The sequence below is a fragment of the Pelodiscus sinensis genome, chromosome 2 (assembly GCF_052426305.1).
Source record: "Pelodiscus sinensis isolate ZL-2025 chromosome 2, ASM5242630v1, whole genome shotgun sequence".
Lineage (NCBI taxonomy): Eukaryota > Metazoa > Chordata > Testudines > Trionychidae > Pelodiscus > Pelodiscus sinensis.
Window position 1 is genome coordinate 148,615,095 of NC_143053.1, and position 1,153,433 is coordinate 149,768,527.

General features: G+C 42.8%; 10 protein-coding genes and 2 long non-coding RNA genes across 36 annotated transcripts; 5 read left to right on the forward strand and 7 right to left on the reverse strand.

Moving 5' to 3' along the window:
- The first annotated feature begins 1,605 nt into the window (after nt 1-1,605).
- On the forward strand, nt 1,606-233,979 carry LOC102462793 (TGF-beta receptor type-1). 9 transcript variants are annotated; one of them, XM_089776469.1, is made up of 21 exons: nt 1,606-1,789; nt 126,608-126,666; nt 136,496-136,570; nt 144,582-144,618; nt 152,964-153,049; nt 162,931-162,978; nt 180,398-180,431; nt 181,374-181,571; nt 181,879-182,146; nt 185,885-186,064; nt 187,244-187,456; nt 191,141-191,277; nt 196,367-196,507; nt 201,257-201,445; nt 205,400-205,522; nt 206,905-207,076; nt 208,421-208,613; nt 211,852-212,062; nt 212,757-212,830; nt 217,860-218,015; nt 232,586-233,979. In XM_089776469.1, exons 1-21 carry the CDS (start codon nt 1,705-1,707, stop codon nt 232,799-232,801), a joined length of 2,895 nt encoding a protein of 964 aa, XP_089632595.1. In that variant the 5' UTR covers nt 1,606-1,704; the 3' UTR covers nt 232,802-233,979. The 9 variants fall into 9 exon arrangements, with proteins under 9 accessions (XP_089632595.1, XP_014437269.2, XP_014437270.1 ...); XM_025179693.3 differs by lacking the exon at nt 1,606-1,789 and adding an exon at nt 92,750-92,818; XM_075921582.2 differs by lacking the exon at nt 1,606-1,789 and adding an exon at nt 113,389-113,546.
- Nucleotides 35,578-92,511, reverse strand: LOC149525349 (uncharacterized). Of its 5 annotated transcripts, none has more exons than XR_016348898.1 (6): nt 92,436-92,511; nt 89,175-89,369; nt 59,631-59,717; nt 43,346-43,409; nt 36,275-36,458; nt 35,578-35,701 (listed from the first exon to the last, which is right to left on the reverse strand). XR_016348898.1 is itself a non-coding variant. In XM_089776474.1 (6 exons), the coding sequence occupies exons 1-4, from the start codon at nt 92,488-92,490 to the stop codon at nt 43,377-43,379; spliced, it is 366 nt and encodes a 121-aa protein (XP_089632600.1). In that variant the 5' UTR covers nt 92,491-92,505; the 3' UTR covers nt 35,578-35,701; nt 36,275-36,458; nt 43,346-43,376. The 5 variants fall into 5 exon arrangements, 2 of the variants coding, with proteins under 2 accessions (XP_089632600.1, XP_089632599.1); XM_089776474.1 differs by having other exon boundaries at nt 89,179-89,369; nt 92,436-92,505; XR_016348897.1 differs by lacking the exon at nt 43,346-43,409.
- An 8,108-nt stretch (nt 233,980-242,087) lies between the features above and the next one.
- On the reverse strand, nt 242,088-298,588 carry LOC102462555 (zona pellucida-binding protein 1-like). Of its 2 annotated transcripts, XM_075921585.2 has the most exons (10): nt 298,458-298,588; nt 286,784-286,963; nt 282,139-282,264; nt 274,404-274,547; nt 268,104-268,322; nt 265,048-265,124; nt 262,825-262,990; nt 251,031-251,192; nt 248,086-248,158; nt 242,088-243,239 (listed from the first exon to the last, which is right to left on the reverse strand). In XM_075921585.2, exons 1-10 carry the CDS (start codon nt 298,537-298,539, stop codon nt 242,825-242,827), a joined length of 1,644 nt encoding a protein of 547 aa, XP_075777700.2. In that variant the 5' UTR covers nt 298,540-298,588; the 3' UTR covers nt 242,088-242,824. The 2 variants fall into 2 exon arrangements, with proteins under 2 accessions (XP_075777700.2, XP_089632597.1); XM_089776471.1 differs by lacking the exons at nt 286,784-286,963; nt 298,458-298,588 and adding an exon at nt 286,768-286,771.
- A 7,511-nt stretch (nt 298,589-306,099) lies between these two features.
- GLIPR2 (GLI pathogenesis related 2) lies at nt 306,100-350,728 on the forward strand. Its single transcript, XM_006113037.5, has 5 exons — nt 306,100-306,273; nt 328,380-328,488; nt 333,266-333,369; nt 346,072-346,149; nt 348,693-350,728. The coding sequence occupies exons 1-5, from the start codon at nt 306,261-306,263 to the stop codon at nt 348,851-348,853; spliced, it is 465 nt and encodes a 154-aa protein (XP_006113099.1). The 5' UTR covers nt 306,100-306,260; the 3' UTR covers nt 348,854-350,728.
- Nucleotides 350,729-356,097: 5,369 nt separating this feature from the next.
- Nucleotides 356,098-488,211, forward strand: TEX10 (testis expressed 10). Of its 2 annotated transcripts, none has more exons than XM_075921592.2 (15): nt 356,098-356,255; nt 360,520-360,708; nt 362,526-363,232; nt 375,942-376,188; nt 388,516-388,628; nt 389,724-389,962; nt 395,868-396,003; nt 404,542-404,717; nt 409,854-410,031; nt 436,914-437,002; nt 442,745-442,878; nt 471,437-471,517; nt 476,857-477,038; nt 485,623-485,833; nt 487,975-488,211. In XM_075921592.2, exons 2-15 carry the CDS (start codon nt 360,529-360,531, stop codon nt 488,086-488,088), a joined length of 2,787 nt encoding a protein of 928 aa, XP_075777707.2. In that variant the 5' UTR covers nt 356,098-356,255; nt 360,520-360,528; the 3' UTR covers nt 488,089-488,211. The 2 variants fall into 2 exon arrangements, with proteins under 2 accessions (XP_075777707.2, XP_089632602.1); XM_089776476.1 differs by having other exon boundaries at nt 356,182-356,336.
- Nucleotides 488,212-488,276: 65 nt separating this feature from the next.
- INVS (inversin) lies at nt 488,277-633,679 on the reverse strand. 6 transcript variants are annotated; one of them, XM_089776475.1, is made up of 18 exons: nt 633,302-633,679; nt 629,906-630,041; nt 609,862-610,028; nt 572,488-572,661; nt 565,797-565,964; nt 563,012-563,192; nt 556,622-556,731; nt 550,951-551,122; nt 542,817-542,972; nt 538,833-539,062; nt 537,290-537,396; nt 533,300-533,512; nt 520,332-520,645; nt 509,168-509,966; nt 499,922-500,154; nt 498,844-498,924; nt 491,495-491,655; nt 488,280-489,717 (listed from the first exon to the last, which is right to left on the reverse strand). In XM_089776475.1, exons 1-17 carry the CDS (start codon nt 633,677-633,679, stop codon nt 491,540-491,542), a joined length of 3,735 nt encoding a protein of 1,244 aa, XP_089632601.1. In that variant the 3' UTR covers nt 488,280-489,717; nt 491,495-491,539. The 6 variants fall into 6 exon arrangements, with proteins under 6 accessions (XP_075777706.2, XP_089632601.1, XP_075777704.2 ...); XM_075921589.2 differs by having other exon boundaries at nt 488,280-491,655; nt 538,986-539,062; XM_075921587.2 differs by having other exon boundaries at nt 488,359-491,655; nt 520,356-520,645.
- Nucleotides 633,586-747,580, forward strand: ERP44 (endoplasmic reticulum protein 44). Its single transcript, XM_075921597.2, has 12 exons — nt 633,586-633,722; nt 662,350-662,422; nt 669,075-669,114; nt 677,721-677,836; nt 709,208-709,392; nt 709,920-710,035; nt 725,426-725,483; nt 726,876-726,992; nt 733,765-733,876; nt 734,383-734,524; nt 741,171-741,273; nt 747,006-747,580. Exons 1-12 carry the CDS (start codon nt 633,666-633,668, stop codon nt 747,105-747,107), a joined length of 1,221 nt encoding a protein of 406 aa, XP_075777712.2. The 5' UTR covers nt 633,586-633,665; the 3' UTR covers nt 747,108-747,580.
- A 3,855-nt stretch (nt 747,581-751,435) lies between these two features.
- STX17 (syntaxin 17) lies at nt 751,436-816,641 on the reverse strand. Of its 2 annotated transcripts, none has more exons than XM_075921599.2 (8): nt 816,294-816,641; nt 805,605-805,728; nt 792,088-792,153; nt 769,645-769,876; nt 758,797-758,915; nt 758,667-758,717; nt 754,562-754,648; nt 751,436-753,870 (listed from the first exon to the last, which is right to left on the reverse strand). In XM_075921599.2, exons 2-8 carry the CDS (start codon nt 805,725-805,727, stop codon nt 753,610-753,612), a joined length of 939 nt encoding a protein of 312 aa, XP_075777714.1. In that variant the 5' UTR covers nt 805,728; nt 816,294-816,641; the 3' UTR covers nt 751,436-753,609. The 2 variants fall into 2 exon arrangements, with proteins under 2 accessions (XP_075777714.1, XP_075777713.1); XM_075921598.2 differs by having other exon boundaries at nt 805,605-805,777.
- A 26,055-nt stretch (nt 816,642-842,696) lies between these two features.
- LOC112544103 (uncharacterized) lies at nt 842,697-848,475 on the forward strand. The gene is made up of 3 exons (XR_003087424.3): nt 842,697-842,798; nt 848,120-848,185; nt 848,321-848,475. It is a non-coding gene; the product is annotated as an uncharacterized LOC112544103 (long non-coding RNA).
- A 245-nt stretch (nt 848,476-848,720) lies between these two features.
- Nucleotides 848,721-880,251, reverse strand: NR4A3 (nuclear receptor subfamily 4 group A member 3). 5 transcript variants are annotated; one of them, XM_075921596.2, is made up of 8 exons: nt 876,722-880,251; nt 875,411-875,480; nt 872,855-873,753; nt 870,059-870,188; nt 869,153-869,325; nt 862,833-863,032; nt 861,478-861,656; nt 848,721-851,795 (listed from the first exon to the last, which is right to left on the reverse strand). In XM_075921596.2, exons 3-8 carry the CDS (start codon nt 873,749-873,751, stop codon nt 851,533-851,535), a joined length of 1,842 nt encoding a protein of 613 aa, XP_075777711.1. In that variant the 5' UTR covers nt 873,752-873,753; nt 875,411-875,480; nt 876,722-880,251; the 3' UTR covers nt 848,721-851,532. The 5 variants fall into 5 exon arrangements, with proteins under 5 accessions (XP_075777711.1, XP_075777709.1, XP_089632603.1 ...); XM_075921594.2 differs by lacking the exon at nt 875,411-875,480 and having other exon boundaries at nt 876,722-876,871; nt 879,720-880,250; XM_089776477.1 differs by lacking the exon at nt 875,411-875,480 and having other exon boundaries at nt 879,720-880,251.
- A 78,270-nt stretch (nt 880,252-958,521) lies between these two features.
- Nucleotides 958,522-963,672, reverse strand: LOC142827233 (uncharacterized). Its single transcript, XR_012901829.2, has 3 exons — nt 963,516-963,672; nt 962,780-962,927; nt 958,522-958,742 (listed from the first exon to the last, which is right to left on the reverse strand). It is a non-coding gene; the product is annotated as an uncharacterized LOC142827233 (long non-coding RNA).
- A 57,270-nt stretch (nt 963,673-1,020,942) lies between these two features.
- LOC149525350 (uncharacterized) lies at nt 1,020,943-1,022,211 on the reverse strand. Its single transcript, XM_089776006.1, has 3 exons — nt 1,021,969-1,022,211; nt 1,021,442-1,021,700; nt 1,020,943-1,021,409 (listed from the first exon to the last, which is right to left on the reverse strand). The coding sequence occupies exons 1-3, from the start codon at nt 1,022,209-1,022,211 to the stop codon at nt 1,020,943-1,020,945; spliced, it is 969 nt and encodes a 322-aa protein (XP_089632132.1).
- Nucleotides 1,022,212-1,153,433: the final 131,222 nt, after the last annotated feature.

The following is a 1,153,433-nucleotide window of genomic DNA, read 5'->3' on the forward strand; positions in this document are numbered from 1 at the left end:
GGGGCTTCATGACTGGGGTAGGGTTTCAGGATGTGGGTACCAGCTGGGCACTGTTTTCCTCAGGTGGCTCCTGGGTGGTGATGCAGTAGGGTTAAGGCAGGCTCACCCTGCATTGGCACTGCACCACTCCCAAAAGCAGCCCACAAACTCGCTCCATCCCATGTGCATTAAAATAAAATGTGGCAAAATCAAGCACCTAAATTAGTCTATAAAGTCAGAAGCTTGATTTCTCCTGTTAACTTTAACAGGAGAAATCAGCACACTGGATGGCTACATCTAGACAGGCATGATTTTCCGCAAATGTTTTTAACGGAAAAGTTTTTCCATGAATAGCATTTGCAGAAAAGAGCGTCTAGATTGGCACGGACACTTTTCCACAAAAAGTGCTTTTGCGGAAAAGCATCCGTGCCAATCTAGATGTTCTGTTCCAAAAATGCTTTTAACGGAAAACTTTTCCGTTAAAAGCATTTCTGGAAAATCATGCCAATCTAGACGCAGCCTCACAGAAACATAGCTATAGGGCCTGTACGTGATAATACTCAAGTTGCTCGACACTATAGCATTTTCAAGGCAAATTTAAGAATGCCTGAGAATTGGCCACTGTTTTTGGTTCAATGGTGCAAGTGCATTTGGTGTGTCCTAATTGTAACCTTACCTGGTGACTTCCATACTTGAAGATTTAGGAACTATTGGGTGAGTGAACAAGGAGCAATGGGCCTAAATTGCAGCAAGGGAGGTTTAGGTTGGACATTAACTATTCTAACAGTAAGTTTTTCCTAATCTTTGGAATAAATTGCCTAGGGAGGCTGTGGAATCTCCATCACTGGAGATCTTTAAGAGCAAGTTAAACACCTGTGGGCTAGATGGTGGCTGGTGTTGCAATGAGTGCAAGGTACACGAGGACCTTTCTAGGTCCATTCCAGTGCTATGATTAGGCATGGCTACAAGGACTTATTCAGGAATCTCCTTGCTTTCTGTCAATCTGATTTGCTGCATGAGAGGAAAAACTCTCAGAGTACTGTCTTGTATAGAGAAGGTGTGAGCACTGGGTGTGCACAAATCCTCCCTCCTCCAGCACTGTTGAGCGTTTTACTACCAAGGGCACCTTCCAACCCTGCTTCCTCGGGCGCTGCCGGCTCTATCTCGGACACCTAGTTACTTAGCTCCTGCGGCTCCGCTACCAAGTAGCAGGCCCGGCTCTGGCACCCTTGCAGCACGCTGCAGGCAGAGAGCGCCCCCCGCCTCACTCAGCCCGCATGAGCGGGATGGAGAGAGAAGGTGGAGGCGTCTCTGTAGCGTCCAAACTCTGCTGGAGCGCGAGGCGCCCCAACCCCCGCGCGTGCCCTGCCCCCCAGGCCCACAACGGAGAGAGCTGCTGGCCAGACGCTGCCTTTTGTCCACGCGCCAGTCCAGGGGAAGGGAGACGCAGTGCGCTCAGCCACCTCCCCCGTGTCACTCTCCCCGCCTCGCGCTCACCCTCCCCACCGCCACGCCCACTTGGCCTGGCGCCGAGCCGGTTGTATTTCTCCAGACTCTTGTTGTTGTTCAGAATGTCTGCAGCCGCCTGGGAGGCGGGGCTACGGGCCGGAGCGGCCAATCAGGAGGCGCCTGCGTGTCAGTTACATTATAAAGTGGCCGCAAGGGCGAGTGTGAATCGGAGAAGCGGCGGCGCGAGGCTGAGCCTGGGCGCGAGCGGGCAGCGCCATGGAGCTAACGGCCCCTCCGCGGCCAGGCTGGGTCTTTCTCTCGCTGGCGGCCGCGGCGCTGCTGCTGCTCCCGGGGGCGGCGGGTGAGTAGCGGCCCCGGGGGCGGGGAGGCGGCTCCGCGGGTCCCCGCCGGCTCCTTTCAACAACATGGCGCAGGGGCCGGCCGGGCGGAGCCCGCGTCCCTTTGTTGGCCGAGTCCGGCGGCTCCGGGTGCGCGCGGAGCAAAGGCGCCGAGGCTGAGGAACAGCGGCCGGGCGGCGGCTGCCGGACCCCCCCCCCCCCCCCTCGCGCCCGGAACAGGGGGTGGAGCGGGGAGCGCAGCGGGTCCGGGAGCGAGGTGAAAAAGGCACCGAGCGCGCCCGCCCCCTTCCGGCGGTGGCACCCGCTGTCTGCGCCCCTGGTCCCGGGGCAGCACCACGAGCTCTGCGCCGCGCGTGGCCCTCGCCTCCGACCGTGTCCCAGCGCCGCCGCGCACGGCCGGCTGCCCCCAGCCGCTGGGGTCTGGTCGGACCCGGTTTTCTTCTTCTGCAGCCGGTTGGGCTGTGAGCGCGCTGGAAGTCGCCTGGCGCTAGCCGCTCTCGCGTTCCTCGTTCCCGCTAGTGATCTGGGGCTTGCGTGGCTGGACAGACCCTTTAACCCTGATACACAGAGACTTGAGCCAGTCCGGATAAAATGTCGTTCCTTAAAACTTCCGCTTGCAGTCCCAGGTGCCCGGTATTCGTAACCGAAATGGGGGAAATCCCAATATGTGCTGCAGGCTTATGGTCACAATGTAACTGTTTCAGTGTTCTTTACAAATGTAAGGGTGGTGGTGGTGGAGGGGAGAGAACTACATGTTGAATGTTCCAATTAGGTAAAGCGCAAAAAACCCCAAAACAAATCCCCCCCCCAAAAAACCACTTTTTTTTTTTCTTGAGTCTCCTGAAGTAAGAAGCCACTCACTCTAGTTGAGTTGGGCGCCAACTTGCAATATGCTGGTATTATGTACTCTGTGATTAAAAACTGGCCTGGATGATTGCTTAGATTAAATGCTGTTTAGGTTGTAAATCTGCATTGTATTTAAGCACCTTATTGTTATACCCACTAGTATACAAAATACACATTTATAAATAAGGGCAGCATATTAGAATGTTGAGTTAGTTCTTTCTACCCCAGCAAAATCCTGCAGTTAATCTGATGTCAAAACATATAGGTTGAAGTGTGTTGCGGGAGTTGTTTGTGACTTTGGGCAACTAAGAACAGTAACACAACTGTACCTTCAGTTCTCCAAATAACGCAGGATATGTTTGGTGGTAGGACTTAGTAATATGTCCTAATACATTAATAAAGGAGATGAGCTTTTGTGAGTAAAAATCCACTTCATCAGACGAGTTGGAATTCTGTGAATTCCACTTAAATGGGATTTTTACCCACAAAAGCTCATAACCTAATAAATTTGTTGATCTCTTTGGTGCCAGAGGACTGCTCATCCTTTATTAATGTTAAACCAAACATCTATAAACCTGCTTAGTTACATAATCTTTGGGTACGCACATCTGTAATGCATCAAATTATCATAAACACAGAGGAATATTATTGTGTATGTTATTGCTTACTCTTTTGCCCAAAAGATAAAGCAAAATAAATACAGAATGTATGCAATATTAGAAGTAACTTTTGTTTCAATTTAAGAAATAAGTGTAACTTGGGAAACTGCAATACTTTTCTCTTGCAGTCAGTGTTAGATGATATGTGACTTTGAGACCTGGTATAGATAAAGGTTTTTTTTTTTTGGAGGGGGATGGGTTAAGATGAGGCAGAATACATACATTCATATTTAATACATCTCTGATCTCTCATTAGAGAATCTTGGTAATCCGATAAATATTTGCTTAGTGAGGAGGGGAGAGACATCCTTTGCATGGGGAAGCAGAATAAGATTGTCTGAAATTTTCAAATTATTTTAAATCTTTTCAAGACACCTTTCTGATTTCCTTTAAGAAGGAAATAGCAACTTTTAACAGAACTAAAGGTGTCTCTTTAAAGTTTAACTTTCTTCTACTTCACAAAAACGCAGAGGAAAACAACAGTTTTACACGTGAGCTACCTCGTTAAAATAATGCAATATGAGGTATTGTTTTCTCTGGTACAAACGCTGTCTTGGGAATAGTTAAGTGTGAACTGTGAAGTTGGATGACCCATTTCTTGGCATCTATACTACAGAAACAATGTTTCTTTCTCTTAAGTTGGAACCCTCTGAGTGTCTTAATTTTAAATTTTATCAAATTATAGTAATAGCTCATAAACCAATTCAGTACTGTCTCAATTCTGTATTGCTTCTTTAGGGAAAATGCATTTTCAGTGGAAGTTTGCCAGAGAAAGGAGTATAAAATGTCCCATTCTGAAAGTTGTCCTATATATGATATACCTAGGATTGTCAATTTAGTCATTTTATGACATTGAGTAAGTAATTTTTTGTAATTTATAAATACCTTTATTGCAGAATGGAGTGTGGTGCATCTTGGAGCTGTGCAAAAATCTAGTCGGGCACTGCTTTGTGTCTGAGCCCTCCTGTGGTATCCAACTTCCTTTTGTGCCTTTTTCCAACTGCCATTCTTTGCTGTACACCAGTGTTCCTGGTAAGCTGAGTGCTTGTGTGGCCACTCAGGAGAGAGATGAATACCATCAAGTTGATTAGTGGAGTGCCCGTAGCTAGGTGTTTTTCTACTGGTGGTGCATATTTGCATATGCTTCAGCGCACATAAACATTTATTCTGCACATAGATGCAGAAGCTTAGAGGGAACACTGGTGCACTCCAGCATCTGCAGAGAGACAGATTGGATCCCTCATTTTTCTCTTAAGTTCTATCAAGTTTGTGATGACATCATGCATGGCAATGCAGTTAATCGTGAAGTTACTGGCCGAGGAAGATTCATAGTCATCTGCCATTCTTTGTGATATGAACAGCAGCAACTGAGCACTGCTTCTAGAAATTGTGGAGCAATTGCATAGGGTAGACTTGCTTTTGGGCTAGAGAAACCAGCACTTATTGGTGGGTTCACATTGTCATGCATGTGTGAGATGAAGAGCTATAGAATTTTAGGATGCATAAAATAACCTTCCCAGAGCTGTATGCTGAGCTGGTCTCTTAATTGTGGCACAATCTCACCAGAGTGAGAGTTGCCTTCTCAGTAAAGAAACGTGGCAGTTGCTTTCTGGAAGCTGGTGATTCCAGACTGCTACCAGTCAGTTGCAAATCAATTTGGAGTGGGGAAGTCTGCCGTTGTGCTGTTACTGCGAGTGTACAGGGCAATAAATCACATTCTACTACGGATGACCATGATTCTGGGAAATGTGCATGAAATAATGGCTGGCTTTGCAAAGGAGTGCTTCTGGAATTGTGGCAGAGTGATAGATGGCACATGCTTCAACGTTAATGTCCAATTTTGCAAAAGACTACATCAGTAGGATTGGGAACTTCATGGTGTTGCAGGTGTTTGTGGATCACCCAGGCTTTTCATAGACCAAGTGGGGTGGTCTGAAAAGAGGCATGATGTGTGCATTTTCAGGAACTCGGTCCTCGCTTGCAGCTTCCTGAACAGGACACTTTTCCCGGACAAGATTATAGTGGGTGTGTGGAAATGCCTGGGAGACCTGACTTATCCCTCTCCTCCCTGACACAGGGCACCTGGACAATAGTAATGAGTGTTTTTAACAGGCTGAGCATGTGCCATGTGGTAGTCAAACATGCCTTTGGCAGTTAGATGCCTCCACCATGACTTCAGTGACAGGCTAGACCTTCTTGGGGAATAATATTCCCATGGTCCTAGCCATGTGTTACACTTTGAATAACCTGTGTCAATCTAAGGGTGAAATGTCTGCTCAGGAGTGAAGTGTCTGCTAAGGCAGAGCGCTTAGCTGCAGAGTTTGAGCAGTCAGAGATTAGAATATCAGAGGGCTACTGTTACATCCCTACCTCAAAGCCTCCTTGATGTTAAGCAACTAGTCAACTTCCTGATAAGCCCTAGGCTACATTTAAACTGCAGAGCTGCAGTGGGGTCCCTTAATGACTAATCATGTAGTGGATATAAATTGTATCTACTGCAAGATTAGTCAATTACCTGCTTAACATCCTTATTTTGGGGAAGCATTTTGACAATGAGGGGCACTAACATATATGTTTTGAAATTGCTTTCCTCATACATCCATGCAAAAATTTCGGCCTACCTGTCCTTGCAAGAAAATGCTTTAAAAGTCTGTACCTTGGACCAGTGATTGCTGTGTGAATTTGTGGAATGCAAAATAAACACTGTACTGTTACAAAACTTTGCCTTTATTGATCAAGAAAATACAGTGAAACACTCCATTGCTGGTAAGGAGAGGCTTGGAAAAGGTAAAGCGTCACAACTGTGTGTAGGTCTAGCTATCACTGTCAGTGTTGAGAGAATGGGAAACTGAGGAGTCCCACAAAGTCAAAAGGTTGCTTGACAAGAAATTGTGCATGTGCAGCATTGGAGGAAGACCCTCTCACTCTAAAACATTATTGATGACTTGAGCATCTGTCTGCTCCTCCATTACTTTTATTGTCTGAATTGCCTCCCTAACAAATGCTTGATTGTTTTTGTTTTTTTAGATTCCCAGCATTCCTTCATTCCCTTTCCTCTATAGCACTGTAGCACCTCCTTCAACATATTTTCTTTGTATCTTAGCCTCTTATCTACCAGAGACTTTAGCCTGGGGTGTGTATGTACCTCAAGGTCCTGGCTGCCATGGACAATGCACAAAGAGGGATTGTTCAAGTCCAGCACATAGTTGAAACATTTTGCTTACAAGCATCCTTTGCAACATAACCCATTGCTTTCTCAATGACTCTTATCAGGCAGATCTCTGCAAGCACCTGAAGTATGGTGAGGCTTTTTCATTTGCAGGTGCAGAGGTGGGTGCATACAGACAAGAGAAATGGTCTTTTAGGGAACTCATAACACTTCTTTCTCTCCCCTCCCCCACTGCCAAGCATCGTTCTGGCAGACACCTCCTTGCTGAGTGTAAGCAAGAAAACCAGGGTACAACTACTCCATGCTTTCATTCTGCACCATAAGCAGTTTACCATGTGCCACTTTGATCCCTGTACAAGTGATTGCAGAATGACACTGGACAGTGTTCTGTAATGCGGGGAAGGGAGAAGGAATAAAGCTGCACTGCTGTAGCAGAGGATTAACAGGTACTTCCTGGAAAGTTTCCTGGACATCTCTTCAGAAGATTACATTGAGATCCATCAACACCTTGCTTGGACATACTGATTAGGTACACTGGGGAACATCCAGTTTACAGAGAAACCGCCTGCATACACTTCTGCACTCCAGTCACTTACACTGTATCTAATCTCCTCTTCAGGGAGCAGGAAGCAGCAACTGATGGGACTGGCGATGCACCTGAGGAGTGAAGAACCATTCCTGGCTGCCTGCTGTGCTGGGTGACTCTGCTAGGAACTCCACATCCTCATCTAGCTCAACCTCAGAGTTGGGCCTCTCCTGTCTCCATGCCCTGGAAAATATCCACAGGGCTCTTAGCATTGGAGGTGGGGTCACCACCATGGATCATGTCCAGCTCCTTATAGAAGTGGCAGGTCTTAAACTGTTACTGTGGTGCTGCATCTGCTTCCCTTGCCTTACGCTTCTCCTCTCAGCTCCTTTATCTTCACTCTGCATTGCAGCATGTCCTGATCATAGCTCTTTTTGCACTAGCCTTAAGAAATTTGCCCATAGATATCCCAATATCTATGGGTCAGTCACAGTTGGCACAGAATAGACTCCACTCCTTATATACTGATATGATCCGGCACAGAATAGACTCCACTCCTTATATACTGATATGATCCAACAGCTCCACGGTGGTCCAAGCAGCAGAGTATTCGGTGTGATAGCTAGTCATGGTTACATACAGGGAAAATGGCATGAGACCTCTCCATGCTGAACCAGCAAGCAGACAGAGGACTTTAAAATTACAAGGCTTGAGGGGGTGAGGAGGAGGAGGGTGGATTATTTACCTCCCTGCAGGGCAGTAGAGTTTGAAACTGCTGATGAATGGCAGCATGGGGATTATGGGATACTTTCTGGAGTCCAATAAAAGCAAAAAAAGCCAGGTGTAGAGTTGACATGTGGATGTTTGACTATTAAGGGAGAGGGGGAGAAAAAGGTCTCTTGTGGGGTGAAGTGGGTTTTTGTCACCAAAACTGGGTGTTTTTTTGACAGTTGTAGCATGTAAACTCTTGCTGTTTTGTAGCCAAAAAGCAGTTTTAGGTGACAAATCTGGGTAGTCTAGTATTGCTCTTAATGTTTGTACGATATATTGGAAGAGGTCACTGGTACTGAACACTTCCTTTTAAAATACCTAATATTTTCCTTTCTTGAATATGGATATGTGAAAAATGGCTGTTATGATGGGCCAGGAAGATAATATTGTTTTGATGGTGCATGTGGGACAGAGGCCTCTGGAAGACTTAAGTGCACTGGTGGAGCAGGGGGAGGTGCGTGCAGGGAATGGATTTTGAAAATCTTATGGCGGAAGAAATGTGCTTCTTTGTATCAGACTATAGAAATGAGTTTAAAGATACAGAAAATATTTTACATTGCTGTAGAGAGCCTGTCAGTGTACTTTACATAAATGGGGAAATATGAATTAGAAATAACAGATAATGATAGCTAGTTCACTTCTCTGCCAGCATACCTTCTGGTTAGTGAATTTTCTATTCTAGCAGCAAAATGTTTTGAGCAATTTGGGATTCAGCTACTTGGGGAGAATATTTTAATATCCGATAATAGAGCTAACACTTAAAGCTTTAAATACCCCACCCTGGTCCCAGCTTTCAGTTTGAATGTTTTAAATTAATTATTCCATTAGTCCTAGCTTGAGTGATTACACATGTCCATTCCACTATAGGCGCATGTGTGCTCTAGTGCACAGTTGTCAGAAGATTTTTCCCTTTAGTGGTACGTGACTGGGTACCCACTTGCCTGTGCATGGTGTGAAAGGTATAAAGGGTGTAGGTGCTTCCTATGACCCTTTGGTTCTTCCTTCTGCCAGTGATAGCTTTTGGAGCCCATTATTGCCTATGTATGTCCCTTATCTATTTCATTATAGGTATTGTAGCTACTACCCATTGGTGTAGAGTAGTTCAGCTTAGCTTAGTGGGGTTTTTGTGTTTAAAAGATTTGACAATGCCTCCTGGGTACCAGTTTTGGTGATGCTGTTATGCTTCATTCTCTGGGATTCAGTCTCAACCACTTGTGACAAGCCAGTACCAGTTAATGAGACTCATACTAGCGGCTTTTACATGCTTGGGGGGAGCCTCATGTTAAGGACAGGTGCAGTTAACTGTAAAAGATTAAGTCCTACTCCAAAAAGAACAGGGCAGCTAAACTGAAGTAGAATTAGAATCATGCTCCATCCTCTGGGAGAATAGCTACTCTGGCTATGGAGCATCTTTAAGTCTGTCAGCAGGTCTTTCAGATATGACTATTCCAAGATGAATGGATTTTGTCCAGGCCAAAGAGGAGGTACTACATGTCTCTAAGGAATCCATACCAGTCACTTCAAGATCATGGGCTCTGAGTACTCTGAGCTGTGCTTAGAAAGGAGGTATTCTCTAGAACAAGCCTCAATACTGACTCCCAAGCCCAGTTCAGACTAGCTGAGACCAGGAACTTTGGGAGTCACTTGACTGTTACCACCTGTCAGCTGACGGTCAGGGCAGTATGTGTGTGTATGTTTCCGAGAAAAGGTTTAACGTCCGTGCCTTTACTGCTAGGACCTGGGTCCCATCGCAGAGGGTGGCCAGCAGGCCGACAGACGCCCCGTTATATAGGAAGAGCTTATTACACCTTAGATTTTAGTTGCTAGAACACAGGGGTTCCTTCGCAGAGGGCAGCCTTGGGGAAAGGCTGAAAGGTGCCCCAGTGGATTGTGCCACCTGGGTGTGACACAAATCCAAACGCCCAAGCTCTCCCTATATCTGTCCCTTTATGACCGGCTGAAGTTCTTTTAAATTGTGCTTGGTTCTGTTACAGCAACTGAAGGAGTCAGGTTAAAGCTTAAACAGTTACTATTTTATTGTTACAGGGTAAACTTAGTTGTTAAATGCTACTGCTGTGTTACAGATAACACAGCCACTACAAAGGACAGGACAGAAATTACACTAATAAGTCACTTACAGGTACTATGAAACCCTTTTGGTTCTCTGAGCTCTTATTAAATGCATGCAAAATAGACACATAGCAGGTATATATTCTCACCTCTGCGTTCCAGACTTGGCATGGCCAGCGTCTTTCTCTCAATCCCTCGAGAAGAAGTAGGGCGAGGTTGGGCGTCCCACAGACCTCGGGAGACAATACCTGCCAGCAGGTATAGATGATTGGAGCTCAAATGGGGTGGGCCGCTGAACCTCTTTTATACCCCTTGGGTCATGTAGGCTTCTTCCTGTTCTTAAGTGGCCAATTAGGAAAAATGGCTTTGAATGCCAAGTTTCCCACGAAGGGTGTAAAGCATAATTTACACCTGGGAAAATGCAGACAATGGGCACCTCTGGTATGTGATGGGCGAAGATTCCTCTCCTGGGACAGTGCAGGCGTGTCAATTACTGGTACTAGCCATCAGGGCGACGGGAGGCCCCGGGTCATCAGCTAGCCCATTTACTGTCTGGTTTCTGTTTATGGTAGAGTCAGGGACAGGCAGCACACCTGTGTTCCCAGGGCATCAAAGGCTGACTGCCTTTCTCTTGCTCTCTGGGGGGGGGGGGGAAACAAGATGGGGTTTGTGGAAAAACAAGATGGGGTTTGTGTCTGGCTACACCACCTCAGTTCCTGGTGCCACAAAACAATTTCCCTATGCTCTTTGCCCCTGAGGTGTTAGCAGCTCCGAGGACATGTCTACACTGAGAGATAGGAAACTGACCATATTAGATTCGGCTATCACCCAATTTTTTGCAGTCAAATGTCCATGTCCTCACTGTGGAGAAGAACTGAATGTAGTTCGAAGTAGTGAATTCCCATCAGGGAGCTTGCCGTTGACACTCGGAGCAAGGCCCTGGGGGTAACTTTGCATTCTGTGCTTATGGTGTTCTCTGGGTCCAAAACTCGACAGTGAGTGGTTAGGGGCTCATGTTGCCAATATCCCATAAGGTGTTCATCTAGTGATCTATCCCCCTCTGTGTGAGATTGGGGAGGAAGTATGCTCGTGCCTTTTTGGTGCTCTGGTTGCCCACACAGATGCCATAGCAGCGCAAGCATGGAGCCTGGTTCACAGGAAAGCATTGTTATGTTCATGTGTGTCACTTGAACAGCATACACTTGTTGCTCCACCAGGAAGAAGACAAAGCTCAGCATGGTGGAGGAGCTGCTCAAGTTAGGCCTGGCGCTCATGCTAGCATACCCACCAGTTAATCATCTGCAGTGCAGATCTGGTGCTGTAAGAAGCTCAAACTGCTGAGACCACATTGTGATGCACACATGCTGCAGTGTACTGCTCGCTCACAAATGAGCTCTCAATGCCATCCTACAATTCCTGAGCCTTTTTGAGCTCAGCAAGAGAGCAGTAGAGGCACAAGATCTGGCCAAAATAGGAAGCTGCAGGAGTCTTCCCAGAAGCCAGTAGTATTGACTTTCTGGCAGCACTGTCTATACTACCATAAATTTGACACTGCAAGGTTGAGAATAGCATTATTTTTCTTGTGAAAAGCTGGAGTACTGAAATCGACTTCTGCAGTCCTTAATGTCAATGCGAGAGGCTTGGTAGCATGGACACTTGTATTACAAAATGGATCATATGTGGCTAATCTCAGTGTAATATCCTAGTGTAAACTAGGCCTGAGTTATTGACTCTCTTGGTACTCCCTTTCCCTGAAAGTCAAGATACTCACCTAGCACCAGCACCAAAAGTACAGGTAGCTTCACCTCTGCACCATATAGTACTATGGGACTTTCAGTTGGCATACTGATTAAAATAGTGCTGCTGGAGGAAAGCCACAGAACTTGCTTGTTGCTGTCCCCTTCTCCAGAGTCTGAGCTTGCTTCTCTGTTATAGATGAGGACAATTCATCCAGAGTCTGAAAGACTGGATTCTTCAGATTAAAAATAAGAATATCCATACAGGATTTAACAAAAAAAAAAATCTTTCTAGCCCAATATCCTGTCTTTTGACAGTGGCCAATGCCAGGTATTCCAGAGAATATGAACAGAACAGGTAATCACATCAAGTGTTCAATATCCCCTGTTGCCTGTTCCCAGCTTCTGGCAAACAGGCTTGGGGAACCATCTCTGCCCATCCTAGCTATCAACTATGAACATATGTTTCCCTTTTGATCCTGGTATATTCAAATTCTGAAGTGTGTTCTTGTATACCTTTGGTCTGCTCACATTTGGAGGCTTGGGTCAGATCAGTGGCCCTTTCTGGAAGCTGCTGGGGGAGGGAAGTTTTCTATATCACTCAAGGGAAGGGATGGGCGAAAGGGCCTCTCCAGGTTGGATCCAGCTCACCAAGTGGGTTGATCCAGCCTGCAGAGGCCCTGCCACTCACCGGCCACCAGGACAATCAGGGCTTACGGTTGGGAAAGCACACGGAGCTTAAAGTCAGCTGCCAGTGCCAGAGGGCAGGGAGTGAGTGACTTGGCGTGCTCCCCCTCCTTCAGGCCTTGATTGACCCTAAGGGGGTGGGGAAGTGTGATGACGCATTGGGGTTCCCCTGCCTCCTGCACCCCCGTAGCGGCACGAACAGACTCCACCAGCCCGTAGAATAGAGGGAGTTTATTGCTTCTCCGGAATACAGCAGAGCACAGATGTCAGCTGGTTACAGGAACTGGGGCTAAGAGGCCTCAGAACCCCCCCCCCCCCCTTGAGATGGGGGTGGCTGGACTTTTCAGTCCCAGCCCCTCTCCCCAGCTCCCTCTCCCCTGCTTTCCAGACCAAAAACTAACTCACTCTCTTCCAGCCCTGCCCCCCCGGCCAGGGCAGCATTCCACCTTCTTTTGTTTCTCTCCTTGGGGGGTAGCTGGTCAGACAGGTTGAGACCCTCTTTGCATAATGTCTCACTCCCTGTCCTTCTGGGCTGTGGTACCGGCAGCAGCCAGTGGGAGTTTCCACAGAGCCAGCATAGAAAGCAGCCCAATACCCCCCACTACGTCACAGGAAGCGCAAAGTCTTCTCCAACCGCCAGGGGCATGAGTGCCTAGAGCGAACTGTCATCTGTTCAGAACAGCTGGCAGTTCTCTCTGAGGGAGGGCAGGGGCAAAGACTGTGTGTACTTCCTCATCCCCAGACTAATCAGGGTCTGTGGGTGGCGTAGCAAGGTAGAGTTCTTGCCCTTCCCCTTTTCCCTGAGGCCCCACCCCTTCTGGAGTATCCTGGGGCCACTTGAAGCATTTCAGAAGTGGCGGCAAGGCAAAAAACCATTGCCCATCTTGATCAATATAATCCCCACATTCTTCCATACTGGCTCCCTCTGCTGGTTAACATCAGTACAATAAAAAGCTCACCCTCGAGTAGAGGGCCATCCCCTTCAGTGATGGGAGTCTTCTCACAAGCTACCTTGAAAAGAGCTGAAATAGGATCAGCCCCAAGAGTTGTGGGTGGCATCTTGTCCTTTCCTGATAAGGCTGTCATGGCAGAGCCTGTTTCCTCATCACTGAATGACACTCACCAAAGCCTACTAGGAGTTGCGGACACGGCTTTGGCTCTGGACATCAATCCTCAACACAGGTCCAGGAAAAGCTCGCTCAAAACTTGTGGACACTTGGCAATATCAGTGGTTTCATCAAGGAGAGCTCTGCCTATTTAAAGTATTTTAGTCTACTAAGGCTTTATGGCGACTCCATCATCCGTGCTGCCTACTGCAAAAAGAGCAGAAAGGTATTATATTGCCTCTTAGCAGCTGAAAGGCTTAAAAAATTAACAGGCCCTCTCTGGGCTTCCTGGTCAATCTGTAGTTAATGAAAGGGACGTGCATTGACACCAAAAACCAAAAGGAGGCTAAGAAATGAGACCCCTTTAGAAGAAGCTTTAGTCAGTAAGCAGTTACTAGCTCACAATATGGAGCGAAGTGCTGTGAAAGCCTTACAGTTTTACCTTGTGGTATGGAATTTGGATATTTAAGGCCAAGTTTTCAGACCAGACGAGACACAACTTTCAGGGGATCGTGAAAGAGGGTAAGTTGGTTTGTAGAACTGCTCTGAAGGCTGATCTAGATGCAATTGACTCTGCAGCTTGCTGCATGGCCTATTCCTTTTCTTATGCAACAGTCTTCATGTTTGCAGTTCTGACCTTCCTACAAAGTTCAATAATCCAAGGCATCTCCTAAACCAGACAATCATCAATGTTTCTGGGGAAGAATGATCTGTGCAGACTCAGAGCAAGTCTCAGAATACATTACTATGGTGGCAAATGGCTCCTTCCATCCTTATTAGATGCATCCATTTTTGGAGTTTGTACCTCAAACCCAGGACCTGTCAATGAGGGAAGAGTAAGACCTCCACCATCACTACCTGCTTCTGCAACTGCCAGTATATTAAGGCAGGCTGCATCCTCCAAGTGCTCATTTGAGTGGTTTGGTCAAGGATAGAGTACCAGTTTCAGAATACCTTTCACTTAATTTTAAGAAAAGTGCCATCTTTCCCTTCCTTGAGAAATTTTTAAAAACCAAATAGCCTATCTTATTTCCTTTTGTAGTTGGGCTTATATCACTGGATGTGTGGGATTCTAAGCAGTGTCCCCTCTTAAGATTTTTCCATCCATGAGCAGAATGAGTTCTGTCTTTGCACCAATATTGAGTGCGCTTGTTTGTATGTGTGCCACAGTGACACCCAGCAGTTACTAACATATCTTATGTTTAAATGTTATGGAAGAGAATACTAAAACAAGAAATAATTAACAAGGTGCATGCATGATTGTAAATGTTTATTTAATATGAAATTAAACTACAAAAAATTCAGTAGCCATTTGGCATTGTACATGTATCTGTTCCTTTGAGGCATAAAATTGTCCATTTTCTTGACCTAGCAAATAATGTTTTATTATTATTGACACAAAATGAAATAGTTACAGTTTATGCTTGAAATGAAAGTCTCTTGTCTTGACACACGGGGGAGGGGAGGAGAGAAAAATCTTGCATCTTTATGTATGCAAAAGTGCCATAGTCTTTTGTTGTGACCTGTGAAACATATAAAACTAAACAAGTACTGTTTCGACACAAATTACTTCGTTTGTTTTCTTTATTTAGGAGACTGCAAGTCACAATTACTGGAAAGAAACCCATAGCCATTAATTGACACTGCCAGGCTAGATGATGGGGCAGTTGCTTGGTGCATGATACTTTTCTTTTTTTTAAACATTTCTTCCAGTGTTCATATTGGGTGTGTTTACACTACAGAGAAGATTGAAACTGCCACTGTCAATCTTCAGGATTCGAATTAGCAGGTCTAGCAAAAACACTAATTTGAACTGATAGAGGTACTCTGGTCAATGTCGGTAGTCCTGCTTCCATGAGGAGTAAGGGAAGTTAGAGCGAGTGTTCTCCCTTCAATTTCCTGCAGCATGGACAGTGCCAAAAGTTGAGTTAAGGTACTTCAACTTCAGCTAAGCAATTAACATAGCTGAAGTTGCATATCTTAATTCGACCTTATCCGGTATTGCAGATATACTCAGTGTCAAGGTTGATTTCTCCACCACCTGAAGTGTGAAAGTTGATCCTCATTAGCATATCCAGGTGATCGTCTTTGTCTTGTTTTTTAATTTAGTTTTGCTATTATTCATAAGACTGAAGTCATGCTCACCATCAGCACTGGAAGCTTGAAATGTTGCACATAGCCACTAGTTGTGAAACTACACTGCATTCTGTAGTGTAGTCACAATTTCCTGGAAACTTATCATCTTCATGTTTCTCTGCAATTATGGATTTGTAATCATAGTACTGGTTCACAATGAATTCCTTTTCCTTCTCCATGGTCTTTTGGGCAGATGACTTCACTTGACTAAGGCCCAACATTTTTCTGTATTTGTCAACTAGCTTGCTAATGTATTTGGTGCCAAATTCGTACCTGACTTGATGTCATGAAAGTGAGGTAGAGACAAAAGCTGCCCATTCATTTAGTTCATTCTCTGGAAGTCTGTTCTCTACTGTGTGATCATCTAAATATGAAACTTAGAATAGGTTCAGTGCTTAAATGTTCATCTGTGCTTGATGCAATTAGATCTTTCACACTGTGCCAAGAGATTGCCATCTCATCTTGTGGATCTGGGCCCTTGCTAACTGTACAGCTTCAATTGTTAAAGAGCTCTTCTGAAAGCATTAGTCAGTTCTGCTAATTCATGTAATACATCATTAAATAGTTAAAATGATATGGTAATTAGTGTCAGAGCTTATTCAGACAGTACTTTGCTATTGGGTCATTATTTTGTCAGATTTCCTGTTAAAATATTTGAGTAATTGAGACCCATCTTAAAGTGCTTTTGGCAAAATGTCTAGATAACTACATTATCATTTAAACCTCTAAATGAAGTAGCCTTATTTTCTGTAATACTTCCTATTTCCTGATTGTCCTCTTTGGACTGAGGATTTGCAGAAGACTGTATAAATAGTTTTGAAAAGTGTCTGTTGTCTTCATCATTGGCACTTGGTTCCATGTATCAGCTAAACCCAAATCTTCTTGATAGGCCACAAAGTGTTTTTCTGTTAAATGTGGAATGCACTGTTTGAGTTCTATGGCAACACCATTGTTTTCCTCAAGCATAACTGAAGCACCATCTGAAGTGAACATCACCATTTTCGTTATGTCCATCTTATTTAAAGTAAGTCTTTCATAGTAGCTATAATAACTTGTGCATTACAAGCAAATAATAATACCACCAAATAGTCTTCTGTACTGTGCATGTTGCATCTCTGAACTTAAAGTAAATTACAGGCAGTCCCCGGGTTACGTACAAGATAGGGACTGTAGGTTTGTTCTTAAGTTGAATCTGTATGTAAGTCGGAACTGGTACATATTGTAGGGGAAACTCTAGCCAAACATTTCTCCAGAGCTCAGTTTTATTCTTCCACACCTCACTTCCCTCAGTCCTTTATTCTCAAGCTGAGGTGTCTGCTGAGAAAAGCCGCTCCACGTCTCCCTGGTCTGCTGCGGGGGGGGGGGGGGGGGCGCTAGCTTCGCATCTCCCTGGTCTGCTGGGGGGGGGGGGGGGGGAGCAGCTAGTGCAGGGTTGCCTCACCCTGTTAGTAAGTAGGGATCCGATGTAAGTCGCATCCATGTAACCCGGGGACTGCCTGTATAAAGCAACTTGGTAACAGGAATATTTGCTTTCATCCATAAAATTCACCTGCCTTCCTGACATGATTTTTGGCATGGACAACACTGACTCAAACTCAAAAGCATAGCGCAAACTATGCCAGTTCAGTGGTACATGTTGACACTGCAATGTGGTCACTTACATTTTGCACAGAGTTCATGGAGTTTCTCATTTGTATTGCAAGCGAACATTATCTGAGAGAATTCTTATTTCTTCTGGCTTCAAATCTTGTCTTTCCTTCAGCTCCAGTCTCTTCTGTTTCTCATTAGTGGTTTTGAATAGCATATTTTGCAAGTCAAATCCCAGTGGATGAGAATTTCTGCTTTAAGCATATGTATAGCAGACTGACTTTTTTGCTTGATAAATGCCTCTTCATGTAGTCCAACTTCCATCCACCTTCCTATTTCTTGCTTGTAGAGAAAGTGCTGGATTTTCTAGCTTGAGTACAAACTTTGCAGATCAAGCCCCCATCAGCACTGTAGTAGAATGTCCCTGATTTGTACCCAAATCATGCCTTTAGATTAAGATTTTCATCTATTTTATTCATCCGTTCTCCTTTGAACATGGGGTAGCATTTCTTCCTAGGACTTGCTCCTGTGTGTGAGAATGCTGTTTGCCTTAGTTCGTGCATGACTATTAAAAGGAGCAGAAGGTCATATAATATTATGTATCCTGCTTTTAAGAAAAAAATCATAGAAAAATCATGAGGGGGTGGGTTGGGGGGGGGGGTGGTGTGGTGTGTGTGTGTGTGTGGTTTTTATTAAAAAGGTGCTTGGTAGACTTGAGTCCTGCTGTGATAACAATTTGTGTTGCAGGAAATAATTAGTAGTATATCACACAAACTCCAGCCTTAAAACAAGGAAATAACTAATTGATGTGTGTTAGTCTTGCCACCGATGGCAAATGGAGTACAAAACTCTCAGGAAGATTTAATAAAAATGTTGAAAGTGTATACAAAGCAAAATTGACTCCAAAATGATCAGTCTGAGGCCCAGACACATTCAGAACTGCTTAAGAATAATTACTATCTGCTATGGTGGCTTCTCCAAATTTGTACATGCATCAGGATCGCTCATTCCCGATACTTTCAACTCACCTAGCAACCTATCCAACCACAACCATAGGACAGATTCCTCTGCTGGACTGTTGTGAGGACTCTCATTCTGCCCCACCACCCCCACAAATGATTCAGTTCTGTGGAAATCTGGAAGCCTATTTTTCTCTGCCTCTGCCAAAAGGAATAAGGAAGGCTTATATGTGGACCCCTAGTAACGGTTGTAACAAGACTCTTGATTTCTACATTGACTGTTTCCACAAACATGCTTGAGCTGACCTTGTCAGCATACAACTTCAGGCATGTGGAACGCAATGCTATACACAGCCTAAAAAGCAATTCTAACATCGTAATAAAAGAGGCTGACAAAGTGGGCACTGTAGTGGTCATGAACAGAACAGATTATGAACAGGAGGCTACCAGACAACTCCCCAACACCAAATTGTACAAGCTTCTTTCCTGTGATCCCACTAAAGAATAGCTGCTCATGGGGCTCCCTGATGCTGCTCAGGGCCAAACTTACACTAACACTCCTCCCCTTCCCCCAAAAATTCCTGATTGGGAATTTTCTATCTGGTACCCAAGATACACAGACCTGGAAATCCCAGACAACCCATCTCAAGCATTGGCACACTTAGGCTATGTCTACGCTACAGAGTGTTTTTTTTTTTCCTGAAAAACAGCCATTGTTCCAAAAACTTCACTTATGTCCACACTGCAATCTCATTCTTTTGGGGGCAGGGGGGAGAAATTGAAAGAATGGGGTAAACTTCTTTCTATGAGGAAACCTTTTTCTGAAAACTCTTTTGGAAAAAGGCGTGTGTGTGGATGGGGAAGAGGGAGCTCTTTTTTGAAAAGAGGCAAAAGCACAGGTGTCCTGGTGGCCACTCCGTCCATATTAATCGCAGTTTAAATGCAAGAGCATCCACACTGAATGGATGCTAAATTTACTTTGGTAGTGTGTATGCTTTCTTTCGGAAGAAGGGGTGTTTTTGTGTTTAGGGGTTGTGGGATTTTTTTGGGAAGATCTCTTCCGGAAAAGCTTCTTCCGAAAGAAGCCTGCAGTCTAGATGCAGCCTTAAAACTGGATTATCTGGCTATTTTGACTTTCCTCAGACCCTATGCTACCAGCACTCTTATCTACCTTCGAGACACCACTGACTTCCTGAAGAAACTACAAAACATCAGTAATTTATCTGAAAATCGTATCCTGGCCATCATGGATATAGAAGCTCTTCCCACCAGCATTCCACATGAAGATGGATTACTGGCTATCAGGCACGTCATCCCCGACGACAGCACTGCAAACTTGATTACAGAGCTTTGCATCTTTGTCCTCACCCAGAACAGCTTACAAATCAGCAGGACAGTCAGGTGCACCTGGATGGCACCACAATATGCCAACATCTTTAGGGCTGTCCTTGAACAATGTTTCTTTAGCTTTCCCTCCAACGACACCTACTCTGCTTACACTACATCAATGATATCTTCATCATATGGACCCACAGGAAAGAAACCCTTGAATTTCACAGGGATTTCAGTAACTTCCACCCTGCCATCAACCTCAGCCTGGATCAGTCCACAGCAGAAATCCACTTCCTTGACACTACGGTACTATTAAATGATGGACAGATTTCCTCTACCACTCTATACTGGCAACCTACCGAATGCTACACTTAACTTCATGCCTCTAGCTTCCATTCCAGACGTGTTTCCCAATCTATTGTATACAGCCAAGCTGTAAGATACAACTATATTTGCTCCAATCCCATAGACAGGGACAAACATCTATAGGATCTATATAGAGCATTCTTAAAACTAAAATACCCACCTGGAGAAGTGGAAAAAACAGATCGACAGAGCCAAAAAAGTATCTAGACATGAACTACTTCAAGACAGACCCAGAAGAGAACAGAATTCCACTTATCACCTACAGTCCACAACTTAAACTCCTCCAATGCATTATCAACAATCTACAACCTATCCTGGAAAACGACTCCTCACTCTTGAGGCCTGGGGGATGGAGTGGGGCAGGGGGCCTATTTCTCACTTACAGACAACCCCCAGCCTCAAACAAATTGTTTCAAGTAGCTGCGCAACACACCTCCATCATAATCATCCAGGAACCCACCCCTGCCGTTAGCCCCAGTGCCAACTCTGCACGCACACCTATACCAGCAGTTTCATCACTGGACCCAATACATCAGCCACCAAATCAAAGGAACATTTAACTGCACATCCATTAATGTGATCTATGCCACCAGTGCCAAACTGGACAATCTCTATGGGAAAACTAATGGACACATCAGATATCTGAAAAGGCAACATACAAACCTGTGGGAGAACACAATCTTCCTGGACACTCATTAATGGATCTCCAAGTTGCCATTTTGTTTCAGACCAATTCCACAAACCAAATACACAGGGAGGGATTGGAACTAACTTCATTCACAAGTTTAATTCTTATGCTGATGGCTTGCACACTATTTTTCACCTTTTTTTTTTTTTTTTTTTAATGACTTAACCAATGAAGGCGCTAATGATTTTTTTTTTTTTTTTTCAGACTCCTGTAACTACTTGTACCATCTACTCACTCTCTCCTTCCTCCCTCCCTCCCCCATCTCCCCAATAAGGTTATTTAGTCTTGGATCTGGAATTATTATATTCCGGGTATCTGAAGTGGGTTTTGCCCATGAAAGCTCATAATACCATCTACATGTTTCCTTAGTCTTTAAGGTACTGCTAGGCTGTTTGTTTTTGTTTTTTTTTTTCCCCTGTTAGATTAACTCGCCTACCCCTTAGTTTACTATCTAGCTTCAATCTGGATTTTATCCACTGTGGCCCGGGAAGACACTATCCAATGAATGCTTCCCAAAATAAAGTACTATAAATTGTATATGAATTGTGTGTGGGACCTCCCTGGTCATCATCCTCAGGACCTGAGTGGTCCTGAACCAGTAAGTTTCCTAGATGAGGGGTGGTCAGGGCTCCTCTGGGGTGTGGGCATCCCTGGAGACTTGGGCTTCCCTTCCTGCTGCTGGCCTCATGCTGGGGTTGCCAGGGTCAGACTCCTTGAGCTGGGATTTCCCTCTGGCTCCTGCCACCCCCATTAGATTCCTCCCAGCTGTTGCTGGACCTGCTGCCACTGGGGTTCTGGGCCAGGGCTTCCTTCTGGCCAGTGCTGGCCTTGTTCAGGGCCAGGGATTCCCCTCTTCAGCTGCCACCTGGGTTCCTGTCTGTGTTTGACGATTCCTCTCACCTGGGGCTCCCCGGCCTTGGGTTCCCCAGAGCTGGACTCCCCACCCACCATAGGAGCAGGTCCTCCCAGCTTAACTGGGGCTTTGAGGCTCCCACGGGACTCCCAGCTGACTCACTTCAGGGCTCTCTTATCCAGCAGCATGTGTGATGCTTCTGGACCATGGATGTTGCTGGACCAGAGGGTCCTTGATTTGGGAGGTTCAACCTGTGGTAGTATGTTAACCCATGTGGCCCTGCCCTAGGAACAGCTGGGCAGCTCCCCTGCAGCCCTGACATCTGCTCCAGCTCTAGGCCCAGCAGAGCATGGCTTGGCTCAGCCCCACCTCACCGAACTCCCTCACCAAACCACTACTTTCCACTGGTAAGATGGTGAATGAAGGGCCAAACCAGATTAAGAGCAAATTTAGGATGAACTTCAGCTACTTCTATAACAGACTTTCTGTAGAAAATCCCTCTTCTTAAAAACAAACCTTACTTCAGCTGCAAATCCTGAGGTGGCTTCTATTCAGCTGTGTGGCAAATTTAGGGTACACCATATTCTTGAAGTTTTGAAAACTTCTGACCATTTCATATTGATGACTTGCTTTTCCTGGTGAATATGCTGAATTTAAATGTTCATACCGCTTAAACAAGTAGTTAACTCTGGTCAATTTGACCCAGGGAGTATTTTATCACTTGTGCACACATAAGGCACCACAATTTTCCTTTAATGTTTTATAAAGTATAGTAACTTGAGACATATGTAATATTTGAACTATTTACGGATATACTTGCAAAATATCAAATCCACTTTCTGATGCTATACTTTCCCTGAGTTGCGAATGATCAGTTTACCTACATAAAACTGTCAGTTTCTGCTTATACCTAAGGCTTCGTCTTCACTGCAAGTTCTTCTTTTGTGCAAGAACCTTGTGTCTGTCCCGGAGAGGCATAAGGATCTTGTGCAAAAACCCTGTTTTGAGCCAAAAAAAAAACCCACCCAGCCCCACTGTTGCTTTTTGCGCAAAAAGAAATGACAAACTATGCTAATGAGAGCACAACTTGTGCTAATGAATCCCTCATTAGCACACTTTCTGCTTGAAGAACTTGCAGTGAAAATGTAGCCCAAGGCTACTTGGCTATATTGCCTCTGAATATACTGCCTAACATAGTGGTGCCCACTAGGCCATTTCTGTGCGCCTGCCAAGTGATTGGGGCCGGCCCCGCTCCCAGACGTGTGGCGCGCCTGGGCAGAGCCAGCCCCTGGAAGCATTGGCAGCGCTGGCCCCAGGCATGCAGCACATGGTCAGCACTAGCCCCAGGTGCGTGGTGGTTAGGTAGCCCCACCCCCGGGTGCATGGTGCAAGGTCTGTGCTGGCCCAGGTGCGTGGCATGGGTGGTACCAGCCCCGGCTGAGCGGCGCGAGGGCTGCCCCGGGCTTGCAGCGTATGGATGGCACCGGCCCTGGGTGCATGGCACAGGAGCTGGCTCCAGGCACACAGCGCATGGGTGGTGGTGGCCCTGGGCGTGCAGGACATGGGCAGCCCCACCCCTGGGTGTGCAGCACAGTTGCGGCACCAGCTCTGGGCACACGGTGCATGGGTGGTGCCAGCTCTGGGCACGCGGCGCATGGGTGGCGCCCCCCTCCCCAGGGCGCATGCCCGCCCCCACAACTGGGTGCCTGGCAGCCCCAAAAGGTTGGGGACCACTGGCCTAAAGTATGGGAATTTCTTCATAAGAACTGCAGGCTCATATGTCAAGGGAGCAATAGTAGTTCCTGCTGTTCTTCCATCTACTTGATGTGAATATAAAAAGAAATGGGACATGTTCAATTGGGCTAAGTTTTCAGCAATGTGGGCCAGATCCTTATCAAGTGTAAACCATAGAAATGTGTGGAAGTACATGCATCACTTAAGGACTTGGCCTCATGCCTACTATATAGCCCGTCAGAATCTCTGCAGATACCAATAGAATTTTTTTTTTAAACTCTGCAACTTCAACTTCACTACTGTCTTGATGGATTGGCTGACTGTCAATCAGCCATCTCATTCCTTTCAAGCAGTTACACTTGTAGAATACAAAATTCTCTAAGGGAAAAGAGAATAAAGATGTTTGCCAAACAAGACCCTTTCAACAGAGCAACAGCCTGACCGTTTTTTTTTTTTTGTTTTTTTTTAAAGCATTTCCTCAGACTTCAATAGAACAGTTAGGTACTAACTCCAGGGTAGAGACTGAAACCAGTCAATATCTGAGAGTAAATGGAAAATGAATAAATATAATTCTCTCTGCCACCCCTAACCTATGGAATCTGTAGACAAACTTGCTATAGTCTTGTAAAATGTGAAGGATGGTTAGAATCTTAGTACATGAGCAGACTGGATCACAAGCAAGCCCAGAGAGTTATAGGGCGTGTTATTGAACTGTAAAAATATAACAGTCCTCATTAAAAATGTGTCCTCTCATTGGCTCAAAGGACTCTTCTAAGATCTGGCACATCTCGTGTTGACACAGGCCATCATTTTGCCTGTTTTAGGTCATCTCACATCAGAATATTATAGCCTTTGACTTCAGTAAATTTATATAGCCATATTTTTTCACTTGGAGAAACTGTGCCTCAGAGAGGCTAAGTGAGTTGCCTAGGTCACACTGGCAGCCTACAGCAAACCTAGGGACACATGCCAGCTTTCTAGTTGTCTAGTTCTGTGCTACTGGCGTAGCCACCTGCCATGCAGCCCCACTGACCACATGGTAGCTGCGGGAGCTGGAGCCGTGGTGCAGCTGTCCCAGTAGGACAGTGTTTTTTTTTTTTTTTTTTTTTTTTTTTTTTTTTTTTTTAACACTCTGGTACTGCGGAGCCTGCAGCATAGGGTTGGCTCTCTGGTAGTAGAGTTGTCAGAGGAGCTAATATGTAACCAATAAGCATCAGCTTAGTTTCCATTATGGTTAACTGTTTAAATGGTCCTACTATTTCTTCCGTAGCCTGGTTCACTAGCAATACATAATGCTGCCCTTGGGTTTGTTGGTTGCCACTTTTTGTATTGTGTGGTGATGGTAGCAGCATTCCTCTGGAAATGAGTCCACACCTTTCTTTACTTGGACAGTTGTCTGGTAAGAGGTTCAAGTTGCAAGTCTTGTTGTATGCTATAGACATTATCCAATTCATGTTTCATGTTCTTTGTCTGCTGAGCAACAAAGACATCTGTCCTGTCTCCCATACCAATAATAGAACTAATTGCCATAGTCCTTAATTTCATGGTGGCCAAAACCTTCCTTCTCAAATGTTAATAGAAAATGCTGCAAGGAGTCAGGCTAGACGGACACGTTCTCTCATCACATGTGAAGTCCAATGTGCTGGACTATGTTTTAGAGAGCTACAGTGCTGGCTGGACATGCTGTATTCATCAAGGAACCATTATATAAATATGATCGTTCATATTCTAAATCAGGTCGTCTTAGGCTCTCTAGGTTGATGGATGGAACATTCAAACATTAAAAGGGAGTTTCCTTCATTCTGCCTTTAGTGGTCTTGCATCTTGTAACAGGGCTTGTGTGGGGGAGAGGGGGCTCATTTGCATCTTGTTCAGACACAAAGCTTCTAGTTTTCCTAAGGTATAAGATTGCATATAAATATCAGGGAGTTGCAGGCTATGTAGTTAGCTTGCATGGCATTTTTCACATCCCATATTCTCTGACTCTCTTGTTTTCCAAGTAATATATATTTGGAGCCACATCACCTCATCCTATGGTGAAACTTACAAGCAGGGATAAAAGGAGAAGAGAGTGTCTTAAATTTTCAACAGAGCTTTTGCCATACTGTTTTGCCTTCCCCTTGGATTGAGAAGAGGGCAAATATCCATAGATTTCAGGGCATCCCTTTTTTCCTATCCCGCTCCTTTTAGCTGTAATCAGAGGGCCTCTTTTGTACATGGCTGCTCTTGACTCTCTAAAGAGGAATTCCCTGCTTTGGAAAAAGTTTGGAGGAAAAGATAATGCTTATGGTGTATTATCATTCCTTTAAAATATCTAGGGATTATATGGGGGAATTGGGAGAGGAAGGGTCAGGCAGGGAGAGAAGGCTCCATCTGTTTTTCCTTTGGTCTTAACCTACCACCCAAAGTTCTTAATGCTGTTTGGAGATAATCAGAACACTGCATTCAATGCAGCACCTGCATGGAAGCATCCAATATCTTCCATGTAGGAGAGGTGAGATTTATGTAAAGGATATGATTGTGTGTTCTAACTTTCTTGAATGATCAATCCATACACTCTCTCAGCTTTTTTTTTTTTAAGCGCTGATCTAATTCTTTCACGGTTTACACTTCAGCACCATATACTGAGAGTGCCATTTGCAGAGAAATGAGTAATACCTCAAGACATTGTACTGAATTCTTTTCTAGTTGTTGCCTCTGGTTATCCCTGCAATTCATTACTACTTGGGATCTCTCCTACTCTTAAGATTTCATCTGTGAATGTGCTAAGTTGTATAACTGAGACAACTGTATGTTTCATTAAAGGTGTGCTGGAAAACAAAGATGCTTTGTTTTTGTTTTGTCCTACATTATCTCTCTAGACAAATGTCATCCAACTTTTTTACTCTTTGAAATGGCAATTGCACATCTTCTCTTGCTGGAGATCTTGGGATAATGTAGAGAAATATTGTCCTAGGCACTAACCTCCACCTATAGAACAAGTGTGCATGTGCTCTTGCTCTTTGGACAAATATATGGGCATAAATTGACGCTCTGCTCTCCTTTTATTGGCTGTCTTTTTTTTTGTAGATAGCACTTTATGCATGGAAAGGCTAAGGAGGGAAACTAAGCATGGCTTCTTTATGAAGGCTCTTGAAATTTCATAGCCCTGAGTGCCCTAATTATGCCAACCTAGGTGTGTACATATGCTTGTCAATCTAGCTATTATAACATAGGAGAAAGTATTTTTATACACTGCTGGTGGTATGGTAGCATAGATATAGCTCTAAAGCTGTGCCATGGTAGTGCCTGTACTCTGGATGCGGAAGCTTCGTTCTGTAGCCTCCTAGCAAGGACCCAATATAACTCCCATTAATCTCCATTGAATTCAGGACAGGTTGGACAAATCCTTTCTAAGAAGGACAAGTTCTTTAATGGGGGTTGGGAGGTAGAGCGCATAAACTCTTGGGAAATAGTGTGTCTTTAATGCATGACATGTGGCTGACTGTGTGGTCATTCTACACTAATGATGTGCTTTTGTTTCCATTGAAATGACAAAATTCCTGTTTGGCTCCTTCTGAATTCGATTGGGCTCTTAATGCTTTAGAGGTGTTACCCTGCTGTAGTTCACTTTGCAGTAAACTTCAAAATAGTTCACCTTTTTTATTTTTTAGTAACTTCCAACGTGTGACCTAAACGTATCGGGGGAGGGAGGGGTTGTTCATCTACACGTAGTTAAAGTTAAAGCAATATTTCCTTTTGTTGTTCTCTTTTCCTGCTCACTTATTTTGTTAGTCTGTTAAGAGGCATATTTTTATTGTGTTATGATGTGTTATATGGCTTAGAAAAGTGGCAATGGGGAAAATATTTTGGCCTCTTAGTCAAAAACTATTTCACAGTTCTAATATTGCTTAACATAACTACCACAAACTTCTTTTCCTTCAATGCAGCATTACAGTGTTTCTGCCATCTATGTACAAAAGAAAACTTCACATGTGAGACTGATGGGCTCTGCTTTGCTTCAGTAACACGAACTCAAGACAAAGTCATACATAATACCATGTGCATAAAAGAGGAGGAACTGATTCCACGAGACAGGCCATTTGTTTGTGCCCCATCATCCAGTAATGGTGTTGTTACTGTGCCTCATTGCTGCATGGTAGACTACTGCAATAAAATAGAACTTCAAATTCCAACGCCAGGTAAACCTTTTTAAGTAATTTCCCAACAAAATCAATGCTCATTTATAAAGTTAAGAAAACTAAACTAAGTGCAAGTAAAGATGAGGGAGTGAAGAATAACAATGTTGAAATGTCAGAAGTACTAAATAACTTTGCTTGTTTTTCACCAAAAAGGTTAGTGGTAGTTGGATGGCTAGCATAAGGAATGCCAGTGAAAATGAAGTCTGATCAGAGGCTGAAATAGGCAAAGAACAAGTTAAAACTTAGACAAGTTAGATGTCTTCGCATCCAGTGGGGCCTGATGAGACACATCCTTAGAATATTCAGAGTTCACTGAACATGTCTGAGGCACTAGTGATTTATCTTTAAAAAGTCATAGATATGAAAGATTCTAGATGACAGAAAAAGGGACACAATACAGTGCCCACTTATAAAAAGGGAAATAAGGACAACCTGTGGAATTAGACCAGTTGGCTTAATTCAGTATCCAAAAAGATAGTGGAGCAATCAGCTTTGCAAATGCCACACCAATAACGTGGTAAGTAATGTTCAGAATGAATGTCAAGAACAAATAGTGACAGACCAACCTGATAGCTTTCTTTGACGGGGTAGCAAGCCTAGTGGATAGGAGAGGGAAATGATAGATGTGATACATCTTAACTTGAGTAAGTCTCTTGACACTAACATCACCTTCTCTTCAAAATACACTAGGGAAATGCAGCTTACATGAATGTATAAGATACATGCTTAACAGGTTGATTCTCTAGGAACTGTTTTTAATAGTGCTTCAATCAAGCTGGAAGGGCATATGGAGTGGTACCTTGCAGGGATAAGTTCTAGATCTCATTGTGTTCAGGATGTAAAATCCCAATTAGGTGGCTAACCAATTAAATGTGGTGGGGTAAGGGGGCGTGCGCTCTAGCTGGGCCAGGCCGGACCCGGTACAGTGGAGAAGGGTGGAGTACACTCAGGCCTGGCCAAGCCTGCTATTCTGTGGCAGAGGGGAGTGGGCTGTCTTCTGGCTGGGCCAGAGGGTGATAGGGTGCACTTCAACGGGGATGTGTTAGGCCAAGCCGCCTGCCCCATGGATGAAAGGTGGCAGGGGGCACTCCAGTCAGGTGGCAGGAGTGTGGGGTTGCTTTGGGCCTCCGGCAAGGTGGGGGTGCTCCAGCCAGAGCAGCCCCCTGCTTTTTAATCAGTTATCCAGGTAAGCATTCCTACATTCTGTTTAATTGATGAAGATATTTGATCCACTACACTTGTAACACTTGCCAGCTGATACCAAGCTGGGAGGGGTTACAAGTGTTTTGGAGGATAATCTTAACATTCAAAATCCACTGTGGGAAGTGGTCTAGAGGAAATGGGTAAAAGTCATTAGGGACAAATGCAAAGTACTCCATTTAAGAAGGAATCAATTGTGCATACACAGACACACAGAATGGGAAACAAATGACCCTCTAGGACAGGGTTTCCCAATATATGGGTCGGGACCCAAATATGGGTCGCCATTACATTTCAAAAGGGTTGCCAAGTGTCTCCCCAGGGGGCTCTTAAGGAGCCATTCACACATTTTTTTTGAATTACCCTGAGTCACCAAGTTTTCCTGAATTGTCAAAATGGGTTCCCATCTGGAAAAGTTTGGGAACCGCTGCAGTAGGAAGAAGTACTACAGAGAAGGAATGGGGTCATGGTGGATTACAAATATCACTGTTGAGGAAAAGTCAAATATTCTGGGATATATTAGGAGTGTTCTGAGCAAGATGTAGGGAAGTAATTCTCTTTACTCTGTGCTGATTAGGCCTCAACTGAAGTATTGTGTGCAGTTCTGCATGCCACATTTGAAGAAAGATGTGGCAAACTGGAGAGCACAATAAAATGATGAAAGGGGTTCTAAAACATGACTTGTGTGCAAAGTGAAAAAATTGGGTTTGTTTAGTCTGTAGCAGAGAAGACTGAGAGGGGACATAATAGTTTTCGAGTACATGAAATGTTGCTATAAAGTAAGGTGGGAGAGGCAGGGGGAAGGAATTGTTTCTTGGCCCATCCTTGGCGATGAAGAGCAAAAAGCGTAAATTGTATCAAGAGTTATTTAGATAGTTTAGACATTACCCTGACATGAAGTTTTTCTTAGTTAAGCACTTGAAAGCTTACCTAGGAAAGCTGTGGAATCTTCATCACTGGAGATTTTTTTTGAGCTGTTGAATGGTCTAAATTTACCGGGGGTGTAGGGAGTAGACTAGATGATCTCTCTAAGCCTTGTTGTGACCTAGAATCAGAATTCTATCAGGTCAGACCAGGGCATCTATTGTAAGTCTTAAATATTATTTTGAAGGTGTAGATAAAGGAATAAAATAATAACAGAATAGTACCCAAAACGTCTCTTGCATCACAATGCTGTATGGCTTGCATCGAATCTTTTTAACAATCCTGTATTTCAGTGTATATCACTTCAATCTCTACAGTATAATACTAGTGACTCACAGAACTGAAAGAGTTAAGACTCAAATTTTCTTACTGAAAATTCAAAAGAATTCCTCAGACCAGTAACTGATACGCTATACACTCAAATGCTAAACAAATGTTTAATAAAACATATTTGCTATTACAAAACAGTAACACTTGTTTTCTTTCTCTCACTTCCACTTGTAGGCCCTACTTTAGGAGAATCCACTTCTAATCTAGGACCTGTGGAACTGGCAGCTATTATTGCTGGACCAGTCTGCTTTGTTTGCATTTCACTAATGTTGATTCTCTATATCTGCCATAATCGTACTGTCATTCATCATCGTGTACCAAGTGAAGAAGATCCCTCGTTGGATCGTCCTTTTATATCAGAAGGAACTACTTTAAAAGATTTAATTTATGATATGACTACTTCAGGCTCTGGGTCAGGTAATTTATTTCTAATGCTTGTAAATCTGTTGATGAAAGTCTTGGTCCATGTGACTCAGGCCTGGTCTAAACTAAACTAGATCAACCTAGCTACATCTGTTCTTCTCTGCAGGAGAAAAGATTGCTCCTTAAGTGCTGTGGTTATGTCAACCCACCTGCTGCTAGATCAGGTGTGGGCAATAATTTTTGACGGGGGGCACTCCAAGATTTTGGCAAGTGGTCGAGGGCCTCGCTCTTCCATGATATTAATGGAGATGTGGGATCTGGGATGGAGATTGGGTGCAGGAGGGAGACTGGAGTTTGGGAGGGAATTTGGGCGAAGGAGGCAGTTGCGACCTGGGTGCAGGGGTTTGGGATGTGACCTAGGATAGGAGGGGATTGTGAGCTGGGGCAGGAGATTGTGAGCTGGGGCAGATCTGGGAGGGAGCATGGGTGTGAGAGGGGCAGAGGGTTTGGGTATGTTGACTGGGGGGGCAGAGGGTTGGAAAAGGAATGGTCGGGGGTGCCAGAGGCAGGCTCTGGCCAGGAGCCTTATTTGCTTGCCTGCCTGCAGAGCTAAGGCTTGCAGAGCTTAACAATGTTTCCTAGCCAGTGTATCTGCCTGACTGGCCATGTGCTTGTGTGAATAACTGAGCCAAGGAGCAGGGATGTGGTGGTTCTTGGCTGCCTGCTGTTCAAACAAGCAGCTCCCAATGGCCTGTTTCTGGCCAGAAACCAGCCAATGGGATTGTGCTGGGAGCGGGAGCATCTTCTGAAGCTTTCTCCCCTCCAGTTTTGAACCGAGCCTGGCAGCCATATTTCTGAGCAATGTGTGGGGCAAGCAGGGGAGTCTGCTTGGGCCTCCGTGGGCTGACTTCAGAAGCTTGCTAGGCTGGATCCAGCCCAAAAGCCCAATTTGGATAGGCCTGTGCTAGATCAATGGAAAAAATGTCAGCCTAGCCACTGCCTCCTAGAAGTGGATTAACTATATCAATGGGGGGGAGGGGAATCCATTAATCAATATGGGAAGTATCTACTTGTCATAGTGATGCAGCTACAGCTGCGACCTACATTTTTAAAGTCTGGTTGACCACTTTCAATTGTGATATGTGTTTTGTCTAGTTAAAAAGGTGACCTCTCACATAGAGTTGTAAAATCTTGTTTAATCAGTTAACTGATTAACTGGAATGTCACCACTCCAGCCCCCTAGCCTGTGGGGCTCTGCAGAACACAAATTTCCATATTGAGTTTAACCACTGGAGTATCTAGTCAATTATGAATTAGGACTGGTCAATAATATATGGTCGAGGGAGGAGCAAACAAGCTGCACACTTACAATTGTGGAATAACTTTAACTAGGAAAGATTCCTCATAATAGAAAACTCTGGTTTATGCCTCAAGTAGAAGACAATACTCTTATAGAATATGTGGAGTCCCCTAAATGAAAATCTCACATTGTTCATATACTTGTCTACGCCTTTTTTTAACTATGCCATTGTATAAGTATCTTGTGATCGAGTGAGGCTACAATTTGGTCAATGTCCCAGAAGTCACGGAATCTGACTTCCAGTGATGTTTGTGACTTCAGCCTATGGCACTCAGAAGCTGAATGGTATACGGATGCCCACAGGGGCTGGAAGCTGTGGGGTATCACTACAGCTCCAAAATCCAACCCTCCAATTCATAACTGCTGAGTAACTACCCTGCTGCAGGCAGTGTAGGCACCTACATATGTTTTCAGTAATAGTCAGTCAGGTCAAGGCTTCCATGAATTTTTCTTTACTGCCTGTGACCTGCCCATAACTTTTACTCAAGATTTCCATGACCAAGCTTAGCCTTAGTAATGGGTTCTGCTTATTTAAAAAAAAAGGGGGGGGGGGGGAAGGGATTGGATGCTTCTCCTACAGAGACAGCAGCATGGGGTGACAGCAGCCCCTGTCTGGGGAGAGCGAGGCCTGAGCTCCTGGACCAGCACGAGCCAGAACTGATCCAGGCTGCCTGCCCACCTGGCTCCAATACACTTTAAATGCAGAGCCACAGTGGGGGTAGGTCTCGGACCCAGGGCAAGCCAGAACTGAGCTGGGCTGCTGGCTAGCCCACTAAAAAATTTATTGGCAAGGGGAGAAGAGGGAGGGAAATGCATGTAGTTTAGCATAATCAGTTAATCGTCTACACTTACATCCCTATGTTTAACTGAAAAAAATCTAACTTGTTTCATGATATCACTTTAATTGTTCAAAAGGTAAATTTGGTTTGAAAAGCAAGGGAAATTGACAGTAATGCAAAACTTAGATTAGATAAGTGTATTAGCGGTAAGTAGAGGGAGTTTGACCATCAAGAGGAATGGGCAAAGTTTAGAGGTAGCAAGGATTGGTGTCTCAGCTCTTCAGTTTAGTCAGTTAAACAACAATTGGTGTGTGGCTAATAGTATGTAATAGAATCAGAAATCTACTGGGCTAGTGGTCTAGTCTAACAAGGTCTTAGACAATGTTCAATAATAAAAATAAGGGACCAAAACTACCAGTAAACTTGGTCTTGGCCAAGGGCAGTGACTGGAGACTGTGCAGAGCCCAAAAAATGTGGGAGGCAAATGGCAGGGAGAAAGATTGAGTTTTAAAAAATTGAAGCCTCTGTAGCTAATGAGTTGAAGCCATTGATTGTAGCCAATTGGATTAGTGAACAAATTTTGTCTTGTTTCTGCCCCTGGAAATCAAACCCAGCTACTGGATATGGAGGCTTTCTAATACAGGAAAGGTGGAGGGAAGACCTGTGTTTTGGGAGACTGATTCTCAGGAAACTCTTAGCAGCTGAAGTACTTATGGTGTGAAGCAGGATTGGATTCTGTACTATGGATGTTAGCATTTACACAATTAACTGATAAGCCCAGGCTCATCTGTTAAATTCTAAAGGTTACATGCCCTTGCTGCCTCTATCAGAGGCAGCAGCACAGGGGACAGGTGGGAGTCAGTGCTCATGGGGAAGCCAGCTTTAAATGTATAACATCCCTCTACTCTATTACTTACTTAATGGTTTCTCACAAGCTGCAAATAGTGAAAAGAGAGCTATGGTTCCAGTCATGAAGCAGTGGCTGTATTAACTGCTCTCGTAAGAGAAAACTGCCAATGGAAAGGAATTAAATTGAGTTCAGTTACTTTGGGGTTAATTCTAGCATAGTCCTGCATATTTAAATGAGGAGCAACAGAACAGTCTTACACAGAAAATTTTAGGAATTGGTACTTCTTCTTCAAGGGTCCCCGTGGGTGCTCCACTTAGGTGTATCAGCCCTCTTGTACACATGGCCCAGAGATCTTTGGTAGCAGTCCCTGGCTGCTGGTGCATGCTGTGCTATTGCACAATCACTCTGAGTGACATGCATGCACCGGTGACCATTCTCTGTTCCTTCTCAACTGCTGCCAGCATGGGTTGCAAGTAGCACAGTCTCCCAAAAAGACTTTGAAAAGAACAGGAAGAAGAGAACTAACAAAAGAGCCACAGAACATAAACCAGTGGAGTGGGGTGCCAGCACTGCTGCTGTGTCCTGTTCACCTGCACCTCATGCTGCAGCCTGCACTCATTTCAAAACCGGAAGGCACTGGCATGACAGGGGTTTGTTTGTATGAGGCTTCATACAAACAACAAACCCCTGTCATGCCAGTGCCTTCCAGTTTTGAAATGGGTGCAGGCTGCAGCATCTTTACTGGCAGCAGATTGGCACACAGTGTCTCTCCACTGTCTAAGGCTGGGCCATTTGAGCTACTGCCCTTGCTGTAAACCCCCCCCCCCCCTGTCTGAAAGTGTGCAAGACTCACAGCAGAGAATTTTCTTTTGCATGAACAGGACTGTGGATGCCCAGCAGCCTGATTCAAACTCCTTCCCCTCCCCCCCCCTCCCGGACAATACACCTGGGACAGAGAGCAAAAGGAGCACTCCTTCGGAGGGATGTGCTAGAGAAGCTTGGACTAGGAGCACAGCTCAAAATGTGCCAGGTCCCCTGCTGCTGATCTGTAACCGAGCGATAGGTCCTCCGGGCAAGCAGGCACACAATGCTTGTCCCAAACAGGGCAGCATAAAGCCAATGGTGGGATTCTGCTCAGAACGAGCCAATGATCCCAAAGTGAAGCACAGAGCTGCTGGCCAATCTTCAAGCTCTCCTCAGAACAAGCCTCAGTACTGCAGGAAAAGCCAGTACCGGCAGCAGCTGATAAAGCAGTCAGGCTGCAAAACCGCAGAATGCCACGTGCAGACCCACTCACGGTACCATTGGTGCTGGGGTGCCCCAGAGCGCCGAATGCACATGTACTCAGCAACGGCAGGCTTAATAGTGGTGCTGCCACCACCCCCGGTACTGAGATGTAACCAAGGCAGACCTCGCGGTACCGTTGGTACCATGTTCCCCATTATTTGGTACTGACGTCATACCATGCTATAGAGGTTCTGTACTACTTTTCACACCAGCATCGCTAATATCCGCACGATGTAGCAGTGTGAGTAAGGGGCCAGTGCAGAGTCCCTCAATACAATGCCCATAATTAGCAGATGGGCACAATGGATACCCCCACTGCTCCCACCTCAGGGACTCTATGGGGATCTGTGGGCACCCTACAGAAATAAACTATATCAAGCCCTCTGGGTACCAAGTGCTCAGTCAGCCGACGCACACATGTGGGATGAGGTCACTGCAGCCCAGGCACCCATGACAGCTAGTCAGCGACTGAGGAAGCTACACAAGGTTGCTTAGCCCTCCATTGTCGCACTGGATGTATTAGGACAGCCATTGTCTACCTACGTCACCTATTGTAGGTGCAGCTGTAGCAGGTTTCAAGACCTATCCCACAGGGTCGTGAAGACTCTAGTACAGTGGTCCTCAAACTTTTGGGGCTCTAGAGCCGTTTACATGCGTAAAAATTTGTGGAGCCCCCGTGGTCCACTGATTGTATGTGTTGTAGCTATCTGTTTCCAGTTTGTCAATCTTGCAGAGCCCCGGGAGATGTCTCTCCTAGCCCTGGGGCTCCGCGGAGTGCAGTTTGAGAAACACTGCTCTAGTACAACTCTTGGATGTAAGGCACAACAAACACAAGCATACTTATCTTACCTCAGCACACCAAATTGGCTCTGCCAATGACTGAGGCCTCATGGAAGACCCTCGCATTGGAACCGGTGACTTCCAAGCAAATAGATAAGTACTGTAACACCTATGAGGGTAGAATTCCTTTTCTCATACTCTTCACCAAATTTGGTGGTCACACTGAGGGGAAAGCAACAGCACTACCCCAGAACAGAGCGTCATGACTAGGAGAGAGAGGATGGATGCTATGGGAATGAAGGCGGCATACCCCTCAGTCTCCCTTCAACCAGAATTGCTAATTACATAGCATTAGTGCAAAATATTCACAACAGACATTTGGAACCTTCAATTCCTTTATTCAATATCTACAAGAAGAGAGAAGGGAACGATTCAAATTAAACGTGAAGGAAGGTTTCTGGTCTCCCACGCAACATTACAAGCAGTGTTGGATGCTGCATGTACAGCAGCCAGGTCCATGCCAGGGTGCTGAGGAGAGTGGCATGGCTGCAATGGTCCAGGTTTTTCCCAAAAAGGTACAATCCAACATAGCTCTTCCATTAGAGGGGACTTCCGGGCATTAAGGATTCAACTGCCTGGATTTAAGAAGAAACAATACAAACGCTATAATCACAGGTTCAGAACAAAAGTGATGACCAATAACAAAGGCCCTATAAGAATAAGGGACATCCAGACAATCTACACAAAGACCATCAAATTAGTAAACCTCTTCGCTCCAGGGGTCCAACTCTTCATCAGCAAATTTATGACATTGGTTGAGGGTAAAGTGGCCCTCAGTCCTCCAGGGCAGGCAGATCTAGGGAAACAGACATTTGGAAACACTCTCCCAATTTATCCAGCTTGGGAAGCCATCACCTTGGACCAAAGGGTCCTAGAAATAATATGAACTGGATACTGCACACCATTCACAGCAGTTCCTCCAACTTGCCAACCTACCCATGAGTATGTGCTCTTGGGTGAGGCACAGCACCTGGTGAACTAGGAGTTAGAGGGAGTACCCAGCCAATATAGAATCCACAGCCTCTGTTCCAGATACTTCCTTACCATCAAGAAATCAGGAGGGTGGAGACCCATCCTAAATCTTCATGGTCTCAACCAGTTAGTCAATTATCAGAAGTTCATGATGATTATGTCGGCAAGGTTCATACCTGCCTTGGCAATAGGACTGTTGCTATCTACCTTCGACCTCAAGGATGCATGTTCCATGTATAAATTCACCCAGCACACCTCAAGTTCACTGTTGGAGACTTATACTATCAGTACAGGCTGCTCTTCTGCCTGTTGACAGCACCCACAGTATTCTCCAAAATCCTTGCTGAGGTAGCTGCACACCTACAGAGAAAGCATATAAACATATGGCCATATCTCAGCTGTTCAATCATGGCACCCCCGTATGGGGCACATAGTGGGCATTACTCAACAAAGCAGATATTCAACATGCTTGGGCTCCTCTTGTACTTGGACAAATATTCCCTCATTCCTACGGCAGCGCAGCTGCACTGCAACAAGGGTATAGTGTTATTGCCAATCCACAGATGGCAAGGATTACGACTCGATCATGTCAATACTCAGTGGCACATGCTTCTCAGAGCGTATGTGTCTGCAAATACTTGGACACGTGGCAGTGTCCACATTGTAGTCCAACATGCTTGACAACATATAGGGCCATTACACTGGATTTACCCATGCCTGTATTGGCCAAGATACTACCCGAGCCACAGGACGCTCCATGTACCCATTAGGGTCAAGGCCACCCTAAACTGGTGGACAGACATGCAATGTATGCCTGGCGTCTCCATTTCAGGCATCATTGCCATACATCGCTATCCCAGCGGACGTGCCCCTGCTGGTATGAGGAGCCCACATGGGGAGTGATACCACAGGGACAGTGGACACGATAGGCATCCCAACTCCATACCAATGTTGTGGAGCTCAGGGCAGTCACACAAACTGCTTGAGCACATATGGAACAAACCAGTGGGAGTGATGTTGGACAATGCTGCAACAGCATATTACGTAAACGGGGGCGTGAGATTGCGTAGCCTCTGCGCAGATGAAATGAAACGGTGGAGGTGGTGTTTCACATACATCACATCTACTGCAGTGTATTTACTGGGCAAGGACAAGGTATTACTGGAGGCCTGCAGCGGACAATTCCTGCAGAACCATGAATGGGAAATCAACAAGTCCATCGTAAACAAAACAAAAGAAATAGAATGGTGGACGTGTTGCAACACACACCAACTCTAAGTGCCCCTGTAATGTTTCAGAGCAGGCATTGGACTGCGCCCTCTCAGGGATGCGTCTGCAGTACGCTGGGACTTCCCATTGGCATACTTGTGTCCACCTATACCTCTTATTACCTCTTATACAAAAGACCATACTGAACATTAAACAGGATGCAGCAAGGGACATACTGGTAGCCCCCAGTTGACTGAGACACATCTGGTACCATCCCATACAAGCTTGCACCGGTACAAGCACTGCTGACCCAAGACAAAGGGCGCATACCACATCCTGGACTCCACACACTAATCTGCAAGTGTGGATGGTTGTTGGCTCTCAAATAATAACATTGTCCCGTGGTTTCGTAGGGTCACCCATATTCTGATCAGTTCTTGGAGACCCACGACAAGATGGACTTACGTGCAGAAGTGGGCCTGATTTGAAGCCTGGAATTCAGCGCAAGCATGAGAGAGACACAGGGTGGGGATATCAGACATGCTAGAGTATATTGTCCACCTGCAGGACACAGGACTGTCAATTGGTTCCTTCAATGTATACTTAGCAGCTATATCTGCAGTGCACCCACCCACACAGAGGTATTCCAGGTTTTTCCCCACCCGTGTGTGAAGAGATTCCAGAAAGGGATATGGACTCTATCAACCACAGAGATCCAGCACCATTATGGGATTTGGCTCTATCTTGTCAGTGAGAAGAGAATCCAAAAATCTGTTAAATTTCAAACCAAAATGTTCTTTGTCTGCTCTTTTTTAATATGTCTCAAAGGAGGTGGTCCACAAATTTTTTGATTGGCCTGGTGGACTGAAATCAGTTGAGAACCACTGGTGTAGTGCATGGACAGGTCCAGAGGATGTTCTGTTTTCCCAACAATGAATATCCAAATGGATGTCTAATGCATACAACTGTGTATATTTCTGGGTGTAGCCAGCTGTTATATGGGCATGTTCCACGGGCGCAGTATCTACCACAACTGCTTTCCTCAAGGTCTTGGCTCAACATTATGCTATTCAATCCTTTCAGAAATCAGACACTAGCTTTGGACATACCATACTGTCCAACAACCAGTCCTGCATCACAGAGTGCCCACCGTCAAGCAGGAATACTAGTGCGTAGTCACCTTGTGCAGTAACTGGAGTTATTCAAGAGGTGTCCCCGTGGGTGCTCCATACTCCCCTTCCTCCCCTCTGCTCCAGGCTAATACACTCTGGCGTAAAGAAGGAACGGAGGGAATGGCCGCCGGCACATGCCTGTCATTCAGAGTGATTGCACAATAGCGCAGCATGTGCTGATGGCCGGGGAATGCTACCAAAGATCGCTGTGCCATGTGCACAGCGGGGCTGATACACCCACGGGGACATCTCGAAGAACTCCAGTTACTGCACAAGGTGAGTAACCTTCCCTTCTGCCAGTCTAACAATGAGGCTAACGGATACTGGATGAAGTGACACAATTTCATTTGTAGATAGCTAAACGGGGGAAAAAAGTAGCCTGAAATGCCTAATTTATTAGGAAGGTATAATTGAGCCTTCAGCCAGGCACTTGGCCTTTCTCATAGTATTACTTAAGAAAAAAAATGATAGCACCAGATTATACAGGAAATAGAAAACTAAATGATGATATTTTAAAGGATTCTTACCCATTCACAAACATGATACTCTAGATACTGTAGCACGGTGGTTTCCAACCTTTTTACACTGAAGATCACTTTTTAAATCTCAGAACAGGTGAAGATCTACCGCCCTGCCCCTTTCTTGAAGCCCCGCCCTCTCTATTCTCCTCCTGTCCATCACTTGCTATCCCCAGCCTTTACTTACACGCTCTGATAAAGTGTTTATTTTTAAATTATGCGATATATAAAATTAAAATCACGTGTTTATAGTTATGAAATTAATAGTCTGGTTTTTATTCGTGCCATTGAAATCTAAAATGAAGCATTTATAATTATACTTTTTGTGGGGACAGAGTTCTGCGGCTGGGGGCAGGGGAGAGGGAACAGGATGCTGGGAGGGCAGAGGACAGGGTTCTGCAGCGGGGGACGGTGCCAGTGGGGACAGAGTTTGGGGAGTGGGGTTGGGAATGGGGACAGAGTTCTGTAGCTGGGGACAGGGGAGTGGAGTCTGGGGAGCGGGGACAGGGTGCCAGTGGCAGTAGAGTGACCTGCATCTGCCTCCTCTCAGTATTCTCCCCCCACCCCCGAGAAGCCAGCACATGCCTCCTCTGGGCCCCCTGCGGCAGAGGGAAACCCCAAGCGTGCCTGCCCCGGGGCCAAACCCCCGCGGGAGCCTGCCTCGGGGCCAAACCCCCCCCATTCCGCGGCGGGGCCAAACCCCCACGGGAGCCTGCACCAGGGGCAACATCCACCCCTCCCGCGGCGGGGCCAAACCTCCCTTGCGCGGCCCAGCTCCTCCCCTCCCGCAGCATGGCCAACCCCCGCGGGCACCTGCCTCGGGGCCAAACCCCCCTCCCACGGCCTGGCTCCTTTGTGGAATAGATAGCTGAAACAATAGAAACCACTAGCCAAAGCACAGGCCATGCAAGACCAGTCAGAAACTGAGTTATCTCTGCAGAGGAGTTTTGCAGAGGATTGATTTGATTGCAGCTGTGTGACAGAAGCCACGAAAAACACCATAGAGCACAGAAAAGAAACAAAGAAGCCTTAGGCCATTTCTGCGCTACCACCTGAGTGACTTAAGTTAAGTGGCAATATTCACAGGGTTATGTTGGCCTGTGAGCTGCTCTCACTGACACAGCTTCTGCCACTCATTGAGGTAGCTTTATTTTGACGGAAGAGCTCTCTCCTGTTTAATACAGAATAGGGTTATATAAACTGCCCAGAACAAGTTAACTGGTTTAGTTATTTAACTAGTTAACCACCAGGTGTGGGCGGCAGGGGCTGCCCTGCTGTGACGCAGCAAGGGTTGCCCTGGCCCCACTGCAGCCCTGCTGGCTGGGCCACCATGGGGCAAGGCTTCAGTTAGCCAGTAAGCATGCTTATCAGTTAACTGGTTAACTTTTTACATCCCTAGCACAGAGTGGCTACATAAGCAGTCTTACAACGGTGAAGCTGCATCAGTACAGCTGTGCAGCTCTGAGTTTGAGTGTAGGTGTGACCTTAGTTTCAGACAGAAATTCTGGTAGCATGATACTATCACAAACAAAAATAAAATGGGGAGTTTTTTGGGTAAGGTGCTGGTTGGAAATTGCCCTGGAACTGCGAGCAAAGCAACTTATCTCTTGCTATTTGCTTATTCCTGCTTTATTCAGGGATATAGGAACACAATCCTGTCTTTGTAATTAAACAACAAGGTTGCTTAAAAAAAAACTTAATCCATTTCTTCTCTAACTAGAACACTAGTAGCTCTGGAAAATGTAACAAGGGATAATAGTAATAGTTCCACATCTCCAAGGCAAAGAAGTATTAAGTGACTTGTCAAGGGCACACAGAAAACTTGTGCTGGGGTCAGCTAGCACTTCAAACCATTGTATAATCTTTCCTCATAAATGAGTTTCTCAATGTCTCCAACTTCTTTCCCTTCTCAGGACTTCATTTCTACAATTTGTTTTGTCAGAGTGACTAGAAATGAAGCACGGTAGACGAGGATATAGTAGTTTTTATAAAAACAGTTTTTAAATAATGGGATTGGGTATAATTTTAATTTCCCTCTTCATACATCCCTGCACTTCCCCCTCTGCTTTGCAAAATGATACACAAGTCTCTTCCTGGGTGGCTACTTTTAATGTAGAATCCAGTAATGCATGAGTAATCCAAAACTTTAAACTCAAAGGAGACTAACTTCACATTTTAGTTGCTCCAAATTCATCTTTAGAATTTTATTCAAATCACTTGGTACTTGTAATACTAGTATTTTTAATATTGCCCAACGAATGTTTAGGAAGGTTTGTCTTGAAAGGACCTGTATTCTAAAATAATTGAGCTCCTGATTTAGATTTGCCCTGAAGTGAGATAAGGAGGATTGTTTTTTAGCTCTTATATAGTGATTGCCTTCAGTAGTTATCTGTTGCTTTATGATCAACAATTCTTTTCTACTAATGGTTGAACAAGCTTAATCTTAATATTTTCTTTTTTTTAGGTCTACCTTTACTTGTTCAGAGAACAATTGCAAGGACTATTGTACTTCAAGAAAGCATTGGGAAAGGTCGCTTTGGAGAAGTCTGGCGAGGGAAATGGAGAGGAGAAGAAGTTGCAGTAAAGATCTTCTCTTCAAGAGAAGAACGTTCGTGGTTCCGTGAGGCAGAAATTTATCAAACTGTTATGCTACGCCATGAAAATATTCTTGGATTTATAGCAGCAGACAATAAAGGTTAGTAAGCTTTTGATAACTTTCACTTTTGTTGATTTTGTAGATGTTCCTATTTTCAGTCATCAAAACGTGAAAATTACTGATCCTACAACTTACCAAAAAATCTGTTCTCAAACCTGGGCAGCACATTACATATAACTTTCACACAGACTTATTAAGCATTATATATAAATTGAATGGTCTAATCTACTCAATTTTGCCTAGCTACTGAATCCTATATGTGATTCTACTTATATGGCTGATATGCATATTTTTGTACCAATTCTCTGAATGCAGCAGAAAGTTAATCTGTACAATGGCTATGACTGGTTCAGCAATTCACTGCACCTCCGGCAAGGTGTCTAGCCTCCACTCCTTGTTGTCTTATTACAAGTTAACCAACAACTTGCCCAAATAAGATTATTTCTTTTTAGTTTAGTTTTACTGTCATGGTTGCATTTGGAGTAGTATGCTTCTCCTAACTGAGCTCATGTGTCCATTGCTGTATATGGCATCCTATGACAGTATCTGTAATTCAACTGTCAACGCCTGTAACTTAAACTCAGACACTAAAAAATTATGCAAGAAAAAGGCAACACTCTATTTTGAAAATGTGTGTAGACCTAATCCAGATGTGACTTAGGTGTGTTTTTTTTTTTTTTTTTTTTAAGCATTAGTAGAAGGCTTTAACATTTTAACTTTAGGCTCAGGGAAAACACCCAAGTCTTAGAATAGAGCTTTGTATTTGATAAGCAATATCAACATACCTAGTATTTTCAATGTCTAGGTGTCACTAAATTAGTCAAAGCCTAGTGATAAATGTCATACTAATATGTCCGTAACACAGCCTGTCAAACTAGTTTCCCTGAGAGAAACTGAAGTGTATATAGTTTGCTTAGAGTTCATCAATACACTTTTTTTTTCAGAACCAGAAATCTGTTTGTTAGATATTAATCTGAAAGCCCTTCACTTAAAATTTGAAGGATGAAAGACTGTTGCATGTGAGGAACCTTTAATGTTCAGATACAAACCACACAGAAGGATTTCAAGATCTCCCATGTAATGGGTAAAAGAAATGTAGTTAAACTACTTTAATTCTCCAAGAACACTTACAATTTCTGCCATCCTCCCTTACATAAGAAGAATACAGGTTAGACCTCCCTGGTCTGGCACCCTCAGAACCCAACTAGTACAAAATGAGGGAATTTTCTGGATCGGGGAGATCCCCCTGAAACTGGCTCCCCAACCTATCACCAGCTCCACTTCTGGCCCAGGATCTCTAGCCAGGTTGTCTGCTGCTGGCCCCAGTCCCCTCTTGAACTCCCCCCTCCCCCCCCCCCCCCAAAGCCAGGCTGTGGCAGCCAGAGTACAGATGATGCCAGACCAGAGTCCAAGTTAAGGGAGGTACAACCTGTATTGAGCTGCATCTACTTGGCACCCTTAGAGCAAATTGCATATCTTATTTTGAAATAGGCTATTTAGAAATTTGGCACTGTGTAGATGCGCCAAATTTCGAAATAACCAATTTTAAGACGTCCCTTCTCCTCAAGGATTACAGGGATGCCAAAATAGCGAGTCTGCTATATTTTGCACTAGCAGACGCATTCAAAAGATGTGGGGTAGCATTTTGGTATACCTGTGGTATCCTGAAATAGCTTTGCAAAGTAGACATACCCTTGTCTGAACTGCTAGATGACTCTCTAGATTAATTTTCTTGTTCTACTGATAGTGTTGGTATCTGTTAACAATTGAATATAATAAAAAATTAGGGTTCTCAAGCAACTGAAAATATCACTCTTTTAAACAATAAAATATCATTTACTTCAAATATTTTTGGATGTGTTCTACATTTTCAAATACCTTTATTTCAGATACAACACAGAACAGTGTTCTCGCTTTGCATTTTTAGTTACAAATGTTTGTACTGTGAAGAACAAAGCATATTTTTCAGTACATCTCATACAAATACAGAGTGCAATTTCTTAATCATGAAAGTTGAACTTGCAAATACAGAATTATGTACAAAAAATTGCATTTGGAAATAAAACTTAAACCTACCTTAGGCTTAAGTCAGAACTAACCGTCCTTTTCCCCTCATTGCTTTGGCAGATAAGATTTCTCTTTTCAATCCTTTTGTTACCTTGGTTCATCCCTATCCCAACCACAGTCTATTAATTTTATTACAAAAAAAAAAACCACACACTTTCTCCCACTCATCCCCTGCCTTTGCCAATCTTCCTCATTGTACTGGGTTACCCCAGTTTTAAAAGATGCCTCACTTGCAGGCTCTTTGTTCCTGTCTTAGATGGGCACGCTTGGTATATCTGATGCCTGGGGGAGGCACACATCACAGAAATGCCCCACAATAAACAGTTATAAACACTCTTAAGGCATGGGACCTCCAACTAAAACTTCCCGTGGAGAAATCTCTAAGACTCTTCAGAACTAGAGTTTCAAACTCCACCTCTGTAAAGAGGACCCTGGCAATAGCTGAAGATCAGGGTTTACCTATCTCTTTGCCAGGACTCACCTGCAAAAAAGACCACCAAACAAAAAAGATGGTCCTCCCTGCAGTAGTGAACACTCTGAAGAAAAGATTTTTCCGACAACAAAATGTGTCTTGCTCCAACGAGGACATGTCCATACAGAACATACTCAGCACCTGTTAGTACTGATGGCAAAGTCCCTGAGGCTATGTCTAGACTGCAAGCCTCTTTCGAAAGAGAGCGTCTAGACTGCACGTTGAACTTTCGAAAAAGCGGCTTGCTTTTTCGAAAGAAAGCATCCAGTGAGTCTTTCGAAGAAGCCCTATTTACATTGAAGAACGCCTTCTTTCGAAAGAAGAACTTTCGAAAGAAGGCGTTCTTCCTCGTGAAATGAGGTTTACCGCCATCGAAAGAAAAGCTGCGTTCTTTCGATTTAATTTCGAAAGAACGCGGCTTGAGTCTGGACGCAGGGGAAGTTTTTTCAGAAAAAGGCTACTTTTCCCGAAAAAACCCGAGTCTGGACACAGCCTTAGAGGCTAAGGCAGCCAACTGGCAGGGCCCTCCATCTTGGCCAGGCTGGGCCCCTTGGGCTATGTATAGAGCCCAACTGCTTCTTCAGTGCCCCAAGCCATTATAATGCGCACTCAGTCACCATTGCCACCAACCCAGCCTCCTATCTGAAGTGCTCCAGAATGACATGGAGAATGGAGTGTACCCCTGAGGGATACCATGCCCCCTATACATCTGTCATCATCCTCTCCAGATCAGACAGTTGTGTCCCCACCCTCGATTACAGGGGAAGATTTAAAATCTTAACAAGACCTTTTCAAGAATGGCAGACTCACTGGATACTTCACTAGCTGACTTAGAAACCCAGCAAAAATTAATGGATATTCTCCAAGCATCCTGAGCCACCAAAATTCCCTTACTCATTAATGAGGCCATTATGGACTTTGCCATGGTAATTTTGACTATTCTGCTCTCCAAAATAGAGGATTGCAAATACTATGTCCCAGTGAAGAGTGGAGTTCTGTCTGACTCCAAACTGTAGTAGTCAATGCTGTATGTTGCTGTGGCAAATATACATTATACAAGATACCTTATGATAAAGATTGAAAGACTAAATATATTCAGTAGAAACTCATAGTCATAGGCCTCATTAGTTCCATATTGCTCATCTTCTCCAAGAACTGAATGAAGTCTTAATTCATCATTTACCAGATGACACAGAAGAACAATATAAAGCCAATATAGCAGAGGGATCCCTCATTTGAAAGCGGGGGGAAAACTGCTTGGAAGCATCCCTTGATTCCACAAACTATGGCTAGGTCCTTGACAACAGTGATGTGTAGATCATCATGGCTTTGCTTCTCCAGTTGTCCTAAGGAAATACAAATGAGTCAAAGATCTCCCATTTGATGGACTAAAGCTTTTTTGCTGAAAGTGCCAACTCATTCTTACATACCCTTAAGGACTCCAGGCAACCGTGAAGATGTCAAACCCACAAACAGTCAACAACATCCCAGCCCTCCACTTTCCACCAATCAGTTTGAAATATTGGGAAAAGGTTTGCAGTCTTCTCCTTTCCAAACAGACTGCCAATAATACCACAGCACTTTTATGGATCACCTTCTTACTACCCTGTCTGGAGACACATCTTGACAGACAAGTGGGAGCTAGAAATAATTTTATAAGGTTACTCTACCTCTCTTCTCTCTCCTTCACCTACCCAACCACCTTCCTTGTCCCTTTTCAGAGACCCTTCCCACAAGGCCCTTTTAGGAATTTCACCTTTTCAAATTAGGAGCAATAGAAGTGCTAGCACACCACATAGGAACAGGGTTTTATTCCTGCTACTTTCTCACCCTAAAAAAAGAAGTCTAATAGAGGCCTATATTAGATCTACGTCAGCTGAACAGATGAATGAAGGAACCACTCTTCAAAATGGTAACATTGGCAAATATAGTCTCGGCACTACATAAGGAGGATTGGCTGTCGTCCCTCTACCTCCAGGACATACTGTAATGTTATAACCCATCCAGCATACAGGAGGTTCCTACTCTTTACACTCCAGAGTCACCACTACCAGTACTGCATATTACCTTTCAGCCTAGCCATGGCCCCAAGGGTCTTCACAACGGTGTTAATCTGTAGAAATAGCAAAACAGGACTCATATTCCCTTATCTCAATGATTGCCTCATTGCTTCAAAAGGCTCTACTCCACGTGAATATGTAAGTCAAACTATTTACCACACTGGGCTTGCAATAAGTCAATCCTCCTCTCACCTTGACTCAAATTGGAATTCATCAAAGCTGATTTTACTGCCTTCAAGCACAGACTGTACTCCCATGCCATTGTTTTGTGATCCTAACCACCTTTGCCATGACGGTCATAAACAGCCCACAGGTATTAGCCAGGCAGTGCCTTCAGCTTTTTAGCCAGATGTCAGCAACAGTGTTTTTTCTTGTCAAACTCTCCAGACTGCACATGTTGCCTCTCAGCAATGTCTCTGCACCTGTTTTTATCCCCCACACAAACCCATTAACCAAGGCCTTCAGCATACCCACCAGAGTCAAATACTCCCTCCAGTTCTAGTTGCAACTGCAGAACCAATGTTAGGAATGCCATTCCATCAAATAGCCCCTACAATCATGCTCACCAAAACACCTCTCTCGAGGAATGGAGGCTCACCTCAACAATCACACCATTCAGGGATGATGATTACCAAGGTGTCTGTTACACATCAACATACTTTAACTTCGAGTGATCTGATGTGTCTGTGACCATCACCTACCTCTCTCATCTGCAACAAAACTATCAAAATAGCGTCTTGAAAACATGCTGAATGTCTTGTATAAATCGCCAAGGGGAAGCTCCTTCCTATTTTATGTGAATGAGAGGCAATCCATGTTGTGGTAGTGGTACATAAACCTCAAATAGACATCTCAGCGACTTACCTCCCGGGCCGTAAAACCGGCATAGCGGACTATCTAAGCAAATACATTTTTTTTTCTCCCCTCTCAGAAGCATGAGTGGAGATGCACCCATAAGTTCTCAATACCATCTTTAATCACTGGGCCTACCTAGTAATAGACTTATTCACAACAAAACACAATTCAAAATGCTCAAAGTATTGCTCCAGAATGGGGCTAGGGACTCGCTCAGTGGGAGATGCCCTTATCCAGTGTGGGACTATCCCTTATGCATTCATCCTACTACTTAGCTGTGTACTCTAGGAAATAAAATATGACCAGGCTTAAGTCATACTAATCACACCAACCTGGCAGGGACAGATGTGGTTTCTATAGGCCAAATGGCAATAGAACTGCCTCTCTGTCTTCCACACATCCCTCACCTTCTCTCTCTCTGGATGCAGGGTGGAATCTTTACTCAGACATTGCTCGTCTTCACCTGAAAGTCTGGCTCCTGATGGGCTAACGACAATGGACCAACTTTGTTCAAAACAAGTCCAACACAAGTGCCTCAATAGCCAAAAACCTAATGCAGGACAGACATACTCTCAAAAATGGTGATGTTTTCCGTTCTGGTCAATAAATCACTCTATTTCACTACCTTTTGTACCCTTCTCCATATATGGTATACTGGACTATATTTTAGATTTAAAGAAGCAAGGACTCACAAACTGTTCTGTATGAGTGCACCTTGGCACAATTTTGAGTAAATGACTTTGGTAGATGGCCACACATTATTTGCACACCCCACTATGAAACATTTTCTAAATGGACTGAATAATTGTTTTATTGGCAAGGTGAGGAGAGCACAGACATCTACTTTGTTATGAGATCTCAACATGGTCCTTTGAATCCTCACAGGGAACCTTCTGAGGCCCTAGCCAATTGTTCGCTACTACACCTCTGTATCCAAAATTCCACTCAGATGCCAGCATCGTTTGTCTTCATGCTCTGGATATGCGCAGGGAAAGGACAAAATTGTTTAGGAAATCCCCTCTACTCCTTTCTTTTTATTGAGAAGCAAGTCAAAAGGGGAAGCTATTTCTAATTAGAGATTCTCCAGATGAATATCCCTCTGCATTCACCTCCCATTACAAGAAAAATGGCATTCCTGCTTCTCCATTATACACACCTTCCATGAGAGCAGTGGCTTTTATACAGACTGTGCTAACTTTTGACACATGCGTCTACCTACATTTAGTAAACATTGTCATAGAATAAAATTGCTATGCAGGACACACAATTTGGCCTTGCAGTACTCACATATTCAGACATAAATTCCAAAGACCTTCCTTTTATAGAGAGGTACTGCTCTGTAGTCACTTACAGGCAGTCCCCAGGTTACGTACAAGATAGGGACTGTAGGTTTGTTCTTAAGTTGAATCTGTATGTAAGTCGGAACTGGCGTCCAGATTCAGCCGCTGCTGAAACTGACCAGTGGCTGACTACAGGAAGCCCCTGCCCCGGGCTTCCTGGAATCAGCCGCTGATCAGTTTCAACAGCGGCTGAATCTGGACGCCAGTTCTGACTTACATACAGATTCAACTTAAGAACCCCAGGCATCCCCAAGTCAGCTGCTGCTGAAACTGATCAGCGGCTGATTCCAGGAAGCCCGGGGCAGGGGCTTCCTGTAGTCAGCCACTGGTCAGTTTCAGCAGCGGCTGACTTGGGGACGCCTTGGGCAGAGCAGCTGGGGTGCTGCTGGGTTGGTCCAGTAGCGCCGCCGCTCCTCGGCGCTACTGGACCAACCCAGCAGCACCCAAGCTGCTCTGCCCCAGGCGTCCTGATTCAGCTGCTGCTGAATCTGACCAGCAGTGGCTGAATCAGGACGCCTGGGGCAGAACAGCTGGGGTGCTGCCCGGTTGGTCCAGTCGTGCCCAGAGCGGTGCTACGGGACCAACTGGCAGCACCCCAGCTGCTGTACCACAGGTGTCCGGAGCAAAGCCACGGAGCACGGGGGCAGCGGGACAGCCCAGACGCGCCGTGGCTGTCCTGCTGCCCGCGTGCTCTGTGGCTTTGCTCTGCTTGCCCCCCCCCCCCGTCTCCCTGGTCTGCAGACCAGGGGGACGGGGGGGCAAAGCAGAGCCAAGCCGCGGAGCGCGTGGGCAGCGGACAGCCCTGTCCGCTGCCCACGTGTTCCGCCGCTTTGCTTCCTCTCCCTGGTCTGCTGGAGACCAGGGAGAGGAACGGCCCCGTTCGTAACTGCGGATCCGACATAAGTCGGATCCGCGTAACTCGGGGACTACCTGTACAGTAAAACCACTGATAGGCTCACTTCTTGAAGAGGAGGAGCAGGTTACTCATCTTGTCCGCTAACTGACAATATTCCAAATGGTTGTCCCTTGCTGGTGCTCCACGTTCCTCACTACTCCCCTCTGCTTCAGAGTTGCATTGATATTTCTCCATTTATAGGGACAGTTGGCAGCGCACTGTGGTTCAATCCTTGCAGCATTGCAAGATGGTGCTGTGTGTGTGCTGCCACATGGGTTGCTGCTGCTATAAATCTGCCGCAGGGCCAAAATGCCTACAGTGGAGCACCCCCATCACCAACCATTTCAAAAAAACTGTTACTGCACAAGGTGAGTAATCACCTCCTTTTGTTTCATTTCTAGTGGATAGGTGTAATCCAAAAATAATACAAAGTGAGCACTGTATACTCTTTTTTTCTACATTTTCAATATTGATTTAAATTACAACCCAGAATACATTCTCAGATATTAATACATTTTAGCTGGTATTCTATTTGTGTGATTAACTGCAATTAATTTTTTAGTTAATCACATGATAAATTGGTGTCCGTTGTCAGAACACAGAGCCAGTTCCAGGCAATTCTTGCAGAAGGCTAGCTTCTCACTATCTCTGCAGCCCTCTGTATGTTCCATTTCTATAAATGTATTTACAAAGAGGGCCTCCTGGCCTCAGCTCTTGGGATTTCCGAAGGAGGTCCAGCCTATAATTGAAGAATTGCTTTTTGATGGCCCTAAACTCTGTATTGACAGCATAAACAAATCTCTGAACATGTTGAAGTACTCTAGGGCCACTTCATGTTCTCTGAAGAATTTTTAAGCCTACCCAGCACAAAAGAGAGCTTAAGTTCCAGATAAGGCAGGGCAAGATCTTTGTGTTATTTCAGGCTTTTAGGAGTTATATGCACCTCTGTGCAAAAGCCAACGTTTCAAAGAAGAGAAAATCACCTACTTATGGACCTTGGACCCCACAACTTTCCAAGCACCAATTTTGACAGGGTGACCAAGGACCTGTGCTACCATCCCTTTTTTTTTTTTTAATCAACTGTAATGGTTCACTTGTTGTGGTTGTTTTTTTTTTTTTTTTTTTTTTTTTCTCCCCTCCTTCCCTCCCCCCCATCCTTTCAGCAACTGCCTTCATAATTTTTGGGAGTCTTAATCACTATGGGCAAGCTGCATTTTTCAAGATCCTCCTTATAAGGTACTCCCTCCTCTTCCACCTGGCAACTTCCCTGTCCTGATCCTCTTTAAGGACACTCTGGTCTCTCCCCACCCCTCAAAAAAAGTGGTGAGAGGCTCAACACCTTTGTGGAAGCACAAAAAAGCAAAATGGTAACATGTACAGCAAATAAATCCATCACCAGAGCAAGAGGATCAGTTCTCAGCCCCCAACTTTCAGGATGTGTGGGGTTTTTTTTCATATCCATCCATCCATCTAATAAAATTGTCGTCGTCTTTTTCTTCCTATATATATTTAAAAAATGTCCGTCTGCCCAATGATCTAGGGGTCCATTTGTTCAAGAGCGCCTTCTAAACAGTAAAAACTACAACTACCAAATTTGGTATGCAGCTTCCTTTTATCCTAATTTTTAAAGCAAGGTAAGGGTTTGGTTGTTCCAGGACAATGGGATATGCCTGGAATTTCATTTTCTCATAAAACAAATAAGAAGTGGTCTGGTAGGAGGAACAGTTACACTGAAGAATACCTACAGGACAGAAGCAAGGGGCCAGAGATGGGACCCAGACAACTATAACCTCATTGAGCTAGCAGGAGTGGAGAAAAGGACAGCCAGAGCCCCCCACAGCCCCCCACTTCCTTGCCCCCCAAACCTTTCTGTTCTTCGAGTTCTTGTTCACATTGAGTCCAAGCAGGTGTACACACACCGTATGCACGAGTGTTGGAAATTTTTCCCGTAGCAACTCCCATAGGGTCAGCTGTGAAGAGCCCCTAGAGTGGTGCCTCTGTCAGTGCATACATACCACTGTCAACCCTAACCTCCCTCAGTTCCTTCTTAGTCTGTGGTGGCATTGGAACTTCCTAGCTCTTGCCCCAGCAAGCATCTGGTGTCTAGCTATAGCTCTTCGTTGTCATCTTCGTTAAGCAGAGTCTTCAGAGTAAACGAAGGCAAGTGCCCAGGAACTGTAGTCCCTCTGGGGCACCGGGGCAAGCCTAATGCCCCAGGCTTTAAATAGTGTGAAGTCTGTAAGTGACCTATGCCCATCAGCAATCTTCACAACACGTGCCTCCACAGTATTGGTGAAGAATATGCACTGCAACGAGCAAGATTTGTAGAAGCTTTAAGCCCTGCACAAGAAAGGACCGGGAGTACAGACTCCAACAGCTCCTCAGGGAAGTGGTGCTAAAACCCCCTCAGAATGAGAAATCTGCCCCGGGAGCCAGCTCAGTACAGACCATTTTGGCCTTTGTGCGCAATATTGCACAGAAACTGAGCACAGCCAGAGACTCCTGACACTAGGATTCTCCAGCACTGAAGACTGCAGGGCTGAGGCACAGGTCTACCTTGCCAGCAGAAGGAAGGACAGAGGCAGATTTCTCCCACCTCCCTCCCCCTTGTAAGCTCTGGTAGAGACAGGGACAAACATGGCAGAAGTCCCTAGTGTGAGAGATCCAATGCATGCTGTCAACTATGGTCCCGGGAACAGTGCTATCGAGTCCAGCACACGACCAAGCACCGAGACATGAATCCAGTGCAGGTCTTGAACAACTCCACTCTGGACACCTTTGGTGTGGCGAGACACCTTATAGAGATCTCTGAGGCAGAGGTGTATCCAAGATGCAGGAAAAATCACCAGCAGTGCTGGGACCGCATGGCTCAAGGGGGAAGCTAGCAATGCTGCATCAACCGCTATCCACAGAACGGTACTGGGAAAGGTTATTCTCCTCAGAGGGGCCACCTTCACCAGTGCAGCATGCCCCCACTGACAGTACCAATCGGCACAGAGGTGACTGATGCTTTGGGTCTGGGGTGCGGGGCCAGCCTAGGCAACCTGAGCAACTAAGGACTGTGGTCACCCATAGACATGAGACTTTACATCTCTGTAAAAAATAAGAACAGTCAACTGGCCTGCCAGATAGTCCAACCTTAGCTACAAGGTCAGTGTATACAGACAATATGACAACAATGTTCTACATAAACAAGCAGAGGCGTGTGTGGTCATTGTGACTCTGTGATGTGGCACTATTGCATAAAGTGCAAGATTCACTTGGAAGTCCAGTACCTACTGGGACTACAGAATACACTGGGGGATGCCCTCCACAGAACCTTTATGGTCCACAAGTGGTTAGTCAGAGAAGATGTGATACAATCTTCCACAGGTGGGGACCTCCCCATCTAGATATGTTCACCACTCCAGAGTACAAAGGGTATAGACTTTTGCTTATTCCACAATCACTCCCATCAGGGTTCCATGATTGATGCATTTGCTTGTCACTGGGACAGTGGGACCCTCCTATATTCGTTTCCCCTGGTTCCCTTGGTACATCCAGGTCCTAAAAGCCCTCAGGAACAAGGCCCATATAATCCTGTTGGCGCTGGCATGGCCACACCAACATTGGTTCGTCACACTGCTCAGCTTGTCAGTGGAAACCCTGATAGCCATTCCGCTGTACCCAGACCTCCTGAGACAGCAGCAGGGAATCAGACATCCAGATCTGTGCTCCCTCCACCTAAAAGCATGCAAGCTAGATGGTTCAATCTGCTAGAGGTTCAGTGCTCAGTCCAGGTACAAGAGGTCCTGTTGGGCAACAGAAAGCCCTCTACCGGTGTGGCGTATTTGGCCAAATGAAAAAGGCTCACAACTGGTGTGTCAAGTGGAATGTTCCCCCAGGGTGGGCACCCGTTCCAGAGAGGGTAGAGTACCTGCTGCACCTATGGTCACAGGGTCTAGCACCCTCGTCAAAGTTCCTTTGGAAGCGGTATCCACCTTCCACCCAGGTTGCTCCCAGCATTCCTTGTTTGTCTACCCATGGTAACTCATTTTAGAAAGGAGTTGGACAAGTTATATCCGTATTATCGTCCACCTGTACCTGCTTGGGATATGAACTTGGTACTTAAACTTATGGGACCACCCTTTGAACCAGTGGCTGGGTGTTCTTTTCTTCATCTTTCTGAAGGTTCCAAGATTTACACTCCTGAATTCTTTTCATACAAGAACATCTGTAGGTTTTATTTTTTTAATGTTTGATGCACTTAGTATTCAGCATCACTGATCTAAATATGTGGCAGTAAGTTGCAGAATAATTTGCACTTGTTAATGCATGCCATCGCTAGGTCTCAAAACACCTTACAAAAGTGAGTGTGCATTATGTCCATCTTGTAGAGCTGTTTAGCCCAGAGTCATATAGCAAGCTAGCGGCAATTGCTGGAAAAGCGGCAACTTGCTTGGTTCCAGGTTCTGCATTCTAACTTCCGTGTGCTTCTGTCTGCTCAGAAAAGGGAATGCTATTTCTTAATTCTTTGATACTACTGTATGTTTTATTTTCATTGTCTCCAAACCTTTCTGCCCTTGACGAGGGCAGAGAAGTCCCAGGAATACAGAACAATAATAAGAAGGGAGGGTTTTTCCCCCCTTATTTCCTTCCTCCCATATTTTGCTGTCCATTTATAATGGCAGGATTAGGCTGTGTGTGATCCCTCTCTTCTCCCCTCCTGCCCCCCCACCCCCACCCCCCGACTGATAAACATCAGACTTGCACATTATGTGCCCTTGTTGGTAGAGGAAGCAGCCAAGAGTGCAGGTCTTTATTTGGTTTTGGTAATTTGGAGATTTGTCTTCCAAAATGAGGCTGACTTGGCTACGGCTGAAAGGACAACTGGGCTGAGCAAAGACTGAAAAGTTAACTAACAGCTGGGTGCAGGGGAAGATGGTAGGTTAGAGAGGGGACATTTATTTAAAGGGGAAAAAACTGAGAAAATCGTATTGTACTCCTGGCAAGTTTCTTTTTGTTTACCTAACATTAATCTAAAAAAGATAAATTAATATTGGGTTAAGGACTGTCTGTGAATTTGTTCAGTGTCTGGTATATTTAAGCTCCATGTAGGAGGCCTTTAGCCACAACTGAAATAAAAATAGAAAACAAAATGACCTGATTGCAGGGAAATCATTTATAAAATATCATTCAGACTCTATAGTTTGTACATTTAAAGTAATTTGGTTTGCTAGACAACTTTATAGCGAATATCTTATTTTGCAGACAATGGTACATGGACTCAGCTCTGGTTGGTGTCAGATTATCATGAACATGGATCGCTCTTTGATTACCTAAATCGGTACACAGTTACTGTGGAAGGAATGATAAAGCTTGCTTTGTCTACTGCTAGTGGACTTGCACATCTTCACATGGAGATTGTTGGCACACAAGGTAACTTTTTATAAGTGTTCAGTCTCATATATGACCTTATGTTCCTAAAAGGAAATAGAGCATTTCAAGACCTATATTTCCATAGTGAAGATTATCAAGAGAATTAAGGAGGGCCTTGTCTGAATTTGAGTCTCTTTGCTGTTTGATGTGGTATCATTTAAATTGTACAAACATATATCCTTTTACATGAGTTGCGCAGAAACAACCTTCTGCAAAAGTGGACAATTTCTTAAAATTGTGGTAAATCTGCAGATCTTGTATTAACTGTGAATAGATTCCTAGAAAGGTGTGTTAGAGGTTTAAAAAAAAAATGTAGACACTTGTGCAGTATCCTAGTTCTTAAAATGCTTGTATGCTTTATATACATGAGAGATTGTCCTTTCATCCACTGTAGGTACATGCACACTGAGTGCACATGAGCTTAGGCATGGGCTTTTGGTCAGTAATACCTGTTGGGACAGTATGTGGGTCTTGACTGTCCTCCCTTAGGTCCTCAGTTGAAGGCATAAAGGATAAGGTTGTCCATCTCCGTCTGTTCTCATAGCACATAATTGCAAGTCCCAGTGATGCCTCATGCTCGCTGTCTTGTGCTTTATCAGCAGACGTTCTTGAGCAAATAGTGAGTTAGCCTTTGCTTTTATAGTGTTTCCTTTGTTCTCCTTCCTGTGTGTGTGTGTGTGTGTGTGTGTGTTTTTAAAAAAAAAAAAAAACCAGCAGTCGTGTCCCTGTCAAGCACAGCCCCCATGTTTACAGAGACTGCTTCATGGAAACTTCCCCTGTTCTCTCCTCCCGCAGTCTCTGTAGGGAGCTCAGACCCCCCCCTCATGGACAGGGGCTGCTGCTACCCCATGCTACTGCCTCTATTAGAAGCAGTAGCAGGTAGCTGGTCTGCATGGAGAGCGCTTTTTTATTTATTTATTTTTTTATTTATTTTAAACTCTTCTCCTCATGGACTGGCTCCTGCCTGGCACCCCAAGCTGCTGCCTTTGATACTGAGGCAGCAGTGTGGGATTGCAGGGGGCTCCCCGGGGGTGGGGCCAGACTAAACTGGCTGCCGTTTCTTCCTCTCCTCTCCTCCTCCCCTCCCACCCTCCAGTTTATAGAATAGTTGGCCAACAACTAGGAATTAATGCAGTTCATCAACTGTTCTCTTACCCAATAGCTAACATCCCTACCTCCAGAAGCTGTCTGGTATCAGACTGGGTTCAAGAGCACAGCTCCTCCAGCAATTATGGGAGCCAGAGACTTGCTCTGCATGTTGGTACTAGACACTCATATGCAGAACACTCTAACAGTGGTCTTAGTAATGGCAAAGCCAATCATACCTCTGAAACCTTCAGTTATAAGGGTTCCAGGTACATTTACTGGCACCACTGTATCCTTTTCAGAGATACTTTTCCTGACAAAGTTGTCCAATGAAACCTTAAACTGTTAATTATATTACACATAGCTGGTCCTATGTGAATAGCTTTACCCATCAGTGAAGGATTGCTGGGCCCTGTCAAATTTCTCTGGCACAGACTTCAAAGAAAGTGGACTGTCATGACCAGGTGCCATTTGAGGGGTTGAACAATTTCTTTAATCGCTTAGCTCCAGGTACCCTTTTAGTAGGGAATAAGAAATTGGAGCAAGTACATTACAAATTACAAAAAAAAATTAGGAATAAGAGGATTAATTCGTTTGGCATGTAAACTTACTCTACATCTACTCTCCAAATGAAAATCACTAACAGACTCTATTATTGTAATATGACTTTACAATTGGGCTTTACTGAATGGGATATGGAGGAAGAGTTTTTAAGTTTATTGTGGCTGAAGGCTTGGTAGTAGCCACTGCAGTCAACTCTCAATCCAGCAGCTATTCATGGCAATTTTAACCATGCAGAGGTTTTTCTGTCTCCACATAACACGTACCTAGGGAATGCTAAGTTAATGTTGAGGGACACCCCTTTGAGGGGTGCTATGTCTTGAGCAAAAAGACTCATGAATAGGGATGTAAAAGAGTAGTTGACTACCTCCATAAGCCTAGGCTTATTGGCTAGTTGAGTTGACTACTTGCATTTTTCTCTCTCTTGTTCCCCCCCCCCCCCCCCCCCCGGCCCGGTCTCTATCAGCGTCAGCAAAGGGAGGGTGGGAGAAGCAGGAGCTGGCTTAGTTGGTTCCCGCCAGCACAGTCTCTGCGGTGCTGCTTCCATGTCCCTCCTTTCCTCCCTCTACGTACTGCTGCCTCTCAGAGGTAGCAGCATGGGGGAGCCAGGGGAGGCTGCTTCAGGCCTGCATGCCTGGCTCGTACTACATTTAAACTGCAGAGGTGCTGCGGGGTAGCTCCTTCTGAGCACCTTGACTAATTGTGTTGTCGATACAAATTGTATCGACTACATGATTACCCAGTTACCCATCTCCTGTTGCTTTCAATTTTTTATGGAGTATAAAGATACTAAAAGCTTATGCCCCAGCCCCAAAAGGAGGCAGCATAAGTCTCAATTCCATTGACCGCTTAGCTTCCAGCCTTGGCAGGCTCATTCTTTGAAATCAGGATAAACTTCTGCTCAGGAAGTCAGACTTCTGCATCCACAGGCATTACCCAACAGACTACGCCAACATTAAGGTAGCCAATGTAACTGCTTCATCAAGAGCAGAGTTCTAGTCATTTTGATCTTCCCTAGCTTTCTGTGATTTGAAAGCACCTCTGAGTTCACACTCTCTGTGCCCTATTGAAATGTTTGTTCAAAATATGCCTGGTAGCTATTTGAAAACTTAACCTGCTAGTCAACATCATTACATAATATATGTAGCAACATTATATGTAGAGTTATCAATACCATACAGGGGGAATTAGCACATGTTCAAATGCAGACAGCTCTGCCTTGGCAAAAGTTGTTGAACAGATCTGTCCCAAACAAAGAACCGTTTATCTCAATTTACATATAGTAGTAAATAGGCTCCTCGTCAATTGGGAGAGGAAATAACAGGAAACAAAACAATTTGCATTTTAAGTAAACACAAGTATGGGAAGAGAACTTGTCTCGTTCACCATCAGATTTCCTGTTGCCTTCTTCACTGTTAACCCTCATAGTAAAAAGTTTCTCCATTCAGAAGAGTCTATTTCATGGGTTCACTGAACAATACATTTAAGGTTTTCTGACCCATGATCTGTTTGACCTAAGATGACACAGTCCTAGCATTTTTGGGCCCTGGAGAGAGATCCAGATTGAGAGGATCCGTCCATATCTTGTTGGAAGACTTGGGGTGAAAGAAGCCACCTATTGTACGGGTGTCGCACATGCACAAGCTCCCCCAGTTCCTTCTCAACTCCCTTCGGTCACAGACAGAGGTCAGCAATGTTTCCAATCTCGTGCTTTAGATCAGTAAACTCATTATATACTTCTTACCTTTAGTTAGTTATTTCCCCCATTAATGTTGTTTGTTTTAGTTTATTTAAAAAAAAAAAAAAAAAAAAACCTCCAGGCTCTTATCCCCATAGATAGTGCTAGTCCATACCAGTGTTTCTCAACCAGTGGTATGAGTACTACTCAAGAGAAGTCTGGGGGATACGTCAACACAACTGAAATTTGGAGAAAACTAAAGGTTTTTTTGTGGTGTTTTACAGTGCTTTATTTTTGTACGTTTTACACTCAAATATTGCATCGCCTGCCTGGCTACGATTACTTTTTAAACAAATGTGTTGCAATGGTAGAAAATAACTGTCTGAAAACTGTAGGTACTGGGAGTACTTATAATTTTTTTTTTGTTTTTTGAAAGGGGTACTTTATAAAAAAAAAAAGGTTGAGAAACACTAGCCCATACCATGACCGGCTTTCTGAGTTTTAAGTGATGTTCCTCATGTAAGGATCCTATTCCTGTCTTGGACGGACACTCAACGTATCCACTGCCTCTGAGAGGCACATGTTGCACTGAAACATCTTAACTGTGCTAAACTGAAGCCAGAGCACAGCATGACAGATCTGTGCCTCAAGCTGATTGTGCTCAAAAGTTGTTAAAACCAGCTTCAGATGTGGGTCAGCAACCCAAGAAACTCCATGCACAAAAGGAGAAAAAATCCTCAGAAAAAGCGCTTCCACCTTAGACTCTAGTTCCTAAGCTCTTCTCTCCGGTGCCGAGAGCGGCTCCAGTGCTGAAATCCAGCACCACCACAAAAGAGGGTTACAGGCAGTCCCTGGGTTACGTACAAGATAGGGACTGTAGGTTTGTTCTTAAGTTGAATTTGTATGTAAGTTGGAACTGGCGTCCAGTTTCAGCCGCTGTTGAAACTGACCAGCGGCTGAGTACAGGAAGCCTGAGGCAGAGCTGCTCTGCCTCGGGCTTCCTGTAGTCAGCCGCTGGTCAGTTTCAGCAGCGGCTGAAACTGGACGCCAGTTCCGACTTACATACATACAAATTCAACTTAAGAACAAACCTGGTGGTGGAAGGAGACTTCCCGTGCTCCCCCACCCCCAGGCCAATCAGAGCCTGGGGGCGGGGGACTGTGCAAAGCCTCCTCCTACTCTGCCAGGAGTGCACAGTGCTTCAAAGAGCCGCATGTAGAGGAAATTTGTGCACTTCTCTCCCCTCCTCCCCCGGGCCCTAATTAGCCTGGGGGCAAGGGAGCGGCAGGGCCTCTGCAGGTCAGATCAACCCTTCTGGCAGGCTGGATCCAGCCCGTGGAGGCCCTTGTGCCCACCCCTGTACAAGACTCCTATTTCCATTCATCCTGCTCATACACTATTTCTTCTCTTTGTTCTTAGTACCCAACACAACCTGTACACAGTCTTAGCATTTGGCTTTTTGACGGCCCACAGAGTTTTTTTTCAAAGGTGCTGTCAGTTGTTACGGCATACCCAAGGAAAGAACTTGTAATCCTATTTCCTTACTTTGACACCTATCCCCTCAAAGCACACTCTGAATCCGATGCTCGAGGCTCCCTCTCCATCACAAGACAAGTCTTTCGACATCTTGGTCTACAGATGAACAAAAACAAGTCAAATTCCTGTTCAAAAGATGCAGTTCATAGGGGCATACCTCGACTCCACATGTGCACTTGTTCCCCTCCCTCTGGATCATTTTCAGAACATTGTGAACTTGGTCAGGACACTGCACTTCTCTCCCAAAATCACAGCTCATGACTGCCTTTAGTTAATAGGCCACATGGCAGCTTGCAACGTTGTCATCAAAAATGCTCCTTTGCACATCAGGTGCCTGTAGGGGTGGCTCAGGACAGTCTACAAGCCCAACATCCATTAACAAAGTCCTTCATCATCCCACTCTGTGAAGTCTCCTCTCTGGTGGTTGATACAAAAAAAAATCTGTGTTCCAGTGTTATGTTCCTCACTGCAGAACCATGTGTTTCCATGATGACAGATGCATCCCTGACAGGCTGGGCTGCACACTTGCAGCACCACATGGCTCATAGGTACATTCTAGACTCTGTACATGGGGAGCTTAGACCCCTTGTGGACAGGGGCTGCTGCCATCTCAAATTGCTGCCTCTGTATCAGAGGTAGTGGTGTGGGGCAGCAGGGAGCCAGTCTGAACGGGGAGCTGGTTTTTAAATTGGTTTCTCTAGTGGACCAGCTTTCACCTGCCCCCTCATGATATAGAGGCAGCAGTGTGAGGTGGCAGGGGGGTCTCCCCGGGAGTGGGGCTGGAAGCATCAAATAGTAGTGTAACCACATGGAATGTTAGCAATTACTCAGATAAAAATTATCAAACATCCCTAATTGTACACTCACTGTGGCAGGAATTTAAAATCTACTTAAAGCATACTGCTTGGGAAACTCAAATATTTGTACAAACTCAAAGAAATGGTTACTTCCTTTTAAAGAACTTGTGGTTCAGGATGTTTTGTGTACATGCATTTTGTGATGTACGTTGCTGTCCTTTCCTTCTAGTATTGGCAAGAGTTAAGTGCAAAGGAACTGTATGGGGAGAGGGGTTGAGTTGATCCTGTCCTTTAGTCTTTCAGTTAGGCATAAAAACACTTCTTGTATCTCTCTGAGGGTTACTGCTGAGCAAAAGTCCCAGCTCAAGTATATTAGGTTCACACTAATCTCCAGTGAGTGGAATATATTAAAACCAATGAAGTGTTCAAAAATGTCAGTACTGTATATAATAGATCTTAGTGAATTCTCTCACATAAAAGTCTTCATTATACACACAGTGCTACAGGCTTGTGACTCAAGTGGCCAAATGTAAGAGCTTAATGTTTTTATTTTGAGATATTTGCTATCGTACCTATTTGTCAGAAACATAGGAAAAAGTAATTAAAGTTGCTCTGTAAATGCTTTTTCGTTTAATCTGGGGAAAGAATATTCTTCGCAACAAAAGGACACAGTTTTCAGTATTTGATAAACTATGATCTTACCACTGAAGGAGTTGGATTTTTCATAAATCCTAGAACTTTCTTCATATGCTTTTGAACACAGATTGTGGCTCATGTTTCATATCCCAATAAACATGAGCCTGAAATTATTTCAAAGTGGTCTCCATTTCTTTTTATTTTTAATTAACATTTTCATTATAAGTATATGGTCTTAGATGGCTTGTATAATGAAGCTTCATATAAAGGAAGATAGTCTTGCTACTGAAAACATAAGCACTACCCACAGAGAATTAATTGTTTGATACATATTTGTACTGGTGTGTGTCACGATTTGAAGATGAAGAAAGTTATAAATTGGTGTCTTAACGAAGTCCAGTTTAATCTCTTTTGTCAAAATTACCTGTGTAGAAAGCTTCCCAAGAATTTCAGCAAAATACAGGTTGAACCTCTCTAATCCAGAACTCTATTGTCCAGACACATCCATCATCAAATTATTTTAGTAAGCCAGATGCCCACTTTTCTCGGTGTGGCCAAGCTTCCCATGGTCAAGTTTTACAGCCACCAGCCTGAACTCAAGTCTTCTGTGCTGTTATTTAGCTCTAATTTGCCCCTAAATGTCCTCTAAAAGCCCAGTAAGCAATGGAAGTGTTGGTAATTCTGCTAGACTTTTGAAGTGTAGCAACAGCCCTAGAGGCTGTTGCTACGCTTCAAAGGTGGAGGCGGCCTTATCGAATAATCAAATAATCGATACACTAAATTTATCATCCCTAGTTCAGTGTAATGTTCTGTTTATTCAACTATTGTTTTGTAGTCACGACTGTACAAATATAAATGTTTGACTCTAGTTACACTTTCCACTCAGCGGTAGAGAAATCACTGCAAAATTCCTAGAATATAGTGATCATATTAACTAATGTAAAAATTGTCAGATCACTGGTGTTCTAACAATATAGCATATCGTTCTGTTCCCTTCAAAAAGGGTTTCAATGAAACATCAGGCATCTACGTTATAGATACAAATGTGATTCTTTGATTCATAATTTCAAAATCTTGAACTCCTGACTAGTGTGAGAATATGTAGTAGCGATTTTTCGGAAATATTCTTTAGTTAACAGTAGGGATTTGATTGGCTTTTTGCTCTTTCTACCTCTTTTTCTTTTTTTATGCAGGAAAACCAGCCATTGCTCATAGAGACTTGAAATCAAAAAATATATTGGTAAAAAAGAATGGGACATGCTGTATTGCAGATTTAGGATTAGCAGTAAGACATGATTCAGCTACAGACACAATTGATATTGCCCCAAACCACAGAGTGGGAACAAAAAGGTAAAGTCATAAATATACTGTATCAAATTATTTTTCTTAAATACTTCTCTTCTTTCTATTTGATAGTCATGGGTTTCAATGGCAGTGTAAATAATAGTTTACAAAACCATGTGCAGTAAGCCAGGCTTTCCCCACACCTGTCCTTTCTTGAGTACATTGGAACTACGTATGCATAAGTATCTTGCTGAATCTGGGTCTTACTGAGTCTACAGCACTTCAAAAATATCTGCAAATGGGGCGGACATTGTTAAAGCAGAGACTGGATATTGGGAGATCAGCACCTCTTGAATACCTGATCAGTATCTTCATAAATTGTTTAGATGATAATGCCTTGGGTACCTCAGATCTTCGACTACTTACTGCACTTAAAACAAACATGCCTCTAATTTGGCTCGCTTATGGTGCACTTGATACAATGTCAGTTAGCCGGACACCTGTACAATTGTGCTCTCCTTTCTCATTCTGTCATACTTAATCCACTGAACAGAGGAACATATTCTTGTCTAAGATGTCCATCTAGTACTTTTGAAACTCCTGGCAATTGCTTTTGAATCTGTCAGACAGCTTTCTATCCTTTGTCTCTCTGAAGAGAATCTAGTTGATGGCCATTACTTGAGCCAGGAGAGTGAAGGTGCTTGAGGCACTTTTGGCCTAATCCTATAGAGAAAAGGTGGTCCTGAGATCACATCACGTTAGGAATAAACTCCAGGTCTGTCCTCTAGATCAGTCAACCAACCTGGTCCTCTTTGCAAAGATACACTTGGCACAGGGAGAAAAAGTAAACCAAGAAAATGCACCCAGGATTTCACTTTTTATGTTTATAGAACCAAATTGTTCAGAGTCTTCTCCTACTTATTTATAGCCATAGTTGGGTGTTCATACTGTTCATCCCAGATGATACTGAAATGGATAACTCTGTGCATCTTGCTGTTACTATTTGGTAGATGTACTTCTCCACTGAGCATCAAGGCACTTCACCAGAATTCAAGCAATTATCTCCTGCCTATTTAAAAAGTGTGTCAATTTGAGATCGACATGGAGTAACCCCCACTGCTCTTTGTCACGTATTATGAATTGGATTTAGCTGCCAAAGTAGATGACAAGTTTGGGAAAGCAGTATTATCACTGTAGAAATAATGCTGCTGATTACTTCTCTTTCCCTCCTTCCTAAGGGGCTGCTGGTTGCCAGTCACCTAGAGGAGGATCCACACTGACATATACTATGCCTACATTAAGTGTGGTTCTTTGACATGTCAGTGTGGCTCCTATGAGCCAACCTTCATTTTTTTTCTTAAGAGCTCTCTATTGCAGGGTTCAGATTGCAAGGGGAGGGAGGGTCATAGCAATTCTGCTCTTTATACTCTTGTGTGGACTCAGTGAACAGCATTATGTGCAAAAACCAAAAAAAAACAGTCTTGCAAGTGAAGCACATGAGCACTTATAGTTGATCCACACTGACAACAACATCTTGAGGAGTCAGTTACTGCATAGCTAGTAACTTTTCCCCATTCTCTAGCAGTCCCCAGCCATGCCTCCCACATTACAGCCCCTAGGGGTTGTGGTGGTTTTGGTTTGTTTTTTCATCTCTTGCCTCCAGTATTTCTAGCGATACATTCTAACGCCTATGTTTCTCCCTGCTCTCTAATACAAAATTCCTTCATCTTTATCCCTCGACCTGCTCCTACCTCAAATCTTTTTCCTCGGATCAATTAGTTACTGAGGGCACTCAAGCCCTGAAGCAGTTGTTGTCAATCTTTGTCTGTGTGGAGCTGCTGCTGCTGCTGCTACTCTTCTCTGTGTCTCCCCTGGATGTTGCAGCCACAGTGTTGCTTTGCTCCCCCTTCCCTTCATGGCTCCAACTTTGTCTCATTATCCTTTCACCTGCCTAAAATGACAGCATCTCAGAGGCTGCTTTGCTTCTTGCCTCCTTTTCTTTCTGGAACTATTGAACATATTTTCTATTAGTAATCCATTTCTAGTATTTCATCTGAACAGTTGAGGACTTTAAGGGTCACACATTGGTCACCTGGAAATAACTGAACTTCTTTTCATTGTACGGAGGCCATGTAGATTGGTGTGCGACTTGGGGGATATTGAAAAGTACTCTGAATTGGCTTAGTTTCTTCTGCTGACTAATTCAGTAGGTATTTTACCACTGACCTTAATGGAATTAAGGCCAACATGAAGTGACCATGATCATTTTACTCTTAATGTAGTCCTTCCAAATTTTCCTAATGTGTTAACTTCTGTTAAGCCAATTTGTTCAGTGTGTTGGACCTGAAGAAATTATGGAGAGAGCTTAGTGTTGTAAGCATTTTTATGGCATAAATACATTTTGGTTATTTTATTTTAATAGATACATGGCTCCTGAGGTCCTAGATGATTCCATAAATATGAAACATTTTGAGTCATTCAAGCGAGCTGACATCTATGCGATGGGATTAGTCTTCTGGGAAATAGCACGGCGATGTTCAATTGGCGGTATGTGACAGTTATACATTGAATATATTAAATTATAAGCTTTTGTACTGATTGTATTACAGAATCTAAAGTTTTTCATACCTATTTTCTTTGAACAGTTATATTTTGTGATACTATACATGGTTTATATTTAAATTTAAGTCATTTTATCCCTCCCTTCAATTAGCTAGTGCCAAATAGCTAAGAAACTTGACTAGGCTTGTACTGTAAATGATATATATCCATACCTTGCTGTGGAATAAATAAATGAAACTCCTCTTAAAATTGGAAGTCACACCTCTCAAATGATGCAGAATTTGTTCCAAAAGTCATATAGAAAAATGGCAAAGTTGGTGCCTGTGACAGTGAGAGACTAAATGTACTGGTAGAAGTATGTGCAAATTATGTTCAGTACATAGTTTAAAACTCTATCTTTCTGTCACAAATCATCTTTGGAAGTGACAGATTTTTTTATGGTTTTAAAAGGAACTAGTCTCTGTGTGGAATACTGTGCAATTCTGGTCTCGTATTTAAGGAAGTTGAATACAAACTGGTAGCATGTGCAAGTTACTAAGAAGGCTAGAGGATGAATGCAGAAACTTGTTTTATGAGAGGAGATTTAACAAACTTGGCTAATAAAATTAAGGCTATGGGAAGATAGGACTGCTTTATATAAATACAATTAGAGGAATGAACACAGGGTGGAGAGAGGACTTCAGTTAAGACCCAATGTTTGCACAAGAGCAAATAGATGTAAACTGGCCATCAACACATTTTAGACTTGAAATTAGAGTAGGGCAGTGATTCTCAGACTGTAGGTTGGAATACCAAAATGCATCACAACCCTGTATTAACAGTGTTGTGAGGACTGGCTTAGACTTGGTGGGGCTAAAGCCTGAGCAACACCTGGTAATCGGACACTCCGCTTTATCCGACCCTGCAGCCCCCGGGGACTTTGAGTTACTACTTTGTCAGATACAGCGCGGGCCGGGAGAACGGCCCCTGCTTGCTGCCCCGTCACTCTCGAAGCTGCTGCTGCCAGGAAGGACGCTTCCAGGCAAGAGGAGGAGCAGCAGCAGGAGCAGCTTCTCCTAGAGGGCAAGGGAACAGCTGATGCTGCTCCTGCGGGGGACGTCCTTGGCAGGAGTGGCATCAGCTGTTCCGTTGCTCTTTACAGTAGAGTCCGTATCATCTGACATATTCGGTAATCCAACCATGTGTCGGTCCCATTTAGATCGGATGATAGGGACTCTACAGTACTTTTATTATCAGAAGGGGATCAGAGTGCAATTGTGTTTAAGAACCCTTGGAGTAAGGTTTCTAACTATCAGAGGAATAGAGTTCTGGAACAGTATCCCAAGGTGAGTAGTGGGGGCAAAAACCCTACTTGTTTCAAGACTAAACTTGCTTAAATGGCATATGGTCAATCTGCATCTGCTGTTTGCACATATCTCCGCTACCTGGGGATGAGGCCCTAGATAAGGGCTTTGAGTTACTACATAGGATTCTTTTCCAGATGTCCTGCTGGTGGGTCTTGTTCACATGCTCAAGGTCTAAATATCATTTTCTTCCTGGTCGTCTTGTGATTTGGGGGGGAGGGAGAGGATTGTTTTTGCTTTACTCTGCAGCATGAGACCCAAGTCACCTGCTAGTCTGAACAAGTTAGGAAAGTCTACCATTTACTCTAGAAGTCCTCACATTTTAATTAGACTTCAGGAATTCAGACAGAGGTTTTGAGCCTATTGTAAGAATGGGTGAGGTTCTGTTTCCCCAGTCAGACCTTCTGTACACTACAGATGAGGGGTAGGCAATAAAACATCAGTATTTAAAGTTCACCATGGAAAACTCTCTCCCAATATTAGAAGGTGGTTATAGTTGCTCTTGTAGTTAGAGATCCACATTTTCCATTTCAAGAGTGAGTCTGATGCAGTTTTAGGATAAAGAATCACTTTCAAAATAAAACTTTAAAATAGAAACAAAGAAGGGTAAAGTATTTGCAATGGAATTTGCATTTTGTTCATGTAAATTGTAGCCAGTATTACTTTTTTATGCTTTATGATTAGCTTTTTAAAATAGATGTGGTTATGTAAGAATGAAGAGAGAGGATACAAATTAAACTGGTTTTGAAAGCTTATATGAATATCTTTTATTTCATTGCTGATTAAGCCACCAGTTTCTGTTCAAATTCAGGGAGACACACTTTCCCTAAGCCTGTAAACATTTTATTAGGAAATTTAAAAAGCTCATTAAGGCAATTGTGTGACCTTGATCAATCAGTTGGTAAAATTGGATATTTATTTTTTGTTTGTAGAGAGCTTTAAAATCTGTCAGTCAACAGTACTGTGTAAAACAAGCGTTTAGTTATATCAACAAATAATCCCTGAGAATGAGTTGACAAACTCTAATTGTGATTGTTAAACAGAAAGAAATGCTAAATCTTTTAACACTGCAGGGATACATGAAGACTATCAGTTACCGTACTATGACCTAGTCCCTTCAGATCCTTCAGTTGAAGAAATGAGGAAAGTTGTTTGTGAGCAGAAGCTGAGACCCAATATTCCAAATAGATGGCAAAGTTGTGAGGTGAGTATTACTAAATGTGCAAAAATTAAAATTCAAGCAGACTTTGCAGCTTTTATATCTTTAGGTACTCAAGTCAGTTTTTGTCTTGAGTTGGAGTTGAAAGTGTGTCTGAGAGAATGTTAGTGGCTTTGTGATAATTATGAGTTTACTAGATGATGCTGGTGGGTGGATATAATTACACACATTTAAAACTTTACAAACTCTGGCTAGTTTGCCAAAAAAAGTTCTTAGAACCCTTCCCTTGAAAAGTGGCTAAAGTTACTTGTGCATGAAATTGTGCGCCTATAAATTGCAAAACACATTTGTTCTAGATACATTTTATATTTCATTACTTGTAATTTAAAATATAATAAACTGAACAGAAATTCCAGAGGACGGTTTTTATCTAGTTTTCCAGCATCCTATAAGTGCCTAGCAAGTGACTGAATATTAACTAAGGAATGAAAACCAATCTATGCTGATAGTACTTTATTTGCAGTCCTGAAGATATGAAAAAGTGAAAGTAGTGTAATGGAAATTATGTATTTCCATTCTCTGGGTCTCTCTTGTTACAACGTACTGATGTAGACAGATTTACACTAGTGACATGGTGGCAAAAATGCAGAAAGGTACTAAAACCTTCTGTATACTAAGCCCATGTCTATGCTATGGGGATTATAGTGGTATAGCTAAGGATTTGTAGTTTAGAATAGGTATGTTAAATATTGGTTAATTTGAATAGTCTATTAACCTCATGCATTCTTTTCAGTTAGTCGACTGTTCTATAGTCCCTGGGCAGCCCCTGTCTGGGGGGCAGAGGTCTGAGCTCCCAGACCCGGTATGAGCCGGAACTGAGCTGGGCTGCCTGCCCACCTGGCTCCTAATACACTTTAAATGCAGAGCTGCAGCGGGGGGTAGGTCCAGGACCCAGTGCATGCTGGGAATAATGAGTTGGGCTGCTGGCCAGCCTGCTAAAAATGTACTGGGGGGTGGGGAATGTGTGTAATCTGTATCATTAACCTATAGGCTTTTGCTTATCGGTTAATTGGTTAACCAATTATACTATTACATCCCTAGTTTAGAACCAGCCTTTCACAGTGAAAGGGGTTTCCTTTGTTGCTGTAGGAACACTGCTTCCTCAAGTGATTAAGTTGATAAATACATTCTTCTGTTGACCCAACTGTGCACCTATGGTGTGGGGGAGGGATTAGGCTAGCATAGGTACTGCACTTTGGATATGGATTTTTTCACTCCATAGTGACATGGCTATGTCAGCCTAAATTTTGAGTGTAGACCAGGTCTTAGGATAAAGTGAACTAAAGCCAGTTTAGTTCTGAATGAGATTATCTACTCTAGATTAATGTGCTTTAACTTTTCATCTTTAGTTAATTAATCTTAACTTTCCTGCGTGCCTGTGTAGACAAACCCGAAGTCTGAGTTAGGGAAGTTAGATAACTATTAATTTAATAATCGTGAAACTGCTTCAAAATTTAGCCATTACACAATTATTCGGTCATCCCTGGGGGTGAGGTCGGCAGCCAGTGCACTCCCAGCCCCGCTCCTGGGGAGCCCCTGGCCACACTGTGTTGCTGCCTTGCAGAGTGGTAGGTAGAGCTGCTACAGAGGCAGGAGCAGCCCCTGTCGATGAGGGGCCCAAGCTCCTCACGGACAGAGGTTGCATCGGCATCCCACAAAGCAGCCTCTGTCTGTGGCAGCCTCCCCTTCCCTTCTATCTCTCATGCTGGGGGAGGAGGGAACAGGTGGCTCCATAGAATCGGTGTTCATGGGGAGCACTCTACCAGCTCCTGCCCTCCCCCAGCTACCTTTGTGGGAGGCAGCAAGGAGGAGGGGGCAGGCGGCTCCGCAAAGCTGGCACACATGGAGAGATGGCTTAAAAGCAGACTTCCTGCACATATTGTCTCCTGTCTGCCCGCCCTCCCCACCTCCCCCCCCCCCACACACACACTACTGTCTCTGCTAGAGAGGCAGATGCGTGGAGGAAGGCGCAAGTGGCTCTGCAGGAGCTGGTACACATGGGCAGCCAGCTTGAAAGCTGGCTTCCCATGTGTACTGTCTCTCACCTGCCCCCCTCACCCTCCATGCTGCTGCCTCTATTAGAGGCAGCAGCGTGGGGGGAGGGGGTGGAGGCAGGCAGTGCTGTGAGATTTGGTGCTCATGGGCAGCTGGCTTAAAAGCTGGCTCCTGCCTTCCCCCCACCCTGCCTTGCTGCCTCTGATCTGATAGAGGCAGCAAAGGGGGAGATGCATGTAGTCAATAGGTTTAACTGATAAGTCCAGGCTTATTAGATAATTGTGTAGTCACTCACATTTACATCCCTAGTCTTGAGTATATTAAGCTACTCCCATTTATCTCAGTAGGTGCTGAGTGACATTGATTTAAGAATCCAGGAAGGCATGACATTTTAAAGCCTCCTTGTTTCCCACTGAACTGTCAAACATTTACTTAGTGTTGATGCAAAAATCTGATATTAAACCAATTATTTTAAGTGGCCCCACGTTTTAAATTCAGTTTTACTGCAAATTAAATTACACAAGGTATTATTCTGATTGGCGTGGAAGAGTAAAAAGCTTAGAAGCAACACTGTTCTTTGGAATTCTGTTACATCCTTGCAGTGTAAGTGTATTTCATATAAGATTATTTTCCAGACTTTAAAATAGAGCTCTAGCTATCGCCTGCAGTTCAAAACTATAAAAATATTAGTAAAAACATAAAAATGGCCATATTGGGTCAGACCAATGGTCCATCTAACCCTGCTATCCTATCTTCCAGCAATGAAGCATCTGGCATTGACCAAAGAAAGAACAATACAATGCAACTACAAAGTAATCCATCCCCTATTATATAGCCCCAGCTTCTAACATGCAGAGATTTAGGGACACGTAGGCTGTGGGGTTGCATTCCTGAGTGTTGGTGCTAATAGCCATTGTTGGACCTTTCCTCCATGAATTTATCTAATTCTTTTTAGAACCCATTATTCTTTTAGCCTTCCACTCACAAGAAGTTCACAAGTTGACTGTGCATTGTGTGAAGTACTTCCTTATATTGGTTTTGAGCCTGCTTCCTATTCATTTTGTTGAGTGATACCTAGTTCTTGTGTTATGTGAAGATACAAATAATACTTCCTTACTATCCAAACTGTTTAGGATAGTCAAGACAGAAGCAGATTGTGAGGGACTCCAAAAAGATCTCAACAAACTGAGTGATTGGGCAACAAAATGGCAAATGAAATTTAATGTGGATAAGTGTAAAGTAATGCACATCAGGAAAAATAACCCCAACTATACGTACAGTATGATGGGGGCTAGTTTGGCTATGACAAATCAGGAAAGATCTTCGAGTTATCGTGGATAGTTCTCTGAAAACTTCCACACAGAGTGCAGCGGCGGTCAAAAAGGCATATAGGATGCTAGGAATTATTAAGAAAGGGATAGAAAATAAGACACAGAAGATCTTACTGCCCCTGTATAAAACTATGGTATGCCCACATCTTGAATACTGTGTACAGATGTGGTCTCCTCACCTCAAAAAAGATATTTTGGCCTTGGAAAGGGTTCAGAAAAGGGCAACTAAAATTATTAGGTGTTTGGACGGGTCCCATATGAGGAGAGGTTAAAGCGACTGGGACTCTTCAGTTTAGAAAAGAGGAGGCTGAGGGGGGATATGATAGAGGTATATAAAATCATGAGTGGTATGGAGAGGGCAGATAAAGTTATTGATTAGTTCCCTAAATAGAAGAACTAGAGGACACCAAATGAAATTAATGGGTAGCAGGTTTAAAACTAATAAAAGAAAGTTCTTCTTCACACAGCGTGTAGTCAACCTGTGGAACTCCTTGCCAGAAAATTAGAAAGCCTAATTCGAGCTACCTACTCCATGCCACGTGTAGCCACGGGCACGGAGTCCAAACTACCAGGGCTTTAAAAATGGCGGTGCCCGGCAAGATGCAAATGAAGACCGGGATATTTAAATCCCGGGCTTCATTTGCAACTTCAGTTGACTACATTAACCACCCTAGTTCGAACTAGGGTGGTAGTGTAGACATACCCTAACAGAGTTTAAAGAGAAGCTAGATAATTTCATGGAGGTTAGGTCCATAAAAGGCTATTAGCCAGGGGATAGTATTGGTGTCCCTGGCCTCTGTTTATCAGAGGCTGGAGAAGGATGGCAGGAGGCAAATCGCTTGATCATTGTCTTCGGTCCACCCTCTCTGGGGTACCTGGTGCTGGCCACTGTCGGCAGACAGGATACTGGGCTAGATGGACCTTTGGTCTGACCCAGTACGGCCGTTCTTATGTTCTGTTTTTATGTTACTCACTTTCCCCACATCAGTCATGATTTTATACATCTATCATAATCTCCACTTACTCCTCTGAGTTCTTTTATGGTGAAAGGTCCCAGTCTCTTTTAATCTTTCCTCATATGGAAGCTGTTCATACATCCGATCACTTTTGTTTCCCTTCTCTGCACCTTTTCCAATTCTAATATCTGCTTTTGAGAAAAGGCATTCTGAACAGTACACAGCACTCAAAATATGAGTGTACCATGGAGTTATATAATTTTCCATTATGATATTTTTCTGTTTAGTAAGATAGACTCTGAGCATAACCACATCTGCTTCCTTTGTAGACTAGCATGCAAAGTAGATCTGTAGTAAAGGAGATGTAGGAAAAAAAATTCCAACTGCAAGAGTTGCTAAGCTCTGAAATGAGCTTCCAGGGGGTGTTTTGGAATTTCCCATCTTTGGAGGCTTTTAAGAACAGGTTGGATAAACACCTCTCAGGGATGTGTTATGTCCTGCTGCAGCAATGGGAGATGGACTTCATAGTTCTTGAGGTCTTCCAAGTCCTTCATTTCTATGTATTTTCCACTCTCCCTTGCCCTCTAGAGTACTTCCGGTATATAGCTAGAATATCTGATTCATCAAGATGTTTATGTATGCACAGATCACTTCTGGGATATGTTTTTGGTCAGTAGTACCCATGAGGGCAGTGCATATGCACTAAGTGTCAACATGCCTTCAGCTGAGAACATACAGGGCAGGACTCCCCTCTGCCTTGACCTCTCTCTCCTCTTCACCCCTCCAAAGCCCCCAGTTCTCTCACTGCCTGTGGCTCGTAGAGGCTATGGTTGGAGGTATGAGGACACTCAAGGTTCATGTGCTGCCTCAGTGCTTACTGCTGACACAGTCTCTGGCTTGAGTGCACTGAGTTCATGCATGCATAGAGTAGAATATATACAACACATCTTTAAAAAAAAAAAAAACCCCTGATGTTATAGGTAAGTAATCATTCTTTATTTAAGTGGGATCTTTCTGTCTTTGGTATTTCTGGGCTATCTATCACCTTGGTGTTGTAGCATTCTGACTTAAATACACACTAGGAGCAATGATTCAGGAGTTTTGTAATACTTAAGAATAAGGATTATAGTTAACTTTCCCTCCAAGTTCCAGGGCACGCTCCCCCCCCCCCTCTTTTTTTTAAAAGTACTGAAATTTCATCCCTGTAAATAGACTTATTTTCTGGTGTCCTACATCTTGGCTAAAGTTCAAATTTATATTTCACGGGGTTTTTTTTGTTTTTGTTTTTGGTTTTGTTTTTTTTACAGGCATTACGAGTAATGGCCAAAATTATGCGTGAATGTTGGTATGCTAATGGAGCAGCAAGGCTAACAGCTTTACGCATTAAGAAAACATTATCACAGCTCAGTCAACAGGAGGGCATAAAAATGTAATCCTGGATTTACTACTGAAGTGCACTTGAAAGATCCATATCTGAACCTGGATGGCATGTACAGAAGGTTATTAGCTCTACCTCACCGAGGGAACAGAAGGATATTGCCGCCTTTTGATATTTTATAGGAACATCAGTTACTAGCCCCAGGATTTCTGTGAACGTGATACAGGTGATTGGGTCTTTTTTGTGCACTATGAACACTTCTTTCCCAGGACACTTACAAAACATTGTGTAGTCTAGCTTTATTTTTATTAACATGTAACTATTTTAAAAGTTGATTACTGGTCTTAACTTTCATTAACTGTGCTGAAGACATGAAGATGGTTTTTAAGGTATTGGAGCTGGTTCACAAAATTGCATACAATGCATTGAGGGGTCTTAAGTGATTTTTATTAGTGGTTGGTACAACTGAGTATTCTGAACCCCACTGCAAGCTTTTTCTTTTATTCAGGTTTTGAATGTACTATTGCAGTATAACTTTCTAGATATTAAGCTTACATCTATTGGACACCTACCTTGATTTACAAAAATGACCTCATTCAGTTGTGGGGAACATAATTTATGCAACTATATTTTGTACGCTGTTGTGCTTTCACTTATTCAGCACATTGCATTGCCTTCAACATAGATTGTACTATACCAGTAAGTGCCACTTCGGAGTCTTTCTAATGCAAATCACTATGAACATACAAAGTTTATGGTACTTATCATTTCAAAACTGAATTCAAAAATTGAATTATTCCTTAGCTTAATGACCTAATTAGCACTCTATTTGGCATGTAGCAACATTATTCTTGGAATATCTTTCTTTCAGCAAGATCTGATTCTTAAACCACTGTAGGAATTTAAATGGTATGCAAGTTATCTAATTCAGTGTTATGTTTTTTAACTGTGCATCATATGTATAAGTTCTAATAACATCTAAGAATTTTTAATTAAGTGGCATTTTATTAAAATGTTTGTCATACTCTTGTCTAAACTAGCAAGAGGACTAAAGGTTTTTAAGATAAAAGTTTTACTCTTTGCATTCTACACTTGCAAGAAATCTATTTTTCAGTTTCTCAGTCTTTCCTTTTTTCTTCTCCTTGAACAGTATTATTTGAAAAGACAAGAATTAACTTAATCTGTAATTAAAGATGATTATTTGTAATATTTGGGCTTGTTTTAATTAAGAAGCTAAAAGCTGCTCTCAAATTATGCGTGCATATGCTATGTGTATCTTACATACACAAAGTAGTAAGCTTAAAGACTTTGGATACACACCCATAGAGTTCTGGTGTCCTTGTTATAATTGCAAGAACAAAGAGTTTGTGTTGTCATTAGAACTCTGGGGAAAAAATGTGCACAGATTTACTCAACCTTCACATCTCAAACAAGTATATCTTTTCACAGGATTTTAACAAACTCTTAAGATACAGGCTGTATCCCTTTCTGTCTGAATGTCTCTTAAAATTGTTAAACACATGAAATATAAAAAAATCCAGGAATCATCTTTGCCCTGAAACTAGGTTTTTAACAATTACAAATATCTGCTTGAGTAGCAGGTATTTGTTTGCTGTTGACTTTACTAATGCATAAAAAAGGGTGAATTGATATATTGCCCAATTTTAATGAAGATTATTATGAAGACATATACAGGTGAATGATATCCTAAAATGCATAATAGCAATATTGTGAATAAGCCTATGTGTATTTTGGGTTCAGATGACATCACAAATAGTTTGTTCTTGTGCTTACAATCTGAACACCTTTTATTAAATGGGTGTGTCCGGATATTATATTTTATGTTACTTGTGTAAAAATTGCATATGTGCACACAGACACATTAATATTTTTTAAAATTAAACTTGTAAATCATCAGATCTGCTCTTGGAAATCCAGGGGGACCAAACTATTTTAGCATTCAAAATATTAATTTTATATCATCTCAAGGATATACCAAAACAATTTGATATGAGAAATACTGATGCAAATGTTTATTGTAAATAAACATACACACTACATGCATTTCTTCAAGGTTCATGTATGTTATTAAATTGACAATTTAGTAGCACTAAAGCCTCACTTCAGATTATAGGCATGGCCAGATGGTTATGGACATACATAAGAAGGATTGTTGGGAATGGACTAGTACTGAAAAGACTCGCATCCTTTTTTGGATGCTGGAATTCTTCAGGGACTCTCCAACCTTGAAAGCTGGAATTCTGGGATATTTTAGAAGCAATTTATTCAGCGCTCACATTCTTTTGCCCCCAAACTAAATTACATTCACTTGTAATCCTAATGAGGACTTTGTATATAGGGATAATAACATTGGGATTGACTCTGTGGGGACATTAAGCTATCAAGTGAAGTAAGAGGCTATTTTTTTATTTTATTTTTTTTACAAAATAATTGTGAGTTGAGTGCCATGAAATCTCCTTAAGTTAGCTCCTTGTTTATAGTGTGCCATAGAAATGGTTACAAAGGTGTTGACATTATTTTACATGTAAAAGAAAAGATTCAATGTCAGTTGCTTTAAACTTAAATTACCTCTTAAAAGACCAAGGTACATTTACCTCATTGTGTATATAATGTTTAATATTTTTCACAACATTCTCCAAGTTTGCAATTACATGTTTCTAGAAAATATAGGTATTGCTAAATTTACAACTTCAGTGGTACTAACTATTGTTTCTTGTGTCCAAAATACACACTTTATTTTCTGTATTTTTATTGTATTTCTGTAAGTTTGTTGCTGCTTGTTAATGTAGCATCTGCCCTTCTGGAGCTGTGTGGAATAATGCTTTGTATAAATTCTGCATTTTGGGTGATAAAACTTGAGAATCCTGTACAGATGAGTTTGATGTTTTTTTAAACGTTACAAAATTGTGCATTTCCCTTACATTTCTGAAAACTATGTATTGTATTGGTAGCGTATACAGTACAATGGATTGTAAATAGGAAAGTAGAAGAGTGATGCTTATGTTAAGTGCTAACACTACAGTAGAAAGATTCAAGTAATGAAAATAAACTACTTTTTTCAAAGTAGGTAAGTGATCTGTCTTGTCTTTCAAAGGAAAAAGTGGAAATATTCAAAATGCAATAGTTGGAGAGGAGACTGCTCTGATTTACTATGGTCACGTTATGCCACTTAGTGGTGTAAATCGGGGCAAATTCCCTTTGTGTAAGGAAAAATCTGCTGGCATAAGGGTGGCAGAAATCGCTTGAAAATGCTTGTGCCAACTACTCCCTACCCTGGCATAAGAGAAATGAGGGGGTTTCTGAACCTGCACCACCATAACTGACTTTAAGTACCTTGTACCAGTGATAGATGTTTAGAGTATGTTCCTGATGTCTTGTCTACTGCAGATGAGTGACTGCATTAGAGGTTGCCACTCTCCTCTATGTCCAAGAAATAATGAGGAAATTGGCTAGGCTTGTAGCTAACTGTAGTGGAAGGTTTACCACATTCAAAAGTGAAATGGACTGTTTGGCGTACTGCAAACACCACTAATAGGGATTAAGCTTTCTTCCCTGTGCAGGAAATAAGTATTTTATACACAGGTTCTCAAACTGTAATTCACTTAACTAAGGATGCTCTAATGGATTGTTGCTTTACAAAACTCATTTTATAAGCCAATATTCCAGCTTGCAAAGATGGAACATAGGTGCAACCACAGGAGAAACTTTTCAGAATACATGGCAAAGCACCAGGAGGCTCAATCAACTAAGTATGCCTCTTGGCCTCAGCCTCCACCTCCACCATATATTTATCTATTTATTCCAAAATTTCTTTCTAACTCCCATTTTATAGCCAAGAACTTCTTACACTCCTGCCTCTCAACTGTGAAATGTTTCTCAAACAGATAACTACCTAAGTTCAAATGCTGTCTCTTGTTGGGATGGAAACATAGTTATTATCCTACTGGAACACACCCAAAGCATCTAGTTTAGAATCTGGACAATGGCAAGAACTATGTACTTCAGAAGAAGGCATAATTAGCCTGGTGCAGGCAGCTGTAGGATAATCTCCCTCCTGAATAGGTGTCATCCTGATCTTCAGTAATATGCTTATGATCTGAAGCACTTCTAAACTTTCATAATTATAACAATTGATATTCTTGGTCAATATAAATATCCAGTCCCTTTTATGACTATTGTTAATCTTTGAGTAGCAGCCCTATCGGTGCTCTATTTCAGCTGTGCATGTGCCTCTTGAGTCTTCGATCAGATTTTTCATTGGCAATGTCTGTTCAGCCCACACATGTATCCTATACATATTCATGCTGCACGATGAGGCTTTTTAGGGCTACAGGCAAACTGCCCTCTCAGTTCCTCTTCAATTGTTTTGGATGGCTGACTTCCAGCAATTTCTGCACATCAGAATGAGTAACAGTTGCTCTTCAAATACCACGTGAAGAATTCAAGGATTTTCAACACAAGTTGCTCAAAATTTACAATCATCAACACCATCCAAAGTGAGAGTGGCAAACAGCTACTGTGATTGTTAGTTTGCAAACAGGCTGATAAATATTATGTTCCCTCTAATGATGCTGACTTCTCCCAGTGAACAAGCAGTTAAGCAAGTCTACCTCCTATGACAAAGACCAAAAGTGCTTGTACTTCTTTGCACAGAAATCCTGCTCACCCACTGCCCTGCAATTCCAGATGGCAAAATATCATGCAATCACAAACTGTCCAGAGATCTCACCCAGTTCAATTCTATAGCTTGTCCTGTACTTTCAATGACTGGCTGATCAAGAGTGGATCATAGGCAGCAGTATCGACATCCATTTAGATAGCCATTTCCTTTTTCCTGCCATTAGATATAAGAAAACCTACATTAACCCTTGACTGTCAAGGATGCCCCTATAAATTCCTATTTTCTGTAAAGGTGTTAATGTGGATTTCCTTATTTTTAGCTGAAGACCCAGTGGCAGGAAAAGAAATGGCCATCTTAACGGATGATAGTATTGCTGTGCATGATAAATCCTTGATCAGCCAGTCGTTGGGGCATGACTAGTGTTCAAATTTTGTAGTTTTATAATGTAGTTAGTGTCATTTAGTGGATCTATTGGCTTCCACTTGTTCTGGGTACTGACCGTCTACTGAGGTGTATGGCTCAGTCTCCAGGCTTTAAGTCTTGCAGCAGCTACGGGACATCTATGCTGGAGAGTGACCCTCATTCTCAGAGATTAAATTGCCTCAGCAAGGGTCACATTTGGGACAGGAAGCAGATCTGTAGGGACTTGAAGCCCTGAACCAAAAAAGACAGAAGTGAGGGCCTATCATCCTCAGACTGCCTGCTTGGAGTGGATACTAAGTACGTCTAAGGAATGCTTGTTCACATGTTGCTGAGTCTTAGCACTGCTCTCTGTACCCAGTACCAATAAAGAAACCATCAGCAAGACCCTTCAAAGGACTTGTATCACAAAATATGGGGGTCCCTGCCACCACATCAGCAAGCATCCTAGGAAATGAAGCAGAACGTCCTGAGAGATGCTGGTGTGGATAACTGATACTGTTAAAACTGCTCTGGAGTGCAGACCAGAGTACTTGATCCCTTTGCAGCAGCAGACCCTCTTGGTACTGACAATACTGGAGGCATACACTGCAGTGCAAGATTTACTATGACTTTTGGTACCAGATTCTCTGGTGGTGCAGGTGTCATCTACTCTGAGACCAGCATATAAGCAACTTGTTATAGTTGTTCATCCCTGGTTATGTGAGTCTTCTCTATTCCATCCAGCCTCTTCTTAATTGGTATCAGGAGGCAAGCCCAGCATGTTCTCTTGTGCCTATATTTCCAGAGAGGCACTGCCAATCTATGGCACTTCCCTGGTCAGCAGACACAGCCTCTTCCTTGGAGACACAAGTTGGGTCTTATGCCCCTCACTACTGGGACAGAAGGCATTGTTCACCTTCATTGAGAGGGTTGCATTTCTGATCCCTAAAAGGCCTTACTGGTCCAGTGACTTACCTCTCTGCTAGAGGGACTGGTAGAGGTTGGGTTTCCAACCGTTGGGTGGTTCCAGTCATCCTTACTGGAACCCTCCAGATCTTTGGGAAGAAACTTGGGAAGTTGATCCATGTACCAACATTGGTATCATGCAAGACCAAACTCACTTGCCAGAGCCTCCTGGGGAAAAGGCTCAAGAAATTGTCTCAGCCATCTGTGTAAGCCTCCTCAACATCACCATATGAAGTGATGAAGTTTTGGGTGTCTTCTCTAGGATGACTACAGGACATACCAGGACCTACTAAAGAGGCTGCTTCCTCATTGGAGACACAGGCAAAGGAAGTGCAAGAATTCTCCAATATAAAGGTCCTTCTTACCCAGTCTGTGTTTCTGTGAATAAATAAGGTCATGCTGGAGGACACAAATGTGGCATATCTCTGCAGTGAACAGCCGTGAAAGCCAAATGGAAACACCATGTACCTTTTCATAGTCATGGGCATTTTTATCTACAACCCTGCCTTCCCTTGCTCATTTCATTCATTGCTGAGACCGCAAATGAAATGCCAGGGTCAATTCTTGTCCACCCTTTTCAGTAGAAAGGTTTAATCTACTGCTAGCTTGCAGTTTCAGATCTCAAACCAGCAAGCCTTGTATAACCAGGTAGCGATAGAACATGATTGCAACATAAGTTAGGACATATAACCCTGATTGTGTCTCTCCACTTTACTCATTTTCCTCAAACCTTGCTTGGTTATTGTCAAATCTGTTTTTTAGGAAATTGATTTTTTGAGCCAACTTACGTTACAACCCATCAGCAAGCATCTTCTCTAGGCTACACCTGTACTAATGTTCTTCATCGAGTAGTGTCCCCGAGGGTGCTCCACTCAAGGTGCTGGGCTTGTCCCGGCGCTGCAAACCGGAGGAATTTTCACTAGCAGTAGCCCCCCTACCGGACCGCGCATGCACGAGTGCCCCTTCGTGCCTTTCATCTGAGCGCGGTCTGGTCTTGTCAGTTTCTCTCCAACCGTCCGCAGCCACAGACGGAGTTAGTTTAGGCTCCCTTCCCCTCTCCGAGGAGAAAAGGAAATTTCCTAGTTATAGTTAGTTGATTGGTTTAGTCATAGATAGTTATCTGTTATACTGTTTCTAGTTGTAATTCCCTTCTTTTTTTTCCTGGTTTAAAAAACAAAAAAAACTGTTTTTCTTCAGTGGCCAGTCCGTGCCTTCCTGAAATTGATTAACAGACTGATTAAACAGTAAAGGACTCAAGGATGCCAGGATCACCTGGCTTCAAGAAGTGCCTCCAGTGCCAGGAGGCTATCCCCATCTCAGATGGACACTCCTGGTATGTCAGATGTCTCGGGGACGCTCGTGTCCCAGCGAAGTGTGCCCACTGCGCGAAGATGACAGCTCGCGCCAGAAAGGATCGGGAGCTGAGGTTGAGAGTCCTTTTGTTTAACAAGGCTCTCCAAGCTCCTGAGGTCTCCAAGCCACGCTCTGCATCTACTGGGCATGCTGGGCAAGCCCGCAAGATCCACGGGACGCCGGGCGGCACTGCGGACAAGTCAGGGAGCTCTGGATATGCGCCGAGACTCCCCGCGGACAAGGCGGGCAAGGGCCGTAGCTCTTCTGCCGCAACGGCAGCCCGCCTCAAAAGCTCCGCTCTGACACCCAAGAAGGGGTCGTGAGTGGAGTCGGTGCCAGCAACGGCTTTAACGGCCATTGCGGAGCCGGCAAGAGAAGCCCCGGCACCAGGAGTTTCAGCACATGCGCGGCCAGAGACACCTGTGTTGGCACCCGCAGCGCCTTCCCTAGGTGCCGCTTCAGGCTCCTTGGTGCCAGGCATATCAGCACCGGATGCACCGCCGCAGCAGGAGTCTCTGCCAGCCCAGTCTCCTGATTTCACATTCCCGGCTGATCAACCTGCACCGAGCCTTTACTCTACCGACGTTCAAGTGGCAGAGGCTTCTTCACTGCCTGCTGTTCTGCCACAAGCACCTCCTTAGTCTGCCTGCAATGTCTCGGTGCCAACCAAAGCATAGCAAAAATCTGCAAGGGTCCGGACTCCGTCACTAACGCCGGACCGTGTCACCTTCTCACCTGGACCTGATTCACCTACCTCCTCCCACGCTGATTGCCGTCGTTGTGTTCATCGTTACACTGTCTCTACGGAACCCTGCTATAGGTCACCTCATCGTTCACCGCCACGTCGGTACTATCGGGACTACTACTCGCCATCTCCTTCACGCTACTATAGGAGATCCCTTTCACCAAGGTCCCCAAGACATACAGAGTGCCTTCGTCGGTATGACACAGAAGATACAGCCGTTCTCCCTGCCACAGCCAGAGGGATGACCGATGTTATCATGAGCGCTCTTCTCGTTCATCCCATCGCAGAAGGTATTCGCGATCGCGGTCACCACAATCTTCTCGGCATGAATCTCCACACAGTCTGGACGAGTCTACCCCTTATGTTGCCCCACCATCCTCGGCTGGGGATTTGAATTTGGATTCACGGTATCAGGAGGAGAAGCAGGACCACACTCCTCTTCAGGGACAGCAGAGCCTTGATTCCCCGGCGCAGCGTTCCTCATCCTCGCCGGATGATGCAGTTATCCCTGCGGATTTGTCTCCTACGGAGGACCACAAGCAGTTCCAGGAGCTCTTCAAGAGGGTTGCACAATCCCAAGACATTCAGACCACGGATGTGCAGCAGAAACAACATCGGTTGCTTAATCTACAACCTTCCCAGAAGTCAAAGCTCGCTTTTCCCTTTGACGCTATACTGGAGGTCACCAACAACATCTGGCAGACGCTGGCCACATCGGTACCAACTAATAAGTGGTCGGATAAGAAGTACGTCATATCTCAAAAGGATATGGAGTTTCTGTTTACACATCCTCAGTCTAACTCCCTTGTTGTGGATGCTGCATAGCAGAGAACAAGAATGCCTCAAACGACAAGGAGGCCAAACGACTGGATATCTTGGGCAGGAAAGTATATTCCTCCTCCACGTCTGCTCTGAGGATGTGTAACTTTGCGGCACAGCTAGCAAACCACGATTTCGACAACCATTCGAAACTGGTCCCTCTATTTGAGCACTTGCCGGACTCCAAACGTCATTTTCTCAAGGCGGTGATACAAGAGGGCTATACGGTCGCCCGAACAGCCTTGCAGATCGCCCTTGACACGGCTGACGCAGCTGCTAGATCCACAGCTTCAGCCATTGTCATGCGTCGGGCGTTTTAGTTACACCAGGCCGCTGTTCCCAAGGAGTTGCAGGCCAAGGTGGAGGATTTGCCCTTTGATCGCAAGTCGCTATTTGCTCAGTCAACAGATCAAGTTTTCCACTCGGACAAGGATACACGTACAACTTTGCGAACGCTAGGGATGTACACCCCCCCCCCCCACAAATGTAGGAGATACATACCCTACAATAGGCAAAGACCATTCTCGTATGCGACGCCGCGCACCAGGCCATACAAGCAACAGAGGCCAAGACAACGGCCCCAGAAGCGTCGCCAGCAACCTAACAAGACGTCTGTCCAGCAGCAGGGCCGACAGCAGGTTTGATGGGTTGATCAAGGGACTTCGGACCACCCCGTTAACAGAGACTCTAGACATCACAAAAGGCGTATTCCATCATTGTCTCAGGCCTTATCAACACCGTTGGGCTCTCATATCCACCGACCGGTGGGTTCACGACGTAATCACTTCAGGATATGTCATTCCCTTCACCCTTCACCTCTCTTCCCCCTCTCTCCCCCCCTGCCCCGTCCCTTTTCAGGGACCCCTCTCACGAGACTCTTCTACATTGAGAGGTGTCGCGCCTTTTCATATTAGGGGCAGTGAAAAGGGTGCCGACACCCTTTTTGGGGAGAGGATTCTACTCTCGATCTTCAGGACGCCTACTTCCATATAACGATACACCCGGCGCACAGAAGAGTCCTTCGGTTCACGGTGGGGTCCGACCACTATCAATATCGCGTGCTGCCTTTCAGACTGTTGGCGGCCCCACAGGTTTTCTCCAAGACCCTGGCGGTAGTGGCGGCCTACCTGCGACGCCTCGGTATTACAGTCTTTCCATACCTGGACGATTGCCTGCTGAAGGTTTCCACACTCGACGAGGCTACGAGGACAGTGTCTGTAACTACCACTCTGTTCACAGCTCCCGGACTCATAATCAATCTCGAAGTCCTTCCTAACACCTACTCGTGACCTGGAGTTTATCGGAGCAAGACTAGACTCCCTAACCGTGAGGGCATACTTGCCGGTAAAGAGGTTCCAACTCATACAGGACCTGGTAAAATCAATATCAATTTCTCCAAAGTCCTGAATACTTACCTGTCTGCAGCTATTGGGACACATGGCAGCCACCACATATGTGGTTCCACATGCCAGACTCCATATGCGCAGTCTTCAGCATTGGCTATTCACCGTGTACACGCCCCGGGTGCACAGTATGAACAGGGTGGTTTCTCTGCCCAGTCAGGTGCGGACTTCCCTGACATGGTGGGACAGCCCCAACAACATGCTAACGGGGGTCCCCTTTCATGCCCGAAAACCATCTCTACAAATCACTGCAGATGCCCCTCTGCTCGGCTGGGGCACCCACCTTCAGGAGCACCGTGCGCAGGGTCTCTGGACGCCCCAGGAATCGCTACAACATATAAATTTTCTTGAGCTAAGAGCAGTCTTCAAGGCCTGCGAGCACTTTCTGCCCGTCATCCGAGGTCACTCCATACAGATTCTCACCGACAACATATGCATGGTGTATTACATCAACAAGCGGGGAGAGGGGGACATTCCCACTCCCTGTGTGCGGAGGCTGTGCGCCTGTGGAATTGGGCTATTCAACAAGGTATCACCATAACTGCAGCATACCTTCCTGGCAAGGACAATGTAATCGCCGATACTCTGAGCAGGCATTTCCTCTCAAAGCACGAGTGGGAATTGCATCCCAAGGTGCTCCGCGACATCTTCTTGCAATGGGGTTTTCCCAAGGTGGACTTGTTCGCCACTCAACACAACAGGAAATGTCCTCAGTATTGCTCACGAGCAGGCATCGGCATGGACTCTCTCGGGGATGCCTTCCTCCTGGACTGGGATCGTCACCAGTTGCTATATGCCTTTCCTCCTCTTCCACTCATTCCGAGGGTTCTGGAGAAGATAGCACTGGGCGGCGCAACAGTGATTCTGATAGCTCCTTTCTGGCCCAGGCAGATCTGGTTAACACAGCTGTTGAGAATGTCAGTGGCCTATCCACGACGACTACCGGAACTGTCCAACTTGCTATCTCAGAAATACGGCACAATTCTTCACCCAGCCATCGACCGCATGCACCTCACGGCATGGCTCCTAGCTGGCTCCAAGCTTCTGAACTCTCCTGTTCCCAAGAAGTGAGACGCGTGTTGATTAACAGAAGGCGCAGTACAACGCGCAAATCCTATCTCTATAAATGGCGCCATTTCCATTCGTGGTGCTTGGCAAGGGATCTTAATCCTCACTCGTCGTCTATACAACAGATACTGGATTATGTCATGCATCTGAAGATGACGGGACTAACTATTTCTTCCCTAAGGGTTCATCTAGCGGCAATTTCAGCCTCCCGTCTTCCCGTTGACGGTTATTCAGTGTTCGCCCACCCTATCACCAAAACGCGCAAATCCTGAAGGGGTTAGGCAACCTGTATCCGACCCACAGGATTCCACCAGAGCCTTGGGACTTGCCTCTAGTATTGGACACTCTGACTCACTTGCCCTTTGAGCCGCTTGCGATGTGTGGTCTACGGATACTCACGATGAAAACGGTGTTTCTACTTGCCATCATGTCGGCGCATCGAGTAAGCGAATTAGCAGCTCTTTCCGCCGACCCGCCGTATACGCAATTCTTCAGTCATGCGGCAGTACTGCGTGTCCAACCAGCGTTTTTGCCAAAGGTCAACTCTTCTTTCCATATGTTGAAGCAAATAAATGAACCCATAATTCTACCGACTTTCCACCCAAAGCCTCACTCCTCATTGGAAGATGCACGTCTACACACCCTAGATGTCAGGCGAGCACTGGCCTTTTTACCTTGACAGAACTCGGGTCTTTAGGAAGTCTCAGCGGCTTTTCCTCTCTACAGCCGAACGCTCCAAGAGCAAACTACTTTCTGCACAGCGTATTTCCCGTTTGGTCGTTGCTTGCATCATACAATGTTACGCCTTGCACAACAAATCTCTTCCGAGCGGTCTTCGTGCTCATTCCACCCGGGGCATAGCAACATCCATTGCCTATCTTCACGGAGTACCGTTGCAGGACATATGCCGTGCGGCAACCTGGTTGTCTACCCTCACATTCGCTAAACACTATGCCCTTGCGAACATACTTACCTCCGATTCGAGGGTAGCTCAGGCGGTCTTGTCTACAGCCCGAAGGCGATAGGTCCGAAGCACTCATGTAACATTGGACCACTGCTGTGTACTCACCTCGAGTGGAGCACCCTCGGGGACACTACTCGATGAAGAAAAGAGTTACTCACCCTGTGCAGTAACGTCTGTTCTTCGAGATGTGTCCCCCCCGTGGGTGCTCCACGTCCCACCCTCCTCCCTGCTTCGGAGCTTCTATTTATGTCTTTCAGATGCACCTTGAGAATGGAAGCTGTTCGTAACTCTGAAATATTCATAATGCTGAACAATGCATTATGATTATTCTTTCAAGAGTTTACAACTAAACATTGACTAAATACAGCTTTGAAATTTTACTATGCAGAAGAAAAATGCTTTCCCATTTTTAATAATTTACATTTAATACAATGTAAATTATTTGGCTTTGGATGTTTTTTGTTTTGTTTTGGTCTCTGCTGCTGCTTGATAGTGTTCCTCTGGTTCCTAAGGAGGTAAGTAGTTGATTGGTCATTTCATAACTCTGGTGTTTGTAATTCTGATGTCTCACTGTCAGGTAGGTGCATAAGAACAAATGAATATTAAACTGGCCATCAAGTTTAAGCTCAAAATTAGAGGAGGGTGTCTAACTATCAGAGGTGTTTCAGGGGGTAGCCGAGTTAGTCTGTACAGGATAGTAAAGGAGTGGTTTTCTGGAACAGCCTCCAAAGGGAGAGCAATGGGAGCAAAAAAACCACCTAATGCTACAACTGAGCATGGTATTACGTTTTGTGGGGAGTGGTATGAGGAAGTTGCTTACAATATGTGGCCCATCTTTAACTGCTATCAGCAAATATGGCTGATGGCCTTAGAAGGGTTCATTAGGTGGGGAGAGTTCTGAATTAATATAATGAATCCTTTCCCAAGTGTCTGGTGAATCTTGCTGATATGCTCAGTCTAACTGATGGCCATGTTTGAGGTAGGGAAAGAATTTTCCCCGGGTCAGACTGGCAGAGACCCTGGGGGTTTTTGCCTTCCTCTGCAGCATGGGGCATGGCTCTTAAGGGTTTTAAGTAGTGTAAATGGTGAATTTTCTGTAATTGTAAGTGTTTAAACCATGGTTTGAGCATGTAAGTAACTCTGTCAGAGGTTAGGGACCTATTTCAGGAGTGGGTGGGTGAGGTTCTGTGTGTAGCCATCAATGGTGAGGGAGGTCAGACTAAATCATCACAAGGGCCCCTTCTGTCCTTAACGGGGCCACTGTGTCTTGACAGGCATGGAATGCATTTGATGGGAAGTCCACACAGCATCTCCTCTCTAGCCAAACAGCTCAGAAGGCAGAGTGGAGGAGCAGTGGCTGCAAGCAAGGTGCTCACCTCTGAAGGCAGCACCAGTGCTAGAAGCGCAGAAATAAGGGTGGTATGACATGGTATTGCCTGTGTACTTAATGGCTCTGTATGACTCAATGTCTTGCTGTTTTTAATATTTAGTGCGAGCTGCCTGTTCATATTTTTAATTGATGTAAGTACCAGTGTGGCTGGGAAGTGAGGGCATAAATTACTACAGACACAAAGGGGGAACACTCAAATACGTTTGTGAACCACTGCTCTGTATCAATGGTGGGTGGTGCAGCATTGGGAATTTTGCATCACCAACACCATTTACATCAAAGCTTCCATTTTCCAGAGATTTACAACAATCTGGCAGACTGCTTAAGCATGCATGGTCATGAGTGGTCTCTAGCTAGATCGTCAGACTATCAATAGAGTCCTTATTTGCAATTTGTCTCAACAAACATTGTCACCAATTTTGGATGCAGCACAGATTATGGCCCTATTAGTTAAAAATCAAAGTCACATGAGCCTCATAAGCAGGGCCCTATTAAATTCATGGTCTCTTAGTCAATTTCATGGTCATAGAATTTTTAAATGGTAAATTTCAGATAGATTTAAATCTGAATTTTCATGGTGGTGTAGTTGTAGGGATCTTGACCCAAAAAGGAGTTGGGCAGGGTCACAAGATGATTATATTATTACCCTTACTTCTGTGCAGTTGCTGGCAGTAGCATTGCCTTCAGAACTAGGCAGCTAGAGAGAGTTGGCTGCTGGCCAGAAATCAAGCTCTGAAGGCAGAGGTACCACCAGTAGCAGTGCAGATGTCAGGATGGCATGGTACAGTGTTGCTACCCTTACTTCTGTGCTGTTTTCTGCACAGCTCAGCTCTTTATCAGCAGCTGCCACCCAGCTCTGAAAGCAGCAATGAAGAAGGGCAGGCAACATGTTATAGCAGGCATGTCCAAAGTCCAGCCCGCGGGCCAATTGCGGCCTGTGTTCTGGTTTAATACGGCCCCACAGGTAATTTGGCAATATCTATCTTTTAAGGCCCCCAACGAATCCATATGTATTGAGATGAATACATTGTAAAATCTCAGTTAATGTCAGTTGGTCTAAATCAGTTATAAATATATTTGGACACAACATGTATACTTGGTGTTATGTTCCTCTTCATATTTTTTGAACTTAAAAGTTGACAGACAACCTTTATTACCAATAATATGTAATGTACTTTACAATGTTCCTGACACATATTTCAGCTTCCTGGATTATTTTTTCATCTGGCCTTCAGATATGAAAGGCAGAGTGATTTAACACCTGTTTAGATTTGTCATGTGACGAAATGAAAAGTATACCGTTTGCAATAAACTTTGCATAAAATAGTTAATTTGCATTTAATTTTAATGGTTCAAAGAATGTCAGGCAAAATGGTCGGCCACGCATGTTCACTTCATCAAATCTGGCACTCTTTGAAAAAAGTTTGGACTCCCCTGTGTTATAGCATGACAACCCTTACTTCTGTGCTGCTGTAGAGGGGGTGCTTCCCATCATCACAACCACCACCCTCCAGTTGCCCTGCTCTGAATACTCCAATCTTCCTAAAATAAACTTTTGATCTCCCTACAGCTCCCCCAATTTGAGAAATGCTGGTCTTCTCCATTAAATTTGTATAATGCATGGTAAAAGCGCACAAGTCCAGATTTCACTGAAGGACACCAGATTTCCCAATCTGAGACATGTTTTTCCCTGGTTGTGAATTTGGTAGAACCCTACTCATAAGACCAGTGTGGCCTTGCTAGCAGCACTACATCTTTAAGCAGAGTCCCTATGGGTGCTCCCTGCATTGCTAATGGGAGAATTTTGGTAGCAGTGTCCATTTAACCACACACGTGCTGTGTCCCCTTCATGGTCTGGCTTCAGGCTATCTAGCTTTGTACAGGTGAACTCCCTTCAGTTCCTTCTCAATTGCCCTCGGAGAAATGTAGCTATTAGTTGTCTATTCATCAAATTGTTAACCCTATTGTTCAAACGTAATTAGTTACTAACCTTTCTTTTATCTATTAGTTTAAAGTTTCCTTTGGTTTTTTTCTTCTAAATAGAAAAACAAAAATTGTATTTACTTCTTCCCCTTTGGCTGGAGACTATACAGTGCAGGATTAGCCCAGTTCACTGGGTTTGAAAGATGTCATCTTTACAAGAGAGACGTCTCTGAACAGATGGACGTTTCTACTGCGTTTCTTGCCTTGGGGTAAACTACTCTCCAGAAGTATCGTTTCTGTCAATAGCTAATACCACAATCTTGAAAAGAGAGAGAGATCTGAGACTAAAACTACTTGTAATGGAAGCAGCTTTCTACCTGCCTTCAGATGCATGTCCTGATTCACCCAGAATACACAAATCTTCACCACAGCCCTCAAGGTAGTGAATATTCTTGGCTTGTGCAGTATCTTCCAACTGCAGTACTCAGAACTCCTCGCAGTACTGTTCCAATGGAATGTGTTGATACATCTAAAGACCCAGTGGGCACTGGGTGTCAAAGCAATGGTACTGACTGGGAGAGACAAAGACAGAGACTGTAACCTGAGGAAAGTTCCATTGGTGCAGGCAACAGCTTTAGTACCATCACCAGTATTCCAAACAATGTTAGAGTGATTAGTGTGGCCTACATCACTGACCCCATTCAGTACCACACCAGCATGTAAAAGGGCTGATAAGATGTACTATGTACTAGGGCTGTCAATTAGTTAACTTTCATTGAGTAAGTTAATTGCAATGTTAAAAATGAATCCTGACTAATCAGTTTTAATCACACTGCTAAGCAATAGAATATACATTGGAATTTATAAAATATTGTATCTTTTTCTATATTTTAAAATATATTGATTTCAGCACAAAATACAAAGTGAACGGTGTTCACTTCATACAAGTACTGAAATACACTATCATGAAAGTACAACTTACAACTCTAGATTTTTTTTGTTGCATAACTGCACTAAAAAATGTTTAAAAAGTGAAACTTCAGAGCCTACAAATCTAATCAGTTTTATTGCTCACAGAAACAAGTTGGGAGGTACTGCTGCCATCTTATTTCCAATGTTACCTGAAAGTGAGAACAGGAGTTCATTCACTTAGCACTTTTGCAGCTAATAATGCAAGGTATTTATAGGCCAGATATGCTAAACATTGGTATGTCCCTCCATGTTTTGGCCACCATTCCCAAGGCTGATGATCCTTGTTTTAAAAAAAAGTGTTAATTAAATTTGTGACTAAATTCCTTGGAGGTGAATTGTAGGTCTTCAGCTGTATTTTACCTGCATTCTGCCATATATTTAATGTTAGAAGTCTCAGATGATGGCCCAGCACATGTCTATTTTAAGAACACTTTGACTCCAGATTTGATAAAATGCAAAGGCACCAATGTGAGATTTCTAAAGATAGCTACAGCACTTGATCCAAAGTCTAAGAATCTGAAGTGCCTTCCAAAATCTAAGAGGGACAAGGTGTAAAGCAAGTCTTAAAATAGCAATGCTCCAATGCAGAACTTGAATCACTTAAAATTAAATTAAATTAAATTAAAATAGATGCCACCAGCAGAGGGTTTATTTAATTCAGATGATGAAAATGAATGTGTCAGTCTGGACTGCTTTCGATCATTATTGAGTGGAACTCATCATCAGCATGGACACATGTCCTCTCAAATGGTGACTGAAGCATCAAGGGACATCTGGCACATAAAAACACTTTTGACACCTGCTAAAACAGTACCATGCAAAGGCCTATTCTCACTTTTACATGACATTGTAAACAAGTAGCAACCCGGGTAATGTAGAGTGGGGGATGAAGGGTCATGTACCTTCCCTCCACCCTCCAATGTTGTGAAGGGAACGGCAAGGAGCCAGTGGGGCCAGAGCCCGGATTCCAATCAGCTAACAGCAAATCTTTCTTCTGCAGTGTTGTAGCATTAAGGGACATGGAGGAAAAGATATGGAGGCTCGGGTAGTCAGAAATAGGTCCCAGGCATGCCTATCCAGAAGATCTACTGTTTTCTATTCCTGGCTTTTTGACCATGATCAAGTCTCTTCACTGCCCGGTGCCTTGGTTATGTTACCTGTAAAATGCAGCTAATCAAAGTGTTTATTCTCCCCATTTTACAGAATGGGAAACTGAGATACTGTTGGGGCCTGTCTACACTATAGGTCTATAGTTCCTTTGTAAGCAACCCCCATATTTTGATCAAATCCTATGAACAACAGAATTCCTAAATGTGTGTCTGTTCTGTGCTCATCCCGTACATACCAGCAAAGCTGGATAGCCTTTTCTCACTGTGCTGTAGGTAGCAGGTACGTTGGTAATAAGGGTGTAAAGAAGCTCTCAAGGACTAATATTTTTAAATAATTTTTATCAATGAATTGGGAGAGAACATGCAACCATTGCTAACAACATTGGTAGGTGGCCAAATACTGGCAGAGTGGTAACTAATGATGGGAACAGGGTACTGTACAGAACAATCTAGATCCCTTAATAAGCTGGTCCCATTCTCACAAACCACACTTGAATAGAACCAAATGCAGGATCCTATACTTTATAAGAAATCATGTAGGCCACACATACAGAATGGGGAAGTACAGCCAAGAAATCAGTGACTCTGAAAGGGATTTAGAGTCCATACTGGGCAAGCCACTCAACACGAGCATCCAGTGTGATGCTGTGCTGAACAGGGCTAAAGCCATCATTATATGTATGAACAGAGCCATGAGAAGGATAGGGAGGTGACATAGCATCAGGGAGACTGATATTGGAATACTGCATCTAGTTTTAGTGTCCACTTTTAAAAAAGAGGTTGGAAAAATGGAGATGGGGGGCTACAAAAAACCACCAAACGTTCTGAAGGCTGGAAAAAAATGCCTTCCAGTGAGCTATTGAAAGAGCTCAACCTGTTTAGTTTGGAAAAAGAATAAAAAGTAACTTCATTGAATTCTTGAAGTGTCTTCATGGAGAGAAAATATAGGAGATAAAAGGGTTTGTTAATCTAGCAGTGAAAAGCAAAAGAAAACCCTGTGGCTGGAAGGTGAAAAGAGACTAGTTCAGATGTTAAATATTTGTGGTTTATTTTTCAGGGAGGATTATTTCACCAAAGGAACAAACTACCAAGGGAAGTGGTGGATTCTTCATCTCTTGCTGTCTTCTAATGAAGACTAGATGTCTTTCTGGAACACTATTATGGTATACAGGAGGCTTGTGATATGCAAGGGGTCATAGTAGAACAGGGGTGGGCAATACTTTTCACAGGGGGGACCACTCCAAGAATTTTGGTAAATCATCAAGAGCCACCTTATTCTATTATATGAATGGAGCAGATGTGAGGTCTGGGACAGAGTTTTGGCACAGGAAGGAGATCCAAGTAGCGGATTGGGGTTCAGGAGGGAGTGAGGGTCAGGGAGGAGTTTGAGTGGAGGAGGAGGAGGTTCTGATCTGGAGCAGGAGGGTGGGGTAAAAGAAGAAGTGTAGGGACTCGGAGGAGGTTTGAGTGGAGAAGAGTTCTAACCTGGGACAGGGGGATGAGGGTGCAGAGGGAGGTACGAGATATAGGAGCTGTCTGTGGCTGGGAGGCACTTACCATAGGCAGCTCTCAGCTGGTGGTGTGGTGGGGCACACAGGCAGGCTGCCAGCATAGCATGGTGGCCCGATGCCACTCAAAGCGGAGTGGCTGTGGTAGTGACATCACAAGGGTTTTTTGTAGGACCTCAGCCTATTGGTCAAAGATGGTAGAGAGGCATTGACCTCATAGAGAAATGCTGACATAGGCCAGGTAGAACAAATGTGCGGGGCCAGAGAAACCTTGGAAACCCCTGTGACTTTGCTGCAGCAAGTCTCCTACACGAGGTAGCTCCTTGAAGACCAAGAGTTTTAGAGATGCCATGTGAAGAACTTATTTGGAGTGTTCTCCTTTCTTTGTATTTATTTGATTTTACTAGCAAATGAATGTCCCTCTTTTAAAAGGTAAGAGACTCAGAAAGGTTTGGAACCTGTTTAGTGAGAGCCAATTGGTGATTGCTGAATTCTAGGCATGGAAAACACTGAACTGAGATGTCAGCCTTTTATTTCCCACCAAGGACTTTGTCCCTTAAAATTGCTGGGGATACTGTTTTTTCTCCATTTTTATTTTCCTCTTTCCTTCATCCCTTCCTCCTTTCTCTTCTTCTCTTGCTTGTTTTGTCCTTTGCCCCTGCTCTCCTGACACCACCAGAAAGGGTGCGTGTGTGTCTGTGTGTATGTTGCTGGGGGTGAGGATATGTAGCTCTCAGTGTGGGAGGCCATCATAAAGAGGTGGGGCTGAAATAGTGCTCTGAGAGTGATCCCCTCCAGTTGTAACCTGGGCCATTCTTTGGTACATCTGGCAAGAACCCTCAGCCTCCCGCCTCTCTAAGTCTCAAAACTGACTGAGCACAGGACTATTGAAAGTGACCAGACTCCAGTCTTTTTATTCTCTTTTAAGAGCAAAATAAGTCCAAACCGATCATGTATTTAATTGCTCTGGGTTGCTTCCCTCCACTGTCTCTGAACACTTCATGGTTCGCTCTCTAATGGTCAAGTTCTTGTAAAATTTGTAATTAGATTTTAATTCTGCCGTATGCAAACCCACACATCCAGTTACAAAGGAGTCAGGCCATTCCTACAGAATGGCGGATTGTCCCTGGAAAGCAGTGATTCTGAAAAGGTGGGGTCATGTGGACAAGCTGCTCAACAAGAGCACTCAGTGAGAAGATGGTAAAAAGGGCTAAAGCCACCCTTGGATAGATAAACAGAGTAGTGATATGGAATAGACATGCTATAGCATTAATAAGACTGACACTGAACTGCATTTGGCTCTGGTATCTGCATTTTGAAAATATATTAAAAATCTTAGAGGAAGTGGTAAAGAGCTATATAAATTATTTGAGGGCTGGAAGTGCTGCCTTATTGTGAGACACAGAAAAATTTCAATGTATTTACTTTATATCAAAGAAGACTGATAGGTGAGTTGATTGCAGTGCATAAGTGTCTTGATGGGCAAAAAATGCCAAGTATTAAGGGCTCCTATATTTAGCAGAGGAAGGCATAACAAGACAATGGCTGGAAGAAGAAATCAGGAAAATACTAATTAGAATAAGGCACAGATTTGAAAGAGTGATTCATTTCTGGAACAAATTACCAAGGGTTTGATGAATTCTCCATCTCTTGATGTCTTGTAGGGCAGACTAGATACTTTTCTGGATGATGCGTTAGACAAATCACAGCTATTGTGGAATGTAGGAGGCCTGTGATATGCAGGGGGTTAGACTAAATGCTTGAATGGTCCCTTCTTCCTTGAAAGTCTACTGATCTATGAAAAACTGTGTGTGGCGTGGGAAGCAACCACTGATATTTTATTGTGCCCCCCCACTTGGTCTCCAGGATCAACACTCATTGAGTGGGATGATCCACAGCAAGCAGCTGTGCCATCCGAAGCAGATAGCAAGTGGCAGGACATCAGCCTTGCAGGGGAAGAGTTGGTCTGGCAGTGACTTCACAAGAGCCTTTTGCAGGACCTCAGCCTACTGGTTAAAGGTGATGACGAGGTGGTGACCTCACAGAGAGATGCTGACTTTAGCCAAGTAGGACAGCTGTACATGGCAGTTGTCACTTTGGAGACTCCTGTGGCTTTGCTGCGGCAAGTCTCCTTCTCAAGGTTTCTCCTTGAGGACAGAGAGAATTCCGGTTCACACACACAAATGCAAGGAGAACCGTCTTCAGAGTTTTCTACTTTCCTTTTACTGATTTGGCTAGAAAACAGACATCCCAGTTTAGAAGGTAAGAGCTTCTGAGAAGTTCAGAATCTGTTCAGTCTGATCCACCTGATGCCAGTTGAATTCTAGGCATGACACTAGACTGAGGTGGCAGAATTTTATTCCTTACCTAGGACTTTGTCACATAATCACTGGGACTTGTCCTTTTTGTTTTCCCTTTTCCTCCATCCTTCCCTTCTCTCTCATCTTCTCTTGCTGCCTTTGTCCTTCTACCCTGCTCCCCTCTCTCCAGAAGGAGAGGTGAGTTGAAGGGGGGTATAGGGAGGTGTGCTTTGCAGAGTGGGCTTGAAACAGTGTTCTGACAGGGATCTCCACAGGTGACTCAAGGCATCCTTTGGACTCTTTGGTGAAAACACTCAGGGTATCTCTAGACTATAGGGGGTTTTTGAAAAAACTTCACCTGCATCTATACTGCCATCACGTTCTTTCAAAATTAAATCGAAAGAACGCGGCGGGTTTTTTTTTTTTTACAGCAGTAAACCTCCTTTTATGAGGAAGAACACCTTTTTTCGAAAGAGCTCTTTCAAAAAAAGGCATTCTTGAATGCAAACAGGGCTTTTTCGAAAGAGAGCATCCAGATTGCCTGGGCGCTTTCTTTTGAAAAAGCGAATCACTTTGGCTGTCTAGAGGATCTCTTTTGAAAGAGGCTTGTAGTCTAGATGTACCCTCAGTCTCCCACCCCTCAGTCTCTATACTGATTGGCTGAACAGGGTTTTTTTGACAAGGCAGAGGTGCAAGTCCTTGTTCTCTTCTTTTAAGTCCAAATAAGTTTATAAGCATTCATGTGATCAATAAATGTTGCTGCCTCTCTGCATTGTCTCTGAACAAATTCAGGATTCTCTCTAACATTCCAGTTCTTCTAAAATACTTGATGAATAATTACTGTGAATTATTGTTGGTCTGGTTTTGGTTTGAAAGCACTTTCTTCTGATCATTCCATGTATGAACTTCAAGATGTGATTAGTTTGAAAGTTAGGACTTGTGGGTCCTATTCCCAACTCTTCCACTAACTGGCTATGTGACCTAAGCCAATTACTTCTTCCTTCTCAGCCTTGGTTTCTCCCTCTGTCAAACAGGGATAACAATAGTCTCCAAAGACTACTTTACAGGGAGAGGAGGTGGTACCTCGGGAATTATTGGAGAGTGTCAATAAGAGCAGTGAGGAATATGAGGTGTCCTATCACGTTGAGTCATGTCAGATTATGATATATTATAATAGATGAAAGTTTCTATTTTATTTGTATTTTGTTGTTTTGAAATTAAGAGCAGCAACTCCTGAGCTCAGAGTGGAACATCTCAGATAATTTTTTAGATCAGTGTCTCCAACTTCTGTCCAACAAACCAGTTGAACACACTGTGACAAACAGGAGATGCTTTCATTTTGCAATAGAATAGTTTTGCAAAGAATTTTCATACAAATTGACTTCTTGAAACTAACAAGATTAATATGAATGGGATTTTCTGACAGTAAACAGCTTAAATCAATTGGATTATCTGCTCCATCTCTGGGGCAGCTAATGAGAGGGAGAACTACCCCTTGGAATGGCAGTCAGCCCAGGGAGTCACAGCCAATAGGGAATTAGAGGAGCAAGCACACCAATCTGTGTGACAAGGCTGAGTCTGCACCATGCAGGGCCTGCATGGCACCTTACTGCCCCTAGTAAGGGCCCCTTGGTGGCCACAGACCTGCCTTCCCTTGTGGCAAGTGAGTGGGGGCTTCAGGTGGCAGCTCTGCAGGGCCTGGTGCCAGCTACCTTCAGCACCATGGGGCAGGCCTACAGCCCCCGTGGGCATCACACAGTAAGTTTGGCTTCTGGCCCTGTGGGCGTCTGGGCCTTGGTTCACTGAACGGGGCCGGGGTGAGGGCCCTCTCTGAGTGTGCCCATCCTAATGAATAGTCAAGCAGGCCAAGTGGATGCAGAAACGCACCCTCCAGCACCGCCAGCTCCCCCTGCAACTGTTCATCTCTCATGTAGCATCAGTGCAAGCAGCCAGGAGATGACAGGTGCTTGAGCTGCCTGCTGTTGCCGTTGCCATGGTCACCATAGGACATGACAGTTGCCTCAAGACTGTTGGCTGCACTGGAGGCAGGTCAGGTCCTCTGACTTGCAGGGCAAATCTCTCCAGTGTGGAGTCAGCCCCAACCTAACCCAGGGCTCTGGATCCTGCCAGAACCAAACTGTGTCTGTGTCCAGGAGGATGCTGCTCTCTGCTGGCCATGGCATGCTTAGAGGAGTGGTAAGATCAGGTATCTGGAGAGGGTGGGACAATTAAGTGTGCTTCCAGTGAGAGCACCATGGCCCTGAACAATACATAAGAGGACTGTTGACCCTTTATTAAAACTTGGTGGAGCAGGTTTGACTCGCTCCCAATACCTAAAGAAAGGGGAAGGGTCAATGGAAAATCAGGGCCCTCACACTGATAGTCCTTAGGGGTTTTGGGAAGAGGCCAATGCTCCAAGACAGCCTGATTGAGACCGCAGGCAGACTAATAAAGGAGTCAGGAGGATGGAGGGGAGGGAGATTCTAGCCTCCATTTGAACTAGAAGTGCCTAGGCCAGAGTGGGGCCAAGCTAAGGAGAGAACAAAAGCCTGAGCTAACTGGAGAGCCACGACCTTGCCAGCAAGAGCCTGAGGGAACCAGACAAGCAGCCCATAGCAAAGTGCTGGGAGGAGAACTGCAGCAATACCAGTTCTGGAGTTGGAGCAGTCTGGAACCAAGAACAGTGATCAGCTGTGGAGAATGAGGAGGAACTCTAGGCAGCAGTCCCAGCACAGTGAGACTCTTCCAGCCAAGAGGCCTTATAGCTCAGACTTGGAGGAGGATCGTAATGCCAATGGGGGAGGGAGATACTGATGCTGGGAAGAAGGGTACTCCCTGCCACCTAGAGCCTGAGGATGTGTGGAAACTGTCAGAGCAAGTGTCTGACTGGCAGAATCCCTGCAGCACATCCAGGGTCTAAAAAGGAGGCCTGAGACATGTGAAAGACAGACTGTGAACTTCCAGTACATCTAGATATGCTGTTCGTGATGGCTGTGTCTAGAATGGCAAGTTTTTCCGCAAAAGCAGTTGCTTTTGTGGAAAAACTTGCCAGCTGTCTATACTGGCTGCTTGAATTTCCACAAGAACACTGACTTCCTACTGTCTGAAATCAGTGCTTCTTGCAGAAATACTATGCTGCTCCCGTTCGGGCAAAAGTCCTTTTGCACAAAGCTTTTGCGCAAAAGGGCCAATGTAGACAGCTCAGATTTGTTTTCTGCAAAAAAGACCCGATCGCGAAAATAGCGCTCGGGGCTTTTTTGTGGAAAAGCGCGTCTAGATTGGCACAGACGCTTTTCCGCAAAAAGTGCTTTTGCGGAAAAGCGTCCATGCCAATCTAAATGCTCTTTTCCGCAAATGCTTTTAAAGGAAAAGTTTTCCGTTAAAAGCATTTGCGGAAAATCATGCCAATCTAGACGTAGCCGATGTGTCTGTGCCCATAAGCACAGGAGCAAAGCGGACAGGAACTGAAGACAAGGGAGTTGAAGAGGGACTGCAAGAGATCCCGCTGCTGAACAGGCTACCTGGTGAAAGTGAGAGTACTCGCTTTTGGTGTGAGTTAGTTTGCTCAACTGTTTGAATTTTTTTGTTGGATTCTGATTCTGATTTCTGATCTCTACAGTTTCAGCTGCTGTGGCAGTTGGGACTGAGTGCCTGACCATTTGTTTCCTTAATTGCTCTCTTGATTGCATCTGGTCAGCCTTCCCCTGTGTGACTCACGAGGGGGCAGGCCTGGCCTAGGCAAGCAGGCTTTAAAAGCCAGAGGCAGAGCGACCAGGGGAGCGAAGTGGACAGGAGCTGCTGACGGGAGTTTAAGAGGGAGGCCTATGATGGTGAGGATGACCCACAAAACCTGTGCCAGAACTTCTTCGGTCTCCTCCACCTGTACCTGTAGCCAGACAGAGCACCTGAGCATGGATGCCTCTACCCAGATCCTGATGGGGTTTTGCAGGGACTGTGGCTTGCAATTCCCACTTACTGATATCCAGGCTGGAGAGATCATCCAGTGCGAAGGGTGCCTGCTGGTGGAATCTCTCAGGCAGCAGGTGGGAGAGCTATAGGAGGAGGTGGCTATGTTGAGCAGCACCCGAATCCACGAGCAAGTCCTGGACCATGTTCATGAGGAGACAGCTGAGGTAACTGTCCCAGTACACAGGTCTGTGGCCACACCACTCGTGGAGGAAGAGACAGCTCAGGGTGGACACTGGCAGCTCGTTACTTCTCGCAGCAGGCACTGCTTCACCCCTGCTCCGAACCCTCCCACCGTGGTACTAGGAAACAGTTATGCGCTTCTTTATACAGGAAGTAAGGAATCACCCCCTACAACAGAGGAGGAGAAGCTTCGTACCCCCAAAGCTGGGAGGTCTGCTGCCACCACTGTGAATAGGAAACATAGGGTAGTGGTGGTCAGAGATTCTCTTGTGAGGGGGATGGAGGCGCCATCTGCTGCCCTGACATTTCATCTCGGGAGGTTTGCTGTCTGCCGGGGGCCTGTATCCGAGATGTTACTGAGGCATTGTCGAAGATTATCCGGCCCTCTGACTACTACCCCATGCTACTCATCCATGTGGGCATAAATGATACTGCGAGGTGTGATACTGAGCGTATCAAGAGTGACTACAGGGCACTGGGAGTACGGGTGAAAGAGACTGGAACGCAGGTGGTATTCTCTTCATTCCTTCCTGTCAAAGGTAGAGGCCTGGGCAGAGACCGATGCATCCTGGAGGTGAATGCCTGGCTGCGAGGATGGTGTCACCAGGAGGGCTTTGGCTTCCTTGACCACGGGATGCTATTCCAGGAAGGACTGCTAGGCAGAGATGGCGTTCACCTTTCGAGGAGGGGGAAGACCCAATTTGGACACAGACTGGCTAACCTAGTGAGGAGGGCTTTAAACTAGGTTCAACGGGGACATGGGGACCTGGGAGATGGGTTGGAAATGGGAGGGAGCATGGGCTATAATGGCAGAGAGAAAGGAGGATCAGGACAAAACTGGGAGGCAAGGTCAAATCAGTATCTAAGGGTATGTCTACACTACAAAGTTAGTTCGAACTAACTTTCATAGGCGCTACACTAGCGCTCCGTTAGTTCGAACTTAATTCGAACTAACGGAGCGCTTAGTTCGAACTAGGTAAACCTCATTTTACGAGGATTAAGCCTAGTTCGAACTAGCTAGTTCGAACTAAGGGCTGTGTAGCCCTTTAGTTCGAAATAGTGGGAGGCTCAGGTTCCCCCTGGTGGCCTCTCTGGGCACAACCAGGAAAACTCTTCTCCTCTCCCCCAGCCCCGGGCCCTTAAAGGGGTAGACTCTGGCCAGACGGCACTAGAGTCAGCCAGCCTTGCCAGGAGTCTCTGCCCCGAACCAGTGGCTGCAGGATGAGCCAGGCAGCCAGTGCCAGTGAGACGTCCCCTGCCCAGTCCCCCAGCACCCAGGGGCCAGCCAGGGGCCATAGACGGCGCGCAGCCTCCTGGTCTAGTGCAGAGGTCATGGACCTCATTGAGGTTTGGGGGCAGGCCCCCAACGTCCATGATCTCCGCACTAGGAGGAGGAATGCAGCCGTCTATGGGCGCATAGCAGCCGCCATGGCCAGCAGGGGACACAGGCGCACCCAGGAGCAGGTGCGCATTAAAGTTAAACAGCTGCGGCAGGCGTACGCCAGGGCCACAAGGGGCGGCGCCGCTGCAGGGGCTGCCACCTGCCCCTACTTCACTGCCCTCCACCAACTATTGGGGGGCAGGGCGGTCCGTGCCAGCCCGGGGGACATCGAGCCGGGACCAGAGGGCCCTGACCTGGGCGCACCAGAAGGGTCACCGCCAGCAGTGTCGTCCAGGGAGACCATACCGGGTAAGTACTTTGAATTAAGTAGTTCGGGGGGGGAGGTGGGAGGGAGACCAGAGACCGCGCGCGTGGGCCATGCCTTCCACGGATCACGCAGACACCTGTGCACGTGCGAGCACGTGCCATGCCACCCTTGGGCAGGTGGCTCCAGCTGCGTGACACCCAGGGGCCATTGCCCAATAGGCACATGCTTGTGCAAAGAGACGTGACATGCTCCCGACCCCGGGGCAGGACCCAGCAGGATGATTTCCCTTCACATGTCCCCTCTACACAGAGGCAGGGGACATCTCCCCTTCCCTCTCACCGCCCCGGCCACACTATACATGGCACAGGGACATGGGTGCGGTCTTGGGGCAGCTCCCAGTCCCGGGGAGAGCCAGACATCCTGACCATGGCCTCTGTACAAGCACAGCGGCTGTGACGGTGCAGGACACGGTCACCCTCACGTTGCGGAGTTGGGGAGGGGGCTGGGCATCATCCTCTGCGTCCCCAGGGAGAACTGACCACTTCTCTTCTGTCTCTACAGCTGCACCAGCTGCTCGTGCAGGGCGCACCACCCCGCCCGGCACATGCTCCCGCACCCGTGGCCTGCTCCGGACCGCCAGCACGGAGCAGGAGTACAGGGACCAGCACCTTGGGGCCCTGCGAGCCGTGCACCGCACACTACAGGCGTGGATGAGGGAAGACCTGCAGGTCCGCCACGAGCTGCTGGCTGAGCTCCGAGGGCTGAGCACCAACCTGCAGCTCCTGCTGCAGAGCATGGTGCCCCGTGCTGGTCCTGCGCCTGCTGCCCCCCCCAACTGCTGTCCCTCCTCCCACTCCTGCTCCCCCTCCCACCTCTCCCTCCTCAACCCCCACAACCTCTTCCTCAATGTCCACACCCCCCACCTCAACCTCCGCACCCTCCACCCCATCCCCCCGGGGACGCCGAGGCCCCCTCCCTCGCCGTGCTGGGAGGCAGTTGGCCCAGCGAGACCCCCACCCCTGATCCTTCAGTTTCCCCACCCCCTCCTTTCCCTTGCTTCCCCCTTTCAGTTCCCTCCTCCCAGTTTTCCCCCTCCCCTCTCCCACCTCCTTTCCCAGTTTCCCCAAGTTTTGTTAAATAAACAGAGTTTCTGTTTTTGAACACACGTGTCCTTTATTTTGTACATCAAGAAGAGGGGCTAGGGAAGGGTAAGTGGAAGGAGGTGAGGGAGGACTGGGGCACCAGCCCTCGATGGGGAGGACTGGGCTGGCTCTGCGGGCTTCTGGGGGTGGAAGCTCTCCTGCAGCCCCCCAATTGCCCCCTCTCCCCAGATGGCAGCCTGCGGCAAGTGCATCCGTTCTGATGGCCGAGTGGTGTGATGTGCCCAGTGTGGGTAGTCCGGGCAATCCAAGCCAGGACTGCTTTGCAAGCGGGGCACCCCTGAGAACTGTCTGTCCGGGGTGGGGGTTGGGTCCCTTTAAGCGCAGCCCTGGGCTAGCCTGAGGCAGCATCTCCACGCTCTAAGTCCTCCTCTGATGCCCTGCTGGCACTGCTTCCAGCCATCCTTAAGCCCAGTTCAGGGTCCACTCTGTGTGGACATGCTAGTTCGAATTAGCAAAACGCTAATTCGAACTAGCTTTTTAGTCTAGATCCGTTAGTTCGAATTAGCTTAGTTCGAATTAACTAATTCGAACTAAGTTAGTTCGAATTAACGTTGTAGTGTAGACGTACCCTTTGATGCCTATATACAAATGCAAGAAGTATGGGTAATAAGCAGGAAGAACTGGAAGTGCTAATAAATAAGTACAATTATGACATTGTTGACATCACAAACTTGGTGGGATAATACTCATGATTGGGATGTTTGTATGGAAGGAAGGGGACAGCTTGCTCAGGAAGGATAGACAGGGAAAAAGGGGAAGAGGTGTTGCCTTATATATTAAAAATGAACACACTTGGAGTAAGGTGGAAATGGACATAGGAGACACAAGTGTTGAGTGTCTGGCTTAGGCTAAATGAGGTTAAAAAGAAGGGCGATGTCATGCTAGGAGTCTACTATAGGCCACCTACCAAGGTGGAAGAAGTGGATGAGGCTTTTTTTAAACAACTAACAATATCATCCAAAGCCCAAGATTTGGTGGTGATGGGTGACTTCAACTATCCAGATATATGTTGGGAAAATAACACAGCGGGGCACAGACTATCCAGTAAGTTCTTGGACTGCATTGGAGACAACTTTTTATTTCAGAAGGTTGAAAAAGCTACCAGGGGGAAGCTGTTCTAGATTTGATCCTAACAAATAGGGAGGAACTGGTTGAGAATTTGAAAGTGGAAGGCAGCTTGGGTGAAAGTGATCATGAAATCATAGAGTTCACAATTCTAAGGAAGTGTAGAAGGGAGAACAGCAAAATAGAGACAATGGATTTCGGGAAGGTGAATTTTGGTAAGCTCAGAGAGCTGATAGGTAAGGTCCTATAGGAATAAAGACTGAGGGGAAAAACAACTGAGGTGATTTGGCAGTTTTTCAAAGGGACATTGTTAAGGGTCCAAAGCAAGCTATTCCGCTGCGTAGGAAAGATAGAAAATATGGCCAAAAAAAGCCTTGGCTTAACCACGAGACCCTGCATTATCTAAAAATAAAAAAGGAGTCATATAAAAAATGGAAAGTAGGACGAATTACAAAGGATGAATATAGGCAAACAACACAGGAATGCAGGGGCAAGATTAGAAAGGCAAAGGCACAAAATGAGCTCAAGCTAGCTACAGGAAACAAGACTTTTTTATAAATACATTAGAAGCAGAGGAAGACAGGATAGGCCCACTGCTCAGTGAGGAGGGAGAAACAGTAACAGGAAACTTGGAAATGGCAGAGATGCTTAATTACTTCTTTGTTTCGGTCTTCACTGAGAAGTCTGAAGGAATGCCTAACATAGTGAATGCTAGTGGGAAGGGGGTAGGTTTAGAAGATAAAATAAAAAAAGAACAAGTTAAAAATCATCTAGAAAAGTTAGATGTCTGCAAGTCACCAGGGCCTGATGAAATGCATCCTAGAATACTCAAGGAGCTAATAGAGGAGGTATCTGAGCCTCTAGCTATCACCTTTGGAAAATCATGGGAGACAGGAGAGATTCCAAAAGACTGGAAAAGGGCAAATATAGTGCACATTTAAAAAAAGGGAAATAAGAACAACCCAGGAAACTACAGACCAGTTAGTTTAACTTCTGTGCCAGGGAAGATAATGGAGCAAGTAATTAAGGAAATCATCTGTAAACACTTGGAAGGTAGCAAGGTGATAGCAAACAGCCAGCATGGATTTGTACAGAACAAATCATGTTAAACCAATCTCATAGCTTTCTTTAATAGGATAACAAGTCTTGTGGATAAGGGAGAAGCGCTGGATGTGGTCTACCTAGACATTAGTAAGGCGTTTGATATGGTCTCATATGATATTCTTATCAATAAACTAGGCAAATACAACGTAGATGGGGCTACTATAAGGTGGGTGCATAATTTTCTGGATAACCGTACTCAGAGAGTAGTTATTAATGGTTCACAATCCTGCTGGAAAGGTATAACAAGTGGGGTTCTGCAGGGGTCTGTTCAGGGACCGGCTCTGGACAATATCTTCATCAACGATTTAGATATTGGCATAGAAAGTTGGCTTATTAAGTTTGCAGATGATACCAAGCTGGAAGGGGTTGCGACTGCTCTGGAGGATAGGGTCATAATTCAAAATGATCTGGGCAAATTGGCGAAATGGTCTGAGGTAAATAGGATGAAGTTTAATAAAGACAAATGCAAAATGCTCCACTTAGGAAGGAACAATCAGTTTCACACATACAGAATGGGAAGCGACTGTCTAGAAAGGAGTACTGCAGAAAGGGATCTAGGGGTTATAGTGGACCACAAACTCAATATGAGTCAGCAGTGCGACGCTGTTGCAAAAAAAGCATACATGATTCTGGGATGCATTAACAGGTATGTTGTGAGCAAGACACGAGAAGTCATTCTTCCGCTCTACTCTGTGCTGGTTAGGCCTCAGTTGGAGTATTGTGTCCAGTTCTGGGCACTGCATTTCAAGAAAGATGTGAAGAAGTTGGAGAGGGTCCAGAGAAGAGCAACAAGAATGATTAAAGGTCTAGAGAACATGACCTATGAAGGAAGGCTGAAAGAATTGGGATGGTTTAGTTTAGAAAAGAGAAGATTGAGGGGGGATATGATAGCCGTTACCTAAAAGGGTGTCATAAGGAGGAGGGAGAAAACTTGTTCATCTTGGCCTCTGAGGATAGAACAAGAAGCAATGGGCTTAAACTGCAGCAAGGGAGGTTTAGGTTGGACATTAGGAAAAAGTTCTTAACTGTCAGAGTAGTCAAACACTAGAATAAATTACCCAGGGAGGTTGTGGAATCCCCATCTCTGGAGATATTTAAGAGTAAATTAGATAAATGTCTATCAGGGATGGTCTAGACAGTATTTGGTCCTGCCATGAGGGCAGGGGATGGGACTCAATGACCTCTTGAGGTCCCTTCCAGTCCTAGTATTCTATGATAAAGCAGAATAACTTTTTAACCTATCCTATTTTTAAATTACTTGCTGGTTAATAAATTGTACTTGCTTTGAATTATATGTAGTGCTCAAGGAAGTGTCCAAAGCAGAGAGACCATCCTGAAATGAGGACAGTTTAGTCCCTGCCCTAAGTGATCATGACAAGTGTTACCTCAGAGTCTCAGTAACAAGTAGAATCTTTTGAATTAATTTAGAATTTAGGATAAGGATCTGATCTAGGATGTTAAGTGCTCTGGTTACCAGAAGGGCGATCCCCTGACACGTATCTGTCTCTGGTGATTTTTCCTCACAAGAAAACTCAGAGTCCAGATTAAAGTTAAACAACATGTATTGTAGAAATTTAGGATGACATTTGCATGAAACAAATCCAAAACAACAACCAACAATCCCAACCTACACCCCAAAAGCGGAAGAGAAAGAAGATAGAAATATTCCCGGTACAAATAAGGGTAGGTGTACGTTACAAAATTCACACAAGCGGTGCTTGCGACTTCGACCCTTAGGCTGCAGTTAGCCTTTGGGAAGGAACAGCAAGTGTTCCCTCGCTGGTTGGCTCGACCCCAGGCGTTTGCCACAGGAACCAAAGCGTGATGATGAAGTCCAACGTTCAACTGTCCACAAACTCCATTTTGTTTTCCAGTCACTGATGACAATCGGCATTTTAAGTGTGCACCTTACCTAAATTCTGTACACAACAATGGTACTATAAACATTATGAACAAATCAGCATTATAACATTAGAAATCCTCTAACAAGATTGGGTGTCAAGACCCTAGGAATCATTGGTCCAGCCTTGTCAGGTTTTCAATGTCTCTGCCACCCAGGAGAGTGGAAGAGAGTATTTGTGGTCAGGCAGGCCTCTAGGTAAAAGAAGTGGAAGTGAGGTCTAAGATCTTTCTGCAGCCCATTTCACCAGAGTAGTGTAAAAGCCAGGCAAACTCCCCACAAAAGTGGGATCATACAAATATAGGGAGTCCTCAGATGTGGAATATAGTAGGCAGAGAAAAGGGGGGTGTTCAAGATGTGTATTAATTGGAAGCTAGTGTATGCTGTGGAGCACATCTGATATCCTCCTATTGTAAAGCTGTGCCAAGTTAAATGGGCATCCATGTTGTACAGCTACTGATGTTGCCATGTCATTTTATAAGCGCTCACAGGGTTTGTTCCTGTTCACTTTTAAGTCAATGGAAACACTTTCATTAACTTGGATAGTGCAGGATCAAGCCCACAGAGGAGTTGTGTGCATTCTAAGGGCATAAACTCTTGTATGAATACAGTTTGAAGATAGTAAAGTTAGTCTGCAAGAATACTTCTCCGAAAAGAAATCAAACGAACAAACAAAACAAGGGAAAATAGTTCTGTGAATTCCTATCAACAGATGACTTACTGACCTAAACCAGATTTTAATAAGCTTTAGGAAATTACTATTTTTATTTTAAAAACCCTTTTCTTGGTGATCTGAATATATATTGGCATGTAATCTTCATTTTTCTGTATTCTTCAGCTCCATAATACAAAATCTTCAGAAAAAGAAATAGTAAAATGTGGATTTGGCTGTGGCCAGTTAGAAGATTGGCTGAAACAAAAATCACACTGTTAAATTTTTTTTAAAAACTTTAGCTTATTGTATTTCTCTTAGTATACTTCTACTGTTGGGCAATAAATCACATGAAAATGAAAAGTTACCAGAGTGATTAGGATAAAATTATAATAGAAAAGAAACAGGGAATTCAAGAGAGGGTTCTTTACGTGAAAAAGAAAAAGAAGCCAATAGAAAAGAAACTAAAGAAAATGGGCGAAGGGAAGGAAGAGTCAAATTAAATGGAATTGTATAGCAGAAAGGTAGAGGAATCCATGGTGAGTAGAGAGGTTTGGAGAAGGGCCAAAGGTCAGGACATAGTTATAGAAAAGCTAAACAGGAGGATGCATCTTTCAGAGCAGAAAGAAGGGGTAAAGGAAACTAGCAGAGAGAAGGCAGAAGACTACTTCCCAGAGAGTATCCTATAGTTTTTTCCACCAAGAATATGTATAGATCACTGACATGTAGAGGTTGAGCTATCAAAAATTGGTGGTTGTATTTTTGGTAGTGAACTACACTACCTCACATTAAAATAAATATATTACCCTATTTCATCTGAAAAGCGGGCCGTGATGATCTGCGGATTTCAAAATTGAAAATTATTGTTTTATCCTTCTCAGCCTCAACATGTGATAGCTTTGCTGATGTTAAGCTATGCCTTGATCTACACTACAAACTTACATTGGTATAACTGTCACTCAGGGGTGTAGATTTTCAATACCTTGAGCAATGGAGTTATGCTGATCTTACCCCTCTGTAGATTGTGGTGCTAGTATACTTTGAGTAGACCAAAACCTCCAACCTGTCCACACTGTTTTCCTTTCCTTGAATTAGTAACATGGCCAACTGCTAAGAATGGAGCAGCTATATCAAATGGTGTAGAATCTCCATCCAGAAGGAGTCTGGAATCTCCATCTAGAATCTCCATTTGTGTCAGTAGGTCCATTGTCAAAATGAAGTTACTGTAAAGTGGGTTTACAACTGGTTGAAAACTGTATTAAAAGCATGGTTGTCAATATCTTATTGTCAAACTAATGAGGTCTGACATGGCAGTAATATTCAATATTTTCATTGTCTTGGAATATGGACTGGAGGGCAATGCTTATGAAATTAGTAGATGACACCAACCTGAGAGGCATTGCAAATACTTTGGAGATCAAGATTAGAATTCAAAATGAACTTAGAGAATTGGTTTGAATTCAACAAGATGAAATTCAATAAAGAAAAATGCAAACTATTTCACTTAGGAATGAAAAATCAAGTGCACAACTACAAAATAGGGACTAACTAGTAATATTGCTGAAAAAGATCTGGGGTCATAGTGGGTCACAAATTAAATATGAATCAACAATGTGATACAACTGTGAAAAGGGCAAATACTGTTTTGGAGTGCATAAATAGGAGTGTTTCATGTAAACCATAAGAGGAGGGCATTAAACTTTAAAAAAAAAAAAAGTCTACTAAATATTCTTTTTGTGCTCGGAAAACAATGCATGGAGCCTAGGTAACAAAAAGAGAAATTGGCATTGCTCATCTATGAGCATAAATTTGATCTAGTTGCTATTACTGAAATGTGATCATCCGTATATATTATAAATATTACAGTTTCAGCTACTAACCTCATTGGACACAATTTTGGGGCAACAGATCTTCGTCTTTATTACATTTTAGGATAACAATTACATGTGTATATGAATCTATGTCTATATATTCTGGAAAGTAGTATTTTTTTAGTTTAAAGTCAGTTGACTAGCATAGCATCTGTTACATTTTAGGGAGGCTAATTTTGTTTCTTTGTGTTTGTGTACATACACGCAGGAATTATAAAGGTATTATTTCCATTCAAAGGAATGGATCCATTACAGCAAAAAGTCAGAATTAACTTTTCTTACCTGTCATTTTGAGGCTTTTTGGATCCACTACTTTGGATATACTCTTCTCAGGCTTATATAGATTTGGTTTTGTCTTCCCTCAAGTCAGGACAAAGAATGTAAAAAATGGCCATAAAAAGTCTGATGTCAACAAAATGATTTTTGTTTCTGCAGCTTAAATTATAATAATTGTTAATGTTTTGGTTTTGCTGTGCTTTGAATGCTTTGCATTCATCTGCGGAAGGTATAGTTTCAGAAATGCGCCAGCAGGGAGGAACTCTAAGGGTTTGTTTTTAAATATCCTTTTATTAAAACAATGGGGGGAGGGAGGGGACGCCACATCCATTCTTCTGGGCTGGACAGAAATACATTTTGAGTTATGACTTGTGTCCAGAGCCATGGTTCCATGTTAGGATAAATCAGAATTAGAGGTTGAAAAATTTAAGTTTACCTTTCCACAGTATTTTTTGGTTGACTTACTCCAGTGCTGCTGCTAGGACAATGAAGCTGTGCAGAAGACAGCTACTAAAATGCTTATAGAGAAGTCTCAAGGTCAGGCATGTATGTGAAGGGAGGGTAAGAAAGAATCATATTAGGGAAACAGAATTTATCTGTTTGTGTACCTTTATAAGACTTGTGACTTTTGAGTTTGTGATAGCACTGACTTTTGATAAAATATGGGATAAAACGTATTTGTAAATTAATGTTTTGTGTCCAGTGTCTTTTGGTGATACCTACAGAAAATTTTAGTGGTATTAGTAATCTACATTTTCATTTTCTAGTTAAAGCCATTAAAACTATATATATTTGAGAGAATTTGTGTGGTCTTCAAAATTGTTGCTTTTTGTAAGCAATGATTTGCTTCAGTGATCCTGAATGGCGAGGTCTATGACTTCCAGAAAGGATGGTTTGTTATTCTGAAACATGGAGAAATGCCATGCAAGACTGCACTATCTATAAAACAAGTAGTGGATTGCTGTTGCAGAAATCAATGCTATGCAAAACTGCTACCTCCCCAGGGTAAGTTTGCCATAATTTGCTTTAGCCAGAATATTACATACAGAATGTGAAATTACTTATTCTTACATATAATAAGATTATAAATCTAATGTAGTTACATATTTAAATAAAAACACTTGAAATGGTTGCAATGTATTATAGCTTTTACTCTGTGCAGTTGAAATCTTTTTCTCACCTTTCTTTGCATTCTTGCTTTGTAGCAGTCAAACATTTATTATTTTGATTGGAATGGGATTGAAATGTAAATCAGCATTGATGGTTTCTTCTAAATCCAAGGACCATAACACCTTTGGTATTGGCTCCTTGGCATCGGGTGCCCAGTGCCTCCAAACTGACTATACCCTTTGGTACTCAGCACTTCACTGATTACTGTTTTCTTCGCCAATATCAGATGGTAATTTTTTCTCACTGTCCAGAAAGTCCAGAGAAGAGCAACAAGAATGATTAAAGGTCTAGAGAACATGACCTATGAAGGAAGACTGAAAGAATTGGGCTTGTTTAGTTTGAAAAAGAGAAGATTGAGAGGGGACATGATAGCGGTCTTCAGGTATCTAAAAGAGTGTCACAAGGAAGAGGGAGAAAACTTGTTCATTTTGGCCTCTGAGGATAGAACAAGAAGCAATGGGCTTAAACTGCTGCGAGGGAGGTTTAGGCTGTACATTAGGAAAAACTTCCTAACTGTCAGGGTGGTTAAACACTGGAATAAATTGCCCACGGAGGCTGTAGAATCTCCATCTCTGGAGATATTTAAGAGTAGGTTAGATAAATGTCTATCAGGGATGGTCTAGACAGTACTGCGTCCTGCCATGAGGGCAGGGGACTGGACTTGACTACCTCTCAAGGTCCCTTCCAGTCCTACTATTCTATGATCAGTGGGCTTACCACCACAGTCACCACTACTAGAAAGGCTAAGGGAGGTCATTACAAAATGTTTATTGTAGAACTTCTACATCTGTAAAGGGAAATGTTCCCTATCCCAACCTGCCTGGCAGGTTACTCTTGACAGGTCTTGTCCATCCTTTGGAGGAAGTATATTTCTTCTCTTCTTCCTCCCCTGAACATAGCAGGGAATCATCTCATCTTCTACTCCTTATCTCCAGCTGCCCACACCCTCCCTATAGTAACTCAGTGGGATTTAGGAAAGAATCCAGAGATCAATCAGCTAGGAAAACCTCAGGTTATTGTAGGGAGTCTCCTTTTGATATCCTCTATGTGCACTCCATGGCCTGACCATGCTGGACCCCTTGAAATAATCATCCTTGCCAGAAAGACAGTGTTTCAACAGTTTCCAGAACCAGGTCAACTTCTCTGAAAAGGCAAATTCAGCCTCCTCAGTTGATTCAGTTGCATACATATGTGCTGCAAGATAAAGATGAAGAAAAAGAATAGCAAAAGCATTCTCCTAAGCAGGACTATCAAATGCCAGCTCCAGTATTTTCTTCTCCAATGAAGTGGTCAACCTATCTTCACTGGCCTTTGTATGAATTTAAAATCTTCCAGGATTAAATGGCTAATGGATACTCTGGATAACCCTTTTGAGATAATACAGGAGGATCAACCTAAACATCTGAATATTCTCCACTCTACAGCTCAGGGGAGATTAGCCATGCCATTCAGGGCTGGGCTGCTGAAACACATCAAACCAACTGGCAAATGTGAACTTCTGTCTCTGAAATCTCCAAGAAAGCAGACAGAAGATAGTATGTCTCTGAATATTTATTACCAGCATCCTGCTCCTCACATACTCAATGATACTCAGTGAGAAAACATCAGAGTATGATCAAGGAGGTGCAAAATCAGTATTAATAACAACTAAAAGGCAAGAATGGATTAGTGAAGCTACTTGGGCATCAATGGAAAAGAGAAGAGTGAAGTTGTGATACTCAGACCTCTGTGGTTCAAGAGCCAAATTAGCAATCAACATTACCCAAAGGAACCCATAAGCAAACTAGAACAGGAAAAACAGTAAGTAATCCTCTGGCACTGGGGGGGGGGGGGGGGGGGGCACATCTACACAGCAGGGCAAAAGTTGAATTAAGATATGCAACTTCAGGTATGTCAATTGCATAGTTGAAGTTGAAGTAGTTTAATTTGGCTTTTGGTGCTGTCTACACAACTGGAAGTTGAAAGAAGAACACTCTCTTCCTTCGACTTCTCTTGCTCCTCGTGAAATGAGGGTTACAGGAGTTGGAGTAATAAATCCTCCATCTTGACATTACTTCAATGGCTTGCTGTGTAGATGCACACTTTGTTTTTTCGAAATAACGTCGGTTATGCTGAAATAACGCTGCCCTGTGGACCTACCCTTAGAGACTAACACTTTTCTGTTATAAATTATTGGGTTCCTATTATTTCCAGTCCAGTTTCCAACTCACCTGAAGAAGTAGGTTTTGCCTATGAAAGCTCATGATACTATATGTATATGTATATGCATGCTTGCAGGGTCGGCTCGAGCCATTCGTGCACTCTGGGCATCGGGCATGCGATGCATGCATGGCTCCGCCTGCCAGCGCGCTGCGCATCTTACAGCTGCAATCTGGCGCATGGCGCCCGATTGCAGCTCTAAGGGGCGCCGTGCAGCCCCCGGCCCCAGGGCACCTGCAGGCACCCTCCATAGCTTGGCGCTCTGGGCAACGGCTTGGCTCGTCCCCCCCCCCCCAATCCAGCCCTGCATGTATGTTAGTTTCTAAGGTGCCCAGGGCTACTTGATATTAAAGTTACAGACTAATACAGCTACCCTTTTGAGACTTTAAAACAGGAAACTTAGCAGTACTGGAGGCCCTGTTAAAATGCAGATGAAAAGCCCCTATGGTAGACTTGGCAGAATTCAATTTTTATTTTTAAACAATTTCAACAGATAGTATTGATGTTTATTTTTAAACATTTTATAATATTTTATCAATTTTTCACTTTCATAGCTGTGGGACATTGTAGAGTGCACATTTAATGACAATTATCACTGAAATTCAAAAAGTTAAAGTTTGTATAAGCTGTTAAAACATGAAGTTACAATACCATAGATCATAATATTGGAACAATTTGTAGAGTGGGGGTGAGCCCTAGAGCGAAACTGTAAATCCTGTATATGATGGGGAGAACACTTCAAGCCAGGTAGTTATACTGTGTAACTGTAGGGGTATGTCTACACAGCAGTGTTATTTAGGAATAACTGACATTATTCCAAAATAACATACTTGCTTGTAGTGTAGATGCAGACTATTTCAATATAATGTTGAAATAATGTCAAGTTGGAGGACTTCTTACTTCAACTCCTGTACCTCTCATTTTATAAGGAGTAAGGGAAATTGGAGGAAGAGTGCTCTTTTGTAGACAGAGCTAAAAGCCAAAATAGGCTATTTTTTTACTTGAGCTAAGCAATTGACATAACACAAGTGGCACAGCTTATTTCGGCTTTAGCCCTACAATGTAAATGTGCCCCAGATGATTTAACTTTCCTTAATGCTGCCTGTAAAATTTGGAAATACTGCAACCCTACTTGCCCCACCGATCTGTCCCAAGAGAGGGGAGTCAGTTTCAGTCTAACAACTTACAACTATTATTTCTTCTCCGAGATATTGAGTCAGTGAACCGAACTGTGAAGGACGGGAACCACTTCAAGCCACGGAGTGCAGCAGCACCCTCAACCCAGCACCAGTTTCTTTTGCACGCTGGTTATGTTGGACTTGTGGTTGTTAAATGGGAGAGATTAAGGTGACACGAGGGGTGGGAGCGCCCATTGAGCGGCTATTGCTGGCCAGGAGCCCCCAGCCGGGGATAAGCGCCTCTGCCCTGGGCTGGGTCGGCGCGTTAGTTCTTTCTTTAAAGGGGAGGAGGCGGGACTTGCGGGGCTGCTGCAGCCAATGGCGGGGAGGGGGGGAGCTCGGGTCTCTGTGTCTGAGGCTGGGGGGTCGCGAGGCTGAGCCCGGGCGCGAGCGGGCAGCGCCATGGAGCTAACGGCCCCTCCGCGGCCAGGCTGGGTCTTTCTCTCGCTGGCGGCCGCGGCGCTGCTGCTCCCGGGGGCGGCGGGTGAGTAGCGGCCCCGGGGGCGGGGAGGCGGCTCCGCGGGTCCCCGCCGGCTCCTTTCAACAACATGGCGCAGGGGCCGGCCGGGCGGAGCCGGGTCCCTGCGGGGCGAGTCTTGAGTCTCCGCCGCCCGCGCGTTGGACGGGCAGGGGGCGGATCGTTGCGGGGACGCTCGGAGCTGCGGCATCCCGGGCCTAGCCTCGCCCCTGACACCCCCGCCGCCTGTCCGGCGTCCCCGCCGCCCCCGGCCGGCCCGGCGTGTGTGTCTTGGCGAGCTGGCGTGTCTGCCGCTGGCGCTTTCTCCTGGCGCGACACAGCTGGGTCCGTGCCCTGCCCGCTCACTGCCGCCCGTGCCAGCTCACGGAAGGCAGGAGGTGTGTCAGGAGACAGCGGGGCTGGGAGGAGGGGCCTTATTTTGGGTTAGAAAAAGTTTATTAGGGGACGGAGATCCCAGAGAATGAGGGGAAGCCCAGCTTGAGTTTGGGGATTTCGGGGACAGTCTACACTGCAATAAAACCCTCGTGGTAGTAAGTCTCAGAGGCCGGATAAGGGACTTAGGCTCTCAGGCCTGGTCTGCATTTTAGCAGAAGGTTGGATTAAAACAGGCAAGTCCAGCTGCATTAATTCCGTAGCTGGAGTCAACATATCTTCAATCCTGTTTCCGCACTGTCCCCATAGTGGGAGGCAGACAGGAGCAAACACTCCAGTTGGCTTCCCTTACTCCTCCTTTTGTGAGGAGTAACAGATGCCAGCCAGAATTGCCCTCAGCATTCGATTTACGGGTCTGTTACTAAACGCTAAATCGAATGTCAGAAGATCGACCTGTGGAGTGTCGATCTAGTGTAGACATGTCCGTAGGGTGCATGTTATAGGTCTAGAAACCACTCTGGAGTTGTTAGAGTGTAAGTTCTGAGAGAGACCCCTCAACTCTTAGCCAGGACTCGAGTCCCACCCTGAATATCTACACTGTTGTTTTTAGCCCATTCTCAGGTAAATCAGGCTCAGAGACGTTCATATTTTTTCCCCATTTTTCCCTCTAGCATGGTCTTGCACTGTGGCTAGCCAGGCCTCAGCAGAACTTTGAAATGGAAGGGAGAGTAACAACCTAAGGACCTTTCCATGCCTTAGTAGTGAGCTACTATTCTACATTGACACTTTTTGCAAATGCAAAATATACAAATAGGTGAGAAGATGCAGCAGAGCCCCACAATTGGACTACATCTACACTATGACTTTTCTTGGCAAAAAATATGCTAATGAGGGGCTCATTTGCATGAGTTGTGATCTCATTTACATATTTTCTGCCAATCCGTTTTTTGCTAGGGGTTTTTGCACAGAAACAAGCAGTGTGGACATTTTTGTTTTGCGCAAAAAAAAACCTTTTCCCATAAGATCGGTAAATCTCATTTTTGGGGCATAAGGATCTTGCGGAAAAAGGGGGTTTTGCGCAAAAAGAAAACGTCCATACTGCTTGTTTTGGCACAAAAATGGATCGGCAGAAAATATACAAATGAGACTGCAACTCATGCAAATGAATCCCTCATTTGCATATTTTCTGCCAATCCGTAGATTGTCCTGTAGAAGCTTCTCTCGTTGACAGGTTATTTTTTCTGTTGAATTAGTAAATTAATCCACCTCTCCCAGGTGGTAATTAAGGCAATGAAAGAGCTCTTCTATCAGCATCTAACTGCATCTACACTGGAGATTAGATCAATCTAACCCTCAGGGTAGGTGAAGCTCTGCTGCTTTAGTGGCTGTAGTATAATCATAGCCTTATTGTCTTAATTAAGAGAACAAAGACTTGAAAGAAGCTAATAGACAATTTATTTCAAATTGCCAAATTATCTGACTTCATAATTTTAGATAGAAATAAAAATAGTCTTCTGACATGTAGAAAAAGGGATAAAAAGATTTTTCTCTAGCAGTTATTAAAAATTAGTATACATGAAGGCAATAAAATGAAGCATCTTCTTATCTATTTGTATATTTTACATTTGCAAAGTGTCAAAAGTATAATAGTGGCTTACTACTTAAGTCTGGGGGACAGGTTCTTAGTCTCCCTTGTTAAATTAAGATCAAACCTCGACATTCTGTTACAACAATGACAAAATCATATTTTAGTTTGGTGATCTGTTTGTTTTTACAGCCTTGGCAGAACAAGGCTTGCTGTTTGTTGGTGGAAACTTACAATCTAACAGTTGCCCATTGTCTTACCTTTGTGTACTTAAGAGGGTCTTATCTTGGAAGCCATTGTGTTGCTTCGCTTTTCTTCCCCACAGCCTTACCTAAATTAGATGAGTACATTCACACAGGAAGATTTAATTTATAAGTTAATATAGAATAACTTCCCTCATTCACTGATCACCATACAATGTTCATAAAATTATTATATATACCAGCTGCACTTCTGTCATGGTATATACCAAGCGAACACATATATAGAGATGATGCTAAATGAACTGGCACATCAGGTGCTTCATATCTTGAAAATACGATCTCTTGTGTACTTTGAGCCATGAAAGAGTTAACTCTGTTAGCATTAGCATCTGAATTAGCACCTGTGTAGCTGAATGATGCACATGATACCTCAGATCTTTCCTTTCAGTTCTGCAAACAGACAAGTGTCACTGCATCTATTCCATTTGGGTCATATTTTGAAGCAATTATAACATAGCTGTGAAGGTTTCAGTAAAATAACAAATATTTTGTATAACAAGAGGGCAGCAGGAGGTGGTACTGGAGAATCTGAGACTTGGTCTAGTGGGCTACATCTTTGTATTGCCCCCAGATTTTTTGAGGTCATCATCTTTGTGAATACTTATCTTTAGTTCTACTTGGGAAAACGGAAATGTGAAATTTTGGGTTTTCTGATCAATTTCACATTACTTACAGAATTCTGAAAGGCATGAGTGAAACAAACAGATTCTTGTTAATTTAAAGCGTCTTGGGATAATCATGAAGAACAACAGGATTGGGAGCCCAATTTGTAGACTCAAGAAGACAACATTCCATTGACTTTTGTTTGGCTTATATTGGGAGCTATCTTTAAAATCTTAGGAAAATTAAATAAATTACTTTCTGTAGAAAATGACTCTCTAAGCTTCCTGTTTGGGTGGAATTTTCAAGCTGTTATGGAAAAATGCATAGTTTGGCTCCAACACTAATTTGGGGGAACAGTTAATTTGATAACAACATGCGCTACCAAAAGATGAGTTTTTTGGTCCACCGTTGTTTTTTGGGAGTCCATATATGTTAACAGATAAATTTAACAGTGTAAATATATGTGTGTCCAACTGAGGGCATTTAGCTGCAGAATAAGACAAACAGTGTGTCCAGACAAATGGAGTTTATGCTGACTTGGATTTAAGATGCTGGCTGGTGAATTGAGAGATGGGAGAGAGACTTTTTTTTTTTTTAATGTTTACCTGGTAGTAATCAGGAGAATGCTAATAGGTGAGTTAAGGCAATAACCAATCCAAAAAGAGCCTAGTTATCTTGAAATGAAAAATGTATATGAATTGATATAAAATTGGCTCCTGGAAGATCCCAGGAACTCCATGTGGAATGTATGCAGTGTCCTAGTTATACATTATCACAAAAGCTACATGTGTATGAAGTATGAACATTTTTCCATTAGGGAGGAAAATATGCAAGTATTTCAAAGGCAATTAGGAAAAGCAAAACTGCAATACTAATTCATATCAGTGGGTCATCTAATCCAGAAATTCTACCTTTGACAGTAGCCATACCAGTTGCTAGAGAGGAAAATGTAAGTAACCCTGTATTAGGCAGGTCTACCTTTACTGAGGCTAGCAATATCCAGTCCACCATTGAGAAAACAAAGTTCTTGAATGTGAATCAAGAGAGAAAGTGGCATATAGCTCTAATGTATGCCATAGATTTGGTTTTTGGAATTGTCCAATTCTAGACCAATTGATCTTGGAAACTATGACCTAATCAAGCAAGGAACCATTTGCAAACAAACTCCCTGCCAGTTTCCAGGTCTCTCTCACAAGCGAGATTCAGGCTTGATCACTATAGTTCTGGCCTTAAAGATCTCCAAGTGGGATTGTTGCAGCTCTCTGTTAATCTGAACACTCCAATATTTAAAACATTTCATTTAGTCCACAGTGCAGCAGACCATCTTCAGGGTGTTAATTCTTATCTTTGTTTTTACTTGCAAAATTGTATTGAAAGCCAAAAAGATATTCAGTTCTTTCCTAATAACTGCTGTAGTTTCACTAACATTTTGGGATTAGGAGTTGATATGAGTTGAACCATAAGATAAATTCTCTATTTTGATGTGGGCTACAATTTTTAAAAAGTTTGAGAACCCTGGTTTTAGTTGGTATAAATCTAACATGGAAGAATGATTTTCATAACCTGACTAGCTGTATATATGGTGCAATCTTTATTAATCCATATTGAGGGAGTTGGAGAATGGGACAATAAATGATGTAATCACGAAATTGCGTTAAGAAGATCTAAAGAATTAAAGAAAGATTGGACATAATAGAATCATAGAATGCTAGAACTGGAAGGGACCTTGAGAAATCAAGTTCAGTCCCCTACCATCATGGCAGGACCAAGTACCAGCTAGATCATCCCTGATAGATTTTTATCCAACCTGCTCTTAAATATCTCTAGTGATTGAGATTCCATAACCTCTCTTGGCAATTTAATCCAGTGTTCAACCATCCTGACAGTTAGGAAGTTTTTCCTAATGTCCAACCTAAACCTCCCTTGATGCAATTTAAACCTATTACTTCTTCTTCTATTGTCAGAGGCCAAGGAGAACGATTTTTCTCCCTCCTCCTTGTGACACCCTTTTAGATACCTGAAACTATCATGTCCCCTCTCAATCTTCTCTTTTCTAAACTAAAGAGGCCCAATTCTTTCAGTCTTCCCTCTGTAGCTCATGATTTTTAGACTTTTAATAATTTTTGTTGCTCTTCTCTGGACCTTCTCCAATTTCTCCACATCTTTCTTGGAATGTGGTGCCCAGAACTGGACACAGTACTTCAACTGAGGCCTAATCAATGCAGAGTGGAGTGGAAGAATTACTTCTCGTGTCTTGCTCACAATACTCCCGTTAATGCATCCCAGAATCATGTTTGCTTTTTTTTTTGCAATAGTGTCACACTGTTGTTTCATATTTAGCTTGTGGTCCCCTATGGCTCCTAGATCTCTTTCTGCAGTACTCCTTCCTAGATAGTGGCTTCCCATCCTGTATGTGTGAAACTGATTGTTCCTTCCTAAGTGGAGTTCTTTGCATTTGTCCTTATTAAACTTCGTCCTGTTTACCTCAGACCATTTCTCTAGTTTGTCCAGATCATTTTGAATTATGACCCTATCCTCCAAAGCACTTTCAGTCCCTCCCAGTTTGGTATCATCTGCAAACCTAATGAGTGTATACTCTGTGCCATCATCTAAATCGTTGATGAATATATTGAACAAAACAGGCCCCTTTGAAAGCCTAGTTGACAGTGGGCATCAGCAACAGATCTCTTTGATTAGTGGTGGACAGTGGACCCGTGAACAAATTGATTAGGTGTATAAATAATGATCATGATAGACAAACTTGTTGATTGTATTCTTATAGAATTACCAAATCATTTGTGGACGGAGTGACTGTAGTATGTATTTTCCTTGGTAGACTGGCTGTTGCTGATGATCATTATTTATTATTTGTATTGCTATTGCATCTAGGGGCCCTAATCATAGATCATGTGTTATATAAACACCGAATTTAAAACTATAGGGAAGACAAAAATGAAATTACTTTCCGGTTTTATTTATATGTTGGATGCCAACAGGAACAAATGAAAACCTTTTATGAAATCAAATGGTGGTGACTCATATGCATTAAATCACAGTTGTGGTGGAGTATCCTTTATTGTGAGATTTCTGTTTATATTTACGACTCAATGAAGTTGTTTGTAAATGCTTGAATATTCTAGATGTAGCAGTATCCCTTCTTGGCTGTGTTTGTAATAGACTATTTCTAGGACACTTCTGTGGGTTTTTTTAAGTGGGTAATCTATACAAGAGCCAGTAGAGATTCTCCCTGTCATTATAGCCAATTTAGGTATGTTTTGTTTTTGACCTATTCAATGATTTTTCCATTACAAAATCTTAAAAAATTCAAAGCCAGTGAACTTTTTTGTGTGTGCTCCTGTTGCCTAACAACTGAATCTTTTTCTCTATAAAACATTTTAAAAAAAACCAAACATATTTTGCTTCAAGGCGAAGTTCTTGTTTTTGCCAGTTTTCAAGCTGAAGTTAATTTATTTTATAGTTTGTAAACTCTTAAAACGGCCCTATAATAGTAATGCTAAAAGACTCTTTAAAGGAAAGCTGCTGTTAATTATACCTTAGCTAAATAACATATTTACTAAGAACATCATGCAACCTGTTTACGATGAAGCTAGTTTTTAGCAGGTCTCCCTCAATGCTGCAAAAATTCCTCTTTCTTTGAGAATTCACAGGACTTCACATGTGACAGCTCTTCATTCCTTGCAGTGACTAAAATGTCAGCAAAGGTTTTTTTCCTTTGACACAAGGAGATAGGTGAGAAATAATACAGTTCAAAGAAAATTGTATTGAAAAAATTGGGACTTTCATTCCACTTCACTATAAGCAAAGTTTAACTATTGTCAGAATTCATAAGTGTTAATTTCAGTTCTTTATATTTAAAACATAGCAGATTAGAAACATTACCAGTTTGGTTATCCATAAATGAGTACTGCTGTTTTGCTTTTTTTCTGTGGAAACTTTTTTTTTTTATCAACAATCTGGAACACACATAGATTAGGATGTGGAGTCTGCAGCTGCCATTTGAATTCATAAGGAAGTCTAATCTCTGCATTCATGTATAGCTGGACCACATAGTAACCTTTTGTAAGTTATGATTGATATCCATTCTAAACAACCTTCAGTAGCTTTTAAAATTTCCCAGACTTTTATTTTTCATGTGAAACTAGGGGGTGGCATCCCTTGCTCGCTATGCTTGCCCACTCCCTTCTCACAGGAGTAGGACAACCCCAGCTCTCCCCCAGGCCATGGGGAAGGGCTGGGCTGCGGCCACGCTATCCCAGGCCCCTTCTCTCCCCACCCCCAGTCACGCTAGCCTGGGCCCCTTCTCCCCACCCCCGGCCACAAAGCCTAGGCTCCTTCTCCCTCCCCCAGCTGCACCAGCTCAGGCCCTTTCTCCTCCCTGCCAGCCCAGGCCCCTTCTTTCTCCCCCGACCGTGTCAGCCTGGGCCCTTTTTCTCCCCTTCCTTCCCCCATGCCAGCCCGGGCCTTTTCTCTCTTCCTGGCTGCACCAGCCTGGTCCCCTTCTCTTCCCTGGGATGCACCAGCCCGGGCCCTTTCTCCTCCACCACACCATGCCACGCCAGCCCAGGCCCTTTTCCCTCCCGCTCCCGGCCACACCCTCCTTGGCCCTTTCTCTTGCCCCCCACGTCCTTTTGGCCACGATCTAACCCTCCCTCTCTCCCACTGCCTCACAGGCCCCGTGCTCTCCCACCGGCCGCTGGGGAAGGGAGGGAGAGGGCCACTCTGAAGCCTTGCAGAGCACTGGGGAAAGGGAATGGAGAGGGAGGAGGTAGGCAGGATGCACAGTAATGTGATGATGTCACTCTGTCGTCCCACAGTAAAAGTTTTGTTATATATAGAGAAAGAGATGTTCTGTTTTTGTCTCAGTTGCAGAAAAATCCAGTATGTAACTAAAAATAAATCTAGCAATAACTGTTGAACTGTACTTTTTTGAGAATGGGGAAAGCTTGGGGAAGATGCATTTTTGCCATTTAAAAAAAATTAGCTATCTTTATGGAACATCTATAGTGCCTCAGTGAGAACAGATATAAACATGCATTTGACTAGTTAGTATATCATCTGTGGATTACATGTGCATTTTTTTGTCTATTGAAAAATCATTTAGACCAGATCAAGCGTTTTAATGCATGTGTATTTGGTATGCAATGTTGGGTTGTGTTTTTCTTTGTAAACAAATAGAATCTTGCATAATTATGTTGGCACTGCATACAGATGCATGTGTAGTTGAGTGGAAATTTCCATTCATTGAATTATATCACTTAATATTTTGTTGACATTGCAGCATTTTAGGGACCTCTGATCGTGCGTGCGTGTGTGTGTGTGTGATGGCATTAGGCAGAGCTCTGAAGGAATGCTGTTTTATTCTTTATAATTTATTAGTATGTATGGGAGTTCTACTCATTGAACAATGAGAATGAAAACAAATACAAGTTGTACCTCTCTAGTCTGGCACCCTTGGGATCTGACCGGTACCAAACCAGAGAACTTGCTGAACCATGGGAGGTCAATATTTCATAGCAACATTTAGGGTTGCCAGGAGTCCAGTATTGACCCGGACAGTCCGGTATTTTCGCCTCCTGTCCAGTAAAAAAAAATTCAGAAAATACCGGACACCTAAAATGTCCAGTATTTTCTGTTTTTTTCCCCCCTACCAGGAGGCGAAAATATTGGTCATCTGGCAACCCTACGATACACTCAGCAACCGGGCCCTGCTCCTGGCCCCCTGAACACATCCTCAGCCCCCGCTTATCTGGTTCTGCAGGTGCTTGTCTTGTGGCTAAAACAGAAACAAAATGGCCGCAGGCAAAAAAGCTTCTTAAAGGGGCCATGCTGATTTTTTTATTCTTAAATTAAAAACTTTTTTTTTTTTTTTTTTTTTTTTTTGCTTAATAACTGCAGTTGGGGTCCTTTTATTTTTCTTCTCAGCAACTTTGGTCTCCCCTTTTTTTTCTCAACAGTTTTTTTTTAGTGTTTATTTTGGGGGGAAGTGGGGTGTTCGGTATTTTTGGGTAAAACATCTGGCAACCTTAGCAACGTTACCAGTATTTGCACTGTTTATCAAGGACTAGTGGCTGTAAACAAACTTTATGGGACCATGGAAACTTGTCACACCCATGATAAATAGACAGCCGGCTAACTAAAATCATGCAGAGCACAGATGTTGCCAGACCAGAGAGTACTGGCTAGAGAGATTCAATCTGTTTTTAAATAGCTGTTCCATTAATTGCACTGCCCAAACTGTACTCTGCTTAAAGGTAGAAATTATGCGTAAATAAGAGGACAGTAAAGTGGCAGTTAAAATTGCAAGTTTAATTTTAGCATTTCCTCACTTTTGAAGTGCTTCAGTTTGTAACCTCTGTGTTGCTTTCACACACACTTTCATGCACACTCTTACCCATTTGTGTGTATGTATATATTAGCAGACGTACCCAGTGTTGCTCAGGTCTTTAACTGGAGTAACTTGTTTTTTTAAATAGATGAAAAATATACATGCTTTATTTCAATGATTGTAGGTTTTTTTAAATGTAGGAAAATGAAGGCTGGAGCGAGTGACAGTGCCATCTATTTTTTTCCACGATTTTGTTCACAAACTATCATCAGACTCAGTCAGTTCTTGATGTAGTGTTGAAAACAGTCCGTTACTGAGTTCCATTGCATGTCTTGTAGAATAGTTAGCTTGATTCCTCCCACTTTTTTTCAGAGCAGCTGCTGCATAGTAGTTAGGGAAGTATTTTGCAGTTTCAACATTAGACTTTATTTCTGGAATACTGAAGTCTTTGGATAGGAGGTGCATCAAATGAGCACTGTGACTATATGTTATTAGCTTGGGGTACTCTTAACTCTCTCCTAAATTTCTTCTCATCTTGTTTCATTTGCATCATTGTCTGTGACCATGCGTAAGACATTTGAGTTTTTTTCACAATTTGTTATACCTTTTACTGCTACTTGTAAGTATTCTGCAGAGTGTGCATTTCCTGATGTATCAATTGTTTCTGTAAGTAAGACATACCGTTCTCCTATTGTCACACAATAACATACAACAGGATCATTGTGGACATTGCTCCACTCATTAAGATTCAGGTTAGCAATTATATCCTCTTCACTTTGCACACTGCTTAATTTGTCTTTCATACACTTTATTCAGAAATTTGCCCATGACATCTGCTCTGTTGGGTGGATTGTATCTTGGTCTTAATGACTGAACCATGTTAATAAAGTGTGGGTTCTCAAACATGCGGAAAGGAGAGTTTGTTGAAGATGGATTCTCATAAACAAAAAAAAGTCAGTGCAGTTATTTAATTATTATTACCATACTGCTCATTAAGTATTACACATTGCATTCACTGATACTCAGTACATCTTTAAAGGTGAAATTGTAAAAGGAAAATCTGCCTATTTTTTTTAATCAAAACTGATAGCACCATAGAGTAACAACTATATTTTTGGTCAAACATGAAAATTTAAGAATAGTCCAAAAGGAAGACAGGCAGTTTCTTATGAAAGATGTATGAAATAGAAAAGTTTACTAACCTCAACATCCTGCATGTTCGGTCATGTTTCTCTCATAATCTTCAACATATCTTGATGTTGTTTCATTTGGGCTACCAGGCCTTGGATTTCTTTGTCCCACTGTTAGCATTTTGCATGCATGCCTCTCTTACCCACAGGTAGGGGAACTTCATTAAAATGTTCCCAAACTGGGGTTCTTCTATGGCCTGCTGCCATTATAGGTTTTCCCTTCTAGTGAGACACTGGTATGGTAGATCTCAAATCAATGAAGGCTACACGTCAAGACTTCTGGAATATGCTGCTCAAACAGTTTTACTTTTATTTCTACTGCTTTTCCCTCCCTTCTCAAGTTTATCTCTTGACTTCTTGTCCTGATCTATTCCACCCCTAACAATCTTCTATTCAGAAGCTTCAGGGGGTACCCAAGTTAGTCTGTACAGGATAAACTTAAACAACAAATGGCCTGGTAGCACTTTATAGACTAACAAAACATGTAGATGGTATCGTGAGCTTTCGTGGACTGTGCATCTACATGTTTTGTTAGTCTGTAAAGTGCTACCAGACCATTTGTTGTTTGTCGTGTGGTTCACCTTTTGGATACGAGAAGAGCCAGTAAAAACACCTCAGATAAACTCTTGCTAACTTTATTATGCACAGAATAGTAAAGGAAAGCAATGCAAGGTTACAGAGGTCTATTTCAATACACAGGATAGTTAGCACAGACAATAATATAACACCTACACCTAGGACAATATCCAAGATACTTGATTTTAAGGATATAGATATACATGTACTTATTTCTATAAATCACCCACACTTCCCGCTAAGACCTTACAATTGTCAGATGATTATCAGATGATTGTCAGATGGGAGGTCGTGGCCTCGTTGTTTCCCTACGTGCAGAGGTGTCCACAATGTATCAGTTGGTAGGAACAGGCACAACTTCTAGTTGCGAGTAAGGTAGTGGGGACCCTTACCCAATCCCTCCCACCAATTACCTTTTCTACACCTACTTTTATAGCCATAGTGAGACTTGGTCATTATAGTACAATCTACCAATTAATTATGTACAGTGAGCCCTCGCTACTTCGCGGTTCGACCATCGCGGATTCACGACTTCGCGGACTTTTTTCTGTACATTAAAGGGTGGTTTGTTAACAGTACTACCGTATATTCCGGCTTTCAAAGCCTCGGGGGAAGCCGGCGGGGGGGCATCCCAGGCGCGCCTGGGCTGCTCCCCCGCCGGAGCCCCTCCGCGGCTTTCAAAGCCTCGGGGGAAGCCGGCGGGGGGGGCATCCCAGGCGCGCCTGGGCTGCTCCCCCGCCGGAGCCCCTCCGCGGCTTTCAAAGCCTCGGGGGAAGCCGGCGGGGGGGCATCCCAGGCGCGCCTGGGCTGCTCCCCCGCCGGAGCCCCTCCGCGGCTTTCAAAGCCTCGGGGGAAGCCGGCGGGGGGGCATCCCAGGCGCGCCTGGGCTGCTCCCCCGCCGGGAGCCCCTCCGCGGCTTTCAAAGCCTCGGGGGAAGCCGGCGGGGGGGCATCCCAGGCGCGCCTGGGCTGCTCCCCCGCCGGAGCCCCTCCGCGGCTTTCAAAGCCTACTTCGCGGATTTTCAGCTATCGCGGTCGGGTTTGGAACCTATCTACCGCGATAAACGAGGGTTCACTGTATTGTATATGCCCCTCTTTTGTACATATCCTGCTAATCAAACTACACTCTACTTAATTGATCAGTGATTTTTGCTCATTAGTATTTTTATGTACCAGTACGAGGTTACTCCCAATGTTCTTGGCACAGTTTCTCTATACCAACGCACTATTGGTTAACGCACTCCTGATTTTCAAAGGTCAACCTTCTGCCTGGCCCACATACACTAGTTTTGAATAAGGCCTGGTTTGCTTTGTTAGAAGCCTCGCTTTGGTCAATGCAGACATCGTTAGTTCGGTCAGTGCAGGGCCGGACACCACAGACATTATTATTCTGGTCAAGACGGGATTGTCCAGGCTCCCCTACATTGTTGTTTAAGTTTAATCTTCTATTCGTTCAACTTTTTGAAACTTTGCACTTTTAGAGAGAAGGGATTGACTGTGTGTACACAAATTAGCAGAGGGACAATAGGCTTGAGATCTGTCATTTCTCATCTCCATATACAGCCGGTCCCTGAGTTACAAACGTGTCGACTTACGACCGTTTGTACTTATGACCAACTTCCTATTAAGCCCATTACAGCCGGTCCCTGAGTTAAGAACGCGCGATCCGCGCTTATGAACAGTGCGGCTGCATTTAAAAACATGTATTCCGACTTATGAACAAATCGAGTTATGACCAGGAGTTCGGAACATAACCCGTTTGTAAGCCGGAGACTACCTGAATTATTTATTTATTAGAATATTTTTGCTGTTAACAAGTATGTTATCTTTGGAGATATAAATTCACAGTTTGGGCTAGGGGGTCGCTGGCTGGCGATCTCCCCTCGTCTCACAAATTCTCTCATTCAGGACCGGTTAGGTCCCAACAATGTTGGGCCAGGGAGGTCCAACCTGTTTATAGCATCACTTGGTTTCTGATTTTTAATGTTTTTTAATGTTAAAGAACATGAATGAACTTCAGACTTATCAAGAATGAACTTCAGACTTATCAAGAATAACTAAATGTTAGTTACATTCACTATGCATATTTAAATTATTTTATTGATACTAAAGAAATTTTCATTTTCCCTGTAGGTATGTCTTGCTGTTATCATGCAAAGGATAATTTAATGTGCCGTGATGTTTGTGAACAGGTAAGCTTATTTTAAAGTTGAGCAGTAGCAAGAAACTTGGTTCACTTCTGAATTCATATCTTCAAGATTTTAAGTTACTTGAAAAGTGGATCTGAAATTGATAAGTGTTTCAGTTCTATAGGAAACGTTTCTGGTACATGTAGACAAAATAGGGAAAGAAAATGTTAAAAATTACGTGGAAAAGTTAGATATCTTTAAGTCAATAAGGCCTGATGAAATGCATCTTAGAATACTAAATAAGGAGACATCTGAGTCATTAGCTTTTATCTTTAAAAAGTAATGGATGACAGGAGAGATTCCAGAAGACTGAAAAAGGGCTTTTTATAGATGGACATACAGTATCCATCCATAAAAAGAGAAATAAGGCCAACCCAGGGAATTATAGACTAACTTCTGTACCAGGAGAGCTAATGGAACAAATAATAACGGAACCCATTAGCAAACATTTGGAAGATAATATGCTAAATCTTGTCAAACCAACCTGATAGCTTTTTTTGACAGGGTAGCAAGCCTTGTGGATAGTGGACAAGAAGTAGATGTGGTATATCTAGACTTCAGTAAGGCATTTAATACATGGCCTTCTTATTAACAAACTATTGAATTCTACCTGGATGGCACTACGAAAAGGCAGGTACATAACTGGTTGGATAATCATTAACTACTTTCTGTGATCAGTGGTTCACAATCATGCTGGAAGGGCATAATCAGTAGAGTTCCTCAGAGATCAGTCCTGAGACTGATTCTGTTCAATATGTTCCTCAGTGATTTAGATAATGGCATTGATAATACTCTTTAAGTTTGTTTATGATACCAAGATGGGAGGAATTGCAAGTGCTTTGGAAGATAGGATGAAAATTCAGAATGATCTGGACGACAAACTGGAGAAATGGCCTGAGGTAAACAGGATGAAGTTTACTATAGACCAGTGTTTCCCATTTTTTTTTTGACCACGGAACCCTTTCAAACTCAGAAAAATTTCAAGGAACTCCCTAGCCAGGGATTAAGTTTGTCGAGCAAAAAAAAAAAAAAAAAAACACACCCAAACACACACAGACTGCCAGTACACCGCAATTGGTAGTAATAAGATGCTAAATACAGTCATGAGATCGCCATTCATTTAAATTCAACATACTGAATATAACACCATTCATTTATATTCAACAAAAATATATTAAATATGTACAAAAAATAAAACTATCAAATAATATTAATTATATTCATACTTTTCAATGCGAAGAGTGGTTTTTCTTCTTTTCTTGGCAAATTCTTTTTATATTTGGTTTAATAGTAGAAAGTTGGATTCGCATATCTGGCGCAGCATTTCAGTCGATTTCTGTATTTCGTTTTCATTGCTGCATAGTTCGAGAACCCAGTTTCGCACAAGTATGTACTGGCAAAGGGTAACAGCTGATGAATTGCGCGTCTTGATAAAGATGAATATTCTTGACTTTGACGTAAGTCACTCCAAAATGTAATCAGAGAAACTTCTTTAAATTTTTGTATTAATTGGCCATCTGAAGCGATTTCAATTAGGTTTTCATAATCTTGTGTAGAAAAACTGACTGGCTTTTTATTGTTGTCATTGATGTTTGGAAAATACTTAATGATGTTCGTGTATAAATCGCGGAGGTGATCTGCAATGTCGCTGCGAATATCTTCATCAAGTTTGTATCCATTTTCTTCAAGGAAATCATTCAGAGTTGGTAAACAATCCAAATCATTTCGTCCTACAGATGAGATCCAAAACTGTAGGTTCCATGACAATGACAAAATTTTGTCTTTTGCATTAAAAATATTTACATTCTTTCCTTGCAGCGACAGATTTACTTCATTTAGTTTTGTAAAGATGTCTGCAAGATACGCAACTCTAGATAACAAAAATTCTGTTAAACGATCAGACAGTTGGAATTTGTGATCCATCAGATTTGCAGAGAGCTCATGATGCAATTCAAATAATCTAACCAGCACTTTTCCTCGTGGTAGCCACCTGACTTCTGTATGTAGAAACAGGGCTGTGTGCTGACTACCCATATCTTCACACATAATTTTGAACAGTCTTGATTGTAATGGTCGAGTTTTTATATAATTAATAATCTGTACTGCTTTGTCCAACACATTTTTAAGAGAGGGAGAAATATTCTTAACTACCAGAGTGTGTCTGTGGAGAATGCAGTGACTGCTGGTGCAGTTTGGTGCTACATTATTTATTCGTGTTACAGCGCCAGCCACTGTTCCTACCATTGCTTTGGCACCATCACTGCACACATCAACACATTTTTCCCAGCTTATTTGATGTGTTTTCATAAAGTTATTGATACAATTGAATATATTCTCACCAGTTGTATTGGTTTGCAAAATTTCGCATAAAAGTAAGTCTTCTTCAATAGAACTATTAAAATCATAACGGACAAATACAAGCAGAACTGCAAGACCTGCAACGTCAGTGGACTCGTCTAATTGTAATGCATATGCATCACATAAATGCAGCCGAAAAATAAGCTCCTTCTCGATGTCAGCAGCAAGATCGTGAATATGACGTGTGACAGTATTGTTTGATAGTGGCACAGCCTCAACTTTTTTACTAGACTCGTGATCCAACATACACATCACAATATCTTTTGCACATGGTTTTATGAGTGATTCCCCAATAGTGTGTGCTTCTTCGGCGAGCGATATACGATAGCTTACTTTGTAAGATGCCTCTGTTGCATTTTCATTATCAGATTTGGCAATTTTTGACATGAAGAGTTTACTTTTTTCAAGCGTTTCAAGCTTTTGCTTAAAAAAACGAATGACTTTATCTTTGTATTCTGGATGATTTGTTTCAAAATGTCTTCGCAATTTAGCAGGTACTAAACAACTATTAGATAATATTTTGTTGCACACTACACGCTGGGCACCTGGAGCATCTTCATTTCCATTGCTTGTGAATCCAAATGCCAAATAGTCCTCACAATACCTGCGTTTCTTATTAGTCAGCTGAAATTTTTCATAATTAACTTGAGCTGCCTCAGTATTTTCCTTGCTGGTTTCAGTAAAAATATTGGCGTTTGAAGTACTCACTTTTCTCTTTAAAGTTCCTTCTTTTAACCAATGATCCATGGGGAATTTTGATATTAGATTGAATTCTTAAACTTAGTCACACACAGGAGCCACGTGTCCTCACAGTGTGTATGGGGATTTGTTCCGATCCTCACAGTGAGTAGGAGTTCCGGTGTTCCACTCGCTGATAGTACCCCCCCCTCCACACACATACACATGCTGCCTTTACCAAGGGACCTAGCGCAGCAGCAACACCTGCTTGTCTCGCTTCTGCCTGATCAACCCAAGATCCCTCTCTCGCTGCCGCTCTGCTTTTACCACCGGACCTAGCAGCAGCAACAGCTGCTTGTCCCGCTTCTGCCTGATCAACCCAAGATCCCTCTCCCGAATCCCCCGCTGCCACCCTTCATTTTTCCGGTGGTAAAAGCAGAGCAGCAGCGGGGGACGCGGGAGAGGAATCTTGGGTTGATCGGGCAGAAGCGGGACAAGCAGCTGTTGCTGCTGCTAGGTCCGGTGGTAAAAGCAGAGTGGCAGCGGGGGACACGGGAGATGTCTGAAAGGGGAGCGGGGAAGGAGCCAGTGTCTTTGCGCACCGGGCTCCTCTGTCTCTTTAAGGGCGGGGGGAGGGGAGCGTTTGGGTTCTCGCAGAACCCTTACGTTCGCTTCGCGGAACCCCAGGGTTCCGCGGAGCACCATTTGGGAAACACTGCTATAGACAGATAGAAAGTACTCCACTTAGGAAGAAACAATCCACCACACACGTACAAAATGGGAAATGACTGACTAGGAAGGATTACTGTGGAAAAGGATCTAAGGGTCCTATTAGACCACAAGCTAAAAACTAGTCAACAGTGTAACACTATTGCAAAAAACGTAAACATAATTTTGGGATGCTTTAGTGGGCATATTGTAAGCAAGACACGAGAAGTAATTATTCCACTCTACTCTGCACTGATTAGTCCTCAACTGGAGTATTGTGTCCAGTTCCAGGCATTATGTTTCAGGAAAGATGTGGAGAAATTGGAGAAGGTCCAGAAATGAGCAATAAAAATAAAAAGTCTAGAAAATGTGACCTATGTGGGAAGATTGAAAGAAATGGATTTGTTTAGTCTCGAAAAGAGAAGACTGAGAGGGGACATGATAATTTAAAGTATCTAAAATGTTACAAAGACGAGAGTGAAAAATTATTCTCCTTAGCCTCTGAGGATAGGATAAGAAGCAATAGATTTAAATTGCACCAAAGAAGGTTTAGGTTGGACATTAAGAAAAATTTCTTAACTATCAGGATGATTAACAACTGGAATAAATTCCCTAAGGAGGTTGTGGAATCTCCATCACTGGAAATTTTTAAGAGCAGTTTAGACACATACCTTTCAGGAGTGAGCAAGACAGCATCAACGGGCTAGGTCCAGCCCACCAAGCCCACAGCCACGTGAAGTCTCCTCCCCCCACTAGGGGCGCACAGCACCAGAGGAATCTGCCAGTTGTTCAAACCAGCTGGTGATTCCTTCTAGGCACTGTACGCCACTGGCAGGGGGAGGAGACTTGACATGCTCCCATTTCCCCAGACCCTGATTGACCTAGGGGTGGGGGAAGCATGCAAAGTCTCCTCCCACTGCCAGGTATGTGCAGTGCTTAGAGGAAACCGCCAGCTGTTCAAAACAGCTGGTGGTTCTCTCTAGGCGCCACATGCCCTTTGCAGGGTGGGGGCAGGAGGGCAAAGACTTCATGTGCTCCCCCACCACCTCGGTCAATCAGGATCTGTGGGCAGGGGAGCACGGGAAATCTCCTGGCCCATCCCTTCTGCCTGCGACCACTAAAAAAATTTGTGAAGTGGTCCCCCTTCACAAATTATTGCCCTCCCCTGGTCTAGATGATGCTTGGTCCTGCCATAAGTGCAGGGGACTGGTCCTGATAACCTCTAAAGGTCCCTTCCAGTTCTATGATTATAAGTGGTTCTCAACCTGTTTATCATTATGGGCTGCATATGCAGAATGTTTTCAGGGCTTCAGGTGGAGAGTCACAGACCCCCAGCCTGCACCCCCCTCTCCCCAAAACTCCTATACCCAGTGCCCTCTAGCCAGAGATGGCTTCACAGAGTGGGGACGGGAGGCAGAGCAGGCAACAGGAACCCCAATCCTGGATCGCACAGTGTAAGGTGGGTGGCAGAAACCCCAACCGCAGTGTGATCCTGGACCCTGAGCTTGTCGTGTCTGGTGGCAGCCAGGACCCCAGCCCTGCCTGGCTAGGCAGAAGCTGGCACTCTGGAACCCATGGGATCCAGACGTGTCCCAAAATCCACCCCACCGCATGGGAACTTGGGGGCAGGCAGTGGCCAGAATCTCTCAGCCTTACCCTGCCAGGCTGAGTGCAGCAGCCAGCAGTCCAATGCTGCTGCACAGGGCTGAGGATCAGCTGGCAGCCAGGACCCACCACGAGGCAAGGCAGCCAGTACCTGGCCTTGGGGCATTTTGCACATAGCTGAGCTGGGCCACAGATGTGTGCCAAATGGGCTGCAGTCCAAGAACCTCTGATGTAGACACTAAATGTCACAAAATACCTTGATATAGTCTATGTAATAGTTCTGTTGTTTTAATGAAAAGATTTTAACTTTTAAAGCCATATTCTTCCCTTTGCTATATGCATAAACTCACATTGAAGTCAGTGGGACGTGCATATGCATATTTAAGGTCAGAATATGACCAAGAAGCATTACACTTTCAGAGGTGGTTCACACCAATTTCTTAGTTTATCTTCAGCTCCTTCTGACATTTGGTGCATCTGCCTCTGAAAATACTGTAGAGATTAAGTCCATTGAAGTGGGTTTGAAAAACTTTTACTTGCACCCAGTTTCCGAATCTCTGATAGCAGCGGCAGTGCATGAAAGGTCCAGATAAAAGAAACCTCTAAAAGTTACATCAAAACCAAGGATATTAAAATACTAGATTTGTTTTTCAGGAAAAATTACTTGTCAAGACTACAGATTAGTAGAGCTTGGCATGGATACAAGATTATGAATCTGTGTCTGTATCCACACAAATGATATACAGGCAGTCCCCGAGTTACGTGGATCCGACTTATGTCGGATCCGCACTTATGAACGGGGCCCTCTCCCTGGTCTCCAGCAGACCAGGGAGAGGAAGCAAAGCGGCTGAACACGCGGGCAGCGGGCAGCCCAGACGCGTCTGGGTTGTCCGCTGCCCGCGTGCTCCGGGGCTTTGCTCTGCTTTGCTCCCCGTCCCCCTGGTCTGCAGACAAGGAGGACGGGGAGCAAAGCCCCGGAGCATGCGGGCAGTGGACAGCCCAGACACGTCTGGGCTGCCCGCGTGTTCCGCCGCTTTGCTCCCCGTCCCCCTGGGACCAGGGGGACGGGGAGCAAAGCAGAGCAAAGCCACCGAGCCCGAGGGCAGCAGGACAGCCACGGCGCGTCTGGGCTGTCCCGCTGCCCCCGTGCTCTGCGGCTTTGCTCCGGGCACCTGTGGTACAGCAGCTGGGGTGCTGCCGGTTGGTCCCGTAGCGCCGCTCTGGGCGCTACGAGACCAACCCGGCAGCACCCCAGCTGCTCTGCCCCAGGCGTCCTGATTCAGCCACTGCTGGTCAGTTTCAGCAGCGGCTGAATCAGGACGCCTGGGGCAGAGCAGCTTGGGTGCTGCTGGGTTGGTCCAGCGGCGGCGCTACTGGACCAACCCAGCAGCACCCCAGCTGCTCTGCCCCAGGCGTCCCCAAGTCAGCCGCTGCTGAAACTGACCAGTGGCTGACTACAGGAAGCCCCTTCCTGGGGCTTCCTGGAATCAGCTGCTGATCAGTTTCAGCAGCGGCTGACTTAGGGATGCCTGGGGTTCTTAAGTTGAATCTGTAGGTAAGTCAGAACTGGCGTCCAGATTCAGCCACTGTTGAAACTGATCAGTTTCAGCAGCGGCTGAATCTGGACGCCAGTTCCGACTTACATACAGATTCAGCTTAAGAACAAACCTATAGTCCCTATCTTGTACGTAACCCGGGGACTGCCTGTAACTAATATAATGCCAATATCTGAAAATTTGCAGGATTCTAGATATGAAAAATTTGTATTTACATCCATATCCTTTAAAATGATCTGTGGATGCAGATTCACATGGATATAAAATGGATATCCATGGATTTTCAGGACTCTACAAGGTAAGCACTGCAAATTACCAGGCAATTCTGTCAAAATATGATCACCTTAATTGGAACAAGGGATCACAATTTGATAAACTCCCTCAAGAACATTGGGAGGAACTGAAGTCTGTTGTAGCTGAGGAGTGAGTGAGTGAGTGAGTGAGTGAGTGAGTGAGTGAGTGAGTGTGTGTGTGTGTGTGTGTGTGTGTGTGTGTCAATACAGCATGATCAGTGGCCACCTCCATTGATGCCCTTGTGCTTCATGGTCACAATCTTCAAGAATATCAGAGGAAGTCAAGACAACAATTGTAGACTTCCCATTTGAGCTGTAGTACACACAAATGGATGTACTTCACCCTCTGAAAGATTGGAGAGACACTCTCCATCCCACAAAAGTCTACCTGATAGCCCATAGGACAGTGTTTCTCAAAGTGGTCCATGAAGCCATGTTGAGAAACCTGCTAACTGGCCGCTCTGGTGTGTTTATTTTCTGGCTCAGTGGCCACAGAGCCTCATGGCTCCCCTTGGCTGCAAACAGTGAACCAAAGCCAAAGGGAGTCACGGGAAGCAGTGTGGGCCACCTTGAGAAACACTGCCATAGGAGAAAGAAGTCAGGTCACCTAGCTAGTCTAGGTTAAGATCCTACAGCTATTACTATAACCCAGAAACATAATTGGAGCTTCTGAGGAAGAACCACAGTTACTGAAGGATAAATAACCGTTCTTTTTTTTTCAAAAGATTATACACATGTACTCTGGTGACAGTCAAGCAATGAACTGAATCAGGGGGTAGGTGATAGGAGTCTTATTTAAATTATTATTGTTGAATAGCCTATGCCAAAGCAGGTATCGTATCTTGAAGCCTAAGCGAAGAAACAGTCTGGGGAACAGTGTGTGTTGATCCCAACTTATCTGCCCTGCAGATCTCTGAAATTAATATGCTTCTGAGAGAAGTTGTATGAGACTAGATGGAGTGAGCTCTAAGCCACATGGGTGGATCTCATCTAGCCAGTTCCCAGCATGATGTAACAATTAAATAGTATTTGGGTAGATATTGCCTGACCTTTCACTCATTACAAATTCAACAAACAGACTTAGGAAGCTCCCAAAGGGTCTTGTTCTCGCAAGGTAATATGGAAAAGCCCCTATCATATGAAGGACATGCAGTATGGGTTCCTCAGGTTGGAGTGGGGTTTCCACAAAAAATATTTGAATGAAAATTTGAGAATGAGGTTTAAGGGTCTCTTTTGTCTTTAAGGGCACCAGATAAGGTGGACTAGTTATGAGAGCCTGAACCTCTCCTAGCCTTCAAACTGATTTTATAGCTACCGAAAAAGCCATTTTCATAGATAGTGTAAAGGAAGAAATTGCTGGGAGCTCAAGTGGATGTCCCATTTACCATGTTATGGTAATATATAGCTTCTGAGGGAAGGGGGCTCCTAGACTGGGGAAAATTTGGCTACTGTAGAGTGGGAAAATGACCCTGGATATAAGGATGATGAGCTGATGTTGCTGCTAAATGTACCTATGCTCTGAATATTTTATGGATAGCAAATAGATGCCGAATTCCTACGATTGGGAAGGGAATGAAGCTGAATGTGGTGCTCCACTTTAATAATCTCCAGGACTGTGTGGCCTCAAATAATTTCTTTCTAGGCCTTCCAAAAATGAAAAGGTAGTTGCCAAAAGGGACAGCTGGGGAGGGACGGGGAGGTGGGACTTGTGTCTGAAAAACCACAGTTACTATAAGATAAGAAACTCTTTTGAAGAAGAGATCATTTGCCTTGATTCCAAATCACCTTGCTACTATCATGGTTGGGAGAAATGGGAGTAACTTTTTAGGGACACTTTTCTCTCCCCCACAAAGTGAAACTGTCATAAATATTCATTGGGCATCTGTTACATGTCCATTTTCTGCTCAATATCTTGCGGAGGTCTTTACTTTTCAGTCATTGAAGAACTGAAATGGATTTTTCTAATGGGCACTGAGGCAACTCACGGTTGGTTTCAGAATGAGACTGGCTTGCCTGTAACTCAGATGCCCAAAATATCTATCGTTGAAAGCTACATGAATTTCAACCTCTCTTTACCAGTATGAGTATTAACCCAGTCAAAGGCTACATTTTCAAAACTGAAACTGCTGTAAAGTAATTCCTTGCTTTCGGTCATAGTAGCAGAAGCATGTTTATACAATTTACCTTGTTGTGAGGAAGTGTAAAATTAGGTCCTAAAAGACTTGTTTCTTTCCAAGTCCCCAAAGATCTCCATAATATAACTTTTGCTTCAGTCTAATTTGTGCTTTTTACTATTAGTCTCAAGCTATTGAAGAGACCAAGAGCTCCTGAATAGGAGAACATATATTTCATTTTTAGAATCAAATATATTCATCTCCCTCTCCAAATGTTGCTTATCCGAAAGCTTGTCCAGTTAACTCAAATTACAAATGAGATTTCTTTATAGATGAATGTGTTGCTTACATTGTGCACAAATTTACTTCTAGTGAAAGTTAACCCCAAAATACTAATTAATTAAAAGCAAATTGTGAATTTAGGAAAGCAAAATTTAAGAAGTCAAATGAGCTTGAATGAAAACGTATACCTTTTTTCTTCTTCTGATATTTATGCTATCTTTTGATCTTTTTGTCACAGATTTTGTCCTCTAAAAGTGATTCCCGTCTGAAACATTTGCTGCAACGGGCACCAGAATATTGCCCAGAATCAATGGTATGCCTTGACTTTTTTTGCTAACATAGCTAAATAAGTATTTTTAAAAATGAAAGCTGAGATTCTCATTTAATCACGACTCTGGAAGTTAGATCTTTAAGAAAACAACAAATATTGCAAGTCTTATCATGCCATGGTGGGGCTGGGTGGAGGGCCAAGCAGCAGGCATTGAGATAAAATAGTTTACTGTTTTAACATCCTTAAACTAAATGAACTACCTAGTTAATTACTGGAAAATTATGGAGTGGCTTGTATGTTACTGCTTGTTCAGTTACATATCTGCAGAAATAATAAAATTCAGATTAATTAATTAATCCAAAAGCTTTCTGCCTTGAAAAACAACAACAATTTTGCTTGAGTATTCTAATTTTCTTACTTTACTGATCAGTTTTTATTATTTTATGTAGTGTCAACAATGTGTTTAGGCTCTTAATAGACTAGTAAAACCCAAGTCTTTTCCCCAAAACTCTGCTGTTGAATTGAATAAGGCCTAGTTATTCTTTAGTTTAGACGTTCAATGTTTTATTGTTGTGGCTCAACCATTAAATCTTTCAGCTCAGTGGTGGTCCACAGACTGATGTTTGAAAACTAATGGTGTAAGTAAAACACGGGATATGGCAAAAAAAAAGAAACCAAACAAAAAAACAGATTGCAAGGTGGTGATAGCAATTGTGTTGATACTTAGCTTTTTATTTTAAATTTTATTGAGTTACATAGTTAATGTTTCTCAGCATGGGCAAGTAGGGTTTACTGATGTCATGGGAGAAAATGTTTTCAAGGGTGCTAGAAAGTCAGGGATAGGGAGTTTCCATGTGTACGTACAACTGAATAGAAAAAGGGATACTCTAGCAATTTTCAGGGCCAAGTGTGGGGAGGGAGTACTGGAATATACATTCTAAAATAGTAATACAGGTTGAACCTCACTGGTTTGGCACCCTCAAGACCGGAGTGGTCCCAAACAAGGGAATTTGCCAGACCCAGGGAGATCAGGTGTCCAGGCTCACCCGGGGCTCCCTTCTTGGCTGCTGCCTTAGCTGCTGCCCTGGAGGCCTGATCTCCTCCAGCCCACCTGCCAGGCTCTGCTCCCCCTAGCCTGCTCACAGGGCTCTGCTGCCTGCCTTCAGCCCCACATGGAGTGGCAGTTGTTTCCAGGGTTCCCTCGCCCTGGGGGTGGGGGCTGCTGATCCTGGGGTTCTCTTTGTGCAGTGGGAGTGGCAGCTGCTCCCGGAGTTCCCTGTGTGTGGTGGTGGTGGCAGCTGCTCCCAGGATTTCCTGGCTTTGGTTCCATGTGCAGCAGCAGTGAATCCTAGGGTTTCCCAAACCCGGCCTCTTGTGGGGCCAGGGAACCCCAGAAGCAGTTGGGCAGCAGCTGCTCACAGGGTTACATTTAGGGGGGATTCTGACTTAGAGGCATTCAGTCATAATCCCACAAATGGTAGCTTCGCCCCATTGGCTCTTCGGCCAATCACATACACCAGATGTGTGAACCTGCGGTTCCTCTCCTACTGAGCAGGATTACTATTGCAACAAACACATTATCAGTAGGGTAAAACTAACCTGTCTCACGATGGTCTAAACCCAGCTCACGTTCCCTATTAGTGGGTGAACAATCCCGTGCTTGGTGAATTCTGCTTCACAATGATAGGAAGAGCCGACATTGAAGGATCAAAAAGCAACATCGCTAAGAACGATTGGCCGCCACATGCCAGTTATCCCTGTGGTAATTTTTCTCTACCCTCAGTCCACTGCCCCTGCAGGCTGTTGCCAGCCAGACTGGCTCTGCTCCTAGCTGTTCTCAGCCTCTGTGTCTGGGGCTCTCTGATCTAGCAACATCTGGGGTCCTGCTGGACCATTGATGTTGCCGGACCAATGAGTCCCAGATGATAGAGGTTCAACGTTAGTTTAAAAGTGCGATTGTGCTTCCCAGCCATCTATTTCATATCTGTAATGTTGCTTTGGCAAAGAGAAAGCAATGTAGATAACTTTCTGTTCAAAAAGTTTAACAGTTTAGTTTAACTTCATGCTTCTTATTTTCAGACATTGTCTCTCTCCTGCCCCTCCCCCCTTTTGTGTTTGTTTTTAAATTTGCTATCAGATTTGCATGGATACTGCACGGATAATACTAAACAGAAGACCGGCATATTACAAAATGTATTGCAGAATAGCCTTCTGCTTGCTGAAACACAAATACGTGAAATTTACTTTCCAAAGCTCTCAAATGGTGAGGAGGGGAGATATTCTAGCAACACATTGGTGAATGAGGAATGTAGACACTGGCAGACTTGGAAGCTCTTGGAATACTTTAAAGAACTGGTGTGGCAGGGTCAGGCCAGATGGCTGCTACAGAATGGGAGAAAGACAGCCCAAAAGGCGTAAAAGGCCTGCTAAATAGAAGCAGAGGGCAGCAAGACAATTAGAAGCAGCTGGTAGAGAGCTGGCCCAGGCAGACGGGGCCAGCTGACTCCACTTCAAGCCTGCTGGAGGCCTTTAAAAGCTTCCCCAGTTGGAGGGGGGGAGGGGAGTTAGAGGATGGAAGGAGAGGTAGAGGGGAGACAGAGAGCTTGAGTTTGAGAGTAAGCCCTAACAGCTTTAGAGCAGAAACAACAGGGAAGGGAGTCTCAGAAGGAGTGGATGGGCTCCCTACCCCAGAAACAAGCTGCAAGTCTCAACCCCTGGGGAAGGGAGCAAGCTGTCCGTGCAAGCAGTGGCCTGGGAAGAGGTGCCCTTGCTACACTAGATTCAGTGCAGCAGTCACAAGCGGTGCAATAGTCACGATGAACTTAGTTATCTTTTAGGGGAGGAAAGAGAAGTACCTTTCATCAATGGCCTGATGACCAGTAGCAGTGCCAGAAGACAGCTTTTTCTAGTAGCAGCAGCAGTATCTCCTTTTCTGGTTTCTAGTCTGCTTTGATTTAGAAGAGGGAGGTGGATGGAGGAGGGTAGGTAGAGGGAATTTATCTTGACTATGTTAACAAGGTGATAGGTGCTTTTTATATACTTACATAAGTATTAAAAAAGAAATACCGCAAGGATTTTGTTCCTCCAGGATTGGCTTTTTTTCACCATTGGTGAGTAGTACTTTTACATCTCTTCTTGAAGAGGTGTATGTGCAGCATTCCTTCACTTGTAGACCCTTAAACACTGAAGAGATAAACATTATATCCCAACATCCTGACTTGCTACATACACACTTCTGCTTCTATGGAATCTTTTTTGATGCCATAATACTCAGTTGATATAATGTATTACAAAATGGACCTTCCCCTACCCCCCCAATACTTGCTTAAAAAGCACTAAATGCATCTTTGGGCTAATGCTAATAAAATCTTTTAAGGGTCACTATTATATACTTAATTGTCCCATTCAGTGTACTGTAATATAACCATTATTTGTTTAAAGAAATCCTGTTCCGAGAACTTCAAATCTGAGCCCTTGAGCTTGTAGCACATAGTATGTGGAAATTTCTAAAGCTTTCAATTTTTTGACCTTTAAACTACTATGCAGCTCAACCACAATACTTGAGTCTCCACTTCAGGTTTTAGATTAGCTTTCTCTCTGATCACAGGCAGCCACCACTATCTTAGTGAAACTATGCTGAGATCCAAAGCATAGGTTGAACAATATTCAGAGGATCTATGAGATTTTAAAGACATATTGTCTCAAGATCTACTTACAGGTTGATATGGGATCTTTATCTCAGTGGTATTCCCAATTATTTCATTGTTGCATCTGAGCTTGGATCCACATTCAGAGGAGGAGTTGGCTCCAGCTGTTTATTTGGAGCCTCATTGGATTATCATGAATACGTGTATTCTGTAACAATGACTCTACTGGACTAGCTACATTGACAGGCTCGCTGGGTGCTTTGTCCATACAGTCAACTCCAAGGTTTCAGTATTAGCCTCCTTCAAGAGCTACAATCTTGGTTCCATGTTGAAATAGGGATGTTTGCACAGATCCAAGACATGGGATGCCATTTCATATTTGGAGGGGGAACTTTAACAATGGTTTCAGGGGCTGCTTTTCACTGCATCAGTAGTCCACAGTCACTTAAAAACTAGCCCCAAAATAACCATTCTATTTATTTAAACAATTTTTTATTAACATGTTGGTCTGTACTTTTAAAAAGAATCATTATATAGAATATAATTAAATGATGGCTATTAGCAGCATAGATCTGTAACACAGTTTGGCAGCCAAATCTTACAAGTTGTTCAGATTGGCTTGAATGTATGCCAAAGCAGCACAGCAGTCTCTCCAGCCCTCTCACTGCAGCAGCAGTCTGCCAGATGCTATATTTGTAGCAGGGCAGAACAGAAGCATTCCAATGATTTGCTCTTTGTTTCCCAAAAGGAGCAGCTCAGTATCAGCTGTCAGATACTTCCTGGAGCTTTGAAAGGGGAGGAGTGAATGCCTGCACAGCAGCAGAGATCACAAAACACTGAGCATAGCCATCAGGGCCGTCATTGTGGGATACTGGCAGAAGCCAGTTTTCTCCACAAACCAAACAGCAGAGTCCACACCAGCCCTTTGTCAACAGTAAAGGGAGAGGAAAAGACAAAAGTCTCTTGCATGACTGGAAGTTTTTTTTGTCACTCTGGGTACGACTAGACTACATGCCTCTGGCGACAGAGGCATGTAGATTAGACTACCCAGCATAGGAAAATGAAGCGGCGATTTAAATCGCCATTTCATTTAAATTTACATGGCTGCCGCGCTGAGCCGATCAGCTGTTTGTCGGCTCAGCGCGGTAGGCTGGACGTGCGGGGGTCGACATCAAAGGCATGCCTGGGTGGTCAACAAATGCCTTTGATATCGACTCCTGCGCGTCCAGACTACCACGCTGAGCCGACAAACAGCTGATCGGCTCAGCGCGGCAGCCATGTAAATTTAAATGAAGCGGCGATTATTTAAATCGCCATTTCATTGTCCTATGCCGGGTAGTCTAATCTACATGCCTCTGTTGTCAGAGGCATGTAGTCTAGACGTACCCTAAAACTGGGTGTTTTTCCAACAAAAGTCTCATTGCAGTGTTGACATTCTTACTATTTTTGTTGCAAAAAGGCAATTTTTGGTGGCAAAATGTGCTAGTGTAGACAAGTCCTTAGTCAGCAGAATGGTTTGTACTTCAAAATTCTCTTTGTTTCACTGGAAGAAACTCTTTATCTTGTTTCTGAACTGTTGGGGAATACCTCTACAAAGTTGCTCTGCTTCTTCTGAAGGGTTTCTGTTAACCAAATACTAAAACAGCAGATAAGGTTTATCATATCTTGTATGATTGGCTTTCTTGTTTCCATGTACATTCCCCTTCCCAATTCTCTGTTGGTGGCTGTGTGATTAAAAAATGAATATTTATATGCTTCTCCCAATGACAGATGGAAAAAATAGATTGATTCAATGGGGAAAGTAGTCTCTTCATCTTCTTTAAACATGAGGATAGCTAACTGCCTGGAGGATAGCTAAGTGCGTAGCTTAAGTCGAAATAGCTTATTTCAACTTTTGTTGCTGTTTACACAGCAGTTATTTCAAGAAAGAACATTTTTTTCCCAATTTCCCTTACTCTGAGGGATAGAGGAGTCGAGTAAGAAGTTCTCCAGCTTGACATCATGTAGAAATAACTCCTTGTATGTAGACACTCACTGTGTTATTTCGGAATAACATCATTTATTCCAAAATAACACTGCTGTATAGACATAGCCTAGCTGTCATGGGTAGGTACTATTTTCATCTGTGGGACAGGATTTCATGCTTTGCCAAGAATCTTCCTAATGAGTGCTTCAGACTAACTTATGCCATTATAAGGAAGCCATGTTGCTAAGAATGCACTGAAAGTATCCTTTGATGTTTCTGGTGCATATTTATGATTGAAAGCTGCAGTGATAATTCTCTGAAGACATGCACTGTGCTGCCCTTTTCCACAGAAGAAAAGACCAAAGATTGAAGACCTTCTGTTTGAAGCAGATGGACTTTTTAGTTATAAAACCAAGAAAGAGAGAGACACAAAATTAAACTGATGAACCTCTGGTAGGGTTGCCAGCTTTCTGCCGTGTTGCGTGGTGCTGCCAACCGGAAAGTCAGTGACCTGGTCAGGGGTGCTGATTAGAGCTGCCAAGATCCTTTTTTGACTAGGAGTTCCAGTTGAAAACCAAATAACTGTTTACCGAAGTTTCAGGCTCTCTTACAACTTTACAAGAGAAGAATTCCTATGCCTGCCTTTTGTTATCTAAAAACAACATTATCCAATTTATTCTTCATCTTTGTGTTTCAAGAAAGGCAGGCAACACTGCCAGCAGCAACAGCAATTCTTTGCTTCTCAGCAGAAATATAAAATACGTCCCTGTAAATCAAAAAGAGAGAAAAGAATTCATCCTCTACTACTACTGTGCCTGCAGTTAGTCCTCAGATGTGTCATAAAGTTTGAGAGCAGCAAACCAACCTTGAATTCTGTTGCCTGGACATTTGGAGACCATTTATAACATTTCAGTATCGAGTGGCAAATGATCACCTTAAACATATGAGTCTTGGATGGTATAAAAGACTAATATATTTATATAATATAAAATAGATTCTTATATCATATTTGGAAAGGATTAAAGGTGAGATCTTGGAGGATCAAGTAATAGGAATTTTTGGGACAAGTTTAGAAAACATCCTGAGTTTGATAGGTTTCAGTCTGCACTTTTAATGCTAAAATTCTTATTGATTCCTCTCCCTCTCCCCCCAATTCCCTCCAAAACAAAGAAACAAACAAACAGCAGGCAACTGTAAATCTGACAGTTTCTAACTTTCAATTATTGGATTTTGCAACCTAGCTACCCCTCTAACTGGTGCTTTTTACATGTAATTCTTTAGGGATTCTTTTAAAGGAAAAAGTTAAAAACAATTAACTTTATGCTAAGGTGTAACCCCCATCATACAACACCTTGGTTTGAATTCTGAATCTTTTAGCACTATGACACTTAAACAAAAAAAGGGGGGGGGGGGAGGAAGTAACTTACAGTAACTTAACTGTTTGACAGAGTTCTCTACTGCATGCACATGTTCACATCTTCCAGTATGTGGAAACTCCCATAGTTTTCAGTTTTTGCCATTGTGTAAAGCAAGGATAGGCAATAATTTTTGCAGGGGGGCTACTCCACAATTTTGATAAGTTATCACAGGTTGCACATTTTATTCTAAGGGGAGAGGTGAAGGGTCTGGGAAGGAGTCTGGGTGCAGGATGGAGTTCCAGGTGAGTTCAGTGTTAGGATGCATGAGAGGTTGAGGAGTGTAGGGTCTGGGAATGAGTTAGGTGCAGGGAGGGGTTCTGACCTGGGGTAGGAAGTTGGAATGTGGGAGGGGGTGTGAGTTGCAGGCTTTGGCTGAGAGGTGCTTACCATAGGCAGCTCCCAGCCCAGGGCACGGTGAAGCTCACAGGCAGGTTGCCTGCTTGCTGTAGCTCCACACACAATGGCTCCATACTGCCCCCAGAAGTGTCTGGATGCTGTTGCCATGTCTCTGCATGCCCTGTGGTGGGGAGGGTAGCAGTGAGTATCGGGTGCTGCCCATAACAGAAGCTGGCCACTTTTAGGAGCAGTGTGGGGACATGGCAGGCAGGCAGCCTATATGATTGCTCCGCTGCGCCACTGTCCAGACAGAAATGTTAGACAGGCCGTATCCAGCCCCTGGGCCATATTTTGCACATTTCCTGATCCGAAGTATGTTGTGCATTTGCCAAAAAAACCCCAACACCCCTCCCCCCACAGCTCTCCAAAATCATGTCACTTTTAATTAAAGTACTCTAGAGAGAACAGTCCTTTTAGTCACGTCATCCTTTTCTTGACAATAAACACCTGATGATCTTTGTCTCTGATTTCTGTGTGTTTTGAGGAGGCGGCAGAACTCTTCCATCGGATCAATTACCTCACAGAGATATTGTCACTCTTTTGTATTGGTGCTAGAATCACTTGTTATGTTTTAAAGCTTTTAATCTATCATAAATAAATACTTTAATTATTGTTTTATTTTTCAGGGAGAAGTTTGGAGTTGTATAAATTCTTCTTTGCCAGGTAAGAATTATTAGGATATTCCAATTTATATTTTGCTTTAATTAAACAGATCTATCTAGTTTCCATATTGTACGTGTTTCAGAATAGTTGTGCTTTGATTAGGCTTCCACATAAACCAGAAATGTTTATTTGCTTGTTTCATTTACCCCAAATGTTGTTGCTTTGATGCTTGTCACCCCTGGAAGGCAAATACACTTCTCATTTTTATATGAGAGAAAAAAATAGTAAGAAAAAATGTATCAGATGGGTAAATCACTGTAATACAAGAAACTGATATCTGAGTAATGTTGAAAAAATAGCAAGTGTTGTGGATTAATCCTTCAAAGTATTGAAAACCCGTGAGTCAGTTCTCCTTTACTTTTTTTAAAGATTTGAGATGTCATGTGATTGCCTAATTTACTCCAAAATACTTTTCCATCAGTTTTATCATAATATGTTGGCACTGACAGCATAATACACAAAGCTATCTCTGAAGTTTTTAAATTAGCTAATGCACTTCTGCAGTCTGATGGTTGACATTTCTGTCATTTGTTACAAAATATGGGCAGTGCTAGGGATCTTAAAAGCATGAAAGCTGTCTTAATTTTCTTCAAAAAAAAAAAAAAAAAACTTGAAAAAGAAGGTCTGTACCCTTTAGTGGAGATTCATCTGGTCTTGTTAGGTTTCAGGTTAGTTGTAGTATTTCCCCATGGAGCCTCTGCCTTGTTTGTGGTTCTTTTGCTAGTCTCCCTTTGAACCCATGACCTCCAAATTCTCTTTAAAGTTCTTTTAGTACTTGCCTTAGTTTCCTGAATGACATTGAGTTGAGTTGGCTACAATAATTACCTTCCACTTTGTTTCTTTTCTCTTGTAAGCTTCTGCTTGATTCCAGAAAATAATGTTGTCTATATTTTTGTCTTGCCCCTTCTATTGAGAGACTGTCCCTCTGATATGCTCCTAACATTAGAGAGGCTGTAGGATTTTCTCTGGATAGATGAAGCGCTGCTGTTGAGTACCTTTAGTACTGGTTATCCTACATATTAATAAAGGACCTTCTGGATGCTTCAGAAAAAGTTGAAGAAAAAAGGAAGACAAATAAAATCCACTTTCTCTCTGCTTCCAACAAAGTTTTTTAACTGGAGAACATTATCAGGTCACAGAGAGAGCAAATAAACATTAGACTCTGGAGGCAGCTAAACAAACTCTATGTAATGTCTAAATCAGTATCTGACTGCATCACAACACGTGGACCATAGGATAGATTCTGCTTTATAGTACAACTCTAGGGCTGCTTCTATTACACTGAGGGTGTCAGTGGCCTTGTCATGGCTCCTTCCCCACTCTGGCGCAATAAATGCAGAAGTGGGGGCCAACAAAAGTACCCCAAAACCTTATCTACCAAATTTTGGCATAAAACTTCCCCCAAAATCTTAACTTAGATTTTTGGAATAAAATCTCCACTGCCACCACCCAAATATTGATACAAAAATCAGGGGAAAGATTTGGGAAATCTCACCCCTAAAGTACAAACCAGGACACAGCCATTAACCAATACCAGGTTAATAAAAAGGAAAGAGAAGGAACTTTTATTATCACCATAATATTCCTTTTGCACGCATAATAACTAGATGGAAAAGAAACAAAATAATATACTCATGGAGGAGAAACTTACCATGGGCCAGGAACTTAGTTACAAAGGAGAGCAAAACCCATTTTTAAATGCACAGACATCAGATCACATTTCCCAAACCATAAAACAATAGATAAATCCATTAGGTTTTGAACTTTATCCTGCTTACAGACTGTGAAGAGTATTTTCTTAGAGGGAGACATCCTGTCCCCTTCAGTAGCTGGAGAGAAAAGCTGCCCAAAACAAAGGAGGTAAAAAACAAAAATTCCTTTGTCCCAGTTTGAAATTCCTACCTGCATTCCTATTGGCTGAATCTACCTGGTTAAGTAAGGGACATAGTTAACCCCTTAGTCCCCAGGCAGCTAGCTAACCATCATGATCATGACAGGCCTCAAGATGCTTTGATCATATATTTTAATTTGGATAATTTCCCTTTAAGAAGACTTAATCCATGAGGCCCAAGATATAAAATTTACTTCATAAGATCTCCCTGGCAGCAACCTTGTATCAGACACATACTGTGACTCTTTCAGATCTGCAGGTAGGCTTATGGTTTGCAGTATTGTAACAAGATAGTTCTTACAAAAACGGGAAGGTAAACATCCAAGCTGAATATTTGATAGCTTTATCAGTATAAGCACTTTGGTATCTTTTCATCTAGATCATGCAGATGTAATTCTAAGTTTTTCAAGGGATATTGAGGTAGAGTTGGGGAGGAAAATCCAGACAACTTCTCTGGACTGTGTTCCACTAGCAACAAGATCATCTGAATCCTCTGCTTATCTGCCTGTGGAGATATAGGTTTTGGGATTAAAAACTCCTCCCTCTTTGCATGTTTTGGAAGTTTTTGTTTGTTTGGCTCATTGAGCCACTGTCTCTTTGGATTGATGAAGGTAACCAATAGCTATGCCGTACAACGGGGTGGAGAACCTCAGACCTGGGGCACCGCCCCTCCCCCCACTGCTACCCCATTGTGAAGCTGGAGCACACAAAATCTACTAGGCTGGGCCCCCCAAAGCTCTCGTGTATGACGTGAATGTAGGGAGTGTCTTCCTTCTTCTCAGTCAGGGACCACATCAGTGAGGGTTTGTTTTTTTGCTTTCCACTTGTGTGCGCCCCCCAACTGTTTTTTTTTTCTGTGAGTTAGTGGCTCCCAACCCAAAAAAAGGTTACCCTTCCCTGCCATACAATTTATCAAATGGTCATGCAGCTTTCCTATTCCTACTTACTCTATTCTAACATAGACCATCCAATAATATAGGTAATTTCTCATCTGACTACTAAAGACAGTCTGGACAGTTGCCAAGAACATCAGAATGGTTATGCTGGATCAGATCAATGGTCCATCTATCCCAGTATCCTGTCTTCTGACAGTGCTCAGTGCCAGATGCATCAGAGGAAATGAACAAAATAGGGCATTTATCAAGTGATCCATCTCTTGTCATCTAGTCCCAGCACCTGACTGTCAGTTGTAGGGACACTGAGAGCATAGCATTGTATCCTTGACTATTTTGGCTAATCACCATTCTCTCCAAGAAGGACATTAAATTTAAATATGGTGTCACTATTACAGAATAGCTCAAGTATATTCACCTCTTGGTTCAGGTTCTGTGTTTCACTGAGGACTAAATCAAGACTTGCCATTTCTCTTGTGCGTTCCAGGACTAGCTGCACCTAAGCAGTCATTAATGTTGTTTGAAAATTTTATTTCTACAGCTTGTCCTGAGGTGACATGTTCCCAGTCAGTATGGGAATATTCAAATTCCCCCATTTTATTTATTTGATTGATTGTTTGGTAGCCTGTCTAATCTCCATGAGCATTTCAGTTGCTGTCATCATCCTCGTGTCCGGTAGTATATCCCTTCATCTATATTGCACTCCTGGGGGAATTCTGTACCAAAAATTAAAGTTCTGTCCACAATATTTTAAAATTCTGCATATTTTATTTGGTAAAATAACACACTATAATCATGCTGGTTTCAATTATTTTGGTAATTTATTTAAAAATAGTGTCAACATCTATATCTATAATAATACAGCCCTAAAGAAAGATTCAAGAATTTTCTCAACAAGTTTCTTTCTAAGCATATGAATACAGAATGTTGAGTAATTAAACTACAATGGAGAAACTTATTTCCTGCGCCCCTCAGAAGCAGTGGAAAGGGGTGGGGTAGTGAGGGTTAATGGAGGAGCTGAGAGAGAGGGAAAGAGCTTGGAGTGAACCTAGATGATTATTGGTTGTGTGTGGGAGAAATATGGATCAGAGTTTTGGGGCAGGGAGATTGTTAGAGACTTGTGGAGCTTGTCCCCCATGCACACCCTACCTACAGCCCCTTGCTTCTCCTTTTTAGTCAGGCGCTTCTGTCCCCATTGCCATATGGCCCTTCCATTCAGCCCCGGGCTTAAGACTGTCACCCCATTAGTGCCTGACCCCATACCCAAGTCTTTCTCACTAGCCCTTCTGAACCCCAGTCTGTGACCCTCTAGCAGCCTAATGTGTCCCACTTTGTCTCACCTCTCCCCTTCCCTTTCTGACAGCTGGCCACCCTCTCTTCTGGTGCCAGAGCAGCCTCTTGTGGACAAAAGGTGTAATTTCAATATTTTCAGCAAAGTCTAAATTCTGTGTAAGAAGAAAAAATCTGCAGGTGTCACACTGGTGCTGAAACAATTTTTATAGTGTGGATGTTAAAGGCAGAAACCATTTATTATTTATTCTGCTTCAAGCCAGGGGATGTGGCAGCCCCCCTAGTTCCAGCCTTCAGTGGGGGACTTGAATTCTGTGTATGTGCAGTGGTTCAGAATTTCCCCAGGAGAAATACGCTTAACATTAATGCATTGAATTTCTATCCATAGAGATTCTGTGATACAGTATAATTTATTTAAGATTTTTATAATATTTGATTCTATGCTTTCATTCAGTGTCACTCCCCCACCAGTTTTCCTATATATTTTGCATCCTGGTATTACCATGTCCCAGTGATTATTGTTGCGCCACCATATTTTCTGATACCTGTTGTATCAGAATCTTTGTTTATTAACATAAATTGAAGTTCGCCCATCTTAGTATTTAGACTTCTAGGATTTATTTACAAGTATTTATAAACTTACTCCAATATTTAGTTGTATCCCTTCATGTGAGTAATTGAATTGGACTCTTCTTTGACTGTTTCTGAATTGTACTGAACTCTGTCATTTCCTTTTTACTAGCATATAGAGTATCTTTTTAACAGATTGTCTCCTGAGGAATGTCTCTGTCTGAACTATGTGCTGCTTTTCCCCAGCCCTTTGTTTAAAAACAAACTTTTTCTACAAACTTTTTAATTTTACGTGCCAGCAATCTGGTTCTGTTTTGGTTTATGTGGAACTCATCCATCCTATATATGTTTCTCTCTTACTAAAAGATTCCTAATAAAACAAAACAATGGTGTTTAATCTGTTCATCAAGACCTTGCAGCCCTGCCTGTATAAATGGATCTACACATAGAATGAGAAGCATTTCAAAGAATGCAACCATGAAGATCCTGGATTTTAATCTCTCACATATCAGTCTTAAATTGGCCTCCAGGACCTCTCTTCTATCTCTCTCTCTATAATTGATACCTACTTGCACTACAGCCACTTTCCCTTCCTCAGCACTGTACCTAGGTCTATCTATGTCTTGAAAAGTTCACAACCTTCACACCTGGTACGCAGTTCACCATAAGATTCTCCTGATCATCACTAACCCAGCTATCTATATTTCTAATAATTAAATCACCCATTACTATTACTTTTCTCTTCCTAGTCACTGGGGTCCCCTCCCCTGGAGGAGTAGCATCAGTGTTAGACAATAATTATGATGTCATCTGGAAGGAGAGTCACAATTATGGTATCATGTTCCTCTGTTCCAGCTTAGAGAAGGAGAACATCAAGACATTTTCATTCAAAGAGGTTGTCAGACTAGGGTGGAACTGCTCTACTGTATCCCTTGAAATCTTTTTCTCTGAGCTCTTCCAGTTCAGCTACTCTGGTCTCGAGCTCATATTCACTCTTTGAGGGCCATAAGATGCCCTCCCAAATGCACTCTCATGCCACCAGCACACAAGGGAGGTAATCACATCTGCCGCATTCAATGCGCTAAGCTGTATCACCTCCAGTTGCATTATATTTATGCTGACAGGAGTTTTTGTTGTTGTTCATTCTTTAGGATTTTTTGGCAGGGGGATGATTGACTAAAGTTTTTAATGTACATTTCTTAGGTGTATCTGGCTCTCACACCTTCTCTACACTCCCTCCTGTGCTGCTCCTGTTTGCTAGGTTGTTTAGGAACTGGCTGTTGTTGAAACTTTTTTTAAAGTTTTCAAAAGCATCAAAATCCTATTGCATATGCTCAGAGTCCCTGAGAGCATTCTACCTGTCAATTTTCATAAAATCCCTAGGGAAGAACCTTGAAACAAAAAACCTGTATATGGATGCAATTATTTCACTGCCACTTCAATTCCTATCTTCAGTGTCAATGTTTTATCTATCAGAGTAGCCTTGTTAATTACCATCATTTGTATAGCTAGCTTGTCTGAAATAGTTTTATTGCATGTGTAATCATAATATAGTAATTCCCTCACTGATAAAAATGGTTCTTTGGTGTTTAGGAAAATAACTAAAAAGTATAAATGTAAATCAAGATGAAATCAGGTATTTTAAACCCAGATTTGCTGTTTGCATATTTAAATCATGCTTAAAATTAATTATTTAAATTGCTTTTGCTTAAATCAATCCACTGTGTTTAACTGCCTTTTAATGTGATATAGCAGCTACAAATGAGGGAGCCAGCACCACATAATCAGTCAGCTTTCTGTGGATCATTGGTCCAGAGATCACAGTTCAGGAACCACTTATGTACTATGTCTTCTTTTATAATGCATTCGTCTTCTAGAATTTGAGCTCCTCAGCATAAATATTAGAAGTACATGCTGCAAGCTGGTGTGAATAGGAATTCCAGCTCCATTCATGTATGTTCAGATTGCCTTACTCACAAAATAAGCTTGCGAACCAGTGAAAGCATAAGTAAAGAAGATTTTACTTAGATATGGGAGAAGATTTTGTACACAAGATTACCTGATGGTTTTAGAATACTCCTGGGAGAGTACCATATACAATAAACTAACTCCAAAGCACACCTCTTATGGTAACCTTAACCTGGGATGTATCTGTAGCTGCTTTGTGTGTTCTACTTTGAACTTTAATATAGCATTACTTCATTGTTTTACCACAATGTGATCTAAGTGGAATTACACCTGAAACATTCAGAGTTTGTCTATTTTACCTAACTACTCAGTTTTTCATGCTAGTAGTATACCTATGCAGTTGTAAAGTGTATTGGTCATAGTGTCATTTGGGTGACATAACTAGTTCCATGCAACAGAAATTTCTGTCTCCTGGAAACTCAATTGTGAATGATCAGTAAGCGTTCATTTTGTCTTAGGGTTAAATCTTAATGCTTTCTTTCCTCTTTCACTTTTTCAATTACTGATATTGTTTAAAATGCAGTTTTCAGTGAAACTGTCAGGATCATGGATTTATTTTTAAGATGACTGTGTTCATAGTTCCACAGTCCTGAGGACTGTTCATGCAAAAGTTCCACAGAAACAATATTAAATATTAAAACAGTATGTAGAAGGCAGCTAACCCTGTGATGAATTGTGGATGGGTGTTTACCTATCTGATTTTCCAGTCAACTGGCTGTCTTTCTAAATGAGAATCCAATTTTATTTACTCGTACAATTTTGTTACACAATGCATTTCTTACTTCCTTGATAAAATAATTGGTATGTATTGGTGAAACGTTTCTTTAATAGCTCTAGATAGTCAGTACAGAATATTAGTGTGTGGCTGAGACTTCCATGTGCCAATTCCTAGTCTTTCACAAGTGGATCTTAATCACAGGAAAGCAATCAACAGCCCTATGCCTGTTGTGTGAAATGGGGAGTGAGAGAACTTAAAAGAGAAGGAAAAGAAAAAAGCATCTCAAGGAATGGAGAGGAAAAATCAGCACTTTTTAAAAACCTCATTTCTCCCCAGAATGCCAAATTGCCTTTTCTGTCATAGTTTGTGAGCCCCCAGTCATTTTTAACTCTGAAATTGAAATGGCAGCGAAGACTGTGATAATGGAAGAAGGTTCCCAGGGAATCTTCTACACACATACTAGCACTTTTTATTAATTTATTATTCTCTCTTTTTCTAGTAACTTGTTTCCTAAAGGAAGGCTATAACATGTGTATCTTAAAACTTGTTTCAATTCTTTTTTTTCTAAAAAATTAGAATAGTATGGGAGCAGATTTTAGACTCTGCATCATCAGAATCCAGGGCCCTTCTATAGCTATTATCTATCCCTCTACAACTCCTGGTTTGCTGTCTCCTGTCCACTCAGGAAGTAGCTGTGGCCCAGTCAGTCCCTTGCTATTGTGTTTGTCTTTGATGGACAAAATAATGAATGGTATACTGCATGCTGGGAGACAGGAAGAGATGAATTGCATAAAAAGTAGAAGATCTTTGTGTGAAGATACTTTGTGGGGGGAAGTAAGAGAAGAAATTTGATTCCCAGAACATGTAAAAAGGAGTCATGGCTTTAAGAGAAAAGGTCAATACTTATTTTTATTTTATTTCCTCCTAGGTACTTGGGCTTAGTCCTAGAATTAGTTGGGTATTTTTGTCATAGTCGTTGTATTAATATAATATTTGCTGTCATTTTATTTTAAAGGTGTTTTGAAAAAGTCTGATGGTTGGGTTGGCTTAGGTTGCTGTGAACTAGCTATTGTTGTGGAATGTCGACAAGCATGTAAACAGGTGAGGTTTTTCTAATTTTCTTCCATGATCAGTATTAAACATAACTGAACACTGCAGTTTGTGAACAGTAATATGGCAAGTTAAATTCATTTATTACATCTGTACAATTATACTTTGTTTAATTTTTGGGAAAATATTCTGCAATTACTTTTAGAACTATGAAATAGGTCAAGAAACCATCTGTATTCCCTGTGATGTATACCAATGGTTCCCAACCTTTTTGAGCATACAGACCCCATTTCAATCTGTTAACATTTTACAGACCCCCTCCCCACCCCCCCTGCAAGGGAAGCAACAGCCAGCTTGTGGTCCGTGCTGCTTCCTCAGCTCCCACACCCTCCATCCTCTGCCCATTCATAGAGTGTACGGCAGGAGGGATCTTGTGGCCTAAGGCAGCTCCTGGCTGGGCATGGAGCCCTAGGGGAGAAAAGAAAAGGCAAAGAAAAGTGAAGATTGAGCCTATTGCACAACTGGGACTGGAGAGAGGGCTGGAGCATAACTGGCAGTGCAGCTGGTGGTGGGAGGAGGGATGGTGCCTCCTGGGGTATCAAGATCACATCTTGAGGGTGAGAGGTTGCATGCATGCGGCCAGTCACGGATGATGAGCCCCAGGCGAGAATCACTTGGCGGAAAGTCCCCATCCTGAAGTGGGGCCCAATCCTTACTTTTCTTTTCCTTTCCTTTCCTAAACTTTCCACAGACCCCCTACAGTACCATCATAGATCCCCATGGGTCTGCAGACCACAGGTTGGGAACCACTGATGTATACCATCTTGGTTTTCATTAACTGAAGCCTTTTTTTAATTTTCTTTTTCCTTTCCCTTTTTTTAAGTCTAAATTGAACCTCAGTAAGATTTTTGGGAAATGGATCAGGGAAAAGTGAGAACCTAAACCAAGTTTAGTTCTCTTTTTGAAAATTAACAGGTCAAAAATTAGATTTATATCTCCAGTAAAAGTGCTCAGGTTAACAATAGGGTGACCTTTGGAGCAAAAATAGAATTGAGGAAGAAAAAATATTAGTAAAATAAGTAAAATAAAATAGGAAAGAAAGCATTTATATGATCTTGTGTTTAAGTATTTTTTCCTTTTAATTACGTTGCAAGAGTTCTACTGGATTTCTGGCTGAGGACTTCCAGAGCTGGAATGGAGACTTCTCTTGGGGAGACTATTTAAAGAGAGGTAGTTCATTTGGGCAAATAAGAGTAAGGAAGCATTATTGGAGTTCATGGCTGTGGGGCCAGAGTGGAGTCTGAACAAAAAGTAGATTTACAGCTAAGGCAGTTGTAAAGTCCAGCTTGTTCTTTTTCGCCTATGCCCTTTAGGCTTCTGGAACTAAATTGGCTTAAGATACTGCAAATGTGGCTTCAGAATAAAACTTAAATAAGTAAAGCCATAACTGATGTAGGTGCACAGTATCTTTTGTTCTTGAGGTAATTCAGCACAACTGACTGACCACAGGTGCTTGTAGTATAAACAGGTTCTTTATGATACTGAGACAGTCTTCACAGCTTTTGATGCTTAATTAGTATAAGACTTATATTACATGATTCTCCTTCGAGTAGTGTCCTTGTGGGTGCTCCTCTCAGGTGTCCGTGCAACCTCGTGCTGGCAATCGGAGATTTTTAGCCTAGAAATACCTTCCGCTTAGCGCATACAAGTTGCCATCTTGTGCTGGTTTGTCTGTTAGCTGCTCATGCAGCATGGGTCCCTCAGTTCCTTGTCTATCATCCTTGGCAGAAGACGGAGTCTCTGAGCAGTGCAATTTTTCTGAAAGAAATAAAAATTTTGACTTGATTAGCCCAGTTCTTTAGCTACTTTTAGTCAGCCTTAGTTTTTCTTTTCACCCCAAGTTCAAGATGCCAGGCTAGCCCAGTTTTAAAATATGTGACTCATTCAGGGACCCCATGTCCATTTCCTATGGGCATGCTTCCTGCATAAAATGTCTGGGCGAAGGCCATGTGGTGCAGAAATGCCAACACTGCCAAAGCATGATCACGAGGGTCAGAAGAGATAGGAAGATGAGATTGAAGAATTTGCTCTGGGAGAAGTCTCTCCAACCACCAGACTCAAAGAAATTGGCATTAGTGGAACCCTGTACTCAGAGGAAAAGAGTCCACACGTCTCTTCCCTGGGACTCTCTCACTGGCACAGTTGCTGCCAGTGGTGCCGACAGCATCCCTCACTGCCCATTCACTGATTCCATACACCTCTTGACACCCATGAAAAGAGTAAAGTGGCACTGACAAAAAGAGTGGCGGCGGAGCTGAAATGCAAATTGAGTTACTCTGCACTGACCAGCACGGGCTCTTGCCCAGTACCAACCAAGGCAGATATGCCACCTCCCCCAGCACCGACAGAGAGGGCAGCACTAGAGCAGGCTGCCTCTTTACAACACTCACTGGTACCTAAGCAAATGCTGGCACTGGAGATCACAACGAGCAAGACCCATAAGAGGTCTGAATCTTGGCACTGAGCAACACAGGTGCCGACAATGCCACCACTGGTATAGACTGATAATTCACCACCACATTCTCCCAAAATTACGGAGACTAGCCCACACCGGCACCAGTCTGAGGATAGTTCTTTTTCACCCACGCCATCCTCCCCTGGTACTGGTCCAGGCATTAGACATGGGAGTAGGTTTTCATCCCAACATTCCTCTCCCACATGTTCAGTGGTGTTGTAGCATTCAACCAAGCAGAGGTCCTTTCATCATCAACCTCAGTACCCTTGGGTTAATTCCCTGTGGCCATATCCACCTCACCCTTATAATTCGGAATGGCTCCCGTGGGACCCATGGGCCCAATGCCACACATAGCCAACCCATCACCCTGGTCACATGAGACTACAACCTTGACTCCAGTGTGTACAGCAGCTTATTCCTCACCCATGATTACTCGCTCACCACCGGCTCAACCACCACAGTCACCTTCGGCGATGACTCAGACCCAGTGAAGGAGGATAGTGACTGATCTCAGTCTGACACAGATGATCTGTCCCCAGCTCCTCAGTCATCCTCATTTCCTGATGAGCTGGTCTTCCCTTCCTCCTCTCCACCAGCAGATGACCTGAAGCAATTCCAGGAATTGTTCAAAAGGATTGCACGCTCACAAGACGTTGTGTTGCAGGAAGCGCAAGAAAAACAGCACACGCTACTGCAAATACTGCAACCCACTTTTTTCTTTGAAAATTGCGCTACCCATCAATGAGGCCGTAATGGAGTCATCTGAGACTGACAAACACCACCTTCTATTCCTCGTACTAATAGAAGGGCAAATAGAAAATATTTTGTACCAGTCAAGGGGATGGATTTTCTCTTCTCTTACCCCCAGCCAAATTCATTGGTTGTGAATGTGGTTCACCATCAGTCCAGACAACCACAATTTATATCTGCCCCACAAGAAAAGAAACATAAGAGGCTGGACTTGTTCGGATAAAGGTCTACTCCTTCACGACCTTACAATTCTGTATCTCAAACTATACAGGCCTCTTCGCTAATTACAATTATGCCAATTCTACAAGGCTACAGGAGCTTATCAGTGAACTCCTGCAACAAAAAAGACCACAGCTCCAATCTGTCGTGCAGGAGGGCTAGTCTATTGCCTGAACTGCTGTACAGGCATCAATGGATGTGGCAGACACAGCTGCCAGAGCAACTGCCACAGCCATTGTCATGTGCTGTACTTCCTGGTTCCAGTTATCAGGAATTCCTCGTGAACTACAGACAAGAGTGGAGGGACCTTCCTTTTGACAGAAATCTGTCTGTGTGATTGCTCGAAACTATATATGAGAAAGGAGTGCAACTGTTTTACTTGATGTCACTAAACCTCCCAGAGCTTTGTGCTTTTGCTCAAGTTAATCCGGAATAGCACTGAATGAATTGCCAATCACATTGAGTCTTCTGCTCAAAAGTCAAGTGTTCATTCAGTTTGAGACAATTCTTCAATCTTGTGAACTTTGGACAAGACAATAGCTACACATGTATTAGAATTTTGGCGAACAAAGCTAATTTATGTAATGCCTCAGAGCAGTAAATATGGTATGTGTCTAGGAGTTGAAAAGAGTAAGTATGGATTTAAGAGCTTATTAAAATATTAAGGAATACAAAACCTGGAACTACATAACTCTTGTTCAGATGTAGTTAAAACAAGCACAGATTTCTGGTTCTGGGAGAGGTGATCCCTTGATATATCCATTGTCACATAGAAAGGGTATCAGTGAATATAGGTCATCCAGTGCTCCTGATTAACTGTCCTTTCTGTTTTAGGTCTGGGCCCATTCCTACCCTGACACTGTCCCTTATATAAACCTTATTTACTATTGCTAGGGTAGGAGTAACTCCGTAAAGAACTGTGGGTCAGTAGCGAACTACTATCTTAGTGGTGCTTAAAGAAATCTATAATCCTTTTTTGGGTGAGTTTCAGAACTGACTCCTACTAGGGTGACATCTACACTATGATATGAGGTCTATTATGGTCGATTTCTAGTCACCCAATTTTAAAAAGTCGCAAGTCCAGGTCCCCACTGTGGGAAGGAATTCAGTGTAGTTCAAAGTCGTACATCCCCATTAACGAGACTGTTGTCGATGTTGAGAGTGATGCACTGTGGATAGCTATCCTGTAGTGCCTGTGCCACATTACATTCTACTTTCTCATCCTGCAGGAGCCTGTTTGTGGGAGGGCAGGAAGGAGGGAAGCCATGGTAGCAGCAAAGGCATCTCTCCTCTTTCATCCAGGTTGCCATGTGAGTTATCAGTCTTCCCCAAATCACACACAGTGATAGGGAGCTGATGGTGACTGAACATGACCAGAAATTTGGACCTTATGCTGCAATGTTTTGTGCTACAATAACTTCAGACCATTTACTGCTGATTTGGTGTGGGAAGGTGTCCTATGGTGAAGGATGGAAATAAGGTTGGCTTCCCCAGAAACCTTGTGAGAAGAGTTCCTATCTGAGAGCTTCATAGAGATATGAAGGGAGTATTCCTGCTCCATCTCCAGACAGGTTAACAAGCTGTTCTGGGCTCCCCACGCTGTGTAGGCACAGAGTACTCCACACATCACACCCAATTGCTTTAACCTGCTTGTAGCAAGAAAAATTGTGAACTCACCAGAAGTGTCCTCCCCAGAACCAGTGCTTGACTGTGAGACATTTTGAGAGGATGGGCTTGGCTCCAAAGTTTTTGGCTCTTACCCCTTGCTGGCTGGCAGTGGCATTTTCCTTGTAATCCTCCCTGTGCTCCACTACTACACTGTCCTTCATGCTGCTGCCCAGAGTGTCTTGGGAAGCTGGTTGAGTCGTCCCCCCCCCCCCGCCCCAAATCGCATGCAGCTGGTCATAGACGCGGCATGTTTGCAATGATTCACCGGGCTGTCTGTTACCTCCTTTGTTTTGTGATAGGATTTCCTCAGCTCCTTTATTTTCCTGGAGTATCCTTTTGTCATCATGAACTTTGCTATCTTTGCATAGATATCAGTGTTTCTTTTGATATTTTGAAGATCCAAGAGAATGGATTCCTCTTCCCACACCTCAGTGAAGTCCAGGATCATCGGCACATTCTATGCTAGTGCTCTTTTGTGCCGCTGAGAACTGGTGCTCATGGAATTTGAATTCATGGAAGTCATGGCCACGTGTGCTGCTTAAGTGGGCTGCTTGCTTTGAGGTGTGCTCTCAAATGCTGGTCAATGGGAAGTGAAATTGTAACTTTCCTGGGGCTTTTCCTGTTCACCTGGAAAGCAGTAGAGGTGCAAGTTCCGGTCCAAGTGAGGTACTTTGGGATGCTTCCCAGAAATCAAAACCTTGACTTTCTCTGTGCTGGGTCTGCACTACCATGAATTCAACCATGCCAGGTCAAATTTTGGCTTATTTCTTGTGAAAAGCAGGAGTACTGAAACCAACGTCAGTGGCCCTTAAAGTCAATGGAATGGCCTTGGTAGTGTGGACTCTCTGTTTAGAAAATTTACCTTAAGAGGCTAAAATCTGTCAACTCCTAGTTTAGACCAGGCCTTTGTGTTTGAGGGTGTGTATGAGAGACATTTGCTGCCTCTTTAAGTAGACTGGCACTCACTAGTCTAAAGGCTGCTTGTTTAGACACAGCAACATCCATCAGCAGCCCTGTCTCATGTTCTTCCCCCAGCTCTGTGGCTGCTATATAAATCTTTCATCTCACTATTTGAGGGATGGGGGGTGACACTGACATCAGCACCTCCTGTCCTTTTTCCTGTTGTACAGAAAGCAGGAGACTCCCAGGAGTAATTGGCCTGACCTCCATTGCAGAGGGCAGGAGCAGTGGGGGAAGGAGTAACTGAAGTGTGTGGTGCATGCATGCAGTTTAGAGGAAACACTGATCTACAACTGAATGTAAACAAATCCCTGTTAGTACTAATGCAAGGAATACAGTTTCTAATGACAAAAGTATCCCACTTGGGATGGGGAACCCACCTCTATACCCTAACAGATGTAGAGCCCACAAACCAATCTCCTCATCAATCAGTTGGCGCTCAGGTCAGTCAGGAATGCTTACCTCCATTTCCTGCCCTTCAACAGGGGCAAAATGATCAGGGCTAGGATGGACAACATGCCCTGTATGTTTTACATCAAGAAACAAAGATGCACTTCATTGTGTGTTGAAGCTATTAAGCTTTGGACCTGCTTCATAACCAGCCACACCCACATTTCAGCAGCCTACCTTCCAGTCATCCAAAACATCACTGCTGATTTCTTTAGCACACACTTCTCCCATAAATACATATAGGAGCTGGACAGTCAAGTCCTCCAAGACATATTTCAGAGATGGGGACAGCCAGAGATCAACCTTTTTGCCACTTCTTAGAACAGAAAGTGTCCTCTCTTCTGTTCAATGAAGGAGCTTGAGTTACTGGTCTCTGGGGGACATCGTCCTTCTCAGGTGGAAGGAGAGCCAGTTCTACGCCTTTATTCCACTGCCCCTGATCCTAAGGGTGATGAACAAGAACTGGCAAAACAAGATTAGATAGTATCTGCCTGACCAAGGCAAGCTTGGTACCCTTATTAGTTTTATCTGTGTCCAACTGCTGATCAGGATCCTTACCATTCCTCATCTCCTGTCTCAGAATGCACATTATATGCTTCACTTCAACCTGGTGGTTTTGTGTCTCAGAGCCTGGTTTCTGGATGGTTCTTGGGAGCAGAAGTTTCCTCTGTGTGGAGGTGCAGCAGGTGTTATTGGACAGTAAAAAAAAAAATCAATCTGTCCTCCTTACCTGCAGAAATGGAAGAGATTTGCTCATGGTGTGGTCTGCCCTGAGTTAGCTCCCCTTTGCCTCATCCTAGATTACTTGCTGGATCTGTAGACATCTTGGCTGTCCATCAGTTCAGTCAAGGTACCACCTGGCTGCTATATAAATCTTTCATCTCACTATTTGAGGGATTTTCCATTTTTGCTCACCTAGAATTTTTATCGACTGCATGATTAGTTGATAAGAGAGGGTGCTCAGTCCCAGCTGATACCATGTCCAGGAGCTCCCCTCACTGTGGCTTTGCAGGTTAAATGTACTAGGAACCCATCCAGCTACTGCATTTAAAATGCAGAGCCGCAGTGGCAGGAGTTCCTGGACCCAGCGCGAGCCAGGCTTGCTCAATCTGGCTTGTGCTGGGTCCAGCAGCCTCTGTCTACTGTGAAGTCCCAGTGGGGAGCTGGAACCCCCTGCAGACAAGGGCTGATGCCAGAGCAGCCTCTGCCCACAGCCAGCCCTGGCCGCTGTGGACAGGGGCTGTTTCACAGCAGTCTCCCCTACCCCCCATGCTGCTGCCTTTCTAAGCGCCCTTCCCTTACGTTTTGTCCTTATTTGTACTTACTAGCACTAAAAAAATTTCTGTTCCAGACACACTGTGTCCAGATCCTGTCCTGGGGTAGGAAGTACATTAGTTGGCCCATGTCTAGTAATGATCATATATATGCTAACCATCTGGGATAAAAGATTATTTGTCTCAAGAGACAGAGTAGGGAAGGTATAAGTATAGCACCACCTTCCAATTTCCACACACAGATTAAGCTCCATGCATGAGTTAACAAAGTAAGATGCTGTCTCTGAGCTCCTGTAGGCTGCTTGAACTTACTTCCTGTGCTGTCAGGCTGTCCATCAGTTCTACTAGGCTTTTTAATCTTGGCTTCTTTGACTTGGGGTAGGGGGAAGATAATGTTTGACTCTCCCAAGTGCCATTAACATGTGTTGCAACATGAGAAGTGGCTCTCAATAAATTGTGTAGATCTGTGATTCTCCCCTCTCTAGCATGAAGAATTACTTAATTTAATGTAAATGTCACAGTTAACTATCATAAAGCAGTTAATATCATAATGAAATGAGTTCACATCTCTAAGAACAAAATAATTCCAACTCACTTCGGACTCAGGTAGACAAAGCGGTGTTTGATTACGTGCTTTTTTAAAATGAATGCTTAGATTCTGGAGAACTAGTAGGTACAGCTTATTGGCTGCTTCTGAGCCTTGCTATGGAAAGTTTGAATCCTAAAGATGCCAGCCTCCCAGTGACCTCTTCTTAAACTGTTCTTTAGATCCTTTCCAAGATACTGATGAGCCTTTTATCTAAAGTTACCATATCTAAATGTGCCAATGACAACCCTAAGAGCAATAAGTGGAATCAGTCTCAGAATGCTTCTCAGATTTTTAATAGGAAAAACTGCACTAAAATTTATATAGACATCTGTAAAATCTAGAGTGCATAGCCATTGGCCATCTTTTGTTGAAAAACATGATTGTTCCCAGATGCACCTTTATAAATAAAACACAGAATCATCATTTTCTGCCGAATTCAGTTTTTGGTCAGTCACATTTTTATTTTTGTGTTTTTTTCCTTTCATTTTCAAAAGTAAAGGAAACCTCTTTGAATAGAAAGCAGTGACAAATTCAAGAAGGGATGTGGTTTGTGCTTCGTTTTGACAGATTTGGGACTTTTATGTGCTCTTGCTGGTGTCTTGTTTCTTTGACTACTTTTTTTCTCCTTGTCGTGATCAGTATTGCTTACTATCTCTGCCATCACAGTATCTTATTTATGTTATTTCTCACAGATAACTTTTCCATTTATTTGTTTGAGATACATTTTCCAGAATATTCATTTAAATCATAGTGTTAATGTTTTATCAAATGGACAAATATTCTGAGAAAATAGTTGGCTTTGATCTCAAAAGCAAGCCATTTTGGAGTCAGATTTTAAGAGCTGAGATTTTATCGCCAGCATTAAGAAGGAAATTCTGTGAGCAGGCAAAAGACCCAACTCATTGTTAGCAGAAGAAAGCACAACGTCTTTTGACTCCTAGCGGATTTTCAGTCACGTAAATAAAAGTCAGGTCAGGTCAATAGTAGTACAAAGACTAATCATAAGAGCTAATGGCAAAATAAGTGCATTCTTGAATTTTACAATGTAGGTTCTCATTTCAAAGAGCATCATAAGTGCAGAAGTCCTTCCTTTGCTTTAAATTACTGGGGAAAGCAACAGAAGCAAATATTGTTGAGATTTCAAGATTGATACTTGAAATGTTTATCATTACTGATATAGAATGAATAGGTGTACAAGATACTTAGCAGAACAAATAAAATATAAGAGTACTACTACAGTAAAGGTATATTGATACCAGGAGTCTTCTAGAAAAGGAGGTTTGGCAGTGTGATTAGTGGCATACATGTTCTGAGTTCAATAAAATGTGAAATTTGCTCATCACATTGTCACAGAACCATAAAAATCTTTTTTGCTAGAAACTGCAAATGAGTGAAATTCACAGTTTTTATCTAAATATATGTTTACTATATTTTGTTCTTTGCTACATGATTTCACTCTTGGTGAGTTTGTGCTATACATTAATGAAGAAATGTAATTTTCTTTCAGGCTTCTTCAAAAAATGACATTTTGAAAGTTTGCAGAAAAGAATATGAGGTATACATATTTTAAATTACAAAATTAAAGTGTTCTGTTTGGTTATACTTTATAGAATTTATACATCATATGTGTTCTATAAGTAATCTATATGATTACTCTTGACTGTACAAGTTTGTAAAAATATATGACTAATCTTTATAGATCAAAAGAAAACATTTGTCTTATCAAAAATGAAGATTCCGAAATAATTCTATAATTTTAATGGCATATGAGTTTCTTGTTCAGAGTAAACAAGCATTTCTTTTATAAGAAATACTTCAATATCAAAAGATGGGCATTTATTTTAAAAAGATTATAGAAAAAGAAACCTTTTCAGAGGTATTCTACAGTATGAAGTTTTTCAGTGATTTAAGTAACAGCAATCCTACTGTTGACATACAGTCATTTTAAAGCCTTTTTAGTGTTCAGAGTTCTATCCTTAAGCTAAGAAGTGATGTTACTTTCAGTTTTTGTATTTAGTATTTGTGCTATTCAACACCTGAACATTTGAGAAAGCTACTACTTACCTTTCCTTTTGGAAGAAGCACATGCAAGGATTATCTTTTTTCCTCCGTCTGGTTTCTAAATTAAAATACAAGTCCACCTCCCAAAACTATGCAGTCCTACATAAATTAGGTTTATATCTTTCATAAATAACTTTGCAGAATCTTGTACAATCTCTTTTCTTTCCTTTTTTTCCCGTTATAGAACAAACATAATGCTTTGCCCATTCTGCAGAAGACCTTATTAAATCAAACAACTTTGTTTCATTTTTGTTATCAAAGAAATGTTAAGGGAAAAAATATTTTTTCTCCACTTCTTTACTGAGGTGGGATTATCGTAGTTTGACTTCTCTTCAATAAGAGCCTTTGTTTTAAGCATCCCTGTCTCTTCTGCTGCTGTTTTATACTATGCTCTCCACATCTGTTGGTGTCTTTCCTTTTCTTCTCTGCATCTCTACATCTCTGTAGGAGATTGGCCAATATGTGTTGACGGAGAATGGGAGAGGAAAGGTAAGAAATTTAAAAGTAACAATAAAATGGTAACAGAACACCCCTGTTGTTACTGAGAGTGTTTACTTTGCCCATTTCTCTTTTTCTGCACTGTTTTGGGCTGGAATTATACAAAATGATTCCTCCATTTTATTCTAGGTTGATCTCTCTTCAGTTGGACAGAAAATATTCCTTTTGATTATCTGCACACCTTCTAACTAACAGCTTATAAATAAAGAGGAGAGAGAACCAGTTCTTAAATGTTGAAAGGGGAGACCAATTGGGCAGGCTGGAAAAGAGCAAATATGCCAAAGTTTAAATAATAGGTGATTAAAAATAATGGACTAATGATAATATGTTGTGGATTGAAATGAAGAATCTGGCATGAAGGATCTTCAGTAATTACTGATTTTTGTCACCTTTTGTTGGACATCCTGTAATAAGTAATTCATATCTAAAATTACATCTACTAGTTCTAATGGATTAGATTTTATTTATTTTATATATTTTTATATTGTGAAAATTTATTTTGGGGTTGTACAAAATATAAGGAAGCTTTGCAAAAGTCAGGGGCAAAATGTTCTACAAATTGTTTGATCTTCTGGAAGAAGGTACACTATTATTGTTTGGAGGTATTTCCTCATCGTGGTTTTGTATGTGAAATCAGATGGAAGAGCAACAAAACAGTTGATGAATGTCTGGTCAAATCCAAAATCATTGTGTGATCTGGAACAGAATTCATGAGACATATGATGAATGTATGTAACTTGGCATGTACCAGTATATCTCTGTTTTATACATGTATGTGTTGATGATCTTTCTTTACTTCAAAGACAAATGAGAATTTTCTAGCACTGACTTTTCATTTCATCACTCCTACTCCCAGTTTCCTTTCCTGGGGTGTTATATATACAAACCCACACATACTATGTACTTAAACACACATCAAATAAGAGCTAGGTAACTTAAATAGAAGGACCTGAAATGCAATTAATGCCCTATTTTCAAATTTTCATAGCTTGTTATTACATAACACCAAGAACATTCATAAGATACCTTTTGCATATAGTCAGATGAGCTGCACTAGTGTTTTTAGCAATCAGCAGAGACTTGAGGCTAAGGGGAGAACTGAATCTGAGTTTCCTTTCAAGCTCCCACAAATAAATGTGAAGAGTGAGGTAAGGCCACAAAAGACTAAGCATGTGTAGAGAAGAAATCAGAGGGAAGCACATGAAATGATGTTGCTAAAGAGGCAATTTTCTAGAAGTTGGTGTCACAAGAGAGTCGTTGTGTCACCAAAGTGACAATTTTCACAGTGTTTATTGTAGACACTGTTCCCTCAGTAAATGTTACTGGATTAGTTTCCTTTTAAATGTGTATGAATTCTATGTAAGTCTTGAATGGTATATTTCCATCCCATTTCTTGAATTTTGTAATTGTGGGTTTATATAATTTTTTTGTTGACTACTTTAATATGTAAAGCAAATGTAATTACTAAATATTTATTATTGTATTCAAGTAACATATCAGTACATTTAAAAATTTAACAATGGTATCTGATATTTTTAAAATGGAGTTGAAGTACACTTTCTTTCATTAGGGGTTTTTCAACTCTTTTTTTTGTCCCTTTTCTCTTCTCTCCTTTTCGGTTCTCTCTTGTCTTCCTTTCATCCTTTTTATTCCTATTTATAGCTCTTATTTTTCTTCCTTCACTTCTTCCAGCTCTCTACTGTCCTGTTCATCTCCTTCCAAAAAGGTAGGTAAAAAAACAAGTAAGGGAGGGGGGAACTGCATATCAGTTTTTATTAACATGTGTAGAGTTGAGGTTTACCATGCTGAGAGTGACAGTGTAGGATATAATGCTCAAAATAATAGGCTGAGAGAGTATAATTGCCTATGTGACGTCACTTTTTATGATGGACCAGTACTGTAGCTTTCCTTTATACACTACAAATGTCAGTCTTATACACTGCAAATAATGCTTTCCCCTACACATTAAAAACTCCAGTTTGTTTTTTTCTTGCTATATGCAGCTCACTTTTAATAAGTCTTGACTGAAGTTTCTCTTAATTTAGTTCACCGTCTCTTATAGACATTGACCAATAATAATATGACTCTAGTAGTAATAGCAGCAGCCATCTTAGATAAATGTAAGTGGAAATGTTCCTTAGTTTTTAGTTTCTGTTCCTCACATTCACTTTAAAAATTATTTTTTGCACAGAACAATATTGGGCACTCCTCCTGGTGCTCCTGGGACAGTTAAAAGGTATTTTTATTTATTTTAATTTTGCAACATCTTAGTTCATTTTGTGTAGCTTTTTCATGTTTCCTACATTAATTAAAACCTTTTAAAAAGCAGCAAAAGAGCATGTGCTTCAAATGCTGTGCTCTGTATGGGGAAAATATGTCTCAAACATACCTTTTTACATTCAGTGAATAGCAGTATCAGAGTTACTGTATTGGTAGTTTTTTGTTTTAGATCATGGACTCTTGCTTTAGTCAATGGCTGAGAAATCTGGGAATATTGCTAATAATTTCCTGTGACGAATGCAGCCTGACATTTTTGTTTCTCATCTGATCTCTTCTGCATGCTCACAATTTTAATATGTTAATGTTACTGTGAGCATTGAAGCATCTGAAAGTGGTAATCCCTAGGGCAATGCACATGCCTTCACCTGTATCCAAATGTTCATTGTAAGAACACATGTCATTATGTCCCCGAATGTCCTCAGTTCCTCTGTATCCATCATTCTCAACAGAACATTGGCTCAAGATTTTCTTGTTTTCTCTGCTAGTTTTAGTTTGTAGAGTAGTGTATTTAGTAGACCTGGGATTTTTGAGCAAATGGGTATTCATTAGAATTATTAACAGCTTGTGCAATTGCAAGGTGCCATTTGGTACTGCTACCATCCTCAGCTCCATACTGCGTCTGAATTATCAGGACACTAAACAGCCCAATTTGTTAGTCAATTTGATTGCTTGTATTTGTAACTCCAAGTTATGACTAGCTCTGTTAGCCTTAATATATAAATACGTTGACTGTGAGTTCTGATCCTGGAAAACTCAAACTCGTCTCCAAAGGCTGACATGGTCAAGCCTGAAAAGGAAGTGTGATTTCAAATGGTGGCCCCTGTAATGTAAAAATACTCTTTACAACCCAGCAAGCCTGTTGTGTAAAGCTAGTGGCAATCATTGAAGTGTAATGGTGGGTTTCTGCCAGTTTTGCTCCATAGGCCAAATGTAAAAAGGAGTTTTGACTTAGGGTTTTTTCTCATGGTGGGTGGTGGTAAAGCATTGCTGGTATTGTGAATCTATCTTTCGGTTTCAAGTCTTGGTCAGTTTGATATTCCCCAAGAAATTTGCCTGATCTGAGGACTCTTTTAACCTAAGGTATTCTATGTCTTAGGGATTGGTCCACAAGTTTACTTCTTGTATATTGAGAAATCATGAACTGTCAGAAGTTTTAAAAATAGAGATATCAGTCAATTTCTCTAGGACACCTTACTTGGACTACCATCTAAGAATCCCATAAGTCCAGGACAGTATATTATTGGGTCTGAAGGCTGTAGCTTAGCATGACTCTCTAGCACAGGATTAGGAGATCAAACAGTTGCTGTTATGCTGGCCTCCCTGTATTGGCACAGTTGTTCCTTTGGTTCTAGCAGCAACTTTCACTGCCACTTCTTAAGAGTTAGCGAAGTATCTCTTCTGGCTCCAAGAAATCTGGTTTCCCATATCACTGCACTTCATTCTTCTTTTATAGGGAGTATGTTATGTCCACATAAGAGGGTTTGAGAGCTTTTCTGAATTGACTTCTGCTTCATCTGGAATGGAATCTGATGTTGACTCTGGCAGTTATCTGATAGAGAGATGTTAGATATTTTTCTTTTCTGGTTCCAGACCTCCTTTCAATTCAATTCTTAAATGAATTTCTGTGTGGGCTTCACTTATCCCTAAGCCCAGGTGGCTTTTGGTCAAATGGGTAAAGTGACAATAAGGAGAATCCTAGTTTCCCCTTACTTGCTTTCTTCTACCCCAAAAAGGCCCTTAGAGAAAAGTGATCCACTTCACTTTCCATGGGGAAATACATAATTTACCCCTATTTCACCAGCAAAGGGAATTGTCATTGTCTCTAGCTGGTATGATTAGTATATGCTGTCAAATGCTGATATTAATGGTAAAAAAGAGCAAGAGCATGATGAGCCTTCAGAGTTTCCTTAGGTTGTCCCCCAAATTTTGATATATCCATCATTGTAGTTTCAATATTGTATTCAGATTAACAATTTAAAGAGCTTTTGGGTCCTTAAAAGTTTTAGATTTAATTAGTAGAGGAAAAGGCTCATGAAATGTTTAACATACCCCAAAGCAGGAGCAGGGAACCATTTTTTCTCTCCAGGGACCGACCCCCAGTAAAAGTCAATTATAGGTGTCATCCTATTGTCCGCAGTTCCCAGCTAAAGGGAGCTGCCGAGCCGGTGTTGGGGGCAGGAGCCACATACGGAGCTGAGCTCCCCTGAGTTCCTTTGCACCTAGGAGTCACAAGAACATACTAGAGTTTCTGGCCTGCCGTGTGGAGATTTGTCATGGGCAGATGGAAATTAAGTGGTGAGCCAGATCTAGCCTGTCGGCCAGAGTTTCCCCATCCATGCCCTAAAGTATGCAACTGTTCCTTGGCCTTTGAATGTCCCTAGAAATCAGACTGGACATGAATGTATTGAATCTAAGGGTACATATACACTAGCCACCTAGTTCGAACTAGGGAGGCTAATGAGGGTGACCGAAATTGCAAATGAAGCACAGGATTTAAATATCCCGCATTTCATTAGCATGTTCCTGGCTGGTTGCCATTTTGGAAACTGACTAGCCCGGAATAACTGCCCCCGTCTACACGTGGCAGAGAAGCGCAATTCCGAGAGAAACCTTTCCATGAGGTTTAACTGTTAATTCGAACTAAGGGGCTAGCGTAGATATACCCTAAGAGATCGGTATTCTTCTCTCTGAGGTCCTTTATTTCTAGAGCTGGTCAATGGTGTTTTGATTCACTGGCTATTGAAGCAGGGACTTTGAAGGTGATTCTTCTAATTACCAAGATGTAGAGTCATTCTCTCTGTCTCATGTCCAATGGTTGTTTAACCGGTGAAGGGCAACCTAGACTAATGAGTGGGCTACATGAGTGGTCCTTTTTCATCTCGGTGGGCCGCAGGATTGTCATAACCAAGACGGTCTCCCAGGAAAGGATAGTTATGCTAACAGCACTTGGGTAACTAGAATTTGTGGGGCATGCTGATTGAAGCGTAGCAGCACTTTGATTGGATGCAGAGGGAGCGCGCAGCTTTCACAGTCAATGTCCTGTGCAATCAGTATACACCTCACTTGACATGCCCTTGTTTTACATGTGTGTCAGTTTAGTAATACTGGTAGGAAAAAAAATATGCAAGCAAAAATGAATGGAATCTGGTAACATTGCATGTGGGCCACATGTTGCGCACCACTGCTATATAAAGTGAAAGTGCCTCAACAGGAGAGATTCAGAGACTTTCTCCAGAATATGCCATAGCCCTGTAATTGGGGAGCTCTCCTATGAAATGGGAGCTATACCCCTGTTTAAATCCTTTCTCTACATCAGGCAGAGTAGATAATTGAACCTGGATCTTCCACATCCCATGGGAGAACCCTAGTCACTGGTCCAAGGGCTAGGGTACGTCTATGTGATGTGTGAGGTACGGTTCAATTCCCTAGCCTGATGTGAAGAAGGGACAAAATAAAGGAAAGGAGCTCAGATCCAGATGTAATGCTGGGAGATCATAAATCTGAGAGTGGCAGCTAAAACATGTTTTCTGGCCACCCATCATCTTGTGAAGGATGATAATTTATTTGCAGATGACTTGAGAAACAGGCAAGGAGATCAATTAAGGAAAGAATCTATAACCAAAACTGCCCCTTCAGTGGTGATACTATAGTTACCACAATGGACAGTTCTGTTTTCTGTCTCATTGAAGGGTAGAAAATTATCCACTCGGTGATGGATACTTTTTCCTTTAGAGTTAGCACTTCCCTCAGGTTCTTCCTTCTTTGCATTGTCTTCATCAGGTAATCAAGATCAGACACATTGTATATGTTTACTTTGTATTTCTGAGATAAGCTACAAATGTTCATCTTCTGCTTTTCTAGTCATATTAATTGAACTGCAGTTCTCTGCCTATTTCATTTGGATCTTATTTCAGATTAAAGATCAGGTCCTTATTTGAAACCTTGGCCTCTGATTCCTCCTCTCCTGCCAAAAGCAGCATGGTTAATTTAAAAACTATTCCACAGAAATGGGAAAATATATTATTAAATTTTTTATAATAGCTCAAGGGTACTCTCATGAGATGTAGAGGATACAGGTGGATGTGTATATCCACGACTCGCTTTTGCAGATATGAATATGGATGTGGACGTAGATACAAATTTTGTATTTGCAGATATCCACTTTGTGTCCATAGGTGGTACCATCCATGGATGTGGATGTTGGCGGATCATTTTTGCAGATGCAGATACCAATTTTGTATCCACACAGGGCTCCACACATATGGTCAACATAATTCAGATGTCATGATACAGTGAGAGATTGAATGTAGAATTGTAAATGCCAAAAAGCATACACATTTCCTACTTAGACCATAAGAGTAATTTCATTAGCTGCCTTCCTTCATTGATTATACATATTATTCCACCATTAAGAAGAAATTATTTTCAGAACTGCAAATGCAGAAGCCTCTCTGTTGATCTACAGTTTCCTTAGGTAGACAATGTGCTTGACACCCTAATTAGTCCATTGCCTGCAGCTGATGAGCTCTAAGAGGAGGGAAACTAGTTAGGTCCTGCAGTACTTGCCAAAATAACTTCAAAGATCTTCCGATACTGCAGAGAAATCTAAAAAGCATCTCTTCAGAATAAACTCTGCTTGCCTTTTACATTACTTGCTTCAGTTAATAAAGAGCTAGTTAAACATTTCCATGAAACATAAGGAGATTTTTTTGTTGCCAATTTAGGTTAGTTAGCATAAAGTGGCATGTATGCAAATCTTATACCTCCCTGAAAGTAATCCTACTATATAGATCATATCATAATTCTTTGTGGAAAATACTATATTACAAATTGAGGATTGCAACTTCATCTACAGAAGCAGCCAGAATAGATTACTTTAAAAACACTGATCATACTTCTGTGATAATATTGTTATAAATGTATATTTTGCTGTCTTTGATCATTTAATGTAAGATGTGTATTTTGAAAATGGAGACCAGATGTGGGTTTTTTTCTTTTTCCTTTCTCTATAAAGTTGTTTTTTAGCCTCATTTTCCTGTAAGGTAATTTTATTGTTCATATTCCTTTTTCTGCTCCTTTTTTTTAAATCTTCTCATTTCCCTTCCTCTCCTATCCTTCAGATCTCTGTTTTGTTCTTTCCTTTATCTTTTTTCTTCCTTATCAGCTTCCTTCTCCCACAGTGCACTTAGAAATTTATGATGGTAGATATGGATTCAGGAAGATGGTTGTGATGGTAGCTTATTGATCACAATTCAAAGTTAATTGTGACTAGTTAAGGTGACTATGCTTCTAGTTAAAAAATTGTGGGTAATAGGCCCTTTTAAGAGAAACTACAATGAAAGCATACTCAGCTTAATTTACAAATAGTTTAATTTATGAACATGTAGCAGCTTTTACAATTATACATCTCGAAGAGAGGTAATGATATCATCTAGTCAAGTCCACAGCAGTGAGACAGAATTAAGATTACCTATCTGATATGTGTTTGTCTAACCTGTTATTAAGAACCTTGAGTAATGAGATTCCACAACCTGCCTAGATAACCTTTTCCAGTTTTTAATTATCCTTATAACTAGGAAGCTTTTCCTAATACCCAATCTAAATCTCCCTTGCTGCAAATTAATTTAATTACCGCTCATCCTACCCTAAATGTACATTGAGAACAATTGATCACTGTCCTCTTTATGGCAATCTTTTATATGTTTGAAGACTAGTATCATTCTCCCTATCAGCCTCATCTTCTCTAGACTGCCATCATAACCATGTTTGTATAGCTCTATCCTACCATGTTGCATTACTGTTTCAGTGCCTTCTGGGAAATTGGCTAATCCTCAGCAGCACAGAGTTGCACCATATGGGGCAATGCACTCGGAGGTGTTTTACTGTCCATAAAGTGGAAAGGAAGAGGGACTGGCTCACTTGGTTACACAGACACAGTTCAGGGGTCCTTTTATCTTTGCAAAATAAAGAAAAAGTTAACCCTATTTTACTGTGGGCCTCTTGGTGAGGAGAAATGCTGGTAGCTGCCATGGTTACTTAAAAAAAAAAAATGGTCGCCTTCTCTGCTATCAGAAGGCACAGCCTGAGCAAACCATCCCACTGAGTACAAATGGTTAAACGTTACTGTGTGGACTAGGCCTAAAAGTTGTAAAAGTCCTGTTCTCACTACAATTTTAAATGAGTTTGCCGTTACACACACACACACACACACACACACACACACACACACACACACACACACACACACACACACACACACACACACACACACACACACACACACACACACACACACACACACACACACACGTAACCCTGGCCACTACTACTGTTGCTTCCTTGCCAGCAGCCTACTTTGTAGCACAGTTGTATTACTGTGGTCCATTGGTAGCACTGTTGCTTTATTATTACACACACACACACACACACACACACACACACACACACACACACACACACACACACACACACACACACACACACACACGTAACCCTGGCCACTACTACTGTTGCTTCCTTGCCAGCAGCCTACTTTGTAGCACAGTTGTATTACTGTGGTCCATTGGTAGCACTGTTGCTTTATTATTACGGTTGCCAGATGGTTTCAACAAAAATACCGGACACACTTGACATTACTTCATAATCTACATTACATCTTATTTAGAAAATACCGGACATTTATATTTTCTCATTTATATTTTCTCAATTTGTTTCCCAAACAGAAAGCTCAAATACTGGACTGTCCGGTTCAAAACCCTATTTATTATACAGACAGAATCCACTCCCCCTGCCTAAATGACTGGTTTGGTTGATCCTTCTGTCTACCAGCTCTCGGTACAACCAGACAGCCCAGAATTTACAGCTTTGTGTATACAGGCAGTCCCCGGGTTACGTACAAGATAGGGACTGTAGGTTTGTTCTTAAGTTGAATTTGTATGAAAGTCGGAACTGGTACATATTGTAGGGGAAACTCTAGCCAAACATTTCTCCAGAGCTCAGTTTTATTCTCCCACACCTCACTTCCCTCAGTCCTTTATTCTCAAGCTGAGGTGTCTGCTGAGAAAAGCCACTCTGCGTCTCCCTGGCCTGCTGGGGGGGGGGGGGGGGGGGGCGCTAGCTTCGCGTCTCCCTGGTCTGCTGGGGGGAAGCAGCTAGTGCGGGGTTGCCTCACACCGTTTGTAAGTAGGGATCCGATGTAAGTCGGATCCATGTAACCTGGGGAATGCCCATACTTTCTGGGCGCACTCTCCTCTGGGTACTATTGAAAAGCTACCCAGATTTTCCCAGAATTATATTGATACAAACATGATTGGGCAGCTTGTCTGGTGTAGATGCAAAAACTTAACTGACAGGTGGTTGTGTTTTAACAACAAAGCTGTTATGTGGATATGATTAAAACATTTATTTTAACCAATTTGGATTATTATAACAAAACTATTACAGAACATGATTATACTTATAGAATGGATATGCACTAATAATATAAAGGCTTAAACCTTAAAATATGGTGGGTGATTTTAGGTGCCAGTGTTTTTGGGTGTCCAGTCTGAAACATATTAGAACCTGATTTTCTGTGGGCAGTTTAGTTATTCAATACTTCTTAAAATCAGGTTCCCTTAAGCTGTTAAAAACTTGAGGTGCCCCAAATCACTACTCACTCTTGAAAATGTAGGCAAATGGCTTCATGATCCTGACTTTTCTGGGACAGGCCTTTCATTTCTAAATGGGAATTTCCTGTCATGGTATTGGGGCTCAGAGGAGATTGGAGGAGTTTCACCCTCTTCACAGATCTGCTGATATTTTAACTTGAAGTCAGATCATTACATTTGAGAAGTTCGGGGTAGTAACCTGGAAGTATGTTCATTTTTTTTAAATTCAAATAAAGCTGATGTTTTGTATGTCTAACAAAAGGGGAAGAACAATATCTTTCCCAAACAAATAAAGTAAACAAGTACGATTGATTTATCATTTTATGCCTAAATTATTTATTTATTCATATAAAAGTATTATCATTGCAACACAATACTCAAATTCAATAGCAATAGAGTTGGGATGTGTTATGATTCTGAAATGTTTCTAGAATGCTTTTTTGAAATTATTTTTCAAAAGCACAAGTTGGAGCTATTCAAAAATTTTAATGTTTTGTCAAAAACATTTTTGACAGACTATTTTGATATTGGGCAAATTTTGTATAAATAAATGGTTGGTGGAAGAATAAGTGTATTTACTTTTCAACCCTACACCCACCTTTCAGGAGGGGAGGAAGAATCTTTAAAATGTATGCTTCTTCCTCTATGTCTTGTTCAGTGGTGGGAGAAATTGAAGAAAGAACAATTAACATTTGCAAATGCAAATCTTTTTATTTCAATTTTTTTTATAATAGTTCTGTTTTCTCAGCTCAATTAGTTGACATGGGGAAGGGAAGAGGATTTGTCTGAAAGGCAGAAAAGGAAAGAAATAAAATCTTAAGTTAACCCAGTGAAAAATTGCTACACAAAAGAACTGAAGTGAATATTGATGTGGCAGCAGCAATATTTTATGGAAAGTTTTCTACCATCAGTGATGGAAAAGGAACTGATGGACACATTATGAGTTACAGTAATTCCTCATTTAACATGTGCCCGCTTAACATGTTTTCGCAATAGCATGATTTTTTTTAGGGAACGTTTTTTGAATTACACGACCGTCCCCGAAATAACACCATTTCCCCAGCCAGCCTGTTGGTGGTGGCTGCGCAGGGATTCCCCCGCCTCCCTGCAAAGCGGCGGAGAGTTCGCCACTTGCCGTGCCATTCCCTGCTGCCTCCCCCTCACCAGACGCCTTGCCCCCTCTCCTTCACCCCCGCTTGCAGGCCGGCGGCTGGGTTTCCCCAGCCAGCCCGTCGCTGGCAGTTGCACAGGGCTTCCCCCGCCTCCCTGCAAAGCGTCGGCGGGTTTGCCGCTCACTGTGCCGTTCTCCGGCGACTCCCCCCCCCCCCCTTGCTGGACGCAGAGTGGGTCCTGGCAGACCCGTCACAGGAGCATACTCCCAATACCCCATCCCTCTCTTCCCCTTCCCTTCCCAAGAGCCAAACACCTCCCCGCCCTGCTGTAACCCGGACCGCTTTCTCTCCCAACCTTATGTCCCGGTCCCAACAGACACCACTGCTGGAAACGCACCCCCCACTTTTTCCATTATTTTCAATGGGAAAATTGACCCTGCATAACACGTTTTCTCTTAACACAATCATTTTCTGAAATATATCTATAGTGTTAAATGAGGAATTACTGTACTGCTGTATATTGGGAAATAAATATTAAAACAGAGTAATAAAGCTTTCCAAGGCAGTAGTGGAAAGAATGAAGATAAAACTTGGATTTTTTTGGCATAATGATACTGTCCTTTGTAAAGATCTTTGATATCAACTAATGAGAAGTGATATAAGAACTGGGAGAGGATGTTGTTAGTAATTTTTTGTTTGTTTGTTTGAGGATCATTATGTTGAGTAGAAAGCCTTTTGAAGTTTTGTGTGGTATAGTGGTATGTTGCTTTAATTGATTTTTAGTAATTCTATACTGTGTTGGTGTCATGAGTTCTTGAGACATCAATTATCAGCCATTCTATGGATAACAAGTCATCAGTAATGACTACTTGTAGTTAGAATGACTGATAATTGACATCTGAGTAACTCATTAACTTGAATTTATTATAGTAACACTTAGAAGTTAGAAATGTGCTTGTCTATGGTTTCAGTGGAAAATAATTTTGCTATACGGTAAATCATTTTCTACCACTACCAGAAGAATTGGACTGTCTACTGCAAAATGTAATGATAGAACTGTGTTCCTCTGCTAGTAATTAGCTCGAGACTGAAAGTTGCTAGATAATGTATCAGCTTTGTAGTTTAAGTAGAAAACAGCATTTTGCTACCCTAGTTAATGTGATGACTGCACCAAGGAGGGAGAAAGTCTGGACTTGCAATTTAGTTCTCAACCTAAAATAAACCCCTAATTTTAGGGAGGATTAAAACAGAAGCAAGAATGCTTGATTGTCTTGTAACTCATACTCACTAGGAGTAAATTTCCTGCAGCTCTCAGTTCAGTAAGGAACTCGTTTAGCTTCTTCTGGTTTTTAGAATATATGTCATTTTCTGATGACTTTGTATCTCTGCTCTCAGATAAAAAAGCTTCCTGTTAGCGTTTAGTTTTACACATCAGTGAGTTTCTTAAGGAGAGTGCTGATAGGTCTCCGTGGTAACAGCTATTTGTCCACTAGTTTTTTGAACCAGGATTTTACCCTTGATAGGTCTTATATAGGGTAGAGCTACACAGTGAGATGCATTTCCCCTCAGGATGTATTCATGACTACTCTTTAGGGAAGACCAACAATAATATAACAAGTTATTGTTTTTATGGCCTCCACAAAATACTAGATGCTGCATAACCATGTAGGAAGAGACAGCTCTTGATCTTAGAGTTCATGGTCTAAATAGACATAAAGGGAAAACAAAAATTAAAAAACAAGCAAAATTAAAAAAAAATCCAAACCCCTCACCCCAAAAGACCAAAATGTCTGGCGTAACTATGGGAAACTAGGAAAGAATGTGCAAGTCATGTGGCTTCTTCAGTAATTATGAATGTTTTTAACATGGGTGTGCTTGGAGTTAAAATGGAGAAGATGGAACAGGAAAGGGGAAAAGGAGTAACAATGTGTTTTTCAGTTTAAAATAGTCTTAAGGATAAGTGTGTGGAACATTGTTCTACATTATCTTCCAGAGAAGAGGAAAAAAGAGAACTCTCTACCTGATTTCACAGGGAGCAAGATTGGGACATCGATGAAGGAACTTGGACATCTTTTATTTAATACTAGAAGATTTTCCGAGTGTTCTTTGAGTCCCTAGCTCAGTTAATTTTGTGGATTTTTTTCTTAATTTTAATCATTACTCTGAGATGGGGCTTGGGATGAAGGGTACAGGCTACCCTGGGGAGAGAGGATTGTCCCAGCCCTCTCTCATCGTAGCACATTGAGTCAGATGAGAAGTATCTCTCCATGGCCACTGCAGCTCCAGTGGGCACAGCCAGGGGAGGCATGCATGTCCCCTGGCTGGAGCTGGAGTAGGTTCAGGTTAGTCTCCCCTGCCAGAGTGGGAAATGCATCAAACTCTGCACTTTTCTCTTGCGCTATGACAAAGGAGAACAGCCATCAATGTCCCCATTATGAATCACAGGATTCATAATGGCACAACCAAACCCTCACCTTGTTTTAAGTTATGATAAGAGGAATTTGTATACCACATTTGGTAGTCAATTTGTATGCCACTTACGAGGAGTTCTTGAACAAACAGGGTGATAGAAAACACAGAAAGATAAACTCTCTCAAATGTATAGTAGGCTAGAAGGCTTACCAGTGTTGTCCAGGTCCAGGTCCAGGTCCAGTCTTGAGCAGGATGGGGCTGTGCACCCTGGCTGCCAGCTTCTTCGCAGTGCTGATGGGTGGTGCTTCAGTCCAGGGTTGAGGGGGGGACACAGAGAACACAGGCCACCTGCCAGCACTCCCTGGGGCAGAGGGAGTATCACACAGGTCTCCAGGATTGGGGGGAGGGAGCACAGGCCTCTTACTGGTGTTTCCTGGATCCTGCATAGGGAGGGCAGGGGCCTCACAGGCTGTGCATATGCACTGCCCGGGGGCGTCCCAGGAGTGGCGGGGGCTGCACAGCAGCCAGCAGTTGCTCCCTAGGGTATGGGGTGCTGCCAGCAGTGGCTTCTGGCAGAGGTGCTTGCTGCCCCCTATGGTCATTCCACAGTACCCCTCAATCAAATTCCAGGCATATCTCATCTCATCTAGAAAGAAGCATCTCGATGCATCCTTTATCATTTCCCCCCCTTTTATTACAACCTTTTGGTATGCTTTTTTTTCTTTAAACAGTATAAGAAGTCAGTTTTGTAATGTGTTTGAGTTTTTTGTCTTTTTAGTTTCTGGGTCTGTGTTATGATCATTCCATCTTTGGCTGGTCCCCATTTCCCAGAAACAGTCTTCCTGTTTGGGTGATTTTTGTCTCCTATTAGTGTGGATCAAGAGCAGCCGTGGGCAATAATTTTCACAGGGAGGCCACTCAGGGAATTTTGGTACACGGTCACGGGCTGGCACCACACAAGGCCCCGGAAGGGTTGGGGTCTTGGGCAGAAGGAGCGGGGCTGGGAACTAGCCTGCCCCCAGGTTGTCTGGGGCCAGAGGCTTTGAAGTAAAAATACAGTAAAGGGCTTGTGGCGCCTGTCCCCATCACTACCATGTTGCCTGGCAGCCGCCCATGGTTGCTACAGCTATTTAAAAGGCTCACAAATCCAGCCTCACCACAACCAGGAGCAAGGAGCCATTTAAATAGGATCCTGCTGCCTGAGCCATTGCCTGGAAGGAGGGCCCAGCCTTGATCTAGAGGACAGTCCTCTTGCAGTTGTTTGTTTATTTCCTGTGATGAATAATGTAATAATTTTTCCTGTCTTAGTTTGTTGAGGCATAAAGAAACAAGGCACATTTTAAAACTGCTGCTGAGCAAAAATCTAGGTCAATAAATCTGGTGAAGAGTTTTAATGAAATTTGTAATTAACTTAAATTAGAAATAACAGATTTCGCTTAAAATTTAATTTTTATAAAAATAAGTTTTTTTTCCTCAAAATCCCAGACAATAAAATTGTTCCAGTTTTTCTAGTTAAAGTATTCTAAAAGGAAAAGGGATTTTTAAACTTAAAATCTTGCAGTTTTTGTCCACGTATTATTGTATTCAGGGCTCGCTGAACCGCGGCGAGCTATACTTGCCAGCCGCGCTGTCTGGCAATCTGCGCGTTCTGCACATGCACAGATCGCCCGAACCCGGCTCTTCCGGGTTACAATCTACTCGCTCTTGGCGAGTAGATTGTATTATTTGTCGAGCCCTGATTATATTGGTGTTACAGTTTGAGATTCAAAAATGGAAAATGAATGCACTAATTTTTTTGACTTTTCACTGAAGGTGTGTCTAGACTACATGCCTCTGTCATCAGAGGCATGTAGATTAGACACATAGGCAAAGGCAAATGAAGCCGCGATTTAAATTGGTGGGGTTTTTTTTTGTTTTGTTTTGTTTTTTTTGGTGGGAGCATAGGGACATGGGACTTGAAGTCACTTCCTTGGTCACTACGTCTGGTCATGTTCTGAAATTTATCAAGATGAGTTGTAAAACTAGATAATTACAGCCCATTACTCAATTACACCCCAAGTAAATATCAGTATTTAAAAATTCTGTACACCCAGACTACTTATTCATGTCCTTAAGAGCTTATTATTTATTCATATCTGTAAATCTAGATTGAGCTGGCGAATAAGGCTCTCTGCTTTTCAGGCTGGCCTTTCAGTGAGGTCATGTGAGTTTTCCTGCTTGTTTATTTGGGATTAGAATACAAAATTTGCTTGCCACCTAGTTCTTTGTTTTAACTAGTAAGCCATGTTATTGTCAAATTTGTGTGTGCCCACATTTTTATGCTTACAAGACTTATTTATAATCTTTCTCATTTTAGATGGGAAACACTTTCTTGTATGTCCACTGCACTTTTAAATTATAATTTTCTAATGGTTTTGGTAACAGTAATATTGTTGTTCCATAATTGTCATTTCCTGTACTTTCATTTGCCTCCGAAGGACATGACTCACTGAGGGCCCTAGTTTACAGTGCGCATTGATTCCTTATGCAGGCTAAACACCTATGGATTTCTGTGGGAATTTAGACTGCAGGATTTGTCCTTTAATTAACAGTCATTAATGCTGTGTCTTTGTATATCATATTTCTTATCATTGAGGTAGTTTATCATCTTTCTGTCTATGTGATTAACTTTCCTATATGTTCCATTAAAATATGCAAAAAGAAATTTGAATGATACATAGTCTTTTAAATTCTTTTTATTTACCTCATTTTCCTTATTTTTAAGCAAATATGTACTTTTACCCATTATATACTACTTCCACTTCTGCTTGCTTATACTATTTAGGTACAACTTAACAGTAGAATGTTTCTTCAATGAATTCCATTTGTTAATAATGTGTAATGTTAAGAAATTGCTAACCACTTTTATTGATATGAAAAATGCTTTTTGTTTTGTGGTAATTGTTTTTTGTTTTGTTTGCAGAATGCTCTTTTTAGTTGCATTAACAGAAATGAGAGTAAGTATTCTATATATAGTTAATTTTATTAATATTTTGGTCCATTTTAATTTTCCCTTCTGTAGTCCCAGTATTTTTACCCCTACACCTGCCAGGGATACATTGGGGCAGGAGTTCATAAGTAAAATAAATGGGACTAGTCACATAAGTAAAATTATATGCTTAAATGTTGAACAATTTCTTAGTCATCTGTTTCTGCTATTTTACTCTTTCATTTTATGATTTAAAATGAAAAATAAGTAACAGACAAATGAAATTTCAATCCACAAAGCTGCTGTCTTGCCAGAAATGTATGTCTTGGTAGAAAAAATGAAGGGGAATACATAAAACATTTACACATGTGGAATTATCTCTTGATAAAATATTTCCTAGGACGTGTCTATGTATGTATTTAATAATGTAGCAACAAATATTTGTGACTGATCCAGACTTATTGGATCGGGGTGTAACCTTTTGTAACTTCTATGTTGAAATGTTCCCAATTAATATTAAGTTGTTAAAGATAAAAGTGTAATAAAATTCAACTTAGTGTTCATGTTTGAGCCTCGAGGTTGGTTACAGAAAATTTGTTTATTTAGATCATGGTTTGACACTTTGACAAAATTATTGTATTACAAATATATATGAAACAAAATACATGAAATGAAAATCTGACTATCACCAAAACTCTCAAGCATAACGCTTTTTTCACCCTTAGTAGACCAGAAATGTCTCTTTACCTAGCCTGCAGAGAGAGAGAAAGAGAGAGAGAGAGAGAGACTTTCTAGATGCCAGATAATTATTTTAGTAGAATTTGCAAAAATGAACTCCTTCTTTTGAATAGTACCATGAATATCATTCTAAGCCTTTTGAGTGTATTTATCTGTGGAGTACATATGTTCTTTTTCTATGTATTTGTTTCTGGGTACAGAAACACATAGTTGTTTTTTCATGTGTTTCTAGTGGGATCAGTGTGTTGCAGTTACGCAGGACATCATACAAACTGCCGGGAATACTGTCAAGCAATTTTTCGGACGGACTCTTCTCCTGGTCCTTCTCAAATAAAAGCAGTTGAAAGTTATTGTGCTTCTATTAGCCCTCAGCTAATACACTGTGTGAACAACTACACCCAGTCTTATCCAATGAGAAACCCTACAGATAGTAAGTAAAATGTTTTTATGACATTATAAAATAAAATAACAATTTTATGGATATTGTAAGATTTTTGGATGAAATGTTATTTGTTAATCTATTAATGTCATAGATCACTTTCTGCTTTTCTTCGGAGACTTTAGTCTGCTAGTATTTAAAACTAAAGAAGCATCTGCTTGCCATTGCTATTGATTGTATTAAATATGTTTATCAACATATCTTAATGTAAAGCACCATGGGAAAGAATACTTTTTATTATTGCCATTTAAAAGTTGCCAGTTGATACATGAGAATTTTTATTCTTTTGAATATTTAGGTTTGTATTGTTGTGACAGAGCAGAAGATTATGCCTGCCAAACTGCTTGTAAAAGGATTCTGATGTCAATGAAAACAGAACTTGAAATTGTTGATGGACTTATAGAAGGATGTAAAACAATGCCTCTGCCTCAAGATCCACTCTGGCAGTGCTTTCTTGAGAGTTCAAGGTCTGTTCATCCTGGAGTTACTGTGCACCCTCCTCCTTCAACAGGCCTTGATGGAGCTAAATTGCATTGCTGTTCTAAAGCAAACACTTCTACATGTAGGTGAGTAGTCTTTTTGTTATCACTCCCTTGTTATAAACACTTAATAGTAAAAATGCTCCAGAAGTTTCCCAGATGACAGATGTTCTCATTCAAGTTTCAAATTGGATTGGTGTGTAGAAGTTCAGCGTATTGGCTCCTCTCCATGATGTCAGTTGTCTGGTGCTTCAGTCTTAACTTTTAAGAAACTTAACAGCTATTCCTCTTATCTCCAAGGAGTATCAAACAAATGTAGGAGAAACACCCAGTGAATATGCTGTATCCATGGCAGCTGATTGCACTGGCATAAACTTGGACAGGTTGATGTGGTTACTGATGAGAATTAATGATGGGAGAATAGGTTAAAGTTTCAACTACATATATTTTTCCAGTTTGACCCACCACAAATATATACTTGAGAAAATTTCCAAAAAGGCCTTTACCAGCAAAAGCTACATTGTGAGTAAACAGTTCACAATATAAAATTTATTCTAATGGCATGAGTTTTTTCAAGTCTCATGTCTTGTACCAATTAATGTTTGAATAATTAAATTTTAATTATTAAAATGGTTCATGAGTTGAATTAGTTAACCATAACTGTTATGTAGTTTGTTACATGGGTTATTTAAATTACTGTACAAATTATGCAGTAATTTATAATAATCCTAGCGTACCTGATGTTGGAGAGAGATTATAGAAAAAATACTGTGTAACCTAAGCAACTAGCAATATAGTGTAAACTGGAAATTTTACAATCATTAACAATTTGAAATGTGGTTGTGGCAATATTCAAGCTAGAAAAATCTGTTTTGCCATAGTAAAGTTTGTGTGTGTTAATGTCCACAGAAAGTAGACTTCTAAAGGGTTGCAGTGGTACACTTTCAGATTTTCTTTGCTTGCTTCTATAAATCTTCCATAAATGTGCTTCCATAAATGTTCTGATCGTCTATAAATGTTCCATTCCATTTTCCCTCTGTCTTTGAGTGTCAGCTGTTGTTTGTTTATTTATTTATTTAATTTGGTTAAAAAGGTAAGTCTAGCAGGTCAAGGTTTCAATAATAAACCCCTCTTTCTTCTTAAGCTTTTGCCTGAAGAGCCACTTAATTTAGTGTGTAAAATCTAAGCTCAGCAATAGATCACCCATTTGCAATTTTTTATTTACAAATGTTATTAGCAAAACTGATTTGGACATTTAGAGGACTTTTAAAAAATTTAAAAAAGAAAAAGAAAACCTCACCTCTTCATTGTTATCTGTTTTGAGAATTCATCTTCAGTGTTATGTGTGATATTAACCTTAATGTTTTCACTTTATTTTAATACGCATTTGGGAGAAGACTAAATGCCTGAAAGATACTATGCCTATAGATAATTTTATTTATTTTTCAGTAGACTTTCAGGCTGTGATGTTATAAAAAAAAAAACATTATTAAGATAGCAGAGTCAAGCTGGCAAAAGTCAGGGAATACCAGAAATGAGATTGCTTATGCAACCTTAATTCTGTGTGTAAGAGGATGCTCTGTAGGGATGGGCATGCACAGTGTGGTTCATACTAGAACTGGAAAATGCTCAAGTATGTTTTGTCATCAGTTTTAAGTCATAAAACTAAAGAAATCTACTGATCATGTATAAACTGCTTTTTTTTCCTCCAATGGCTTACAACTTGGCAAAAGCTTCAGGGGGTAACTGACTTAATCTGTACAGGAAAAAAACCAACAAATGTTCTGGTAACACTTTATAGACTAAAGTTAGGCAAATTTTCACAGAGACAGCAAAATATTATATCTCTGATAAAAAGGCTACCTTCCTAACCAAATTTCAGGTTCCTGCTCCAAAGCACATGGACACTAGAGCTGTTCACAAAAAAAGTCACCAGAATGTAATAGGGAAAAATCACGTTGTTTTACCTAGATTTCATTCTCTGAACAGCTAACCTGTTTTGGCTGAAACTTTTGTAAAAAATTCTGCCTCAAGGGGACTAGGGATGTTAGCTGTCGGGTAATAGAATAGTCGACTGACTGCATGAATTCTTATTGGTTAGTTGACTATTCTGTAGTCCCCGGTGACAGGATCATCAGACAGTACAGTCTGGCTCAATTCCCAGGGAGCCCCCTGCCACTCCGTGCTGCTGCCTCTGAGTGAGGCAGCAGTGCAGAGTGCCAGGCAGGAGCTGGTCTGTGAGGGGAGCCAGTTTAAAAACCAGATCCCTAAACAGACCAGCTACCTGCCATCCCACACTGCTTCCTCTGTATCAGAGGCAGCAACGTAGGGTGGCAACAGTCCCTGACCGCAGGGTGGTCCGAGCTCGCTGCAGACAGAGGCTGCTGGCGGGGAGTGAGGGAGGCTGCCACAAATGCAGCCTATGCCCGCTAGGCTCCTGCTTCCTCCCCTTGCTGCCTCTGATACTGAGGCAGCAAGGGGGGGAGGAATGCGAGTAGTTGACTAGATTAACCGATAAGCCTAGTCAACTACTTGCTTACATCCCTTAAGGGGGGTATAGACTATGAACAATTTCAGCCCAAAATTGGCATGTTTAGCAAAGTCATAAGCAATTGAAATCAGGATCTTATACCAGCAGTTATGTCTTGGAATTACTCATTAAATGCTTCTTCTGCAAGACAGAAGAATACAGTGCAGAACAAACAATACAGAGTCACTCCTGTTGTTTATTTAATTTGATGTTAAAGTCTCAATTTATTTTAATGTGCCATCAGCTTTTCAATATAATATGCAGCAGATTTATATATTTCAGTGTGGAGTTGTATTATAGATATCTGGGAAGGTAAGCTGGAGGTCTTGACAGATGTTTATAGGACGGTTGTAGTGCTGGCCACCTAGGATGTATGTAAAGTGGAGTGTGTATTTTGGGACGACAAAAGCTGCTTAACTGCCTCAAGTTTTGGAAGGGGGGAAACTGACACCTCCTCTTTCTCCTCACTGTGGACATAAGTGTATATAATCTAAAATTAAGGGATGAGGTTAGAACAGGGCTGGGCAAGAGGCTGTCAGCGAGCCACATTCAGCCTGCCTAGCCCTTTCATCCAGGCCGTGGCCCCGAATGTGTTGTCTGGGAGCTGCCGGGGAGGTGTGAGCCCTTTCAACTGCTTCTATTTAAAGGGCTTGTGCCCAAGGCCCGGCCCCTTCCGTCTGAGGCCCCGCCCTTTCCAGGGAGGTCCATGACTACTTTGGAAATTTTTGAAGTGTTTCCCCCCCTTTGCCCCCTTCAAAAAATTATTGCCCACCCCTGGGTTAGAACTTTTCCCCTCCTTATTGTTAGAGCCGTGCATGGATACAAATCTATAACCACAAATTGAGCAATGGATAACCACATGGACATCTGTGGATGCAGATAACCGTGGATATAAAGTGGAGGGCTCTACTTATTGTCACCTGAGTTATTATCACCCATCAAAATGGATGGGCTGAGTCTCACCTCAGAGAGTTTCAGGTGTTTCAGTCTCTCTGCAAATAACAGCATCTTTGCATTTGGTTGTACTCACTTAGCATTTTGGCATTTTGTACATAAATGTCACAGCTAGCAGGTTACTTTGCTTCTTAAATGAAAACACCTCACTCTGGAAAACACCAGAGTTGTCTGTCTGTCCGCTGTATATTGGGCCCAATCCTTCAAACTGTCTGGATATCAAAAAACAAACACTTCAGTGAGAATTTTCAAGGATGTAGGCTTTCATGATGAGGACATGTACTTTCTTTCATAGTACAAGACTTCTGAAAAATTGCTTTTATTTTAATTTGATTTTTCAGGGAGTTGTGCACTAAACTTTATAGCTCAAGCTGGGGCAATACACAGAGTTGGCAAGAATTTGATCGTGTTTGTGAATATAGCCCAGTTGAAGTTTCCATGTTGACCTGTTTAGCAGATGTACGAGAACCTTGTCAGCTGGGCTGTAGAAATCTCACTTACTGCACTAATTTTAATAACAGGTAGGTAAAATGCATTACGTATTTCATAGAGAAATTCCTGTGATTTGAGTACATTTTTCAGGTTTATATTCTTCATGTTATATTATAATTTTCCCAAAGATTGTTTTGTAACCAGATAGTTTTTGTTTCATTAATAAAATAAAACATTTTAGAAAGGTTCTTGAGAAACCAAATTTAGTTTTGAAGCACAAAGCGCACTTCATAAATACATATTCAATGCTATTATGATGTGATCAGAATAAAAGCTCATGGTTACAGTAAAATCTTTTTGTTACTCGTTGGTAACATGCTGCTCATTGTAGAGACAAATAGACATTGCTTGCTTTCTTGTTCATTGTTGTTCATTTGATTGTTTCAGATATGTGTTTAGTTCTAGATTACAACATGTGATCCTTTTTATTATATTACTGATTTGTTTTTAGTTTGAAATACTTCTGAGCCCAAATTGTCAATTTGTAAATAAGCCATCAGTTCTTCAAAACAAAACAAATATTGATTATCTTAAATACTGTGTGTACCGTACATTGCAAAATGTAGTCAAAAGACATAGTTTTCATATTAGATTTTAATATTTTCCAGAAAGAGCATTAGGATGTCTTGTACTGACTGATCTGTTGTTTTTCAGAATTCTTATTCTTTCAGAATTATAAAAATCAGAGTTGTATTCTGGCATCTTCTTTAAACATTGAATTTTCCCAGCAGATCTTGATGGTGGTGAATGTGCTTTGAAAGTATACAGTTGTATTTGTTTTTAATCTTGTCCCTTATATGTAAAAATAAGATACAAGCTCAAAAATGATTACATGAAGAATTTTAAATCTATATATAAAAGTCTGTCACTGAATTAAGTAAGATCCTTCCAACTTTGTCTAGAAATTACAGATAATGATGTAGGCAAAACAGGTGAAATCTTGGCCCTATTGAAGTCTAATGGCATCAGCATTTCACCCAACAAGTAGAACTTAAAAAAAGTGTTTCATTCATTAAACACTTTTTCTCGTTTTTATTACCTTTAAGGTAGTTTCTTGAAATAGTTTTCCAAAATCATTTCCTTTCAGGCTTCGTACACAATTGTCTTTTTTACCACTAAAGACACAGAGCATAGGGTTGTAGAATTTGTTATATAAAGTAAACTCATTTTCCCTATATAAATAAGATATATTAACTTTTTCCTTTAAGACCAACAGAACTGTTTAGAAGTTGCAGTGCTCAGTCAGATCAAGGAGCCATGAATGACATGAAGCTTTGGGAGAAAGGAAGTATTAAGATGCCATTTATAAACATTCCTGTTCTTGACATTAAAAAATGCCAACCAGAAATGTGGAAGGCAATTGCTTGCTCACTGCAAATTAAACCTTGTCATAGTAAATCTAGAGGAAGTATTATCTGCAAGTAAGTACACTGATAAATCTTTTCAACTTTAGTAGTTTTACAGTTTACATATAAACCAAAGCCAGTTTGCTATACTACTGGGTTTGATTTGTGTTAGAAAAGGCAAACAGTGATGGAATGTGATTTTGAATAGTTGATGTACTACCAGTAAAGTCAAAGGGAGTTGAAAGTACTAAGCCCTTACCTGATTGTAGTGTAGAGCAGTGGTTCTTAGCCTTTCCAGACTACTGCGCCCTTTTCAGGAGTTTGACTTGTCTTGAGTATCCTAAATTTCACCTCACTTAAAGTATTTTAATCTGATTTTGTAAGCAAGTACTAATGTATTACAGCACATTATTACTGAAAGAGTCTTACTTTCTCATTTTAACTATATAATCAAATTAATTGGAGTAGGAGAATCCAGCATTCCTAGAATGAGAAGGCGCTTGACCCTTTGTCCCCTAAATGATGAATAACCAGAATGTCTTTTTTTTTTTTCTTCCCCTTATATTTTCTAGGGTCTATTGTCTTTGTTTCAAGAGTTAAATCTTCCTGGGGTTCAGAGTGTGGTGCTTCCTCTCGTGTGTTCACCAGGGTATTTCCTCCATCTCTTCTTAGCCTGATTACTTAGTATACATTATGGCTACGTCTATACTGGCATGATCTTGCGCAAAAACTCTTTAGCGCAAGAGTTCTTGCGTTAAAATAGTTGCACAAGAGAACGTCTACACTGGCATGTGCTTTTGCGCAAGAGATATGCTTTTGTGCAAGAGCATCCATGCCAGTGTAGACGCTCTCTTGCGCAAGAAAGCTCTGATGGCCATTTTAACCATAGGGCTTTCTTGCACAAGAAATTCTTGTTGCCTGTCTACACTGGCCTGTTGCGCAAGAACAGTTGCGCAAAAGGGCTTATTCCTGAGCGGGAGTGTCAGAGTTCTGGCGCAAGAAGCCCTGATTTCATATATTAGAATGTCAGTTTACTTGCGCAAGAACACACGGCCAGTGTAGACAAGCAGCAAGTTTTTGCGCAAGAACTGCCACTTTTGTGCAAGATCGCAGCAGCGTAGACACAGCCTATATGTAAAAGTACTTTCTTTATCTTCTGCCTGTAATGAAGCCAGTAGACAGGTAAAAATCCACAGTAGTCAAGTAATTGTTCATGTCCATTCCACTGTAAATATTTGTGTGTGTCAGGGCGTAGTTGCTGGAGAGTTTTTACCCTTAGCAGTACCCCTCAGTGGCGTAAACACCCTCTTCTATCTCATGAATATCACACAGGCATTAAAAACCGAGGTACCCCAAACCCTTCAGTTTCTTCATACTGCCTGTGATGGTTATTGGAGTTCTGTATCCTTCTGCTGTTTTTTCTCGATAGCTGTATACAGTACCCATGTTTAATGTTGTTTAGTTTTGTTAGTAAAATAACAAGGTTGTTTTGTGTGGTTCTGGTACCCAATTTGGATACTAGCCGTGGTAGTGGCAATACACTGTGCTTGCAAGGCCTGCTACTTTTGCAGTAAGGCTATACCTTATACACCCACATCCAGTTGCCTTAAGTGCTTGGTGGGGAGGCTTGTCTGAGGCAAATCTGGTATTTGTAATGGCTTCACATCCTGTTGAAAAAAAGACAGGGCAGTCGGGTTAAATGTCTGCTGATGGAATTGGCGTTAAGCCTATCACCTTGGTCCACATACTAGAGACCTCTGAATCTGTTATTAGCACATCTCTGGCATCACGAATTCTGAAAAGCAGATCAGTATCACTGACTGTGAAGAAAAAGCTTTGGAAATCATCAAAAGACTCAGAGGATGAGCTCTTCTAAAGACTCAAGTGCAGGCAAAGAGGAAGCACTCCTAAGAGCACACTTCTAAATAAGGGAGTTCATTGACTCCAAAGCATAGTGCGAGACTGTTTAGGCCAGCTTCAGAAGCATTTTCATCAGCCACTTTATTGCCACAGTATTGCAGGGCATTTCCTGGGTACTGTCTACTGCTCAGCAGCTTCACTTCAGCACCAGATAGCAGCACTGGAAATGGCCATCAGTATACCAGTAATATCCAGGGGAAAACTGCAAATAGTATTCCCAGCTCCCATTCTTCAGAGCCTCAGCCATGTTCTGCAGTGCCAGTGGATACGACACTTCCTTGATCTTTGTTCTCATTAGTCTCTGAAGTGGGATCCTATGTATCCCAACCTAGTAATTTTCCTCAGGAGAAATGTTACTTGCCTGTCCTGGTTTCTGCCTCAATACCAGAAGGGAGCTTACAGGGTGGACACTTAGGCCCATAGTTGGGATTGGGTTGTACCAGTGGCTCTTTTAGGGATGTTAACAAACATTTATAAATGTGTAATCACTGGATTTTTTTTTTAGTAGTTACATGTTTACACGCGGGGGGGCAGGTGGGAGCTGCCATCAGTGCCCCCACACACATTGGGGGAAGCCCATAGCGGCAAATCCAGCAGCAACGTTGCCCAGGATGACGACCCTCTGCAGTAGGATGCCATTAATTGCCTTGACTATATAACTATAGAAATATAGAGTCATAGGGTTGGAGGAGACTTCAGGAGGACACAAGAGTCCACCCCCCTTCCCAAAGCAGGACAGCCCCAACTGTGGATCTTCCAATGCCGAACTGGTTCCCAATGGAGTGGTAGCTGTCCGGCGTGGCAAGCTTCCGGAGTATGATTGTGACACGCTTCTGCAGGCAGATGGTGGGTTGCAGATTGGTGTCCTGTCATCTGAAGGCAGGGGTGAGCCTTTCACAGAGCTCCCGGAAGATGGCCTTCCACAGGCAGAAGTTCTGGAGCCACTGCTGGCTGTCCCACTGCTGCAGAATGATGTGGTCCCACCAATCGGAACTGGTCTCCCTCCACCAGAAGCAGTGTTGCACGGTGTGCAGAGGATAGAAAGGAATTTTGTGCATCTGGAGCACCAGGGTATGGGTGAAGGGGTCCCACAATCTGGGCTGGTCATTGTGGTCCCGAAGCACCAGATGAGAAGTGTGGATAAACTGCACCATGAGGTGCAGCAGGAGTCCCAAGAGCCTTGCACTGCTCCGGCTCCATGTTGTAAGTGCTGTTGTGCCTGCAAGGGAACCAGAGCATGCGGCATGAATTTGCTATCCTTCAAGGGAGTAGGCAGCTGAGAACTTACGTGTGAGAGACAGCTCTAGAGAGGAACCCCTGTAAGCACGAGTCTTAGCTAGCCTCAGGAAGTAGCTACAGGAAGTGACTACTCTCCTGATTCCCTCCCCAGAGTGCTTTCGGGGGCTTTAAATGTGATGCAGCCTCCAGTGAGTGTGGATTCGCTATTTCGATACAATTATTTCAATACAATTCACTATTTCGATACACTATTTCAGTGGTCCTTTGTAGTGTGGACACACTATTTTGAAATAGTGAGTTAGTTATTTCGGGAGTTATTATTTCAAAATAACTTATTTTGAAATAATTTCCCAGTGTAGATATGCCCTAAGGTGCCACAGGACTCAAAACAAGATGTCCAAATCTAGAGTGAAAAAAACCTCCAGTTTTAGCAATAAGTTTCTATAATTCCCTATCTTAATACCTTAAATTTAGACCTCTCTGTCTGTTTCCGTGTGATGAATGGTATAAAAGATTGGGGGGAAATGAACTTTTTAATGCTTTTTTAAAATGTTTTGCTTTAAGTAGTATGTTCATGCTGTATAATTATTTTTTCTGAAGATCAGATTGTGTGGAAATTCTCAAGAAATGTGGAGACCAAAATAAATTTCCTGAGGGTCACACAGCTGAAAGCATTTGTGAACTTCTGTCTCCAACGGATGACTTTGAGAATTGTATCCCTTTGGATACGTATCTTAGTAAGTACCAAAATATCTGTGCAACAAGGTTGGAATGTAAAATACTTTTGAATTTTAAAAATTGGTATTTCGTGTTCAAAAATGGAATCACGTGACATTGTTGAGCTAGAATTGTTTCATCTAATGTATTGGACCACAACCCCAGCATGGTTTCATCTTTGATATACTTCTGCAGATTCAGTGGATATGCTTTGATTTATATTAGCTGAAAATATGGCCCATTGATTCTTAATATTAATGTACTTCAAAACAATAATGTCTGTTTGAAAAGGTTAACTAGCCTGTGTATCAGAAAGAATCCCACCATAGCCAAAAGTAGTGAGAAACAAGAAGACAGCCAAACATGATTGCCACATTTCCTTACCACAACAAAAGGCATCCATCATCTGTATTCTCCGCTCACCTCCTTTGTCCACTGCAGGAGTGCTTAGTCGGGTCTCCAGCTGTCTGGGTAGGAACTCATGTTCCTGTTCCGTTGGCATCTGATATTCCCAGCAAACCAGTCTGTCTAACAGCTAGCACCTCTGCTGTGCTTTCTCTCTCAAGGCTGTGGCCAGTGAGTGCCAGCTGTTTTGTATTACCACATAGTTCTTTCTCATTGGAGCATACATATTAGGGTAAAAGTACGCAAAGAAAATGTACACAAAAACTATACATGAATTTATATGCTTTCTAAATATACCAGAAATTATCCATGAGGCACTGGTAGGCCAAAGTCTTTTTAACTTTTCAGTAAAAGTTGGGGCCCCCTTTGGATCAAAGATTCTGTCTGTTGAATCACAAAGAAATCTCTGAGGGTATGTCTACACTACCACCCTAGTTCGAACTAGGGTGGTAATGTAGGCAACCGGAGTTGCAAATGAAGCCCGGGATTTGAATTTCCCGGGCTTCATTTGCATCTCGCCGGGCGCCGCCATTTTTAAATGTCCGCTAGTGCGGACTCCGTGCCACGCGGCTACACGCAGCACGGACTAGGTAGTTCGGACTAGGCTTCATGAGGAGTAACGGTAGTTCGGACTAGGAAGCCTAGTCCAAACTACCTAGTCCGTGCCACGTGTAGCCGCAAGGCACGGAGTCCGCACTAGCGGACATTTAAAAATGGCAGCGCCCGGCGAGATGCAAATGAAGCCCGGGAAATTCAAATCCCGGGCTTCATTTGCAACTCCGGTTGCCTACATTACCACCCTAGTTCGAACTAGGGTGGTAGTGTAGACATACCCTGAGTGGGTTTAAACTCAGTTGTTAGTTAGTTTTTACTGTGTATAGTTCTTATATAAATAGTTCTTCTTAGCTAGTGTATATAGTTATGTTTTGGCTAGGGGCTCACTTTGCATCCCTGGTGCCTAGCGCAAGACATGCTCAAACCCCAAGATTTCAAGCCCTCTGAGTGCCAGAAGCCCATGCCCTGCAGTGATCCTCACAAAGCTTGTTTAAAGTGCCTCGGTGCAGGGGTTTTAAGCCGCAGACCAGGCATGAGAGAGAGTCCCATCTGAAGATTCTTCTCATGGAGGCTGCTCTCCATCTGGCACCAGCATCGGACTTGGCACCAGCGACACAGAGTGCTCCGGCTTCAGTGCGCAAGGCACCTAACCATTTGCACGCCTCCCCAGCACCACATAGACTTCAGCACCAATCGCAGTCTCCTGTGCCTCAGAAGAAGTGGAAACCTAGCAGGGGCAGGTCTCCATTGAGGCATGAGCCAAAATTGTGCCCTCAGTCGGGGCACTCTGCATCAGCGGGATTGCCACCTTGGGCTTCCGTGTCAGGTCAGCATCAGCCCAGCCCACACCATGATCCCAGCCTAGAGGAAGACCTCCCCGGAGGTAGAGCCGTCAACTCCAGACACTTTTGAGGCCACTAGAGACCTCATTGAACTCACTTTGTCTCCAGCTTCTGCCTCCAGTACCATGAGGGACCAGGACTCCAGGCCACCTTGTATCAATACCCCGGCACCGGGGGCTTTGGCACTGGCCCCAAGGGGACACCATCTGGCTTTTCCGGCCCCTATACTGGTTCCAGCACCAGTTGCAGGCCTGGCACTGTCCTCAGCATCAACTCACTGCATACCTGGCTGCGGGGCACAGAACCTCAACACCAGGCCCTGTAATTCTTCCTCCTTCACCTTGGCACTGAAGGAAGCCTGAATCACCGGCCCAGGATGCACCAGGATTCTGGCCTCCAGTCTCTACTGCCATGGCACCACCTTGGTTGGCCTCCAATTACTCCACCAACTTGGAGGCCGAGTGGGTGTTCTTTTCAATGCATGCTTCCAGATCTAGGTCTCAACACCACTTGTACTCCCAGCACCAGAGTGCTTCCACACAGCTGGTGCAACTGTCTTGGCTACCTCAGCCCACTCCTTCTTGGCCACCTCAGTGACAGGCCCCTGGTCAGTGACTGTTCTGGATCCCCTGGGCTTACTATCAGGACCAGGATGCAGGACTTTCCAGACTTGAGTCAGTCTACTCAGGACCCAGGGCTCCTCTGTCTGCATTTCCAATGGCCCGCTCCCCTACATCGGGGCATTAGCAGGGCCTAAGACCTGTGTCACCCAGGACTACTGAGGAAGGTGTGGCACACCCATATCAGCCGTTGACTGCAACCCCATAGGTAGCCTCGCAGGACATATCTCATCACCACGACCCAGAAGAGGCCGTCCTGAAAGAGTCATCTTCCTCCTCCCCGGACAAGGCCCGGGGGCGGGAGGACAATCCCATCAATGCCCTCTCTGGACTCAAGGTTGCACCAGGACCTTCCTAAATGCCTTGTCCAGAGATTGGAGGTTCAGGCTGAGTGGGTGTCGGAGGACTCGGACCTGTCCATTGACATCCTTAATGCTAACACCCCTACTAGAGAGGTGTTGCCTTCGAACAAGATGTTGGCAAAGATCACCAAGTCACTCTGGCAAACTCCGGCCTCTATCCCACCCATGGACAAGAAGGTCAAGAGGCATTATTTTGTGCCTCATGGGAGTAATGAACACCTTTTTCTCACCTTCCCCCGGGGTCCTTAGTGATCCTGGCCACAAACCACTGTGAGAGGCAAGGTCAGCCAGGCCCGACCCCCAAAAACGAGGAGAAGAAGCTGGATCTCTTGGGTCGGAAGGCCTATGCCTCTGGGGGTCTGCAGCTTCATGTAGCGAACCAGAAGGTTCTCCTCAGTCCCTGTGCCTATAATACCTGGGCTGCCATGGACAAGTTTACGTCACTTGTCACTCAGGACTTCCGCTCTGAATTTAAGGCCCTTTCAGAGGAGGGTAGACTCGTTTCTAGGGCAGCCGTACAGGCAGACCTAGACTCGGTGGATGCACCTGCCGCACTAAGGCCACGGTCCTGGTGCTCTGCTGTAGCTCATGGCCACAAGTATCTGGCGTGCCTTCCAAGCTTCATTCTACAATCCAGGACCTGCCCTTTGAGGGTCCTGGACTTTTCTCAGAGCATGGGCTCAAAGATTCTCTGTCGCATGGGCTCAAAGATTCACAGGCTACACTAAAATCCTTAAGGATTCACATTCCTGCCCTCCCAGAGATGTTCCTTCTCCAACAGGAATGCCCCTCGCCCTTCACAGCAGGAAGCTATCCCTGATTTTTCTAGGCATAGGGTAGGAGCACGAGCAGCAGAAACAACAGACACCGCTCTTGCTCTTCCTCAGACCAAGGGGAGGGCCCCTCCAATATGGATGTTAAATTTTGATTAATCATCTAATCGAGTAGTCAGTGGAATTTCCATCAACTACTCAATTAGTTGATAAGGGGGGAGGCACAGTGGGGAACCCGTCATGAGTGGGAACTGCTTCAGTCCCCACTCATGCTGGCTTTCCCCCTGCGCCTCTGCCTCCCTTGCTCCCTCCTCCACCTGCACTGCAGAGATGGGGGGAAATACGAGTAGTCAACTCAACTACCCAATAAGCCTAGGCTTATCGCAGGGTTGGGCAATAATTTTTTACGGGGGGCCACTCCAAGAATTTGGAAAGTGGTCGAAAGCCGCGCTCTTCCATGATATTAATGGAGGAGATGCAGAGTCTGGAATGGAGGCTGGGTGCAGAAGGGAGCGTGGGGTAAGGGAGTGGTGTGCAGGAGGGAGACTGGAGTCTGGGAGGGAGTTGAGATGAAGCAGGCAGTTATGACCCAGGGCAAGGGACTGGAGTGCAGGGGTTTGGGATGTGACCCAGGATAGAAGGGGATTGTGATCTGGGGCAGGAGATTGGGGTGCCAGATCTGTGAGCAGATATTGGTGTAAGAGGGGGACAGAAGGTTTGGGTATGTGGAGGGGGCAGAGAGTTGGGGCAGGAAAGGGCTAGGGTGCCAGAAGCAGGCTGTGGCCAAGAGACTTGCCTGCCTGCCTGCCTGCCTGCAGAGCTTAAAATGTTTCGCAGCCAGCCTGCCTGCCTGGCCATGTGCTACATGAATAACTGAGCCCAGGAGAGGGGGTGTCATTCTTCTTAGCTGCCTGTTATTTTAACAAGCAGCTCCCATTGGCTGGTTACTGACAACTGTTACGTGCTGGCTCCCCAGGCCAGGGAGGATGGCGCTCTCAGTAGGGCAGTTCTCCGTTCCGTGGAAGATCAGGACTCCAACTCCTCCTCTTTGGTTTCTGCTTTGGAGTCACCTGGAATGGAGATGAGCAATCAGTCGAAGAAAAAAACAGTTACTTACCTCTTCTAACTGTTGTTTGAGACGTGTTGCTCATGTCCATTCCAGATCCCACCCATTTCCCTTTTGTTGGAGTAGTCCGGTAAGAAGGAACTGAGGGGGCAGAGGGCCAACAGGGGTATATATGAGCTCCCCTGCTGGCCCAAGAGGTACTGCTAAGCGGAAAACTTTCTGACAATGTGTGCACACAGTGCGCACACACCTACATGGAATGGACATGAGCAACACATCTCAACAACAGTTAGGAGATGTAAGTAACTGTTTTTTTTTCAAGCTTTTACATATGCACTCTCAACATTGGAGAGATTTCAAGGAATTGTATGTGGCAAAATGAAATTCTGTGTTCAAAATAGGAAATGCCATGCTTTATTAAAAAAAATTATCATGGGCCTTGTTCTTATTTAAATCACTACAGCTGATCTGTAATTACAATTTCAGGACCAAGTTCTTTAGGTAACATTGTGGAGGAGGTTACACATCCATGTAATCCAAATCCTTGTGCTGCCAGTCAGTTGTGTGAGGTAAATAGAAAAGGATGTCCATCTGGAGAACCCTGTCTTCCCTATTTTTGTGTCCAAGGTAAGAGGATTGTTTGTTATTTACACGTTAGCTGTTAGCTAAACATGAATTGCATAGATTTTGCTACAAGTTTTAAATTGTGCTGGTGAGATTTCAAAAGAAAAACTTTTAAGATTGTCAGTTACCTTTTTTCACAAGAATAGTTGTCTTTTCAACTTCTTTTTTAGCACTCCCAAGAATTTCTCATTTCCCCTTTTCAGTTTTCTCCCTTTCTTCAAAAGACATATGTTATGCACATTTCTGGCTGGCTGGAGCGCTGAATGTTTTGGTTTTTTTGAATTTAGAATAAATAGAAATGCCTTTATACAGGCTCTGAGCAGTCTGCTGTTTATTTAAAATTACAGAAACATGATGCAATACTAATCAGTTCAACTCTTCAGCAAACAGCAGCACACAGTCAAATACTAATTCCCCTACTTCCCTTCGAAAGCCAGATGAAGAAAATGGAACCTGCAGTGAATCCTGAAAGTCCTCAAATACACCACTAGGATCTGGATAATATTCCAAGAGCCCAAGAAGTCCTTATGGCAAATGTCTGATCAGTATTCCTCTCTATAATAAGAGTGCTCTGATAACAGTGCTTCCATTAACCACTGTTCTAAAAATGGTATCTCAAATAGGTTAGACCTAGGCCATAGAAGGCTTAATGGGTCAAAAACACTTTAAAGTCTTTCTGGAAGCTAACAGGCAAACAGCACAGGTTCTAGCACAGAGGTATCAGATGCTGTCTATAGAATGCCATCCAAGACACCTTTTGCACCAAGTCCAAATTCCAAACCATGAATCTGAGATATAGCCTCACATAGATGACCATGCACTTTTGATTCAAGATTTGTTCTTCAGCAGTGTCTGTGGACCCATGCCTGCATTCTTTGCTGCCATGTGCTCTAGAACAGTGTTTGTCAACCTTTTTTTTTTTTATAAAGTACCCTTTAAAAAGAAAATAGTTTTCACACACACAAAGACTTTTTTATCATTGCAATGCATTTGTTTAAACAACTTAATTGTAGCCGGGTGGGCAATTTAAATTTTTGTGTGTAAAAAGTACAAAAATAATAAAGCACTTAAAACTTAAAACAAAAATTCAGTTTTCTCCAAATTTCAGTTGTCTTGACATACATCCCAGACTTCTCTTGAGTACCCCTAAGGGAACTCGTACCAGTGGTTAAGAAACACTGCTCTAGAACAAGGATATATAGGGAGGATCAGACTTACTACCACTCCAGTTCCTTCTCAACCACCTGCATTTAGAGGCAGAGCTTTGTTGTGTCCTTCTAGCTTATCTTTTAGCTATTTATTTTATTTTATTTTATTTTGGACACAAGTTTTCCACTTTTGGACTTGGATGCTGGGATCTATTCTACTGCTGGTAACATCTCATTTGTTGGTATCAACTATATAGTGATGGTCTAGATGCCGCTTGTTCCTGCCATGAATGTAGGGGGCCAGTCTTGGTGACCTCTCAAGGTTCTTTCCAGTTCTAGTGTTCTATGGTCCTAGCTCCTCCGTTATACACAGAATGATTAGTCTTCAGAATTTAACATCTCTGTCCAGGATATGGATCTTTCCCTTTCAGACTTCATCCCTTGTTATGTATCTTGACAAGGATTCCTTGGGAACTAGTCATCATCCTCCATACCAGCGTTGGCAGGAACATCTCTGGGGTTCCTCTCCCATTGCATCTTCATATTGGGCATTCTAGAATGGCAAAGGCCTGCCAAGAGTAGCTTTCAGGCTCAAAGAACCCCTTCCACAGCAAGCTCTGCCTTCTCAGATATATTTTTTTCAAAGGACAAGGAGGATCCACTGATTGAGGAGGAAGCACCTCCTTCCAATAAATACATGGTGTCACCAGAGAAAACAGTCCTAACTCTTCCGTTATCCTGCACTGATGACATTAAAGTTTTTTGAGATCTGATGAAAAGGATGGCTGAGTTGCTACAAATTCCCCTTGAAAAGGTTCAGGAATCCAGCATTCCATACAGTATATTTTCCACATTCCATCTCAGGCCAAGATGCCTGTTATTGAGACCCTCTAGTCACCGGCCCATAACATGTTGCAGACATCTGCCACTATTCCACCTACATGCAAGAGGGTTGATTAAAAAGTACTATGTTCTGACTAAATACCTTTTTCATAGCCCATCCCCAACTTCTTGATGATCCTTGTGGTCAACAAGAGTGTCACGAGTCTGCATTTGCTTGCCCGTTCTATACAGTCGTTTTATTAGTCTAGAACACCCGTGTCGCTCCATGTTACTCGCCCCACACTGTATGCCTACGCCACGAGGTACCAAGGCGCCAAAAGTGTTGTCTCCGGCTGCAGTTCTTAGGTCGCCTGCTGGCAGCAGGGAGGGGGGTCCGGGCCCACGCACTCTCCTGGACCCCAGCCCAGGGCCCTGACATAGGGAACCGAGCTCCCTGTGGTAGCAGGCGGAGGGGTACCCCTAAACTCACCTGCTCACAGGTTTCGCAACCCCACCCTGGGCCAGAGTTCAACCCTGCTGCCAGAGCCCCTCTCGGCCCTGCTCAGGCGGATCACCCCGCACCATCACCCCCTTCTGGCCCATTACTTCCTACCTCCATCTTCGACCCCCTTTCTATGTCCTCCCACCACCTTTTATCCCTCTCCCCTCCTCTTTTCCCAGCAGGTGACGTCAGACGCCCTGGTCGTCCCGCCGGCCCTTCGGCTCCGTCCCCTCGCGTCCCGCCGGTGACGTCACGCGCCGCGACCGGTGGGGCGTGGTGCCCGGTCGCTTCCCCAGCCTCCGTCTGCCGGGTCCCTCTGCCACGTGTGTCAGCCCCCTCCTCGTAAGCGCTTGTCGGCGCCTGCATCGCTGCCACTCAAGCGGTGCGATCACACACCTCTCCAGCATCCCGTCCCCCCTGTTGGGTGTAGTGGCGGGGTTGCCTCACCCCGTCACAAAGAGGAATAGGTTACACTGGCAAAGATTGATTCCTCAAGACAAAGAAGCACTTTGTCTAGAAAGTCTAGGTACAAAAGTCACTCATCAGCTGCATTACAATTCCTGTCCCCTGTTGGCAAAGTATGATTGCATCAGCTACTCAAGGTTTTCAGTTTATTGAACATCTGCCACAAGACCAGAAGTATCAATTTCAAGCTCTCATCTCCAAGGGGAAGTTCATCACCAGAGCATCTTTGCAAGTCTCTCTCTGTGGCTGCTGCTGTAGTTATACATCATGCTTCTAGGCTGCAATCCTGTGGTTTTCTTCAAGAATTGCAAAACATTTCTTGAAGAAAACTTCCCCTTTTAAGGGTCAGAATTTCCCCTTTTAAGGGTCGTTGACAGTACAACAGATGAGTCCCTGCACTCTTTCAAAAACTGTAGGACAACCCTGCATTCTTTGGAGACTTATGTCCCTACAACCAAGAGAAAAATATAGTAAATTGCAGGTGGCCAAGTGATCTTTCTTATTTCAGTTTTTCACTAGGAAAGTGACTGAACTACCAAGAAAGAAGCTCAGGTATCATAAAGAAGGGACCATCTTCCTACTGCCAGTTGACCTACTCCAAGCAGCCATTTTTATCCTTTTTGTTGACGGCCGTGAGCCACCTCAGTCACTGGCTCCTGCACTGGCTTCCAGCCACCTTGTAGGGCAGAGCATTCATGAACACACCTCGGTGTTGCTCTACCTGGAAATGTTTATGTAAGGGCAAGCTTGTAATGCTGTGCAGTTTGTCACAGCATCACACTGTGAGAGGGAACCCAGATTGGTAAAACAGAGGGCTCAGTAGTACCCCCATTTTAGGTGACACCCCAGGGGATGGAGGACTATCACAGTAAGTAATCTCCTTTTTCCTGTTCCTTTCACTATCCCTTCCACCTCATGGCTTTTACTCCTCCTCCTTTTCCTTTCTCCATTTTACTGCTGTTTTTACTTCTCTTCCTTTTTCTTCTTCTCTTTATTTCCCTTATTTTTTTCTTTTTTGATTTTTTAACATTCTCATAAAGTGTGCTTGAGTATCTTCTAAATGCACAAAAAAGTGAAGAAGTGAGGGCGAGGAAGTTCAAGTTACAGTGAGAGAGGTCTAGGTTGGATATTAAGAAAAACTATTTCATTAGGAGGGTGGTAAAGCACTGGAATGGGTTACCTAGGGAGGTGGTAGAATCTCCATCAATAGAGGTTTTAAGTCTTGGCTTGACAAAGCCCCAGCTGGGATGATTTAGTTGGGGTTGGTCCTGCTGTGGGCGGGGGGCTGGTCTTGATGACCTCCTGACATCTCTTCCAGCCCTATGATTCTATGAAAGAGAAACAAATAAACTTATCTGCCAGATTTTAGTCCAAGTTAGGAGCTGGTATATTTGAAGTGTGTGGCATTTGTCATGTCCATGTATTCTGCAACAGAATTACGGGAAACTGGGAGAGCTGATTAGAATGATGTGAAGTTACTCATTTTCTTTTTGTATTTGCATGCAACTGCCTACATTTCTGCTAGTTATCATTGATCCTGAAAGTGAAAATGGTGAAATCCTTTCCCAAGAGTAATATTATGGATTGGACCAATGTATTTGCAAAGAGAACCACCTTTGGGTGTAAAATGACACTACTCTGCCTCCAAAAACTGCTTTCATTTTTGCAGAGATTTTAAGATGTGTATATTTTTTCCACAAATCCTCAAAAGTGATTTTTCACCGTGAAAATTTCTTCAGGCACTATTTATTGTCACTAAATATTTGTGAACTATTATTGCTTTTTATTGAGTTAATGTTTCTTTTGTGTGCACAGGTTGCAAGTTGGGAGAAGCTTCGGATTTTATTGTCCGCCAAGGTACACTTATTCAGGTTCCATCATCTGCAGGAGATGTTGGTTGCTTCAAAATTTGTACCTGTGGACAGAGTGGACTGTTAGAAAACTGTATGGAGATGCATTGTGTTGACCTCCAAAAGTCATGTATTGTGGGAGGACAACGGAAAAGTAAGTACTGGATTATACTCAGTTTCTACAAAGAGGTTGCCCTTTTCTGGGGGGGGGGGGGAGGTTGGAAGGGGGTGGTCTGTGAAGGTGAAAGACACATGATTGAAAAACCTATTCCCTCAGTACTGGTTTATGTTCTTTGTTCTTTTCAAGTTTTCTGACTGGATTATTTAAGTGGCCAAGGGTTCTTCCTCCAGTGAGTACACTTAGAACACCTCCAAATGAAGGGTGGCTATAGCACAGAAGAGTATAAGTGAATGCTGCCTTTGGCAGTCTTGATTTTAAACAGGCTTACTCCACAAAGAGAGCTTATTCCCTAGTCCCTATTCCTGCGGGGATACAGTATCATGTGTTTAAACAATACTGTCTGTTTGGTGGTTCCATGAGATTTCTGTAGAGAAAAATATTCTCTGCAAAGCATTAAATACATAAATGTACCACACACAGTAGCAATCTATAAAATATTGTTTGATTAATTACTACCTAAAAATGTAACCGTTTTACAGGAGTTTATCTTTCTACTAGCAAACTGGTTCTCAAACTGGGGATTGAAGTTATTATGTGGGGGTTGTGAGCTGTCAGCCTTCACCCCAAATCCCATTTCATCTCCAGCATTTATAATAGTACTAATTGTAAAAAAAAGCTTTTAATTATAAGGGGGGAGGGTCATACTCGGAGGTTTGCCACGTGAAAGGGGTCACCAATACAAAAGTTTGAGAACCATTGGGTTAGTATATTCTAAATCAGTGGTTCCCAACCTTTTTTATGCCTCATACTGGCAAACTCATTCCAAAACTTTTGTTGGATTGGCATGGAAACATTTTTATATTCATTATGATACTTACAATTATTCACCACAATAAATATGAAAATAAATTAAGAGGTCACATGTTATTTTACATTGCATCTGTATGTACGCAATACATGTAATTGTGAGTTTTTGGAGTATAATAATATTGTGAAGTAAAATGGCCACTCACTCAGCAGACACTAACATGCCAGCTAAAATTTCTAAGAGATTGTTGGCCTCATTCCATTTTGTGCCATTAAAAAACTCTCCCTAAAAATCTTGGGACAGATCCTCAGCTGGCATAATCAGTATTAGGGTGAGGCTCGTACCGCGCGGGGAGGGAGGAGAATGGGCTCGCCAGGGCAGCCACCCTCCACGCGGCAGGCAGTGACTGGGATTTAGAAGTGCTATTCCCAGCTCTGTCACAGACTTCCTGTTTAAGCCATGCCCTTAATTTAAAAAAGGGGCTGGACTGAGCTCTAAATCTCTGTTTCATCTGTAAAGCAGGAATAATATTTCCTAACCTCACAAGGTTTCATAAGGATAAATTCATTAATGTTGGTGAGATGTTGGGACAAGTGCCACAGAAAAATAAATAGTAAGTAGTAGAAAAATGTCAGGTTAGAGCCTCTTCTACAAGAAAATAGATGTATAAAGTGATAATATGGTATGCTGGGGAAAATTCAGTCATCTCCACCGTTCTATGTTAAGGAAACCTAAACAGCAGCTCTAACCGGATCTACTTAGGATCAGTTCTTAGCAGGAGTAGCAGAGACTGAACCATTTTGAGATCACTTTAATGGTATTATTATGTTGTTAAAGAAATCTGATTTCTGCTGGTGCTGAATGGATGACAGTTATGCTATCCTCAATATTGTGAATGAGTCCAACAACAGTAAAGTGATTGGACGCCATGACACTATTTCCTTCAGTTTACTTGCTTATCATCAGTCTGTTAAATATATTAGGAGCTTTAAAGCACAAATCCAGTGTCTTAACCTCTGTTTTACAAATGGACAAAGTACGTAACAATGAGAACCTATAGAGCATTACCACAACTACAATGGCTATATTGCAGCGTCAACCTAAAATGCCACATTTAAGGGCATATCATGCCAACAGGGCACCTTTTTGTTCTAGGTACTTCTGGTGCAATAACAGGCAGTATTTTATTCAGTAATTATAATCTTAATGATCACTTGATAGTCTGCTGGCAGAAGATTACCCTGGCTATTTTTTTCCAGCTTCTGAGATTCCTTTTATGGGAAGGCTAATGGTCTTTCACCAATGATCTAAAAGAGGGTGCACAATCTGAGACAATGCATGGAATGGAAGATTTGTCATTCTGTTTATGATGCTTTGATAAATCTTGGATCAGAAGATGGCTGTGTGGGCTTAATGCTGCAGTGGTGAAGCTGACTGGGAAAATGATGACAGAGTGTCTCTCCCACTCCCTTTGAACCTCCAGGGCAGATAAAATAGGTTATCTTTACGCAGTCTCAAGAAATATCTTTTTATTAGGAATGCTAAGCACGAGTTATGATGGTCTAACTGCAGCACTTGGCCCTGGCGACTGGGGCAGCCACCCTCTACGTGGTGCTTGGCCCTTGCTGCAGCCGACCATCATGTAGCCCCACCAGATGGGCCGCATAATGGCCGCCAGAGCTGGAACCAGTAGGGACAGATAGCCTCACTGTAGCCCCAGCTTCAATTGCAGTACACTCGGCTGCCTGCGGCAGCATTCACCCTGCTGCTGCGTGAGGAACCTCAGCAGGTGAGGCTCATTAGCAGCTGGGGGTGTGGCTTGGTAGAGTGCCACAGCCAATCAGGCAGGGGTTCACGGACCAGCTGTTGGGAACTGCTGCTCTAGGTAGTTCCATGTATTTCATTATTCACAGTTAGGATGTGTATATTAAGTTCAGCCATTGTTATCCATAGTTTACAAATTCCCTTTTTTTTCATTGGTTTAAGAAACTTCATTTGAATTTAGCTGACTCAATTAATACTATGGCTGAAATTAGGGTAAAAAAAATATTTGTTAAACATTTGTCATAATTTCTCATGGAACAATGAAGACTGAATGTTTATTTTGCTTTCAAAAAGGCAGGAATTGCTTATTCTAATGTTCATTTTTTCAGGTCTTTTTATTTAGATTTTACAATGGGTTACTCATTGTGGTCTGAAATAAATGTTTGCAAGATCAGGCCCAATGTAGAAATTGATCTTCAGATAATCTTTTAGCATATTATGTGAAAAATTATTTTAATCAATGTTAAGTTTGCAAATTTATATAAATAAATTATTTCACGGTCATTAGAATTCAACAAACTAATCACTCCCTAATCTCATCCACTTACTTACTGTTACATTTATCTGCTTTCTATATTACTGAAATTGTATTTAAATAATTTTGACTTATTTGTTACGAAGGATTGCCCTTTAGATGAATCTAGTGATATGTCTACACTGCATTCGGACACACGCAGTTGGCTGGTGCCAGCTGACTTCGGCTCAGGCTGTGGAGTTGCTATGTAGATAGATGTTTGGACCCAGGCTGCTGGCCCTGCCAGGCTTCTGCCTTTGAAACATATAAGAGCCTGAAGGGTGCCACAGGGAGCACGGAGCCAGTCCCCTGCCGGCCCTGCGCTCCCTGACGGACTTCCACTTTTGAACTGTAGCAAGACCTCAGAGGCAGAGGTTCCCTTAGGGTATGTCTACACTACCCTCCTAGTTCGAACTAGGAGGGTAATGTAGGCATACCGCACTTGCAAATGAAGCCCGGGATTTGAATTTCCCGGGCTTCATTTGCATAAGCGGGGAGGTGACTTGGGGACACCTGCTTAAGTTGGATCTGTATGTAAGTCGGAACTCTGCTTCCTGTAGTCAGCCGCTGGTCAGTTTCAGCAGCGGCTGAATCTGGACGCCAGTTCCGACTTACATACAGATTCAACTTAAGAACAAACCTACAGTCCCTATCTTGTACGTAACCTGGGGACTGCCTGTATTCCATTAGTTAATTAGTCTAAATTTAACATCCCTGATTCTGCCTGCAGCTTTAACGATATAAAATAAGATGTCTTTTAGTGCAGAGTCTCTTGGTGGGGGGAATATCTGTACTCATTTGTAATGATACACATAAAATACTTAATTTATTTTATTTTAAGGCCATGGAACATCCTTTAACATAGATTGTAATGTCTGTTCCTGTTTTGCTGGGAACTTGATATGTTCCACTCGTCAGTGTCTTAATGAACATAGCTCAGAAGATGAACGTCGCATGTTTACAGGTAATGTTTTCCTACATACAGAAACTTTGTTACTTGTTCATATGAACCTTTTACTTTACTCTTCCTACTGTTTGCCCAGAAAATTTCAGTGGCAATTCATTTTGGTTCAGTTTCTTTCTGACTAAGAGCTGGTCTACACTAGAAAATTACATTGGTATAGCTCAGGGATGGGCAATAATTTTTGCAGGAGAGGCCACTTCAGGAATTTTGGTAATGGTTGCGGGCCAGCCCCCAGAAGGGGGGGGTGCCTCAGGTGCAAGGGCCAGGATCTCAGGTGGAAAGGGGCTGTTCCCTCTAGACACAGCCCACCCCTGGCAGGGCAGGAGACTTTGCGTGCTTCCCTGCCCCCCAGCCATTTGGGGCCTGGTAGCAGGGGAGTGTATGAAGTCCCCTGCCCTGCAAGGGGTGCACAGTGCCTACAGGTTACTGCCAGCTGTTTTGAACACCTGGAGGTTCCCTCTAGGCACTGTGCGCCCCTGGCGGGGGGAGGAAACTTTGCGTGCTCCCTTGCCCCCCAGCCATTTGGGGCCTGGTAGCAGGGGAGTGTGTGAAGTCCCCTGCCCTGCAAGGGGTGCACAGTGCCTACAGGTTACTGCCAGCTGTTTTGAACACCTGGAGGTTCCCTCTAGGCACTGTGTGCCCCTGGCGGGGGGAGGAAACTTTGCGTGCTCCCTTGCCCCCAGGCCAGTCGGGGTCTGGGAGTGGAGGAGCACACAAAGTCTCTTGTCCCCTGCCCTGCCAGGGGCACACGGAGCTAGAGGGAACCGCCAGCTGTTTTGAATAGCTGGCAACTCCCTCTAGGCTCCTCGTGCCTCTGACAGGGCGAGGGAGCTGCCAACCACTTTGAACAGCACTTGGACTTGGTGCACTTCCCCACCCCTAGCCCTGGGGGCGAGAGTGCAGCAGGGAGGACCACGGGCTGGATCAAATGGCTTGGTGGGCTGGATCTTGCCCACCCCTGCAATAGCTACCTGTCTCTGGGGTGTGGATTTTTCACACCTCTGACAGATGTAGCTATATCAACATGACTCCAATGTAGACAATACTAGGTCGACAGAAGAATTCTTCCATTGACCTAGCTACTGCCTCTTGGGGAGGGGGCTACCTATGCCAATAGTAGAAGCCGTCCACATTGAAGTGCTACAGTGTTTCATCTGCAGCTGTAGTAGTTTAAGTGTAGACATACCCTAAGTTTTTTGCACTCACTTGAGGCCAAAAAAGCTTAAATAACTTGCCCAAGATCACGAGTCAAGACTTGTCCCAACACAGCCTATCTTAGTCATTTGCTCCATCTGCCAGTCTCACACACCCTAATACTTTGTAATATTTCTGTTAATGAAAATAAACAAGCCAAATTACTGATCTTTAGGTTATTTTTTCAGGTCTACCATGTAACTGTGCTGATCAGTTTGTCCCAGTATGCGGGCAAAATGGACGCACGTATCCAAGTGCCTGCATAGCACGATGTGTTGGGCTCCAAGACAATCAGTTTGAATTTGGATCATGTATCTCTAAGGATCCTTGTAACCCTAACCCTTGTACCAAAAATCAGAGGTAAAAATTTTGTGTGTGTGTGTGTATATTTGGAGTTTTTAATTGATAAAGCAGTTTATACTTTCTTCCCTGGTAACAATACTATATTTTGCAAATATAGCAATATTTAATTCTCAGAAAAATCAAGTAAAAAGCAGGAATTTGTGAAATGACTAATTTCTAATTTTGCAGTGATCACAGACTACATTAAGTGTCTGCATTTTGTTCCCTTAATTATTTCTGGAATGTTAACATTTTCTTTAAAATGCATGCCACAGATTCTGCTTTTAGAAATAAGACAAAATGATTTATAATTGTGATAATGGGGTACTGGAATTGGAAATAAGATATGAGGCACTTTGCCTCTAAGTAGCTTTTGTTCAAGATACTATCAGATGTCTATTCAGTCCAATGATTAAAGAAAGGAATTGAGTCCAGAGCTCTGGGTTCATTTTACAACTGTATAAAGCTATGTCAACACTGCAGAGAGGGTTGAATCTTCTGCAGTTAATCTTCTGAGGTTCAGATTAGTGGGTCTAGTGGAGATACATTAATTCAAACTGAGAGGGTTCTCCTATCAACACCAGGAGTAAGGGAAGTCAAAGGGAAAGTATGCTCTCATTGACCTTCCACAGTGTGGATGGCACCAAAATTTTATTTAAGATATTTGACTTCAGCTACGCAACTAACGTAACTTATCTCCTCTCCCTTCCGCCTGCCCGCCCCGCGCCCTTTCTGTTCTTTGCTGCTCTGTATTTCCCTTCAGTAAAGCTATCTTCAGTGTCAGATTGGGGAAGATGTCACTGGCAGGAGAAAAGTTATATTAGTAGTTATATTTTTCAGTTCATTTTTTTTTAGCACTAGGCTTGATATATAGCAGGTTGAACATAAAGGACCAAATTCCACTTAATTAATTTTAATGGGAATTATGTATTATCTCAGTGCAGGGTGGATATAGAATTCTGCAACATCACAGTTTCTGTTCATTCAGTTAACTTTTTGCTTTGGTTGGTTCAGATGGGTTCATGCTCTGACTTTTGCTTGAACCTATATTTGCTAAGTGAAATTCAGAAACTGATAGTTCTAGCAAGGTTTGCTCAAACCCCACCACAGAATACTTGAGGAGAGAAGGATATGTGTTTGAATCTCATGTTAAGTTCAGCTTAACATGAATTTACACAATACTAGGTTTGTAATGAATCCTGAAACTAGATTGCCTGAAATATTCTGTTACACATGTTTCATACAACTCTATTCACCCATACATATCTCTAAAGCTTGTGACAATATGCCAAGAGTTAATGTCCCTGTGAATACTTTGAGTTAATAAAGTACATAATGTCAAAATGTTATTAATTTATGCAGGTGCATACCAAAGCAGCAGGTTTGCTTAACTAGTTTTGAAAAGTTTGGATGTAGCCAACATGAATGTGTGCCAAGACAATTCAACTGTGACCAGTTGCGGGATCCTGTTTGTGACACAGATAATATGGAATATAATAATCTGTGTACTTTGTACCAAAAAGGAAAAAATGTATCATACAAGGGTCCATGCCAGGTATGAAATAGTTTTTGCAATATTTATCAAACAACTTCTGTAATGTTCCATTTTCATTTGCCAGGTCCAGCTACAGTTCTGGTTCACAAAAACATTGTCATTAAAGTATGTTTTCAAAAACCTAGTATCTGAATTGGGGCACTCAAAAAAATAAAATACATTAAAAAACAGAGAAGAAATCAAAGCAATTTAATCATAATTTATATAAGCAATCAGGAAATCCTGACTAATCAGTTTTGATGATGTTTTACATTTGTGGTTTTTAGTTATTTTCTTAAAGAAATGTTGATTCTCATTGGTTGCTAACCATTAATATTTGTTAATTTGAACCTCAGTATGGTCTTTACACTTATTTTGGTCTTCGTTTTGCTAACTAGGGAGATACACATCTATGCACATTTGTTTAGCTTAACTTAAATGTATTCCAATTCTTAAATTTTAATTTTCTATTATTTTAGAAAAGGTGAATAATGCATTTCTTATTCACTAGATTAATTTTTAATGTTTTTCAAGTTCTGTATTGGAAATTTAAATGCAATTAAAATGCACAAAAACTGTTTTAACAAAAAATGAAACTAACTTAAATATGCTGGAAACATAAGAAAAGTTTATCAAAACGTATTTGCATTTAGAACGGATTTATTAATTCTTTATAGTTGATGAATTGCACAGATTGGTTTTGGTCACCATTTTTCTTCAAGATTTTAAATCTAGTAGATCTCATATTCACACCAATTTTAATTAATAGATTGGAAGAGGAAAACAAGCTTGCCTATTTTTTTTCAACTGCCATCTGGTTTCTTAACTTTGAATGAGCTGGTTTTTTAACTCAACTATTCTTTTTGCACCTGCAGAAGCGGCTATTACTGGCAAAAGCCAGGTGCTTAGACAATGGCTTCTAACAGATCAGTAATAGTACTTTAAAACTTGGCAGCAAATATTTCCTACCTAACATGATTTTTGCATTTAATTCAATAAATTATAAAATATCTATAAAATAGATTATATATATAATAAGTTTAGGCCTTAAATAAGTTGTCAAATTTAAAATTTAATTTGAAACTGATTTTTTTAAATTAACATGTTTATTTTTTAAAAAATTAACCTGTATTTAATTTAATTTAAAAACATATTTTAAATGTGAAATTGGATGTGTTTGGTTTTTTAAAAAATCATGTTTTTTTTATCCAGCCTGAAATAAAATAAAAGTATGATTGAGTGGGCAAAATATTGATTGTCAAGCCAGGCATAAAATAAGAACCATATTGTACCCAATACTTTGTTAGTTCAAATTTTCATAGCTATGCTCACTCCTGAGTTCTGGGGACAAATTTAGGCATGCCTGTTTATGGATATGTTCTGATCATGTTAACATCCAATTTTGGCATATATTATTCTTATTAAAGGAAAACTACAGTGATTTACAGTAAAAGTTTTTTTTAATCTAGCATGTTGGGAAAATGGGGTGGAGGTGCCCGTAAGTGAAAAATCCCAGTTAACTACGAGGGTGGAAATTTGGAACTGGAAAGCAGGGGAGTACAGAGCATGGGCTCTGGGAGACATTTGGATGTGGAAGGGTGCTCGGGACAGAGAGTTGGAGCGCAAGAGGTGTTTCAGGATGCCAGATGGAAGCAGGCCTCACCTCTGGCAGGTCACCCCACCCCATAGCCAAACTCCCTCCCAGAACCTTCACCCTGCACTCCTTTGTATGCCATTATCTTGTGCCCCATCCCATACTCCAAACCCCTCATGGCCGTTCCTCCACTTAGTAGCAGCAGGGACAGTTGCTGATTCTGGGGAGCTACAAAGAGTCAGGTAGGGAACCTGCCATCCCCTCACCAACCAGACTATAATCTGGACATTCTAAGATTAGAAATGTCAGTTTATAGAACTTTCCATACATGGCTCACAGTAAAGCACTACTGCGGCAGCACTTCAATATCGCAGTCCCTTTTGCTCCCTCCCATCACTGTCCCTGTTGATAGAGTCCCACCGGGTTGACGGACCTTATCGGCAGAGCCTACAATGGTAGGTAGCAAAAGAGGCAGCTGCCCCGAGGGAGAGGGATACTGACAATTTAAAAGGGCCTTGGGTTCCCTGCTGCTGCAGCACCTGGGCTCCTTGCCACAGTCACAGTGGCACCATGAAGATGGTTGGGAGCATCAGATTCCCAACTCCATCTCCTTCTGCCCAAGGCCCGGCACCTTCTGGGGGCCAGCGTCACCCTACCACTTTGCCCAGAAGAGACCCAGCATACTGGCAAGTCCCTCAACTTGTTTTCATCCCTGGTCCATGATCATGTCAGGTACCTTTGCCTCTATTAGCAGAAAGAGGTATTATTGTCAAGAGTTCTAGTCCCAGGCAAGGGAAGATGGAGTTGGGCTTGTCTCTTTTTTTTTTTTCCATTTGACAGAATTTGGAGAATAGTGTTGGGTGACAGCTTCCATCTGGGAGTACTCTGGGGGAAACTTTGAATTCAGTTCAATTCTCTACTTGGCCAGCAATTTGAGTTTGTTGGACTTTGAAATACATTGCATGGCCTGCCTGTCTCCTATATTTTTCCTGAGTACATTAGTTTTCTTTTGGGGAGGCAATGGCGTTATTGTTAACGGGCACGAGTTCAGTTGGAATGAATATCTGTTTATTGTTATGGTTGTTTCTGCATGTGCCTAGAAAGCATGTCAGGGGCATATCTAGAAACTGTAAAAAACAAAAGAAAAAACAAGCATCAAACAGACATATATGTTGGGCTGAAATCTGTAATAAAAGTAATAAATTTTACTTCTTTGAAATGACCTTGTGATTTTAGTTTTATATCTTTCTAAACCTTCTGTTTTATAAAGTTATTTTAAGAACATGAAAAACCCATCCAGAATTCACTATTCTTCCCACTTTTTTGTTTTGTTTTAGTGCCTGTTTCTCAATATCTGATTTTTAATATTCCCCCATTTCCCTAACACAGGTAAATCTTAGATACTTCTTAAACCTACAGTATTTATATTCTTCTGTTGTCTTGTTTAATAACATATTCCTTTTATTTTCCACTGCTTAAAATGTTATGGGCAATTTCCTCGATTTCCATTTGGGACTTTTGACACACTTGCTAGCATGAATAGTGTATCCCTATCAACTTTGACCCATGTAATAATTTAAAAATTACTATAAGGTCATCCTGATGTCTTGTGTCCAGTGTGAATAAACCAAACTTTTTTTCACTTTTTTACAAACTCTTTTTCAGCCCTTTTGCAAATCAGTGGAACCAGTATGTGGACATAATGGTGAAACCTACAGTAATGTTTGTGCTGCCTATTCTGACCGAGTGGCTGTGGACTACTATGGACATTGTCAAGCTGTAGGAGTTGTCTCAGACTATAGTTTTCAAATAGAATGCATCTCTGTTAAGTGTCCTCCTCTTCCTGCAACTGGATGCAAACCAGTTGTTCCACCAGGTATGTTTGTTGGTTGTTGTTAATACTTAGTCAAGGTATGAGAATGTTTGAGGGCTTCTCATATAAACAAAAAGTCTCAGAGTGGTAGCCATGTTACTCTGTTGGCAGAGGTGCCCTTATAGACTAATTGAATAGTTGATGGAAATCCCATCAACTATTCAATTAGTTAATTAATCGAAATTTAACATCCCTAGTTGGGATTTAGGTTTTTGGCTTAACTATGTAAACAAGTTACAATTGTGCATTTACACTGCAGTCTTTCGAATACACAAGTGCTCTATTCAATCAAGCACTAATTCTCCCATGCCTCTATCCCAGCAGTTATTACAGACTTCAGGGTACACTACACAGGCACGTTTTGGGAAATGAGTGTATCTTACCTTGTCACTTAGCATGTATTTGCATATTTCTTTTAGCTTCACAGCAGTGTAATTCTATATTTAGAAGTTAATCCTATTACTCCATATTGAAATAGTATTCGTATGTGCAACTTGTTTTTAATTGCAACAGTTACAAATTACTGTACACAGAAATGTCATATCCTAAACACTGAATGGGAAGGCTTATTTTCATAAAGGAATCATTGGTTTGGGAGTTTTGTTGCTGTGTGTATAATTTAATTTGGACCTGCATTTGATTTAAAAGATCTGACTAAAACTGCAAAGTGCAGTCTGGTTTTGTTTGTGTCATGCAGGAGCCTGCTGCCCACTCTGTGCTGGCATGCTGAGAGTCTTATATGATAAAGACAAGTTGGACACTTTTGCTAAGGTAAAGGACTGTAGCCCGTTCTCAAATAAAATGGTTGAAATTTTTTGAAGGGCAGTTTGTGATATTCAGTTATTTTTTAAAAATTGTAGTTTGAACTACCAAAAATGCCAAATTATTTTCTTATAAAAAGTTTAAAATATTTAGAAACTGATTCCTTATCATAAATAGGAAGTATTTGGTGTGCTTTTTATCATCTTTACAATTTTACGATCCCTTTTAGTCATTGATATTAAGGTATAAGAATTGAATTGTAATTGAGAACAGAAGAGAGATGATCCAAATAAATACTATCATGTACTTTGTACAGTTTTTTACAATAGCTTTATAATGTAAGATTACAGCCTCTTAAACTACTTAAATTAGAGAAGAAAAATCATATAAGAACATCATGTTTGTTCTGTACCAGTGAAGGGATTGTTCCTTTATAGCTTTGAGAATTTGATGCAGTATTAATATTTTCCAACTACTGCCCTGGAAAGGACTATTCTACTGGGTTAATATATCTCTCTGTAGGTACCCTTACTCTGGTATTTTTTTCCGCTTAATTTAATCTCTTCCTGTTACCTCTCCTGATAAAATTATCTAACTTTGATTGTTTACACTCTTCTGATACTTGTAGATAATCATAAACTTTTTCATCATAGTTTAGCCAAACTATTCTTAGTTAACTCTTTTTAACTTCCACGTAAGTAAGACTTCCTCCTTCCCTCCCTTTGATTCTTTCTCTAACCTCCAGTTTGGCAATAATTTTTCTGCAGTTGAGCGTCCAGAACTTAACCCAGCACTTAAGGTGTAGCTTCCCTAATGAAGTGTATAGACTACGTTCCCTCACTGGCACAGCATGTGATATCATAAATAACTTTTTCAGTGCCACATATCATTAGCAATAGATATAACAATGTAATCTGGTATCAAAAAAGGGATTTTTTTTTCCTGTCAACACCATGTTTCTCATTTTTTAAAAAGACAACCAACAGATGAAACAGAATAACTCCCCCAAAACAATTGAAACATCTTATCAATATTTAGATAATTATATAGAAGCTATATTAATTATTTCCAAATGTACAGTTTCTTCCTGTGAGTGTTCATATACAGGGTACAGTTTCTCAATACTTTTCTGGAGTGTCTGCACTATTCAAACCGTCCCTTTCTAAACAATTTGCTTCAATATGTTGTACTCACTGTGTTGAAGAAGAATAATTACAAAATGGCTTAATGAAACTATCGAATAATGTTAATTCAAAATTTGACCCTAAAGGAGATCATGAAATGCTAGTTGCTCTTTGAGTCATTGTCCACATTGATTCAGGTCTGGTGCACTTGTGCCTGTGCATATGACATTGAATTGTTATGGCCAGCAGTGTCGCTTGGGGCCATGGCTTCATGTGAGATGCCTTTGTGCCACTGCTCCTTCCTTGAACCCACCAAGACCACTTGAGGCATAAAAGATTGCAGTGGGCTCCACCATCTGTCAGTACCTTTTTATCGCCGGTGGCAGTAAGAGTGAATCTTTGCAATTTCTGCTTGCTTCTCTGTTGTAGTGAGTGATTCATTAATTAACTGTTAGTTTGCCTGTTATTTTTTTTAAAAGGAGAGAGAACACTTTCACTAATTTATTCTTTGAACTTATGGTCTATTCATCACAGAGGCTTGGTCTACATTGGAACATTAAATTGGTTTTAACTACAAGTTGAACCTCTCTAGTCTGGCACTCTCTGGTCTGGCAATATCTGTGGTTTGGCCTGATTTTAGGTAACCAGATGTCCACTTATCATGGATGTAGCCAAGTTTCACACAGTCTCAAAGTTTGTTTACAACTACCTGTCCTGGCTCTCAGTGTTCTGTACTGTTATTTAACTTTAATTTATCCCTAAATTTAACCCCAGCAGCCTTCTGGAGAAGTGGGTTAGCTGCACTGATAGGAGAGTCCCTCCCATCACTGTAATTAGTGTCTATATTGAAATACTACAGCAGTGCTACTACAACAAGACAGCGGTGCTGGAGAAAAGCCCAGTTTTTAGGAAAATTCAACAAATTTGTGAGAACACAGTGTTTCAGAATGGTGACTCTAACCAACATAACCACAGTAATTCTGGCAGCAGAGATAGGATATTGGTTCTCAGCCTTCCACTTCCAAGATGCAAGATGCTTGTTTTCATATTACGATTTATCAGTCTCACAGAAGATTCCTGAGATTCACCATACGGAGACAACAGCAATCCTGCTAATACATCCCAGAATGATGTTTGCTTTTTGTTGTTGTTGTTGGCTACAGCATAACCCTGTTGACTCATATTTAAGCTGTGGTCCATTATGACCCCTAGATCCATTTCTGCATTACTCCTTCTTCAGCAGTCATTTCCCATTTTGTATGTGTGAAACTGATTGTTCCTTCCTAAGTGGAGCACTTTGCATTTATCCTTATTAAACTTCATCCTATTTACCTCAGACCATTTCTCCAGTTTGTCCATATCAATTTGAATTACAATCCTGTCCTCCAAAGCACATGCACCCCCTCCCAGGTTGGTATTATCAGCAAATTTTGTAAGAGCACTCTCTGTGCCATTATCTAAATCATTAATGATGATATTGATTAGAACTGGTTCCAGAACTGATCTCTACAGAACTCCACTCTTCCCCTTCCAGCATGACTGTAAACCATTTATTACTCTTTGTGAATGGTCATCCAATCAGTTAGGCACCCACCTTATAGTAGCTCCATCTAGGTTGAATTTCCCTAGTTTGTTAACAAGAAGGTCATGCAAGACTGTATTAAATGCCTTAGTAAAGTATAGCTATACCATATTTACTGTTTCCTCCTTATCCACAATGCTTGTTTTCCTGTCAAAGAAAGCTGTCAGTTTGGTTTGACACCATTTGTTCTTGACTAGTCCATGCTGACTGTTACTTATCCACAAGCTCAATCAGAATACACAGATATACAGGCAGTCCCCGGGTTACATGGATCCGACTTATATCAGATCCCTACTTACAAACGGGGTGAGGCAACCCCGCACTAGCTGCTTCCCCTCAGCAGACCAGGGAGACGCGAAGCTAGCGCCCCACCCAGCAGACCAGGGAGACGCGGAACGGCTTTTCTCAGCAGACACCTCAGCTTGAGAATAAAGGACTGAGGGAAGTGAGGTGTGGGAGAATAAAACTGAGCTCTGGAGAAATGTTTGGCTAGAGTTTCCCCTACAATATGTACCAGTTCCGACTTACATACAAATTCAACTTAAGAACAAACCTACAGTCCCTATCTTGTACGTAACCCGGGGACTGCCTGTAATGACTTTGGGATAATCAGGATAATCCTGATTGTTCCATCTTAGCTGAGACAACAATGGCACTCAAACACTGCCATTGCCTCCTTCCATGACAAGGTAGACAGAGTCGCTATTTGCTCTCCCAATGAGATTCACTACCCTCTCTCCTCCTCTCTACTTCAGAGTTTCATGCCAATTCTGTGACCTAGGCTGTGTCTGGATTACATCCCTCTTTTGACGGAGGGATGTAAATTAGACACTTTGAAATTGTAAACAAAGCAGGGATTTAAAGATGCCACGCTTCATTTGCATAATCGCATAATGGCGCTCTTTCGAAAGTGCCATTTTGAAAGTAAAACCACGGTCTAGATGCAGTTCTTTTGAAAACGGCAGGCTTTTTCGAAAGATCCTGTAAACCTCATTTTTTTGAGGAGTACAGGATCTTTTGAAAAAGCCTGCCATTTTCGAAAGAACCACATCTAGACCGTGGTTTTTCTTTTGAAATGGCACTTTTTCAAAAGAGGACCATTACGTGATTGTGCAAATGAAACACGGGTTATTTAAATCCCTGCTTTGTTTGCAATTTCAAAGTGTCTAACTTACATCCCTCTATCAAAAGAGGGATGTAGTCTAGACACAGTCCTAGTGAAGAAGCAGGGGAACAGTTGGTTACACACCACTAAGTAACCACTGAGAACGGTGTGAGGTAGCTGTGGCATGTGCATGACCCAGTTGGGCACTGCTACTACAGATCTCCAGTTATAAGCACAGGGTGTCAGAATACCTAAAGTGGAGCAGCCACAGGGACAACCATCTTAAAGAATCTCAGTTACTGCACAAGGAGAGTAACCATCTCTTTTGCCTCGTATGCTGAGGTAGTCAATCCATGGGACAGGCATATTCTTCACAGTATCTATCCAGGTACCATGCATCTGGCAGGCGAGAGCAATATGTTGGCATATTCACCTATCAGACACAGTTCTCTTGTGCATGAGCGATCCCTGAAGTATCAAGTGGTACAAGAGATTTTCTTGTGTTGGGATTGGCCTGACTGCAACCAGGTTTAATTAAAAGTATTATCTTTTCTGTTCAAGAGTGGGTAAGGTCAGTCCATATTGGATGCTTTCCTATTGCACTAGGAAAGGGCCCATTTGTATTTTCCCTCCTTTTCCATTAATTTAGAAGGTAGTGAATTATGTGTGTCAGGGCACAGAAGGAGGATAATCTTGATTGTTCCATGCTGGCTGAGACTGCAGTGGCACATAGACTTGCTTCAGCTGTTTCTTTAATATGTACAATTCTTTGGCATTTGCTGTCCATATGTATTCTATGACCTGCCCTTCTTCTCCACTGCAACATCGTTGAAGAAAATGAATAGTGGTTGGCTTGTACCATCCTTTATGCCCTCAGTACAGGAGCATAAGGTCACTAAGTAAGGTAAGGTGCATACATAGGCTCAGTGGACAGTGAAGCCAGAAGATTCTGATCACAAACACTTGAGGCACAAGTGCCCCAAGAGCAAAATATATATGGACAGCCATCTTGAAGAACCACCACTACTGGAAGATAAGTGTGCTCTCCTTCCCTTTGCTTAAGATTTATTTGTTGTTTATACAGACTAGGTTTAATTATTTGGTTTAAAATGGAATATGTTCAAACAAGTTTTCTAGTATGACATTACCTTGTTTACATCTCTGAAGAGGACAAATCTAATTTCATTTAATTTTGCATGCATAGTAAAGTTCTCTATCTTTTTGCAGGTAACCAATAAAAAGCCAATAACTGTACTGGAAATACTTCAAAAAATCCGTCTACATGTTTCAGTGCCACAATGCGATGTGTTCGGATACTTAAGCATAGAATCTGAAATTGTGATACTCATCATACCTGTTGATCAAAACCCCAAACCATTGCAGGTAGAATTTATTATTTTATTTAGTCAATACCGTTCCATTGTATGTCAATACAAGTTGTCATATTTAGTCTGTGCTATGTACCATTTCCTTCTACTTTCGTCTTACACTTGAAAAAATACAATGAAAGTTCCAAGAATAGAATGGAATTGAGTCTCATTGTTTTGTACTGAATGATGACCATTCTGAGAATTCTTTAGTGGTTTGTGCTCAAGAGTTTCTATTATAAGGATAAAGTTGGATGTGTTTGTCACTCTTACTGTTTTTGTAAGAGTTTCTGAATGAAGAAGAAATTGTGTATATCTCTGTCTGAATAAGCAACATTTTGGTTGGTACTGAATTAAAAAATAGTTTCAGCTCTAGCAAAATGTTTCTTTTTGAGATTTTCTTTGTTTTTTTAATAAAATTGAAGCCATTTTTAAAACAGTAGTTTTGAATTAAAAATTGTTTCATTTTGACTTTTGGGGAAAAAAATCTTTTATGGCTGAAAAGCAATTTGGCAAATGTGACATGAATTCATGCAGTGTTTCAGTTGATCCAAATGCAAATTTTTCAGCAAAAAAAGTTTGAAAAATTTCACTCAGCAGTAGGTGTGGATGCTAGCAGAGTATGCTGGAGCACATAGTAGACTACAGCAAATGGAAAATAAAATACTACAAACTTCACTCTGTTCCATGTTGCTTTTGTGGTATTTTTTTAATGTTTGTTTAAAAATTCAGTAAAATAATATAAAATTCCGTTTAGCCTTCTGTGAATTATATCTCATAGCAGATAGAGCAACTGAGTAAAATACAAAAGAATTTTCATTTAAAATATCACAAAGAAAAAAATTTAGATGAATGAGTGTCATGCATTTAATAAATGTGCTTTGGAATGTGAGTCTTTAATATTGAGCCATTGGTCTGTTACTTAAAAATGCATCTAAATATGTACAAATGGATGATACTATTGTCTGTCTTGATGCTAACCGTAGATACGCATTAGGCTGTTGTCCATCTCTAAGGAGTGGGTCCTCGGCTGCAGGAAATTGTCATAGCTGCATTAACTTGAGTAGAACCTTAAGTATCTGCTCCTGAATTTCTGGACTATCCCAGTTCTTCTTCGAGTGATTGCTCATGTGCATTCTAATACGTGTGTGCGCACGATCTCCGGAAAGCTTTTATCCTAGTGGTATCAATAGGGTTGGCTGTGGAACCCCCGGCGTGTCACCATTGCAGCAGTTTATATAAGGCACAGCTGATTTCCCTCCTCTCTCCCCCAACTCTCTCAGTTCCTTCTTACCACTTATGACAGTCGTTTGAACAGTTTTGGTCACTTGCTTAGGAAGCGTTTTGACTACCCTAGTGTCATAGTTCTAGTTAGTTGTATAATTTAGTTAGTTAGTTGGTGCGCATAGTTTTTCCCCCCTACTTCAGCCCCGGCCTCGGGGCATGCCACACTCCCAAGGCTTCAAAGCCTGTGAAAGCTGCAGCAAGCTTATGCCCAAGGTGACCCTCATGCTGATTGCCTTAAGTGTCTGGTTGAGGGGCACAAAACAGACATGTGCCCAATTTGTAGGAACTTTCATCCCCCCGTCTTAAGCTCCTCTTAATGGAGGCGGCACTGTGGCCCTCGGCACCAGAACCACCCTAAGCACCAAAAGTGAGAAATGTTCCAGAATTGGTACATGACCTGGCATGGAAGAATCACTCAAGCCATAGGCACCACTCTCCCCACAGCGTGGGGTTGAGCGCCCGGCACCACTCTCAGTCCCTGGTGCCAGCCAAGAGAAAAAAGGCAGACGGGCAGGTCACTAGTGAAGGCATGGTATAATGGCACAAGCGGGGCAGGCCTGGCGCAGTGGCACTCATATGTGGCATCACCACCTGTGACACCATTGGCTCTGACACTGCCATCAGTCCCAGTGGTAAAAGTCTCCCAAGGCAGAGACTGTCCAGGAGAGACTGCAAGGGATCTCATAGAGATGATAGCCCATTCATAGCTGCTGCATGGACACTTCTGATCTGTATCGCAGGATTGGCACCAGAGTAGCTTCCGCATGTGTTGCAGATAGTGGCGCCTGTGATAGTTACTTCCTCATCTGCAGCGCCTCTTAGTGACACCCAGGGAGCCAATGGCACTGGTAGTGCTTGGCCTGCTACCCCAAGCATTGAAGAATACAGCTCTGTTCTCTGGCACATAAATGCATGTGATGCCGTCAAGTGATGGCACCAATGGCACTGATGACGATGGTGGCACTGATGTAGTTATTGATAGTGCACCACCCCAAAAGCACTGGGCAAACCAGCCACATTAACTACAAACTCGGTGTCTCTCAGGTAACTGCTCTCCGTCACTGTTGGGCTCAGCATCCCTCTGAACTGGCACCAAGTGCTTGGAATTGGAGTTGTTGTCATCCTCCAGTAGCCAGTACCACTCATGTTCATGGTACCATTCCTTGGTACCACTCTCACCACCAGCATCAGGAGGCATTGGAACAGCAATTCTGGCTCCACAGAGGTAGATGCCCATGAACTGGCCCTTTCGGACCCTGTCAGCCTACCACCGAAGTAAAGACTCAGTGTTGAGGCTGGCATCAGTGGTGTTGGTGCCCAGGAACCCTCCTTCAGTTATGGTGGATCTGGCACCAGTAGACGAGACAGAGCAGTGTCCTCTGGTGCCACCTGCCCCAGTACTGGTACAACCAGAACGAATTCCTCAGGCAGGTCACCTTCTTGTCTTGACCTCAGATGGAGGGTACAGAGGTTTCCTCTTCCTCCTTCCCAGATGAGGCTGTGGTGGACACGTCCTCTACCTTTCTCCTAGTCATAGACCTTAAGGCCCATCAGGACCTCCTATGCAGGGTGGCATAAAACCTCTAGTTGCAGGTGGTGGAGGACTCGGATCCTCATAGCTGAGAGGCCTTCTGGAGTGGCACTGCCTCTTATTAAGTCCATCAATACAACTACCAAAGTGTTCTGGCAGATGAACCAATCATAAAGAGCACCAGTGTCAGTCTGGGCCTCTGCCCAAGGCCCTAAAAATTGGACCTCTTTGGGTGGAAGGTTTATGCCACTGGGGTTTGCATCTATGACTGGCTCCATTAGATCCAGGGGACTGGTACATTGCCCTTGTGTCAGCCGATGGTCAGGGCAGTGTGTGCGTGTGTGTTACACCCAAGTCTTCAACTGCTGAGACACAAAGTCTCGTTGCAGTGGGCAGCCTAGGAGGCTGGAGGGCGCCCCGAAAAATAGTTTAACGTCTGTGACTTTACTGCTAGGACCGGGGTCCCATCGCAGAGGGCAGCCAACAGGCTCTCAGACGCCCCGAGTTTATAGGAAGAGCTTATTACACCTTAGATTTCAGCTGCTAGAATTCGTAATTCCTTCGCAGCAGGCAGCCTTGGGGAAAGACTGAAAGGTGCCCCAGTGGATTCTGCCACCTGGGTGTGACACAAATCCAAACGCCCAAGCTCTCTCTATATCTTTCCCTAATGACCGGCTGAAGTTCTTTTAAATTGTGCTTGGTTCTGTTACAGCAACTGAAGGAGTCAGGTTAAAGCTTAAACAGTTACTATTTTATTGTTACAGGGTAAACTTAGTTGTTAAATGCTACTGCTGTGTTACAGATAACACAGCCACTACAAAGGACAGGACAGAAATTACACTAATAAGTCACTTACAGGTACCATGAAACCCTTTTGGTTCTCTGAGCTCTTATTAAATGCATGCAAAATAGACAACTAGCAGGTATATATTCTCACCCCTGCATTCCAGACTTGGCGTGGCCAGCATCTTTCTCTCAATCCCTCGGGAAGAAGTAGGGCGAGGTTGGGCGTCCCACAGACCTCGGGAGACAATCAATACCTGCCAATAGGTATAGATGATTGGAGCTCAAATGATTGGAGCTCATAGGGGCTACTGAACCTCTTTTTATACCCCTTGGGTCCTGTAGGCTTCTTCCTGGTCTCAAGTGGCCAATTAGGAAAAATGGCTTTGAACACCAAGTTTCCCACGAAGGGTGCAAAGCATAATTCACACCTGGGAAGATGCAGACAATGGGCACCTCTGGTATGTGATGGGCGAAGATTCCTTTCCTGAGACAGTGCAGGCATGTCAATTACTGGTACTAGCCATCAGGGCGACGGGAAACCCTGTGTCGTCAGCTAGCCCATTTACTGTCTGGTTTCCGTTTATGGCAGAGTCAGGGACAGGCACCACACCTGCGTTCCCAGGGCATCAAAGGCTGACTGCCTTCTCTTGCTCTCTGGGGGGGGGGGGGGGGGGACAAGATAGGGTTCGTGTCTGGCTACATTTTGACATGAAGAGTACATATTTCCACATATCCATTATCCCCTTCCATACAAATTTCCTACAATTTGTGGTCTAGGACCAAAATTACAAGTTCTGGGAATTGCCCTTTGGCTTCTTCGCTGCCCCCAGAGTCTTTATGAAATGTATGGCAACAGTGGCAGTGTTCTTGTGCAAAATGCCACATTCAGGTGTTCCCCTATCTAGACAATTAGCTCTTCAGTACTGGCTCCTGCAAGAAGGCTACAGGCCATGTGATGCTATCGTGTGACACATTCCAAAGGCTGGGCCTTACCCTCAGTGTTCCAGAATTCACGCTGATTACAACACAACACAGAGAGTTCATAGGGGCCTTACTGGACTCCATAACAGTCAGAGCGTCACTCCTGGAAGCACGCTTCCAGACCCTCAGTTCCCTCATCCTTAACCCACAACAGTTCCCCATGACCATGGCCAGGAGGTGCTTGCAGCATGCACATATGTAGTACAGCACTCCCACCTTTCATGTCCAGCCCCTTCAGGATTGGCTAGTGTAGGTCTATAAACCAGGCAAAGACACCCTGGACAAGGTGGTTGTTCTGCCCCCTCAGGTCCTGCAGATGCTCAAGTAGTAGCTTCAGTGCCAGGTTGTTTGTATGTGAGTACTCCTCTCCAAGCCAAACCCCTCATGGTCCCTGGTGGCAGATGTATCTGTTCTAGGTAGGGTCAGCCACCTGGGCCAATTGCAGACTCAAGGCCTGTGGTCCCAGGCAGATCTGGGCCTTCATATAGACATGCAGAAACTGTCATTCACTGGCTTGCGAGGTCTTTTAGGACCACTTAAGTGGCATGTGCGTGGAAGTGTTCACAGGCAACACCACCACAATATTTTGTGCCAGGAAGCTCTGGGGCTATGGGAATTTTGTATTGCCAGTGATATCACCCTGCAAGCTTTGTTCTTCCCGAGAGGTTTGCATCAAGCTGGTAGACCAGCTCAGCCACTTGTTCACCATTCATGGGTGCTCTCTCTGCTTAGACATTCTGTTACCCATCTTTTTTGGGGGGAGGGTTCCCCAATACACCTGTTTGTGTCATGTTCTGCTCCTTCCCAGGCAGCGGCCTGGGCTCCCTGTCAGATGCATTTCACCTCTTGTGGTCAACCGGATGTGTTATGTCTTTTCCGTTTCCCTTCATACACAGGGTCTGTCTCAAGATAAAGGAGGACAGGCCTAAGTCATCCTTATAGCTCTGGCATGGTCCAGACGGCACTGATTTGCCCTACTACTAAGCTTCTCCGGGGCTACTTCCATAACCTTTCCCTTATGTGAGATCTCATCACTCAAGACCACAGCAGGCTCTGTCACCCCAACCTGGAGTCCCTCCATCTCACAGCATGGATGCTTCATGGTTAAACCCCACAGAGTTGGGCTGCTTCAATCCTGTTAGGGAGGTTCTCTGGGGGAGTAGGAAGCTATTTGCCAGGGCCACCTATTTAGCCAAATGGAAATGTTTTTCCTTATATTGCCAGCAAAAGGGGATCTGGGCCATGGGGTCTCCTGTCCCTGTCATCGTGAACTATCTCACGGATTTTAAGCAGCAAGGGCTCGCACTCTACTCGATAAGGATGCATCTGGTGGCCATTTCCACTTTCCACACAGGAGGTCTGCGTTGATTGGTATAGTTCCTAAAGTTTCTATAGATCCTATAGTTACCCATTTTCTCAAAGGGCTTTACCTGGCTGTACCCCCAAGTCAGACAACCCCTTCCCCAGTACGACCTAACCCTCATGCTTCTAGACAGTTTGGCAGCCCTTTGAACCTCTTACCACCTGCCCCCCTCCTACTTGTCATGGAAGGTAGCTTTTTTGGTAGCAGTAATATAGGCCAGGAGGGTCTCCGAGCTCTCACTTTGGAACCCCCATATATTGTCTTTTATAAGGATAAAATACAGCTCCTGGCTTTTTTACCTAGTCGTCTTCCCCCTTTCATATCAACCAGATTATATTCCTGCCTGTTTTCTACCCAAAGCCCCACACCAGTGATAGGGAGCGTGTGCTGCACTCCCTGGATGTTCAGAGCACCCTCACATTTTATGGAGATGGAACAAAACTATTTAGGAAGTCACCACAACTCTTTATTGCACTGACAGAGGGGATGAAAAGTCTCCCTATCTCCTCTCAGCAACTCTCCCATTGGATCACATCTTGTATCAGGACATGTTATGACTTAGCAAAGATACAACCCCTTCTGCTGACTGCCCACTCCACCAGAGCCCAGGCCTCTTTAGTGGCATTCCTCAAGAGTGTTCCAATCCAGGATATCTGCAGGGCAGCGATTCCATAATGCAGCACACCCAAGATGATGTAGCGTTCAGCAGAGCAGTCCTCACTTTGACTATTACCGTATTTTCCGGCGTATAGCACGACTTTTTACACTAAAAAACATCTCCCAAAAATCGGGGGTCGTGTTATACGCTAGGCATAGAACGTACCTGGTACCCGACACAGTGCTTGGGGCTGGCCCCGGGCACATGGCGCACGGTGAGCGCCGGCGGGGGGGAGCGCGCGGCGCTTGGCTGGGGAGCGCCGGCCCCGGGCGCGCGGCGCTTGGCGGGGGGAGCGCCGGCCCCGGGCGCGCGGCGCTTGGAGGAGGCACCGGCCCATGGCGCGTGGCTGTGGGGGGGGCCGCCCCCGGGCGTGCAAGTGTCCCCGCCCCTTGGCGGGCGAACGGCCACCGCCCCCTGGCGCCCAGCGGGGGGACAGCCACGTTCTGTAAGTGGGTGGTAGAAAAGACCCCATCATAGCTCCAACAAGAAGAAAGAAATTTGAAGCCAGTTTCAAGCTGAAAGTTGTAAAGTTTGCCAAGGAACATAATAACTGTGCTGCTGCAAGTCAATATGGAGTAACAGAAAAGATGGTCCGAGACTGGAAAGCAAATGAAGATGCATTAAAGAGTATGCCAAGTAGTAAGTGTGCATTAAGAAGAGGCACCCCACATTGGTCAGAACTTGAAAAGCACGTAGCAGACATGGTGCATGAGCATCGTCAAAATGGTTATGTAGTGACACGAAACAAAATACTTATGTTTGCACTTCAGTGGGGCAAATCTAACCCAGATCACAGCAAAGGATTTAAGGCCACTGTATCCTGGTGTACTAGGTTCATGGAAAGGCATAATCTGGTACTGAGGCAAAAGACCAAAATTGCACAAAAATTACCTGCAGATCTCGACAAAAAAGTAAGTCTTTTCCATTGATATGTAATACAACAGCGCAAGAAACATGGCTATGCGTTGTCAGATCGGAAATATGGATGAAACTCCTATGAATTTTGATATGGTTGGAAATAAAACTGTTAATCCAAAAGGTGCAAAAACAGTGTTAACTAAAACAACGGGACATGAGAAGTCCAGTTTTACAGTGGTACTAGCATGTACAGCTGATGGTGCCAAACTAAGACCAATGATTATTTTTACAAGAAAAACAATGCCGAAAATCAAGTTCCCTGTTGGAGTTTTTGTACATGTGAATGAAAAAGGCTGGATGGATGAAGAAGGGGTAAAGCTATGGCTTGATAATGTATGGAGTCGGCGACCAGGTGGACTTCGTCAAGAACGTAGCCTACTGGTGTGGGATATGTTCAGGGCTCATTTAACTACCAGCACAAAGAAAAGGCTGGCAAGAATAAACACAGATGCGGCAGTTATTCCTGCAGGATTGACATCATTGGTACAGCCACTGGATGTGTGCCTAAACAAGTCATTTAAAGATCGCATTCAAGAACAGTGGAATGAATGGATGGTTAGCGGCGAAAAGTCATTCACAAAAGGAGGAAACATGCGTGCGCCACAATTGGATGTTTTGTGTAACTTTGTCATAAAAGCCTGGAATGATATTGGTGCAGAAACAGTAATCAAGTCTTTCAAGAAGTGTGGCATATCAAATTCTTTGGATGGTATGGAGGACGACTTCTTGTGGCAAGATGAAGGGGAAGCCAAAGCTGAAGCCACACCATCTGATTCGGAATTAGATCCATATGATGACTATCTTACAAATGTACCACAAGATGTCATTGATGAACTTATGATGTCAGAGGATGAACATGATGAGGATTTTGAAGGATTTTAAGTACCTGCAAGTCAAAACCATTTTAATTAAAATTATTTAAATCAAATCTGATGTTATTAAATGGTGTTGCCTCAGAAGGGGGGTAGTCTTATACGGCGAGTATAGGCCAAAACCTATGTTTTAACTGGAAAATTAGGGGGTCGTCTTATACGCCCAGTCGTCTTATACGCCGGAAAATACGGTAAATGACTTCTTATCCCTCCTCCATGGGTACTGCTGGTAAGTCACCCATTGGAATGCACATGAGCAATCACTCGAAGAAAAGATGGCTACTTACCTTTCATAACTGTTGCTCTTTGAGGTGTGTTGCTTATGTCCATTCCAAATCCTGCCGCCTCCCGTCAGAACAATCTGACAAGAAGGAACTGCAAGGGTTGGTGGTTGGCTGTGCCTTATATACACTGCCACAGTGATACCATGCCAGGAAGCATCAGAGCCAACCCTACAGATACTGCTAGGGTAAAAGCTTTCCGGATATGGCGCATGTGTGCGCAGACTCATATTGCAGTGGACATGAGCAACACATCTCAAAGAACAATGGTTACGAAAGGTAAGTAACCATCTTTTTTGATAGGATGAGACTAGCTCTCAGTGTGTTACAAAGTCCCCAAATATTTTTAAGAATCTGTAAAAGGACATCCCATCACAATGTGCTTTGCCACATAATAATGATGACACATAGCGACTTTGTGCTAGAAACCCAACCTTCCCTCTTACCTTTCCAAGATGGATATTGATTAGTAAACCAAAACAAAATATATATATTATAGTATTACCCTTAAACAGGTATTTGCAGTGTATTTGCTGCCATGTGAAACACACATCCCTCAAAAGTGTTTGCATTGTCACAGTCTAAAAGCCCAAACCAGGAATGCTGGAGATTTACAACTCAAACACCTTATGATAGAAAAGTCTCTTCAGCCCGGGTTTGAGCCTGAATAACAGACCTTCCATGGACAAAGGTCCCCAAGTGCTGCCTCTGACAGAGCTTCTTCCTTATCAAAGACCACTCAGCCAAGAGGGTGGCCAAAACTAACTTTATGGAACCACAGGAAACGTGGTCACACCCATGATAAGTGGGCCATCCAGCTAACTAAAATAATGCCGGACTACAGATGTTTCCGGACTAGAGAGTGCCAGACTAGAGAGGTTCAACCTGCACTAAATAGTCACAGGCCAACTCCCCATCATAAATATTTACACACATGGAAATTATTCTCTGCCTAGTGCCAAAATAAATAAATCACAGTGGTCTCATAGAATACATACTAGAACAGGGCTGGGCAAAATATAGCCTAGGGGCTGGATCTGGCCTACCAAGCCACCAGATCTGGCCAGTGGACCACCTTGCTGGGACCCTCAGGCACATAGCTGCCACGGTTTAAAGCACAGTCTATGCGGCTCTCTGCTCTGCAGGCTGGGGGAGGAGCCCGATCCTCAGCTCCTATTGGTTGAAACAAACAGCCAATAGGAGCTTGAGAGATTCACCTTGGGGATGGGGGCAATGGAAGTCTCTTCCCCCTCCCAGAGCTGAGAGCCACATAGAGGGAACAGCCTGCAGTTTCGAGTCGTCTGGGGCTACAGCAGGCCTGGAGTCCAGCATGCGTTGGGGGCGCTACAGAGCTGCTGGTCAGGAGACACTTAAGTAAGTATCTCCTAGCCAGAGCCTGCCTCTGGCACTCCAGCCCCTGCTGCACACCAATTCCCTCCCCCATGTCACTATCCAAACCCTCTGCGCCCCCTGCCCCCGCCCCAGGTCACAACTCTGTATCTTCTCTTATACCCCTCCCCTAGGCCAGAATCCTCCCCTGCACTCAAAACACCCTCCCAGACCCTGCACCTCATTTCCCTGCCCCAAGTCACCACCCAAACCCCCTTTTCCCTTTCTCCTAGGTCACAATTCCCTCCCAGACTTTGCACCCCTTCCTAGAACTCCTCCCCCAGGCAAGAAACCTCTCCTGCACCCAAACTCCCTCCCTGACCCTACATCCCAATCCCCTGACCCAGGTCACAACCTCCTCCTTCACCCAAACTCCCTCTCAGACCTCACATAGTCTCCTGCACCCCACTCCCTTACCCCGTGCACCCTTCTACACCTAAACTCCAACCTAGATCTTGCATCTCCTCCACAGAAAAGTGTGGCTCTAGACCACTTTCCAAAATCTTGGAGTGGCCCCCCCCCACCAGAAAAGCTTGCCCACCCCTGTACTAGAACTTAAGAAATCAGACCGCTCCATGAGCTCAGTCAGGGTACACCTCCCAGCCATCACGGTGTTCCACCAGAACAGGATGATTTTTCAGTTTTCACTAATACAGTCACCAAATGCTTTCTCAAAGGAGTCAACATTCACCCTGAAATACAAACACTATATCCACCATGGGATCTTAACCTAATGCGGCAGAACCTCCCCAGAACCCCATTCAAATCACTAGTAATATGCTCACTTCTTCACCTCTCTTCCTCACCACCATTATGTCTGCCACACAGATGGAAGAGCTAGGGGCCCTCATGGGACATACACCATACACAATAGTCTTAAAAAATAAGATTACTCTAAGAATTCATCCAAAGTTCTTATCTAAGACAACCCATTCCAAAATCCTGCCTCCCCATCCTTCCATCTGAAACCCCATGGGGATGGACAGGAGTCCACCCTTCATACCCTGGATGCCTTTTATACAGACAGAACAAGAGACTCTTCAAGTCACCGAAATTATTCACCTCCATCACAGAATGATCAAAAAGAGACTCCATATCTAAACAGAGGTTGCCCAAATAGATTTTTGTGCTGTGATCAACAGCATCGTTAGCCCCCAAAAAGGACCCACAGATATTCCACAAGAGCTGTATCAGTATTTATAGTATTTCTTAACAGTGTCTCTATTATAGACATATATAAAGTGGCAACTGGGGCCTCAGCCCATACGTGCATACAACACTGAATTAGAACAGTATTTAGCATCAGGTGCAGTATTTAGACTTACCCTATTATCATGTGCCACAACCTTATATCTGAAGCCCTTTCCTTCCATTGATGGGCACTGCTGAAATCATCTAAAGTGGAGCACCTTCAGGGACACTGCTTGAAGAAAAAGGGTACGTCTACACTACAGCGCTAATTCGAACTAATTTAGTTCAAATTAGTTAATTCGAACTAAGCTAATTCGAACTAACGGATCCAGACTAAAAAAGTAGTTCGAATTAGCGTTTTGCTAATTCGAACTAGCATGTCCACATTAAGTGGACCCTGAGCCAAGGTTAAGGATGGCCGGAAGCAGTGCCGGCCGGGCATCAGATGAGGACTTAGAGCGTGGAGCTGCTGCCTCAGGCTAGCCGAGGGCTATGCTTAAAGGGACCCGACCCCCATCCCAGACAGACAGTTCTCGGGGTGCCCCGCTTGCAAAGCAGTCCTGTCTTGGAGTGCCCTGAGTGCCCACACTGGGCACATCACAGCACTCGGCCATCAGCCCGGCTGCACTTGCCGCAGGCTGCCATCTGGGGAGAGGGGGCAATTGGGGGGCTGCAGGAGAGCTTCCACCCCCAGAAGCCCGCAGAGCCAGCCCAGTCCTCCCCATTGGGGGCTCGTACCCCATTCCTCCCTCACCTCCTTCCACTTACTTCCACCTCCTTCCCTAGCCCCCCTTCCTGATGTACAAAATAAAGAAAACGTGTGGTCAAAAATAGAATCTCTCTTTATTGAACAAAACTCGGGGATACTGGGAAAAGGAGGTGGGAGAGAGGAAGAGAGAGAGGGTGGGAGAGGGGAGAGCAACTAAAATGATCAGAGATTTGGAAGAGGTCCCATATGAAGAGAGGCTAAAGAGACTGGGACTTTTCAGTTTAGAAAAGAGGAGACTGAGGGGGGATAGGATAGAGGTCTATAAAAGCATGAGTGGGGTGGAGAGGATGCATCAAGAAAAGTTCTTCATTAGTTCCCATAAAGAAGGACTAGAGGACACCAAAGGAAAGGAATGGGTAGCAGGCTTCAAACTAGTAACAGAAAGTTCTTCTTCACAAAGCAAAGAGTCAACCTGTGGAACTCCTTGCTGCAGGAGGCTGTGAAGGCTAGAACTAGAACAGAGTTTAAAGGGAAGTAAGATCAAGTCATAGAGGTTGGGTCCATGGAGTGGTATTAGCCAGGGGGTAGGAGTGGTGTCCCTGCCCAAGGTTGTGGAAGGCTGGAGAGGGATGGCACGAGACAAATGGCTTGGTCACTGTCTTCGGTCCATCCTCTCCAGGGTCCCTAGGGTTGGCCGCTGTCGGCAGACAGGATACTGGGCTAGATGGACCTTTGGTCTGACCCAGGACGGCCATTTTAAGCTCAGGGCTCAGGGTCGGAGGTCTCAGTGGACCACCTTGATTTTCATGCACACCTGCTCCTGGGTGGCCAGGCTGGCAGCTCTCCTGCCCTAGACGGCCACTTTCCTGTGCCTAGTGCGGAGGTCATGGATGAGGTCCACGATTTCCGCACTAGACCAGGCGGGTGCCCGCCTCTTGCGGTCCCGGGCAAGCTCCCGGGAGCCGCCAGCCTGGGTCCCGGGAAGAGGGGGAGGGCTGGGGGGCATCGGGTGGCTGGCTCGAGCCGTGCCAGGTGCAGGGTCTGCTAGCTGGGTGCTGGCAGGCTTGCACCTGGCACGGGCATCGTAGCCAGCCCGTGCCCCTTTCAGAGGTCTGGGGCCGGGAGGGAGGCAATAGAGTTTCCCTGGTGTTGGCCAGAGTGGCCACCAGGGAAAGCTGGGGAGGGCTAGCCTCCCACTAGTTCGAATTAAGGGGCTACACACCCCTTAATTCGAACTAGTAAGTTCGAACTAGGCTTAGTCCTTGTAGAATGAGGTTTACCTAGTTCGAACTAAGCTCCGCCAGTTCGAATTAAGTTTGAATTAGCGGAGCGCTAGTGTAGCGCCTATCAAAGTTAATTCGAACTAACGTCCGTTAGTTCGAATTAACTTTGTAGTGTAGAAATACCCAAAGAGATTACTCACCCTGTCCAGTAACTAGGGTTCTTCGAGATGTGTGTTACTGTGGGTGTTCCACTATTCTCCCTCCTTTTCTCTACTTTGGAGTTTCACACTACATACTCTGCAGTTAGAGAAGGAATGGGGTGGGGTGGGGGTGTCACGCCACCTGAAGACAGGGAGCACACATTTGTGACCCAAACAGACACTGCTACTACAAATCTCCAATTACATGCACAGTCATAAGCTAAAGTGGAATGAACATCTCAAAGAACTTCAGTTACTGTAGAGTGAGTAACCTTCTCTTCCATCCTCGCCTTTAAAATATTAATAAAAACTTGTCTGTAAAAGTGGCTGTTGAGGACTAGCATTGAAATTAGACTATTTAGAATTTTTCTGTAAAATTTTAATTGAATCAGACGAGGTTTCTAAGTTAACACTCTAAAATTAGAGGTGTTTAGCAGAAATAAAAAATCTAACTACGTTGTAGAAAATAAAACTTGCCCTGTAGATAACCCCTTGTCAAACACCCAAGATAATAACTTTTGAAAATAGACTAATATTTCAACATGGAACGCTGTGAAGCATCATTTGTGCTAAGTTCTGTGTAGCATGAAAAAGACTTCTAAAAAATGGTTTGTTGGTTGATTTTTCCTTTACTGTGAAAAGTAAATCTATATCCTTGTGCAAGGGATCTCAGAATGTAACCTCTGAACAGTGCAAAACTCGTCAGGAGAAAAAGGAAAATGTCCTCGAGTGGGTTACTGTGTCTCCTAAGGTTTGCAGGCCTGTGGGCACCAACCCTCCTAAAGTTCTTTAATGGTTCTCTACTTTCATAGACCTCAGAACAGCATCTAATGAACCAGAAGGGAAATTTCATTATTTCCAGTACTGTGAAGCTCTTCTTTCTAATTCTGGTCTATAATGAGATTTTGGACCTTAAAAATCTCAAAATTATGATGAACCTTTTTATGAAAGGTATAATTTTCTCCCCACGAAGCTGCCACAGTAGCATTTATAAGTAACTAAGGCACCTGAAAGACATACAATTCAATTTTTAAAAATTCTCAGAAGCACTGGTAAATGTTAAGGCATGACTTTGAACTGATCTGGACAATTCACTTATGGCTTTGCCATCCTAAACTGTATTCACCATCCCAAATGTTTATATATATCTTTTAGGTAAAAATAAGAGATTTTAATAACTAACTTTTTTTTTTCTAGATTGAAGCCTGCAATAAAGAAGCAGAAAAGATAGAGTCTCTGATAAATTCTGACAGCCCAACTTTATCATCCCATGTGCCATTATCGGCACTTATCACATCTCAAGTGCAAGTTTCCTTTAGTATATCTTCTTCCTCGATTAAAGTGGTGCTTGTATTGCACACCCTGCTCTTGAGCCTTATATTGACCTTGTTAGCAGCAATATGTAATACATAACTGCTTAGAAAATGTGCAAAATAAATATCCTATTGTATTTTTTCTATATTGCGAATGACATTCAAAACTGCTGATCTATTAACAGAGCAAAATATATTTTAACCAGAAAAAATATATATATAGCAGTTTGGTTCAACAAAATTCCAGAAAAGTATTTTAATGTACTAATTTTTTCATTAAAATGAATTTTAAAATATTTGAAATAATCCAAAGGAAAACTCTCTTAATCACTAAAACAACTGTTCAAAAGATTTTTTACACACAGATAATTTTCATTATGCACACATTCCATAAAAATATTATACAAATCTCTAAAATTGTGATTCTGTGAAAAGGGAGTTGTTACACAAAAATGCTATTATTTTAAACAGTGAACATACATTGTATTGAGATTTTTGAAGAGTTTAATTATTCAGATGTATATTATTGAGAAATATGAGGAGCATGCACCTACTTTAAACATTGATTTTTGGAAGAAACAAAAAATGCTGCTACTTACGTAATTTACCAAAAACTGAAAAAAAAAATCATGTGAATATATTACCTTATATTTTATTATGAAGAAGGTTAAATAGCCATGGGCCTGTCCCAGCAAACTTGCACATTTGAGTAGCTTTACTCATTACCTGCTTAAGTGCTTGCAGGCTATTGGGCCCCATGTTTGTAAAGTGACAATCATTTTCTAAGCCAGAACTGTATTTACATTAAGAAATGGAGAAGTGTATTCATTTCTACAGTTCTGTGCATTGCAAATACCGTGTATTCTATCTGATTTTTCTATTGTATGCAAAATTAAGCCTCTATTTATAAGTGCCATTTTAAATATTGCAGTATTTGCATCTTATCTAATGAAATTTACACTTTAAATATGTTGTTTTTATACAAACAAGACTTTACAAGTTATTGTGTTTTATGCACATGAACTTAATCTAAATGAAGTGTTTTGTGTCAGTATTATTGTCGCCAACTTTTGAAGTGTATAAAGAAAACCTTTTTTGCCAAAATGTTGAACTTTAAAAGAAGGCACTTAAAATGTTTTGAATTTTGTATGTTGTTCTAGCATGTTTGTAGCAATTATTTTTGTTAAATATTTTCAATGCAATGTTTTTTTTATTTTAATAAAAAGAACTTTTATTTTCTCATGTATACTTAAAATATATATGCAATTTTATAAAATATTCCACATATTTCAGCGTGTTTTTGTTTGCTTTTAGATATAACACCTAGATAAAATTAAATAAAAAAATACACATTTGTGCAATGTTTAGATCAGGGATTCCCAAACTTTTTGACACGAAAACCAGTAAATCCATTTGCGAACTTTTGGAGGACCAGTAACATTCATTTGCATATTTGCATATTCATCAATCAAATGATGAATATTCAAATAAGTTGTTTCTGGTCCTCCCAAAGTCCCCCGTGCCAGCTTTAGCAAAGCTTTTGATATGGTCACCCACAATATTCTTGCCTGCAAATTAAGGAATATGGATTGGATAAATGGAATGTAAGACAGACAGACCAGGGTCTCCCAAACTTTTTACTTTAGTTGGAACCTTTTTTTTCAGTACAGTTTTTTGCAGCCCAAAAATATAAACACACAAAAAACAAACTGAGAAAATACCAGACATATAACATGTCTGGTATTTTCTCATTAAGTAAGTTTTATTATTATAGATGTATCAGTTTGTAGTTTCGAACTGCCTGGCTGGTAAACATGCTCAGGCTGCATGAGTGTGTCTACCAGCCAGACTGTTCGCAACTAGTCGAGGGGCCGTGTGTGTGTGTGGGGGGGGGGGCAAAATAGAATCACCAGGCCGGACTCACTCGTGCTTTGTGGGGGGGGGAAGGGGGGCAGTGCCCCGAGATCTGCATATGGCCCGGTCAGACCTGCTCCCCACCGGCTGATTCGCTCCCCTCCCCCGCTGCACCTCTGGCCAGCCCCACTTCCCACAACCCCGTCCCAGACAGCCAGTTCTCCCCCACTTCTCCTCCCAATCTCCCTTGGCCTGCCCTGCTGCCCGCGTCCAGCCCTGCTTTCGGCAGCCGCTTCTCCCCACCCCGCATCTTCCCCAGTCAGCTCCCTGCCCCCGACCTCGCGCCCCCCAGCAGCCCTGCTTCTGCTGGCCCCCCAATCTCTCCTGGCCAGCCCTGATGCCCCAGGTAATCCCTGCTTCCAGCAGCTGCTTCTCCCTTACTCCTCCCGATCTCCCCTCGCCAGGCCCCTGCTCCCCTCCCCCCCAGCCAGCTATGCTTCCGCTGCCTGCTTCCCCCCCAATCTCCCCGGCTTGCCACGATTCCTCTGTCCAGTGCTGCTTCCGGTGGCTGGCTCTCCCCTCCTACTCTTCCCCTCCCCCCCGATCTCTCCTAGCTACGCCTTTTCTGGGAGCCAGAACATCCGGCTGAGGGCTTGGAGGACCCGGCACCACTCAGGCACTCCAGGAGCCTGGAACACCCCGACAACCACACTGAGGCCCGATATTTTTTTCCTGCGGCCCAGTACCGGGCCACGGCCCATAGTTTGGGAAACGCTGGTTTAGATTGTAAAACTTGGCAAAGTAAATTTCAAGCTATGATCCTTACAGTACTTTTGTATAGACTGTTGGTCTCTAAATATTTTGTAGTATCTTATACTGGGAGTGTCAAACATACATGTGGAGAGAGCTGAATTACTTTTGCTATTTTTGTTATGTTATAGGTCTGCAAATTTAGTCTTATACAAATGTCAGTCTGTCATCTGGAGAGGTTCACAAAGATCAAGGAAAGAATTAAGATTCCACTAGCAATTAAATTGTTGAGGTGTCATTTTGAAAAGCAATTGGTGCAGTCAAGCTCTTATCACCTACAGAGTCCCATTGACTTTAGTTTATAACTGACAAAGTCCCAATGAAACCTACTCCAAGTGCTTTCATAAGTGCATGTGTTTTGTATATTCTGTTGTGAAAAAAGCACGGTGTGTGGAAGGGTATGTAAAATATTTTTGATACAAATAACTATTGCAGTCTTTCTTTAGAATAACATGCTATTAATCCATTTGGTTGGGAGTTTTCCAGTGTGTTGATAAAACCATAGTACTCTTGACGAGATTTTGAATTAAAAAAGATTGGAACTTTAGATGTCACGCCAAAAGCGTCTAACAATTGGGAAGGTTTATTTGAATGCCTGAGTTGTTAACAAGTAAATGAACAAGCTTCCTTTTCAATATCTAGACTATGTAGTCTTGCTTCACAATGTCTACAGAAAAAATGGGAGTTATATGATATATATAAAAATCTATTTACCACTTCTTTTTTTAAAAGAATTTGGATGAGATCTTAAAATCATCTTTTCCATGTGGAATAGCATGTGTGATACTGGTATGATTTTATAGACATGAAGAAAACAGTCTTCAGTGAATTAGGAAGTACAGAAAACTCACCCCTCCAGAGAGTCAGCCTGTTAAAACAGAATTCAAATCCTAAGGATTTGTAGGTTCACAAACCATTGTTTTCTATAATGTACCTTTTAAAAAGTATGTGTTGGACGAGCAAATACTGAAGATCTTTGAATAAATAGTAAGCAGTTCAGCATAGTGTTTCAGCTGCTTTTGCAGCAGTATATCAAATTGTAAATCTCATGGGACTGATTCTCCTTGGTATTATTCCTTAAGTTCTTATTTTTGTTACAAATGCTTACAAAGTGTTATTTTAGGAGTTTCAACAAGCCTATTGGCCACTTTTGTAAGAAGGGAATGGAACAGTTTCCATGATCAAACTTACATGTGGTTAAATTGGGGCCTAGATACTTCAGAGTTGAAGATGAGACTGCAAAGCTGCTGCTTCCAAGTGGATCAGGTAAAGCATTGTTTCAACTACATATTTTTAAGCTAGTCTCCTGTACTAATGGGATTCAGTAATCTCTTTTTTGACTCCAGCTATCCCCAGGAGTGGGAGGTGCCCCGAGACCACACCCATGTCCCTATGCTGTTTATAGTGCTGCTGAGGTGGGGGGGAGATGTCCCCTGCCTCTGTGTGGAGGGGGTGTGTGAAGGGAGGACGTCCTGCTGTGTCCTGCCCCGGGGTCAGGAGTGTGTCAGGTCTCTTCAGCCACAGCCCTTGGGTGTCACACAGCTGGAGCCACCTGCCCAAGGGTGGCATGGCATGTGCTCGCACATGCACAGGTTGCTGCATGATGTGTGGTAAGCAAGGCCCATGTGGTAAGCAAGGCCCACGCGCATGGTCCCTGGTCTCCCTCCCCGCCCTTCACCCCCCCCTCATCGGGTAGGGGATGGTGATGGCACTTACCTGGTGTGGCCTCCCTGGACAACCCTGCTGACTCTGGTGCTGGGACAGCTTGGGGTTCCAGCCGGTGTGGCACCGTCCGCGATGGCCCCTCTACCGCGCCCAGGTCAGGGCCCTCCAGTTCCAGCTTGCTGCCACCCTGGGTGGCACGGACCATCCCACCCCCCTGGATTTGGTCAAGAGGGGGAAGTAGGGGCAGGTGTCAACCCCTGCTGTGGTGCCGCCCCTGGTGGCCCTGGCGTACACTTGCCACAGCTCCTTGACTTTGAGGTGCACCTGCTCCTGGGTGTGCCTATGGCCCTTTCTGGCCGTAGACGGCCACATTCCTCCACCTAGTGCGGAGATCATGGACATTGGGGGCCTCCCCCCAAACCTCAAGGAGGTCCATGATGTCCGCACTAGTCCACGAGGGCGCGCACCGTCTACAGCCACTGGCTGGCCCCTGGGTGCTCGGGGACTGGGTGGGGGGATGGCTGGCTGCCACTGGTTGGCATTGTGTGGCCACTGGGTGAGGGGTTGCGACTCCTGGCAGGCCTGGTTCTGGCACATGGCCAGAGTCTATCCCTTTAAGGGCTCTGGGCCTGAGAGGAGAGGAGAGAAGAGTTTTCCTTGTTTGGCCTAGAGTGGCCACCAGGGGAAATTGGGAAGTTCTGGAGGCCAGCTAATTCGAATTAAGCGTCTACACCGCACTTATTTCGAATTAGCTATTCCAAATTTGGCATTACTCCTCGCAGAATGAGGTTTACCAAATTCGAATTAAGCACTCCACTATTTTGAATTACATTTGAAATAGCGGTTTGCATGTATAGATGCTATTGAAGTTAATTTGAAATAACTGCTGTTATTTCGAATTAACTTCGCAGTGTAGACATACCCTTACAGAGCAAGGTTGAGGACTTACCCTTTGACAAGGACAAGCTTTTTGCTGAAAATACCGACACCGTCCTACACTCCTCAAAGGACTCCCAAACAACGTTGAGAACTTTGGGGATGTACACACCTCCCTTAAGGAGACGCTGATATACACCATACCAGCACAGGTACGACTATTCGTACAGCAGACATCAATGGCAGCAACAACAGAGAGGCTTTGATAATCAATGCTCACACCAGAGACCCCAACAATGATGCAGTGGAAATGGCCGTGTCCAAATGGGCCCCTATAACAAGCAGCAAGTTTGATGCCTTGGTCAGGGGTGCGCAGACAATCACAGGCAACATCACAGATCAGTCTACCCAAGTCTCCCATCATTGACTGAAGCCCTTCTTCCACCAATGGGCAGCAATCACCACAGACAGATGGGTACTGGAAATTGTTCAAACAGGTTACACCATTCCTTTCACTTCCATTCCCCCCACCATCTCCCCCGTCCTGTCCCTTTTCAGGGACCCCTCTCACGAGGCCCTCCTGCTAACAGAAGTCGACCGCCTACTCTTTCTGGGGGCTATAGAGACAGTCCCTAATGAATTCAAGAACAGGGGCTTCTATTCCCACTATTTCCTCACCCAGAAAAGATCCGGAGGTTGGTGACCCATACTAGACCTCCACTATTTGAACAGATTCCTGCACAAACAGATTCAAAATGATCACGTCTGCCATCCATTCCTGCACTGGATCATCACGACTGGTTTGCCACCCTTGATCTCCAGGATGCCTATTTCCACGTTGCTATCCATCCAGTCCACAGAAGATTCTTACGTTTGGTCGTCGACATAAATCACTACCAATACAAAGTCCTGCCCTTCGGGCTGTCCTCTACCCCCAGGGTATTCTCAACAATCCTGGCGGTAGTCGTGGCCTTCCTTCGACGTCAAGAAGTAATCATCTTTCTGTACTTGGATGATTGCCTACTCAAGGGTCCTTCTGCCTCCGAAGTTCTTCACATGATCCATCTCACCAGGCGAACCTTCCACGCCCTCGGACTCCTCCTCAACAAACAAAAGTCTGTTTTACACCCAACTCAGGATCTGGAGTTTATAGGGGCTCACTTGGATTCAGTTGCAGGCAGGGCCTTCCTATCTCTGCACAGATTTCAGTCCATTCAAGATCTCATTCAAACCATTACCGGCAGTCCCACCGTTTCACTCTTAGCTTGTCTGAGATTGATGGGCCATACGGCCGCCCAGGGCTGCATTATGACTTTCGTGGCATTTTTGCCTTCATGGGTTCCTTCCTCCATTAAAAAAAAATTATTTTTGATATAACTTTAAATACATCAACATTTTTTTTCTGTTTTAGGCAAAATTTAATAGATTTTCTTGGTCCCTAAAAGTTACATTTTTTTCTGATGTGAGGAAAAAAATTAAAACATTTTCTTCGACCCTAAAAGTTCATTTTTTTCTTCTCATTTTAAAAGAAATTAAAACATTTTCATGGGCCCCTAAAAGTATTGTGGGCCCTAGGCACTGTGCCTACGGTGCCTAATGGATAAGTCGGCCCTGTGGCCGCTACAACATACGTGGTCCGATATTCCAGGCTCTGCACTTCTGCACCCTTCAATACTAGCTAACACTGGTTTACAACCACACCAGACGTGACCTCCACAGACCAATAGCGCCTCCACTTTCCATTACACGATTGCTCCTATGATGGACCAACCGTGAAAATCTGTTATCTGGGGTTCCTTTTCATCAATAGCAGCCCCGTCACCACATTACAACAGAGGCTTCCTTACTAGGATGGGGAGCCTACATGGGGCCCCTTTCAACACAGGACCAATGGTTGCCACTGGAGGCGCATCTACACATAAACCTCTTAGCACTACGTGCAATTTTCAATGCCTACAAATGTTTTCGCAAACACATTCAGAACACCATGGTGAGAATATTCACAGACAACATTACGGCCAAGTATTACGTGAACCGCCAGGGCGGAGCTCACTCCCGTTCCCTGTGCACGGAAGCTATCCGCTTCTGGAATTGGTGCATTCACCACGGAATAACACCTACGGCATCTTACTTACCTGGCACCACGAACGTGACTGCAGACTTCCTCAGCAGGCACTTCGACATGAAGCATGAGTGGGAACTGCATGATGGAGTCCTGCACATGCTTTTCTGACGCGGGGGTACCCCTTGGATAGATCTCTTCGCAAGCTTCAGCAACGCGAAGTGTCACAAGTACTGCTCCAGAGCAGGTCTTGGCCCGGCCTCCCTAGGAGATGCCTTTCTCATCAGTTGGCATGGACCCCTCCTCTATGCCTTTCCCCCCATTCCTCTGATTCCGAGACTCCTTCAGAAAGTGAGGACACATGGGGCACGACGCATCCTCTTAGAGCCAGATTGGCCACGCCAACATTGGCTCCCCTTTCTTCATTGGCTCGCCTGTCCTCACGTCTACCCATCCACCTCCCACTCCTCCCGAACCTCCTCACTCAGAACCGGGAACAGCTGAGGCATCCCCAGATTCACACTTTGAGCGTCACAGCATGGTTCCTAACTGGCTGAACCCATCTGAATCTCAGTGTTCGGCACCAGTTAAACACGTTCTTATACGTAGTAGATGGCAAACTACGAGGAATACTTCACAAGTGGCGCAGGTTCACTTCCTGGTGTGCTATTAAACATCATCGCCCTGGAGTGGCTCCTCTCCCTCTGTGCTGGACTGTCTAATGCACCTAAAAGAGACTGGTCTTGCGTTAGCATCTCTCTGGGTGCACCTGGTGGCGATTTCAGCCTTTACATCACTGGTGGACAAAGCTTCCATCTTCACTCAACCCACCACAAAGAGATTCCTCAAGGGCCTCACTAATGAGTCCCCCATGAGATCCAGTCTCACCAATATGGAACTTGACGTGGTTCTTGAGGCCCTAATGGGGCCACCGTTTGAGCCATTGGCCACCGCATCATTACACCTTCTAATGGTAAAAACGCTTTTCCTACTTGCCGTAACATAAGCATGCAGAGTAGGAGAGCTTTTGGCCATGATGGCCACACCACTGTACACAATACTAAGACTACACCCGAAATTCGTTCCAAAGATTGCATCCCATTTCCACGTCAATGAGCCAATAGTTCTTTCAGTGTTCTACCCAAAACCCCATTCCTCACCACAGGAAGTAGCCCTCCATTCCCTAGATGCGCGGAGGGCCCTGGCCTGCTATATCGACCAGACCAGACCCTTCAGACTCACTGACCGTTTGTTCATCTCCTTGGCACGTAGGTCAAAAGGGCAACCAATATCCTCCCAAATGATCTCTAACCTAATAACCTTCTGCATAACAGAAGCCTATGCAGCTAAATGTATACTTCTCCCATTCCACCCTCGTGCCCATTCCACCAGAGCCATGGCTGCATCGACGGCCTTCCTTAAAGGGGTTTCCCTTTAAGACATTTGCAGGACGGCCACTTGGTCCTCCCACGAGACTTGTGCTAGACATTATTCTTTATCTTTGGGCACCCATTTGGATGGGGTGGTAGCAACTGCGGTGCTCTCCACAGCAAATAGATAGGGATTCCGTACTTCCCTCCTTCCGTTCTGGCAACTACTGCTATGCAGTCACCCACAGTGGAGCACCCACGGGGACATCCTTGAAGAAGAAAGTGAAGTTACTCACCTTGGTGCAGTAACTGTCGTTCTTCAAGATGGTGTCCCTGCAGGTGCTCCACTACCCGCCCTCCTCCTCGCTTCAGAGTCCGCTTTTTTTCTTGTGTCTTACAGACTCTGAGGCGATCTCGAGGAACTGGCAGGTAGCTGGACGACGCACAGGAAAAGAGTGCAAATGCCGCAAGCACAGCAGCGCATGCGCGGTTCAGCCGAATAGTGCTTCTAACAAATCTCTGTTCTGCGGCGCTGGGGCAAGCCCAGCACCCATAGTGGAGCACCCATGGGGACACCATCTTGAAGAACGACAGTTACTGCACTAAGGTGAGTAACTTTGCTTTTCCATGGATTAAAAACTGATTTTAACTGTGGAACAAATTAAATGAGTACTAAGAATTATCTGATAGGATGTCCATAATTTAGTGTTAAAATTCTTGTTTTTATTATATCATTTAACAGAGTAAAACATTTCCCACGTTCATAATACTGAGACCTCCCAGTGGATTTGTTACTAGCTAAAGTCCCAATACCATTTTTGATCACATGAACTTTAGTTTTGAACAAGCATAACATGAGTTTTAAGTTTCTCTAAATTTCTTCTGAGCATAATACACATTGCAAAGTATGTAACATATTAAAATGCTATACACTTAGTTTTATGTAGTTTGTATTTAGCTTATGAAAAATGTAACGACAGTATTGTAGCATAATATCAAATTAATTAATATTTAGCTTCTATTTTGGCTCTGTAGAGTTCTTAGAAAGTAATACATTAATTAGCTTGGAACCCATTATCAAACTGCTGAATAGTTTGCAGATGACCAAACAAAATATTTTATTCTACATCTACAGAAAGTATTTAATGTTTCCAAAAAGAAGAGAAGGTACAGTATGCTTCAGCAGAACAGTGCATCTAAAATTGGTAAGTAATACACATTTTTAAGGATAATTGTCTGCCTGAAGGAGGATGCTGTTTTTTTAAAGAGCTTTTGCTTTTCAAATAAAGTTTTCAGGTGCCAGAACACATCACTATAAAGTATATACCTTATTGTAGATTTAAAAAAAAACATGAAATCTTTTTAGGGTAATGCAATAGCCCTATGGATATGAACATTTTTTTATAAGGAAGGATCCTTAACCTCACATTTTGCAACAGATGATCAGAACTATGCTTTATAATTCACCATATATCGCATGGAGAAGTTAAGGCAGTTTGAGATTCATTGTGTTAAACTTCTGCTGATTAGAAGCCAGTCCTTTTGAAACACAGTGGATTTCTTCTCCCAAAGTATCCTGTGATTTGTCTTCCTCAAAGCTTGTTTCCACTTCACTAGGCCATGTACGGTCAGGAGATGGATTTGAGCCAACAGGTGTTGATGCCTCTGTTATGCCATCATTGCTTAATAATCCCACAGACTCTTCCTCTATAAACCCAACTTTATATTTTGGTAGATTCTTTCTCTTATATCTGTCTGGGTTTTTTAGTTTACTTCTTTGCTTTTCAATCTCAGCATCACTTGCAATATTGGCAAAGGTTTTCAGTCTGGTTTTAAGTTCAGATTCTGCTTCCTCTATATACCGGGCTGCTAATGTTCTTCTACAGCATTTATGTATTATTCTGGAGATTTAAAAAAAATGTTTAGTCAGGCAGTAATGTCCACAGTGTAAATAGCAAGACAAATTGCTGCTGCACAGCCTGTTTATTCATAACAACTGGGTAATCTTTCACCTGTAGAATTTGGAGGTGATTCAGTGGTGTTGCTGGAGGCCCCAGGAGTAAACCCTGCCCTTCAGCTCCGATCACCAGAAATTATGCCTCTGGCAGTGGAACAGGTTGGTAGTTGGTTCAGTTTCTACTGACCAGTTTGTCTTATAACTAATTTGTATTCATTTTTGTGCAGAAGTGACTTAATTTTAACTTGTAGCTCCACTCTCCCTCTTCTGAGGTGAGGAATCATTGGAATATTAAGGCTCTGGGCACAGTATCTGTCTTGTAGGCTTCCTCTACTATATTGCTGCAAGCTCCCCACCTACACTTTGGTACAGTACGTGCTTTGAGCCAGACTAGTGTGCTCGGACTCTACCAAATCTCCTGCACAAACCTGCAATTCCACCATAGGAAGGATTGAACATGAGGATTCCCAGGCAGGGGAGAACCCTGCACAGCCTGCTTAGAGCACAGAGAGTAAAAATCAGGGTGAAACCCATTTTTGGTATTTGCTGGGGCTTTTCTCCTCCCAGAAGCTCTCTCAATGCAGAAAGTCTGGGTATGGGAGAAGCCTGTTCCTCCTGGGCAACCTGGTGGCCCTTCCAGAGATAGGTGCTAAGAGATGAAAGAGGGAGAAGGAAGGGATCTCTCTCTATCCTTCCTCCTCTCCAGAGGCTGACATCATATGAAAGGATAAGAAGCTGAGTCACATGAGGATTATTCTCATGCAGCAGCAGCACCATAGTCGAACTATAGAGGCACAAGTGAAAAATCCCTTCTCATGTTCGAGTCCCTTGAGTTACTAAGTAAAGCTCTGAGTGGTACTAGGTCACTCCTAGAGAAGTTCCTTGGGCACCAGCCAGGCTGCAGTAGCTTGATGTCAGGTTATCAGGGCCATTTGAGCAGGGGATCTCAATCTGTCTTTCTGAGGTCACTCCAATATGCTTGAAAAAAACTCCACTGTCCACCTTTTCCAAGGCCGGCATTAGTGGGTAGCAAGCAGGACATGTTGCCTGAGGCTCTGTCACAAGGCCTTTGCAAAGCTGTTTTGCCCAAGCTTTGGCTTCATTTCTGGATGGTAGGGTTCAAGGCCTTAGGTGTCAGCTCCATGCAGTGGGGCTTCAATTTTCTGCCTTCAGCCCCAAATCTAACAGTGATCCTGCTTGACACACTTCCTGAAACCTGCTTACTCCCCCCCCCCCGCCCCCCATAGTGGGCTTGGGACCTCTGTTTGAGAACCTCTGATCTAAGGGACTATTGTCCTTGGTTGGGTCATTCCAAGACCAGGATGAATAGTGTGCTATGCCTTCCTGTAAACAATCAAAGGAAGCACAGTTATATACCTACCATCACAACAGAAAAAATTCACATGGTTCCTCCCAGATGGAAAGCCAGTGGCTCACACAGAGCTCATTATTAATAGTAAATACCTTCCCTTCAAGCAATAATGAGACAAAGATTTCCTATACCCTCCTTTGTAAGAACATCGTACAATGAGAATAGGGGCTTTTGGTTCAAAATAAAATGCCTAAACACGGAGCCTGCCAGTTCCTTGCTGGAGCTCGACCCAGGCAGACCTAAAGGCTGACTGGGAGAACAGTAGCACTCGGGACAGCTCCGAGTGGGAGCTGGACTTCACGCCTGGTCAGAACCAGGTCCAGCGGCTAAAGACTAGCCATTAAGCCAACAGCAACAGTTTGCAGAACCCTGGAGAAGAAGGACTTGACCACAAGGCCCAAGAGAAATGGCTGGACAGAGCAGCTTCCCAGGGAAGTGGCCCAGGGAACATGATAACAACCGACCTCTGAGACTCAGCAGGTAACTGCTACTTACAGGGTACCTGGGCTGGGACCCAGAGGAGTGGGCAGGCCTGGGTTTCCCCCTCCCTGAGCCCCCAGCAGCCACAACGGGATAAGGAGCCTGGGTCCAGGCCACATACTGGACACTTCCTCTCCCGCAGACAGCTGGGCAGAGAGACCACAAGAAGGGCAGAGCCCTTTACACATATGAGTCTCCCCAAACAGACCCTGTACATCCAAATTCACAGCTGTGAGAATTGGGAAACAGAGAAATCAGTGGTTGAGTATGCAGAGAAGCCTGAGTCCTCACTATAAGAGCAAGCACAGAAATACTCCTTTGGTCACAACCAGCACAAGAGGTGCTGAAGAAAGGACTCCTCTCCTATGAGAGAGAAAAATGTGAAACAAAAGCTCTCAGGGAATCTTATTTTATTTTTTTCTAAACTGATAAAATCCTCAACATGACAAAAACAAAATGAGCATTTTTGTATGAGCTCTTACAATACCTATACAAGACTTTGAGCTACTCTCAGCACCTACCCTCCTAAGAAATGGCTGGTAGTAGTCACAGTAATTATCAGTTCCACATCTCTACCCAATCAGTGTCCTGTCTAGAGAAACAGAGCTACTCAGAACTTGCTGCTGGTAGAAACTATTTTAACCCAACAGTTGTTTAAATCAAAACTAGCTTGAGCCCAGCAGAAAAAATTGTTCCGTAGAGTTTAAAATGGGCCCACATCTGACCACAGTTTTACCACCATGGTAAAGATTTACAAAGATCCAAATTTTCATTGCACACATGATTTTTTGGTAGTGGTCAGCCACAGTCAATTGTCTCCAGCAATTGGATGTGCTGGTGCTACACATAGCTTTCTTTCATCCTCAGAATGGGATTTCACAAAATGTCTTGCAGAACAGCTGCAATGCAAAATCAAGCATTCCCAGATCATGTTTGAATTTCCATTTGTGGACATCTATATACATAAATCCAATTCAATTTTCATTTATATGCAAACTACTGAAGCATGCCTTACAGAGTGGGCAGACAATCTGGAAGACCAAACAACATGGGTTATGATCCCTCACAGAAAAGCAGAGCATTCAGCTCACACCTTGTGCTGTACAATTTTCCAAAATCTCAGCACACACCTCCTTTTAGTTCATTTCAACTGCTAGTGTGTGTGAGAGAACAAAATACAAGAATAGCTATATCAGATCAGGTTAGTGGTAAGCTGGAAACAACTTAGCATTGGGCAGTTATGGAATAATAGTAATAATGATGATACTGATAGCATCACAACATTCTGGAGCTCTTAGCTGCTTGATGGTTGTCAAAGTCCTACTGCTAAGCATGAAAAAAAAAAAGTAGGTATCAGTCCTAGAAATGTTTTCTAAGCAGGCATATGGAGTCCCTATGTAAATATTTCTAGGTGTCAAAATTAATCAAATAGTAGACAAGCTTGTGGCCTGTCTTTCCAGTTACCATTACCTCTCTAAAGCAGGTATTGAAATTAGTTCCTCTATCTAAACAAAAGCCATACTGTGCTGTTGTGAAGAAAGGGATATGATGCCAGAAACCTTGCTGCCCAAGACTCTTTCTTTTCATAATTTATGAGAAATAGTTCTCTGATAATTTTGTTCCAATCTTCAAAGTGCTTTAGAAGGTGGGGCATAAATGGGCATTCCTACAGCTCTATCAATATACATCAAGCACATGACAGTTGTATCCTATTCAAAAATTCCAATGCCTGTGAGTTGCAGCAGGCAACATGTTAAAATTCTATACCATCTGGTGTCCAGGACATCATTCAGGAAAGGAAAAGTCCCTACTGGCATTGTGGGAACAGAGTGTCTGAGCCACAGCTGAGGAAGATTTGCACATTGGGATGGTATTCATCTGAGAAGAGGTGCCATGGAGCTGAGTCTGAATTAATTCCTTGCATTACAAAGCTTTTGCTTTATACAGGGGAAAATCTATTTCTACCTATTATCCTTCTGTAAAATCTTACCTATTAACCTTCTGTTAAAATTCTGCTTTGGCCTTCCCACCTGACACACTCCACTTTTGTGAAGCTCTGCTCATTACTTCCCATTAGTAATGAATGAGGAGAGAAATAGCAACAGAATGAGAAAATCACCTGATAATTTTTTTCCTCTTAGTAGCTTCTCTCCTCATTCAACCTACCCTGCCTGTTAGTCTGATAAATTAAAATAACTGGCCTACAGTTTGTAACAATTGTTATTGTCGTAATGCTAATAGTGGCTGTCAATGGGTTGCTACAACAATGGACAAACTCTTCTGGCAGCCTAAGTAGAAGGGTGGGACTTAGGCCTGGTACTTCCAGCAATGGCAATTTGGTGAGCCACTGAATTGCACAGGAAAGATTCATTGTCCTTTTGTAGTGAATGAAAGCAACTAGTAACTGAAAATGATCAAGAAATTCTTCATTGTGCATGAAGCAGGTTACTGCCCTGCACTGTGGCAGCTGAGAACTTATTTCATATAATGAAATAAATATTAGAAACAAGTTAATATCTAACTAGGGACATCCAGTGCAGCCTGAGGGCTAAATGCAGCCTCCCTCAGCATAAGCAAGATTTTTGGTGACGTTTAATCATTATGGGTCTGATCTAACACCCACTGAAGCCAGTAACCAGCATCAAGACTAATACATCAAAGAAAATACTGGTACTAATTAAATATGGATCTCTATGTTTTATATAAAATGTTTGGAAATGTGCATCATGATATGATAGGGACCTCTGGCTCCTAGTAAGCTGTGCACGTGGGCCCCACTATCACAGTGTCCACAATTCTCCTTATTTGTACCCCAAGCTCAGCTCTACTATCATATCTGCCCTTCTGTTCCAATAAGTGAAGGGCTGTACGGGGGTCATGTCTGACTAACAATCTTAAAGCATTATAGAAATAGATCCAATGCAAAAAAGATTCTTACACCCAAGATGTAACTAGGATAAGACTTGTTCCTAAGCAGGAAATTAAGAAAACAATCCAGATTTGCAGAGTTCCTGAAAAAGATGAATACAAAAACAAAACCAATAAAAAAAAGAGCATGTCACATATTTATCTTGCTTCCTCTTGTTTAACTGTAGCATATGGATGGATATAAGTTACACCATTCAGTTTGAAAGGAGAGCCAGAAGGATAAGACCGAAATTCAAGGAGCCCAAAAGAAATCATCATACAGGTTAATTTGGAAGCATTTCAGCAACTAGCCATAGAGTTTCAATCTTATGTAGTACTTTTCTGCCTGCTAATGAAAATACATTGGCCAGGTAATGAAAAAACATGGGTCTTAACTTTCTCTCTTGCATTGTCCTGGACCCTTGGGTAAATTGTTACCATTCCGATTCTGGAAAATGTTACGCCCTCTCTGCACTCACTTGCCTTAGTGTAAATGATCAGACAAGGCACAGGGCAAGAGAAGATTTGGGTGGACGGGTTGGTATATGGGTGGTCTCAAGTCTTCTGCATGATAATAGATGAGGCCATTGAATTAAGTATGGTAGGGGAGACTTCTAAGTAGCTGGTTAGCTCATGACAGAAAACATAAATTTGATAAGAATAATAAAGAAAAAGATTACCTTTCGTAACTGTTGTCCTTCAAGATATGTTGCTCGTGTCCATTCCATGTAGGTGTGCGTGCACTGAGAGCATGAGTCATCTGAAGTTTTTCCCTTAGCAGTACCCATTGGTCCAGCAGGGAAGCCCCCCTGCAGTTGTGCCACTGTATCGATTAATATATACCCCTGCTGGCCCTCCACCCCCTCAGCTCCTTTTTACTGGACTACTCTGAAAAAGGGGAGATGGGTGGGATTTGGAATGAACATGAGCAACACATCTCAAAGAACAACAGTTCTGAAAGGTAAGTAACTGTCTTTTCTTCGCCAACTGATTGCTCATGTCTATTCCATGTGGGTGACTCCAAAGCAGAAACCCAAAAGGCTGGGTCGGAGTTCTAACCTTCCATGGAGCGGAGAACAGTGCTACCGAGAGCAGCATCCTCCCTAGCCTGATGAGCCAACACATAATAGTTGGCAAAGGTGTGGACCAAAAACTATATGGCAGACTTACAGGATGGGGACCTGAGCCACAAAGGAGGCCTGTACCCTAGTGGAATGGGCCATTAGAGGAGGGGCTGGTACCTTGGTGAGACCATAGCACTCCTTGATGCAGGATGTTATCCAAGAGGAAATCCTCTGAGTGGAGACGGGCTGATTGACCGTTTAGCCTCTCAGCGATTGCCACGAACAACTGTGGAGACTTACGAAAGGGCTTGGTCCTGTTCAAATAAAATCATGCAGTGGTGCCTCGAAGCCAGTGCTGAGGTGCCCAGTACCATGACTGTGGCATGGTGCCACCTAGAGTTGTGCTTCTTCACCAATCCTGATGCCAAGGCCGGAGACAAAGCAATAAGGTCTCTCACAGCCTTGAAGGTATCTGGCATTGAGGGCTCCAGAAAGTCCTCCACAGGACTAGGATCTTGCTGTGGGCTGGACTGGTGCTGACCTGACCTCGAAGGTCCGGGTGCCAAACCCACCAGTGCCACATGCCTCACCTGAGGGCACACTGCTGGCACGTGCCTCAACAGAGACATGCCCCTTGAGGCACAGAGGATTGTGACCAGTGTTGAGGTTACCACAGCGTTCTGTGTTGCTGGTGCCTGCCCAATGCCAGTGCCAGGTGAAGTGCCACCTCCAATAGGAGGATCTTCAAGCCAGAACTTCCTTTCCCACTTAGTACATGTTTTGAAAAGACCTGCAGATCTTGCAGTACTTGGACTGATGGGTTTCCCTGAGGCACTTGAGACAAGCTTCATGGGCTTTTGGCACTTCACACAGCGTTTGAAGCCCTGGGGCCCTGCCATGCCCCGCCGCACATGCTGGGGATGCAAAGGGAGCCCCTGCGCCAAAATCAGTTTACATGTTGAACTTCACTCGTCTAGCACCTGCCACTCCTCCCCTCTGCTGGCTCCCTAGGTCCCGCTGCCAGCCGGGCAACACAGCTGCCTTGACCCCACTGCCACAGCTGCTACTCCAACCCCACTGCCAGCATGGCAGCATGCAGCCCTGGCCCTGCCGCTGGCTGGCGCACAGCCCCAATCAGGCTGCCAACCTGCTGAGGCCCTAGCTGAGTTGCCATGGCCCTGGCTCCACTGCCGAGGCAGCAGACAGGCTTCCCCTGCTGGGATGCTTCTGCCTAGCCTTGTAGCCAGTGAGGCTGCTGGGCTCTGTCCCCACTGCTGGTCCAGCACAGAGCCCCTCTCAGGCTACCACAACACAGTCCTATGGCTGGACCGGTATGCATAGGCCAGGTTGCTGGGATGCCTCTGTCCCACTACCACAGCTCCGCTACCACTGCTGGGCTGCTGAGGCCCTAGTCCCACTATCACCAGTCTTGCTGTGTGTGGGGCTCTCAGCAGCTGGCTCTCCTCCCCTGAGGCTCTCTTGTTCAGCAACATCAGGATGAAAGAATCCGGGTTTAGAGAGATGCAACCTGTACTAACACTTAGCAAACTATTTACGGAAGAAAAGAACAATTAACCAGAAAAACACTAACTAAACTGCAGAACAACAGGTGAGAAGTGCTAAGAGGTGCTTGCAAAGCAAGAGTAGATTACCTTCCAACAACCCCCAGGAGCAGTAAGAAGGAACGAGGGGGTGGAGGGCCAGCAAGGGTATATATTTGCAGATATAGAAATGCCACTCCTGGAGGTTCCCCTACTGACCCAATGGTGGTAAGGGAAACATTTCTGATGATGCGTGCATGCAGCACACACACACCTACATGGAACGAATATGAACAATCACTTGAAGAACTAGCAATTAGATGCCACATTTATCATTGTCAATCCAGTGTGTTTTACAGAAAATGACTTACCATGACACTCTCTTTCAGTTGTGGCTCCTCTTCTCTCAGTAGTTTGTTCTTTTGGACAGTTTTTGCAGGCAGTCTGCCCATACTTTTTATTATAGGACCCAGATGCACAGAGAATACATGTGGTATCATATCTTGCACTGAATCTACCAGGTGGGCATGTTACTATTTAAAAAAATACAATGGAGTAAAAATTGATTTTAATAAACGTACATTCAATTGTTTTATTTGAAGAATTTTAAGTCTTGGCTTGCATAAGGAGACAAAAACTTTGTCTTTTGCTGACTAGTGGCCTGGTGGACATGGGGTTTTAAAGCAAATTTAAAGCTTATTTTCAGCAACTGTAAAATAAGTCACCTAAAGCTCAAATTTAACTTAATTAGAAGGATGAAAGAAATTACTCAGATTGAAGCCAGACGTGGAAGGTTTTCACCTTAAAGGAGACTTCCAAAGAGGTAAAAGCAAACAAACAAAACAAAACATGTTTGAAAGCTTCAGAGGGTAATTTTTCACATAGTTTGATGTAGAAACAAGACTTAAAGGGATTTTTCTTTTTTAATAACTGGGAGAGTGAGGAGGGAAAGAGAGAAGATTGGACATGACTCTGTCTTTAATTGAAGACATAGGACTGTGAAATCGTTAACACTTTTTCTTTAAACTTTTTTAGTTATTTGAGTTAAGTTTAATAGGATTTTCAAAAAACAAACCCACTGATTTTTAAATGATCTGAATATAAATCCATTCCCCTCCCAGTTAGATTACAATGTCATCATAATACTAGATCACTGGTTATTAATAGCATGCTCTTGAGAAAATGGAAGGCAAGACTATTTCCTCTTTTTAAAAAAAAAAGACAAAACTCACTTCTAGACTTCTGTATACAATATAAAGTAGCAAAACCTCACAAACATACCCCCCACACATGTGCACATGCACACACACACCTTTTCATGTCACCTTTCAAGGATGAGCATTCCCAAATATATGTTTTGACAATCTTAACCTAAAGTACTTGTCAATGTCATCCTCAAAACTACTGAAACCCATTGACAAGTCCAAATGACAAAATCCTTTCAGATCCCTCAAGTGAAGAAGAAATTAGTGAGAAAGATACAAAACGCTTGGAGAATGTGCTGGGTAAAGGCTGAGGGAAATATCTGCAAACATTAAGCCACATTTCTTTTTGTCATGTTCATATCCATTCCTTTCTGATTTTCATGAGCGAAGTTCTATTTGTACAAGAGTTAATGGAAAACATATTTCAGACATGCACCTGAGACTTACTTAAGCAAAATACAAAAGCTATTTTGTGATTACATTAAATTGTTTGGAAAGCGAAGTTACTCACCTCCGGTGCAGTAACTGTCGTTTGTTGAGATGGTCCCCGTGGGTGCTCCACCGAAGGTGCTGGGCTTGCCCCGGCACCACAGAAACAGAGATCTTTTAGTGTAGCAGTACCCCACCGGACTGCGCATGCGCAGTGGCATCTCGCAGCATTCGCGCCACTCTGAGCGCGCGCGCAGTCTGGCTCCCACCAGTTCCTCGAGTCCACCTCAGAATCTAGAAGATATAATAAACAAGAACGGACTCCGAAGTGGGGAGGAGGGCGGGTAGTGGAGCACCCATGGGGACCATCTCGAAGAACAACAGTTATTGCACCGGAGGTGAGTAACTTCGCTTTCTTCTTCGAGGAGTCCCGTGGGTGCTCCACCAAAGGTGACTGTGCAGCAGTGCCCCAACAGCAGGAAGGAAGGAAAAATTCTTATCGGAGTCCTATTTATCTGCTGAAGAGAGCACCGCTGATGCCACCATGGCCGCTGAGAGCCTGCCTTGATGTATGGCATAATGTTTAACGAAAGTGACATGGGAGGACCAAGTCACTGCTCTACATATGTCCTTAAAAGAGACACCCTTGAGGAATGCCATAGAGGCTGCCATCACCATTGTAGAATGGGCCCGGGGCTGTATCAGGAGAGGAATATGTCTCAAGGCATATGCCTCGGTGATGCAACTGATAATGAGCTTGGAGATACGCTGGGAGGATAATTGTTGCCCTTTTGATTTATGAGCCAGGGAAACTATCTAATTGTCTGTCCTCCTAAAGTCCTTGGTACGGTCTATGTAGAACGCTAGGGCTCTCCTAACATCGAGAGTATGGAGGGCTGCCTCCCTTGGAGAAGTACGTGGTTTCTAGTAGAAGGAAGGGAGGACGATCGGTTCGTTTATGTGGAAACTCGATGACACTTTGGGTATGAACTTAGGATGGAGACGCAGTATTTCGCTGTCCTCACTAAATATCGTATATGGCAGGATCGCCATGAGAGCCGATAATTTGCTCACTCTATGTGCCAAAGTAATCGCAAGGAGAAAAAGTACTTTCATGGTTAATAAGCAGAGAGGCACCATAGCCAGTGGTTTAAATGACGGATTGGTCAGTGCTTCGAGCACAACATCCAAGTTCTGGGGGGAGAGTGGGCTCCTGAGGAGGCCCTTCAAGGGCCCGTAGGTTGATCAGGCTCTTGAAAAATCTTTTCATAATTGGGTGCGCAAACAGAGAGGTGTCCCCAAAAGGTTGCCTGAAGGCTGAAATGGCTGCTGGGTGGAACTTAAGTGATGATAGAGCCAATCTTATTTGCTTTAGGAGAAGTAAGTAGTTGAGAGTGACAGAAAGTGGGGTCGATTCCGGACATTCATTGTGAGCTGTGCACCACGACACGAAACGATGCCATTTTGACAGGTAAGTGTTTCTAGTCGTCTGTTGTCTACTGTGGATGAGGATATCTTTAACTTGTGAGGAGCAGAGGTCTTCCATGGGGTTTAGCTAGCGAGGAGCTGTGCGGTCAGGTTCAGTGTATGGAGAAGGTTTGGGGAGGCTGGGAGCGGAAAAGGTGGCAGAGGCGACGTGTCGAAGAAAGGGGAACCAATGTTGGTGCGCCCACGCTGGAGCTCTGAAGATGATTTGGGCCTTGTCCGATTTCACCTTCCGGATGACTCTGGGAATCAGAGGGGTTGGTGGAAATTCATACAGGAGAGGGCTGGTCTAGCTGATCAAGAAGACATCGCCGAGGGAGGCCGGACCTATGCCCGCTCTGGAACAATACTTTCTGCATTTCTTGTTGAGGTGAGTTGCGAACAAATCTATTATGGGAGTACCCCAGCGGTGAAAGAGAAGGCTGAGAACTCCATTGTGCAGTTCCCACTCATGTCCCTGGGCTAAGTGCCTGCTGAGGAAATCTGCTGTCACGTTTGTAGCGCCAGGTAAGTAAGATGCCACAGGTGTTATTGCATGGTGAATGCACCAGTTCCAGAACTGGACTGCCTCCCTACATAGGGAATGGGATCGAGACACACACACCCCCGACGGTTCACATATTACATAGCGGCTACGTTGTCTGTGAGAATCCTCACCGTGGATCCGCAGATCTGAGGTTGCAAGTATTTGGAGGCATTGTATATTGCTCGCAACTTGAGGAGATTTATATGGAGATGTGCCTCTGAAAGTGACCATTGAGCTTGTACTGACATTGTGCCCATGTGTGCACCCCATCCTATAAGAGAAGCGTCCGTAGTTATGTGGTACGTCGGTTGCTGTTGTTGAAAAGGTACGCCAGTGAGGAGGTTTCTGGCATTGGTCCACCAAGCGAGCAACGTGAGAAGAGATTGTGGAGGAATCACTGTTCTGTGTAATTCGTGCTTGGTATGATTGTACACTTGGGCAAGCCAGTGTTGAAGGCTGCAAAAGTGGAGCCTGGCGTGACGTACCACGTAAGTGGTCTCAGCAATATGACCCATGAGGTGGAGGCATGTGATAATCTGGACGGTAAGACTGTGTTGGACAATTCCTATGAGCTCCTGAACAGCATCGAACCTTTGAAAGGGTAGATAAGCCCTCGCTGAGGTGGCGTCGAGACAGGTACCGATGAATTCTAAGTCCTGGGTCAGAAGAAAAGTGGACTTTTGGTCGTTGATAAGAAACCCAATTCGCAGAAGGTGTGTCTGACCACAGTGACCATTGTAGATGTCTCGGTAGAAGACCTGCCTTTGATTAGGCAGTCATCAAAGTAAGGGAATAAGGGAATGGAGTTCTTTTTTACCCATCCCCAACCGAACTCTTTAGTGGTGGATGCAGCATAGCAAAGATCGAAAGCCCCTCAATACAGAAATACCTCCAACAAGGATGTAAAGTGATTGGACTTACTTGGTAGGAAGGTGTACATATCCGTGACACTCATGCTCCGGATAGCGGACTACACAGCACACCTTTCTAACCACATATTTGACAATTTCATGAAACTCACACCCCTGCTAGATCATCTGCCGGAAGCAAAGCGGCCCATACTCAAATCGGTGGTCCAGGAGGGCTACACATCAGCCAGAACTGCCCTACAAATAGCCATGGATATAGCAGACACAGCAGCAAGATCCACCGCCACAGCGGTAATGATGCAACGAGCATCTTACCTTCAATTGGCCGCAGTCCCCAAAGACCTCCAGACTAAAGTCGAGGATTTGCCCTTCGACAGGGACAAACTATTTTCTGAGAAAACCGACAGTGTGCTACACTCCTCCAAGGACTCTTGAACAACACTGCGGACGCTGGGCATGTACACCCTTCTGTATTGGTGTCGATGTTATCCCCCATATCATAAATGCTATGACTACCCTTACGTCCGACAACAATGGCAGAACCAGCAGAGGGCCATTGATCACCAACGGAACAGACAAAGACCACAGATGCATCGCACCCAGACGCCAATGAACACCAACCAGTAGGTTTGACACCTCGGTCGAGGGTACGCAGACAAACGCAAATACCAGCAAAAGTCACCAAGGTCACCAATACTGTCGCTGCCTGAGGCCCTTCTACCATCAATAGGCCTCAATTACCACAGACAGATGGGTGTTAGAGATAATCCAATCAGGATACTCCATACCCTTCATCACCATTCTCTCCACTTCCCCCCCCCCCACCCTGTCCCTCTTCAGGGACCCATCTCACGAATCCCTGCTATGCACCGAAGTCGACCATCTTCTCTACATTGGTGCAGTAGAACCAGTTCCAGCACAATTCAGAGGCAGGGGATTCTATTCCTATTAGTTCCTCACCCAGAAGAAATAGGGCGGATGGTGACCAATATTAGATCTTCAGAACTTGAACAAGTTCTTATGGAAACAACGTTTCAAAACGGTGACCCTCGCTTCGATAATACCTGTGTTAGATCAACACGACTGGTTTGAGCCTCGACCTTCATGACGCATATTTTCACGTCACAATCCACCCGGTGCACAGACAATTCTTACGATTCATAGTCGGAACAAGTCATTTCTAATACAGGGCCCTCCCCTTTGGCCTTTCCACTGCCCCCAGGGTAGTCTCAAAAATCCTGGAGGTAGTAGCAGCACACCTCCGTCGAGAAGAAGTTATCATATTCCCTTATTTGGACGATTGCCTACTGAAAGGCCACTCTCGCACCAATGTTCTCGGTATGCTCAAGACCACCATGAGAACTTTCCATGCCCTTGGGCTACTCATAAACAACCAAAAGTCCATTTTTCAACCAACTCAGGAGTTGGAATTCTTTGGTGCCCGTATAGACGTGATCATAGCAAGAATAAACTTACCAGTTCAGAGATTCCAGACTATCCAAAACCTCATAGCAGTTGTTCGAGTCAGTCCATCCGTCCAGATACTTACCTGTCTAAAGCTCATGGGCCACATGGCAGCTACAACTTATGTCATCCGTTACTCCGGACTTCATCTTTGCAGCCTTCAGTATTGGTTAGCAACCGTATGCAACCACATGAAACATGACCTCCACAGGTCAGTTACCACTCCACCATCTGTTACCCAATTGCTCCAGTGGTGGACGAACCACACGAATCTCCTGGCAGGCATGCTTTTTCATGCACAAAAACTATCTGGTCACGTAACCATGGATGCCTCCCTTCTAGGCTGGGGAGCACAAATGGACATTCCAATACAAGGTCACTGGTCACGTTCCGAGACACAACTCCATATAAATCTCCTGGAGCTTCGGGCAATCTTCAATGCTTGCAGAGCTTTCCTCAGTCATATCCGCTATACCACAGTGAGGATCCTCAGGGACAATGTCACTTTGAATTATGTGAACCGCCAAGGTGGAGCTTGCTCCCGCTCCCTCTGCACGGAAGCGATCCGCTTTTGGAACTGGTGCATTCGCAACAGCATAACACCAGTAGCCTCTTACTTACCTGGCGTCACGAACATTAGGACAGACTTCCTCAGCAGACATTTTGCACCAGAGCACGAGTGGGAACTGCACGACAGAGTGCTCCATATTCTCTTCCAATGGTGGGGCACTCCCCTAGTAGACTTTTTGGCCACGTGCCAAAATACTAAGTGTCAGAAGTACTGTTCCAGGGCCGGACTCGGTCCAGGCTCTCTCAAAGACACATTTCTCCTCAACTGGAGCGGACCCCTCCTCTATGCAGTCCCACTTACAGTTCTCATCCCCAAAGTTCAGCAGAAGATAAGAACAGATGGCACCACAGTCATATTAATAGCACCAGCATGGGCTCGTCAGCACTGGTTCCCATTTCTTCGATGCATGTCACCATGCAGACCATACCAGTTGCCGAACCTTCTCACTCAGAATCAAGGGACGCTACGACATCCACAAAGACATACCTTACGACTTACGGCATGGCTCCTAGTTGGTTGAATCCTGCCAAATCCCTCTGCTCTACTCCGGTTCAAAACATATTCATTCACAGTAGACAGCACACAATGAGCAGGAGTAGCCTGAGGCCGGCTGCGGCAGCTGGTGCCCTAGGTGGAACACGCGATCGGCGCCCCTGCCTGCAGGGCCGTCAATGGACTGACATCATCGGTGGGCTCCCCAGACAGCCCCGTGATGTCACCATCGGGCACCCCAGGTGGCGGCACCCTAGACTGCGGCCAAGTCTGCCAATAGCCACAGTGCCACCCCTGACAACGAGAAATACTTACCTCTCAAAATGGCGCTGATTCACTTTCTGGTGTACCTTGCATCAACTGCTCCTGTATTCCACTCCACTTCATCGTGTCCTCGATTACTTGCTACATCTAAAAAACCACAGGCCTAGCATTAGCTTCTCTCAGAGTTCATCTGGCGGCGATCTTGGCCTTTAGACAGTCTATCGAGGAAACCTCCCTTTTCGTCCACCCAACTACCAAAAGATTCGTGAAATGTCTATCGAATATAAGTCCTCCTCATTAACCTGTTCCCCCAGTATGGAACTTGGACATTGTTTTCAGTGCCCTAACCATATCGCCATTTGAACTATTAGCTACCATACCTTTGCACACCTTAACCGTGGAACTAGCTTTCCTCTTCACAATTACATCAGCACGCAGAGTCAGTGAGCTATCAGCACTAATGGCATCACCACCCTACACTATCTTTAACAAAGATGGGGTAGTCTTAAGGCCTCATCCAGCATTTATACCAAAAGTTTATTTGACCTTCCATATCAATGAACCTATTGTCCTGCCATCTTTTTACCCTAAGCCTCATTCCTCACCACGTGAAATGTCTCTCCATACACTGGACATTCATAGAACCCTCGCCTTTTATACAGATTGCACAAGATGTTTTAGGAAAACTGACTGACTAATAGTTTCTCTAGCCGACAAAACTAAGGGACAACTGTTATCATCCCAGCATATTTCTAAACTTATAACCACGTGTATAACACAGTCTTGCACCTCTAAGGGGTTACCACTCCCAACACAACCCAAAGCACATTCCACAAGAGCAATGGCAGCGTCAACAGCCTTTCTCAAAGGCATTTCTCTGAAAGACATTTGCAGAGCAGCCACGTGGTCGTCTCATGTCACCTTTTTTAAACACTACGCTGTCTGACAAAAGTGGCGCTCAGATGCTGCGGTGGCATCAGCGGTGCTCTCATCAGCAGACGAACAGGGATTCCGTATCCCACCTTCCAGCTCATTAGGGTACTGCTGCTCAGTCATCTACAGTGGAGCACCCATGGGGACTCCACTCGAAGAAGAAAGCGAAGTTACTCACCTTGGTGCAGTAACTGAAATTCTTTGAGATGGTCCCCGTAGGTGCTCCACTACCCGCCCTCCTCCCCGCTTTGGAGTCTGTCTCCTTCTTTTTCACCTGTTCACAGATTCCGAGGTGGTTTCGAGGAACTGGAGGGGGCCAGACTGTGCGAGCACAGAAAAGAGTGGAAATGCCGCAGGACGCAGTCTGGCCGAGTACTGCTACTCAGAAGTCTCCGTTCTGCGGCGCCGGGGCAAGCCCAGCACCTACAGTGGCACACCCACAGGGACCATCTTGAAGAACGACAGTTACTACACCAAGGTGAGTAACTTCGCTTTCTTCCTGGGTCTACAACCCCTGGCCTTGCGTGCCCAAGGTGGGCTCCCCAGCGCAGATATGATGCCTCCAAGTACCATTATTTTAGGTTTGGGCATTGCAAAGGGTATTCCTTTGAACATAGTTACCAGGCTAAACCGCCATTCGAGAGTGGTGACTACTTATGGAAGAAATGTGAAAGCCTTGTCCGGGTGGTGCCTGGCTGGGGTGGAAACCAACATCAGCCACATCCAGTGGGGTCTGTGAAATAGTTGTATATGTTGAACTATGGAAGTGTATGCTGCCATATGTCCCAGCAGCCTGAGGCATGTTGATTAGGTGCCTGGTAAGTTGGGCAATGAGATCCAATAGTCAGTATAGACTAGTCAGAAGTGCATCCCCAGGGATCACTGCTTAGATGCCAACCTCCATGGTGCTGAGGAGCAATGCCACACAGATGGGGATCGTTGCATGGGCCCCAGTGCTGGCTTCCCTTTGGAGACAATGATATCTTGACAGGACATCAGTGGAACTGGTAACACATAATGTCTTTAGCAGCCTAGAAGGCCTCCAGTGTAGATGGAATCTCCAGGTGCTGGGCTTCCCTACTACTATACAGGGCAGCTGGTGGGGCCTTAGGGAAGGCTGGATAGCCTAATCAATCATACAGCTCTGGAGATGTGCTGCCCTGGATGGGCCTATGCTCCTCTCCAGATTGCCCCTTGTCATAAGGGGTGTTGGGAGCACCCTCTTCCAATGTGCTTCTTCTGCTTCTTAGGCATTGATGCTGTGGTGGTTGGGTGAAAAATCAGATCTTAGCATCTCGGAGGTTGGTGAAAGGGCTGCTCCTTTTTAATTTTGGACTTGAAGCTTGTGTAGATGCAATACTAGTTGCTAACGTGGGTCTCCCCCAAACATTTTAAACAGCTCTAATGTGGATCACTGACCAGCACAGGCTTTTTGCAGTGATCGCAATGCTTGAAGCCCAGGGACTGGGGCATGCCCCATCTCTCAACTAAGTCCCTTAGGGGATTATCAGATGTAACTACAGTACTATTAAGCTAACTATTAAGATAACAATAAGAACTACTTATCTAAAAACAATTTACATGATGGGAAATAGGGGAAAACACTGAATAGAGAACACTTGCAGAAGCAAGGAAAGGTTTCAGCACATACACTTACCATGGAATGGACATGAGCATGCACTCAAAGAAGATGTTGTACTATCTACATATGCATCTTTCAACCACAGAAGGTTCTGTAGTTTTCCTGTGCAGGTGCAGTTGTTAACACTGCATACTGAAGTCCATATTAATATCTTGTTAGCATTCTCTGCTCCCCAAAATGGAGAAATTGTGTTCCACTTTATGCAGTCTCCTCCTTTCTGTCTCAAGACCAATTAGGGCTTGTCTTCTTTCCAGTGTTAACTTGGTCTTTTAACTGGGGCGTTGCCCCTTATCTGGTTCCTATTCACACAGAAAAACCCTCACTCACCTTACATCTGAGCAAGCTGGCCTAGACCGAGTGCTGCTTACTTATGAGCTGGTACCTGATCACTTTGCAGTGTGGATCCAAAATAAACACTTGAGTGCTTACAGTCTTTCAGTGACTTTGCACAATTCCCTGGGTGCCCAGAAGGACAGACACGTTCTCCCACAATTTGCTGGGGAAGAATCAGAGTGACCCAGCTTACTGCAATGCTAAGAACCATGGAATATGCTTCCAGAAATCTTAGCACTTCAAAATATGAGCACAGCACCAGTAATGGCTGCTCTTAAGTATGACTTTGCAGCATGGCCACCCCATACTAGGGATGTTAGATATCAGGTAACTGAATAGTCATGTAACCACATGAAATTTTACCGGTTACACAATTTTTCAGTATCCCCAGGAGCAGGGTCGGCAGCCAGTGCACTCCTGGCCCCACTTCCAGGGAGCCCCCTGCCACTCCGCATTGCAGCCTCTGTGTTGGAAGCAGCAGCGCGGGGTGGCAGGGGGAGCCAGTTCAAAAACAGCTTCCAACACAGACCAGCTGCCTGACGCACTGCGCTACTGCCTCTGATACAAGGTGGCAGCAGGGTGGCAGCAGCCTCTGTCTCTGAGCTCCACACGGACGGAGGCTGCCCCACTGGATGCAGAGCAGCCTCTGTCTGCTGACAGCTTGGACCCCCTGCAGACAGGTTGGTGCTGCGAAGCAGCCTCTGCCCGCAGTGGGCCCAGGTTTGCTGTGGACAGAAGCTGTTCTGCATCCTGTGGAGCAGCCTCTGTCCACGGGGGTGCCTGAGTCCGCCGCAGAGAGAGGCTGCTTCATGGCAGCCTCTCATGTCATCCTCCTCCTCCTCTCTCCTCCCCCGCTGCTGCTTCTGATAAGAGGCAGCAGTGCAGTGGGAAGGCAGGTGGCACCACAGAACCGGTCATGTGGGGAACCAGCTTTTAAAACTGTTCTCACCAATACCAGCTCCTGCTCCCACCCCTTGCTGCCTCTGATATAAAGGAAGTGCATATAGTTGACAAGATTAACTGATAAGCCTAGGCTTATCGCTTAATTGTATAGTCAACTACATGTTGACATCCCTACCCCACACCCAAACTAGAAGAACACAGGAGGTCATGTGTGGGTGCCAGTCACTGAGGCTATGTCTAGACTACCACAGTAAGTCAACCTAAGTTGTACAACTCCAACTATGTGAATAATGTAGCTTTTATTGCAGTGTCTACACTGAACTGGGTCAATGAATTACATTCTCCTGTTGACTTACCTTAGTCATCTCTGGAATCCCGGAATCAACTGGCAAGCAATCTGCAGTCAATTTGGTGGGTCTTCACTAAACCTACTAAATTGATCCCCAGTGCATCGCCCACCACAGCAATCATCCAGCTGTAGTGTAGACATAGCCTGAATTAACTCAGAAGTGAAGACATACCCTTAAAGTTTCTTCAGTGTATGCCCCATTACAGGTTTATTTCTGGTTTTGGGCATATGAAGACAGCCTGCTTCAGAATCAAACTCAAATCCTCTCTCTCTTTTTTAAGTGAGTTTGGTGCACCATCAAAGTACCAGGGCTTGTCCACATGAGGATAAAAAGTGTAATTTTAAAAACACATTACACTAGAGCCAGCAATCTGTGTTTTAACATGTTCGCTGATTCTGTTGTAAGCCTAGGCATTTTACAGAGGTCACTAGAGAGCTCAACTAATTTTCCCAGTCTAGGTTCTTAAAGCATGTTAAAATATGATAGTTAATGCAGCTGCAAAAATAGTGTGTATCCTAGGGTGGACAAAGCCCAGAGACTGACAATCACTGTTCATACTACAGCCTTGAATCCTGGTACATGTAAACATACTGATAATTATTAGAATGTCTTCCATTTGCAAGATGGGAACAGCACTACCATCATTTTCTTGGGGCAAATAATTAGATTTTTTTTCCCAAACAAGCCTTGGAGACTCACCACAACATCCTGGACACATCGTACTGTTATTTATATTTTTACCAAATCCCGGTTTGCAGTGATCTACCTTCATACCAGTAAGGGATCCAGAAATATAATGTATCTGGTGAATGTTATCTGAGTCAGTATTTTGGACTTCAAAGAATTGTTTAATCTTTGTGTATGCCTAGAAGTTTAAAAAAAAAAGTTTATTCAGATTCAAATTGAGACATCTAGCATGGCAACACAGGAACAAAAAAAGAGAGCAAAATGCTTCTTACACCTACATTAGATACCAGCATCATGAATAATGGAGTGGGAGGAGAAGCAGACTCTGCAGAACTTCTCAGTCCTTCCCTCTTTGCATAGATGGATTGGAGGGAGCAGAATGGCACAGGGATTGGGTAGCACCATGGCTCGACCTCCACCCACAATACACTCTCCAACATATCTCCAGCTGCTCAATAGGGAACATATGCTGTACCAAGAATAAAGCATAGAATACTAGGACTGGAAGGGACCTCGAGAGGTCATAGAGTCCAGTCCCCTGCCCTCATGGCAGGACTGGAACAGTTTTATAACATGGAAAATTTTTATCCTGCCTTGGAGCAGAAAAGGAACAAGGAGGGAAGCTACTTCGGATCAGCACAACAACACATTATCTCTTATTCTGGGCTCACAGCAAAGCCATAACTGAGCCCAACATTATCACATGGCACAAACATAAAGGTTTGTAGGATCTTTTAAAAAGTATGGGAGTGTCTTACTGGCACCGCTATACCGCCCTCCAAAAAAAAAGACTTTTGGAATGAATAAAAAAAAAGTTTCTTGGGGTATGTTCTGTCTTTGATGCAAGGCATTGATTCCATTCTTTCCAGACCATTTTCCTGGCATTTATTCTCTAATATTCCTATTAGTTGTGCATACATTAACTCCAACAGTTATGTGGACCTGCTGTCAGACTCCTGACTCTGTGTAAGCACCCACTGAATCAGCTTAAGGGGAAACTGGGAGGGCAGAGGGATCATTATTAGTAGCAGCAGCAGACTGCACAACACATCATACCACACATACAGTTTTGAAAATCTTTTCCAATTAGCTGAGAGAGAAAAAAGATGAATGTTTGATCATATACTCTGAGTACACACTTCATGAATGTAATTGTATGCCAGTTTCTAGAAGAAAAATATTAAGAGGTACACACATAATGTTGATTACAGTGAACCAGATCAGACTGATGCTAACTTTGATTAGTCAGCATTCTTGCATTCTTGACATAGCTGTGCACTGGTTTTAACAGAAATTCACTATTTCAAGAATTCAACACACAGATGTATATGAATATCACCCAGCCCCTGTCATATATTCAGTGGGCCAGTTTTTGGAGTTTTATTTCAAAAATAGTGTGTCTATTTTCTTGCCCAGGAGAGAAGTGAGCATGGCCATTAAATACAAGAAATTAATAATGGGTGACTTGGTTTCACATTTACTTGCATGTAGGAACATGAGAATGTTCTACATGCAAGTAAATGTGAAAAATATAGTGGTGATTCCAAAGCTCCAGAGAAAAACAAATTATAACACTCAGAGATATGTAGAGGCAAGAGATGGCAAAACACAGTTATTCAGGTAAAGCAGTAGTGAATCAGTTTATATTGTAAAGGTATATTTTTTTAAAAAAATAATGTAATACTTGGGAAAGGTGCCAAAATGACAGCCCTAGAAAAGGCCTCTGGTTATCCAAAAAATGGGCACCAGCAAAGCTTCAAGCTTGTTTCTGAGGAGCCAGTTCTAGGATGAGACGGTAGTTTCATCTCTATGTCCAGCTGATTCTTGGTTTTCCTGGTGGTTTAAACAACAGGAGTGCCAATTAATGCCAATTGTGATTATGGCTGCCACCTATTATTTTGGTTTGCCAACAAAAGAGTGAGACTGATTTCCCTGCATATGGGCTTTGTATTTCTCAAAAAATGCAACACCTAGCAAAGTGTTTTTTATTTGGTGGGGGGGATGGTTGGATATAACCTTAGAATGAGTCCGTGTATAAAAGAACACTAAACTATACAATGCCATTGTTTCAAACTCTCATGGAAATACCCCAGATTCCTTATTAAATGCACCTGTAATGCAGTAACAGTTCTTTTCTCACTATCATGACATTTAATATAGCTACAGCATGAGAAAAATGTGATCAAGGCTTCAAAATATTGTATTTTCATTACTTTCTTAATAAAATGCTTATACCTTTTTGATGTAACTGGTGGAGTTTTCACATTCTGAGCTTTTACAGGGCTCTGCAAATGCCAGTGCAAAAGGGAAAACTGCAAATTAACAGAGAAATAGTGCTATTTAATATTTTAATTTGAATGTTTTATGTCAATATGGGGGGTCTAAAAAGTTTGGTCTCTTTGCAAATTCTGAAAGATTATAGGGTTGGTAGAAAGTGGGAGTGGAGAGAGGTGTAATTTAAAAAAAAACTGTGTTTTGTCATTTTTACCCTCCCTCTAGTTGCTTGATAATGGTCAGCAAGTTTGGAATCCAAGAACAGATGCCATGATTAGTTTTAACACATAAAGCAATCAGGCCAGGTCTATACTGGTGGAGAAAATTGATGCAAAATACACAACTCCAGCTTCATGAATTGCATGGCTGGAGTCAACGTACCTTGAATCAATATTCTGCAGTGGCCCCGCAGATGGAGGTCGACAGGAGAAATGCTTTAATCAGCTTTCCTTACTCCTTGCAACACTGAGGAGTACCAGAACCAAGGGGGGCACCCTTAGCATTTGATTTAGCAGATCTTTCTGCTAAATCGAACCCCAGAAGATTGATCACCAGAGCACTGATCCTCTGGCAAGTGGAGATGTGGTCTAGGGAGACTCTCTGTACAGAAGTTAACATAGGCAGTTATTCTGAGATGGTAGTTTGTGTTTTAAAATGATTTAGGATGAAAAAAAATAGTTTGCCAGGGAAACTGTTATGATTTTGATCTAAAATTAACTGACTGCAGGCCTGAAGAAAGAATTCCTCCTTCCCATCTCCCCCCTACCTGCATGATGAAGCTTTGCATAAATAACTGCAAGCAAAAATGTTTTCACTTTTTTTTTGCACTATTATTCCCCAATGCAGGATACCAGACTGCCAGGTATGGAAATTCTTGAAGCAATTTAAACCTATCATTTTAGAATCCCTCACTTAACTTACGGAAAGCAAAGAAAGTGACAGCAAATCTGAATTCCTTATCTCTACTGCCATCACAACTGTAGAGCACCTAGGTGTACATAGACAATCATATAATCTATTTGAAATTGCAGATATGGGCTTTTTGGATTTGTCCATTAATAAATCTTCTCAAGCGCTTTAACCCCTCAAGTTGCACATCTAAAATCTGGGATTCTCTGGTCCAGCAATGCCTGTGATTCGGCCTGACCACAAATGTTCCAGGATCACTGTGTCCTGGCACGCAGTCCAGTTGGACTGTGAGGTTGGACAGGGAGCTGGAGCACTGCTCGTCTGGGCTGCATGGAGAGGGGAGGGTTAGGGAGCCAGTGTATGGCTCAGCTGGACTGTGGGGAGGGAGGACAAGAAACCCAATGGCGGGAGCAGCAGGCCGAGGGGTGAGAGCAGGGGGCCTGAAATGATCTCCCTTGGTTCAGAAAAATCCCTCATCCGGGACCAGTCAGGTCCTGAGGGTACCAGACCAGGGAGGTCCAACCTGTATTTAACAAAGAATCACTCAAAATCTCTATTTCATTTGAAACTGGTATTTGAATATTCACGAACAATCTCACATACACACAAAATGAACACATTTTTAAAAATGAACCATCCATATGTTGATTGATTGGTTGCAGCCCAGAAACGAAAATGAACTTATTTGTCTCTGATGTTGATGCTTGAGATTATAGGGGAAAGGGAAAACAGAGGTCTTCTGTTTTTTTACTCCATTATAAAATAAATACAATTATTGTAGGTGAGTAATTCAAGTAGAGGTTTTTAAATGTTGATATATATTTCCCTGGAATTAATATTAATTCAATATTAAAGAGTTTTCTGGATCCAACTTATTTTGGATATCCAGCATCTGTGAGTTTGGGTGACTTCTTTTTATGCTTAACATTTTTTATATTTTTTGTACACAAAATTACTGAACATTAAGCTTCTATGACATTGTTTCTTAAACTGTTCCATGACACACCGGTATGCCACGAGGCAGTTGGAGGTGTGCCACAGAGAAAAACAGAGTTCAAAATGGCCACCCTTAAAGGAGCAGGTGATCTTTTTTTTTTTTTTTTTTTTTTGGCTCAATAACTTTCCCCTGGCTTCTTTTTTTCCCCACCTCTCAACAAAAAAATCCTTCGTGTTACTCATAAAAAAAATTATTGATTGGTGTTCCTCTGTCTTAAAAAGTTTAAGAAACACTGTCCTATGATCTTAGTTCACGGGTGTAAAAGCTTGATCCTTATAAACTGGAATTAATTGTCTAAACCTAAAATTAATCTCAGATATTTCTGGAGAACCTATTGCCATTGCATTCAGCTAAAACTCAAACTAGTCTCTAGACAGAGACTGAAGTTAAAAATATTTATGGCCTTTTAATATTAGTGTTTTCTGAAATCACAGAAGAATCTTGCCATTCGTTTCAATGGGAGCAGAATCAGAATAAAAAGAACTAGCAGTTAAGTTGTGAAAATGTTTAAAACCAAGGCAAACAAGATACTTCTCACAGAATATGGTCTATAGTTTTGACTTGGGAACACAGAGTATGTCTACACTTGCACCCTCTTTTGAGATAGGGATACAAATGAAGACATTCGAAATTGCAAATGAAGCCGGGATTTAAATATCCCGTGCTTCATTTGCATATTCGCATTATGGCGCTATTTTGAAATAAATGACGCTGTTAAGACACGGTTATTTTGAGAGAAAACCCTTCTCTTGAAATAACTGGTAAACCTCATTGTATGAGGAATAAAGGTTATTTTGAGAGAAGGGTTTTCTCTCAAAATAACCGTGTCTTAACAGCGTCTGTTATTTCGAAATAGCGCCATAATGCGAATATGCAAATGAAGCACAGGATATTTAAATCCTGGCTTTATCTGCAATTTCGAATGTCTTCATTTCCATTCCTCTCTCAAAAGAGGGTGCAAGTGTAGAAATGCCCACAGCTACAAAAGCTAATTTTATTACAAATATAATTATATTGTTCATTTTCTTGGCTACATATAAACCATGCAACATATTCTCATGTCATTTGAAAGTAACAGAATATTTAGTTGTTAGAAAAATATATACCTTACCCACAAACTGAAATGTAAGTTTGTGTGTTAGCATCGCCATTGTATCTGTAGCTGCATGGCATTGTGTATTCCACTGCCGGATCTCACACTGAAGATCACGGATTAAGTTCTCCATATTTTCTAATAGTTGTTTTTCAAATGAAGCAACTGCATTGGTTTCACAGGTTTCTGTTTTGAATTCAGATGACAGATGTATACTTTTCCCTGGCTTATGATAGACTACAAAAATGAAAATAAAAATTAAAATGATCTCTCAAGTATATACACTTCCTGTTTTATCTGATCTATATTTCTCCATCTAATTAACTTGTACCCATGCATTAAGATTCCAGTATTGTCATTCTAGGTACGTCTACACAGGGGCACTATTTCGGGATAACATTAATTATCCTCAAATAGGGTTCTACATGTCTCAAGAGCACACCTATTATTTCAAAGTATATTTGAAATAATGGGGTTCTTATTCCAACTTTCTATAAACCTTGTTGCACAAGGATTAAGAAAGACACTGGAATAGCGATTTATTTCAAAATTAGTTCTGTGTAGACAGCACCAAATTTCAGAATAAGCTATTTTGAAATAAGCTACTCAATTTGCGTAGCTCAAATTGCGTAGCTTACTTTGAGATATGAGATACTGTGTAGACGTACCCTCTGTGTACCACTCTGAAGCCCAGAATATCTGTTGTCACTGTCAAATGACAGAAACAGCTACAAATATGAGTGAGAGCTCTTTTTATTCAAAATATCACAAGGTTCAATTATTTGAGGATTTGTGCTCTGTTACTACCCAACTGTTAAATTCTCAGCCATACTGACTTTATGAAATATATCCCTGTGACAGCAAAGCAGGTATCTCTGCCTTGACAAAAGTCCTAGATCAGCGTTTCCCAAACTATGGACCATGGCCCAGTACCGGGCCGCAGGAAAAAAATACCGGACCTCAGCGTGTTGCTGGGGTGTTCCGGGCTCCTGGAGTGCCTGTGTGGTGCTGGGTCCCCCAAGCTCTGTGTGGGCGAAGTCTGCAGCCGGATGTTCCGGCTCCCGGCAAAGGCGTAGCTAGGAGAGATCGGGGGGGGGAAGGGAAGAGTAGGAGGGGAGAGCCAGCCACCGGAAGCAGCACTGGACAGAGGAATCGGGGCGGGCTGGGGAGATTGGGGGGGAGGCAGGCAGCAGAAGCAGAGCTGGCTGGGGGGGAGGGGCCTGGCGAGGGGAGATCGGGAGGAGGAGTAGGGGAGAAGCAGCTGCCAGAAGCAGGGCTTGCCTGGGGCATCTGGGCTGGCCAGAAGAGATTGGGGGCCAGTGGAAGCAGGGCTGCCGGGGGGCGTGAGATCGGGGGCAGGGAGCTGGCTGGGGAAGATGGGGGGGGCGGGGAGAAGCAGCTGCTGGAAGCAGTGCTGGAAGCGGGCAGCAGGGCAGGCCAAGGGAGATTTCCCCTCCCCCTCCCCCGCAAAGCACGAGTCCGGCCTGGTGATTCTATTGCCCCCCCCCCCCCCCCCCTGTCCCTCGAGTTGTTGCGAACTGTCTGTCTGGTAGACACACTCATGCAGCCTGAGTACATTTACCAGCCAGGCACTTCGAAACTACAAACTGATACATCTAGTAATAATACAACTTACCTAATGAGAAAATACCAGACATGTTATATGTCTGGTATTTTCTCAGTTTGTTTTGTATGTGTTTATATTTTTGGGCTGCAAAAAACTATACTGAAAAACAAGGGTTCCAACTAAAGTAAAAAGTTTGGGAAACCCTGGTCTAACCAGCTTTCTGTCTGTCTTACATTCCATTTATCCAATCCATATTCTTTAATTTGCTGGCAAGAATATTGTGGGTGACCTTATCAAAAGCTTTGCTAAAGCTGGCACTGGGGGCTTTGGGAGGACCAGAAACAACTTATGTGAATATTCATCATTTGATTAATGAATATGCAAATATGCAAATGAATGTTATCGGTCCTCCAAAAGTTCGTGAATGGATTTACTGGTCCCCGTGTCAAATATTTGGGAACCCCTGTCCTAGATCATTGTGATATCATAGATAACTAAAAAAAATCACCATCTTTCTCTACAACTAATGTAGATGCAACAATTTCCATTGTTGTATGAAAGAGACTGCAGAGATGGTGAATTGCTTGGCTCAAATGCCACACCCATGTAACAACATGGGCTTTCAGTTACTAGTAATATATATAGTGCTTTATTGCCATCATAGTAGCTAAACTTTGATATATATTCTCTTGTTATGTATAATTCCTAATAATTTATTTTATCCTCAAAAAGTAGTAAATGGAGTGGGGGGGGGGGAACACTCTGAAATGAATGCAATAAAGTGTTACTGCTGCAAAAAACAAATACTAAAAAAAATCAGGAAATCTTAGAGACTAAGGTTGATTGGCTAATGTAAGTACAATCACACTGTATCTATGTTATGGTCTAAGAAGAAGAAAGTAATACATTGAAGTTTTACATTCAGAAAGTGAAACTAGAAAAGAAAATAAACATTTGAGTAACATAACTGTATTAACATTGCCTGAGCAACCCTAACTTTTGAAATGTCCTAATTTTTGAGTACTTACTCTGACAGCATTAATGCTCAGTGTTCACTCCAACTGGTAAGCAAATGGCTTGGTTAACTTCCTATAATATTGCTGTCTGCAGACATACACTCTCCCAGATGAGATGGAGCAAGGTAACAACAGCATGTAGGCAGTAACTGGGTATTTAAGATATTCTATTGTTTAATTTTATGAAGTGCAAATTGAATCTCTCTAGTCCAGCACTCTTGGGACCTGACTGATGCCAAACCAGAGAATTTGCTGAACCACGGGAGGTCAATATTGTCTAGCAGCATTACCAACACTTCCACTGCTTACTGGGCTCTTCGAAGACATTTGGGGTAAATTAAAGCTAAACAATAGCTCAGAACACTGAGAATCAGTACTGAGTACAAACTTTATGGGACTGTGGAAAACTTGGTCACACCCACGAAAACTGAACATCTAGCTAACTAAAATCATCCCAGACCACGGATGTTGCCAGACCAGAGAGTGCCAGACTAGAGAAATTCAACTTGTAGTTAAAATGTAATGTATGAACAGTGAATCAGTCTAAATCAGAACCTCATTTCACGAGGCATAACGGAGCGGTTGATAAAGGCTTCCCTTGTTGACCGCAGCGTATCCAAACTGCCCCACTGTGCCGCCAAACAGCTGAACGGCACAGCACTGTGGCCATTTTGATGTAAATGAATCGGCGATTATTTAAATTGCCGCTTCATTTTCCTATGTCTAGTAAACTCATCTACATGGCTCCGTCAACGGAGCCATGTAGTCTAGACATACCCAAATAGTTATATTAGTATTTTTTTCTTTGACTTTTTTTTTTGAGGGGAGGGGAGGAGTGTTATCCTAGTTTCTCCAAAGACAATACTTAGTCATTACTCTAGATACTTATCTCCACCTTTATTTTGCTAGTAATAAATTAAACAAGACCTGATATCCATACTATAAAGCATTCATTCTTTTCATATTTTTATTTGCTATACTGTAAACTTATTCACCTAAAAGATCTTCTCGTAGTCCATGTTTGTTATGTATAAGCATTTCTGATGTCTCAGATCAACAAATGCATTGTAAGGTCCCATAGAACATATGTATTTTTAATTAATGGATTTTTTTCACTTTGTACTTGGGCATACTGTATCTGTTCAACAGTTGCATGCAGGCTCCAGCTTTCAATTTACTGACAGATTGCAAAATACTGAAGCTATTTCAGGAATAAGGTTTAAAGTTGATAGAATCAGATTCTTATTTTGTTATCTTTTAGCAAAATGTTAAGCACTTTATGTAAACGTGAATGAGAATTGCTAAGTGCTCAGCACTTCTGAAAATCAAACCACTTAATAAACAATAATAACCTACAATCTAACACTTTTAATCCATAGACCTTAAAAGTATTTTACAAAAGGAAGTTATTCCCATTTTCCTGGTGAAGGCATTGAAGCATGGAGAAATGAACTCACTTGTCCCAAAATCACACAACAGCTCAGTGGAAGACTCAAAAACACAATCCAGATCTGCTGACTCTTATGTCAGTGCCCTAACTAATCCTAAATTAGGATTTAGGAGCTTCACTTTGGCATCCATTTTTAAAATCTTGGATCTTATTTGTGACATCATGATGCTAATCTCAAGGAATATTAATATCCCCCCATCCAAATATATTTTGAATAATTTCTACAGCAATTGTTCTCAAAATGTGGTCCCCAGACTAGTAGTGATCTATGACTGTCTTTGCAGATAGGTTGAGAGCTCAGGGCTCTGCCCCCCTGCAATGGGGAGCCTGCACTGGTACTCCAGACCAACTTCCCCCCCTCCCGAGGTTGGAGCATCCACTGAGGGGGTGGGGGAAGAACCTCACTAGTCAGATGCAGCTTCACGCACTGCCTGGTAGCTTTCCCTGCTGCTCCCACTGGCTGGAATCACATCCAATGGGAGAGAGACGCAGTGCCTGAGATTGGTGGGAGGCATGGAGCTAGGTAAACATCCTCCAACTCCCTCCTGTCCAGAAGCCTCACCACATCCTTTCATGCTCCACCCTCCCACCAAGACCCCTACCCCACTTCTGCACCCTCCCTTCCCTCCACCTTGTCCCTGCACCCTACCTCACTCCCAGACCTTTCCTCTCCAACCAGTCCTCCACCCTACCTCCCACCCAGACCACCTGACCCCTAGCTCACTCATGCATCCATTTTGTCATCATGGGTGCTTGATTTGTGGTCCATGGAAGATCTGCATTGAGTGAGCCATAGGCCAAAAAGTTTGAGAGAAACAGTTCTATAGGATCTAAACTGCTGCTACTATGCCACAGTTATCTTGATTCCAGGTATTTTAACTGTCTTGTTGTGAAGTACTGAGTGAGTCTTAAAAGATGCTTAGAATCTTCAGCTCTCACTGACTGCAATGGGACTTGAGACACTCAGCACCTCACACAAGGTGTTCAGCTCAGACCATATGCTTGTTTTCCACAAGAGCTGTTATATTAAATTTGCGTTTGAAGGTAGTGCAAGTTTTCCTGAAATTAAATACAAACATATACAGGGGCTGCTTGGAAAAAGGTTCAGTCTGGTAAGTTTGTGATCAAATCATTCTGAAATAAAAATGGAATCCAAATGTACAAGTGAGGTATGGATCAAGATAATATGCATGGTACTGTTCCCTTCATATGGCCACCAGGTGGCAATGCAGCATAGTAATTACTTGAGCTGCTTAGGATTTTGAAGTAAAGAAATTTTATATTACATTTTTTTCATTCTGCAGATGCACACCAGAAAACACCTACTATCAGCATAATTTAAGATGTAGGAATTTAATATGCTGGCATATTACTCAAAATATCAATCCATATTACATATCTCACTTGCCGTTTTGTCATCCTGGATGTGAAACTTTTCAGATTTCAAACTAGAAGACCCATTAATTCATTCCCTGTCTTGACAGAAATGTTCCATAGTAGTTACAATAGAGTCAACACAAAGGATCACATTTGGAGGGGAAAGGCTAAAACCTGAGATTTTACAGAAGCTGATCTGAGACTATGGAATATCCGTCCAGAAGAAGTGAGAAATGATCACAGACCTCCCTATCCTTCAAAAAAAAGCAACCTCCCACTTTCCCCTCCACACACACACTTCTTTAGCCTAACATTTCTTATAACAATAGCTACGAAAAGATAAAAAGGAGGAATAGAAACCCACATCCTCTTAAACAATTCTAGAAACCACTTGTAAGGAGGGAGAAATCTAGTCCACTTGTTACAGTTTAAAAGCCTTTGAATACTTTTCTAAGTGTGTATCTACACTGGAGGGCTTAGTTTGCATAGCTTATTTCAAGTTGAGCTATGTCAATTGTGTAGTTTATTTCGAAATAGCTTATTTCAAAATAAGGAGCATCCACATAGCACCTATTTCGAAATAGAACACTTTTCCTCTGACTTCCCTTACTCCTCATACAATGAAGGTTACAGGAGTCGGAGTAAGAAGTTCTCCAGCTTGACACTATTTTGACACTATTTTGAAATAACTGTCTGCTGTGTAGACACAGGATAAGTTATTTCAAAATAGTGTTGCAATGTAGATGTATTCTAAGTATGGTTTAATCATGAGTTCAGATATTTCAGTGAAGCAAATTTGAATACAAATAAAATAATATTAATGTATTTTAATAACAAATATGAAATTAATGCTATGGAAAAACAGCATTTGAATAAAAATTCAGAAACAAAACTAAGGTTTTACTTACCATAGACCATGAAACGGATTTCTGTTGTCACATCTTTATTGTTATATACATATATGACATTGCAGATGTAACTTCCGGAGTCACTCCCATGAATGTTATAAATCTCCAGGCTACCATCATCAGTTAAAACAAATCTTTGTGATTCTAGCAATAAAAAATAAAACATTTATGCTTGCTCTGTGGGTTCCAGTGCATCATGTGAACTATGTGTGACAGTGCTCCCTACATTCCATTCTTCTCAAAACACAAATGATATTAATAAATAGCTACAGATGAAAAGATAAGCAGATGGTGGGATATGTGAAAAACTTATTTGGAGAACATAGATTCCACTATTTAGTGAATACAAACCAATAATATAATGAAATGAAAGTAGGCTATTATGTTAGACACAAACTTAGTTCTTAGGCTCAGGGTATATCTGTACAGCAATCAGGGGCTGAGTTCACACTTGACATAGACATACCTAAGCTAGCTTCAGTTTAGCTAGCTTGTGAACTTGAGCAGTGATGCTATGGCATTGCACATTACAACACTGACAAGCCCTGTGAGTATCTACCTGAGGTGGCAAGCAGACTTGTACAGCTCTCACAGAAATGAATACTACAAGTCAGAGTAAAACTCTACGGCTACGTCTACATTGGCCCCTTTTCCGGAAGGGGCATGGTAATTTTTGAAATCGCAATAGGGAAATGCGCGGGGGATTTAAATATCCCCCGCGGCATTTAAATAAAAATGTCCGCCGCTTTTTTCAGGCTTTTAGAAAAGCCGGAAAAGAGCGTCTACACCGGCCCCGATCCTCCGGAAAAAGCACCCTTTTCCGGAGGATCTTATTCCTACTTTGAAGTAGGAATAAGATCCTCCAGAAAAGGGCTTTTTTTCCGGAGGATCGGGGCCAGTGTAGACGCTCTTTTCCGGCTTTTCTAAAAGCCGGAAAAAAGCGGCGGACATTTTTATTTAAATGCCGCGGGGGATATTTAAATCCCCCGCGCATTTCCCTATTGCGATTTCAAAAATTACCATGCCCCTTCCGGAAAAGGGGCCAATGTAGACGTAGCCTACGTGTATGTATACTCAAGCTGCAATGCTCCCTGTGATTGCACCATCATTAAGGAGACTTCCATTGATTTCAGTGGGTTTTGGATCAGGCCCATATTGCACTTTTCATCTGTATATCAAAGCACTTTTCACAGGCTGTATTATTTCTGCTTTACCATGAATAGAAACTGAGGCACATAAAGAAGACATTATTTGTCCAAAGTCACACAGCACGTCAATGATAAAAAGGGCATATAACCCAGGTCTTCTGACTTTCAGTTCATTGTTCATCTAGAGGGACTAATTCACCTGGTAAATGAGCTATAAACAGAAAACTGAAGTCTCTTAAGTCTAGGAGAGCTTCAAGTATTGCAAAGTTTGTTTAAAACATTAAAGTCATGTCTACACTAGGAAATTATTTTGAAATTAGTAAATTTGACTTAACTCCCAATTTAACAAATTTGAACTAGTGTGTCCTCACAACAGGGAAGCCCTGAAGTTAGTTTGAATTAATCTGAAATAGCACATCCACACTGAATGGAGCCTACCTCAGACTTAGAGCCCCTGGAAGCAATCTGGAGAGGGCACCAGGAGAGCAGATACTTCCTGTGGCTGCTAGATCAGGCAAGCTGCGACACGTGTTTGCAGGGGCTCTTCGATACAGCTGTGTCTCACAAGGCACTCCTCCACTGCATCCCCCATCACGGGACAAAAAAGGGACACAGTGGGCATGCACCATCTTGTGCTCTGGTTGCCCGTGCAGATGCCACAGCACTGACACCATGGTGCCAGAGCTACTGCAAAACAGCGCCAGGCTCACAGGCCTTGTGCTATGCCTCATGGTGCGGTATTTTCAAAATGCCCACATGTTGCTTCAGCAGGACGATGTCGAGGATGTGGTCAAGGAAAATAAACCCCAGCATGGCCTGTGGGCCTTGGTCACCCAGGTCATGGTGCTCCTGCTGCTGCACATGCCCCTCAATCCCCTGGACCCTGTTGAATGCTGCTTTTGATGGAGGGAGATGAACTCGGACTGGTGCAACTGTATGGTCCTGCATGGATGGGACCATCAGCAGTGGCTGCAGAACTTCTGCATGTAGAAGGCCACCTTTCTGGAGCTCTGCGAGTGGCTCACCCCTACCCTCAGGCAACAGGACATCTGCATGAGTCCCACCATCCCTGTGCAGAAGCGCATGTCCTTTGCCCTGTGGAAGCTCACCATACTGGACAGCTACAACTCCATCGGGAACCAGTTCTGTGTGGGGAAATCCACAGTCAGGGCCATGCTCCTGCAGGTAGCCAAAGCCATCAACCACATGCTGCTGTGGAGGATCATCACTCTGGGAAATGTGGACACCATCGTCAACAGCTTTGCCACCATGGGCTTTCCAAACTGTGGGGTAGAGGGAGCGTAGATGGCATGCACATCCCCATCTTGGCCCCTGACCACCGGGCCTCAGAGTTTATCAACCGAAAGGGGCAATTCTCCATGGGGATGCAGGCCCTCATGGATCACAAGGGGCCTTTCACCAACATCAGTGCTGGATAGTCAGGTAAGGCGCATGACACTCACATCTTCCACCTTCTTCCAAAAGTTGCATGCTGGCACTTTTTTCCCCAACCACACCATCAGAGTTGGATAAGTACACATGCTCGTAGGCTACGTCTACACTGGCATGATTTTCCGGAAATGCTTTTAATGGAAAAGTTTTCCGTTAAAAGCATTTTCGGAAAAGAGCATCTAGATTGGCAGGACGCATTTCCGCAAAAGCACTTTTTGCGGAAAAGCGTCTGTGGCCAATCTAGACGCACTTTTCCGCAAAAAAGCCCCGAGCGCCATTTTTGCGATCAGGGCTTTTTTGCGGAAACGAAATCTCTGCTGTCTACACTGGCCCTTTTGCGCAAAAGTCTTTTGGAAAAAGACTTTTGCCCGAACAGGAGCAGCATAGTATTTCCGCAAAAAGCACTGATTTCTTACAGTAGGAAGTCAGTGATTTTGTGGAAATGCAAGCGGCCAGTGTAGACAGCTGGCAAGTTTTTCCGGAAAAGCGGCTGATTTTCCGGAAAAACTGGCCAGTCTAGACACAGCCATAGTGATCCTGGGCGATGCGACCTACCCTGTGATCCTCTGGCTCATGAAGCCCTACATAAGCAGCTTGGACCCCAGCAAGGAGGAGTTCAACACCAGGCTGAGCAGATGCAGCATGGTGGTGGAATGTGCATTCAGGGATTTAAAAGAAAGGTTTGGGACTCCCCTCACCTGTCTGAACCTCAGTGAGTGCAACATCCCCTTCATGGTGATGGCCTGTTGTGTGCTCCACAACCTGTGTGAAAGAAAGGGGGAGACTTTTCTGCCAGGATAGGGGGGATGAGGCTGAACATTTGGCCAAGGAGTTCAAGCATATGGATATCAATTCCATCAGGAGAGAACAGCAAGGGGCTTTGCTCATCAGAGAGGCCCTGAAGGACAGTTTCATGGAAGGCCTGTTCTGAGACTTACCCCCTTGCCTCTCCACAAGGGCCCCCTGCATTTCCTCTGTGTGCCTTTCATCCCTCAGCCTTATCTTTCCCTGCCCGCCCTTCCCACCTCCCCTGCAGAGCAAACAATAGACATCTTTTTTGGAAAAAAACCAGGACTCTTTATTTGAGCGACATATAACAGAGGAAGGAATGGGAAAAGAACCTGGAATGGGGAGAGGGGCTCAGGAATAGGGCTGGAAGTAGTGTCTGCCTTTGGGTGGTTTGGAGACCCCGGCTGCTCTACAGGTCTCACTGTCCCATGTTCAGGGGTCCCAGTAGCTCCTAAGGAGCCTTGGAGGGAAAGCCATGGGGCAAGCAGGGAGGTGGCTGGTGGCCTGCCCCATGGACAATGCCATGCACTCGATCACCTAGATGAGGGTGGAGAACACAAAGTCATGCTGGCATGCCAGCTTGTCCCAGGTAGAATTTCTCAGCCCCTAGTCATCCCGGCGCTCCTCCCAGTCGGTGGCCCACTCCTGGTACTCTTCCTCGAGTCCCTGGACAAGGGACTTACATGTAGGCCATCCACTCCCTCATGACCTCCTCCAAGGTGCATTTGCACCTGTTGATGCCACTCAGTCTGGTAGATGGAGTGGAAGGTGAGGGATGGACTAAGCTCACAGCTGACCCAGCTATGAAGAAAAGTGACAAGGGTAGTCATCACAGGAGATGCTGTGTATGAAGCCTTACCCTAATCTCTAAGCAATACCAAAGGTCTCAGTTCAGACGGTGACAATGTGCTTTGAGCAAGGCCATATGTCTTCTAGACTGGGGGCACTTTCCAGCAGGTGCACAGATGTCCCAGGGGGGCATTGCAACACCCATGGCCTGGGGACAAGCAGGCATGGGAGGGGAGGATGGGGCAACTTGGCTTCCTTCTGTGTCCTGCACACACCGGGTCCAGTATTAGTGGTGTCCTACAAAGAGAGAACTTCTATTCCTGCCCACTGGAGGGGTGGTTGCGGGGAGATAGCAGACACTGCTTGCCAGAGAGAGAGCTAATGGGTTTTCCTTCTCTTCCTCTTCCCAGATTTCCATGAATTAGATCAAGCCTCTCTGCATCACCGTTTTTTACCAGGAATGGATGCTGCCTGAGTGTGGACATGATCCTGGGCCATGTGTGGCACATGTGTGGTTCCATGACCCCAGACTACTTAGTGGTGGCTTGTCATGGGAAGGTATCCCACCACAGAGGTCAGAGTAAGGCAGGCCTTTCCAAAACCTTGTAAGAAGGACTTAGGGGTTCCTGTGTCAGAGCATCATGGAGCTGAGTGCTCTGAACTGGTGCTCCATGTGCTGACATGTGAACAAGCTGTTGCGTGACCCATAGACTGAGAAAAGAGCATGCAGCCCCTCGCAGCTCATTGCTTGCCCCTGCTTGTGGGATAGGGAAAGAAAACTCACCTGAAGTGTCCTCCCCAGGTTTGTTGGAAGCCTGGGAGACATCCTAGTAGGGAAGGACCAGCTCACAAGTGAGGAGCAGCCCCTGGCTGGCCGCCTCCTCCTCCTGCTCATCCTCCTCTGCCACCCCACCCTCCTGCAGGCTGACATCGGGCATGTTCTGGCCACTCAATTAAGATGGCAGGGGAGGTGATGGGCCTCCCCATTTCCAGGATGGCATTGAGCTGTTCTTAGTAGTGTAAGGTGTGCAGTGCTGCCCCAGAGCATCCGCTCTGCTCTCTGGCCTTGAAGTAGGACTGCCACAGCTCTTTTATTTTCATGTGGCACAGGTTGAGGATCCTGGTGTGCCCTTTCTTGGCCAGGCTGGCGGCTATCCTGTCATAGATATCTGTGTTACTTTTCTTGGAGCAGAGATTCCAGAGGTTGGACTCCTCCCCAACACCTTGATGAGGTCCACCAGTCCAGACCAGAACTCTTCTGCATCCCTGGGCAGTGGAGACCATGGGAGCAGCAAAAGTGCTGGCAGTGTTTGGGATGTCCGAGGACATTGGGGTCACTAATGACTCCCTGGGGTACTCTCTTGCACAGGGCTTGCAAAACTGGCCATGTGGGACAAGCCCTTCTCCTGCTCCCGGGACTTTTACAGTTCCGCAGGAGAAGGAGAACAGTAGAGATGCCTGGTGTGGCCAGAGAGATCAGAGTTGCAGCTGCAAGAGGCCTCTAGAGGCCAATTATTTCAAAATAGTGGCACCGGAGTGTCCCCACTACCATTATATTGAAATAACTATTTCAAAATTAGCATTACTCCTAATGAAATTCAGAAGTACAGATTTTGAATTCTGCGTTTCGAAATAACAGGCATGGTCACGTAGACATTCTGCTTATAAATTTGATGTTGGGGGGTATATGTGTTATTTTGAACAAAAGTCATAGTGCCGATCAGAGCTAAGAAGTTTAAACAGTAGCTAGGCTATGTCTACACTGCAGGCTTTTTGCACAAGAACTGTTTTGTGCAAGAGTTCTTACGCAAAAGGTCTTGTGCAAGAGTGCGTCTCCACTGCCATGTGCTTTTGTGCAAGAAACCCCTGTTGCCTGTCCACACTGCCTCCTTGCGCAAGAGGGCTTATTGCTCATGGGGAGAGGAATAACTCTTGCGCAGGAAGCCCTCTGTTTCGACGCTTTACTGTAAATTTACTTGTGCAACAACATGCATGCAGTGTAGATGCTCCACAAGTTTTTGCGCAAGAACGGCCATTCTTGCACAAGAAGCCTGCAGTGTAGACATAGCCTAGAGGTTTACAAAAATGAAAAAGCACTTCAAATTTTTTTTTCAGATTTTTCCTCCACACAGAAATTTTCCATGGGGAAGTGATAAGGACCAGAGGCCCTATTATGCCTGGGGAATATATTGAACTTTTTTTAACAAAAAAAAAACCAGAACAAAAAAAACGCTTCCATTGAAATTAATGAAAATGTTTCTGGGGATTGATGTTTATAAGACTATGATCTTGTAGACACAATCTAAAGATCATAATTACCGGGGCTTGACAAGTGGTGGTGAACTCCGCTTGCCAGCCGCGCGGTTTGGCACGCTGCGCATCCACTGATCGTGCTGCGGCGCAGTGCCAGGCTAAATTCTACTCACCACAGGCGAGTAGATTGCCCTAATTGTTGAGCCCTGATAATTACAAATTAGAATAACCTTTCCAGTGAGCATGAATAATAATCTTCCTTAGATTTTTTTTAAGATTGTACATATGAACATCAAATATGGCCAAAAGCAGAAATACAGAAAATTCTAACTCAAAATTGTCATTCCAGTACACTCCTAGATTTAACCTCAGTACAGATGTCTCTAGGCTTTATTGGAAACGATCATATACTTTTAACTTATTACTACTGTTCCCTAATTGAGCTCTGAGTGAAAAGCAAGCCTGAAGTTCCAAACATTGATGTATTCTTACATTTGAAGATTCAATATGATCAAAAAGTGAGCCCAGTCAGGATGAAATGGGGAGAGATTTTGGGACCTCAAAAAAGATTGGGGAGGCGGTTCTTTTTAATTTCCTTACATCACATTTTGGTCCCTAGTTGTCTGCTCTTTTCTTTCCTTTCTTTTCCAATTTTCCCTCTTTCTATTTTTTTACTTCATTCTTTCTTTTTCTCTTTTTGTGTTGTTTCTAGCACAGCTTCTTTCATATTTTATGTCTTTCCTACATTTAAAATTCATTCTCTTCATTTCCCCCCCTCAAATCAGAACACAGTTGTAGTCAGTTTCTGTCAGAACTCGTATATAGAAAGCATCACAGTCAACTTCCTTCTCCATCAGGTTGTCTACACATGGCGCCTAATCACAAAGGAAAGATGACCAGAATCATATGGTTGTAAACAGTTTACCTTTTCAGACAGTTATCCACACACAACTTTAGAGTGCTGATTTGCCCGCTGTTGCTGGCAGAAACTCAAACTCCACAATCTTAAATAGATATGGATCGACATTTGCCCCGTAGAGGAATGTTTCCTTATAATATTTTTTTTCTTTTTTACCAATAATTTGAGCCTTAGAATTTTACCGACTATCTTTCAAACTGTTTATATTGCTCTCTACTTATAACTTCTGATTTGTTATTTTTCATCAGAATGCACTTACGCTTTCTATCAAATACAATACATTTATCCAAAATCCTCTTGTTTGAACATCCTGTTTCAGTTCAGCTCAGTGCAAAAGTCATATTAAAAGGTGTAAATTAGCTGCAAATGTTAAAAATATAATTACCTTTGGTTATTAATCCTATGGGACCGGTCCACTGATATTTTGGATCAATGATTCTCTGATTTAACAGCTTTTGAGTCAAACATTTAAGAATTAAGTCTTTGGAATTAATGAGAACATATACTGGAACTAAAACAGAAAAAAAATATAATTAGATAGACTGAAATCAAAATGAATATAGACAAGGAGAGACCCAGAAGCCAAGGAATCACACTTCATAGTAGCTCTGAGTTTGAAATACTGACCTGACTGAAAATCAGAATTCCCATTCTTATTTTGAGTAGGCACAAAAAGAGCTTTGGTTTCTAATGATGTCAGTCCAGACTGTAAATCTAGGACTACAATTATCACCCACAGTTAGTATGCATCTACACAGCACCCTAAACTCGAAATAAGATATGCAATTTGCACTATACAAATTATGTTTCTTATTTCGATTCTATTTTGAAATTTGAAATTTGGCACGTCTACACAGCGCCAAAATTTTGAAAAAACATTATTTTGAGACATCCTTTAACCCTCGTGGAATGAGGGTTACAAGGATGCTGAAATAGACACCTATTATTTTGAAAAATATTTCAAAATAACAGGTAGCTTGTTAAGACACAGGGTAGCTATTTTGGGATACCTCTGGTATCCCAAAATAGCTGTTCTATATAGACATAGCCTTAAGGAATAAGCAACATGAGAAGATATAAAAACAAAAACACCCTAGATTAACAATATCTATGAAGTGTTGGAACACTGACTAGTACAAATAGGAACATAAAAACTGCCAAACTGTCTCAGACTAAAGGAAGGAACAGAAAAAGTAATCATTAAGTGTTCCATCTCCTGATCCCAGCTTTTGACAAGGAGAGGCTAAGGACACGATCCCTGCCCATACTGTCTAATAACCAATGATGAGCTATTGTCCCTGAATTTATCTACTTCTTTTTAGAACCCTGCAAAAGCCTAGGCTGTCACAACACCCTCTGGCAAGGTGTTACACATATTGACTGCACCGTGTGAAGAAATAATTCCTTTTGTTTTAAACCTGCTACCTATTAATTTCATTTGGTTACCATTAGTCTTTGTGTTATGGGAAGGAGTAAATGACTCTTCTTTAAGTCTTCTTTTTTCACACCAGTTATGATTTTATAGATCTCTGTCATATCTCCCCTTGGTTGTCTCTTTTCCAAGCTGAAAAGTCCCAGTTTTATTAATTGCTCCTCATATGGCAGCTGTTCCATACCCCTAATAATTTTTCTTGCCATTTTCTGAACTTTTCCCAATGCCAAAGTATATTTTTGAGATGAGGCTACCACATCTGCATGCAGTATTCAAGATGTGGGCAAACCATGGATTTATAAAGAGGCAATAAGATATTCCATGTCTTCTTCTCTATCTCCTTTTTAATGATTATTAACATTCTGATTGCTTTTTTGACTGATACTGCACATTATCTGGATGTTTTCCAGAGAACTATCCACAGTGATTCTAAGATCTGTCTTGAATGGTAACAGCTAATTTAGTCCCTATCATTCTATATATATTGTTGGGATTATGTTTTCCAATATACATCACTTTGCATTTATCAACATTAAAATTCATTTGCCATTTTCTTGGCCAGTCACATAGGGTATGTCTACACTACCCCGCTAGTTCGAACTAGCGGGGTAATGTAGGCATACCGCAATTGCAAATGAAGCCCGGGATTTGAATTTCCCGGGCCTCATTTGCATAAGCGGGGTGCCGCCATTTTTAAATCCCCGCTCGTTCGAACCCCGTGCCGCGCGGCTACACGCGGCACGAACTAGGTAGTTCGAACTAGGCTTCCTAGTTTGCCTCCTCACTGCTTACCTCCTCACTGCTTACCCCTTCCTCCAGATGGTTTACGAATATGTTAAAATGGTCCCAGTTCCCAGTATGGACCCGTGGGGGACACCACTAGTTACTGTAACTATTCAGACACAACCCCTCTCCCTCATCTCCACTGGTGTCTAGCTAGCTGGACATACCCCTCTGCTTTCCCTTCTTCCTTGACCTTAGTTCTCTTAGCGTATGTCTACACTACAGCGTTATTTCGAAATAGCTTATTTTGAAATAATGCGTCTACACACAAAATGTAGCATTTTGATATTTCAAAATAGTGCGTCCACAGAGTGGACGCTAAAACGCATTTAAGGCCGGCTGGAACCAGGTCCAGCAGGGCATCAAGTCAGGAGTTACTTTGTGTGGCTGCTGCCTGAGGCTATCTGAGGCCTGTGCTTAAAGGGACTCCCCTGAACAACCAGTTCTCAGCTTTCCCTGCTTGCTTGCCTACCTCGATGAGGGACTGCAAAGCATTTTGTCTCTGTATGCTCTGGTTGCCCTCAATCGGGACACCACAGCACTCTGCAACATGGAGCCAGAGCTGCTCCTGGGCACTCTGGAGCTTCTCGTGGATGCGTTGCTGCGAGCCTGGCTGCACCTTCTGCAGGCTGCCATCCGGGAGGTCCACTGGGGTGCTGTCAGTATCCAGGAGGCCCTGCGGCAGAATTTCCACCCTGAGGAGCACTAACAGCCTCCCTGGTCTGCCCCATTGAGGGCTTGTGCCTCATTCCTCCTTCACGTCCTTCCACTTACCCCTCCCTAACTTCCCTTCCTGATGTAAAATAAAATACATGTATTTTCATGAACACAAACTCTCTTTATTTAACCAAACTCGGGTGGAGGGAATGAAACTCTGGTAAGACTGGAGGAAGGAGGCAGGAGAGGGGAAGAGAGAGGGTGGGAGAGGAGAGAGGGAAACCTGGGCGGAGGGAGTTGGAAGGGGGAAGCAAGGGGAAGAAGCAGGAGGAGAAGTTCAGGGCTCAGGGTTGGGGGTCTCGCTGGACCAACTTGATTTTCATGCGAACCTGCTCCTGGGTTTGCATGTGGCCTTTGGTGGCCAGGCTGGCAGCTATCCTGCCATAGATGGCCGCATTCCTCCATCTAGTGCGGAGATCATGGACGTTGGGGGCATCTCCCCCAACCTGAATAAGGTCCATGATCTCCACCCTGGACTAGAAAGGCGCTCGCCTTTTCCAGGCCCTGGCAGGCTCCTGGGGAGCGGTGGAGGGCTGGCTGCTAGTGGCTTGCTGGCTCGTGTTTTGGGGCCACTGGGTCAGGAGCAGTGACTGCTGGCTCTGGGCTGGCAGGCTTGGAGCTAGCACAGGCACTGTGGCCAGAATCAACCCCTTTAAGGGCTCTTGGGAGAGAAGGAGGGAGAGAAGTGTTCTTGGTTGAGGCTGGAGTGGCCACCAGGGCACCTGAGAAGGCTGGAGGCCCCCTATTTCGATATAAGTGTCTACACAGAACTTATTTCGAAATAGCTATTTCAAATTTGGCATTATTCCTCGTGGAATGAGGTTTACCAAATTTGAAATAAGCGCTCCGCTATTTCAATTTAATTTCAAAAGAGCAGATTGGCTGTGTATACGCTAGTAAAGTTATTTCAAAATAACAGCTGTTATTTCAAAATAACTTTGCTGTATAGACATACCCTTAGTTACAATTTGTGTTAAGCTCTTCTTCTTCTTGTTACTCAAGGTCATGAGGCCCAACTTTGCCTAGATACCATATTGCTTATGAACAGGGCCCAACAAATAATGCAATCTACTCACCTGTGGCAAGTAGATTGCAACCCGGAAGAGCCGGGTTCGGGCAATCTGCACATGCGTGGAACGATCTGCGCATGCACAGATCGCCGGACAGAGCAGCTGGTGGGTGGGGCTCACCATGGTTCAGTGAGCCCTGCTTATGAATATGCATGAGATCTATGGAATGTGTGTGAAGTGTGAATGAGAAACACCTAATGGAAAGGTAGTTTAGGACAGTGGTCCCCAACGCTGTGCCGCGGGTGCCATGGCGCCCACCGGGGCATTTATGTGCGCTCACCGAAACATCTGGGCTGGTCCCGCACACGGCACATGCGTGGTGCCGGCCCTGGGCTCAGGGCACATAGGCGGCCCCCACCCCTGGGCACACGGCACATGCGTGGCCCCAACCCAGGAAGAGTGGTGCGTGAGCGGCCCAGCCCACAGATACCCGGCATTTGAGCGGCCGCGCCCCTGGGCGCCCGGCACCTACGAAAGGTTGGGGACCACTGGTTTAGGATCTGTAACCTTTTGATGCAAACAAAGACCCTGCAAGCAGACAAATTAACTGAGAAGTGGCCAGAAAATCTCTCTCTCACTCTGACAAGATGTAACATCACAGCAGAAACCTGGGACCAGCCCAGAGAAAGTAAAGCCTCCTGCAGATCCAAAGGGATCTCCTAAGGAACCTCATGGCTGAGTGTCCAAGAAGCTGACACCTGGCCCAGCACTCCAGCCACCAGCAAAATCAAAAGTAATCTACACCGCACTTGCAGCCTGCCTCCAAACTGCCAGCATGAATGATATGTATGTGTGGGTATCATCTTACTCTTAAGAATCTGTACTAATAAACAACCCCAACAGCAATACTGGTCCAGCCCACTCTTTGTCCAGGTTTGTTCCTCAGCAGGTCTGAGGAAGTGCAACATTCAACTCTGTCTATTATGAAAACTGACCATTTATTCCCACGCTTTGTTTCCTATCTTTTAACCAGTTACCAATCAATGAGTAAACGGATAATCAAGTTTCTCACAGTATTATGGGTTTACCAGTTGATCCTTCTATTCCAAGTATTTGATGAGAAATTTGTGGAGCATCTGGAATAGATGTGACTCCATCAGTTTCAGAAAAGGCCACTGAGTTATGAATTCTATCTATATTTTCTCGCTTCAAACGTGCAGCTCCTTTCTTGATAAGGCGACTCTTATCCAGACAGCAAGGATTTTCAGCTACATCAATAAAAAGGGAAAAACAGTATTACAAACTGTAAATGAAATGTAAACAATTAAATGGATACTCTACTATTTGTTACATAACATTTAAGTTTCATATTTTTACATTTCAAATTGGTTTATAATACTCTGAAACAAAAATTCAGTCTATCTTAGAGCTTGAAGCCAAGAGGTAAGCATTAGAAAATGGATATGTCACTTACTCTTTATAGAGATAAAATAGGAAGTGGACAATTTAGGGAGTAAATGTTATTAGGCTATTTGCAAATACAATGAAAGCTTTTCTTCTGTTAAGAGAATGCTGGATAACACTTTGTTAACTGGCATTGACGCTAGCCACAATACTGCTGTGTCTTCAGACATGTGTGCCTGACTCCCACCTGTCTAGCCAGCTGTTGTGGGGCTTCTGACAGCAGGCACTGCTAGCTGACTTCATCAGCAGGTGCCTCCTTCCCCCTCAGTCTGCCTCAAGCTGCTGGAAGCTCGATCTGCCAGTAGGGGTCAGGACAGAGCAATAAGCTTTGTTATCTGGCACATTCAATTAACCAGCAAAACCCATTCTCCAAGAGTGACCAATAAATAACAAAGCTTTCACTGTGTATGGAAAGTTGCCTGTCTTTTAGAATGGGTATGTGAATGAAATCTGGAGACTGGGAAAAAGGGACTCTCGGGGCCAAATTTCCAAAAGGGAGCATTTAAAAATGTTTTTTCTGCTAAAGTTATATTGTTTAGAAAAATAATTGTAGAAAATGCAATATTACAGAAAATGCAAACAGAGTTAGAATATAAAATATGAAAACTAAATCCAATCATTTATGTGTGTGAAATGCTGGGATTGCTATCCTACATTAAATGCAAATCTGAACACAGGTTGAACTATGGAGTGGCTGCTATATGAACTGAATTGTTTACTAGAGATGCAATATATGACCTTAAGTTTTATACCTTATAGCGACACTATAGTTAAACTCTCCCTATGAACAGTATAGTTTTATTTAGCTGCTATTCAGGGTCATCCAAGGGTTTTTGATGCCCTAGGAGAACTATGACTTTAGTACCCCTTCCCCAATTCAGTAATTTAGGAGAAGTAGTGAGAGACCCAGTGCTAAAGCCCCTGCATGGCCGACTCTGCCTGGTGTGTGAAAGAAGATGATCTGTGCACTGCTGTTCTCCTCTTCCCCCACTCCTGGAAGGAGAAACAGCAGCACAAGGAAGCATACACTGCAGGCTTTTCACCCACTGCTTACAATGACTGGGATTTTGGCTCCCCTTAAAGTCTGCCACCCTAGGAGCCCACCTACTTCACCTATAGGGTTGGATTGGCCCTGCTGGTGTTAATTCTTACTAACCAGAGCAGAGCCATTATATGGGTTCAGTAAAAACTAGGGCTGTCAAGTGATTTAAAAAATAGTCACGATTAATCGCACGATTTAAAAAATTAATCACGATTAATCGCATGCAGTGCCTCTTTGAAATGCTGCGGCGATGTTTCAAAGGGGCAGCACTGTGGAAGCCTGAGATCAGCTGGAGTCCTCAGCTGACCCCATGCTCAGCGCAGCTGCCCCTTGGAAAAGCTACCCCGGTGCTTCTAAGGGGCAGCACCATGGGAGCCCGGGGGCAGCTGGAGTCTCCAGCTGACCCCGGGCTCCGTGCAGCATTGCCCCTTTGAAGTACCACCGTGGCGCCTCAAAGAGGCAGCGCTTGAGGAGCCAGGGATCATCTGGAGTGCCAAGCTGATCCCCAGCTCTGCGTTGTACTGTCCCTTTGAAATGCTGGTCCAGCACAGAAGCATAAGGATTTTGTGCAAAAGGGCGTTTTTGCGCAAAATGGAAGCGGCTACACTGCTTCTTTTTGCGCAAAAACCTTTTGAGCAAAAAGCATAGGCAGAAATTATGCTAATGACATTGTGACTCATGCTAATGAGTCCATCATTAGCATACTCTCTGCCGCAAAAACCTGTAGAGTAGACAAAGCCTAGTAGTGAACTTGAGTTCTTAATCAAGCTTTAGCGATTTTTTTTCAATTCAGTTTTTATCATTACCCTTCATTTACAATCTTTCAGACATTTTAAATCCCTACAACACAGATTATATCCTCCTTGATTTCAATTAATATTGAGTATAAGATTTCTTAACACTCTCAGACACTTATAATGCCAGAGGATGTTCTTAGAACAGCTGATACATTCTTAAAAGCTATTCTTAAAGGGTCTGTCTACACAGCAAAGTTATTTTGAAATAAGAGCCCTTATTTTGAAATAACTATCCTAGCGTCTACACAGCTATTCCGTTATTTCGAAATTAATTCAAAATAGCAGAGCGCTTATTTTGAATTTGGTAAACGTCATTCCACAAGGAATAATGCCAAATTTGAAATAGCTATTTCAAAATAAGTGCTATATAGACACTTATATCGAAATAGGGGGCCTCCAGCCTTCTCAGGATGCCCTGGTGGCCACTCCAGCCTCAACCAAGAACACTCCTCTCCCTCCCCGCTTCCCCAGAACTCTTAAGGGGTAGACTCTGGCCACAGTGTCTATGCCAACACCAAGCCTGCCAGCCCAGAGCCAGCAGTCACTGCTCCTGACCCAGTGGCCCCAAAACACGAGCCAGCAAGCCACTGGCAGCCAGCCCTCCACCGCTCTCCAGGAGTAGTCTGCCAGCTTCCAGGAGCCTGCCAGGGCCTGGAGAAGGCGGGCGCCTTCCTGGTCCAGGGTGGAGATCATGGACCTTATTCAGGTTTGGGGGGGGATGCCCCCAATGTCCATGATCTCCGCACTAGACGGAGGAACACAGCCGTCTATGGCAAGATAGCTGCCAGCCTGACCACCAAAGCCCACATGCAAACCCAGGAGCAGGTTTGCATGAAAATCAAGTTGGTCCAGCGAGACCCCCAACCCTGAGCCCTGAGCTTCTCCTCCCGCTTCTTTCCCTTGCTTCCCCCTTCCAGCTCCCTCGTCCCTGATTTTCCTCTCCCCTCTCCCACTCTCTCTCTTCTCTCTCCCGCCTCCTTTCCCCAGTCTCACCAGAGTTTCATTCCCTCCACCCCAGTTTGGTTAAATAAAGAGAGTTTGTGTTCATGAAAATACATGTATTTTATTTTACATCAGGAAGGGAAGTTAGGGAGGGGTAAGTGGAAGGACGTGAGGGAGGAATGAGGCACAAGCCCTCAATGGGGCAGACCAGGGAGGCTCTTAGTGCTCCTCAGGGTGGAAGCTCTCCCACAGGGACTCCTGGATACTGACAGCACCCCAATGGACCTCCCGGATGGCAGCCTGCAGAAGGTGCAGCCAGGCTCGCAGCAATGCATCCACGAGAAGCACCAGAGTGCCCAGGAGCAGCTCTGGCTCCATGTTGCAGAGTGCTGTGGTGTCCTGAGTGAGAGCAACCAGAGCATACAGAGACAAAATGCTTTGCAGTCCCTCATCGAGGTAGGCAAGCAAGCAGGGAAAGCTGAGAACCCGCTGTCCAGGGGGAGTCCCTTTAAGCACAGGCCTCAGATAGCCTCAGGCAGCAGCCACACAAAGTAACTTCTGACCTGATGCCCTGCCGGAACTGGTTCCAGCCGGCCTTAAATGCGATTCAGCGTCCGCTCAGTGTGGATGCACTATTTCGAAATAGCAAAATGCTATTTCGAAATGCATTTTTGTGTGTAGACGCGTTATTTCAAAATTAGATATTTCGAAATAACGCTGTAGTGTAGATATACTCAAACTGCTGTATCTCGGTGTGCTAACAGTAACTTATTCTGCTCTTATTCTGTCCCTTTCTTATAGCTTCTATATTCACATTTAATTATCTTTCTTTTTTTCTAAGTACAATACAAGTTTGTTTTTAACCTCAAATCTGAGTATCCTCAAAGTCACAGTGCTACATCTTATTTGTTGTGTAATGTTTCACAATTATTATGTTCATATTTGTCTAATAGTATCGAAAATTGCCCAGCCTTCTTCCACACCGTTGGGTTTTCTTATTTCATCTGATCAGATCTGAAAGGAGACCAAATCATTGAAGTAAAGGAATTTGTCAACTGGGCACTCTTCTGCACCAAGTGCTCTGTAGCAGCTGCTCATCATTTTTCCTCCATTTTTCATTCTTTTTATTTATTTAGCCAATGTATTTCAGTATCAATATCTTCATTTGATTGACTTATTCTTGGTTCTGGACATCTAATACCCCTGTCATCTGAAGAAGTAGGTTGTGCCCACGAAAGCTCACGATACCATCTACATGTTTTGTTAGTCTTTAAGGTGCTACTACACTATTTGTTGTTTTTTATGTTTTTCCTGTTATAGATTAACTTGGCTACCCCTCTGAATATCTTCATTGTCTAACTGTAGCTTGCTGTAATACTATAAACATATTTAAGATATTCAAATTTCAGAGAAAAATAGAATTAGCTGGATAATGTGTAATATTTCAGCTACCAAGACCTAATTATGTTGCAGGCATAAAAAAAGGCAGATAATTGAACTGTGGGAACAACATACTAGTAGTGGTTTTCAAACTACAGGTCATGACCTGCTACGGGGTTGTAGAATATCAGGCACCAGGTCTCCTTGCTAGAGGGAGCTCAGGTGACTAGTGGGGTACTAAGGCAGGCTACCTGTCTGTCCTGACACTGCAGATTGTGCTGCCTCCCAGAAGCAGCCAGCAGCATACCTGGTTCCTAGGTGGGAAGCGGGGGACAGTGTACAGGCCTAAGAACTAACTCTGCACTCCCATTGGCTGGGAACCTGCTGCTGGCTGCTTCTGGGGCTCAGCATGGTCTGTGGTGCCAGAAGAGGTGGGAAGCCTGCCTTAGCACCCCCCACTGCATCACTGACCAGGGGCTGCTCAAGGTAAGCCCCTTCTGATCCCCCTCAAAGCTGGAGCCCCCTCCTGCTTCCCAAAGCTCTCATCCACTGCCCCGCCTTGGAGTCCACACTCTAGTCAAATTATGTTGAGTCACTGGCATCAACAATTTTCTTCAATTGGATCATGAGAAAAAAAGGTTGAAAACCACTGTACTAAAGAATATAGCACTGAAAACCATATAGTCTTTTATCTGTCAGGACCACCTGGCACTGAGGTTGCAAACAATATATCTGGGCCAATATCTGGTAGGAAAGTTAAAGTCATCATGATCCATATTAGTATAAAAAATGTGCAGAATGCTAAGTATAGAATTAATATAAGTCTAAAATATAGTTATAAAGTAAATTTGTCACTTTTCAGAGGGATGATTTGGAAAATACAATCTACTATATATTTGATAGAGTATGTCTCTTCAAGAACTCTTCCTAAATGGTAAACTCTATAATCACTAAATTTGGTATACTGCTTCCTCTTATAACTTAAAGCAAGGTGTGGTTGTGCCAGGAAAATGGGATGTGCCTGGAATGGGATTGCTTCTCATAAAATGATACAGAAAAGAGACAGATTCACGTGGCAGGTGAAAGGGGCTGAAGAGAGGGTGAGGGGAAGGCTGAAGCTTCCCTCCCCACAGATTTGTATGGAGACATTGTTGGCTGTTCTCCTTCATCAGGGAGCAAGGGGAAAGTGCACAGTCTGCTGCACTCATCACTCTGGCTGGGGAATCCAGGGGACAGAAGAGCTGTGCAGTTTGCTTTCACTCCCTGACAGGGACAGGAAGAGGAAGAGCAAGCATGCCTGATACAAATCTTAGGAAGGGGGGCTCAGCCCCCCTGCTCGCTGCACTCACCTGCCCCCACACACACTCACTCCCCTGTCCTGAGCCCCTCCTCTAACCTCCATTACCCACAGCCCTCTGCCCCAACCCCTTAATGACCCAAGCAACACTGGGTAAATGTGCTAGTTCCATATAAGTACACTTCAAATCTGGAAAAAAGGAGCAGATCACCTAGGCTGACTAAAAATTAGCCAGTAATGCTGTATAAATCAACCACAGCATAATGCGGTGGTTACTTAAGAGAACAAAAACGCAACATTTTAGCTCCTCTTGATTTCATCAAGTCAATATTTCAACACTTAAAAGCTCAATTCTAGCAAAACCAGCATGCTAATCAAATACTCCACCATCTAGTTTGTGCATGAGGAATCTTTGAAGTTATGTTGGGTCCTTCTGCATGGAATAAGAGACTGATGACTTAATAATGCAATAGCCTAATACAATTAAACACACTAACTATACACAATACTGAACAAGTTAAATATGTGACCTAAATTAAATGTAGTTTTAAAATAGCTTTCTGGTTACAAGAATTGATTCCTGACAGAGTAATTTCCTATGTAATCTGATAGTCCAGTTCTTTATGACAGAGGACATTGTGCATTCACAGTTAAAATTATATCTTAATATTTTAGATGTTAAATTAAGTTAAACGACAAACAGAGAAAACTTATACTTTCAAACATACTGGCAATTCTAGTTACAAAAATGTTGTATATTTCAGTGAGAATTTATATGAAGAGTAATCCATGTACTGCTAGACATAACTATTTATATATTAAGATACATAGTTTTAATCTTCAAAGTGTTGTACAAGCTTCAACAAACATAGTAATTTAATCATCAGCACAATGGGGTTTTATGTTGTATGTAAAATTTTCTGTCTAAAATGGTGCAAACATTCCAAATAAAAGGAAGAGGGCTTAATAAGAAAATTCTATAAAAAGACAAAATAATAAAGGAATCCTGGGAAGTTATGTATTAAAGACAGATCAGAATAAGACAGAAGGATCAAAGGTCTTTGCTGAGTCACCGCTCTTAACTATAAGAAGTTATAACATTTAATATCTCTTATTTATAGCAACAACGACACTAGAGTCAATTTAATGGTGAATGCAGTCATGATAGGTATTTCAACCCTTTCCTCATGGTACACCCAAAATAAGTCATTCTTGTCTAACCTCCAATACAGTAAGTAGGAATGCAACCAAAAAGAGACAGAGCTCAAACCAATGCAAAAGCCCTGACTCTCTAATACCATTACTCTGTTTTGTTTTTGGTTGGTTAGTTAGTTAGTATAACTTAAATTAGAGTAAAAACAGCATAACAGTATGGAGAATCAGGCCCCATATTTCTTATTTTTATCAGACAAAAATCAGTAACATCCAGATCTGAAAAGCTGCCTTTCTCTAGATTTGTAAATGTTCAAAGTTTCATGCTGATTCAACAGCTGTATCATCTCCTCTTTCTCTGAATATCACAGCCAATTCGGCCCCTTAAATGGAGATGTAACTGAATTGTGGTGGTACAAGACCTATTTCTGTAGGGTCTTGGCTCATAACTAGGATTCCTAGCTGCTACTTTAATAAAAATAATAATCATGGGAACATTTACGGTGAGACACTGTAGGTGAATTCTGATGCCTCTTGAAAACTGATTCTGATCTCACTTGCAGCAATATATATGTAACAGTAACTCTACCAAAGTTAAAAGCAGTACTTGGTTATAAGCAGGATTTCTGGTTTTAGGGGCTTATTCATTTCATGTATTCAGTGTTTATATTTTGCAATTTTGAGGGGGGCGGTTAGGTGTCAAAAATCAGATTTTCTTTAGAACTTTCTCTTGGTATATACTGTAATGGGTAGTAGTCTTTTTGTAATGTTCTCTAATCAGGTCCACTGCCAGAGAGAAGGGGGTGTTGCCCCAGGGCCCTGTAGAAGAAGAGGGAGGCTAAAAAGCACATCTGCCTTCTGGAAGAGGATGGCACTCCATCACAGATCCGGTGAAGTTGTGTGAGCAGGCGAGTTCTACACTATCGTACTCTCCCTGGATCCGACTGACACACTGGGTCTCTGCAGTTCTGCACCTTCCCCTGGAAGAGGTAGGGCAGGGCCTGATGTGCCTGAACATACAGGTCCATGTCTTCTGCCTCCAGATCCTGCAGGAGCTTCTCTATGATGCAGGTACTCCAGCGTGAGCACGTTAGCGCACACTTTCCTCTGTTGCTTCCAAGGGCTCCAACATGACCAGCAGTTCCTTTATCTCCATCAAAGAGGTCTTCTATTAGACCTCTCCAAGCTGTCGGTCTTCTACCAGGTCCTTCTCCATACCTGGAAGCTGCTTTGGGTGACCAGGTCTTTGATGGGCTCCAAGAGGGGCAGACCTCCTTGCAGAGCTCCTGCTACACAATCTACAACTCCATGTGCAAGTGGCAGTGTCTCTTTTTCTTCTTATCAGTTAGAGGCCACCCCTGCTATACACAGTAATTACACACAGTTAAGTTACCACACAGCTCTTCCTAAGCAAACACATTTATTCTTCTAGGATCAGAGGCTGGTCCTAGCAGAAGTCAACAGGATCAGAGACCTCTTGGATTATGACTGGGGAGACTGGGTGGATCCCGTTACTCAGTGCATGGAGATCGCTGTCCTTCATACTTCCCTGCTTGTACTTCAGGAAGTGAGGGATGCTTTACTGACTGTTACTTGGATATACTTCTACCAGATTGTGCATCCTGCCCACTTCTCACCCCTGGCCCACTGGATCTCTCCATTGGCCCCCTAACCCCATGATCCTTCCCAGCCAGGTGAGCACATAACGCAAGCCAGGTGAGCACATTGCAGACGGTATCCTTTCAAATTGCATCAAAGAACCATCTGAACATGATTGTGCTTCACATGCTTCACTTCCCCACTCTTGTATCTCACCAAGATATGAAATCATGGGACCTTTCACCAGTGGTGGACAGTAGGGAACCCCTATGGGACAGTTTGTACTCACCCTTAGTCCCGCAGCTAATTTCTCAAATCCCAACTGTGTTTCAAGGTTTACATTACATCCCTTGGCTGCCTGCTTGAGGATACACACTCACAAAGTCTTTAGCGCTAATCTTCTCTGGGATTTTAAAATGAAAACAGAATAATTCTAGGGTATTCAAATTATGCTTTAACCAGTTTGATAACCTCAAGGTCTGAATATCAAGGATAGAGAAAAACAATTGAACCAACCACTAATGATAATGGAGAATATAAATGATATATCATGCAGTCATGTGTCTGTTTACTTGTGAGCAAGGACAAATGATTCCCACATTTTGATCACTAAACAAGGCTGAAAAGACATGAAAACCAGAGTATCATATATAAAGCCCACATTATATCCCACTGAATATAACTGAAGCACTTCTGAATTTAATTTAACCATACTCCTAATTTGTGAGGGATTATCCATTTTGTTTAATTGATAGAAAGAGGGATATTTTCAAAGATAGGACTATGAAGTTCTGTGAGTATGCTACAACAGAAAGCATAACTCCATAACGTTTCGATCAAATGGGTTACCTATATGGTACCAAAAGTATATAATTTTTCTATTAAATTGTAAGATTATATAGCACATTATATACATTTAATTGTATGAAAAATAAAATGGGTTGAAAATTAATAGCTTTCTGCCAAAAGAGAGTTTTGAGTCAAAAGACAGAATCCCACAAACATTGGACAAAAAACAAAAAAGGAAGGTATGGTTCCAATCTAAATGCTTCCCAAAGTGACCTGCTTCCCAGTCCCAATTGTTTAATAATCATGAATGGTTTAAAATAATGAGATATTCAAAATACATATTTTTGGGTTATTCCTATTTGCCATCTGTTTTTGAACCTTTATTGTACATTTGGAACATTTATTTAAGCTTTTCTTGAGACCAGGTGGGCTAAAAATTTACCAGGGAGGGGGGTAGTTACATGCAGAGTGTTTCATATAAGAACTCAAGGAACTGAGGTGGGGATACTGGAGCCTGCCAGGTGAGGAAGTGCAGAGAGGGGGCATATGAGGTCACTCCATTTAGCAATTAAAATTTAGGTAGGGATACATGGACCTGGAGCACCCCAAGAAGGGATGTTAAAATGCCATTATTTTCCTAATCAATTAGTCAACAGAGTTAGTCGACAGTGCTCAGTCTGGCTAGTGCCGGTTCACAGCACAATCTCCTCAACTGCGGCTCTGTATTGCACAGCCTAGGGAAGCTGCTGCGTAAGGTGCTGAGTTGGTCCCAGCTCCACACATTTCTTTTCATTCATCAGCGCGCACGCACGCGCGCACACACACACACACACACACACACACACACACACACACCCCCCAGGCTGAAAGAAAAGAAATGCACGAAGCAGGGACTGACTTGGTGCCTTTGTGTGTGGCTTCCCTAGACTGTGCAATGCTAAGTGGCAGCTAGTATCTGTGTGTGTGGGTACGTCTACACTTGCTCCCTAGTTCGAACTAGGGATGCAAATGTAGCCGACCGAAATTGCTAAAGAAGCGGGGATTTAAATATCCCGTGCTTCATAAGCATAATCTCCCTCGCGCACCATTGTGCTCGCCAGCTGATTCGAACCAAGAAGTGCGCACCAGGACGCGTTAGTCCAAATCAAACCCCTTGGTTCGAGCTAATGTTACTCTTCAAAAAATGAGGAGTAATGTTAGTTCGAACCAAGGGGTTTGACTCGAACTAATGCGGCCTGGTCCACACTTCCTGGTTCGAATCAGCTGGTGAGCGGAATGGTGTGTGGGCAAGATTATGCTTATGATCAAGTGTAGCCATACTGCGCACGTGCGCGTGTATGTGTGTGATGAACAAAAAGAAACATGTGAAGGGACTGCTGACCCAGCGCAGCACCTTCACCTGCCAGCTTCTCTCAGCTGTACAATGCAGCGGCTGGGGGAATGTGACTAATCGATAGTGCTAATCGTTAAGCTCCTGTTTATCTGTCAGTTGACTAGTCAATTAGTCGCTAACATCCCTCCCTACCCAATGCTACCAAGAGTCACCTATGGTTTGAGGCTTGGAAAAAACACTTAGATAAAACTGAGAACTGTAGCAGTGCAGATGTGTTTTTTTGAACATGAGCAATGACTCTGGCAAAAGAAAAGTTCACCGTTGGTCCATGGAGAGGGGAGGAGGGGACTAACCACAAATGGATCAGAGCTGAAGAGAGGAGCAATGAGAAAAAGGACAAAGTTTCGGGACTGCGGCGGGGGTGCTGAAAGTGGAAGCCGCGTCATGTGGTTTTTATTACGACTACAGGCCAGCGGGAGCTCCTGCACTCCAGCCCCCGCAGTAAGAGCGGGGCAAAGGAGGGAAGCCGCGCCCGTGGAGCCACGGCGCGGCGCAGGCGGCGGGGATGACGAGCCTGTTGGGCCGAGCGTTGAGGGGCGAGTGAGGGAAACACCCGACAGCGAAGCGGCCTCGAGCAACTCGCAGGAGGCTGCGTCTCGGCGCTGCGGGGGAGGGGCGCTGGCGCCGCCGGGCGGGCCCCGCTGCCCAGGGGCCGGTTCCCCTTCAGCCGGTCCTCCCGCTCCCCCGCCCGGGACCGCAGCGCGCGGCGGGGCGGCCCCTAGCGGCGGAGCGACGCGCGCGCCCGCTTGGGCCATCAGCGGGGCCGCGGCGCCGGCCCGAGCCAGTGAAGCGCGCCCGGAAGCCACGGGGACGCGCACGCCTGTCACTCGGGAGAGGCGCCGCCTCGCTCCCTGGTCGCTAGGGGCGGGCGGTGCTGCCCCCCCCTCCTCCCCGGGCCGCTACTCACCCGCCGCCCCCGGGAGCAGCAGCGCCGCGGCCGCCAGCGAGAGAAAGACCCAGCCTGGCCGCGGAGGGGCCGTTAGCTCCATGGCGCCGCGCGCTCCCCGCCTCGCGCCGAAGTCCCCCCGGTAACAGAACGCGAGGAGCTTTCGGAGCGCGCGCGCCGAGGGGGCAGAAGAGCGAGCGAGCCTGCGCAGGGGCTGCTGCGAGCGCTGTGGCTACGCGCGTGCCAGCCCCCTCCGCGCAGCGCCAGGGGTAACATGTTGCCTGGTCGGGCGCAAGCTGCCCTTGTTCCAGCGGGGGAAGTTGCACCGCTGCGAATCCCCGTTTATGGTGGCACAGCACAGGCTGCACGAAATGTGGGACTGGATGGGACAAGGGGACTGCATGGAGTCCTGGACATTCAGCCACCCGTACAGTGGGGCAACCAAAGCAAACCTGCCAGACCAGTGTCTTTCAGGCTTGTGTTTGGTCTTGTATAAAACCCAAGTTTCACTTCCCTTAGAAATGACTTGCGTACAAAATCAGACATAAATATACAAAAATGCCACCGCATATTATTACTGAAAAAATACCGTTTTCATTACATTACATCATATATTAAAATACAAATATTGTACAAGGTGTACCTCCAAAAACCGGCACTCTCTGGTCCAGCAACAGCCCTGTTCTTGCTGGACTATGGATGCTCCTGGAGCAGAGAGCCTGGGAGCCTAAGGGCAGGAGGGCCAGCAGGGCAGTGCAATAGAGTTGGCAGCCTGGCTGAAGGCAGCATGGCAGGGCTCGAGCCCTGCGGCAGCCCCTGGAAGTGCTGGGCTGAATTCCCACAGCAGGAGCCAGAGCCTGTGCTGCCAAAGGAGCAGGCAGAAGCTCGGCAGCAATAGTCCATGTAAGCTGAGCACTCATGCAGCTGCCCAGGAAAGATTCAGGTGCTGCACAGCCAATCAGCAGAGCACCTGCAGCTGGCAGCTTTTTTCTACTGTAGGTGCACATCCACACATGCTTCTGTGTAAAGAACAAAATGTATTCCACACATGGATGGAAACAAACAGAGGGAACACTGTCAAGCAGCCCAGCCAAGTTGGGGGGCAGCCCAGCCAAGTTGGGGGGCAGCCCCTGCCTGTTGGGGGCTGGTGACAGGAGACCTGCTCATGTCCAGCAAATTATCTTGTTCGGGACTAGTCAGATCCTATCGGTGCCAGGCAAGGGACGTCCAACCTGTACTTACATTCCAGTTTATAGAGCAATATAAACAAGTTGTATGTTAATTTGAACTGACTTTGGTAGTGTTTTTTATGTAGCTTGTAAAACTAGGCAAATATCTTGCTGAGTTGATGAAACCCCAAAAGATTGCATATCCCCAAAGATATGGGTATCCCTGGTTAAGCACCACTTTGTTAAACTTCAACTGATGGCTTTGTCTAACTTCTTTAAAAACATCAATGACAGAACTGCACAACTTCCCTTGCAAGGTTATTTTAGAGCTTAACTACCTTTACATTTAGCAAGATTTTCCTAATGGCTAATGTACATCACCCTTGCTGTACACTATGTCTATTATTTCTCGCCTTACCTTAAGTGGACATGGAGACCAATTGAATATGCGTTTCCTTATAGCATCCCTTAAATGAGTTTAATGAGTGTCAGGTCCTCCTCCATCTTTTCTTATAGGGCAGGTTTTCTAAATGCTTTATAATTTTGGTGATGTCCTCTGGACTCCCTCCAATTTATCCATTTTTTCCCTAAAGTGTAATACCTGGAATTCAACAGAGCTACAGCTGAGACCTAACCATTGAGTAGAACAGAACAGTTACTGCCTATATTTTACATGCAACACTCCTATTAATATGACCCAGAATTAAATATGCTCACTGGAATACATTGCCTAGTTTTGAATTCTCCATCATTAGAGATTTTTAAGAGCAGGTTAAACAGACAAGTTTCAAATGGTCTAAATCCGTGGTCCCCAACACGGTGCCTGCGGGCGCCATGGCGCCCGCGGGGGCATTTGCATGTGCCCACCAGGTGCTCAGGGCTGGCCTGGCCCCAGGCACATGGCGCGGCGCTTGCGGGGAGAGTTGGCCCCGGGTGCGCGGTGCTTGCGGGGGGGGGAAGCGCTGGCCCCGGGCGCACGGCGCTTGCGGGGGGGAAGCGCTGGCCCCGGGTGCGCGGCGCTTGCGGGGGGGGGGGGAAGCGCCGGCCCCGGGCGCGCGGGGGGGAGGGGGTGAAGCGCCGGCCCCGGGCGTGCACCGCTTGCGGGGAGGGGAGCGGCAGCCCCGGGCACGTGGCTACGGGGGGGCCCCGGGCGCGTGGCTACGGGGGGGCCCCGGCCCCAGACGCGTGGCTATGGGGGGGCCCCAGCCCCGGGCATGCGGCTATAGGGGCGGCCGCCCCCAGGCATGCGGCTATGGCGGGGGCGCCCCCAGGCGCGCAAGTGTCCCCACCCCTTGGCGCCCGGCGGGCGAACGGCCACGCCCCCGGCGCCCGACAACCTCAAAAGGTTGGGGACCACTGGTCTAAATAATACTTAGTCCTGCCATGGGTGCAGGGTACTCTCCAATGTCCCTTCCAGTCCGATGTTTCTACGTTATACTTAAAAAACAACAAATAGTTTAGTAGCACTTTAAAGACTAACCGAACATGTAGATGGTATCATGAGCGTTTGTGGGCACAGCCCACTTCTTCAGATGACCGGGGCGTTGGAAGTCTAGAACCAAGAATAAACGAAGGGGGGAAGAGAGAAGGAAAAATATTTGGGGGGGAGGGAAGACAGTGGGTAGATAAGTTTCAAAGGAATAGCCAAGCCAGTCTAACAGGAAAAACTTAAAAAACAACCAATAGTCTATTAGCACCTTAAAGACTAAATAGTTAAAAGAGGCTGATAAGAATCATTAGTATGCACTAAGGATGCAAAAAACTAGTCGATATCTCCCTCCCCCCCCCAGCTGCCTCTATAATATAGTGACAACACTGCACAGTGGCGCTGCCACTTTAAAAACCCCCAGGTGGCTTTTTAAAGGGGCAGCTGCTGCCTGTGCACCTTTCAGAGGGACAGCCATGGAGTGTGGGGTCAGCTGGGGAGGGGGACTCCCCAGCTGATCCTGGGCTCCCCGCAGCATTTCCCCGGAATATCCCAGGCTCCATGCAGCGCTGCCCTATTGAAATGCCACCGTGGAGTTTCAAAGGGGAGGTGCACATGATTAATCACGATTAAATTTTTTAATCACGTGATTAATAGTGATTACATTTTTTAATCACTTGACAGCCCTAATTAAAACACCACCAACTGCTGGTGCTTGTCTATATCAGCATTGTTATAACCTATAAAACTTCTTTGGTGTTAACAATTACTAGAAGATTTTCAGGGGGAAAAAGCTAGTTTAGACATTTGTGAGGCCCATAGTGACAAAGCAAAAAAACAAACAAACAAACATTAAATGAATCCTAGGCTGAACCTGTTTTTTAAAACAGGACAAGCAAGATGTCAAGGCTATTCCCCACTCTGGATATTGTGATAATCTAGTTCAGGGCTACTTAACACGCGGCCTGCAGGCCAAATGCGGCCCGCAGCCTGTTTGCGGCCCACAGTATGGTTTGGGTTTATATGGGGTGCAACACGCGGCCTGCGGGTGGGACCCAAAACAAAAAAGTAGTCAATATAATGGTCTTCTGTTGATATGAGTTTTAATGGTTAAATTCCTGAACTGTCATTGCTCATTAAAAGTGCTGTTGTATGGGTGGAAATTGGGTAAATATTGCATTTTATTAATAGCAGCAGAACTGACTTAAATGATGCCTGCGTGTTGTGTAGTCTTGCCTTAATTTTTTTATTTATGTCCATCAGTGTGAAATAACCTATTTACATATATTTGCACATATATATTTGCATGTATATGCAACCACACTTAAGTTGCGGCCTTCGGCATGTGCTGCGAGTATCATTGTGGCTCCTGGGGCTTCCAAAGTTGAGTAGCCCTGCTCTAGTCGGACCTCCTGCTCAACACAAGCCATAGAACTATAACGTAATAATTCGTAAAGCATATGTTTTATAAAAACCACCATGACTACTAGTAAATTATTCCAATGATTAATAACTCTCACTATTAAAGAATTATGCCTCGTTTCCAGTCTGAATTTTTCTAGTTTCAATTTCTAGCCATTGGATTGTGTTAAACCTTTTTCTGTTAGATTGAAGAGCTTAATAGCAAATGTTTGTTTCCTATGTAGGTACTTACAGACTAGTTGTTATTTCAGATGAAGTCCTTCTCTGGCCAAAGATGTCCTTTCTGACCTGGCTCCAGCAGTTCTCCTTCACCCCTGTTGTTACAAAGTCTCAGAGGGGTAGCCGTGTTAGTCTGTAACTTTAAAAACTATGAGTAGTACTGTTGTGCATCTGCACTGTAGATCAAAATCAGATATGCAATTTGAGCTATGTGTATCTTATTTTGATCTTATTTCGAAATAGCTTATTTCATAATTTGGCGCTGTTTACACAGCATTTATTTCAAAATAAATCACTATTCCAAAATGTCCTGTACAGGAACGTCAGAATAGCGAGTGAGTTATATTTCAAAATAACGGGTACACTCAAAAGATGCACCATCTCTTCTCCTAGGCACTACACGTGCCCCATTCCTTTTCAAAGGCTATGCCACTGCTTACATCATCCCCTCCTCTTTCCATCGTTTGCTCTTCCCCATTCTCGCTCACTTTCAATGAGCTGGGGCACGGGGTTGGGGTGTGGAAGGGGCAATAGGCTCTGGGTTGTGAATGCGGGCTCCAGGTGGGCCCAGAAATGAGGGGTTCAGAGAGCAGGAGAGAGCTCAAGGCTGGGCAGAGAGTTGGGGTGTGGGGAAGAGGTGAGCACTCTGGTTCCAGCTGAAGTTGAGGACTCTGGGGTGGCGTGATGGATGAGAGGTTTGGGGTGCAGGAGCGGGTTCCAAACTGGGGTAGGTTTGGGATGCAGGGTCCCAGTGGCACTTACTGTGACTGCCAGGTCCCTGTAGCCTCAAGGCATATAGGTGGCCAGGGATATTCCCCTGCGCTGGTCTCACACCCACAGGTGCTCACCCTGCACTTGCAGGCACATCCACACCTCTCCCTCCAGCTCTTATTGGTCACAGAACAGAGCCATCACTGGGGACCGTGGGAGTGCAAAGAGCTTCCCAGCTCCTGACCACTCCAGCTTCCGTGATCAGTATGAAAGCAGAGTAGGTAGGAAGCCTGCCTTTGTCCCCAGGCCGTCCTGACCAGACTTTTAATGGCTCTTTTTGATCAGGTGTTCCAGTCAAAAACCAGATGTCCACAATTCTACAAGACTCTCTGCCCAAGAGGCTGCTGGAACATTGTATAAAAGACTCTTGGGACCTGATTCTTTCATCTCACATCTGCTTGATACTTTAGGCAGGGAATGCTTGAATTGAAAGACTGAAGGTCTCATCTGGATCACCCTGAATATGAACATTCAGGGGTGGACTAATTCTGGGGGAAAAAAATACAACTACAAAGCATTCATTTCTACTATGAAACTAAACTAATCTCAGAACTGTATTCATGTCTATATGTATACTGATGTTTTAATCAAAATTCACTCTTTTGAAATAAATTTTAGTTATTAAGAATTGGCTGCAAGCATATATTTGGGTAAGATCCAATATTCATTAACTTTGGAGGTAATGTGTCCAATCTTTTGGGATTTGTAGAACTTTCTTACACCTTAAATAACATTTTCACTGAGCTTCATCCTATTTGACTTGGTTGTCTGGATGGAAGCCCAATGCTGGGTTGCCATAAGGGAACTGTGTTTTGGCTTCTGTTCAACCAATAAGTTATTATAGATACTATTTCATATTGGCTTGGTAAATCTAAACATTGGAATATCCCCCAGCTTTGGGGGTTGTCTGTCCCATTCTTTGCAATTTGTCCTGAGTAACCTCAATGTGTTCCCCATGAAACACTGGTCTCACTCTAAAATAATGTAGTCCAAGGGTTCTCAGTCCTTTTCTTTTTGAGGCCCCCCTCACCATGCTATAAAAACTCCAGGGTCCTGTGGGGGAGGCAGGAGACTGGGGGCCCGGCCAGGGTGGGCCCTCAGGCATAGGCATATATTGACTTCTATTTGGGAGTGGGGGAGGGCAGCAGGGTTTGGTTCAGCTCCACATAGCAGGGTCAAGAGAGACACCTCCTGACTCACCTCAGCTGGTCACCCAACCTGTCTAGGTTCTGTGTGGTGGGAATTCAGCTCAAAAAATTGAAAACCACTCAGGATACAGAGAGGAGGTATCTAGGGCTGTGGCGGGGGAGGGGAGAATGGGTGAGTAATTCAGGACATAGGTACTGGCTTCTCCAGGTCTGGGGGCTGCTCAAACCCCAGCTCTCTTCCAGGCCCCCCAACCTCTTCTCCCAAGCCTCCCTCCCTTATCTTGCAAGGTTCCCTTTACTCTGCATGGCAACACAGCCCTGAAGCTGTTTAATGAGCTCTGCCCAGGTTTTCAAATAAGTGCAGCAGCCCTGAAAGGGTTCATTAAGCAGCTGTGCTCCTGCACAGCTTAGCAGAAACCCTGCCAGCCTACTCTTCCTGCTTTTCCTCCCTTGAATGTGAGCCATCCCTGCATTCCCCTCTTCTTCCTAGAGCCTTGTGGAGGTCACAAAACAGCTGATTGTGGTGGGCAGGAGGTGCTGGGAGGGAGAGGGAGGAGTTGAACAATAGGGTCACTAGTTGGTGGGAGGGAGTTGGACTCCATGGAGCACCCACAGAGTCAGTTCTCATGCCTCAGGGTGTAGGAGGAGGGTAAATCGGGGGCTGTGTGCAGGCAGGGGGTAGCTCAGGGTGTAGGGAGGGAGTAGCTAGAGGCTGTAAGCCAGAAGGGCTCCCTGTGTGGTCTCAGCTGGCCACTTGCTGACTGTGTGAGCTAAGGAGCAGCCCTGATCCTGGGCACTAGCAGCAGGAGATGTGTCTGCCTGTTGCACTGCACCAGCCAGAGCAGCAGCGACCTGCACTGCTTGACTTCAGCTTCCTGCTTCTGCCCTGGCCAGGAGGTAGGGCCTTGAAGGCAGGGAGAGGAGGAAGTGGTGTGGTGTAAAGCTGCCTTAGGGTCTGCACTGCTCTAGCACTGCAGGGAGAGGGGCAACCAGTGCTTTGGAAGTTTGAGCTCCAGTCCAGGCAGGGGCGCTGGGATTCCTGGCTTCAGCTCCCAGCTTCAGCACTGGAGCAGTGGGCATCAGGGCTTCAGCCCCCACGGTCGGGGTACTAAGCCTCAGGATTTCAGTTTAGTAGCAGATGGTCACTGAGGCTCTGGCTCTGGGTTCCAGTTGCAAGGTCCTATGACACCACCATCCTTCCCCCCCCCCCCTCGGAAAGGGCTTGAGGCCTGACAGGGGGCCACGGACTTGCAGCTGAGAATCACTCCTGTGGTAGGGGATAGCTCAAGGTGCAGGGTGGAGGTAGGTAGGGGGATATTTTGTTGTAACAACTTAATGTATCAGAAATGGTTCGCATTACTGAACTAAATTGCCATGCGATTCCACATGATGTTTTTTGAACTGCTTCCAAGAGAAATAACCCCTGACCCTACCAGTAATCTTGCTTTGAAAAAAAAATGCTTCCTTTTTCCTTATAAGGCATGGGTCGGATCTTGAGTGGGTGTAGTTATACTTTCATTCTGCTGTGAGCTCACTCTATCACTGCTCTGCAGGCTGAGTCTGCAGACTTGGAGCTGTAGGAAAATTACAGTCAGATCAAACACTTCAATTGCTTTCAGATAAATTTTATCAATAGAAGCCGCTTCAGGGAACAATCAAGAACGTGATCATGGGAAAATCAGGTTGGTGAAAGTTTATTGAGCTTCTGAACATTTAATCTGTAGTTTATGTAAGCAAAGCTTGTATGCTAAGATCCTTCCTTGTGCTTTAAGAATTGCAAAACTGTTAATAGTATGAGCTAACTGCTTTTATGCATACAGTAACCCAGAAGCAGTTTCTTTGTTTTGTGTCAAATGTTTTCATTAGATTTAAAAATACCATGCAGAGTTTACAAGATAAAACCACTTACCATAATATATATAGATTAAGGCTATGTCTAGACTGGCATGATTTTCTGCAAATGCTTTTAATGGAAAAGTTTTTCCGTTAAAAGCATTTGCAGAAAAGAGCATTTGGCACGGTCGCTTTTCTGCAAAAGCACTTTTTGCGGAAAAGCATCCGTGGTGCCAATCTAGACGCGGTTTTGCGCAAGAAAGCCCTGATCGCCATTTTCGCCATCGGTGCTTTTTTGCGCAAAACAGTTTTTAGCTGTCTACACTGGCCCTCTTGCGCAAAAACATTTCCGGAAAAGGGCTTTTGCCCAAACGGGAACATCAAAGCATTTGCGCAAGAAGCACTGATTTCGGACAGTAGAACGTCAGTTCTTTTGCGCAAAATCAAGCGACCAGTGTAGACAGCTGGCAAGTTTTTGCACAAAAGCAGTAGCTTTTGCCGTAAACCTTGCCAGTCTAGACGCAGCCTATAGTGATGCTAATAATTAAGGCAACTTTGTTGGACTAACTATACAGTACTTGAAGCAGGATCTTTCTAATTACAAGCACTCTACTTTTGAAACTGCAGTTTGGTTTGTGTCTCCCTAAGCATAACTGAAGTAAATTATGTACTGTCATAAACATGCTTAAGTATTTTTTGCCTAGATGATCATATTCCAGAAACCATTAGGATCAGACTTTGGCTACAATTCAGCAGAATATAGTCTCTGGCTCTGCAGGATTCATAGGTTTGGGACAAATCAACCCTGGATGAAGAGGGAGCATGGGCTAAGGGGGAGCCTGGGGCAAGAGCCTGAAGCCCTGCGACTGGGGAATAGAGCCTGCTAGAGCTGAAGCCCACGGCCCACCACTTTCAGGAAGGTGGGGAAACTCACACTGGTCTCCTGTTCCTACTGTGTTTGTGGCTCCAGAATGGTGCAGGGATCAATCCCTGCTGGCCAATCAACTGTGGGGGAGGGGTTGCTGCTGTCCCACTCCTCACTCACTATGCAGGAGGCTGTAATGGCAAAGCTCCTGGTGGCCAGAGGCGGCCATGATGGTTGCATTTTAGAAATGCTGATGGCCCCCTCTGCATGGCTGAAGGCTGTGGACCTAGTTCTGAAATCTCTTATGCTGGTGTAGATCTGAACAAATACCGCTGAAGTCACTGGAAATATACTTCTTACATCAAGATGCATTCACACTGATATATATTAGTTATCAGATTTATGAAGTTGATGGAGATTTGCTTATTATGATCAATTAAGTCTATTAATGTGGGGATATGTGTCTTACATGGTTGATTTAATATATGTTAGAAGAATCTGAAAAGGCTCATGCCCCCAAAGATACTAAGCTATCTAACTGAAACTGCATTTCAGAGAAGGGGAAGAACAACATTTTAAAGATTAATGCTCAATTTATAAACACTGGTCACAGGAGCTGGAACCCAAACATGGCAGAAGGGGAATTCTGACTAGTAAAATAGCTTTGAGATTGTGAAATAGATTTCCCTTTAATACAAGTAGGAAACTTGAACAAAAATGCTCTGAGCATACACCAAGCCTGATCTCAATCATTGTGTCCCCCTGGAGGACACACGGGGGAAGTTCTCTCTAGTCCATGTGGGGGATATTGACTGTTCTGAGAAAAAGGCCTAGTAGTGCTTGGAAAATCTCACATGTATAGCTGAATAATTTCTTTTCGCTTCTATGACAGGTACTAATTCTAGCAGCAAACAATGGACACCAATAAATGGCATATGTAGGGCACTGAAACCAGAACAGAGGACTTTCAGTTCTGAAAAATGCAGGCCTCTCCCAGTTAATCTCAAGAAACATCTTCGTTAGTTGTCATCTGTGATAGGACTTTTTGGCCTTATCTGTTTATTGGGAGTTGAATTGGGCCTTTAAACCTTTAAAAGCCATACACAAGGTCGAAACCACTAAGCATCCAAAATTGGGATCAAATTTTCAAACAGCTTATACTGAGTGCTGAGGAAGTGGGTCTGGCCCACAAAAGCTCATCGTCTAATAAACCATCTTGTTAGTCTTTAAAGTGCTACATTGTCCTGCATTTTGCTGAGTGCTGAAGTCTTTTGCAAATCTGGTCATAGAAGATGAGACAACAAAAAACTGAGCAGAGCATAATCCATCCAGTAGAGGGAAATAAGATACAGAAATGTCAGATGTTACATGGCTAGCATGTAAGTGCTGTTTGTAGACACATGTCCCTGAAGTCTGCAGATGTTTTCAAATGGAATAAGTTCTTAGTAAATATGTTTGTAAAGTCAACACCCATCCTGATTCAGCAATTCCAAGTTTAACTATTTTTATGTTGGAATAACTCTTTTAAGATAGAATAAAAAGAACAATCATCAGATAATTTAACAACCCAGTGAGACACCAATCAAGATTGTTTAATTTGGCAAAAGTGATGGAAATCAAAAAATGTGTTTATCTTGACATGAACACGGGCTATGTTTGAATACTGGCAACTCTAGGTGATGAGAATAATCATCATCATAAATATGTTTGTTTCCCTGACACTTATTATTGAGCATCAGTTGTGGCTTTTATTCTGAAATAAAAAATTAGTAAGAGACTGGAAATGTAAATTTGCCAACCTTGTCAGTTTCTTATGTATAGTTTTTAAGTAATCATTATATAAATACTTCCCAGAAATAGATTTTCTTTGATTACTAAATAGGTGGTGGTATTACGCCTTGTGAATCAACAGTGAGTGACCCAGCATGTTGACAATGGGCAGTGTGTTTTCCTAGGGAAGCTTTCAGATGAGAGATCTAACTGAGGTCCTCCTAGATGGTGCCACACACCCTGCCTGAAGAGGTTTCCATTATAAACAGAGTTTACATTTTGGTTCAATGGTTCTCACCACTCCCACTGTATAAATTATTCTAGTATCTTTGGAGATCCTGATAGACACCATCTATCACTGAAAATCTTCCAGGCGTAAGAGTAAAAGTGTTATCCCTCTGTCGTAGCCCTGTTTCCTCTTAGGCTACATCTAGACTGGCATGATTTTCCGGAAATGCTTTTAATGGAAAAGTTTTCCGTTAAAAGCATTTTCGGAAAAGAGCGTCTAGATTGGCACGGACGCTTTTCCGCAAAAGCACTTTTTGCGGAAAAGCGTCCGTGGCCAATCTAGACGCGTTTTTGCGCAAAAAATCCCTGATCACCATTTTTGCGATCGGGGCTTTTTTGCGCAAAACAAATCTCAGCTGTCTACACTAGCCCTTTTGCGCAACGGGAGCAACATAGTATTTCCGCAAAAAGCACTGATTTCTTACAGTAGGAAGTCAATACTTTTGCGGATATTCAAGTGGCCAGTGTAGACAGCTGACAAGTTTTTCTGGAAAAGCGGCTGATTTTCCGGAAAAACTGGCCAGTCTAGACACAGCTTTAGGGTATGTCTGCACTGCATTCCTCTTTCGAGAGAGGAATGCAAATGAAGCGCGGATTTGAATTTCCCGCTCTTAATTTGCATAATCGCATCTGGCTGCTATTTCAAAATACCCTATTTCGAGATAAAAAATGCTGTGTAGACATGGTTATTTTGAGAACAAACCCTTCTTTCGAAATTACCCTTACTCCTTATAAAATACCAGAAGTATCCTGAAATAGCTACCCCGCATCTACACGAGATGCCCATTATTTTGAAATATTTTTCAAAATAACAGGCATGCTATTTTGCTATCCAAGTAAACCTTGTTGCACGATGGATAAGGGATGGCTCGAAATAGCATGTTATTTCAAAATTTGGTCCTGTGTAGATGCACCAAATTTTAAAATAAGCTATTTCAAAATAGATTTGAAATAAGGTACGCGCTTTGCATAGAGCAAATTGCGTATCTTACTTCGAGTTTAGGAGGCCTTATAGACCTCAGTGAATGTTGCCTCCTCATCAGATGCTAACTAAATCTGTTTATAGGCTCCCTCTAACACAGAGGTGGGGAACCTTTTTTGGATCAGGGGCTGCTGACCCACAGAAAAATCAGTCAAGGGCCGCACGCAAGTGAGAAACAAACAAAAAAACCCTCACTGATGTGGCCCGAACAGAGAGACATTCCCCTCACCCACCAAAGCTTAGAGGGGCCTAGGCTAGTGGATTTTGTGTGCTCCAGCCCCACAGTGGAGCAGGGGCTTGGAGTGCCGGTATGGGCTCCTCAGTGCTGGGGGGGATCTGAGTCTCAGGGAGCAGATCCAGGTAAGGGGCCTTAGGTTCCCCACCCTGCTCTAACAAGTCAAAGCTAAATAGAATCATAGAACCATAGAGCTGGAAGAGACCACAGAAGGTCATCAAGTCCAGCCCCCTGCTCTAGGCAGGACCAATCCCAACTAAATCAACCCAGCCAGGGCTTTGTCAAGCCGAGACTTAAACACCTCTAGCCATGGAGACTCCACTACTTCCCTAGGTAACCCATTCCAGTGCTTCACCACCCTCCTAGTGAAATAGTTTTTCCTAATATCCAACCTAGACCTCTCCCACCGCAACTTGAGACCATTCCTCCTTGTTCTGCCATCTGTCACTACTGAGAACAGCCTTTCTCCATCCTCTTTGGAACCTCCCTTCAGGAGGTTGAAGGCTGCTATCAAATCCCCCCTCACTCTTCTCTTCTGCAGACTAAACAGACCCAACTCCCTCAGCCTCTCCTTGTAGGTCATATGCTCCAGCCCCCTAATCACTTAACCCCTATCTCCTCAACAAATCAATTTGTGCTGGCCATCTCACAACCTTCCAGTAGGAATCAGGATCCTGGGAGGAGGTTTCTACTCATCCCCTTCTCAGCTGTTGATAGGGCAGTATTGGCAGGCAGTTTCCACACAAGCAGAACTTTCAACTGTAAGTAGAGCTGTACAATAATTTTTCATTTAAGAGTAAATTCACCACAACATGCCTTTTTGGAAGCACCCAAATTGTTTATGAATTGAGGTCAAATTTGGCAAAAAGATTGACGAGGGGAGGGAGGATCCAGAAAACAAAAATTTTTTAAATGTTGAAATGTTTTGAATGGACATTTCAGGAAGGAAATGAAGATTTGACTTCACAGTTTGATTTGCACACATAGGGACAGGCTGCTGCCCAGCCATGCTGAGCCCTGGCGGCTGGCATGGGGACCCCCTGGCAGGGCAGCCGGGGCTGGGCAGGGACTGCCACTACTCAGGTGGCTTGGGTGGAATGAGGGGGCAAGGCAGGAAAAGCCCTCCGAGATGGAGTCAGTGCCCTGCTGCTTTCAGCACCGCCTGTCCCTGGGTCGGTCCCCTCTTTCGCTTGTGCTCCTTGCCCCCTTCTTCCCTTTCCCTTCCTTTCTTCTCCATCTTCCCCTGGTTCCCCTGTTGTGTGCATACAGATGCAATGTAAAACAATATGTGTCTGTGGCACTTAACTTCCATAATAAACATGCAAATACATAATTACCATAATGAATATGCAAATGTGTCTATACTGGTCCACCAAAAGTTTTTTAATGAGTTTGTTGGTCTGCGCTATAAAAAAGGTTGGGAACCACTGGCCTAAGATACTCCCAGCACTCTGTCACTTCTCCCAGTTACAGTTCTTTTGTTTTGAATTCTGACTCATAGCTTACAGAATGATATGTAAGACGAAATATCTCTACTGAGTCGCTCTTTATCGAACCTCTCCCAACAAGATGTTATTGTGTACCACATTAACAAAATTATTTCAAAGAGCAGCTGGTGACATATCCCCGGGGCCATCAGGAATGGAACACACTCAAAGAAACAAACAAACAAAAAAGCTGCTCTCAGAGCCTAGAAAGTGGGAAGAAAAGGAAGAGAAAGGAAGTGTCAGTTTTGCAACATTCTTTCACCCCTTCACCAAGGACATTTTTTTAGAAGCTTTTTTTATGAGTTCTCAGCAAGGATCAAGTTCCTCAGAGCCTAGGGGTGGGGCTGGCAACCAGTTGCTCTCTGAAACATCATTACCAGCTGGCCCTACAGACATCCAACTGAGTCTCTTATGGGAATTAATGCTGCAGAGCCCATACGCGGCTACAAGTGCACAGCTGCAGCAGATTCAGCTACCGAAATCTTGCTGACCTAGGGTCAGCAGCAAAAGAGATTTGCCTACCTCTTGTGTGGTAATGTCTTGTGAAGAAGTATCAAGAGATTCTCTTCCTTTCAGAGCCCCAGGATTCCCGGAGTTCAAAGTTGTCCCCCCGCTCTCCCAAAAGAATGATTCCCTGGAAATGTAGATAAAATCTGGGGAGTTTCCCCAGCCGATGTGCTTCCAATGAGTTATTTTTATGGGAGGGGATATTCTAGTTCTGACAGGAGAGTTTTTATATGTTTAATGTTTTAAAATGATCATTCAGGAAGGCAGTCTGACTACTACGCTAGGAATTTAGAAATATAGCTAGTAGGGCTTCAAAAATCCACTCACCCGCAGACAATAGCAATATTTGCATCAATTTCTGCAGAACTGCAGCTTACAGTTTTTAAAAATGCCCTTAACGTTTCAAACAAAACGTTCTAAATATGATTCCATACAGTGATAATCTGTCAACAGGTTCAGAAAGACAGATATAGCAGCCACACCACTGTTTGGAAATGGTGCTCTATAGAAGAGGCGTAGTTATAGTTGCTGCTGTAAGGAATAAGTTTCTTTGGCCAGGCTCTGAACTGAGTGGCTCATTGATTTTGGTGGTGGTGGTGGTTTTGGTTTGTTTGTTTGTTTGTTTTGTTCCATACGCAAATGGGGAGAGAGGGGAAACAGAAACTGAACTCTTGGTTTTTTCTTGAAATAAAAAAAAGGAATTGGAGTTAAAACAGAACACTCTGATTGTCAGTTTGAATTGATGTTTCCAATTCAAACTGGAATGGAATGAGGTTTAACTGGTAATTCGAAGTAAGGGGTTTATTTCGGAATTGCCCTTCTCTGCCGCTTGTAGACGTGGGCAGGTCTTTTGGGCTAGTCTATTTCCAAAATGGCAACTGCCCGGGAACATGCTAATGAAGTGCGGGATATTTTAATCCCTCGCTTCAGTCGCCCTCATTAGCCTCCCTAGTTCGAACTAGGGGGCTAGTGTAGACATACCCAAGGAGATTATCACAAGTTCACTAGAGACCCGACCTGTTTATTTTCTGAGAAACCCGATGCACACAAGTTACCTAATTCATTTTCTATGTTTGCATGTTTCATAGAACCAGAGTTGATAGAAGATGATTTAGTTTTTGTTATTAGCAACTAAATGTTCATGTTCAGGAAAATTAGGGCAATTGAAAATCTTAGACATGTTAATTCCTCTTATTGCCTAAGGATCTTTCTATACAAGAGGTTAGGGAATAGAAAAATGTGCTTTTTAAAAATCAAGCTACTTATCTCAATTAAAAGCACACTCACTTGCTTCTAGTCTGTTCTTTGTGTGGAAAGGCCCTTTATCAAACAAAGGATTATAGATGCTATATTTAAAAAAATCAGTAAGACAGCATTCCTAATCAGCAAACAGATCTTGGCCTACAGCATTTTCTTACACTTCACAAAACTCCTTTAACTTCAACAGGGTTAAAGTGCAAGAGAGTATAGAAGTTGGCTCTAATTTTGCACAGCACTTGAACTTTAAATGTGAGACTCACCTATGTTGCAGTAAATTGTGGCATGTCTCCAGTTCTTCCTGTTTGTTGAAGGTTGACTGCAGCCCACCTGTGCTCAAAATTGATAAATGCTCAGAGGAGTCACAGGCAAGCAATTTAAAAGAGCAAGACACTTGTTTGCAGTTCTATCTCATGGTTTTTCATCAAGGAGAACTGCAAGACATCCTTTCTTTGCTCCGTGCTCCTAATTCAAAGGGAAACTGTTTCAACAAGCTAATAAGGCACCAAGAAAAAAAATTCCTTTATTAAAATTAGGTGAACGTTATTCATCCAAGAAATGAGTCTTCAGACAGTGTTGCCAAGTATACAGAGAAGTGGACTAGGATTTAGACCTAGCTTTTGTTTCCAACTCCGCCACTGGTTTGCTGGGTGACCTTGTGCAGGTTACTTTAATGTTGGGCTTTGGGTTCTCCATCCATGATATGGAGATAATGATATTTATCTCCTTTGTAATTTTTTGTTTTGTTTTTTGTTTTTGCAATCTACAAATGAAAAATGCTATATGAAAGGAAGCTATTATTTATTAATACAATGGTATTTGTTTTTTGCTCATGTGAGTTTGACTTAGACATAATCACTACTTCATATGCACTTGAGAATCAGAAGTTTGGGTTGGGGAAGAGTGTGCTATTTTGAATGTGCGCCGTGCAGACCTAAGATGACCATTCAGGTATGTCGTCATGGTAGCAGGCGTAGCGTTTGTTGCAAAAACTACTAATAGGCCCGTAGTCATACAGATACTATCTGACTGCTGTGATCTGGTCTTCTGGGCTTTGTTGTCACTTGTTTTTGAGTGTTCTGTGTTTTCTGACTCTGGAGTGAGGTAGGTCACATAAATGCTAGCTAGCTGGGGGAGTACTTCATAGTTCCAGTTTCATAGTGCTGCAAAACTCCAGGGATGTGGGTGGGCAAGGTAGACTACCCACTCCTTTTGAAGACTCATCCATGGATTTAGAGAATGGCAGACTGGTTCCCCCGCCCTTGAGTTGCCTTTCCCTACTGTCTACCTCACGGGAAGTACCAGATGTCAGGTAGCTGCTTCCCTAAAGGAAGAGGTGAGAGAATGGGCCAAAGGCTGCTATTCTCCTACAAAGCCTCAGAAAATCAAAACAGGAAGAAACAGTCATTTGGAGGAAGAGGTTTGGGGCCTGTCTGTGGCCAACACAAATCTTCACTGAGGTTCATGAAACGGAATGAATTTTAGATTTCCATAGAAACCATGTGAGTGTCATGTGGTTTGAGTGTGACCGGTTCATTCAGTCATCTGTACTGTGCAAAAAAATTAAGTTATGATAAGGTAGCTTGGCAGATAACCTATATCAGCACTTCCCAAACTATGGGCTGCGGCCCGGTACCGGGCCGCAGGAAAAAACTACAGGGGCTCAGCGTGATTGCTGGGGTGTTCTGTGCTCCCAGAGTGCCTGTGTGGCGCTGGGTCCCCCAAACCTTTGGCCAGCCTGGGTGGAATCTGCAGCCGGATGTTCCAGCTCCCAGCAGAGTCCTAGCTAGGGGCGGTGGGGGGAGGAGGAGGGGAGAGCTGGCCACTGAAAGCAGCACTGGACAGGGGAATCGGGGCGGGGCAGGCTGGGGAGATTGGGGGGCTGGTGGAAGCAGGGCTGCCGGGGGGCACGAGGTCGGGGGTAGGGAGCTGGCTGGGGAAGATGGGGGGCGGGGGAGGGGGAGAGAAGTGGCCGCTGGAAGCAGGGCTGGACGCGGGCAGCAGGGCTTGCAGAAGGAGATTGGGAGGAGAAGTGGGGGAGAACTGGCTGTCTGGGAGGGGGTTGGGGGAAATGGGGCTGGCCAGAGGCACAGTGGGGGGGTGGGGGGAGAATGAATCAGCCAGCGGGGAGCGGGACTGACCCGGCCATATGCAGATCTCGGGACGCTGCCTCCCTTCCCCCTCCCTCCCCCCCCCCGCTCGCAAAGCACGAGTTAGTCCAGCCCGGTGGTTCTATTGTTTCTCCCCCACACACACACACCCTCGAGTAGTTGCGAACTGTCTGGCTGGTAGACACACTCATGCAGCCTGAGCACATCTACCAGTCAGGCAGTTCGAAACTACAAACTGATACATCTAGTAATAATACAACTTACCTAATGAGAAAATACCAGACATGTTATATGTCTGGTATTTTCTCAGTTTGTTTTTTATGTGTTTATATTTTTGGGCTGCAAAAAACAGTCCTGGAAAGAAAAGGGTTCCAACTAAAGTAAAAAGTTTGGAAAACCCTGATCTAACCAGCATTCTGTCTGTCTTACATTCCATTTATCCAATCCATATTCCTTAACTGGCTGGCAAGAATATTGTGGGTGACCATATCAAAAGCTTTGCTAAAGCTGGCACTGGGGGTTTTGGGAGGACCAGAAACAACTTATTTGATTAATGAATATGCAAATATGCAAATGAATGTTACTGGTACTCCAAAAGTTCGTGAATGAATTTACTGGTCCCCGTGTCAAAAAGTTTGGGAACCCCTGACCTAGATCATCACCTTAGAGTCTTCCACAGTTGTTAGATATTGCATTGAAAGGATTCACTAGCTATTTTATAGTAAGAAATAGCTCTTCTGAGTAGGGACTTCTTCTAAATATGTTTAGTACAGTGCTTAGCCCAAATGGGCCCCTTATTTTGGCTGTAACCTCTAGGTTCTACTGTCATAAAAATACTGTAATGAAATAAACTGGGCCACATCTTCACAGGGTGTCCTATAGACATTTTCTGTCCCTGTGGCAACTGCAATTGTCTGTGTGATAAAGAAAAGTTAGGAAACTATTTTGTGCATTTACTACATTAAAATGACATCCTCCACACAATGTGATCTTGCATGTTGAATGTTTTCCACAAGCTGAATTTACTAGCAAAGTTTCTACAAAACTGTTCAGCCATTTCTCAGAATGAGATGAGGGAGAAGTAGGCTCCTTTGCTAGGGTTAAATTCTGATGACAATTTCACTGGGAAGCTGTAGTGCCTTCATGCTTTGAAGGAGCATGGATTCTGTGATATCCCTGGGGTCAAGGAGATGAATTTTGCTTTCCCTGTAAATTCGCCCAAGTTATATGTCTATGAAAAGAGTGTTACATAAGATTAATAATGTCTTGGTAGAGTTTGGCTGCAAAATTCTCTATTGATTCTCTCTGTACTGGGAATACTCATTGGCTCCAGGGACTAAGTAGACTTTCTCTGCAGTTGCTCCTCCTGGCTGTCCGGGGCCACTGTGGTTTTGGAGCAGATTATTAAATAAATTTGTTAATTACTTCTGCTCATGCTGATTTTTTCCCCACTGGCTTAACTGCAAGGCCTTCAGTGGAGTTAATACAGGATTATGCTTACCTGTCACAAGTCATGTTGTTTATGGCATAATTTTATAAATTGCTTTATTATATTTCAACTTAATATATGCAACCAGTACAATTTATTGAAATTTGTACTCAAATAAGGTTTTAGGTATCAAGATTATGTAGTGGTCTAGAAAACAATGTAAACAGAATGCAGTGAATGTCTTATGCAGTTTACTACTTTTGAATAATACAAATGTTATACATTTGTCATTTACAGCAATTCTTTAAGCATGAATATAAAATATTTTATATTTACCATCTTAGGGTGCATAGCGATTTAAGAAAAATATATATGAAAACTAAAATTGGCTAATGAAGCTATATGCTATTTGTTCATTAAAATTGTATTTTTTAAATTCACATTAAGGTGTAACTTCATCCACAAATATTATTATATATTTATGAAAAAGTTTCCTATTAGTGCTACTAAAAATAGGGAAGTCTCCCATTCTCTTGCACTAGAAAACAGAATTGGATCAGTGACTCTACAAGAAGGTGAAATCAGAAAAAATATATGATTCTGCCTATACAGGGGATTCACTAGCTCACTTAGCTCTAACAATGGGATATAACCATTGCTATGAATTTTCAAGCAAATTTTTGCTGTGTGGTTTAGCCTCTTGGAGAATTTTGGGCATAATAACTCGCAAGGAATTCTTGGGATTCATGATCAGGAAGCAGTTTTCTCTGATCACGTTTTCCTTCATCATCATAGGCTAAGAAGTTCAGAGGGGCATGAAGCATTATGCTCACCTCAGCTTTCTAAAAGCAGAATGTCCCTGCATGTGGCCTGTTTGTAGTAATTAATCATCCTACACAGCAATCAGTGTAGGGCTTTTGGCAGCATGTCAATGGCATGGCAAGCCCTGGCTTGTACTAGGGTTGCCAGGTGTCCGGTTTTGAACCCAAAGTAGGAATAAGAGATCTTCGGAAAAGGGCTTTTTTCCGGAGGATCGGGGCCAGTGTAGACGCTCTTTTCCGGCTTTTCTAAAAGCCGGAAAAAGGCGGCGGACATTTTTATTTAAATGCCGCGGGGGATATTTAAATCCCCCGCGGATTTCCCTATTACGACCTGTCAAATTAGCATGCCCCTTTCGGAAAAGGGGCCAGTGTAGACGTAGCCAGCATGTTCTGTAAGTATCAGTGTGGTCCCTGGGGCTTTCAAAGTTGAGTTACCCTAGATCATCCCTGACAGGTGTCTGTCTAACCTGGTCTTAAATATGTCCAGTGATGGAGATTCCACAGTCTCACTAGGCAATTTATTCCAGTGTTTAACCACCCTGACAGGCAGGAAGTTTTTCCTAATGTCCAACCTAAATCTCCCTTGCTGCAATTTAAACCCATTGCTTCTCATCCTAACCTCAGAGGCCAAAGAGAACAATTTTTCTTCCTCCTCCTTATGATACTCTTTTAGATACTTGAAAGCTGCTCTCATGTCCCTTTTCGGTCTTCTCTTTTCCAAGGTAAACAAGCCCAATTCCTTCAGCCTTGCCTCATATCTCATGTTCTCTAGACCTTTCATCATTTGTGTTGAACTTCTCTGGACTTTCTCCAGTTTCTCTGAAATGTGGCACCCAGAACTGGATATGATACTCCAGCTGGGGCCTAATATAGATGGCTCATTCCCTGCCTAGGGGACGTGAGACTGGGTGGGTTAATTTCCAATCCTCCTGTTTATTCTTTTCCTAAGCCAGGAGGGCACAGTAGTTCTGATGGGAGCTCTGCAGGAAGGCAGCCTGCACTGTCCCCTGCCTGAAACCTTGTGAAGGTATTAAACAGCTGTCCAGCCCACCCTAGAGGTGACTGCATTTCAGCGTGCCTGAAGCAACATAGCACCAGCAATGGACAGGAGAATGGCTCCCGGGCGTGGCTTGCTCATGACTGCTTCAGTCCCATTGGATGGGCCTCAGCCTCTTTTCTTCCCCTTCCCTGCTTTACAATGGGGCTGTAGACTCTGGGGGGAGAAGGGTGGAGGCAGGCAGAGGTATCTCCCTGCAGCAGATGTAGACACATCTCTGTATTAATCATTCTCTCATTGAAGTTTTTAGCTTTGTATTGAGTCCTTTTACATGGAAACTTTGTATTACGTCTTGGTAGAATAGTCCCTAGGACAAGCAAGGCAGAGACTATCCCTGTGGGGTGAATGAGGTGGGAACGTATAAGGCGGAAGGTGAGCACCTCTGGGCAGTTACAAAGGTTGGAGAGGGGATGGAAGCCAGCTCCAAGATCAATGAGCCCTGGGAAGTGGGCCTGTTGAAAGGAGATTGGACCTGTGGATGCCTTGGGGGTCAGCAGCAAGAGCCTGTTTTGGGAAGCCCCCTCTTTGGAGGTGAATGTGGCAGCATTGAGACACCACCCAGGAGCAGGCGCCACAGACACTAACTGCAGATTCATGGGACAGCTCTCACAGATCTTGCACGTGCATAAGATGATAGATCGGGGGGGGGGGGGCAGTGGCATAGTGAGGGGACCGGAGGGGTCAGTTTCCCCTGGGAGAAAAATAATATAAAATTTAGTTAAAATAGATGTCACACGTTTTTAAAAGGAATACCATATCTCCTGCCTTTTGTCTATTTTTGTCTCTTTAGGCCCCCAGTTAAAATTTTCAAAAGCACTTGAGTGACTAAAGTCACTTTTGAAAATTGGACTTGGAAATGTAAGCTCAGATTTTGAAAGGTAATTAAGCTCCTAAAGAGACAGTTGCCAACTCGGATCTTCAAAGATATCTCTCTGATCTTTACACACCTTTGAAAATCTCGTTATAAGTGTCTTAGTCATTTCTGAACGTGAGATGTAGGAGCCCAGTCCTAATTTCTTCAGGCTTTTTTTAAATTTGAATATTTATCTACACTAATTCCCCTCCTTTCTCTTTCACTATCCAATAAATACATGGATCAAAATTATAGGTACTTTGTGAATATGCTGACTTGAGAGTGGAAAGATTTCATATTGTCAGGTATGATTCCTGGTAACCCATCTCCAATATGAAAAACTAGGTTGATACCTGGTCATATCAGGAGCTGTTGAATTCAGTTCACCGTTTGCAGTATCTCATTAGGATGTTTAGTGGAGAAGATTTTGGTTTTTTTTTTTTTATTTATACTTTGGGCAAAGCATGGGCTCACAAGAATTCTTCCATTGTTTTACCATGAGTCTTAAAACGTTTGGTGTTTTTCTAAAGGCCTGGAGTCAATTGATTATGTAGGAATCTCAGCTTTCATTTAAAAAAAGTTCTCTATACTTCTGGGCCTTACAGCTGAGAAGGAAAGCTTTAAAACATGAACCCTAAATACTCAAGAAACAAAAGGCCAATAACCATCCAACCTGTTTTATTTTTAAAAAATCTTATGATTTGTAGACCATTCTTATAACTTTGTGTAGGTGTTCCTTGTGATTTTTGGGTTGGCAATACTGCTCTTTGATTGGTGAATTTAGAGAGGTCTCTCCCTTCAGTTTCCCTTTCCACCCTCCTTTTTTGTCACAGGTCATCATAGAATCATAGAGACAATGGAGAGTAGGGTGAGTCCATGACTATGGTTAATGACTGGTCAGGGTGACTAACTATTATCAGCCAGTGGTCTGAATGAGCTATCTACTGCCATCTGTTAATCAACTGTAGGAAAAGGCTTCACGAGCAGACCTTATTTATATAGGCAACCTACTTTGCCACAGAGATCAGTAGACACACGTGCTGTGTCAAGGTGCTCAATTTTGGTTCTTTTGGATCGAAATTCACTTAAGACTTGGAGCTGGGAGAATGAAATGTTGTTATCCATATAGTATGATTAAAAGGTAAAAGACTTGAACTTAATATGACCTGGCTTAGGGTCTACTATAACTTGAACACTAAGCAGAGGATAGTGAGTCACATCTAACTGAAAGTCACAGAAGATGGAAACAGGTCTTATTTCTGGTAGTGTAGAGTCTATTTGGGAGTCCTCAATTATATCTGACACTAAAGCGTTTAAAGGCAGAGCTGACTAGAATCAATTGAAAGTCCTTGTCTTGTCTCAGTGATCGCTTGAGCAAAAATCATTGATAAAATCTTGTGTAGACTGAACTTGGACTCAACATGCAGGCAGGCAGTGTGTTGAAGGGCAGTGCAAAGGAGGCAATGGTGGGGAGGTACCATATTACCTAGTGAAATAATTGGTGCTGAAATCACTAAAGATTGGAATTTGACCACAGAACTGACACTTTCTTACCAAAGACTCCATATTTGCTATTTAAAAAGTAAATCAATATAACAGAAATCTGCAATGCTCTCTGGTAACTTTTTAAAAATCAAACTTTAAACTTTATTGAAAAGATTGGATAGTTTGCAATTGAAAATATTTGACCTGCACGTAAGGCAACTGATTTAATTTTGTGTAAGATTTTGCATAATAAAGGATGGCATTTTTTTTGAAAATGTTCAACTATATTGATATACATTTTGATCAGATCTACTTCTGATGTGATACTTGTGTGTGGTTGTGGGGGCGTGGGTGGTTCCCCCCCCCCAACAAAAAATCCTGGGTGGCGGGGCCCCACCAAAACTGTTTGAATTGGGCCCCGCACTTCCTAAAGCCGGCCCTGCCTGCCTGTGCCATGAATGTGGGACACTTGGTGTAACAACTGTTCAAGATTTGGGGAATTGGTGCTGATTAACCTGGCTTCTGCTTTGTTTGGCAGAAGGCTCTAAATCCTCTCAAGGAGTAACGAACAAAGCTTCTTGATTCCTTCCAGCAAGTGTAGCTGAGTACCCCAAGCCCATTTACAGAAGTGGATGATTTTAGGAAGGGCTGTTCTTCCCAAGGTCTGTTCTTCCCAAGGTCTAGGATAACAAGTGTAATTTGTTCAACTGTTGTATGCCAGTTATGCACATTGGTTTAGTTAGTAAAAGACCTTAACTGAGAAATATATACATGCTGCTATTGATCAAGGAAGGAAGGAACTTGCAACCTAAGTATGTGCACATCACCTGAGAGTTAGCTGTTTTATGACAGCTGAAGTGGCACAAAGCAACCAAAGCTGGGGCAAACAAAAGCCTGGACTACTATATTCAGTCTTGATCACCATGTCTTAAGACGAATAAAGCAGAAATAGTGGTGTTGCTGAGATGATAATGAAGAAACTTTCAAATGAGGATACACTGAATAGATTAGCACTGTTTAGAGAGAAGGCTAACAGAGGGGACAAAATACAAGTATTAAAAATAGTAAATTGTATAGAGAAGGTAAATTACTCTTATTTACCTTTCCTCATAATATTAGAATGGGGAGACAACTGAAAGTCAGTGGGAATTAATTTTGACAAGAGGAAATACTGTTTTCAACCACACATCATTCATTTATGGAACTCATTGCTGTAAGATATTAGTTAGGCCAAGACCCCAGGATTCAAAAAAGGATTAGATACTTACAGTAACATTTTTTTGAAATTAGAGAGTTTAAAACTTCGTGACACAAAACAGAATCTTAGTTTACTGGGATTAGGGAATAACATTCTCTGTGAACCTAAGCAACCCACTTGCACAAAACAGCAAAGGCACAAAAGCTGTTCCCAGCTGCAAAGAAGTCTGGAAATTCCTACTAACTCTCACTTTCAGTGTCTGGCTTCTCAGTTCATGCCATGTCACTGAAATGGAAAAATTAGATTTCCTTCCAAAGCAAACTAAAAGATTTTTGGCAGCATGGAGCCTCTAGTTGCACATCAGAGCACACAGATACTGAAAAAAAGAGCAAAAATAGCACATGGCCTTGAGATCATGGTAGAAAATTACTCATTTATACAATTATTCTATACATGCTATTTTTGTGGGGATGGAAAAAGGACAGAGAAGGAGAGAGACAAAGAAACTCTAAGCAAAAATTGTCATGTTTGCTAAGCCTTGAGGAAATGGTCGGTATTATCAATTGTGTCTGTTACTTGTTTTCATTTGTAAGCCAAAATGTGAACACACACATAATTTCCACTGCTATGTTTCTGCTTTAAGAGATGATGGGGTGTAACCTACACCAATCTGGCATTTACAGATATGGAAAGTGAGTAAAGAATACAAGTGGAGGGGCAGGGGAAGTATACAAGGAAAAGCATCTTACAGCAAAATGTAGGGGAGGATGCTAGCTTGGTTTATTTTAATTGTTATATCACCCAGAAAACTCCCATTGCCAAATTCAAACCTGGCATAAGTGAATACAAGTCACATTAACTTCAGTGAAAGTTGTTCATCTTTACTGAAGGGATTAAGTTTAATGTTTATTTAATGTCAAACCCATGCAAATCATATTTATCTACTACTCAGCGTTCATTCATAACTGCCATACCTGTCTTCTGATGAACTTACACCTATCATTTTACTTAACATACCCAAAGAATTTAGGCTCAGATCCACAAAGGGACTTAATCATGCCTGTCACTCCAGGCTTATCCATAGGAGAACAGTTCCAGTTTCAACTGGAGGGACTGAGGGAGCCACGTCAGAATGTCCCATAGCTTAGTAATTAGAGTGCTTTTCTGAGAGGTGGCAGATCCCTGTTTAAATCCTTCCTCTCCCTGTTACAGAGAAAGAGGTATTTAACCTGGGTTTTGCACATCCCAGGCGAGTGCTATAACCAACAGGCACCATCACTGCCACCACCTCATTTTCCTTGTGTGGGGTTGGATTTTGGATGGGACCTAGCAGGCGGCCTCTGAATACACCTACCACCTAGAACTCCTCACATGAGTAAAGCGGACAAAGGCCTATTTTCTCCTGGTTTATGAACTGCTCCGGGGCTTAGCCTGGAGACGGGAGTTCAAATATTTTGGGGAGGCCGCAATGCACATGTTCAAAGGCAAAAACAGGCACTTGTGGAGTTTTTACCCAGGAAACGTAGGTAACCAGTGAGTTTAGGTGCCTATAGGGTTTTGTGGATTGCAATGAAGCCAAAACTGGGACTTATGCACCTAAATTTGAGACTGTTGGGGTGAAGATGTGTAAGTACCTTTGTGGATTTGGGCCTTAGTTTTTGGGCAAAATATTGGAGAACAAAGTGCATCTGTGTCTACCACACAATATTGATAAAATAGAACACCACTACCCCCAAACAATTTAGAGCTTGATTTTCTCTCATTAAGCAGTGAGATATGAGGAAATTACTCAGCTTGTCTAACCACAATAGTGGAACGCCCATAGGGACATCACTCTACAAAGAATAATACTTTTCTACTTGCACCTGGAATGTTGAATTTATTTCTCTCGTGTACCACATTAACCGGAAAATATTGATAGAATATCTGGAACTCTGAAAACAGTGTAAAACACTCACAGATGGACTGCATTATGAGGAAGGATTAGAAGAACTAAATATGAAAATTGACAACTTCTTTGGGGACTATGGGGCAATGTACTGATACAAATGTCTGACGTGTAAACACTAACAAGGAAGAGAAATGATTTAGGATAGTGTAATTGTTAATAAGACAGTCTATGAAGAGCAAATTTAGATAAACGAAAAGTTAATAACAGGAAAAATTTCCTAACCAGGAGGTGAATAGGCTGGAAATGATCTTACGGGGGGGGGGGAGGGGGAGGAGTGTTAAGAAGTCCTGTTTAGGATATTATTAATAGACTCTATAAACCGTAAATGGACAATAGTGAACAATCTCACATAACTGTGGAGATGAGCAATAGCATAGTTATGAAGCTAGTTTCCCATTTAAAGTTTTTATCTTTTTTTTTTCTTTTACAAACTCCCATACTGTCCCAAAAGAAACGGCATCTTCACATGCCATATCTTATTCCAAAGTATAATTTCTCTGTGAAGTCTGGAAAAATTCAGCAAAGACATGTTAAAGCTATGATGACTCAAATCTCCCCTGCTCATTTTTTTGAAACCTCTCCAAATGGCTTTTTGGTTCACTATATCTTGGAAACACCAGTCTCTGCAAACTTCAGACTTCTGTCAGCAAAGTGACACAATGTATCACTACCCATTCACCCCTTATGTGATGTTTTTAGGTGTAAGATCATAGCATCATAGAACACTAGAACAGGAAGGGTCCTTGAGAAGTCATCAAGTTAGTCCCCTGCCCTCACGGCAGGATAAAGCACCTCTAGATAATCCCTGATAGATATCTGTCTAACCTGCTTTTAAATATATTCAGTGTTGGAGATTTCACAGCCTCCCTAGGAAATTTATTCTATGGTTTAACCACCCTGACAGGAAGATTTTCCTAATATCCAACCTAAACCTCCTTTTGCATCTTGTCCTATCATTAGTGATCAAGAAGAACAAGTGTTCTCTGTCCTCCTTGTAATACCCTCTTAGGTATTTAAATTTTTTTATTATGTCCCCTCGCAACCTTCTCTTTTTTAAAATAAACAAACCCAATTATTTCAGTCTTCCTTCATACGTCATGTTTTCTAGATCTTTAATAATTTCAGTTGATCATCTCTGGACCTTCTCCAATTTCTCCACATTTTTATTTAAATGTGGTGCCCAGAACTGGACACAATACTCCAAATGAGGCCTAATCAGAGCAGAATAGAGCAGAAGAATTACTTCTCATGTCCTGCTCACAACACTCCTGTTAATGCATCCCAGAATCATGTCTGGGTTTTTTTGCAAATGTCACGCTGTTGCCTCATATTTAACTTGTGGTCTGCTCTGACCTCTAAATCCCTTTCTGCAGTACTCCCTTCTAGCTAGTCACTTTCCATTCTGCATGTGTGAAACTGATTGTTCCTTCCGAAGTGGAGTACTTTGAATTTGTCCTTATTAAACTTAATCCTATTTACCTCATACCTTTTCTCCAGTTTGTCCGGATCATTTTGAATAACTCTGTCCTCCAAAGCATTTGTAACCTCTCCCAGATTGGTATCATCTGCAAACTTAATAAGTGTACTCTCTATGCCAATATCTAAATCTTTTATGAAATATTGAATACAACCGGTCCCCAAACTTACCCCTCCGGAATGCCACTTGTTATGTCCTTCCAGCGTGACTGTGAACTTTTAATAACTACTCTCTGAGAATGGTTATCCAGTCAGTTATGCTACCACCTTTATAGTAGCCCCATCTAGATTTTATTTTCCTAGTTTATTGGTAAGAAGTTAATGCGAGACCATATCAAAACTTTACTAAAGTCTAGGTATACCACATCCACCACTTCTCCCTTATCTACAAAATTTGTTATCCTGTCCAAGAAAGCTATCAGATTGGTTTGACATAATTTGTTCTTTACAAATCCATGCTGGCTGTTTTGTATCATCCTATTATCTTCTAGATGTTTGCAAATAAATTCTGTAACTATTTGCTCCATTATCCTTTCCTGGCACTGTAGTTAAGCTGACTGGTCTGTAGTTTCCTGGGTTATTCTTATTTCCCTTTTTATAGATGGGTACTGTATTTGCCTTTTTCCAATCTTCTGGAATCTCTCCCGACTACCGTGACTTTCCAAAAGTATCTAATGGCTCAGATACCTCCTCTATCAACTCTTTGACTATTCTAGGATGCATTTCCTCAGGCCCTGGTGACTTGCAGACATCTAACTTCTCTAAGTAATTTTTAACTTGTTGTTTTCCTTTTTTAACTTCTAAACCTACCCCATTTCGCCACCATCAGTCTTTTTGGTGAAAACCAAAACAAAGAATCTGTTAAACACCTCTGCCATTTCCATGTTTTCTATTACTGCTTTTCCCTCTTCACTGAGCAATGGGCCTACCCAGCCTTTGGTCTTCCTCACACGTCTAAGATATTTGTAGAATGTTTTCTTGTTATCCTTTAGGTCTCTGATTAGATTGAGCTCGTTTGGTACCTTCACCTTTCTAATCGTGCCCCTACACATTTGTGGTTTTTGCTTATATTCAGCCTTTGTAATTTGACCTAGTATCTACTTTTTATATGACTCCTTTTTTATTTTTAGATCATGTTAGTTCTCCTGGTTGAGCCAATGTGGTCTCTTGCCATACAGTACTTTCTATCTTTCCTATGCAGTGGGAAAGCTTGCCGGGGTATTAAAATAAACTTCAAGTTTTTGAGAAATATAAAATCATTTTTTTTACAAGAAACAGTACAATTCATTCCTATCTCATTCATCAATATTTGTGGTGATAGTTGGAGTCTTTAACATTGACCACTTAATTGCATTTTCAGTTCTTCATACTTTTTCCCCTCTAATACTGGTAATGGCAAGTTGGGAGGGCAGTGACCTTATGCATTATATGCTTCAAAATTTTGCATATTTCTTCACTGTGCAATATATTCATGTAGCCTTTAGACTCTCTCTACAGGGGTTTTTGACATATGTGGAAAGGTCTTGTATAAAAAGTTCCTTTATTTTTATTTATTATCATATTTTAATGCTACTTATATAGCATCTTTCCAGCAAAGTATCTCAAAGGGCCTGATCCTCATTTTTACTCAGGCCCCTAACAATGTTAAGGGACCTTAAATTACACTTACTTTAGTGTCATCCGAAGAAGTGGGCCTCGTCCACGAAAGCTCGTGATACTATCTATGTTTTGTTAGTCTTTAAAATGCTACCAGATTATTATTTTTTTAAAGTTTGTCCTGTACAGACTAACTCGGCTACCCCTCGAAACTTACTTTAAGACCCATTTACACTGGTGGCATGGTATAAAAGGGCTTTATTGTAGATGAGAATATGGTTTAAGTGTTCTGCAGATGTTAATCAGTTAACCCACATAACACCAGCTTGAGGTCATATGTAGGTAGTTAAATAAATATAACATACCCTTCAAAATTCTTAGATATAAAGCACTTGCAATACTTCTGGCTTCATTTCATCCTGCTTAGAGATAATTAGGTCGGTACAGCCCTGTGGTTATTTCACTGAAGAGCCCATAAAGTGTTCTTTAGATTCATTCAAAGTGTTGTACCCCCTTTCCAAAATACTTGAAGTTTATTTTTCCTGATGTATTTGATTACAACTTTCCAATATTTTGTATTCTTTCAGCTTCCAAACAGTTTGCTGAAGAGGTTTTAAAAGCCCACAATGACTACAGGAAGAAGCATGGAGTTCCCCCACTAAAGATTTGCAAGAAGTTAAACACTGGAGCACAACAGTGAGTTCAGCCCTTCCTTTCTTGTAATGAGACTTTTGTCACATATATGGATTAAGCATTCTATTCTGCTACCTAGCACCAGGCTCTGCCTCTGCTTACCCCAGAAATAAGGTGCTAGGTAGCACTTCACTTGGGCATGAAGTGTCCTTTGTTGAGGTGTTGCCTCCAGTGCCTGATGTGTTCATAAATGATGCTTCGGTATCATAGAATCTTTCGTGGTGGTGGTATTCATATTTGTAGCTTCTAAGGCCATAAAATTCTGATAATCTAGTCTGATTTCCCATATAACACTGGCCATAGAAATCCCCCCCCCCCCCCGCCAAATAATTCCTGGGGGCGTATCTTTTAGAAAAGCATCCAGTCTTGCTTTAAAAATTGCCAATAATGGAGAATACACCATGGCTCTCCATTGTTCCAATGGTTAATTACACTTCTAAGGTATGCCTTATTTCTAGTCTGAATAAGTCTAGCTTCAGCTTCTAGCCTTAAGATCATGTTACACCTTTCTCTGCTAGATTTAAGAGTTCATTATTAAATACTGGTTCCCCAAAAGGTACTTCTAGACAGCAATCAGGTTGCTCCTTTAGTCTGTCACTATTATAAGGCATGTTTTCTAACCTTTTTATCATTCTTGTGGGCTCTTTTGGAGAGGGTTCATAGTTTATCAACATCCTTTTTAAATTGTGAGCACCAAAATCAAACACAGTATTCAACCAGTGGTTGCATCAGAGTCAAATACAGAAGTAAAATAACCTCTCCACTCTTACTTAAGATTCCTCTGTGTATGCATCCCAGGATCCTATTCTTGTCTGCAAAAGTAACCTCTTCTGGAGATGGAATAGTGGAGAGATGCACAGTTAACTGAAGAGCTTTGACTAATATAATTTTTGTGAGACTATTCTTTAATCATCGGAAGGAAGGAAGATGGAAGAAATAATCTTTTAGGAACATAGGAACTACCATACTGCATCAGCACATTACAGGCAGTCCCCGGGTTACGTACAAGATAGGGACTGTAGGTTTGTTCTTAAGTTGAATCTGTATGTAAGTCGGAACTGGCGTCCAGATTCAGACACTGCTGAAACTGACCGCCAGTTCTGACTTACATACAGAATCAACTTAAGAACCCCAGGCGTCCACAAGTCAGCTGCTGCTGAAACTGATCAGCAGCTGATTCCAGGAAGCCCGGGGCAGAGCAACTCTGCCTGGGGCTTCCTGTAGTCAGCGCTGGTCAGTTTCAGCAGAAGCTGACTTGGGGACGCCTGGGGCAGAGCAGCTGGGGTGCTGCTGGGTTGCTCCAGTAGCGCCGCTCCTGGGTGCTACTGGACCAACCTAGCAGCACCCCATCTGCTCTGCCCCAGGCGACCTGATTCAGCCGCTGCTGAAACTGACCAGCAGCGGCTGAATCAGGACCTGGGGCAGAGCAGCTGGGGTGCTGCCGGGTTGGTCCAGTAGTGCCCAGAGCGGGCGCTGCAGGACCAATCGGCAGCACCCCAGCTGCTCTGCCCCAGTTTCCAAAACAAAAGCCTGGTCTGCTGGGGGGGGGGGGGAAGCACACTAGCTGCGCCCCCCCCCCCCCTCCCCAGCAGACCAGGGACACGGGGAGCAGAGCCTCTGAGGATTTGCTCTGGCAAAGCCTCAGAGGGAGGGACCCCGCCGCGGCTGCGGCTTCAGTCCGGGAGCCTGTGGTCTGCTGGGGACGGTCCCCAGCAGACCACAGGCTCCCGGACTGAAGCCGCAGCCGCCGGGGGGTCCCGCGCCTCTGAGGCTTTGCCAGAGCAAAGCCTCAGAGGCGCGGGGAACCGCCATTGCTGCCGCTTCAATCTGGGTGCCTGTGGTCTGCTGGGGACCGTCCCCAGCAGACCACAGGCTCCCGGACTGAAGCCGCAGCCGCGGGGGGGTCCCGCGCCTCTGAGGCTTTGCTCTGGCAAAGCCTCAGAAGCGCGGGAACCCGCCCGGTGCCCCTGGTCTGCTGGAGACGGTCTCCAGCAGACCAGGGGCACCGGAGCAGCTTACGAACGGGGCTTTCTCGCCCCGACTTCCGGGGCGAGAAAGCCCCGTTCGTAAGTGCGGATCCGACATAAATCGGATCCGCGTAAGTCGGGGACTGCCTGTAGTCCTTCAGGGGTCTCTGATAGTAGGTAATGCTAGATGCTACACAGAAAGGTACATAAAAACTGAGAATGGACAATATATGAAATAACCATCCAATGAACTAAATAAATAGAGGCTGGTTTGTGACCTGAAGCATGTGAGTTTATATCCTTTTATCATTCTAATGTAAATGTATAGTAAACAAATTTTGTTATCTTTATCAATAAATCATTTTTGAGTCTTACTAGATTTTGACTCCAATAAATCCTGTGGTAATGACCCAGTATAGCCATTCTTATGTTCTTAGGTCAAAGTAGATCAGTGGTTCCCAAACTTGATTGATTCACATACTGTCTTTCTAAAAAGTTGATTTTTGAGGTACCACATATAAAATTGTCCTTGTACATACTTATTTTAGGCATCAATAGGCTTACCCTTACGTATATCCTGATGCTGTAGAAAAATAAATGCATAAAGAAGCCTAAAATATCCTTCGTTAACATCTTAGTTTTTTACACAGCACGACAATAAGTAGCACATTGAATAAGACATTATTTTTATTTGTCTTTTGTAGTCCTCAGATTACAAGAAACAATTAAATATCTCATCCATGATGCATTCATCTGTGTTGGTATGCAGCTGTACTACATTCAGTGGCTAGACTTTTTAAATCATCTCATTTAAATTCAAAGTTCCTACTAATTCTAATCAAGATTGTCACTGAACACAAGCCAAAGGTCACATTGCTTTCCCTTTACAAGATTTAAATCAAGAAAAACACAAAGTATTTTGAGGCGCTCAGAAAAAAGAGGAGTGCCATTAATAAGTGTGTATACGAGGAAACGCTCAGGGAATGGGGCAGTGGTGAAAGTAACTTAAAACTTCTTACAAGTACTGTCGTATTGCAACTCAGGTCCCTGCAAGCTCTTTAAATAGCTTCAGCCACCGCTTGCTGGAGCTGCACACCAGGGCGCACCTGCTTACTTTCACCTCTGGAATGGGGTAGAGAAATGGGGGTAGTGCTTAAAATGGTCTAAAAGAAGGGACGGTGGTTCTATCATAACTTGGAAGCAGCAGCTTTGGTAAAACAGTGCTCACAGTGCACTCCTCTGCAACCCAGCTTGAGTTTAAAATTCCTTTTACTAGGTCTGTGTCTTTTGCATGTTCCTTTTTGCCCACTCCACGTTAAGTGCTGGTGGGAGAGTCTTGGCAGGAAGTTGGGGCCTTTATCTGGGCATCATGCAGGTTCAGCTTCAGGAAGCCTTTTGCTCCTCAGCAACTCTAGCCCCTTCTCTCAAACAGCCCAGGCAAGTGTGCAATGCTGAGCAAACTGTGCAGCAGCTTCCCCTCCTAGAATGAGGCTCAAATTTCAGTGAAAGAGCAGTGGAAAGAGTAGTCTGTCTCTGCTTAGTCTTGTAGCTAGGCTTTCATATACTGGACCTGACCAACTGCTATCCCACCCTGCTGAGAATTCTCCATACATCTTCTGCCTTCCGGCCAGTTTCTGTGAAGCAGCGAGTGCAGAAGAAACTTCTGCTCTGCAATGTGTGTGTGTATGGAGGAGGGGCTTTGATTCTGTGGTTCCATGTGACTGAGCACCATGAACCACCCTTGTGTTGGTGTGTCTTTTCAAATGAGGCGCTCTTGCGGCATGAAAGGGAACCTTTGTGAGTTTGCTACGATAACTTGAGCAGTGCAGGCCAGTTAAGAACTAGGCCTTCTGTTCAGTTTGTGTGCTGTGCCTGGCACAATTGGGGTCTCGTCCATAACTGGGGCTTGAAGGCACTGCAGTCGCACAAATGATGATAGTATAGTGGAAAGCCAGACAGCCTGATGTGAGTAAAGCACCCCTCTGGACAGCCACAGAACTCATCACACCACTGAATAAAAACTACTGTGCTGGGCGCAGGGAGCAAGTGTTATCCACCTTTGTGGCTGAAAGTGCCATGTAGCTTCTTGGGCATTTTTTTGGCCTCCACAGCTCAGGCAACAACTATTCCTTCAAAACCTAGCGAGTTTTTTTTTTTTTTTTAGAGCTTTGGGTGTACCTCTTCCAAGAAGCTCCTATACCACGTTCATACACTGCAATTTCGGAGCCCCTGGGCTAGATGATCTAATGGTCTTTCTGGACATAAACTCTTCAAAATCACTTCTGTCCACACTGAAAACTATTTCCTGCTCATTGTTTTTTGGTTTCTTAAGCAGTCTCTAATCCATGACTATTTACCTCTCAGACCATGAATAATTTGCTCCCTTAATAGCTTCTTGCCTGGGACTTGGAAACCCCTTCTTCCCCCCAATACATTCCCATGTAGGAGACTACAAACTACAGGAATTATCACTTGCAGAAACTGCTGCAAGTGTCTCTTCTTCTCCACACACAAGTGGCAGAGACTGCAACTCCTGGATTCTCCTAGATCTACACAGATCTTGGTAATATGTGGCTTTGTACCTTATTGCCTCCAAGCTAGGCATGATATAATAGACATGGGGAGGCCCTAGAGGCAATAAGAAGAGACAAGACCTCTTGACTCTCCTCATGCTGCTAAGATCTGTGTTGATCTCAGAACATCCACTGCTTTAGGCACTTGGAAAATCAGTAACAGGATTGCAAACCCCCAGGTCAGTGTGATTGCTCTCCACATGGACATTAGCTGTCACTGGTGTATGATTCCTTTGCTAGGTATGCAGAAAAACTGGCTAGCACAAGGGTCCTCCAACACAGCCCTGAGTCAGCAAATGGAAAATGTGGAGAAAATCTAGCGTGGGCTTCGTATGATCAGCCAGGTAAGTTTGATTTTTACTCCTATGTCATAGACTAGATTATAAGTAAACAAACCTCCTTAGTCACTTTGAATACAAAGGGCCAGATCTTGTCCTGGGTGAGCGAGTAGCTCAAACCGAGGACTTCGTTAGATATTTTCTTTTGCTTCAGGAATCTTACCAGCATGGTTCTCATTCCATGGAATTGGCCTAGAGGTTGTGCAGTGGTAGACACTTCAGTTGCTGTGCTGAAAAGGAGATGCACATGCTACAGCTAGCATGGCCTGCTAACTGGGTGGCAGACCATGCCTCTTTGGTGCTGTGATGCATGGGTTGACTTAGTTTTCTAAAGTGCTAGAGGAGAGAGAGAGAGAGAGAAAGAGAAATAAGCCTCCTACACTTTCACTGTTCCGGTTTTGCACCAGCACAACAAAGGAGAGTCATTGCCTCAACAATGCCAAGAAGACTAATGGCTTGTCTACACTTGAAACACTGCAGTGGCACAGCTGCAGCAGCACTTCAGTGTAGACACACACTATTATAGCAACAGGGGGGATTCCCCACACCCTGAGAAATGTAGTCAGGCTGATGTAGGTTTTCAGCATAGACCAGTCCTAAGTCAATGCTAATTGCTCTTGCATTGTCCTTTCCATATATGGGAACTGATTTATGAATAAATCACTTCTAGTGACCTTTAAATCAACACCTTTCTGGTCCCCCTTGATCCACCAGTGAAAATACTTTCTGACTTGACATAAAAGTCATCTCTCTTTTATCTAGTTTAGACACATGTGAGGAACTGAGCTCTTAGTAAAACCATCTCATGGAGGCAGCATGTGATGAGTGCTCAGTAAGAATCATTTTCACTGCGCTCCTGTTCCTCCCTTTTCTAGTCACTTATTAAGGCTTGTTTTCCCCCTACAGAGACCAGGCAATGCATCAGGTTAGAACACTCTCCCTTCCAGAGAGCATGTGACTAAGAACAAAAGTGAATGTTAGTTTCTTAATGTCACCTTAGACCAGAATTTTCAAAAGAGCCCCGGGAAGGTAGGGACCCAAATCCCATTGTTGTTAGGCCTCTCGCTCCTCTGTGGACCTTTGAAAATCCCATCCCCTAGTGGATATTCATTCACTGTGAAAAATTATTACACACTTCAGCTCACTTCAGAACGATTCGCACGATGTCCTTTGAACTAACATGAAACATGCCTTTGAAGGAGCATAGGTGTGTGGAGATGTTAGCACAGTGCTTGTCCCCTGTTAGCACTAATTCCTCCTTTTTGTTAGCACTAATGTTCCACAAACATGTTTTAAAAGCTTTATATGATGACTTTGTTTGACAATATGGCAAGGGGGGAGGGGGGGAAAGGCTGTCTGCATTAGGCTTTCATGGAGCAGCTTTTTCTTGTACATGCTATGTTTCCACAACTGTTTTGTCTAATCTGCTCTGGGAGATTTTTATATGGCTATATCTATTTTTTTTTTATTTACATCATTGCATATCCTGATGAAAAGTTTGAGCCACATCCTCTCCTTGTTCTCCAAACTGATAAAACTTTATTCTATAAATCTTTTGAGGCAACTACACTTTCTATAGAGCAAATACTTTTTAAGTGCTTGTGAGTGAAAGCTAGTTGTGTGCTGAAAATTGTTCTCAGATGTTGGCTTAGGTTAGGCCCCTGTGGAGTTGGTTCTCTTACCATTTTTTTCCTTGTCCAGTTCCATGTAGATAATTAATTTGTGTCAGGCTGGAAACTGCTTGTATTGTGGATTCTATTCAAGTAGTTAACAAAGGGGAGTCAGTGTCTTCCAATTTCCTTTCCAGATGAAGGAAACATCAGTAAGCCTCCAACTTGGCATATAGTCTCTCTAAAAAGAACTCTTGCATTGCTGGATTTTTAGTGTTCGACAAAAAGCTGGCATAATTGGGTTTCATGTATCAGAAAAAAAAAGGGGGGGCTGAAAATGTAATGCCCTCATCATCAGTTCTTTGGAATTTCTTTACATTTCATTATAAGATTTCCAGAGTAAAGCAGTCTGTGGCTGATGTCTGAAATGTATTCAGCCCTGTATTCAAACAAATATGAGTCAGTCATTTCCTCCTTTTGATCTTGAGGAGGTTGCATTGCACTCTTTCTGTGCTCTGATGAGTGATGTCATAATTGCCAGTTACCTGCTGTAGTTTCCCTTCCTTGGCCTGCTCAGGTACATCACACACTCGGTTGGGTACCTGATGATATCAGTGTGCCAGATGTTTCATAAGCTTGAAGGCAGGTGCTAAAGCAGGGGTCAGCAACCTTTCTGAAATGGCATGCCACGATCTAACCTTCCTGCACTGGGCTGAACCGCTCTCCCAGGAGGGGCTTTCTCCACCACGTGCCCCGCTTGGTCTCCTGCCCTGGGCTTCACTCCAGCTTTTCCTGTGGGGAGGTGCTTCCCCACACCTGGGTGCATGAGCTGGGTGGGGTGCAGAGTAGGGTGTCTTACCGGCAGGAGGCGGCCTGTCAATGTAGGCGAACTAGGCGGTTGCCTTGGGTGCCAAGATAAAGGGCAGTTGAGAGCTTTGCAGGCGGGGGTGCCGATCATGGTTTTACCTAGGGCGCCAGTTGCTGGCAGCTCGGCTAGGGCGGCTCCTGCTTAGCGGGGGGAGAGGGCAGGAGCAGGGTTTGGGTGGATGTCTGGCTGGGGTGGGGCAGGGCAAGGTATGGGTGGATGTCTGGCCAGGGGAGACAGGGCAGGGTATGGGTGGATATTTGGCTGGTGGGAGGGGCCAGGAACAGAGTGGGGTAGATGTCTGGCCAGAGGGGAGGGGACAGGAGCAGGCTGGGGGCGGGGGTGCAGGGTCTGGGCGGCACTTACTCCCCCTCCCCCCCAGTGTCTGTAACAGGGTTTATTTATTACAACAGTCTCTCCCACGTGGCAGTCAGACGCTGCTCCACACATGGAATAAGTTAGTGACCCCTAGGCTTTCTCCACTCCCCTGCTCCCATGTGCCACTGAAAATCATTTTGCATGCCATTTATTGCGTGCGTGCCGGATGTTGCCGACTCCTGTGCTACAGAGACTTAGGACCAGCTTTCTGACTGAATCTTATGTAGTGGGAAGTACGAGCGGGCATCTTACGGCCCATGAAGTGACCAGGCTTATATAGAACTGCAGCCTGTGCACTCTGGAGAGAAAAGGGACTTCACTGTTCTATTTCCTGTGGATACGTGATGTCTCAGGGTATGTCTACACTTGCACCCTCTTTCAAGAGAGGGATGCAAATGGAGACATTGGAAATTGCAAATGATGCCGGGATTTAGATATCCTGTGCTTCATTTGCATATTTGCCTTATGGCACTATTTAGAAATAACAGACACTGTTAAGACCCAGTTATTTCGAGAGAAAACCCTAGTCTCGAAATAACTGGTAAACCTCATTGCATGAGGAATAAGGGTTATTTTGAGAGAAGGGTTTTCTCTCAAAAAACCGCGTCTTAACAGCATCTGTTATTTCGAAATAGCATTATTTTGAAATAGTGCCATAATGTGAATATGCAAATGAAGCACGGGATATTTAAATCCTGGCTTCATTTTCAATTTTGAATGTCTTTATTTGCATCCCTCTCTCGAAAGAGGGTGCAAGTGTAGACATACCCTCAGAGAGTTAAGAGGCAAGGCCTAGCCAGTGGAGATGGATCAGTATGCAGAAGGTAGCCAGCTTCATCCCAATATAGGAGTATTGTGGCAGGCAGGCCTTGAGATTTCCCAATATACCTCATGGCATGTGTGGCTCCTGACCGCTCAGAGCAAGGTTGTACCTTAAGGGGTTGATCAGTATAAAGGCTCTGTGTAGGCTTGTAGCACTTGGTGTCTTGAAGCAGAACCGCCTGCATCTCTACTAGAAAGACCTATACAAGGGATGGCAGAAAGAATAGATTCACTATTATAAATAAGTATTGGCTACAATAAGCAAGTACATGGATTATTTCCTAACGTTATGTGTTTTGGGGAAGTTCTTTTTAAAGCCTTTTTTAAAGTGAAATTAGAAAATTGTTTAATTTTTTTTAAAAAAAACAAGACTAATTCTGCTGCTTTTCTTTAGAATAATATCTAACCAGTCTACTTTTGAAAATCACTGGGATTACTCACTGAGTAATGTGCTGCTAAGTAAGAGGAAACGTGCCATGTGACATTAAGAAAGTGTCCAAAAAAGATAGTGAGAGATTTAGAGAGAGAGGTTTTAGAAGTACAATGCAAAACTCTCCTCCATCTTCACTACAAAATCACAATAGAGCAGTATCGCCTGCAAAACTTAAAGCTTCTGTTTATCAGTTTGTCCTGTTCTTATCATCCATATTCTGTTATCTACACGATACATGGAATTTATCCGCTTTTCCTCACAGTCGGGACATGTTGTAAAAACCATCCAGCACTGTTCAGAGATGCATGCCAGAACTTGTGTCTAGTAGGGGCCATCAGTCAGACATTGTCAGGAAAAGAGCAGGAGCAGCTGTGTTTCTTTAGAACAGTTTTGCAAGTTCAGCTGTGGTTGACAGCAGTAAAACCAAGAAAAATATTTAAAAAAAATGTTAGCCCATTGCTCTGCAAATAAGCACAGCAGAAAGGAAGCTCTGGAAGTGATTGCATTTGTTTGCATACTTCTTGCACCCTTAGTAACGGTTATCTAGTGAGGGAAGGATGTTTAGTTTCCTTTAAACTAAAATGTACTTCTTACAAGTGCCAGCTTAGACAAATTTTCTTATTTGGGTTTTTTGTCGTTGGTTTGATTTGTTGATTTTTTTAAAACAAAAAAGTAATTCAAATGTAAGGTAAAACGGTGGCATTTCAAAATTATATTGCTCAGTATAAAATCAATTCATATAGATTAACTAGAAATGCAGTGGCCAGTTCTCTATATCAACAAACTTGAGGAAATAGATTATGTGACTACTACTAGCTAAATGAGCTTCTGACTCCTCCTGGTCTCTTTGAGCTCATCTCTCTCAGATCTCTAGACATCACTGGGATGCAAGTAGAATTGTGTAATTCTCAGACTCTCAGGCTGAAGTCTTCTGTGAATTATCTCACCAGGTCTGAATTTATGTCCTGTGCCCACAAGCCTGTTCCCTTTAGGAGCTATGACAGTGGTACCCAGTGACTGGCCAGGCTTTTTAAAGGAAAGTGTCATATATTAACTCGCAAGCATGTAAGAGAAAGGCAGCTGTTAAAAGAACAATATTGCTAACCTCATAAGATCAAGTATCATAATTCGCATCCTCTCATAAGATCTAAGTTCATGAATCATGCCCTCAAATCACTAGAATGGCCCCAAATTGTTTTTTTTAATCAAATCATGGTTTTTATTCTTTCTTTTGACTCTAAGTTCCCTTTATTCCCCTGCTAATGTGTGGGATAATTTCAGGTAGGAAAGTCAGTCTTTAGCGCACACAAAAATTCATTTTTCTCCAGCCTGCTCAGCTAGACACTCCTCTTGCTTTCTCCTCACCCTTAAGATGGAGGAACTGCCATCCATCTCCAGTTTGGAAAAAAGGAAAACACACCAAAATTGCTAGAGAGGATAAAATTAGGAATAATAAAGCAGATTGTCATTACAGTGAGTCACCAGGTATCTCTATTATTTATATGGGGATCCTCATAGGTCTAAGCTTCCTATAAACCCCTCAAGATCTCTGGGGTCTGGTTGGCATGGTTAGTTCCCTTAACTTGGTTGTTTCTCTCTCCCAGCCTGAGAAGGGAGAGTTCTTTTAAAAGCTATTTAGTTCTTTTGATCCACCTCCCTTTTCTCCCAGACCATCAAGTTTTAGCCCTGAGAGCTGTTAGTTCTCAGCCTGGACACAACAAGGCTTATGACTTATTGGAGATGGGCTATAAGGTCCTTGAAACTGATAGCTTTTCTCACTGTCTGTCAAGTGAGTTATAAGATCAAGAACACATATTCCTGCGCATCCAGAAATATAATTTATGCTATCATGTGCCGAAAGTGTCCGTCTGCTATGTACATTGGACAAACGTCTCAGACACTTCGCCAAAGGATCAATGCCCACAAAACAGATATTAGACAGGACCACAAAGAAAAAAGTTTCTTGCCATTTCAACCAGAAAGGACATTGTCTCAACGACTTAATTACCTGCATCCTGCTTCAAAAGCCTTTTAAAACTGCACTTGAAAGAGAATCCTCTGAACTGTTATTCATGCTAAAATTCGACACTTTACACCGGGGTCTTAACAAAGACTCTAGTTATCTTACCCATTACAAAGATAGCTTCCCCAATTATCACCTCTAATATGATTAGCTCACAGACATTTACCTTCCGCCTCCGCCCCCCGCATCTCTCTTCTGTTCTGAAATTTGATTTGTCCTTTTCCTTTGTGTTCATTTTTTTAATTGTATCTTTTGGTATATATGGTTGTGACTATTTTCTTCCACTATTTGATCTGAGGAAGTTGGTCTGGCCCACAAAAGCTCATCATCTAATAAACCATCTTGTTAGTCTTTAAAGTGCTACATAGTCCTGTATTTTGTTTCAGCTACCCTAGACTAACATGGCTACATTTCTATCACTGTCTTTCAAGTGTGAGCTGAGATGTCCTTATCTGGGACAATAGTCTTCTTGGTGACAGTTTTCCTTTTATTCAATTATTGCAGGCATATAACAAACACTCTGCTACCCCTAGTATGAATTAGATTAAGGCAATCATACAGGAAATTCTGATAATCTAGGATACAATAACTTTACCTCACTGTCTAGGTTACATAGATTGTTCATAAAAATTTTACCTAGCAGACTTCTTAAAATATTACGTAGCAACTCCATGTCGGTCATTGGTTCCACATATCTTGCATGCTGTGTGTTCTGTTCCTGGTAGGCTCTTTCTTCATATGAAGCTTGAATGTCTCTGTTAGATCTAGAATAAAGATTATGGGCTTGGTTCATCTGTTACAATTTTATGCTGTGTAATGCTATGGCTGTAGTAATATGGAGGTCATTCAGATTCTGCAGCGGAAGAAAAGGTCACAGTTGGGCCACTTAACCAGGAAGTATTATATTTTGACATGTACTTGTTTTAACAGAGATATCAATACAAAAACATCACATTCAAAATAAACTCATAGCATCAAGAAGATCTTGATTTGGGCATCACTGACTGATTGATCAATTTATTTTATACATGTTACTCTTGAATGAAGCACAAAAGTGTCTATGTTCCTTTTTCACTGCACAGATGTAACTTTTGTTAACGTTAATGGGAGTCACCTCAACCCACACAGCCTAGCCTGTGCAGCTGCAAAACAGGTCTCGTTACAGAAAATTTTCTTGGTCCAAAACTCAAGAGAAGGCAGCTGGGAGAGGAGGGAAGAGCCTGTAACTATGCCTGAAACACTTGCTTCAGAAAGTGCCTTAGTCAGAGGCAGTTTACTTGTATCACCAGTTTGTGTGCCAAATGAAAACAAATACCTGCTGGAGAGCACCAAGATGACAAGCAGTCAGGTGTACGCAACAACACGGTGCATTCAGTTCACAGATCTGTGTTACAGACAGCAATTCACTTGCCCCTTCAGGGCAGAGCATTTCCTACCACCTTGCCAGCGAAGGCCAGGTCATTAATGAAGTCATAATTCTATGGGAGCATGAAAGTGGAGGGGTTCACTGTGTTTAATCCTGAGAACTGAAGCCACACACACGGAGCATATGAACGGTAGAGTTCAGTTTGAGACGGCAGTATCTTATTTTGCCTGTAAAATAGCAAAACATGAGTCACTGCAATCAGATAACTAACTAAGGCTCAACATTGTGCATGTTGTAGGCCTAGCTGCTTTGCGCAGTATCCACTGATTTATTATTCTACTTCCTGCAATGTTGAGACTACAGAGCTGATGGGGGTGGGAAACAAATCTAAGCTCTTTGATGCTGGTTATAAATAATCTCTGCAAAGGGTTGTGGGTTTTTTTTTAATTGACGTAAGAGAAGGTGTGATTTGCATCTGCAAATTGTGTTGGAACCCCTGCCATCAGTCTGTTCTGCCTCACGTTTTACAGCTGAATTAACAAGAAAACATGCAGGAGAGTTTGGTGCAGAACCAGACTCTAGGCGACCCGCTACCTCCCACTCCCTTCTTTTGCCAGGTTCTTTTGATGTAGTCACCACTGTGCCAGTTCTGTGTGCCAGTGCCCAGGACGGTGCTATGAGACACACTTGCAGGGTGGGGGGTGGAGGGACCCGTGCGGGGGATAAATAGGCGCCCGGGAGCTGCTGGCTGTAGAAAAACAGGAGTGAAAGAGCTGCTTGCTGCCCTGCCAGGGAAACAAATCCCACTTGGGCTGCCAGACACTTGGGTTCTCAGCGAGAAGGGGAGGGGAGTTAGGGCTTTAGATTAGGGATGCCTGGGTTCTACCCCAGTCTGGCTGGTTCCCCGCTGCCTGCCAGCCCTCAGTGTGTGGGGAGCCCTGGGAAGACAGAGCGTGTTGTGTGTGAGAAGGAGAGAGATCACCTTGGTCTGCAGAGTGTGTGTGTGTGAATATCGTTTTACCAATCACTGTTTCCACTCAAATTTTTCATTGACCTCTCTTATGCACACTCATGGCATGACTATTTTGAACTCCTTTTTAAAAAAAAATTGCAGCCCAGGTTTACAAAAAAAGAACACGCGCACTCCAGAAATTCCAACGTATGGGCCTGTATTAAGTAAAAATGTCTTGCAAGTGAATTGAGTCCACTGTTAAGTACATAATCAGAAAACCACTTTCCCAACTATTTATGCTATTATTAATCAGCATGTCAGTTATCAATAATATTACATTTTCTTTTCTCAGTCATGCAAATGGGCATTCTTATACCACAACCACCCAGGGAGCAGCCAGACTGTCAAGAACCTGGCAATAAACAGAACAGACAGAACAGCAAATAAACCTTCCATCCTCAACAGCTTTCACCCTATTTCCCCAAAACAAAGAAAGAAAATAGGGCCAAATCCATCACTTACATAAACTCAAAGTTCAGCCATAGAGGCAGGCAAGTTGGATACCAACTTTTTTCTCTGCTGGTCTGGTTGTGTGTGTTTGCACATGCCAAAAACATTTTCCACCCTGGGTGGCAAAATACCTAGGGGCAGCCTTGCTCCATGCATTACCCTAGCGTTTAATGGAACTATACAGTATATAAGTTAATGATTAATTAGCCCCATTAAACACAATCTGTTTTATATAAAACCTCTGAGCTCCAACGAACTGCAGGCATTGTTCTGCCAAGTATAGGAATAAACAGATCACAGGGCTGTCAACATTAACAAAGCCACTATGCAGTTTTGATAACAAATGGTACAACTCTTAATGCAAGACAGAACTTGCCTGGGTCATTTTGTTGTTGTGGCTTCTTAATTTCATTACAGGACAAAAAAGGGGATTAAAATAGCAGAACACAGGCAGTCCCCGGGTTACATGGATCCGACTTACATCGGATCCCTACTTACAAACGGGGTGAGGCAACCCCGTACTAGCTGCTTCCCCCCCAGCAGACCAGGGAGACGCGAAGCTAGCGCCCCTCCTCCCCCCAGCAGACCAGGGAGACGCAGAGTGGCTTTTCTCAGCAGACACCTCAGCTTGAGAATAAAGGACTGAGGGAAGTGAGGTGTGGGAGAATAAAACTGAGCTCTGGAGAAATGTTTGGCTAGAGTTTCCCCTACAATATGTACCAGTTCCGACTTACATACAAATTCAACTTAAGAACAAACCTACAGTCCCTATCTTGTACGTAACCCGGGGACTGCCTGTATAGTAAGCACTAAAAACAGCTGTTGAAATGAAATTCTGGTCACACATCTCCTGGGGTGGAGATGAACAGTACAGCTCAGGAGTGGCTACAAAGGTAGCTTAAAGCTCACACTGTTACCTCCATGATCCTGGTTTTGGTTTTGTGCAGGGCCAGTCTCTGTGAATAGAAGGCTATACTAACAAGTGGCTCTGGGAATTTTAACTGCAGCCAAGGATTGATGTATCGCAGGGTTTCTTTGCCATATCCCCTTTTCCCTAATGTACTTGCAGTAGGGAAAGGGAATGGTTCAAGACTTTCTACATCAGCTCTATCGCATCAGAGGATGATCCTCTCACTGACATATCTTCCTTGGAAAAACATAAAAAGCAACAAATAGCCTTGCAGCACCTTAGAGACTATATGTTGTTTAAGTTTTTCCAGTTACAGATGAATATGGCTACCTCTCTGATAATCTTCCCTGGTTCACCAACATTGCTGTAATGCGAGACTTAGCTTTCCATGTGGCCCCACAGTACCTGCACTGCACTGGAGAATCTGATCTGATATCTTTAACTCATTCAAAAAGTTTAGAAGAACATCTGTAGTAATTAATTGTATCTGAAGGTTAACAAGAAAATTGGGCCACGTAGATATTCTCCAAATGGATAGAAGTAAACAGCGGGGAGAGGGTTTGACTGCTAAACCGTCAATGTTGGAAAACCCTTACACAACAGACTCTGCAGCACAGGCACCATATTTAGTAAGTTCAGTGTTTACAATGTTCATGTGGGTGGAAGGGTGAATTACACTGCTCAAAAGATTGCTGCAGGGGAGTCTTGCTTTGAGTTTTGTTGTAGTGGGCTTCTCCCTCCATTTGGAGAGAGTTTGAAAGGGCTCCTTTCCTTTAATTGCCTTTCATTTGGTGGTGGATGGAAGAACCTTCTTGACTCTCTGACTTTTGCCCTGTCTGTCTTCTGGAGTGGACCTGCTGTGATGCTTCCTGAGATACCAGGGGTTGTGATGCACCTCGCTCCAGCTGCCCTTCATATGAGGAAATCTTATCTGTACCTGGTGTGGATCAGCTGCATGACTCCACCAGCCTCTGTGAACACAAGCACTATCCTGCAGGCCTCCTCATTCTCTTTGGATGAGTTAGCAATAAGCACACACTGATCCCCATGTCCTCTGTGCATCTTCCTGCAGTGCTCACCCCCTGCACCACTGAAGACTCATAGAACTCTCAGGTTGGCTACTCCCAAAGGAATAGTTCACGCAAACTTACTAGTTCACCTCAGGATCAGACCTTCACTTAACACACAACACTTAGGTACTTCGATAATGAAAGCAAGTTTGTTAAAAACAAAACAGAGATTCAAATGAGAGTGCAAACTGGAAACAACTGGTTCCATGTAAAACAAAACCATAATATGCTTGCTAGAGCCTATGGACACAAGATGAATAGGCCTGTCTCATATAAAAGAACTTCCCCAGCTCCTTCTCCCAGAATGACTGAAACCCTATTTCATAAGATCAAGTCTGCAGGCAGCTTGTCTTCACAGAATGAAGGATGCCTGGTGCACCATGGTACCTCCAGTTTTGTCCCTCAATGTCTGTTGTCTTTACTCATAAATAGGATAACCTTTGCTGGTTTTGTTTTTCCTGGTGCACTCTCAGGGTATGTCTAGACTGCAGTGCTTTACTGCCACGTCCAAGGAATGCCACTTTTCCGGAAAAAAAAAATGGATATAGCAGACATGTTCTTTCACCATCCCTGTAAACCTCGTTTTACAAGGAAAAAGGGATGGCTCAAAAAAGCAGGCTTTTCCGAAGTTTGGCACTACGTTGTAGTGTAGACGTCAGTCTCTTCCTTAGCATCTGACTCAATATGCAAATACACTTTCTTTGTAAGATTCACAATGGACAACCAAGGAGATAAGTGTCTTTCACCTCCTGTCTGGAGAAGTCTGTCTCAGTGCATGCTACTTCTGAGTAAACAATAAGGCTTTATGAATAGCATTTTCAGTATACATTCATAATGCCTCTCACATCTGCACGTGTTTCACGGTGATTTCATAACTGCTGTAACACAGGCTTTCAGCAAAGACTTGACCTGACCTGTTTTGGTAACTCAAGGGGATCCCTGTATCTCTGTAACCCTGCACCATCTGCTAGTGGACATCAAGAGGTCCTTCGGTCACGCCTTCTATCCAGAGAGGGCCCAATAATTTGACTTGCAAACCTTTCAATATTCTCTAGCCAAATTCATTGAGATTGAGGAAATTGCCTAAAAAATATCAGAGAAATTATGCCTTCCTAGTGATTGCATTATCACCCAGACATACTGATGGGAAGGTTGGAGGGAGGAAAAAGTGCTTTTGTGGCATCCTGTCCACAAACCCCAGAGCGAAATCCCCTCTGTAAAAGACCGGCAATTCATCCTTAACTAATCCTGTAAGTGATACACACAGTGGATAATTATACTTTACATGCCATCAGCCCTTAGAATGAGTTAATCTTTCTGATACCTCATTTTTGCGGTTTGTGGTTTTTAATTTTAATTCTATCCGGAAGTACATAATTCTGTGTAGGGTGTGGCCTTTTTATGTCTCTTTCTCCTGCTATTTCTCAGAAGGCTCCTGGGGTTTCCTTCTGTTCTAGAAAGCATCCATCAGCAGCACTCTGTTTCTCTTTTCTTGCTTTAATTGCTTTTATAATGGAATGCTTTATTTGAGTGTGTGTTGGTAATTGGTGAGATGGGGAAAGGCCACTTGTAACTCAGAACTTCCCTTGATTCAAGAAGTGGCTTAAAGTTGTTACTCATTCCCTGTTTATATGACTCCATTTTAATGGTCAACAGTTCTTGCTGATCTTTTAACAGAAGAATCATGTGGGCAGGGAGATGTTAGTTGCAGTTTGCTGAGTTCACCTTATCTGTTGTAATTCCACAGCCTCATTTCTTTTGTCTTGCAGGAAACGAAGTAGCTGAAAGATGGTACAATGAAATAAAAAATTACAACTTTCAAAACCCGGGGTTTTCTTCTGGGACAGGTGAGCTCAGGCTGGGCACTACTCTTTCAAAGATACAGCTGTTACTTTAAAAAGCTGCTAAATCTGCATTTGTCATTATTTTCAAAAATCTTTTTTTTTTTTTTACTTGAAGTAATTTTGCCAAAGACCAATGTTAGAAAAACTGAAAAATGACAATAACTGGAAGGATGAAAGGGAAATGAAGAGAGTAAACAAAATGTGTATTAGAAACAGTAAATATAGTTTTTAAAATTTCTCAGTCATTTTCCTGCAACTTTAAGTAATAAAAGGTGTTGATGATGAGGACAAATGTGCTTTATTTTCCCAATTGTGATAATAGAACCAGAGCCAGCCTTAGGAAAAATGGCACTCTGGGTGAATTTGCATTTTGACGCTTCTGGTCCCTGTGGTTGTACTGCTCCTGCATTGTCCCTGGTCCCCTGTGTGCTCTCTAGTCTCTCCACCCACTCTTCCTCACTACCTCTGCACCTCCCTCCCTGCACTGTGCCCCCTTAGCCCCTAATGCCTGCACCTCCCTCTTGTGCCCCAACCCCTATACTGTGCCCCCTTCACTCCTACACCATGAATTCTCCTTGGCCTCATCCTCTGCACCCATCTCTCCTACCCCCATGCCTCTCTTCTGTGCCCCTAATATGCGCACTGTGGGGAAATGACCTGAGCGTAGGGAGCCCTGATGCTGTGTATTGAGGGGAGAGGGAGAGAGACTATGCGTGCCTGAGCATGTTAGTGCACTGTCTCTTTAAGGGAGTACTCAAGGTCAAGGGTAAGGATATTAAATATCGAGTAAGTTACTAGTCGAGTACTCAATGGAATTTCCATTACTACTTGACTAGTCGATAGGCACTTGTGCATTCTTCCTTTGAAATGTACAAGAGCCCCTGATGGGGCTTTTGTACATTTCACAGGAGGAATGTGGAACTCCGGGTGCAGCCTGGGCCAGCGGAAAGTCCCACTGACTCTGGGCTGCATGCAGGTGCCAGCTTTGAAATGTACAAGAGTCCCCAGCAGGGGCTCTTGTGCATTTCAAAGCAGAAGCACAGTGTGGAGCCTGGGGTCAGTGGAGGACTCAGAGTCCCTCACTGACACCAGGCTTCATGAGCCTGGGTGAGCTGGGGACTCCCCAGCGGACCCTCGGCTCCATGCAAACACCGCGGCAGTGTTTCAAAGGGGCAGTGCTGCACAGCTGATCCCGGGCTCAGCTGTGCGGCGCTGCCGCTTTGAAGTACCCCTCTCTGCCCCCCGCCCTTTGCTGCCTATATCTGATAGAGCAGGAAGGGTGGGAGGAATAAACTAGTCGACTTGACTATCCGATAAGCATTTGCTTATCAGATAGTCGACTAGTCCTTAACATCCTTAGTCAGGAGCCTGAGGGCTTGTGCTCAGACACAAGCAACAAAAGGCAGCAGCACACACAGATTCTCCCCCCCCCCCCCATGCATCTCCCCAGCTCAGAGGGATTGGGAAGGGGGTCACCCCGACATCAGACTCCCCCATCCTTCCGCTGCAGCGGACAGGAGGATGGACCCAGCCCAGAGTGGGCATGGGAGGCTCTGGCGAGGAAGGAGAGAGGCAAGAACAGCAATAGCTGCACATGTAGAGAGGGAGAAGGTGGGTGCCCCTGCTTCAGAGCAGTCAACTGGTTGTCCAGTTGCCCCCTGCAGTGTCTGTCTCCCAACCCCCACCGCTGCTGCTCGCCTCCATCAACCCAGCTGCTTTCAGCAGGTCAGGTTGGGACCCAAATACTGCTCACAATGCCCCCATTCAGCTGTTTTTGTTTTTGCGGTGGGGTGTGTTTTTTTTAAGATACTGTGCTGATATCTGCCTTGTTACATATATCTCTCCTCTCATTGATACCAATGAGATGTTATCTAGCGTGTAAACTGCCGGTCAACTTTGGCTCATCAGCTGCCTATTGGCAATTTAGGGTAAGATGAACATACAATTGTTTTTGGAATTGGCAGCAAACAGAGAGAAATTTCATAGTGTTTCATGGGAAAATTTCACTTATCTCCATCTGTAACTGTGCCTAGAGGGAACAGTTGGTAGAGTAGGATTTGAGAGACAGCTACTCTACAACTGGCTAAAAAAACCCCAGGAAATTAGTGCTACACTAATTAACTATTCTGTTTACAATGGAAACACAACAGGAAGGATCAGAACACTGAAGCAAGTGAGGAATAGTCAGTGGTAATATGGTTGATTTGTCAGCCAGATTGTTGGGAGAAAGGGGGCTTGGACATGGTACAATGTGGCCTGTGTACTTGATGTTCATAAAGGCATGGTTGTTTTCATTGATCTGTTTCCATGTATTTGGGTTTTGGAACAGAACAAGGAGTCCTCATGAGTGCAGTGGAGAACCATATCAACTATCTTTCTAAAGACAAAATATTAGATTATCTGCATATTATTTTTCATCCCCTAGGCTTGTTATCCTGTCAGAGAAAGAAACTAAGTTAGTTTGGTATGACTTGTGTTTGCTCAAACACTAGAAAGAATTTTTCAGATTTATTGTTCAAAGTTAATGTGTTTTTTTGACTTCATAGGTCACTTTACAGCAATGGTTTGGAAGGACACAAAGAAGATGGGAGTTGGAAAAGCCTCAGCAAATGATGGCTCCACATTTGTAGTGGCCAGATACGATCCACCTGGAAATGTAGTAAATCCAGGTTTCTATGAAAAAAATGTTCTTCCTCCAAAGAAATAATAAAAAGGTTTTTGTCAGTTAATAAAAAAATTACTTGTGGACTGAAGATATCTTCAAAATTAAATAAAATCAAGTGATATTCCATGTTTGATACTACCAGTCACTACAAGGCAATAACAGTGCTACTTGAATGAGTCTGTACAGTACATCTATAGAGCTTCTGAGATGTACATATGCCATCTCCAAAATTTTTATTATGCCAAACATAAAATCATAGAAGATTTGGGTTGGAAGAGACCTCAAGAAGTCATCTAGTCCAAACCTGTTCTCTATGCGGGGCCAACCCCAATTAAATCATCCTAACCAGGGTTTTGTCATGTAAAGGGCAAGAATTTATGTGGATTTTTAATATTTTGTGTAAACTGTGTGTGGCTTTTTTTTTCATGTAAACAAGTTTGTAACTCTTAAACTAAAAATACCACCTTGTAATTATCAGTCACTGCATTCTAGTTTTCCAATATTTTTTAATCCGTACATGTTATTGTTTTAGGATCCAATCCTGCAGTCTTGACACATTCAATACTCCCTTAGACTTCAGTAGGAAATAACATATAGTAAGGGCAGTGGGACCAGATCCATAAATGTGTGTCAAGAGAAAAATCTTTTTAATGCCATCCAAAATACGACAGGTAAAAAAACCACACAAAGCAATCAACTCTGCAATTAATGTCTGATACAAAAGTTGCCAATGATGTTTATATTCAATTGGCGGATTTTAAATAGTAGCTAAAATACATTTTCAAACTGACTATATTTCCAATTCAAATTCTCCCTTAAATTTACAGTACTTATGTTGCTTTATCATAATGTACCTCAAATTGGAGATTAGTATTAAGTGCACATGTCCTGTTGGTTTCAGTACAAAAAGAACCCCAACGTGTCCCCCTTTTTTCTCTAGCTTCTTGCACTGTCTCTCTCTGACTCACTAAATGTAGCCAGCAAGTTGCCATTTTAGGCCTGATCTAAGGAACTACTAGTTGACTTATCAAAATGTGCTAAACTCTCTTCAAGCCTGTACGTGGGGATGGTGTGTGTGCGAGAGGTGTAAAAGCACACCCCATGGGCTCCCAAGTAAGCATGTTCCGGCTGAACAGGGGAAGGCAGGAGCAGTGCACTGCCCAAGCCTCTGTCCCCCATGCTCTGGTCACCTGGGGGAAGGCTGGGGCTGATTTCCCTGCTTACTTAGGGCAGGTCAAAGGGAGTGCATTCACACCCTGTGGTCCACATTTACAAAAAAAGCACCCTTCCCCCCCCCCCCCCCCACAGAAATTCCTGCATACGGGCCTGCTTTTAGATATCTATTGCCTGACCTTATGCAGGACACTGCCTAGTGGCCTCATGAGCCCATGCAGATATAATTCTTAGTACTGGGGCCCCAGAAGAAGAACTTCACTGAAGCATCTTAGATTTTGCAGTTTTTTTAATGAACTAATTTTTGCTTCTAAATGAATATCAGGTATAGGCATTGTACTAGAAGATCAGTAATGTTCCAGAATCTTATTCTGTTATCTCCTAGCAAACTCCTGTGGTGTGGCATTGGGTATAAATGATGCAACTTTGGTCTGCAGATTTTGAGTTTGCACCTTGAAATAATAATAAAATAATAGTTTCCTATGCAGGATGGATGTATTTAAACCACTCAATGTATTCATGTTGTGTATGACTGTGCTTCGTAAGTATTCCTTTTGACTTCAGTGAGATTCTGTGGGTCTGAATTTGGCCCACAGAGAATACCAGTATTGAAAGGCTTTTTGCTTATACAATTGTGGTGTATGACAATGTTATGGCTTAGTTATGTAGTACTGCATTTTACATTACTTTTTCTGTAACCCATGAATTTTACACTGAAAATGAAAATAAATATTTTCTTACAAATTACGTGTAGGTAATTTAGACTAGTAGTTTCAGTCAATTACTTCAGTCTGTATTAACTAATCCAGAAGCTCTATTTGCAGAATGTTTCAGAATGAATATTATTATAACTTTTGCAATGCAGAGCACAGGAATAGTATGTGTTTTGATCCAGTAAAGAAAGAAGTGTGGGGTGAACTCCCACCCAACAAGCTGTAAATTATACACATTACAAGTATGGCATACCCTGTATATAAGGTTTGAATTAACACGTGCTCCCAAATGAGTGCAAGGTGGCACACACATCAGAAGCAGGCATTACAATGTTTTCATCTATTTATTTATTTTAATATCATACATTGGCCCTGAGTTTGGCAAATTTTTACATACAGTGTTTGTAAGTTGCAGACTTTGTGTCCAAGAACTCAGTCTGAGAAATGCTTGAACCAAGCAACTCTAACAAGGCTAATATCTGTACAACACACTATCCTCTCGAGAGGTGAAAATGGAACAACTGTAACAAAATGTTTAGACAAAACTGAGAATTTGAAAAACTAACTTTATTACTTTGCATAAATAAATGCGTGTTATTTTTGCTGATAGCCTGAGAGTAGTTTGTAGTGTCTCTTGAAAAGGGGACTAAATCTGGGAAAACATGGCCACCTATAGATATGTTTGCGTGAATTATTATGCATCCTAGGCTAGTAAACAACTGTCTAGTGAACTTTGTCTGCCTACTAACAATTTCTTAAATATCATGGAGAACTGGGGGATAAGTACAAGGATAATGGAGAAGATCAAAACGTAGTAGTGATCTTAAAAAAATATAGTGACAAGCCGTTGATCTCTAAATGGCTGTTCAGAAATAGCAGTCTGTCACAGCTTATGTATGCAAAACAGACTCACATTTGAAAAACACATAAAGACATCCACACACGAACTTTAGAGCACAGTCACAGTAAGCCAGTTTCATGTTTACAAAGCAAGTTCTTAGACATGGCTATCAGTTAAGAAATGCCAATTTAGTTCTCAGTGCCCCAAGCATAAGACCGGGAATGACGACACAAGGGCTACATCTACACTGCCTCTTTTTTGCAATGCAAATGAAGCGCTCATTAGCATTTGTTGCATTGTCATTGCATATTCTCTGCTGATGCTTTTTGCGGAAGAGGTTTTTGCACAAAAACAAGCAGTGTAGACAGGTCCGTTTTGCACAAAAAATATGCATTTGCAGAGAATATGCAAATGAAGCACAAGAAGTTGCTAATGAGTGCTTCATTTGCATACTCTGCCAGCAAAAGAGGCAGTGTAGACGTAGCCAAGGATTGTGGACTTAATGTACTTTGTCCACACCCTAAATCCTGGTTCAGGTTTGATTCCATTGAGAATGGAAGCATCATTGGTGAGTTTCTCCCAAAAATAATTGGAGCAATGTATAGCTCTATGACTGAACCCAGGTAGTTGAGGTCAGCTTACATAATGTAAAAACTGGGCAAACCCTCCCCACCTTCTCTTAGTGAGAAACTGACTGCGGTATTGAGAGCATGGGAACAATAGTTAGATGCTGTACTAAAGAAGAGTTGTGTTTAAAATGCTTCTTTCTCTGGCACTATACCTCAAGTTTTGCTGCTATTTTTGTTTTTCGGCCCTGGTCAGTTTCCTTTTTTTTTTTTTTTAGAACATAAGAATGGCCATACTGGGTCAGACCAAAGGTCCATCTAGCCCAGTATCCTGTCTACCGACAGTGGCCAGCACCAGGTGCCCCAGAGAGGGTGGACCGAAGACAATGTTCAAGCGATTTGTCTCCTGCCATCCCTCTCTAGCCTCTGACAGACAGAGGCCAAGGACACCATTTTATCCCCTGGCTAATAGCCTTTTATGGACCTAACCTCCATGAAATTATCTAGCTTCTCTTTAAACTCTATTATAGTCCTAGCCTTCACAGCCTCCTCTGGCAAGGAGTTCCACAGGTTGACTACACGCTGTGTGAACAATAACTTTCTTTTATTAGTTTTAAACCTGCTACCCATTAATTTCATTTGGTGTCCTCTAGTTCTTCTATTTAGGAAACTAATAAATAACTTTTCTTTATCGGCCCTCTCCACGCCACTCATGATTTTATAGACCTCTATCATATCCCCCCTCAGTCTCCTCTTTTCTAAACTGAAAAGTCCCAGTCGCTTTAACCTCTCCTCATATGCAATCCGTTCCAAACCCCTAATCATTTTAGTTGCCCTTTTCTGGACCCTTTCCAAGGCCAAAATATCTTTTTTGAGGTGAGGAGACCACATCTGTACACAGTATTCAAGATGTGGGCATACCATAGTTTTATACAGGGGCAGTAAGGTATTCTGGGTCTTATTTTCTATCCCTTTCCTAATAATTCCTAGCATCCTATTTGCCTTTTTGACCGCTGCTGCACACTGCATGGAAGTTTTCAGAGAACTGTCCACGATAACTCCAAGATTTCTTTCCTGATTTGTCATAGCCAAATTAGCCCCCATCATACTGTACGTATAGTTGGGGTTATTTTTCCCGATGTGGATTACTTTACACTTATCCACATTAAATTTCATTTGCTATTTTGTTGCCCAATCACTCAGTTTGGTGAGATCTTCTTGGAGTCCCTCACAGTCTGCTTCTGTCTTGACTATCCTTCTTTCGCTCAAGAAGTTTTGCTGCTATGGGGGTGGGGGAATGTGAGGATTTGAGGGTTTCTCAAAAATCAAAAAGGGGGCATGATGCTGAAAAGTTTGGGAACCACTGTTCTACAACATCTAGAAAATGTAAATCATCGCTGTCCATGTAAAGTCACACACTGTGGAGCTGTCGTTGTCACATTGTAATTAGAGCCTAGTTTGTAATATGATGTAGAGCACTGAAACTATGCACACTTCCAGCACTGACTGCCAGTTCATCAAAATCATTTTTATCAACTGCACCAATTTGGAAATTAGCCAGCACAGTTCGGTAGAGCAAACTGAGATATTTCTGAACTGATTTCAGGAATTGTTCTGTTAGCTGATACTTGGCTTGTCAGAGATGAGTAATCCGTCCATCATGTCTGAAATTAGAACCACACACTTCAAGTACATCCCAAGCTTTCATTTCTGTCATGTTTGGCATCATTAGAGTTTCAAGATTTTAAATATTTTTAGCTTCTGTACAAATCTTCATTTACTACCAGACATTGTAAAACCAATTATGTAGAAATACCTGGCATTTTCATTTTAAATAGAAATCATGTTCTCTATAGAACAATCTGGAATGTGGCAGAATGAAATGGGAACAGCTTATACCTGATCTCTTGATTAACAGAGAAACAATTGCTTTTATATTTTGCTTGTATAAACTAGGGCTCCTCCCTCACCCAGAGACTCTGACAAGGACAAAACTATGAATAAGATGACAGCTTGAGGGCCTTTCAACCTTGAGGGCATGGTGGGACACGGGGGTCTATGGTGTCTGGCTTCCCCCCCTGCCTTTGTGAAAAGAACCCATGCCAGTGAGGGGAGAGGAGAAGAGAAGAACCAATCAGAAAGAATCACAGAATCATAGGGTTGGAAGAGACCTCAAGAGCATGAGTTGGTGCAGCTGGGGTTGAGGGAGGCAGGCCCCCAGTCTCCCCTACTGCTCCATCACCTCTGGTGAGACCCCAGCACCCATGGGAGGGCAGGAGGTGGGGCAATGTGTCTAGCACACCACCCATTAGGGGAGGAGACGGGGCAATGTGCTAAGCACATCCCAGCTTGCCTGGAGCACCGGGGAGGGGCAGAGAAGCGGGGCAGTATGCCGAGTGCATCCCAGCCTCCTCGGAGAATAGATGTCTGGTGGCTTAGGTGCTGCGCGGAAGCAGGTTCAGTTGGGCATTTCTGTGGAACCCGGGGTCAGCTGTGGTGGCATTTCAAAGGGGCAGCACTGCATAGTCGATCTTGGGCTGTGTGCAGTGTTGCCCCTTTGAAACTCTGCCACAGAATTTCAAAGTGGACGCACTGCATGGAGCTCAGTGTGGTGCTGCCGTTTTGAAGTACCCCCTCTTCCTGCCCCCTCTATCTGATAGAGGCAACAAGGGGAGGGAGAAGGGACTAGGGCAGTGGTCCCCAATGCCGCGCCCGCCGACAACCTGGGCCGGCCCCGCGCCCGGCGCACTGGAGACGCCGGCCCCAGGCGCACAACACGCACCGGCGCCTGGTGTGTGGTGCTCGGGCGGCCCCAGCCCTGGGGCACGAGGGTGCGCGGCGCCGGTGCCAGCCCCAGGCGTGCAGCTCGGGTGGCGGCGCCAGCACTGGGCCCACAGCACAAGGCGCTCGGGCGGCTCCAGCCCTGGGGCACATGCCGGTGTCGGGTGCAAGGGCATCCCCGCCCCTGGCGTGCCCCAGGATGTGCGGCCCCGCCCCCGGGCTCCCGGCGCATGCGTGGCCCCACCCCCTGGCGCGTGAGTGGCCCCGCCCCTGGGAGCCTCTATAGGTTGGGGACCACTGGACTAGTGGATTCAACTATCCAATGAGCATTTGGTTATTGGATAGTCGACTAATCCTTAATGTCCTTACTCCAGAGCTCTCTTTGGCCATGAGAGCCCCCTTGCTCCGTGAATGGGCAGGGGATGGAGGAGGATAGGAGCCAAGGAAACAGTGTGGGCAAACAGCAGCCAAAGAAACTCCAGGACCAGCAGTCTGCATGCCCCTCAGCGCACGCCGAAGCTGACAAGCTGGGACTGTACTTTGGAGTTGGCTTAGAAAAAGGTCAGTCACTTTTTACCATTTTGTTCTCGTTTTTTAATATGTCATCTCTAATGCTTTAACCATTCAAAAGCTATTTGAGTGGTGGGAAGAGTTTACTTAGGCTGGCAAAAATGGATCATTTGGGAGTCCCTGAAATGTTAATAGATAGAAAAGGGTTGGGAAGCACTGCTCTAATGTTAGCTACCCCCCAGCGGACATGAAGCAGAGGCTGGTACTGTTGCACCTCCTTCAGCCTGTGCCTGGCGGGGGCCCCGCTGGCAGCTATATGTGCCTGCGGGCCACATGCTCCGGCCTTTACAGAACTGTAAGGCAAAGCCCGCTGAGCCACCGCCACAGTCTGTGCTCCCGCCCGGCTGGCGAGAGGCCGAAGCAGGACGCTGGGGAGCAGGGCAGAGCGGCTTCTCTGGCACGCTCGCTTTGCGCGATCTGGGACAGCAGCAGGCGCACGAGCCCCGTAGTAGCCGCCGGGCCGGGCACGCGCAGGAGACTCTCGCGCCGCCACGCAGCCTGAGCCCGGCAGGGGGCGCTGCAGAGCAGGCAGCGAGCGGGCCTGTCGCTGGGTGGGGCCAAGATGCGCCTGCCTCGCCCCTTCACGTGCGCGGAGTGGGACGGATTGGCCTGTGCGCGCGCACTATGAAGCGCTGCCCTGCCCGGCCCCGCCCCTCCGAGTGGGAGGCCGCTCTTCCCTCCCAGCTCCTCTCTATGGTGGCAGGTTCTAGTTCCGGCCGCCCACTCCCGTTAGTCACGTGGGCGGCGGTTTCCGGCGGGGGACCCGCGGTAGCTCGGGAGTGGGGGGTCGAGGACGGTCGGTGAGTGAAGTCCGCGCGCGCTCGCGCCCTCCCCCGCCACGCGGGGCGAAGCCGCGAATCAGCCCCGCCCCGCCCCTCCCGGTGGGTCCCGTTCAGGGCAAACGGGGATTTGTTTCCTCCACCCCCCGAGTCCCGCCCCTTCTTGCCGCGTGCTGCCGTGGGCGGTTACACGGCCCCGCGCGCCCTTTGTCTGGCCCTGCGCGCGAGCCCCGCCCCCCCAAGCGCATGAGTTGGTGCAGCTGGGGTTGAGGGAGGCAGGCCCCTGCCCCGGGAGCGTGGAGTCGCGTCCTCCTGCTGGGGCGCGGCAGGGACCCCTCCCCCCCCGGGCAACTGAGTCCGCGCCGGGAACCCGCCTGTGCGGGCGCGTCGTGAGTCCCGTCGGGAAGGTGCCCGGAGCAGAAACCGCAACTGCCCGTCCCGGGACAGCTGGCAGGCTTGCGCTGCGCTTTGAAGCATCTTGTTCCCCCACGCTCCGCAGCACCTGTGTGGCCACGCTACCCGCCAGCTGAGTGCTTCAAAAAAGCCGGGCTGGCTTACTCACCAGGAACAGTCCCTAGACTTCAGACCCAGAGCACAGAGCCAGCTCAATTACCTGCACGCGATAGGAATAAGAATAAAGCAATGCGTATTTCATCTGGTCCTGCTCTCATTCTTTTCCTATTGCAGCAAGTGCTCTGCAGTACCCAGGAGTTTCTGTTGCCGTGTAAACTGCTGCTCTATATCTGGTTGTCTGGTCCTGGCTTTTTAGAGTGTGTTCAGATATTATTTGGCTATGCTGTGAACATTTTCTTGATCAGTGCAATCATCTTAAGGGAAATAACGATTTTTTAACAGTTTGTAGCTCTACTAAAGCCTGGTTGAAATTCCATGGGCTGAAGAAAAGACACTTCTTTATGCTGTCTCCTTTCTCTGTGCCAAATTTTAAAGGTCTATTTAGAACAACGAAGGTGTTCATTTCTCAGAAAAAAGTCCAAAGAATCATTTGTAACAGAAAAGACTAAGTGCCTAAATATAAGGCTTGCTATTAAATCCCCTGTAATATAGTTTTGAACTTAATGTATGCTATTTAACTATTTTTAATTTTTCAACTTGACCCTTGTAGGTCATCACGAAATTTTAAGGTGACTAGTAATATCCTGGGATGAGCAAACTGAGTTGCAGAAGTTGCAGCTGAGGATGTTTGACAATGTCCATGGTTGGGGTGGCATATATAGGATTGGGTTAAGTAGATCACCTGAGATGATTACCTCTCGTCCAAGGCGTGTTGGAAATACAAATTTCTACACTTCCTGTCTAGGGATGTTAAAATGGTTAACTGTTAAGCATACTGGTAAGCCTATCAGTTAAATGGCCTCCACCAATGCCTTTAGGTGGTGGGGCAGCTGGACTGGAGCACTCCTGGCTTCATAGGGGCTGGCGGACTAGATTGCCGGACCAGAGTTGGGATCCCACTGCTACGGCAGGGTTGATCAGCTGGCTGGGCACTCAACCCACAGTTAAAACGGTTAAACAAATAACCCTATTCCTGTCGTGTTGCTCAGAAAACTGTATTAGCAGAAGTGAATTTAACCAGTGCTTGCCATTACTTCTGCAGCAGAAGTACTTGTTTACCTTTTCATTGGATAAACTTTCATCAGATAAGTATATGCCAGTAACATCTACTTTTCTAAAATTGATATAATTCAAGGACTTTTTAATGCACAGTTAAAAATCACAATTGGCCAAGTTACACATTGCTGTGGAAGCTTTTCTTTTATGATTTTTAATTTACAACCTTATTGTTGCATTCCTATCCATTTATTTGCCTAGTTTTCTTTTAAAAGTAGGTCTGGGGATGATCTTTACAAATATGTACTTCCATGTGGCATAGATACATTTCAGGGAAACTGTGGGTTGGCCTTTAACTGCACCAGTAATAAGTGTGCACTTCAAATGGCCCCAGTTTATTGGGGATTCTTTCACAGTGTTCATGAGACTTGCTCTCCAGTTAGGGTAAAGAGATTCCAAATAGGGGTGTAAAAGTGTATGCATGTAAACGGTTAACCCAGGCGTGGGCAATAATTTTTAATGGGGGACCACTCCAAGATTTTGGCAAGTGGTTCTACTAAGGGAGTTTGGGGTCTGGGACAGAGGTTGGATGTAAAAGGAAGCTTGGGGTAGGAGACTGGAGTGTAGGAGGAGCCGTAGCGTCTGAGCGGGAGGTTGGGTGAAGGAGGGGGGTTGTGATCTGGGACAGAGGCTTGGGGTGCAGAGTCCAGAAAGGAGTATAGGTGCAGGAGAGGATTCTGGTCTGAGGGAGGGGCTCTAGGCAGGTGTGCGGGGTCTGGAAGGGATTTATGCCCTCGGTGAAGGGGGTGCAGAGAGTTTGGATGATGACTTGGAGCAGGGGAATGGGGTGCAGGGCAGGGAGGGGGCATGCGTGCCAGAAGAATTCTGGCCTGGGGGAAGGGTGTAGGAGAGGGTGCAGGATCTGGGAGGGAGTTGTGACCTGGGGAATAGGGGTACAGAGAGTTTGAGTGGTGGCCTGGGACAGGTAGTTGGGGATGTAGGTGCCAGAGGCAGGCTCTGGCTGGGAGGCACTTACCTAGGCAGCTCCCAGTCAGCAGCCCTTCATTAACCTGAAGGCTGCAGTCTCATGCTGCTCCAGGGTCCAGTGGCCAGGCATGATTTCTGTGGGCTAAATTCCTCCTCCCATACATTACTAGGTAAAAAATACTTGTTATTTTAAAGTTAATAAATTGCCTTACAAATAGCTGGCTACAGTTAGTGCTGTATTAATTATTGTCCTACATCCCTTCAACTGCTGTGGCCCAAGGAACAGCTGGGTAGAGGCAAGAAATTTAAACTTTATATGTGTGATGGGTGGATGTGTCAGGGGCTTGAGTGCTCAGAAACTGAGTGTCTCCAAAAGCAGTGGGTAGAAATACCCAGCTGCTGGCTCCAGGGTCAGGAATGCACATTTCAACATGAGTAAATGGGAGTCTGATAACTCAGAAAATAAACACTTAGGCTGTGTCTAGACTGGCCAGTTTTTCCGGAAAATCAGCTGCTTTTCCGGAAAAATTTGCCAGCTGTCTACACTGGCCGCTTGAATTTCTGCAAAAGCACCGACTTCCTACTGTAAGAAATCAGTGCTTCTTGCGGAAATACTATTCTGCGCCCGTTCAGGCAAAAGTCCCTTATGCGCAAAGCTTTTGCGCAAAAGGGCCAGTGTAGACAGCTCAGATTTGTTTTCCGCAAAAAGGCCCCAATCGCGAAAATGGTGATCGGGGCTTTTTTGCGGAAAAGCGCATCTAGATTGGCACGGGTGCTTTTCCGCAAAAGCACTTTTTGCGGAAAAGCGTCCGTGCCAATCTAGACGCTCTGTTCCGAAAATGCTTTAACGGAAAACTTTTCTGTTAAAAGCATTTCCGGAAAATCATGCCAATCTAGACGCAGCCTGATATTATAGAAAATTATTTAAAACAAAACCTTTAGAAGCTGAGTCAATGAGACTTTAGTCGCATTTTAATAGTCTTGCTAGTGCTGCCACCTGGGATTTCTTCTGTTTTTATTGCCTGGAAATGATTTTTTTTCTGAGGAAAAAGTAGTTTTCAATTTTGGGGGCTTCTCATGCGAGGGAAGCAAGGGAAATCAGGGTTCAAGGAATCCAAAAAGCAAGGAACTTCCTTGATTTTGACATGCAGTACACATTTTTTTATTATCCCAACATCTGCATTTTGTATATTTGAAGAGCTCCTTATAATATTGGCATTACAATTCAAGAATTCACCATCTTTATTTCTCTGATAAAGTCCACGTGACTACCCCAGCCCTGTCAGTCCTATATCCACAAAGCTGTCACTCATTCATGCATGCTGCAGTTTGATTTTTTTTTTCCTGGATGCATTTTGCTGTGATGAGGATTAAGAGCCCACTACCTATCCTGTGCTGTCATTAATGTTTTTTTACAAGAAAACACTGTTCTTATTTTTGGTTGTGTGCATACAGGAGCACTGTAAAATAGCATGTGACCGCTTAAAAGCAATTATCATAATGAATATGCATATAACTCAATCTCCATAACAAATATGCAAATAAGTCAGTGCCCGTCCACCAAAAAGTTTTTGGATGAATTTGCTGGTCTGCTCTCTAAAAAAGGTTGGGAACCACTGCTTTAAAGAGCAGTAAATTATTCCAGAAGCCAGATCTTGAGAAGAATAAACATTGTTTTGCCTTATTTGATTGTGCAGTGTTTAATAATATTTTAAACGCCTTTCTGTAGAGATTCAAAATGACTAAGAAGAGGAAACACCAAGAGGATTTCCAAAAGGTGAAGCTAAAAGTTGGAAAAAAGAAGCCTAGACTAGAAAATGCAACTGATACAAACTTCAAAACAAAGGCAATACTTCTTCCTGAACAGCTTAAAGAGGATGGAATACTTCCAACAAACAATAGAAAACTTAACATAAAGGTATGGTAGGGTAAAAATTTCAGCAGTGATTGTAATATATATAGCTCATTAGATAATTGATTATGATTTTTTAAAGTTGTGTTTGAACTCTATTCCATTGACCTTGAACAGATGCTTAGAGCTCTGGAAAACCATGGATATCCATGGGTATCCACATCCACAGATGTGAATTGCTGATATCGGTGGATCATTTGTATCCATGTGTGACTCTACAAATGCGGAACTATGGAGTTTTGTGCAGCTTAGGTAGTGGCTTGGGTCTTTGGATGAGCTATTAACTTAAGGCAGAGCCCGAATTTAATTGTTGTTTGAGAAGTTTAAATCAAGGCATTTATTTTAAAGTCTTGGTGTTACATTGTTGGTTTGTCCAGAGGCATATGTTTTAAAACTTAGTCTCCTAAAGCTATATTTAACTTTAGCTTCCTTTTTTTTGAAAATGTTCTTAATTATACATCTGCTTGCTATTCCCTAAGTTCATCTGTCAAAGTCTCTAGGGAACTGTACCTGTACTCCTCCTCCCTGATCTACCAAGGCCACCTGCTTTTGTCTTCAAGCTCCTCAAATGTCACCTCTCTTGGGTAAAGATCTGCCACTTCCTCTCAATAGGGGTTTTTCCAGGCTGCAATATTTCCTGCCCTACAGTGTGATATCTCTAGTAATCCAGACCACCTAAGCAGGACAGACTATGCATATTGCTTTTTCTCCAAAGGCTATGAACTGCTTTAATTAACAGCAATACAAGCTATCACATGTAGATATGTACCTCATTCTAAGCAAGTACCTTTACACTTATTGTGAAAGCATTACAGAGAGAGCATTAAAATGATAAAAGAACCTACACCTCTGCTACAAAGTTTACTGGCGTCATTCCAACTCCAACCTTGGGTTCTGGTATGTGTCAATCATTCCAAACACACAACTGGATTTTATCCTTGCTTACAAGTCCATAATTGTATCAGATTCAGAATCAGAACTATTTTTGAGTAGTCAGTCTTTCTTTTGAACAGCTTAGGCTTATGATCTTGATCTCAAGTAACAGGTGATCAGCAGACAAAATCCAATCTTCAGGGCATAACTTCAATAGACTGGGTTTTTGCATAACTGGAGCTGGGGAGTTTGCATTGACCTCTCACTAGGTAATCATCAGGAAGACCAGTTAACTTTTTCTTTTCCAAAAATCCATTTTTGTGTGACGCATTATTCAATATAGTCCTTAAACCAGTATAGTCCAACTTCCTCATTTGTCATCTTTCCATCTTCTAGAGGTGGCATACAATTCAGGCCACAATAATTCATTAATGATTCATTTAAAATATTGAATCTCAAAAATTCTTAGACTTAATTCAGTATATTTTCCAAAGTATACTGCAGAAAATTACTGAAGCTTTCACACCATCTTCCTTTCCTTAACTCTAGCCCTTCCACTTGAGATGCGGAGCCACCTTCAAGGAAATAAGTCTGCTGGGTATGCCTTAAAAGCAGCTGTGCATTCATAGTTGGCAAACTCCAGCTCTTGAGTCTTGTTTGCCATTATTAATTTGGCAGGCATTCAGAGGGTATGATTATAAAGGTCATATAAATACCTAAATAGCGAACTATGAAATTGTTACATTAGGAAGGGGGTGACTTGTTTTCGCCTATATTTTAAAACAAAGCATTTTTGGATCTTAAATTATTAAGCACGTGTTAGAAATGATACAGTCCATTAAAGCAGTTTCTATACCTAATAAGCATTTTAAGAACAGCTTAATACTAAAGAATGTAGCTGTTTAAAGATTTTGTAGGAATAACTAATATGTGTATCTCTTTTGTTGTAGGATTTGCTTTCACAAATGCACCACTATAGTGCTGGGGTTAAGCAAAGTGCTCTTCTTGGACTCAAAGAACTGCTGTCCCAGTATCCATTTATAATTGATGCACACCTTTCAAATATACTAAGTGAGGTGGCGGCTGTGTTTACAGACAAGGATTCTGGTGTCAGAGTAGCAGCAATCCGGCTCCTTCAATTCTTGGCTCCAAAAATCCGAGCGGAACAGATTGCTCCATTTTTTCCTTTAGTAAGTGCCCATCTCTCCAGTGCCATGACTCACATCAGTGAAGGAATTCAGGAGGATTCTTTGAAGGTCTTGGACATCTTGTTGGAGGAGTACCCAGTCCTCCTTACTAATCGCTGTAGTATATTGCTGAAGAATTTTGTAGAGCTTATTTCTCACCAGCAGTTATCAAAAAACCTGAAAAGTAGAGAGAAAATATCTTGGATGCTGTCTGTTAATCCTAACCGAAGAGTAACTTCACAGCAGTGGAGGCTAAATGTACTGGTCAGATTCAAGAAGTTTCTCCAAGCATTAGTAGGTGGCTCTAGTGGGTTAGAAGATGAAGAAGGGATCCAGGAGCAAAAGAACTCTCAGTCTGTGAGGAACTCCATATGTATAAGCTGGAAGGAGCATGCTAGTAATCAGCAGCACATCCAACTGTATGAAAATGGTGGGTCACAACCAAGGTTCAATTCATCATTCAGATTAAGGTGAGAAAAATGTTACTTGTGTGAGTTGCATTCAGTCAATTCTATATTTACAACTAAGCTAATATGAAACTGTTGTATGTTGTTGCTGAGACATAAATGTTCATTTTTATCTTAGGACTCTAGCAAAATTTATATTAGATCATTTACTGAGAGGTTATTTTACCACCACAATTTGATCACATTATGGAATATGAAAATATAGAAATATTGAGGCAACGATAACCATACGCTGTCTGTTGTGACTCTGTGTTGTTCCTCTTTAACTACAAGTAAAATGGTAGTTTACACAACATCTAACAATTTTTCTGTACCGGTTATCCTTCCAGTACATACTCCGTGCAGCAGGAGGACCTTAGCATTGTTTTTTATGATGGAGTGCTGCATATAACTGTAGAGTGAGAAGGCAAATCTCTATTTAGTACTAGAATTTAGAAGTACTGCCACAGAGAGCATCTCATATTTTATTGATGTGCATATTCTAATGTGATTTAGAAACATTAATTTCAAGACATGTGATGAACACTTTTTTAACTGAGGAATTTTGAAGGAATTAGAAGTTAACCTGTCCTGACTCTATCTTTGATCTACTTCCTTGAAAAATACACTGTACTTTCTTCTCCAACTTCTAATTTCTTTGGTTGAACATAACATCTTTCATGCTGTTCACTTTACTTCATAAATATTATCTAGCTGTCTGAGGTGTACAACTATAAACCTATTTGGTATAATAATGCAGGTCACCTATTTTGAGGTTACACATAAAATTGTCAGTGCACACATGCTTTTCATCAGATTACCAATTTTCTAGATCACATAGATAAAATGTGACTTCTTGAAATATGATTCCTTTAACTGACAAACATTTCTATTTCTTATTAGTAAGCATACATTAAAAAGTTTTTCACTTTCATCGTTAATTTTTAACAGAATAAATACTAAGAAATTGACTTAATTTTACATTTATGGGGGGAAAAAAAGCCACAAGTATATTTCTATTCCTCTTCCCTCATGACTCTCAATGTGCCAGACCAGGGTTGGGCAAATATCGGCCCATAGGCCAGATCCAGTATGCCAAGGTTAGTCCCTGGCAGGCTTCCACCTCTAAGTTTACCTGTGCCTATGCAGTCGCTGCTCTCACTGGCTGCGGATTGCTGTTTGCAGCCAATGGAAGTGGCAGGAAGCAGTGCCTATGTCTGTGCTGCTTCCCACTTCTGTAATTGGCTGTGAATGGTGATCTGTGAGAGCTGTGATCACATGATACCTGCTGAGACTCAGGAACACATAGTGACTGCGGCCTGCCAGGCCACTGCCTTTTTTGTTGTTTTTTTGTTTTTTTTAAAAACTGTCCACCTCTGTGCTAGACAAAAAGCTTTGCTTCATTTTGTTCTTGTGCCTGTAAGACGATTTGTATCCACACAAAAATGTCATCCTAGGCATTTTATATGCATTGTAGAATTCATAGACTGAACTGCCTGAGATCAGTACTGCTTCTTATCTCTTAGGTAGCAACTTTCATTCATAAATCTCAAAGCAGTTTATAAAGGAGGCAAAAAGTATTATCCCCATCTCCTGGAGTGGATAATGCTAAACTAAGGTGTCCAAAGTCATTTACCAGGCCGATGACAGAGCTGGGAAGACAACCTAGGTCTCCTGACTCCTAATGCAGTGCTCTTTCTGTTGTATATCTGACTGAACTACAAGAGTGCATAATATGACTTCCTTCCCAAGTGCAAATTCAAAGGAACAGCTATCATGACTGGGTCAACTGAAGAAGTGGGCTGTGCCCACGAAAGCTCATGATACCATCTACATGTTTTGTTAATCTTTAAAGTGCTACCATACTATTTGTTGTTTAAGTTTATCCTAGATTATTTGGTCTTCTCATCTCCATTACTACGTTTTACCTGTCAGTGACTGTTCTGTGCTTCTAATCTAGGGGCAAATCAACAGGAAGCACCTTACTTGCACTGAGCGCTAGGAAGTATACGACTTTAATGATAGCATGTAGTGTACTGCTAGGATCCACTTCTGAGAGATACCAAGTAAAAGAGTTCAGGAATCTTCTTGGCTTCCAATAAAATCTTCTTCAGTGAAAGCTTTAGATCTGTAAGATGGGCTGAGACAATGAAAAGTCCCTGCGTGGGTAATAGACTGCAAATCAAATCACATGGAGTCAGAACTAACAGGTTTACACCAACACGTGTGAGAAGCTTGCCAGGTTATGCACTGAAAGCTGTCCATGCGCTGTGAAAGCTGAAGATGCGTCATAACAAAGACTGAGCAGATATTTGTACATGTGCCAGCTGAGTTAGTTGCCCTTTTCATGAACTGGGTTTCAATAAGGGATCCAGAGAGCCATTTGTGATTATAGCTAACTGCCAAGAGCCTGATAATGAGCAAGCATGAGCCAGCAGATTATCAAGAGGGAGTGTTACCAGAATCTAAAGATTGTCTGACAAAGGCAAGTCATGGCAACAAAGTCGTTATTGGGAAAAGAAGGGCCTTCCTGACAGTGATTGTATTGGTCGTTGTTTTACTATGTGCAAAGACGGGATGAAGGAGATCTGGGGACTGAAATAAAAAGGACTCCGTCCAACTTGTCTTACTCGCTACAGCCATGATAGTTAAGAGTGCAAGTTACCCCTATGAATGTGAACAAGTATGCAGTTAACTGATAAATGCTTATCTGTTAACGTGCATGGTTACATGCAGGCCCTTCAGCCCCTGCGCTGCTGCCTCTGTATCCCCAGCCCCTCGCCCCAACGCATAAATGTGTAACTGTTGAAATTTTCAGTGGTTACACATTTATGTGAATAAACAAATTTTAACATCCCTAGTTACCACTAGTAAAGGCAGAAGTAGTCTGGTTACCGGAGATCAAAAATAGATGACTGGACATTAATTTTCAACCAGGGGTCCAGGACTCCTGGGGGGGCTGTGAGTGTATTTTAGGGCGCCACCAAGCAGAGCTAACTGGGGCTCAGGGCAGAAAGCCAAAGTCCTACCATGCAGGGCTGAAACCACATCCTGAGCAATTAATTTTTGCGGAGCCCCAGGCAGTTGCCCTCCCTGTTAATCCCTAGCACTGGTGTTGGCTTTTATGTGCAGAAAAACAGTTGTGGCACAGAGAGACTGTGGAGTTTTTATAGCATGTTGAGGTGACCTCTAAAGGAAAAAGGTTGAGAACCCCTCAACTAAAGTATAGATCCTCTCTCCTTGGCCATTTTTTTTGCCTGCCGAAAATATTACATTAACCTGGAGACTCTTAATCTCTTCATCCCCAATTCCATCTCTTAGCTCTACAGTCAGTTCAGCCTCTCCCTGCCACTGCTGCCAGGATAGAAGTGACTAATGGGAGGGAAGATAAATGCTTGGGATTCCAGTGGCACCTGCTCTTCATGGCAGTCCCCAAATGGAAAACATAAATGTTTAACACACAAACGATACTAAAGACTTCCAGAATGCTACATCTTTTACTCCTGGAGGAATTCTGTACCAAAAAAATAAGTTATCTGCATAATATTTTAAAATTCTGCATATTTTGTTTCTTAAAATAATGTAATATAATCAAACCGATTTCAGTTATTTTAATAACATTTAAACTGTAATAAAATGGATGGAGAATGAGATTGGGGAGTAGGGATGTAAAATTTTGATTATTTTATTAATAGAATAGTTGATGCAATTTGCATAAACTATTTAATTAGTCGATAAGGATGCTTCCGCCTTGGAAGTGTAGCAACAGGCAAAAGTGCTGCAGTGAGCACGGGGCCAGCAGGGGACTCAGGTAGTTCCCTGCTAGCCCTGTGCTCCCTGTGGTGTTTCAAAGCGGCAGTGCTGCATGGAGCCTGGGGTCAGTCCCCTGCTGATCCTGGGCGCCACGTGGTGCTGCCACTTTTACAACACCGTGTGAAGCCCAGGCTAGCTAGGGACTCCCGGCTGGCTCTGGGCTGCACGCAGCATTTCAAAGTGGCAGCGCCATGTGGAGCCCAAGGTCTAGCCCCAGGCTCCACGCAGCGCTGCTGCTTTGAAGGATCCCTCCTTGCCCCCCCACTCCTCTTTGTTGCCTCTTTCTGATAGACTAACCAATAAGCATTTGCTTATTGGATAGTCGATTAGTCGTTTGCATCCCTGTTGGGGAGCATTGGAGAAAATCCTCAAACTCTCTCCATCTAACAGTTGTGATGTAGTGCTGGTTGCTATGCTGGGCAGTGGGCTGTGGGTGACCTCCACTGGCGGCTATTTGTAGCGCAGCCTAGCAGGACAGTGGATGAGTCACTAGGTAAGGGTCTCACAACCTGTCTGACCAGTTGCCTCCCAGGGAGTCAGAAAAAGGGAGAAGGGCAGAGACCAACCCCTGGCTGTGGGGGAGGGCTGGAGGAGAGTTTTTAGTTTCTGTCTGGTATCATGGAGGAAGCAGCCTAAGCAAGGGGTTGGGATTTAGGGGCCCAGTCTCGCCCCTCTCAAGGGGGGCTGAGGCATCCTAGGCCTGCCCTGTAACCAGATTACATCTAGGCTGTGCTGTATCCTGGAGAAGCAATAAACTTCCTCTATATTCTACTGGCTGGTGGAGTCTGTTCATGACATTACGGGGGTGCAGGAGTCAGGGGAACCCCGATGTGCCGCCACAACAGTATTGACCTTTTGCTTCTAATTATTAGTCAACAAATATGTGTAGCTATATGCTCAATGATGCATCGTAGGCAGCTGAAGTGCAAATGGGGGTTGGGGACTTAAACTCATAATTTTTTCTGACTTTTCAGGCCTGAATGCGGGGTGTGTGCGAAGGGTGCAAAAGTGCTCACCATGATCCCCAAAGTAAGCATGCTCCAGCCAGCCAGAGGAAGGCAGGAGCAGGTGTGCTGACTGAGCCTCCCTTCTCCATGTTCTGGCCAGCCGGGATAAGATTGGGGCTGATTTCTCGGCTTACTTGAGGGATCATAGGGGTTGCATTCACATTCTTGCAGTACACATTTACCAAAAAAAGCACCCCTCTTTCCCCTCCGAAATTCCTGTGTGCAGGCCTGCTTTTGACCATCCCCAGAAAAGTCAGTAATATACAATTCACGAACTGCATTTTGACAGGGGAAAAAATTCAAAAATTAAGCCATATCTAATCACTAAATTACCACAAGCATTTATAAGGCCATACTGTCTTTTAAAATAAAAGTCTCCTTTATACCACTCTGACAATGTAAAGTAGCCTTAAAATTTTTAAACCAAGTTTATACTCATGGGGGAATTCTCGAAGAACAATGGGAACAATTCACTAAACAGGCAGGTGCTACATTGTGCTCTGTCTAAGGGGACAGAACCTGCCCCACACCTATCTCCTCAGAAACACCCCATAGCCCTGCCCCTCCATGCTGAGTGTGCTGCAAGTAAAGTAAGTTTGTGGCTTATTGATATAATACATTTATTATCAACTAGAGGAATGTACACTGACAGTGTAAATACATTTGCAAGATGTTTTAATCTTTTGCTTTTCTGATAGCAGACAACAGTGAAAACTCTCATCTGGCTAAACTTAGAGCTTTCTGGACAGCTTTTTTATCAAAGCTCTCCCTGTAACTTGCAGACAGGATGTAGTGTGTATGGGGAAGAGGAGAAGGGGTGGCGGTCATATTAATTGCTGCAATATCTGGTGGAATTTGCTGTTTTTACTTAAAACTTTCAAACCTCCAAACTGAGTGCATTACATACCCAGTTAACATACCCTATAACTGGAGTGTTAATTTATTTTAAAATCTGTCATAATAGACCCATGTTTGTTTCCTATCTCTCCTTCCCAAGTGCTTCAGGCAAGAATTAAGCTTTTAACTAAAAAAAATAAGGCATACCTTGTCTTAGTGATTTCTGAGTATTAATATCAAATGTGCAAAGCCCTATCTGTATACCGTTTATCTTTATTCCAAAATTAGAACGTTTGGACAGTCCAAAGCCACAACTTAATGTTCAAATTTGCCTTTTTCTGATTCTTCACTAGGTTTTGCTGATGCTTGTGAAGTAGTAATTGCACTGGGTGTCAGAATTGATTGGAATATCTTCTCTGCCTTCTGGACTTTTAAGACATCACTTTGTCCCACCACATTAATTTTTTAGCAGGTCAAGAGCAGAAAAATAAAATCCCTTGACATCTTGAACAAGGCAATGTCAAAGGGTGGGATCTTTGAACTGCAGTTGGAGCTAAAGAGGAAAAGTAAGTTGCAGCTGATTCAGTAAGAGGAGAGAATGAAGCTGAAAAGGAAGTTGAAGGAGAAGAGATTGCTGGTGAAGACTGAGAAATTGAGGAGGACCAGACAAGAGAATAAATAGAGCGTTAGATGTACATCAGGTGGATAGAGATGGAAAGCTAAACCTAACTCATTTGCAAATCATAAGGCTTCTGTATTGCCATTGGCTATAATCGCCAAGGAGAGAGACATACATCATTTTGTTGAGTTCAAACAGTTTTATACACTTCAAGTGACTTCCCTTTTGCCATTTACAGTTTGCGAATGGTCTTCCTTTGACCCTGTCTCTCCAACTACACTTTCTTTACTCTCTCCCTGCTCAGCTTTCATTGTCCTCTTACTGATGTTACACCACACATCAGTTTTATGTACATCAGTAGAATCTTTTTTTTCCCCCTTGAGCTCCATCTTAATTTCTTGTTGTATTTACTGATTAAATAGTCTCCATTTTGTTAGAAATTATTTGAATGCTTAATAGTGACATGGAACAGAAATGCTTGGTAAATACAGCCTTTCTCCGAGTTACGAACGAGTTACGGCCCAAACACTTGGCCATAACTCGAGCTATTCGTAACTCGGACCCCATTGAGTTACATGTGACCACGCTGTTCGTAAGCGTGGGTTGCGTTCGTAACTCAGGGACCGCCTTTACGACCGCTCCATGGGAGCTTTGGTCGTAAGTGCGAACGGTCATAACTCGGCCGTTTGCAACTCGAGGAGCGGCTGTAGTGCTTTTACCACTCAGTCCCTTTGCATCCAGTGTGATGTAGCTACTACTTTGTACAAATTCAATAAGCTGAATTGTTACAGTAACAATTTTTCCAGGCCACCTTGGCATTAAAATACATTAAAAGCACTATATAGAAGCAAAGTGATTAATGATTTCCCTGATGTGAAACACTTACGGCTCGCATATTATATAGCAAAGTATATTACAGTAGTCGCATGTCAAGCTTACACACTACCCTAATTTTTGTGCACTGCAGCTTTTGTTGACAGTGAAGGTCTATTAGATCCATTTTTGTCACTGAAGTTGCACATATTGGTTGAGCATATCCTGAATGGTACTAGTTTTATTTTAAATGGCAATTAGGCTGCACTCCTGCCCAGAAGCGTTTAGAACAGCGGTCTCCAACCTTTTTACACCCAAGATCACTTTTTAAGTCTCAGAACAGGTGAAGATCTACCGCCCCGCCCCTTCCTTGAAGCCCCACCCTCTCTATTCTCCTGTCCATCACTTGCTATCCCCAGCCCTTATACACTCCGTTAAACAGTTTATTTTTAAATTATGCAATTTATAAAATTAAAATCACATGTTTATAGTTATGAAATAAATGTTCTGTTTTTAATTCATGCTATTTAAATGTCAAATGAAGCATTTACAGTTATACATTTTGTTCTCTGCTATTTTGTAAATCTAAAATCAAGTATTGATAATTATATATTTTTTCTTCCAATAACAAAGTCTCAGTGTGACACCTGTGACTGAGCAGTATCTGCCAGTGTCTTGAAGTCTAGGTTGTAGTCTGAGGTTGCTAGTCCATCAGATGGGCATCTGTGATCCTGCGCTCAGCCTGGGAAGCTTGCTCCAGCACAGCTGGAGCTAGACGCAGCCTCCCTGGGCTGAGCACAGGGCAGCCGGGCTGGAGGAAAGAGAAGTGGCTGCCCGGCTAGCTGGGCATAGCGCTCAGTCAGGGTGCACCAAGCTCCACGTGGGCAGGCGCAGAGGAGAAGCCGCCTATCAGCTGGAGCATGGGGCAGCCTCTTTCAGCAGAAAGCCACAGTCAGCTTGCTGGGGTGTTTCAGCCCTCCCAGCTCCCACCATTCCTTGCAGCTACTCACCTGTGTTGTTGCTTGGTGAGTAGCTGCTCCTCAAATGAGGAAAAATAATGTAAATGTACTGTGCAGCGCGCAGTTCAGAGAGGGCTCAAGATCTACTCTTAGAGCCCCTGAGATCTACCGGTAGATCGCGATCTACTGGTTGGTGACCATGGATTTAGAAGCTGAGTACAATATCTCTTTGTGCTTTTACAGTTTATTCCCTCTTACTTTCACAGATGTTGTGAAAACTCAGGCTAGTAAATAAGTGGATGTGTTTAGTTAGTGTTGTCTTTACAGTTTCATTTCGTGGGAACCTTGAGGAGCTTTCTTGCAGATTTTGCAAGGGCACATTGATCTACCATTAAGTGCTTGGTGATGTAATTAAAGCAAATTCGGTCTCCATAATATGAGTAAAATTCAACAAACCACTGGGGACTAGCCTTTGCAGAGAAATTGTAAAGTGATATTTCTCATTGAAGAGTAGGTATACCAGCCAATTATTGGCATTCCAGTGTCTCATCACTGCAAAATATCCATCTTATAACTTTAGCCTACTGTTTGGTTAAGGCTTAGTTCCAGAAACTAGAAACATGGACCTTAATATGAGGTGGCCTGCTGTTAGAGTTGCTCTTGGTGTGCCAGGTACCTATATACCTAGCTTATTTATTATAATCTAAAGGTTATAGAATAATGAATTTCACTAGGGATGTAAGCAACTAATCGACTAGTCAACTATTCGATAAGCAAAAGCTTATCGGATAGTTGACACACAGGCGCTCTCCCCTTCTCCCCCACCCCTGCTGCCTCTATCACAAAGAGGCAGCAAGGTGGGGAGGAAAACGAGGGGGTACTGGAGGGAACTGGCTTTTAAGACAGTTCCCTCCAGCTCTGCGGGAGGGGGCAGGAGTGCAGTGGTGGTCAACTTTGAAATATACAACTCCCCGCTGCCCCGGAGCTCCACACAGCGTTCCAACTTTAAAATGCACAAAAGTCCCCAGTGGGGGCTCTTGTACATTTCAAAGAGGAAGCGCCTGCATGGAGCCTGGGGCCAATGGGGAACTCCCCACTGACCCTGGGCTCCCTGCTGCATTCCAGCTTTGAAATGCACGAGAGCCCCTGCTGGAAGTTCTTAATGACTAATTGAATAGTCAATGGAAATTCCATTAACTGTTCTATTAGTTAATTGAAATTTAACATCCCTAAATTCCACTCACCACTGTTTGGCTCTCCTCAGAGTGACCTTTCCATAGCAGCAAACATAGGATATTTTTTCCAGTGTTAGAAGCTGGCTCAGTGTCTCCCCTATGGAGAAGTTCATGCCATCAGTGGTGATAAGAGAATACTGAGGCTATATCTACACTTAAAACACTACAGCTGCAGTGCTTCAGTGTAGATATTGTGGTGATGGGGGTGGTTCTCTTGTTGCTAAAGTTAATCCACCTTCCAGACTAGTGGTAGCTAGGTCAATGGTAGAAATGTAAACAACTATTTGACACACTAGTTGCTTCTCTTCCCCCCCTTGCTGCTTCTATTCGAAAGAGGCAGCAAGGGGGGGTGGGAAGAGGAGGGGGTGCTTCAATGCAGCAGCGCCGCATGGAGCTTGGGGTCAACTAGGGGCTGCTTGAGTTGCCCGCTGGTCCTGTGCTCCCTGCAGTGCATTCACCTTTGAAGTGTAGTAAGAGCCCTTGAATCGACTGCTCGATTAGCCGGTTAATGTAAATTTAACATCCCTAGTCAGTGGAAGATTCTGTTAACCTAATGCTGTATATATCAGAGGTTAGGTTGGTATAGCCATATCTTTCTGGTCGGGATGATTATTCACACCCCTGAGAAACATAATTGTGCCATTGTAGAGCAACTCAGAGATACTTACACAAGATTCACATAATGTAACTATTCTTATATGGACCCTGTTACTATGTTCTTTAAGCTCCCACAACCATTTTGGAAGTGTTCTTAAAATATTTTTTTGTAGTTTCAAATGCTTTAGGAAACAAATGCAGTGTTGTAAGCACAGTTCTGCAGATGTGATTAAATTTTGAAAATAAAAGTAGTGTAGCCAGCTTTTTCATGTTAAAACTATCGCTGTCGCAGTTGTTCACTCTCCTAGTTTAAATGCACCTAACTTTCCTAGTTGCAAATGAAGATCCTCCTTGGAAATAAAAGGAAACTAACATGAATGGTTGATTTTACTCCTGTGGATATAAGCACTGTGGAAAATGTTCAGTTCTCCAGGAAACAAAATTGGAAAAAGCTTAACCAACCAACCAAAAAAAAAAATCCTCTTCTGCCTCGGGTGGAAGAAAAATGCAGAAAAAGGATATTTTGCCCTGAAAAATACTGCATCTCTTATGTAGCCAAGGAAAAAATTGAGATTTGGTCTGCATTCCTCAAAACTGGCTACAGTAACTTAGTTGCAAACCTCATTGGATGTTGTATATCTATAAAGGGGTTCTAAAGATTTAGACACATGCTAAATTTCCCCGTTGTTGGCTTCTTTCTTGTCTGCCTCTCTCATTGCTTGGATACTTTTCACTGTTCTTTCTCTTTCCTCCCCATGCCCTTTCAGCTGAGAGTGTGTACTACTTCTAATTCTTTCTCTTCTTCCATGGTGTTGGTTTTGTATGTCTCATTGCCCCCTCGCTTTCTAAGGAATTATGCCTGGTAATACACAGTGATTTTGGAACAGTATTGTTAAAAGGGTTCAGTTTGTTGTTCCTGTTAGTATGTGCTATGGATTATAAAATAGGTAATCCATCTCTTCAGAGTTTGGCTAATTGCAGAAATTTGAAGGTACAAGGTGGCCAGGAAGAAATGCTTGATTTCTGTGAACTTGTGTGAAATTAAAACTCCCAAATGCGAGAGAAAATTCTCTACTCAGTTATTGAGAACAAGTGTCCCCCCCCCCCCCCCCCAAACTGTCATAAGCTATTTATCTGTATTGGGTGCACTTTAAAGTTTGAGATTCTGGAGTAATGACCTATTGTAGTAGTATTTCAAATTTTAACTATAGGGGATATCACTGCAGCTGGAATGTCGTGAGCTCGCTGTGTATCAGGTGTAATTAATGCACATGAGTTCAGATTTATAATGGGAATTGCTTGCCAAGTGTGTTGAAAACCAGACTGATCATGGGTCATGGTGACCAAAATCCTAGATTGAGGGTATTATTTCCTCCAGAGAGTACAGTACTCTTTCAAGGGGTGAGGGCAGTATTTTTGCTATAGATTAAATGCGTTGCCTGTAATGTGTTCTTATTAGCCCATAAATTCTTTGAAAATATTTTACTCTGCTGATTCTTCTGAGACTGGTTCATTTTAAGAGCTTTGTAATTTTAAAATATTTATTGGCTTTCATTTTTGTGTTCATAAGTTCCACTAAATTCCACAGAAGTTGCATGAATATGTCTGAGGAGAAAATCTGACCCTTTGTGTATTCATATAGATCCTTTAGACAAGAGACAGAACCTTAAGGGGAAATCCCCTTGGATTTTTTACTCATTTGGGAGAGAGATGATACATAGAAAATGTGTGAGACATGGGTTATCCTTTTTGAATCTGTTATGCTATAATTATAGCATTTCACTTTGTTGATAGCTTTGGTGTCTCAACTTTATTTTCACATTTATCTGTAGTAGTGATGTTAAATTTCACTTAATCAGCTAATTGAGTAGTCAATGGAATTTCTGTCTACTACTCGATTAGTCAGGAAATTGCAGAGCCACAGTGCAGGAGCTAGCGCTAACCCGCTATGCCTCTCTTTTTTAAATGTAGTAAGAGCCTGCTTAAAAGGCAAAGGCGTAGCAGGTGATGGGGTGCAAACTGGGAGTCAGCTGTCCTGGCTTGCACCCAGTTCCACACGCTGAGTCTCTGCTTTAAAAAGCTTGTGCCTGGTCCCCCTCTGCCTCTCCTGCCCCCTCCCATGGAGATGAGATGGTGCTGGGGGGAAAATAGCTTTTAAACAGGCTCCCCCCAGCACCAGCTCCTGCTCTTCCTCCTTGCTTGATAGAGGCAGCAAAGTGGGGAAAGTGGCTGGTTGAGCAGTCACTTAATTACCTAATAAGCATATGCTTATCGGGTAGTCAACAATTTGACTAGTTGCATACAACCCTAATCTGTAGTGGTCACCTACCCCATGTTACTCTCTGCAAGAACAAAGCATGTAGAATTGGCTGAAATATAAAGAGTTTTGAAAGCTTATTCACACTTTCGTTTGAAAATTTTTAACCTTCTCTTATTGTAAGTAAGCTGTAAGATTATAAAAATTGAAAGAGATTCGATTTTTTTTCTCTTTTTCAGTTTGCAAACTCTGCATCTTACATAGCATTTTTTTTCTACAGTCATTTCACTTTATGTGGACTTTTCACATAAATGGGGGAGAAAAAACATTTCTCTTTTATTTAGTGTAATTACCAAGATTGGCAGAAGGATTTGAAAGCAGGTGTGAAACTTTTCTTCTAATTCAAACTGGCAACATAAAAAATGAATTCAGTGAACTATTTCAGTTTTTTTAAGCAAATAGCTAATTAAAAATATTTTAGTTTTTTTGAATATATTAAAAGCTATAATATTGTGCAAATACAGTGTAATGAAGGTGTTCGCTCCCCTTTTTAATATAATGCTCTTTATCTCTGATTTTTTGCTTTTGTGGTTTAGGTCCCCAGTAAGCGTGACAGACAGTGTGGAACAAGGCCTGTCCTCTGCTGAAAATTTAAAAGGATTTATTGAGATAATAATTCCATTATTGATTGAGTGCTGGATTGAGGCATCTCCTGCACAACTTGCTGCTCCCATTCTTGGAAACCTTTTGGAACCTGAATCTCAACAGCTAATGCAGCAAGTGCTTACTATCATATACTTGCTGTGGAAACTCACAAAGCAATATGATGAAACACACAAAATGGTAAGAGACAGGAGTTATGTGATCTACACCTTAAGCACATAAGTTACATTTGCTATGCCTATAAATGGGTAACTATGACATAAGTGAAGCAAACAGTTTTTAAATAAATAAAAATTTAGTCCCAACTCTTGAACAGTCTGAGTTTGAATTTTCTTATATCCTTTAATCTAGAAAAGTAGCTGTCAGATTCTGAGCTCTTTTGACCACTATTGATTTACAAAGTCCTTCTTGGCACTTTGTAGGACACAAAGTTTTGAGATCTAAGCCATGGATTGTTGGGAAGGGATGTGAGAGCATCTTTGATTCTCTAACTTTTCATTCTGCAGACCAATCTGTAGGACAATTCATCATTTTTCTGAGCTGTAGTAATCTTCAGAAACTGATGAGACTTCATTATGAAAAACAAGGTCTCAGACAGCCAAAGAATAATGATATGAGGTCCTTATGTTGCTTTCTGGTATTTGCATACTGATGTCATGTCTCTGTGTACGAAGACAATCAAAACTACAGCAAAAATATTTCACAGCAATATTGGAATGTCTTGCCTTCGTTATTTGCACCTTGGTGACTGTTTATCAAAAGAACTTGTTTACTTCTGCTATCCATTTCTAGATTCTGCAGCATGTATAGGTGTGTCATTGTCCCCATCCCCTCTTTGCCTTTCGGTTGTTGGGAGGGATGGGAAGAGATACCTTGGCAATTCTTTTTTGTAACATCTCTAAAGCTACATCCCCATGTGCCACACCATAGATCGATCTTCTGATGTTCGATTTAGCAGGTCTATTTAAGACCTGCTAAATCAAATGCTGAGGGTTGCTCCAGTCAGCACTTCTTGCAGTCTTAAGGAATAAGGAAAACCGACAGGAACATTTGCTCCCATTGGCCTCCCTCTGTGAAGATGGTGCCAAGCTGGGCTTAAGGTAGCTGGAGTTACATACCTTAACCTGACCTTCCAGATCTAGTGTAGACCTGCCCTAAGTGAGTGCAGATTGATATGAGCACGCCGTATGCAGCTACATGTTCAAGGCAGCATAGGGAGGTGTATGTCTTTGATTAGCTCATTTGCTCCTGAAAGCATATGGAGTTGGGAGTTGCTCTTGTTGAAACCATGGAGTTTGAGGTGCACAAGATGAGTAACAATGCTGTATTAAGTGTGTATGTGTTGTCACAGTTCAGGGCAACAACAGCTGTATTTCCCCTCTGTAGTCTAGCAAGGGCACCTACTTTCTGGTTACTGGCTCCAAGCTGTAACCCTGTTGGACTGAGATATGACTCTCCTATTCCTGACCTGGGTATTTCCAGGCTTCACAGTTCCCCACCTAAACTGACTTCCCCAATAAAGTCAGACTGTCTAAGCAGGCCTTCTATGCTTTTCTCTTCAGAGGCTATAAAAATGCCTCAGTGATAATTTACCACACGGCTCTTTCTAGTCAAATACATGTTTTCTTCAAAAAAATTTATAATGCTTGTTTTTTTTTTTTAACAATAAAAAAAATCGGCATACATGGAGATAAGCTTACTAGATATCACCTCAACTCCAGCCAGGACTCTGTCTAGTAACCAGTTCTTTAAATCCTGTCAAGGTGCTTTTGTGGTAACAAGTTCAGACTCGTGGTTAGCTTCAAACAAGCACACCCATGAATCTGAGAGTCATTGTATTATCTAGTTTGGGCCTTTGGGTCTTGTCCTCATATGGAAGGTAATCACCAGACAATGGTTTTTTTTCTCAGGGTGCAGCTTCTCCCACTATTTTGTAGGACTCCCTCCTAACTTTACCTACCACGTTGTTTAAAAGAGTCCTTTGGCACTCATAACATTTCTCAGGGTTTACATTAGTCTTGTTTCTTTTTTAGAGATGTTACCTACAATCCCATAATAATATGTACTCATTTGTATAATGAACTCCTAAAGTCATGAAACTTAATTCAGTAAGGTTTGTCCAGGGTATTGCAGGAAGTTCCCTTATCTGTCTCAATACTTAATATTTGATGATGTTACATTGGTTGATTTTCCACAGTATTAAATAAATTGAAGATAAAACTATTATCTTATCACACCTGGCACTCTTGTTGCATATTGCAACAGAATGCTTTTAGGGATTAATTTGTTTATAATTACATAGGATTTAAACTAGCCAATAAACCTGTTAATTATATTTTTTCCTCCTATAAAAACACTAATTCAAATTAATCATAATGCTTTTATTCAGATAATTGTCTGAAGGACTCTGAATAGAACTGAATTTCATTCTTAACTAATGCAAGCCGTCCTCACTGTAAGTTGCCCTGCTATATGTTGGTTCCGCACTAATGTAGCTGATGAATTTAAGAACTGTTCTGTTATAAGTCCTCCCATTACCTGATTTTACATCGCTCAAAAAAATTAAAAATCATTCAAACAAAAGTCAGCCGCTTGAATGCAAATCAGAGAAACTTGTATGCTGCACAGATGCAGACAAATGCTTGTGCCAAGCATCAACATGCTCTGTCTTCATCATGTGCAGTCACATTGTGCAAAGATACCGTTGTGCCCGCCATGTCATCCTTTACAGTACATTTCATTTCTGATTGATACTGTACAGTATTGTTACTGTACATTGTGCAATCCTTCCAAATGTCTAAGGGAAATACAAATGCTGTTAAAAATAAAGTTGGTGAGTGTAAGAGGCATAGGAGTAGTATTAGGCAGGATGTAAAGTTGGACATATTAGACTGTAATAGGAAGGATGAATGCTCTGCCGCTATTGCTCGTCATCTTGGACTGCCTCTAATGACTGTATGCATGATTTAAGAATCATGAGAAACTTTTGGAGATGGCAAATGTTGTGCTACAGCATACTTCTGTGACGCTTACACGACAAAGAAGTGGCAGGATGGAGAAAATTGAACATGTGTTGTCTATATGACTGCATGATCTGTATAAGCAGAATACACCTGTCAGCCCAGCATTCATTCAAGAGAAGGCCATGAGCTTGCATAAAAACATTGAAATAGAAGGAGAGACTTGCTCACCTGGACCTTTTAATGGCAGCCATGGGTGGTTTCACAGGTTCCAGAAAAGATATGGTTTCAAGAATGTGCAAGTGCAGGGAGAGGCTGCAAGTGCCGACAAGAATGCAGCTAAGCGTCCTGTAATGTTGGAGACCATCACGGAAGAAGGCGGCTATGATCCGTGCCTAGTTTTCAATGCTTTTCTATGAATTGTTTGTAGATTATTTTATTCCAGAAATCAAAATGTATTGCGAGGAGACTAATCTTCCATTCAAGATTAGCACCCACAACCTGGATTTCAAATATCTCTGTCCTAATTTCAAGGTGGTTTTTATGCCACCAAGGATAACCTCACTCATGCAGCCAATGGACCGGGGGTTATCGCAAAACTTCCAAGCTTTATTATTGGAGAACATTCCACAGACTTATTTGGGAAACTGATGGAGAAGGAAAACCCACAGTCCAGGCATTTGGTCAACATCATGGATGCTGTTATGAACATGGGTGCTGCCTGGCAAGAAGTCTCCCATCAGTTAATGAACAATGTCTGGAAGAACCAGTATCCTGATGTTGTGCATGACTGCTTAAACTTTCTGGAAGCCTTCATACAGAAGGAAATTATTCAACTAGAAGAGGCTGGCTTTCAGGAAGTCGAAGAGGACAATGTGGAAGAGTTGTTGGAAATCTCAAAGAAGATAGTGTCGATGAAGATGAGGATAAAGATGCAGATGCTGGCCTCACAGTCCCTATCCTCTGACTTGTTTTTGACTTGTATGAGGAGATGATGAATATTTGTTAGGAATGCAACCATCTCATTGAGCCTTTTTCAAGAGCAGCAGATGGCTTGTCATGTTACAGAGATTTTAGATGTCAAACTTAAGCGCACCAAGCAAACAACATCGGATGCTTTCTTTAGTAAAAACCTAGACCATTCATGGATGAGCCTCAACCAGGATCTTCTGGCATTAAGAAGCAGAAAAAACCCCATGCAGCAGCCATTGAAGAGCCTCCAGATGTTGTGATGTTTATTACTGATACTTACATCAGGTGTTGCTGAATCACCGGTCATCTAGGTGGTGGATGTTTGTGATGTTGATGATTCTCCACCTGCTTCCCCATCCTCATTCTCCAACTAATTCTCCAACACAACAAACAAAATTGTTACCTTCTTATGGTTAGATGACTAAACTGACTGAATATTAAAAAGTGCAGTAAGATGTAAAAATCATGTTAAGGTGTTGTTAAAGTCAGAAGTGTGGCATTTCCTAAGTTCTGGAACTTAACCTCCTCTTATTCCTTTGATTCTTATAGAGTAAAATTCCCTGCCTTGAGTCTTTAATGTGACATAAAGACTGTTCTAGAATGCCTACCCCCTGTTTCCATTAATTCTTATGGGGAAAAATTCCTCGCTTTAAGTTGTTTAGCTTTTAAGTCCATGTTTTGTGGAACGTATCTTTGACTTTTATAGTGAGTACGACTTGTACTGTATCTTAGTTAATATGTGGACGAAAAATAAAAGAGCTATGCAGCATTTCTGTTTCAGGTGCTCAATTATACTAGCTTTCCTATGGTTGCAGGGTTACTTCAGAGCCATGGTATTGGCAGTTATACAAAAACTCAGACAAAACTGTTGATGTTTTGGCCCACTATTTTCAAATGGTGGTTCTACTCTGGCACTGAAAGAGCAGAATGTGCCAGGGAAGAGAATTCCATAGCTTAGGGGCAAAAGCTGAGAAGGCTCTGCTCTGTGTAGATGTTAACTTTACCTTTGTAGGTGGAGGAACACGGAGCAGAGCCTCCCTAGCTGACCTCAGTCCCTGGGTAGGGGTGTGCGGGAGGAGATGGTTCTTCAAATACCCTGGTCCCAACCCATTCAGTCATAACCAAGATGTTGAGTTGTGCCTGGAAACAGAGGCAGCAAGGTGGGGAAGCGATTAGTCAAGTTCCTACTCGACTACTTGATAAGTATTTGGTTATCAGGTAGTCGGCTAGTTGCTTACATCCCTATAACACACCACATTACTGGACAGAGGGCTTCTTGATCCGCAGGACCTTGGTCTTATCTGGATTCAGCTTCATCTTATTTGACCTCATCCAGGCCATCACTGCCTCCAGACCACAGTTCAAATTAGTTGCTGCCACACCTGAATCTGATGTTACAGAAAAATAGAGTTGGGTGTGTTGGGACTAAAAGGAGTTAATGTAAAAACCATTTGAAGCGGAGACAGTGAACTTTTGACCTAAGCACTCCATTTTGGTGAAAATGCCTGTCAGCAGCAGAGGACTCTGAACTGGGCTGGCTCTCGCCAGCCAGAACTGGTTTTTCCCGTCCAAGCAGAACATTCCATCGCCTCAGATTTTTGTGCCACAGAAAGGATTTAAGGATCTGTCCAACTGCAAGGGGGTGTTGTCTTTTCCATCTATGTTCCTGTCAGCACTAGACCATCATAGGGGCTATGATGAGGGAAGGTGAAGGTATACCATCAGTATATTATGGACGTTCTCTGCTGGGATCTCCCTGGAGTTCTTCCCTGAGAGCTTCAAATTACCTCGAGGGTAGAAGGTCCCAGGCCTCAGCTGTATAGCAGCATCGGCACCTCCCAATGTAAAAGGGGTTTATTTCTTTGGGTTCTTTTCTAGCATCTCTTCCTTTCTACCTGGCCAAAGAGAGTATTTGGGCCTCAGCTTCATGTCTCTTTCGTGGAATCCCTGCACTGTTACATAGTGGTATTATTAAGGATGCTTACTATTGTTTGTATTATTGTTGTTTGATTCTTGTTTTGAGTTCCCCATTTTCCCAGTTATTGTAATTTTAATCCCTTAATCCATTTGTTGTTTTACTTAGAGTATTGTCCTTTATTATTTCTGTATCACATTGGGAGGGTGCACTGAAGAATTCCTCCAACACTGGTGATAGATACTGGAAAAGGGTGTCTGCATGCTCTGAAATGGGCTAATCCTGATACAGAAGTCACATTTTGATTTCTATTTCCTTAAGTTGCCTTTGTCCCCTGGGTAACAGGTGTCATCTGCACATTGATGACACGGTCCTCTAAATCACCTTATGACCTCTCCTTGCGGTTTCATGTATATGTTAAACAGCATATAGGACAAGATGGAACCTTGCCATACCCTGTAGCACAGTCGCCATGGGGTCGAGCAGCAGACCTCTAGCTCCACCTTCTGAAAGTGTCTCGACCGGTAAGATCAGAAGCACTGTAGAACAGTACCTCCGATACCCATGTCCAGAAGCTGCAGAAGGATACCATGGTTGATGGTATCAAAAGCTGTTGAGCGGTCCAGGAGAATCAATAGGGTTGCACTCCCCCTGTCTGTCTTCTGCCATAGGTCGTCTACCAGGTTGATCAAGGTGGTTTCTGTTCCAAAACCAGGCCAGACTAAAATGGATCTAGATACTCCATTTCTTCCAGGAAAGCTTGGAGTTGCAACACTACCACCCACTTGAATAGCTTGCCCAGGAAGGGAATATTAGTGACTGGGCAATTATTTAAATCGCATGGGTCCCGGGACGGCTTCTTATGGAACGGTTTTTATTATTGCCTTGTCCAAGGTTGCAGAAATGGTCCTAGATCTAAAATGTGTTAATAGCCTAGACACAACTGTACATCCCTTCTTCGCTTGATTTAATAAGCCACAAAGGGCAGAGGTTGAGCGAGGATTTGGCTGATCACACGCCTCCAAGCATCTTGTCCACATCCTCTGTCTGCAAAAGCTGAAACTGATCCAGAGAAAAATGACTAGGTAGTGTGTTTGACTCATTTCATACCCCACTTACCTGACAGCCAAAGTCCAAATCAGACTGGATGCAAATAATCTTATCCACAAGTTCTTTGCAGACAAGTCACAGTGGATTGCCCAGAGCTCCTCCATGTCATCTCCGTGGCAAAGCTGTAAGAGGTCCTGCACCACTTGAAATAATTCCACGGGGCTGCACTGCGTAGACACAATGTGGGCGGAGAAGTAACTTTTTTTCGCCATCAGCACTGCCACAGTATAGGCTCGCAATTTGGCTCTAACCCTCAATCGATTGGACTTGGCTCAAGTTTTCCTACAATGGCTCTCTAGCTGTCACACAGACCATTTCGCTGCCTGCAATTCCCCAGAAAACCAGGGAGCAAACTTGGTTCAGCTAGCACAAAAAGGGCGCTTAGGAGCAATCATGTCAACCTCCTGGGCTACCTTGATGTTCCAAATATTGACCAGGGCATCGACAGGACCACTGTCCATAACAGCTGAACAATCCCTCTGGAACTTCAGGAAACCCTCTGGATCCATCAGCCTCTGAGGGTGGACCACCTTAATTGTTGCCCTGCCTCTGTGGAGGGGAAGGTCCGCAAATAGTCTAAACTTGACTAGGTAGTGATTGGTCCATGACGAGGGTAGTGTAACCACATCCCTTATCCCAAACCACCCTTAGTCCAAAAGACCAAATCAAACGTATAACCTGCCACATGTGGGGGCAGTCATTTCTTGGGATAGTCCTAAGGTTATCATGGTGGCCATAAAGCCTGGAGCTGGGTCAAACAGGATAGCCTTGGTGTGAACATTAAAGTCCCCCAAGACCAAAAGCCTTGGGATCCTCAGTGCCATGTCCAAGACCACTTCAGCCAGCTTGAGCAAAGTGTCTGCCATGCAGCGAGGTGGACAGTACACAAGCAGAACACTAACTTACCCTGGCCACCCAACTCTAGGTACAAACACTCAAAACTAGCACTTTGTTGGACTGGTGCCCTAGCCAGTGAGATGGTATCCCTGTACACAGTCACCACCCTCCCTCCTTGACCATCAGGTCGAGGCTGATGCTGCACCAAGAACCCAGCCATGCACAATTGGGAGAGTTCAACACCTCCCTCCACTCCCAGTTAGGTCTTAGTGATACAGGCCAGGTGGGCCCCTTCATCCAGGAGGATAGCTGTTTTATGGGATACCAAGCTGATATTACTGAATTACTTTTATTTACTATCAAGCCCAGGGTAAATAATTGTTACGTGGGGGAGCAATCAGGGTGTGTCTAGACTTTTTTTTTAAAAAAGCGTCCTTTTTTCGAAAAAGCTTCCCCTGCGTCTAGGCTGCTGGTGCTACTTCTTTCTAAAGCAAATCAAAAGAATGCGGCAGTTTTTTCAGCTGCAGTAAACCTCATTTTACGAGGAAGAATGCCTTTTTTCGAAAGCGCTCTTTCGAAAAAAGACACTATGTAATTCAAACTGCTTTTTTCGAAAGAGAGCATTCAGACTGCCTGGGTGCTTTCTTTCAACAAAGCGGCTCGCTTTTTTGAAAGTATTGCTTGTAGTCTAGACACTCTTTTTCAAAAGAGGCTTGCAGTCTAGACGTGGCCTCATTGTGTACATGCTCCTTTCGTTGTTAAAGGAGGCTTAATCTGAATGTAGAATAGTGATTGAAATGTAGCTGTGTTAGTCTGGTGTAGCTGAAACAAAATACAGGACTATGTAGCACTTTAAAGACTAACAAGATGGTTTATTAGATGATGCGCTTTCGTGGGCCAGACCCACTTCCTCAGATCAAATAGTGGAAGAAAATAGTCTCAACCATATATACCAAAGGATACAATTAAAAAAAATGTCCTTTTCATATGTGTTCATTTTTTTAAATTGTATTCTTTGGTATATAGGGTTGTGACTATTTTTTTCCACTATTTGATCTGAGGAAGTGGATCTGGCCCATGAAAACTCATCACCTAATAAACCATCCTGTTAGTCTTTAAAGTGCTACATAGTCCTGTATTTTGTTTAATCTGAATGGGCATTCAAAATGTGAAACTCTCTCACAGTGAAAGACTGATGATTTATTTGGTGTTTTGATCCCATTTAGAGGTTGGCTTCCTGAATGCTGTGTCATTGAACTGCATTCTCCTCAGAGCTGAAGTGATTCAGTGTCTGCATTGCTCTTCAGGGGGAAAGGGGATGGTAGTTTCAGCACTGTCCCTTGTCTTTGAGGAGACCACAAGATCTGGCTCAGCAGGGAAGGGTGGTGATTTGCCCGAGAGAGCAAGAAGGCGAGTGTTAGTGGCTTTATAAGCACAATGGGAAGCAACCCTGAGGAGTCTTCTGTTACCGCATCCTGTCTTACATAGTTACACTTTCACATCCCTACTCATTAATATGATTTATGTTTTTTTTGTTTAGAGTGTGTTCCTAGACATGATTTACTATGCATTATATTCATGTGCTCATCCTTAAAAATTCATTATAGTCTATAGTGTTCATCATTAAAAATTTTCAGAATACCCCTGTGAGATAAAGTGGTATTATCCCCTTTTTACAGAAGGAGAACTGAGGCAGAGTAACTGAGAACAAAAGTATCTGTCATTTTTGCGTGTCTTTGAGACACCTAGGATTTTTCACAATATTTAACAGTCAACATATGGCACTTAATATGTTCAGAGCACAGCACCCATCAGCATGAGTTGCATGTGTGAATGCTAAGTCCTCCCCCTCCCATAAGGAACACACAATTAGTGATCACCTGTGAATAGTTTAGTTTAAATGACTTGATTAGCATCACATAAGAACTCTAGCACAGTTATGGATCTGATCTAGTTCTGTAAAGCAGTTTTTATCTGCCTTAATTATGAAATGGTCCTTTCACTTTTGGTAGCCCCTTGTATCATTCATGACACGTCTTCCAACTTCTTCAGCAAATGAGGCAGGAGTCCTACAGATAGATTGCTTCACTATGTAACTTTGATTTATCCCCAGGTAGATCCATTCTGTGCATTGAATGAGGCAGAAGTGGGTAGGTTCTCATTCAGTGTTTTTTAATGTATTTTTTTGTGTGCAATTAGAAATAAGGAACTAATTTTTAACCATGAGGGTAATTAACCATTGGAATAAACTACCACGGGTGGTGGTGGAAGCTCCATCTCTTGAAGTCTGCAGATCAAGACTAGATGCAGACACAAGCTCTTGGACTTATTGCAGGAATAAATGGGAAATTCTGAGACTTGTGTTATACAAGAGGATCCTTCTGACCTTAAAATATGTAACTGTGAAAGTACTGAAGCCCTATTTTTTTCTGCCTATGTTCAAGCAAACCCATTGCCTTTTCCATTCACTTCTAGTTTACACGTAAGAATGGCCATACTGGGTCAGACCAAAGGTCCATCATCTAGCTCGGTATCCTGTCTGCTGAAATTGGCCAATACCAGATGCTCCAGAAGGAGGGAACGCAACGGTGATCCCTCTCCTATCATCCATTTCCAGAGAAACAGAGGCTAGGGACCCCATTCGTACCCATTCTGGCTAATAGCCATTGATGGACCTAACCTCCATGAACCTATCTTGCTCTTTTTTGAACCCTGTTAAAGTCCTAAGCTTTACCACATCCTCTGGCAAAGAGTTCCATAGGTTGACTGTGTGCTGCATGAAGATAAACTTCCTTTTGTTTGTTTTAAACCTGCTGCCTATTAATTTCATTTGGTGACCCCCTCGTTCTTATATTGTGGGAATAAGTAAATAACATTTCCTTCACTTTTTCAACACCAGTCATAATTTTATAGACCTCTATCATATCCCCTCCTTAATCTCCGCTTTTCTAAACTGAAAAGTCCAATCTCTTTAATCTCTCTTCATATGGGACCCGTTCCAAACCCCTAATAATTTTTGTTGCCCTTTTATGAACCTTATCTTCCTGCTACATTTGAGATATTGATATTTCTTGTATCTCCAGTATCTCTTTGCTAAAAATAGAGGGAGGCATTTTGACTTTGTAGAGGGCGAGCTCCTCTGCCCTCCTGCTGGCAGCTGTTCTATATAGCTCTGGTGAACTAGAAACTACACATACAAATAATGAGAACCTTTATGGCTAATTAATGGCATGTCTACATGCAGAAACTCCTTCTGTACTTTCTATTCACATCTTCAATTCAGTTTGCACGTCTTTCTGTAGCCATTCACTAAGAAAACCTATGGCAGTGGTCCCCAAGCTTTTGGGGCTGCCGGGTGCCCAGGGGCAGGGCCACTCATCTGCCAGGTGCCCGGGGGCGGGGCCGCACACACACCTGGGGATAGGGCGACCCATACGCCACGTGCCCGGTGCTGGCGCCGCTCCTGTTCCGCACGCCCAGGGGTGGGGCTACCTATACACCAGGTGCCCGGGGCTGGTGCTGCTCCTGTGCCATGCACCCCCACGCCTGGGGCTGGCTCCACTCCTGTGCTGCGTGCCCAGGGGTGGGCACGCCTATACGCCGCAAGCCCAGGGCCGGTACAGCCCATGCACCGGGCGCCCGGGAGCGGGGCCGCCCATATGCTGCGCGCCCGGGGCTGGCGCCGCCCCTGTGCCGCGCGCCCAGAGGCAGGGCCAGCCCCAATCACTCAGCGGGCTCACAGAAATGGCCCGGCGGGCACCATGGCGCCCGTGGGTACTGCGTTGGGGACCACTGACCTATGGGATCTACTCTGGGTGACACACTGCCCCCAGTAATAAGCGATAGTCATTGTCTAATGAAGTATTTTGTTGTGACTGAAGAATGTACAGTAAACTTCCGATAATCTGGCACCTTTGGGACCCCAAGGGGTGCCGGATTATCGGATATGCTGGAGTATCAGGAAGTACTCCGGAAGGGGGGCTGTGAGGGGTCTTGGGGGGGGGAGGATTGGTGGGAAATTGCATGGCATGGGGCGAACCCTCCACTGTTTTGCAGGGAGGCGGGGGAAGCTCTGTGCAGCTGCCAGTGACAAGCCAGCTGGGGCTGTAAGTGGCAGCCGTGACTTGGGGAAGCTGCGGGGCAGAGCAGCTGGGATGCTGCTGGGTTGGTCCTGCAGTGCTGCCCCTCACCCGAGCGGCGCTGCGGGAACAACCTGGCAGAACCTCAGCTGCTCTGCCCTGCCGCTTCCCCAAGTCCGCCGCTCGTCAGTTTCAGCAGCGGCGCAGAGCAGCTGGGGTGCTGCCAGTCGCCGAGCAAGGGGGTGAGAAGCAGCTCTGTGGGACTAACCCGGCAGCACCCCAGCTGCTCTGCTCCGCGCCTCTTCCCCAAGTCCGCCACTGGTCAGTTTCAGCAGTGGCAGCAGCGGACTTGGGGAAGTGGCGCGGAGCTGCTCCAATTGTCCGGCTGGCCGGAGCACTTCCGGGTTCCAGTTGGTGCCGGACTATCGGGAGTGCCAGACCACTGAATGCCGGACAATTGGAGTTTTACTGTATATGTGAAAGAACTTTAAATCAGAAGCTGTAATATTTTTTTTTCTCCTTCCTGTGTCACATTCTGTCTTTCTGTTAAGTTTTTTGAAGGCTATTAAAATGGTTACATTTCACTTCTCTGAGAAGCATTGTTTTCTAATGTATTATCTACTTTCCTTAATAGGAGGCATGGCTTCGAATGAATTATCTTCTAGATTTCAAGCATCATTTCATGCGTCATTTTCCTTATTCTTTACAAGAAACAATTAAACACAAAAAGAGAGAGCCATACAAAAGGTATGAATAAAACTAGTGTCACTTTACATCTTATTCTTTCAAGAATAAGTGAACCTACATGTATGAATAGACACACAGTCTGGTATTAATCTTCCAGCATAGCAAAAAAAAAGGGGGGGGGGGAGGGGGCGGATACTTTGAGTGTTGTTTTTTTTTTCTTTTAAGAAATGGGAGAGGTATTTAGATGGTGGTTAAGTTGCACTTAATTGATATCTTTAACTCTTAGATAAAATTTCTCATATGAACCTAGGTTTGAATGTTTTTATTTCAGAGAAATTCAAATGCAGACTCTTTGTCTAGGTTGGCAATTGAGTGACAAAGCTTTTGTCATTCAGAGGAGCGCCTCCCTCTCATGACAAAAGCTTTGTTTGGGCACAGTACTAATGTAAACAGTGCCTCCTGCCAAAGCAAATGCTGCTTGGAGGGGGTGAAAGTTTTGGCACTTACTTATGCTGCCTGACATTTAGGGAAAGATATAGAAAGCTGTGTGGTGTAGACATACCCTTATAAATGGTTCTTAAGTTGTAGCTTGCAGGCCACTTACTAGCGGGGATTGTTTGGGGTGGTGGGTGTTATACTGGTGATGGGTATCCTGTTTCTTGCCGTTAAATTGCATTGAAACAGTTAAAATACGTTACTTTTTGTGTAAAGAGGCGTGCCCACCCCCACCCCCTTTCCACAAAAAGAGAAAATTCTGTTGAGCCAAAAAAAAAAAAAAAGGAAAATACCAGACATTTTACAGGTTTGGTATTTTCTGAATTTTTTTTTACTGGACAGAAGGCATAAATACTGGTCTGTCTGGTTCAATACCGGACACCTGGCAACCCTAGATGGAAATTCCATTGACAAGCTGATTAATCGCAATTTAACATCCCCAGTTGAGATGCTGGGTGCTTATCATGTTTTAAAATCAGGTCACTTTTTTATTTCTCTAACCATAGATTTAGGAGCCTTAGACTCTCATATTTTAAAAACTTTTGCTTTAAATCTTTAGTGCTTAAAAGAATTGTTTTCTATATTATAACTGCGTGAAACATTAATAATACATTAAAAACTGCATTCATTTTTCATAAATATTCTTATGTATTTACTTAGCACCAAGTACTGTATGATATCTTCAAACAACGTAGACCATCTTTTATTGAATTTAACCCTGTGTGACATTATGGTTTCACTGGCAAGTGCTTCAACACTTCAAATAGATTCTGATTGGCTGGATATGATAAGGAAGTTTGTGAAGGAAACCCTTCAGGATGGTTACAGATTGAACTGCAAGCAGTTGAACAGGTTGCTTGGAGTGACATGGAGACTAATGCAAATTCAAGGAAACAAAGGTAAGAGTAGTTAGCAGATAGTTGTCTGTAAAAACCAAATTTCCTATGCATAGGCAATGTTCTGTGTTTCTGATTAACTCCTGCAGTTTAAGATGAATAGGGGGCAAAGCTAAGAACTTCTTTAAAATGTTTTATTGTGTATGCTGTTTTCAAGGTACAGGTTGAACCTCCCTTGCCTGGCACCCTTGAGACCAGAGTGGTCCTGAACAAGGGAATTTGCCGGACATGGGGAATTCAGGTGTCCTGGCTTTCCCAGGGCTCCTCTCCTGGCAGTTGTCCTGGGAGAATCTGGAGATCTGAACTCTGGCCCACCTTCCTGGGTCTGCTGCCCTCAGCCCACTCACGGGGCCCTGCTCCCTGCACCCTGCCTCATGTGTAGTGGCAGCAGCATCTGTGCCCGGGTGTTCCCTGGTCCTGTGCAGTGTGGCAGCAGCAGCTGCTCCCATGACTCTTTACCCTCAGGTCATTGCCTCTGCAGGCTGCCGCTGACAAAACCAGCTCCACTCCCAACCGCTTTCAACTGCTACAGTTGGGATTCTCTGGTCTAGCAGCAACATCTATGGTTCTCCCACACCACAGATGTTGCTGGACCAGTGAGTCCCGGGCAAGCGAGGTTGAACCTGTAGTTATATTTCACTGTACATATATTCTACTTCATAGAACTCTGAGAGTATCTGATTAAATAGTTTTGTAAAGTACTTTTTTATTCTCCTTTTAGTGGTGTCTCTGTGGGTGCTTCACTCAGGTCTCGTAAAAAACAAACTAACCAGCCTTCAAAATGACAGGCTCTCCTGGTTTTAAGAAATGTTATTCATACAGAGGCTCAGTGCCTGCATCTGGTAGACCTGCTTCATGCATACGGTATCTTGGCAAAGGCCATGTGGCGCTGAAGTGCACACACTGCCAGAATATGACAGCCAGGGCCAGACAGGACAGAGGAAATGAGACTGAAGAACCTTCTATGGGAGAAATCTCTCCAACCACCGAAGTCTCAGTCTGCTGAACCTGTGGAGTCCGTTAACTCCACAAAAAAGGGCTAATTCATCATCCTCAAGGGCTTTCCACATACTTTCAGAGTCATGGTCTTTACCATCCACATCCCATGCTGCCTGTTTGCCGGTGCCATCTACCTCCAGCACCATGCAGAAGAGCAAAACGGCACCGATGAAAAGAGCAGAGTTGGAGCCGAAGAACATGTCCAGCTCCCCCACACCGAGTCGTCAAGCCAACATTTGGGTTCCCGCCAATCGGAACCTAAGCATTCCCTGGCACCGGAACCAAAGAGGGTTCCTCATGAAACAGCTAACACCCTACACCGAGCACTGCAGCTGCACGCACCATCTTTATCAGTGCTTGATGCCTCTTCGTCTTCGCATTCTCCCAGAATCTGCCAGTCTAGTCTGCACCGAAAATCTGCGGAAAATGTACTTTATTCACCTACACCATCTTCACTGGGTACTGGGCACGGCATTAGACAGGAGAGTAGGTTCTCTTCACACTACTTCTCACCAACGGGCTCAGCTACTTCCTGGCATTCCTCACGGCACCCACCACCATCCCTCCCTCCGCAAAATCTGTGGTTTAATCACCCCAGGCCTTATCAGCTTTATCTGCCGTGGGAGCCACGGAGCCAATACAACTCCCATTCCTCTTATTGGCACTGGTGATGTGAGACAGTTGTATCGATACTAGCACATACTGTAGTGCACTCTCCAGCTACCACTGCACACTCCTAGCTGTCTCATCCTCCACACTCACCTTCTGTAACAAGCGAGGCTGAGCCAATGGATGACAATGACAACTTACCTCACTCTGATTTGGACAGATTTTCCCCAGTCCCACAGTCTTCCTCTTCTCCAGATGAAGCTGTATTTCCCTCATCGTTCCCTCCACCTGCAGACCACCTGAAGCAGTTTCAGGACTTGTTTAAATGGGGTAGTTCAGTCTCAGGATATTGCACTGCAGGAAGTACAAGAAAACCAACACACATTACTCAGCATACTCCAACCAGCAACATCTTCCAAAATAGAGTTACCAATCAATGAAGCCATTATGGAGCCATTGGAGGCACTCTGGCAAGAGAAGCAGACCTTGTTGATACCTGTCATGATTAGTGTTTGTTGGAGTGAAGATCCTTTGGTTAAGCAGTTGTCGAGGTAGGGAAATATGATGATGCTTTGTCTCCTGAGGGATGCCGTGATCATGGATAGAATTTTGGAAAATACCTGTGGAAAATCTGAAAGGGAGGACTTAATACTGATAGTGATCTTTGCCTACCACAAATCTGAGAAACCTCCTGTGTGGGGGATGTATTGTTATATGGAAATGTGTCCCGAAGGTTGAGAACCAGTGCACCTCGTCCAGTGCGGGTATAATAGTTCCCAGAATTACCATTCCGAATTTAGTGTTGCATACAAACTTGTTGAGCTTTCTGAGATCCAAAATGGGCCTCAAACCACCTGTTTTCTTGGCAATTAGGAAGTAGTTGGAATGAAACCCTCTTCCTTGAAATTCTGGAGGGACTTGCCCCTAAGCAGAGTAGTTTTTGTACATCTGCTTATAAAAGGGGCTTGTACGAGGGGTTCCTGAAGAGGGACGGGGAAAGGTTAGGTAGGGGACATAGACAGAAAGGGGTTTGTGAAGCCCGTATTGATGATTTCAAGGACCCATTTATCCCAAGTGATGAGGCCCATTGATGACACAAGGGCTTCAGATGATAATGGAAAATAGGGGACATACACACTGGATCACTGGGATGGTCACTCAGACCCTTGACCCCATCTTCAAATATGCTGCTTGGACATGGAAGGTTGATTATTGGAGGACTGATTGTGCTGCACTCTCCTTCTGTTGGACTGTTGATTGGGTCTGTGACTGTATGGCCTCTGTTGCTGTCTCTGGTAGTTGATGCATCTCAGCCCCTGATGTGGAGTATATCTGCATCTCCTATTAGGTGGGATGTACATTGCTGAGGTTCACAGTGTGGGACAGGAGTTCTTCATTGAATAGAGGACTTTATCAGTCTTGGCCACAAAAAGCTGTTTTCTGTCAAACAGGAGATCTTCTACCTTAGTTTGCAGCTCCCTTGGGACTCCGGAAAATTGTAGCTAGGAAGCTCAGCGCATAACTATAGCAGTTGCAGTAGCCCTGGCCGCTATGTCCATAGATGCCTGAAGGGCTGTTCATACTGTATATTGCCCCTTCTTCATTATGGATTGAAGCTGAGGCCTCTTCTGCCCCGGGAGGTCTTGCAGGAGCTCTTGTAACCTAGTATAATTTACATGGTCATAATTAGCCAGGAGAGTTCTGTAATTCACTATTTGGAGTTGGAGATTAACCAAGGAATAGACTTTTCTGCCAAAAATGTCTAACCTCTTGTGCTCCTTGTCCTGCGGTGTGGACTTCTACTGAGGTTGTCTAGATCTGTGATTGTCTGGGTCTACAACCAATGAATTTGGTTGGGAATGCAAAAAAAATAAAAATAAAAAATATCCAGGACCTTAGCTGGGACGAAGCACTTTCTATCTGCTCTGCGATTGGTGGGTGGCATAGAGGTTGGTGTTTGCCATGGTTCCAAAAAAAGAAACGTACCAGTTCCAAGAGAGTGAAGTAGATCCTTTTGAATAGCTGTCATTCCTCCACCAGGTACACCTACCAAAACAAATGGAGAAGATTTCAAGAGTGGTATGGTCAACATCAGTTGCAACCAAATACTGTTCTGATACCTACTGTGCTCAAATACCTGATGGCTCTTAGCAATTCAGGCCTCTTTATTAGCTCCATTCATGTCTACCTGTCCCCATCACTCTTTTCCACAAGACAGTAGAGGAGCTCTCACTCTTCGCACATCTGATTACAAAGCATTTCTCGGTGGGCTTGCGAGAGACACGTCCACATTTATATCTGCCGGCGCCATCTTGAGACTTAAGCTTAGTGCTTGGCACACTTACAAGACCACCTTTCGAGCCTCAAGCTACAGCCTCTCTTCAACATCTAGCTATGAAAATGGCCTTCATAGTAGCTATAATCTCTGCCACAAGGGTGAGTGTAATTGAGGCCTTAATGGCTCATCTACCGGATACCATTTTTATCAAGGACAACCTCACCCAAAGTTCCTTCCTAAAGTTTTATCAGAATTCCAAATTAATGAGCCCATCTATTTATGCACTCACTTTCCAAAACCCCATGGCTCCCCAGGGGTGGCGATGGTACATACTTTGGAAGCTAGATGTGCCCTTGCATTCTACATAGATAAAACCAAGGAATTCAGAAAATCAGACAGATTTTTTATTTCTGTGTCTGGCCCCCGCAGGGGAACAGTCGTTTCTGCTCAGCATATCTCCCAAGTGGATAGTCAATTGCACATATACTTCATACTGTCTTCACATCAATTGCTTTTCTACATAACGTACCCCTTGTAGAAATCTGTAGAGCAGCAACATGGCCTTCACACCATACTTTCTCACAACATAATCCTCTGCAGCAGGGACCCATACCTATCATCACTTTAGCCAATGCGGTCCTTACCTCTTGTCACATTTGACTCCAAGACCTACCACTATGAGTGGCAGGTACTGGTAACTAGTCACTTGAGTGGAGCACCCACAGGGGCAACACTTGAAGGAGAAGTTACTCACAATTTGCAGTAACGATGGTTCTTTGAGATGTGTGTTCCTATGGATGCTCCACTACCGTCTCTTTCTCTCTAATACTTGGAGTCCCTTAGAGGATTTCGGGTAGAAAAGGAGTAGAGGGGGACCCACACCGCATGCACAGCTAATGGATGAAAACAGAGCGAGATGGCTGTTGCGCATGTGCGATGCAGGAAGGCACTCCTAGGCAAAAATCGCCGGTGTAAGGATGCACCGAGACCTGAGTGGAGCACCCGCAGGGGGACACACCTTGAAAAACCATTATTACTGCATGGAGTGAGTAACTTCTTGAGTGAAGTATGCTCTAAAGTGAAATCAGTATTAGTATATTTGTGTATTTGTACCCATTTTCTCTTAACTTTATGTAAAAAAGGAGGAAAAAGATCACTTTAATGAATAAGGAAACTTGTACACATCTAAATTTTTACTGATCACAGCTACTCAGTATTTCTTGAGACCATTTTATTGTTTCATTCTGTTTTTAAAATTTCCATGGTTTGTAGATGCACCTTTATAATAGTCAGAAGGCTGTCATACTACTATAATGACATGGAATGAGCAGCTCACATTGATGAAAGACTAGGTTAAATAATACTTTATTTTCCACTTTTGCATTAATTTCCTTTCCAAGAGAGGGCACATCTGCAGTTACTTCTAGGTCCATTGCACAACACCTCTTCCAGCTACTTGTTGTTGATCGTGATAAAGGTGAAATATTGCTTTACCCTTATGCCGCTCAGTTTTTGGTGGAAGACTTACGCAGCCTGTGTCAACATTTATGTTCTTGTACTATTTCTGTCAGTCAAGCTTATGTTGCTCAGGGGCATGAAAAAAACACACACCCAAACAAAGTAATTTGCACTAACAAAAGTGCTTGTGTGAACATCGCTATGTCAGTGGAAGAGTGTCTCCCACAGATGTAACTACTGCGGTGTGTGGAGATGTGCCATTATGTCAATGGAAGAGCTGTTTTTTGTTGGTATAGAGTGGCTACATGAGCAATTTTTTTTTTTTTTTTTTTAACAGCGGCGCAGCTGCATTGGTACAGCTATGCCACTGTAAGCTTGCTAGCGTAGATGAGGCCTCAAAATATTACAGCAGCACAGCTGCACCATCAAAATGGTTTACCCCCAAGATTTGAAGTTTACATAAAATAGGTATTTTAAAATGTTTTACCAGTTCCTCAGTAGATAGTCTTAATGTAATGAGAAGATAAAAAGCATTTCTAAATTTCACATTTGTTTTCTTTCTAGTGGCAACAGAAACTTTAATAAAAGCCGTATATGCACTGTACCAGCAGAGGAATCTCCTCTTTCCTGTTCGTATGCTGCTTTTGAAATTTTTTAGCAGGGTTTATCAAAAAGAAGAGCTGAGCACTCAAAAAATCAGGTAAAGGTTATTCTTTATTTTTAAAAATTCAGCCTAGCAGATGTAGTCTCAAAGTCTAGGCTATGCACTTCCACAGTAGCACACACCTTGTGAATACAGAACAAAAGCTCATTTGGGAAAAGCTGAGATGATGTGTTCAGTGTGCTCATTTGTCACAGTTTCTTCCCCACTTCTCAGAAATGTTTTTGGAGAATATTGGCACTTTGGGCTAAAATATACAGTGAAAGCTTTTTTGTCCCACACTCAGGGATAATGGGGGTTGCTGATTAATCAAATGTGCCAGATAACAAAGCTTATTGCTCTGCTCCTGCCCTCTACTGGCAGATCCAGCTTCAGTCAGCTCCAGATAGGTTGAGGGGGGAAGGAAGTGCCTGTTGATGTCAGCTTGCAGTGCCAGCTGTCAGAAGCCCTGCAACTACCAGCTGGACAAGTGGGATAAAGGCACTTGCGCCTAAAAATGCGGCGGTATTGTGGTTGGGGGCAATGCCAGTTAACAAAGTTTTGCAGTTAAGAGCGCTGGATAATAAAGCTTTCACTGTAACTTATTACCTAATTTCTATTTCCAGATATTAACGCATGTGTACAATTTTAAATACTTAATTATCCCAGTTCATTCTTTAAACAGAGGTTTTTAAGTTTTTTTTAATCTTTGAAATTCCACTTGACTACTTTAAAGCATTTTAATACATCAAAGATGGGCATTGGCAGGAATGGATACGCTAGAAAATTAGATAATTTGCATTTAGCTAGACAGAGAATTAAGTTGGTACAGTAAAAGCGCAGAGTTATAAATGTGTTGGGAATGGAGGTTATTTATAACTCTGAACAAAATGTTATGATCTTGTAAAATTGTACAGCTGAACATTAATGCAACTTTAAAACTTAACAGAAGAAAATGCTGCTTTTAGAAAGTTTTTAAAATTTCCATTTTTTTAGTAGTTTGTTTAACAATACTATCTTAGTCTTTTTTTTGTGGGGAAAGGAAGGGGGTTCTGCTGCTGCCTGATTGTGTGCTTCCAATTCCAAAAGAGGTATGTGGTTGACTGGTCGTTTTGTAACTCTGATGTTCATAACTCTAGGTTTTAATGTAGGAAAATTGTTGCTGATGTTGACACAACAATTTGCAATTTTTTTTGCTTTCTCCTTTTTACTAGGGATAAAATGTAAGTTGTCAAAAAATTACCTCTTTATATCCGGTGTTTGGAAATGAGTACACCCATATTACTTTTGTTTTAGTACTTTCAAAGAGCCCTCTTTTATCTTTGAGGGTGTGTCTAAACTACATGGCTCCATCGATGGAGCCATGTAGATTAGGCTGATCGGCAAAGGGAAATGAAGCTACGATTTAAATAATCGCCGCTTCATTTAAATTTAAATGGCTGCTGCGCTGAGCCGACAAACAGCTGATCAGCTGTTTGTCGGCTCAGCGCGCTAGTCTGGATGCTCCCGCGCCGACATGAAAGCCCTTTATTGACCTCCCCGTTATGCCTCGTAGGGGAGCCATGTAGTTTAGACATACCATGAATGTTTGGCCCTGAGTATATAAAAAAGTTTGTTTCATGCATCTGTGGCACAGGACCTTTTTTAAACACACACCTACATTTCACTAGCTGGTAGCAGTTTTGATTAGTATACTTCAGATATTTTATTCCCAAAAAGAATTATTTTTAATTAGGGATGTAAAATCCCGTTTAATTGGTTAACAAGTTTAACATTATGTTTAACTTGTTAACTGATTGTAAGCTGTGGTGGGTGGGAGAGCCATTCTAGCTGAGCTAGGCTGGAGTGTCCCCTTTGCCCACTACAACTGGGCTGGAGTTCCCCTGCCTCCCTGCCACAGAAAAGAGTAGGGGAAAGCCATTTGGAGAGTTCCAAGAAAGTGGCCTTACACATTTGGAAGTTTTGCAGCCAGTGCTGATGGTCCCATAATAGCAGCCCTATGTGGTCCCACCAGTCTGTGCTTGTCTGGCACCAGAACCAGCATTCCACTGTGTCCAGAGGATCGACTGGTGGCTTCACTTCCATCAGTGCAAAAGCTTACTTGTACAGTGAGTCCATGGGATTCTGAGACTTGTCCTTGTCCTTTTCTTGGTGGAGTGACATGCTTACGCTCTCGACATACTGAACCATTATGCACATTAAGATAGACCTCAACATCACAATGGTTTGATGTAAAATATAATCTATGCTCATGCTGCTATGGCATCTGCATGGGTAACCAGGGTCAAAAAAGGTGTGCAAAGCCTGTTTTTCGTTGATCTCAAACGAGGGGGCGGGAGTAGATAAGTGCATTATGTGACACTGACATTAACACATAAGCACCCGCTGCACAGTTTTGGTCCCAGAATGCACCAGGAGCATAACCCAGATTGCAAAGTAGTGCAGACTCTGTGGGACAGCTACCAATAGTGCATCACTCTCAAAGACGACAGCTGTCTCCCTAATTGGGGATGTGCTACTTCAAACTACATTGAATTCTCCACTTCAGTGGGGACATGGACCTTTGATTTTGCAAAATTGGGTGATCAGAAATTGACTTTAATAGATTCTATCTCATCTCATGGTGTAGACATGGCCTATTAGTCTCCTCTTTTCTAAGCTGAAAAGTCCCAGTCTTTTAAATCTCTCTTGATATGGCAGCCATTCCAAATCCTAATCATTTTTGTTGCCCTTTTCTGAACCTTTTCCAATGCCAAGATACCTTTTTTGAGATGTGGTGACCACATCTGTATGCAGTACCATCACATCTGTATACAGTACCATGGATTTATACAGAGGCAATAAAACATTCTCTGTCTTATTCTCTATCCCTTTTTTCCTAATACTGTTTTTTTGACTGCTGTTACAAATTGAGAAGATGTTTTCAGAGAATTAACCACAATGACTCCCAAGATCTCTCTTGAGTGTTAATAGCTAATTTAGTCCCCATAATTTTGTACATGTAGTTGGGATTATGTTTTCCAATATGCATTACTTTGCATTTATCAACATTAAAATTAATTTGCCGTTTTGTTGCCTAGTTACCAGTTTTGTGAGATCCTTTTGAAGCTCTTGATAATCTGTTTTGATATTAACTATCTTGAATTTTGTCACCTCACTGTTTATCCCTTTCTCCAGATCATTTGTGAAGATGTTAAATAAAATTGATCCCAGTAAGGACCCCTGCAGAACACTACTAGTTACCTCCGTCCATTCTGAAAACTGACCATTTATCCTACTCTGTTTCCTGTCTTTTAACCAGTTATCAGACATGATAGAACCTTCCCTCTTATCCCATAACAACTTACTTTGTTTAAGAGTCTTTGGTGACGGACCATGTCAAAGGCTTTCTAGAAATCTAAGTACACAATATACACTTGATTCCCCTCGTCCACGTGATTGTTGATGCTCTCAAAAAATTCCGGTAGATTAGTGAGGCATGATTTCTCTTTACAGAAACCATGTTCACTTTTCTCCAACAAATTATGTCCATCTCTGTGTCTGATAATTTTATTCATTACTGTAGTTTCAAATAATGTGCCTGGTACTGACGTTAGACTTACGAGTCTGTAATTTGCCAGGCTCATGCCTTACTAGAGCCCTTTTTAAAGATTGGCATCACATTAGCTATCTTCCAATCATTTGGTACAGAAGATGATTTAAAAGATAGGTTACATACCACAGTTAGTAGTTCCACAATTTCACATTTGAGTTCTTGCAGAACTCTTGGATGAATGCCATCAGTCCTGGTGACTTGTTACTATTTAGCTTATTAATTTGTTGTTTGGTTGTTTAACAGGCTTCCTACTTCTGACATACTTTAAAAAAGGTTTTACTATTAATTTTTGAGTTTTTGGCTAACTGTTTTTCAAATTCCTTTTTGGCCTTCCTAATTCTGTTTTTACACTTCATTTGACAGAGTTTATGCTCTCTTCTATTTTCTTCATTAGGATTTAACTTTCACTTTTTAGACACCGTTTTATCACTGCTTCTTTCGTTGGTTGTTAAGCCAAGGTGGTGCTTTTTTGGTTCTTGCAGCTTTTTGCATTTTTTTTTTTAATTTAGGGAATACATTTGTTTAAATTCTCTTGTAATGTCTTTGAAAAGTTTCCATAGAACTTGCAGGGATTTTACTTTTGGCACTGTACCTTTTAAATTCCATTTAACTAACCCCTCCTTTTTGTGTATTCCCCCTTTCTCAAATCTTTCTTAGCATTTTATAGTAACTATTAGGGATGTCAACAAGTAGTTGACTAGCCATTAATCTAGTTGACTACTCACATTCTCTTTTCCCCTTGCTGCTTCTTTATCAGAGGCAGCAAGGGAGGTGGAAGCAGGAGCCAGTGCTGGGGGGGGAAGACGGCTTAAAAGCCGGTTCCCCCAGCAATGGCACTGTGGTGTCACCGCAGCACCTGCCCACTCTGGCGCCACTCCCGGGGAGCCCTATGCCATCCTGCGCTGCTGCTGCTGTATCAGAGGCAGCGGTGAGGGGTGGCAGGCAGCTGGTCCAAAAGGGGAGCTTGTTTTTAAACTGACCCCCATCATGGACCGGCTCCCCGCTTGCACAGTGCAGGGTGCCAGGGAGTTCCCCGGGATTGGGACCGGAGCACACTGGCTGCTAGAGCTGCCCCCGGGGACTGTGGAATAACTGACTGTCTGCTAAGAATTCATGTGGTTAGTTGACTATTCTGTTATCCGCTATCTGATATGCCTAGTCACTATCTCTATCTTGTTCTGGTGGTCAGTAATATATCCCTACAGTTCTATTCATATTATTAGAGCATGAAATTACTATCCGTAAAAATTCTATGGAACAGTTTGGTTCATTTAAGATTTTTACTTCATTTGATTCTACATTTTCTTTCATGTCTAGTGCCACTCCTCCACCAGTATTACCTGCTCTGTCCTCCTGATATATTTTGTGCACTGGTATAAATGTGTCCCACTGATTATCCTCATTCCACAAAGTTTCTGTGATGCCTATTATATTAATATCCTCATTCAATACGAGACACTTAGTACACCCATCTTTTTATTTAGATTGCTAGAGTTTGTATATAAGCTCTTTATATTAACACTAGAAATCTAAATAATAAAATGAGTGAACTAGAGTGTCTTGTATTGAATGTGGATATTAATATAATAGACATCACAGAAACTGATGGAATGAGCATAATCAATAGGACGCAGTAATACCAGGGTAAAAAATATCAATGCAGTTAACATTGCAGAGCATCCATGTTTATTTCTATTTAGATGATCAGCAGCATCTTCTCAAGAGGATTTTCCACAGCAGTCATCCTGGTGTGGTCCTGATTTAAAACAAACAAATGAAAAACAACATGCAACTATGACTCTAAACAGTAAAAAATAACACGGAGCTCCTATCAATGGAGTTTATTTGGGCAGTTCTGGATTCTCAGGGAGGCAGAGCCTTTTTTCCAGAAGAAAGATGTGTGCAAATTCTGTCTGTAAAAGACTCTATGAAAAGCCCCATCAGGCATTTTTTCTCCTCAAAGTCAGAGGCCTCATGGCTTCAGGCAAATGCCATAATTCCTTATGCTTGCCTCAAGATGAGAATGCTTCCACCAATAGCTAGTCAAAAAACAAAAATTGCCAATCTTGGACACTTATGCAACAAAATGGTTTTGTGTATCCCTCTGACGTGCTTAGCAGCATGGCCATCAAACTCTGACAGGCTTTAAAATGTTTTGCTTTCTTGAAATTCAGCTTGTCTCAATAAATTCTAGGCAACAGTCAAATCACCATTCTTCTGTGGCTTCTGATGGAAGAGATTTTTAATCTACGACAATAATAACATAATACTTGAATATCATACTTGAATATCTACTTAATTTAAAGCTATTGGGGCTTTATATTGAATGTTAAAGTCCACTTAGTCATTCTGATGCACCATGTATTAACTGATAAATCAGTATTTATGCATGATATAGCCAAGAGATTCATGAAAGGATTAGTAAATGGTTATCCTCCAGTTGGAGTCATCTTTTATGTGGTATATCAGTTTAGTCTTTACTAGTTTGTAACTCCTCCCATTGTGAGATATGTTTCTTATTTCATGTTTCAGTCAAAACAGCTTTCATTATAGCAATCACATCTTCTAAAATAGTAAGCAAATTATAGGAACCATGGCTGATCACTGTTTACTGTATACCACAAAGACAAAGCAGTCTTCCTTCTCATCCTAAATTCCTCCCCAATATGGTAGAGATTCTGCTTCATCAGTCCATTAACTTACCAGTATTCTATAATAAACATGCTAACAACAAACTAGCATACATTTTTTAAAAATCACTTTCTTCTCTCTTTATAACCTATGGATCTGGAAATTACTGTTTCAGATTTCTGGGGTAAATGGGATAGACTCTGAAGCACAGTTCCATGGCCTACGTGTGGTTCTGCAACTGTGGAGTGGTCAAGGAACCTGTTGAGTTAAACTCATGCTCCTTACACGGGTAGCGTTTAATTTGAGATGTACACGAGTACTTCTTTCCAACGTAAATCAATTTATATTTAATTTATTTCACTTGCCATTGCGCTTTTCTTTCACATAAATTTAAGTCTCTCTGAAGTTCCTTTCATTCATTTCTCAAATAATCTATCTTCTGTCCCTCCCCCCACCCTTCTGTGGTAACTTGACCTAAGGTACATGTGTTATTCACATAGCTGGAGTTGCATACCTTAAGTCAACTTTTTGTGGGTAGTGTAGATATAGGCTGAATCTTCTATTTTTTTCCCTGGAAGTCCAGCAGACTTGGTATTGTACAGTCTGTGCAGATCTTTAGTATTTTGCTTCTAATGTACGGTAATAATTTTTTCTTTGCCTATTTCTTGTTACATTTTTCTTAGCCCGTCTTTATTTCCATCTTTTTGCATGCCATACTTTGTTCATCAGGCTGCATTTCTGTTTTCTGGCAGATACCATTTTTGTATAATCTCCTGTGTTTTACCATTAAACAATTTTATTATATCTCCCCCCCCCCCCGATTTATTTGTGGTGTATGTAAATGGCCTCCATTCTGAGTCTGATATATGATTTCCTCTTATGAGTTCCTCCCTTAACTAATTTTTCCCATTTTAAAAAATAATCCCTTCTTTAAAATTAGGAATAATACTTGAAACTTTTTTTAAGATGTAGAGAAAAGGAACTGAGTGCTTTGAGGACCAAGCTTCCTGTTATATCATGAGGTCTAAACTTTTGAAGCCAATCTGAGGCATCAACCACAATTCTACTTTCCAGAAACATCTGAATAAGCAGTAGCATAGGCATGCTCAGACTTTGGATATGAATTTTTAGACAGAATATACTGTAAGAACTGTGGTTATTGTTCAGGACCCTGTAATGAACTTTTTCTTTTCGTTCAATGTGGAGGTAGAGGAGACATATCTGTAGCTATTTAAATATGTTGTTGGAAACATGAATGGACTTTGTACTTAGTAATAAAAAAATTAAAGATTTAAATTTTCATAATAAAGTCAAGGAAGGATATTCGTTCATGAAATTTCATTTCATAATTCATTCAAAAATATCCTTTGAATAATGGAAATACCGGGAATATTGAATAATGCAATGTGGTTTTTTTGTAAGTATATACTTGCCTAAATATAATCCAACTGCTGTGCTTTCTGAAAGAGAAAATAATGCTTCTCTAACCTGTTAAAATTCTTAGAATATAGATAAGAGATGTGATGGATATAGATTTAAAAAACAAAAAAAGCTTTTCATAAGGTTGCTGATAAAAACAAACAAAAGCCATATTCCTAAATAGGATCATAAATCATGAGATAAGAGATCAAGTCCTATGGATTAAAGAATTGGAATGGTTATGTGAAAAGTCAGTCTAGGTATAGCAGCAATGGAAAAAGGTAAATAGAGTGGGTTAGAAACTAAAGTAGCATAACACTGTATTGAACTCCCTTCTTTGAAACATTTTGCCCAGTTTCTTTTTCTCTTGGGGGGGGGGGGGGGGAATTAAAATTTAAAAAAAAAACCAGTGAAGATGTAATTAAATATAAGATCCTCCACCCCTCCCCCCAAAGTCTGGAAAGTGAAGCGTTACGGGGGTTTCTATGTATTTGGTATTAAAGGTATAGTGCAGGGATTCTCAAACTTTGTGATACTGCGACCCCCCTCTAAGTTGCTCGCGACCCCCTGTGGGGTCGGGACCCACAGTTTGAGAAACGCGGGTATAGTGAATCTTGTGCTTTGTCCTCTGACCCATAATATGATAGGGTAATAATGACAAATTAAAAACAAACAAAAGGAAGTGCTTTCATCATCATATAGTTAATTTGTGAAATTGAGTTCTCAAGGAGGAGTATAGGTTGCATGTTGTAGAAATTGTTGGGTCCATGAGCAAAGTGCTTGTATGACAATTTACCATATATCAACAGAATCAGACTTAGCTGAAACATTATAAATAATAAATTACAGTATTATAAGTATTCTACATTTATTGTAAACATAAACTAGGTTTAAGAATATCTGTCTTGAGAAGAAAATTGTTTTCCCAACTATCTTTTTTCCCTTTTTTTTAGAAGCCGAAGTAAAGTTTTGTCTCGTTGGTTGGCTGGTCTACCTCAACAACTTGCTCTACTTGGCTCAAGAAAGCCTGAACTTTCAAACCAGTTGATTGAGACCATTCATTCTGCTGCATCTCATTCAAACAAGGAATTGTTACAAAGTTTGCAAGCCACCGCTTCTCGAATTTATGGTAAGACTTATACTAAATCATACTGAACTTTTTCATTTGACAGGAGAAGGATGGTACAAAGAATGAAAAATTCTTCTATCTCTTGACCAAAGGCAAAGTACATTCATGAAATGATTATTCATACCCTTAAAGTGGAAATTTGCAAAGAAAATGATGGCTGATGCAGCTTTTTCCTCCACAAAACTTGAAACTTCATATGAAGCTTTTTTTTAGGCTGGACTTGGTCTAATATATGAGAATACTTGATGTCTGATTTCTGTATAAAGCTGGATTTTTTGTTTTTCTGTATTTCAGAATAGTTTAATCCTTAGTGTAGGCATTGTTTCTTCTGGCTCTTAACTGAATCATCAAGATGTAAGTAGTACATTCCTAGTAAGGCTGTTGATTAATCATAGTTAACTCATGTGATTAACTCAAAAAAAATTAATGATTAATTGCAGTTTTAGTCACACTGTTAAATGATAGTATATTGTTGGATATTTATTAAATATTTTGGATGTTTTTCTACATTTTCAAATACGTTGACTTCAGCTATAATATAGAACACTAAGTTGATGATGCTCACTTCATAATATTATTTTGATTACAAATATTTCCACTAATATGATAAACAGAAGAAATTGTATTTTTCAGTTTCTCATATAAGTACTGTAGTTAAATAGGCTGAGAACCACTGATACAGTACTTAGCATAATGAGGCCCCCTGGTTCATTACTGGTGCCAGTAGTTGCTACTACAATATGAATAATAAGTGTTGCTATATTTTGTGAAACAGCTTCTCTCTTTCATCCCAGGCTGCATTTCACTTGGTGAAAGTGATTCCTTCTGTTTATTGAAGTTGGTAAAATGTTTTGAGATGTCAGGATGAAAAGCCCTATATAAAGTATTTTTATCTTTTTATAATAATTTCTCCATCTATTCCTCTGTTCTTCAATATTAGGATTTCCTGCAGAAATAATTTCTTACTGCAGTATTGTTAATTCCTAGGTTTTTTTTGTTATAAGTCTTGCAATATTTATTGTTGTTCCTTAAAGCCACAACTCTTAGGCTACATCTACACTATCGCAGGGATCGATGCTCTGAGATCAATCCAACAGCAGTTGATTTAATGGGTCTAGTGAACACCTGCCAAATTGATCGCAGATTGCTCAGCAGCAAACCCTGGTACTCTACCCCGATGAGAAGAGTAAGATAAATTGATGGGAAAGTTTCTCCTGTAAATGTGCCCTGGTGTAGACCTTGCAGTAACAACCTAAGGCCTTGCATACACTATGAGATAAGGTTGAATTTATTAAAGTCGATTTTTTTAGAATCTGATTTAGTAAAATCCAAGGCTCGTGTCCCCACTGTGCACAACAATTCCGGGTAGTTCGAAGTATCATGTCCCTAATAGCGTGGCTGCTGTCGACTTTGATCATAATGCACCGTGGGTTGCTTTCCCACTGTTCCTGGAACCCCTTTGTATTTTTGGTTATGCTCCCAGTACAAGCTGGGACCAAATCTGTACAGTAGGTGATTCTGGGTACATGTCATCAGTATCCCATCATGCACTCGTCTTTTCCCTCCCTTCCTGCTTGAAAGCATCAGCAAAAGTCTTTTCACTTTCTTTTTTCCCCCCTGATTACCCATGCAGATGCCGTAGCAGGGTAAGCATGGTACCCATTGTAGAACCTGTTCAGCAGCAAAGTATTATGGCAGTCTTCTTAACCATGGTGAGGCCGATAATGGAGTATATCCAGGGTCTGCCAAAATGAGGAAGAATCTGAGGAGACCATGAACATGCTCTTCTGGGAAATATTTGAGTTGAATAACTAGCAAATGCCACCGGCATTTGATCCTCTTGATACAGTAGAACGCCAATTCTGGTGCCGTGAGACAAACACATAATGGTGGGACTGCATAGTGATGCAGCTATAGGACGATCATTGGTAGCTACAAAACTTTTGCATGCGTAAGGCCACTTTCGTGGAATTTTGACAATTGCGTACCTCATCCCTGAAATGCAAGAATACCAGAATGAAACCCACTCTGATACAGGCAGTCCCGGGTTACGTACAAGATAGGGACTATAGGTTTGTTCTTAAGTTGAATTTGTATGTAAGTCGGAACTGGTACATATTGTACCCCAGGTGTCCCCGATTCAGCCGCTGCTGAAACTGACCAGCGGCTGACTACAGGAAGCCCGAGGCAAAGCTGCTTTGCCCCGGGCTTCCTGGAATCAGCCGCTGATCAGTTTTAGCAGCAGCTGACTTGGGGACACCTGAGGTAGAGCAGCTGGGGTGCTGCCAGGTTGGTCCTCGCCGCGCCGAGGTGCGGCGCAGCGGGGACCGACCCGGCAGCGCCCCAGGTGCTCTGTTCCAGGCGTCCAGATTCAGCCGCTGTTGAAACTGACCAGCAGCAGCTGGATCAGACACGCCTGGGGCAGAGCAGCTGGAGTGCTGCTGGGTTGGTCTGGTAGCGCCGACCCTTGGTGCGGCGGGACCAACCCAGCAGCACCCCAGCTGCTCTTGGGGACGCCTGGGGCAGAGCACCTAGGGTGCTGCTGGGTTGGTCCCGCAGCGCCGCTCCTCGGCGCTACTGGACCAACCCGGCAGCACCCCAGCTGCTCTATCCCAGGCGTACCCAAGTCAGCCGCTGCTGAAACTGACCAGCGGCTGATTCCAGGAAGCCCGGGGCAGAGCACCTCTGCCTTGGGCTTCCTGTAGTCAGCCACTGGTCAGTTTCAGCAGCGGCTGACTTGGGGATGCCTGGGGCAGAGCAGCTGGGGTGCTGCTGGGTTGGTCCAGTAGCGCCGCACCTCGGCGCTGTGGGACCAACCCGGCAGCCCCCCAGCTGCTCTACCCCAGGTGTCCTGATTCAGCCGCTGCGCCCCCCCCCCCCCCCAGCAGACCAGGGAGACGCGGAGCGGCTTTTCTCGCTGCGGAGGACGTGAGCGGCGGGACCGCGGTGCGTCTCGGCGGTCCCGCCGCCAGCGTCCTCCGCAGCGAGAAAAGCCGCTCCGCGTCTCCCTGGTCTGCTGGGGGGAAGCGCCCCCTGCGCCGCTGGAGGCGGTGACAGTGGGGGAGGCACCCCGCACTAGCTGCGTGCCCCCGCCTCCCCCGTTCGTAACTAGGGGTCCGACTTAAGTCGGACCGACATAACCCGGGGACTGCCTGTAATGGAAAAATGACTGGCAATAGTCTTGTGGAAGCTTGCAGTGCTCGATAGCTGGGAATCAATTTGGAGTGGGAAAATTTACAGTGAAGTCTGTTGTAATTCAAGTAGCCAAGGCAATCAGTGCCCTTCTGCTATGTAGGGTAGTGTCTCGGGAAACATGCAGGACATAGTGGAGGGCTTTGCCATGATGGGATTCCCTAATTATGGTGGGATGATAGATGGAATTCATATCCCTATCTTGGCACCCAACCACCTTGCCAAAGAGTACATAAACCACAAGGGGCTACTTCTAGATGGTGCTGCAGGTGCTGGTGGTTCACAAGGGCTGTTTCACCGATATCAGTATTGGATGACTGGGAAAACGCATGATGCGTGCATCTTTAGGAACTCCTGCCTCTTCAGAAAACTGCAAGTGGGAACTTTCTTTCCAGACAAGAAAATTAATATTGAGGTTTTGAAATGACAACAGTGATCCTTGGAGACCCAACCTACCCCTTGCTCCTGTGGTTCATGAAACCGTACACAGGCAGCATGGATCACAATAAGAAGCAGTTCAGCTACAGGCTGAGCAAGTGCAGAATGGGGATAGAATGTGCTTTTGGATGTTTAAAGGGAAGGTTTCACAATCTACTAAGGAGATTATACCTCAGCAAAAGCAACATTCCCATTTTTGTGGCAGCCTGCTGTGTGCTCCGTAATATTTGTGAGCATAAGAGGAGGAAGTCTTTTGGTAGCAAGAGGGGTCAAGGAACAGGGCCGTACCCAGTAATTATGAGCAGCCAGACACCAGGGCAATAAGATGATCACAGTGTGGAGCTCTAGAAAGCAGAGAGGCTTTGAAAAACAGTTTTATGAATTGCCAGACCGTGATATGAGAGTTATGCGTGTTGCTCTTAATGAGATTCCCCTATATTAAGTGTGCTTACCTATAAAGCCCCATCCCTCCAACACAAATGTGTTTTTATTTAGGGAACACAGCAGAGATAGAAAAGGAATTCAGGGCAGGAGATTTGGGTATGTGTATGATGATAGGTTTGAGGACAGCCATTTGCTCCAGGGTGCAACCCTGGGGACTGAATGTGAGATTGCCCTTGATGTTACCCTCTTCTTTCCTCTTCGTGTTCTAGGGCCTCTAGGAGAGGAGACTAGGAACTTGGTGAGGAGGGAATATGGCTCTGCCAGGGCTGCCTGTGCATGTAGCTGTCTTGGAAGGCCGCCGTATGGTTCATCACATCCACCCATGACCATCAAGACTTTCATAATTTTTGAGCTGATAAACGATATTTGAATGCTTGGGTTAGCAATATTGGACCTTTGAAGATGTATCTAAGCTTTTGCTTTCTAAAATAGTAGTATCCTTATGATTGGGAAGAAAACCTTCTAAGTGTGAACGAAGTATAGACTTAATGTATTATTTCCTTCAGTCTTCAGAAGGTCTGGGATTTTTTCTGTGCACGCTTGAATGGGAATTTTGTATAGGGGATTACACTTATCCAAACATAGACAATTTAAAAGGAAGTGGTAACCAAAACCCACATAGTTTCTTTATGGGTCTTTCTGACAGTTAAGCAATGAAGAAAATTCATACAGATATTTTACTTCACTTAAATATACAGATATTTATAAAATGCTTTGAAGATGAAAAAATGTATTATAAAAACTTGGTAATGTTAATAACTTTTAACTACTTATACTTACAATCATCAAGAGCCCAGTGGCCTTCCTAATTTCTTTTCCACTTCCTGCTTTCTCTGCCACTTTGTCCTTACAGATGAACTACTTGATTGGTTTGCCTTCACATTTGTGAAAATAGTCTCTGGTGACCATCCATTTGCAAAGAGTCCTAGAATTAAGGGGACAAGTCAGGCTTTGGTAGATTAATCAGTCTTCACCATCTTATTTAATATTGGGGAGGAGGGGAAATGTTTTCATACTTGACAGTGTTTAATTCAGTTTTTGTGTACCTTTTTTAATATTTAGATCCACTAGATGGCACTCTGGTTCTTCTTCCACCAGAGTCACAGCAACGTTTAGTGCAGCTTGTATACTTTCTGCCATGTCTGCCAACCAACTTACTTTGTTCTTTAAGTCGCTGCTGCATTATGGGAAGAATGTCTTCAGATCTAGCTGCCACTCTCATTGGGATACTGCATATGAGGTAAAATGTCCCGTTAGTAAGCTATGCTTTTGTTTTCTAATTTAGTATTTTTTTCTTAAATATCAAGTTACTTTATGCAGTTCTCCATGTAATGATTACACTTCTAGTTTGTAATTGTTTTTACAATGTTTATAAACAATTAGTAGTCCTAGTAATTCAACATGTAAGGACCAATGTCATGTGACCCTGCAGAGTCAGGAATGGGAGCCTGATGGCCTTGTCAAAATCATGTTCTCAGTTCTTTGCTTTGGTCAAGTCCTTCCACCTTTTCCCCCTTTTCTTGTCTTTTCTCTGTTATGAGCTGCTACCTTTGCTCTGCCAGTCATGACAGCTGCCATTTTCATTTTGTTGGTTCTCCATGGGCATATTAACATACTCTGGTTTACAGTAAAAGTCTCTGTAATCAATCTGTGTAGTTGTATCCTGCCGTTCTTCAAACTCCTTCTTAAGATGAATGTCTAACATGATTACAGTGGTAAATAGCCTGATACTGACTCAACAGATTATTGATAATTAATGTCTTGTTGTTAATTGCTTCTTGCCTTGAAAGATCCTCAGAAATCTAGCTTGAAAGTCATTGGATGAAATTTTGGGCCCACTAAAGTCAATGGGAATATTAATGGGGTCAGTATTTCATCCATGATATTTTAGTGTATCTTTTTATAAGAAAGGTTATTTATAGGTGTGACAAAATGGGAATTTTAAGTAATTTTTAAAAGTTTATATTACTTACATGTGCCTCAGTTTCCTGGGTATTGTTACCCAGGGGTGGAGAATGAATGTTTGCTCTTGGTGTGTGGTCAGGGACATACCTATGAATGGTGCCTAGTTGTCTGAGCTTGAATGAATCCTTGGAAAAGGACTGGCTGAGGCTGACTATGTAGTCCAGTGATACTAGCAACCAAGGGCCAGCGGTACATAGGTTTTTCTCACCTCTCAGCAGGAAGTTGAATAAACATCATTCAGCTGGAGAACAAAAGACTAGAGAGATGTGGGATAAGAGTTGGCTGCTGGAAGGAGCTAAGGTTCTCATTTGGGGTCTGATTAAGAAGATCAGCTGGAGAGACAGAGAAAGCTTGAACCGTGGGGTTGGCTATCTCAGGGCTAACTAGATTGGTCTATGCTTTTACCTTTAGTTCTCTATGCAAATCTATCTATGCTGTGTTCCAATTGACTAATAAACCCTACTATTTTGACAGTGCTATTTGAGTGTCACTGCAAATACTTGATGAGGTGCATTAATTCCTGAAGAATGTACAAGTCTACAAGGAGAGTCTCAGTTGGACTCTCTGATCAGAGCTTGTGGTGTGAAGCTGAAGATCTGGAGTCCCAGATCTTTGGGTATAGAAGGTGGGAGGCCACGTGGCCTGCCTTAAAGGAAGAGCTAGACCCTGGGGGCTTTGGCACACTGAATAGTTTCTCCAATAGACTATTCAAAGCTAGGGAGAAGCACCAATTATGTAAATCTGTAACAGAAGGTATCTTTAAAAATTTCCCCCGCCTCTGTGGTTGCACTCCAAATAAATAAGATCTAGGTAGAGGATTGAAAACGTCTTACAATTAAAAAAAAAATGTCTAAAACTTAAAAAATAGTTTTCTAAGTAAAGTGTGTGGCAAATAACAAAATGCATAATGGTGGTGTGTGTTTGTGTTGGGGGGGTGTGTTAAAATGTATTAGTACTAATTTAGGATAATCTGAAAAATTGCTTATGGATTCATCACTAGTGTGATGCCAATAAAAATTGTTGTACACTGTATTGTCATGTATTATAATGATAAGATCAAGACCCTGTGCAATTAGTGGGAAGTTAGAAATAAACTTCTGTGGCAAAGCCCATAGCCATGTTCTGGAAGTTCAGTGGCAGCCTCAATTTCAATAATTGCTTCAATTTGAAATAAAGGGAAAAATGAATAATGGAATGAGGACAGTTTTCCTTGTGTTTATTTTGATATTAAATAAAATTTACTTTATGCTGTCTTAATTTTTCAGTGTGTGGCAGATTTTTGTGTTAAACGCATTACTGCATTCTGGAAGTTGTCAGGAAGCTTGAGATTTTGGCAGCTGGGTAGGGGACAGTTGGTTCTTTTGGCACCTAAGAAGGCGTGGGAGGTAGTTAAGATTTTTGGCACCCAAGAGGCAGTTAAGACTTTTGGCAGTGGAAAAGTAATGCATCTAATCTACCCTTCCTTTCTGTAGGCAGAGGCAAAGAATGATTTTGAAGTTATGGAGTTTGGGGCCATATAGGGCTTTGAATTTCTAGTGTTCTACCCTAGTGATCCTTGACTGAAACTAACTAACCTACTGCTGTCCAGTCCAGTATTTCTCATTTAAATCAGCAATTATGAATAAGAATATTAAATAGGATATTTTTACTTAAGGCACTAGTAGTGAGCAAGTTTACAAAATTGACATTTAAATGTGATTAGTATATTGGAATCAACACCCAACTGAGGTGATTGTGACTATGCACAACTTGTTTTGGTCTGTCTGTGGATTCAGGGTCTTGTCTACAACTACATATTATTAAATTTAAAATATTTGATTGTTGGTACTACCAGGGCAGCTTCATGGATCCTAGCAGCAGTGAGAAATCTGCTCTAGACATTTTACCACTTTTTTGCTTAGATCTACTCTGAATAGTTAGACAAGAATGGTGGTCAAGGCATCAGCAGCTAGACTATTTCAGCTATCTTTGCTTCCCCTTGTTGGAAATTTTTTAGGGGAAAGAAAAGAATATTGTTTGGTAAAAGCAGCCAGAAAGAAGACACTGTGTTGGTTTACAGTCAGGCCCGTTGAAATGAGGAACTTACCAAGATTTGAAAATAATTGGACTCTTGTGAATGATGGAAACTTTGGAGACTTAATTTTTTTAGAGGGTATATGAATTTCAGTTCCAGGGCATAAGCCAATCTCTAATGGATGCAGTGGCTTATCTACATGCAAAGTTACATTGGTGAGAGGGTAAAGTATGATTTAAATCATTATAACTCTGTGTGAGGCACTTATCATTCCAGAACAAGAATGCCTTTTCTCAGTTTAGTTTATTACTGCGAAAGCAGTTTAAACTAAACTGGAAAAAGACACATTGCAGAATGTGTGTCCACATAGGGACTTATACCAGTATAATTATGATGTCTTAAGTATACCAGTGATATATATGTAACATATTGCTCAGACTAGCCTTAAGAAACTGGCCTTGTGGGCAGATTAGTGAATAATTGCCTGTTGTAAGTGCCAAAACCAGCACATTTGAAGCATCTGGTGTTGTCTGCACTTAGAAACAGGATACTATTCTAGGCAAACCTTTCTTTGATCTAGTAAGGCAATTCCTACCTTTATGTCTACATTAGGAAAAATCACTGCTAAAAACTCCCTCTGTAACCATTTTTGAAATCATGCAACCGCTAATGTAGATTGGAACAAACCTTTTTCAACTGGCTACAGAAAACCTGCCAGAGAGAATTAAAATATTCTTATACCCATATATGTTATCAATTAAACTTTTTTCAATATCTGTTTTAAAAGGTCCATCGTGGCAGACCTCTGTTTTTATCAGTCAGTTTTCCTCTCTATATATGTAATACCTTTGTATTTAGAAAGTTTTCTTCACAATAAAAAGGGCTAAAAGTATTGTTTAAAAAACTAAAACATTAAAACTCAGACTGCTGCACAGTTTGATATTAAGAGCTCGGTCCTGCATCATATTTTGTAGCAATAGAATTGTGGAATACTCGTATTTTCGTTATACAAATTTATATAAATCAATCTCTCCAGATCCTCCAGTATTCTGTAAATCTTGGATTGCAGCTAGATGGCACTGTTTTGCTTCTATTCATATTCTGTGGGGATACATTCTCATACATAAGTTTCTCAGAGTCCAGACAACCTGTTTATCTGTCAGACACTTTAAATAAATCATATTCATCAGTACCATTGACTCATTGATATATTTGATAATTGTGTTTGCTGTCTTGAAGAGACTTTCCTTTTGGTTATCCCTACACTGCAAGTCCCATTATCTATATGTGTGTATATATTCCAAGAAACACACAAGAATATATTCTCAGACAGTATAACATTAGAGTTAATGTTGAAAACAAATATTTTGGGTAAAAATTTAAGGTATTATGCTGTCAGAAATAGGATGTTTTTCTAAACAGACAGTATAATTTAGGATAAAAATATTACAGGAATGTTGTAATTATCCCCAAAACAAGCATTATAAACCCAAGAATTGCAGGGATGTATGTATTAGACTTAAAAGAAAAAAAATATGGTATGCAAATTTTCTGTTAAGCTATCCAAACAGCCTCAGCACCAGAGTGACCTGCAGCAATATACACAAAATTATAATTAATGAAATACACACAATTATAATTAATTGGAACTGATTTTTAAAGACTTTAGAAAGTTTTAATTTTTCCCCTCATGGAGTCACCACAGGAAATCAGTCCACCTTTCTGGAAAAGAGTGGCTTTCTGATTCTTTTGGGTGTCAGAAAGAAGCATCACAAGGAACAGATGGATGGAGAAAGTGGCTACTTTTGCTAAGGGCAGCATGGCTTTAGTCATGCTCAGAACAATGAAAGATGGTAGAACCTTTTTGAGTTTCTCGAAAGGAGAACATTATTTGACCTCTGGAAAAACTTTTATTGGAATTTCATCTCTTTATTTTTCTGAATCTTTTGATTGCACCAAATTGCAAGAATCTTTGCTAGTTTTTGTGTAAATTGTTAATGCCTGAACTGAGATCATTCGAGAGAGAGCATTTGACTGCTTAATTTTTTAGAGTAAATTTTAAATAGATTCTTTAGCTCCCAAATTAATGAGTTTACTTGTAAATTCTAGGAAAATTAATTCAGTAATCATCAAAGAGTGAGTCATGTAATTTTGGGGAGCGTATGCTAGATTCTCTGCATATAATTAAGTGGTTGAATACCTGATGTAAGTTCAAATCTCAGCTGAACCGTAACAAAGGAGCTCGAACTGGCAACTCCAGTTCATTGGGGGGGGGTGCGTGCGTGCGTGTGTGTGTGTGTGTGTGTGTGTGTGTGTGTGTAAAAATAAAGCCTTATTCTACTACCAGAGATTCACCTAATATATTTCTCCTATCCCTGGAGTGAATGCCTCACCATATATATATATGGTGAGGCATTCACTCCAGGGATAGGAGAAATATATTAGGTGAATCTCTGGTAGTAGAATAAGGCTTTATAGCCAGTAGTAGACGCTCCTGTAATTCAAGTTAGAATAATATTTCCATTGTAACTGCTCTGCCTCAGTTTCCTCATTTTTAAAATGAGCATAAAATATTTTTTACTTCACGTGGGTATTTTAATGCTTAACTGGTTAAAATGTAACAACTATACTTTTTTTAAAATGTAACAACTATACTTTTTTTAGCAGACTATGGATAACTTAGGTAAATAAGTTTGTGCAGGGGGATGTAGGAGGATTTTTTTAAAGTCATTAGTATAGAATCATAGAATCGTAGGGCTAGAAATGACTCCAGGAGGTCATTGAGTCCAGCCCCCTCCCCAAAGCAGGACCAACCCTAACTTAATCATCCCAGCCAGGGTTTTGTCAAGCTGGGTCTTGAAAACTCCTAGGGATAGAGATTCCACCACCTCCCTAGGTAACCCATTCCAGTGCTTCACCACCCTCCTAGTGAAATAGTTTTTCCTAATAACCAACCTAGATCTCCCCCACTGTAATTTGAGACCATTGCTCCTTGTCCTCCCATCTGTCACTACTGAGAACAGCCTCTCTCCATCCTCTTTGGAACGTTCCTTCAGGAAATTGAAGGTTGCTATCAAATTCCCCTCATTCTTTTTTTCTGCAGACTAAATAAGCTCAAATCCTTCAGCCTTTCCTCATATGTCATGTGGTCCAGCCCCATAATCATTTTGATTGTCCTCCACTGTACCCTCTCCAATGTGTTCACATCCTTCCTGTAGTGGGGAGGCCTAGAACTGGACACAATACTCCAGATGTGGCCTCACCAGTGCCGAATAAAAGGGAATAATAACTTCTCTAGGTCTGCTGGCAATGCTCCTCCTCATACATCCTAATATGCCATTAGCCTTCTTGGCAACAAGAGCACACTCATATCCATCTTCTCATCCACTGTAATCCCCAGGTCCTTTTCTGCCAAACTGCTACTTAGCCAGTTGGTCCCCAGCCTGTAACAATGCTTGGAATTCTTCAGTCCTAAGTGAAGAACTCTTCATTTTTCCTTGTTGACCCTCATCAGGTTTCTTTTGGCCCAATCCTCCAATTTGTTTAGGTCACTCTGGACCCTATCCCTGACCTCCAACATTAGTAATTGTCTTCTGGTTATGAAAGATTTTCTATTCACATTTTTCTGATTAAGTGTTGTTCTTAATATGTTATCGTTTATATGTTAAAATGTGTAACTGGGTGTGTATGCAGCACTATAGAATTAACATAGCTGTTGGAACCTTAATGTTTCATTTTCTGACTTTTTGTTATTTGAACTTTCTAGGTTTAATAAGTGAACACGCAATCCTGTGCCTTTGGCTTTTTTACTATATTTTAATGCAGTATATTTAAGAAGGTGAATAAGTAATATTCAGAGGCATTCTAATATGATTTCTTTAAAAAAGTTAGAATAATTTGAAACTATTTGAAACGATAATCCTTATTGTGACGAGTTCGATCACCGAGGTCCCCTTGGGATGCTCACCTGGTTTACTGATCATTCTGCTGAGCTGACCTGCTCTCTTTCTGACGTGCCCCACCATCCGGTAGTGCTGGGCCAGAAGCTCTGGTCTCCCTGAACAAAGACACAGAGTTGGGGTAACAGCCCCTGAAGGAGAGCAACACAGATACTCAGCTCAGCTCTGGGAAGGCTCAGTTATAGGGACTTGCCAACACCCAAGAGCACATTCCTCAAAAAAACTAAAGCTTCAAATAAATTCATCACTTGGTATACAAATTTCACACATTGAAAGATCATAAAGATGTTTGTTCTCTTTATCAGTGAAAGAGAGATATAGATGCCTATGGCACCTCCCACATCCTCCCTGGTTACAATTATTTACACTGCACTTGATGATAAACAAAAGTTTTTATGAAGCATATAAAGTAGGGATTAAGTGATTGCAAGTGAAAACAGAATAAAAGTAAATTACTAAAATAAAATAAACAAAACATGCCAATTAAGCCTAATAGACTAAAAGAGATTGTACTTGTTCCAAATAAATTCCTTTAAGTCAGAGATGATTTTTTCTCTGTCCTGGATCTAACAGCTTCTTGAAATGTAGTTTTCAAAAGCCAGCTGAACTACGTTGATAGTTTCCCATTCCTTAAATAGAATTTCCCTAGCGTGGGATTATTTTGTTCAACTTTCCCCATCTCGATGGAAAAGTACCATTCAAGATGGATTACAGCATCAGATGGCATAATCATTTGTCTTTGTAGAATCAAACGGAGTTTGGGCTTACATGAAATACAAAGACATTCACAAATCATTGTCTTGAGCATTGGGCCATTAAGCTTCAGTTGCCAGCAATGGCTCTCACTAGAAATTCTAGATTAAGAAGCAGGTATGTACTTCATATTTTTAATTTAACAAACCAGAATGATATATGAACACAAATAAAATACAGACATTCAGGAGATCACGAGCCCTTGAATGATAGGTTACTTGACCTGTTTTGCATAAAACGTATTTGAGTTGTGCATATTCATATTCAAAAACTTATTTCCATAAAAATTTGTAGGTGAAGTGTCATACTTCAGTTATGATTTCCCTGGCTAATGATTTTTTTTTGTCACTTGGGCAGCATTGCAGTGTTATGTTACTGCATTTTTTTCAGCTAGAATTAGTAACTCTAAGTGCACCAATGAATTATGTACACTACTTAAGATGCTGCAGTATTAAATCTGTGAAGAGCTGTATTTCCCTCTTCTTTACCATATCCAGAGATACAAATAAGGAAAAAAAATAGCTTAATTATTTAAAAGCTACTTTTTATTTATAAGTTTTAAAATTTTTAGACTTTGGAAACACACCCATCTATCCCTGGAAATTATTATTTTACTACTTTGAATTTATTCAGAGAATTACATGAAAATATTCCTAAGAATGAAGTGCACATAAAAACCTGCATTAGAGGAAAATATATCTGCTCCACTGTAATGCTATATATGGTCTTTGTTAATGACATCACTTTAAAATTTTCTAAAATTTGAAAGAAACTACTTCACTGTACAAATAATGAATGGTGGGAATTAGTGTCACTGTCTTTTGGAGGTGGGAAACACACAAACATAGTCTGATGGGCCATTTCTTATTCCTGATCTGCCTCTCCCTTCTTGCTAGGCTGCACAGAGAGTTGGTATGACTGTGGCCCTAGGGAATGAGAAGGACCTATGTCTGGACATAAAAAAAACCCAAAACTTCTATAGCTCTGTCTGCCTCCTCTCCACATGGGGCATAGTCTGCGTTGGGAGTTCATGAGGCAGTGGAGGTTCCCACAGCTTTTGGGACAGCTATCTTCTCATCCTTGCTAGTTATCATTATGAATGGGCCTCCTACATGTTGGCCCTTTTAAGTGTCTTGGTTGCTTTTCACACAGGGATGAATTCAGTCCCCAGCTGGTACATCATGGAGACACTGGGCATGCTCATTACTCTCTGGTATCACTGGGAAACTGGGGTTTCAGAGACTTTGTGACCGACATCTTAACACCTTCTTCAGTAGCAAGCAGGCTGTATTTCTATAAAGACACAGGGGATCACTGAATATCTGTTGGCTCTACAACCAGAGGTATTTTGGCATTGTAGAAAGTCTTAAGTGTCTTTGAAATATCTTTTCTCAGAATCAGTTTTACTTCTGTTTTCTTTTGCAGTCCTTATTAGATGATCTAGACCCTTTGATGCTATAGTTTGAGTTATGGACATTGAGAGAGAGAAAGCATAGGTAACCAGAGAGCTGGAGCAATGATTGATAGACATTAAATAAAAAGCAGAGAAAGGTTCCAAAAGTAGAATGAATAAATCAAGAATTACATGAAATTAAGTGAAATTAAAACCTTTGAAACCATTCAAAACCTCTGGATAAAATGACTAATATAAAACAATTCTCCAGAAAATTGTCCACATTTTTCAGCTCTTGGTGTCATTAATATCACTTTGCCCAGAGGCAGTGCACAGTTCTGCTTACTTGTTGCAGTACAAGGACATATAGAAGAGCTTTTTCTCCTCTTCCCTCATTTCCTACTTTTCCATTGGTTGATGCTCAGAATAGCAAGTCCGATGCATTGATGTTTAAAAACATTTTCCAGTTTAGTTGGATTTAATATTTCAGGTTGTGGGTGTGGTGTGTGGTGTTTTCTTTGTTTTTTTGTAGCTTTTGATTTTCTCTTAGTCTTTTCTATCATCTGGTCTGAAAATGGCTACCTTATTGGACCAGCATAGTAAGTGTTTAATATACAGTGGAGATGAGCTTGATTGGCCTTAAAGATCTTCAGGTTGATGACATTTTGCACTTTTATTACTTATTGTTGGCTGAAGAAGTAGTAGACCCATTAGCAATATTTAAAGTATAGTACAGGCAGACCCCAGGTTACGTACAAGATAGGGACTGTAGGTTTGTTCTTAAGTTGAATTTGTATGTAAGTCGGAAGTGGTACATATTGTAGGGGAAACTCTAGCCAAACATTTCTCCAGAGCTCAGTTTTATTCTCCCACACCTCACTTCCCTCAGTCCTTTATTCTCAAGCTGAGGTGTCTGCTGAGAAAAGCTGCTCTGCGTCTCCCTGGTCTGCTGGGGGGGGGGGGGGGGGCTAGTTTTGCGTCTCCCTGGTCTGCTGGGGGGAAGCAGCTAGTGCGGGGTTGCCTCACCCCGTTTGTAAGTAGGGATCCGATGTTAGTCGGATCCATGTAACCCGGGGACTGCCTGTATATTAGTTGTCCTCTGGTGTCCTTGCTGTATCATGTTGGGACAGTTTGCATGATCTAACGATCCTCAGTCTGTGTTGACTGGGGCATTTTTGCCCCTGGCAGGTTCAACCATACTGGATTGGTGTGGGAGTGCGGGGAGAGCGGAGAGAGGTAGACAAAATGGGCAGCGTGATCTTTGAGGCTGTGGGTTAGGCACCGGGCTAACAACTCTGTTCCCCCTTGCCTCCCAACCCCCCCAAAAAGATTATGCAAACAGCAGTGTAGAAATCAACCATTACTGTGTGTGATGATCTTCAGGAGTCAGTGATCAATATGACTGCCGGTGGTGAAAGCCGAAAGGAAGCCACTGGAATGAAGACTAAAGTGCTCAATTCCAAGACAAAAAACAAACTTGTTTTTTGGAATGTATGGACAGTATAGAGAATGGAAGTTAGTTCAGGTTACAGTAGAGATGAGATGCTACAACTTACAATGAGATGTTTGTCAGCAATCAGGAAGATTAACAAAATCAGGAAGTTTAACAACAGATTTGGGAGAAACTTTACGGTATTCTGAATGGGATGATGGATAACTCCATAAGAGTGTTGCCTTCCTTTTGAAGAAAGGAGAGGATCATTTCCTGCTTGAATGGTAAGAAATAGATTGACCATAGATTGATTAATGGAAAATGGTGATGCTCATTGACAGACGTGGAAAGAAGAAGGGTTGCAGATGTTGGCAATGAGAGCCACTGTGTGACAACTTCCATCAAGCTAACACTGAGAAGTATGGATCCATCAAACAAGGGACATAGAGGTACTTTGACTGATGTTCCTGTGGGAGCTCCAATTTTGGTGTTTGTTCATCCCGATGCCACAAATCGGAATTTTCCCTAGCACTAGATGGGCTGACTGTGCATGTGCACCAGGCGACTGCCAGTTCCTTTGTTGTTGCCCTCAGTCGCAGATGGAGCAAGCTCCTCTCCTCAGAGAATCTAGTCAGAGAAAAGAATATTGATTGTTAGTGTAGTAGTTTAGTCTGTTAGTTAATTCATAGTTAAGTAATATTGTTTGAATAGTTCTGTTCTTCTTGTTCGTGTTTACAAAAAACAAATAATTGCTGCCGTCAACAGCTGTGAAGGCGGCCACAGCATTTAAAAAACAAAAAAGACAAAAGGCAACAGGCATGAGAACAACTCCTCTCATTTGAATTGGAACACACAACAGAGAATCTCTCCAACATCATTGCAGCATCGCCTGGTTTTAAAAATTGCGATACTTATTGCAAGCCCGTGCCCTCTTCAGATGGGCATTCTTCCTCCATTAGGTGCCTGGGAGAACATAAGAACAGCCGTACTGGGTCAGACCAAAGGTCCTTCTAGCCCAGTATCCTGTCTGCCGACAGTGGCCAGCACCAGGTGCCCCAGAGAGGGTGGACCGAAGACAATGATCAAGCGATTTGTCTCCTGCCATCTCTCTCCAGCCTCTGACAAACAGAGGCCAAGGACACCATTTTATCCCCTCGCTAATAGCCTTTTATGGACCTAACCTCCATGAAATTATCTAGCTTCTCTTTAAATTCTGTTATAGTGCTAGCCTTCACAGCCTCCTCTGGCAAGGAGTTCCACAGGTTGACTACACGCTGTGTGAAGAAGAACTTTCTTTTATTAGTTTTAAACCTGCTACCCATTAATTTCATTTGGTGTCCTCTAGTTCTTCTATTTAGGGAACTAATAAATAACTTTTCTTTATCGGCCCTCTCCACACCACTCATGATTTTATAGATTTCTATCATATCCCCCCTCAGTCTCCTCTTTTCTAAACTGAAAAGTCCCAGTCGCTTTAACCTCTCCTCATATGGGACCCGTTCCAAGCCCCTAATCATTTTAGTTGCCCTTTTCTGAACCCTTTCCAAGGCCAAAATATCTTTTTTGAGGTGAGGAGACCACATCTGTACACAGTGGGCGTACAAGATGTGGGCGTACCATAGTTTTATACAGGAGCAGTAAGATATTCTGGGTCTTATTTTCTATCCCTTTCTTAATAATTCCTAGCATTCTATTTGCCTTTTTGACCGTCGCTGCACACTGCGTGGAAGTTTTCAGAGAACTGTCCACGATAACTCCAAAATCTTTCCTGATTTGTCGTAGCCAAATTAGCCCCCATCATACTGTACGTATAGTTGGGGTTATTTTTCCCAATGTGCATTACTTTACACTTATCCACATTAAATTTCATTTTCCATTTTGTTACCCAATCACTCAGTTTGGTGAGATCTTCTTGGAGTCCCTCACAGTCTGCTTCTGTCTTGACTATCCCAAACAGTTTTGTATCATCTGCAAACTTAACTACTTCACTGCTTACCCCTTTCTCCAGATCATTTATGAATAAGTTGAAAAGGATTGGTCCCAGAACTGACCCTTGGGGGACACCACTAGTTACCCTTCTCCAATCTGAAAATTTACCATTTATTCCTACCCTTTGTTTCCTGTCTTTTAACCAGTTCTCAGTCCAAGAAAGGACCTTCCCTCATCCCATGGCCATGTAATTTACACAAGAGCCTTTGGTGAGGGACCTTGTCAAAGGCTTTCTGAAAATCCAAGTATACTATATCTACTGGATCCCCCTTGTCCGCATGTTTGTTAACCCCTTCAAAGAACTCTAATAGATTAGGAGAGGCACATATACCTCAAAAGTGCCCCCATTGTTCAAAACTAATTGCTAGAACATGCCAAGATAGGGAGATGAGACTCTGCATGGTCCTTTTTGATAAGGTGATTCAATTCCCCATTTGGCCCCTATCAGGGCCGAGAAACAAAGAGCCACTTCCCCTTGCTGGGCTCTTCCATTAGGAAATGGGCCTCAATGGCATGGTCTACAAAGCTTACTTCATCCAGCCGTGTCAGCGCTGGGGATAATCTGGGGACATCTGGCACTGGGCTCTTCCATTCCAAAAGTGCTGCGGAACTGAAGCCACAGCACGGGGTGCCATCGGTGCCAATTGATGGCACTTCCGGACTGGTACCAAGGAGACCACAGGAACTGGAGATGCAGCCTCCTACTCCTAGCACTGTTGGTACCATCCGAGGCCTGTGCAAAAAGAAATAAGCAAACAGCCTGGCCTCCTAGTCTGGAACTTTTAACATTCTCTCTGGCACCATCATCTCCATCACCACCTTCACCGATGCACTTTGGTACTGGACAGGCTGGGCGTACTCACAGGAGACAACATAGATCAGTCTCCCCTCATCTTTCACCATACCATGTATCTTCCCGCGGTGCCGTACCTAGAGAGATGCCGTACTCTGACACCATCAACACACACCACTTTTCACAAGGATTACAGGTGTGTTTTCTCTTGTGGGAAAAGAATTTCCAGAAGATAATATTATGAGAACCACAGGTATAGACACTCTTACGACCATTCATCCCATTGGATGGCACAGTTCCATTATTCACCTTACTCCAGGCACTGGTAACACTAGTTTTTTCTATGCCAGCCCATAGGTGACACATCACTCCACCTTGTCCAAGTACTTTTCCTCCCCAACAACCTTAGTGTGAGGAGAGACAAATATCTGAGTGTGAGGAAAAACAACCTGATACCTTTCCCACTGACCAGTCCTCCTTGTCTTCAGATGAGGTTGTGATCCTGCTCACAGACGGTTCCTATGATTTACAGTAGCATCAGAACATTTCCAGTATCGCATTCTGCCCTTTGGCATCTCGCCTGCGTCTAGGGTGTTTTCGAAGACATTAGCAGTGGTCACAGCATACTTATGGTGATGGTATTGTAATCATCCCTTATCTCGATGATTGCTTAATAAAAGGCCAATCCCTTGTGAAAGTATGTGAAATGACAAATACAACATTATTCAAATCCCTTGGGCTCATCATCAATGATCAGAAATACACGCTTCAGCCAACACGGTCTCTGGATTTCATAGGCTCTTGATTATACTCTACTACAGCATTGGCCTACCTACCAACCAAAAGGTTCTAGGCGATACAAGATCTTGTTGCTGTAGTCACCATGAGCCATATGGTGCTAGTACTTATCTGCCTCCAACTTACAGGGTGCATGGTAGCAACAACATGTTTTGGGACCCGTACTGTTCAATATCTTCATCAATGATGTAGATATTGGGATAGAGAGTATGCTTATTAAGTTTGCAGATGATACCAAACTGGGTGGGGTTGCAACTTCTTTGGAGGATAGGGACATAATTCAAAATGACCTTAGCAAGTTAGAGAAATGGTCAGAGGTAAACAGGATGAGGTTTAATAAAGAGAAATGCAAAGTGCTCCACTTAGGAAGGAACAATCAGTTGCATACATACAAGATGGGAAGCGACTGTCTAGAAAGGAGCATGGCGGAAAGGGATCTAGGGGTCATAGTGGACCACAAGTTGAATATGAGTCAACAGTGTGATGCTGTTGCAAAAAAAGCAAATATGATTCTAGGTTGTATCAACAGGTGTGTTGTAAGCAAAACTCGTGAAGTCATTCTGCCGCTCTACTCTGCACTAGTTAGGCCTCAGCTGGAGTACTGTGTCCAGTTCTGGGCGCCACATTTCAAGAAAGATGTGGAGAAATTGGAAAGGGTACAGAGAAGAGCGACAAGAATGATTAAAGGTTTAGAGAACATGACCTATGAAGCCAGGCTTCATGAACTGGGCTTGTTTAGTTTGGAAAAAAGAAGATTAAGAGGGGACATGATAGCGGTTTTCAAATATCTAAAAGGGTGTCACAAGGAGGAAGCAGAAAATTTGTTCCTCTTGGTTTCTGAGGACAGGACAAGGAGTAAAGTGCAGCAGGGGAGGTTTAGATTGGACATTAGGAAAAAATTCCTAACTGTCAGGGTGGTCAAATATTGGAATAAATTGCCAAGGGTGGTGGTGGAATCTCCCTCTCTGGAGATATTTAAGAACAGGTTAGATAGACATCTGTCAGGGATGGTGTAGACGGAGCTTGGTCCTGCCTTGAGGGCGGGGGGCTGGACTCGATGACCTCTCGAGGTCCCTTCCAGTCCTATTATTCTATGATTCTATGTGTAGTACACTATGCAGGACTACCTTTCCAATGCCTCCAACATTGACTGGTCTCTATATATGCCCCAGCAAGGCACAGTGTCCAGAAACACATCTTCCTTCCCCCAACGTGGTCGATTCTCTCAAGCAGTGGGTCTACCCACACAGTCTACTAGTTGAGGTCCCATTCCACTGAGATTAGTCCATAGATGCCTCACTCCTTGGTTGGGGTGCACATTTGGATGGGCATCTCACTCAAGGTCGATGGTCTGCCAGAGAAACAATGCTACATACAAATCTTTTGGAATTGAGAGCAGCAGCCAACATGTGCAAGCCCTTCTGTATAGGCATTTACAATACCAGTGTCAGGATACTTACCGACAACATGACAACAATGTAATATACATATTGTCAGAGCAGTGTCCATTCTCTGTATGCCAAACTGATACATCTATGGAATTAGTGTATCCGCAACAAAGTGACCTTGATTGCATCGTACCTACTTGGTATCAAAAGTGTCACCGCGGAAGCATTGAGCAGGCACTTTGCACCAGACTGTGAGTGGGAGTTAACATTACCAAGTACTTCAAATCTTCTGTCTTGGGGATTTCCCCAAATAGACCTCTTTGCCTCCTGCAAGAATGCCAAATGCCCACAATCTTGCTCCAGGGCTGAAGTGGGCCTAATCACTAGGGGGCACTTTTCTCCTCAACTGGAGAGGACATCTACTCTATGCATTCCTACCAACCTCTCTCATCCCAAGAGTTTTTGAGAAGAACAGCAGAGACAGGGCAATAGTAATACTCATAGCACCCGTCTGAGCCTGACAGTTTCCTTATCTCTCAGATGTCTCTCCAACCACCCTATCCTCTCCCCAAACGCAACGATCTATTGAGTCAGAACAACAGCGTTCTGTTGCATCCCCGGCCCCACGTTCTGCGCTTGACAGCTTGGCTCCTTATTGGTTCCAAGAATCCAAAATGCTCTGCTCGGACTGCATTAAGAAAGTGTTGATGCATAGCAGGAAGTTCACCAAATGCTCTCATCTATCTTCAAAAATGGCACAGATTTGTGTCCTGGTGAAATACTCAATGACTTGATCTATACTCAGTACTGTAACATGAAATTCTCAACTATATCCTTTTCTTAAAGAAATCTGGTCTAGCCCTGGTCTCGGTTAGAGTTCATCTGGCAGCACTCATCATCTTTCGTCACATGATAGATGGCTTCTCAGTATTTGCGCATCCTACCATGATGAATCTGAGGAACTGTCCCGGATTGAAGTGTCATTAGAGGAGGTTTTGGAACAAATATAAAAACTTAAAGTTAACAAATCTCCAGGACCGGATGGCATTCATCCAAGGGTTCTAAAAGAACTCAAATGGGAAATTGCTGAGCTATTATCTGTGGTTTGTAACCTATCCTTTAAATCGGCTTCCGTACCTAATGACTGGAAGGTAGCCAACGTGACACCAATATTTAGAAAGGGCTCTAGAAGCAATCCTGGCAATTACAGACCGGTAAGTCTAACTTCAGTACCGGGCAAATTAGTCGAAACAATAGTAAATAATAAAATTGTGAAGCATGTAGAAAAACATAATTTGTTGGACAAAAGTCAACATGGTTTCTGTACAGGGAAATCCTGTCTTACTAAACTATTAGAGTTCTTTGAAGGGGTTAACAAACATGCGGACAAGGGGGATCCAGTAGATATAGTATAACTTGGATTTTCAGAAAGCCTTTGACAAGGTCCCTCACCAAAGACTCTTGTGTAAATTACATGGCCATGGGATAAGAGGGAAGGTCCTTTCTTGGATTGAGAACTGGTTAAAAGACAGGAAACAAAGGGTAGGAATAAATGGTAAATTTTCAGATTGGAGAGGGGTAGCTAGTGGTGTCCCCCAAGGGTCAGTCCTGGGTCCAATCCTTTTCAACTTATTCATAAATGATCTGGAGCAGTGGTCCCCAACCATTTGAGGTTGCCAGGCACCAGGAGGCGTGGCCGTTCACCTGCCAGGCGCCAGAGAGCGGGGACACTTGCACACCTAGGGGCGGGGCCCCCCCTTGCGCGCCCGGGGGTGGGGCCCCCCCTTGGCCGCATGCCTGGGAGCGGGCCCCCCCCATAGCCATGAGGCCGGGGCCCCCTCCAAGGGCCGCATGTCCGGGGCCGGCACTCCCTCCTCCCCCAAGTACCACACATCCGGGGTCGGCGCACCCTGAAAGCGCCCGGGGCTGGCGCTCTCCCCCCCAAGCATCGCGCGGCCGGGGCTGGCACTCCTCCCCACCCCCAAGCGCCGCGCGCCCGGGGCCGGCGCACCCTGCAAGTGCCACGTGCCCGGGACCAGCGCTCCCCCATGCGCCACGCGCCCAGAGCACGGGCGGCCAATCCGCGGCACTCCCAGGGCCGGCACAGACCGTGCACCGTGCGCCCGGGGCCGGCTCCGGCACCGCGCATGCGCCACGTGCCCAGGGCCAGGCCAGGCCAGCCCTGAGCACTTGGCGGGCGCACACAAATGCGGGCACCGTGTTGGGGACCACTGATCTGGAGAAAGGGGTAAGCAGTGAGGTAGTAAAGTTTGCAGATGATACAAAACTGTTTAGGATAGTCAAGACAGAAGCAGACTGTGAGGGACTCCAAGAAGATCTCACCAAACTGAGTGATTGGGCAACAAAATGGAAAATGAAATTTAATGTGGATAAGTGTAAAGTAATGCACACCGGGAAAAATAACCCCAACTATATGTACAGTACGATGGATGCTAATCAGGAAAGAGATCTTGGAGTTATCGCCGACAGTTCTCTGAAAACTTCCACGCAGTGTGCAGCGGCGGTCAAAAAGGCAAATAGAATGCTAGGAATTATTAAGAAAGGGATAGAAAATAAGACCCAGAATATCTTACTGCCCCTGTATAAAACTATGGTACGCCCACATCTTGTACGCCCACTGTGTACAGATGTGGTCTCCTCACCTCAAAAAAGATATTTTGGCCTTGGAAAGGGTTCAGAAAAGGGCAACTAAAATGATTAGGGGCTTGGAACGGGTCCCATATGAGGAGAGGTTAAAGCGACTGGGACTTTTCAGTTTAGAAAAGAGGAGACTGAGGGGGGATATGATAGAAATCTATAAAATCATGAGTGGTGTGGAGAGGGCCGATAAAGAAAAGTTATTTATTAGTTCCCTAAATAGAAGAACTAGAGGACACCAAATGAAATTAATGGGTAGCAGGTTTAAAACTAATAAAAGAAAGTTCTTCTTCACACAGCGTGTAGTCAACCTGTGGAACTCCTTGCCAGAGGAGACTGTGAAGGCTAGCACTATAACAGAATTTAAAGAGAAGCTAGATAATTTCATGGAGGTTAGGTCCATAAAAGACTATTATGCCAGGGGATAAAATGGTGTCCTTGGCCTCTGTTTGCCAGAGGCTGGAGAGAGATGGCAGGAGACAAATCGCTTGATCATTGTCTTCGGTCCACTCTCTCTGGGGCACCTGGTGCTGGCTGCTGTCGGCAGACAGGATACTGGGCTAGATGGACCTTTGGTCTGACCCAGTACGGCCGTTCTTATGTACCACAGAGAGATTCATCAGGGGCTTGTACAACTGTAACCAACCATATAGGGCATGAGCACTGATGTGGAATCTTGAAATGGTGCTGGATAGTCTTACCCAACCCCTGTTCAAACCAGTAGCTACTTGTCCTCTATCGGTGACGACTACCAAAGTGGTCTTTCTACTATCCATAACGTCGACCTGCAGAGTCAACAAACTGGCAGCTCTCATGGCGATACCACCATATACTATATTCAGTAATAAGAATGTGATTTTGAGGCCTCCCCCTTCCTTCATACCGAAGGTGTGCTCTGATTTCCACGTTAATGAACCCATTGTTCTTGCATCCTATTACCGTAAACCGCACGCATCGTGACAGGATGCTATTCTTCATAACCTGGACATGCGCAGAGCACTTGCCTTTTATATAGACGGAACCTGATCCTTTTGCCGTCACAATTACTAGTCTCCATAGTGGAATGCTCCAAGGGCGAGCCAGTTTAATTGCAACACATATCAACAAGACTCCTAGTTTCTTGCATCAGCCAATACTATGCACTGCAAAACAAGCCATTTCCTCCAGTGCCCAGGGCTCACTGCACAAGAGCCATAGCACCATCCACAGCCTTTCTGCAAGGAGTTCCCCTCTGTGACATCTGCCATTCGGCTACATGGCTCTCAAACCATACTTTTATGAAGCATTATGCTATCTCTCAACACCTCTCTAATGATATATCAGTAGCCTCTGCATTCTTATTATCAGCTATGAAATGGTGACTCCAAGACCCATCTATTTTGTGTTTTTGAGTACAGCTACAAAGTGACCCATGGGGACATCACTCAAAGAAGAGGAGGAAGTTACTCATCTTGTGCAGTAATGACGGTTCTTCGAGATGTGTGTGCCTGTGGGTTCTCCACTATCCACCCTCCTTCCCACTTCGGAGTCTCTGTTCTTCACTTATTTTTTTCAGATACTTGGTTGGACACGAGGAACTGGCAGGAGCTGGACGTCGTGCGTGAAGAGAAAGGTGCAAATAGCATGAGTCTCCTGGTGCACATGCACGGTCTGGCTGGCTACTGCTAAGCAAAATTCCAATCTGTGGCACTAGGATGACCCGACACTAACAGTGAAGCACTCATGGGGACATGCATCTTGAAGAACCGTCCTTACTGTACAAGGTGAGTAACTTCCTCTTACGACATTGACAAGCTGAAGTTCCCTGAAAAACAGCCTTCATTCTGCAGATGAAGAACAAGGTTCAGGCGCTTCCAGACCTTGATGAAGAGGAGGTAAATGCAGATGAGTAGATTAACAAGAAGTAGGATAAAGTACCAGCAGTTTATACACAGAACAATGAAGACTATCTTGGCTTCAGCGGAAGAGAAGGAAGGAGTAGATTACACTCAGCACATGGAATGCCATAAAAACGAGATGAGAAGAGCTGTGAAGAAAAAAGTTTTGGACACACAATCATAGAAGCTAAAGGACAGATACCATGAGCAGTATAGCAAGGCACACCGGGTGGTCGAACACCTTGTGAGACAAACAGCATTATATTTATAATCTGGCACTACAAGCTGAGGATGCAGCTGCTCATGATTAACAAGGAACCATCTACAAAATGGTGTGGTTTATCAGTGGCAAACGGTAGATACCAACACTCTCATCAGTGACAAAAAAGGCAACCTACTAACAGAAAAAGAGCAAGAAATGCGCTATACAGCGTATTTAAATGAATTGCTGAACAGGGAGTCCCCTAAAGAGGAAGCAAACATCCAGGCGGCAGAAGAAGATACTGATATGAACACAGACACTCCAACTAAAGAAAGAGATCGTTCAAGCCATCAAATTCTTTAAAAAATGGGAAACTTAACTAGGATAATTTGAATGGAGAATTGTTCAAGGTAAATCATAATTTAATAGCATCTGTCCTGGCCCATGGGGAAGCCTGTGGAAGCGGAGCTGAAAAATCTGTGTCACTGCTAGGAAACCATTGAAAGGCTTTCCCGAAACAAACAGGAGTTTCATCTCTGCACTAAGCACCAGAGGTGTAATGGGAACATGATGATGATGATGATGATAATAATAGCTGAGTTTTCATCTGTAGAGGAGAATATTTATTGTGCTTCCATTCTTCAAGAAGGAAAAAAAGTGATGACCTGGCAATTAAAATGTAGCTTCTGCAACATGCCAGAAAAGAAGAAAATCAGTACATGTTAGGATTGTATCAAGTTGCTATACTGAGGATTAAAGTTCAGAGCTGAGTTTAAAATTATTTCAAAATGTTAATCTGAGTTTGTGAGCAGGAAATCAAGTGGTGAACTGTGAACTACAAAACATGAAACATTGAAAATAGAGTGATCTGGATAATTTGGGGCATAGGTTTGACTAAATATATATGTTTCAGTATAAAGAAGTACAAAATAATAAGCCTGAAAAGTCACATTAATTAGATTAGGGTTTATTAATTAGAAACCAGTTATGAAGGGAAATTTAGAAATAGTGGTAGATAAGAAGTGTGTGTGTTCACCCGGGAAAGCTTTTTAGCCACATACTCAGACTACTGTGTACATTTCTAGTGCTTTTTTATTTTTAAATGAGAGAGAATGAGACAGAATATTCAAAAGGTAATCAATATGATTAAGATTGTTGAACATGAATTAGAAAGATTTGCCCTAACTGAAAGAGGCCAGAACTCTCAAGAGGCAGAGATTCAGATGAGCTGTAGTGCATTAGTTCACTGAGGCATGAGGATAATTCATTCAACTGCTTACTATTATGTAGAAGTCTTGAGTTTCAAAGAGCATATAAAGCACAAATTGCACATGGGCATATGCCTTTAAAAGTTTTGCTTCCAAATACATGTTATGTAATTGAATTGCCCCAAAATGAGGGTAAAGTTATTGTGCTTATAGATGTACTCCAATAAACATCCCTTGCTCATCGATGTGCATTATCCCCTCCAATTAGTTTTCTCTTTGCAGGTGAAAGCTTACTTTTAACAATGTTGATACCACATGGAAAGAGTTGTTTCCAAAATAGCTAAGGCCTAGGCATTGCTTTATATGTTGTTCCGTGATGTCCACCAATTCTGAATCAGTAGCCGCTATAGAAAACTAGCTACATTATTCTGAAAATGTGAATAATTTTGTGAGACTTTCATAACATACCAATTTTTGTCTTTTAATATGAACAAAACGTTCCAACGTTGGTTTTAATCAATAGAAATCACATTTCGTGGAAATTCAATCAGTGGGACACCTGACACTTTTGTTTCACTGCTAAACCTCTGAGATCAGGCAAAAACTTTACACTGACAGCAAACCTCAACTCAGCCTCCATCTTTTCATCCAGTAATTGACACCAATATTTTGACTTGATGTGTGTCATAACAGAAAATGACATTTTACGAAGCCATGTTGACCCAAACATGGAAGAAGTTTCGCAACTGCAATTTCCAAAATTTTCTAAGTGATTCTGTCAAAGTGCATTCCATATTGTCAAAACCAATTAATTTTTTGACTGATCAAGCTAGCTTTGAAGTGCGAGCATATCTTCTTCAAAAAAATGTTTATCTAGGCCAGGCAAATTGACAAGATCTTGAGAATTAGCAATGTTGAACTGGAATGGGTTTTTCATTAATTGAAATGCAAAATTAAGCTTCCAAAATCTGCAAAACACTGGCAGAATTTCATTGCCAAGTTTTCAGGCCATCTCACATAACGCTGACAATCAAGGTCATCACACTCAAATTCATTATCTCCAGGAATTTTCTGCAAATTTGGGAAGTTAGTGAATTCTCTTGCCTTCATTGGAATGATGAATAGCTGTACTAAGAAGTGAACTCCTGAATGTGCTGAACCAGATCACAAATCAGTTTCCGCTTTCACTGAAGTTTCAGATTGAGTTCATTCAAATGATAGATGATATCAGTCAGGAACTGCAAATCAAATTGCCACTGCTTATCTTCAATAGCAGAAAAAAGTCCAGCTTTCCTTTCTCGTCAAGAAAGTCTCTAATTGGAGTAAGCAGTGCAATGAACCACTCAAGCATCTTTCCACAACTCAGCCATCGCACATTGGCAAAATAGATTATTTCAGGATGCTCAGATGCATTTTCTTTCAAAAATTCCACAAGTTGTCAAGGTTCAGAGCACTGCTGCGAATAAAATTCACAATTTTGATCAGAGTATCCATCAAGTCTTTCAGAGTATCTGTTGTGGACATCTGAGCGCACAGATTTTCTTGATGCAAAATACAGTGGCAAGAAGGCAATTTGCTGTTCATTTTTTGTTAGATTGAAGGTGCTCTTTCAGAAGAGAGACAAATCCAGAATTTTTTCCCATCATAGCTGTCACATCATCAGTTGTAACAGAAGCCAATATTGTTAAATCCAAGTCAGAATCATTTGAGACACTTTTGAAAGCATCAAATATGTCAGATCCACTGATGCAGTCTCTCAACCCTCACATTGATAGCAGTTCTTCATGAATCTGGAAATCTTCTGTTACAGAATGAATCCAGAAGATGAGCTCAGCAGTATCACTGATGTCATATGACTCATCCTGTGCCAATGAGTAGGCCATACACTGATCAAGTTCAGCACACAACTGGTTTTGAGATCAATAGACAAATCTTTCAACCAACATGCAACTATTAGTGACTTAGCTGCAAATTTTAAATGCTCTGAAAGATGTTATTCTGTGTCTGTTCATTATGATTTTCAAGCAAGGTTTCCCTGCGAGAATAATTTCCTTCACCATTTCCCCATCTGTCCACATCTACACTACGAGCTTTTTCGGCAGAAAATATGCTAATGAGGGACTCATTAGCATAAGTCGCAATCTCTTTAGCTTATTTTCTGCCATTTCTTTTTGCACAAGGTGTTTTTGTGCAAGAAGAAACAGCATTGACAGGTTTTTGTGCAAAAACCCCATTTTGCGCAAGATCCTTATACCTCTCCAGGACAGGCATAAGGATCTTGTGCAAAATGGGATTTTTGCGCAAAAAAAGTCCATTCTGCTTCTTTTTGTGCAAAAAACCCTTGCACAAAAAGAAATGGCAGAAAATATGCTAATGAGATCACAACTCATGCTAATGAGTTCCTCATTAGCATATTTTCTGCTAAAAAAAACTCAGTGTAGACTAAGCTTCTGAGAGTGACTTCTTGCTGCGAGCAAGTATCCATACAGCTTTATAGCTGGCCAAAGTTACCAGTTCAGATGCAGATAGAAACTGCTTCAAAACCTTTGCTGCTTTCAGAATCCAATTTCAGCTGACCAATTTTATCAGCTTGCTTTTTGCTTCCAATAGGATCAAAATCACTGTCCTGCCCTTGGACATGCCTTCTTATATTGTTGGTCTTATTTGCTAGAATTGTTGGGTGACACAGCAAACACATTAGCTTTTCATTCAGCTCAATAATGGTATATTCCAATGCCCATTTCTCTTGAAATTTACATGTGGTGTCCTTCCGGTCTCTCTCTTTCTTTGCTGCAGTTTCTACTGACAATTTGTTTTCAGCATTGTTTTACCCGCTACTGGTACTTTCTCCTGATTCAGAATTATGCTTTCTAATAACAAACCGATCCATGGATGCAATTCTAGAAAATGAATTAATATTATTCATTTTCAGCACAAAGCAGAAATAAGCAATATTGTTGGGGAGGAAAAGTACTCCAATTTTTAAAATTCAGTATCTCTGGAAGTGTTAAATTTTTTAATTTTTTTTTAATTTTCAAAAACGGGAATAAAATTCAAACTGTTTTCTTCAAATATGTGCTTGTATGCTGGATTTTGTTGTTTAGAATGGCCGTAACTTTGGAGAAAAATTTTTAATATACACTACTATATTTACTGAACAAAATTTTTGGCTGTTGAAAGGCCAATATTTGAACCTAATTATGTGCCCATGATGAACCTACATTTAAATTGAAGATTGAAATGAAAGCCAGAAGAAGACTGGCTATCTTGAAAACTGAGCTGCTTCATATAAGAATAAATAATTTCACACAGAAAACTCAGAAGTACATTCAGAAAGGATTAGATGATAAATGACAGTGGAAAACTAGTACTTAGAAATACCAGCCGCGACTTACGGTGATGGATGATTATTTCTGGGCTAAGCGGCCTATTTAAGCTATTCCTCAAACTGGCAGAAGTCTCCATCCAGCTAATGGGTCAAATAAATGGAAAGTGGCTTTAGAACTCAAAAAGATCCCTGAACTTGTTTTATTCTCTGAAAATTTTTGGTTTTGATTTAAACAAATTTTTTGAATGAATTTTTTTTTTTTTAGTTTTTATTGTTCTCGCCGGCTAGCCACCCTCAACTGGCCAAATAGCCATATGTGACATTGGCTAGCATGCTGGACACCATGGTTTATAATTAGTACCTTAAACTTCACTTTGAAATCATTTGGTAGCTAACATAGCTCATGGATCATGAATATAATAGACTCTTTTCAGGATATGGCCTATTGTGCACTAACTGCAGTTTCCTAGTGGTTTTGAGCTGTTGTCCTAAAGAGAATATTCCAGTAACATAAAGTGGAGATTACAAAGGCCTGAATAAAAGAAGCAAGGTCTGCATCTGAAAGAAAAGGTCATAATCTTTTTGCCAAATACAAGTTAGAAAAGATGCTTTTGACAACTGCTGCTGCCTGGAAAATCTGTGACATGAATAGCAAAAGAAGAGAAGCAGTGATCTTAATAAGATTCAACTTTGATTTTTAATAACAGTTGGTCTGTGGAACAGGTTGCCTAATGATGCAGTCACAACATGCTCAATAGAGAGATTATCACCTAGATTATATAAATTTATGGAAATTATAGGGTACAGTTTATCATAGTTAATTTATGGTTTGGACTAGATGATTGAAGAGGTCCCTCTCATCAGCAGTTCTATAACTGTTAGATTCCTATCTTTGATAAACTAATGGATTCAAAAAAAGGGAAACTAAAACTTACATTTAAATTTATCTCCTACCTCATCTATTAGAGAGTACAGAAGGCAGGTTTTAAGAGTTAAATGTTTCTAACTTTTAAATTATGACCCGTATTTAAATATATTTTTTTTAGAAATGTACATGCAGTTTTCAAGTACCTGTGAAATTAACATATTTAACTTGTGTAAGTTTGCTATTTTTACCTGTTTGTAATTATCTACATTTATTCATTGAAATTGAGGATTCTTTGCATACTGAACATTTTGATCCCATTTCCTAATTACCTCCTTGACCCTCAAACAGTAATAGATTTAACTAAATACTTGGATTAAGGATGTTAAATATCAACTAATTCACTAATCGGATAGTCGATGCATTTTGCATTGACTATTCAATTAGTTGATAGGGAGATTCCGCCTTTGAAGTGAATATCAATAAAAAAGAAATGGATGTTTATTCAGTAAACGTTTCCCTCCTGACACCCTGTCTCCATGCCCACCTAGTCTCAATTTTCTCTGCCTCCCCTGGGTTTCCAGTTCCAGTCTCTGCCTAGCCAGGACTTGCTCTGTGGCTCCCCCTATCCCAAACTTCTTGTCTCTGTCGATATTGCCCAGGTATAGCTTTTGTCTCCTCTGTATGCAATTCAGGCAACTTTCTTCTCCAATCTACTTGGCATCAGCAAAGGGTGCGTTGAGATTAAATAAAATACTTTCTCCCTGTTCACAGTTCTGGTGCGGGGTTGAGGACCCAAGCGTGGGTTCGAACAGTCCAGGCCTCCTCAGCTGCCTTTGTTGCTCAAGTACCTATCCTGGACATTAGCAGAGTGGCCACCTAGTCCTTGGTTCATACCTTTGTTAACCATTATGCTTTGGAGCACCAGGCCAGGGATGATGTGGCTCTTGATAGGGCAGTACTACATTCCATTGCAAGTTAAGGCTCCGATTCCAGAGGTTCTGCTTGGGAATCACTTACATGGAATGGACATGAGCAATCACTCAAAGAAGAAAAAGCAGTTACTTGCCTCTCATAACTGTTGTTCGAGGTATGTTGTTCATGTCCATTCCAAATCCCACTTGTCTCCCCTTCTTTGTTTTTTTCAAGAAAAATATAATTCGTCCAAATTATTGTTTCTGTTGGCTGCTATTTTTCCCTTAAAGTGTTGTATCAATAGTTTTGAAAACTTACCAGTTTAATAACATAATCTGCAGGACATCTTTGACAGTCATGGAGGGAAATTTTCTATTACTCTTTTATAAACAACAAACAAAACACCCAGATAGGCATGTAAAACTGGATGAAGCTGGTTTGATTTTAACAGTGGGGTATGGGTATGTTTAAAGTATGCTGATTTGATTTTTTTAATGGATTATATTAATATCTAAATTCTGAAAATTTATTTTAATTATAGTGTTTTACCAATAGTTCTCTCACTTGTGTGTATGTTTTAAATAGATCTTCCTTCGCTGGATGGAAATGCCAAGTTCAGGATAGTTCAATGAGCGATGTGGACTATTTCAGTTTCTTGTTTTCAACCCTTACAGGTAATCCATTTTAATATAAATTAAAATTAAGAAAATGAAATTGCTTGTGATAATCCAATTAGATCTCATAGAATAATTATTTGTAAAGTAGATTAATTATAAATATTAAATATGGGTTAAAATACTTGTATGCAATGGAAAAAAGATTAGAATTGCCAGTATCATGATATGTTTTGGTTATGGGTGAGAAATCACTTTCATTCTTATTTCCTGTTTTTAATGGCTTGCTTACTTCATCCTCAGTTACCATTTGAATTGAATATTATTCATATTTTGTTTTAGTACATGGATGTGTACTTCATCTTGACTGAGAGTTAGATTAGATAACTCTTGGAGTCTCTTCTACCACTATGAATCTGTTTTCTTTTTGAAAACAAAGAAAATGTATTCAGCAATTTTTGAATTATTTGAGCAAGAAAAAAAAAACTTTAAGTTAATTGCTTACCTGCTTTCTTTTGATTGATAATAGAATTGATGAGCACCAGTCTGATTATGATGGTTCCCAAAACAATATTAAAAACATTTAATCTAATTTAATCTAAATAGAAAGTCAAACACAATAGAGCAGGCTGCCAGTGCTTTTTAAAGAGAGTTATTATCAACCACTGAACGCTAATGCAAATAAAAGTCCAGCGTCAAGGCTTTCCCAAAGAAGAAAAAAAAAGTTCTCTTCAGAATGTCTGGATGGTTAAAACTAGCAGACCAAAGTGAGGAGTGAGGGTTTTTTGTACATGCGTATCAAAGAAGCAGTTTGGATTTCAAATTTCATATTTAGCAAGTATGTGGTTTTCAATTAGAGGGAGAAATTATTAGTGTGAAATTAGTGTACTGTGCATCCTTAACCACAATTGGTATTTTACACATGTGAAACTGGACACTACAGTTTTCCCTTTGTGAAATTGCTTATGCAGATCCCAGCTTCTTTTGTCCTCCACTTTTAGAGCTGATCATACTACATGGATCCCCAAACTCTGAAAAGCCTTTAACCTACAATGCGCTTTATGCCTTGTTGTATGCAATGAAACAACCTATAAAAATAGTCAGCGCCGCACCTCCCACTTCAGTGCTTTTTTTTTTTCTTGGTATGTTGTTCTGGATTCTCTAATCATGATTCCGGAGTTAATGATGAGCTGCATTTTACACTTAAAGCAGACTTCCAGGCTTTGCTTTACATGAAGAATACTGCGTAACTTTGATAAAATTACTGCATTTACTCTATTTGAGTTAGAGAATATGTTTCTGAAAATTCGAGTTTGTTTGGAAATGGATTCTCAATGTGCTTGGAATTTTCTTAAAGCTAAATTCTTCAAAATTTTTAAGATCTTGATTAATCGTAATGGTAAAACATGCTTCAAATTTCTTCTGCTATTCTGACATCCTTGCCCCGATCATAGTATTGCTCTTCTCTATGCCTTCCCATGGGTCCACACAGTGCTGCTTCCTGGTGTTGGGAGCCAAGGTAGAACACTGAGGGGTTGGGAATAAAGTGTGGTTATGGGGAAGAGCAGAGGGAAACAGAACTGTGTGGGTCTGAGAAGGATTAATAATGGTATTGAGGACAGATGAGAACTATCCGAAGAGTGGGGCCTAAAAATTGAGGAGATATGGAGGAAACCTGTTTCTGAGAGCTGATGTCTACCTCCAGCGATGTTGCCTGAATGTGCAGTGTAGCTGAGGTAGTAATACTGTTGTTGGCAATCTTTTGAGCACTGATGCCGTGGCACAAAGGAATTGGGCTCCCCATTATAGTCCCCAAGACCAGTGCACGGTCCTGATTTCACCAACACAAGATTTCATTGCACATGAACCTCTTCCACATTCCAAACCAAGTGTACATTCCTGGCCTTGTTCAATATTGCCCTTGATTCCCCCATTTTTCTTGACTTGTCCATTATGATCCCTATGCAGATTCTTCATCCCACTGTTCTCCTGATAGTCTGCACAGCATCCTCTCACTCTCACTGCATGCCCCCTCCTGCTTAGTTTACCTCCAGACTTTCATAGGTAACTAAATATAATATACATATGTTTCCTTTTAACTCCTGACCATAAAATTACGCAATTGAATATCTGTAAGTTTACTTGTTCACTCATAATTCTTTTTCAAAAAGTTAAAATAATAATAAAAAAATCCTGTATCCCAAATAACCAGGTGCTGTCACACTGTTCCTCTAAGCTAGGGGTGGGGCACTTTTTTTGAGTTGGGGCTGCTGACATACAGAAAAATCAGTCAGACCCAGGCTAGTAGATTTTGTGGGCTCCAGCCCCATGGGAGGAACAGTAAGGGGGCTGGAACACCACTGCGGGCTCTCCAAAGCTGAGGGAGCCCCGACCTCACGGGCCATATCCGTGCAAGCTTTAGGTTCCCCACCCTTGCTCTAAGCTCTCTGATACCAGAAGGCAGCACCATAGGAAACCATGGGTGAGGGAAAGGGTGATTCTTCTTTGAGTGCATGGTTATGTCCGTTCTGCACCATGCACACTTGCCAGAATTTTTTCCCTCCATGGTTCCTTGTTGGATTAGCTCTGGTACTCCCTCTTGCTGCATGCTTGTAGCACTGGTATAAAGGGCCTGACTGACCCTATATCCGTCAGTTTCTTCTTACTGCTAGTGACATTCACCCCGACTGCTCTCCTTTGCTCCTTGCAAGCTGTTCTCAATGTCTTCATTTTTATTCATTTATTCATATTGTGTATAATTAGAGTGTAAGTAAACAGTTATTCAGTTGTTTAGTTGATGCTTCTCCATCAGTTAGTAGAGTTTCATTCCGAGGCATTTCCAGTTGTCGTTTTCAGTACCACCAGCACTGCAAGGATTGTCTGCATTGGAGCTGGCAGGCAGGAGAGGACATGGAATTCCCAGCTGTCATCTAGTTCCAGGCTCTGCGATACCTTGCCCTGGTGCAAGCCCCCTAAGCCCAAGCACCAATTTCTGGCACCGATAAGTACTGCGTCACCATGGTTCCTAGAGAAAAACTTGCCTGATTGGGAGGCTGGGTTGTACGCCACCTGTCTGAGGAGTTGCCCTTGTTATCCCTGCAGCCATCCACAGTCTTCTTTAAGGGACATCCACAGTCTTCTTTAACAACGAAACTCCACTAACTGATGGAGAAGCGTCAACTAAACAACTGAATAACTGTTTACTTACACTCTAATTATATACAAGGTACAGCTTTACTCACTCTGACTTTCTCCCAAAGGTGGTTTCACAGTAATTAGGCAATCTTTCTCCCAATTTTCTACCTGAAACCACATGTGAGCAGGAAAGAGCAATATCTCAATGCTCTGGGCATCAGATGAGCTCTAGCATTCTACATTGAGAGGCCAAATCATTCTATAAATGTATCCAACTCTTTGTAGCAATTTCCAAAACGATTTCAGTCCGATCTCACCATCCTGTGCTACTGCTGGGATGAACATGTGCAGATACTTGAAGGAAAAAATGTTACTAATCTTTCCATAACTGTAGTTCTTCAGGATGTGTTTGAGATGTCCATTCCACAACCCCCACTTGTACCCCTTTTTTTTGAGTTGGCCAAGATAGCTGGGCCCTTTATATTTATGCTATGGGAAGTGGCACCGGGGGCCCCAGAACTTACCTGTCAGGTACCACAGAGGGAGAAATTTCTGGCAACTCTGCTTTGAGCATGCACACATCTGCAGTGGAAGGTAAGGTTATGGAAAGGCTAATGACCATTTTTATGTGTTCAGAGAGGATGAGGATGAGTCATTTTCAGATTAATCACCCAATTTACAAATATACTCTAGCTGCTCTGGTGAAGCAAACTAGTTTTAAAGCCCAGCTCAACAGGCACAGCCTACATGATTAAGTGAATCTGAACCTAAAAGTTAGTTAAATTTTATAAGGTTGATTTTAGGTTGATACTGCAGATCTTTAAATAATTAGATATATTACATGTTAGTATTTCCTTTAGGATTATTTATCATGGTTTTATTTTTGAATAATTTAAAGATAAACTATATTAGGATGGAGTTTATTTGGAATCTACCTATCAATAATTTAGGGGTAAAAACTTTATAGCAATGTTTTTATTGTAGTAACATCACGATAAGGGAATATACAGGGGGATGGAATGAATATTGTCAAAAATCAGTTTCTTTTCTTTTCTTTTGGGACCACAAAAACTATAATGCTTGAATCATAATTGAATGGGTCACAGCATGACATCAGTATCAAATAGTGTGAAGTTGGGTAGCCTCAGTGTTATGTTTACATACTTCAGTGAATTTGGAATTTTCTTAAAGTTAATTTTAACTGAATTACTTGGGTATATGTAATTTGTTTTTGCAATAATTACCACATACATGTAATGCTGTTATAATTATTGGTATTTACTCACCATTTAAATTCACTTTTAATTTGTTTTGGTGGAATTCTGCAATTGTTGTATTTGGAGCCATATTTAGAAATCCTCTAGGACTGTTAAATGTACTTGTTTGGGAATTTATGTGGTCTTGTAAATGTACTAGGTACAGGTTGGACCTCCTTCGTCTGGTATCTTTAGGACCTCACTGGTTCTGAATGAGGGATTTTGCCAGACCAGGGGAGATCATTTCTGGCCCCCCTGCTGCTGTTCCCACCCCCTGTCCTGCTGCCCCATCAGCTTCCTGGCTTCCTTGTGTAGCAAAGCTGTACACTGGCTCCCGACTCTCCAGCACAGCTGAGCCGTGCATTGGACTCCCCAGCTCCTGATCAACCCCAGCATCCCAGCTGCAGCATGTGCTGGCTCCCCGCTCCACCCCCCGCCCAGCTGAGCCACGTGCTGAGCTTCCCGGCTCCTGCCCTCCCCTCCACCCAGTGCAGCAGCTTCCTGGCTCCCAGCCCTTCCCCCCATGCAGCTCAGCTGGGCCCCCGCTGTATGCTGCGCTCCGCCCTCCCTACCCCACTCCCTGAAGCTTGTTGGGTTCCCAGAGCCCCCCACCCTTCACAGCATGCCAGGACACTCTGATCCTGGAATATCTATGGTCCTCATGGATGTTGCTGGATCAGATGCTCTCAATTTATAGAGATGCAACTTATACTTTATAATTGATAAAACACACAATAGCAATAGAGTGAAGTAGACTTCCTCCTCTGATGAGTTTTAATATAAATTCACAAATATATCTATTACTAATGATGCACAGACACCTGTATGTGGAAATTAGGATTGATAGATAACATTGAACAGTGGGTTTACAGACTAAAGTGAGCAGACAACACATTAAAATATTCAAATTTTTACACAGATGCAGAAATTGCCTCTTAAATTTAAAGTGGAGATGTATGATATTTAGTTTCATAGTGCTAGCAGACAGTAGTTGCTAGGAGTTTCCAAACCTGGTATACAGAGACATATACCATACTATTTGTTCCTGGACAAAATTTCCAGCCATAGAAACCATATTATTCATATTTTGTAAAGCTGTACATTGTGAAAAATTGAGGTGCCCCTCAGACTTTTTAAAAAACCAAATTACACTCAAAGATTTGAATGGATGTTTCTTAGCTTTTCCTCTTAATCTACATTTTAAAATTACTTTGAATATTTTACTTTTTGAATTCAGAACTCATATTTTCATATACTTACTTTGAAATATCAAGTGAGACCTATTAGAATTGTGGAATAGCAAACATCTTGTGGGCACAAATAAAATATTTTTTTCAGTGGTGCTAATAAAGTAGAATAGTGCTCAACTTGTTTTATGATCCTAACTATTTTATTCTCCTACTATCTCTAGGATTCTCTAAAGAGGAGTTGACTAGCCTTCAGAGCATTAGAGGAAAACCTCACATTAGCCAGACACAGCTTTCACCTGTCCGTCTCTACCTGACTGATCTGGAACAGTTTTTACACCACTGGGCTGTGACAGAGGTAATACATCAACACTAATTCTATGTGACAGCCAACACAATCAGAACTCTGTCCGTTTTCCTTATGCTTTGATGTCTAAAGTCATGTCATGAGTTTAAAAAAAATCTCAGAATATTATTGCTATTAAACTGCAAGATCCTTCTGTAGCTCTCAGGAAGTATTTTAATAAATGCTTAAAAAGGTGAGCATACAGTAATAAAATATGATACTTCCATACTGATTTTTGGAAGAGTGTAACAGCTTTGGTGGAAAATTCTTAAACACAAATGATTGTGTGTAATTATTGCTTGTCAAAGAAGAAGAAATTAGTTGTAGAGTGCTAATTTTGAAAGATTTTTGGGAGCACATTTCACTGTTAATTAAATAGTATCCTTATTAAAGATGAGTAATATTAAGCTTACACTGAGTACTTCAGAATATTTTCTTATGCTTACTCAAAGTTTGCTGGAATTAGTAGTCTTTCTGTGGCACTGTGAATTTCAGTGCCTGTCTATAAGAATATACTGATTTGAAATTTGGCTTTATTGTTCATCTTAGAAGGATCTGAGGTCACCAAATTTTATTCTAAACTAGTGAACTGTGATTTGTGTATTGTGATTTAACTGTCTCTTATTACATAGCCACCACATAACATATCTTTCTGTGCCTGTTTGGAAATAATTTATACTTCCTACACTGGGCTCCATTTCAGGGCTCAGCACTTATAGGGTCCTCGGTCTTTGTCATGTAGGTGGAGAAGAAATGCAGTGTACTCTGGAGCCCAAATACTCTTTGTACAAGGAGAAAATTGGAGAAGATTCTCAACTTTTTGCTTAAGGGACCATTATCAATTTGAGAAAAAGAATCTGGAGTTTTCCATGAAGAGGTGTATGGGACCTAGGAATCGGGGAATTTCGGACTTCTCTCAAATAATGTTAGCTCTGTTTGCTAAGTTCCAGACCTCGAGGAAGGCTGGACTGCCTTAGCAGAGTTATCCCAACTAGCATGAGAGAATCAAAGAACCTCAACCCTTCTGAAGGTTCTTGGTCTGGAAGCAGTCGTGACAGCATTCCTCTGCTAGGCCTCTGAGGCTCCTGGAAGGTGGAGCACTTTCTTTGACAGCTTTGCCAGACTTGTCGAGGGAAAGCAAAAGGAAACAAGTAGGGTGGAATTTTAGAAAAGTACCTAAAAGTTAGAAGCACGAGTCATAGGATCATAGAACCCTATGGCTGGAAGAGACCTCAGGAGGTCATCGAGTCCAGCCCCCTGTCCAAAGCAGGACCAACCCCAACTAAATCATCCTAGCCAAGACTTTGTCAAACCAGGACTTAAAAACCTCCTAAGGATGGAGATTCCACCACCTCCCTTGATAACCCATTCCAGTGCTTCACTGGAGGGTAGGGATAGGGTCCAGAGTGACCTGGACAAATTGGAGGATTGGGCCAAAAGTGAGACAGTTTTTCCTAATATTCAATTTAGACCTCCCCCACTGCACCTTGAGACCATTACTCCTCGTTCTGCCATCTGTCACAACAGCCTTTCTGCATCCTCTTTGAAACCTCCTTTCAGGTAGTTAAAGGCTGCTATCAAATCCCCCCCATCCCGCCTGCCCTTCTCTTCTGCAGACCAAATAAGCCCAAATCCCACAGCCTTTCCTCAAAGATCATGTGCTCCAACCTCCAATCATTTTCATTGCCCTCCACTGGACCTTTTCCAATGTGTCTACATCCTTTCTGTAGTGGGAGGCCCAGAACTGGACATAATGCTCCAGATGTGGCCTCACCAGAGCCAAATAAAGGGGAATAATCACTTCTCTAGATTTGCTGGAAATGCTCCTCTTAATACACCCTAATATAGCCAAGAAGGCTAATGGCATATGGGCACATTGTTAACTCATATCTAGGTTCTCATTCGCTGTAAACCCCAGCTCCTTTCTGCCAAACTGCTGCTTAGCCAGTCGGTCATCAGCCTGTAACAGTGCTTGGGACTTTTCCATCCCACGGGCATGACTCTGCATTTGTCCTTGTCGAACCTCATGGGATTTCTTTTGGCCCAATCCTCCAATTTGTCCAGGTCACGCTGGACCCTATCCCTAACCCTCCGTCTTATCTACCTTTCCCCCTAGCTTAGTGTCATCTGCAAACTTGTTGACGGTTCTATCCATCCCCTCAGCCAGGTCATTAATAAAGGTGTTGGACAAAACTGGCCATAGAACTGACCTGTGGAGCACCCCTGATTGAAACCAACCAGATATCGAGCCGTTGATCACTACCCATTGAGCCCTACAACATAGCCAGCTTTCTATCCATCTTAGTCTATCTAATCCATACTTCCTTAACTTGCTGGCAAGAATGTTGTGGGAGACCATATCAAAAGCTTTGCTAAAGTCAAAGTATATCATATTCACTGAGTTCACCATGTCCACAGAGCCAGTTACCTCATCATAGAAGGCAATCAGGTTGGTCAAGTATAACTTACCCTTGGTGAATCCGTGTTGACTATTCCTGATCACTTTCCTCTTCCAAGTGCTTTAAAATGGTTTCCATAAGAAGTCCCACTGACTTTCACTGCGGTATGCCCTATCACTTATTTAGGCACTTTTGAAAGACATCCCTAAAATCCATTCAGGGAAGTATCCAACTCCAGGAACAAGCTTCCTCTGCTTTGTCAGGTTTTTTCCTTAAATTTTTCAGTGAAGGAAGACAGATCAATCATTAGTGCCCAGAAAAAGGAAGTTAAAAATTATGGCAAAAGAGCTGAGCTACTGCTCTGTTCAGCTGACCATCAGACAGAGCACCTGGAGCAGAGGTTATGTTTGGGGCATGGTCAATGTTCCAAATCCTCTGGGGAGAAGTTTCAGCTAACTTTAGTATATACTGAAACAGAGGTGCAATACAAACAAATCTCTGGTCAAAGAAGAGGTCGGGATCCAGGAAGACTATAATCAAAATACTTACGAAATCTCAGTTTTAACTAATACTTTTAGTAATTTTTGTGTGTATGAATAATAAGCATATTTAACCAGATTTTTATATAAATACATGCATACAGATAGATCTAGAATATCAGTGTTCTACCATGGTAAATATTGTCACCGGTAAGACTAAGAATTACACTGTAGGTCTGATTACAGCATACAGAATAGTCTAATATGTCTGCTTTTTTTTAAATAAAACTACTTGAAAGACTACATAAACAATTCTAAATTCCCCATTATGGCAGCTGTCCAAGAAGCATTTGTTAAGCACTCCAACCTCATTGTTCAGTATGAGTGGATCAAAACAGCAATGTCCATGTCATAAAGTTTTGCTTGATACGTACGGTCTTTGTTCACCTTTCATCCCACAACTTCATATAAAGAATCCACAAATGCCATAAAAACTAAGGAAGAGTGGAAAGACATTCCAGTCTCTCATCTTTTTCCATCGTCTTCCTCAAAGAAGGGGAACTGTGTATTTCAGGTTATAATTGAGTGGGAGAAAATAGAGTCTCCCTCTTCCCTCCACACAGAGCTATGTTTAAGAGTATGGGGAGAAAGGCAGAGGTCACTGTTGGGGTTCAGCAGATAGAAAGGAGAAGCCGGCTGAAGTGCAGGGGAAAACAAATCTTCCCCTCTAAAACCAGGGCTGAATTTTCACTCCTCCATCAAGGAAAAATAACAATCTTGATAAAGAAAAGTGTTTTGAATTGGCAAACTGTTAATATTTTATATGGTCTTGGATCCCAAATAGTCCCTCTTTATGCCCCCCAAACTTAGTACAGGGAGGGGCATGTAACCACTTTTGGGGATCCCACCAACGTAACCCAGAACCTTGACCCCCTCCTGTACCCCAGCCTTGATCCCCCTCTCGCACTCTAACTCCTGTTGCTGCTTGGAGGGATGGGATGGCAGTGGCCTGAGGCTGACCTAGCAGTGGTTCGTGAGGTTGGTCCAAGGGCTGCCTGACTTCATAGAATCATAGGACTGGAAGGGACCTCGAGAGGTCATCGAGTCCAGCCCCCCGCCCTCAAGGCAGGACCAAGCTCCATCTACACCATCCCTGACAGATGTCTATCTAACCTGTTCTTAAATATCTCCAGAGAGGGAGATTCCACCACCTCCCAATTGGCAATTTATTCCAATATTTGACCACCCTGACAGTTAGGAATTTTTTCCTAATGTCCAATCTAAACCTCCCTTGCTGTACTTTAAGCCCATTGCTTCTTGTCCTAGCCTCAGAAACCAAGAGGAACAAATTTTCTCCTTCCTCCTTGTGACACCCTTTTCGTTATTTGAAAACCGCTATCATGTCCCCCCTTAATCTTCGTTTTTCCAAACTAAACAAGCCCAGTTCATGAAGCCTGGCTTCATAGGTCATGTTCTCTAGACCTTTAATCATTCTTGTCGCTCTTCTCTGTACCCTTTCCAATTTCTCCACATTTTTCTTGAAATGTGGCATCCAGAACTGGACACAGTACTCCAGCTGAGGCCTAACTAGTGCAGAGTAGAGCGGCAGAATGACTTCACGAGTTTTGCTTACAACACACCTGTTGATACAACCTAGAATCATATTTGCTTTTTTTGCAACAGCATCACACTGTTGACTCATATTCAACTTGAGGTCCACTATGACCTCTAGATCTCCTTCCTAGACAGTCGCTTCCCATCTTGTATGTATGGAACTGATTGTTCCTTCCTAAGTGGAGCACTTTGCATTTCTCTTTATTAAACTTCATCCTGTTTACCTCTGATCATTTCTCTAACTTGCTAAGGTCATTTTGAATTATGTCCCTATCCTCCACAGAAGTTGCAACCCCACCCAGTTTGGTATCATCTGCAAACTTAATAAGCGTACTCTCTATCCCAATATCTACATCATTGATGAAGATATTGAGCAGTACGGGTCCCAAAACAGACCCTTGCGGAACTCCACTTGTTATCCCTTTCCAGCAGGATTTAGCACCGTTAACAACAACTCTCTGACTACGGTTATACAGCCAATTATGCACCCACCTTATCGTGGCCCTATCTAAGTTATATTTGCCTAGTTTATCAGTAAGAATATCATGCGAGACTGTATCAAATGCCGTACTAAAGTTTAGGTATATGACATCCACCGCTTCTCCCTTATCCACAAGGCTCGTTATCCTATCAAAGAAAGCTGTCAGATTAGTTTGGCATGACTTGTTCTTCACAAACCCATGCTGGCTATTCCCTATCACTTTATTACCTTCCAAGTGTTTGCATATGATTTCCTTAATTACCTGCTCCATTATCTTCCCTGGGACAGACGTTAAACTGACCGGTCTGTAGTTTCCTGGGTTGTTCTTATTCCCCTTTTTATAGATGGGCACAATATTTGCCCTTTTCCAGTCTTCTGGAATCTCCCCTGTCTTCCATGATTTTTCAAAGATCATAGCTAAAGGCTCAGATACCTCCTCTATCAGCTTCTTGAGTATCCTGGGATGCATTTCATCAGGACCTGGTGACTTGCTGACAATTAACTTTCCTAAGTGATTTTTAACTTGTTCTTTGTGTATCCTATCTTCTAAACTTACCCTCTCTCTGCTTGTATTCACTACGTTAGGCACACCTCCAGACTTCTCGGTGAAGACCAAAACAAAGAAGTCATTGAGCATTTCCGCCATTTCCAAGTTTCCTGTTACTGCTTCTCCCTCCTCACTGAGCAGTGGGCCTACCCAGTCCTTGGTCTTCCTTTTGCTTTTAATGTATTTATAAAAGGTGGTCTTGTTTCCCTTTATGCCTGTAGCTCGTTTGATCTCATTTTGTGCCTTTGCCTTTCTAATCTTGCCCCTGCATTCCCATGTTGCTTGCCTATATTCATCCTTTGTTATTTGTCCTAGTTTCCATTTTTTATATGACTCCTTTTTTATTTTGAGATCATGCAAGATCTCCTTGTTAAGCCAAGCTGGTCTTTTGCCATATTTTCTATCTTTCCTACACAGCAGAATTGTTTGCTTTTGGGCCCTTAACAATGTCCCTTTGAAATACTTCCAACTCTCCTCAGTTGTTTTTCCCTTCAGTCTTGCTTCCCATGGGACCTTACCTACAAGTTCTCTGAGCTTATCAAAATCTGCCTTCCTGAAATCCATTACCTCAATTGTGCTGGTCTCCCTTCTACCTTTCCTTAAGATCATGAACTCTATTATTTCATGATCACTGTCCCCCATACTGTCTTCCACTTTCAAGTTCTCAACTAGTTCCTCCCTATTTGTTAAAATCAAATCCAGAACAGCTTCTCCTCTGGTAGCTTTTTCAACCTTCTGAAACAGAAAGTTGTCTCCAATGCAGTCCAGAAACTTATTGGATAGCCTGTGCCCCGCTGTGTTAGTTTCCCAACATATGTATGGATAGTTAAAGTCCTCCATCACCACCAAATCTTGGGCTTTGGAGAGTTTTGTTAATTGTTTAAAAAAGGCCTCATCCACCTCTTCCACCTGGCTAGGTGGCCTGTAGTAGACTCCTAGCATGACATCACCCTCATTTTTTACCCCTTTTAGCTTAACCCAGAGACTCTCTACACAGCTGTCTCCTACGTTCATCTCCACTTCAGTCCAAGTGTGTACATTTTTAATATACAAGGCAACCCCTCCTCCCTTTTTTCCCTGTCTGTTCTTCCTGAGCAAGCCGTATCGTTCCATACCAACATTCCAATCATGCGTCCCATCCCACCAGGTTTCTGTAATACCAATGATATCATAGTTGTATTTATTTGTTAGCAATTCCAGTTCTTCCTGCTTATTACCCATACTTCTCGCATTTGTATATAGGCATCTAAGATACTGATTTGATCTTGCCTCCCTGTTGTGCCCTGACCCTCCTTTCTCCTTGCCATTATAGGCCGTAGTCCCCCCCATTTCCAACCCATCTCCCAGTCCTGCACATTCAGCACTTACTTGTGGGCTTTGCTCACCTGTCCCCGTTGAACCTAGTTTAAAGCCCTCCTCACAAGGTTAGCCCAGTCTGTGTCCAAACAAGGCCTTCCCGCTCCTGGAAAGGTGAACTCCATCTCTGCCAAGCAGTCCTTCCTGGAAGAGCACCCCGTGGTCAAGGAAGCCGAAGCCCTCCTGGCAACACCATCTTCGCAGCCAGGCATTCACCTCCAGGATGCACCTCTCTCTGCCCAGGCCCCTACCTTTGACAGGAAGGATCGAAGAGTTGCTCAGGTAGCTCTGAGCTAACTGCACTAGCCATTGCAGAAGTCACGGAGATCACAGAATTTCGATGATCTCCATGACAAACTCTCAGCCTTAGTCGTGAGCCAAAGTAGCTATTTGACTGACCTCTCAGAGTGACTGCTTCATAGTTTCTTACCTGTCTCACATGTTGAAACTGTGCTTAATAGATGCCTCCGCATTTCTGCCTTCTGGGAATTCTTTTTTTTCAAACTGCATGCCATGGAACCTCATATAGGGCAAGTCTCATTCACAGCTGACACTTTGTCCAAACATCTTCAGGTTTTTCCTTGGTGTACTTCCTCTCCAGCCACACTAAATGTAGTTTGTGGGTGCACTCCTTATAGCATATAACGTGCCACTGAACATTGTGTTTAGCCAAGTGTTTAGTGCGCATTGTGTTTAGCCAAGACTTTAATAAGGCATTTGATACTGTCTTGCATGACGACCTTATTAATAAACTAGGCAAATACATCTTATATGGGGCTACTATGAGATGGTGAATAGCTAGCTGGATTCTGTTCTCAGAGAGTAGATATTGATGGTTTACAGTCATGCTGGAAGGGCATAACAAGTGGGGTTCTGCAGGGACAGCAGCACAGGATTGCCAAGGGCTCCCTGGGAGTGGGGCCAGAGTGGGCGGGGGTGGCGGTGACACCACAGATGTCAAACCAACCTGATAGCTTTCTTTGATAGGATAACGAGTCTTGTGGATAAGGGAGAAGCGGTGGATGTGGTATACCTAGACTTTAGTAAGGCATTTGATATGGTCTCGCATGATATTCTTATCAATAAACTAGGCAAATACAACTTAGATGGGGCTACTATAAGGTGGGTGCATAACTGGCTTGATAACTGTTCTCAGAGATAGTTCATAGAATCATAGAATACTAGAACTAGAAGGGACCTCGAGGGGTCATCGAGTCCGGTCCCCTGCCCTCATGGCAGGACCCAGTACTGTCTAGACCATCTCTGATAGACATTTATCTAACCTACTCTTAAATATCTCCAGATATCAATGGTTTACAATCCTGCTGGAAGGGCATAACAAGTGGGGTTCCGCAGGGGTCTGTTTTGGGACTGGCTCTGTTCAATATCTTCATCAACTATTTAGATATCGGCATACAGAGTACGCTTATTAAGTTTGCAGATGATACCAAGCTGGGAGGGGTTGCAACTGCTTTGGAGGATAGGGTCATCATTCAAAATGATTTAGACAAATTAGAGAAATGGTCTGAGGTAAACAGGATGAAATTTAATAAGGAAAAATGCAAAGTGCTCCACTTAGGAAGGAACAATCAGTTTCACACATACAGGATGGGAAGTGACTGTCTAGGAAGGAGTATGGCATCTGGGGTTGTAGTGGACCACAAGCTAAATATGAGTCAACGGTGTGACGCTGTTGCAAAAAAAGCAAACACGATTCTAGGATGCATTAACAGGTATGTTGTGAGCAAGACACGAGAAGTCATTCTTCTGCTTTACTCTGCTAATTAGGCCTCAGTTGGCGTAGTGTTTCCAGTTCTGGGCACCACATTTCAAGAAAGATGTAGAGAAATTGGAGACGGTCCAGAGAAGAACAACAAGAATGATTAAAGCTCTAGAAAACATGATCTATGAGGCAAGGCTGAAGGAATTAGTTTGGGAAAGAGAAGACTGAGAGGGGACATGGTAGCAGTTTTCAGGTATCTAAAAGGATGTCATGAGGAGGGGGGGAAATTGTTTTCCTTGGCCTCTGATGATAGGACAAGAAGCAATGGCTTTAAACTGCAGTGAAGGAGGTTTAAGTTGGACATTAGGAAAACTTCCTGTCAGGATGGTTAAACACTGGAATAAAGGTCTTTTCCATTTCTAGTGTTCTATAATTCTATGATTCTAAGTCATAAACTACTACTAATTGGTACTTTTCATCTCCCTACTGGTGCCTAAAAATGATCATGATCAAAGTGAAAACAGATTTTGCTATCAATTACTTTAGGGTGGTAATTAATTATGCTATGTAATGCATGTTATGTAACTACGTGCATATAGTTTGCGAATTAATTCCAATAATTTCTGCTAGGATGCTAACATCTTAACAAGTGCTTCATTACACTTGGGTGTTCTAAACAAAGCTGATAATCAGTATCTTCGAACCCACTTCTTTTTTTGCCCTTTGATTGCCTATAAACTTGAAGTACTCCTTTTATTTAAAGTAATCTGAAACATAATTAGACAGTTATCCTGTTATAAGTAGGGCCGTACCAAATTCACTGTCTACTTTGGTCAATTTCACCATCATAGGAATTTTAAAATTGCACATTTCATGGTTTCAGCTCTTTAAATATGAAATTATATGGTCTTGTAATTGTAGGGTTCTTACCCAAAAATGAGGTGTGTGTGTGTGGAGCTGTCATAAGGTTATTCTGTAGGAGAAGAGAGTCACAATACTTCTACCCTTGTTCTGCACTGCTGCATAAGGATATAAGTGACTAGTCGAGTAGTTGACTACCCGGTAAACTTAGGCTTATTGGATAGTAGAGTCACTATTTGACTACTTGCTCCCCCCCCCCCCCCCCCGCCTCTGTAACAGCTTTGGTTCCCCCCTGCCTTATGTATAGTGTCTGCGGGGAGGGATGACGGGGGTGAGCAGGGAAGGCAGAGGCCTGACTGCTGTGCCTCTGCTTTTTAAAGGTAGTAACAGCCAGGTGGCTCTTACTATTTTAAAAGGCAGGGGCTCAGCGTTCCCAGAGCCTGCATGCCCAGCTCCTACTACCTTTAAGCTGCAGAGCTGCAGCAGGGGTAGCAAGTGCCCCCCCATCAACTATAATTGAGTAATTGATGGAAATTCCATTGACTACTCGATTAGCTAATTAAACTCTACTTAACATCCCTACTGCTGCAGGTGGTAGATATGCCTTCAAAGCCAGGTAACTGGAGAGTGGTGGCCGTTGGCAGCGAGTCCAACTCTGAAGGCAGAGCTGCCATCAGCAGCAGCATAGAAGTATGGATGTCATGGTATGGCATTTCCATATTTACTTCTTTGCTGCTGCCTGCAGAGCTAAGCCTCCAGTTATCAGCTGCCCATCTCTGAAGGCAGAAGTAAGGGTGGCATAGTATTGCCACCCTTTTATGCTGCTGCTGCCAGGATGTTGTCTTTGAGCTGGGTGCCTGGCCAACAGCCATGGCTTTCCAGTTGCTCACCTCTAAAGGCAGCACAGAATTAAGGGTGGTAATCCTGTAGCCCCCCCCTAAAATAACCTTTAAACTCCCATGCAAGTATGTACATAGTGTTTTGTCATCTTTAATTCCATTGTGTTTGTGGAAGAAAGTGCTTTCAAATTATGCCCATCTTGACCCATTTCCAACGACATTGTATAATCAACATTTCCTTGAAGTGGGGACCTCTTTGAGTTGGGTTGGTGGGGAGCAGAAAGTCCCCCCTGCCATCCCATAAAGAGTGACACCAGTGACATGCTTCTGTAGATTTTTATACATCAGTTGACACCTCCCTTACCTTTTATCGTTAACTTGCACATGGAATTACAAATGCTCCTAGACTAACACTTTTAATCCTTCTTTCCTGTTTTGACATCTTGCTCATACAGTGTAAAAGGGGGTCTTGCTTTTCTGGTACTACTAGCCTGCATATAGTGTTGGTCATCTATCGATACAATTAGACACACAAACTGTTCATAAGAAATAAGCTGAAAAAGAGGAGCTAGTGTTTAAATATATACATACCAGAGATATAGCAGGAGAAACCTAGCACACTGAAATAAAGTTCACTGGTATAAAGAACAAAGATAATTTGGAGGTTGAATAGTTCAGTTGGAAACCTGAACTAGACTGCATTATGTTGTAAGTAATAGCTTTGGTTGCGTATGGTCATGAATAATAAGTGGAAGGCTGTATAGATGTTCTTTCCAAAAGGCAGTTCTTCTGAATGGTTTATAACAAAGCATATTTTGGGACTTGCTTTGGGGTCTCTGATTTTTTTTTAATGTTTCTTCTACATAGCAGGATTAGTAAATACTCCTGGGATGCTAGAAATACAAAGCCAAATATATTTTTAACAATTTAGTTATTAATTTAAGGAACGACATATAAAAAACTAGTTTATTTTAAAAAGATGCCATTTTGTGTAACTGTTTAGATTAATCTTTATATTTGATCATGAGAGATTAAATATAAAAGCAGGAATCTTGCCGCATTGCCTCAAGCAACTTATACTTACAATAATTGCTTCCATTTATTCAAGCTAGTTATTTAAAATTGCCCCCTTGCGAGTAAAGATGAGACTCCTGAATAAAATGTTGCAGCTTAATGCAAGAAGAAAGTCAATTTTCATTTTTAGCTGATCATATATTGCATGTCCATAATATTTTCTACTCCCATGTAAATGAATTGATCTATCAGTATCAAATGAAATCATAACAACAGAAATGAACGGTTTAACAAATGAAACAATGTGCATGCAATAATTGTTGTTGATATGAATTTATCTGACGGTTTCCTCTGAATATTTTAGGCAAAAGGCAGTCTATTGTTTTTTAATTCTGCTTAAAGTCTAGATTCCAGAATAGTAGTCTTGCTTGTTCTCTACTGAGGATGGCCAAACTTACTGATCCTCTGAGCCACATACAATAATTTTTAGTCAGTGGAGAGACATACAACATGGGGCTGAAGCCCTAGCCTCACACTTCATGAGGTTGAATCCTTGAGTTCTCTCCCTCTCTAGTTAGTAGATGAAGAAGGAGCAGTGCATGGGGGCTCAGGAAGTCATGCTTTAATTGTAAAAGAGCCACATGTGGTTTTTAAGCTGCAGTTTGGATACACCTGTCTTATACAGAACATTAATGACCCGGGGGAAGGAATAGGCAAAAAAGGGTGTACATTTAGAAGAAATAAGGTTGGGGGACCCAGACATTGTCACATGTGCAAAGAGACTGAATCCGGAAATTATGAGGGGGAGAGGGAGAAAGTAGAGACACTTTTGTAAAAGAACCTGATGCAAAGTAATAGAAAAACATGTAGTGATTAGATCACTGTTAAAAGATGGAAACTGCCTAGTCCTTAAATCAAGGGTCTCCAACCTTTTTAAGCACAAGATCACTTTTTGAATTTGTCAGTCCAGGATTTACCTCAAACCCAAGTACCCCTGCCCCACCCTTTCGCTGAGGCCACGCCCTCCTCACTCTGTGAAGATGGGGTACATGGGATGGGAACGTCATGCCCCCCTGGCTCTGTCTCCCCCACTCTGCACAACAAGCAGGAGCCTCCCGGGGGCAGCTCTGAGGCTCTGGGAAGGAGCAGCATGACAGTGGGGGGAGGGGCAACTGAAGTGCAGCACTTCATAGACTTCAGCCAAACCAGTCAGGATCCCCTGCCAGAGGCTCCAAGATCTCCTGATAGATCCTGATCTACTGGTGGGTGACCACTGCCTTAAATAATCACAAGCTGGAAAATACTGATCAAGAAAAGGGTCCAGGAGTTGATGTTGATAAACTGTTTAAAAAAAAAAAAAAAGTAGCTGTTTAGAAACTGGACATTGACATGACTTCTGCACCCCCAACTCCTTCCCACTAAACTCTCCCATCTTCTTCCCCCTGTCCTAAAGCCCTCGTACCCTGCCTTGAGGGCCCCCCACACCTCCCAAACCTCTGCTCTAAGCCACCCACAACCTGCCTCTCCTTACCCCGAAATCCTCACTCCTGCCTTCATTTTCCAAAAATACAACCATTGAAATAAAGAGCATGTTCATTTTTCATTTATTTAAAAAAATCACATACAGACCCAAGCAACGCTGGATACATTTGCTAGTAAAATAAATATTTTTACCTTAAAAAAATTGTGGCTATGAAAGCCAAAGAAATCTATAGGAGGAAAATTTGTAATAGGTACTAGTAGGAGCCTTAAAAATGTTAATTAAATATTTTATATTACTGTTCCCTTTTGTAAGAAACTGTAAATGTGTAGGGATTTTTTGCAGAAAAAAAGAACTGTAACAGAGCTTTGAGGCTTATACATATGTCCCAGAGCAGCTATTATGATGCTGGGTCCTTTTAAAATTGGGATCCTTAGTTGTAGGTCACATTAGTGCTCCTATCATATGCCCGATTGGAAATTGTGTATGTCTTCCTGCCCATTGGGAAAGAGGGCAGATGGGAGAAACCCAGGGCCAGGAAAAGACCTGGGAGGAAGTGGAACTGTCTACATCTGTCATGGGTAAGGTTTGAAATAGACACCTAAAGGGATTAGGAGGTAATTGTGGGGAATCATGGTTATGTAGGGCTGGGGAGCCCTGGAAAGAAGAGCTTTAGGGACTATTAATCCCATGTGTGAAAGGCTTAACAAAAAATCCTGAGGGACACTGAGACTGTTTTGGGTTATTTTGGCTTTAGTGTTGAATTTTGTTAATAGAGCTCTGAGAAAAGAACTAGAACACTGCTGTCATTTGGAGTGTTATTTCGCCTTCCTATGCATCTGACATGCATCTGACGAAGTGGGTCTTTGCCCACGAAAGCTTATGCTCCTACACTTCAGTTAGTCTATGAGGTGCCATAGGATTCCTCGTCGCTTTTTCAAGAAAATAAAGTTGTTCTAACATAGGCCTTATGTGTCCTTATCAGTCAGCCCAAGAAACCTTTCTACATTTGTCCTCTAACGTATAGTTGCTTACTTAGCTCTAATTTTTGTTATGTTATAAACAATAATAGTAATTAATAATGTTATCTTACAGTGTTTCAGAACCACTCTAAATCATTAGAAGAGCACTGCAATGTACTGTGTAAATGTGCATGTGTATTTTTTAGTAATTTGTAACTGTAACTCAAATAGCTGTTCTCTAATACATGATAATGTAATTTCAGCTGTACCATTTTTCCTTCTTACTGCCCTTCTGAGTAATATGCATATGCAGACTGCATTCATTCTGTACCCCTCTTTGTCTAGATGTGGTGTAGGTTTTTTGTTTGGAATTTTTTTTAAAACTACGCTCTGTGGATGCTTTTTCTGGAGGCATTGAATCAGTACTGTTTTTCATATCCGACTCTGCAAGTTTAGCCAAGCCATAATAATAAAGATCTCTTCTTGTAAGCAGCTCCTCCAACAACTCAAACCACTGTTAATATTGCCCTGTCAAATCTGTTTACTTCAGAGAGAGGGAGCAGCACCTGACAAGAGTCTGTCTGGTAAAGTAAGGTGCTCCGGGGGATGCTGACTTAGCTTTAGAAGGCAAGCTTCATTGCCTGCCCCATCACCTGAAAATTTCTCATTTTCTTCACTCTGCAGAAACGTGATACTGGATAGAGTTCTGCTTGCCAACACAGTTATCTCACATAGTATCTTGGAAACTATAACCCGGTCCCATTTTGTTATCAATATCTGAGAAAGATGTTACCATAAAATGAAAATTAATATTGGTTCAGTGTCTGGATTCTTTGTGTTACTTATTCTGTTTTATAATAAAATATTTTCTCTCCTTCCTTTATTATATCTCCTGTTCAATATTAGCTTTCATTTATATAATGAATACAGTGGGCTAAATTCTCTTCTTGTGTGACTCCACTTAGTGGACAGTGAATAATTTGGTTCACTGCTTTTTTTTTCCTTCATATTTGTATAGTATCTATGTGTCAGTGTGGGAGAAAGATGGGCATATCTTTACTTCTCTGAAAAAGAGAAATTTTCTAAGATTGAAATAATATGCTAACTTCCAGAAAGGAGTTTCTGGTCCATAATTTCCTTTGAAGGGTGGAATTGGAGTAAAAGAAAAGGTGAAGGAACAAGTGAAGTGAAAGAAAGGAAGAAAATGAGAGGGATTAAAGTAATAGGATATGAATAAAATAGTAATTTGTGTGAACCCTTTCCTAATTTTAAGTATTTCACTTATGCTAGTGGTTAAAAACTGGGGAGATGCTGAACAAAAATACACAGTATATTGAATAAAAATGTAAATAATGTACAACAACAATGAACATTTTGTGCTTGCCAATCCCCTTTCCTCCCATTTGTGTGTATTCTGCCATTAGACATTGGTTTGAAAATATGCCACTGAATAGTTTGTGTATCCTGAATTCTGCTGATGGTTAGTTCCAGTATCTAAAATCATCCTTCTGCATAGCTTTAGCTTAATTTATTCAGGGTGGGCATTTGATCAAATACAAAATAAACTTGCAACAAAATGCTTTCTTGAAGCTTAATTCTGATACCAGTTTAAAATGTACAGACTTTTCTCTTTGTCCATTTACTTGTATAATATTCTGAAACAAAATTATTCTGGCTTTGGTCCAAGGGCAATCTGTTATGATTGTGCCAAAAATGTGATAAATGCTAATTAAATGTAAAATAATGATTCAGCTGTGACATTTTAGCATGGAAATTTTAAGTGATAATTAAGTTTTCTTTTCTTTTCATTTCTATGTCTAACCAAATTTGAGTTTCACTTTTAAAACAGACATTTATTATTGGACAGACATTTCAAACAAGATTTAATTCATATTAATGAAAATAATTGTCATTATTGCTTTAGAAATATGAAAATAGAATTGGACAGGCAGAATGTTTGTTTTGGTTGAGGGTAAAGGAAAATTGAAAGACAACTGGAAAAAATAACTTTTAGGCAACATAACTTGTAATTAAACAGCTTACCAGTCAGCACTATGACGCTGTTAACTTGAAGCTCTGTTTTTCTATCATTGACTGGAATGAAGTAAATTTGATGGGAAGTATTCTGTCAGTTTCAGTGAAAATACTTTTTTGGACTGACAACATACTGTCTCTAATCTGGCACCAAAAGAGAAGTTTTGAGATGTCTATTTTCACCAAGTGGTTCAGGACCTATTGGGGTTTAAGAAGTGGGGTTTGTTTGGCAATGGGCCTTGTTAGCTTGCCAGTTAGGCTTTTTATAACATGTTGATAGGATTGGTGGAATTCAAATTTATTTTTAAAATAATATTGTTTACTTTTAAGCTTCCCCCCTATTTTTCCAAGTTAAATTTTCAAAGTAGGTAAATGTAAAGGGCAGAAAATAGGGGAGGTCAGACAGTAGATGATGAAATTAAAAAAGTTAAAACTCAATAACCATTAAAACACAAATTGTCAGTGTCACATGTTAAAACATATAAGTATCTTGAAATGAAACGGAGTTCGTAAGCAGTATTTTTTCTTACTTTGCTTATCTATAAATTTCAGTATTTATCAATGGAAATATTTTTTCATTGGTTCGTGTGTGGTGAAATAAACATTTACTGACATTTACCAGTAAAAATCTCATCCTTCCCAGCTTAGCTGTGGATCTTTCATGGAGATAGCAGGAGAGGAAGCTGAGTGATCAGCCTGGGAACTTTCAAGTGAGAACTTTTAACAGAGAGAGCTTGGAAATTGGCTTTTTGTATTTTGGATTCTTAGTTTTTGTTTGACATAAGGCTGTTAAAATTACGAAAAGATGCTGGGTCACAACTTTAGAGACATGGACCCATGATGGTCACTGTTACTCTATTTTTTCCTATTCATGTACAGAATAAACTTTGTGCACTGAGGCATGTGTGGATGTGCACTCCCAGTAGAAACACACAGTTCTGCATGCTCTGCTAATCAGCTGGGTGCACCTACATCTCTCCTGGGGGAGGGGGAAACCCAAGCACATAGCTTACAGGAAACACTGATTCTTCTTTGAGTGGTTCCCTTGGGTGCTCCACTCAAGGTGTCGGGTCCCAACCTGGCGCCGCTAGTCGGAGATTTCCAGAGCCGTAGCTGGGCCGGACCGCGCATGACTGAGAGCAGCGTGTGGCGTTCGCGCCTTTTCAACGTCTCGCGGTCCGGCCCCCCCCATCAGTTCCTCTCAACCGCCTGTGGTTACTGGCGGAGCGCTGTTTTATCTCCTCAGAGAAGCCGTTTCTAAAAAAAAAAAAAAAAAGAAAAGGATCATAGATAGTTAACTCTGGTTAATATAGTTAGGTAGTAGTTAATTGTTGAATTTAAAAAAATACATATTTTTCTATAGTTACTATTCTTAGTTTTATTAGATTACTTGTATATAGTTACACTGAGCGAGCATCATGCCCGGGTCACCCAGGTTTAAACGGTGTGCTCAATGTAAAGATGCCATGCCTGCATCTGACGGGCACGAAGCTTGTGTCAGATGCCTAATGAGAATCGCATGTGCCACAGAAATGCGCCCATTGTGCGAAATTGACACCGAGGGCACGCAGGGAGAGAGACATGCGATTAAAGCTACTCCTGTGTGATAAAGCTTTACAGCCTTCTGAGGACCAGGTCTCAGAACCTCCCGCAGGACAGAAAAGGAGATCACAATCGCCCGCGGTAATGGTGTCAAGGAGGAAGAGAGCTTCTCCTACGCGCTCTCTTCCATCCACTTCACTGCCCTGGGTCAGTCAGGGACACAAGCCTGGTATGTCAGGGACGGCGGGACAGCCAGAGAAAAGACACCAGACGCTGCCGGTAATGCCTGCACCTCTGAGCCGCTCGTCATCGGCACCGGCTCTGCACCCCTCTAAGTGCCCGGCACACCGGGAGCGATCAGCACCGCCAGAGGTGCTTGAGCCGCTACGGACTGCGCAGCCGCAAACTCTAGCAGCACCGCAAGCGGCTCCAATAAGCCATGACAAGCCGGCGCTGCAGTCGGCACCGGAATCAGCATTGACAGACGGCACTGGGGAGCAGCACGAACGGGCCCGACAACAGAGCGCCCCTCACCGTGCCGAGTTGGCACCGGGAAATCAAACTCCATTGGCAGTCTCAGCAGCTGGCTGCTGTGCCATGCAGGATCCTAGCGCAGCAGCATGATAGCACTGTGCACATAACGGAGGGTCAATCCCCTCCCCCCTCCCCCTGTTACTTATCAGTAGAAGGGAGGGAGGCTGCTCCTGCCTCTAAAGTCCCTACAAAGGCTGCTAGGAAGTCAATGCCGAGACACTCGATTTCACCATCACCTGAACCTTCGTTTTCACCGTGTCATTCAACGAGGGTCAGAGATTGCTCGGCGTCTCACAGCCAAACAATGCCCTCCCCGCGATGGAGATCGAGGTCTCGTCATTCTGGTCATCGCGACCGGTATCCCTATTATCTTTGGGGATCATCATATAGATCTCGCTCACCAAGTTACTCCTCTCCTAGATCTTATCATAGGGGGTATGTTAGCAGATATTCCTCACGGCGATCGTCCCCTGAGCACTTTGATTACAGGAGTCACCGATCATCCTACGAATATGGGAGACCTCACTCTCGTTCTCATCTATGCTGCTGCCAGACTCCTCATGAATCACGACAATCACCTCCAGTCCAAGATTGTCAAAGGGTGACACCTCGTCTGGAGATCCCCTTAGCCTCAGCTCACCTATCGGAGCCCAAGGAAGGACAAATCTCGGATATGGACGATCACCCGCACACTATATCTCCAGAAGATATTTCATCATCCTCCCCAGATAATGCTGTGTTTGCGGGGGATTCCTCTCCTCCTGACGACACAAAAGAATTTCAGGATCTTTTTAGGAGGGTGGCTCAGTCTCAGGACGTTCAGCTATCAGATGTCCCGACGAAACAATTCAAACTCTGGAGAAATTTACACCCTAAGCAACAATCTAAGGTTGCTCTCCCTATTGATGAGGCAATCCTCCAGTCAGCAGCAGAAATTTGACATACCCCGGCTTCGACTCCTCCAACTTCGAAACCGACGGAAAAACGTTATTTTGTCTCCTCTAAAGATTCAGAATTTCTCTTTACTCACCCTCAACCAAACTCCTTGGTCGTCGACGCAACTCTTCAAAGAACCCACAGCTGAAAAATGTAGGGGCAGATAAGGAGGCCAAGAAGTTGGACGTATTTGGCTGCAAAGTATACTCATCGGCCACATTACTTCTTCGCATTGCGAATTATGCAGCTCTGTTGGCAAACCATAGTTTCAATAATATCGCGAAACTTACAGACCTGGGCCAAAGAACATTGGAGGCCGATAAAGAGCTCTTACGGTCAATCCTCAAGGAAGGATATGCGTGTTTGAAGGCGAATCTCCAGATAGCTATGGATGTAGCAGACACGGCGGCTAGAGGGGTAGCAACAGCAGTGTCTATGAGACGTTCGTCCTGGCTCGCCACAGCGGCAGTACCCAAGGAGTTACACTCCAAGGTTGAAGACCTTCCGTTTGACAGGGTAAAATTATTCGCTGAAAAACCGATGAAGTACTTCATACTGGCAAAGACTCAAGAACAACACTCCGTACGCTGGGAATGTACATCCCACCATTCCGTCATCGTCGTTATTTCCCGTATCAGAGACGGTATGACTATCAGGCTTGTAGACAACAAAATCGCACGTTTGACCAGTCACGACCTAGACAGCGACCTCAGCGAAGGTGTCCACCACCACCTAGAGTGGCTGGCACGTCCACCTCAAAACAGCAAGTTTGACTTCTTTATCGAGGGCATGCAAACTCCACCAATCGTTGTTGCACACAGAGACCCCAATTTCCACCATCGTCTATGACCCTATTATCACTGATTTTGAGTTTTGCTGTTTATTTTTGTTAGGCTAAAATAAACACCGTAGGAAGGAAGAGCTTGAGGATCAGGTTGAGAACTTTTATGGGCCAACATAAGGAGCAGGTTAAATATCTATTATGCCTGTTAGCTTTTCAGTGGATAGTGATGGCAGAGCAGTAGTTGTATATGAGCTGCTCTGAACCCACTATAACTGTAGCAAGTTCTATAGAGTAATTTTTGGGTCAAGAAGTAATGAGGTGTCTTTGATTCAGTGAGATCAGTGTTTTTAATTAATAGGTCCATCACACATATATGATGTGGTTAATCTGAGCTCTGATATTGGGGACTTCTTGGTACTTCTGCATGCCATAACTAGGAAACATGAAATGGAGGATCATAGAATAGTAGGACTGGAAGAGACCTCGAGAGGTCATCAAGTCCAGCCCCCTGCCCTCATGGCAGGACCAAATACTGTCTAGACCATCCCTGATAAACATTTATCTAACCTACTCTTAAATATGTCCAGAGATGGGGATTCCAGAACCTCTGTGGGCAATTTATTTCAGTGTTTTGACTACCCTGACAGTTAGGAACTTTTTCCTAATGTCCAACCTAAACCTCCTTTGCTGTACTTTAAGCCCATTGCTTCTTGTTCTATCCTCAGAGGCCAAGATGAACAAGTTTTCTCCCTTTTCCTTATGTGACACCCTTTTAGATACCTGAAAACAACTATCATGTCCCCCCTCAATCTTCTCTTTTCTAAACTAAAGCACCCCAGTTCTTTCAGCCTTCCTCCATAGGTCATGTTCTCTAGACCTTTCTTGTTGCTCTTCTCTAGACCCTCTCCAATTTCTCCACATCTTTCTTGAAATGCGGTGCCCACAACTGGACATAATACTCCAGCTGAGGCCTAACCAGCGCAGAGTAGAGCGAAAGAATGACTTCTCGTGTCTTGCTCACGACACACCAGTTAGTGCATCCCAGAATCATGTTTGCTTTCTTTGCAACAGCATCACGCTGCTGACTCATATTTAACTTGTGGTCTACTATAACCCCTAGATTCCTTTCTGCCGTACTCCTTTCTAGACAGTTGCTTCCCATTCTGTATGTATGAAACTGATTGTTCCTTCTTAAGTGGAGCACTTTGCATATGTCTTTATTAAACTTCATCCTGTTTACCTCAGACCATTTCTCCAATTTGTCCAGATCATTTTGAATTATGACCCTATACTCCAGAGCAGTTGCAACCCCTCCCAGCTTGGTATTATCTGCAAACTTAATAAGCGTACTTTCTATGCCAATATCTCAATAGTTGATGAAGATATTAAACAGAGCTGGTCCCAAAACAGACCCCTGTGGAACCCCACTTATTATACCTTTCCAACAGGATTGTGAACCATTAATAACTACTCTCTGAGTACGGTTATCCAGCCAGTTATACACCCACCTTATAGTTGCCCCATCTAATTTGTATTTTCCTAGTTTATTGAAAAGAATATTATGCGAGACCATATCAAACTCCTTACTAAAGTCTAGGTATACCACATCCACCGTTTTTCCCTTATCCACTAGACTCTTTATCCTATCAAAGAAAGCTATCAGATTGGTTTGATATGATTTGTTCTTTTCAAATCCATACTGGCTGTTCCCTATCATCTTGCCACCTTCCAAGTGTTTATAGAGGATTTCCTTAATTACTTGATCCATTATCTTCGCTGGCACAGAAGTTAAACTAACTGGTCTGTAGTTTCCTGGGTTGTTTTTATTTCCCTTTTTTATAAATGGGCACTATATTTGCCCTTTTCCAGTCTTCTGGAATCTCTCCTGTCTCCCATGATTTTCCAAAGATGATAGCTGGCGGCTCAGATACCTCCTCTATCAGCTCCTTGAGTATTTTAGGATGCATTTCATACTAGATATATGGATGTTCTTCTTGGGGAGGTCAGGAAGAACCTCAACAGTATCATTTAAAAGATAGCAGTATCTTGCTTCATTCGGTCTTTTTTGCCTTAACTTGTGCCCTCTTGACAGATGTTTGTAATGTTTTGATACACCAGTTTGTATTCTAGACAGGGCTTTGTTTCTGTTACAAGATAATCAGTAGATTCAGTTGCTTGCATGCCTGTCTCTTTCCTGAGCTAGTATATGAAGTTATAATGTATCTTTCGTCTTGAAAGATCCCAAAACACTAGACCAATTTTTGATTGATATGCCTACTTAATGCATTAGTCACTTTGCCTAACACTGACATGCAACCATATCTGGGATTAAAGTCAATAATAATAGTTTAATAGTACATAACCACATTATAGGATTGGAAGTTAAGGATACTATATCTGTTTGATGCTATGGGGGCCATTTAGTCAGGCATAAGTATTTGAGCTAGAATTTGGCTAAAATACCATGATTGTATGGTTTAGAAAATGACATGGAATTATACATACCTAGAAGTGATAGACTTCAGCATTGTGTTCTCAAAAGACAGTATTTCTAGTAGTATGTATCCCTAGCAGCACTATGGGGCATTGGTTTATTTTTGATACTTTGGGGAAAATGTTTCCTATTGTATCAGCACTGCTTACTGAAACACATATGTGTTCTTGGGATCTCTCTCGTTCACGTACTGACTACCTTCTCTTATACTGTTCAGCTTGCAAGACCTCTTGGATCAAAGTTGCTTAGCAGTATGTTGAGATAATTTCTTTAGCCCAGCATCTCCCACAGTTCCTATTCATATGGAGTATTTCTCTGTTGTCTGCAGTTTCTGAAGGCAGTTCAAAGAAGTAGTGCTAGCCATGGCCTCTTTGTGGCTTTGCTGCCAACTCTTCTGACTCAATGGCAGTGGTTCAGTGGTTGTGTGCTTTTCTCACAACTATTTCTTTGCCAGTTCTAATGATTTTTGAGTAGTGGTGAATGATCTCTACTCTCTTTTCCTCCTACTAGGACTGAATAAAAATCAATTTGGTGATTTCAGCCATCTGAATCCAGTATTGCAAAAATTCGCTGCCAAATTTGTCCACACTCACACAAGGCATAGCTGCCCCATAAACACAGGACTAACTCAAAGTGGTATTCTCTATGTGAGGCAGCTTTTACTAGCTTCTGTCTTCAGAGAATGAATTGTGCCCAGCCTGTTCTTGGGCAGCTGAACCTCACATAGGGATTTTGGGTAGAGGTCACATGGGGTATTTTGGATTCTTCAGCAGTTCTCTGAGGAGCCATGACTCCAATGCAGAAAAGCTCAGTTGAAAGACACATCTGGCTACACCTCAAATGGCAGCTCATTTCAAACAAATCTTTTGCTCTTTCAAAGTCATTGGTTTGGTCCAGTTTGAGGAAAAATGGATTAGATCATAGAAGATTAGGGTTAGAGGGGACCTCAGGGAGTCATCTAGTCCAACCCCCACTGCTCAAAGGAGAAATAGTCTTTATTCCAGCCAGGGCTTTGTCAAGTCTGGCCCTATAAACCCCTAGGGTACGTCTACACTGGCATGATTTTCCGGAAATGCTTAAAATGGAACAGTTTTCCGTTATAAGTATTTCCGGGAAAAGCGCGTCTACATTGGCAGGATGCTTTTCCGGAAAAGCACGTTTTCCGGAAAAGCGTCCGTGCCAATGTAGACGCGCTTTTCCGCAAAAAAGCCCCGATGGTCATTTTCGCGATCAGGGCTTTTTTGCGAAAAAGAAATCTGTGCTGTCTACACTGGCCCTTTTCTGGAACAGTTTTCCAGAAAAGGACTTTTGCCTGAATGGGAGCAACATAGTTTTTTCGGAAAAGACTGATGATTTTACAGTAGATCGTCAGTGCTTTTCCGGAAATTCAAGGGGCTAGTGTAGACAGCTGGCAAGTTATTCCGGAAAAGCGGCTGATTTTCCGGAATAAGTGGCCAGTGTAGACACAGCCCCCAGGATGGAGATTTCATCACCTGCTTAGGTAACACATTCCAGTACTTCACCACCCTTTTAGTGAAATAGTTTTATCCTAATATCCAACCTAGATCTCCATCATTGCAACTTGAAACCATTGCTCCTTGTTCTGTCACCTGCCACCACTGATAATTCCCTAGTTCCATTCTTGCTGCTATCGGAGCCTTCCCCACACCTTTCTTCTCTTCTGCAGACTTAAATAAACCCAATTCCTTCAACTTTTCCTCATAAATTGTGCCAGTGTATTTACCCAGATGGACTGAGAGCCAAAGGTTGCCATCCCCTGACCTAAACCAAAATGGAGTTGGATTGCTGGCATGTAAAATTAAAAAGGTCATAGAGGATACTTGCAGAGGAGCACGTGGTTTGGACAGAAATGTCCTTAGGAGAGGATTTATTAATGGAGATTCTCTGTGTCCTAGTAAGGAAGAGATGATAAAAAAACATGGGTAAGATCTGATGAGAAACGGTCAAATGAAAAATAGGGATGTAAGTAGTCAACTACCCAATAAACCTAGACTTATTGGGTAGTAGAGTCACTACTCAACTGCTTGGCCCCCTCCCCTCTCTTTGCTGCCTCTGTATCAGAGGCAGCAAAGTTGGGGAGCAGGAGCCGGTGCTGGCGAGCTAGCTTAAAAGCCAGTTCCCCCCAGCACCATCTCCACGGTGTGGTGGGGAGTGGAGGGGAGGCAGAGCCACAGCGGTCCCAGAGTTGGCGCAAGCCGGGACTGCTTAGTCCTGGCTTGTGCTGCCTCTGGCAGTTAATCCTACTGTGGCTGTGCAGTGGCTCTGCAGTTTAAATTTAAACTGGAGTCGGAGCGAGCTGTGACTGCTCAGTCCTAGCTCACACCGCCTCTGGGAGCTAACCCCACTGCGTCTAGGGTTTCCCCTCCATGAGTATATTACTTTGACTTTTCCATCTAGTCATTATGCTTGCAACAGGAATATTGTGGTGGTGATAAGTTTTTTCTCTTGTCTTTTTATTAACCTGGTATTGATTAATTTTTGTGTCCTGGTTTGTATTCTAGGGGTGAGATTTCCCAAGTAGTCTCTCCCTGGTTTCTTTAGCATTATTGGGGTGGTGGCAGCGGATTTTATCCCCAAAATCTAGGACTTTAAGATTTTGGGGGGAAGTTTTATACCAAAGCCTGGTAGATAAGGTTTTGGGGTACTTTTGCTGGCCCCCACTTCTGCATTTATCGTGCCAGAGTGGGGAAGGAGCCATGACAGCATCTCTGCAGTTTAAATATAGTAAGAGCCGGGCTGCCTATGCGCCCGGCTCCTACTCCATTTAAACTGCAGAGCCACAGTGGGGGTAGTGAGCCCCCCCCTCCCTTATTGACTAATCAAGTAGTTGATGGAAATTCCATTGACTACTTGATTTGTTAATTAACTGCTACTTAACATCTCGAATGAAAGAAACCCATTCAGTTATATTACATAATGGTAGCTAAAAATTGATAACGTTTTTAAGTGCTTATACACAAATTCTAGTATAATGCCTAAAATGTAAAATAATGCCTAAAATGGATGAACTAGAATGCCTCATTTTAAAAGAGGATACTGATATAGGCATTACAGAAGCTTGAAACTTGGTTGAATGAACATAATGGGACAAGATGATACAAAATATATCAAAGGATACATAATATATCAAAAGGACAGAATAGGTTATGCTGGTGGAGAAATGGCACTATATGTAAAAGAAAGCATAGAGTCAAATGAAGTAAAATCTTAAGTGAACCATAAGTTATGTGGCTGCAACTAAATCATGAAAATTTGGATATGCAGACGATCTTGCTGTGATAACTGAAGTATCAAATCTCCATGACATTAAGAAAGCATTAACTGAGGACCTCCAGAATCTAGAAGTCTATTTCTGGAAATTGGAGGCTCAAACCATCACCCCTCTGCTCCAGGCTCCACTCTCACCCTGACTCTTTTCACCCCTGTTCTGTCCCCACTCCACCACTTCCCCCAACTCCCAACCTGCTGCCTATCTTCCTGCGCCTGCTCTGCCCTGGTACAGATCTGCCCTCTCCTTGTCCCCATTCCACCTCTTCCCCCGGGCAACATGGCCCAGAAGACCAGTGAAGTGCCAGCAACAGATGTTGGGCCCAACTCCTCAGTCACTGATGGCAGTGGGAAGCAGAGCTATGTGACCCTAGTCGGTTCCACTCCAGCAGCTCTCAGCCATTTCACTGTTTCCTACCACCACTGGTGAGTGCGGGGGCAGTCCCACCCCTTTTCCTAAGCTCCCTCCCCTAAGTAATGTGGTTGGGAGCTGGGGAGTGAAGCAGGCTGGGGCTGGGTCACTCCATTTCCTGTTGCTGCCAGCGAGTACAGGCAGTCCCCGACTTACGCGGATCCGACTTTGTCGGATCCGCACTTACGAACGGGGCTTTCTCGCCCCGGAGGTCGAGGTAGCGGATTGCTACCTGCGAGCTCCGGGGCGAGAAAGCCCCGTTCGTAAGCTGCTCCGGTGCCCCTGGTCTGCTGGAGACCGCTCTGGCAAAGCCTCAGAAGCGCGGGAACCCGCCCGCTGCTGCCGCTTGAGTCCCGGTGCCTGTGGTCTGCTGGGTTCGGTCCCCAGCAGACCACAGGCACCGGGACTGAAGCCGCAGCCGCGGGGGGTGGGGGGTCCCGCGCCTCTGAGACTTTGCCAGAGCAAAGCCTCAGAGGCGTGGCACCCCGCTGCCGCTGCTGCTCTGCTTCTCGTGTCCCTGGTCTGCTGGGGGGAGGGGGAGCGCGGATAGTGTGCCCCCTCCCCCCCCCCAGCAGACCAGGCTTTTGTTTTGGACCCTGGAGCAGAGCAGCTGGGACGCTGCGGATTGGTCCTGCAGCACCCGCTCTGGGCACTACTGGACCAACCCGGCAGCACCCCAGCTGCTCTGCCCCAGGTCCTGATTCAGCCGCTGCTGGTCAGTTTCAGCAGTGGCTGAATCAGGACGCCTGGGGCAGAGCAGCTGGGGTGCTGCTGGGTTGGTCCAGTAGCACCGAGGAGCGGTGCTACTGGAGCAACCCAGCAGCACCCCAGCTGCTCTGCCCCAGGCGTCCCCAAGTCAACCGCTGCTGAAACTGACCAGCGCTGACTACAGGAAGCCCGAGGCAGAGTTGCTCTGCCCCAGGCTTCCTGGAATCAGCGCTCATCAGTTTCAGCAGCAGCTGACTTGGGGAAGCTTGGGGTTCTTAAGTTGAATCTGTATGTAAGTCAGAACTGGCGGTCAGTTTCAGCAGCAGCTGAATCTGGACGCCAGTTCCGACTTACATACAGATTCAACTTAAGAACAAACCTACAGTCCCTATCTTGTACGTAACCCGGGGACTGCCTGTATAGGAATGGGTCCACCCCCCCACTGCTTGTGCTAGGTCCACCGATAACCCTCCTGGCCCTTTAAGGGCCCCCAAAGTAGGTATGTCATCATGTAGTCAATTAACTGATAAGCAAAAGCTTATAGGTTAATGCTATCGACTACATACATTTCCTCCCCACCAAGTAAATTTTTTAGCAGGCTGGCCAGCTGGCTAAGTCCTGGCTTCCGACGAGTCTGGGACCTACCACTGCTACGGCTCTGCATTTAAAGTGTATTCAGAGCTATGCTCTGTATCAGGCAGCAGCATGGGGTGATAGGCAGCCAGTCCGTGAGGGGAGCTGGTTTTTAAATTGGCTCCCCTCGTAGACCAACTCCTGCCTGGCACCCCACACTGCTGCCTCTGATACAGAGGCAGCAGCAAGGAGTGGCAGAGGGCAACTTGGGAGTGGGGCCAAAGCACACTGGCTGCTGGCTCTGCCTCCTGGTACTATAGAGTAGTTGACTAATCAATATGAATTCATGAGGTTACTCAATTATTTAATTAACCGATATTTTTTACCTCAACGAATGGAGCGTGAGGAGGTTGCCCCAAACTTTCCTGTGGACAGTGATGGCTCCAATCTTGTTTGATATTGATTAATGATGGACAGTGACTGGGTTATATTAACATCATTGGTGCATTTATTTAATCTAAATTAGTACAACAGTGGTTCCTCCAAAGAGTTTACAAGCTAAATAGATGGAGGCAGACAAAGTATGTGATGGGAGACAGGCTCAGAGAGGTCAAGTAACTTTCCCAAGGTCACACAACAGATTTTTGGCAGAGGTTGGAATAGAATCCAGGTCTCCTGACTCCCATTCCAGTCGTCTGGCCATTGTATCATATTTCTAGCATCCCCGAAAATCGCTTTTCTGCTGTTTTATTTGTACGTGGTGATTTCTGACCCAGGCATTTTCCCTTAAAACACTAAAGGCTCTTTTTCTGAATAAGAATCCAGTCTGCTTTTATGGGTCTGTGTATTTTAACTTCTCCTAGGAATTCTTTTGTGGATGATGCAGTTATACTACTGTGAAGATTGACTCTGTCACCTTTGTGTGTCATTGTTCCTGCTCTTTGGTTATGTGAGCATAAAGTGTTTCATACCATTTATAAAGCAAGATGTCTCTTTTTTGTTGCTGCTTTTTATATCCACAGAATATGACATTCTTTTGTCGGGTGGGGAAGGCAAAATGGGATGTGTCTTTCTGTAATACACTTCCCTTGTTGTCCTCTCTCCCTCCCTCCGTGATGAGTGTTTTTATTGAGTTACCAACTTGTATAGATTTTTTTGGAGAATTGCTTGGGATGTTTCCCTAAAAAGGGGCAAAGGTGGGGCCTGCCTATATTTTTATAGTCGGATTTTTCTTTTTTCTTTATAGGAATCCTGAAAAGTTAGTGTAAGGAACTTTTTGATAAAAGGAGAAAATGACAGCAAACACACAGTTGCTGCTATTTGACTTTAAGTTGTGAATGTTAAAAAGATAAATTATTCAGTTCTACTTTTGCAACTTTTAAAAAGGATCAATCACATGTGCCCATGTATTCATATGTCTACACAGAGGATGTATGTGCAATAATATATTTGCCTGTCAGCTATCCATGTGAGATTTCATAAATATAACTGTTTTCTTTCATTTAAACAGGTGGTATGCCACAGCTTGTCCACTATACCTTCACGAAGTCAGTGTTTTGACATCCTCCAGAATGGTATCTGTAAATATCTGGTAAATAACATTTTGTTGTATTTTCTAAACATTGTGTTTGAAAGTGCATTCTGTATTTTGAACAGCTTTGTGATATTCTGATTAACTCTCATACCCAGCTCTCCAGTAGAGCAGAGAATATTAAATGAGATTTGAGACCAATATTTTGGAAGTGACTAGTATGTTTTGGGCAGGTGGCTGGACTCGATGACCTCCTGAGGTCTCTTCCAGCCCTGGGATTCTATGATTTCTCATCATAAAGGGCCTGATTTTCAGAGGATACACATTCAGCACTTTCTGAAAATCAGGCCCCTTTTCATTTTTGTTTGCACAATTTGAAGTCATCCAAAATCACCAGGATTACAAATGGCCCTGATAAAAGTTCCTGTGCTGCATACTCACCAAGCTGTTGTGTTGTGTCCCGATACACTAGCCCGTAATCATTTCTAGATCTCAGTAGGCTGCAGCCCTGTCTCTTGGCCTCTGACATTTCCTAAATACAAAGTGTTTCTCTCTCATCCCTTCATGCATATGGGCCTTGCATCCCCAGGACCATTGCTGACCCCTCAGGTTTCCTAGGAGCACTTTTTTCCCAGAGTTCTACCTTGTGGGTGGTCTGTGTTTACAGTTTAATTTTCCAAGATAATGTATTTGGTGAAGTGTACACACAGGCTTCTCAAAGAATTCTAAACACAAATCTGTTTTACTTAAGTTAGCACAAAAGAACTTCAGATCCAAGGAAAAGATAATTGCTCCACTTGAGAAATATTTGCTGCATGCAGAACCCAGTCCTTTATCTCCTTCAGTCACCTGTGCCATGTGATCTTCTGGTTAGCCTCAAACACAAGGTGATCTGTTGTTCAGTTGCCACTTCTGAGGTGTCCAGTTTTGAAAAACTGATTTCCCCTGAATTAGTCAGTCCAGTTGTCCTTCATGAAAATAGATCATAAAAAATTAATGAACCTCTATTGTTAGCCCCCTGTCACCAGCCAATTTTAGTCCAACAAAATTATGCATATCTCTCTTTCATTGATAAAGTCCTTTATAAGCTTTCTCTGTGTAAAACTTTTTACACAGAGTAAGGTGGATTTATTTGGGGTTTCAAAAGCCAGCTAAAGACAAAAGCTGATTGCTTCCCGTAGCTTAAATAGACTTTCCCTCAGGGCAAGAATCCTTTGACATTCCCCAATTCCATGGAAAAATACCAGGTTCAAGATGGATTCCAGTAGCAGGTGGTAAGGTCACATACCTTTTTGGGCTGAACCACAGTTTGGGCTTACAAGACAAACAAGACTATTAACAGGTGGTTGAGTTGATCACTGAGCCATTAGGTTTTTGGGGCATCAGTGATGGCCCTCCATTAACACATTTAGAATTATGAACAGATCCACGCTTCATATTTCTAACTTTATGCACAAGAATGATACATGCACTAATTTAGGATATACACATTCAGCAGATTGTAACATTAAAATTGAAACGTTACATGAGGCATATTGTCTAAAGCATTTTCAAATTATGCATATTCATATTCACAAGCCAGTTCTCATAAGACACTTGGGGAGTGGAGATGGTAAGACCATCACAGAGAGGCTTAGGTTGGACTTTAGGAAAAACTTCCTAATGTCAAAGTGGTTAAGCACTGGGATAAACTGCCTAGGGAAGTTGTGGAACCATCACTGGAGACTTTTAAGAACAGGTTAGACAAACACCTTATCTCAGGGATGGCCTAGATGGTGCTTGGTCTTGCCATGGATGCAGGGGACTGGACTTGACCTCGCAAGATCCCTTCCAGTCTTAAGATTTTATGAATTTGGCCTGGCTGCTTCTCCATCTGGGACATAGGCGTGCGCACGGGGTGAACTGGGTGTGCACAGGCACACCCTAATGTTTCAAAGGACCGCCCGTGGTGCAGGGATGTGAGCCCTCACACTAGAAGGAGCGACGCTTCGGCGCTCTGGGGAACGGGCGCCGTGCCGGGATTGTCGCGCATGCATGGCTGCGCGGTCAAAACCAGCAGGTCTTAGGACCCCGCGGAAAGAGGCGGCAGGGACGCAGCAACGTCACCCTGCTGCCCCGTCAAGCACGGTGAGTTTAAACCCTGGGGGGGGGGGGAGGAAAGAGTAGGAGAAGTGGGGGGTGCTCCGGGCAGAGGATCGGGTGCAGTGCGGCTGGCCCGGGAAGGAGGAGGGGTCGGGTTGGGAGCAGCGCTGCTGGCCCGCAGGGGTCGGGCCCTGAGGGGCTGCATGCACGGGCTTCCCTACTCCGTGGGAGCGGGGAGGGAGTGCGCAACGGGGCTTCCTTCCTCCGCGGGTGGGGTGGGGGGGAAGGGGAGGAGAAGGCCAGGAGAAGGCTTGAAAGAAGGGGTGGGCATGAGGAAGGTGGAGATGGAACAAGGCATGTGTGGGGGAACGGGGGAAAGAGGGAGGTGAGGGGGTGGGCATCAGGGAAAAAGAGGTCAAAGGGAGCAAGGGCAGTGAGGGAAGGGGGAGGCACCAGGAGGGTGCAGGGGTAAGGGAAGGTGCAGGTGCCAGGGGATTCTGAGGGTGAAGCAGAAGGGCAGACACCTGCAGGGGAGGGACCAGAAGAGAGAGGCAGGGCAGGTGTGCAGAGGGAGGTGTTAGAAGAGGGGATGAGGCGGGGTAGCTCACATGATCAGAGTGGGGCTCCTGGAGGAGTGGGCACAGGGGGAAGACAAGGGCTGGTGGAGGGGGGCAGGTCGCAGGAATGCTGAGGGCAGTGAGAAGGGCAGGAGTCAGGACAGCAGAGGAGGGTGAGGGGTTGCGGGGGGGAGCAGGCACATGGGATGCTGATGGAGCAAGGGGAGGAGACATGACACCCTAATGAAATGGGCTGCGCACACCTATGATCTGGGATAACGGGGGGCAGCCAGGCCATATTTGAGTGACATTAGAAAGTTTGAGAACCTCTGCTTTAGCGCAATCAGAAGGGATGGACTTGATGCAGAAATAGGGTGATATTCTGTGGCTTGTGCTATTCAGAGCGTTATAATGGACCTTCTGGGCTTAGAATCTAGAAATAACTGTCTTCTGTATACTAGTTAGGATGTTAAATTATCTGTGATCGATTGTATTGCAGGATTAGTTCCTTTGTTAGATTTTCACAGAGTTGAGAGTTCTTTGGGCCATATGCAGTAGATGGGGATGATTATTCAACTTCCCTTTTAAATCTATTTTGTGGGTCAGCTATATGAGAAGAAAATATAACGTTTTATTTGCCAAAACAATACCTTTTTGTCTTTCTTGCTGAGCTGTGTAAATAAACTATTCTCTCTTCATTTTTTTTTTCAAAATCTTACTTTAAACAGGATTTATGAATTAATGCCACTTTTGTTTTAGTATGTTTGAATGCATTTAATTATTTGCAGTTTTCCAAGCAATCATTTAACCCCTAATATTCCAACAAGAACATTTATCCTCCATTATTGTAAATGCGGTATTCCTACCAGAAATTTGAAATTTTTATGCTTCTTTTCACCCACCTACTGACTAATTACATTCACAAAATCATATTCTCTATTTCTATAGGAAAATTAATAAAACTAGCGGTGCTAAAAATTTTTACCTCTATTCAAAACTGGAAATATAAACATCATCCCACATCATAAGTGAATTTCCAAAAGGTTGTTTTAAAAGTAGAACTATTTGTTGCAAGCTTGTTTAGTCTAACTCATTGAAAACTGGTTTTATATTCAAATAAACAGTGTTTCATTAGTATTGATGACCAGTGTGTGATATTTATCAACGTTTTTTTTTAATAGTCAAGTATAGTACAATAAAGTTTCCAGCACCAGAATGACATTTCAGAACTCTCTCTTTAATCTACCATTTCTATAAAATAAAGAGCAGGAAATAGTGGTTTTCAGCCTTCTATTTATCTTTTCTGCCTATGCAAATCTTTGCTTATCTTCAAGATACAGGTTGGACCTCCTTGGTCCAGCATCCTCGGGACCTGACTGATCCCAGATGAGGGATTTTGCCAGACCGAGAGGGGTCATTTCTGGCCCCCCTGCTGCCAGCCCCACCCCTTGCCCTGCCACCTCCCCACTTCCTGATGCTAGACCAGAGTGTCCTGATTTATAGCGGTGCAACCTGAATACTCTTGGTATGACAGTGCAGGAATGATTAGTTCAAGAAGCTGGGGCTCATTGTACAATATTCATCAATTTCAGTTGTACCCATGGCTCCAATGTAGTGAAGCACTTGAGTACATGCTTATGTTTAAGCAGGTGAGAAGTTCCATTGCTTATCCACTAGACTAGGTCCCTTACTTTTGTAAAAAGACCAACTAAAAAGGTCACCCCTTTTCCTGTGACCCTTCATTACAGTTTTGAGGAGTGAGGGGTCTGCTCTCTGTCCCATGATATAAAGAAGGAGAGCTGACAGACTGGTCTGTCTAGATTGCTCTTCCTGCATGTGTGGTGCCCTTTGGAGTAAGGCTCAAAGTTTAGTTTCTTTTTTAGATACATTTGAGATGAGCACTGGGTGTGATCTTTCCCTTTCCTGTTGTTTGGGCTACATGCTTGCTATCCCTTCATGTTGACAGTGGTCATGGGATATTAGAAGATGATATAAACACTATTATAATTACTGATTAAGAATATTAAGATTCTATATGGCTGTATAGATATGTGTAGTGAAGGAAATATGTATCTGCTCTTTACTGGTGCCCTCAAATGAAACATCTCAAAGCATTATAGATCAGACTTACCCCAGATTAGTGCTCTTAAATTTGGATCCTGTTATTTTACTTTGTAGGCTGGGAACACTGCAAAAATATTTTTGTGTGCGTGTGGTGTAGGTTCTGTGCTCAGAAGTGACCTTTCTGCATTAGGCAGCAGTGCAGAGGGGTCCAAGTGAGACCTGTCTAGACCTTGATGGAAGTAGTGGCTGTGATACAGAGCTTTTGGATTTGGAAATTTCAAGTGGAAGAAAAATGGAGCTGCTTGTGAAACATGGAGAACTCTTCTATCCCCAGCCAAGAAAAGCAATGCCAGGTGGCCATTGCTTTTGTTTTTCCAAACATCTTTGTTTTTAAATCCTTACCTTGAGCTTGAATAATTGTTTAAGTATAATAAAAGTGGCATTGCTATTTGGCATATTTTACTTTATTATTACTGGAAATTTGGATTTATATTAATTTTCGACCTTCAGTTTAACAGAGGAGTTGTTTCCCAAGGGAAAATGAGGGCAAAAGTTATTGAATGTATTAATTTGAATAGAAGGGTAAGTGATTTTTTTTTGCAATATTATAGAAGAGAAATGTTCCACTCTAGCCATGTTTGTATGCCAATAAAAGACTGCTTGTGTGAGAGATAATGAACTTGTTTTGTCTCGTAGGTTGGACTGGCTGTAATACCTGATAGCACAGCTGGATCTATTTTGTGTGCCATGAGTAAGCTCCTGGATCAAGCTTGCGTCCTTAGTGAAAATCTGTACAAGTTTCTAGCCTCTTGTTGTTATAGTCTTCTTTACTTCCTGTTAACTTTAGACAAAGAGGATGCAGAACATGTGCAGAAGAGGTAATGCTTGTTCTACAATTTAAAAAATCTGTCTTTTATGTCTGTGTTTGAATATTTGACATTTTTCACTTTGTATTTTGGCCCCTTTTCATGCTTATTCTGAAATAATTGTTGGATTTAAGAAAAACTCACCATCTATGGGATTAGCTGGAATTATAAAAAGTTTTTTCAAAGCTTTTGTTTATTACAATTGTAGGTTATGTTGGAAAACTGTATTTTATCTTGGCTCTGGAGAGGTAAACATTCATTCCTTAATCTTTGGATTTCACCTTTGGCTTCATTAGGGACAGTGAAAGTGACACTTAAAATTCTTGGATTTAGAAAGTCATTGTTCTAAGACCCTAGTGCTTTTAATTAGTGTATACTCTTAACTAACTAGAGTATTGAGCTTTAGCAAAGCTTCTTAGACATGATTTTATAGAATCTGGAAATCAGTTTGACTAAAAAAGGCTAGATGTATTGAAACCATGCAAGTATGTTTACTGCTAAAGATGGAATGTGTTTTTTTTAAAGAGACAAGGTAGGTGAGATAATATTTTATTTTATTGGACCAACTTTTGTTGGCGAAAGACAAGATTTTGAGCTTATACAGAGCTATTCTTCAGATCTGGGAAAGGTACTCACAGTGTTGCAGTTAAATACCGTGTGGAACAGATTGTTTAGTGTCGTGGTTAACACACATTCAAGGTGAAGTGGCCTATTAGCACTTCTGTAGTCCTAGGCCAAAAATTTTTTTAGCAGGTTATAGATTTGTTGTAACAATCCATACATTCAATGACTTTATTAAATCCATGATTTTTAGTGTCTAGCAGAGGTATGAATTTAAGCTTGTATTTTGAAAGTACTTTGCAGGTTTCCTTTGAGGATGAGGACCGACAGGTCAGATATGGAGTGATTGTTTTGTGAAGGGTGTTCACCCATTGCCGATAAGATGTTTCTGTTTTTATCATTTGTCTGTATGAATTCATTCAAGATCATAGCAATTGTCTGGTTTTACTCACATTGTTGTCATAAGGGCAGTTAGTGCACTGGATGAAGAACCAGCTTGTTATAATAGGCATGTCTAGGACTCGTGGTTCTTGAAAGGTATATTGATAATCATAGCAGTGGAGATATGTCTGTGTATTTTACATCTGTTGTTACAACAAGATCTAGTTCCACTTTGAATTGGTGTGTCCCAGTCTGTGTGGAGCTTGCTTCTGATGATGAAGTTGAAGGCCAGAAGTGGGGTTCAGCCAAGATTTCTTTCAGGGTGCCATGAGTAAGCTCTTGGAGCAAGCTTGCATCCTTAGTGAAAAATCTACATAGGTTTCTAGCCTTTTGCAGTTAGCCCCCATTGAGTATGGGTTGTAACTAGGGATGTTAAAGACTATTCGACTGTCTGATAAGCATTTGCTTATCGGATAGTCTTTTGACTAGTTGACTAGTCAGTCTCTTCCCCCTCCCCCTTTGCTGTCTCATTGAGATAGAGGCACTTTGAAACTCCAAGGTGGCCCCTGCACAGCTGATACACATCAGCTGTGCGGTGGCTGCCTCTGCGTGATTCAAAGGGGCAGCTGTGGAGCCTGGAGTCAGCTGGGGACTCCCAGCTGACCCTGGGCTCCCCATGGCATTTCCACAGTACCTGGAATCAGCTGGGAACTCCCTGGTTGACCCTGGGTTCCAGGGAAATGCCACGGGGAGTCCGGGATTAGTTGAGGAGTCCCCAGCTGACCCCAGGCTCCACTTCCCCTTTGAAACACGTGGAGGCAGCAATTTCAAAGGGGCAGCCACCACATAGCCGATCCGTGGGACTTCCCGCTGGCCCCAGGCTGTACGTGGACTTCTACATTCCTCCTTCCCGCTGGCCCTGGGCTATATGTGGAGTTCCACATTTCAAAGGAGTCAGTTAACTGCATTTTAACATCCTTAGTTGTAATTGTTTAATGATATCCTGAATAAGTTCCATTGTGTGGTGGTAGATGACAGCTAGGGTATGTGGTCAAAGCGATTTTTCTTTTCATATTGAATCATGTTTCCTTGGAGTATTTGGGGGGATTGTTCGAAGATGAAATGTATCTCTCTGGGAGTATCCTTATGTAGCGAAGTTAGCTTTAAATGAGATAAAGTGTTTACTATTGATTTTCTCCTCAGAGAATATACTATACTTTCTGAGTGCCTGACTGAAAGATTTCCTGGTGGATTTGGAGTAGTTATTGCATCTATGAAGGTGTGTGTGCTGATTTGTGCATTGCTTTTGTATAGTTATGTGAAAGGTTATGTTGTTGAAGCTGACTGTGGTGTCCAGGAAGTTGAGGCTGGTGTGGGAATGTTAGAGAAATTAATGGGCAGCCTTGTTAAAGGTGTGGTGGAAATCTGTGAGGGAGTGTAGCTTATCATTCCAGAGGATGAAGATATTATTAATGTATTTCTGGTATATTACTGGTTTTCTGATGCATTTGTCCAGAAATCCATGCTTAAAGTGGCTCATGAATAGGTTGGCACACTGGGGAGCTATCCTACTATCCATTAAGGATGTTAAATTTAGATTAATTGGCTAATTGAGTAGTTGATACAATTTGCATCGACTATTTGATTAGTCATTAAGGGTGCCTCTGCCTTTGAAGTGTAACAACAGCCCCAGGGCTGTTGCTACACTCCATGAGGCGCTGCTACTTTGAAATGCTGTGGAGAGCACGAGGCCAGCCAGGGACTGCTTGAGTCCCCCACTGGTCCCATGTTCCCCGCAGCATTTCAAAGCAGCAGTACTGCATGGAGCCCAGGATCAGCTGGGGACTCTATGCGGCACTGCTGCTTTGAAACTCTGTGGGGACCCCAGGCATCAGGCTTCATGCAGCATTTCAAAGTGGCAGCACTGCATGGAGTGCAGGTCAGTGGGGGCCCCCAACTGACCCCGGGCTCCACATGGCGTTGTTGCTTTGAAATGCCTTGTGCAGCCCGGGGCCAGCAGGGGACTCCCAGCTGGCTCTGGGCTGCATGTGGCGTTTCAAAACCCAGACTCCACGCGGCACTGCCACTTTGAAATACTGCGTACAGCCTGGAGTCCCCAGCTGGCCCAGTCTGGCCCCAGGCTCCATGCAGCACTGCTGCTTTGAAGCACCCTCTTCTCTCCCCACCCCGCTTGATGCCTCTTTCTGATAGAGGCAGCAGGGATGGAGGAGAGTGAATAGTCAACTAGTATGATCAGCATTTGCTTATCAGATAGTTGACTAGTCATTCACATCTCTAGTATCTGTCTGTTCCTTAGTTTTGGATAAAGTGCTTGTTATTGAATGTAAAGTTGTAATAGCTGAGAGTGAAATGGATGAGGTTATGTATTCAGGGTGGATATGAGGGTAGTTCATTGTTATATACAGGCAGCTATTCTGTCACTGTGAGGGTTCTTGGTGAATTGGAAGGTGACATTGACAACAGCATGGGTGGTGTTCGGAGATAGTATTACAGTTTCTGGAGAAAGTTGTGTCCTAGAGGAAACTGTTCATGTGTGTGGTGGGTTTGTGGGAGGTTGAGGTTGTAGAATTTCTCTTGGAGCTGTCTGGGGAAGGATGTGTTGGAATCCTTAATTTCCTGAGTGAATTATGGTGTGGGGTCATCTTTGAGTTCTTTGTAGTAGGTGGTGTTGGAGAGTTGATGGTTGGCCTTGTTAATGTAGCCATCACTATTATAGTACTCCCTTTGCTTATTTAATTACTGTCTGGGAGTGGTTGGATTTCAAGGTCCGTATAGCTTGTCCTCTAAGTCAGTGTTTCCCAATTGGTGCTCCGGGGAACCCTGGGGTTCCGCGAAGCAAAACTAGGGGTTCCGCGAGGAGCTGGCATTCCCCCGTCCCCTCTGAAAGAGAGAGAGAGAGCTGGCTAGCCAGGAGAGGCATGGGCAGTGAGTTGTATGGGCTTATGGTGCCCATGCTCCACCAATATTTGGAACTGGAGCAGGCCCCAGCCTCCCCCGTGCATCCTTCCACCCTGGCCCCAGAGCATCTCTCCCCTGACCCCATCCCTGTTCCGTCCCTGCCGTGCGCAACCTTCACTGAGCTCCCCCTTGCTGGCTGCTGCTGCCTTGTGCAGCATGCTCAAACTAGTAGGCAGGGAGACGCCCAGATGTGACGTAAATGTCACGGCCCAGGATTTTAAAACTGCTGGGTGCTGCATTGCTCCGTGTGGCTGAGTTGCAGGTTCAGAGTCTGGGGACTGAGCGCAGACTCCAGCCCCGCAAAGTGGATGGTAGAGGAAGGGGAAGGGCTGGGAGAGGAAGGGGCTTGTGCAGAGGGGGAGGAGAGGGGAAGGCACCCAAAGCACAGGGTAGAAGAGAGACAAATGCCAGGGGGCCAAGTACAGACAATGAGGAAAAAGGCAGGAGGGGAGGCGTCAGTGGGAGGGGGGACAGGGTGATGCTGGGAGAGGAGAGGATAAGGGCATTGGGGGCTAGAGGGGGCAGGGGGAAGTGCTGGGAGAAGGCTTGGGCATGAGGAAGGTGGGGATGGAGCAGGTCATGTATGAGGGGAACGGGGGCAGAGGGTGGTGAGGGAGTGGGCATCAGGGAAAAAGAGGGCAAAAGAGGTAGGGGCAGTGAGGGATGGGGGAGGCACCAGGAGGGTGCAGGAGTGAGAAGGTGAAAGTGCCAGGAGATTCTGGGGGTGAAGCAGAACAGCAGACACCTGCAGGGGAAGGACCAGCCTCAGAGGAGAGAGGCAGGGCAGGTTTGTAGAGGGAGGTGTTAGGAGAGGGGATGAGGAGGTGTAGCTCACATGATCAGAGTGGGGATACTGGAGGAGTGGGCACAGGGAGGAGAGAAGTGCTGGTGGAGGGGGGCAGGTCTCAGGAGGGCTGAGGGCAGTGAGAAGGGCAGGAGTCAGGACAGCAGAGGAGAGTGAGGAGTTGGGAGGAAGCAGGCACCAGGAGAGGAGACATGTCAGCAGAGAGAAAAGGTAAAGGGTTATAAGATATTTATTAATAACTTGGGTGCCACAGTGGCACATCCAAACGAGCCACATGAACTCAGTAGTGGTGCTCAACACAAAATTCATTTTGCTCATGCAAGGAAAGTCTCACATCCACAAGCCCATGGCTTGCTCGGCCCCCAACCTTCCACCTGAGCCCAACACTCCTGGGCCTGGAGCCCCCTCCCTGAGCCAACATCCCCTTCTCCTGCATCCAAATTCCCTCCCAGAGCTTGTACTTCTCATCCCTTCCCACACCCAAATCCCTCATTCCCACCCCACACCTCCTGTCTCAACCTAGTGAGAGCATATTAGGCTAGGGATAGAAAGTGATGGAGAGGATGGGAACAGAGTGGATGAGGCCTCAAGGAAGGGGGGTGGGGGTGAGGGTTTTGGGGAAGGAATGTGATTTTCATGCATTGGTGGGTCCCCCCCCCCTTCTTTTTTTTGTTTGTTTGTTTGACAAACCTAGGAGTTCCTTGAAATTCTGAAAAGCTGAAAAGGGTTCCTCGGCCAAATAAAATTGGGAAACACTGCTCTAAGTAATTGAGGGTACGTCTACACTACAGCGCTAGTTCGAACTAACTTAGTTCGAATTAGTTAATTCGAACTAAGCTAGTTCGAACTAACGCATCTAGAACTAAAAACTAGTTCGAACTAGCGTTTTGCTAATTCGAACTAGCAAGTCCACATTGAGTGGACTCTGAACAGGGCTTAAGGATGGCCGGAAGCAGTGCTGGCAGGGCATCAGAGGAGGACTTAGAGCGTGGAGATGCTGTCTCAGGCTAGCCGAGGGCTGCGCTTAAAGGGTCCCGACCCCCACCCCGGACAGACAGTTCTCAGGGGTGCCCCGCTTACAAACCAGTCCTGGCTTGGAGTGCCCGAAGTACCCACACTGGGCACATCACACCACTCGGCCATCAGACCGGCTGCACTTGCCGCATGCTGCCATCTGGGGAGAGGGGACAATCGGGGGGCTGCAGGAGAGCTTCCACCCCCAGAACCCGCAGAGCCAGCCCAGTCCTCCCCATCGGGGGCTCGTGCCCCATTCCTCCCTCACCTCCTTCCACTTACCCTTCCCTAGCCCCCCTTCTTATTGATGTACAAAATAAAGGACACGTGTGTTCAAAAATAGAAACTCTGTTTATTTAACAAAACTCGGGGAAACTGGGAAAAGGAGGTGGGAGAGGGGAAGAGAGAGGCTGGGAGAGGGGAGGGGGAAAACTGGGAGGAGGGAGCTGAAAGGGGGAAGCAAGGGAAAGGAGGGGGTGGGGAAACTGAAGGATCAGGGGTGGGGGTCTCGCCGGGCCGACCGCCTCCCAGTACAGCGAGGGAGGGGGCCTCGGCGTCCCCGGGGCGATGGGGTGGAGGGTGCGGAGGTTGAGGTGGGGGGTGTGGACATTGAGGAAGAGGTTGTGGGGGTTGAGGAGGGAGAGGTGGGAGGGGGAGCAGGAGTGGGAGGAGGGACAGCAGTTGGGGGGACAGCTGGTGCAGGATCAGCACGGGGCACCATGCTCTGCAGCAGGAGCTGCAGGTTGGTGCTCAGCCCTCGGACCTCAGACAGCAGCTCGTGGCGGACCTGCAGGTCTTCCTGCATCCATGACCGTAGTGTGCGGTGCACGGCTTGCAGGGCCCCAAGGTGCTGGTCCCAGTATTCCTGCTCCGTGCTGGCAGTCCGGAGCAGGCCGCGGGTGCGGGAGCATGTCCCAGGCGGGGTGGTGCGCCCTGCACGAGCAGCTGGTGCAGCTGTAGAGAAAGAAGAGAAGGGGTCAGTTCTCCCTGGGGACGCAGAGGATGATGCCCAGCCCCCTCCCCAACTCCGCAACGTGAGGGTGACCATGTCCTGCACCGTCACAGCCGCTGTGCTTGTACAGAGGCCATGGTCAGGATGTCTGGCTCTCCCCGGGACTGGAAGCTGCCCCAAGACCGCACCCATGTCCCTGTGCCATGTATAGTGTGGCCGGGGCGGTGGGGGGAAAGGGGAGATGTCCCCTGCCTCCGTGTAGAGGGGACATGTGAAGGGAAATCATCCTGCTGGGTCCTGCCCCGGGGTCGGGAGCATGTCACGTCTCTTTGCACAAGCATGTGCCTATTGGGCAATGGCCCCTGGGTGTCACGCAGCTGGAGCCACCTGCCCAAGGGTGGCATGGCACGTGCTCGCACGTGTACAGGTGTCTGCGTGATCCGTGGAAGGCATGGCCCACGCGCGCGGTCCCTGGTCTCCCTGCCACCTCCCCCCCCGAACTACTTAATTCAAACTACTTACCCGGTACGGTCTCCCTGGACGACCCTGCCGACTCCGGTGCTGGGACATCCTGCGGTGGCCCCTCCGGTGTGCCCGGGTCAGGGCCCTCCAGTCCCGGCTCGCTGTCCCCCAGGCTGGCACGGACCGCCCTGCCCCCCAAGAGTCGGTTGAGGGCAGAGAAGTAGGGGCAGGTGGCAGCCCCTGCTGTGGCGCCACCCCTGGTGGCCCTGGCGTACGCCTGACGCAGCTGCTTGACTTTCAGGCGCACCTGCTCCTGGGTGCGCCTGTGTCCCCTGGTGGCCATGGCGGCTGCTATGCGCCCATAGACGGCCGCATTCCTCCTCCTAGTGCGGAGATCATGGACGTTGGGGGCCTGCCCCCAAACCTCAATGAGGTCCATGACCTCCGCACTAGTCCAGGAGGCCGCGCGCCGTCTACGGCCCCTGGCTGGCCCCTGGGTGCTGGGGGACTGGGCAGGGGACATGTCACTCCCACTGGCTGCCTGGCTCATGGTGGGGCCACTGGTTCGGGGCAGAGACTCCTGGCAGGGCTGGCTGACTCCAGTGCCGTCTGGCCAGAGTCTACCCCTTTAAGGGCCCGGGGCTGGGGGAGAGGAGAAGAGTTTTCCTGGTTGTGCCCAGAGAGGCCACCAGGGGGAACCTGGGAAGGGCTAGCCTCCCACTAGTTCGAACTAAAGGGCTACACAGCCCTTAGTTCGAACTAGCTAGTTCGAACTAGGCGTTAGTCCTCGTAAAATGAGGTTTACCTAGTTCGAACTAAGCGCTCCCCTAGTTCGATTCAAATTCGAACTAGCGGAGCGCTAGTGTAGCACCTATTAAAGTTAGTTCGAACTAACGTCCGTTAGTTCGAACTAACTTTGTAGTGTAGACATACCCTGAGAGATTGTGGTAGATGTTATGTTAACCACTGTACAATAAAGAGAACAATTGTCCTAATATTCAAATGGTTTTTAGTTTTAGAATTTATAATAGTTAGGTCTGACACAGTTTTTATTTTATGATTGATTAATGCCTTGTGGCATTAATCTCCCCGTTTCTTGTGCCTTTTAAACACAGACAGTAAATTACTAGGTCTTGGAGAGGTGTCTAATTGACACCATAAGTTACCACAAATGCTTCCTCAGTAGTAATAATGTCTGAGATTGAATATAAATGTACAGTCTCCTTTATTTGCTATTGTAACCTTTGTGGAATAGTGTTGTATTTCTCTAATACTCTCTCATGTACATTCACTGCATCCCCATGAATTGTCCTGTGTATATAGTTGAAACAGCCTATCAGATCTACCAATCTTAACTATGCGGACACCTTTGGAGACAAGCATAAGGGTTTAGGGCACGCTTCTGTGTGTGTGAAAAATTCCTAACTATGTTCTCTCTCCAGGGACATGTTGTGGGGATCCTGTATTTCAGTGCTCACACTCATGCCACGAGTGTTGAGGGTGATGCTGCAGAGTCTTCAAGTGAGCAGGGTCTGTCGGGAAGAATTGCCTGTTATTGGTCAGTTGATGCGTTTGCTAATGCAGCATGGACAGCTCAGGAGTCACATGGTGGCAAGTGAACTTCTTGTGCAACAGATTGTCAAGGATATTATGGTATGAAACTTTTTCCTCAGAAGATTTGAAGCATATCTTATTCTAGCAGTGACACTAAACCTCAGTAACACTAATTAAGTGTGTACACAAATTCAAATCCTGTACAAAAAAGGGGCAACCAGAATGTGGCTTGTGGAGTCCAAATTTTGATCCATAGCTGCCTTCTATGTACCTTGAGAGAGTAGCCCACAGAATAGAGGGGTTGCGTGTATGTACATACAGGGTAAAAGCTGGCAGTATGCCACTATCAGACAGTATCAAGAAGGCCATTCTATTGCTGCTGTGCAGGTTTCTCTGCTTAGTGTCTAACCCTTACACTGACAGGGAAGATCACCTCTAAAGTAGTAGCCCTGGAGAACAATAGCCAAATAAAGGAGCCCTGGACACCAGAATCTATTGAGTGGCAATATGCTTCTGAGGTGGGTTATTTTTATTATACACAATGACTTGACGTAGAAGAAACTACAGTGAAGGAGACAAACTAGGGTCAATCTATGAGTTTGCACTAAAACAGTAAAACTTTTGAGATTTGCCAGAAATAAGGAACTTGATAATTTGTCACTGAGTGCAGGCTGACAGTTATAACAGGTGCAGCCCTTCTGTTTGCTGGGTGGGCTGCAACCAATATTTCTAAGCACTATCACTCTACTTTTTGGGAGACTGTTGATCTGAAAAACAGGTGTCTCAGATGGGTTACTTGTTTTGATTGGAGTGGGTTAGCATGTCCTTTTACTTTAAAGTAAAGTAAAGCTTTTTTAGATTTCAGTAGGTGGCTCTTAGAAAAGCCACAGCCTGTGCATTCCCACAAGAGGCAATAAGGCTGTAGCTTCACTTAAGGTGGCTTGTAGAGTACAGGCACTACACATGTAGCTAAACACAACTGTGAAAACAGGTTGCATACTTGTCCCTGCAGTGTATAGCTACAGGTGGCCATGCAAGGCTCCAGGAGCAGAGAGAGGCTCTGACAGCTTCAGAGAGCTGCTAGTGCCCTCCCTGAGGTATGGGAGACTCTACTTGGACATATAGTAAGCAGTGTAGAGTATATACCTATGCATGTAGAGAATTCTGCTCTTCTGGTCTAAATCGTGTGTCTCCATCTACACTGCTTTGTATACCCATGCCAGCTGGCTTGCAGTGTTACTTACAGCACCCAATAAGAGTAGATGTGCCCTACAAGAGCTCTGCCATTTTCTGCAAAGAGAAGACAACAGACTTTGCTTCTGGTGTTTAACACCATGGTATTCAAACTGCTTGACCAGTGGCTGTGGTGTTACACTTTCTTGTGACATATCTGGCATGCTGGAGTATTGTCTACCCTAGAGTTCCCAGTGGTTCATCTGGTGATAGCCCTGCTGAGAGAATTTTTATTAAACTCCTTCCTATAGACATGACCAACAAATTAATTTAGAAATGCATTGTAAATTTCTAAATTGGACGTAAAAAAGTTATTAAAATAGCATAGACACTGCATTATGGTAAACTCTGACATAACTGCAAGTGAACCACATGTATATAAATTCACACACTCATAATATTGTAGAAATGATCTGCAGCTTATTTTGTAAAAAGCAGTGAAGACTTAGATCATTTCACTGGAGCGCTTTGTCTCTGTTGCTGTTCCTGGACAAAAGGGGAAGCCATTATTTGAAGTTCAGGAATTAATTGGGTGTGTAAATGAATGCTCTTCTGTATTTAGTTTCTCGTTTGTAATAGAATTTATGGTTAACTGAAAATAATAAGCTAACAAACTGAAGCTTCATGAGTACAGGTTGAACCTCTCTAGTCCGGCACCCTTGGGACCTGACTGGTTCCAAATGAGAGAATTTTCCAGACCACAGGAAGTCAATATTATCTAGCAACACCACCACCATTTTAACTGCTTACTGAGCTCTTAGAAAATATGCAGGAGGTAAATTGGAGCTAAATAACAGCACAGAATGCTGAAAGCCATGACTGGTGTCTGTAAATAAACTTTATGGACTGTGGGGAAACTTGGCCATGAAAAGTGGACCTCCAGCTAACTAAAATCATTCCAGGCGATAGATGTTTCTGGACCAGAAAGTTTTGGACTAGAAAGGCTCAACCTGTAGTACTGTGTGTTCACATTTGGAATTTTCAACCTGTTCCCTTTCTGCCTCCAGACATTGAAGAGTGGTGAAGTTCAAGAGCAATGGCTAACAGACCTCCATTACTGTTTCAACTTGTATCTTGCCACACATCCACAGGGACCCACTTCTATTAGCTCAGTATATTGATGAGATGAACGTTGTACATCTGCTTTAAAGTATTTACTTTCATTTAATTTTGAATGGAAAATGTTTGAACAATGTTTGTTATACATTTTTTTAAAATGGAACCTAAATAAAAAATTCATAAAATCTGTTTGTACTTCATTATATTGGTCTTGAAACAAGAAAGTAACACTGCAGTGAAGGTAGTTTTGGAACTGTTGATGGTAGGAGACGATTTGCTGAGGCCAGCCCAGCTACTGAAGTGAAAATATTAAATACTGACAGTGATGTGGAGAACATCTCCTTAGTTTACTGGATTCTTGTATTCAGTCATTTTCCATTATTTAGAAAAACATTAACAAATATTTAAATGATTTTGTTGTGCAATTCCACCTTAAAAAGCATGAGCAGTGTTTTTGCTTATTATAACAATATTTTGGGTATTTATTGAATATGAAAATAGAAATGTAGTAAACAATAACTTCAAAGTACTAGAATACAAAATGCTTAGGACAAAATAAAAGGAATATGTTACATAATTTTTTCTCCTAAAAACATGTCCACTGAAATGATTCCCTTGACTGCCTTTTAGTTTCACTTGAGAAATCAATGGCATAATTCCATCTGACATCAGTGGAATAAAAAACTTACTTGTCTTTCATAACTATTGTTCTTCAAGATGTGTTGCTCATGTCCATTCCTGTTGGTGTGTGCATGTGCTAAATGCACGATCATCAGAAAGTTTCCCCTTAACAGTACCCATTGGGTTGGTTGTGGGATCCCCTGGAGTGGTGCCTTGATGGTGGAGTATATAGAATGCTGCTACCTCTTCTGTTCCTTCTTCCTAAAGTACTCCAACCGAGGGAAGGTGTGTGGGATTTGGAATGGATATGAGCAACACATCTCAAAGAACTACAGTTACGAGAGGTAGATAGCTGTTCTTCCAGTGATTGCTCATGTGCATTCCAACAGGTGACTCACCAACAGTTTTTCTGGAGGAGGGGTCGGAGTACACCTGGCTACTGACTGCAGAACTGCCCTGCTGAAGACTGCATCATCTCTAGCCTGCAGAGGTTGGATGGAATGGAAGACCGGGTCACTGCCCTACATATGTCCTGGATAGGGACTTGCATGAGGAACACTGCTGAGGATGGTGTTGCTCTCATGGAGTAGGCCATCAAGGTTGAGGCTGGATCCTTGACCAAGTTGTAACATCCCGATGCTATGAAGATTGCTAAGGATGGCAGTGGCGAGGTTTGCATTGGCGCTGGTGTCCGAGTTGGCATTCGTGCCCATACATGCCGTGTTGGCAAATGTGCTTTCATAGTAATGAAATCTTTGGACAGCCTTGAAGAAGTCAGGTGTGGAAGGCAGTTTCAACTTCTCCTGCGGGTCCTCAAGACCAGATGATTCCACCAGCACAGGATTTGATGAACATCCTAGTGGGACCAGGGTCGATGATGCCAGAATTTGCATCCCAGACTTTAGGTGCCTGGACTTAAGGTGCACCCCCTAGGATTCTTTTGTGGATGCTTGGCAGGGGACCGGCCTCTGTCCACTTTTTTTTCTTATGCGGCACTGGGGAGTATGAATGGTGGTGAATGTTCAAACCCTCCTTTGGCCTTGGTGTGGGACTCCTCGGTGCTGAGATGCCTCGAGAGAGAGAGAGAGAGAGAGAGAGAGCACTAGCACCACTTCCTTTCTTAATGTTCTGCTCACCCTTGCTGATTTTGGTGGAGGTTGGGGGCAAAGCACTACATCCATTAGCAGGAGCTTTAGGTGAGAGACCTGCTGTTTCTGTTCTGGGCCTGAAGCTTTTGCAACTGGGACACTTAATCCATTTGATGGCCCTTTCACAGGCACTTAGAGTGCAGATCGCCCTTGGGCATAGGCTTCAGGCAGCTCTCACAGGACTTAAGCCACTGGGACAGCAGCAGCATGCCCTGGTTAGGGGACCTGGAAACATGGGGAAATCCCCCTGGAAGCTGACTAAACTTAACTACAGTTACAGATACAAGAGACTAAATGTAGAATTATATACAACTATGTGTGGGGTACCATGGAGAAAGCACTTGCTAAGCTAGAGCAGGGGTGGCCAACCAGTTCCGGATGAAGAGCCAGGGCAAAACAAAGGAGCCCCCTCCTCGAAAAAAAAGGACACCCCCCCAAAAAAAACCCCATGACTGGCCTTTTAAGAATGCTTTTTGGCCTCAGCAAGCTCCTGTCCGTGGCTGCCATTTTGGGGGCGGCTTCGTGAACTGCACTGATGGGGAGGGGAGGGGAGAGAGTAGAGCTGCAGGTTGACCACGCCTGAGCTAGAGTATGAAGAAGCTCCAGTGACCATCACTGATGGTAACAAGGAACTGAAGGGGTAGTGGAGAGGCTGTGTCCTGTGTCCTATCTACTCCACCATCAAAGCACCACTCCAGGGGACACCACACCTGACCCAACCCAAAATACACTGCGAAGGGAAAAGTGTTTGACTGTGTACTCAGTGGCCCCCCCCACACCTATTGGAATGCACAGTAAGGAATCACTGAAAAGTGGTGGCAGCTCTATGGCATGCATTTACATCTACAATTAGGGATATTTCACTAACAAATTCCCTTTGTTTTAAAGGGAGATGGGAAAGTAGTGAATATATGCGATAAATAGTGAAATCCTGACCCCACTGCCTTCTGTAAGGCCAGACTTTCACTTTAGAAACTTAACATGGACCCTTCTTTCACGTACAATTTCTACCAGTCCATTAACACTGAGTTCAAACACATTGTTCCTCTTTGGTGAAGAATCAATCCTGGAGTGCAGTTGAGCTGATGCACTTATGGAGGCTATACTTTCTGCTCCATGTAGATTTTGAGGTACAATTAATGATCCAACTTCTTATAAGAAATTTAAAAGTTTGTTACTCTGAACTAGGAGTGAAATTAGACAGATTTCCCCCCCCCTAAAATAATGTAACCCATAACTCTACCCATTACTTAACTGGCTGTGTGCGCATGAAGGGTGAGACTAAAACAGCCTGGAAAAACAATTATTTCAGTCCCACAGGAAATTGCAGTTTTCTAGCATTTTCTGTCATTGCCCCCCCCCCCCCAATCAAATTTTTGTGAAAGAAAGAGTTGACAAAATTTGACTTGGAAATACTGAAAAAATCTTTTTTCAAAAAGTTTTTTTCAAACTTCATATTTGGCTGAACGGAGAGCTAACAACATTTTCAAAACACCAATAATTTTGATAATTTTAACATTTTTTCACTTTACACAATTTACTGTCAGTAAATAAATTACTTAATTCTAAATTTCATATGTACACAAAATAAATTCAACTTCCTGGAAGTCTTTTTTGGCATAGATAATACAATAATGGCATATATCTTTGTTAGATTAATATTTTGTATACTTTTTTAAATTACAAAAAAGATTCATACATTCTTTAAATTCTCAGGTTCCTTGGAATTACTTCTCAGCTTTGCTTAATATGTGGGTCTTTTGTTTTTTGACTTTGCAGCAGTGGTTGGTCTCATGTTGTATGAAAACTGCTTCAGTTTACCTTCAGGTTCCAACAGATTAACATACTGCAGGTTGCTTACTGGAAAAAAAAAAAGTTAATTATTTCTATAGGATAATATTGATTTTTTTTATTTTATTTTTATTTTTTAAGGAAAGCAGCAGTCTTCTGTAGATCCCTACCCTTCAGGTCTTCATAAATCAATACTTTCTTAGGTAAATAAGGCCATGTGTAATAGAGCTGTCCAAAGTTTCATCAGCATGCCACAAACAAAGAAAACCAATCTTAACTATGCAGTTGGAGTCTATGGTAAATGGAATTATCAAAAGTACTTAAATGACTTAACCTACATCTCTTTGGCATACTTTAATCTAGCTAATTATTGAAATATTTACAGGTAACAGCCACATGATGCTGATTTGTTGAATTTGCCCAGGAAACAGCAAGGTCTTTTGGGTAACACTGTTAGTGAGAGCTTGATGATTTATAAACCTTTCATTTAAAAACAAAACAAGAACTTCCTGCAGTGTGCACATGACTGTTCTAGACTTGGTTTTGAATTTCCCAGAGGGAATCCACCTTTACTCTTGCAGAACTTGTTTACATTCTGGGAATTCCAAACCTTCCAATCCCTGGTCATTTTGATAATACATGTACAAAATATTATATAGCTGACAAACAACATCTTACTCTTTGCATCATCTTGTGGCAGGGAAGTTGTTTACATGTTGCAAACTAGGTAAAAAATAAAAGTGCACAATAGTGTGATACAGACATCCATGTATAATCAGGTATTTTAAACAAGTACTTTGTGGTTGCAGTTTTCTGTCAAGCATGGGTACATATGGTGGGAGAGGAAGCCTGCTTTCTCTTCCCTTTCCCATGAATTAAAATAGTTGTTTGAAAACATCCACCAAATTCAGTTTTTATCCTTTGCTATGGTTTTCTGGTAGTGCTTGTTTCCAGGGCCTTTGTTTCTGTAGCACACCTGAGCCTGAAAGCTGCCTCCTATCAATATCTTTTTTTTTTGTCCCTATCTCAAAACTTTCAGGCTGCATATACCAGTGAGCGTCTTAAACTAGTTTGGGGCTAATCTCCAGTTGGCAGATTTTTCACAAGCCACAAGAATGTTGTTAGCGTCGATATTCTTCTCCTTCCCAGCTGTACCCTTCTCAGTGAGATGAATCAAACTTGAGTCCATTTTGACCTACTCTAGACACCTACGTCAAAAATACTGTTTCTGGCATTAGCCACTGACAGCTCTGAACTTTTCCAACAAACTTAATGTTGTCATGCTCGAAGGGCATCAGATGGAAAACACGTTATTGTCTTTAAGACAGGGCTAAAGTTCCCTTAGCTCCTATTAGGTGAATGAAAGTAGGTACTGTTCTGCAGGCACTGGGCAAAGTTCCTATCACTATCCTACTCGTCACCAACTTATGAAAGGTAAAGTCTACTCAACACTGCAAATAGCCTCGCTATTTCATTAAAAGACAAGAGCACAGAGATTTGTTGTCCCTGAACCAAAGAACTACGCAAAACACTTGTTTTAAAATCTGTCTTCAGCAGTTCCATAAATCTGTATGCAAAGGTGTAAGGCACCTGTCTGCTGTAGTTTTCTAGTCTATATTAAGAATGAACAGGGGTATTGTCTTAAATAGAGCCTGTTTGTCTGTTTAGTGACACAAACTTTTCTATCATTATGAACTAAAATTCAAGGACAGTGCTGCTGTAAGAGTCTCCCATAATCCAAGAGAGTTCTGTAAACATATCAGAGAGCATCAAGAAAAGAATCTGATGTTAGGACAATAATTTAAGAAAATTAGCAAACATTTAAAATCAGGGAGACAGCTTTTTAACTATGCATGGTCTGCTAGTTGAATTGCAGCTGTTATGACTAGAAAGGACCACTTTGGCCATTCAAACTGACCCTCTGATTTTGGAAAACATGATGGCATCACCCCTGCTACCATTTGTCTAAGCAGATGCTGAATAAATGCAGAATAGTGCTTTTTAATACTTGCCTCTTACTCTGTTCCACTATTCACAGATTAAGCGTTTTGAGAATTTATTCTCAATTACATTCTCAGCATTTTAGCCATTGCTACTGACCTGCCATCTCTTAAGATGAAATTCTTTTCCTGTGTGATCTTGAAGCTAATTACAAATTCTGCTCATTTGGACTATATAGGTTGGTTCCTTTTTCTCTATCCTCATGTCCTACCCTCCTGGCATGATGGCATTTTGGTTGCAGATACAGGTATTTAGCTCTCATTTATCTAAATCTTTTCTCAGCTGTGGAAACCAGACCTACACACTGCATTTTGTGCATAGAACAGAGATAAGATTTCATTAGTGACACCCAGAAATGTCAGCATTGCTTCTGGTAGCAGTGAGATCTACAGCTTTAACGAGTACCTAATACATGATATTTTACAAAGTAGGCCAATATCACTGACCCCATTTTGTAGGTATGGAAACTGAGGCACACACTGACGCAGTGACTTGCCCAAAGTCATTCAGAAAGCTTTTGGCAGCAACAGGAATAAAACAGAAGTCACCTCATCTTAGTTCATTTCATGTGTCCATATCAACTTGGCATCCTGGTGTACAGCTTTAGTGGGAAGGCCAAAGACGGAATGAACAGGAATAGGAATTACCCTCTCCCACAGAGGGTACAGTTCTGCAGAGAGCAATCCTACACTACTAGGGGCCTGAGCTAATCTAGCATTAAAACAGATGTGCCAATACAGAATGAAGAATGAAAACACTGTGCAGAGGACATGGTACAGGCAGTCCCCAGGTTACGTACAAGATAGGGACTGTAGGTTTGTTCTTAAGTTGAATCTGTATGTAAGTCAGAACTGGCGTCAGCCGCTGCTGAAACTGACCAGCGGCTGACTATAGGAAGCCCGAGGCAGAGTTGCTCAGCCCCGGGCTTCCTGGAATCAGCCTCTGATCAGTTTCAACAGGCTGAATCTGGACTCCAGTTCCGACTTACATACAGATTCAACTTAAGAACCCCAGGCGTCCCCAAGTCAGCTGCTGCTGAAACTGATCAGCGGCTGATTCCAGGAAGCCCGGGGCAGAGCAACTCTGCCTCGGGCTTCCTGTAGTCAGCCGCTGGTCAGTTTCAGCAGCGGCTGACTTGGGGACGCCTGGGGCAGAGCAGCTGGGGTGCTGCTGGGTTGGTCCAGTAGCGCAGCTCCTTGGCGCTACTGGAGCAACCCAGCAGTGTCCCAGCTGCTCTACCACAGGCGCCGGAGAAAAGCCTGGACTGCTGGGGGGGGGAGAGGGGCGCGTACTAGCTGCCCCCCCCCCCCCCAGCAGACCAGGGAGACGCGGGTGGGGGACCGAGACACACCGCGGTCCCGCCGCCCGGGTCCTCCGCGGCTTTGCTCCGCGTCTCCCTGGTCTGCTGGAGACCAGGGAGACGGGGAGCAAAGCCGCGGAGCACGCCGGCAGCAGGACAGCCGCGGCACGTCTGGGCTGTCCGCTGCCCGCGTGCTCCGCGGCTTTGCTCCCCGTCTCCCTGGTCTGTTGGTCTCCAGCAGACCAGGGAGATGGGGAGCAAAGCCGCGGAACACGCCAGCAGCGGGATAGCCCAGACTTGGCTGTCCTGCTGCCGGCGTCCTCTGAGGCTTTGCTTCCCGTCTGCCTGGTCTGCTGGTCTCCAGCAGACCAGGGAGACGGGCAGCAAACCCCGTTCGTAACTGCGGATCCGACATAAGTCGGATCCGCGTAACTGAGGGACTGCCTGTACATGCCTTCTGCCACCAAACAGCAATCAGCTACCTATCACAGGTTAGTGTATAGCTACTGGAGTCTAGTTGCATAATTTTGTTTAATTAAAACAAATTGTTGAAAACAGTTTCTTAAGGAGTTGAATGCCTGAAATCAGGAAAACAGCAGGGCAAAGGTTATTGGCCTTTTTCCCCTCTTTTATACACACCAGCTACATCTAGACTGGCATGATTTTCCGGAAATGCTTTTAACGGAAAAGTTTTCCGTTAAAAGCATTTTTGGAAAAGAGCATCTAGATTGGCACGGACACTTTTCTGCAAAAGCATTTTTTGCGGAAAAGCGTCCAGCCAATCTAGATGCGCTTTCTGCAAAAAAGCCCCGATCGCCATTTTCGCGCAAAACAAATCTCAGCTGTCTACACTGGCACTTTTGCCCGAACGGGAACAACATAGTATTTCCGCAAAAAGCACTGATTTCTTACAGTAGGAAGTCAGTGCTTTTGCGGGAATTAAAGCGGCCAGTGTAGACAGCTGGCAAGTTTTTCCGGAAAAGTGGCTGATTTTCCAGAAAAACTGGCCTGTCTAGACACAGCCACCGTGTTACAATGTCCAGGGTACAACTCTTAAACGAGCAGGGGCCCTTCACGTGCCTGGTGTTCTTCCTGAGTCCTGGATGCCTTTCAGCAGCAGGTCGGGGCTACTTAAGGGAACTAAACTGGAAAGGCTGAATAGCTCCCAACACTGTGACTGTAGTGGAAAGTGCTAGCCCTTTGTAATGGGCATCCCAGTACGTGGGGAAAGGGCCATTTCCCTTTCATATCTCAACCTACCCTCAACTGTCCTGTTGCCTTGAATGCTGCATGGAGCAAGGCTACTCCCACATGCAGAAGAAGCTGAAGTGAAAGGGGTTTTAAGGCTCACATTTTAGCCTTTTAAGTGGAGTTCCACTCTGCAAAGCAATTCTAGCAAAGACATTGTGGGTGCTGTGAGCCCCAGATCAAATGTGTTTTATCTACTTAAATGGTAAGCAATTTGGGGCAGCCATAATCCAGGGCCTAACAAAAAGAAACCCTAGACTCTACTGCAATACAAATGAGTAACAAATAGGATCTAAGTCAAGTTGGATTCTTTCTGGCTTTTGCACTACTGCAGGTTACAGATTGTTACATGTGTGCTGGTCCAGCGTTCAGTCGCTATCTTCCATCACCCATCTGGAATAACTCTTGCCAGCAGTGGCTCTGCACAGGTGTAACTAATTAGAACATGACAATTCTGTAGCTGATGCTACAGGAGAAACAGAATCCAGCTCGTTTTGTGAACTGTGCTGGATTCGCAGGAAATAACGGGAGTAAAAAGAACAACTTGTTTTTATCACTCCAATTTGCAAATGAGGTGAATGTGCTTAGCACTCAGCTTCAGGGAGGAAGATCATCCAATTTTTACCCAGCACTTTGCAGCATGGAATAATGGTGAGAAAAGCAGAGGAGGGGGTAGGCATGGTAGCTCGGCAGTAGGAGGACAATAGGAAGGAAAACAGGAATTAAAAACGAAAAATAAAGAAAAATCCCACTCCCACCCCTGCATGCCATCAATAACTCCCAAACACTTTTGAGAAACTAAATCTAACCACAACATGTATGTGCGCAGAGTGCATGGTTTCTTAGCTACAGCCCATTAAGAGTATGTCAATCAAAAAGGGCCAAGCAGCCAGCATCCCCAGTGAGGGAGTGTAGTAATCAGTTCTTAGTAATACTGTGGCTATGCTGTGAGCCTGAAAGCAGAAAGCTGCCTTTAGTGTGCCAGTATGTTCACCAATAACCTACTTGCTACAAGAGTGTGACTGACTCAGTACAGGCAGTCCCTGGGTTACATGGATCCGACTTACATCGGATCCCTACTTACAAATGGGGTGAGGCAACCCCGCACTAGCTGCTTCCCCCCCAGCAGACCAGGGAGACGCGAAGCTAGCGCTCCCCCCTCCCCCAGCAGACCAGGGAGACGCGAAGCTAGCGTCCCCCCTGTCCGCCCCAGCAGACCAGGGAGACGCGGAGCGGCTTTTCTCAGCAGACACCTCAGCTTGAGAATAAAGGACTGAGGGAAGTGAGGTGTGGGAGAATAAAACTGAGCTCTGGTGAAATGTTTGGCTAGAGTTTCCCCTACAATATGTACCAGTTCCGACTTACATACAAATTCAACTTAAGAACAAACCTACAGTCCCTATCTTGTACGTAACCCGGGGACTGCCTGTATTAGAAAGTTTTATTCCTCAGTCTTTTCACTGGGGTTGGGGAACATTTTTTGGGTCAGGGGCCAATGAGACTCAGACAAATCTGTCAGGGACTGCACATGCGGGAGAAGCGGGGGGGGGGAACCCACACTGTGGCCCCACACTCCCCTTGGACACCAGAGCTGGGGGGGGAGGGAAGCCGAGTAGATTTTATGTGCTCCAGCCCGCGGGGGGGAGGGGGAGCTGGAGTACCAGCGTGGGTGCCCCGATGCTGGGGGGGGGGAGGGGGAGAGGCCTGAACCTCAGTGGTCCGATCCAGGCAAGGCAATGGTCACTCCCGGGCCTAAGGTTCCTCATCCCTGCTTTTCACCTGCACTACCGGTAACTGTTGCTCCACAACCCACTAACATGTCCCCTCAACTATATAACATTACAGGGACAGAGATTTTAAAAATATTCTGCAGGAAGGTACTACCTAAGCCTCACTAGGAATTGGTTCAGAGATGAGACATCTCAAAAAAGGTTTAACCTGCAAGCCAGCTTGTGTCTGGGCAGGATAATCAAATGTGGTCTCTGTGTCCACAAAAAAATACGCACAACTTGTCTCATTTATATTTATGTAAGCATTTGTATACATGAATTTGTGCACAGGTGAGTTTAGTGTCAATCCTTTGTACAGTGCTATCATATAATAGGATTTTTCCTATTGACATTTCTTTCACCAGATCTTGTAATTCATATCAAAGAGAAAATTAAAATACTCAAAAATCCAAAAGGAGTGGAGAATGCAGAACACCAGCTCTACAAGTGATAGCACAATGATATCTTAGCCTGTATGTTCACTTGATTACCTTGTTTTTTGGTTTTATTATTATAATTTTAGATGACTTGAGTATGAACAGAAACTTAGGGAAACAAACCTAAATATAATATTTTAAATTCCAGAAAAGCTTCAAAAGATTCTCTAAGGCAGTGTTTCCCAATTTTATTTGGCCATAGAACCCTTTTAAACTCAAAAGAATTTTGCGGAATCCCTAATAGCAGTCTACTATATGGAGCTGAAAAAGTAGATCACACGTAAGTAAGGATAATAATAAACAAATGCTAAACAAGGTCATGAGCTCAACATTTAGTTTAATTGCACATATTTAAAAAAAATCACATAATATTTATTTTTTTAAATCATAAAATGTTATTGTAATGGAATTTTCTTTCAGAACCCCTATTTTCACTTTGGGGGACCCCGGGGTTCCACAGAACACCATTTGGGAAACACTGCTCTAAGGTCTTAACCCTTACCTGAGATCATGTGCACATCAGAAAGTTTATGCTTTGAAGAAGGTCTTGCTGGATGGCAAACTTTTCCTTCTTGGGAGTGCCCTTTAAAAAACAAGTATGAGCACATTTTTACAAATTCACGCACAGCTGTGGTTAGATATAGGTATAGGCCATTTCACTGGCAACTGCAGCCTTGTCTTAAGATTACCATAAAGACTCTCATAAAATACTTATGATGAACATTGTTAACATGATCCATAATAGAATTTCAACTAATTCTGGGTAAAATTTGTAGTTTCAACAGAAAAAGTAAATATGTTTATTTAACCACATTTTTAGTTTTCCCTATTGTTTGGCTGAATTACCACCAATTCAGTGTTAGATAGCATTTACCTGCTCATTTTTAAATTACGCATAGCCAGCATTTCACCCCCCAATCGTTACATTCAAAATCAGAATAGTACTGAAGGTCATTAAAAAAAACTTTTTCTCCACTACTCTGTCAGATTCTAAGTCATACATTCAGGGGTCTTGTATTTTACTTTATATACATTTTTTTATTTGTTTTAAAAAAATGTTGTAAGCCGCCTCCAATATTTTAAATAGAGAGGTGGAGTAAAAATAGTTTAAGTAAAAAAATTCAGTGGTCTCAGAACAACTACATGAAGTTAAACCTCAGTTACAAAAGACACTTCCTTAGCAAGGCAAATTCAAATTTAAAAAATAAAACTGTAAAAAGTTTGTCTTATTTTCAAAAATTAAACAGCCAAGTTGTTCACAGATCCCACATGTCAAATGCAACTGCTCAATCCATTCCTGCATTCTCTCGTGAGCAGGGCTAATAAAGTATAAATATAGGGAGCTGTCTGGTTGGCTGAGGGACACCTGTTTTGGAGTAATGATATGCAGTGACCCATGCTGTTTTAGATGCAAATCATTTCTAAACCCTATTTTTTAACCTTAAAAGCATCCAAACATCCCCTCCTCTCAATACTTTGGATTTATCTATGTATAAAAAATGGACTTCTAACTCTGATGCATCAGCAAAGCAATGCTTAAATTCTGAAATTTTAAATTGCAGCCACCACAAGACAATTACCGTATATCTGCTTAAGGATGGATTGCTTGCTAGTTTTTAAGGCGGAGTTGCTTTTATTTATAGATTTTAGGTTTTTATATGAAGGCGCTGATTTCAGAAGGCCATGGTTCAGATGTTTTTTCCACGCAACCTGGATGAAAAAGGCAGCTGTCTCTTGTCTCCATTTGTCTTCATCTTCTTTGCATTGCCGCTTAGCACTAAAAAGCTGGACCAACTTCTGTCTTAGCCGGTAACTGGAGAGAAGAGAAGAGCACTTCTTTTAGATGACCTGTTTTAACTTCAGTGCTTTACACGCATCAGTTCACATGGTGAATTACATGAGTAACTGGGAAAACAAAATTCCCACTGATGTGAGAACTCATTTGGATGAGGAATGTTTGCTTAGCAGACAGAATAAGACCTGGGCTCAATTCCAGATGTGACCATTTAATTGCACACAATTACTAAAGCATACAAGGATCATGGGTATCAGATGTTACTCTGGAATTTTAAGCTACCTGCAGCCAAAATAATAATAAATAATATTGTCCTTACTCCTGGAGTTTTTTAGGTACATTAAGAACAAACTAAATATGTGTGATGTAATTATCAGTAATGCTATCCATTTTTTCATTGCATTCACAATTAATGTGACTTTTTTCTGGTGCATTCTGCTGCATATATGCAATTGTTGACACAGTATATGAGAAGATGCTGGCTAAGTCTATCTCCTCTTTCTAAACAGAATGGCTATGTCTACACTACAAGGTAGTATCCACACGTCAAGCACGTTTTAGCGCAAAAAAACGACAGCACAGAGGGCTTTTGCAGTACAGTTATTCCTCTCCCCATGAGGAAGAACTCCTTTTTGCTCTACAGCTCTTGTGCAAAAAGGCAGGTGTGGATGTTCCGGAGGGGTTTTTGCACAAGAAACCCCTATCGGAAAAAGCATAGGTGCTCTGGTGGCCATTCTATGAATGGCAATCAGAGCTTTCTTGTGCAAGAGTGTCTGTGCAGCGTGGACACTCTCTTGCGCAAAAGCACATCACTTTTTCAATGAGCTTTGAGGTCTGGACACGCTTTTGCGCAAGAAGTTTTTGCGCAAGAACTATTCCACAAAAAGCTTCTTGTGCAAAAACTCTGCAGTGTAGACAAAGCCAATCTGAAAAGTTCTAGGGACTGATTCTCCACTGGTTTGCAGTTTGTGCCATCATTTATATCTGAGCAAAGTGGATGTAAAATGCCACCAAACTACAGCAATAGCATTATACACCCAGAATTCTTCATGCTCAGAAGGAGACTCAACCCCTTCCCTGGTTTGGCTAATCGCTGAGTTCTCTCTAAATGTTTCACTCCATCCTTGGGCACACTTTCTTCCAGTCTCCCGGACCTACCATTGCAGCTGTGATGTGTTACTGATAGTTCACAAACATCACTTCACAGAACATGTCCTCATGATGAGCCCTTCCCCTTCATTTGGCTAACAACACTTGCCCAGAAGAACTACATTTTTCCTTTACTCAAGTATTTTGTGCTGTACTGGCATTTTCACACTGGAGAATAAACTGACTGGCCCAGCAGTCCACGCTACATCATCTTACTATGACTTTGCTCCAGATTAGCTGTAACAACAGTAATTTATTAATTATGATATTTGACACAATGGGGTGCACAAAGATGTCCTTGGTGCTTGGCTACGTTTCCAAAGTGAGTCAGTGACATCAGTCTAGTTTCCACACACCCCATGAATCAGTATCACACCTCTTGTTCGTTTAGGTCCATGCAGGAAGCCTCCACAATGAAGAATGGATGCAAATGGACACAAATCCCCTCTCATCTAGGCAGTAAATGATTGACTTGCACTGTTGCTGCTCAGGCTGAACCAGCTCTTTGACATGAACTAGCACCTTTTACAACAAGCTCGCAAGTAAACTAATAAAACAGAACAAGAAGCAAAATTATTACAGGAATTTGCTATAAGCCCCCAGAGCAGAATGGGCGTGAAAACAGTGGATTGTATGGCTGAAGTGATTGTTAATAAGACCCAGAGCCTTTTTCTGCTAAAATAGATTGTCCATTCAATAATTTCACCATTCACGGTGGATGTGGAAATGCATCCACCGTGAATGGCGAGTTCTTTCTGTATTCAAAAGAGAACAACACTATATTAGCTATAGCAGAAAGCAAGTTGGTGGATTTATTGGAGGATTTTTTTCTACAAGGAAAGCCTTATTCACATATGTGTTAAGTAATGTGAGCTTAGCCATAACCGTCACTCATTATAGAAAAAAACCTTTACAGTGCTGGTTAACTACTGACTGTTGAATTAATTTAGTCTACAAACTGTATGTAAAGATGAAAAAAAAAAAAGATTGGGCAACTGTTTAAGACCACGGTGTCTAACACACTAGCAGCTATTTGGCTGGTTGAGTGTGGCTAGTTTGACATTCAGGACTGGTTGAACATCACAAGTTTAAAAGCTGAGTGGAAAAGAATGTTTTCGTACTCTGTGTTTGACTGTCTTAGAGGGGTAGCCATGTTAGTATGTAACCTTAAGAAAATCAGGTAGTCCTGTAGCACCTTAAAGACTAATAAAAAATATAAATGCGCGCGCGCACACACTCTCTCTCTCTCTCCTGAGCTTTTTGTGGGCAAACCCCACTTCCTCAGATGATTGTCTGTGTTAAACAATTACTGCTGTATTAAGTGCAGCAGGGATATACTGATATATAAATTGAATGGTCATAGGGAGTTTCATCAAAGCACTCAGAGAATCTTCAGGTTGTTTTTGGAGACAAGAAAATACCGCAGGAATCCAAAAGGGAAGAGGAAACCTATCTAACTGTGCTTCTGCTTCTGTGCAAATATTCCACAAAACTGTGACTGCCTATTTTTGAGCCCAAAAAAAGGGAACTAGGGGGTTAAAGTTTAAGAAAAAGTCTTGTGCTAACAAAAATTCAAAGCTCAGTCCACATGCTCAGTGCACATACCGTGACACTGAAGTATATGTGAACCAGGAATGAAAATGTTAGTAAGTCTATGCACTCAGGTTTATGGGTAAGGCGGCTTTAAGCTTAAGAAAGTTGTTATTAAAGTTAAAGATTTGTCTGAAAATAACAGATTGAAGTGCCTGATGCCAGCTGGAGACCTACAGTGACAGCAACCAAAAGATTTCCAGCTTTTGTCAATTCACTATGGGCCCAAGAGAGTGCCATCGGTGTCAACACACCAGACAAGGGAGCGAGGCGGACACAGGAACTGCAAGCCTCAGTGAGCAGGATAAGCAATTAACCTTTGGCAGGCCAGATGCCTTAAAAGATACTTTTGGGGACTAAATTTGTGAAGTTTGTGGACTGTGGGAATTGAAACATTTTTCTGAAGAAGGGAAATTTGATGTGCATCACAGAAACATAAGCTACTGCATGATGTAAGTACAGAATGAAGGGACTATTTAACATTTTCAACAAATATAGTCTACTGACTGCAAAGCTCGTAGTGAAAGCCAGTGCTAGTTAATCTCTTAGTTTAGTGCAGGAGTGGGGAACCTTTCTTGGGTTGAGGGCCACTGACCCACAGAAAAATCAGTCGAGAGCTGCATACAAGTGAGAAGCAAAAACCCCAAAACATACCCTCACTGATGTGGCCCCCAACTGAGAAGGGGAATGTCTTACTCCTAGCACACCAGAGCCTGGGGGGCCAAGCTAATACATTTTGTGTGCTCCAGCCAAGGGTGGGATGGCGCCCCATTGTAGGCTCCCCAATACTGGGGGGGAGGAGGATCCTGAGCCTTGGGGCCAGATCCAGGCACGCTGGAGGTTGGCCTGAGGTTTCCCACCCCTAGTTTAAAGGTTTGTGGAGTCACAGAACTCAAGTACATAATATCATAAAGCTTTATTAAAGTACGTTCATCTCTTTCCTCACACTTTGCAAAGGCACACAGACTGTTTACATGAAGTGGATACTATAGAAATATTAGGCTAATCACTAAGAACCAACAGTTACATAGGAAAAACAGGTGTTATTCTTATAGAAGGAGGCCATTTATGAAACTGTCATCTTATTTTATTACTAGAAGATTTATCTGGTGTGGCTCATGTCCTTAACTCAAATAAGTTCTGTTTTTCTTCATTTAAATCATTGCTCTGGGGTGGGACTGAAGATGGAGGGGTGCAGTGTGCAGGCTGCCCTGTGGAAAGAGGACTATGCCAGCCTTTTCTCACCACAGCAGCTTAGGGCCAGGTGAGATGTGTCTGTCCAAGTCTCTGGCTGGTGGACAGCCAGACAAACACACAAACAAACTGCAATATATAGGAAATAGCTGTCCCTTTCTCCACCTCTGCTGGTTAAATGGGGTTATAGCTGTCCCAGGCCCCATCTCTGGCCCCTGTGGGCATTCTACAGTATAACTGTCCCTCCTGCCAGACACCGGCCTTCTCATTTTATGAGAAACAATCAAATTGCAGGCACAGCTCATTGTCCTGGCACAACCAAATCCTGACCTTGCTTTAAGTTATGATGTGAGGAAGCTGCATTCCAAATTTGGGGGTCCTCGCTCTGACCATTTAGGAGGAATCATTGAACAAACAGCCTCACAGACAGATGGACACACAAACACTCTCAAAATATAGTAGATAAATAATAAGCCATACACGTCAGAATTACAAGAAAATAAAAGATGAAATGCTACTCATGCCTAATTAACAAGATAAATAAATTCAACTTGAAGCAAGGTCAGGGGTTGGTTGTGTCAGGACAATGGGATGTACCTGGAATTCGATTGTTTTGCGTCACATGAAAAGGAAGGGGTGTGATAGTGGAGACAGTTATGCTCATGAATAACCACGGGGGTGGGGCAACAAGCACCCCAGTCCCAGAGAGCAGTCGCTGGCCAGCTGCATGGCCTGTGCTGCACCCTGGGAGCAGTTGCCCACTGTGCTGAACATACCCTGCTGCCCCCAGCTAGCCCTAGGAAGTAGCCAGCAGATGGCCTGTGCTTTTCACCTCCCCACCCAGCCATGGGGAGAAGCTGACAGGCAGCCTGTGCAGCACCCCCACCTACCCTAGGCCAGCCCCAGGGAGAAGCCAGCGTGCAGTCTGTGCAGGCCCCACTCCCTCTCCCCAGGCCAGACCAAGGCAACGCCACCCTCCCCCCGTCCCCCCAGGCCGGACTTGGTCCTTGGCAATGCTGGTTAAGTCATGTAATAATCACATAAAATATTTTTCGGTAGTTAATAAACCTGTTTTATTGTTTTAGCGAAACCTGTGTATTGGATTGAAGTGTTTGAGAAACTTCATTTGGGATAACAGTTAATAAAATTATGGACTTTATATTACAGCTTCTGTGTTCCAAGAGAGGGCCAGGCAAGATAAGACACAGATTTCTGATGGAAGTCTGGGACTGGGAATTTGCTGGTGTTGCTCTGCAGTGTAATTCAAGAGGGTCTGGCGAGGGCATTCAGACAGTATAGCTGAGAGTCACTGACATGCTGGAAGTTGTGCAAAAGAAGAAGGGAGGGGTTACAATCTCAGTGAAGCAGTATAAAAGGCACTGTAGGCTGGAGAACTGAGGGGACACAGCTGTTCAATAGTCCAGACTGGGTAATGTCACATGCAGGGATCAATGTGTTTTTTTAATTGAGTACTTTTACTCATAATTAATAATAGATAAGTTCATCCCAAATTTCTTTACATAGTATTTGAACATATATGAATAACTTCACCTACCACCAAATACTACACAAACTATATAAAGCAATCAGTGCATCTACCTCTTGGGTGAAACATGCTGACTTTTTGATGTGCCGTCCTAGAACAGAAGGTGACATATAACCTTCAATCAAAACCGCGAGGAGAATTTAGATAGTAGGCAATGTAATTGTCCAAGTTGGAATTTGACTGAAGCCTCACAATTTATGTTCTCCTAATTCTGCCAAATTCCATGGCCCTGGCTTTTATAGTTTTAGAGGACTTCTTGAACACACAAACTCTTAGCCAGCCAGCCATGCAGATGCACACATTTTATATACAGAACACTATAACATTTTTACAAGTAGATGAGGAGCAAAAATCTTAGTGGGATCTACTGCAGAATCCCTGTGAAGCAGCAAGAAGATCTAAGGCAGTGGTCCCCAACACGGTGCCCGCGGGCGCCATGGCGCCCGCGGGGGCATTTCAATGCGCCCGCCAGGTGCTCGGGGCTGGCCTGGCCCCGGGCACATGGCGCATGGGCGCTTGTGGGGGGAGCGCCGGGCGCGCGGCACTCGGCGGGAGGCGGCGGGGGGAGCGCCGGCCTCGGGCGCGCGGGACTCGGCGGGAGGGAGGGGGTGGCGGGGAGCGCCGGCCCCGGGCGCGCGGCCCTTAGAGGGGGCCCTGCCCCCGGGCACGCAGCTATGGGGGGACCCCGCCCCCGAGCGCGCGGTAGGTGGGGCCCCGCCCCCGGGCGCGTGGATGGGGGGGCGCCCCCGGTCCCCGCCCCCTGGCGCCCGGCGGGCAAACGGCCACGCCCCCTGGCGCCCAACAACCTAAAAAGGTTGGGGACCACTGATCTAAGGGCAGACAGGATAGATAGGGTTGTGAAATGAACTGATTCTTTGTCTTCCTGTTCACCAGAGTGAAGGAAATCTGCCAGAAACTGTGAAAGTTCCCTAGAAACTGAAGATGACAAATGTGGGAACATATGGACATGCCACAAAAATTATGAAAGATTAGAGAGGAACCCCAGGATTAATTAAAAACACCAGAAAGCAGGGCTGGATCTTCTCTCTGCAACAGGAGCGTACCCAGAGAAGGTAATGTGGCCACCACATTACCAACAGCAATTAAAAGATTAATTGGAAATGTACAGGCCTACGAATCTAACCTTGTATTGGAAAACATTTTACGGGCATTAATAAGAGACAGCACGGAAGCATGGATACAGATGGAGCAGACAGTGTGAATGCTGAAATGGTCATACTTAAAGTTTAGGAACAGAGCAATTGCCAGTTCAGACTATGGACAATCCATTCTGTATCCTGTGTCTAATAGTGGCCAGTATCAGATGTTTCAGAGAAATGTGAGACCCGTTCTATTGCTTCTAGTTATACCTGGATTTCTATCAGTACAGTTAGGAAGGGTCTTCAACTAGGATCTGATGGGCACTACGGACTTAGCTATCGATTAATTTAATAATCATGTAACCTCATCACATTTTAGTAGTTACATGATTGAGTATCGGGGGTAGCCGTGTTAGTCTGAATATTTATACCTGCCTCTGAAAATTTCCACTACATGCATCTGACGAAGTGGGTCTTTGCCCACAAAAGCTTATGCTCCAACACTTCGGTTAGTCTATAACGATTATTTGACAGTCTATCGGGGTGGGACCACAGCCAGTGCAGTTCCAGCCCCACTCTCGGGGAGCCCGTGCCATCCTGTGCTGTTGCCTCTGTATCAGAGGCAGCAGCATGAGGTGGCAGGCAGAATCCAGTCTTCAAGGGGATCCAGCATTCCCATGCAGTAGCCCTTGTCTGAGGGGAGAAGGGGGTGAGTTCCCTGCAGATAGAGACTGTGCTGGCATTCCACAACAGTCTTTCCTACCCTACCTTCCCCCCCCCCCGGCATTGCTGCCTCTGATAAAGGCAGTGATGTGTGTGCAAGGCAGGCAGCTCATGTCTGCCTCCCCCCCGCTGCTTATGTGGGAGGCAGCAAGGGAGGGGACAAGTGGCTCTGCGGGAGCTGATACATGTGGGCAGCCAGCTAGAAAGCCGGTTTCCCACGTGTAAAGAATCCACCTGCCTCCTCCCCCTCTGTTCTGCTGCCTGTCTATCAGAGACAGCAGTCGGGGGCAGGTAAGGCAGCTCCATCGGATCTGGTGCTCGTGGGGAGCCTGCTTAAAAGGGAGAGGCAGCAAGGCAGGAGGAGTGTGCAAAATCGATAGGATGAACCGCTAAGCCCAAGCTTATCGGTTAATCATGTGGTTTGACTACATTCTGACATCCCTAATGGGCATATTCCACATAATAAATTCTCTGAATTTATGAGGGTAAGATAGGGCTGTGGAGAGGTCAAGCACTGGTGGACTTCATTTCTTCCTGTCCTCCTCAAGAACTCCCACTGAGTAGAGTTACAGCTACAGTTTCCAGTTTGGGCTGGCAAGTCCATCTAAACTGCCAAACACCTTGCTATCTGGACCTTATTTAATAGTCAGAGATAAGCATAGAACTGCACATGATCTGATAGGTGGTGTTAGTGGTTAAAATTGTTGCTAGTTTAAACTGCTGTACAGGGGATAAATATGGGGAAGGGTATTCTATTAGCAGATTTCAAGCTTATTTATGCCCAAATTTGTTTTCTGTGAATAGCCATGTCCAAAACAAAATGCAACATTTTAACTAGCTATTATCTCCTTGAACTCTTTAAGAACTGACTTGATTCCTGGCCTGTAGCGCACATTCCTACTTACAGGCAGTCCCCGAGTTACGCGGATCCAACTTATGTCGGATCCGCACTTACGAACGGGGCTTTCTCGCTCTGGAGCTCGCAGGCAGCGGGACCGCCCAGAGCGCAGCGGTCCCGCCACCTCGACCTCCGGGGTGAGAAAAGCTGCTCCGGGTGCCCCTGGTTTGCTGGGGACCGTCTCCAGCAGACCAGGGACACCTGGAGCAAAGCCGGGGAGGCGGAGGGGTGCCGTGCCTCTGAGGCTTTGCTCTGGGGACCATCTCCAGCAGACCGGGGACCCCGGGAGCAAAGCCGCACCGCTGCGGCTTTGCTCCCCGTGTCCCTGGTCTGCTGGAGGGGGAGGGGTGCACCTAGTGTGCCCCCCCCCAAGCAGACCAGGCTTTTGTTGTGGACCCTGGGGTAGAGCAGCTGGGGTGCTGCCGGATTGGTCCTGCAGGGACCTACCTGGCAGCCCAGCTGTTCTGTCCCAGGCTCGAGATTCAGCCGCTGTTGAAACTGATCAGTGGCTGATTCCAGGAAGCTGGGGGCAGAGCAATTCTGCCTCCAGCTTCCTGTAGTCAGCCCCTGGTCAGTTTCAGCAGCAGCGGCTGAATCTGGAGCCAGTTCTGACTTACATACAAATTCAACTTAAGAACAAACCTACAGTCCCTATCTTGTACGTAACCCGGGGACTGCCTGTATTTAGTGACAGAGAATTAAATTCCTGATTTATCACTAATCACATTATAGGAAAAGGGCCAAATAGAAAAAGCAAGTTCTTAAATTAATCTGATCATGTTTTCTCTCATTGTTTCTTCCTCCCCCAGTCTCTTGTAACAATTTTCTTACCTTCTCCATGTCCTCTGAATAACAGAAGCAGCATAGTTCTTTTTCCGAAATAGCTCTTTTCTTGTTCTTTCCTTTTCTATTATCTGCATACGGATCTCTAATGGGATAAGTTCAATATTCATACTCTGACATGCAACATGGGAACAGATTCGATGATCTGCATTCTTGGACCCATTTATATCTATTTTTTCCAAGTTCAGACTGTCATCAAAAACAGCATGCGCTGCTGGATCACTTGGCACAGGTCTTGTAGTTCCTGCTTTGATAGACAGTAAAGGGCAAGTCTTTTTTGCTAATTCATTATTTGCCACATTGTTAGTTTGTACGATGGCATGTGAACTGTCATTTCTGATGTTTACAAATCTCATTCTGGCACTTCCAGGTCTGCTGGAGCCAGCTGGGGAATATCTCTCGCTGTTTAACTCTTTATTTCTTGCTTTCAGCTTGTACAGTTTGCTTTTTGATAGAGTTTCACACTGCCTCGAATTCTTTGCGTTTCCATCAGTGCAGTTAATATTCTGCAAGTGCCCTGTTGTTCCTTCACAACGGCTTCTGCTGCTAACTACAGATTGACTTTGATCTGCTAATTTCTCCCCAGCACTGACAGTGTTACAACCAGAGATGTGCTTTTCATTTGCATGTGCTAAGCCCTTTGCCCTTGCAGTCTGCTCCTTGTGCTTTTCACCATACCACTTTGTAGCTGCCATAACTTCGTTAGCTTCAACTTTGGCATCATCATTTTCTTTACAATGGAAATGGATACAAGCTGTCTTGCTTTTGGTGTGTTTTCTGGACAATTCTTTAGGGAGATGAATGAAAAGAAAAAAGAATGTTACAATCACTGATACTGCAAAAATAAGCTTTCTTCCAAATTCATTTTTGCATAGTAACAATTATGTGGCACACTGAGGTTTAGAAATATGAAAAAAAGAAAGTAAACGGACAGGAAATATTAGGGAGGGGGGGGGGAAATACCCACAGAATACAAGGAGTCTAACTTTTTTATTTGGTTACTCTGTAAAAATTTGATTTGTCTGGTTGATGCTAAATTTGAATTGGATATGTAGACTAGTAAACACTGAGAAGTAGTGTTCACCTATTTTGATGTTAGTCTTCTTTGTGAAAATGGATTCAATGTATGATAATGGAATATCCAATCCTATCTACACACCGGCTTACTACACTGACTAATGTACAGCAGAGTACCACCGCTCACATTATGTCTAAGAAGTTTTTGATGTAGCCATGCTGTATCCTGTCATATATTGAAAAGTCCTCTCTGTATTCATAGCGTAATACCCTGCCACACATAGTGCACAGACTCAATTTCTAGATCCCTGCTTCAACATCCTAAACCACACTACAAAAGTACCAGTTTGCCCCTGCTGTATATTTTCTATTTCCAGGTCCAGACTGGAAGACATGTCTATGTGACAATAGCTTCTAAACATTCTGGTGATAATAGCTTGAAAGTGGGAATGGAGCAGAAAATGAAAATCTCATAGATTGTTTCGTTTGGCTGCAATGCAGAATTTGTTCAGTTAGGAGCCCTGAGGGATAACAGAGAAAAAGCTAGAGTACAGAAAGGAGTCAATATGGCATGCAGATACAGCTAATGGATAGATAAGAGAAAAAATACATTTGTTATTATAGCATGCTTGATAAAATACAATCACAGTAGAGCCACAGAAAAGAGTCTTGGGTTATACAGTCCAAGAAAGCACATAAAAACCCATTGGGCTAAATTCATCCCTGCTGTAACTTCTTTAACTTCAGTGGAGAAGTCAGAGATCTATTGTCTGGATAACAGGTTATGGCATATAAACATTTGGTTTGCAGTAGGAAACAAGGTATTATTGTCCATAATCTCTCAGATTGGGAAAACATGTCAAAAGGGCAGCTGTGTTTGGTACATATACTGAGATTGTTGTTATTGTGACTAATCTACCTGCACAAGACTGCAGTGGAGGCAAATAGCCCAGCATGCTCAGGGTGTATAAATATTTGTTTTTTATGCAGGGGGAGGGAAATGTTTATCTTCTTGGCATATACAATGGGAGTAAATAATTTAAGCAAAGTGTATTTTCTATTTCACACTAAGCTCAGCATGTGTGCAATGTTTAATGCTAATCAGATTTAATGTATTACATTTTTTCTTTAACAAAAAAAAGTGGGAAGAGGAGGATTTTCCTAATTTGTGTCTATTCATTTCTCCGCCAATATGACCTAAATAGGTTGGTTCTCTGAACATAGTGTGACAGTAACTAAGGGCAATATCCTGCTCCCGGTGAAGTCCTAAGTAAACTCACACCAATATCTATATGAGCAGGAATGGGTCAATACTAAATACAACTGTCAGGGCAATATCCCTGAGCCCCCAAAACAAATACATTCCTATGTTGCTAAGCAAAGTGATACAACCATTTAAAAACAGAATCTGTCATACTGAATTCTACAGTATGAAGATCATAGATGGAACTTGCATTGAAGTTAGCCATGGACCACTACTATGGTTAAAAATAATTTGCTGTTGAACATTCTGTGATTAGGCAAGTAAATAAGAGGAGAAAACTGAAAATAGCCAAATTCAAAACAAAAGGAGGGGGATGACAAAAGATACAGACCATATTTAGGAAGGAAGTTATCATTTCTCTAAATAGGAAAATTAGGGGAAAATAATAACTGTTGAGTACAAGTTGGTATGTGAAGTGTGATTAGCATGTGTAAAATTCTCTCAGCTCTACGGTGGGAGGATTAATAGGCATATCTGCTGCTTCATATGAGACAGAGTGAAGACCGGAAAGATGATTGTCTGAGCGAAGAGCCGAGGTTGAAGATGCTGGATGCTTTTAAAATAACTTATTTTAAAAATTGTATACGTTAATAGCAGGTGAAATTGCTATCCTGGAGTTCCTTCCAAAGTGCCAGATTTAGGCATTTGTTTTGGACAAAATCCTATGCAAAGTCTTTCTAAAAGGCAGATGTATCAAGTTCTTGCTTCCCAACAGAAAGCCAGAACTTGCTATTTGCTGAAGGCCAAATCCTGGACTACATTGCAATTAATGGGATTTTTGTCAGAGTGAAGATTGCAGGATCTAGCCCTTAAAACTAACCCCTATATTCCCAACTTGGTACTTATTCAGGTAAAACTTGCGTTGTGATCCATGATAGTTTAGCCCAAATAAGAACTGATTAAGGGCTTCAGGGTTTGATCCTTACTGACACTAGTTCTTTAGCACCTCAACCTTTCTGAGCTCATCATCAGACACAAGCTCCCCACAGACAAGGGCACACCAATTTAAAGTATTGACAGACTCTGACTACAGAACAACAGATGGAAAACCTGCAGCTCTATCTCCATTGCTACATGATCAACACTCCCCACATCACATCTTTGAAGATCCATTGGTCCTACACATGCTTATCATAACACATGGTGCTAATTAATCTAAGGCACTAAATGCTCCAATAGCAACTATGTGGATGAAACCAGACAATCTGTATACTCTCGAATGAACTCACACAGGAAAATGATAAAGGATAAATACACTATCAAGTGAATGCTTTTCACTAACTGATCAGTCTTTCTCTCTACATATAGACATCTGACCTAGAATCATAGAATCAGAGCTGGAAGAGACCTCAGAAGGCCATCAAGTCCAGCCCCCTGCCCAAGGCAGGACCAATCCCAACTAAATCAACCCAGCTAGGGCTTTCTCAAGCTGAGACTTAAAAACCTCTAGGATGGAGATTCCACCACCTCCCTAGGGAACCCATTCCAGTGCTTCACCACCCTTCTAGTAAAATAGTTTTTCCTAATATCCAACCTAGACCTCTCCCACTGTAACTTGAGACCATTGCTCCTCATTCTGCCATCTGTCACTACTGAGAACAGCCTCTCTCCATCCTCTTTGGAACCTCCCTTCAGGAAGTTGAAGGCTGCTATCAAATCCTCCCTCACTCTTCTCTTCTGCAGACTAAACAAACCCAAATCCCTCATTCTCTCCTTATAGGTCATGCACTCCCGCCCCCTAATCATTTTGGTCACACTCTGCTGGACACTCTCCAATGTGTCCACATCCTTCCTATAGTGGGGGGCCCAGAACTGGACACAATACTCCAGATGTGGCCACACCAGAGCCAAATAAAGCAGAATAATTACTTCTCTAGATCTGCTGGCAATGCTCCTCCTAATGCAACCTAATGCCATTAGCCTTTTTGGCTACAAGGGCACACTGTTGACTAATATCCAGTTTCTCATCCACTGTAATCCCCAGGTCCTTTTCTGCAGAACTGCTACTTAGCCATTTGGTCCCCAGCCTGTAACAATGCTTGGGATTCTTCTGTCCCAAGTGCAGGACTCTACACTTGTCCTTGTTGAACCTCATCAGATTTCTTGTGGCCCAATCCTCTAATCTGTCTAGGTCACTCTGGACCCTAGCTCTGCCTTCCAGCTTATCTACCTCTCCCCCTAGCTTAGTATCATCCACAAACTTGCTGAGGGTGCAATCCATCCCCTCATCCAGGTCACTAATAAAAATGTTGAACAAATCCAGTCTTATAACAGATCCTTGGGGTACTCTGCCAGAAACCGACCTCCAACCTGACATTTTTACAGTCCATTTATCCAATCCATACTCCTTTAACTTGCTGGCAAGAATATTGTGGTAGACCGTATCAAAAGCTTTGCTAAAATCAAGGTATATCACATCCACTGACTTTCCCATATCAAAAGAGCCAGTTACCTCATCATAACATAAAAGCTAATCAGATTGGTCAGGCATGACTTGCCCTTCGTGAATCCATGTTGACTATTCCTGATCACTTTCCCCTCTTCCAAGTGCCTCAAAATGGATTTCTTGAGGAGCCCCTCCACAATTTTTCTGGGGACTGAGGTAAGGCTGACCTGTCTGTAGTTCCTTGGATTGTCCTTCTTCGCTTTTTTAAAGATGGGCACCATATTTGCCTTTTTCCAATCATCCGGGATCTCTCCCAATCTCCGCGAGTTTTCAAAGGTAATGGCCAAAAGCTCCGCAATGACATTTGCCAACTCCCTCAGTATGCTTGGATGCATTAAATCCAGACCCATGGATATGCGTATGTCTAGCTTTTCTAAATACTTCCTAACTTGTTCTTTCCCCACCAAGGGCTGTCCACCTCCTTCCCCTACTTCGTTGTTTAGTGCATTAGTCTGGGAGCTGACCTTGTTCGTGCAAATAGAGGCAAAGAAAGCATTGAGTACTTCAGCTTTTCCTACATCATCAGTCACTTTGGGTATGTCTACACTACCCTCCTAATTCGAACTAGGAGGGTAATGTAGGCATACCGCACTTGCAAATGAAGCCCGGGATTTGAATTTCCCGGGCTTCATTTGCATAAGCCGGGCGCAGCCATTTTTAAATCCCGGCTAGTTCGAACCCCGTGCCGCGCAGCTACACGCGGCACGGAGTAGCTAGTTCGGATTACGCTTCTAATCCGAACTAGCTGTACTCCTCGTGGAATGAGGAGTACAGCTAGTTCGGATTAGGAAGCCTAATCCAAACTAGCTACTCCGTGCCGCGTGTAGCTGCGCGGCACGGGATTCGAACTAGCCGGGATTTAAAAATGGCGGCGCCCGGCTTATTCAAATGAAGTCCGGGAAATTCAAATCCCGGGCTTCATTTGCAAGTGCGGTATGCCTACATTACCCCACTAGTTCGAACTAGTGGGGTAGTGTAGACATACCCTAAGTTACCTCTCTCATCCAGTAAGGGTCCCACACCCTCTCTGATCACCCTCTTATTGCTAACGTGCCTGTAGAAACCTTTCTTGTTACCCTTCACATCCCTTGATAGCTGCGATTCCAATTGAGCTTTCGCCTTCCTGATAACTCCCCTACATTCTCAAGCAATATATTTATACTCCTCCCTTGTCATCTGTCCAAGTTTCCACTTCTTGTAAGCTTCCTTTTTGTGTTTAAGCTCGCCAAGAATTTCCCCAGTAAGCCAATCTCATCACCTATCATATTTGCTTTTCTTGCTGCACATCAGGATGGTTTCTTTCTGTGCCTTCAATAAGGCTTCTTTAAAATAATGCCAGCTCTCCTGGACTCCTTTAACCTTCATGTAAGCATCCCAGGGAATCCTGCCCATCAGTTCTCTGAGGGAGTCAAAGTCTGCTCTTCTGAAGTCCAGGGTATGTATTTTGCTACTCTTCTTTCTTCCTTTGGTCAGGATCCTGAAATCTACCATCTCATGATCACTGCTTCCCAGGTTGTCACCCACCTCTACTTCCCCTATTAGTTCCTCCCTGTTTGTGAGCAGCAGGTCAAGCTGCAAATGGCCCCTGGTTGGTTCCTTCAGCACTTGTACCAAGAAGTTATCCCCAACATTCTCCAAAAACTTCCTGGATTGTCTGTGTACTGCTATATTGGTCTCCCAACAGATGTCAGGGTGATTAAAGTCCCCCATGAGAACCAGGGCCTGTGATCTGGAAGCTTGTCTCCGTCATCTGAAGAAAACCTCGTCTACCTCATCCACCTGATCCGGTGGTCTATAGCAGACACCAACCACAACATCACCCCTGTTGCTTCCACCTCTAAACTTAACCTATAGATTCTCAAAAGGCTTTTCTCCCTCTATATAGTGGAGCTCTGAGAAATCATACTGCTCTCTTACATACAATGCCACTCCTCCTCCTTTTCTCCCCCATCTGTTCTTCCTGAACAGTTTATACCCTTCCATGACAGTGCTCCAGTCATGCGATTCATCCCACCAAGTCTCTGTTATTCCAATCAAATCATAGTTCTTTGACTGGGCCAGGGCTTCTAATTCTTCCTGTTTGTTTCCCAGGCTTCTTGCATTTGTGTACAAACACCTTAGATAACCAGTTGATTGCCCTACTTTCTCCATTCGAGTCAGGGGTCCTCCTCTGTTGCTTGTTCCTCCTTGTGATTCTTCCCGGTATCCGACTTCCTCACTTACCTCAGGGCTTTGGTAACCATCCCCCAATGAACCTAGTTTAAAGCCTTCCTTAATTAGTTTGCAAGCCTTCCCGCGAAGATGCTCTTTCCTCTCTTGGTTAGGTGGATCCTAGCTCTTCCTAACAATTCTTGTGCCTGGAACAGAGTCCCATGGTTGAAGAAACCAAAGCCCTCTCTCCGACACCACCTGCGCAACAATGCATTTACTTCCTCAATTCAACGATCCCTACCCGGACCTTTTCCTTCAACTGGAAGGATGGATGAGAACACCACTTGTGCTTCAAATTCCTTGATCCTTCTTCCTAGCGTTACATAAACTGCAGTGACCTGCTCAAAGTCATTCTTGGCCATATCGTTAGTTCCTACATGGAGAAGCAGAAAGGGATAGCGATCTGAAGGTTTGATCACTTTCGAAAGACTCTCGGTCACATCCTGAATGTGAGCTTCTGGTAAGCAGCACACGTCTCAAGATTCCAGGTCTGGACAGCAGATGGATGACTCAGTCCCTCTTAGGAGGAGTCACCAACCACCACCACCCATCTTCTTCTTTTGGGGGTGGTGGTCGTGTAACCCCCATCCCTAGGACTACGCATTCCATGCCTTCCGGTAGATGCTGTTCCCTTCTGATTTCTTCCCTGAGGACAGTGCCTGTGGAGAGAGCCTGAAAATGGATACTTACCTCTACAGGAATGGGGGATACCTGTGTTGGCCTTCTTCTTCTTCTAGAGGTTACATGCTGCCAGTTCTCTTCCTTGTCCTGTACTGACCTCACTGGCTGTTCAGCCTGCTGTGCCTGCAAGATTAAGCACTGCCTTCTATCGAGGAAGTCTTCATCCTCTCTGTTGGATCGTAGGGTCGATACTTGGGCCTCGATTTCTCTAATTTTTTCTTCCAAAATGGTGACCAGCGTGCACTTAGTGCCGATAAAATCCCTTCTTTCTTCTGGGAGGAAGACAAACATGGCACATGCTGTGCAGGTAGCAACAGCAGACCTATCACCATACATACCTGCCTTCCTTCCAAGAGATTCCTAAGATCTTATTAAATGTCTCCTTGAAGGGCAGGAGAGAGAAAAAAAAATTCTTCAAGGAAAAGAGCACCAAACACTATCGGGGTCTCCCAGGGTGAATTCCCAGGCAAACTCCTGTGTTGGCTGCTGCCCTGTTCGCTGCTCTCTGCGTTCACTTTGGCTGCCTTTTTTAGAAGGCTGAGGGTAGGCCCGGCTCCAAGCCTTGCCTCTGATGCAATCAAGCCCTGAAGGCCCACCAGAGCTCAGGAAGTTTTGATAATAGTTTAATGAAAAGGTTTTAAAGAATGGCGAGTGTATTGTGCCCCATTCCCAACTCCCTCTCAAAACTCCCTGTTATCAGCCTCTGTTTGCAAGCTCCCTGGTCGCTGACTCACTGCTATAGAAAGCCCTGGACTGCCTGATAGCCCCTCCCCTGATTAAGGCTCAACCAATGAGCAGAGACGTCTAGATTTCAAACCTTGATGTGAAGCTCACAGCTTCCACCTGCCAGCCACAGCACGCACACCTTGGGGGGGGGGGGGGGGGGGAGAGAAGGGGAAGAGGAGAAAAAAATCCCACAACCAAATCCCAGTTAAACAAACACAAGCTCAGCACACAGCAAGAAACCCCCAAACACAAACACACACTACAGATAGTCACTTCCCTCAAGGGTCCTGTATTAGCACCTTCTCTCTTGGAGAACTCCCTCTCAAAACTCGCTGTTATCAGCCCCTGTTCACCTGCCAGTTCTCATCCTCAAAGTAAACCTGCACAACACTTTCAAAAGGTGAGCCTGGGAGCTTAAATTCATAACACTGCTAGATGCTAAAAATTGTGCACATAGGAATCATGGAAGAGAGACACTGGATTTACTGTTTATTTCAACAAGCTATAACCCACTAACCACCCTCACCCCTCCGCTGATTTTTTCCCCCTTCCCTTCCCTATCTATGATTGCAATAGTGTTAACAGGCCACATAATCTTGAAATGTGTGTTAACTATTTCTGTCAAACATCTGTTTCACATTGTATTTAGCTGTGACTCTCTAAGTTTCTCAGACGTGAAGAAGAGCTCTGTGTAAAATTGAAAGCTCATTTCGCTCAACAAGAGAGGATGGTCCAATGAAAGATGTTACCTCTCCCACCTTGTCTCTCTAAAATCCTGGGACCAACACTAGCTACAACAAACCTCTTATCAACAGATTCCTGTCATTTTAGAAGCTTATTAAACTCTGTGTGTGCATGTGTGGTGGTGGTGGTGGTGGGGGTTAGTAGGTTAACTGGAAGTTAACTGTTTGAGAGCTTAAATAATAGTTTATAACTAAATTATGGACATGAAAGATAGAACCCTCCATTTTGTGATACTTGCATTTTATAAAAAGTCAACCAGCAGGAGCATGTCACTGTGAGCAAATCCTGAAACATGATTTGGTGAAAAATCAGGAAAATGGACTTGTGAGAGGTTGAAAGAAAATAGAATTCATTCCTCCTTTGAATTTTTTATACTTTTTTTTGGGTTCCCTTTCCTCCTCCTCTTTTTTTTTTTTTGCTTCTTTCAAGCTTGTTGTCCCTTTTCCATGCCTTAGCTTTGCCCTCCCATATTTCCCTTCTATAGCTGCCATAAATATTTATTCTACAATGGAAAAACTTATCTCTGACAAGTCTTGACTTTTTAGTTGCCTTTGCAATTTTAGCATTTTAATGAGGGGTTTACGAGAGAAGGCATTTACTGTACAGTATATGCTGTGATTTACACTACTATTTTTTATCGTTACCCAATACTTAGCCCAATCATTAAAATGTTTGACCAAGAGAGAAAGTTTTTGTTTGATTTTGCTATGCTGTCTGGTAGGCTGTTTTCCTGCTCCCAAGGTAAAGAACTTTGGGTGATGACTCTGAAGAAACAGATCTTTAACTTCCTTTTTCTTTGCTACATAATAATAGATGTTCAGATGTCTGAAGAACAGACAGGAGGTGGGGATAATTTTACATCTGAGACACCAGCAAGAGTTCTTGGAGTCCGAGGTTGCTGGATGGCAGGTTACAATGGCCTCAATTACAGCTGTACAATTCTTTCGCAATATAGCTAAGGTGAAGACCATACACTAGTCTTATAAATCAAGAAGTTACTAGTTTTTCTCACTAGTGGCTCAGTTATTAATTGTGTTTGGATAATATTCTGTTATTTGTTTTTTGGATGGCTAAGCATGTACTAGAAATTCAGCTCAAACAATTCTAATGTACGTGTACTTTTAGCCCTCCTCCTTGTAAATCTTTTCTTAATATGATAGAAGATTATAAGAGAAATAAATCTTGCAGTTTCCCTAGAAAGACATTTTCACAGATACTTTGGGGATAGAGGAAAGGAATGTGGGTGTGGAAGGAGCAAGAAGGAACGTGGTGTCCTCCAGAACATCTTGCACAACTTGGGATGAGGGGAGTAATCACAGTGCTTGTTCGCAGGGAAGCACCAATTCTGCTTCCTCCTGCTGTCTTCAAGGTGCAAGTTCCCTCAAATACAATGGGAAAAATGCCTGGATATGGCACTCTAGGCATGCTCTGCCACACTGGCAGCAGCCTCCGCAGTCCTGCTACGTGCTGAGGACCTTCATCTTGCACAGACTGTCTATATACAAAAATAACATTAGCAATTTTCCCATTGAAGTTCACCAGAAAACCCAAATGTATGTCGAATGAGTTTTTTTTCTTAACATAAAGCAACACTGCACTTAATACTAATTGCTTAGGAGGGCAACACAGCTATTTACACAAAACAATTTATACCCACTTATATAGGATAGGAAATAACTGGTCAAAAGGACAGAAATAAAGACAGGTGTTTAAGTGATAACTTAGCAGTCAGCTCCCTTTATTTGAAACAGAACCCCAGATAAACTAAGAAGCTCCACTACTAATCACCTGTCTAGAAACATTTTAAATAGAAAGTCTTAAACACATAATAAATGTTTCTAATTATGACCATATTAACTGACAGAACTTGCATACTAAAATATGAATAATAGCCAAATGAATATATTAGTATCCTGTATGTCTTGGTTTAAATGATAAAAACAAACGAAGAGGGAGCACGATGTGTTTGCTCTCATGATGGAAATGCTCAGAGAGAACCCATCTCTAGAGTCTCATTGGACATCCACCACATAGTTAGTCTGGCTAATTCATTGATTACAAACCCTTTTTGTTCTTGTTATCTTCACCTGGTAGTTCTGCAGATGAACATTTTTCCTTAGGTGTCATTTTGTTTTCAGAAGTTGCTGATGATCTTCTGTTGTTTTTCCCTGTTTGATTCTGAGAAATGTTACTGCGGAAAAGCCTGTTATTACTATGCACATCAATTTGTTTGCTGGACAGCTGTGGAATGCTAGGAGTTCTGTTACTCTTCTCTCTATCTGTAGGATGTGGCTGTATTTGCACCCTATTGAGTACTAAGTTCTGCATTCCCTTCAGAAGTTCTGCTTCTTTCCTCTTATTTTCTTCTTCACGTTTCCTGCAATTAAAATTGTAAGATGATCAGAATATAAGAAAACTGGGTGACTGAGCAACAAAATGTGAGATGAAACTCAATGTTGATTAATGCAAAGTAATGCACATTTGAAAACATAATGATGGGCTCTTATCTGTTACCACTCAATAGAGAGTTCTTAGAGCAGGCCTGGGCAAAATACCCTCCCCACAGGCGGGATCTGGCCCGCGAAGCCACCAGATCTGGCCCACGGATGCAGCAGGGAGCCTTGAGCAGACTCCCTGCTTGCCCCGCTATCCCCGCATGCTGCTGAGAAAAGGGGCCATTGCAGACTTGCGGGGCTCTGTTTGAACAGCTGTGAGCCCAGATAAGAGGGGGAAAGCTTCAGGTACTGCTCCGGCCCCAGCACAATCCCACTGGCCAGTCCCCAGCCAATGGGAGCTGCCTGTTGTCAACAGGCAGCCTGCAAAGCACCCTCCGGCTCTTAGCTGTTCAAAAACCACATGGCCCCTGCAGCCAGTGCAGGGATGGGGAAGGAAGGGAGTCTGCTTGAGAAGGCTGCTAGCTGGAGTCAAGTAGCTAAGTCTCCCAGCCAGATACTGCCTCTGGCACCCCAAACCTCTGCTCCCTTACCCCACATAACCCAAACCTTCTGCCTCCTCCCCCCCCCCCCCCGTCTGCATATCCCCTCACAGCTCCTGTAGCCCAATCCCCTGCCCCTGGTCACAACCCAAACCCCTGCACCCCAGTCCCCTGCTCCAAGTCAAAAACCCCTCTTGCTGAAGGTCACAACTCAAACCCCTGCACCCTAGTCCCCTAACTCAGGTCAAAATTGCCTCTTTCACCCAAACTCCCTCCCAGACCCCACACCTTCTCCTGCACCCCAATTCGTTACTGCAAGCTTCCCTCTTCACTCAACCGCAATACCAGACCCCGCACCTTCTCCATTAATATGGACAAGTGAGGCTCTTGGCTACTTTCCAAATTCTTAAGAGTGTCTCCCATCAAAAATTATTGCCCACACACCTGTCTTAAGAGTCAGAGTGGATAGTTCTCTCAAACACCCAACGTGCAGAGTAGCCAAAAATGCTAACAAAGCTGGGAATCATTAAGAAAGGGACACAGAATAAGACAGAAAATATCTTATTGTCTCTACATAAATCCATGGTATGCTCACATCTTGGATACTTACATAAAGATCTGGTCACTCTATCTCAAAAAAGATATACTGGAATTGTAAAAGGTTCAGAAAAGGGCAGCAACAATGATTAGGGGAATGGAACAGCTGCCATATGAGGAGAAATTAATAAGACCAGGACTTTTCAGGTTAGAAAAGAAAGGATTAAAGGAAGGATATAATAAAGATCTATAAAATCATGACTGGTATGGAGAAAAAAATAAGGAAATGTTATTTACTTTTTTTCATGACACAAGAGCTAAGGGTCACCAAATGAAATTAACAAGCAACAGGCTTAAAAAAAATGATGTATTTTTGCACACAACACACAATCAACCTGTGGAACTCATTGCCATAGGATACTGTAAAGGCGAAGATCATAACTGGGTTCAACAAAGACCTAGATTAGTTAATGGAAGATAAGTCTTTCAATAACTAATAAACCATGATGGGGATGGATGGTGTCCGTAGCCTCTGTTTGCCAGAAGCTAGGAATGGATGTCAGGGAATGGATCATCTGATGGTTACCTATTCTGTTCATTCCCTCTGGGGCACTTGGCATTGGCCAGTATCAGAAGACAGGATAATGGACTAAATGGACCATTAATCTGACCCTGTATGGCCATTCTTATGTTATGCAAAGTCAATATTATAAAGTGTTAAAAAGACCAAATACTACATCATGTTTCTTAAAATGATTCAATTGTCAGTGGGAACTTAACTTAAATCACAACATGAGCTTAATATTCTAGATTCTTCATGCTTTTATTTTCAGCACTGCCTGCTAAAGTAATAGATGCATGTGGTGCTGAAACCTCTCTTGACACAACGTAACAAGTGTGTACTTATTTTGTTATTTTGTTCATTTATTTTGTTTGGTAACTACATATTATAAAAACTACTTAATCCTGATAAAGGCATCTGCTTTTTCTTTCCCACTGAAACAATTTCCCAGACTTTATTTCTTCATTCCACAAACGCTGTTATCAAAAGTAGTATTTATTCTCCTGTGGTGTTTAGAGGTCCCAGCCAGGATAAGACTCCATTGTGCTAGGAACTGTGCAAACACATCAGACATGATTCTTGCTAGGGATATGAGCCAGAGTGTAATTGAATAGTCATGTAACCGCATGAAATCTTAGCAGTTACATGACTATTCAATAGGTCCCTGGGGTGGAGCTGGCAGTCAGTGCACTCCCAGCATGCTCCTGGGGAGCCCCCTACCACCCTGCGCTGCTGCCTCTGTATCAGAGGCAGCAGGGCAAGGTGGCAGCAACTCCTGAGTGTGTGGGGTCCAAGTTCCCCACAGAGGCTGGTCCACAGCAGCAGCCTCTCTCCACGGGGAAGCTCAGAACCCCCATGGACAGGAGCTGCTGCCGCAGACCAGCCTCTGCCTGCGGCAAGCCCAGGCCACCGCGAATAGAAGCTGCTTTACAGCAACCTCCCCTGTCACCCCCGGCTGCTACTTCTAATGGAGGCAGCAGCCTGGGGTGGAGGCAGGCAGTACCACAGTGTTGGTGTTGGCAAGAACCAGCTTTTAAGCTGGCTCCCCACACCAATGGCTCCTGTATTGCCCCCTTTACTGCCTCTGTAGGAACAAGCGGGGGGGGGGGGGGAGGGAAGTGGGTCTGCAGAACTGGCAAGCGTGGGAATCCTGCTTGAAAGCTGGCTCCCCATGTGTTTTGGCTCTCATCTGCCCCCCTCATGCTCTGTGCTGTGGCCTCTCTATCAGGTGCACCGGTGGGGAGGCAGGCAGATCCTGTGCTCATGGAGAGTCTGCTTAAAGCCAGCTCCTCCCAGGCACCAGCTCCAGCTCCCCTCTCTATTTGCTGCCTCTGATACAGAGCAACAGACAAGGAGTATGATCTTAGGAGCTGTTTTGAATTAATCCTGAAGCAGTGCTTCAAATTAATCATGTTTGTAGATCAAATCATGTAGCCTTCTTTTGCAAAAAAAAATTAATGTATGTTACACAAATGTAAAATATTTAAAACCAAAGATGTGAATGCAAAAGTTGTGTACACTTATTTTACCAATAAAATATTTGATTTTAAAAATGGAGAAAATGAGTCTTTGAAAATAAATATTGGATAGATGGAAAGTTGATTTTAGCCAAGATTAAAAATAAATACAAGTGGAAGTGCAATACTTTTAAACTCTGCAGGCTTTTCCTCAGAAGTGGAATAAATCCCATAAGCAAATAAACAGAAAACTAAGCCGTGGTTATAAAATAAAGTGACAATTCTTCCTATAAAAATGGACAGGTGGTAAATGTCAGATAATGTAGCCTCTCTGATATTTTAATTTGCTTCCAATGCTGTAACATGGTTTGTGGACTGTTGACACATTAGCTCACAGCACAGCATATGACAGGTTAGTTATGCAGCATGTCATCATCAGTTCCTGTGATTCATATCAATGCCAGTATGTGTCATTTCAGTGTGATCTGTCAGGGAGAAGCCTTAGCTTTATCTGTCATTGCTATCTTAGCATGTATGCTCTGCAGAAGCAGCTGATTGAACCCAGGTGCCTGAAAAGCTGCTAATTGATCTACAAACTGCACTCCTGGCAGGTTGAGGTACTTCAGCATTCCCTCCGGCATTGATAACAGTGGCTTGTTTCAAATAATAATATTGGCATTGCACAGACAGACAGCGTGTGGGTGTCTGTCTCATGTACAGTATAGATCTCACTGCCGTTACTCTGCCATTTGATCTGATAAATTAGACCTTGCTATTCACAGAACAGTCATTTTCTTTTCTCCCAGAGAAGCAAACAGTCTACTACCTGAATCCACAATTCTGTCCATAAAAGAAATGACCCAGGCAATATACAATCAACCTAAGAGTAGCCTGGACCTTGTCACTCTGAATTCAAGTCTATCTGTTGACTAGCAGAACAGAGAACTGAAACACTATGCTAATGATGACTGCTTTTTGCCAGTTTTACAAGCCTAACTGGTGAGCTAGTCTACTACACATCTGAGAGCATTTGTCTGTCTGTGTAACTGGCTGTTCACCCAAACAGTAAGAACTAAGAACACCAAACGTGGTATACAGCTTCCTCTTATTGTACTGTAAAACAATGTAAGAGTTTGGTTGTGCCAGGAAAATGGGATGTACCTGGAATGGGATTGCTTCTCATAAAACCGTACGAAAAGAGAATACCAGAAAAGAGAATTACCAGGCTGATGGAAGAGGCTGTATGGAGGCACACCCCCTTAGGACTGCCTGATGCTCCCACCATCCATGTGCCTTTTAGGGAGGGAAGGGGGTGGAGGGTCTGAAGCTCCACCCATCCCCAAATTCATTCGACTACTTCAACAGCTGATAAGGGAAGGCAGCCCAGCTCAGTCCCAGCTCACGCTGATTCTGGGACCTACGCCTGCAGCAGCTCTGCATTTTAAATGCAGGGCTGCCTGCCCACCCGGCTCTTAGTACATTTAAGCTGCAGAGCTGCAGCAGGGGTAGGTTCCAGCAGGCCACCGGGGACAGGTGCTGCTTCGCAGTAGCAGCCTCTGACCACAGGAGTCTCAGAGGACAGGGACTGCTACCAGAGCAGCCTCTATCTGCAGTCATTCCGGGCCACCACCAACACGGGCTGCTTTGTGGCAGCAAGGAGCTGGGACCCCTTGTGGGCAGAGGCTGTTTCATGTCAGGCTCTCCTGCCCCCGCCACTGCTGCCTCTGATACAGAGGCAGCCAGAGGAGGAAGCAAGTAGTCAACTAGAGTAACTGGCTTATCGGTTAGTCGACTACTTGCTTATATCCCTAAGACAAACCTGGACCTCAGCCAAAGGACAAGCACTCCTCCCCTGGCTGTGCCCACTGGAGATGCCGCAGCCATCGAGAGGTACTTCTCATCTGGCCCCACACTGCTGTGGGGAGAGAGGGCCGAGCTAGTCCTCTCTCCCTGGGGCAGCCTGCATACAGAAACCCTTATCCCCAGACCCATCAAAGAGCAATAATTTAAATGAAGCACATGCATTTTCATTTAATTAAAAAAAAACTAATTAAGGATCTAAGCGATGCCAGGTAAATCTTCTAGTAAACATGTAAAAGGACTTCTGTGTTTCAAGTTAGACAATTATGCATCAGATGCCTGAATGAGGAGGAGGGAACCTCTGAATTTTGAGGCACTGCACAGCTGAATGTCACTTTCCTTCAGTCCAATCAGGAGTGTATACCTTGCAGTTTATTTTATTTATTTTGAGATTAAATTCAATTTATTTTACACTGTGCCAACCCCCTAATTTGGAATGTGCTGTAGAATTTTGTACTGAAAATCCATAATTACATTGTTGTAGTTGTTGAGCAGAAGCTGGATGTTTTGACTGCTGAATGGGAGACAGTTGGGTCTTTTGGCACCCACCAAGGCAAAGAAAGTAGTTTGAGGGTCTTGACAAACAAGAATAAATTCAAGCGTTGGTTTTTGGGAAAAGACACTTCTCTTTTTTCCTCTCCCCTTTCCAGGAAGCAGAGGGGGCGATTTTAAATTTTGGAGATAGCAGGAGGTGAATTCCTCATTCCTTACACCTTGACCGTAACCAGTCACCTCACTGAGCCCTGCCCTGACATCTGCCACTACATCCAACAACAGAGAAGGAAATTAGCCTGGATTTATGCTAATTAATGTATCAGAAGTGAAACAGTTAATAATGTTTCCATTTAAGCTGTCCTTGTTAGGGTTCATTATTAACAACCTGCTGAGATGAATGGGTAGTTCATTCCTCTCTGGGTACGTCTACACTAGCCCCCTAGTTCGAACTAGGGAGGCTAATGTGGGCGACCAAAATTGCAAATGAAGCGCGGGATTTAAATATCCTGCACTTCATTAATATGTTCCTGGATGGTCGCCATTTTGGAAACTGACTAGCCCGGAATAACTGCCCGCGTCTGGTGAGCAAATACTCAGTGTCTTACTGACGATATCTAGGGGATGTCTACAGTGCAACTGAGAATGAGCCTCCTAGATGAGATCATAGACTTATGCTAGCAGGGCTCAAGATAGTGTGCTAAAAACAGCAGAGTGGATGTTTTGTCTTGGTTGGCAGCTTGAGGTCTCAAGCCCAACGGATTCCCTGAGTCTGACTTTGTGAGTAGGGATGTAGTTGATTAGCAAAAGTTTGTAGGTTAATGCTACAGACTACATGCATTTTCTCCTCCCCTCCTCCTTGCCAGTACATTTTTTAGCAGGCTGGCCAGCAGCCCAGATCCGGGACCACACCAGGTCCATGACCCATCTGTGCTGCAGCTCTGCAATTAAAATGTATTAGGAGCCAGGTGGTCAGGCAGCCTGGCTCAGTTCTGGCTCATGCCCGGTCTGGGAGCTCAGCCTCTCAGCTCCCTGCCCCAGACAGGGGCTGCTGCCATCCTGTGCTGCTGCCTCTGTATCAGAGGCAGCAGTGCAGGGAGACAGGCAGCTGGTCCACAAGGGGAGCTGTTTTGTAAACTGGCTCCTCTTATGGACCAGCTCCTGCCTGGCACCCTGAGCTGCTGCTTCTGATACAGAGGCAGCAGCATGTAGTGACAGGGGGCTCCTCAGGAGTGGGGCTGAAGGGGACTGGTTGCTGGCCCTACCAACAGGGCTATAGTCAAGTAACCAATAAGAATTCATAAAGTTAATTGACTATTCAATTAACCAATATTTAACATCCCTATTTGTGGGACTAACCCAACTCTCCACTGGAACTGCAAAATCATTGCTACTTTCAGTGTGCTAGCTCAAGTCTGTCTACCTGGGCTGGGAGGCTCACTCTCAGCTGCAACACAGACCTCCCTTAGAGACCACAATGGTAGTTACTGTCTGCAATGCAATAAAAAAAAACCTGGTTGGCCTATGCCAGCTGACTTGGGCTCAGGTAAGGGCTGTTTTGTTGCAGGGTTGACATTCAGCCTTGGGCTGGTGCCCAGGTTCTAGAACCCCATGCAGTGGAAGGGTCCCAGTGCATGAGTTCCAGTGTCAGCACAAACACATACAATGAAATACAAGCCCTGTAATCCCGAGCCACATGGCTAACCAATGCTGTGCAGGCAAACACTCAGTTCCTTTCCTACCTCAGAATTTATTATGAGAACTTCAAAGTAGAAGGTAGGAGTGTGGGTTGTGGAGCGCACAGAGGGACACACAGCATTGGTAGCCTTGAGGCAGAGCATGAGGAAGGGCAAACCAATGCGCAGGCCAAATGGACATTGCTATCAAATTTCTCCGATCAACAGTGCAAGGAGGCAGACACTGGTCCATATGGAGCTACTTGACACTAGGGACACTACTTGAAGAACAACATGAGACAAACTGATCTGATTGTTGTCATCATCCCAGTTTTAAGCCTCAGTAGTTGAAAAAAATAATTAAAATAATGCAAGTGTCAGAATTAATATTGTTTTTCATCTTGTTCAGCCTCTCAATATAGCCTGGAGTTTCTTAGTTATGGAGCCTCTTCTGTTTTAGGGTCTTTCCACATTTGAGGTGGTATTTCCTCTGTAAATGGAGTTTTAACATGGGATATCTATGCTGCTTCCCTTGGCTAATAACAATACAGCAGATTGTGTAAATGGCTTGGGATATGGTTGCTGGATCAGTGAAAAAAACCCTATTGACAGATTATTTCTTCTTTGGGATTCCTGACACTTTTGGCTGCATAATACAGCCTGAATAATCATTTTGATTTAAAATTTCTGTACTTCCCTCTCATAACTTGACATTGCAGGTATCTCATTTTATTAATTAATTCGTATTCCACAACTGTGAACTTTTATCAGATTCTTCTCCTTTTCAAGAACAAGTTTTTTATTCTGGAATTATAGAGTCATAATTTCATTTCCTCGTAACACGTCTTCCTTCTTCAGTTTTTGTTATCTGCATCTGGGTGTTTGAGGTCTCGAGCAGATATCACTGACTAAATTGGTTCATAGGTTGCAATAATTTCTTTGTAACCTTAAGATTTTTTAAAAATAAAAAGACTTTTTAAAATAAAAGCGTAGATTGTAGAACACATGTTAAAAGACTTTAGAAAAAAATTGGGGTTGCTTAGTTGCCAGGAGCCAGCCCCATCTGGTCTCTGCAGACAGCAATCAATTCTGCAAATAGGACTCTGGAGCTGACCCTAATAAGTTCACTAGTTCTCAATCGACTATCATACATGAATGTATGAAATCACAAGACTAAACAAAAGCCCCCAAATAGCAGGTATTTACTGAACAGGATATCCAGTTAGGACTCTAGAAATTAATGTGTGTCATCAGAGCAAATGATCTTATATGCAGCATGGCAGGATTGTTGAACTTTGCCACATACACTCTTGAACAAAATACTTGCATACTCTTGAACAAAACACTTCCTGTCCATTTTAACTCAACCATCCTTGTCTATCCTTATCCATTTTTAGATTAAGTACCCAACATTTTAAAAACAAACTACACAAGAACATTACAACTTGTACAATGATTAATATGAAACTAAAAAAATTTAAAATTTGAGAAGAGAGTTTTAAATACGTTAGTTGAAATCTATTTTGTTTTAACCTATGAAACAGTTCACCAGCATTCAGGATTCCCATATGCTGTCTACATTTATCTGGAGAGAAAGTTTATCAGATCAAGAGGGATATTAGCTGGCTGTATGTAACTAGGAGTAAAACATTGCCAAGCTTAACTGTAGAATGCACAGATGGGATTCACAGAATGGTGATAACATAATGTCCCCTCCAGTTTATGACAGATCATAAAATTGCAATTAGATACAATTTCTTATATGTGATAACTTGATATGCATATATGCTCAAATTGTATTTCAATTTCATTTAAGTGAATATTTTCCCCTACTTGATATACTTTGTTTCTTTTATTTTCAACCGATCAGAAACAGTATCATAAATGTTATAAAAATGTAAATTAAAACACACATAAGAGAGTAACAGATACATCCAAAGATCACAATGAAAGAATGATGCATTATGAAATTTTGTAGATACAGGTAACACTTTTCAAAACCCCAGTGCCATCGGAAGTCGGAAAATAAATTGTTTTGGCCAAATGAGATCCAAATTATATAGACAGAAGCACAGCATTGCATGTTAAAAAGAAAATTATTAGCTATTCAAGATATTTTGATCAGACTCAGCTGCTCTATGAATGGATCTTGCACTTACTATACAGGGGAGTTCCATATGTAGGGACGCTGCAAACTATACCCTGAGACAAGTCATTCCTGAGCCTGAACTGGCAAGACATCTGAGGTAATTACCTGTAAATCCTAAAACAGGTCCAGGCCAATGAACCAGGTTCCAGCCAATCTATAAGCAAGGGATTAACTAGAGGCAGGTTATACAGGCTCCTAACGAAAGCAGATACCCCAGCTGACTCACTGTTGCTATCTTATTGGGAGGATTAACAGATGTTCAGAAGTTCTGACAGACTCCTACAATCTGTGCCCATTCCTGCTCCTGCAACAGCTGGCTCCCCTCTTATCCTGACACAAGTGAAATTCTGGTTCCCCGGAAGTTATTAGGAATTTTATCACTGGTTTTGATAAGACCAGGATTTCATCCTAGAAATTCAGATGATCTGACCATTATTATTACTCGACCTAATTGGCCATAAATGACTAATAATCAGTACAACAGTGGAGATCAAAATCAGTCCAAAAAAGGCCACGTTACCCAACTGTACGGTGCAACACAATTAATGTATATATAATAAAGCATTATCTATAATGTGTGTTCATCCTAGACTTCTTCAAAGAAATCTTCTGACTTTGGCAGCAGACATATTCAACAGAGAATAAAGTGAAATGGTTTCCAGACACATAGAGGAAGTTTCAGGAGACAATAACCCCACTCTGCATGTCTGATGCTGTTCTTAGAATTGTTCTCTTAAGCTCCTGTACAGATCTAAGGAACCTCTCTACAAATATTCCACTAGGGTTAAACATATTGAAAGAGCTTCTGAGAAAACTTTTTTGGCTGAGATTTTCAGAGCCATGTTCAGTTGTACAACTCCCTTTACAAATAATGAAAATAAGGCATCCAAATCACCTGAATTTGAAAATTGCTGCTTTTGCATATCTGCTGCTGACAATACTTCTGAACTACTCCTTGCAGGAGAAATAACGGGTAGTTCGATTTAGGCTTTTAATTCAAAATACCAGGTCCCTGCCGCATGTAGACATGGGCAGTTAGTCCGGACTTGTAAATTTCAAAAATGGCGACCGGCTGGGAAGATGCAAATCAAGCGCGGGATATTTAAATCCCGGGCTTGATTTGCAACTTCGAATGCCTACATTAGCCTCCCTAGTTCAAACTAGGGGGCTAGAGTAGACATACCCTAAGGTAGAAGGTCACTCATATTCATCTTTATATATGTATAATTATTTAAATTACAGAAATCATTTAGTCTACATGCTTTCTAATCCAATGTCAGTTTTAAAGTACTTTTCTAATTTAAAAAACAACGTGTGGATCATCTGTATAGTATAATCCCCACAGTATATGACACTTACCACTTTTACCTTTCTTGCCTATGGAATCCTTAATTCTGCTTGTTTACATTTTAGAGCAGGTTACAAAACTTCATAAAATAGACACAAAGTTAATTTCATGCCTACCCAATGTTTATTTACAAACACTTAACAATACAGTAAACTTCCGATAATCTGGCACCTTTAGGACCCGGGGCTGCCGGATTATCAGATATGCCGGACTATCAAAAGGGGGGGCTCTGAGGGGTCTGGAGTGGGGTCGGAGGGGTGCCACTCCAGACCCCTCAGAGCCCCCCCTTATGATAGTCTGGCTCTGCCCCAGGCGTCCCTGATTCAGCCGCTGGTGGTCAGTTTCAGCAGCAGCTGAATCGGGGATGCCTGCAATAGAGCAGCTGGGGTGCTGCCGGGTTGGTCCCGCAGCGCCAGAGCGGCGCTATGGGACCAACCGGCAGCGCCCCAGCTGCTGTACCACAGGCGTCCGGAGCTGTCCGCTGCCCGTGTGCTCCGCCGCTTTGCTTCCTCTCCCTGGTCTGCTGGAGACCAGGGAGACAGCCCCGTTCGTAACTGCGGATCCGACATAAGTCGGATCCGCGTAACTCGGGGACTGCCTGTACTGCAGATGTTTGGAGGGAAGATGGGCATTGTTTATCTGGTTGACTTCTGTTCTCTTTTTAATTTACCTTGTTATGTGGCTAATAGAATACTTCATTTAGCCTTGCACTTCTGCTATAAACTGGTATTTAATGTGGCTTTAACAATCTAAGCTTAAAAATTAGGGAAGGGCAAAAGTCATTTTATGCCTGCCCTTGACAGACAGGTAATTTTAAAAGTTCCATTTGCTGTTCGGTAATGGTAAACTCTTTTTATTCATGTGAAAAATCTGTTTGAGTTCCAGATTTTATAGCTTCTTTTTGTTTTCATCCTGTATTTCACTTCTTGCTCCTCTGTTGAGACTTTTGCCTGTTCACTCACTCACTCACTCACTCAGTCACTCACTCTCACACACACACACACACACACACACACACACACACACACACACACACACACACACACACACACACTTGTGCTCACTCTTAACTTTCCACTTTGTTTCTATCCTCCACTCCTCTAGTCCTTTGTGTATTGTACTGCTGTTAGTTAACACTTTTAGGCTATGTCTACACTGGCACGATCTTGCGCCAGAAATATGCAAATGAGGCTAAGCGTGGAATATCGCCGAGCCTCATTTGCATATCTAATGAGCCGCCATTTTTGTGGAAGAGGCTCTTGCACCAGAAGGAGCATCTACACTGCCCCTTCTTGGGCAAGAAAAACCCGCTTGCGCAATGCCGTTATTTCTGAAAATAATCTGCATAACAGCATTGCGCAAGAGGGTTTTTCTTGTGCAAGACGGGGCAGTGTAGACAGCTCCTTCTGGCGCAAGAGCGTCTTCCGCAAAAATGGTGGCTAATTAGATATGCAAATGAGGCTCGGCGATATTTCACGCTTAGCCTCATTTGCATACTTCTGGAGCAACAACCCGCCAGCATAGACATAGCCTTAGAGATCACAAGGTAGATGAGATAATATCTTTTATTGGACCAAAATCTGATCTTGAGAGAGGTCTGAACAATAGCTCTATCATGCTCAATAAAAATTAAACTGAGAAGTACTGAAAAAAAGCTAAGCTTAATAGAGAGAAGGATTGTCATGGGCAAATATTTAGAAACTGATTGGCTGGCAAGTCTCTCTTCATTTTCCAACCCCTCAGAAACAGAGATAAAGGTATCAGAGTTATCCATCACCATAATAGTGATAAAGCTTCCAGAAGTATTTGATAGTTTTAAAATCCCTGAATTTATATATGTATTACATAATGTACCTATCTATACAACATCTGGGGGAACACTCTATTTTCCTTGAAGGGAAAAAAGACTATTTCTAAAGAGATTAAGAAACAGCAATTCATCTGTAAACTATTATTGTCTTCCACAACTTCATTTTTAGGAACTTCATTTTGCTCTCTACATGTGTCAGACTTACTTGGCAGCAGCATCTTTTCTCAAATGTTCATGCTTCATTAGAAGATTTTTTCGGTCTTGGAAAGCCTTTCTAACCTTGTATCCTTTGTAGACAGCTTGGATTTTGAAGGCAGCAATGTCCTGTATGGCAGCTATAGACAAGGCACCATGTTCTAACATAAACTGAGTCACTTCATGGTGTTCGCCAAGCAGTGCATAATCAAGTGGAGTGTATCTAAAGCAAGAACACAAACAAGTGTGTAGATTAGATTGTGAGTCACAATATATGTTTTTGGTCTATAAAATGAGATGGAAGCTCCACTCATGTGGAATCCTCCTGTAAAGAAAGTATTTAACACCTTTTTCAAAGAATGACTTATCCAAATTCTGAAGATCTGAGAGGTTCCATACTTAACATATTTCTTAAAGGAACAAAAGGATTTGAGCAAGCAATTAAGACTTTGTTGTTCCTTAAGGTTCATTTACAAATATGTCCTCTGTGACATGCACTGTGTTCCTCACTTAAATTTGTAAGTGCCTATGATGTGAGATTAGGTGGCATGAGGTGTTATTTGTACAAGCATATCCCTTTTGGGAACTTGATTTCAAATGCTGGTTTAGATCATACACGAAAATGAGCTTGCTGGTCCCATTTTATCCCCTAGCTAGGAAATATTTATCTACGTTATAACAATATCACATAGATACAGTAATTACTTAATTTATAGTTTTGACAAAGTGGGGACAAAACAGAAATAGCAGTCATTTGGCAGCACACGTTTAAGTGTTTGACAGAGGTGTGTAATAGAAAGACAGACAATATTATGACCAACTATAGCCATTGGTATTCTTTCCACACTTTCAAGGGCATTAAGGGTAAATTTTAAAAAAAGAAACCTCAAGAGACTAAGTCCCAATTTCAAAAGCCATTTAGGGGACCAAGTGCCACTAGTTTTCAATGGGATTTAGACTAAGTCACTTGAGATGTCTACATTGTAATAAACACTGATGGTTGACCCAGGTCAGCTGACTCAGGCTCACGGGGCTTGGGCTAGAGCAGGCATGTCCAAAGTCCGGCCCGCGGGCCAATTGCGGCCCGTGTTCCGGTTTAATACGGCCCCACAGGTAATTTGGCAATATCTATCTTTTATGGCCCCCAACGAATCCATATGTATTGAGATGAATACATTGTAAAATCTCAGTTAATGTCAGTTGGTCTAAATCAGTTATAAATATATTTGGACACAACATGTATACTTGGTGTTATGTTCCTGTTCATATTTTCTGAACTTAAAAGTTGACAGACAACCTTTATTACCAATAATATGTAATGTACTTTGCAATGTTCCTGACATATATTTCAGCTTCCTGGATTTTTTTTCATCTGGCCTTCAGATATGAAAGGCAGAGTGATTTAACACCTGTTTAGATTTGTCATCCATGTGACGAAATGAAAAGTATGCTGTTTGCAATAAACTTTGCATAAAATAGTTAATTTGCATTTAATTTTAATGGTTCAAAGAATGTCAGGCAAAATGGTCGGCCCTCACGCATGTTCACTTCATCAAATCTGGCCCTCTTTGAAAAAAGTTTGGACACCCCTGGGCTAGAGCATTTCAGGGTAGATATTTGGTCTTAGGCTGGAGCCCAGACTCTTGGACCTTTTCCCTCAGAGGCTGGCAACCGATCCCTGAGAGCCTGAATCAGCTGACATGGCCAGCTCCTGTTGTTTTACTGCCGTTTAGACACACACCTTTAGGCACTTTTCAAAATTTCAGGGCAAATTCACACAAATAGTATTGGGCAGCAAAATCTACAAAGACCTCCCCACTTGTACTGAAGTGCACATGCTAGGAAAAGACAATTATTAATTGAATATTAGTGGCAACAGGAAAAAAAAAAGATGCTTATACAGTGTATCAAGTTATTCAGCTAGTGTCAATGCATGAGGTAGTAAAATTAAGGCTCTTTTTGATGGTAACCAGCAAAGATTCACTGCAGATACAGACAGGAAGAAAAGACAGACAGCACAATTGGACTTGCCATATGGTGATGGTTTGATGGGAAGATTAGAGTGCCCGAAGAGAAATGTCAATAGGAATAAAAGGCAATGACATAGCATGGAGATTTGTAGGTCAAGATGTATTGCTGATAACACATTAAATGAGACAAAGATTTGAAATAACTCTTGGACCGATATTACCTGCTGTTTTGAATAGTTTTCATTAACATACCAAAAGATATTAATGCATATTTTTAGGTTCCTAAAACATAGGAGTTAGAGGTTACTTACCTGTACCTGGAGATTTTTTCAGATATGCGGTCCCTATCTGTATTCCATTACCCCCACTCTTTCCCCCTTTGCTTCAAATTTTTCTGACCAGCAGTAAGAGAGGAACTGGACAGGTGTCGATCCACAAAGCCTCTTACGTTCTCAGCTTGGACTATGAGGAGAGCAACTACACAGAAATGGACCAAGGGACGCCGTATGCTAAAAAGCACAGAGCCTACTTGTTCCCTTGTGTGGAACAGACAAGGGAACCAGCACTTGAAGGAGTCACAGTTATATTTGTAGAAAATCACTGATCTCATTTTAACTTTCTCCTGTCTCCAATTTGCCTTTCTCAAGTCTTCTTTGCTCCTGAAATGTTCCATCTCTTCACAGAAAATAATGTTCTATGACAGTCTGTTATTTTAAAAAGGCATTATTGAAAGTTTTTAGGATCATTCTATTTCTAAAAGTTTGGTCTAGAAAAACCAATTTGTTTTATTAATTAGTTTTCAGTGGGAGCTAGTACTTAGAATTGAATTTTAGAAGACTGGTAGTTAGATTTAAAATTATATTAAAGTTGCAATTATTTATATTCTGGAGCTCTGAATATTAACTCTAAGTCTCTCAATTTGTGCAAAGGGAGAAACTGCTAAACCTCCCTTCAAAGGTGCTGCTAGAAAAGAACAAAAGGATGCCTCCTTACCATAAGAGCACCACAAAAAAATGCCTTAACATGTGCATGTGCATATATCTGAAAGTCAATCCATCAAAATCGAATTAGAGCTCAGCACCTTTTAAGGTTCACTCATCCCCAGTTTAGATAGATTTTGGCAGTATGACACACTATTTGATGTATGCAAATATAGCATCACTTATCAATGCAACATTAAGGTTGAATATTTAAATACGCACAATTCTGGAGTGCATTTATATTTAGAAGACTCTTGCTTATGCTCCTAAATGTATGGCTTACTATGTATAGTACAGGCGACCCCAGCACTTACGACCTAATTGGTTCCTGGAGAACCGTCGTAAGTCGAGCGGTCATAAGTTGAACTCCCATAGGTGCAATGATGAAAATGGGGGTTCTGTTCCTGGCCCGCTTTGCCTCCTAGGACTTGTAGTTCATGGCGTGAGCTGCTCCCAGGACCGGCTGGGGGCTGTGCAAGAGGAAGGTGGCACAGCGCGAGTGCTCCCAGGGCCGGCTTTGGGCTGTGCCGGGGACCAGAGCAAGGCAGTCGTAAGTGCAGGGGGTCGTAGGTCAGGTGGTTGTAAGTCGCGGGTCACCTGTAGGTGCAATGTGGCTGACTTACTGGAATGTTGTTGCTGCCTTAACTCTTCAGCTTCTGGGATTGAGCATTTATGTTCTTAATTATAGTTCTCTATTAATAGAAGTATTTTAAAATTTATTTTCCTTGTCTTTTAAAACAGTAAAAGAAACAAAGGAACTGAAACAGCGCCAGTGTATTTATAAGTAGAACATATCTCAATGTGGGATTAAGGATCACACATACAAACCCAGTGAAGCTAGGAGAGGAACAGAGTTTGAACAGCCTTATACGAAAATCAAATGTCTTCAACAGCATACTTTAACTACTGTTCAGTCCCACGCTTAGACCAGTGTTCTTACACATGTTTAAGCTCATGTTTCTCGGACAATAAATATCTGAACATGTGACATACAAAGCAGAACCAAGCAGATTTGCTAAATTAAAAGATAATATGCTTAATAACCTATACCTCTCTTCATTGTTCTCCATGTGATTAGGGAATGCATCAAAACCCAGCAGCAACTTTATAGCATCAAGGTAGCCATTGTTACACAGCCAATGTAAAGCAGTCCTTCCCTATAAATAAAAAATAAAAAATATATGAATAAGAAAGTTTAATAGCTGCTTTATATTTTCAAAAGAAAAATAGCATATGGTATTGTCATTCAGGGCTCAAATGGACATTTGGCGTCACTTGTTTGGTCATAAATGCATCCTGTCCATTGAAAAAGAGAATTTACATGGAAAAATCACCAATAAGATTTTTAAAACTAGATCAGGTACAAATTTTCAGCTGTGAAGAATCTGCACTCTGTGATGCTAAGAAGAGAAGAAGGAAATCTGGCTCTAAGCCTTATTTCTGCTCCTGCACTCATGGACCAATTGGGACCATAACAGGCATCTGTAATTTAGACTGGTCTAAGGCCCCAAGATAAACCACACCAGTAAATGTAGTCTTGTAGAGCCATGAATCAGTGTAGCAGCAGAGTGCACAGTGCTCCACCTTCGGCAGACTCTCAACATTCTGCCTGTATAAGAGACATGGGGAGCAGTTGGCACAGAGGCTTCTGTGCCAGTTCTAAGCCTCCCAAAGCTTATCTCATGTCAGGAGAATCCTCAGCTGTCTTTTAGGGTAACTTTCCAGCTGCTGTGAACTACTGATGTAACAAAAATCATCTGAAACCAAGGTCCACGATCTGGCCCGCAAGTAATACCTAGAGAACATCCTTGTCAGAACACTGCAGCACCAAATTTTAGGCCACAGTAAGTAGACTTTCCAAACAGGAAACCTCTGCGGCAAGTTACATTACACTGACTGTGAGATGAGTGTTTATTTCTCAAGCAGTGAGGTAAAAGGTTAATATACTGGAACAAATTCGCTGCTGGTATAAACTGGTACAATTCTATTGACTCCAATGGAATTGTGCCAATTCACAGCAACAGACAATTCGTCCTAGAACACAAAATCACCAAGTTTCATTTAGCACCTACAGGAGGGAGCAGAGGAACATACAAAAACTGTAAGGTTTTCCTTTACTCTTAAGAGCTTCACACAAACAAAAAATTGCTGCAGTTCCTTCATTAAATTTGCTGTATATCACTTGCTCTATCCTTACTAACATAGGCTAGCGACACAGCATAGATTACAAAATATTGTTAAATATTTAAATAAGAAAACAAGTAAAATATATTTTAAAGGATAATTTTAAGATATTAGCTTTATATGGAAAAGTCCAAAGACAATATGGAAAATTTGTATCTTCAGTTTATTCTGCATATTAAAATAATAGTTTTTGCTCAAGCCCTAAAAATGTGAAATACACAGGGAAAGTAGTCTTAGGACTGCTATTCCTTCCCCTACAATAGCAGTGAATACAGATTCATCATATCACTGGATGAAAAGACAAGGATTAATACCACCTTGTTGCAGAAAAGAAAAGAATAACCAGAAGATACTTTCAATTTATGCTTGGTCTGAGACAACTTAAATGACACAGTGAAGGACAACATACCTCTTTATCTTGAATATTTGGATCTGCATTATTTTCCAATAACACGACCATGCAGTTAATATAGCCCCCATATGCAGCACACTGCAAAGGAGTTCTACCTGCATAATCTTGCACATTTGGGTTGATTTTATTTTCTATCAAAATTTGACATACATCAGCATTTCCACCCAGAGCTGCCCAGTGAAGAGGAGAATGGCCATCTTGATCAACCAAATCAACTCTTGCTCCCCCTGTAATAGCAAAACAACATTTGAACATCAGCAATAAAAACACCAAAGTATTTTTGCACATAAGAGAAATGGGAGATTACGCTTATGTCAGCTTGCAACACCTTTGATAAACAAAAGACTATGGGTAATACTTTCAAAAACTCCTACATGACTTAGAAGCTGATTTTAAAAAGTGATTTGGGTGGTTAGGGCTTTCAATGGGAGTTAGGCATCCAACCTACTCAGGTGCTTTTGAAAATCCCAGTAGGTGTCTATCTATATCTTTAAGTGCCCAAGTAACTTTGAAAATCTTGTTCTTACGCATTTGAATACTTTTGACTTTTCATGAGATACGGGCTTCTAAGTGCCTAAGTCATGTTTGAAAATTGGACGTAAGTGCTTTTCAAACTTTTACCACTAGAATCACCACATTGTCATGAGCTTTTACAGAATTCCCTTTCTCTTTATTCAAGCATGTAATTTTTTTTTTACCCAAATTAAATTCAAGGTGCTCTTACAACAGTTAAAAATGCGGTGAGAAACCATAAAACACCCACAAAATATACCAAACTTTGGCTATAACCAAACCAAAATTGGTTTGGTTAAAGCCAATAATATGCTTGGTCTGATACAACTTAAATTGTATAATAATACAATTATAATGATTCATAGATTCAGATAGCCCTGACCACTTTATATCCACAACTCGTTGCTTCCACAAAAGCCAAAGAGGAAAAATGTGTGTAGACTATATCCTAGTGAGGTAAATAGAAAGGAGCATAAACACTGCCAAATTAAGTGTAAAAATGTAATAAGAAAAGCCAAAAAGGAGTTTGAAGAACAGCTAGTCAAAAACTCAAAAGGTAATGACAAAATATTTTTAAGTACATCAGAAGCAGGACGCCTGCTAAACAACCAGTCGGGCCCCTGGACAATCGAGATACAAAAGGAGCACTTAAAGATGATAAAGTCATTGCGGAGAAACTAAATGAATTCTTTGCTTCAGTCTTCATGGCTGAGGATGTTAGGGAGATTCCCATACCTGACCCATCCTTTGTAGGTAACAAATCTGAGGACTTGTCACCGATTGAAGTGTCATTAGAGGAGGTTTTAGAATTAATTGATAAACTTAACAGTAACATGTCACCAGGACCAGATGGCATTCGCCCAAGAGTGCTGAAAGAACTCAAATGTGAAATTGCGGAACTAATAACTATGGTTTGTAACCTATCTCTTAAATCAGCTTCTGTACCCAATGACTGGAAGATAGCTAATGTAACACCAATATTTAAAAAGGGCTCTATAGGTGATCCCGGCAATTACAGACCAGTAAGTCTAACGTCAGTCCCGGGCAAATTAGTTGAAACAATAGTAAAGAATAAAATTGTCAGACACATAGAAGAATATAATTTGTTGGGCAAAGTCAACATGGTTTCTGTAAAGGGAAATCATGTCTTACTAATCTATTAAGAGTTCTTTGACGGGGTCAACAAACATGTGGACAAGGGGGATCTAGTAGATAATAGTGTACTTAGATTTCCAGAAAGCCTTTGACAAGATCCCTCACCAAAGGCTCTTACATAAATTAAGTTGTCATGGGATAAGAGGGAAGATTCTTTCATGGACTGAGAACTGGTTAAAAGACTGGAAACAAAGAGTAGAAATAAATGGTAAATTTTCAGAATGGAGAGGGGTGACTAGTGGTGTTCTCCAAGGGTCAGTCGTAGGACCAATCCTATTCAACGTATCCATAAATGATCTGGAGAAAGGGGTAAACAGTGAGGTGTCAAAGTTTGCAGATGATACTAAGCTGCTCAAGGTAGTTAAGACCAAAGCAGAATGTGAAGAACTTAAAAAAGATCTCACCAAACTAAGTGACGGGGCAACAAAATGGCAAATGAAATTTAATGTGGATAAATGTAAAGTAATGCACATTGGAAAAAATAACCCCAACTATATATATAATATGATGGGGGCTAATTTAGCTACAACTAATCAGGAAAGAGATCTTGGTGTCATCGTGGACAGTTCTCTGAAGATGTCCACGCAGTGTGCAGCGGCAGTCAAAAAAGCAAACAGGATGTTAGGAATCATTAAAAAAGGGATAGAGAATAAGATGGAGAATATCTTATTGCCCTTATATAAATTCATGGTACACCCACATCTGGAATACTGCATACAGATGTGGTCTCCTCATCTCAAAAAAGATATACTGGCATTAGAAAAGGTTCAGAGAAGGGCAACTAAAATGATTAGGGGTTTGGAACGGGTCCCATATGATGAGATATTAAAGAGACTAGGACTTTTCAGCTTGGAAAAGAGGAGACCAAAGAGGGATATGATAGAGATATATAAAATCATGAGTGGTGTGGAGAAAGTGAATAAGAAAAAGTTATTTACCTGTTCCCATAATATAAGAACTAGGGGCTACCAAATTAAACTAATGGGGAGCAGGTTTAAAACAAATAAAAGGAAGTTCTTCTTCACACAGAGCATAGTTAATCTGTGGAACTCCTTGCCTGAGGAGGTTGTGAAGGCTAGGACTATAACAGGGTTTAAAAAAGAACTAGGTACATTCATGGAGGTTAAGTCCATTACTGGCTATTAGCCAGTATGGGTAAGGAATGGTGTCCCTAGCCTCTGTTTGCCAGAGGGTGGAGATGGATGGCAGGAGAGAGATCGCTTATGACTAGGGATGTAAAATCTTGTTTAATTGGTTAACTGGTTAAACATTAAATTTAACTGCTTAACCAATTAAATGGTGAAGGGGAGCACCACCTGCTGTGGATGGGCTGGAGCAGCTCCCCCACCACAGACATGGGCTGCTTTGGATGGGCTGGAGCGCCCCTGCCTACAGCAAGCAGGAAGACTGCTCCAGCCCCTACTGTTTAACCAATAACATCCCTAGTGTAGATTAAATGCAATGTTTCTATAAGTGCTGGCAGCTAAAATGATATATCTGTGTAGTTACGATTTTCTTTTGTAGTTTCTATTATTTCTAAACTTTTCTAAAAAATAAATTTTGTTTACGATAAAAAGTCACAGGAAAAAACATATAAAAGTAATGATAGCAGAAAAGTTTCCGATACAGCTGTTCTTTAACATATAAGCCATTTAAATGTTCAAAGACAGTTACTGAACCCATTTCATCAATCATAAATAAAATTTAAATTGATCTCATTTATAGGAAAGAGAAAAAAATACTGTGAGATTTTAGGAGATTAAAGGGTACTTGAAGAGAATTATGGTGACAGGAGGTTGTTTTTCTGTCTTCTCTCAATGCACTGCAAATCATTCTTATTCACAGCTTGAATCTCTCTGGAAGTCCAATGGCAGAGGTTTTTGACAGCTGGGAGTGGAGCCAGTCCAGGGGGCTGGCAGTGAGGAACCAAGCCCGCTAGTGGGTCAGGGCCAGGGGGAAGGAAGTCTAGGTGGTGGGCCAGAGCCAATAGCGGAGCCAACAGAAGGACCCAACAGAGAGGCTGGTGGCTCCCCAGGAGAGCCCGGAGGCTGGCAGCAGAAGGCCCAAAATTGACCTCCCTCGGTTCGACAAATTCCCTTGTTCAAGATCAGTCAGCCTCTGGATGATACTGAGCCAGGGAAGTCCAACTTACGTATACTACTTACTGTTCTATGAAATGCACCATACATTAATCATTCCCTACTGAACTAATTTTGAGCTCTTCTTTTTGCCCCGAAATGCCATTTATTTTACAATCTACCTACAACAACATTTTAACTCCATGAATGGATTTGTAAATTTATGACAGCTGACCTTTAATGAGTGTCTGTATCACTTCTTTGTGTCCCATCTCACAGGCTCGGAAAAGCGGAGTGTGCTTCATTACATCAGATGCATCTACCTGTGCGCTATATTCTAACAGCAATTTCACGGTGTTGACATGGCCCGAAAGGGCAGCAGCATGCAATGCTGAAAGCAGAGTTAGGGGGGGAAAATTCACCATATCATAGGAATTAGACAATGACAATTGTAACAGTCAAAAACAAATATTTGTTTCAATAATCGTGGGGGAGAGAATTGCAATTCAATCGTGAAACTTTGAATAGTTCAAACTATAACAAGTCACTGGCAATCACCACTTCTCCTTTGCCATGCAAATGCAACAGCCTGCATGATATAAAAAGACAGCAACTCTGTGACACATTCTTTCCTTGTGCAGACATAGTCAAACCTCACCAAGAAATTATATTGAACTGATGGAAGGACAGTAGCTTCTTCCTACCATAACACTGTATAATGCTATTGCCTCTTTTACTACTCCTATAGTGAGTCACCCCCTGAAGGCATTGCCTATTGCTATTGCAATAAAGAGAAACAAATCCCTTGATAATTGTTCTGAGATTTTCCAACTAAACACCAGATAATCTTTCAGACATCAAATAAAGGGGTTTCATTTCACACTAACATGAGAGAAATTTTTTCTGCAAAAGATCTTGGAGATGTGTTGCCACGGGATCTCGCTTCTGAGGAAAAGGGAGTGGAAAGTGCACAAACCAGCTGCAATAAATACTGCACTAGAGATAGAGATATAGTGAAAATTGTTGTACTATAGAAACAAGGAGGCAGCTGAAAGCAATTGCTTTCCTCCCATTCCTGTATATTCTCTCTCTCTCTGGGTATGTCTACACTACAACGTTAATTCAAACTAACTTAGTTGGCCGCTGTCAGCAGACAGGCTACTGGGCTAGATGGACCTTTGGTCTGACCCAGGACGGCCATTGTAAGCTCAGGGCTCAGGGTCGGGGGGTCTCACTGGACTCCCTTGATTCTCATGCACACCTGCTCCTGGGTGGCCAGGCTGGCAGCTCTCCTGCCCTAGACGGCCACTTTCCTGTGCCTAGTGCGGAGATTGTGGACGAGGTCCACGATGTCTGCACTAGCCCAGGCGGGTGCCCGCCTCTTGCTGTCCCGGGCAAGCTCCCGGGAGCTGCCAGCCTGGTCCCGGGAAGAGGGGGAGGGCTGGGGAGCATCGGGTGTGTGGCTCGATCCGTGCCAGGTGCAGGGTCTGCTGGCTGGGTGCTGGCAGGCTTGCACCTGGCACGGGCACCGTAGCCAGCCCGTGCCCCTTTAAGGGGTCCGGGGCTGGGAGGGGGGCAGAAGAGTTTCCCTGGTGTTGACCAGAGTGGCCACCAGGGAAACCTGGGGAGGGCTAGCCTCCCACTAGTTCGAATTAAGGGGCTACACAGCCCTTAATTCGAACTAGCTAGTTCGAACTAGGCTTAATCCTCGTAAAATGAGGTTTTCCTAGTTCGAACTAAGCGCTCCGTTAGTTCGAATTAAATTAAATTCGAACTAACGGAGCGCTAGTGTAGCGCCTATGAAAGTTAGTTCGAACTAACGTCTATGAGTTCGAACTAACTTTGTAGTGTAGACATACCCTCTCTTTTTTAACTTTCCATGTAGTTTTGCAAATTTAGGGGGGAAATTAAATCTTAGTGGTACTAAGAGTCAAGAAGAGAGATAGTGAGTGATGAAGGATGGTTTCTTTATACGGCAGAGAGCGAATAACCCGGTTTCCTAATGCTTTTTAATCCTGTCGATATTTTTAAGAAAATGTGGTTTTGGGGCTGTGTGGAAACCCATTTTCAATGTTAACCCTTTTACCATTTTAACATAATCCCATGTTAGAAGAGAGAAAGAGTAGTGCAAGCAAGATGCATTTTTCCTCCGTGGCAGAAGGAGCTAACAAATTGCAACTTTAAAGGGGCACACTCCTCACGAACCATGTGAAGGACCAGATTCGAGGCTCTCTGCTCCTTCCCAACAGGGAGAAGTCATTTGAGAGTAGTTCCTGTGCTCCCTCGATTGCTGCGAATCAGTTACTCACGACAATTCAAGTTCTGGGAGCAAGGGGAAGACGCAGGGATGGCATGCGAATCAGCAGATTCATGGCGCTCCAAAAATGCCGGGAGTGGGAGTAGTAGGACGTGTAGGGCTTCCGCATGGGGGAGCAGAACAGACAGGGGATGCATGGGCCACAGGCAGAACCCCAGTGGACCATGGGCCATAGATTGCCCACGACTGTAGCCATCTGAGACGGAGGGCCATTCATACAGCCTACTTACTAGTCTTGGTTGCACATTGCGCTGCTCCTTCCTAAAGTGCCCCCCCCCCACCCGAACTCAGGAGTGTAAGCTACAGTATAATCCTATAAACAGATTTTCATTTAGGAATATGCTTAGCTAATAAAAGGCCATATGTTCCTGTCTCCTATAGGACATGGCAGGCAGCAAAAGGGACCAGCAAAAGGCTTGGGAATCATGGAGTGGATTCTCCCTGGGATTGCCCCAGAAACCAGGAAAATCTCTTTGCATGGGATAGGTTTGCACACTCCTATCTTTTCACATTTCCACTGTCTTTTCTTACCCCTCAATTTATGCACCCTCCACTTCACTCTGGTTCAGCCATAGATCACAGCACAAATTCGTTAGAAGAACCTGAGATGGCCACAGGAAGTGAATGTGTTGTTTGGTTGCAAATGAGGTTACTGTCATCCATAATATCAACCCTCTGGAGCTATCATCTCTCTATATATTTTAGAGTGCATCTGTCTGTCTGAGTGCCTGTGAGTCTGTCTCTTCAAGAACTCCTTCAAAATAGTAAGATCTAGGGCCACCAAATTTGGTATGCTTGCTCTTCTCCTAACTTAAAGCCAGGTCAAGGTGTGGTTGTGCCGGGACAACTGGAAGCCCTGGGAAAAGGACTGTTTTCCATAACATGCAAAGGGAGGGGCTGCTGTTTGGAGGGACGCAATATGAGAGTGACCACTGGGAGCAGCAGTACCACCAAAGGAGTGGCTAGCAGGGGTGGGACTCTGCCATCTTGCCTGCAAGCACACTAAATAAGTAGGCCCCTTTCCCCAAGCCCTTTCCCCCACTCCCAGCCCTTGGCCACAGTGCCGGGGGCGGCGGGGGTTAAAAATGCCCGATAGCTGGGGAGGGGCTAGGGAAGAGAAGACACCCCTGCCAGTTGTGGGGGGGAAGAGGAAATGGGGGAGAGAAAATGCCCCAGGGCTGCTTGGCTAGAGAAAGAAAAAGCCCATGTAGGATAGGACCCCCTACCCATAGCCCATCCTCATCCCCACCCACCAATACTCACTCTCATCTCACCTCGCCCCTAGACTCCTGCACTCACCCTCATCTCCAGGCTCTGTCCCAAATACTGCATCCCCCACACCATCAGCCCCTTGCCTTTAAGGACCTGGACAATGCCAGGTAAGTCTGCTAGTCTCAACATATATTTGTCAAAATACAAGTTTGGCTAACTCAAGTGGTCGTTCATGGAAAATCAAGCTACACAGAATGATGAGATTTGATGAAATGCAGAGCCAATGTTGTTAAAATTTGCTTGAAATATTCAGTCTCAAAAGTATACCTCTAGTACATCTTTGTCCTACAAATTACTTTTCTGATTACACAAATTCTGAGAAATTAAGAATGAATATATAAATACATTCAAAAATGCCAGTTACAGCAGATTAAACGATTCTTCAACAAATGATTTTTTTATGATTACATGATCTGTCCTTATTTAAAATTTCATTTTTCCATAGAATAAAACTAAGCGCATTAAAAATATAGAGGTGTCTCTAATTTTCTCAAGTTTAACGTACATATTGCCAGACAATGATCATTCCTCAAGTGATGTGTCAGAGATAGACAGAGGATGACACCGAGTCCTTATTCACCTTTTGTGCTCCTGTGCAAGGAGTAGGTAGAATCCTACACCGTGCATTCACTGAATGCTAATGAAAGAAATGTTTAGTGCTGTCTCAAACACAAGACATACTACAAGGACCACTGGTGGGAGGTATTGCTTGCAGCACTCTGCTACAGGATATATCAACGGCCAGTCTTGTGTATGCTCCTTCAGCATACTGAGACATTGTGCCTGCCTCCGTTTGCCACAGGCTGAGTACTACTTGAGTGCCCCTGTACACAGCTGTGGCTCTAAAAGCTGCAATCTGCTTCACACAGTGCATACACAGTAGTAAAAGAAATCCTAAAATGTGTAGCCATAATAACTGAAATCATACATGCACAGTAACATGATCCAAATTTTCCCAGAGAAAATTTACACTGTACAGCCAATTTTTAAAAAAAGACACTAATGCTTAATTGCTGGGGTTATCATTGTGGAAAAATAATTAATTAAGTACAGAAGCTTCAGTTACATTGGTGAAAAGAAGCCAAAATCACTGAAAGCTCCACTAGCAATTTGGGCGGGTGATTGGATATCACCCACATGGAAATTTGACAAGAATAAAGTCCCTGCTGGCTTAGCAGATTCGGATAAGTCTTGATTTCATATTCTGACCCCACGATAAACTCTAGGATCTGTTTCTGCACTCCTTATGAAACTGAATGCAGTAAGTTACTCAATCAGATGACACTGAGGGGCATGCAAAAATACAATAGAAAAAGAGCTGCTGTGTCAGCTTGGCCTGGTTCTTTCCCTTCATCACTCTTTTTGACGCAGGCATCTTGTATCCCCACTCTGTGCTCAATGTTTTCTTGTAAGCCTAATTTTCTGTGATGGAGTCACAGTGACTGAAGAAATTCTTTAGCCAGCTGGTCACAATAGAACCTTTGTTCCACCGACAGTCAGATCTCTCACCATTGTATACAGTCGGTGACGGCAGAGCTATAAAGCTGCCCATGCAGTACTCCAGCAGTGCTGATCCCTGAGAAGAGTGAAATTCCTTTTCCTTGGTGTCATTTTCCTACACAATGAGAAATGTCTTGATGTTCTATCAGAGTTTGGGTCTGAATGGAGATTTTGCTTTTTATAAGTAAATGCATAAAAACTCGCTAATATGATGTTATATCTGAGCTTTACCCAGCACAAGCATAAATGTCAGGAAATACAAACTTGTGGTCCCCACAGCAACTGTATCACAGTCTCCTTTGGCTCATGCACTGTTTTCTATTGTCACCTTACTTGCCCAAAAAACATGGGAAACAAAGCCTTCTGAAAACATAAGGGAGTGATTTTGAGGTGCTGTATATGGAATTTTTTTTGTTAAAACATATACCTTAAATATGGCCATGTTCAAACTGCTTGGGTACAAGAAGGGAACCACCGTACTTCTTGACTTTTAATGTGTGTTGCTCAATCATAGCTTTGAATTAATGGGCTTTTTAGGGGAACGTTCATTTTTTGCATTAAAAAATAGTCACGCATTACTGCAATGTGCTGCAAGAGACAGAAAGGACTGTAAAACAAACCATGTGGCTTATCTGAATAATTGCACAAACTCAATATTTGAGATGCTGTGCACTGTCTGTTCTGCGAGTTGTAGAAAGCCTTGTTGGTGTAAGGAGCTTTAATAACTGTGATGACTGCATGGGACTACTACACTTTTAAAGTCTGAACAATAATATATAGCAGAATTTAAAGGACATGTCCACTTGGCAGTAGTTATAGCAGAGACTGATAAGAGACTGTACCCAAAGAGAAAGTGGTAATTGACATTGTTTGTAAAGATAAAATCATTACTGAATTTTATGTATTACTTTATTTGTTGTTGTTTTATCTCCCTCATCTAATGAAAGCTATTATAAAAACATGTAAGGCTTTGATCTATATCTAAATTTGTAGGGAAACATGGTTTTGCATTTGTTTTATTAACTAAAAATAGTATTTGATCTTGTAATTAAAAAAGACTGTCATAATGCATACATAGGTACAATCAAAGGGGCACAGTTAAGATTAATTAGGTTTATGCCTTCTCCTCCACCCTTCTTGAGGTATAACTTGGCTGCAGAGTTAACCAGGGACTGATTACTCAAGTAAGCCAAGCCCGAGTAGGAATGGCCACAATATAAAGCCGTACTCAGATAATTCCACACTGGTGCTGCATCGCTTGTGTTAAGCTTTAGCACTTCTGAAGAGTATAGCCCATGATGTTCAGCACTGCTGTAAGCAGAGCCATTCTATGATTCTTTTTCAGTCAATTGTGGGAGAATTTCTCTTGGCACACAGGGACTTGTGGAAAGACATGGGAGGATTAACACCACTTGATCGGCTTAGCTTGGGTCTTCACTGCAAAGTAGGTGCATTACCTGTCTGAGTATAAAAAATACATGGGCTTTAGCTTAATGTATATACCTCAGGACAACTAGCCTGGGTATATCACCACACTTGGGTGAAAGGGTAGACAAGAGCCAGGTTAGGGGCTACCATCCAAAAAAGAACCTGAGTTGTCTTCGGGGCAAAGTTATATCTCATATGAGGGCCTTAGACTTTGTCTTAAACTGAGTTAATGCTATTATAGTGACTTACCCTTAAGTTAATTACTTTTGAGTTAGCTTGAGAGAGGCCATATTATGAAATAACACTTGTGTAGCTCAAAGTGGTTGGATTACTGCACTATATTAATAGCACAGGGATATCTGCTAGCAGCTGATGAGCTATTTCGAGCTTTAGCATACATCTACTGATGGATCCTCCAACTCATGTTACCGGTCTGTGTGTGTGGATAGGACACAAGATAGGGACAATATTCAAGATATAACTTGAACTAACTTTGCAGTGATGACAAGCTCTGAAAGGTTTATAAAAAGAGGTTTTCTGTACAGGAATTCAGGAGTCCTCTATTCTGATCCTAGGTATCGAATAGTGAACTAACAAAATGAAATCACAAGTATTAAGGAAATGGAATGTGATCAACCAAGAAGGAAAGAAATATGTTTATTTAAACACTTTAACACTTATTCAATTCAATTGTAAATACATAGAAAAAGAGCTTTTAGGAATTCAATTCCCCACACTGTAACTAATAAAACATTCTAATATATATCTCTAAATCACCCAAAAAGTTAACAGATGAGATGAATGAAAAATAATTAGAACAAACCCTGAAAGCCAATAAACAAAAAAACCCACAATCAAATCCCTCTCCCAGCAAAAAATTTTCAGACAAACTATCTTTTTTTTCAAGCCAACTTTAACTAACGACAGTCTGTCTATTCACAATAAGTGTTAAAAATATCATAGTCCGCTTCTGAACAAGAGTGATCTGTCATAAGCTCCAGGTCCAAAATTCTTCTCGCTTATATTATGCTATGCGCAGATTGTCTGACTGGCTGTCACCCCTATCTCTTACAGGTCATGCATATAGGTGTGCGTACACATGGATAGGATAGTTTGTATAGCACTTTGGAATCCTTTGCAATTAAAGGTGCTGTATCAGTATAATAGCATATTATTTATTATTACACAACTATGACTTTTTCTATTAAATGGGATTGAATTCAGCTGCTAGGAGAACCATAACTTTGGATTTCATGACTTATGTGTTTTAATTCTGAACCACTGTGCTACTTTCATTAAGCTTTTTACATTGACTAGAGATAATAGGCTGTAGAAAAACCTGTTGGGCTATCACATATAACCTCTTGCATTGGTACAATTTTTACCACATGAATCCTATTAATACTATATATGTCTTATTGATGGCTTTCGTGCTGACAACAACTACTTTTCTGGGTAATTTATTATATTACCCACAAGTTTTCTTCTGATATTGAGAAATATTTACTTATATTCAAACCAAAATATTTCTGTTTTTTGTTTTTAGATAATTACTCATTTTACCCTTCAAAACTACAAAAAGTAACTCCCTTCTAATATTAATCCTTATTTAATATCTGCATATCTCCTTTTTCTCAATTATTTTTCAGACAGAACTGCTCTCATCTGCATATTAAATTGTTGCTTTCTCCCCATACTGAAGATCCTGGCACTGCTAATGTGTAACATTAAGTCCAAGCATAAATGTTTGTAGGATTGTACCTATTTTTATAAAATGACTAATGATTGTTTCTGGCAGTTTTTTAACGAAATGCAGGCAACTAATAGCTCTTTACTGTAAAACAAGCCTTACCTGTTCCAGCATATTTATCTGCCATGTTGATGTCAATGTCCAATTTTAAATTCAGCATAGTCCTGATGACATCATCACTGCCTTTCCCAGCTGCCCACATAAAGGATGTTCTTCCCTCTAGATCTGAGTCATCTTTCACAGAGGGATGTTTCAAAAATACTTGAACTGTTTCCTGCAGGAAAACTTCACTGTGTAAGAATGCCACTGGCATTAACATAAAAAAAGAGCCTCTAATGACAGAAGAAACGATTGTTATGTTTTGCTTAGCAGCTTTTGATTAAAAAGCAAAATAAAAGCTTCATTTTTTCCTTTTTCAAGTCTCATAACATTGCTGGCTTGTAATATCATCACTTGTATAGTGTCGGAGGAATCTCATTCCTGATCACTGTGTTATTCTGTTACTATACCTATTTCTTGTTTATAACAAACATGGCTTTGTCACAAGTTATGAATAAATTGGTCTTATTCTGATACCATTTCTTGCTTTTCTGTAACCTGAATTTTACCATGAAGCATCATGCATACATAATTAGAATTCACAAGACATACAATCACTGTGAGGGAAATGATCAAAAACATGACTAGAAATAACCATGTTGATATACAGCTGAGCAATTCAAGAAAAAAAATCCTTTTCTTTAAATTTGAATACTACTCCACACGGATACAATTTAATTTTCCAAAGCTCTTATAACAGTTCTGCCATATAAGTAACATCTTTGGAGACAAAACTACTATTTCTAATAGTCAATAAAGTAATCAGATTATTGAATTACTAAAATATAGTAAATCAAAGATTAACAAAGATATTACAGCTTAGCCCAGGCTTTTCTGTGTAGTTGACAGACTAGACCCTCTCTAAATCATGGGGAAAAAACAAAACAAAACAAAAGGTACTGCACTTTTCCCTTGAGTGATGCTTCAATTTTAAACTGTCAATTACATAAGAACTTTTTAATTCACCTCCCAGCATCAATGCTTGATTAGTTTCTAAAATAGCAAACTATAAGAAAAAGAAATATAATGATCTAAAACACAGAAAAATCACTCTTCCCAGCTCTCTGGGCTAGGTATATGTGCTCTGAGCTCACAAGGACCTACCAGCTGAAAGCCAGCCAGTTTATATTGTTCCTTAGATCAGCTTAAATTCCTGTAAGCTGAGTGCTTTAGCAGCCACCTAGGAGATTCAAATGCCAGACAGCTAGCTGATCAGCAGAGTGCCCACAGCCAGAAGCATGTGTTTCGTGGTGCACATTTATGCATGCCTCAGTGCACATAAGAAAATTTACTGCGCATATAGATGGAAAAAATTAGCGGGAACATTGGTTTACTCTATCACTTGTTTCAGTATAACTTACATTGCTCAAGGGTGTGAATAAGACAGAACTTGAGCTATATCACCAACATAAGCACAAGGATGGATTCCACTATGTTATTGGGAGACCTTCTCCAGCTGATGTAGGTACCATGTTTAATGGTGGAGGATTTATTAAATTGAGGGAAGAGCTCTCTCCTGTTGGTAGAAAGCATCTTCACCAGATGCACTACAGTGGCTCAGCTGCATTGGTGTAGCTGTACCAATGTAGTACTTCTAGTATAGATTAGCCCTAGGTCAAACACAAGGGCTACGTCTATACTGGCCCCTTTTCCGGAAGGGGCATGTAAATTTCACCTATCGTAGTAGGGAAATCCGTGGGGGATTTAAATATCCCCCGCGGCATTTAAATAAAAATGTCCGCCGCTTTTTTCCGGCTTTTAAAAAAGCCGGAAAAGAGCGTCTACACTGGCCCCGATCCTCCGGAAAAAGCGCCCTTTTCCGGAGGCTCTTATTCCTACTTTGAATAGCCGGAAAAAAGCGGCGGACATTTTTATTTAAATGCCGCGAGGGATATTTAAATCCCCCGCGCATTTCCCTACTACGACTCATGAAATTTACATGCCCCTTCCGGAAAAGGGGCCAGTGTAGACGAGCCCAAGTTGTTCATCTCAATACTGGAGTAACGTGGTGAAATATAATGACTGAGGGTCAGACTAGATGGCTGAATGGCCCCTTCTGGCCTTAAGCTCTGTGAATTTATGCATCTAACTTGCAGAACAACAATCCCTGTTTCTGAAATAAACCCACTTATTTAACTGATGCTAGTTCTGTAGTTAACATCTGTAATAAAGGAAGGGATAGTAAGATTTATTTCAAAGCATTAGTTTGGGAGAGGGAATTATGGACCCTAGAAGGAACACATGAAGGGCTAGTACAAATGCTTGGTATTTGATAGTACATACATACCATTAAAAGTGACAAAGTGTAAAATACTTACACTTTCATTTTTTATCTGTTTGTCTATGCTAAATGAATGATCAGGTGAAGACACAAGGAAAAAATACATGCTAAACGGTACCTTTGTGGAAATAACTTGAGAAAGCTTGTATTCGGTGAATTGACTGGAATATTACAACCTTAGGACAGTCAAGTATGAACATTCAAAACGCAGGACAGTCAAAGATGAACACTACTGAGTTCATCTTGATTTCCTGAGCTCTCTAAACAGTGAGTAGGCTACTGTTTGAGTTGAACTTAATGTATTCCAGTTGTTACTGAAAGTGGGAAAGAGCTAATGGAGCTGTCTTCTGAAGGCTGGGTTTTGTAGCCTGGTAGAAGATGAGATGGGCAGCTTAAGCCTGGTTGTCTATACAGACAGCATCAAAGCAACAAAGCTCCCTTTTAAAAAGGAATTGTGCTTGCTAAATGTAAAATATCTTAGTGCTACCACAAAGCAGGGGCAAACTGGTAATGAATTTATGCATCTCTCAATGAGGCTTCAGTCATTCCTCTGAGAATATAAGAATGACTGTACTGCATCTGACCAATGGTCCCATCTAGCCTAGTATCCTATCTCTGACAGTGCCCAAGGACAGGGAAGTAGTGGAGTCTCCATCCCTAGCGGTGTTTAAGTCTCGGCTTGACAAAGCCCTGGCTGGGTTGATTTAGTTGGGATTGGTCCTGCCTAGAGCAGGGGGCTGGACTTTATGACCTTCTGAGGTCTCTTCCAGCTCTATGATTCTATGATTCTAAGGCCAGATGCTTCACTGGGAATGAACAGAATAGGGCAATTATTGAGTGATTCATCCCTCATTTTCCATTCCCAGTTTCTGGCACTTAGAAAGTTAGGCTAGCCAGAGCAAGGAGTTGCATCCCTGATTATTTTGGCTAATATCTGGTCATTTTTTGAACCCACTTTGGCCTTCACAACATCACCTGGCAATGAGTTCCACAAGTCGATGGTGGATTGTGTGACGCAGTACTTCCTTTTGTTTCTTTTAAACCCATAGCCTGTTAATTTTATTGAGTGACCGACCAATTCTTGAGTTGCATAAAAGGGTAAATAACACTTCCTTATTTATTTTCTGCACCCCATTCACAATTTTTGACATCTCTATCGTAACTTCCCTTAGTTGCCTTTTCCAAGCTGAAAATTCCAGTCTCTAATGTAATCTCTAATTCTAGCCAGGATGGTAGGAATGGCGTCCCTAGTCTCTCTCTGTCAGAAGCTGGAAATGGATGACAGGAGAGGGATCACTTGATTACTTGTTCTGTTCATTCCCTCTGGGGCACCTGGCATTGGCTACTGTCGGAAGACAGGATACTCGGCTAGATGGACCTTTGGTCTGACACAGTATGGCCGTTCTTATGTTAATCTCTCCATAACCCTAATAATTTTTGTGGCCCCTTTCGGTACCTTTTCCAAGTTTAATATATCTTTTTTGAAATAAGGCAAGTCTCAAGCATGCACGTTGTGGGCATATCACAGATTTATATAGTAGCATGATGTTATTTCCTATAATATTATACCTTTCATTGTACCATATCATATCTTTCCTAGTAGTTCCTAATATTATGTTAGCTTTTTGACTGCCACTGCACATTGTGGATAGTTCTCTGAAAACAAAGACACCAAGATCTCTTTCTTAAGTGATAACTGCTAATTTAGAAACATAATTTGTATGTATAGTTGGCATTAGGTTTTCTCAATGTGTATTATGTTGCATTTATCAACACTGACATTTGTCTTCCATTTTGTTGCCTGATCACCTACTTTTGTGAGACCCTCTGCAATCTACTCTGGATTTAATGATCTTGAGCAATTTTGTATTATCTACAAATTTTGCCACCTCTTTTTCCAGATCCTTTATGAATATGTTAAATAGCCCTGATCCCAGTACACATCCTTGGTGATTTAGTCCTCTCTATTCTGAGGGCTGATCATTTATTCCTATTCACAGGCTTTCTGAATGTTTAAATATTCTTCATCCACTCGATCACCCTTATCGATGTATTTGTCAACCCTCAACACAGAATTCTAAGACTGGTGAGCCATTATTTCCCTTTACAAAAGCCATCTTGATTCTTCCCCAACAAATCATGTTCATTTATTTGTTTGATAATTCTGATTTTTACTACGGTTTCAACCAATTTGTCTGGTACTGAAGTGAGACTTTATGGGCCTGTAATGGCAGAGTCGCATCTGCTTCCTTTTTTAAAATGTGGCATCATATCAGCTATCCTACAGTCATTGAGTACAGAAGCTAATTTAAAGGATAGGTTACATACCACAGTTGATAGTAATTCATATTTGAGTTCCGTCAGAACTCTTGAGTGAATACCATCTGGTCCTGCTGAAACAGAAGACAGGACTATGCAGCACTGATTGCTATTTAACATATCAATTTGTTGCAAACCCTCCTCTACAGCCCCTCACGCTGGGACAACTCCTCAGATTTATATCCTAAAAGAATGGGTCAGGTGACTCTCCCTCATGTTCTGAGTGCGGTGCGGGAGCTGGGAGTCAGTCCATGCCAAAAGCCGGCTTAACAGCCAACTCTTGGCACGCATCAGCTCCCCTGGAGCAGAGCCAGCAGGTGGGAGCCTGTACACGCTGGGAGCCGGTTTAAAAACTACAGAAGCAGCCGTGTGGCCTCGGGCTGCCACTCCATGCGGTGGGTGAATGTAACACACAGACACAACTACCTGCTTTTTAATATCCCTACTAGAGAAACTGACCCTTATAGTTTGAAACTGCTCAAGTTCCATCATCTTCTCAGATATGATGTGAATATGGAGCTACTCCATATTGAACTATGGAGCTATGCAATAAGAAAGACTATTTTTAGCCATGTTTCATGGAACAAAAGCTAGAATTATTATAGGAGATATTAAGAAATTAATCCATTTTTAAAGCCAAACCTACTGTACTAAAGGCCACCAGCTACATAAGTACACCACAGATATCGATGATCTCACTATGCACAGCTCATAAGTGCTAGGTTTAAAAATGTAGCAAGGTTCAGAAAGAAATCCACTGTGAAACATCAGCTAAGAGGTATATAATTCCTTTTTCTATTATTATGTGGAGTTCCTAGGATATAGACTATTGTTTCAAAATCAATACACAATTTTTTAAATAATCCATCGTCTATATAACATACAATACAGGAAAATTCTGAATAAAACTTGCGAACACACCTCTGGATTCAGATTACTCTACAAAACATTTGAAATCTGTTATCAGGACTACCCTATTTGCCACAATAATTTGTACAATCTATGTTATATTTTTAAAAAATATGCTTTATATTTGAGATATTAAACTGATGAGAACAGATATATCACACTTACAGCAAAGTTGCTCTGTGCCGCGTAATGTAAGGGTGTTGCCCCTTGGCTATCAGATGGGATAGTTCCAAGTTTATTTCTTTCTAAGAGAAGATGGACAATCTGTGCATGGCCTGAGAAAAGAGCAGAAATTAACAATGAACAATATATGCACTCACTAGGGGTACGTCTAAACTACATGCCTCTGTCGACGGAGGCATGTAGATTTGTGTATTCGAAAAAGGGAAATGAAGCCGCTTCATTTAAATTTACATGGCTGCCGCACTGATCAGCTGTTTGTCGGCTCCGGGCGCTCCCTGTGAAAATGAAAGCCTTTTATCGACATCCCCTGTAAACCTCATCCTACGAGGCATAAGGGAGATGTTGATAAAAGGCTTTCAGGTCAGCGCGGCGCGGCCAGACTAGCGCGCAGAGCCAACAAACAGATGATCAGCTGTTTGTCGGCTCAGCACAGCAGCCATGTAAATTTAAATGAAGCCGCGATTATTTAAATCACGGCTTCATTTCCCTTTGCCTATCTGTCTAATCTACATGCCTCCATCGACGGAGACATGTAGTCTAGACACACCCTAGTTGCTTTGCTTTGTAGATCTTCTTTCCTATTAAACAAAAAAAAAAATAACAAACATTAATAAATATTGGGACATTCAAAGAAAATTTTTAGACTTCATATGAGTTTTATGTTGCATCTGTCCAACGTGGCATGCTGTTTTTGTTAATGGTGTTTTAGTTCCACTATTCCTTCTATTCTCATCTTTTGCAAGCCACCAAGGAACCATGATAGCCTGGGAAGATGAAAATGAGGAAGAAGTAATTTAGCATCTATTAGCATGGTCTGTTGGTTTGATGATGTTTTCATGCTCTCTTCTTGTGGATTCTGGAGTGACTCTGAAGTCCAAAGTATGATGTGCATGCTCGTGAGTAGACCAAGCAAACAAAGTCATGGGTGAATGTCTTGGTAGCTACAGCTGTGGTATAATCCTTTTCCCTTGTAGCTAACGGTAAAACACAAAAGGCTATGATAGCGTGCTACTATACCAGCAACAGTATTTATCAGAAAACAGTCTACTATTCTGTAATAAGTGAGGTAGATATTTCCTTACGAGGCTTTGGAATTACAACCAAAACCTTGAATTTCACTCAGTGGTCAGTTCAAGACAGCAAAGTGAGCCGTGGTCTGGGCGGATGTGCTTTTAGCATCTGTGTTGCTTAAATGAGCAATTTTGTTTCAAGACACAGTGTGCTGCACGAATCAAGTTGGGAGGTCCTTAATCAGTTTTTATTCAAGCATAATTCTCATTGAAGATTGTGGTAATTTGACAAAGAAAAAGATGAAAAAAAAGTAACCTCGGGATTTGGCCTCTGGTTATTATTTCTTGTAATCATTGAGAAGACTTCTAAGCAGTCCCAATTTCTTCACCCAATACTGCCAAGCTTCCCCAAGAACAGCAATTATTTAAACTCTTATGTTCCAATTCATAAAAAATGAATTCTAGATGAGAAAGTTATTTACCTTATAGTTACAAGTGGTTCTTTGAGATATGTGGTCCCTATTTGTATTCCACTGTGGATGCTCATTCACATAAGCTTTGTCTACACTCCAGGCTTTTGCACAAGAACAGTTGTTCTAGCACAAAAAACTTGCGGAGCGTCCACACTATAAGCCCATTCTTGTGCAAGAAAGTTTACAGTAGATCATCAGAAGAGAGGGCTTTTTGCACAAGAGTTATTCCTTTGCCCACGAGGAATAAGCATTTTTGCGCAAGAGCTCTTGTGCAAGAAGGCAGTGTGGACGGGAACAGGGGTTTCTTGTGCACAAGAAACCCCTATGGCTAAAATGGTCTTCAGAGCTTTCTTGCGCAAGAGAACATCCACACTGCCATGGACGCTCTTGCGCAAAAGCACATGCGCAAGAAGGTGTAGACATAGCCTTAATGTGCTTAGAGTTAGAGAATTCTTGCAAGTAGTGTCTGTTGGTCTGTGCATGTGCTCTTACTATGCTTGTGCCTCAAGCCCAGGATATAGAGGTGGAGCAGACTGATCACCTCTCCAATTCCTTCTCTATTGCAGATTCAGCAGTGATCCAAAACAGAGAGGGAAGCAGGGCGCATAGTGGCATACAAGAAGGTACACACCTTTCAAAGAACCAGATATGTAACCTACTTTTCTTCTTTGAGAGCTGGTCATTATGTGTATTCCCTTGCAGGTGAATGACAATCAGTACTGAAGTACAATGCTAGGGTACAGATGGCAGAGCCATCTGAAAGATGGCCTCTGCTAAGCAGTCCTGATTAACGCATAATGTCTCATGAACGTGTGGCTGGGAACTCCATGTAGATACCTTGCAAATGTCAAGAAGAGGTACATCCTGAAGCGATGTCACTGATGTCACTTGCACTTTTAGAATGCCCTTACCCATAGAGGAGGAAGATGTGACAGCAGGTAGAAGAGCGGCATACAGCTGGAGATTCATTTTGAGAGAAGGGGAGTATCTTGTTCAGGAGAGAAGCGTTTCAGCTGAATGGAAAAATACCTTCACTTGGCTAAAGAGCATTTCTTAGAGGGATATTTTCTGCTGTTATTAAGGATGGTTTGCATCACTTGAGAGCAAGGAACTGTCTGGGGCAGAGAGCCATCTAAAACCCAAGCTATGAGATGAAGTGCTTCAGGGTTGGGATGCTTCTCCCAGGTCAAGGGATCCCAAAATGACTGGTGGAACTTGCACCTGATGGCAAAATGCCTGCTCAGAATGTCCACCAACGTATTCTGAGTTCCCAAAAGGTTGGCTGATGATAGGGCAATTTGTTTCTTGATATACCAAGTCTACAAAGTGAATGCTTCCACACACAGGGGGATGGATCATGCCCCTCCTTGTTTGTATGTACAAAAGACAGTTGTCATATTGTCCGATATTATAAGGACATGGAAGTGGATACATTGCACAAAGGCCTTGCAAGCTTTTGGATTGCCCAAAGTTCTAGAAGATTGACATGCATCCTGGCTTCATGGGGCATTCAAGTGTCCTGTGCTGTCTGGCTGTTCATGTGGGCCCACAAGTCCAAGAGGGAGGCTTCTGTAAGGAACATTCTGTCCAGTGACCAGGAAGGAGACACCCACACATAACGGATAGGGATCCTTCCTCCACATTATAGATGACATTATTAAAGAGCTTCCCTAATTATCACTCCTAATATCATTAACCCACAGACATTCACCTTCCCCTTTCCATCCCCCTTCTGTTCTGAAATTTGATTTGTCCTTTTCATATTTGTTCATTTTTTTAAATTGTATCCTTTGGTATATATGGTTGTGACTATTTTCTTCCACTATTTGATCTGAGGAAGTGGGTCTGGCCCACGAAAGCTCATCATCTAATAAACCATCTTGTTAGTCTTTAAAGTGCTACATAGTCCTATCTTTTGTTTCATTATTAAAGAACTGTCACTCTGGTATTCATACTGTATTTGGCTAGTGAATACACTATTGGGTGTCATGCCTCTAGGCAAGGCAGTGGAATCCAGTGAATGGGACTGTGATGTTGACAGACTAGGTGCCAGTTCGAGCCAAGGCATCACTGAATAGCAAATATACAGCTAGAAACCAGCCTTGCTTACCTGAGTGTTAGTAATATCACAATAAATATAAGGTGTGTGAGTTGACAAGAACATGTTCAGTAGATTATAAAATGCTAGTGGGAGGCTGCATGTATTCTTTTCACTCAACTACATTTCATGTTATAAAGTGATAGCAAGCATTTGCACTGTAAACCTCTGTGACTACTATAATAATATAAATACATGGAGATATACCATTTCATAGAACTGGAAGGGACCTTGAGAGGTCATTGAGTCCAGTCCTCTGCTGGAGGACCAAGCAGGACCAAGTACCATCTGTGACAGATTTACCCCAGATCCCTGAATGCCACCCCCCTCAAGACTTGAACTCATAATCCTGGGTTTAGCAGGCCAATGCACAAACCACTGAGCTATCTGTCCCCTCCACCAAACAGGAAAAAACACTTTTACAGTAATGAAAAGGATGGTCGCTAACAAGATGATGTTAAATCCTGTTCATTAAATGCAAAAAAGCCATTTGGGTGAGAGCACGGATCACAGACTTAATTAAGTGAATTTCTCCCCCCTCCCACCCCCTTCTCCCCATGAAGAAGGAAACTGCATGGGAGCTGTTTCTATCAGTTTAATTTCTGAAAGAAGATATATAAATGCCAAGGAAAAATGAGAATCTCTTTGCTGTTTGAATTCTCATTGGGCCAGAGACACTAAATTAAAGCAGAGCTCCTCAGAGTTAACCTGGGTCTGCATGAAACGGAACATCTGTTCTTTTTGAGAATCATAGATGGTAACTCATTTATATATTATGCTTGTTTGCTTTAACCTTTACATAACTCATTTCCTGTTCCTAGTTTATAAATCTGTACAGGCAGTCCCTGGGTTACGTACAAGATAGGGACTGTAGTTTTGTTCTTAAGTTGAATTTGTATGTAAGTCGGAACTGGTACATATTGTAGGGGAAACTCTAGCCAAACATTTCTCCAGAGCTCAGTTTTATTCTCCCACACCTCACTTCCCTCAGTCCTTTATTCTCAAGCTGAGGTGTCTGCTGAGAAAAGCCGCTCCGCGTCTCCCTGGTTTGCTGTGGGGGGCGCTAGCTTCGCATCTCCCTGGTCTGCTGGGGGGAAGCAGCTAGTGCGGGGTTGCCTCACCCCGTTTGTAAGTAGGGATCCGATGTAAGTCGGATCCATGTAACCCGGGGACTGCCTGTACATAATTTATTACAGGACTGGCTACAAGTGTTATATTTGGTATAAGATCTAGGGTGCCTGAGTTGAGGGCAATGGTCTCTGGGGACTGAAGGCAACCTGAATATTTTGTGATTTTTGGTGTCAGTGATCATTTATCACTAAGTTCAAGTTGGCTGAGTTCTCATAAAAAAGTTGAGCTTTAGCAAAGGGCAGGTCCTCCTCATGGTCTCTTAAACTTTCATGGGAAATTCCAAAGTTTGCAGCCAGTACTCACCGCACATTGCAGTGCCCATATCACTTCTAATCATCAGTTTACTATATTCAATAAAAGCCTGGAACTGAGCTCTGCCTTGTTGTGGCAGCTGCGCACGTTCTGGCGGCCTGGCAAGGGGTTTAAATGCGGTGCCAGGGCGGCAGGAAGAGGGGAGGCGTGGAGGAAGAGGAGAGCGGAACGAGGGGGCTAGACGGGCAGGAGGAGGCCTAGGGAATAGCAGCCCCAAGGGAAGGAGAACCTCAGCGCCGTGGACGGAAGGCTCCGGGCGGGCGGCTGAGAGAACAACCTCCACCTCGACGGGTCCCGAAGAGCAGGGGGAGACCAGGAGGACGACCCCTGGGAAGGGTCGTGGGAGACTGAACTGGGGGCGACACCGTTGGCGGATGAGCCCTTGGTGTCGACAGCTCCAAACCCGGTGCTCATGGGACCCTTACGCCCGATACTGTGGATGAAGCCCCCGCTGGGACCGAGGGGCGATTGCCGCTGCCATAGCATTTGACCGACGTAGGAACGAGCCTAGGATGGGGGAATCGCTACAGACAACCCCCCCGAGAGGGGTGGTGAGTGTGTCGGTTTGGCTCACCATTCAAGTATGGCTCTGTTGTCGTACCTTTGACGGTCCTGGGTTGGAGCTTGGGAGTGCGGGTGGGCCCGAGTTCCCCTACGCAGCTGGTGACTGGACGGAGGTGCTGAGGGGGCGAAAGGCAGAGACCACCCCAAAGACTGACAGGGCTACGGCCTGGTTAACATCCCGTGAGGAGGGGATTGAGGTAGTGGAGACTAAGAAGCGGGCATCGGAGAGAAGGTGCGGGACTGGAACTTTTTATTAAGCCGGCGTCCATAAGATAAACGGCTCCCTGGGTAACGGGGTGGGTCCAGGCAGGCCCAGGCCCAGCCCCAGGGGCCAGCGAGTCCTCCTGGTGGAAAAGGAGCCCAGATTAAACCCGGGACGGGACCCTGCTATTTAGTAGGAGGGAAACTCCGTCCCACATATACCACAGGGAGAGAGGCATAGGTAACAAGCTCCCTCTAAGCATTATGATGTAATTCAAATTGTTGCTATTGATTTTTCAAGTCCTGGCTAGTTTGAGTCCTGAGAAACTGCCTCTTCATCTATTTAAATTGAGAATAGCTAATATGTTCTCAATGACTACTCTTAGATTTGAATGCATGGTCTCCTGCTACAGGGCATTTTCAGTGGAAGACCTCAGACTCTGGAATTTGCTTCCCAGCTTATCATAATTATTCTACAAAAATGAATTAACAGTGTCAGGAAAAAATTTAATAGTAATAAGAGATAGAATAAAAATAGGCAACTGCCCTAAATAAGTTTTACGTTTAGTGTTATTCAATTCACCTAGTAAAGCTGCCCAGTGAAGTGGAGTTCTAAAGAGATTGTCATAAGATGTCACATTGCAGCCTTCATAAGAGGTCAACACATCAACCACTGCCAGATTCCCATCAGCAACTGCAAAATGAAGGGGGGTTCGTCCTTCATAGTCCTGCCAGTTCAATAAAGATTCTGTGGGAGCAGCATCCTGTTTAACAAAAACATCAGAAACATAAAAATATATTATAAGTTTGAAAGAAAAACTATATACCCTTAATGGATGGTAAAAAATGCCTCACAACAGGCAAGAGATGAAGTGTCACTAATGAGTACAACAGGGACTAGACAGTTTTATTACCAATAACCTAAACTAAATCTACAGCTACCTACACATATTTTTACTGATGTTTTTGATATCTAACACAAATTTATCTTGCAGTATTTCATCTTCAGTTCACACCAATGGGTTTTGCCCTAGCCATTTAGTGTGGACATATTTGTACACATACTTAAAGGACTGACTCCAAATTTCTTGGAAAACATAATTTGATCTCCTCACGGTCTCTTTTTTCAAGCTTAACAAACTGTGTAGATGCTTTCTTTACCACAAATTACTTTTAAAATACTCCTCTTTACCACAAATTACTCTTGTTATTGTTCCCTACACACTTTCTAAAACATGAAGCTCAATTCAAATAAAATCAAGGACCCAGAGTTGTTGACTCGAGTCTCACGACTTGAACTCGAGTCCAACTTAAGTCACCTAGGTGACTCGACTTGAGACTAGACTCAGGTTCATTGTTTGTGACTTATGACTCAACATGAGACTTGCTAATTTTGTTAAACTGACTTGGTGAAAAAAATGTCCAAAAATGCCGCTACTGATGGCTTGTACAAAAGTGACTTGACTTTTTTTAAATTAAGACTTGAGATTTGACTTGGGACTTGAACTGTAGTGACTTGAGACTCAACTTGGACTTGACAATGATGACTTGAAGACAACACTGCAAAGACCTTTCCGGTATTTTTTATTTTTAAACACTATAGTTCTATAAAACTGTGAGTTACTAACTGGCTGAAGTTTGGTGATTTAAAGACCTTTTTTAAAACATGTAATATAAAATTTTATTAAACTATTGAATGAAGTATTGCAGATATATGGCCTCTAGCTATACATTTCTAGAAAAATGAACAAGGAAGGTACATTTGAACTACGGATGTTAAGGACTAGTCGACTATACAATAAGCAAATGCAAACAGCTGAGTCAACTAGTCAACCCCCCCTTGCTGCCTCTATCCAACAGAGGCAGCAAAGGGGGGGTGGTAAAGAAGGGGTACTTCAAAACAATAGCACTGTGTGGAGCCCGTACCCTGGCTCCATGCGGCACTGCCACTTTGAAATGCCTTGGCAGTGTTTCAAAGGGACAGTGCTGCACAGCTGATCACGGGCTCTGTGCCATGCTGCCCCTTTGAAACACTGCTGCAGCGTTTTAAAGCAGCAGCGCCGCATAGAGCCCGGGGGCAGGTGGGGACTCCCTAGCTCACCCTGGGCTCCCTGTGGCATTTCCACAGAACCCGGAGTCAGCTGGGAAATCCCCAGCTGATCCCGGGTGCTGCTGCTTTGAAATGCCAACCGGAGCCTGGGATCAGCTGGGAAGGCCCCACCTGACCCCGGGCTCCGCACAGCATTTCCCTGGAATCCAGGATCAGCTGAAGATTCCCCAGCTGAACTCAGGCTCCAGCACTGCATTTCAAAACGCACAGAGCCCGGGGCCTCAGCTGATGCTGGGTTATGCAGAAATGCCACATGGAGCCTGGGATCAGCTGGGGAGTCCCCAGCTGACCCTGGCTCCACATGGCATTTAAAAGCAGCAGCACCACATAGAGCCCAGGGTTAGCGGGGGACTCTGAGTCCCCCACTGACTCCGGGCTCCATGGGGGCCCTTCCACTTTGAAATGCAAAAGAGCCCCCATTAGGGGGCCTGTTCTAAGGATAAAGATTAAGATCCACTGCAGATAGCTCAATGGATGCCTGCCTAGTACAAAAACATCTTAAAGAGGAAGAAAACAGAGGCTGCTGTGATATTAAGGGGGAAATGCAGTCCTGCATTTCATACCTTTGTTTTATGTCACTGAAATTACTGGGAAGCCACAGAGTGAAAGACAGAGCAGAATTAGGTCCTAACATTTTGTATGACTTCAAGTAGTCCCTATAGTATATTCTAACAAGAACACAAGAGAGAGTCAAGAGAAGAAAAACACACACAGCAAAGGATTATTTAAGCTTTAAAAGGTGAATTGCTAGAGAGGACTATATATGATTCTGAATAAACTTTTCCAGTTCACACTGAACATTGGTTAGGTATAGCCTTAGTACCCGGACCCATAACACAAGAAACTGGATTAACACAATGGAATTAAGCGGCAGTGAACCTGGAACTAATGAAAAGAAACAAATGCACTGTGAAAGAGGTCACTGAGATAAATAATACATGTATTTAAAACTGTAGATTTTATAGCCCTGAAAACATTTATAGTCATGTAAATAATCATATCATGCTTCAGCCCATAAATTTACTATCCTTGGAAGTTAAGAAGGAATTCCTTTTCATCTTCAGTGTTGCACAATGGCCTAGGTACACTGTGAGGTATATGCTGTTTCTTATTAAACAATTATTGGACACAAAGGATTTCGCATTACAAGGACCAATGGAGTGGATCTATCAAATTTTATACTTCCACAAAACTGAAAATATATATCAAGAATACAGAAAAACAGACAGAAAGGAATGATTATAATAAATTTTCTCACCAGAATACATTTGACTGTGTGAATTGCACTGGGATCCTTGTGATTAGCTGCCCAGTGAAGTGGGATTTTGCCTTCAATATCAGGGATTCCAATATTAGAATCATGTTTTATAAGAAATTTCACATGCTCTGGGTTATTGTAGTAGGCGCTCCAGTGCAGAGCTGTTTGCTAGAATACAACATTCAAAGTTTTATAAACACATAAACTTTAAAAATTAAATTAAACGGATATAGTCTCAAAATTAATTTTGTGAAAAACTACTTAGAATTTATAAAAAGATATCTTCAAAGTAACTTTTCATAATTATCGCTAATCAGATTATATATTTTAAAGTGTAGAGATTTACACTATTTACACTGCTTTGCAACGTGAGCATTATTGTAAACCTGTAAATGAGGCTAAGATGTTGCCATGGATATTTTCAGTAAAAGTCACAGACAACAAAGAAAAATTTATGGCTCCCTCTTTTGTCCATGATAAACGGGGGAGCTGTGGAGTCCCCACTCCATCCAGAGTGGCTTCAGTTGTCAGGGGTATCCTGTTGTTCCTGGCCACTATGGGCAGCGGGGACTCTGTACTTTCAGGCCACTGCAGGCTGAAGTTACGGAGATTTCTGGAAGTAACAAATTCTGCTACTTATGAGACTTCTGTGATAAAATTGTAGCCTTGCCTGTAATAGGTCTCAGAATGATGTGTATAATATACAAGCTCAATCCTATACCCATTTATATCAAATTTTAATGGGAGTAGGTTTGAGTCTTCTATATCTAAAAAATATTCCTACTGATTATTAAACTGGATGGCTGTGAATTATTATTTACTAAGTACCTGTACTGATCATAGTTCCCTCTAAGGTGCATGGCTGCACAGCCGTGCACAATGCACTCTTTGCAGAGATGCGCTGCAGCACTCACCACTCACTTTCCTGCTGGACCTGCTGGAAGGTGAATGTCATGGTGGTGGGTTCCAGCTTGGCGGATGCCATGTGGCCCAGCTGGCGGGACCATGTAGCAGGTGGCTGCCCCGCGTACTGCAGCTGGAGCCGGGGCATGGTGAGACTGTCCCTAGTGTGGCAGCTTCACTGCGGCCCCGTTCCAGCTCTGATGGATGCCATGTGGCCTGGCTGATGGGGCCATGTGGCAGGTGGCTGCTCCAGCAGCCGGGTTAGGGCTGTGCGGTGGGCACCTGCTCTAGGGGATAGCTGCTCTGGTGGCTGGGATGAGGGCTGGAGCTGTGTGGCGGGCAGCTGCTCCAACGGCCGGCTGCTTATCTATTTATTTCTTTGTTTTCTCTTATTTTGTTTTATTGTTTTTCTAATTGTGCTAGAATTTAAAAATACAGAAAACCCTCAGAAAACAATATTAGTACACTAAATGGTGTCATGCTGTTTGTAGTGGTAGAATTTTCATGTTAAGAATTATTGTAAAAGCAATTTATTAAACAAACAGCAAGGTATAACCTAATAATTATTTTAGCAGGTAAACAGTATGAGTCAATTAAGTTTGTGACTGAACAGCAAGAGCTGTCTATACAATTCACCTGCACAGAGATTTTACTTGGAGATTTTCTATTTAAGTATATTTATCTGTAACACCTTTGGTTTATCTGGCATAGCAGTGTGTGCAGAAAGAATGGTACATCAGCATAAGAGAGGCACTGTATGCTATTCTACAGTATTCACTTCAAATGATTACTGGGAATGAAATAGGTGAGAATAAATTAGGTCAAGAATAGACTGTATCTTCAACTTAATGTTCTTGTTTCTCCAGTTGATCAGCACCAATTTTAAATGAGATGATATATACTAAACTCCACTACAGTGTATTATTCTTGCACTACTTGTTCTTCAGTCAAGATGATCAGGGGTGAAATTCACTTCTGTGCAGAGGGTCAGCACAGGATCTATTCACCGTGGAAGTTCCACTCATACCAACCTTTGCTCTAGCAGAAATACTATAATCAACTGGCATAAGGGCTGTATCTTTCCATTTAAATCTCTGCCATCTTAATTGTACATACTAAGAGGAAGAAGTAGCTTTGAACAAATCCCTTCTTTAACTCCACATTATTTCTTTGTTTCCAGCTTTACAAATACTTGTTTTTAAAAGTGGGAATGTTTTGTATTTGTACATATGAAAGAAACTTTTATTATATGTAAATTAAAGAAAGTGTTTAAAAATCTGCTTCCCAGGCAGTAAGATACAATATTCTCTGTTATTCTGACAACTGGCATTATTGTCCTGAACAAACTACCCTCACAAATAGAAATCGTGGATCCTTTTCTTTAAAAATTGGGGGGCTGACATTCTGTGCTGAACCATCAGGAGGCTTGTAGCTAGTGCAGAAGGTAGGTGTTCCCTGCTTCCTCTCAATTAATTTTCTTTCCTGCTATTTCCATGCTTAGTTCGGTGTCTTGTAAGCAATTTTAAAGCACTAGCATAATTTAGAAAAAAGTGTGCTTGTGTACATTTGTAAGATGCTGCATCTCTCTTCAGATGTTAACTCCTGCAGCAGCATGCCACAGCTCCCTGCACTACTGCAGAGGGGGGAAAGGAGTGCACTGCTCTGGATGCCACCTAGCTGTGCCAGTGGGTGTCTATGCTATTTGTGCGGCATTCTGCAGCACGGCCAAGTGGTCATGAGAAGAGGAAGGCTGGGCAAGGCACTCTCTGCACAGGCAGATACCTAGCAGCTCCAGATACAATGGCATGGAGGTGGCCCTGGAGACACAGGGCATCCTCTCACATGCTAGCCAGGAGTCACATGTCACACCACTGGGTGCCCCAGAACCATTTTGCACTTCAGTGGCACAAAGGTACCCTAAAGGCAGTGATCTCACTTCCCTACTTGGGTCTTACCCCCAGTTTAGATAGGGGATGCTCTAGCTTGCTTAGTGCCAATGAAATGGCTGTGTGAATCACCCTCCCCACTCCCCCCAGACAAACAAGCTCATGCCATATGGGCATTCTGGATGAAAACCAGAGCCATGCTGCCCTGTGCTTATTTTTGGCCTCCTATGACTTATTAAACTGTGGGCAGTGCAGACTTAGAACAGCCTTAAGGCTAATCTAATATACGACAGTAGCTGCACATGCTTCTGGCAAGATGGAAAATACAGAAGGCACAAAGGAGGCTTAGATACATCTTCCACTCTTTCAACATTCCTGCACTGATGCACTGTGGTCATGCCTTGGTATCCTAATAAAAGTTGAGAGATGCTGTAATTCAAACTTTTCTGCTGGATCTCATACTCCTAATATTGCTAGAAAATCCTCCAACTTCCTTTTGGTGTTTTGAATTCTGACAGTGATCATAGGACTGGAAGGGAGCCTAAGAGATCATCTATCCCAGCTCGGGGAGGGCCTGGGAAAAGGCTATAAACACAGAAAGCTGGCTATGTAACATTTTGCAGTGTTTTCTTTATTTGACTTCATAGTAAACAAACATGCAAGTCATGAACCTTATTAATTATCCCTTGTTTTAGTATTCTTTCTTCCTTAACATTTTCAAAAATATATAATTTGTTAGTAACTGGTGGGTGCCACGGTAATGCACATCCAAACAAGCATACATGACCTCAATATTAGTGCACAAAACAAAACTCACTCCACTCATGGATGAAAAATCTTAGAGGGAACACTGGTATTGATCAGCAGCTGTTATTACAGCAGTATGGTCATTTATGACCTAGAACTTCGGCTGTTGTCCTAGTTCTATGCGTATAAGCAAAACAATAATTAGAGAGAGCAATAATAATGTCTCTCGGAAGTGTACAGTGTATGTGTGTGTGTTACAAGCTACAGACAATTCTGAAAGTAAAATATTTGCTTATTTTTTCACACAGGTAAAGTTCTTTGAAATACTGTAATTTAGTTAAATAAAACAATCCAACAAACAAAATCACAATTTTATAACTACATACATCATTTTATAACTACGTACATCACACTCTAATTACACATAAATGCTATAATTACAGATGAGATGACATTTTCCCTCTAAACCTTTTTTCAGTTTCTAATTACCTTTAGGCTGAAGTTTTTCATGCTTGGTTTCAAACACAGAATATAATTTCTTGGGAAGTTTCATAAAAATCTATTCACTTATTTTTGTTTTGCAAATCTGGATGAAAGTTTTTTGGTGCCGGGAATTTTTTCAGATACTTTTCTGTTATTCAGAAAACAGAAAAGCGCCTTTACCTCAAAATTTAAGATTTTTTTATCCACTCAATCCTGAATGAGAAAAAAGTCGCTTTGCTTCACTTGAAGACATTTACGTTATGTCTGTTCAGCAATTAGACACCTGTTGCTGGATGTACTCACTCATTCATGCTTGTGGTACTCAGGCTGCAGGGCTGTTTCATTGCTGTGTAGAATTCCAGGGTTGGGCTGGATTCTGGTGTGTTGGACCCTGCAAAGTGTGAGGGTATCAGAGCTCGGTCTTCAGCCTGAGCCCAGACTTCTTTAGAACATTAAAACAACTTTGCAGCCTGAGCCCTAGTTAGTTGGCATGGGCCAGCCATACATGACTAGTTGCTGCATAACCAGACCGTTTGTTTCATTAGGAAGATCTGGATATTAGCCAGGGTTTACATGTGATTTCACCTCTGCCTTGAAAAACAAACAAACCATTTAAAAACAAGAATATTTGAAGATATAGGACACCCCTTAATTATACATTTCTACAAAACACATTTCCACTTCACAATGAGCTTTCTTGTCCTATAACAACCAAGGAAATATACTACACAATTTGTTTGCTGTCCCTAACAGTGTAACACAAACTTAACTGGGACTCCAGAAACATTAGTAAATATTCAATATTAATATATGTGCACAGGTTAACTGTGTAATGTTTTTTTGTTTGCTGGGTCTGAGACAACCTCAAAATTCCTCTCGTGTTTTTTTCCTTTCTCCCACACAAATAAGGATTTTATTCCTTCCTTCTTTCCATAAAAAGGGACTGTGTTTACTCCTTAAGTCGACACACATACAAAAGTATTTGCATAGCCATAGATTAGAAAGTCAGAGGGGACCAATGTAATAATTTAATCTGACTTCCAGTGTAACATATCCTGTTTGATCTAGAGCACACCTTTTAGGAAACCCTCCCACTAATCTTAATTGAAGCATTTCCAATGATGGAGAATCCACCATATAGTTTATTGTGACATTTCATGTGCTTGTTACAGGTTAGCTCACAAGTAAAGTATATTTGTAGCCTCAACTATCAGCTTTCAATTTTTGCATCCACATAAATGAAAAATGCAGATTCAGCAGTATTAGGGTGAGCACCATTAAAAAAACAACATTTTGATGATTGTGGATCCGGATTCATGTAAATTGATTTTTAAAGATTTTTCTCTTTCCTCCCCCCCTTAATGGTGTTATTACAGGGCAGAGTTATGGTTTCCACTAACTGATAAAATTTCAGTTTTGAAGAATAATGGTGGGGGGAAGGAATGACCATTAATTCCCCACAAATATTCAAATGTAGATTTTGAACAAGATTTCTGAGAGCTTTAACTATATGGAAAATTTGAAGAGCTTCTGACATAGTAAAAGTTGTCTGGTTGCCTTACCTCTGCATTTCCATACCGTAACATGTTTGCATGTCTTTTAAATTAAACTTAAAAAACAACAAATGGTCTGGTAGCACTTTATAGACTAACAAAAAATATAGATGGTATCATGAGCTATCGTGGGCACCTGACCAGTCATTGGAGTGGGCTGTGCCCACAATAACTCATGATACCATCTATATGCTTTGTTAGTCTATAAAGTGCTATCAGACCATTTGTTGTTTTTCAAAAGTTTATCCTGTATAGACTAACTTGGCTATCCCCCTGAAGCTTTTAAATTGAAGTTGAACTGAATTTCCTGGGTTTGCAATAGGGATGTTAAAATGTAGGAAACTGTGTAAATGTGTAACCACTGGGAGGTTACATGCACCCACCACAGCTGACACAGCAGCAGTATGGGGCGGTATGTGGCTCCCTGGGAGCTAGTGTGCACCAGCTCCCCCTGCAATCCCATTCCTGCGGAGCTGGCTGCTGCTTCTGCACTTCACCGGCCCCCTGCTGCCTCCCCAAGCTGCTGCTCTAATACAGAAGCAGCAGTGCAGGGTGGCAGGTGGCTCCCTGCGAGCCGGCACTAACTGGCTCCCTGCTGCAGCACTGTTTCCAGGGAGCTTGGCTGCCACTCCTGCACAGCTACCTCTGATACTGTGCAAAATGCAGGACAATGTAGCTACATTGTCCTGCATTTTGCTTCAACTACCCCAGACTAACACGGCTACATTTCTATTACTATTCTGATAATGTGCGTGTAACTATGAATGTTAACCAATATGCCCAGGCATAATGGTTAACCATTTACATGATTATATGCTCACATCCTTAGTTTACAATGCTTGGTATGGCGATAATTACAGTATCTCAGTACTGTAGTGTATTCCAAACACTTGACATGTATCCTCAACCTTAAATCCATTTTTATATAAATAGCATTTGTGAATAACTAACGTATTTTAGTACTAAATCATTATTTTACCAAGCTTATTTTGTGGAAGCAAAACAAAAGGTATCTGCCAAGGTAACAGAAATAGCATATGTTTTTCTTTCATATTTATCTGTTATGAATGGGAATTCCATTGAAACTTTACAAGAATGGTCATTAAAGCAGTATTTTACCTTGTTTCTGTCCTGGGTATCCACTTCTCCTGGTGCCATATATTTTAGCAACAAAGCTAAACACTTGGGACTTTTATGGCGGGTAGTTAAATGTAAAGGAGTCATTTCTTCTAAATCCTTTTGCATCCAGTTTGCTCTACGAGCAAGTAAAAGTTTCATAAAGCGATAATTTCCCTGTATAAGGAAAAAATATATATGTAAGGAACTAATACTAGAAAATTAGTTAAAGCACAAGATGACAATGTTTAAAGACATCACTGTACCCCCTTCTACACCTCCTCCAGGCCAAAATCTTCTGCTACACCTACACTCCCCTCCGACCCTACACTGTGACTCAGGTCACAACCCTGTCCTTCATCCAAACACCCTCTCAGACCCCACATCATTCCGTGCACCCTTCTGCACCCAACTTCCAACCTAGACCCTGCACCCCCACCACAGAAAAGTGCAGCTCTTGACCATTTACCAAAACCTTGGAATGGGCCCCCACCAAAAATTATTGCTCACCCCTGTTCCACACCGTCTTTGGTAAACCTGAGAAAAGGCTTGCACTGTAGCCTAAATATCAGGAGACGCTCTCATGCCCATCATGGTAAAAAATTCCAAATGCAAATATTGAATACATACTACCACTGGTTACCAGACATTTACTTCTAGAGACCAGAGGCAGACATGGAGAAGGGTAGCCTACCAAACAGCCACGACACCAGCCATCAAGCTAAATACAAATCAATGCCTTAAATTGTACCCAGAAATAAACAGCAATCCAAAGGTAGTTGCTAGAAAACATACATAATATGATTCTTGCCATTAATAGCTTCAAGTAGATGAGCAGCTATGTTCTGCAATAGTGATAGTTTCCAAGTGATGTTTAAAGTAGCCTGATTTAGAACATGTATTTTTAACGCCTAATCTGAGAGGCACAAAGACAATAACTGTTGCTGCCGTAACATGAACACGTGATATGAAAATATCGGGGGGCATTGTTACAGCTGAGGGTCTGTAGAGAGATGGGGAACAATAGGTTTGTTTTAACAGCACAGGCAAGGGGAAGCCAACACACATTAACTAAATGGCATACCCCTTTTTAATAAAGCTTCAGGCAGAACAATTAAAAACAAACAGCTGACACATTCCTCATCTCAGGACCCAAACATAAGGTCCGTAACACAAAGCCTCTGAATCTAATCAGGCTGGTTCTCTTAGAGCCTCAGATAAACCACCAACAGTGCTGGCTTCATGAATTCTATTTCCTGTTCCCTCACTCACCTTCCTCTTCTTGTTTATACAGCCTACTCTATGGTAGGGGCTCCTTGATTATATCCCAGACTGCTCCAGCTGTGCTCCAGCTGTGTATGGGAGCCAGACTCCAGCCTGCCTCTTAAAGAGACAGTACAATCCTTCATAGGTTCAAAAAACACCGCCAGCTGCAAACCCAATAAACAGTAAAGGGACAAACCTCACTCATAAGATTGGATAGGACCTGCCTCTCCATTGATATCACCTTAATTTGGCTTATTTTAAGCCTCAATCAGCTTGCTGTCATCCATAGAGCCCTGCGTGGTTATAAATATGTACATCTGCATCTGATCTACATCTGCTAGAATGAAACTATGTGCATCCAATCCACAATCCACTAGCTGCCTTTTGTATTCCCATTTGCACCGCACCTGCAACAGCAAGCCATCTCACAGTGTATCTGAGGAGTATGCATTACTCCTATAAAAAACTATACGGCTTAATAATTATGCACACCATTATTATTATTGTAAACAACAACCACTGTTTTATGACAGCCATCAGAACAAATATTCTTGCCCTTAACATCCCTCGGGATTGGCAGCCTTCTTCAAATGATGGTGACCTCAGGGGCCGAGGAGAGAGCCTTCACCTCTTTGTGGTGTAAATGTGTCAGTCTCCAGGCTTCTTGCTCAAATTATTGCTGTGGTCTGCAATATTGAGATGTTGAGGGAAAATACCTGCCACATGAGAATTAGTTCTTCTGGCAGGCTGCTTGGGTTTTTTAATTGATCACAGACCCCGCCCCCCAACCCCTCCCACACACACAATTAGAAATTATCTCTATCTTCATCATCCATCTTCAGTTGCTGATAAAAAGCTGAAGCTGATAATATTGTAAATAGTTTAGATAATGCAAGGGACTGGGAGTCTGTTCTCCCTATGGAAGCATGCAAGGAGTGTCCCTGGGCACCTCATCTTCCCTGGGTGGCTGTGTATGGGAGCCAGAAGCAATGACAGCAGACACTTTGCTCCCTGACTCCAGGTAAGTTTCCCACTGCAGGAAAGGGGGGGTTAGGGAGGTGTTTGGGGGTGAGGGGCACAGGAGGGGACTAAAGTCCTCTTCAGGCAGCTGCCTAGCTAGTGCTTAATTTTTGCCTCAGCTTGCCAGGCTGAGTTCCAACACCTCTCTCCTTGACAGGTCAATCACCCTCCACCTCCCAGGACGACTGCGTGGGGGAAACCACAAATAACGGCAACAGGCACTTTGCTCCTGTGTGATGTCAGGTCAGTTTTGCCACTGCAAGAGGGGTGTGTATGCAGGAGTGAGGGACGCAGGAGTGGGGTGCCGAGCAGACTAGAGGGTCACAATGAGCATGGAGAATGAGGGGGTGGGGGTGGTGGTGAGTGGTGTGCTGAGCTGACGGTGGAGGGCCACAATGAGCATGGAGAATGAGGGGGTGAGGGTGGTGGTGAGTGGTGTGCTGAGCTGACGGTGGAGGGCCACAATGAGCATGGAGCACGAGGGGCAGGAGGGAAGGTGTTCTCTGGCTGCCTGCCAGTGCTTAATTTGTGCTGGGGCTTGCAGGAGCCCCAACAAATCTTTCAATACAAATTGAGCACTGCACAACTATTTACAGAGCCCTGCAAATCTGCAGATGTCTACTTTATATCCATGGATATCCGCATGTGCGGATGTCCCCATCTCATTTTTCCAGATACAGATGCGAATACAAATTCTGTATCCACACAAGGCTTAGCTTTCTACTTCACATGCTCTGAATTGTGGGACTTGATCTTAGATTTCTTACTCAGGACAGCTGATGTTCTTCGACATACTGCTATGTTAAAAAAACCCAAACCATAAAATCATCAGGGTTCTGGAAGTCTCTGAGTCTCATTAATTTTGTGAACAGAGACCGAAAAGACTCTTGGAAGACACAATACATGTAGGGATGGAATGCTCAAACCGAGAAAACAGACTGAAAAGGGGAAAATTATGTTTCCGTTGTTTCCACCATGCCAACAGTTGCACATCTTCATTCTTTGTCAGTTTCAGGCTGTTATACTTTGACACTTGATCATTGTTACTTACACGCTCACCAACCAAAACCTAACTATTTTTTCCTGCCATGAGACAAGCTTTTTGGTCTCTTGATAAAGTTTATATCTCCCTTCTTCAGTGAAAACTTCTGTCTCCTTCATTTGAGAGTACAGGCAGTCCCCGGGTTACGTACAAGATAGGGACTGTAGGTTTGTTCTTAAGTTGAATCTGTATGTAAGTCGGAACTGGCGTCCAGATTCAGACACTGCTGAAACTGACCGCCAGTTTTGACTTACATACAGAATCAACTTAAGAACCCCAGGCGTCCCCAAATCAGCTGCTGCTGAAACTGATCAGCAGCTGATTCCAGGAAGCCCGGGGCAGAGCAACTCTGCCTGGGGCTTCCTGTAGTCAGCGCTGGTCAGTTTCAGCAGAAGCTGACTTGGGGACACCTGGGGCACAGCAGCTGGGGTGCTGCTGGGTTGCTCCAGTAGCGCCGCTCCTCGGTGCTACTGGACCAACCCAGCAGCACCCCATCTGCTCTGCCCCAGGCATCCTGATTCAGCCGCTGCTGAAACTGACCAGCAGCGGCTGAATCAGGACCTGGGGCAGAGCAGCTGGGGTGCTGCCGGGTTGGTCCAGTAGTGCCCAGAGCGGGCGCTGCAGGACCAATCGGCAGCGCCCCAGCTGCTCTGCCCCAGAGTCCAAAACAAAAGCCTGGTCTGCTGGGGGGGGGGGAAGCACACTAGCTGCGCCCCCCCCCAGCAGACCAGGGACACGGGGAGCAGAGCCGCAGCGGCAGTGGGGTGCCGCGCCTCTGAGGCTTTGCTCTGGCAAAGCCTCAGAGGCGAGGGACCCCGCCGCGGCTGCGGCTTCAGTCCCGGTGCCTGTGGTCTGCTGGGGACCGTCCCCAGCAGACCACAGGCACCCAGACTGAAGCGGCAGCAGCGGCGGTTCCCCGCGTCTCTGAGGCTTTGCTCTGGCAAAGCCTCAGAAGCGCGGGAACCCGCCCGGTGCCCCTGGTCTGCTGGAGACGGTCTCCAGCAGACCAGGGGCACCGGAGCAGCTTACGAACGGGGCTTTCTCGCCCCGACCTCCGGGGCGAGAAAGCCCCGTTCGTAAGTGCGGATCCGACATAAGTCGGATCCGCGTAAGTCGGGGACTGCCTGTACGGTATAAGAAAACCACCACTCTATGCATAGATTAGATTTTAAACTTTTCCAAGGCTTTGGATTTGAGTTGATTTAGCAAATCAGTGGCAGAAGCATGAAGGTGCTTTTTTCAGCCTTTCGTACCACAGGAGTGTGGGCTATAATGACTGCTCTAGTGTCATGCTTATTTGAAAGGCTGCAGAAATTCTATTAAGATGCTTACAGTCTTGTGATGAATGCTATCAATGAGTTGAGTATACTTATTCAAAATTTCATATGTTCTGTCCCATTACTTCTTGATTTTCTTAAACATAACTAGTTTGCTGTTCCATCATGTTTCAACATCTCCTTTCAGAGACTTTTGCAGTCTGCTTTGCATTCCAGATCTGCTGATCCAGATTTTGGAATGCATTAATCAGTTCAGTTACTGCTTCCTCCTTCTAGTTTCCCGGTTAGGTAATATGCTCAAGTATAGTGTTTATAATGTGTGCTAAATAGCCTGTTTTCTCATTGAAGCTGAGGGAAAGCAATCACATTTGCTCCCTGGTCAGTAATGAAAACCATTTGGCCGGTAACACTGGGTATATCAAATCATCTGAGTGCCCAAAAAACAACTGATTTAATGTTTGCAGTTTCTGGTTTCTGCTGTCAAATTGAGTCACACAAAGCACCTACTCCACCATTCTCAATTGTTGTGGTTCTATGTAATGAGCAGCTACTTCCAAAAAGGCAACCTTTCGGTAGTCATCTGTCAAATCAAGGGTAAACCTCCACCTTTTGTTCCAAGAATGTTTTTCAGCTCTGTGGAGATTTGTTTTCTTTTTTCTTCTACAACAAGTGCAGCATGCCGGGCTAATGTTGCATTAGCACATGTGCATCCATTTCACCATGTCTGGCACCTATATTAATCAAACACAGAGAATATGCAAGGAATCCCTCACTGCTAACTACCTCAAAAGGTCTTATGTTTATTGCTATGAACTTCGATAATTCATGCATCACAACTGTCTTTATGTCTTATGTGACAGAGACACATTTCTTGGTGAATTTCTTCAACAAACTGGACTCGGACTCTGGTCTTCATTGTTTAAGTAAGTTTGAAGTACTGGTTTTATGACTATTATATGTGTAAACTTTCTGATTTTGACATTTGTAAGATATCCAGCAACATTCTCTCTTTTTTCATCAATAAGAAATCTGAATGTATTCCAAATTAGAGATTTACCATTCTCATTTCCCTTCAAATATGTATGTACCAGCACTTAATTTCTTTACAATTTCAACAGCAGATCTGCTAGGTAACTAGCAGAGACGAAAACAATGTCTCTAGATAAGTAAACAGTAAGTGTAATTAAAAACAGCAACAAACTAATTACCTGTGAAGATGTTAATTCTTTGGCTACAGCCTAGTTACAATGCTGCACTTTGCAAAGGCTGGGAATGGATAGATCCAAAGGACCTGAAACAGTTAAGAAGTGACTTACTAGAGCCATGGTTACCAAACTTTTTAATACTGAGGCTTCTCTTGCAGATATTTTAAGACTTGATGGAGCTCCTAACAACCAAATACCTTTAAAAAAGCTGACTTTGCCTTAGACTCAAGATGAGCACCAAAGTATGGATGTTTTTTTCAATTTTATTCAACTGTATACATTTCTGTTCAATTGTATAATCCATGTTTCTAAAACTATAGTTTGAAAATATGGAGTCTTAGTGTGCTCCGGCAGAGTCTAAGAAAGGACAGGTCTGTTTCGAACTGCATAGCTGCACAACATTTGGTTGAATCTTTGGTAGCATTAGAAATAAATAATTTTCCAAAATTCAAACAATTTCTACATTGTTTTCATAGAAATTGTTGCTGAAATCCCAGATTATCAAAAGGAAATAGAAGCAAAAAAAAAGCAGCACTTTCATAGCTTCATCATTTAGCTCTCCAAAACTCCTCTACCAGAAATTCAGAATTTCTGGTTTGTGAGATTCAAAAGCTTGGTCTTTTAATGTATGATCACTTGAAAAGTCAAAGAGATTTCTTTGAGCTGAGATACGTAAGATTGGAATGTGTCAACTGTTAGCAAGAATGGGTTTCAAATTCAACAGGTATCAGAAGATTTACACTCAACTCCAAGAAAATATTCACCAAAATGGGAATAAAATCCAGATAAACGAGGTAATATTTAGTCTTTAAAAGTGTTTGGACCACTTTCATTTTTTTTCCTGTCAGAGATCGGATCACTCCCTTTTCAGTATGGCATCTCCGCAGACAAAATTTCTTCATTAATCCACAATTTTTTCCTTTGAATCTGGTATATTTGTATTCCTACCTTGATGTGTTAGACTTAGTGCAGACAATTTCCCAAATATGTCCTGCAGATAAGATAATATAGTAAAAAAGTCCACATTACACATGTAATGTGAATAATCTTGTTTTTCCAAGGAGGAAAACTCCAATTAAGTCACAAAATTCAAAGAGGTTTTGTAACATCCACATGACAAACCACCTGAATTCACAGTGAAATAAATTGAGTGTGATCAGAGCCCATTCCTTTGTCCAATATATGAGAACAACTTGCGTTTACTGCTTAACAATTCTAATCATGTTGAGATCTTCATTTACTTCAGGTCATGCAATATGTTCAAACTGCTGCTGGTGCCACTTTCTTTACTTGAGCTGTCACCCCACTGTTTTTTCCAAATATGTGTTCTGCCCCATCAGTGGTTCATAGCCCCACATATATGATCTAGATAAGACCTTCATCCACTATGAATATATCAAAGGATCTTAAGTACTTCATCACCACTGGTTTGATTTGGGATTTCTTTGCAAAATAAAAGTTCTTCAGCTATTGCATCTGATTTGACAAATCTCACATAACACAGAATGTGAGTCAAGCTGTCTATGTCAATGGATTCTTCAAGATGCAGAGAACAATATTGAGTCTTCCTAACTTGCTCTATCAATAACTTGTGGATGTTTTCTGCAAGGTCATCAATACATCGATGGATGATATTTGAGATAGAACTGGTTTTCAGTGCCATGGTTGCTTGTTTCCCCAATCATAGTTGTACTATTAGATATTTCTGCCAGAAGTAGTGAGGTCTTTCCAATGGTGTGTGCTTATTTGCATTTTGCAAGGCCACAATATAAAATGACTCTTGTTTATGAATTCTGGGTGATCAGTTTCCAAATCTCTCTTACTTTTCAGTTTAACTTTATTGAAACCATCTTCAGCCAAATGTGTGTTACATGTATACTTAACAGTTGACAAAAACTGTTCTACTATAAAGATAAGACACACCTGTCTCCCTTAGCCCTGCTTCCAGTTTCTGGAAATACTCCTTGTAGTGCTGCCAGCACTGGGAACTTCTCTTTGCCCTCTCTTCTAAAAGAAGGCTTTCAGCAGAGAGACTTCCTACTTAATGTTTCCCCCAGCAAGAAGTCTGTCTGCTGAAGGCCACCTGCAGGAGCAGAAGGCACAGAAAGGCTTTCAGCTCCATCAGCAGCTGCTATAGCAAAAAGCATAGACCCAATAGATAAAACGCAAGTGATTTTTCAACCTAGGTTAGTAAGTTTTTCTTTAGGAAAAGACAAAGTCTTACCCACTAAATGTTTTCCCCACAAATACTGATGGTTCTCCCATGACCATGGTTCACAGTTTGGGACGCAATGCTCTGGACAGTGTGCATTCAGTGTTCAGGCAGAGGAAGTAGTTTTGAGGGTCTGTTTCCAAGGAACACGCAGAGAGAGACAGGCCCAACAGCACCAACATCTCTGGCAGTTTAGCCTTCCTAAGCTTGGTGAGTCTCAGGAAAACAGACAAATATAGAGTGTTTTATTGTTTCTCCTATGCTTTGCTGTGTCCCTTTGTTAAACAATACTTTATTTTGAAAAGGGTATCTGGCCCCTATATTAACGACAGCTCCCGGTTTCCAAAAGAAAGACTTGCAAGTGCCAAGCCCATTCAGACTTGCTGAGCAATTATGGTTGGTACACAGGCTGATGTAGCTTTAGACCTGGGCTAAGAACAGGAGAAACTAGAAATATGGCAGTGTAAACAGTTAACCGATGAGCCTGGGCTCATTGGTTAATATCATGATTACACACAGCCACACACACCCCCGCTCTGGTCCATGCTGCTGCCTCTAATACAGAGGCAGCAGCGGGGGGTCGGGGGAGGGGCATGGAGGTGGTTCCACTTGAAAGCCAGCTCTCCATGCACACTGGTTCCCGTGGAGCTGCCTCCCCCCATGTGTAAATGTGTACCCACTGAAAATTTCAGCAGGTACATGTTTATCAAAAGAGATATATTTTAACATCGCTAGGGGAAATGTAGTATTTATCCCGAGGATAGGGGTCAGCAAGAGATCTAAGGCTTGAGGGGGTGAACTTGGAGACCAGGGAGGGGCCAAAGGCACAGCTAGTCTTACAACTGTGAAAGAAAAGAGCTAGGAAACCAGAGGATTCTAGATGACACAATAGTTTATTAATATATTTATTGTGATGTTAAAAAATGTATGCATAATTAAAAATAAATATTATTTGTTACTAAATAGCCTAACCACAATCTTTTTTACTGCTCTTTTACAAAAACAGAAAGACTTTTAAGAGTTTAATAACTCCTTTTGCTTTGGAGGAATATAATGAAATTCATTATTTTACTTTTTCGTTAATAGAACATTCTGAAATATGCTAGATTTCAGTTAAAACAAGGCCTTTTTTAAAAAAAATAATCACGGCATGGGTATAATCTTTATCATTTCAGTCAAATGTAAATTTCAATATTATTCATTTCTTCTCCTACTTTTAAATTTTATAATTTTAATTCTGTGAAGTATCTTGGGATTTGTGGTAGTAAAAAAATCCACATTGATCACATTTCCCCAAAAGGGTTCTCTCGTCCAAGGCTCCTGTTGTCCACAGTATTCTTGAGAAGACTGAAAAAATTTCAAGGCAAACTAAATCACTGGAGTGATATTTAATCTTAAAGATTTACATACTAATTTTTTAACCATAGCACTTCAAAACATAATAAATATGCATATTGGGTTACAACTGAGATTCAACAATTGCTTATGATACTGTAAATTGTGCATATTTATTGTACAAACCTGTAGATTAATCAATACAAATTTTTTTATCAGTGTAGTGAAAATGAGATGAGGCAATATTAAATGATTTGCGTGAATGGGCTCTCTGATCGTAGATAATTGATATATTCTTTTTTGTTAATTTCACATTACAATAGCAACTGTTCCAAGAGGTTAGTATAGAGTAGCCTATGCTAAAAGAGTTGTTTTAAAACAGCTATTAATTATCAGGTTCACTATTAGGTTTTTTCTAGGAGAATCTGAATTCTTTTATTCTTACCGCTCCACTGCTCTGCAAGGCACACATTCATACTAGGGATGTAAAAGGTTGGGTAACCAGTTCTGGTTAACTGGTAGTGGCTAGAGCTGCGGTAGCAGCACCTAGGCGCCCCGCTCCCAGGGAGGACCCGCTGTGAGCTCTGCAGTATAAAGCATGAGCCTGCAGGGCATGTAACTGTGTAACTGCTAAGATTTTTAGTGGTTACATGGTTACCTTTTTAAATGACTTTTAAAATCTTCAATTATATGTCCAGCCTTTACGTATTACCATGTAATCTGAAAGACCATCTTCATATGCTGAGATCAGTATTCAGTAAAAACTGCTTTATCCAGCAATTTCATTCACTAGAAAATTCTAGAGACTGGCATTTTTTTATCTCAGAAAGTCTGGTTGGCATGGGGCCAGCAGGCTCCCTACCTTGTTCTGTGTGGCTCTCTGGACATAGGAATATGTCCCTGATGCTCCCAGGTGGAGCTTTGCTTCACTATGAGTACTGGCTGCATAGTTCCCATTGGCCGGGAACTGCAGCAAGTGGAAGCTGTGGGGGCTGGCCTGTGAGTGGAGGCAATATGCAGAGGCCCCTAGTCATGCCTTCGCAAAGTCCCTGCTTACAATGAGCCGCACAAGGTGAGGGTCATCCATACCCAGCAGTCTGAAACCTCTCTCATGCCACACTTCCCAATCCTGAGCCCCCTCTTACACGCCAAACTCCTCATCCCTGGCCCCTCTCCCTCCCGCATTTATTCCAGCTAAATATGAGTTAGCCAGAAAACGTGATTAAACAGCACCCGTCATTCCAGATAAAAACTTTTACTGCAGCTAATCCTGCTCTGCTTTTGAACTCTGGAATTGTATTACTTACAATGTTTAGATGTTTACATCCAAAAAGCAAGATAAATTTCTTAGGAAGGAAATAGATTGTACATCTCTTTTAACTGAGATTTTTCTTTTGCATTTTTTCTGACTGTATCCTCTTTGTAGAAGAAGCATGCTGCCAATTCATCAGTCATAACTAAGAATGACAGAGAGCAAATGGGAGATTTTGCTCCCCACCAGTCTCTTATCAGTTTCAGCTGCTGTTTAGGAAGCAAGATAAATGTTTCAAAAATAGAAGTCACCACCAGTATCCTCTCTCCTTCTTTTGTACATTTTGATACATCATTACATTTAAAATATTTTGGAACAGTAATTACAAAAGCACCTAAGCTGATGTTAAAACTTGAATTCTGAAGTTTATATTAACAGCTAATTGATAGATAGCGGAGGACAGTTCTTCAGAATAAAGCAGATACAAAAATATTATCAAAACTAAAAACAAGAATGCTTTAGAGCAGAAGATTAATTAATTCTGTTGTTCGCAAGCATTAGATTCAAGTCTATTTCTAGGGGTAAACTGTCTGCTGAGTAACATTTTCAATACAACTTACTCAAAGGGGTAGTGGATCCCTAGAGTGAATGCTGAACAAACTCTATGGAGCTTGTTCAAATTAGAGCCATGGTTTGAAACCCAAGAGTATGCAGAAAGCACTGAAAGAATCACCCTTACATTTTTTTTCCTGGTGGGGGGAGAGACTAAATCTTAGGAAAGCCTGAAGCAAGTGACCCTAAATTTGAATCACTAACATCCCATCAAACCCCCATGAGGCAGCAATTTTCAAAGAGTCATGCTTGACAAATCAAATGGATTTTAGAGTACTTACAGGAGTCATCTTTGAAACTGGAAGCATTTCCCAAACTTAACTATTGTGGCAGTTGATACTCTCTGATAATACCATACGACTAATAGCTTTAATATAAACAATGGCTTTCTTAACCAGGCTAAGTCAGTTCATTGCAACATCTAGGTAAATTTTTTTAATGCTTACAAAAATCAGATTGAAATCAGAATTTCATTCCAAAGTCTGAACTGGCTGATGCATATTATGTACAGCAGTGCTTATTTCCATGTACAATTTATTTCATTTTGATCTGAAAACCTTGTAAAGTATAAAAATGACCTGTGTATCACAGCATTAACATAAAACCTTACTATTTAAACTGTCTTTTCAATAGTTAAAATTAACCCTGTTACAAAGATTCCTTGTTCCTGTTCAGTAATATCTAAAAAAAGTACTAAAAAGGTACACCAAACAAGCAATTTTAGTAAACTTAATGCTAGAAGTGAATATTCATGTATGAGACTGCAAAGAAAGTACTAAAGTAAAAAGAAATTCCAGTGTCTCCATTACATACTGCAAAAATGTCAACAGACTGCACAGACACATCCATTTTTTCTGGGAAGTTCCCTTAAATGTTTGTAAGATATAACTGATACACTGGGGGATAATCAGAAACTGCAGATTAAAAGCCTTATCTTAGCTCTCAGTGCTATAGGCACTGTTAATTCATGCAGCCGTGTTCTATGCTATGTTCTAAATGTCCTGAAATACTAACTCCCGAAAAACTGTTATTTCCCTTTTCTCTGTTTCCCCAAGGGTGTGTCTAAACTACATGGCTCTGTCGACGGAGCCATGTAGATTAGGCTGATCGGCAGAAGGAAATGAAGCCGCGATTTAAATAATTGCGGCTTCATTTAAATTTAAATGGCTGCCGCGCTCTTCCGATCAGCTGATGATCACCTATTTGTCAGCAGATCGGGGCAGTCTGGACGTGCCGCTATCAACAACGAAGACTTTGTCGACCGGCGCAGGTAAACCTCATTTCACGAGGCATATCTGCACCGGTCGACAAAGGCTTCCTTGTCGACAGCGGCGCGTCCAGACTGCCCCGATCTGCCGACCAACAGCTGATCATCAGCTGGTCGGCAGAACGCGGCAGCCATTTAAATTTCAATGAAGCCGTGGTTATTTAAATCCATCGACGGAGCCATGTAGTTTAGACACACCCCAAGTGTCTAGGAGTTCATGAGAGTTAAATCTGATTTGCATCTGTGCACACAGAAAAATTGTTATATAAAGTTTAAGGATACTGTTAATAAAAAGTGAAATAAATTTATTTTCTGACGGAATAATAATAAAATAATAATAATAATAATAATAATGAATGTCTTTACACTATTAAAATAATTAAGCTAATTAGTGGAAGTATTAAAGAAAATCTTCAAAATTGCATTTGGCGTTGCACTACAGCAATAGTCCACGGAGGTTCAGCACAGCAATAAAACTCCAAGTCCTGTATTTTCATTCCTCATTGATAAAGGTGATGTCATGCTCCTCATCTGCTGTCTGGCTAATTTAAATATCTGATATATTGCTAATCCACTCAACTCAACCGTGGCTGCAGCATCACTAATCTTGACATTGTATCTAAATCTTACAAAGTACCCTTTTAGCAACTCCACTAGAAGCATTTTTATACTAAGTTAAAACTCTCAGTCCAAAGAGAGAGGCTCAAATAGCTGAATAGCCGTTTTATTTGCCAGTTTCCAAATTTAAGATGCTCATCCATCTGGCAAGGCATCTTAGGCAATATATCAGCCAAGAACAACTCTCTATGACTTGAGACTAATTCTGGCCATCAAACATGGCTTGACTGAAAGCAAAGCAGCATCTTTAGCTGCTCTGTAGCTGAACTCGTATAATATTTCTCTCCAATGCCTCTTACAACTTTGGCTTCGATATCCTGGTTTCCATAGGAATAGACAGCAATCAAGTGGCATATGGTCAAAGGATACAAGAGAGGAAAACTGACCAAAACTGTAAAGGAAAAAAGTGCCCTATGTGTCTTCAGCACTGGAGTCTATTTATTCACAACCACAATTACTGTATGGTTTTCTGCATAGTGGTATAAACAGCTCAAAAGTCTGTTGTCTAAATATATCAAGAAAAACTGTTTCCTTCTAAAACACTGCAAGGACAAGAATGCAATTAGCATTCCAGTTTCTAGTTGATCTCTTCTACTGATATTCATTTCTTTTCCTACACTGTTATTTAAAGCCACTAAGACAGAAGTTCCCAAAATATCTTATCTCTCTCAAGAATAGAAAAGAACGGTGAAAGAGAACCCATTCATATTCTTAGAATCTTCCCTCTGCTTTATGCAGAATGAAGACTAAGTTATTCCAAATAATATTTTGGTGATCAGAGATTTATCACACAGCACTTAATCAATGAAAAAAACAACCACCCTAAAATCAGAAAGTAAAATGGTCCTTGAATTATTTTATCTTAAATATTCCAAGTATGACAGGATTAAAATTAGAAAACTATTTCCCTGAAATAGAAGAGTCTTTATTTTAAAAGTACAGTGTAAGTATTTCTTTGCATTCACAGCTTTTTTTACACATCTACTAGCCATAGCATTTTAGTGGATGTTTGTAAATATGTGATGTTTACTTCTGAATTTTACCAGATAACTATTGTGCTATATATAATTGCTTTCATTATAGCATGAGAAGGAAGGACGGAAAGAATTGCTTCAAAGAATTCAATACCCAAGTGAAAATGTGAAACAGGTTAAGATCCCTTATGTTTCTATTAAATCACACTTCAATATTCCCTGAGGGCGGGGTGGAGGGTAGAGAGGGAAACATTAAAGTTATCTGATGAATTCAGACATTGTTCTTCAAATAAAATCATTTAAGGACACATTTTTAATTTGTTCATCAGCTCTGCAGACTTGTTTTTAATAAAACAAGGCAAAGACCAGCCTGTCTTTATATAATCATACTAGGGGGGCTCTGTTCCCTGCTTGCTACGCTCACCAACCTCCCTCTCTCCTGGGGTAGGCAGCTCGGTCTCTGCCCCTGGCCACCCGGGGAGGGCCAGGTTGAGGCTGCAGGATGGCAGCTCCGGCCTGCGCCTTCTTCCTGGCTGGAGCCGCACCAGCTCCAGCTCTCCACTTCCTCTACCTGACTGTCAGGCTGAGGCCACGTCAGCCCTGGCTTTCTCCACCCTCCAGCTGCTGGGGAGGGTCAGCCCCAGCTCTCTTCCCCTGGCTGCTGGGGAGAGCTGGGCAGAAGCAGCTCCAGCTCTCCCCCGACCACCAAAGAAGGTCAGGCTGAGGCCACGCCAGTCCCAGGTCTTCCCCTGGCCTCCAGTGAGGGCCGGGCCGCAGCAACCCTAGCTCCGGCTCTCCCCTCAACTATCGGGGAGGGCTGAGCTACAGAAGTTTTTCCTAATGTCCAATCTAAACCTCCCCTTGCTGCAATTTAATCTCACTGCTGCTTCTTCTATTATAAGAGATTAATGAGAATATTTTTCTCCTTCTCCCTTCTAACACCCTTTCAGGTACTTGAAAGCTATTATGTCCTTGCTGTCTTCTCTTTTCCAAACTAAACAAACCCATTTTTTCAGTCTTTCCTCGTCATAGGTCCTTTTTTTCTAGACCTTTAATTGATTTTGTTGCTCTTCTTTGGACCTTCTCCAATTTCTCCACATCTTTCCTGAAATGTGGTGCCCAGAACTGGACACAATACTCCAATCAAGGCCTAACCAGCACAGAGTAGAGCAGAAGACTGACTTCTCCTATCCTGCTTACAACACTCCTGGTAATGCATCTGTCAGGCCTGTTCCCCACTATGGAATCCCGAGTGCAGAAAGTAGGGGCCCACAAAAGACCTTAAATTCCTTGCTTCTCTATAGGCTCTGTTTACAAAAACACACACACACTCCTAAAACTCCCCCGAGTCACAGAGGCACTAGCTCTGGAAAATAGGCTGCCACCATCAAGTGATTTAAACCCTGAAAAACCAGGAAGGAACACTTGAATTCCTTCCCCGGGGATAGCCCAAGCTCTTTTGCCACAAGAGAGTTTGAAAAAAAAGAAACAAAAAGCACAGAAAACAAACTGCATCTCCGATAGCTGACCTCTTAGGCTAGGCAGACACACACACACTGACCTCCTGTTACATTCCGGGACACAAGAATCAAATCATCGCCTTAAAAAAGGTGATTTTATTAACAAAACAAAAAGATGTACTTAATTAAACATACTTGATTGCTAGGTGTTACAGAGCAACTAAGAATAACAAATTAAAACACAGAACATAGTATCTCTGGGTACAGCTTAAATAGTGAAGGAGCAGAGGGAAGAGCACATGGATTTTATACAGAGAAGCTTAACCAAACAACCAAAACAAAGAAAAATACCCTGATAGTGACTAAATACACATTTTTCTTTATTTACTCACAATCCCTTCATGGTCCAGTCCACTTCCATGCCCCAAATTCTGTGGAGACATGGTAGTTCTGATTACTTCATTTGTGCCCTCCAGCCTTTAACTTAGAACTCACCCACAAAGAAGTAGGCAAGGTATTTATATATAATTCAAATTTCAGCACTGTATCCCATTGGTTTTTTTGGCCCCCTGCCAACACCCTTGCTAGCTACCTGAGTTTAACCCTTTAGTCACCGGGTGCTTGCTAGCACATCTGCTATTCATCACAGCATCCCAGAATGCTTTTTTGCTTTTTTCCCAAAAGTGTTACACTGTTGACTCAAATTTATCTTGTGTCCACTAAGACCTCTAGATCCCTTTCTGCAGTACCATCTATCCCAGTTTTATTTCTGAAGTATTAGGGGGAAACAAAACAAGCTGTGATGATTATTAAGAAGCAATCACCAGAACACAGAATCCCTTAACATATGTTCAGAAATAGTTTCAATCTATGAATTTATGTTTTTAAAAAGGAGTGGAACCATTATGACATTCAGATTTTGAGTATATACTATTGTTCTCTATTTTACACATAGATTCTTTATGTACACATGTACACACAAATTTGATTTAAAACCTTTTAATGCACCATAACATATGTGTGAATATCCCGCACCACACAAAAAAAAGTCTGAATTATTGTAACCGGTCCAATTGAAGGATATTCTAGCTTTTAAATCCTCATTTGGAATTCTTACTCTGCAAGCAGTCCTATTGAGATTACTACCCAATACAAGTAAGGATGGCAAGAGCATGTATTACTATTTTGGGCTTTCTTTTTAAATTATTTTGGGGCTACTAAGGTACTACCCAATGAAAGTAAAGATGGCAGAATGGAATGCTTAGAAATGCCTCTCTGAGAGGTCTTGGACTCAGCATGTAATGACACAATGGACTGTGGATCTGACACTGCTTGTAAAATGAGGCCACTTCATAAGCAGAACTGGTTTTATACAATTTCTTTTATTTTCTTTAAAGTGTTTATGATGATTCACCTGGAGGATGAGGGGAGGGTTTGACAGGAATATACAGGGCAGCCCACATTGTGATTTACATATGGCAACAATTATTGACCAACTTGAGGTTCAGTTATACACATCAAACCACTTTGTAGATATATACACTAGAGGGGTTTTCAACTGAAATCAGGTCAGAAAACCCTTATGTATTGGGGAAAATTAAACTAAGTCTAAATAAGTTATCTAATGCCTTATGACTTCTAAAGATCACTGGGCTTCTTACCTCTTAAATTATTGAGAACAGGAAGTTGAAAATATGTTTACTTGAAGTCTTTCAAATTATGTTTTACATTATCAAGATAGAGAAGGAAATGGTTATTTTAGGATGCATGAATATATTATTTCATTTGTAAGGTTACCCCTCAAGTCTCTACAAGTGCTGTTGATGTTTTCAGATTTTTATTACAAAATTTCATATCAAACCTGATGGTCACTTTCAGTCACTTTTAATCACATGTAAAAAAATGGCTTCTTCAAAGTTTCAAAAAAAAATCAGTATTGAATTAATTTCAAAACTGACAAACTGATTACAATTAGAAAAGAACCAAGTGTTCATTATTCTGAAAAAGTAGATTAATCTAAGTGAATTTTATAATCTAAGACACAATAACATGAGCTGCCAGTTTCCTGGAATCAACAAAATTTACTTACATAATTTATTTAAAGATCAAGTTTGCCTCAAGTATAATTCACCTAACTCTCTTCAATCACCAATTTAACCAACTGTTTACAGACAGATCGAGAGACAAAAGACAAATTAGTGCTCCTAGACTTTGTGTCACAGCCTTAAAAACTGAATTTATTTTTCAAATACCCTTTATAGCCATAGCTGTACAAGCTAAAGACATCCTATCTGGTTTAGTATTGATTCAAATGACAAACCTGAGCATCGGATTAAGAAAGTGTCAGACATCCTATAGAAGATTCCTTGACAATATAGAAGAAAGCTGTCCTATTTCAAAATGATTTATTATTGTTATAGTGTTTACTGAAACATTTATAGAACCATTGTATAACATGGTAATTTATTTGAAATTGCAATTATAATACCAACAACTAATGATAAGCAGTAAAAACACAAAACCATTCTGTCTTATTAACCAAATACTGAATACTGGTCATCACATTTCGAAACAATAGAAACTGAATAGTTTATGTTGCAGCTGTAGTCTTTGTTTTTCATTATCAAAGGGGACACTCAGGCATACACAGAAGGGGTTTCTAAATCCCCCAAACTGTACCTTTTCTTATACCACCAAAAGCAAACAGCAAGTTCAGCTCTGGAGAGCTAAGAATGGTATTTCCAAAAATACAAACAAACTGAGATACTTTTATCTCTAGAGCCATAATATAATATAGACTGAAGATGTGAAAACCCTGGGGGCAGGGTTGAGCACATCTCTGGTATACCAAAGGAAACTACAGAGCTAAACATGCTAAGGGAGCAGTAAAAGGGTGCAACAATATGAAATCTATTGAGATGAGCAATTATTCTATCCAAGTACAGCACTGTGTTCCAAGAGCAGACGTAGGCAAAATATGGCCTGTGGCTCAGATGTGGCCCGCCAAGCCATTGGATCCGGTCTGCAGGATGCTGCGGTGAACCCCAAGAAGGCTACCTGCTTGCCTCACTCCACCATCAGGCTGCTCAGAAAAGCAGTTGTTGGGCTGTTTCTCTTTAAAAACTCGAGCCAAGAGGAGAAGGGGGAACAGGCGCTGCTCCTGCCCCCAGCACAGAAACCAGCCAATAGGAGCTGCCTGTTTGAATAACAGGCAGCACACGAAGCACCATGCCCCACCTCCCCTCTGGCTCATAGTTATTCGCACACGCATATGGCCCTGCAGCCTGTGCGGGGGCAGGGCGGGCTCCCTGCTTGCCTGCGAAATATGCTGGGCTGCTGGTCAGGAGTCACTCAGGTAAGTCACCTGCCCAGAGCCTACCTCTGCTCCTCCAGCCCCTTCCTTCCTTAACCTTCTGCCCCCCCACTCTTGCCCCCCTACTCCACATACCCAACCCTCTGCCCCCCTACTGCATCCATATTTGCAAGAGCTCTCAGTGGTCAGAAACCTGCAGCCCCTTATTTGTCCACTCAGCTACTTCTCTGAATTAAAGTTACTTTAAATCATCTAATGAGTAGTTGGGCTACTCCAGTACCCCAGGTCACAACAGCCTCCTTCACCCAAACTCCCTCCCAGACTCCTCTCCCTCCTGCACCCCAAATCCCTTACCTCAAGCTCCCATCTGCACCCAACCTCAATGCCAGACCCCAGCCCTTGACTACTCTGCAAAATCTTGAAGTGCCCCCTCCCCATCAAAAATGATTGCCCACCCCTGTCCAAGAGCATCACACTTTTAGGGTAAAACTAACTCTCAAAGCCAAATATAGCTACAGAATTGCTAAAAATATTAGAATAAAATTGGCACAATGACTGAGCTGAGTATGAAAATGAAGCCCGGGATATTTAAATCCCGGGATCATTTGACCTTCCGAAGTGCTTGATTTGCATCCCTCTGTCGGCAGAGGGATGCAGTCTAGAAGTAGCCTTGGTGTGCAGCTTCTACCACCAATGAATAAGGTACAGGGTGGGTAAAAAGAAATTCAGAGCCATAATATTTTTGTCAGCTCTTACAAGTAGGTATTGCTGTTGCAGGAATTTGCCAAATCGTGTTTGCCAGCTCCATGACTGCAGGATTCATGGGTTCTATTTTAGAAGATGTCACAGAATGCCCATCCACAAGTGTTGGTTTTCGGTGACCCTTTGGGAGGGGGATGTTCAACTTGTGATGGGTTAGGAGTGGTCCCCTTCTAGGGCTTGCTGACGCTGGGGAAATAGGGACTGAGATAGCAGGGAATGTTGCAGTACACTATGGTATTTCCAAGTGTAGTGGTATCTGTGTTGAGACTGCCAGGGGCTCCAGTATTGTCACTGCACTATGGCATGCGGGCGGCATCCAGGGATTACTGTTCCATGGTGGCCTGCTTCTATGCCTGAAATGTGGTGGCTGGGTTCTGGCAGAGTAGATAGAGTGGTAGGTGGGGAAGAATTATTTGGAGAGAAAACCACATCCACATGCTCTTCGGAGTCATGGAATATATTTCCGGTGACAAAACTGGTTGTGGTGCCAAAGTACCAGAACGGTCGGTACCAAGGAAGGGTGAATTAAAAGTGAAGGAAACCAAGAGGTCCCTACGTTGCATATATTGCTGTGCTAGTGTTGACACTGCTGTGGCTGGCTGCACCAATGCTATCTGCGGTGCCAGATGATGTCTCTGTACCTATTGGCCAGATGATGTGGTTGGTGCTGCCGTGGTGTCAGTATCAGTGCCCAATGACAAAGCTGCTGGTGGTGCTGGCAAAATGATCTCAGTGCCAGACGGTGCCATGGCAGCAGAGGCAGGCAACTTAAAGCCTGAGGTCTTAGAGCTGGGTTTTGAACTACCCGCTTTGATCGCGATGCCAGCGGTGCCAGAGATGCCCGGTGCCGCCATGTCTCTCGGCACCGAACATGTTGGTGAGGACCATTTTGGTGCCAAAGCCCCCTGTGAAGATGCTCGCTTTTTCAAGGACTTTTTGTCTCTCTGTGTTTGTGGCTTTTCAAGCTGCTGGTCTTGAGGAAAGTGAGTTTGAGTTGCAAGTCTCTGTCTTGTTGAGCTTTGGATGTTAACTTCGTACAATGGGGGCATTTTTGAGACAGGGAGGCTTCACTGAGGCAGTGGACACATTGTGCATGTCTGTCAGACACTGGTATGTGGTCTTTGCATGAGGAACAGTGCTTAAAGCCTGGTGAGCAGGGCATGGCGCCAGCTAAGGGAAGGGAAGAGAAGGGATTAACTAAGGAATCTAACTAAGGGAAGGGATTAAGTAGGAGAAAAAATAATCTTTTCTTTCTTTTTTCTTAAACTATAAACTGTGAACTGCTAACTAACTAACTAACTGGGGAATAAAAGCAGGTTGAAAAGGGAATGACTTATCTAACACTCAGGATGAGGTAAGGAACACTGCTAAGCTCCGTCTGTGGTCAGAGGCGGTAGAGAAGGAATTGGGCTTTACAAACTAGGAGCATACAGTTGCGTGGCCCCAGAGACACTGCTCTGAAAACTCCCTTCGAAGGTGCTGCAGCGGTGCACTGACCTGAGGTGAAGCACCCACGGGAACATTTCTCAAAGAAGAACTAACACTTTTTTAAAGCAATATTGAATTTGTTTGACAAGATCAGCTTGAATGATTATTGATAAGGGCTAAGTCTGCACTGAAAAAACACACAAGTGCAGCAAGTTACAGAACCTCAAAGCAGCAGTTCCCAACCTTTTTTATATTACAGACTGGCAAGCCCATTCACAAACTTTTGGCAGATCAGCAGCATTTTATTTGCATGTTTGCATATTCATTATGCAAATGATGAATATGCAAACATGCAAATAAAACGTTACTGGTCCACCAAAAAGCCCCAGCTCCCAGAGCCACCGCCAACAGCCAATTTGAGCTGCAGCAGCCACCCACCACATGGCGCTCCATGCCATGGTCCCACTTTCAGTTAAAAGCGCTGCTGCAGCTGCACTTTTAAGTGTAGACAAAGCCATAGAGAACAAAATACAAGAGATTATCGAAAGTAACAGTTGCCAAGGAAGGATGTGCCTATTTAAGTGGGCACCTGGCAACAGAGATTGTATAAAAGGAAAAGTAGTGGTATTCTCACAAGGGTTGTCTACAAATTAAGCTCTATCTAGTTGGTACCCCCAAAATGAGCCAGTGCTATTAACAGATTATACAGATGTTTAAAATGTATGAGACTCTGGGTTAAACTCAGGGAAAGTGGTTTTCTGCATGCTATATGCACCTGCAAGCAATGCCTTTGCAGCTCCCAGGCTGCAAGGATGGTGCTGGGGGTCGGGGACAGAGAATTCTCTCACAGTACGATGTGCCAGATCCAAATGTTTGGCAGGCCAGATCCAGGTGCGGGATTTATTTTACCCACTCCTGCTCCTGACTGAATCTAGGGCAGTGGTGAGCAGTTCGGAGCCTGCATGCAAGCCCATCAGGGTAATCTGGTTGTTAGTCAAGATGTTTTACTGATCTACACCGCCCACAGCCCTCCTCCTTCCCCTCCCCCCGCAGCTCCTAGAGGCCGCAGTTTGCTGTTCCCAGCCACAGTTTGCTCACCACTGCTCTACTGCACATAAAACCTCTTTTTGCACAAGACTTCCTTTAATAAAAGCAGAAGATGTTTCTTATGGCTTCAAAAATGAAAATGAAAACTCTCCCACCAAGAAATGGTCTGAATTTAGATGTGACATCAGAAAGTTAGTTGAATGTCCTTTTATGTGATTCCCAACTAGTCGACTATCCGATAAGTATTTGCATATCAGACAGGTCGAGTAGTGACTTATATACCTACTTCTAATGTGCACAGATGAACCTAGAAACTTAGTTCCAATTAGTTCAGATTTGAGTGAATCTAAACTACTGCTGAGGTTGTAAGCTGAGAGGTTGGGGGAAATAGTGGAGTTATCAATGGTTATTCAGAAATGAGGATATACAATTGGAGTAAGAAATGTTAAGAAGTTCAATTTTGTAAAGAGTAGGCTTGAAATGGCAGTGAAATTTTCAAAAGAAAATGTTTGGAAAAGCAAGAATGAACAGGGGAATATACCACAGGTATATGTTAACATGAAAATGGTAGCTGAAACAACATCAGTAGACTTCAATGGGATCAAAACACTCTGTCACTTTAGTCACTGAAGAGGGATGCCAGATACTTGCTTTGAGAATGCTGCTTCTACAACTCTCACACTACATCCTGACCAATTATTTCATTACTGAAATTAAGATCTGCTTTCAGAACACTTCCTGCAAACCACCAGTATGCCTCATGTGAGTTGTTTAATGGCTATTGTCATTAACTGGTGTAGCACAGAGAGTTGCTGCATCAGTATTCACTACCACCAGAGTTTTGAATGGCAAAGCAGCAGCAAAATTGTGGCTCCAGAGAGCACTGCCACAAGACTATGAAGCCACAATGAAATGGAAAATGTTCATTTCTCCACCTTTAGTTACAAAAGATTTTAAAATGGAAAAATATAAAATACTGAAAAAACCACTAAAATTAAACAAAACCATCATTTTTCCCACAATGTTGAATGTTTGGATTGTTTATTCTTCAGATCTACTGGATCTGCATTGCTCAAATGTGTTTTTACACCCCCTAACTTTGGGATCTAATAACAATCAGTGTTCACCAAAGAGCCTAAAGAACAGTGGAAAGCAATACATAGGCAAGGAGATAAAATTCACATTCTGATTTACAAAAGCAATTGTGAAGACATGAGTTGATGTACATGATTGACGATCATTTTTGTTTTAAAAGGCTCTTATTCCAAGGCCAACAGCAGTCAACGCTTCTCAGCACTTTGCAACAAGTAGTCAGTTATAGATACAGGCAGTACCCGGGTTACGTACAAGATAGGGACTGTAGGTTTGATCTTAAGTTGAATCTGTATGTAAGTCGGAACCGGTGTCCAGATTCAGCCGCTGCTGAAACTGACCGCCAGTTCTGACTTACATACAGAATCAACTTAAGAACCCCAGGCGTCCCCAAGTCAGCTACTGCTGAAACTGATCAGCAGCTGATTCCAGGAAGCCCGGGGCAGAGCAACTCTGCCTCGGGCTTCCTGTATTCAGCGCTGGTCAGTTTCAGCAGAAGCTGACTTGGGGATGCCTGGGGCAGAGCAGCTGGGGTTCTGCTGGGTTGCTCCAGTAGCACCGCTCCTCGGTGCTACTGGACCAACCCAGCAGCACCCCATCTGCTCTGCTCCAGGCGTCCTGATTCAGCCGCTGCTGAAACTGACCAGCAGCGGCTGAATCAGGACCTGGGGCAGAGCAGCTGGGGTGCTGCCGGGTTGGTCCAGTAGTGCCCAGAGCGGCGCTGCAGGACCAATCGGCAGCGCCCCAGCTGCTCTGCCTCAGGGTCCAAAACAAAAGCCTGGTCTGCTGGGGGGGGGCGGGCACACTAGCTGCGCCTCCCCTCCCCCCCAGCAGACCAAGGACACGGGGAGCAGAGCCGCAGCGGCAGCGGGGTGCCGCGCCTCTGAGGCTTTGCTCTGGCAAAGTCTCAGAGGCGCGGGACCCCGCCGCGGCTGCCGCTTCAGTCCCGGTGCCTGTGGTCTGCTGGGGACCGTCCCCAGCAGACCATAGGCACCGGGACTGAAGCGGCAGCAGCGGTGGTTCCCCGCGCTTCTGAGGCTTTGCTCTGGCAAAGCCTCAGAAGCACGGGAACCCGCCCGGTGCCCCTGGTCTGCTGGAGACGGTCTCCAGCAGACCAGGGGCACCGGAGCAGCTTACGAACGGGGCTTTCTCGCCCCGGAGCTCGCAGGTAGCAATCCGCCACCTCGACCTCCGGGGCGAGAAAGTCCCGTTCGTAAGTGCGGATCCGACGTAAGTCGGATCCGCGTAAGTCGGGGACTGCCTGTATACACCGGATCAATTAGGCCCAATATCATAATTCTCAGGAGTCCCATTTTACATACAGAAAAGTTTAATCACACTAATATGTCAAGTTCCAACTTGGAAGCAGTTGTATATTTACAAGTAAATGAAGTAAGAGGTGTACATGAGAAAAGCACTGTTTGTATAACTTTATACTTTAAACAGGTGCTCATTTAAAATGTTATTTTATTATACTTACTCTATTGAGGAAAATATTTGCCTCAAAGGCTTGCTTTCTACTGAACATACTATTCATTTATTAGTATAATAATGCCTCATTCATTGAGTTGATATCCTTTGGAACAAAAACATTTTCTTCAAGGAAAGCCAAATAGCAAAGGAATAAAAAGCACAATAATTCAGCTGCCAAGACTGTATACAATATGCAACAGTTAATATATGGTACGTATTCCACTTAGCACAGCATAAAATCTTGAACTGAACGTGTAGTAGGTCTACCAAATTTCTACCAAAATAAATATGAATTTAACAAACTAGTTGATTTCTTTATAATTCCTGATAGGGATTTTCCTTTTCGGTAACTATTTACCTTTGCTATGTCAAAATTTTTCACATTTATATCCCACATCAGAGTAATAAAGTTACTTTCATTCAAGACAAAGAACTAGCCTGAATTGGTATTAAACTGCCAACATTGTCTCACAAAAAATATAATTTAAAGTTACATAGATTCATTACAGATAGAGATGTATAATTAAATAAGAAGAGGTTAAAGCATGCATTAGCCTATTCTACTTTTCTATTAGTTTTTTAAAAGCTTTCATATGACTTTCTCTGAGTCTGTGAAAGCTAACCATCCCTCCTTCCTTTCAGTGAGGCTGACATTTGACAGCTTCACATAGCTGACAGGGTTACTCAACAGCCCACCCTCCCTATTCTCAATCCAATTAGACCTCTAATCCTCCAGATGAAAGGCCCAACTACTCACGTTCCTCATGACAACGACAGCTATTGATTATTTGTCACTACAGCTAACACCTTCTCTGTGGAGGCCACTCTGACAGAAGCAAACCTACCAAATTAGACAGCACTTTATCTGCCCTGGAGGCCAAATGGCACAACAAGTAAAGGCTAATAAATGGTATAAAAATGAACAAATCATAACATTATGACAGGTTGATCGTTGCCAGCAGATTCACAGCTCAAGCTTGATGCTCTGTTAGACCTGCTCCTTCTCTTCTCTTCTCCACTCCTGCTCCAACTTTGACTGCATTAAAGGCCAGAACAATTAAGGCATTTGACCAGCAAAGATAAGCCAGATAGAAGTATCATCAAGGGACACAAATGTCAATAACAGACTAAGGTTTGTCAATACAAACATTCCAGAGATGCAAATGCTTATGTCTCTGCTCTCCACTAGGCTGCACTGATTCTCTTCACAAAGAATTCTTCTCAAACTCAACAGAAACTCTGCAGAAATTAACCCCCAAATGTCACACAACAAGATGGGAAATGTTATGGCAAGTGCAGGATTTGTAAAATTAAAAACATGATCCTGAAAGCTCCACATAAATCAGAGATAATAACAAAAACTTCAGAAACAAGATTATAAAATTCCTTTCATTTGATAGAGTTACATCAGGGAGGAATTTGTTTCTTGGAATTTTCATTATTATTATTAGAATATGAGCTCTCCTAGATTGTTAGCTAAACAAGGCAGAAATTGTGTTTTCATAAGGGATTGTTCAGCACTCAGCAAATGGGAGATCAGTAGTCTGGCCACTATCCTAATACAAACAGCAATTAAAGAATATCATATGGGTGCTACTTTAAAAAAAATACTTCAGACAGGATCAAGGCTTTATTATGCTGGACAAGACAATATGCATGGGGGAGGAGGGGCTAAAGGAAACAATTCCAAGAGCTGAGAAACTTACCAAAATTGATACATAAGACAACAAGTGAGTGTAACAAACAATATCAAAGAGGCAGAGAGGATGAGGGTAACAGTAATAAGATCATGAGGTTAAATAAATAAGCTCTATACAAAATGTGATGCTCCTAAATCACATTAAAATATTATTTTCTTCTAATAAATAAATAAAATTAAATAATATTAGTTTTGCATGCCTGCCATTCAATCTACCCATCATTAGGTAGATCATAAGGCTGACTTCTTATGCCAATAATAGAAGTGTGACTTGAGAAAGGGCTCCTATGCCTTTTAAATTATTTGTAGACCAAAAAAGAAAAAAAAAGTATGTTTAGTAACTACAGTATATGAGTTTTAGTTAATTTTTGGAAAACTGATTATTTAAATGAGAAAATGTTTTTATCATGTTGCTCCCATGTTTGTATGAGGTCTTTGCAAAATCAAAAAGATACAATTTGATATTAATAAAAACTCTAAAGCCCAAGCCAAATACCATTATTAATTCAATAAAAAAATATTTCAGCATACAGTAGACCTGCATCGTATTTATCCACAAATTGGTTTAGCTTTATTTACTCCACTAAACAGACAGAATGGATAATGTGGGGTTGGGTACAAAGGAACACAGGCACTAGTTAACCTGTTTTATGAAAATATGCTAAGTTGCAAAAATAAAAATTATATCTAAATTGTTCACATTTCTTATATATTATTATCATCTTAAAATTCAACACTATTAAAATAAAAAGTTTGGTATAAGGATTCCTTATAAATTATACTGTATCAAGAGTCAGGGTAGGGTCACACAGATACTATACTAATACGGTTATTAAAAATATGAGCAAGATGGAAAATTTAAATATTTTAGGAAGAAAGTAAAATTGTGTTTAAAATGTACAAACCAAGTATAATTATTAAAAACTGACTAGCAGATGAATGTTGATCTAAATTTGATATGTTTCAGAAATACTGTAACATTTACCATAATTTCGTTCTTCTAATTTAACTCTTATGAACGTTAAAAATATATATCTTCATTTAAATATTGTGCTATTTTCAAAGAGTATTTCAACATTAGAATAGATGGGGGCTCTATAAAATTCACACATCATAAAACTACTTGAATTTAAAGAAACTTCTAGAGACTTCTTAGTCCAACTACATGCACTAAGGAAAATTAACAAAACTATTCTCACACACCTGAAGTCAAGTCGTAGTCACAATACGTAAAATTACGCATGTGTGCACATCTGTCTAGGATTAGGTTTTAAATCAAGATTTAGCTCCACTATTCTACAGAATCACATCGATGTGAATCCTCCTAACATATAAGATGTATGACTGAAGTAGGACTTTATATATTGAGACAATTGCCTTCTGTAGTCATCCTCTGAGCTCTACTCCTAGAAACTTGCATGAACTTTAGTCTATTTCACTAGGGCTAAGACTCATTCAATTTAGGGCAATTCCCTTCACTATATTCACTAAGAATATAACCTAAAGGCCTGACTGAATCAGACTACCTGATGCTCTCCCTAAACTTTACTGTTTATGGATTACATTATATACTGAAGAAAATCACCAAGATGTAACAAGGGAGTTTTTATATCCAAACTGCAGTCTCTGAAGAAAGTATTTTAGCATGAGCACTAGAAGCCAACTATGCTCACACAAGCTTACACAAAGGATTGTCTACACCGAACAGCTCAAAGCACAGCTGCGGCAGCACTTTAAACTGAACGCATGGCCATGGCACTAGCTCTCCCAGTGCACTATGTAAATCACCTCAATGAGTGGATTGGTTCATACTGTTGCTTTACAGTGCTGTAGCTTGCTGTGCTCCAGGTGTATGTATGTGTGTGTGGTGGGGTGTTTTTTCACACCCCTGAGCAAGAAATTTACAGTACTGTAAAGTGCCAGCGTAGACTTGGCCAAAGAAAAAACATGACTCCACATAGGTCACATTACCAAAGAGCTAGAGTGAGATGAGAAGAGGCAGCTTTAGGAACTGCAGCACTGCTAACCTCATTATTGGACTTCCTTCATTTATGCAATTCTGCTTAAAAGTCCCAAAAGAATGCTTCAAACAAACGTATAACCAATTTTCCAGTTACTTCACATTAAATTTGGTAATTCAAGACAATGAAATGCTTGTTAGAGGCAGAGGCTGGGAAGCGAGTTCTGCACTCAGAGGAAGATGCTAGTATTACACAATCTCAAGAGGAGAGTTTTATCTGAAAACAAACCATTTGTTGCTGAGGGAAGCTTCCACAGAACCCATAAATACTAGTGAAACAGAAGAGTAGCAGGGGTTGCTGCTGATGTAGAAGACCAAACTGGAAATCTATGGCCAAGAAGATGAAAGGCGATGCAGAGACAGACAACTGACATTTTTCTATAACAGCTAGGTAGCAGAAATTCACATGACTGTACATTTTGTTCACACTGGCCCAAATACAAAGTATACACACCATCTGAAACAGGAGGAACTTAATAGATGCTGCCTGTTTCTGAAGGATGTGTCCAAATAAAATGAGTAAAATTTACTTATAATACCTGGAGAAAGTATTTTTTTAACAACAAATACATGCGCTGGCCTTGCAAAGCACTGCTGAAATCAATGTTATATCATAGGACTATTGTGGAACTTGCCCAAAAAACCTTGATATGCATAAGAAGCTGGGCTTACATGAGTTTGTATGTTTCTATTCTGCACCACTGTAACCATTTTGCTATTGCTGACTTTGAGTCCATTCCCCTTCTTCTAGAGCTGGACACCTGGAATGTGACAAATCAGGGCACAGCTTTTTCTGAACCGCTGAATATATCATATAGTAGTTTGACTGGTTTTTAAATATCTAGACTATGACTTTCCATCTATTCATGATATAGATTCAGACACAAATATAAAAGTTCAGAGGCCTTTTATTTTTTTAATGACACACAAAACAAATTTCAGTGCTAGGTCCTCTACTTCCAATACTCTATGAGCTGCCTGAGGGGTTATATCCCCAAGAAAGATTCCCTGGGAAAAAAACAAATTTCTCTGAAGAGCTCATATACGGTAGTCTTCCTGTTGCAGCATGTAATACTGAGTTACTTCCTTCATCATGAAATAGAGCAGAACAACCCTATTTTGGCTCTAGAACTGCCTTCATAGCTATTCAATAGGTGAGCCTTAGCAAGATTGACCTCCACTCCTAGGAGAAAATGTTTTCCAGTCTTTGACTTCTCACCTATGTGATGTTTTCCTTATTTTAGTCTGATATAGACTAACTGCCCTATTTTTTTTCACTTGCACATTTACAGATTTGCTTATGTGTTCACACTGTATGCTGATCTACCAATTTTAGATAGAAATTTAGGGCATTGACTACATTCTTAAGTCAACCTATCATAAGTTGGTACACTACCCTTCTTACGTTGGTGGTGTGTATCACCAATAAGGGCACTTCCCATTGGGGAGGGAAAGTCAGAGGGGGAGAGAGAAAGAGAGAGAGAAACAGAGAGACTAAGACTGGGCTTTCAGCTCTGTGTAGCGTCCTACTGGGAGCCCAGCTGTCCCCACAGGGGTTCTTGCCTTCTCATTCCCAGCTGGGATGTTTGCAGAGCACAGGGAGGCAGTTGCCCAGGGTTTCTCACCTTCACACTCACAGCCAGAAGTAGATGGGCAGCTGTGTAAGGATCCTTGACTCTTTGTGTCTAGTTGGCTGCTGTGATTTTGTCAGAAAGCCAGGACCCCAGTAAAGCAGAAGGGCTCCCTGTGGAGAGAGGGGACCCCAAACAGCAGCTCAAATTAGGAGCTTAGGGGGTCAGTCCAATTTGGAGCAGAGACCCAGCAGCAGCCTGGCTGGGGACACAGCTTTCAATTTCATGGCTCCATTCTAGCAACGAAATTGACAAGGCAGCCAGCAGACAATGTAAAGAACACAGTGTCTACACAAACACTGCGTTGCCCTCACTATACCGACATAAACCCTGTTACATCTGTATAGTAGGGCATTCATGTTGGTAGGAGCAAGCCTGCAGTGTAGACAAAGACATAGTTATGTCATCAACCAAACTCAGTAGTGCAGACCAGTCCTAAGTATATGTTATCTGGTTTATTTCCTCTGGAAGTCCATAAACATTTATTTTCAAAGTCCAGAGTGTGAATCGCTGCAGCAAAACCAGGGAAATTTTTTATTTGACTGAATCTGTATCTAAGAAAAATGTAAGTATAATGTAAATTTTTTCACACTATCATAATTTGAATAGAAAAAGTTAAGTGCATTATTTTAGCATTCAGACTATTGAATTTTTTTCATTATCTTTGTTGACAAAGACGGCTATGCTTGGGATATTTCAGAGAGTTACTTTCTTGGAGCAGACTGCTGCTAACAAGGCATCCTTTGTGAGAAAATCTGGAAAAAGTATGGCTGATAGATTTCTTGGATTAAACTAGAATTATTTATTGAGAAGTACATACAGAATAACTTTCTATTCATAAATTCCCCCTTCTTAGCTTTAAGCAAACAATTTTTTGGTCTAGAGATGAGTTCCTGCCAGAACATTCACAACTGACAAGGGCAGCCTCTAGTTCAGGGGTGGGCAAAAGGGCCTCTGCGGGCCAGATCCAACCCGCCAAGAGGGTGGATCCAGTCTGCAGAGGCCCTGCTGCTTCCCCGCCCCCAGGCCAATTAGGGCCTGGGGGCACCCAAGCCTTCTCCATTCTGCTCCTGCCCTGCAAGCAGCGCACAGTGCTTCAAAGTGCCACGCGCTGCTCGCAGGGCGGGGGCAGAGCAGAGAAGGCTCCTCTGTCCCCAAGCCTTAATTGGGGGGGCGGGGGGCAAAGGACTAATCATGATCTGGGGTTGGGGAAGCCTGCACATTCCCATTTAGGCCCCACCCCTTCCAAGGTGGCCTGGGACTACTTCAAAAATTTTGAAGTGGCCCCCAGGCAAAAATTATTGCCCACCCCTGCTCTAGTTAAAACTTCAAACCTGAAACTCAGGCAGCCTGATTCAATTCGTAATTTACAAACTGCTTCTACCAGATCTAAGGAGATAAAAAGTGTTAGGCCAAATCAGCTACTACACGGGAAATTTCCGAAAGCCCAGATGACTGAAAAAAGCAATAGTGGGCTTCACATAGGTACCTGAGTCAGCAATGAAACTAAGGTCTATCTTGGTGCTAGGGGGAGCTATGCTGCTTTCAGAGGAGATAAAAAACTGCCTTTTTGGAATAAGGTGTACTGGTAGTTCGGAATAGGAAGCCTAATCCGAACTACCTAGTTTGTGCTGCGTGTAGCCGCGGGCACAGAGTCCGAACTAGGGGATATTTAAAAATGGCGGCGCCCGGCAATATGCAAATGAAGCCCGGGAAATTCAAATCCCGGGCTTCATTTGCAATTCCGGTTGCCTACATTAGCCACCCTAGTTCGAACTAGGGTGGTAGTGTTGACATACCCCAATTTAATTTTTCATAATTTTTCCTCTATTTATTGAACATGCTCAGTAGTCATTTTTCAAAGTTCTATTGTTATTTTGAAAGATTTTTTAAATGACTGAAGGGCTTACTGCATTTTACAACTAAAGATATTCAAACATTTTCTATCATTATATTATAGTCTTAGCCAAAAAAACAAACAAAAAAACCCACCCTACCCCAACCCAAAACAAAGAAAAAAGAGAGAGAAAAGAAGAGAAAAAAAACCAAAAGAGAGAAAAGAAATCTGTAACCAAGTAGCTATTTCCATTCTCCACTTGAAACTTTAGAACCAAAACACAGATTTCCATATTTAAACCATTATTTGCATGCACGCACATATACACACAAAAAACCCATTTCCTTGTTTATCCTGAATACTAAATTTCAGCTTACTCCCTTTAGAAATATTAAGCCATCATAAAGGATTATAGGGGAAAGATAGTTCTTCCTGATAGTCAAATGCTGGCTTATTAAGTCTTAGTGGAACACCTGGGAAATGTAAAAATTCTTCAAGAATAGGGAAAGTTTGGCCAACTAGATTTGTTTCTGATTCACTCAAAGTCAGTTTGAAACCATGCTCATAATGCATATTTCCCAAACAGAAGTAAAACCCTGATCAATCAGCATTTCTAATGATATTTCAGCAAAATGCTACGATACAGTTTTCAAGAAATGATATTTCAACAGAGTATACCTGTTTGTGCGGGGCCTATGCTCTCTTTATGTAGATCATTGGCAGAAAAATGATGTGCTGTTTTCTTGCTATTTTTTGCCCATCATTCTGGACAAGTTTTGGGGTCAAAGGAGTAAGAAGGAGGTAGAACGTGCGGAAGTAGCAGGTCTCAAAATGCACAAGAAACTAAACGATTCTACAGAACCTATGACAAGTAATCTCTTTCCTTTACTGCCATTCCTCCCATTCTTTGATCCTGCTCCAGACATTATAATTACTGCTTTATGTATAAGCTATCAAGCCATCCTACTTGTCCATGCAGTAACCTACTCTTCCTAGAGGAAGGAGAATTTGTAATATTGAAGAGAACTATGAATCAGAAAACATGCCTGAGTTCTTATCTTCAACTCTGCTCTTGGGTCATTGTGCACCACAGGACTAGTCACAATCCCATGTGTCCCCTGTTTCTACATCTCCTATATGGCGATACCCAGTGCTTTTTTTTTTTTTTTTTTTGTAAAAAAAAAATAAAATAAAAGGTGATGGTACTCCAAGGGAAAAGTTGCTGAGCTCTGACTGGAGGTGCCGGTACTGCATCTGGAGGTGCTGGTACTGCTTACCACACAGTACCGCCACAAAAAAAGCACTGGTGGTAACAATACTGCACTGTAACTAACTCCAGCTTTGTAAAGCACTCTGAAATCTTCAGAGGAAAAGTGTAAACGAATTATTATAACCTTAATGATCATTTTAGGACATATCCCTTTGTGCTAGATCTCTGAGTACTGTCACTACACCCATTCCATCATGCAAACTGCAACCAATGCACAACTGAATGGAGAATTGGGAAGACAACTGGTCTAATTCTCCTCCTCATGATGCCAATGGTGAAGCTTCAAACTGATTTTAGAAGATGCAAGATTAAGGTCAGATCTAGCTAAACTGTTTTAGAAATCCTGTTACATGTGCTTTTCTCAAAAACGATGGGGCATTAAAATCCTACCTGTTCCTCTAAACGTTTCCCTCTGATTCATGGGTTTTACCTCAATCCTTCCCCAGCTGAGCTTTCTAAGCAATCCAACAATCCGGAATGAAGAAAACATCAATCAACTTTTGCTACTTCTTCAGAACTGAAAACCAGTGTCAGTTTTGTCTGTTTCCTAATTTGTCCAGCTTCATGGACAGGTTTCTCATTTTCATAAGTTTACACCAGTTACAATATCTTCCAATTCTTATGCATATTTCTCCCAGTTTGTTACCCGATTTTCAAATAATTTCACAGAGCCAATAATAGCACTTCTTCAGTTTTAGTGAGAGAATCCTATATTGTATCCAGTTGTTGATGCATTAAATCTATATCATGGATCATTGCAGTTTTCAGCTCCTGCGAAAAAGCTCTGGGGCCATGGAGCTGCTGGGGCCAAGGCAGAAACTGCAGCAGCCAGTCTTTGAAAAAACTTTACTGCAAAAGGTAGCATTCCCCAAAGGCACGTTTTGGGCATTTATAAGATTCCAATCAGTGTTCTGAATCTCATGTCCCCCCCACACCTGGATTATCAGGTTTAAGGTGATGCCCTTATCTAATGAAGCTGCAGTTTTGTAATACAATATTTTAATGTTTCTTAGGTTAAAATGTAAAACAGGTCAAAGATAAGAAGCAAAACAGCATTTCTGATTCGGAATGAAAAAAAAGTTTAAAAAAAAGGGTGGTCGCGGCTGACCATGGGGAGCAATGCTGAATCCATAGTATTAATTTAGGTGTTAGTCCATTCTCTCGGTGTACATATGTATAGTGGTTCAGTGGTGAGTCTGTTCACTGACAACTATTACTGTACTTTGGTTGGCAATAAACCTAGCTGGGTGCTTTCAATCCTTATCTGATTTGTGGTCTCTGGGGGATCTTTCAGAGTCTGTCGTGTTGACTAATTGTACATGGTGAATGCATTAGACAGGGAATCATACGCACACACGTTTGCAGCCCAAAGTTTATCATCACTGACAGAGCAGATCACCAGTCAGGTACCCATCAGGACGATGACAGAGAAAATATTAATAAAAAAGATAATCCCAAATTATAATAGCTCATTAAAATAACTACAAGAGACACACCTCCATAAAGAAATAAACATATCTTGGCACCTCCCATAAGTGGATATCTGGCTAGCTAAAATCATGCTGGACAATGGATGTTGCCAGACCAGAGAGTACCGGATTAAAGAGGTTCAACCTGTAGTAGCATACCTTCCTGTACTAATACACTCAAGAGATGAAGAGCCTTTCTTAACTCTTTAGTTAATCAGCATTTGTTACCCTATACTCTTGTTTCCCATCAATCTGACATTTCCCAGTGAATTAACTAAGCTCAGTATTATGTTGTCTTACATGCTTTTAATATAAATAATGAAAAAAACTGAAAGCTGCTAAAAGAAAGTGTCAGGCATGGAGAAAACTGACGATTAAAGAGTATTTTAATTCTTATTAATTCTTATAAAAATATGTTTTAAGTTAAATTGAGAATAAGTTAACTAGATTTATATGCCAACAGTTTTTGTTTTATGAAATCCTTAATTTTGAAACATGATCATTTGACGCTGAGCCTTTGAAAACTGAGCACAAAGCAGGTGGTACGGTTTTCAGATTTCCTAACCAAGAAATGGCATCATCAATTTGACATGTATTCATCTGCGAACTACATTTGCAAAAACCTTATAAAGGATGTGTAAATACCTTATGTGAGCATTTTAAATAAAGTGTTTTTTTAGTCTGCTTACACAAATTACAGCAGGAAGTCACACTTTAATTTCTTTACCTCAAAAAATTAGTTGAGTCTTGATTTCAAACATGTATACTTTTGTTGTATTAAATATTTTATATAAATAAATTGAGAAATACTGGAAAATATTAAAAACAAATCAAGTATTAGAATTTCTATAGAAGTGCAAATACTAATGCTGTATAAAGACTAACTCTTAATGCCAAGGACAGATATGCTCACCATTAGAACGCTAAGGTGAGCAACAAAAATTAGTAAAACTGCTATCTTTCTTTTCCTATCTACCCCTTCTTCCAGAGACAGAGAATACAGAAAAGGGCATGAGTGTGAAAGTAGACTCTTAATTCTAAAACAGTTATGTTTTTGCTATGCTGTAATGGCAAAATGAATAAATATGATTATTCTCTTTTTCTGGAGAATATTGCAGTATAAGAGAGATTTTAATTGCAAATTAATTGGACAAAGACAAGAATTCATCTGGGAAACTTAGTTGGTTCTTCCAACAGTGCCAAGATATTTTGGCAGATCTAAAATACAGTACAAGAATGACAGACATTTGGAGAAATCTTCACCCTTTCATCAATATAATTATACCATTTACTCTTATCCAGATTCCACATATTCCCCAACAGATTTTATTTTAAACACCTGTTAAGGATCATCTAGATGGTGCATGGTCCTGCTATGAGTACAGTGAACTGAACTTGACCTACAAGTCTGATTTTCTTTCAAAACTCCTTCATTTAACTCATTCTTATAAAATTATACTACTATTATTGACAACTAAATTTGAACCTGTGTATTCCCAGCACATACTGTGGCAACTGAGCCTCTACTCAATAAGCCTGAATTCATAATATTCTGGGAAGAAGAGCCACTTATGGAAGTTTTGGTAAAGAGTTGTTCAACATGCTTTTCGCAGATTGAAAGGGAGATGGAGGTGTCTCTATGGCAGGCAGGACCTTTTGGAGGAGATCATATCCCCAAGGTGGTGGCCACATGCTGTTGCTTACGTAATGTGTGAGGGTATGTCTATACTACCCTCCTATTTCGAAGTAGGAGGGTAATGTAGGCATACCGCACTTGCAAATGAAGCCCAGGATTTGAATTTCCTGGGCTTCATTTGCATAAGCCGGGCGCCGCCATTTTTAAATCCCGGCTAGTTCGAACCCCGTGCCGCGCGGCTACACGCAGCACGGAGTAGCTAGTTCGGATTAGGCTTCCTAATCCGAACTAGCTGTACTCCTCATTCCAAAAATATGTCTCCCTAACTTCTGGCATCTGTCATGAGCAGTGTGCAGAAGATAACATGCATTGCAGTATAGCTACTTACTTAATAGTGGAGAGTGATGATCTGTCAGATTCAGATTCAGAACTGGAGAACAATGCATTGTTATTGCATTGGGCTGTGACAGACCCGGTAGGCAAAGTGGATCGTCACTTTAGGAATAGGGAAATCAGCTCTGAGTGGTGGGATCACATTGTCATCAGGTGTGGGGTGAAGAGCAGTGGCTACAGAACTTCCACGAGGAGTACAGCTAGTTTGGAATAGGAAGCCTAATCCGAACTAGCTACTCCGTGCCGCGTGTAGCCGCGCGGCACGGGGTTCGAACTAGCCGGGATTTAAAAATGGCGGCGCCCGGCTTATGCAAATGAAGCCCGGGAAATTCAAATCCCGGGCTTCATTTGCAAGTGCGGAATGCCTACATTACCCTCCTACTTCGAAATAGGAGGGTAGTGTAGACATACCCTGAGAGAGTAAGGGTGAAGTTTTCCCGTGGGTGGAACACTGCGGCACAGCGCTTGGGCACACAGTTTGAATAGCCAGACACTCATGCTGTCAGAGGACCCCATAGCGTGGACACCAGTATCAGGGAGGCTTTGAGGAACCACTGTTTAGGAGGAGTTCTTGAACAAAAGGACTCACAGACTGACAGACACATATGGACACAAAAAATATATTAAATATATAGTTGATGTCCTGTAGAACGGAAGAATCCTTTAAAATACTAGGCACAATTTATTTAGTTATTTAAGATTTTCTTAAACTTAATGGCAGTAGGTACTTTAAAGCATTCAGTATTAAAACATTTTTATTTAATTACCTTTTGTGCAGCAAGGTGAAGAGCAGTTCTCTGGCTATGGTCAGCTTTATTAATACCTGCTCCTGCTTTCAACAAGGCCTCAGCACAATCTAACCTGTCAGCCAACACACAGTACATGAGTGGAGTCCTTCCAAACTGGTCGTCTTTATCTTTCAGCTCAGGATTTCCTATAATTATACAACAGACAATTATTACATTCTGGATCACTAAAGCTTAATTAAATGTAAAATGTTACTATGCATTTTAGAAAGCATAGAATCTTCCTAGACAAAGCAAACTTTAATTGTAAATTACTGACTCAATACTAGGTGTTTTAATAGTTAAAAGAGGTACTCAAAATTGTGACAGACACTGTAAAAACAAAACAGTCCCTAAATTTTTTTTTACAGTAGAAAGAAATATTTAATGAAACCATTTTAACATCAGTGTTATTGGCTCATGCTAAAATGAGGAGTGGTGAAATAATCAGTTAATATGCTTAACTATCTCTTTTGAATGCAAATATTGGTACAAGATCAGAAAGTCATCTGGTTGCTGCCAAGAGTTGTTGAGATGGGAAACTGGAGTTCAAGCCCTTCTAAAAAATTCAGATCAGTTCCTTTCCCACCCACCATAGGGTGGGCATGAAGATGCATCCCCACGGTGCTGAAAGCCTTAACTGCTTCCTGGGTGTCAAAAACAGAAATCAGCTCCCACCTTCCTGTGTATCAAATGCCCAAGTATCCCTTACTGAGCTGTCTAAATTGAGTTCCCACCTGACAACTAACTTCTACAATGTCGTTTTGTATCGTCATTATTAAAATCTGCAACATTAGAAATAGAACATTTGGGAGCAGGCTAAAAAAAAATCCTATTTAATATAAAAATAAACACCTAAGGAATACTATCCTGATATTATTCCATTTCATAACTCCCCCGGTGCCCACAGCCACAAGCCACTGAAAGTTAATATGGTCATGCAAGGGATTGCTTCCTCCCCCTTATCATTTGTGCAGCTGCCTGGCAGAATACAAGTAGCCCATGATACATATTAGTCATTCCCTCTCTGCAACATCTTGGAACTGCCAATACCAAACATTCAAAAAATACAAATTTTCCCGGCTTCCAAAAAAGTCCCAAAAAAATTCACTTTACAACCATAATATATTTCTATAAAAGAATAAATGTTTGTTTATTTTCATCTTCTGTTTTTTGAGACTTGAAGATGCACGTTTTCATGCTCTCTGCAATCACAAAAGCCAGAAACAGCTTTTTGTAAAAAAATAAAAGATTCCAATACAATCACATGACTCCAGGAACTTGCACTTTAAGAATTAAACCTCACTAGGTTGAGGGTGCAGGCTGGTTATGTCACCATATATAACCTCTTAGCCAGAGTGGGGAGGGAGGGGCACGGAGGGGAGAGAATCCCGAGGCTATAGTGAGTTGCGGAAGAGTTGATTACGGGCTGGGCCAGTAACATACAACTAATGTGAACCTCCTTAAGCCCATGCGTTTTTGTGTCTATTTCCGCACACAGGGCATATCCATCAAACAGAAGGTCTTACAAAGATTGCTGAGCCTCCACAGCAGCGGTGGGCAATAATTTTTGATGGGGGGGCCACTCCCAAGATTTTGGAAAGTGGTCGAGGGCCACACTTTTCCATGGTATTAATGGAGGAGTTGTGGGGTCTGGGATGGAGGTTGGGTGCAGAACAGAGTTTGGGGATAAGAAATTGGGGTGCAGGAGGGAGAATGGGGTCTGGAAGGGAATTTGGGCAAAGGAGGTAACTGTGACCTAAGTCAGGGAACTAGGGTGCAAGGTTTTGGGATGTGACCTAGAGTAGGAGGGGATTGTGATCTCAGGCAGGAGATTGGAGTGCCAGATCTGGGAGGGGATATGGATGCATGTGGCGTAGCGGGACAGGAGTATGGGGCAGAGGTTTAGTAAAGGGAGGGGCTGAGGCTCCAGAGGCAGGTTCTCACAGGAGACTTACCAGCCAGCAGCCAAACCAGCGTGCCTGCCTGCCTACAGAGCTAAAGGCTTGCAGAACTTAAAATGTTTCTGCCTGCTTGGCCATGTGCTTGAGTGAGTAACTGAACAAGAGGGTTGTGCTTCATGGCTGCCTGTTATTCAAACAGGCAGCTCCCACTGGCCAGTGTCTGTCATAAATGGGACATAATGGGATTGTGCTGGGGGTGGGAGCAGCGTCTGAATCTTCCCTCCTCCCCTCCACACTCAAAGAGAAAGCACCCCGCAGCCATGTTTCTGAGCTACATGCGGCGCTGTGGGGCAAGCAGGGGAGCCTGCTTGAAGCTCCCCACTGCCTCCGTGGGCTGGATCTGGTGGCTTGGCAGGTTGGATCCGAGGCCATATTTTGTCCAGGCCTGCTCAGACAGCCCAGAGAAGAAAAGCCAGAATGCCAAATGCATGGATATGATCCATACCATTATGCATTACGTATCATCTGTCACATTAGGAGCTGCCTGGATGGCAAGCCTGGTAGCAACCCTTCCCCAAGGAGCGCTCTGAGCTCCTTCCTCATGGATTCAGGAAGCAAGCCTTCCAGTCCATAGTATGCCATATGTTAAGTTTGTAGCGGACAAGGAAGGCCTTGTGATTAGCCACCCACAACTGTAGGATAGCTGATGAATAAACTTTACAACCAAACAAATCTAATCGTTATGAGTCTTTATTTTTCAGCATCACCCCTGGCTGCCTATGTCTGTGATTGACAGCTTCTACCATAAAGGATTTGTGAGACAAGTGGGAGTAGATGTACTTGTGGATCTTTGTAGGCACAAGGTATTTTCTCTCAGCCCCCTTAGAAATGGGGGTCAGGGAGGAAGGAGTCTCCCAGGGGACACTGGTATTCTTTAAGACCTCTTTGTGTAAAGGTAGGGCAATACATTCCAGGGCAGAAGCGCTGAGTGCACTGAAGAGGGCATCTGCCGGCTCTTCTAGCTCCTCCACTTGTACCCAATACTTGCTTTAGGAACTCCTAGTGCGCCTTCATATTATATTCTATGGAACTGGAAGAGAGAAGATGAAGAGGAAGCCAATGTGACGGGACGAGGCCACAGAAGATTCTTTAGGGGTGCTTCCCAGGGTGCTGACAAAGCCACTGACACTTGCCTTCTTGCTCTCTGGGCCTTCTGATTACCCACCCTGTCCTGCTGAGCCAACTCCAAGGTCCACCCCAGCTAAGGAACAGAGCTAAGATCACTGCCTCCTCCCCACCAGAAGCAGCACAGACACTGAAATTCTTCAGGTCCACGGAAAATGTAGTTTTGGACCCAGCTTCCTGGGATACCACTCCCCAAATGTGAAGCAGAACCCCAAATGAATTATTTAGGTAAGCCCCCTTTAACAATGAAAGGAGGATGTGCACACTGATTACTCCCCCAAGTAACAATTATTTACAATGGGCTTGAGAGTAAATAAAAGTGATTTTATTAAGTACCAGTAGTAAGATTTAAGAGGCAGTAAGTGAAAACAGGCAAAGCAAAGCTGATTACAAATGTAAAACAACCAAAAATGCTTAGCTCATTTTAACACTAAAACCTCAGTACAAACTTATTATAAACCCAATCTAAAATGGTTCTTTTTCCAGATAAGACTTCAAAACCAGGGAAGTCTCCTTTTCCCCGGGGTCTTTAGCTGGACTGGCACACCCAGGAGGATAACTAAAGACAAAGAAACTCCTAGCCTCCTTTTGTTTTATAAATACCACCTTTCCATGAACAATTACTTGGTCCACCCCTACCAGCTGGGGTGGTCATGTGACTTCCTAAGGCCAACCAGACTTAAAGGACAAAAGAGTGTGTTTATAATTGGTCATCTAGACATTGAAGGTAACACCGTTTATGGTTTTCATTTGCACATTTAAAAACATAAAGCATTCCATATTCCATATATCTAACTTTACTCATAAGAATGATACATACACCAAAATAAGATATGCAACCCAGCGAATTATGACATGAAGATTGATAGGATACATGAGGCAATTTGTCCAAAGCATCTCTGAATTATGCATATTTGTGTCCATAAGTCCATTTCATAAAGCATGGCGGGGGGGTGTCCGTCACAACCAGTACCGTAGTTTTCATTCCCTGATCCTGTGGTACCACCAAGAAGTGCATCAGGGGCTTCTTCCCCAGGGATTTGTGCCTATTTTGGGGGTTAGATGCCAAGGGTCTCTCAGATATCCTTGAGACTGACCTAAGAACCTGGGACTGCTATGTAAATCCGCAAAGGTTCCACAGAAACCAGGGCACTGGCCAATATCCTTGAGGCCATACCAGCAGTTGTGATGCCAAGGACTGGAGCAGCACAAAGGGAATCTGCACTTGCCTGGACAGAAGGGAGCCTTGCTCTGTGCTGACCTCCAAGGGCACAAGTGCACTGCTTGGAAACCAAGAACAGAAGGGCTTATCAATGCACCTCTCAGAGCAGCAAATGCTGCCAGCCCACCACTGCCTCTCTGACCGCAAAGAGTTCCTAGTGAAGGACCCCGACATTTTTTGCAGAAGAGCAGATGTGCTCTTTCGGAAGCCCTGTCTTCCTCATTGCACAAGGAAGAAGGGCTCTTCCGAAAAAGGAGGTTCTTCCAAAATTTGACCCAGTGTAGACGGGCCAAATTTCAGAAAAGCCTCTTCTGAAAAAAACAATCGGAAAAAGGTGCACAATTTGGTATCTTTTCCAATAAAAAGCGGCATTCTAGATGTAGCCATTGAAACTATCTCTTGAATTCATCTCTCTGAGATGATGAGCTCCCAGAAAGCAGGAAATTAGAGATTCAGTCTTTATAAAGGAGTTGCATCAAAGGATCCAGGAAAGGGGATGATTTGCAGCACTCAACGAATAAGTCAAAACAGCTGCTTAGAGGAAATCACTTACTAGAGAATAGCCCGTTTAAGGAATCTGAACATCTTTCTTGAGATTTGGCAGTGGACTAGGGATATTAAGCAGTGGTTAATTAACGAATGGACTGTCTATGGAATTTCCATTGACTACTCGATTAGTCAATATAGGGGGACACTTGCTACTCCTGCTGCAGCCCTGCAGTTTAAATGTAGTAGGAGCTGGGTGCGCAGGCAGCCTGGCTCTTATTAAATGTAAACTGCAGGGCTACATCAGGGCTAGCTCTCAAGGGCGGCACGAGCCGGAACTGAGCAATTCCAACTCACATCAGCTCTGGGACCATGGTGACTCTGCCTCCCCTTCTTCCTCACCTGGAGATGGTGCTGATTGCTCCCCCCAACTCTTGCTGCCTCTGAGATAGAGCAGGGGTGGGGGGGTGAGTAGTAGAATAGTGACTCATCTACCCAATAAGCCTAGCCCTAAGCCTATCACGTAGTCAACTACTCAAGTAGTAGCTTACATCCTGCAGTGGACTGGGAGAAGCAACTGAGCTATCCACACACACACAGTATTTAATCTTTGTCACAGGTGTATATTCCTGGGGATCACAAAGTTGCCTTAAAATCTCTGAGCAAGTGTAGGGGCCATCTAGTTTAGGCCCTTAAAATGGAAGATCCTCCAGAGTATTCAGTACTTCCATGGAGAGGACAGAGGATTGCAACCATGATACTCGACGTCACAATGAAAGAATACTTGACATGAAAATGAAAAAATGTACCTGCTTTATTTCTATTATTGTATTTTTTTAAAAAGAAAGAAAATGAATGCTGGAGTGAGGGTTCAGAAGTAAGGAGAGGCAGGAGGTGGGTGGTTTAGGGCAGAGGATTAGGAAATGTGGGAGGGCTTAGGAGGAAAGGGTGAGGGTGGAGAAGTCAAGAGAGGTAGGAGGTGTCTCAGGACAGAGGGCTGGGAGGGCTTACCAGGGCTTCCTGTGGCTGCAATGGTGGCACTGCTCTGGTAGGGACTCCTCCCAGGGGCTCTGGCAGTGGTCCCTGGCCACAGGCTCCTCCTGAGGGGCTGGGACAGTACACTGTGGAGGGCAGCTACTCCTGGGATAAGAGGATCCATGTCTGTACGCTTGTTGGGTGTAGGTTAGGGCTCTGCAGGCTGGCTCCCGCCTCTAGTTGCCCCCAGATAACAGTCTGTTGCGGGGGCAGCCCCTGGCCTGCTGCTGCCTCCCCTCTATCTGCAGCTGCCTCCCCTCTATACTCCCCCTCTCCCACCGACCCCTACCTTCCCCTGCCCCCCCTCCTCCAAGCAGTAGAGAGGAAAGGTTCATTAACTGCGTGTCGGCTGTGGGTCCAGCAGGAGTGAGTGTAACTGATCAGAATGTCCTGAATGCGGCTGCCTGCCTGTCGCCGCCTCTCCCCTTCCGCTGCTCGCAGGCTCTGCCTCCCTGCAGCAGGAGGGAGGGTTTGGCACACCCCCGCCCCCTCCCCCGCTTCCCCTCCGACGAGACCCGCCCCTGCCAGAGTACCTCCTGATAGTCCGGCATTTCTGATAATCCGGCACCACCTGGGTCCCAAGGGTGCCGGATTATCGGAAGTCTACTGTACTTCCATTTTGGTTTAGGTGGAGCCCATCCTTCCTGTATAGGCTCCTCCATCCCAAAAGTTTCCCCAGTTCCTAATAAATTAATCTAAACCCCTCCTCCCTACACCATCGTCTCATCCACAAATTGAAACCTTGCAGTTCTGCCTACCTACCTGGCCCTCCATGTGGAAAAGGAAGCATCTCAGAGAACACTACCATTGAGGTCCTTGATTTCAATCTCTTTCCTAGCAGCTTAAATTTGGCCTCCAGGACATCTCTCCTATCCTTCCTTATGTCATTGGTATCTTCATGTACCATGGCCACCGGCTACTGCCCAGCACTACACATAAGTCTATGTAGATGTTTCAAGAGATCTGCAAGTTTTGCACCAGGCAGGCAAGGCACCATACAGTTCTCCTGGTTACCACAAACCCAGCTGTCTATGTTTCTAATGATCGAAGGCCCCATTACTAACACCTGCTTTTTCCTAATGACTGAAGTTCCCTCCCCCAAAGATGTATCCTCAGTGTGGGAGGATATTACACCATCACCTAGAAGGAGGGTCCCAACTATGGGATTATTTCCCTCTGCTCCAGCTGAATATTCTTCTTCCCTGAGCCTTTCACCCTCCTCAACAGCAGAGGGGCTGTCTGACCGGAGGTGGAACAGTTCTTTGGTGTCCCAGAAAACCTCATCTATGTACCTCTCTGTCTCCCTTAGCTCCCCCAATTCAGACCCCCTGGCCTCCAAAGTCCATACTGGTCTCTGAGGGCCAGGAGCTCCTTGCATTGCATATGTTCACCTATCCATGGAGATGATGTGCATACATGCTACATTGGGTGCAATAAACAGGATAGCCCCCCATTCTGCTGCTGGGCTTCTGCCTGCATTATCTCCTACAGATAATTAGAATAATGATAAGGTTTTTACTTAAATCAGATAGTTTGGATTTAGTTCAGTTTAAAGAAGACATGAAGAATGTTATCTAGCCCCCTTCAAATTCCACCCCAAACTCCCTCATGACACTTCCTGTTAGCTAAGCTCCCCAATTGCTTACTAGCATGCTTTATATAGCCCCGGTCTTCCTGGTTAAGGCTTGACCAAAGAACAGAGGGTTATAGGTTTCAAATCATCATTAAGAATCCCACAGCTTCTTATGTTCTTATGGATCAAGCCTTAAGAGAATAACACAACTGCTTCTGTCACCCTATAGTGCAATAAAATGCTAAATACATATTTATTTTAATATTTGTTTCAAATGACAATTTTTAAAAACCAAACATGACTAAAAGTTGTTTTGAAATGAGGGTGAAGAAGGGAGAGAGAAGGAAAGAAAATCTTTTGTGATGAGTCTTTTTTTATGCTGCTAACTGGATAAAACTGCTACCTGCTTAAAAGCTGGCTCCCTGTGCATATTGGCTCCAGCCTGCCCCCTCACCCTCCTCGCTGCTGCCTATCAAAGGCAACAGCGTGGGGGGAGAGGGCAGGCAGATCCAGTGTTCATGCCCACAGACACTGCCTCTCTGCCCTAGCTGCCTCTGATACAGAAGCAGCAAGGGGGGGGGGGGAGAATGTGTGTAATTAACAGGGTTAACTGATAAGTCTAGGCTTATTGGTTAATCGTGTAGTCGGATTCATATTGACATCCCTAATATTTATATAAAGCCACCACATGGGTTAGTCTCACAAACTTCTTTACTTAAAAAAGTTATTTTGAGAAAGAAAAAAGTGTATTTTGATATTGTGTTATGTATGCTAATTAATATTGTACTACAAATGAAATCCTAGCCCTGCTGACTTAATGGAGCCAGGATAACACCAATAGTTTTTAAACTCTCAGGAAATTCCACAGTCACAGTTCTCACAATATTAGCTGAGCCACAGTGCATTCAATGAACCAAATAATGAAGCACATATTTGATATCATAACTAAGAATCTAAAATGTGTCATGGAAAAAAAATTCAAACCACTCTTCCACATATGGAAGTGAAGGGATCAAGTGGAATGCAATTGTTATACCTCCTTTTAGGGTCAATAAACCTCAGGTCTTAGACTCTTTAGGTCCTTTGCAACTAAAGGCCACCAAACTATCGCCTCTACAGCAGGACTGGAACCAGAAGTGTCTACGCTGATATAGTAACACAACCACACTGAGTGACACAGACTCACATTTGATACAATTAGGTTGACACAGTGATGGTATAGATACTGTGTTCTTATGTGAACTGCTATTCCAAGTGTTGACCCACAATGCCCTTTACCGACCACTTTGGTCACCACTGTGAATTCTGCTGCCCAGAGGCCAGATAGACAGGAAGCTCTTCATCCCCTTTAAAGGCCCACACATTTTTGAAATTCCTTTTCCTGGTTGGGTGAGCACACCCACCAGCTCTCCATTACTGCTTGTAACTGCTCAGCTATCCATACTGGTTACCTGGAGTACCCAGTAGGTATTGGAACTCCTGAACCTGTAGGAAGAAGAGGTTGTGCAAGCACAGCTGGGGATATAACATTTTGATTAACTGGCTAATTGAATAGTCAATGCAATTTGCATCGACTATTTGATTAGTCCATAAGGGCACTTCCACCTCTGAAGTGTGGCAAGAGCCCCAGGGCTGTTGTTACATATCAAAGGCAAAAATGCTGTGGGGGAGCACATGGTCAGTGGAAGACTCAAGCAACCCCCCACTGTCCCTGTGCTCCCCATAGAGTATCAAAATGGGCTGGACTAAACAGAGCCCGGGGTCAACAGGACAGTCCCCAGCTGAACCTGGGCTGCACTCGGCATTTCAAAGTGTCAGCACTGCATGGAGCCTGGAGATCTGGCCCCGGGCTCCACCAGGTGCTGCTGCTTCAAAGCACCCACTCCTCCTCCCTCTCTTCCCTTGCTGCCTCTTTCTGATAGAGGCAGCAAGGGAGGGGGGGAGCAACTAGTCAACTAGCCTGTCGACTATCTGATACACATTTGCATATTGGATAGTCAACTAGTTGTTCACATCCCTAAGCACAGCTCTTATCAAGACTTTGAGAAACATGGACATCTACAAGCAAACTGCTCAGGAGACACAGGTCTAGAAACCAGCAGCAGTTTCACGTGAAAGCCAAGGCACTGTGGTAGGCATACCAGAAGACCAGGAAGGTCAACAATCAATCAGGTGCTGAGCCACAGACCTGCTGCTTTTACAAAGAGCTGAAAGCCAACCTCAGCAGAGATTCCACAACCATTTCAAAGCACCCCAATCCACACTTCTGATGAGTGAGACTCACAGGCCCCTGTTGTAAACAGCAAGAAGGAGGAGTATATGATTCAGCTGTGCAGTGAGCCAGTACATATTTTTTAACTCTTCGGTAGTCCAGCCAATCTTGTCAGTCAAGCATGGGCGAACTTGATGCAGCTGAAAGAACCTCTGGTAAGTATGCTGTTAGTTTTGAAATTACACAGATGCAACCCCCAAAATAAATCTCTTGATTTACACTTTTTTAAGTAATTGCAGAAGAGGCTGTGGAACAACCAAGGGAGGTAGAGTTACTATCTGTTTTCGATTTCCCTCTAGAGTTAGGTAGAAAGGGCCTCACAGAGCAGTCTGTTTACATGCACCGGGTTGTCTGGTCAATCTTTCATAGAAGTCTCAAATGAAACTTTCGTGGCGGTACTCTGCAATCTTCTCTTTTGGGGAACGATTGTCTTATTTCTTCTGCCATGGTAAGACATTTTTCCATGCCCTCAGAAATTACCTCAGCAGGCACCACTGTGCATTCAGGCCCCACGCAGTATCGAGACACCAGCTTCTGTTACCTTCAGAAGTGAGGTATCACTTAAAATCACTGCTGCCTGTGAAAAACAGGGCCACTATTCAGGCCCCTTGCACTATATAACTAATCATGCCAGTGAATTATTTCCCCCTCATTTTCGAAGTCTTCCTTGAGAACCATGCTACTATTGGCTGGTGCCATGCTCTATGAATCCCAACCAGAAGCGTCAATGTACTACTTTCAAATGTCAGGGAGAAAGAGACTGAGTTCAGTATCTTAAGTTTCAATTTATGTTGTGAATACACTGACAATAATACCTTGGTGTGTTGTATCTGCAGCTGCTGCCATTGTAGCTTCAAGATCTCCTGCATACCTGTGGAATGACTGACTCATGTAAGGAGGAGAAAGAAGGGGGCTCACAATGACATGTCACAGGACATCCTGCAAGCCAGTGCTGTATCAGAGAATGAGCACAGGGCCTGGAGTATGACCCTTGCAGACAGCACGGAAAAGGCCAGAGTGGACAGAAGAAAGGTTAGCAAAAGAACAGGTATGTAGAGCAGGAACTGCTCATACTTCTCAGAGAGCAGGGATGCTACAGACTCTGATAGACCTGAAGGTTCAACAAGTCTGTGCTCACCTCCATCTACAGCCCATAAAGAGCTCAACATTGGGCTCTCCCTACACCATCACACAACATTTCATCTGGCATCAGGGATCACTCCTCTTACCACTCCATCTGAGAGGGGGGCATTAAAAACAGTCACTACTTCACATACACTTACCTGTGAAAGCTACAGTTGGTGTATTTGTACTCAAAATGAAAAAGATCATTCTTACTCCTTATAAATTCTGATCCCGATTTATTCATTTTAAATCATGTTTAATCACCTGGTTTAGGTTACAAAGTTCATCTTTATTCACAATATGTTCTGACTGGTGCTGAGCAGAACTGACATGCACCTATTTCCTGTTACTTCACTTAGTCACAGTATACATCATTCACAGACTAAATTAACAGGCACACTGACAATGTTTATTTCCACATATATAACAACCACTACAAGATTCATACTGGTCTACAAAATTGTAAGACCCACAAAGAGCACACCTTAACATCACACACTACTTTAGCTCACTGTTAAAATATTTGTTCAATGCCTCCCTCCTGAACCATACAGCTCTGCAATGAGCTCTTTTTAATAGGCTTTATATCTGGCTGTTCAAATTGAGCAGCCAGCCACTTCACCTCCACCTTCCATACCAACATAAACTTTTTGTCCTTTGCTTCACAGATATTATGCAGGACACAGCAGGCAGCTGTAACCATTGGGATATTTTTCTTACTGAAGTCCAATGTTTTAAGTACACAACACCAGCGACCCTTCCAATGACCAAAGATACATTCAACTGTCATTCTGCATCTTCTGAGTCTACAATTAAAATGCTCCTTTGTGCTGTTGATGTACAGCTTCATGAGCTGTTAGAGCAAGGGGTAGGTTGGATCCCCGCCCCAAGATCACTACTGTCATTTTAACATTCCCAATGGTTCTCTGTCATCAGAAAACAAAGTCCCTATTTGTAGCCTTCTGAACAGTCCTGTGTTCTTAAAGATGCATGTGGCATCCATCTTAACTGACACCAGCCCACACTGATGTTGGTAAAGCATCTCAGGTGATCCACCAGTGCTTGCATTACCATAGAAAAGGAGTCCATTCTGAAGATACTCTGTGGCAAATTGGGCTGGTGATAAAGTAGGGATATGCGTGCCATCTAGAGCCACATTACAGTTCAGGAGTCCCACTTCTGCAAAATCATCCACTATGTTCTGCATAGCATGACAATAGCTACTGTGGTGGATTTCCTGAAGCCACAAGGATGCCTGACAAACCAGTAATGATCTAGCATTGCCAGTTTCCACAGTACACTTGCCATTGGCTTTTCAAATATCAGTGCATCTCTCATTTTGGTGTCTCTGCTCTGAAGAGCTGAGGCAAGTTTAGCACACAGATCCAAAAATGTGGCCTTGTGCATCCGAAGTTCTGCAGCCACTGCTTCGCATCCCCAAACTTCACAATAATACGATCCCCCCAGTCAGTGGTTGATTCTTGGGCCTAGAACCAGCAATCTACTATATCCAACTGCTCTGTGAACACCAACAACCACCTTAACTTTTTTTATATATCCCACTGCAATCTAGCTTCAAAGAAATCATCATGTTTCTTGCAGCTCCTCTGGTGGCTCTACAAATACTGGAAAATCATGCAGCTTGTGCTTACAACAGTCAAGACAATAATGCTGGACTGTGCAGGGTCCAAGTCAGGGATGTTATATATCATTTAACTGAATAGTCAATTAATCTCGTGAATTTTTATTGGTTACTTAATTATTCTCTAGTTCCCCAGAGTGGGGCCGGCATCCAGTGCAATCTGGCCCCACTCCTGAGGAACCCCCTGACACTCTGCGCTGCTGCCTCAGTATCAGAGGCAGCAGCGCGGGGTACCTGGCAGAAGCTGATCTGTGAGGGGAGCCAGTTTGAAAAACCAGCTTCCTGTTGCCCTGCGCTGCTTTCTCTGATACAGAGGCAGCAGCATGGGGCGGCAGCAGCCTCTGTCTGGGGCAGGAAGGGCCTGAGATCTCGGACCCGGCGTGAACTGAAAATGAGCCAGGCTGCCTGCCCGCCTGGTTCCTAATACAGTTTAAATGGAGAATCACAGTGGGGGTAGGTCCCAGACCTGGCATGAGCCTGGCTGCTAGCCAGCCTGCTAAAAAATTTACTAGCGGGGGGAGAAGAATGCATGTAGTCTATAGGATTAACCTATAAGCTTTTGCTTATCAGTTAACTGACTACACTACTACATCCCTAGTCCAAGTAGTTAGCAAACAGGGATGTGCAGGTCTGTGTGGATTTTGAAAAGAAGGAATAAAATATTATAGGATCAAGAGGGGATCATATGAAGTTGATCTATGCTCCTAATCATCCCTGTGTGACTCATTTCAGCCCCATCAAACATTGCAAAATACTTCCTAAAACATCCACCATCCAGTACAGGGAAGTTGCACATTGGGTCTGGACAGTTTTGGATTAGCTAGTGGACCAACACTGCCCATGCCCAGGGGCCTGGCCAATTAGGGGTCTTCTGCCAGGAGGCGGGATCAGGGCGCAGGGGCTTGCACTGCTCTGCTTGCTCGGTGCTCCTGCTGGGGAACAAGGGAACCCCCCGCCCTGTCCTGACTCCGCGCCCTGGCAGGAACACCAAGTGGGAGGGTAGGGGGAGGCTCCAGGCAGAAGAGGTGGGGAGCAGTCCCCATGTGTTCTGGCCCAGAGCCACACACGCCCTTAATTTACCTTCTCTACCCATGCACTACAATCTATATCAATGCAAGACATCCTGGAGTAGGAGCCAAGTGTGCGCACACATAAGTGAGGTAATAAACTGTGCCAGCTGTTGGAACTTAACTTAGGTCCATTTAAACTGGAAGTGCAGATATGGCCTGAGACATCCTGGCTAGAATTTCCCTCTCAATACATGAATCACTATGGAAGGAGAGAAAAAAAAACCCAGAAAAGTAAAAGGACTTGTAAAAACAGGCTTGGAACTGAGGTTTGTCATCCAGAAACTGAAAGAATCTCTAGGCAGGACAGGAAGCCATCTGTGAATGCTAGATCTCCCGTCAGCCCGGGATATGTCAGTAAACTGTTCAAAGGAAATAGGTAGCCGGTATTAAAAGAAGGCATTTATCTAATATGAAAATATAAAACCTGAAGTTGTACCTTTATTTTCTGTATAATGTGTAAATGTTTGCTTTCCCTCAACATTTCATCTTTCAATCTATGGCTTTTCTATTAAAAAAAACCTTTTTGCTTGCTTTTATCCCAAGTTAGTCTCTGTTGAGCAACCTGTGAAGCATGTAAAGTGAACTGATACCTAGGAGATTTTGGGGGCGATGAACCAGAGGGAAATGGTCTAAGTATCTGATCGTAAAGAGCTGAGGGAGGAAGGATTTCAGGAGACTTGGGACTGGAAGCGCTGTTGGTGTCATCCTGCAGAGTAAAAACTCTGGTAGAAGCCTTGGTGAAATTTTATTCTTGTGAGTAGGCTACTGGTATTACGGACTTGAACCATTACTGCACAGCATAAAGGAACTCAAGGAGTCTGTGCTGACAGAACTCCTCACACATGTAGGTGATTCCCAAGACATGAATGGTGTAATCATTGTAGGCGGTGAGTCCCAACAGCAGCAAACTGAGGTTCACACTCCACACACTTGTTTAACAGACCCTAACGCAGCAAAGACTAACCTAGGCTAGTGAGCGGGCCACATGAGTGCCCCTTCATCTCAGTGGGCCACAAGACTGTTGTAACCAAGCAGCCTCCTAGGACAAGGTAGTTTTGCTCACAGCACTTGCATATCTAGAATTTGTGGTGTGTGCAAACTGAATCGTAGCATGCTTTGAGTGGATGCAGAGGGAACACACGGCTCTCACAGTTCATGTGTATGTAATCAGCATGCACCTCACTTCACATGCCTTGTTTTACACGCATGTTATTTTAGTAATACCAGTAGGAAAAAAATTAAGTGAACAGAATTTGGTAACTGTGCACATGGGCAACAGTAAACAAAATGTCTCATGGGCCACTCAGAGTACCCTAATGAGCTGCACACAGTCCTTGTGCTGCAGGTTGCCTACCACTAATGGATTCAAAAGTCCAAGCTTACAGTTTGTTATTTTTTCTGGTTTTTTGATTTTTCTGTGTAAAGGAAACAGAACATTATAAAAAGAACAAAGCAGCAGCAAAGGCAGACTGAACAAAGAAACATGTGATTCTCATCAAGGAGCAGTTAAGAAGAGCGCTGTGCACAGTGAGCTAGTGGCCATGCAGCATACATATGCTACAGAATCCTACAGCACTAGAACTGGAAGGGACTTCGAGAGATCATTAAGTCCAGTCCCCTGCCCTCATGGCAGGACCAAGCACAGTCTATATCATCCCTGATAGATGTCTGTCTAACATGCTCTTAAATATCTCCAGTGATGGAGATTTCACAACCTCCCTAGGCAATTTATTCCAATTTATTCCTTGATAGTTAGGAAGTTTTTCTTAATGTCCAACCTAAACCTTCATTGCTGCAGTTTAAGCCCATTGCTTCTTCTCCTATCATCAGATGTCAAGGAGAACAATTTCCCCCACTCCTGCCTCTGATACCCTTTTAGATACCTGAAAACCGCTATCATGTCCTCTCTCAGTCTTCTCTTTTCCAAACTAAACTAGCCCAATTCCTTCAGCCTTGCCTCATAGATCATGTCTTCTAGACCTTTAATCATTTGTGTTGCTCTTCTCTGGACCTTTTCCAATTTCTTCATATTTCTTGAAATGTGGTGTCCAGAACTGGAAACAATACTCCAACTGAGGCCTAATCAGCACAGAGTAAAGCGGAAGAATGACTTCTCGTGTCTTGCTCACAACATACCTGTTAATGCATCTCCAAATCATGTTTGCTTTTTTTGCAATAGCATCACACTGTTGACTCATATTTAGCTTGTGGTCCACTATGACCTCTAGATTCCTTTCTGCAGTACTCCTTCCTAGACTGCTGCTTCCCATTCTGTATGTGTGAAACAGACTGTTCCTTCCTAAGTAGAGTACTTTGCATTTGTCCTTATTAAACTTCATCCTTTTAACCTCAGACCATTTCTCCAGTTTGTCCAGATCATTTTGAATTTTGACCCTATCAGACCAGTTGCAAACCCTCCCAGCTTGGTATCATCTGCAAACTTAATAAGCTTGCTTTCTATGCCAATATCTAAATTGTCGATGAAGATACAGAACAGAACTGGTTCCAGAACAGACCCCTGCAGAACCCCACTTTTTATGCTCTACGAGGCAGTATATGCCTCCTGCTCCAAACCAAGAGGAGGGGTGCAGAAGTGGGCCCTTTTTCTCCAACAGGGCAGGCAGAAAACCAAACATATAGATCCCCCCGATGATCCCGAAGAGGTAACAGGGATGATGAGAAGTCCAGAGCTGCGGAGGCTGTAGTAGAAGAGTCTGCTTATGGAGGAGACACAATGGAGTTGGAAGTTAGGAGTCAGAGTGGGAAGGCAGAGCTAGAGCAAGAGAAGCTTGATGACCAGGAAAAAGCAGGCTGCTTGAACAAGAAAAGAAGGTAAAAATGGGACTGAAGAGAGCAGGCAAAAGTGTATGCCTGATAAGAGGCTAGCAGACAATCAAATGTATATGTGATAGACGCTATCATCCTGCCTGGAATCTAAAGATGTTCAGAGTTTCTGACTATGGGAATGTGGGAAGTTATTTTTCGTGATGTGTTATTTTCTATAATAAGCTAACAGAGCTCAGGTATAAGTCTGTCATGACCAGACTTAGTGGTCTAGTTAGCGAGCTGTTTACTCTCATCTGGGAAATAAACTGTGTTTGTAGCACAGCCATAATGTGTTGTAACTTAGAATCTGCTGAGATCAGTGAGTCACTGGTACATCTAGTATATGACGGGACTCAACACTCCCCTTTGTCCCAGGTCTGCCTTCACTCCACCCCTTCCTCCAAGCCTCTGCCCTGCTGCTTCCAGCACTCTCCCCGTGTCTCCCCTTCCCGCCCAGCACCTCCTGCATGCCACGGCACAGCAGTTCTGTAGCATGCAGGAGATGGTGGGAGGAGGCAGGGTTGATTGGCGGGCCCACCAGTGGAAGGAAGGCACTGTGGGGAATAGAGGAGCTTGACTGTGAGTGTGCTAAGCACCTGCTATTTTCTTCCATGGGTGAGCCAGTGCTGGAGAACCCACGGAGTCAGCATCTATGGAACCAGAACTCCACTGGGGGCAGAGAAGGCTGGTGGAGAGAGTAAGACACTAGTATAGCTAGGAATTGCTGTTTGCTGATTTGTTAAATGCAAAAACAAAAGTTTTAGTTCCCATGGAAGCTTCCGTTTTGCTAGTTTGGATGTTGAGTTTACAACTGGGTCTTTCTTTGCAGAAGTACTTAAATATCTAAATAGAGTGCTGTTCAAGACACACAAGAAATGGTACCATATGACAAGGATTTTACAATTTAACACTTTGGCAATATGAATCATACAGTACAAAAGAGCTATAATCTTTTCTTTAGATACCTTATTTAATAATAGTAGAATGTATATATCCCTCAATAAGATAGGAAAGGAAGGGATTAAACATCCACTGGGGTCTGAGGCATATCTTGATTCCCTGAACTGGAGTTCTTCACATGCACTCCTTAGAGCAGAGGACAAACAGAAAGATGTAGAAAGTAAAAAAGGATCCCTAATAGAAAGAAATTGTCTTTTACCCAGCCTGTCATACTGCTCTTATGAGAAGTTGGTGCAAAACTGGAAGGTTGTCAAAAGTCTTAGAACATTAAGGCAAGTACTGTCTTGCCTCACTAATGCTGCCAAGTGCACGGGCGTGGTCACATAAGCATACTACAGATTTCCCAATTTCCTTCAAACATCTACCAATGGTTTCAGTAGTTCCTGATGAAAAGCCAAGAAATACTGTTGTGATGCCAAGCCAGGCATTCCAGTTTTGCCAGGCAATGGTGGTAGGATTTTTTTTCTTTGCCAGAAAATGCAAAGTCTATGTCATATCCTATTAAAGCACAAAAAAGCAGAAGAGCTTTTATCTTCTCTTTGCCAAATATTGCGGCAACTTTGGAAGCTCAAAAGAACCTGTAGTTTTTCCTCCCAGGAATCCAGAGCAACATTATCTGGGTCACACAATAGTCCTTGAAAGAACTACTATTCTTTGTCTTCAGCCCTGATCAATATTTTGTGTGGTTTCTAACAAGCTATATCCGCTATATACAGCAAATATTTGTATCATGTTTCTTCAAATGAACACAGGACAAGATGATTTTGGTATTGCTCTATAGTACTGAGAAGAGCATAGTTTCACCAATACTGGTGCATAACTCCTTGCTGCCAACTTTTAATGATGCCTATCCAGTCATCTCATAGACTTTAAGGTCAGAAGAGACCAATATGATCATTTAGTCTGACCCCCAGCACACTGAAGGCCACAGAATCTCACCCACCCCCTCCCAGAACAGTCCTCTCACCTATATCTCTGATATTGAAGCCTTCAAATAGTTTGAAGACCCCAAGATGAGGAGAATCCTCCAGCTGTGATCTGACAAGTTCAGTCTTGTTTTGGCTAATCCTCAGAAACCTTTTCCAGGTTACTTGCTGAGAACTTGATAAAAGCAGGTACTTCTGAACAGTAGCTTATCTAGTGTTCTGAATGGTTCCGAATGGGAACAAATATATGGCAGATAAGCTTCTGCAGTGTACTTTGAACTCCTGTTTTCCCAAGTAAAAAAATCCAAAAATCTACACAGCCTCATTAATTACCTTCACTTTCAAACAGTGGATAGCGATGGTTCCCTTAAACTTAGTCTATGCTTGAAAGTCAAACCATTTATAAAAGTAGTTTTGAGTTATCGGAATGTAGCCTGAAAATAGAATCCACACTGTGCTAGTTTAATTTACCCATTATTTTCCTGTCTTTTTGCTCTAATCATTAACATTGTAGTTAGTTAAGAGGGCATGGTTTGCTTATTTAGCTCTGGAGAGATAAAAAATTAGGCGACAACGTAAATCCGAAAGAACACAATTTCTTAACATGATTTATTACTGACTCCAGCAAAACTTAATCATGCTTTCTGAAACTGTATGAAGACATCTTTACCTGACCTTGCTCTTGGGACAACTTAGAATACGGGTTTGGGGGAACCATTTCGGAAAACCACTTGTTTAAAAAGGTTCAATTTCCCATTGTAGACAGAGTTTCATTGTTTAGATAATTTAAGATCTGTGTACATTAACACACTTGCTTTGGTTAAGATGGTGAAACTGCCCAATTCTCATGCTTTTTATGGACATGATAAACCTCAAATATAAGCACTGTCTGAAGGCAGCAAAATGAGTTTTGAGAATTGGTACAATTTGAAAAATGAGCATGAATAGATGTATATAGCCAGTAAATTTTATATTTTCAATAAAAATTGAGTTATTTCTTTACAGCCTTCAACTAAACAAGTGTTACTACTACAATTAAAGGTGCATTGCACTTTTGATAGTTAACATGATAAATACAAACTAAATTCCTTGGTATTTCAAAGGTCCTTATACACACTAAGGCCCGAGAGCTTTATTCTCAGAGGTGCTGAGCAAACGCAACTCCCACAGTCTCAGCAGGAATTGAAATAATTCTTCACCTTTGAGAATTTAGCTCTTAGCCCACAACAACAATTACTTTTCCAAATTTAAATGAATTAGTTTAGAAAATGATTTAAAAAGTGACAAGCTGCAAACTCTAGGTCCTTGGTCAGAGAGGGAATAGGAAATCTTGGACCTATTCAGTTCAATGAGACCAGAATCTTGACTTCATTTGTGTTTGGAAATCACCTAAAACACTGTAAAAAATCTAAGTAACCAATAGAGTTTTTGTCTATTTTTCTGAAATTATGGAAAGTAAAGCAACATTGCTTCTCCGCATGTTCATTTGACTCAAGCAGTCACCTTTGGTGAGTATAACCACATGAAATTTCACCTGAAAGTGTATTTGGTCAAAATGTTAAAATTCCCCCAAACAGGTGTTTTAAATCAATGTACCTTCCTGGTCACATCACAGTTATATAAACATTAAACAGAAAATATAATTACATCTGAGACAAAAAAAAAAAGCAAAAATATGCAGTCCTAGTTTTATTAATAGCATACTTCCACTTATGATCAGAACAAGGATAGTAATACTAGAGGTTAAATATGGCGAAAAGCTGCCAAGTTGAGACATGTATCTATAAAAAGAACGCTTACCTGCTATTAGCTTTTGGAGGGCACCCTTATCTCCATTAATAGCAGCAGCATGAACATGAGAGGCTAATGAGGAACCATTGAACAGCCAGTTCTCTGAAACATTCATAGTCTTCCCAGGTATGGTCACAGGCTGGAACTGCAACATTTTTAGTAAAGATTATATATTTTTGTACATATCAAAGTGTATTGCAGTTTTAATCAAGTAAGTTGAAGACAACTAATATAACATTGAAGTTGTTAGACTGTGCTATAAAAAGTGTTCTGCTTACTTCATACGTTAACAAAAACATCTAACTTAAGCTTTATTATACAAGCCATAAATTAGAGAGAGATCTGTAATAGTCTCATTGCCTGAAAAACAAACACCAACTGAGATTCTTATCTGAACTTTGCAAATAGCATGGACTATATATTCATCTACAGTTGAACAGAAAGTAGATAAGAACTTTAGTCTATCTGCTTGATTCACTAAGACTTTGTCTACACTGTGAGTTTTTGCAGCAGAAAATATGCTAATGGAGACCATTATCACGAGTCACAATATCATTAGCATATTTTCTGCCATTTCTTTTTGCGCAAGGGATTTTGCACAAAAAAGAAGTGTAGCCGCTTCCATTTTGCGCAAAAACCCTATTTTGCACAAGATCCTTATGCCCTTGCTTCTTTTTATGCAAAAAGAAATGGCAGAAAATATGCTAATGATATCATGACTCATGCTAATGAGTGACTCATTAGCATATTTTCTGCTACGAAAACTCGCAGTGTAGACAAAGCCTAAGAGAAGCCTGACACCAACTATGCTTTTCCAACACTTAACACTTGGTTGGCATGGATAGTAAACAAAACTATATTAGTCCAAGTTAAAATTGTCTCGAGATTTAATATATACAGTAGTTTCATCTATCAAAGGATCTCAGTGTTCTACAAAGGTAATATTAACCCCATCTTACAGGTCAGGAATTTCAAGTAGAGAAAAACGTTGTTACTTGCTACATGTCATACAGAGTCAATAACAAAACTGGAAATTTAACCTAGATTCTCAGAACCATGCAATAATAATTATAGTACACTGAATCCATAGTACATAAGGGTAGAAGGATTCAGGATATTTATAAATTAAAATAGAAAGGAAAGAATATTTATTAATTAAAATAGAAAATAATCCCAACCATTTGCATATTAGTTAAATGTTCTTACATGAGTGATAATATTCTCAAGTGCTCCCAAAAATTCATTCCTAAGATTGTGTTCTCAATTCATAAATGACAATGTTAAAGAATCTAGTGAGTATACTCTAAATTGTAACTATATTTCATACTTTAATGACAATGTCTATTATACCAAACATTCATGGAGACAGTTCATCAGGTTCCTTATTACTAGGTGAAAATAGCAACTCTTGTCCAGGGATGTGTCAAGTGAGTATACAATTAAACAGTTAACTGGTGCACCTGGGCTCACTGGTTAGCCTTTATACACAAGCCTTGCCTCCTTGCTCCCCGCTGCTGGCAGCGCAGGAGGCAGAGAGGGAGCAGATGTGAGTCAGTGCTTGCGGGAAGCTGGTTTTTAAGCAGGCTCCCAGGGATACAGGGGCAGAGGAGTGCCACATCTCCCCCACACACACATTGCTGCCTCTGATACAGAGGCAGCAGTATGGGGGGAGGGAGGGAAGAAGGCATCTATACTGGAGCCTCTCCCCCCCCCAACCACGTTAACATGTAACTACTGAAAATGTCAGCCGTTACATGTTTACAATAAAACCCACATTTTAACAACCCTACTTTTGTCCCCCTCCACACTTCAGTCCCAATTTCTAGAGTCTACATGCCAAGGCAGTAGTCTAACACAGTATAAGTCCCTTCCCTGTTGCAGAAAAGCAACAAGCAGCAGCATTGCCAATTCTTGCAATTGTATTATACATTTCATATTTGGTGTTTTTCTTAATGCTCCAGGTCTTCAAGTTGCTCTATTTCATAAAAAATGTTAGCTTTTGTTTTTCTAATCAACAAAAGAAGTTTCTAATCTTTCTGGTTGAAGAGAAAAGTTGGATGTGTCCTGATTATATCATAAAGTTCCAAAAATCTCAAGGCAAACTAAAAGAACCCACAATATTTTTTAAATCATATTTTCCATGCTAATATCACAATTTTGGGGGACATGACTCATGATTTTTGAAAGCCTGGGGTTGGCTGTACTGAAGCAGTCAAAATGAAAATAAGTCTTTTTAACAGTTCACAGAGGAGGCCCTTCTCTGTGTAGCAACTTGGCTATTGATCCATGCCCAGCAGTGGTATTCCTCTATGTAGTAATCACTGACCATCTAATTCTAAGCTCAGTCACTTCACCCTTGCCTCTCCAGCCCCAGGGCTTTCTACCTCAGCTACACTGTTGACTTACTACATATTACATCTTGTAACATATATTTAAGCAAAAGTGTAAATACAAACTTACTAAGCTGACTTGTAGTTATTACTATTGAGTTTTTTTCCTGATAAAAAAACTGACATATGAGCATTATACACCCAGTCTAGGTAAAAAGCAAATAAACACACGACCCAAAGTAAAGAGTAGAAATTACCGTATTTATTAAAAAATATGCAAATGCAATATCTGCTTTAGAGATGGATGTCTAGCCAGTCCCAGTCATCCCTCCTGGTGAGCAAGAGGAGATTCCACTAAGTGATTTTTTTTCCCCATTGATACTGCTCAGTTATATAATGTCCAGCTTCCCTTTGTTGTGTGGAGTGCAAAAGTGCAGAAAGATAGAAATGTAGCTGATATTGTATCTGCACATTCCCTGTGCAGCAGAACAGTGTATTGATGAACACGGAAATGTCACAGGAATCCTCCAGAAAGATCTTTAGGAAACTTTCTTGGAGGTACTAGGCAATCCTCCTGTGACCATTCCTTGGTACAGCTACTTTGTTCCTTCTCCCGTTACAGGAAACTTTCCTGCATCACTCAGTTATCAGTTGCTATGGCGACGGGCACAATAAAAAAAATTAATCAATAGCCACGCTCTTTCCAATGAGACACTCCCTAGCTGAACTTTGCAAAGCCAGAACACACCGCAGACAGGCTGACCTGTCCTCAACATTGCCCTGGCGACCCCGAGCACCGGCGCAACCTTGCGCGCTGGGTACCACGGGGAGGGAGGGGCGGGACGTGGCGAGGAGCCCCGGGAGGGGCAAGGTGCTTGGGGGAGGGGGCCTGGGCAGCGTGGGACGAGTTTTCCCCGGGACATTTTAAAAACAAAACCTCTTCAGAGGCTGTGACGTTGCTGGGCTTTGCCCGCCCGCCGCTGGGTGGGGGCCGGGGCTCCCGCCCGGCTCCCAGGCCCCCCGGCAGCGCGGGAAGGGCGGGGCTGAGAGGCACCGCGCCCGCCCCGCTACTCACCTGCGCCGCCGCCGCCCCGGGCGCCCCTCCCGCCAGCTGTGCAGGGAGGGGAGGAGCGGGCGCCCCAGTGCATTGTGGGAGCGGCCACACTCCGCGCGGCAGGGAACCATTGCTCCCTTCCCCAGCAGGCAGCGGGCTGCCACGGCCCCGCCCGGTGCATGGCGGGAAATGGTGTTCCGCGGGAGGGACTGCAGTTCCCGGCATGCCCCGCTGGAACCCGGAAGTGTGTGGCTGGGGCGGGCGCTGCGGGGCCCTCGGTGGAACTTGTCCGGGGTGTTTCCTGGCGACGGGGGAAGTGAGGAGCCGCCGCCAGCAGCGAGAGTGGGAGCTGCGTCGCCCCCGCCCCTGGTGTGACTGATCTACCATGAGACCCGCCATCTTCCTGCCCCCGCCTGACCCCGCCGGCGTCCTCCTGATCTTGGTGAGCGACCGGCCCGGCCGCCCCCCTGGGAGCCCAGCGCTGCCCGCTCCCGCCGGCCTGGCGCGGGGTCTGCTGCCGGGACGGGCAGGGCGCTGGGGAGGCAGATGGGTGGGAGCTGCGGGGGAGCGGGGCGGGAAGTGAGGGGGCTGAGGGGGTGGCGAGTGTCCCATAGAGAATCCTGGAGCTTCCTGCCCGTGTCCCTGTATAGTCTGCGGCAGACCTGTCCCCGTGTGCGCTGCTGGGGGTAGGACACCAGCTGGCTGGTGCGGGCTCGCTGTGTTGGGGCGGATACCCTGGGTGGCGCCCTCGCTCATTGGGGCGAGCTGTGGTGCTGCTCTCGCCCTGGGACACCTCCCCCCCCCCCCCATGGAAGCTGCTTTCCCGAGTCCGGCTCGGTCCGGGCGAGTGTGTGTGTGTTTGGGGGGGGGTGACATTGGCTCTTCTCCCCTCGCTGCAGCAGGGGTGCAGGGCGGGGGTGCGGTAGCTTGCATTGCATTGCATTGCGTTACATTGCAGGCACCTGTTCTGGCTCGCAACGGCGCCGCATGTGCTGCCCGGGCGGGGGGGCTAGCGGCGATCGGGAGCAGTGCCCCGGTTGGTGGACTTGTCTGTTGTGGCTCAGCCTGATAGGTTGCGAACCCGGAACGAGGCGGTCACGCCGGCTGCAGGGCGGGGCAGATCCTTGGGCGGGGAGCGCACCTCGGGCGGGCCGCAGGGTTCTCTCTCCAGCGTGGGAAGCATCGGGCTTTGGATCCTGTACCCGCTTCACAGACACCGGAGAGAGTCCTACTCCCAGTAGCGCTCAAAAGCTTCAGTTGAAGAATTTTTTTGCAAATGGGGCGGGGTGGGGAAACGAATAAACATTTCCCTCATGTGAGTGTAAAAAAAAAAAATAAACTAATGTAATGGGGCGCTGCAGTCTCTTCATTTTGTAATAATCCTGTATGTTAGTCACAGTGAAAAAGAACTCTGAAAGATGTGTTTGAGTTGACAGTTTCCCTTTAGATCTCCGTTGTCGGGGTGTTTTTAAAATCATATGCTTATTAGAGCCCTTGTTGCTGTGTTAAAGCAGCAGGTTTTTTAGTGGGACAAGTGTAAAATATACTTCCAGGACTTCATTTATTTTGACAGTGAAAGTGTTTTGCTTTGTCTGTCATGAAAACGTGGAGTCTTAATGTTTGCAATCCACTTAAAAAAAGAGTACAAAAGCCTGTATTAATAAATCGCAACAAAGCCCCTATAACTAAACTTGAAAAACATAATTGAAAATTTCATACTTTGTGTACAGTATTGCAACATTTTTCAAATATTACCTCATTTATACATGATTAAATTGCCTCCTTGTGTATAGGTTTTCACACTCCACTTTATATGAACTTGAAATATTATGGATATTCTGAACTAATAGGTTTTTAGTTCTCTTCTTGATAGCTCATTGTATTGGTTAGCCCATTTCACCTATGCTTCCAGAATGAGCCATCTGTTGACTTTATTGCTGAAGTAATTCATTTACATACATGGGACTTGTGTGAGTAAAATTTGTAGGATTTAAGCCAAAGAGACTAACTTGTTTAACTGCTCTATTTTAAACTTTAAGGAGAGAGAGACTATTTAGAAAAAGGATTGATTGAAACATGGGGTAAGGTAAAAGAACAAACCTGTGGAAAAGAGAGGAGAAAATGGCAAGGGAGAAAGAAAGGTATGACAAGTGAATGGGAAATAAAAATTGTCATACAGCTTTAAGTTTAATAAACTGTTTAATGTATTCTGAGGGTACAAATCCACATGAATCCATGCATATATTTTCATAAACGTCCATATTACTTGGTGGCCTTCATTCCTGGCAGTGTGATTTTTATTCCTGACTCTTTATATTTTATGCTCCTCAAGAAGCTACATTTTGAACCTAAACTAACAATCACCGGGGATGTTATATATCGGTTAATTGAATAGTCGAGTAACCTCATGAATTCTTATCAATTAGTTGACTATTCTATAGTCTGTTGCGGGCGGGGCCGGCAGCCACTGTGTCAGAGGCAGCAGCGCGGGGTGCCAGGCAAGAGCTGGTGCATAAGGGGAGCCAGTTTAAAAACCAGCTCCCCTTGTGGATCAGCTGCCTGTCACCCAGTACTGCTGCCTCTCATAAAGAGGCAGCAGTCCCTGTCTAGGGAGGGTCTGAGTTCCCAGACCTGGCATGAGCTAGAACTGAGCTGGGCTACCTGCCCACTTGGCTCCTAATCCACTTTAAATGCAGAGCCGCATTTAAAGGTAGGTCCCAGACCTGGCGTGAGCCAGGTTTCTGGCCAGCCTGTTAAAAAAATTACTGGCAAAGTGGGAGGAGGGAAATGCATGCAGTCTATAGCATTAACCTATAAGCTTTTGATTATCGGTTAATTGACCACACTATTACATCCCTAACAAAGTGCACCTCTAATTTAATGTTATTGCTGAAAGCTTAAAAATTTGGGCATGTGCAACAATTGTAAACGGTATTCTTTTGCATTAAGTACTTTGTGTTGATAAATATGTCATAGTGCATAAGTGCAATGTAGCTAAATTCCAGCTGCTGTGAGAATTGTGACTTTGCGGAGTGTTTTATTTAACTATACCACAATTGGATTGGATTGGATTGGATTGGATTTCTTCCTGCTTTCTAATACCAAAGTGAGCGGTCCCACACTATCAGCCCAATGCATCTCGAGTTACAAACTAAGGATGTTAAAATGCGGTTTATTGACTTGTCAATGGGATTTCCATTGACTAGTCGATAGGCACTTCCGCATTCCTCCTTTGAAACATACAAGAGTCCCTGTTGGGGCTCTTGTAGATTTCAAAGGAGGAATGCGGAACTCCGTGCACAGCCGGGGCCAGCAGGAAGTCCCGCTGACGCTGGTCTGCACGCGGGTGCCTGCTTTGAAATGCACAAGTGTCCCCCAGGGGAGCTGTTGTAAATTTCAAAGCCATGGAGCCCAGGGACAGCGGGGGACTCACAGCTTGGGCTCCACTGCTGCCCCTTTGAAAGGCACACAGGTGGCATTTAAAGGGGCAGCCGCTGCACAGCTGATCTGCAGATCAACTGTGCAGTGACTGCCCCTTTGAAAAGCCACCTGGAGGTTTCAAAGTGGCAGCGCTGCTGTGAGGCACTGCCACTTTGAAGTACCCTTCCCCGCCCCCCTGTCCCTCTTTGCTGCCGCTATCTTATAGAGGCAGCAAAGTGGGGGGGATATTGACTAGTTGACTAGTCAAAATACTATCCAATAAGCAAATGGTTATTGGATAGTTGACTAGCCTTTTACATTCTTGACATTTCATTTAAAATTAGGGATGCTAGATATCATTTAAATTAATAATCATGTAACCACACCAAATCTTAGTGGTTACACAATTATTTGAGGGTCCCTGGGGGCGGGGCCGGTAGCCATTGCACTCCCAGCTCCACTTCTGGGGAGCCCCCTGCCAACCTATGTTGCTGCCTCTGTATCAAAGGCAACAGCACAGGTTGGCAGCAGCCTCTGTCCACAGGGGACCAAGCTCCCCTAGAACAGAGGCTGTACCAGCATCCCATGAAGCAGCCTATATCCACAGCAAGCCCAGGCTTATCAGTTAATCATTTGCATGACTATACGCTAACATCCCAGTTAAAATATAGTGGAGCATGCCATGATATTTGTGAAGGAGATATTTCCTGTTCTGTTTTTGGTATTCTGTTATTTCCTCGATTTGTAAAGCCAGAGGAGACCATTGTGGTCATCTAGTCTTACCTCTGCAGGCCATAGAACGTAGCTTAAATAATACCTGTAGAATATTTTAGAAAAACATCCCGTCTTGATTTAAAAATGGTCAGTAATGACCTATACTTTTGGAGGGACCCTCATTGTTTGAAAGAAGAGCTTTGAATATTACAATGTATAAATAACTCTGTCAGTAGAACACTCAGTTCTATGTACAGTACAATCAGCAAGTAAAAAAAGTATTTTATTTTAGTCTGTCCTTGAATGCTGTGTCATTAAATTAATGGCTGATTTTTGAAGGAAAAACCCTTAGCACATGTTGTTCTCTCTTAACTGGATATGAGGGAGTAGATGGAGGATCCCTAGTAATATACTGTAGCTTTTCAGAGAGTAACATTGTAGTCGTGTTAAACAAGATATGAGTTAGCTTTGCCTTTGATCCAGGATTTATAAATCACTACATGGGGCCCCTCTGATTTTAGAAAAAGCCAGGTTAACCCTAACTGAGCCCTTATCTAAATCCACTAATTTAAGTTGAATTGCTCATAAGTCGGTTTTAGTTAAACCTTTGTAAACCCCCTGCAAACACTTCTATGTGGATTTAAGAATTGCTTATTTTGTTTCAGTTTAAATTGATATAAAGTTGGATTACTGCCAGTTAAAGTCTCTGTCCTGGTAATACTTATGCTTGTGCTTTACTTTAAATGTGAAAGTAGTCAGTGAAGCCATTGAGCCTTAAATAAGCATGTTAGCATATAGTCGATTAACCAATAAGCCTGGGTTTATTGGTTAATCCAAAGGACTACATGCACATATACCTCTTGCCATGTCTATCGGAGGCAGCGGGGGAGGGGAAAGGCGGGACCTGGTGTATGTAAGATGACTTCCTGTGCATTGCCATTTTCCATGGAGCTGCCAACTGTTGCCTCCTTTCCCCTCTTCCCCCGCTGCGTCACACAGAGGCAGCAACACAGGTGTCAGGCAGGAGCCAACATATGTGGGGAGCCACCCTCCCTTGCTGTCTCCCCCTGACAATGATTTTTTTTTTAAGAGCTAAGTGTAGTTTAAATAATCTAGAATATGTGGTAAGATCCTAGAGGGATGGATTGTCTTTTTATACTGTAGCTTCAGAGGGGTGGTTGAGTTAACCTGAAACTGGAAAAACTTAAAAAACAACTAATAGTCTAGAAGCACCTTAAAAACTAACAAAACATGTAAATGGTATCATGAGGTTTCCTGGGTAAAACTCACTTCTTCAGATGAATGGAGCGTTAAAAGTCCAGATCCAAGAATAAATAAAGGTGGGGAGGGGGAGTAGGAAGACCCACAGGAAAGAGACCCTTGAAGAATTTTACAGGGAATTCAACAACTTCTACCCCACCATCAACCTCAGCCTGGATCAGTCCATACAGATCAGTCCACTTCCTTGACATTACAGTACAATTACATGAAGGACACATTTCCACCACCTTATACTGGAAACCTACTGACTGCTACACTTACCTTCATGCCTCTAGCTTCCATCCAAGACACATTTTTCAATCTAGTGGTTACAGCCAAACCTTAAGATACAAACGGATTTGCTCCAATCCCACAGACAGAGACAAACGCCTTCAGGATCTATTTAGAGCATTCTTAAAACTGAAATACCCAGCCAGAGAAGTGAATAAAACAGATCGACAGAACCTGAAGAGTAACCAGACACAAACTACTTCAAGATAGACCAAGAAGAGAAAACAGCAGAGTTCCAGTTGTCATCACCTATAGCCTACAACTTAAACCCCTCCAGCACATTGTCAACAATATTCTACAGCCTATCCTGAAAAATGACCCCTCACTGTCACAGGCCTTAGGGGAAAGGCCAATCCTCACCCACAGATAACCCCCTAACCTCAAATGAATTCTTACCAGTAACCATGCAGCACACCTCCATCATACTCATACAGGAACCCACCCCTGTAATCATCCCTAGTGCCAACTCTGTCCACACATCTACGCAAGCGATTTCATCACTGGACCCAACCACATCAGCCACTATATTAGGGGCTCATTTAACTGCACATCAGATGCCAGCAATGCCCCCTGATCATGTATATTGACCAAACTGGACAGGAGAAAGAATTCATGGACACACATCAGATATGCAAAATGCAACACGCAACACACAAAAACCTGTTGGAGAACACTTTAACCTCCCGGGCACTCATTAATGGATCTCAGAGTCACTGTGTTGTTTCAGGCCAATTCCACAAGCCAAATACACAGGGAAGGATTGGAACTTAACTTCATTTATTACTTTGTTTCCTATCATAGAGGTATGAATAAAGACATTGGCTGGCTAGCACACTACCTTCCACATCCTAATGACTTAACCAACTAAACAATGGTCACTTAGAGAAGGTGCAAATCAGTTTCTTGTAACTTGAACACTCTAATTCACTTTTTTTCCTCCCCTCCTCCCTCCCTCGCTTAGTTATTCTTAGATCTGGACTTTTAATGCTCCATTCATCTGAAAGTGTGATGTACCCATTAAAGCTCATGATACCATCCACATGTTTTATTAGTCTTTAAGGGGCTGCTAGACTATTCGTTGTTTTTAAGGTTTTTTTTGTACTGTGTTTATATAGTGCCTAGTAGAATGGTGCCCAAACTTTTCTTGTCACACCCCCACTTCTCAGTAATACAGTGTCTGCATCCCTTCCCCCTCATTACTACATACTTGGCTCTGCAGAAGAGTTGGGGCTAGAGATGAAGCCTGCCTGGGAGTGGTGTGAGGGCAGAGCTGCGGCTGAAGCAGGGAGAAGAGTGGGGCTCTGTGGTGCTCCCTTTCCACCCCATTGAGGGCTTCCCTGACTCTGCTGCACATTCCCCTGAATATTCCTACATAACTGTGGGGTGCTGCTTGCAATTTAATGACCATTGGCCTGGTACAATGGGGTTCTGGCCCATGACAATGGTGCCTAAGAGCCACAATAATACAAATAAAAATAACTTACAACACTAAATAGAGATGCTAATAACACGAGCACAAACAAACGCAGTGCTTTTTCAAATATGAAATACAGGCAGTCCCCGGGTTACGTACAAGATAGGGACTGTAGGTTTGTTCTTAAGTTGAATTTGTATGTAAGTTGGAACTGGTACATATTGTAGGGGAAACTCTAGCCAAACATTTCTCCAGAGCTCAATTTTATTCTCCCACACCTCACTTCCCTCAGTCCTTTATTCTCAAGCTGAGGTGTCTGCTGAGAAAAGCCGCTCCACGTCTCCCTGGTCTGCTGGGGGGGGAGAGGGGGGACGCTAGCTTCGCGGCTCCCTGGTCTGTTGGGGGGAAGCAGCTAGTGCGGGGTTGCCTCACCCCGTTTGTAAGTAGGGATCCGATGTAAGTCGGATCCATGTAACCCGGGGACTGCCTGTACAGGATTTGAGCACACTTTGTCTCCGCCTCTTTTGTAAATTGGTTCATGTATTTCAAACAATTGATATCCAAAAATACTCTGTATGTAAATGAAAACCCATCCTACAAAAACGTTGGTTGAATTGTTTTAGGCTTTTTTTATAATCCATATCAATATCCAGGTTAGGATATTGAACATGTAGCTGTTTATACAATTGACCGATGAGCCTGCCCCTCACGCCATGCTTAAAATCCTGCTTCCCACGCACATCGGCTCCCGCCCGCTCCGCTGCGTGTCAACTCATTTTAGCATCCCTAATCCAGTTATATAAAATTTCATAACTACTGCATATAGCTTACTGCTTATAGAAAGATTTTAAATCTGGTATTTTGGTTATAATGATACAATAGTTTTAGTTGCTTACATGAGAATTGTTCAACTATGGTTATTAGAATCTTTTACATATAACCAAAGAATTCAGCTTTTATTGTTGCAAAAACTCAGTAGAAATTGTGAAATACAAATAGAAAAACAAAACGTATAAGTTAAGACAGTTTTGTTTAATTATTAGTACAGTCTACACGTATGCAAATTTCACGCCTATGGCATTATTATTGATGCTTCAAAAATGTCAAGATCTTCCATATAGTTCAGCTGTAAATCTCTTCATGAATACAACATCTACTGCAACTTTTCATATACGTGATTTAAAACTAGGTGTGCAAGAAGGGTGAGAAAACAGAACAAAGTTACAGTGCTTGATATTATCTGAGTGATAGCCCATATTTCTTATCAAACTTTATTCTGTTGGAAAAAAATAAGTACAGTTACCTCTTAGAGTCAGGTAATTTGCCATCATGCCTCTTAATAGGCACCAATTATTATAATATAGGGTATACCGATATCCCCATGGAAATAGATTTTCTGAAGTTTGCTTGCTTAACAGTATGTGATGAAAAGAAAAATTGGTCAAATATTAGACCTTTCACATATAAGAGAGAACAAAAAATATGCAAAAATATTAGTGTTGCTTCACCTATTAATATATGCTACAAACCCTTTGTGTGGAAAAATATGGCCTTTATTGGTCATATCTACTATTTCCAGGATTCTGAACCCAGCAAACTCTTCAGCTTGGGTTTCGTGTTGATATACAAGATCCTTTTTATGTGTATAATTTTGATAGCTTCCAAAAAGTGGTAGGTGCTGCATAGACATGTAGAACGTATGATCTCCAAGGGGGCGGGAGAAGGAGTACAGGATCTTTCAAAAAAGCCTGCCGTTTTCAAAAGAACCGCGTCTAGACCGTGGTTTTACTTTCGAAATGGCGCTTGTTTGAAAGAGCGCCATGATGCAATTATACAAATGAAGTGTGGGATATTCAAATACCTGCTTCATTTGCAGTTTCGATATGTCTAATTTACATCCCTCTGTCGAAAGAGGGATGTAGTCTAGACATAGCTGTACTCAGTAGCAAATAGGTTTAATTTTTAGATGATGTGATGTAATGTTATCACTTGCACATTGTATGGCTTGATGTCACTGACTGTTCATAGTCTTACGATATGCCTACATGCTCCTCCAACTTAACACAAGTTAATCTATTATCAGATGCTAGTCTTTGGTAATATTGGCTGTATAATCTGAATTTTAAGTTCACTTTCTCCAGAAGAGATTTCAGTGTGCTTCTTACCTCCTGAAGCATTTACGGGTACTGAGAACAGTGGCTCAAAATATGCATCGCATAGTGAACTACCAAAGAGTAGTTTAAAACCGATCTTGATTGAGTTTGAGGGTTTTTTCCTCCTTTAATACTGGCACCCCAATCAGTCCATGGGAGTATGCCATGTTAGGCTCTGTGGGAATGCATACAAACAAGTCCAATTACTGCACCTTCAACACAGCAGATGCTGCAGTGCATCTTTTTCTCCAGTTAGTACTCGCCTTCTGGCTAGGTCCCATTGATAATCCCATGCTGATAGAAAATTTATATCCGCCTCTGTATCCTCAAAAATGAGCTGCGGATATCTTCTGATGCGGATACCCTCATATTTAAAGTGGATATTCACAAATTTGTAGGATTCTAGATAGGTAATTTGTATCCACATGTTTAAAAATGAGCTGTGGCTATCCTCATCCGCGGATGCACTGCAGATATCCTCAGATTTGCAGAGCTCTACCTATTAGCTGTCATCCCCTGTTTGTGTCCCTGGAGATGCTAACAAATAGTCCTAGTCGACAAAAGGGGTTAAACAAAAAATGATAAAGAAAAGCCTTTAAGCAAATCCCTCTAAGGGAGTATCAGTGTCCACTTCAGAGATCATTGGATTCCAGTACAAGCTTCAGTTCTTTTCCTCTTCAACTCAGGGATTCTGCACCCTTATTCACTGAGGGCAAGGGCTCTCTAAGGTGTTTCTTCTGAATTGGGGAAGCACAACATTCTGTTCCCTTCCCAGGTTTGCCACGATCTGAGTGGAGTTTATTCTTAAGTCCTCCAGCCCTGGCATGATTTGCAGGTGTGATAGGGTCATTCAAGCCCAAAGCACCTTCTTACCCATTTCTATGTGAGGGTAGGGTTTGCATACCCTGTCACACCTGGGAAGTTCAGGCTTTCAGAATCTAACATAAATCTATAACATTAATTTTAGAATTTAAAATTAAACTTTAGAAAGACCCCTAGAAAATCCTTTCAGTTTGGCTCCAGATTATGTTCCCATACCTTGTAAGTGAAAATATATTGAATGACATGTTTCACTTAGCTATAATGGCTCAAAACAAATAAATAGTAAATAGCCTGATGTTGATTTCTGTACACATTTGAATATAACAACGTGAAGTGACTTTTTGAATGGTATAGAACAAAGATACAGCTTCTATTTGAGAGAAATTACAGATTTGAAAGCAATTTTACATTAGTGAATCCTCTTTAAAAGATACATTTTTGAAACAAGGTTATTGGAGAAAGGTTGTGGGATTTTAATTTTAGGTTTCATTTAGGCTATTGAAGGATGATTACATTGAATTTAAATGTCATTGTCATCTTTGACTAACCTTTACATTTGATAGAAATAAGAATTAGGGTTAATAAAAGGCCACGTTAGGACACATCTACTCTATTTCCACTATAGAGATACAGGTATGTTGCTGAATTCTTCTTTAAACTATATACAGGCAGTCCCCGGGTTACGTACAAGATAGGGACTGTAGGTTTGTTCTTAAGTTGAATTTGTATGTAAGTCGGAACTGGTACATATTGTAGGGGAAACTCTAGCCAAACATTTCTCCAGAGCTCAGTTTTGTTCTCCCACGCCTCGCTTCCCTCAGTCCTTTATTCTCAAGCTGAGGCGTCTGCGTCTCCCTGGTCTGCTGGGGAGGGCGCTAGCTTCACATCTCCCTGGTCTGCTGGGGGGGGCGCTAGCTTCGTGTCTCCCTGGTCTGCTGGGGGGAAGTAGCTAGTGTGGGGTTGCCTCACCCCGTTTGTAAGTAGGGATCTGATGTAAGTCGGATCGATGTAACCCGGGGACTGCCTGTATGTCATCCCTGGGGAAATTAGGTTGGCCTAATTGGTTGGAAATTATGGTTCTCAGAGGACAAAACTTTTCACTGGCTTGAGGTAGGTCAACCGAATTTTTAATTGTAAACAAGGCCTTGGTCTTCCAAAAATAAGTTTTAAAAGTCTAAAGTCACCAAAATGAACCTTTTTCTTCCTGATTGCCAATAAAAGCACTGCTTACCTAGGGCATCTGCATGGACACCTTCTGGGTCAGTAACTCATTAAAGGAAAGAAAACACGTGGTGGTAGGTTTTAGAATGAGAAAGGTAAATGGAGGTGTTCCTCAGGGATCTATACTGGGACCAGTGAGTTGAACAGATTCATAAACAATCTGGAAACAGGGATAAACAGTGAGGTGGCAAAAATTGCAATTAATACAAAACTACTAAAGATAGTTAAGTCCAAAGCTGACTGCAGAGAGTTATAAAGGGATCTCACAAAACTAGGTGGCTGGCTAACAGAATGTCATATGAAATTCAGTGTTGGTAAATGCAAAGTAATATACATTGGAAAATATAATCCCACATATACATTAAAAAATGATGAGATCTAAATTAGGTCTCCCTAATCTGCAGCACCTAGGAATAGCAGGCAGCAGGATTGTCCTCCTGGAGGACCAAGAATTCTGTGGGGTTCAAAGAGCCCCTGATTTGTCCTTCTTGGGTGGGGAAAAAAATCTGACATGCCAGGAAGATCTTTTCTCTAAAATGGGGAATAAAAAATAGGAGAAAAATATTAAAATGCGCTCTGCCTTTCTTATTCTACAGGAGTAGGGCAGATGTGTTGTGGCAGAAATTTTAAGTTTGCATTTCCTGGCTTTCAGATGTTTTTATTTTAAGCTGAAATATCCTCTGAAGGATTTTCCTGTTAGGTTATAGATATATTTATTTTTAACTTGAATTCTAATGTAAAAAAAATCAGCTGGGCTTGTGGGGGTGGGGGATGTCTTCACTGTATTTTAAGCAAAGCAGCAGAAGTCTAGTCAAATCCTACTACTTTGGGTGTCAGGGTGCCACCTACAAATTAGCAGGGGCTAGATGTAACATACTGTTTGATGTTTTTTTTTCTTCCTCTGAGTGATGCTACTAGTGAGGAATGGACTGACCAGGAGAGTCAAGAGACATTCATATCGTTCCAATTTAAAATACTCGTGAAAAACTCTCCACAGAAGTATGATTTTCCCTGATAGTATTTGCCAGATGAACCTGCTGAAATTGCAGACTTCATTTGATAGTGAATGTGACCTCATCTGGCGCCTGCCTGGTGGTTCAGCCAGTGATAATCATTGGACTCTACACCTTGTTTCAACAGCTGGGAAAGCTATATTTAGTATTACATCAGGTTGGGCCTCTTGACAGCTAAGACATACACAGAGAGTCATGGTAGTCCCTAATGAGGGTGAAATCTTAGTACTATTGAAGAGTGGAAAAACCTCCTTTTAACTTCATTGAGACCAGAATTTCATCCATAATATCTATCAAAAGTTTTCTGTATGTGCAAGTTCAGTAGTTGACCACCTCTCAGATCGTTAGAGCTGAATAATGAGATCACTGGAGGGCTTAAGGAGTCTCCTCTTCTCCCTCCCAGATAGAGGCAACTCTGCTTGGAAATTTATGTATTTTTTGTAGTTGTTTTTCCTTGTCCTCCTCTCTTCGATTAATTTGGCTATGGTGGGGAGATGGTGTAAAAGAGGAATGTCTTTGGTCTTATAACATCATCTGAAAGTGGTCAGAATCTGCGTTAGAAGACTTCTGGAAGCTTGTTCCATAATTGAATGCTTTGCATTTGTTTCCTGTTCTCACGTGAGTTGTCCTGGATTTTATGGGTTGTGTTGTCCTAGAGCAGCAAAGATGTCTTGGGGGATTGTAGATGGAGGAGTTGATGAGCCTTACCCATTCTTAAAAGTTTAATTAGCAATAGAAGTGAATTAGAATACAGGGGTAATGGGTTTATGGTAAATAGTTACTAAGGAGGCAGACTGTCATATTTCACATGATCTGAAATCTCCACAATGATGCTACCTCAATCCCCAAATACAAGGAATTTCACTAGTCCAGTCTAGAGGAGAGGAATGCATAGATCACTGTAATCAGTTCTTGAAGGATGAGATGAGACTTGAAAGCTGGAAATAGAAGAAAGCATTGTGTTTTCAAAATCACTGACGCTACCAGATTTTCTAGGCTAAGTACTGAGTCAGATATTAAATCGAGTCATTACACAACTTCAGCACATTGGGAGTTGGGAGGGGAGGACTGGGTCAGATGCACTAGGTAAAGGGGAAGACAGTAATCCAGCCAGTTCTTCAGAGTCTTTTCTTTTTTGCTTAGTATCACTTTAATCATGCCTGACTTGAGGGATTGATGTGGTTGTTACTTTTATTTTTCTGTTTGTGGAAAAGGAGATATGCCACTGGGTTGTCAAATTGTTGGCAGTTGAGTGCCTGGCATGTTGCTACTTCTCCAAGTGGTCTTATGTAGCTATCCAACAGAAAGAGGAATGGATTTCGTTCCTTGGGGATTCTACAGGCAAAGATTTTAGGGCAGAGAAAATCATTCTCTGGGTACTATTGAAAAGGATTGACTAGCCATTGTAGTGCTTGCTATCTACTTCAACTATGTCATGTAATCAGATCAGCAGTACACCGTGACCAGCTGTGTCAAAAGCTGCAGAGAGGCTGCATGTCTGATTGATATATGCAAATTTGTGATAGTAAGGGTTGTGGGTTTTTTGCTTTCTATTTTAATTGTGCTTTTATTGCTCTCAGCTTTGCATTTAGCTATTTTTAACTATTAAAAACCCTTAAAGCTTGTTGAAAACTGTCTTTTATTTTATTTATTTTTTTTGCCTGAAGTCTAAAATGTGATTCTCTTACAACACTTTTATACATAAAGCCTTTTGAATCAATCCACTTGGGATTTTAGACCAAATGAGTGAAAGACAAATTGGTTGCTTTACAAAGGTAATTAAGACAGTATGTGGTGCACAGGGTAGCAGTAAGGGGTTCTTTCTTACTAATGATCCATTAATTAGTGAAGGCAGCTCAGCAAGTGTGTGGGCCTCTTAGGGATTGCCTCTGATTGACATTTAGAGCTGGTGTAGTTAAAAAACAGTATAATTAAGATGGAATAGGAATTTTTTCATTTTAATGGTTTTAGGTTGACAACAGTAATGTTAGTTAAAACCGTACAAATATTTACATATAAAACCTTGTTTAATTGTAAGTATTGAATATTCTATATTCAAGATTTTAACTTAAAACAGTATACTGGCTAATTTTTAATAACTCTCGCTGGCTGCAGTGCTTAGCAGAAGTTAATCTGAATTATCAATTTAAGAATGATAAAGAACAAGTTCTCAAATACTAAGAAATATGTATTTAACATGAAAATCTCTTCTGGTATGACAGTAGTAGGTTTTCTGCTCCATTTGTATGTGTGGGTATATGTATTAGTTTTCATATGGAACAAACATCAGGGCTTAGTTTGGAAGAGATTATTGTAATAAACCTGTTCACTTTTCATTTATTTGTAACTTAATGAAAAATGGTATCATGAGCTTTCAGGAGCACAGCCCACTTCTTTCATGAGTCACTCCTGTCATCTGAAGAAGTGGGCTGTGCCCCCGAAAGCTCATGATATCATCCACATGTTCTGTTAGTCTTTGAGGTGCTACTAGTCTATTGTTTTTTAAGTTTTTCCTGTTACAGACTAACTCTCAGATACCCCTCTTAAGTTCATGAAAAATGCCTTTTTAGGCTATAACTTTGCTTGCGTGATCTCGTCCCAAAGTCAAACCTTCCTTTGAAAGTCCAAACTAAATTGTTTCAGGTATGTGGTTATAGAGAATAGTAAACCTGTTTGTTGTAAACTAGGGAAGTTAAAATGTGTTGAATTTTGTGAATGTGTAATCACTGTAAATGGCTACACATTTACATCCCTATTGTAAACCTACATTCATTTTTCCCCACTGAAGAAAAATATGGTGGCCTTATTTATTCCCAGTTAACTCAAGTGACTAAATGAGAGCTTTGAGGATTATGAGCTGTCAGGGCTGTTCCCCACTCTGGCACTCCGAGTGCAGGAAGTGGGGGCTCTCAAAAATCCTTAAATGCCTTGCCTCTTTAGGCTCTGCTTACCAAACTCCCCCAAGTCACAGATTTACTGACTTTGGGGGGTAGCTGCTGCCACCACCAAATTAAACAAAAGAAAACCTCTTTCTTCTTGAACCCAGGAAAAAGCAGTTGGACTTTTTCCAGACGGGTACCTCCAAACTCTTTTATCAAAAGAGAGCTTGAAAAACAAAGAGAAAACAAACCACAGTCTCTGGTAGCTGACAGCTCATCTTAGGCAGGGCAGACACAGAGAGCGAGCCCCTGTTCCTTTCCAGAATGCAAGAATCAAATCATCACCTTAAAAAGTGGTTTTTATTAACAACATAAAAGATATACTTGATAAAGCATGCTTGATTGATAGGTGTTACCGAGCAACTAAGTAAAACAAATTAAAACACAGAGAAAATCTCTGGGAATAACTCTTAGTGAGTGGGGGAGGAAAGGCATGGATTCACACAGAGAAGCTTAAACCAAACAACTAAAATAAAGAAAAAACCCTGATCGTGACTAAATATACATTTTCCCTTTATTTACTCATGATCCCTTCCTGGTTCAGTTCACTTCCATGCCCTGAATTCCTTGGATGCATGGTAGTCCTTCCTTGGTTTAAATCATTCTGTGTGTCTCAGCTCCTGGCTTAACTTCCCCACACGAAGAAAGTAGGCAAGGTATCTTATACAATTCAAATTTCAGCACTGTATCCCCATTGGTTCTTCTGGCCCTCTGCCAACACCCTTGCTAGCTACCCAAATTAACCCTTTACTCACTGGGTGCTGGCCAGCACTCCCCTATCCATCACATGGGCCTATACAAATTTGGAAAGGAGTGTATATATATTTAAGTATACACCTTTAAAATTTTGTGCAGCTAATGTGCAAATGTTAATCTGCAAGTCTGATTATAGCATCTAAATTACTACTCTGCTGTGGGATTCCTCAGCCTCCAGGAGGGATCAAAGTCGCAGTCCCTGAATGGCACTGAACCATTTAATGCATGTTGGATCCTTAGGTGCTGGAAGAGTCCTTGACTTACCCTGTCTGCTGCACAGTAGTTACTGCCAATGATGCGTATAGCTGCTAGTGCCACTGGCCATTCCCTCTAGTTGCCTTAAAAAAATCCTGAACTGTAACTTGATATATATTGCTACACTCTTAATTCTATGGTTGTGTTTAGGGATTTTAAGAAGCTGGTAATTTACTAATTATGTAGTTGATTTTTATTGACTATACGATTAGTCAATAAGGGAAGGCAGCTTGGCTCAGTTTCAGCTCACTCTGGGTCTGGGACCTACCCCTTCTGCAGCTATGCACTTTAGATGTATTAAATGTACTAAAACAGTACATTTAAAGTGCAGAGCTGCCGCAAAGGTAGGTTCCGGACCTGGTGTGAGCCGGGCTGGGCTGCTCACCCGGCTCCTACTACATTTTAAATGCAGAGATCCATAGTGGCTCTGCCTTTAAATGTATGTAGTCAATAGCATTAACTGATAAGCTTTTGCTTATTCGTTAATCAACTAATTAACTACTCAGTTACACCCCTAGTTGTGTTGTGTACTGTATCACTTGCACTTGTCCTTTCGGTCCTTTATCAGTTATAAGGGGATCAAACTAATTTTGTAATGGCATTGTTGCCCCTTTTTGACTTGAGCAGCTAGCCACAGTTTGGGACTTGAACATGTTCCATTTGGAAATAGTAACTGATGGAATCTTGTATTTTCTTTGATGCACTCCTGTTTATTTACAGGGAATGTGCAAAGTCCTGCCTCTCCAAAAGCAGGAGAAACTGTGAACAAAAGGAGCAATAACTGATGGGGGCTGGAGCAGCTCCCTGCTTACCACAGGTAGAGGACTGCTCCAGTCCTGTGGGGCCCACAGTGGACAGGGGCTGGAAGTTTATTGGTAGCCTAAACTGTACCCATTCCCCCATCCTTGAGCTGCAGCCACATCTAGGATAAAACAATAGTTGTCTGATAGTACACAGCACTCCTACCCAGTATTGCTCTTTAAAACAAGATTAATATGTGGGAATGTGTTTGCTCAGTTTTCAAGGTGAAATCCACACTAGTAAATATGTTGAAGAGCAATAGTCTCATGAACAGGGTAAACTAAGACAACATTTGTCATTACAGTATTGCATCATTTTATATATATATGTTTGTGCTTTCACTTCCCAAATGTGTATTTTTATACTTCTGGGTGTATAGGTGATTTTTGCAATAAATACAGAAATAAAATGAAAAAAGCCAAAACATATCCGCCTTAACAAAACTTCCTACCCCTCTGTAGATCTTGGGTTACATAAAACTTCTCCATCAACATAGAAGAGTAAATAAGTACACCTGTAGCATGCCCTGATGATCAACTGTTAAGTTATTTTGAACTAATGAAAGAGAGTTTGTTCCAAAGCCTAAGATACTCATGTTGTATGCTTTGCCATGAGCTCTTTCTCTTTTTAAATCAAAGAAAAATCCAGCTCAAGTTCCTCTGATCACAGGTGTGACAGTCGGGCATGTGAAGAATTGGTCTTGGGTCAGAGTGAACATCTTAAAATTCATCTTGAAATAGACGTGCAAATAATGGAGAGCAGGAGCAATGCACACATGGAGCTAAGCTGAATATTAGGTGTAGCTCCACTGTGGAGCATACTGGTGTAATCCAGCATGGAGGTGACAAAGGCATGGCTTGCAATGGGAATGTCTGTGTCTGAAAATAACTGCCATAGCCTCCTAGCCAGATGAAGATCAGAGGGGAGGGATGGTGAGGGAATATTTCTGGTTGTAACTGCTATATGATCGTCCAGCAGTGGTTATGGTTCCAACAATACCTTCAGATTCTGTACGAGTCATAGATATGGGGGACATCCACCCTCAGTTATGGAGAAGAAGAACATTTCTTTATCTTTCAGTATAAAGATTGTTAACCTGTGAGAAATTCTTGTGCTGAGATTAGTTTATCACTTCTTCTTCCAGAGGTTAAAATCAGTACATCTGTTTTTATATCCTGGGCTAAGTTAATGTAACTTTAAATAGACACTTTAAATGCACATATACTTGTCAGGCAGCAGACCAACGCTTCAAGCATCTTGCTTTTCGCTATTTTTCATTATCCATTTCAGCAGCTTCATCTGTATCTCTCTCATCCTCCTCTTCATCACATTAATCAGTATTCCCTTCTTCCCCTTCAACTGGTAAATACTGAATCAACTCATTTGCTATTTTCCTCTCATTTTAAATTTTGTTACATAATCACCAGCTTTTCAACTGTGGAGGTTCTGCAGTATATTTTTGGTTTCTGCATGCGTGATTCCCCAGACTGACCAATTTCATTCTACAGTGTACAGAAATGCTAAAGAAATTTTGCCACTGTAGCTTGAGTGCTGGGAGGACATCTCTTTTCACCATGATGGAGCAAGCTGTTTTGATAAACTCCACATCACTTTATGGCTGAAAGGAGTGCTGCTTGCTTTATGATTTGCTACCCTCATCCTAATTTTCTGCACATAATTGAAAATTTGCTACAGCCGGTATGTGGTCACAGGCTGAGTCGAATTCATCATGAGAGAGGTCCTGGGCTGGAAATATGGATCGAGAAGATAGACATCGTGCTGGAGTGACCACTTGATATTTCTGTGATTTTTTTTTTTGTACATTCTTTTTTATTTAGTGGACTATTTTCGGTATTCTCACACGTTTCTTAATGTTCTAGAATTCATTCTTGATATTAGACAGTGCAGAACTATCACTTTGAATGAATTCAGATCTAGATTCAAAAGGTGAAAGGAATTTTGAGTTTTGCATCCAAAAGTCGTCATTGTGAAAAAAGTTTTGCAGCAGCGGAGGAAAGACTCAGCCCAACTTTCTTCAACAGCATATGATTGAAGAGCCACCTTGCATATTTAAAGATCTTTGTTACATGTAATAGAAGAGGCCCACTGAGTATGACAGAGTTTTTTCAGAGTGAATGAAACTGAGTGCTGCACTAAATTATTCTGAAAAGTGGTTGCTGGTACTTGATAGTTTATTTAAAAACTTGACAATGCTTTTTTCACTTTGGTCACATATAATAAAGCTCTCATCTTCAACATCAACATTGATGTTGCATCATATGGCAGCACATACATAATGTAGAAGGCATGGATACTCCTTTGTCAACTTAGCCCAAGCAGTTTTCACATTAACCATGCTGTTGCTCACAACCTAAATAACATTCGGGACCCCAATTCACTGGTTATTTTGTAAAATGGTCGGCAGTATATTGTTCAGTTCATTGGAATTAGTAAAATATTGTTTGTGGAGTTGTTACAGTGACATTGATGCCATCATTTTTGATACATGGATCAGTATTCATAAGCACAGAGAAACTAAAGGTATTTTGCACAGTGAGCACACCAATTCTTTTCACTTCATTTGCTGTGACGTTCTGAAGACTTCCTGCAAGCTGTATCCTACTTGATACTTTGTAAAGTGGACACAATTTATGAAAAACTTCTAACATATAAAGATCTTAGACTATGTAAAATGTATTGTTGGCATGATACCTAGCAAACGTATGCTCAAGTTCATTTTTCTGGTCATGGGAAGCAAGGGTAAGCAAGGCCCTTTAGAATCACCATTGGCATTGCAACATGACCAATGTGAATGCACAGGTCGCAGAATGACTCTACAGCTTTTTTGAAGAGTCCTGAGTTCTTAAGGTGGAGAGTGTGGTGTACCTTTCCTGAGCAGCCTATATTGATTTCAGTGAAATGTCCCCGGTGATCCTCTAGAGCTTGCAACCCATGAAAGTATCCCTTTCTGTTTGCGTACTCAGTGGCAAGGTGGAATTGTGCCTGTAGAGGAATGTGTGCAGTTCCTCCACCACAGTTTGCACCCCATTGCTGCAAATCTATCCACTGTTTCCTGTACATTACAAAGAGTTGCAATCCTGTGCAGCAGGATATACCTAGGAGTTTTACACATTTTTATGACAGCAGCTCACATTGTGGACTTTCCATCTCAAAACTGATTGGCGAGTGACCGATAACAATCATAAGAACGGCCATACTGGGTCAGACCAACAGTCCATCCAGCCCAGTATCTTGTCTGCTGACTGGCCAATACCAGATGCCCCAGAGGGAGGGAACACAACAGGTAATCCTCACATGATCCCTCCCCTGCTGCCCCTCCAGAGAAACAGAATCTAGGGATACCATTCTTATCCGTTCTGGCTAATAGTCATTGATGGACCTAACCTCCATGAATTTATCTAGCTCTCTTTTGAACCCTTTTAAAGTCCTAGCCTTCACCACATCCTCTGGCAAGGACAAGCATTACATGTTTCTGGAGTGTGACTGCCCCCTGGCTCTCCATCACCTCAGCTTCTACTTGGGAGTCCCAGTGCTGAAGGTCTGGGCAAGTTTGCATATAGTTTCAGGAATGTGGCCTTTTGTATTTCAGAAGTTTTTCATTGTCTGCTTATCTTAAACTTGCATTATGATGCAGTCTCACCAATCAGTGTTAGTTTCTCAGACTTGTAAGCGACCACTGGGTGGAGCAAATCTGAATGCCAGCATTTTTATTCATTTTGTCTGAAATGTAGTTATTATGTTTGAACACCTCTACAGTGTCACTTCACAAACCCAGTTGTAGTACTTGTTCAGATTCTGCAAATACAAAGTTTCAAATGTCTTGTATTCACAGTGCCCATTAAAACTGCACTGAGTTCTTCAGGTTTTTTGCTTCTGCCATAATGAAGATGGAGACAAACAAATGGCCCATGGGACTATGGAAGTTTTTTTAAAAGGTGAAACACATTTTTGCATTGACAAAACCATTTCTGAATTTGTGCCACACTGACACAAGCAGACAAGTGTGCACACGTGTAAACGATCTGTTAAAGTTTGTAGCAATATGTCAGTGAAACTCATGTTGACCAAACTTTGGAGCATAGATATGGCCTTAGTCTGGGGAAAGGAGTAAGACAAAGGTGAGAGTCAGGTTCTGCTTTTAGCAGACTCTTAGCCCTATTGATTAGATTAAAAGAAAGATATTAATTCTTAAGTTTCCCATAAAGTATTTAGTAATTCTTGTTATCCTTATCAGCTAATGTACTTACTGCAGTAATTGGTGAACCAAGTATATTGAACCACATATCTACTGTTTTGAATTGAAACTGTAACCTTAATTTCACCTTTGCATTGTTTTATATGTGATTAGTTTATGGAAATTAAAGTAAATTAGTTAGTGACTTATTTACTTAGCTTCATGTCTGCCTGCTTCTTCTTTGAATAAATCCGTTAGTGCACACTAGACTGGTTCCTCTCTGAAAAATTTCATTGCAAGAAAACAGCCTATTTTAAGGGTAAAGAGAGTTCCTGGATTCCTGTTTAATTTGATTGAAATCCTATTACTATTCCAGCAGTTTAAATGTACAAAATGAAAAGCAGTAGAGTGAGTCTTTCAAGAATTTGGAAGCTACAGAAAGTAGACCTCCATAGATACTTACCATTAAGATAGTACTTGAACCCCAAATGGATGGCATGTAGCCCAGTCTGTGCCTCTTTGAAATTGAAATAGTGATGACTAAGAATTGTTGATTTAAAACTCCAGTTAAGGAATTTCTTTTCCTCAAAGAGATGGTCATGGTTATCTAATCAAATACTGAAGAAATAAAAAAGAGACCATGACTTCATTCAATGTACATACATACTAAGGCTTTGTTTGTTTGTTTGTTTGTTTGTTTGTTTGTTTGTTTTGGAGAGTCAAAGTAGGATTTGTTGTGGATTCAGATTAATAAACACAAACCAAGTATAAATTAGGTTTTTTATTGTGTTTTAGGAGACATTTCTGTAGAACTTACCCCACCTTGTTTTTCTAAAGAGAGATCTTATTTTAAAAATAACAGGTAAAAATGCATGACTTTAGCTACATAAAGTACAGAAAAAAAACTTTATAACAATCTAGTTAAAATGACCAAAACAAAATTGAGAAGATTCAATTACTTTTTATTAGGAAATATTTCTATAAAAATGGAACCTGATAAGCTCATTGTTTAATGAATAGGTTGCTGTAGTGAGAGGGGCCATTTAGATACCTAAATGGATTTTTCCTCATTTTCTTCCTGTCACATGTATTGGTCGTCATAATCCAACTCCTTTCCACCTGTATAGGATTACTTAACATTAGTAATTCCAGACACTTGTAGATAAAATTTGCTATGGTTTGGGGTGCAGAATCAGTTCCATCTGGACATTCCTTAATATTTTAAATCTTATCTTGATTTTACAGTCCTTCGGGATGGGGATTCAGCAAAATTTTATTTCATAAATGATTTTAAGTTTGTTTAGTTCTTCTGAAGTTTTGTTTCTTTAAGATAAGAATGCATGTGATCTATTTGTTCCTTGTTAAAGTTAGTGGAAAAAAAATTAGCTAAAGATGTCAACTTCCAACTTTCTTTCCTGATGGTGAGACAATTTTTTGTGGGGATAAGACAAGTCTTTTTCGAGGCATTTTCAGTTTCTCTTTTGTGTAGGTAGCATTTTGGAAGGACTAAATGGAACTGTTGGTCCTTCACCTGGAAAAAAAATCTGAGCCTCATCTGATTCCTCGTTGTGTTTTGCCTTTTTTTTAAATTCCCCACTGCTGTGGTCACTTCTGTATGGTGGAACCAATATGTTCTTTTCCTGACTGTTTAGAGAGCAGAAGGTTTGTATTGCACTGCATTAGGCAAGAGTTTACAGGTGTTCCAGTTGCATTTGGTTTTTCATTTAAAAATTATTTAAAAATAAAAAACTATTCATATTTAACAATACTGCTTTATTTGTTTAGTGACTCCAGTACAACTGTTACAGAACAATTTAGCCCAAATAGATATGTCAGTTTTCACAGTAAGCAGTAAATAAAAGGCTAGAAATATCAGGTTCAAATAAGCAAACAAAATACAAATAATCTAAATTGGTCTGTTAGTAGATGTCCCAATTTAGTGATTATAGTAACAGTTTTTATATGTTTTTATATAGCTGTATCTATAATGTTTATATTTTCTGATCAAGTTGTACAACAGCTCTAGCTTCAAAAATATGAATATCAGAAAAAACTTTCATATTGTAGTTAAGTTGCTTCTACCACATTTTCAACAAAAATCTTTAAGAAGTGCCTGTAATTGAATGCCTTAGGAATTAATCAGTTCAGAGAGACATTTTTGTAGTGCAAAAAAGAGTAAACCTTAGTTGTGTTTGATCACCACATAAGGATTGGTCATAGTCAATAAATCTTATTTATGGTAAGGTTTGGGATCACTCGTGGGTGTTTCTGCACTACCAAGATTTAAACTGTGCTCACTGAATGGTGAGTTGCATCCCTTTCACTCTATTCTGTGTGTGTTTTCTGTTTTGTCTTTGGACTTTGTGGCTCATTATAAGGCTTCTGGGAATATTAGGAGTAAGATTGATGGTTCAGAAGCCAAACTTCAGGGGCTCTTACAGTGCCTGTCAGTTTCAATTGTATTTGCTCATGGGATTGCTCACAACTTATATCCCCTTGAAACAGGCTGCAAACCCTTGTGCTTCCTGTTGCCTGCCAGGTTAATGCAAATCTCAAAGCAGCAGCAGATTAACACTGTGCAGAAAGGGAAATCTACCTGGGGACTGAAAGTCAGCCACCGAATCCTGTGGGGTTAGGGCTTCAGATAGTAGATGTAATATGTCAATCTGGATTAGTAATGGGATAGAGCTGTTTGCCAGGCACAAAGATAATTTCCTGGTAAAGTCAGTTGGCCATGAGCCGAAAGAAAGGTAAATGAAAAGTTTAGTAAGAATAAACTAAGCTATTACTGTTAGCTATTGCAGATGCAATGCTAATTAGAAACCATGCCATAAGGAATAATAGATTACCTGTATCCTCCAGACACCTTTCACTAGAAGTGAAGACCTATATTTCATTATGTGAATTTTAAAAAAATAAAGAAAACCTGAAACACCATTTCTTACTCACACCCACTTAAACCACTTCAGTATTTTTCAAAGGAAGTAATTAAAATAAGAAATTTAGAAACAAATGGTCATTTTGTCTATCCAGGTCTGTCTCTTCTGTTCAGTTAACAATTAATGTGTGCAAATTCCTATTAAATTAATAGAGAAAATGTGGGGGAAATATTTGCTGCTTAATCAGAGAATAAAGTAGTAATAACATGGAGCTCGTTAATTTCAACACGCACTGTGAGTATTGTATAACATCACTGTCACGTTTAGGATAAAAAAAATTGGTGCAGGGGGATGGAACAGATATGAAACCCTTATGCCCTGAAGCATAAGTCAAACCCTACATGACAGAGATAGGGGCTTTTTTCCCCCTTTCTATGGACATTCTGCAACTGCCTATTGCAAAGTTTTGTGCAACTTCCTCTCAAGAATTTTGTAAGAGATGGGATCAAGGACTACATGGTGTAATCAGTATGGCAAGTCATTTATTAAGATCAGCCAATTTTATCTTAACTATTTTTCCACTGTACAGGCAGTCCCCGGGTTACGTACAAGATAGGGACTGTAGGTTTGTTCTTAAGTTGAATTTGTATGTAAGTCGGAACTGGTACATATTGTAGGGGAAACTCTAGCCAAACATTTTTTTTAGTTTAGGATAGCATAGGGAAAGGTTAACTCCCCTCTAATGTTTGTTTTGCTGTCTGTTCCCCTGTTCAGAAGATTTCACATCTATTTCTGTCCCTGTGACAAACTCAGGACTAAAGGAGTAACTCATCAAATACCAAACAGCTCTGCACCATGCTTTGAGCTAATAGCTTTATTTCCACACACCACCCAGGGTTCTAGGAGGAGGGTCCTTTTTTTGCTAACACAATGAGGCCAGCACTTTGTTTGTTTTGGTGGAGTCTTTGTTTGCCCAGGGAGCCCAGCATGTATAGGGGGAGGAGGGGCGGAGAGGCTGCTTTTGTCTGCTGTTCGGCAGCCTGTTGCTCAGGGGAGGGGGCAGCCTGTTGCTGGCAGGGGGGAGGGGGGAGGCGTGCAGGATGCGAGGCCACGGGGGGGGGGGGGGGGGGGGGCAGCGGGTGTGGGGAGGCACTTTTCCTCTGCCCGGCAGCTCTGCGGGATCCCTGTCCCTGTGGCCAGCTGCTGCAGGCAGAGGCCAGTTGGAGCCGGCCGAAGAGGAGGAGGAGGTGGATTCTAGGACCCAAGTGAGCGAGCCCCGGGGACGCTGCTGCGCTCCCGGAGCCCGGCATGTATAGAGGGGAGGAGGGGCAGAGAGGCTGTTTTTGTCTGTTCAGCAGCCTGTTGCTCAGGGGAGGGGGCAGCCTGTTGCTGGCAGGGGGGTGGGGGGGGGGCAGCGGGCGTGGGGAGGCACTTTTCCTCTGCCCGGCAGCTCTGCGGGACCCCAGTCGGAGCCGGCCCGAGGAGGAGGAGGATCCTAGGACCCAGGTGAGCGAGCCCCGGGAATGCTGCTGCGCATGTGCGGGAGTTGCCTCACCCCGTTCGTATCTAGGGATCCGACGTAAGTCGGATCCACGTAAGTCGGGGACTGCCTGTATTTTCCCTAAGGTCTCACCTATACCAGATATAGCTAAGTCAGCAGATCTGTTCCAATTTGTAGTGTGCATTGGACATGATCATGGCTTTAGCCTATATGGCATCACTGATATTACAATTTAGTACAGTGTTGTATCCAGTTCTCTTGACTTGAATATAATTGTAGTGTACATGTTCCCTTAACTTCTTGTTTATTTTGACCATACTTGGATTGCTCTTCCACTGAAACGTTTAGAGGCGGAAATTGCTATCGAAAGATGCGTCTGACGAGTGGGTCTTTGCCCACAAAAGTTTATGCTCCAGTAAATCTGTTAGTCTATAAGGGTGCCACAGAACTTCTCATTGTTTAAAAAGATACATAGGAACTCTTAATAAAAAACCAGTTTACTCCATTTTCTACTTAAGATGGAGTGATCTTATTTATTTCAAGCTCAGTCCATTTTTAAATGTACAAAAAGTTTACTTTTCACAATGAGACGTATCCCTTCCACCCCATTCTTCTATAGTTCAGGAATAGGGGAACAGCTTTCACCACCAAAAATAATGTTTGGGTTGAAACAAAGTATTAAATTCAACTACAAAGGAGAATATAATAGATTCAATAAAATTCCTAAGGTAGCCCTTGCGTAATAGTAAATAACCATTCATTGAAAAATGTTCTTCCAGACAATTGAGTTTCCATGAAACTGTATTTGTGAAAAGGTTTTGTAGTGGATTCCCTGGCTGAGTTAATTTGTTCCTGTTGGGTGTTGATTTTAAATGCTGCATTGTATGTTAATTATTGTAAGATTAAATTAATGTCAGGATGTCTAGAGGTCTTATAGATGTGGGTTTTTTATTATTATTTTAAATAAACTAATTGTATGTTTTAAAAATATGTATTATTACTAAAATATTTTTGTTCTGACACGTTTAGTAGTATGCTTTTGAAAGCATATGTTCATTTTCTGGTTTTGATCAAGAATGCAGTTGACATTCAGAGATTTTTCTCAAAAGAATCTTGTTTGCTGCCCAAGGGTGACATGCATAGACTTCATCAGAAGCTAAGACACTGTTCTGACAAATTTTATATCTTCTTAGCAATTTAAATAAGGAGACAGTATTTTCCTTCATGTTGAATGTTAATAGTAATTAAAAAAACCTTTAATCGCATGGGACGGTAGGATTATTTGGTGAAAAGGCAATGTTATCTTGCCTTAGGCAGTTTATATATTAAAAAACCTCAGAAGAAATGTAAACCTTGCATATGGATTGGCATAATGTTTCATATAGGAAGATAGGCATTTCACTTTTTTTTTAAACATTAAGCCTTATTGATAATATTCATACTTTGTGAAGATTTTGGCATCCTTAGCTCTTATTTTGTCTGTTGATATATCACAACTTTTTATAAAGATAGTTATTTACTTCCCGTATTTTCCGGCGTATAAGATGACTTTTTATACTAAAAAACATCCCCCAAAAATCGGGGGTCGTCTTATACGCCGGGTATAAACATACTGTAGCTTTGGCTACATACAGAACGTCCCTGTGCTGATACTGTATGTACCGCGCTGAGCCAATCACGGCAAGTGGTGTCATCTATTAATGCATACAAAGCCTGCTCGGATTGGCTGAGTCAGAGAGGCGGGCTATTACAACCTTTGCCAATCCGAGCAGGCTTTGTATGCATTAATAGAATACACCGCTTGCCAGGATTGGCTCAGCGCGGTACATACAGTATCAGCAAAGGGACGTTCTATATGTAGCTGAAGCTACAGTACTGTATTAGGGCACATCCAGCGGGCTGGTGTTATTAAATGGTGTTGCCTTGGAAGGGGGGGTAGTCTTATACAGCGAGTATAGGCCAAAACCTATGTTTTAACTGGAAAATTAGGGGGTCGTCTTATACGCCCAGTCGCCTTATACGCCGGAAAATACGGTAATTCTTTTTCACTTCTGTAGCTTTAGACTTCTGGTGCCTTTGGGAAAGGTATAGTTCTGTGTGTGTGTGTGGGGGGGGGTCTTTCAAATATTCATACACTTATTTATCATTTTTGTTAAACCAAATGTATAGTGCCCCATTCTCTTCAATGCAATATCTGAAAATTCTGGGTTTTGTGCTTCATTTAATAGACAGGTAGTTGTACCAAATCTTGATGCAATAACAGATTTAGAGAAAGCTACCAAACAATTTAATTTTACTTTAAGGTTCCTCTCTTTTGAAGGGTTTGCCTCAGGTGTATTTTCTTCAGTGAATCCTGTATTTGGTTTTCAGTTAAGCATATGTGCTTGGTGATGTGGTGTATTTTACAGATATAAACATGAAAACCTAGGTAGTTCTTGCCCCAGTTTAACTTAAGTGTATCTTACTAAACACCATGATAACATTAAACTAATATTTTTACTGTGAAGATAGGTTGTCCCAATTAATATGCAGGTGATAAAATTTGTTTTCAAAAGTTGTAGTCATTGCTACAGTAACTCGGTGTCTTTAAGAAATTAGAATCTTTCAAGTTTGATGTATCAGAGGATCTGACTGCAATTCAGGTGGAGTGTCACACACAACCCTGTCACAAGTCCTTCTGCAGATCTGTGTTGGAACATTGCTGAGGTTTATAATTAGGTTTTTAGGGTTTTTTCCAGCAGTGGTGCTCTCTTCTCATTATCATCTAACTCTAATATCAGCTTTTCAGCTTGCAGAATTATTGCAACTGGAGTAAATTCAGTTGTCCTTCATTAATCTTCAGTCTATCCAACAAAAGCAACACAGTAATGTCTGACAATATTACTGTGGTTGCATATGTCTAACACCTTCTTCTCCTTTATTCCACTTGTATCTGGTCATTATGTTCTTCCTTTAATGGGAAGAATCTCACAGGAGAGTTGTCCCAGATCCCATCAGTCTTCAAGGAAATAATATCAGATACAAAGATCTTTGGGACCTCACAATTTTACAGTAAGGGTAAATCTAATCTGTGGAGGAGACAAAATTTTCTGGAGCCCATTGAATGAACTCCTTCAGGAATTAAGGACCATCACAAATCTCCAACTGCTACTCCAAGTGCAAGATGCCTTTTGTTGAGCTTGCTTTCTCTAACATAAATACAAAGCAGTGTATATATTTCTAGAATAAAATTCCAATACTTCATTATTATACATCTGCAAATAATGTGTACTTACAGATTTGTAGTGACTTTTTCTAAAACTGCTTGAATTTTTGCTATGTTACGTACAGTATTGTTATCTTTTTAACCTGTGATGTTTAAAATCTTTGAGATGCATTTTTCAATGTTGGAACATAAACCTGAAATAGAGATTTATAACCTTTTTCTTTTTACAGGTGTCCTGGCTTTTGAATCCAGCAAGAAGTGAAATAACAAGTCTAGATAGTGGAAATATAGATGACATTTTAAGTAAGTACTTTGAAACTTCTTGTCTTTGCATGTGTCTGCAACTGTTCTTTACTTGTGTGTAAAATGGGTTATTGTCAGAGTAATGTTTGTACGGAGAGCTTTAATAATTGCTATAAAAGTAGATATTGAATATTACACTTTTATCAGTGTTTTTGCCCAAATTGATTCTCTGAACTAAAGGATTACTTTGAAAATTATTTTGATATTGTTTAAATTAAGGGGTTAAGTGGCTAAGAAAAAACTTGGTGTCTGAAATGAATGCATTATTAGAGAAGGTGGGAAGATTTTATGTAACAAAAATCTGTCAATAAAATGTTTGGGAGAGCTCACCATGCAGCTGAAACCTGCTGATAGATCCTAATACTTTTTATTTCTGTAAGTGGTACCCAGACACCACAATAATTCATCCAATTAATAAACACAGACAAATTGACAAATCACTTATTGCTGCCTTACTGTATTTGGTTTATGCGATAACATGTATGTTCCTTGCCTGAACAGTCTTCATCTAGAACCTAATAAATACCCTGTTTGCCTAAGGCCAAACTTTGCCTTTGCCTTGCGTGACTACATTTTTCTGTATACTTGAAACAGGTAAAGGAAAATAGTTTTTAGTACTAAAAATTAGAGCTGTAAAACTAACATATTTATATGGGCCTGCAGGATTGTTGCAAGCAGTGACTATATGATTGTGAATGTGCCAGTCTTATTTTGTATATCTTAAGTGATATTTAAGATCTGATGGTGGAAATGGTGTAAGCTGTTTTCCAAGGACATTAGTCATTTTTTCCGGATAAACATTTTAAAAACTCATTTTCTTAATTTCATCCTATTGCCCTTCACAATGGCTTCTTTGGGCCACTTTCAATTTCTATGTCTTCTGTGAATGTTCTTTAGCTTCTTTAACATCACATTGAGGAGTGTGTCCAAGATTAGAAAAAATCTTAAACAGCTCTGGATCTCAAACCTATCTCTGAAGTACACCATAGACTTTTTGGCTCCCCACCCTCTTCTGTTCATACTCCCGGGGAGAATTGTTGACCAAAAAAACATTAAAATAGTGTATGCACATTTTTTAAATTCTGCATATTATATTTGTCAAAAAACAAAGTATCACATCATCCACAACTATTTCTGATTTGGGGATAATTTATATCCGGGATGGGGAACATTTTTTGGGTCAGGGGTTGCTGACCCACAGAAAAATCAATCCGGGGCTGCACAAAAGCGAGAATCAAAAAAACCCGAACAAAGAAAACACAAAAAATCTCACTAAATGGCCCCACAGAGAGAAGCCCCTCACACACCAGAGGCAAGGGGTGCCTAGACTTATAGAAGGTTCAGTGTGTGGAAGTGGGCTTGGGGTGTGAGATCTGAGCGGGATGGAGGGTGCAAGGTCTGGGTGATGGGGGGCACTTACCTGGAACAACTCCCCAGGGTGGCACATGGTTCTGTGTTCCTCAGTGCTCCTATTGTTCACAATCACAGCCAATGGAAGCAACAGGGAGAATAGCCTCCAGGCAGCACTTCGCTATGTAGCTGGGGGAAGGGGGAGCAGCAGCGCATGGAGCTGCTTTTTCCCCTCACCAGCCAGGGCCCATGGGTCAAATCCAGCTCTGGCTGGCCTGACTCTGGCCTGTGAGGCTCAGGGCTCCTCCCATCACAGTGGGGAGCCCGGGGTGTGTATGGAGCTGTCGTTCCAGTGCAGGCTCCCCAATGCTGGGGGAGATCCTCAAGCTGTAGGGGCCTGAATCCTGCCTCTGGGCCTTAATACCTTCAAGTCAGTAGCACTGCTGTAGGCACCTGTATGGCCTTAAAATATGCCAATATTTTTGTGGCTGATCTAGAACAATGTTATCTCAGCTCCCATCCCCTAGCCACTCCTCTACTTAGGCTACATTGAAGATGGTCACACAAATATCACGCTATTCTGGAAACCTACTGACTGCTGTCCTTACCTACATGAGTCTAGCTTCCATCCAGGATACATCACATGCTCCATTCATTGTCCACAGGCAAGCCCTAAGACAATGGTTCCCAACCTTTTTTGTACCTTGCAGCAAACTCATTCAAAGACTTTTGGCAGACCGATATAGAAACATTTGCATATTGTAACAATGAATTTACTTGCATATTCATTATGGTAATTAATTTTAAGCTGTCATGTGTTATTTTACATTGCATCATTATACACCCAGTAAGGGAACCAGGGAAGATGGAGAAGAAAGGGGAGAGGAGTGTGAGCAAAATGGGGGGGGGGAAATCAAGCCAGGGAGAGTTTGGGCTGAAAGTGGCGGGCCACTGATTCTAGCTCAGAGGGCTTCTCCCACCTTGTTCCCTCACCCCAGCATCCTGGGTAGTGGCAGCCCTGCCAGAGGGTTCCTGAACCAGCCCACAAGGCTCAACGCAGCTCCTGTGTGCGCGCTCTGGCTGGACTGGGAGCATTTGGAGGCCAGGTGGAGGCTCCTGCCAAGCAGGAAGGGAGGAAGGAGTCACCAAGCAAGACCAGCATGGGAAGGAGGAGAACAGTCTAAGGGGCAGCTGGTTCCTTGGTCTCTCCTCCCGTATGAGAAGTGGGGCAGGAGACTGGCTTGGGGGTTGCCCAGAAGCTTCTCCTCTAGCTGTAGCTGCCCTCTGTGGCGCTGGCCCCGGCCACTGGAACAGCCGCCCTCCACGTGGCCGCAGCAGCTGGGGCTGCTTTTGCAGCTGCTGGAGCTGGAACCAGGGCCACGATGAAGCTGCCCCTCTAGGGAAGCAGGGAAGTATCCTGGCCCCGTTCCTTCCGCCTGAGACCCTGCCCCTTCCACTCCTGGTATAACTGATCACTGCAGAAAAGACAAGCCACAGACATATGTTGATTTCTGTAGGTGTACACATATATAACAAAAAAATAGGAAACATCCTCCCCTCCCGCCCCTGCAAAGTTGAAGTACCAGTGCTGGCTTCCTGCTGGGGAGAGGGAGAGAGAGCCCCGAGGCTCCCTGCCCAATCCAGCTTGTGGGGAAGAAGTGGCTGTTCATGCTGCCACTTCCCTGCTGCCCCTCCCCTGGCTGGGGGGACCAGCAGCACAGGGGCATGCTTTCTGGAGACTTTTCCCACTGCTCAGCACTGCAGTGAGTGAGGGGGTTAGGGGTGCAGGGTCTTGCTGGGGTGGGGGGTGTGAGGCTGGAGTGCAAGCGCAGGCTTCCAGTGCAGCCCCAGCTCCTTCACTCACCACCCAGCCCCCTCATCCACTGCCCTGCTGAGACCCTGCACCCTCAGCCCCCTCACCCACTCCTTCCGCTGAGACCCCTCACCCGCAGCCCCCTCACTCACCACTCTGCCAAGCAGCGGGAAAAGGCTTCAGGAAGAGTGTCCCTTCGCTGCTGTTTCTCCAGCCAGAAGATGGGGAAGGGAAGCAGCAGCGCACACAGCCACTTCATCCCCACAAGCTCCCTCAATCATCCCTTCCACTGAGACCTTGCACTCCCAGCCTGCTCCCTCCCCGCTGGCCAGTCACCTACCCTCGCAGGGGGGAGGGGGGGTTGGCGAGTGTGACTCTTGTGCTCTCTGGCCTTGAAAGCCACCAGAAAGAGGAGGATTGGTGAGCGTAGTGAGCAGGGGGCGCAGTCTCTTAGTAATTAAACAAAAAGGAAACCTAGAGAACAGATTCCTTTAGGTGGAGTATTGAGGAAGCATCTGCAGTGCCCTAGACAAGTTACAGTTATAGCTTCCCGGGGTGCATGAGTAGGAATATATAATATTGGGTTAGGGATTTCCTGCTTACCTGAAAGGCTAGGAAAGTGTCAATCTGTTGTCATCACCTTCCATGGTAGGTTGATATGCCCTAATGGCCAGGTTATTGTTTCTGGTTTCTGCTGCAATTGCCAGGCCTCGATACCAACTCCATTTCTCTTCCTCAGCCCCCTAAGTAGCTGGCAATAAAGTGATGAGAGGAGCAAGCAGCCGAGATGTAAAAGAACAAGTCAACAGTGAAGGGGCTTCTTTGCCAATCATTTCTTTCTGTCTTGCACTCCTGACCTTTTTTATAAGTCCAGGATTTTCCGCAGCATGCACCACTAAAATTAAACCTGGTGTGACTGCTGATGATAATAGTTCTCTTCCCTTGTGGGTATCAGGGATTTTAAACTGGAGGCCACTGTGCTTTTAAAATCTCCTCCCTAATATATAGTTCTTCATAGTTTCCACATCCACTGAGGGCACCACCTCAGCCCTTTCTTTTGGTCTTAAAAAATTTCATGTGGCAACAGACTAGACCTTTCTTTCCTCCAAAAAATAAACAACAAATCAAAACTATCACTGAGACCTAAAGAGCCTCCCACATTCATTCACATGTAGTACTAATATTGGTGGACAGTATTGCAAGTATGATCCTCTCAGCCTAAAACCCCCATGGGCCTAAGTGCTTCTGTCTGAAAAAGATAACAGGATACAAATCTGTTTCATGGGTCTTTAGTCCTTCAGATCTAATGCTGAGGTAGATTAGTTACCAGCTGTATTAGTGATACAGTGGGAAACTTGATGCAAAACTGAAATGGTTCAGAGTTATTAGAAATGTCAATTTATAATTTCAACTCTTGCTAGACACTATATAAAGCAGGGCAAGGATACCTCTTGCGGGCCAGATCCAGCCTGCCAAGCCACTGGATCCAGCCCAGACACCCTGCTGGCTCTCTTAGACACACAGCAGCCACTGATGTAAGCAGAGGACTGCTCTATGTGCCTCTCTGCTCTGGAGGGAGGGGGAAGCTTCGTGTGATCTCCCTGCTGCCAGCTCAATCCCCAGCTCTTATCGGCCAGTTATTTCTGGCCCGTTGGAACTGACCCCAGCAAATCTCTCAGCTCTTATTGGGCAGAAACAACCAGCCAATAGGAGCTAACAGACTGGCCTGGGGAATGGTTGCAGTTCAAGCCTTTCCCCTTCTTGGAGCTGAAAGTCACATGGAGGGAGCAGCCTACATTTTTAAGTGGTCTGGTACTGCAGCAGGCAGGGAGCCCAGCCTGCATTGAGGGTGCTGCAGGGCTGCTGGCCGGGAGACTCTTAGGTAAGCACCTCTTGGCCACAGCCTGCCTCTGGCACCCCAACTTCCTCCCCCAGGACACCATCCAAACTCTCCGCACTCCCCTGCCCCAAGTCACAATTCCCTCCCAGACCTCCCACCCCGATGTAAAGGAATACAGAATGTGTGGCATGTTGAAGCAGTCCCTGAAGTACAACACGAGAAAATACTTGAATAAGTGCAGTGTGCTGAGATGAGGGCTGTAGCTGCCTGCAGTTCCATCAGCGATCTGCATGACTCCCAACTAGCCCTATCTGGAGTTAGACACCCACATTCTGCCCTCCTTCCTATTCCACTTTGATAGCAGATCTTTTTCAGAGTGTGTTTGAGCTACTCACCTCCAGATCATCTCCTCATGTTCAGGTGCAGTATTGCAGGGATTCTAGCTTTTATGATTCCTCAGTAATCTGTCACTGTAAGGTCACTGCTCAGTCCATTCCCCTTCTGGGGTTAATAGAAAAGGCCAAAATATAAAAAACTCAAACTCTAATTGCCTTCAAGACTGTCTTCCAGCCTCTGTCTGGAGCTAGACATTCTTGGCTTTTTTATTCCAGTGGTTCTCAAACTTTTTGGCCCGTGGGGCACCCCGCTCAACGCAAACCTTTCCACAGCCCACCAGCCAACCACTCACAATGACAAAATAGGTGCAGGTGGGTGGGAGGGTGCACGAGTGGGCTGGAGGTGGAGGATCTTGGTGTATGAGGGGGATAGGTGTAAGGGTCTGGGCATAAGGAGGATGGGGAGCACTTACCTGGCTCCATGCCCCCCCCTTTCCCTGCTGCTCCCTAGCACTGCCTCCTGCTTTTCCCCTCGGCTGGAATTCCAGCCAAAGGGAGCAGCAGGAAAACCTCCAGGAGAGTGGTTTTCTGCGCTACTGTTTCCCCAACTGGGGAAAGAGCCACTTTCTGCCCCTGCAAACTGAATTCAGCCTGTGACTCTCCTCCCTCTCCCTCCCGGAGGCTGGGGCTTGTGGAAAAAGTATATGTTCATGTAAGTAAAAACTGTATCATGAAGCAGACACAGAATGGTTTCACAGACAAATTAGAGTTTCATAGACAGCCTTAGTTCTGACATTTCCTAAATCTTTTTGAGTGCTCAACTTTGCAACCTAAATATTAAATGTTCTTGTCATTTTGCATGTGTATGTGTGTGCCTTTGTGTTTAATTTAACATCGCTCATCACAGTTCGTCCTCTGGTTTGGAGCAACCTGAGATGTCCTGAAACCTGTCATTTTTGTCTGTCATAGATGCTAAATGTCATTGTTTTTTGTTTTTTGCTTAATTTTTGTCTTGTTCACAAAGAACTTCACTTTAATAGTCTAAATATAGCTCGTTGACATTGTAAATACACTTGACATAATGGCACCCCCTTCCCTTTTTCGTCTCATATAAACTGTAACCATTTATAACAGTGTTTCAGTTGTCTCATCCCATTCACTTAAATGTGTAACAGCCACTAGATTGTACTCTCCATAATTTGGAAATACGTGTTCTTGTTACTTGTACATACTCTGCCCCAGTAGTCGCTGATTTAAGTGCTGCAACAAATGTTTGCATCACAACATGACATTGTTTTGTGTTTTTTTTTCCAGACAATGCTGATGTTGCTTTAGTTAATTTTTATGCTGATTGGTAAGTGTCAAAAGCTTTTCTCTTTCATGCTAAAATCTCTCCATGTTCGATATTGTCCTGGTCTATCCTAGCAAGTCTTACCATTCTAATCAAAGATACAATACTTCTCATTTTTCAAAACAGTTCTTATGGTTTTTAATATTAAAAACACTTAACATGTATGCAATGCCTTCATCAAGACATCTGCCAGGGAAAAATGTAGTCTGATGATAGAGAATTAGCAGTAAGTACATAATCAGTATTGCCATAACTTCTACATAAAGTTGTTCTATAAGGGGAAAAAATCCATTCAGTTTTCAAGCTCTTTTCTAATGAATGAGTCTGAAAGATGTTATTTCTCTTTCTCCTTCCCAACTCCAAACATAAAAAAGATTCGAGAATGTTACAATAGAAAATCAAGTCTTGTCTACTCTGGAAGATTATGAAAGGAAAAAATTAGTGATATTATGACATTGTGAGAGTCAAGAGGCTGAAACTTGAACAGTTGAGAAGGATAGGCATTTTTTGATAGACTGGTTAAAACTTTGTAAAACACTCAAATGAATACGTTAAGTATTTTTCTGATTTAACTAATACTAGGAAATCTAATTTGATAGACCTCCCTTAAATATTACACACTAATTTTTAAAAAGAACCCTCTTTATACAATAAATTAAGAGGTTTTTCTGCTCTATTCTTGATCTTTATAGCGTTTTTCATCATTTTAGAAATGTACTGACTCCTGTGAAATTAACAACCAGAAAAGTAATATAAAAATATAGACAATTACAATAGAAAAATAAATCAATTTTTCTGTTACAGCTTTCAGTTTTAACTGTTGTTTGTAACTATGGTAGGTACATTATTTTCTGAAGTTTTGTGAGACAAGATGTCTCTTCAACTTCAGTGACTAATATTCATTTAAGGGAGAAGATATGTATTTTTAAAATTAAAACATCCTTATTCCTTCACTTAAAGTTTGAGCACTAACAATATGTATCCTGAGGAATCAGAGGTTTTTCAGGAAGATTAAACTTGACATTCCTAAGATAAAAATCAAGCAGAAGACAGAACATCCGATTTTCAGAGTTCCTTCATGTGGTATAGGTATACATCCAAAAACGTGGATGTACGGCAAAACAACTTAAAGCAGGGATTTTTTTTTTCTGCGTCTGACTTCCATTTGCCCAAATTTTTTTTGTGACTTAAGAGCAGGGAATGAGAGGACTTAGAAAGGTCAACAATGTTACTGCGGAACTGATGTATATTGGGGCAACTTACAGAGGGGATGCCCTCTATTTGAGAAGGAAACTAAAGCAGGTTGTTTTTTTTTTTTTAAAATCCTTTTCAGATTTTACTTAATTCATTCAACTGCTCTCAAGTGATAATAATTATATTTGAAATTGATCTGAAAAATTAAGTTCTCATCTTTTCTATATAAGTTGCCATAAGATTTTAATTTAAATCAGTTTTAAAAAACAATTTATTTAAACCAACAGAAACATCTTTATGCACCCACTTAAAGTATGTCTATGCTACAGAACCTGTATGGCGGCACAGCTTGTTCAACGTAGTCTGGGAGGGTATGTCTACACTACGAGATAAGGTTGAATCTAATACGGATTTCCTACCACCCAACTTTGTGAGGTCAAAGGTCTGTCCTCACTGCAGGGAAGAAGCAAATGTAGTCTGAAGTAGTGAGTCCACATTAGGGAGCCTACTGTTGACTCAGAGAGTGAGGTACCATGGAGCAGCTTTGCATTCTGGGCTATGCTCACTTTGCATTCTGGGGTATGCTCCAAAACACTGCAGCGGGTGGCTAGAGGAGCTCATGTCACTAGGTCCCATAAGGCACTCATCTAGTCCCTCCCCACATGCATGAGATAAAGGGGAGGCAGTGTGCTCACGCCTTTTGGTGCCCTGATAGCCCTCATGGATGCCATAGGAGAGCGAGCATGGAGCCCGGTTTGCAGGAAAGCACTATCATGCTCAGGGCTTGCCGAGCAGCGGCAAGCCTCACTCGCCAGCCACGCGGTTCTGTACTCTGTGCATGCGCAGATTGTTCTGCACCGGCTCTTCCGGGGTATAATCTACTTGCCATAGGTGAGTAGATTACATTGTTTGTCGAGCCCTGGTCATGCTCATCGGTAGTGTGGTGCGCCTAATGGTACTATACTTCAAGAACGTTTGTATGTTGCTCCACCAGGAAGAGGATGAGGACACAACTCGGTGTGGCATGGAGGTGCTGCTCAGGCAACGCTTGAAGCTCATGCTGGGGCACCTGCCAGTCAATGCTCTGGACACAGTGCAACGCCATTTGTGGCGACAATCTCAGATTTGTGGGGACCGCATTGTGATGCAGACATTTGACAATCAGCAGTGGATGCAGAGTTTCCACATGTGGAAAGTCACATTCTTAGAACTGTGTGAATGGCTTTCGCCTGCCTTGAAGTGCCAGAATACCCAAATGAGACCCACTCCCAGGGAGAGTGCTGATAGGTTCCTCTCCTTCTTCATGCAGGTTGCCATGCTTGATATCACACCAAATGAGCGGGAGTAGATGTTGACTGAATATGGCCAGGAATTTGGGCCATATGCTACACTGCTTTGTGGTTCAGTAACACCAGACCACTTATTGGTGGTTTGCATTGGAAGGTGTCCTACCGTGGAGGACATAAGACTGGCCTCCTCAAAAAACTTGAGAGAGGATTAAAGAGTTCCTATGTGAGAGCTTCATGGAATTGTGCAGACAAAAGTCCCGCTTCATCTGCAGACACATGAATAAGCTGTTCTGGCTCCCCTGTGCTGTGTGTAGGAATAGAGCGTACCTCTCACCCCATTGCCTTAATCCACTTGTAGTTAAAGTTTGTGAACTCAGCAGAAATGCTTTCCCCTGTGTTGGTACTGGATTGGGAGACATCCTGAGAGGAGGGGATTGGCTCCATCATCAAGAACAGGTCCTGGCTCTTATTGATCGGTGGCTGGCTAGTCTCCACCTCCTTCTCCTTCCTTCTGCTCCTCCACCACTGTATCCTCCAGGATGATGCCAGGCTTGTCTTGGTCAGACTCCACGATCACAGTGGGGATGCTAGCTGCCCCCCCCAAAAAATGTTGTCCAGCTGGTCGTAGATGCAGCATGTGTGGGTGTTGGACCGGACCGTCCACTCTCCTCCTTTGCCTTATGGTAGGACTGGCACAGTTCCTTAATTTTAACTTGGCACTGCTGGGAATACTCGTTAGCTCCCATTCAGCTTGCAGTACTGCTGCAAATCTTGGCATTCCACTTGCTGGTTCAGAGCTCATTGAGGATGGCTTCATCTCCCACACCTCAACAAAGTCCAAGATCTCTTGGACACTCAATGCTGGCACTCTGCTGCACCCATGGGAACTGGAGCCCATCGGAGCAGAAGTCCTCAAAGTCATCGAGCTGTTGGTTGGATTGTTGGAAGTCATCTCCACATGTGTCGCAGAGTACTGCTTGCTCATGAATGGGCTCTCAATGCTGGTCACACAGTGAAGGCCCTTTTACTGTTCCTGAACCTTTTTGTAGCTCAGCAGGAGAGCAGAGGAGGTGCAAGGAAGCTGCGTGAGTCTTCCAGGAGACCAATAACATTGAGTTCCTGGCAATGCTGCATCTACACTACATAAATTCAACCATGCAAGATCAGGAATAGCGTTACTCCTTGTGAAAAGCAAGTGTGCAGAAATTGACTCCCTTGAGGTTGATGCCACAGGCATGGTAGTGTGGACACATCACTTAGAAAATCAACTGTATGGGGCTAAAGTCAATGTAGAGTCCTAGTATAGGCCAGGGCTTAGTCTAGTCATAGTCCCCTAGTATAGGAAGGAACTCTCTCTGACTATGTAGGAGCACCACCTCTCTGAGGAACATTAGCTGTATTGACAGAAGTTATTTTCCATTGACATAGCTCCATCTACAATAGGGAATTTCTGGCATAGCTCTGTTGGCCAGGGATATGATTTTTTTTCACACCTCTGACCAGTGGAGTATGCCAATCTAAGGGTACACTACAAAGTTAAGTCTACACTACAAAGTTAATTCGAACTAACAGGTGTTAGTTCGAATTAACTTTAATGGGCGCAACACATAGAAACCGCTAGTTCGAACTTAATTTGAACTAGCGGAGCGCTTAATTCGAACTAGGTAAACCTCATTCTACGAGGACTAACGCCTAGTTCGAATTAAGGGCTGTGTGGCCACTTAATTCGAACAAGTGGGAGGCTAGCCCTCCCCAGCTTGCCCTGGTGGCCACTCTGGGCACCACCAGGAAAACTCTTCTGCCCCCCTCCTGGCCCCGGAGCCCTTAAAGGGGCACGGTCTGGCTACGGTGCCCGTGCCAGGTGCAAGCCTACCAGCACCCAGCCAGCAGACCCTGCACCTGGCACGGCATGAGCCAGCCACCCGCTGCCACCCAGCCCTCTGCCTCTTCCCCAGGACCAGGCTGGCCGCTCCCAGGAGCCTGCCCGGGGCTGCAAGAGGCTGGCGCCCGCCTGGTCTAGTGCGGAGATCGTGGACCTCATCAAGGTTTGGGGGGAAGCCTCCAACGTCCACGACCTCCACACTAGGCACAGGAAAGTAGCTGTCTAGGGCAGGATAGCTGCCAGCCTGGCCACCCAGGAGCAGGTTTGCATGAAAATCAAGGTGGTCCAGTGAGACCCCCGACCCTGAGCTTAGAACATAAGAATGGCCGTACTGGGTCAGACCAAAGATCCATCTAGCCCAGTAGCCTGTCTGCCGACCGTGGCCAACACTAGGTACCCTGGAGGGGATGGACCGAAGACAATGACCAAGTCATTTGTTTTGTTGTATCCATCTTCAGCTTTCCACAAACAGAGGCCAGGGACACCATTTCTACCCCCTGGCTAATAGCACTCCATGGACCCAACCTCCATGAATTTATCTAACTTCTCTTTAAACTCTGTTCTAGTTGTAGCCTTCACAGCCTCCTGCAGCAAGGAGTTCCACAGGTTGACTCTTTGCTTTGTGAAGAAGAACTTTCTGTTGTTAGTTTGAAGCCTGCTACCCATTAATTTCATTTGGTGTCCTCTAGTCCTTTTATTATGGGAACTAATGAAGAACTTTTCTTTATGCACCCTCTCCACACCACTCATGATTTTATAGACCTCTATCATATCCCCCCTCAGTCTCCTCTTTTCTAAGCTGAAAAGTCCCAGTGTCCTTAGCCTGTCTTCATATGGGACCTGTTCCAAACCCCTGATCATTTTAGTTGCCCTTTTCTGAACCTTTTCCAAGGCCAAAATATCTTTTCTGGGATGAGGAGATCACATCCTGTACACAGTACTGAAAATATGGCGTACCATAGTTTGATACTTCCCCTCCTCCTTCTTCCCCTGGCTTCCCCCTTCCAGCTTCCTCCTCCCAGGTTTCCTCCTCCCCTCCCCCACCCTCTCTCTTCCCCCTCCCACCTCCTTTCCCAGTCTCCCTGAGTTTTGTTCAATAAAGAGAGTTTCTATTTTTGAACACACGTGTCCTTTATTTTGTACATCAAGAAGGGGTAAGTGGAAGGAGGTGAGGGAGGAATGGGGTACGAGCCCCCGATGGGGAGGACTGGGGTGGCCCTGCAGCCCCCCAATTGCCCCCCCCCCCGATGGCAGCCTGCGGGAAGTGGAGCTGGGCTGATGGCCGAGTGCTGTGATGTGCCGAGTGTGGGCATTCAGGGCACTCCAAGCCAGGACTGCTTTGCTGTCCCTCATCGAGTTAGACAGGCGAGCAGGGAACCTCTGAGAACTGTCTGTCCGGGGTGGGGGTCGGGTCCCTTTAAGCACAGCCCTTGGCTAGCCTGAGACAACAGCTCCACGCTCTAAGTCCTAACCTGATGCCCTGTCAGCACTGCTTCCGGCCAGCCTTAACCTCGGTTCAGGGTCCACTCAATGTAGACATGCTAGTTCGAATTAGCAAAATGCTAATTTGAACTAGTTTTTAGGTCTAGATGCACTAGTTCGAATTAACTAATTCGAATTAAGTTAGTTCGAATTAGTGCTGTAGTGTAGACATACCCTAACTTAAGTATAGACGAAGCCTTTTATCAGTTTAACACTGATTATATTGGTTTAGTGTGTGCTTGTAAATATGCCACCATAAACTAAACTGGATTTATACAGGTGTCGGTATTCACGTAGAGGATTAAACTGGTTTAACTAAACTGATTTAAAATTACACCTTGCACTAAGTAGATGCAAGGAGTTAGTATATATTCAATTGAGAACTGTTACATGTGTTTGGTTGGGTTAAATTGTAAATTAAAGCACACTATCTGTCGCTGAATAATTCTGTGTGAATGTTCAGGGATAATTTCATTTGTAGACAAACCCTAAGGGATGGCATAACACAACTTGCATTAAAAAGCTGAGGCTTGATCTATGCTTATATTTTGTGGACTTAACTGTCTGTGAAGAATGTAGAAAAATCATACACCTACCCAGGATAGCTGTGCTGGCAAAAAGCCCTCTAGCATAAACATAGTTATACCAGGACAAAAGTCTTTCTGTTAGTATAGTTTACTCTGTTCAGACAACTGGTTTAAGAAACTATACCAGTAAAATGATCTTGCCAGTATAGACTGCATCTCTGCTAGAGGTGAGTTTGCCAACCTTCTTAAGTGTAGACAGGGCCTCAGTCTGTTTTATTTTTGGTGTAAGTTTGCAAGTAGAGAAGCCCTTAAGATTTCATTTTAAAACAAATATGTATATCCCTAGAAAATAGTCTTACCAATGTGAACAATGCAAACCAATTAACTGTTGCTGTAAACAGTTGTTCTAGGAGGGTGAACTGTCCTATTCATTTGAATGAAATGTTAACTCTGAAAAATATGATATCCACTTAATGTCAACTCTTCAGTACTTCACAATTAGTTTTAGAAGAAAAATACACTAGCATACTAAACTGAAACAAGTTGTCCAGTTTCCCCTACCCAGTTGCCACTGGGATCTTCTACAATGCACATATACTTCAATACAAAATTCTACAGCCTGACAAAACCTGCAAATGTGCAGACAGTAGAAGATAAAACTACATTTAAGGGCAAAATAATAATGGGTTCAGTGTACTTACTGTGTTGGCCATTTTAAGTTTTAAAGTAATGAAAACATCTTCCAAAGAGCCAAGACTTCTTTTCATCACATCCATCCCTTTTTCCCAAAGCAGGAAAGAGGTGCTGTACCCCCAAAATTTCTCTTGAAAATTTGATATCACTGCAAGAAATGAACCATGGAAGTACCTGTGTGCATGCTCCCACACACTTATTTTAGGTTTAAAACTTCTAGTTTCAGATTTTAAATTCAGTCATGTAAGGCAGTAGGTATGGTGATAAGTACCTTTTGAGAACCTGGTAGCACTGTTAATGTTTGACAATGTTACCTGCAGATTCCTTGAATTATGAGCAACCCAAACAATCTTTTTGTTAATTCCATCTGGGTAATATAATAGAGAAGTAATCTTTGACTTTCTGAATAGAATTTACTTTCTGTGGGCTTAAATAGATTTGACAATGTCCTTTAAATTAGAAGAGTTTGGTACCCCTCAAACTGTCTTCAATTTAGTGTTTGTTATTTTTCCTCTGAATCTTACAAATATGTTAATCATTTTTGGGTTAATCATCAGAATTACTAATATTTACTGTAATTATCTTTGAGTTTATTTTCTTTGAGTTTTGAGTCTTTGAGTCTTTGAGTTTATTTTCACCATGGGTAACTGGAAACGTTACTGTGTCTAGCAATGGAGACCTGCACTAGGGAATGTAAAATGTCGATTAATTAGCTAATCGAATAGTCCAAGCAATTTGCATTGCCTATTCGATTAGTCAATAAGGGGACCTCTGCCTTTTAAGTGTAGCAGCAGCTGCGGGGCTGTTGCTACGCTTCAAAGGCGAAAGCATTGCAGGGAGCACGAGGCCGGTGGGGGGAGTCAAGCAGTCCCCCACTGGTCTCGTGCTCCCCACAGCATTTCAAAGCATCAGCGCCACTTGGAGCCCGGGGTCAGCGGGTGTGTTTCCAGCTGCCCCTGGGCTCCCTGCAGCGCTGCCGCTTTGAACTGCCGTGTACAGCCCGGAGCTAGCTGGAGACTCACCCACTGACCCTGGGCTGCTTGCAGCATTTCAAAGTGGCAGATGCTGGGCTCCACGCGGGGCTGCTGCTTTGAAGCATCTTTCCTCTCTCTCTCCCGCACCCACTTGCTGCCTCTTTCTGATAGAGGCAGCAAAGGAATGGGGTGGGAGGCGACTAGTTGTTCACATCACTATCCTACACAAACTGCACATTCATTTTGCACAAATCCACCATAATTTAAGAATATGCTGAAATACAGTAGAAGTACATATGCTGCATAAATTACCGTACATTACAAACCCCTTCAATGGCTTCAAACCACTGCAAAGCCTTTTCCAATGCATTGAAATGTGAAAGGATGTCAGTTTGTCCTTTTGCATCACTTTAGTTATGTGATATTTTGGTTTGTTATAACTGGCTAGTCCAAAGATTGGTGTTCATAAACTCAAGGGTCTACTAAATCACAATTTCTCACTGAGTCACTAATAAAAATAAAATATTTGAAATTTATCAGTGTGTTTGCTGTCTCTGACTGCCAACAGGTGTCGCTTCAGCCAAATGCTGCATCCTATCTTTGAGGAAGCTTCCAATGTCATTAAGGAAGACTATCCAGATAAGAATCAAGTCGTGTTTGCCAGAGTAGACTGTGATCAGCACTGTAAGTAACTCAAAGTAAATATTGATTTATTTTGTTTTATTTTAAAATGTCTATTAAGGAAAGGAGATTTTTATGTAACTTCTTGAAGATAAAGTCTAGTATGACACATTGACAAAATTATTAAAAAGCAGCTAGGGAGCAGTGAGGCTCCTACTGCAACTTAGCACTGGGGAACCTGTCTGAACCAGCGCAACCTATTCTTGTCCTCTTGTGGGTGGCAGGTCAGCCAAGAATTCCTGCCATGCTGTATTCCCACTATGCACCTATGCAGTAGTGGGGCTGTGTATGCTCTTTTGTACTAAACCTATGAGCCTTAGCAGAGAACAGTTCTTCCCTTTTTAATAGAAAAATGGCTCCCTTGTTGGTGTTGCTGTCAACAAGTGGTTGCCTTGCTTTTGAAATATGGGAAGATGAGATATTTATTACTGGAATAAAACTAGCTAACCAGAAAGCTGAATTAAAAGCAGTAACCAGTGAAGTGTACGGTATGTCTCTTACCTCATTGAAAGACAAAGGAGGAAATAATGGAATCCTGGTTTTTTGGTTTTGGTGATGGTGGGTTTTTTTTATGAAAAATTACTGCCATTATTTCTGTGAAAAGTTCTACTTCCTCTTGGAGCATCAGGCATTTAGGGTATGATCCTGTAAAATTTTGAGCACATATGGTGCTGACTGCTCCCTGCTGTATAAGAAAGTGCTCAGCATCTTTTGATTATGACACTAATTTCTTACCTATGAGCAAGAGTAGGTCCTGTTTTTCTGGAGCTAAAAATCCATGGTAATAGTAATGTTTTAGTGCTGTGGGCATTAAGTCTCTAACATTATGTAACGCTAGATAGAAAAGTATTTACCGTGTATTTAAAACAAAGAGGAGAGCATATATCTCTGAGGTATAATTGATACTGGTACTTGAAATTACTATGGCCTTTTTTGCTGTTTTGATAATGAATTTGCTGCTTCCGGGTCTGCTAGAACTGGAGCTTTTCCCTGTAAAGTGTGACTTTTTTGTCTTCAAAAGTTTCTTTACTGTTTTTGTAGATTTAGTAATGACTAAATAGCAAGTTTCAGTATTTTCCACTGAGAAGCCATTATATGTGGTCTTTTTGTTTTGGATATTCTAGTTTTGGATATTCTAGTTCTTCCTGTATATAGTGTCCCTGTCTTGTGTTTTTGAAAGCTGTCTCAAGCATGAACACTGTGTGTTTGTTGCAGACTGTGTCAGCTCAGTGTATTAGATATAAAATGTTTCTTCAAACTGTCAGGAGTAGGCAAATAAGACTCAATATTTGGTTTCCCTAAAAGTATCCACAGGGCCAATTCACAAAACATTTCAATGACTTCTGGATTGAATTTTTGCAACACTGGTGTCAGAATCTTTCTAAAATGTCCTCAGTTTTAAAAGATCTTTGACAATCTGTTTCCCTAATAGGCAGCTTTGAAGTATCCTTTGGCTTTGGTGTATCAGGATGGATGGGGATCTGTTGAGGCACGGCTATAAAAGTCAGCATATAAACCATTCTTGAAGGACAAGTTAAATTAGGCATGCAGTAGTTGAAATCTTGCTGAGCAGCCACCATCCTGTGTGTATTGTTGTAAAATTCTCATGCAGAAACTTGCTAGAGTTGCTTGTAGCATTTCCAGAGCAGCAGCAGAACATAATTCTCCGGTGTACTTCATGGAGTGTGTCTTTATCTTAGCAAATGTGTTACTTCACATAATCACACCACTGCTGATGCAAGAAGAACGTTTTCCTGCTAAACTTCCACTATCTGAAACAGCTTTTCAGAATCCTGGAACTTAGAAAATGAAAAACATATTTTAGGTTTTATCCCCATGCCTTGTTGATAGATGAACCTCTCCTGCCACCTTCCTTTCTCCACATGCTAACACTCTTCCTTGTTGTCTTCTGGCACTTTCCCTAAAATATTAAATATTCTATATTGTGTTAAGTGCATCTCTGGAAGGCATAAGCAAGAGCAGAATACATAGTGTTGAGATTTATCATAAGTACTAGTGTCTGGAAAACAAAATTTAGAGGTAAATTCACTCAGTAATACCCCTGCAGGTATATTATTTAAAAAATTATCAAACACAGTCTTTTGCTTGACTTTTCATGTGTTTACTATTGTCAGTCCCCGTAATACACGAGGTTCGAAGGGATGCCGGAAAGGATGAGACCACAACTGGGGGTTTCAAAAAGAACAAACTGATTTTATTTTGATGGCGCCAGACAATCATCAGAACAAAAATTAAACAGATTGCCAGACAACACAAAACAATTCCCTGAGGCTTTTCTAAATCACAATAATTCCCAATAACTGCCCAGGGGTTAGGAACAGTTGAATTAACACTGGTATTATCCATAGGGCTGACTATTTACACAACTTTATACAAGGAAACAATAAAAAACCTAAACCACAACTATTTATAAACTAACTTAGTAACTTTTTAGCCACTGTCACTTGGCAAGCAATAAGGACAACTAAAAAATCAATTAGGATAGGGATGATGGTGGGGGGGTGGTGTTATACCAGTTCTGGAGACAGCAGGAACACAAGTACCGGTCACACGCTCATAAACTGTCTCCACTCGGGTCGACCAACTCGGAGTACGCTCAGTAAGACTCAAGAGCGGGGGGTGCAAGGCGTCTGGGTGATCAGGCCAGGCGTTCACTCAATGCGAATCCCCAGTGAGAGAGGGGCTGCCTGCCTGTTTTATTGCCTGTGAACTTATCACCCCATAGGTTGGTTTTTGCTGCAGTGGGTGGAGTAGCAGGCCTGAGCACCAGTCAGCCCACTGGCTGATCTGTTACTGCAATGGGTGGAGCGAGCAGGGGAAGATTATTAATTTACATGCCCTTATATGGAAAACACTCCACCTCACAGACAGAGCCCCCTATACCAGCCTCAGAGGTATTACAGGCTATGGCTCCCTGCGACGGGCAGCCTTTCCTGATGTTCTGCCTCGGACAACTATCTGGTAGCTTACTTACAAATCTGTTCTGCTAAATGTTTAAATGTGAGTTCAGTCATATGATTAACCAGTTTATTAGAAAGTTGTTTACATTATTGTATCAGAGTAACAGTGACTCACTGTCACTTTGAGACTGTTAATGTAAATTCACAGAAATAGTTCTTGAACTAGTTAAACCAACTTATTTATAAAAGGAAATCTGTTTTCAATTAATTTTCTAATTACTATTTAAAGACTATCCTAAATTCACTAAGGTTTTGTCTACACTAATAAAATTAAAGTGTAGCCGGGGTAGCCTGGTCGTGGCGATAACACTGAGAAACAGAGCTATCCCAACATCCTAGTTAAGCGCTTCCAGGAGGGGAGTAGCTAGCAGCACTGTCCACAGTGGCACTTCACAGCACTGTAACTTGTGGTGCTCTGGGAGTGGATGTTTTTTCACACCCCAAGTTGGAAAGTTACAGTGCAGTACTTTTTCAATGAAGACAAGCCTTAAACTTTTGAAAGATTTTAAGAAATCTGGTTGACAAAGTTTTTTGGGGATTTTTTTTTCCATGTTCTGTTTGGAGGCTTTTTGATTGCTTGGAGGGGTTGTTTTGTTTTTGTTACTGACTTCATAAGATTTTGGGTGTTATATTTGTTTTCAAGATATGAAAATCTCTGAAAGGTGGAGCTCATACTGCCTGTAGCAAAGGTTATTTGAACACTTTAGCTAAGCTTCTACTTAGCTGCATTTTAAATGTTAGGACTGAAACTTTTCTGTATTTACTCTGCCTAAGATTTTAAACTTTTTGAACCATTTTCAAGATTGACATTGGGGGGAAGTAGTTCTGCTAATAACTTTTTTCCGACTTCCTTTTGAACTTCTTGCACCATCATATTTAGTAGTAGAGGCTTGAAATTTAACAGGAGGATGTTGCCCCAGGGTTAAAAGTACCTTTTACTATCTCCCCCCCCCCCCCCCCCCAAAATTTACACAGTTGTAACAGAGTTGTAAGCCTCTGAAAATTGCCATTTTCAAATGCTCAGTAGAGCTTGTTAAAAGGTTGTTGCTTAATTTATGAATATACTCACTGCATTCAGCATTCTTCTAACTTCTGCCGGGCAGGGGACATGGTAGACACAGGTCTACGGCATCTGAATTGAGGTCTAGTGAAGATGATGCAGCAGTACTGCCCTTTATGGTTGAAGAGAAATTGGACTGATTTCATATTGAGCCATGGTCTCATGCCCTTCTCTTAGGAGGCAGATAAAACCACTTTTCCCCATTTCTAGCAAGAGCTAGAAAGAAAACCTAGGTTTCTAGCATGACAGACCTAAGCGGTATTTGAATTTTGGGAGAATATGAGAGAGCCCCTAAAATATTAATCCTATCTCACATCTGTCTTCTGGCCCTCTTCTCACTACTGTTTAATTTAAAGCCAGCCACTTGAAGTTCAGGGCCTCGCTAATTTTTTCCCTTAGACCTAAGTCTCATCCGCCTAGCAGCTCACTGCAAAAATACCTGTTTCCTTTTGAAATCAGATCTCTGTAGGGAGCCCACATAGCTACTCTCAGACCACTCTAGACAGCATTCAGAATGGTCAACCTGGCATAGATACCTTTCATTTGATGCACTCCTATTCATGTGCACTGCAGGTCTCAGCATCTCACACCAGCCTCTGAGGCAAAGCAAATTACAAGGAATTATTGATGCTCTGAAAAATGTTTGATGCTTAATGACAAAGCCATCACACCGTCTGCCCTCACAGCCAATATAAAGATAGTTCACTGAAGACTGATAATTATAATACCAATGTGATGAAAACAAATTAAAAAATTGTAATATGGTATTACATTTTTGTGTATATAACATTTTAAACCAATTCATGGATAGTGTGAAACTTAAGTTAAAATTCAGTCCCCACATCAGATGTTGCTTGTATCTCAGGAAGAATATATCAAAATCAGTGCTCCATTTGCAAGTTGTTCACAAACAGGACTCAGGTGGTGAATGCCTTCTGACTGAAACAACACCTGCTCAATTAGGCAATGGAGTCTGCTTTCTTACTAAGGCCCTCATCTGACTTGTAGTTTCTTTCAGATCTGGCAAAGTGATGCTGCTCTGTGCTTGGATTCCAGCACTTCCCCAAGTGGAAGAATGGTCATTCTCTCTCCTCTGGTACAGTGAGGAATAGGTCCCATAACCATTCCAGGGCTCTGTGAGACTTCTCCTTATCTGCTAAAAGGAGTGCTGACTGGTACATCCTTTTTTTTTTTTTTAATAGTCTTCCTGTCCTGTAAGGTAGTGAGATTATTCCAGCAAGGGCCCCAGATCCCAAAATAAAGATCCTCTCTTTGATCTGGGGGGTTTAACCAGCCAGCTCATTTTTCACATACCCTAGCATCCAGTAAATGCCCACTCTCTGCCTGTGTCCAGAACAGCAATCTACTAGCCTGACTTCAATGGGGCTCTACATGTTGCCATAGGAAACAGAGAGAAACAGCCACCAACGCCAGACACTTATGAAAGAACAGACCATCTTGTTTGAGAGAGAGCTGTTGCTCAGCTTGCTTGTGAAGGGCTTTCTGGGACTGTCTCATTAAAATATGTAAGTGTGTGTCTCAAAAGTGTGTTCTAATCCAATCCTGCTGACTGACACATTTGCCAACCATATGCCATATGGATTTTGATATTTTTTGATAATTTTATTCTGCAGATCTAAAACTGTGCAAAACCTTTCCTTTTTCCTCTCTATTTTTCTATTTAATATCAAGAGAAACATTTCCTTTGGAGGACTTTGAAACTCCTTGTTGGCTCCTTGGTGCAATATGGAGACAAGTTCTTTGTCTTTAGCAGTTTTTAAGGATAAGAGTCTATATAAAAGAATGGGGAAAGATGTGGCGAGGGAACTGAATGGAATTTGAGGGCATAAACTTTCCTGCAATCTCTAGTATCTGTATTTGAATAATTTTATCCTGCTAGAAAATAGAATGATCAGTTTGCTAAAGAATGGAAAGGATGGAATTTGAGGATGACTGAGTATTACTGATGATTGATTTAGAAGTGATTTGAAGCTTCCACATAATGTATGGTTCAAATTACTGAACTGTTCAGGAAATCTGTGTTCTTGTGAAGCTTTCAAAAGCAGTTTTAATATTTTTTTTAGAAATATGAGGTGATAAGCTTTCATTATATCCTAATAACTTGTTCATCTGCAAAGTGTCAAACCCAATGTTTGTCATTTTAAAGAAAAGAATATATGAATTGATGGGTGGAATGTGGGTGTTTTGTTTATTTTTTTCTCCCCTGTTACTCTTACCTGCATCAAGTGTCAATATTATAGAATCATCTTGATTAAAAAATGAGCAGTGAGAATGCCTGAGAATATTTTAAAATTTAATTTAGGATTTACTATAACAAGTGTGATCTGCGAGTGAATTCAAACAATATAAAATGCAAATACGTGATGTATTTCCAATTTTATAAGGTGTATATTTTTGTAGTACCTCTGCTTGTATTGGCTCTACCTGTATCAAATGCCGCAGCTTAATGAAACATTTAGGATGTACTCTATTTGACTTCTGAATGAGTGCAAACAGTTTTTCATGTACTTGCATTTTATATTCTGTAAAAGATTATTTTCAAATGCATATTTGTGTAGGACTATCTTCTACATGTGTTAGCTCTCCCTTCATCTCAGTGCAATTTATAAAGAGTGTGTAAGTTCTGACTTATGACTGAATTCAAACACTACTTCAGGAAAATGTGCTTTAATTATAATTTTTATGCGAATTTAGTGCTCAGCAAACATTTTGGACTGATAGTCTTGGTGATGTGAATCTCCATCTCCCAGATGGTGGCATGGATATAGTTCTGCATATGCCCCCATGTTGCTTCAGCAGTGTGGCTCAATCCTGACCTGCAAAGCCTATAACTCTAGAGATAAAAGGTTTTTATCGAAGATAAAAATAAAAGTTCAAACTCAGTATGTTTTTGTGTATATCTGTTCATTGGGAGATTGGACTGAGACTGTGGCTACCAAAATACCATGAGAAATTAAGAGCATTTGATCACTGCGCACCTACGTTAGATTGGAACTGGTGACCTAGTTGTGAAAGGTTCTATATCCTGCTATTACCAGTCTCAGGAGCCCTGTAGTCCACACTTCATATATTTGCTGAAAGGCTGTTAAAATGAGTTTTTATTTTAAGATAAACTAAGTATTTATATATTACACAATAATACGGAAAACATTGAATAAAAATGTTTTACAGACTTCCTTTGGAAATGTGCTAAATAAAATAGCCTACCTCTATTTAGAAATGCTTTTTTTTTCCTTTCAAACCGTATCCTCGGAAATTCAGGGAATAGTTTTTCTGTTGTCTTCTCTGAGCTGGACCTTTTGCTAGGTGAAGTTGTGGGGAAGAAAAGAGTTAAGCCTGTTACTGCCAGGAATATTCCTTTTGCCTTCTGCCATTCAATACTCAGTAGTGAGGCTAATAGGGAAGGTAAAGAACATCATATTGGTGAAGTTCAAGTTCTTATAGTTTGACTTGAGCAGCAGCCTTCAGTTGCTAGTTTCAGTTACATACTTAGTACAGAGATGAGTGATTCTGTTAATTCTTTCAGTAATGTTTAAAACTACTGGTCATCAGGTTTTGCTGAGTTGCCTGTGGAGTCTTCTGGGACTGGAGGAGATGGTCCATCATCAGATTTGTTGCTTCCTCTGCAATTCCAAAAGCTGTTAATAAGTAACTTTTTGTATCTGAGCATTTATGGTTAGAATGCCACTAGACTTAGAACTCTCCTTCCTTACACACCCCATCGATGTTGGGCTTGTGAGATATGGTTTGGCCTGTGCAGATAACACTAGATAGACATCATCTTAAAAGGACAGACTTTGCTTTCTGGTTTTCTTTGTACTTGACAGAGCTATTGTAGATATGTATGTGAGAGCAAACTGTCTATGGGCTCAATCATATGAGATTGATGGAAATGAGTGACAGGGCAAAGATTTAGACTAGGGATGGGGAACCTAGAGCCCGCAAGCTGGATTTGGCCTATGGGCTCTACCTGGCAGGGAGGAGGGAAGTGGCTCTGTGTTGCCATTCCCTCTCTGACTGATTCAGAAGTCAGAGTACATCCTAAATGTTTTATTAAGCTGCAGCATTTGATATAGGTAAAGTCAATATAATAGTAGTGCAGGAAAGCTCTGTCCATGCACTCGCTTGTAGGTGCCATCCCCATCACTCTTGTTGGCTGGGAATTGTGACCAATAGCAGTGGCAGAGAGAGGGTTGCTTGAAAGTGCAGAGCCATTATCCCCTCCTGGGAGCTGAGCCAGGTAGGTGCCCAATCCTCTGTCCCCCTCCTGCACCCTCTCTCCAGTCCAGATAACTTGTTCCCGCCCCATTCCTGCACCCTATCTCCCCTCAGACTTCCCAGCCTGCACCTGCACTTAGGGCCAGATTAAATATTAGGCTCCTGCCTTAGGCCCTCCTGTTCAGGCAGGAGGCAGGGCTGGGTGAGAGAGGGGGAGTAAGCGTGCTCATGTAGCCCTGTTGGAGCCTGGTGACTCCTGCCGACAAGGCAAAGCAGCCTCCTGTGGCTTAGAAGAAGCTCCCTGTTTCTCCCTGACACTGATGGAAGTAGAACAGCAAGCAGCAGGCAGCATTGGCAGGGAGGGAGGGGAGAGAGAAGATTTCAGCCCCTTCCTAAATAGCATTGTGGAGGAGAAGTAGGCAGCCCTGGGCTATTGTGGGGCACACTCCCAGCCAGCCCTTTCACAGCAGCCTGCAGGAGAGCTCCAGGAGCCGAGCTGGGAGTGTGCCCATCTCCTCCTATAGCAGAGCGCTTCAGCCCGTTCTTGCATTGGTACACAGGGGGTGCACCACCTTACTTTCACCTCTGGTTTTATTCCAAAAACTGAAAGCTAAATAGACCTGGGCTACATCTAGATTGCATCTATAGGCATGTTAGTCTGTAACTGAAAAAATAATCTTGCAGCACCTTAGGGTATGTCTACACTATAGCGCTAATTCAAACTAACTTAGTTCGAATTAACAAAAAGATTTCATTGAAAATCATTAAGGGAGGAGGCAGAGAATGCAACAGGCCACTGGACCCCCCCAGCAGACCAGGGACACCTGCAGCGCCGCTCCGGACCAACCCGGCAGCACCCCAGCTGCTCTGCCCCAGGCATCCTGATTCAGCCGCTGCTGGTCAGTTTCAGCAGCGGCTGAATCAGGACGCCTGGGGCAGAGCAGCTGGGGTGCTGCTGGGTTGCTCCAGTAGCGCCAAGGAGCTGCGCTACTGGAGCAACCCAGCAGCACCCCAGCTGCTCTGCCCCAGGCATCCCCAAGTCAGCCGCTGCTGAAACTGACCAGCGGCTGACTACAGGAAGCCCGAGGCAGAGTTGCTCTGCCCCAGGCTTCCTGGAATCAGCTGCTGATCAGTTTCAGCAGTAGCTGACTTGGGGATGCCTGGGTTTCTTAAGTTGAATCTGTATGCAAGTCAGAACTGGCATCCAGATTCAGCCGCGATTGAAACTGATCAGTTTCAGCAGCGGCTGACGCCAGTTCCGACTTACATACAGATTCAACTTAAGAACAAACCTACAGTCCCTATCTTGTACATAACCCGGGGACTGCCTGTAGTCATTATGAGTTCTATACCCCAGCTAAAATAGAGAAGTCAGGATCAGTTGCACCAAAGCTGAAGAGTCCTTTTTTTAGAGGAGAGAATTGCCAAGTCTTTTGAAGAATACCTAGTTTCTAAACTAGGAAATAAAAGTTTTGTGTTTATATAGATATTTTCATCTGAGGCTATAAAAATTACTCTAGAAAGGTAGGCATTATTCCAGTTTTATCATTGAGGAAACTGAACTGAGGAATGGCTAACTGTAGTGCTGAAGTCTTCCAGCATGCCTTTCTGACATTCTTTTGGGAAGTTGGTACAGTGTTGTAGCACTTCTGTTAATTCTAGCCATTTCCCAGCGTTGGTGTGTGTATGAGTGGGAGGACCAAAAGGAGAGTGTGACTTCAGTGCCCAGCTGGAGCAGCCAATACCATACTGGATGGACCTGTACCTCCTAGCCAACTGGTGCCAGGTCCTTGTTGGGGTACTCAGTGGTGGGTCAATGCAGAGGGAGCTGGGAATGCTACAGCTGGAACCAATCAGGGAAGCTTGAGGGTTGTAGCTCTCTAGAGCCTAAGGCACAGACCAGAGCCAAACAACACTGAGATCCAGGCCGTAGGGCTGCCTGCATAGTGGTGCTCATCCTGCTGAGCACAGGTTGTGAGGGATTGGGCTGAGATCTGCAGTGAGTTATCCCCTGAACTTCGCACAGCTCCTCCATGCGCCTGTCTTCCTCCCAGCTTCTCCTACTACCCCTCAGCTCCTGCTTCTTTTAGCTCCCTCTCCGAGCCACCAGTGTTCCCCCAGTATGTACCTCTCAATCACATCAAGCTGTAGCTCCTTCAGGAGTTCTGATACTATGTATTGTGGCTGTTTAGTTTACTGAAGAGTGCAAGACTGTTTTAGTAAAGTCCAGCTTGCCTTCATAAGTAGTGAAGTGCAGACTGACAAAATATTCAAAACAGTCATAGATTTCCATCAAAAATGACTGCATGAGTAAGCTGCCACAGTAGATAAAGCTTCTAAGAAATAAAAGCTTGTTCTGTAGTGAGTTCCTAGGTCATTCTTTAAGTTAAAGAATGAAACTATCCAGTACAATAGTTGATTTATTTTATATTGATGAACTAATACATTTCCTCTTGCAGACCAAAGGGGGATGGGTATCAGCATCATAAACCAGTGGATAAAAGAAATAGCATTAAATACTCTAAAAAAAAAATATGGTCATTTTGGTAAATAATGGATGTGAAACAGTTTTTTGTTTCAGTTTTTCTCTTTTGTGATCAGAAAATTGGAAGGTCAGCCAAAAAAAATCCCTCTGGTACTGTTACATAATTACAAAATTGAAGCAGTGACACTTCATCAGTGATCAATAATCCTCAGAAGTATTTTTTCTTAAGTACAACTACTTTTTCTAGTTGTACTTAAAATTCTGGATACAGATTTGATTGCCTACGAGATAGTTGATAGTTAATCATTTATTGAAACGTCTGTATAGAGAAAATTAGACTACCATCTGTTAGCTTAGTATCTGGTATTCTCTGTTTGGAGGATGGACTACATTCTGCTATGTAAGTGGAATGGCTCCTATGACCTGTACCTCTATCCAGAACTATTAGGATCCTAAAAATCTCAAAGGCCATTTCTGCTAATGATCAGGAACATGTATATTTACTACGCAAAGAGTGGAAAGCAGTATCTCTGAAGACTGACTGCATTAGTGAAAACAACTTCTGTAAATGGAACAGACAACAGTTTACCTACAACAAGATAAAGTTATTTGAGAGGAAACAGTCCATGATTCTGTTTTACATATATAGAAATAAAATTGACTTCTATTTTTATACCATTTGACTTACTTTGACAGGTTCTTAGCATCTCTTATCTGAAAAGCTTTATGTTGTCCCAAATGGAGATTTCTTTAAGTGACCTGATCTTTACGCTTACGAACAGCCCCAGAGCTTCAAAACTTACCTGCCTACAACTCATGGGCCACATGGCAACTACAACTTACATAGTTCCTTACACGAGGCTCCACTTTCGCTCCCTTCAGCACTGGCTTGCTTCCCTTTACGTTCATTGCAAGTGCAAAGTACACAGACAAGTGTCGATACCTACAACGTCCTAACATCCCTAAAATGGTGGATCAACCCAAACAACTTACTGATAGGAGTCCCATTCCATCGGGAACAACCTACCAAACTGATCACCAGCGACGCTTCTCTCAAAGGGTGGGGAGCTCATATGGGAGACCTGTCCATCCAAGGTTTATGGACAACAAGAGAGTCTATCCTACTCATCAACATACTGGAACTTAGGGAAGTTGTAAATGCATGCAGACATTTTCTACCACACATCCGAGGAACCGCAGTGAAGGTACTTACGGACAATGTATCCACAATGTACTATATAAACTGACGGGGGGGGGGGCCTCATGCTCCTGTTCCATAGGCACCGAGGCAATTTGATTATGGAATTGGTGCATCCACAGCTTCCTGCCTACCTGGCTCCAGCACTGTACTCGCGGATTCCCTAGGCAGACACTTCATTCCAGACTGCGAGTGAGAACTTCATCCACGCATTCTTTGGACTATTTTCAACTGCTGGAGTCAACCACCAATAGACCTTTTCGCCTCCTCCAAGAACACAAAATGCCAACACTATTGCTCCAGGGCTGGCATAGGTCCAGGATCGCTAAGGGATGCTTTTCTCCTCCATTGGAAAGGTGCAATCTTATACGCCTTTCCTCCCATACCGCTCATTCCCAGAGTTCTCGAGAAAACCAACAGAGACAGAGCAACAGTCATTCTCGTAGCCCCATGTTGGGCACGACAAACATGGTTTCCCTATCTGTATCAGATGTCTCCTCAACCACCCTATCACCTGCCCATACATCCTAATCTCCTAACTCAGAACGAGACTGTAATCCACCCTCAACTCCATACACTACAGTTGATGGCGTGGTTCATTGTTGGTTCCAGGAAGGTGAACTCCACGGCTTGGACAGAGTGAGAGATGTGCTATTGCATAGTAGAAAACAATCCACTAGATCCACTTATCTTCAAAAGTGGATCAGGTTCCTTTCCTGGTACGTTGAGAAGCGAATAGATCCATGCACAGCACCCTTACATGTCATCTTGGATTATATACTTCAACTGAAAGAAGCAGGATTAGTCCTGGTATCTTTGAAAGTACACCTAGAAGCTATTACCGCATTCCACAGATCATTTGATGATTTTTCCGTATTTGCGCACACTATCACCAGGAGGTTCCTCAAAGGCCTCTCCAACTTATACCCTCTATGGAGGCTACCACCATTGGCATGGAACCTGGAACTGGTTCTCAACACACTTACGCACACTCCCTTAGAACCAATAGCAACCACTCCACTTTCAATTGTGGTGCTCACAGTTACATTTCTGTGGGCTATTACCTCTGCTCGCGGAGTTGGAGAAATAGCAGCCCTAATGGCAGTACCACCATATACTGTCTTCAGTAGGGACAAAGTGATATTACGTCCACATCCATTATTCTCATCCCAAAGGCTTGTTCAGATTTCCACGTAAACGAGCCAATCATACTCCCATCTTTCTACCTGAGACCACCCGGGAGTAGTCGTGAGGCTATGCTTTATTCACTATACGTGTGTAGATCACTTGTCTTCTACATAGACAGAACCCGAGCGTTTCGTAAATCAGACAGACCGCTAATTTCAGTAGCGGAATGCTTCAGGGGCCAACCCCTCTCATCTCAACGAATCTCAAAGCTCATTGTAACTTGCATTAGAAATTCTACGCTATACGAAGTAAGCCACTACCAGAGACACTTAGAGCTCATTCCATAAGAGCTGTAACAACTTCTACAGCCTTCCTGTGTGGAGTCCCTCTTAAAGATATTTGTCAAGCAGCCACATGGTCCACTAATGATATCTTCAGGAAACATTACGCAATTTCTCACACCTTATCTACTGATATGGCAGTAGAATCTGCCGTGTTCGTGACTGTGAATAAACTGTGATTATTACTCACCTTCTATATATTCAGGTACTGCTACACAATCACCAACAGTGGAGCACCCAGGGGGACACTACTCGAAGAAGAGGCAGTTACTCACCTCAGTGTAGTAACGACGGTTCTTTGAGGTGTGTCCCCCTGTGTGTACTCCACTACTCACCCTCCTCCCTGCTTCGGAGTCTCTTACTGTATCTTTCAGATACCTGGGAAGACTCGAGGAACTGGCAGGAGCCGGACCATGCGAGACATCAAAAGGGTGTGGACGGCGCTAAGCGTGTGCCATGCATGCGCAATCCAGCCAACCACTGCTAATGGAAAACTAAGATCTGTGGCACCAGGGCAACCCAACACCAACAGTGGAGCACCCATGCGGGGGACACATCTCAAAGAACCATTGATACTGCATCGAGGTGAGTAACTTCCTCTTCCCAAGCATTACCTAATGTTTGGCAGAGGATCCTGAGGTGGCAGATTCAGTATGGATTGTTAAACATCACCATCAAAAGCTGTGTCCGCTCTGGAAGCAGGTATCGAAGGCCCAGGTGGCCACCCTGCATATATCTGAGAGATTTATGTTTTTAAGTAGGGCTCCAGAGTAGACTAAAACCTGGGGAAATAAGCAATCACTCTTGGAGGGGAGCAAGCCTCTAGAGCTTTGTAACTGGTTAACATGTATGATGCAACCCCTATGGACAGTCATTGGGTGGTAATCAGATGTCTTTTTATTTGCAATGGAAATGAAATACCTGGGTGAAACCCTAAAGAGTCTAGTCTTCCCTAGATAAATGGTGAAGGCCCTCTTATGTCAAACATGTGGAAGCTCATTTTTTCCCTTCAAAGATTGTCTTGGGATGAAACATTGTCAATTAATCTCCTGATTAATGTGGAATTCTAGGAAGCAAGGTTCTGGATGTATCCTCACATACACTCACCATACATGCTGTTCTATGGATATATCATCCATCAAGGCTCCATTCCCTATGGCCATGTGATGGTTATGAGGAACAGTGTCTTAAAGGGCAGCTTTACCAATAGGCTCAAATGGGGATTTCATCGGTATACTGAGAGCTAAGTTGAAGTCCCATGGTGAACATGGTTCTTTGACAGAAGGGAATAGGTTGAACAGGCATTTGATAAACCTTATAGTGAGCGAATGACTGAAAACCTCTTAAAGGAGCAGTGAAAAGTTATGGTAACAGCTAAGTGAACCTTAATGGAACTCAGCGATAATCCTGTGATTTTTAAATTGAACACGTATTCAAGAACCTCTGTTAGACAAGACTCAAGAGTAGGTATAGACTGGTGACTACATCAAATCTGGAAGCACTTCCACTTCTGGAAGTAAGTTTTTCCTTGATATGGGTTTTCTGCTGTGAAGCAAAACTGTCTGTACCTTTGGGCAGCAGTCTTCTATAACAGAGAACCATCAATTAGCCAAACCTTGAGGTGAAGCACCAAGATGTTTGGATAGGCGATAGCCCTTTGGAGATTTACTGTTAGGGGAAGGTGGAGAGACATGTGCACAAACTCTGGTAACCACCATTGTCTTGGCTATGGCAATGCCAGGATGATGGCTACCAACTTTTCTTGTTTAGTTGGCAGTACGTGAGGCCAAGGCATGACATGAGCATCTCCCATCAAGTTGAGATTCTGCTCTCTCCTAGAGTTGAACTCTATGCTCTTTGCATTGGATGGTCTTGTCTAGAGAGATCTCTGAAGACATCTCTCAAAATACATTGCAGTTCATCTCCCACTCATAGTTAATACTGAAATGCCTGCTGATGGAATCCACTACTGTGTGCTGAAGTTCTGGTAAATAAACCACTGTGATCTGTACATGTTGTATTATGCGCTAGCTCCACAATTGTACATATTCAGCACACAAGGATTAATATCTTGAGTCTTCTTGACAATTGCTGCTCTGTTCAGCATTATTCTGATCAGGGAACCCTTTATATAGTATGGGAGGTGCAGGCAAACATCAGAATGAACACTCTGAGCTCTAATACATTGATATGGAGGATCATTTCCTTGGGGGGGTTCATTTGCCCTGCACTTGAGGTTTTTGAAGCATGCATCCCTGCTGCAGTTATTCAGGAAGGGTCAGGATTTACCGCCGAGGTGTCCTCACACATCTCTGGCTCCGTTAATGATGATAACCAGAAGACTGCTTGCATGTGTGCTCAATTATGTGTACTGTGTTGACTTATGCACTTAGTGCCCACAGCAAACCCCAAAAGAGCCCCCAAAGACCACACACCAGATCAGGATCAAAGGTACCTGGCCAGGTTTATTGTTAAGCGAAGTACAGTAATAGTTGTCAGTAGACTCTACTGAACTATTACACATATGTACCCCATAACAATGGAATGACTCAATCTTTCGGAAATTTCCAGTGTTCCCTAGGTCATACAAACACTGTCCCCTCACAAGACATCACTTTCCATACAGGTACTAACAACTTGCACATCACGGATGACAAATCAGGTTGCCACCCTCTGATGCTACTCAGATATCACCCTGTATCTTGTGGTTTGATTAGATCATCTCTATCCATCATGCTGTCATTTTAGACCCGAGAGAGCTCTCTCTCTCTCTCTCTCTCTCTCTCTCTCTCGTACCAAGGTCTTTTTAATGAGCTAGTGGTACCATGTGCTTTCCACTTATGACCAGAACCAATTATTGTTCTACAGTCAGTACCTAGCACCAATTACTGGTTTACACTTGGACTTATTACCAAGTAGTGTTTTGCACACTCAGCCCTGTTCATGCCAAGTTCTGTGAGCAGGGGCCTGCCTCTTGCTCACAGCTTAGCTTTGCTTTGCTTTGTTAGCTATATTTTGTCTGTTAGCTAGGCCTCAGACCAGGCCTGTACTTCATTGGCTTATGTTTTAGGCCTTCATCTTACTACACTTGTCCTTCAGTGATGTGACTGGTGGTGATCTTTATGGGAGGATGCAAGAACAGAACTCCCACTCGTAGCTTTTGTCGATCCTTCCACCAGTTTAGAGAATCAAGGACCCTACAGGGTACAGATATCTGCTTGGATAGACTGTGCTTGTTGACAGTATAGACGGCTCTCAGCCAGACTTGAAGAAACTGAAAATTTAGTCTTGTTAAGGCTGTCACATATTGTACCAATTACAGTATGGCACAGAAATTGCAGGCTAGGCTTTGCTGTGGTTTACAGGCTCTGATATTGTTGAGACCAGACTGGACAAAGTGGCAAATCTGTTTTGGGGCAAGTATATTCTGGAATCCAGAGTGGCCTGACGAAGTCTCTTTGTTGGGTCCAAGAGTAGACTTTTCCATGCTAAGACAGAAGCCCAGTGAGTGGAACAGAGATAGGTATGTTCTGGTCACTCTCTGTACCTTGAGAAATGAGCAAGCTCTCATAAGCCAATCATCCAAATAGGAAGCATGATTATTCTCAACTAGCAAAGATGTGCTATGGCAGCAGACCGGACTTGATGAGGCTGATGGTCAAGACTCTTTATTGGTTGTGGTCTCTGCTCACCACAACACACAGAAAGCAATTGTGCGAGGGGTGCATAGTGATGTGGAAATAAAGATCCTGAAGATCAAGGCAGACAAACCCATCTCTTAGATCCAGAAAGGGAATTATTGTACCTAGGTTACCATTTTGAACCATTCAGAGTGGACAAAAATGTTCAGTGTCCTAAGGTTGAGAGTTGTCTCCTTAGGTCCAAAGAAAAATGGACAGATGAAGTATTGGGGACACGATCCTTTTCTAGAGTCCAGTGGAACAAGTTTATTTGCCACCATTGTTCAGAGACATATGGTACCTTTTTGCCTCAAAAGACCCTCATGAGAGAGGTCCCTGAAAAAGGAGTGAAAAGGAGCTGAACTGCATAGAATCCTGTAGAAGTGAAATTTAGGATCCACCTGTCTGAGGTGATCAGCTTCCAGGACAATAGGAAATGGGAGACGTGATACATATAAGTTGCGAAGGGAGAATATATGCAGTCTAAGAGGACAGAGCAGGAAAGAGTTCATGACTCTGGACCAGTGGGTTAAAATGGCTGCTTTGAAGATGTCATCAACTGGGAGGTTGCTGTAGAGGATTGATCCTTTTAGTGAACCTAGACTTCTTCCTCAGAAGCTCAGCCATTCTCATGAACTTGTACTGAACTGGGCAAGACTGCTGAGCTATCTGTAATCTACTTATACTTTCCCTTTCCTGCAGCTGCATAGCTGCCCAGAGATCATATGTTGCTGTGAGTTTAAGAGATTGAAGGCACCTGTCCCTAGCATCTCTGAACAGCTTGGGTTCCTTGAAGTGAAAGTTCTTGGTTGTGTTTTTTGCATTTGTGGGAAAGGATGGAGACCTGCAGCCAAGAAGCTCAGAGCAGATCAACTGCTGTGCCTGTGGTATGTGCAGCAATATGAGTGGCATTGAGAGGCCTGACAGCTTGGTGATTGTCTGGTCTTCTGTTGGGTAGAGTTGAAATTGTTTCCTTGGATCATGTGGCAGGTGTTCAATAACAGAAGAAAAATTTATTATAATTGGTAAAAATGTGTTTTTTCTATCAGGGCTTGATAAGTGACTACTCTGAACTATAGTGAGGCTGAAGAATGTCTTTCTGTACCTCTCCATAATGGTAATTCAGGCTCTTCCAGGATTTCATGGTCCTCATGAGATACGAGACTGGCCAGTACTGGGGACTCCACATAGGGAACCTCAGGAGTCAATAAACCAGGAGTAATGGAGACCGTATCAAAGTGTGATCATTATGTCCTTCATGTCAGTACTGCCTTCAGTAGCCAGACAGCTATTTCACTTTGGTTCTGTAGTCCTTGTATTTCAAATGCACAGATTCTGGTGCAGCCCTGAATGGTTTACTAAACAGGTTCTCAGTACACAGCATGATTTGCTGCTCTGGTACCATGATCTCAATACTAGTGGGTATGGGAGCTTCATTAGTACTTGCAATGGAGTCTGAGGTCTTGGACCCTGACCAAGGATAATTCTCTTTCTCTTCATTCTGGAGAAAGGGGAGGAGGTCTCATCTTTTGGGAGGATTTAAACGGTTGTAAAGTGCCCCCAGGATCTTTGCTTATTGCCATAGTAGAGACAGTCTCTACTCGCTCTCTGGATCTGAGGTACTTTGGTTATTTTTGAGGATAAGGTGCTTCTGAAGCCAGCTCTAATGTCTTTCCTGAGGAAAAATTGCTGCTTTTGTTCTAAACTCTCTTGCTTTTTGAAAAGATGTTTAGATATGTTTGGTGTGGTTAAGAATAGAACTAAAGTTTGAGGAACAGGTGTTGAAAAGGAAGAAGAGATTAAATTCTAAATCATAACAGATTTAAGAGCAAGTCAGTCATGAGTTAGTGAAAAAGGGAATCATAACACCAATTCTTCCTTGACAGACTGTATTTTCCTACAGAAAGACTATCCCCAAAACTGACAGACTGAGCAACAATCTACCCATTAACATATCTGCTTTCCACAACTAACTCTGTAAAACTTCCAATGGGTTTTATACTGATATACCTAAATCTGGATCAACACTGATTATGTACTGTATGTATTTTATGACTTTCTAAGCAAGAGTTATTTTAGATAATCCAAGCATGAACCCAAAAGTACAGAGGCTTTCCTCTTAACCTGTCTACCATGTGAATTTTTATTTCAAACGTTAACTTTCATAACATTTTAAAATCTAATGGTCATTGCATTTCCATACTTTTCAGCAGGACAGTAATATCAATGACTTAGCTGTGGTACTCTTCCTATGAAAATTTGAGAAAATGAATAGGATGAAGAATTGGGTATATTCCCTGTTTTGCTTGACCTTGGATGTGCTATTGGTTCTCTTTATAACTCTTCTGGGAATTTCAGATGAATTTAATAGCAAAGCCTAGTATGATTTTTGTGTGTAGAATGTTGTGCTACAGAAGTTGGTCAGCTTATACATCAGCTCTGTCTTGCCCTTGCCCTTAATTAATCTGAAATATGGTGGTAACTGCAGGTGTCCTTCATTGTTTCAGAGTTCATTCTTAAAAAAAAAAAAAAATAGGATTGTGCTGGGTAAGCATACATCTTTCCAGGTTATGAAATTGGTCCTGTTTTAGATTTTTTTTTTTATAAGGGATGTGATGACCCCTCTGTCAATGAAGGCTGGAAAGTTTCTTCAAATCCTAGATAAGGTAGTCCTCTTCGCTATTGCACGTGTGTTTTATCAGGTCACTAGCTAAAATGAGCTAGCTGCCTCATCTCCTCTGTTGTAAATGTTGCATTCAGCCACCTTGCACGTGGCAAGGCTCTCTTTCCATCCTCCACATTTGAATATAAGTAGAATGGAAAGGAGTTTTTGTAGGTTATTTTATTGCAGTTAAGGGGAAATTTAAGGTTTTTGTTAGTTAAAAGTGCCTAGAAATATAGATAAGGTGCCTTTTAGCACTTTAATAAATCTTAATAGTAATGCCTTGATTTTTGAAGCTGTCTTCTAGAGTGATATAAGAATACAGTAAAAGATTGACAACTTCTTACCCAGTACAGTAAAGCTCCAATTGTCTGGCATCCAGTGGTCCGGCACTCCCGATAGAATTAAACTGACCAGTGGCTGACTTGGGGAAGCCGGGGGCAGAGCAGCTGGGGTGCTGCCGAGTTGGTCCCGCAATGCCGCCCTCACCCACGCTGTGCAGTTCCCCACCAACCCCACGTCCCACCCCAGACCTCTCATAGCCCCCCTTCCGGTACTCCGGCATATCTGATAATCCGGCACCTCCTGGGTCCTAAAGGTGCCAGATTATCGGAAGTGTACTGTAATTTGGTTTTTCCAAATTCTCCTTCACCAACCAAATGCTCTTCACCTAGCCCCCTACTGGTGGAAACTGGTGTATTTTGTTGCTTTTTAGTTAGTCATGATTACATCTTAAGGCCCCAGTCAAGATCAGGGTCCAACAAGCAAAGCAGTGTATAAATACACATGAAGTCATTGTCCCTGTACAAAGAGTGTACAATAAAGAGCTTGCTTTAAAAACAGGAAGGTGCTTTCTGGCTGAACATATCTGTGCATGTTTGTCTGTGCATCTTAATCCCTTTTTTCTCAGAAACAAATCTAATTAATCCCTTGAATTTATTTATGCTACTTGCTTCAATTATGGTAATCCAATAATTTACTCTTTATATACGTGTTCCTTAGTTATTCAGCTTCCAAATTTTTTAGTTTTAAATCACTGGAAAAATGTATTTATGTTGACATAATCACTTTCATACCTTTTAATACCTCTGCTAGATGCTTTTTATTCCTGTTTTTAATTGCTTTCAAGTATCATTTATTACCAAATAATGTCTTTGAAGCTTTCCTAAAATGTGGGGATACTTATAAAAAAGAAGCTCATGGTTCTGCTTTAAACTGCATGTTCCCTGTTTTCAGTTCTAAACTCTTGCTGTAACTTGTCTTCTAGTTCTTATTACCCTCTAAGAGATGGGTCACTTTCTAGATAATATATGTCATGATGAAGTATATCCAGAGATAAATGTCATTAATTATATTTTAGAATTGACTATTTCTAGTGACCATGTGGGCTGAAGGCTGTCAATGGAGACCTAGTGGCATGAATCTAATGTATATATTCAGTGAGCGCTTTGTTATCCACTACTCTGTTAACTGGAAAACTTTGTTCACCGGCATTGCCCCCAGCCACAATGCTGATATGTCTTCAGGCGTGTGCGCCTGCCTCCTGCTTCTGTAGCTGGCACTGCTGGCTGACAGCAGCAGATGCCTCCTTCCCCCTTAGCCTGCTTCAAGCTGCCAGGAGCCAGATCTGTCGGTAGTGGGCAGGAGTGGAGCAATCCGTTTTGTTATGTCATATTCAATTAACTGGCAACCCCCATTCCCCATGAGTGCTGGATAACAAAGCTTTCACTGTAGAGACCTTTTATTGTTTTCTGTGCTACTTTCCACGTTTCATATTCCCTTTTCTCTCTTACTTGCTTTCTTTTCTCTCATCGTCGCTCTTCTTTACTTACTTCACAATCATTACCCAATTATTAAATCCTCCTTTTCCTCCATTCTACTTCAGTGTCCTTTAAATTTGTAATTCATAATGAATTTTAATGTCTTTTTAATCAGATATGTAATTAATAACTACATCAGAGTAGAAGCCACATGTTATCAAGCATTTATAAACTACTCCATTAGACTTTATCTAAATAGTCAAAACAAATGTTCCTAACATAACTTGCTTCCATTGAGATTATGTATTTCATATGATCTGCAGAAACTTTCCATGTTTGGCTAAGAGTAAACTTGGTTACATATGTACATATTAGTGAAGCTTCAAATACTACAGGTTGAACCTACCTCGTCCGGCACCCTTGGGACCTGACCAGTTCCGGATGAGGGATTTTTGCCGGACAAGGGGAGGTCATTTCTAGACCCCTGCCACTGGCTCCCCTACCCCAACTGCTGGCCTCCCGGCCAGCTCCCCACCTCCTGGTGACACTGCTGGGCAGCCATCACTGCTGTAGCTCCGGGATCCACCAGGCAGTCGCACACGCTGTGCTAGGACTCCAGGACCCACAGTCTCCCTGCTCCTCTGAGGTACAGTGGCTCCCAGCCCCACTGGGCAACTACGTGCCAGGTCTCCCAATCCTCTGGGCAGCCCCTTCATCAGCTTACTGTGGTCAGCCCACTGCCCTGCCAGCCCCGCAGGGACCCTTGCCGCTGGCCCTCCACCGGGATTCTGTGGTCCTGCACATCCGTGCTAGACCATGGATGTTACTGGGCCAGAGAATACCGGTTAAGAGAATTTCAAATGGCATGATTACAATTTTAAGATATGGCATTTTCAGTGCAATAAATGGTATGAAAATAATAGGGACCAAGAAAGAAAGAAATCTCTGAAGGGTAGCCATGTTAGTCTGTAACTTTAAAAACAATGAGCAGTCCTGTGGCACCTTAGAGACTAACAAATTTATTATAACATGAGCTTTGATTAAATGGGTTTTGCCCACAAAAGCTCATGATATATTTGTTAGTCTCCAAGGTGCCAAAGAACTGCTCATTGTTTTTAAAGAAATCAATCGTTTAGCTGTTAGCTGTTGAGTGTTTTCCAACCTCAAAGTCTACAGAAGTTGGTCCTGCAGCATTCTAGGGCTCTGTCCTCATGAAAGAAAGACCAAGGCATAATGTGAATCACTAGTTCCACATATCTCTTCAGAGGTGAGATTTAACCCTTCACCCTCAGTTTTGATCCAAGATTTTGGAATTAATTCTCACAAGAACTAAAGGTAGTTACAAACCTCTCCACCTTCTGCTTCAGTTGTAAGGTTCATTTCTTCAGTCAAGTCCTTCTGTAATTTAAACACTCAGAAACATGTACCTTTTTAAAAACACTACCAAAATAAAACACTGTAAAGCACAGTTATCCTTTAGGGGAGAGGAAGGTGGAGAACAAACCATGCATGTTAGATGTTTATCATCACTTAATGCACTACCGGAAGGCATTCTGATGCTATGATGATGAGAGTGGTATAAGAGCTATATAAGTGATTCGAGTGGCTATTCTCTAGCATAACTGGGCTAATATTATTTGGAGTTGTCCTTAATGTAAGTCCAGCTATGTTGGAGATAGCTGTTTGCAAATGATTTTAGAAAATAATAAAGTTTTAAAATCTCACATGTAGAGAAATGTATTTGTAGCCTTAAAATAGAAAAACTGCAATTTTTAAAACAAATAACTACATTTGCTGTCTCCTTCCTAGATATTTTTGTGTCTCAATTCTAATTTTTTCTCCACTGAAAACCTAATACCATTCACCATACAAACATTTGAGGAAGTGCTATAAAAACCAACAAAGCAGACATTTTTATACAAAAACAACAAAGAAAATAAGCATGACTGAATTAGATTAGCAACTAATCCATTAAATTGTGGTAGCGAAATAGGTATTGGAGAGAATATTTGAACTTTTCTATACCTGTTTCATTTCTCTGTCCATGCTTTATGCTAAAAAAGATCTCCATTGTAGGTTACAGAGGCTTTGTCTACATTTAACAGTTTAAAGCACTGCCACAGCGATGCTTTAAACTGAAAGCGTGGCGACACAAGCACAGGGAGTGCTCCAGCACTCTATGTAAACCACTTCTACAGGGGAGTAGGGAATAGAGATGTAATAGTGTAATCGATTAACCAATAAGCAAAAACTTATAGGTTAATGCTAAGCAGTCTGGCTACTAGCCCAGCTCAGTCTTGGCTCATGCCAGGTACAGGACCTACACCCGCTGCGGCTCTGCATTTAAAGTGTATTAGGAGCTGGGCGGGTGGGCAGGCTGGCTCAATTCCGACTCACGCCAGGCAGCCAGTCCATGAGGGGAGCTGTTTAACTGGCTCCTCGGGAGTGGGGTCAGAACTCACTGGTTGCCAGGCCCCTCCCCTCCCTTAGGGACTATAGAATAGTTAAGTAACCAATAAGAATTCATGAGGTTAATCAACTGTTCAATTAACCGATATTTAACATCCCTAGTAGGGGAGTTGCTAACAGTGCTGTAACTTGCTGCATTTGGGGAAGAGGAGGCGGTTTTCACATCTGAGCCAGAAAGTTACAGTATTGTAAAGTGCCATTGTAAACTTGATCAAAGGCTCCTGCCTATGGTGAATTGAGATTCTAGTTTTTAATATAGCTTAGTATAGAAGGTTTTTATTTTTTTTCTGGTATCCAAACAACTGACATTTTTCAAACCATTCTGGCATTTTAAATTCTCAAAAGGGTACCATTTTAACCGCAGAGGATGGAACATTCCCAGGCAGTGCTCCACCACGCGAACTAACACACACACCAAAGATATGAAGAAATAGTGGAGATTTACCTTTAAGAAATATCAAAGGCTATACATCAAAGAAGAGAGGTAAAGCACTAGTCTATAGTAAGATACATGATCACATGTGAAAATCTGGAAAGGAAGTGAGGGTGAAGTGCATGTGCTGGTTGTACCTATTTGTTTGGGAAAAGGAGTCCTGTCCTAAAGATTGAAGAAGAAAACCCTCTAAAAAGGGATGACTCCCAAATCTGTACCTGTAACAGTGTGGTTCATTATTTTTTGAATACAATAAAAAAATTGGATAGAATGAAAAGAGACTCTGAGCATGAAAGCAAATCTGGGAATCACTGCTTACTGTACCCTGGGGTATCTGAGTCTCCCCTTCCATCCCTCCCCCTTATGTGGGCCAGGTTGGGGGGCTTGCCTTTTTGGAGTGCCTGAGCACTTCACCCTAAATCCTCTTGTTATCCAGGATCTAGGGAAGCCCTGACCCTCTGGTTGGAGAGCTTAGAAAAGGCATAGTTGGAGCTTGCACCAAGAACATGCTTCTGAGACCAGTGGGAGGATCAGAATTGAGAACAGGTATAATTCACACTTCAAAAAATCTCCACCATTGAAGAGAAGGGACATTAATAGCAATAAACACTGACTTAGAGCCATTGTTTCAGGCTGTATTTATCTCCAAGTATTCTTTCAGCTGACAGAGCACCAAGGAAGAAAAAAACAAACAGCATTTCATGGGCAGAAATCTGAGAAGAAACTCTAAACATTTGGGAAACATCTGCCTCTGTCACATTGTGTGTGTGTATTTAAGAATATTCAGAGGGTACAGAAACTTTTAAAACAGAAAAATAATTATATATGTGAATTCTTATTCAAAGAGGAATGATTACGGATACTAGAATATGCAGTACTTAGTGGTGAGGGGTATCGGTTCAGGGCAACTGCATGAGTACTCCTCCCTCTGTGGTCCCTTAAGGGCACCCAGTCTAGTTCCTAGCTCCTCAGCTATCATTTTTCCTGGGCAGAGACTTGAGTGTTTCTTCCTCCTGATAAGCTTTTTTTTTCCCCCCAGGGCTTCCTGGCCTATACTGTGCTTATACCACATCAAGTCAGACTGTCTAAATAAGCCAGTGTCTGACATGTTGCATTATCTTCAAAAGCAATGAATAGCAGTACTTTATGAGGGTATGTCTACACTACAGTGTTATTTCAAAATAGCTTATTTCGAAATGCATCTAATAGCATTTTGCTATTTCGAAATAGAGCATCCACACTGAGTGGACTCTGAATCACATTTAAGGCTGGCCAGAACCAGTTCCGGCAGGGCACCAGGTCAGGACTTACTGTGTAGAGCTGCTGCCTGAGGCTATCTGAGGTCTGTGCTTAAAGGGAACCCCTCCCCCCCCCCCCCCCCCCCCCCGGATAGCCAGTTCTCAGGTTTCCCTGCTTGCTTGTATACCTCAATGAGGGACAGCAAAGCATTTTGTCTCTGTGTGTTCTGGTTGCCCTCACTCGGGACACCACAGCACTCTGCATCATGGAGCCAGAGCTGCCCCTGGGCACTCTGGTGCTTCTCTTGGACACGTTGCTGCAAGCCTGGCTGCACTTTCTGCAGGCTGTCATCCGGGAGGTCCATCGGGGGGCTGTTGTATCCAGGAGGCCCTGCAGGAGAGCTTCCACCTTGAGGAACACTAAGAGCCTCCCTGGTCTGCCCCACTGGGGGCTTGTGCCTCATTCCTCCCTCACGTCCTTCCACTTACCCCTCCCTAGCCTCCCTTCCTGATGTCAAATAAAATACATGTATTTTCATGAACACAAACTCTCTTTATTTAATAAAACTGGGGGGGGGGGCGGAATGAAACTCTGGCGAGACTGGGAAAAGGAGGCGGGAGAGGGGAGAAGAGAGGGTGGAAGAGGGGAGGGGGAAACCTGAGGGGAGGGAGCTAGAAGGGGGAAACAAGGGGAAGAAGGGAGAGGGGAAGCTCCGGGCTCAGGTGGGGGTCTCAGGAGAGAAGACCAATGTGGAGGAGAGACCTGAAAATCCCGTCTTATGATGGGCTAATTGGCTAGTTTTGAAATAGTTTGGCTGTGTAGACATACCCTGAGAGATAAGTTACCACACAGTCTTCCTAAGCAAGTACATATATTTAAAGATGAAAGCATTACAAAGAAAATATGTTAAAAATAATGAATGAACCTACACCCTATTAATAATCTTATTAGAGATTTTTTCTCTTCCCTCCACAATTCCAGGAAGGGCTCTGGTAGAAGTCAGTCCTTCAAACACCAGGTGGGAAATATGCATCGAACTTCTAGGGAAGTTACATAGAACCCTGGACAGCAATAATACATAACCTTTGTTTTTAATAAAGTGAACTCCAGAAATGCTTAGATATGTGCTTTATTTTTTCAAGACTACTACAGGAAATTGCCATATCTGTGACAAACGGTTTGAATCTGCAGTGGGGGATAAATGTATTATGCAGATTGGGGTAAATGGAATATGTGGTAGGGGAAGGAAGGGGGGTTGTGGGACTCTGGTGATGAGATATGAATAAGTATTGGGAGAAAGAAGAGGGGTTGTTGAACTGAGGGGAATCGCACAGGAAGATGAATTCAGCCCTGAATTCTCCCCTTCTCTGTGTGTATTTTGGGATATGGGAGACTGCATATCTTGGAGTTTTGAGTCCCTCTCCCTACCCTGTGAGCTAGGATTTGGAGTTAAGGGAATGAAGGCAATACAAATATAAACATTTGAAATTTAGAAAATGAAGAGTTAAGATGCACCACCTCAATTTCCTATCTGTAAAATGAGGAGGATGATATAAAGTTTTTTGAGGTCCACCAAGGAAAAGCATTATATAAAAGCTACATCAGTTGACTATCACCTAATCACGTAACATTTTGACTGTAAACCTAGATGAATGCTACCGCTGTCCAAACGACCACTAACTCCTACCAATAAACATTTCTCTTGATGGTTAAAAAAACTAGGACATTAAATGGCATAAAAAATGTATTAACTCATAGTTATGTTGAGTTCAGCAAAACTCAAACTTCTTAAAACTAGGAAAGACAGACTTAAGGGACAGAGAGGTAGCTGAGTTAGTCTGTAACAGGAAAAATTAAAATAACAAATAGATTAGTAGAACCTTAAAGACTAACAAAATATGTAGATGGTATCATGAGCTTTCATGAGCACAACCCACATCTTCAGATGACAGATGTGCTGTAATCTGAAGAAGTGGGCTGTGCCCACCAAAGTTCATAATACCATCTACGTTTTTTTAGTCTTTAAGGTGCTACTAGACCCGTGGTCACCAATCCATCGATCACGATCGACAGGTTGATTAGGAGGGCTCGACTAGTCCATCGCGAAGCGTTCGGGGCCCTCCCAAGAAGCCCCACACCAAGAAGCCCCGCTACCCATCTCCAATGACAATGAAGGTAGTGCCAGCTTCCCGCGGGGTGGATGGAAGTCTGGCAGCTGCATGCCACTTCTGGGATTTCTCAAAGTTAGCTACCTGCTCCCCTCCTCCAAGTCTGTGGCGTGCTAGGGACTTGCTGCACGGGGGGAGGAAGTAGGAGTCCCGGGAGAAAAAGCGCGCTGGGGCTTCTGTCCTCTGGGACGGGGGAGAGGAGTTAGGAGTCCCCAGAGGAGGCGCGCACCGGAGCTTCCCTCCTCTGTGGGGGGATGAGGGAGGCGTTCTGGGGGGAGGCATGCAACGGGGCTTCCTTTCTCCGTGGGAGGTGGGGTCGGCCCTGAGGGGGCGTGGGCGTGGGCTTCCTTGCTCCGCAGGAGGGGGGAGTTGGGCCCGGAGGAGGCGTACGACAGGGCTTCCCTCCTCTTGGGGGGGGGGGAATCCTGGGAGGAGGCTGGTGCAGGGGACTTTTTTCCCCCTCTGGCACCCTGTTCTCTCTCCCCTGCCCCCAGCCACAGAACCCTGCCCCCCACTGGCACCCTGTTCCCTGCTGCAGAAACCTGTCCCCTGCCCTCCTGCCACCCTGTTCTCTCTCCCCTGCCCCTGCAGCACAGTTGGGGCCACATTAGTGAGGCTTGGGGGGGGGGGGGGAGTTGTGTTTTTTTTTTTTAATCATCTCACTCTGACCCACAGAAAAGTCAGCTGGGGCCATAAGTGACCCCTGACTCAAAACAGGTTCCCTACCCTTCTCATACATAAAGACAATGCAGAAACTTTTTGAGTTTGACATAGTATTTTATTTAAAAATGAAGCCTGGCCAACAAACTCACAATTGGGGCCAAGCCCCCATCTGGCCACAGCATCAGAACACTCCTGCACTCTCCCTTCCCTTAGATCTGAGTCTATCATACACTGGAACCCCCTGCCCTGAGCCCCTCACATACCCCAACCCAAATTCCTGAACCCTACATCCACAAGCCTGTGGCTTGCTTAGTACCCCAACCCTACATCTGACCCCAACACTGCTCGGCCTGGAGTCCCCTCCCCGAGCCAGCATCCCCTTCTCCACCTCCTGCTGCATCCAGGGGTGTGTCTAGACTACAAGGTTTTGTTGACAAAAGTGGACTTTTGTCGACAAAACTAAACCTGCGTCTATACTACTGCTGAGTTCTGTCGACATAACGTCAACAGAACTCAGCAGTTTTGTCGACGCTGGTAAACCTCATTTTACGAGGCATAACGCCTTCTGTCGACAGAGTTCTGTCGATAGAAAGCATTATTGCATCTAAATTGTCCTTTGCGTCTACGCTGCCATGTCGACAAAGCAGCTTGCTTTGTCGACAGAACTGAATGTAGTGTAGATGCTCTTTGTCGACAGAAGCTTTGTCGACAGTATCTGTCGACAAAACTTCTGTCAACAAAAGCCTGTAGTCTAGATGTACCCCAGATTTCCTCCCAGAGCTTGCACCTCTCACTCCTTCCCACACCCAAATCCCTCATTTCCACCCAGAGCCTACATATCCTGTCTCAACCCAGCAAGAGTACGGGCTGCAGGAGTTTTTCAGGATTCTGGAGATATCCCAGAAAAACTCTTCTGCATCCAGGGATGCGTTTGTTCTTCCTCTTTTTTTAGTGGAAGAGCAGACATGCTCTTTTGGTCACCCCTATATTCCTTTTTCCATGAGGACTAAGGGGGCTTCCAAAAGAAGGGGGTTTTCTGACATTTGTCCACTCTAGACAGGCCAAATGTTGGAAAAACCTCTTCCTACAGAAGAATTGGGGAGGGGGGGAAGCAGCAGTATAAGGGTTGTGGATGGAGAGGAGGAGAATAGAGAGGGCGGGGCTTCAAGGAAAGGGTGGGGCGGGTAGATCTTGGCTTGTTCTGTCATTTAAAAAAATGATCTTGGTTGTAAAAAGGTTGGAGACCACTGTACTAGACTATTTGTTATTTTTTCAGACTTAAGGTAAACAGCCACATAACTTTAATTCTCTGCCCGCTTTGGATGATATCCCAGCATGCCCATAACACACACATTCCCACTCTGCCTTTTTCAGTGTAATGGACGGGTGCTGCCGAAAATAGTCCTACATTCAAATGCAGTCTGCTCCCCCCCAACAAAATAGCACATCTGTAGAATTTAACAGCCTTTTCATATCTTTTTATATCCTTTCACACTTGCACATGGGGTAACATGTTTACTTATACTTCCTCCAGCCCATCATTAAGTTCACAGGCTGTTCTCCTATCTCACCTCAGTACGGACAGTACCCATGGAAGCAGATACAAGTGTTGTGCTGCCAATGTAGTGTACACAATTATGTATTGAATCGTTGCAGACTGGAACCTCTTGTCTTTGATAATACACATTAGGGGTGGGGATGCTCAAGCCCAGATCTCTTCATAGCACAATTGTAGCTCTTTCAAGCTGCTTCAGCTTATTCCTCCCCCATTCAGTACAACTAGACTTTATAGAGTGAAGGCTGCTGGAGTACCTGTGGATAATTCCCAGTGGCTGTTGCCAGCCCCAGACAAAAGAGTTACTGTATTTCCTGGTTTTCAGAAGTTTGAATTTTGTGGAACTTGTCATTGTGGAAGGATTCTGAAGAGTTAAAGGTGGGGAGGGAGGTTGGCATTTAATAGTAAATAAGGCTATGCCTAGACTACTAAGGGAAGTCGGAAAAAGATACGCAAATTGGAAACTGTGTCTACACGGCACCAAATTTCGAAAAAACCTGCTCTTTTGACACATCCCTTCTTCCTTGTAAAACAAGGTTTACAGGGATGCTGAAAGCACGCGTATGCTTTTTTGAATTTTTTTCCGAAAAAGCAGATGCATTCCTTGGACATGGCATTGCTTTTTTGGGATACCAGAAGTATCCCGGAAAAGCGCTGCAGTCTAGACATAGCCTAAGTGCTGAGACTGAAGTACACAAGTTAATACCATCTCCATCTGATGCCCACTGGGCTATGTACTTTCTTAGAACGTTGTATGAAGATTTATGGAAACATGAAATTTTGGCATGTCCCGGGCTAGTGCATTCCTTGGCTCTAGCTATGAGGAAACTAGCCATTATATCATTTGTCCCTAGATCTTGTTTACATCTTACCAAACTTATTCTCCATGGGTTAGACTCAGTAACTTGACACGTTTTTAAACTTTACTTGTTTATTATTGCTTTATTATACACTGTTTTAATATTAATTCAATTTTCTTTTAAAAAGCCCTCCACGATGTTCACATGAAGGGTGCTAAATAAGTGTAAGTGATTGACTGAATCTAGTTTTAGAATTATGCCAGATTTTGGTCATTACAATTTTGTATGGTCATCAACATATGCAAGAAATTGCATTTCTTGAATATAAATATCATAGCTACTCTCCATTTCTCTCTTCTGCAGTGCTTTTCATTTACTCTTGTTTAAGATGGGGAAAGCAGGACTGTTTGTCTAATAACCCGTCTTTGTTAGTGTTTGTGCATGTGTGTAAGGATTAATAAACAGTAAATTTCCATAAATATAGCATTATTTTTCTGTTAATTTCTTTATTAGCGGACATAGCTCAAAGATACAGGATAAGCAAATATCCAACCCTAAAACTGTTCCGGAATGGGATGATGATGAAGAGAGAGTATAGGGGACAGAGGTCGGTGACAGCAATAGCAGATTATATCAGACAACAGAAAAGCAATCCTATACGTGAAGTTAATGATTTGGAGGAAATTAAGTCCCTTGACGTAAGTCTCTTGACTGATATTCTATGAAGTATGTGGATTTTAGAGTCTTGTATTTTGAGACAAGTGAACCATGTAGTGTTTAATTTAGAATATGTATATGTTTATATTTTTACCATTTAAAATAATTATTTAATCAGCTTTCATATTTGCAGTGAAAAACAGATAATTATTTCTAGTATTTCAAATTTTTTAAATGAACTTTTACTTTTTGTAATTGCATGGATTTTGTTAAAATTTGATCTAAACACATTGGAATTTTTTTCATGTGTGTACCATCTTGAAAACAGGACAAGAAGCATTTTATATTCCTTCACTGGAAGAGTATTTTGTAACATTTCTAGTCTAAATTTTTAAAACTTATATTTTTGTATGGTCATACAAATGAGGTATGGTAATTTCTTTTATGTTGCCCATATTTCTGTGGGATAAATGAAAAGTATTTCTGGGTTCAACATGTTTTTTGGGGAATAGCAGCAGCCTTTGGTGACTGAAATAAAAAAGTCATAAGTGCACACTTTGTTTTACAGCGCAGTAAAAGAAATATCATTGGATATTTTGAGCTAAAGGACACCAGCAACTATAGAACTTTTGAAAGAGTAGCAAATATTTTGCACGATGATTGTGTCTTCATTTCTGCATTTGGGTAAGTTTTTTACATGTATCCACTATATGACTGATATTGAAGTCTTTACTCTAATAAACTGCAGTGAATCCTGTTTAATTGAATTTTTGGTACAGAAGTAAAAGATGGTTGAATAAAGCAAATCCTTGTACCTAAAGCAACCTAGGAGACTAAACAAAAACAAATGTAGTCAGATAGTTCTCAGTATCTTTTTATAGTGAAATCTAGGAGTTTTTTGGCATTATGCCTCTCTTTTGCTGTTTCTGCACTAGTCAGCTTGGTATTTTTCTCTATGCATAAAGTAATAGGGAGTCTGTTAGCAGCATCAGAAATTTAAATTTTAAAAATGTTGATGTGTAGAATGTTTAGTAGCTATCTGAATATTTTTACAACTTTTACATTCATTTAACCAATACTTTGTAACACTCTTATCAATACTCTGGTTTTTTTTAATTCCATTGCTCTCCGTAACTGCTGTTTGAGAATAAGAGAATGAATTAGCTAGTTACATCTCTGCTATAAAAAAAAACCAAAACCAAAGTTGACTAAAATCTTTTCACCTGTGAATTCCATCATTAGTTGCAGAATTCTGAAATCCCAGGCTTTTGAGAACATCAGACATAAAATTCTCCAGTGGCCTTGAAAAACTCTTTAAACGTCTTAATACTCTTGCTTGTAGCTACAAATGAAAATATTCAAGGTGTGGTTCAAAATCTTTCTTATACTCATATTGTTGATTTTTTTTTCTATGAAATAGTTAACACATGTCCCTCCCAGCTCAGTACAAAATGAAAGACAATTTAAGTTCACAATTTCAAGACTTTCTATAATATTTTTTAGTATGTTGTAGCATGTGGAGTCCGCATTCAGAATTGTGGTGCTCATTGTCTTGGGACTGTGCAGACATTTTACATGAACGTTTCTCAATATTTTTGGGGGGTGCTAACAACACTATTTGGATTTTTTTTTTAAATCATAACACCTCTCCCTCCCCCCCCTCCCCCAACTAGGAAAACAAATTGCAACCCTCTATCTGCAGCTCCTCTCAGACCATGGAGCATTTGCCTGCTGCTGCCCTCAGAGCTCCTAGCTGGGACTTTCTGCCCTGGCAACCCCATCAAAATGGAGTCACAATACACTTTGTCATCATGACCCACATTTAGAGAACTACTGTTTTATATGACATGTTCCTATTCTGAAGAGCTTAGTATGAAAATCAAACCATCTTTATGGCTTCCCCACCTTAAAAAACACATCAAATTGTGTTTGGCAGTGTTACATTCTGTGATCTAGAGTCCCAATGCTAGACATCCCTCTGCTTATTCATGTGTTAAACTACTGCTATATTTTGCATCAGATGTGGTTGCATATTTTTAAATGAATGAAAATTCTGCTGTACAGAAGTTTCCGAAAATGCCCAGGAAAGAGTCTGGATGTTGATGAATCACCATAACATCTATTCCTTCAGTCCAAATGCATCTTTTGTTTTTTAAGGATGGAGTTCTCTTTGAGGTGCTACCTTTGACTAAAATCCCACGTTGTTCCTGACAGTAATAGTCAGTCCTGAATAAATGTAGGCCTTGTCTACATTACATAATTTTGTCAACAAAACAGTGGAGGCATACACACTACTGGTTAGGGGAGATCAGGAGGAAGGAGGGGCAGCCAGCGGGAGTGGGGCTGGCTGGGGGAGCTCAGGAGGAGGAGGAGAGAACTGGCCGCCGGAAGTGGGGCTGGCCAGGGAAGATCGGGAGGAGGAACTGGCTGGTGGGAGGTATAGCTGGCGGCGCAGTCGGGGGTTGGGTACACCGGGGCTGGCCGAGGGAGATTGGGACAGGAGAGGAGAACTGGCCACTGGAAGCAGGGCTGCCAGTGGGTGACATGGGGCTTGCTGGGGAAGGTCGGGAGAAGAAGTGGGGGTAAACCAACCAGCTGACCAGGAGGGGACGAAGGGGGAGGAGCGTATCAGCCGGTGGGGAGTGGGACTGACCCGGGCAGTGCAGCTCCCAGGCCGGTCTTGCCCCCCGCATGGTCCAGGCGAAGCGCAAGTCAGTCCGGCTGCGGCTCCACCACGCGCTTGATCAGTGTGCAGGAGCCCAGACTGGGCTGCCCCTCCTCCTCACACGCAACCAGAGCTCCCAGCGCTGATCGCGCCCCGCCTACCTGCCACTCTCCCCACCAGGCTTCTAGGCGCCCAGTCAGAAAACCAGAAAATACTGGACATTGCACATGTCCAGTATTTTCTAGATTTTTTTTTACTGGACAGAGCCCCAAAAAATGGACTGTCCAGTAGAAAACCGGACCCCTGGCAATCCTAAGACATTAGGGTATGCCTGGTCACACCCTGTACTCACGCCAGTGATGACTGCTCTGGTCAGCAATTTTAACTCCCTGCACTGAAGGTACATAAGCATGTTCTCCTCTCTTGTTTATAGGCCTGAAAAATTTTGAAACTTCTTTCCTCTTTGCTCAGCATGGACAGTTCACACAGCATTTTCCCAGCCAGCTTTCTGCAGTAGAAATGATTCTGTAGGCAGTACATCAGAGCTCTTGGATATGCTAGGTCTGTGGAGAGAGGAAGCTATGCAGTTGCAGCTTTGCTCCAGCTATAAGAACTATGATATCTATGAGATGGTTGATAGCTAGTGAGATGTAGGACTGAAAAGGACATGCAGCAGTGCTGTGCTAACATCAAGGAGTTCAGGCAGGTGTACCGGGAGGCCAGCCATTGCTCTAGTGCAGTGTTTCTCAACCAGTGGTACGCATACCCTTAGGGGTACATGAGAGAAGTCTGGGCGGTACGTCAACACAAGTGAAATTTGGTAAAAAATGTCCAGGATTTTGCCCTGCACAGTGGATCGGGGAAAGGGCAGCAGCACATGCCTGTCAAATTGAACATTCAGAGCTGAGCACCTGGACGTTAACAGCCGCTCTGTGCATGCGCCTGGCAGGAGAACCATGTGGCTGCAGCGACAGCTCCAGTGAGATCCAGGGCAGTTCCAAGTTGGGGGGCGGGTTTGGGCAGGGGGAAAAAAAAATCACTTCCACGGCCGACTCTCCTAGTTCATTTCCTCTGCGGCAGCCTCCCCAGGGTGCTTCAGTGAGGAGGGCAGCAGAACCTGGAGACATGCCTTACCTCCACCGCCACCAGCAGCTCAGTAAAATGCATCCCCATCACCCCTTCCTCATGGTGCTGCAGAGAGGAGCCAAAAGGTGGGGAAGTGGCACAATAAGCTTTGCTCGAAAGGACCCCCCCCGCATCTGTGGCATAGCAAGAGGGGCGGGGGGACAGTTGCCCCCTGGTACTACTCTAGGGAGGCACCGGGCTGGGGTGGGAGTGCGCAGCCCCACACGGTGAGCCCGGCACTGGAGGGCCACTTACTTGCTCCCTGCAGACAAGCTGCCAAGGCAGGGCCGAGCAGCAGGAGCGGGCACTTCAAAGATAGGGTACCCATATGTCTGGTGCCTGGTTCTGGGGAAGGGGAGAGTCATTGGGCTAAAGCAGGGTGTGGGGGCTGAGGGTGCCTGGCTCTGGGGGTACTTATAATATTTTTTTTGAAAAAAAGGTACTTTATAAAAAACACATTGAGAAACACTGCTCTAGTGCAGTGATGAAGATATGCTGCTTCTGGAAGGAGCTGCTTGCCCTTCTCAGTGGCAGCCACACCTCCACTGCCAAGAACACCAGGACTACTTGAAGGGGATTAGAGGCAGCAACGAGTGGAGTCAACCCAGGATGAAATGGTCCAAGAGGAAGTGGAGTTGGAGGAGGATGTGGAGGGGTCTGGCCAGTCCCTGCATTCTGGCATGCCTGAAGAAGGGGATGCAAGCTCTGGTAAGCATGCATTTTGCTTTGATACTGCATGATGAGAAAAAATTGAGCTCTTGTCTACTTTGTGTCTGAGGAGACAAAAGGGACAGTAATTAACAACTGAACAGTGGGGGTTGGTGGAAAAGCTTAAGGTTCCCCAAGATATCCTGTGAATCCTCCACAGAAATCTCTACAAAACTTTCCTGTAGGTATTCTGCAACCCCATGTTGAAGGTTCCTTGGCAGAGTTGCCTTGCTTCTCCCACTACTGTACGGAACATTGCTGTGCCAATTGGCAATTATTTCTAGAGGGGATAGAGTGATGCACGTGCAGCATACAGGCCTGGTCTGAAGCCACACACAAGCAGGAGAAATGCACCTTTGTATCCTTGGTTAACTCCAAGAATGAGCTGTCAGGTTCAGTTTTCCCCACCTGTGGGAAAAGGTGCCACTATACAGAATGCTCTCCCTAGGTATGTGTAGTGTACTTCTTCACAAGCCACCCAGACCCTGTGTCCCTTCTTGCCCATCCTCTTTCACATACCTCTTGCCTCCTGGCTGAACTCATCATTTTTTGGACTTTTCTCAAGCTATGTGCTCACAAAAGGGCAGCAAGAAATAGGTGTAGATAACTTTTGTGATTCGTGGTCATAAATGAGCTCACATTACTGTCTCTGTTCATTGTTTCTTCTGACTTTTGCAGATGTGCCCTTGAGCATTCACCCCTCCACACCAGTGGAACGTCTCCATCAGATACGGCAGCAAACCAGGATGAACACATAGCAGATGTTTCTTGAAGTGCTTCAGTCACCAGATGCAGCACATAGTGTTACAAGACCTTTGAGGGAGTCAATTAATGAAAGACTTAGGCTGGATAGCCTGGAAAGGACACGGCAGGAGCAGCTGGTAAAGCTACCAGAGAGCCAGACAGAGATATTCAAGTCTCTCATTACACCTCAGTTTGAGCATATCCGTGCATAACTTTGCCTGCAGCCAATACAGCCCTCCATTCCATGCCCTCTCCAAATTTCCCCACCATGTTCCTCACATGTTCAGTCCCTTGCAGTATCCTGTGCACTCCATCCTTAGGAACTGGTTTCACAGTGAAAGCTGGAGTTACATGCAGCTGTGAAAGCCATTATCAAGATACTGTTCCTCATAACCATATCTTGTTGGACAAAGTTTTTTTTTGTGTTTCCTCCTGTTATTAAACATTTATCTTTGAAATGAAAGTATTCTTTGTGTTCTACGTGTGGTAGTTGGTGCTAACATTCGAGCATAGTGGCTATAGGCATGACTTTTCCATACAATTAATGCTCATGAAGCAAGCCCTACAGGAGTCATTCAAGGCAGCAAATAAAACTTTATTCACATAAAGACACATTTTATGGGACTCATTGTCAAAATGCTCCTTCAAACCTTCTCTATTTCGAATAGCTACTTATTGTGCTCCTCTAATTGCTCTGGTATCTGGCTGCTCAGAATTAGCAGCCAGCTGATCTATTTTTTGCACTGCACCCCCCCCCCCCCCCCCCCCGCCAGCCTTATAAATATTATGCAGAGTACAGCAGGCTGCAGTAACTATCAAAATATTTTCCTCTGAGGTGGTGCTGACTTTTTGGCAGATTAGACATTTCCCATTTGAATCTTCTGATCTGAAAATAAAGTCCCAGTGTGCAGCTTTCTATATAGTCCAGTGTCCCTAAAGAATTGCACATCATGTATCTTCCCTTACTTCCCTACACTAATGTTAGTGAAATGGCTCTGGTAATCCACTGGTGCCTGCAAGACTATAGAGAAATAGTCCTTTCAGTTAATGTGCTCTGTCACAAGATGGTCTGAGGCCAAAATTGGGATATGTGTTTTATCTATTGCCCCTCTGCAGTTAGGGAATCCCATTGCCTGAAAACTATCAGGTGTTTCCTGCTCTTTACTAAGAGTTACAGTGTTTTGTAGAAGGAGGTGATTAATGGCCTTATGCACCTCCATCACCACTGCCCCCAGAGTGCTTTCCAACTCCAAACTACTTTGTGATTGTAGGATACCAATCTGGCATTGCTGCCTTGCACACAACAATGATCATTCACTTCCACAGTGAGGGCAGCTTTCATTATAGTATCCTCACTCTGCAGTGCTGGTCTGGTTTCCACGCACAGTTCCAGGAAGGTGCATTCATACATGTGAAAGTTTTGCAGCTATTGCTCATAATCCCATACGTGTATCACAATGCAATCCCACCACTCAGAGCTTATTTCCTGAGCCAAGGACCAATAATCTATCGTCTACAGTTGCTCAGTGATTGCCAGCAGCAATCTTGAATTATTTCTTTCTAGGGATGTTAGATATTGTGTATTTGAGTAGTCATGTAACCACAGGAAATCTTAGCAGTTACATGACTATTCAATAGTTCCCGGAGGCAGGGCCAGCAGCCAGTGCACTCCTGGCCCCACTCCAGGGGTTCTCCCTGACACCCCATGCTGCTGCCTCTCTTTCAGAGGCAGCAGCGTGGGAAGGGGAGCAGCACCACAGCGCTGGTGCTGGGGGGGGGGGGGAGAATAGGTTTTTAAGGTGGCTCCCCCCAGCACTGGCTCCTGCCTGCCCCCATCTCTGTCGCTGTAGGAGGCAGTGCAGGGGAGGTGGCAGGCAGGTCCGTGAGAGCTGATATACGCATGGAGCTGACTTGCAAGCCAGCTCCCCATGCATATTGGCTCCAGCCTGTCCCTGTCACGCTCTGCACTGCTGTGTCTCTATCAGAGGCATTAGCACGGCCGGGGGTGGGGCAGTTGGATCTGGTGCTTGTAGGAAGCCTGCTTAAAGCTAGCTCCCAACAGGCACCAGCTCCCACTCCTCTCTCTTCCCACTGCTGCCTCTGATACAGAGGCAGCAAGAAGGGGAGGAATGCATGTAGTGGACAAGATTAACCAATAAGCTGAGGTTCATTGGTTAATCATGCAGTCGACTACACGTTGACATACCTGCTTCTTTCCATGTCACACAGCAGGGCAGGCACCACCAGTTCATTTTCTGATTCACACTTCCTGAAATACTGCATGACCACCAGCCACATTTTGTTCATAACACTCATCACTAAACTGGTCCAGTGGTTCAGGATGCATGCTTTCAAGCAAAGATGGCAGGCACACAGTTAACAAGAACTGTTGAAAAATGGTGTGAAATGGAGTCAAAGCCCATGGAATGATGGGATGGAAAGAACTGCATCATGGAATGGGGAGCTTGCCCCATCATGCACTTACGATCTGTTCCCAGAGCTTTCAGTAGCAGAGGGTGGGAGCTGCACAGTAGGATAGCTACCCATGATGCAAGACACTCTCATTGCAAAAGCACCAACTGTGTGCTTTGCTGACACAAGGAACGTTGTGTGGATGTACACAGCTGATGTAATTAAAGCAACTTATGGTTGTCAACGTAACAAGTCAACTCCTTTCTGAAGAGTAGACACAGTCTAAAGTTGGTTAACAAATCCATCACGTGACTCTTAACTCACACTGTACCCTTTGTTAATAAGATCTGTAGGTGTGGGCAGTGCTCAAGTATCAACTCAGTTTCATGTGGCATTGGTTTGTAAAGGGCTTTTCTTTTCAGTGAAAAAGAACATAAGTTAAACATCTTGTGATGAATTCCACTGTTGCAGAAGGCCCTAAATTAACCAACAAAAGAGTGAAGTATGCTGATTTTTATTCCTGTTTTACAGTAGTATTGGCATCTAAAATTAGCAGTTTTTTCTATCAAAACTTCTAAGCCCAACAAAATATCAGTAAAATAGAAGATATTAAATGTTTAGGGTGAGATATTTAACTTTCACAGGCACAATGGCAGTTACATGTCTTAAGAGAGATGAAATATATAGCTGTCATTTATGCCTTTAGAAAATGTTCTCTTCCTTTAATATAGACATACTAGTAGTATGTGGCATATAGCTTTTGACTTTGGCTATCTATAATCAGCAACAAAAAAAATTACTTATTCACTGATGTGCTCAGTTACATGGCAGAGTAGTCTCCAGTTAAAGAATAACACAAAGGGTATGGTTACGCCAGAGGTGGGCAATAATTTTTTGCCAGGGGCCACTTTTAAAGTGCTGCGCACTGCTACAGGGTGGGGACAGAGTGGAGGAAACTTTGTGTTTCCCCTGCTTCCAGGCCCTGATTGGGTTTGGGACGGGGAAGTGCGCGAAGCTGCCTCCAGCCCTGTCAGGAGCGCCTGGCACTTCCAAGCGCCATGTACTCCTGGCAGGATGGAGGAAACTTTTTGTGTTCCCCCCACCTCCAGGCCCTAATTGGCCTGGGGCGGAGGAGCAGCAGGGCCTCCACAGGCCGGATCCAGCCCGCAGAGGCCCTTTTGCCCACCCCTGGGTTACACAGTCATTTGGGGTGCATTTGTTGTAGCACTGTAGATGTAGCCAATCTAGCTTTATCCTATAATAGTGAAGCCACAGCAGCATGAGTTAATTTAATATTGGTAAAGTGCACTAGAATCTTCAGGTAGAAAGCACTATAGAAGTTGACATTTATATTTTAGTTAATGTGTTAACAGCAGTATTTCAACTATAAAAGTAATTCAGTGGGGAAGAGAAATAACATAGGGGCATGGCTATTTTTTTAATGGCAGATGTAATAAAATACTACTATGGGTTCTGCTTTTGCAGTGTTTAATGTGCTTGGCACACAACTATTTAAAATAACTAGGCCTCTTGCAATTTGTCTGCTTCATGTTGCAGGATCAGGGCCTTAGTTAGTATAATGTCTTTCACACAAACTGAATTCCAGAATGTTTTTGAGTTAAATAACGAGGATTGGCAGAGAAATTAAGTACTAAAATAGGTTAGAAGAATATTTCTTCCACTTGAAGAAGCTCAGTACACAGCTCTTAAATACAGGCAGTCCCCGAGTTACGCGGATCCGACTTACGAACGGGGCCCTTCCTCTCCCTGGTCTCCAGCAGACCAGGGAGAGGAAGCAAAGCGGCGGAACATGCGGGCAGCGGACAGGGCTGTCCGCTGCCCACGCGCTCCGCGGCTTGGCTCTGCTTTGCGCCCCCCCCCCCCGTCCCCCTGGTCTGCAGACCAGGGGGACGGGGGGGGGGGACAAAGCAGAGCCAAGCCGCGGAGCAGACAGCCCAGATGCATCCGGGGGGGCAAAGCAGACAGCCCAGCGCGTTCCGGGGGGGGCAGAGCAAAGCAGAGCCAAGCCGCGGAGCGCGCGCTCAGCTGACAGCCCAGACGTGTCTGGGCTGTCCACTGCCCGCGTGCTCCGCGGCTTGGCTCTGCTTTGCCCCCCGTCCCCCTGGTCTGCAGACCAGGGGGACGGGGAGCAAAGCAGAGCAAAGCCATGGAGCCCGAGGGCAGCAGGACAGCCACGGCACGTCTGGGCTGTCCCGCTGCCCCCGTGCTCCGCGGCTTTGCTCCGGACACCTGTGGTACAGCAGCTGGGGCGCTGCCAGTTGGTCCCATAGCGCCGCTCTGGGCGCTACTGGACCAACCGGACAGCACCCCAGCTGCTCTGCCCCAGGCGTCCTGATTCAGCCACTGCTGGTCAGTTTCAGCAGCGGCTGAATCAGGATGCCTGGGGCAGAGCAGCTTGGGTGCTGCTGGGTTGGTCCAGTAGCGCCGAGGAGCGGCGGCGCTACTGGACCAACCCAGCAGCACCCCAGCTGCTCTGCCCCAGGCGTCCCCAAGTCAGCCGCTGCTGAAACTGACCAGTGGCTGACTACAGGAAGCCCCTACCCCGGGCTTCCTGGAATCAGCCGCTGATCAGTTTCAGCAGCAGCTGACTTGGGGATGCCTGGGGTTCTTAAGTTGAATCTGTATGTAAGTCAGAACTGGCATCCAGATTCAGCCGCTGTTGAAACTGATCAGTTTCAGCAGCGGCTGAATCTGGACGCCAGTTCCGACTTACATACAGATTCAACTTAAGAACAAACCTACAGTCCCTATCTTGTACGTAACCCGGGGACTGCCTGTATGCACAAGAGAAACCAATAAAACAAGCAAGTAAACAAAATCAATACTATATAAGTGGTCCTCATGTTTTCCTAATTTATTTTCTACTGAGTTAGAGCATAACAAAAGAGGTGTATTTCTATTAAAAGGGTATAACTATGAAAGTAGAGCAGATCAAGGGTGAGAATAATCAAGTGTATCTCTTTTGGCAAGGCAGCATATTTCAGGCATTCTGTGTTGAATGCATCTAAATCAGTGAACTAGCATCTGAGGCAGTAAAATCATTCAGCTGCTCTGACTACAAATTTCATTTTTGTTGTGAGGACCTGAAGGATTAAACTATTATTAAGAATCTTCTTTCTTTATAGTGTCTTTACATTCTTCCACAATCTCTCAAATGTTCCTTCCGAAGCCAGTAGAAGTATAAAAAAATGCTATTAAGGATTCCTCTGTCCCCACCACTTCAGGAACAGTAGTCATGAGTATGATCTGAAATTCTTACTGAAAATATTTATTTAGATATTGAAAGAGAAGTAGTCTAGAGAACTGGTGATACATTGGATATTCCGTGTTCTCTGCTTCTTGCTATTCTAATATTAGATCTTGATGGTATGTATGGTTAAGTATCCCAAATTTTGCTGAAAACTGCCTCTGAAGATGCTCCAGATCAGTCTTCTCTGTTTGCTCTGAAGGGCTGCAAAACCTGTGCATAAATATCACCAAGTTTTCAAGGCTTCTCTCTCCTTTTCTCTTTTGGAGAGACCAAGGTTCTGCATATTTGATTTGAAGAGAATAAATCGAACCATGCTATTCTTCTCTTTTGAAGAATCCAAGAAGTAACTAATATTTGGTCTGAACTAGGAAAGTTTTATTCTATATGCTAAAATGTATTCTGTCTGCTAGATTTCTAAAAGCTGCAGGCTCCCCCAGCTGATAGCCAGGCTCTGAGCAATGCTTTATAAGGTAAATTCAGCTGTAGCCAATTGTTCAACACCCTTTAATTATAGCAACAGTGATCTACATGCTTTTAGAATACCAGTGTTTGAACTTCTTGATTTATTTGAAATAATGTCAAAGGGACCATCTTTTAGTGGACCTCACATGATTAAACCGCTTAGTTTTCAGGTATTTCAAAACAGTCAATCCCGGTCCCAAAAAATCTTGTCATCTCTCTTTATAAACTTGTAATAAACTTGCAATATGCATATCTGTGTGATATTCACTGTGCTGAACTAAGTAACAGTGGTTACATATACATGTGGAAAGAGACAGAAGAGGACCTTGATAAAAGAAATTGGCCTCACAAAAGATAGTTTAGATAGCTTTCCTGTTGGCAAGTTTTGACTGTTTTGCCTACCTTATTCACTTTTTTAACCTTTTGACAGGAGGTTCTTCATGGTACTAAAGCAGGGGTCAGCAATTATTTTTAATGGGAGGCCATGCCAAGATTTTGGCAAGTGGTCAAGGGCCACATTTCTACTGAGCTTGGGGGGGTCTGGGACAGAGGTTGGGTACAGAAGGGAGCTTGGGGTATAAGACTGGGGTACAGGAGGAGCTGTGGAGTCTGAGAGGGAGTTTGGGTGAAGGAGAGGGTTGTGATCTGGAGCAGAGACTTGGGTTGCAGAGCAGGAGGGAGTATGGGCGGAGGAGAAGATTCTAGCCTGAGGGAGGGGCTCTAGAAGGGGGTGCAGGGTCTGGGGGTCCAGGCAGTTGTGACCTGGTGGAAAGGGATACAGGGAGTTTTGGTGGTGGCCTGGGGCAGGGAGTTGGGATGGAGAGGGGGTGGGGTGCCAGAGGCAGACTCTGGTTGGGAAGCGCTTATCTAGGCAGCTCCCAGTTGGAAGCCTTGCAGGAACCTGAAGGCTACTGTTGCAAGCTGCTCTACATGGCTCTGCTCTGGGCAGGATGAAGGAGTGGGGGAGGGGAGGAGACCAGGGAGGGAGGGAGGAGGCTTCATTGGCTGCCAGTAAAATATCTCAGCTGCTATTAGTTGGAAACTGGCCATTGGGAGCTGAGAGATTTTGATGAGGGGCAGGACAGAGCACAAAACCTCCTTCCCAGCTTCCAGAATACAAGAGCCACATTTAAAGTAGTTGCTGCCACGCAATGCTTAATGCGCCTAAGCCTAAGCCGTGGGCCAGATCTGGTGGCATGGCTTGGGCTGGATCTGGCCTGCTGGCAGCCTCTTGCCCACCCCTGTACTAGAACTTAGGAATGCCTGACCCTATATGGCTTGGCTTTAAGTACTGCCCCTCTTGCGAAGTGGCAGTGCACATTAGTGATATCTTTTTGTCATGGAGGGTCAGATCCTTGACACATGTTCTATCTGAAAATCCTTTTCAAAATAGACTTCAAAAGCAAGAAACACACCTTAATCTCTTTAATTAGACTGATCCATACACCCTGTTTCTCATCTGGGCATGATAGACTTCCCCTTCTTTCCCTGAACTAGCTCTACTCAGTTCAGAAGTGTACCTGTGAGCTCCACAGCCCCAGGCCTGGGACCAGGAGCAGAGCCACAGGAATGGGTGTCCAGCCAGACCCAAGCCAGGAGCAGAGTGAGGTGGCACTCATTCTCTGCCCCTGTGGAGGCTGACCGGAGCCCCCCACTGTGCCACCTCCCCCAAAATGTTCTTCCATGCATACTCTAGGGAGTTGTGCCCCACAGTTTTATGGATCTCTGTCCTACGTGAGAAGTTATTATCGGCATAGTTATATCACTCAAGGATGTGAAAAATAGACACCATTGACTTAGCTATGCTGACAAAAACCCCAATATAGGCCCAGAATGTCAATGGAAGAGAGAGCCTGTAAACATAGCTAACTATATTCAAGGGGGCAAATATTCCTACACCGACAAACTGCTGTCAGTGTAGGCTGCCTGTATGCTACAGTAGTCTCCATAATGTTGATATACCCCAAATCTACTTGGTCTCTTGCTCATCATGCAGCATCACAAGCTAACCCTGTGTTGTGTGCAAGGTTAGTTGAAATAGGTGTACATGTCAACCAGACACTACATACTTTGGACTTTACAGATCCCTCACTAGGTTTTCACATTATATAATTTGTGGAAGACCCCAGAGTCAGTTGTGCAAAAGGGAGTATCTTTAACTCTGTCTCAGCACCTCCTAACCAAGATCCTAATACAGATATATTCCTTTTGGAATGGGCATCACCACTAGACCATCACTGGACACAAAATCTATGGACCCATGAATAGACTTGATGTCACATAAATATATTTAAGTTCACTGTGGTTCACTGATCCTATGTTGCTTTCCTAAGACTGATCAAATTATGACCAACACCACAACTACATTATATAAAACAAAACGGAGGAGCCCAGTTAGCCCCTTTATAAATAGAAGGGGTTGGATTATGGAACACGTACATTTGAAAGCATCTTCTATAACATTTCATCTCTCTTGTCTGTGCAGTGCTCTATAGCATACCATGTGTGAATAGATCTTGTTTGTGAGAGAGGATGATCAAGGATTTTGTTATACCTCACATTTTCCTGGACTGTGTCATCTGTGAATAGATGGGTTTGAAACAGATAAAAACAAGAAAGCTATGTCTACATTGGCAAGATTTTGCGCAAATACTTTTAACGCAAGAGTTTTTGTGTTAAAGTATTTGCGCAAGAGAGCGTCTACACTGGCATGTGCTTTTGCTCAAGAGATGTGCTTTTGTGCAAAAGCATCCGTGCCAGCGTAGATGCTCTCTTGCACAAGAACAGTTGCGCAAGAGGGCTTTTTCCTGAGCGGGAGCAACATAATTCTTGCGCAAGAAGCACTGATTTCACACATTAGAACATCAGTGTTCTTGCGCAAGAACTCCCTGCCAGTGTGGACAGGTAGCATGTTTTTGCGCAAAAGCAATTGCTTTTGCGCAAAATCATGCCAATGTAGACACAGCCAAATTGTCTTGGTTTCTACTCCACAGGAGGTCTGTACCCAGGATCCCTGCCAGAGGCAATCTTCATTCCATCATCCCCAGGGCCTAATGGATGCTTACCCTCCAATCTCACAGATTCCTGAGGTCCTCAGAAATCTCAGGCCCTTGTCACCGTAGTCATGATCTCTCCAGCCTGGCAGTGTTGGTACTGGATCTAATAATCCTATCAGTTTGTCCACCAAAAACCTTACCTCTCCTATCAAAATTAATATAAAAAAACCCTGAAACATATTGCTTCTGAATCCAGCCTCCCTTACCTCACAGCCTGGCTATTGGCTGATTGAGAGACACAGAGAGAGCTGCTTCAGATGTCTAGGATATTATGATCCAAAGTAGAAAGAATTGTACCAGGGTAATCTATGCTGCTAAGTGGAAGAGGTTTCGTGTGAATATCCATTACAACCAGTTTACTCCTACATGCCTGCCATAGTGGACTATTTTCTCCATATCAAGTTTAGGAGTCTGTTAGAGTACTCCTGACAGTATTGTGTGCTTATCAATACACATTCAGATCCAATGGAAGCTACATTTTTCCCTCTCCCAAGTGTTGTTAAATTTCTAAAAAATCCTTATGCTCATTTTGCTACCGGTAAAGTAGTTCCTCCTCCATAGGAGCTTGATGTAGTTCTAGCAGTTTTAATGCCTCCCCTTTCTCTCCCCCCATATGACTCTCCTGGCAATCTGCTTCCTGTTGCGTTTATATATTAAAATATCCTTTTTGGTGGACAGTCATATCAGCAAGAAGTACTGGGGAAATACAAGCTCTCCCTATGCAATATTCATTAAGGGGAATATATCACTAAGATGACATTCCAAGTCCATGCTTCAGGTTGTCACCAGTTGCTGATTGAGACAAGTAATTTATCTGTTGCTGTTTTTTCCCTAAACTATGTGCAGTGAGAGCTTTGTTATCCAGCACTCTGTTAACTGGAAAATTTTAACCGGCATTATCCCCAGCTATAATACTGCTGCGTCTTCAGGTGCATGTGTCTGACTTCTGCCTGTCCAACTGGCTGTTGAGGGGCTTCTGATAGCTGGCACTGCTGGCTGATGTTATCAGTAGTCGCCTCCGTCCCCCTCGGCCTTCCTTGAGCTGAGGGGAGCTGGATTTGCTGGTGGGGGCATGGGCAGAGCAGTAAATTTTTGTTTTCCGGCACTGCAACCCACATTCCCCATGAGTTCTGGATAACAAAGCTTTTAGTGTATTAATGATGCTCTCAGGGTCTTATCCTTTCATTTGCAAAGGCCCAACTCAGAGTTTCTAAAAGGATATTAAATATCATTTCCTGTTCTAACCAATATATTACAACTTCCTTTGTCCAAACCCTGTTATAAAAAAAACAAACCTGAAGACTTCATTCCCCAAAATCAAATTAAATTAATCAATGTACATCTCTTGCACTGCAAAGCTCCCCACATATAATAAAACCTGTTCATCTTAATTCCACATCCTTTTCTACTTGCCTGCAGACAATTCTAGTTGATCTCTAGTTCCAACATATACCTTATTTGGAATATCTGTTTTTCAGTGTTGAAATATGGTAATGACAAGTACCTAAATATATATGAGATACAGTAGCACTTTCAGCCAAGTGGATTGTTGCTTTCATTATCCAAGCATCTAAACATAATTTATGGCTATCATCCGTATTAAAGCATGTTTCTTTATTGCTTTTATTTAGGCCTGTATCAAAACCAGAAAGATTTAGCGGGGACAACATAATTTATAAACCACCAGGGGTAAGTTTAACAACTTAGTTTGCTTGTTTTCATTTTGTATATTAAATGTGATCTTATGGAAGTTTAGATTATTTAATATGTTGCTGCTTCTCAGTTTGAAATTAAGATAGCTGAATATTTTATGTGGAAAAGGAAATACGAATGTGGGCAGTTGTGATTCTGATTTTGGGAGGCAAATCAATCTTAATCTAACAATTGAAAAAAATAAGCACACACTCCTAAGTTTATTATTTTGGATGTATAGCTTTCCTGAAATGAGAGGTTTGTTTTTTTTCACAGAAAAATGATACATCTGTCAGGTGTCCCACTCTGTTTCTTTTGTTCTGCGGAATTTTTTGTTGTCTGTTGCCAACTTCTCTGCCTGTATCTTATTTAGTACATTTTGTTTTTCTCAAAGCAGGTGATGTTTACCACACCTTCCCTCACTTTCTCTTGCACATGATATTAGATGACTTATCTACAGATGTCTGCTGTTTTCTGAGGAAAACATTCTCTTTAAGTTAATTATATAATCAGAGAAGTTACCAAGCAGTCATTCATGAAATATTATGAAACGTGTAGTTTTTATTTAAAAAAAGAACATAAAAGGAAACACTCTGTTTTTTTCCTTTTTAAATCTCAATGACTCCTTAACAATGATTCCTTATTTTATGCTAAGACAGCAGACAAGCATAGTGACAAATATAATGAGGTAACTTAAAAAAAATCAGATGGGTTTCCAAATGCTTTTTGATATATAAGAAGATTAGAAGGCCACATTTGAATATCTGTTTCGTTATCACTTTCTCAGCTTTCAGTAGTTTGCTTCCCTAACACCAATGACAAATAACTGCAAGTAGAAGTCATGCAGTCTTCATCAGAGTCAAATACCAAGAATACAGAAAGAAAGCCTGCCACAAATAGAACAGTATCTTTTTGGCAATTAAGTTTAATCAACTGTGAGATTCCAGTTTCTCTCTATCCTGTTAATGTTTTCGGTGTTTTTGTAAGCTCCTCCTTAAGAAACCTTACTCTATGTCCAGCTGATATCTTGTTGTCCTTCCTAGACCAAGTTATTATTTATCATCAACCCTACAAAATTCTAAAATAAATATTAATTTAGTCTAATCATCCCTTTTTGAAGCAAAATAATATAATTTTATTTTAACACTAATTTATAAAGTAGAGTAAGTTGTATAAATTACTCTATATACCTGTTAACTGTTCTTTAAAGCCACAATTTGGGGATTGCATATGTAATACATTTGTCTGAACACAACTCTTTATTGTAGTCCTGTCTCATAACCATACATGCACTCTACCACCACTTCCATGTCATGTATCTGGTCTCCCTTTGGGTAAAAAGTATTTACTTATTTTCAAATAAGAATAATCAAATTTTTTTTTAAACAGGAAAATGCTCCAGATATGGTATACTTAGGTTCTATGACCAATTTTGATTTGACTTATGCATGGACGCAAGATAAATGTGTGCCTCTTGTTCGTGAAATTACATTTGAGAATGGAGAGGTAAGGATTTCTTTTTTTCTTCTACCTTTCTGCTTTTTTCATTTAACCATCATCTATCTTTTAAAAATAAACTGTCTTTCTCTAGAACTCAGTTATCCCGTCAGTCTCTTTCCCTGCATTTATTACCTTTTGCATAAAATAGTTTAACTTTTGTTTCTCAGATCTTAATAAAGGGTGAATTGGAGACAGGTTAGTGGGTAATTAATACACTGAGATGATAGCTGAGGTGATGTCATTCATTTTTGAAGTATCAGAAGACCTGTGATATGGATAAAATTGTCTGAAATATAGGTGTAGGTATAGTGGTGTACCACTTAACTTTTCTGTGTGTTTGTTTACCCATCTTAAATAGGTACAAGACCTTTTCCATATAGGCTTTGAGACTTCAATTTGAAGACCTTTATACGTATACATATTATTCATGATTATTATGCTGTGAGCTTGAAAAGTATACCTGCTTGCCAGGGTGAAAAAATGCAGTGGGCATATGTCGGCACAAGTAATTTAAAGGAATAAAATTGTTATGCCCTGTAGTTAGTTATAAAACATTGTCAACAACTTCCTATTTGATAAATTATATAGAATATAACTTACTAGATTTGGCAGAAAAAAATTAACCAAATATATTTGTCAACCTCCACAAGCATTAATCTCATCCATATTTGCTAAATAGTCTTTGACAGGCTATAGAATTGGCTAAATGCCACAAAACTATTAAATTATTCTATAAATACCTATAAAATGTATTACTACTTGCTGAGCTTTTTGTCAACAGACACTGCTTGCTACGTCTGTCTTGCTTCTGTTTGACTTTCCTTTCTATTTTTCACCACGTTTCTTTCTTAATAAACCAAGATGTAACTTTTCCTAGATTGATCTTAGTATACATTTAATCTTCTCTTTGTTCCCTTTACAGTATTTTCTTTTTTCCTTGCTTTATTCTATGTTCTGCCTCCGGTTTTCTTTCCTTTCTTTATCCTACCCCAAAATTATAATTTACATGTAAATATGTAAACATACAAAAGAAAAGAAAATATATTGAACTTGCTCATTAGCTGTGCTCACACGGTACATTTAGACAACAGCACCTATTAAAAGCTGTGGTGCGGTTTGAACGTGTGTGTTATCCACATGATGATGTATAAACTGAAAACCCACCCTATATTTTGTGGGCTTTTTAACTTTCTCCACTACCTGTGCAATTTTGATTGTGCTCAAATTATTCTTTTAGCTTATATATACACAGGGAAAAAGACAGCAAAAAATATTTTTGTTAGACCATGCTACGTATAATCTTTTAGTCTGTATTGAGACTTTTCTGTAGAAACTTTGGATAAATACAATTTTTAATTCTTCGTTTGCGTTTTCAGCATGTAAAAGATGCCAGGTATTTAGCATTTTTAGAACTGCATGATGGATTTTTAGTGTACTTTTCCCACAGTGAAATCAGATTCTGAACCATAGAAACCAAGGCTCATCATTGTAAGTTTGTATCAAGTTTCTGTCCCAATTTTCCTAGTTGCTTTTGTAATTCTCTATTCCAGTTTACTTAGGCAGATACTTATAATCCCAAGTCATTCCAAATTGACATTTTGCTTAGCAACATTTGTTTAAAAACTTAGTGCTGTCAGTAGCCAAACAATTTCAAACATACCAGAATTCTGATACTTGTGCCTGCTTGCAATTTAATAGTAGTTAGACATTTAGTATACCGTGACTAATATTTTAGAGCAAAAGTATGAAGCGTTGTCATCAATGTTTTAAGCTATATTTCTTTAACTTGCCAGCATGTGCTATAAAATATGATGTAGCTAAGAAGATATTTCAATGTTAAAACATTAGACATTAATTTTAAATTGAACTCACTCTTGGTGAATTAATTTCTCTGGTTTGCTTTGTTTAAAGTGTTTCTAATGTAAGATGAGTACTGTTTGCATACTAGCTACGCAGTTGGGAATTCAGAGCAGGGTTATTCAGTGTGACATTAGACAACATACAGTGGTTGAACTCCAAAAAGTTTTTTCCATTTTGAAGCTCTCTGCCAGTCTGAAAGATTCTCTATTCTTAAAATGGAGAAATACCACTGGATCCAGTAATATTTCTCAAACGAGAAGAAACTGTGTCATCACAGGTTAAATTGAGAAAACAGTTAAATATGTAAACTGCTAATACTTAAAAGTCACAGGAAACCATGTGATGTAATATGCTGAACTGTGAGTTCAGATAACTAATTATTCTAGAAAGGATTAATGATTCCACTAAGACCTACAGAAAAGCTGTGGGAGGTTATGCTACAGGGAAAAACATCTTTCAGTTCACTCCATGAACAATAGAGAGCTGTTGCAGGAGAGAAGTCCAGAAAGTAAGGCAAGCAGCTGTTCCATTTGCTGATCATCCAAACTCAATAGAGAATTACACTAGGAAGGCAAATCAAATAATACCTGTGTTGAACCTTTAATAAATTCCACAGACGGCACTCCAATTCTGGATGTTTGTTAGCCTTGAAATAGAAATGATATGGGGGAGCAGAAAAGTGCTTCCAACTAGAACAAATTACTAGTATGTAGGAAGCCTAATTCAGTACATATGTACACATTAGTGGTACTGGACATTTAGTTCAGAGTCTGAAGAATACTGGCAGTAATTTGTCATTTGTTGGGCAACGCACATTGCCCTTTGGCAGAGAAGACAGGATCCTTGGGGATAGGTCAGCAAGACCAAAGGAATCTCTTTGATGAAGATGTCCTTAGATTGAATTCTTTTCTAGACAAGCAAGGATGTCAACATAGCTAATGATTAGAGCTGGTCAAAATTATTAGGGTGGAGGGTTGGGATTGGCAACTCCCACCTACTATTGTTCATCAGTATTTCAAATGCTTTCAAACTTTCTCACCAGCTTTGTTGACAGCCTATCTTTGAGAGATTTGGAGGGATATGGCCCTAACCCTAGTATATGACCTTGGTTGTAAATTGTATATTGATTTATATATTATTAAAGAAATAGAAGGTGCAGTCAGTGCAGCAGATGTGCTTCCCCAGCGGGGCTGATGGCCTTGCTGGGTCCCTGGACACAGTGGGAGGGGGCAGAGCCTCAGGCAGATGGGGTGGGGTGGAAGTGGGGATTTAAAGGGCCCGGGGCTGATCACTGGCCCCCACGGGCAATTGCCCCTTTCCTCCTCCTGCCATGCCCCCTCGCCCTGCTCTTCAGCGGGTCTTCTCTTCCCTTGCCAGGAGGGGGAAGGTAACATTTCAGTCAAAATATCCAAGTGTTTCACTTCATATTTCAATTCTAGAAAAATGTGTAAAAGCTAGAAGTGAAATGGGACCACAAACACCACAGCACAAGAAGAGACTTTTTTCTGTTGTCTAATGTGAAGGGTCGCTGAGGGCCCAGCTCACCTCATGTGAGTGCTCCTACTTAGTTCTAAACATGGTTAAATACTGTATAGCAATTACTTTCAGGTAGACATGTAGTACAGATGATTAGAATAGGCATTACATGAAGTATCAAGATATTTTCAGAAAATTTTTAAAAATTCCTATAGGAGACCAATCTTAGTAGTACTCCACCAGAGCTACTTGAATGTTCAAATGACAGCCATCTAGCTCACCCTGGGGGGAACAATTTTCAGATAAATCCTTCCAGTGACTTGTAGGGTATAGCACTTACCACAGCATCTTTCTGCATATAAAAACATATCCCTAGAGACAGTTATATATGGTGGTAGAATGGACAAAACTTTCTCGTAATCTGAGAAAAGGTGAGACTATAAACAAGGAGAAATGTTAGGAAAAGGATTTAGCTCAAGTTAATTGAGTGCAGGTACACTATTTAAAAAAAAACCCCACACATCTTCAAATACAAGTCCTTTTTTTAGGAGCTAAGCCTGCCTCTTATTGGACAGTACTATTTTAATGGGAAGAACAGAGTATGAGTCTAGTTAGGAGTATTAGAATGATGAGGCTGCAAGAAACTTCTGTGATGATAGGAGTGGTGTTGGTTGTAGGCAATGTAGCACTATTACATGTAATACATTATGGCGTTCTGTGTTTAATAGGAGAGAGATCTTTGGAAACCAGAGATGTGGCACTGAGAAAATAGCAATGAATTTGCAACATGAAACACTAAAAATCAAGTCAGATTTTTGGGTTGCATACTATACACAGAATCAATGCATTGCAAGAAGGTAACAGCCCTTCTCTATAAAGCTGACTAGTGAGATTGTGCTTTGCAGTGATGACTAAGGGGAGATAGAACAGTTCACAGATAACTATAAAGATTGTTCCATAGGGTATTTCTAGATGGAAAGGGATGAATATCAGAAAATGTTACTTAAAAAGGGGGTCTCTAAATCTGTTGAACAGTCTTATCTATAAATCTGCAAAATACCCAGAGGAGACAGTGGAAGCATCATTGCCTAAGTTATTTACCAATGGGCAAAGCACTGGACAACATACCATAGAGTAGTCTTACAAAATTTACATAAAAATGGAATGACATAGGCACAAAATGAGCTCTGTCACCCTTAGAAAACCGCAATCACGAAAAGAAAAAAATATGCAGGGTTGGGGGGAATCAAAGGAAAGATAAACTGGGTGATTCTATCATTATTCCCAGAGCCGTCCTTACCCATATGCATAGGGCACCCGGAAATCTGGGGCACCACCTGCCTCTTCCTCTCCCTGTTCTGTGACTCTGCTTCCTCCCAAGAGAATCTAGTTAACGTAAAAGTGAAAAAGTTTGCTAGATCTATTAGCAGAACGTTGAACCTGTGAAAGAGCCATGCAAGGGGTAATGAAGCCATTCAACAGGCATTTGCCAATTCCAGGTATCTACTGTCAGTGTCTGAAGTTAGTGTGTTAGTTTACAGGGCCTTAATTTAAAAATTGTTTTAAAATACTTCATTAGTGTGTTGCTGAAGATTTAAAAAACTCATCTCTTAAAAAAATCATTGTGTCCCCTGCTCCCAGCTGCCATCGGGCAAAGGGGCACCCGTTTAATGTTACAGTGTATATCCTAAGGATAGTGATAGAGATGTAGCCGTGTTAGTCTGGTGTAGCTGAAACAAAATACAGGACTATGTAGCACTTTAAAGACTAACAAGATGGTTTATTAGATGATGAGCTTTCGTGGGCCAGACCCACTTCCTCAGATCAAATAATGGAAGAAAATAGTCACAACCATATATACCAAAGGATACAATTTAAAAAAAAAATCATTACAAAGATAGCTTCCCCAATTATCACCTCTAATACTATTAACTCACAGATATTTCCCCTTCCCCACCTCTAATATCATTAACTCACTGGCATTCACCTTCCTTCCCTCCCCCCCCCCCACATCCCCCTTCTGTTCTGTAATGTGATTTGTCCTTTTCATGTGTGTTCATTTTTTTTTTAAATTGTATCCTTTGGTATATATGGTTGTGACTATTTTCTTCCATTATTTGATCTGAGGAAGTGGGTCTGGCCCACGAAAGCTCATCATCTAATAAACCATCTTGTTAGTCTTTAAAGTGCTACATAGTCCTGTATTTTATCCTAAGGATGACACTGATTATTCCCTAAAGTTAGATTAACTCATGTTCTTGTAAACTGAAGGAGTACATTCTTTAAGTTTATGTTCTCTAAGGCTATGTCTACACAGCAGCATTATTTTGGAATAGCTGATGTTATTCCAAAATAACATAGTCTGTGTCTACACAGCAAGCAGTTATTTCAACATCATGTTGAAATAATGTCGAGCTAGAGGACTTCTTACTCTGACTCTTGTAATCCTCATTTTATGAGGAATAAGGGAAGTTGGAGGAAGAAATGCTCTAACTCATGCATCCTGCTGTATAGACAGCACCAAAAGCCAAAATAAAGTATTTATACTTCAGCTATGAAATTGACGTAGCTCAGGTTGTGTAGCTTATTTCAGCTTTAGCCCTGCTATGTAGATGTACCCTAGCAACTATTCTCATCTATAATAACTAATAATCAACTTTCAGATTTATTTCAATAGATTGGTAACATTTAAAGCTGTAAACAGCGTGAGATTTGCTTACTTGGAAAATTACCTATACCCCATCACAACAGTTCTAACCTTTGTGAAGTCACTTGCTGCTTGCTTCGAGGTTGAATATATCTACAGTTGGTGGTTGGGTACTTGGGTTGTCCAGTAAGGTTGCAAAATCAATGAGGCTATGTCTATACTAAACAAAAGATCAACGCCATGTAGGTTATTCTCCCGGCATTTGATTTAGTAGGTCTAATAAGGACCCACTAAATCGAATGCTGAGAGCACCCCCGTCCACTCCTGAACTCCACCCAGTAGAGTTTCTCCAGTCGACCTCCCCCTGTGGCGACTCTGGAGAAATGCGGCTTAAGGTGAGTTGACTCCAGCTATATTATTTACATAGCTGGTGTTACATATCTTAAGCCAACATTCTGGTTTAGTATAGACCTGCCATGAGATACAGGGCAGTGTGGATTTGTTTTTTTGCGTGCTTGTGGTTGTAGTTTTTCTTTATTTTTAAACAAGTCCAATGGCCACAACTTCATTATAAGCCTTTTGTACCTGGTTGTAAATTGTACTCCAGTATAGTTGACTCTCTCCTCTATTCTTTTGTATTGTGTCTCCTGCCTCATTACTGACTGGCCTATTCTGTCATTTGGCTGTAAAGTAGAAGTCCTACTTGACTAGAAATATCAGTAGAGTTGCATAAAATATATGTTGTGTTTGAAAGAAGTCAGGTATGCTTCTCATTTGATATCTTTCTTCTTACAGGAATTGACAGAAGAAGGCCTTCCTTTCCTTATACTTTTCCACATGAAAGACGATTTGGAGAGTTTAGAAAAATTCCAGCAGGAAGTGGCACGACAATTAATAAGTGAAAAAGGTCACTAATTATTGTTGCTTTCCCTTGTCTCTTTCTAGGCATCAAATTCTAGTACTGCATAAATAGTCAGAGAAGCACTCTAATTTTAAAGCTCTTCAAGGCAAGGAACGGTGTTTACCTCTATCGTGCTTAACACCAAGAGGCCATGGACTTATTGACTCCTCTGGGCACTACTGAAATAGAAACATACATTAATTATAATAAACAGTTCCTTCGGACATACTTTTATTTTATATATGTGATTCTTGAATTTGAACTTATATGACCCATAAACTTCGAAATTTTAATCTCTATTTTATTACAGCCAAAATAATTTCTCAGAAAATGTTTAGCTTTTAATGTGTTTGGCTTGATTAAATTAATTCCTTCTAAATTAATTCCTTCATCAGTGTTTGTTACTGTAATGTACCTAATTCCACAGCTTTTATTCATAAATTTACTGGAACATTAACATTTTCACATTCAAATTTCTAATGTAAAGTTTGGTCTGTGTTCTCATTTTTAAGGTACAATAAACTTTCTGCATGCTGATTGTGATAAGTTCAGACACCCACTCCTCCATATTCAGAAGACTCCAGCAGACTGTCCTGTTATTGCTATTGACAGTTTTAGGCACATGTATGTCTTTCCAGACTTCAATGACTTAGCGTAAGTAAACTCTTCCTTTCTTTTGCCAGTCACATCTTCTTGAGGGAGTACAGGGGCTGTGTCAAAGAAATAAATTTGTTTGAACACTGTAAACAATATTACATGACATGAAATAGATAAATATTTTATTAGCTGAGGGCGGGGGTGTATGATCCAGGATCAGATCTTCAGCAGATGTAAATCATTGCGCTATCTAACGTCAGTGGAGCTATGTTGATACATATTAGCTGAGAATCTATCCCTGAGTCTTTAAATGCTGCTGTTCTTGATTTTGTTTCAATTTCTAGTTTTCAATTATTTTCACATTTCTTAGTACCATGGTAGCTTTAATGCCAGGACAGAAACATTAATTTACTTTGGAATGTTTTTGAGCAGTGAATAAAATATTTAATGGATCTATTATAAAATTAATATGTATAAAATATTCAGTGGTAAGAATCTTGAATTTGTCATCATCTGTTTTTCTCTTCTGTAACTTTGACGTTCCTGAGCTTGTCATGAACTATTGGTGGGGAAGCTCTTATTACGTGAATTCCCACCAGATATTCTGTGGAATATGACTGATTGTTGTGATAATATTTGCCTAAAATGTATAAAATAGATGGAGTATCAACTTTTAATCTTTACTCTGCGGTTTTTCCTAAATACAGTGGTATTTCTAAATAGATGGTTTGGGGCCTACTTCAGGAACCATGGGGTTTTTTTTCTCTCTCTCTCTCACTCCCTCACTCTTAAAGCCACAACAGTGGTCAGCAAAAATGCATGTGGTAGATCCTCCTCAGTTGAATACAGAGGCAGGCAGTAGACTAGAGCATCCCCCAGGAGGGGCCTCACTAGAAAGCCTTTCTTGTAGCCCACTGGCTGAAGGGACAGGGCTGATTATTTATGAGAAGTGGTTGTTTGATAATAAAAATCCTTATTTTGCTGGAGATTTTCTGGGGACTTGTTGCTTTCTATTCTTGCATTGTTGCTTTCAGTAACATCCAGAGTTCCTGTTTGGGTGCATCTTTATACATTATAAATTGCTATAAATAAATAGGTCAGCATAACATTTATGAAAACAGAATGGTTTTTATTGAATTATACCACACCCATCTACCTTGCCCTCTGCATCACTGTGAGCTTTTGCATATTATGTTGTCAAAATCTGATGAAGGGCACCTGTCCCTCTACAACCTTGCATAGTGAGGAAACTGTATAACTTACATTGAATTGCTGTCACAAAACCATACTTTTTCTTTATTCACTGTTAGCTTCATTGTTCATCTACTGTACCTGTTTAGCATTAGATTTGTTGTCTGAGGAGCTGAGTTGTACTGTTTTGGACAGCGTAGACACACAGTCAGTGCTTAATGAATAGAAAATAATTTATGCCCCAAACTTATTCAGTACCCACTCCATAAGTAGGAAAATCTAAGTAAGGGTTAACTGCAGCAGCCTTTTTCTTGCATAGGTAAGGTTTCTGCTTTTCCAGAGATCCCATATGAAAACTTGTGTGAGGGCTCTCCTGCTACCAGGTGTGCAATTTTGAATAAGAACGGCCGTGCTGGGTCAGACCAAAGGTCCACCTAGCCACTGTTCTGCCAGGTGCCCCAGAGGGAATGAACAGAACAGGGAATGAGACACCTGTACAAACTCTTCTAAAGGGAGATGATGTTTTGATGCTAAAATGACTGTCAAGTCTGAGCTTGTTTTCTAGAATTTTGGCACTATAGAGCAGACCTCCACTTATGAAAACTATCATAGTTCCATTGAAAGTTGTATTCAATATAACATTTCAAAAGTAAATGGAAATATGGAAGTCTTGTCTCTTGATGATGATAGATGCCATCACATGTCACAGTGATCATATTGCCAAGTGTGTTGACTGGATAATCAGGTTTTGATTTTACTTGAGTGCATGCACACAGCTGCACAACTACTTTGGACTCAGTAAGCAGTAATACTATTCACTTGCTTGATTCCCATTGTATCTATTCAAGCTTTAACATCTACTGCAAGCCTTGTTGGAAAGATTGTGTTGAGCATCAGTTCTGATGTTAGACAAATGTAACCCAAATTTAAAAAGCAAAAGTGCAAAAATTGCAAACATTGCAATTGCTCACCGTCTGAAGTTATTAGGACTAGACTTAATGGAATCTACTAGCAATGATGACCACAGGCACCATGATTGCTTGTACTGTAGACTCCATGGAACGATGTAAACATTGCAGTAAGGCTTCCTCACCTCTCAGCCACCAGCGTGTCTCATTCTGGAGCTCCACTCTGGTGTTGCAGCTGAGTTTGGCAGGAATCTGGTGATCATTGCCGCCACCTCCCTCAAATACCAGCAGGTTTATTCTTAAAATAAGGGAGATACTCATTTCGTGCAGTAACGACTATTCTTCGAGATGTGTGTCCCCGTGGGTGCTCCACTGTAGGTGGCGGGTCACCCCTCCCTTTCAGTTCCTCTCTAACCGCCCTCATCAGCGGACGGAGCTTCAACATCTCCCCTCAACCTATTACCTCATACAGTGCTTCATAATTTACAGTTAGTTACCTTTAATAGTTTTCCAATAGTTAGCTTAGTAGTTTATAAGTAATTTCCTTCGTTTATTTTACCAAAAAAAAAAAAAAAAAAAAAAAAGAGTAGTTTTCTCTCAGGGGATTTTAACTTCCTCTGCCGCTCCGGAGTAGGATGAACCGCACTTTTGTTGGCTCTTCCCAGTTCTCAAAAACTAAGAAATGGGATAAAGTAAAATACAAAAGGGACATAAAGCAATATCACAGACAACTCAGTATGTCAAGCGCCTCGGGCTTCAAAAAATGTGAGGAGTGCCAAGAGCCGAGCCTATGGCCAGTACCAGATAGCCACTCACTATGCATACGGTGTTTGTGGGAAACCCATACACTGCAGAAATGCAAGCATTGTTCTTCCCTCACGGTCCCAGGCGACCCATCACCTACAGTGGAGCACCAATGGGGACATCACTCGAAGTAGTAATATTATGGTCAGATATTACAACCATTAATGCATTTTGATTATGTCGAGGCTGATTCCCCACTCTGGCACAATAAATTCAGAAGTGGGGGCCTGAAAAAGTACCACAAAACCTTCTTTCCAGGCTTTGGTATAAAGCTTCCCCCCAAAAACTTAAAAACCTAGATTTGGGGCATAAAAATCCGCTGCCACCATCCAAGTAATGGTAAGAAAACCAGAAAAGAGATCACTTGGAAAATCTCAGCCCTAAAGTAAAACCAGGACACACAAATTAACCAATACCAGGTTAATAAAAAAGAACTTTTATTATCACCACAATACTCCTGTTACAAGCTTAATGACTGGATGGAAATGTCACCAATTAATATACTCATGGGGGACTCCCATGGGCCAAAAACTTAGTTACAAAGGAGAGGAAACCCCATTTTTAAATGCACAGACATCAGATTCCCATTCCCAAACCATAAAACAATAAAACCTAATGGATTTATCCAAACTTTACCCTACTTACAGATAGTGAAGAGTGTTTTCTTGGAGAGAGACATGTTGTCTGTCCTCCTCAGTATCTGGAGAAAAACTGCCCAAGGACAAAGGAAGGAAAAACCACAAATTGCTTTGTCCCAGTTTGAAATTTCTACCTGCATTGGCTAGGTACAGTTAACCCCTTAGACTCCAGGCTGCTGCCATCCCTCATGGTCATGACAGATTAACTAAAAGCATTTCTAGTGAGATCCTAAAACTGTTTGTACTACACATACTGTTTAGTCTTATTAATATTTTGTGCAGAGTAGCATGTTCACAGCACGCACACTTGGTTTTTAACAAACACTTTGAAAGCAGTTTGCATTAGAGTAATGGTTTAAATGTAATCATAGCTATAATATCATATGTACATAATTATCAGTTCATAAACAGCCCCATAGGCTCAAGTTAAAGTTCAGAGATATTTAAATATGTCAGAAGTGACTTGGCAAATAGTGAAATGTCTCCTAATTTGTTTTTATAAAATACAAGGTAAAATCTTAAAGCGTCTCAGTAATTTGCAAAGCCCAGTTATTTTGTTTGCTGGGGTCTAATTTTTAGAGAAGAACTTCTCCAAGGACAGAGTGGAAAACTACCCTTGCCTTCATACTTATGCCCTTTGGCCTTCCAGCTACATCAATTTCTGCCATCAGGTTTGGAGTGATAGCGAGATTGCTTAACATGCAGCCTCACTTTTCAGATAGGAGTCAAGTTGTAAGAAGTGGTTGAACTGCGGACTTGATTCTAAGGCTATGTCTACACGGCAGAGCTATTTCAGGATACTTTTGGTATCCCAAATTAGCTATTCTATGTCTTTTGAGCAAGCCCAATTATTTTGAAATATAATGGTCTCACTATTCTGATGTTTCTGTAAACTTCATTGCACGAAGAGGAAGGGACATTTTGGAATAGCACTCTATTTTGAAATTAACTCTAAGCTATGCAATTTGTGTAGCTCAAATTGTGTAACTGACTTTGAGCTCTGGGTGCAGTGTAGGTGCACCCTGGCTTTCAAACATTCAAGTGAAAGGAGAATCCAGCCAGCTCTGCTAATTGGAAACATAACAAATTTCAATAACAATTTGAGAACTGTGTGTACAAAATTCTTCATCAAAGCTTGTTTTGTTTTAAACCAGCTCTAAAAATTAGTGGAGGAAATCTTTTCCCTCTATAATGTGTCTCCCACTGTTTGGCTACGTCTGCATGGCAGTGTTATTTCAGAATAACTGATATTATTCCAAAATAACATAGTCCGCAGCTACACTACAAGCAGTTATTTCAACATAATGTCAAAATATTGTTGAGCTGGAGGACTTCTTACTCTGGCTCCTGTAACTCTCATTTTAGAAGGAGTAAGGGAAGTAGGAGGAAGAGTAATCTATCTTGGACTTCCTGCTGTGTAGACAGCGCCAAAAGCCAAGTTAAGCTATTTCAACTTAAGCTACTCAATTGATGTAGCTCAAGTTGTGTAGCTTATTTTGGCTTTAGCCCTGCTGTGTAAATGTGCCCATAGTCATTATAGTGGGATAGATTACCAAAAAAACCCAAAACAAAACACCTTTAACCCCAAATATTTGCAATATTTTAGAAAACATAAAATGTGAGATGAAGGATCCATGCTTTACTAGCCACGTTATGTCAGCGTGCGTGTTCCTTGACCACTGTGGGGGGAGTGAAGTTACTCTGTGCCTTGCAGCGGATGCACTCTTCTCACAGAAAAGCACTTGGTTTAAAGAAAACTGTTTCAGTGGAAACAAAATATTTTTCTCCTGTTCTGGGTGAGAGGAGAAACAGTAAAACTCCCAACAACAAGGAAAGCCTTCACAAGCAAAGGACTTGCCCTGGCAGATGGCCAGTGCACAATGCGGTCCAATGGTGAGAGGCCCAGTTGGGATTCTACCAGCTTCCAGAATTGGACTAGAATGAACATGCCTTCCCCTCTTCAGGGACACAAGCACACATCTCCCCCACTGACATGTCATAAGGAAAGAGAATCATGGCAGAACAACCTCCAGTAGCCATGTTCATAAACCTCTAGATACACATGTCTTCAGACTCTTCAGTTTGAACTCTGGATCACGTTTCTTCTGCTTGACTGGCCGTTTGTTCCAGCCTCCTCTCTCTGCCTCTCTCACAGCATCTCTGCCGCCAGCCTCACTTTCCTCACCTTCTGTGCTCTCCTTCATCCTTCCTGCCTTCTTCTCTATATCCTTCTTCCTGTCCTTGCCTCACTGTCCTGTTTCTTCTTGGTGTTTTGTCACTTTTTACCTCATACATTCTGCATTCCCCTCTCCCCAATTTTAACCCTCCGAATATATTAACTATAACAAGCCATTGCTCTAATAGCATTTAACACAATGGCCCCCAATCCTGGCTGGGGTCTCTAAGTACTACTGCAGTATTAATGTATGGTTCAGATAGTGTTGTAACCTAGATCTTATACAGTGCTTTTCACCCATAGATCTCAATGAATTTTGAAAGGGATATGGAATGCAGTGAACGCCAAAGTCTGACCATTCATAAATTATCTATGGCATAGCATACACGGTGCTCATGTCGTAATGTGTGAGCTAATCTTTAGCACTTACGAGATCAACTGTTCATTTTAAGCATTGTAGAACATCTGACCTTTCAATTGTCTGCTATACTTAACACTTTGTTGGGGTGACAGTAGATGATCTCAGATTAAATTTAAATTGATATCCCTCGGTGTTTATCTCTGGTGTATGTGCAATTATTCTCACATTGCAGAACCTTTCAAAGACATTTTGTCAATACTGCTACCTGACATCTGTTTGTATTTGTAAACTGTGCACTTGGAACCTGCTATTTTCTTCTTTGGTGTGGTTAGTGGGGAGCTGAAGTGAGTATACAATGAAGTTATAAGCTAGGACAACTCAGCGGGAATTATTGAAGGAAAGAAATACTTGCTGTGCCTTCAGGGGATAGCGGAGAAGAAAAACTAGTAGGATTGTTTAACACAAGCATACCATCCAGTTAACTTTCTATCACAAATTAATCGCTTAAAGTGACCATACTGTATCTAGTAGACAGGAGAAATGGGGGCTATTCTATAAACAATATACTTTATTTTCTATTTAAGATTGTTTATTTATCATGTTTATTGGGGGGGGCTTGTTTCAGAATTCCAGGTAGACTCAAACAATTTGTACTAGATTTGCACTCCGGAAAATTGCACAGAGAATTTCATCATGGCCCAGATCCAACTGATGTAGCACCTGGTCAGGTAAGACTTACAGAAATGTATGGATTTGTATCCGGCTGTTTGGGCAAACCATTTATTCTTTCTCAGCATGAAAAAACATGCTTTCACATTAGCTTGGTCTGTAAGTAAGAAGAGAAATCTGTTTACGGAAAATAAGTGAGTAGCCTTATCAACCTAGCAATATTTTAAAATGATACATGCCAGTGTTGATAAATCTCAGAACATAATTAATTTAAGAAAAATCCCATGTTTTTGTGTTCTTTCTGAACAAGAAAAAAAAATGAAATGTTCATTTCTTTTTATGGAAACCCTTCATTTTTTAAAATGAATATAATACCACTAATTTTGTCACCTGGGTTTAACTGTTTTGTTACTTGAAACATTTTAAATTGAACTGGCATTGTTCTGCTGGTGTGGATGTGTAATCCATTTTAACAATTCAGTGATTGAAAACAGTATGGCCTAAAAAAAACAAAACAAATTGTTTATGAGCTCTCTTTGCCATATTACATGAAGTTGTATGGAATCCATTTTTACTTTGTCTGAAGTCCATGTATATTTTCTTGTAGAGTAGTAGTAATATAATGTAAGGTTGTCAAATGATTTTTAAAAATCCCAATTAATTTTAAGATAAAAATATAATCATGATTAATTGCCATTTTAATAGTTCTTGTAAACAATAATAGAATGCCCATTTAAATTTATTTTGGGTGTTTTCTACATTTTCAAATATATTAATTTCAGTTGTAACACAGAATGCTAAGTGTACAGTGCTCACTTTATATTATTTTTTATTTACACTGTAAAAAGAAAGATTTTCAATTCACCTCATATAAGTACTATAGTACAGCCTCTTTATCATGAAAGTGCAACTTACAAATGTAGAAATTTTTTTCTTACATAACTGCACTCAACATAAAACTTTAGAACCTACAAGTCTAAGCATGAAGGGACATGTGAATGTTTAGTGTATTTGGCATGTAAAAAGCTTTCAATGTCAGCTACAACAATGCCAAGCAAATGCCATTTCTCACTTTAAAGTGACATGGTAAACAAGAAACAGAAAGCATTATCTTCTATTAATGTAAACAAACATGTTTGTCTAAGCGCTTGGTTGAACAAGAAATAGGACTGAGTGGACTTGTATAATGTGAATTGAATACAGCAAAGCACTCAGTTCTTCAGTCCATTCACTAGGTGCACATGGGACAAATCCAGCTTCTACTCCAAGCTTCTTTACCAATTTATCTTTACCCCACGGGAAGTTTCAAGAATATGCTAACCTGGTAACTGATGTGAGCATAATATTCTTTTGCCACATATCTATTAATATTTTGCATCAGAGGAGCTCAACACACTTTACAAGCATTAATTAATTAACCCTGACAACACTATTGCAGGTATGGAAATCGTAAGACACTAAGTGACTTTCCCACATTTGAAAGGAAGTGCTGTATGTAGCAGAGTTGAAAAGAGGACTCAAATCTGACACACAAGCTTGTGTTTTAGCCATGAGACTGTAATTCCCTTTCTATCTAAATAGCTGTTCAACATATTTTTTTCAATCTGTTAGGACTTCTTTTTTTTTCTCCTGCTCTCTCTACTTCTCCGGTTGTTCTGAGCAAATTGATCTATTTAAGCTTGAGTTATTTTTATGCATCTGTGCCAATTTGTGTGGCCCAGATGTACAATGGTTCAGTTCTCAGGTTCAGCATACCTCAGTGATGGTCACATGGTTTTTCATCCCCTGCAATACTGGGGCATGCTGACAACTGGTGCAAGAAAACTGAGCTACACCAGGGAATCCTCCACTGTCACTTTGAGCAGTTTTACAGTCATTTTTTCTGACACTTTGCTGGTACAAAGTGACCTATGCAAGACTAAGGATCAGGTCCCAGATGCTTAACTCAAACATGTGTCACTGAGATGTGGGGAGTCACTTGGCCCTGCACCCCCATCCTCGTTCAGATGTGACTTTCAGCCAGCAGGTAGAAGAGAGGGTTTATTAGTCAACAGGGACACAGCGTAGAACAGACTTGTCAGCACCGTACAATCAATACAATAGGAGTAGCAGTCAATACAATCCAGCTTGGGGTGAGGGGGCCTCAAAGCCAAAGACCGCCTTCCCAAGCCAGCCGAGACTAACCCACCAGTCCTCCAATCAGGCCCCTCCTCTGGTTTTTGTCCTGATTTCTGGGCAAAAGGTGTCACCTGTGCTCCCTCCCTGCTCAGGTTATGAAGGGCAATGGCCATTATGTACATGTAAGAGGCTGACATAGCCTCTCTAAGTGAGTCATGCCCGAAATTCCCATCATCATCTAGATATTAGTGCAGTACCCCAGGAAACTGAGGCATACACACAGGTTTACTGTAAGACAATAGAACTCACATGCAGCATAACAAGGTGAATAAAATCCTGAGATTGTCACACCTCTCCCTCCTTTGAGACTGAACTGAGGGGGGGGGGGTCTCTTAGCCAGTGACCTTCAGGCCCCTCTCTCTCCACATCAGGGCATTGTCTATACCATTAGCACGTCCCTTACCAGGAACCACCTCCATGTCATAATCCTGCAGGAGCAGACTCCACCTCAGCCGCTTGGCACTGCACCAAATGAAAGGAGTCAGGGGAGGGTGGTGACTGTACACCAGGAATTGTCTCCCAAATAGGTATGACTGCAGCTTCTTAAGGGCCTACACCATAGCCTGGCATTCCTTTCCTATGGCTGCATAGGTTTGTTCCCAAGGTTACAGCTTCTTGCTCAAGTACGCAATTGTGTGTCTTTCCTCTTGTCCACCTGCATTAGTACTACATTGTCGAAGTCTGGGTTTATCAGCACTGGGGCCCTGGCCAACATCTCCTTCAACACACACACAGTGCGACTGGCACTGCTCGGTCCAGACTAGGGATGTTAACTAGTGATTTATTTACTAGTCGATGGAATTTCCATCGACTACTCAACTAGTCGACAGGCACTTCCGCATTCCTCCTTTGAAATGTACAAGAACCTCAGCAGGGGCTCTTGTGAATTTCAGAGTTGGAATGCCGCGGGGAACCCAGGACCAGTGGGAAGTCCCACGGACTCTGGGCTTCACGCAGGTGCTTCTGCTTTGAAATGTACAAGAGCCCAGCACAGGATCTTGTGCATTTCAAAGCAGAAGCGCCCGCATGGAGCCTGGGGTCAGCGAGGGATCCAGGCTCCATGCTGTGCTTCCTTTTTGAAATGCACAAGAGCCCCTGCTGAGGACTCTTGTATATTTCAAAGCTAGCACACCACACTGGGCTGGCTCCTGCTTTAAGCAGCTATTCCCCACCTTATGGCCCAAGTAAAATACCTCTGCCATTCCCACCTTGCACTTCCCAGCTTTTATAGTTAGCCCAGCCCCCTGAAGTTGGTTCGGCAGTTGGTTTGCCTGGGACACATGGGCCCAGGTCTGGCTAAAGACACAAATAACAATGTATGTCAGAACAAAACTCCATCCCTCTCAGCAGCTGATCCACCAAATGCTGGAAGGTGGCAGGTGCCCCCTTGAGGCCAAAAGGCAGGACTAGGAACTCACAGCACATTTCAGTCTGGCATCTGGATCCAACAACACATGGTGAGGTCCATAGTAGTGAGGTAGCGAGCAAGTCCACGCAGCTTGTGTAGGAGTTTGTTGGGCCTAGGCATACGGGGTAGGCCTTGGCCATAGCAAGCTTCCAATAATCCACATAAAACCAAACTGACCTGTTCTTTTTGGGGACCAACACCATGGGGAGGACCAAGGGCTAGAGGATGATTGGATCACCCCTAGAAGCCAGCATGTCCTGGACCTCTCTTTCTAGGTCCTGGGCCATTTTCCCTGTGGCTCTGAATGGGGAGCATCTCCCAGGGGTGTGAGTATCCATCTCTATCCGGTGACTGTGGGGCGGTGTTTGGAGAGTCACTGTTCCGGAGTATGACTGGGAAAGCATGTGAGGGGACATTGGTTTGGATGTTAATTGACTTGATTATTTCCTGGATTTTTAGTGAGTGCCTTGACACTTGAGCAAATTTTAGTCAATATAGATTTTAGCATGGACATTTCACAGATGTTTTAAATACACATTGGTATTGATAGCTGGGAGCCTGCAAGGGAACAGGTGTCTGCAGTGTTGGGAGCTGAGGCACAAGCAGTGGAGTAGAGTTGGGGAATGAGGATGAAATGGGAGCATGAGAGGAAGAAGCAAGGCTTTACGAGGGTGGCTGTTACGGGCAAGCTTGGCTGAGCTCCTTGCTACTTCCCTGGATCCTGCTGTATATGTGCATACAGCCAGCCCTGCTGCCAACTTTCATGGCCTCCCTCTAATCTTCCTTCCCCATTCCATGAAAACATATGTATACTATTCACATACGTGCAACCGGTGTACTTACATAGATGGTACAAATGCTGGATTAACCGTGAGGTGTATATTTCTCCACATACAGGTGGCCTTTGAATTTTCTGTATAATTTGTGAGTTATTTCTGCATATATTTTTTAATAAAAATGTTTGCACTTGTTTGAAATTAGCCAGACTGCCATTGGCACATCAGCAGAGGGAGGAGTCTCCACTTGATTTGGCACAGCCAGTAGTTAAATGTCTTTTTGAGAAGAGTCACTTTTGCCATTATTTGTCATAACTGAAAACTTACACAGCAGCAGGTAGCCAACACATAGACTCTTCTCCATAAGCAGCTTTTCTTTTCTTTTACCTAAACAGATGGTATTAGGAATAGATCCTGATGGAAAAGGTTTTATTGATCAGTGAGGTTAGAGCTGCAGATAAAATTTTGATCACCATTGGTCCATTTCTGTGGCATGGCACTAAAGACCATCCCCTTCACTCAACTTTTTCTCCCAATTAAACATTAAAAAAATCCCTAGAAAATGAATACACATACAGCTTTGTTCAGAACTTAGCTGTTCCCTACACACACACACAGTACAGGAAACAAAACCAAGGAAATGAAAAGTTAAGACACCTACCAGTACATATCTTCTGCTCCTACACAAAGCTACACACATCACTATTACTAAAACAATTGTACACATATATATCTTAACTCTGCCCCCTTCTAGATGCCATCCTTCTGTCACCTTCTTTACTGAATTCCCCCTTCCCAACCCACCAATGTCCAGATCTGAGTGTAAATCTCATCTTAATCGTATGTTTCATAGATCTTTCTATGGAACAAGCCTTCAGGTATCTTCCTCTCTATTGTATAGACTCCGTGTAAAATGGGACTGTTGCAATGTAACCATCTCAACAAAGTACTGAGAAACAAATTATATGATCACGTTTGCTTTATAGGATGGTCTTGTGGTTTCCTTCTCCAAAGGAAAATATCCATACTATTCAGGATTGCATATGTATTATGTTTGAGGTCAGAGTGAAGATTTCACATTTACTGTACTGGTGAGGAACGTGATGTAAATATTGTTACTGTACACACTGGTCATAGGAGGATCAGAATCTGTCTAGGTTAATGTGTGGTAGTGAATATATGTTAAAGGAGGAAATGTTAATGAGGTATTTTGATGTTAAGGGTCCGTGTAGATGGGCTTTTTCTTTTAAGCAACCTTAAACGTTTTTTTTTAAACCAGATTATTTCTCTGAGGATATTAACAAGAAAGGAAGTTCATTCCAGTTTAAGAAACTTACTACTGTTGGGATTTTTTAAAAATTGCTTACAAGAAATTAAGACTAAAGAATATCTTTACATAATGAAAACATACTTTTGTGTTCTTTTTCAGCCAATTCAAGATTTAGCAAGCAGCCCACCAGAGAGTTCATTCCAGAAACTAGCACCCAGTGAACATAGGTACACCTTATTGAGAGAAAAAGATGAACTTTAAAAACTTGAAATAATTTTGCAAGCCTTTCAGACAGCAGCATTGACTTGTGTGGTGGAAATAGTAACCCTATATTTTCATAATTCTGTGTATTTTTATTTGGGATAAACTGAAGAAAAAATTTCCTCCCTGGGCTTGTAAATACATTTGTTTGGTGGGTCATTCTGTACAGCGTCTTTCAAAAGTTATGTTCTTAATGCTATAGTAAAATATCAGAGACCCGTCTAGACTTTTGATCTAACTCTATTCTGTAAAACTTTTATAATCCAAATGAAGGTGTCATTGCCAGAGACATGCTGTTAACTTGCACTATCCCATTAAATAGGACTTTTGGGTTGTTTTCTGTGTAATCTGGTAGTATGTGCTTTTATTTTCTTCATGTGAATAGTTATGCTGGTACTCATTTTTTTGTCACAGTCTTCTCATCTGGGCATATTCTGGATACTTGGGAGGGAATAAATTAAAGTTTTACAGAATTTTGTGTGGTATCTTACTGTACATATGAAGTATGCACAAGTTGACTCTTAAAAGTATCATGTGGGAAAATCAAGCTGATCTATATGTCTGTATTGCACTTCTCTGATGATCCGGAGTCTATAATACTGCTACATGTAAAAAGTTAAGTTAAAAGAACATATCAAGTTTGCAAAAAGTTCAAGGCCAGAATTAAGGTTGCCCATGCAGTATGATAGTTTTGAATTACATGATCACATACCAGTTTTTTCTGCTGAACCTGAGTTAATTGTGCAGAATGGATATTTTCAATTTGTGGTGATCTAGTCAGTATTCTGTTTAATCCCTCATGTGGCTTGGGCCTACTATATAATCCCTGGTTTGAAGACAGAATTATTTTTCTCAAGGGCTTTTCTCTGGTGTTCATCACTGTAGTGTATAAGTGCTTCACAAAGCTTATTTTCACAATACTCAGGTGACCTGAAGAGAGATTATCCCATTTTATAAATAGGGGACTGAGGCACAGGGATTATGGTCAAGGGTCTTATAATTTTGGGTGCGAAATTTGACATACAGCATCTGCTTTTGTGAGCTTGGCATTATGCGCTAGCACGTAGCACTTCGTATGATCCAAACACAGCGCCCATGGGCTGCAACTGTTGACTGCACAGCACTTCTGCAGATCAAACCCTAGCATCTCAAATCAGACATTCCAAACACCCAGTTAGTGACCACCTGTACAAAGTTCAATGAGTGCTTTGCCTAGCATCGCATAGGAACTCTCTGGCATGCTGAAGGGCCAGTAGTCTGGGCACTCATCTAAGAGGTGGAAGACAAGGATTCAAATCCCTGCTTTGGAGCAAAACATGACTCCCAGGAGGGATGCCCTAAACACAGGACCATTAGCTACAATCAGTGTGTGTCTGTCTGTTTTTCACAAGGGCAGTTTTTGCTTAGGTGCCTAACTCCAGGAGCAGGTTTGTAACTGAATCCGTGAGACAGGTGCATAAGTCCCTTTGTGGATTTGGGCTGTAAGTCTTGCTGCATTCCTATAGACTTATTGGCTAGTTTAGGTAGTTCCTCCCTAGCAGGACTTTTGTGACCTTAGGTGCCTAACTCACCCCCTACAGTACAGAAGGAGCTGGGAGCCCTAATTTAGGGCTGTGCATTTCCCTGGCCAGCAGGACCCACCTGAATTAGATGGTGTAATTCCTAACTTCTCTCTCTGATTGTAGTCTTTATACCCGACAGTTACAGGTTGACTTATGCCTAGAAGCTTGAGGATTTACTTTTATCCTACTTAATGTAACACTGAATGTTTTCTTTAGAAATATTTTGACTCCTACTAAGCTCTTGAGCTCAATAGCTGTCAGTTTCACAGGTGAATTATGCACTCTGTAAGAGGGCAAAAAGTGTTCCCTTATTAGTTACGTTGATTTGCCTGTCATGTTACTTGAATGTTCCTTTAGTCTTGTCTTAGTACGGGTAAACAGAAGCTGCTGATTTACCTGTTCTGTGCTGTTATTTTATGTGTCTCATGTTTCTCCTCTAAACATTCCTACTCTTTTCAATACCTTCTCAAAGAAGTTTTTCCTCTTCAGCTCATGATTTTTGTTGTCAGTTTCTTATCCCCTTTTATGTCTTCCATTTTAGTGACAAGGACAGTATTCCAGCTAAAAGGCAATCCTATGGAGTTATAGACTGGCATTATATTTTTTGTTTCTCTGATTTGTGTCAGTTGCCTAAGCCTCTTTGGAATAAGTGCTGCTTCTTCCCAAACTCACTTACCAAGGATGCCCTGACTAATAAATGTAAACTTTTTATACCATCTTCTTCAATAACTCTGAAATTACTCTGAGCAGACCCTGTATTTCTCCTGTGCAGTTCAGGAGAAACACTTTCTAGGCCTTCTTCTACCTTTGTGTGATTATTACTGACACACAGCATGAGTATGAGTCCTTTTGCCTACCAATCTTGAACGATCCTTCCTTCCTCACGGAAGTCACTGAATACTTCTCCTGGCAACTAAATCCTGTCCCCAGAACCTGCCAAGAGTAGATCCTACCTAAGGGGAGTCTACTCTCCATTCACCTTGGTCTCATCCTACTATAAGGACCAACTGCCTCATATTTGAAAGTTGGTTAGTAAGGTCTACAGTAGCTCTGGTCCATAATATTCCAGTATGTTTTCCTCTATATAATGGTTCAGATACTGTGCTGTAAGCTGCTGTACAGTAAACTTCCAATAAGCCGGCACCTTTGGGAGCCGGGGGGTTCCGGATTATTGGATATGCCGGTGTACCAGAAGGTGGGCTATGATGGGTCTGGGGCGGCGGGGGAGTCAGCAGGGAACTGCACAGCATGGACAGCACTCCAGCTTCCCCAAGTCCACCGCTGCTGAAACCGACCAGCATCGGACTTGGGGAAGCTGGGGGCAGAGCAGCTCCCATTGTCCGGCTGGCCAGAGCACTTCCGGGTTCCAGCTGGTGCAGGACTATCAGGAGTGCCAGACCACTGGATGCCAAATAACTAGAGTTCTACTGTATTAGGCTACGAAGTGCATGAGCTACCTGCACTAAGTATATGCATTTGTCCCTTCAGTACATAGCACTGCATCGTTGCTACATTCTCCATGCAGTAAACAAAGTAGCCCAGACCCTCAATCTCTGGAGTATTTTTTTAAAATACGGTGGCTGATACTGATATGCTTTATTATTTGACTAGAATGTGCCAAGCACCTCACTGGTGCTACAATAAACAGGCAGCAGGGAGTTTACCTCCAGGAACTCCTAACCCAAGGATGGACAGATAATACACAAGGGAAAACAATTACTGCTCACAGTGGTTACATTGTCTGCATGTGCCATTGCTGTTGAATGGATATTAATGTAAAGAAGGAGGCTGAAACATACACAGAACATTATTTTGAAAGATTAAAATAATTACTTGAAAAAAGCAGCAATGCATTGGCTCCTGTAAAGAAAATTCAAGATGCGACCCTAAAACTAATACAGGATCTTCAGAAAATGAAGTAAAAAAATGCCTTAGCTTGTTTGTATTGCAGATATTTCTTAGTGTCCATGGAAAATTAAATGTTAGTTTGGCCACATTTTCCCGTCTATGCAAATAATTTTTTTTTCAAGTAGATGGTTTATAAATCCAATAGTTTTGCAAGTCCTGCTTACATACAAAGTGTAATAAAAGCACAGCTTTTTACCACTTCCAAAATATGAGCATCCGAGGTAACTGATGCAGGAGGTCCTTTCCACTCCACCCGATTCTATGATGTAGACACCTCACCTTAACCTATGAAGTTTTGTCAGTTTGCATTTTAGCAACTTTTTGTTAAAACCATTCTTGCACACACAGACTCAGGGAAGAAAGTCTTAGACAGCATGATTTGAACATCTGCAGTTTGGATTCAAATTTTTATTTTACAAGTAATTAATAAATTATGTAATTAAGAAAGAAATACCCTCTATAGGAAACTTGTGCTCAATCTATTTAACAGTTGCTTACAATATTTAGGCACCAAAACCCATAATCAACCAACAGAAGACAATTATTCCATAGATTATGCCAAATCATTGCTGTACAGCTCCATTTTTGTTGATTAAATGTGATGCACTGGCAATTCCCTGCTTGGCTATGGAGCCCCAAACTAATAAATATATATATATAATAAAACTCCACTTAACTTTTTTTTAGAGCTTTATTTTATACAGTCAATAGGTCTCAGGAAGATAAGACCACTTCAGTTCTTTCTTTAAAATGGACCAGCATAGTTTGTGTATTTCTTCCACAAGGCACTAACAGCAGTGCTGGAACGTCATGGGGAAAGCAGGCACAGATTGTCTCTGGAGACTATCCAGCACTCTGTGAAATTAAAAACTTAAAGATAAGAGATGCAGAAAGGTGAAGGATGCCAAGTGAAAATGAAGCAAATGAATAGCAGAATAGAGATAACTGAATAGTTGCGTAACAATGATTTATCGGTTACACGATTATTCGATGGTCCCTGGAAGTGGGGCCAGCAGCCACTGTGCTCCCAACCCCACTCCCGGGGAGTCCCCTGCCACCCCGCACTGCTGCCCCTGTATCAGAGGCAGCAGCATGGCATGTCAGGTGGGTGCTGGCCCATAATGAGAGCCAGTTTAAAAACCAGCTCCCCAAGCAGACTAGCTGCCTGCCACACCACAGTACTACCTCTGATAAAGTGGCAGCAGCGCCTGTCCACAGGGATCTAATTCCCCTGGACAGAGGCTGCTGTGGGGCTGGGGAAGAAGGCCAGGGGAGGCTGCCACGAAGCAGCCTCTGGGTGCTAGTCCAGCAGCAGCTCCTGTCTGCTCGGGGGAGGAGTCCAAGCTCCTTGCAGACAAGGCTGCTCTGCCTCCCTTCAAGCAGCCTCTGTCTATAGATAGCCTGAGCCCCCTGGTCCAGCAGCAGTCTCTGTCTGCAGGAACTCAGACATCCTCCTCCCTCTCCCTCCCCCGCCCCCCCCCCCATGGACAGTCGCTGCCTCATTCCACCCTGCTGCTGCCTCTAATAGAGGCGGGGAGGAGACACCAAGGAGGCCCTGATACAGAGGTGGGGTGCCTGTAGTTGACAAGATTAACCAATAAGCCAGGTTTATTGGTTAATCATATAGTCAACTACACATTTACATCCCTCCAGCAGCCATCTAGAGGAAGGCAGTAGCACAAGCTAGGAAAAGAGCTATCTACCTATACTCGCAGCTGTGAGCAACAATGCTACAGAAAACTGAGTCCTGGAGGAATGCTATGGTGAGCTAGAAATCTAAAAGAATGCAGCCTGTCAGAAGTGATCCAGTGGAGCAGCAGAAGTTGGTCAAGCTGTTTGCCTGGGAGAACAAGAAGCATACCTCCCCAGTATGTACATAACCATTAGGCAAACCCATCTGAACAACATTACTGAAACAGTGATGAAATCACCTAACCATGGCACCATTTGCCAAGTTAACCAGGACTGCCAAAATCTCAGTCCTTTGCCTCTCTGGAGAGATGGTGATAAGTCATAAAAGGACACAATACCCCTTATTCCCATTCCATTTATTCAGCAAGGATATAGAGGATGGAGGCGCTGACATTGCTCTAAACAGCAGCCAACATCTTTGCTGAATGATCTGTCTGCTCCCGCCACCATTTTGATTGAGGAAGGCTGTGAACAAGACGTGGAGGAAAAAGGGAGAACAGCAATGAAAGCTGAGCAAGGTGCTTCTTAAACAGCCTGAGGTGTAAACCACATAAAGTAGCTTTCAAAGATAGGCTGCGAGGAGAACAAGTGAAGAAAGCTCTCTCCTAGCATACACAATCCCGAGGTTTTTGGCTGTCTGAAGGAGGAGAGGTAGAGTCTTTAAAAATCCAGCTTTTTTTTTCCCCAAGAGAAGACAAAGATAGAATCAATGACTTGAAGAGGAGGAAAGAGAATTTAGTGCTTTGGAATTTAGTACTTTGGTTAAGTTTGATCATTCGAGCAGGTGCTGGATTTATTTAAGCTTTCCCCACAACTGAAACAATGTGATTTAACCTTATCCGTTAAGCCTCACTACCAGTCTGTGCATCTGCTGAGGGAACTGGCAGACAGTCACACCAGGCTGTACAGGGGGCTTGGGCATAGAAATGAAGATGAAAACCAGGTCATTTGAGAAGAATCAAAATTTGAAGTTTAAAAAACAGGTAGAGGCTAGTGTACTAATCTCTGAAATCACTTAAGAGAAGTGCTCCAAGCCATAGAGGCCCCTCAGGTTTTCTGATAAGAATGCTCCAAAGCCACTCATTTCTTCTAGATTCTCAGCTAAACCCACTCCAGCATCATCATACAAAATCAGGGGTGAATTTGGCACACAATCTATTATTAGAGCTGCCTATTTCTTCATGATGAAAAGATATTCAGTACAGCTTTCAAAATTACAGGACTAATAGTACTTCTCTCACCTCCCAAACAGCAACAGGGCAGTCAAAAGTCCCGACACAGACTTGTGTTCAAAGTGAAACCTGCATATCTGTCCATCACTGGAACTCTTCCTTTCCATCCTAGTCGTGCTGAAATCTTTCTTCAGCTGGATTTTTGTCACTTTGGCTAGGGAGGTCTGGAGAGGTGGAAGTGTGTTTCTCAATCATTTTCTGTTTTCTTCTCTGTATCAATTTTCCACCTGTGAAGCCCAATATCCCACCACCAAGTGCAGCTGCAATTCCTGCCACTTTCAAGCCTGCAAGGAGACCAATAGGGCCTCCCACTACTCCACCGATGAGTGCACCTGCCACAGGCAGAGCTGCCAGCTTATATTTTGCAGCCTGTATTAAAAAAAAACAAAACAATCTGTTTAGAATACACACCTGTGGTGATGTGCATTTTCCCCTCATTACGCTTAGCAATATGCCTCTAATTCTCAGTGCATAAATAAGCCTTACCGATTAGTATTTAAAAAAACCCACACTATTCCACAGTAAGAATGTGCCATATGGCTTCAAACTTGAGCTACCCATATATGTAATGGGAAAACTGATCATTTTAATTGCTATTGGTTGGTTTGCCATATAAAATCCACTGTCTGGCCTACATAATTAAAACAAATGTAATAATCATAATAGGCCCAGAAACTTTTCAGTAATATGCTGCAGCTATATTTGTGGGTTATGTAGTATCTTAACAGCTTGTGCCCCAGGTACCCTTACATTTCAAACTCATTTGGCTCTTTATGAGCCAATCGTTTAACATTGCTGCCTGTTTTGGCAGGTCTTCCATTGTAAGCAGCAGCAGAACAGCCTTATAATGAGGCTTTAGGCCAGAGCAATTCTCTTCTTGCAGACTGGATGTAATAGAACATTACAAGAGATTGATTTTTTTCACTACCTATGTCATTTCTTCCTTATTTCCTTAATTGCTGGTTCCCTCAGCATTAAAGAGTGCAGATCAATTGGGTTAATACAGAAGATTGCTGGAAGGCTGGGTACCATTGATTCATCAGCGGGAGTAGATCCCTACCTTCCCCAAGTTTTTGGTTCCCTCTTCAACATTCACAGCAGCACTGTTGACATGGTCTCCAATCCTGTCAATCTTCTCCTGCTGAGACTAGATGCAAAGGAATTATGAGTGAGGTGACCTGCTGGGAAGCAGCAGCAAGCCAATGCACACCATTTTAATGCCTATAATCAGGGCCCACAGCAGCTTTCATCTGCTACACACTGTAGCCATGCTGCCTTAATGGCAGTTCATTAATAGCATCTGATAAACCAAGCTGAAAGTACAAAACCACTTACAAAAAGGAATTTAACTATTAGGTAATAAAATGGAGTGCTATTATACGGAATATTGATACAGTTAACAAAAGAGCATGCTAAAATATATGCTTATTTAATCTACTGTTATATCACTGGATGAACTTGCATCTCAGGGAAAAAATATCCAAACAAGCATTTATGCTTCATGATGAGTTTCATATTCAAAATAATTCCTTTTCTAATAAGAAAGGGTACAAGGGCAGATACACATTGTATTACACACAACATATAATTGATTAAAGAGTCCAGAAAGCCATGTTTTACCTATGAAACTATGTTATGTTAACTTAACCCTCCGGATCTAATCTCACAAAGCTGAAAATACACCAAAATTGTACATCAACCTATGCTTTACATTTGTTTGACTTCTGCAAAAATGCTCCGCTTTCCCCACAGTCAGTCACACTCTTAGGCTATGTCTACACTCACGGCTTATTGCATCAGCTGTATGCAAATGAGGCTAAGCGTGGAATATGGCCGAGCCTCATTTGCGTACGTAATGAGCGCCATTTTTGCAGAAGAGGTTCTTGTGTCAGAAGGAGCTGCCTACACTGCCCCTTCTTGCGCAAAAAAACCCTCCTGCGCAATGCCATTACGCCAATTATTTTCAGGATTAATGGCATTGCGCAAGAGGGGTTTTCTTGTGCAAGAAGGGGCAGGGTAGACAGCTCCCCATGGTGCAAGAGCCTCTTCTGCAAAAATGGCAGTTCATTAGGTATACAAATGAGGCTCGGCAATATTCCATGATTAGCCTCATTTGCATACTTGACGCAAGAAGCCGCGAGTGTAGACATAGCCTTACAGCAAAACTTTCAGTGAGCAACTTCCCTCAGCTTCTAGTTGGAAATAAGATACGTCTCCCCATCTCTTTCAAACCCCAGCAAGATTCTGAACTCATTGCATCACAAAGCACAACAGAATGTCCCACAAACAGTTTAAAACAAAGTTTATTCTGGGCAGATCTCTTATATCCAGAACATCTTAACCTTTCTAGTGCAATGGCTGAGCCCAGTTCTGTCAGACATGGTGTCATGAATGTCTGTGGCAAACATCCATGCCTTTCCATTACTCCTCTGAAGTACCAGGCATCACCGAAAATAATTTTTCTTCATTTAACTAAACAGCAGGTACAAGAATGGGTAGATTCTTTTAGCATGTGACAATTCACATAATATGCCACGTGTATAATGGGAATTGATAGTATTGTGATTAAGATGTGGGAATCAGGCACTGAGTTTAGAGTTCAGGCTCTGCCACAGACCTCTTGATACCCAGGGAAACATCTGTGACTTAGTTTCCCTGTTTCAAGGAATAGAGGTAATACCTTTGAGAGAAGTGAAAGTATTGAGATTCTTCGGTCATGAAGTGCTTTGAAATCCTTGGATGGAACATGTAATTCAACAGCAAGACACTGTCAATATGCATTTCATTCTACAGCCATAAGTCAGCCACACAAACTCAGCTTTCATATTCTCTGTCACTTAACAGAATCTCAAACAGCTGTGCTGACAAGATGGTATTCTGTCTCCACCTCTTCCTGCTCTCTCTCCATCTCGTACCTTGTTTCTTTTATTTTGACTGCTTCCCCAGAAAATACCACAGCATCATAGTATGCACAGGTGTGGCTCAAGTACTGGTTTAGAAATAATGAAATTACTGGCTAGGACTACATCTACATGGCAACGCTATTTCGGGATACTGAAGTATTCCAAAATAGCTATCCCACATCTTAACAGCAAGCCCATTATTTCGGGCTCGCTATTCCGACATCCCTGTAACCCTCATTCCACGAGGAGCAAGGGACATTTTGGAATAGCAGGTTATTTCAAAATTTGGCGCTGTGTAGACTTTGCCAAATTACAAAGTAAGCTATTTCGAAAGAAGATCAAAAGAAGATACACAATTTGCATAGCTCAAATTGCGTAACTTATTTTGAGCTAGAGTGCAGTGTAGATGCACCTTAAGTGTCTGAAAATCCTGTAGGTATCACCCTCCAAAGGTTTGGAGCTTGTTAACTTCCACTAAAGTCAATGGATGGGGGTCAGGCCCAGGTTGTGAATGAGCAATGCGTAACTTTTCAGTGGAAAAAAAAAAACAAGCGTATTGAGATGAGCACTCAAAACCAATAGTTTTAACCAATGACAATTGACTAGGATACGTGTTTGGAGGGCACCCAAATAGTGTTTCCATTCACCTGTGTTTACGCATGCAGCCAGAGGGAAGAGCTACTGACCACTAACAATTTACTACTGGCTTAACCTAAATTGCAGTAAGACACTAAAACCAATTTAAGCATTCTCATAAGGGGTTTGAATCAGGTTAACCAAAGTAGTTTCTAAACCCATATAAATTAAATCAGTGCAGAGTGACAGAGTGTGTGTGTGTGTGTGCACAATAACAGGTGGGAGTTGGAATAGATGGCACGTTTGTGCACACAAAGTTTCTTTCTTTTACAAGATGTGGTGGTGGAATGTGGGTGAAACTTCAGATCTTTCCCTGAAGACCTAAGTAAGCAAAACCACAAATTCTGTTCAGGGGAGACTCTTTCATCATCCTCACCACAACCAGAAATGCTGAGACTGTGTGGAAACCCAGTAAGAAAACTGTTGCACCTCCTGCTCTAATGTTTGTGCTCTCTAATGGTGAGTATGATGCAAAGGAATTTGGATTCAAAACTATCCCCATCGGTGGCTTCTGTGTTGGCAAAAATTAAGGATTATGGAGCAGCTAACAGTCGTTTCTTTGAACTAAGAGAAATCAAGACACAAAGAAAAATTGCCTAGACAGGATCAGAATCAACAGGGCTCAATGGTCAAGACATGTGCAGCATGAAAGCTGTTAATATAGAGAGAGAATAGCATTAGTGTTTGTTATTCCTCAGCAAGCTTCACAGACCTCCTCATGGTGAGGCAATTAAGCCTCTTAAGCCAGTGCTATTGAATGCTCTTAATTGCTGCAACCTGATGCTTGAAAACCAAGGGTGAAGATGGACCTACCTTAAAACTCACTCCTAGAAAATGTAATGTAAATTTTCATTCTGAAAACCTCATGAGGGCTTTCCAATATACTCAAGAGTGGATAGTAAAGCAAATTCTTTGCCCTGTTACTATTAGTTTAGATGATTAAAGGTCATTTAACTCCAATAAACTATCACATGTTCCTGTTCCTCACTTAACAAAATGGAAGTTTTATCTATTGACCTTAGGGACCTGATCCTCACACTACCGTTTTTTATTCTTCTTCAAAGGCTATTCTTAAAAGTAGAGTTCCAAAAAGGGACAGTCTGACTTCAGTGGGAGTTTAGATTTAAAAAGGAATGCAGAACCAAGCCTAAGAGTTTGGGTCTAAGCTTTTGTACTGTTCTCTCCCCCACATGCCTACATTATATTGAAATACATAAGGCTGTGTGCACATATGTATATACATATTATTTAAGATGGCTGGAAAGTGCCAGAATGACTTGGCATTCTACAGTATTTCTCCATAGACGAAATACAGCACAGACATCAACAGTAAAATCTTCCCTCACATCCCTGAAATCCTAATTAGGAGAGAGCATTCTGTGACTCCATTTGGTCACGTTCCATTTTTCTGAGGCTACTAACAAGGGCAAAATGTGATACAGACTTCTGTGCCCTCATAAGTGTGATAACTCCATGCTAGGCTGTTGAACAGCCAACTGTTACCAACTTGGTCTGACTTCAAATCAGTGACAAAAGTCTCCCCCCCTCCACCAATTCGTTCAGCCACCCAGTCCCCAGCCTTTGTCTTTATCAAATCTTTATCTAGAGTTTTAGATTAATACTTACATTGACTAGTAAAGAGAAGTCAGTCACCAGCTGGCTGAGTTCAATCAAATCCTACAAATAAAAAATGATTTCTTACATTTATTTGCTTTAAATAAAGGAACTTAAATGGTAATAAGGGACACCAACCAACCTCTTCTAAATTTTCCCATGATTCAGCAGCATTTTCATCCTGAGGAATTTCAGGGAGAGGGGAGCACATCTGGATAAAACTCTGGGAAGTGTCCACAGCTTCCATGTTATGACAAGGCTCTGAGTGAAAATATGGTATTTACAAATGCATTTATTCAATTAGAAAGCAGGCTGCAAAAAATGTCTTCCCGTATCTTAATATTGCTTGAGCATAACATGACAACTGACCCAATTCAAATCAAGCAATAGCCCTGAAAAGTTTATAAAACATCACAAATCTTATTGAAAAACTGTTCTTCCCCCCAAAAATATTACATTTCTTAGATACACTCTCCAGATCTACTCAGAAAACAATGATCAAATTATACCGCTTAATTCAGATTTAATTAATTTTGTATGAATTGCATATTTTAAAATGTAGCAAAAGACTAACACCTGGGTAAGCACTTCTTTATTTATATATGAAAGATCGAAACAATTTGTGAAATTAGAGCACTGGTTCATATAGTTATGGTTAATTGCACCACTAATTTGATGACTAGTCCATCTTTCCCACTTGGAGCCAGCAGGAACTAGGAAAGGGTGACTGTTGCAGAGGAAGAGCAATGAAGCCTTGCTAATTCTAGCAAGAGAGTAGAAGAGTATTGCTCAATGCAATCAAATAGGATAACAGCACCATGATCAGAACAATGGGCTTTTAAAAAACACAGTGTGGAAGAGGGCTCCTTAAATACATGAAGGGACTTCCCTTCCCACTTTCCTCCCCATATGCGCACACAAAAGAACACAGAGGTGGGACGGGGCATACATGGGATGGTATTGCAAGGAAGAGCTAGAAAGGTCACTTTATAAAGTAAGCTACCAGAACCTTGCCCATCTTTCTTATGTCAAGTGTACTTGTAAGTGATACAATGGAGAAAGAACAAGATATGCTTACAAAACCTTCATAGAAAATTCAGATTTTATTCAAAGCAATGATAATAGTGAACTAGATAATAGCAATAGTTCTTTTGTGCCCCTTAGTAATGTTAAGGTTTTTACCTTTCTCTGTAAGCCTTTTATATAATGTAATTGTGGAAATAAAACTAAATTAATACTTAGTTTTAAAAGTAGGTATGGCCCAGTCACCTGAGCACATGGCAGAGAGCTAGGAAACAGACTGGGATCCAACACTGGCCACAGGAAAGATGCTTAAGGCCCAGTTTTTCAGCGATACTGAACACTAAGTGGAGTTTCGAGTGACCAACTCTTCTGAAAAAAATCAAGCTATTTAACCTTTTGGTCTCAGTTTCACTGTATATAAAAACAAGGATACTACCAGGCTGGATAAAAATCAATGATTTTTTTAATATTTTTTTTTATTTTTTAAATAATAAAATACTATATTTATCATTTAGAAATAACAGTTACAATTAAATTTTATCACAAGCGTACTACACCTACATTTACAGTCTCATAAATATGACTTAAGGGTTCTAGTGTGTCCAGCCTAACAACCAGCTCTTGCTTTTCCAAGTTCTAGGCTTCTGATTTCTGTTTCACAGCAGACTAACATGCAAAGACAGACACAGGCTGCATAGGATTGTTTTTTTTCTGTGTTTATTTGGTGGTGGACCTGGGCCAAACATGGCACAGTTAGTTAAGGCATTAAAGACAGAGGGAATCAATATACAGGAAAGGACGGAGGGAGGCAGGACAAGAAAGGGAAGACATTCAGCACACACACAGCTTCCTATATTCCCCTCCACTTTTGCCACAGAAAAACTATCATGGCTTCTGGGCGTAAGAGAGACCCGATCTGGGAACATTTTGAAAAAATTTGTTCCCTGAGTAAAAAGGGAAAATGTGTTAAGTGCAAGCAAAGCAAGACAATGCAGGGCCTAGATGCAAGGATGAAACATCATAAGGAAAACTGCTTATTGGGAGAAAATTATATGGATGAAGACATGGGCGGTGGGTGACTAGTTTGGTAAGGCTAGGGACGGCAAGCCCCACACACCTCTGACTCACCAGAACCCATGCTGCCCAGCCTCCCCCCACCCCCCAATGTGCTGCTGGCCCTTGCACCTCCCTGACCCAGGGTATCACCCTCAACTTCCCCCAGACCACCTGAGGGTGGCGTGGCCAAAGCCTCCACCCTGGAGCTCTGGAGAGCCAGAAAGCAGTGCCGCCCCAATCCCAGAGTTCTGGAGTGCTGGCAAGCAGTGTGGCCCCTGCCCTGGAAAGCCAACAGGTGGTGTCGGCCCCAGCCTGCCCTAGCTCCGTAGCTCCAGAGAGCTGGCCCCAGCCTTCCCAATCCTGGAGCTCGGGAGAGCTGGCCAGAAGGCATGGCACAGGGATGAGGCCGCGACACCCAGACCAGCAAGGCCCTCCCTGCAGCCAAGCCACCAGCCCAGGCACTGGATGGCCAGAGTGGCCCTAGTGTCAGGAAGACAGGCAGCCCAGCTCCCAACTTGCCTGCCCGGGCCTCTGGTATCACAACAGCAGACTGGGGGAGTGGATCTAGGGGAGCCAGTAGAGCATGGGTGGGACTAGGAGAGACAGTTTGGTAAGGCAGTGCCTTTTCTGCCTAGTATACCCACCACCCATGGATGAAGACGTGGCTGTGTCTGAAGAACAGTGTGGATCAACTTTACAATGCATCATTCTTTAAGACTCTCTCTTTCTCTATGCCTTTTAGCGTATGTGTGATTTAACACAAACATTCCCAACTTGTTTGGTATGTTGGACGTTGCTAGAAACAGAAGTTTAGCTTAGCTAATCCTTATGGCTTGTTTACTTAGTTAACTAGATTCAGAATTTATCACGGAAGTATACAGCACAGAAAGCTACAGTAAGAGAAATCTAGAGTTGCCAGTTGCCACTGTCATTTTCTTATTTTATATTATAGAATACACACCCCTTATTTTGGAACAGACCGTAATGGTGATGCCATAAGTCTATTCCCTATTTTACTTCATTGTAACTCAGCTTTACCAAAGGAACCTCATTCTATAGTTGTTTTCAAGATGCTTACTCCAAAAATTAAGTGTACTCGAAGCACAATCAGTCTTTGCTTTTTTGGTAACTTGGAATCAGATCTGCATCAAAATCACAGTGAGATTGGGGAAGAGGAGAGCTAGAAGTTTTAAGGATACTATACATGTAGTAGTCTGAGAACTTCTCTCAGAGTTAATACAATTTGAAAATTAAAAAAAGTTCAAGTACAACTGCCATCCAGCAACTCAGGAGACTGCTGTAACTGCAAATGTGAAATATTTATGTAACTTTAAAGACTTAGTTTAATAAAATACAAGTTCTATTGTGTTTGTGTGTGAGATTTAGTTCTTAACAATCCTAATGTACTGCTGCTGCATCTGCAGCTTGATACATTGTAATGAATATTATGTACTATTTCCTAAATTAATAAAAATTCAACTTATCTAAAAAATTGCAGAACATATACCCTCTTAGATGATGTAAACTGCTGTACTGAGCTGTAAATTAACACATTTTAGTGATCAGTTTTGCACCATTGTTTGAAGAACTGTGAAGTAGTATCAGTGGGAAACTTGATTTAAATCAATTCACCCTGGACACTACTCCTTTTCTTAGTCTACTCAACAGTGAAAGCTATACTAATCATACAACCTTGTGTGACACATCTGCAGCACTGTACAACTAAAGAATTCCTGTAGTGTAATAAAAAGCTCCAACAAAAATACAAGACAAGAACAAATACGTGCTATAAAGATCTTGAAGATGATTACCTCTGCCATATTATTTGCTTCAGACAACTCTGCAAAAATATCAAGGCATGTTATGGAGGGTAAAGTGTCAATTTTAAACCCTAAATTGTCTTGCTTTTGTAGTTTTAAAGAGAAATATCATTGATTAAATTGTAGAGGCATATAATCAATAAGGCTGCTGTATTAATTGTTCTTTAACATGTGCAAACAAAAGAGAGTGCATTAAGGCTTCCAGAGCAATATGCATGTTAATCAAGAATGTAAATAAAATTGCCTCCAACTTCATTTAGAGTATAAGCTCCTTGGAGCATAAACCCATTGACTATATTTTGTAAAGCATCTAGTATAACGAAGTTCTGACTTGGCTGAAACCACTACATACAGCAGTAATACAAGTCTTAAATAATACAATATAAAGCCACATAAGGGTGGCTAAAAACAGAGGTGGACAATTTAAAAAAATCCCTAGAAATTGGATCTTTTATTTCAATTAGATTTTTGCTGATTGCCTTTTTTTACATAACTTTTAAACAATAAATCTACTTCAAATCTGATTTTAAATTATGACATCTTACACGTAGTATATAATCCATTCAAATAAATTAAAAAATGGTATGTTGGTTATTTAGATTTTAATGATCTAAAGGGTATTGCTTTTTTAATTATTTACAAAATCAGGGGAAACCATCTAACTTTTCAGGTCAACTCAAAATTTATAGTACATCACAGGGGCATGTGTTGCATTAAGAATCCATATTATTTTTACTCTTCTCAATGGAGCACACTATTTACATTTTTCCAAATGTGTAAATACTTTCAGTTTCTGTTATATAGAAAAGCTTTTGCCTCAATCACTGCTGGTTTCAATTAAGGTAGCAGGTGCACAAAAAAAATTATCTTCCAGTGGACAGGTTCATTCAAAACTGAGAAAAACGAAAAGGGACCTGAAAAAGCAGGAAGGCTTGTTACCCTTTTCCAATGTATGAATAAAATCAGGAAGGCGACAAAGGATGTGCCACCAGATTTTCAAGGTATGTAGGTAGCAAAAGATGCAGCTAAGTCTAATCTCACTTTTAAAAGCCCCTCAGCAGGTTAGGCACCTGACTCCCATTGTTTACAAAGGCCAATTGATTTAAATGGTAGGTAGGGGTCTAGTGGCATTCTTTTGAAAGAAAGAGACAATGTGTTCACAATCTGTTATTTAAAGCACCCAAATACATTCAAAAATCTGGTCTATGATGATCAGAAACAATGTGGCAATTCACCAAAATTCCTGTAATAAATTAGACAGTTTCAAATGCAAAAAACAATGACTTTTTTACGTATCCAACACCTTTAAGGTTTCTTTAAGGTGGTTTTATTTAACGCATAAAAACAATTTTAAAATGTACATTTTAATTGAATTCCAATTTCCAAGTACATACAGCTTGACATGAATCCCAAATAAAAATTGTTTACCCAGTAGATAAACATCTCAACATTTTTAACATAAAAAAAAGTAAAGAACCTGAACAGATATATGGAAAACTGTACATTGTTCAAATGTGTGCAGATATGGTATGTCCTGCTGGTTTGCAAAAAAATGTACGAAATTTCCTGTAAAGGCTGTATTTGGTTGCAAATACACGTATTTAAATGTTTATCAACCAATAAGAATGAACCCTTCATTAGGAAAATAACTAAAAAGTATAAATCCAAAACAAGATTTCAATCCAGTTAAAAGTTTTCTGCCTGGTGATTTAAATTAATCCATCCTGAAGGCACCTACCACTGAATAAAAAGAGTATTTGGCAAACAGTTTTTAACACCACACACACACACACACACACACACACACACACACACACACACACACACACACACACACACACACACACACACACACACACACACACACACTGTATATTCTGTAAGGGAGGGGAGGGAGAAGATTCAAGGTAGTGCACACACACACACACACACACACACACACACACACACACACACACATTGTATATTCTGTAAGGGAGGGGAGGGAGAAGATTCAAGGTAGTGCACACACACACACACACACACACACACACACACACACATTGTATATTCTGTAAGGGAGGGGAGGGAGAAGATTCAAGGTAGTGCAAATCTAGGGCCTTAGAACCTTGACAGTTTAAATGCATATCTACTAGTGAATGGTGCCGTTAAGATTATATTCCCTGTGATTCTGACCTTATGTTGTTTAAATGTACTTTGGTTGCTTACATTAGCTTGATCTCGGGAAGAACTCTGTAAAGCTCAAATACTTGTCTCTTCCACCAACAAAAGTTTGTGCCATAAGAGAAAAAAAAAACCTTACACACATTATCTTTTTATCGAGAAAGAGAGAGAGAGAGAATTTCAACTACTATCAATGTTATTGGTAAGCCTTCCTTTATAAATTTTCAGTTACAGGAAATTATGGTGGATGGGGCCAGACAATTATTTAATGAGATTCGAGAAGTTAAAGTTTTGCAAGTGTTACATAAGAACATAGAGATGTTGCTTCTGAAAAATAAATATAGGCAGGCTTGAAAGGATTAGATTTTTATCTGTAAATATAGATAAATATTGATTTAGCCTTACTTGCAAACAGTGAAAAAAATATTTCAATGGATAATCAGAATTTACAAATATGTAAAGAAAGAAAAATGTTGTTTGAGAAATTGTTTAAGGACATTTACATTGTATAGTTTGACACGTGATGTTGATCATTTGGATTTTAACAGAGATGACTAAGGGGAGGATATGACAGAAGTTTATAAAATCATGACTAGTGTGAAGAAACTGAATAAGGAAATGTTATTTATTTTTCATAACAAAAGAATTAGGAGCCAACAAATGAAATTAATAGGCAGCAGATTCAAACTAAAGGAAGTCTTTGTTCACACAATGCAGTCATCCTGTGGAACTCTTTGCCAGAAGATGTTGTGCAGGCTAAGACTATATACAGAGTTGAAAAAAAAACTAGATACATTCATGAGGGATAGGGCCATGAGTGGTGTCCCTACCCTCTATTTGTCAGAAGCTGGGAATGGGAGGCCCTGAGGGGATGGATCACTTGATGATTACCTGTTCTGTTCATTCCCTCTGGGGCATCTGGCATTGTCCACTGTCAGAAAACAGGATACTGGGCTAGATGGACCTTTGGTCTGATCCAGTACATCCGTTCTTATGCAAGCACCACTTATTTCATGGGTTTGTTAAGACAATGTGATAGTTATAAATATATCGATACTGAGGAGTACACAGTTTCTAACAACCCCCAAAGTTGCAGAGCCTGCCAGAGCACTATCTAGCATAGCACTTTACTGTGACTGACTGCTTTTTCAAGGCCTCCCTGAGCCAAAGAGCTTCATGTTGAGCTCTTCTAATGATCCTTGCATCTGGGCTATTCAAACTCTGCAGACGGTTGCTCTACCTCCACTCTTCACAAGAACTGCAGCTGTTCCCCTCTTTGTCTTACAGATAATATGCAGATCACAACAGGCAGTATAAATATTGGGATATTTTTCTCACTGAAATCTAATCTAGAGAGTCAACACCACCAATGTCCCTGCAATCTACTAAAAGTACAATCAATTGTCAGGTCAGCACGCAGCTCCAGGAAGGTTGCTTTAAGCATCCTACAGCCCTGTAGCCAGTGCTCTTCACCCCACACCTGTATGACAATGCGATCCCACCACTCAGTGCTGGTTTCTCTAGCCCAAAAGTGACACTCTCCTCTGCACAGCTGCTCTGTGACAGCCCAATGCAATGACGCTTTGCTGCTGTCCCCGTCACTCGCATTGTCATCCGCAACCGAGTCTTCTTCCTCTGATACTAAGTGCATAAGTAGCGCTGCTGCAATGTGTAATGTCCTAAGCACGTTGAATACATGGGAGAAGAGTCTAGGATCCATGATTTCTCACAGCAGATGCTTGAGTGAGCAGCAAGAGCTGTCAGTTTAAAATGGAGCAAAAGTAAACCAAAAGCTCTAGGAGGGCTGGGAAGCAAATAAGTGGTTAATGGGATGTTCTTCACATTCCTAAAATGCCTGGCGCTACGTTGCACATTCCCACAGTGCCTAGTGACTGAAGGTGATGCCGTTCACTGTGGGATGCATACCCACATTGCTTTGCTCTTTGTGTGGATGGGGGGAGCTAACAATGTAGCCATGATATGTTGGCAGAGGGTAGCAGTGTAAATATGATTTGGCAACTTTCTTTTTGGCAGCTTATGACTCTCAACAGTACTTCCATTGCCAAATCTTTCCAGTGCAGACATAGCCTCAGTTGTTCACTTCTCAGGCCTACAAACAGTGCTTTATGACATGTAGCTGATCTATAAATGCCATCAACAACTTTGAATGGTTTCTCATTATATTCTTTAGCAATCTGTCCTCAGAAAAATCTTCATATGCCCCATTGTTGTAATAAATACTTCCTGCGGGTGTGCAAGTACTAGATTGTTCTTCCTATGATTGCAGCATCAACACTGCAGAGCTGTGGGAGAGCCATTCTTCTCAAAGAAGTACTAGGGGTGGGTTTGTAGGATTTTAAAAAGGCACTGCAATTCTGTTTTAGGAATGGTTGATGAGATAGGGAAAGCTGCACGATAAGAGAAACTGCATGATGGGATCTTGACTCTTGCTCACAGTTCCCAGCAGGAGTCATCGGTGAAAACTGCACTAGGAGACATGCCACTAGTGCACCACACTTAGCGCCAATGCAAGCAGCTAAGTATGCACATGCATGTGTGATTGCTAGCTACAGCAGCTTTACATTCATATCATTTGCACTGATCAAAAAGTCTGAGGTGTATACATGGCCTTAGCCAACATGCATAACGAATAAAACTATTTATCAGAAATCTAAGAGTAAAGAAGCTTCCTAAACAGAACTGTGGATACAGAAAAAGCCCCTTATCTACAATGGCCTCAAAAAGGTTTATATACAATTGCCTCCTCTCTGCTGACCTATTCTGCACCAGATTAGGATGACTCCTCAGAGCTTCCCATCATCGGTTTAAGTGACACAATGAGCCTTTCATGACTTCTCCACCTTCAAGAGCATTTCGCACCTTGTAAGAAGGCTCCAGCCAGGTTTTTTTTTTCCCCCCAAAAAAAAATTTCCCTCCCCATTTCAAAAACAAAAGAAAGAGCACCTATGGACTGAAACGACAAATGAGAAATTTGCATGCAAAAAGTTTGTGATAGGACTTGGAATGGATATGCTTCCTCAACATCAGCTATATCTCCTCAGAACTGCAGTAACAAAACACACCTCTGCATACTTTACAAAGTGCCTTCACACTTCATTACACTCAAGATAAAAATCTAGTTCTTGGGAAAATTCAATATACTGGTTAAAAAGAATGTTAGTAATTTTAAAAGTGGAGTCTCACCTTTTGTTAATATTTGTTTAAAATGGAATTAAATTAGATTCCTATTGGACTTGAGATGGGGGACAGTGGAAAGGGCTGAAACATTTCTTTGACACCTCTCCTAAATGGGCTATTTGAATTTGTAAACTCTTCACTTCTCTGCCAGATTGGAAGCAACATGCTAAAAAGAAGTGGAGTGTAAGGAAGTTTCTTTGATTAAGATTCATAGCGAAGATCTGCTTTCCAATCTGCAGCCTCCAAATACAAAAGAACAGGCAATGTTATATTACAGCTGCCCCATGAATTCAAAGAGCTGCTTTCATATTCAGACAAACTTTTTTAAAAAATCCTATATAATTATACTCAAACTGTCTGCTTCACTTTACTTGAGGTGAACTACATCTGCATTCCTGAGCTAACTTGTCAGTATCATTCCAATATTTTATTATAGAAATGCCTGTCCTTCCAAAAATTCTGATCAGTTTCTTGTTTTTTAACTACTGATCCAAAATGACCCATGTTTTTAACATTATAATTAAAACACTATAATCATTCAGATCAAGATGCTAACCTTGTTTTAAAAAAGACATTTCACATTTATTACTTATTTTGTCATCTTTTTTTGGCTGTGAAAAGACTTTCCCTCTTGCTGGTGACATTGCACACAATTCTCCCTGCAGTTCCCTATAGAAAGAACTTCTATGCACACAATTCTCCCTGCAGTTCCCTATAGAAAGAACTTCTATGTCAACAAGGAGACAGAACTAGATAATATGAAGATTATCACTTTATAAATGCAACAGCTAGATTTGATAAAATGTCCTGATAGGAAATTGTACTGTATGACGTAGTGAGGTTACTGAATGAAAGTATGTTTTTTAAATTAAAAAACGTGAGATTTGTAAAGTATCTTAACCAATACTAATCTTCATACTTTTTGGTATGAGGATGCGTTGGCTTAATTCTAATGGTCAGTCCTTCTCAAGAGCAATTCAGAAGTTAGCAGCTTACTGCAGATTTGGCTTGAAATGTAAGGAAGGGAAGCAGGGGGGAGGGGGAGTAAGAGAAGAAAGTAAGTGCAACACACAGTTTGCCTGAAAGTAGAGAAATCAGAAAAAGCTAGTGGCAAGTTAACCAGACCCATCCTTGAATGATCTATAACATAATATAATATGCTTTCAAGATCTCACATAATAGTCTTGAACGTTTATTGCTTCACTGCCAATTACATAGAAGATAAACTTTTATGTCACCAGCACTTTATACTCAACTTTATATCTACATCTCCTGATTGAGGCATTCAGTGATGATATCAGAATTGTTTTCATCTTGATGTTTTAGATAATGAATTAAATGAAAATGTAGTAAGTGGTTACCATTACAGAGCAGTGGAAAAAGAAAACTACAATATCTCCAAGATTGCTTGTACTGTACAATGTAGTGCTCTTATTACTTAATTGCATTTACTAGGCTACCATTTTTTTCTTCTCCTTGAATAGCTGATTAAACCAATTATTAACTACACACACGGCAGTAGGAATCTGTATTCCACAAATAGTGAAAAAACTGTGGTATATAAAAGTTATATTCACCTCTTGTCATACAGGAATAATTTATTTTTTACTAAACTGAAGTCTCATCTATTTAGTCCCACAATATCTGGTCAGAAAACCCAGCAAATATACGATCATAAGTAAATCCAAAAATACCACAATTCAGTTAATTGAAAAATGAAATTCTATTACCTCCTCCTACTGTTGCAGAGCTGATTAGAGGAGATTTTAAAGAGGTGCCCTCCTGTTCATTAAACTGTCTTTTAAGTTCTTCTGCAGATTCTGAATGGAGTTGTAGAAATTCTTTTATGGCAAATGAAGCTTCCTCTTTAACTGGATTTATCATTCTTTGCAGAGTTTGTTTATCTTCCAGTCGAACCCGTAAACAAAGTTTCTCCATCTCTCGGATATTAGCTCGCAGTTGCTGCAATAGTTTTAAAAGTTTATTTGTAACTTTCTGGAATACTGCTACTTCTGGAATACTGCTACTTCTACACACTTCTTTCAAGGAGGGGGGACACAAATTAACTACAGTTATTTTAATTTTTAAATAATAAAAAATTACATTTTAAAGTTGTGTAAGTTGTAAAAAATAAAAATTCAAAAGGGCCTTCTTCTCAAACAACCAAATGCCTTAATTTTATTCTAATTAAATGAAAATTTTCTACACAAAACTCTGTTGCACCCGGGAAATAACAGGCATATTTTGCACAAGATATAAGAATGTAATATTCTTTTCCCACTTTTTGTGTATGGTCTATCTGTGCACAGATCTCTCTTCTCACAGCACATCATTTCCTATGCTTGTGACAACTTGTATCTAAGAGTTTTTTCTCTGGAACCAGATCAACCCACATACTCCACCAGATAACCAGCAACTCAAGGCAGATTTCACTAGTTCTTCAACCTCTCACCCATTCTAATAAACTGGCTGTACACAGGAGAGTAGCCACTGACATTTGATACCTAAGGAGCCAACTACAGCCCTGATTACAGATGTCGAATTTAAGACTTTGTCTTCCTTATGAATGTGCCCCAATATAGCAGCACAAATGTAACCCTTAACACAGACAGGCAAAGCACCAATCACTCACCCCTCTTGGAAACTGGATCCTCCCATGGATATTTAATCACATGTCCCATTGTGCCCTTAGAGCAGGGGTGGGCAATAATTTTTGATGGGGGTGGGGGCACTTGAAGAATTTGGAAAGTGGTTGAGGGCCGCACTCTTCCATGGTATTAACAGAGGAAGTGAGGGGTCTGGGGTAGAGGTTAGGCACAGAAGGGCACTTCGGGTAAGGAAGGGAGTTTGGGTGGAGGAGTTGGTTGTGACCTGGACCACTTGACTGGGGTGCAGAGGGAGGCGCAGGGATATGGGTTGTGAGCTAGGACAGGAGGGGACTAGGATCCGGGGCAGAGGATTGGGGTACCAGATCTGGGAAGGGATATGGGTGCAGGAGGGAGGCAGAGGATTTGGGAATGTGGGAGGCAGAGAGTTGGGGGAGGAAGAGCTGGGGTGCCAGAAGCAGGCTGTGGCCAGAAGTCTTACCAGCCTGCAGCCATACACTTTCCTGAAGCAGCCTGCCTGCTCCATCCCTGTACATGCTATCGCCATGTGCTTTGTGAATAACTACCAGCCCCAGAGGAAAGAGGTGTGGTGCTTCTTGGCTGCCTGTTATTGAAATAGGCAGCTCCACTGGCCGGTTTCTGGCCAAAAACTGGCTAATGGGATTGAGCTGGGGGCGGGAGCAGATCCTAAAGCCTTCCCCCTCCACTCCAGGCTCACAGATTTTAAAGCAAGTTTCTGAGTGAGGTGTAGGTGGGGCGAAGCAAGCAGAGAGCCTGCCTGGGGTTCCCCGCAGTGTCCATGGGCCTGATCTGGTGGCTTGGGGGGCCAGATCTGGCTCGCAGGCCATATTTTGCCCAGGCTGCAGTGTTCCAGTTCTTGCTGCCATGTCAGTAATAGCAGAAAAATGCACTGAACACCAAAGGGAAAAATTATCTCAAAGTTTCCCATTTCATCAAACAGATTGATCTAAATATCACAAAAGCTAACCTGACCTGCAAGAGCAAACTTCACCGTAACCACAGGTAAACAACCTCTCTCACCACAAGGGGAGTTGTCCACTAGACAAACTCTCTGGCTGTGTCTACACTGGGCCACTTATTCCGGAAAATCAGCCGCTTTTCCGGAATAAGCTGCGAGCTGTCTACACTGGCCCTTGAATTTCCGGAAAAGCAACGATGCTCTACTGTACAAAATCAGCCGCTATTCCGGAAAAACTATTCTGCTCCCGCTCAGGCATAAGTCCTTATTCCGGAACACTGTTCCGGAAAAGGGCCAGTGTAGACAGCCCAGTAGTCTTTTCCGGAAAAAAGCCCCGATCGCGAAAATGGCGATCGGGGCTCTTTTCCGGAAAAGCGCGTCTACATTGGCCACAGACGCTTTTCCGGAAAAAGGGCTTTTCCGGAAAAGCAGCCTGCCAATGTAGACGCTCCTTTTCCGGAAAAACTGAAAACGGAATAGTATTCCGTTTTAAGCATTTCTGGAAATTCATGCCAGTGTAGACACAGCCCCAATGAAGATGGGTTCAACACTATAAATGTTTCTGAACCCGACCCTAGTGGATGTAACAAACTCATCTGCTATGACATCTGATATCTTCAGCATATTTTGCAAAGCAGACACTGTATTCTATATGTATTTATAGAGTTCCTGCATCTCTGCCCTGCACAAGATTTGGACAGAGACTGAATCATCTCACCCTATATACACTTACCATAGCTGTCAGCATGCCCTCTGTAGACAATTCCTGGAGAATTGGGCTTTAATGTGTGTCAGACTATTTGGAATTTCAAGAATTCCATACACTATGGATCAGAGCCTGATGTGAATTTAACATGTTGAAGACTTACTTGAACTCTGAATAATTATATCAATGCACATAGTTATTTCTTGTTAAGGACATTAGCGTCTTACAATTAAAGGCTGAGGTTTTACCACAGGATCACAGATAGCACAGAATCTGCAATTTTATTGATTTTGCCCCTAAAGCATCATTGACCACTGCTTGGGGTTCCCTTGGAGAAAGGGGGAAAGAACGTTCATCAAAGCATATCTGAATTCCCAGCAGTTGTACTGTGTCCTCTTGTTTTCTTTGTACAAACTTTCTTCTGTTAGGAGTACTATCCTCCCTCACTTCCTTTCACAGAAAATATTCAGCCTGATGTGTGGAAGGGGGTTGGAAATGTGGGTTAATTTTGTTTTTGTTATCTAACTGATTTGGGTAGGTTAAGAGGGAATTACACATTGTCAAACAAAATGGTGTGTTAAAGATAACAATACTTTACATATATATAAAATATTTTCATCCAAGGAATTCTAAGTGCAAAGAGAGGCTATAACCATTTCACATATTGGGAAAGAAAAGTACAAACAAGATAAAATGTCTTGCCCATAGTCAAATGCTGACATGATGAGTCATTGGCAGATTAGGAATAAAATATCAGGCACCCTGCTCTAGTTGCTCAAAGACACTACATCCATAATTGCAGCTGCATTGCTATTTCCAGGAAATATCTAAGTCAGCCAGCATCAGCACTCATATCCAACAAACACTTTAGATCCCCAAAATTAAAAAAAACTGTATTGGTGGTGGAACAGAGACAATTAGGGTTAAATTAGGCTACCGTATGTGGGGGGGAGAGGAGGAACCTAATGGGGGGGAAGAAAGAGAGGAGAGGAAAATAGGGGAAAGCTAGTATTGCTACAGAGCAAGTGGCCTAGCTAGGGTATAACTGTGCTAAGAAAAGTGAAGGATACATCTGTTGAGCAGATTAAACCAAGGGACATAATTTTTCATACATCTCCAACGATACTAGGCCTTTCAAAGGTGTAACTACTACTATCACTGCTGTCTGAGTGAAGATATACCTCTCTCCAGAGCCAGTCCTAACCAATTGGCAGCCCACTCCTACGACCAGCTCTGTAGGAGCTATGGAAGTCACAAAGTATCATCTGCACACAAACACTGGTCACATTGCACCTCACGGAAATACTGGTAGACACCTGGAAAACTGTGTGTTTTTGAGTGTGCAAGGAGAACATGATGTCTGCTCATGGAAACATTTTACCTATCATGACAGCAGGGATAAGAAAGCTCCACAGCATCTGTGTAAAGGAGGTAAAGGAATAATTCAGCAAAGAAGGATCTGTAGATACAGGATTACCTGCTTGTATATCTCCTTTATCTAAACAAAGTCTTTCAGAATTACTCATTTAAATGAAGCAGTGGGGATGGCACGCATCAGGCTCAGATACACAAAGATACTGAGGTGCCAAGCCCTCAGACTTGGGCACTTACATCCCAGTGATAGGCTCACGGTGATTCAAGAATTCCCATCAAACCGTGTAGGTACCTAAACTCACTCGGTGCCTTAGTTTTCAGGACAAAAGTTTCCACCTCTGAGCATGCACATCACTGCTTCCTGCTAGGCATCTTGAGGCCTCTCTCACACCTATGCTTCAAAGCAGTTCACACACTGGTGGAACACAGGTGTTTTTGTCCACCTAAATCACAGTGTCCAATCCAATAGGTGGGAGCAGCCTACCAGATTGGGTCCCATTCAAAATGTGGCCACTATAGGACGCGGTCCTGGAGGAGGTGGTGGCGGTGCCACCCAACTTGTAACGTTTAGACAATTGTTTAGAATATTCACCTGGCATATGGGAAGCCCAGTTCCCCTCCCTCTCCCCCCTCAGGGAGGGAGATGGAAGGCCCCTGTTGAACTCCTACCTCTCAAGGGAATGCTCCATCTAAGCAGTGGGATATGCATACTCTGATATCCAGCTCCTTCAGTCTATACTGTCAAAGCTCTTCCACTATGTACAAATAATGAATGAATACATTTTTTTAAAAAAGCACAAGTGCAGCGGGGGGACTGCGTTCGAGCCAGGACAGCTGATTCCTGGCTCACGCCCACGCTCACACTACACCTCTGCCTCCTCTGGCCCCCTTCCCCCGGAGATGGTGCCGGGAAAGGGAAGGCAGGGGGGGAGGGGTGGCTCCTGCTCCCTGGCCCACAATAGAAGCAGCAAGGCAGGGGGAAGCAACTAGTCAAGTCACTAGCTGACTATCTGATAAGCATATGCATATTGTATAGTTCACTATTTGCTTACATCCCTAAGGTGGAAGTTGTTTGTTTTAATTACACATCCTGGATACAATTTATTTTATTTTTATAAATAAGTGAAGAACCTCCCCCATATGACAGAAATATTACTATAGATGAAGGAAATTAATCCAGCTTCCAAAAACACACACCACATTGAGGGGAATGACACTATAAAAGGCGCATTAAGCAAGCAAAGAGAGCAGAGAACTATTGATTCACAAAAATCAATTGTCAAATTAATCAAGCGTATACAATACTGTATGTTTAAATGAATAGTAGTATTAGCTAATCTTAAACTGCAGTATTTAAAATGAATCCCACATAAACATTGATTACCAAAAATGAAAATATGAAAGACACAAAGTATAGCATTATAAGATACTGAATTGAAATAGGAATCTGATATAATATTCCCCATAGTCTTCATTTAAATCAAATTAGACAATTCTTCCTATCATTTCACATTAATTCTTGTTTTACAGCAGCCAAAAATTGATCATCATAATCGCAATCCAGAAAAATCAACTTCTCTTTTTAGGAGACATTTGGAATTTGTTTCTTGCCAAAATGGCAATATCTAGGCACAGATCTAATTACTTCTTCTGGTGAGCTTGCATCAGTCTCTCCAAAGAACAGTATGAACAGAAATGAGTGTGAAATGTACATGGATACATTTTATCACGCTGTTTTGTCTCCAGAACAAAGACCATTATCCTATCTTTATTCTCAGATGATACCGAAAACAACAATACAAACAGAAACCGCCCTTTGTAGTACAGGCAGTCCCCGGGTTACGTACAAGATAGGGACTGTAGGTTTGTTCTTAAGTTGAATCTGTACGTAAGTCGGAACTGGCGTCCAGATTCAGCCGCTGCTGAAACTGATCAGTTTCAACAGCGGCTGAATCTGGATGCCAGTTCTGACTTACATACAGATTCAACTTAAGAACCCCAGGCATCCCCAGGTCAGCTGCTGCTGAAACTGCTGCCCGCGTGTTCCGCCGCTTTGCTCCCCCGTCCCCTGGTCTGCAGACCAGGGGGGGCGGGGAGCAAAGCAGAGCAAAGCGGCGGAACACGCGGGCAGCGGACAGCCCAGACGCGTCTGGGCTGTCCGCTGCCCGCGTGCTCCGCCGCTTTGCTTCCTCTCCCTGGTCTGCTGGAGACCAGGGAGAGGGCCCCGTTTGTAACTGCGGATCCGACATAAGTCGGATCCGCGTAACTCGGGGACTGCCTGTAGTTTAGAAGGAACAAAAAATTGAATAATAGCCAGAGGTGGCTAATACTTTTTCCAGAAAAAATCAGAACTTCTAGTAAACCTCTTGAATGGGAAATCCCCTCAGATCTTTGACAAATTAGGCAATTTTTTTTGTTCAGGTTTGTATCAGAGCAGTACACATGTACACAGCATATACCTACCTCCCCCAAACTTGTCTTCCAAAATCTAAACCAGTGATTCTCAACCCACGGCCCAATCAGCACACAGTTGTGGCCCATGTGACATCCTCAGGTAGTGTGTGTGTGTGGCCCATGTGACAGCCTCAGGTGTTGTGTGTGTGTGTATATTGTATGCCACATAGCTCTGTACAGTAAATAAGTTGAGAACCACTGATATAAACTCTCATTTTAAGAAAGTCTTCAGCTCTCGCTGCTGTGAAAAAATATTAAACAAGAACCAAATCCTTGTCTGTCCTTAGGGATTTTAGCCAGAGGGGTATGTTTACACATCAAAGTTATTTCGAAATAACTTTCCTAGCATCTAAACAGCCAAACCGCTATTTCGAAATTAATTCGAAATAGCGGAGCACTTATTTTGAATTTCATAAACCTCATTCTACGAGGAATAAAGCCAAATTCGAAATAGCTATTTCGAAATAAGTGCTGTGTAGACACTTATATCGAAATAGGGGGCCTCCAGCCTTCCCAGAGTGCCCTGGTGGCAACTCTAGCCTCAACCAAGAACACTCCTCTTCCTCCCCACTCCCCAGAGCCCTTAAAGGGGTTGACTTTGGCTACAGTGCCAGTGCTTGTGCCTGCTCCAAGCCTGCCAACCCAGAGCCAGCAGTCACTGCCCCGACCCAGTGGCCCCAAAACATAAGCCAGCAAGCCACCGCTCCCCAGGAACAGTCTGCCAGCTCCCAGGAGCCTGCCAGAGCCCAGAGCAGGTGGGCATCTTCCTGGTCCAGGGGGGAGATCATGGACTTTATTCAGGTTTGGGAAGGATGCCCCCAACGTCCATGATCTCCACACTAGATGGAGGAACACGGCTGTCTATGGCAGAATAGCTGCCAGCCTGGCCACCAAAGACCACATGCAAACCCAGGAGCAGGTTTGCATGAAAATTAAGTTGGTCCAGCAAGACCCCCAACCCTGAGCTTCCCCTCCCCCTTCTTCCCCTTGCTTCCCCCTTCCAGCTCCCTCCTCCCAGGTTTCCCCCTCCCCTCTCCCACCCTCTCCGCCTCCCTTCCCCAGTCTCACCAGTATTTCATTCCCTCCCCCTCAGTTTTGTTAAATAAAGAGAGTTTGTGTTCATGAAAATACATGTATTTTGACATCAGGAAGGGGGCTTAGGGAGGGGTAAGTGGAAGGACGTGAGGAAGGAATGAGGTACAAGGCCCCAGTGGGGCAGACCAGGGAGGCTCTTAGTGCTCCTCAGGGTAGAAGCTCTCCCGCAGGGCTTCCTGTATACTAACAGCCCTCCAATGGACCTCCCAGATGGCAGCCTGCAGAAAGTGCAGCCAGGCTCACAGCAACACATCCAAGAGAAGCACCAGAGTGCCCAGGAGCAGCTCTGGCTCCATACTGCAGAGTGCTGTGGTGTCTCGAGTGAGGGCAACCAAAGCTGGCAGAGACAAAAATGCTTTGCTGTCCTTCAGCGAGGCAGGCAAGCAAGCAGGGAAAGCTAAGAACTGGCTGTCCAGGGGGGGGGTCCCTTTAAGCACAGACCTCAGATAGCCTCAGGCAGCAGCCCCAGACAGTAAGTCCTGACCTAGTGCCCTGCCAGAACTGGTTCCAGCCAGCTTTAAATGTGATTCACAGTCCACTCAGTGGGGATGCGATATTTCAAAATAACAAAATGCTATTTAGAAATGCATTTTCTGTGTAGATGCGTTATTTCAAAATAAGCTATTTCGAAATAACATGGTAGTGTAGATACACTGGTGGCTGGCCACCTAGGGTATATCTGCACCAGTATTGATGGACAAAGCTACTGTAAGCCTTAATTCACACTGGTGCATTTTACCCTGCTTGAAACAAGAATAAAATATACCACTATCCTAGGACGCTGCACCATTACAACTACATTGATGGCTACTCACAGACAGCTGTAACTGTGGCAAATTCCCACAAGTATGAATAAGGCCTGAATGTAAGCAACAGAATGATATCAGCCGGAATTCATAGAGTCTCTAAAACAACAGCTCCAAAATACATAAACTAGCCCATTACTAAAGAGATACATTTAAAATGTCACTATTTTATTGTAAATCTAAGCTTGTAAACAAGGAGACAGAGGATCACATGAAGATCTGCACCATCTATCATCCATAATATTCCATCCTTGTGCCACAATTTCTAACCCTCCAATCAAGAAGCCAAGGCCAAGCTGCCAAGGCAAAGCATCCGAATCTCATGAAGGAAGCCAAGCCCAAAGAGCCCACCAAAATGCAGCATAGAATGTGTGATCATATTTTGAATATCTGCAGAATCTATTGTAAGTGGCTTCTCATTATAGTGGTGTAAAATGGGTGGAACTTAGTTTATGGGTGGATAATGGAACCATACTATTCTTTTATCTTTCCCCTCACAAATTTGATTCTGCTTTTTTTTTTTTTTTTTTTTTTTTAAATCAACCTGTATCAAGTGATGTGGAAGCATGGTCCCCTTTATCTTAGCTCCTGTATTTTGAAGTTGTGAAGCTTAGTTTGTAAGACCTGGAATGTTTCTTTAAAATAACTGGAATCTTGATCTGCTAATTCTCCACAAAAAAATTAACTACTGTACTAAAATGAATGTGAGACTGTTTATATATCTTGCTAGAAAATAAAACAGCACTACTTATATTATTGTTCTTATATTATGCTTCCATCCCTAGATGTCAACATATTTTAACAGAGTAACATGCATTATTCCCATTGTACAGATATAGAAAGTGAGGTGGAGAGACAGAGTTTGAGTGCAAGTTCTCAGAAGCGTCCACAAATTTCAGGTGCCAAAGTTAAAATGTCTAAGGCCTCATTTTCATAGGTATTGACCACCTGCAATTCCTACTGACTCCTACTGATTTAGCAAGAATTCAGAAAATAATGAAACTACTCAGGTCTAGGTGCTATTAACAATGGGAATCAGAAAACTGTATAGAACTCTAAATGTAACTTAACATACACTGGGACTTTCCCAGTTTCCAAATCTTTACACTGTATTTAATAAACAATATTTTTCTATCACAGAACAAAAAAGGGGAGCAAAGTTAAAGTTCTGAAGAAACATAAACTGGATGTGATTGAGAATGAGAGAGGTTTTGTGTCAAAAAGGAAATGGCTGACTCCATTCACTGTTCATTTTCAGACGTTCTAACATTTAGGATGATAGAGTGGTTCCACGTGTAGGTTTCCTGGATAGAACATTTAATACAGTGAGTAATAAGAATACTCAAGCTTAGGTGCTATGACAATGTGAATCAGAATCTCCTTTTATTTTGATAACAAAGGAAAAACTCTGACAACATTCGGATACGGTCAAAGAAAATATTTAGAAACATTCTTGTTGTGTGTTCCAGCATAAAGCCCATCTTGTAGTCTAGTGCTGAAGGAACAATACCGGATTCTACAAATTCTAATATTACTTCCATTGAGGTAAACTGAAGACACCAATCTTAAGTTAGTGTGCCCCCAAGGAGCAGCATTTCAATTTTATTAGTATTCAAAAGTTTGGGTTTTTTTACTTCTTAGACACAAATTCATTGCCAGTAGGCAGAATTATATCCCCTATATACAGTGGTGTATCATCAGAGAAGGAAAAATAGATAAAAAAAATCACATACAAAACAGAAGCATGCACAAATCAAGGAACATGAGATTCAGAATGGAGCTCAGGGAATTAGCCAAGAGGGCTAACATCCTATCATAGTTATGCTTCCTAATCTTGACATAGGAAACAAAACTGCAAAAAGAAACAAGAGGTACTGAATAACCAGTAGAAATACACCCCGCTCATCAGGAGCTATGCTTGATAACGGTCATAAGGCAAGAAACTTTTATCACTCTTCTCATTATGTCCCAAATCCTGCCAACACCTTGTCAGTCTGCATAATTTTACTCAGGAGTGGTTCTATTGACTGAAATGGGATTATTCACAAGCATAAGAACATGTACAATTGGTGCTTGCTTCCTCATTCCTATGCTATTTATTTTTGGAATGTCCCTTCATGAGGCTTTTAAGGACTCCAAAAGTCAATTCAGAAATATTTGCATTCTGTGGATTGTAGGGTAACATAATGCAGCCTAGGTATTACTTACCAACAACAATGAAAAACTTTGGATGTTCCAGAACACTAATGATACTAGGGTATGTGGTGGAGTTATGCTTTTTTTCCTGAAAAGCAATTATGGGCAAGAATACAAGTAAATAGTTGGCACAGATTACTATATGGACATGTACGATTGCTTGATATTCCTTATTCCTTGCTCTTATGCATTTAATTTTTAAATTCACAATTTTAAAACTTTTTTTCTTGGTAAGTTTTTGTATTTTTCTTGTTCGGCCTATGTGTGCATTACCTTCTCTGTCACTTTACTATTTACTCCATTCACATTATTTACAGGTGGCCCTAACTATTTGTGGGGTATGTTTTCTTACGTGCATAAAGCAATGGTGAGCAACCTGTGGCCCACTGAGGTTCATAGACTATGTGTGGCCTGTGAGACATTTTGTTTACCATTGCCCCGCACAGGATTGCCAAACTCTGTTGCTATTCATCCACAAAGGGTTTTTTCCTACTGGTATTACAAAAATGACACACACCTAAAGCAAAGGCAAGTGAAATGAGGTGCATGCTGATTGCATACAGCATTGTAAGAGTCATACACTTCCTCTGAATCCAAAGTGCTGCTACAGTTCAATCAACATACCTTACAAATTCTATATATGCAAGCAGAATTAGCAAAACTATCCTATCTTAGGAGACCATCTTGGTTATGATAATTGTGTGACCCACTGAGATGAAGGAGGGCCACTTATGTGGTCCACTCCCTAGCCGAGGTTGACCCTCGTTGGCGTAAAGACTGGTTCAAGGGTGAAGGGAGAGATCTTCAGAGAAGACAGGTGAACAGGGAGAAGGCATCTAAAGCATTATGAGAGAGATACCAGCCAACTATAAAGATGATATTCCCTTTTTTTTGGGTCTGAGTGACAAAGAATAAATGGAAAATGTATAGCCCTAGAAGATCACATGACATGCGTCAGCTGTGAACTATCAAAATTCCTGTGTTCAAATCAAAAGGAAGACACACAAAAGCTTGCCAGCTGAGCAAAGGAAAGTTGCTGATCATGAAAGTTAAAGTACGAAATAATTTCCTGCTTTTGTTCATAATTCCCTATCTTGTAATAAAAGGAAAAGGAAAAGATGTCATGGGTTTCAGAGCAGACATTTAAAATGTTTGTTTTATATATAGCACAAGAAAAAAAACCCTGAGCTTATTTAATGTTTAAGAGAGGTGTTTTGCATTTACTGATTTATTAGAATTTGCTTTGTACTGTACCATTTCAGAACTAAAGATGGTTCCTTGGGTCAAAAACACAGTTCAGCCTCCAAGACCATTCAATGCTTGCTTTCTCTACTGCCAAAGGTTGTAATTAGTGCCAGGCTGATATTTACTAAACTCTTGTGCTTTATTAGTAAATAGAAAGAACCTGCATGAGTATTTTAGAACAAACAGTTAAGCTTGTTAAAACTTCAATAAAAGATAACAAACACTAAAACTGGTGTCAATTCCAATGAACTAGAACTAGTACTAGCTTCGATGTTCAGCTGAGACAAATCCACTTCTTGGCCACTGACAAATTCTTTGCAACACAATGGATGGGGAATGCAGAGAGTGGATAATGGTGGAGTATCATATATGGCAGCACGCAGAAGCAGGAAGGGTGGGGGCATGGGAAAGCGGTATGTGGTGGGGTTGAGTTCAAGTCCAACACTGGCTACTTTGGCCTACTGAAATAGTCTCTGCAAGGTGGCTTCACGCACATGCCCAGCCCCTGACCCCATTACTCAGGGCAGACAATGAGCACTGGATGTGATCCTTCATGAAAAAAACAGAGAGCAATAACTATAGTTAAATATTTAAAAATAGTAATTTCTAAATACATACAGCATCTTTCCAGCTCCGCAGCTTCTAAGTGTGTAAAAAGAGGGGCTCTCTCATGTACTCTTCCTATGGTGTCTAGCACAAACATTGTCAAACTGTGGGAGTCGCAAACCTCAAAGGGTCACCGAGTTATCGCATGGGTGTTGCAAGTCCATGCATACATGGACAGCAACTGCTGTAAAATATATTATTTAAATCTAGCATTTCAGAAAATTGCATACACCTTTCTGTCACAATATAGTAGGTTTACTTCAGAAAGGATTCATTGTTCCTAAGCAAAACATATATTTGTATCAAAACCACTTTAAGGAAATTGGACTCTGGGCTATGGAGTATCATGAGTGCAGGTTTGTTCTCAAGACTAAAAAAAGATTGAGACAACATTAGTAGGCCTTAATGCAGCAGTTGAAAAGCTGTATTAAACAGCAGACCAATCAGAGCAATGAAATTGGCAAAAAAGGAATTTATAATTTAACAGTCAGACACAAAGGCAGAGGTAGCATAGCGCTAAGTGAGGAATAGGGGGCTATAGCCAACCCAAAATTTTCCTTAGTTATTCCTCATAGCCCTCCCTCCCAGTGCAAAGGTCAAACATTACACGGAAGTTAGAGTGGCACAGTATGGCATTGTCAAATACTTTTGCAGTTCTGCACTGCTCCAGGAGGCAGCAGTATCTCTAGAGCTGGGTATCTAGCCAGCTGCCAGCGCACACTGATCACCCAGCTGTGAAGGCAGCATCAGTAGCAGCACAGAAATAAGGGTGGCAATGGGTTCTAGTAAGTCTGCTGTGAAAAGTGGTATTTATATGTTTGTTCCTATCACTTTTCACAGCACACTTACCAGTGTTCCACTGCCACCCTTACTTCTTTGCTGGCTGCCTACCTGGGAGGCTGTGAAAAGTGTTATCAAAACAAATATCACTCTGCACAACACCATTTACATGCTGGATTCATCCTGGCAACATGTTGCAGTCACTGTTCGGCTACGTCTAGACTGGCCACAAATTCCGGAAAGGGATGCAAAGCAGGCAAGTCAGAATAGGGAAATCCGCGGGGGATTTAAATATCCCCCGCGGATTTAAATAAACATGTCCGCCGCTTTTTTTCCGGCTTGGGGAAAAGCCGGAAAAAAAGCGTCTAGACTGGCACGATCCTCCAGAATAAAGCCCTTTTCTGGAGGATCTCTTATTCCTACTTTCAAGAATAAGAATAAGAGATCCTCCGGAAAAGGGCTTTATTCCGGAGGATCGCGCCAGTCTAGACGCTTTTTTTCCGGCTTTTCCCCAAGCCGGAAAAAAAAGCGGCGGACATGTTTATTTAAATCCGCGGGGGATATTTAAATCCCCCGCGGATTTCCCTATGCTGACTTACCTGATTTGCATCCCTTTTCCGGAATTTGTGGCCAGTCTAGACGTAGCCTTCCTGTGGTAAGCTATTCATTAGCGACTGCTCAAAGGGAAAGACATATCGGTGCAGCAGTGGTCTGCTCTCCCTCTCATCTTCTCCCTACTAGAGCCAATAGACTCCATTTCAGAAACAGCAGGTTTTACTGGAGGTTTCCACACAGCCCCCACCAACTGTTTCTTCCAGAGGTCCTGAAAGCAGAGCTCCAAAGCTCCCCCAAAGGCCTCCAAAGACAAAAGGCAACACCTCTGCCATCAGCCCCTATGAATACTTAACCTGTCTGGCCCCTATGAATACTTAACCAGCCTTCACCATGGCACCCAGCAACTTCAGTATCTTCTGCCAATAGGCTACACTAGTCTTAATGCCATCAACTGCTTCCAGGCCCTGCCTCATTACACCCCTTGTAATTGTCACTGATCTTCCCAATAGCCTTTCCCCCCGTTTCCTCTTCTCTCCAGTTTAGTATATTCTTTAACTTCAGATATAGTATCAAACACGATGGGTGGACTGGTTGATTACAGGATGACTGGGCTTCTTTAGCTTAACCAAATGACAGCCGAGTGGAGATATGATTGCTCTCTATGAAGACACCAGAGGAATAAATACTAGACAGAGAGAGGAGAGACAGAAGTTAAGTGTCATTGTTAACAAGTTCAGGCTTGAAATTAGGTGAAGATTTCTAACTACCAGAGTTCTGGAACGGCCTTTTGAAAGGTGAATGGTCAAGTGCAGAAGATGGGGGCCTGAAGTTTAAAGAAACTTTAAAAATAACTTGCCTGTATAGGCTTCTGCTTTAAAACTCCCCAAGATCGCAGATTTCCTGGCCTTGGGTGGTATGCTGCCACCACCTAAGTGAAAGAAAAACTCCTTTCTTCTTGAACACAGGAAGAAATCACTTGGGAACTTATTCCAGAGGGGTACCCCAAGCTCTTTTACCACACAAGAGCTTGAAAAAACAAACAGTAGTCCCTGATAGCTGACACCTCAGTCTTAGGCATGCATATACCAATCTCCTTCCAGGACACAAGAATCAGATTATAGTCTTAATGTGATTTTTATTAACAAAACAAAAAGATATACTTGGTAAAGCATACTTGGTTGCTAGGTGTTATAGAGCAACTGAGGAAAAAAATTGATTAAAGCACAGAGAATTGCATCCCTGGGATTCAGCTTTACATATAGTTTTAACTTCCCAAAAGAAAGGCAGCAGGCAGATTCCCTTTCCATTCAAATCTCAACACTTTCTTCCCATTGATTCTTCTGGCTCCCTGCCAACACCTCCTAGCTACCTGGATTTAATCCTTTAGCTACTGAATTCTGGGATGTTTCCCTCCCATTCATCATAGGAGAAGTGTGGAAAAACAACCTAACTGGCTTCAAGTCTGAGCCTGTTGAGTTTATGGAGAGGATGATATTATGAAACTTCCTATAGAGACATGTAGCTGATCTGTAACTGCTAACAACAAATATGCCCAGTGGGTGTGATGGGACACTCGATGGAGACGGGCCCTGAGTTACTACGAAGAATTATTTCCCAGGGGTCTGCTTGGGTCATGCCAAAATGCTCAGTGTCTAACTACCATATTTGGAGTTGAGAAGGAATTTTCTTCCAGGTCAGATTGGCAGAGGCCCTGGGGTAGGGGGTTTCCACCTTCCTCTGCAGGTCATGTGAGGACCTGAGTAACTCTGCCAGAATGTATAGGTCTGTAACAAGAGTGGGTGGGCAAGGTGCTGTGACCTGCAATGTGCAGGTGCTCAGGCTAGATGACCCTGATGGTTCATTCTGGCTTTAAAGCCCATACTGTAACATTTTAAATATATCATTATTCATAGTACAGTAGCAAAAAAGTCAGTCGTGTCCCCACACACCTACCCCACATCTCCTTTTCTCTCCATCGTCTTCCACTGCTGCTATAATCCATATGACTTTGTTTTGTTTTAAATCAAGATTTATATTTAGGGCCCTACCAAATTCATGGTCATGCAAAACATGTTATGGACCATGAAATCTGGTCTTTTGTTTGCTTCTACACAATACTATACAGATTTCATGGGGGAGACCAGTGTTTCTCCATTTGGGAGTCCTCATCCAAAAAGGGAGTTGCAGGGTTATTTTAGGAGGATCGTGTTATTGCCACACTTATTTCTGTGAGGTCTTCAGAGCTGTGTCGCTGGGTGCCCAGCTCCAAAGGCATTGCCCTGCCAGTACCAGTACAGAAGTAAGGGTGCATACCATACTATACACTCTTACTTCTGTGTAACTGCATTCAGAGCTGGGCAGTTGGAGAATAGCAGCTGCTCTGCTGACCGAGGGCCACTTTCTACAGGCAGAAGTGCAGAAATGAGAGTGGCAATACCATACCATGACATCCTTAATTCTGCACTGCTGCTGGCGGTGACTCTGCCTTCAGATCTGGGCTCCCTGCCAGCAGTCATTGATCTCCAGCAGCCCAGTACTACAATCCTCTCCCCCCATACATGCACACGAACCTTGACACCTCCCCACAACTCTTTTTTGGGGCAGGACCTTACATTATACCACCATGTAATTTCAGATTTAAATAGCGTAAATCATTAAATTTATTATTTATAAAATCCTATGACTATGAAATTGACCAAAATGGACCATGAATTTCATAGGGTCCTATTTATACTGCACTTGTAAACCAACTCATCATTTTGCATTTGTCACACGTATGCATTGCCCTAATTCTTCTCTTGATTTTGTCATGTCATTATTTGAGCTTCTATTCTCATGCTTAATTTTAAGTACCTGAGCAAAACCACTGTAGTCAACAGAAACACTTACGTGGGTAAAATTAAGCACACACATAAGATGTGTGCAGGATCAAGATCCTAAAGCAGGGCTACTCAACTTTGGAAGCCCCGGGGGCCACAACGACACTCACAGAAAATGCTGAGGGCCGCAACTTAAGTGTGGTTGAATATACAGGCAGTCCCCGGGTTACGTACAAGATAGGGACTGTAGGTTTGTTCTTAAGTTGAATTTGTATGTAAGTCGGAACTGGTACATATTGTAGGGGAAACTCTAGCCAAACATTTCTCCAGAGCTCAGTTTTATTCTCCCACACCTCACTTCCCTCAGTCCTTTATTCTCAAGCTGAGGTGTCTGCTGAGAAAAGCCGCTCCGCATCTCCCTGGTCTGCTGGGGAGGACAGAGGGGGGGCTCTCTTCGCGTCTCCCTGGTCTGCTGGGGGGAAGCAGCTAGTGCGGGGTTGCCTCACCCCGTTTGTAAGTAGGGATCCGATGTAAGTCGGATCCATGTAACCCGGGGACTGTCTGTATATGCAAATATCTTTTTTCACACTGACAGGCCTGAATACAAAGATTACAGCAAGACTACAGAACATGCAGATCCCATTTAAGTCAATTCTGCTGATATTTATAAAATGCAATATTTTACCAGATTTCCACCTATATGACAGCACTTTTCATGAGCAATGACAGTCTAGGAATTTAACTACTAAAATGCATATCAACAGAAGACCATTATACTGACTACTTTTTTGTTTTGGCTCCCACCCGCGGGCCATGCATTGAGCCCCGCGTAAACCCAAACCACACTGCAGGTCGCAAACAAATGGACAGAGGGCCGCATGCGGCACGCAGGCTGTGTGTTGAGTAGCTCTGTCCTAAAGTGTCAGTTCATTGGGGGCAGTGCCAATGTCTCACTAAGCAGGATTTTCCTCTTTTTCAGGTCTTGACTGGAAATGGACTTGAGCCAGACAGAGCACCCTTTGCATTTTTTCCTTTTTATTTAACAACGTACATACTCTAGGATAGCAGTAATATAATGTTTTACCTCCAACTGGGAGCATAATTAAATAACTCATTCATGTACTTGTTGTAATAACACCTCTCTGGGCTGATGCACTGTTCCCTTTTGAATCTTCTTAAAGTCTGGTGATAGGGTAGTAATGATCTGCTGCATTGAACACATCTGGGGCAAACTCCTTCACAAAATTTACCAAGTTATTACACGTGTATGGTCCCTATCGCTGTACAGAGTGTCTAAGATAGGGGTCGGCAACCTTTTCAAACCAAAGAGCCAAACTACATCAAACTTCAGAACAAGTGGTCAACAAAGAGCCATATAAGAATGCCCATTTGCATGACAGAAAACATACAACTTAATATGATTGACATACTGATTAATAATAACATAAATGAAACACTGCATTCACAGACTTTATTTAATGGGACTTCTGCTGCTGCACCTTTTTCCAGATTTCTTTGAAGTTTACATCATAACTGGTCAAATCCAGCTTCATGCACGCATTCGGGCTGTCTTCTGTCAATCTTATGGCAGGAGGCTGGATGTATTATAGACTCAGGGCACAAGGTTGGGGTGGTGCAGGAATCTAGGGATGTGGGGGGTGCAGGAATTTGGAGATTGGGGGCATGAGGGGCTCAGGGCAGGGGGTTGGAGTATGGGGGGGAAACGAGTGTTATGGCAGGGGACTGGGGATTTTGGGATGCAGGAGTCTGGGGATGTGGGGATATGAGGGGCTATGGGTAGGGGGTTCAGGTTTATGATGGAGTAAGGGTTTGTGTGGGGTGTGTGTGTGCAGGAGTGTTATGACACTGTGGCCAGATAGGGGCTGGACCCCGATTGGGGTCTTGGCCAGGATTCATTTTTAAATAAAGTAAAATATTATGTCCAACACAAAATATTTCAACATTGTCTTTATTTATGGCAAGAGTGGGAAACCTTTTTTGCATCAGGGGACACTGACCCACAGAAAAAAACAAGTCAGGGACCACACAGGTCAGAAGCAAAAAAAAAAAAAAAAAAAAAAAAAAAAAAATCCATTCCAAAAACCCTTAACCCTCACTGATGTGGCCCACAACTGAAACACTTCACTCCCCTGGTGCTCTCCTACATGGGGGTGGGGTAGGGTGGAGGCGGGGGGAGGGGGAAGGGACAGAAAGGACTGAGGTTCAAGGCCTCAGGCCAGATTTACTCTTCTGGGGTTCTAGGGTTAATGGATTTTGTGGGCACCCGACTCAGGAGTGGGGCCAAAAATAAGGGGTTATGTGTGCAGGACATGGCTATCAGTGAGTGGGATAGGGATGGGGGTGCAGGATCTGGGCAGGAGGTAGGGTGCAGGAGGGGATGAGGGTACAAGGCCTGAGTGGGAGGTAGGGTGTCGGAGCAGGCTGGGAGTAGGTAGGATGTCTGGCTAGGGTGCCTGGCCAGGGGGCAGGAGCAGGCTGGGGGGGGATCTGGGCATGAGGGGGTTGGAGGCACTTACTTGTTTCTGCGCCACATCACACACACTTGGTTAACATGGCCTCCCACTGCTCCCATTCACCAGAAAGAAGCCTCCAGGAACTGTATCCCAGAGGAAGGAAAATTGCAGTGTGCACGAAGCCATTTTTTTGGTTCTGCTTGTTCCCCGCACACTGGGGAAAGGAAAATGGCAGCACATGGAGCCAAAAACGACAGAGCTTGTTCCCCACACACCGGATCCAGTGGGGAGGCTTGGGGCTTTTTTTCCCCTCGCTCCTCCTCCCCAGAAGCCGGCACTGGCATTCCAGTCTTGCGGGGGGGTGGAGGGCGGGCCATAAGGTTGTAGCACCAGCGCTAGCCCCTGCTGCCATGAGAACTGGGGGGAGGGAGGGCTGAGTTGGGGCTCCAAAAGTTGGGGCTACCTAGTGAGCCATATTTGGCTCGTGAGCCATAGGTTGCCCACCCCGGTCTAAGATGTGTGTCATAAGGGGTCAGTCACATCTGCTCCAGATTAGCTACGATTCATTCCCTATCACTCTCATTTCCCTTCGCCGACCCCAGCTGGACTTCATCATCTCGGTGATTTCTTTAAAAGAGCTGAGAACTAAGTAGGAAGTTGGTAGGCTCCCGTGGAAGGCCTTGACTGAGCGTGTGCAAGGGATTGAGGGGATTCTAGGGAAAGATACAAAAAGTCAGGGCTCTGAGAGCCTGACAATTAACCTACAACAGACTAGGAACTGAGTCTACGGTGGGTTAAAGAGATCAAGTGGAGAGAAACTACTTGTTACACTGGCAGGGAACTGAACTCAAAGTGACCCACCAGCCAGAGGGCTGAGCCCAACCTCAAATGAAGCAAAACTATTACAGGGAGAGCACACAGCACGACACTCAGCCAACAAGGGACACTATAGGACAGACATGCCTGTGACTGTATTAGAAGGGAAAAAATTCAAAACTATTTCAGAAACTGAGGACACTATATGTGAGAGCTCTCTTCTTAATGTTAAGAAAGGAATGGCATAGCTTTCTGCAAAATAATATTTCCCAAAACCATTCACCCGTTGGTGACATTCTCTTAAAAAAATTAGTATCTAATTCAGTTTACTAGGAGTAAGAGGTATACATTTATACCTATCTATACTTCTATTAAACTTTTGTCCAGCTTCAAAGTACAATAAAAGTAATTATTCTGTGTAAACTGAAAATTCAGAAAAATGGCTAATTATGCGCACATGGATTAAATGTAGAGTGGCTGTGCATATATTTGTCTAAAACCTGTGGCGGATGCCTTGGGTCAATATTGACTTAAGGATTCCTAATGTATTTTTACAACATCTAATTCTGAGAGGAAAGTGTGTGCTGCAGAGAACATTTGGTATCACAATAATTAATCTGATTTCTTTGCAAACAAACAGAACACAAGTCCATTGGTAAACATTTAAACAGCTTATAGCAAACACGTTCTACATGTCATATAATTTATCATCAAGTACTCCAGACTCCTAACTATTTAATTAAAATAAAGTCCTAGTCTATTCTTGCTTGCATGGATCCAAATACTTATTCTGGGCTGCTAGCATCAGACTGTATATCAGTTTAATGCATAACTTATCCTTTCAGCTTCAAAATATGAAAGCATAAAATAATTAAATGAAAAAAAATACTGGGTTAGTGTTAAGTGAAATTGATATCCTTTCTGTTCACCCCCAACATTAAATAACTGAAGATACAATATAAAATAAAACCTCCTTTGTATTACAGCTTTTAAATGTAAATTCATTTTACATTTGTTTGATATATGTGGCATTTCTGTGTGGATAACTGGCAGATGTCATCTGGCTAAAACTGCAATAGCATGATCTTAATAAAATCAGAACTCCATGTAAAGCTCTATCTACCATGATTGTTCAATTATCTATCAACAGTATACTGAAGCTCAATTTTAACTCAGTTCTGGCCAAATAGGTGTCCACTTGGCAAGAACCTACCTACATTATGATATTGTTCTGTTGTTGTTAGGGTCTGAGTCTGAAATCATATCCAGAATACACTATGGAGTATACAAACAACCAAGTGCTATTATTTCATCTTCAAATATCAAAAATACATCATGAAAAACATAATAATGCCAAACTCAAACCTTCAAAAACCTGGAAACACAGAATAAAACTATTACTACATATATCACCTCTCTCATCTCTGCCCACAGGCAATCAAAAATCTTCCATTACTTGCAAACCAACTCTACTCACCAATGGACTCAAAAATCACACCAATACAACCTTAACTCTGCCCTTTGTTTGATGCCATTGTTACACTGTGATTAAATTTTGCTTCTGTGTATAGGTTTTAATCTCCTTTTATTTTCCATAGGAACCAGAGCCTGTAATAAGACTTGTTTATAGTATTAGAACTGTAAACTTTAATATGTTCTTAGTAGTCATTTCTATCATTGAGGCTCCTTGGGCGATGGATTATTAGCTAGATCAGGGTTTCCCAACCTATGTGTCGGGACCCAAATATGGGTCGCCATTACATTTCAAAAAGGTCACCAGGTGTGTCCCCAAGTGGCTCTTAAGCCATTCACACATTTTTTTAATTGCCCTGGGTTACCAAGTCTTCCTGAATTGTCAAAATGAGTTCCCATCTGGAAAAGCTTGGGAATCACTGAGCTAGATGGATGTTGCTCTCTGGCATGTATATTACTTTGTAATGTTTTATATATAGGAAATGGGGGGGTTAAACTTTCATGACACTCTACATAAGGCAGAGTTAAGATTGATTGGGCATAAAATTAATGGATCGCTATAAAGGCACAGGTGTCCATGATAGTGAACCACACTGCATGAGCAGAACCTTTGACATCCATGAAAGTAAAATGGGTATTTATGCATCTAAGAGCAGATTTGAACATCCAATGTAGATGATCTATTTAAGTCTAATTATGTAGGAAAACTGAGTCCATATCCATTCCATTTTAACAATTGCTATGTTCTAATTACATTTATGACATAAGATACCTCAGTGTTAAAACTCACAAGACTGCACTAATAATTTTTCAGGTGTTAAGAGTCACACTTAGCTGCAGATCTGAATGTATACACATACGGTACTTAAAAATAAAAAATAAGGGCATACCATCAGAAAAATTACTTGCATCTATACCTTAGTAGAAGAACAGAAAAATGTTATGGTTTGAGTTTAGTGGCAATAAACACAGTAGAGTATCATCTTTGTTCTTTTTCTGTGCTGACAAGAAGAGAAAGCCTATGGCTACATTTGCTCCTCAGGCCACATTTTGGGTAACTACTTTAAAGTAAAGCAGAAACAGATGCCTATAAAATATTAATCGGTATCAAAATCCTTCATCTCATCTAGCACTGCATAAAAAGACATTTAATCCCATTAATTTCACATAGCCACTTTAATATCCTTACCTGAACAGTACGTCCAGCATTGATGTGCTCGTCATGTAATCTGTCCCAGAGTCTGCATCTCTGATACTACAGAAAGAATAAATACTCTGTATAATTGATAGAAAAGAAACTTTTATCATTTAATAACCATTTTAAATTTCTGTAATTTACAGTAATAAAGGGGTCAAACTCTTTTTGGTGCAAAGCCAGGGAAGTACATAGGCCTTCACCAGGGATTAATTTGGCTCACTGTATTTTCATTCATCCTAACAACCAAAGACCTTGTATTACTTCTCTACAACAAACAGACTTAATGGAGTTCTGGTGATGTTACAGTGTATTTCCATTAATGGACAGCAAAGAGATGATAGCAAGGAGGGAAAACAGAGGAGGAAGAGCTGTACCAGGCATGATTGATGTTTCACAACAAGCTACCAGATATTATTTTTATCAAGAGAATGATGTTCCTCTCAAGAGACTATACATGCCATTTAATTATAATACTTTAAAAGAGTTACAAACATGGGCCCTGATCCTGAAATGACAATCACGTGAGCAGGTGCCTGCACCTGCACAAAGCCGCACAAACTTCAGCAGGGGCCACCCATGCAGCTCTATTTACAGGACCGGAGCCACAGCAACTACTGAAAGGGTAAATACCTCCAGTTCCAAAATTATCACATACAAAGCTCTTCATCAGTTAAATAAATCAACCCCTCCTACTGCCAGTAGACAAAAAGGTACCACAAAGACACTCAGGCCAAAAAAAATAAATCTCTTAACAAAAAAAGAATTTTATCAATAATCAACACAAATTGGAATTCTTGGTATATAGAGTTAATATTAAATAATGTACATTAATTGAAACAAGAAAAGTACAGGATCGTATATTAACTTTTTCAGTTTAAATGACAAAGCAAAATCACAGCATGTTTTTTTAAATAAAATTTCAAGTAACAGTCCTTCAATCGCTTCATAAATCATACTCTCAATAGCATATTTTATCCACCTTCTATCTTTTATCTGTGTTTTTGTTAATTGTGGAGACCGGGTAAACTTAAGACAATCGACAATCCTGAGGCTCCTAACCATCATATAAGCGGTGGGGAACCTTTTTTGCTTCGGTGGCCACACAAAAATGAGAAGCAAACAAAAAAACCTTCACTGACGTGACTCCAATTGAGAAGGAGAAAGATACTCCCAGCATTACCTCATATACCAGAGCCTAGGAGAGCACTGGCTAGTAGATTTTGCGGGCTCCCCTAGGCTCTGGGGTGTGGCCAAAAATGAGGGGTTCAGTGTATAGGAGGGGGCTGCTGGGAAGTGGGCTTGAGGTGTGGGATCTGGGCAGGACGGAGGGTGCAGGAGTGCACTGGGAGTCAGAGGACTGAGTGGCAGGGGGGTGTTGGAGTGGATTGGGAGTGAGGGGTCTGGGTGGGAGGTAGGTGCAGGAGCAAAGTGGGGGAGCAGGGTCTGTGCAGGAGGTCGGGTGCAGGAGTGAAGTGAGGGTGTAGGAGCAGGCTGGAGGTTGAGGAATCTGAGCAGAAGGGGGATGCAGGAGCATGGTCTGAGCAATGGCGGGTGGCACTTACTTGGCACAGCTTCCCAGGGACACATATGGTTCTGTATCTCAGTCTCCTACTACTTCCAGGATCTGACCCCTGCTGCTTCCATTGGCTGCAATTATAGCCAATTGGGGCGGCAGGGAGAAAAGCCTCTAGACCACTGTTTCCCAACCGGTGTTCTGCGGACCATCATCAGGGGTTCCACAAGAAATCGTGGAATAAATAATGCTGGGCAGGGCCTGGAGCGTCTGTCACGCCCTTCGCCTCCCGCCCTGGCACTCAGCTGACTCCTGCGTAGCTCAGCCAGGCAGCCACATGGGCTCCGCAACTGAGAGGCAGGAGGGGAAGAAGAAGAGAAAGAGAGAGTGAGGCAGGAGGAGAAGAGAAAGAGAGAGTGAGGCAGGAGGGGGAGGATATTTGAAAAAAAAGATTAGATAATACAAAAAAAGACAGGAAAAATACTCCAACTTCTTTTCTTACAATGTAAGCTGACACACACACACACACACACACACACACACACACACACACACACACACACACACACACACTTTATATATATATATAAAAACCAGCTCTTTACAAATACATTTTCTTGAAAAAATTTAGCAGTAATTGAATTGCGCTTCCCGCTGTCAACTTTTTCTGGCCAAGCAAACATTTTCATAGATAGGGGTTCCTTGGGATACGAAAAATTATTTTAGGGGTTCCTCCATGGGAAAAAGGTTGGGAATCACTGCTCTAGACAGTGCTTTACTGTTCCAGCCAGGAGGTGGGGGAGCAGCAGCACATGGAGCTGCTTCCTTCCCCCACCCTATCCCTGCTAGGCAAAGCCCATGGGTCAGATCCAGCCCTGGCTTGCCTATTTTCTAGCCTGCAAGGCTCAAGGCTCTGCCCCCTGCAGCGGGGAGCTGGCACTGGCACACCAGCCCCATGGGGGGGAAGCCAGGAGGTCCATGGGCTGGAGTTCCAATGTGGGCTCCCCAATGCTGGGGAGGAGCCCTGAGCCTCTGGGGCCATATCCAGGCAAGCTAGGAGCTGGCTCTGGCTCCCGGGCTTTAGGTTCCCCACTCCGGTAAGGAATCAGGAATTATTACTCGATTTAAAAAAAATGTTAGGGATGAAAGATTACTGTACTAAAATTTTGCATAGTGTTAACAAAAAAATAGTAGCTTGAAGTCCGTTAGTTTTAGAGATGTAAAATCCCATTTAATTGGTTAACCAGTTACAGGTGAGGTTTACTGGTTAAATAGTTAAACACTGACATCCCTAGTTAGATTAAGTCAAAAGGACAACATTATTTTAAAAAACTAGCATTAGCAACATCTGCATAACTTGTTATGCCAATAAAAATCATAATGATTGTTCTTCAACAAAAATTAAAGAAGGGACGAAGTCAAAACCCTAAATTTTGCAGATTATGCCATACATTAATAATGACCAAACTGACCTATATTTTCAGAGGGAAAACAATCTATTCAATTTATTGCAACATAACGTAATTTGCAATATCAATTCAGTATCATTAAACCATGAAAAAAATTGTTCTTCAAATATACATAGTCACATAATTTCTTCAAAAAGCATTTCTTATTCTTTATAATTCCCATAAGAAATGCTCAGACACCTTGCTTTGCTTTGTTTTACACATTAAGAGTGCTGTTATACTGTATAATACCTAAGGGTATGTCTACACTACCCCGCTAGTTCGAACTAGCGGGGGTAATGTAGTCATCCGCAGTTGCAAATGAAGCCCGGGATTTGAATTTCCCGGGCTTCATTTGCATGAAGCCGGCCGGCGCCATTTTTAAATGCCGGCTAGTTCGAACCCCGTGCCGAGCGGCTACACGCGGCACGGAGTAGCTAGTTCGGATTAGGCTTCTAATCTGAACTAGCTGTACTTCTCGTGGAACGGAAGGAGTTCCGAACTAGCCTAATCCGAACTAGCTACTCCTTGCCTAACTAGGAAGCCTAATCCGAACTAGTTACTCCGTGCCTAACTAGGAAGCCTAATCCGAACTAGCTACACCGTGCCTAACTAGGAAGCCTAATCCAAACTAGCTACTCCATGCCGCATGTAGCCGCACGGCACGGGGTTCGAACTAGCCGGCATTTAAAAATGGTGCCAGCTGGCTTCATGCAAATGAAGCCCGGGAAATTCAAATCCCGGGCTTCATTTGCAACTGCGGATGACTACATTACCTAAGATAGACATACCCTAAGATATTAGTGGTGTCTTGAAAAGTACTTGGAAAAATTCCAAGTGGCAACTATGATCAAAGTAACAAATCTGACTGGGGAGTGAAAGGATGTGATCCCTGCATGTTGCCCTTTTCCAGATCACCCCTCAACTCACCACATACAAGTTTATTCTCAAACTACCTGGACTTTAGTGAAGTCAATGTCAAGTTGTGTCACAAATCTTATACTGTATAGAGAAGACTATCGCCACCTCTTTCTCTGAAAGAAAGTATTCAACTTTTTTCCTTTGCATTTGGGCTGTAAAGAGCAGCTGGTTCAGCCTCCATCTAGAAATGCAAACTATGATAACACCTCTCTAAGACTCTTCTGTCGACTTTCTGTCCTGTCCTATCCCATTCACTTTTGTAAATTCTATTTCATAGTGCTCCAGATTACAGGTGCTTGACATAGGCATGTGCAGCACATTTCATTAGGGTGTGCACCCAGGGAATTTTATTTTTTAATTGGTGAACATTTATTGAATACTCAATCATAAAGGACATTATTTTTATTCATCAAACAAACTAAAGAAACTAAAACTTAACTAAACTTAATTTTTTTTAAATTAACAACTAAACCTTACTTAAAAAATACAAACTTAAGTATGGGACATTGTACTTCTTAGTTTGTTTTTTTACATGTGCAATTTGGCACTTATTGCATAATACAGCAATCCATACTTTAAAACTAAAAGAGCATATCATGCGATTAAATTAAAACACAAAACCACTTTTTTTTTTTTTGAGACATTATCGGGTTACCAGGTAGTCTTAAAAAAAATACCCGACACACTTCATGGGGGAAGAGGGTGGGGGAAAGGGACTGGGAAGGGGGGAAGGGACTGGGGTGAGAGGTGGGAAGCAGAGCTGGGGGAGGGGGAGAAAATCGGGAGCTGGCCGAGGGAGATCAGGGAGGAGGCGGCCAACAGGAAGCAGAGCTGGTCGGTGAGGGTCGGGTGGAGCAGGGATGGCCGGGGGAAGGAGGGGTAGCCAGCAGGAGCGGGGTTGGCCAGGGGAGCTCAGGAGGAGGAGGGGAGAACTGCCCACCGGAAGCAGTGCTGGCAGGGGGTACAGCAGGGCTGGCTGGGGAAGATCAGGAGGAAGAGGAACCAGCCAGCGGGAGGTAGAGCTGGCAGCGGGGCCGGGGGTTGGATACAGCGGGGCTGCCCGGGGGAGATCGGGAGAGGAGGGGAGAACTGGCCGCCAGAAGCAGGGCTGGCGGTGGGTGCAGCGGGGCTTGCCAGGGAAGATCGGGAGGAGAAGTGGGGGAGAACCAACCGGCCGGCCAGGAGGGGGAGGAGCGTATCAGTCGGTGGGGAGCGGGACTGACACGGGCAGTGCAGATCCCAGGGCGCTCCTGCCCCCCGCACAGTCCAGGCGAAGTGCGAGTCAATCCGGCTGCGGCTCCACCACGCGCTTGACCAGCACGCAGGAGCACGGACCGGGCTGCCCCTCCTCCTCACACGCAACCAGGGCTCCCACCGCCGATCGCGCCCCGCCTACCAGCTAATCCCCCTGCCAGGCTTCCGGGCGCCCAGTCGGAAAATCAGAAAATACCGACATTGCACATCTAGATTTTTTTTTTTTTTACCAGAGCCCCAAAAAACCAGACTGTCCGGTAGAAAACCGGACACCTGGCAACCCTAAGATCTTAGGGTGTGCCTGGGCACACCCGGCACACCACATATGCCCGCCATTGATGCTTGAAGTAGGAGTGTTGGAGCTCCGTCCTCTGGCTTGAAGTTGTTTCCCTCATATACACGGTTTAAAGTTTGATTTAATGTCTCTCAGCACCTCCACGATACAATTTGTTCCATAACCCCTGCTCTAGATCATCTCTCTGGCACTGTGGTTATGGCAACTGTACCTCATTGTTTAACTTCCAGTCAATAAGTCTGGGGGAGGTACAATGCAGAAACTCATATTCTATTAGCTGGAACTGTGTCATTGCATAAAGAGGAACTTTTTCAAGCACACTGGACCCAGAGTGATTACTGAACATCATTGGGGGGAGCACACACTCTCCAGAACACTCAGCGGACTTGGGCAGAACTATCATTCTGTTCTAAAAATCCCCTGCAATCCTAAACATGCCCTGAGCACCACATGGAGCATGCAGCAAGCCACTAGTGCCCACAAAAACGTCTGGAAATTCCACCATATATTACTTGCTTATGATCACACAAGAAGTCCATGGCTCAAAGAGAATCCAAATCTAGTTCCTTATCCTGTGTTCTGTGCCACAAGAGCATCCTTCTTCTCAATATACCTACAGTGTTTCATATTCTTTAACCTCTCCTAGGATTTTCACAGCAGCTTGTTGATCTACCTGAGATTGAAAAAATTTGATATTTGTAAGGGTGTTGTATGAAATATTCACACTGAATGGTTCTGTGTGAAATATTTATGTTAAATATTACATCCAACACATTGTTTGGGAAAAAGGAGCTTCATATACAAGCAGTGTGTTTTGGAAAGTAACAGAGATTATCAAGAAAATCTGACAAGGAACAGAAAGACAGAGTCCTAATTTCTTGGGAAGTCCCTTATCAAACTCATCTATAGGTTTAGCATCTCTGAAATCCTTATATGAGAAGAGTTCAAAATCTGTTTTATCATAGAATCATAGATACTAGAATTGGAAGGGACTTTGAGAAGTTAGATTCTAACAGGTGGTCTCAAGGTCAAATTTCATTACACATTGATTTTATATTTTCTTCAAACAAGTGATTTAGTAGATTAATTGTCTGGATTATCTCTGGAAGCTAAGGTTTAAATCAATATTCATGAAATGAGGTTAGTGACATTGGCTTCACCGTAAGTAAATAATGTTGCCGCTTTAAGCAATTTGGCATAATTAATTATTTTTGCTTAAAAGTAACCTGCAAAATAAATAAAACTAATTTCTACAAAGTTATCTTTTTACCCCAAGGGATGTTGGATTTATATGGTCAAAATGTAATTCAAAAGGAGTATTTCCTAGGAAACAGTTTAGTTGTTGGCACTGACAGCTTACAAAACTGCTGGTGCTCAAATTCATTTCAGTCAATAATTATATATATTAATTCAATGATTAAAGAGCTATTACAGCTAATATATTATTGTTCTGATTGTATAGAACAGTGATTTACAGCCTTATTACACAGGAGGGCCACATAAACCTAAGAACAACCTTGTGCCACTGAAACACATTCTACGCGTTCTAATAAGATTTAAAGTCGCCTGTAATAATTTATATTTTCAATTCAGCTTTTTTCGTATGTATTTAAATAGAAACAATCTATGTCTAGTATCATCTATTTACACACTTGATGTAAACTAAAATTAACTAAACATGACAAAACATTAATATATTGTGCTGAAGCAGGCTGCGGGCTTTGTGAAATGCTCTAGTGCAGCTGTTCCCAACCGCCAGTCCACGGACCAGCAGCAGGCTGTGAACCTCTACCTGCTGGGCCGTGGCACTCTGCCAGGCTACGTCCCAGCAGCTAATGAGCCCTGCCCACGGGGGTTCCCCACACAGAAGACGGGTGAGTGGCCCGGCAGGCAATCCACTGGGGCAGCCTCACTGTGGCCCCAGTCCGGCTGGTGGAGCTGCGTGATGGGCAGCTACAGTGCTTGACCGGGGCCAAGCATCGTATGGAGACTGGCTGCTCAGCGAGAGCCCAGATGACATGGCAGCCAGGCTCCACGTGACACTTGATCCTGGCCAAACACTGCAGCTGCACTCTGTGTTTCATATGCAGAGTTAAGCACTTTACATTTTAAAACAAATTATTACATACTAGTTGGATTAAAAACCTGGGCTACTGGATATCACCAAGAACCAAAGATGCAATTCCCTGTCTTAAGTAATGACCTAACACACCATTTGGAAAAATCTCACTCTTTGGGGCTGTAAGTCTCACTCTTATGACAGCCAATTGTTGGCATCCATGTAAATGGAAACCACCCAATGTCATGAATAAAGGTACCGTAAAAACCTCCGCCTTGTTTTTTACATTAGAAACTTTTGGCTTTGTCTACATTACACAATTTTAGCAAGTTCAACTAACAAGACAGTCAAGACACTGAAAAATTACCAGATCTTTTGTAGATAGGTCTCCCACTAAGGAAGCTTTAATAGATGTTATTAGCTGTGATTTTTTGCTCAACTTCCAAGTTTGGACATAGTCTTTGATGACATCTCAAAAACAGAGAATGAAAGCTGAGCACATACATGGGAAACGGATTTTTAATCGGTGTTTAAAACTGTGCATGGTTTTGTTTGTGTTAAGAATGAACAAAATTTTCTAAGAGTGTGCGTTGGGTGGGTGGAGACTTTGTCTTGAGCCTACAAAATGGAATTTGTGTATTTCAGTCATTTCACTTTCTATAACAGTTACACTTTACAGTCTGATAATTAACAAAACCTAAACAAAACAAAAATCCCTAATTTCAAAATCCCTAACAAAACCTAAACAAAACAAAAATCCCTATAGACTTTGTACAGTAAGTGATGTTGGTCAATCAATAATGTTTTGAAAACAGAAAGATAAATTTGTTCTACACAATACTAAAAGCAAGAACATGCAGTGAAATAAACTCAAGTGATGTGGCTGGAATAAAAGGTACAGCCAAGACTAGAAAAATAAGATTTATGTTAAAAACTGAGTTAAAGAATCTTCTCTTGTCTAGTCACATTTAATTGCATCATTTAATAGTTTACACACTACTATTCTCTACCTGAAAAACAGTAAGAAATACCCATCACTGAGGGTTTTTTTTCCAAAATGCGTAAGATTTTGCAATTCAAAACTTAATTTAAGCTCACACCATAGACAAAGGAGAATGTTTCTACTATGTAGTCACAGAAGCCTGTCACAGAAACAATGTGGGGTTGCACTTGGCTGTAATTAAGCTGTTGCTAAGCATGAGTTTCCCTGACAATGATCTCAGACATCATATTCTGATCATAGCTGCCCACTTTGTACACAATAAAAGTTAAATCAGCACTGACAGCAGGGGTAGGGAACTGTTTTGGGGTCAGGCCTGGCCACAGATCCACAGAAAAATCAGTCAGTATCCATGCACAAGTGAGAATCAAACAAAAAAAACCCTCACTGATGTGGCCCCCTTAACTGAATAGAAAGACACTCCCTGCATTCTCCCTCTCACGCCAGAGCTTAGGGCCCAGGCTAGTAGATTTTGTGTGCTCCAGCCCCGGGGTGGGGCAGCAGGAGGGGCAGCAGCCAGCGCAGAGTCCCCAATGCTGGGCAGGGCCCTGAGCCTCAGGGGCTGGATCAGGCAAGCCCCATACCTGACTCACAGGATCACCAAGCAAAAAAAACAACAGCTTTAATTAAAAAAAAAAAGAACACACACACACACACACGTAGAGGAATCAGGATGGAGGGAAAAACCAAAAGAGACTGAAAATAATAGTTAATAGCCCATATGAATGTCTAATTTCACTCACTGGGCATAAATTCTAAGAGTACAATATGTTACGCAATATACAGGAAATGTCATTCTCAGCCAACCAGGTAGTGAAGCAATCTAATTATATTAATAAATTATATTACCTAATTATGTCAGGAACTTTACAAATACATGTTAGATGTGTCACTAACAAAAGGAAACACAGGAAGAACGTGTGTATTTCTGGCTATTGAGTTTATAAACAGTGGAAAGTCCAAGTGGCTTCCCTAATAACACTACATCTAATGCAAAGGTTCTCAAACTTCATTCTATCAGGTCCCCTTCTGACAACAAAAATTACTACATGAACCAAGGAAGGGGGACTGAAACCTAAGCCAACCCAAACAGTCTGAGAACCACTGATCTAATGGATGGCTCTTAATCTGTATTGTGAGTTTCAAGATTTTAGGAAACATATAGCTTATAGTAGTAGGGGTATTCTTCTCTTATCCCTAACGTAGGCAAATTCCACAGATGACTACATTGATTCTCATCGGTTTACACTTCTTAACTTTGAATATAAAGGCTTGTCATATGTAAGTGGTCGACCATTTGTTTGAAGCCTGTTAAAAAGATATTTATAAATTATAAGTGAGGCTTTTCCAGCATTGATATGGTATGGACAATATCGATAAGCTGACACTTTGTTCTAAATAGCTTTGTAAAATAATACTTTTATTGCATCTAAGAAAACACAGAAATCACACAAAACATTTTAGCTGTACTTTAACTTTAGACTAATGCCTAATGTGTAAGTCATAAATATTTAATTATCTTTATGTCTATTAGCAAGAGAAAGGGAATGATGAAACTTAAGCCTTAATTCTGCATTATTCTATTCAACAGGAGGTCTGCCCACCATTGGTTTTTATTACAAGCTAGTTTCTTTAACCTATTTATGTTTTTCAAATGGGAGGCAATGATTTTTTAGTTTGTTTTGATTTGTGTGCCCCGCCTGCAAGGTTGGAGCACCAGCACCGGCTTCCGGGGCAAGAGGGGGAAACAGCCTCAAGCCTCCCTGCCAGATCCAGCTCCCAGGGAAGAAGCAGAGCCAGAAGCAGCTCCGTGTGCTGCCGCTTCCCTGCCATTCCCTCTCCTCCGGATGAGGTAACAGCAGCGCACTGACATGCTGCTTGGAGGCTTTCCCCGCTGCTACCATTGGCCAGAATCCAGGAGACCATCCCTGGGACACGATGCCTGAAAGCAGCATGAGTGTAAAAGCAAGTAAGTGCCCCTGCACCTCGTGCCCAAATCCTGCGCCTGCTCTTTCCCCTACCGAGACCCTGCACCTCGAGCCTGCTACTGCACTCTCCCCCTTAGACAGAAACCTACCCTCACCCTACTCTTGCACCCTCCCTTGCTCCTGCACCTTCCCTCCAGGCCAGACACTGCACCTCCTTAGCTCTTGCCTCTTCCCCACTGGCCAGACACCCTACTCCCAGCCTGCTACTGCACCCTACCTCCCACTCAGACATGCACCCTCACCCTCTCCTACACCACACCTCCTACCCAGATCCTGCACCCCCATCCCTATCCCACTCACTGGCAGCTCTATCCTGCACATGTAACCCCTCATTTTTGGCCCCACCCCAGAGCCTAGGGGTCCACAAAATCCACAAACCCTGGAACCCCAGAAGAGTAAAACTAGCCTATGGGAAGCTCTGAACCTCAGTCCTCCCTGTCCCTCCCCTTTACCCCATGGGACTGGAGCACCAGAGGAGTGAGGTATCTCAATTGGGAGCCACATCAGCGAGGGTTGGGGGGTTTCGGAAGAGTTTTTTTGCTTCTTACTTGTGTGGTCCCCAACTGATTTTTCTGTGGGTCAGTGACCCCTGACCTAAAAAGGTTCCCTAGCCATGCCATAAAGAAAACATTGACATCTTTTGTTTTGGACATAAATTAATATTTTACTTTATTTAAAATTAAGTTTGATAAACTATCATAAGAAAGTTAAATCACTTAATGTGTTTAATTTAAATTAAACCAGTCTCCCTAGCTGCAGCACTAGCAAAATGGCTCGGACATAATTATGTAATTAATGGCAAGTTTTCTTTAGCAACCTGTGGTCTATGTAAAGGTTTGCACTGAGCCAGGTGGGCCATAGGCTAAAATGTTTGAGAACCACTGTATTAAAAGAATTCCATTCTAAATTCCCTTCTAATGGAAACAATTATGTCAATATTCATTCACACACTGCACTATCCATTATGCTATAAATGAAACACAGCTTACCAACTTTAGAAGAATTACAGCACCTCCTGTACCCCCAAATTTAACAATAGATGCCAAATATTCCCTTTGTGAGGCTTCTCCTTTCTTCCCTTGTTAAAGGGAGGGCTGGTAATACCACATAAGTTTGCCTCAAACTTCCCATTACAAAGCCCTATTTTTCAATTCCTTATAACTTTGCCAGATTGTGTCTCTTTCAATGGGCCATGCTAGTTAATGCTCCACAGACCCCACAAAATTTTCTTCCAAACTCTTCATCCTTTCCCAAGCTGCTTAAACAAATTTAGGCCTAAATTCTACAAAGGTTTACACACATTCTTAACTTTATGTATCAAGAGTAGTTATAGTGAAGTTAACAGGGCTACTCATTGTGCAATAAAGTTAAGCGTGTTTATAAATCTGTAGGATTGGGGTCTTTAATTTGCATTGCTTTGTGATCATGTCAGATATAGTTTCCTCTATTAAATACACTCCTTTTCAATCTTTACACCATTTCTGCATGAATACCATCAATATTATGTTCCTCACACTCATTACTTCTCAAGTCATACACCATCGGTTTTCCCCCCTCTCATTTCAATATTAACTGCATCACTTAAGTAAATCTCCTACAAAATTAATTTTAAAACATAGTGTTTCTTATGGTAATTTCCAGAACACAATCAAATATTTAAACTATCATTTTTTTTCAAAGTCCTAAAAGAGCAATATTAAACTTTGATCAACTGGCTTTCTATTTCTACAATCATATGTCAATAGTGCCAATCAAAAACATATAATCAAGTATTAGGTAAGGATGTTAAAATGCGGTTATCAAGCTAATCGTACAGTTGATACAATTTGTATCAACTATATGATTCATTGATAGGACTGCTCTGCAGAGCCGCAGCGGGGGTAGCTCCAGGAGCCGGCTCAAGCTGGGACTGAGCAGTCTCGGCTTGCGCTGGCTCCAGAAGCCACCTGTGCTGTAGTATGAGCCACCGGGCTCTTACTATATTTCAAATTCAGAGGTGCAGCAATCAGCGCGAGCCGGAACTGCTGGGTCCCAGCTCGTGCTGAGTTCAGCAGCCCCTGTTTGCAGGGGGGGGGAAGCCCACCTCCTTGCTGGGACCCCTGCGGAGAGGGACTGCTTTGCAGCACCCTCTCCTATCCCCCTCCCGCCCCCGCCTCTGACAGAGGCAGCAGGGGAGCACAGGACACACCCCGGAGACAGTTCCTGTTCCTCCACCTTACTGCTGTTTATAGAGACAGCAAGTGTGTGTGTGGGGGGGGGGGGGGGGGTCGCCACAGGGAGCCAGCGGGAACTCAAGAAGTACTCCACTATGGTTCCTCCTGCAGCCACTTCAGCCTTTGAAATGTACAAAAGCCAAGAAGGGCTCTTGTATATTTCAAAGGCTGAAGCGGCTGTAGTGGGAACACGGGGGAGCAGGGGACTGCTTGAGTCCTCCACTCGCCCCATGCTCCCTGAGGCGCCTTCTCCCCCACACTCCTGCAAAGCTTATGCTTATTGGATAGTCGACTAGTCGCTTACATCCCTAGTATTAGGATTCATATAGTTTTCAATAATCTAATAATTCAAGATTGTTGTATTTTCTTTAAGGAACAGTAAATAATAGTTATTTCTCCCACCTCATTTTAATCACTAATAAACTAATCCTAGGACAAATCCCAAATTCCTTACGTTGTTTTTACTCAAAGATCTTCCACTGAAGCAAAGAACAGTTTTGCCCAAATATTAAAACTAAGAACTTCAAGATGTGTCCTATTACTGACAGAACAGGTTCACACACACTAACACAAAACAGAAGTATTTCTGAATGTATGGGTTTATCCGTTATTGGGTAAACTTTATATGACTGATGTGTTTGCAGAATAGATGAATAAAAGAAGCACTGAACTATACCATCAAATAAACAATAGCCAGTTTTTTTGTCAAAGCATCTCATCTTATAGTCTATATTTGTCTGAAATCAGTATAAAGTTTTTCCAATGTAACTACTTCTATACATTAACAAGAACTATATCAATAAAAGGAAAAACTAACCTTCTTAATATTTATTTGATGTTTTCTCAATCTTTCCAGATCCGTTGGAATTGCCACTTTAATGAACTTTTGGATGGCGGGTTCCAGACGACGAATATTAAGTTTTTCCTCATCTTCAGACATCCTAAAAATATTTTTCAAGTCAGAACTTGACCAATAAGCCTTTTACTCATCTAGAAACCCCAAGAAAGAAAAAGATATTTAGACTTAAGCAAGACTTCTTAATACTACTTGGTCTGAGTACAATTTAACTATGTTAAACTTTAAAAAACAAAAAGGTGTCAATATTTCCCGTAATTAAGGATGTTAAGTATCATGTAATTCACTAATTGAATGGTTGATGCATTTTTGCATCCACTATTCGATTAGTCGATAGGGTGGCACTGCCCCTTTTCAAAGGGGCAGCACCACACAGAGCCTGGGACCCCAGGCTACATGCAGCACTGATAAAGGCAGCAAGGGGGAGGAAGTGATTAGTCAACTATCCTGTCAGCTAGCCCTTATCATCCCTACCCATAATGCCCCCATATGAAAAACATAACTGATACAAATTAATCATTCAAAACCTAGATGATTCATTAGCTGAAATTAACACCAGTGATCACAACAAAATTAAATAACTTATTCTTGGGGAATATTTTCAATGGGCAATATTTTTAATCTGACAACAAAACAGCTAAATGATTAGGGCATATATTTAAGTGCTTTGATGAATGGGGACAGACATAAGCACATACAGGTTTCACCTCTGAAAACCTGTACTCTCTGGTCCAGCAACATCCGTGGTCTTGCCAGACCACAGATGCTCTGGACCAGAGAGCACCAGAACCTAATGGCAGGAGGGCCAGCAGCCCAGCCAGAGCCAGGGATAGCAGGGCCGGAAGAGCCCCAGAACAGTGCTGGGCCAGGGACCGGAGAATCCTGGCAGCATACAGCAGTGCAGAGCCATGGACTGGGGAATTTTAGGCGCTCGCACCAGAGCTAGGTTGGAGGCTGGAGAAGCCCAGCTGCCCGCAGCAGCCTGAATCGGTGCCGAGTCAGAGAACCCCAACAACCAGCAGCAGTGTGGGACAGGGGGCTGGAGAAACCCAGTTGCCCATGGCAGCTCAGGGCTGGGGAAATCTGGCCTCACACAGCAGCACGGGCCAGGGCTAGATAACCCCGACCACCAAAGGCAGCCTGGGGCCAAAGCCAGTGGTAGCAGAGCATGGGAGAGGGTAGAGAGAGCCAGAGACCAGCAGCGAGCTGGCTCGGGGAGGACACCTCCCATGATCCATAAAATTCTGTAGTTCGGGACCAGTCAGGTCCCAACCGTGCCAGACCAAGGAGATCCAACCTGTACTAAAGTTTAAATGCTGATTAAGTGATTTGCGGACTTGGAGCCCAAACTTTGCAATTTTAAATTCTCTAAACTTTGTACATATATTCCAGAAAAGACACTAGTACAAAATTAAGAATGAAAGCTCACTAAGACACACACACGCAACAAATAAAAAAAAAAAATCAGGAAATCCTGAGTGAAGGTTCCCACGGCAAATGGACTCTACCTTCCTGTCAAAGTGATTAAAGCTGCAATTCCACAAAAACTAAGCATATTGTGTACGTTTTACATTTCTAAAGGACATGGAGTTAAGTAACCTGATTGCATCTTTGTTTAAATTGTACTTTGGGAGCTTTTTCAGTTCCCTCAGATGAAAATATGTACAATTTTATATTGCTGCATACGAAAGCATGCATGTGCACAAGTACATACAACACGTTACTTATGATAAAAATTCCATCGTACTGTGGACAAAAAAAAGTCATGTGAAATTTTAAAAATAAAAACGTCCCTTTATTCATGCAACATTAGCACTGTATTAATACAGTTTATTGAAATATGATTTTCTTTACTTTCCTCTTTAAAAAATCCAAATTGGACAGATCTATACTAGAAAATTTTGCTGACATAGCTATATTAGTAAAAGGGCTAGTGTTGACACAGATTACTGTGAAAGTGCTTCTAAATGAGGTGAGTTTTGCAGGTATAATTAAACTTCATTGGTATAGTTAAACTGGAACAAACCTCCTAATATGGAGTAGGCCTAGGATTGTAAATTTCTTGTTGAGTGGAAAAAAGTCTTGTGAACAGACCACTTTCTTCCCAAGCCTGTGGCAAGGGAAAAAGAGGGACTTCTCGTGGGGGAAATTCAAATTTCCAGAGGGATAATAGTTGGAAACTAATGAAATTTCATGCCAGCATCCCCTGATTTATCAATGTTGAGTTACAAATAATTTTTTTAATGAAGAAAATACTAGCAAAGAGTATATTGTTTTCCTGAACAAAACAAAATCACACGGCAAGCAGATTTTTAAAAAAACAAGTAGGACAAGTTTTGAGCACAACTGCTTTGGAGGTTTCTCTTCAAATATTTCAAATCAGAAATCAATATTACTATTTGTTTACCTTTTTCTGTTTCACAATCTCCAAAGAAAGGTATTTTAGTTCATCATTTTTGTAACTATTTATGAGTCACTCCACTCCAAAATGCAGAGAGATAGACTAGTAATCTCTAAGATGCTCTTTTCTGTTCCAACAAATTCTGCACTTACATGTACAATTCCTCAAACAAATATGCATCAAAGGTCCTTCAGATTTTTCAAAATTTAAAATGAAAGTTTAATACTTCAACATATCCATTCCTTAAAGCCACAGAAAATTCTACCATTACTAAAGTTCACTTTGGCAAGTGGTTAAAAAAGTACTTCAGTCCTTTTATCTGGTTTTACTGGACTATCGCACATTAGAGAAGTCCTTACTTAACAGTTATTATGAAGACACCAGTTAGGTAAGACCCCAGTCAACACCCTAGTTAAGACAGAGTTCTATTTTGCATGTAAAAGCAGGAATTCAACTTTTTTTATTATGAATAAAGAATACTGTGCATCACTCCCAAAATTACAACTTATTCTTTGAGTACAGAATTTTCTTGAGCGTTTACAAGTAAATCCACTAATGAGTTTTAGTTAAAATTAAATTACAAATTTGCTCCTTTAAGAAATTTAGCATCTGTATCAGTCTTTTCTTTATCCTGAATTATCCTAATAACAGAGTGATACTTAAAAAGGTACATGTAGCAAACTTCCAGTCAAGTAAATCATACAGAAACAATACAACTGCATTCAAATTGGAGCAAAATTACCAAAATTCTTAGTAGCAGAAAGAAAACACTTAAGTACAGATTTTTTTTTAAAGTGTCTACACCAGGCATGGGCAAAATACAGCCCGAGGACTGGATCCGGCCCACCAAGCCACCAGATCTGGCAGTGGAGACTGTGGGGAGCCCCAGCTAGGCTCCCCTGCTTACCCCCACACACCACTCAACTACAGCTGCAGGGCACTTTCTCTTTAAAAACCAGAGGGGAGGGGGGAAGATTCAGATGCTGCTCCTGCCCCCAGCACAATCCCATTGGCCAGTTTCTGGGCAGAAACTGGCCAATGGGAGCTGCCTGTTTGAATAACAGGCAGTCAGGAAGAACAACCCCCCTTCCCTCCTGCTCAGTTACTCACTCAAGCATATGGCTGGGCAGGCAGAAACATTTTAAGTTCTGCAAGCCTTTAGCTCTGCAGGCAGGCAAGCGCAGCTGCTGGCTGCTACGTCTCCTGGTCAGAGCCTGCCTCTGACACCCCAGCCCCTTCACTTCCCCAAACCTCTGCCCCCAGTCCTGCTCCGCTACTCCATATATCCAAACCCTCTGCCCCCCTCTTGCACCCATATCCCCTCCCAGATCTGTCACCCCAATCTCCTGCCCAAAATCACAATCCCCTCCTATCCTAGGTCATATCCCAAAACACTGCACAATAGTCCCCTGCCCTACGTCACAACTTCCTCCTTCACCCAAACTCCCTCCTAGACTCCATTCTCCCTCCTGCACCCCAATCCCTTACCCCAAGCTCCCTTCTGCACCCAACCTCCATCCCAGACCCTGCACCTCCTCCATTAATGCCATGGAAGAGTGCTGCCCTTGACCACTTTCCAAATTCTTGGAGTGGCATCCCATCAAAAATTATTGCCCACCCCGGTGTACACTCAGGCCTTGCTTCATTCCACGGAAGAGTGATGCTGCCACAATCAATATTCTATAATTCAATTTACTGAGTCTAGTTAAGACTTGCTAAATCGAACTCAGAGGGCACCTCCATTGGCAGCTGGTATTCCTTCTCTTGCAAGGAGTAAGGGGAGCCAACGGAAGCATTTGCTCCCATCAGCCTCCCACTGTGGGGATGACACCAAGCGCTGCTTAAGGTAAGTATCCTCCAGCTTCGTAGTCTATGTAGCTGGAGTTGCGCACCTTAAGCGGAGCTTCCAGGTCTACTGAAGATCTGGCCTTAGTTCTGGTTTGATGCAAAACTCCACAGTTATTGATCCAGATGCATAAGTGGCATAAGAAACAGAATTAGTGAGCAGAGTTTTTTGGGTTTTTTTGTTGTTCTCCAGTTTTTTGGTCAGAACAACTCCCAAACAAAAAAGCTGCCATGGAACACTACTGTGCTCTTTGCTCACAAAAAATTATTCTCCTTTTCAGTAGCCCCATGCTGGCCTCAAACCTAAGAAAGCAAATTTAACACAAAGGGACAGTATTGATTTATAAGCCATGCTCTGTATGAAAAAGTTCCACCTACTAGTCTCACAAGTAATATTTAAGCAAAAAATAAAGAGCAGAATTCTCTTTTCAGTTAACACACACACTGCACCTTCTGAAGTTAATGGGAGGTGTTTAGTATTCAAAACTTTTGACAACCAAGCCACTTGTTTACATAGCTAAACATAGATTTTAGAAGTATAATTTTTAGATACCTATTTCTGAAAATCCTAGCCATAAGTATTTTCTCTCCATGATGGTTTACGTGAGCCACACATTTTTTTATTCTGTTTAGTTTTCTTGACTTTCAGAGTACTCACAACATACAGAATACTATTTATTGATTTAGACCACGTGTTTCTTTTGAATTAATGGAAATATACCAGGACACAAAATTCCCAATATCAAAAGTGTATTAATTGTTCTGAGAATATAACATAGGTTCCATTTATTCTATACAAGTAAGCTAAAACAAACAGAGATAAAAGAAAAAATAATTTAAAAACTCCATCAATCAGCACAGGAAATAATTCCCCACTCTACAGCATGGCCCAGGGAACATGGATCAGCATTCACTTTGCACTCTCCATCAGTACTAGCTAACGATCCAACCAACAGACCAAATTTGGTTATGAATCCTGGTCACATGCCACCTGAGGCATGTTGTGCATACACACACTAAGACAGGGGTGGGCAATAGTTTGTTGCCAGGGGCCACTTTGGAAATGTTTTAAGTGGTCCCAGGCCGCACAGCAAGGGGTGGGGCATCAAGCAGACGGGGCAGGGTCAACATATTTCTGGGTTCCCCACCCCCAGACAATGTTTGGTCTGGGGGTGAGGGAGTGCCTTTGCCCCCTCCCCCCCCCCCCCCCACGTTCTCCCAAGGTGCCCATGTCCCTGATGTGAGAGGAAACTTCCATCACTCCCCTTCCCCAGGCCAATTAGGACCTGGGGGCGGGGGAGCACAAAAACTCCTCCACACTCCAACCCCTCTCTCCTCACAGCCCTGCAAGCAGCTTGCAGCGCTTCAAAGCGCCGCATTCTCCTGGCAGGGCGGGAGGAGGCTTCACATGCTCCCCCACCCCCAAGCCCTAATTGGCCTGGGGGCATGAGAGCAGCAGGGCCTCCATTGGCTGAATCCACCTGCTTGGCGGGCCGGATCGGACCCGCACAGGTCTTTTTGCCCACCCTGCACTAAGAAGATCATGACTCAATGCGCTCTCCCACTAACTCTTTACTAAATGCACTAGTTCACTTTTTTTTTTAAATGTGTTGAGAACACAGAAGTAAAATAATCCCAAAACATACTTACATTCATAGTACTGTTTGACAGATAAAAACAATAAAAAAAAATTGTCAGGTTTCCACTGATTTTAACATTTACATAATCTCTGTAAATGCTAGCTTAAATCTCAAGAGAAAAAGGGTATTTTGGAGGCAATGTTTATTGGTCACTTAGTTACACTATTAGTCCCAGACTACTCCAACCCCACTGTTGATTAATCTATGTGACTTCAGCTATACAAATAGCATAGCTGAATTCGTCATATTTACTGTGGCATCTTGTGTGCAGTAAGGTCGGCAGGAGCTGCTCTCCCATCGATGCTGCCTATTCTCATCTTGGTAAAGTACCAACATTCATGGGAGAGCGCTCAGAGATGGATTTATCTCATCTAAGAAGACATGATAAATCTATAGCCAGTGGCTCAATCCTTCATATGGTAAAGAGAAGCCCTTCAAGGATGGGAATCCTTTTTTGAGCTAGGGGCTGCTGACCCACAGAAAATCAGTTGGGGCTATACACAAGTGAAAAACAAAAAACAAAAACAAACCAGACAAAAAAAACCCAAACGGTAGGGACCCTGAGAAGGAAAAAGACATTCCCCTAGCATACAAGAGTCTAGGGGAGCTCAGGCTAGTAGATTTTGTGTGCTCTAGTCCTGCAGTGGGATGATAGGAATGTCTGGAGTGCCAGCACAGACTCCCCAATGCTACGGGGAAGCCCTGAGCCTCGGGAGCCAGATCCAGGCAACCCAGGGGCCACACCCAGCCCCCAGGCCTGAGGTTCTCCACCCCACCTTAGAAAGTACAGTAAACTTCCGATAATCCAGGGGGTGCCGGATTATCAGATTTGCCGGACTATCGGAAGGGGGAGGTTATGAGGGTGCTGGGGTGGGGGGGATGCCACCCCAGACCCCTCATAGCCCCCCCTTCCGATAGTCCAGCTCTACCGCAGGCATCCCTGATTCAGCCGCTGCTGGTCAGTTTCAGCAGCGGCTGAATCGGGGACGCCTGCAGCAGAGCAGCTGGAGTGCTGCCGGGTTGGTCCGGTAGCACCGACCCTTGGCGCGGGGAGACCAACCCAGCAGCACCCCAGCTGCACTTGGGGACCCTGGGGCAGAGCAGCAGGGGTGCTGCCGGGTTGGTCCTGCAGCGCCGCTCCTCAGCGCTACTGGACCAACCCAGCAGCACCCCAGCTGCTCTGCCTCAGGGTCCCCAAGTCAGCCGCTGCTGAAACTGATCAGCGGCTGACTCCAGGAACCCTGAGGCAGAGTTGCTCTACCCGGGCTTCCTGGAGTCAGCCGCTGGTCAGTTTCAACAGCAACTGAATCCAGATGCCTGGGACAGAGCAGCTAGAGTGCTGCCAGGTTGGTCTGGTAGCGCCAATCCTTGGCGCTGCGAGACCAACTCGGCAGCACCCCAGCTGCTCTGTCCCAGGTGTCCCCAAGTCAGCCGCTGCTGAAACTGATCAGGGGCTGATTCCAGGAAGCCCGGGGCAGAGCAGCTCTGCCTTGGGCTTCCTGGAGTCAGCCACTGGTCAGTTTTAGCAGCGGCTGAATTGGGGACAGCTGGGGTGCTGCCAGGTTGGGTCCCGCAGCTCCAAGGGGCAGCGCTAGGAGACCTACCCCACGGTACTCTAGCTGCTCTGCCCCCGGCTTTCCCGATTCAGCCGCTGGTCAGTTTTAGCAGCGGCTGAATCGGGGAAGCTCAGGGCAGAGCAGCTCCAATGGTCCGGCTGCCCGGAGCACTTCTGGGTTCCTGATGGTGCCGGACCATCAGGAGTGCCGGACCATCAGGAGTTTTACTGTAATCAAATCAGATGCAACTTGAAGGGACCTATCTGTTATTACTAAGTTAGAAAGGGATCAATTTTTGAAATCTAGCTCTGATAATAACTTGAATTGAAATCTGGAAAATACGTTCCAGACCTCAGAGATTTAGTCACAGGTGAACGCACAGATTTGCACTTTTTACGTGTATTTGTTTTCAGTGCATACAGAATTGGAGTTTGATCACGAGTACTTAAGAAAATGTCTTATGACGATTCTTAGGAGTCAGCTGTTCTGTGTATTTTTATTATACCTAATGTTCTATAATACTGTATATGACTAAGAGCCTGTACACAATACAATCCACTCCAATGTAAATATTTTTAATGGTCAGAAGGCCTGAATCTGCAAAGAGGAAGGTCAGCAAGTTACTTCCAAAGAGAGTCTTAATAAAGTCAGACTTGGTCATCACCCTTTTCAAGATCAATCCTTGAATAGACAAGTAGTTTATTTTTCTTTTTTCCCTTATTCTTCCTTCCCATGTTTCTTCTAAATCCTTGAAACAGGAGATTAATGATGATTCAGATGTTTATACTAAGCATTAATAAGAGTTTAATTTCTCTCACTAAAAAATATTAATTGAAACAAAATTGAAATATCATTAGCCAATAAATCTGCATTAAGTTATACATTGCTTGCATTAAAAAAAATGCAAGGCATATTGTGTCTCTCTTCCACATCACAAATAGATTGTCGATGTTTCCCATTCATTTGAGAACTGCCTTTATAGTAACTTTATTGTTCCAGAACTTCACAAATGAATAATTACAGAATATAGCATGTTATTAATAAGTTTGTTCAGCAGATAATTAAAGTTTACTGTATGATTAGATTTAAGGTAGAACTTTATAAAACATTGCATGGGTGAAAAATGTATAAGGTTAAAACTGTCAAATTAAAAACATTTTGGAGTAATTTTAACTTGTTGTTACTGAATATGTAAGGCAGAGATCTGTTTTCAAATCAAGTGCATCTTCTGCAAAGCTACAGTCTCTTAACAGGCAGCTCTCAGCTCCTATTGACTTGAGTCACAATGGAAGTTGAGGCTAGGAATGTTAAATATCGGTTAATTGAATAGTTGATTAATCCTTATCAATTACTCAACTATTCTATAACCCCAGGAGTGAGGCCGGCAGCCAGTGTGCTCCAGCACCATGCCAGAGGAGCTCCCTGCTACTCTGTGCTACTGCCTCTGTATCAGAGGCAGCAGCATGGGGTGGCAGGCAGGAGCTGGTCCATGAAAGAAGTCAGTTTAAAAACCAGCTTCCCTCGCAGACTGGCTGCCTGTCACCCCATGCTGCTGCCTCTGATACAGCAGCCCCACGTGGCAAGGAGAGAGGTCTGAGCTCCCAGACCGGGCATAAGCGAGAACTGAGCCGGGCTGTCTGCCTGCTGGCTCCTAATACACTTTAAATGCAGAGCCACAGCAGGGGTAGGTCCCGGACCCATTGCAAGCTAGGACTGAGCCGGGCTGCTGGCCAACCTGCTAAAAAATTTACTGGCAAGAGGGGGGAAGAAAATACATGTAGTCTATAGCATTAACTGATAAGCTTTTGCTTATCGATTAACCAGTTAATTGACTACACTATTACATCCTTAGTTGAGGATACTAGGAATTTTACGGGATTTAATGTTCCCAATTTTTGTAACTGTTAATTCTATTCCAAACTTTTGCAAATTTAATACGTACTTCTGCAGAAGCCTATCAGGGCTCCTTCCCAATCATATATGGAAGTTACATTGTAGAATAAACCAAGTATCAAGATATCAACATGTATATCGGATCACCTGGCATCACCAAGTAAGTATAAATGCACACACTTAATACTTTAATATTAGAGGGCTAAGTTTTTCAAGAATGCCTCAAATCATCCTAAATTTGCATCAACAATCAAATTTAAATACTATTTACATGTCACTAATGGTGATGCTAGAATATGATCCATGTCACACAACAGGGATCTCCCTCAGAGAGGCATAAAACCAACACAGGTGCCCACATTACAACTGCAAACTAGGTTTTCAAACCATTAGTGGCATGAAGGTCTCCAAACATGGGGCCATAGTCTCTGCTGGCATGACTTCATTCAGTTATGCAAGCAAAAAACATGGCCTGTGATGTGTGTCTCCATACCACATGGCTGAAATTTTAAGTGGGACAACTGTGTTTCAACTCTTACAGACTGCTTGTAAGCCAGCATTTCAAAAGTGGAGGCATTTACCGGGGAGAGGGGGGGGACGACAAGAAAGTAATGTTGGGCCCAGAAAAACAAGGCTTTAAGTGGGGAAGGCCTTTAATACCATATGTCAAGGCTTTGAAAGGCCACGTTTTGGTTTCATTTTCCTGAAGTGAAGCTCTGAGTTTAAAAATTGAGGAAACACTGCCGTGACCTCTTCATTTCCCTGCGTAAGTACATCAGGTGCTCCTTTGGCTCATTGCTCCTTGGCTCCTGTGCGTGCTCCGGGCACTGTTCCCTGTGGAGGAGCTCCGTGGGCTTGGCTGACCGGACTTGCCCGATGCACACACGGCTCGGTGGCGCGGTAGAAGCGGGCTACCCCTACCCTGGTGTTGCGGGAGAGGTAGCAGGGCAGACGCACTGAACTGCAGGAGGGGTACCGCGCTGGGATGACTCTGCCTCTAACCCCCCCCCCCAAATCCCCCTGCTGCGGGGCGGGCGGGGGGTTAAGTCGCTGCTTCCACCGCCCCAAGTTCCTGCTTCCACACACGAACCTCTCGGGGAGCAACAACGTGGAGGAGGAAGCGTGAGTCCCACTCCCCGCCCCACCACACACCGCCCCCGCCTCAGCTCCCCGCCCCCGCCCCGCCATGCCGCCCCTGGGGCCCGGCTCTCGGAGCCGCCCGGGCCCGCAGGCCCCGCGGGAAGGGGCTGCCCGGAGCAGAAGCGAAACCGAAAGCGGGGCCGGGCCGCGGGGGGGATCCCGACCCGCCTCTCACCTGGCAGGAGGCGCCGCCGCTGGGGCAGGAGCGCGGGAGGAAAGGGGCGAAGCGGCGCCGGAGCAGGAGCAGCAGCAGCGCCCGGCCCCGCCTCAGCGCGTGGCTGGTGTGTCCGAGCCCGGCAGCGCCCCCGCGGCAGCAGCAGCCACCCAGCCAGGCGGCGGGCTGAGGAAACGAGGGTGGGTGCCCAGACCGGCCCGTGCGCGCACCCTTCCCCCAGCCTGCCTGCGGCCCTGGGAGCCAACGGGGGTGCAGGAGAGGCAGGGGGTGGGGAAGGGCTCTGAGCGCGGGCTCTGGGCTGGCGGTGCAGGAGGGCCCCGGGGAGGGTTGCAGGCTCTGGGAGGGAGTCTGGAGGAGGGGCAGGCTCTGGGCTGTAGCGCCCCCACAGCTCCCATTGGCCAACAGCGCGAGGGGCAGGGACAGTGTGGAGACACACACCCCCTGGGGCTGCTCTAGATTCACTGCATTGCTGGGGGGCAGGCTCCAGGCCATTTTAAATGGCCCCAAAGCAGCAGGCAAGGGGGGAGTAGGAGAGACCCACCCTCAAACTTTGTTAGAGCCCAGACACCCAGAGTTGTTGACTCGAGTCCCACAACTTGAACTCAAGTCCGACGTCAGTCGCCTAGGTGACTCGACTTGAGACTCAACTCGGGTTCATTGATTGTGACTTGAGACTTTGCTAATTTTGTTAAATCGCCTTGGTGAAAAAATTGTCCGAAAATGCCGCTATTGATGGCTTGTACAAAAGTGACTTGACATTTTTTAAAATTAAGACTTGAGATTCGACTTGGGACTTGACTCGAAAGTGACTTTAGGGACTCGAGACTCGACTTGAGACTTTAACTGTAGTGACTCAAGACTCGACTTGGACTTGACAATGATGACTTGAAGACAACACTGCAGGCACCACGGGCATAGGTGACTTGTGGTAGCACTAGGGAGGTGCCCCACCCCTCTGTGGCCCTGCCAGCATTTTATTTACTGAATTTAATGCTCCCATATGCCCCCTCCCTGCCTCTTTGGATGGCCCTCCCTGCACTCCATCCATGAAGGCACCAGTTGCCATGGGCCCATATAACTCATCACCTATTCACCTAGCCCCTATTCTCTCTGCTAGGTATTACTTGGCTACTGATGAATTCAGTTATAATCCCTTCCTAGTGAGGATTACAGGTCAGCATTTTTTTCTAGTTAAAATGTGCACAGTTGTGCAAGATTGTGCCATTTAAATTTGTTATTAATCTAAATTTTCACAGTTGCATGGAAACTGTCAGGAAGGATCTGACAGTAATTGTTTAATTACAGTAAATGTCGAGATACAAAAAAGTTTTGTAACTATTAAAATTAACATTGTCAACCTCGCATGTCAAGATATGCAAAGTAAACCTCTTTAAAACAAACTCAAGTAAATTCATAAAAAGCATTTTTCTTATTTTGCCTAGCCTTGAATTTCTGTTATCAAAAGAAATATAGGTACAGCAAAATTGCAATTTACCAATAATAATCTGGCACTTCAAAGCCTATATCTGAGAGGCCACAAACAAACCAAAACAATTTAAGGGTCCCAAATCTGCCTCCATTGTGCATGTGAATGATTTTACTGGGTGAAAAGTCCCAATGAAATCCATCCCTAGATATCATAGTTACTTTTCCTGCTACATTCCACATCCTAATGACATAAAAAAACAAACAATGAGTACTTAAGAACAATTAGTGCCTTTTCTATTAGCTTCATGTAGCATGGGCACTCTAATTGACTATTTCTTCCCTCTCTTTTTCTTTCTCTCTCCTCTCCGCTCCACACCCCGTCCATCCCCTATTTATTTAGAAACTGGACCTTGAATAACTATATGCATCTGAAGAAGTGGGTTGTGCCCACAAAAGCTTATGATACCATCTACATGTTTTGTTAGTCTCTAAAGTGCTGCAAGACTATTTCTTGTATTTTAAGTTTTTCCAGTTACAGACTAACTTGGCTACCCCCTGAAGCTTTTCCTATTATAGTTTTAGCTTGAATTTCCTCACTTTTGTGTATCAGCAGTAACATTAATGTAGATTTGTACATAACAGCTCACACCATATGTCACTTTATTTTTACAAATTGCTTGAAGTGATTCATAAAAATAAGATGATGCATGGCGTGAGATTTTTAATGGGGAAGAGAAAGACAAACGACTTCTGTTTGATAATGTTATAAAATCTAAAAAGGCAAGCAAATAAAAAACAATTGTGTTTGATGACTGCCTCTTCTTTGAAATAACTATGCAATAAATATTTATTTCTGGACCTGGAACTTTGCTAGGTCTGACGCCTGTCTCAAAATTATATAAAAATAGCACCGCACCTTTTCACTACACTGGTTACTTCCCTAGGTGTGTTCAGAATTGTATCTGCTGAATTTTAACATTTCACTTGTGCTAGCCTTGCAGAGCCAACATAGGTAATAGAGAAGGCTGAACTACTTCCTGGTTTGCATATCAATAATACTGTTAACTGAAATCCAAATTCTGCCCTTACGCCTATGTACCATCATTGACATCAGTAGGGTTGTATGGATATACATGATGACAGAATGACAGAAAACATGAGTGTATGATAGGTTCATCTGAAAGCAGAATGTTTATTATTTATGATGAAGCATGAGCCAGAACACACACAGCTTGGCGGTTTCCAGATGAGTTAAAGGGACTGCTAATTTTAAAAAAATTAGACTAGGCTAATATGATTTGGAAGTCATTGTGATACAATACAATGTGGAACCTACCCCATAATGTCATTTTAACAGAGTAACTTTTCAGAGTAGAACTTCACTTAAAAGACAAAGTGGAATTAAATACAACTGGAATATTCATTTAAAGGACATACTGCTGTTGCTGGGCAGTCAATTGCTGGAGAAATTTGGTCTGCTGCTGAAGCTGGACTCTAACCCATTTCAACAGTTTGTTCAAATTCATTTTTATCTCATTTCCATTCTTTTCTAGTATGTTCACATTCTCACCACTTTGCAGTGGGCTCCACTCTAAGGGAGAGCAGGCATAGGGGTCAGGCCACAGACAGACAGTCAGGCTGTCTCTAAACTACATCCCTTTTCTCAAAAAAGGGATGTAAATTAGACACTTTGAAATTGGAAATGAAGCCAGGATTTAAATTTCCCGTGCTTCATTTGCATAATGGTGGCCGCGGGTTTTTTTTAGAAAATGGGCTTTTCGAAAGAAAAATGGCTGTTTAAATGGGGATTGTTCGGAAATAAAACCCTTTTTTGAAAGGTCCTGTACTTCTGAAAAAATGAGGAGTATAGGATCTTTCTAAAAAGGGTTTTATTTTTGATCTATCCCTGTCTAAACAGCCGTTTTTCTTTTGAAAATCCCCTTTTCGAAAAAAAAAACCCATGGCTGCTGAGACAGCCCCAGAGTCTTGGGATGAATCTTTCAGGCAGTCTGGGAGACCTGGTGGCCAACTCACATTTTGTTGCCCCAACCGGAGTCCTTGCGATCTCTCAGGCAATCAGGGAAGGAGTAAAGGCTAGGGGGACCCAGTCCTTCCCACTCCACTGAGTCCCAGCCCAGGGCCCATTGGAAGAAAGGGTAACTCAGTCCCTTCAGACTGCCACTTCAGATCAGTTACCTCCTGGCCACTTCCCACCTTCCCCATGTTTCCTTTAGTTTGGGGCATAGCCCCCATCCTTCTGCTTGCACAGCCTTACTAGTTCAGAGCCTCAGCTGATGGATAGCATTCCCAGAATACCAGACATTCTGGAACTTCTGAGAATGGCATGAGCCTGCCCCCACCTGCGGATGTGACCTCTCATGCCTACAGGGAGGCTGACAGGATTGCTGAGCCCCCGGGCAATGTGGGGGGTGGCTCTGCACTTTTGGAAGGGATGGGGCTTTGGGCAGAAGGGGTGGAGCTGGGACAGCCAGCCCCAAGTGTCACCCAGACTGCACTGTGCTCACCACCCCATACTGGCCCTCAGAGCTGCCTGAAGCTTGCCGCGCGGCTCCTGAAGCAATTTAAAGGGCCTGGGGCTCCAGCTGCCACCACTGCTGCAGGGGCGGTGGCTGGGAGCCCCAAGAATCACCAACCCCTGGGGCAACTGCCCCTTTGTCTGGTCGTCCCCTCCCTCCCCCCGTCAGTGGACCTGCATGCCTGGTATGTGCTCGAGATCATGTCACACAGGAGTGCAGCTTTTCCCCACCTTTATATCCTTGACTCATGTCTTTCACTGCCTCCAGCCAACGAGTCCCCCACATTGCACATCCAGTTGCTCACTGCGCAGATGCCACGCATCCGTCCCCTAATAGCCACTGTTGTCATTGCCTCCAAAACAGCCCTTTCCACCTTGTTCCATCCTCCCAAACTCCACCTTGCCTTACAGCCATTGGCTATGGCTGTTGCAAAGCACCGCTCCCTCCCATTTTCCACTGGTCAAGATTCCTTTGAAAGACACCACTGGCCCAGATGCCTTCTTCCCACCCTATGCCACTTCCCACTGCTCCCTGTGGACAAAACTGAGCCAATTGGAGCCACAAGGCTCCGTAGCCGCGGCGACGGTAAATAAACAAACTGGGGTGGCCAGTTAATGTGTTTCTCAAAGTGATTTTGCAGAACACTTTCAGAAACACTGCTCTATAGGAAGTATGCACAGGAGCTGCTGACAGCATCTTTTTTGGCCTAACACTACTCTACCACTCTTAGATCTTTTTGTAGGGTCTGAAAATAGGTTTCTATATAAAAAGAAGAGATCTTATTTAAACTACTTTGGAATGTAGTAATAGATAGATTAGAAATCCTTCAATCATATTTATATCAGCCATCAGGTAGGCTGGCTCTATTGGATTCTGTTGCTTAAGAATGAGAGACTACATATGTAATCGAACGCCACTGGTGCTGTCATCCTTGGCAGCGCTCATTCCTGTTTCTGTGGTTGAAGAGATGTTCAACAACTGTCATTAAGTATATTGGGAGTAGAAGCTCTGCTAGAAGAAAACAGAAGAGTTCTTCAAATGAGAAAAATTAAAGCCTCCATTTCTAAAAATAATCAAGATATTCCAATTCTTCCATTAACTTAAGAGGTTTTCTGAAGTGAACTCCATGGCACCAAAAGTATTTATGATTAAAAGTAATTCATGCAAAAATAATATAGCTAGGCCATTCTACTGACAGATTACAAGATGGAGTACTGATAGGGGTTGGTTATAAGCCACCAACTGAGACAGGAGAACAGGATGTGCTACTCCTTAAATACCTATCTATAATTTGTAGAAAGAAAGTTGTGTTATGATGAAAGAGTTCAATCTTGAAGACATATACTTCAGATATCTTGATACTAGTAAATCATCTTTGAAATTTCAAAAAAAATTGTAGGTAACTTTCTGACAGAATCAAAACCATCTTAGGGTAGTTCTATATTAGATATCATTCTGACTAAGAAATATTTTTTTAAATGGTTAGTTACCTAAGTGCAAGTAATCATTACCTAATTCAATGTGTTATGCATAAACCAAATATAGTTCTGACCAGTAATGTATGAACTTGGTGATTTAAAATACCAATTTCTCAAAGCTGGAAAAAACCATGAGCCACGCTGAGCAGAAGGAAAAATTTAAATATAAAAATGTGAATTATAATTGATATGTATTCAAGAATTATTTGTTTGATGCCCCCCAATTCCACAGTCACATAAGAAGGCTTCTTTGATTTTAAAAACATCCTGGTTAAGAGAGGAAGTGAAAATTGCAATTAAAATAATATAATACAAATGGAAACATAGGTAAGTTGTTAGCAATGAGTTCAAATGAGCAGTTAGGAAATGCAAACAATTGATAAAGGGAATTAAAGGTAAACATGAAAAATCAATGGCTAGTAAGTTTAAGGACTATATGAAGAAATTCTTTAAATAACAGGATACGGATTGTAGAGTTATCTATTATGATACTGGAAAAGGCAGAAGTATTGAATAAATATTTGTTGTGTATTTGGAAAGTAGGACATGTTCATATCTTCCAGTGATAATGAAATACTCTCTATTTGAACAAAAACTGGGAAGGTCAGAAGTTGTTAAATTGTTAGAGTTAAACATGTACATTACTAAGACCAGATAACTTACACCAAAGAGGATTAAATAATAGCCAAGGAATTCTCTGAACTATTAATGTTGATTTTTAACAATTCTTGGAACGCTGATGAAGTTCCATGAGAAATTAAATAAAGCTCATTTTGCGCCAGTATTTTAGAAGTGTAATCAAGATGACACAGTTAACTACAAGCCCATCAGCCTGACATAATTTCTGAACAAAATCATGGTAAGGTTAATATAGGTTTACAATCAGTAAAAAATTAAGGGATATGTGATAGAGTGCACTCAGCTCTCAAGTGCCTCCTGACTTCTAGGTCTGGTACTGCAACTTTTTTTCCTCATGGCCTCCCCTGGGCATTGATCTTGTCATGTGGGTTTTTAGTGGCTCAACCCTCCAGCTTAGTCACACCATCAACAATGGGGAATAAACCTCTTTAGAGGAAATGAAGTTCAACAAACATTTTGGCCTTTTCTGGGTCTTCAACCTATTTAAACTCCAGCCACTTTCTTAGGCTTTTTAACAACTCGTATCCCCTTCTCCGATCTGAGGCCACTTGTGAAGGGACCTGAGCCCATTAACTACTCCAGGTCCCAATTCAGGGACCTTATGAACAGCAATCGCACACTGGTCCCATCAGTTAGCTGCTATGGTTTTCCCTGGGCTGCTTCTAACTAGGTCCCATCATGTTACCTTAAGGTCACAGACCTTGTTTTATCCTTACTTGAGCAGGGCCTTTCCCAGGCCTCATTGCCTGGAGAGTTTCTCAGTCTTCCAACCCTTCATCACACTTCTAGTCTTGGCCAGCAACTGATGTAGCCAGGTCCTGCAGCAACATTTCTCTGAGCCTGCTGCACTCTGATTAGCTGCTTCCTTGCAGCCTTTCTAGGCAGGTCTGGAGGACCCACCTTCATTGCTTATCTCCTGGGTCACAGGTCAGCAACCTTGTCAAACTAAAGAGCCAAACTACATTAATTCAGAACTAGTGGTCAACAAAGAGCCAGTATATGAATGCCCATTTGCATGACTGAAAACATACAACTTAATATTATTGATAATTGACATGATGATTATTAATAGCATAAATGAAATATTGTACTCACAGATTTTATTTAATGAGACTTCTGCTTCTTTTCACACATTTCTATGAAGTTGACATCACAACTGGTCAAATTCAGGTTCATGCACGCATTCAAGCTACATGAATAATTACGCATTTTTTACATTTTCATTTTAATTTAAAAAGTTGCATGTATTTTGGGAAAGACAAAAGAGCCGTATTTGATTCCATACTGAGCTATATTTGGTTTAAGAGCCATAGGTTTCAGACCCCTATCTGGGGGTATAATATAATAAGACTATGAAGCCTCCACTAGGGGACCTCAAAGGGTCAAAAGGTAGTAGCATAATACCAGATCAACGTGTTTCTAATGAAAACAGGTGGAGGTTTTTTAAAGAAAAAGTTTAAAAATGTGGTAAACATAATATATTAAGATACCGGAAGTAACTGTCTTACTCTGCTTGGCCCTGGTGAACTAGTGTGTCCAGTTCTGGGTGCCCCTTTTTAGGAAAGATGTGGTCAAATTGGAGAGGACCCAGAGAAGAGTAACAAAAATGATTAAAAATTTAGAAAACCTGACCTACTGGGAAGGTTTAAAAAGACCGGGCACCTTTAGTTTTGAAACAACATGATTGAGGGGAAGTCTGACAACAGTCTTCAAATATGCTAAGGGCTGCTAATCAGTTATTTTCCATGTCCTTGGATGGTAAGACAAGTTATAATGGGCTATATCTACAGCAAGGGAGATTTAGGATACATGTTAGGAAAAACTCTCTAAGTTTTAAGGGTAGTTAAGTTCTGGAACAGGCTTCCAAAGGTTGTGGAATCCCCATCATTGGAAGTTTTTAAGAACTGGTAGGGCAAATACCTGTCAGCAGGATTAGTCAAGATTTACTCAGTCCTGCTACAGTACAGGGGTCTGGATTTGATGACTTCTTGAGATCCTTCCAGGTTCCAGCCCTGTGTTCTATGACTTAAGGATAATTGTAGATAACCAAAAGGATGTGAGCTCCCACAGCAATGCTGTGTAGATGAGAGGGTGAGCATGTTCCTTGCATACATAAACAGGGGAATATCAAGTACAAGTGGAGAGAAAGTATTGCCTCCACAAACAGCATTAATGAGACTGTTACTGGAATATTGTGTGCTGTTCTGTTGTCCACACTTCAAAATGATATTGATAAATTGGAAAGAGTTCAGAAAAAAGCTACAAGCATGATTTAAAGTCTAAAAAGTATGCCTTATAGTGAGATGCTTAGAAATTGCAATTATTTAGTTTATCCAACAGAGAATTAAGAGATGACTTGTTCATGGTGTACAAGTACCTACATGGGAGAGAGATTTCTGATCATACATAACTCTTTCATCTAGCAGAAAAAGGCATAATAAGATTCTTTGTTTGGAAGCTGAAACTAGACAAAATCAGCTAGAAATAAAGCACAGTTTTTAACAATAAGGATAATTAACCCTGGAAATAACTTTTCTGAGGATGTAGTGGATTCTTCATCATTTGACGTCTTTAACATCTTTGACATCTTTGGAAGTGTTTCTAAAAGGACATTGCATAGCTCATATAGAAATTATGGGTCTGATGTAGAAGAGACTGGCCAAGCTTCTGTGGCCCATGTTACTTAGGTCAGGATAGATTATCACAATGGTCTCATCTGGCTTTAAAATTCATCAGTCTACAGAAAGGCAAAAGATGCAGGAGGCTAGCTCAGCATCCTGGTTTCACGAGGCACACCAGAGCGGTCAACAAAGGCTTCCCTTGTCAACTGCGTCGCGTCTAGACTGCCGCGCTGTGCCAGATCAGCTGATTGTCGGCATAGCGCAGCAGCCATTTTTATTTTAATGAAGCGGGGATTATTTAACTCCCCGCTTCATTGACTATGTCGAGTAAACTATTTTACATGGCTCTATCGACAGAGCCATGTAGTCTAGACACACCCTGACAGAATACCCCTCTGAGACTGAGTCACTATTTTAATACTTGAAAAGTTTCAGTTATTCACTTAAGTCTTACAGAGTAGAAACACCAAGTGAATTAGGTGATTAATTAGGTGATGAGTAGAGAATAATCATAATGCAGAGTTAGTGAAAACTGAGAGGCTCCGTCCAGCCAAGAGCAGTCAGTACGAATTGCCAGAGTAGGGTTGACTCCCAAAACTGAGAGTAGCAAAAGAGTCTTTAGTCAAGTTCCAGGTGAGGATTGATACCAAGGATGATATTCCAAGTTGGGTTTCAGAATGTGAGGTACACATCAAGCCAAGGTCAAAGCCAAGAATTAAAAGAGCAGAAATGACCATGGTAACTACAAAAATCCTACATGTTACCTGGTCACTTCTGGGAAATCCCAACCATTGGATGGGTCAGGACCCCATGAAATTGGCCCAGCTCTGTGGCAGAATACAACCCTGTGTTCACACCATGCACTCTACTGTAAAAATCTTGTAAGCTATCATTTGAAAACTCATAACTTGCTGCTTAGTAATATCATTGTAAAATGTGGGTAGCAGCTTTATGTGCAAAGTTATAAATTTCCCCTGTATAATGTTAAAAATACATTTTCAGACTCTCATAGCACCAATCTAGTCACTAAGAGCTTCTTGAACAAAGGAAGTTATACTTGTCTTCCTTTGCATTTAAGCAGTCCACAGAGTCATCAAGTAGAAAGGGGAAAGAGAAAAAAATGAAGTTCACACCGATGAAAAACCGAGGAGGGAACATCCTTCACACAGAATTTTAGTTGTCTCATTCCCAATTGGAAATGGTTTTCAGGAGGGAAACTTGAAATTATAAAAAGCAGCAAACACCCCAATCCACTTCTCCCTTTTTCCTGGCCCATTTCATTCTCCACACCTGAGAAGGCAAAGGAAATCGCCATTGGACTGTGGGTCAGAGGATCTGGACCTGAAAGTTTGGTCAATAATGCTGTTGGAAGCATGTGATAAGAAACTTTTCTTTCAAACTAATATCATTTCTTAAGGTAGGCATTCAAAAGTATTTTATCTTTATTTTCTTGTAACCACTTCTGACTTTTATGCCTCATTACTTTAAACTTGTTTTATTGTTTTATTTAATCCAGTACGTTTAAGTTAAATTATCTGGGTAACTCTATTTAGTGTAACAGACTAGTGTATACTATTCCCTTAAAGGAATGAATAACGTAATATATTTGGGTTGTCCAGGAATAGACTAGGAAGTACATGACATACATTTCTGGTAGAAAAATCCAGGACTGGGAATGTATTGGAGTCATCCTGCAGAAGTAACCAGTACTGGTAAAAGCCAGAGTGTGGTTTCAGGTTGCAGTTACACACAGACACTCAGGGTGTAGCTTGCATGCTGGAAAGTTGTTTGTGAGCAGCCCAGGTGGGAGCTACTTCAGCAAGGCATTGCTGGGAACCCAACATTCCAAGCAGGGTTTTAACAGAGTCCCCCCTCTCTGATCTGGATTGTACCGGTATGTCACAAGCTCACATCTGCTGGCCAGTCATTTGGCCTGCTACACTTCTGCCTGTCCAGTCAAGGAGACTGCTGTGCCACCACAAGCATGAAGTCCACTTCAGAAGCTGAGTCCTCTCAGCACTGCTGCTTGCCAGTTAAAGAGTTTGTTCCAGAGTCCATTCCACTGATCTAGCCAGGAAGTACTTTCCATGCCATTCTGCTGCCACCTGTACGGAGTGCAGAAATTTCTTTTTAAGGAATAGTCAGTGAGACACAGAACCCTTGCTTCTTAGATTCATCCTCCTCACATAGGAGTGGGTTCTTTTTCGCATGTTCTTCAGGGCCCAAGCTTCACGACCTCACCAACACCCAATTCTAGTAGAGTTAAGGTGTTTTTTCACTCAGGGTACATCTATATGGCAACATTATTTCAAAATAACTAGCATTATTTCGAAATAATTTAGTCTGCGTCTACACAGCCAGCATAATTTCAAAATACTGTCAAGCTGGAGGACTTCCTACTCCGACTCCTGTAACTCTCATTGTACGAATAGGAAGGGAAGTAGGAGGAAGAGCGCACTATTTCGAAATAAGTGCTGTATAGATGCTGCCAATTTCAAAATAAGCTGTTTCAAAATAAGCTAAGCAATTGACATAGCTCAATTTGCATAGCTTATTTCGAGTTAAGCTCTGCTGTGTAGACACACCCTCAGGGTATATTGACAATTTCTTTGCCATTTTTGGAGTAATGTCAAGATAATTGATATGTACATATACTTAGACAGTCAACCAAAACCACCAAACCTATTAGATGGAATGGGTGGGTGAATAATTATGGAAGTGAAGTTGACAGAATTGCCTTTTCCCCTTCTTAAGGCAGAGAGCTCCAGATAGCTCCATCCCTTGAGGCCTTTTAGCTTAGTGCTTACAGTCGCATTGCTCCCATTTCATGCCAGTAACTGCATTGTTTTCAAGAGTTACATCATTGTGAAACCAGAATAAATCAGTGGTGAATCAGACCCTATGTTAAATCACAGATCAGCATCTATTACAATCAAACAGACAGCATTTCCAATACCTTGCAAATTACAGTGATTGTTTATAAAGTGAGCAAATGGAAATGAAACACAACCTTAATAACATGTTGTTATAAATATATTTTCTCAAAGCAAGAGCAATCCTTGGTTCCACAGGTATTATGCTGTCATGGTCACTAGCATTATTTCTATCTTGTTCATTTTTCCTCACTCTTTCAAGTAATTTATCCATAGAGATGATTGTGACCTGGATCCTTTTATTAATATCTACTGGGGCTTTTCTTGAAAAGATCAAATACTGTCTGGCATAAGTCAAATCCCCACCTTTGAATTAAGGATGTCAAGGTTTAATAAATTAAATGCATGTGTTTGAAATAAATCTTTATTCCATTACATGTAAGCAAGCATATCCCAGCAAAGCTACGGTCATTGTAGCATTAAGTGCAGCACATGGACCAATGAGAATAACCCCTGAGCAATGCAGCCACTGCACTCGCATGAGTGGCAACAAAAATTACTGACTTTCAGCATCAAATTGCTGCCTGAAGATATCCCAGATCCTTATGGCTCCATGTTGTACTTCTCAAATATCCCTGGCCTTAGGCTGTTCAAACTTGGCTTCCAGGCATTTTGCCACAGTGGTCTAGCCATGAGAGAAGCTTTCACTCTTCCCTTCACAAATAGTATGGCGGGTACAGCATTCAGAGATAACCATAGGGATGTTATCACTGGCTAAGTCCAGCTTCCCATATAAACATCACCAGCGGGCTTTCAAATGGCCAAAAGCACACTCCATAGTCATTCTGCACCTGCTCAGTATTCTTGAACTGCTCCTAGCTGCTGTCAAAGCTCCTCATTGATGGTTTCATGAGCCGCATCATTAAGGGGAATGCAGGGTCTCCACGAATCACAATGGGCATTTCCACTTCCCCTACGGCAATCTTCTGGTCCGGGAAGAAAGTCCCTGCTTGCAGGTTTCTGAACAGGCCAGTGTTCCAAAAGATGTGTGCATCATGCACTATTCCAGACCAGCCTGTGTTAATGTCTGTGAAATGCCCATGGTGATCCACAAGCATCTGCAGAACCATGGACACATTCCCCCTACAGTTAACATTCTTAGAGGCTAGGTGGTCTGGTGCCAGAATTGGAATGTGCATGACATCTATCACTCCACTACAGTTTGGGAAGCCCATCCATGCAAAGTCATCCACAATTTCACACACATTGCCCAGAATCATGGTCTTTTGGAGCAGGATGTGCTTGATGGCCGTGCACGCTTCCATCAGCATGAGTCCAAAAGTTGACTTTCCCACTCTAAAATGATTCTGGAGTAGCCAGTTTCCACAGTGTGATCACCATATGCTTCTCTAGCAGCAGGGCAGCTCTCATTCATGTGTCCTTGTGCCTCAGGGTGTGGGTGAGCTCAGCACACAGTCCCATGAAAGTGGCTTTCCTCACCAGAAAGTTCTGCAGCCACTGCTCGTCACCATGCAATTCCTGTTACCGCTAATATTAATAGTCATTCCCTGCACACCAGACTGAATATTTACTTCTTTGAGTGTTTAAATTACCAATTTAAATGTCAGTTTTTCACTGTTATAATTCACTGCCCAATAGGAATATTTGTAAAATGTTTGAAAAGGGATATTTTGGAGTTAAGTATGTTTTAGTGTTGTTCAAAAACATCAAGATATTTTGAACCTGAGCCTAAAATTTCATTTATAATATATTCAGGAAAGACATGAAAAGCCATACAAAAAACTTGTTTTAGCTGGCCTAAAACAGCTAAATTGAATAAAAAGTTTGTGGCACCAGTTTTTGTGCCATTGGGACAGAATAAATGAACATCCTAGCTCTGGATGTCACAGTGTGATCACCATATGCTTCTTAGGTGTACCAATTGCATGCTGGTGAGGCGTAGATTGAGGAGTTGCTCTGGACACTGGGAAGATATACTCCCTCTCCCCTGCTTGGCTGGCTGCCAGTGGAGGGAGAGTTCAAATGAGCAGAAGAATAGTTGGGTGCCACCACATCCTGCAGAGAAATGTCATCATAATAATGTATATTGTTATTGTTGTAGTCATGGAGCTCCTACATATTACTATATGAATAATGATATAATGATAGTGGTTAGAATATTGAAAGTGACCTGGTCCGTGAGGTAACGTTGTGGTATAACTGTGGAGGGATATTAGAATTTCCTGTGTGAATATATTGCTCTAACTAACGAATAGTGGACTATGGGACTGAGCAAGCAGGAAAGTCACACAATAGGGCTATGTCTAGACTGGCCAGTTTTTCCGGAAAATCAGCCGCTTTTCCGGAAAAACTTGCCAGCTGTCTACACTGGCCACTTGAATTTCCGCAAAAGCACTGACATCCTACTGTAAGAAATCAGTGCTTCTTGCGGAAATACTATGCTGCTCCCGTTCAGGCAAAAGTCCTTTTGTGCAAAAGTTTTGCACAAAAGGGCCAGTGTAGACAGCTCAGATTTGTTTTGAGCAAAAAAGCCCCGATCGCGAAAATGGCGATCGGGGCTTTTTTGCGCAAAAGTACGTCTAGATTGGCCACGGACGCTTTCCCACGAAACGTGCTTTTGTGGAAAAGCGTCCGTGCCAATCTAGATGCTCTTTTCCGAAAATGCTTTTAATGGAAAACTTTTCCGTTAAAAGCATTTCCGGAAAATCATGCCAGTCTAGACATAGCCTAGATGTAGAAAAGGACACCCCAGCATATACCTGAAAGCGATTTGGTTAAGCTGTTGGCTTCAGAATCCTGTCTCCAGTCTGTAATAGAGACAGGATTCTAACAGGATTGTAATAGGTTGCAAGCCTTATTCATCCAAAGTTGGGAAAATAGAAGTAAAAAACCCTATACCCCCTGTCATGGCTCCTTCCCCACTCTGGCATGATAAATGCAGAAGTGGGGGCCAGCAAGTGTACCCCAAAGCCTTATCTACCAGGCTTTGGTATAAAACTTCCCCCAAGATCTTAAAAACCTAGATCTTGGGAATAAAACTTCCGCTGCCACCACCCAAATGTTGCTAAAGAAACCAGGGGAAAGATCATTTGGGAAATCTTCCCCCTAAAACAAAAATCAGGGCACACCATTAACCACTGCCAGGTTAATAAAAGAAAAGAAAGAACTTTTATTATTACAACAATATTCTGGTTGCAAGTATAATAACTAGAGAGGAAGGTAACAAAATATACTCATGGAGAAACTCCATGGGCCTAGAACTTAGTTACAAAGAAAAGCCAAAACATCTTTTAAGCAGTGCCAGATCTCAGATCCCATACCCAATCCATAACACAATAAAACCTAACGAAACTACCTAAACTTTACCCTACTTACAGAAAATAAAGAATGATGTCTTGGAGAGAGAGAGAGACATGCTTGTCCCTCTCTGTAGCTGCAGAGAACTCTCTCAGAGAGACAAAAGGAAGAAAAGAGAGAAAAAACCCAAATTCCTTTGTCCCAGTTTGAAAAGTCCCACCTACATTCCTATTGGTCACTCCACCTGGCTAGGTGTAGTTAACCCCTTAATCCCCAGGCTGCTGGCTAACCCTCATAATCATGACACCCCCCCCCCCCCCAAAAAAAAACTACTAATGGGTTAAAAACCCTGGGTAGTGGGGAGATGAGTGCCACTTCACAGCAGCTGGCTAGGAAGACAGGCTAGCTGAGAGAGAAAGAGAGAGAGACTAAGCAGAATGCCCTTCTCATATCCAGAGAGCTGTAAACCTTTGGGGGAAAATCATATTTACACATAAGCTGTTCTTAAGATCTGTTTTTCTCTGCAGTATTTTTGTTCTTAATAATTATTACTTTGTTTTAAGAAGGCTGTTAGGCCACTGATTACCACTCTATTGCCCCAGAGGGAACAGAATTGCAAAGTCTGGACATTAATCAGAGCTTCTGAGGTAATCACAGTTAGTACCAGCTGCAGACTGCAACCCAGGGCCTAGTCTGAGAGAACTTCCACCAAGAGCCAGGTGATGGCCTGAGTCCTGAAACCTGAAGAAGGGTAGAAACCTAGAGAAGTAAGAAGTGTATTTTGCCTGGTCGTAGGGTAACCAGATGTGCCAGTCTTCCTATTTGGAGTGTTTGTCTTATAGAGATGCCTATTATCCCCCCACTCGGCGTCCCAATTTTTCACATTTGCTATCTGGTCAGGGTAGTTTATGGTAACAATTCTTATTAGTAACAGTACGAGGATTGAGACTTGGTTGTGGGGCTAAGCTCAAATAGAAAATCTATAGCTTTTTGAAAAACTAACCAATGTTGCGCCAACCTTTTTCTTCTTATGGTCCAAGGCAAATGGTTGCTTGCATGCAGCAGCTCCAGGTGGGGGTGGGATGAGGAGGGGCGCCACCATGTAAATCAGATCCTGATGTTTACTCAGCAAAGTCAAATGGTCAGTAAAGTCATCTTTCATTTAGAAAAATGTCAGTTTATGGGTTTGATACCGCTCTAGGGGTGTGTATGTGTTGGGGGGGGGGGAGATATTGCTGGGGGGAGAGAAATAGAGTTCATATTCAACTAATGGACAGAGGCAAGGAAAATAGCTGGTCTCCCACATTAGCTACTTGCAAATGAACCAAAATGGAGATTTCTAAAGCTCAGGCATTTTTGAAGTTAGTACCGGTACCCATTCAGGAAATGGCATATATTGGGCCTGATTTTCTACTGCCTTGCACATTGCACAGTCATTTTGACTTGTGCAGAGTGGATGTAAGACCATTATTAAAGCCCTGCATAGATACAAAATTTTTATCTGCATCTGTATCTGAAAAAATGAGCCGCAGATATCTGTACTGACATCTGCGGGTATGGATACTTGCAGATGCCTGCAAATTTTCAGGGCTCTAGATACAAAATTTGTATCAGCATCCATTTCACAGATATGAACTATGGATCTCTGCATCCACATCTGCAGATATAAAGCAGATATCCGTGGATTTGCAGGGCTCTAACCATTATCACTTTTATTTGATATAGTGGTGTAGTTTATTTGAATAATTTGACTGCAATTATTTATGAGTGAATCTCGAGTCTCCCAATCCTATCCCTCACTCTACTAGACACAGCAGAGGTATAATATGAAAAGCACGTGGAAACAAGCCATGCCCTGTTGAAATACAAACCTTTGTACTGACAATACTGAGTACAGGTTGGACCTCCCTAAGCTGGCTCCCTTGGAACCTGACTGGTCCTGGACAAATGAGTTTTCCAGACTAGGGAAGGTCGCAGGGAGGAGAACCAGCTTCTCTACAGGCATCCTCTTACCAGTTACCTGGCACTAAGGATGTAAAATACCGGTTAATTTACTAGTCGAGTAGTCGATGGAATTTCCATCGACTACTTAACTAGTCGATAGGCACTTCCGCATTCCTCCTTTGAAATGTCCAAGAGCCCTAGTGGAATGCAGAACTCCGGGCATGCAGTCCAGGGCCAGCTGGGGTTGGAGCTCCACAGCAATCCCCTGGAGCATGGGACTGGAGCCCTGCAGCTCCCCCCGGATATGCGGGGCTAGACCCTGGCAGCAGGTTCTGGAGCCTCTGTTGCCCAGGAAGCCAGCAGCAGCGTGGCAAGCAGCCCTGCCAGGTTAGGGGTGAGGGAGAGCAAGGCAGCGCCTCTACACTGGGAGATTGCATTTGTGCTGGTAGCTGCATACACATAGCTAGGGGTACTCTGCAATTACCTGTCAGTGTAGGGAGACCCAGGATACAAACATTACAGTTTTGGATACACCACAGGATAGGTAATTGTCTCGGAGAACATCAGAGAGGAAAGACTGAGTATATATGCGAGTCCTCCAAAAGAATGTTCTATTTCAATTCTATGACAGTAATGCAGATGTTATTAAGCATGTTTATTTTCCAGGAACGTGCATTGTTGTAAGCAGCCGCAGGAATGTGAAAGTTGTTTTTGGAAGGATTTCATTGATAGTCTATCTAGCTAATAGGTTGGTTTAAAAAGTTATTTAAGTATTTCCATTTCTTTGTAAACTGCCTTATTTGCTTGCTTGCACTAAATATGAATATTTATATTCTAAGAACGTGTGTGTGCTTTCTCTCTGTGGCCATGACTGTTAGCTATCTAAAATAATTGGGATTGAAATGCAGTGGATTTAACTCTGGAAAGGCAAAGTTTAAGCTTGTGCGTTATCAGAGAGAAGCTGAGGTGCAGGAAGGGGAAATATGATAGTAATTGTACATATCCCAGTCACACTCCACATGAAATGGGCTTCGTTGACTGTTAGTGCTGGAGAAAGTTGGGTGAAGTAGAAGAGAGTCCCCTGCTCTAATCCTCAATTTCCATGCCAAAGTAAGGACAGAAGCAAATACAGCTGTGGGATGTATTATCTCGTATTGGTTCCTCTGCTCAGCTAGCACTTAGCATCCACAGGGGGACCCAGTCAGTGGCAGTCTGACTTCAATAGGAGTTGCATTAGCAAGGAGAGGGGACCAGCAGAGCAATCCCTGTGCCTGTAGGACAGCTTTTAGCAGATTGAGTGAGGGGGCCCTTTTCTGTGGATACTTAAGATCTGGTGCTGGGAGTGATTGCGGTTTCTAATCTTTGCCCTGCACCTGAGCCCTTCCTCACAGAGGGGACAGTGCCAGGAGAGCTCCATAATGGACGTTTATTGAGCTTTCCTCCTCCCCTAATTACTTCAAGCAGGTTTTATTATTTTTATGAGAGGGGGCAGTCTGGCCCACTGTTGGTAATAATTGGGCACAATCCATAGAAATACGGAGAAAAAAAATTAATTAATTATGGGTCAGACTTTGCAGCCTTTGTGCGGGAGACTGACACCAGTAGCCATTCTGCGTTCAGCAGGGCTTCTCAACCTGCAGGAATGGCCCATTTTTGTAAAGGACATTTCATTACAGATATAAATCCTGTGGGGAGAAATCAACCCTCTTGGGACATCCTGCCCATGACAAGTGGCACATACTTTTTAAAGTTAATTTACTTTAGTTAGTTTTGATAGAAACTGTGAAATAAGATGCAGGCAAATCACATTGGAAGGAATCCTTTGCTAGATGTGCTCAGGGCTACATTGCCTGATCATGTAAATAAGCCACATTATTTGCCACATGCTTTAAAGCAGTAGAATTTAGCCTACTTTATAAATTCCCTCTGCACCCTTTCTAGAAGGCAAAGTCATGTGATTCAGTGCTAATTGGACTGCTTCATATTGTTACAAAAACTATATAGTGTATGTATCAGCATTCTTGTGTGTCTTAGGGTATGTCTACACAGCAGTATTATTTGGAAATAACTATCGTTATTTAGAAATAACTTAGTCCATGTCTACACAGCAGGCAGTTACTTTGAAATAATGTTGAAATACTGTCAAGCTGGAGGACTTTTTTTCCGGACTCCTGTAATCCACATTGTACAAGGAGTAAGGGAAGTGAGAGGAAAGAGTGCTCTATTTCGAAATAAGTGTCGTGTAGATGCTCCCAGTTTCAAAATTAGCGATTTCAAAATAAGCTACACAATTGATGTAGCTCAGTTTGCATAGCTTATTTTGAGTTAAACCTTGCAGTGTAGACACACCCTAAGATGCACAGAACTTTCAAAATGAGAACAAAAAGAAAAGAGACTATGAAAATCAATTCATAATGATAATAATTGAAATAGCCTTTAGAGAGAACAACAAATTGTTCTAGGGAATTTTTTATTTTGTAATTTAATGCTTCATTCTGATATTTGGTAAACACGAAGCATATAGCTTTGTGCATCTTAGATTTCTTTGTCATTGGTGCCAGAGCCAAGTAAAAAAAGCCATCTAATTTAAATTTGAATTGTTTTGCATTTTCCTGTCTGTACATGCAGGGGCAGATGACTGTTTTGCGGGGCCCCGGGCAGCATAACTCCGCGGGGCCTCCCCTTTGCCACGGCGCATGCGCCGTGACGCTATGCGCATGCGCGGTGACGTCACCGCGCATGCGCGGGGCTTTTTTAAGCGCGGGGCCTGGGGCGGCCGCCCTGTTCACCCTGCCCTATATCCGCCCCTGTGTACATGGACTTGCACCTTGAACTATGCACTTAGTATTATGTGTTTCTGGAAAAAAATGATTCCTGGAAAAGTTGCAGGTCAGAGAAAAAAATAGATACACTATTACTTGGGCCTTAAACACAAAATATATCATAAATGGTCAAAGAAGAGTGCCATATATTAAGTTCAAACTGGTCCGCTGATATCTATGCATATTTCTGCTCACCAAGAGTAGACCTATCCCCAAATGCACATACAGAAACACTGAATAATGGAAATGGAGCTAAACAAATATTTGATAACTCCAGGGAACGTTCATAGGGTAGCAGCACCTTTCTGCTTTAAGTTGCCTGTTTAAATTCAAGTGGATCTGCAGTGATTATAGGCCAAATTTGATTATAGGCTAAATTCAAAAGTGATGTGAAAGAGGTTGATCCCAAATAGGTAAGTGGGTGTGAACCTATAAGGGTATGTCTACACTGAGCTGGGAGCAAGTCTAGTAGCCAGACCTGTGCTAGGAGGACTTGAGCTAGTGTGCTAAAAATAAATGTGGGTATTCTGGTTCAGGCTAGAGCTCAGGCTCTGAAGCCTTGGAGTAGTGAGGGCATGACAGTCTGAGCCATAATGACAGTCTGAGCCAAGCTCCAGTCTGAGCCATAATGTCCACATTGCTATCTTTAACGCATTAGCTGGTGCCTCGCTACTAGGTTTGCTTTTAGCTACAGTAGGGACATACCCAAAGGCTACATCTAGACTGGCATGATTTTCCGCAAATGCTTTTAACGGAAAAGTCTTTCAGTTAAAAGCATTTGCGGAAAAGAGCGTCTAGATTGGCATGGACGCTTTTGCACAAAAGCACTTTTTGCGGAAAAGCGTCCGTGCCAATCTAGACGTGGTTTTGCGCAAGAAAGCCCCGATCGTCATTTTTGCCATCGGGGCTTTTTTGCGCAAAACAGTCCTGAGCTGTCTACACTGGCCCTCTTGCGCAAATACATTTGCTCAAGAAGGCTTTTTCCCGAACAGGAGCATCATAGTATTTGCAGAAGAACACTGACAATCTTACATCAGATCGTCAGGGTTCTTGCGCAAATTCAAGTGGCCAGTGTAGACAGCTGGCAAGTTTTTCCACAAAAGTGGAAAAACTCGCCAGTCTAGACGCAGCCAAAGAGTCTGACCTGGCATAACTTCCTTGCTGAGGAAGCTGAAAGAACGAATGTTTCAGGATTCTTGAAACTGATCTCTTAATTAGTCCCTAAACGTTGTTAACTTGTAATGGCTGCTCAGTATCCATGGAAAATGAGGGTGTATAATCTCTGTCTTGTGCTCCATGGAGTGGTATCCATATTGCAATAACATGAAAAATAAAAAGCCCCTCCTACCTCAAAAAGTAATTCCTACAATGGGCAAGCAAAAAAGACAAGAAATGGTTGTGGAGGCAGAACTATCCTCTCCCCCTTTGATGTCTCAGGCCTAGGGCACACTTCTGGAGTAGTACATGGAGGGTTGTAAAAACCTAAAATGCTATCTAACTGCACAAGGCTTTCTAGGGACTGCAAATCCTTGGAGCAAAACCTACCTGAAGATTTTAAAAGCCAAGTGAATCAAAATCAGTGTGCAGCACCTTGCTCTGATACACTTGGTCTGGGAAGTATCTGTCTGAGTAATGACATGATTTTATCACAGTGCCTGGCTAGCTTTATTACATATTGGAGCTGGTCAGAAAAAAAGGAAAAATAATTGTGAAATATTTGGAAATTTCAAGGTTGTTTCCATTTTGTTGGGTATGTCGGTGTAGCAATCATGAGGTGTGACTGCAACTTACTCAGACACACCCAAATTAGCTTTAATTCAACTGTGGCCATGCACATTTGGGTATGAGTTGTACAAGAGTACCCAGAACATTGTAGCCAGACAGGAACCCCCCCTGTAACATCCACCTTGCTTGCCTGGAGCATACAGGGCACACAGAGCAGCATAGTCTTTGAAGCATAGTCAAATCAGCATAGTCTTTGAAGCCTTGACAGGAGGCCCGGATATGCTCCAGGCAAGCAAGATGGATGTTACAGGGAGGGTTCCTGTCTGGCTACATTCCACCCCCTGATACGCACACACACACATACCACGCACTGCCCTGACCATCGGCTGACAAACAAGGGTTAATTACTTTTGGGGAGCAACCTGAATGATAGTGCATACTGCTGTGGCATCCTGGCTCTGGTTCCCGAGCTAGCAAGATTAAAGTTGGCCCAGATATGTCAGTGTGAGTTGTATCACTCCCCATGGTTGCAGAGTAGACATATCCACAGATGGAAAACTTATTGCAAAACTTATTCAAAATTTTAACAGAGTGATTGAATTTTCTTGTGTATTGAAAACAGCTAAAAATTATGGCCATGTTGATGGAAATTATGAAAAATATTAAATATTATTTTCATGTTTTTGAAGGTAAGCCCGTTTTTATTTAAACCAGTTCTAAACCTTACATTTCCTTGTCTTTTTCTTCTTGCAACAGTAACTTAAGTTTGTATTCTTCATCTAATGGCTCAAATTCTCTGAATGGTAGACATAGCAGGAATACCCTTATCTTCTTGCCTGGTTGTGGAAAATCCTTCATACAAACTTTTCTTTGAACAAAACCAAGTATTCTGAATCACTTTGAGTGAAATTCACAAAGGCGCCCCAACTCACAAATTTATGCACAAGAATAGACACTGAATTTTGCATGTCTTGGAACTTGGCATTTTTCATTAATGTGAAAGATACACCAGGATTAAAGAGTTATCTGTGATGTGATGCCACAATTTTCACAATTGGATGTCTCAAAATATTCTGCCCAGGTGAGGCATATGATATTCCCTGTATAAAATTATAAAATACACTTTCACCTTTCAAAGAAATTTAATCAATTCCATGGTCTTTTTCCACCCTTCCAAAATATATTCATTCTTTATTTACTCTTAGCTAATTCATAATCCAGTAATGCCACACTTTAAAAAGATTGATTTAGTTGTAAATAAACTGGACATATAAAATCAAAATGCTACAGATTTGTGATACATATTGATAGAGCCCTTCAAATCCACAGATGTCTGCTTTATATTCACAGGTATCCTCATCTACATGTGTGAATATGGATATCCGTGGCTCACTTTTGTTTACAGTAATTCCTCATTTAACATTATAGATACGTTTCAGAAAATGATTGTGTTAAGTGAAAACGTGTTATGCGGGGTCAGTTTTCCCATTGAAAATAATGGAAAAGGTGTGGGTTGTGTTTCAAGCGGTGGTGTCTGTTGGAACCAGGACATAAAGTTGGGGGAGAAAGGGGACTGGGTTACAGCAGGGAGGGGAGGTGTTTGGCTCTGGGGAAGGAAACGGGAAGAGAGGGATTGGGTTGGAAGTATGCCCCTGTGACAGGTCTGCCAGGACCTGCACTGCGACTGGAGGGGAGGGTGGTCGCCAGGGAACGGCACGGCAAGTGGCGAACCCTCCTCCGCTTTGCAGGGAGGCGTGGGAAGCCGCGCACAGCTGCCGGCAAGGGGCTGACTGGGGAAACCCAGCTGCCGGCCTGCAAGCGGGGGCAGAGGAGAGGGGGCAAGGCATCCAGCAAGGGTGAGTCAGTGGGGAACAGTGCGGTGAGTGTCAAACCCTCCACTGCTTTGCAGGGAGGCGGGGGAAGCCCCGCGCAGCCGCCGGCAACGGGCCGGCTGGAGAAATCGTGTTATTCCAGGAACGGTCGTGTATTAAAAAAATGTTTCCTAAAAAAATAATTGTGCTATCGCGAAAACGTGTTAAGCGGGCACGTGTTAAATGAGGAATTACTGTATATATATATATATATGTGAATGTGGATACAAATTTTGGATCTAGAACCAAATTTGTAGATATCCATGGATCATTTTTGCAGACCTAGATACAAATGTGGATACTAATTTTGTATCTGTGTAGGGCTCTTTTATGTATATTTCCTATAAGTACATGAAACGTTTTGACCTTTTTCATGAAAATACAAGAATACAGGACTATCTTAAATAATATACACCTTCAATATTAAAGAGAAGTTAATTTGTTTCTTTAGGAGCAAGATTCTTTTATCTTTAAACTTCTCTTTGCAGTCTAAAAATGATATACATAAGAAATATTAGTTTATTAAGTCGATTTCCATAGCACATATGTATAATATATTAACATTGTTTCGGATATCTAATTATTTTAGCAATAATTATAGGGAAGAGTATACATATCTATAATATTTCACTTCTTTTTTAATCTAATTTCTTTCCTAATAGGCAACATTTTGTATCCCAAGCAAAGGATAGCCAAGAGAAATGTCTCTTTGTGGCACATATTTTTTCAATATAAGTAGATTTTGTGACACTCCCACACTGAATTTTTAGAGTTTGATTTCCCTGTTTCTTATATATGTTGGGCACAATTCAGTAATCAAATAATCTCTGAGCTTAATATGATCCATGGTCTCTGAAGTTTCTCCGATCCATGAATGTACTGGCAGACATTTTTATGTTTATTGTGTTTAATTCTCTTTCTCTATGGGTACGTCTAGACAGTGGGGCTATTTCAGGATGCCAGAGGTATCCTGAAATAGCTACTCCACATCTTTTAAACACACCCATTATTTCAAAATATTTTTTGAAATAATGGGCACATTATTCCAGCATCCCTGTAACCCTTGTTCCACAAGGGTTAAGGGATGTATTGAAATAGTGTGTTATTTTGAAATTTGGGGCTGTGTACATGTGCCAAATTTCAAAATAAGCTATTTTGAAATACAATCAAAATAAGATATGCAATATGCATAGTGCAAATTGCGTATCTTATTTTGAGTTTAGGGTGCTGTGTAGATGCACCCTATCACTTTACAACTTTTGGGGTCTTGTTGTTAATCCATTTTAGCCCTTCACAGCACAGTGATACACAAGTGTGTCTAAGATGTCTCAGAATTGGCAGTTCTCCCGTAACTGGTGTGAGGGTGCAGGCCTTCTATATGTGATGGTAAAAGTAGAGAGGGGAACACAGGTTCAGGTTGGCACTATTCTGGCAGACATCAGCAAAGAGAGAAGAGGGCTATAGCAGATGTAGGACTCCCGTTGAGTAAAGCAGTAGTTTGGCCCTTTCCTCTTTCCCCAGGTTGATGGAGCAGCTGGCAGGGTGGGGTGTGCAGGGACTCTGGGTGCAACTCTCATGCTCGCCTTTTGGTCAGGTGGGGGTTGCAGGAGAGGTGTTCCTTCAAGAGCAGCTGCCTCGGTCAGAGCAACAGTGGTTGCAGCCTGCAGATTGGTTAAACTGTGAAGTGGGGGTACAAGATGTGATAGGGTGTGTTTTGTGTCTTGCCCTCTTAAATAAATTTAGAATCTGATTTGGGAATCTTTTCAGGGTATTGCCAAAAAAAAAAAAAAAAAAAAAAAAAAAACACCCTCCATTTCACTCTGTTAGAGGATTTTTTTGCAGTCAAGCAAAAGGAATAACAGTTTTGTGCTGAGGTTTGTATGATGCCATTAAGGCCTCATTTTAGTTTATTTGGAATCATATCTGCTTCCCTGGTTGGATCCTGGGGCCTTAGGAAACTTATTTCATAAAGTCTTTTTTCAAAGTCTCCTAGGGTATGTCTACACTGCATTGTTTTTTCGGAAAAACAGCCTTTTTTTCAAAAAAACTTGAATTACATCCACATTGCAATTGCATTCTTTCGAAAGAAAATCAAAAGAACAGAGGGATTTTTCCGACATTGATAAACCTCTTTCTATGAGGAAAACAACTTTTTCTAAAAGAGCTCTTTTGGAAAAAGGTGTCTGTTGAAGAGGAAGAGGGTTTTCTTTTGAAAGAAGAGGCCTCAAGGAAATAACACAGGTGCCCTGGTGGACACTCCGTCCAAAGTAATCACAACTCTATAGTTTCTGTCTCCTGGCCCCTCTTAAAGCTGCAGGCACCCTGGACAAGCCATGTGGCAGGAAACAGGCCTGGGAGCAGCAACCTGACGGCGTAACTATCCCTGCTACAGGCCTGCTCACCCATGGTGGAGCCACAAGCCTCCAAGGCCCTCCTGGCCCTTGCAGGGAGCAGCACCAGGGCTCCCAGGACCCACCCAGGGGGACCAAGAGACAGGCACCTTCCTGGTCCAGAGTGGAGATCCTGTACCTCCTCAATCTGTGGGGTGAAGAGGAAACACTCCAGGATCTCCGCTTCAAGCACTGCAATGTAGACATCTGTGGCTGGATGGCCGACTCCCTGGCGGAGCGTGGACACCCACCCCAGACCTTGAAACATGTCTGAAGTAATGTCAAAGAGTTCTGCCATGGATACATGAGGGCCAGAGAGTGCAGCTCATGCTCTGGGGCAGGACCCCACACTTGCCCTTACTACCAGGAGCTGCACCAAATCATAGGGGGTGGGGTAGCCATTTCCCCACACATCATAAACTCCGGCCTCAACACACCCATCGTCGCCTGGCCAGAGGTCAAGGCGGAGGAGGAGAAGGAGGCGGACAACATGGAAAAAGCTTCTTTTGAAAGAAGCTTGCAGTCTAGACGTACCCTGGAAGTCAGTCATCAGGGTAAGGAAGAGTAAGTAAAGGGGGAAAACTTATGTGGGCCAGACTGGGGAAATTCATAGGTTCAGGTAAGTGTCTGAACTGACCTTCTAAGCCTTTGGGGTTTGCCCTCTCTGAGTTACAATCCAGTGTTTCTAACATCACTGACTGTTGCCATGGAAAGTAAGATGATACCACAAATGCTGCATTCTAACTTCTCTGCAGAATCGAGTAGGAAGAGTAGGAAAGAGGCAGAGTCTTGTTTAAACTCAAATACCTTCAGTTAATTAGGAAACATAGCAAGATAAATAATGAAAACCATGTGAAAGGTAAATGAGTTTTTATTTATATCTAATATATTTGAAAGTTTCTCTGATATCAAAGTCTCTTTTTAAATCACTTTGAGTCTACGGGAGTATTTATTCATGGGAAACAAGGGCCTCAGACCACAGCAGAATTTAGTGTGCAGGGAAGAAGGTATTTTTAAATCAAACTAAACAGATCGCTTGACAGGATAGGGGCCCAGGTATATTTCAGATATCTCGGGTATTTACACATATTTCATTGCATGTTTATCGTTTAGATTGTTTATTGGTTAAAATTTCCCACCAAACAATTTCCAACCAGAGCTCTGAATGACCTTTTCATAAACTTAAAAGCATAGTTAAAAAAAAAAAAAGAACCCCAACAGATTAATAAGTGAAAGCATGGTGCTCCCACTGCCTCTTCTCTTTTCCCCTCGCTTCCATCTTAGACTTGACATTAAAATAGTTACATGGTAAATAAAGTGCTTGCAAACAAATATGTTACTGTAGATATGACGTCAGTTGTACCCTTAATGTTAATAAATGTCATTGCTTTGGGAGGTTCAAGTCAGAGTCGTAAGCCAACACGGAATTCACAGCAGTAAAACCATGAAAGCTAAGCTATTTCTGTGAGTAAGGGCTGCTTGTTCAGCCCCCAAATACTAATGTAAAAACAAGATATCCAGTGTTAAAAAGAAAATACACACATTTTATATATATATACTGCACCACGTGCTTTTTCCTGTAATTTAATAAATCACTACAAATATAAGAGTTCAATTCATAACTATCACATTAACAATAAGCATTTGATTAACCCTTATACAATTACTATATCAATAGCTTGTCATTTATGAAAATGTTAATCTCCTTATCCATTAGTAATTATTGTTTAATCCATATCTTGCAATATTCCAATGAGTCATTAATTCAATACATTAAGGATGAATTTCTTCCTTCTAAATATTCCCTATCTACTCTAGCCTAGTTCCAAATGCTCAGTCAAATCCTGTTTGCCTTGCTCACCTAGGGTATGTCTACACTACAAAGTTAATTCGAACTAACGGACGTTAGTTCAAATTAACTTTGATAGGCGCTACACAAGCGCTCCGCTAGTTCGAACTTAATCCGAACTAGCGGAGCTCTTAGTTCGAACTAGGTAAACTTCATTCTACGAGGACTAAGCCTAGTTCGAACTTACTAGTTCGAATTAAGGGGTGTGTAGCCCCTTAATTCGAACTAGTGGGAGGCTAGCCCTCCCCAGCTTTCCCTGGTGGCCACTCTGGCCAACACCAGGGAAACTCGTATGCCCCCCTCCCGGCCCCGGACCCCTTAAAGGGGCACGGGCTGGCTACGGTGCCCGTGCCAGGTGCAAGCCTGCCAGCACCCAGCCAGCAGACCCTGCACCTGGCACTGCTCGAGCCAGCCACCCGAAGCCCCCCAGCCCTCCCCCTCTTCCCGGGACCAGGCTGGCAGCTCCCGGGAGCTTGCCCGGGACCGCAAGAGGCGGGCACCCGCCTGGTCTAGTGCGGACATCGTGGACCTCGTCCACGACCTCCGCACTAGGCACAGGAAAGTGGTCATCTAGGGCAGGAGAGCTGCCAGCCTGGCCACCCAGGAGCAGGTGTGCATGAAAATCAAGGTGGTCCACTGAGACCCCCGACCCTGAGCCCTGAGCTTACAATGGCCGTACTGGGTCAGACCAAAGGTCCATCTAGCCCAGTAGCCTGTCTGCCGACAGTGGCCAACACTAGGGACCCTGGAGAGGATGGACCGAAGACAGTGACCAAGCCATTTGTCTCGTGCCATCCCTCTCCAGCCTTCCACAAACTCTGGGCAGGGACACCACTCCTACCCCCTGGCTAATACCACTCCATGGACCCAACCTCCATCACTTTATCTCACTTCTCTTTAAACTGTGTTCTAGTTCTAGCCTTCACAGCCTCCTGCAGCAAGGAGTTCCACAGGTTGACTCTTTGCTTTGTGAAGAACAACTTTCTGTTACTAGTTTGAAGCCTGCTACCCATTCATTTCCTTTGGTGTCCTCTAGTCCTTCTATTATGGGAACTAATGAAGAACTTTTCTGTATGCACCCTCTCCACCCCACTCATGCTTTTATAGACCTCTATCATATCCCCCCTCTGTCTCCTCTTTTCTAAGCTGAAAAGTCCCAGTCTCTTTAGCCTCTCTTCATATGGGACCTGTTCCCAACCCCTGATCATTGTAGTTGCCCTCCCCTCTCCCACCCTCTCTCTTCCCCTCTCCCACCTCCTTTTCCCAGTCTCCCCCAGTTTTCTTCAATAAAGAGAGATTCTATTTTTGAACACAATTGTCCTTTATTTTGTACATCAGGAAGGGGGGTTAGGGAGGGGTAAGTGGAAGGAGGTGAGGGAGGAATGGGGTACGAGCTCCCGATGGGGAGGACTGGGCTGGCTCTGCGGGCTTCTGGGGGAGGAAGCTCTCCTGCAGCCCCCCAATTGCTCCCTCTCCCCAGATGGCAGCCTGCAGCAAGTGCAGCCGGTCTGATGGCCGAGTGCTGTGATGTGCCCAGTGTGGGTACTCCGGGCAATCCAAGCCAGGACTGCTTTGCAAGCGGGGCACCCCTGAGAACTGTCTGTCCGGGGTGGGGGTCGGGTCCTTTTAAGCACAGCCCTCGGCTAGCTTGAGACAGCAGCTCCACGCTCTAAGTCCTCATCTGATGCCCTGCCGGCACTGCTTCCGGCCATCCTTAACCCCGGCTAAGGGTCCACTTAATGTGGACATGCTCGTTCGAATTAGCAAAACGCTAATTCGAACTAGTTTTTTAGTCTGGATGCGTTAGTTCGAATTACCTTAGTTCTAATTAACTAATTCGAACTAAGTTAGTTCGAATTAGCGCTGTAGTGTAGACATACCCCTACATAGCCTCATTGGCATTACTGTCACTGTCACATGAATAGTGAATGCAAAATTAGGGTGCTGTTTGTAATACTTTTGTTGTTTTGAATCTACTGGTTTTAGTATCATGAGAATGCCTCTTTTCCATTTAAAGTTTATCAAAAAGGTAGTGTAGTATAGTGAGTAGAGTACTGGAGTGGGAGTCAGGAGCACTGGGCACTATTCCCTGATCTACTATTGCTCTGCTGTGTGTCCTTGGACATGTCACTTATGCCAGGCCTGCACAACTCGGAAAGCGACGAGGGCTATATTACTCCAAAGAAAACAGCTACGGGCTGCAAGTAGGGATGCTCTTCCAAAAAATACCAAACATGTGGCTAAAAATGTTTGTTAAGCAAAAAAAAACCCAAAAACGCGTGTGTCCACTTGGCCCCTGGCATTTGTCTCATTTGTGTCTCCTTCACCCTGCCCCTTGGTATCTTCCCCTTTCTCCTCACCTTTTCCCCCCTCCCCTCAGCACAAGCCTCTTCCCCTCCCCTACCTGGCTTCTGTCTTTTTGAGTCAAGATGTCAGTCCTGGCATCTGCTGGCGTCCCGCCCTCTTGCTCATGCCTCGCCTCCTCACGCCGGAGCGGCATGCAGGCAGCCTGGCGGCGAGAATCACCGCACTTCCCGCTCCTCGGCGGTGCTCCGCTCCTCCGCCCAGCCAGCGGATCGGATGGGGCCACGCCTCCCGTAGTTGTCACAGGCTGCACAGTGAGCCCCTGTGGGCCGCATGTTGTGCAGGCCTGTCTTATGCACTGTTTCCTCTCCTACTCTTTGCCTGTCTTGCCGATTTAGATTGTAAGTTATACTGTACAGGGACTGCCTCCTACCCAATGTGTTAGGCATAGTGATCAACATCTCCAATGCAGCCCCTAGATGCTGCTGTAATACACATAACCAGTCATAATGTTTGTCACATTTCCTCACCAAGAAAGTTGCCGTTTTTGTGAAAAACATGCTCCAACTTTACCTCAAGTTACGCATACCCAAAGCTTTATTAGGCTTGTGTGTTGGATCAGACCAAACATTTTAATTTTGTGAATGAGCTTAAATGTTAAAAGAGAAATGGCTCTGTAGTAATAAAGGTATTTACCTCACCTCTAGATATGTTCACTCTCCTAGAGGTACAGAGGCTGTTGTTCATACCTCCTTCACAGGGATGGACTTACCATATGGACCTGACCTTGCAGTCCTTACTCAGGGCAAGCTCCCATTGAAGAACTAATTGGTCAGATCACACAAGGACTAAGTCACTTAAATACCTAATATATTTAAATTAACAAGTAAATAGGAAGTTGCAGTCTGGACAGTCCATTGCCCAGTTCTATGTTCTCTGCACACCCAAAAGTTTGATTGACTTCAGGTTCAGCAAATAAGGAGGCAAGCCCCTGATCATTTAGGTCAGGACATGGATCTATTCTCCCGCCTCAGACATATTTCACTGTACATGAAATAACTGTGTGCGACGTCTACACTGCAGGGTTTTTGCGCAAGTAGTCTTTTGTGGAAGAGTTCTTGCACAAAAACTTCTTACACAAAAGCACATCCTCACCTCAAAGTGCATTGCTTTTGTGATGCGCTTTTGCGCAAGAGAGCGTCCACTCTGCATGGACACTTGCACAAGACCCCTGTCCTTTTTCAGATAGGCTCTTTTTGCGCAAGAAACCCCTGCCGAGAGTCCACACATGCCTTTTTGCGCAAGAGCTGTAGCGCAAAAAGGAGTTATATCTCGTAAAAAGAGGTTTACCTACACTGGAAAAGCCCTCTGTTCTGCCATTTTATTGCCGATTTACTTGCGCAAAAGCCCATTTGAGGTGTGGATATGCTGCAGATTTTGGTGCAAAAACCTTGCAGTGTAGACGTAGGCTGTGAGTTTAAATACATGTGAAGTATTTATAACTCTTATTTTGAAGGTGGGAGCTCAGGCCCAGGGAATGTAACTCACTATTTCAATGTCTGACCAAATAGGAGACTTCAAAGATGAAAGCTACCTTGGGTCTCTTTCACTAACAATTTCATTGTTGATATTTAATTTAAAAATTAAAATAGGCAAAAAAGGACTCCCCTTTGAAATGTTTTTTGCAATCCCCTGCTTTGTGCATTCAGTTAGTGAGCCCCCATATTCTACTGCACCTCATCTGACTTGGCCTCCTGCTGGGAAGTTCCACTAAAACGCTTGCTCTGTCTGAGCCCATCTGTCGTTATGGCGATACTGAAACAAAGGCAGACATTTGTTACATCCATTTTAAAAATGCAGTGATAATTACATAGTCTTAGTTAGTAAAGAGAACCACATCGAGGAGGGGGATTCGCCACACCTAAAACATGCTGTTAGCACCACCTGGTGTGTTCTCCTGCCAATATAATTAGATTCATTGAGGTGGAGGGGATGTGTGTCTCATGACCTGGTCTTCCTTTCTCCAGGCTCACCTCTCTGAGGCTGTAAGAACTGTTGACATTCCTTGCCCTTCTACACTTGATCACCTGCAGGTAAATTACAGCTGCTTGCTGGGGTGGGGTGGTCCTCAATATCTGGCTTAGATTTTGTAACTAATCGTAGTGTTGCCCACTCTCGTGATTTTGTCATGGGTCTCCTGGTAATTATTGCTTTCCTTAAAACCCCAGCTCCTGGAGTCAAGTGGAGATGTGATGCTTTTAGCCTGTATTCTTAAAGGACCTGTATTCTTAAAGGAAAAGTAAGTTTCTAGTCCTTGAGGCTATGAAGAAGACTTCAAAATTTGACCCCAGTGCATCCTAAAGAGGTAAAAAGCAGAAGGCAAATAGAAATCTATTATTTTTATATAATCTGATTATTTTAAAGTCAATCTCATGGTTTTTGGTGAACCTGAGACATGATTTTTGAATATTTGGAGTTGGCAATACTGAACTGCAGGTTTTGCTTTAAGGTTGTTATTTTTTTTAAAGATATTTGAATGCAATATATACCCATTTAATTTTCCGTGTTCTTAAGCTTGCTTCCACTTTTAAGACTCAGGGTAAGTTTTTAATATTTTATAAATGATAAAAAAATTCACATCAGATTATAACATAATTAAGCATACTTATTAAACACACCGGGGGCCTCTGAAAAAATGTTATTCAATTTAATAGTTTTTAATTTACATTGTATATGTACAATAGCATTTCTTTCAACCCACAAGTTACCAAAAAAAAAACCAAATCCCAAAACAAAATAAAACAAAAAACACCCCACACTGCTGTTAGAAGAGCAGAGAAACTTGAAATACTCTGTTGTCTGAAATAAAAGCAAGGCACTCTCCTTTAACAGCTGATATATTCCTGAATTCAGCCTGCAAAAAGGCATGTTCACACTGAGAGAGCTTGAAGAAAAGTAGTAGGTTAATCCTTAATTCTTTCTTTTGCTATCGGGATCCATCATTGATCATACTGCGCAAATAAATTTTGTGAATTTAAGTAACTGTGAGGGATAGTCAACAGATTACGTGACAATGGAGAGTATCACAGTAAAGAACATCTATGGAAAACTGAAGCACACTGGCTACATGAAGTTTAACATAGGGCTCTGGACCTGCTACCATCAAGAACATGCTTCCTAATAAATGTATCTTGCTCCAAAGAAAACTATGCTGATATGTGTGAAAATACTTTTTGAGGGCTGGTCCTATTAAGTGCTGAAAGTCCTCAGCTTGGAACTGAAGGTGCTTAGCGGCTTACAGAATTTGTCCTGAAATAAAGATGATTTCTCTAGGGACTTTGGCCCAGATTCTCAAAGGTGTTTAGGAATCTTCTTTTATACAAGGAGATAGAAGTAGGCACACTTTTGGATGGCTAGTGTGTGTGCGCGTGCGTGTGCGCGTTTATGGATACAAATTATATACAAAATGTCAAAATCTGTCAAAATAGATTTGTCTTGCAGGTCGGGCGTGTGACACCAACCTACAACAAACGTTAGTTTCTCTAATATTTAATTAAGCTATTATGTTTGCACATAAGCTTAAATGTCAATACTAAAAGCAAAACGTTTCCAAATATTATCTTCAGGTAAACTAGAAATATTGACTATAATGATTAGAAGTCTGTTTTCCTATTGACCCTACTAGAAATCTTGATAGAAGAATATTTTTCATGAAAGCACATCCAAACATAATAATTGATAAAATACCAGGTGACTACTTGAAAATAGTACAATTACTTGATATCTGGGTTATCTGTTGCAGCAATTAGGCAATTCATTTGGCATCTGTTTGATAGTATAATTTAATTTCCATATAAACAGCATAGTTTTAAAAAAGACAAAAAGGCTAGAATGTTTAAAGCTAACAAAAAATACAGTGATATCAGGTTGACATTCAAAAAATTTTTCTTAGCAAAATGATCAACGAAATTTTGACTTAGTACAGTGCATATAAAGTTTTTTAGAACTAAAATCTGTAAATATTATTTGAATTTAGCAAAACATGAGCAAGATTTTAATATCAAAGTGCTAAACAGTACTGCCTTAAAAGTCACAGCAAAAAAACTGTAAAATAACGTTGCTCGTGAAGTGACAGATATTTTATATACAAATGGTTAATAAAAAACCCCACACACCCATGTATATACACATATATGTATATATGTACACACACGCACGCACATATTATATATATAGATATAGATATAGATTTATCTATATCTATATATATAGTTCTCTAACTGGTGTGTCTGAGTCAGTGTGAACACCCCATTTAGTTACTTTGTGTAACACGGCTCCCATGAGCTGGCAGTCATTGCAATAAATACAGGCAAAGCCATTACAATATACCATGCATACAAACGTTTATACAAATAAAGACACTATGCAACAAATTATTTAATATTAATATGGCATTAACAGTATAAACATACAAAAAAGGAGTACGAACACGGAATGTTTAAACGCAGCTCACTATAGCCTTCCTAGCTCTTACATTCATACTATTTTACAAGACTTGCTTGTTCTTCAAAACCACCTTGTGCCTGTTTACTAACTTGTTACCTAGATGAACTCTAAAACTTAACTATCCCTGATGCTGACCCTGTGTGTTCCAATCACTACTTACTTCTACTTCCTTACTTAAGGAACAAGTGCTCAACTGAATCACAAATTGTCCCTGTGTCTTCCACATAAGTTTGTCAGTAAGTCACACTACATCAATTCAAGTTTGGGAAACTTTGTCGTGTAAGTTAGTGCATGTAACTTCTCACTTGATTTCTTCCATTTTATTATCATATTAAAATAAATTAGTTAATAAACAAGACTTAGTAAGACAGCACTTTAAAAAAATTGCACTTGAACATGGGAGCTAACAGCCATTGTCATTTTGCTATATCTGATTTATATGAAATATTCAGTTGGATGTTCTTTGTTAAAAAAGTGAACTTTTGTTTAGTTTGTGCCAATATGTGTGCCCTTAATACAGGAAGTATGCTAAAGGTATCATCACAAAACACATACTACCCTGGCAAACAACTACTTGTTGTTCTTGTTTTCAAACACAGCTTCTACGTTTGCATTCCCCATATATGACGAGGTGTTACACAATAGATTTTAAACAGTCATGTTAACCTTTTACTGCTGGGATAGCATTGTCCAAAAGTGCCTTATTAGCAATTTATAAAAAATCCCAAATCACACAAAAATAAACAAAAACAAGAACACAACCCCAAACAGTAAACCATTAAACTTTAGGCCTTTATTTTTCAAGGAAAAAAGTGCCCACAAAGTCCTCATTTTAGGGCGGGAGTTGCTTTTCTATTAAGTGAGAGCAGAAATGTAAGCAGTAAGTCACAATCCATTTGGTGGGCATTAGCTTTTCATGAGGGTAATTTGAGACTCAGAAAGGTAGGGTATCCAAAAACAACTTGTCAATAATGGAAGGGGGTGGCACCAAATCTTCCAGTTTCAGGTAAAAGATGCGCTGCAGTCCCAGTGTGCAGAGAGAACGCAAGTCAGCAAGAACACCCAGTACCTTAGGCTCTGCAGACTCAAGTGGTTGTCCTTTGTTTTGGCAGCTGAAAGCTAAGTGATCTTTTAAGCTGCTAGTGATCTTGTTGCATAGCTCTTCCACTTTCTTTGGTTCTTTTAATCCATGTCGTTCTGCAAAAGGATGGCAAAAGAACAGTCAAATCAGTGTCATTATGAGAATACATGTGCTCTTTATTCTAAATATCAATCTATATTTAGGTAATACTGTAACCATCAAAATGAATATATTTTAAAAGTATATAATAATATATTAGAATGGGGATGCCATGTAATATTGATTGAGCTTGTTTCATGCAATAAAATGTAATAATTGCCCTTTCTTGTTAGTAGTCAAAATATTTAGTAGTGGCTTTCAACTATAATGTAAATTATAATATAAGAAACCCAAGATAGCTACATATTTACCTACATTTTAAATTATATAAGGCATAAATTAATTGGACAATTTTATAGCAAAATGATCACAGGAGGGGTTTTGGAGATTTTCTCGCTTCCCTACCAGTTGTGAACGCTCAATAACTATGGCAACCATTATTTATTCAGTGAATTCAAGTGGAGATCAATATCCACTGCCAGCTCCCTCTGCACTAAGCCTGGAATTCCACTAGGAATTTACAGACACTCTTACAAGAAACCAAAGGCACCTAACCCATTTTTTTTACTTTGATAATCTACAGCTTTTCTTTATTGCTAAAAGGTCGGGGATAAAATATCTCTGGAATTCGACGATTTCCACCTTCGAACAACCAGCGCACAAAGTAAAAGAGCTACTGTGTTACCCATCATGAAAAACTTCTGAAGTTCTTAAAACCCAAGCAATGACTTCTAGAGAAAGTGGGGTTTTCCCTCTTCTTTATGTTCTGTTAAAATGGTGCAGTGAAGTTACACAGTCTCAGTTCATTAAGCTTGAGGAGAAAGCTCCATATTTGTGATTCATTAAATACAGTCTGTAACATGTTTCTGAACAATAATCTCAAACAACTGTTCTGCATTTTAATTTGTCTTTGAATTTCAAATGCGCAGAAATGTAAGAATTTGCCTCACAAGCAACATTATCATCCTTCATGTTTTAAATACAATTATAATTGCCAGGAAGGTGCAAGAAAAAAAAAAGATTAAATTAACTAGCAAACATAATATACTGCAGATAGTTAGGCCTGCAACCAATCAAACAAATATGATGGGAGAATGGTGAGGGAGGGTGTAAAATGGAGAGCTGTGACAGATTGATGCTCAATGCACTCGCAGTTATCTGTAGCCCCCTTCCACTCCCATCCTTATGGTCAAGATTGTGCTCCATTCTTACAATCTCTCTTCCCCTCTTTTCCATTCTCCATGAGAAAGAATGATCCGTCAGGAGGCACTTTCTTCTGTTCCTCTCCCTAAAAAGGGGAAACCAATGCAGGGAGCACATTCTTCTTTGCCCCCCAAAACTAAGAATAATGAAAGTATAGAGGCTCTATTGGGCTTCCTCACTCTTCTCAGAGATGCATGTACGTACATATGTGTTGTGGGGGCCCATGCACCTGACTTTCTTTATGTAGTAACTGCTCTGGATATATGTTTTTGATAAACTAATTAAAAATGGAGGAGACAGCAATAAAAGTAGACAGAAATGTATGGGCCTGATCAGCCTCTCATTTTTGCATTTTGACACTTGTGTATGTCCACTGATTTCAAAGGAGGTAACTCCTGAATTATGCTGGTATGAGATCAGAATAAGGCCCCACAGGTGTTACCATTTGGCCAGAAGCTACTATACTCTGCCCTGTACCATCCATCTGGCTTTCCATGTCAGAAATACATGAAAAATACTCAACTAGGCAGTACCGCTGCTTCAAACTTCTTCACCTTCAAGGAATTTCAAAACCTGATATTTGAAGTGACTTGTTTACACTCAAACACAAGAGTCAATGAATATTTAATACATTTCCAGTAAATTGTGTATAGTGTAATTATGTAAGCATGACTGTATAGGTCACCTAGAGTAAATACTTAGATGGATGCTACCATTTAAAGTACACAGTGACTACATATTTTATAAAAATTTAAAAATCTGTGAGGTATGTTTGGCCCAAGTCTTCTGGGAAATTTGGTGGAACATAAAATTCATCTCTAAATCTTTGAAGTGCTCCCACCTTTTAATCTGCACTGAGGTTGTATTTTAGCAGTGTTAGTGAAGACATATTTATAGGTCTAGAGAGCTGGTATACTTAAACAGATCCACAGGCTGACTTTAAAAATAAATAACTATGTAGTACAGTGGAGATGTTGTAAACCTATCCCATTACTCTGTGCATTGTTGCAGAGTTTGAAAAATCAACTACTGGCCTGAGCACATACGGCCAGAAAGGTATTTAGTCACCAACATCCCTCTGAGGATCTAGGCCACAGGCATTTATTTCCCAAATCTCGAAATATTTGAATCTAAATTAGGACTAAACCTTCAATTTTGGTCTTTAATATACTTATTACACTGACAAGATTTAACGTGTTTCATTATCAAAGTGTGTCTTGTTGATTAGCTGTGATATGAAATGTCTAAATGTTATGTTAAAGGTGTTACTGGCCTAACTTTAAAAGCAAAACCAAGGAAATTTCAGAATTAAGGCATGTTCCATCCTTAGTCTACTTTGTTGTGCCACAGTATCAAAACTGTCTCTAAATAATTGATAGGATTTCATATACTACAGGAAGGGTGAAATCCATAGGCAAAACTCCCATTAATTTCAACATAGCCAAGATTTCGTCCTATATGTTCAGGTCAATCTACTGGTGACACAATGGAGCAAGTCTGAAGGATATTTTCTATCCAAATAAAGAGCTTTGTTGTGTGTATCACTTTTGAAAAAAGGTCTGGCCTTAAAATGCTGTGGTACATGACACCATCACTTTGCTTAAAGGGAAGGGCTGCAAATAACTAAATCACCAGATTATCTTCTTCAGGATAAAAAGCCATGAGATCAAACTATCCATTCAAAAATCTCCACAATAAATTCTTTATGAAAATCAACTAATATTGTCCCACCAGAGGGAATGATTTGCTTCCCACTCACCCTAAAGCCCATCCTGAACCTGGTGGGTCTTTGGGAAACCAAGGCTAGACACGCAGGCTCTACCCTGGTAATTAGGAATGTAAAAAGTTGTGCAAAAAGGTAACAGTGTAATCACTAAGAATTCTAGTGGTTACATCAGGGTGGACAATAATTTTTGGCTGAGGGCCACTTCAAAAATTTGGGGCAGGACCTAATCTGGAAGGGGCAGGGCCAGAATGCTTCTGGGCTTCCCCACCCCCAGACCATAATTGGAGTCTGGGGGTGGGGAAGCCCTTTTGCCCTCCCTTCCCACTAGGCACCCATGCCCTTGGCAGGGCAGGGAGAGGCTTCACACACTCCCTCGCCCCTAGGCCCTGATTGGCCTGGGGGTGTGAGGAGCCCGCGAAGCCTCCTCTTGCCCTGTGAGGAGCACATAGCACTTCAAAGTGCCACGTGCTGCTCGCAGGGTGGAAGGAGATGTCATGTGCTCCCCCGCCCCCAAGTCCTGACTGGCCTCGGGGTGGGGGAGCTGTGCGAAGCTTCCCTCGCCCTGCACCCACCCTGCGCAAGTGTACGGCACTTTGAAGTGTTGTGCGCTCCTCGCAGGGCGGAAGTGGGGGGGAGGGTGGAGGAAACTTCGCACACTCCTCCTGCCCCCATGTCAATCAGAGCTTGGGGGCTGAGGAACGTGTGACATCTCCTCCCGTCCTGTGAGCAGCGTGCGGCGCTTCAAAGTGCTGCATGCTGCTCACAGCGCAGAAGGAAGCTTCATGTGCACCCCCCATCCCTAGGCCCTAGTTGGCCCGGGGCGGGGGAACAGCAGGGCCTCCGCAGGCTGGATCAACCCGCTTGGTGGGCCGAATCCATCCCGTGGAGACCCTTTTCCCCCGCACCTGGGTTACATGGTTACAAGCATTTTTGGCTCTGCAGCATTCATTTAACTCCCTGCTCCTGGGGAGCAGCACGTAACTGTAATGGAACTTGATAAGCTGAAGCTTATTTGTTAACTGTTTAAACGGTTATACTTTTACATCTCTACTGGTAATGGCAGTGCCCCTATTGCTCCTCCCAGCCCATTCTTGTCAGTATGCTTCTAGATAATTTATTGAGATGGTATCTACTTAATAAACCTTTGCTGAACTCTCCACTTATGCAGTGTATGTAGCAAAGGTGTTCTTTTATCTATTAGTTTATCAGATTGCAATAGCATTAATGTAACTCTAAGTAGAGGGAGACAGATCTTGCTTGTTTGACCCATGTGCATCTCCCATTGGGTCACATTAAGACCCGGAGCCCACTGTACTGCCATTGACTCCAATAGGAGCTGGAACAGGTGTAAGCAGGTGCAGCTCCACTGATGTCAGTGGCATTGTGGCCATTGACATAGATCTCAGGTAGGCTTATTCTCTTCAGTTGTAATACATGTGTGAATAAAGAGGGTAGGGTTTACCCTGAAAAGGACGGCTAGTCAAAAAAAGAGGTTTTCGCTAAATAACTGAGGAAGTGAATAAATATTATTGTATGCAGACCTCCTTACAGCAGCAGTGGAGCAGGTGAGAACAGGTGAAAAGTAAGATTTCTCTGCCCTATGAATCACCCTGGTTAACTGAGCTGTCACCCAGTTTCGCAACAAAAATGGTATTTCATGGTGGGGGTTGGCCTCCATAAACCTGAAGAAAATGACTCATTAGCAGTAGAACTTTCAAAAACTCAGCATCCAGACCTCTGCAAAGCCCGCAGTTAATCCTGAGATAGTTGAACACAGACTCTTTTTCACACCCTTCTGCACATCACCCCAGGTGATTTCTGTGAGTCCTTGCTATAAATCTGCTGAGGGCTTCACTTCTGCAGGCACCAAATGACAAGCCTAGTTCCAGGCTCACCTTGCCTACTTTCCCTAACTCCTCCTGACAGTGCTGGTGTATAACAAGACTGGACTGATCCTTTGATGCAGGCATACATCTCTAGAAATCACCACCCCCTGCGAATATACAAGTGGCTCTGTATTTAAGTCAATCTGGGTCTCATTTAATTAATTCCTCTAGAGACATATTAATATCCTAGATGCAACAGTCTATGTCCCTGATTGAAAAAGGGCCTCCTGGACAATTATACTGAAAATTAGGGTTTTACCCAGTTTCACTATAATTATCTTATTTCCTGTTCCCTTTTTACAAGCCCTTCCTTTTGCAAAACTGAAAGAAATTCTAGGCCTACTGTGTCTGTGCTTTCCATGTTGGCACTGTTCTACTTAAGTTTCAAATGGTTCTTTAGACCTCTGGATCCCACATTTCAAGTTCTTGAGAGTAAGTGATTCAAAAAACCAGAACAGCATAAACCTTATTTCTTGCTCGCCTGGGGATGTAGGAAGAGTATCTTTCACTGTTTTCTAATTACTCTCTTCTGGCTGATGCTCAGAGCAGTGGTGACATGCTATGGAGGAATTTGTGTCTAGCCCGGCCTAAGTAACTGAAGGAAGTAAAAAGGAGAACAGAGACAGAGAGAGGAAGATCCTGAAGGAGCACCTTCAATAAAAAAAAAAAAACAACCTACTATGGTACTGTGAGTTTTGACTTAACTATTTGCAACCCACCTACATCAGACCACATGTTAGTTCTTCTAATCTAGCTGAAGGCTAATATTATAACCATATGACATGTCATAAGGGATCTATTGAGTCTGTAGCGCACTGCCTTTGATTCTGCATCAAAGCCCAGAACATCCAATAAACAGAAAAAAACCATGTGCATGCACATTTACCTAAACAACATAATGTACCTATTTAATGCATTACAAACCTCTGTCTTTTTAGTTCTTACTGTATATTTCATGCTGCTGCATACCTTTCAATTTATCTCAGTTCTCAGTAATGACGGTACATTTGCAACACCCTTCATATTTTGCAGTCTCCATATCACATTACGCAAATTATTTAATGGGTCAATTTACATATTTGTAGATATTTTGCATGTAACCATAAGTTCCATCTTATCAACATGCTTTGACCCCCACTGTGGGGAAATTAGGAGGGGGGGTGTATAAAAGTTGTCCGCTGGAGGGCTGTGTCTACACTGCACCCCTTTTCCGGAAAAGGGATGCAGATGAGACAAGTCGGAATTGCAAACAAAGCGGGGGATTTAAATATCCCCCGCTGCATTTGCATGAACATGGCTGCTGCTTTTTTCCGGCTCGGGGCTTTGCCGGAGAAAAGCGCCAGTCTAGACGGGATCTTTCGGAAAATAAAGCCTTTTCTGAAAGATCCCTTATTCCTGATTTTAAGAGGAATAAGGGATCTTTCAGAAAAGGCTTTATTTTCTGAAAGATCCCGTCTAGACTGGCGCTTTTCTCTGGCAAAGCCCCGAGCTGGAAAAAAGTGGCAGCCATGTTCATGCAAATGCAGTGGGGGATATTTAAATCCCCCGCTGCATTTGCAATTCCGACTTGTCTCATCTGCATCCCTTTTCCGGAAAAGGGGTGCAGTGTAAACACAGCCGAGATGTATAAAAGTTGTCAGCTGTGAGCAGGTTGGCTGGGATGGGTAGAAGGATGACTGAGGGTGCAGGCAAGGGTGCTGGCACGGGTACCAGAGAGTGTCTGGAAGGTGCAGGGTTGGGTGGGGTAAGTCAGAACTGCAGGGTTGGGAGTGCTGGGATGAGTAGCTGCTAGATGTCTGGAGGATAAATGGGTGCTTGCTGTATGGTGGGAGTAGCTGGGGAGGTAGCTTGAAGCGAGGTGAGTGTAGGTGGATGCTAGGTTGGGGTTTCTGAAGACAGCACTGGATCCCCTCCTCTTTTATGCATGCTCTGCTGCTGGCTTCGCCTCCCCTGATCCTGCAAAGCTGCCGGCGGAGCAGGAGTCTGAGTATTCCCCGGTGGCTGGGAGGATCAGACGGGGTTCATTCATCTAGCTCCACTGAACGCATGGCCTCTCAGCTGGGCTGCCAATATATGTGATGCTGCTTTAGTGCAGTAAGGTCAGGGAGAGCAGCTGGAGGGTTTGATAATCTGGTGTGAAGGGGGTTCTGGGATATCACCAAGAGAAGTGAGGATGAGAGGGTTTTCTGGCTTTGGATGGTCCAGGTTAATTTTACTGTGGAAAAGGCAGGGGTCAGCGTAAAACTAGGGGGTCTGGGCAAAGGGGAATGGCTTTCCATGGGATTGGGGGGAGGGGTTTGACCATTAGGAGCACAGGGGACGGAGGTGGACAGGGAGAAGGAAACTCTTTTCTAACTTTAGTACTTGTTTTTACTGTCCTCTTTGCTTGCCCTCCCGCAGGGGAGATGTTAATTCTCTCAAATACCTCCCCTGCTACTTCCCTGCTCACTCCTGCTCTCAGCATCCCACTGACTACCATACTGCTTCCCTCCACCCCCAAGTGCACTGGCCTTTGTTTGATTCATGAAGAGCATTCTTGGGGTCAGGCAGAACAAGTAAAGCAGCCGTCTCAAAAGCCCTTCTGTTTACTTAGATACATGGTGCAGGGACTTTTCCTAGGTTGGTGCGGCCTAAAACCAGACCCAAAACAGTATGTGCAGTGGCATCTCCAGGCTGAAGGGGAAAGCTGTAACGCCATTCTCCATAGGCAAATCCCACAACAAGGAGTATTAAACCACAGTGTTCTCTAGATTACAGACAGTCCCCGAGTTGTGAACGGTCAACTTACGACTGCTCACCTTTACGACTGAAGCTGTCATAAATGGCGGACAGCGTGGTCGTGTGTAACTCTATGGGGTCTGACTTACGAACAAACCGAGTCACGACCAATTGCTTAGTCCGTAACTGGTTCGTAAGTCGGGCAGAGGCTGTACAACTATTCCCCATCACTGAGAAATAATAAGAATGAAGATAACCAACACTGCTTATGTAGCTCAAACAGTATTTTGTGGTGTTCCTTCTATTGTACCATCTCTCTCTCTCTCTCTCCTTTCTATACTACTCATCATCTTGTGGTAAATGCTTACAAACATATTAATGTAAATATGCCAACATCATAAGAAAAAAGAATAAACAAAAATGTGTATCAGTTTCAAACGACACTACAAATATAAGGGGAAACAATGGCAAAGTTTGACAAGAAGCACAGCACCAGTAGGGAGAGAAATGTTATTTCTTCACGTTTAAAGGAAATGATTACTTTCATTTGTCTGGAGATTTTGAGAAGACGAACAAAACAGAGTATACAGCTTATATCCAAAGGGATTTTATCACTGGAAAAAGTAAGAAACATGGGACTGTATTAATTAAAAGTTATTCTCATTACATATTTTATGTGGAGCCAACTTACCCACAGGACAATCTTTACCTGTTTATGCAAGAGCAACTGAACAGGTTGTGAATGAGCAAGCAACATGATGATAAAACAGTGTTTGAGTAGAATGTATCACATGTTCACAGGAATTTGCATGAGGTTTTATTCCTTTAAGTAAATCCCCAAAATTTCAAGGAAAATAATTAGGAATGGGTCTCAATTAGGGAAAAGGAATTAAAAAAGGTTAAGGACATTTTCTTCTTGCTGTACCAATTCATTCATGGTGGGCCTAGTTCTTACATGAGTGTAAAGCAAAGTAACCCTACCCAAGTTATTCTGCATGTAGACCTGTGTAAATGAGCTAAAAATCTCTCTTAGCCATGATGAAATTAATATACATTGATTTTTTTTTTAAAGGAAAATTATTTTCATAGGAAACCAACACTGAAGTGAAAACTAGCATGCATTAAATCATCCCAGCTGCAGGAGGGAAAAGTACTCTAGAAACTCTCAAGATGAAACCCTGGTACTATTGAAGACAATGGGAATTTTGCCATTGACTTCAAAGTAGCCAGGATTTCACCTCAGGTTTCCAGAGAATCATTTCTTCAAAGGTGAAAGAATGGTGTCACTGTCAGGGTACAGGGAGTAGAACTTTAAACTTTGCAGATGCCCTGAGATCGGGAGGAAACCCATTTTCATTTCTGTGGATCTCAGGGCATCTTTGTAAAGATTCAGCCCCCTGCACCTTGGTGCCATGGTACAATGAGGTGCTGTGTCATCATTGAAGACCCAACAGCATCTGTATACTATCATCCTCTCTCAGAGGAGTTAAACAGAAAGACAGGAAATGAATGCTGTTCTGAATAACACAACTCCTGTTGTATTTCTACAAGACTGTTAGGGACATATACCTCCATCTCTCTCCACTTCAGCCAGCTATGTCCCTCCTCCCCCAACTACACAAGCTTCAATTTGCAACATTTAAAGGAAAAGGCTTCTGCTATCTCAGGAAGAGAGACATTTTGTTTTATAGCTTAGAATGTCCCCATTCTGTGCTTACTAGCCAGATATGCTAAACATTTGTACTACGGTAGTTTCATCTCCTTTGCCCTATGCAGCAGAGAGAATGAAATGGTTTTTTGTGTACAGTATGCAGAAAAATTGCCATTGTGTGTGTGCACGCACACACACATACTGTGCACTATTTGGTCTGAGATTTAATTCACCTTTTTAGAGAATATTCCAAGAAAGCATAAAACCATGGAGAAAGAGGGAGTCATTCAGATTCCATTTTAATAGGCATTTCTGGAGTGAGCGAGAGAATGCGTGCATGAATGAATGAATATACACGATTGCCATCCAGCACTTTCAAATATTGCCATTACAAATGTTCAAAAATCAAGCTCATCTCATCTGGAATATAGCAAAATCAACGGAAAGAGGCTCATATCTATGCTAACTATTCAGTACTGGTGTTTGAAGATTTCTGTTACCAAAAGAGCACTTACCTGTGATCATACTTAGAGCTGATAAGCATGCTAAGGCTGGGATATCAAGGTTAAGGCTCTGTAAATTTAATGAAAAGTCTTTAATTGACTCGAGCCACTCCCCAAATCCTCGAAGGCACTGAAGTCTATGAAGCACAAGTCCATTGCAGAATACAAACTTATCTTCAGCAGTATCAGATCTTGAAAAAAATTTAAAATAAATACACATTATTTTACAAATAGATTTATATATAATACTGAAATATGCATACTTTAATATCTAACACATTATTACGGGGCATATGTGGGCATTCATGTTTGACAATATGGTTCTTCCTTGAGGCGAAAATACAACATACAAGTTTCTATGACTGCTTACTTTGTAGAGTTATAAGCTTGAGGTTAACAGTAGCATGTGGTATAGACTGTCTAATTAGTTAAGATTTTTGGTCCTGCCAAAGGCACAAGCAACAGATACATTTTACATTAAATACTCTGTGTTTGAACCTAAGGAAAACAAAGCATGTATGTTCTGAAATACAATAATAATATGAAAAAGCAAAGATTATTTTCATTCTGTAACCTTCACTGTTTCCTCCCTCACATTTCACAAGTTTCAAAAGTGACATAGACAAAACAATAGAAAACATATGAACTAATGTACACAAAGAGAATATACTGTAATACTCAAGGCAGATAATCTCTGATGTAAAAAATTGACAGTACATGTCAAACTACAACCAAACACTGAAAAAAACCCTGTTAAAAGCAAGCAAACAAACATAGTTCATTTTGACCCTAAAGAAATAAGGGCATAACTCAAAACTCCATCCTGGGATTTCCCTCTAACTATCTGAGGTACAATGCCTTAACTAGTGCCAAACTGATGAATTGCACCTCACTCTATCAAATGACTTGGTATTAGGAAGAAAAACAATCTGAACACGATTCTGAAGTCCCTTTATCCCCTTCCAAAACAGAATTTCAAGACATGTATGTGAAAGAAAAAAAACCACCCTCAAATCACTACATTACAAATGCTTGTCTACGGGTCATGTAGGCAAATATAAAACAGCTTCACTCAAAAGTAAATAAGGATAAATTATGATTAAAAGGGGGAAAGAAGATGTGGTTAATCCAATAAATGGAAGCATGTTAGTGAGAATAACATTATTCCATTTTTCTACATTATTTTCTCATTTATCTTCTTCTGAATAACAAATTGAACATGATATTTTGTGGATTCATGTCTTTTGTTGCTGCTTCTTTTTGGCTGCTTTCACCAATGACAGAAGTAAAGCTACTGCTCTACTTAAAAATTCAATAATTTTTCACGTCAATTTAATATGGGATTATTTTCAATCACAAGCAATTACCTGATGGAGAGTCTTAGTACAAACAGCTCCAAAAAAGCTGATTCTATGAGTAACGTCTGATCTTCCTTTGGGAGATCAGTAAATCCTGGAATTTTTTCCGCCCAGCCCCTGGATATGTCAATGGAGGCAGTCAGAAGATTATAGAACTGTTGTACATGTTCTGCATCTGTGCCTGCAGCAGCCTGGTCAGTGGAACAGTACTAAAATGAAAGCCACAGAAAGTAATATTATGCATTTTTAAAGAATGTCACAATACAGACAATGCTGTCTGCTCAAGAATGATTTCTGAGAGACCCTCAATGGAAAAGACAGTAGGTTATTTTATGTAATACATACATGTTTTTCTTTTAATATAGGTAGCCCTAGAAAATCTATAACTATATGCATTTATAGAAATCAGGCATTTTATAGAATACCAAATTTGGCCTTTATCTATATGTTATTAGTCAATGGAATTAGAAATTGAGGGAGGGGGAATAACTTGTAAAACTAGAAGGATATAAAAATTCTATTAAACATATCGCAATTTTTAAATTTCCCACTTATGAATTTAGCTCAGTGTATTGTAAATGCAGATTTTCTCCAGAACCTCTCAAATCACTCTTTAGCAAGGAGATGTGGGATAAATCTTTTTTATTATTGGACATATACAGCATCAATCCATTCGAATAAAAAATTGGTTCAAAGTAAAATAATTGGCCAAAATGACCTCATTATTTGAGCCAAACAATTTTTAAGACTAGGCAAAGAATACATCATCGTGTTGACATGACCAATGTTTCCAATAACCCTAGCTTCCTTAACTTTCCCATGGCCTGCCAACAGACTGCAGCTCCTTCCTCACTATCACTTCTGACTTCTGAATTCAAAATCTTATGCTCAGGGTCTACCCCTGGCCCTACACTCTCTCTGTGACGTGGAACACATCCAGAATGGTGAGGCCTATTCCTGTGTCTGAGAACTGCTGCTGGTTTCCTGAGTGGGGAGAGATGGGCATGGAATTTACTCCAAGGCTATAACAACTTCCTCTCCACTTTCTCCCCCACACTGGGAGGGATTTAGTGCAAACAATGTCTCACTACCCTCCTGCTCAAAAAAAAAAAAAAAAAAAAGAAGAAGAAGAAAAAGGTAGCTAGTGAGATATCCACAGCTGACAGAGGATAGAGAGGGGGAAGGTGCAAAGAGGGACCCTAGGGTGAGTAGTTCTTCTCCACTTCATACTCCCCTAAGGGAAGCAGGTTCACTGATGATATAGAATAAGGAAGATGAATAGTCTCAGAAGCATGGATAGGTTGGAGATACACAAGAAGTGATACTGGAAACCTGCATAACTCTGCCATGGGTGGGGGTAATTCCCGTCTGCTCAACCCAGCATTATCTGCAGGTTGATTTCTCATCCTGTGCTCCCATTGCCTCCCCCTGTGATAAAAGCCCATGTGAATCCCTCTGATGAAGTTCATATGGAGAAAAATCCTGCCCCTGCAGCTATGGAGGGAGGGGGGGTAAGGAGGCACATACCACATTGCAAACAGGAAGATGCAGGATTGAGGAAAAGGGGTCGGGCTGTGCAGGGCATGTACATTACTTTGTACATGACTTTGGTTCTCCCCCCATGAAGAGGGATGGGAATGAGCAAGTGGGAACAGAGGCTACTCAAGCCTTTGTGGACTGTCTATGTTGCTTCTTCATGGCCTGGAGAGGGATAGGACAGAGGATGATTTCACTGCCACCATGGGTCCCCTGTGCATCTTCCCAGTACTTGGCCCTGATGCTCAGATCGGGTGCTGGGATTTGGATTTGACTCCGGCTAGCAGGGCAAATTAATCTGGCTCATCCGTGACATCGGAATTCAAGGAGAGCATGCTGCCCAGAGCATCAGTTCCCAGGCTGTGCTGAGGAGGAGGAGCTGGAGGGTATGTGGTGCCATGGGGTCACATCAAATTGCTATATTTTCCCTCTGGGCATGCCATCTAACTCCTGTGTGCGGTCAGCCTGTTTGCTAGTTATTACAAGACTCATCCCTCCAATATAAACAACAATGTACATCTACCTACAATTTTGGCCATATAGCAGGATACCTGGTTAGTAGGCTACAGGGTAGGCCACAAGTGATTAGAAAATAAGAAGTGCAACTGAACAAGCTGCACAAATTCTCAAAAGCAAAATGAGATTGGAGGGGAGGGACTGACTGGACAGTTACTTGAGACTCATGAGAAATCTTCACTAAAATGCACCAGCACCCAAGTACCTCCAAAATGCTGAATGATATCATGCATTTTTGGATGTTCTTTGTCATGGTTCCTGGGTAAGAAAAACATCTCTCTTCTCCTATAGCCAGGTCCTGCACCAAGACCTCTGCACATAGGGAATCCTTTATACGTGGATCCCTCCATCCCATGTGAAAATTTTGTAGGGTAGCAACTTTTGTGGTACACCCTGTATCCACACAAGGTGAGGGGATGGGTGTGGGGCAAGGAACAGGTGGACCTGATTTGAGGGAGGGCAAGTGTGTGTGTGGGTTACACAAGCACCCACCAGCCCCACACATATTGCTCAGAAAAGGTAACACACCTCCAGGCTGTATTAACCTTTCTGCAGAGCCCTTCCTATCAGGAGCCCCCATTTAATGGAGATTTGGAGACAAAGCCAGAGAGCCCCAGGGCCAATATGGAATAGAGAGAGCCTCATCACCTCCTGTTTGTCCCTAAGGAGACCTGCTCAACTGTGTGGGCATTGAACTATGGCACATTCAATCCATGGGGTCAAACAGAATGACCTGATGAAAATTCCTCCCCTTTGCACAGGTGTTTCTGAGGCAAGGAATGCTCTGAACCATAGAAACCAGAAAAAGGAAAAATATATATACTGTTCTAAAGTCATCCCATGGGTAGCTCATTTGAAGCAAGTAGAGATAAATATGGCCCAGTATTTTTAAAGTACTCCTTGAACATATTACTTTGACCTACTGATAACAACAGCACGTAATGTTACCATTTTATAACTAATGTGAACATTTTTGTGTTACGCAATAGAAGCAGGTTTATTAAATTGAATATATGTTAATAGCTATGCATATTTCTTATTTAGATTTGTTTTCCTAATTCTAGTAACTTAATCCAGCCCATGGGAGCATGATAAGTAGAATGACAAAAACTGTATTTCCTGCATTTGAGTGGTTAGTCACTGCTAGAGTATGCCATTCGTTACTAGAAACGTTCACATTTTACCAAAAAACAGATGACACAAAATGGGCCAAATTCTACAGTCCTAAATTACACACAAATCATTCCCTACACTGGGAAAACCCAACAATCAACCCATGGGAAGTGGGCTGGTGTTTATCTCCCTCCTACATACAACTACTTGCAGGCCTGGCTCAGTCAAGAGGCCATTAGAAAGAAGAGAGAGCCCTCCTGGTGTTTATCTCAGTCCTACACACCGCTATGAGGCACTCTGACAGAAAGTCAGAAGAGGGGACCTTCTCCTGGCCCTTAGGACATGGCTCATTTACGAACAGAGCTCTCCAGGGAACCTTCCCTGTGATTGCTGTCAAGATTTTCCCTAAGGGGAGCTCCAGTGTACAGCAGCATTATTTTATGTAGGATATAAAAATCCAATGCTGCACATAATGGTTCACTCCTTCCTGCTTATGTCACACCTCACGAAGCATGCACAGTTACAAAAACGTGGAGAGGGCTTCCTTAGGTTTCAAAAGAAGAATCAATTATACTCTTTTAGTGCATCTGCATTGTGACCCTGGCATTTGTTTAATTTCTGGCCTCTATAAAAGCAGAGGGATTATTATAAATACAGATTACTGCCCTACTCTATCTTTAATCAGGCAAAATTCTTATTGAAGTTGATGGGAATGCTGCCTGGATAAGGAGTGCTAGATTTGGCGCTTGATTCTCCTGTCACTTTACACAGTATAAATCTGAACCTCATGGAATTACAACAGTGAAACAAGGGTGAGACCAGAATATGGCCTTTGGCCTTTAATGAATTATAAAACAATCTTCCCAGTAATTGTTTCTGAAATCAAATATCTAAATATTCTATTACTGTGGACTGGTAAATTAAAACCAACTCTGAAATGAAGAGTAGCAATGTTCTGAATAGAAAATATTCAAATAAGATTTATTTTAACATCCCAGGGTTATATGATTGCTTGGATTTTGTTTGTGCAATGTATTGATTTTTTTAACAAACTCTTGTATTGAGGTTTTTATTACTATTTTCTTATGGCAAGCAAGACAATATTATTAGTTTACAATATGCCAGACATTTGAAAAATTAAGGCCTATTCCTGAAATGTATTGCTTGTGAGTTTCCCTCCACCCATGCACTGGGACCAACCTTATGTAATGTATTGTAGAATTAGTATGTTACTGGACATACCTATATTTACTCTGCTCAGCCACAGAATTCATGAAAATAGTTTTGTAAGTACATGTATTTACTACATATACCATTCCATTAATATCAGTTGATTTACAGTTTTCATGTTCACTCTCATTGCTTAAAATTATGCAGAATATGTACAAAAACAGAATTTGTTAATTTATTTTGGGAGGCTTAAGAGCATTGAGCTACTCAGCTTAAAAAGAGCTACTAAGCACTACCAAGTATTATATTTTACTCTAAAGTAAAATTAGGGTATCAAATCTTACCAGAAACTAAGCAGACACAAAAGAATCATTTAGTTATGAAGCATAAACTAATTTAACATCAACTGTGTAGTTTTCCATAGACTTCCAATAAAATTGTACATGATCATAAAAAATATTAACCACTTCAATGTACATACTATTTTTTTATGAAGTGAAATAGTCACTGTAAATTTTAAAAAAATTCCATAAAAATACACAATTTTCATTGGATTTTTGTCAATGTCAAAACTCTAAACATCTATCAGTACACATCTAGGGGCTCAATTCTGCATATATAACTCTACTCACATTAGTAATTCCATTTAATTCAGTAGGACAATGTACATGAGTAAAGTTATTTGCATGCATAAAAGTTTATAAGTTTAGGCCCTAATTTTAACTTTTGGAAAATTGAAATAAATGAAAATATACCCAATACATTCTCCCATTAAAATCATTAGACAAAAATATAAAGTGGGTGCTTAATAAACATAGTAAAAATAAATCTATAGGTAACTATAGATTAGACTGTAGCAAAGATCTATAATGTGCCTATGATTATTAAAGCATGTCAATATAATTACAAAGATATAAAAAGGTTATTAGTAAATATAAAATAGAATATATCTTCTTAATACCAAATGATGAATTGTCTGCATAGAGTGATGGATGTTGTTTTGATACAAAGTCAAACCAATTCTATATTTAATAACATTTAATAAAGATAAAGGGATTTGTTCATGATTTTCCACATATTTATTTTTTCTTTGTTTTAGATGTTCAGTAATATATTTCAGTAATTCCATGTGTGCTATAGCCTATTTTCTGCAATAGATGACAAAATACCTCAGCAATTTTTAAATTAAATAAATATATTATATAAAATAAGGTTATAAAAATCTAATAAATTTTGAGATTTCTTTGCTTGATCAATTATATTTTTTAGTGTTATTTAAAGGACTATTTGACAGACTTGAATTAATAAATAAAAAATAAAATAATAATAGTAACTAGCTTTCATATAGTGCTTTTCATCTGTGAGTCTCCAAGCAATCACAAAGGAGGTCAGTATCATTAAAATTTATTCCTTAAATATAATATGCATCATATTATGCAATGGTCCAATCCTGCTCCCACTGAAAACGATGGCAAAACTCCTATTGATTTTTAACTGGAGCAGAACCAGGTCCTAAATTGCCTATTTGTTTCAATAACCTCCTTTGTAATGTGCTATGAAACCTACTGATGAAACACATAGTTTAAGAGCTAGGTATTATTATTAGGTTTTCCAAACTGGAAATTACAGTTAATACCTATAATTGGTTACAATAAATCCTACAATTGACTGCATAGGGGCACATCCCAGAGTTTGACCCTAGTCCCTTTGAGATCAGGGGGCTCTGGGCACAGTCTGTTGCTGGATCAATGTCCTATTTATCTATGTATACTTGCTTTACCACACCTGTGGGTGCAGATAGTATCGTGTCTTAAACTCTATCACAACAAATAGAGGCCAAAATAATTTCCAATGAAGCTCCATTTAAGTCATTGCCAACACACCAGAATAGGGCACTGGGTTTTACAGTTTTCTCTCATTTCAAATATACTGATTTTTAAATTAAAAAAATACAATGTAGTAATTTTTTCTATGCAAAAAATCATAAAACATACTCTTGAATAATCAAGTTCTCTGGGAGTGGAGTCAGTTAAAGCACGGACCAAGGCATTCATCATACTGATTGGAGGAGAAGGTGGGGAGGGCTGGGAAGGTTCCTGCTGTAAAGGGCTCTTTGGTTTGGAAGGCAGCCGACCTCTTCTTCCTTTCAGGCTATCAGTACGGACAACTGATTAAAGAAGAACAAAAATCAGTCCACAAAAACATCACCAAGCAGCTTCAACCACAGATGAGTCCCAGGTGAGTTCTTATTTATGATTATTCCAGCAAAAAACATAATACGTCTCCATTTAGGTAGTTAGCTCGCTAGACAGACAATGCTGCCATCTTTAATTGCAGAGATATAAGTGATAACATGTCCCATGCTATGGGCCTGATCCTGAAAATGCTTATTCATGTGAGTTCTCCCATTGATCGGACTACTCACATACTTAAGAACTTGCAGGATTGGGGCCTATGAATTCAATCCTGGCTCCATTCCAATCAATGGCAAACCTTATATTTAATTCCACAGGAACAGTCTAGTGCCTAATGTAAAGGCACACAGGACACAACGTATTGTAGCCCCTCTGTGAGGTGGCAGCCAACTGCAGTACAGCACACTGTACAGTAGAAAAAAGAGGAGGAACTTTGGCCAGGATTGATGGGAAAAAAATTCATCCTCTGATGACTTTGCTGTTTTTGAACGTGTGGTTCTAGAGAATCCAGACATTATAAACCTAATACCAGGAATAGTTTTTTTTTTTTAAAGCTACATATATTGCATATACCCACACTCTGGGGATGAGTAAACTAGAAAGCCTACCATTATAAAATTCCTCATAAAAATTAAATCTATGTATTTGGACATAAGCAAATGTAATACTCAGATACGTGTGCTTATGATAGCACACGTTCCTTACCTTCTTTAACCATGCCGACACTGAGACACTTCTGAAAGCGGCAATACTGGCATCTGTTACGACGTCTCTTATCCACTGGACAGTTTTTATTTGCCAAACAAACATATTTTGCATTTTTCTGAACTGTTCTCTGAGAAAATGCAACACAGAAATAGTCAACTGATAGTTTCTTGAATGAGCAAGGACCTGACAAGATGTATTTTAATTACAATGTGAAAAGCGACAGTGCAATTTGTATAATTAGATAAAATTAATTTCCTAACACACTAGCCTGCAGGAAAAACAGTTTTATTGGTGTTAGCTGCTGACAATGAAAATTGTCTAGGATTGTTCTGAAGCAAGTCTCAGGAGACAGCCAACTTTGAATGATAAAATCATATCTGAAATTACCAGGTCATCGCATCTACCTTTGGGGATTAGATTATCTCCGCTTTTAATATCCCTTTGGGAACAATTTTCTACTTGGTTCATTCCCCTGATTATTACTGACCTTATTAAAATAGAATCAAAATGATCTGGTATGTACTTCTCCTGCTATCACTGTTGTTAGTCAAATATCACAATAACTGGTTTTGCTAGCCATTAAAATCAGCACAGATTAAATAAAAACTACATAAACCAAACCAAACCAAACTAACCTCCCCGGCACTCCCAACCTTCCACAATTTAGTTAACTCACATGGAAAAATAACTTATTTTGGATAACATTAATTGAGTTATATTGTACCAATACTTGCTTAGCTATAGAACAAATGTTTGGAGAAGATGCTGGCCAATTTATTTTTAAAATCCTTCATTTATATTATATCAAATAATTTTGAAAGCTATTAGACAACTCAAATTTTATAAAAGTAAATTAATACTAGAAAAAGAATAAAACAGATATTGGTATAAACAATTTAAAATGTTTTAATATTTAAAATCAATGGTACTGAAATAAAGTAACTCAATTTCACCATAAATGAGCATTTAATAGAAAAATTAAAAGCAGTAACAATATATCTAATAATTACTGTGACATTATAAATGAAATCTTTCATTAATATGGAATTATGCAGAAAGATGTTATTTCTATCACAATTTGTGTTCCTAGCGCACTAAAAGAGAAGATCACAAGTAAAAAAAAAAAAAAGAAACACATTAAATCATTCATCTCTTAACCTGCAAATTACATGTTAGACTTGTAAAATCATTTTGCAAATTTAGGGCCCAATCCTGTTCCCAAATAAAGTCACAGCAGTTTTGCCATTGATTTCCACAGAAGCAGGAACAGGACCTTAATAGCTCATTCTCCCAGATGATTTTTTGCTAACTATTCTAATTCTACCCAAACAACTGAGGATTGCAATAGATAAATGTATTGTATTATATTATAAAAATATTATCATTGAGTAATGTTACTAATAGTAAGTCCAATAAAAATGCTTTAAACTTTCAGCTTCTATCAATGCCAATGGAAAAACTCCCATTAACTTCAACAGGAGTATGTCTCTAATCTTTACAGAAAGAAATTAACTAAATCAACCCTTCAACCTTGATACTAATAGATCAAACCCTAAGATATGTCCCAAGCTCTAAATTTAAACATGCCATTTATAAGAGTAAACTGAAACCGTACATACCATCTGTAGAAAAAAAAATCTAAAAACTAAAACCTATCATTAAAAACAAACAAAAAATACACAAACCCAGAAAGCATAAACAGAGTTTCTTCATACTGAATCTATTATGTATTATCTGGCCCCAAAACCTTCTCTGTTAGTCTCTCAGCTAATACTGAGACTCTGTACAGTGCTTAGTCATCCCACTACTTCATACCTTTCACAGATTAAAATTCACTGTTTTCTAAACTAAATAGTTGCAGTCAAGTAGCAACTTCCTAGCATGACAAATGTTCTGTTTTATAACATACATTGACTCAATAGCTTCCTTGGCTTGTCCTTAAACCTACAAGTATTTGTATTACCCTACGGGGGGAGATTACACTTTTCACTGTTACTACTAGCTGTATGACCAGATGTCTATCACAACACCTGTATTTCATGTTTTGTTTAAAAAATATGTAATTAATCTGAATGACTCAGTAAAGGCCAATTTGCTGAAAGCAAAATAAACGTAGCTAGATTTATTTTAAGAGAAGCTCCTGAAACTGTTGCCATGCATTTGGTAGAAAGACATTAGTGGGCCAAATACTAGGCTGATGTACATCAGTTTAGCTTCATTGTTTCACCCAGCTCAGACCTTATCTACAAAGTGTTAGTTCACACCCCAGCGGTGTAAATTCTAGGGCACACTAGCATGTTGCGCACAGACTGGCACATGCAGACCCTCGCTGGCACCCACTGACTGTTCCATAGCAAGCATTAACTTAGTCCTTTTTGAAACAGCCAGAATGACATTAACATACACTAGGAAACTTTTAGTGCATGGCAGCAGGGTCCCACAGGCTAGTTAGTGCGAGACACATTAATGTACACTAGAATTTACACCCCTCTGGTGCAGACTACCATACCATGTAGCCACACCCTGAAACGTTGGCTAAGAACTAGCCCAATTTCTACACTGCACCCTATGGAGGGTATGATTTTGTTAGTATGACTAGCCTGTGTACCCTGCCCCAACCGACTACCAAAATGGCAGGTTTTCACTCGAATATACACAAAATCAGCCTCACTTTTCTGGTTGAACTGATCAACAAGAACAACAACCGATGCAGTCGGTCGACACTTAGCATGACTGGTATGGGGCTGACTTGAGATGGGAGGGCTGACGTGTATAAGAGTATATGGTTCTCACCTTGAAGAAGCCCTTGCAACCCTCACACGTCCGTACCCCATAGTGTTGGCAGGCAGCGTTGTCCCCGCATACGGCACAAGTGCCTTCTCCAGATGAGGAGCTCCTGCTGGGCGGGGAAGGGAGGCCACTGCTGCTGCTACTGCTCTCACCCAACATGCTGGAAGTGGCTGCGTTGAGGCCCAGTGGCGAGAAGGTTAAGGCGGCTGCTCTTTTGGCCAGGGGGAGCCCATAAGGATGGTTCTCCATAGTGGCTTGACTGGCAGTGGGTCTATCAGATCCCAGAGGCAGGCTCAGGGCAGCAGGGTCATAGCACATGTGGGCACCAGCTGCAGGCGTGTGGGGCGGCGAGTGCTTGAAGTGGAAGAGCGGGAAGCGGGGGGGCACAGTCTTCATAGGGGCAGAGTCCATCAGGTGGCTGGAGGCCATGCAGGTCTGTGCAGGCTGCAGTGGATGGGGGGGTTCATCCCACATGGAGGCCTGGTGAGAAGGAAATCCAGGGGTGGTGGGCGTAGAAGGCGGGGACTGCTTGAAGTACATGGAGGTGCTGGGCATCCCTTCATCTGTGGAGGGCGGCAGTGAGGAGTGGTAACTATGTAGCCGGCTGTCTTCCATTTTTATGAGGGGCCTCTGGTTGGAGGAAGAGGAGGCAGATTGCATTTGGTACAGGCAGGAGGGCTTGAGCTCATAGCTGCCAGAGTAACCCTCCATGAAGGTGCTGAAGCTGGGCAGGGAGGTGGTGGCGGTGGCAGTAATTTCAGTGCTGCTCAGGTCCATGGTCAGTTTGGCATAGTCAGGATTCATGATCTCTGAGCTGTACTCTGAGCCATATGCGTAGGTCTGAGCTGCATAACTCGAACCAGGAGGTGAAGGGCTATATTGGGCTTGCACACAGGGCATATCTGCAAGGGCAAAAGGGGCCATTAACAACAACAACAACTACTACTACTACACTTCAGCTGCCACTTGGGATCATCACTTATATCTCTCTCAGACTTTTATGGTGATTTCCTGCATTTCAGAGCAAAATTAGACAATCACTGTCAGAAAGTGGGAGTTATACATTTCCTCAGAACATTCGGTCTTTGAGAAGAGCTATATATTAGCAATATACAGAGCTGCTCTCAGTGACATTGGTAGAAATCAATGGACTTACCCCAAATTTACACTGGTGTATGTGAGAGCACAAGTTGGCTCTAACTGCTCTAGATCTGCTGCCTAATAGACGCAGATGTCAGTGAGAATTAAACAAGCATGAAAACAGTATTTGGCCCTAACTCTACCTCGAAATGCATGCAATTATGCCATAAAATTTTCATAAAGAAAAAACCACACTATCGTGTGTGTGTGTGTGTGTGTGTGTATATATATATATATATATACACACACACACACACACATATATATATATATATATATATATATATATATATATAATTTTCAGAGTTTCTCAGTAACAGATACAGTGATTTCAGTTGTTTTTTATGTGTACTATAGACAATGTGTTTGTCATGCACACACACAGTCCATAGTGCACATCAAAGTCACAAATGAAATCACTGTATCTATTACTGAGAAGCTGTGAAAATAGATACTTCTTACTTGACGTAGGGCCCACTTACTGTATTTCTGATCACAACATAATTAAGGGTAATATCTTACCATTCACTTTTAAGAACTCCCCATTATGGGGAAAACTGCTAAAAAAAAGATGGCACAATAGACCCTAACATTTTTTTAAATGTAAAGGCAAAAGTACACTGTATTTCTATCCTGATAGTAATAGAAGACCTAGGCTGAGATTAAAAGTACAACTGTATTTTTTTTACGTTGCATCATGAAAGTTCACTCATACCTAAAAAAGATCACTTTAGTAACATAAGGAGTTGGGTTTTAAAATTTATTTTCCCCGTCTCCATTCCACACTTTATTGCTCAGAGGACATTACAGACCCAATAGAGCAATCTTTATGAGGTTTGCCTGCTTGCACTATAGGTTTCAAACCCAGTATTTGCAATCAAAGTTAAAGGCAGCTGTCAAGTTTCACTTTGATAACAATATACATCTTTATATTAATGGAAATGCTCTCACATGAAAAAAGAAAAACTGAGAAAGTAAAGAAGAATTCTTACCCTTTGAGAAAATATTTTTCCAAATTTGGACTACTTTATCTCCTTAAAACTAGTATAATTCATATTCCAGTCATTGGATAAATGAAACATACAAACATTTCTAAAGTTTAAAGGTAGCTATTGGATATTTTAAGAAACCCCTGTGCTTTGGTGACTAGAAACTCTCATACAACAATCAAATTAATTTATATTAAATAAACTTTTAATTTCTAATTTGTAGAGAAGCACATTTAAATTAAGAATAGATTTTAATTACTGTATTTTCATGTCAGAAAAAAAGACCAGTTCTTTCAAGTTTTCAAGCAATTTTGTAAATTGAAATGACTGCTTTTGTTTCCTAATATAATTCTTTGAAGACTACTTTTATTTATACATCCAAATACTATATTTTATTTAAAAAGTAGGACAAAATCATCATAAACCTTACCTCAAAAATCTTATTTATTTTTATTTCTAAAATGTGCTTGCCAGTCTCTGGAGGCATATACACAATTGAACTAACAGAGAAAGAAAAACTCAGTGTCAACTTGGGATATTATCAAACAAGGGGAGTTAAACAACCAGTTTTCCTAAATATGTTGGTTATATGTTAAGAGAGGAAATGGAAAATGGAACTCCTACCATGAATCTCCAATGAAAATTCATTGAGAAATGCAGTTTAACAAGCAGATAACTAATGTCACAAATTGACATGTTGACACAGAATCTTGTGAGAGAGAAGGATTTTCTGCCTGTGCTGAAAAGAAATAGGAGGTAATAAGAGATGACCTGCAATTCCTTTTCTTTTCAGGCAGAATACCTGCACTACATGGCTATTTCACATTAAGAAATTATGCTAAAGCTGCTTTCCTGGAATAGAAATCTGCATTAAATCCTATTTGAAGAAAAGAAGGAGGAAAGAAGTAATGTAAAGATCTATTCCAATGTGCAGAACTCATCTTACAATAGCATTTCCCAGTATGATCTACTGGCTAGTTCAAACTCCTGTTTTTTCTTTCTACTTTAAACAATGAGATGTGTCACTCAAAAACAAAAATAAAGTGATAATTTAATAATAATAAATAATAATAATAATAATAGAAGCAGCAATAATAATAATTATTATTTCTTAACACATAGTGCTTAAAATAATCACAAGCCACATTTCAAAACGAGGTATTAGCAAGACTGAGATAGAATAAATACAAAATCTGGTCAGGAACATTTCAGAGCAACTAACCTTTCTGAAATCTTTGCAAGAATGTTACATGAGAATAGGGGGTTAATCATGTACCCAATACACACAGCATCCCAACCCACTGGCTTGAATTTTCTCTTTACATGTTCACACTGTGTTGGTTCAGGACTTTTCATTCCTAAGGATTCAGTCATGACAGTACAAGTTTTATTAAACACAGTCTCTGAATCGGGGACCCAATTCTGCTCTTAGGTAAACTCCTCGCTGCCCTGTTCAAAGCAAAACGGCTTTGCAGGAGCGAAATTTGGCCCAGCCAGCGTGAAAAATATTAAACCTGTTGATAATATTTGCCAAAGAAGCCCCGCGTATTGGCAGGATGGAAACTTTATTCTCACACCGGACTCTTTGTGGCGAGGGCTGAGGTCTGGTCGCAGTTCCCCCCGTGTGAACCCAGCCTAACTCCAGTGACTTCAAAGGAGCGACTCCGCGTTTACCGGTGTGCTTGGGGGGCAGGACACGCTCTGTCAGGGCTCGGAGCGGGCGCGGGAAAGGGGCTGTTACCTGGAGGGTATCTTGCTCGCTGAATGGTGGGGCTGGTTGTCTGGACGGCGGAGGCTGCGGGAGGAGGCGGAGTGCGGGCTGGCTGGGACCGGTCTGCGGGTCCGGGTTTGGAGCCGGGACTCAGCTGGGGGCGCTCTTCCGAAGCGGGCTCTGTCACACAGCAGGCAAAGAGAGAGGGCGGGAGTCACAACGCGGGCCGCACCCTGTCGCGGCTGCGACCAGGAGCCCGGCACGGTGCCTGACCCGGGCGGCAGTCACGCCGGGGGACTGAAAAGAAGCGGCAGGGACGGAGCTGGGAGGCCAGATCGCGGCCACCTGCAGCCTGGGAGGATAACGCGGGGCTGGGAGGGGAGAGACAAAGGTATAATTCACCTCCCCCCCCAGCTCACCCTAGACTGGCAAGGGGCTTCTCGCCTCCCCTGGAAAGCAAGATCGCAGCTTTCCACTAGAGGCTAGAAAAAGCGCAGGCCTCGCTCTGCCCCCTCCCGCCAGCGCCAGGGCACGGGGCGAAGAGTCGGGAGATGCCCGGGGAAGGAAGTTTCCACGCGTGTTTCAGTGGCAGTGTCCTGGCACTCTCTGGCGGGCTCGGGCGCGAAGCCACAGAGGAGACAGCCCAGGGAGAACGGCGAGGGGAGCAAATGGCAACTAGCAGCTTCCCCCCCTGCGGCGCTTGGCCCGCTTGTCCTACACGTGCGGCGGCCCGGCCGGCAGGAAGTGCAAATCTGTGTGGCTCCAGGTAGACAGACTCTTGCCGGGAAGCGAGCACTGAGAGCGCACGGATTGCTCCAGCCTGCGGGGTCGGGGCTCGCTCGCTCCCTGGGGGGGGGCAGCCCGGGGATCAGTCCCGGCTGAGCCACCAAACCGCACCGAGGAAACCTTCTGTTGTCGCCCTCAGTCAGACCTCTGCCTCGCGCTTCCGATGTGAAAGCGCGGGGGTGACAGGCACCCGCTCCCCAAATGGCGCGGGCATCCAATACCGGCAGCGTGTGACAGAAGTTGATTTCCTTCTTTCACTACTGTCCTGCACCTGAGGGGATCCACCCTCCCATTGATACCCCCTCCCCATTGATACCATCAGGCTAGCCCGGCAAGTGCCTCCCTGGGAAAAACTTTCTTCTGCCCCCTAAGGCCCTTCTGCCCCCCCCCCCCCCTGCGCTGGCTAACCTCTCACCTGGCTTGGGTGCGACTGTTCCTGAAGCCACCACCCGCACATCACAGGCAGGACTTGCCCCAATATCGCAGCCAGGGTCACAGACACTCCTCACCCCCCGCAGTGCGAGTCCCAGCCAGGAACTCTCGCCAGCTTGTGCCATTATCCCCTGCGCAGCGCCGGGGGTCACACGCTCCCCTCTTCTCCCCCCTGGGGCTTTGCTCCCTCCCTGGTCCCTTCGCCCACTGCTCCGAGCGCCCTAGGGCTCCTCTCCTCCCCCCAAGCCGCCCGTTACCTAGAGACACTCAGTGCGCCTTCAAACACGCACCCCGCCTCGGGACTGCAGCCGCCTGAGCCAGGAGCACAGAGGCCGGAGGGCTGTAAATTAGGAAGGAATAGCTGCCCTTGTCAAAGCGCCTTTCTTCCTCCTTACACTTTCCATTCAACCCCCCGTGACACCCCTCCCCGCCCTGTAATCTGAGGAGGAAACCGTGAAACGCTCCATTGTGATTGTGGCTCTTCAGCTGAGTTTCGAAACCTTCCTTTACCCCGGGAGGGACCGCGAAGGGGAAGCGTCACTGAATTAAAAGTTTCAGCTGCATGTGGAGTAAGTGGCGAGTTTGTAATAGAACCGCTACGTAACTGGAACACCAGCCCACTCCCGCTACCAGCCGGCAACTTGAGTGAGTTTCCTCTGTGTCTCAGCCTAGACGTTATCCTACAATAGTCCCCGTGAGAGGGCGGCGGGGGGGGGGGGGGGAGAAAGAAAATCAGCGGAAGAAGCTAATAACTTGAAGCAGGCTGGATAGCTCTCCGGTGATCACGTCCCGAAGTTAACTGAAAAGTGACTCTTGTTGCAGGAAAAACCGCCCAGAAATAGCATTTGGGGACAACTTTGGGAGTTAAACTCTTTCGCTCAGAATAGGGTGAACACCAAACGCTTCTCCACAGTGTAAAAGCATTAGACTGTCCATACCTTCCTCGTGACAGCGCACTGTCGTGATACGGCAGACCAACAGCTGCCCCCACACGACACCAAACTTGAGTGCCTATTATACAACCTGCTACTGATTTTTTTTTAAAGACGCGAGCTGTTTCGCTGTTATTAAGAGAGAAATTTATACAGCGAGAAATGTATGCGGCGAGAAAGGCAGCGAGTGAAATGCAGCTCCTCTGTACTGTAACACACGTGCTGGGGCAGTATAGTATGTAATTACAATTTATGACCTCGAAAGGGAAAAGTGCAAATTTCTTAGGAGCATCTGCCGGGCAGACGTGCCTCGCAAAGATCCGATCTCATTTCATTACAATATGCCACATTCCAACAATTACCTCTTTAGCGAGCTCTTCCAGCAGCCCCTGGCTCGTTCTCTCCTAAAGCGAGAGCAGATGAACCGGCCCTGCCGTCCCTATTAAATGCTCCTAACTCGCACAAACAAAACCACCTATTTCCCAAGCACAGTTCAAGGAAGAGACAAATTACTGCCATTCCTCACCAGAGCTGCAAACTCCCCACCGCCGGCGGCAGCATCATTTCCATGACAACAACTAGCAGAAATACCTTAGTATCGGCTGAGGCTTTTATTCCACAAAACCCAGCTCTCCTGTTCAGGAGAGAGGGGGAAAAAAGTCCCAAGTAGGGGCTAACAAAACAGCATCAAATACATATCCGCCCTGGATATAAGGGGGGGAAAGTTTCAGGCTACAGCCCCCAGCACGTTAGATTGGCAACCCTGAAGTTCACCACAAAGCAGTTGTTATTTCAAGAGCAATATAACCAGCAGCACAACTTTTACCAAGTCCAATCCACATTCTCTCTCTCTCTCTCTCCCATTCATATATACATACTTGACTGCTGTGGCGGTTCCGTCTTTACATCTAGTTTGTAAATGCCTGTTTCCTTAAATGTGCATGGAGGCTCTGTCCAGTGGCAAAATTGTAAAAGGCAAGCCCAAGAGGTTCTTGGCGGCGGTGGAGCTGGAGGATGCGTTATCCCGAGTCATGGAAAAGGATTAACAGAAGCCTGAGACACCAGGAGCGGAGAGCAGCCTGGTCCTGCTGCTGCTGCTGCTGCTCCGGAGTGGAGCGTGTGTGTGAGAGAGAGTGAGTGATCAGCCTGCTGTGGCTGCTGCTGCTGCAGCAATGTGCCTTTGTTTATATGCGCTGCTCAGTAATAGAGATCTGCCTCTGTCTCTCTCTGGGTCTCTCTCTCTCTCTCTGTGTGTGAGGAGAGAGAGGAAGGAGTCTCCTCTGCTGCTGCTCTCTCCCTCTCCCTCTCTCTGAACGTCATTTATGTGAGAGGAGCCCTAGCGGCCTCTCCATAGAGCGGCTGGAATGCGAGACGTCAATAGTGACGCCATGGGAGCCTGACGCTACTGACCTCCCCCCCACCCAAGAGTCTATGAGTCTCTCCCTCGGTACAGTACAGCGTGTGTGAGAAAGCCCCGGCCCCGCACCTACACTGCCGGCATCTGGCTGCGGCGCTCCGCTTAAATTTTCAGAGTGCTGTCAACCTGCGAGGCGTTCCTGGGAGGGGAGAGGGAGGATATGGCTGGCAGGCTGGGTCTCAGTAGCAGACTTGTCAATGGCACATGGCAGTGCAGATCTGTATTCTTAATATTTAAGGCGATGATTAATCATTAGAGCCAGCCCTCATGCTGTTACTGTACACAGTCGAATTGCTTACCCGGGTAGAGTGCAGGATAAAAAGCCAGCGAGCATTTAATAAGGTAAAGTTTAGCGGACACTGTGGGTGTGTAAACTGCGCTTATGAATTATGATTTTAGTGAGTATTAAAATGGTTTCAGAGGAGAAAGTAAAAGGGGAACTTTTTATGTGTTCTGAAGGATCTCCCTGTACCCGGGTCTCTCTCTTCAGGTCACAAATGTCGGTCATCAGTTACTTCGGGAAACTTCATCCTCAGACTTGTAGCTGTAACTGACTTTGCTTTCACTCTAGCCGAGCTCTGTTAACTATCGTCGCACAGGATAGTTGGTTGCTCTGTGTGAGTTTATGTTTGCTCGCGTCCTCGCAATGCGAAGGGGGTATCCTCAGGAAGAGGCTTTACTTTCTTTTCATAATAATTCGCCATGCCGTGGATTAATTTACACCGTTCAGTTGGACATTGCAAACTGCATAGAAAACACAAGTTTGAATGAAACAGCTGCGGCGTCGGCTGCTGCTCACACACGCATGCAGTGACTAGGCGGGAGTGAAAGAAGAGACGCCGATCGCACTTTCACTTTGTTTAGGCTGGATTCACTATCTTCCTTCTCCCTTGGTGTCTGCATGGGCCAGTTCCTGGGAACTAAATGGGGTTCTGCACTCAGTCCTATAGACCTGGCTTTGTTGCTTTTCCTCTCCGGAGGGAGAGGTGCAAAGACGAAGGAGACTTGGGGTTGGTGTGTAGGGGGGGGGGGTCTATGTGAATCCGTGTGTGCATGCGGATAAGAGGCTCACTGAGACAAGAGGGGCTCCCTGGCAGCGAGTCCGGAACCAGAAGCTCAGCGGGTCACTGGCCATCCCACCCCCGATCTCCTGTCAGTGTCACCTGCCAACCCCTCTCACGGAGGGAGCCCTGTGGCTCCCAGCGAGGAATCCGGCCGCACGCGGGTACCCCAAACTAGATATTTTTTCTACTTTCTTATCCCGCGAGCCCCTTTCGGAGCCAATCAGAGGGGACACGTCACCATGGAACGCCGTCCTCTTGCCCGAGCGCCCAATCCCCGCACACGATGCACCGGGCTCCACGCCAAGAGGCGGGACCGGGGGGGGCTGACGCACAAGAGGCGCGTGATTGACGCAAGCTGTGTTGCTAAATTTAGCCTCTGGCCTGTGCAGGCCGATTGCGATCGCGCGGGGGAGGGGGCGGAGCCGGGAGCCCATTGAGCGGCGGCGGCGGCGGGGCGGGTGCGCGCGCTTGCGCGTGGGGCCGGGGCTATTTCGAGTCCCTGCTTTGATCCGGCCAAACCAAATATAGCTGCGGCGGGTATTTATAGCCCGGCCAGCCCCATTGTCCTGCCGGCCGCGCCCCCGGCTGCCTTCCTGCGCGGGGTGACTCAGGGATGGAGCCAGCGGGCGCCGCAGCGCCCTTGCTGCCCCGGGCTGCGGCGGTGATTCCCCGCTCGGGAATGCGCAGCGCCTGGGGCACTTGTCCTGCCCGCTCGCCGGCTACTTGCCCCCGCTCCGGGCGGGGAGGGAGCAGGGACCCCGCCTGCGGGCAGGGCGCGACCTCCGTGCCGCGGGCTGCCCCGGCCGGGCGCTGTGGGGATGCCCCTGCCTGATGCAATGGAGCCGAGCAGGGGGCGGTGGCGGGCTCGCATAGCGCAGCGGTGACCTCACGGCAGAAGCGGCGGCTTCTTGGGAGCCCCCGCCCGCCTGTTGAGTAAGAGCTCTGGGAAGTGAAAATGCCATGACGGGCCGGTGCGCTCATCCCCGGGGCTGACAAGCCGCAGACCAGGGGAGATTCCCTTTGATGCGCTGCCTGCGTGGGCGGCCCGGGGCAGAGGGAACGGGTGGCACTTTCCGCCCGCCGTTTCCCCCCGTACAACCACGATAAAAATACTTGGCTTTCCATGTTGTCATCTGCCTGCAGCCTACTCGTCCTGGTGTGCCTGGCTGTAAAGGGAACTGGCGAGAGTGCGCGACACCCGCTGCCTTGGCTGACGGGCTGCCGTGCTGCCTAATTTTTTTAATTATTATTTTTACCCAACCTAGTTCCTGAGTTAGCCCAGTGACCCCGGTTCCTTTAATTTCTCCCCCTGGTTACAGCAGCCTGGTTTAGACAGACCCTGTCAGCTGGGAAATCAAGTTTCTGTACCTTATGGATTCACAAATAGCTCCTAAGAACAACCACGGAAAGAGAGCGGAGAGGGAAGAAATCCGCTGCATGTGTTCAGTTTGCTGTCAGGTCTGGCAGCGGAGACGGAGCCGCTGCGCTTTCGGGACGCTCGCCTAGCTTTTCGGTTTCCTGCTTGTTGAAAAGATCCTAATACAAAGCAGGGGCAGATACAAATTATTTGTAGAGGATTTAAAAATAATTCAGGGCATCCTGTTTGAAGGATATACACCCATAGACTGGATGACTTTTTGGGGGGGAAGGGTCAAAAAGTCAAGTTGACATTGTCCCTTGGTGCACATGATGCCAAGTTCCTCCTTGGAATACTGAGCTTGTAACCTGCTCTTTGGAATTAATCTCTGCTGAGCTGAAGTAGTCAGGGTAGTCATACCCAGGAAGAATTTAGGCTTTTTTTTTTTTAAACGAATTTGTTACTGCACACAGTGTGCTTCTGCAACAGGTGAGGAGGCAAGGTGGCCCTGTTCCAAGCCTCTGGGTATCTGAGGACAGACAAGTGATCAAAAGTTAGGAGAAAGGAAACAACAGACGAGTTATATATTTACAGATAAGTCAACTTGTTTCAATGTTTAAGTGGGTCTCTGAGAAGGTCTCGAATGTAGGAGCTCTGTGAATACGCTCAGGGAAGTCTTACTGTGTATAGGGGAAAGTGTGCAAAGGGGGGGGGGGCATTTGGACAATGAAGGAGACAGGAAGCAGCACCTAACTGGATAAGGTACGACAAGGAGCAAAGGGTAGAGATCTGTAGAGCTAAGGGTGACAATAAGCTTCAATTTGATGCAGTGGTTGGGATGGAGAGCAAGTGAAGGGATTTACTTTGTTTTTCCATTCACATATTGTACAAATTATTTTGCTATGATAACTTTAGCTGTTGGGTATAACACTCCTATTTGAAGGGGCAGTTGATTGTTCCAAGGGCTGATTAAAGTACAGATTCTCTAGGTCCTTTCCTAGGCCCCAAGCTTCTGGAATAATTTGAAAAAGAATGCCAGCTTTCATTCTTTAATTTGTAGCCCTGATTGTGGTGAAGAAAGGCTTTGAATACAGGATATGATTCTGGTCAAAGCAGTGATGTGACATGATAGCGGTTTTCAAATATCTAAAAGGGTGTCACAAGGAGGAAGGAGAAAATTTGTTCCTCTTGGTTTCTGAGGACAGGACAAGGAGTAATGGGCTTAAAGTGCAGCAGGGGAGGTTTAGATTGGACATTAGGAAAAAATTCCTAACTGTCAGGGTGGTCAAATATTGGAATAAATTGCCAAGGGAGGTGGTGGAATCTCCCTCTCTGGAGATATTTAAGAACAGGTTAGATAGACATCTGTCAGGGATGGTGTAGACGGAGCTTGATCCTGCCTTGAGGGCGGGGGGCTGGACTCGATGACCTCTCGAGGTCCCTTCCAGTCCTATTATTCTATGATTCTATGATTCTATGATGTGTGCCTGAGTCTGCAGACTGCTTGGAATGGTAATTCTGAGAGGGGTGCATTACCCCATTCATTTCTGTGGGGGTGTTAATTCCGACACCCACTACTTGGGGGAACCATCACAATACTAGTCCAGCAAAGGATCCTGTGAGTGGCAGAAGAAGTGTGTAGCAACCCACACCCACCCAAGCAGATATAATCTGGCTACTGGAATAAGTACTGCCTCCCCCCCTTCCCCCCCCTCCCCCCCCCCCCCCCGGTAACTGCCTTTCTGGGACTGGGAGAAGGTGAACCCATGTTACCTTTCGAAGTAGGAGATTTGGTCAAGGATACAGCTGTGTTGGTGGAGACATAGTATAGGCCAGTGGTCTCCAACCTTTTTAAGCATGAGATCACTTTTTTATTTTAAGTGCAATCCAAGATCTACCTCCAATATAAATATCCTTTCCTCTACTCCCTCCCTCCCCTTCTCTGAGTCCCGCCCCTGCTCACTCCACCCCCCTTCTCTTGCCCATCCTCACTCACTTTCACCAAGCTGGGTCAGAGGGTTGGGGGGCAGGTTCTGGTCTTGGGTTAAGAGGCTCTGAGTAGAGCCTGGGGCAGGCAGTTGGGATGTGGGAGGGGTTTCTATGTGCTGGGTCTGGGATGGCGTTTGGATGCAGGGATGTCCAGGGTAGGGTAGGGACTTGGAGAGCAGGAGGGGTTTCATGACTGGGGTAGATGTTTGGGATGTGGGCTCCAGCTGGGCAGTGCTTACCTCAGGTGGCTAAGTGGTGGTGCATTGGGGCTAAGGCAGGCTCACCCCTGTCCTGGCCCTGCACCCTCCCAAAAGCAGCCAGCAAACTTTATTGCAAGTTCTGTTGTGTCCCCTGACTGCTCTGTGGAGAAAGGATACAGGGTAGGAGAGGGGGCACCTTGACATCAGCACCTTCCTCTTCCTCCTCCGCCCTGTACAGGAAGCAGGAGGTGCCCCAAGGGGGAGGGCAGCTCCAAGGTAAGGAGCAGGAGATGAACAGCAGTAGAGGGAAGTGCCGGCACTTGATAGTCTGTTGGCCAAACCAGTCAGGATCACCCGTCAGAGTCTTCAACATCTACCAGTAGATCCCGACCTACTGGTTGGTGACCACGGGTATAGGCCAATGGGATGTGCTATGGGCACTGGATAGTCTTATCTATCCCTGTAAACTACACTTTTTTTTTTAAAGTGCAAAGTATATATTTTCCTTTCACAAATAGCTCACAAATGGCAGAATTGGTTTTGCTCAGATTTTTCATACAAGTTTAACTTTGGATGTAGGCTATGCAGGGGTAATTTCTTCCCCAGGAGAGAATTTCTGATTGATATTTAGGTGATTGGAACCAGGAGTTTATGACCCTTATAAATATGTTCTGATTACTTTATCCACAATAATTCTGTATTCCCAGCAGAAGCTCCACCAGCTAGCAGCATTGCCTGAAATTCTGTGATACCACAGATGGGGAGGCTTGAATACTCCTGAATTTAGTCAGTTTTCTTGGCTCTTACGAGCTAATTCTTTCTTGCATATGCCAATGCAAAATTTAAAAACATGCAAGATAATGAATTAAAGGAACAACCAAACATACTTTAACTCAAACAGTGATGCTATTATTGAGAGGTGCTTGTGGAATTGCAAGTCTAACTGCCCACACAAGAGTTGATCTGGGATTGAAGAGGCCAAGCCTGGATAAGTTTCAGATGCGCAAGCACAGCATCTTATAAATAGGATGATACATTCAGAGAGATCTTAGTTTAAGTATATTTATTATTGAATAATGACACAATTCTGAATGAGATCCTTACTGGAACTGTATTGGAGAATGGTGGACACACCTTTATAAAATGTTTGGCATAAGCTTTAATCTTCACATAAACACTGTTCTGTTTGATGGCGTTCACTTCTAAAGAAAAAAAAAGATAAAAGCTCATCCTTGCCTGGGAGAGAGACTAATAATTACCCAACAGGTGGTTGGCTTTTTGTGAAATAGATGCTGTCCAGACCCAGGTTGCTGTTGTTCAGCCCCAAGGAGATGAAACTCTTTGAATTAAAACTAATAAAATAACAAATATTCTTGACTTTGTTTATTTAGTTACAATTATTAATCCAATGATGTGTTCATGCCCTTTCTTTTTAACTGTTTAATAAACATTTGCTCATTCAGTATCCATAAAGGATCAGACAATAACTTTTCCTACCAGATATGCTAACTCAACTGGACTATTATACAAACCCTAGCGAATGTTTTGTGGGATATTTTTTGTGTTTGTGTTTTTGTTTTTAGTGAGATCTTTTATCTGTTTATCCACACACACATTGAGTTCTTAGCTGACATACTTTTAGTTCATGCTAACAAGGGATAACTTCTCTAATTTACCAACTTTTAAATTAACACTTTTCCCAACATCTTTCTACTCAGCAAAGCCCTCTGAAGTCAATCCTGTTATGTTTTCCCATCACTTCTGTTTTGCTTGCACCTGTTAAACTATATTGTGAATTGCCTTTTACATTTGTTATCTGTCATCTTACTCTGCTTCATTTACTTTTTTTTTTCCCTCTCAGGCTATGTCTACAATACAGATTTTACGGCAGCATAGCTCTACTGCTGTAGCTGTACTGATGTAAGGTCTCGGAAGGAGCTGCTTTTGGGCAGTGTGAGAGAGCTCTGCTGCCAGCATAATTACACCCCCCAACAAGCAGCTATGTCTGCAGGAGAGTCTCTGGCTGACAGTGCCATCCATTCTAGTGCTTTTGTCAGTGACACTTATGTTGATTTAAGTGGGTTTTTTCACACCCTTAAAATAAAAGTATTGCTGAAAAAAGGGCTAGTGTAGTCTAAGGCTATGTCTAGACTGCAGGCTTCTTTCAGAAGAAGCTTTTCCAGAAGAGATCTTCTGGAAAAACTTCTTCCGAAAGAGAGCGTCTACACTGCAAAATCACATAAAAAAGTGATCTGCTTTTTCGAAAGGTAGTGTCCACACTGAATGGATGCTATCTCACATTTCAGCTGTGATTACTATGGACGGAGTGGCCACCGGGGCACCTGTGCTTTTCCCTCTTTCCTCTTTTTTCAAAAGAAATCCCTCTTCCACATCCACACATAACTTTTTCCAAAAGAGCTCTTTCAGAAAAAGGCTTCTTCCTCATAGAATGAGGATTACCAATGTTGGGAAAACCCTTCTGTTCTTTTAATTTTCTTTTGGAAGAACGCAATTGCAGTGTGGACATAATTGATTTTTTTTTCAGAAAAATGTCTGTTTTTCTGAAAAAACTCTGTAGTGTAGACATACTCAAAGTCTCACTCTTTCCCCCTTTTTGATGATCTATCCCGCCTTTCTCAGATCTCTCTTGTCATCCCCAGGGCTATTGACAGGGAAGGGTAAAGGGGGCAGTTGTCCTATGGCCTGGTGATTAAAAAGTTCTCTGGGCTACTGCTGCTGCTACCACTGCCTTGAAGGCTGGCTGGGTGAGGCATGATATGGAAGGCTGGCTGCTCTTAGCCCCACTCTTTCCACCTGAAACCACTCCCCTTCTGGGGGCCCAGAGCTTCCTGCACAATGGTCAGGCCCTGCCCCTACCAAAGCTTGTTAGCCCTGATCATCATTCTTGTGCTTGATTAACTGAAGTGTGTTCCTGTCCCTTAAAGCTGCTGGGTTGGCAGCAACTCAGCCTGGGATAACATGAAGGGTTCCAGATGATGAAAGTGGGGAAGTCCAAATGAACTCACAGCCTTTTTCACTTTACGTAGTAGGGGGATAACTCAGCAACTCAATGGGATGCTGAGTTCTCAATATGAAGCTGCATCAAAAGGGCTAGTACGATTCTTGGATATATAAATAGGATTAGCAAGTAAAAGTAAGGAGATTATTTTATCATTATATTTAGCACTGGTGAGCAATGTTCCCATTAGGGCTATGTCTATACTGCAGCCTTCTTCTGCAAAAGCTTATGCAAATGAAGTGCAGAGTAGAATATTGCTGTTTCATTTGCATAATTAATTAGCAGCCGTTTTTGTGCAAGAGGCTTTTGTGCAAAAAGGAGCTGCGTAGATGGCTCCTTTTTGCACAAAAAACCCTCTTGCACAAGAGCTGTTCCTGAAAAAATGAGGAAGAACGGCTCTTGCACAAGAGGGGGGGTTTTGTGCAAAAAGGAGCCATCTACCTGCTCCTTTTTGTGCAAAACAGCTGCTAATTAATTATGCAAATGAAGCACGGCAATATTCTATTCCGTGCTTCATTTACGTAAGCTTTTGCGGAAGAAGGCTGCAGTATAGATGTAGCCTAAGAGTGGAGTGGAGTGAGTTTTGGCTTGTGCCCCAATCCTGAGGTCATGTGCACTGTTTAGATGTGTGTCACTGTGCCACCCAATTTATTAACACAGGTTCCCGGCTGCTGGAGCAGAAACACCCTCCTCTACCTCACCATGCAGCATGTCCTGTTCCCAGCTGCTGGCGTAGACCCCGCCCACCCTGGCCATTCAGCATGTCCTGTTTCCGGCTGCTGAAGCATTCACCCCCCCCAACTCCACCATGCAGCAGGTCCTGTTCTCAGCACGAGCTACCAGAATAGACTCTAGGCCCTCTGCCACGTGGCAGCCTCGGCCACCGGAATAGGCTTCTCCTCCCCCGCCATGCAGTGGGTCCTGGCCCCCCACTCCAGCAGCTCTCTCACTATGCCATCTCAGTTGGCAGCTGCCTGCCATGTGAGTGCTGCTGCATAGCTCTCAAGAGGAGGTGGGCGGGGGAAGAATTTTTTATGCGCTACCTTACATGCGCACACCTTAGCGGGAACTATGCTAGTGAGGTAGATATTGGAATGCTGTAACTAGTTTTGATGTCCATAGTTTAAAAATGTTGTTGACAAACTGGAGAGGGTGCAGAAAAAGAGCCACAAAAATGTTCAGCAGCTGATAGTGAGAAACTTAAAAGAAATCAGTCTTTTTATCTTATCAAAAAGAAGACTGAACGGTGACTCGATTACATTGTAAAAGTATCTTTATGGTGAGAAGATATTGATACTGACGGGCTCTTAAGCAGAAAAAGACATAACAAGAACTGATGGCTGAAAGTAAAAGTCAGACAAATTCAAATTAGAAATAAAGCACAGGTTTTTATCAGTGAGAGTGACTCACCATTGGTACAGAGTAGCAAACTAAATGGTGAATTTGCTATCTCATGATGTTTTTAAATTGAGAATGGATGCTTCACTAGAAGATGTGCTTTAGCCAAACACAAATGATTGGGCTCAGAACAGGGGTAGCTATTTTATGGCCTGTATTCAGTGCTTAAAATTACATTAAAAATAGCGTGGGAGGAATTCTATCACAATCTAGGGTTAGCAGTACTGGTAAGAAAAAGTGCTTTAAGTGCATACATCAGCACCTATGCTTGGTTTAAAAACTTCTCCTGATCCTTGGGAATTCCTCCCTGTTCCTTCCTTTAAGCATTGGCTATGCTATACAGGCAGTCAGACTAGAATACAATTTAATGGTTCCTTCTAGCCTTACTATCTATCATTCTGTGAAACTCCTAAAAAGCAGGTACAAAAGATACTTTGGTAGGGCTGGGCAATACATCAGAATTCTTGTGAATATGTTTCGCAAACATATCTTAGTTCTCTAATACTGTCACAAATGTCTTCTTTTCATCTTCTTTGCGGACACAGAGTGGGTCACAGCATTGTCAAATTCAGTTTGTTGTGCTGTTTCTATAAGTGAGTTTTCTGAGGTAATGGCTTGTTAAGCCAATCTACCCTCTCCAACTCACAGGAATGGTATGTCCTATGTTCCCCTTTTATCTGCCTATTAAGTCAATTAATATTTCTTCTTCATTGTAATTCTCCTGTATTTTTTATTTGTACCATTTAAGTTATTTTTACCAGGAGCCATGATTGTCCGGGGGATTGGGTGAGAACAGGATCTCAGGAGATTTAGATTCTATTTCTTGCTTTGTCATTGGCCTGCTGTGTGACCTTGCACAATTCACCTTACTTTTCTAGAGCTCAGTTCACTACCTGCAAAATGCCACTTAGAAAGATGCTTTTAGATTGAGGGATAGAAAGCGTCATATAGGAGCTAAGTATTATTATTAATTAATTCATGGATAGGACCAAAGATCCCTTGAATTATAGGCAGTCCCTATTTTCTTATCTAAATAACAGTTTACCTAAGCACCTATTATATATCTGTTTTCCTTCTATGTTTGTCACAGTCAAAAGGTCACAATTAGGCTCTGTGATTTTGTTACGTCATAGGTCAAGACAGATTAAACACCAAATCTTTCTTTAGTTAGGGCTAGTGCGTAAGAAGGCTGTGAATCAGCTAAAATAAACAGTCAACTAAGTGGATGTACCAGTTCTAGTACTTTTTACTAGATTGCATGGACAGGGCCAGAGCAAGGCATAAGCAATATAGTCCTGAGCTAGGAACTTAGCTCCTGGAATCACATGACAAGGACAAAATCTCATCTTTCAGTTTTTGAAAAGGAACTTTCTAGCTCTTATGGGTATGAAGAAATTCTTGAAAATGACCCCATGACCTGCGTGTAAATGACATAGCTATCTGCTTCAAGCTGCAGTACCCGAAGCTGAAATTACAGTGTGTGGACTGCTCCAGACATCTCAATGAGATGTGAACTCTCAGATCCATGGCTGTGGTTTAGAGAATGACTGGCACATCAAACCAGCAGAGTTCTTTATGTGCAGCAGGAAGAGGAATGCAGTGACCCAGCCTAGCCATCTAACCAAATACACTCCAGCTGCTGGACTAACTATTGTGGGGATCCTGTGCTGCCAACCCTGACTCTCAGCAAGGGAAAAGGGGATTCTTGCTGTTGCTCTGTTGGCAGCTCCAAAGAGGAGGGGGTCCCACTTAGGGGTGTAAACGACTAGTCGATGTAAGCATAGCTTATTGGATAGTCAACTAGTGATGCAACTAGTTGCTTCCTCCCACTTGCTGTCTCTATCAGCTGGTAGGGCTCTTGCTACAGTTCAAAGGTGGAGGCACCCTTATAGACTAATCAAATAGACTAATTGAATAGCCGATTTGATTAGTTAATAGTTTGATTAGTTAAAGAAAAAGGAAGAAAAAGGGGCCCACGATCTTGCCTCTATCTCTTTAAGAAAACAGCTATGTCTTGAAGGTCTGGAAGTCAACAGATCTAGGCTTTGTCAAACCAAAGGGGAGTTGCGCTCCTGAGTCAGGGACTGCTAGCTGCTCTCAGTACTTTCCCATTGAAACAAGAGAGCTGCAAGGCTGTGTGTCTCCTCTGATAGTATCAGCCAGGGTATAACATGGACACACATTTTGAGCGTTATAAAGGACAAGACCAACTCTTTAAACTGACTGCACTCAGAAACTAGCTGTCAGACATTGTAGATCATGGAGCTCAAGTGCTTACTGTGAGAAGTACCACTTAAGACACAAACCAACTATATTATACACCTGCTGATACTTCTAAATGGTTAACAGATGTAACGTCATACAAAATAGATTGCAGTAATTCAGTCTTGAGGGTCAAAGCCATGAATAGGATGGCAAGGTGTGCACCAAAAATAGCAGGACAAAAACATTTAGGTATAGATTTTACAACAGTACCCTTGGCCACTGCTGCTACCTGAACATCTAGAGCAGCCAGGGATCCAAAATAATACCAAGATTGCAAGTATGAATACAAACAGTAGAAAACTTAATGGGAAGACATTTCCCCTTCTTATTCTGATTGCTCTCATTGCTTTCCTGTTATTCTGATTGCTCAGACCAGTGGTCCATCTAGTCTATCTTTGACAGTGGCCAGCAAGAGAAGCTTCAGAGGATGTTACAAGAACCTGCATTAGGCAGATGTGGAATAATCTTCCCCTTTGTCGGCATCCCCGGGGTGCAGCCTGAGACTGTGGGATTGCTGTTCGCCTTTAACTTTCCAGCCTGGGCTGTCTCTCACAGTGCTTTGCTAGTGAAAAGCAGCAAACCACTACAGGCACTGTTATAACTCAGCACAATCACATGTGGAGTCCCACACACGCTCCTAGGTTGCATGAATGCTTCCAGAGCCACACATGAATCACAGAAAGAAAAGCACCCGCCAAATCCACCCAGGTGTCCTCTGCTCAAGATGAGCAGTGAAAATTTATTAATTGGCTCACCACTTCATCCAGGGAAAGTGGATATACGTCAGCCTTTGATAACTGAGGAATTTACAAGACACTTAGGCAAACTCACTGGTAAAGATAAACAGTTCAACACATTTATTGATGATAAAAGATAGATTTTGAGTGATAGGCAAAACAATAGAGTAAATTACCCAAGAAATAAAATATAAGTAGGCAGTCTAAACTGTCAACCCTATTAAACTGGGCAACAAATAGATGAAACAGGTTTTCTTTACCCCACTGGATATGTCAGTTCATAGTACACAGATTTCACCCTTGAAACCTGGGCCAATCTCCTCTGTTGGAGTCTTCAGTCCTCTTTGCTTGCAGCACAGGTGGGGCAGGAGAAAGGCCATGCATGGGGCCCTAGCGTTTAGGGTTGCCAGATAATTAAAAAAAATACCAAACATTGCAGGGGAAAAATTGGTTGAACAAACAAACAAACAAAACGGGGGACCAAAGTTGTTGAGCAAAAAAAAAGCAGCAGGGGGGAAATGTCCCAACCAGCCTTCCATCTGAGAAGAACAGAAAATTCAGAAAAACAGTGTTTTCTGGTTTTTTTTACTGGGCAGAGGCCGCAAATACTGGATGCCTGGCAACCCTATTAGTGTTCTGGTTAATACTTCCAGTCGCATATGCTTGGAGAATACAAGTCCGGGCATGTCTGGTGGGCATTGCTGAGTGCCCCAGGCAAGGCTGATCAATTCTCCCTAAATGTAGCTTCCTTTCTGGACAATGGCAGTTAATAGTTGTTTGACACCCCAACTAGGCATTGGTTTACTCTCCTTGCTGTCGTCTCTGGGGAACTAATATCTGGCTGACTTTTAACTTACAGCATGTTTTAGGACAACCAAACAACATGATCTCATAACTTTGGCTACATCTACACTGCACGATTACTTTGGAATAAGCCATTCTGGAAGAAATACTCCAAAATAGTTTCTTTCAAAATAGCGTAGCTACACTATAGGGAAGCCTGGAAATTAGTCTGAGGCAGGTTCCCCTAATTTGGATTTGCTACCTCAATTTAGAGCCCCAGGAAGCAGTGGGGAGTAATTACTTTCAATAGCCTGGGGGAGGAGCTACAGCCTCTCTCCGAGTTACGAACGAGTTATGGACCAAACACTTGGCCATAACTCAATTTGTTCGTAACTCGGACCCCATTGAGTTACACGCGACTGCGCTGTTCGTAAGTGCGGGTCACGTTCATAACTCGGGGACCGCCTTTACAACCGCTCCATGGGAGTTTTGGTTGTAAGTGCGAATGGTCATAACTCGACTGTTCGCAACTCGGGGAGCGGCTGTATTTCAAAATAGCAGCAGTGGAGCCCACACTATTGCTATTCTGAATTAGCCACTTCAGAAGAGGCTTTATTCCTTGCAGAATGAGGTTTACAAACATCGAAATAAGTCGCCTGTTATTTTGAAATTATTTAGGCTAGTTGTGTAGATGCTTGTATAGTTATTTCGGAATAACAGACGTACCGTTCTCGTGCACTATAGATATGCATATTTACATAGTATGTCTACACTGCATTCCTCTTTCAAGAGAGGAATGCAAATGCAGTGCTGATTTGCATTTCCCGTGCTTCATTTGCATAATTGCATCCTGGTGATATTTTGAAATAACCTATGTCAAAAAAAGAAACGCTGTCTAGATGCGGTTATTTCAAAAGAAACCCTTCTTTCGAAATAACCTTTATTCCTTATAAAATGAGGTTTAAGGGTTATTTTGAAAGAAGGGTTGTCTTTCAAAATAACTGCATCTAGACAGCATTTCTTTTTTCAAAATAGGGTATTTCGAAAAAGGGGCCGGGTGCAATTATGCAAATGAAGCACTGGAAATTCAAATCCGTGCTTCACTTGCAATTTCGTTCATCTGCATTTGCATTCCTCTCTCAAAAGAGGAATGCAGTGTAGACATACCCACAGAGCAGTGACTTTCACCAGATCTTTCCTGATACCTTACAATGGCATGCTTCATATGTAAGAACACAATTACAGTAATTACTCGTTTAACATGTGACCACTTAACATGTTTTTGCGATAGCACGATTTTTTTTTAGGGAACGGTTTTTGAATAACACGACCGTCCCCGAAATCACATGAAAAAAAATCAAGTGGCGGACTACTTTGTGCAGCAGTATAAATTGTGAAAACAGCGGTAATACAGTAGACTTCTGATAGTCCAGTGTATCGGGAGGTACTATAAGGCGGCTATGACAGGTCTGCCGGGACCCACACTGCATCTGGCGAGGGGGGGGGGTCAGTGGGAAATGGCGCAGCGAGCAGTGAAACCTCTGCCGCTTTGCAGGGAGGCGGGGGAAGCCCTGCGCAGCTGTGGGCAACAGGCCGGCCAGGGAAACCCAGCCGCCAGCCTGCAAGTGGGGGCGGAGGAGGGGGCGAGGCATCCAGGGACATAGGCTCCCCGGACGCCTCACCCCCTCTCCTTCGCCCCTACTTGCAGACCAGCAGCTGGGTTTTCCCCCGCTGGCCTGTTGCCGGCTGCTGCGTGGGCTTCCCCCGTCTCCCTACACAGCGGCGGAGGGTTTGCCGCTCACCGCACCATTCCCCCCCCCCGGACACAGTGCGGGTCCCAGCAGACTCGTCACAGGGGCATATTCCCAACCCAATCTCCCTCCCCTCTTCTCCCTTTTCCTTCCCCAGTGCTAAACACCTCCCCTCCCTGCTGTAACCCAGTCCCCTTTCTCCTCCAACCTTATGTCCTGGTCGCAAGGCAGCTGCCTGTGCTCAGCGGCCGACTGCTAGAAAGTGCCGCCTGGAACCATGAGTGCACATGCGGCTCACAGCAGCCCGGCCAAGAGAGCTGGACAACTGGATGCCGGACATTTGGAGTTTTACTGTACAGTACATCGTCTAATGTTGACATTGACGACTCAGCACCAACAGAAAATTGACTTTGACAACACTGCTTGAAATGCAGCCCCCACCTTTTCCATTATTTTCAATGGGAAAATTGACCCCGCATAACACTTTTTCGCTTAGCACGATCATTTTCTGAAACTTATCTACCGTGTTAAATGAGGAATTACTGTATATACAAATGAGGACTACACAGCACTCCTATAAAGTATAAAATGTCAACCCCCACATAAGTCTCTTTCTGATCTTTGAGGTTATATCTACACTACCAGGTTATTTCAAAATAAGTTATTTTGAAATAATAACTGCCGAAATAACTGTTTCAAAATAAGCTTATTCCTCTTCACAAGAAAGAGTTATTATTTCAAAATAACAAGCCCAATATTTTGAAATAACAGGCTTGGTAGTGTGGACACTTGCCTTGTTATTTCGAAATAAGGGGAATTATTTCAAAACATATCCTATATTTAAATAGTGATAGCTCCTACTATTGGCAACATCATTCAAAGCCAGAAAGGCGTGGATCCAATTTTTAGCTCAAAGCTCCTCCAGTTCTAGACCTTTCATTAGCTGAAACAGAAAGATGATTTGGTGTATGCTGATAAGCTGATCCAGATCTGAGTCATCTTAACTATAAAATCACTTGAAAACTCATCTCATGAAATAACCTACTTTGTTAGAGACATTGCTAGGCTCTTCACCCTTCAGAAATTTATAGATGTTATAGTGGAGTTTGATTAGATCATTCTTCTTGTGCATAACTACAGCATTGAACTTTAAAACATTTCTGTGCCACAATTGGTCTTCTCTTGTTTCAAGATAGCAAAGTCGTATTAGGTTGTCTTTAATGTCTATGATTCTTTAAAAGAAAAGGCTAATATGTGTATTTGTATGTATCATAGTGTGTGCTAGTGGAGATGTAAACAAATTACATGAAGGAAACAATGTCATTTATCATCACAATGATGTTTTGAACAAACTTTTATATATTTCACAAAACATTTCCATACAGTTAGGTAACAGACAAGGAAATTAGAGTTGTTATTATGTTGCATGTAAGGTTGGGCAGTTGTCACTATGCATATTTAAGAATTTTAGGCAATTTTCTGCTTTCACGTATTTAGTTATTAAATTAATCTGGTGTTTTCACTCTATCAAAATTTCTCACTGGTCATTTCATGTTTTTATGGATCAGTGCAGGAAAAAAAATGCTTCTTGACATCTGTTCTGAATTAGTTTACTTTTCCAGTTATGTCCTCTTGTTTCATCATTTGTGTTATGAAAATAGTAACTTAGATTTACAATATTTGTACTATGTAAAGGTTTTATAAAATTAAATTAAGCCTTCTTACTCTTTTCTAAATCTAAGATGAAGAAATTATACCTTGTTCAAGTTTTAGTAATGAGATGTACCTCATTCATTGTATCTTTATCATTCATAGTCATTTTTATCAAGTATGACATTATTTTTCTAATGACAAGAACTTACCCCAATATTTTAAAGAACTTTTAAAAAATCATATTTTATTATCACTTCCCTTCTAAACCATTCAGTTGTTTTTAAATTGATTTTTCATACAACAAATATTTTTAGAAGACTCCACATTACCTAAAGGTTTCTTCTAAAGTCAGCCTACTCAGGTAAATTCTATTAATTTTTCATATTTTTTGATAAGTATGGCATGTATGCACCACTTTTTGATTTTTTAGCATCACCAGCTCAACTACATAGAGTAAATCCATTTATTTTGTTTACGTTGTATTACTCATGTTAAAACATTAGCAGATTTAAATAATTTCACCAATATTATAAGTGATAAGTAGCAAGTGGTCAAGCACTAAAGTTTGGAAACCCTACTTAAAATTTCTTCCAAGCTGAATGTGAGACTTTTAAAAAGATTCTATTCACTTTTCATTTTCTCCTCAGCTTGATTAGGCTACTGTATTTTACCATGCTTGAATAAAGCTGTGAACAATTGAATTAGATTATGCAGTGTTGGCAATGCCTATGCATACTACAATAAATGAAAAAACCATAACACATTTAATGCCCTAGTATAGATGAGGCAAATTATATTTTAGCACATTAGCTGATTAAGGTGAACGCTCGGGTATGGTTCGTGAAGTCAGGGACTAACTATTGTTCAGTGAAGCCAGGGACTCATTACTGTTTGTAGTACTGGACTTTAAATTAATAATTTAGCTAGACACTAAAAATTTGAAATCCACTACCCCTCCTTTTTTTGTCCAATGACTGTAGAAGTGTTAACTGGACACTTCACTTGACTGGTCTCTTATAATATGTATTAACTGCTTATGCTAAACAACCCGTTCCCCTTTATATTTAGCTGTGTCACTCCGAGTATCTTTTCCAGATATGAAGAGCTCTGCGTAAGCTTGAAAACTTGTCCCTTTCAACAAGTGGTATGTCTAGCTAGATACAGAGTTTTGTTGGAAAAAGGGTTGTTTTTCCGACAAAACTTGAGGTACGTCTGCACTGCAAGCGTGTTCTTTTGACAGTAAATCAGAAGAACAGAAGGGTTTTTGTGCAATTGGTATTCCTCATTCTACGAGGAAGAAGCCTTTCTGCGAAACAGCTCTTTCGTAAAAAGGCGTGTGTGGACGGGGAAGAGGGAGTATTTTCAGAAGAAGAGGGAAGAGGAAAAAGCACAGGTGCTCTGGAGGCCATTCTGTCGATAGCAATCGCTGCTTACATGCGAGATAGCATCCAGGCAGTCTGGACGCTATATCTTTCAAAAAAGTGCATTGCTTTTTCGATGCGCTTTTGCAGTGGGAAAGCTGTCTTTCGCAAGAAGTTTCTTAGGAAGAGCTCTTCCGAAAAAAAGCTTCTTGTGCAAGCCTGTAGTGTAGACATAGCCCAACAGAAGTTGGTCCAATAAAATACATTACTTCACCATCCTAAGACTTAACTGGCTGTGTCTAGACTGGCATGATTTTCCGGAAATGCTTTTAATGGAAAAGTTTTCCGTTAAAAGCATTTTCGGAAAAGAGCGTATAGATTGGCACGGACGCTTTTCCGCAAAAGCACTTTTTGCTGAAAAGCGTCCGTGCCAATCTAGACGCGCTTTTCCGCAAAAAAGCCCCGATCGTCATTTTCGCAATCGGGGCTTTTTTGCGGAAAACAATTCTGAGCTGTCTACACTGGCCCTTTTGCGCAAAAGTTTTGTGCAAAAGGACTTTTGCCTGAACAGGAGCAGCATAGTATTTCCGCAAGAAGCACTGATTTCTTACAGTAGGAAGTCAGTGCTTTTGCGGAAATTCAAGCGGCCAGTGGACAGCTGGCAAGTTTTTCTGGAAAAGCGGCTGATTTTCCAGAAAAACTGGCCAGTCTAGACACAGCCAATTATGTTTACTATTGTACCAACTAACTTGGCTGTTTATATCTACACTAAAATATTGTAGTGTGGAAAATCCTTCATTCTTTTGCTTTAACTCAATAAACATTACCAGGACATGAGATAAGGTAAAATGAAACTGGCCTTTAGTGACTACTCAAACGACAGACAAAAATTTGAGGCAATTTTTTAATAAAAGTTTGACAGAATAGTAATTATGATTGGTGATACTGAAGAGAGATGAGGTGGGCAGGGACAGTGTTTTAAGACAGGAGGCTGCCTAATACAGGTTTTATTGTACTTAAAAAAATTGCAAACTGACATCCCATCCTTCAGATATATGGAGTTCTATATTGCAATCTATGGGCTGCTGCACCAGCACAAAGGGTCCCTCATAACAATCTACTTGCAGATTTGAGGCCCAGTTTATTTATAAATTCTATGCTTATATCTGGAAAAGAGACAAGTAGACCCCATGTCTCTTCAATTTGATATTTCCTATTAGAATTAACTGAAAAAATCCTTCAAAAGCATTTTCAATCATTTTGATACATCTAAATAATGTGACTGGTTCTGTACATTGGCTTGCCGAGGTTTTCCGGTGTACCTCTTTTGAACTTAGCAATGTTTCTGGCTTCAAAAGGCCTATAGCGTCTACTCCAGAGTGGGCACATTAAAATATGCTGATAATAGTCTATTAAATAGGTGAATCTCTGGCTTTATTTCTTTTAGCACCGTTAATATATTAGATGCATTGTACTCCATCTGGTCTTGAATGATTCTTCTGAGCTATTTTGAGAAGAACTGCTGCAAAAATGCTGAAGTCATTCAAGACAATTAACTCACAGTTAGTGTATCATTAGTCTTGCTTTAGAAGATTTCTTATTCTCTTTACATAACACATTTAAAAGTACGATGCTCACTTTTCTACAGAAACAAGATTACTCCTAAGAGATATTTATTCCTGGGCAAATACAGAAATTGAAGATAGACAGATGACCCCTTTCCATTCTTTATGGCTTTGTAATATTAACTAGGAATTTAAAAAACTGCAAAACTAGGTTTTTAATTTTCTTCAAAATGTGTAGTTACAGAGTGGTTAAAGAGAGAAATATATATGCAACAGCATTGCCTACTTGCAAAATTTTATCATGAATCTTTTCTTAAAGACCCAACTCCTGGATTCAAAACGCGAATGATTTTTAGCTTCAATTTTTTTTAAAAGACACCTACTTCTCACAGTGCAGAGAACAAGAATGCATTCTGAAGGGTCAAAAGGCAAATAATGCCAACATTGTTTTACTTTTAAAAACCTCCTGGTTTTTAAGCCATTCACATGATTGTATGAGGCCTGAGTCATGCTACTTGAACATATGAGGTTGACAGCACTAATACCTTAGCTCATAAAATACTGTATCATTCATGAGATATAGAAGAAAGCAGAGGCACTGATTTTTGTTTGTGTCATCCCCCTTAGGTAGTGAGTCTATTTTACCCAGTGACATTTTAAAATATTTACAAGACATAAGGATGTTGCCTACTATAATCTCTTTGTGTGGGCGTGTGGGGATACTGCATGCTGGTCATTCACAGAGTGAGGTAGAGGGCCAAACCTGGTCTGGTTTTGAAGATATCTTCCCACCAATCCCTGGAATTGGTAGTCATCATTACTCCCCTCATGCTTCATTTGGAATCAGCCCAATAGCAGCAGCTTGTCTGAACTGCATACCAGGGATGCCGTGTGAGGCCCATGCGAGTCTGCTGCTGTCATGTGCTCATGTGACAGACCCAGAGTCTGGTCTGGGGGGAGTGGATGATTTCTAGGACTGGTACAAGCAGGGTCCGTGACAGTGACTGTACAGCTTGGCATTCTGCTCAAGCAGCAACACCACAGCTGAAAACCACATGACAGAAGTAGAGTCTGCAGAACAGGTGGCAGAGGCTCCCAGAACAGATAGTTTGGAAGGAGAGAGATGGTGGAAGCATCACCCCAGGAAGGAGCTGTAGGTTGGTATCACTGAGAGATGCTTCCTTAGAGCTAAGGTCACACACTGCTGATTATGAGTATCCTCCCAGGGCTGCCTCTTTCTTCCTCCAAGAAACTGAATGCTTTCATGTAATTGCTATTTTTTCGTTAAGAAAACAGTGTTGAACTGAGGGCAGTAAAAGCATTGTCTCTCTTATTGCCACAGACCCATTAAAATACAGGCAGTCCCCAGGTTACGTACAAGATAGGGACTGTAGGTTTGTTCTTAAGTTGAATCTGTATGTAAGTCGGAACTGGTGTCTAGATTCAGCCACTGCTGAAACTGACCGCCAGTTCTGACTTACATACAGAATCAACTTAAGAACCCCAGGCGTCCCCAAGTCAGCTGCTGCTGAAACTGATCAGCAGCTGATTCCAGGAAGCCTGGGGCAGAGCAACTCTGCCTTGAGCTTCCTGTAGTCAGCACTGGTCAGTTTCAGCAGAAGCTGACTGGGGGACGCCTGGGGCAGAGCAGCTGGGGTGCTGCTGGGTTGCTCCAGTAGCGCCCAGAGCGGCGCTGCGGGACCAACCGGCAGCACCCCAGCTGCTCTGCCACAGGCGTCTGGAGAAAAGCCTAGTCTGCTGGGGGGGCGTACTAGCTGCACTCCCCCCCTACCCCAGCAGACCAGGAAGACGCGGGCGGCGGACCGAGACGCACCGCGGTCCCGCCACCTGGGTTCTCCGCGGCTTTGCTCCCAGTCTCCCTGGTCTGCCAGGGAGACAGGGAGCAAAGCCTCTGAGGACGCCAGCAGCGGGACAGCCGCGGGGCGTCTGGGCTGTCCCGCTGCTGGCTTCCCCGCGGCTTTGCTCCGCGTCTTCCTGGTCTGCAGACCAGGGAGACGCGGAGAAAGCCCCGGAGTACACAGGCGGCAGGACCGCGAGGTCCCGCAGTCCGTGTCCTCTGGGGGAGCCCCGTTCGTAACTGCGGATCCGACATAAGTCGGGGACTGCCTGTACATGCACCTTGTGGATATGATGAAGGGATGGTGGCAACCAACTGCACACTCTACTGGAAGATTTTCTTCTCTTGGCTCAAGTCTGTTATTGAGAGCTTTTAAGGTGCACCTGTGGGGATGAAGGAGGAATCATAAGCCTATACATAATAGCTAGGAGCTGCCAACAGGAGCACAGACTTGGCTCTGTGGTGGAAGCATGCTTAGCTAGGTGCTGTTGTTGATGGGGGAGGGGTTCATAACATCAATACAACAAACCCTCTATTTTTTTGCGGTGGGAGGAGGGAAGAGAAGAGATCACTTTCTGGGTGTGAAACATACATTTCATTGTATAGTCACTAAACTTTGAATCCATTTTGTCACCCAAATCACAAAGTTTTAGTAACCCTGAAGGGGAATACATTAAGGAGACAATCTGCATAGTGAAGAAAGACATCTTTTAAGGATTCAATCTATACAACAACTTGTGATTTAAAAAAAAAATATCAGAGGCAGAAGATTGCTCTCTTAAAAGAAGAAAATAGTTAAAGTATGGTTTTGGGAAAGGAAGTCATCTACTTACTGAGGAAAAATTTGTAAACTGCTCTGGATTGGGTTTAGGTAATACAGTTAACAAAGACAGTTACATATAGTAAAGCAGCATTGTTTAAACAGAAACAGTGTTTTCCCACTAACAAATACAAAATGATTTTAGGCACTGTGGGTGGCTCTCTCACTATTACAAAGCTTTAACAGAGAAAATTCATCCCCACCCCCACCTCCACAGCCTAGAACAGTTACAGTACTAAACTTCAAAAAGCTGAACAGTTTTCCTAGAGGGGTCTCTCAAAAGCAGTGCTCAGATATATTACTGAATTAATCACAAGTAATGAATAGTGTCACACTTGTTTTTGCATAGGCATAACTATAACCTCAACACTGGAAGAATAAGGAACACTGGGAGAGAAAGAGCTTTGAAAACCATGCCACTCTTGTGTGGGTTCCAGACACTTTGCTGCTGCTCTGGCTACTTTGCATGAATTTTTCCTCTCTGCTAATATTGTTGCACGCGCCCAACATCAGAGAAGCAAAAGAGAACCAGCTAAAGAGATACTTAAATGAGCACAAAACGCATTTAGGGAGCCTTCCAAATCTCATCCATCGCCAATAAATTAAAAACGCATCTGGCACCAGCCGGGGGGCAAGGGAAGGCAAGGGACAGCCGGCAAAGGGCTGCCAGGCCCGTTCCAGTGCCCGGGGGCGCTCAGCCTCCTAGCGCTGCAAGGGAGGGCGCATCAGGCAGGCTCGTGGCAGCTCGGGCCCCGCAAGCAGCGCGCGCTTCCCTCGATCGAACCCCTGGAACTCCCCAGCCCCAGGGACCGCAAGACCGGAACAGGGCCAGCCCATCACGTGACATCCCTCAGCCCCTCCCGCCCCCACACTAAAGCACGTGCCACCGACACAGCCCCCCCCCCCCCCCCCATGACCGAGATCCCTACCACTGGTACTTTCCCTGCCTCCTCGTCTATAAATAGACCGCGCCGTGCGTCTGTCACGTTCCCATTACGTACAGGCACGCTGACGCACGGGGCGGCGTGCTCCGTGACGCAAGCACGTATCCGCCAAAGCTATAAATAGGCTTCCGGCGCTAGCCGCCAGGCGCTGGAGCATTTGTGAGCCCCCGGCGTGTGGGCGGGCGGGCATGACTGCCAGAAACCGACCCACCCGGTTTCCATGGTGATCTGTGCTGGGGTGTGCGCACGCGCTAGTTTGTTCTTCCCGGGGGGCGCGGGAGCCCTTGGCTGCGCGCGGCGGAGCCCCTTCCCGCGCGGCGCTGGGGGCCTGTGGCAGGGCGGTTGCTGCTGGCCCGCGCGGCTCACAGCTGGGGGGGGTTGTGCTGGCGTTTGTGGGGCGGAGGGCGGCGTCATCTCCGGTTGCACCGCTGGGCGCTGGGCGGCGGCTTGGGCCGCAGTCACCCGAGGTGAGTTGGGGGCCGCCTGCGCATCTGCCAGCCCCCAGCGGGCTGGTGCCGCCCCGTGAGCCGCTGCACTCGCGGAAGCGTAACGGTGCCTGGTATTGCCACATGGCCTGACGCGCCGGCTCTCGGGCTTACGTGGGACCCGCCCCACGGGCTGCGCTCGGCGGGGAGATGTCACTTGTGTGCGTGGGAACGAGCTGAGTGACTTGCCCGTTACCTAAACCCGCCCCAAAGCCGCCTGAACTCTTCTCTTGAACAAGTGTATCTGACAGACTCCGGCGCTGAACCTCGTTCCAGTATTTTAATCACATGGCCCGTTCTTATTGGCAGGTGTAGCCATCCTGGAAAGGACTGTGTGTGACATTAACGTAAATAAACATTGTTCTTTATTTTGTGTACATGGACTCTTTATGTGTTTTGAAATAGGGGTTTCTTTTTACTCCCTTTCAAATCAAATGTAGGAATGAATATCTCGGTTTTTATTTTGGTAAATTTACTTACAGTTGGGGTAACAGCATGAAGGCTTTTCTTCTGTGGGCCTATATGGCTACGTCTACACTGGCCCCTTTTCCGGAAGGGGCATGTAAATTTCACTAGTCGTCGTAGGGAAATCTGCGGGGGATTTAAATATCCCCCGCGGCATTTAAATAAAAATGTCCGCCGCTTTTTTCCGGCTTTTAAAAAAGCCGGAAAAGAGCGTCTAGACTGGCCCCGATCCTCTGGAAAAAGTGCCCTTTTCCGGAGGCTCTTATTCTTACTTTGAAGTAGGAATAAGAGCCTCCGGAAAAGGGCACTTTTTCCGGAGGATCGGGGCCAGTCTAGACGCTCTTTTCCGGCTTTTTTAAAAGCCGGAAAAAAGCGGCGGACATTTTTATTTAAATGCCGCGGGGGATATTTAAATCCCCCGCGGATTTCCCTACGACGACTAGTGAAATTTACATGCCCCTTCCGGAAAAGGGGCCAGTGTAGACGTAGCCTCCCTGTTCCTCCTGGGACCATAATAAAGTACATATACATAACTTGGCTGCAATAAAAATTATACTTTATGAAAATCAAGCATTGTAATAAATATTGTGGTTTTTTTTGAAACTAGTACTTTTGTTTTTATATACTCTGACATATAGAATTTGTTGGATTTGTTAAAATCTTAAAATGTATTAAGTTTTTAAATAAATCTGTATGTCTTGCTTTGTTGGTCAGTCATAGGTAAATAATGCTTTGGGTAGGCAACTTGACTTTAGTTGCTGCTCTTCTGGCTCTTTCCTCACTTCTCTGACCTAGGATGCCTTCTGGCTGCCCTTAGCCAAGTCCCACTCTTTTTACTGGTTCTTCTCAGGTTGGGTTGGAGCAGAATGGACTATCTTATTTCATTGTGCTGATGGGGGTGGTGGTGGTACAGATTACCTCAGGGTCAGGTAAAAAGTTGCCTAAAGGTAGGAGGTGGTTGTTACCTGGGGTGCAGATATATGGCCAATCAAAAGGCCAATGTGTGGTTTGACCCAAAAGAGTTTCATTTCAATTTTTCAGAATGGCTAAATCGTTATTTGTCCAGCTGAATTGTAGACCCTTACAATATTGTCCCCTATATTGTAGTGTTCAGAAGCAGCTTTATAATCTCAAATTAAAAAACACTAAAAGTGCTTTTGCATTAGTGTTAGAATACAGTAGGAAAATATTTTGTAGCTGACTGAAGTGCTAAACAGTGAAGATCTTAATATGACATATATTAAAATATGGGAATGTTTAACAGAAGTATACCAGAAGGAAGCTTACTCAATGGCTACGTCTAGATGGGCATGATTTTCCAGAAATGCTTTTAACGAAAAAGTTTTCCATTAAAAGCATTTTCAGAAAAGAGCGTCTAGATTGGCACGGACGCTTTTCCGCAAAAGCACTTTTTGCGGGAAAGCGTCCTTGCCAATCTAGACGCGCTTTTGCACAAAAAAGCCCCGATCGCCATTTTCACGATCGGGGCTTTTTTATGGAAAACAAAGCAGAGCTGTCTACACTGGCCCTTTTGCGCAAAAGTTTTGCACAAAAGGAATTTTGCCCGAATGGGAGCAGCATAATATTTCCACAAAAAGCACTGATTTCTTACAGTAGAAAGTGCTTTTGCGGAAATTCAAGTGGCCAGTGTAGACAGCTGGCAAGTTATTCCGGAAAAGTGGCTGTTTTTCTGGGAAAAACTGGCCTGTCTAGACACAGCCCACAAGAGGGGCCAGTGGATGATCAGGATGCTAAAGGAGCATTCAAAGACGATAAGGGCATTGTGGAGAAACTAAATAAATTCTTTGGTTCGATCTTCATGGCTGAGGATGTTAGGGAGATTCCCAAACTTGAGCCTTTTTTTAGGTGACAAATCCTGAGGAATTGATCCAGGTTCAGGTAGTGTTAGAGGAAGTTTTAGAACAAATTGGTAAACTTAACAGTAAAGTCACGGGGACCAGATAGTATTCATCCAAGAGTTCTGAAAATGTCAGTACTGGCCAAATTAGTTGAAACCATAGTTAATAGAATTTTCAGACACACAAAACATAATGGCTGTGTCTAGACTGGCCAGTTTTTCCAGAAAATCAGCCGCTTTTCCGGAAAAACTTGCCAGCTGTCTACACTGGCCGCTTGAATTTCCGCAAAAGCACTGACGATCTCATGTAAGATTGTCAGTGTTTTTCCGGAAATACTATGCTGCTCCCGTTCGGGCAAAAGTCTTTTTCCGAAAAACTTTTGTGCAAAAGGGCCAGTGTAGACAGCAGAGATTTGTTTTCCGCAAAAAAGCCCCGATCACGAAAATGGTGATCGGGGCTTTTTTGGGCAAAAGCACGTCTAGATTGGCCACGGACACTTTTCCGCAAAAAGTGCTTTTGCAGAAAAGCGTCCTGCCAATCTAGACGCGCTTTTCAACGGAAAACTTTTCCGTTAAAAGCATTTCCAGAAAATCATGCCAGTCTAGACACAGCCAATTTGTTGGACAAAATGCAACATGGGTTCTGTAAAGGGAAATCATGCCTTATTATTCTGCTAGAGTTCTTTGAGGGGTCAACACGCATGTAGACAAGGGAGAGCCAGTGGGTATAGTGCACTTAGATTTCCAGAAAGCCTTTGACAAGGCCTCACCAAAGGCTCTTATGTAAAGTTAGTTGTCATGGGATAAAAAGGAAAGTACTTTCATGGATTGATAACTGGTTAAAAGACAGGAAGCAAAGGATAGGAATAAATGGACATTTTTCAAAATGGAGAGGTAACTAGGGTCTCCCAAGGGTCTGCACTGGGACCTAACTTATTTATAAATGATCTGGAGAAAGTGGTAAATAGTGAGATGGCAACATTTGCAGATGATACTCTACTGCTCAAGATAGTTAAGAACAAAGCAGACTGTGAAGAGGATATGATAGAGCAGTGGTCATCAACCAGTAGATAGGGATCTACTGGTAGATCTTGGAGCCTCTGACAGGTGATCTTGACTGGTTTGGCCAAGAGGCTATCAAGTGCCAGCACTTCAGCTACCCCTCCCTGCACTGCTGCTTGTCTCCTGCCCTTTGCCTTGGAGTTGCGCCCCCACTCCTCCGGGAGCCTCCTGCTCGCTGGGCAGGGCAGGGAAAGCAGAGGAGGGGGTGCAGATATCAGGATGCCCCATCTTCCACCCTATATTCTGTCTCCACAGAAAAGGTGGGGACACAACAGGGCTTGGAATGGGGGGAGTTTTCTGGCTGCTTTTGAGAGCTGTGCAGGGCCAGGGCAGGGGTGATCCTGCCTCATTCCCATTGCACCATCACCCAGGAGCCACCTGAGGTGAGCAGTGTCTACCTGCTCCAAACCCATGCCCCAGTTATGAACCCCCTCCTGCACCCCTAATGCCTGCCCTAGCCCTGAGTCCTCTGGACCCAAACTCTTTTACAGATCCTGTACCCTGAACCCTCCTCCCCTGGGCACCCCAACTCTCTGCCCCTGGTTCAGCTCAGAGCCCCCCTCACACTCCAAATCCCTTAGCCCGAGACCAGAGCCTCAACCCTCTGCCCCTTCCTGGTGAAAGGGAGGGAGAATGTGGAAGGGAGGACCGAGTGAGCGGGGTCAGGATCTTGGAGAAGGGGCACGAAGGAAGCAGGGCAAGGATATTTGGGTTTGAGGAAGATCTTACATTGCACTTAATTTGAAAAAGTGATCTTGTGCTTAAAAAGGTTGGAGACCACTGTGATAGAGGTCTATAACATCATGCTAGGTATGGAGAGAGTGATAAGGAAAAGATATTTATTTGTTCCCATAACATAAGAACTGGGGCTCACCACATGAAATTAATGGGTAGTAGGTTTAAAACAAAAGGAAGTTTTTCTTCATGCAGCACACAGTCCACCTGTGGAAATTCTTGCCAGAGGAGGCTGTGAAGACCAGGACTGTAACTGGGTTCAAGAAAGAACTAGATTAATTCATGAAGGTTAGGTCCAGCAATACTTGTTTGAAAATAACAAGGCAAACATCCACACTATCAAGTCTGTTATTTCAAAATAACGGGCTTGATATTTAAAATACTAACTCCTGCTTGTGAAGAGGAATAAGCTTATTTTAAATACTTATTTTGGGAGTTAGTATTTTGAAATAAATAATGTGTTAGTGTAGACATAACCAAAGGTGCCACAGGATAACTCGTTTTTAAAATTACAGACTAAGATGGCTACCCCTCTGAGACTTTCCCCCACATTGTATTTTTCTGTTGGCTAACTCTTTTGCTAGTTTATTATTAATATTATTAATTAATGAATTAAAGTATCACTTCATGATGGTTTTTTATCATTAAATCTATGATACCAACAGGCTGTTCCTGTTTTGGAAAAAATGCTGTTGAAACCTACTGTTGCTGATTAGTGTTTAAAGAATCTTTGTTTTTTCTTTTGCTGCTGTCAGCCAGTTAAGCATTTTTGGTGACATTTGGTTCTCATTATTTTCTTCTATTGACTTCATGCTATTCAGTTCTGACTTCAATGATGATTGGACACTACAAAGTAAAGCTCCCCTCCCCCTGTGTTTATCGTGTACTTTCATATATTCTTGGCAATCATGTATGATAGCAAAGGCAAAGCTATTTCATACACAAATGTTGAATACTTCCTTCTGTTTTAATATTCTTTTGCCCATTTAAAATATACAGAGTAAATACATTTATTTTCTTCTTCTGAATTTGTTCCTGTCCATACCAAGTATTTTATTCAGTTTACCTGGCTCAATTTTACATGAAAAAGCTGAGCGCTTGTGGTGGAAGAAAGGAAAGTGCAAACCCGACAATCCATTTCTCCAAGGTGTGAGCATCAGTCTGTTTTAATAAAGCTTTAGTATTTAAAGTACTACCATACTCCTTGTTTTCGCTGAAACAGACTAACATGGCTACCTTTAATAAAGCTGCCGTTTCAAATTGCTGCTACGGAAGGTGACAACTGGCCATGGGAGGGGTGACCACCTTGCGTTTCTTGATCTTAGGTGGTGGCAAGTGTATTGGAAAGGTTGGATTGAGATAGGCAATGTCCCTCCAACTTCTCTCTGTAGTCAAGCGAGTAGAGGCAACATGATATTTGATGTGGGGGAGAATAGATCACCAGCATCCTTCTCGGAGGTGGGAGGGTGGGTGGAGGAGTAAGGGTTGGAGGGAAGCAGGAGCTGAATATTGCATGTACTACTTGCTGTGCGTATTGTAGTAAAATGAAGCACTCTGGGAAGATTTGAGATGGAGCACTCAGGCCCATTATTTGGTCCATAACACAAAATGTGCAGTGTATGTATAACTAAAAGCATACAATCTGTGTTCCCCCAATAGTCTTAATTTTTTTCCTTGGGAAACAGTGAAAGGACAGAATAAACAATGCATGGTATTTGCAGGTTGTCTTTAATACATTGGTGTATATTTCTCACTTGAGGAACAGATGTAAAAAGGAGGGATATCAGGACAATATTGTTGATTAGGGCACAGATGGTTGTTCTGAGGTCAGATGATTTTGATCAGAACATCTTGGAAGGTGGTAGGATAATTAGGAAATGTTTAGGTTCTTGAAATTAAGCCAGATGTGGAATGGATGATTGACTGAGTGTGATTTTGACATGATGGGTAGGTACTGATTAGTAATCCAGAGAGAATCTGGTCTTCATGGAAGAGAAATTTCAGCAAGAGTGACAGAGGGATAACTGTGTTAGTCTGTTATTTTAAAAACAACAAGTAGTCTTGTGGCACCTTAGACACTAACAAAAATATATAGACTCATGAGCTTTTGTGGGTAAAACCCACTTCATCAGATGAAGTGGAGTGGAAATAACAGAAATATATATATATATATATATATATATATATATATATATATATATATATAAAAAATAAAAAACAAGATGAAATACCTGTCAATTGTAGGAGCTGTGCTAATTAGGCTAATTAAGTGGGCTGGATGTGTACCATTTGTAGCTTTTGATATTAAAATGCAAATGTCAAAAGCAAGAGAAATTGGCTTTGTAATGCGCCAATCAGTTAATGTCTTTATTCAAGCCCAGTAACAGTGTCTCATTTGTGGGTGAATTCCAGTTCTACAGACTCTCTCTCTAATTGATTGGTGAAATTCTTTCGTAGAAGAATGACTACTTTTAAATCCATGATTGAGTGATCAGGCAGGTTAAAATGTTCTCCTATGGATTTATGTGTTACCATTTCTGATGTCTGACTTGTGTCTTTTTATCCTTTGTTGTAGAGACTGTCCAGTTTGCCCACTATACATGACAGAGGGTCATTGCTGGCACTTATAGACTCATAGACTCATAGACTTTAAGGTCAGAAGGGACCATTATGATCATCTAGTCTGACCCCCTGCACAGTGCAGGCCACAGAATCTCACCCACCCCTCCTAGAATAATCCTCTCACCTATATCTCAGATATTGAAGCCTTCAAATACTTTGAAGACCCCAAGATGCAGAGAATCCTCTAGCTGTGATCTGTACCCCATGCTACAGAGGAAGGTGAAAAACCTCCAGGGCCTCTGCCAGTCTACCCTGGAGGAAAATTCCTTCCCGACCCCAAATATGGCGATCAGCTAAACCCTGAGCATGTGGGCAAGACTCATCAGCCAGACACCCAGAAAGTTCTCTAGTAATTCCTATCATCCCTCCATTGACCTATTTCCCACTGATAATGAATGGTCAATTAGTTACCAAAATCATGTTATCTCATCAAACCATCCCCTTCATAAACCCATCTAGTTTAATCTTGAAGCCAGATAGATCTTTTGCCCCCACTACTTCCCTTGGAAGGCTGTTCCAGAACCTCATTCCTCTAATGGTTAGAAACCTTCATCTAATCTCAAGTCTAAACTTCCTACTAGCCAGCTTATATTCATATAACTTGATGGCATATATCACGCTAGTGTGCAGTTGTATGAGTCCCTGATGTTGTGGCTTGTGTGGTTAGGTTATGTGATGGTGTCACTTGTAGAGATATATGGACAGATGTGACAACAGGGTTTTTTGCAGGGGTCGGTTCCTGTGTAAACGTATCTGAGGTGTGATGTGTAGAAAGGATTTGCTTCAGGTTGGGCGGGGGGGAGGGGTGATTGTCTGCAGGCAAGGATTGGCCTGTCTCCCAAGGCCTCATAGTGAGGGATCATTTTCCAGGACAGGTTGTAGATTGTCAATGATGCGCAAGAATGGGAAAATTGTGGGGGGAGGAAACAAAAGTGGGGTTACTGCAATGGGAAATTAAGGAACCTGGAGAAAAGAGACAGATCATATTAGAACTCTGGTGTTTGGAGTTCAAGGGGAAAGCAGTTGATGATCTTAGTTGGGTAGGGAAATAAATGTTTTTTGTAAAACTGAACTTTTAAGAGGCAGTTTAGAGGGCCAAATTTTCAGAAGCAAAGGCTGAATATATGTTCTTACACCCCTCAGTTACGAACAATGTTCATAACTCTGAACAAAACATTATGGTTGTTCTTTCAGAAGTTTAGAACTGAACCTTGACTTAATCTTGAAACATTACTATGCAGAAGGAAAATGCTGCTCCTTTCATTTTAATTTAAATGAAACAAGCGTGGAAACGGTTTCCTTGTGGATTTTTTAAATGTAACTCATGCACATATTGAGCCATGTAATTGTATGCATATGAATCTTAGATTTCTTTTTATGAAATTTGCCTGATTATATTTTGTACATTAAGGCAATCTTAAATCCTAATATCATTAGGCTGAAAATGAATCCTTATATGGTAGCATGAGGGATTCTGTACAGTTAGTGATGTGGAATTGTGCATATTTTCTATAAGTGTGAATTTCCCTGAATGTTTATTGGTTCTGGGTATCTTATTTGCAAAAAAATCACTTAAAGGCCATGTAATGGGGTAGACTAGGCCTGATGCCCCTGCTGGAGGCCTTGCCACACCCCACCCCAGGGAGAAGAGCAGAAAATAGGTCTTCCAAGAAGAATAGCGTGGATACTTCTGCTACAGCCGATCAGGGCCTAGCAGGGTGATATAAAAGAAGATGCTGAGCCAGGGCTGGGCAGTTCCTCGCTGGAGCTTGACCCAGGGAGACCTAAGGGCTGACTGGGAGGAGAGCAGCACTTCGGATAGCTCCGAGTGGGAGCTAGACTTCAAAGCTGGTCAGAACCCAGGTCCAGTGGCTGAAGACTAGCTGTTAACAGACTACAACACCTTGTAGAACCCTGGACAAGGTACAGGGAGAACTGGACTGCAAGGCTTGAGAGAAAGGGCTGGATAGAACAGCTTCCTGGGGAAGTGGCCCTGGGAACAAGTCAGAAATAGACTGCAGTGACACTCAGCAGGCAACTGCTACTTACGAGGTGCCTGGGCTGGGACCCAGAGGAGTGGGCGGGCCTGGATCAACCACAACAAGGGGGTAAGAAGCCTGGTCCCAGACAACTGATGAGAAAGCTTTCTGAGACGCCTCTACTCCCAGAGAGCAGCCGGACAGGGAAGTTGCAGACACGCCCTTGACCATAAAGGGGTAATCATGAGAGGGTGAGTCCCTTCACAGGCCATTTTAACGTAACCATAGAGGATGTGAGTATCTGTAGTTTAATTTTGAGCTAGTCTATGCAAGTCCTTGCAATACGACTAGCCATTAAAGGCCGACAGAATCTCAAATAGGAATACAGGCTGCTGAAAGCACACCACTCAGCTTACCTCATTGCACTGACTCCCTGTTAAACACCAAGGCAAGTTCCAGGCTTTGGTCTTGGTCTTTAAAACCTTCCATGGAGATATCCCAGCTTGGCAAGCTGTTCCCTTATACACAATGATGAACACCTTTGACAGCTACATTCCAGTGGAATTGTCAATTCTGTGAATGGGATTGACCCCTGAAGACAGAGCTTTGGATTCTGACATCAAGGTTGCAAATTGACCCTGTCCTCATAAAATGATCCCAGCGAATTTACTATACATGAAATTCACAGAGCTGTGAAAAAGTTCAAGGGAAATAGGGCCTATGGAATTCCTGTGGAAATGTTTAAAAGTGCTAGACCAGCTGCTCTTATGACTGCAGACATTGTTAAATATTTGCTCGAAAATCCAATCTGACTGGCAAAGAAGCATTTTATCACTTTAGAAACAAAGGGAGCACACCAGACGGCTGTAACTATCATGGCATTACTCTTCCCGAGGAAAGTGTTTGCTTCTGCCTTGTTGGCCTGAGCCACTGGTATCTTGCAAAGCAAGAGGAGACCACAATAGACTTTCACTCCTGCCTGTTCCAAGACACAGCATACCATCTCAGAGTACCAGTTTATCACAAAAGCATGAGAATTCAAGCTCCCCATTCATATTATAACCTCTGTCCACAAATGCATTTGAGTCTGAAAGTTGTAATCCCTTTGGCTGATTTTGAAACTCACAGCCCTCCTTGGCAAATGCTGTATAATGTTCTGTCTCTTCTAATGATGACTCCTCAAGTTGTGGCCTTGTGAAGGGGGGGAGAGAGGGGATGGGAAGAACCACCTTCTTCCAAATTAGGTCAGGCATTTGAAAAGGATGTGTTGTAACCACAGAATACTTGAATGCTGTCAATGTAAACAATGTGCTTGAGCAGACACCAACTACATGAATTTTAATTAGCTGCCTTAAGAACTCATGAATATTGAGTTTGCCAAATCAATGAGCTATTTAATTGTAGCACTAATAGCCCTGGAAAGATCAGTGGCAAAAGTCAGCTTGAAAATAAATTGGGGGTTAAAAAAAATCAAAATTCTACTGCTGTTGATTTTGAACATGCTGTGGGCTCCAGCATCTTCGTAAGTGAACACTAAGTCAAAACTTCTGGGCTGTGTCTACACTGGCACCCTTTTACGGAAAAGGGATGCTAATGAGACACCTTGGAATTGCAAATTCCGCGGGGGATTTAAATATCCCCCGCGGCATTTGCATGAACATGGCTGCCGCTTTTTTCTGGCTCAGGGTTTTGCCGGAGAAAAGCGCCAGTCTAGACGGGATCTTGCGGAAAATAAGCCCTTTTCCGGAAGATCCCTTATTCCTACTTTCAAGGAATAAGTCCCCTGCTGACTCCGGCCTCCATGCCGCGCTGCTGATTTGAAATGCCTCGTGGAGCCAGAGTCAGCTGGGGGCTCCCCAGATGACTGCAGTTCCACGTGGCGTTTCCACATAACCCGGGGTCAGTTGGGACTCCCCAGCTGACCCTGGATTCCACGTGTGACAGCGCCGCTCAGCTGTGCAGCATTGTCCTTTTCAAACGTTGGGCTCAGTTGTGCAGTGCTGCCACTTTAAGTACCCCTCCCCCCCCGTGCTGCCTCTAATGGGGAGAGGAGGAAAATCGACTAGTAGACTGACTGATAAGCATTTGCTTATCGGATAGGTGACTAGTCCTTCACATCCCTAGTAAATACAGTTACTTCTTGATGGTGCCCATGTTAAGTCCACATTGCAAAAGCGTATTCAGTACTGAAACGCCTCATCAAGACTGACTTTTGTAAACCAAACATCCTAATAAAAATATAGTGGGAAAGCTGATGATATATAATGCTTCAGTGGTTGGTATTTTCCTGTTGGGATTGAATCATGCTTTACTCTCAGGAAAGAAAAGAAGTTGGACACAATTTAGATCCCTGAATAATCAAAAGCATCAAATGGTAGGAACTGAAGTTGAATGAAAAGTTTTCTAAGTAGGCGGGTTCTGCTTTCTCAAAACATGTCACCCAATGGTATCTACGGTACTATAGTATGGTCATCTGTTCCAAATGCTTACCCTGTGGGTATCACCTTTGACTTTGACTATATGAAAGCACAAAGCACAATGTCCAGATGGCATCAGACACTTATTTCTCACAGGCTTTTTATCCAGTAATGTGCCAGATTTGACCCAGGACAGGGAGATGCATAATGTAGTTGGTGGCTTTTATGTTCAAATGGCAGTATGAAATCTATCCAACAAAAACTCTACTTCAGATTTCCAATCACTTTGCCAGGCACAGAAAAAAAATATAAAAATGTGACTGAAAAGGACATTAAAACATAGAAAATGGGACTATTGAACTGTAGAAAGGGAATTTTATTTTCTTTTTAAATCAATGTAAGTGTTTTAGACTAATTGCACTCTCCCATCTATCTGCCTTCCTACTGGAAGGTTCTTGTTCCCTTAACAATTCTTCATATTTTAAGCTTTATGTTCATTCCCTTTTGAAACAGTGGTAACAAAATATATTGCAGTTATTCTCAGGGATAAGAGCTTGGATTGACCTGGAAGGAGGATAAGGGCAAGAGAAGAAAGATAAATAGAGGAGGAAGTGAGACGAGGGAAAAAGGGGGTGGAGGGAAAAGGAAGAGCCTGAAGATTTTTAATTAAACACCTCCCCCCAAATAGCTTGTTGACCATTTTTGTTTTTTTATCACCTTTTTACTATATTTAAAAAATTGGCCCAAGATTTCAAGTGCATTAAAATCCATATTTAAATGGATGTGTGTGACCTGATTTTCAGAAGTGCTGAGCACCTGCTACTCCTGCCATTGCTACAATGATCTGAGCTGTACCCATTGGAAGTTTTGCATAGATATGCCTATTGCAGACAGATAGACATCTACAGTAAATTTAAACAGGCTTGTCAGTAGGGCTAATTTATCCCTCATGTTGCTCCAGTGAAGTCACAACAGGAATCCATCAAGCTCATGTGGTTAAATTTGAGCAACCACGTCAGACCAAACACCAAAAAGAACATTTATTAATACATTTTTATACTTGCACAGCAATCTTAGCAAAATCACCCATGTATTTGGGATAAGTTAATTAAGAGTACATTTTAAAACACCAATATATTAATTCTATGAGCAGTTGAAGAGTCTGAATATACACTATACACAGTTGGATACAGGAGTCAAAGGTGAGGCTATCTATAACTGGAATGTTAATTTATACCCAGTTTCAAATGTGACTTACAAACCCCATATCATGAAGAATGAACAACAAACATAGGCAAGCAAAACTCCTTTTTGCAGTTTTATAAGGATAACATCAATTAGTATTGTACCTTAATTTTAAAAAGATGTATTTATATTGTACCTTAGATTAGTTTTATTAGCAAGCTAGTTATTGTTCTTTTTCCATCAAAAAGGGATAGAATGCCATTACTTGAAACTGTGTCATAGACAGCAATTTTAACCACAGGAAAGAGTCTCTAGTAATGTCTTTAATCTGATTCAGTGTCTGTTTCCCCTGGGGCTTGCTTCTTGATTTTTGTCTAACAGATGCTGAGCAGACTGTCTCCAAGAAAACATACATTTTAGCATTATCTCATTCTGTGTTTTGCAGAATAAAAAGTGGCAGTGTCCATTTCCTCATCAAAAACGCATGACTTAGCAGAAATAACTTGTTGCTTGTTTTCATAGTTTGGCCTCAGGTCTGGAAAAAAATAAGGGGGTTTGTGGATATACGCTAGGTCTCACTTTTTTCAACAGACACTTACAGTACTGTATGCACAAAAGTGTCTTTTTGTGCCATGTTGTCTTTTGGAACCAAAAAAGGAGTACACATATCTTATCCTGCTGACCTCTCTATGGCACTTGATACTGTTGTCTCCTGACCCACTTCTAAAAAGATTCACAGATGTAAATATACCCATGCCATAATTTTGGGGATCTCTCAGAAGAAATCCAGAGGGTTGTTATGGGAAACTTTTTCCACATCTCTAGCTCTCATCCTTTGAGTCCCATAGGTTCAGTGCTCTTACTTCTTCAACATCTCTAAGGAGCCATTGGGAGAGTGATTGACCATCAGCAGTACACTGAGAACATCGAACTCTATCTCCTTTATGTAAAAAACATTAACAGCAATATGTCCCAATTTTCTCAATGCCTAATCCAAACCAGCAACTGGCTGAAGAGCTACTGGCTAAAGCTACAGCCAGACAAAAACAGGTGATGTTAGCAAGGAAAAGGAAGCACTTCAGAAAAACTTGCATCCCCTGTTACGCTATTGAAAGTGTCTGACCTCAAATTGTTAATGTGGTTGATAGCTGTGAGGTCCTTTTTGACTCATGGGTACTAGATACCGTACTCTAAATAGATATGGTGGTAAAATAATTTGTAAGGGTCTCTGGTCCCATCCTATCAGATCCACAGCTGGCTGTGGTGTTCTAAACAACCACCTTAATCCCCTCTCCCCTCAAAGAAATCCAACTGGAAATACAGCACTGAAACTCAACACCATCAACCTGGTGCTTTACTTTTTTTCCTCACAGGCTCCTCATTAAACATAGAATTCAGTTCAGGGCTGTCTTGGTGTAAAATTCCCTAGGGATTACTCCTAACTACCTGAGAGATTTCCTTTCCTTCTATAAACACAACTTGTGATGAAAGCCATGTTTCTCTGGAACCAGAAGAGATCAGAGTACAGGAGACAGAACTTTCATAGGAAGTGGACCAAGATTCTGGACTTCAAGAAATAATGATCATTAACATCACAGTAGTCAACTAGCTGCTAAACTAATTTCGCTGAAGTAGGTTTTCTTCAATAATACTTCACAGCTCACTTTAGCAGGGTGTCTGCTTATTAGGCATCCCTTCATCACCATAGGCATTCTGCTCCTCTTAAAACTTCTTGTAGGCCCCTGAAGTACCCCAGATAGTCTCTGTTGTAGTTCCTAGCTTTCTGGGGCTGCATTAATGTCAAATAAAGTTCACACAGACCTCAAAGTCCAGATCCACAAAATAATCCAATGAAGTCCAAAAGCATAATTCTACAGTTCATATTCAACTCCCATTCTTCTGCTGACAGTTTTTTTTTATGTCAGCCTGCTCCACCTACAGCTACCATCCCATCTCTTTTAGGCTGAAGCTCAGCCCCTAATCTTGCTTCCTTGATTGGTGTCTATTATATTTGAATTACCTGATGCCCCTCAGGTGGGGCTCATTTTAAAATCAGGGCTGGCTTTGCCTCAAACACTTCACCCTGGCTACGTCTAGACTGGCATGATTTTCCTTAAATGCTTTTAACGGAAAAGTTTTTCCATTAAAAGCATTTGCGGAAAAGAGCATATAGATTGGCACGGACGCTTTTCTGCAAAAGCACTTTTTGCAGAAAAGCGTCCGTGCCAATCTAGACGTGGTTTTGCTCAAGAAAGCCCCAAACGCCATTTTTGCTATCGGGGCTTTTTTGCACAAAACAGTTTTCAGCTATCTACACTGGCCCTTTTGCGGAAAAGGGCTTTTGCCCGAATGAGAGCAGCATAGTATTTGTGCAAGAAGCACTGATTTCAGACAGTATAAAGTCTGCTTTTGTGCAAAATCAAGCGGCCAGTATAGACAGCTGGTAAGTTTTTCTGCAAAAGCGGCTGCTTTTGTAGAAAAACTTGCTAGTCTAGACGCAGCTCCTAAGTAAGGTAAGACATACTGTTACATGTACCTTCCCATTCACATAAAAATAATCAAACAATGAAAGAACCCTGTGAGCTTATCAGCCTATTTCTCCTACAGGCAGGAAGGAAGAGAGAGAGAGTATTTAAAATTTTTAATACTTGGGAGGTGCTTAGATGTTATCACAATACTGTATTACTTCATAGCTAGACAGATAGTTCAATCTTGATCAACTTTTGTTCTCTGAGGTCCTAAAATGTCAAGGATCTATTGCTCTATCAAACAATTCACTCATCTTCTGAGCTGCAAGAGCTAACATCGGAATTCTATATAATATGCATTTGGATTAAAATCCTCAGTACTTCATCTGATTTCACAAGCTCGCACCCATTTTTCCAGTTGCTTTATTTCAGCCTTCATGTTTTTGCCACCTCTCATCTGTGTTTTTAGCACTTTTCTCCTTAATGTTGTATGTCTAGCTATAATCTACATTATTAATTCTGGGGTGATCAAAGTTGAGGCCAGTTGTAAGGATGTTAAATTGCGATTATCTGGCTAATACATTTTGTATTGACTACATGATTAGTCGATAAGGGGGTCCTCTGAAGAGCTGCAGTGGGAGCCAGCTGGAGCCGGGACTCAGCAGTCCTGGTGTGTGCAGGCTCTGGACTACTGGCTCTAAATTTTAAATGTAGTAAGAGCTATCAGGAAATCTGGAATGTGGTGACCTGGCTAGACTAGGCTATACTAATGGTGGGGGGAGGCAGAGACAAAACAAAAAGAAAAAAATTAAATTTTTTAGAACTTCATAAGGGAAATCCTCAAAATTGTACCAGGAGAATAAATAATATAGAACATTACCAAAGACTTACTAATTGTAACAATAAACCATATGTTACCATCTCATTAACCTTTGTGATTCTGTTACTGCAAAAGCATTGTTATTAATATGAACAGAAGAGATTACTATGTAAAATACTTCAGAAAATAAACAACTTTTCCTCCTCTTGGCTGTAAATCCAGTTCCACTTTTGGGCTATGTCTAGATTGCATCCCTTTTTATGCTTCATTAGCATAAAAATGGCTGCTGCTTTTTTTCCGCACAGAGCTTTGCTGGAAAAAAGCGCCAGTCTAGACGCGGATCTTTCGGGAAATAAAGCCTTTTCCGAAAGATCCCTTATCCCCTATTTTAAGAGGGATAAGGGATCCGCATCTAGACTGGCGCTTTTTTCTGGCAAAGCTCCGTGCCGAAAAAAAGCAGCAGCCATTTTTATGCTAATGAAGTGGGGGAGATTTAAATCCCTGCTTCATTAGCAATTGCGATACGTCTAATTTGCATCCCTTTTCTGAAAAAGGGATGCAACTTAGATGTAGACTTGCAGTCCTGTTCTTTGCTTCTCTTCCGTTTGAAGTGCTCCTTAGATTCAATGTTTCTGTGGCTCTTTCTTTTCACTGTGTTTATCCACATGTGTGGTTTCTTCCTCAGTGGCCCTCACTTGTCTACTGGGCACCTTTGAACTGTGTTCAGTCAATAGATGTTCACACAGTCACACGCTATGTTTATGTACGGTCCTTTGTGAGTAGGGTTCTTATTCATTGCTTCCAGGAGCTGTTTGCAACTTTTTGATCAATCTCTTTTTCACCTATTCTATTTCCTTTCAGTTTCTTTCCCCTCAATACTCATTCTCTGGTAAATATATTGATTTGATTTCCCTCTTTTCCCCTTCTTTGACAGCACCAGATCATTTAACCAAGTCTACTTTTTCTTCTTTTCCTAGACTGAAACCTTTTCTCTTTTCCTCCTTCACACTTCCCAGTCCTCTGCTTTTATTCCCTGTTCTTCTTTTATTTTATCTCCATACCTCCTACCCAGGTTTCAGTTTGCCCACTAGCTCAACATCTCCTTCCTTCACCTGGGGCCAGGTGAGAAGCTCCAGTCCATGGCCACTGCAGCAGGCACAGGCAAGGGAGGGATTCCAGTCCCTTGCCTGGGGGATACAGACACACTCTCTGAAATATATAGTAGATAGCTGTCCCTTTTTTCATCCCTGCCCCTTGATGACCCAATGGGGTTATAGCTGTCCTGGTCCCCATTTCTGGCCCTCTGCTGCCTCCCTGTGGTCATTCTACCGTGTAACATTCTACTAGACTCCTCCCTTTCCATTTTACGAGAAACAATTGAATTCCAGGCACATCCAATTGTTCTGGTACAACCAAACCCTTACCTTAATTTAAGTTATGGTAAGAGGAAGCTGTATACCAAATTTAATGGTCCTAGCTCTTATAATATAGGAGGACTTCTTGAACAGCTTCACAGATGGACTGACAGATAGGCAATATTTCTAAAATATATAATCAATAAAACTATAACTGCTTTATACCAGTATACTGTTCCTGTATAAGAAGAGGAATAAGCTATACCAGTAGAAGTCATCTTTATACCCAGTAACTGCATCCATGCTTATATACTATAATAATTCTGATTATTATAAATTATAAAAAAAATCACATCTTAACTGAAATAATTATACCTGTACAAACACTGTTTGTAGGCCATGCCTTAGATAGAGCTATATAGACAAATATTTATGTGATTTATGCTTAATGTTTCCCTTGATTGACAGCAAAATAATTTAAATTAGCAATGGAAAATTGCACATTTTTACTATGAACAGTATTTTCTGGAGTGTACCATAATAAGTATACAGTGAAATAGTCCATTGTTTTACATTCACTGCAAAGTGAAAAAAATTAGAAGAAGTTCTTTTGATGTCAGTAAATTGGTTTTATTTCTGGCTTGCATTTTGCAAAGAGTGACTCAGAAAAGGAAGTGAAAAAAATCTTTTAAAACTTTAATTAGAGTCTTAATTTCTGGCAGTCTTGTTGTAATATATATGTAACATGTACACAAGATCCTGACTATTTGTTAGGCACATCTGGAACTAGATTATTATAAAAGAAATTATTTCATGTTTCATTAATTGATATATTTTAACTTAAAATCTGTAAGTAAAATAGCCCATCACTCTACAGTGCCCTGCTAAAAAGCTGCCCTTGTTCAAGGTTGCTATACATTGGCTCTAGATTTCATTCTCTCTCAAATATGTAATGCACTTTGACATGCAACTGCTTTTGCTTTTAGGAAAGTTTTATGGAGATTGTACAGTATAAAGTGCATTGTATAATGGCTGTTGATCATGTCACATGGCTTTGGGGTAGCATGGGATTTCAATAGAGAATTGTGGAACTCCCTCCTAAAACACATCAGAATGACGAAGAATCTCACTTCTTTCGGGACAAGATGAAACGCTCACTTATTTGATTGACCTTTCCCACAATAAAGGAATTATTTAAAAAAAAACCCATGAACAGAACAAAACAACGTAGGGAGAGCGAACAAGGTAAATTTATAATATATAAGATACTTGTAAAATATGTTTTTAAAATCTTAGATGGTATCAGATACCATGGTAATGAGCATGATGTAGATTAGCATGGGTCTTTAGATAAACCTAGGTAATAAAGGAGGTGCAGGCAGATGCAAATGTGTATTTAGGATGGTATGGACAGGTTGGTGAAGAAATTAGCAAGTAAAATAGCCCATCATTCTAATGTGCTCTGCTAAAAAGCTGACATAGCTCCATTGACTTCATGGACCTATGTTGATTTATACCCACGAAGCATCTTGCTTTCTATTTTTATCAGTTCATGCAATATAAAAGAGTTTTAGCATGATGAGACCAATTTGTTCAGATATAAAGAAATTGCTCAAATTGCTCATATATATTTCTTCACTGTCCTGTCCATCATGTAGATAATAAATTGTAGCTGCTTGTTACCTAGTTTTTTTTCAATGGAACTACATGGATTTACATGGGGATCTGGTCTTTTATCAAGCAGCTTTGAATCAACAGAAACAATATTTGCTATGCTGAGCTTTACTAGTGTGACTAGCATCTCTGCAAGCAGAATTTGTAGGGCTTTGCACTGCTACTGGAATATTCAGTCTAGCTAGAGTGTTAGCTAATACAGAACTGTGAGGCATAATACACACCAGATTGGTAGGTATTATGAGCACACTATTAATATACTAGTACATTGTATATATAGATGTTTGGGAAGTTATGTTAACTGAAATGTATTACACTCTTCCTACAGTTCTGTTAATCCATGTCAAGTATCCCACAACACTTTGTAAAGCTGAGGTCAGTTTTGGTGTTAAAAAATAGGAAACTTGTCAATGACAAAACACTTTAATGTAATGTTCTAGTACAAGCTGGAGAGGTCCCTTCACAGATCAGTGTCTAGAAAGCTACTACGCAAAACGTAAAGAAGGTAAGAACAAGTTAAGGAACTGGTGGGCTGGATTTTAGTGACAAAGTCTAGCTGAAATATCTTTGAAGTACACCTTCTACATAAGGTAAAACAACTGTCAGAATTTGCCTTTCGGAAGGAGGGCATGTTTCCTTTTTTGTATTGTACTACTTTGTCTTTACATGACAATTTTGGCTAAATTTGGTTATCTGGTCTCTTCAACGTTTTAAAGAATGAAGTGCAAGTGTAGTCAAATGGTTACACCTTTGAGTAAATAGGCTATTCAAGCTACCAAGAAAATAGTCCTAATAAAATTAGAAACATTCTTTCTAAATCCCTTTATTGTTCAGTAAGGCTTCTTATTCCTTAGGGAAATTATTTCTTCATGCATCTTAGTCCCTTTTATTTACAACATTTAACACAACAGAGAGGTACAAATAAAGAGTTTTCCTTTTTAATTGTATTTATTATGGATAGAGCACATGCCAAGCAATATGTATTGGTTTTGTTTTTCTCCTGCAATTTATACATCAAGGAATAAGTAATGTCCTTCCCAGAGACGAGGGGAACCTGTAGGAAGGTGATCAGATGAGAGTTTCATAACCTAGGACTGGGAACCAAAAGCGTATTCAGAAAGACTGAAGTGTCTTAAAGGCCCGTAAATATGTAGTACTAAAACATATTTTTCTTTTATCCCCTAAATATTTATTTGTTTCTTTTTCTAATCTAATGCAATCTAATCTAATCTGTCCATTACTGTAATCTCTGGATGCTAGTACAGTATAACATTCCTACTATATTTCCCAATGAGTCTGCTGACTCTGGATGTTCATAATCTAGGCTAAAATAATGTATCTCTTCAGTATTAAAAAAAAACACTTACAGGAAGAAAAACAGACTAACTTTGATATTCACTTTAGCACAATCTTTGTTTTGTCTTCAGTGGAAGATACCTGGAGACTGGTTTAAGATCAAACACCAGCATCTAATTGATTTAGTAGGTTTTAGTCTGAAAGATTGTATGTTCTCACAGTGCATGATAAAGAGAGCATTTGACAAAGCTATATTTAAAAGAGGCATTAGTTTTGCTATTATGACATAAATTGCATAAATTGGACACAATCCATTTAAAACAAACATCTGGGTTTGTCTGCAGGTATTACCCGAAGAAAAACAGGAGTAGTAATTAATCTCTGGCATTCCTATGTCAATTTAAAAAAAAAATTTCAAGCCATTTCAGATTCTGTATTGCCCCTGAATCTCCATGCCAATTTTTGTGGTTTTACAATCACATTGTCCCATTTTAAAAAATATTTTTATTTTCTTGTTATTGTGAAATACCTATATTTACAATAAAAGAAACTGACTAATGGGGGATGCAGTGAAACTGAATATATACAAAGTAGTGTTGGATAAGGGAGCTGGGGAATGGGAGATTGAATGATAACTAAAGATCCTGTACTGAAATTGTAGGGAAGAGACAAGATTAGGGCTGTCAATTGACCTGTGTTAATGCCTGCGATTAATGCAGGACAGGATTAACACCTTAATTTTTAAAATGCGTTAATTGCAGGAGTTAATGCTCCGTTGCCCCTTTGAAGTTGTACTTCAAAGAGGAGGCACTTCAAAGGGGCTTTGCAATGCGGAGCCGGGGATCAGCTGGGGACTCATCTGATCCCAGGCTCCTAATGCGGCTGCCCCTTTAAAGCGTCAAAATGGCACTTCAAAGGGGCAGTGCAAGCGGAGCCGGGGATCCGCTGGAGTGCCCAGCGGATCCCCAGTTCTGCATTGCAAAGCCTCTTTGAAGTGCTGCTCTGGCTCTTCAAAGGGGCTTTGCAACAACGGAGCCAGAGATCAACTGGAGTCACCAGCTGATCCCAGGCTGCATGCAACGCTGCCCCGGTGAAACGCTGCCAGGGCATTTTAAAGGGGAGGCGCATGCGATTAATTGCGTGATTAATCGCGATTAAATTTTTTAATTGCTTGACAGACCTAGAAAAGATAGATGAGATATAGAATAATTTTAATTTTCTTTTCTTTTTTGTTTGCATGAGGAACATGGTTATAGTGGATTCTTAATCACTGATAATTTAAAAATTAAGCTTGGATATTTTTCTAAAAGAGATGGGCAACTTGCAGCCTGAGGGCCACATGCAGCCCATTGAGGTTCTATGTGTGGTCTGCAAGATATTTTGTTTACTGATGCCCACATGCAGGGTTGCCAGATTCTGCTGGTTTGTGTCTGCGTCATTTTTTCCTACTTGTTTTACTAAAGTGACATGCACGTAAAGCAAGGGCATGTGAAATGAGGTATGTGCTGATTGCACACAACATTGACCGTGAGATCCATGCATTCCCTCTGGATTCGATCAGACCACTGCTCAGGTTCAATCAGAACACCCTATAAATTCTAGGTACACAAGTGCAGTTAGCAAAGCTACCCTATCCTGAGAGGCTGTCTTGGTTACGACAATCTTGTGGCCCACTGAGACGAAGGAGGGCCACACACTAGCCTAGGTTGCCCATTGCTGTTTGGGATTGTTTTGGAGGTAGTTCTATGGTCAGTATTATACAGGAGGTCAGACTACATGATCACACTGATTCCTTCTGGCCTTGGAGTCTGTGGATCTCTTTGCTACTAGCGCCCCTCTATGCTTATGTTTTATAAAGGAGAACTGTATCCCTAACTAAGGACTTTTTATGTTGATCTCATTGGCCTAGATATTAGCCATGGCATTTGTTCTTGTTTCATGGGATATGCTTTTGTTTCTTGAGCATGTTCCTCTTTAGTGCATCTTTTCAGATGAATGACTTCATCTTTAACAATATTACTTGACTTAAGTAAAAAATTGACAAATGAAAAATAAAACAGCAACAAATCCCCAGTATCGGCCATATGGGATTCCCCTTTGACATGAAAAGGAAACTGGACTGCTGCACTACATTCATTTGTTCCCATGGACATTCAACACACTTCTCATCTAATAAGAGAAGAAATAAGCCAGATATACAATTGCCCTGAAGAGCAGTGTCCAAGAAGGGAAAATTTAGACATAATCCCATGGTAACCATGTACAAATAACTAAATTTAGGAACATTCCCCTAAATATATGGGCAAATGGATTAAGGACACCAAAATTTTACTGTGGTTCAGAGTCTATTGAGAAAAGCAAGTTCATATTTACGGATAAGTCTGATTCCTTGCCCACAGTGAACATAGTAACTTTCTCTTGTGAATGTAACAGCTCTGCCTGATGAAAAGCTATGCATTTTAGCCAAGATCTTAAACTTTTATTCATCATACCAGAACCAATCTCATGCTTTCCCAAGACAAGAGAACTCTTGGATTACTAAACTCTAGCATCTAAGTACGTCAGACTTTGTATTTGTTTGGCTGATTTTATGATATTTTTTCTCCAGTAATGAGTCCATTACAGCTCTGTCTCATCTAAGTATTGGGTATCCTGCAGAAACAAAGTTAGTAAGGGACAAATACAGTCTTCTGCTCTTTGACCATAGAGAGTCCCTTGGTGGGAGAATCAGTAAAAGTTCTGCAGCACAAGGTGAGGGTCTAGATTCTGAGAAGGCAAAGGGTGCACACTCTCTGACTGGCAGGGCACTGGCTGGGCAAACTCCCTGTTCCGAAAAGAATAGATAGGGCAGATGAGGCCGGGATCAACATGTTTTGGGGACAGGGTAGCACTGAAGGATCCTCTGCATTTGGGTATGGGATTAGGGGGAGTGAGTGGGGTGCTGGTGCTGGTGATGGTAAGAGCTCACAAAGGCTAAACAATTGGACATCAGTAGCTTCCTCTGCTCTGAAACCCCCACGCAAAGGATTTATCCTTTCCCCTCACACATATCTAACTAGAGTCCAGCCTCGCTATTTGGCTAGAGCGGAACTCATAATTTTTCCTTAAATATTGCTATGGCTCCCTGAGAAAGGGTGAACTAGGCCCTGAACTCCAACCCTCCCAACCCTCCACTTTGCTGGAGGCTTCATGGTCCTGCCACACCCCAGCCCAGAACAAAATATTGGAGAGAGTTCTCCAAGTTGCACAGAGAGGATTTGTGGGATGCAGTCAATCAGGAAAAAAGCTGCAGGGAGCAGCCAATCAGGACCTAGCAGGCTTGTATAAAAAGAACTGCAAGACCAAAGGGAGTTCAGTCTGCTGGCAGGGACAAGTGGAGAAAGAAGAATTCCTGTTTGGTGAGAGTGGCTGAAAGGGTTAGACAGATCAGTTGCTGGTGGGAACCTGGGGAGGGAAGAATCCTTGGCTGGCTGCAGGGATTAAGGGGTAGTTACTGGTTCCAAGAAGTAGCTTTTGGTTGGCTGCTGAGGCTCAACTAAGAGGGATTGGGTAGGGGTGGACAATCATCTTTAAACGAGGGCCACTTCCAGAAATTTCTGAAGTGGTCACAGGCTGCCCTGGAAAGTGCCTCAAATGGAGGGGGGGGGGGGGGCTTTAAATAGCAGGAATTGAAAGGGCTCGCACCTCCTCTGCGGTTCCCTTAGCCAAATATGGCTAAGCCTATTCAATTCCTGCTATTCCACGGGGCTCTCAGGGAAAGCGCTAGCAGCAGGGCGGGAGCTGCAAACCTTTTTTAACTGCTTCTATGTAAAAGGCTTGGGCAAGCCCTTCAAATAGAAACAGTTAAAAGGGCTCGCAGCTTCAGCGCCGTTTGCACGTTGCATGGGAGACAGAGACCCATGAGCCCTTTCAACTGCTTCTATTTAAAGGGCTTGTGCCTTCTCCATGGCTGCCAGGCAGTGCGTTACCTGACAGGTGTGGGGAAGGCGCGAGCCCTCTAAATAGAAGCAGTTGAAAGGGCTCACATGGCTCCGACTCCCAAGCAACACACCTCATGGGCTGGATCCAGCCTGCTGAGTGGCTTTTACTCATCCCTGTATTAGGGGAAAATGACCCAGCAAAATGCAGATCAGCAATTAGTATAGGGAAAAACAACTGAGGAGAGTTGGAAGTATTTCAAAGGGACGTTGTTAAGGGCCCAAAAGCAAACAATTCCGCTGTGTAGGAAAGATAGAAAATATGGCAAAAGACCAGCTTGGCTTAACAAGGAGATCTTGCATGATCTCAAAATAAAAAAGGAGTCATATAAAAAATGGAAACTAGGACAAATAACAAAGGATGAATATAGGCAAGCAACACGGGAATGCAGGGGCAAGATTAGAAAGGCAAAGGCACAAAATGAGATCAAACTAGCTACAGGCATAAAGGGAAACAAGAAGACCTTTTATAAATACATTAAAAGCAAGAGGAAGACCAAGGACAGGGTAGGCCCACTGCTTAGTGAGGAGGGAGAAGCAGTATCAGTAAACTTGGAAATGGCGAAGATGCTCAATGACTTCTTTGTTTCGGTCTTCACTGAGAAGTCTGGAGGTGTGCCTAACGTAGTGAATACAAGCAGAGAGAGGGTAAGTTTAGAAGATAGGATACACAAAGAACAAGTTAAAAATCACTTAGGAAAGTTAGATGTCAGCAAGTCACCAGGTCCTGATGAAATGCATCCCAGGATACTCAAGGAGCTGATAGAGGAGGTATCTGAGCCTTTAGCTATGATCTTTGAAAAATCATGGAAGACGGGAGATTCCAGAAGACTGGAAAAGGGCAAATATTGTGCCTATTTATAAAAAGGGGAATAAGAACAACCCAGGAAACTACAGACCGGTCAGTTTAACGTCTGTCCCAGGGAAGATAATGGAGCAGGTAATTAAGGAAATCATATGCAAACACTTGGAAGGTAATAAAGTGATAGGGAATAGCCAGCATGGGTTTGTGAAGAACAAGTCATGCCAAACTAATCTGATAGCTTTCTTTGATAGGATAATGAGCCTTGTGGATAAGGGAGAAGCAGTGGATGTCATATACCTAGACTTTAGTAAGGCATTTGATACGGTCTCGCATGATATTCTTATTGATAAACTAGGCAAATATAACTTAGATAGGGCAACGATAAGGTGGGTGCATAATTGGCTAGATAAACGTAGTCAGAGGGTTGTTGTTAACGGTGCTAAATCCTGCTGGAAAGGGATAACAAGTGGAGTTCCGCAAGGGTCTGTTTTGGGACCCGTACTGTTCAATATCTTCATCAATGATGTAGATATTGGGACAGAGAGTACGCTTATTAAGTTTGCAGATGATACCAAACTGGGTGGGGTAGCAACTTCTTTGGAGGATAGGGACATAATTCAAAATGACCTTAGCAAGTTAGAGAAATGGTCAGAGGTAAACAAGATGAAGTTTAATAAAGAGAAATGCAAAGTGCTTCACTTAGGAAGGAATAATCAGTTCCATACATACAAGATAGGAAGCGACTGTCTAGGAAGGAGCATGGCGGAAAGGGATCTAGGGGTCATAGTGGACCACAAGTTGAATATGAGTCAACAGTGTGATGCTGTTGCAAAAAAAGCAAATATGATTCTAGGTTGTATCAACAGGTGTGTTGTAAGCAAAACTAGTGAAGTCATTCTGCCGTTCTACTCTGCACTAGTTAGGCCTCAGCTGGAGTACTGTGTCCAGTTCTGGGCGCCACATTTCAAGAAAGATGTGGAGAAATTGGAAAGGGTACAGAGAAGAGCGACAAGAATGATTAAAGGTCTAGAGAACATGACCTATGAAGCCAGGCTTCATGAACTGGGCTTGTTTAGTTTGGAAAAAAGAAGATTAAGGGGGGACATGATAGCAGTTTTCAAATATCTAAAAGGGTGTCACAAGGAGGAAGGAGAAAATTTGTTCCTCTTGGTTTCTGAGGACAGGACAAGGAGTAATGGGCTTAAAGTGCAGCAAGGGAGGTTTAGATTGGACATTAGGAAAAAATTCCTAACTGTCAGGGTGGTCAAATATTGGAATAAATTGCCAAGGGAGGTGGTGGAATCTCCCTCTCTGGAGATATTTAAGAACAGGTTAGATAGACATCTGTCAGGGATGGTGTAGATGGAGCTTGGTCCTGCCTTGAGGGTGGGGGGCTGGACTTGATGACCTCTCGAGGTCCCTTCCAGTCCTATAATTCTATGATTCTATGATTCTATGCAGCATGAGGTTACTATACTTTCAGAATTCCTGGGTGTGGACTTGGAGTAGTGGGTTAAACTGGTCCTCCCTACTAGCCACAAGGGGATGTGGTGACACCATAAAGAAGGGAATTAGAACTGTGGCACCCCAGGTAAGGGAGCAGCACTACTGGGACTGACTCAACAAAACTATAGCCGGTCCCCAACTTACGGCCACCTCGACTTATGACCATCCGCACTTACGACCAAAGCGGTCATAAAAGCAGGCTCCAAGTTACAAACGTAACCCGCGCTTACGAACAGCACGGTCGCAATGTAACTCAATGGGTTCTGAGTTACGCCCATTCCGAGTTACGGCCAAGTGTTTGGTCTGTAACGCGTTCATAAGTCGGGGACCGGGTTGTAATGCAAACTGAGTCCAGGGGATGTCTTAGAAGAAAGACTGGGACACTGAGGGCTCAGGTAGAGGCAAGGAGTCCCCAAGAGAGAAGCCCTCAGGGTACTGCTCAGTACCATAGTATGAACCCTGCAGCCTAGCCAGGTCAACTGAGAGTACTGCGAAGGGTCTTCTTGGACTGGAAAAAGACTGAGCCCAGGGAAGACTGCAAGACATTGGGGACATTTTGTACTGTGTACCATAGAAGGGGTTGTTTTGTTTTGTACATGGACATAGTGTGACTTTGGTAGAAAACTGAGTCACCAAAGACACTGCCTGACAAGCACAGTGATATGCAGGACACAGGAGGGCTGTGTCCAGACTCGGGGCTTTTTTCGAAAAAAGTAGCCTTTTTTCGAAAAAACTTCACCTGCGTCTAGACTACAGCTGCGTTCTTTCGAAATTAAATCGAAAGAATGCGGCTTTTCTTTCGACGGCAGTAAACCTCATTTCACGAGGAAGAACGCCTTTTTTCGAAAGTGCTCTTTCGAAAAAAGGCGTTCTTGAATGCCGACAGGGCTTTTTAGAAAGAGAGCATCCAGACTCACTCGCTGCTTTCTTTCAAAAAAGCGGTTTGCTTTTTCGAAATTTCCGCTTGCAGTCTAGGCGCTCTTTTTCGAAAGAGGCTTTTTCAAAAGTATCTTTTGAAAAAGCCTCTTTCGAAAGAGGCTTGCAGTCTAGACATAGCCGAGGAGAATAAAATGCAGGCCTTCACATACTCAACAAGGGACTCCCTTGTGAGAGGTGGTGCCACCCCATTATATTTACTTTTCTCTATACATTTGTATTCCATTTTTGTGGGGGCAAGAGTTTGGCCTTTTTAGTTTAATGATATAAGATGAGCCCCAGTAGAACTATATGAGAGTGACCACCGACCACATTGCTACCATCAGACAGTCAAGTTGAGAGTGGTCTTTAGATTTGTAGGTCTTGTGTTTTTTTAAAAAACACATCTAATATACTGGTCCACATTTCTGCAAGAGATCATCCATATTTTGTATTATATGGTTCAAATGCATCTGATGACCTTTATGGTTTCACATAGTGCAATTTTCTTTTTTAGAAAATATTTTATTTAAATTTAGATAGTGTCCTTTAAAATAGATTTTATAGTTAAAGACTATTATAATATAGCATGGAACAAAAACACAGGAGTTTCATATGAAACAAAAGACAGTACTATGTAGCACTTTAAAGACTAACAAGATGGTTTATTAGGTGATGAGCTTTCGTGGGCCAGACCCACTTCCTCAGATCAAGAGCTCTTGCACAAAAAGGAGTTATTCCTCATAGAAAGAGGAATGCCTATACTGTAAAAACCCCTCTGTTCTGTCAATTCACTGTAAATTCTTTTGTGCAAAAACATGCTTGAGGTGTGGATGCTCTGCAGTGTTGATATAGCGTCAGTGATCAAACCATCAACCAGTGAATGGTTTTATTCTTCCAGACAGCTCAAACCATGGTTGATCCTAGAAAGACATGTGTCCAGGCTACCTGATACTAAAATCTATTTGGGATTTTGTACTTTTCCACTCAGGGTGAGAAAAGTTTGAATTGAGCTCAAAGAATTCCCACCTTGGGCAAAAGCGATATAAAGGGGCGAACTAAACAAAAAAGGGCAGTCACCATATAACAGGAGACCCCCCTCAGTTACCATTAAGATACCTGATGGAAACATCTAAGACTGAATAGGGGCAGGATAAGGCCCAAGCTAGGTGGCTGCTTTGCTTGTAAAAGAGATGTTGAGAACAACTGTTTAGGGTAAGAATTTGCATGTAACAAGTTTAATAGTGAATTAGGACTAGCTGGCATTTTTTGTTTATATTAATTTAGTAACTTCTTTGATCTGTTTTGACTTGCAAGCAATTAAATTCTACTTTTTATACTTAATAAAAGCACTTTTGTTTATTATCAAGCCCTGGGTAAGTCATTGTTACTGGGGGTGGGGAGGGAGCAACCTCTGTACATCTCTCTCTTTCATTGATAAAGGAGGCTGACCTTAGGAGCTTTCTCTGTGTAAACCTTTCACATAGGGTAAGATGGATTTATCTGGGGTTTTGGTCCCTTTAGGGATTTTGTTTCCTGGGAGCTGAGCCCTCATAGCTGAGCCCTCCCTGAACTGAATTGGTTCAGCCTCTTCAGGGAGCAGTAATCCCAACTATGGGCAGGGGCAGATGACCATTTTGTGGGGCCCTGGGCAGCATAATTTCGTGGGGCCCCCCTTTGCCATGGCGCATGCACGGGGCTTTTTGAAGCGCGGGGCCCGGGGCGGCCGCCCCGTTCGCCCTGCCCTATATCCGCCCCTGACTATGGGCATGTTTACACTATGAGATAAGGTTGAATCCACTATGGTTATTACTAAGGATCTTAGCTACTGTTTATTTTAGTAATTGTGTAGCCGCAAAAAATGTTATCAGTTACACAGTTACTAAAATACACCCTGGGGATGGGGCTGCCAGCCAGTGTACTGGCCTCACTCCTGGGGAGCTCCCTGCCACCCTGCACTGCTGCCTACACATTTAATAATCATCTGCTCATGCAGACCGGCTTCCACCTGCCGCCCTGCAGGGCTGTCTCTAATACAGAGGCAGCAGCGTGGGGTGGAAGCAGCCCTTGGCTGTGAGGGGCTTGAGCTCTCCACAGACAGAGGCTGCTCTGGCTTGCCCGTAAGAGTGCTTCTTTTCCTGCCTGCAGGGGGTGGGCATGCGTGAGCAGCACACACGATGCACACACAACTTCAAAGAGAAACTGGTTCTTTTCCTGCTCACAGGAAGTGATGGAATGTGTAAGTGGCACATGCAGCTTCTTTGGGGAGAGTACTAATAGGTTCCCTTCCTCCTCCTCCCTTTAGGTTGGCATATATATGAAGATATCAGTCTTCTCCAATCAGAAATTGGTGATTAGGAGTGAATCCTGACTGAATGTGGCCATAAACCCCGGCCTTATGCTGCACTGCTTTGTGGTTCCATGACACTAGATCACTTACTAGTGACTTGGCGAGAGAAGGTGTCCTACTGTGGAGGATGGCATAAGGCTGGCTTCCCCAAAAACCTTGTGAGATGGATTAATGAGTTCCTATGTGAAAGCTTCATGGAGGTGTGCAGAAAAACTCATGCTCCATCTGCAGACAAGTGAACAAACTGTTCCACACCACCTTGTGCTGTGTAAGCCAAGAGAGAGCACGTTGCAGCTCACACCCCATTGCCTGAACCCACTTGTAGTGAGACAAAATTTGTGAACTCACTAGAAGTGCTCTTCCCAGGCTCATCGATGTCCTGGGAGATGTCCTGAGAGGACAGGACTGGCTCCAGAGTCATGAATTGTTCCTGGCTCTCTGGCATCGTTAGCTGGCTAGTCTCTTCCTCCTTCTCTTCCTTGTACCTGTCTGCTACCCTGCCCTTCTCTTGGCTGACACCAGGTGTGTCTTAGTTGGATTCCACCAACACTCTGGGGGAGCTTGCCCCTCCATGAATGGTGTCCAGTTGCTTGTAGTAGCAGCAGGTGTGAGGTGCTGTCCCAAAGCATCTGCTCTCCTCCTTGGCCGTATGATAAGCCTGCCTGAGCTCCTGCTGGGTGTCCCTGGAATGGCTTTTCATTGATAGGCCAGTTGTGACCTTGCCGAAGGTATTGGTGTCCAATGTTTCCAAGGCACTTCAGGCTGGTGCTCTTCTGCATACCTCGGAAGTGGAGGCAATGGGAACAGAAGTGCTCACAGCCATTGGAGTGTCCGAGGGAATGTTGGGAGCCCTCACATTGTTGTCTGCAATGGGGTGCTGCTCGCTGTCAATGCTGGCCACATGAGACAGGCCCTTCTTCTGATGCAGGAGCTTTTAAAGCAGAGCAGGAGAGGCAGAAGTTGTGGCCAAAGTGGTCAGAGAGGACAGCTGCAGGAGGCCTACCAGAGGCCAATGGCATTGACTTTCTGGTACTGCTATGTCTACACTAGCATAATTTCGACTGTGCAAGGTCAGGAATAGCGTTATTTCTGGTGAAAAGCAGGAGTACAGAAATTGACTTCTGCGGCCCCCTATGTGTGATGCAATGGGCTTGGTAATGTGGACACATCACTTAGAAAATCGACTGTACAGGGCTAAGATTGATGTAAAATCCTAGTGTAGACCAGGCCTCTGTGCCTTGGCTGGGGGATACCAGCATATCTGGCCCAGCAGGACAGAGGTGTGGGGAGCTCCAGAGAGTATCAAGATGGATGTCAGTGGCTTGATCAGCTCACTGGGACACAACCCCAAGGGGTTTTCAGTGATCTAATCCATCACAGACCTTTCTTAAGTTGTAATATTTTCACTGTTAAAATGTAAACCAAAACTTACTATCCTTAAAGAATTTTCATTCAGAGATTTGTTAACCACCTTTTTGTCTTAGGAAAAATCACATTTATCTGGAGTACACAGTGTTTTCTTCTATTTCCTGTAACAAACTGTTCTCTCAAAAGCCTCCTTTCAATAACTATGCTTCAAAGACTACAACTCCTTTCCTGTAATGTGAAGTCAGTAAAGCCATGCATTTAATTCTATCTTATCAGCTTGGAGCAATCACATGGAAAGAGCTTCTCATAAACCAAAAACATCATGAAGAGCTGAATAGTTATCTTTATAAAGCTGTTAATGGGATACTGTTAACTAAAAAAACCAACCAGAACAAAAAAAAAAAGCAATACACCAGGCTGAATATTTTGTAATGGCTGGATATTTTGTAATCTACTGATGCTATTGTTGAAGGTCAAACCTAAGATACTTTAACTAAAAGATTAGAGTAGAAAAAGATTTCTCACTCTTTTCAGATTGTTTATAGTATTAATTTTACAGCACTTGGTCTATAATCAGTCTCATTGTTTACACCTGTATAGTCAAGCCCTAAATGAGGTGCCTATGTTTATGTGGATCTTTCACAAAGTTAGAAAAGAAGAAAAAAAAATGTAAACTCAGAAACATGTGATTGTAAAAGGACAAAAATTAGCATGTGGGATTACAGGTGCAGGTACAGACCTGAAACTATTTTTACTTGATTTTTAAGACATTGACTAGATTTCAGATTTGGCATTTTAATAGTGCTCATCATTAACGCTACAATGTGCATTTACAACCTTGCCTGTATAAAAGGTTCCAGGGCATAGTAATTTTGTTTGGTCCATACCAAGAGAAGATTATTCCTTACCACCACCTGTTCAGATATGTAGGCTGGCATATGGGTAGGGAAGCAGACCTCAAGCTTTATCCACTCCAGATTCTGTTAACGGGAGTAGGTGGCACCTGATACCTGCTTACCTGTAAACCTAAAGAGGCCAAATAGGAGGGAGTTCTTACTGTTTGCCCCATGCCATGACTTGGCTTTAAGTTTTTATTTGAAGGATCAGAGATTAGTGAGGTAATGATAAAATGCTTATTATTAAATGTAAGAGTCTATTAAAATGACACTACTTTTGAAAATTGTAAAATTAGTCAGCAAAATCTACAATCCATGTGTTCTGAACAAATGTAATAGCTGATCAGTGAGTCACAGGAAATGATTCAGTCAACTTTTCTAAACTTTCAATGTGTGTTTCATGTAAGAATCTTTATGTAAATGTTTAGACAGTTATGGTTAAGGAGGTAAATATTGCAATTTTATGGATGTAGGGATCTGACGTAAAGTATGTGATGCATAGTTGTCAATTTACTAAACATCTGAAGCCAGTCAATTATTATACTCCAGCGTAGTGTGAGACAAAGATTTTGTTTGGAAACTTATGGTATATGCATCTTTAAAAATGTCATATTTGGCTATAACAGATTGTACATGAAACTTTCAGTAACAGATACCGATGGTCTGAAATTACCCATGGTTTTATAAATAAAGGTAGGAAAACCTCTTGGGTAATCTAGTGCTTTCCTCATTGTATTGCTGTAGAAGAGCATTCATAGGCCTCTTCAGAATTTCTGCTAGTTTCTTTTCTCATCTTGCCTTAAGTACTTCCAGTTACATATTGCCATGATCTCCTTTGGCAGATTATCCAGTGTCTAACTGTCCTAACTGTTATAAAGTGCTTTCTAGTTAAAATATTTAATCTCTTAATTAAAGCCAATTAATTACGTTAGTACTAGCATTGACTACAGAAAATAATTTTCCGTCCTTTCATTCTAGTTTCTTTCAGCTACATTTTTTTACTTTTTTATTTTAGTAAGTCTTTTCCCTAAACATTTAACTTATTAAGAAGCAGATGAGCAAGTCATATACAGTGATAACTCTCCATAGTTAAAAATATAAACTGTACAAATATAGAACCCAATTCCGCTCTCAGATACATTAGTATAAAACTGGAGTAACTCCCCTAAAGTCAATGGATTTATTCTAGACTTAACATTGATGTAATAGAGAATACAATTTGGTTTGCACATATCCATTATTACATCCATTATTAAAATATAGACATCTGTCTTTCTAAGGAGACATGAAACTGGAGTCCGGGCCACTTGTAGTCATTAAAGATTCCATGACAGATTTTGGAAGAAGAGAGCACTGCCTCTAGTGTCCTATCCAAACTCCAACTTCAGTCATTTCTAAAACAACGAGCTGTTCTGTTGCACCAGAGAGACTAACAAATTTATTAGGTCATGAGTTTTCCTTGGTAAAACCCACTTCATTAGATGAGCTGGGTGGAAATTATAGAATCCAGGTATATATAACAGCAAAAGCAGTTATGTGTCAATTGTAGGGCCAGTACTAAGGAAGCTAATTCAGTTAGGCTGGATGTGTCCCATTCACAGCATTTAATCTTCCTCCACGACATATTTTTTAAAATGGTAGAATGTAGATTCTTGAAAAATCATTCTCTCCATCAAAAATAACCAGGCACTACTTTTTCTCCAAGTCACATCTAAATAATTAAAAAAACCAAAACGGTTGAATTGAGTACCATGATTTTAAAACAAAATTGTAGCAAATGGTTGTAGGATAACACTCTAAAATAAATGGGAGAAAACCTTAAATCTGCCATAGAAGAATTGTGTGTGGAATTGTGCATATTGGAGAAATTCATGGGGATTTTAATTATATGCGATTATGTTTTATTATTTCAGCCACTCTCTCTTTTCTATAAGAACTTACAGTGCTTAAACCATTTATTTCTAGAGCTTACGTTCTCTCCTCCATAATCATATATACAACTTTTATATGTAAGCTAAAACATTATTTTATTTAAAACCAAAACAAATTATATCTGGCACAGAAGACTTCAAGATTCTTGATTCTATGATCTTGTGTCATTTAGATAATTACATATTTTGTCTCTACTACCAATAGTCCCCCTTCTCCCTTTTTGGCAACCATTTATTCTCCCATCTTCATTTTTGAAATGGAGCTGAAATTAATATAGCATGTTTTGTTTGGCAAGTGAAAAGTTGTTCTCCAATTTAAGTGTATAATTTGGAAATAAAAGGTTATTTTTGGGTTGAATAGGTATCTTGTTTTCAACCATTATTAATTATCTATTTTCACTTTTGTGCAATGGCTGTTTGAAAGGACCAAAGAATAACCTCAACTTGGTGTTAGTGTAGTAATTACATTTTCTTCATTTTGAAAGCTCTTGAGCAGTTGAACAGACCTTACAATAGGCTCAAGTAAGCTAAAAATAAACGTCAGGCAGTTCATATTAACTGGGTAATAACAGGCAACAGAAAGGCTCAGTATCAAAATATGATGAAAACAGGAAGTTCATTACACAAGCTGCCCTTTTCTGATAGGTATGAATTTGTAAAGCCTTAACTAAAATAATAATCCATTAAAGTTTTAAATAAAAGCCAAGAGTTGCCTATTGTTCATAGGTCAGTGTAGGTGAAAAACACAAAGTACAATATGTTGTGAAAGATTTAACAGTGTTCTGGGAAACAACCCTATGTTCACTGAGTTTTTGGTGGTACAAACTTCAATTTTATCCTCCATCTGGTCTTGATTCTGTAATACTTCTGCCAATGCACAGGCATTAACAAGGGCTGGATCCTTATTTTAGGGCATTCTCTTTAATGTTGACTTTAAACCCCCACCCAATAATCTGGGAACCTACAAGCATTCTCCATTTTGTATGCCTTTGCTAGTCAAATCTGTGCCCACTTGCAAACACTGAGATATAAACAAACTTTATTGGGAGGGCAGGTGGAAAAAAGGGAAAGGCCAGCTTGAACAGGGACAAATATTTACAATTTAACACCTTTCCACTATAATTTACCTCGGGGTACAAAAGTCACAGTTCCAAACAATTGGACCCTCAGTTTATTGTGCCTCCCAGCCTCCCACTCTTAGTTTGTGGGTCCTCATCTTCCTTCCTCAGTGTGAGTGGTTCTCTGTGCAGTAGTGGAACTGGATGCAGGACACCATTTTGTTCTCTAAAGAGGTGTGATTTGCTGAGAGTGACCTCACACGCATGATACCTGCAAAATCATGCCACACAGAGACCTTTGTTTTATAGCCCAAAAAGAGAGTATCCTCACATGCACCATGCATGTGTAGCTACGTCAGCGGGGTGGAATACCTACACTTCAACTATTAAGATACCACTACTGGTGGTTTTATGAGTCCAGGAAATTCAGGGTTCTTTTTGCTTAGGAAGCTCTAGGGCTCTACCATCTGGCTTGCTATAGTGATTTCATGACTTAGGACATTGAGGCCTCACTGCTATGCTGACTCTGTGAAATGGTTGCTATGAATTCCTCTGCTCCCATGGAATTGCATGGAACAGCTCTGACTCTGCTGCTGCTGGAAGCTGTGGCCTACGAATTAATCCAACCACTGCCTTGCTCTGTCTGCTACTCAGGTGGCTAAAACTGCTGCTGGATTCTGACCTCAGCCTGCCCCTGAGTAATTATAGCTCTCAGTTCAGCTTTTTAAGATACTAGGGAATTCCTGGCCTTAGAAAACCACCAACATGGATACCACCGAGGGAGACTTCCAGCCCTTTACCTCTAGAGCCTCTTACCCCACCTTGGCAAACATCCATTTTCTTCACGGCACACCCCTACCAAATCATTGTCCTAATATTGCACAGGTGGGTTCCCAGTAGAATACTCTCTCTGTTTTAGGGGGGCTGTAGTATTTTACTGATGAGCAAACTGGTATCAAGATAAACTCTGTATTATGAACAGCACTGTGTACAGCAATCAAGTAACAACTTTATACTACTCTGTGTAGCTGCAGCTGCAACATCCCTCTGCTTTTTTGTTTCTGATCCAGCAGGAAGTGTGTTATAGGAAATCAAAGACCGCATCCAGGAAGTGAGGCATCTCTACATTTTCTAGAAGACTTTTTCTGTAGCACATGGGCTATGAAAAGCAAGGTGTTTTGGCGGTGGGCTTGAAATGCTTGAATTTTTGTGCCTGTGTTTGAAAATGTGGTCCTGTAAAGACAAGTGGGATAGATATATATTGTTGTCCATATTATGGCTGCCTAAGAATAGTATTGAAGAAGGTCCTTCCTCTTAATGCTTCTCTGCAGGACATAGCCTGAATTGGATAGCCAGCATTCTCAGCACAAAGTGTTGAATACTACTGGAGAAAGGCATGCCTGGGCCTAGCCATTGTTCCTGCCCCATCCTGTGCACTGGGAAATGGCTGCAACTCTGGACTGGAGGAACAGATGCTAGAATTATTATCTAGATATGACAAGGACTGCTCATTGCTGCATAATCCCCTGGGATCTCAGAAGACATCATATCTGCTGCTAGCCTCTGCTAGCACAATACTGCATCTGCCATCATTCAGGCACATCTTCCACACAATACAGCTCTGCCTCCTAAAGGTTTCACAGGGATTTATGTGTATCTGCACAACCATACTACAGGCAGTCCCCGAGTTATGTGGATCCGACTTATGTCGGATCCCTACATAGGAATGGGGCTTTTCTCGCCGCGGAGGACGCGGGCAGCTGGACCGCCCAGACGTGCCGCGGTCCCTCCGCCCGCATCCTCCGTGGCGAGAAAAGCTGCTCCGTGTCTCCCTGGTCTGCTGGGGGGGGGGGGAGTTCAGATAGTGCGCCCCTCCCCCCCCCAGCAGACCAGGCTTTTCTCGCCGATGCCTGGGGTAGAGCAGCTGGGGCGCTGCCGGGTTGGTCCCGCAGCACCGCTCCTCGGTGCTACTGGACCAACCCGGCAGCACCCCAGCTGCTCTGCCTCAGGCGTCCCCAAGTCAGCCGCTGCTGAAACTGACCAGCGGCTGATTACAGGAAGCCCGAGGCAGAGCTGTTCTGCCTCGAGCTTCCTGTAGTCAGCCGCTGGTCAGTTTCAGCAGCGGCTGACTTGGGAACACCTGGGGTAGAGCAGCTGGGGTGCTGCCGGGTTGGTCCCTGCAGCGCCGAGGTGCAGCGCTGCGGGGACCTACCTGGCAGCGCCCTAGCTGCTCTGTCCCAGGCGTCCAGATTCAGCCACAGTTGAAACTGATCAGCGGCTGATTCCAGGAAGCCCGGGGCAGAGCAGCTCCGCCTCGGGCTTCCTGTAGTCAGCCACTGGTCAGTTTCAACAGCGGCTGAATCTGGACGCCAGTTCCGACTTACATACAAATTCAACTTAAGAACAAACCTACAGTCCCTATCTTGTATATAACCCGGGGACTGCCTGTACTGTATCTCACCCAGTGCTTGCTATTAAACTGAAGTTTCTCTTGTAATAAGATAATTTACTTGCCAAATAAAACCATTTCAGGTTGTATATTTGCTCTGACTCAGAGGTTTTTCATCTAACATTTTATCCTGCCAATAAAACAGCTACCAAAATGAAGATGTCCTAACATCATATTTCCACACAGTAGGATGGAACATAGTCATATAATTGAATAATGGCAATGGTGATTCACCCTTCACAAAGTCTTTATGGAAGCTAAACACATTAAATAGTCTAACCAGATGGTACTTTACAGAATGCCAGTCATAAATCCAGACTGACAAACTATAGCGGCTATCTTTTTATAACTCAGCAACCAACATTTTGGTAGTGAATTGGCATCTTTATTTATTAATGAAATGAGCCTTTACCATCCATTAAGTTTATTAGCAAGTCTCAATAGTAAGTGCCTCACAGTTTTTGGAAGTATGTCATTGGAGAGAAGCCATTTTGTAAACTTGAGCCAAGATTTGCGGTGGTATGTCCTGAAATTTAAAAAAAAATCATTTGGAAGCCCTATCTATCCCTGGTGTTTTGACCCTATTTAGCTCACATCTGTATTCTGAGAACTGGTGGGCCAGCAACAAGAATAATATTTTCTAGTTCAGCTGGTGTTGATCCTGTTACAAACATGGAGAGCAGTGGCAAACCCTTTCATGAGACACCGAGATCAACTTCACTCATGATTATACCAGTGAAACTTACAGAGAGGGGACCAGAAGATAACCCTGAGGCACTGTTGATTACATTTGGATGGGCAGCAACAGGAGGACAATAAACACCTGAATAATGGGCCATTCTGCTGACCTCAGACTTGATGGGGCTGATCCAGGCTGTCTATTGGGATCAAACCCTGTTGCAGAACAAGACTGTGGTTGAGTCAAAGGCATGATGTTGGATTATTTAGATATCATAGATGAAACATGTTGTTTCTAGGGAGAAAGATACTCATCAGGGCCTCAGCCAACTCAAGGAAACTCAAGGAAAATTGCTGGCTCTAGCTCCAGCCTGAGATGTGAACTGGTGTGCAGATTGCTGAGCAAATTGTAACAGAACAATTTACCCAGATACTCTTGGTTGGAAGGGCTTTGAGACATCACCCTGAGATGTTGCCCAGATCCTTAAATGCTGTGAACAATTACATGGCTGCTTGACAGACTCCTTCCAAGATGCTTGTGGGAAGGGTAGTTATACAGAGTCAAGGGAACCCGCACACTTTGAAGCATGTGCTATATGTGGAGACTGTTCTAACTGGAACCATGTCTCTGACTCAATATTATTGATACTCACAGGTCACAGCAAGGCCACAGAATCATGACCCACCTGGAACAGAAACCTAGAGAATATTCAGACCTATAGTAAGGATTTTTTGGGGGGCCAGATGTTCTATGAGTGGTAATCAGGCCACAAGCCTCTGTTTAGAGAAAGGGTTTTGTATATGGACAATGTCTGTGACTACCACTTTATGGAGTATGATTAAAGCCCAGCCTGGATGGCCAATACAAGAGTCTTGAAAAAGAATCCTGCCTAAAATATACAGATGAATTGGGGTAGAAGTAACAGGATTGGTTGATCCTGAATGCAGCCGAACACTGGTTACAGAGAATCTGGTAGGCTCTAAGGTTAGTTTCTCCTGAGAGATCTTCCTTCAGTGTGCACATAGATAGGTAAAACTGTGCTCTACTAGGGAAGTTTAGTTATTGATGGGGGAACATATGGGACGGAAGCCTTTTCATGGGGCTACCTTCCACTCTAATGTACCCAGTAATCCTGGACAGAGACTGGAGCTACTTTAGGGAAGCCATAAAAGAGGACAATCACTCACCTTCAGGGACTACAACAATCTCAGAAGCCCAAGAATCCTTGGGACCAAAAGAACTGATGGGGTTAGGTGAACTGCCTCTCTTATTGGGGAGAGAAAGGAAAAGACTATTGCTCTGGGCCAGCATTCTGGATGAATTGCCTTCCAACACTCTGCTTTGCAAAAGTGTCTTTGCCTAATAATCTACAACGTACTACAGCAGAATACAGACAACACATAGGCTGGCCTATAAGGGATAGGAGATTTTTTCCCCCCTTGGCAGAAAGGAGATGGAAATGAGAAAGCCAGGGATACCAACTGTCTAATCACACATATCCAAAGATCTTTGTCCTACTTCTTCCCTGAGACCCCTCCCTTGATCACTCCATCCCCCCTCCCTTCATTGCTTGCCCTCCCCACCTTTCACTCATTTTCACCAGTCTGGGGCAAGGGCTTGCAGGTGTGGGAGAGCAGCATGGGATGCGAGCTCTGAGAGTGAGTTTGGGTGTGGAAGAGTGTGGGTTCAGGGCAGGAGTTTGGGTGTGGAAGGGGTGCGAGCTCTGGGATGGGGTTTGGGTGCAGGCTCTGGGCTGGGGTAGGGGCCTAGGGTGTGGGAGAACATGTTGGAGGGCTGCTTACCTTGGGCTGCTTCCAAAAGTGACCAGCACATCCCTCTGGTAGTGGTTACTAGGCTGGGAGAGCAGGAGTCTTTGTGTGTCACTGCTTACAGGCACCATCTGCACAGTTCCCACTGGCTACAGTTCCTGGCCAATGGGAACTGTGGAGTTGGTACTTGGGACAAGGGCTATATGTGGAGACCCCCTGCTTTCCTCCAGGGGCCATAACGACATCTGCTTTTGGGTGTGGAACAGGGCCAGGGAGCCTGCCATAGCCCCTCTTTCTACTGAACTGTTAGCACCCCAAATCTCCCAGTTTGGGTGAATTAGCCTCCGGGATGTAGAATGTGATTTTAGGAGACTCCTGGTAAAACAGGGAGGGTTGACAACCCTAGAAAAACCAGAAGGAAAAATAAAAATAAAAAGTGAGAAGTGGGAAGAAATAATAAAGGAAAGGGAGAATAAGGGGAGAGACGAGAGCAAGGCCAAAAAAATAATAGAGCACATGGGTGAATTAAGTGAGAGGAAGGACAAGAAATATCCGGGAAACTGAAATTGGCATTAACGATGACTGAGAATTGCAGCAAGTAGAAACCGAAAAAAAATCTATTAATAGAGTTCAAAGTAAAATGCCAATTATTTTTCATGTGAATTTACAGAAAGGGAGAAAAAAAATCAATGAAAATATTTTACAAATTTCAACAAAAAATTGAAAGTAAAATGTTTTGCTTTCCAAAATATGTTTTCTGTAAAAATGTTGTTTCTAGTTTTTTAAATATAAAATGTAAAATTTTTGAATAAATTGAAAACTTTCTGAAAAAAAGCATTTTGAATAAAATGAAAACTTTCGAAAAAAGCCTTTCCCCCTGGAAAGAAGTGTTTCGGCAAATTTTTTTTAGAAGAACCATCTATTAGATCATCTAATTTTATCTCCTGCTATAGTGGAATCATTTCTAATGACCTTTTTTAAATGCTTTATCTAATCTACTATTAAATGTCCCAATCAATGAGTTTTCCATCAGTTTACATGCCCAGATCAATAGATGTTTTCCCTGCAATTCTTCTTTGATATTTTTTGCTTAATTTCATCTCATTATTTGTATTATACCCCCTTGTGCCATCCTAAATAATTCCACTTGTGTGCCTTGTTAGTATTTACACCTTCTACTATCCATAGTCTGTAATCATGTCAGCCAACTCTCCATTTTTGCTGACTCTACCCCTTCTAATTATTCTTGCAGTTTTTCTCAGAATTTAATCCACTTTGTTATAATTTTTGGATAATTGGTGCTGATAAGTTGAATCCCTTTGGCCAAAGTGAACCCTGGTATAAATGGGTATAACTGCAGTGAAGTCAGTGGAGTCTCAGTAGTTTAAACACACTTAGATATGTTGGTGGCATTCAGAGATTCCAAAGCCAGAAGGGACCAGTCCATTATGAACATCTGATATGACTGCCTGTAAAAGAAGAACTCTTATATAGACCATAGAACCCCCCCTCTGCCCTGCCACCCTGAGAATTTCCTTTATAACTAGTATATGTCTTTGGAAAAAATCCAGTCTTTATTTAAAAATTCCCAGTGATAGAATATCTACCTTACCCATTTGTAAAATGTTAACAAATGAGTGCACTTCCACTGAAGTCCATGGAATTGATGCCCATTTATGCTAATGGAAAATTTGAACCAAGTCTGTATTTGGACTACCATTTAGGTTTCGTCTCATCAGATTCCTATATGTTAAGTCTGTTATTTGCCTTCTTCCTGAAGAAATGTCTCTTTATATGCAATACCAGTTTTACTGCTGTTCTACCCTCCAAACTGTTATCTAATTTGATAATCCCTTTCATCCCTAGACCTTTGCTTTTATCATTACTGCTTTCCAGGTTTCTTCTTCTTAGAGTATCTGTGCTTTGGATTATTTTCTCTGAGAAATACAGTGTTAGATCTAGCTCCTGACTTCTGCTTCCCTTGTATGCTAAGAGGAGAATTACACACGACTCTCATCTGCATGAGGAATCTTGCCTGGGCCAGCAGGATTTAAGGAACAAGATTACTTACCTCCCATGAAAGATTCCTCCATTCTATAAAAGTGATGGCTCAGACAAGTTTTGGCCCTTTTTTCTTGCATTCATCTAAGATGAATCTCATTTTGCTATAACTTGCCCAACTTCTGGAGGTCTCTTTGTGTATACAGTACCTCCCAGTGAAGTACCATCTGCAATGCAAAGAATGTGTTACGTTGTATAGTCCTTTTTTCAAACCATTAGTGAAGTTATTAAATATCACCAGATCAAACACTTATACTTGTTGTACCTCATCAAATACCTCTTCCACTTTGACATTAACATTGCTAGTTATTAGCTTTAGTAGAAGGCCATCCTCCTATTTGCAACCCATATTACAGTGCTAATAACCCAAACCATCTGAAGTAAGAATTTTTTTATGTTAGTAATTTCTTGCCATAAACATAATTTGTATTCTATTCATAGCTTCATTAAGGTATTTGTTTCTTTTTTCATTATTTCATTTTCTCAATTACTAGTCTGTCTGATTGCTTGGTATCCATTGACATTTCTGATTTGACCCTGTAACAAAGTGTTTTAATCACAAAATGAATTCCATTTTGCCATTACATTAATTTCTAGTTCCTCATATTACTAATTTTGTTATTGAAGAGCTGTAGAAACAAAATTCAATCTGTATAATGTTCACACGCATAGTACATAATGGATTTACAAACATGGAAAAACCACATTTGGTATTTATTTAATCAAATAATTAAGAAACAAGGTACAGTACATGTCTTTTTTCCCAAGTCTTGATTTTAGTGTGGGGAGACTAGTGGGTATAAATGTCTGATAATGGGATGATACATATCTTTCTTTTTTTGATAGAAATAACATTTCTGAAAGGAGCATAGAAATTAGCTACTTTTCAATACTATCTGGTTTAACAGAGAATACATAATAAGTAAATAGTAGGGGCTGAGTGCTATACTGGGCTGTTCATCTTTAGTGTAAAGTCTGGGTTACTAGTAATTGTGGTTCAAACCTTTGTATTTTGAATTTTATGTTTCTGTTTAATCTTGTTTCATATTAGTGCACTACCATATGTAACTAGGTTTGACAGTATCCTTGAAGGGTTTCAGTGTTCTGTAGTGTACAATAAATTGGTTAATTGATGTATATTGCTCTATTTGAGACCATGGATGTATTGTGTGTCCAAAGAATGGGGAGTCTGAGGCCACCTTGAGTTTTGTAGCAGTTCATTGTCTTTTGGCCTGCCAAATGAAACAAAAGGAGGATTTATGCAAAAATATAATCTAACATCAGACAAACATATTGGGATCTGATATAAAAGGTATGTAATACATTCATTTTATAAGAACAATACAGCCTACCTATCAAAGACCTCAATATAACAAATAATTGGGCAAAGTGAGTAGCTTTATCCTCCTAAGATCTATTAAACTTAATGGGAATACTCACATATGTAAGCTACTCACATGCATAAATGTTAGCAGGTTTGGGGCCCAAATCACTTTAAATTGCTTGGATAAGAGGGGTATTATTTCATTTTGGCATTTAATCAAACTGAATTGACTTTAACTCCCAGGTACCTAATCTATCCCAAGGCTAATTCAGATGTCATCATTATTTCTGAGACTGAGGGACAAAGTAGTGTTTGTATCCAATTTTCATGATTTATCTTTTGGATGAACATAGACAAGATCTGGAACATAATGTTTGTTCTTTGTGATTAAGCATCTTTACAGCATTCTTAGAAACCTAGTGGGCCTTTTAGTATTATTAGATAAATTAATATCATTTTATGATCTTCTCAGATTTCCATATGATTCACATCCAAAACTTAACTGACTAATGATTTATCTAATTGGAGGGCTAATATTTCCTCTTGACTCAAATCCTAACGGTATAGACTATTGGCCTGTATAAGGGACACAAGTGAAGGTCCTTTCCTGCCTTAAGAGTAACTGTAATTGAAGTTTTATTAAAAGTGTGAAAATTCTCCAAGAAATTAAAAAGCTAAGCAGGCAGGTTTCTTTTCTATGCTAGAATCATGCTCATCTCTCTCTGAATACTATGAAAAACTAAAATAAATTGAATACATTAGTCTTATCATTATCACTCAAAGTCAGAAGCAGAGAGGCAGCCATTCTTGTATATAAGCATACAGGCAGTCCCTGGGTTACATGGATCCGACTTACATCAGATCCCTACTTACAAACGGGGTGAGGCAACCCCGCACTAGCTGCTTCCCCCCAGCAGACCAGGGAGACGCGAAGCTAGCGCCCCTCCCCCAGCAGACCAGGGAGATGCGGAGCGACTTTTCTCTGCAGACACCTCAGCTTGAGAATAAAGGACTGAGGGAAGTGAGGTGTGGGAGAATAAAACTGAGCTCTGGAGAAATGTTTGGCTATGGTTTCCCCTACAATATGTACCAGTTCCAACTTACATACAAATTCAACTTAAGAACAAACCTACAGTCCCTATCTTGTACGTAACCCGGGGACTGCCTGTATATACTTTCAACTCACTGGCCAGCTGGCCAGACCTGGAAAGCAATATATCTTCAACAAAAACCTCAAATGGCATAAATAATTATCGTGGGTTCTTTTTACAAACTCTCAGGAACAGACAGTGTCTTATTTCAGGAGATAAGAAGAAAGCAGAACTCTGAAAAGACTCTCCTAATCATACAACAATCAATCAGAATTCATGAATTGTTGTCTGGCCTTGGATAACATCTTGAAATTATGCACCTCAGCCTTCATGTCCAGATAAACAAACAAGAAACAAATCTTTCTACTACCAGTTGATGTAAAAAAGCACTTGATAGGATTGTATGGCCTATTTGATTTGGTCTATAAAGAGACACATTTTTAACATGTAGTGGACAATATATAACAAAACAACTATTATAATTATTGCCAAACACCTTAACCCCTTTGCTTTGTCTTGGGATAGGCTCCAGACAAAATTAAATGTCTTTTTAATGTTGAAACTTCATAATAATCGCAGCTAAATACAGATATTTCTTATGTGCAGATGGTGTGGTGCTCTCACTGTTTAAAGATATTATTCCTGGTCTGTTACAAATCATCAGTTTCTCTAAATACATAGGAAACCAGGAAAATCTTCATTGGTCTCCTTAATAATGGAGGGGTCTAATTACATCACATCTTCCTGATGTATAAGGCACTTTGGCTCATAGTAAAAAGGGACGTAGCTTTGTGTGACATTTAAGTTCACCCTTGAAAAAAGAACCTAAGACTGTTTCCTATAGATGGTCTTAAAAAGAATGATGATGAAATTGAATATAATATAATTCCACCCAACTCCAAAATTCCCTTCTACAGTGGATGAGTGAAAGAACAAGCTTCACTAATGTCCTGTGAAAGTCAATAAAAATATTCATTATAATTCATTCTCCTATCTCAAAAATAAATTTATCTTTCTTAACTCAAGCCTACCTTTTTAGTTGAAAATTTAATGCTACTAAAATCCATGCTCAAGATAAATATTCACCGTAACTTCCCACATCTAAAGAATTTGTTTCCTAAGAAGATGGATCTTATTGTACCTTAGATAGGATGAAGTTAAATGCAGATTGGGAAACTTTCTGGGAAGCTTGGAGATGAAATGGGTGTAATATAATATCCATGTAATTTTTGTCCAATTTATGTCAAACCTAAAAAACGATTGAACAAATTCTCCTAGACAGCAGCCAAGTAAAAGGCATGGAATCTGACATAGGTTGCAACCTACTAGAGATGCTCCCACTTATGTACTTCATATCACACATCCCTTGGTACATTTTTATAGAGGAAAATGAAGCTCTGATTTCCTCTTTCCTACTTAACTATTTATGCAAATCCTCATAATTCTGAACTTGAGAATTTTAACCTTTTGGTAACATTCCTAGCTGGAACACATTCACTGTGGCAGAATACTATGAGCAGAGCAAAAAATATCTGCATTGTGTAGGGTTGTTTACATACATTTTTTATTTTTGTTTTTCTTTTCTGGATCTCAATTAAATAATCCTAGAAAATAAAAAAGAGATGGTTATCCACCTGTTTACGTCTTCTGCTGTTTTCTAGAGCTTATTGGCTATAAAAAATTGGGTAGTAATTTCCCTTTGGCGATGAGGCTTCTGGTGAAATTCATCACAGTGCAAATGGTCTACACAAAGCCTGTATACCACTGTTACAGAATGTTAGCTGTCACACTATGGTTACATAGGCCTGACTACACTACACAATTTTATTGACAAAAGTTAGATTTGTCAACAAAACTGTGGCGGTGAACAGCCTGAAATGCTCATCCTGCCCATTAAACTCTCCTGCTGCACTGACATAATACAACTACCTCAATGATGGCATAAAGCTTTTTGTGACAAAGTTAAAGTGTCGCAATGTCAGTGTAGATACTACGTTTGTTTGTGTTGCTATACGGAGCTTCCAGGAGGTGTCCGTGTCCCACAATACCCATCATTAGAGCTCTGATCAACAGTTTCAAAACAACTGCCCTGCATTCAGGCACACAATCATGTGCCCCTCCCTCTTTAAAATCCCAGGAACTTTTGAAATTGCTTAGCATGGAGAGTTCACACAACTTGTTCCCAGACAAGCACACCAGCTTTCTACAGCAGACATGTGTCTGCATAGAGTACACTGGAATTGCTGGGGTTGTGGGGAGAGGCAGCTGTGCAGTTGCAGCTTAGCTCCAGCCATAGGAACTTTGATATCTACAAACAAATTGCTTGTGGCATGAAGGAAAAGGGGCACAAAAGGTACATGCAACAGTGCCATGCTAAGTTCCAGGAGCTGAGGCAGGCATACCAGAAGGGGCAAGGGTGATATGGAAGTCAAGCTTCTTGTACAAGGCACTGACCCTAACTTCTTCAGCGATCCCATTTCTACCATGAAGAGTTCCGTAAATACTTCAGAGGGACTGGTGGCAGGGCCTGAAGACAAAGTGGTGAATGAGGAAGCCGATTTGGAGGAGGATGTGGGAGATATGATAAACTTACCTAGTGGAATGGTGAGCTAGAGCCTCTTTTTAGCCAGTCTCAGCACTCTTGCTCACATGTGCCTGAAGCAGGAGAGGAGAGCTCTGGTAAATGCTCATTTTGTTTTGACGCTGCACAGTGACATGAGGCAGAGGTGTCCTTTGTTTTGTTACATGGTGGAAGTAGGTTAAAGGATAGACATTAACAACACCAAGACTATTTGCATCTACTTCTCATTTCCCGGTGCAGTTATGCGGAGGGGTGAGAGAAGGGAGGAGGGAAGGGGCTGCAAAAGGTACTCTGCCATCCTCTCCTGAAGGTTCCTTTGTAGAGATATCTTGGTTCTTCTCCCACTGTAGGGAACTTTGAAGTGCCGTTACTTCTGCAGGAACCAAAGCAGCAGACAGGCAAGTAGCATAGGGGTCCTATCTGAAGCTGCATGTATTGCAGTAAATGCACCCCCAGGCCCTCTTGTTCCATCTTGCGCTTCTCCCCGTTCCCTCCTCTGGTCCAACACTGTGCTGTGTGCTTACCAAGGGAAAGTGAGAAAGAGGTGTGTGTATTATCTATGATTCGAGATTGTGAGAGCACACACAATGCTGCCTCTGCATTATTTCATTTGCTTCTGAATATGTGACCTGGAGGGCCAACACATTAGCAATGTGATTGCGTCACATAAACAGTTGAACGAGGAGAGCATGTTTAGAGAAGTGCTGCAATCATCTGGTGTTGCAGATAGCGAACACAGCACCTGGAGAGAGACAACCAATGAAAATCAGATCAGATAGCCAGGAGCAGAGATGGGGCAGGTGTGGATTATAAAGCTCATGGAGAACCAGAGATGCTGAAGTCCCTACTTACACTTCAGTCAGAACACATGTGGGCTTGACTCCCCTGAAGCCTATACAGAATTGTATTCCATGCCCTCCCCACACCTCCTACCCCTATATTCCTCACATGTTCCCGGCCTGTCACACTGCACCCTTAGGAATATGTTTCATAACTACAGTTGGACTAACACACACTAGTGAGAGCCTTACTTGAAAGAGTGTTCCTTGGTGTCATGTCCCTTGTAAGAAATGGGTATCTGTGTATTACTATTTTTAATAAAAATTTAGTCTTAGAAATACAATTATTCTTTGTTTGCGTCTTACACATGGTGATTGTTGCTCAGATTCATACACAGTGGCAATTGGCACATTTGCAGAATACAATTAATGCTCAACTAGGAATCATTACAGGGGTCACTTAAGGTGGCAAGTAAATATTCCTGTCTCAGTTCATTACAGAAAGACACATTAGTGGGGCTCATTTATCAAAATGCTGCTTCAAAGCCTCTCTGATTCAAATAGCCCTCTGTTGAGTCTCTCTAATAGCCTTAGTATCTGGCTGCTCAAAATCAGCTGCCAGGTGATCCACCTCAGCACTCCTCTCCAGGGAAATTTTTCCTCCTTACCTTCATAAAAGTTACACAGAATATAGCAGGCTGGATATATTTTCCTCACTGAGGTCTAATATGCCAAAAAGGCAGCGCCAGTGACCCTTTACTCTGCCAAACACACATTGAACAATTTTTCTGCTCCTGCTGAGCCTGCTATTGAAGTAGTCCTCGCTACTACCAAGATTTTCAGTGTAAGTCTTCACGAGCCACCAGATTAAGGGATAGATTGGGTTTCCCAGGACCACTATGGGAATTTTCACATTCCCTATTGGACTCTTCCGGTGTAAAATGAAAGTCGCTGTGGGTAGTTTTCAGTACAGGGCAGTGTTTCTCAAGATGCATCTTTCCTGACCACTCTACGTTGATGTCAGTGAAATGACCACAGTGATCCACAAGTGCCTGCAATTTCATAAAAAAGTAGCCCTTTCTGTCATTGTACTTTATCATAAGATGGCCTGAGGTCAATATTGGGATGTGTGTGCCATATATTGCCCTGCTGAGATTAGGGAATCTCAACCTCATCTATTATTCCCTACACATTGCTCAAAGTCACAGTCTTTCATAGCAGAAGGCAATTAATGGCTCTGCACACTCACATCACCAATGGACTTCCCAGTCCCAAACTGATTTGTGTCTGATTGGTAGCATTCTGGGATTGCCAGGTTCCACACAGTTATTGCCATTTGCTTTTCCACTGTGAGGACGGCTCTCATTTTGATGCCTTTGTGCCATAGTACAAGAGTGAACTCCAACCAGTAGCCATGGACCACCATATGCTTTTTGAGACACAATAGCCTGAGCTAGTAATGTTGAGTCAAGAGACTGGGGTAACAGAGTTTATACTATGACTTAATACAGAAGAAAGCGATTGCTAAATGTTGGCATTTTAAAATTAAGGTAGTTTTCATTGTAGTTTATCTCTCAGACAGAAAATGGATGTGGTTTTACATTTTATGAACAAGAAATTCATGACACAGTATGCGAAACCAAGAAAAAAAGCCTGAAATGAGACATATTGCTCTAGGGAAGACTTACCGTGTCTGCATGGGTTAGTTCCGCTGTGTTAACTTTAAAGTGTGATTTTTTTTTAAACCTGGTATTCTAACCAATTTATAATAAAATATTTAACTCTTTTCTTGCTAGGCATTTAGCACTTTGTGTTAAGAATCTCTGCTATTAAGAGACACAATTTTGCTTATTTTAGAGTGTAGATGAGATTTTTTATTTCAATTGTTGGCACAATAGCCAGTCATGGAAAAGTATAAAATGTGACTGATGAATGGAATATCTTTAAAAGGGAGGCCTATCATAAGAATCTTTAGGTAGCTTGCTTATGTACCTTTTTGGTTCATACCTTTCAAATAACTCATTCACTCATCACTCATTCAGGTAAGACCCCTCATACACTGAAGGCAGAAGATACTAGTTTAAGACCTATAAGCTTGAGAGTAGGAGCGAAAATAGTTTTTCCAGGCATTTTGTGCAAGGGACAAAATCTTTTTTAGTTAAATATTTATTGGTGTCCTGGGTTTTAAAAACTTTGTTGGAAACATAACATTTCATGTAACAGCCTAAGTCACATGGACTTACCTCTTTGTATGTTTAATCACCTCTTTGTATATTTAAACTCTCATATTCTTACATTGCATTGTGTTGCATAATTTAACGTTGTGCCTTGTATTATGGCTTATAAATACAATATCTTTTTTTAATGTATTGAATTTTGTTCTGTGTGATTCACTTAATTTTTCCATAATAAACTATACCCTGCTAGTGGTCACTCGGTGTAGTGGTATAAGTGTGTGCACTGTTTCCTCCCCCCCAGTTGAGCCTCTCTAATTTATAATAAATGATTAGGGGTTAACTTAATGAAGCCTTTATTTATTTCAGCTAAGGGGATACTAATATGTATTATTACTGTTAGCTCTATAACCATAATTGGTACTTATCAGAATGTAAGATATTGCAATCTAAACAATACTTAAATCATTCATTTCCTGAAGGATTTATAATCAGTAGCCACACTCTAAAGCATACTCATATTGCAGTAAAACAGAGGACATAGAGGGATCCTTGAGTCTCATGTTACCATTCTTTATAAGAAAATGGTGACTGTTGACTGTATTTACAGGAACTGCCTATCACACAAGATCACAATTCAAGGTTCTATCCTTATTCAACTAAACACTTAACCACATTCTTAACTGTAGACCTGTGCTTAAGTCCCATTGAACATGATTTTTAGTTTAATACTTGCTTAAGTGCTTTGTTGAACGGGGGTCCAAATGCTGACTCCAGAAGGACAGTAGTATAACTGTAAACTCCAGTGATCCCTGTTTACGCCTTTCATTGGTGTTAACCCAACTCTCTGGACTTTTAGTAGCACGCAATCCCTGCTCCTTCTGGAGGACTGGAGCAAGCAGGCACAGGATGGAAAGGCTTCTGGGGTGCTACTTTCTTTTGCTGGGTCCCTGACAAATAGAAGTAGTTGAAGAACCTAAGGGTGAATGCCTCCAAAGGTATGACTCCTTTGCTGACACAAGGGATACAACTTGCACTCTGCCTCCAGTCAAGAGCACTGACTTCACTGAAAACTCGTTGCCAATTCGAATAACTCTAATGAAGTCTGGCTGCACAAAGGAGATGCAATAGATGGGACATGGAAAAGGAGACTGCAGTGAATGAGTCTTTGGGTGTGTCTAGACTACATGCCTCCTTCGACGGAGGCATGTAGATTAGCCAGATCGGAAGAGGGAAATGAAGCCGCGATTAAAATAATCGCGGCTTCATTTAAATTTAAATGGCTGCCCCGATCTGCCGATCAGCTGTTTGTCGGCAGATCGGGGGAGTCTGGACGCGATGCCCCGACAAAGAAGCCTTTCTTCATCGACACAGGTAAACCTGGTTTCACGAGGCTTACCTGTGTCGATGAAGAAAGGCTTCTTTGTCGGGGCATCGCGTCCAGACTCCCCCGATCTGCCGACAAACAGCTGATCGGCAGATCGGGGCAGCCATTTAAATTTAAATGAAGCCGCGATTATTTTAATCGCGGCTTCATTTCCCTCTTCCGATCTGGCTAATCTACATGCCTCCGTCGAAGGAGGCATGTAGTCTAGACACACCCTTTGTGAAAGCCATCACTAAAGCAGCATAATTACAATAAATTTAAGGCAATCCATGGATTTATGATAGGTAAACCATCTATTTATCAGAGTTTCATTTCCCTTATCCAGTTCATTTTCTCGCTTTATTTACATCATTTTGAATCTCATGATTATCATATAATGTCTTACTCCATGTTTAAGAAATATTTGAACAGGTGTGCAAAGGTTCCTTCATTATCCTCCTCAGGAATAAAATAAGAAAAGCCAACAAGGAACCCTACTGGTCAAGGATAGTTAACTAAGCTTGTCACAGGCTGGCTGGCCCTATAAGAAGGGATCTGGCTCAGCTTTGCTTGAGATGGTTAGCTATCCTTCCAACTGATCCTAATCATCTGGGGATCAGATGTCTTTGGGCAATGAGTGGACCCAGCTAAGAGAATGAGAAACTTTGCTCAAAAGGCTCAGTTTGCAGAGAAACTTCAAGAGGGAGTTGCTACCTTGGGAAGGGTCCTACTAGGAGAGGGTAGCTAAAGTAAAGGAGAATCTGCAAGGGGCTGAAGGAAGGCCAAACCACAGGTGAACAGCTTTGCAGGTTGCGTGGAGTTGAAGGTCTATAAGTAGGGGAAGGGACTCCAGGGAAGAAGTCCTCAGGGTCAGCATCTTGGTAGGAGCTGGACCGTAAGTGAGAGAGCCTGGGGATGCAAAAGTGTTCTAATGGCAAAGATCTCTGTGGAGATTAGGCTTAATCCTAAGGAGGGGCCGTGGGAAAAGTCTAGAAGCAGGCTAAGGATAAGAGGGGATTCTGGGAGGCAGCCAGGAACCCGAGTAGATGAAACTCATCTAGTTTCTTTGGGGTCCCTGGATTGGAACCCAAAGAAGATGGAGGAAATCAGTTCCCTTACTTGCTGTAGAGCAGGGGTCTCCAAACTTTTCAGCCCGAGGGCCGCATTAACTATCAAACAGCAGTTCGGGGGCCGACTACACACTTGAGGTCCAAATAAAAAACAATCAAAACATGGATGTTGTTTTTAATTATTTATTTAATATTATTTTATTCAGTTATTATTTAATAACACATTCATACACTACACATGAACACCTGTATTAGTGTGAATGGTGAAATTGTTTCCTGGATGCCAAAATAGCAGACATTTCTGGCTTTAGATTTGTTGTCCCTAACATCAACAGTGACCTGAGATTATCATCGGACAAGTTTGTTCTCAAATTGTTCTTCACGTATTTCATTCTTGAAAATGTTTGTTCACACAGGTATGTTGTTCCAAAGATTGAAAGGTACCTTGATGCAAAAGTTTTGACATTAGGAAAGTCTTCCTTGGGCAAAAACTGGTAAAAACCCACCAGTCCTATTTTGAACTTGTCCCTAAGGAGGTCATTTGCTTGCAACTCAATGACTTCCAGCTGCAGTTCATCTGGGCAACTGGCCACATCTGCTTCAAATGGGTTTTGAAACAATCTCACTTCTTCTGCCTTTGAATCCAAAAAGGTCTCCACGGGCCGGATGAGAGGGCCTCGCAGGCCGCATCCGGCCCCCGGGCCGTAGTTTGGAGACCCCTGCTGTAGAGCAAGGTGGTGAGAAGCCCCATGACAAAAGGGGTAATATTTCTGAAAGCCCTGAGATAAGAGGATGTAAAGACTACTAAGTCCAGAGTCAGGGGGCCAGGGACCTGGTCTAAGGACATTGCACTTTCTGGTAGGGTATGGAAAGTGTGGGACTAAGCATGACCTGTTGGATGACTGTCATAAGAAGAGGAAGATCACTGCAGGGTTGGAGTGGCAAGGGTGCCACATGAGGAGAGCCTGTCATTTCTATCCACATGAAGTGCTCCAGCCATGAGTCCACTCTTCTGCACAATATGTGCAACTAATACTGTTCAGTCTGAATAGTAGAACTACAACTATGTGCATATAAAACATAGCTACATTGAAGTCAATGGCAAAACTCTGGGGGTATGTCTACACTACCCTCCTAATTCGAACTAGGAGGGTAATGTAGGCATACCGCACTTGCAAATGAAGCCCGGGATTTGAATTTCCCGGGCTTCATTTGCATAAAGCCGGCCGGCGCCATTTTTAAATGCCGGCAGTTCGAACCCCGTGCCGCGCGGCTACACGCGGCATGGAGTAGCTAGTTCGGATTAGGCTTCCTAATCTGAACTAGCTGTACTCCTAGTGGAATGAGGAGTACAGCTAGTTTGGATTAGGAAGCCTAATCCGAACTAGCTACTCCGTGCCACGTGTAGCCGTGCGGCACGGGGTTCGAACTGCCGGCATTTAAAAATGGCGCTGGCCGGCTTTATGCAAATGAAGCCCGGGAAATTCAAATCCCGGGCTTCATTTGCAAGTGCGGTATGCCTACATTACTCTCCTAGTTCGAATTAGGAGGGCAGTGTAGACATACCCTGATGGACTTCAGTGGGCCAAGATTTCACCTGTGCTCTGTGTTTCATCATAGACAACCAGGCATAATGGAATCCTAGCTACACTAAATTGAAGGGAAAAAAAGAGCGAGGATGGTTGAGATAAATTATTAAATGTTTTAAACTCCCCACAGATTTAATATGTGGCCTTCAAATAATCATCTTAGTTTCTTGAACTTCACAAATAATCCTGGTTTATGTATGTAGAACATTTATCAGAAGGGAACTACTGACATTTGTTTTGATAATCACTTACTTGATTTTTCAAAGTACTCACTTGCAACTACTTAGAAGCCAAAAGGATTTTTCTTGCCACAAGAATGGGTAAGGTAACAAATGGCAGATAGTGACCTATAGGTACTGTTACTGTATTTGGGGAGCAGTACAGACCATTGAAGGGTTGTCACCACTTGCCCAATAACCTTGGAGGCCTTACAATGTTTTGCAGCTGTAGCTCCTAGTCTGAGATGCTTACATAGAATAATATAATCATAGAATCCTAGGTCTGGAAGAGACCTCAGGAGGTCATTGAGTCCAGCCCCCTTTCCAAAGCAGGACCAACCCCAGCTAGGGCTTTGTCAAGCAGGGACTTAAAAACTTCTAGGGATGAAGATTCCACCACCTGTCTAGGTAACCCATTCCAGTGCTTCACCACCCTCCTAGTGAAATAGTTTTTCCTAATATCCAACCTAGACCTTCCCCACTGTAACTTGAGACCATTGCTCTTTGTTTTGCCATCCATCACTACTGAGAACAGCCTCTCTCCATCTTCTTTGGAACCTCCCTTCAGGAAGTTGAAGGCTGCTATCAAATCTCCCCTCACTCTTTTCTTCTGAAGACTAAATAAGCCCAAATCTCTCAGCCCTCATAGGTCATGTACTCCAGCCCCCTAATCATTTTGGTTGCCTTCCGCTGGGCCCTTTCCAATGTGTCCTCATCCTTTCTATACTGGGGGCCCCCAGAACTGGATGCAATATGCAGTATTACAAGCATGCAGCCCACACTCTGAAGTGTCTGTGTTAGACTGCCCTGGTCCAGCAACTTAGATCCCTGTCTTAAATCCCACTCAAGCTTGTCTCTAGCCTTGATTACAACCAATGAAGTGATGATGCTCCCTCATCAACTCTTCTTATTCTGCTCATTTTGGTGGAGCCAATGTGAGAGGGCTCAGTGGTTGATTTATCATGTCTATACTAGATATGATAAATTTGACCCCCACTGTATTGATTGCTGCCCATCAATCCAGCCCATAGAGGAGATATGTCCTGACACACCCCCCCTCAGTTTTTTCCAAAACTGGGTGCTCTATGTCTAGCCATCTCCTGGACATTTTAGAGGAATAATAGTTAGTTCTCCTTCGAGTGGTCCCCGTGGGTGCTCCACTCTGGGTGCTGGTGCGTCCTCGCGCCGGCGACCGGAGACTTTTCTAGCTGTTTCTGCCGCGGCGCGCAGGCGCCGTGGCGCCCTCTAGTGTTGTTCGAACTGAAGGGCGCCTGCGCGCGCGCGGCTCCTCAGTTCCTTCTCTACCGTCCTCGGCAGCAGACGGAGCTCTCTCTCTGCCAAATCTGTCAGAGGAAAACAGTTAAAAATTTTCGTTTTTACCCCCCTCTTTCCTCATTATCCAAGTTCTTAGACCCCCCCCCAACCAGTTAAACCAAAAAAAAAAAAAAAAAAAAAAAAAAGTTTTTCCCCGGTTGCGGTTCGCCGCTTGTTCCCCAGCCCTTCATGCCCGGCTCGCCGGGCTTTAAGCGCTGCGAATCATGTCGGGACGCCATGCCGGCGTCCGACGGACACTCTGCGTGCATTAAGTGTCTGGGGGAGGCACACCAGACGCAGAAGTGCCAGCACTGCTCTAAGCTAACAGCCAGAGCGCGACGTGACAGAGCCAACAGACTCACGACTCTCTTATACGAGAAGTCGCTCCGTCCCTCCTCAGACGACTCGCCTCAGCAAGCTAAGGGTATGGAGAAAGATCAGCCTCCTACCCATTCTTCCTCGGCGACACCAAAATCTGCTCTCCCTCCGGCCTCAGCTATGTCCTCAGGATCGCCGGTGAGCACTGTGGACATGCCGGGAACCTCCGGTGCCCCGCGGTCTAAGACGCAGGCACCGCATAAGAGAGCTCATTCTGAGCCGAATCAAAAGGCAACGGCACCGGCCGCCTCGGCACCTAAGCCGTCATCGGCTCCGACGGCACCGTCTATGGAGCGCTCGGTACCGAAACAACACCTAACGGCACCGGGCCCTGCACCGAAGAAAGCCCGCACCGAAAGCCTGTCCAGTAAAACCTCGGTGCAGAGAGGTACGTCGGCACCGACATCACCGCCGAAACCGCACCGCTCGGCACCCTCTCACAGCCGAAGTCGGTACCGATCCCCGGTGCGGAGTCACACCTCGTCGGCACCGCCATCCCCGACTTCCTCCATCCATTCTACCAGATCACACCATTCTTCAGCTAGTGGCATCGGAACCGAACCTAGAAGCAGATTCTCGTCACAACATTCCAGCCCGTCTCAAAGACTTCCATCCTGGCAAATGCCTGCGGTTCAGTACGCATACCCTCCCCCCCCGCACCAATGGTATCCACACCAATATCCATATCCACCACCACCATACGCCACACAATGGCAACCGTGGAGTCCACACCCAAAGAGGTCTCACCACCGACCCTCATCTACAGTCTCTAGGCCACCTCCAGCCTCTCCTCCTGCTACCACATCAGCTACAGAGCCAAACTCTCCTGCTCCTTCAGATGGCCATGATTCACTTTCTGACGGCGAGACCAGATCTCCGATGCATAACTCCTCTTCCTCCCCAGACGAAGCGGTCACCACTGATGCCCCACCGTCGGGAGATGACACTAAAAAGTTTCAAGAGCTCTTTAAACGAGTTGCACTAGCTCAAGAAAAAGATCTTCAGGAGGTCCAGGTCAAACAATATCGACTTCTCCGCTCACTTCAACCCCCCACAGCTACCAGAATCGCCATCCCGATGGATGAGGCTATTATGGACCCAGCCAACAACATTTGGCAAACGCCAGCGTCCATTACACCAACAAACAAGAGAGTAGACCGCAAATATTTTATCGCTCCCAAGGATATGGACTTTCTGTTCACCCATCCACCCCCTAACTCCCTGGTAGTAGATTCGGTCCGACACAAGGGTAAACAGCCTAATTTAAGATCAACCCCACAAGACAGGGATCACAAAAAGGTGGACATTATGGGCCGAAAGGTCTATTCTTCTTCCACACTACTCCTTAGAGCGGCCAATTATACCGCTATGCTGGCAGACTATGATAATGCCAATTACGCGAAGCTCCAGGACCTTCTTCAACATCTCCCGGAGCATAAACGCCCAACCCTCCGTAGCATTATGCAGGAGGGCCTGGCCATTTCACGCACAGCTTTACAGTCAGCCATGGACGTGGCAGACACTGCGGCTCAAATTACAGCCTCCGCAATAGTCCTACGCCGAATGTCATGGCTACAACCTTCTGGTGTCCCTAGGGACCTTCAACAAAAGGTCGAGGATTTACCCTTTGATCGCACCAATCTATTTGCATCCAAGACCGATGAGGTGCTACATTCTATGAAGGACTCCCGTACAACCCTTAGAACTCTAGGAATGTACACTCCTCCTTTTAGAAGGAATAGATATCAGCCTTACCAACGGCCCAGGGAACCATTCCGTCAACAGCCCAAATACGATTTCCGTAAACAAAGACCACTTCGCCGTAGACCTCAGCGTCAACAGCAACATGCCACACCTCATCCCCCGGCTGGCAAGCAGCAGGTTTGAAGGCCTGGTCGAGAGCCAGGAGGCCAATCCGTCGACCCTCCCGATAGCTACCCTACAATTTCACTACCCCCTCTGAGCCTTTTTCCACCAATGGTCCCTCATTACCTCGGACAAGTGGGTTTTGAATCTAGTCCAGTCTGGCTACGTCATCCCCTTTACCTCTACCCCGCCCAACCACCCTCCTACCCTTCCCTCTTTCAGGGACCCCTCTCACGAAACCGCACTCCTACAGGAAGTCTCACGCCTCATTCAACTGGGCGCAGTAGAACACGTACCAACACAATTCCGCGGCCGGGGATTCTACTCGACGTACTTCCTAACCCAGAAGAAGACAGGAGGCTGGCGTCCCATTTTAGATCTCAGGCGCCTCAACAAATACATCGCATACCACCGTTTCAAGATGGTTACCCTTTCAACTATCATTCCCTCTCTCGACCAACACGATTGGCTTTCGGCTCTCGACCTTCAAGACGCGTACTTCCATATTACAATTCATCCTGCTCACAGACGCTTTCTACGATTTATAGTGGGTACCCAACATTACCAATACAGAGTACTCCCGTTTGGCCTTTCTACGGCTCCCAGGGTATTCTCCAAGACCCTATCAGTCGTAATGGCCTTTCTCCGACGCCAAGGCATCATAATATTTCCATACCTGGACGATTGCCTCATAAAAGCTGCGTCTTTCCAAGAAGCAAAGGCCATGACAGACACCACAATAGACCTCCTACTCAGTCTCGGGTTCCACATAAATTACGCAAAATCCACTTTGCGTCCCACACAGAAACTGGAATTCATAGGCGCCCTCCTCGATACAATCACAGCAAGGGCCACTCTTCCCGATTACAGGTTCGCAACGATATGCGACCTTGTCCGAGCAACACAGGCGGCACCTACTGTCACGATCCGCCATTGCCTCAAAATCCTAGGGCACATGGCTTCTACGACTTACGTCGTCAATCTCGCCAGACTCCACATGAGGCCCCTTCAGTCCTGGCTCGCTACGGTATACAAACCTTTCAGAGACCAAATGAGCAAGCATGTTGCGATCCCACCTCACGTTATCAATTCCATGCTCTGGTGGACAACCCCTCGAAACATGCTACACGGTGTCCCCTTTCAACGTCCAGCGTCTACTCTAACACTCATAACAGACGCATCACTCATGGGATGGGGGGCTCATCTGGGAACCATCACAGCCCAAGGCAAATGGTCATTCGTAGAGCAAGCACTCCACATCAACATTCTCGAGCTACGGGCAGTCAGATACGCATGCCAGCATTTCACTCAGCACATAGCTCACAAGACCATCACCATTATGACGGACAATACCACATGCATGTATTACATCAACCGTCAGGGTGGCGCTCGCTCCCCTTCTCTATGCTCGGAAGCCACCAAATTTTGGACCTGGTGCCTATCCCATGGGGTCACCCCCTCTGCAGTATACCTTCCCGGAATACTCAATGTCACAGCAGACACCTTAAGTCGCACATTCATGGACCAGCACGAGTGGGAGATCGACAAACGCGCCCTCACACCGATCTTCCGTCTTTGGGGCCATCCAGAAGTGGACCTTTTCGCTACAAAGAACAATCGCAAGTGCCACCTCTACTGCTCCAGGGGAGCCCTGGGCAGGAATTCCCTCGGAGACGCCCTTTCCATCGCATGGAACGCCTCCCTCCTCTACGCCTTTCCCCCCCTCCCACTTCTGCACAGAGTCCTAGACAAGATCAGATTGAGTCAGGCACGCGTGATTTTGGTGGCACCTGCTTGGCCCAGACGAACATGGTATCCTTACCTCCTCAAAATGATGATAGCAGAACCGTATCCCTTCCCTCCACGCTGCGACCTCCTCTCACAAGATCACGGTCAAACCCTTCACCCGGACATCACCAGGCTGAAGCTCCACGCTTGGCTCCTTCATGGCTCCATGATGCCGAAACTGCCTGCTCAGAACAAGTAAGACATATTAATTAATAGTCGCAGACGCTCTACTAGGAAGACCTACCGCTACAAGTGGATGCGTTTTTCCCTATGGTACGCTCAGACTCATGCAGACCCACCACACCTTGCTCCAATACATGACTTATTGGACTACTTACTCTCTCTGAAACATTCCGGTCTAGCACTTAGTACTATTAAGGTCCATGCCGCAGCCATAGCAGCTTTCCACCATCACCCTCCAAGCTCTTCTTTCCTCGCTGACCCAATAACCAAGCGCTTCTTCAAAGGCCTGCAGAACACCTTTCCTTCGGTTCGTCCGCCAGTCCCCATTTGGGACCTCAACCATGTCCTCAAAAGCCTCACAAAACCCCCGTTCGAGCCGATAGCAACCTGCTCGTTCTCTCATTTGTCGATGAAGGTGGCTTTCCTAGTCGCCATCACCTCCAGTAGGAGGGTGAGTGAGCTTGCAGCTCTGATGGCTGACCCCCCATATACCGTGTTTTTACAGGACAGGGTGGTACTTAGACCCCACCCTAAGTTCCTACCCAAAGTACTCTCTCCCTTCCACGTGAATGAACCCATACACTTACCTGCATTCTTTCCTAAACCACACACTGAACCGTCCCACGCCGTGTGGCACACTCTCGACGTCCGACGAGCTTTGGCGTTTTACATAGATCGCACGAGACCATGGCGGGCCTCGCCTAGACTCTTCATCTCATACGCGGACAGATCTAAGGGACAAGCAGTCTCATCTCAAAGAATCTCTAAATGGATTACATCATGCATCAAGACCTCTTATACTTTATATAACAAAGATTTACCTGGACTTATCACAGCTCATTCCACTAGAGCAGTGGCTGCCACGACCGCTTTTCTCCATAATGTACCATTACAAGACATTTGCAACGCCGCTACCTGGTCATCCGACCATTCCTTTGCACAACACTATGCTCTCTCCACCTCGATAGCATCTTCTATGGCGGTTGGGCAAGCAGTGCTGTCTACAGTTACTACCACACGGCTCCAAACCCACCTCCGCGAGCCGACAACTGCTGTGTAGTCACCCAGAGTGGAGCACCCACGGGGACCACTCGAAGGAGAAGAAAGAGTTACTCACCTTGTGCAGTAACGGTTGTTCTTCGAGATGTGTCCCCGTGGGTGCTCCACTACCCTCCCTCCTTCCCCTGCTTGGAGCCTGATGCTCTGGTGGGTAGAGAAGGAACGGAGGAGCCGCGCGCGCGCAGGCGCCCTTCAGTTCGAACAACACTAGAGGGCGCCACGGCGCCTGCGCGCCGCGGCAGAAACAGCTAGAAAAGTCTCCGGTCGCCGGCGCGAGGACGCACCAGCACCCAGAGTGGAGCACCCACGGGGACACATCTCGAAGAACAACCGTTACTGCACAAGGTGAGTAACTCTTTCTTCCTCCAAAGACACAAAGCTCATACAGTTTATTAATTTTAACTGGGGCAAATACACTCTTCCCTTTAAACAGAGCACTGAGTTGGTTTGTAGTAAAAATAATACATTTATTATTAACAGGACAGAGGTTAAGTGATGTTAAATAAAAGGACTACAATTAGAAAGGGTTACAAGCAAATAAAAGTGAAAACACACATGTAAAAGTCTAAAACTTACTCTAGCAAAGTATAGGCTTTGTTCAAGACAGTTCCTCTTACTGATCTTCTTTCTTCCTAGCCATGGCTGATTTTTCCATCAGGGCCTTCAACTAATGTTTATTGGTTTACTTGTTTACCTACGTGACAGATTTTTGTCTGAGTGGATTTCTCATTTATGTTCTTCAGCACACCCCATAGTTTAAGGATCCATCTTTGTCATCTTTCCAAAGCTTTGTTTCCCTGTGATTAGTGATATCTTGTGTCTAGTGATGAATGCAAAATGTGGTTTCTGTCTCCTTATATCTTCCAAAGTTCAATGACTTTCTTATGTGGTAGACTTAATCTCTTGTTGATTTGTATGTAATTAGAGATTTCGTTGTTTTGATTTCACCATGCTTAATTTGCACAAGAAACAGGTAAATAGTGGCCATAGTGTCTGGGAGGGAAACTAGCCAGACTTTAAAACATAAAATAATTAAATATCCATATTTCTCAGTTAGTGTTAATATATGATTTTTAATAATATTAATCACCAGTGTATCATTTTTCATTAAAGATATCTGTACATTTTTATAATACAGCAATATTGTATACGATCAGTTGATTAAATTGCTTATCACTTGAGGTTTAGTAACTAACCTTCACCTTCCTTTTTTATAGACCAGTAAAGCTTTGAAATGCATTCTTTTCAGGTTTAATCCTCAAATTAAAGTTTATTCAAGCTATGAGGAAGGCAATATGGATTTGGGTGGTGAAGGATTCTTTCCCCACTTGTCAGCTTAATAGATTTGTTTTCCTGATATGTAAAAATGGACCTTCATTGCCATTGTCTTTGAAGACCAGGCTGATTGAGAATAAAATACTCTTTCCTTTGTCTAAGGTATATCTGTTTAAAATATTTCAGTCATCTTTCTAGCATGTATCCTTAACTCTTTATACACACCGTGGATATGTTATGCAATAATAATAATAATGATCAGTGAAAACAACAAGGAGTCCTGTGGCACCTTAAAAACTAACTGATTTATTTGGGCATACGTATTCAAGGGCAAAAACCCACTTTGTCAGATGCAAAGTTCAAGTGCATTTTTGCCCATGAAAGCTTATGTCCAAATAAACTTGTTAGTTTTTAAGGTGTGTAACAGGGTTAGACTCACTGCCATGGTGCCTCTTGCTGGTTACTCCAGGAATTAGCCCAGTTCTCAGCCTGGGCATCTCTTCGGGTCAGTATCTTGTCTGTTGGGGTATGTCGACACTAGCTCATTAATTCGAGCTAGGTAGGCAAATAGGGAACCAGAGTTGCAAATGAAGCCTGGGATTTAAATATCCTGGGCTTTATTTGCATGTTCCCATCCGGCTGCCATTTTTAAATCCCCCTTAGTTAGAACGAATTACCCGTGGCTACATGCAGCAGTTTAAAGTTAATCCGAACTAAGTCCTTAGTTTGGATTAACTGTTACTCCTCGTGGAACACTCTGGCTGCACCTTTGTCATGCCCTTCTCCTCTTCCCTCTACTACCTCCCACTCCCTGGGCCACTTCCCTGTGACCTTTTGCATCTATTTGGCCCTTGTATCAAGGCCACAGCTGGGAGGGATGTGTGTGGGGGGAGGGGCATAGCAGGCTGGAGCCTCCCTCTTTAGCTGCCCTTAGCTCTCACAGCTCTGTCCAAGGTGCTTCTCTTTTCCTGGGAACCAGTCCGGTACCCTTGCAGGTCAGGCCCCAACTACCCTCTGCTCTGCTAAGCAGCTCCTTGTAAACAGGCTTTGTTGTAAACAGCTGCCCTCTAGTTGGCTCCCTACAAACCAATCCCTGACTGGCTGGGGCTTTGCTCCCTCCAGCCTGCTTTAACCCCTTTCCACCGCAGCGGGGGCAGCTGTCCCACTACAAGGTGCCACAGGACTCTTCATTGCTTTTGTGGATACAGACTGACAGAGCTACCCTTCTGATACTTGTCAATGATCAGTGAATCATTTTCAAATGATACCATGATCATTACAATAGTATGTAGGAGGTGAATACAGGGGGACTTAGGATCACTTATTGATGCTGAAGCACAACAAATAATGAATATCTGACTGTTTTTAATGACTACCAGAGAGTATTGTGAGTTACTCAGAGCAAGGGTTATTCCTTCATATTTGTGTGGGCAGCATCTAGCATTGCTCTGGTGTTTCCAAGGTGTACAAATAAATAACGAACAACAAGAAATCATTCAGTTCGCCCAAATAATTATCACTGCTTGGGAATGGCTAGGTGAAAAAGTGAGCTTTGCATTTAGGTTGGAAGTTGCAGAAATTCATGCACATTCTCCATTCCTGCTGGAGTCAATTCCATAGCCATGAGCCAGCCAATAGCTGAATACTCTAATGCCAGCATATGTGGAAGTCGTGACTAGGGTTGACAAATCCAGAATTTCTAAGGAAAAGATTTGTTGTGGGGAGTCAAATTCTCTGTGAGGTGAGGTAGCTTGGTAGATAGAAGAGTTATTCCTGTGCTGTGGTAGCCTCATCTCTTCCCCTCCTTGCTCTGCCGCTTCTTTGAGTTCTCCACTTTCTACTGCTATTTGATGTTCAATAGAAGTGAGTGGAGCGCAGGGAGAATGTACTCTTGCAGTACGTCTACACAGCAACATTACTTTGAAATAACTTAGAGTATGTCTACACGGCAAGCTTCTTTCGGAATAAGCTATTCTGGAAGATATCTTCCAGAAAAGCTTATTTTGAAATACAGCATCCACAGTACAGGGCAGCCTCAAAATTAGTCTGAGACAGGCTCCCCTAAGGTGGACGTGCGGCCTCAATTTAGAGCCACAGAAGGCACTGCGGAGGAATAACTTTAGAATGGCTCTGGTGAGGAGCTATTTCGACATAGCAGCAGTGGAGTGTCCACATACATCTTCCGAAAAAGCTTTTTTGGAAGAGGCATTATTCCTCATGGAATGAGGTTTACTGGCATCGGAAAAAGCTGTCCTTTATTTTGACTTTCTTTCAAAATAACGCAATTGCAGTGTGGATGCTAGTATTGTTTTTCTGGAATAATGACTGTTATTCACGAAAAACGGTGCAGTATAGATGCACCTTTAGTCCACAGGCAATTATTTCAAAATAACAGCAGGCAGTTATTTTGAATAATGTTGAAATACTGTCAAACTGGAGGACTTCTTACTCCAACTCCCGTAAACCTCATTGTACGAGAAGTAAGGGAAGTCTGAGGAAGAGTGCTCTATTTTGAAATAAGTGTTGTGTAGATTCTCCCAATTTTGAAATAAGCTATTTTGAAATAAACTACACAGTTGACATAGCTCAATTTTCATATCTTATCTTGAGTTAAGCCCTGCTTTGTAGACGCACCCTCAGTGACCTGTGTTGCTTATAAAGCAGGCTGATACTTTTTTGAGCCAACTGAAGCTTTTTAAGGATTGATGATCTGAATTAATAGTGCACTTGCAAAGAAAAGTGACAAATCTACATTGCAGTAACCAAACCTTGAAATTATGAATATATGGTGGACCAAGGCCAAGTTAGAACCTGACAGATTGGAGTTTGGCTTCCTGGTATAAGAGGGTGTCACTGTCTGAGTTCCAAAGAATCCCAAAGCAGAAGACCATCTTGATGACTTAAGAAAGCATGACCTCAATAGTGGTGGCTATGTTTTCAAAGTGCTTCCCTTTGCCTAACACATAACATCTAGGAGTTAGTTTCATCCAGATAATCTTTATCTAGGTGCTGATCTTGGTCAGGTCCTGGAACAGCTGGGCAATGGAACTGATGTATAGATCGTATATAGATAGTTGGCTGTCAACTACACATAATTGACATTTGAGTCCATCAATATTGTCTCATGATTTCTCCTAGAAGCTTCAAGTAGATGTAGAATAAGAGTGGGGAGAAGCCTGAGCCTTGTAGAATTCAAAAGAGAAGTTGTACATCACTTCCCTCAGGGATCAGGTTTTAGTGTTGCTGTTGTTTTAAAATGTGTGATTAGAGAAGTCTGGTAAAATATGGTTTGAACTGAACAGCCATGACACAAAACCCATCTCATATAAAGGAGGATGAAAAAATGAATATTTTAACTTGTTTGTCAAAATCAGTTATTAGCCCTCTGGGAAAGGGGCAAGTTAAATTTTGCAAGGCTTGATTCTACATTTAAAACTTTCCTTCCCACTGGAGCTCCATGAATTACCACTGTGGGAAAATATAAAAACCAACACTAAAATCTCAAACTAGACATAAGAAAACATTTAACAAATAAGATTTTATATGGTTGAACAATCGCATAGCAGTCAGTCCTATAGAAAAAAAGGGTGCCTTTCCTTTTCCTTGAACTGAGGCAAGGAATTTAATTTATAGGTTTTCTCTGAAGAATGTTCTGCTGTTCCTAACACAATGATTCTAAGAGAGGCTAGTCCCCCAAAATAAAAAAAAAAGATGAGTTGGTTATTTTCTCCATTGATATATTTTGGGTCACATGATGGGTTTTGAAGTAATCCCTTGAGTTCTTTATCCCCTGTGAATGTCTTTTATGCATTAACCAACTTCTGAGTCATACAAGACAGACATTTTGGAGGCCTTGATTTTGATAGGAATTGACTTTAATGGGCTTTGGATCAACCATGAAGTCCTTCAAGCTTCCTTGCCATGAATAAATGTCCTAGAGATTTTTAGTGTGCTATGTCCTTTTGTTATGCTTATAAGAAGCATGTGGGATCTTTTTCAGGGAAAAAAAGCAATCTGTTAACATTTATTGCAAATACAGCATAGAAATAAGCATAGCATTCCTTCATTCACACAAAGGCTATGTCTAGACTACGGAGTTTTTCCGGGATCCTAGAGGTATCCCAGAAAAACTCTGCTGCATCCAGGGAACGCATCTGCTCTTCTGCTTTTTTGTGGAAGAGAAGACGTGTTCTTTTGGACACCTTGTCTTCCTCCTCCCATGAGAAAGGAAGGGCTCTTCTGGAAGAAGTTTTTTTTCCCGATATTTGGCCCAAGGTAGACGGGCCAAATTTCAGAAAAGCTTCTTCTGAAAAAACTATCAGAAAAAGGTATGCCAATTGCCGAGCTCAATTTGCATACCTTTTTCCGATAAAGTCCCATAGTGTAGACATAGCCATACACAGGTCCTGCAGATGGTGTAATTGTTACCAGTCGTATTGGTGCTCAAGCCAGCCTAGTAGCCAATTAGGCTGGGTATGAGGAAGGAGCTGGTTTCTGTCAATCCCAATTAGATGCTTTGAGGTATTTCAGGACAGAACCAAAAGCTTAATGGCTACCCACCCCACTTTTAGTTGTAAGTCTATGGGTTCTGCAGTATTGTGCTGGAGTCATTTAATTGTTAATTGGTGTTTACCTCAAGGCTGCTTCCATTGTCATGCTCCTCAGATCCTGGGAATTACAGCAGTTGGTTTATCTTGTTCACTATCTCATTCACAGGTATATGCGAATAAGAGTCCTCAATTCTGCCCCTTTTTGGCCAGCTTGAATTTGACCTACTCCTGAGTTCACACCTCCTTGTTAACCATTCTGGTCATCATAAGGTGACAGGTAATAGCTAGCATGGATTTGTAAAGAACAGATCATGTCAAACCAATCTGATAGCTTTTTTTGATAGGATATCAAGCCTTGTGGATAAGGGAGAAGTGGTGAACATGGTATACCTAGACTTTAGTAAGGCATTTGACACAGTCTCACATGATCTTCTTCTCATCAATGAACTAGGGAAATGCAACCTAGATGGGGCTACTATAAAACCCTATTTCGAACTACCTGTTATTCCTCCTGCAATGAGGTTTAACAGGTAGTTCAAAATAGGGCTTTATTTTGAATGCCTGTTTCCCTGAAGCATGTAGACACGGGCAGTTATTCCGGGCTTGTAAATTTCAAAAATGGTGCCCAGCCGGGAAACTGCAAATCAAGTGCGGGATATTTAAATCCCGGGCTTGATTTGCAATTTTGAATGCCTACATTTGCAGCCCTATTTCGAAATAGGCTGCAAGTGTAGATATACCCATACAGAATGGGAAGTAATTGTTTAGGAAAGAGTACTACAGAAAAGGATTTAGAGGTTATAGTGGACCACAAATTAAACATAAATCAACAGTGTGTTAATGGTGTACATATGTAGCAGCATCCTTGTGCACTGCTTGTCAAAGGCTGTGCTATTGATACAAGTTGGGTCACTCCATCCTGCTGGACAGTTGCTATAGATCCATACTATGTAAGTGCCTCTTGTTTTTTCTAAGTTCCATTCTTCTATATAAAACTGCACCTTCTGTGTCAAGCTTCTTCTCTGTGGAGTCTCACAAATTTCAATTTTTCACCCTTACTTTTTTCCATCGATCTTTTCTTTCTTATCTTATTTCTAACCTTGCTTTCTACTTTGGCACAGGTAACAACTGTGTACATATTTCAGTACCTTTAATAATTCCTTTGTATCCATTCTCTCTACTTGTCATCTTTCCTGACTGGCAAACCTTATTCTTTCAACTCAGTTTCCTTCATCTAAATATCTCAGGAAAATGAAGTCCCCTTAAACACAAGTTCACTCTCTGTAATTTGCTTCTTGACTCAGGCAGTTCATTTGTTTTCTATCTCAATGTGATGCTTGAATGTGAGCTTTACTTCTCCCAGATGGCTTCTTTCTTTCTCCAGATCTATGACCATCTCAAATGATTTTGACTAAATATGTCTCTGCCTTTATTTCACCTCTGACAAAACTCCATCAATGCCTTCATTTCTTTCTTGCACTCTGACTTTTATAATTGTTTCCTTTAGGGATTCCTCAAGTATCTGCTCTTCAAATTCATGCACTCATGGAGTACATGCCTTTACACACGTACAAGCAAGAGTGATCACTATGTCTCATCTTCACACAAATTAACAAAAGCCTTGCTTATCTTTTGAAATCCTCTTTCTAGGCATTTTTATTATTCTCATCACAAGCGGTATCTTAGCATCTTGCTTGCCATAGTCTTCAGTGCTGCTAACTCCAGTGTTAACGTCTGAGATTGTCTTAAAAATGTAATACTCTTCATTTATCTCCATTTTTTTTGTCTTTAGCATTGTCACATTTTTAAGCTTTTTTTTTAAACCATGAAAAATGTGTCTTAAAAAATAGAAGCTGAGATTCTCTTGTGATCTCTTGTTTCCCACAATATGGACTTTCAGCAGAATATCAGATATTGTACATCTTGTCATAGAATCATGAGAGTCAGAACAGAGAGACACTGTAACTCCTTATGCTCCTTTTTGCTTTCTTGGCACTGACCTTCACTAGGCCCCTTCACCACTGGTAGTGCAAGAGCCTTCTCCTCTGTAACGTCCGGTGTATTCCCATATCATTCATTCCTTACTTTTCAAATCTCATCTAAAACATATCTATTGCCTGTATCTCTTTTTTTCTGCTCTTCCTTTATTATTTTTATTACAATTATATTTTTGGCTATATAAATCAGTTTGGAATAGAGTTTATATGAAAAACATTAAACACAACAAACTAACTTATACTAATGTTTTATGATTTGCTGCCATGCTCTGTTAAGTACAATGTTTGAAGATTTATTTATATCCTATTGTATAGTCTTCTATTTATCATACTTCCTTGCTGCACCAGTAATAAAAATGATCTGTTTTTTCTTGTGCAATTTGTATAGTCTGCATTAGATTCAAAGGGTTGGACACAGGGACTTTGAATGTCTCTTCCAGCCCTAACTTTTATTATTAAAAATGATTTTTGTGTCGATAGCTTCTCCTTTCTAGCCATCCTGTCCTCTTCCTTCTCATTCTGTCAGCGACATACAGTGACTTGTGACATGAAATGATAGCATATAAATAATAAGAATAAATATAACAATAAACGTATTAAATTTGTAGGTATTTGGAAACCTGGTAATTTGGAAATGGTGACCATAATGTAACACAATTTAACATCCTTGTGGTGGTAAAAACACCTCCTCAACCCAACACTGTGGTATTTAATTTCAGAAAGGGAAACTACAGAAAAATGAGGAGGTTAGTTAAACAGAATTAAAAGGTACAATGCCAAAAGTAAAATCCCTGCAAGCTGCATGGAGACTTTTTTCAAAGACACCATAAGAGAGGCCCAATTTAAATGTATACCCCAAACTAAGAAAACCAGTAAGAAAACCAAAAATGTGCCACTATGGCAATAAAGAGCCAAGCACTGGATATTTAAGAATACTTAGAACCCACTGTTTCAGTTTCATTTATCATGGACACACTGACAATTTCCCCCCATTTTTCCCTCTTTCTCTGCCATTTATTTTGCAACCTGGACCCCTTAACTCCATTCATCTGGAGAAGTGGGTTGTGCCCATGAAAGCTCATGATACCATATACATTTTTGTTAGTCTCTAAGGGTATGTCTACACTACAACGTTAATTCGAACTAACTTAGTTCGAATTAGTTAATTCGAACTAAGCTAATTCGAACTAACGGATCCAGACTAAAAAAGTAGTTCGAATTAGCGTTTTGCTAATTTGAACTAGCATGTCCACATTAAGTGGACCCTGAACCGGGCTTAAGGATGGTGTCAGCCGACGGTCAGGGCAGTGTGTGTGTGTATGTTTCCGAGAAAAGGTTTAACGTCCATGTCTTTACTGCTAGGACCAGGGTCCCATCGCAGAGGGTGGCCAGCAGGCCAACAGACGCCCCGTTATATATAGGAAGAGCTTATTACACCTTAGATTTTAGCTGCTAGAACACAGGGGTTCCTTCACAGAGGGCAGCCTAGGAAAGGCTGAAAAGGTGCCCCAACGGATCTTGTCACCTGGGAGTGACACAGATCCAAACGCCCAAGCTCTCCCTATGTCTGTCCCTTTATGACCGGCTGAAGTTCTTTTAAATTGTGCTTGGTTCTATTACAGCAACTGAAGGAGTCAGGTTAAAACTTAAACAGTTACAGGTTTATTTGAGGAAGCTTATAAATCATATGGTTGCAATGGCTATTGTTCTATTTCTTAACTGCTAGCAAAATATAGATCTTAAAAATGGTTACAAAGAAGATAAAGATAGAAAAATAGAAATAATGGTACCAAGTAACAGCTTACTCTTTCTATGTGTACACTTAAGACAGAGGACCACATCCAGGTACAATTTTTACCCCCTTCTGTGCCTCTCGACTCCAGCATGTCAGGCCAGGGCCGGTCCCTCAATTCCTAGGAAAGACGAAAATACGAGGTGGGTGTCCCCATAGAACCTCGGGAGGTCAAACACCTAACCCGACCAGCAGGTAGAGGGTAGAATGACACTCAAAGTGAGTGTGTGCTGGACCTATCTTATATACCCATGGGGTCACGTATTTCTCTTTCTTGTCTGTCATGCCAAATGGGGCTGGTCTGTCTTTTGTGAGACCAGTTCTTACAAGGGAGTTGTGAACTTAATTTACACTTGTAAGAGAGATAACTAAATTGGAATTACTGGGGATTCTTTTCTCAGTGGGAAATTCCTCTTCCAGGGATTGTGTGTGTGTTCGAATCAACATAGGTGCCAGCCGGGCACTCTCGCATATCCTGATCTCTCATCAAAGCAGATCAAAGCTTAATGGCTATGCTGATTGCCTTAATGGCTCTCTCTCTCCACATATCTGTTTTTTTCAGCTTCTCAGGATCAGATGAGCCAGCATAGACTATGCTGATTTTATTGCTTCTTCTCTGTCCTGTATGCTTCAGAGAGGCAAATAAGATGGATGTGATGGGGGCGGGCTGTCTGGCTACAGATGGCCGGAAGCAGTGCCGGCAGGGCATCAGAGAAGAACTTAGAGCGTGGAGATGCTTTCTCAGACTAGCCAAGGGCTGTGCTTAAAGGGTCCCGACCCCCACCCCGGACAGACAGTTCTCAGGGGTGCCCCGCTTGCAAAGCAGTCCTGGCTTGGATTGCCCAGACTACCCATACTGGGCACATCACACCACTCAGCCATCAGCTCGGCTGCACTTGCCGCAGGCTACCATCTGGGGAGAGGGAGCAATCGGGGGGCTGCAGGAGAGCTTCCACCCCCAGAAGCCTGCAGAGCCAGCCCAGTCCTCTCCATCGGGGGCGCGTACCCCATTCCTCCCTCACCTCCTTCCACTTACCCTTCCCTAGCCCCTTTTCTTGATGTACAAAATAAAGGACAATTGTGTTCAAAAATGGAATCTGTCTTTATTGAACAAAACTGGGGGAGACTGGGAAAAGGAGGTGGGAGAGGGGAAGAGAGAGGCTGGGAGAGGGGAGGGCAACTAACATGATCAGGGGTTGGGAACAGGTCCCAGATGAAGAGAGGCTACACAGCCCTTAATTCGAACTAGTAAATTCGAACTAGGCTTAATCCTCATGGAATGAGGATTACCTAGTTCGAACTAAGCGCTCCGTTAGTTCGAATTAAATTCGAACTAACGGAGCGCTAGTGTAGCGCCTATGAAAGTTAGTTTGAACTAATGTCCGTTAGTTCGAACTAACTTTGTAGTGTAGACATACCCTAAGGCACTGCAGGACTATTCATTGTTTTTAAGCTACTAGAGTTCTTTGAGGGGTCAACAAACATGTGAAGAAGGGGGATCCAGTGGATATAGTGTACTTAGATTTTCAGAAAGCCTTTAACAAGGTCCTTCACCAAAGGCTTTTATGTAAAGTTAGTTGTCATGGGATAAGAGGGAAGGTCCTCTCATGGATTGATAACTGGTTAAAAGACAGGAAACAAAGAACAGGGATAAATGATCAGTTTTCAGAATGGAGAGGGGTAACTAGTGGTGTCCCCCAAGGGTCTGTCTTGGGACCAATCCTATTTAATCTATTTATAAATGATTTGGAGAAAGGGGCGAAGAGTGAGGTGGCAACATTTGCACATGATACTAAACTACTTAAGATAGTTAAAACGAAAACAGACTGAAGAGCTTCAAAAAGATCTCACAAAACTAGGTGATTGGGCAACAAAATGGCAAATGAATTTTGATGTTGATTAATTGCAAAGTAATGCACATTGGAAAAAAATCCCAACTACACATACAAAATGATGGGGACTAATTTAGCTATCACCCCTTGAGAGAGATCTTGGAGTCTTAGTGAATAGTTCTCTGAAAACATCCATTCAATGTGCAACAGCAGTCAAGAAAGCAAACAATGTTAAGAAGCATTAAGAAAGGGATAGCGAATATCTTATTATGTATATATAAATCCATGGTATGCCCACATCTTGAATACTGCGTACAGATGTGGTCACCTCATCTCAAAAAAGATATGTTGGCATTGGAAAAGGTTCCAAAAAGGGCAACAAAAATTGATTCGGGATTTTGCATGGGTCCCACATGAAGAGAGATTAAAAAGACTGGGACTTTTCATCTTAGAAAAGAGGACACTAAGGGGGGGATATGATAGAGGTCTATAAAATCATGATAGGTATGGATAAAGTGAATAAGGAAAAGTTATTTACTTGTTTCCATAGCATAAGAACTAGGGGTTCCCCAAATAAAATTAATAGGTAGAAGGCTTAAAACAAACAAAAGGAAGTTTTTCTTCATGCAGTGCACAGTCAACCTGTGGAACTCCTTGCCAGAGGGGATTGTGAAGTCCAGGTCTGTAACAGGGTTCAAGAAAGAATAGATAAATGTATGGAGGTTAGATCCATCAATACATATTTGCCAAGATAAGTAGGAATGGCGTCCCTAAACTCTGTTTGTCAGGGGATAGAAATGGATGACAGGAGAGGGATCACTTGATGATTACCTGTTTCTGTTTACTCCCTCTGGGGCATCTGGCATTTGCCACTGTTGGAAGACGGGATACTGGCTAGATGGGCCTTTGGTCTGACTCAGGATGGACATTCTTATGAAACCTTTAGAGAAAAATGCCTTGAGTAAAAAATGAAAGTAAAATAGCTGCAATCACAAGTAAGGCAATGTAACCTAAAGCTTGGGGTGAGATCTCCTACTCTAACATGCTGTACAATAAAAATACAATCTAACAGCAATACAAGATATAAAGGAAATAATGTTTTGACCTTTGCCCTAGATCATGCCATGAACATGCCTCTTTGAATATTGAAACAAAGTATGATCCAGAGTCATAGCCTGTCTATGATAAAGTTCTTACTTCCCACTCAGGATAGCCAGCAGTTACTTATCCCATTGATACTGGCTGATCTGAAGGGATATAGGGCGAGAGAATGTTCAGAAGACATCCTGTTCCCTACATCTAAAGCTGTAATTCCCAGCTGTAAGACCTTACATTGTACTTAGGGAACCTTAGGCAGCCAGTTCTGTTTATTAAGGACTGTCATGGGTGAGGGCCCTTGAGCAGTTGTACTGAGACTGAATGGATGTGGCAGGAGCAGCAGGCTGATGACAAAGGAGACAGCTTTCTGTTTACACACTAATACCCTAGTATTGGTACAATGGTAAAAAGGACAGTGTGAAGGGGTTTTAATAAACTATCATGGTCCACATTTTATAAAATGCAAGAGCAACCAATTCCCAGTGCTTCAGAGCTAGCCACAGATGTGCATGTACACAAGAGGGAAAGCATATACAAATCCCTGCCTTGAGCAGATGCATGTAGTGTTTTGTACATGCTGCTTGGACATACGCAGTCACTTTAAATAGGGGACATCTGTGTGTTTTTTAAACTTTCTACAGAGCCTTACAAGTCATTTAAGACTGCGTACATAATAGTTAAAAATTGTAAGTTAACATACAAAAGGACCCCATCATCTTCCATAATTACGTAAGAATATTTTGATGTTTGTAATTTTTCTTCATTATGCTATGACATTTGTTAATGGTCACTGGATGGGTGTTTTTTTGGTGTGGAGTTTTAAATCTAATATATGTAAAACAATAAATAAATAGTGGAGCTGGCTAGATACAAATTCAGGAAAGAGACACAGCCTTTTTTCAATCTAAAATACAATTATTATTCAGGAGTAGAGAAAAGGGGTATGTCTACACTACTACCCTAGTTCGAACTAGGGTGGTTAATGTAGTCATTCGAAGTTGCAAATGAAGCCCGGGATTTAAATATCCCAGGCTTCATTTGCATCTTGCTGGGCGCCGCCATTTTTAAATCCCCGTTAGTGCGGACTCCGTGCCCACGGCCACACGCGGCACGGAGTAGGTAGTTCGAATTAGGCTTTCTAATTCGAACTACCGGTACACCTCGTGTGCCCGTGGCTACACGTGGCACGGAGTAGGTAGTTCGAATTAGGCTTTCTAAGTCGAACTACCGTTACTCCTCGTGGAACGAGGTGTACCGGTAGTTCGAATTAGAAAGCCTAATTCGAACTACCTACTCCATGCCGCGTGTAGCCGCGGGCACGGAGTCCGCACTAATGGGGATTTTAAAATGGCGACGCCTGGCAAGATGCAAATGAAGCCTGGGATATTTAAATCCCGTGCTTCATTTGCAACTTCGAATGACTACATTAACCACCCTAGTTCGAATTAGGATGGTAGTGTAGACATACCCAAGGTGAATATAGTGTCCATTAGTAATTGCTGACAATTGTGTGGCATACATTTGGTGTAACAGCACTAATTGAGTGGGTCGCCAAGAAATATAATAGTCTCTACTACGGAATAAGACCTTTCTTCAGTAAGAAATTTAAAAGGTCCAATATTGGCTCATATTGGTGAACACTTACTCAGGTGTAGTCTCATTGAAGTCAATGATAAAGCCCCTGTTGACTCCAATGGGAGAAGGGTAAGGTACTTTTGAAAATTCCACCCTAAACAGGCAATTTCCCCTTATTATTGTTGTGACGGGGTGTACCAACCCCGCGCTGGCCAGGGTGGTGGTAGACAGGCTTATTGGGTGGAAAGCCCCTCCCCCATGACCCTGCTGGTCATGCTCCAGATGCAGCCCTAGTAAAAGGCCAGGGAAGGTGATCAGTTGGGGCTGGCCACCAGGGGAAAGGGAGCTCCTGCCTAAAACCAGGAGCCACAGCCTGAGAGAGCAGCAGACTGGGCCCAAGCAACACCCTGCGCAGCTAGATGGGAGTAGGAAGTAGCCCAGGGCAGGGAGCCAGATGGCAACCCGGTGGGCTTGGTGTGTTTCAGAGGGATTCCTTGTTGAGCTGGTGGTTGGGGGAATGCCCACCAACAACAGGGCTCTGGGCTGAGGCCCGGTGGAGAGTGTGGGCCAGGGCTTCCTATACCGCACTCCTGTGACCCCAAGGAAGGGGGAGCACAAACTGTTATATGGACTAGACCACTGGGCCTGGCTTTGCGTGACTCGGCCGCTGGGCCTGAGAGAGGGAGTAACCTGCCATGGAGCCTGACTGCCCTGAGAGAGAGTGTTATTATCTGTGCCACTGGTCCAGAGTCCCCCAGAGGCTGGGGCTGGATGACGGACTAAGTAGCCGGGGACTACTGGCGAGGGCTGGTTTACGAGGTGCGATCCCTTGGAAGAGGCGTGGGGCTGGAGGCCCCGTCACAATTGTATGTATATGAGGCCTTGTCTACACTACACAGTTTTGTTGACAAAAGTCAGATTTCATCGTCAAAACAGTGGAGGAGTACACACTGCAATATTCCTCTGCCGACATATCTTTCCTGCTTCACTAACAAAATAAAATTTAAAAATAGACCTCTTTTCCAGTCTGCAGGGGCCTAGCCAGTCCCAGCACGCATGATGCAGAAGAGAAGTGCCCTGGTAAGTAATTTTTTTTGAGATCATGCTGCTTGGTTATATTAATTAGAACTGTCCTTTGTATATCCTAGAAGTTGGGGAAGGGATAGAAATGTACAAGACAAGCTGTGTTTGAGTGTGTTCCACATTCCCTTGTGCCTCAGCAAAGCAATGTGTCAGGACAGCGTATGGCTGCAAACTGAGATTTCCTAGAAGTCTCAGGCAACTTTCCTGGAGGTATTCACCATTCCTCTGCTGAAGGTTCCTTGGCTGAGTTGTTTTGTTCCTTCCCCCCACTGAGGGAAACTTGCCCATGCCAATCAGCAATCACTTATGCAGGGACTAAAGTGGCACACATGCAAACAGCACAGGACCAGGTCTGTAGCTGCACAGGCACAGAAGATGGCTCCATGGTTCTTCTCAGGAGTGAGCTATTGGCGTCAATGACCCTTGTCTGTGGGAAATGGTGGCAGAATTTACAATTTTCTCTCTCATTGTCTGCAGTGATCTTTAAAAAACACCTCGACGCTTTGCCCCATCTTGAGTGCCCACGCCATCCCTCCTGGGCTGAACTCACCATGGTTAGGGTGTTTGCCTAGAGGGGTGCTTGCCAAGGAACAGTGAAAAAGTAATGTGTGTAAAAAGAGGTGTATTTTACTATAATGATTCAGCGCGTGTGTGAACTAACAATCATTTGGGTTCCTGTGAGGGGTGGTAGGTGACAACTAGGGATGTGTGGTCAGAAGGGGCTTTATTTCTGTATAGAAGCAGGTTATGTCAGGGCATTTGGATGGTCCATTTCATGATGAGATCTACTTCTCTAGTGGAGTGTCCTTGTTTGGTGAAGGTGGTTTTAAGTGTTTTAAGATGTACACCAGACTTTTTTCTTGGAGCGCCCCAAATACACCAAGAGAAAGTGCTTCAATACAGATATAAAATCCCTCTCTGACCATACTCTCCTAAATTCCACCTACAACCACACTGGAGTCCATACGGGGTATCATCAAACAGGTACAACTCATATTCAGTGGGGACTCCATCCTGAGAGCCAGCTTTCCTCATTCCTCTCTTCTGGCCTTCCAAGAATTTTCCAGATTCTCCAAACTTCATTGTCAAAAGCAAGCTCTCTACAGACCAGGACATACCAACTCAACATACCACATGCTAGAACGACAGAGGCAAGACCTGCAGACATATCTCCACTGATACAGTTATCATTATTCCTCCACACAACATACCTTTCAAGATCCATACACATGCCTATCACAGTGTGTGGTAAACCTCCTTCAGTGCACTCTGTGGGTGAAACCAGACTCTTAAATGAGCTCACACAGGAAAATGATAAAAGACAAGTACACCACATCACCTGTGGGGGAATATTTTCCACACTCTATCTGACCTCTCAGTCCATGTCTTCAAAAGAAACTTGCACAGCACTTTCAAAGGATAAGCCTGGGAGCATAAATTCTTTACTCTGCTAACCACTAAAAATCAGAGACCCTAGATATCTGGCTTATTACAATGATCTGTAACCCACTAACCCCCTTTTTTGTCCTCTGACTGCAGAGGTGTTAATAAGCTACTCTACTTTGAATGGAATAGGCGCTAACTACTTATGCTAAACAACCTGTTCCACCTTGCATTTAGCCATGACACTTGGAGTAACTTTCCCAGATCTGGAGAGAGCTCCATGTGGCTCCAAAGCTTGTCTTTTTCACCAACAAAAGTTGATCCAATAAAATATATTACCTCACCCACCTTCTCCCTGTAAAAATAATTAAATTTACAGAATAAAAAAAATGTGGGACAGTATCGTGTCACTAGATCCAAGGAACTTGAGATCTATTTTTTTTATTTAGGTTTTAAGGTCTATTTTTCTTTATGCTCATAGATTATGTCCGTAGTTTCATGAAAAGCTGTACCAAAAGTTGACAACCTTGTACCTATTTGGCTTCTTATGCTTTGTGCATGGGAAATCTGCTTTCCATCACAGCCGGGAGATTTTGGACAGCTCTGGTCACTAATTCAGTTGAAATAATTCAATTCATTGTTTTGTCCCCTTTCTTGAGCAGATGGCAGTCTTGGGAATCTTAGCTTCTGTTTCAGCACTGTGTTAAAAACTGTGAAGGCTCAGTCAAGCAGTAACAATAGTAGTGAGAAGCCTCTGCTTTTGAGACATCTGAGGGAGTGTTTCAGTGACTGATAGTCACTTCTGGAGCAATCAGCAAAATATTCCAAATGAACAAACTAAATCCCAAGAAGTGGATTTTGTCTGACATTAGCTTGTGCTGATGGGGGTGGTGGTGATGGTAAGGAGCTTTTCTTCCCCCACTCTGAGACTCTTGCCCAAGGACCAGTCACTGACATCAATGGTGGATAGGGACTAATCCTTTTTCCAGCTCCATGTCACCTCCCAGCTGGGCAGGGAGGAGGTTCTGTTTATGAGTCCATTATGGACTCTGAATTGGCTTGTGGAGCATGTTGCGCCATATTAAGGGGTAGCACAGTGCACATGCAAATAGCTTGGGAATGATTTGTGTCTTAGAGGAATAACTGTTCCCAGACTTCCCCAAAGAGTGGCATGAATTTTCACCATCAAGAGTGTCGACCATTGTGTTACTTACATACTCTGGCTCTAAATGTAGAGCAACTACATACGTGCTGGCTGTGGGTTTTGTTTATTGGTTTCTTCACTTATATTCATCCCATTTGAAAATAGGCAAAATACTTTTTGTAGCTTGAATTGTTAGTGATGCATATTGCTGCCCGGGAAAGGGTAGGCAAAGAATTCTCACAAAATCACATGAGAGGAAAAGAGGCACATGAATGAGTCCGAATATGTGGACTTCTCACATAACAGGAAACCACAGGTATGTATTACATTAGCAATTGAATTAAATGTTGTGTTTGTGGCTAGAGGGCCTTATTCAAGGTGCTATGCCTGATCCACCACCCATGTATTTTTCAATGCAGATTGGAACCCAGAACCTATACTCAGACAAAGGTTGGTTAGGTCTCAGGATATTTAGTAGTGTGACCACACACAAGAGTGCAGCTCAGAGGGAAATGCCTGGCTAAAAGAGTGTGGTACAGTGGTTACCATACTGGACTTGGACTGAAGAGACACTGGTACTATTCCTGACTTGTCCACATGCTTGCTGGGTTTCCTCGGGCAAATCACTTCCCCTCTCTATTGCTCAGTTTCTCCATCTGAAGAAGTGGGTTGTGCCCACAAAAGCTCATGATACCATTTTCATTGTATTCCTTTGGGATATATGATCATGCCAATTCTCTTCCAGAATGTGATCTGAGGAAGCGGGTCTGGCCCATGAAAGCTCATCACCTATTAAACCATCTTGTTAGTCTTTAAAGTGCTACATAGTTTTTCCTTTTGTTTTAGCAAGATCAGACTAACACGGCTTCCTCTCTATTACTATTGTATATGATACAGTGAAAGAAAGATAAGTGAAAATATGGGATTCAGAGAAAGGAAGATAGTTGGAAAATGACTTATTTTAAAAATATATTTTTCTATCTAATTTAACTAGATCAATTTTAGGTTTTTCTAAGGTACCAATTTTCAGTATTTCTTTTCTGGTACTTAGATGCCAAAGTTTAAAAAACGAGTTATTTTTCTGTTCTTCTGTGAGTTTGTGTTTTAGTTTTCCATACTAAGAGCATGTTTCAGGGAGAAGGTTTAGATTTATCTCTTCTGGCAAGGAGTTCCATAGCTGGGGGACTAGTTTGAAGGGGAAATGAAAACAGGGAGGAAAAGATATGCAGTCAGTGGAAGGAAAGAAAGAGTGAAGGAAGAGAAAAGGGAAAGAGAAGGAAGAACAAAGCAGACATATTTAAGCTACATTACCTAGTGGATAAGTAATGCCAAAATATTAAATGCAATAAAGTAATAACAATAGCAAAACATGAGATGGGATATAATAGATGGACACAAGAGATGGGAAAACATATACTGAATTTTGCCTAGGGCAGCAAAATGCCTATGGCCAGCCCTGAATGTGACAACATGAGAAGGAGGAAGGCTTCTGAAATAAAATTCCCTACAGGCTCTAGGATGCACTTTGCTGTTAAAATCTGCAGAGTGTACTTCAAAAACCATTAGAAACTGTGAGAGAGGTATTTGGCTGACATTGCTTCAATATTCTGACGTAACACACTCACCCTCAAACTCCCCCTGGCATTTGACACATTGTTGAGTATTAATGAGTATCATTGAGTTGCTTTTGTTTGTTCCTATGAGTAAAGAAAGAATTGTCTGTAAGTAAAGAAAATGCCCAGAAACAATGTGTCAGTGTCTTGCTATTACCCTGCCAAACAGAAAAACCTGATGGCTACATTGTTATATACCATTTCTATAATAAATAAATAAAATAGTATGTTCCATTGGGTAGCATTAATGTTATATTTCTGGTAGATGTTAGACCATGCTGTGTAAAATTGCTCACAGTTCCTAAAACAACAACTGTTAAAAGTAATAGGAAATATTTGGAGAAAGGAAACTTGGAAGTATGTCGCTTCCCCTGCTTGTTCACATCTTGATCATCTTCAAGACAAACCCCCAAAGAATGGAGCTTTGCTACTGACTGAGCATCACCTGGATCAATCTATAGCTATCTCCTTAAGACAGTCTGTCTGGCTGTTCAGTCTGTGTCCATCATTGGTGAACTTTTTGCATCATTGAGGCTTTTGGCAACCACGTGATAACTGACTGTGTAACAGCATCCTTTGGGTAAATATGCTTTGGATTATGTTGGTCTTTCATCCTAATAATATGCTCACACTGAGAAGGCCATTCTAACTGACCCAGTGCTGTTGTTCGGTATCTTCATCTTGCAAGGGTATTTCTCCAGCCTCCTGCAACAGTCAGTTGTCTGTGAAACTGAAGTGGAAACTCTTTGTCTCTGCCACTGATGCAAATAAGACCAGTGAAACCTTGCCTTCCCTGTAGCCTGTGTATCGGCAACAGCCATAGAACTGGTTCTTGGGAATGTCATATATTGAGACCCATTATTAAATGGGATGATTGTGAAAATGTGGTGAGGAGGTTGATAAAGTAACTGGCAAATGATTTGAACATAGGGCTTGTAACACCAAAATGGCCTAGTCAGCCGATCAAATCATAGTTTTGAATAATTAAGGCCAAATAGTTATAGTGCACCCTGTAGCCCCACAGTGACTTACCTGGGTGCATTTTCTAAGACCTAGGTGTGCAAAGCCTGGTTGAAAATTATGCTAGAAAAGAGAACACAGAGCCCTTTCTGGATGCATTGCCCTGCTACTGGGAAGCATAGGAAAATGAAATTCCCATCTCAGCCATCCCCTTCTCTGACGTTATTTCCAACCAACTATAGAGCTGCTCACAATTTGTGGAATGTCAAAGTTTTGAATTTGGAAAAAATGGAGGCGGGAGGGGAGGGGGATGGAATGTCACAGACTCCTCAGAATAGTGATGCCTTGCTGAGCTACATACCCATGTCCCATAAGCCTGGTGGAGACTCCTGATCTGTGTGTCAAGGGTTTCCTGCTGATAAAGCTGATGATTCCTTAGGCCCAGTTCCCAGTTCTCCACAGGGGTCTGTGAATGGGCTGGAAGAGTCATGAGCCAGGTGGCAGGACAAGCCTCTGTGTCTTGTAAATGAGAGGGTTTATTCTGGCAAGACGCAGAAGGACTGTACAAATACAGATGTGTTTAGATGTAATATTGCGTTTGCATCATTCACTCAGCAGCAGGCTGGCCTGGAGTTTTCTCTCATCTTAGTCTTGGTAGTCCTAAGTGCTTTTGGATGAAAGACTGGCATCAGGTCCCTTGGTGCTGAGCTGTCACAGCAGCAAAATCCTCCAGACAGACAGCATGTCCATGGAGGAAGCAGATTTTCTGATGGTTTGCAGGCCACCGTAGACAGTGCAAGCACCCTCTGGGAGACATGGGTTGTTCTGACAGATGGGAACTGTGTCACAATGCAGAATTTCCTCATGGTGTGATGGCACAGGCTCAGACTCATTGTCCTTCTCTGCTCTCCCGAGCTGCTTCTCCCTCTTTTGAAGAATAATGGATGTCTTTAAAGGAGGGAGAGGCTCTCCTTTTGTGCCTCCTGGGAAATACTAGCCTGAATGACAACTTCCTTAATCGGGTGGGGTGACCACCCTGCAGTTTTGAAAATAGGATCAAGGTGCTGGACTTAGTGGCTGTGTTATTTGCCTGTACCCATTTGCCTGCTTCCTGAATCTGGCCAGCCCTAGCCCCCTCTTTTAAAATCTCTTTTCCCCTGACAAGGGTTTGTGCACATTTTTATCCTGGGGACAATGATGGTTTGGGGGACCTCTCTGTATATGAATGTTTTGGATCTTATGAACTCTCAGTACGTTTATGCTTTATGGTTCTCCTTACTGTAGTTTTGCTGCTGGTTGTGGGGGCTCTGCTAATCAGCTGGGTGGCACCTGAATCTCTCCTGTTGGCTGCCCAACCACTCAGCTTACAGGGAATGCTTGAGGGGAGAGGTTCCAACTGGCAGTGTTAGGTCCAAGAGAGGGGAATCTGGAGTCAGGATTCTGAAATAACGTTAACCAAATCCCAAAGGACATTTGAGAGGTGAGAAAACTGAGGTAAGAAATAACATATAAGTTTTCTTATTTTGCATGAATCTGTGTTTCTGTTATGCTGTGTAAAACTGAAGAGTGTTTGGTTTAGAAATTTCTCTGCATTGCAAGGTCTTTCTTCAACCATCACATATCCCAAAGAGTTAAAGTAGAAATCAGAGTACCTGTGAAAGTAGAGCTCTGGGAAGGGTGTCCTTAAGTTACTGGATTGTCTTGTGGAGTTCAACCTGTGCTAGCCCTCTTCTGAGAAGAGGTACCAGATATTCTCTGCTCGTTGAGGCTAGGTCTAGACTATAGCTTTTTCCGATTGCTTTTCTGGAAGAGGCTTTTCTGCCATTTGGCCCCATCTAGACGGGGCCAAATGGCAGAAAAGTCTCCTCTTTCGGTGGAGCCCTTATCCTTCATAGAACTAGGTATACAGGGCTCCTCAAAAGAGCATGTATACTCTTCTGCAAAAAAAAAAAACCCAGAAGAGCAAACACGTTCCTTGGATGTGGTGGAGTTTTTTCCGGGATGCCTCCAGTATTCTGGAAAAACCCTGCAATCTAGGGCTGTGTCTAGACTGCATCCCTTTTGCGGAAAAGGGATGCAGATTAGACACAGTGCAATTGCAAATGAAGCAGGGATTTAAATCTCCCCCGCTTCATTTGCATGAACATGGCTGCCGCTTTTTTCCGGCTCGGGGCTTTGCCGGCAAAAAGCACCAGTCTTCATTTGCAATTGCGCTGTGTCTAATCTGCATCCCTTTTCCGCAAAAGGGATGCAGTCTAGACACAGCCTAGATGTACCCTGAGTAAGCCTCGAGGCCAAAGAAAGAGACAATGTCTGGAGCCTACCCAGACCCAGGGGAATTTGACCCAATGGATCCATCACATGGGGCCAACACAGCAGTTCTGTGACTGGCACCTATATTTGAAAGCAGTCTTAAGTTTTCTGTGAAAGGAGAAATAATAACCTCATATCAGCTAATAAAAAATGGATGATGGCAGAGTGAGTGTTTAATCTCAGAGCCAAATGAAATAATCTGGCATAATGTGAAGTAAATTTCAAAGAATTTATTCTAAAGAGGGTGAATGCTGAAGTAGCAAGGGCACTGTCTGGGGTCAGGTTGGAGGGAGTCAGACTCTCTCTCTCTTTCATGGGGTGACTCAGGCCCCAAAGGAGTTCATGTGGGCCTAAGAGGCCAATTAATATATCTGGCAGAATAAGAGAGAGAGAAACAGAGCGCAAGCCAGGCATTATTGATAATGAAGGTCATCTGGGGATGGACTGGGTAGTGATTATAAAACCAGGAAGTTTGCAGCAGAAGAGGGCTTTGGGGAGAGAGTCCAAAGTCACTCTTGGAGGGGATAGAAGATGTAAGAAATGCCCCAGATAGGCAGCAAGGAATCTGAGGAAGTAGCCTTTGGCTGACCTACCTAGTCCCTCGGTTGGATTCTAGAGTATTGAGTCTAGAGTTGGATTCTGAGTTTCCCTAACAGCCACTGAGAAAAGTGGGGGTATAAGGACCATGGAGCCTAGACACAGATGGAAGACCTGCTGTAAAGTCATTGGACTATACAGCACCATCCCTAAGGGGGCATGGGACAACCCCCCTTCTTCCCCAAGCCCCACCCCACATCTTCCCACCCACTTTCTGTCCTGCCTCCATCCCACTCTTTCCCTCAGGTTCTGCCCCTGCTCCATCTTATGCCTTGCCTCTTCCTGCCCTTTCTTTCCCCATTGCACCCATCACTGCAGTGAGGCAGAGTGACCCGTCTGGGAGATGGTGGAGCAGAGCAGGCTGGGGCTGGTTCGCTCCACTTCCCATGGCTTCTGCCACTGCTGGTGAGTACAGGGGTGGGCCCGACCCTGAATGCTGGTGCCAGTTCCCTACTAACCTCCCAGATCACCTTGGGCCCCTGGAGCCTCTCAAAGCATGGGTTCTGGGATGGCTGCCCCAAACTGCCATAAATGGGATGGCTCCGGGACTACAGCTGGGTTGGACTCTCTCTTACCCGACAAGTGGTGGATTAAAGCATAACTTGGCCACATGGCCAAGTTGCCAGAAGAGAGGCTACCACAGTGATGGAGCAAACGGTGAAAAGGGAAACCAGCTGAGGCAAATACTAGTTCCCAAATCTTGCCATGAGGAGGTGCTCCTCTTGTGAGTGAAACTCTTTACACTCTCCCATCTCCAGCATATTCTTGTTGGGACTAATGCAATAAGAATGCATTATCTTGAAAAGCACAAGCATTCTCACCAGTTTATACCAAGCCTCAGGAAAGAAATGGAGACCTCACAAATATGTCACTCCTGAAACCCTACATTAGGTTTGAGGATGGGATTTTTAAAAGCACTTATGTGATTTAGCAAACACAGCTCACATTGGGACTTGTGTTCCTGTGGGACCTGTGCTCTCACTCACATAAGAGCTTCTGAAAATCCCACCAATGTCCTTCAACAAATCAACAGCAATGAAAGTTGACTCCTCCTTTACTTCTGAAAATGCCCATACTTTCAGTATGACAATGCTTACTGTCTTTTGGTTTTCAGTAGATTGAGTTGCCACCTGTAGCCTACAAAAATCATAGAGTCAAGCGACATAACTTATATCTACTTATGGAAGAATTTGATTTTTATAATTAAATGTCAATAAATGCTGATTTCACCCTACACACAGACCGATAAAAACTATTCTGATTGATAATAAAGATGCACAGATCTGCAAAATAAGAAAAATGCTCTTGGGAACTTACAGGAGTGTGATTTAAAGATATTTACATTGTGCATTTTGACAGGTGATGTAGACGGTCTGTGTTACAATGGCTGAAAAAGTTAAAGCTTTATAATCTCAGGGTGTACTGTCAGTTAATAATTATGGCCTGACTCCCCATTGCCTGATGATTCCCCTGCATTTCCTGCAACTGTGAAAATTTAAATTGATAACTGAAAAATGCTTAAAAATAGACCTCAATATTAGTCATAAAAATGATCAAAATAAAAATCAAATTCCTACTTACAATCTGCACAGACTATTAAACAACCAATCAGAAATGTTCAAGACATGGCTACATTAGATATACATACTTGACAGAATAAATATGATTAATATCACTGAACTGTCTGCTTTTCATTTTTTATGAGCTAAAATGAAAGGAATGCCAAAAAGTGTGTATAAATCACAAATCTCAGAAAAAAATAGCCCCTTTTCCTTGTATTGTTACTGTTCTAGAAGAACTGCACGAGTGACTAAGTTAAAATAACACATGTGAAAGATGATGAGTCATGCTGCTTTACTAATGGTTTCTAATGTACGAAAGCCGGTATCCCAGCTGCAGCTTTGAATAAACGCAAGGCTGAGGAGGGAATAAAATTATAGAAGGTATGTTAGCATAATGTTCCCAGTTTGCAGTCTATGTATGTGATTACCTAATGTTACTTACCAGCTGTGTCTTAACATTAGTCATAGAGATCTAAAACAACCATCCTTTCTTTGTTTATCTCAATAAACATTGTCCTTTTTGAAGAGGTAAGCTGTTTAGAAACACAAGTGTTTCCCAGCTCTTTTGTGTGCATGTTGTAATCATCTAGAATTGGCTACAGCTATAGTTATCGGCAGAGGTAATAAGCATTGCAGGAAAATACATAATGTCTTTTATTATTATATATGTGTGTATTGCAATAGTGCCTGAAATGTGCTAGGCGCTGTGGTTTTAGTTCCATGAAACACAAACAGAAAGATAACTTAATACGTAACCCAAGTCCTTTCTTCCCCAATGAAAGCAGGAGATTTTATAAGAGAATCTTTTTCAGCTTGTCTAGTATTGTCAGGAGATCTAGTATTGGAAGTGTCTCTTCCTATCCCAGCTGTAATTTTAGCTTTAAGCATCTTTACATTGCCATTGCTTATTACATTTTTGGTGTACCCCAGCTAATCTCTTAGCCTGGGCCTGAGTGTGGCATGCTTACTCATGACAAACAGTATCTTATTTCAGCAGGAGTCAAATTAAAATTAATGGGGCCATTGGAAAAGTAAGGCAGTGCTCAATGTTGGCAGGCTATCAGAACAGGGCCCATGTTGACTCTGACATGGAAACAGGAGAGGAACTGGTGAAAGAGAGACTAGGCAGTGACAGACTTGAGAACAGCACTCTGCACCCACGGTTCTTAACACCGCCATTCCTAGAGGAATGCAGGGTCTCGGGCAACTCCTCCCCACAGTGCTCCAGGCATAGGGCCCAGGGCGCCCCTCCCTCCGCTGCAGCCTCCACCCCAACTCTGCTCTGCCCCACCTGCTCCTGCCCACTTTGCTTAAGCCCTGCCCTGCTGCACCTCTTCCTGCCCCTGCTCTGCCCCCCTGCCCTGCATGACGCAAGCCAGGAATTACCAGGGGCGGCCAGGCAGCAGTAGGAGTTGCCCTCCCTCTGCACTTGCTGTGGCAGTGGGAGCCAGAGCTGCTCCACTCTGCTCTATCCCGCTGTGCTGTGCCACCATACCAGCCCTCTGACCTTTGCTTCTCTGTGGTGGCAGGCCAGGAAACAGCAGTGGAGCAGGGTGGAGTGGAGCAGAGCAGACTGCCCGGCTGCTCTGGCTCCCGCCACCCTAGTGAATGCAGGGAAAGGAGGGGGACCCCTGCTGCTGCCCCGTGTCCATCAGATAGTTGAGGCAGCTGCTGGGGCCCCCCAAAACATGGGATCAGAGGGGGCTGCCCCAAACCATCCTTTGGGATGAGATGGGATGGCTCTGGGTCTGAGCACTGTATTCCTTTCTGTGGGCCCTGTGTGCTTTAGAGAATCTTCTCCCTACCTCTTCCATTCAAGTTGCACCATGTAAGAACATAAGGACTTAAGCACATAAGAACGGCCATACTGTAATATGAGAATAGAATGTAATAGAGAATAGAAATCTACTCTGCATAAATCTTAATTGGTCTCTGCTGGTCCCACATACAGGTAAGCCTCTTCCCGTGTTTAATTTGCAATGAAAGAGGGGCTCAAGCAATTAGATGTAGGGGCTCAAGCAATTATTTTACATTCATAACTAATGCAGCAAGCCCAGAGGTGCTGGTACTATGAATTGCCATGCCTGGAGGAGCTGGGACTCAATCTTTTAGGTACTGTGGATTTGTATCTGAGTTGAGATCGGTCATGTGAATGAGAGGGCAGAACATGCCCCTTTAGGAATGCTTCCTTGTCCACTTTCAACAGGTGAGAACCGAGTGGTTCATGAAGGAATTTTGGTTCCTTGCCAACGATTGCACAGGGGATGGAGAAGATCAGAGAGATGATTTCAGAGGATAGGAAGCAGCATTTTGAAAAATGCTGGGTGGAAAAAAGGCTAAAGGACCAGTGACTGTTGGAGAAATCACCGAACTATGTGTATAGAAATATGAATTTAACTCTGGTTACAAGTCTGTGGGATCATAAAGGATAGTGTAGGCCAAAGAGAGGGTTAGTGAGTAAGCAAGAGAGAAAGAACCGATTGGTGTCGGATTGATAAGGATCGCTAATTAACATCTAAGAAGTAATGTATGTGCCCCTTTCCCAGCTTACAGTCAAGATTTGTGTCTAGAGGGAAGAAAACATCAGTTTCCTTTGGTCTACCTACTACTTTTAAATGAATCATGTCTAAAACTGGGCCTCTTTCATTGGCATTCCCCTTCCACTGGCACAGGAGATAGACTGATAGACAACATTCAGGAGAAGCATTTCATTGTGAACCTTAAATTTTTTACATTTTGTAAAATGTCATTCTTCACACTTGCCATTATGTAATGTAAGAGCCAAAGCTTTTTTTCATGAAAAGCAATGTTTATACTGCGATTCTAGAATAATGGAGTATGGGGTGTGTGATACAATTGCCTGCATAAATGGGACAAGGTGATCAATGCACAATCGTCAACCATGAAAATAATGACGATATGAGAGCAAATTATGAACAACTGCTAATTTACTCTTGCTTCATTTCAGTTTAACTCTTTGCTGGATTGCAGGTGGGAGATCTATCTTTTCAGAATACATTACAGACTAAAACCTAGGTCATTGCATTTAAAAACTGAATTTAGGTTGAATGCAGTGGGTCTCCATTTATCATTGTAGACACATATATGGCTCACAATGTGTTACTTGGGCTGCAGGAGCCAGGTGGAAGGGCAGCCCAGACCCCAACCCCTTCTGCGTGGGATTGGTAGGCTGACCACCTTGGACTCCTGCTGAGCAGTGCAAACCAGGTGCCCCACAACCTGGCAATTGTGGGGTTGTGTGGCAGTCCTGGATCCTAACTCTACAGGATTGGAAGGTATTCCTGGACACCGGATCCCCACTGTGCCTCTGCCTGAAGCCCCATTTTGTGGGGCCGGTGTCTGCCTGCCCTGGACCCCCACCACATGGGACCAGTTGGCTGCCCTGGAGGTTGCAGGGCCAGGTGGCAGCCCTGGACTCTTGATCCTGAAGGGCTGGCTGGGAGCCCCAGACCCTGAAGCCCAAGGCATGGCTGCTCCAGACCCCTGTCATGTGGGGCTAGGCAGCAGCCTTGGAGTTTGTGGGGTCAGGCAGCAGCCCTGGACTATGTAAGGCTGCACGGTACCCCAGACAGCCCCAGATTCCAACCCCTGCCCTGCCCTGGGCTGGGCTGGCCAGTGACTCAATCCCTATTGCACTCGGCTGAGCATCCCGCTGTGCTGGGCAGCCCACAGCCTTTAGCACATTGCTGGGCCACAGCTATGTGCTAACTGGGCTGATGTGTCCTGTGGGCCTGAGGCTGAGAACCACTGGTTTAATGAATGTCTGCCAGTCCCTATCATAGAGAAATATACCATAGGGGACCAGATTTTCAAAGGTATTTAGGTGCCATTGAAACCCTAGCCAGATACTTCTGATTTTCCAGAAACCAGAAAGCGCTGATCTGGGAATCATTTTACCTGCCCTCAGGCCTGTGCAATTCAATGACTTCTTCGGCTTAGTTTGCCTGATATGAAGAAATCTTGCCCTCAAACCAAATAGTAATGTTTATGAGAGAGCACAGAATATAATCCTATAGGGCTCCCATTCTATAGATCACTGCCCTTCTTCCACAAGCCAGCTGACTTAAACCAAGGAGTTACAAGCCCTCACATCAGCCCCTACTATCTCTTTTCTTTTTCTTACAGGCTGGGACAGAATCCCAATCAGAGCAACCAGCTGATAGTTGCAACTTCAGTATACTCAGCTGTAATTAGGCTGTCATCACAGAGCCTCCTCTAAGTCTCATGTTCAGACCTCAGTGGTTCAGGAGCCATCTTAGTGTTCAACATTACCCAAAAGAGCCACAGAAGTGTGACGTCATTGTTTCATTACATATATAGATCTACTTTAAATTTGAGAGAGTTTGCCTGTGTGTCTGTCCATTTGCCTGCTTGTTCAAGAACTCCTCCTAGAGGACCACCGCCTGGCAGCACGGTGCTAAGGACTACGCTGGGTGCTAGGTGCTGTCCAGAGCCAAGCTGTAGCGGCAGAGGCTGCGCTGGCTGGCCAGTGGCTGCTCTTCAGGATTGGGGAGCTTGCTGCCCCTCTGTGGTCATTTGGGATTATAACTGCCCCTGCTATCATAGCCCCCCCCCTTTCCGTTTGCTGGAAACAATCAATTGTTATGATAGGAGGAAGCTGCATACCAAAATTGGTGGTCTTTAGGGTCTTACCATTTAGGGAGAGATCTTGAACAGAGAGACCCACAGGTGGATGGACACACAAACTCTCTCAAATATAGTGTGTGTGTGTGTGTGTGTGAGCGAGAGAGAGAGAGAGAGAGTGTATATAGATATAGATATTCTCACAGAAAAATGACTGACCAAGTATTATTTTATCAGCGATACTTGGTTAATAATATCACAACAGTATCTGACTGGGTAATAATTCAATCACACAGCATTTTAATATCATGTGCTTCACAGACCCATAGGAAACATATTAAAGAGCCATTCATGCCTGAGTATCACTGTTCTAAGTCCATACAATACTCCATTCATTGTACACGCTACATTATTTTAATCAGGCCTTCCCTAATAGATAAAGGGTGGCATAACACTCACCTGTAACCAAAATGTTACATGTTAGGAGAAATCTCCCTGACAGCCATTCATGTCCTCTTGGTTTTTTGTAACTCAACTGAGCCTAATCGGAGTCCACATCAGCTGCAGCTCTCTGTATATAATATCCTCTTCAGTTCTCTCTTGAGCACTGATTGGATAACTGCTAGCCTGAGGTCATGTGAAAACATACATGAACCACTTGTCTTTATTGGCAACTTCTACACTGGTATCAAGCTAGCTCCATAACTACTAACACCCTTTAGTTTGTAATTGCTTTAATGTAAACAAATGAATTATTGTTTTGTCTTCTAAAATATTTGTACTGGTTTCACAGTGATTCCACTTGAAATTGAGCAGAATAATATTGATAAGTGCTCATTTATGGACTAAGGAAGAACAGCCCCTCCCACTGTAGAAATCACCAAGTGAAATTCTGTGGCCTGTGTTGTACAGGAGGTCAGCCTAGATGATTACAGTGATAATTCCACCTTGCCTGAAATCTATGAATCACTTCTAATACAAATAACACCTGACATGCGATAAAAAGAGAAACCACAAAACCAGACACTGATCTTTTAAATTTGTTTAACAACGTACAGGAATAATGAACGAAAGAGAACTGAGCTGAAAAAAGAAATGGCACTTTACAAGTAGAACTTTAAGAGACAATAAAATTATGAGAACATATTAATCACACAGAATCTTACCATCTGTTGCCTCCATATATATATCCCTCCCACTGTTCCATATGTTACAGGAAGATAAATACATATAATGATGGATAACAAGTAAAAAATAGCACACAAAAGGTCTAACACACACATAGTAAACAAACATATGGCATAATGACCCACTTAGCTATATCTGGAATGACCTCATGGAATACACATAACAGGAAAAGGAAGCGATCAACAAACAAACAAGCGAGCAAGCAGATACAGCATTACAAAAAGCTGATATATTTCATTCAGTTATTGAAAGCAAGAAAATATGCAAGGAATTTAGTTAGAGCCTGGATAGACTGCTCAGCTAAAAAATATAATAACCTCAAAAAGAAGACATCCCAAACCTAAGGAGCAAAGCCCATCTGCTCTGTTACTAAAATGCCAAGCTGGATTTTTTTCTCCCCATATAAAGCTGTCCAGACTATTTCTATTTTTCTACACTAAATTGTTATGTTTTGGATGGTTTTTAGTGGTAGATGTGTCACACCGTTTCAGCAAAACCAGCAAGGAGTCTGGTGGCATCCTAGGGTATGTCTACACTACAAAGTTAATTTGAACTAATGGACGTTAGTTCGCATTAACTTTCATAGGCGCTACACTAGCGCTCCGCTAGTTCGAACTTAATTCAAACTAGCGGAGCGCTTAGTTCGAACTAGGTAAACCTCATTGCACGAGTACTAAGCCTAGTTCGAACTTACTAGTTCGAATTAAGGGCTGTGTAGCCCCTTAATTCGAACTAGTGGGAGGCTAGCCCTTCCCAGCTTTCCCTGGTGGCCACTCTGGGCACCACCAGGGAAACTCGTATGCCCCCCTCCCGGCCCCGGAGCTCTTAAAGGGGCACGGGCTGGCTACGGTGCCCGTGCCAGGTGCAAGCCTGCCAGCACCCAGCCAGCAGACCCTGCACCTGGCACACCATGAGCCAGCCACCCGATGCCCCCCAGCCCTCCGCCTCTTGCCGGGACCAGTCTGGCGGCTCTCGGGAGCCTGGCCAGGACCGTAAGAGGCTGGCACCCGCCTGGTTTAGTGCAGACATCGTGGACCTCGTCCACGACCTCTGCACTAGGCACAGGAAAGTGGCCGTCTAGGGCAGGAGAGCTGCTAGCCTGGCCACCCAGGAGCAGGTTTGTATGAAAATCAAGGTGGTCCACTGAGACCCCCGACTCTGAGCCCTGAACTTAGAATGGCCGTACTGGGTCAGACCAAAGGTCCATTTAGTCCAGTAGCCTGTCTGCCGACAGCAGCCAACCCTAGGTACCCTGGAGGGGATGGACCGAAGACAGTGACCAAGCCATTTGTCTCGTGCCATCCATCTCCAGCCTTCCACAAACTTTGGGCAGGGACACCATTTCTACCCCCTGGCTAATACCACTCCATGGACCCAACCTCCATGACTTGATCTAACTTCTCTTTAAACTCTGTTCTAGTTGTAGCCTTCACAGCCTCCTGCAGCAAGGAGTTCCACAGGTTGACTCTTTGCTTTGTGAAGAACTTTCTGTTACTAGTTTGAAGCCTGCTACCCATTCCTTTCCTTTGGTGTCCTCTAGTCCTTCTATTATGGGAACTAATGGAGAACTTTTCTTTATGCACCCTCTCCACCCCACTCTTGCTTTTATAGACCTCTATCATATCCCCCCTCCATCTCCTCTTCTCTAAGCTGAAAAGTCCCAGTCTCTTTAGCCTCTCTTCATATGGGACCTGTTCCAAACCCCTGATCATTTTAGTTGCCCTCCCCTCTCCCAGCCTCTCTCTTCTCCTCTCCCACCTCTTTTTCCCAGTCTCCCCCAGTTTTGTTCAATAAAGAGAGATTCTATTTTTGAACACAAGTTTTCTTTATTTTGTACATCAGGAAGGGGGGGCTAGGGAAGGGTAAGTGGAAGGAGGTGAGGGAGGAATGGGGTACGCGCCCCTGATGGGGAGGACTGGGCTGGCTCTGTGGGCTTCTCGGGGTGGAAGTTCTTCTGCAGCCCCCCGATTGTCCCCTCCCCTCCGGATGGCAGCCTGCGGCAAGTGCAGCCGGGGTGATGGCCGAGTGCTGTGATGTTCCGCGTGTGGGCACTCAGGGCACTCCAAGCCAGGACTGCTTTGCAAGCGGGGAACCCTGAGAACTGTCTGTCCGGGGTGGGGGTCAGGTGCCTTTAAGCACAGCCCCCGGCTAGCCTGAGACAGCAGCTCCACGCTCTAAGTCCTCATCTGATGCCCTGCCGGCACTGCTTCCGGCCATCCTTAACCTCAGTTCAGGGTCCACTCTGTGTGGACATGCTAGTTCGTATTAGCAAAACGCTAATTCGAACTAGTTTTTAAGTCTAGATGCACTAATTCGAATTAGCTTAGTTCGAATTAACTAATTCAAACTAAGATCGAATTAGCGCTGTAGTGTAGACATACCCTTAAAGACTAACAATTTTATTTTATAAGTTTATGCCATAATAAAATTGTTAGTTTTTAAGGTGCTACCAGGCTCCTTGTTGTTTATGTTTTGCACGTGGAGACAATTTTTTGTCAGCTAGCGTTTAGATGATGGGTTTTGCACATTGAACACTCTGAGTAAAACCCTGTCCTCTGGGAATGGGATAAGAGGCATAGACAGGGACTCTCTGTCCCTCAGACTTACTATGTAGCACTAGAGCACGCCTGCAAGATAGGTGTGTAGGGAATGAAGCTGTGGATATTGGACTAGATCTATCCCTGGGTCTATGCCACATTTCACTAGCTTAAGACCTCTTCGTAAGCCCCCTTGAGACAAAAAAATCCCCTGCCTTTACAGGGCAAGCACTGGTGGTATAACATCTGGAACCTGTGTTACCTTTGGGGCAGTGGGAGGTTGGGCTGCTGAGAAAGTGGCTGGTACTAGCCAGGGGAGCTGGCGGCCACACTGAACTTCCCAGGCACATCTCCTGCAAGCAGGGTTCCTGGTGTGAACGAACCTGCTTCTGCCAGTGGGAACATTAAGAGAGGGCAGTGGTGGAAAAATGCCTGCTCTCCCTTCACTATGAAGGGTTCCGGGGACCTTGGTGGTATAGGGGGATGTAGTTCACTTTGTAGTTGCTAAACCATTAGCAGTAACTTACGACTAATGTCTAGCTCCGTGGTGTTCCACTAGTTCTACTAGTGGCTACGGCTATAGAGAACTAGGCACACCCAACCGGCCAAAGAGCCACATTGTTCAAGCCAACTAGCCACACTCAACTGGCCAAACAACCACATGCGGTAGTAGCTAGCATGTTGGACACTGTGGATCTAACTATTTTCTTTACCTAGCACAGCATTTAGGAAACCTTTCTATCACATTCATAGTCAGACTTAATTGTCTTTTTCCATGTAGCAGTTGTGGCAGATTTTATTCCCATTACAGTAGTTGGTTTGATAAACGTTCCCTGATCATTTTCATATGTTCCATTTATGTCCTCTAGTGGCACAATGCTGGTATGCCAAACTATTTGGTTTTATAGTCTGTTATAATAGTCTATTTTACTTATAATGGGCTGATATGTAGGCTATTTGCTGTATATTTCCTAATCAGGCTTCCATTGGCTCCTCCCGGTTTGCCTGCAGTCTCTGAGGGAGGTTTGGAATTAAGTGTGGAATTGTTGATTGAAGCAATATTATCTCCAATATACAGTGTTACAGGGAAAGCCTCAAGACTTGCATGGAATCAGGGCTGTACAGAGCAGCTATTCCCCAGTTCCAAACCCTCGGGCAGATACTTGCATCCCAAATTGCTAGTCTCCAATGATCAGGTATTTGAATGAAGAAGCTTCTGCAGATTTCTGGTGACATAGAAAACATGGTATAGGACTGTAGCACTTCCTCTTCAGCTAGGGTTGGGGGCTTTGTTCCCTTTTCCCCTTTTCTGTTGACTTTTTGTTGCACACGAGAAGCGCACCTGGCCCTTGGTTACTGAAAAAAAAAGCAGTTTCCATGGCAGTCATATGGATTATTTTGGAAAGTGATTTCCTTTAGCTGGAATCTTTGATCCTTATTTCTTAACAAGTAGCACTCAATTCACAAATATTTTCTGTTGATTTAACAGTAAATGTAAGAGGCCAATTCTGCCTTCATTGCAATTGATTTCCCTTACACCTCTTGTGTGGTTACATTAAATTAACTTCGGATGGTCACATATAGGCCTTAAGGAAAGTCTTCTGTAAACTGCCAACACAGAATTCATGCATTCTGTTTTAGGGTTGTAACCCTGAGATCAGAATGTGGCCAAACATTTTTAGTCCCTAATGTATATATGAATAACCCCTGATCTTTGTCACCATTATGCAAGACAAAATGAGTCTCCTCAGAAGAGCAGCCATCATGATCAAATGGTAAAGGCCCATATGCAGAGAGAAACAAAAGGCCATGTAAATTGCTACCATAAACTAAGCTTTCTGAGGGCAAACAGGTCTGGTTTTGGGAATCCTGATTTTTTTAATAATATTGGCAGAATGTAAATATAATTCTCTGTCTTTTGATTTTCTGTTAGACTGAATCCATCCTTTTGTATATTCCCAATTTGTGAGGCGGAGGGATGCCATTCAGCCTCCAGTCCTAGCTTTGAGGTTGCAACCCTCTACATGCCAGTTTTAGGATACTCAGGGCATTGTCTACACTATGAAACTATTTCAAAATAACTAAATTTGACTTAATAACTCCTGATTTTACAAAGGAAGCCTCAAAATTAGTCTGAAGCAAGCTTCATTAATGTGGACACGCAACCTCAACTTAGAGCCTCAGAAAGCACTGGGGAGTAATTAGTTTGGGGAGTAGTTATTTCGAAATAGTGGCTCCAGAGCATCCACACTAATGTATTTCAAAATAACTATTTCAAAATTAGTGTTATTCCCTGAGGAAACGAGGACTACATATTTCTATATATGTGGCCCGTTATTTCGAAATAATAGGCTTGGTAGTGTGAATGCTCCACTTATAAATTCGATCTCAGGGAGGTTATTTCAAAATAACGCTATAGGCTGTGTCTAGACTGCATCCCTTTTCCGTAAAAGGGATGCAAATTAGACATATTGCAATTGTAAATGATTGAAATCCCCCCCACTTCATTAGCATAAAAATGGCTGCCGCTTTTTTCCGGCTCGGAGCTTTGCCGGAAAAAAGCACCAGTCTAGACGCGGATCTTTCGGAAAATAAAGCCTTTTCTGAAAGATCCCTTATCATTTTAAGAGGGCGATTTTTTCCGGCAAAGCTCCAAGCTGGAAAAAGCGGCAGCCATGTTTATGCTAATGAAGTAGGGGGATTTAAATCTCCGCTTCATTTGCAATTGCGATATGTCTAATTTGCATCCCTTTTATGGAAAAGGGATGCAGTCTAGACACAAGCATAGTGTAGATCAGGGCTGAGGTCATGAAGTATTCTACAGTCCCCTCCTCTGGCCAACCCCATGCTGATACAGGGATAGGGTGGAGACCCTTCCAGGGCATAAAGAAGATGCAGAATAGCTGCTCCACCTGCTCTTTCTTATAGCTGCAGTTCTGAGCAGAAATGTGGTCTCCCTTATGTGGGCCTCTGATCAGTAGGGAGAGACCTAGAGTATCCTGTAGCTTTGTGATGAAAGACAGGAGGTTCTTGACAGGCTTGCTTTATTTTTCTCGCCAATGCGCTTTGCTTTCCTGCAGTTTTGCAGTTCTGGTATACTCTGAGCATTGCCTGAGCCTTATGCGGTCTGTTTCTCAGTTCTGTTGTCAGAGCTGTGATGTATTTCTAGTCAGGTGACATTTTCTCTGTGGGAGGAACAGCAAGCTAAAAAGGTCTGGTAAGCAGGGACTTCCTAGGGCAGTGCCTGAGGTTTTTTATTTGTTGGTAAAAAAAATAGGTAAAAAAAAAAAAGGATCAGAACCTTCATTCTGCTCCAACAGAGGCCTCTTTTTGGAGATTCAACACTCCATGGATAACCCTCTTTCCTTTGCTCATTGCTTTTCCAGTTTCATCTGGAGGTGGAGGTGTTGAAATGCCATGAGAAATGCTTTTCTGGGTTCTTTCTCACCCATCTGCAGACATGAAGTGCTAGAAATCTTTGAGAGAAATCCTGTCATGAAATGTAGAGCTCTTCCTGGAGTTGTTTTCTCAGCTGCATGGTCTTGCAAGGGAGACAGGGAAGGTTACTGAGGAGTATAACATTGTATTTGTTTGCTGCTGAGCTGACAGAGCAACCTAAAAGGGACAGAGAGCTCAAGCATCAAGTATTAAGAGAGGAACAGCTGCTGAAGGGACTAGGATCAGGCTGTGAAAAATCACATCCCTTTCCCCCTTGAAGATAGGGCGTTCTGTTGGCTAAATGAGGTCCTGCTCTTATTTTTTTGTACTCTTCAGTATAAATTATTACGCGGCATCAGTAGGGTTTTCTCTACTTGAAAGCCAAAAGGCAAACTGTGATCTTAACCTCCCTTCTACTCCTGTCCCAAGTAGGCCCCATTGTGCCTCTGCTTTCTTTTTAGGATAGAATAGGTGGGTACATGCATTTCTGCCTAACTTCCCCCCCCCCCCAGTGATGTACTCCCATATAATCTTTATTCATCTTAGCCCAATTATCAGAGGCATTGAGCACCCACAATTTGAATTAAAGTCAGTGGGAGTCATGGGTGTTCTGAAAATCATGACACATATGCACGTTTCTACAGCAAACCTAGCATGACTATTAGTTATTATGTCCTTTCATTAGTTGCTTTTCCACCTGTACTTTGTCTTCTAGCCTACTTGCCATATAAATTACACCATCAGTGTTCCTAACTCCTGTGATTTTACTTGATGTTTTTCTTAAAGCTCTTTGATTCACGTGTTGAGGCTCAGATTTCTTTTTCTTTTTCTTTTTCTTTTTTTTAAAGCAAGTTTTTATCCCTCATGATTGCAAAGGAAAACTTAAGAATGTGACAATTGTACTCTACAGCTCAGAAACGAGAAAAAAAAAGAGCCCCAAATTATTAAAAAAAACCCTCATGATTTTTAAGCCAGCATCATGATATTTGGAGGCTTTTTTTGAATGTCTAGCACTGGCAGTATCAGTTTAAATGTACCTTTTAATTTAGCCCATAGTACTCAATAAGTTGCCTAATGTTTGCCCTGTCAGGTAAATTACTCCATTATCAATAGAAACCACATAATCCCATAGTGCATCACTTAATAAAATTTGTCAGCTAATCAGATCTCAGAATTATGTTTTGATTTATTTGATAGTAAATTAGGTTATGTGATGGTTAAAACAGCTAAGAAAATATTAAGGAGTTAGACAAAAATATTGAATTATAAATTCAACCTGATAGCTTTAAAATGCTTTCATGGTGTTGTTAAAAGACTTACTACAGAGAAATATAGAGGTCTTGGGAAAAGGAGATTAAATTTTTGTAATGTAAGATTATTGGGCTAATCAGAGTGCTTAGATTTTTTCAATTAGCTTTATTATTGGAAAAAATTAGGAGTGATTTTGAAGATTGCTAAAGTATTTTTCAAATGACTTTTAAATTATTTTCTCCACATTCTACTTCAAAACCCACTGCTCTTTGGTCTGCATTAAAAATCACTTTTCTACAATAGATAAGGGAAGGACTGTGTGTAAAGTGTGGAGAAGAGACAACTTATCATAGCTGTAAAAAACAAATAAACCTATGTGTTCCGAAATGATGCTGGAGCTCCCCAGATCCACAGGAATAATGACTGATGCTTAAATCAGAGTTCACATTTGTTGGTACAACTGCTTCCATCCATTTCCCCACTAAGCTCAGACTGTTTGCAGATGGAAAGCTGTTTGTTTTTTCAATTATGATGATGTGAAAGCTTTTCTTATGACACAAGTGAATAATGAGAGAGAGGTTGAATGACGAATGTTTTGATGGATCTGAGAACAATCTTATGGCAGACAAGCTCTCTTTGACTGTGAACAGTCATTTCTAATATGTGGTGGTGGTTTAATTTATTGCCGTTTGGAAGCATCTAATAGTCAGCTTGCATTTTTCCTTTTTTCTTTGATTATTTTCTTGGAATACTCAACTGCTGTTTTCTTTTGTTTCTGGAAGTGGCCCAAAGAAATTTGAGGAAATTCTCAAGACAGATTTTAATTTGTATTGTACTTGTTTTCTCTTCAGGCTAGGCTGAGCACTGCATTGGGTGTGGAGCTTTACTACCTGAAGGAATCACAGGAAGCATTCTGCTCCTGAGAGGCTGAGGTCCTTAAGGAGCTTGGCATAAGAAGCTTTTCCCTTTGAAGGGACATTCCCCTCTTGTGCTGGCAGTCAGCAGAGCTGGCTTCCATGTGTTTTAAAGGAAAGGGTCTGGGAAAAGAACCATGGTTTGGATTACTCCCTGTCCCATAGTCTTCTAGGGGAGCACCTCCGTTGCAGCTGTTCACTCCCCTAAGTGGATGGGCTGCAGTTCTGTGAGGCCCTTTTTCAGGCCATCTTAAGAGTTGAGGTTCTTCCTTGTGAAAGTCAGCCAGTGTCTAACCCTCTGTGATTATCTTGTTATCCTTCGCCATTTCAGCCAGTAAGATTTACTGACCACTGGAATGTGGCTGCCGTGGAATGACAAAAGCTCTTCCTCCTCACAAATCTCCCTTGATAGAGACAACGAGAGTGACAAGATGGAGGGGGCTGATGCCGACAGTGACTAAGGTGGCTAAATGTCTAATGGCAGAAAACTGAACACTCTTGTGTCACCCCTTCTCTGAGCCTTATCTCTGCCCCACCTCCTCCGAGGTCCTGTCCCCACCTGCTCCATCCCCACTCCCTCTATCATTCACTCATTCACTTTCACCGGGCTGGGGGCAGAGGGTTGAGATGTGGGAAGGGAGTGAAGGCTCTGGCTGGAGGTGTGGGCTCTGCAGTAGGTCCAGGAATGAGTGGTTTGGCATGCAGGGGTGGCTCCGGTTTGGGGCATGGAGAGGGGGGTGAGGGCTCTGGCTGGGGGTGTAGGCTCTGGGGTAAAGCTGGGGATGAAGGGCTTGGGGTGAAGGAGGAGGCTCTGGGCTGGTGCAGGGAGGTAGGGTGCAGTTGGGTGAAGGCTCTGGCTTGGGGTGCGGGCTCTAGGTGGGGTAAAAATGACAGGTTCAGAGTGCAGGAGAGGGCTCCGCGCTGGGGCAGGGGATCCAAGGGTACGTCTACACTGCACGGCTATTTCAGGATACCAGAGGTATCCCAGAATAGCTACTCCGCATCATAACAAGCCACCAATTATTTCAAAATATTTTTTGAAATAATGGGCATGCTATTTTGGCATCCCTGTAACCCTTATTCCACGGCGGTTAATGGATATCACGAAATAGTACATTATTTTGAAATTTGGCGCTATGTAGACACCCCAAATGTAAAAATATATGATTTTGAAATAGAATCGAAATCAGACATGCAATTTGCCTATCGCAAATTGCATATCTTATTTCGAGTTTAGGGTGCTGTGTAGACGCACCCCAAATGTCCTGCAGTAGCAGGTAGGCAAGAGGTTGGTGGAGTACTTGGGAGTGAGCAGAAATAAGATCCATCCTGCAGAGTGTAGGTAAGCACAGCTGAATAGGTTCAGGGGGTGTCATCATCTGGGACTGGGATGGGCTAGCAGCAAGTTACTGTCTTCTCAGAGCAAGGCGATTTCTTTGAGTCAATACCTCCTATTGCTACATCTGGATTGGTTCAGCTTATCAACTTGCATCCCCAAAAGGTTCAGTTCTGAAACTTTACTTGCATTAGATAATACAACACCCTTTGAGCAGTCAGAGAAATATGGTGAACAAGGACAGCAGAATGAAATCCAATGTAAATAGCAAGAATAAATCAGAGCACTGTGCCTTTAATAACACAGTTTTCAGTCACATCAGGATAGGTAGTGGCTGATTTATGTTCACAGTTAAATTGTGGGCACCAAAGGACTGATGCAAATGTTGTTACTGGAAATTAGGTCTGTCAAAGGGAAGGCACCTTTCTGAACATATGGAGACTTTCCCCCTTGCTCCTAATACATAAATTTGTATGTTTAGCAAGGCCTTAGAGAAGGGGAAAAGAAGAGTTACCCAACATGACAGGTCTAGTCTAAACATAACTCATATTTGCTAGACAGTGGAATAAACTTAAAAGGGAATGATAAGAAAGTAGGAATCTAGTCTTTGTAAAGGCAGACAAGGAGCTGGGTTCAGACTGACCCTTAATTATCCAGAAAATTAGCATGCAGACCCAATGGATATTAGGTAAGAATGGTGGACATAGTGGGTTTGGTGTGAGGGATGCTCATTTGGACATCAGACATGGAGGGAGTCTGGGAGACAACTATTGTGTGGTGACAGCTTCAAAATAACACTTTTAAGTAGTAAAGGTGGCACAGGACAAACAGAAACCAAGACTGTGAATATGATTCTGGGTTTGGAAATCATGCCATGGCTGTCATGACATCCTTCTCAGAGGAAATACCCTTGAGGGGGAAGGTCACATGGGAAGAGATAAACATGAAACTGTGGCTACGTCTAGACTACACGCCTTTTTCGAAAGCGTCTTTTGAAAAAGCCTCTTTTGGAAAAGAGCATCTAGACTACAATCAGTATTTTTGGAAAAGCAAGCTGCTTTTTTGAAAGAGAGCACCCAGGCACTCTGGATGCTCTCTTTCGAAAAAGCACAGTTTGCATTACATAGCACCTTTTTTCAAAATACCACTTTTGAAAAAAAAGGCGTTCTTCCTTGTAAAACGAGGTTTTCTGTGGTCGACAAAACCATCGTGTTCTTTCGATTTACTGTTGACAAAACGCAGCAGCAGTCTAGACGCAGGTAAAGATTTTTTGAAAAAAGGCCACTTTTTTCGAAAAATCCCTGTAGTCTAGATAGAGGAGGGAGGGGGGAAGGATGGCTAAAAACAAAAACAACCCTCCCTCACCACCACCACAACAACAAGCCACCCAAAGAACCAAACTCTCTGATATCTGAGGCTGGATCTCTGCCACATTTGCCTGATGGGCTCAGGCAGGGAGGGCACTCTGTAGAGTAGGAGGGCTGGCTTCAGTCAATCCAAAGGACAGTAAGACTTTGTCTACACAGCAGCATTATTTCGCTGTTATTCCAAAATAACAAAGAGCGTGTCTACACTACAAGCCATTATTTCGAAATAATGGTGAGCTGGAGGACTTCTTGCTCTGGTTATGTCTACATTGCAATGCTATTTTGGGATACCAGAGGTATCCCGAAATAGCTACCCTGAGCCTTTTGAACACGTCCACTGTTGCGAAATATAGCAGATGCGCTATTTCGGCATTCCTGTAAACCTCGTTACATGAGGGATAAAAGATGTCTCGAAATAGTGTTTTATTTCAAAATTTGGCACTGTGTAGACTCGCCAAATTTTGAAATAGCCTATTTCAAAAAAGAATCAAAATAATTCAATGTTTGCCCGGCTGTGTAAATGTGCCCTAACAGATTAACATTTGCACAGTTTGGAATAGAAAGTTTTACGCAGGGTTTTTGGGTGTGTGCAGTGTATGGTGTGCTTTTTTGTTTCAATATAATTTTCTCTATGCTTAATAAATCTTCACTACCCAGCTGGCTTTAGAGTATTTAGGAATGTCTGGCACGAAGAGAAGAGACTACCTTCCACCTCGAAGAGAAGGTAGTAGGGAGGAAGAGTGTCTGGAGCTTATTCTGCTCCCAAGCCTGGGTCAAAGGGCATGATCTGGGGAGTCTTCTTTCAGAATGTGTGTTGCTTTCAGGATTCTGGACCTCAAATGAACGTACCTGGACTATGTAACGGCATGTTCTTATCACTGCTTCCCTTGTCCTCTCTACTACACTCCTTCCTATTGTCTGTTACCCTTGTTAGATATTATCTTACATTAGATTATAAACTCTTTAGAACAGGGACTCTATTTTTATTATGGATGTACAGTGCCCAGCACAATCGGATCCGGAATCTGTTTGGAATTGTCAGTTGCTCCAGATAATATTAATATGCAAACATCTCATGACTATGAACAAAATGGAAAGTTTAAGGGATACAAGGTGACATCCAGTAACTAAGAACCTGTGTCTGATGGAGTAAGCTGGTATCACCCACTGATTCTCTCTCCTGGTTTAGGAAATATGCTTAGTTAGAGGCTTACCTTCTACCACGAGCCAGTAATTCTAAAAGGTTGTTAAAATGTACTTTTATTTCTTTCCCCAAATTCTAATGTTTTCAGGAAATGAATGCTGGCTGCATAGTGCAACCTTCTGAACTTGCAGCTACCCAGATATCCCTGTCTAAGCAGTAAATTAACATTCTTACTGTAGAGCTCTCAGACATTTCACTAACATGGTTAAGACTCCTGAGGTAACACATCCATTTGTAGAGAATTTAATTCAAGGGGCACCTTAGGTATTGGTTGTAATTTGAGTACATAAGAACATTACTGAAGACAGATTTGCTCAGATCTGTTTTCCCACTTGTATAATGAGGCTTTTAAGACTTTTTGGACTGACTATGCAGAATGGCTGCTTGCTATAATATGGGTTGAGATTTTCAGATTTAAATTGTGGAAGTCTCCCAACTCTTTATATTCTGGAAATCATCAGAATAGGCTTCACCTACCATCTTTGGGTAGCACTATATAGCACCACTCCTAAGGCCTGAGGCTGAGTGATTTCCTTCTGTAGTAACTGTGAGATGTCTTTCTCTGTGTTTATAAAATCTGCTTCAATTCAGGGAAGATCTACTTCTGCATTGTTAAACTTCAGAATTTGCCACCTTTGCTAGGGTCTGAACTCATTGGGGAAGGAGGGCAAACTGGGGACCTTTCTTAGGGTACCTCTGTACAGCAATTTTATTTCGGAATAGGTGTCGTTATTTTGAAATAGCACAGTGCGCATTGACATAGCAAGCCGTTATTTCAACATAATTTCGAGCTGGAGGACTTCTTACTCTGACTCCTGTAACCCTCATTTCATGAGGCGCAAGGGAAGTCGAAGGAAGAGTGTTCTGCCTCTGACTTCCTGCTCTGTAGACAGCGCTAAAAGCTGAATTAAGCTATTTCAACTTCAGCTACACAATTGATGTAGCTGAACTTACATATCTTAATTCAACTTTTGCCCTGAAGTGTAGATGTGTCCTCAGTGACTTCAGAGAGGCTGTTTCCAAAGGACTAAAGGCTTTAAACCTTTTATCTTAAAACCAGAAGTGAAAATGTGCTCCTGTTTGCCAGATTGGGGAGGACTCCTGCGTGAAATGAGGAGGGATTTATTTCAAGGAGAATTGTTTCAGGGCATGGAATTTTGGGGCTTCTTCACATCTCCCCCCCCTCCCCCAGGCTTGTTTAGTGTCCTGTCCCTCAACTTCAATAGATCACTTCTTCTTTTGATTTCTTTGTACAGTTGGCCTGGAAGTCCAAGTCCTCCAAGATACAGATGGATCTGTAAGCATGAGCTGAACTTTATGCACCCTTGTTAGCTGCAAGAGCTGATGCATGGGTGCTGTTTATAAAGCGACGTGTCCAGTGTGGCTTCCAGGCAGTGATTTTCACACTTCGTAGTCATTTCTGTTGAATTTCCATTTACTAGATTTTTGGTCTAACATTCTCCGGAGGGCTCAGATTCAACTGGTGACCTTCTCCTGGACTGCATTCAGGTCCTCTCCCCCCTTGCAGATTCATACTCCTTACTCCTTCTCTTCCAAGTATGGGGCATCCTGAAAATCCAAGATCAGCTGTTCCCATTTACCCTCTGAGCCTTTTATCATTGTTCTAGTATGAAACTAATGGCAGGCAGGAGCTGGAAAGAAGCATCTGTTGCATCCTCTGAAAACTGGACCTTTATTCAGTGCTTATGCGCTGGAGGAATATCCTCAGTGGTCTATGCTCTTGGTAGATGGCTTTGCTTTTGTATCCAAGAGTTATAGTGTGAGGGAAGTTTCCAACATTGGGGTAACTATCCTTTTAGGAGAAGGATGGTCTACAGGACAGTGGGGTCTCCTATCTCAGAGGCTTGTCTTTATTTTCTGTATAGTACCTGGCATGCCTTTGAAGCTATGTACTTAATACATAATGCACAAAAAGCTTTTCAGTAACATAGTACATATCTATATGCAATGATAAGTGTCAATTTAGGCATAAGGATGAATTTTATTTTAAGAATATAGGACAATCCTGAACAGGAAACTCCTTGTCCAAGAGATTAGGCCAGGAGCACCTGGTCTTATAAATACCTTTAATTCTCTGAATGTGGATTCAGTCCAAAAATCTGCTCACATATCTGTTTCCCTAACAGTCTTCTGGTTTGTCTGCTACAAATGCAGGCTGTATCCCACTGCAGCCATTCAGTCTGAGAATCAAATGGGGATACAGCCTGAGAGTTAGTTTTACACTGTTGTACCCTGTGTCCCCCACCTCCCATCACCTTGATTTTCATCAAAGAATATCATGACATGTGATGTTAGAATTCTCTGTAGTCAGAATTTTATGTCCATCATTCGCCTGAGGTGTCAGAGGATTCCCAGAGAAAGGGACAAGTGCATAAGTCTATGGCAGTTGTATTCAGGTTGATGGCCCATATGTTTCATTCACTCTCTAAAAAGACAGACAAGTATGACTTTTTCACATTCATGGTTGGAAATTTCAAGTGCTGCAGCTGGTCAGTTTTGGATTACAAGTGATGGCACAAACATCCACATTCATTTCTAGCTGGAGAGATGAAAAAACCCAACAGGTACTTTTCTTTTCTTGGATTTGTGGCATAAACAAATAATAAGTGGGCATATTCAATGTGCATCTTGAATAGCTCAGTCTGAGACCAAGAAGGGCTGATGTTTCTAACATCTTTTTTTTAAAGACTGCAAGTTATTTACAGCAAGTGGCAGGACATGCTGCTTAGGCAAGATTTGCTGAACCCTCCTGTTTTCATTAATGAATGGAAAGTGAGGGCTGGCCATGTGATACAGGACCTGTATTTTCCATGTTTGCTGGTATCGAAGAACTGCAATCAGCATTGACGAAGATAATGTGATGTCACTCTTTAATCTGGCAAGCCTATAAAACCACTTCCTCCCTGTGTAGGCTGGAAGTCTCATGATTCCCATTTAACTCTAAAGCATTCATTGAAATGATGTAAGATAGCTTGGCTTTAGTCTCGCTTTTATGAATGAATGCTATTGTGAAACTTTATCCAGCTATATTAGGAAATATGCTAGTTATTCAACGAAATATAGTGGTTATCTAACAAAAAATGGCCTGAGTTACAACATTCATATCTGGCTCTAGATTTTGACTGTTGTCTCCACCCCTACTCCACAAAAAGTTCAGGACCCTTTGGAGCTTGGGTTTTGGTTGTATCCATTATAGACATAGGAACCAGGCGTGACATTCACATTCAGATCTAGGTTCATATTCTGAACTGCTCCAGAGCTCAGGGATCCCCAGGTCTGGGGATTTAGTTTCAGCCACCCTTTCACAAAGGTTTTATGGAGATACAAATCATGCGGGCACTAGTACAGAGCTTTTATACTGATATGGTTTTAAAGTGTTATCTGAAGTAGACAATAAACCCCCACTTGCTGAGATTTCTAAATGATTAGGAAAGACATTCCAAGAGACAGAACTAGATCAGGTCACTCACTGCCTGAAGGAAACTACAGGCAGTCCCCGGGTTACATGGATCGGACTTATATCGGATCCCTAGTTACAAACGGGGTGAGGCAGCCCCGCACTAGCTGCTTCCCCCCAGCAGACCAGGGAGACGCGAAGCTAGTGCCCTCCCCAGCAGACCAGGGAGACCCGGAGCGGCTTTTCTCAGCAGACACCTCAGCTTGAGAATAAAGGACTGAGGGAAGTGAGGTGTGGGAGAATAAAACTGAGCTCTGGAGAAATGTTTGGCTAGAGTTTCCCCTGCAATATGTACCAGTTCTGACTTACATACAAATTCAACTTAAGAACAAACCTACAGTCCCTATCTTGTACGTAACCCGGGGTCTGCCTATACTTAGATCAGGGTTTTTCCTCTTCTTCATACATGCTTTTGTTATCTTCTTAACCTGCACATTGTGATGCACATTTTCATATTGAATATTTTGTCAGCCATTGTTAGGCAGAAACCATCATCATGGAGAACAACGACAACTGTAAAAGTGTGAAGTGCTCTATTACTTTTGTTAAGATAGCACATACTGCAACTGTAGCCAGAGAATGATCCTTTAAAATAAGTTTTAATAAAGCCACCTACAAACAAAAGATACATGCAATTGGAACTAATGTGACTCTTTACCTAGCTATCACTGACTGCAAATTGCTTCCTCCAGTCTTCCTGTGGCCCGCCTATGTGAACTGCAAGCTCTTCAAGGCACGGGTGATCTCTTTCTCTGGGTTTGTGGAGCATCTAGCATGTGAGACTAGATTAATAAATATGATCTGTAAACTTGTAAAACCACAAAAAATCAGGATTAGATTTTGGGAGTTCTAATTAAAAATGGAAAAAAAAGGGGGAGGTAAGGCTCAGTATTTTTAAATAAATATGTGATTGAGCTGAATTCTTCAAGAGTTGGGGAAACTAATAGTGCTTCTTGGGTGCCATAATCCAAGAACAAGAGATAGTAGAGATGGGAAAATGCATGCAGTAGCAAATTATTCATTTATCACCTTTCCAGTATAAGGTTTTCCCTCATATACTGTTTCCTAACTGTGGGAGTCACAGAAGGAGTCCTGGGAGCTCATGTAAGCACATACAAAAAGTGTAAAATCTTGCAAAAATGGCTACCTGACAGTAGCTATGTAACAGTGTGTCCTTGTTAGGACACTGTATTGTTCTAACCTGAAGACCCTAGCTAGCACTTCAGAATAGACTAGTGTTGGATGTGAGTATGTTCAGTAGCCAGGGTCTCTGTAACTGTATGTGTGTTTCTGGAGTTACAACACATGATTAGCCATGATGTAGGGCAGGAAGTGCAAGCACTTGATCAAAGTATCACTGAATTTGAGCAGCAGATGCGTTAGATGCAATCGTTAAAGCCTGAGGGTGCTGCTGAGCTTCATGGAACCACATTTCATGTGTTGCTCAGCTTTTATTGGCGCTGAACTGTGGCTGAAGGCTGATTCAGAAAGACAGATTCTGTGTTGGAAAGGACAATGGTGAGTTGTTCTCCTGACAGCTCAGAAAACAAAACAAAACAAACAAACAAAAAACCGTGTTGGAAATAGTGTAACAAATGCAAGGTGTAGATTTGCATCGGTTGATTCAAAACCTCAGTGTATGTTGCATGTTGAAGTGCTGACTGCCACAGCACAAAGCCCTCCAAGTTGCTGGGAAATCAAATTTCAGTCAGAGAAAGAAAAACTGAGGGTTCTTTTTGGGGAAAACTTGAGGCCTTAAAAAATCAACAAAGACTTATTATTTGAAACCTGGCAATATCAAAACAACTTTAAATATCCCTGATTTGCTCAGAGTTGTGAGGTATATGCCATTTCCTGCACCTGTGCCCATCCCTGCACAATCCGGGTGTGTCTAAACTACATGGCTCCATCGATGGAGCCATGTAGATTAGGCTGATCGGCAAAGGGAAATGAAGCCGCGATTTAAATAATCGCGTCTTCATTTACATTTACATGGCTGCCGCGCTGAGCCGACAAACAGCTGATCAGTTGTTTGTTGGCTCAGCGCGGCAGCCATGTAAATTTAAATGAAGCCGCGATTATTTAAATCGCGGCTTCATTTCCCTTTGCCAAACAAACAAATCTACATGGCTCCGTTGACGGAGCCATGTAGTTTAGACGTACCCTCCATGTTGACAAAAATAATAGGGCTGGATGCAGCTCCCTCCACACAATCAGTGTTGTCAAAAATGATAGGATGCAGCTCCCAAACTGAAAATGTACCTTTGCTATAAGGGTGAGATGACTGAGAATGCTCAATATCAACTGCTTCCAAAACTCAGGAGAAGTGGCTACTTGGCAATTTGACTTGATAAGTCAAGTGATATCTCTGATGTGGCATATCTTCTGCTATCTGCGTAGTCTTCTTTTCTCATGTTCTGAAGAAGACGTTCTCTTTTGCTAAGCTGGGCTAGAATGCACAACAGGATAGTACTTATTCAAGACATTCCAGGAAAAATTGAATTCTTCCTTGTAAAATGAGAACAGTGTATTGCTGGGTGCATAGATGGTGCAAAGAGACTGACAGATAAAAGCAGTGGTCTTACCACATGGTTCTAAAACATTACACCCAATGACTTTTGATTTAATTTTTCTCAGGCTGCATTTACGCTGTAGGCTTCTTGTGCAAGAAGCTTTTTGCAGAAGAGCTCTTCCGCAAAAACGTCTTGTGCAATAGCACGTCCACACTGCAAAAGCGCGTCGGAAAAGTGATGTGCTTTTGTGCAAGAGAGGATCCAGACTGCATGGACGTTCTCTCACAAGAAAGCTCTGATTGCCATTAACAGAATGGCCACTAGGGCACCTGTGCTTGTTTTGATAGACTGTTTTTACGTAAAAAAACCCCTGCTGCCTGTCCATACACACATTTTTGCACAATAACTCTTGCTCAAAAGGGAGTTATTCCTTGTAGAAAGAGGAATACCTATACCGCAAAACCCCCCTCTGTTCTGTTGATTCACTGTAAATTTTCTTGTGCAAAAACGCGTTTGAGATGTGGACACTCCACGAGTTTTGTGCAAAAACTCTGCAGTGTAGACGTAGCCTCATATACTGTTTAGATATTGTTCCTAAGAAAAATGCCTCAAAGCCTGGCCGAGTCTTAAAATAGTGAAATTCAAAAACGTCACTGTGATGACATAGATTCCCTTCACCAGATTCAGCTTTTTCACACACAGGTGAAATGACTCCTCTGGAACTCAGACTCTAGGAATTAAAAGCTGAACTGCAGGTTTTCCTAAATGATTAACAATCTCCCCTTTTTGACTCCTTCAGGGATTCCTGTTGAGCGATATGCTTAGGTCATTGTGTGTACATCTCTGGACATCATATCTGAAAATGAATGTTTTGTCCAGGCATGACAGGGCAAAACACTTTCATCAGAAAATCTGGAAATTCACCTTCCCGAGTGCCAAAAAGTAAACTTCCCTCCAATTTCAATCAGGGAATTGAGTAGCCAGACGAGAACAATTAGAAGCTTACAAATCAGTAAGGGAGGGAATTGCTGACTCATTGTGTGATTTTTTTTTTCCTAGTGACAGCAGCAGCAACACTGACTGGGCAATTGCAAGAGAAGCTGAAGGACTCTCCTTCTGATAACGCTCTCCTGACTAATTTTAATTGGGAACTCAGCAGAGGGGGCTGTTTCTGAAGAGGATTTACCTAGCTTTATTTGCAAAAACTTTCAAATTTATGATCCCATTATCATTCTTACTGATTCTGCAAATCAGATTTCTCTTCATTGCTGGAGCTAAAAACAGAGTTTTGCAATTGCTTCATCGCTCAAAAAGGAAACAAAGCTGTGTATTTCTCCAAGTTGTCTTATACAGATCATCTTTCATTGGAAAGACAAACTCACCCATCAGACTGAACTGTGAGCATACTTAAATATTTGTACCTCCTTTATAACTGAGAGTTGACTGTTTGAAACTCCATAATTGGTAGTTAGCTTTGGTTTGGTTATGTTTATAGTTTGCTGTTTGTGGCTAGGATTGGAGTGCTTGAAGGAGCTGGTCACCAGTTATGAAAGTCTGGGAACCCTCCTTTTAGCAAATCCTGATGGTTGGTCAACTCTAATTCTGAATGCTGATGAACATGTCATACAGAGCAGGGACTGCCTCTTTGTTCTGTTTGCACAGCACCAAGCACAATGAGCTCTTGGTCCATGATTGGGCACCTATGAGCTATGATAAATTAAACAATAAAAATGATAATTGCTACTATAATCTACTATTTATATTGAGTGCTAGTCATCCCCATACAGAAAGCCAGCACATGGCTTATGTGCTACTTCGGTCTCACTATAAACATCACAAGGTATTCTGCAAGCTGGGGTTTGGATTGAAAGCATTGAAAGTCTGATTTTCAAAGTGATGGGCAAGAGACTTAAAGAACCGCTTAAAGAGCATTTTGCTTCAGCTACCCCAGACTAACACGGCTACATTTCTACCACTTAAAGAGCCATATCCGCAACTGGGGCAAAGCAGCACAGTGGTTGTTGGGGCTATGCTGACTTACAGCAGCTGAAGAGCTGGATCGGGATATCAAGAACATGTCTGCAGCACTTCAAATGCACCACTTTTAAATTACTGGCCATTTCATTTCACTGCATTTTCCTTGGTCTGGTCTTCTTCCAGGGAAGCTGAGGTATGATTGGTCCTACAATGTATCTTGACTTTGCTTTATAGAGGGGGAATCCAGCGCAGGGTGCTGCCACCTCCTCTGTTGTCTTTTTTTTCTCACATTTCAGCGGCAATTTGTTGTTTTTTATTTCCTGTGGAACCCATCACCCCACAGATCACCTTACAAACACAATGGCGACGTCTAGACTGGCATGATTTTCTGCAAATGCTTTTAACGGAAACGTTTTTCCATTAAAAGCATTTGCGGAAAAGAGCGTCTAGATTGGCATGGACGCTTTTCCGCAAAAGCACTTTTTGCGGAAAAGCGTCCGTGCCAATCTAGATGTGGTTTTGCACAAGAAAGCCCTGATCGCCATTTTTGCCATCGGGGCTTTTTTGCGCAAAACAGTTTTTATCTGTCTACACTGGCCCTCTTGAGCAAAAACATTTCCGGAAAAGGGCTTTTGCCCAAACGGGAACGTCAAAGCATTTGTGCAAGAAGCACTGATTTTGAACAGTAGAACGTCAGTGCTTTTGCGCAAAATCAGGTGGCCAGTCTAGACGCAGCCAATGGGTTTACGTTGGCCATTCCCTTATGAAGTCAGGAAGTGCTAGCAGCTCAGTTTTGCAGAAGGGAAATTGAGGTGTAGGGCAATATATGACTGGTCTAAAGTCACACAGGAAGGCTGTGGAAGATCTAAATTTGAATTTTGATCTCTTGTGTCCCATTCCAATCTCTAACCACAGAATCATCCTTCCTCTCTGAAGGGTTACGTTGTCTTTGAAGGACCTGACATCAAGATTTGCGAGAATGGGGAGGTGCAATAACTCCATGCCACTGCATCTGCTCTGAGCGACTGGTATTTCATTTGGGCTAGGAATGGTTATGGTCTTCTGTCTCTTGAAGTAAGAAAAAAAAATCCAATGAATTAAATTTACAGACAAGTTATCTTTCTTGACTGGAAAAGTGACCTGCAAGACTTTCTGGAGGAGAAATCACCTGGGAGATTGCATAGCATTGCTGTCCGAAGGGATGTCTGCCTCTTAAAACTGGAACAATGAGGAAAGTCTGTTCTGTCTAGCAACTGTTTCTGGGTAGGGTGGGTTTCCAGGCTCTCTTGCAGAGAGGTTGACTGTAACTATTTCTCTTGCTTGGACACCTTGGGGAGATACTGCCATCTACTGTTTTCATAACCCAACATGAATAGTTTGGTTATTGGCGCTCCCATTGGATGAACTTTCTTATTGCACCACTTGTAGCAGAAGCTCCAGAACAGTCAGATATCCCTTTTTTTGTTTTTATTACTCCTGCTTTCCAACTTACAACGAACTCTTTGAAATAACAGCAAGTAGCTCTGGCGTAAAGTTGTGAATGCTGCATAGACTGAGAAGATCTGGGTTCTATTTCTGCCACTGGCTTGCAAGGTGATATTGAGCAAGTCATTGCTTTACTCTGTGCCTCAGTTTCCCCATAAGTAAAATGGGGATAATGATACCGACCTTTTTTGTAAAGTGCTTTGGGATCTCCTGATGAAAACACTAGATGAGAGCCAGGTGTTGTTGTGATTTATTATGTCAGCAGCTTAGAGACAGACTCCTCTTTTCACTATTCCTATCTGACTCAAAGACTAATCCATTCAGATATGGAAAAAAAAACATTGCTACAAACATGCTTTGCTTTTGGGGAAAGTACTCAGCATTATGTATTCTCTTTCCTTTGTCTCTAGTAGGAAGAGAAGGATTAGGGCAATTGTCCCTTCAGGGCCATCCCTAAGGGTGTGTGGGGCCTGGAAAATTCCCCCTTCCATTCCACCCTATATATTCCTGCCCCTGCTCTGTTCCCACTCATCCCCTTCCCCCAAGCCCCTGTCCCTTTTCCACCCCTGCCCTGCCTCTACTTTCCCCTGCTCCACTCCTATCCCCACCTTCCCTCATTGCACCCCTTCTCCCGAGTGACATGGCCTGTGGGATTAGTGGGGACTTGACATGAGCCACAGGGATGGGGTCCATGCCCACACTAATCGGTGGTGGTGAGAAGCAGAATGAGCTGGCCTCAGCTGGCCTCAGCATGCCCCACTGTGCAGGCTCCCAGCCATGTTGCTTTGCTTCCCGCCACCACTAGTGAGTTTGGGGGCAGTTCCAACCCTTTCCCCAAGCTCCCTCCCCCAAGCAATATGGGGATTAGAGAGGGCAGGGGCCACTGGTGAGTGCAGGGGTGGTCTCAAACCCTGCTGTTAGTGTCAGGCCCCTTGCTAAATCCCTGGGTCCTGCAGGGCCTTCTAAAAGTGAAGCTCGTGGTGGTTGCCCTGAACTGCCCTTTGGATGGAATGGTTCTTTATTATTTCTGCTTTCCATGTCCCCGAGTAGGGAAACAGGCCTCTTTACACAAGTCAGATTCTGCCCTTTTCTATGCACGTGGAACCTCCATTAACTTCCATGGGAGTGGCATATATACAGTATGTGTTTGTCATATTTAATTCATTATATCCCAGAGTATCTGAAGCAATTTTGCATGTCCATCTCTAAAAATTAAAATAAGGCCATGTGAGGCAGCTGTATTTTTACCCTATGAAATTTAGGGAAGCACACAACAATGCTACATATTAGTTTACTAGCATATTTACCTGGCATTGCTTGGGTCTTTAACTCAATTAATGTTTTTTGAAAATAAAAGGAAAATTGCCCTATCACCTAAGCCACTCCAGAACCCAACCCTACCTCCCTACATTACTGAAAGACTGTGTTTTTCAAAATACAGTGTTATTTTTATGAAGTTAATTTCAGTCATTTATGGAATTCCCATTTAAAAAAAGTGTATTTTTTCTTCATCCCTATAAGCTCTTATCATTTGCTGTGGTTTAACAAAAAAGGGCTATAATCAATTTGGTTGCCAATAATATTGTCTTCTAGTATTCATACCGTAAGCATTGATTTAACTGTGCCAAAACACAGCATTACTCCAAATTTCTCTGTTTTATCTGTTTTCTGTAAAGTATACTGAGAAGCAATCTTTTTCCACATGCATCCTATATTTCTGGCTCATCTTGGTTCAGTCTCTTTCAACATTCACTCAGTTATGTCAGTTTTGAGGACTCCACTTGATTTGGTGATTCTGTCTCCTTTCTGTTTGGTTTTATGAGAAGCAATCCTATTCCAGACACATCTCATTTTCCTGGCACTGCCAGACCCTTACGTTGCTTTAAGTTATGATAAGAGAAAGCTGTATACCATATTTGGTGGCCCTAGCTCTTAGGAGGAGTTCTTGATCAAACAGACATATTCTTTAAAATCTATAGTAGATTACAGTGGGTTAAACTGATTGCTCAACACTTTGGCTTGAGGGGAGTGGGGGCACATGCATCAGAAATGAGGTATGTCCTGGAGACAAAGTGGGTGAGTGGCATGCCAGCTCCAAAGGGAAGGGAAGCTCAGTTCCTGGTGCAGTAAGGGAGAAGAAAGGTGTCTGCGCCAGTGAGGTAAGTGAGAGTATCCCCCAGCTACGTTAAAATACTCCAGAAAGATAATTTCCTCACAGCCAATTTTAGAATGTCGGGACAGGTCACCTAATAGCATGACAAGAGAAAGCAGCAAGGGCAATAGCACTGCAAGATCACCCTAATCACTACATGCACAGCCAGGATTACAGCTGGAGTTTGCTATCTGGCACCAGGGGTGGGGCTGGAAAGCATGTGCTGCAGACAGAGCGCTACCATCCCCCCCCCAAAAAGGCATGCACAACATGCCTTGGCCAGCTGTCTACACGGCTAACAGTGTTTCCAGGAAACAAGCTAAACACAAAAGCCAGTCAGTACTTGATGAGCATAAGGCCCATGTTATGACAGAGCAACAGGGCAGGGGACGGCAAGCGCTGCACACCACAGTAGACTGGCAAGTTGGAAAAGATGAAAAAACCTTAGCTGGCTCTTGCAGGAGTCAAACATACCCCAGAGGCAGCCCCAGCACTGCAACCAATGGAATTTCAGAGACTTCTACTCAGCTGTCCTCCCTGTTGCCTTTGCAGATGTTCCCTATCCCTATCTTTAGTAGACAGGGTCCTGCTGATAGCCTGTAAGGCTTGCTAGTAAGCTACTCCCAGTAATTAGTGAAGCACAGCGGCGCTGCTGTGCTGGTTGGTCACCCTTCGATTCACTGTATTGTGCAGGTTGTGTATGACACACACCCTGTTCTACACACTTGTCCTTCTTGCGCGTGTCGTTTTCAGGGTTTTGCCCTTTGTGTGTAAGCAGCTCTTCATGGGTTTCCTTGGCAGGTGCAGATGTGGTGCAGACCAAACAATAGCACATATTTACATTTTATATTTTTTTATTGCAGATTTAAAAAATGAATACTTACAACCTTTTGCAGTCATTTGGATGACAATGGTGATCTTCATGTAACTGGTTGCGCTACCTGACTCTTGATTAATAACTAGATCCCAGTGTGCTTTTTATGATGGGTTCGGGACATAAATATGCTCTATGACCTTTTTATTAGCTTGAGTGTAATCAGCCAGAAACATTAAGTGCTCATTGTGTTGCCAAAGGCCCTATAGCAGTATCAGCTAGTGATTATGACATTACTTAATACAAAAAATAGAAGATTTTAGGACTACAAAGCTTGCAGTTTCAGAGGCAGGGTTTGTCTAATGACAGCCCCACAACCTAGGAATAATTTATCGTCCACTTATAGGAAAATATGAAACAGCAGGTGAGAAAACAAAGAGGAAACAAAAATGCATCTTTATTGTAAAGGAAGTGCTCTGCTAGAAATTACATAGCTTTCCGGAAGACACCAGTTGTACTACTTTCTACAACAGCTGTGCTTGTCTGGTTGAAGGTAAAGCTTAGTGTCTGTGACTAAAAATAAACTGCTAACAGCTGTTCGCTATCATTGCACTTTCTTTTTGCCCTGCATTCATCTGTACAAGCAGCTTGATCCTCACACTGACACAGATCATAGAATGTCTGACAGAACCAATAAGCTCAGCATCCAAACACCTTCTGAGCCATGTGGAGTGACACACTAGGAGTGTGTCTAGACTACAGGGTTGTGTCGACAAAGTGGGCACACACATTGCCGACCTCAGGGAGGGCCGTCCTACCCCTGCACCTGCATGGCTGTGAGGCACCACCTGCTTCTGGCAGGCAGTGATGCCAGGTGCAGGCATAGGCTGGGGACGCTGGGATTGCCACACAGCTTTAGGCCTCTCAGCAACCTGCGGGAACCCCAACTGTGGCCTGACACTTGTCTGTGCTGCTTGGCCATGGGGTCTGTGCGAAGGGGGTCAGGATGGTGGCCTGCACACCTTCTGGGCTCCAGGGAGGCCATGGCTGCTGGTCAGGCCACACCATGCCTTACTGAGACACACATGAGCATCCTCTGACCTTAGGACAGGCACTGACTGCTGAGAAGAAGGAGGGCATGCCCTTGCAGGAAAAGTGTGGGCATGCATGACTGACAACTTTTCCTTCTTGTCCTCCACAGCCAGACCAGCTGTCCAGGAGATGGATAGCACACCTGCTCCACCACCCAGACAGCTGAAGGGAACCAGTTGGCACTGGCACACGTATTTGGACCTGGTTCGCCAGCATATCTTGGTCCTGCAAGGGACGCCGGATGCAATGAACCGGAGGATGTAGGCAGAGGCAGAGGCAGAGTGGTGCAGGCGCTTGCTGGATGAGTTTGTCCAGCAGCGCACTGAGATTTGTGCTGCGATCCGGGAGGTCCTGTGTCTGGTCCTGCTCCTCCTGCTCAGCCTGCTCCCCCCTCAGCTCCTGCCATCCCAGATCGAGGTACAGCCCTACCTCTTACCCAGCCCCCTACTGTCCCAGCCCGCACGCGCAGCCGTGTCCAAGAAAGCCTCTGCAGCCAAAGTGCCAGGGGCTCTTCATCAAGGCAGTACCCTCAGCCCTGAGTCTCCTTCCCCCCTTCAAGGTTGACATTCCCCCTTCCCATCTGTGAGAGTCACTGAGGGAAGCACTTTACTTTTTTTACAAAAACTTTATTTTTCTGAATAAAAGCATATTTTAGTTTTTCAAAAAACCCACAGTGAAATAAACTGTAAACATTTTTTCACCAACACCTGTCTCTGTTCTCAGTGTGTAATGAATGAGTACAATGTGTGAATGTGGGGCTGGGAGGGGTTTTGGGGAGCTAGGCACTGGGGACATGGGGCAATCCCACATTTGGAAGGCCCCGGGGAAAATCATCGGCCTCCTTGGGAGAATTGCTCCCTCAGGGCTACTCGAATGTGCAAGCCCAGCTGGTGGGCTTGCTGGATGGCAGCTGTCCAGGGCTGCTCGAAGTGCCTCCCCTCCACATCAGCCCGTGTCCTCCATGTAGGGAGGAAGGCCTCCCCTTTCCTCTCCATCAGGTTGTGCCACACACAGCATGCTGCAACCACGTCGGGGATGTTGTGTTCCCTCATGTCCAGCCGAGTGAGCAGGCATCTAAATCTGCCCTTCAGATGGCCAAAGGCGCACTCCACTTGGAAGTGAACCCAGTTCAGGTGGGAGTTAAACAGTTCTCTGCTCGCATCCTGGTGGCCAGTATAGGGCTTCATGAGCCAGGGCATAAGGAGGTACGCCGCATCGGCCACCATGCACTTAGGCATCTGCACGTCCCTGACTGCATAGTTCGTCTCCAGAAAGAATGCCCCAGCCTGCGGTACAGGTAGGAGTTCCGGAATACGTGGGCATCGTGTGCCCGGCCTGACCACCTGACACAAATGTCTGTGAATTGTCCCCGGTGGTCGACCAGGGCCTGCAGCACCATGGAAAAGTAGCCCTTTCTATTAATGTACTGTGCTGCTTGATGAGGTGGTGCATGGATCAGGATGTGTGTCCCATCGAGTGCTCCGCCGCAGTTCGGAAAACCCAGCCCCACAAATCTGGCCAAGATGGCATGCAGGTCTCCTAGGTGGACAGTCCTGTGACGCAGCTCTGAATTGATGGCTGTCACCACCTGCAGAAAGGGACAAATACAAACACACATAACAGGACATTAGAGGAGTTGCGTGAGCTGATGAGAGGTGCTCCCCCACCCTCCTGTCCCAGACCCTGAAAGTCCCCCCCCTCAGACATTCCCTCCATGCCCTCCGCACCACCACAGGGTGAGGCCAGGCAGGCTTCTACCACTCCCACCCCATCCCCCATTTCCTGTGCCCGGTCTTGACCATTTCCCTTATCCTCCTGCCCCTGCCCCCAGGGACTATCCCTTGAGAGTGACTTACCTCCATCAAGACAGCCCCGACAGTAGACCTCCCCAAGCCAAACAGATGTCCCATGGAGCGGTAGCTGTCGGGGGCGACCAGCTTCCGCAGAGCAATAGTGACGCTCTTCTCCAGGGGGATGGCGGCCCCCAAGCGGGTGTCCTGGTGTTGCAGGGCAGGGGTGAGCCAGGCACAGAGCTCCTGGAAGGTGGACTTCTGCATCCGGAAGTTTCGGAGCCACTGGTCATCGTCCTGCTGCTGCATAACAAGCCGGTCCTGCCAGTCAGAACTGGTGTCCAGCCTCCAAACTTGCCTCTCCAGGAATAAGTTCGGGGGCAAGGGCAGTAGGGCTGCAGCTTGAGTGAGGGGCTCAAAGCTGGGCTCTGAATCCAGCTCTGCCACAAACATCATGATGCTCTCATGAAGATGCAGCAGAATTTCCATCATCACAGTGTGGGGCCATTGCCTACCCAGGGGCAGCTCAAGCTCCATGGCCAAAAACACAGTGCAAAGCACAAAACCAAACCTGAAAATAAACTGCTGTGGTGTCCGAGGAAGCAGGGCAACCAGAGCCAAAAATTGCAGCAGCTTTGCTTTCCCTCTCGGACAGTGGTTCTCAACTCGTTTCAGTCCCCAGACTGCCAGGCCAATCAAAAAATTTTCGTGGACCACCTCCAGCACATGTAGCACAGGACAAATGACACAGCAACCGCTCAGCACGATGGCGGCAGCTACATTGACGCTCAGAGCCTCAGACGGAAGTTACTGGCAACACAACACGGTTGCGTCCTAGGTGACGCTATGGATGACGCGCCGTGTGCTTGTGAACACAGCATAAAACAGCCTAAAGGTGGTGCCTGCTCATGCCATGTGACTTTGGACAATGTTCCTGTGGACCACCGAAAAAGTCACTATGGCCCACCAGTTGAGAACCACAGCTCTAGGAGGTAGGCAAGCCAGATGCAGGAGCAGAGCAACGGCTGTCCAGGAGGATCCTTTTAAGCATGTATCTCTGCAAAGAGCATGCAGCAGCTCCTGGACTTTAAGGTTGCCCCTGTGACCTGCCAGAAGCACTTCCGTGTGCCTTCTTTTGTCGACAGAGTGTCCGCCAGTCTGGATGCTCTGTCAACAAAGCGGATCACTTTTTCGATCCACGTAATGCAGTCTAGATGCTCTTTTTCGACAGAGGCTTTGTCTACAGTATCTGTCGACAAAACCTCTGTCGACAAAAGCCTGTAGTCTAGACGTACCCTAGCAATAGGTCCTGTTGACTGATCTCTATGGATAACCACACTCTGTAACTTCATTAGCTCCCTTCTACTGCAGCATATACTGAATCTTCTACACACACAAGCAAAGAAAAGCCTCCACTTTGGGGTGGGCTCTCCATTTCCCTTGACAGATTGAACATCAACAGGTATTTTTGTTTTATGACTGTTTTCTATTAAGCCCTTAGGTGTGCTGAAGTTTCTCTGCTATTCTAAGCAGTTCTTTAAGGGAAGGAATGGGGAGGGGAAGTTGGGTTTGGAGTAGGACTCTGCATGACTTTGTTCTGCCTCTAGCTGATAAAAAGGGGGAAATAACAGAAAAAAGATGTGAGTGGAATGGAGAATTTAACATTATTTTCCTCAATTGTGAGCATTGAGGAGGCAAATTACAGCCATGGAATTAACTTCACCCAGTTAGAATATGTCTACATTGAAATTAAAACCCAGCTGGCATGGGCCAGATGCCATTTTTAAATTGCACTGTAGACATACCTTACAGGCACCTATACCTTTATATGGCAGATAACATTTTAGGGATTTCAGTCATTACATTTTTTATGTTTCTTTTTCCAGTGAATTCTCCTCCCTCTCCAGGGGCCTGATGTGCTTACTCTTGAAACCAATGGAAAATTTGGAAATTGGTTTGGCTAAGAGTCTGACATGGCATCTTTAATTTGTGTCTTTATGATGGATACAACTCAAACATCCAGTGATACTCATACATTTACTATGTTGATATGTTTTTTATTTGCAGCTTAGAAAATCTATTTGTTATGGAACTGGAATCATCTTTTATATTAACATCCTTGGTAATTTTCATGACAGCTATAACATAGCATAAAATCGTAATCCTAGCAACTATGTTATAAAAATAAAAGAATGAGTGAGAGAACTGAGAGTGATGTAGAGAAGACTTGTTAAATGTCCAATATCATTATCATGCAGGTGCATGAAGAGATTAAATGATGGACTAATAAACATGATAAATATATTATGACAATCTTGGTCTCTGCTCTGTCTAAGAAAGTGGACTTTGTGCATGGGAATTTTTCAGGGGTTCTTGTTGCTGGAAATAGAATCCGCTTTATGAGGCTACGGAGTGGCTGTTGTGCCCCCACTATATGTGTGTTTGTTTGGCTCAAACTATACATGGGGATGGGGATCCAGCTGTGGCCCTGAGCCATGGCTTGTCTTCTCCCAATCCCTGCATGCTAGGATAGATGAGTGCAGCTTTGCAGGATTATCTGAAAGCTACACATCTCCACTTTTCAGTTTCCTCATCCTATCGTTCCACGGCCTTTCTGTTTTCCTGGAAGCGGGGAGGGGCACGGGCACAAGATTTGCTCCATTGGAATTAGATACACTGACAGGGGAAATTGTGAGGCCAAAAGTATTAAAAAGAATAAGCTACATTCATGGAGGACAGAGCCATCAATGGCTATTAACCAAGAGGGTCAGGGACACAATCCTTATGCTCTGGGTGTCTCTAAACTTCTGACTGCTAGAGGCTGGGAATGGAAGACAGGGGGTAGATCACCTGATAATTACTCTGTTCTGTTCATTCCTTCTGAAGCACCAGCACCAGCTACAGTCGGAAAACAGGGTACGAATGGACCATTGGTTTAACCCAGCATGGCCGTTCCTTCTGTTCTGATATTGTTATCTTCATACGATGAAAAATATGTTGAAAAATAATAATAAAAAGAGACATGGTAGCTTTCTGAATTATTTGTGTTAGATTGAGTATTAAGGTGATTTCTGTATTTCTTTATCTACTTAATATGACAGGATTGGCATTCTGTGCCACAGCTTGGTTCATATAGGTGCTGATCATATTGTAAATTAGAGTGAGTGACGATTTTTTAGTCTTGATGAACCATCTGGATAATCCTGAGACTGCAAACTCAAGGATGGAATAAAAAGGCATAAAAGGCCAAAGTCTTCATATTTTTACACCTGTTCATTTTATGGGATTAAATGTAGACAGAATTTCTTCTTTTGGCTGAATTCAACTTTCAGTTATATGGGAGATATTTCTGTTGAAGTCCATTAGAATTTCATTGGCCTAACAGAACAAAATGTGATGTTTTGAGCCAAATTTTATCCCAGTGAAATCTTGCTGACTTCATTTGGGTTACAAAGGAGTAAATAAAGGCAGAAAGAAGGAAATATTCCCATCTCTTTCCGTTTTTAAAATCTCACCCTTTTTATGTTCAATGATTCAGCACTTGCGCATTCAGCAACAAAGTGCCTCCATTAGCAGACTCTCTAAACTTATACCATAGGTGGCAATGACTATAAATGGCTCCACTCTAGAATCTCCCCACTACTCTGCAGAATAAAAATAAATGGGGGAACTGAACTCAAAATGCAGCAAATTGATGCTAAATGAAAAATTGCTTGGAAAAATGTAACGAATGAAGCTAATTTCTCACCTAGGGCGTCTTCCAAATGAAAATGATTGGCTCAGTAGTATTGGATGAACTGCCAAACGTCTTTGTGACTGGACTAAAGCCAGGACAGCGGCTGTTGGCATTGTCACCAACAACAGGTCAGTCATTCACACATTGTTTGAAATTGTGAAAAGCAGATATCCTTTTGGCTTAGAATCTGCTATCATCTAAGAGAAGTGCTGGGAAACTAACCTTTGCTCCTTATACCCAGACTCTGTACATATGGGCTTGTGCTGGATGATTACCTCCCCCGCCAGTGTATAAAAGTTGCTATATTGAGGCATTAGAAATCAGCCATGCTGTTTTCCTAGTCATAAAGGCTGATTGAATTGTCACACAATTGGTCATCATGGGCAATCACAGTGTTCGTATTAAATACATATGTGCATTTGCATAGTAGATTTTAGTGCACTTTGCTAAAAAGGCTGTAGCTGGGTTTGGGGATTCATAGTGTACGTCTACACTGTAACACTATTTCAAAATTATTAGCACCATTCCAAAATAACATAGTCCTCATCTGCACAGCAGGCAGTTATTTCAAAATGGTGTCAAAATACTGTCAAGCTGGAGGACTTCTTACTCCAACTCCTGTAACTCTCATTGTATGAGGAGTAAGGGAAGTTGAAGCAAGAGTGCTCTATTTTGAAATCAGTGCTGTGTAGATGCTCCCTATTTTGAAATAAGCTATTTAAAAATAAGCTACACAATTGACATAGCTCAATTTGCATAGCTTATTTCAAGTTAAGTCCTGCTGTGTAGACACGCCCTTAGGGTATGTCTACACTAGCCCCCTAGTTCGAACTAGGGAGGCTAATGTAGGCATTTGAACTTCCAAATGAAGCCCGGGATTTAAATATCCCGGGCTTTATTTTCATGTTCCCGTCCGGTCGCAATTTTAAATCCCCCTTAGTTTGAACGAATTGCCCGTGGCTACACGTGGCAGTTTAAAGTTAATCCGAACTAAGACCTTAGTTCGGATTAACTGTTACTCCTCGTGGAATGAGGTGTAACCATTAATCCGAACTAAGGACTTAGTTCGGATTAACTTTAAACTTCCATGTGTAGCCACAAGCAGTTCATTCGAACTAAGGGGGATTTAAAAATGGCAGCTGGACGGGAACATGCAAATAAAGCCTGGGATATTTAAATCCCAGGCTTCATTTGCAACTCCAGTTGCCTGATTTGCCTGCGTAGCTCGAATTAACGAGCTAGTGTAGACATACCCTCACTGGGGCTGGGAGCAGGTGGTGAAGTTAAATGTGGGTCAGTGCCTAGACAACAGTCATTGGCACTCTATAAATACCTTAGACAGATACAATAGCTCCAAAAGGGTTTGGCTAACTGACTATGCCTGGGACATTCTCAGGCAGTGGAAGTGTCTCCCTGAGGCCGTGTTCAGCAGCTTGCTTCCACACCCTATATTCAGAGGAGTAAAGAACAACTAGGCCCATAGGTTTACCTTTCAAGGTCTCTTCCGACCTTGGGCTCTGTGCCACCACAGGTTTTAAAGCAGATCTTAACCCAGGGGCAGATGACGATTTTGCGGGGCCCAGGGAAGCACAATTTCACGGGCCCCCCATTTGACACGGCACATGCGCAGGGCTTCTTGAAGCGCAGGGCCCGGGGCGGCCGCCCCGCTCGCCCTGCCCTATAGCCGCCCCTGTCTTAACCTGCCATCCAAAACAGGCTGCACTCTTGCCAAATCTATAATCAGTGGTTCATTCCTATGTACCTCTGCTGCCCTTCATGTAATGTGTTTTTTGAAAGTAAACAAAAAGACACAAACAATTAAACTCTGAGGCTACGTCTAGACTACATCCCTTTTTCATAAAAGGGATGTAAATTAGACGTATCGCAATTGCTAGTGAAGCGGGGATTTAAATCTCCCCCACTTCATTAGCATAAAAATGGCTGCCGCTTTTTTTCCGCACGGAGCTTTGTCAGAAAAAAGCGCCAGTCTAGATGCTGATCTTGTGGAAAATAAAGCCTTTTCCGAAAGATCCCTTATTTCATAGGGATAAGGGAACTTTCGGAAAAGGCTTTATTTTCCACAAGATCAGCATCTAGACTGGCGCTTTTTTCCGACAAAGCTCTGTGCAGAAAAAAGTGGCAGCCATTTTTATGCTAATGAAGCAGGGGAGATTTAAATCCCCGCTTCATTAGCAATTGCGATACATCTAATTTACATCCCTTTTACGAAAAAGGGATGTAGTCTAGAAGTAGCCTGAGAGTAAAAAACCTCTAAGCTTTATGCTAAACCTTAATTCATCACCCCAGAGAGACCAGACAATCCACTACGCATCATGAGAATGTTATGTAAATTGGCAAGTTTTCCAAGACAAATAAAAGGGAACATTCACAATGCTAGCAGTGACTTTCCATCATCAAATCACCCCACTCGTTCTTTGCAATATCTAAATTAGTTTGTAGAATTTGCACAGAAAAAGAATGAAGTCCTGACAGCTAAATGGAAGAAAAGTTACCTCACTGTAGTTTTTTCCCCCCTGTGCAGATCAGTACTGAATAAAGCCTAAAGATTGGACAACATTGCTACGTTCTTTTCTATTTTGAGTTTTCATTTAAAATAATCCTTTTGTTCTACTCACAACTCACACAATGAAGAGGGCTCCCTTTTTTTAGCTCACAGATTTTGTGGCCCATAGCTAATCTTTGCAAGGATCCAAGACTCTGAAATAACAGGGTATAATTTACACCTCCTTACACACCTCTGAATTTGGCTCACTGAATTGGAGTCTGTGGGTATATCTACACTACCACCCTAGTTTGAACTAGGGTGGTAATGTAGGCAACCGGAGTTGCAAATGTAGCCCGGGATTTGAATTTCCCGGGCTTCATTTGCATAAAGCCGGGCGCCGCCATTTTTAAATGTCCACTAGTGGAGTCCACGAGGAGTACAGCTAGTTCAGATTAGAAGCCTAAATCCGAACTAGCTACTCCGTGCCGCGTGTAGCCGTGCGGCACGGGGTTCGAACTAGCCGGCATTTAAAAATGGCGCCGGCCGGCTTCATGCAAATGAAGCCCGGGAAATTCAAATCCCGGGCTTCATTTGCAATTGCGGATGACTACATTACCCCCGCTAGTTCGAACTAGCGGGGTAGTGTAGACATACCCAGTGGTAGTGGTGATTCTTACTCCTGGGCCATATGGACTTGAGCTAAGCTTCGGGGCCATAACATACCATGCCCTGTCCAAAGGGTGACAGGTATATCAACCCCATGACATACCCAAAGAACTGTGATGAGAAACTGCACCTCCACCACCACTCATGGAGTCCCAGGGTATCTAAAAGATTGCTAGATCTCTGAGATGAAGACCATGGCCAACAACTACTTTCCTCTGACATGCAGGAACTTTCTACCACAAGGGTAAAGGTCATCTTCACAAGAGGCAGAGATTTGTCAAAGGCAAGTCAGAGGTTGTGATATGAACTCCTCCAGGAGCTAAGGACCGTCTCAAATGTCACCACTTTCTGCTCCAAGTGCAAAGTGGATTTCTTTGACCTGGCTTTCTCTAATATAAACATGGAGTGGTAGGTACATTTAAAACAATAACAAAACCAAAATTAAACACTACACAGCATGTGTAATTCCCACCCTGAAGAGAGGACGAGACAGAATTAACCATACGTAACAAAAGCACTATTGTAAGGCACTACTTAATGCACTGCTGAAAGGCACAGCTGAAAGGTCACTTTAAGAACGGATATAGAATAGAATATCTTTGCTCAATTTTTCTCTCTGTCTTTGATTTTCAGAGTTCTGTTCTCAATAGTTCATTTTTTAGATGATGTTTGTGGTCATGGGCTTCACGGATCCCAAAGACTGGCTCTGCCCAATGGAAGATATTCAGTATAATGCTTACAAGATCTTCTATGTAGTCTGCTCAGGGCGTGTCTACTTTACCAGGAAGATCGACACCGTAGTGGTCAATCTTCTGGCATTTGATTTAGTGCTAAATCAAATGCTGAAGGCACCCCCGTTGATGTTGGCACTCTCCGCTGTCGTGAGGAGTAAGGGAAGTCAGCAAGAGCATTTCTCCTATTGACCTCCTGCAGTGAGAACGGTGCCAAACTTGGTATGTCAACTCCAGCTACGTTTTTTACATAGCTGGAATTGCGTATCTTAAGCTGACCTTCTCCCATATGTACACCTGCTCAGAGTGGTTTTACTGAGTGGGAGATCATTTCAGGCTACTGGGTTAATGCCATAATGGAGCCATGGTTTACATTTGAGGATCCTAAGCAGAGAGTTAATATTGGTAAAGTTGTGGTGTGCTGTAATGCGGACAAAATTCCCATTATTTCACTTAAAGTGCTAGAAAGCTCTAGTAATTGCTAATGTGGGGTGAGCAGCCTCTTTTAGTAAATCCCTGGCACGAGGCTGGGAGGCATGAGGAAGAAGTGATGCTGGGGGTCCTACTCACAAAAACTATGTAACAATTGCATTAATAAATGTGTCTAGGACCAAGATTGTACAAACACTATTGGTACTGAATGCAATTAAATGTTGATTGTTAATTAACTCATCCTATTGAGTACTCCTGTGTTGATGAGTGAGAAGGCAGTACATTCATCAACTTTCTTTAGGTGCAAGAAGATAAAACACTGAAGAAATCTCAGCCATCACATTAATCTTTAAGGGACCTTTGCTTTTTAATGGCAAGCTTCAGACATGTGATCTGTGTGGTTAGGGAAGATTACTAATATGGATAATGATGATAGCCTTAAAAAAAGTAAATCTAGCTTGGGGCCAGCGCCTCAGAAAGTAATCATGCTCACATTAAGGCTAAAAGTACCAATCAAACCAAGGCTTTCCATTCTGAAGGTTTCTGTATTAATCACTGAGGTATTTTACCAAGGGATGCCCTGGGGAACATTGTACTCATGCTGCGAAGAGCTGTAGATTAGCCTAGATTCAGTCTCTCATTATGACATTTACATTTTCTGTTACCATAGCTAAAAATATACATTTGAAACTAATTGTGGGCACACTTATTTACTGAAGAGCCAGGCTGAGCTTGAATCACTAGACTATGTTTGCACAGTGAATACAGTCAGATAATGAGTGTATGATTAAAAGGCTGAAAGATGGATCCCCCTCTCCAAGCTCCATATTTTAGGAATGTGTAAAGACAGTGGACAGTTCAACACTCCCTAAATATTTTTAAAAACAAAGAATGGGAGAAACAGCCATGGAAATAGCAATAATAGGGGGAGGGTGAAGAAAGCTGAGAATAGAACACCCTGAAATTGGCCCAGTACATTGGAACCTGTATGCTCTGGGATACGTGTATTTTGGTGTTTGTGTATGTAAGTGACATGGCAGTCACTGCACTTTGATTTATGTCATTTAACTAATATGTCTCTGAATAGTGGCATAGACATGCAGAACTGGAAAGGACCTTGACAGGTCATCTAGTTCAGTCCCTTGCACTGTGACAGGACTAGGGATTAGCTAGACTAGTGGACTCCAACCTTTGTAAGCACGGGGTGACTTTTTGAATTTCAGTGCAATCCAGAATCTACCACACCTCTTTCCCAAGATCTTGTCTCCACTCCCTCTGTCACTTGCTCTCCTCCATCCTCACTCACTTTCACTGGGCTGTGGGAGCGCTGAGTCTGGGGCAGGGGTTAAGATGCAAAAGAGGGGGTGAGGAGTGCAAGTTCTGTTTGGGAGTTTGGGTGCAGGAAAGGGCACAGGTCTGGAGAAGGGTATTGGGGTTTGGGAGGGATTTGAAGTATAGGCTCTGGGAGGGGCCTCAGGGCAGGAGTGTGGGGGGAGGGGGAGAGGTGCAGGAGGGGGTGAGAGATGCGAGCTCTGGAAGGGAGTTTGGGTGCAGGACAGAACCCCAGTCTGCCTGGGGAAGAGGGTTGGTGTGCAGATGTGGGTGAGAGTCAAAGGCTCTGAATGGGAGATTAGGTGCAAAAGGGGACTCAGGACTGGGGATGGGGGTTGTGGGTATAGGATGGGTAGTGGGTGCTGGCTCTGGGAGGGAGCTCAGGGCTGGGGCACGGGGTTAGGGTGCAGGCTCCCGCTGGGTGGTGCTTACCTCAGGTAGCTCCCAATTGACAGCTCAGTGGGACTAAGGTAGGCTTCCTGCTTGCCCCGGCTCTACCCCATTCTCAGAATTAGTCAGCACAACTCTGTGGCCCTGGGGGGGGGAGGGGCATGTGGCTCTGTGTGCTGCTTCTCTATGCAGGCCCTGCCCCCAGCTCCCATTGGCTGCAGTTCCAAATTTCCAGCCAATGGGAGCTGTGGGGGTGGTGCCTACAGGCAGGAGCAGCATGCGTTGACATATAGCCCTACCTCCCAGGGACTGCAGGATGTACTGGCTGGAAACATCACAGAGCCAGGGGAGGCAGGGAGCCTGCCTTAGCTCTACTGTACCACTGGACTTTTAGCAGCCAGAGATGGCAATTTCAGAGGCTCCATGATCAACCAGGCAATCATGATCTACACAGGTTGGTGACCATTGATCTAGACCATTTCTGACAGGTGTCTGTCTAACTTGCTCTTAAAAATCTCCATAACAGAAATTTCACAACCTTCTTAGGTAATTTGTTCCAATGCTTAACTGACCTTACTGTTAGGAAGCTTTTCCTATGTCTATGCTAAATCTCCCTTGTTGATGTTCAAGTTCATTACTACCTGTCCTGTTCTCAGTGGCTAAGAAGAACAATTTATCAGCCTCTGCTTTATAATAATCTTTTACATACTTGAAGACAGTTGGCATGTTTCCTCTCAGTCTTCTCTTCTCCAGGCTAAACGTACCCAAATTTTCCAATCTTTCTTCATAGATTCATGCTTTCTCAACCTTTAATCATTTTTGTTGCTGTCTATTTTGGAATGATCATTCTGTGTGGTGGGGGCTATGGATGAAATATAACCATACCATACTTTAATTTTGAAGTAATTTGTGGTTGGAGGAGACAAGATAATTCCAGAACTGGTATACGTGCATTGGTAGAGAAAATTTCACATTGTTTTTACAGACCTGGCACGCAGCAGCAATTTTTGTTCAAATCCGCATCTGAGCCCAAGATTTTCTTCTCACAGACCTCTGATTTAATGATATGTCTCATTTGATATATATTATTATCTTCTTTAAGTGATTGTATCTGTCCTTTGCATTGTAAGGGCTTACATTGTAAGGCCACACTACAGAGAAGATCGACCCTCCAGAGTTTGATCTTCCAGCATTTGATTTAGCAGATCTAATGTAGACCCGTAAATCAAACACTGAGGGTAGCCTAAGAGTGTGCATGTCTCATGCACCAGTGCTGAAGAGTTTTCTCTAGCTGTACCTACAGGGCAGGGCTGGATTAAGGGGGAGGGCTAGCCGGGCAGCTGCCCAGACTGCCAACCTATGGGGGGCACCTGATTGAACTGGTAAGAGGCGCCATGCGCCTGGGGGTGGGGCTGTGCACCCGGGTGCGCGGCGTCCCTTACCACTTCAATCAGGTGCCCCCCATAGGTTGGTGCCTCGGGGCGGGGCTGCGCATGCACTGCACGCCCGGGGGTGCGGCCGTGCATGTGCCGTATGCTCAGGGGTGCGGCGCCTCTTACCATGTCAATCAGGAGCCACGTGCCCGGGGGCGGGGCCGCGCATGCGCCATATGCCCGCTGCCTGGGGCACAAGTATGGCTCGGTCTGGCACTGCTACAGGGGCAACCATGCATACGCCCTGTGTGCCTTGTACTCTGATCCTAGAGTATGAAAAATGGAGCGGTGTGCGAAGGCCTGTTACTTCATTGCAGATGATGGTGGGGGCAATCACCCATATTGGTGCTGAGGCCTATGTGGCTGTGAAGAATCAGTTGTGCCTTTCAGTACTACCATTGCTGCTGACTGAGGTTGAAATCCTCTACCAGTACTGTGGCATGTGACACAATTCTTGCATTGGCATTAGGGTCTGTTATGGCTTCATCAGTCTCAAGACCCCAGCAGCCTTGTTGGTGGCAATCTTCCTAGCACATGGTACTAATAGCCAGAAACCCTCTGCAGCTGCTGCCAGTACCGCAGTCTCGGTATAGATCCAGGTCCTGGTCTCTGAGCACTCCTCCCAGTACTTCTTGAATGGTGCTAGTGGAGGAGAATCCTCACAATCGAATAGATATCTTGCATCAGGCTACTGCACAGCAGGTAGCCCTTCCTGTAAATGAGGCAATAAAGCAGTCCACCAACCAAGCCCTCATCTATTCCACCAGAGGCATAGAGTGCATGGAGCACAAATTCCATCCCAGGGGTTCAAACAGATTTACTCACAACCCATGCAGGGCTGACTGGTGATGGTTGAAGTGAATGAAATGCATCATCAAGGTAAAGATTAGGCTACCCCTCATCCCCTCCAAAAAAAGGATTTGACAATGCTGATCTTTTGTGGAAAAAATATTTGTTAAACTGCGGGGTTATATCACCAGTCCCTCCTGGCCTGATATAACTCTTCATATTGGGAGGTATGTCTATGTTATTAAATAAATTGCCTGAAGGTTCTAGGGAAGAGTTCTGATCGTTGGCGGACTAGAACCTGGTTTTGTGATTGGCCCTACATACTTCCCTAGGTGCAGCAGATTCAGAAATGAGGGGATTGGTGACAGAGGTAACTATGCATCATTCCTTGTGGTCATAGTCATTTGGGATTTCCTGTACCTGCGAACAAGGATCTATTATTTGTGTACCTGCCAGTGCCACTCATTCCCAGGATTTTAGACTTTTGCATTTCAAAGAATTGGGGCTAGCAGTCGGCTTTTTTCTAATCCTAAAACCAGATTCCTAAAAGGTACAGAGAGATTGTTTCCATCAATCAGGGATCCAGGTTCCAGCAGTCAACTCTTATAAGGCCTTAATTCAAGCCCTTAGCCTCCTGCTCTTTGTTACACCTCTCAGCAATGGTGGCCTTCTTAATATCCCACATCTCTGCGAGCGGAGTGGGGGAACTGTATGCCTGGTACTAGGGCCCTCATACACTATATTCTACAAAGAATAAGGTGCAGAGTAGGTACATTTCTTTCAAAGGTGGTTTCCACCTAAGTCTATTGATATATTTACTGGATCCTCCCCCAAAGCCACATTTCCAGACAGATGTACAAAGCTCCACACTTTATAGACTCATAGGGTATGTCTACACTACCCCCCTAGTTCGAACTAGGGGGGTAATGTATGCATACCGAACTTGCTAATGAAGCCCGGGATTTGAATTTCCTGGGCTTCATTAGCATAAAGCTGGCGCCGCCATTTTTAAAAGCCGGCTAGTGCGAACCCCGTGCCACGCGGCTACACGCGGCACGGGCTAGAGAGTTCGAATTAGGCTATCTAGCCCGTGCCACGTGTAGCCGCGCGGCATGGGGTTCGCACTAGCCGGCTTTTAAAAATGGCGGCGCGGCTTTATGCTAATGAAGCCCGGGAAATTCAAATCCCGGGCTTCATTAGCAAGTTCGGTATGCATACATTACCCCCCTAGTTCGAACTAGGGGGGTAGTGTAGACATACCCATAGACTCATAGACCTTAAGGTCAGAAGGGACCATTATGATCATCTAGTCTGACCCCCTGCACAGTGCAGGCCACAGAATCTCAACCACCCCTCCTAAAATAATCCTCTCACCTATATCTCAGATATTGAAGCCTTCAAATACTTTGAAGACCCCAAGATGCAGAGAATCCTCCAGCTGTGATCTGTACCCCATGCTACAGAGGCAGGCGAAAAACCTCCAGGGCCTCTGCCAATCTACCCTGGAGGAAAATTCCTTCCCGACCCCAAATATGGTGATCAGCTAAACCCTGAGCATGTGGGCAAGACTCACTCACTTTAGATGTACTCTGAGTCCTAGGCCTGGTCTACACTAGGAACTTAGTTCAGTATAACTACATTGCTCCAGGATGTGGAAAAACTGACAACCCTGAGAAACACAGTTACACTGACTTAAGTCCCTGTGTAGACAGCATTAGATTGATGGGAGAATACTCCTGTTGACCTAGCTACTGTCTCACCGGGAGAAGGATTACCTATGCCGATGGCAGAATCTCTCCCATCGGCCCAGGTAGCATCTTCAATGAGGCATGTAGTGGCACAGCTCTGCTGCTGCAGGGTTTTCAGTGTAGATGAGCTCCTCCTGTTTTATTTGGATAGAACAAAGCCTTTTCAGGTTTCTACCCAGCTCTGTGTCCTACTTAGAACAAGCAAGAGATCACCTTGTTGCAGTTATAATGGCTCTCTAAGTGGATTACCAGATGCGCTGTCATATGCTGAGTGACCAAGGGTCATGCCCCTTGTGAAGCTGTCAGCACATGCAGTTAGAACACACTTGGCCTCCATCATGTTTGCAGGAAATGTCCCTATTGCAGACATCTGCTCTGATCCGCGATTCACACATTGGCGAGACACTACACAATTACTGCTGCATCAAGGGAAGACACAAATGTGGGGAAAGTGGCTCTCCAGTCCCTCTTCTAATGGGACGCCTAGCCTCACCTCCATTGAAAACATCTTGGGAAGCATCTACTGTGCAAAGAACACATTCAATCACTGGACAAAGAAAAAAATTACTCAGCTTCTTGTAAGTGTTGTTCCTCGTGTAACATGGCTCATGTTCTCAAAGACCAACAGTTCTGAGAAGGAGAAGAGTCAATATTTTTGTTCTCTCTCCCTGGATTTTAGACTGCATTGCCATTACCCATTCATTTAGTGCATAACTGCTCTATCCCTATTGGCTTCTGCTGATGCCATCAGCTGCCCCACCTCCTGTATGCACAGTCCGAATCTCTCATTCCTTGGGCAGTGAAGTGTGGTTTGGGTCTCTAGAAGACAGAATGGGACTGTTAGAGCAGGGACGTATTCACTGCTGCCCAGCACCTTAGAGGGATTTATGTGCCTAACTCCTATTGAAACAAAGAGGAATTAGGCTCCTACATAGCTCACCCACGCTCATGGAAGCAATGTGCACTATTGCAGCTCATATTACAAATTCGAGTGAGCTTGATGGGAGAACAGGGAATTATTACACTTTCTGATTTGTGAGTAAATTTTTGAGCTTTTTTTCCCTTTAAAAAGTTTATCCAAAGAGGAAGATTAATTCCTATTCTTTCCTCCCTCTGTGACACAGCTTATCCTTTTTGAATGGCTTGTCCCAAGGCCTTGTAGATCCAGCGGTTGCTGCTTTCAGGCTGTTGTTGGGAAAATTTGCATGAGGATGATTAGAAATATTTTACTGAAGCACACTCAACAGAGTCCTCTGACAGCTGAATATCAGGGACAGGAAGCAAACTACCGGCACATAGAAACTCACAATTCATGAGGGAATAACAAGGGTGCATGGATTATTGGGCATGATTCTGGCCCCTATGCTACAGTACTACACAATTTCTGGGGGGAATTCATACAATACAGAAGCAGTGTATAGCTGATGTAAGTGCCTCTAGATTGCATACTCATGGACCTTGCTGTCCTTAGCCAGGTCTGCTGATGGGGGAGGGAAGAAAGGGGAAAATTGCATTGGGGTCTGGAGATTCTGTGGGGTTCCTGACTGCCTAGAATCTAGTACTGTACCAAGCAAAGATCATTGTCTTGCTGAAACGTGGGAAAGATCTATACTTGCCTTTGAGCTACAGACCAAAATCACTTCTAAACACCTGCTTTAAGCTGCTGAGAATTTGATTTCACAAAGAATTTCACCACCTGGGGAAGGAAGCTGTGCTTCTTGTGGAAGCCAGAGTAAGTTAGTTTTCACCGGGGATTGCAGTACATGTGATCAAGTGCTGGCACTTCCAACTTTACTCAAACATGGATTCCAACAAAAGGAGAAGACTGATTCAGTTTTCCTTGACCTGACCATGGCATGTGATACGGTTTGGGTCTTTTGATGAAATTGCTTAGAACAAGTTGGTTAGTATATGCAATGGTTCTGTTTTTGAGAAATTCCCATTCCCATGTGCACATTGGTGATAGAACAAATGTATGGAAGCATCAGAAGAACCCCCTTCTGCAAGTATCAGTATTGTGTCCAACGTTATTCAACTTATCTTAGAACAATCTCTTATATACCAGATCATGCAACTTTGTTTCTGAAGATGACATATGTCTCTGCACTCTGTCACACTCTTTTGACATAATTGACAGTGTCTGAATGCAGCTCTGGCAGCTCTGGCCAATTATTGTCCTCGGTGGTGCCTGATACCAACTGAAAGTAAGTCTGTGTACAAGCAGGCAGAGAGATGAATGCAGTTCTCAATGATCAGTGAATAAAGCATGTTTCACACCCGATCTATTTGGGCATCATATTGTCTAGAACTCTCACATATTGTGACCATTTTACAAAGATAGCAAATAAGGTCAAAATGTGCAACAACCTGCTTGGGAAACTGGCCAGAATGACATGGAACACTAACTCACAACTAATTCACACTTCAGCCTTTCCACTATGTTATTCAGGGATGAAGTGCTGCACTACAGTATTGGCTTTTTCATCTCTCACAAACACGATTGACATACAACTTAATTTCACCATACATAATCTTTCAGGCATACTTAAATCCACTCTTCTATCAGTTACTCGTTTTCTGCAATATTGCTTCACCTAGGTTTGCAAAGAGGAAAGTACAGCAAAGCTTGTGATGAAACTGTGCGACATGCCACATCTACCATTAATTAAAAACTTGTTTAATCAACCACTTGGTCCATCACAGTGCCTATTTTGGATACATTTATTGGGTGAGAGATTTATGGTAGAGGAGGCATAATAATTTTCATGGTCCCCAGAGAAAGTGACACATAATTATCTTGTTCCTCTCAAAGCCAACCCAAGTCTGATTTACTAGGAAGTCAATGGTGCCTCCTGAACCAGTTTCATACTGGACATGGAATTTGTGCTGCAGCAAAATGTTGGTGGCCTTTTAGACAATCCACTCTGTCAGTGTGGGCATCCATAAATCATGACACACATTGTTGAGGACTGCAAAATGACTCAGCTTCTGGGAGGTCTTCATGGATTGAACATCATTGATAAGAACACTGTGGCGTGGCTTGATTGGATTGCATACACCAAATAAATAAATAATGCACATATTGATTTTGTGGTGTTTGCTGTGCACTAATGATTATTACATTGTTTGCCCCAATCCCATGATTTGTGTCAAACTGTCCAGTAACATACAAGTGGGTGTTTCCTGAACTGCTAGGACCTCTGCAGCTTATAGTGTGAACTATTAAAAGTGAATTATATTCAAAATAATTGCATTTTTATTATGTTAAAAAAGCAATGCAAAAAAGTCTATGCAATTCAGAAGCAAATACATTACAATATTAATAAATGAATGGGCCAGAACTTAACAAGGGGAAAGAACATTCATGTCCATTTTACCTACATATACAGCAACAGTGGCTTTCACACATCAGTGTATGAGAAGCTGTGGCTGTTTTTAATGTCCCTCAGTGTGAAGTGGTAGGGGCAGGGATGTGGCTCCTGATTCCTAGTGGAATGTTTAGGGGGACTGTAGGGAGGTGCTGCAGTGGAGTTTTCCACAGAAAGAAAAAAGTGAAGCAGGCACAGGAGTCTCAGGTCCACAAGACTATTTGCTTCCGGAGAAGCCCCATTATGTTTTGCTGCATCTTGATTTTTTTCCTGATGGGACTTTCTCCTGTCTGCTCTTTCCTTCTCCAGGCTGTCTGCAAAGTCTACCCTCCAGGCCCTTTGCTCACAGTCTGATGCAGCTCTGGATGGTAGGATCTTACTGAACATGTCATCCTGAGTCCTCTTCTTTTTCCTCCTTGTCTGGATTAGGCATTCTACAGCTGAGGAGGAGGAACCACTCAAGGCCACAATAGCAGCAGCTACAGGTAAAACAGATGTTCCATTTTCAATATAGTGTGATGGAGTCAGGCCAGCTGGCTACAAGAAAATAAGAGAAGGTGTGTATATTAGCCTCATGTTAAACAAGTCCCTGTTTTCCTAGTAATCAAACAAGGTCTACCTCGGTTTAATTAAGACACCTGGAGGCAATCAAGAACCTGCTAGAACCAGTTGAGGCAGGCTGATTGGGATACCTGGAGCCAACCAAGGACTGGCCTGAGCTGGTTAAAAAGCCTACTCTTCAGTCAGTAGTATATCAGGGGTAGGAGAGAAGGAGCTATAGAAACACCTCAGGTGCCAGGAGGAAGCCCTGCAGGCTCATAGGTGAGGGATAGGGAGTGCTCTGCTCAGGGAACAGCTCCTTTTGGCCCCAGAGGTTTGAGAGAGATAAACCCCTGCTAGAGGTGGAGAGACTGAGATAAGAAATCTAGTGAGTTGTTTCCATGCCCAGGGAGGAAATAAAGGGAATTCCCCCCCTCCCCGCTGACAAGAGTATCTAAATCAGGTTAGTTTGTCCCTAAAATAAAGGAGTTGGACTGAAAATTGTAGTGTGCTGTTAAGAAGCAATTAGACTGGGAGTTGCTGGTTTTCACAGACCGACAGGGAGAGAAAAAATATTCAGCTTACCACTACCCAGAAGTGTAGGATCCACTGCAGGGGAATAGGAGCTCGGTCACAAAAGTTATAATAGAAAGCAAAAGTTAAGCTTTAGAACTCCCTTCCCTTGCTCCCCTAAAGCTTTAAACAAGATGTGCTCAGTGATACTTCTGCTTTGCATGGTGTCATTCACAGCACCAGCCATGATCAGGGAAATGAATAGGGAATCACTGCATGAAATTATGACTAGAGAGTAATAGTACTGAATACTGGCACCACTTCCCATGGGCAGTGGTGATTTCAGCTGGTATCTCACTCCTGAGGATAACAAAGGCAAAGACATTACAGCTGTTGCTGCTGGCCTGAAGCTGCCTGGGTGGTATGCTGCTAGGCTGTGTACTGCAGAGGGAAAGTATCCTACCAAGGAGCAAGAAATAAGGGTCCCATCTGAAGGTTTCTAGGGGAGAGGTTTGCAGAGCGCATCCTTGAAAGTCCATCAAAATCTCTCAGGAGGATTCAGGGAACATCCTTGTTTCCATAACCAATCTGCTCTGTGTGGCCCTCCTGCCTATTACAACAGGGCAATGAAAAGCAGAGAACAACGCTGCTTCTCTTTGTGGCATAGCAACCTTGTGAAGTGAGATAATAGGACACAGCTATTGACTTTTCATTAATTTAAGTGGAGGGCACCATTAGTACATCACTGAAAGGGGAAATACAGTTACACACTTGCCAAAGGTTCTTTCCCCTGTGTCGGGTTTGCCCATGCTCAACTGCTGGGACTGACTGGACTGTGATGGAGTCTCATGGCATATCTGAACCCCTGCTCGCATGTCCCCCATGCTTCTCTTTCTCTTCCTCCTTCCTGGTCACACCACTGGACTGTGACTCAGGCTTCATGGCGGTATCTATGGTCTTGTTGGAGGTGATGATAGGATCTCCACCAAGTATGGGGGTAAAAACAGCATTGTAACAATGGCAAGTCTTCAGCTCAGCACTTGCTTGATTATAGGCCTCTCTAGTCCTGTGGTATGCCTGACACAGCATCTTCACTTTTATGAAGCTCTGCTGCTGACCCTGTTATAGTCCTCCTCATAAGTCCCCCATTCAATCAGCTCACAGATGTCCATGATTCTACAGAGGGTCTGTAGCTATGGCTATGCAATGTATTCTTCCAACAGGCATAGGGGATCCAATATGTCTTGTCTCCTGAAAGCCAGATTGTGTCTTGAGTGGATGGTTGACCGGGCAGTTGCATACAACAGTGGAGATCGGCTAGCTGGGCTCACCAAGCTTGACAATAAGGAAAAGGCATTTCAAAGAGGACTTTAAAATGGGAGAGGAGCTTTCCCTTCTAGCTTCCATGGCAGTGGAGTTCAGGGGTGTGATCAGAGGGCTGGGTGTTGTGGGACAGCTGCTGCAGGATTATTAGGGTCAACATACCGAGGGTAGAGTCTATACTTGCACAGTGTCAATCTCAGTACATTGACTATAGCTCAGCGCTGTTCTGGGAGGTGATGTTACTGTGTTGCTCTAAGGGGGTACTTATATTGGTGGGAGACAAATGTAAGTGTAGACACATGTGCAATTAGGCTGGTACATGGTGGCTTATGTTAACCTAATGTTGTAGCATAGACCAGACCAAGTGTTCATTTCCATTCACAGTGCTCTGTGAGGACCCACAGACAATCTTGCATACTTATTATGCCAACACTCATGTTTTATCTTAGATAGGGCAATGCTAGTCAGAATAAGTAAACTGTAACTTACATTCATGTACTAGCAATTCTTCTGTACCTTTGTTCTGGGTTTTTTTTCAGTTTGCTATCATTTCATCATGGAGAAGCTGATTTCTTTTATCTCATGGTTCTCATATTGGGGCATCCTTTCTATACCCTTCTTATATTAGTTAAAACAAGTATTATTCATCTCTACAATTCAAGCTTTTCAATATGTTCTCACTTGCAGTATCCAAAACTAGACAGTCATTCACTTAACTCTTCTAAGCATGCATTATTAGAAAATGAATGTCTTCCCTTCTTAGAACAGACAGAATCCTTGTTGTTCTGCTCAACCCAAGCATCCTATTTTTAATTTCACAGCATAAGAAAAATGACTACATTTTGTTCTTGCCAATATCCTGCTGACCAGTTGTACTTTCCATGAATATTACTATCTCCACATTTATAAAGAAGTTCAGGAAACCCTTGGATAAAAAAATGAGACCGATTTGAATGTATGTTACCCCTTTTTGACCTGAGTACTTAGCCAAATTTGTTTTTTTTCTGTTCAGTTAGGAACAGAAATTGGTGATGGATTCAGTAGTTTCTTTGTTGCAATCTTACTTATTTACAAAGACTATACATAAAATCCTGCAATCCTGAACACAACAGCAATCAAACAATGAGATAGTGTATTTGCTCACATTTCCAGTCCCCTTTCCATCAGCACTTAGCCCCAAAGCTCTCTCTCTCTCTTTTCCTTACCTTTTCTTGGGGCCACATTCTTACCGCTTATTCTGCCTTATCCTTGGCTTAGCTATCCTTGGCTTTGCTATCCCTGTTTCTCTGGAGCTCTCTCCTGCTTGGCTTTCTGCTTCTCTGATTTTCTGCTTCTCTTTCAGAGACACACAAACCTTAACAAAATAATACCCAGTGACATCCCTCTGTTCCTGTCTCCCATGTGTCTTTGTTTTGAACAGTGACACGTGCATGTGTTTGGGATGGAAGCTGCTACTATTTCAGCTAGCTAGTTCTAGAGAGAGGCTTACCTGCTTCTTAAATGAAAAGAGACAGTTGCACCCAACCGGTAACTGATATGTATCAATAATAATACTCATTCACAATTAATAGAACTCTGTGAAATATTAATGACAAAATATTTGGTACTGGGGCTTTCTATCAGACTTTGGACCACATTTAATGAAATGTCCAGTGGGGCTTAGTAAGTGTTGGAGCTAATTTGCAACCAGATTTTGAGAAAATGCTGCAAAGCCTATTTTCTTGCTTGGGTTTTTTTCTCTGCAGGATGCAGGCTGAGCAGGGAGGGTTCTTGTGAACCAGGGACTTTTTCAGAGATCATGTTGACTACATTAGGGTCATATAGATCATTTTAATCATGTTATGTTTTAAACTCTAAATTATTGTGCCGCAGAAGGTGGTGAAAGTGCACAATATAAACTCTGAGGAGACATGAAACTGGGAAAATTCCACTGACATTAGGCCTGATTCTCTGCAGTGGTTTGGATGCTTTGTGTAGGGGGGATTGCAAAGTGGCATGGTGTCTTCTTCAGAAAGGGTGGCTGGAGGAAAGGGGGCATATGACAGGGTGAGCTAGTCTTGCACTCAACTCACAGGGTTTAGCTAGGTTACCCTGTCTAAAGGAGCCCTGCTCCCACAACCCTGCTGGGCATGTTCAGCTGGTAGCGAGCTGACTGCCAGAGGAGAAGAATCTCCGAGGGGAGCTGCTGACCAGCACCAGCCAGCTGCCTGGAAGGGAGACAGCTGAGCTGCTCATGAGAGTTGGGACGACTCCATTGCTGCCTACATGGAAGGAACAGCCCCGGGGGCATTAGAGGACCCTGTGAGAATGTGGGAGGAGACCCCATTGGACTAGGTAGGAAGTGGCCCAGGGAGGGTGCAGGAGCAGCTTCTCCTGCCCCGGGAACCTCGGCGTGTTTTGGACGGATTCCCCACCAAGGGAGTGGTGGGCTATCCTGCCACGCATAGGGCCCTGGGCTGGGACCTGGTGGAGTAGGGTGGGCCCTGGTCCCCCTACCAAGGGTGCCATTCCTTCCTCCCCCCCCCAGCGACTTGTCGTCACAGGCCTTTCAGTCCTGCCTTAGAGGGCCACTCAGTGACTTTGCGTAGAGACTCGGGCCAGGGGGCCCTTTGTTAAAGGAACTTTATATAGAGACTCGGGGCACTACCCTTGCCCTCCAGAGGGGGCAGGAAAGTCAGCCCCGTGACAGGGCAAGAACAGAATGGCCCTATGTTCCATTGACCTCTGGGTACCAAAATGCCCCTTAGGGCATTGAGGGCTAGCTGAACTTAGAACTTAGAACTGCTTTCAACTAGAAAGCAGGTGAAATTCTGTGTTTCAGATGAGTTTCATGTGGAGCTCATTTGACCCTGCAATTTAATGTTACATTTGGTGGGAGAGTAAACTGAAACCCAAGACAATGTCTTGCAAAATAAAACTGCAGAGCTTTGCACAATTCTACTAGTGAATGAGGGCCAGATGTTGCCTTTCTAACCCTTTGCATGATACTCAATTGTTGTCCATTCTTGCAATTCAGTGTGAGTCTCTATATATAGTATTTTTCTTAAAGTCCCAGCTCCTGGAGACATGTCAATGCCAGCTTTAATTTTTAAAAAGTAGGTTTCTGGTCCTTGCAGCTGTGGCAGAAAGCTTGAAGATGTGAACACTCACGGCTGAAAGACCCTCAAGGCTGAAAGGCAAATGATAAAAAGACCAGACGTGCTATATTTTAAAAAAGGTAATGATTTTAAAGTCAATCTCATAATATTTTACTGACTCATGATTTTTCCTTGAACGTTTGGGATTGGCAATACTGAAATCTGTGGGAGTATTTGCAGATGCAGGTACAACTCAGAGTGCAGATGCGGTGGCAGAATCTGCCCTGGAAGAATGAGTAGAATTGCTTTACATAAAGTGAAGTGTCATCGGGGTGGGTTACTTTAACATGCTGTGCAGAAACAGATTTGGTTTTTAGAATTCTAAATTGGCAATCCCATAGCAACCTTGTACAGTGAAAACCAGTTTGGGCCAGACTCACAGGCCTACCGTAGAACTGCAGATTCTGTGCCCATGCTATAGGCTGGTGGAGCGTATTTCCACTCCCACAGCTACAGAGGCGAGATCCAAGATCCTGCCTCCTCTTTTGCCCCTTCTTGAGCCCTTTCAGGTTGGTCATGATGGAGCAGAGCTAAAAGCATGAGTGCTACAGCTGGAAGTAAGAAGCAAAAGCTCTCTAGCTGGGGCTGTGATAACCCATATCCTCTTTGGATTAGGCTCAGAGTACCCATTGCTGTGGTAGGAAGGAGCAGTCCTAGTGGGAGGAGAACATAAGAATGGCCGTACTGGGTCAGACCAAAGGTCCATCTAGCCCAGTATCCTGTCTGCCAACAGTGGCCAGCACCAGGTGCTCCAGAGAGGGTGGACCGAAGACAATGATCAAGCGATTTATCTTCTGCCATCCCTCTCCAGCCTCTGACAAACAGGCCAAGAACACCATTTTATCCCCTGGCTAATAGCCTTTTATGACCTAACCTCCATGAAATTATCTAGCTTCTCTTTAAACTCTATTATAGTTTTAGCCTTCACAGCTTCCTCTGGCAAAGAGTTCCACAGGTTGACTACACACTGTGTGAAGAAGAACTTTCTTTTATTAGTTTAAAACCTGCTACCCATTAATTTCATTTGGTGTCCTCTAAATGAGGAGGAGGCACTGATGCTGAAGTATTCCAGATTTTTGGGAAGGGAGAAGGGAAAGCCCTTGCCAATTGGTGCAGTCTGCAAGTATGTGGCCTACATCTTCTAACTGGCCACAGTGGTAAAGGGGGAATCACAAAGGCCCCACTTATAGCCATGAACAGCACATCTGATCATTCCATGTCTCAAGCAGTTGAGCATTAGCCAAGATGGTGTGGAAGGTTAAAACCAGGTTGCTGGACTGTTGGATCTGCCACAAGATAGGGATTGGCTATGTTTGAAGTTTGTTCTTGCCACCTTGTACACCACCTGGAGGTGACATCAAGGTTTCTTAGGGGAATTGTCCAAACAATTTGCCTTGTTTTGAGACCGTGGCCCTGTAGATTAAACATATCTTTAAACAGGAGTAGATGGGGCTTGCTTTGTATCTGGAGGTGCAGATTTTGTGATGCAACTTGTCTTTTGACGTCAGAGGGGTGATGTTGGCAGGCTGGCTAGTGTCATGGTACCCGTTGTTCTATGCATGGCTTCATTCAGTGGAATGTCTGCTCATTCTGTGTAAGCAGAGCTGATGCATACTAGAGAGCAATACTCTTCTATAGCCAGGCCAACATTCCTTTCAAAGTCCAGGTACAGTTCCATGTACCACCTAGATACACAAACTTCGAGTTGTGGGCCAGCCTGTCTGCATTGTGGAAGATGAGCTATTTCTTGGCCTTTGTGTAGCATAAGATGGAACCAGCCAGGAACAGGTTTTTTTGGTGCTATGTTTAAATTTCCATCTTTTGCAATAGGGAAACATGTCTTTAATGTCAGTATTCAGGTCTTCTTCAAGAGACTGAAATCCTGGTCTTGTACTGGCAGTCAGATGCCATCTGTGTGGATAAAATGCCTGGCAGTGGTGTAGAGAAGGCCACTTGTGAAGAGGTTGAAAAGCATGAGTGCTAAAATTAAGCCCCGAGGTAAAACATTGTCACAGGACCTTATGACAGGGTTCTGAGTCAGGCATTGATTCAGTAACTTGTCACTCAAATCACCACCAAAATAGGTCCTGAGTGGAAGATCAGTTAACAGACAAGGACACAGCTGAAGGGCTAATTAGAAGTAGACACAATCCCAGCAGCTGGGATCCAATGAACAGAGAGGGAGGAAGTCCTGTAAAAGGGACAGTGCAGTGTTTGAAAGAAGGCAGAACTGTTTGTTACTAGTACTGTTTCCATTTTTCCCTTGTGGTAAGAAGGGATTTGGCTGAGACTTTTGTGTGTGTGTCAATCTAATCTAATCTAATCTAATCTAATCTAATCTAATCTAATCTAATCTAATCTAATCTAATCTAATCTAAAATATAGGCAGTGGCTTGACAGAACACTGTAATAAAGCTTGGAGTGAGCATGGTCTCTATGTCTGGTGAGAGACCTAGAGAGGACCAACTCATGACAAAAATCCATGAACTTTTTTTTTTGTCATCCGAGCAAGACTTGGAACAAGCAGCATCTCCACATAGCTGAGATAATCCATTTCTATAGAACCAATGCTAGTTTGTACAACAGACCTGTATGCCTGACTGTATTGTATGTAGCAGAAAGAACTAGGAATAGTGTACCTGTCTTTGGTCTGGTCTGGAACCCATTCTCAGTGTGTGTGGTGAGAGCGATTACTTGATCACAGAACCACGGTTTGGTCTGAAACCTTCATCAGCATGCTGTATATCATCAAGGATAATATTAGAAAAATGAGCTTTTCATGTAACTTCTGCATACAGTTTAGCAAAGAGATGGGGAGGTAGTTACAAAGCAGTGGTCTCTCTCAGGTTTTGGTGAGGCTATTACTTTTGTGTTGTGGCAGATCTTCCATATATCATCCTCCTGGATGACTTCTGTTAGAAAGATGGTAGGCAATTGCCTTCTAATTCTTCTGGAATTGTGGGGAGATGTTATCATGCCCATAGATTTTATTTGTTTTGTTTTATCTGAACGCCCTTTCTATTTCATCCGTGGTGAAAAAGGCTGGAAGTCTCCCTGGGTTTCAGTATGTCCTGTTTAAATTGCTGATATTTCTTCTTCACCTCACACTTTTTGTCCTTATCTGGATTGCAATGCTGTTTCAAGAGACTGGGCTACGGTGCTGTCATGGAGGCTTCTGAGCAGCCACATTTTCTAAGTATTGCCTTAGACTTTGAGGATGGACCTTGACATGTTTAATTCTGTAGTAACCTGTATCCACCTTGCTCTTCTAGAAGCATTGAAGCTGTTGAAAAGGTATGCGGCCATATCTGAATTGTCACTTTTCCATATTACCCAAGCTGTCCTGCACACTCCTCATCCAGACAGGGACTGTAGCTCTTATAGCAACCTCTTGGAATTGTCTTGGTGAGCTTTTGTGAACGGTATGTCAGTTTTCCCCCCCCCCCCAAGGGCTGTTGTATGGGGTACAAGTGATGCACCCATTAGCAAATTGTATAAAGCTGGGCCAGTTGTTTTTCTGATTACTCTATCAAAGGTTTTATTGGTGCTCGCAATTGGTACGGTTATTCCGACTTTGGTAATGTTGATTTCCACTTTCCAGGTTGAAGGTGGTTCTGTTTTCTGCATAATATCATTCTTCCTGTCTCAGGCTCTCCCAACAGCCTTCCAGAGTTCCACTGAAGAAAGGGGCCTAGGAGCAAGGCTAAGCACAGGAGCTGGAAAGGGGGGGGGGGGGGGAGGGAGGTGAGAGGAGAATGCTCCCCTCAGGCAACAGGGAATCCAGAGCTGGATTAAGTACGCTACTAACATGCCCACATCACCATCTCGTATCTCAGTGAATCTCAAGAGATCCATACAAATCAACTTGGAGGATGCTGCACAGAGGCAGTATTACTGAGCTTTCCTTCTTGCTGACCGCTTTCCCTGGGCTTGTCGTAGGAAGGCAGCAATCTGACCCTGGGAAATTACAAATGCCTGAACTCATGCACAGAATTTGTCATCAATGGATGCCATCACGGTGATGGAAACACCTGAAAAAAGCCCAAGTCTTTTTGTAATATTTTTAAATGGATTTCTTTTTGTAGATCAAAGGACACTTTGTGCAAACCATTCTCACCAATAATAAATAGCCTGGACCAATCAGCATGTTTTACGGAAATGCAATTCAGAATAATTGGACTCATTTTTTATAATATCTGCTGGCTACATAAATGGAGTGCTGAATTTTGAAAAGTGGTTTTGAGACTCATACAAATGTGGTTTTTTTTTAAATTAGGGAAACATTAAATACTGATTCCTTTTTCTGCCAATCTTACTAACTGAATTAAACACAGTTGGAATTTTACCTTCCAAAAAGTAGGAAAGAGAGCACTATTTTTTGTAACACAATTGTAATCATAATCTGAATTCTCACAACGCTTCATTGTTTTTAATAACAAGCTAATTAGAAAATAACTGTAGTGAAGGCAAACTCTAGCTATTTATTTCTAAACGGAGTTGCATGCTCCAAATCTATATCTGTTTTAATAATCTTTTCCCATATCAAGTAATGTGAGGTTTTATCTGGCTTTTGTTGAAATCTTTGTGTAACTTTATCATAAAAGGTTATCAAAATGTTAGAATTTTGAAAAGATCTGTATCACTTTGTCTTTTACAAATAGTTATTAAACAACTCAACCTGGCGTCAGTGCCAAGATTTATGTCGGCAGTTAGTGCAACTTGTCATTGTAAGATTAGTTCTGACATATTCCTTCCAGCATATCAAGCTGTGAGAGCCCAAGCAGCCTGGGGAGGAAGGCATCTCTCTAGAGAATGCCAGTGGGTAACCAAAAGAAAGGAAGAATGCTTTCTTTAACAGGATTAAAACTCTTTGCTGACTTACTTCCTAATTTAATCATCTTGAAATATAAATCTCACCAGCTAGAAAGGAATAAATATATCACCAATCACCCTTCTCTTCCCCCATACCAGACTTTCAGACCATTTGTATTACCTATCTGTAAATTCAGGCTGATGTATTGCTCGGAGGTTAGCTGAGGGAGCCTTCTCTTGCCTGATTCTTAGCACTGCTGGGCAGGTCAAGAGTTATTCACAACTATAATAATTGGCAATGATTTTATGAATCCAAGGACATCATGTGAAAGGCTCACTCCTCAGAGCATTTGTTAATAGGGAAAGAGAAAATGTAGGGAAGGAATTAGAATGGCCTTGTTCTGTACAACTGACATGCATCTTGCTGGTTTAGAGGCTCTGCTTGAGGGATGGCTTGGGTGATAGGGACTGCTGGTAATGGTGTCAATGTCTTAATGTTACCATTTGGGTTGATTGCTACATCATTACTTAATGCCAATATAAAAGAGAGCAGAAGAGATCAAGTCACAAGGTAAAAGACCTAGCCTAGAAGAATCCCGGATTCCTCTTAGATATGACATTTCCATCACAAGCAGTATGGCATTGACATTACAACCTCAAGCGCCCCACCCTTAACCAAACAAAATTCCTACCTAAAACAAAGCTTCAGGTAATCAGAGTAAGAAGTTGAGAAGACTCAATGAAGTCCACCATGGACATTACTGTGACAGTCTACTAGAACTGAGAAGGGTCTCAAGTACTAAGATAAGACACCTGTACAAAATCCTAAACCAGAAAAAATTATTCTAGCTTTTCTGGTCTTGCTGAGGTCTGTATCCAGTAGCTAAGGCAACTGGCCTCTCTAAGAAGGTTACCCCAAGGGCGTGAATAACAAGGACATTTACAGATCTATCAAGCAAAAACATACTAGAGAAAAACCAGGCTCATTAATATAAAAGAAAGAGGAGAAAGATAATGAAGACTCAAAAATAGCTAAGATGAAGTCTGGCGTTTCTAACTTAAGGCATGTTGGGAGTTATGCACGCACAAACATTTTGTATGGAACATATGGTGAAAGCATGGCGTTTATTTCCAGTTGCATAATTCAAAAAACTGCTGAATTGATTTTATTCAGACTCTATATCTATATATTTGGGCTGAGGTGAGACTAACCATGAAAGATTTCAACCCAAATGGAATATTTTGAAAGGGGAATGTGAATGATAATTGGAACTTCAATTTAACCAAGAAGCTAGTGATATATATATGATGATAGCATAAATATCACTATCATCATACATGTGCACGTAATGCATGCTTCTTATCTAGAATCACAGAAATATTATTCTTCTGTCATTTTATTTACATTGGCTTCAAATTCAAAGGCTTGTTTTGAACTCACAGTTGATGCAGTTGGCAAGAATACCACAGGGTTTTGTAAATTATAGTTCTATCACCAATATACGGTCATTTTGGATGTTCATTCTAGTGGCCCATGATAGGCATTCAGGTTGCTGAATATTGCTTATTGGAAGCTGGTAAGATAAATGGATTTCTAGCAGGAAAAAAAGAATGGATCCTTTCCCAAACCCAGAGATTATTGTTAGCTGTTCCAGAATGCTAACTGTTAAAGCATTCACTCTCAGAGATACTCTAATGAAGACTGAAGGCTTATATAGGCTTGGCTAGTCCCCATGGTAACGGCCTTTCTACTGGGTTACCATAGGAATTGTAAAAGCCTTTATAAACCTCCATTAGTAGAGCATATACACTCTCTAGGCAGACTGGAATATCTGCTAGAGAATACACTTCAAGTTGTTAAAGATCAAGATAAATGGGTTTTGTTCTGAAGAGATAGTTCTATCTGTTTGACTAGCTATGTTATTCTTTACATTAGAGTTACATTAGAATTGGAGTTACCTGTGATATACCAAGATGTGAAAAGGATGAACAGAGTTATGAGTAAGACAACCCATATATGCACACCCAACCTGCACAGAACCACAGGCGAAAAATCATTCTATACAACACTTCTGACACCACTCAAAGCACTGCAGTGTATTGCCCCTCTGCCATCCTCTGGATTTCACATGCAGGTGAGGGGGGTTAGTTAATCTAAGGTTTTATTAGACAAAAGTTACACAGCAGGAAATGGGTTTATTAAAAAACAAAGAGAAACCACAGAATGAATTGCGTTAGGTGTTAAAGTCTTTCAAAAGCGCTTATATTTTAAAATTCTAAATTATGTTTCTTGAAATCATTGCCCTATTTACAGAAGCGGGATTTAAAGCATTCTGATAATTCAGTGAGATTAGTAGTTAGCTAACCTCAATATTTGAAACATTATAAGTATCAGGAAACACAACTGTGGATATCAAGACAACAGTGTCCAACTATCTCAGATTTAAACTGGGATCATTGTATATGTTTCATTTTATTCAAAATGATTTTGAAAAATATAGCCACAGACCGTTACAGGTTAAAAGTCTGAAACAGAATTTCAACCGTATTTTGGCTTCCAGGTGTCACACAAACCCATTTCCAAATGCAGCAGAGAAGAAGTTAAGATGACATGCTAAGGAAATGTAGCCAGTACCATAGGGCTTTTTATTTCAGACAAGTGCTCATTCTAACGCTTTCAGTTATAAGGCTTCCAGCAGCATGACATTCTACTTGCCAGTTAGTTAAAGTCCATGATATATTTAGTGCCACATTTTCTCCTAGTATAAATTATTGGAGCAAAACTGCAGTCAGTGGTTACATGAGCAGAGAATTTGGTTTTTAGGTTCCAAATTGGTAAATATATAAGCAGCCCAATTGAAACCAATGGGATTAGTCATGTGTATAAAACTAGGCATGTGCTACTCCTGGGGGAATTCTGCACTACTGCACAAACCAGAATTTTGCAGACATTAATATTGCGTGTGCAGAATTTCCCCCTCCCCCTCTGGAAATGGGCTGCAGAGCTGCTGGCCGCCACCAGAGGCTGCAGGACCTGCCAGAGCCCACCTTGCACATAGAAAATATTGCTGGGAAGGAGAGGTGGGATCAGAGGGTTCATAGCAGCTGCAGTTCCCTGCATGTCCTGAAGGATGGAGACAGCCATACACAAGAAATTCCATACAAGCGTGCAACCTGGAATCAGGCTGTTTTTCCCTCTGGATCCCTAGGCTCTAAAGAGTAAAGGGGCAGGTGTCTGGGCCAACGTGGGCTGTGTCTGGGCTCTGGAGGGAGGGGATGTGAGTATTTGTGCAAGGGGGGCTCCTGCAGCTGGGCTTTTGGAAGGGCAGTGGTTGTGGGTGTCTGACTCCCCTGGCTGAGCTCTGGGGTGGGAAAGGAGCAGAGAAACATGAACTGGGTTGTCAAAGGGATTTCTTTAACCCTCTATTCCTGGGGGCTTTTTGGTTATGTCTGTTTTGTTATAAATACACTGGCTGACAGGTATTTTGGAATAAATTACCAAAATAATTGAAACTGGCATGATTATGTAGATGTAGTTTGAAAAAAGAAAATTTGCAGAATTTCACATAATTTTAAAGTTTCGTGTGCAGATTTTTGGGGAGGGGGGCACAGTATTTTCCCCAGGAGTAATGAGCTTAAGTTTCTGAGGCCATGTCTACACTAGGCAATTATTTCAAATTTACTACATTTGACTTCTGGGCACTTGATTTTACACATTTAAAGTTCTGTGTCCTCACTACAGGGTAAAATTAATGTAATCCGAGGTAGCGCATCCACATTAACAGAACCTGCCTTGGACTCAGAGCCCCAGGAAGCACTCTGGGGAGCTGCGGGAGGCCAATGAGTTTGAATTAGCGGCACCAGAGAAGTTACACTAACATTATTTCAGACTTAGTGTTATGCCTCATGAAAAGCAGGACTCCAGAGTTCATATTCTGCAGCCCCTTATTCCGGAATATTGGGTTTGGTAGTGTGGACACATTGCTTAGAAAATCGACCTCGGGGGGCTTATTTCAGACTCAGGCCCTAGTGTAGACCAGGCTTTCCTGAAGAGGAGCATTTCTATCTTACAAGGCAATAAAGGCAACCTATTTTTTTAAAAAGATAAATGGAAACTGATGCATGAAAACTGCTGCATATTGTGAAAGAACACAGGGGCAATATAGCAAGACAGACTATAACAGTTCTCTTGCCTATACAGTTGGTCGAAAAATGCTATATATTTTCCTCTAAAAATTTTTGAACCAAAGAAAAATGTCCCTGGTAAAAACTCACATTGAAATCAATGGCAAAAGAGTTAGACCTATGCAGAGCTTTTCTAAAATGACTCTCACTCCAAAGACTTTCTCTGATCACTCCAGTTATTTATCTGAAAGGAGGTAATAAAAATCTTGCTTGCCCATTGTGACCTAAATACCTACACTGCTTTCCAGGATGTAATCCCCCGTTCTGTCAACCTGGCCTGCATTTCTTCTCAGAAATGTGTAAGTGTAAAGAAACAAAACAAAGGACAGACAACCTGCAACTCAGGAACAGGAACACTTCCTTACACCAGTCATTTGAAGAGCTGTATTATAAAAAGCCAAGTCTGCAACAGAGAAGTGCGGATTCTCTGTCTTGGACCATATATTGTTATTGTTGAAAGGCTTATGTAAATATAGGACTGAGAGGGGAGAGATTGATGTGCAGGATGTTAAGCTTGCTGCAGGCTCTCTATCAAAGCAAAGGGTTTACTTTCATTTTCTTTCCTAGTTAATGAAAGTACAGGTTGCACTTCTCTAGTCTGGCACTCTCTGATCCAGCAACATCTGTGGTCCGACATGATTTTAGTTACCATGGTGTGGACAAGCTTCCCACGGTCCCATAAAGTTTGTTTACAGCCACCAGTCCTGGCTCTGGATGTTCTATGCTGTTATTTAGCTCCAATTTACCCCTAAATGTTTTCTAAGAGTATAATAAGCAGTGGCAGGGTTGGTAATGCTACTAGACAATATTAACCTACTGTGGTCTGGCAAACTCTCTGGTTCGGTACCGGTCTGGTCCCCAGGGTGCGGGACTAGAGAGGTTCAACCTGTAATAGAAAATGAATATGAAAAGGATAAAAAATAGTTGCAGTTGGGGATTCAGCACTCAGACTAGTTTGAAGTCTGGCTCTGATATCCTCAGCCCTACAGATTCTAACCAAATCTCAGGAAAACTAGAAGATTATCATCACAGACCAGGAGACAATAATGGACCCAACTCAGGAAGGTGCTTATGGTGGTATATTCAATTGCATGTAAATGAAATAGGAAATTCATGGCCTATCAACTTTCCATGGGACCTATGCTCTGATATACAGTAGGTGCTTTAAAAATCCAACCCTTAAAGCATAATTCCAACTTTTAAGCCCCATTTACTTTAACCACAATACAGTGGCAATAGGCCTTTCTCCCGAGGCAGACAATGGCATGTGTTCAATTGTTCCCTTTTCTTCTTTCTGCTAGTTATTGCAGGTTTCCATTAGCAGCTGCTTTGAGCAGGGATTTTCTTCACTTCATCAAAAAGTTATGGCAAAAAGACATCACTGATTTCCTCTCCCCTGTTGTGCATCCAGTGGCTCACCTGCACTTTACATTTACAGAGAGGGATTTTTGGTTTTAGACTCTCCTCTCTATTCTCCTAATGGCAATGGAAGGGGCAATCATCTCCTAACGATTATTTCTCATTAATCATCCTAGACATGCAGCTGACTCCTGAATCCATTAAGAATTTTGGGCCCTGCTCATGCATGGGTACAGGCAGGCTCAAGTATCTCCCCCTTTATATCTCTAGGCAGTGAACAAGCACTACTGCTGTACTTATGCCTCCCAGGAGTGCAAGGATTATGCCTGGAGAGTGTACACTGCACTGCCTTAAAGGGGACCCCCACTGCAGTACTCCTCTGGGTGTCTGGAGGTTCCAAGAGGAGTTCCTATGAATTCTGCCTTCCTGAGGCACAATGGACCAGTTCCTGGTCCCCACTACAATTGTGACTCAATCACCAGGTAATGTAGTTCTGCCTTAGCCAGCTTTATGCCACTCCCAGCCACAAAAGGACCATAGGAGAAAAGCCAGAGAAATGAGGATGTTTTTTGGAATCCATACTGTCTGGCCAACCTTCAAGTGCTGGAGTAAACGTGGCAGCTGGGCATAAATTAGAGCAGTCTTGAGGCTGATGTGTCTTGTGTCATGGACTAGCTCAGCAGGCTGGGAATTGGACAATACAAAAGTGCAGGACAGATGCCTTTGCACCTCCCTGCCTCAAAGCTGCAGTAAGCACAACACAGACAGGTCTTGGAAACTAGTCCACTGGGGAGAGCATGACTGAGTCCTGCAGCCAGCCCAGGACAAGTGCTGTCTGGCCTTATCTGCATTTTCTGTATTGTTCGTGGCTGGGTTTATCCCACTGCTAAACAAACCCACCAAACCAAAACTGCTCTGCACCCTAAGCCGAGGTCTGAAATACAGCAAGGACTATTTCATCCAGTCATCTATTGTCTGGGTTGCTTTTCGTTAGTGCTGTCTATCAAATGAAATGGAACAACTTCAAAGTGCAAGAACCATTCTTTGCTTCCATTAGGCAAATAAGGAAGCTGGCCTGGTTCAGATACTTCATTTCTGCTCACTGCTGTTTTGCCTTCCTCCTGCCCCCAAAAGCCTCAGGGGTACAGTTCTGTACTCCTAAGAGCCCACCCTCAATATGCAACAGAAGCCAAATGCCCTTTTTGGACGGTCACCTTTCTACAGCCCTGGAGAGCTATTAATGGCTGCATGTTGCTGGAGCTATGAGGGAAGCCTTTAGAGGAAGGAAATCCACCTGGTGTGTGCCTTGTGTTGGAGCTGGTGCATCTGTTTTGCATCTGCAATGATTGCAAGGTGTGACAGGCTGTAAAGGAACAGCTGCATTGACTGCACTCTGCCAATAAAATGGCCACCGCGGTTCGAGCAGTTTTGTCTCTTCATAAGAAATCACGAGCCATTGAATTAAGGCAGCATGCAAAACATGGCATACAAACAAATTATCCATCCTTCAGGGCATGCACATCTGCTCCATTCTCCGAGGTGGTGAGCTACAGGAATAGGGGAAAAAAGGGCTAAAGCAGATGGCCATTTAGTGGCAATGTAAGATCATTCAGAATTTCACTTGAAGAGTACTATTAACTGATAGTCACATTGTACCTCTCACTGGGAAAAAAAGTCAGACAGTGTCTTGCTGATGACAGGAATAAAAGAAATACAATGGGGTATTGTAGGGCATGTCTACACTAGGAAATTATTTCGAAATACAGGCAGTCCCTGGGTTACGTACAAGATAGGGACTGTAGGTTTGTTCTTAAGTTGAATTTGTATGTAAGTCGGAACTGGTACATATTGTAGGGGAAACTCTAGCCAAACATTTCTCAGAGCTCAGTTTTATTCTCCCACACCTCACTTCCCTCAGTCCTTTATTCTCAAGCTGAGGTGTCTGCTGAGAAAAGCCGCTCCGCGTCTCCCTGGTCTGCTGGGGGAGAGGGGCGCTAGCTTCGCGTCTCCCTGGTCTGCTGGGGGGGGGGCGCTAGCTTCGCGTCTCCCTGGTCTGCAGGGGGGAAGCAGCTAGTGCGGGGTTGCCTCACCCCGTTTGTAAGTAGGGATCCGATATAAGTCCGATCCATGTAACCCGGGGACTGCCTGTAACTTGTTTTGAAATAATAACTCCCAAAATAACTATTTTAAAATAGCGTGTCCACACTACAGGGATGCCTCTAAATTAGTCCAAGGCAGGCTCCCTTACTGTGGATGTGCTACTTTGACTTAGAACCCCAGGAAGCGCTGGGGAGTCGTTACTTAGAGTGACTCTGGGGAGTAGTTATTTAGAAATAGCCACACTGGAGAAATAACACACTATTGCTATTTCAAAATAACTATTTCAAAATAAGAACTATTCCTTGTGGAAAGCAGGAGTTGTTATTTTGAAATAACCAGCCCTTTATTTTGAAATAACGGGCTTGGTAGTGTGGACGTTCCACTTGTTAGTTTGAAATAAAGGGAGTTATTTCAAAATAGCTCCCTAGTGTACACCAGGGCCTAGTGAATAAGGTGGTCACTGTTCCTAGTGATATAGTTTTCTCTGGCTTGGTCTCACTTGTATACATTTTTTTTCTCCTTCTCATCCTGCATTTCCCACTGTACTGTACCAGTCCACTAGTCTACTACAGGTTCCACAGAAGTGTTTCTCACACTGCTTCATAGTTATTTTTCCAATGGCTTTTTGCAGCAGATGGTCCAGTCTGTGTATCTAACCTCTTCCCTTTTTGCATTCACAACTCATTGCATTAATGTTGTCTTTTCCATCTAAAGAATTGCCTCTTCATCTGACAACAGACACACACATGCATACTGGCCTTGTCTTGTCTTTATAGACCACCAGACAAAGGGCTATAATGCTGTTTCACCTCTGGACATTCATGCAAGTATTGTTTTCCAGGCTTTACTTCTTTAGCCCTTGCTTCTTCCACTAACCCTAATAGCAAATGGGGTTCATATTTTTTGCCTGCGAGGTGCTTGCAGATTTGGAGAAATCAGAAATGAAAAGGAGAATCACAGCTTTATTTTCCTACGCTCTTTCTCATGTGAAAATGTCCTTGTAAATATAAAAATGTAAATCAATGGAAACCTGTCCTTAGGTTGGGAAGGAAGAAGCAGCTGGGCTCCCATTCTGTAGCAAGAAACCAAAGGAGTGGAGAAAACCTAAAGATCCCTGCCACCCCAACCTTGCAAAGAAAAACATTTCATGTACTTTAAAATGAACTAGCTAAATTTGAAGCGTAGCCCGAAGGTACATCTTGCTAACAGTCCCCGAACTCCTGAGGCCAGCTCTGTGAATAGAGATGTGATAATGATGGACAGGAATCAGTTACATTTTTGAAGAGCATCCTGGGGGCAAAATGTTGCTATGCAGGCTCACCACAAAGTTTATAGTCACTATTACAATGAAAAGATTTAGTAAGCTATTTTTAAAAAAATTCATGAACGTAGCAGAACTAGTGGTACCAGGGACTACACATAAGTACATAGCCAAGGATGACTAAAATGCTTCAAGGTTCACCTTTATAGTTGTTTTCTATTTGTGTGTCACTACAGATGGCCTCTTCCTGATTTTTTTTTAATTTCTCTTGCCATCAAACAGCAACACTGTAAAAATCCCTCCTTATCTCTATCCAGGCTACATTAAAAAAAGATCCTTCCTAGAACATGTGAAATTTTCTGAAAGTAGCTTTTAAAAGTGAAAAATGCAGATTTGATTACATCAGAACATTTGGTGAATTTGTGTTGATTGTCTTGAATTGTTTCCATTGAACAACACTTGAAGAAGAAAAAAAAACCCACCAAGGTCAAAAAGTTTTGTTTGATAAAACAAAGTAAACTATTTTTTATTTTTCATTCAAAGATTTTCTTTAATTTTATTTTTAAAAATTTAAAAATATGAAATTATTCTCGATCAAAATAAAATATCTCATTCTGTGTTGAACAAAATGGTTGGTTTCACCCCAAACCAATTTAAAAAATATTTTTTTGAATAATTTTTTTTTTTATGATTTGATTTGAAACAGGTTCTCCCTCCCTGTTTTTTGGGCTAGGAAGGAATTTCCATTAAACTGAAAAATCCCATTACTGGTCCAGCTCAAGCCCTTGCGTCTGACTGCTGCCAACAACACCCCCCATCCGAGCCATCAGTCCATCATTGTACAACCTTGAGATTATCTGTGATCCTCCCTTTCTTTTTCTGCTCAATCCAAGGTCCAGCCCAGATTGACATCTCTGTTCTCTCTCTCCTCTGGACTACTTTCTCCTTCTCTCCAGCCTCACTGACTCTCGTGAGGCCCTCCTTCAGTCTATCCAACATTCAGCAGCTAAACAATCTTTCTGACATGGCATTCCCACATCAGCCCCTTTGCTGCCTCCCTGTTTGTTTCCACATAGTTTAAGCACCTTATCCTCATTCCCAAGTCTCCACACATCCTATCCCTGGCTACATCTCAGGACTTTTTTTGCCCATTGCCCCACACTTTATCCCTTCCTTCTCTTCTCATGTTCTCTCTCCTTTTGTTCGCTCATCTGTCTGTCACCAGCATGACTTTTCACATACAGCTTTCTACACTTGGACTGACATTCTTCTGGTGTACTGGTCCTCTTGCATCCCTTTGCTTTTAGCTGTTGACTTCCACTCCTCTTATACCTTCTGTTCCTCACTTCTCACCCTACTATGTTATCTGTTTAACAAGATGAAGAGGTACAAGATTTGCTTGCTGTGGTATGATTTTTTTTTGTTTTTATTTACCAGTAACTTTTGTTCCTCTTTTTCCTGTACAATCTGTTGTCTGTCTTTCTTTTCTTTGCTTATACAGTATAGATAACTTACATCTGTCTAGCTAAGTGTTTATACAGTGCTCATCACTAGTCTGAGCCACCACAAGTCAGAGGTTTTTCTTAAAAAAAATCTGTCATATAATGTAAAGTTACAGTGTTACTTGCATATAAAGGTATTATTAACTACAAACTAAGGAAAAGTTATTACACATTGGATTGGAATTCCATAGGATGCTGGCATGGGATGTATAGATCCCATCTTACTTCAGACACTAAGGGGTTAACAGATAGGCTAGCTATTTCCACAATTAAAGTTTTATAGTTGGGCAGGCAACAGCTGGGGGGGATAAGGCTGCAGATGGGAGAGGTTGGAGATGGCTGCCAATGAAACCTAGGGTATGTCTACATTGCAGTATAAACCTGGGATCAGACTCTGGTAATGAGCCACCTGTAAATGTATTAGGGTAGGGGAGACTATAGTGCATAGGTGATGGATTCACTGCCTTACATACAGCAGTGGGTCACACGAGTCCAGAACGTGTTGGGGAAGGTGGGTGAACTGCTGTCATGTCAGCAGAGATTTTATTCCCAAAATCTAGGTTGTTAAGATTTTGGGAGGAAGTTTTATACAAAAGCCTGGTAGATAAGGTTTTGGGGTACTTTTGCTGGCCCCCACTTCTGCATTTATCGTGCCAGAGTGGGGAAGGAGCCATGACACCTGCAATTCTTGTTTACCAAACTATGCCTGAGGGAACATGGGGGTGGGTAATTTAGGTGTTCCATTCGCTGTTATGAGTCCCAGCAGTCCCTGTGGTATGTATATAGTCCAGATGTGCAGTATTAAGATAGTATTAAGTCTATTTTGTCGGACGTGTTTTGCATGGAGTCCATTGATAACTTTAGTCCAAGTAGGGTGTAGGTTGAGCCTTAGCTGCTGTGGGGTAACTGCTTGAATGCAGACAGTTTTCAGCAGCGTACAGGGAGGCAGTTATCCAAGTGGAAACTAGTGCAGCATCTTGTCGATTCCCTTATGAAATCTGAGCCACTCTGGGATGTCTACAAACTTTTCCTGTAGTAGGAACTCCTGATGGATTGTCATATTGCTGGGAAGGGCAGACTTTCTGGGACTACTGAAAAGAGATGCCTTCAGCAGCAGACCAGCATGGAACAGATGAGGAAGTCAAACTTCCAGACAGGGAGATGCAGAGAACATGAGTATGGAAAAGACCTACAGGAGAGGTGAGATAGGAAACAGCCCAGGGTGGAAGCAAGGGTTTATGAGGAATTGATCCTACTTATTTCATGCAAGGGCCATCGGCTGAGAGCCAGAAGAGTAGGTGGGCCTGGATTCCCCTACTATGGGCAGTAAAGGATATGACAATATAAATGAAGACCAGGGTTATAGATCCTTTCAGATGATCATAGGGGAAAAATGAACTGAAGATAAAAAAGGGAATTTTTAGAACAAAAATGCTTAACAACTGACCATATTGTGCCATTGCTTTCAAGCAGAACTGGAGTTAAAATCAAAGGAAACTTCTTCTTAAAAACAGATGTCATGAGACAGCAACTGGGCAGTGGAGCAGAGAACCAAGGATGGTGGTTGCGGAATCTGTGCTACAGTCAATGCTGGTGAAATTAGTGAAGCTATTTATCAGAATGATAAAGAGTAATTCTGCAAAACCTACCTAGCTGGCTGTATGGCCAGAGATTTATTTTCTGGATCTACTATCATTAGGTCGAATTCTGAAGACCTTATACAGTGTTTTTTCTCAGGCTAATCTTTAGGACTGACTCTATGGTATGCTTCTAAAATTGGATCTTTGTTACTAATACGTACAGTATATATTTATTTTGTACAATCTTTTCTAGAACAGTTAAAAAGTAGAAAAGGTTCTTTTCTAGAGCAGTTAAAAGTGAAAAAGGCTGAAAAATATTTGAAAGTTGGGATTTCAAGTTAATTGTTCACTTTGGCTGTAATAGCAGGTTTTACTATATACTGTAGTTGCTGAACTGTTTGAAACCGTTCACCCAAGACCTAAGCTAGAAAGTGGTGAAATCAGACAGCATTTTGGCATCTAGGATCAATTTATAATAAGTTTCTTGAGAATAAATGGCATGCGTATACGCTTTGACATGTAAATTATTGCCTGCTCCCACCTGAGCAAAGATCAATACAATTAGTTTTACTCAGTGATTTTACTGCCATCTAACCAGAAAGATGTGTGTAAATGTGGAAATAGAGCTAGAACTGAACTATGACACTGGAGAGAAGATGACTAATCCACTCATCCTGCTGTCACTTTTCATCATGAAGAATAAACATTCACAGTTTTAAGTTTTTAGCTTACCAATGTTACTGAAACACTTTAAGAAGTCTTGTGACATATCACGCTAAATCTTCATTTTACATACCTGTTGGTCATTTTTTGTCTTACATGGTCCTACATATGCAGTACAATGCTGAATGCTATTGGAATGATCATTTATTTCTTTATCAATAGGGATCTAATTCTCATTTACATAAAGGTCCCTCTTCAGTGCCCTGGCCATGTAAAGAGGCCTCACAGTGGGTGTCAATTTGGTGAAAAGGATCCTTAGTGTAAATGAGAATCAGACTCCTGGTGTGGTGCTTTATAGGCCAAGAAAAAACCAGGGGCATGACTGACACTGCATCACCTGGTGTAGTCGTTAACACTAGTGCAACATGAGAGCAAAGCAGTTTCATTCTGATCTAGTAGAGCTTAAAGCTCACTTTTAATTTACATTGAATTTATGCGAATAACCACACAAGGCAATGGAGAATTAGACCCAACTGTACTTTGGAGCGTACTATCTACATTAAACTAAGTCATAACAAAATGTCTTCATCCTAAAGGAAGTAGGGAAGTGGGTAGGAATATGAGTGTGTAAGAAGCTATATGCAGATATGTATGCACGCTTATTCTCTCTGGCTAGTTATTTGGAGTTCATTTAGGAAATGATTGTCCTTTGAGTGCAAAGAAATGGCTATTGATTGTGCACAAATACAGGCCTGTAATGAATACACAGAAGAGTCATATTTTAGAACTAATTCAATCTAAAATCAAAATAGCTTGTACCAAACAGCCACTAGGTATAGCAGAGATGAGAGAAGCATGACTAAAGGAGACTGGGGCGGGACCAGGCAAGACAGTAAAATCTGTTGCACCAATGTTTTTATTTTATAATGTCCCTAGAGGCTGCTCATATAAAGTCAACATTAATCAATAGCTACCCCACATTAATATACAAGATACTGCAGTTAGTGCCTATAGTAAGTATAGGGGAAACTGTTGCATCTCAGACACAATCGTAAGGTTACTGTGTGCAGTTATTTACTTTTTAAAGATGTCCACAATATACAGGGCAATTGGTGGTATCTATTGGGATCAATGGAGCTGCACTTGATCAAAATTTGGCCATGTACTTTATCCAATGTACACTTAGTTAATTCCATAAACCAAATACACAGGGAAGCATTGGAACTTAACTTCTTTTACAAATTTGGGACCCATCACAAAGGTATGAATAAAGACATCACCTGGCTAGCACACTACCTTCCACATCCTAATGATGTAACCAACCAAACAATGGGTACTTAAGAACAATTTGCACCTTCTCTATCAGCTTCATGAAACATGAACTTAATTCACCATTTTTTCTCCCTTCCTTCTCCCCACCCATTGCCTATTTATTTTGGAACTGGACTTTTAACACTCCGGTCATCTGAAGAAGTGGGTTGTACCCACGAAAGCTCATGATACCATCTACATGTTTTGTTAGTCTTTAAGGTGCTGTTAGACCATTCGTTGTTTTTAAAGTTTTTCTAGTTACAGACTAACTCGGCTACCCCTCTAAAGCTTTAGTTAATTTAGTTTGCACTTCCCAAAGTGAATTAGCTATAAGCATACTTGTGTATAGCTCTATGATAACTTAGGGTATGTCTACACTAGCTCCCTAGTTCGAACTAGGGTGGCTAATGTAGGCATTCGAACTTGCAAATGAAGCCCGGGATTTAAATATCCCGGGCTTCATTTGCATGTTCCCGGGCAGGCGCCATTTTTAAATCCCCTTAGTCCGAACTGACTGCCCGCGGCTACACGCAGCAGTCAGAAGTTAATCCAAACTAAGACTTTAGTTCAGATTAACTGTTACACCTCCTTGCAGGAGAAGCAACAGTTAATCCGAACTAAGGACTTAGTTTGGATTAACTTCTGACTGCTGCATGTAGCTGCGGGCAGTCAGTTCGAACTAAGGGGATTTTAAAATGGCGCCCACCCGGGAACATGCAAATGAAGCCCGGGATATTTAAATCCCAGGCTTTATTTGCAAGTTCGAATGCCTACATTAGCCACCCTAGTTCGAACTAGGGGGCTAGTGTAGACATACCCTTAGTTCTTAGGGCAGGCCTGGGCAAAATATGGTCTGTGGGCCGAATCCGGCCTGCCAAGCCACCAGATCCAGCCTGTGGACGTAGCGGAGAGCCCCAGGCAGGCTCCCTGCTTGACTCGCCCAACCCGCACACCACTCAGAAAAGTGGCTGCTGGTGTGGGGGGAGGGGAGGAATGGAGGCTTGATGAGTTGCCCCAGTACAATCCCATTGGCTGGTTTCCGGCTAATGGAAGCTGTCTGTTTGAATAACAGGCAGCACACAAAGCACCACTCCTCCCTCCCCTCACGCTCGTACTTATTCACACATATACATGGCTGCTGCAGCCTGTGCAGGAGCGGGGCAGGCAGGGAGGCTGCCTCAGAAATGTGCTGGGTTGGTGGCCAGGAGTCACCCAGGTAAATCTCCTGGCAAGAGGCAGTGTCTGGCACTCCAGCTCCTCCCTCCCCCAACCCACTGCCCCCCACTCCTGCCCCCCTAACCCACATAACCCAAACCCTGTGCTCCCTTTCTGCACCCATACACCCTCCCAGAACCTGCACCCCAATCTCCTGCCCCAGGTCACAATCCAAACCCCTGCACTCCAGTCCAGTGCCCCAGGTCACAACCCAAACCCCTGCACTCCAGTCCAGTTCCCCAGGTCACACCTTCATCCACATTGCCTCCAAACCCCACACTCCCTCCTGCACCCTAATTCCTTCCCCCAAACTGCTTTCTGCACCCAATGTCCATCCCACACCTCCTCCATTAATATCTTGGAAGAGTGTGGCTCTAGAACATTTTCCAAAATCTTCCCCCATCAAAAATTATTGCCCATTGCTGTCATAGGGCATCAGGTCTATGTATGCATCTCCTTTTATTAAAAGTTTTTTTTTCTACACTCACTCTGCTTGTGAATGAGGAAGTATTGCGTCTCAGAGGTGCCCAGAGGTGCTGTGTAATTTCCCCATGTTAGTGGGTGGGGATTTGAGCCAGATCTGTGTTGTATTATTGAAAAGGAACCCTTAGATATTGAACCTGACCCTGGTTGCTGCTCACTCCACCTCGTAGATGGGTTAGACATATATAAAATCAATTGCAGCAATTGCACAAACTGTGGTAAAATACATGTAATGCTTTCGCATGCTGCATGTGGTTGACCAAAGCCTGGCATGCATCAGGAAGCTTTCACTGTTAAGGTACTTTTAGAAAGTTTATTTCCCCAAACCTATCTACAGATAATGGTTTAAATGTACAAACAGTATAAACTCATGCTTTATCCATTGGATAGACTCATTAGGGGATAAACTTCCATGCTAATCATGTGTCAATATTGTAGCAATACATGCAAAGGACCACATTGATATTGAAAAGCCCAGGTCTTAACTGGCTCCTGTGTAGAAACTGTTCTGCTAGGAATCCAGGAAGAGTGCCTGGCATGTTAATAAAGAGTGCCATGGCATGTTAATATCTGATAGCCACCAGAGAGAGAGAAAAAGGATCTTAGTGTAATGTCTCATTCTGTAACTGCATCTGCAGGTATAGCTAGAGTGTCGATACTAGGTCTGAGGCTCAAGTCCTTATGCAGGAGAGAGAGGGTGGGAGGGAAGATGCATGATTTGCAGGTATTGAGAAAAGACTGCTACAAAATGGGCCACACTCATGCTCTGGAAAAACCCACTTATGTGCTAAAGCCCTTGGATACTGAACCTGGAGCAATGCAATGCAGGATTACATCACAAACTAGAATATCTGCATACAATGAGAAATGAAGAGATGATACTAAAGGTCAAAAGACTCACAGATATAATGTGATAATGGGAAAGTTAGCACTGAAACATTTGTACACAGATCAGGAATGAAGAGCAAAGGTGAAGTTACAAGGGACATCTGCTAGAGACCATCAGGGTATCGGAAAATAAGAATAAAAAAGTCTGTATTAACTCTTCTGGTACTCAGAGCCACATGATACTATACTCATGGGGGAATTTAACCACCCAGACATCTGCTGCGTAACAAACACATTCAAACATGGATCATTAAAGAGCACTTCTACTCTTAAAAGTGGCTCTGTGAGAATGACATCCTCAGGCTCCATTGTTATCGTCTCTCAAAATTTCTCTATCAAATTTGCTCCATTTACAAGAAAAAAAGATTATTTTTTAACTGCCAACCTGCAAACTCAGCCTGCGCTCTGAAAGTCAGTTTGGACTGTTTCCTTGTTGTTGGATCATTATAAGTAATTCAAAGTTCCCCACTGGTAGCATCTTAACAGCCTGGCTTTGCACAGGTGTAATTGACTAGAATGTTTATAAACAAAACTGTCACTTTTAATTGCATTGGCTCTGCACAGGGCTAACAGGAATAAAAAGAAGTGAAGCTGTAGTATATTTCAGTAAATTCAGCAGGTAGGACTTGGCCTATACCCAAGGACCTGAACAAGAAAGTGACATTTTCAGACACTTTGCAGAGTAGGACCACACTTTTGAGTGGATTTCAGTTTACTTGAGGCCAAAATTATAATCCACAAAGAATGGGATTAAAACATATGAGTGATCAGCATCTGCTCCATACTGACTGAGGCACAGAGAAGGTGCACAAGTCCATCAGGCTGCTGTGATCTGCTTTCTTCATGCTGCCTTGCCTGCTCTTTGGGGCAGTGTGGATGAGGTGAGACAATGGCCTGGCCTTCTCCACACCTCTCACCACTCTCTTTGCTCAGTGTGTGCCTCTGGGGACACACAGAGCAGGTTGTGCCTGTATGATTCTGCAATTGTCACTGCATGAAAGCAGTGCAGGAGTTGCCTCCTTGTATATTTCTTTCCACACAATACCAATGCAAGGGCCAATTACAATGTGATGCTGAGTAAAGGTAAGAAATGGAAGCACAGAGCATAGATGGGCAATTGTATCGAAGCCCTGGGAAGAAAATCATGGGAAACTAAGAGAGATTAATTTAATTACTAATGGAGTAAATGGGAGTGGAAGATGCTCTGAGGTTTTTGTAGGGGTGGAATCTTAGTGAGCATGTTGTAGCAGATATTAAGATAAAAGGTCTTAGTCCTGAGCCTCACAACGGCTCTTACTGGGAAGTCTGGATCTGACTCAAGCTTCAGAGCTGGAACTTAACTCTGGGCTCATCTCTGCTCATCTGTCTGTGGGTCTGTTTGTTCAAGAACTCCTCTTAAACAGTAAGAGTGAGGGCCACTGAATTTGGAATGCAGTTTCCTCTTGTTCTAACTTAAAGCAAAGTCAGGGTTTGGTTGTGACAGGAAAATGGGATGTGCCTGAAATCTGATTGTTTACTATAACATGGACAGGGAGGGGGCTGAGAGTGGAGATTGTTATGCTCTTCAGTGACCACTGGGAGTAGCTTGTGTGGGGGACAGTTATGCTTTAGAGTGACCACAGGGGGGTGGCTACACCAGAAAGAAAATGGCCAACTGGGACCAAGAGTTTCCATATTGTTGGCCACTGGCCATGGGTAAGCAGCCCCTCTGTCCCAAACTCCTCCCCACTGGCCCTTGGCTGCAGTACCAGATGAGAGAGGGAGCCCTGTCAACAAGTTGCCCTATAATAGGCTCCCCTGGGAGCCTGGACTGGGCTGACCAGCATAGCCCTGGCCCCACCCCGCAAGGAGCTGTTGGTCAGGGTTGGCCAGTGCATCCCTGCCCCCAACCAGGAGCTGTTGGCTGGGTCTGGGTCATGTAGCCCTACTTCCCCACTGAGGAGAACACAGCCCAGCCCACCTCCCCAGAGGAGCCACCACCTGGGTCCAGGCAGAACAGCCCCGGGTACCCCATGGAGTCACTACCATTGGAGCAGCACCACCAGTGAGCCCTCCCAGAATATTCCGCCCCCTGCCCTGAGTCCCCAGGCCTGATCCCCTCCACCTCCTGCCCTGACTGCTACACCTCCCATCCCCACCCTGAGCCCTCCATACCCAGCACCCTGCCCTGAGCCCCCCCACCTTTCAGCCCTTGCCCTGATGCATGCACTCCCCATCCTCTGCCCTGAGTCGCCACAAGGACCCAAGCAATGCTGGCTAAATCCTCTTCTAAGAACGAGGCATATCTAGGATGAGCGCCTATCTCAAAAAGCAAAATGAGTGCTGGTCTAGCCAAAAGGGGTAAGTGGCATGGGATGGTCATTTTAATCTATGTCAGGAAAAAAAGTAAGTACCAGAAGAAATATTTAAATGTGAAGGAGTCTGAGATTTCTCTTAATGGGGGAGGGATACTTTATCATTTAAAATCTGTTTTAGTCAAGAAAATTAAAGAAAAGTAGTGTGGACACTAAGAATGAGCCTGAATGACATATTAAGTGAAAAACTGACTTTGAAATGTCATAGAAAACTGGAAAGGTCCCAGAGTATTGGGGAAAAAGCAAATGGGATAATGATTTTTAATTTGGAAAAAAAAAGGTTGATGTTAACAATGATGGTACTATAAATCAGATTCAATCCCAAATACATAATGAGCAAATTGAGAAAACAGGAGGCTGAATTGTCATTCAGACTTGATTGGCTGCGTCTAGACTGGCAATTTTTTCCGCAAAAGCAACTGCTTTTGCAGAAAAACTTGCCAGCTGTCTACACTGGCCACTTGAATTTGCGCAAGAACACTGACAATCTAATGTAAGATTGTCAGTGTTCTTCTGCAAATACTATGCTGCTCCCATTCGGGAAAAAGCCCTCTTGCACAAATGTATTTGCGCAAGAGGGCCAGTGTAGACAGGGAAGAACTGTTTTGCGCAAAAAAGCCCCGATCGCGAAAATGGCGATTGGGGCTTTCTTACGCAAAACCGCGTCTAGATTGGCATGGACGCTTTTCCACAAAAAGTGCTTTTGCGCAAAAGTATCCGTGCCAATCTAGATGCTCTTTTCCGCAAATGCTTTTAACGGAAAATCATTCCAGTCTAGACGTAGCCATTGTGTTTATTTAAATATATGATTCCAAAGAGTTAAATTGTTTCCTTTACTGGAGCGTAAAGGACTGTGAGTCCTTATAGATCTTTTCCATCTCTAATTCGATAGCTCAGATTTACTCTGTTCACCCTAATAACAGTTCTGAATCGGTTTTCCTGGGAAAGGCATGCTCTCCAGATGTCCACCTTCCCCTTTGAAATACAAGCTTGTTTTCTGCTGGAATCTACGTTACAGTCAACGAGAACAGCGGCAGGGAACACCTGTCCCTAGTGCACTGTTACATTGCTACTCTGGATGCATAATTTACTATATGCAGTGATCATAAACATACCCAGTATCCATCATTTTTCAAAGAATAATCTAAAGGACATTTTTACAGCCAATCTGAATTATAAAGCTTTTACATACTTTTTTCTAAGATGTATGCCATGTTATTGTTCCCATCAATCACACTACATATATAATACATATTTTTTTTTAAAAGGATAACAATAAAATCCTATGCTTACCATACCAGATCACATTTTTTATATATGAAGATTCATGCTTTTTATATAGTCCAGGAATGACTGTTAAATGTCCTAAGATAGGTTAGACTCTATTGAAGACTCAAAGAATAGCTTCTCTGGTGGGATTCCACTGACTTTCTTCCTTCCAAAGGATAGCAGTCGTCCTCTGTGTTGTCCCTTATGGGGAATCCAAATATTAAAATATTACATGTCGGAATTGAGAAGAACAAGAAATATGGATTGGTTGACAGGTCCATATTTACCTACCCAATGTCAAAGGTAGTTTACACATGACAGCCGTTGGGACAGTAATTTAACAGTTTATCACAAGTCCACATTTCATGTAGGGTGAGACCTCCTGAAATTTATGTCAATTACAGTACCTGGAGACAGACCCCGCCAACAGGAGGTAAAGGGGCAGTTGCCCTGAAGCCCGGCAAGTCAAACTTTGCTGTCTGGAGCCCGGAACCCTTTAAATCACAGCCAGAGGACAGCACTAAGGGCTGTGGAGGGGGACCCGCACCATGCTCCGGGCAGCGCTGAAATCTGGCAGCCACTAGGCCTTTATCTCTTCTGCACTCCCTTCCAGGAGTGTGGAGCTGCCCCCCTCACCTTTCCTATGGGCCCGTGGAGGCTGTCAGCTCCGCTGCTTGGAGACATAAGTGTCTTTTGAATGTAAGTTAGTTTATCCTATTAAAGTTGTGACTTAATTGTTTATGACACATTAAGATTGAGAAATCAAAAACTCCAAGATCAAGAAAAGTGGAGTTGAAGGTGTAAATTCAACCATAACTCTGTCCCCTTATATTTATGTTTTAAAATATGCTTTTTCTTTGTCTCATTATAAAGTGCATGTCATTAGGCACAATTCATTATTATAGGTAGGGTAGGTCGGTAGCACTACCCATTATTAATGTTGCCCACCATTTCGCACATAAGACACTGGAGTTTTTTTTGGTTGCTTGTAGCTTGCCAAGCATTAAGGATTTGGGCTGAAATTTTCCATGGCTGATATCATGCTTCAGAGTGAATTATTTTGAAGTTTTTCAGACAAACTGGTTCAGCTATTTCCGAGCAAATCACTAAGAAAAAAATGTTTTGCCACTAAAATAATTCTGATGACCACGTGTAGCACCACCATGCTTTGAGATGGGGATTAGGAAATTGTCAGGGGAGTTGTCTTTGTGTCAGAGATGTATTTTTTGCTATGCCTGTGAAAAATCTGCTCTAATAGGGCCAAATTATAGATCTTTGAAAAACTGCACATACCCAGTAGAGTATACTCAATGAGCGCATACTCGGTAGAGATGTCATACGACGTTAACAGCTAAAATCTCTGAAGATTTCATCTTCACTGAGCATGCTCCATCCCTTCACAGCTCTTAATGCTGACCAAACTGCATTTACATTTCCTGATTTAATATCTCGTGGGCGGCGGGCCCATTCCTCTAACATCAGGCTTGGCTCATTCATGGACCTGATGGAACGAAGATGTCACTGACATCCAAGAGGCTAAGAACAGCCTACTGGCACCTCAGTAATAGCCTGTTGGAGATCTTTGGCTTCACAGTGTCCTGCCTCCGGCTCTCCTTCCTTCAGCCTAGAGGCAGTGGAATGTTGGAAAAGTATGTGCCCAGCTCTTCTTCTGTGACATCTGAAGGATGGATGAGAGGGAGGTCACGGTGACAGAGCAGTTGGAATGGGAGATTCTGAGCTGGAGAGGCACCTGTGGATCCATTCTTCTACAAAGAGTGTCAGGAAAAAAGGAGGAGCTCCAGGCCCTTGATACCTGGGGCACCTTCATTCATTCATACATTTGGCTCCTTTGGGAGATGGCTCCTGCTTCTTCTATGTCCCAGAGAAATAGATGCCAAAAAGCATATCACCTGCCTCCTAGAAGAGGGCAGCTCCCCTCTCACTGATGTGGTGAAGGGCTGGGTCTCTTTTCCCTGGATCTGACCAATATTGATGCCTCTGGGGTGCTGTGGGATGAACTTTCTGTAGTCAGCATGGGTGACTGGGACTAGCTACAGCAACTTCTCACTCTGGCTGATTTTTCGTGAGCTCTCCATCTGATGGCAGTCAACAAATCTCTGAGTGTCAATGGGCTGACCATAGATGCACCATCTGGTATTGCCACCAACTGAGCCAAGTCCTTGGGGAACAGTGTTCTTCCCTCTGTGGTACACATGAGCTGTGCTTGCCCTCCTGAGTAAGAAGCCGATTCTCTGGTGACTTAAGGAGTTGATGCTGAGTTTCACTCCTGAGCATAGACAACAAAGTTGTAGTAAAAGCCATTTCCCTGCAGCTTGGATCTATGCTAGCAGATGTGATCCTCTATTACTAGACCTAGACCATCTTGAACCAAACCATCTTTGATAATCTGTATCTGGTCTGGGGCCTACTCCATCTAGTATAGAGGGACAGTATGCCACTTGCCTTCTTCTCCTGGGACCAGGAGAAGGTGTTTGACCAGTGAAGTAGGGTTATCTCATGGGCTTATCCTACTTCTTGTGTTTGCTCCTTCCAGCTCTCCTCTGGCCTAAGGAGTCACTGCAGAACTCCTCCCTGGAGCTCTCTCTTACTGCCATTTTGCTCTTTATAAGCCTGACCAACTCCTCCTCTTTCTGGGCTTCACCATCATCAGGCCTTTCCTCTCCTCCATGTGTAGCCTATAAGGTTAATTGGCCTTTTTTTTCTTAACCTGTTCAGGCTTCTTGTGGCATGGACACCCCATCACAAAGTGCAGTGTAATACTATGTACTCTGAGAGATCAAATCTTAGAGGTCTCAAAGTGGGCAAAATTAGTGGACACTTTTCATTTTAATCTCTCTATGCCTCTGATTCCCATCTGCAATAGGGGGATAATGCCACCTCTTTCCCTCCCAGAATGTGGTGAAAACAAATTGCTTTTGAAGCACTTAGATAGGTACCATGACAGGCACCATTAAAAAGCCCACGAGGAAATAAATTAATAATTCTATCTTCACAGCAGGATTTGAACAGTGTACAGGAAATAAGGCCTGTGGCCATAAACTGAACAATGAGAATAAAACAAAATACCATCAATTGAGCACCACACTGAGTGGGGACTGGGTTTTGTGGGAAAAACAGGATGTGATGACAACCAAAGACAGCATCATAATGCATACATGCGAGGGTGGAGAGGTAAGGTTGCACACACAGCCTTAATTTGGCCTTTCTTAATTTTTGAGTGCTTGCTTGGCAACTATAATGTTCTAATAACGTGTTTTTAGGGTGTTATTATAAAAGTGAAATTGTCATACAAATCACATGCAGGAATTTACAGAATGATACACAGAGTGCCACCACTTTAACAACTGTTGACAAGCTCTCCAGAGTGCAGGAATATACATAAGATGACACACAGGTGTGTCTGTGCTCTCTTTAGGTTCTTAAGCCATGCATTTCACAGGAGTGCTCTGTAATGCACCTTTTCTATCATGTATACCCTGGATAGTTATGAAGACCTGGTTAAACTGATAAAATGTTTTACTGCCTCTTCTTTCAGCAGCCCCTTCAGTTCCTCTGGCAATGTGATGTCTACACTTCCTTTTGTCTCTTCACATGCTTCTTTTTAATGCTCTGTCATTTGTTTTATACAGAAATGTTGTTGCTTTTTTCTTTTCTTGAAGAGTTAACATTTGTTTTGGCTTGTTTCCTGTCTTTCCCACAGTTCCACGTATATACTCATTTATCCAAACTTTCGGTTTCTTTGTCTGGAAAACAGCTTCAGTTGTAGCCGTGTCTGTCATATCATCCTGCAGAAAAAACTGAAATGTCAATGTTGACTTTTTGTGGCTGATCTAAGTAGTACCTACAATCTATTCTTAAGTTCAGCTTGCAATTGCTGTTATAATGTCTCTTTTACTGTTAATTTTTTAAAATGCTTTTGGGGTTTTTTTTTGTCTTGGATTTTCCAGTCCATGGTGTATAGGTTTTCTAGTGCACACTAGACATGAGTGGAAGCAGACGGGTAATTGTGCACACAGAGTTTGCAGCAGTATGAGCAAAATGGGCAACTATATACTCAAACAGAGGTTTCTTCAGTCAGTTATAAAATTTGTGCACATAACTATATATGTGGTGCATGTAATTACCTACGTGAACCCAATATGCATGTATATTTTAAATGAAATCTCTTTGTGAAACACTTGGGTTTGTGTTTTGCAATGACATATGAGGTAAAGTATATATCAGCATCTTTATGTAATATTTCTACCTTCTTTCTCCTCTCCCTTTCCTTCTTCCTCCTGCCACAATCCCTTCATTTTCTTTCTTTTTAGGACTCTCCCTCTCTCCCTCTCTTCCCTCAAATTCCTCATACTCTTCTCCTGAAGCATCCCCCTTCATCACAGCTCCATCATCCCACACCACTTTATGCTGCTGCAGCTAGAGAGAGTAGGTGAGTAGGTGGATGAGGTAATAGGTTGTATTGGTGACCAGGGTGGGATTAAGCTCTTTGTATACCCTAGGTTCTCTTATAATTGTAGGACCTTAAATTAGACTATATAGAAATATATGAGAGAGAAATGCCTTATCACCTATACATCTAATATCACCCACTATGATTTTCACTCTTGAAAGTGGTGCACTGTGTGAGAAATTCATAGTACTTCATTCTAAAATAGCAGCCATTTTGTTGTATACTACAATTATACTTAGGATTCTCCTGATAGTTAATCAGCTGATAAGGAAAAAAGTAAGGTGATGTTGCCACTGCTATGTCTGTAAAATCCACAGAGCAATTCATTGCACCCGTGGGGGTGATAACTTGGCAACATTGTGTCCCAAGATTGTTCAATATTATTTATGAAATAACAGTACATTGGTTGAGGCTGGCTATACATTTCCACCAGAAATAGTATTCAGTAGTAGCTTAGGTTTTCTGAAACTCAACTGTGAAATGCAAACACTGTACTAATAAGCAGTGTTTTAACATTTTCCATTCTTGGGCGGGTTTAATTACCTTGGGCAGGTTTAACTGCACCACCAGTACAAACAAAAAACCTAGATAGAAATATATATTTTAAACAGCACTGTGACGGGGCGAGGCAGCCCCGCACTGAACCTACAGGGCCCAGCCAGGGTTACCTGGCTGCAGAGGCCCCTCCCCTACAGCCCTACCGAGCATGCCCGGGCTGCAGCAGGGCTATAAAAGCCTGGGCCAGGACTCAGTCTGGGGAGACAGCCAAAGGAGAAGGACTGCAGAAGGGAGCTCTCCCTCAGCGGTTGCCAGGGACTCTAGGAGAGGCCGGAAGGAAGGCGGAGGTGAGTTGGTGCAGTCTGGAGACTGCCTGCCGAGGGGACGCCGGCCTGGAGATCGCAGCCAGCTGGGCAAGTCCAGGGGAAGGAAGCCTGGGGATCCAGGTAGGAAGTGGCCCAGGGCAGGAGCGGGAGCTGCCTCTCCTGGCCCATGAACCTTGGCACGTTTTGGCTGGATGGCCCCGCCGAGGGACTGACCTGGTCACTCACAGGGCCCTGGGCTGGGACCTGGTGGAGTAGGGTGGGCCCAGGTCCCCCTACCTGGGGTGCGTCCCTGCTACAACGATAAACTGTTTTGTGGACTCAGGCCAGGGGGCCTTTGCCCTGCTTAAAGGGCCTGGGATAGACTGTATCACAAGGGTGTCAGGGACCCAGGCGGGTGGGGCCTGCCACAAGCACGTAGGTATGGAAAACAAAAATTTTAAGATAAGGGATAATTAACAAAGGACCAATGCTTATGATGTTTATTTAATATCAAATAAAAATAAAATGAACACTCCCTAGGACTACATGTATATTACCATCCTTTCTAATAACTCAAGCTAGTAAACACACCAAAATGTGTATTATTCACACATAGCTCTGCTTTAAGATGTTAAAGCAATCTGAGTCGACTGGAAACAGTCATGCTCTCTTTGCAAATATTAATACAATATTTACTTACTCTGGAAAGGAGAGAAAAAGGCATGCACTCAGGCTTATATAGTTTCTCAGGGATGTCAACTCAGAATTTGATTAATAGTGCACAAACATAGAACAGTAAAAATAAGTAAGAAAGCAACACAGAAAGCAAATAAAGCCATAAAAGTGAAAATAGAAAGGGAAGTAAAACATCAAGTGGTTGGTGATGGGTATTTTAAAAAGTGTTTAGGATCACTGTGCAAGTGAAACAGCCCTGTAAACACAGATAAAAGTTATCCTTGTTTGAAACTTTCACATTGTATATGTCACCAACTCAAAAAGTAGACGCTCCAGAGCAGCACTTTAATACATGGCTTCAGAGTTTGTAGACAGATCCATTTTTTAAAGAGCTTGCAAATACAGCCTTCATCCTACAACACACCTAGTATCACACCTAGTATGCCCATTGACTCAGAGAACCAGAACTATACCATATAGAAAAGATCTGGCCTTAATGCTCTCCCCAAACAAATTCTGAAATTTAATGGAAATCACTTGTCTGGAATCCAATTCTAATTGAAAGGCCAAACAAATAAACTGATTCCTTGGCAAAATTCCTCCAGTTTTAACAATTTACCACATATTAATTAGTAACACAGGATATTAAAAAAACCCGAAAGACCGGTGTCTTCAGATATCTACAACACTCCAAAAATTTGTTAAAAGAAACATTTTCTTTCCTTACCATAGGCCACGAACACCCTGGCTGTGTCTACATTGGCATCCTTTTCCGGAAAAGGGATGCTAATGAGACACATAGCAATTGCGAATTGAAAGGAATAAAGATGGCGGAAAGATTGGAATTCCTTGAAAGTAGGAATAAGAGATCCTCCGGAAAAGGGCTTATTTTCCAGAGAATCACATCTAGACTGGTGCTTTTCTCCGGCTTATCCCCAAGCCGGAAAAAAGCGGCAGCCATGTAAATGCAAATGCCGCGGGGGATGTTTAAATCCCCTGCGGAATTTGCAATTGCTATGTGTCTCATTAGCATCCCTTTTCCGGAATGGGATGCCAATGTAGACACAGCCCCTATGTAAACTTCCTTTGAAATGTAATCATGCAAATGTCATGAGCTAGGCCTATCCATAAAATCCTTATCTGCAAAAGCAACCTAACTGCTTTACAATAGGAAAACAACACTACAAGTGATGTCAGATCCTGCATTAAGATCTGCTAATACAGAATCTTTACGCCCTCTTTATTTGTCTGCTCTGGATCGATCTCCCTCCAAACAAACTAATGACTTTGGTCTACCATGGGACAGAAATGACTATCTTCCCTTGCACTACTTTCAATTGAGAGTGAGCTTTTGAGAAAAATGACATTCGATGATGTAATCTGTAATTTTGCTAACAAAAAGAGTCGCAAAGTAAATATTTCACTGTGTTATACCTGTATGTTTTTTGTTGACTAAAGATTGAATACACCTGCATTTAATTGATCTTCAACATTTTCACATGTATTTTAATAAAAATAGCAAATTATAAAGTGTGTTTTAGCAGTTTTCTTTTCTTATTTTTGAGTCAATTATGAATTTTTTAGGCCCTAAATTTTTCATAGGCCTTAGGCACTATGCCTACTGTACCTACTGGATAATCTGGCCCTGTTGGTGACCTCATCTCCTGTCCACACCCTTCTGCCTTCTTCTGTGCTGCATGCCCCACTTTGCAGCATAGAGTGGGAACCTAAAGGTATAACAGGGAGGTAGGGAGAATCAGAATGAGGAGAAAAAGGCTGGTAACTGCCACCAGCAGAGAAAACAGAAGCTCCCAGCAGCCCAGGATCATTCCATTGTCACAGAAGAAACAAGAATTCACATCTATTCTGCCAAAATAGTGATTGGTATCAGGGATGTACCACTGCTAAAACTGATCCCTAGGCAACCTCTCAATTAATCTGTTTTTTTTTTCACATTTATCCCTACAGTAGTCGATTTTTTTTATTTCTTGTCCTGAAATTATAACCCCGTGAGTGAATTTATTGAGAACCTTTTGAAAGTGTAAATAAATTGTAGCCACAGAGTCCCCATTAATCAATATTTTCCTTAAGTAACATGGGGAATCAGTGTTGCATGTTCTCTGCATGGGTAAAAAAATCTACACCACCTAAAATACCACCTAACATTGCTATTTCTTTGAGGGCATTTGTGCTGTATATAAAAATAATTTTCTTCCAACAAAATCTAAGAATGTAGAAAGGCAGAATTTATTTCAATAAACACCACACTGTTATGTTCTTGTTTTCATTAGGGGCTTCAACAGTAATAACATTCTGTACTCTCTCAAACTGTCATACTTCAGTATATAATTCACAGGCTCTTGGCTAGTACATTTTTCACAAGCTAAATACGTTTATTAATTACCCTCCCATGTTCCCATATGGTAGCTGTTTAAGGATAATATAGCTATCACTACTTTATTAATTAATGCTGTTTGAATTATATCAAATCGATACTTTTCAATTATGTACTTTATTAACAAAAGACATATCAAAGAGGCTGTAGAAAAAAATTAAGAATTAAATTGTGATAATGCTGTGTGCAGTGCTGTTGTAGCCATGTTGGTTCTGGGACATTAGAAAGACAAGGTGGGTGAGGTCATATCTTTTAGTCAACCAATTTCTGATTTTGAAAGAGGAGTTTTCAAGCTACACAACTCTTCTTCAGTTCTTCTTCACATTAATAATGTTGTAATTGGAAGTGTATAAAGTAATGTAAAAATCACTATGTAATTGGAGAAATGTTCTGGGCCTATTTTACTCTCATTGAGGACCATTGAATTATTGCCATTAACTTCAATTCTATTATCTGTTCTGGTTAGGATCTTACTCCATACCCACTACTGTGGCTACATGCACTTGCCAGACAAGAAGACTAGCATCTCTCAAGCAGGGTTTTTTCTTCACTTGTCTCCCCAAGGGAAGTGTTGTGCATGTTTATTATTTTCAATGTAATATTAAAAGACTATACTTTCTGTTTTGTCAGCAAGCACAAGAAATAGGCTTTGGACTTGAACTAGAAATACTATGATTTCAAGTTAGGAATAAATGCCACAGTCTTGGACCAATCCCTGCAAGAAATAGTTAGTTCCATTTTTCCTGGACAAAAGCTCAGTCAAAGTCATGAAAGGAAAGGCAGTATTCTAGGCATGTCAGAACATTTAGAGTCTTGAAGATAAACACAGAGAGAACACTTTTTCAAAAATAACTAGTGACTTTGAATGCCTCCATTTATGGGTTAAAAAACTTTAAAAATAATCAATTGTCCTATGGCACCTTAGGGTACATCTACAAAGCAGTGTTATTTCGGAATAATTCATGTTATTCCAAAATAACATAGTGCTTGTCTACATTACAAGCCTTTATTTCAAAATAAAGTTTAGCTGGAAGACTTCTTACTCTGACTCCTGGTAACCCCCTTACAATAAGTAAGGTAAGTCAAAGAAAGAGTGTTCTTCCTTCAACTTCCTGCTGCGTAGACAGAGCCAAAAGCCTAATTAAACTATTTTGAATCCAGCAATGCAATTGACGTAGCTGAAGATGCGTAGCTTAATTCAACTTTAGCCCTGATATGTAGATGTTCCCTTAGACTAACCAGAAAATATAGATAGTATCATGAGTTTTTGTGGGCACAACTCACTTTGTCAGATGACAAATACGGAACAAGAGGTCTAGGGTACAAATATAGAGCAGAAAAAGATGGCAGTGGCGAGGGGAAAAAACTGTCAATTAAAGTATCCATGCTAAATGCAGCTAATAGAGTGGGCTAATAGAGTGGGCTGTAAGTGCTCAATACTTAGATTTTGATGTCATTTGGGTATTGAATATAACAGCCCATCCAAGACATGGCTTTGTTCATTCCTTGGGTGAATGTGTCAAACTTCTATCTGACGGCCAGTTCAACAGACTCTCTAGCTGGTTCTGAAATTATTATGTAAAATGATAGCCACTTTTAGATCTATTAGTGAGTGTCCGGGCATGTTAAAATGTTCTCCAAAAGGTATCTCTGTGTTACTATTTTGAATATCTGATTTGTGTCCATTAATCCTTTGGCACAGACTATCCAGTTTGGTCAATATACATGGCAGAGGGGCATTCCTGGCACTTGATGGTGTATATCACTTTAGTGGATGTGCAGTTGTATGAGCCTCTGATGAAGTAGTTTATGTGGTTAGGTCCTGTGATGTTGCTTGTATAGATGTGCGGACAGAGTTGGCACCAGAGTTTATTACAGGGGGCAGGGGGTGTTCCTGAGTGAGTATATTTGAGGTGTGATTTGTGGCTACTGGAAAGAATTTGTTTCAGGTTAGGGGGTTGTCTATAGGTGAGGATTGGCTTCTCACAACTGATTGTTTTCCAGGATAGGTTGTAGGTTATAAATCATAGAATCATAGGACTGGAAGGGACCTCGAGAGGTCATCGAGTCCAGCCCCCCGCCCTCAAGGCAGGATCAAGCTCCATCTACACCATCCCTGACAGATGTCTATCTAACCTGTTCTTAAATATCTCCAGAGAGGGAGATTCCACCACCTCCCTTGGCAATTTATTCCAATATTTGACCACCCTGACAGTTAGGAATTTTTTCCTAATGTCCATCTAAACCTCCCCTGCTGCACTTTAAGCCCATTACTCCTTGTCCTGTCCTCAGAAACCAAGAGGAACAAATTTTCTCCTTCCTCCTTGTGACACCCTTTTAGATATTTGAAAGCCGCTATCATGTCCCCCCTTAATCTTCTTTTTTCCAAACTAAACAAGCCCAGTTCATGAAGCCTGCTTCATAGGTCATGTTCTCTAAACCTTTAATCATTCTTGTCGCTCTACCCTTTCCAATTTCTCCATCTTTCTTGAAATGTGGCGCCCAGAACTGGACACAGTACTCCAGCTGAGGCCTAACTAGTGCATAGAGCGGCAGAATGACTTCACGAGTTTTGCTTACCACACACCTGTTGATACAACCTAGAATCATATTTGCTTTTTTGCAACAGCATCACACTGTTGTCATATTCAACTTGTGGTCCACTATGACCCCTAGATCCCTTTCTGCCATGCTCCTTCCTAGACAGTCGCTTCCCAAATGATGCGCTGGAGGGGTTTAAAATGGAGGCTATAGGTGATGACCAGTAATGTTTTCTTATTTTGTTTTTTGGGCCTGTCTTGAAGCCGATGCCTGGGTACTGGTCTGGCTCTGTCAGTCTGTTTTTTCACTTTCCCGGGTGGGTATTTAAGTTTTAAGAATGCTTAATAGAGTTCCTGTAGGTGTTTGTCTCTGTTTGGGGGATTGGAGCAAATCTGGTTATTTCGTATGACCTGGCTGTAAACAATTCATCATGTAATGAGTCCTGGATGAAGGCTAGAGGCATGTAGGTAAGTATAGTGGTTGGTAGGTTTCTGGTATAAGGTGGTGAAAATGTGGTCATCATTTAATTGTGCTGTTGTGTCAAGGAGGTGGATCTCTTGTGTGGACTGGTTCAGCCTCAGGTTGCTGCTGGGGTAGAAGTTGTTGAAATCTCTGTGGAATTCTTCAAGGATCTCTTTCCCGTGGGTCCATATGATGAAGATGTCATCAATGTAGCATAAATAGAGTAAAAGTGCTAGGGGGTGAGAGCTGAGGAAGTGTTGTTCGAGGTCAACCATAAAGATGTGGGGCCATGTGGGTGCCCATAGCTGTGCAGCTGACTTGAAGGTATAAATTGTCCCCAAAATTGCAAACATTTGTGGGTGAGGACAAAATCACAAAACTCAGTTACTAGGTGTGCAGTGGTGTCATCAGGGATAGTGTTCCTGACAGCTAGTAATACATCATCATGTGAAATGTTGGTGTAAAGAGCTTCTCCATCCAGGGTGACCAGGATGGTGTTTTTAGGAAGATTACTGGTGCTCTGTAGTTTCCACAGGAAGTCCGTGGTGTCTCAAAGGTAGCTAGGAGTGCTGGTAGCATAGGGTTTGAGGACAGAGTCAACATAACCGGAATACTATGCTGAAATTGTGCCAGTGCCAGAGATGATGGGACATCCGGGATTTCCACGTTTGTGGATCTTGGGTAGCAGATAGAAAACTCCCAGTGAAGGATTTGGGGGTGTGTTTGTATAGATTTGGTTATGAGCTGTATCAGGGAATTTCATGAGCAGATGTTCTAGGTTTTTTGGTATTCTTTAGTGGGATCAGAGGAAAGAAGCCTATAGAATCTGGTGCTGGTGAGTTGTCTGGCAGTCTTCTGTTTGTAATCTGTCCTGTTCATGATGACTACAGCACCTCCTTTGTCAGCCTCTTTGATTATAATGTTAGAATTGTTTTTCAGGCTGTATACAGCAATGTGTATACATTGGCTGAGGTTATGTTACATGTTTTTATTTGCTGATAATGACTGCCCGTCTGCGTTTGTGGAAGTAATCAATGTAGAAGTCAAGACTTTTGTTACAACCATCAGGAGAGGTCCATGTAGAAGCCTTCCTCTTGTAGGATTGTCAGGGGGGATCCTGAGGGTCAGTGCATTGTTCAGTGGTGTGTTGGAAATATATTTTTAGATTGAGGTGGCAAAAATAGGCTTCCAGTTCACCACAAGACTGAATCATATTTGTAAGAGTGGTAGGGCAGAAAGAGTCCCCAAGAGAGGACAGATTCTTCTGCCAAGCTAAGAGTGTGGTTTGGATAGGTTGCAAATGTTGTCAGGTGAGTTGAGGGTCCCAGAGCTGAAATATCCTGAGGCATGTAGGAGTTTATGGGTGTCCAACTTGCAACACTTTATAGGGGCATCCAACCTTGAGAAATGGAGCCTTTTTAAAGTGTCCCAAGTTGGACACCACAAAATGGGCTCCAAAAATCACTAGTCTTTTTTGAAAATCTTAGCCAAAGATTTTAAAATTGCTATAATCTCCAGCAGTGAGCCAGAGGCATGAAGGTAGGACAGGGGTAATGCTTTCCCACCGACTCATATTGCTGAGAGGGAATCCTGCAGAATTCTGTATCAGCTGCAGTTATTTCAAGGCTGATCTCTTTAGCCTGTATAAATAGCACTGATTCAGTCCAAACAGGAAGTGACAAAGGAATGTACTATCAAAGCCAGGCCATCACCAGTAAAGATGGGATTCAGTCTACTAGCCAGTGGGAGGCACATGCATGTGTGTCTCATAATACTGCTCTGCGAGAGCTCTGTGATATACCCGTTGATGAATTTAGAACCCCTACCCCTAACCTGCAGGATGTTTCAAAGATTTATGGATATGCAGCCCCAGCTGCTGAAGACATTAAGGTAGCTCTCCCTCATCCCTGTGCCGAGCTCAGCTAGATAAGGTGATAGGTGTATTGATATGTTCTGAGTGTCATGCAGAATTTTGACTTATCTGCATATAATTGACCTATGAAATGATGAAGTCTCTCCATTTCACCTTTTGGATGCATGGAAGTAGTGAATAGGATCAGGGAGAGTACTCAGCCTTGTGGTATCCTGAAGGCAGATGTTTAATCTTCCATCAGTCTCTGGATATGACCCTGCTGTGAAGCTTGTGGGCTGACTAGAACAAGTAAGGGGTTCTATTATTGCCTGCCTTGTCGCCCTGGGTGCTTCTGCACAACTTTGGCACAGAGTTCAGCTACCAGCAGCCAACACTAGGGTCTCACTGTGGCCTCCACCAACTGGGTTATCCTGTTCAGGGTGCCACAGAGGCCTTCCAGTTCTGAGGTCTTCCTGAAACCACGTCCTTTGCAGTGTCCAGCCCCTCTCACTGGTTTTTAGACCAAGAGGATCTACTTTTCATGATCATAATGGGAAGTGCTCCCTTTTTGTCCCCTAGGTGGTGGATGTCAAAATGGCTTTCTGGCTAGATATTTCAAAGACCTAGGAAAACTTCCTGGAGGGGGGTGGTGCAGGGTCTGTCTCTCATTGTGGTTATTAAGCAATCCCCACTTGCTCATAAAACTAGATGGCTTTATTAACATTCTGTGTAGATGTACTTTTCATTACCCTTTGAGACTTAGTTTCATTGGAGATGTGGAAATTAGGTTGCACAATACCATTTAAGAACATATTTCAAGCACACAGCTGTAATTCCTTATATACCACAACAGAATAATATTAATGACCAGCATGTTACCAGTTTGCATATGATATGACCCCTTCCAGATACAGATTATGATGAAAGTGTGTTGGGAAAATGAGCGTGTCAGGCTGGATGTGAGTTATGTTATGGCGTGTCCTCTGCTGGAAGACATTGAGGGATTTCCTGAGTCACACCTTCAGAAAGGCCTCAAATCATTTTAAAGTGAGTCCCTGAATCCCTGCCACCGAGAATGGAAGTTTGCCCTTTATCCCACAACAGGAGGAGGTTGTCCATTGTCGTTCCAGTACTGGCTCAGAATGGCCATCAGAACACTTATTCTTTTTGTATAGGCCGTTTTTGCGCAAGAAATCGCTGTTGAACGTCCACCACACCTTTTTGTACAAGAACTCTTGTGCAAAAAGGAGTTATGCCTCGTAGAAGGAGGTATACCTACACCGCAAAAAGCCCCCTGTTCTGTCAATTGACTGTAGATTTTCTTGTGCAAAAATGTGCTTGAGGTGTGGACACTGCGGGTTTTTGTGCAAAAACCCTGTAGAGTAGATGTAGTCATAGTGTTTTGGAACCTGACTTTCAGAGGTGTTGCACATCCTGGCTCCCATTGAATTCAGTAAGGCTTTGTCTACACTGCAGCGTTTTTGCGCAAGAAGCTTTTGTGGAAGAGATCTTCTGCAAAAACCTCTTGAGCAAAAGTGCATCCACACCTCAAAAGCGCATTACAAAAGTGATGTACTTTTGCGCAAGAGAATGTTCGTGCTGCATGGACACTCTTGCACAAGAAAGCTCTGATGGCCATTCACAGAATGGCCATCAGAACAACTGTGCTTTTTGTAATAGGCTCTTTTTTGTGGAAGAAACCCCTATTGAGCGTCCACACATGCCTTTTTGTGCAAGAAGTCTTGCATAAAAAGGATTTATTCCTCGCGGGGAGAGGAATAACTCTACTGGCAAAAGCCCTCTGTCCTGTCAATTTACTGTATTATTTTTTGCCCGAAAATGTGCTTGAGATGTGGACGATCCGTGGGCTTTTTGTGTAAAAACTCCTGTTTTTGCACAAAAATTCTGTAGTGTACATATAACCTGAGAGTTGTAGGTGCTGAGTGCATCTGAAAATCAAGACCTAATACTTTAATGATAAAATACGATGAAAGTTGTTGAAATTCTGTCTGGAAAATATATATAACTGTAGGACACCTTTGGAGTGCGTAATATTTTAAATGTGGCAGCATGTTTATTGTAATAAAAACTATTAGGCCGGAGCCTCATGTTACATACATTGGTACAGAGCTACTGAAGCAATAAAAATTATGCTGACATACCTCATATAAGGCTCTGTCCCAGAGGTTGTATCTTCACACTGTTTATAAAACAAAATGTGACAAACTGTAATTGGTGCATCAAATGTCAAGCATCTGACAACAGGAATGTCTAAAATTAGGGCTCTGATTATGGATATGATATAAGTAATCTACCCTTCCATTGTTGCAAGATTATAAGTCATTCTGTTATTTTTCTGTAACCAATACAGACATAGAATCATAGAATCATAGGACTGGAAGGGACCTCGAGAGGTCATCGAGTCCAGCCTATATTCATCCTTTGTTATTTGTCCTAATTTCCATTTTTTATGAGACTCCTTTTTTATTTTGAGATCATGCAAGATCTCCTTGTTAAGCCAAGCTGGTCTTTTGCCATATTTTCTATCTTTCCTACACAGCGGAATTGTTTGCTTTTGGGCCCTTAACAACGTCCCTTTGAAATACTTCCAACTCTCCTCAGTTGTTTTTCCCTTCAGTCTTGCTTCCCATGGGACCTTACCTACAAGTTCTCTGAGCTTATCAAAATCTGCCTTCCTGAAATCCATTACCTCAATTGTGCTGGTCTCCCTTCTACCTTTCCTTAAGATCATGAACTCTATTATTTCGTGATCACTGTCCCCTATACTGTCTTCCACTTTCAAGTTCTCAACTAGTTCCTCCCTATTTGTTAAAACCAAATCCAGAACAGCTTCTCCTCTGGTAGCTTTTTCAACCTTCTGAAACAGAAAGTTGTCTCCAATGCAGTCCAGAAACTTATTGGATAGCCTGTGCCTCGCTGTGTTAGTTTCCCAACATATGTCTGGATAGTTGAAGTCCCCCATCACCACCAAATCTTGGGCTTTGGATAGTTTTGTTAATTGTTTAAAAAAGGCCTCATCCACCTCTTCCACCTGGCTAGGTGGCCTGTAGTAGACTCCTAGCATGATATCACCCTCGTTTTTTACCCCTTTTAGCTTAACCCAGAGACTCTCTACACAGCTATCTCCTACATTCATCTCCACTTCAGTCCAAGTGTGTACATTTTTAATATACAAGGCAACCCCTCCTCCCTTTTTTCCCTGTCTGTCCTTCCTGAGCAAGCCGTACCCTTCCATACCAACATTCCAATCATGCGTCCCATCCCACCAGGTTTCTGTAATACCAATGATATCATAGTTGTATTTATTGGTTAGCAATTCCAGTTCTTCCTGCTTATTACCCATACTTCTCGCATTTGTATATAGGCATCTAAGATACTGATTTGATCTTGCCTCCCTGTTGTGCCCTGACCCTCCTTTCTCCTTGCCATTATAGGCCGTAGTCCCCCCTATTTCCAACCCATCTCCCAGTCCCGCACATTCAGCACTTACCTGTGGGCTTTGCTCACCTGCCCCCAACATACTGGAACACTACTCATTCATTATTTGTGGTTCTTTACTGGCTGCTTAAAACATTAACCTGATTTAAAGCCATTCGTGTTTTTAGTCTTTCAGCCAGGCATTTCACAGATCTGTGAGCTATTCTGAGTAATACCCATGAATGTCTAATTTTATGTAAAACTTTTTTCATCTGTTGGTTATAAAGTAAGTTTTGTAATGTAGTCACCTCAGCATTAGTCTTGTTTTAAAACCAGTCAAATGGCAATTATAAAACATATCAGATCAGAATGCGGTATTAAACTGATAAAATGATGCTTTTTAAAGCGCATAAAGTTCTATAAATGACCTGCTGTACATCTGAAATTTCAGTTTCAGGAAGTAATGCTTCATGGGTATCTACATCTGTTTGAAGCATTTCCAAGTATCTAAAAATAGGCTATAATATGAAAAACATTATTTTATGTATGCCATGACTCAGCAGAAAAATCTATTTAGAAACACTTGTTTCTTTCAGATTTTTTAGGAGGAGAGATCTTTGCTACATTCTCTTTCAATTGTGCCTTAATTAAAAAATGCACACCCACTTCCTGCATGGCAAGATGGCAGATTGCTATGTAACAGTCATGAAGTAGTCACTGCATGTGCATCTACATTTTTTAGAAACTTAGTTGTTAGAGCTGAGTGAAGAACGAATAAAGAATACTTTACCTGATAAATGAAAAAATGTAGCCTTCACATCTGTCTGCGAGTGGTCTTTCTTCCATTTTCTTCAATTAATTTTTAATTGTAACTATTTCCAGGGCCGATGTGACTATTTGTGAGGCCTAGTTCAAAAGGGGTGCACACCAGGCCCAAGGCTCTGTCCCTGCTTGTGTGGGACTATGGCAGCTGCTCTCCTAGCAGCACAAAGAGCTCCCGGGCTGGCAGTGTGGGGGGCCAGGCCACCTAGGTGCCCCCACTATTGGCACCCATGGCAGCCTCTTCTTCTCCCATGAGCCAGATGCCTTATCGGGTGAGGAGAGGGCACTGCTGCCATGAATAGCCTGCAGCTTCAGGATGCACCTCAGGTAGGACGCACCACCAAGGCAGGTGGGGCCAATAATAAATCATAGGGCTGTGTGCAGGGGATTCGATGCATGTGCCTCACGCTGTCCCTGACTATTCTCCAAATAATCCCTGCAATTAATTCTTGATTAATATGATTGCTTCCAACCAATTAAATGCCGATATCTGATATCCAAAATACAAGCTTTGTTGGTCAGTTTGATTGGACATGCAGATCACATGGTATTGCTTCCATCCCCGACTAGGCCACTGATCCTAAATCCACTGAAGTTAATGAGCTTTTAATAAGATCCTACGTGAGTGAAAAGCTTAAAATCTGACTTACAGAAAAAATGTGTGTGTTTATGAACCCAAAATCTTCTAACTGAAATATTCTCCAGTTTTCACTTCAAATTTGCTATATCTTGGTGCCATTATGTCAGCAAATAAATTGGCTAGAACAAAAGGGCAGACTCAAAAGGTGAGGAATGCAAAGTGAATCCATATTCTTTATTTTTCTGAAGATTTACACTATTTTTGTCAGTCTTTGCCCAACCTTAATGATATTGGTGTTCAAATTTATGTTACTTCCTTCTCCTTCATCTTTGTCAACTTTATTTTTGCCTTTCCCATGGCCTCATATCAGTTTAGGACAATGCTATTTAACTTTAAGGTTAGAACCTCATGCTGAGCTACAAAATTATTTTCTGAGGGTGTGATATACAAAATCTACTCTAAAATGTTATTTAAAACAATTTTGAATGTAGGTAGCTTATTGAATATGCAGCAACAGCTAATGTTCAAGTCATGACATTTTCACTAAGAATAACTTATTTGTATTTTTTGATGTTTTCTAAAGATGTAAAACTATCCAATTTATTTGTACTGATTGCAAGTGCCTAGATCGGTGATGTGCAGTAAACTAAATTTAAATAATTCCCCATAGTATTATGTATTACAGACTTCTGGATGGTTAGCTGAAGCAGTGTTTTATTAGTCCTTAAGATGCTGCCAGACTATTCATTGTTTTAAAAAAATTTCCAGTTACAGATTAACTCAGCTACCCCGCTATAGCTTTTGACAATGCAAAATAGTTTGTGATATGGGCACAGAGGGATTCTGTGATATGGAGCTGAGAAAAAACAGGTGGGTTGGAAGTCATATAATAGATTAAAAGTAGTAAAGAACATATGATATAGGCCATTCATCTAAGGAGAGGGCTGCAATGTAAAGTTAGTGAATACAATTCTGTCTTGAATAATACTTGGTGAAAGTAGCTGAAGTCATGGGATTGTACATCAGGGCCAAAGTCAGCCCATATAAAATGTGCCTAATTTATCCTCTCCGCTCAGTAGCTAAACACAAAACAAGCTATGGGACTTATTTTCATGGCTTGATAAAGGTACAGATGACTTTTCCCTTTTTTGAGAAAAGAAAGCTAATTTGAAAACAGTCTGAAGGTGCAAATACGTAAACATTTTCTTGCTTAGATTTATTATCAGTGTATAACTATACCAATGGATTAGTTTTCCCACTCTCTCACCTGTAAATATATATCTGAATTCTTAAAAAATATATTTAAATGTTATTTTTATTGTATATTTTCCTTATGCATATATTTTATACAAATGTTATTATTTCATGGTAGTGAAGTTTCCCTTAAGCATACATTCAGAATATCTACTCCCTGTGAGTAATCCCTCCATTGTGGCCCAAAGAAGCAATAAAGCAGTTACCAGATGTGCTCAGCTGAATTCAACTAACTATGTGAACACCACTGGCTAGAGTTAGGGCAAATATGTCCTTAATGCTTCTCTCAAAAACATGAGTATAGAAATCCTATTTTATTCTGTCTCAGTTTGTATAGCCTATCCATCACCAGGATATTTTAGCTCTTATAAATTCATCCATTAGATACATGGGATGAGGGGGTATATGACAGAGTGTAGTAGGCCCAGAGATCCCCTGCTGGATGCTGCAGCCTCCTACCACACTCTGTCCTAGAAAGGAGCAAAGGGATTGAGACTTTCAAAGGACCTAGGCTATGTCTAGACTGCTGCTTTTTGTCGGAAAAAGGTATCAAATGGTGTTCCACAATTTGCATACCTTTTTCCGATAGTTTTTTCGGAAGAGGCTTTTCCGAAATTTGGCCCATCTACAATAGGCCAAATTTTGGAAAAACCTCCTCTTTCAGAAGAGCCCTTCTGCCTCATGGCACGAGGAAGACAGGGCTTCCGAAAGAGCGTGTCTGCTCTTCCACAAAAAATGTCGGACGCGTTCCCTGGATGCGTATCCCAGAAAAACTCTGTAGTCTAGACATAGCCCTAGAAAGGCTGTGCAGTAAGCAGCCAATTGGAGAGAGCCTGCAAGGAGCACCCAGCCAGGCTCCAGCAAGATCATATTAAAAAAAAGTTGCAGCACTGGAGCCAGTCAGTTCTTTGTGTAGATAGTGCTCCTAGCAGGCCTAAGGGAGCTCTAATGACATAGACAGCTTAATTGCTGGAAAGGAAAGAGAGAGCAAGAGAGAGCTCCTGGCTGGCTTTTGTGACTTGATCACTCTATGCCCTGAGTTGAAGGTGAAACACTGGAGAAGGTACTGAGGCTGTGGGAGAATTGCTTCAGGGAACTAGAAATGGTCTATTTTGTTTCATGGATGTGGCTGATGGACAGAGTCAATGAAATGTGGTGGGCAGAGTCACTGAAATAGCGTGAGAAGCCAACAGTGGGGATCTCCACAGAGAGAGATGCAGATGCACAGTTGGACAGAGGGTGCTCATGAGTGGTGGGTGCAAACACTTACAGGAAGTAAGAAAGTTATATTTGTGAAGTCAGGGGGACGTCTTTTCACCGGCAAAAATAGGACATGTAATTCAATGAAATGACATCAAAGTAACAGATCAGAATCTGACCTTCTGGCTCTGTACTGCTGTGGCTGTACTGAGGGGGTAGGAGGTAACCCTAATAGGGCATGTAGGGATTCCCCAATGCAGGAGGAATGCTTAGGTGCTGCAAACCCTTATGCCCCATTGGCTCCTGGCTTTTAGGATAGCTCCTTGTAGCCATAGTTGATCACCATAAAATTCGACACCAAGGACTTAGCCAGCGGCCAAAAACACCAAGGGTGGTGGCTATAAAGTGCACCTATGCACACCAGTGCTTAGATGTGCTGAGCACTGGCCCCATCTGAGGGGATAAACCAATGGTTCTCACACTGTGGATTGGGACTTCAAAATGGGTGGTAACCCTATTGTAACGGGGTTGCCAAGGCCAGCATTGCACTTGCTGGGATCCAGGGCTGAAGCTGAAACCTGAGCTCCATCCCCACCTGGGTCAGCATGGCTCAGGCTACAGCCTCCTTGCCCTGGCAAAGGACACAGGCTTGGCCTGCAGCCTGCATTTCCCACACCTCGGGTGGATGGGCTCAGGCTCCAACCTCTAGCCCCCCGGAATCATGTGGTAAGATTATTGCCAGAAGGGTGGTGGTGTGCAGTGAAGGTTGAGGACACCTGAGAGAGACCCTCCTGAAACCTATTTAACAATGGCAGAGAAATGGGAATGAAAGAGAGGAAAAAAAGAACCATGTGAAGAAATGGGAAGGTTCAAGAGTGCTAGAGCCAAACAGGTACTGGGGTGCTGACCTCCTTCTCTGGGACACTTTGAAAGGCGTGGTGAATGCTGTTGTGTGTGTGGCTCGGGGTGGGGGAGCAGATGCTGTGAACAACTAGTAGCCTTAACTTTTCATTGATGGGTGGAATAGTATGACTAGAGCAACTTTAACCAACCTTCATTGTATAGGTTGGACCACTCTGGTCAGGCAACCCTGTAACCTTACTGGTCCAGATAAGGGAGTTGGCTGGACCAGGGGAAATCTGGGAGGGGTGGGGGAAGGGGGGAGTGCCATCATCCACTGGGCTCTTCTCCCCAGCCTTCTCTGCTCCATGAGCTGCGGTATCCTTGCCACTCTGCCGGAGCTCCCGGTTATCCCCCTGGCTGTGGGTTCTGCTGCTCCATGAGCTCCAACCACCCCCACCCCAGCCTCCCTGTCTCACCAGCTGCTAGTTCTGGTGCTCAATGGGTTCCACTGTTGTATTGGCCCTGCCAGCAGGCTCTGCTCTGAGCTGCCAGCAGCCTCTGCTGCTGGGGCTCTCAAGTCCCACAACATCCATAGTCCGGATGATGTTGCCAGACCAGAGAGTCCTGGACCACAGAAGTTCAACCTGTAGTGTTTTTTTCTGAATGTATAAAATAAATTGGGGCTATGCAATTATTATAAACCAGCTAGTAACTAATGGGGTTAGGAAGAAACTTCTTGGAAAGGCAGATTACTCTTCCATCTTTCTTTGGGGTAACGGGCACTGGCCTCAGCTAGAGGATATGCAACTAGACGAATCACTAGTCTGAACTTTTGTAGAAATTTCTATGTTCCTGTGCAAGGCCCTGAGTCCATGGGACAAATTGCTAACATGGAATATGAAACACAGGCAGGATCAGGGCTTACTTGTATAGATAGAAATATAGCTAGGAGAAACATTTTCTGGCAAATTATTTACTGAAAAGGTAGTTTTGGATTAGCCACAGGAAATTTGATTCACAATTTTGGGTCAAATTCAGCAAAGTTTTGACCAAAAATAGCCACCTCCTTCCCAAAACACTGAAATGTTTTGTTTCAACATTTTTAAAGGTTTTAGACTTCATTTCAAAATGAGTGTTTTTGTTTTGAAAATTTGTTTTGAAAATTATCTAGATTTATTTCAAAACCAAAAAGTGCAAAAAACTCAAAAGCAAAATGAAACTGAAAAATATTAATTTGGGATTGAATAAAATGTTTCTTTCAATCTGCAATTATCTTTTTCATTTTTGGTAAGAAACTGAAATTTCCATTTTGTATTGACCTTAAATAAAATTATTTCCAGATTTTTTTTTCAGATCAGTCTTGGAATTGAAAAGTCAGATTAGCTAAGCTCTACAAAGGCTACTTCTAAAATGAGTAACTTCTAGAAGATCACATGCAGCTCATTTTTCTTGAGACGAGTAATTAAAGTCCTGAACAAACTTGTGCACAACAGACTATTTCCAATTAGCTATATTTTGAAAGGCATAGAAAAAAGAGGCATACCAATATTCTTTTGAAAACCCAAAAGATATTTAGGTGTTAGATTCTAATACAAAGTTTCAAACACAAACAAACCTGAAGTTGGCTTCCCACCCCTCCACCCAATTATCATGCACATATAAACAAACCTTCGTTTTTGAGACTGTTAGACATTTACTTGTGCAAAAACGTACCAGTGATTGGACAACAAAACTCATATTTGCAGGTACCTAAGAGCTATGTTGGCACTTGGTCTGGCTCAGCTGAGCCCTAACTGAGTGCATTATCTTACAGTTAAAAGTAAGCCATCAATTGTTGAAAGTGTAGCGCTCTGACTTTTTAGGATTGCCTGTTTTTTACATCTATAATTTTCTAGTGTCAAATTAAGCATCTAAAATGGTTAGAATGTTTGAGTCCAACCTTCTGCCAAAGACTAATGAAACTTCTTTGTACAAAGAGTTCTATTACTTGCTCCTATTGTTGTCTTTAACACTTTACTCCATATGTTAACTATTCTTCGCAAAAATAAATGAATCACGGACTAAATCTCTAATTACAATGAATCATGACATCTTATTTTAATCTCTTAATAGACAAAAATGACAATCCATTTTTGGAGGGAGAGTCCCATGATTTAATTGTTGAACAGGAGATCATCTTGTGCTGATGTGGATCCTTGAATGATTTGCCTAACCTGTCATCAAATGGACGCTTCTCAATAAAGAGCTGGAGGCTTTCCAAAACATATGGGAATTAAATCAAAACAGAATAAAACTCTTCTGTCCTTCTTCCTTCCAAGTTATCTTCTCAGATGGGAGGTCTGACAAGAATCTATTGTATCCTTGCACCTTGCTTAGCCTCAGGATCAAAGCTGGATCACTTTTGTTTGCTTCTCAAAACCCAAACCATTGTAGCTGACTTGGGCTGCACTTTGGATTTCAGACCGGCCCTTTCAGTAATCTGCTAACTAGAAATAAATACACCATAAACCTCACTGGATTTCTTTTTAAAAATTAGAAACATTTCTACTAAATCCAGAAATCCATGATTCCAAGCATTTTAGAACTCCTGAGAATCATTACTTTTTTGGGCAGCTAAGTTAATTGCAGGTGATCTTCTTACCAACCCCAGTCCATTGCTGGGCAATGTTCCCTCCTGACCTCAAGTCCGATCTATAGGCTCAGTGTACAAGGCTTTTGTCTCTTAGGCAGGCAGCTTGATGAATAGGTGTCACCCAGTAGTGGCCAATGATGACTTCAGTCTTCTCAAGACTAATTTCCATGAAATATTCCTTGATACCGAGTAGTCACTGCTGGTAAAACACATTAAATGCCTCCAGCCTCTTGATGTCTTGGTTAAGGAATATCCATGTTTTAGTGTCCTACAAGAGGACTGAATGCATGCAGGTTTGATAAATCTATAACTTTGTATATAACTTCACTTTCTTTTGGCTCCCTATGCAGGTCCTTCATAGCTGAGTCTGCTCTATCAGCTCTTCTGAGGACATCTGTCTGACTGGGCCTATTTGACCACTGTTTAATGCCTATCTAGACAAAGTCAACCATTACATCCACAGTGTGGCAGCACAGATGTCGTGTACCATAACTCTTACACTGACACTCCAGATTTTTTGGTTTCAACCAAGAAACCCTTAGTCTGAGGATATCTTCCTCACCCAGAAGCTCTCTTGTGCATCTTGGAAATCTTCTGTGTCCTGCTTGAAAAAGGCAACATAATCCAGGATGGTACAAGAGACTGAACCACTAGTTAAACTGATAGTTATGGAGATATGCTCAAGGAGCCAATTCATTATGCAGAAGACCAGGGCTGGAGCCAGGACTCCCCCCTGTTTTATCCCAGAGCTAGTGGGAAACCCTGTCAGACCTAGCGGGTCTCCCAATGCACTCATGTCCCTCAGTCATTATGTAGCTACTGCACACAGTGCATGGGCCTTCCCTTTATAAAGATGGAAATGGCTAGCTACATCCTTCCATTCTGTTGGCACGTTCCCAGTTGTTCAGGCTTTGATAGAAAAAAATGGCATAACACTTTGCTTATGGGTTCAGTGGCACACCTGAGAATTTTGAACATTATATTGCTAGGTCTAGCAGCATCCCTTTGTCAGTTTCTTTATGGCAGAGTGAACCTTTCCCAACATAGGTATGGGGTCAGGGATTACATTTATTACTAGTGCATCCAGACCATTCTGGACATGGAGTTGCTTCAAGATGGTTAAGTATGGACATGTAATAGTCTTTCCTTCTTTTCAGGACTTTAATTCAAGAACTTCATACATTGGTTTATTATGAATAGTGAACTAAAGTAACAAACCAAAACAAAAATAAAGGTAATTCAAGTAGGTGATTACAGCTCCCAAAAGCCCATAATCATGTCGTGTAATCATGTCTTGTCTAGTAGCAGAGATGTAGCCAGTTTCACTATGATGAAAAGCTGAGATTCAGCACAAAAATCCACTTAAAATTCCATGCTAGTCCTATTTTGAATCCTTTCAGTAGGATTTTAAGTAGTGCTGGCCTTATGCTGGATTTCTGCATTGGGGGTGAATTTCACTTCTGGGAGGGAATTTGTTTCTTTTTATGCTGTATTTTCTTCTATTGTGCCTTGATCACAAACACTCAGAACCAACAACTTTGGTTTAGTCAGAACTACCTGAGGTATTTGGATGCCCAATTTTTAGTAACATTAATGGGAATTGATCACATGTATCACTTAGGCAGCTTTGAACATCTCATTCTGTAACCAGATGAAGGGAATACGTGTGTTTGGTGTGTGCTGCAGCAGGCAGGTGATGGCTGTATACTCTCAGTTACAACAGAAAAAAAATCCAACAACTTGTCCACAGATGTTCTCAAGTCCTGTGAACCTTAGGTTTGTCAGAGGCAGCAAAACTGCTGTTAGAGCATATCTGAGGAGAAATCAGCTGAAAATTCAAGAAGGAAAAAAAGAAAAGAAAATGATTCATACATTTTTTGTTCATTCAGATTCATATAGGAGAGCTTTCAGGAGTTTCAGTCCAAAGAAGACTTGCATTCTCTAGCAAACTACCAGCTAGCTAGCAGGCTCAGTAAATTAATACCTAATACACAGTTTCCTAGCAACACCGTGCCGGGGATTGGAGAATGGCATATGTCCGTTAATGCTGGAAGTGAGAGCAAGTATTTTGTTTTTCCTTCTGCCTATGGAGGGTTCTGTTCAGCACCCAGTCTCTCCATCTATGCTTTGTCCATAGGAAATAGTTAGGGATATAGAAGCATTAAACATGTAACATTATTGGTTTTCCAATGTTTTCATGCAGTGGGCCATTTCCCAGAGAGGATAATCCTTCTATGAATTACTTAACCTATCCCAGCCTCCTTTCCCCTTCACTGCTTGACTTTGAGCACATTTCATTCTTCAGAGCACTAGAAAGGGCTCCCTAGGCCACTGGTGATCTACAGACCACAAACAAAGCTACAGCGTAAAGCACTGGCAGTTTGCACTTGTTTTATATGGAAATTAGTTATCAATTATTTCATGCTGTCTTATATAGTTGCAGCATTTTCGGTGTTGTGCGGCTTTGTGAATTGAGAGATGTAAGCCACACATAAAAATTATTGGGAGTCAACTACTGCCATTTTTATTATGCCTCCGTCAGTTCAAGTGTAGTACAGCAAATAGCTTTAGCAGCACAGAACAACTTAAAGTTAAGTTTGTGCTCATCTGCAGCTGGTTTGAAAAGCTGACTGTTTCATACAAGGTTTATCTTTCCTTTTAATCACTGTGCATTTACAGAATGTCATTTTTTTGGAGCAACAATGAGGTATTTTTACTGCATGTGCTTTCCACAGATCATCCCTTGAACATGTGCAATTCATTCTACTTTTACAGCTATAGGTTGTTTTGATGGTGATTGGTGAAATGCTTTAGACACTTTAGCAATGCACAACAACTAGTCCATTCTTGGTAATTTACCTTATGTTTCTTAGACATTTAATTTTTTTTCAGTTAAAACTTGCAGTGCCTTTGTTTTGTCTGACTCCACACCCTTTAAGACTGAGCCCTTGCCTGCTTTAGAATCAAGAAGTGCCCAGTAATACATATTGGAAAATATGTGTATTATGTGCATAACAGGAAAGTGGTGTTTGTACTAAAATTTACCTGCATTTTCTGGTCAAATAAATGAATGTCTTTATGCAGAAATAGGCTGTCTAGGTTCATGAAAACAGCTCTTAAGTATTTGCAGAAGAAATTTCCATTTAAACTGAAAGTAACTTTTACAAATTACCTCATTCTGAGGTTTATTTCTTCATGACTATAGACTTTCTATTCCTTTTTCAAGTCCCATTAGAACTGTAATTTCTTTGCATGAGATGTTTAAAGTGTCTGGGCAGCTCATAACTTTAACAATACATGTGAAAAAACATTTAACAGTTTGCTACATTCAGCTATTTAAGGTGTTACCTGAAGTAAGTCATGAAATTTGTTATAACCCAAACAGGCTTTCAGGAAGCAAGTGGTAGAAATACTGCCATAAGAAAGGTGAGACCCAAATAAAGAAGCCCTGATCTTCTCAAACATACTGTATATTAAGCTTTCCTTTCACTAAACTCCGGACTTCTCTGACAGGCCACCAGTTCTCTTTCTACACCTCCTGCTGAGTTCTCCACTGTAACACCTGTTAATCTTGTATTGTGTATTTTTGTATCTGGCCTGTCAGAGCCCAATCCTGTTTCCCTTACTTAGGGTAGGTCTGCACAGGGACAAAAGCCCTCTAGAGGCTGTGGCTGGCCCACATGAGCCGACTTGGCTGCAGGGCTAAAAATCGCTATGTAGATAGTCAGGCTCCTGTGACCCTCCACCCTCTTGGGATCCAAAAGCTTGGGCTCCAGCCCAAGTCTGAACATCTACACATCACTCTTTCAGCCCCCAAGTCCCATGAACCTGAGTCAGCTCATCTCGGGTTTTTTTATCCCTGTGTAGACAGACATTCACACAATTCCAAGTGGTGATAAGGGAATAAGCTTTAACTTGCATAGGAAAAAGAAAGGCAAGGGTCAGAGAGGTTTGGTGATCTGTCTTCACAGGAATGATAAAAGTGCCATGCATCTCCTCTCCTGATTAATGCATTCTTCATTTAATACTTAAAGATGATGCAATGTGCTTCCAGGTCAGTTGGTTGGGGGTAGAGTGTGCATCAGGCTACGGTGTCATCTGATATATGCCCCGGCCTGTAACTGGTCTCTGGGGAGTGACCCCCTTTAAAGTGCCAGACTTAGGAGTCCACTGAATTCTACACGGGCAGAGCTGCTGCCTCCATGACTCTGAAACTGGGCCTTTACACACTAGCAATATATGCTATACCTCCTCTGGCCATACCAGACTCTTGCAGGAGGCTTGTCCATACTCCTTCAGGATGATTATACTCTAGTAAGTATTTGCAGTGATACTAAGCAGATTTTTGAAGGTAGCGATTTATTAGCCACTGGCATAAAGAGCCTGAAAATCCTTAGCCTGATTTCCTGTGTTTTAGGAAGAAAATGAATTCTTTCCCCACAGTGAGTAGTGATACATAGGTGATTGGTAGAGTTATACAGGTAGCTCATAAAAATATTACACAAAATTCCCACACTGGTCATAGGAAGTACAGAGAGGGACGGTATATTTATCCCAGGCATATTGTAGCCTGATTCTGATCCAGCACGGACTTTACACTGGGGTAACTCCATTGCCTTGAGAGATCGCATCTTTGCATTGAATTCAGAGTCCTGTATGATTTGTAACTGAATCTAGGAGTATTTTGTAGAAAAGACCAGACAGCCATCTGACATCTCATAAGCATTACAGCCCGTAACATCTAATGTCAAAACACCATTCTTGGCGCTGTGGAGGGGTTATTTTTCTCTTTAAAAGATGGAATATTTGACTACTGTACTGACCTTCAGTTATGAAAATCTCATTGTTTTCGTTTCTTTCTGTACCAATTTTAACCATCAGCACAAGGTTATATAAGGTACCCTAATAAGTTAGTTCTACTGTCTCCACTGTTTTCTGGAAAATAACATGTTGCTAATGAAATGTTTATTGCCATCTTCGTACAGAGAATTGCAGATATTTGCTGTTACTCATTGTAGACAAAATCAAATGAAACATGGTTGGAACATAAGCCCCTGAAAGCTACGTAAAATAACCATCCACCAACTTCACCTGTTTAGGGACAAAGGTGAGCCAAGTGTACGGGGTGGCGGTGGGGAGAAACAATGCAAAAACACGCCCACCAGCAGGGATTTATGTTGGCAAGGGTCAAGATTATGGAGTAATAGCACCTTTGGAACAATAAGGGGTGTGGAATCAGGCAGGCTCACAGAGGCAAGCTTGGACTGAAAAGACACCTAAGGGTATCTATACACTGTAATTAAAAACCTGCAACTGGCCTGTGCCAGCTGACATTGGCTGCAGCTTGCAGGGCTGTTTCATTTGCAGTGTACACTTTTTGGTCCTGGGCTGGAGGTACGCTCTATGACCTTCCCACCTCACAGGGTCCCAGAGCTTGGCTCCAGTCCAAGCCGAGGAGCCTACACTGCAATGAAACAGCCTGGCCACCTCAGCTGCATAAGCCCATGTCAGCTGGCTCAGAGCCACCAGTGGGTTCTTCAGTTGCAGTGTAGACATCCCAATGAGTACTGGAACTCATCTTTTTGGTGTGAAGGGTGTATCTTCATTCAGTCATGCTACACTGATTTGCACCCGCTAGGAAATTCATTCTATATGTCACTGTGTTTCTTTTTTAACTGGAAACTATGCTTTTGCAAAGTTGTGTCAGACAGTAAAGTGGAAGTATTGCATCTGTAGGATTTACTGAGATGTACCTGAAAACGCTAGGTAAATTGACCATGGTAACTTTGGTTATGGGTCTCATTCTGCTCAATTACATAGGGTGTAAATCTGGAGAAATAAGAGTTGGTGCAGTTACCACAGTTTAGGTGAGAGAAGAATCAGGCCCTAAATGGTTTTCGATATTTATACGCTCAAGATTCCTGCTTCTGATACTTACTGCAAGTGTGTCAACAACAGTAGTGACTATGGCAACAGAACTGCTTGACAGTCACTCAGATGTAATTAGTGGTGGCAAACCAGAACAAAATTTAAAGATTTGGCTTCCAAAAGTTTGGGTGTTTATTTTAAACCTTTATATAAACTATCCAAACCTTATGAGCCTGCAGATTTGGGCAAGAAATCTTGTGGATTTAAAAGAAGTAGGTTTAAAAGATGTCCGACATGTACTTTTTTTCATGGGTGGCAGGATTAGCAGTTAGATATGGAGACTTAGCACATCTGATTCTGGCTGGCATCAGAAAGTGCAGGGGTGTGGAAAAAATGCTAATAATAGTGCAGAGGAAATGTTAATCAAACTTTCCTGAACCTCAGAAAAAAGTTCTGAGTTGAGTACTGATCAAAGCCTAAATCAATTCTTCTGCCATCCAAAGTACTTTTTGCATCTCTAGTTTTAGCTGCACATCACTAAGCAAACAAGTTAAAATACATTTAATTTCTGGGGCTCATTCTAACACAGGGAATTCTGTCTATTACAACTAAAGATATTTTTGATCAAGCAAGTACCAATTGTTGTGCATAATTTATTCAAAGATATTAGGAGGTGCATTGTTCTGAAATCTGCTTAGACTTGGGCAAAGCTGCTCTAGTGGAAATCCCAGTAGCTTTTATCAGTCTAAGTGATAAAATGGTATGTATGCAACTGCAAACTGCATGTCCAGTTCCCAGCTGCATTTTTGGCTGCATGTTTTGAACACTTATATATATGAAAACTTAACCTAAAAAAGGAAAACTGTCAGTAAAAAGCAGCAAGTTTGGGTGAAGAAAGGTAAAGAAGATAAATGCCAGGGATTCATTTCATTTTTATTTTTCTCTCCTCCTGTGTGTGTTCCCACCACATTTACTAAATTTTTGTAATAAATCCTGGCTTTCCTACTTTTTCACTGGCTTTTGCTGGGTTGCATTAAACACGGACAAATATTTCCTGTTACTATTGCTCATTCTGTTCCATACAAGGTCAACATGGAATCCTTCACAATAAAACTTGTCTGTTTGCTTTGAATAATGAATAGCCAATCATGGCTGAGTGGACATAGATGTCATCAGGGAATCATTGAATGTCCATATGTTTTTCAAAACATTATTTAAATAATTTCAAATACCACACCTTCGCTCTCAGTAAGATTCAACTTGTACAGGAGTCCAAACAGGGATTTGTCATATACCTACCTTTTATACAAAGGAACAGAAGAAGTGAAACGTTTGAAAAGTGAAAACCTTTTTCTGTGTCTCTGAAGCAGTCAAAGTACTTCTGATCTTCGCCCGCACTTACATTTTTGGTTGCAGTTCCTTTCTCCCAAGCCATAAGGTAGGATATCTCAAACAATAGTATATGGAGAGACTCCAGGGACTCCTGTCCTCCCTGACATGGTCACCCAGACACAGAAGTGCCTCTTCACAGACACCCACACCTGCATACTCTTGTCAGATTTGTAAATGCTTCTAGCTCTGCAAGATGCTTCTGTCAATCAATATTACTCTCTTCACTCTGGCAGTCTCTTGTCTTCAGCAAAACAACCAGATGCCAGAATGGAAAAAGCAGAATTTACTGACAGGAGAATAGTCCCTACTTGGACGTCTTTACTACGTCTGCCTGTTCTTCTTTGGCTCATGCTTTCAGAGGTGACACAGACCTGAAACTAAAAGGAATGAAGAACAGAACTCCATTGAAATAAAGGAAAGTATTAGGCAGGAAACGAAAGGAGAAGGCAACTTAGTAGACCAGAAGGATAGCAACAGGAATTGACAAAGGCAAGAAAGTAACAAAAGACTAGAGCTATGGCACAGAAGGGAAGACAATTTACAGTGCTGAAAGGAGAAACTAAACAGATTAAAATAAAAAAAAATCTGTCCTGTATTTAATATTGTGAAGTGGCTGTTATTAAGGATCAGGTCCTGCAGCCTTACTCATATAAAGTGTCCACTAAAATCAATGAGTCTACATTTGTGAACAGAGGGGGAAGGGCCTGTAGGGCTGTAGGAGAGTGACATGTTGTCAGCAGCCAGTCAGAGCTGCAATCCATGTTCTATAAATCTGGGTGGGACTAAGCATTGCAGGAAGGTGCTTTCCATGGAGGACCTGAGTGGCAGCATGCTTGTTACGTCTCATAGGCCCAAATGCACTATGTACCTGTGGTGGGAGTTCCAGGAAGAGGTCTGTATTACCTGTCGAAACAGCCCCCTCCTCTTTGGGCTCTGGCTCTGACCTTTTGGCTTGATGCCTGATGAGGCTCCTGATTTGTGACTCCAGCTCTGACCCTGAGACATGACTCCTGGTCCCACCTGCTAGGCCAGACTGCCTGCATCTTGGTTGTGACCTACAGGTCAGCTTCCCCACTGCAAAGCCACTCTGCATCTGCTGAAGGCTTGTGTTTGGGGGAGGAGGGGGAATGGGCCCCCAAACTACACCCATGTTTAAAAGTGGGGGGCATGGCCTCCAGCCACCTTCCAGTTCTGGTGCCAGTGACCCAACTTGGTGCCTCCTACTGTGGACCAGGCTCCATAGGACTTTCCTCTTCTCCTGCAGAGGCTGCTCTTGGTGCTGGCTTACACCCACCTGTAGGAACCTTCTGCCATCTGCAAGAAGCTATATGGCTGCTTCCTGTGCAGAGACACTCCCTTCCTCCCATGGCTGTGGGGAGAGATGGGGGCAAGAAGCAGGGTAGGGGTGTGGAGCTTCCTGAAGCTGGGGGAGGTTCCTGGAAGAGGGTCTAACCTGACCTTGGGAAAAGCTCCTGCAGAAGAAGAGGAAAGCCCTGTCTCTCCCCCATCAGGCTGGGACTAGCAGCTGGAGCCTATCACATGGTAGGAGCCATAGGTGCTGACTTCATGGGTGCTCTTGGGCTGGAGCACCCATTGGAAAAAACAGTTGATGCTCAGCACTCACTGGTAGCCCACCTGATCAGCTCCTCCTATCCCTCCCCCAAGGGACTCCCACCCACTGATGACTTGACCTCCTTTCAAGCACCTCCTGCTGGCCATGGATCAGCCACTTAGCAGTGTGCAGGAGGTGCTAGGGGAAAAAGAGGGACTGAAAGGGGTGAGGATTTGGGGGAGGGGTGGAATGGGGATTGAGCGCCTCCCAGGAACATAGGAACTTGGTGCCTGTGGTGGGCGCTCTGTCTAGGATGTGCCCAGTTCTGCTCCTCTCCGGCAGATTTCATGGTCCCTGATACATTTTTCAAAGTTATGAATTTTGTAGGGCCCTATTCATTTGATGTTGTAACCACTCAGGTGCCAACTCTTTCTGCACATCTACACAAGCAACATCATCACAGGACCTAACCACATAAGCCACCACATCAGAGGCTCATACAACTGCACATCCACTAATATGATCTATGCCATCAAGTGCCAACAATGGTCCTCTGCCAAGTATATTGGCCAGACTGGACAGTCTCTGTGCCAAAGGATTAATGGACACAAATTAGATACTCAAAGAGGTAACACACAGAAATCTGTTGGAGAACATTTTAACTTGCTTGGGCATTCATTCATGGCTTTAAAAGTGGCCATTTTCTTCCAAAGTAATTTCAGGAATCAACTAGAGAGAGAATCTGTGGAACTAGCATTCACATGCAAATTTGATACTATCTTGCATGGCTTGACCAAACACAAGCACTAGATGGGCCATTATATTCAACACCCAAATGACATAAAAAGCTAAGTATCAGGCACTTACAGCCCACTCTATCAGCCTCATTTAGCATAGACACTTTAATTGACAGGTTTTTTTCTTGCTGTCTCATTCCCACTTTTTCTGCTTTACATTTCAAAATCTGGGTCCCTTGCTCCATATTTGTTATCTGAAGAAGTGGGTTGTGCCCATGAAAGCTCATGTTATTATTTATATATTTTTGTTAGTTTCTAAGGGTTCATCTAGATTACATGCCTCTGCTGACAGAGGCATGTAAAATAGGCTACCCAACATAGTCAGTGAAGCAGGGATTTAAATATCCCCAGTTTCATTAAAATAAAAATGGCCGCCGCGCCGTGCCGGCGCAGCTGATTGTCAGCACAGCGCGCGAGTCAAGACACGGATCGGTCGACAAGGGAAGCCTTTGTCGACTGCTCCTGTAAACCTTGTTTCAAGAGGCATAAGGGATCAGTCGACAAAGGCTTCCCTTGTCGACCGATCTGCGTCTTTACTCGTGCGCTGTGCCAACAATCAGCTGAGCTGGCACAACGTGGCAGCCATTTTTATTTTAATAAAGCTGAGGATATTTAAATCTCCACTTCATTGACTATATCGGGTAGCCTATTTTACATGACTCTGTTGGCTGAGGCATGTAATCTAGACATACCCTAAGATGCCACAGGACTATTGGGCTGTGCCTAGACTACATGCCTCTGTCGTCAGAGGTATGTAGATTAGACACATAGGCAAAAGCAAATGAAGCCACGATTTAAATGATCGCGGCTTCATTTAAATTTACATGGCTGCCGCGCTGAGCCAACAAACAGCTGATCAGCTGTTTGTCCGCTCAGCGCCCTAGTCTGGATGCTCCCCTGCCGACATCAAAGCCCTTTGTCAGCAGCCCCGTTATTCTTTGTGGGATGAGGTTTACCGGGGCTGTTGACAAAGGGCTTTGATGTCGGCAGGGGAGCGTCCAGACTAGCGCTGAGCGGACAAACAGCTGATCAGCTGTTTGTCGGCTCAGCGCGGCAGCCATGTAAATTTAAATGAAGCCGTGATCATTTAAATCGTGGTTTCATTTGCCTTTGCCAAAACAACAAATCTACATGGCTCCGTCGACGGGGCCATGTAGTTTAGACGTACCCTTGTTGTTTTTTAATTTTTTTAAATTACAGACTAACATGGCTACCCTTCTGAGACACTCTTTTGAGGTATGTCACTTACATTTTGAGGATGAAAGGTCCTTGCTTAGAGGAGTTAATGGGAGCCAGACCCTCCTCCCCCCCGAAGTAACTAGTACAAGTTGCCAACAGTGATTGTCAGAAGAGTGGGCTTGCCACAGGGTGCAGGGAACTGGGACGCCAATCACCTGACTAGAGCTCTGAAGCTGGTCAGACAAAGGACTTAAATCTTAAGTGCAAGGTCTGCTCTTGGCCCTCTCTTTTTCACTCACTGGCAACAGAAGAACTGCAGGGGGCACGAAGGGTCTGCCCATCTTAGGCCTGGTCTGAGCATAAAGATTCACAAGCGCAGACTGAGGGAGAAGCACATACAGAATTTTGTTGATTTATCTAAAGGTCTGTAACTGTTGAATGCTTGGAGAGTAAATGTTACTGTGGTTTTAGCAATTCCCATGTATATTTTACTAGAGTGTCCTTGTGCCCATGACAGAATCTGCTCTGTATGCAGCTCTAGCCAAGGAAATGTGGGTGCAGGAACACAGTAGGAAAGCTCCCTTCCACCAACTGGCACCTGTTCCAAGCCTCCTTGAGTGAATACACGCATGTGCATGCACACACGCATAAACACACACACACACGCATAAACACACACACACACACACACACGCGCACACACACACAGGCACACACATACAGGAAAGGGAAATATTTATTTGCAGTGGAAAAAAGGAAGGAAAACAACAGCAGGGTCATAGTTGGTGCAGCAGAACAGGATTACAAGGGCCCAGAGGCCTAGTGGTTCTGCAGGATGAAAGGGCAGGCACCAAACACTGTGTCTATCCTCAGAGGTTACCCGCCCTCGGCGGAGTTACTCTGTGGCAAAGAGTCTTCGGTTGCTGATCATCTTCGGTATCAATAAAATGTTTCCCAACAAACCCCTCTGCTGCCCTCTTGTGCTGGTCTCTGCATACCCACACAGAGAGACAACCTCCCCATGCAGCAAGCTGCAGCCTCCCTCCTTATTCCTCATGCAAGGTCATAAACCCTAGTACTCATGGCTCCACACAGCTCTGGGCAGCAGTGATAGTGGTTGTGGCTTTGGTTTGTCCTCCCTGGCACCGTGCTCCTCCTGGCTTCTGCCCCAGGGTGTTGCTGGTTGGCTGCTCTGTCTCGCTCAGGCTGGTCCTTGGCTGTTTCACTATACAAGGTCCTGCTCATTGTAGGCCTGTTGGCTGGAGCTGCAGACACATACACATTCCTCTGTCACTCTCCTTCTCTCCACAACCTGGAACAGCCAGCCCTTCCTCTCCCTTAGAACACAGTTTTAAAGGGGGCAGTGCTCTCAGAGGTCTAGAGATAGAACGCATGACTGAATGCTGCTCAGCCCTAGCGAGCTGGAAACATACGGGATCCAAAAGCTGGTTCTAATACAGGAGGAGTCAGTAATGGCTGTATCAATCTGTATTCTTGTTCTTTGTGGTGCTCACAGAGTTTCCTACATATGATTTAAAAAGAATAAACATGAGGTTGTTGTAGGATCAAATATCAGTGGTGCATTCAGTGGCCAGGCATTGCTCCCTCTGGTCTCCTTTACCAGCCTCTGGGAATGAAGTGCTGAAATAAAAAAGCTCATGTCAAGCAGCATCTGAGAGTGTGGCTTCATTTCTCTTTATGGCAAGGCTGGTGTGGACCAACCTCACAACTCGCCCTATTTATCTCCAGTGTGCTGGAGCATTTGCATTTTAACCTCTCCCAATATCTTACCTTTCTGGAATAGGGAAGGGGCACTTGAATACTGGAGATGTTCAAAACTGGCATGAGGAGATGACATTTGTCCTTCTGGAGACTCCTGCATCCCCACACCAATGGACTCCATTTGTACTCCTTTGGTTTGTTCCCCCCTTCCTGTGGCTTTCCGGTCACCATGTTCCCCTCCTACCACAACACTCTCATGCCTTCCTGTTCCCGTGCCTCCCCTTGGGCTGCTGGTCTGTTGTGAGGAGGCAGTGTGGGCTGGGACAATGAGAAGGTGCTTGGGAAACCCAATGAGATAGCAGGGGCTAGGGATGCCAAAATACAAATTCATCAGGCTGCTAATTTCCTTAAGGTCAATTGTACTTGGGTACGTCTACACAGCAACATTATTTCAAAATAACTAACGTTATTTGGAAATAACACAGTTATTTTGAAATAATATTGAAATACTGTCAAGCAGGAGGACTTCTTGCTCCGACTCCTGTAACACTCAGGCTGTGTCTACATTGGCACCCCTTTCCGGAAAAGGGATGCTCATGAGACACTTTGGAATTGCAAATGCCGCGGGGGATTTAAATATCCCCCGCGGCATTTGCATGAACATGGCTCCCGCTTTTTTCTGGCTTGGGGTTTTGCCAGAGAAAAGTGCCAGTCTAGACGGGAACTTGCGGAAAATAAGCCTTTTTCCGGCTTGAAAGTAGGAATAAGGGATCTTCCAGAAAAGGGCTTATTTTCCGCATGATCCCGTCTAGACTGGAGCTTTTCTCCGGCAAAACCCCGAGCCGGAAAAAAGCGGCAGCCATGTTCATGCAAATGCCGCGGGGGATATTTAAATCCCCCGCGGCATTTGCAATTCCGACTGGTCTCATTAGCATCCCTTTTCTGGAAAGGGGTGCCAATGTAGACACAGCCTCCTTGTGCAAGAAGGGAAGTCGGAGGAAGAGTGCTCTATTTTAAATAAGTGCTGTGTAGATGCTCCCTATTTCAAAATAAGCTATTTTGAAATAAGCTACACAATTGACATAGCTCAATTTGCATAGCTTATTTCAAGTTAAGCCCTTCTGTGTAGATGCACCCCTTCTGAGGAAGATTTGAATTGATCTTCATATTTACTAGTCTATTATCTTAGCTGAAGCAACAACTATGTCACCAGCAACATGGCACATTGCAGCAACACATCAGAAATCCAACTAGGTGAGAGGCTGCCATAATATTAGCCATTTTCAGTGAATCTACAAGGAATTTTCAGCAAGACAAACTCCAAAAAAACAACCCATGAGGAAAACAAAGTTCCTCATGCATATGTTAGCTAGATCCATACCAACAGAAGGAGAAAATAGGTTCATGGGTTCATAGGTCCATGTAGGAGTGCCATTCCTAGTCTTTCAGAGTAGGGTGGAGACAAGTGAGACATTAGGATTAGAAATCAAGACCAACTCTCCTGCTGCATGACAGAAGTGTATTATTTACTTGACCACCAAAAAAACACCTCAGCCATATGTCTATATCTCGATAGCTTTTTCATATCTATCCTGCTTCTGCCTGGAAACATGGGTAATGCCGTAGTAGAAATACTTTCAAATGTATTACTAATTGTCATGTAACAACTCTCTGAGGTGTGTGAGGGAACTTTCTTGAGTCAGCACTACCCTCTTCAAGGGTATCTCTAGACTACATGCCTCTGCCAACAGAGGCATGTAAAATAGGCTACCCGACATGGTCAATGAAGCGGGGATTTAAATATCCCTGGCTTCATTAAAATAAAAATGGCCACCGTGCTGTGCCGGCTCAGCTGATTGTCAGCACAATGTGCGAATCAAGACGTGGATCGGTCAACAAGGGAAGCCTTTGTCGACCACTCCCTTATGCCTCATGAAATGGGGTTTACAGGAGCGGTCGACAAAGGCTTCCCTTGTCGACCGATCCGCATCTTGACTCGTGCGCTGTGCCAACAATCAGCTGAGCCAGCACAGCACGGTGGCCATTTTTCCACGAGGCGTACAGATAGTTCGGATTAGAAGCCTAATCCGAACTATCTAGTCCGTGCCGCGTGTAGCAGCGCGGCACGGGGTTCGCACTAGCCGGCTTTTAAAAATGGCGGTGCCGGCTTTATGCTAATGAAGCCCGGGAAATCAAATCCCGGGCTTCATTAGAAGTTCGGTATGCATACATTACCCCCCTAGTTCGAACTAGGGGGGTATGTAGACATACCCTCAGTCAGCAGAGGCATGTAGTCTAGACATACCCCAAAGTTTTGCCTCTTAAAATACAGGTGTGGGATGGGGACATGGTTATTGAAGGAGGGAAAGTCGTCATGAGGAGGCAGTTTAGATATTTGAGTGAGTGCTGGGGAAACATACATCTGATGAACAAGGTGGGAGGATCCTCTTCTATCCAGCAGTGAGGGACAAGGTTTGTTCATAGGCTGCCTGTCTGGGAAACGGGACAGAAGGCTTCTGGGAAATGTCAGCCAGGATATAGTTCTGGGCTGGGGCAAAGCATCCTGGAAAATAAAAGAACATATATTCCTTGTACTATGAGTGCAGAGAGACTTGGAAGGAGACATTGTTCTCCTGGATCTCTCCTGAAGCCTAAGGGAAGTGTATCCATAGAACCCTGCAAATCCTCTGATATCTGTTTTATATCCACGGGAATTTGCATTCACAGATGTGGATGTGGATGTGGATATCCGTAGTTCATTTTTGCGGATGTGGCTGCTGGTACACATTTTTTATCTAGAACCTTGCAAATTTGTGGATATCTGCTTTATATCTGTGGGTATCTGCATCTGCGGATGTGGATGAAGATATTGACGGATCATTTTTTGCAGATAGGATACAAATTTTGTATCCATGCAGGGCTCTATGAATCCAATGTTCTGTCTACTGTTTCATACAGTTTAGGGGCAGATACTTCTAAGGATGGCCTGAAGCAATTTCCCAAACAACATATGGTAGGTACTTGGTCTAACTGGGTAACTAAACCAGTGCTTCCCAGAAAGCTCTAGGGTTGTGGCTTTTGGCTGACCTGTCTTGTTAATCTTATATAATTATTGGGATAGTGGATTATTCTTTTTTTGGTTTAGTCAGTGCATGTTGGATTTGTTTTCTATACTGACAAGTGTATTTGAATTATTCTAAAAGGCATCTAAAAGGCAGGGGATTTAAGGAAGCTCAAATAATGTATAAATATATAATTGCTATATCAGTTCAGACTTGAGAAACTCAAAAGCCAATAATTAGAGCACATGGAAGATGCAGGTTAGGAAGCCACTTTTACACTGTTAGGATAAGAGTGCACTTTGAATCACAAAGCTGTTTCTTTTGGAGAGCAGCTAGGAGTAACATCTGACAGGATTTCTGACAAAGCAGTTTGATTATATGTCTTTTGCTGGATATAATGTGAAGCTTTTTAGAAAGTGTCTTAGCAAAAGGATGCTACTGGGGTCCCTCATTTCTCCACAATTGGCAATCTGACTGTAGTTGACTCATGGGCTAAGTGGTCATCTTTGTTATTCTTGACAGTGGGGGAGGAGAGGATTTTGTATGTGTCTGTGTGTGTTTACAAGAATATAATAATTTATGAGGAAACCATATAGGGTACTTAAACACAAAACAAAACCTTCTCCAAGCAGTTGGTATTCAGTCCTTCGACAGGCAGAATTTAGAATAAAAGGTTACTAACACTTTGGCAGTGTTTTCCTCAGGCTTTCTCTTGTATTTCTGCCAAATAGCTTGCAAGGCTCAGATTTGATTAAAATGGCAATGCTCTCTTCTACTTGAATGTAATTAGAACCATTCATTACAGCTTTTGCTGACAGTTTGGCAACCTGTAAATGTTTCTGAATATGGACAGCATTCCATGGAAACAGTTCAAGGAAAAAGTGTAAGAAGGGGAGAACCCTTTCTTGAAGCACAGTAAATGGAGGGCTGTCTGTATTCAGAGAAGTTTACAGGTTGCCAGACTGTCAACCAAAGCTGCAAAGAACAGCTCTAATTAGGTTAGGATAGCAGAATGCTACATTTTTATCAAAGATAACATTTATAAGTTAGTGTCCCCCTGCTCTCTGCCCCACCCTGTCTTTGTTTATCCTATTCTACCATTCAGTATTTATGTTGTGTGCCACTTTGCATTACCATTATAAAATCCTCTTTTTTAAATGGTGCTCAACAGGGAACTAGGGCTAGAAATGATCTGATATGCGTAGATGGGTAAGCCCTCTTCCTCAGGCCAGATGTCAGCAAGGGTGTGGAAGAAGATTTTGAACATGCTTAATTTGTGTTTCCTACCCTCTCAAGTATGGGTGGAAAAAATGGTTCAAATAAAAGAAGAACAGATACGAACTTTTTTCGCCTCTTTCATCAATTTTATTTAGTGGTTCAAAAACTTTCAGTTGTCTGTCTTTATTTTTCACTTTCTCGTTCCTCTGCACACTCTGCTTTTGTCAAGGAAGTGTTACGTCAGAACAGGAACTGTGCGTTGACCAGGCTTTTACAGTGCTTAATGGTGACCATTACACACAACTTTTCTTAGAAGCAGTCCATCACCCCCAGTGGAGCCTTAGGCAATGTCATGAATTTCTGCATTGGCACCACAAGAATTCTTGTTCCAAACAGAACAGAAACATTTTAAGATAATGACAATGAAAGCTTAACTCTTTATATACCGTTCTTCCTGTTGGAACTTTTTGCACCACCATTCCAAATACATTTTATTCCCATGCAATTCTCTTTGAGGCAGTTTCTCCCTGACCTCCTTTCTTTCAGCAGATCAGAAAGGGCTTCTTCCAACTGATTCTTGTGGTTGTGTCTGTTTTGGATTGGGCCTGCTGGCTGAAACAGCAGTATATGACTTTGCTCATTCCCTTCTAATGGGGAACAACTCTTTCATCCCCAGCTCCTTCAGATATGTTCTCCATATTTGGTGGTAGCAAAATTGAAGTTCTTTTTCCCTGGTACCAGCTTAGGTGATCTTTAGTGATAACTTGGGTTTAGTTCTTGGACTTCACTGTATTCTATACACCATTTTATTTTTTTGTGTCACTGTGGTATAGGGTTCCACCCAAGGGTTAACTATTTTAGCTCTCCTTTGGGAACCACCAAACCAGACAATGTTACCCCTTTTAAAGCTTTTCCAATATTACATTATATCAGACACATTTTTCATTTTATGTGCCGCTATTTTCTAATTTTTCTAGTAAAGGTGTGTCTAGTCTTTTTCTTTAAGAAGGGAAAGTGAAAAATAAAGTCAACTGAAAGTTTTTGAACCACAAAATAAAATTAATTTAAGAGGTGAAAGAAGCTTAGTGTCAGTTTTTATTTTATTTGAACCATATTTTTGACCCATACATGAGAGACTGGGAAATACCACAGATGTTGTTCCCCATTAGAAGAGAATGAGCAAAGCCACCACATTCTCATGCCTCTGTGTACTGCCCCCAATCTAAAAGCGCTGGTGTATCCAATATAGAATCGATTTTGACATGTCGGCTAAGATAGGAATAGTCACAATTGCCATGTTAAGCTATTTGTTGTTTGTTAGTTATGCTCACCAAGTGAACAGGAATCAATTCCTGCTTCAGATCCACAACTCTCGCAGCTCTGATGCTTCCAAGATCCTGGATCTCAAAGTAAATTCCAGCCATTCTCCATCTTCCGCTTTCTGGAAAGCTTCTTCAGCACTTGACTGTTATGATTTCAGCTTCTGCAGGAAGGGTAACTTGCGTACTGCAAACCAGTCAGCTAACAGCTATTTGTTTTATCTCAGCTACATCTACAGATTGGCAATTCTAAGACACCTTTCCCAACATTTATTATAGTTATTACTCATAATGAAATCCAAACTAATTATTAGTTCATCCATTATCTTGTTCAAATTCCAGCTGTCCATTTTTCAAGCCCTTCTTTGGACAGATGCCCATTCCCTAGTTTCTATCTCCATCTGAGAGAAATTAGGTGATTCAATTTTATATCCTCCTTTACCCAGCATTTTTAGCACATCCCGTTTAGCAACTGTTGTGGTCAAGCCAGTGTCCCCATCCTGGGGTTATTATAGCACCTGTTACACATTCAATTACTATTTTAACTGCCCAGATTGAAACAAAAATTGTGGGTTCTGAGCATTGTACCTCAAATTTTTGCCCTTCTGCTTGCTGTCCCATTTTCCAAACTGGACTAGACACTGCACTCTGTACAGGCATGACTTTAAATCTATAACTATCCCTCCTGTGGTCAGTTTTTTGCCCAGGACCCATGTTTCACAGACCTGTGCTTTGCTTACTTGTCATATCACAGTACCTGTAACAGGGCAAAACCCAGCCCCAAGCGAGGGCTGAGAGTGAAGCCCCAGCTGAGGTGGTTATAGCTAATTAGGGCCAGACCAGGGGCTATATAAAGAAGGGCTCTGGGGACAGAGGGGAGGGACCTGGCTGCCTAGGAAGCAGGAGGCTTCCTGGAGGTAGAGCAGAGGAAATTCTGGCCAGGCAAGCTCCCAGGCTGCAGGGCCTGAGGTGGATGAGAGTGCCGCGGGGCCCAGGGCAGCACCGCAGGGCCCCGGGCAGCGAAATTTTGCGGGGTCCCGCCTTTGACACTGCGCATGCACCATGCTTCCACGGCGCATGCGCGGGGCCTCCGGAAGTGCAGGGCCCGGGGCGGCCACCCCGCTCGCCCTGCCCTAAATCTGCCACTGCTGAGGGCAGACCCGAGTGCAGGAAGGCTGCAGAGAGGCAGCCAGATCCAGACCCCTTAGGCAATGATGGGAGGCCATTACAGACTGCAATTTACCCCTGAGGAAGAGGCTAGATGAAGACTGGCAGTGGGTCACTGAGGCAAGGAGGGTGTAGGGGAACTGGGTTTTCCCTGGGAGGGGAGGACCCTGGAGTGCAGAGACTGATAAACACCCCACCCCTGGAAGAGAGTTGAGAGACAGTGGAATGGGCACTGCCAGAGGGCAGCGTCCTGAAGAGGACACCGCGGTCCAAGAGTGACATGGGTCTGGACTGGAGAGCGAAGTGAGGACATAGGGAGACACCAGCCAGAGGGAGGCATCCAGCGAGTAAACTAAAGCTAATTCCTGGGGCTACCGACAGGAGGCACCGTGGTGGTGCATCTGCCTCGTGACAGTACCAATCTCCCTTATGTTACAACCCAAATCTAACAACTTTTTTAACCATTCAGAAAAGTCCTGGACCTGCTCAGAGTTCTCCTCGTCCTCATGCATGTTAGACACAGGTTTGTAGTGACAGATCTCTTGGTGATCAGGTGCCATCTTCCTCACTAATGGCTGTTTTCTCTTCTGCTGTGGCCAAGTCCTATCACCAGTTCCACAGCCACATGACACCCCTTTGTCCTCCTGCCACTGATCTCTCTCTGCAAATCCAAGTCTGGCAAAGTGTCTATAAATCGTTAATCGATCCTGGATGTTCATACTGGTGTCTGAGTTGCCAGTTACACAAGCCTCTTTAAGTCCTCTGACTGTTCAGGGGCGATCCCTTCTTTCTCTCTCTTTCTAGCCATTGGCTGAGCCCTGGCCAACTCGGATTGTGACTGGCTCCAAACTGTCAACCAAGAGCTTGCACAAACCCAAGGAACTTGGTCTGTTTTCTGAGACTAAGTTTTGCTGCTTCATGAGAGTTAATCCTCTCAAGCACCTTCCTCCCTGTTTAGCTCCTCAACTGTTCATCTAAGGGTCTCAAATTTCCAGCCTGGAGGCCAGCTCTGGCCTGAGGACTTCCTCAGTCCATCCCACAAAATAGCTTGAAAAAGTTTTTAATCGGGCCTGCATGGCTGCCAGCCCGGGTCAGGGGAGGCCGCCGGCATGTGGGGACTCACCCAGCAGCACACAGGCCTCCAGTGCCCACATTGTCCTGGCTGCAGAGGGCACTGTTTGGTCCAGGAAGCTGCACTGGCTGCCTCTGCTACAATGCGAACCATGCTGGCCAGGGAGCCGTCCAAGCTGATGTGCTTCTGCAAGCAGCACAGAGGGGATGTTGGGTTTTGCTTTTGGTTACCCTGGGCAAGGGATCCCAGCATTAGGATGTGAGTGTTAGTGTGGGGGGGGGGGGGGGGAGAGAGAGCAGGATTCCAATGCAAGGGTGTGGATGGTAGCGGAGGGGAACATTCCAGCACAAGGACATGGGAGGTGTCAGCGTGAGAACTCATTTTTAGGTCTTTTGTAGGATGATCCTGGTCTCTGTCTGGGCTCCTGAACAATGGGGAAGACACTGTCAACTTGCCAACCCCAACAGATCAAAATTAATGAATTAGCTCCCTAATACCCCAACTGAGGGATAGATATGCATGTGGAAGGCCCTCTTCCTGTATGGACCACTGTGGAAGCCATGGGCTCTGCATGGGGGAAGGAAGAACGGTTCAATGGCTAGGTGCTAACTTGGGAAATGTGGGTATTCTACACTATCACCCTAGTTCGAACTAGGGTGATTAATGTAGTCAATCAAAGTTGAAAATGAAGCCCGGGATTTAAATATCCCAGGCTTCATTTGCATCTTGCTGGGCGTCGCCATTTTTAAATCCCCGGTAGTTCGGACTCCATGCCCACGGCTACACGCGGCACGGAGTAGGTAGTTCGAATTAAGCTTTCTAATTCGAACTACCGTTACTCCTCTTGGAACGTGGAACGAGGTGCAACGGTAGTTCGAATTAGAAAGCCTAATTCAAACTACCTACTCCGTGCCGCGTGTAGCCGCGGGCACGGAGTCCGAACTACCGGGGATTTAAAAATGGCGGCGCCCGGCAAGATGCAAATGAAGCCCGGGATATTTAAATCCTGGGCTTCATTTGCAACTTCGATTGACTACATTAATCACCCTAGTTCGAACTAGGGTGGTAGTGTAGACATACCCTGTGGGTTTAATTCCTATCTGGTAACCTATATGCAGAGAAGAAAGGGACAATTTTGATAGGATGATGATGGGGTCTGTCTATTAGTAGCATCACAGCTCAATTTGTGAGTGCTTAGAATTTATGGTTTTCTCTATCTGAATACTTAGGGTTTAGTATCTGGTGCTCTGTTTACTGTATGTGATAATATTGGACACGGCTTTAGTGAATATGAATTTTGGTAGTTCTAGGGAGTTGCTAAGTGCTTGATCCTTTGTTTGTTCTGGCTGGGTGATGATTCACTACATGTTCTCATATTAAGGTCAACAGTGCTAGTGACTAGCTAATTATAGACTTGTACCTGTGCTTTGGCTAGGCTGAGGGCTTGTGAGTTGAGTGATCCAAGAGGTCTTGGTGTGACACACAACACTTGCTGTGATTCCCGTGTATTATGACACATAGTGAGCTGACTTACCATATGCTATTGTACAGGGAGCACTTTTCTAATCCTGAGCCTGGGGTTTACACTATATTTTTTTTAAAAAACTTACTTCATAGTTCTAGAACCAGATGTCTTGGAAGCAAAAATCTTGAAAACGTTGCAAGTGATAGGGCTATGAATCCAAATCTGAAGCAAAATGCAGGGTTAGGCCTGGTTTCAGTGGTTGGAAGGGCTAAAACATTGCTACTTCAAATAAGTCTTCCTTTCCCTTGCAGGGTTTCCTGAGGCGGGACATGATTTTTCCCTCAGACTAGATTAAATACACCCTTCAAGGGTAATTACAAAACCAAAGTTTACATTTTTTGACATCAGATCATGAATTTGATACTACATGCTCAGTAGGTATGGAAACTTTGCAAATTGTTCAGTACACTGTGCTGCTATGATCACAAATAGGCTTTTGTTGCAATGTAGCCACTTTTCAAGACACTTTAGTTGTATGTTGGCTTACAAACTTGCCACATTTGTTGAAAAAGAAAAACAACGTATTTCTGTTTCCTGCAAGTGAAATCATCCCAAAAGGCCTACAGTGCCTCCAATGGATTGGTGATGACTTGTGTTTCCCTTGGTTATGTAATTATCTTACAGATATTACCAAGAAATATCAGTCTCATTAAGAAATGAAGTTGGCTCGTTCACAGAAATTCCTCTCAAGTTTCATCTTACTAGTGTTCTCTGCTTAGGAGTTTTTAATACCTTTCATAAAACAAAATAGGAAAATGTTGCCACTGAGGGGGAAAAATCAATTATTTCTGTTCACTTTCACCAAAACCTCTAATTTACTTTGATGTAACCTTCAGTTTGCTTTTAAGGCAGCTACTGTCTCAGGAAACATTTTGACCTACTCCAAGAATTTCAAGAAAACAATAGCTTTGCCCAAGATAGTAGTTAAGGATGGATGAACCACCATGAAAATATAACATTGAGGCTGAAACACAGCCATAAAACCATAGGATCAATTAGCATTAGAAGGGACTTTTTGTGGGTTATTCAGTCTATTCTTCTCCTTTATGAAAGCATTGATTTAATTATACTTAAATCAGCCCTGGTAGATGGGCATCCTCAGTGCAGGTGATTTCATACCCTCTCTTGGCAGTTTGTTTCTAACCTTGGCAGCCTGCTCTATTGCCTGCTCATATAGTTACAAAGATTTCCCTAATATTTAACCTATATTTTCTTTGTTAATGCTTGATACCACTACTTTCTGATCTTCCCCATTGACTAATGATACAACCTGTTCACCTGTCTAGAATACATTTATAAACAACCCTGTTTCCACATAGTCTTTTCCCCCCCTTCTGACTGAACATAGCCAGGTCTCTTCGGTCTTCTTTATAGATTTTATTTCCCAACATCTTCCTCAATTTTATGGCTTCCCTTGAAACTCTCTCCAATTTATCTGTCTTGTTAGAAACTGAATGTAGGATTCCAGCTGAGCTGACTGTAGTAGCATAATTATATTTTTAACTTGTTCCCATGAATACTGCCCTGTGTAGCATTTGCCTTTTCCTCCCTAACAGTCACATTGACTCAAATCTAATTTATTAGCCATGGTAATCCTCAAATCTTTTCCATGATATTCCTGGCCAGCTGTTTAGCCCATTTTGTAATTGTGAATTTGAATAGGTTAGACCTGTGTGGCTAAATAACCATTTGGAAAAACTTTCTCTTAATTCAATGGTATTTATTGCCAACCAAACCCTTTATCATTGTTGACATACTGCAAAATCTGTAGTGAGGTTTACTTGCCCCAGCCCAGCTGTGGACTTCACTTTAGAGGTCTCTGGTGCTTCCCCAGGGAAGTGTGACACATTCTCTACTGAAAATCCTTGGAAAATGTGAGATAAGAATATATAACAGTGCTGACCTCAGAACAGCTAACTCTATGATGGAAATATCAGAAAAGGTGGGGAGAAAAGCTCATGACTATGATGGGAGGGAGTTAATAGTGGGAGACAGGAAAAAACATAGAAGGAATGAGCGAAAAACCTAAGTTAGAGAAATCAGCTGGAGAATTCACGATAGAACTTAGCTGAGGAAGGAGTTTTTAAAAATAACCCTGAAGTGTTGCTGGCTGAGAGGATAGTATTTTTTGAATGGGGATATAGTTTCATGGTATTCTATGTAAGTCAACTAAATAAACTAGGTCTACACTATAGGGGTTTTTTTTTTTCGGAAAAAGCTACGCAAATTGCGTAGCTTTTTCAATAGCTTTTCCAGAAGAGGCTTTTCTGTCATTTGGCCCAGTTTAGACAGGGCCCAAAAGAGTGTGTTTGCTCTTCCACAAAAAAAGCGGAAGAGCAAACGTGTTCCTTGGACGCGGCAGAGTTTTTCCGGGATACCAGAGGTATCCCAGAAACCCCCCACAGTCTCGACGTATCCTATATGGGTTTGATTTGAATAGATAACATCAGTTTCAGAAGCTTGGTCATACTAGCAGCAGAAAGTAATGGATAATTGTAATTAATGCTAGTAGAGTTTTCCTCTTTGCTCTCTGTGATGGATTTTCCCTTCATCATGGGCAACAAGAAGTTTAGGGGAATTAAGCTGCCTAATCCAGGAATGAACATGCTATTCAGTGGAAAGATTGTTTCCCTCTTAGATTTCTTCCATGTAATTTCTGATACCTGATTACTGAATTATATTGATTAGTATGAAATGGATTATTAACTAAATCCACTAATATGGGTTACTGCTTAGCCCGTAGGTATCCAAGGTCTGTAAGTCACATCCTGATGAAGGTAATCTGATTCATTCATTTTAAAATAATGAACTGAAATCTCAAGTATTTGTCAGTTCTGCAAATTATACTTGTTCTGTCCCAAGAATCTGACTGCTAAGTGGACATAATTTCAGTTCATTTTATAGTGTTATCATCAATGAACAGGGCTGTCCTAGATCATAATCTCCAGGGGGAACCTGTCATGGAGCTTTCTTTCTTTCTTTCTTTCTTTCTTTCTTTCTTTCTTTCTTTCTTTCTTTCTTTCTTTCTTTCTTTCTTTCTTTCTTTCTTTCTTTCTTTCTTTCTTTCTTTCTTTCTTTCTTTCTTAGCAGGGTCGGTTCCCTTTCCTCCCTTCCTCAGCCATGAAGAATCAGTGGTCAGCTCTACAAATCTGAAGGTCCCCTGAAACACAAGGGCATCTGCCCTATGATGCCTCTGTTCCTGTTCTAGGGACACTTCGCCCATTACTCTTACTAAAACAAACCTATTTTTGTTTGTTTAGAAAGCAAATGCCCATGCTTATTTATGTTGATCCTCTGTTCTCCAGATGCTGTTCTGTGATAAGATACTGTACAACTTTACAGTGTCATACTAGACCCATGGCAGCATGCAGGAGATCACATGATGGTCATTTAATATCCATGACTCACAGTCCACAGGACTAGGACTCTAGCCAGATGGGATTTGTTCTAAGTGGTGTGAAATGACAAACAGTGCATGCGATACAGCTCAGCTACCAAACATGCTGGCCAAACATTTATAAAAACATGGCTCTGTGCCCTCTCCAGTGAAAATAACAAATCATGAAAGAGCCTTCAAAGAGACTCAACCAACAGCTAAAGCAAATAGGTTTTAAAAAACTTCAGAAAAACTCAGACACCAAGGATAGGAATATGGCACAGGTAGGGCCTTCTCAGCTTCATTTAGCAGTGACTCTTCCCTGACTGATTTTGTTATTTTCTTCATTTTCTTTCCATTAATTGTTACATTGGATTTTTGAGGTTGAGACGGTGCTTATTCTCCTGTCTGATTTTTATTTTTTTCAGCTGAAACCTACTTGCTGTCACTGTAGTCAGCTGTGAGGTTACACAATTGTGGAGCATCGAAGTGTTTAGATGTTACTCTGGGATTCACCTAGTCTGAAAGGAGAGCCATATAAAGTTCATTGTTTTCTCTGTGGTCCCAGCAAAGCAGGGGTGCAGAGTATAGACATATGGCAAAGACTGAGGCATAAAGAAAACCCTTGCCTTCTGCAAATGAGACTGTGAGATTCTAGAACCACACATAACCTTCCTGTGTTATCAGAAGGAATAAGAATGGAAATGGGCCGTTTAATTGCCCACAAAGTGCTGGTGCAGTTATTGGAAAGCAGACACAGGAGTGGGGGAATGCTGAGGATTCCTTTTTCCAAACTGTAGTTGTTCCTTTCATAGGAATTGTGTGTTTCATTTTCCAAGAAGAAAAGCCTAAAGAAAAGTGGCAATACTTTTATATTCATGGCCAGGTGATTTGCAGGTGCATTTCTCCTGGGCTGGGATTCTTTGAAGAGGGTTGCACTGTATGATCAGTGAGGGTATGTCTACACTGATCAGTGAGGGTATGTTCCACGAGGCGTACAGCTAGTTCGGAATAGGAAGCCTAATCCGAACTAGCTAGTCCGTGCCGCGTGTAGCCGTGCGGCACGGGGTCCGAACTAGCCGGCATTTAAAAATGGTGCCGGCCGGCATCATGCAAATGAAGCCCGGGAAATTCAAATCCCGGGCTTCATTTGCAACTCCGAATGACTACATTACCCCCCTAGTTCGAACTAGGGGGGTAGTGTAGACATACCCTGACTGACAGAGGGTGAAATCCACCCCTGGACACACCACCAGCCCAAGCTCTTCCCTTTATTTAAGTTGGGCTTAATTTCATTTCACGCCCATTATTTCAAAATATAACAAGCTCGCTATTCCGCTGTCCCTGTAAACCTCATTCCATGAGGATTAAGGGATGTTTCAGAATGGTGCTTTATTTCAAAATTTGGCACTGTGTAGACAATGCCAAATTTTGAAATAAGCTATTTTGAAATTACCTTGAAATAAGCTACACAACTTGTGTAGCTTATTTCTAGAAAAGGGTGCAGTGTAGATGCACCCTAAGTGTCCCATGCTCCATGCTAAAGAGGAAGCCAAACCCTGCCCCCTCAGGGTCTCTGCCAATCTCTCCCAGGGAAAAATTTCTTCCAACTCCAAATATGGTGATTAGATAGACCCTGATGGCTCACAGTCATCCCGTGATCAAGCAATCTGCCCAGGTCTTTCTCTCCTTTTGTCATGTCCAATTGTCCCCAGCTTTAGCAAAAATTCTTCTTGTTGTTAGCCCCTAACTGCATGACCTTGCACTTTGTACCATTTCTATTACTCCACTTTACAAGCTTATCCAGATCTTCATGTATGATTTTCTGCCCCTCCTCCTTATTAAGAATACTTCCCAGTTTTGTGTCACCTGCAAATTTGGTTGGCACTCTTCCACCTTTTGTGCCAAGGTCAGTAATAAAAATGTTATATAAGATTGGATCCCGGAGGAACTCTACTAGCAACCTACCTCTAGCCTGATCGTTCACCTTTCAGTCTGACTCCTTGTAGTCTCCCCTTTAACCAGTTCTTTATCCACCTTTCAATTCTCATATAAATCCCTGTCTTCTACAATTTAACTAATAATTTCCCATTAAGAAGTGTATCAAATGCCTTCCTAAAATCCAGATAGATAGATAGAATCTACTGCATTTTCTTTGTCTAAAAAAAAATCAGTTCTCTTCTCAAAAGAGGAGCTCAGATTCATCCCACAATCATTGGGTCACTTTTCCTCCTTTCTTACAAATAGGAACTGCATTAGCAATTCTCCAGTCACAAGGTCTGGCTCAATTACAAGGATTTTTAATTTCATGTGACAGCTTCTTTAATATTATTGAATGGAGATTATTTGGCCCCCTGATTTAGTCCCATTAAGATGTTTAAGTTTGACTTCCAGCTGCAGTGTCTACAGAAATGGTAAAACTCTGGATAGTTCATTTTCTCTGAGGTTTCAAGAAGTTTTTGTGCGAAAAACAACTTCTAGAAAGATCATTGGTTTACAAGTGAGAAGTGTTTTGGATTCACTTGTATAAAAGATTTAATTATATTTTCACGTGTTTTATGAAAGAATTTAATAAATCAAGAGGATTGCTTTATTTATCTAAAATTCTCTTGTCCTTACTTTGGTAATAACCCCTCACCCCAAAGCATGAAAACCAGACAAAAGAATGTCAGAGTGTTGTCTCTAACAACATGCAGCATTTTTAAATTGCTCTTTAAAGCATTCAGACTTCTGTATTTAAAAAAAATTCCTCTAGGGGTTGTTCCTTATTTTTTGTTTTACCCTTGGTTTTTAAGTATGAGTTAAGGCATGCTAGAAGGGTCAGATAAAAAGGAAACGTATACCCTCGAGTCTTTTAAAACTACTGTTGCAGATTTCCGTCTTTTGAGGGATATGTCCAATTATATTTATTTATCCCATTTTGCATTCAGAATTTTTGCTTTGCTGCTTTTTACAAGTTGGTGAAAGTTTTTTGCTTCAAAGTTTCTGTAGACTGTAGAGCGTGAGCAGCAAAATTGAGCCATAGAACAGCTGCATCTGGCCCATCGATTTTTCATGAATTATTGGGCTTATCGGCATGGGCCCGGATTCCGTGGCGGATATAGGGCAGGGCGAGTGGGGCGGCCGCACCGGGCCCCGCACTTCAAGAAGCCCCGCGTGTGCGCCGTGTCAAAGGGGGGGCCCCGTGAAATTGTGCTGCCCTGGGCCCCACAAAATCCTCATCTGCCCCTGCCCAGATTACTCAGTATATCAATGTGTTGTGCTCTAACTTCCCCAATGTGTATACCCTCCTAGTGCACATTGATGTAGTCCTGTTGTGACTAGGGATACTTCAGTGCACACTAAGGAACATTTAGTAGACACTAGTGGGGTCCATGCAGGGGTGCAACACACTGGTGCACATTAAAAATCACATCCTCATTGTCCTGATTCCATCATAGCAATCCAGCAAAACTTTGCTTACAAGTGTAGAAGAGGTGCTAGTAAGGCATAAGTCTTGGGGGAAGCTGGCAGATGTCTGTGCAACGGGAAATGACACTAAGAATAGATATTTCAGCCTGAAAAATTAAAGAAAAGGAAACTTCAAATAAGTGAAAAGGTGAATACCTACCATAGCTGATAGACCAACAGATTCCTCTTTAAATAAAAATTTAAACATATAAAAAGGAAAATAAGAGAAAAGGACTTTTCCCTTCCTCCATTTTTTTAATCCAGCTTCTGCCAAATGGCTGTCATGTCTTTATCCAAGAAGAGAGAGCTAAATTGTGCACGTCAAGAGAAATGGAGAATTTGTATTTCTCAACAAACTGGATGTAGACTAGACAAAAGAGCTGTGATTCTGGCTACAGAATAGGCACCATCACTGGAGATCAAGAAAATTGAAGTTGTGACAAAGTTTCCAATTTGGCCTTCAGTTATGAACCTTTTTTCACTGCATGTGGTTTCATTGCATTTGACATCAAGAAGCTTTCTAACCACTAACAGTTCTGTTGGCTGTTGGTAGAATGGGACATCCATTAATGACTGCCACATCACAGTGAAAGCTTGGTGGCTACATCGGGGAGCTGTGTTGAAATTGTTTATGAATTGTGTGATGAGATCCAACTTATAGATCAGAAAGGGAAAGATGTTCTTAAATTCCAGAACAATGAATGGCTTCAAGACCTCACTTTCATAGTACATATTACGGAGCACCTGAATTTGCTCCTCACAAGATTGCAAGTCTGTAACCAAGTGGTGACAAAATACAATGACAATATTTGCACTTTGCAATTAAGCTTTAGCTGACAGAGAAGCAATTTTCCCAACATTATTTGGCACATTCTCCCTCCTTGAAGTCACTACATGGCACCGATGATCCCACAGAAAGATACCCGGGCAAAATCACTCAGAAAGAAATGTCAGGAATGGTTCTATGACTTCAAGAACCAAGTTTGCAATTTTCCTCTCACTGTTTTATCAGTGTACATGATATATCAGAGGAGCTTCACCCTGCATCAAAATGTATTGAACTGCAGTGCAACACTCTATTGAAAGGCAAGTTTTCCAATATAGTTATTTCCAAGTTTCATCAAAATCTGGAATCAAAGTATCTTAAACTGAAGTCATTTGCATCTAATATTTGTTCCATGTTTGGGAACATGTACATGTGTGAACAAATATTATCCACTATAAATACCAACACATCTAAACTAAGTTTTCAACTAAGCGACACACAACTAAATTCAGTACCCAAGAGAGCCTGGTCATATGCTCCAAATGCTAAAGCACTGGTTCCAACTAAGTTATGCCAGTACTGGCAGTTGCTAAACTTTAAAATTAATCTAAGTGATTATCAACATAGTTTATCTTTTATCTATTTCTATTTTAATAACATTTGCTGAATGTGGCTTACTCCAAGGGTATGTCTACACTGCAGAGTTTTTTTTGGAAAAATGCACATTTTTCTAAAAAAAAACTTCACTTACGTCAACACTGCAATCGTGTTCTTTCGAAAAAAAATAGAAAGAACAGAGGAGTTTTTTCTGACATTGGTAAACCTCTTTCTATGTGGAAGAAGCCTTTTTTTCAAAAGAGCTCTTTTGGAGAAAGGCGAGTGTGGACGGGGAAGAAGGAGTTCTTTCGCAAGAATAGGAAAGAGGAAAAAGCACAGGTGTCCTGGTGGCCATTCAGTGTGGATGCTATCTGTCAAAAAAAGCAGATGGCTTTTTCAATGCACTTTTGCTGTGTGGATACTCTCTTTCAGAAGAAGTGTTTTCAGAAGATCTCATCCAGAAAAGCTTCTTCTGAAAGAAGCCTGCAGTCTAGACATAGCCCAAGTGGCAGAGTATCAGATCAGGCCCACCATGTGAAACAAGTTTGGCACTACTGCTGTAAAGTGTCTGTTAGACTTTAGCTGTGAGATAGGAAATGCTTGTGGAAATTGAGGCTTTGGCCTTCTGTATGGTGAGGAATTCTTGATGCATCTTATAAATGATCAATTTAACATGGAAGGGATCAACATTTTTATAACTGGAACAGGTACTGCAACTGCAATAATGAAGTTTGCACGGCCACTTCACTTTTCAGTCACTACACATAGCAAGGGAGGAAAAATGCCTTCCAATCCAAAGCTCTATGGGCAAGTTTGAAGATTGAAGACATTTTTCTCAGAAAGTTTTGGGGAAATGTATAGAACTACTTTTGTATTAGCTCTGTGACTTACTTAGGAATTTGTAACTGGGTGGATTTTCTTTTCCAAATATCTAAGCTCATCTTTTCAGTGATGAATTTTCCTCTGCCCTGTAGCTGTAGAGGAAGAACGGGGCAGAAATCCTCACTTTGCTAACTCAGTGGTAAAACTCCCATTGACTTCAATAGGACCACTATTTTAGCTCAGCTCTGTAACTCATAAGAAGTGGGTTGTGCCCACAAAAGCTCATGATACCAAATACATGTTTTGTTAGTCTTTAAAGTGCTACCAGACTGTTTATTGTTTTTTAAGTTTTTCATAAGAAGAAAGTTTGGCTCCCCTTTCTGGGAAACCCCACAGCTTAAACAGCTCCTACAGCAGAAATATATTCCAATAATTTTTTAGTGGCTGCATTAATAGAATATTCAAATGTTACATTCTCTTTTCCTTAGAGATCCAAGTACGCAGCAGGACAAACGGAGAGGTCAAATGGAACTTGAGTATATGCCAATCAAGTCAGGGGTTAGAGGTTAAGCCTGGAGACCTGAAGAAAAAATGTTGAGGAACAATTTTCTCTTTCATGTCCAGACTCCCTATTTTCAAGAACTAGATTTTACAGCAGTGAAACTTCAGTCCCATCACTGTGTACCAAAATAAGTTTGATTTCACTAGGGATATTGAGACACCACAGTAGATGGTGCCTTTCTACCAACAGCAGCTCACACCAAGGCTTTGTTCATCCCCATAGTTGTGCCTACAGAATGTATGAGGAGATGGGCAGGTAGCCCTTGAGCATATTTCTTTGTATGTTGAAAAAGCCTTTGCAGCCCATGCAGTAGATACTGTGTAGGGCTTTTGTGCAATAGCTGATTTTGGAGGGTTCATATCTGGGTACATTGCAGGTTTCTTTAATCCAGTATTTTTTTCCAGCAAGGATAACATCTGGGTTTTTTTTTCCAGTTGAAGATATTGACGTTTTCTGGGCTGTTGGTAGCAGGTAATACTCAGAGGGCTATGGATCGCCTAATTGCTTTGGCCTGACGAGGGTGGTTCTGATTGCCCTGTGGACATTCACAATATGCCATTGGGTTTGTCTGATATGTTGGGAGGATTAACTCAGTACATTCTGCACCCTCTTCTATGTGCAAGGCACCCCTTTTGCAACATGGAAGTTGGAGTGTGGAGTCTTCCTTAATAGGGCTCCCAGCTCACATCATGTTACCCACCAGGAGCTTGAAGAGTGGCAGAGTCAGAGCATTAAGCACCAACATGAGTCAGTTCAGAGCTGCCCTGGGATTTTTTAAAATTGATTTTTGAGCAGTAAACAGTGAGGCTGAGATGAAACCAGAAAGGTTTGTTTATTCTTATAATGGACAGAATTGCCAAGGGACGTTTGCAAGCCCTGCCTGAAACTGAGTGACGTAGGCTTGATTCCCTTCAGTTGGATGCGCTAAGCTCAATTTATTCTAAACCCTAAAATATTGAGTTAGCAGACATTTCTCAGAGATAGGAGTATTTCAATCATTTTCTCAGAAGAGCTCTCCCTTCTTAGATGTCTGTTCAACGTCCAGGTGGTTGGACAGTTTTTCTGTTTCTGGAAGGACCAGGAGGTTGGAGGTAGTGAATGCTATCAGGTGTGTAGATAAATAAACGGATGGAATATAACTTGAACAGCTCCAAAACTAGGGCTGCAGGAGCCAGGCTGGTTTCAATACTATTACAGGCAGTCCCCGGGTTATGTACAAGATAGGGACTGTAGGTTTGTTCTTAAGTTGAATCTGTATGTAAGTCGGAACTGGCGTCCAGATTCAGCCGCTGTTGAAACTGACCAGCGGCTGCCTACAGGAAGCCCAAAGCAGAGTTGCTCTGCCCTGGACTTCTTGGAATCAGCCGCTGATCAGTTTCAACAGGCTGAATCTGGACACCAGTTCTTACATACAGATTCAACTTAAGAACCCCAGGCGTCCCCAAGTCAGCTGCTGCTGAAACTGATCAGCGGCTGATTCCAGAAAGCCCGGGGCAGAGCAACTCTCTCTCAGGCTTCCAGTAGTCAGTGCTGGTCAGTTTCAGCAGCGGCTGAGTTGGGGACGCCTGGGGCAGAGCAGCTTGGGCGCTGCTGGGTTGGTCCAGTAGCGCCGCTCTTCGGCGCTACTGGACCAACCCAGCAGCACCCAAGCTGTTCTGCACCAGGCGTCCTGATTCAGCCGCTGCTGAAACTGACCAGCAGTGGCTGAATCAGGACGCCTGGGGCAGAGCAGCTAGGGTGCTGCCGGGTTGGTCCAGTAGCGCCCAGAGCGGCGCTACGGAACCAACCGGAAGCGCCCCAGCTGCTGTACCACAGACGTCCGGAGCAAAGCCGCGGAGCACGGGGGCAGCGGGACAGCCCAGACGCGCCGCGGCTGTCCTGCTGCCCGTGTGCTCCGCAGCTTTGCTCTGCTTTGCTCCCCGTCTCCCAGACCAGGGAGACGGGGAGCAAAGCGGAGCAAAGCCTCTGAGGACGCCGGCAGCGGGACAGCCGCGGCGCGTCTGGGCTGTCCGCTGCCCGCGTGCTCCCCGGCTTTGCTCCCAGTCTCCCTGGGCTGGGGAGACTTGGAGCAAAGCCACGGAGCACGCGGGCAGCGGACAGCCCAGACGCACTGCGGCTGTCCCACTGCCGGTGTCCTCAGAGGCTTTGCTTCCCGTCTCCCTGGTCTGCTGGTCTCCAGTAGACCAGGGAGATGGGAAGCAAACCCCGTTCGTAACTGCGGATCCGACATAAGTCGGATCCGCGTAACTCGGGGACTGCCTGTACTGGTGCATTGTCTTGTCTTACTTGTTGTACTGTTCTGGATGTCAGTGGGAAAAGAAGGAAAGCTATGTAGAAGGTCAATTTCCGAGGGTTGGGACTGTGCATTCCTAGCCTGCCCCTTACATTTCTGTATCTTGAAAAGAAAATGTGGGTCTTGGTACTTTGTTGATTGTAAAACAAATTCACATTGGCATTTCAAATGTCTGTGAGAGGCAATGGAACATGGGCTGATAAACATGTGTATTCTACAGAGCCGCTGATTGCCTTCTTGGACTTTATGCCTCCTCATTGCATTGGCTTTTGATGCATAGAGCCTGAAGCAAGTCTACTGTTTACTCACATGAGTCACATATTATTTCAAGGCCAGGAGCACTAGTTGAATTGCAACTTCAACAAATGTATACTCTGGTGAGTCGATTTGTGGATCCACAGTTGGCTAGTTAAACTCCCCTGCCAAATAAGATTGTACCTATAGTGGCTATCTCTCTGTCTGGGTTTTCTGTTTGGATGTCAATATTTGTCTCTTGAGCTTCAACTATCTTGCAGTGTTGTTGGAGTCACATGGCTGTGGGTTACCCAGCTGTAAAAATGGAGAAGATACAGGAAGTCTTGTTAAAGTCAGCAGTCTGTCCAGGATATCAACATTCTATGAAGGCTCAGTAGCATTTTGAATTATTAGGTGCTGTGGGTGTGGACCAGCCTGTTCACTTCTTCAATTGAGTTTTCTCTCTCTTCTCTTGCTGCAGTTTGGCATTGATGTTGGACAGTGTGAAATGTGCTAATCTGCCCCCTCTGAAAATTCAGTAGAAAGCATTGGGAAGAAGAAATTGAACTTTTACATTTAGTATCTTGTTCCATCTTGAAGGGGCTCCAACCAAGACATCACCCAGAAAGAAATATACAAATGCATCCCTTTCTGTCTGAGAGTTGCAATCAGGAAGTCTTTGTATGTAGTAGGTAACGAGGCTATGCCAAATAAGAGGGATATCCATAGACAAGTTTCTGGCCACAAGTGAACCTGAGGGTCAGCCTCTGGACAGGATTGAGTAGCATGTGCAGGCTGAATGAATTTACTGAAGTCAGCAAATCTGCACAAATGTCTAGGTTTCAAGATTTATATTGTGAATTTTAATTTCCTTTCTGATTTATTAAGATTCTTCAGGTTAAGGATGATGCTAACTACAAATAAATAAATATACAATTTCTCCCTGGAGAATTGGGAACTAGTGGTTCCATTCAGATTCTGAGCTTCATTTGATAACTCCGCTAACTGCTTGCGGTGCTTGCTCTTCTGGACCATAGTAATACCAAGTCCAGGAATTTGATGTGGGAATGAAAGGCAAGAGAAATGAAGGACCAGAATGGAGGTCTAGGTTACAATCTGAAAAAGTAGGGAAGGAACAACAGAAGTATCTGCACTACTGGACATTTGATAATGAGAATCATGTCATTTTTGCACATCTTTAATACAAAGGGACAAACAGATTTTTTTAAATGTTCTTTGCAAAATGGAATTAAGAATATTTCACAGCTGGGCTGAGACCAGGTGTGATGAGTTTCGGCTTGGTGTGCATTTTACAGCCAATTTTTAAACTAGAAAAATAGGAGTATACAATGAGAGTGCAAACAAAACTATAACTACGGCGCTGTGAAGGATGAGGCTGTAATTACTAACCATTCAAGGGGGGAAACAAGCAAACAGCTTAAGCAGAACACTTTTTGTGAGGGGGAAAAAAAAGTGGTAGATATATACCTCCCTCTTTCTCTCTCTTTGTCCTCCAGGATGATTTATGAACCTCTCTGCTATTCTGTCCTAGTCTTTTAAGTTAAAGAATCCAGTTAGCTTTTCAGAATGGCAGAAGTAATTAAAAAGGTGATCAACTTCAGTGGAACATAAAGCAGAGAAAAGGTCTGCCTCTTTAATGATATCCCCTACATGCTTTACTGGCGGGGATTCTGCTAATCTAATACCTGTTAATTTTCTTTCTAATTAGGGCTATAGCTCACCAGAGGCTGTTTTATATTCACTTTATATACAGTTAAAGAGCCCAATCCTGGGTCAGGGAAAGAATCTGAACACATGGAAAGAAACTTTGGGGAGGGGAAAGAGCGAATGGAAAAGCTTTTATTATTCTCTTGATCCCTGCTCAGAACTTCTTATGCCATCAAAAGATGCACACAAGACCTATTACTGTCCATAGGAGTTGCATGTATTGGACTAGGGCTCAATGTGGCCATAAATATAGAAAAATTCAGTGCAGTTCCAGATTACCAAAGATGACACCTGATATCCAAACCACTTTGAAAAAGGCGCTTCAGTAAAATAGGGTTCTGCTGAGCGAGTGGAATTGAAAATAGCTGGTCTTCTTGTCTCCTGAACAAGAGCAGTGAAAAGAAAATCCAGGCAGCTTTGGGAAGGGATCTCTCTGTCAAGGCATCAGACTGTACCTCTGCTAAGGCATTTGCAGCCTTTGTAAAGCCCACTGATCACCACAGCTTGTGAGAGTTCTCTTCCCTTCAATCCAGGCTCAGGAGGCCATAAGCTTGGGAAACATAACTTCATTTAGGCTATGGAGGGTTGCAGTTAACCAAACCACTGTACTCCCATCATTGTGGTCCAGCTATTGCGGTCCCAACTTTTATTCAATTAGCCTGGCTTGCCCAAAATAGCCACACTCCATAGCATTACACAGAGTCACTGAAACTATAGTTGGAAAAGCCTGTTAGGCCATTCACTCACTCCTCCTGTCAGTACAAGATGCATCCCCTTACTTGTTTGTCCAGTTTAATTTGATATTCCAGGTATGGAGCTTCTACCACCTCCTTTGGGAGACTATTCCACACCTTAAGAGGTCACGCTGTACTGGGGCACTGTGACTACAGCTAGACTTAGGAGGAAGACTTCAAGGCTCCCCTTGCAGAAATCTTCCCAAATTGTTTCTTTGGAAGCGTAGGGTTTGCAGTGAACCCTTCTCCCCACAACTGGCTTCCAGGTCCAGCCTGACAACAAGGACATTGTGTGTGAATCCCAAGGAATCCAGGGCCATCTATGAAGGAACTCTCTGCCTTCACATCAGCCCCCTGCCACTTGGGGCTCTATCAACTTTTCCTTGTAATCTCCACAGGCCCAGTAAAAGGAAGATCCCTTCACCCAAAGCCTATCTCCTACCACATCATGATCCATTGACCTATATACAGGACCTTGTGATGTCTGGGGGATGCAGTGGAGATATCTGAATCTCTTCTGCAACCGAGGGATAGATATGCATATGGAAGGCCCTCTTCCTGTATGGAATTATGAGGGAGTCATGATTCTCCTCTTCTTTCTAAACATACAGAATAGTTTCTTGATTGATATTCAGCTGAAAATTCTCTGAACTTTGCCTAGTTATTTCTCGTTATAACCACTTTCATCACTATGGGCTCATCTAGACTACGCTAAAGTGTCAAAAAGGGATATGCAAATTCCACAGGAATTTGCATATCTTCTTCCGATTTCACTTTTGAAAGCAGAGCTTTCAAAAGTGAAAGTAGTCAAGACACGTTTTTTTTGGCACCCCCCTTTTTCAAAAAGCCGCTTTTCCTCAAAAAATGAGGTTTATGTGGCTTTTCAAAAAAGGGGGGGTTGCCAAAAAACCTGCCTCTTGATTATTTGCATATCCCCTTTCGACACTTTAGTGTAGTCTAGATGAACCCCAAGAATAATACCTCTCCATCTTTGCTGTTTGCATCCTGCAAACACTTAAAAGCAATTATGTTTTCTCTCCGTTGTTACTTCACCATCTTTTCATTTGTGCCCTTGTATATACATTGCTAAATTTAATAGTAAAACAAATTGGAATAAATAGCAGATGCCCAACTATACCATGGGATGAATATATGATGTGCCTGGCAGCAAGCTAGAATGGAAGGCAGAGGTAACATTTAGAAATGGAGAAAAGAACTGCATGAAGCAATATCCATTTATATAGTATTTGTCTAGACAAAGAAATGTTAGGAGATCAAATGAAGTTCAAACATCCTGAGTACTTATGGAGGTCTCAAAATATCTTCCATAACTCTGTCACTATTGTTTATATATTTTCAAAAATCCAAACAAACAAACAAACAAAAAACACCAGCTGGCCACTATTTTGTTTTGCCATATATGCCAAAAATTCTACCCTAATTATCTCCTATGTCACTCATGTAGTAATAGTGGAAATAACAGAAATAAAATTAAATATTATTTTCCTTTTGCTAGGTTTCTTTTTGTCTGCTTTTGTCTGCCCTGTCTTTAGATCCCTCATTTAAAAACGGACAAAACAATTTTGTGTTCTAAGGAAACACGGATTCCTAAAATATAGCTATGAATGCTTAATAGGAGTAGTTTGTCACAAAGTTACAATGAAACTTGCAACAGCATTGGTAAGAGGTGGGAGGAAGGAAATAAGAGTGACGAAGCTTCACCTGTTTGTACCTCAGTTTCTTCATTTGTAAACTGGTGGTTTTAACAGTTTCTTCACAAAGGATTAATTGCCGAATGTCTATAAAGCACTCTGATCTTTGCACACAAGGAAGTGCAAAGTAGTAGTTTTCTAAACCTCTTAAAATGCCAAACCAAATCAACCTACCATAAAAACTTGTGTAGAACCACCTTATTTCTGTAAAAAAGAAATCCCTGAGCCCTGGTCTACACTATTTTGAAATAATAAATGGAACATCCACACTAGCAAGCCCATTACAGTAAAACTCCATTAGTCCGGCATCCGATGCTCCAGCACTTCTGATGGTCTGGCACCATCAGGAACCTGGAAGTGCTTGGGGCAGCCGGACAATTGGAGCTGCTCTATGCCCGGCTTCCCCGATTCAGCCGCTGCTGAAACTGACCAACAGCTGAATCGGAGAAGCTGGGGGCAGAGTAGCTGAGGTGCTGCCGGGTTGGTCCCGTTGGGACACCTGGAGCAGAGCAGCTGGAGTGCTGCTGGGTTGGTCCTGCAGCACTGAGGGGCGGCGCTACGGGATCAACCCAGCAGCACCCCAGCTGCTCTGCCTCAGGTGCCCCTATTTAGCCGCTGCTGAAACTGATCAGCGGCTGACTCCGGGAAGCCCGGGGCAGAGCCGGACTATTGGGAGGGAGGGCTATGAAGGGTCTGGGGTGGCATCCCCCCCCACCCTACCCCACCCCACCCCAGACCCCTCATAGCCCCCCCTTCCAATAGTCCTGCATATTTGATAATCTGGCACCCCCTGGGTCCTAAAGGTGCCGGATTATCGGAAGTTTACTGTATTTTGAAATAATGGGCTGGTTATTTAGAAATCTGTGCTCCTGCTTTCCTCGGGGAATAACGCTTATTTCGAAATACTTATTCTGAAATAGCGATAGTGTGGATGCTCCGCTGCTACTATTTGGAAATAACTACTCCCCAGAATTTGAAGTAATTACTCCCAGTGCTTCCCAGGGCTCTAAGTTGAGATAGCACATCCACAATAACAGAGCTTGCCTCGTACTAATTTTGAGGCTCCCCTATATTGGGGGTACACTATTTTAATTTTGTTATTTCAGGAGTTATTGTTTTGATTTTAGTTATTTTGAAATGATCTCCTATTGTAGACATGCCCTAAAGGATTCTTTTGTGTTTGAGACAAGGTAAATGAGGTAACATCTTTTAATGGCCAAATTCTGTTGGTAAGAGGAACAAACTTCAAGTTGCATTGAGCTCTTCTTCAGGTCTGGAAAAATCTTGACATTTTTAAGTACAGTTGTACATCTTTTCCTTTTCTCTCAAAAATAACCCAAATAATTTTAAAACAAAAATGTCGCACAGGGAGCACTAAAGATGAGGTTTGAAGCCAACAGAAGCTAGGAGATTCAAAAGTAATGTTCTGTGCTCCTGTATAGATACTGTACATTCTGAAAATGTTCCACTGGGGTAATATTTTGCATTACTTTTTAGAAATGATTATTTTAAATGGTTCAAGGTGTTTAATTTTCCTTTTACTCCCCATTAAGAATTTAGGCCTAGAGTCTCAAACTGTTTAGGTGCTTAACTGACATCGATTTCAATTAAAGTAAGGTGCTTACATACCTTTGAGGATCTGGGCCTGTCTGTCTGTTGGCTTTTTTGGGGTGTGAAATAGGTAAATGAAGCATTCTTACTTGGCTCTTCTCTCAGGTGTGGTAGAAATGGATTTGCTCTCAAACAGTTCTGTTTTTCAAATTTTCAAGGCAAAACGATGATCTGGTAAGAGGCAGGTTCATGGGGACCTCCTAAGCTTATGCAATATTAGCTACCGCTTACACAGCTGGATCGGATCAGGCCTTTGGGTATTCCACTTACAGTTAATGCACTTTCCTGCTCAAGCCAAAGTTTTTTTTGGCAATTCTTAGCCTTTTCTCACATAAGTTCAACTCCTAAGAAAACTGAAGGATCTGTCCTAGCGTGAAGGAACATTAAAGCACTTTGGGCAAGGAACAGAGTAGAGCTACACTATTCAGGAGGAGTTTTCTGAGGTGTCAATCCTTAATAGTGTACTGGCTTCCAGGGAGACTAGCTGCTGCTCTACCCCTTTAAATGGTATAATGTGTGCTCTTCCCAAAAGCTAGCCCATTCTGCCAGCTGGTGCAAGAGGGATGGGGCAGAAGGGTGCAAGCTCTTTCTTCTCCTGTCTTCTTGAAGATTATAGCACCCGTATGTTTACTAACCCATGTCTGCCTGTGCATTCAAGGCAGTAAATATGCTGCATCTGTGACCAGCCATGCCCAAAAGAGGGAAAAGTATGCTTTCACACTCTTGCACATCCACATTGGGGCCAGCCACAATCTAGCCCTGGCCACACAGACCCTAGTGTATGATACTGATCAGTAACTAATGGAACTGCAAATCCAAAAGGTGTAGACTCAAAAATAAAGCCACTCTAATAATTTTCCAGTTGGAAAGCTCTTTACCAGCGACCCCCTTGACTGGATTTGAAGAGTCATATGCACTTTCTCTTATGAGGTATGGAGTGAAGAAAGGCTGGGTAAAACTCCTCTAAACGTGAAGTGGCGATGGGTCAAGCAGTGCTCTGGCACAGTTAACCTCATTCCTTAAGAATGTGAATATTCCCCACTGCAAGAGTCCCATGGCTTTGGGCTCAGGGTGTGTGCAGGTCGGAGTTGGGCACAGTTGCTATCTGTTGTCTGCTCCTCTGTTTACAGTGCAGATTTCTGTTCAAAATCCATGAAGCAGTCATAGATTGCCTCACCAGTTCCTCCTTTGATTCCTGCACTCTGTCTTAGGGTACTTCTACACTACAGAGGAAGTTCGAAGTTTTGCTGTCAATCTTCCAGGGTTCAAATTAGCAGGTCTAGTTAAGACAGCTAATTTGAATGAAGAGGGGCACTTCCGCTGATGCCGGTAATCCTGCTTTCACAAGGAATAAGGGAAGTCGAAGGAAGAGTGTTCTCCCTTAAGCGTAGCTTAATTTAACTTTGTCCTGTAATGTAGACATTCCCTGGGGCTATGTCTACACTAAAGCCTTTTCCACAAAAGCATATGCAAATGAGGTGAAACATGTAATATTGCCACGCCTCATTTGCATAATTAGTGAGGCTCCATTTTTGTGCAAAAGGCTTTTGCACAAAAAGGAGCCATCTACACAGCTCCTTTTTGCGCAAAAACCCCCTCTTGCACAAGAGTCGTTCTTCTAGAAAAAAATGCAGACAGTTCCTTTTTGCGCAAAAGCCTCTTGTGCAAAAATGGAGCCTCATTAATTATGCAAATGAGGCACGGCAATATTCCATGCTTCACCTTATTTGCATAAGTTTTGGGGGAAAAGGCTATAGTGTAGACATAGCCATAGAGAGGAAAGGTACTGGAATCTTTGGAAGCCTGGCTGCAAAAGGAATGGAGCTGCAAATGGGAACATAACCCCAGTGACTTGTGAGCAAGGGATTTCTTTCAGTGGAGCCATGTGATTCCTCATGGCCTTCCAAGTGGACCATCAGATTCAAATGGTTATACCCTTTCCCCCTTAATTCAAACCCAAATACTTTGTGAATTCTTCCTATCAGCATTTGGACTTCCTATTTTACTGAGCATGGGAAAGTAACAGGGCTCCAGGTTTTCATGTTATATATGATATTTAAAGCTCAGGTCTGGTTTCTTTTTCTGGATGGGGAAAAGGTGACAGCATATCTGATCATCGGAGCACTCCGGTCATCTGAAGAAGTGGGTTGTACCCATGAAAGCTCATGATACCATCTACATGTTTTGTTAGTTTGTAACCAGACAAACTTTATTAACAACAAATAGTCTAGCAGCACTTTTAAAGACTAACTCAGCTACCCCTCTGAAGCATATGAGAAGTGAGAGTTGACTTGTTTCTTGGATTGTGTCATGGCTAGCAGCTTTCAGTGGCCAATGGGATATAAATAATTTTTTCTCTTGCCTAGCTGGATTCATTTCACACATCTAATCAATATACATACAGCTACAAGGTTGGCTTTGATAATGATATTTTGCCTGGAACTCCCTGATTCCAGGAATTCGGTTCCTTTGGTTTTCTACTGCCAAATGCTAGCGGAGATTCTTTAATCTGTCAGGTACCTGTGCAGTCAATGGGTCTATTACATTAGGTCCAGATCAGCTGCTTTTCATTCTAGGTGGACAGACTTCTAGTACCTTATATACTTAATTAGATAAACTACAGTAGTGAGATATGTAGGTGGCTGGGTTACATAGACTCTATAGCCATGAGTATTAATTTTTAGACCATGTTTAATGTCTAGGGAGGAAAAAATAATTTCTTCAAAAAATCGGAATGGTTAGAGGCCAATGTTTGGAGTGGGACTTTCCCAGGCTTATTTCTAGTGGTAATTTAGAAAGCAGTTATGTATATCATATGTAGTATCAACATTTTCTGTTTCCTTTAGTGGAAATAATATTGTAATATCTAGCTTGTATTATAAATGAATTCTCCTTTGTTTCCCATTTTCCTACTTTTGTAATGTGAAAATTTGAGAATTACCCCACCAGAATCTGACTATTAACTCCTTTATTGTGTTGGGAGGTATGATATAGTACATGTCTTAACCCCTATGTCATCTTCAAACAACATACCCCTTGTTATATAATTAAATAACCTGTAAATTTACTTTTGATGTATGTCTAAAATATGTAGGGTGTAGTTTTCAATTTAACAGCTAGTGGTGATTGTTTATGCTTCTAAAGTTAATCCAATACTAAAATCTTTTCTTATTTGGAAGTTCCGTATACTAGAAGCAAAACCAAAAAATGCTAGCCAGGTAGGTGGGTAAAAGAGGCTGACAGAGACATTCTTTTATTATCATTTATAGAATCCGAGATTATCATTCACTAAAATTTCACTGAATTTGCTTTATTTGTGATCTATTTACTTTTTTCTCCTTTTAATTCCAAGAGAAATAGTTTAACTGGTGCATAATTTGATTATAAACTCTTTGGCAAAAATAGCAGCATTATTTGGAATACATCTTTCCCCTGAGACTTTAAAACGATTCCAAACATATAAACATCTCCTTCTGAACCCTTACTGATCTTAAAGAACTTGAACATAACTAGAGACGGTGAGAATATCATAGCAGAATGCCTCTCTTTTTTGTTACTCTGAAGAGTGCTTTTGGCCGGATTCTCTTGTTTTATATATGTACCCTTAACAAAATCTACAAATGATTGAATGGAGGATATTTCATGTCAATTAAAAGATGTTTTTTGAGGTTAATTTGGTCAGCACTTAAAATTCCACCTTAAATTCTCAAAAGATGGCACTTGCTTAAGGTTCTGAAGATGGGAATATGATCTGCTAAAAATCAGACAAGTGAGCAGAAACAAAATATGACTTTTTGCCCCAGGGGTAATGGAGATGGAGATGAATCCTGACAGGCACACACATGACAAGACCTAGGCAGTGCAAGAACGGGTGACTCACAAATCGTAGTGGCACGTTCTCTCCAAGGGCCTCAGTGTGCAGTAATGCCTGAAAGATCGCAGCCGGGATCACATGATGCACACAGTGGTTGGTTGACTGTTGAGCCATATAATAAAACCCCAACAAATTAAGTATAAAACAGCCTCTGGTGAGCTATAGCCCTAATTAGAAAGAAAATTAACAGGTATTAGATTAGCAGAATCCCTGCCAGTAAAGCATGTAGGGGATATCATTAAAGAGGCAGACCTTTTCTGTGCTTTATGTTCCACTGAAGTTGATCACCTTTTTAATTACTTCTGCCATTCTGAAAAGCTAACTGGATTCTTTAACTTAAAAGACTAGGACAGAATAGCAGAGAGGTTCATAAATCATCCTGGAGGACAAAGAGAGAGAAAGGGGGAGGCATATATCTACCACTTTCTTTTCCCCCTCACAAAAAGTGTTCTGCTTAAGCTATTTGCTTGTTTTTCCCACTGGATGGCCAGTCATTATAGCCTCATCCTTCACAGCGCCGTTGTTACAGGTTTTGTTTGGCTTCCATTATATATTCCTATTTTTCTAGATTTAGAATTTGGCCATAAAATGAACTCCAGGCTGAAACTCATCACACCCAGCCTCAACCTACCTGTGAAATTGTGATTTTTTAATCTTTGTCCATTTGTATCATTGATGTGCCAAAGTGGTATTATATCTCTATTGAGCACCCAATAGTTCAGGTGCTTCTGGTGTCCCTGCTCTGCTTTTCCAGTTTGCCACCTAGTCCTCCAGTCTGATCCTCCACTTTTCATCCCAATCTGCCTGTTTTTTCTCCTCCTTCTACCCCTTTGGTTCTGCTTGTTTTGCCCCTTCTCACACATGGAAGTGGACCCAGTCCTTCTTGCTTATTATATTAGTATATACCACAATCCCACCAGCTTTCCAATGGTGAATCCTGAACCTGTAGCCATTCTACGGTCTATACAGAGAGAAGTATCACTCCTTTACATCTTCCTAGGTCCTGAGACTCAGAACTCCTCTAAAGTTCTGTGTAGGAAGTGAGTTCCTGATGTTGAATGAATGGGGGTGTTAACTGTGGCCCGTGTTAGCCACTGTTAGCTTAATATCCCTGAAACCAGAGGTGCAAGCCAGAAGCAATAGAGTTGCATGCTGGAGATTCACTAAATTGATTTTCTATAGCTGATCAACTCTCAGATTTTGTCACCCGTGCCTCCAATCAGACCTCTTGGGCTATGACCCCATCATCTCAGACAAGGTGAAAAAGTCAAGTGGTGGTCAGTGCTTGACTGAGAGATTTCTGAGGAAAGCCCAGGCGTGAAGGGAAGTAATGTTAATGTTTCAGTGCTTAACACCCTTCCTTGTGAGAGCTAATGCCATAGTGCAGTGTTTCTTAAACTGTGTTCCGAGGCACACCACGAGGCAGTCGGAGGTGTGCCACAGAGAACAACAGAATTCAAAATGGCCACCCTTAAAGGGGCAGGTGACCTCTTTTTTTTGCTCAATAACTTTCCCCGATCCCTTTTTTCCTCAGTAACAGTCCCCCCACCCTCCCGCTTTTTTTTTTTTTGGTCAACAAAAAATTCTTGGTGTTCCTCATAAAAAAAATATTGTTTGGTGTTCCTCAGTCTTAAAAAGTTTAAGGATCACTGCCATAGTGAGTGACTAGGAGGCACTGCAATGCTGGAGATATTCTGTTCTGGATGAGCTGAGGCACTACCTATTCAGCAGAGTCGAGAGCCTTTGCAGGCCCCTGGGCAACATGGGGGAGGCCAACTCCATGTTCCAAAAACAGGTGGGGGCTGAGGGAAGAAGGGGTGGAGCTTAGGGCAGCTGGCCCTGAGCGCTGCCCAGAGCATGTGGCCTGGTGCTCTGGCACAGCACTCTGGCATTCATTTAATGATTATGGGGCTCTGGCTGCTGCTGCTGCTGCTGCTACTGCAGTAGCCAGAGCCCTGGCCCCTTTGACTTGCCGGGCTTTGGGGCAATTGTCCCCTTTGTCCCTCACCTAACAGAGGGCTAACACGGGCCACAGTTAACACCCCCATTCATTCAACATCAGGAACTCACTTCCTACACAGAACTTTAGAGGAGTTCTGAGTCTCAGGACCTAGGAAGATGTAAAGGAGTGATACTTCTCTCTGTATAGACCGTAGAATGGCTACAGGTTCAGGATTCACCATTGGAAAGCTGGTGGGATTGTGGTATATAATAATGGGCCTGCACACATGTTCTATAGAGCACACTTCTGTAGTACACTGCCTGGTCACAGTATGAAACATTTGTCCCATGAGGTTTCCACACATGGATGCCGCCATTAGTGCTCAATACAAGGGTCCATTTGTTGCCCTTAAAGAACTTTTTTTTAACAAGAGTAGAGATGTTAGCCCCATTGTCTTGCCCTTGAATATCTAGTCTGTTTTCAAGCTGTGGACTTGACTGAAAAGTCCTGCATTTTGAACATGTCAAAGTTAACCGTGTTCCGATCAGGTGCTATGGTTTGAATGAAAGTGCGAACAAAACCACAACTACAGCACTGTGTATATAGAAATGTCATTTGAAGTGCCCATCTATTCTGTGTTGGTTCTTACACCTTTTTATACTTTATTCCTATATCCAGATATAGGTTCGGGTTTGGATTCCCGAAAGTCAAAAGTTTGAGATCATCTCTAAAGATTTAATTAAACTTTCCAGTTTGGACAGTTCATTTTAATGATTTAAAGCCCTCCCACAATTTCAGATTAATAAAGCATTCTTAATTATTTCATGTTCTTAAACATGAGCAATGCTGTTAACTGATGTGTCCCACCCCAGATGTGGTTATATCTCAATGGTGACTGAAATTAGTCCTGTTTATTGAGGAACCTTTTCTGGCAAATGCTTCCCAGTGACTCCTGCTCCAAATCCTGCACTCGGTAGCGGAAGCAGAGATATGGTGGCTGACTACATACCCCTTAGTTAATTATGGAGGGATGCTCTTAGACAGAATATAGGGGTCTGGGATGTTAGTGAGCCAGGAAGTCCCTATGTTCCTGCTCACATATTTGTGCACAGGCACCCTATGAACTGACAATAGCCATTATGCATGGCTAATGAGTAGATTAATTGTGGATCTGACAAGAGGTGACTATGTGTGGGGCTGCTGCCATCCATGACATAGGTGAACATTAATGCTACTGCTGCAATATAGAGAAGAATTTTGGCAGTATTTGCAAGTTGTTTAATAATATATGGTATGTGTTACTAAGCATTTTGAGGTACAAGATGTTGTATAAATATATTCTATGATTTAGGACATTATAATGTGCCTAGTTTAAAAGCAAGCTTGATATTAATTCATTGTGGATACACCTAGAGACAGATCAATTACATCCACTTTTAAGTAAGGAGTGTATGCTTCAACACTTCACTTTTCTCGTTGCACAAGAGAATGTGTGTGAAATTAGTTCTATCCAATCCAGAGAATTTGTCTGAGAGTCCCCTGCTATCCATATACTTTGGTATGTCCTGATATGGCTATTTTATCAGAAGTCTCAAGAGTTAATAGCTAATGCTGACTTTTAGCCTCTAGCTTTTGCAGACCCAAATCAAATGCTGGAGTAGGTCACACATATTGAATGAGTTTAGTATTAGGAACTGTGCCAGTGTTTGTCCATATCACAACCCACCTGCACCCTCCTTGCAATAATTCACTACAGCTGATAATTTTCTGATGACGAGAAGCTCAGAAAAGCAGAGGATTTGCTAATTCAGGCTTGATAGGAGCGTGAGTGTACGTGTGTGTGTGAGATGTGTCTGCATTGAGTGCTCTCTTTCTGGGGTGTTTGAAGAAGAAATGTCAAGGAGACAAGTCAACACAATTGCTTGTTCTTTTAGTGTGTTTAAAATACCTGTAGTTGATACATAGTAGCAGTTCCACTGCTCCTCTGCTGCCTGAGAGCTGGACTGTAGCTGCCATTCCACTCCTAATGGATTCCAGCAGAAGAAGCAAAGCAGTAACATTTGATTTCTGCGGCCTTTCTGTGAGTAAAGGCTGCAAAAAGGGCCAGGGGTTCAATATATTCGGGGTCCCTCTTGACAAATAACTAAATTGGTTCAAGCCCCCACTCAGATAACTAAACATCCCCTCCCTGGGTGGCCCTTAAGAGGCAAAACTTCCTCATTTACAAGCAATCGCAGGCTCTCTACAAACAAGTTCATCAGAGGAAAGTGAACACAGCAACAGAACGTATATGCCAATAGAGTAAATATCCCTCCCCCCACACATCATCCATCTAATGTCCTTCCCACCCACTGAATGTCTCACAGGTGGCTGCGTCACCGCATCTGGCCACTGAAGGCCCACTCATGGCTTGGGTCAGTGAGCAGCAGTGGAGTAAGCGTCTCTTTGCAGGTTTATCTCCAGTCCCGAGACTGGTCCCATGGCTGAGGGGGAGAGGTATTCCTAACCCAGTTTAATGCTTCAACCTCATTGAGGTGCTGCGTGGCAAGGCTCTCACCAGAGTCCCCTCACTTGCACAGCTGTCCTCTGCATCATGTCTTGCCACAAAGGCCTCTGCGACAGTTCTCACAGCAAGGGCCTCAATCCGTATCATCTCTCTGTGGAGTCTTCTGGGCCTCTCTCACAGTGGAGTCCTCCGGCTACCTTGCCTCTTGCAGCAAAGGCCCCACAGGAAGTGACCCTGGAGCAGAGGCCCAGATGCTTGGAAACGAGCTACTTGCTACAAAGGAAGAGTTCTGTCCCCTCTCTAAGCCTCTCTGGGAGCCCGGTACAAACCTCCCCACCCCCGCTTTCCCCTCCATTCAAGTGCATGTAGAATTGAGGTGACTCCCCAACTGTCACTAGGGAAACTGTGGGTTATGCAAAATGAAGCTCTCAATGTTTGCACAATAGAGAGGACCACGAGCTGCGTTCCCTCTGGAGCCAAGCAGCTCAACACCGTGCATATCCTCTCCTGCCCTGCACTGTTTGAATGTATTGTCATCCGTTACTGGGATGTGGAGGCACTTTTAACCAGTCGTTCCACAAATGCTGTTGTTCAGTATGAGACCTGGGCGATTTCTTGGTGGGTCGGTCATTTGTTGCACCCACTGACGTGGGCCCTTTGAGAGACTACGTGGAACAAAGCTGGACTCCACAAAATGGGCCTGATCCAAAGCTCATTGAAGTCAATGGAAAGAGTCCATGGGCCTCAGCAGGTTTGGAGCAGGCCCCATGCATCTTCCCGACACAAGCCACATTCCTTTTATTTTGGTGAGCAAGGAGGCAAAGGCTAACGCCAGTTATTGGTGTGGTGCCAACTGTGTTTTCCTCTCTCCCAGTTGGGTCAAATGAAGTAGGACTGATACTGGTGCAATTTGCAGGGTGTTGGCAAATGCTTTTTTTCTGTCCAAGTTTTCTTTGTAATGAAGGCTGTTACTGGTGGTTAATGTAACCCTCTCACTTTCATTCCATGTGCTCTTTGGTATTTCTTGCCTGTTTCCATGGGAAATATTTCCATTTGGTGGCTCCCATAGACTAGGATGTACAAATGTGAACTTAAAGTTTGGACGCAGCAGAGTTACAAAGATGTAATGTCAGCTGTCAATAGAGGTTAAGATAGATTGCCCACACGTGCTTTGGTGATCCAAAAAATTTAACGTTCTTGGATCACCATGAAGCCATGTAGCATACTGACTGTGAGACTGATTTCGTTTCTTGCTACTCTGCTATCATTGAAGAAATATGCATCCATAGTCTTCCAAACCTTTTTTAGAGATTCCGCCCAGAGCTAATTTTAATTTTCTCTATTGCATGCACACTGGTCAACTCAAAGGTTGTAGAGTATGGCTACTGGTCCAACTATCTCTGGTGCAGTGAATACCACCGCTAATAGCCTCGTGGAGAATTTGAACACCTTCCTTTCAGGCGCACACACCCACACATACATGCTATCTACTACTATGCTGGAAAATATGGCTCTTTCAGGGATAGTAAACTGTACCTCAGATGCAAGATGTACAGTTGTCACCTAACCTCCAGTACCTTCTGCTTCCTACTCAGCTATGTTATCCACTGTTACCCCTTCTGAGACTATACCCACCATCACACCATATCCCTCCCACTCTTGCTCATTCTCCCCCATCCTTATTCACTTTCACTGCATTGTGGCAGGGAATTGGGGTATAGGAGTGGCTTCAGGCTCTGGCTGGGGGTGTGGGTGCTGGGGTGGCACCAGAGATTAGGGTTGGGGTACAGAAAGGGGCTCAGGGTGGGGACAGGAGGTTGGGTGTGAGAGAGTATGTGGGGTGCAGGCTCTGGGAGGGGGCTCAGGGCTAAGCAATGGGGTATGGGAGGAGGATTCTGACCAAAAGTAGATGGTTTGGGCTGTGGGCTCCAGCCACATGGTGCCTGTATCAGGTGACTTCTGGTCGGCAGTGTCGCAGGGCGAAGGCAGGCTCCCTGCATTCCCTCGTTCCGCACAGCTCCCAGAATCAGCAGATATGTCCTTGGTGAATGGATATGTCCTAGGGGGCTCTGCACACGACCTTTGCCCATAGGCACTATCCCTGCAGCTCCCATTGACTGCGGTTTCTGGCCATTGGGAGCTGGCAGTGGAGGGGTAGAGGCCCTGATCACTCTTCTGCCTATGAGCCACAGGGACATGCCAGCAGCTTTGAGGAGCTGTGCAAAGCCTGGGCAGGCAGGGAGCCTGTCTTAGCTCTGCTGCAGTGTGGACTAGACTTTTAATGGCTCAGTCAGCAGGAGCCTTTTTTGATTGGGCATTCTGGTTGAACACTGGATGCCTGGCAAGCCTAATTCAGTAGCAACTTCATTTTCTTCTTATTTTAAGGAATCTTTCCATGCCTCTAGGGCTAAAGCGAAACTCAGCTGAAAACCACACAGGGTATGTCTACGCTAGCCCTCTAGTTCGAACTAGGGTGGCAAATGTAGGCATTCGAACTTGCAAATGAAGCCTGGGATTTAAATATTCCGGGCTTCATTTGCATGTTCCCGGGCAGGCGCCATTTTTAAATCCCCTTAGTTAGAACTGACTGCCTGCTACTATATGCGGTGGTCAGAAATTAATCTGAACTAAGTCCTTAGTTCGGATTAACTGTTACTCCTCCTGCAATGAGGAGTGCCAAAGTGCTTATATGCGGCTCTTTGAGATTCTTTCACTAATATGCTTGAAGTGCAGGGGATCAAATTCAGTTTGGTGTAAGAGCTACTAAAATCACAAGAGTCTGAACCTGTTATGAGAGCTCTAAATTGATGCTTCAACCTTTTGTGTGGGCACAGCAAGACTAGTAGGGGGAAAAGAGAGGGATCTGGATTCTGTAACGTCACAGGCAGAACCAACAAAATTGTTTATTAAATTCCAACAATAGAGTCAATCAAGCCAGATCTACTTCCTTGACACTGTTAAAGTCAAATTACATTACCAACAAAACAAAAAAACCCAGCAATGCAGAGCAAACATAATGCATGGAACAGGAGGATTTTATATTATCTTTAATTTAAAGATGAATCTGTGGAAAAGCATATGTTCACATCTAATAAATTGATGTACATAGCAGGGCATTGTTTTTCTGGCATTTCTTTTTAAAATATAAGGAAAATAATCCAAGACTAAGGGCCTGTCTGTTGTCAATGGAAGTTTTGCTGTGGAAGGAAGATGAAACCCAGAGTTATTTCCATATTTTAAATTAAGGGGAAAAAAGAAAAAGCCAGAAGATAGATTATATTTCAAGCATCTCAAAGAAAGAAAGAAAGAGAAAAACAATAGGTTGGAAGAAACAGAGATTACTCAAACCTTTTTATAAACCTCTAACAGCAAAACGGATTTAACTTTGTATCATCCCTGGTTTTTTACTTGCTTTTAAAAACTAATTATCTGAAAACTATATGAATAGCTACAGTGGTGTGTATATATAGGACACAGGTAGTGAAAAGTAGTGGTATGCAAACCAGAGATATGCAGAAACTGACTGCAATCCTGTAGACCAGGGGTCTCCAAACTACGGCCCGGGGGCCGGATGCGGCCCGCGAGGCCCTCTTATCCGGCCCGTGGAGACCTTTTTGGATTCAAAGGCAGAAGAAGTGAAATTGTTTCAAAACCCATTTGAAGCAGATGTGGCCAGTTGCCCAGATGAACTGCAGCTGGAAGTCATTGAGTTGCAAGCAAATGACCTCCTTAGGGACAAGTTCAAAATAGGACTGGTGGGTTTTTACCAGTTTTTGCCCAAGGAAGACTTTCCTAATGTCAAAACTTTTGCATCAAGGTACCTTTCAATCTTTGGAACAACATAGCTGTGTGAACAAACATTTTCAAGAATGAAATACGTGAAGAACAATTTGAGAACAAACTTGTCCGATGATAATCTCAGGTCACTGTTGATGTTAGGGACAACAAATCTAAAGCCAGAAATGTCTGCTATTTTGGCATCCAGGAAACAATTTCACCATTCACACTAATACAGGTGTTCATGTGTAGTGTATGAATGTGTTATTAAATAATAACTGAATAAAATAATATTAAATAAATAATTAAAAACAACATCCATGTTTTGATTGTTTTTTATTTGGACCTCAAGTGTGTAGTCGGCCCCCGAACTGCTGTTTGATAGTTAATGCGGCCCTCGGGCTGAAAAGTTTGGAGACCCCTGCTGTAGACCCATGTGCAGATGCTTAACTGTCAGTATGTGGGTAGATACATTGCTTTACATTATCTACTGTGATTGAGTTATGGTTTGCTCATCAGTGGATCCCACCTGGGGCCTTGTCTTCCCTTACCAGTGCTGTAGTTTAACAAAAATAGCATAGCTGAAGTCAACATATTCACCACATTGTCTTGTGTGCAGTAAGGATGGCGGGGGTTGCTTTTCCATTGACACTGGCAACTCTTATCATCTTGGTGGAATGACAGCATCAAGGGGAGCACACTCGGAGATTGATTTATCATGTCTAAGCAGATGCGATAAATCAACAGCTGCTGGATCGATTGCTGCAACATTCTATCAATCACATAGTGTAGACATGGCCTGGGAGAGGGTCTCTGATTTTATCCATTCAGGAGCTACCCTCATTTATGCCACTGGTATAAAATCTCTGAAGACAGATTTCTAAAGACATTTGCCAGAACGGCCATTTCACACAGCCTGAGTGCCCCACAGTGGCTGGAGCCAATCAGCAAATCCAACCCACTGAGGTCATCTGGATTCCTCACCTGCTTAAAGTTTACAGGCAGTCCCCGAGTTACGCGGATCCGACTTACGTCGCATCCCGCAGTTACGAACGGCGTTTTTCTCGCCCCGGAGGACGGGGGCGGCAGGACGCCCAGCTGCGCCGCGGTCCCGCTGTCCGTGTCCTCTGGGGCAAGAAAAGCTGCTCCGCATCTCCCTGGTCTGCTGCGGGGGGGAGTCCCCTCCAGCAGACCAGGGAGACGCTGAGCAAAGCCGCGGAGCACGCGGGCAGCGGGACAGCCCAGACGCACCGCGGCTGTCCCGCTGCCGGCGTCCTCCGAGGCTTTGCTCCCCATCTCCCTGGTCTGCTGGAGACCAGCAGACCAGGGAGACGGGGAGCAAAGCCGCAGAGCACGCAGGCAACGGGACAGCCGCGGCGCGTCTGGGCTGTCCCGCTGCCCCCGTGCTCCGCGGCTTTGCTCCGCGTCTCCCTGGTCTGCTGGTCTGCTGGAGACCAGCAGACCAGGGAGACGGGGAGCAAAGCCTCGGAGGACGCTGGCAGCGGGACAGTCGCGGTGCCTCTGGGCTGTCCCGCTGCCCGTGTGCTCCGTGGCTTTGCTCCGCGTCTCCCTGCTCTGCTGGTTTGCTGGAGACCAGCAGACTAGGGAGATGTGGAGGACCCGGGCGGCGGGACCGCGGTGTGTCTCGGTCCGCCGCCCGCATCTCCCTGGTCTGCTGAGGGGGAGGGGGCGCAGCTAGTGCGCCCTCCCCCCCCAGCAGACCAGGCTTTTCTCCAGACACCTGTGGTAGAGCAGCTGGGGCGCTGCCCGTTGGTCCCGTAGCGCCGCTCTGGGTGCTACTGGACCAACCCGGCAGCACCCCAGCTGCTCTGCCCCAGGCGTCCTGATTCAGCCGCTGCTGGTCAGTTTTAGCAGCGGCTGAATCAGGATGCCTGGGGCAGAGCAGCTCGGGTGCTGCTGGGTTGGTCCAGTAGCGCCAAGGAGCGGCGCTACTGGAGCAACTCAGCAGCACCCGAGCTGCTCTGCCCAAGGCGTCCCCAAGTCAGCCGCTGCTGAAACTGACCAGTGCTGACTACAGGAAGCCCGAGGCAGAGTTGCTCTGCCCCGGGCTTCCTGGAATCAGCCGCTGATCAGTTTCAGCAGCAGCTGACTTGGGGTTGCCTGGGGTTCTTAAGTTGAATCTGTATGTAAGAACTGATGTCCAGATTCAGCCTGTTGAAACTGATCAGCAGCTGATTCCAGGAAGCCCGGGGCAGAGCAACTCTGGTCAGTTTCAGCAGCGGCTGAATCTGGACGCCAGTTCCGACTTACATACAGATTCAACTTAAGAACAAAACTACAGTCCCTATCTTGTACGTAACCCAGGGACTGCCTGTATAAGTATTTGCAGGACTGGCCTACAGACATGAATATGCACAATTAAATGCGTTGATGTACAGCAACTAATTTTTAAGGCATGTAAACTGCCATTGAGCCTACAGATGTACCAACTTTGGGCAACTGCAACTTTTATAGCTTTCATTTGGACTTCAGACTCACTCTGTTGCAGTTACAATGCATATTGTATCTTATGACAACATTAAGCTGATTTAAAATATTTAGGCTTTTCATGTTCCTCAAGATTCAGGGAGTGGGGGTGGAGAGTGAGCATGCAGACAAAAATTATTGCAATCTGAGTTTAAAAAATAAGACAATTTCTGGACATACTAGGATATCAGTCTACCTTCTGGAACAGCATCCATTTTAATGGCAGACTTATTTGAACATGCTTTATCCAACTGTTCCATTTTAAACAGAAGCCCATGCACATAATCATAATGATTTTGTTTGTGTAAATTAGGGCCTTGGCATTGTTTGTTTCTATTTAGTAGAACTGCACTCAGATGGAGCTTAGCATTTGTACAGAATGGTGGAGCAGTGGGTAGGTTGTATAGCAAAGTATGTAGAGTGATACAGGAAGATGGTAATAAAAGGTCTCCAAAAGCCCAAATTAGTAGTATCCCCAGTCCTACTCCAGCTAATTCAGCCACAAAACTCCTTATTGGTTTTATTATGAGCAGGATATGGCCCAAAGATAATGTGGCACAAACTCTTATTGATATTTTACAATTCTTTGGTAATTTTAGTTTCAAGTTCTACGTATACATTTGAGAAGGGTAACTGCATAAAAAAAATGCAATCAAAATTGCATGGGAAACACTTCTCTGGCCTAAAGGGAAAAATAAACCAAACAAATCCTTCAGAATAGAACCTTAACATGGGAAAACATAGCCAGTTTTATCTGTATATACTTTGTCTTATACCTCTAACATTTAAGTACTTAGCAAGCCAGGGTGCCATTGTGCAATTGTTCCCTTGTGCCCAATTTAGTTATAAAGCAAATACAGAAGTAATGATAAGAGGAAAACCCTCCATGTTCTCAAGTTGTACAAGCAACATTAATTAATTCAATGTGACAAGCTGTGTGAAATATTTGTGTGACTCAATCTACTATAATTTTGTTTATAAAGGCACAAAATATAGCCTGACAAAACACAAGTATTGAATGCTTTTCAATCTGTTTAATCAAATTGAGTCAATGGAAAGAAAAGGGGCACTGTCAAGAATTGTCAATGAAAGTCTGACTTGTCTTTAAGTGAATGTCATTTGGTAGGGAGTTTTCTCTTGGGGAGTGTCCTGTTAGTTTTACGTCAAAGTATCAAAAATAAAACTATATTTTTAATAAGTAATTAGGAATCTATGAAAAATACTTTTTTGACTGATGATGCACATTGAGTGGATGTTTTCAGAGAACTAATCACAATGACTCCTAGATCTCTCTCTTGCGTGGCAAGAGCTAATTTAGTCCCTATCATTTTATATGTATAGTTAGGATTATGCTTTCCAATGTGAAATTTAACATTAAAATTAATCTGACATTTTGTTGCCCGCTCACCTAATTTTGTGAGATCCTCTGCAAATTTTGCAACCTCATTGTTTACCCCTTTCTCCAGAACATTTATAAATAAGTTGAATAGGACTGGTCCCAGGACAGACCCTTGGGGGACACCACTAGTTACCTCTCTCCATTCTGAAGACTGACCATTTATTCCTACCCTTTGTTTCCTATCTGCTAACCAGTTACCAAGACCTTTCCTCTTATCCCATGGCATTTTACTTTGCTTAAGAGCTTTTGGTGAGAGACCTTGTCAAATGCTTTCTGGAAATCTAAGTACACTATATCCACTGGATCCCCCTTGTCCACATGCTTGTTAACCTCCTCAAAGAATTTTAATGGATTGGTGAGGCATGATTTCCCTTTACAGAAACCATACTGACTTTTCCCCAACAAATTAAGTTCATCCATGTATCTCACAATTCTGTTGTTTTATTATAGTTTCAACTAATTTTCCCAGGACTGAAGTAAGGCTTACCAGTGCATAATCACCAGTGTCACCTCTGGAGCCCTTTTTAAAAACTGATGTCACGTTAGCTATCCTTGTCATTTGGTACAGAAGATGATTTAAAGTATAAGTTACAAACCACAGTTAGTAGTTCTGCAATTTCACATTTGAGTTCTATCAGTTGTGACTTGTTACTGTTTAGTTTATCAATTTGTTCTAAAACTTCCTCTAAAGACACATCAATCTGGGATAGTTCCTCAGATTTATCACCTAAAAAGAATGGCTCAGGTTTGGGAATCTCCCAATTGGAGAATTGGTCTGAACTGAACAAGATGAAATTCAGTGAATTCAATGAAATTCAAGTGCAACATATTAAGAGGAAAAATCAAATGCATTACTACAGAATTGGGAATAACTTGTTAGATTCTGGTACTTCTGAAATAGACCAGGGAGTTATAGGAGATCACAAATTGAATAGGAGACAACAATTTGATGCAGTTGTGAAAAAGGCTGGTCCCATTTTGGGGTGTTTTGACATGAATTCTGTACATAAAACAAAAGATAATTGTCCCACTCTACTCAGTAGTATGGATGTAAAATCCTGTTTAATAAGTTAACCAGTTAAACATTATGCTTAATCAGTTAACTGATTAAGTGGGATCCGGTGGGCAGGGCTGGCTGCCAGTTAACTGGTTACCAGTAAGCATCACCTGGTAAGGGTTAACTGGTTACCTGTTCACATCTCTACTCGGTAGTGGTGAGCATCAAGCATCACAGTTTAGAAAAAACGTGGACAAAATGGAGAGATTCCAGAGAGAGAAGAAAAAATGAGAAAAGGGTTAGAAAACTTGATGAAAGGTTAAAAAACTGGGTATGTTTGATCTTGAGAAAAGAAGACTGAGGGGGAATAAGATGGCAATTTTCAAATTTGTTAGAGACTGGTATAAAGAGGACTGTGATCAGTTGTTCTCCATGGCCTCTGAAGTTAGGAGAAGAAATACTGAATTTAATCTTCAGCAAGGCAGATTTAAGTTAGATATTAGGAAAACCATTTTAACTCCTAGGTAGTTAAGGTCTGGAATAGAGGTCCAAGGGAGGTTGTGGGAACTCCATCATCGGAAGTTTAAAAGAACAGGTTGGGCAAACACCTATTAGGGATGCTCTAGGTTTATTTCATCCTGCAGTAGCATAGGGGGCTGATCTTCATGACTTCTTGAGGTAACTTCCAGTCCCACATTTCTATGATTTTATTATATGACTCCTAGGAACTTCTAAATTTGCTACTCCCCATGTGATTATTAATATAGTTGAGATCATTTGAAGCACCTGAGTGAATAGCCCTAGGCTGTGTCTAGATGGCAAGTTTTTCCGCAAAATCATCTGCTTTTGTGGAAAAACTTGCCAGCTGTCTACACTGGCCGCTTGAATTCCCAGAAAAGCACTGATGATCTCATGTAAGATCATCAGTGCTTTTCCAGAAACACTATGCTGCTCCCGTTCGGGCAAAAGTCTTTTTCCGAAAGACTTTTGCGCAAAAGGGCCAGTGTAGACAGCACAGTAGTGTTTTCCGCAAAAAAGCCCCAATGGCGAAAATGGCGATCGTTGCTTTTTTGCGGAAAACCGCGTCTAGATTGGCCACGGACGCTTTTCTGAAAAAAGGGCTTTTGCAGAAAAGCATCCTGCCAATCTAGACGTGCTTTTCCGAAAATGTTTTTAACGGAAAAGTTTTCCATTAAAAGCATTTTCGGAAAATCATGCCAGTGTAGACGTAGCCCTCCTGTTTAGATGGGGGAGGGCTGGAGACACGTACTTTCAATGGACTGTCCAAGAAGAGGGGGCTATGGTGAGCTCTCAGGGTTTTGGCAGTGAAAGGTTTCAAAGATCTGGCAAAAAATTGTGAGGCCTGTGCTGATATGGCACCTCCAGGTGCATTCTTCTGACAAACCCACTACTAGCCACGGGAGTATCCCCAGTGCCTTCCTCAACCATACCTACCAGCTAGGGACACTACCCATCTCAAGAACCCAATTCACATTACCACATGGGGCATATATTTTAAGCTAATGGGATAACTTTCTGAAGGAGCCCTGTATAAAAATGTTGGTACCATGTCATTAGCTGTGTGAGCAAGAGTGCTCTGTTTCAGGTCAGGGTAAGGGAAGCATATGCCCCCATAAAGAGAAGGTATGCCTCTGCTTTTCTGAAGCATTCTCCCTCTTCTTCCAGCACACTGATTCGAAATGGGGATATAGAATAATTTAGCTATCCTCCAAATTTGAGCATTGGAATGCAGTCCATGTTCCTGATTCCAGTGTTCCTGCTAAAGGAGATCTCCACAGAAAAACGAAATTTAGGCCTAAGAAAAAGAGGTGTGTGTGGGGGTAGGTAGGAGGGGAAGAGGAGGTGTTCTTAACTTGTGTTAGCTAACTTAAGGAAAATTTTAGTGAAAACTAGGCAGTCTGTAGTTTTCATATAAGTTCGTCCTAATACCTTGTATGAAAACTGCAAACTGCTATGTCTCCACTAGTATTTTACCTCAAGTTAGCTAACTTCATTTTCATAGTGTAGACAAAGCTTTAGTGGCAACCAGGGTTTGGAAACAGCTAGTACCTGCCCATTTGCCATAGTGACGCTGCGTTTAAGGTACTATTTCTTCAGAATCTCAGCTGTCACTAAAAAAATCAATCAGCAAATCTCTAGCAGTCAGGATTGAAGGAGAAAAAACCCTCAAAAATATGACCCAAGTGTAAGGAATGCAGAAACCTGTCTGCAGAGAGCTTAGAACAGTAGCCCTTAGAGGAGTTTTTATCATTTATAGAGGAGCATTTATATCCCTGGAATGTTATTTAGATTCTCGGGGCAGGAGTGGGGTAGGGATGGAACAAGGGTATTTGGTTTTATGCAATTAGAAAGCTGTTAGAAGGAGGATCACAGATCTGTCCAATGCACTGTGAGTGATGTCTTATTTTGATAATTCAAGTGGATGTTTGGGAGCTACCATAATTTATTATTTTCTTCTTCACCAAGGAGCCATGCCCTTGGTGAAGAAGATCCTAAGAGAGTCCTTGGGCCTCACTGAATGGGATTTTGAGTACCTGTACAATCTGGTGTGAGCAGCATTTCATTTGGAAACTCATCTGGTATCAGGTGCCTTCAAGAGGTGCACAGATATGGATAGTCATCCCAAAACTTCAAATTTTATTTCTGAATCTCTTATGACTGCAAAACTTCTTGGAGCATCAAAACAAAGTTTCACACATGATTTCTACTGCTTCTTGCTTTAGGTGATACTGTAATGAGTTTAAAGATCCCTGAAAATAATAGTTTTTAAAAAGTTAATTACAGTTTTAGAAATTTTAAAGTTCATTTCCAGTTAGGTTCAAATGTAGGTTATGGCTGTGGGTCCCTCATGTTTATTTGAACTGGTTCCTCCTTTTTTTTTACAGCAATCAAGCTAGTATACAACAGTCTACTATGAATTGCTTGAATTTGATATTTACAATGTTTTCATCCTATTATTTTGTTTAAGCCTTCTTGTTTTTCATAAACAGATGTTGCTTGTTCCATGGCTAAGCCATTTCACGGAGAGAGAGTATTTTACTCCTACAGATTTAATCCTTCTGAAGATCCTAATAAAAAAACAGTCCTTGTTTATTAAAAAGGAAATGAATGTTTTTGCACTATGTATTAGCTAGTTAGCACTATCACGAGCAACTCCCTATTAATCATGTGCAGGT

What these genes read in the sequence shown, in the direction of transcription:
- GLIPR2 (XM_006113037.5), top strand. An exon ending in TTAAACACTGGAGCACAACA is followed by an intron (nt 328,489 to 333,265) that starts GTGAGTTCAGCC and finishes TTCCTTTGCTAG; the next exon opens with GTATGCAGAAAAACTGGCTA. An exon ending in GGCTTCGTATGATCAGCCAG is followed by an intron (nt 333,370 to 346,071) that starts GTAAGTTTGATT and finishes TTTGTCTTGCAG; the next exon opens with GAAACGAAGTAGCTGAAAGA.
- LOC149525349 (XM_089776473.1), bottom strand. Translation starts at nt 92,490, where the DNA reads ATGCTGGCAGCCTGCCTGTGTGCCCCACCACACCACCAGCTGAGAGCT. An exon ending in CCAGCTGAGAGCTGCCTATG is followed by an intron (nt 89,370 to 92,435) that starts GTAAGTGCCTCC and finishes TGTCTCTCCCAG; the next exon opens with TCAGTACCATTGCTTTGACA. An exon ending in ATCAGGACATGCATCTGAAG is followed by an intron (nt 59,718 to 89,178) that starts GCAGGTAGAAAG and finishes GTTCATCTGTAG; the next exon opens with ACCAAGATGTCGAAAGACTT.
- ERP44 (XM_075921597.2), top strand. Translation starts at nt 633,666, where the DNA reads ATGAGACCCGCCATCTTCCTGCCCCCGCCTGACCCCGCCGGCGTCCTC. An exon ending in CCGGCGTCCTCCTGATCTTG is followed by an intron (nt 633,723 to 662,349) that starts GTGAGCGACCGG and finishes TTCTTTTTACAG; the next exon opens with GTGTCCTGGCTTTTGAATCC. An exon ending in GTTAATTTTTATGCTGATTG is followed by an intron (nt 669,115 to 677,720) that starts GTAAGTGTCAAA and finishes GACTGCCAACAG; the next exon opens with GTGTCGCTTCAGCCAAATGC.
- NR4A3 (XM_075921593.2), bottom strand. Translation starts at nt 873,775, where the DNA reads ATGGCCCCTTTTGCCCTTGCAGATATGCCCTGTGTGCAAGCCCAATAT. An exon ending in TGTCGGCATGGTTAAAGAAG is followed by an intron (nt 869,326 to 870,058) that starts GTAAGGAACGTG and finishes TTCTTTAATCAG; the next exon opens with TTGTCCGTACTGATAGCCTG. An exon ending in AGCTCTAAGTATGATCACAG is followed by an intron (nt 851,796 to 861,477) that starts GTAAGTGCTCTT and finishes ATCCTTTTGCAG; the next exon opens with AACGACATGGATTAAAAGAA.
- LOC102462793 (XM_089776469.1), top strand. Translation starts at nt 1,705, where the DNA reads ATGGAGCTAACGGCCCCTCCGCGGCCAGGCTGGGTCTTTCTCTCGCTG. An exon ending in TTGCATTAACAGAAATGAGA is followed by an intron (nt 180,432 to 181,373) that starts GTAAGTATTCTA and finishes ATGTGTTTCTAG; the next exon opens with TGGGATCAGTGTGTTGCAGT. An exon ending in AATGAGAAACCCTACAGATA is followed by an intron (nt 181,572 to 181,878) that starts GTAAGTAAAATG and finishes TTGAATATTTAG; the next exon opens with GTTTGTATTGTTGTGACAGA.
- INVS (XM_089776475.1), bottom strand. Translation starts at nt 633,679, where the DNA reads ATGGCGGGTCTCATGGTAGATCAGTCACACCAGGGGCGGGGGCGACGC. An exon ending in ACACAGTCAAATGTATTCTG is followed by an intron (nt 563,193 to 565,796) that starts GTGAGAAAATTT and finishes TTTGTTAAACAG; the next exon opens with GATGCTGCTCCCACAGAATC. An exon ending in ATGGAGAACAATGAAGAGAG is followed by an intron (nt 533,513 to 537,289) that starts GTATAGGTTATT and finishes TTCTTGCTTTAG; the next exon opens with ATACACTCCACTTGATTATG.
- TEX10 (XM_075921592.2), top strand. Translation starts at nt 360,529, where the DNA reads ATGACTAAGAAGAGGAAACACCAAGAGGATTTCCAAAAGGTGAAGCTA. An exon ending in CACCGCTTCTCGAATTTATG is followed by an intron (nt 404,718 to 409,853) that starts GTAAGACTTATA and finishes TTTAATATTTAG; the next exon opens with ATCCACTAGATGGCACTCTG. An exon ending in ATGGTATCTGTAAATATCTG is followed by an intron (nt 471,518 to 476,856) that starts GTAAATAACATT and finishes TTTGTCTCGTAG; the next exon opens with GTTGGACTGGCTGTAATACC.
- LOC102462555 (XM_075921585.2), bottom strand. Translation starts at nt 298,539, where the DNA reads ATGGAGCTAACGGCCCCTCCGCGGCCAGGCTGGGTCTTTCTCTCGCTG. An exon ending in GATGTGTCCAGGATGTTGTG is followed by an intron (nt 251,193 to 262,824) that starts GTGAGTCTCCAA and finishes TTTTTTAAATAG; the next exon opens with TAACATGCCCACCTGGTAGA. An exon ending in ATCCTAGTTACATCTTGGGT is followed by an intron (nt 243,240 to 248,085) that starts GTAAGAATCTTT and finishes TTAAATCTCCAG; the next exon opens with AATAATACATAAATGCTGTA.
- STX17 (XM_075921599.2), bottom strand. Translation starts at nt 805,727, where the DNA reads ATGTCTGAAGATGAGGAAAAACTTAATATTCGTCGTCTGGAACCCGCC. An exon ending in ATCAAATAAATATTAAGAAG is followed by an intron (nt 792,154 to 805,604) that starts GTTAGTTTTTCC and finishes TTCTTTCTGTAG; the next exon opens with TATCAGAGATGCAGACTCTG. An exon ending in GAACCAAAAACTTGGGGAAG is followed by an intron (nt 753,871 to 754,561) that starts GTAGGGATCTAC and finishes TTTTTAATACAG; the next exon opens with GCTGCAAAATATAAGCTGGC.
- LOC149525350 (XM_089776006.1), bottom strand. Translation starts at nt 1,022,211, where the DNA reads ATGCAGCAGCAGGACGATGACCAGTGGCTCCGAAACTTCCGGATGCAG. An exon ending in TCGGGGCTGTCTTGATGGAG is followed by an intron (nt 1,021,701 to 1,021,968) that starts GTAAGTCACTCT and finishes CCCTTTCTGCAG; the next exon opens with GTGGTGACAGCCATCAATTC. An exon ending in TGTCAGGTGGTCAGGCCGGG is followed by an intron (nt 1,021,410 to 1,021,441) that starts CACACGATGCCC and finishes CGGAACTCCTAC; the next exon opens with CTGTACCGCAGGCTGGGGCA.